We start from the raw sequence: 1,153,433 nt of genomic DNA, 5'->3' as shown, positions 1-1,153,433 counted from the left end.
CTTACTGCTCATAGACTTCACAAAAGACCCTCATTTATCTAACTAATTGAATATGGGAAATCAGAGTTCTGTGAAGTGTAAGTCACATAAGACACACAGGAGTCCACTGGTCAAGATGTGCTTCAGTTGCTCGTGCCTCTAATCTCAACGTGCTGGGTTCTGTCACATTACACTGAATGATTGTATCTCAGCCCATGGCTTTAATTGTTACATGTAATTTCTAGTTCTGATCTCTTCCCTGAACCTCACTCCTGTTCTCAGGGCTAACACATGTTTTCTTAGCAGATATGGTGGGCTTTTAAGGTTTTCAGACTGTGTTCTTCTTCATTGGGTGAGAGCTTTGAGGGAAGCACTGAGGATTGACCATCCTCGAATCTCTAGCACCTGGGGCCACATCTGTTAAGTAGTTCCCTCGAACCATTTGTTAGATGAACTGATGTGAGTTCAGACACTTTGTCCTGAGAGGATGAGGCAGAACATTTTGCTCTTAGAACACTCTTCTACACTGGTTTTCTAATGCAGGAATAGTATACCTGGAGAATATCTTCTCACAATCTTGATCTTTCCAACAGAAAATGCACAATTACAAGCCATCACCATGGTTGGCCTTAGCTGTCAACTGGTACAGCATTTGGAGTCAGGCACAGTTGGATTTACATAGTAACATTATTCTTTGGTAGATCTGGGACCACATACAAATCCTTCAATATTCCTTTAGCCTCAGTTTCCTTCTCTGTAAATATACATTTTAAATCAACCAAAAGATCATGACATTGCGAAGAATAAATAAGACCTGTTCATAAATGATGCAGCGTTCTCTTCTGTTAGTTGTTGAACTGACAGTAGCCATCATATTTCTCTTGTTCCTATTATCTAGATATAAGAAACACAAGCACTGTGCCAAGACAGTGTGCTGCCATGGAGTGCATTAAATGCCCCCTCACCCCCACCCTAGTGGTCAGCATCAACTTTCATCCTAATGATATTTTCATCACTTTCTTGAGCTGAGGCAAGTTGGGATCATCAGTCACAGACAACTTACCGACTTTAGAGTTCATGAAGAGGGGCCCTGGTGCAGTGGGAGGATACCTGGGGCAGTGGGAGGGAGCCCTTACTTTGTGAGTTATCCTCTAGTTAGAACAATATCAATTAGGACAGAAAACACTCTGAATTTTCTTTGTATAGTTAAGATTTTTAAATGTGCCAATGATTTAGAAGCCAAAGTGGGAGAAGTGAAAGCAAAACTCCTCTATCTGTGGTAAGATCCTCACAGGCTCCCTTTACTCTGCTGCAGTCCCCACCTTAGAAAACTAAGTTATTTTGTTCCCTTGAGCAGGAAGACATGACGTAGAGTGGTGGTGAGGCATGCTTTCTTTCTCTGAGTCCCAAGTGCCAGCACAGTTCCTGGTATGCATTGTGTACCAAGATACGTGGTGGTAGGACTGCAGTGACTGATGAGCTGTCTTCTTGCCTTTATCCACAGCAGTATTTCATTGTTCAAGACTCATTTATGTCTGCATCCACTTTCATCAGTTATTGGATGAGAGTTCCAGCTCGACTGTTAGGGTGTTTGGCCATCTGATCACCAGACTAGGTCAGATCAGGCCGACCATTGCCAGCAGCCTACAGAGGATGCAGAGATCCTCAGCAGGCCCCAGGTGGAGCTCCCGGTGTCCAATAGTTGAGAAAGAGGAGGGACTATAAGAGCATAAATTGTTGAGCCCAAGATTGCAAAAAGCACAGGGACAAATAGCCAAACTAATAGAAGCACATGAATTATGAACCAAAGGCTGTGGAGCCCCCAGCTGGATCAGGCCCTCTGGATAAGTGAGACAATTGAATAGCTTCAACTGTTTGGGAGGCACCCAGGCTGTGGGACCTGGACCTGTCCTTAGTGCATGAGCTGGCTGTTTGGAACCTTGGGCTTACACAGGGACACTTTGCTCAGCCTGGAAGGAGGGGACTGGACCTGTCTGTACTGAATCCACCAGGTTTAAATGAATCCCCAGGGGAGTCTTGGCCCTGGAGGAGATGGGAATGGAGGGGAGGGGATGGGGGTAAGGTGGGAGTGGGGGAGGGAGGGGGAGAACAGGGGAACCCATGGCTGATGTGTGAAATTGGAGCACAAATATAATTATATATATATAAAGAGACTAATTTATATCAAAGAAGAAAAGTGACCACATCAGCACCTCGATTATCAGGGCATCAAATCCAAAAGGATGTTGATGAAGGTTAGGCAGGTTTCCTTGGCAAACCTAAGAAGCAAAGTGATAGACAAATTAATACCTTGCCATTGATAACCACTTGGTTCAAAATTGTATTTAGAAGCACCATGATTTCTTTGAGATCCTACTCCTAAAATTTGGTTCTCTATAACTAAATGCTGTTCAGATTTTACTGTGCAAAAAGTTACCTGGGATCTTACTAAGAACCAAAATCTGATTCTACCGATCTAGTGCAGGACCCATGATTCTACATTTTATACAAGCTCCAGATATGATTCTTGCAGGCTCATGGAACCCAACTCTGAACACTGAGAACTCTGCCTTTATCCATCCTCAGGCTTTTTCTTCGTAGAATGCAGATGGGGCTGCTCTTGTGTCTCTATGTCCATCACATCAAGGCTGAAGATTGTGAGCATTCTTCCAGAAAACAACTCCCTCATAAGTCAATGAAGCTGTTTGCATTGACTCGTAGACAGCCACAGAGCTAGGACAACCTTCAACAGCTTCTACACTTAAGAAGGGCTTTCCTTCCTTCCCAAAGGATATTCTATGTTCATAGGTTAGCCATATCTGTATAATTACTTGTCACAGAGCATGTTCCTCATGGGAATAACATTGTTGGGAAACCATAAAGAGCCTTCCAATTCCTGTCAGACCCAACATAGTCAATCAGCCCCAAAGAGGTCAGATACATTCTCTTGATGTTTTTACAAACATTGAGGATGAGTACTATACAGAAAAAGAATGAGTCATGAAGACGGTTCTTAAGTCTCATCTGAGTGTATGTGCATTTGTAATACAATTTGCTTGGGGTTTTTGTTTCAGTGATTCTCTAGCTATAATCTATGCAATCCTATCTGTCAAGCTTTTGATGGGTCTTGTGACTTAAAATATGCATGTGTTTTAAACCTTAACAATTGGAGAAAAAAAACCACTGGAGTTTTTAAGTAAAATAGATTCTATAATGACTTTTCTAGCTTTATTCTAACATTCTAATTTGTGTTATCCTTGCCTTTGCCAATATACTGTGTCATTACTTTGAACCTTTGGTCGCTTGAGAATGTGTTGATATATTTTAGAAAATAATGTTAAAGTACAATACCAAGCATCCTCTAGTTCTCAACACAGTGTGTGGTATAATATACTGAAATGAAAACCATTTAGCACCTACAGAGAATCAGAAAAATACCAGGAAACTGCATGTAAAGATTCTTGGAAAGGATGCATAATAATTTTAGTGTGCTCTATTGTCTCTTCCATTGTCTTCTCCCAAAAGGAGGTTTCAAAATGATGTTATTGCTGAATTTAACTAGATAGACAATTGGACCCTTACTCACAAAATCATCCAGACCTTTGACCTCTTTTAAACCTCAAAGAACTCAGCCCAAGAACTACTGATAGGAAGGTACAGCCAGAGACAAAAGCTGCTAGGTCCAATTGCAAGTCTGAAGACACTGGAAAGATGAGCACTGCTGGTACCCACCTCTCCCTTCCCATGCTAGTGCTGACCCTGAGGATGTTTAAAAGCTGCCTTGCCTAGGAAACATGAGATGAACTGAGAAGCACTGGGAGAAACATATAATATGCTAAAATGGCAGATGTCAGCAAAGGTTTATTTTCCTTGGGTACTGCCAAACAACATGTCCTCAGCTTTCTGAGGAGCTAGAGGAAGTGATTGAGTCATTACAAGGCTGACTGCCAGTAGAGGGGAGGTGGGGTTTATTTTCTTGAGCACACTGTCAATGAGGAAAATAATTCTTGATAAGGTTTTTCCCAAACAGACAAGCACTGGTTCTATGCAGAAACTGTATTTTCTCTCCATTCCTCAACCTCCAAAGTGGTTAGGCATAGCACACTGCTTAGCAGACATTTGAGTGTCTAACCAGGGAAGCTCTGTGTGTGTGTGTGTGTGTGTGTGTGTGTGTGTGTGTGTGTGTGTGTGTGTGTAGTGTCATGTAGTATCTTAGTATTTAATCCAGGATGTTTTGTTTCTGTGACTCTTGCAAATAATCAATAACAATGAGAGCCAGCTCCAGGCATTCCTATCATCTCTCAAACATTTTGACCTAGGAGCTTCAAAGCAGTTTTTACCTACACGTCTTGGTGCCAAAAAACATAGCCACCTTCAAAAGGCAGTGAAGTACTGAAAGGTTTTGTCTTCAAGGTTGAAGAGGGACACTGAGGCAGATTGCCTTTTGGGTAAGAGATTTAGTAAAACCATAGCGGGACAGATAGACTGCATGGCAGGGGCTCTGAGGAAAGATTTGCTCACATGGCAGTGAGGGTCTCTTCTTACACAATTAAGAGGGAGGGGAAGTCAACTGAAAAGTTTCCTTTTTTGACCAACAGTTGGGAGTTACTGCAGTAACCAGTGAGTAGTCAGTTAAAGAATGCCAGCTGATAATAAACCTGGCTCCTGGCTGCCCATTCCTTGGGTCCTATGGCACTGAAATCAGAAGATATGCAGAAGGAATGGCAGAGGAGAGTAATGCTCCAGGAGAATGAGTTAAGTGATCTGGGGCCTGCAGAAGATTTGTGATTATACCTTAAGCTCTATGATAAAACATTGGAAAGAAATAGTTTTGCTGGCCACTGTAGATTCTTTCAGATTGTGTAGTAATCCCCAATGTCCAACACCTTGACCTCAGTGTTGTGAAACCTGGAGCAAAACACCCAGCAAAGACACTCCACTTCCGAACCTCAGAATCCCGAGGTACTGTTTGCTGTCCCAATCTGCTAAATGTATGATGGCAAGTAAAGGCAGCAATAGAAAATAATGTGCCATCCCAGAACAGAGCAGAGCCCAAGCCAGCCTACATGTGCTCACAGCTATCCCACTCCTAAGATATACGCCTGTGCCCAGGCAGGCACATCAAGGGTGTCTAGCCAACCACTTTGGATGCATGAGCAATCCACCGTGGTAATATACCTTTGCTGCTTTGTGCTTGTAAGTCATGCCACACTGTAGCATGTCAGAAATGGGTGCCAAGGTTGGTAATATATGCCTTCGGAGGCCTGTGATGCTTTTGGTATGGAACTCTTTCTTAGAGTGGCATCCTAGTTAGATCTCTACTGCTGTGATAAAAACACGGCTACTAAAAGCAACTTGGGGAAGAAAAGGTTTATTTGGCTTAAAGGTTACAATCCATCATGGAGGAAGTCAAAGAAGGAACTCAAAGCAGGCACCTGGAGGCAGGAACCGAACCAGAACATCTCTCCTAATTGTCTTGCTATTCAGGCTTGCTCAGTCTGCTCTTATCTACACACTAGGATTATCTGGGCAGGGGTGGCGTGCCCCTCACTGTACCAGGCTCTCCCACATCAATCATTACCCCCATAGGCTTGCCTACAGGACAATATGATAGTTATTTTCTTCATTGAAGCTCTTCTGAGATGTCTCTAGCTTTTGTCAAATTGTAAAAACAAATAAAAAACAAACAAAAGACCCAAACACCTAACCAGTTAAGTGACAATGAAGAACATCTCCTGTTAGAATAGTTACAATGTTGAACCATGGGAGAAGTCTGTATGGTGGGTTCCTATAGAAACACTTCTTAGAGGAAAAAGGATGATGCATCCTTTGGTAACATATTTATTAGGAAAAGTCTTTGCCTCCAAAAGGAAAGAGAAAGGCCTAGAACTTTATTTCTATTACATTTAGGAACATATGACTTCAGAAGACAGAAATAAAAAGTATAATCCAAACATTTCTTTCCTAAAATATAAGTAAATGAAAGAACCAGTAGAGAGATACTTAAAACTCAGACTTAAGTTAAATTCCATGGAATTAAATACAGCATAAAATGGATATTTCCACTAAGGTTATCTTAGCTGAAGCAGCTATTTAAAAAACAAAAACAAAATTAATGTAATTCTGGTTTAATTTAGTTTGCATTTATCGAGTCAGCAAAGTTAATTCTATGTCAATAAAAAAAGAAACTCAAGCTGGGCAAATCATTTTACTCTCTGTGAATGTCTGGAGGAAATAATGAAAACATATTTAAATGGCATTGGGAGTACATTTACTTTTATATAAAAATGTGTTGTTGTATTTCTTGGACAATAAAAGTGATCCAAAAGAAACAAACCATTCTGTAATTCAGCATTTGGATCTCAGTGGGTTACCAATTGAAGAACCCTCCAAGATCCAAACAAACGCTACTGAACACATGGTTCTCTAAATCAATACCGTGCTTAGCAAGTATGGGGTTTGGGCAGGCTCCTTCTCTCTTGCAGTTTCAGATAGTGTTCATAGAGTTTTGTGAATTGACTTTTAGTTCCTGGTGGTATGGTGACATAGGAATGGCTGTGGGCAACTCAGGGTGATGGTTTTGGCTTCCTGAGAGATGTCGCATGATTTCTGGGTTGAAGGCACTTTTTACTCTGAGCTCCTCCTTGCAGGAAAATAATAACTGTTCAATGAAATGCTGAAAGAGAGCTGACCTTGTGAATTATGTGGTCTGTATACAGTAAAGCATCACCTCAGAAGTTGGTGTGGAGTAGATGGAAAATCAATTAACACCCCTATACCAAATGCTTCAAAATAAAATGAAAGCTGATATTTTCTTTACAGAATGCTTCAACCCAGTAAAGCTCATCTTGGAGTGTATATATGAGGTGACCTATGATTCAAAGTCTGATAAATCTGTCATGGAGGCCAAATTTTTATCTTTCTTATGTGCAGAGGTAGAATTTCCTTTTCAGGAAACATGTAAACAGGCACTTTACTTGTCTTTGAGATAGTAAGTTAAATAGACATTGAAACATTCTGTTGGCAGGATGACAGTTGAAGGAGAGAGAGAGAGAGAGAGAGAGAGAGAGAGAGAGAGAGAGAGAGAGAGAGAGAATTTATGTGTGCTTCATGTGTATATAGAGACATGTAAGGGAACTCAAACATGGCAGACAATCCAGACATATGTTACCTGATTAATGGAAGTGAGCTATCATTCAAATGAAATCCCCTATTCTTTTGAGTGGTATTGGTTCTTACAACTGCAGAGATCCTGTCATCTGGTATGATGAGATCTCAATACTTTAGAGTAATTTCCTTCCAAAGCACAAGATATATTTGCTCTACAAGGATCATGTTGTTTTGTCAACATTATTTGTTTGTTTTTCATTTATTAGGCATCTGTGAAGAAATTTAACCTATTTAATATCAGGAGAAGACCAGGTTTTACCACTACCATCCAGCATGTCCACATCACTTCCTGTAATAATAAAGAAATAGATAAATATAACTGAAAATTACACTTTTCTAATAAAAAATAGTTCATCACACTTAACATTTTATTTCATTTTAAATTATAACCACATATTAAAAACCATAAGAGGTCAAATGGAAGGACATAACTAAATCAACCTGCTTACTTGGGATTTCCTTGACTACAATACCTTATTGTTTCCACCTGTCTATCACCTTATACTTGCTATGTCAGTGTACTGGCACATGGGAAAGAGGGCTGTATAATAGGAAGGAGAAATGCATTTAATTAAAAAAAATTACATGTGTGTGTGTGTGTGTGTGTGTGTGTGTTTATGAGAGAGAGAGAGAGAGAGAGAGAGAGAGAGAGAGAGAGAGAGAGACCAATGCACATATGTGGAAGTCAGAAGAGTCATTTATCATTTATATACTATTTTGTGAGTCTAGGAATAAAACTCAGCTTATCAGGTTTTGTGGGCAAATGCCTTTATCTGCTGAGCCATCTCAGCAGCTGGAGTGACTCATATTTTAACACCAAGTCTTTGCCTATGTATTTACAGATGTGGTTTACAACTAACACTGTTCTCTCCAGAATGAGACAGTCTGGCTGAATCTCATGTGCAACACTTCTGTTTATAATTCTACCAGTGGACAAAACAATAACTGGCATAAATGGAACACAGCTACACCTGTGTCAGTCTCCTATATATTCAACAATGCTGAGAGATAAGGATCACAGTCACTTCCACCCCCATGACAGTGATCCCAGCCTACTCTGTTTGTTAACATTTCCCAAGACTCCAGAATGCTGCCTGCCTCATAGAAGACATAAGAAATGGTTAAATTGATTTCCCTGATGATAGAAATGAAGTTCAGAGGAATTGAATCAGCTTAAATCATTCATCTAGGAAAGGGTTCTTGTTCTGGAAACCATAAGTTCCATGTAGATTTTATTGTTTCTTTCCATGACTGTGCTCTAGCTAAGAGCACGTGTTTGTTAGTGAGGCACGCTGTGGAGGACTTTCCATTCATTTTTTTTTGGGGGGGGGGTTGAGACAGGGTTTCTCTGTGTAGCTTTGCACCTTTCCTGGAGCTCACTCTGTAGACCAGGGTGGCTTCAAACTCACAGAGATTCGCCTGCCTCTGCCTCCCGAGTGCTGGGATTAAAGACGTGTGCCACCACCACCTGGCAGGACTTTCTATTCAACATCACTAGTCTAAGTCCCTCCCAAAGTCTATGGGTCTGTTCCCCTTACACAGACAAGGGAACTGGGTTCCACAGAAGTGGATTGGCTTGCCCAAAGTAAACCAGTCACAGAGCTAGACTTAGACTGTTAGCTTCCATGCCATGGAGATGTCACAAAAATAAATGACCAGAGTAAACAGACATTGATATCTCCACAAAAGGCATTTTAATTTAACATCAACAACTTTCAGGATTACGTTAATGAACATATAGCAATTCAGACAATCCAGTGAGATTTGAGCTGCAAATAAATGGGTGTAGTTATTCAAAAGAACCATGGTAAGTAGAAAGATGACTGTTGCGGAATGATGTGTTACATCTGTTTATGCTGTGGAATATTTGCTGAATGATGCAAACATGTGTTGCACTCTTTTATGTTGCATTTGTTTAACTCTGCGAAGCTGTGTTACTGTGCCTGTCTAAAACACCTGATTGGTGTAATAAAGAACTGAGCAGCCAATAGCTCGGCTGGAAAGGATAGGCAGGGCTGGTAGGTAGAGAGAATAAATGGGAGGAGAAATCTGGGAAGAGGAAGATCAAGGAATGAGAAAAGAAGCAAGAAAAGAAGGGGCCAGCCACCTAGCCACACAGCCAGACACAGAATAAGAAGGAAAGAAAAGATACACAGAAATAAAGATAAAAGTCCAGAGGCAACAGGTAGATGGGGTAATTTAAGTTAAGAAAAGATGGCTAGAAATAAGCAAAGATAAGGCTGGGCATTTATAAGAAAGAATAAGACTCTGTGTATGATTTATCTGGGATCTGGGTGGCAGGCTCCCCCAAAAAGCAAAGAATAAAGAGTAAAAAGACAAAAAATAACCAACTACAGAAGACTATGGCTGGTTGTTGTTCAAGTCCAGACCTGATACATGTGATATGAGGGGGTGGTCAGGCTGTGAGCTCTGCACTCCCTCAGGATGCCTGCCAGCTGCTGTTGGGCTGCTGGGTATTTTATTTGGGTTAAAAGCATAAATCATTCAAGTCTATGTAACAAGTCTCTGGAAAACTGATTCACACCAAACAGTCTATGTCACGAGTCTCGGGCAAGCTGATTCATATGAAACAAACAAGAGGATGTCTCATACACAAAAGTTATTTTACAGTAGGTAATCACTTTACCCAAGGCCTGGGAGGGCCTGGTTGGGTTGGAAGATCTAGAAGTTGTAGTAGAGGGTTGACAAACACTGAAGTTATTTCCAGTCAGGAGATAAAATGAAGCATTTGTTTTCTCCCTGAACATTAAATGGCACCAAAGAGAGTTGATAACATTTCTGGTGAAAATCGGCTCATAAATTGCTGTTGTAACTCTAAAACTATCTATGTAAAGGGCATTATTTAAGAGAGTGTCTTCTATTGCTGATATAGGGGACAATACCCACTCATTCTTACTCTCTACTATACTTTCTGAAACGAAGATACTATCCTTGTGACATATTTTTTACAAGGTTTTCATTAAGAAATTCATAGTCACAAAGCCATTTGGGTGCACTGCTTTGGGAATCAAGAGGCCCATGTTTCACACAGTGGCCAGATCATGGCTTTGAGCCTTCATTGATACACATAAATTTTGGAGTAGATGACATATTCTTCTTTAATGACTTAAAATTGTTAATGTGTGAATTTGCTTTCATATTAGTGGACCTCTACAGTTTTCTGATTGCCCAACCTCCATTTACTTTGCCACTTTGTCATGGGACTGGTAGAAATGAAGAGAGTTTAAAGAGGCACTTATCTCTCTCTCAATTCTACTAGCAGACTATTGAAACAGTGTACCAAATTGGGAATTTCCTGCTAGGAGAAGGAAGGCACATGAACAAGAGGGCACGCTTTCTCTTTGGAAGAGATGTTAAAGAGTTCTAACAACTTTTCGGATCACCTTATAGAATGCCACTGAACCCCAGACAACAATGGGTCAGTGGTGGGCTGGACCACACTGTGACTTAGACTACATAGACATACATATCTGTGGATCTCTATTTAAACTTTGGTCTCACTTCAAGTCCCCTGTTCTTCTTCCCAATGTGGTCACACTGAATAAATATCCCTTTCTTCCCCTGAACTATTAATTTGGCTCTCTTTATTGGTTTACTGAAGACAAATAGCTGGACTGGATCCCCAAGTTCAGTAACAATATGCCTTAGATAGAAAAGTAAAGGGAACCTAAGATGTATTCCTGTTATTTATGATGATTTATGAAAGTCTTCTTGTTTTTAATCCTATTATTCCTTTTTCTTTTTTCTCTTCCCAGTAGGTGATCGACCAAGACCTGAGGTTCTGTTGGGTTTCTGCCTCACACTAAACTGGGCGTTCACAATCTGGGATCTATTAGGGCAGGTGCCTCTGCTGCCTCTGCTCCTAGTTCCTCAGCCTGGGAGATATGAGTCTCTGATGCTGTCACCTCGTGCCTTTCAATGTCCTTGCCTGTTACATATTTTTTGAAATGTTTGTACTGCCATTTTAATGGGTTTTCAGAAAGTACTGAAGAAAAGTACATATATTAAATGTTACAAATCTAGCTAGAAATTACCTGTGCAATATTTGATTAAAGTAATGAAATGGGAAAGTTTTAAGGAAATGATTTGGGCAGCCATGTGTGAAAAAAAGTGGAGTAGGAAGGGCCAGCAGCCAGAAACAGGGAACCGAAGGAAGTCTTTCTTTAGAGAGGAGGCAGTACAGACAGCTTAATCAGAAAGTCATATGTGGAGAGGATGAAGCAGGCTTTGCTTAATAACCATTCTCAGAACAAGAGAGCCTGGAGAAAATTTCTGCTTTCAGCTGGCTATGTCCTATGTATGGGTGGACAGACAACAGATGATTTTCCTGTTAAAAAAGAGCATGGTAAGGACAAAAATAAAAGTCATAGAGAATCAAAGAAAAAGATACTGATTTTAACACAACCAATAGAGATATCAAGTACTTTCTTAAGGAATGAAGTTGGCATTCTGAGAATCGTCATGCATTCAGGACTCTGCTCAAGCCTGCATGAGTCTCTGAGATGTGGGTTGCCTACAGGTTGTTTTCTGGATTTGGCTTCAACACATACTGAATCAAAGTCTTGGTGTGATCTCATGTCTTCCTGACTGGTTACCTTTGGGTTAGCCATGATGATTTATTCAGATCACTGGCCATAGGCCCCAGCACTAAAATGACTAAAACTAACTTGTTAGGTGCTTGTGGCCAGCTATGTAACATTATTTAGCATATTATTTGTTCATGAGCTCTGAATCTTTATGTTTTGTTAGGACCCTTTCTGGTTTACTTGAACTAATATCAAACTAAGGCCAAGATTGTACATTATACATATCTCTAAGATTTATAAGCTCCAAATGTTTTCTAAGTCCTCACTTCTGCCTCCTGTATAGTTGGGTTTGGGTCTCTCACAGTTACCACTAGGTTTTTGTGTAGACACACCACTCAGATCTCAAATCTCTTGTATTCATTTAATTTTAAAAGGGGCCTTTTTAGCTGAGACATATAATGTCTCACACATTTCAGGGGGAAAGAAGTGCTTTGGATTGTGCCATTCTTATTGCAAGATTTTTCACACTTGGCAGGATCCTGCTTTGTCAGTTGCAGCTGAGCAGACATTTATGAAAGTTAAGAATAGGCTGGTCCAGAAAACAGGCATAAAGTAAATGAAGAAACAATCAGTTATTTTTAAAAAGATTTGCGTTTATTTTAAATTATGTGTGTGCATGTGTAGCTCTGTGAATATGACACAAATGCAGATGCCTCGGTGTCCCCAGAGATCAGAAGAATGTGTCAGATCCCCTGGAGTTGGGGTCACAGGTAGGCATGAGCTGCTTGACATGGGAGCCCTAAACCAAACTTGGGGTCTCTGCCAGAAAAATGTTTACCCTCAACTGCTGGGTCATCTCTCTATCTTCAAGAAATAATAATTTCTGAGGGAGAATTTCAAGAAACTTTAGACATAGAAATAGGGCTTTTCTATTATGAGCCTTAACAACCAAGAATACTGTCCACCCAGAGAATCGGCCCTAGTACACAATAGCAAAGGCGTTTGTAATGTTGATGGGCAATAGAGGTAGTTTGTAAAGGAGTACTTGGAAGAAAATATATTTCAGCTAAGAGGTTGATTAAGGAAAATGAATAAATAAAACATAAGAGAGTATATGTTTAGTTTTATCTGAATAGATTATAAACACATCAGAGACAAAGAAATAGCTGAATCAGAGTACAATAGAAATAGATTAAGTAGGCTGAAAATTGGTTAATATGTTACTACTAGTTTTCTGTGAATTTGTACGAAGTAAATTTGTTTTACTGGTATACAGTTGCAGTTGGAGATTATTCAGTCCTAGACTGTTTATTTATAAGACAGGAACAAGAAGCCTAAGTGTATTTTCTCCTGAGCTTGAAGATGATGCAGCTTATAAGCAAACCAAGCACTTCTGAAACATGACTTGATTGTATAATTAGACTTTCTAAGTAACAATAAGTGAACAGATCCTCAAGGACTCTTCATTTTCAAAGTTTTGTGTCACTGGAAATGTCCTAGTTATGTGTGTCTGGATAAATGTGATATTTGGAAAACTGGTCTGGTATTAGTTGTTTTTATTCTTGCTGTGACAAAATATCAGAGAAAAACAAGTTAAGGAAGAAAAGGTTTATTGGACTCAGAGTCCATCATGGCAGAGAGGAGAGGCACCAAAGTCATCTGTGGCTGCAGGATCATGAGGTACCCGGCTACCTGTAAGCAGTCAGGGAGCAGAAGACATGGGTGCCAATGCCAGTTCCAGGGCTCTAGTTTTCCCTTTCATCCTGTCTCAAGCACCAGTCCATGTGTATGCCTCAGCCATGCAGGACAGGGCTTCATTCCTCAATCACACCAGTCCAGCCATGTCCCCAAAGACAAGCCTGGAGATATGTCTCGTAGTTGATCGTAAATTCTGTTACCTACACAAAGATTAACCATTACATGAGTCAAAACATTTTATATTATAATGACTCACATCTTCCTTCATGTTCAAATCAACAGATACAGAAAGAAAAAAAAATTAGAATTCCAGTGGCCATTTGAGACTTTAGTCATGAAATGATATACCACAGCATGTTCATTTAGTAACTTTGTGTGTTCCAGATAGCTAAAATCAGCAATTCTATGAAATACTGAAGATACATTCACAGATCTCTCTGCTTAGTTAGCTGGGAAATTTAACAGCCAGCATTGAATAAAAGACTTTCTGTGTTTTGAAAATAATATGAAAGAAAAGGCTAGTTTTATTTTAACTTGACAAGCTATATCAACTTAGAGGAGGGAAATTTAATTGATAAAATGCCTCCAGAAGACCAGGCTCCAGGTAGACGACCCTCTTGGAATTTTCTTTAATGAGGGAGGGCCCAGCCCATTTCAAGAGGTGCCACCCCTGGGCTGGTGTCCTAGCTTCTATAAGAAAACAGGCTGAGCAATGAGCAAGTCATGGGGAGCAAGCTAGTCAGCAGCTCCCCTTCATGGCCTCTGCATCGACTTCTGACTCCAGGTTCCTGCCCCTGTTTGATTTCCTTCCCTAACTGCTTTCAATTATGAGCTATTATATGAAAGTGTCAATTAAATAAACCTCCCCCTAAATTGCCTTTGGTCATAGTGTTTCATCACAGCAATAATAACCCCAACTAAAACCTAAGGTTTCTCAGTCCTTTGACCCTACCTATTCTTGAAAATATACTATATTTCTTTAACTTAGAGTAGTGACTAGGTTAGGTAAACTTGAATTTTACCTATGAAAAGACCCTGAAATCTTTCTTCTTTTGATCATGGATAGAATCTTTAATTTATTAACATTTCAGTTTTCAAATTTTCAGTGGAAAATATCTTATATATTGACTTCTTTGAATGTAGTTCTTTAATTCAGAGTAGGAGTAGCTTTCTTATACTTGATTCTTACCTAAGAACAGCTCCTAATGATATATTGCTATACCCATTGATCAGTGCCTCACTGAACTCTCACCAGAAAAGCTTCTTTTTGCAGTAGGTGGGAATTAACACAGAGACCAACAACTGAGAAATGGGCAGAGAGTTAAACACTTAAGAGCACTTATCCTAAATGGATTGTCTTCACCAACCCCCTACCCTAAGGCTTGGGGATCTATGTGGAAAACGAGTCAGAAAGATTCTAACAGGAATGGTGCACAGAGAGAGTATGGCAGTATGCACAAGACTTATAGACTGTGTCCCAGAACTGATTGTTGGAAGTAGACACAAAGTCCCACCCCTAACCAAGAAGCTATTTGCAATGTATACCAGCTGGAAAAGGGAAAATCTGCTTTCTTCAATGGAGTATTATTGGGCATTCAAACCCCAGGAGTAGTTGGCCAACAACAACAACAAAAAACTCCATGTTCTTGTGGTTGTTGCTGAGGGCGGGCTTTTTGCTTTGTTTTGACGTTTTTGTCTTATTGTTTGTTTTTATTTTCATTTTTGTCTCTTTTTGAAAGAGAAAGAGTGAGGAGAGAGAACATAAAGATGGGTGGATAGGGAGGTGGGGAGAATCTGGGACGAGTTGGGAGAGTGGAAAACATAATTAAAATATACTGTGTGAAAAAAAATTAAAGAAAAATAGTTCCTAATTGTACTGGTTAGTTTTAGGTCAAATTGACACAAGCCAGAGTCAAGTGAGAGAGCAAACTCCAATTGAGAAAATGTGTACATAAGATCAGACTAAAGGTACAAAAGCCTGTAAGGCATTGGTAATTGAGGGGAGAAGTTCCAGTCCATTGTGGGTCAGGACACCCCTGGCCTGGTGGTCCTGAATTCTATAAAAAAAGCAAACTGATCAAGTTATGGGAGCAACCCAGCCAACAAGCATTTCTCCATGACCTCTGTATCAGCTCCCACCTTCAGGTTTCTGCTTTGAGTTCTTGCCATAACTGTGTTCAATGATGAGTCATTATATAGGAGTACAGTGCAAGTGAAATAAAACCTTTTCTCCCCCAAGTTGCTTTTGTTTATGGGGTTTCATCACAGCAATATTAAACCTAACTAAGACACAACCTACTCCCATACTGGAAAAAAAAATGGAGACCCTGGATTGACCAGATTTGAGTGTCCCTGTGTCTCCTTCTTCCCTTGCCTGTTCTTATGCAAGTTGAATGTGTAGTTGCCCAAATAGAGCCTTTGTTAGTCTCTCCAAAACATGTGCCTTCTCTTTTGCTACTCTGGGAGCCTCAGTCAGTGACTATCACTTCGTGGTAGCCTAGTGCATAAGGATGCTTTTCTCAGAACTTTAATCTTTTCTGCAGCAAGAATGTCCTGGTACCTTGTGATGAGACCTTTATTTCTGAACAAAGAATAAGAAAGAGAAATGTTACATATTTTGCTTTTGATATATGCCTGGATCACATGAACTTTTGTTTGTATTCTTTCCATAGTTCCATGGAATAAACCATTGCTTTTACCATGAGTCATGTTTCAGAGACATATGTCAGTCAATAAGAAATTAAAGCATTTCCCTAATAGCTAAGGCTTATGAATAATTTTGGAAGAACTTCTTAGCCATTTTTATTTCTTCTGTTGCAACCTCTCTGTTTACACCCCTAGACCAATTAGGTAATTATTTTCCTCAACTATTTTTTTTTAGTTTTTTTGTATATTCATCCTGTCATCCATCCATCCACCCACCCATCCATCCATCCATCCATCCATCCATCCATCTACTTATCTATCTACTTATGTATGTATGTATGTATGTATGTATCTATCTATCTATCTATCTTTGTCAAATATTCTCTTCCATTGTTTTTGGTTTCTTCTACACTCAGCTGTTTATTTCCTTAGCTGTAGAGAAGCTTTTTTTTTTTTTTTTTTTTTTAATGAGGTCCCGCTTGTCATTGTTAAATCGTTAGTTTAATTCCTGGGCAAATGGAATCCTGTTCAGAAAGCCCTTTCCTTTACTTAAATCTTAAAGGGTACTTCCTTTTTCTTAATTTTCTTAATAATTTCTCTTAGCAGTTTTAGTGTTTCAGGTTTCACACTGAGGTCTTTGATCAATCTAGAGCTAATTTTTGCACAGAGTGAAAGATACTGGCCTAATTTCACTCTGGATGCACGTGGACATCCAGTTTCCCAGCTCTCTCTGATGAAAATGAGTCTTTTCTCCTGTATGTTTTGCCAAGATCTGACAGCTGTGAACCACACAATGGCAAGATATCCTTAAAGGTACAATGCAATAAATGATACTCCTAGCTGACCATTGGACTTAAGGCCCACTCAGTCGGAGGGAAACCATCCCTGGTACTAGAAACCTAGCCAACTTTCCAGGGCTGGTGAGGTCATGGATTGTAGAAAAAAAAGAAAAAAAAAAACCTACTAGCATGGCACTGCTAAACCAGCACAATTCCTCACTACATTCTAAGTCTTACCTTGTTAATGTAGACAATTGTAGCTATCACTCCTTATTAAAGAAGGCTCATCCAGTGACTGATGGAAGTGGATACAGAGATCCTCAGCCAGGCCCCAGGTGGAGTTCCATGTGTCCAGTTGTCGAGAAGGAGGAGGGACTGTGGGAGCGTGAATTGTTGACCCCAGGATTGGAAAAAGCATGGGGACGAAAGGCCAGATGAACAGAAGCACATGAATTGTGAACCAAAGGCTATGGATCCCCCAGCTGGATCAGGCCCTCTGGATAAGTGAGACAGTTGAGTGGCTTGAACTGTTTGGCAGGCATCCAGGCAGTGGGACCTGGACCTGTCCTTAGTGCATGAGCTGGCTGTTTGAACCTTGGGCTTACACAGGGACACTTTGCTCAGCCTGGAAGGAGGGGACTGGACCTGCCTGTACTGAATCCACCAGGTTTAAATGAATCCCCAGGGGAGTCTTGGCCCTGGAGGAGATGGGAATAGAGGGGAGGGGATGGAGGAAAGGTAGGGGTGGGGACAGGAAGGGGGAGAACAGGGGAACCCCTTGCTGATATGTAAAATTAAAACAAATATAAATAAATAAATAAATAAATAAATAAATAAATAAATAAATAAATAAATAAATAAAAAGAAGGGTCTCTTTATAGAAAATGAGACCATCACAGAAAATGACAACTGGGCACAATGCAAAGATCAATGTGTTGTGGGGAATCCCAGCCCCAGTGGATACATCTATATCACTCTTGCATCTATAGCTCAGGGGACATCATGAAAGAGGGGGAGATTATAAGTGCCAGAACACTAGGAGTTCTGCTGTGAAAAAATCCCTCATAGAAATGGCTCCAGGAACAAGATCTGAACAGTGGAGCTATCAGTGGGCATGCTAATATTGAAGGGGAACAATGTCATGGAGTCATACCCTTGGACAAGGAACAACAAGCAACTGAAGACTGTTGAGAGAGGGAAAGTTTGAATATCCCAGAAATGAGACCCTAATTAGCTGCCCAATCCAAAGTGGTCTTCCCTAAACTATACACACAAAAACAACAAAAACAGGCTCAGCCAGTCGTATTTATATAGTTGTGTGTACATATACATATACACACAAAATACAAACAAATATACACAAATATATGTAACAATAATAAACAGGAAAGAAGAGGCTATGGATTTGAGAGTGGGGGTCATTGAATTATGTGGAGGGAGGAAAGCAAAGGGGGGAAGTGATCTAACTTTATTTTAATTAAAATGAATTAAAAAGGAAATTAAAGCAAGAATGGAAAGCCCCCTTCTCAATCTACAGCTCCTCTGCAAGGCATCTTACCTAAGGCTGTTTTTTTAGCAACTTAAGTAAGCTTAAAGATGGCACCTGTCAGCACCCCTGATAAAGTGTAATCAATTCAAGAAGGCAAGGCAGACAGTCCAGAAGCCATGGCTCATAATCTGCTATTAGGAAGCATGTGGGTTGAAAGGGAGGGCTGTGATTGCACTTCTGCAGGACCTGGAACCTTCTCAAGCACTAGTTACCTTGAAGCCAATGTAAGCAATGATGCTGTCACTTATTTAAGAGTGTGAAGTCCTGTTTTGGGAGAGTAATAGGAATAAAATACTAGTGCAGTTTATGCTTTGTTAATTTCATTATGAAATTACATTTTTTTTGTGTGGCATATTTTTGTCTAATAGTAACAGCAAAAATATCTATAATCTTTCCTTAGGATCCAGACTGGTATATGTCTGATATTTATTCTTTAAAAACTTTTGATGTACATATATGTGTGTGTGTGGGTGCATGTGTGTGTGTGTGTGTGTGTGAAGGGGGTGCATATGTGTTTTGGGGTACTGGGGGACTACCTCATGTGTCCTCTTCAGGAATATCAGCCACTTCTCTTGAAGCAGAGGCTCTGATTGGCTTGGAATACATCAAGTTAGACTAGATTAGCTCACCAGCATCCCTAGATACCCTCCTGGCTCTGCCTCCAGCATAAGAATTAGAAGTGCTCAATCATTCCTGGCATTTTAACACACATTTGTCCTGGGGTAGAGCTCTGGTAATCATGCTTGAAAGACAAATGCTTTGCCAACTGAGCCTGCCCCAGACCCATAAAAAGATATTAAATTCAAAATTGGGTGACTTGTGTTTCATTTTGTATTTGTTATATGACAGTTGGGAACCGTACTCAGGTCATTTCAGTGAGGCCCACTGTGATGAAGTGTCTCCCTGCATAGGGACATGTATCATGAAGAATACATGAGGAGGGATGACCTACTTCATGTCATAAGGTTCGTTCACTTTGAGGATCTTGAAGCTGAAAGAACCTGACACTGCTGTAGGGTTTTTAATCTCTCTTTGGTGGTCTGCCACCCAGTTCCCAAATAAATACACAAAGACTTATTCTTACTCATCAAAGCCCAGCCTTAGCTTGACTTGTTTCTAACAAGCTTTTCTCACTTAAATTTTCCCATTTTCTTTAACTGTGTTTTGCATCTGGGTTTTTTATCTTTCTTTATTCTATATATCTTTCTTTCCTTCTTACTCTGTGGCTTGCTGTGTAGCTTGCTGTGTGGTCCTTGGAGTCCTCTTCTCCTTTTCTTGCTCCTCTCCCCTTGCTCTTTTCTGGAGCCTAGATTTCTCTTCCTATTTATTCTCTCTGCCTGACAGCCCCACCTATCTCTCTTCTGCCTTGCTATTGGCTGTTCAGCTCTTTATCAGACCAATCAGATGTTTTAGGCAGGCAAAGTAGCACAGCTTCACAGAGTTAAACAAATGCAACATAAAAAAATACAACACATCTTTGTATCATTAAACAATATTCCACAGCATAAATAAATGTAATAATCTTAAACTAATATTCAACAACACTGTGCCTCACTGACTTATGATTTAAAAATTGTATTCTGAATGTGAGCTTGATATCCAAGATGAGTGCTAGTGTCTGAAGACATCATAAATGTGCATTGATATTTAGGTGCAGGACCCAAATGATGCATTGGCCATATGTAGACGTAAGTCATCATGAATAATTGTCTGTCATCCTTGGAGCTACCCAGAAGGTCTTATTTACTACTTTGTCCTCTATCCAGAATCTTGAGCTACAATTTGGGTAGTAAATGAAAAAATGTTTTCACAAAATGGACCCTAAGTGTGTCCCAGGCTCATGCTCTACAAGTCAGCCTTTCTATTAGCAGAAGCAAAGTGGATGAAGCATTTCATTAAATGTCTTTTTGAAACATCAGTTATTAATTGGACAGTGGTAATGGAGATAATTGGAATTTTTATGTGCTAAGAGAGATAGCATAGTTTTTCCCCAGGAATTTTTCATTTAAATATAGTAATGCTTAAAGACTCTCTTTTACCTAAACAAACAGGTAGCAACTTATCATTATTGTGATTTAAGCAAAAATAATAACTTATGCAATGGTGTGTCTACTTTCCTTACTTACTGCTTATACATCAACATCATTTTATGGTTTTCAAGTGTACTTTAATGTTTTATTCAAATGAATATCTTCTAGTTCTTAGAGGAGTCCTGCAATGGGAATACTTAGATGAAAGAAAGAAAGAAAGAAAGAAAGAAAGAAAGAAAGAAAGAAAGAAAGAATGAATGAGTGAATGACTTCTGGAAATACAATAACTGCAACCTGCTAAATCTAGCAGAAAGTCTAGGGATGAGAGATGCAGCTTCCCTTTCCCATGACTGTAGCAGGGTGGCTGTCTGGCTCACCACTGCTGTAATTTGCAAATAGTTCTTTGAGCACTGTTCAAGTAATTTGTGTGAATTTTAAGTCATTTTGTCATGAATGTCTTCACTTTCCAGAGGAAGAAACAGACTAGAAGTGGTGTAATTTTCCCAAGTCAAACCACTAGAAAGTCTGAAGTTTAAGAAGATTTCATCTCTTGAGTGTGGTTTTTTTTTTCTTCACAAATAGTTGAATATTAACAAAAGTGATTTGAAATTTAAGAACAAGAATTTATTCTGTAAAACTGAACTTAAAATACTGAAGATGCATGTGTTCTCTTCTACCCTTCCCCACCCTGTTTGGTCTTCTGCATGAAGCAACACTGGTGAATGCTAATGGACCTATACTTTATTCAACGTCAGCCAGTCATTTGGGAGCAATTAATTTGAGCTTTGTATATTCAACCTCTGTTTTAATGAAAAAACTTTGGGCAAAGCATATGTCTGTCAAGAGGTGTTTTTCCTGGTAGCACTGTATGAACAGTACAGACTGGGCACTTGTATTTGCTTATCCGTGTTACTGGCTACATTGGAGCATGATGGTTAGTGTTACAAACAGATTATGGAATCCAGAAACACAGACACCTAAGGTCATCAACAAGAGGCAAACAGGTCTTGTGACTCACACAGCTGGCATGCATATGCCTGTCTTCTGTGACACAATCGTCAGTACTCTAATAGAGGAGTCAGCTGGCCACAATTGCTTTAGGAGTAATCAGCCTAAGCATTGAGATGTGATCAAAGTGATAGTGCTGTGACCACCTCTGATACTGATTCTCTTCCTGCCTCTGACAATGCTTGAGGATTTGAGAAACCCTTGTGTTTTGGTTATAGTTCTCCAATGTGCTGTGCATCCCTGTAAGAATCTTTAGGTTTTCCATGATTTAAGAGGGTTGAATGTCATGAATGATTCTGTGTTGTAGTATAAGAACTGAGAGTAGCTTGAGCTTCAGTATTGTTAAAGGAGTTGTCAGGATTCCACAGAAGAGAATTTTTATTTCCTATCTATAGTATGCCTATGTGTATGTTTGTTTTGTTTATGCATTATCTAAGGAATTACAGGATCTGGTTATGGAACCTGAAAACCTTACAAGCTATCAATGGCAAGTTGGGCAAGCAGGAGTGCAGGAACCAGGGTAGGGCATCGCCTCAGAAATAAACTTGCATGTATAACCAGAACTAATATTTAACAGAATAGCTGGGTTCTTCATGATACCATCAAACTTACACAAAATTAGTTATCATAGAGCTTTATGACTGCTGCTTAGGAAAAGATATGCTGTGCTTTTCACTAAACCTACTGGAAAATTTACACTGGAGGGCTTAGTATCTACAATACCATTTATGATATGTTTTGGATGCTTTTTTTGGGAAGTGGACACATGACAGTTCTCTGGAGATTAAAATGTACATGCATGTGTGCGTGCATGTGCGTGCATGCGTGCGTGCGTGCGTGCGTGTGTGTGTGTGTGTGTGTGTGTGTGTGTGTGTGTGTGTGCTCAACTTTACCTCCACTTTCTCCATCTCTAGTCAGGTGGAGGGAAGGCAGGTCTCAAGTGGATATGACTTTACCCTCCTGATTTGAGCCTCACACACTACACATAAAGATGTTCATCAGCATGGAATGAAAGTTGCCTGGCCTCAGAGGCTTGGAAGCTAGCTGTCCAAGGACTTCAGACTCAGCTCAGTGTTTCCTAAACCCTTGTCTTTGTAACACTTCTTTTCCTTTCTAATTCTTGGTTTAGATGCACATGAAATGGGAAGGAGACCATCTAAGGTGCTATGCTGTAATGAGATTGTGTGCTTGAATGATTGAAACAGGGACACATACTTAATGACCATAAAATGAAGGGAAGCATATATTATCTACTGAAACTTTTTCTTATTATGCAGCATTTTCTCAGATCAATGATGTTTACTCAGTTGAATAAGGAAGTAAACACCGAATTTGATCAATTTTAGCCAAATGTAACTGACAACCCTTACCACTGCAGCAATGAATTTTAAATTCCTTATTTGATGAGAATACCTAGTTTCAGAAGTAGCTGCTGGAAGTATGTAGTGGGTAGCCATTCCCGAGCATTGGCTGGAGAGTGTTCAACCCCATTGAGGCTTCAGTACATGAGATCACGCCCACAAAGGCGGGGCAGAGAAAGGAGCGGAGGACAGAGGCGCAGGAGGAGTGGTCTCTTGGTTCCGGGAACCGCGGGCAACTAGAGGTGGACCGAGCAGAGTTCTCCAAGAGAACACCGCCGGACTTAACCTTTACCTTTTGCCTGCACACCTACCCTGTCATTTGTAAGTTACCCCACAAAATAAACCTCCCTTTTAACTACGTGGAGTGGCCTTAATAATTTCACCAATAGAAGTACTCACTTTCCACTGTATTTATAGAAATCCATAGTCAGAAGCAGTCTAGGTAAGAGAGGTGAGCACACACAAATACATGTCGAGAGCTAGATGCAGAACAGATGGAGCATTTGCTTCTATCAAAGCAGAACAAAATGGAAATGGCAAATTGTCAGATCAGGTGATTGGCAAAGGGTAGGTTCTCTCCAGAAGTATTGAGAAATATGAGATTTTTTATTTGTATGGTGAATGAATAGATTTTCAATAGTAAAAAACATGTAGGCACTCAAACAATGTAGTTGATGAGCTACTCAAGGTGCTAATATAGATGTGTGTATCTTTGTTATGTGACGTAGTCTCCATATGTCATGATTCCATTATGAGTCAGCACATTACAAAACACATGCAGCTGCAACTTCTCTCAGAGTGTGTTTGTGCCTTAGTGGATGTCTTTCCTGAAGACAAGTTATGCATGTGTGGGTTTACTGAAAATGTATCATATATTTCAATTGTGAAGAAAAAATTTACTGCTGAAGAGTAATGGCTCCATTTCAATTTATTGACAGAGTTCTGATTCTGTGTTTAAAATTACTTCCATAATGAAAATGTTTTTTAATTAGATGTTCTAAATATAATTATTTAAAATTTGATATTAACATAAGTTTCTAGCATCCAACCTCTACTAATTGGTCATAAGAATTTTTTTAATCCAAACTTTAAATTGAGACTTACAAAACTTTGTATAAAACTTAGAAAATACATCCCATAAATCTGATATTATAATGGTTGTAACAAGTAGAGACTCATAATTACATTAAAATAGTATTTGGTGAATCAAGAAAAATTTTCTTTATTCTTTACTTTATGTTCTATATTTTCAAAAACTATGTTAACAATCTTGAAGAAAAGTTATTGTTTTAACTTCATTACATTTATCTAACCTTTGTCACTGTTCGTGAATGATCAGATAGAAAGCAAATGGGTTTATTAAAAGCAAATAAATGTGTGTATTATATATATATATATATATATATATATATATATAACTGACTATTAACTGAAGTTATTTCATATTTGCTGAAGAAATATATGTCTTGGACAAACTCCCTACAGGAAATCTTAGAGGATGTTAGAGGAAAGAAGACCTGCCTTAGCTCAGGTGGAAAACATGGAATGATTGGTAGAATGTAGAAGAGAGAAGACACTTCCCTGGGCTGGAACAGATCTTCAAGAAAAAACATGTGAAACAGTGAGTTGAGTGTGGAATGGGAAGAGTTGGTTCAGTGTGTCTCTTTTGGTCTCTGTCCTATTTCTAGCATGGTCATGAAAGACATTTAGATGTTGCTCAATGACTGAGGAAGACAGAGGATTCAATATGGTCATTTCCAGTGTCTGGTGATGTACTATGTCTTATAAGGCTTTCCCGCATTACTAGATGCTGTCCAACACTCAGAGTGAGGCCATATGTTCCATGGATATGTGATTCTATTAGGACAAAGGCTCACACTCTTGTGCTTACTCAGTGGTTGAATGCATATTGTCAGTAGAATTATTTTTCCACACTACCACTGCTTTACATAATTTATGAAGTATTATTTTATAAGATAATTTGAGTACTTAAATGACCTTATTTCCCAGGGAATGTATTATTTAAATATTGCCATTACCAAAATCACAGAATCATGGAATATTAAAGTATAAAGAGCCCTTAGAGAAAATTGTTCTCAAGAGCTACTTAAAAATAATTGATTAACACTTATTCAATGTGATAAAAGCTGTAAAACAGAACAGCTAAACAAGTTTTACTGAAATGAAATTGGAAGCATGACTTTAGCTAGTATCTACTGACTGAGTTGATTGTGGGTGGAGAGTAGCTCTGCATCTGCACATGAGTTAAGCCTTATACTATTGGAGAACATTATTTTAAGGAAAGTTTCTATGCGTGTTTAAGGTGGTCTTCACCAAAATGAAACAATGGAATTTCTGTTTCTACTCTCCATTTCAGCTTCATCACCACCATCACTATGATTATCACCATTATCCTCATTACATCCACCACCACCACCACCACCACCACCACCACCACCACAATCATCACCATCACTAATATTAATCGCGTATGATCTTGGGTAAAATTTTCATGAAAGAAGTGAGGACTAGTATACAGAAAGTTTATTGGAAAATGGCCAACATTTTAGGAGAGTAGGTAAGACTGGGGAAGGTAATTCTAGGAAAGACCTTTTATTTCTCCCTTAGGGCAATTCTAAAGTTGATGATTCAACCTTGTCCAAATTAACCAAAAGGACTGTGGCTACTCTTGTTGACTAAACATAGGCAGCTGAGTACCTCTAGAAAGAAGTTTTTGGGTAGGAACCATCAGATGCTAGCTCTACAGGAAGGAGGCACAGTCAGATGTGAGACATCAAATAACTTGGCCTAGTTTATGTAATTATAGAAAGGACAAATAGATGCTTATGGTTATCTTATCACTTCCACAGGGAAAGAGAGGCTTAGGAAGTTAACATCCTCAAGGTCACACATAAGCAGCTGGGAGTTGCTCTGTTTTCAGCACCCTATGCCTAAAATTTAGGTTATGGTATAATTCATGTCAACCTGAACTTAACCTGTGATCGTGAACTAATTTGAAAGCTTAGTTTCAAGTTCATGTCATTACCATAGCAATGTTATTACCATTGTGGATATTGATGCATTGTCTTTAAGTAGCTCTTCCAATGTGAAGAATCTGAAATAAAGTAGCATATCAGTTATACTAAGCTGTGTTCTTATACTTTAAATTAAATTATACAACCTGAGATGTTTAGCTGTGCACATACTTTGCTAGCATACAGTTCTTCTGTTGAACTCCATAACCTGAGAATATCAGTGTCTGAATTAGTGAAGTGCAGTTAGGGGTGTGCTACTCAGATGGAAGAAGCAGCAGAAAATGTATACAATGTCCATCTTGGTTTTTATAAAAAGTCTGAAGGGCTGGAGAGATGGCATAAGAGTCCATACTGCTTTTGCAGAGGACCTGGGTTTGATTGCAACATGAATTACAAAACAGTCTTATTAATAAAAAATAACCCAGAACCAGATATTGGGGTAAAAGCTGAAAGATCAGAGAAACAGAACAAGCCAGGCACATTCTTACCTCTATGAAATTCTCAGGCTCAAGACAGTGAGTTCCTGTTTCCTCACACCATATATACATTTTTCTGTCCTGCCATCTTACTTCCTGGGGTTAAAGCATATGTGCTTCCCAAGCAAAGGCATGAGATCTCAAGAGCTTGGATTAAAGGTGTGTGCCACCACATCTGGCTCTGTTCCCATTGTGGCCTTGAACTCACAGAGATCCAGATGGATCTTGGTCTCCCAAGTGATAGGATTAAGGGTGTGTGGTATAACTATCTGGCCTCTATATCTAATCTAGTGGCTAGCTCTGTCCTCTGATCGCAAGATACATTTTACTGGGGTGCACACCATATCACTAAGTTTGATTCCCAGTACCCACTCTGGTTGGCTCACAAACACCTGTCACAACAGTTCTAGAGTGATCTGATATCCTCTGGCTTCTATAGGCACTTGTACTAATGTCACATGCCCACTCACAGACACACAAACATACACATAACCAAAAAGTAGTGAACCTTTGCAAAACAAGTCTGAGACAATATAGCAAATGTAAAATATTTTATTAACTACGAATATCTCACAGACATAGTCTTATAAAATAATTTTTTGCAAGTGAAGGGTTAATATTTTAAACTAGCTAGACTTATTGTTTGATTGTGAATAAAATCTTTAATTAAATAACATTTTAGCTTTTATATTGTCAACAGAAAATATTTTTATATATTCTGTTTTGATGTGACATTCACACAATTTTATGTTAAAACTATCATTTTAAATGTTACATTAGAAAACAATAGAAATTTAAAAGACTCATTGTTCACAGAATTCAAACTATAATGGAGAATAATATTGAAAGGTAATTGTATTATTTTCCTAAGTTTTCTACAAACTGGTAAAAGAGATATTCAGGATTATGTACATCATTGTAAGGATTGTTTCTTGGAACTTTCTCAGTCTCCCTATCCTAGCCTCACCTAGTATGTGTTAGAATCCTCTTGACTGTGTGTGGCAGAAACACAAATCAAGGTTTCTTAAGCTAAAATGAAATTTATTATGGAGCCAAATAATTAAAAAATCAGCAGTAGGCAGTAGCCTTAGGTGAAGAGCTCATGGAACTCTCCTGTTCCTATCTCTTCCCCTTTCTTTGTTTTGAGTATTTTCCCAGATTGCTCTTTCTTCAATAGCAACACAGCAACACAGGTTCAGCATGAACCATCTACTGTTCAAATGAAGAAACATCCTTGCCTCTCTTTTAGGGTATCTTCTTTTTTCTTCTTAAATCCATTGGACTACACACTGTGATCAGGTCAAGCCTGAGCTACACGCTTGCCTCTGGAGCTGAAAGCAAGTCGACAGCAGCTCTGGTCACTAGATGTCTCCAAGGATAAGATTAGCACCATCTGTTCTCTGAGCATAATTAGAATTTTTCCAGAAATAAATATGAAGAAAGGAATGCTGCAAAGATAAACTCAATAAATACCCACCATTGCTACTTAATCTGTAAAGGTTGCTTCTCAGAAGGCACTATATAACAAACTCAGAGCCTATATCTGGTCATGTGCCACAGGGCATTGGGATCTGGACTGATAATTAAGCATAAAGAATATAAGAAGCAGAAAGTAAGAAAGAAACTGTCCATCAGCACCATGAAACTTCCTGAGAGAGGAAATGTTATTCACAGAAATAGCCTTTTTATATTATTATTATTATATTTGTGTTTTAATTTTACTCATCAGCTATGGCTTCCCCTGTCCTCCTTCCTCCCGCCCCTACTCCCACCTTCCCCCCATCCCCTCCCCTCCATTCCCATTTCCTCCAGGGCCAAGACTCCCCTGGGGATTCATTTAAAACCGGTAGATTCAGTATAGGCAGGTCCAGTCCCCTCTTTCCAGGCTGAGCAAAGTGTCCCTGTGTAAGCCCAAAGTTCCAAACAGCCAGCTCATGCACTAAGGACATATCCTGGTCCCACTGCCTGGGGGCCTCCCAAACAGTTGAAGCTATTCAATTGTCTCACTTAACCAGAGGGCCTGATCCAGCTGGGGCCTCCACAGCCTTTGGTTCATAATTCATGTGCTTCCATTAGTTTGGCTATTTGTCTCTGTGCTTTTTCCAATCTTGGTCTCAACAATTCACGCTCTTACAGTCCCTCCTCTTTCTTAACTGTTGGACACCTGGAGCTCCACCTGGGGCCTGGATGAGGATCTCTGCATCCACTTCCATTAGTTATTGGATGAGAGTTCCAGCTCGACTGTTAGGGTGTTTGGCCATCTGATCACCAGACTAGGTCAGATCAGGCTTTCTCTCCACCATTGCCAGCAGTCTACAGAGGATATATCATTATGGATTTCTGGGGACCTCTCCAGCACTCTGCCTATTCCTGTTCTCATGTGGTCTTCATTTATCATGGTCTATTATTGCTCATTCTCCCTTTCTGTTCTTGATCCAGCTGGGATCTCCTGATCCCCTAAGCTTTCTTTCCCTCAAATCTTGCCCTTCATTACTCCCACTGTTGTCCAGGTTGTTCATGTAGATCTCATCCATTTCTCTGTCATTGGGTGATCCCTGTGTCTTTCCTAGGGTCCCGTTTTCTAGGAAGCCTCCCTGGAGTTGTGTAGCAGTCTAGTCATCTTTGTTTTACATCTAGTATCCTCCTATGAGTGAGTACATACCATGTTTGTCCTTCTGAGTCTGGGATACCTCACAGAAAATTGGGAATCCATTGCCCCCAAGACCCAGCTGTAGCACTCTTGGGCATATACCCAAGGAGTGCTCAATTATACCACAAGGGCATTTGCTCAGCTATGTTCATATCAGCATTGTTTGTAATAGCCAGAACCTGGAAACAACCTAGATGCCCTTCAGCTGAAGAATGGATAAAGAAAATATGGTACATATACACAATGGAGTACTACTCAGCAGAGAAAAACAATGACATCATGAGGTTTGCAGGCAAATGGATGGATCCAGAAATAGCCTTCTTATAGTGATAAGGATGCACTTTGGACAGTTTGAGTACTGAGTTTCAGTGCGCTTTCAGAGATTCAGTTTTCATTTGGGTAAGGCACATCCTTTCACGTGAAATGTGAGCTGTTAATTCTGCAAATGGTCTGTCAATACTGCCAGAAAGATGTGAAATATCCCTATCAGTTTAGAATGTGTAGATGGGTGGCAGCTTGTCAAGGCCTTTCCTGTCAAGTGGCCATCATGTTTAAAAATGACTGCATGATTCTCAATGTTTGCATCTGTGCTGATTTTTAATAGTGTTTGTGATTATTCCTTGAGGAAAGGAAAGTGTGTGTGTATATATATAATAAGTTTGTACATATATTACATGTTGTGTGATTTCATTAACCTTCCTAGACTATAACTTCACAATCTATTTATAGATAGTAAAGTAGGTAGGTTTCTCTTCCTAGCTGAGTTTCAGAATTCATGCTTACCTAAAAGAGTAAAGATGTTTCTAATTAAGATTAGAAAAATGTAATTTTTGTTCTTGTAAGCCTTGTTCTTAGAGCTATAAGTGCAACAGTTTATGTTTAGCCTCATGAACATATGTTTAGATTGCTTTCAAATAAGGCATCTGTTACTTCATTATTGAGCAGTGTTTATTTTCCTTCACTCCAAGGTAGAAATATTTTTTTTCTTTCACAAATGGATAGGACCATGATATCTGTGGGGAAGTGATGGTGATGAGAGGTGGTTATGCACCTGATTTAAGACAAAAATACAAAGAACCAATAGGGAATATGTTGTGGAAAAGACGCTAAATGTGAAGCAAGCTTTGAAAAACACTAGAGGGGAAATTTTTTATTGCAAGTAACTGGAAGATGTGTCAGTGGGTAGGTCTATGCAATCATATGAATATACATTTTTGTTCTAAGAAAGCACCAGGTGTCTCATTCGTCTAAGAGAACTGTACATAGAATAGGGGGATAGAGGCAATACAGTAGCCATATATCCAGAAGCGCAGGATTGTTGGGGATCCAAACCAGAAATGAGTCCACAGCACTCTTTCTGGGTACTCCACTCTGAAGTTCAGGAGCAAGAGCTTATCTCACTAGGATGGTTATTCATTCACCAGTCACCTATGTTCAGGACCTTCCTTGAAGGGACGGAAGTTCTTCATGAGCTATCCAGCCAAATACCAGTCACAGCTGGTGGATAAGACATAAATTTAATAACCAAGATGTATACCACTGGAAGTTTAAACTCAGTCATAAAGCAGAATTCAGAGCTTGCTTCTGTGTGGTTCATGGGCCACTGCTTCAGCATCACTTGGAAGCTTGTTAGAAAGGATGAACCCTGGAAATCCGCTGGATCAACTGAGGGAGAACTTGTGTCTTCACAGTGCCTCTAGATGTTTCACTTTCTTATTAAAGTAGAAGGAGGTCCAGTATTCCAGGCTAAGACAGAGATGCCAAAAATTTGCTCCATGCTGATGCTTCAATAATGGCCTTGTGCTGCTGATCTTTAAAATGATGGCATCTATTGTCTACAGAGCTCCCTCTTTTTGCTCCCTACCCCTATATCTAGTTGTTTTCCTTTATCTTTTTTTCAGTCCACCTTCACATGGTGTATGTGGTATGTTTGTCATAATAATCAAGAAATTAAGATTCAGAAGAGCTAAATAATCCATAAAACATTACTTGCAAATGATACCTCCTAGGTTGCTAAAAGCCTTTTCATTATGAATATTTTCAGATGCACAAAAACAGAAAGAATAATCAATCAGATACTGTGCCTGAATCAATAAACTTTGCTCATGATCAACACTGTGCATGTCTGTCTTATTTTTCCCTTACAATACATATATTTTGTTCTGTATCATTTATGAACTGTACTTTGTGTGGCCTTGGTGACTCCAAGAATTGCTACATCTTCTGTGCTTATCACTGATTATGACAAGGACTGCTGTGTTGTTTGAAAGTATGGAACCTGAAGCTAATCTCTCTTGGAGCAAATGACAAATATACAGAAGTGCCTGATAGAGCTTGGGACTCAGTTCCAAAATCAGCGCTGTAGGGAGCGTCTCATCAATGCGTCCTATTTGAGGGATCTATTTCTTAAATCTAGCATCAGTCATCCTTCACTAGATAAATAATTGTGAAAGGAAACATAACAAAGCAAGAAATCAAACAAACAATAAAAACAGAAGAAGTGTGTCTCTGTGTATGGTGGGATGTTATCAACTAGAAGGTTCACTGAGTAAAAGTTCTTGCTATGAAATGTGAACCTGAGTGTGATGTTAAGAATCCACTTGGTGGAAGATGAGAACTGACTCCCACAATGTCTTCTGACCTCCAAATATATGCAAGGTCATCCACTCTCCCACACACAGCCCCCACTCAGAATAAATATATAAATATAAAAATAATTTTTCAATCCTTCTGAGAATCATAATAACGATGTATTAGACGCTACCAATATCCTTGCTTGCAATGCCTTCCATGACTTAGCATCTTTCTCCATCTTCAGTTGGACCTCAACCATCCAACTCACTGTATCTTATTCATAGTTTTGGTCAGATCCTTGAATATTTATTCATATGTCTGTGCCTCACTACTCAATCCTAATTTCTCTCAAATTGTCACATAGACATTACAGATTTCTTTAGCCACATTTTCTTTTTACATCCTTGATCAAACATATCAAATATAAACAGACTGAGTTATGTTTCATGCCATGCACTCATCATGGTATTGGGAATCTCATCCTAGAACACAAAAGATACTGACTGTGTTAGCCTTATTTTTCACACTCAACACAGCACTCATAGGAATGGAACAAACAGATGGCATGAGTTTTGAGTATACTTTTTCTTTCTTCAACCACTATAAAAGAAGTTTTTAAAATTGGTAGCTCACTTTCAGTCCTCTCTAGTCTCTAATTTTCTCTCTTTTTTTCTCTTCCTCCCTTCTTTCAGTCTTCCCTCCCTCCCTACTTCTTTCCTTCCTTTCCTCCCTACCTCTCTTCCCTCCCTCCCTCCCTCCATTTCTGCCTCCCCACTCTGTATACAATATGAGTTCTGGGGAAAAGTAATAGTTTCTATAACTCACAGACTTTTAACCAAACATCTGACTTAACGTTAATGCAGATTTCTTACTTGACATCATCTTGACACAGCATAGAATTCTTTTAAAAGAATCTCATTTGAGTAATTCTTCATCATAATGGTTTGAGAATATTTCTGTGAGGGACAATTGTCCTAAATGACGTAGGAGGGTCCACATAACTATGTGTGGTGTCATTTCCTGGACAGGTAGTCATAGGATGTATAAGAAAGTCATCTGATCATGTTCCTAAAAGAGAGTGACCCAACAAGCAATACTTCTCTATGGTTTTTTCCAGCCATGACTTCACTCAATGATGGATTGTCACCAAATGGATTGTAAGCCAAATAATATCTTTCCTTCGCAAGTTGCTTTTGTCCATGGTGTTTATCACTGCAATAGAAAAGGAACTAGAATAGAACACACACTGTAAAATTTTACCTAACCCTCACACTGGTACTGTAGGGTGAGCATAATAATTTGACTGTGAATTGATGTAATTGTTACTGACGAAATAGCAATGTTTCCTTTATTACCTGTGCCTCATGACAAGCATGTTCTGGCTAAAGCTTGATTCAGAAAATAAACAGATATGCAAAAACAGGAAAGGAGCTCTATGAAATATTAGGAAAAGTAAGCTCATTTGCTCAGATATTAGAACAATGGTTTCTGGGTTCATATTTTCTCTGTACAGTGACCACAATATTCAGTGTAGAATGGGATGACATCCACATACTGAGTATCTGTATTCTTATGTAAGTTTTAAAAATCCTGGGATACAACACAATATTTTCCACTCAACTATTCTTTACAATTTTATAATCATTCATAATTTAGATTTATTTTATTTTTCAATTGTGTATATATATATATGTATGTCTGTATGGGTATGTGCATATGAGTGCAGGTGCCCATGAAGGCCAGATATGCTCCAGATCTCATGGAGTTGGAGAGGAGTGAGCCAACTGACATGGTGCTGGGAACTGAACACATTTACTTTGCAAGGTTACTATGCACTCTTAGCACTGAGCCATCCTGTCAGCCTATGATTCCCCACAAAAATTACAATGGTTGTCTACATCTGGAAACACCTTGGACATTTTTAAGCATTCTGATATGGCTATGCATGTCAGATGATACAAGTTTATACCACTGGTGATTTCCTTTAATAAGTACACCATCAAATAAAAGGATGAGAGAATTTCACCATTGGTAACATCTAAGAGTGTAAAATAGTATATTTTCTAACCGTATTAAATATACCTCCACTATTAATAAAGAATATAAAGACTGCTGAGGTTGAGTGGTAATAGATAGCAAATCTATCACAATTGTAACTGTAATTTTTGCTCCCCAACCTATTCTAGATATTTAGAAGAAGATATAAACATCTTTGAAAAAAATACCTTCAAACCAATTCAATTCTTGGAGATACTAGTCACCCTGGTTACAAAAATTTAGAACTTAGATGACTGTTGTATGTGTTCAGATGCTCTAGAGTGCTTCCATTTCACCTAAAAACATAGAGAATTTGAAGATCAGTGCATATTTAGTGTGTGTGTGTGTGTGTGTGTGTGTGTGTGTGTGTGTGTGTTTGTGTGTTCTGAAGAGGATAGAAATCTGTGCTGATTGTACAAGTATGCTAACTTTAGGTTAGTTTCTAGACTTGGATGTTCTTAATGAGGATTTTTGTATGCAATGTAGACTGAACCAGTAAATCCAGGGAGAAGCCTCTTCTAGAGATGTTGGGTGAACCATCCTAGTTGAGAACCTAAAGCATCCTTTTGATTTGGAGTCTCAGACAAATAGGATGCACATGGTTTCTGCCTTTAAAATCTTTAATGAACAGCCTGGCATGAGGCACCCAGGGACACAAGCATCTGGAAATTCATATTCCAGTATGCCTTTGACAATTTAACATGACCTTGTCTATGTCTTAAAAGTTCATGTCTATTTTTACATTTTAAACAGAAGAAAATTTGTGCTAATTCCTTTTGGAGGCTCATATCAGAGTGTCCCTGTCTGAGCTTTTGCCTCCTAAATTTTCCTGACAAATGGGATTGGTTATTATTTTCTTAGGATATATTTCTCACACAAGGATCATTGGTTATTATTTTCCTCTAAGTCAAAACTAAACTTCCTATTTCTTAGTTAAGCTGTGGCTGCCTGGACAAAACACAGTCTTTCTCACCAGAGTGAGACAAGATTGTGTGCTGGAGTGGGATAGCTAGCTGGGTCTCGGCTTGTATAACATGGTCTCCATCACCAGCTTCCCTCCATTAGTTTGCTTGGCCATGAGCAAGATCTTTAATAACCTCTTTGAATTGTCTCTCTACTAGGAAATGTGCATTGCTATTCCCCTGTAGCTACTTAACGAGGATAGTGCAAGGATATGATTAGGTAAAATTCAATCTAGTGCTTCAGAAAATGTAAAACCCCACACAGTGCTAACATTATCAATGCAAAGAAGTTTTAAAAACTCAAATCATTTGCCTAGTGCTCATCTCCCTAGAGCTAAGCATGTATTTGAGAATACTTGAACCTTGTCATGGGATTTTATAGTCATCACACTGAAGAGTTTTATTAGTCTTGTCACTATTCATTTTTTGAGAATGCTATACTAAGTCAGTCTTTAAAATTGTGATTGACCCTTTTGATTAAAGACTACTAGAGAGTTCTTCCTCCTGTGGTCACCTGGCACAGGCCAGTATGTGTCAGCAAGTCACACACACTGTTAAAGAACTTCTTCTTACTATTAAATTAGGGGGAGAAAATTCTTGTGACTATTATACTGGAGCACGTATCTTTCCAAATTTTTATCTGATGTATATGAGTGTATTATAGAATATTATTTTAAGGTATATTACTTTTGTTTATGTTACATTGCTTAACTCTGTGAAGCTGTGTTACTGTGCCTGTCCTGTCTAAAACACCTGATGGTCTAGTAAAGAGCTGAATGGCCAATGGCAAGGTAAGTCAGAGACATAGGCAGGGTTGGCAGGCAGAGAGACTATATAGAAAGAGAAATCTGGGAAGAGAAAAAAGAAGTAGCCAGAGAAGGAGGAGAACATCAGGAGCTAGCCACCCAGCCACACAACCAGCCATGGGGTAAGATTTACAGAAGTAAGAGAATGGAAAAGCCCAGAGGCAAAAGGTAGATGGGGTAATTTAAAGTTAAGGAGAGCTGGCAAGAAACAAGCCAAGCTAAGGCTGAGCATTTATAATTAAGAATAAGCCTCCATGTGTGATTTATTTGGAAGCTGGGTGGTGGGCAACTCAAAAGAGTAAAAATAAACAAACAACAACATGAGTGTTTTATGTGTATGCATATATGTGCACCACATACCTATCTCATGCTCACAGAGGTCAGAAGAGGACATCAGGTTCCTAGGGAACTGGAATTACAGATGGTTGGAAGCTACCATGTGGGTGCTAGGAAATTAACTCAGTTTCTCTTCAAGAGCAGCAAGTGCTCTTAACTGTTGAGTCATCACTCCAGTTCTCCATAGGATTTATCATTTTGTGCATATACTTAGTCTAGATCCACCAAGCTTAATGTATTTCTATGATAAAAAAACTGTCATAGCTCAAAAAATTAGTAAATAATTTCTACCTATAAAATTATATTGTTTTCTGTATTTATTATAAAAATCCTTTAACCTAACCCTTTCCTTTGCTATATTGCCTCTTAATTTATTCAATTGATAGGCCAAGCAGATTGCTCAGACAGTAAAATGTTCACTGTAGACATGAGGAACTGAATTCACGTGCCTAGAACCTATGAAAAATGCTGAAAATGAAGGCATGCCAGTTCTGGGGATAGAGAACAGGAGTATCCCAGGGCTTCCTGCTCAGCCAGCCTACATAAGTCAGTTAGGTTTGGTTTAGTGAGAGAATCTATTTCAAAAATTAAGGTGGACAAATGACTAAAGAAGATACTCAGAAATACACAGAAATACACATATGCACACACACACACACACAACACACACACACACAGAACTATTTCAGTTATTAGTTTCTAATAGAGCAGATTCTCCCTCCATACACAGCCTCTGTTTATTTTATGCATTTCAATGGCTTCACAAGGAACCTGATAGTAAACACAAATCCATAGTTTTCGTTTTATCCCCAAGAACACCCTCAATAATGGGAAGAGTTATTTGTCCATCTCTAGATGTCCCTCCTTAGTTAACCCTCACTAATAAATTCTAAAAGAAGTCATCAGCATTGCCATGTCTGAGACATCTGAGAATGAGGGAACAGAGCTGGGACAGGGCTTACAAAGGTGGCCTTTCTTCATGTCATCACACGTGGAAATGGGTGCTTTGTACCATTGTCTGTTGTGTTTCCAAACTATGGAAAGTGGAGAACTCTGGAGATATGCTCTTATCTGCACTCTCCTGGTCTTACTGAAGGCTTGCCAGTTTGAAATGCTTGCTCCCAGGCCATCCTCAATATCATAGTGTTTTTAAAATAAGTATTAGGCTGAGTTTCTTGGTGGTAGTTTTGTTTTTGTTTTTGTTTTTCAGAAATAATCTCTGTAGCCACATCTGAGCTTGAACTCAATCAAGCCATGAGCTTTCCACCATCTTGTTCTGCTTCCTGAGTATTGGTATTACAAACATGTATCTCCTCCCCTGGCTTAAAATTTATCTTTAAAGTCATTAAATTGCTCTGTCAGTGAGAATTTCTTGCAGTACAGAGTGGAGATAACTAAACCCCAGATCTTAGTAGCCAAAACTCAACATCAGCCTACCCATTACTCCTATACTCTGTATGTGACTTCAATAGAGATCCAATTGCCATTCACACACAGGGAGTGGACCTGATAGGGTTACTTTATCATCTCTAAGTTCCCAAAATCATGTGGAAGGAGCATGGCAGTCCTGTGTTGCCTCTTAAAACTTTTCAGAAATTTCCTGTGTTGCTTTTACTCATGAAATTTCTTAGACAAATCCCATGGCTATAGTTCACTTCAGAAAGCCCAGAGAAGAATAGTTCTTCCAAGTATCTGGCAGAAGATGATCCAGAGAATATCTGATGATCTCTGTTATAAGGCATAATCCAGAGTCCATCACAGATAAACAGATGCTTTGATACTTTAAGACACTCACTGTAAGGCCAGGGAGATGCACAGAGAAATGTCAGATTGAAAGCACTAGCCACTGAGACTGATGACTTGAATTTGATTCCCAGAACTCTCAGAATGGAAGAAGGGAACTGGCTGCTGTACATCATCCCTGGTGTCATATGGCAGGACTTCTTTAGTGCCAGGTTGCTGTTCTGAATTACGGAGATGTCCAGTGTTTCATCTGTCCTTAAACATAGCCTGTTTGGAGCTTCCCACTAAGTAAGTTGCACAATGTCTCTTGGCTAAGGGAAAAAATTACAAAGGTATCCGTTACTCAACTCTGGTATACAATATTTTAATTATTGATATTTAACAGTTCCTCCTATTCATCATTTCAAGTGGTTTGTAAATAAACCCAACCCATTATCACTTCCTGATGCCAAGAGTCTAAGGAGTTTGCTTTATATCTTAGAGGAAACATGTTGTTTGCTGAACCTTGCTCCCTTTGAGTTTCAAGGTGGTGCATCTTTATTTCAAATGCAGTGAAATGTAACTCAGACCTTGTTATTCTTATAGTCTCTATTTATATTCATAGAAACACGTTAAATTGCCTCTTGGTCACCCGGAAGCTCCAGCTGGTGACATTGAGTGCTACTACCACAGTAGCTATAGCAATGGCCCTGTCCCAGCCTACAGGACACCCCTACTGCCCAGATCCCCATTCCTTTGATTGTTTAGATTTTTAAAATAAATCAGGACCCGAAAACTTCAGCTCGCAACCAGATCTCATCCATTTACTATGTCTACACTACCAAGAGCAAAGCAGTTTTTCACACTGTGATGTTGGGAAATACCACATTTGATTATATAAGAGAGCTTTTGCATCTGTGTCCCAAGAGTGTGGAATAACTTATATCTGTCCCTATGCAGAAACACTTCTATGTAAAATGCATACATAATTAAATAATAGCAATATATTTAAATGACAGACTATACTTAATTAATTTAAGTTATATATACTGGCTCATTAGATTTATGGCATATGAACATTTTTCTCCTTATCAATTATGCCAAATAATTTAAAAACCAAAATCCAGATCGATCTAGATGATTTGCTTAGAAGATTGTTCTCTGTGTACCTGTAATTTTGGGAAAAGGATGATTTTTTTTCTTTTGGGGGGCTTAATAACTTACCATTGTTCACACATATATATATAGCACACTAACTCACTTATGGATGATGCTAAGATTGTTTTCAAATCTCAGTTGTAACAACTAATGCTTCAGTGAACATGAAAGCAAAAGTTCTGAATTTAGAAACTTCAGGTATATAGCTCATAGCTACGTTGCTGAGACATGGCAGTTCTTTTATGTCTTGAAGAACCTCCATACTGCTTTCCACAATGGCTGTACCAGTTCGCACTCCCATCTTCACTTTCTGAGAATTCTCTTTTCCTTTACATCTTTGCGAGTGCTTGTAAAATCATTTTACTTTTTAATAATAGCCATCCTAACAAATCTGATGAAGCATCTCACTGTGATTATTTTCTTTATTATTATTATTATGTGTTTTAATTTTATACATCAGCCATGGGTTCCCCTATCCTCCCCCCCTCCTGCCCCCACCCCCACCTTCACCCCAGCCCCTACCCTCCATTCCCATGTCCTCCAGGACCAAGACACACCTGGGGACTCATTTAAACCTGGTGGATTCAGTACAGGCAGGTCCCGTCCCATCCTTCCAGGCTGAGCATGTGTCCCTGTGTGAGCCCAAGGTTCCAAACAGCCAGCTCATGCACCAAGGACAGGTCCTGGTCCCACAGCCAGGGTGCCTCCCAAACAGTTCAAGCTATTCAATTGTCTCACTTATCCAGAGGGCCTGATCTAGCTAGGGGCTCCAAAGCCTTTGATTCATAATTCATGTGCTTTCTTTTGATTGGTTATTTGTCCCTGTGATTTTTGCAATCTTGGATTCAACAATTTATGCTCTTGCAGTCCCTCCTCTTTCTCGACCATTGGACACCTGGAGCTCTACCTGAGGCCTGGCTGAGGATCTCTGCATGCACCATCAGTTATTGGATGAGAGTTCCAAGATGACTGCTAGGGTGTTTAGTCATCTGATTACCAGACTAGGTCAGATCAGGTCCTGCCTCGACCACTGCCAGCAGTCTACAGAGGATATATCATTGTGGATATCTGGGAACCTCTCCAGCACTCTGCCTATTCCTGTTCTCATGTGGTCTTCATTTATCATGGTCTGTTGTTCCTCGTTCTCCTTTTCTGTTCTTGATCCACCTGGGATCTCCTGCTCCCCTAAGCTTTCTTTCCCTCATAGCTGGGTCTTGTGGGAGATGGATTCCCAGTTTTTTAAGGAAGCGCCATATTGATTTCCAAAGTGGCTGTACAAGCTTGCATTCCCACCAGCAGTGGAGGAGAGTTCCCCTTGCTCCACATCCTCTCCAGCATAAGCTGTCTTCTGTGTTTTTGATCTTAGCCACTCCGACAGGTGTAAGGTGGTATCTCAGAATCATTTTGATTTGCATTTCCCAAATAATTAGGGATGTTGAGCAATTCCTTAAATGTCTTTCAGCCATTTGAACTTCCTCTGTGGAGAATTCTCAGTTTAGTTCTATAGCCCATTTCTTAATTGGGCATTTTGATGTCCAATTTCTTGAGTTCTTTATATATTCTGGATATCAGCCCTCAGTCAGATGTGGGGTTGGTGAAGACCTTTTCCCATTCTGTAGGCTGTGGCTTTGTCTTGTTGACCTTGTCGTTTGATCTACAAAAGCTTCTCAGTTTCAACAGGTCCCATTGATTGATTGTTTCTCTCAGTGCCTGTGCTACTAAGAGGGAAATTCATAGCACTGAATGCCCACATAAAGAAGCTGGAGAAATCTCATGCTAGTGACCTGACAGCACACCTGAAAGCCCTTGAACAGGAAGAAGCAGTCTCCCAGGAGGAACAGACGCCAGGAAATTATCAAATTGAGAGCTGAAATCAATAAAATAGAAATAAAGAGAACAATACAAAAGGATTAATGAAACAAAGAGTTAGTTCTTTGAGAAGATCAAAAAGATAGACAAGCCCTTATCCAAACTAACCAAAAGACACAGAGAGAGCATCCAAATTAACAAAATCAGAAATGAAAAGGGGGACATAACAGCAGATAATGAGGAAATCCAGAGAATCATCAGGTCATACTTCAAAAAGCTCTACTCCACAAAACTGGAAAATCTAAAAGAAATGGATAATTTTCTGGAGAGGTACCACATACCTAAGTTAAATCAAGACCAGATAAACCATTTAAATAGTCCAATAACCCCTAAGGAAATAGAATCAGTCATTAAAAGTCTCCCAACCGAAAAAAGCCCTGGACCAGATGGTTTCACTGCAGAATTCTACCAGATCTTCAAAGAAGACTTGATACCAATATTCTTTAAATTTTCCACACAATAGAAGCAGAAAGTATATTACCAAACTCCTTCTATAAGGCTACAATTACCCTGATTCCTAAACCAAACAAAGATGCAACAAAGAAAGAAAACTCCAATCTCCCTCATGAACATTGATGCAAAAATACTCAATAAAATTCTGGCAAACAGACTCAAAGAACACATCAAAACAATTATCCACAATGATCAAGTAGGCTTCATCCCAGGGATGTAAGGGTGGTTCAACGTACGAAAGGCTGTCAATGTAATACACCATATAAACAAACTTAAAGAAAAAACCACATGATCATCTCACTAGATACAATTTGACAAAATCCAACACCCCTTCATGATAAAGGTCTTGGAGCAATCAGGAATACAGGGAACATACCTAAACATAATAAAGGCAATCTACAGCAAGCCAACAGCCAACATCAAATTAAATGGAGAGAAACTCAAAGCAATACCACTAAAATCAGGAACAAGGCAAGGCTGTCCCCTCTCCCCATACTTATTCCCTATAGTACTTGAAGTTCTAGCCAGAACTATACGACAACATAAAGAGATTAAAGGGATACAAATTGGAAAGGAAGAAGTCAAGCTCTCCCTATTTGCAGATGACATGATAGTATACATGAGTGACCCCAAAAATTCAACCAAGGAACTGATACAGCTAATAAAAACCTTCAGCAACATAGCAGGATACAATATCAACTCAGAAAAATCAGTAGCCCTCCTATATACAATAGACAAACAGGCTAAGAAAGAAATCAGAGATACATCACCATTTACAATAGCCACAAATGATATAAAATACCTTGGGGTTACTCTAACTAAGCATGTGAAGGACCTATATGACAAGACCTTTAAGTCCCTGAGTAAAGAAATTGAAGATGTCAGAAAATGGAAAGATCTCCCATGCTCATGGATAGGCAGGATTAATACAGTAAAATGGCGATCTTACTAAAAGCAGTCTACAGATTCAATGCAATCCCCATCAAATTACCAAAACAATTCTTCACAGATCTGGAAAGAATAATACTCAACTTCATATAGAAAAACAAAAAACCCAGGATAGCCAAAAGAATCCTGTACAATAAAACAACCTCTGGAGGCATCATGATCCTCGACCTCAAGCTCTACTATAGAGCTACCATAATAAAAACAGCTTGGTACTTCGCATAAAAATGACCTGTGGACCAATGGAATCGAATTGAAGACCCTGACATTAACCTGCACTCCTATGACCATATAATTTTTGACAAAGAAGCCAAAAATGTACAATGGAAAAAAGAAAGCATCTTCTACAAATGGTGTTGGCATAACTGGTTGTCAATGTGTAGAAGGCTACAAATAGATCCATATCTGTCACCATGCACAAAACTTCAGTCTGAGTGGATCAAAGACCTCTACATAAATCCAGTTACTCTGAACCTGATAGAAGAGAAAGTAGGAAGTACTCTTGAATGCATTGGCACTAGAGATCACTTTCTAGATATAACACCAGTACACCAGTAGCTCACTGTTATTTTTAATTTTCCTTTCCCTGTGCATAAATGATGTTGAATGTTTTCCCTTGTGCCTGTTGGGCATTTCTCTACCTTATTTGGGAAAATATTGTTCAAGTTTTTTTGTCCCTGTTAGAAATTAGGTTATTGACTTGGCTTTCAATTGGCTTTTGAATTGAGTGAATTCCTGTGTATCTTGGATATTAGACCCCAGTATGTATGTATGTGTGTGTGTGTGTGTGTGTGTGTGTGTGTGTGTGTGTGTGTATTTGTAAGTTGCTTTCTCTCATTCCTGATTTTTTCCCATCTGCTTGGCAGAAAGCCTTTGTTCAATGCAATGCTGTGTCCCATTTGATGATTCCTGCTTGTGTTACTTGTGCTTTTCTTTAAAATCATGAACAAACTAAAGCCTATATCAAGAGATATTATCCTATATTTAGTATAGGTCTCTTGTGATTTCTGATCTTGTTTTTAAGTATTTAATCCATTTTGTTTTGACTTTTGGGTGGCATAAAACAAAAATCCAATTTCATTCTTTTCCATGGGAAAATGCTGTTGTAAAATATTATATTAACTATGTAAAGACATGTTGCATTTATTTATGCTGTGGAATATTATGTTTAACTGTGCAATGGTGTGTTACATTTGTTTCTGCTGTCTTTGTTAAGGTTGTAAAGATGTGTTACTTTTGTTTATGCAACATTGTTTATATAAAGATGTGTTGCATTTGTTTCACCTTTACTGCCTAAGGCACCTGATTGGTCTAATCAAAGGTGAATGGCCACTAGCTGGGCAGGAGAATGTATAGGTGGGGCTGATTAGCAGAGAGAATAAGTAGGAGGAGGAATCTAGGCTCTAGAGGAAAGAAAGAAGGAGGAGGAAGGGAGAACAAGGGACATGCCCGGGGCAGAAGCCAGGCAGCCACCAGCCAGCCAGACACAAGAAGCAGCGAGAATAAAACATACAGAACAAAAGAAAAGTAAAAAGCCTGAGGAAAAAGCTAGATAAAGAGAAACACATTAATTTAAGTTATAAGAGCTACCCAGCAAGGAACCTAAGCAAGGCCAAGCATGCATAACTAACAAAAAGTTTCTGTATCATGATTTGGGAGCTGTCTGGTGGCCCAAAAGAAAAAGTCTAGTTCAACGTACTGTTTTCCTAAGAATATTTCTTGAAAAATAAAACAAAATCAAAAGGCAGAAAAAATGTTTTTTTCATAGGGCATTCTTAGTACTTTTTTTTTTTTTTTTTTTTTTTTGGAGCTGAGGATCAAACCCAGGGCCTTGTGCTTGCTAGGTGAGTGCTCTACCACTGAGCTAAATCCCCAACCCCTTTCTTAGTATCTTTTTTTAAAAAAAATATCGGTTGGGCATAGATTTGTTGGGTTTATTTCTAGACTTACTATGCTGGCCCATTGATTTGTGTCTGTTTCATGCCATACCATACCAATTTGGTTACTATTGTTTACTAATATGCTTAAAACTTAGGTAATATGATGCTTCTAACCAACATGCTTTCTTAAGATTATTTTGGCTGTTTGGAGCTTTGTATAAGTATGTATGATTTTTTTGAGGGGGGGATTTCTCTTTCTACTTCATGATCTCACTGATATGTGAACTCCAGAGAAGGCAAATTAACAAAAACATAAAAGTCACTTGCCAAGAAAAGTATGGATTTTGTTAAATGATAAAATATTTGCTATAAGATGAATGTATTCTGGAGGTTTAACATAAAACATGGTAATTGTAGTTAACCATGTATTATTTACTTGAAATTTGCTTTGATATTAGAGCATATTTCTAACCCACTCATCCCAAATATTTACTATATAAAGTGATGAATATGTTAATTAGCTTGATCATGATAATCATATTGTAAGGCATATATCAATGAAAATTGTACTATATGTCCCAAAATTTATGTTATTATTTGTCATTTATAAGGATGGATAATAGAAAATCAATTTCAAAGACTAAATGAATAGCTTCATATAGAAAACTTTCCCTGAGGGATCAGCAAATGAAGTGATATTCAGAAAAAGCTTTACTGACTCCAGACTTTAAAAGCAAAGCCACCTGGGGAATTGCTTGAACAGAGTAGTTCTACAATTTTCATGCATCCATGTGTTATTTTTCTATTGTGTTATGTCAAAGATATTTAATCCATTGGTTCATGTGTCATAGGAAACATCTAGGGTTCAGGTTAGTCACAGTCCCTTTGAGAGTCTGCTAGTGGCAGGAATATCCATTACTATTTTGGGCCACTCCTACAGAGAGTAGTTCAAGATGTATGCTACTATGATTCCCTGGTAACTGCTAAGACAGCCAGTTTTGATGGCGTCTAACTGAGCCCAGCCTGAGACACTACATTTATAGCAAAATGTAAACTGCTGCTTGTGACTCCTTCACTGAAGAGAAAGTTTCTAGGACCTTCCCCTAGTCCCCCACTTCTTCACTTGAAGCTATAATGGAGGCTGACTGCATAGACATTGCTTTGCCCTTGAAATTCACGATTTTTTTTTTGTTAAAAAGTCAAAACACCTGGACCAAGTTTTCATTTTCTAACAACATTTTATAACTTTGGCATTCTATCAATCACAGGCCAGTATGGAAATTATGAAAAACAATTCCTGCAACATGTCTACCTTGAGGCACTCATGGCAGTCTAATAGCTGTACCTGTGAAATACAAATGCCACATGTCAGCTGGGTCATAAAAACAGCAGACAGTGCTGATGAGAGACAAGAATGGAACCCACAATGACCACAGCTCACAAATCATAAACGAACTAATTGCTCTTGGGGAGACAGTGGCTAATCCCATCTGTGCCGTGTAAGTGCTTCAGGCCAATGACTTTCCACAGCAGCAGATTATCTAAAGCATAACCCATGGAGCTTCCACGTTCTGCCTTCTGAATCATGCATTATGAACTATACAAGTGGCCTGTGCATAAACTGCTGGATTGAATTAATAATTCATTATTTATGATAATTAGATCCATTACTGGATATTCTTGCTTCTAATACTTCTTTCAGAGATTTAGGTTTTCTCCTACCTTGCTTTCTTCTCACACCTCCTTTCTTCTTTCCTTTGTAGAATAGATTTCTTGATATTTAAAACAGAAAGACTACTCCATCTTATATTTATGAAATTCATAATGTCAGATGAAGAAAATTCAGTCTTAAAAACAACCTGTGACTACATAAAGAAATGATTTGTGGAACTGAGAAGGGTGAAGCCATAAAACAAACCAAGAAAAAGGAATTTGATGTGATTATTAACGAAGCGGGCAGCACATCTTTTCAGAGTTCCATTTTGGCTGGGCAGTGATTTTCAATGAAAGCTGACATGTTCATTTTTACCATTATAAACAAGTTCAAGGCCTACTGAAAGTCAGGAGAGATGAAGAAAGGGAAGGGGAGGAGGAGAATCCCATGGAGCAAGAACTGCAAGGATCTTCAGGGAACTCAATATCCACATTCCCCTGGGGCCTTGTATTGACAGCTCAAGACACTCCCAGGTCACACGCAAGCCCTATATCTGTTTTTTAGCTGTTTTTTTTTTTTTTTTTAGACTATTTCTCCATTTCTCCATTCCCTTTCCTTCCTCCTGGCCCTTCCATGTCTCCTTCCCTGCTCTCCTTCAAATTCATGGCATCTTATTTTTACTAATTGCTATTGTGTGTATATATGTATTCCTTGATATAACCTGTTCAGTTTGTATAGTGCTACCTGTATTATGTTTTCAGGGCTAAATATTTGGCACTGGACAACCAATTGGTATGACCTTCCCAGGGGGAAGGCCGCTTCTCCAGTTCTCACCATTCCTCAGTTGTCTGCAGCTCTTTGTGTAGGGTTGAGGCATTCTGGACTTTTGCCAGTCCACTTTGGCCATGTCCATTGATGTTGTCCCTATTCAACTCACCTTTAGGTAGTTATGCTTTTGGGACTTATTGATGTAACTTCTGACATTACTAGGAGACAAAGATCACAATAAACTCCCTGACCCTCTGGTTCTAACAAAGTTTCTTCTACCTCTTCTACAATGTTCCCCAAGCCTTGGGTATAGGAAGATTTTGGTATGTATATACATTGGGACTGGGGTCCACAAGTCTGCATTTTGATTTGTTATGGTTTTTCTGTAATGGTTTCCAACTGATGCAAATAAAAGTTTTCTTGATGAGGGATGAAGACTGCACTTATCTGTGGATATAAGGACAAATGTTTACAGTTAGAGATTATGCTAGTTTAGTAAACAAGTGGTTGTTGATGCTCTTCCAATAACCATGATTTTACTAGCACCAAATGCATAGGTAGATTTTAGTACTAGGTATGGTCTTCCTCTTGTTGGGCTGGTCTGAAGTCCAATTAACCATTTCTTACCACCAAGGTATGCATGCTACTACTGCACCCTTAGGGCTATCATGCCATGCTGGTTGTACAAACAGAGCTTAGAGACTTCTGAGCTGAAACTGACCTGAGAGTCCCCTCCCTGAGGGCTAGCATTTAGAAGGTATTCTAAAGGAGAGAGACAACCAATATTCCTACCCAGCTATCATACCTATAAAGACCTCCATTCTCACCAATGACATTAGGATTTTCTCTGTTATTTTGTATATTACCTAAGGCTGTCTCTCATCCTGACTAAGCAGTCAGACTTACTAAGGAGAACTGAGCCAACTCCATTAGATTTCTTTTAATGAGGTATGTGTCTAACATTGCTGATCAGAGCTAAGTTGTTCTAAACCTGGATGATTTTTTGTAAAAAGTTGCAGGTGCTAAATATTTTATAAATAGCATCACTTACAGTGTAGATGGAATCTGACCCATGTGTAGAGAACACTTTCTGAGTCACTGTTACAGGTGGCACTTTGGTAAAGCCCTCAAAGACCATAGCCCCTGCTTGAATTCTGTTCTGCAAGAGACCAACAAGTGGGAAATTCATTCTATGAAATCCATATACTTTAGAAGAAATTAATATACATTGAGCCTAAATTTAATTGATTCTATTAAAATAACATAAATTAGGAACCATCAGACAACTATCTTGTCAGTCACAATGAGAACAAATAAAAAGGAAGGAAGAAAGGGAGGGAGGGAGGGAGGGAGGGAGGAAGGAAGGAAGGAAGGAAGGAAGGAAGGAAGGAAGGAAGGAAGGAGCCTTCTTGCTTAATTTTTCTTTATGTTCGTGTCAACGTCCTTTTAGAAAGGCAGTCAATCCCCAGCTCTCTATGTGGCAACCATTGTGCTGGGAAGCTGGAGACCAATGAGACAAACACTGCACTGTCATCTGTCATCTCTCTACTTTAGGAATGGGAAACTTTGATACACTCTTCCCTCTATTGTTAATCTCCAAGACTTCATGTTAGGTAAAAGTAATTGCTTGGGCAAAATATGCACTCAAGATTTCTGGATTAAGATGTAAAATGCTTAGCTGTCCTGAAAAGACAAACATTCTCAGAGTGTTAATTACAAGTGTCCCATATCATGGCCTTTACAGCTTGACAAAATCAAGGCAAAAAGAAAAATGGAGGTAATTGACATTTAAAAGTAGTTTTACACTTTATCTGCCAAGGCTATAATTCTTTCCTCATTATAATGAGGCTGATTTTAGTACTTATGAATATTCCAGGATTCTACTGATATTTTAGCCATCAGTGAAAGGTCTACCATTAAGTTGTTTTGGGGATGAGTATCAAGTATGTCCATGAAGCTGCAGCACTGCTTTTCTTATTAGAAACAGCTCACTTACCCAAATTCATTGGTGGGAAGAAGTATTTAGAGTTCTGGGCTCAAGAGCAAGTAGGTGATAAGAGTTCATATCTAATAATGGCACAGTTACTTCAAAAGGCACCTAAGGATGGCATGTTGTTGAAGTCACTAGTATTCCAATTGGCTGAAAATATGCATAACTCTATTAGGGAAAATTGCTTTACATACATGTGCTAGGAAAAATAAACATTCCACACTGTTAACATGTTCATTTAATTGCTTTTTAAAACTAGAAGTGCTAGACACAATAATGTTGGTCATTAGTCCATTTACACTGTCACTGATTCTAATGAGTATTGCTCCTGACAGAATCCTATGAAAAGTTCCAAATCCTATGCACAGGAGTGACACAAAGCACATTTATTCCCATTTACTTTTCTTTCTTTTTCTTCCTTCCTTCCTTCCTTTCTTTCTTCCTTCCTTCCTTCCTTCCTTCCTTCCTTCCTTCCTTTCTTTTTTTTCTTTCCTTCTTTCTTTCCTTCTTTCTTTCTTTCTTTCTTTCTTTCTTTCTTTCTTTCTTTCTTTCTTTCTTTCTTTCTTTCTTTCTTCCTTTCTTCCTTTCTCCCTTTCTTTCATTTTTCAGGCCCTTGAGAAGAGCCAGAGAATCAAAAGAACAATTATAGTTTTTTGTCTTATCTTTTACATTTAAAATTTTTAATTAAAAAGATATTTTTGAGGGGGCATGTGTGCCACAGCATGCATATGAAGAGCAGAGGGTACTTGCAGGAATTACTCATCTCTTTTAACCATGTGAGTCCCAGGGATATAACTCAGGTCACCTGGACTGGCGGCAAACACCTTTACCTGCTGAGCCATTTCCTTGGCCTTATTCTTTGTTTCCTTATTACAAGTTCTATTTCAGGTTCTAATGCAGAAAAGAGGTGGTAACATGAAGTTTCCAAGAATACAGAGGCGGAAGGCTTTCAAGGGACTTTGTTAGTTCTAAATACATGGGGTGATTATAAATAATAGGCTTAATATACTTGTTATTTTACAGCAGAGTCTGAAATCTTTTTAGTTTTCAAGAGCCTTGAAGAAGCAATAGTAAGACTCACGTGGCAAAAGGATCACTCCTTTCAAGGCCAGTACCAGGTGGAGATGGGGATACTGCTGCTGAGCTTGCTTCAGAATTGCCCTACACACAACACACACTCAGATTTATCTTATCTGGATTTGTTACTTTTATTGTGGCTGTGATAAAATGCCTGACATAAAGCAACTTAGGCAAAGAAGGACTTGAGTTCCTGGTGTGAGAGGGTAGGGTCTGTCATAGCCTTGAAGGCATGGCAGATTCATGGATGCAGTGGTATGCAGCTAGCAGCCATCACATTGGGTCTTTCTGCCTCAGCTGGATCTTCCTAGAAACTCTCTCATAGACATGTCCAGACGTGTGTTTCCTAGGTGATTTGAAAGCCATTCAAGCCAACTGTGAAGATTAACTGGCACACTGCATCTCTCTCTTTTTTTTTTCCCTCAGAAATGAGGACCAAACCCAGGGCCTTATGCTTGCTAGGCAAGCACTCTCTACCACTGAGCTAAATCCCCAACCCCTGCATCTCTTTAAATAGAAGTAGAGTCACGTCCAGAATGCCAATTTAATACAGAAACATATTGTTAACATCTCTTGTATTAGAAAATTTGAGTGTGTCATAAATGGAGGTTGCATCTCCTTGGATCAAAGTTCTGCAGGGAACAGTCTTGAACCCTAAGCTCTCTCAAGGATTAAAATAAAGAGATTAGAGAAATAAGATGGAGAAAATAATTTCATGTTCAATGGCTTCTCATATTATCACATAATGTTACAATTTTCAATGCTGTCTTAAGTACACCATAGCTATGTTTTTTTTTAACTTAAATATAACACCCTATTTACTATTATATAGTTTTGTCAACACCAAAAAGAATGAGCTACTCAACACATAATTCTCTCTGCACTTGATGAGAACAAGAATGGACTGCTGTGATCAGCTACTCACACCTGGCAAAATGCTACATTATTTTCTTTCAAAGAAATTGTCTTTCCCTTTTTTTCCACTGCTCTGCACAGTGCTGTCAGCCGATGAGACTGCTATGTGCAGGAGCCAGGTTTTAAGTCCATTACTCCTGCAGCTCTGGACTCACAGAGCTTTCTACTACTTTGCATTCTTCCCAAGGCCAGCCCTGCACACCTGGAAGAGAATCACTCAGTCTGTGGCTCCAGGAACAGGTTTCTTCCCTTCCTGCCTGGTGTTCAGAATAATAACAACAAGTCCATTAGCATAGCAGTGCCAGTATTTAAGAAGCGATGAAGTGCGCCAGGCACTTTGTCAATTGTGACTGAAGATGGCTTCTAACTACAGAATTCACAGTAAAGTGTATAAACAGCATTAAGCACCCAAACAGTCCTGTCAGAAAAGAAATAGTTGTCTCAAAAACAAAGTAGTTACACAAAATGCCCAATGAACTGTTTAAAAAGAAACAGACATTGAACCAGTTGAAATGATATGCTGCAGAACACATTTGAAACATTCTTCAGACCAATTCTCAAGAAAGGAAAAGGAGACAGTGCAGTAAATAATAATGAACTGAATAGACTGTGATCAGTGAATTTTCTCATAGTAATTAGAAAGTACAATTTCCCCTTTCATGTTTAGGGAGAAAAATGTTCCTTCCATAAATGGACCAGATCTCACATTTATACTTGCTTCTCTTAGCCCATGGGCAATTCTAAGGATATTGGATGCTGTTTCAAATGAGCAGTTTTGACTATGTCCAATATCCAGGAGTATACCACGGGAGGAGCCGGGAGCCCTGCTTACTTAGCAATTTTCTGTTGCCTTTTATTCTTGCTATTGTTCTCTTCTAAATATTGGTTGTTCTTTTGCTTGTAGCCTTGCAGTGACACAGGAGGGTGGTAGTCAAATAAATTCAGCATTGTGGCAATTCTTCTTCTGGATGATAATATTGAAACTCATCCTATGCTCGAAGAAACTGAAATTGTGCACATTCTGGAAGGAAACAGAATTCCATGTTCTGCCATCAGAATTTTAAAAAGAAATGAGAGGTACCATTCTTTGGGGTCCCTGCATCAAAAACCCTTTACCCAGATATGATTCCACTTAGAGTTTATTTGAGATATAACTAGTAGAAAATGTAAAGGTAGTTTAGAACAGGATTTCTTACAGATTTTCAATCTGTGAATGCTTTTGGTCTGTGAGATTTCTTATATATAATATATATATATATATATATATATATATATATATATATCCACAGATATATAGGTATATAGCATAAGCATACAAATCAAATACTGACAACAAATTATAAATAAATGTATTTCAAAACATATTTTACTAAACATATAACATTGCCATTTATTGAAGAGAAAGCACATTTGCATAGTAATGAAGGGGATGTGCTTGTTTATTTTCATACAGTTAACTCCTGACTGAATATTTGTTATTGCAGGACAAAGCATTTCCAATGTTTCCCAGTATTGATTGGCATAACAACTCAATAATAATTAACACTGTGACTGTCACTTCGAATAAACACAGCACAGAATGGTAGATGTGTGTTTAGGGCCATTTCAGAAGTTAGGGAAAAGTTTGTTCTCCTCCCAAACCAAAAGTCATTTAATGATCTTTAATGAAAATTAAGTCAGTGAGTCAGAAGGCACTTTTTAAAGTCAGATACTAAGATGCAAAGATAAACTAATTTGAGGAATGACAATAGGAAAATACTTTAAACCTTTTTGTCTGTAATGAACATTATATGTTTCTATAAAAGAAGCTTTTGTGTGTAGAATAAAAACCCTCCAGTTCACAGCATACAGTTGTCTCAGACCTTAGAAGAGTTTCAGAGGGTTTTGTTAGTACTATGTGTCATGATGGCACACAGCAGTGAAAGATACACATGTGTGTTCAGAGCCAAGACCACAGTGAAGTCATATGACACAAGTTCAGTGCTTGTGGCAACATCTCACACTCAGTACTTGTTTAATTTTGAATTGAGATTTTATTGTCGAGAATTCAGAAACCTTTCACTTTGCCAAGTTTTTATGATTCTACCACATTCAGTTACATGATATAGGTTCATGACCCACAGCTGAAGAAGCTGGGGTCAAACAAGTGTGGTTAAGTGTCCCAGATCCTTGCATGAAAAGACATGAGGATTGCTGTAAGTTTAAAGACAATATGATCCAAATGGTGAATTCCAAGCCTGCCAGTGCTACACAAAGAGATCGTGCCTCAGCACGCATGCACGTGTGCGCGCGCGCGCGCGCACACACACACACACACACACACACACACACATGCACGGATGCATGCATATGGATGTATGCATGTAGGGAGGGAGAAGATTGGAAGGAAACTGTATATGAAGAGCAGTTCTCAGAATTTTGTCTATGCTGTATGTCCTTGACATCCTACCAAGAGTCTGCAACATTAAAGCCAATGCTTTAACCAAACAGGCAGATTATGTCTCATATTGTAAGGATGTGACACATTCCTATGACAAGATTTTGAATGTCATCATTCTGGGTGCACTCTCCAGGTTTTTCCCACTGGTATCTGAAGCACATGTTGGAAACACAAAATTCAGGGCTGCTGTTAAGTGCACTGATCCTAAAACCATTGGGAAAGTCCAGGATCAAAGTTTTAGCAAGCTCATGGGTGGCTCCTTTGTCATCCAAAATTAAGAGATCAGGAGTCTCTGGCAGCAATTTCAAACATCACCCTGGAATCAGATATTCTGGAGACATTGCTAAGCTGTGGCATCATACCCTCCACTAGCCTGGGTGAGTGTTAAGAATGTGCTTATCTGACATCTAAAAGAGATGCATACATCACCATTCTGAAGGACTGAAGGACCCTGTTCCAGTATCCCTGGCCTAAAATCTTTCTGGGGCTGGTTCTAGTGATTTTGTTCATCATCTAGCAGAGATATCCTAAAGTTTCTGACCACGTGATTTTGCCTATAATTTTACCAGCATGGGTTCTCTTGCTTTGCATCTATTTTACTTTTTAATAGAGCTTTCTATTCCCATTCCCATCAGGAACATGGTTTGGCAAGTCAGAGTTGAGAAAAATTAAGAAAAGCGCTGGCCTCTGGTTCCTCTTCTGACATATTTCCTACTTTATATTGACTTCTATTCTTAGCTTGGTGCTTTTGTTCACAGTACTCCAAGAAAATACTCACATTTCTATTCACATCTGCTAGTTACAACAATATTGCCTTCCTGCTGTGGGAGATAAGATTGAGCTGGCATTCATGTTCCTGTTCCACAGAACCTACAGAGACACATCCTGTTTCCAGACCATCCTAATATAATTGATACCATACTTTATGTGGATCAACAGCAATTGTTTATGACTATGCAAATGTTATTCAGATGAGATATGTTGTAGGGAATTATTTCTTTCCTGCAATCTTTCCCACATGGACTAATAATAGCCTGGCTTTGGCTTTGCCCAGGCTTTTGAGTATTTACTTGGACACACTTGCTCATTTGTGTCAAATTCGTCTCAACTGGCTCTCACCTTGAGTAATTCTTAAATTTTTCTTTTCTGAGAGTAGACATTCTTGTAATACTCTGTCCCCAGTCCAGAATGGTTTCTTGCTGTGCCACATATCCTGTCTTCCTGGGCTCTGCCCCTCAGGCTTTTGCCAAGTAGCTTTGGTTCTCTTGTGTGTTAAAGTTGTTGTTTCCTAGATGTCTCTTTTTCTCATGTTTGAATTACATTTTATTTTTGAAACAATTTCAATTATTTACTAAAAAAGAAATGAACATTTCTTGAAGAATTTTTAATTATCCAACCACTCCTTCAGTTCCTACCCATTTATGAGTTTGGCTCATGCAGAAGTAGTTTTTGTATGTAGGGGTGAGTCTTGCTTTTGAGCTGATCTGACGCCCATCTTTACATGTCACTATTATTCTTTCTTTTCCAGACCCTGCTATGGTAATGGGCAGTAAGTGAGGGCTTATCTGTTTTTAACTTTTTTCTTTCAGAATTTTATTTTTGAGGTTCTCATAATGGTATATGTTTTATGCTGTTCATATCCCCCATGACCCTGTCCCTGAACGTCCACCAATTAGTTCCTTTGTTTGCATAGACAGTTTCACTTCTACCTTCATGTCATTCTACCTTCATGTCATATGGTCATAATTTCATACACATTTTTATGTATCTCTATAAAATCTGGGGACAACAAACCAGAAAAAACATAAAATTTGCCTTTCTAACAAGTGGCTTTATTTGCTTAATATTTCTTAAAATATTCCATTTTCCTGAGATGATGTAATTTAATTCTTCCTTGTGGTTGAAAATTTTTCCATTGTGTATACACATCACATTTTCTTTATCCATTTCCTTGTTATTGGACTCCTGGTTTGGTTCCAAAACTTATTATAAATGATATCAAGATAAACACTGATGTAGAGAATCTCTGTGATGTGTTAACTTGGAGCTCATTGGCTAAGTCCTCAAGAGGGGTATAGCTGGATCATATGGAGATCTAGTTTTGGGTTTTTAGATATTTTTGAAATTATAATATAATTATATTATTTGACCTTTTGCCTTCCTCTCTTTCAAATTCATAGGCTTCTTTTTCATGTTTAAAATCTTGGAGAGATCAATGATACAAGAAATATACCTAAACATAATAAAGGCAAAATATAGCAAGTATCTGGTTTTATGTTGTGGTCTTTGATCCACTTGATTTTTGTGCAGGGTAATGGATATAGATTTAATTGCATTCTTTTGCATACTGACATTCAGTTAGACCAGGATCATTTTTTGAAGATGCTTTCTTTTTTCTATTCTATATTCCTGGCTTCTTTATCAAAAATCAGGTGTCCATAGTTATGTGGATATATGTCTGTGTCTTTGACTCAGTTCTATTGATGAACCTGGCTCTTCTGCCAATATCATGTGGTTTTTATTACTATTGCTCTGTAGTACAGCTTGAAATCTGGGATGGTGACGTCCCCCGGTCCTTTTATTATACACAGGATTGTTTTTGCTATCCTGAGTTTTTTGTTTTTCCATGTGTAGTTGAGTACTGTTCTTTAAAGGTCTATAAATAATTGTGTTGGACTTTTGATGGGAATTTCATTGAATCTGTACATTGCTTTTAGTAAGATGGCCATTTTTCCGATGCTAATCCTACCAAACCATGAACATCAGAGATCTTTCCATCTTCTGTTATTTTCTTCAATTTCTTTCTTCAAAGACTTGAAGTCCTTGCCAAACAGGTCTTTTACTTGTTTGGTTAGAGTTACATCAAGATATTTTATATTATTTATGACTGTTGTGAAGGGTGTTTCCCTAATTTAATCCTCAGCTTATTTATTGTTTGTATATTGGAGGACTACTGATTTTTTTTTTTTTTTTAGTTTATTTTGTATCTAGCCACCTCACTGAAAGTATTTGTCAGCTGTAGGCATTCTCTGGTAGAATTTGTCGGGTTGCTTATGTATGCTGTCATACAATCTGCAAATAGTAATATTTTGACTTATACCTTTCCAATTTGCATTTCCCATTTCTTTTTTGTTGTCTCATTGCTCTCTCTAAAACTTCAGGACTATTTTGAATAGATAGAGAGTGGGTAGCCTTGTCTTATCCCTGATTTTAGTGGAATTGCTTTAAGTTTTTCTCCATTTAATTTGATGTTGGCTATTAGCTTGGTATGTATTGCCTTTATTATGTTAAGGGATGTTCCTTGTATCACTGTTCTGTCTGAGACTCTTATCATGATGGGGTGTGGATTTTGTCAAAGGCTTTTCAAGCATCTAATGAGATGATCGTGTGTGTTTTTTTTTCCCTTCAGTTAGTTTATATGGTGGATTACATTGACAGACTTTTGTATTTTGAAACATCTACGCATCTCTGGTACGAAGCCTACTTGATAATGGTGGATGATCTTTTTGATGTATTCTTGGATTTGGTTTGCAAGTATTTTATTGAGTAGTTTTTGCATCAATGGTCATGAGTAAAACTGGTCTGTAAGTCTCTTTCTTTATTGAGTCTTTGTGTGGTTTGGGTAGCAGGGTATTGGTAATGGTGGCTTCATAAAATGAATTTGGCAATGTTTCTTCTGTTTCTATTTTGTGGAATAATTTGAAAAGTATATTATTATTATTTTTTGGTTGGGAGACTTTTAATGACTGTTTCTATTTCCTTAAGGGTTATAGGTTATTTAAATTGTTTATCTTCAAATGGAAACTTTTAATGTGAATTCCCATATTATCAAATCAAGAAGGCTTATTACATATCTTTTATAGATATGTAAAATCTCTTATTAAAACTCTGACTGACTGAACAACATATCTCTAATTTCATTTTAAATGTATTATTTTTCAATTCTTTCTTTTTTTCCCCTATGTTCTGAGGCTATGTCTTCCAATTCCAGTTCAATTTTTTATTTGTTTTATTTTTTATTATGTGTTTTAATTTTATACATCAGCCATGGGTTCCCCTGTCCTCCACCCTCCCGCCCCAACCCCACATTCCCCCCAGCCCCTCCCCTCCATTCCCATGTCCTCCAGGACCAAGACACCCCTGGGGATTCATTTAAACCTGGTGAATTCAGTACAGGCAGGTCCTGTCCCACCTTTCAGGCTGAGCATGTGTCCCTGTGTAAGCCCAAGGATACAAACAGCCAGCTCATGCACTAAAGACAGGTCCTGGTCCCAAAACCTGGGTGCATCCCAAACAGATCAAGCTATTCAGTTGTCTCACTTATCCAGAAGGCCTGATTTACCTAGGGGCTCAACTGCCATTGGTTCATAATTGATGTGCTTTCTTTCAAATGGCTATTTGTCCCTGTGCTTTTTGCAATCTTGGATTCAACAATTCACGCTCTTGCAGACCCTCCTCTTTCTCAACCATTGGACACCTGGAACTCCACCTGGGACCTGGCTGAGGATCTCTGCATCCACTTCCATCAGTTATTGGATGAGAATTCAAAGACAACTGCTAGGGTGTTTAGTCATCTGATCACCAGACTAGGTCAGATCAGGCTTTCTCTCCACCATTGACAGAAGTCTACAGAGGATATATCATTGTGTATTCATGGGGACCTCTCGAGCACTCTGCATATTCTTGTTATCACGTAGTCTTCATTTAACATGGTCTGTTATTCCTCATTCTCCTTTTCTGTTCTTGATCCACCTGGGATCTCCTGCTCCCATAAGCTTTCTTTCCCTCAAATCTTGCCCTTCATTACTCCCACTGTCATCCAGGTTGTTCATGTAGATCTCATCCATTTCTGTCATTGGGTGATCCCTGGGTCTTTCCTTGGGTCCCGTTTTCTAGGTAGTCTCCCTGGAGTTGTGTGGCAGTCTAGTCATCTTTTTTTTTATTTTTTTTATATCTAGTATCCTCCTATGAGTGAGTACATACCATGTTTGTCTTTCTGAGTCTGGGTTACCTCACTCAGGATAATTTTTTCTAGAACCATCCATTTGCCTGCAAACCTCATGATGTCATTGTTTTTCTCTGCTGAGTAGTACTCCATTATGTAAATGTACCATATTTTCTTTACCATTCTTCAGTTGAAGCGCATCTAGGTTGTTTCCAGGATCTGACTATTACAAATAATGCTGATATGAACATAGCTGAGCAAATGCCCTTGTGGTGTGATTGAGCATTCCTTGGGTGTATGCCCAAGAGTGCTATAGCTGCATCTTGTGGTAGATGGATTCCCAATTTTCTAAGGAAATGCCATATTGATTTCCAAAGTGGCTGTACAAGCTTGCATTCCCACCAGCAGTGGAGGAGAGTTCCCCTTGCTCCACATCCTCTCCAGCATAAGCTGTCTTCTGTGTTTTTGATCTTAGCCATTCTGACAGTTATAAGGTGGTATCTCAGAGTCATTTTGATTTGCATTTCCCAGATAATTATGGATGTTGAGCAATTCCTTAAATGTCTTTCAGCCAGTTGAACTTCCTCTGTGGAGAATTCTGTGTAGTTCTATAGCCCATTTCTTAATTGGACTGTTGGGCATTTTGATGTCTAATTTCTTGAGTTCTTTATATATTCTGGATATCAGCCCGCTGTCAGATGTGGAGTTGGTGAAGACCTGTTCCCATTCTGTAGGCTGTTGCTTTGACTTGTTGACTGTCCTTTGCTCTACAAAAGCTTCTCAGTTTCAACAGGTCCCACTGATTGATTGTTTCTCTCAGTGTCTGTGCTACTGGTGTTATATTTAGAAAGTGATCTCCAGTGCCAATGTGTTCAAGAATACTTCCTTCTTTCTCTTCTACCAGGTTCAGAGTAGCTAGATTTATGTTGAGGTCTTTGATCTACTTGGACTTAAGTTTTCTGCTTGGTGACAGATATGGATCTATTTGCAGCCTTCTACACATTGATATCCAGTTATGCCAGCACCATTTGTTAAAGATGCTTTCATTTTCCATTGTACATTTTTGGCTTCTTTGTCAAAAATTATATGTTCATAGGTGTGTTGGTAAATGTCAGGGTCTTCAATTCGATTCCATTGGTCCACATGTTGGTATTTATGCCAGTACCAAGCTGTTTTTATTATGGTAAAATTAAAGTAGAGCTTGAGGTCGGGTATTGTGATGCCTCCCGAGGTTGTTGTATTATACAGGATTCTTTTGGCTATCCTGGGTTTTTTGTTTTTCCATATGAAGTTGAGTATTATTCTTTCCAGATCTGTGAATAATTGTGTTGGTAATTTGATGGGGATTGCGTTGAATCTGTAGATTGCTTTTAGTAAGATCGCCATTTTTACTATGTTAATCCTGCCTATCCATGAGCATGGGAGATCTTTCCATTTTCTGACATCTTCAATTTCTTTATTCAGGGACTTAAAGGTCTTGTCATATAGGTCCTTCACATGCTTATTTAGAGTAACCCCAAGGTATTTTATATCATTTGTGGCTATTGTAAATGGTGATGTATCTCTGATTTCCTTCTCAGCCTGTTTGTCTGATGTGTATAGAAGGGCTACTGATTTTTTTGAGTTGATCTTGTATCCTGCAATGTTGCTGAAGGTTTTTATTAGCTGTATCAGTTCCTTGGTTGAATTTTTGGGGTCACTCATGTATACTATCATGTCATCTGCAAATAGGGAGAGCTTGACTTCTTCCTTTCCAATTTGCATCCCCTTAATCTCTTTATGTTGTCTTATAGTTCTGGTTAGAACTTCAAGTACTATATTGAATAAGTATGGGGAGAGGGAACAGCCTTGCCTTGTTCCTGAGTTTAGTGGTATTGCTTTGAGTTTCTCTCCATTTAATTTGATATTGGCTGTTGGCTTGTTGTAGATTGCCTTTATTATGTTTAGGTATGTTCCCTGTATTCCTGATCGCTCCAAGACCTTTATCATGAAGGGGTGTTGGATTTTGTCAAATGCCTTTTCTGCATCTACTGAGATGATCTTTGTTTATTTTCTTTGAGTTTGTTTATATGGTGTATTACATTGACAGACTTTCGTATGTTGAACCACACTTGCATCCCTGGGATGAAGCCTACTTAATCATGGTGGATAATTGTTTTGATGTGTTCTTGGAGTCTGTTTGCCAGAATTTTATTGAGTATTATGCATCAATGTTCATGAGGGAGATTGGTCTGTAGTTCTCTTTCTTTGTTGCATCTATGTTTGGTAGGAATCAGGGTAATTGTAGACTCATAGAAGGAGTTTGGTAATATCCTTTATGCTTCTATTGTGTGGAACAATTTAAAAAGTATTGGTATTAAGTTTTCTTTGAAGATCTGGTAGAATTCTTCAGTGATACCATCTGGTCCAGGGCTTTTTTTAGTTGGGAGACTTTTAGTGACTGATTCTATTTCCTTAGCGTTTATTGGACGCTTTAAATGGTTTATCTGGTCTTGATTTAACTTTGGTATGTGGTACCTCTCCAGAAAATTATGCATTTCTTTTAGATTTTCCAGTTTTGTGGAGTAGAGCTATTTGAAGTATGACCTGATGATTCTCTGGATTTCCTCATTGTCTGTTGTTATGTCCCCCTTTTCATTTCTGATTTTGTTAATTTGGATGCTCTCTTTCTGTCTTTTGGTTAGTTTGGATAAGGGCTTGTCTATCTTGTTGATCTTCTCAAAGAACCAACTCTTTGTTTCATTAATCCTTTTGAATTGTTCTCTTTATTTCTATTTTATTGATTTCAGCTCTCAATTTGATAATTTCCTGGCATCTGTTCCTCCTGGGAGACTCTGCATCTTCCTGTTCAAGAGCTTTCAGGTGTGCTGTCAAGTCACTAGCATTTCTCCAGCTTCTTTATGTGGGCATTCAGTGCTATGAATTTCCCTCTTAGCACTGCTTTCATAGTATCCCACAAGTTTGGGTTTTCATTTTCATTGATGTCTAGGAAGTCTTTAATTTCTTTCTTTATTTCTTCCTTAACCCGTTGGTGATTCAGTTGAGCATTATTCAGTTTCCATGAGATTGTAGGATTTCTGTATTTTTTTCTGCTGTTTAAATGTAACTTTAAACCATGGTGGTCTGATAGAACACAGGAGGTTATTCCAATTGTTTTGTATCTGTTGAAATTTGCTTTGTGGCCAAGTATGTGGCTGAATTTAGAGAAGGTTCCATGGGGCGCTGAGAAGATGGTATATTCTTTTTTGTTTGGGTGGAATGTTCTGTAGTTATTGATTAAGTCCATTTGAGCCATAACATCAGTTAAGTCCATTATGTCTCTGGTAAGTTTCACTTTGGCCGATCTGTCCAGAGGTGAAAGTGGGGTGTTGAAGTCTCCCACTATTAATGTGTGGGGTTTTATATGTGATTTAAGATTTAGTAATGTTTCTTTTACTTATGTGGGTACCCTTGAGTTTGGGGCATAAATGTTCAGAATTGAGACTTCATCTTGGTGGATCTTTCCTGGGATGAGTATGTAATGTCCTTCATCATCTCTTTTGATTGATTTTAGTTTGAAGTCTATTTTGCTGGATATTAGGATGGCTACACCAGCTTGCTTCTTAAGACCATTTGATTGGAAAGTCTTTTCCCAGCCTTTTATTCTTAGGAGTTGTCTGTCTTTAAATTTGAGGTGTGTTTCTTGTATGCAGCAGAAAGATAGGTCCTGTTTTTGTATCCATTCTGATAGTCTTTGTCTTTTTATAGGTGAATTAAGTCCATGATATTAAGGGATATTAATGACCAGTGATTGTTCATTCTTGTTGTTATTTTTACTTTTTGGTGGTAGTGTGTGTGTACTTCTCTTCTTTGGGGTTTTACTGCTGTGGTGTTATCTATTGCCTGTGTTTTCATGGGTGTATCTGGCTTCCTTCGGTTGGAATTTTTCTTCTAGTGCTTTCTGTAGGGCTGGGTTTGTGGATAAGTATTGTTTAAATCCGGTTTTGTCTTAGAAGGTCTTGTTCACTCCATCTATGATGATTGAAAGTTTTGCTGGGTATATTAGTCTAGGCTGGCATCCATGGTCTCTTAGCGTCTGCATTATATCTGTCCAGGTCCTTCTGGCTTTCAAAGTCTCCATCAAGAAATTGGGTGTTATTCTGATGGGTTTGCCTTTATAAGCCACTTGGCCTTTTTCCTTTGCTGCCCTTAATATTCTTTCTTTATTCTGTATGTTTAGTTGTTTAATTATTATGTGGCATGGGGACTTTTTTGGGGTGTCTAGTCTGTTTGGTGTTCTATCGGCTTCTTGTATCTTCATAGGCATTTCCTTCTTTAAGTTGGGAAAGTTTTCTTCTATGATCTTGTTAAATATATTTTCTGTTCCTTTGAGTTGGTATTCTTCTCCTTCCTCTATCCCTATTATTTGTATTGGTCTTTTCATGGTGTCCCAAATTTCTTGGACATTTTGGGTCATGACTTTGTTGGTTTTAGTGTTTTCTTTGACTGATGAATCTATTTCTTGTACCGTATCTTCAACTCCAGAGATCCTCTCTTCCATCTCTTGCATTCTGTTGGTTATACTTGCCTCTGAAGTTCCTGTTTTTTTACTCAGATTTTCTATTTCCAGCATTCCTTCTGCTAGTGTCTTCTTCATTTTTTCTATTTCTATCTTCAGGTATTGGACTGTCTCCCTTGCTTTTTCATGATTTTCTTTCAAGGACTTATTGTTTTCTTCTGCTTTAATTGTCCTTTCCTCTAGTTTTTTATAGTGTTCTTCCTGTTTTTTTGTTTGTCTGTTCCTCTACTTTATTTTTGATTTCTTCTATATAAGGCTCTAGCCTCTTCGTGGTGTTACTTATAAGGTTGTTTTCTTCTCCTCCTTCTTCTCCTTCTTCTCCTTCTCTTCCTTCTCCTCCTTCTCCTCCTCCTCCTCCTCCTCCTCCTCCTTCTTCTTCTTCTTCTTCTTCTTCTTCTTCTTTTTCTTCTTCCATTCTGTGATGTTCAGGTCTAGCTGTTGGAGAAGGGCTAGGTTCTGGTGATGCTGTATTGCTCTTTATTTTGTTGTATGTACTTCTGCCTTGATGTCTGCCCATCTCCTCTTGGGTTCATTCTTGGTCTTATCAGTGTACTTGGTCCAGAGAGAGCTGACAGATTTAGGGAGCCTCTCTCTTGTCCAGATGGAAGCTCTGGGCCAGATGGGAGTTCTGGTCCAGATGAGAGTGCTGGCTGGATAGGAGCTGTGGGGCTGGACTCTGAATCTTGGGAAGTCCCTGATGTCTCCTTATTTTGTCCAGATGGGAGCTCCTCTTGTCCAGATGGGAATTTGTAGATGTAACCTGCCTTCAGTACTTCTGCTGTCCTTCCTCTCTGCCCCAGTTCAATTTTTGAACATCTGCTGTACTTATATTCCTGAGAACTAATTTTTTTTATTTTTATCTCAAGTTGTATTTTCTTTGTTGAAAGTGTGTATTTTATATAAAGTGTTAATTTTTGCCTTTTTAAAGATTTCTTTCAGTGTTTCCTTTTATGTTGGCATTTTTTCCCATGTGTGGTGGATCATCTGTCCGTTCCTCTTGCCAGCTGAGGGAGACAGTCCTGTGGGCATGTGCACTTCATTAGCTCTGGTCTTCACAAGCTATAGCATTGAGAAGTACAGACTTCAGCAGGTTTAGATCTCATTTCTAAGAGGAGATCTAATAATGTTCCCAGAGGAAACATCTTTCATTTCCCTGCCTAGAAGTTCTGTGATTGACTGCTAATATTTTGGGTCCCAGTGGATGTCTCAGTATTCAGTTTATAAATTTTTAGTCTTAATCTTGCTTTTTCTCTTCCCCAACTGTCTCTGATGTCCCTCAAGGCAGAAACTTTATAAGTTGCCCTCTGTGGAAAAGAAATTTTCTAGCTTCTCTGGGATAGATTGCCTGCCTGTTTGGAGAGACCTCAGGCTCACTCCCCCTAGCTCCCCTTTTCACTTTACCCATGTGTTCAGGAAATGATTTTGTCTGTAGATTAACACATAGAAGTTCTATAGCATGAACTGTTTTGCATCCTGGTCTCACCTCTGCTGGCTCACAATTGAGCTTTACTTCAGCCTGTAAGTTCTGTAAGCATCTGGATCCCAGATGCAGTAGCTGTCATTATTCTTGGCTTCTTGTTGTTGTTTCAGATTTTTGTTTGTTTTTACCTCATAAGATTTTGCTGTTCCACTGTGTTTACCTTCTTGCCTTTTTAGAATGTTCCTGGTGGGATTGTAGGTAGATGAATTTCTCCAGGCAAATGTGTTCTTTCTGTGATTTTCTGCTGGGGGATGTCTTTCTATGTTGTTCCCATTGGTTAATAAATAAGTTGCTTCATCCTATGGCAAAGCAGCTTAGAGACAGTCAGGAAATCCAAGGAGAAAGACAAGAAAGAGAAAAGCAGAGTCTGGAGAGATGCCAGTCTGCTCTCCAAGGATCAACATGCCAGCAGGTGGTAAACCATGGAACACAGGGCAAAACATAGATTAATAGAAATGAGTTAATTTAAGATATAAGAGCTAGCTAGCAAGAGGCTTGCTGTAGGCCATACAGTTTGGAAATAATATTAAGCCTCTGAGTGATTATTTTATAAATGGCTGCAGGAATCAAAGGACAGAATAGGACCAGAGAAAACTTTCTACGATCTTCAACTAAATAACTTGCTATTTTCTAAATTTCATGATTGGTGCTTCCCTGTCAGAGAACCAATCCTCAACAACTCATATATTTCACTGCTTCAATCAGCTAGAGCTTATTCTCATTGTTAACAATAAAAATGGCTGAAATCATGTATTCACTATAAACTGCACTACACATTGCTTGCTATACATACTTTTACCTCTAAATTCCATTTTTTATTATTAATGACATTCCTCTTAGTAACAACTCCCATTCTTCATTCTCCAATATAAAATGAAGATAAACTCTGACCCAGAGGACTTATCAAAAGCTCCTCTGCATGCAGTGGACTCTGGCATAGTCACATGCCTGTCAAAGTATTTATTGTCTTCAAGGGTGTACTACATTCTGATTGCATAGGAGCCAGGTCTCAGTCTATTTCCATGAGAAAAGCATGATCAGTTTTACTTAAAAGTACAAAAATTAACATAGAAGAAAGTTGATTTCCTGAAATGAACTGCATTTCTGGTATTAGTAGGAATGTACCAACAACAAATAATCCATTATGGAAGTGAAATCTGAGGTTCAGCCTTATTATCCCTGGTTGGTAACTAAGTCATGAACCCCCACCCCTTCATCTTATACTGTATTGTCAGGACCATTTGTCAATAAATATTTATCTTCATCTTATGGTCAGCAGTACTGCAACTGGAACCTGTTTTTCATTTCCTACTATCTCTATCACTAAGGGCCATTCATTATTAACTTAAGCCAGCCACTGAATGAGTCCTTACACACAATTATCCTTAACATTTACAATCAGTGTTAAATAGGTGTTATCACATACAATGTCCAGGTAAATGAAATAAGTCTGGGAAATGCAAGTGAGGAAGAAAATTTCACAACCAAGACTCTAGACAGAACTGTTCTCATATTCGACCTTAGGATTCTGGAATACAGTTGTAAAACAAAGTATATAGATGTTCTGTCCTTGCTGGAGCTGAACTTCCAGACTTGCCAGTCTTGCGTGTGTGGTGATCAGCTATCCCTCATGCCCTCTGCACAGATTCTGATTTAATCACTGTCCTCAGTTTCTACTGCTCTGTATCTTACCAGGGCTGGATTTCTGTGCTCCATCCTCACCACAGAATCCTGGAGAGTCCTGCTTTCTGGTTGATCTTCTTAGATATTCAAGTCTCTCTCTTGCTACATGGAACTTCCATGAGTCTCCTCTGATTGTTCACAGGCCATAGTGGTAACATATCACAGTGACTGTGAGTAAAGGTTATCAAATCTTATTGATACAACTGAAAGTCCTGCTATTCCTTCTGATAAGTAGGTCAGTAATAGTCACCTCAATATGCTTTCATAAGAAGCTAATGTATGTGAGATAAGACAAACTTCCAGTCTTGTTTAGTGTGCTCAATAAATAGGAAGGAAGTTTCCTGTTATTATTGTGCCATTTCTTCAGTATCTCCATGTGGCCTTTTAGAAGCCAGAAATGCCAAATTAAGTGTGTCCCTTGGACTATTGGTAAGGACTGGACTTTTGTGTTATCAGGTCCCACTCTGTGTTGTATGCTCAGCTGTGTGTGCTGTAAGTTTTCCCAACACACCACCACTTTTTCATAGTGTTTTCTCCAATAGCCCTCTTCTTTAAAAAACATTGCCTTCTCTAATTGTCTTAATTCATTTTTTTGTTTTGTTATTAATATTTTTTCATTATTATTATGTGTTTTAAATTTTATACATCAGCCATGGGTTCCCCTGTCCTCCCCACTCCCTCTCCCACCCCCACCCTCCCCTGAGCCACTCCCCTCCACTCCCATGTCCTCCAGGTTCAAGGCATCCCTGGGGTTTAACTCAAACCTGGTGGATTCAGTACAGGCAGGTCCTGTCACCACCTTCTAGACTGAGCAAAGTGTCCCTGTGTAATCCCAAGTTTTCAAACAGCCAGCTCATGCACCAAGGACAGATCCTGGTCCCACAGACTGGGTACCTGCCAAACATGTCAAAGCACTCAATGGTCTCACTTATCCAGAGGGCCTGATCCAGGTGGGGGCTCCACAGCCTCTGGTTCACAATTCATGTGCTTCCATTAGTTTGGCTATTTGTCCCTGTGCTTTTTCCAATCTTGGATTCAACAATTCACACTCTTGCAGACCCTCCTCTTTCTCGACAGCTGGACACCTGGAGCTTCACCTGGGGCCCGGTTGAGGATCTCTGCATCCACCTCCATCAGTTATTGGATGAGAGTTCCAAGATGACTGTTAGGGTGTTTGGCCATCTGATCACCAGATTAGGTCAGATCAGGCTTTCTCTCGACCACTGCCAGCAGATTACAGAGGATATATCATTGTGGATTTCTGGGGACCTCTCCAGCACTCTGCCTATTCCTGTTCTCATGTAGTCTTCATTTATCATGGTCTGTTATTCCTCATTCTCCCTTTCTGTTCTTGATCCATCTGGGATATCCTGCTCCCATAAGCTTTCTTTCCCTCAAATCTTGCCCTTCATTACTCCCACTGTCGTCCAGGTTGTTCAGGTAGATCTCATCCATTTCTCTGTCATTGGGCGATACTTGACTCTTTCCTAGGGTCCTGTTCTCTAGGTAGCCTCCCTGGAGTTGTGTAGCAGACCAGTCATCTTTGTTTTACATCTAGTATCCTCCTATGAGTGAGTACATACTGTGTTTGTCCTTCTGAGTCTGGGTTACCTCATTCAGGATGAGTTTTTTCTAGATCCATCCATTTGCCTGCAAACCTCATGATGTCATTGTTTTTCTCTGCTGAGTAGTACTCCATTGTGTATATGTACCATATTTTCTTTATCCATTCTTCAGTTGAAGGGCATCTAGGTTGTTTCCAGGTTCGGGCTATTACAAATAATGCTGATACGAACATAGCTGAGCAAATGCCCTTGTGGTATGATTGTGCATTCCTTGGGTATATGCCCAAGAGTGCTATAGCTGGGTCTTGTGGGAGATGGATTCCCAATTTTCTAAGGAAGTGCCATATTGATTTCCAAAGTGGCTGTGCAAGCTTGCATTCCCACCAGCAGTGGAGGAGAGTTCCCCTTGCTCCACATCCTCTCCTGCATAAGCTGTCTTCTGTGCTTTTGATGTTAGCCATTTTGACAGGTGTACGGTGGTATCTCAGAGTCATTTTGATTTGCATTTCCTGGGTAATTAGGGATGTTGAGCAGTTCCTTAAATGTCTTTCAGCCATTTGAACTTCTTCTGTTAAGAATTCTGTGTTTAGTTCTATAGCCCATTTCTTAATTGGACTGTTGGGAATTTTGGTGTCTAATTTCTTGAGTTCTTTATATATTCTGGATATCAGCCCTCTGTCAGATGTGGGGTTGGTGAAGACCTTTTCCCATTCTGTAGGCTGTTGCTTTGTGTTGTTGTCTTTGTCCTTTGCTCTACAAAAGCTTCTCAGTTTCAACAGGTCCAATTGATTGATAGTTTCTCTCAGTGTCTGTGCTACTGGTGTTATATTTAGAAAGTGATCTCCAGTGCCAATGGGTTCAAGAGTACTTCCTACTTTCTCTTCTATAAGGTTCCGAGTAACTGGATTTATGTTGAGTTCTTTGGTCCACTTGGACTTAAGTTTTGTGCATGGTGACAGATATGGATCTATTTGCAGCCTTCTACACATTGACATCCAGTTATGCCAGCAACATTTTTTGAAGATGCTTTCTTTATTCCATTGTACATTTTTGGCTTCTTTTCAAAAATTATATGTTCATAGGTGTGTGGGTTAATGTCAGGGTCTTCAATTAGATTCCATTGGTCCACATGTCAGTTTTTTGCCAGTACCAAGCTGTTTTTATTATGGTAGAACTAAAGTAGAGCTTGAGGCCAGGGATTGTGATGCCTCCCGAGGTTGTTGTATTATACAGGATCCTTTTGGCTATCCTGGGTTTTTTGTTTTTCCATATGAAGTTGAGTATTATTCTTTCCAAATCTGTGAAGAATTGTGTTGGTAATTTGATGGGGATTGCGTTGAATCTGTAGATTGCTTTTGGTAAGATCGCCATTTTTACTATGTTAATCCTGCCTATCCATGAGCATGGGAGATCTTTCCATTTTCTGACATCTTCAATTTCTTTACTCAGGGACTTAAAGGTCTTGTCATATAGGTCCTTCACATGCTTAGTTAGAGTAACCCCAAGGTATTTTATATCATTTGTGGCTATTGTAAATGGTGATGTATCTCTGATTTCCTTCTCAGCCTGTTTGTCTAATGTGTATAGAAGGGCTACTGATTTTTTTGAGTTGATCTTGTATCCTGCAATGTTGCTGAAGGTTTTTATTAGCTGTATCAGTTCCTTGGTTGAATTTTTGGGGTCACTCATGTATATTATCATGTCATCTGCAAATAGGGAGAGCTTGACTTCTTCCTTTCCAATTTGCATCCCTTTAATCTCTTTATGTTGTCTTATAGTTCTGGTTAGAACTTCAAGTACTATATTGAATAAGTATGGGGAGAGGGAACAGCCTTGCCTTGTTCCTGAGTTTAGTGGTAATGCTTTGAGTTTCTCCCCATTTAATTTGATGTTGGCTGTTGGCTTGCTGTAGATTGCCTTTATTATGTTTAGGTATGTTCCCTGTATTCCTGATCGCTCCAAGACTTTTATCATGAAGGGGTGTTGGATTTTGTCAAATGCCTTTTCTGCATCTAGTGAGATGATCATGGTTTTTTTTCTTTGAGTTTGTTTATATGGTGTATTACATTGACAGACTTTCGTATGTTGAACCACACTTGCATCCCTGGGATGAAGCCTACTTAATCATGGTGGATAATTGTTTTGATGTGTTCTTAGAGTCTGTTTGCCAGAATTTTATTGAGTATTTTTGCATCAATGTTCATGAGGGAGATCAGTCTGTAGTTCTCTTTCTTTGTTGCATCTTTGTTTGATTTAGAAATCAGGGCAATTGTAGCCTCATAGAAGGAGTTTGGTAATATACCTTCTGCTTCTATTGTATGGAACAATTTAAAGAGTATTGGTATTCAGTCTTCTTTGAAGATCTGGTAGAATTCTGCAGTGAAACCATCTGGTCCAGGGCTTTTATTTTGTTTGGGAGACTTTTAATGACTGATTCTATTTCCTTAGCATTTATTGGACGCTTTAAATGGTTTATCTGTTCTTGATTTAACTTGGGTATGTGGTACCTATCCAGAAAAATATGCATTTCTTTTAGATTTTCCAATTTTGTGGAGTAGAGGTTTTTGAAGTATGACCTGATGATTCTCTGGATTTCCTCATTGTCTGTTGTTACATCCCCCTTTTCATTTCTGATTTTCTTAATTTGGATGCTCTCTCTCTGTCTTTTGGTTAGTTTGGATAAGGGCTTGTCTATCTTGTTGATCTTCTCAAAGAACCAACTCTTTGTTTCATTAATCCTTTTGAATTGTTCTCCTTGTTTCTATTTTATTGATTTCAGCTCTCAATTTGATAATTTCCTGGCATCTGTTCCTCCTGGGAGACTCTGCATCTTCCTGTTCAAGAGCTTTCAGGTGTGCTGTCAAGTCACTAGCATTTCTCCAGCTTCTTTATGTGGGCATTCAGTGCTATGAATTTCTATCTTAGCACTGCTTTCATAGTATCCCATAAATTTGGGTATGTGGTGTATTCATTTTCATTGATGTCTGGGAAGTCTTTAATTTCTTTCTTTATTTCTTCCTTAATCCATTGGTGATTCAGTTGAGCATTTTTCAGTTTCCAAGAGATTGTAGGATTTCTGTAGTTTTTTTTCTGTTTTTGAAATCTAACTTTAAACCATGGTGGTCTGATAGAACACAGGGGGTTATTCCAATTGTTTTGTATCTGTTGAAATTTGTTTTGTGGCCAAGTATGTGGTTGATTTTAGAGAAGGTTCCATGGGGTGCTGAGAAGAAGGTGTATTCTTTTGTGTTTGGGTGAAATGTTCTGTAGATATCGATTAAGTCCATTTGAGCCATAACATCAGTTAAGATCATTATGTCTCTGTTAAGTTTCACTTTGGCCAATCTGTCCAGAGGTGAAAGTGGGGTGTTGAAGTCTCCCACTATTAATGTGTGGGGTTTTATATGTGATTTAAGCTTTAGTATTGTTTCTTTTACATATGTGGGTGCCCTTGTGTTTGGGGCATAAATGTTCAGAATTGAGACTTCATCTTGGTGGATCTTTCCTGGGATGAGTATGTAATGTCCTTCATCATCTCTTTTGATTGATTTTAGTTTGAAGTCTATTTTGCTGGATATTAGGATGGCTACACCAGCTTGCTTCTTAAGACCATTTGATTGGAAAGTCTTTTCCCAGCCTTTTATTCTTAGGAGTTGTCTGTCTTTGAATTTGTGGTGTGTCTCTTGTATGCAGCAGAAAGATGGGTCCTGTTTTCGTGTCCATTCTGTTAGTCTTTGTCTTTTTATAGGTGAATTAAGTCCATTGATATTAAGGGATATTAATGACCAGTGATTTTTCGTTCCTGTTGTTATTTTTATTTTTTGGTGGTAGTGTGTGTGTACTTCTCTTCTTTGGGGTTTACTGCTGTGGTGTTATCTATTGCCTGTGTTTTCATGGGTGTATCTGCCTTCCTTAGGTTGGAATTTTTCTTCCAGTGCTTTCTGTAGGGCTGCGTTTGTGGATAAGTATTGTTTAAATCTGGTTTTGTCTTGGAAGGTCTTGTTCACTCCATCTATGATGATTGAAAGTTTTGCTGGGTATATTAGTCTAGGCTGGCATCCATGGTCTCTTAGTGTCTGCATTATATCTGTCCAGGTCCTTCTGGCTTTCAAAGTCTCCATCAAGAAATTGGGTGTTATTCTGATGGGTTTGCCTTTATATGTCACTTGGCCTTTTTCCTTTGCTGCCCTTAATATTCTTTCTTTATTCTGTACGTTTAGTTGTTTAATTATTATGTGGCGAGGGGACTTTTTTGGGGGGTCCAGTCTGTTTTGTGTTCTATAGGCTTCTTGTATCTTCATAGGCATTTCCTTCTTTAAGTTGGGAAAGTTTTCTTCTATGATCTTGTTAAATATATTTTCTGTTCCTTTGAGTTGGTATTCTTCTCCTTCCTCTACCCCTATCATTTGTAGGTTTGGTCTCTTTTCATGGTGTCCCAAATTTCTTGGACATTTTGGGTCATGACTTTGTTGGTTTTAGTGTTTTCTTTGACTGATGAATCTATTTCTTCTACTGTATCTTCAACTCCAGAGATCCTCTCTTCCATCTCTTGCATTATGTTGGCTATACTTGCCTATGAAGTTCCTGTTTGTTTACTCAGATTTTCTATTTCCAACATTCCTTCTGCTAGTGTCTTCTTCATTTTTTTCTATTTCCCTCTTCAGATCTTAGATTGTCTCCCTTGCTTTTTCATGATTTTCATTCAAGGATTTATTGTTTTCTTTTGCTTTAATTGTCCTTTCCTCTAGTTTTTCATAGCATTCTTCCTGTTTTTTTGTTTGTCTGTTCCTCTACTTTATTTTTGATTTCTTCTATATAACCTCTTCATGATGTTACTTATAAGGTTTCTTCTTCTTCTTCTTCTTCTTCTTCTTCTTCTTCTTCTTCTTCTTCTTCTTCTTCTTCTTCTTCTACTTCTACTTCTTCTTCCATTCTGAGATGTTCAGTTCTACCTGTTGGAGAAGGGCTAGGTTCTGGTGATGCTGTATTGCTCTTTATTTTGTTGTATGTACTTCTGCCTTGATGTCTGCCCATCTCTCTTGGGTTCGTTCTTGATCTTATCAGTATACTTGGTCCAGAGAGAGCTGACAGATTTAGGGAGCCTTTCTCTGGTCCAGATGGAAGCTCTGGGCCAGATGGGAGTGCTGGTCCAGATGAGAGTGCTGTCCAGATAGGAGATAGTAGCTGGGGGGCTGGACTCTGAATCTCGGGAAGTCCCTGATGTCTCCTTATTTTGTCCAAATGGGGGTTCCTCTTGTCCAGATGTGAGTTCCTCTGGTCTCTGGTCCAGATGGTAGTTCCAGGGCAGGATGGAAGCTTGGGTCTGGTCTCTGAGTCTCAGGATTTGGATGGAGTCTCCAGCAGATGGGTGTGTCGGCAGGGTGTCGAGACTGCAGTGTCTGCCTGCAGTCTTGGAAAAGGGGAGCCTTCCCACAGGGCCTGCTGATTGGCAGGAAACTGGGGCCAATTTGGTCAGGTCCTCCCAGAGTGGCCTGTGTCCAGCCGTGGGACCCAAGTGCAATTGCCTCTCTGGCTATAACACCAGGCACTCACCTCTGGTCCAGATGGGAGCTGGGGGTTGGTCTCTGAGTCTCAGGAAGTGGCTGGGGTCTCCGGCAAATGGGTGTTGGGACAGGGTGTGGAGACTGCAGTGTCTGCCTGCAGTCTTGGAAAAGGGGAGCCTTCCTGCAGGGCCCACAGGGCCCCCTGATTGCCAAGAAACTGTGGCCAAGTTGGTTAGGTCCTCCTGGAGTGACCTGTGTCCAGTAGTGGGACCCAGGGGCAGTTGCTTCTCTGACTATAACCCTGGCACTCACTCACCTCTGGTCCAGATGGGAGTTCTGGGCAGATGGAAGCTGGGGGCTGGTCTCTAATTGTCTTAATTCTAAGAAAGCACATGAAGAGATGTTTGCCATAATGAAGTAATAGTGGATACTCATGTGCAGGCACTGGACTTATTGCTCTCATGCCTTCTTCCCAGTGATGTTGCTGTTTGTCCCCACTGTAAGGTGGAGAGCACTGTGCTCAAAGCAAAGCAGCCACTGTAGTCAAGTTCCTGTACCAACATTCTGGAGTCCTGGCAATGTGCTGTTTTGTACACTACTGTCCCATAAACTTCTTGAAAAGTGCATTTATCTCTTTCTAGAATCAGCCATGCTCCTTGGTGCTAGAATACTAGCTACATTTCTCCACTTTAGAGTAATTAATTTCCCTTAGTAATTATTAATTGTTTCAGAGGCACAATTTTACACATTTTAAAGAACCTTGTCTTTCAAGCTTTTGTCCATTAGCTTAAGAATCCACTGATAATTCTTGGCTGAAATTTTTTTAAAGATATTGTTTACAAAATCCCAATTCCCTAATTCCCATCTTTCATATCAACTTATTAGTTGGCAGTTCAACTATATGAAAGAACATTTTCATATTTATTTATAACAGTATATTACTGCTGGATAATTTCAAGAGATTTTCATTTGCTTCCTTATTTATATGGTTTTTATATTTCTCTGTATTTGCTCAATAGCTCCTTCAAGATGGTTTTGAGTATTTTTGACAAGCCCCCATCAGTTTTTGAGTCCTTCTTACTTGTTTCCTTTTATTCAAGAAAGTTTTTCTGAATGATAGAGAAGCTATACCATAAAAGTCTGAGTGTCCTCTAATAGTGGTATGAAATGGGTATAGATGAAGGAAGAGATCTGGATCTGTCTGGATATCCAAATGAAGTCTTACATGGGAATTTTCCAATGTACATGCATCCTATTTTAGTATCCCCTGTAATAAAAACACTTTAGAACTTCCTTAGCATGTACTACAGTGTGGTCGGTCTCAAATCCACAGACAGATCAAGGTTCCTGCTATCACTTGTATGCCATATAAATCCACCATTCACCCAACACATCCCCATTTTCTGCCAGGCATAAGAGTATGAAACTGGAGCCAATCACATGTTCAGATAGAAGCAGAGACAGCCTCTGCATGTTGCCTACTTACCCATTACTCCTGTGCTGCTTCATGTGACTTAACTGTCTTCCTGTGACACGTTGAAGGAGCTTTGTACTGTGATGGCTGCCATGATTAAAATGCTGATGGGAGAAACATAGTTATAAAACCAGATCCATGTCTGGATCTTTGCCAGAGTGAGGAAAACACCCTTTTCCCTGTTCTCAGTTGAATGCTGTTCCCTGATTTCTAGGCAACAAACCTATTGTTCTTAGGCTTCTAATGCTTCTTTTAAAATCAGCTCTGTCAGCTTCTGTTGCTAGCATCTTTCTCCAAGTCACTGGAAATGTACCTGAAACACTGAAATGAAAGCAGGCATTATTTCTTTCCTTTCTGTCCCACTGTCCCTATGAATGTCCTGTGTCTAAAACAGCACAGACAGAAATCATAGATCCCCAAACACAAGATTTCTGGACAGTGACATCACTGACATCCAGGACTGGAAAACTGTTCTGAAGGCTGCTTGGACCCTGAAGGAGAGTAAGCCTTGGCCCAACCTTCACCCACTCCCTGCATGTACCATCTCCTTCTCAAATTTCTGACAACCAAGAAACTTAAAACCATATACACCATGTTTGCAAGCTTACAAGAGAGATTCAATGATCTAAGGACATTTATACCATACATAAATGCTTACCTACCAACCTTTCTATTCCTGCTTCCTATCATGGCCTGTACCTCTGATCCTCTAATCATTGCAGATGCTGAGGCTAGGTACCAAGAAGCTCTTGTTACATTTATCATGACTCAGCATCCATTCTTGGCCTCAACAGAAGTTCAGTCTGAACATCTAATTCCCTGTGCTTTTATTCTCTTTAACTATCTCAAAGCTCATTTCCCAGTCCTAACTCCTCACTCCTAGGTAAATCTCCAGCATGCCTTAATGTACTCACAAGGCTCCCACATCTATGAATGCCATTACATACTTGTTTAGCAATCTCTATGGCATCTTAAACCAGAGAAGTGAAGACATACGTTTATTTTCTGTTACCTACTCCCTTTGCCTGTGTCTTGGTTAAAAGTAAAAAAATCTCCACAGATGTTGGTATAGACAGCATATGGTTTGTCCAGGTGCAGTGATGCTTGCCCACAATTCAAATTCCCTAGAGAATGAGGATGGAGACTCTCAAGTTCAAAACCTCAAGACTACCTTGGGCAATAGAAAGTCTGTCTTCCTCTCCCCTTTAGCAGAAAAAGCCATGTGAACTTTTTCAACATAGAGTTAGAATCCTGGCCATAATCATGGACTATGTAACCTTAGCAAGTTTCTGCACTTTCCACGATATTTAATTTTATTCTAATAACCATACTCATAGGTATCTTGTGAATATTGACTGCTTATTAATTCTACTGTCTATTATCCATGTACACATTTGTCTTAGTTACTTTTCTATTGCTATGAAGAGATATCATGACCAAAGCAACACCTATAAATAAAAATATTTAATTGGCTTGCTTACAGTTTTAGAGGATTAGTCCATAATCTTCATGGGAGGTTGTAGACAGGCATGACACTGGAGCAGTAGCTGAGGGCATTATATCCTAATCTGCAGTCAGCAGGCAGAGAGATGATAGAGATGAAAGAGAGAGAGAGAGAGAGAGAGAGAGAGAGAGAGAGAGAGAGAGAGAGGCATTGGCTTTTGGAACTTCAGAGCCTACCTTCAATGACACACTTCCTCTAGTAAGGCCACACACACATGCCTAATCCAACAAGAACATACCTCATAATCATTCCAAAACAGTTTCACTCTGGTGACTAAGCATTCATGAGCTTATTGGGGTCATTCTCATCCAAGCCACCACAGTATCCATAACATGTATCTCTCTCTAACTATGCACCTTCTTCGTCAACATACTATTTCTATGTCTAGCATTAACTGCTCACTGAATGAAATAGAAGGCAGTATTAATATGAGTGAAATACTGTTATTGATAATACAAGAGACAAGGTTCTTTTTCTCATGTTTTCATTGTGAGAAAACGTCACAAAATTGGCTTCATTAACATAAGATGAAGTATTTTGTAAACTATACACTGACAAGGAGTTAAGATCCAGTATAAACAAATAATTCAATAATTCAATAAGAAGAAAACAATGAATTTGTCCCTTCTCCAGCCTATGAAGTTTAACAAATGCATAATACCATGTAGCTACCATTAGAATATCTTACAGTCTAGGTCCATGCCCACTTTTTGCCTATTTCTCTTTTTCTTCCTACAGGCAAGCTCTTGGCAACCGTGACTACAGTTTTCTATATTCATAGCTTTATATTTTCCAGAATGTCACAGGGTGGAAATAGCACAGTCTATAATCTTTTCTTGTAGCTTCTTTTATTTAGCAGTATACATTTATCCTCTCTCTGAAATTTCATAGCTTGGTACCATGGACATTATAATTCACTCACTTCCTAGGGAACATTTTGATCACACCCCAAGTATAGACAGTATGTTTCCTTGTGAAAGGACAGATTTTCCATAAATCTGCTGGCCTGTACATGTAATTTGTCTGTCTCTACCTCCTAAGTGCTGGGATCACAATGTGTGCTGCTGGGACCACCAAAATTTGGAATTATGAATCAAGCTGCCATTGGTGCTTGAGTTCTGACTTTTACATGAATATAAAAATTTCCAACCACAATATCAAGTCAATATAAAGGGGCACAACTGCCTGGTTATTGTTTAGTTTGTGAGAAATTGCCAAATCATCTTCCAACATGGCCAAGAACTGGGACAGCTTTCCTCTGTTCTCAGTCTTTTCCAGGCTAGGCATTGCCAGTATTGAGGACTTCTGTCAGTTTAGTGGCTGAGCAGTGTCTGTCTCACTGTTTCACTATTTTCTTTTAGTTGCATTGTTTGTGATATTCCACAAGTTGTAAGGACCCTGAAAGTTTCATTCTGAGCTATGCACTGGAGTTCTGTGACTGCAGCACTCAGACACACACCTGTTATACATGCACTCACTATCCTTAGGTCAGTGTTAGGGAAGAGAATGCACAAAGTCAACTCCCTTCTCAAAGCTTTTTCTGTCAAAGAGTTTACACTAAGATAAAGAATTTTTCTTTCCTTTTTCTTTTGGGTGTCATAGGTGTTTTGCATGGAAGCTTGAAGAGTTCATATGATAAAGAGTTGAAAGATAATAATATTAGTTAAGAAAAGATAAATATTTCACCTGAATATACTGTCACCCTGAAAACAATATGTTAAATTTGCAACACTGGTATACAGTCATACACAGATAGACATTTGGAATTTTAGGTATGATATTTTTAAAAAAACTTTTTAGAGTATGATTTATTTTGTTTTAATGTGGTACTTGCTTTCTGTATCCATTTTCCCCCAGAGAACATACTTTTATTCTTTAGAATTGAAAAAACTCCATTTTGTGTCCATGTATAATTACGTATGTGCATACACACACACACACACACACACACACACACACACACACACACACACTTTCTCTTTCTGTTCACATATTGTTGAATTAGAGTGGCTCCACATTGGACTATTATGAATAGTGCTGCAATAAACATGAATGTGCCAGTTTCTAGGATTTACTCGTTGACATCCAGAGTGATATAGCTGCTTTACACATGTTTTTGGCTTTTTATTTGGGAAACCTCTATAATAATTTCCATAGAAGCTGATTTAATTAACTTTCTTAAAAGGAGGATATATGGGTTCCTTCATTCCTATATCTACATCAGCATCTATTATTTGTTTTATGTTTTTCCTATTTTAAAATGTTTTTATTTATCCTTTGAAAATTTCATAAGTGTGTTATATCATACAATAAAATAATAAACAGAATATAGCTATACCATATTGTTTCTCTACTTCCAAACACACACCCCCCCCCAACTATGCCCAGGACTCCTCTAACTCATTTCCCTCCTAACTCAATATTCTTGTTTATTTGTTTGTTTACTTTCAACCCATTGAATTCAATAGTGCTTCCCCTACATAAATAGGTATGGGCACATTCACTGGGGCCTGGGCACCTTACTGGTAGCCAACTCCAAAAGAAAACTGGCTTTCTCCCATCAGCCAGCAACTATCAATAGCTCTTCAGCTAGGGGTAAGCCTCATGGAGCCCCTCTTCCATATACACTGGAATTTTTAGTTAACTTTATCTTGTGCAGGGTATGGAGCAGGTAATCACAGCTGGTGGGAGTTCAAATGAGGCAACAGCCAAGTCAGGTCCAGAAGACACTATTTCACCATGCTCTTCTCCATGCTTTGGGCCATGTATTCTTCCATGGTGTGTTCTGGGGCCTTGAGGAAAAGAGTGATACTGTCATAGATGACTAATATTGAGCTAAGCCCTTACACTCACTTTAATAGTTAAACGTCTCTCTATTAATGGTTATCTACTGCAGTAAGAAGCCTCTCTACCCAAGATTAAGAGCATCACAAATCTGTGGATATAAACATTAATATCTAGAAGATGGTTTGTCAACAGCAATGTTTAGAGTACGTGGCATCAGCAAGTTCTCCCCCAGAGCCTATGAGCTCCATGTTTTTGTTTTCATTTCCATTATCATTTTGTTTTGTGTTATTTTTGTTGTTGTTATTGTTTTTGCTTGGTGTGTTTGCAGTATGTAGCATGGTTTTTCTCCTGTGGAGCAGGCCTCAAATATAATCAAGAGAACAATTGGCTATCCCATAAACAATCTTCCCACTATTGCACTAGGGGACACATTTTGTATTGTAGTCTACAGGGTCTCTGCACTGCATAAGGTCATTAATGTATTTTTTTGTACTGGAAGCTTGCATAGCACCTACCTGACTGTGGAAACTAGCCAGCATGGAGTTTCCTTGTCAGTTCAAGATTGATGTTTATGTGTCCTGCAACCAACATGGTCTTCTCATCTATTTATGGTGCTTAATCAATTGCAGTAACATTAGCTTAACCAATTGTTTTAGGTGCTCCTTGAGAGATATCCCTTGGATTTTCATTTAACAGCCCATGTCTTCTGGAAGTAGCATTGTTCACTTGTTATGATACTTCTGTTCAAATTCCTTTATTTAAATTATATTTTAATTAGTCATAAAACAGTGGGCTTTCATAAGAATTCTTCATAATCTTTCACTTTGACTAGTCCACCCCTTACCCTCTTCTTTCGTACATTCTCCTGCCCCTATCCTGGCTTAAACTTTTAACATTCAATATCTCTCCTATACAATGATTTCTTCTACCTCCTCTTATTGTATTTTTACTTTACTTCTTCCATGAGCATTGGTTCCCATGTATCTTTTTCACCCACATATCATTGTGATCAGTGCTTTACCTACTACGTCACTCCCTATCTATCTCCCTTACTACACTACCTGCTTGAATTCTTCTGCTCTCATTTTTCTCCTCTCTACTTTTATGTTACTATTCCATTACATAAAAGCATCCCTTTTTACAATGACCTCTTCCTAATTTCCTGGCTTCCATACACATTCAATATTTATACACAAAACAAAAAAATTGGAGCTAGGACCCACATATAAATAAAACTTGCAATATTTGTCTTTGGGGGTCTGAGTGACAACTTAAGTATAATTTCTACTTCCATGAATCTACATGTAGATTTTTCTTTACAACTCAGTAATACTTAATTTTATATGATTTTTTGTAGACAGTTATAAAGTCCTTTGGGTCTATGCCTAGGAATAGTAAGCTGGATAATGTGACAGTTATGTTCCTAGCATTTTAAGTATTTCCAGATGAACTGGCATGGTGGTCACACTAGTTTATACTCCCACCAACAGTGTACAAGAGTTCCCTTGTCCCCACATCCACACTAGCATTTGCTGTCCTTTGTATTACAGAAGTTGGCATTTTTGACTAAGGTGGGGTGGAATCTTAAAGTGGTTTTAATCTGCATTTCCCTGATGGATAAGGATGTTGAACACTTTTTGAATTATTTACTAACAATTTGTATTTCTGCTTTTGAGAACTTTCTGCTCAGTTCGAAAGCTCAGTTTTTAAATTGGGTGGTTTCACTAGGTAGCCATGTCTAGTGGAACTTGATTTGTTGACCAGGCTGGCTGAAAACTCACAAAGATTGGCCTGCCTTCTTCCTCTCAAGTGGGACTTAAGCTTTGTATAGTCTTGACTGTTTGATTCTTGATATTTAAATTTTTAGGGTCTTTTTTTGTATATTTTAGAAAATATTCCTCTTATCAGATGTATAGCTGGAAAAGATTTTCTCCCATTCTGTGAATTATCTCCTCACTCAGTTGACAGCTCTGATAGTGTCTTCTAGTGTGGCCCTTTATTAAAAAGTCACTTTTGACTGTTATATTTTTCTAGGTAATCTTAAACTTGTACCCATTGTATTTACAAACATATTTTTGAGAATGTTAACATGACAGAATTTCCTAAGACAGAAACTTGGTAGAATTTTCATAAAATAGCCATATTTGGCAGTGCAAATTCATGTGACCTTTGCTTCTCTAAATGAGAAAATGGTGGTGAGAACCCTTTAACATCTTTAAGGAAATTAAAAATACCCTAGAGCTTTTGTGTTTAACCAAATGGATTACAAAATAAAAACAACAATTAATTGGAGAGTTAAAACTTTTCTCAAATAATTTACCAGACCAAGACCTTCATGCACTCAGAAATGAATGAAGACACTGTGGCTGAGGACCTGAGGTGACCATAGGACTCTTTCAGTTTCAGACCTATGTCAGCAAAGTTGTGGGGATTATAGAACTTCTTCAGTTGTAGACCCACGTCAGCAAATAGGTGTGGGGACTAGAGAAAATAACCATCAAGGTTGCAAACTAGCCCCAGCTTTGCCTTTATTTCCTGTCTCTTCCCCACCACATTCAAAGCACTTTCCATCTGTTTATATTTAATCACAGCTTTATTTTATCACATAATTTTATTTATGTACGTATTATTCCCTCATATTATTACATCCTGACTTCAGTTTCCTCTTTCTCCCTTCTCTCATCCCAGTCTCTCCCCCTCCCCCATCTCTATCCACTTCTCCATTTATCTTCAGAAAAGGGCAGGCCTCCCATAGCTATCAACCAATCATGGAATGTCAAAGTGCAGTAAGACTAAGCACCACCCCTTGTATTAAGGCTGGATGAGGCAACCCAGTAAGAAGAAAAGGGTTCCAAAAGCAGACAAAAGAGTCAGAGACAGTCCCCACTCCCAATATTAGGAGTCTCACTGGAAGATCAAGGCACTCAACCATTACATGAATACAGAGGCCTAGGCCAGTCCCATGCAGGCTCCCTGGTTGTTGGTTCAGTCTCTGTGAGCCCCTATGAGCCTAGATTTGCTTATTATATGGGTTTTCTTGTGGTGTGTTTGATCCTTATGGCTCCTACAATCCTTCCTCTCCCTCTTCCACAGAATTCCCCAAGATCTGCTGGACAGGGGTGGTACATTTTCTATATTTAAATTGATGACATTTACCATGGAGCTTGGAGACAAGCTTCAGTCTGCCTTAGCTTTGTCATCCCAGAAAGTCACTAATCCAACACTTCTCAGAAATTCACGGTTCCCTGCTCACAACTCAATTGTGCTGGTGACCCAGCTTCATTGTTTCTTCAGGAGAACTTCGCTGAAGTCTTCCTCCATGTGTTCTATCACTCATCATGATGGTCAGACTATGCATACAAAAGTGTCTTGCCTCTGCCCATTAAAATCCCTGCAATCTTCGACACCACATCAAGCTCATCATTTCAGTCCCCAGCAGCTTTCTCAGTGCTAAATGTATAGTAAAAATGCAATCACTGCATCAGAGCACAGTACCATGTGAGTGTGGCTTTAACTTATTTTTATTCCATTTTCTCCTCTCTCTTTCTCTCTCTCTTATACATACACATATACACAAAATGCATACACATTACATACAGTCTGAAAATGTTGATTTAGAAAGCCTGAATGACTCCTCATTTCCTCTCTATACTTATCTATATAGACATTTAGGTAAAACTTAGCATTTTTTGTCATAAACTATGTCATTTCAAGTGATCTCATATGATGGTTTTTATATCATCAACAAGATTAATTTTAACACTTGGATTTGCAAAGCAAGCCATTAACTTGATTTATTATGAAATAGTAAACTTACTTAATTTGACCAGACACCATGCTGTCAAGTAATTTGACAGTAATGATATTGTTTTTCCCTCAGTGACTGAGATTAACAATATCAATTTGCTAAGTTAATGCTTGTGTGAATATTGTCAATAAATAATTGAACGAATAACTTGACTAAATACAAAGTAGATTCTGACACCAAGACCTCCAAACTCAATTTGATCAAAGAGGCTACATTTCCAATATTGCATATGACACAAACATTCCCTGTCTGATAAAAGAATCAAATGATGAAATCAAACGATAGTTGTCATTATCTAAATGATTTGTTTTAGAAGCAATAATCCTCTTTCTGGAACAGAAACATCCAGGGTTACTATAATATTTTGATTTGCTAAAATTCCCTTTAATGAATCTTATAGAGATATGCAATCATGCAACTAAATGAAGTCTTTCCTCCTTTGAAACCAAAATGTAATAAAAATAAGAAGAAATTAAGTCTTTGTTAGGCAGTTAATTTCATTTTATTTTGAATTTTTAGTTACATTTACATTCTTATCCATCCAAATATTGCTTTCACCATTTTTAAAGCTAGCTTAATAGGGGCTGATTTTCTTCAGATTGGAGAATAAATTTCCAGCTGCAATGATCTTGGACACAGCAAATGCAGTTTAGTGTTAGATAGGAGTTTGCCCTGTCACAGGAAAGATTTTTTCTCAATATGAAAGATATGAGATAGTTTTGTGTACTAACCACCTAATATTTAATAAAGTGAATTTGTCCTTAATTGGATTTTGTGAGAAATGTATAATGAGTAAAGTGAAGAAGTGCTTTAAAAAACAGAAATGCATTATCTATTTAAGAATTATAAATCTTGTAAATTTTCTTCTTTCACTTTATAATTTGTATCAAAAAGCAGTTTAATTCATCCCATGAGTTATCTTAATCAGGATCCTAAAAGATACAGAGTCTGAGGTTTAGGCCTGTCATGCTTGGTGTGCCCAGTGTGGGTGATCTCCTGGTGTGAGGATTTGATGAAACAAGCCCAGAGGTAAGAAAGCAGACTAACACTGGGAGGGGGTAGTGAAGACTATGCTATTCACAAAACTCCTATAAGCACATTTTGATTCTCAGATTTACATATTTTCCCTTAATTTTAGGATTTCTGGTTTTCAATTAGTATATATCCATTGCAAAAACGATTTTTATGACCTCATTGTATCGTCTGTCATTTATTTCAATCTCATTTGCTGCCATTACCAACTTCCTCTCTCATTAGATTTTCAGACTATGAATAATAGAATTACAACTAAAGACTGACAGTTGATCTGGGGAAGATCTATGTGGAGCCTCCACATCAATGCCATTGGGCACTCACATGAGTAACATTCTAGGTTGTGTAACTCCCATGACAGAGAATGAGATGAAGTAGATGTTATTTAGTAGGCCTCTCTCAAGAAAAGACTTAATTTTTATGGGAAGAAACACTCATGTCAGCATTTAAGGGAGGAAGTAAAACTTCTCCAGGGCAAGCTCACTTAATAGTAAATTGTCTTCTAAGGAAAAAGAGGTACTTATTCATAGAAGGGCATTTTTGTTTGTTTGTTTGTTTTGTTTGTTTTTATTAAACAATGAGAATGAATATACAATGGAGTTTAAGATCAAGCTGAGACTCTGTATGCTAGAGTGGAAGAGATGGGTCTCCACAGGTAGCAAGGCACAGGAGGAAAATTCAGGCTGGCTTCAGTTATCTAATGATCATTACTGAAGCACATTTGGTATGGGGAGAGCTTTGTTTTCTAACCTGTCCTCTACATCTGTCTATGAACTACTGTGGTAAATCCATCATTACCCAGGAATAATAAATTTTGGTGAATGGATTTCATAGGGGATTTATAAAAAATAAACCACATTCAGATTTGTGGTAAATAAATACAGGACTCAGAAGGAGATAGTTGTCTGGTTGTATAATTACAGTCTCTCTTTTCATAATAGGATCACTGTCCATGCAACTTATGTAAAAGGAGATGTTCTTTGGAAAAAAAAAATTCTAACCAGTAAATCTTTTCTAGGCATACATCTTAGTTGGGTTTCTATTGTTATAATAAACACTATGACCAAAAGCAGCTTGGAGAGGAAAGGATTTCTTTAATCTTATATTTTTATAATCTATCATCTGGGGAAATCAGTGCAGAACTCAAAGGCAGGAACCTGGAGGTAGGAACTGATGGAGAGGCCATGGAGGAATACTGCTCACTGGCTTGTTTCCCAGGGTTTTTCTTAACCTGCTCCCTCCCTCCCTTCCTCCCTTCCTCTCTCCCTCCCTCCCTTCCTCTCTCCCTCCTTCTTTCCTTCCCTTCTTGTCTTTCTCTTCTTTTACTTTCTTATTATTTATCAATGTGTCATTTGCATCATGCATCTTGATACTCTCTTATACCCTCCAGGACCAGCCAGAGAGAGCTGCACTCTCCCATATCAATTATCAAAACAAAACAAAACAAAACAAAACCCTATAAACTTGCTTACAGGCCAATCGTATGGAGATACTTTCTCAGTCAAGATTTCCTCTTCCCAGATGACTGTAACTGTGTCAGGATGACATAAGAACCAGCAAGTACAGCATGTTCTATTTGTATTGTTCTGAGTGTGCTTGTGTGCACAATGCATGGAGGTGTGTAGTGTTCTGTGAAACACACATTTGAATTACACCCGAATCTTTTAATCTTTTCTTAAGTATCTCCAGTTTACTTCTTATTTTTATTAATGCTTTAATGTATCATGCAAAGTAATGGGTACTGTTAAGGAATTTCCTCACATTTTTTAAAATTTTATTTTCTACTCTTCCTTCCAATGACCTCCTCCTATCCATTTGCTGGCTTCCCACCAGTAGCTCTTCTGCTTTCATGAAACCTATTCCACTTCCTCTGTTTTACTGCCTCCTCCTTTTCTTCACATTTCTCCTTTCCTACACACACACACACACACACACACACACACACACACACACACTTAAACCTAGGTCCTGTCTGTTCATCTCTCCTTCTCAAACATGAATTTTGGTAATTTGAGGATAAGAAAGGTAACAGAAACATGACCCTTTTATAGTCTGAACTCATCCAGAGTCTATGAAAGTTGTGTTTGATTTCTTTTATAAGTTCTTTTTCTGTGTTCTCATTTAGCTAGTATTATTTACATATTTACAAATTCAACTTCACTATTATTTTCTTCTGAAATATTTAACTTATTGCTGATCATATCCTACATTGCAGTTTCTATCTCTAGAATTTCAATGTTTTAAAAAATTTTAAATAATTTCCATGTACCTACTTAGTGTTCTGGTCATATGTAACACAATGATAATGGTTTACATCCCCTTGTGTACTAATTCTAATACTACTGAATCATCTTTATTTGTTTCTAATGGGGCATGTTTCTTGTTTTTTAAAGATCTGCAAAGATTTGACTAGAAGAAAGATGTGCCAGTTTACCTTTTGGGTGATGAAAGTGTTTCCATCCCTTTCTAAGGTAGCTGAAAATTCTTCAATGTCTTTTCCTTTATGTTCATGCTATTGTGATCTGTGGATGAATCTGAAGCAAGACAGCTTTGAGATAATTGTTTCTCACTGCTAAGTCAATAATTTACTGAGTTTGGTACCATAAACAATGATTTTTCCCAACTAGCTTGTGGGGACAATCATATTCATCTCATGTACATGCAAGGCCATGGTCCTCTTAATCCTCTCATGTGATTTAATTGTTTGGCTTTGAGGGATCTCTAACACAGGTATTGATCAGTTCTCTGTTGAATACTCAGTCCTGTGGCTGGGTCTACTAGAATTTCTTATTAGTACAGTGTTCTCTTTCTCTCTTCTGCTGAACTCTGGCTGCCTATGTTTTCTTACACCTTAACTCACTGAGAGCACCTAATTCTACCTGGATTCCCTTACTCATGTCAAGACACTTTAAAGCTCCTTTAAAGAAGTGAAAATGTGTACTGGTTATTTTATAGGGAGCATAGATCTAGTCTCAGTTAGTCTACATCATTGTTGGAAGAGGAAGCTGCAAGTAGGAAGTTATTATGTCAGATCATTTATTTTATTTGCAGGACTAGTCAGGTGACCTGGGTGCATCTTAATGTAAGCTATGGGGGGATGGACTATTCATCTTCAAAGTCTGTTCTGTACTCTGAAGTAATTAGCATATTAGTTATACCAAAATCCACCTGAGATTGCCCAAAGTACAGTTTTTTGGCATGAGCCAAGGGCCTAAGAGTGAAAGCCTGTTCTTAGACCATGCCATAGGAAGGTAGTACTGACTGCTTTTTATTCTCCAGGAGAAATTATTTCTTGAAGTGCATTTTTAACAGATATCCAGAAAACACAATGAGAATTAAATAAAAACTGTGCACATGGATATCTAGCTGCTATACTCAGTCATCTGCATTTTGTTTTCTTGACATCTTTGCTTTTAACTTGAACCTGTGTCCTCCGAAACAATAGAATGTCTGGTGGCCCTTGATCTGTTACTTAAGTTGATTGCACGCTGAAAAGATCAAAGCCTTCATTCATTAATGCAATGATAAGCTGGGATTTTTTTTAAATCCCAGGAAGAGGGTAGATACCTTGATCTACTCTTACCACATTTGCTTTTTAATTAACATTAGTTAAGCAACTTAACACTAGTTAATTAGCAAAGAAAATAACTCTGTGGACATTGAAAACATGTTTGCTCTTATTATGTTGCTGCAAATTTCTAACCATGGTATTAACTCATTATTCTCCTTTCATCAATATGGGATGCTGACCTCTCTGCTTCTGTTGAATACACGTAGATTTGACTTTACTTTTATCTTTGTAAAGAAAGTTATTTGCACAGATTGACTTTTACTTTGTATCTTAAATAAAAATTCTCTGAAATTTATACTATAGTCAACACACCAGATGTTAGCTTTTCTCCTGTGTGTGTGGGGCGTGAGTGAGTGAGTGAGTGAGTTTGTGTGTGTGTGTGTGTGTGTGTGTGTGTGTGTTTGTGTTTGAATATCTGGGTTTTGTGTATGGATGCCAAAGGACAACCTCAGATATCATTCCCTAGTTGCTGTCTACCTTGCTGTTTTACTCAACATCTCTTTTTGGTCTGTGCCTCACCGGTTCTGCTGGGCTGGCTAACCAGCAGCCTCAGGGCATCCTCTGCTTCTGCTTCTGCAGTGCTGGCATTACAGGTATTGGCATCGCTCTGCTCTTGGCTTTTTATATGGGTTCTAACACTTTATCAACCTAAAGAGCTATCTTTTTAGGTACTCATAGCTTTAGCCATAAAATTCATTTTGTATTCTCTTTGCTTTCCAATGAGTATTTTATATAGCTATCAATTTCCTTCTGAAATAACTGTAATTAAGGTGCACAGGTAGACAACTTTTTACCAGTTTTATTAATTTAAAATAGGTTTATTTTTTCAAGTTTTTAAATATTCAATAGCTTATACATATAATGGACTGTAAAAACATCTGTGCTTTATTGTATAGATAATCTGTTAGAGGTTTGATTTTGTTCTACAGGATAAAGATCTCAGGAAGATTACCAGATATTTTCATGAAAGGGGATTCAGAGGAAAATGTTAAACAGTTCCAGCTATTATCAGATACGATCAAAGTGCAATGAAGCACATGCACTGAAATGATCAGTTAGGAAACCATTGTATCCTTGGAAGAAGGAGTGCTTCAATTAAAAAATTGAGGCATAGCTATTAATTCTTAGATGAAGACACTAAAAGATGAGAAACACCTTCTTTTACTATTGTGATACTTCAGGACCAACTGCAGCTGAAGTAGAAGGTAAGTGCTCCCTTCCTGAGATCCACATGCAATCTCTGAGAGAACCTACCATGAGATACCAACCTTTGCAAGAGTTTACTTGATTTATTGATTCCCTGTCATCTCCTCTGAATGAAAGACCTTTTTTATCAACTGAGAAGAAGAGAAAAATATTCTCTAAATATTGCATCTGGAGTGAGATGTCAGTGTCTATCCTGAATATATATTATCTTCAAACCTTCTGTCATCAGTTTACAATTAGACATTATTGGTGCTTGCCATCAGATAATCCCAATAATGTGATTTTCAAAGTAGATTGACAATCTGGTTTCTGTTACCTATCTACTATTTCTGTCATCCCTCCCCAGAGTCACACCCCCTGGTTGGACACCTTGCTTTCTGCTCTATCTCTTTATGGGTTCCTCTCAACAAAATAGCCATAGTGGTCATTGTAAAGGTGTACCAACTAACTTCTACTCTGTTAAAAGAGGCAACACTGAACACATTTCATCTCTCCTAAAGTAAAGAACATTTCAAATAATCCAAGAGCTGGCTATGTTGTAACCATCTACTGTCCTTGTAAAATCTGCTTCCCACCATCATTTAACACTAGGTAGGCCAGTCCCCTTATCCACCATACACTGTAATTTCATCCATCAGGAGGTGTCTACTCTGATTCTGCCTTGTTTCTAGGACACTTATTTCCCAATACCCACATAGTACCACCATCACCTTCTACATTTGAGTCTTTGCTGAAAGTATCTACCCAAAGGAGGTCACTTTGACCATTTTGTTGAAAAATTTCCTCCCTAGCACATTGCATTATTGGGTCCTGCATTGTCTCTTCTTTCACATTGGGCATACTAAATAGCAAATGCTTAATTCATAGTTGTTTGAATGAATGAGGACAGTATATTAATATGTTTATCTCAGTGTCTCTCAGAGAAGTAGGGCAAAAGATTTACTATATGGGTAAAGGATGGGTATTTCTTTCTGTTACATAGTTTCAATATAAACCCCTTTAATTTGATTTATTAGTAGCATTTAACTAAGTAAATTTATAAATCAGTAATGCTCTGTTGTGCATCTTCAGTTAGATTGTGCAGGCACTGTGTAAGCATAGGAAAGGATGTGGAGCACCAGAAAAAGGATATGTTACATCTTGACAGTAGCTTGCATTAATTCTTTCCCTGGGGTCAACATGAGGACTCCATTTCAGTACATGTGAAATTCTGAATGAAAGGTCCTTTCAAGTCTGGACAAGCCTTAGACAGTCTTACTATCACAAAGTCTTAATAACTACTGCTTTTGTGTTGATATGTCTGATGCAATAGCTCCAAAGAGAGAGAAGTAGATGTATATACTGTACCATTAACATGTCCCTTTCAGCTTATGCATGAGAATTGACATCAGTGTTGAGATACTCCAAAGCCTTCTTTGACTATTACTTAATTCCACTGCTTTCTGTTGTATGGAAGAAATGACTCCAATTGTTCTTTTTAACAAATAACAAAGAAAATGACTCTGCTTCCATAAAATAGTTTTAGGGGTAAGAAAATGTCCTTCAGTAAATAATTTTAAAGCAGAGTATAACACTTTTCCTAACATAGTAACTTAAGCTACTTAAAGGCCATTAGCAATCTTTCAAGGAGAATGGAGTGGGTAGGTAGTTTGAGGACTGGAAGTGACTGATTGCTAAGATGCTCTGAACTCTATTTTTAGAATTGTTTTAATTTCTTTCGATTCCAAAATATCACATGACTATAGTGTGCAGCCACACGTAAGTTTGTAAATGTAAGCAATTTTAAAAGACATTCAGATGTAGGACAGAGGAAATGGTTCAGTAGATAAAAGCACTTGGTGCTCTTATATAGAAACTAGGTTCAGGTACCCACATTCCCATGGTGTCTCATACCTTTCTGTAATTGCAGTCATCAAACACTGTTCTCTGGACTCTTTTGGCACTGCACATACATGATATACAGACATAGATGCAAGCAAAAATCTCATACATGTAAAAAAAATATAAATAAATAAAAAGTCAGATATAGTAGTGAATCATTCTAGCTATGGAAATGGAACTGTGTAAGTGGGACTACAATTCTACTTTGTATTAACCATTTCTATGGCAGTATGTTGTCATTGGGATGCCATGCTTACTGTATGCCTTCCTCCTTCTCAATACCACCTCATACCTCTCTTCTATTTGGATTCTAAGAAGTACAGCATATCTAGTCCCCACACCACCATCACTCTTTTGCCTATCCAAATATTGATTATTTAGCGCACACAATGTGGGCATCACCTGGAATTCCTATTTCTTTAACAAAACTGCCCACCAGGGTCTGGAAAGATGGCTCAGTGATTTAGAGCACTTGCTGCTCTTGCAGAGGACCTGGGTTAAGGTCCCAACAGCCACACAGTGATTCACAATAACATTTGACTCCCATTCCATGAGATCTAATGCCCTCTTCTGGGCATGATGTACATATTCATGCATGTAAGACAAAACATTCACGTACATACAATCAAATAAATAAATTGATTTTACAAGTGTCCATAAGAGAATGGCTCCTCATTTCTAGGTAAGGCCATTTCTAAATGAGAGCTGTTCAATGGAGCTTTCTACAACAGAGGCGGGGTCCCTTTATTCTGTCCAAGTGGCAGCATACAGGCATGTTGTCCTCTAAGCCCTTGAGCTGCAGCTAGTATCCATCCTCAGTTAGGCCCCTCATTGTGCTGGCTTTATCCACTGCTCACCATTGTTGTTCAGCTCTCAGGTGTCGTGCTCTGCACACTTGCTATTGTTAGTACCTCTTACATCCTTGGCAACCTGAGAAACTTTTTGGAGACCAGCCTACTTTGTGTATAGCTTAGTAATCATTACTGCTGCTGTGTTCTGCAGCTGCTACACTTCTGGCCCTGAAGAACACTTTGTCTCCAATAGCAAAAAATACTATTAAAAAATATTAAGGTATCCATAACATAGCACCATTGCAGAACTATGCCATGAAGCCAGTCAAGAGGCAGTTGAATGGATTTCATGTTGTCTGAGTCTTCCTTCCTCACCCTTTCTGTGTTTTGCTGGCCAGGGTCACATCTGGGTCGGAATCAGGCTTGATTGTTGAGTTTCGTGAGAGGGAAGCTGCTAGATGTTTATAGCCTCCAGTTCACAGAGTTAAACCTGACAGTGCCAGGGTTAAAGGTTAGCACTTCCAGTCCTGGCTTGATCATTCATGCCACTGGGGAAAGGGTGCTGTATCGAGGACAACATGAAGATACAGACTAGGTTCTGCTGAATTGTCTGGGCTCCTTTCTCTTTGAGTCCTCAGAACACAGCACAGGAGTTGCTGAGCTCCGTTTTGCCATTATTGGCTGTCAGTTTTTCACCTTTCCCAGTTCTGGAGGGCAGCAAACCCTTCCTAGTTGGCTTCGGCTAATTTGCAAACACAATATGAATAGTGTCCTGTTCTTCTCTATTTTGTCAGTCTGGAAGGTGTATCTCATGGAAGGAAAAAAGTTTCAGAAAAGAGTGTCCATCAGTCTGGCAGAGGACTCTCCTTCCTCATTGTTTGGCTTTATGCAGTGGAAGTACATTTGCAGATCAGGGCCAAGGTATGCTGCAAAGATTACATCATGAAACATATCTCATACAAGAGATTGTTTGGGGTGGAGTGGAAGGCTGCCTCAGGGCAGGGAGAAAGAGAGAGAGAGAGAGAGAGAGAGAGAGAGAGAGAGAGAGAGAGAGAGAGAGACCTGTGATGGTGGGGGAACTTTAAAAAATTATGGATTTTACATCATGCATTCAGATCCCACTTATCTGTCCCCTTGCATCCACCCTCTCTCTGCCCTTGCAACACTCCCCCACACAAAATAACAAACTGAAAAGAAAAATCAAAACCAAAACAAAATGAAGAAACAAAACAGAGAGAGAGAGAGAGAGAGAGAGAGAGAGAGAGAGAGAGAGAGAGAGAGAGAGAGAATTGTTCCGGAAGCTGTAGTTTGGCCTCTTGAGTCACAGTTTACCTTGTACTTGCAAGTGTTCATTGCTTGAAGTCATTGGTCTGACTCAAGGTCTCTGGCTTTGGAGTACCGGTATACCACTGATAATGTGCTCTCACTGGGACTCTTCTTGGATATCCTATTGTTGTCTTGTGTCATGGAGATCTTATTGTTTTGGATCTGTAGGCTTGTCCCCTTACCTACTCCAACAGTTCGTAGATGAGGTGGATGTTGGGGTGGGCCAACTCATAGCCCTGGTTCTGGGCCTGGGTGGCAGCTGGACTAGTTAGTCCACCAGTTTCCCCATTGTCACTACCTGGGTGAGCTCTCCAGCTCTGCCTCAGCCAGCCAACCCAAGGCAGCCTGAAGCAGGGAGTGGGCCAGTTCTCCTTCTCTCGGGTCTTCAGATCCAGGTCACCCACACTCACACCACCAGGGCCAGCTCTCTGGTTGTCTCCAAGTGAGGAGTGGGGGCATCTTTTCTGAATGTGGGGGTCTCGCTCTCCCCTGAGGGGTGGGACCTGTTATCCTGCTGCAGTATCCAATGAGGGTGGGGAACAGGGCCTGCTACCCCAAGGCCAGTAAAGGGCTGGCATGGCTCAGTACAGCATGGTTTCAATGACTTTCTGTGCTAACACAGGCCATGAATATAGTAACAGACCCCAGCTGCAATATCACCATGGCCTCTGTGACAGCACTTGCCACCTGGGTCAGTAAGGCCCTGGTGGTAGCATGGCTCCCAGGCACCAACATAGTCTCAGGTTCCTGCCCAGATCCTGGACATCTGCAGAGCCCTAGGTGGTAACAGGAACCATGGAAATCACACCAGATTCTGGCTGCTGTAGGGTCATGGACCCAGACATAGCCCTAGGCATTGCCCTGGGCCAAAATGCCTCCATGGGCCCTAGGGGGCAGCACCACCCACCCAGATCATATGGCCTGAGGGGAACTTTTAAAGGGTATGTGTGTCACATTTGATTGCTAGCAGCTGGTGATGACGTTCCTGCTGGCACTGAGTCCCTGAAGGCAGGCTGGAAGAGCACCTGCTTTCTAAGGCTCCCTCCACTGTTTTCACCCCCTGTCATCTGAACACCATTAACTGAGTAAACACCTTGGGTACTTGGTAAAGACACGTGGTTTCTCTCCTCATCAAAGGAGAGTCTCAGAATACTGGCATTCCATGAAGAGTGACTAAGCTGTGAGACTTTTCAGCTCCTATGGAGTCTGCAAAAGCACAGGAATATTGATGGAGAAAAGCACTGGTGGAGAAAGGGAAATGAAGAATGAGCTGGAACCAGTGCCAACTTTGCTTCTGATCAGTCATATGCTCATTTTACTTTCTCAAGTAGTTCTTTTACAGTGTAGACAAAGTCAATACAGAATCTGACTGTCTCATGGGACTTGTATTGTAGGCCAAGTGTGGAAGTCCTTTGGAAAGTAGAAAATACTGCAGAAGAGCTTATTAAGGTAATTACAGCCACCTTCAGGACATTTCATCTGGAGAATAGAGATATTGAGTATGTAATAGCCTTTATTTTAAAATAATCTTTTAATTTGAGGGAACATAAATTTAATAAGATAGATTCTTCCAGAGAATAAATTACATCTTGAGAATTAATTAGGCATTGTGGAAGCTACATAAATTTAAGCAGTAATTTTCTGGATGAGTTTCTGGTATCCTACTCAACTTGATACAGCTTATGAATGGGTCAACTTACTATCAAATTGTAATTTCTGGACAAGAAAATCTGGCACAATAATTCAAATTCTTCCAGCCAATTAGTCAGAAAAATGAATATAGTGTTCTTTAAGGTGTGAATTGTGCTAAGCAGTACCAAGCACAAAAAGATGGCATCTATGAAAAATATACCCACTTAAAGGAAAGACAATTTGCTTTAAAAAGAAATAAATGAGCAGGGAAGCAGGCAGGCTGACTGCAGATCTTCACCTTTCCCCTGGCTCCTCCAGATACACTCCCCCAGTCTCACCTCCAGCTCTGGAACAGAAAATATGTGGCAGCCTTGCCCCCATCCATCTCTGGTGGATCCAAAAGATCTTCCCCTCTTAACCACCCCCACACACACTCATCACATTATCCCAATCCTGTTGTAGAATATTATTTTAAGATGTGTTACATTTGTTTATGCTGTGAAACATTTGTTTAATGATGCAAAGATGTGCTACATTCTTTTATGTTGCCTTTGTTTAACTCTGTGAAACTTTGTTTCTTTGCCTGTCTGAAATACCTGATGGTCTAATAAAGAGCTGATCAGCCAAAAGCAAGGCAGGATAAAGGAAATTCAGGGCTGTCAGGCAGAGAGAATAAATAGAAGACAAAATTTTGAAGAAAGAGAAGGAAGAGAAGAAAGAGCAAGAGATCAAGGAGAGGAGGGTACTAGGGGCCAGCCACCCAGCTGCCCAGCCAGCCATGGAGTAAGAGTGATAGTAAGATATAAATGAGAAAAGGAAAAAGTCCAAAAGCAAATTTAATTTACAGTTAATGAAAGCTGGCAAGAAACAAGCCAAACTGAGGCTGGGTATTTATAACTAAGAGTAAGCCTCCATGTGCAGTTAATTTGGGAGCTGGGTGGTGGGCCTCCAAAAAGAGCAAAAACAACCAACAACACAACTCCAGCAGGCACTCCCTGGGAACCTAGAGGTTAATTGAGCCCAGGAATCAGGTAGCTAATGCCAGAGCTTCACCTCTCCCTCAGGTGCTCAAAGCAAATGCCCCAGTCTCATCTCCAGCGCTGTAGCAGAACACCGGCTGCAGGCTATCTTCCCCCTTCTCGTCTCTAGTGGATTCCACAGATCTTCACCCGTCTAACATCCTTTCTGCAACTCATTGTTGTACACTACTCTCAGCTCCAGAAGACACTGCTTGGGAATCCATAGGCCATGCTGTGCAGAGAAGAGGTAAGTTAATTGCAGATCCTCTCCCTCAGCCCTTCCAAATCTGCTCATCTCTAGTGGAGCACACAGATCTTCTACTCAAAACTTCCTTCTCCATACCTACTGCTTTGTCTCAGCTGCCAACTCTAGCGGCCATACCCTCAGAATCCACAAGCCAATCTGACCTGAGAAACAAGTAAGCTAATTGGAGATCTTCACTTCTCCCTCCAAACCACAACCTCAAGTCCAATCCCCCAGTTTCATCCACAGTTCTTAGCAAACCTGCTGTGGCCTCTCCTCACTGCCTGCCCCAATTCTGGGGCGGGGGGTATTAACTAAGGAGATTTAGGAGGGACACCATGCTTTCCTCCATTTTGTGGAGCCTCTCCGCTGTCCCCAGTCTACCACAATTTCGAAGTGTCAGGCCCCAATACCCATAAACTATTATACCCTGGACCCCCAATGCTGACATCTGTCAGGAACCCAGAAGATTTTTCTATCAGGAAACACATAGGCAACGTATTCTCCTAAGAACTGGAGAGGAGCAGTCCCCACCACCCTGCAGGCAGGTGAGATACCTGCCCCCAGGCTGCACCCCGACCCTTGCCACCCTTGGGATGAGGTCCCACCAAAACCCACTCTGCCACCCAACACCAAGCACCTGAACACCCTCCCTTGTGGCCAGTCCTCCCCAGCAATCCCAACACTCTACAGAGGCATAGGCACAAACCATACCGGTTGGAAAAACAGGTTAATAACTGGCTTTTCAGCGGGAATGCCCCAAAGTCCATACTGTAACTAAGCCCCAGGGAAAATTCTGTGCCCCTCTCTCCCCGATCCCAGCACTAGCAAGGCAGCTAGACCTGCTCCCACCTCTGGTGGAACTCCATTACTCCGGTGCAGTCCTCAACAACTTGCAGGCAGGTGAGATACCTGCCCCCAGGCTGCACCCCGACCCTTGCCACCCTTTGGACATGGTCCTGCCAAGACCCACTGTGCCACCCAACCCTAAGCACCTGAACATCCTCTACATGTCCAGCCCTCCCTGGAGCCCAGCAGACTACAGTGGCACAAGCTCAAACCACACCAGTTGGGAAACAGGCACAGGTTCAAACCCCTGCAGCTAGAAGAACAGGCACAGACACAAACCACAGCAGTGGAAGAAAAGATGAGTAAACGTCAATGTAAGAAGACACTCGACAGCTTAAAGAGCACTATGGCACAACCAGAACCCAACGATGCTAGACTAGCAAAGCCTGCCCATTCCAATACAGCTAAAACACAAGTAAACAAAGATGAAAATTACTTTATGGAGGTGATAGCGGCTCTAAAAGATGAAATGAAAATTCCCTTAAAGAAGTCAAGGAAATCCAAGAAAAACAATCAAACAGGTGAAGGCAATGGTTCAAGACTTGAAAACTGAAATAGAAATAATAAAGAAAATAAAAACTAAGGGAATTCTGGAAATAGGAAAACCTGGGGAAGGAAACAAGAACTACAGATGCAAGCATCACCAACAGAATACAGAGTCTCTGGAAGAGACACTCTCAGGCACTGAAGATACAATAGAGGAAATAGATTCATCAGTTTGTGGGGGAAATATTAAGTCCAATAAATTCCTAACAAAATATCCAGGAAATTTGGGACACTATGAAAAGACCAAACCTAAGAATAATAGGGATAGAAGGAGAAGAATCCTAACTCAAAGGCACAGAAAACATATTCAACAAAATCATAGAAGTAAACTTTCCCAACCTAAAGAAGAACAGACTATGAAGGTACAGGAAACTTACAGAACACCAAATAGGCTACCCCATCCAAAAGATTTCCTTCACCACATAATAATCAAAACAATAAACATACAGAATAAAGAAAGAATTTTAAGAGCTGCAAAGGAAAAATTATCAGAATTACAGGAATTATACCCCCACATCTCAATGGAGACTTTAAAAGCCAGAAGGTCCTGACAGACATTTTACAGACACTAAGAAACCATAGATGTCAGGCCAGACTACTATACCCAGCAAAACTTTCCATCAACATAGAAGGAAAAAACAACATATTACATTAAAAGCCAGTCTTAAACAATACCTATCCACAAACCCTGCACTACAGAAAGTGCTAGAAGGTAAACTCCAACCCAAGGAACTCAGTTATATTCATGAAAACACAGGCAATAGATAATCTCACTACAGTAAAACCCGAAGAAGGGGAAACACACACACTACTTTCACCACCACCAAAACCAAAACATAACAGGAAATAACAATCACTGGTCAATAACATCTCTTAATATCAGTAGATCAATTCACCAATAACAAAGAAACAGGCTAACAGGCTAACAGAATGGATATAAAAATAGGGTCCATCCTGTTGCATACAAGAAACAAATCTCAACTTCAAAGACAGACATTACCTCAGAGTAAAGGGTTGGGAAAAGATTTTCCAATCAAATGGACCTAAGAAGCAAGCTGGAGTAGCTATCCTTATATCGAACAAAATAGACTTCAAACTAAAATTAAAAGAGATAGAAAAGGACATTTCATATTACTTAAAGGAAAAAAACCGTCAAGATTTAGTCTCAGTTCTGAATATCTATGTCCCAAATATAAGCACACCCACATCTGTAAAAGAAACATTACTAAAGCTTAAATCACATATCAAACCCCACTCATGAATAGTGGGAGAATCCAACACCCCTCTATCAACAATAGACAGGTCTGTCAGACAAAAACTTAACAGAGAAACAAAGGAACTAAAAGATGTTAAGAGTCAAATAGACTCAACAAACATCTACAGAACATTTCACCCAAACACAAAAGAATAAACCTTCTTATCAGTACATCATGGAACCCTCTCTAAAATTGATAACATACTCAGTCATAAAGGAAAATCAATAGATACAAAAACTTAGAATAACCTCTTGGATCTTATCAGACCACCATGGGCTAAAGTTAGAGTTCAACAACACAAACTACAGAAAGCTACAAACTCATGGACACTGAACAATTCTCAACTGAACCACTTGTAGGTCAAGGAATAAGTAAAGAAAGAAATTAAAAGATTTCCTAGAATTCAATGAAAATGAATCCACAACATAACCAAACTTATGGGACACAATGAAAGCAGTGTTAAGAGGAAAGTTCATAGCACTAAGTGTCTACCTAACGAATTTGGAGAAATCACACAGAACAACTTAACAACACCCCTGAAAGCTCTAGAAAAAAAGAATCAAAGTCATCATGGAGGAACAGATACTAGGAAATAATCAAACTCATGGCTGAAATCCATAAAATTGAAACAAGGAGAACAATTAAAAGAATCAATGAAACAAAGAATTTGTTCTTTGAGAAAATCAATAAGATAGACAAACACCTATCCAAACTAACTAAAAGGCAGAGAGAAAATATCCAAATGAACAAAATCAGAAATAAAAAGTGAGACCTAACAACAGACACTGAAGAAATTATCAGAAATAAAAAGTGAGACCTAACAACAGACACTGAAGAAATACAGAGAATCATTAGGTAATACTTAAAAAAAACCTGTACTCCACAAAATTGGAAAATCTAAAAGAAATGGACAATTTTCTGGATAGGTACCATATACCAACATTAAATCAAGATCAGATAAACAGATTAAATAGACCTATAACCCCTAAGGAAATAGAAGCAGTTATTAAATGCCCCCCACAAGAAAAACAAAACCTCAAGGCCAGATGGTTTCAGCACAGAATTACAAAGAAGAACTAATACCAATACACACTGGTACCCAAACCACACAAAGATGAAACAAATAAAAAGAATTACAGACCAATCTCCCTCATGAACATTGATGTAAAAATATTCAATAAAACACCTGCAAACCAAATCCAAGGACACATTAAAAAATCATCCACAATGATTCAAGTAGGCTTCATTTTAGAGACACAGGGATGGTTCTACATATGAAAATCTGTCAATGTAATCCATCATATAAACAAACTGAAAGAAAAAAGTGCATAATAATTTTGGTAGATGCTTTAAAAAGCCTGTGACAAAATCCAACAACCCTTCATGATAAAGGTCTTAGAGAGATTAGAGATACCAGGAAAATACCTAAACATAATAAGGTAATATATAGCAAGCCAACATCAAACTAAAGGGAGAAAAACTCAAAGTGATCCTACTAAAATCAGGAACAACACAAGGCCTTCCACTCTCTCCAAATCTATTTAATATACTACTTGAAGTTTTAGCTAGAGCAGTCAGACAACAAAAGGAGATCAAGATAATATAAATTTGTAAAGGAAGAAGTCAAACTTTTGCTATTTGTAGATGATATGATAGTATACATAAATGACCCCCAAAATTCTACCAGGGAACTCCTACAGCTGATAAACACCTTCAGTAATGTGGCAAGATAAAGATAGAAGAATAATCCCACAAAATAAATAGCCCTGATATACACAAATGACAAATGTGTAGAGAAAGAAATCAGAGAAACATAACTCTTTACAATAACCACAAATAATATAAAATACCTTGGGGTAGCTCTAACCAAACAAGTAAAATACCTATATGACAAGAATTATAAGTCCTTGAAGAAAGAACTTTAAAGCCTTTTAAGAAATTGAAGAACATATCCAAAATTGGAAATATCTCCCATGCTCATGGATAGGTAAAACCAACATAATAAAAATGGCAATCTTACAAAAAACTAGCTCCAGCTTCAATGCAATCCCCATTAAAACCCCAGCACAATTCTTCACAGACCTTGAAAGAACCATACTCAACTTTATATGGGAAAACAGAAAACCTAGGATATCTAAAACGATTGTTTACAATAATCATCTTCTCAAGGCATCACCATCCCTGATTTCAAGCTCTACTATAGAGCTATAATAATAAAAACAGCTTGATATTTGTAGTTGGAAGATTTCCTGTGTCCCACCTGGCCAGCCTCTCCCACTGGCATCCCCCAAGTAAACACATAGAGGCTTATATTAATTATAACTGTTCACCTATTAGCTCAAGCTTGTTACTGACTAGCTCTTACATTTAAATTAACCGATAATTCTTATCTATGTTTAGCCACATGGCTTGGTATCTTTTCTCAGCTCTGCCTTGTCATCTTGCTTCCTCTTGGTGACTCCTGACTCAGCCCTCCTCTTTTCAGAATTCTCATCTACTTGCCCCACCTATACTTCCTGCCTGGCTACTGGCCAATCAGTGTTTTATTTATCAACCAATCAGAGCAACACATATTCACAGCATACAGAACATCCCGCAGCTCTTCCCCTTTTCTGTCTAATAAAAAAGGAAGGTTTTTAACTTTAACATAGTAAAATTACATATAATAGAACAGTTATCAAGCAAGAATTACAGATATAATATCTAGTCTATTTGTATTTGGCAAACTTAAAGAAAATATTCTGCCTATCCTATGTTTATGAGTCTAACATTTCATTTCTGTTTCATCTTTTATCATAACCATAGAAAATTATAATTAAAACTATCTGGTCTTCAGCTACATCAAAGACCTCAGAAGGATACAATATTATCTAAGTAAACAGGAAGAGCATTGTAAGCAACTTTCAAAAATCTAAGAATGACAGAGACAGCTGCCTGCCTGGACAGTTACTCAAAGTTCTCCTGCAATGTTGGGGCACCTATCTTCAGCCCATAGGTCTAGAGTCTCTCAGTTGCTTCTTCCTGTGTCCTGTAGAATATCTGGCAGTTTCTTCTGCAAAGCCAGAACCTAAAGGACCATCTTGCCTTGCAAATTTTAGTGGTCACCTTCCTATGGGTCCGGCATGTCCAGTTGATACATTTTTTCAAGCAGTCCAGGCAAGAACAGTTTTGTGTCCAAATGGCTATTTATGCCAAGAAGAAGATAAACTCTATATGGAGTGTCTTTGATGCCCATCCTCTTCTATGAAGTAAATCAGTGGTGCCAGGAGCAGACATGTCTCACTGTCCAGAAAGTCTAAGTTTTTAAAACATTTTAAATGCCATTTTCTGTAGGTCTTTGATGTGTTTGAAGATTACTTACCTAATTGAAATATATCTATGTATACCTAGAAAACTTAACTAACAAGACTATAAATTTGATCATCATAGAGACTAATTATTATTCTGTATTTCTTAATTATCCATTACAATTTAAATGAGTTGCACAAACATCATACCTTAAACAAGAGTAGAGATATACATACAGTATAACAAAATTAAATTTAAATTTGTATCAATAAACTAAAATCCATAGCAATTTAAAATAAATTGCTCTTTAAAAGTAGATTCAGTAACATACCCTTTTATTCTATCACATCTATAACCTACTTTGTTATAGCATATCCCCCTTTCTTCTTTTAGAAAGATATTGACTATGACTAATAATAATTTGTAACCAACAACCTAAACAATGACAAAATCCATAATCCATTATTTGAGAATGTGGGCATAGTTTTCTAGGCTACTTACTGCTGATAGGGGGCACTGGTAGTCTTATGGGGATCCTGAGAAAATTCAAGATAATGGTCAAGTCCTGGTGATAGGAAGTCACAACATGCCCACATAGTTGGGCTTTCGAGGACCACCTAGTTATTTCTGGTTCAAAATAGCCATTTCCAGGTCAAAACATCTTGCGTGACTAGGACTCTGTGGCTTTGCATGGTTGCATAAAGCACGTTAGTGGCCATGTAATCTACATGCATGCGTCAGGTAGCCACATGTGTTCCTGTACGCAAGCACGGCCCACTCTTTAAAAGGCCAGCACCATTTTGCACAGGTCTCTTCTCTTCCTCTTTTGCTCTTAATCACATGTGTTTCCCATAGGCCTGTCATGTCTTCTACCCTCTCTCAATAAAAACTCTTTTGTGGTCTTGTCATGTCCGGGATGTTTTCTCGCAGGGTAAGAGCACCAAATAACTAATATGTTTGGTGCTGTGCCATGAGGGAATGGGTGCTTCCAGGCATTGTGCCTGGAATCCCAGGAACTAGGGACTCTGCTCTGCACAGACCGGGGACCCTGCTCCATACTCGACAGACCACTGTCCATTCACCTGGCTGCACAAATCTGCATGCAACACTGCTCCTCTGATTGGTGAGTTTTCCCCTTTTCGGCTAGCATAAACGTTTTCCTGAATCCGTGAGAATGACTGTTGAGCTTCCAGTGCCTCACTGGTTATTCTTGGAACTGGGGGAACCCGGCCATGGTCTTCATTGGCTATGGTTGGCCCCTATCGCAGGCCTAATTTTCCAGCCATCTCCCATGTCTGCAGCTTGAGATATTTCTTGCAATAGGACCACCACCGTCGGGTGCATCCTGGGGCTGTGTGAAGCCGGCATGTTTTTCGCACTTGAAGGAGCAGTTAGATGTTAAGAATTCCTGGGGAATCCTTGCATCACACAGCGGGGCCCCCTGCTTCTCAGCTGACGAGCTGTGAAGCAGCTTGTGCCTGAGATCTGTCCTTGGCATTGGGGACGCCTGGGGATCTAGGCTCCGGATCAAGTTTGTTGTTGAGTTTATTTTATTTTTCTGCCTCTCCGCTGCAGACATGGGAAATAAGGCTTCCAACCTGATCAGTCCTTCCTCTCCATTAGGCTGTCTTCTTGAAGCTTTACTTAAAGATTCCTAAGCTTATCCATCTCTGTACTGAGAGATGGCCCAGGTATGCTTTAGAAAATAACAAAAAATCCCGATATTTTACAGGAGTTATCTAATATTGGCCAGCGAACAGGCAAGTGGAAAGAGTTGTTCTCTATGATAGCTTTCTTCTCAGTGCTAAACTGCCTCTTCTGGACTCCTTCTCTCCTGCTCATGTGCTCCTAGCTATGCCTAAACTGGAAGATTCTCTGACTCCAGAATCTCTAATGCTAGATGCTAGTAATGAACCTCTACCTATCTGACCTCCAGCTCCCACCCTTACTCTTAGGGCGTCTGTTCCTTCAGCTCCTCTTCTGGATTCTTCTTCCTTGGCAGTGGCCCTGCTCTGGCTCCAACTTTCATTCCCCCTTCTCTCTTCCATCTGCGCAGTCTCTCTGTCTCCCTCTCTCTCTCAATAAAGCTCTAGAAAGACTCGATACAACAACCAAGGACCTGCTGACTGCTTCGGCTTGCTGCCTCCTCCCCTGTCCAGTGAGACTGTGAGCGTGCGCTCATCCCTTACCTCTGCTGGACCCCTATACAACTACTCTGATACCGCCATTATTCACAATGAGTCTGCCATTCTCACAGCTGTAGTCTGAGCTATATCTTTGCGACAGACACCCTGGGGGTTGTCCTTGCGCTGTGCTGGCAATCGGAGCCACATTTTTGCTCCTGACGAGGAGAAAAATGTCGTCTGGGGTCTACTGGGTAGACCACTGCAGCACAGTTGCAGCCCTTCCCATCCCTTGATGAAGAGGATGGTGAACTTGAGCTGATTCTTAGATCTCTCTCTGTTCTTTGGGGACGCCCAAGATTGGAGTCTGATCCAGGTTTGTTATTTTAATTTTTTTTTTCTCTCGGCTACAGCCATGGGACAAAGGGGCAGATACATTTACCACCTACATTGGCAGATAGGGGTGGGTACTGGTAAACCTGGCCACATAACAGCATAAACCTGGCCACATAACAGCATCGCAGGAACTTCTGCCATCAAATGGGCAAATAAGAATTACTTTATGTCCAAGCTTTCTGCTAAAGCTCTAAACCCTTCTCCTTCCCCACTTCTGTGTCTGCAATGTGTAACCTTTTCTGTCTGACTTCCACACCGGCAGAGGGCGGGCTCAAATTCGAGGGCTTGGGTGGTTTCTAAGACACACCCTAACTCACCTTAACTCCACCCACTCATTCTCAAACTGCCTTAAGAAGCATAGACGAGTCTAAAAGCAGCTGAGATCTAAACAATTAAGTTAATCAGGATGGCTCCTAAGCCAAAAAAAAAAAAAAAAAATCAGCTTATAGCCTCAGGCAAGTCTTTCAAAAGGATCAGTTTACAGTCTGCCTACTGGCAGATCTTCCAGAAGTTGTCCTTAAGCCACCAATCATCAGGAAAAAAATTCAGGACATGGAGTAAAATCCATCTCTTGTTCCTGGCTAAAAGACCTCCAGCAAACCTAGGCTACAGCCACAGCAGGGAACCCAGAACTCAGCAGGGAAGCGATCCGTTTCATTTCTTCTGGACACCAGAGCCATTGACTCAGTCCTGGGAGTTTTAGGATGTCACTTCTCCTTCCAATTGTCGGGTACAGAGGAGAGCCTTACTTACCTCACCAGATTTAATTGTACTTTCAGAGAAATATTTCCAACTAAGATAAGAGCTCATTGTCTCACTTCAAAGTTACTGCCTGTGTTTCTCATGTGCATACAGACAGGGCCATGATCTTTGCCTTGTGCCTAATTTAAAAAAAAAAAAAGTTCTCATGCATTCTCAAGCTCCAGAGGACATCGGGATCCACTGCCTTGTCACCAATTCCAGAGGAATAAGGTATCACCCCTTCCTTTCCCAACTAGGGCCACATAGGGCTGGAGGCAAAAGGACCATCAAAATATCCAGGCGGTAAGGATATAACAATCTATCACTGTTCAATACTCAGCAACTGATCACCTGTGTTTCCTAAATGCTAAACTATCAAAACAACAACAACAACAAAAAAAACAAAAACAAAAACAAAAACCAGGTGCCTTAAATAAACTACGTTGAATAAGGCTTGTCTCAGGTAAAAATTAAGCATAGTACTAAAACATCACAGCCACCTTTTTAACATGTCTCCATCTGGACAGTCCAGATCTAACTCAGATAAGTGTCAACTCCAAAAATAAAATAATGATGAGTCTTTTCTCTAAGCTTTTATGTCACCAGTATCTTGTCAGACAGAAGGTTCCCAGCCACACCATGAAGGACGGAAAGATACAGGACAAGGCATGACAAAACTTCATCCCAGGACCAGCCACACCATGAAGGATGGACACAGCTGCAGGACTTCATCTCAGGACTTCAGGAGCCAGCTTCCCCATTACCCCCAAGAGCCAATTGATGCCCACTATTCAGCCTGAAGCAGTCTTTGAGAGAAATGGTGCCCCATACCCTCTCATCCACTTTTTTTCTCTTTTTTTAGAGAAAAACAAGTCAGGAATGATAGGAAGTCACAACATGCCCACATGGTTGGGCTTGCCCAGTGGACCACCTAGTTATTTCCGGTTCAAAGTAGCCATTTCTGGGTCAAAACATCTTGCGTGACTAGGATGGCTTTGCATGGTTGTGTAAAGCACGTGCACAGCCATGTAATCTAAAGCCAGCACCATTTTGCACAGGTCTCTTCTCTTCATCTTTTGCTCTTAATCATGTGTGTTTCCCATAGGCCTGTCATGTCTTCTATCCTCTCTCACTAAAAACTCTTCTGTGGTCTTGTCATGTTTGGGATGTTTTCTTACAGGGTAAGAGCGCCAAATAACTAACACCTGGGAAGACCAGCTATAACCTTTGTTGATAGGTACCATCTGTTAAGGTTCAGGAGGTCTGCCTTTATCAAATCTAATCCATCTTAACCTGGAACAAATCCATAGCCTTTTTCTCCCTGTGGAAACAAAAAAGAGCCTCCTTTCCAGAGCAACATATCCTTAGATCCAAATTTTGAAGTCAAGATACCTTTAAAATGTACATATTGGTTTAACTGAGAAGATTTATAATCAAATGTCTTTCTGCAGTTAAAAAATCCCATAGACAATATAATCTAGACTCTTTGTGTAATTTCCATCTTTATATGGCTTACTTTTTATATTACTTTTACGTTTTCTTTATAGAAATTATTTTTTAAAACTTTCTATTTCTTTAATAGAACTGTCTATATTTCCTTTTCTCTCTCTTTCAAGCCTATGCACATTTTTACATGCACTGTAAACTGTTTATTTCACCTAAATATGTATTGTGAATCAATTGCTTTAAACTGCAGTATTTCCAGTATTTCTAGGATTGAAATGGCAGCTTTGGCTGCTGGCTCTGCCCATCTCAGCTTTCTAACATGGAGGAAATATGGAACCACATTTGCCACCAGCTGTAGTACGAATCTTAAAAGTTCTTATTAATAAAAACAAACCTTGGGCCAGGTATTCAGGTGAATTCTGGAAGATCAGAGAAGCTGAACAAGACACAGCTTCCTCACCTCACCAGTTCCTCACCTGATCCTGTTTCTTTAGACTGGAAGCTTCTGTGTCCTCATCCAAATGAATTTCAGCTGAACTGCTGATCAAAAGCCTAAAAGCTTAACCAGCCAAAAGCTTCTAGTTTCTGGTCTTCATGCCTTACATACCTTTCTACTTTCTACCATCACTCCCTGGGATTAAAGTCTTGCTTTCTGGGATTAAAGGCTTGAGTCACCATGCTTGGCTGTATCCTTGAACACATAGAGATCCAGGTAGATCTCTGCCTCTGGAATGCTAGGATTAAAGGCATGTGCTACCACTGCATATCCTCTATGTTTAATATTGTGGCTGTTCTGTCTCTGACCCCAGATAAGTTTATAAGGGTGTACAATATTTCAGGGAACACAATACCACCACAGCAAGCTTTTGGGGAACTATGCTTACTGCTGACTCTGAGAAGCAGTGGGTCCATGCCTCCATCCAGCAGCATGTAGCCCAAAATCTTTTTTTGTAGTAGCAAAACCTAAATGCACAATGCAATGTGCTGTGTGGCTTAGAGACACCACTGTGTATTGTGGCAAGTATCTGCCAAGCCTAGGCTTGAGGCTCAGGCCTCCTCATGTCTGTATCAGAGCTTTACTAAGAGACATAACTAGAAAGCTGCTTTGGGCTCCAATTTAGAAATTTTTTTAAAAAATTTTTCTCAGGTTTAGGGTGGAAATTCTTGCCATCATGTGTGGGAACCATTTGTAGTTGGAAGGTTTCTCCAGTCCCAACAGGCTCCTGCAGTCCTGTGGCCCACTAATAAAATAATCACTCAGAAGCTTATATTAATTATAACTGCTTGGCCCATGTTGGGTGCTATTTGTAGCTGAAAGCTTTTCTGTGTGCCACCTGGTCCACAGCTGCTCAGACCCAAGTAAACATACAGAGGCTTATATTAATTAAAACTGCTCGGCTATTAGCTCAGGCGTACCATGGACTAGCTCTTACATTTAAACTCAGTCCATTTTCATTAATCTATAAGTCACCATGTGTTCTGTAGCTTTACCTGTGTACCATTACATGCTTCTTATTGGACGGCAGGCTGGCATCCCCTGATTCATCCTTCGCCTACCCAGAAATCTCCTTGTTTGCTTATCCTGCCTATACTTCCTGCCTGGCTGCTGGGCAATCAGTGTTTTATTAAGCCAGTGTACAAAAGCATTATCCTACAGCAGATGTTGGCATAAAAACCAATATGTGTACCAATGGACTCTAATTGAAGATTCTGACATTAATCCACACACCTATGAATATCTGATTTTTGACAAAGAAGCCAAAACTTTACAATGGAAAAAAAATTAAGCATCTTCAACAAATGGTATGGGTATAACTGAATGTAAACACATAGAAGATTGCAAATAAATCCATATCTATCACCATGCACAAAACTCAAACCCAAATGGATCAAATACCTCAACATAAATCCAGCTACACTGAACATGACAGAGGAGAAAGTAGGAAGTAACCTAGAATGCATTGGCATAGGAGACCACTTCCTACATATAACACCAGTAGCACAGACACTGAGAGCAATAATTAATAAATGGGACCTCCTGAAACTGAGAAGCTTCTGTAAGGCAAAGGACACATAAAATAAGACAAAATGGCAGCCTACAAAATGGGAAAAATTCTTCACCAACCCTACATCTGACAGAGGACTGTTCTCCAAATTATATAAAGAACTCAAGAAACTAGACAGCAAAATACCAAATAATCCAATTTAAAAATGGTATAAAGATCTGAACAGAGAATTCTCAACAAAAGAATCTCAAATGTCCAAAAGACATTTAAGGAATTGCTCAACATCCTTATCTATCAGGGAAATGCAAATCAAAACAACTCTGACATACCATACCTGCCAGAATGGCTAAGATCAAGAACAATGATGACAGACTATGCTAGAGAGGATGTGTAGTAAGAGGAACACTCTTCTATTGCTGGTGGTAGTGCAAACTTGTACAGCCACTTTCAAAATCAGTATGGTGGTTTCTCCAAAAATTGGGAATCAATCTATTGCACAATCCTGTAATACCACTCTTGGGCATATACCCAAAGGATGCACATTCATACCACAAGGACATTTGCTCAACTATGTTCATAGCAGCATTATTCATAATAGCCAGAACCTGGAAACAACCTAGATGCTACTCAACCAATGAGTGGATAAAGAAAATGTGGTACAGTTACACAATGGAATATTACTCAGCTGTAAAAACAATGACATCATGAAATTTGCAGGCAAATGGATGGAACTAGAAAAAAACATCCTGAGTGAGTTAACCTAGACCCAGAAAGACAAACACCATATGAACTCACTCATAAGTGGATTGTAGATCCACAGTCTTGTTAAATAAGAAACACAGAGCCAACTGCAGAGTTAAAAGCCAAGAGGTCAGAGCAATAGATGAGAGCTGAAAACCTTACCCTTCACTGCTGCTCTGTCTTTCCTCTCTGCAAGAGAGCTACTTCCTGTTTTTTTCTCTTTTTTATAGAGTTTCTGTTCTGCCTTCTCATTGGTTGTAAACCCAACCACATGACCTCCTTGTCACTGCCTGTCTGTATAGACCTACAGGTTTTCTATGGTTGGTATTGAGATTGAGGGCGTGTGTCACCATGCTGGCTGTATCCTTGCACCCACATAGATCCTGCCTAGCTCTCCCTCCCAAGTGCTGGGATTAAAGGTGTGCACCACTACCACCCAGCTTCTGCTATGGCTTGCTCTGACCCCAAGGCAACTTTATTAATATACAAATAAAATCACATTTCAGTACAAATAAAATATCACTAAATAGTGGATATTAGATGTAAAGCAAAGGATAACCAGGCTACAATCCACAACCTTAGAGAAGCTAGGTAACAAGGAGAACCCTAAGAGAGTCATGCATTGATCCTCCTAGGAAGGGGAAATACATACAATCTCCTAAGTAAATTGGGAGCATGAGGAGGGGAGGGGAGGGAGGTAAGGGAAGGTGGCAAGAGAACAAGAGGGAACTGGTTGGTTGAGTTGGGGGAGGGACAGAGAGAGAGAGAGCAAGCAAGAAAAGAGATCTTTATAGAGAGAGCCATTATGGAGCTAAGGAGAAAGCTGGTGCTAGGGAAATTCCCAGGAACCTGCAAGGATGAACCCAGCTAAAACTCCAAGCAATAGTGGAGAGGGTGCCTGAACTAGCCTTCTCTTGTAATCAGATTGATGAATACCCAACTGTCCTCATAGAGCCTTAATTCAGTAACTGATGGAAGCAGATGCAAAGATCCACAGCTAAGCACTGGGCTGAGCTCCCAAAGCCCACTTATAGACAGGGAAGAGAGATTATATGAGCACAGTGGTCAAGATCATGATGGGGAAACCCACAGAAATAGCTGACCTGAGTTAGTTGTAGCTCACTGACTGTAGACTGACAGCTGGGGTACCTGTATGGGACCCAACTAGGCCCTCTGAATGTTGGTGACCTTTGTGAGGCTTGAACAGTTTGTAGGGCAAAAGGCAGAAGGACAAGAATTTATATCTAGTGCATAAACTGCCTTTTTAGAGCCCATTACAAATGTGCAAATACCTTGCTCAGCCTTGATACAGCAGGAGGGGCTTGGTCCTGCTTCAACTTGATATGCCATATCCTCTCTGAGGAGTGGTTGTGGGGCAGGGTGAGGGTTATTTGGGGGATGAGCAGGAGGAGGCGAAGGAGGGGGAACAGTAGTTGGTATGCAAAATGAACAAAAGAAACCTTTAAATAAGTAAAAAAAGAACCAGAGAATAAATAGAAACCAATGAACAAAACACCCACCCAACAAAGACAAGACTAGATACTAGTATCTAGAATTAAAATATTTCCAATCCCAGATGCTTATATGCCAGTGAAAAATATAATCAATAACATTCAGGACAATATGTTTCCACTAGAGCACAGCAACACTACTGTAGACAAAATTCACACAGAACCTAATACAGAGTTAAAAGCCCAAGAGAGCAGAGCACTAGTGAATAGCCATTAGCTTACCACTCCACTCGCTGCTGTTGCTTCACCAGAGAGAGAGAAACCTTCTTCCTGTGTAACTATCTTTCCATTACCTTTCTGTCCTGCCTTCTCATTGGCTCTAAACCCAACCACATGACTTCATCATCACTGCCAGTCTATACAGCCTTCCAGGTCTCTCTGGTTGGTACTGGGGTTTAAGGTTCAGGTCACCATGCTTGGCTGTGTTCTTGACTACACAGAGACTCTGTCTACCATGTGATTGGATTAAGGGTGTGTGCCACCACCGCTAGACTTCTGCCAAATGACTGACTTTTAGCTCTGATCCCCCGGCAACTTTATTTACTAACATACAAATAAAAACACATTTCAGCACAAATAAAATATCACCATACACTACCACAGCAGGCCCTGAATATTCCAAAATAGCTGAAGCACAAGAAGAAGACTTTAAAACAGCCTTTATTAGTATGATAGAGGTCTTTAAAGAGGAAATAAATACATCTTTTTAAAGAAATCTATGAAGACACAACAGTGGAAGGAAGTGAGTAAAACAGTTGAAGACTCAAAAGTTGAAATAGAATCAATAAAAAAAAAAAAAACCCAAAGCGAGGGAAATCTGGAAATGAAAAATTTAGGAACACTAACAGGAATCTCAGAGGGACTACTCAACAACAGTTTACAAAATACAGAAGAGAGAATCTAAAGTATTCATAGAAGAAATGGATACTTAAGTCAAAGTAAATGTTAAATCTAAAAAGCTACTGGTACAAATCATTCAGGAAATCTGGGCCACTATTAAAAGAATAAATAATAGGAATAGAGAAAGAAGAAATACAGGTCATGGCACAAAAAATACAAGAAATACAGGGCTCAAAAATATTTTCAACAAAATTATATGTAGCAAAATTTTTAGAAGTTCTTATTAATAAAATCAAACCCGAGGCCAGTTATTGGGGTGAATGCTGGAAGATCAGAGAAGCAGAACAAGCCCCAGTTTCCTCACCTCGCCAGTTCCTCAGCTGGTCTTGTTTCTCCAGACTCACAGCTTCTGAGTCCTCATCCAAAAGAATCTCAGCTGAACTGTGTTGCTCCAAAGCCTCAAAGCTTAACCAACCAAAATGCTGAACCAGCCAAATGCTTCTAGTTTCTGGTCTTCACGCCCTATGTAATCTTTCTTTCTGTCCCCACTCCTTGGGATTAAAGGCATGTGTCACCATGCCTGGCTGTTTCCAATGTGGCCTTGAACTCACAGAGATCTGCCTGGTTCTGCCTCCCAAGTGCTGGGATTAGCACTGCCTATCCTCATGTTTAATACTGTGGCTGTCCTTTTCTTTGATCCCAGATAAGTTTATTTCTGGGAACACACAATATGTCGGGGAACACAATACCACCACAATTATAGAAGAAAATGTCCCTCTCTTAAAGAAGAAGATGCCTATGAAGGTACAAGAAGCATACAGAACACTGCATAGATTGGAGCAGAAAAGAAACTTTTCTCAGCATATAATAAGAGAAACAGTAAAAAACAAAACAAAGAAAATAATATTAAGAGCTGCAAAAGAAAAAGACTAGGTGAAGACCCAGAAATAAAACCACACACATATGAACACCTGATTTTTTATACAGTCCAGAGATATACATTGGAAGAAAGACAGCATCTTCAACAAATGGTTCTGATTAAATAGGATGACTGCATATAGAAGAATACAAATAGATCCACACTTGTCACCTTGAACAAAACTCAACTTCAAGCAGATTTAGGACCTCACCATAAAACCAGATACATTGAACTGATAGACAAGAAAATAACCTTGAACTCATAAGCACAGGAAAAAATTTTCATGATAGAATACAATTAGCTTAGGCACTAATCAACAACTAATAAATTGGACCTCATGAACCAGGAAAGCTTCTGCATGGCAAAGGACACCATCATTTGGATGAAATGGCAGCCTACACAATGGGAAAAGACTTTTCCCACTGCACATCCAACAGAGGGCTAATATCTAAAACATATAAAGAAGTCAAGAAACTAGATATTAAGAAAACAAATAATCCAATTAGAAATGAGGTACAGATCTAAACACAATACTTAGTAGAGGAACTGCAAATGGATGAGAAACTCTTAAAGAAATGTTCAATATCCTTTGCCATTAGGAATTGCAAATTAAAACTACTTTTGAGATTTCATCTAACACATGTCAGAATGGCTTAGATCAATAAAACAAGTGACTGCTCTTGCTCACGAGGATGTGCAGTAAGAGAAACATTCATACATTGTTGGTGAGTATGCAAACTCATACATTCAATATGGAAATAAGTATGATGGTTCTTTATGAAAATGGGAATCAATCTCCCTAAAGGTCCAGCCAGACCACTCTTGGTTGTATACTCAAAGGCACTTCATCCTACCAAAAAAGCCATGTTCATTACTGATCTATTCATAATAGCTAGGAATTGAAAGCAACCTAGATGTCCCTCAACAAAACAATGGATAAGAAAATGTGGTACATTTGCACAATGGAGTATTACTCAGCAGTTAAAAAAATGACATCATGAAATTTGCAGGCAAATCAATGGAACTAGATAAAAATCATCCCAAGTCAGGTAACCCAGCCCCTGAAAGACAAATATAGTATATATTTACTATATGGGGCTATTAGCTGTTATGTCAATGATAACCAGGCTACAATCCACAGATGGTAGGTATAGAGTAAGGGACTAGAGGGAACAGATAGACAATGTTAGGAAAGGGAAGTAGAATAGTTAATTAGGGATGCATGTATTGGCTGGAATGGGAGGACGAAGTGAGGACAGGGAAGGAAGAGGGGGATATGTGAGGGAAGATGGGGAGAAAGCTAAAATTAAGGGGCCTTTGAGGAGTAGTATGGCAACCTAATAAGTAGAAAATTTCTAATATACATACTTATATGAAGTAATCTAAATCATGTTGGAGACAGATTCCAAAATGGACATCTATTGTCATCAAAGGAAGTTTCTAGTACCAGTGTTGGATTACATCTAATTGAGTTGTTGGCCAAAGGGGTCCCAGTGAAACTCCCAAACAACACAGGCTGTAGCCAAGACAATATGTTGCTCTCCACAAACTGACAGCCATGCTTCATTTCTGAAGACAGCAACTTCATAACTCATTAAATATGGAAATGTTGATCCAGTACCTACATAGAGCTTTCACACCTACATTCTACTGTTTGGGGTACAGGAAAGTACTCTGCATGCTAACAAGGAGAAATATAAACATAAAGCCAGCCATAAAACCTTTCATCTACATTGGTATACTTCCTGCAAACTATGCTAGGCCAATTGTGGCATAAAGCTGATGGGAGCAGATAAATAATAATTTAACTGACTTAAGACCCAGTACATAAGATAGAACTCATACTGGGTACTGCTTGGATGACTAAGAACCTGCAGCCAGATAGCTCAGGGACCTCAGGTAAAACAAACTTGTTCTAAAATAAATAAATAAATATATATAATGACTCCCGATGACATTCTTCTACCTTCATCAACCATCATTAGTGAAACTTCCTCCTGCCTCAGATAGGAACAAATACAGAGATCCAAAGCCAGACAATATGCAAAGACTGAGAGAGACCTTTGAACATTCAGTCCTAAATGGGGTCTCTTCATCAAATTCCTTTCTCTCAGAGCTCAGGGATCCCTGCAGAAGAGGAGGTAGAAAAAATATGAGTCAGAGGAATGGAGGACACCAAAAAAACAAGGCCCACTAAATCAATATGACCAAAGCTCATATGAACTCATAGAGACTGAAACAACATGCATAAGGCTTGCACAGGTCTGCACGAGGTTCTCTGCATACATATTGTGGTTTCCAGTTCAGTGTTTTTATGGGGCTCTTGAGTATGTGAATGAGTTGTTCTTTGATTCTTGTACCTTTGCTAGGGCTGTTTTCTTCCTGTTGGTTTCTTCTTTTCAAATTTCTTATGATTTCTTATGATTTTTTATTTTGTTATATTTTTAAAAATGGATTTTAAAAATGGATGGATGGATGGATGATTGAATGAATAAGAACCTAGACAGTAGGGTAAAAGTTAACAATTGAACTATCATTTATACCTATTGGGAGAGGTACAATCAGTTTTCTCTAAGTGTGACATGGGGAGGGGGTATCACCACTCTGGGACAGGCCTCATGGTTAGGAGTAGTTGACCAACATTTGTGGATGCCACAGGGGTTTTTTTTTGCATGCCATTTGGTTACAATTTGGTATTTTGTTTGTTTGCTTCTCTTTTGGGTGTTGCTCTATTTTGTTTTCTTGGGTTTTGTTGTTGTATTTGGTCCTTGTAGGTTTTTTTGAGAAAGTAGTTAAAGTTGGTTAGATAGGGCTTGGGGGAGGATATGGAAGGATTTGGGGTAGTAATAGAATATGATCAAAATATATTTAAATTTAAAAGTTCATTTGAATACTAAAAATGAAGAGAGAGAAAAAAACAGATGAGCAAAACCCTAGAGATGCAGGAGAGCAAAGTAAAAGTCAAGGTAAACAGTGACTTGTCAAAGAAGATTTTGGTGGATGATTTTATGTATTTATTTTAAGTATGCATTATTTAATTATTACTATTGTCACAAAACTTACTTCTCTAATAGGGAGGGAGTTTCCTAAAACTCATATGACTTTTGATCATGCTTAACCCTTTTGTCAATATAGAATTATCAGAAAATCTGTCAAAATAATGTTAGCTATAAATTCTTTGTGGAAATGTGAGCTGGTAATTTTTCTTTCTTCTATTATATGGATAAGCAGTAAGTTACACAAAATTCTACCATAAGATAGCCTCCTGTAGTATATATGGACTGAACAAGGGAAAATGCTTTTCCTGAATAAAGTTACCTCCTGAACACAAGTTATCCAGTTTTCAGCTTTATTAAAGTTTGGTTTGCTTAAAGACGCAGACTACTCAGGCAGGTTTTATGTGAACTGAAATGTTCATGGTGAAATGGGAAGCCTCATTTATAACTGTAGCTAGGCCTTGGGGGACAACTGCTAAAGATACAAGTCAGTGTGGTGGTGCACATCACAGTCTGTAATGGTTCCTCCTCCAGTGTTCTGTGTGCCCCGTCAGTGGACCACAAATGTGGAACCCCCTTCATGTTCCTCCATGGTGTAGGACAGAGACATCCACAGTTATGAACTCAGTGAGCTTTGCCATATTCTAAACGTGTGCCTGGACTTCTCACTCTTGGAAACAGTTCCAGTGTTTGAAGCCACTGACCTTGATAGCCATGTGGTATGCAGCTATAGATAACAAAAGTAGATATTAAGGAACATATCAGAATATCTCCTTTTTGGTTTCAATAATTGATAAAACTTTTTGGTAAGTTTTGACTATTATTTAAATGAGTTTCATAAATTATGTCAATATACTTGACACTTCTAAATATGATCAGGTAAAAATTGAAGATGATAATTGAGTTTAAAATTTCAAGTGAACTCCATCCTACATGTCTATAGCACCAGGATAAACAGCCCCCCAGGAAAGCATGTCAATTTTTACAAAATTATTTTGGATGGGTAAATTATGCTAGTTTTATTAATAGCTTGAATTCTTCAGGTGCTGTGACATTTACCTTTGTGTATCATATCTTTAGTTTTAGTTTCTTCACACCATGCTATTAAGCTGTGTCATCATGCTTACTTAGGCATGGAAATTAATTTCATACACTTACAGTTCTCATCACATGTATAGTTTAAAGTGTTCGTATATTGTGCTAGAGGTTAAGAGCACTTGATGATTTTCAAGAAGACCTCATTTTGGTTCCCTGCACCTACATCAGGCAGTGTACAACTATCTGTAATTCTGAAATCAGGCTCCAAATCAGAATTCTTTGGCCTCTAAAGGTACCTACACTCACATGTATAGAGCTGACATATCTATATATAATTTAAAAAATAATGACAATAGGTCTTTTAATGTGTTATTAGAACACAGATGTAACATTTTCCAGTCACATTGGGACAATTCTGCCTATAAACTCAGAGTAGTTGTGATAGCATACAGAAGACCTGAGGAATCTCAAGCTAGACAAAAATCCCAAATGGAAAGAGAGGTAGGTGTGAGGTCCCAACCCTAGCTAAGGTACTCTTAGATGTTGATATTTGGTAAGTAATCTAATAGTACTTTTCTTCAAGAGTATGACTCCTGGTTGGTAGACCATGCTCCAGTGGAAAGCTAACACATCCAAGCCGATAAAGACAGAACATTGTACTTGATAGATTTAGAAAGAGAAAGAAAAGAAAGTTAGGTGGGTAAGGAAGGGAAGGTGGACCTGGGAGGAGCAGAAGGAGTAGACATGATAAAATACATTATATGAAGTTCCCAAAGAACAATCAATCAATCAATCAATCAAAAGGATACTGTGAAAAGAAGTGCTAGTAGAAAAGGGTTTGAACACAGGAAGCCCACAGAACTGTGTGCTTCTTCAGGACCTGATATTTCTTTTTGGTAGTCTTCCTAAAGCCCACCTTAGCTAAATATTCCAAGGTGCAGAACCCAAGATAGAAACAATTCCTAGGAAAGGTGCTTGTGAATTCTCAGGATAACTTATCCAAAGGTTCCCTGCTTGATTTGAGGCTCAAAGTAGTCTCTACTTTTCTTCCTCCAAGAATGTCATAGGTGGGGTTGGGATAGCTCAGTAGTTAAGAACACATCCTGTTCTTCCAGAGTTTACATCCCAGTACCCATGTAGGGCAAATTATAATTGCCTACAGCTCTAGCCCTGGGGTATCACATGCCTTCTTCTGGCTTTTGTAGACACCTGCACAAATTTGGCATACACACTGTGCTGGATAGGTATTTGTCAACTTGACACAAGCTAGAGAGAGTTATGAGAATGGAGGAAACCAGTTAAGAAAATGCCCAAATCAGATTGGCTTTTAAGCAAATCCATGGGCATTTTCTTGATTGATGCTTGGTGTGGAAGGGCCTAGCACACTGTAGACCATGCCACCCTTGGGTAGGTGGTTCTGGAGTATATAATAAAGCAAACTGGGAAAGCCATGGGGGAATAAGTCAGTAATCAATGTCTCTCCATGCCTCTTCTCCAGTTCCTGCTTCTAGATTTCTTCTGCTTAAGCTCCTGGCCTGACTTCCCTTAATGATGGGCTGTGATCTGAGAGTTATAAGTTGGAACAAATCCTTTCCTTCTCAGGATGATCTTGGTTATGGTGTTTATCACAACAATAGAAACCAAACACACACACACACATACACACACACACACACACACACACACACACACACACACACACATACACACAGAGAGGGTAGTGAGAGTTAATATAAACTAAACAGACAGCAGAGCATTCTTTAAAACAAAAAGAATCATATATGTTGTTCTTAGAGTTCAGGTAAATTCCTTACAGGGTGCCACCCAGATGAACCTGTACTGGACTCCTTGTCCAGCTTGAGTCCTTGAAGCTTCTGAAGTCTGTTTGAGGGTTTCTTTTACTCAAGGATGATTTGAATGTAAAAATGCTTTGTAATTTGATTTTTTTTTCTCCTCCTGTAGACCAATGTTTTTCTTTCTAAAGATCTGTGCTTGCCTTTGCTGAGATAGGTGAATCTGCACTGTGAAAACACACTACCTGTATTCAAGGACAACACCCATCAACAGCTTCATGCTGGTGGTAGACATGCCTCAACATTGATACTGTATGAACTCATGTTGATAGATGCCTTAAAGTAAAGACCAGGAACATTTTCTGTGTTAAATTTTCTGTCTCGTGTATTCTGAGTATTTTATACTTTCAGAAATCATAAAATCCCTGTGTTTACAATGCAAACAGTATTCTACAAAGTGGCATAAAACTCACACTTTGCAAGATTCTTTTTAAATGTAATCACACAGGTCTAGTATCTTAAATCATCTCTTCCATGCCCAAAGTCTACATGTTTTCCTTCAGAAATTGTAAAGAATGAGGGAGATGGTGTATGAGACAGATCATCTGCTGAGCAGACCTTCAATACCCAGATTTTCAATTTCCTGTAAATACAAGTACCATCATAGATTAGCTGCTTGCAAGCTTGTTTATTGCACAGCTGTGGTACAGGCTACCTCTAAATTTTTTTTCTGGCACATTAAGATACAGCCTTCCTGTCTGGTTGCTTTTTATGGGACATTATAAATATCCAAGAGAACTATGTTATAAGCTGCATTGTAATTCTACAGGAGCTTTAATTTCATCCCTATAGATCCTCCAGTTTCCAGCATTTACTTATGTAGTACAGATGAGGTCTAGTAAGCTGTGAATTGAAGGTATTAAGTCAAAATTAATCATTGAAGATCTTTATACTCAAACCTGTCTGGAAAACTAGGATGAACTTAACCAACAATCTTGAGTAAACTTTCTATTCTCTGATGTTTTGTGAAGTAAAAACATTATTTTTCTACAACTATTAAGATCACATTTTATTTTGAATTGTGTGTATATGTGTATCCACATGTGTAGGTATGAGTCCAGGTGCCTATAGAGGCCAGAAGAGGAAAGATCCCTCAGAGCTATAGTTACTATTGGAGTTGTAACCTACCTGACATAGGCACTAGCAACAGATCCTCTCTGAGAGTAGGATGAAAGCTACTGTCAAGCCTTCTTTCTGTCCAGACCCCTAAAATATTCTTTTATAAAAGCTATGTGGTGTGTGTGTGTGTACATTTATCCATGATTTGCACATAGGCATGTGTGTGTGTGTGTGTGTGTGTGTGTGTGTGTGTGTGTGTGTGTAGGTCATAGGTGGATGCTGTTAGGTTTTTTCGCTCTATCAATGTATACCTTATGTTTTGAGACAGGGTCTCTTAGAGAATCAAAACTCAACAATTTGGCAAAGGTGTCTAACCAGCAAACCCCAAAGATCTGCCTTTTTCTGTCTCCCCAGCATCAAGATCTCAGGTGTGGCTGCAATATTCTGCTTAAAAATGCTTTGTCTTACAAATCAGTTTTACTTTCCTATCTTTTCCTCTATCTCATCACTTTAGATTATCTTCTTTTAGAGTACCTATAAATTAGTGTTTCAGATGATAATGAAGCTTTTGAAAAAGGATCCTCCATACAATTTAAATGAGGAATTTTTTTGAGGTACAGATAGTTTTATTTTGGAATAAACCCCTTGAGATGTTTTAGGTTGAACCAAACATGGTTGATGTCTTGTTTGTACAATCTCAGCACTCAGGAAGATTATGAATTTGAGGCCTTCCTGATGAGTTCAAGGCCTTTTTTTTTTATACATTTTTTCATTATTATTATATTTGTGTTTTAATTTTGCACATCAGCCATGGGTTCCCCTGTTCTCCCCTCTCCCGCACCCACTCCCACCTTCCGCTCAGCCCCTCCCCTCCATTCCCATCTCCTCCAGGGCCAAGACTCCCCTGGGGATTCATTTAAACCTGGTGGATTCAGTATAGGCAGGTCCAGTCCCCTCCTTCCAGGCTGAGCAAAGTGTCCCTGTGTAAGCCCAAGGTTCCAAACAGCCAGCTCATGCACTAAGGACAGGTCCCGGTCCCACAGCCTAGGTGCCTCCCAAACAGTTGAAGCTATTCAATTGTCTCACTTATCCAGAGGGCCTGATCCAGCTGGGGGCTCCACAGCTGTTGGTTCATAATTCATGTACTTCCATTTGTTTGGCTCTTTGTCCCTGTGCCTTTTCCAATCTTGGGCTCAACAATTCACGCTCTTACAGTCCCTCCTCTTTCTCGACAGTTGGACACCTGAAGCTCCACCTGGGGCCTGGCTAAGGATCTCTGCATCCACTTCCATCAGTTATTGGACGAGAGTTCCAGCATGACTGTTAGGGTGTTTAGCCATCTGATCACCAGACTAGATTGCCAGCAGTCTTCGGAGGATGTATCATTGTAGATTTCTGGGGACCTCTCGAGCACTCTGCCTATTCCTGTTCTCATGTGATCTTCATTTATCATGGTCTGTTATTCCTCATACTCCCTTTCTGTTCTTGATCCAGCTGTTTTTGTTTTTTAACTGATGTAGTTTGGCAATAATGAAATCAGAAATGTCAATGTGAATTTATCACTTTTAAAATATTTTCTTTGTAAGTGGATCTACAAGAGGTGTCATATGGTTTTTTTTTTTCTTCAAATCACCATTAATTATATATGAATACTTTCATTTATACTCAGATTTTGGTTGTCTTATTCTGACTTTTATGTAAGAAATTCGGGTTTCATACAATGGGGAACCCAGGATTAGCCACTATAGGAATCCAGCTCTGACCCATTGATGGGTTCTTGGGGGAAAGAGAGAGGAATGAGGAAGTATTAGTTGGAAATAAAGGCAGAGATGACAAGAAAGATAGAGACAAAGGATAGCTTTAGGAGGGCCCTGGGTCAATGTAGCATGAATCTTAAATGGTCTTATTCATAAGAACAAACCTGGAGCCAGGTATTGGAGTGAATGCTGGAAGATCAGAGAAGCAGAATAAGCCATGGCTACCTCACCTCACCAGTCCTCAGCTGATCCTATTTCCTCAGACTGGAAGCCTCTGTGTCCTCATCTGACTGCATCTCAGCTGAACTGTGCTGCTCAAAGCCTAAAAGCTTAACCAGCCAAATGCTTCTAGTTTCTGGTCTTCATGCCTTATATATCTTTCGGTTTTTGCCACCACTCCCTGGGGTTAAAGGCATGAGTCACCATGCTTGGCTGTATCCTTGGACAGATGGATTTCTGCCTCTGGAATGCTAGGATTAAAGGCGTGTGCTACCACTGCCTAACCTCTATGTTTAATATTGTGGCTGTTCTGTCTCTGACCCCAGATAAGTTTATTAGGGTGCACAATATTATGGGGGAACACAGAGTTTTATTCTAATAGGCTTTTTCTACACTACCAAGGGGAGAGGAAAAAGACCTCTCCCTTTTGAGATCAAAGCACACTGTACAGCCAAGTGTAGATCCTTCAAAACACCTGGTAACCATGCCCTTGGCCAAACCATCCCATTTTGCAGCCCTGCTGGGTAAGGCAAGCTCAGATTCTCTGACATTAAGTAAGGCCTTACTAGGGAGCCTCTATGGGCCCCCACAAGCAAGTATGCTCTCACTCTTTCCAGACAAAAGTACTATTAGTAGAAATTTGGGGACACTTTTGAAGTCACAAAGGAGCCAGGGTGAAGAGTTTCCTACAGGTTAAGCTGCTATAATTTGAAATCCATGTAAAAAACAATAATTTCTCAAAGCCATAATCTCTTAATAATATTCAGATTATGCAAATAGCAATGTTAAAGTGAAGGGACACTCATAAATTTCCAATAAGGGACTCAAATTTCCAATAAATAATTGTGAAAATGTTTTATATTTATGGGTATAAATCAGGTGCACTCTACCTTCATGGTTTGCCAAGTCTCTGAAGTGAATCACCCTACAAAATGCTAGAGCTGTCTATGGCACCTCAATATTTGGGGTGAAAAAGCATACTGTTTTTACATAATAAATTACTATTACCAGTTTCCCAGATGCTCATGTCCTTTCTTATTCACTGAGCCATTCATAGGATGGGTTCCCCAATAATACTGATTAGCTCCTGGTCAGAAATCATGAGCTAATAGTGGTGGGAAAGAGGAGAATCTCCCACATTCAGCTTTGATATCTTTAATTCTTTGTTGTGATGCAGACCAGTGTTCTCAGGTGTTAGCCTTTGCTTTCATTGACTGAAACTCATTAGGAAACACACTTGGACCCAAGATTGGGGCAGAATCTTATGATTGCTCACTCACTGTGCTGAATGCCAGAGCAAAACTAGATTTTTCTTGCGGTAAGGAAGGTTGCCTGGATGGCCAATAGCTAACTAACTATGGGCATTGTAGACTGTAAACTATTGTAACCCAGGTTTGGAGTAGTAAAGCCCTGGAGAGCCAAGGTAAAGACTCTCATGCTCTGATAAAAGTAAAAGAAATAAACTTAAAATGTTATTGAAGACAAAGCAACAATTCCACACAACAATGACCTGAGAATAACACAGATATATTTGAGGAGAGGATACAAGCTAGATGTCCTGTGAAGGCAATAACCACATACCAGCCATTTCCCAACAACCTGAAAGGTTCTGGTAATGCAGCTGTAATTGGTGGTCTGTTTTATGCTGACCAGACTCCATTGGAGAATGTTCATTCTGTCCTCCCTGAAACTGAGATGAGCCCATAGTCATCATAACAGGTTAAACATGATGCATATGTGAGCTAAACACATTTGGTTAATTTATGATCATATTAATGACTGAAAACCCTTATGATTTATATAGATTATTTTATATGTAGTTTTTTTTTAATCCCAAACAAAATACAGAGTTGTAGAGCCCAGTCTCAATGAATACATCTACAAAATACTCCACCACCTAAGACTCAAAGAACATTTCAGAAAAGAGAGCAGAAAATTGTTGGAGCCAAAGGAGCAGGCAGTTTGATGTGAGCTTGTGTCTCTTAGTAACTAATATCAGAAGCTACACTACTAAGTCTTACCAACATGACTGCCTAAACATGAACAGGACAAGGATAATACCAATGGACATGTCGAACTGGATGGGGAAGAGCTCTGAGGTAACAGGAGCCATGGACACCAACTGAGATGCTGGCTGGTGTAGGGCCATGGACCCAGACATGGCCCTCAGCTGAAGCTTGGGCCCAGACCTCACTATGGCCCTGGGTGACAACACAGGCCACCAAGATCACTATGGCCCCCATGGCAGCATGGTGACTACCTGTCAGTGGCCATGTCAGAGAAACAGCATGGGGCACTTGAGCTTCTGAAGATCTGCCCACCAGGAAAGCAAGGCACTGATAGGTGAATCTCAGACAGGTAAGGTCCCAAGGGCTTCAGCTCCAGAATGTGTCTTGATGTTGCTGTGTCTTTACATGTTTGCCACTGCCATCTTTCTCTGGTTTCTGGCATGGTGTGAATGGGCATGTGGGGAATCCCCAGTGCTTTTAATATAGTGTGATTATCTCATGGAAATATCCAGTTTTTACCTGTGGATTATTATAAAGATGATCTCCACTTCAGTTGTACTGCTTAATTGAAGTAATAATTTCATACAATGAATGTGTTTAAATAGAATTTTGATGATTAATGGTTTTTAAAATGAATATAGTAAGGGATTATAATAGAGATTAGTTAAGTGAGAAAATTAATATAGGTAAAGGAGGGATATAATGTTGTCCCTACCCCTGATAAAGCCTGGGCTGCAGAGAACAGAAAATAAGAACAAGAAACGGTCATGCAGCTAGGACTTATTTCTGTGGAGGAGCTATAGAGACCATAGCTTACACTAATGATTAAGAAAAACAATTGTGTCCCAGAAGCTAGGCTAGTTCAAGTTCTTTTCATCTTAATGTTGGGAAATGTTTTCACAGGTTTTAGTGTGCATCAAAGCTAAAACAAAGCTTTAAATAACGACTTAAGGTTAGGTTAAGATGTTTTTGTTAATGGATTTGAGTTAGAAAATCTTGGGGAACAATTTAAAGTTTAGAAAGTCACATAGTTGGGTGAGAGACTCATTGAAGGCAAGAAAGAACAAAGACAGCCTGGTTACTATTAGCTGACATGCCTTTATTGCCGGGATGGGCTGATGATCAAAGGTGACGATTAATTCCTTGTACCCATTTCTGCCCTCAGCTTCCTGTATAAAAACTTAGTGAGTGGGTATGCATCCTGAGGATTTAGAGTGGACCTGATTTTTTTTCATATACAGAAGTTTAGATTTGTGATTCTTTTAAGATTTTTTTATAACATTACTTTTTGAGGAAAATAGTAAAGTGATTGATCTTTTCTTTGTTACTACAAAATGCATTCTGCAAGTAAAAGTGCTGAGAAAAATACCTTGCTTGGTTACACTCTGTTAATCTATAACAAATTGCATGGACATGAATGTATGTGGGTTCTTGGGGGTAATTTGTTTTTCACCTGTAATATGTAAAATGTTTAATCATGTAAGGGATATGGAGAACATGATTTTTTTGACTTTTATTCACTGTAATAATTCAATTAAATAATAGAAAGTAACCACACTGAAATTTTTAAACTGCTTGAAAGATTTTGCTGGAGTATGTAAGATTTTAGAAAAAATTAAGAATGCACAGAAAGGATACATGTGGATAGAGGTAAAAAAAAAAAAAAAGAGATAAAGAGATGAGAGAGAGGTATGATAGAAAGACCCTAAAGGGTGTGTGTAGTTGGAGTTTTCCTGCCCGGCCCACAGTCAGGACAAATGGACAAATCTCTCTTACCCGTCAGTCCCACAGTCACTCAGACCCAACCAAGAAAGCACACAGAAACTTATATTGTTTAGAAACTGTATGGCTGTGGCAGGCTTCTTGTTATCTACTTCTATCTTAAACTAACCCATTTCTGTTAGTCTATACTTTGCCACATGGCTTTTGGCTTACCAGTGTCTTTACATGTTGCTTTTCATCCCACTTCTGACACCACTGTGGGACTGACAGGTAAGAGAGATTTGTCCTGACTGTGGGCCGGGCAGGAAAACTCCAACTACAAATGGTGTCCAACGTGTTGGCAAAAATTTCCACCTAAAAGCTGAGAAAAAAGATTCTAAAACAGAGCTAAAAACAGCTTCCTAGTTGTCTCTCTCAAGTTACTGGCAGCCTGCAGGTTTGAGCTACTGTGGCAGGTTTCTGGCGTGTGCGTCTGACCTGCAGTGTGGCGGGAATGAGGAGTCTACAAGCATCACTTTACTCTGCAGCTTGCTAGATTTGGTCTTTGTGAGTTAAAAAAAAAAAAAAAAAAAAAAGGGTTTCTGGGCTATGTGCTGCTTTGATACAACTGCTTCTGATAGTTGATGTTACACATAGCTCCAGACCCAGAGCTGGCAGTAAACTGTACCACCACCATGTTGGGAAGCTGAGGTGGGCAGAGCCAGTAGCCACAGCAGCGTTTCAGTCTTACAAAGATGGATATTACACAGAGAATCTGGTTTGTCTTGTCTTTGGGATTTTTAACTGCAGAAAAAGATTTGATCATAAAAGCTGTTGAGTTGAACAAATATGTAAATTTTAAAGGTACCTTGACTTCAAAATTTGGATATAAGGATATGTTGCTTTGGAAAAGAGTCTCTGCTTTTGTTTCCACAGAAAGCCAGAGACTATGGATTTATTCCAGATTAAGATATATCAGGTTTGATCAGCCAAGACCACCTGAAAGGTCTCCGATGATACCATGGCCCAGATGATCCAACATCCAGAATGGTTTCAAGGCAACTGGCTCAGAGGTTCACCCTAATGGACTACTCCATAATCCTAAGATTTTCTTGTGTCCCCATAAGATACAGCAGCCCCCTCCAGCAGGAAGTAGTAAGAAAAACTATGCCCAAATTCCCAGCTGGCTTTGGAGATGGAATTGGCTCACTCCTTCTCTAAACCCAAGCACATTGTTAAAAGAAAAGGTTAAGAGCTTCTTGTGTCCCAAATCAGAAGAGCCCTCTGGTGTGGGACAGAGAAAAACCACTATTTTATTTAAAACAGGTTGATTATAAATACAATCTCTTTCTAAAGATAAAAAGGGGATATGATATAGATACGATAGGATGAAAGGGTAGATTAATGAACTTACATCTAAAAGAGCAACAACTCATTTAAAATGTTTTACATTGGTATAGATTTTAGTTTATTGATACAAACTTAAAGTTGATTTTGTTGTACTGTGTGTATATTTCTACTCGTGTTTAAGGTATTATGTTTGTATAGCTCATTTTAAATTGAAATGGATAATTAAAAATAGATTAATAATTAGTCATCTATGATAATCATACTTGTAGCCATGTTAGTTAAGTCTTCTAGATATACATAGAGATATTTCAGATAGGTAATCTTCAAATACTTCAAAGACTTACAGAATATGGCATTTAAAATACTTTTAAAATTTAGACTTTCTGGACAGTAAGACATGTCTGCTCCTGGCAGCACCATTTTACTTCAGAGAGGAGAATGGGCATTGAAGACACTTCATATCTTATCTTCACCTTGGCAAAAATAGCCATTTGTGCAAGAAACTGTTCTTGCCTGGACTGCTTGATCGACTGGACATGCAGGACCCATAGAAAGGTGACCACTAAACTTTGCTTGACAAAATGGTCCTTCAGGTTCCTGCTTCGTAGAGGAAACTGCCAGACATTCTACAGGACACTGAGAGAAGTGACCGAGAGACTCTAGCCCTGTGGGCTGAAGACAAATGCCCCAACTTTACAAAGGATCATTAGGTGACTGTCCAGGCTGCCAGCTGACTCTGTCTACTCTTGCAAGACTCCTAAAAGTTGCTTGCATCCTTCTCCCGGTTCTCAGGTAATATTATATCCTTCTGAGGTCTTTGATGTGGTTGAAGACTAGATAGTTATAATTTCCTCAGTTATGATAAAAGATAAGTTAGATATAAAACCTTAGACTCACAAATATAAGATAGATAGGATATCTTCTTTAATATTGTAATTGTAATTCTTGCTTGATAATTGTTTTGTTATATGTAATTGTACTATGTAAAAGTTAAAACCTTCCTAAAAAAAGAAAGAAAAGAAAAGGGGAAGTGTTGTGGATATCGCTCTGTGTAAATAAAGTTCTGATTGGCCAGTGGCCAGGCAGGAAGTATAGTCAGGACAAGAGAGAAGAGAATTCTGGGAAGTAGAAGTCTGGAAAGAGACACCGCCAGCTGCCGCCATGAAAAGCAACATGTAAAGACACTGGTAAGCCAAAAGCCATGTGGCAAAGTATAGACTAACAGAAATGGGTTAATTTAAGATAGAAGAAGCAGATAACAAGAAGCCTGCCACAGCCATACAGTTTGTAAACAATGTAAGTTTCTGTGTGCTTTCTTGGTTGAGTCTGAGTGACTGTGGGACTGGCGGGTAAGAGAGATTTGTCCTGACTGGACCAGGAAGGAAAACTCTAACTACAGGTGTGTGTGTGTGTGTGTGTGTGTGTGTGTGTGTGTGTGTGTGTATTTTTCCCTTTTTCATCAGCTCCAGAGAATTAAGTTTTACTCTCTCAGATAGAAAAGTCAAATTGAGTGGTTTGTTTGCTGACTCTGAGTCTCCCCCTCAATTCCTGAGCTGCTGAAGGTGGGACCTCACAACAGCAACTGCCTTTCTTAATTCGAGTAATATTTAAACTACTTACTGGGTTTATCTCTCTCTTGAGGAAAGACTCTTTTTTTTCTGAAAGACTGCTATGCCCAGTAGGCACTCAAACTTTTAGATTCTCTGTGTCATCCTAGCTGGCTTCAATTTGTGATCCCACTACCTCAGCTTCTGAGTACTGGCATTACAAGAATGTACCACCAGACCTGGCTGATCATACTTACTTAGATTTAGCAACTAAATTTAAAATTCTTACAAACTTTGAGGAGATATAGAACTATGCATAGGACTGTACAATAAAGCAGGTAATGAAGGAAAAGGCAAAATAAGTATTTAAAATTTTTATCCTCCATATTACTAGATATATAAGTAAAAGAGCACTATTTTAAAGTTAAGTTTAAGAGACTTAGAGAAGATATCATATTTAAATTGAAGATAAGACAGCCTATTTAAATTTTTAATTGAAAGCAAATACAGTGATTATAAAGATTATGATGATTACATCATAGAATGAGCTTTGGCATACTATGAGCAAGAAAGAAAATGTGAGCTGCTATCAGCTAGTGTATAGCTGTTTGGTTTTCACTCTTTGTTCTTTTGGAGAGGGGACTGCCACGTAGCTCCCAAATAAATCACTTGGAGTATTATTCTTTCTTGTGAATGCCTGGTCTTAGCTTGTTTCTAGCCAGCTTTTCTTAAGTTATCCCATCTACCTTTTGCCTCTGGGCTTTTACCTTTCTATTTCTGTATATCTTTTATTTCCTTCTTATTCTCTGTCTGGCTATGTGGCTGGGAGGCTGGCCTCTAGCATCCTCCACTCTCCTTTTTTTATTTCTTGATCTTTTCTTGCCAGATTTCTCCTATTTATTCTCTCTACTTGTCAGCCCCACCTATCCTTTATCCTCTCTTGCTATTGCACATTCAGCTCTTTATTAGTCCAATCCAGTGTTTTAGACAGGCAAACTAACATAGCTTCACAGAGTTAAACAAATGCAACATAAAAGAATGCAACATATCTTTGCACCATTAAACAAATATTCAATAGCATAAACAAATGTAACATATCTTTAACCAATATTCCACAACACTCATGTGTAACCTTATCCATGTAACTTGGGACTTGGGATGTAAGCTTGCTTGATCACTTCCTTGATAGTATAATTTATGAACATGAGAGGATAAGATAGGATACATGAAAGAATAAGATTGTGAAATCAAAATAGCCTTTGCCTAGGCCTGTGTTTGACTGTACAACACTACAAGATAATGTGTGCATAAGAAGTGTTTTTCTGTGGGTTTCCTGTATTTTGTGGTGTGCTCCTGTATTCTGTGGTGTGCTCCTGAATTCTGTGGTGTGCTCCTGTATTCTGTGGAGCTCCTGTATTCTGTGGTATGCTGCTGTATTCTATGGTGTGCTCTTGTATGCTGTGGTGTTCCTGTATTCTATGGTGTGCTTGTGTTCTGTGGTGTGTTCCTGTATTCTGTGGTGTGCTCCTGTATTCTGTGGTGTGCTCCTGTATTCTGTGGTATGTTCCTGTATTCTGTGGTGTGCTCCTGTGTTCTGTGGTATGTTCCTATATTCTGTGGTGTTCCTGTATTCTGTGGTGTGCTCCTGTATTCTGTGGTTTGCTCCTGTATTCTGTGGTTCATTACCGTATTCTGTGGTTTGCTCTTGTATTCTGTCATGTGCTCCTGTATTCTGTGGTGTCTTTGTATTCTATGGTGACCTCAATGTGACTGATGTGAGAGGGTAATATGCTGGTGGAAACTGATAACAAACTTGGAACTATCTCTGCCCTAGAAATCAGTGAGCTTCTCCTATAACACTTATACTGGATAGTGGTGTGTCACGACCGCCTCGACCAGCAAGGAAGACGCAACACTGAGCTCTTCTTTCAGCAGTTTACTCAGGATCCTTGAACAATCTTCTGACCCCGGGGAAGGCCCGCCCACGACCTAAATAGTCCCTGGGTGGCCAACCCCAGCCTGCCACGTGGGCACTGCAGATAGGTCCAGGTTCATGGAAGCAAGCCAGATCCTAGGACCAAGCCAAATATGGAGTTGTTTACTCCCGAGAGCACTCACCATTGGGAAGGTGGGGGCGGAAGCCAGCGCCATCTTATGGGTGTGGCTGTGCGCAGCTCTCTACAGTGGTGGTAACAGCTTATCAGCAATTACATGTACCCATCAGAGAACTAGTTCTCACTGAGGGCAGGGTGGTAAAGGCATTGCGATGCGGAGGTGATGGGAACATGTAACCCCTCTTATAATGGGTATTCATCCATGCACATAAGGCAACTCACAACATTTTAGCGTAGGTCAAAGCTTGGAAGTAGTAACAATAAGGCCCCATCACAGATATGGAGAAAACTTTATAAAACTAATTCTGTAGTGCCTCCTTCCTTATCTTGAAATAAAAACAATGCAGTAAGTTAGAACTTGGCAAGTTCAACTGAACACTTTTCTGCTTTATGAGGGCATAATAGCAAGTCACACTCAGTAGAAACCATACCTGTGATTGTGAATGTTGGTCTCTTCCAAGGATAATGATATACATAATGATTCTGTCTCTCAATGCTGGGCACTGGCAGTGAGCCAGTGCTCCTGTTCAGCTTGGAATCATGGGATACACACACACACACACACACACACACACACACACACACACACACAATCAATATTTACAATTTACTGGATTCAGATACTGTTCATTGTATTTGCCTTTATGTCTACAGCTGTCAGCTAATGCACATATTTTGAGCACATTTCAAGTTGTTAGACAGGGTTACATTGGTAATTTGGATGTACTAAATGCATTAAGCTATATTTTCAATCTAAGATAAATTTATTGGGGATAGAGAGATTGTTGAGCAGTTAAAAATCACTTATTGGCTTGTAGATGACCCAAGTTTTGTCTGTAGCATTCAAGTTAGGTGACTTATAACTGCTAGTTAATCCAGTTCCGCACACCCTCTTCTGGATACCATGGGCTCCAGGACACAAATGGTGCACATAAACTCATACACATACACACATAAGGTACAACAATACCAAATAAGTGTTTTGTTTGTTTGTTTGTTTGTTTCCAAGATAGGGTTTCTCTGTAGCTTTGGAGGCTGTCCTAGAACTCACTTTGTAGATCAGGCTGGCCTCAAACTCACAGAGATCCACCTGCCTCTGCCTCCTGAGTGCTGGAACTACGGGCATGAGCCACCACCCAAATAAGTATTTTTAAAAGATAAGTTTATTATGACATAGTACCATCATGAGTCACTATTAAAAGTTATCTCATAAGTGGTCATCATAGAAGGAGACAATAAGTATTTAAATCCATGAGCAAAAATAAGGTAGCCTATTATCCAGGATCTGGAGCTTGGTCCCTTCATGAGGTGAGCAGATATGGGTTAAAGCACTGTGAATCACTATTAGGCTCTAGGCATGAGGGGAAAAAAGAGAAATTAGGTTAATAAAACTTGTTATATATGGACATATGGAGGTAGAATAGGAGTCTGATATCTTCCTCCATTAGTCTAACTTGAGTTGTGTGATCTCAAGAAAATACGTTGAAGCTAAGGGCCAACCAATCACCTGTAAGTCATCACTAAGAGGCAAAGCATGTCAGGATAAGTCTGTCATCTATAGAGAAATTACTCCTATTAATTTATTTGCTTAGAATACTGGGCCTTTTCCATTTATGGTGTTGTTGATTGTTTCTGATCTTATTTACATTTTAGACTACATGCCTCATTCCTTAACAGGCTTTTCCTCATCCCCTCCATAAACATTCCTAACTGTTGTTTCTATCTACATGCCATCAGTATCTGTCTACCCCAGTGTTCTTTTGTTCATGTTCCATATAATCAATTAGTAGTAAAGAGATATTGAACTCCCATAATCAGTCTGTCTTATATGCTAAAAATACATGACAGTGAGATACAGCATTTTTTATTCTAATGAATTGTTGTCTTTGTAGTTGTAATTAATGCTAGCAATGATCCATTTTAATAGTTTAACTGTGTCTTGTTTCTGTATTTGGTTTGGTTTTGTTATTTGATTTTCTTTTATATATATAATGTGTTTTAATTTTACACATCAGCCATGGGTTCCCCTGTCCTCCCCCTCCTGCCCCCACTCCCACCTTCCCCCATCCCCTCCCCTCCATTCCCACCTCCTCCAGGGCCAAGAGTCCCCTGGGGATTCAATTCAACCTGGTGGATTCAGTACAGGCAGGTCCAGTCCCTTCCATCCAGGTTGAGCAAAGTGTCTCTGTGTAAGCCCAAGGTTCCAAACAGCCAGCTCATGCACTAAGGACAGGTCCTGGTCCCACAGCCTGGATGCCTCCCAAACAGTTGAAGCTATTCAATTGTCTCACTTATCCAGAAGGCCTGATCCAGCTGGGGGCTCCACAGCCGTTGGTTCATAATTCATGTGCATCCATTCGTTTGGCTATTTGTCCCTGTGCTTTTTGCAGTCTTGGTCTCAACAATTCATGCTCTTACAGTCCCCCCTCTTTCTCGACAGTTGGACACCTGGAGCTCCACCTGGGGCCTGGATGAGGATCTCTGCATCCACTTCAATCAGTTATTGGATGAGAGTTCCAGCACGACTGTTAGGGTGTTTAGCCATCTGATCACCAGACTAGGTCAGATCAGGCTTTCTCTCGATCATTGCCAGCAGTCTACAGAAGATGTATCATTGTGGATTTCTGGGGACCTTTCCAGCACTCTGCCTATTCCTGTTCTCATGTGGGCTTCATTTATCATGGTCTGTTATTTCTTGTTCTCCCTTTCTGTTCTTGATCCACCTGGGATCTCGTGCTCCCCTAAGCTTTCTTTTCCTCAAATCTTGCCCTTCATTACTCCCACTGTCATCCAGGTTGTTCATGTAGATCTCATCCATTTCTCTGTCATTGGGTGATTCCTAGGGTCCCGTTTTCTAGGTAGCCTCCCTGGAGTTGTGAGTAGCAGTCTAGACATCTTTGTTTTACATCTAGTATCCTCCTATTAGTGAGTACATACCATATTTGTCTTTCTGAGTCTGGGTTACCTCACTCAGGATGATTTTTTATACATCCATCCATTTGCCTGCAAACCTCATGATGTCATTGTTTTTCTCTGCTGAGTAGTAGTACTCCATTGTGTATATGTACCATATTTTCTTTATCCATTCTTCAGTTGAAGGGCATCTAGGTTGTTTCCAGGTTCTGGCTATTACAAACAAAGCTGATACGAACATATGATGACAGTTGTTAGGGTATTCACTAATCTGTTTACCAGAGTAGGCCAGTTCAGGCACCTCATCCACTATTGTTATTAGTGTAGGGTGGGGTTATCCTTGTGGATTCCTGGGAACTTCACTAGCATGCTGTTTCTCCCTGTTTCCTTGATGTCTTCCTCTATTATGGTATTTATCTCCTTTCTCTCCTACTCTGTCCCTGTTCCAGCTCAACTATCATGGTCCCTTATGTTCTCATCTCCCATCCTTTATCCACCCAGTTTGCTCATGCAGATCTCATCTATTTCACCTTCCCAGGATGATACATGAGTCCCTCTTAGGGTTCTCCTTGTTAAGTAGCTTCTCTGGAGCTGTGGATGTAGTCTTCCTATCCTTTGCTTTACATCTAATATAAACTTACGAGTTAGTACATACAGTGTTTGCCCTTCAGAGTCTGGGTTACCTCAGTCAGGATGATATTTTTTAGTTCCACCTATTTTACTGCAAATTTCATGATATCATTGTTTTTTACTGCTGAGTAGTACTCCATTGTGTATATGTACCACATATTCTTTATCCATTCTTCAGTTGAAGGGCATCTAGGTTGTTTCCAGGTTCTTGCTATTACAAATAATGCTGATATGAACATAGTTGAGCAAGTGTCCTTGTGGTAAGATTGAGCATTCCTTGAGTATATGCCCAAGAGTGATATAACTGGGTCTTGAGGAAGATTGATTCCCAATTTTCTGAGAAACTGCCATACCGATTTCCAGAGTGGCTGTATAAGTTTGCATTCCCAACAACAATGGAGGATCCTCTTGATCCACATCCTCTTCCACATAAGCTGTCAAGAGTGTCTTTTATCTTAGCCATTCTGACAGGTATAAGATAGTATCTCAGAGTTGTTTTGATTTGTATTTCCCTGATGACTAAGGATATTAGTCTTTTGGCCATTTGAGATTCTTCTGTTGAGAACTGTTCAGCTCTGTAGCACATTTTTTTTTTTTTTAAATTGGATTGTTTGGTATTTTGCTGTCTAGTTTTTTGAGTTCTTTATACATTTTGGGAGATCAGCCCTCTGTCAGATGTGGGGTTGGTGAAGATCTTTTCCCATTCTGTAGGCTGTCATTTTGTCTTATTGTCCATGTCCTTTGCCTTACAAATGCTTCTCAGTTTCAGTAGGTCCCATTTATTAATTGTTGTTCTCAGTGTCTGTGCTACTGGTAAAGAACCCATGAGAAGGATGCTTGAGATTCAAAAATCCCACCAAGAATTATGCAGAACACTGACATTCATTAACAAGTAGTCCCAGTGACATAGCAACATGGAGGAAGGATATGATATGATAATGATACGATATGATATAACATGATAGTCTACATAAGTGATCCCAAAATTCTACCAGTGAATTCATACAACTGATAAATACCTTCAGTAATGTGGCAGGATACAAGATTACCCCCCCCCCAAATCAGTCACCCTCCTCTACACAAGTGATAAATGTGTGGAGAAAGAAATCAGAGAAACATCACCCTTTTATAATTTTATAATATAAAATACCTTGGGGTAACTCTAACCAAATAAGTTAAAGACCTGCATGACAAGAACTTTAAGTCTCTGAAGAAAGAAATTGAAGATAATATCAGAAAATGAAAAGATCTCCTATGCTCATGGTTAGGTAGGATTGACATGGTAAAAATGGCAGTGTTACCAAAAGCAATCTATATATTCAATGCAATCCCCATCAAAACCCCAACACAAGCCTTCAAAGTCCTGGAAAGAAAAATACTCAACTTCATATGGAAAAACAAAAAACCCAAGATAGCTAAAACAATCCTGTATAATAAAGCCACATCTGGAGGCATCACCATCCCTGATCTCAAGGTCTACTACAGAGTTACAGTAATAAAAACAGCTTGATATTGGCATAAAAACCAACATGGGAACCAATGGAATTGAACTGAAGTCAATGACATTGATCTGCACACCCATGAACACCTGATTTTTTACCTAAGACTATTTTTAGTAATATATGAGAGACATATAGGTTAATAGGATAAGATAGAGGATTTCAAAATAAACTGTCACATTTATGACTTACTGATTTTCAGTGAGAATGCTAATTACCATTCAAATGAACAATGAACAATCTTTTCTGTAAATGAATTACTGGATATCTACATATAAAACAAGGAAGGTAGATATGCTTCTCACTCTGCATATAAAAATTCATGATAAATTGAAGTTTAAACATAATGGCTAAAACTATTAATTTTTCCAAATACAATATAGTAATATGTTAATTTTGTGAACAAAATTTGTGAAGAGTAGCAACATGTTTATGATATGACACTAAGTGCCCAAGAAATGAAGAAAAATGGGTCAATTGAACTTCATCAGCATTTAACACCCTCTGAGTCAAAGAATACCTTTAAATGAGAGAAAGAAGAACATCACAGGATGAAAAAATACTGCAAATATTTATACATGATTACTTGTCTCTATGATGTATAACAATTGCCGAGAAGTCAATAAAATTAAAGAAAATGCAATTAAAATGGAAGATGGGGTATACTCTGATGGCCCAACAATCAAGTTTCTGGTTGCAAGATAGATGGCCTAAATTCTATCCCTGGTACACCCATGATGGAAGGAGAGAACCAACTAATTCCAACAAGTTGTCTGCTCATGTCCACCTGAAATTACTGAGATAGATGCGGCCGCTAGCTACACATAGATAAGTAAGTAAATAAATAAACAAATGGAAAGAATATGGAAAAGGTCCTAATAGATGTTGTTCCAAAGCAGATATAACCAATTACTAAAGAGCACAGGGACAGATACGAGACAGCATTAGCTGTTAGGAGAACTCAAATCAAAAGGATAGATATCATCAAAAGGACAATTATTAACTACTGTTGGTGAGGATTGGATCCCTCACACACTGAAGATATTTCATCTTGACCCACTGTAAAAATCAGGTACTCCCAACAGAGTTATCATGTGATGTGTTATGTATCCATGAGACATGAAATGTATGCCCTCAAAACTTAAACATAAATAGTTACAGAAAATTTATCCATAGTACTGACAAAAGGAAAATTCATAAAACTTTTAAAAATGCATCAGTTTATGAGTAGCTAAATAACATGTTCATGATGAATGAGTATTCAGCAACAATGAAGTATATGGCACTGAAACATGCTGTGAAGTACATGAACCTGAATACTGTTAATAAAAGAAACTGTTCATCAAGGATGCATGTTCTATGATTTCATTTAAATGATAGGCATGCAATGGGAAGATCAATAGACACAGGAAGAATGTCAGAGGTTTCTAGATGCCCCATAGAAACTGGAATAATCCAGTGACTACTGACTATGGAGTTTCTTTCTTGAGGGCAAAATACTCTAAAAACCTGATGTTACTTCAGCTTGTCACTGAGTACAATGATATGTTACTTGTACCTCAATAAAGCTGTCACATTAAAAAACAACTAGGCCAATATTCTCTGATGGCCTGGTCTGCCATATCAAAGGTAATGAAATTAAATTTAAGGCTCACTTAGTAAAAGGGTCATCAGGACTTACATTATATGAAAAAGATAACATGTTCTTCCAGATATGCTGAAAAGGAGAAGCAACCATTATATTAAAATGCAATATAGTATTAAGTATATCACTTACATGAAAGAAAACTAAGAGGGAGATGAGTAAGGTTGGCAGGTCATGATGTGAGTCTGAACCCTAGGAAGCAAAGGTCAGAAAGAGAATGTTAGACACACATGTCCCGGACAGCTTTAAGTCTGACACATTTTATATAGGGTGATTTTTTTAAGACATTCTTAAATTAAAGTTGGCCATCAGAAGAGTCTCTTTCTACAGTAGTACTGTAATATGGGGAGTATGGTGAGCTCCTTCAGTGCTCCTCGGGATTCATTGCCTCGGTATGAATGTGATACTAGATTCAAAACCCATACTTTCGGTGCTCTTTGAATGTGTGCTCATAAACATTATAGATAGTTCTTGCATGGTTCTCTGATTTCCTGTGTAAGCTTGGGGATCATCATAAATAAGTAAAAATAACTGGGAGGGGCTGCCTTAGTGTGTAAGGACAAACTTACACTGAGGTGATCCAGCTTGGATGTGGCTTAGGCAAATCTAAATTGATGATTTAAATTTATTTTTTGAAACCATAATATAACTGCATCATTTTCTTCCTTCCCTTTCTTCCTCCCAACCCCTCGTATAATATGTACTCTTTCTCAAATCTATTTATTCCTTTCCTTTAAGTTTTGCACACACACACACACACACACACACACACACACACACACACACAATTCATAAATCTATAAGTATAACCTGCTCAGTCTGTAAAATGTTACTTGTATGTGTTTTATTTCAGGGCTGTCCACTTTGTTTTGGATAACCAATTGGGAATCTTTTCCTTGTTGCCTGTAGTTCTTTGTCTAGGGTTGAAGGCTTGTGTGCTTTCCTCTTCCTTGTTAGCATGACTATTGAAGTGTTTATTGTTGAGGTCTTGTTTATACAACTATCTTGATGAGACTTCATGGGTGTAGCTTCTTTTACATGTCAAGGAGACATTCTCATAGCAAACTTCCTGTTCTTCTGGCTTTCTTCCCCTATTCTACAATCTTTCTTCCCCTGTTCTACAATGATCCCTGAGCCTTAAATACAGGATTTTGTTATGGATGTACCAGTTGAGACTGGGCACCATATCATCTCTTGTCCTCTGAATTGTGATTGGTTTTGATTTCTTGTAATGGTCTTCACTTGTAGCAAAGAGACTTTTCTTTGATGATGGCTGAGAACTGCCCTGGCCAGCGGGGTTTCAATGGGGGCAACCCACCTGTGGGAGAGAATGAAAGGGACAGGAGACACAAAGGATGACAGCAAGACAGGATTCTGATCAAGCTGCAAATTTTATTTTCCTCAGCAAGCCTTATATAGCACAGGATGGGGAAGGGGCAGGAAGGAGGGAAGGGGGAAGAGACGTGCAGAATGTGCAAGGGGTGCAGGACATAGGAGATGTGCAGAACATGCAACTGCAGGATGTTGGCTAAGGTCATTGGTCAGGGCCCATTTGTTCTGTTGCTAGACTACCTGACTGTGGAATGTTCGTTACATTCAGTTGTCATGGCACCTAACTGTGGAATGTTCTCTTATCTTTGGGGGCCTCTAGTTAGTAAACAGGTGTTACTGCTCTGGGAAAGGGCAGTGGGTGTGTGACTTGTTCTCTGGCCTAGCTAGTACTTTTCCATGGTTCATGTTTGGTCCTTAACATCTTGGTCCCTGACATCTCCCCCTTCTATATATATAGCAAAACAAAGAAAGGAGGCCCAAATGTTTCACCATGATGGGGGAGGGGTGACAGAGGCTCTATCCCTGATAAATTCCATTGTTAATGGGTCGGTTCATGTAGGCGTCCCCACATGTCCCAAAGGAAACTGGAACAATGCAGTTTTTTACAGGGGGCGGGTTTTAATCCTGGAGGGAAGAGTATAGGGTCTGCATAACCACTGTGCAATAGAGCATGTCATCCAAGGCACCCAGGATAGTGGAGCACTTTAGTCTCCCTGCCTTCTGCAGTCCCGGCTGCACCCTCAATCCCCTATGCAGTGGGCTCAAGCTCCCAGGCACAGGTGCATCCTCCTCTGGGCAGAAGGGTCTGTGCTGATATGGAGTCTTTATCTTGTTCATTGAGACCATGTTCATGGAGTTTGAGGTGATGATAATGAACCTGAATTTGTTTTGCCTGAAGTTCGGCCAGCTGACCACACACAAATTGAGTTAGTCAAAACAAAGCCCAAGGGCTGAATGTTAAGACAAGAATGAGGCCAACCAAGGGTCCTCAGAGGGATGGCAGGAGGGTGGTTAACCAGGGAGATGCAGAGAACAAATTTTGGAACCAGCCTAGCTCTTGATCCCTTTCTTTTTTGCACTTCTCTAAGCCTTCACAGACTTTGGCCATGCTATCCCTTGCTACTCCTGTGTGATCAGTATAGAAGCAGCACACTTCCTTAAGAACAGCACAGAGGCCTCCTTGATGTAAAAAGAGGAGGTCGAGCCCTCGGCAGTTTTGGAGGACCACCTCTGAAAGGGAGGTGAGGGAGGATTCAAGGGCAGAAATGCCTTCTCTCAAGCTGTGCTATATCTTCATCTATGGAAATTCTAAGCTCTGAATAATGTTGATTAGATAAAACCAGGAAGGCTATGCCCATACCAGCCCCTGCAGCCCCAACCCCCAGGAGGACAGCAAAAGTGACCATGGACATGGGCTCCCTAATTGAACGATGGGGGGGGGGGCACAAGGGCAGCCGTCTCTGCAAGAGTCTTTTCTTCCCATCTTCCTGAGAATTGATCTGGAGAATAATAGGTTAGCCTAGGGATAAGCTGAACCAATATGCAGAATAAGGGGGCAGAGGGATTATTTAAATGAAGAGAAATGCATGGTGTGTTAGGACATCAGTACAGGCCCACCAGGTATCATTGGCAGGGAGGAGATATCCAAACTTAAGGGAGGTATTTAGGTTATCTGTGACATTGCAAAGGGGTTGATAAATGGGGGAATGATAGCACCTCGGGTGACAAGGCAGCAGCCTGAGCCCATAGCTTGGGAGAGTGTAAGGCAAGATGTGGGTGGCTATTGCCAGGAACAATCATGTGGGACAGTGGTTAGGGAGAAATCTAAATAAACAGCCATTCCATCATAAAATAGGGAGGCAGGATGATAGCAGGAGTCAACCAAATCAGACTTGGAGGTATTAAGTACCTGGTAGGTTTTTGCGATAAGTGTGGTAATCATATCCTTGGTAGTTGGTGGGGGAGGTGGGAATGTTTGAGAAAAACCCGTGGATATCTAAGATATATTGGCTGTAGGAAAATCATTGTTTCCGAGAAGAGGGTTGGGACTGATGGAAACAGGGTTAGAGGAATCGACAAGCTGTTTTAAAAGTTTGATGATAAAGGTGATGCCTGTATCTCTTCCTTCCTGATATAGCCGAAGGCCCCAAATGAGGCCCACTTCCCAGGCCAAATGAGCCTTCCCAGCCTCAGAGAAGGTAACTTTTAGGGGGTAGCACCAGGAGGAACAATCAGGGGTGCCATGATAAGTATTAATATGTCCAATGGAATAATTGCTGGTAACAGTAATAAAATCCCAAGAAGAAGAGGGGTGCCAATAGGTATTGCCGTAGTTTCACATCCCCAGGACTTGCAAAAAAGATCTCTGGTTCCCCCACATTTGTGGAGAAGCTTGCGAGGCCAAAGATGACCAGAACAGACATAAAAATGGAGGGTGGTGAGTTTCTTTCTCTGGGCCTGATTTGCACACCCGGGGGGTGGGGGGTGGGGTGTCAAGGCCTGGGGTCATGATAAGAATCAAAGAGCTCAGGAGCTCTTCTGGTAGGAGGTTGACCATCAACATGCCAATCTGGGGATGTTAAGGCGACCATTTTACAAAGGTCGGGATAAAGGTCAGGCCACCAGGGGGCATGGGTGACTAGGGAAGTTTGCCAGATGACATCTTGTTGCCCCGTCAGTACCTGCCAGGTATGGTTTAAGGGCTGGTGGTGATTGGTGTTTGGGGGTAGGCTAGAGAGGCTGTGGCTTGGAAGGAGGAGTATGAGACCTCAGACAGCCAGCTGACTCACAATGGGCAGCTTTGTGGGTGAACTCCATCTCTTTGAGGTCTCGGTCTTTGATGGTAGCTTCAGCATCTGGAAGAGAAGAAGGAGGGTCCTCATGTGGGCCAGCCAATCCCCTGGGAATGTTAGGAAAATTTACAGATCGGACCAAGCGCTCAGGGAGCCAGCATGGGGCGTCATGTGCCTGATCAAGGATGCAAGCAGAGCCATGGACCCAGATAAGTACAGGATCTGGACCATTCCAAACACCTGTAAGGGGGTCTCGCCACATGGCCAAAGGGCAGCTGGTGTCTGCTGAGGTGGTCAGCCACTGATCGACCTTCACCATCCAGGGTGAGGAAGTTAAGAACAAAGAGATCATGGTGGTCTTGGGGAGGAGACAAAGGAAAGCTTGGACATCTTTAATTGAGAGAGCCATGTTTTTAAGGTCTGGTGGGCCCATTCTACAATGCCCTGACCTTGAGTGTTGTAAGGGATACCAGTAGTGTGAGAGATCTCAAATTGTTGGAGGAAAAGTTTAAGACCTCCACTTGTGTAGGCTGGGCCATTGTCTGTTTTTCTGTGTTTTGGGATACCCAAGGCAGAGAAGCCGGTCAGGAGGTGAGTGATAACATCCTTGATGGCCTCACCAGTATGAGGGGAGGCAAAAATAAAACAGCCGAATGTATCAACAGAAACATGGAGATATTTTTTTCTGCTGAAGTAGGGAACATGTGTAACATCCATTTACCAAATCATATTAGGCAAGAGCCCATGGGGGTTAACTCCAACATGGGGGACGGGATGGGAAACTACACAAGAAGGGCATTGTTTAATCTCTCTAGCTTGTTGTTTTGTGATTTTGAACTTTAATTGAAGGGTTTTGGCATTAAGATGGTGGAGGTGGTGGGTGTGAGAAGCTGACAGGATGGGCTCCTGTAGGACTAGAAAAACCTGGTGAGTGGCTGTATCAGCCAAAGCATTTCCCTCTGTGAGGGGGCCAGGAAGTTCCCCATGAGCACAAATGTGGCCAATGAAAACAGGATGGGAGTGTTCTCTAAGTTTTTGTTGAATTTGAGCAAAAAGGGGAGTGGCATTGGAGGTGGGCTTAATGAAGGGGGCTGTATCAAGAAGGGGAATTGAATGAGCGATATATGCACTATCAGTGTAAATGTTAAGGGGGAATCATGGAAATCCTGAAAAATCTGTAAAACAGCAAAAAGTTCAACCAGCTGAGCTGAACAAAAGGGTGAAGGGAAGGGAAACAAGCGACCTTGAAAGGTATAAGCTGCAGTGCCATTGGCTGACCCATTGGTAAAAACAGTCAGGGCCTCAGGCAAGGGACTGGGGGAAATGACTTTTGGGAAAATAAAGGGATGAGTGGATGCAAAATGAAGGACTGGCTCATCAGGGAGGTGATTGCCAAGGAGGTCCAGGAACCCTGAAAAGGCAACACCCCAACAATCCAGTGTCTGAAACAAAAATTGAGTTTGTTCGTGGGTATATGGGGGTTACGATGGAATCGGTGTCCTTACCAAAGTTCTGACATGAGGTCTGGTGACCGTGAATGATTAGGAAAGAAACTAGTTGGGGATAGGTGGGAATGACCTTAGTAGGACTGGCAGGCATATGAATCCATAAGAGGGAATGACCCTTAAGTTTATCCTGGGCCCATAATGTGGAAGGGGATCTCTGCCAAAGGACCCCTGTGGGCACATGGGGAGTGGATAAGACAACAAAAAACAGCGGGAAGGAATAATCAATCTGAAAAAAGGCTTGGGAGGAAATGGCCTTGGCGATTAATGACAGGGCCATGTGGGCAGCTGGGTCAATTGATGGGGGGAGGTGGGGTCACTGGGGCCCCGAAGAATGTCATAGAGGGGTAGAAGATGAGCGGTAGGGACTTTTAGGTATGCTTGAAGCCCTGAGACGTGTCTGAAAATCATTAAGGGTGGTAAGGTTATCTGTGCACAGCCAGGACCAAGACTCCATTAGTATGTAATTCAAGGCCCAGATAACTAAAGGGCACAGAGTTCTGGATCTTAGCAGGGACGAGCTGTAAGCCAGCAGCACAAAGGGCCTGTGACAGATCTTGGAAAGTTGCTTCTAGGATGGAGGAGCTAGGGGCGGCCAAAAGAAGGTCATCCATGTAATGTAAGATATAAGTAGAGGGCCATTTTTAGTGTATGGGATCGACTGCCTGGGACACGAACTTTTGGCACAGAGTCGGGCTATTTGCCATTCTCTGGCGTAAGATGCACCAATGAAAACAGAGCATGGGGCCCTGAAAATTAGCCCGTGGGAGGCTAAAGGCAAAATAAACTTGATCATCAGAGTGTAGGGCAATAGTAAAAAAGCAATCTTTTAAATCGATAACCATTTTGTGATAGACCACAGGGATGGTGATGAGTGAGGGCATGCCTGGTTGGAGGGCACCCATGGGCTGCCTAAACTTCTTAATAGCTCGCAGGTCCTGGAGGAGTCTCCATTTCCCAGATTTTTTCTTTATGACAAAGATGGGTGTATTTCAGGGGGAATTGGATGGTTCAATATGACCAGCAGCGAGCTGTTCCTGTAGCAACATCTCTGCCACCTGTAGTTTTTCTTGTGGCAGAGGCCACTGGTCTACCCACACAGGTTCTTGGGTAAGCCAAGTGATTTTGTCTGAATGGTGTACAGGGGGAACAGTGGCCTCAATTAAAAACCCTCAAAGCCAAGACCGAGGCTATCTGTTTTATTAGTGGGAGCAACGGGTTGGGTTCGGCCCTGTTGAAGTTTACCAAGACCCTTTCCTGGGATGAAGCCCATGTGTAACATTTGTTGGGTAACCACCTATTGGTAAAATTATTAAGGCCACTCCATGTAGTTAAAAGGGAAGTTTATTTTGTGGGGTAACTTACAAATGAAGGGATAGGTTATAGGGTCTGGCAAAGGTATGGCACAGTCCAGCGGTGTTCTCTGGAGAAATCTGCTTGGTCTACCTCCAGTGTCCAGGGTCCCAGAACCAAGAGAGAACTCTCTTCTCGATCCTGGGTCTTCAGTTTCCTCCCTCAGGCCTGCCTTGTGGGCGTGACCATTCCCAAAGCCTCAATGGGGGTTGGAACTTCCAGGCCAAGACTGGGATGGCTACTCACTACAACCACCTTATTTGGGCTACAGAGGATGACCTTCATTTGGGAGTGAATATCTCGACCCTAAAGGTTGACAGGGAGCCCAGCAACCACAAAGGGGGTGACAGTACCCTGATTACCCTCCTCATCTGTCCAGGTCAGGACTTTAGAGTATTGGAGGGTGTTATTGGATTGACCTATGCCCTTGAGGTCAGTGAGGGAGGAGGTAAGGGGCCAGGAGGCAGGCCAATGGTCTTGGGAGATTACAGTGGCATCAGTGCCAGTATCCAAAATCCCCAGGAATTTTTTGCCATCTAGTTTAAGGGTAAGTGTGGGTTAAGAGAGGGAAATAGACTGAACCCAATAAGCCTCCAATGAGCCAATCTGAGAATCTCCTTAGGGCTAGGTGGACTGAACGGGGTTGTCAGAGGAAAGCGGGTGGAGGGTAACCAGCTGGGCAAGGCAAGTGCTGCAGGAGACGACAACAAGACCCTGGAGTGCCGAGGCCAAAATCTTAATCTCTCCTCTATAGTCATTATCAATAATTCTGGGGTAGACCTGAGCACTTTTAAGGTGGATGAGGCATGGCCAAAGATAAGGGCATGGGTGTCTGGAGGCAGGGGGCCCCAAATCCTGGTAGGGATGACTTGGGGACCCTGGGATGGATCCAGTATTGTGTCAGTAGCAGCACAGAGGTCCAATCCTGCACTGCCTAGGGTTGCCTGTTGGAGGGAGCAGACAGTTCGGGAACGGCCTGCAAGTCCCCATGGGGCACTCCCCAGAGTAGAGGAGAAAGTTTCCTGATGGAAGAAAGTTTCCTGACGGGTGGGGAGGGAGCAGGCAACCATGAGCATTAGTTTTAGACTTACATTCCCTCGTCCAGTGAAGGCCATGGCCACATCTAGGACATGGGGTGGTTGGTCCGTGCCCCACGAAAGGGCAGGGATCCTCTCAGGGCATTCCCTCACAAAATGTCCTGGTCTTTTACAGGAATAGCAAAGGCAACTTTGTTGGGATCTCAAATCTTGGGCGCCCACCAACTTTAGGGCTGTGCCGATAGCCAAACCTATGGCATGGGTGGAGCCAACTCCAACACAAAGGCTGACATACTCAGAAAGGGAGTCCCTATTTCTGTGGGGGGTGGAGAACTTCCTGACAGGCTGGGTTTGCATTTTCAAAGGCGAGATGTTTAACAAATGTACTCTTGCTTTCTCTTGAGCCCAGGAGGCACTCAGCAGCATCATTGAGATGGGATATAAAATCACTATAGGGTTTGTCTGGTCCCTGATGCACCTTGGCCAATGAGGTGGTAGCAGTACCTTTTTCAGGAAGCTGCTTCCAGGCTCGAAGGACGGCAACCTGAATCTGGGCCAATAAGCCAGGTGGAAAGGTGGCCTGGACCCCTTTTTGTCATAAGGAAGTTTGCCAAGTAGTTTATTAATGGTCCAATGTTTTGAGGAAGGGTTATCAGCATTGTGCTGGGCCATCTCATGGCAGTTATCTGAGAAGTCAGTTTTCCATAAGACAAAATTGCCCCCAGACAGAGTGGCATGGGCCAAAAAATATCAATCATTTGGGGTAAGCCAAGCCTCACTCTGGTTTTCAAGCAACGCAAGCATAAAGGGAGCAGTGGGGCCATACTGGGAGGAGGCTGATTTAAGGTGCTCAACAAAGCAAAAGCTAAGTTTTCGGTAAGACTGACTGGGTAGGGGGCCCTGATAGGCCCCAGAGCCTGTAACCAGGGGCTCCTCCTCATGGGAGGTCTCTCCCTCCTCCTCTTCAAGGGGAGGCAACTCCTCCGTCTTGGGCAGATTTGATGGATCCAACTTGCCTGGCTTCGGGTAATGGGGAAAGCCAAGACTGGCTGTGGCTGAGGTTTTTTTGAGTGAGAGGATGAGTTTTTGGGGTGCCCAGGGTGAGGTCAGAGAGCTCCTGATCAAGGGAGCATAGTTCCTTTAGAAGGGACAGGTGTTTTCTGTGAGCCCAAAGTGTGCCCTGTAGGTGCTGTAACTCTGCTATGAGATTAGGTGGGGGAGTTTCTGGATCAACTGGGGTTGCCATTGGGAGTGCCAGCCGTGAACCTGCAGGGCCTCAATAACTGGGGCACAGAAGGGGGCAGTGAGGGGGGCATCATAAGGAGGGGGCTAAGTAAGATTATATGTTATCTTTGTTGGGAGTGGCTTTTGTGAGAAGGGGGTTAAGGGGGCCAAGTTGGCGGCCTCCTTTTTTAGACTGGCCTCATCGCCAGGGTTAAGGGGGACCCAGTCAAGACCCTGGAGGGAGGGGTAGATAGACTGAGGTGGGAGTGATTGGGCTCCTTCTTCCATATTTTTAACCTCCTATATAGGGGGCGCTTGTGAAGGGGGTCGGGGGGAGTGGGGAGGATGTGAATCAGTGTGAGAGGTGGGGGAGCAAGACTGTTCTTTCATGACTTTTTCTCCCTGAGGAATAACCGATTCAATGTCAGGGGAGGGGGAGGTCCTTTGGATCCTGAGAATATCATTAACAAGATTCCAATAGGAAAAGGTTATGACAGGAACCTTGTCTGGGCCAAAGGCGCAGTAGTAGTCCTTAAGGCAGTCGCCCACCTTTTTCCAGCATTTTTCATTAATTGTTCCTGGACAGCAGTCCTCTAAGTGACTAAATAATTTGTTGAGGTCTTTTTTACAAACCCTTATCCCTCATGTCTTGAGGGCCTCTTTGATGCCCTTTACGAATAAGTCATGAGAAGAAGTTCCCTGTTCCATGGCGAAATCTGTGGTTCAGACTCACCTTGTCCTTTCTGCTCTCCTCCAGTTCACTGGGAAAATGTCGAGTCAGGTGGTCTTGATGGGCAATTGCTTCAAATCTCCACCAGATGTCTGGATTTTCCTGGAGAGGGATGTTCAACTCCCAAAAAGGTGAGGGTTGAGCCCCAACGTTGGGTGCCAGTTGCCCTGGCCAGCAGGATTTTAATGGGAGTGACCCACCTGTGGGAGAGAATGAAAGGGATGGGAGACACAAAGGACGAGAGCAAGACAGGATTCTGATCAAGCTGCACATTTTATTTTCCTCAGCAAAGCTTATATAACACAGGACGGGGAAGGGGAAGGAAGGAGGGAAGGAGGAAGAGATGTGCAGAACATGAAAGGGGTGCAGGACATAGAAGATGTGCAGAACACTCAACTGCAGGATGTTGGCTAAGGTTACTGGTCAGGGCCCATTTGTTCTGTTGCTAGGTTACCTGACTGTGGAATGTTCTTTACGTTCAGTTGTCATGGCACCTAACTGTGGAATGTTCTCTTATCTTTGGGGGCCTCTAGTTAGTAAACAGGTGTTACTGCTCTGGAACAGGGCAGTGGGCATATGACTTGTTCTCTGGCCTAGCTAGTACTTTTCCATGGTTCATGTTTGGTCCCTGACATCTTGGTCCCTGACAGAGAACTATACTTATCTGTTTAAATTTGGATAAATATTTAGAATATGGTTAGGGATTATGGCGGTTTAGTAGAGTGGCAAGAACCATAACTTCTCTAGTTGTAGGTAGCTGGTTAGCTAGTAACAGGCATGATCATCCTGTTGTGTCAAGTGGACCTTAAGTCTAATTAGATAGCTGTTGGTTAAAACCAAGGTATATGTGACATTATGGCACCCTTACAGTTATTATGCCATGCTTATTGTTTTAGTAGTTCATAAGCGCTCTGGCTGGGTAAGACTATTGGTTGCTTCCCTCCCTTGGACACTTGATTGGCTACTTCTGGTACCATGAAAACTACACTCATGGAAGACGTTTTCAAGTCAAGTCTAGCTCAGGTTCTCTGTATTCTTTGTCTAAAATGAATGGCATTCTTCAGCAATACAGACTTACTTTTAACTTCAGGGATCCAACCTAGAGCTACAGTAGTAGCCTGTATTTTGAGCTTCTTGGACAATCTTTGTCAACAATGCAAAAGGGGCCATCTCATTTTTTTGTTGGGATTATTGTTATATAGTATATATCTCTTTTGTGGAGCACTGTCAGCCTATATGGAAAATTTTGTATTAATTTTATATATATGAAAAGATCTATGTGTAATTTTAGGCAGGCAGATAATAATTCCTTACAAGTTTCTTCAGACACCCATACTTTCATGAAGGATGTTACTGTTCTCCTTTCATCTCCTTTCTCTCCCAGTTAAAATGCTCTTATTTTCCCATCTCCCCATTCAAATCACTTGTGTCTTGCTATCATCGTCTCTATTTCCTGTCTCCTGTCACTTGGTTTCCTTTTATATTTCTGATTTCTGGAGTTATTCTAGTACATACACTCACATCTGAAGGCATGGAGCTAGGAACCACAGATGAGGGAGAAGAATTGTGACATAGAAGTTAGAAATACAAATATCAGGCTTTATAAACATAGCAATGCAGGTTGAAGATAGTGTTTGGTATCATGAACAGATATTTAGTCAGTGTAGATAAGATAAATGTATGACACAAGAAAGGATCAAAGTTATGAATTCTGCATGGGATGTTTCCTGGAGGATATAAAGGAATCAGAAAGGCCAGTGGCTCAATATTGTAGGATAATGCTATGCACAGAAGTGTAGCTGCAAAATATTAGACTCTCAAGGATCTGTAGGGGATTTTCTGGCAGAAATGCTGACAGAAAATGAACAGAAATGAACTAGAGAAGTAGGTTATGCCAGATAGTTAGAGGTTGTCAGTATCTTGTTAGAACCTGGATTTGAATATTAGGAAGAAGAATGAAAATATATTTCCAAACATCATTATGACATTGATGTGGACATAGGAACTTTGTACTCTCTATCTTATGTTATTATGACCATCCACATGCTTTATGTGTCTACATACACCCACATAGATATTTGTGGGGAATGCTTTTCTATTCTTGTCCAATATGTCCTTCAGCATGATGTTGCTCACACACTTTAGTTATTCGCCTCTGGACATAGTTCTAGACACTGTCACTTATGTTTCTAGAAGACCTTATGCTGACTCTGATGCCAGCTCTCTTTATGAATAGACTAAAGATTTTATAGGATTCCCAAACATTCTCTTCCTACCTTCCATCATCCATGACCACTGGGGACCATTTCTGAATCTTCCATTCCCTGTTTTTGTCTTCAGTGTCTGGAACTTGTTCCTTAGCTTCCCTTCAAACTTGTTCCTTCTGAGAATCCTGATTTATCTTTTCCAACAATATAGTTGTCATTTGAATGATGGCACACAGCACTGGAGAGACAGCTCAGCAGTTAAAAATGCTTCTGTTCTTCCAGGTGACGCAAGTTCAGGTCCCAGTACACATGTCTGGAAGCTCACAACTCTCTGTGACTCCAGCGCCAGAGGATCTGCTACTGTCTTCTGTGCTCATATGTTCCCATGTACATGAACACACACACACACACACATACACACACACACACACACACACACACACATGACTAAACAATAAAATCTAAAAGCTAATTATAAAATATAGATGCAATAATTTTCAAATATTAAAAAGAATCCTTTTTTTGGAGATGCTGATATAAACTATAAAACTCAAAATTTGTAGGTGAAAACAGTTTGTCTAGAACATTCTCATTTTTACAACTAAAATTATAGAAGAATCTATTCATGTTGGGTTGCTTCATTTATTGTTGAAAAGTTTGCACTGCAATAGCAGAATGTGTTTTTTTTAATTTGTGGTTCTGTAAATCAGACATCAAATATAATTTAAAAAGATTAAAGATGAAACCCTAAGATTGTTTATAGCCCTGTTAAAATAGAAGTTTCAAATAAACTTGAAATCTACAATTTAGGATTTTTCCCTGTAGTCCTGACACCACCTCCGTTTAGCTCTCCAACTTCCTTTATCCCATGTCTGTGCTGTCTCCTCCTTTCCTTCCTTCTCATCTCCCCTGAAATCCTAAGATTTCTTGTTGGCCACTTTCTGATAGACAGTGGCACTTTCCATCAAAGATCAGTAGTGTACAATGTGATCATCTTCATGTTTCAGCAGTCCTTCCTCTGTCAAGAAAATTGAAATAGGATGGTTCAGTTTTCATACCCTGCAGTCACATGTCTGGAGTTCCAGTCCCTATCTCTACTTTTTAATTGCTTAGCTTGCTTAGGCTCTCATTACGGGAGGAGCTAACCTCCTAATCTCCTCTCATGTAAAAATCAAGGCGGTTACTAGTAACAACCTTAAAAGTTAACCATGAGTGCCAAAAAACAAACAAACAAAACCACAAAAACCCTGATTCTTGGATCATTTTTTTTTAATAGTGATTAGAAGGTAGAGAAGTTTAAAAAATATTGGCTTATTTTTTTATTAAAGACTTCCATCCTTTTGGATTATTGTACTCTTTCTCTTCTCCTCCCCTCCCTTCCCATCTCCTCTCCTTCCTTTTGCTCTCTTCTTATTATTTACATTTTACAGTCAGAACCATTCCGGCAGCATCAAGCCTGGGACCAATATTGTACCTTATTTCTCTGCTCATGCACTTTGTGTCCATTTTCTTTATGGGAAGTTGTTATTGGAATTAGTATGAACTTATAGAATATCTGGATCTATATAATAGTGAGCTACATTGTAGTGGACTCTGCAGACCCTTAATTGTGCCTATAACTAGTTTGTGGGGGAAAGGTATGATACCAAAGTCCAAGGAAGACTACGAGCTAAGAAATGGGGTCTTATCTTAGAGCAACCATGATGTAGCTGCTTGCATTGGTCAGTTTACAGTCAATTGAATTTTTCAAGATATGGTTAATTCAAGATTTATTTTTCCTCCAAGACTGTAGAAAAAAAAAAACATTATCTGAAAAATAACAAGAGATATTTGATTAGATATTAAAGCAAAAACAGTGATTTCAAAGATATTTGAAATGAATGTCTTTGTTCTTTTAATTCATTCCTTCTCTGCTCTGAAGTGTGATCCAGACATTGAATTGTGCTAGAGAATATACTTGATATATTTGAATAGTTCTGAGCCTGATAAGACATGATTCCTTGATTTTACAATGCCTATTTTGATTGCTATCTGACTCTATGTATTTTTAATAATGCCATTCTCTTATGATTCAGGGCTCTCAGAAAATCAGTGAACCATTTGTTGTCATTTCTAAGATATGATCTTTTCTAAAGTAGTTTAGGATAAATGTTCTTACAATGTTTTAAAGTAAAAAAAATTAAATATTTTGGGCATATTATTTGTATTATTCAGGTTTCTCTAAAGGAGTAGGACAGATGGAGAGAGAGAGAGAGAGAGAGAGAGAGAGAGAGAGAGAGAGAGAGAGAGAGAGAGAGAGAACCTGTGTATCTATCTGTGTGCCTGTGTTCTCTCTCTCCCCACCCCCCCTCTCTCCCTCTGTGTGTGTGGGGGGTGTCTTTGTAGTGTGTGTGTTAAAAGAGGATACATTCATCTGGTTTGCAGGCTGTGGTCAGGCTCGTCCTAAAAGGTTGTAGCACAAAAGAAAGACCTGAGAGTCTGGCAGTTCTTCAGTCCACAGGGCTGGATGTTTCCCCAGCCTCTGTCTCATACTGGAGTCCTGGAGGATTCATGTAGAGCTGCTGCTCTTCAGTCTATGTTAGGATACTGAAAAGCTTGGACTTAATGCCAACAGCAATGGGCTAATATGTATTTGCCAGTTAGATTGAGGGCCAGTAGGAAAAAGCATGTCCTTCTTTCCTTCTTTCATGTTCTTTTATGTGGGCTACCAACTAGAAGGTAGATCCAAGACTTAGGGAGGGTTATATGCTTAAGAAAATTGCTCACAGGAGTACCCAGCAGCTTGAGATTCAGTTGATTCCATATTAGTCAACATTAACCATCATATTATTCATCTTATTTTGTTCTTCTGGATTACAAACATAATCTGTTAAAAATTGGCTATATGATTACTTAAGATCCATATTTTTATATGTAATTTTAAAATCCAATTAAATTTTACCCATAAAAATTTCAATTATGTGAGCAATATCATTGTACTTTTTAATGATAAATTAGTACTCTCTAGTCATGCATAAGGAAAATAGAAGTATCATTATTTTTCTTTTACATTGGAAGCTTCAGTTAGTGAGTGTGGCTTTTAGCTTAAAAAAAATGTAGGAGAGGTGAACAATAACTTCCTTTTCAATGACAATTTCAATGTTCCTACTTAATTCTCAGGAAAACTTAATCAGGAGGCATTTTGAACTCTGATATTGTCAATCTACGTTATTTTAATTACTTTGAGATAAAAGGAAAAGCTCTAATAGACTCCAGCCAGCCAGTGACATGTGCTGTGTGCTGTTTGTAAGTTACCAAACCAGGTTGAATCTGTAGGGTTGATAGTGAAAGATTAAATATCCACTGTAGAGGAAAACAAACAAACAGCTTGCTTTCTTTTCAAATGAAAAATATCAGGATAATAATATTACTGTTGAAAACAACTTGTACATAATAAAAAGCCCCAAACTCCTGCTCAGAATCATATAGTCAAATAGCACAATAGCTTTCGTTTCTAAACGAGTAACTCTTTAGCCTGGTTCATTTATTTAACAAATCACCTGTTTGCATATAAGGAGAAAGCTTTCAGGCATTCCCTGGAGACGAATGGAAAGGCTGTTTTCTGAACACAGAACTGTGTTAAACTGCCACACAGTTCCTTTTTTAGCTTTTATTTATTTACTTATCTTTGCATTTATTTATCTTCATTCATTTATTACTGTAAGTACACCATGCTTGTGTAATGCTGTTGGATGCCCTAATGAAAGTATAATAAGATCCTCTAGAGTTGGAATTACAGATGGAAGTGAATTGCCTGATGTGAATGTTGGGAACTTAACCCAGATCATCCATAACAGCAGCAAGTGTTCTTAACTGCTGAGCCATCTTGCTAGCCTCAAATCACAGGATCCTTAAACAGTCATTCCCTCCAAAGGCTATATTGTTATTTTGTTCACATTTAGACTAGAATAGAAATTGTCTGGAACTTCATTATCAAAACACAATTTCAGGAAGTTTTGATTATTACATAAGTGTCTTCTGAAAGGTAAAGATTATTGCTGTATAGTTTTCTAAATGTCCAACTAACAAAATGCAGTCTGCACCACTTCATATGTGAGATGAAATGAGGAAATCTATGTGAAGGAGTTTGTCATCTATATGATAATCATGTGGTTAGCACAACTCCCTTTGAATGTTTGGTCACTGTGTGCTTTACAGGCATGCTCACATACACTTTGATAATCTTGACTTTTTTTTTATGTAACACATCAACTTTATCTTCATAGAATGTGTGTTTAATTGCTAAAGAAATAGACTGTAACACAAAAGGTTTTCACTCACAAAGTGTCTTTTTGGTAAATGATCACATGCTCTAGAATAAGAGTAATAAATTTCCTTCCCCTGAGCTCATTTTTCTATTCAATATTGACTATTAATGTGGTGCTTTCTGTTGATATTAGAAGTATTGTTCACTTGTCTAATAAATGTACCAGATGATTTTGAGTGGACACAGTGGTTCATGTTCCCTTAGATCTCCAATTGGGATAGGATTCTTTAAAGGCTGAAACAGCTCAGTTCCAAGAGAGGAAGTTAAGGCAGAAAATGCATGTATGTCAAGGCTTCAATAATTATGCAAATGACCAATTGGCTGTTTCACCAACTGTTACAAACTGGAATATATTTGAAAGTAATAAAGATTATTTTTTTATAAATATGACAAAATTCAAACAGACAGAACCTGACTGAAGCTAAAGGTCAGTGGCCATCTGTTCCTTGGTCTGATTTAGAAGAACAGAAGGTTTGTTGTGTCATGACTGAGCTGCCTTCCAATCCTGACTATGGCAACAACAAAATCTGAAATCTTTTGGAAGGTGAAGCTTTGCAAGTTCTCCCTGGGGCAAACTGCTTCCTAAGATAAACAAAATATTGTGTTTATTTTCTTCTCAAATATTTCCCTACAGAATTCGAAAAATGATGCAGCTCCCTAACCAAGATGAGTGTTACAAAGGGCTTAGTACTTTTCAACGAAGCGTACCAACACTAGATATTAGAACAGAGGCAAGAGCTTTGGACAGCAAGCATTACACAGATTTGCCAAAGATGGCCAATGTTTCCATATAGAAATATTGCCTACCTGCTTGATAAATGGCTTGTTATCATTTCTGTTTTAGATTAATTTTTATTATGTGTATGTGAGTGTGTGTGTGTGTGTGTGTGTGTGTGTGTGTGTGTGTGTGTACTACATAACTGCAGGTGCAAGGGAAGCCAGAAGATGGCACTGAAATCCCAGAGGCTACAGTTACAGTTGGCTGTGAGTTGCCCGACATCCATACTGGGTACTGAACTCATGCCTTCTACAAGTGTAGCAAGCTTTCTCAACTGCTGAGCCACATCTCCAAACCCCATTTCTTGTTGTTATTTACTAAGTCTGGATGTGCATGTGCCTTCCTGGAATTTTTGTGAGAACCCATGAAGATGACATTCTGAGTTCTTAGATCAGACAAGACTAGGACTCTAAAGCTGTAAGACATGCAAACCTGACAATTCTTTTTAGCTGCACCAACTCTTTTTGGTATTCCTATGGGTGATCTCAATTTTCTCTCTTTATAACAACTCAGTAAGGGGTTTTACTAGAGCAGACAAGCATGAAATTAATTTTCCGTAGAAGTGTACTGATGCCTGGAAACGTGCTGGTCAGTATATACTGGCATCCATCCTAATGCTGCCTTGACTTTTCCATCTTCTTCTCTTTAATTGTAGTGGATTTTACCAACATTAATTCCACAAAATATATTTCATGTAAAATATTTAAGGGAAAAAAATGGCCAGGGCTTTTTTCCCCCATACTTAATCTTGTAATTTTTAATTTTTAGCAAGATTTTTGTCAGGAAAATATTCTAGTTTTAAATTTATTTACTTTTGGTATATGAGGTTTTCCCTGAATGTTTGTATGTGCATGACAAAATCTTAACACTCAAGCCTTTTGCTTATTCTAAAAAAGTGAGTGAATAGGAATAGGGGTGTCATTATCCCAGAAAAACTGCTTCCAGCTGACTTGGTGGGTGTTGGCCAACTCTTGGGGGGTGGTAGGGAAGGGGGCTTCCAAGGTAGACAGGGTCCTTGGATGTTGGGCTCTCCTGGGATGGTGAACCATCATGTGCTGCCTTGCAGCTGTTCATCTTTTTTGGCTTGGCACTCTGGCTGCTTTTGTGTCTGACAGGATGCTGGTGAGACAGAGAAAAGCTTAAGAAAAAGAATCATTATTATTATTTTTTTTCCTTTGGGGTTCCTAGAGTGATAGAGGGGGTCCCAGGACCAGGAAAGTTTAGATTTGGCACTTATCTTGAAGTAGATCCAAACTGCCCAGATGGATTTAAGCTGGTTTCTGGAGCTTGGGAAAATTTTTGAACATATTACAAAGCAGTCATGAGAAAATTAAAGTCCTGGGCTGGTGACCATTGTAGTGTTTGGTAGTCTGCTTATATTGGTTAGTGATTTTGTGTGTGTGTGTGTGTGTGTGTGTGTGTGTGTGTGTGTGTGTGTGTGAAAGAGAGAGAGAGAGATTGGAACATATTTTTAATTTTTTAAACCTGAGATAAGATTTATCAGAGACAAATTATTTTAAGGCACCTGTTTCCTCTACTGTTTAACATCCAGGAGACACAGGTGATCGATTGTTACAAGCATTTAACAGTAATAGATGGTTATATTGAAGTCTGTTTTTGCAGAGCCCAGACACTTTTGGGTCTGGGAGTGTAAATACCTTTTAACTGTTACTGTTTCTTTACCATTTGTGTATATATTTGATGGTTCTTGGATTCTGGCTCTATGGTGATCCTGTAACAATTAGCTGAATAGTTAATTAGAAGAGGGAACCAGAAGGAGAAAAGCTTGTAGGGTGAGACCTCATTCTTCTGGGATTGGGGACAAGGCAGAGAGCAGGGCCCTGTCTGTGTCCCTGTGCATGAGGAGGAGAAGCACTTCTGACAGGTCTGGAGTGAGGAACATGGAGAGAGCAAATGAAATGAAAGCTCTTACCTTAGCTGGAAAATCTTTTCCCATTAAGTAACCCTCAAAGTACAATTAAGTCTGGTGAGGTTGGTAAGGCTGTCCCCCCCTACCCCAACAATAAAGAAATGAGGAGAGATGGGACCCCAAAACTCCCCCAGGACTGAGGAAGTGGCCCTGGTGTCCAGAAGGAAGGAAACGGATCACACCCATGCTGCATTCTGGGTTCCCTTGTGAGCCTGTGGCCAAGCCTAGGAGGTCTGCTGGAGGTCTTTGTTTGTCCCCATGCCACTTGGTGCCTGGGTGCAGTCAGCTGACCAGTTATCTCTCTAGGTGGCTTTTTCAACAAGACTCAGTTGATAGCCTGGCAGGGCATACACTAGCCTGCCCTTAAAACAGGACCTGGGCTTTCTCATTTCTCCCATGGCACACTTTAAATGCCACAACTGAAACTTCCACCTGTGGGGTCAGGAGCCTTGCTCTCCAGATGCTTAAGTGTTAGCCCTAATGTCAGGAGCTCTGGGAGATAAGAGACAGATTTATTCTGTGTCTTGAATTTTTTTTTTGTTGTTGTTGTTTGATAGTTTGGTGGCTTGAGGACAGCTTTAGGAAAACCCGTCAGGAGGTAGGTTGTAAAGTGATCTCTGGTTAAAAAGCCTTCCAGATTGCTGTGATCCCCATGTGGGTATCGATTGTAAACTTATTGGAATTTACCTTAGCCTGTTTCAGACCTGTCTGTGCTTCTCAGGGCAGCTTGAGAAGGGGTGAGAGGAAGAGTGGGAGGAGTTAGGGTGAGAGCTGTAGGGTCCTGGACCCCAATTTGGGTAACTGCTGCCTGCTTGCTGACCTTGACCAGATGTCTTCCCTGTGCTGATTCCTTCTTACTGAACACTCACTGGAGGTTCTTTGTTTGTGTATCCTGCATTTGCTGTAAACAGCTTAGAAGCAAGAATGTAGAACATTGGGTAGCACACTTCTGCCCCGGGGTTCCTCCATTGTGCTGTAAGCCTGTATTTAAGGTTTCCTCCCTCCTTCAAAAAACGGCATTCAGTGTACGGCATTCTGCTGGGGCGAATGACCCACTATTTCTTGTCTCTGTTTTTTAATCCACAGCCCCTTGCTTGGACAAGGTGAATGGGTGGTGGTAGTGTGGGCACTACCACAACAGAGAGCCAGAGTTGGGCAGAAATGACCCACCCAATACTGGAGAGAGGAGCAGAAGTCAGGTAGGTGAAGTGGTTGTACATGGTAGAGAAAGAATCAGAAATGGAGAGGGAGAAGGATTCATAGCCTAAGTAGAAAATGTGGGGATAAGGTAACTCTTTTCATTTGTTCATTCCCTGGCAGAAGTTAGATAATTCCTGTTGAAGCAATTATTATGTGGCCAAATTTCAGAGGAGGAGTGGAACAGCGAGGGGGAAGCCCCATGTCCCATGACTGCAGCATAGAAAGAAAAAAATTTAAAAAATTAAAGAAACTGGATCAGACTCCAGTGCCAGGCCTACCCACAGTTGGAGAAGGATCTATTGTCAAGAGGGAAGTAAGGACTAGGAGCGCACACAGCATGAGGATCCCCCAGGGGTCTGACCGCATTCACTCTTCATCAAGAGAGAGAATGGGTTGGTGCCTGCTCAGCCTAAGGACTACCCAGGGGCCCCACACAAGGAATATATCTCAGGCTACAGTGGTAGGAAATGGTGGGGGATCAGAGAGGGAAAAACTCACCAATCTGGTTAGTGGGTGTGGTGTGCAGGTCTGGTGGCTAGGCAAATGAAAGAAGCAGAGTGGGCTGTCACACAATAAACCGTGGTACAGGTTCCTGGATGCTAAACCCAGACGCAGAATGCTGGAAGGTCCTGTATCCTCATGACACCAATGTAAGAATGATAAACAGCACTGGTTACTGTGCAGAGAGGTCACAGTCACAACAGAACCCAGTATCAGTATCAGAGCTTTATTAGGATGAAGAGAACCAGGCCTGGGGAAGGAGCACATGCAGAGAGAGAAATATGGTGGGGAGAAGAGGGAACAGAACAGAGAGTGGGGGAGGTCCGAGTCATGGCTCTTTAAGGCACAGGTAGGCTTACAGAGCTATGCCATGCATGTGCAGATTGCATGACCACATATGTAATCACCAGTGGACACTGATGACATAAGACACAAGATCTCTTGTCAAGCCCCTGAACTGCACATTTGTGATCATGCAGCTGGAACACAGCAGAATACTAACACTTGGCCCACAGGGAGTGGCACTAATAGTATGTGTGGCCTGGATGGAAGAAGTGTGTCACAGCGGAGGTGGGCTTTGAGATCTTATATGCTCAAGCTAGGCCTAGTGTGATACTCTCCTTCTGCTGCCTGCAGATCAAGATGTAGAACTCTCAGCCCCTTCTCCAGCACCATGTCTATCTGCACACTGCCATGTCCTGCCATGATGATAATGGACTAAACCTCTGAAACTGTAAGCCAGCCCTGGAGCGGGAGAGTTTCTCTATAGGTGCCACCAAGCCCCCATGGTCCCATAACCCATTTATAAAATAAACACACAGATATTTATATTATTTAAACTGTTTGGCAACTAGCTCAGGCCTACCATTGTCTAGCTCTTACTCTTATATTTAGCCCATTTCTATTAATCTATACTTTGCCACATGGCTCATGGCTTACCAGTATCTTACATCTTCCTTGTCATGGCGGCGGCTGGCTCTATATATCTCTCCCCAGCCTTCCACTTCCTACAGTTCTCCTCCTCCTTGTCCTGCCTACCCTATCCTTCCTGCCTGGCTACTGGCCAATCAGCACTTTATTTATTTTACCCAATCAGAGCAACACATTTGACATACAGAACATCCCACAGCACTTCCCAATTAAATGTTCTCCTTTTTAAGAGTTGCCATTGTCATGATGTCTCCTCACAGCAATAGAAACCCTAACACCCTCAGAGTAGTTCAAATGACTTCCAAAACAATATAGATTATTGTGGTAGCCCTTGTTTGCTACTCAGGGATTAAAGGTGGGCTTCTATTGCTGCAGACACTGCACACTTAGGACACATGACTTGGATGATTCAAGCTGGATCTGACTTGAAATCTTCTTTACTTTGACCTAGCTTCCATAATTCCAGAAAATTCTATCCATGCTGCCATTGGAGAGAAACAATTAAACTGGCCTACCTAGATGAAGCACCTATGAACCATGACAATTATCATCATGACATGATATACATAAAGGTGACACCAGAAGCAACCAACAGTGGTCTAATTGGAATTAAGACCCACTCAACAAGAGGGAAGCCATTGCTAGTATTGGAAACCTAGCTAGCTTCCCAGGAAAGACATGGATCTTAGAAAATAGTCTACTACTTCCACTTTGCTGGACCAGCATAATTCCTTACTATGTATTAAATCCTATTTTTATACACATGGAAAATTGTAGCTGCCACCCTTCTTTAAAGGAGATTTTCCTCAAAGAAAGTGGAGATCATCACTGATGTAGTAGTTTTGAGAATACCTGTGCTACAAATTAATACCAGATGAGAAACAACCAAGTATATAAGTGACCAAAGGACATGTACTTGCCCTCTAGACAGGGAAACCCTGAATGGCTAATGAGATTTTTTTTTAGTTAAAAATTTCTTTTTATTCTTTTTACATACCAAACACAGATCACACTCTCATCCCTCCTCCCCACCACCTTAACTCCCAACCCCTCATCCCCTCCTCCAAAAGGGTAAATCTTCCCATGGGTGGTCAGCAAAGCCTGGTACATTCCGTTGAGGCAGCACTAATCCCCTTTTGCCTTCATCAAGGATGAACAGTTATCTATGGTGGGACACCTTGATAAGATTTTTTTAAAATGCTCAGAATTGCTAAATATGGAAACACAAGTTTAAACACCCCTGTGATGCAGACAATGCTAAACAGACTTTGGAAAATCTTAAAATTCAATGATACATAGAAGACTGATAATTTCAAAGAACAGAGCTCTCAGTGATTCTGATAGAGTTCTTGGGTGGAACCATTTAGGAGAACAACATGGCAGTCAGCTGTGGGGATGTATGAAACAGGGACAGAGATCTATGATGCTGCCTAGCCTGGGAACTTATTTTCAGAGACATCTACCCATCTAGACAGAGTTTTTGATGTCACAACAGAAAAAAATAATTTCAGGAAGTATCAATATGAAATATAGTTGTAGTTTATTAAGAAGACTTTAAAAAATATCTTTTTTTTTTTTGTTTAAGATGTGGACAAGTAGGTGTGTGTGTATGTGTGTGTGTGTGTGTGTGTGTGTGTGTGTGTGTGTGTGTGTGTGTTCAGGTGCATGTGGAGATTATATGACAACTTTAGATGTTGACATCACCTTTCACCTTATTAAAGGCAGGATCACTTGTGCTGTTCCCTTCTGTGTATCCTGGCCTGGTGACTGGAGAGTTTCCAGGGATTCTTCCATTTCTACCCCCCATGTGTCACAGGAGCACTCAGGTTACAGATGTTTGCTTTTGTGTCCAGCTTTGAGTGCATTCTAGTGATTCAAACTCAGGTCTACCTGGCAAGTCCTTCCTATACTGATAATCTCTACAGCTTAAGAAAGGAGCTTAAATGTAGATTTAAGTATACAGGTTAATAGAAAAAGAGGATATTCAAGAGAATAGGTGCAGTCTTCCAAGATAGCATAGTGTTTACATTCCTTTAGGATAACATGTATATAATTGTGATGGCTTGGAAACTACATTGCAAAGGGTTGCTGAGGAACTTAATGACATCATATGGTAGTTACCCACATTCACTGGATAGGATTACATCTGATAAGGTAAAACTATGGGTCACAAAGGTTGCACCGTGAAATTAAGATATGTTTTTCCTGTAAACAGAGGCTATAGGTTTATGTAATTCCTAGAACATTGCAGGTTCATGTAGCTGAAGTTTTCCTGTGTCCCACCTGGTCTGCAACCGCTCAGACACAAGTAAACACACAGAGGATTATATTGATTATAACTGCTCAGCCATTAGCTCAGGACTGCCATGGACTAGCTCTTACACCTAAACTCAGACCATTTTTGTTAATCCATATGCTGCCATGTGTTCTGTGGCTTTACCTGTGTGCCATTACATGCTGCTCCCTGGACAGCAGACTGGCATCTCCTGACTCAGTCTTCCTCTTCCCAGAATTTTCCTTGTCTGTTTATTCCATCTATACTTCCTGCCTGGCTGCTGGTCAATCAGCATTTTATTTATCAACACACATTCACAGCTTACAAAATGACGTTCCACAGCAGGTTCACGTCTTGGAAGGGTTAAGAGAATGCTTGAAAGAAACATACACTTAGGACATACAATTGGTTCTTTCACTTTCTTAAGTGATGTATCGCTACATAAAAGCAACATTTTCTCTATACAAGCAATTTTACAGTGAATTTTGTTAACTATTCTGGAATTCTTGATTCTCAGCTAGTAAATAACTTCCACCAGACTTTAGTGTAAGAGCTCTGTTGCCTTCCAATGTCCCTATAATACTCCCTGTCTTTCTGTCTGGCCTTAGAATTATTTTTTCAGATCTCAATCTAATCATTCCTTTTTACCCTTTCCATTAATTATATTTCTAGGCATATGCCCACAAGTTATGCCTTTATAGAGGCTCAACAAGATTTCAGTAAAATAACAGTGTTTGTAATAATCAAACAGTAAGACATGATAACAGCCCAGAAGCTACTTGGGAGAAAAGAAATATTAGTTTATGTAATATGGAAAGTGGGTGAGTTATAGTTCTTTCTAAACAGTTGAGTCTTCAAATATGTTTTGATAAACTAACTGATCTTAGGAGGGCACACATGATATGCTACTCCTTATACAAAAATATTCAGAACTGACTTCCTCTTGGCCATTGTAGATAATTGATTTCCTTAATTGGTGAAGGAAAAGGTTGGACCCTATTCTTAGACTTTTAGGCTGATGATGTCTTTGGAATGATGCATCAATCGCCTATAGACCTGTTGACTGTAATTCTCTGTGCATGAAATTCATAGTTATTGTCTGTCTTATTTGCATAACTGAGAGGAGATAATTTTTATTCTTCTTGAAACATCATGTTTTTGATTACTGTTACTCAAAGGGATGATGGGCCTGCCATGACTTCCTCACTGTTGACTTGAATTTGATTTAGGACTCTTTCCTTTGGCCTGAAGTGATAGCTCAGACCTTAAGAGCACTGGCTGCTCTTTCAGAGGTCCTGAGTTCAATTCTCAGCAACCACATGGTGGCTCACAACCATCTTTAATGAGATCTGGTGCCCTCTTCTGGTGTGCATGCATACATTCATAATATATACATAATAAATAAATAAATCTTTTTTTTATAAAAAGAGCATTGCCTAACACCTGAACATTGTTTGCAGTAACAAAGGACACATGGCACTTATTGAAGACTCCAGGATATTTTATTTTACCTGTTATTTAAGCATTTTGATTATTATATCACATTATGTAGAAAAATTTGTTTTAATGAGAATTTTACTGAAGTTTTGAAGGAATTAATCATTAGCCCAGTTCACTTTCTGTTTTTACACATTGCCCAAACCTCAAAAGATCCACAACTGCACTTTTGAGTCAACACTAGTATTAATTTCTAAATAACAATAGGTGTGTTTTTTTTAGTGTAATTATTTTGGGGACATGATCAGTCACTACAATTATTTTTGTAAGTCACCAGAATCAACCTACTCTGGCTAAAACACATTTCTCTCTTCAGTGTCTTTATTTTCACATTTCTTCTTATTAAGAGTGAAGGGTCTGGCCCTCATGGGGGTGCTTATAGCCTCAGAGTTAAAGGAGGGATATTTCTAGTACCAGATACTGTTGAATTTATGAAAAAGGTTTGGAGACAGATAGTATTGGTGGCTACACTTTGCTCAGGTTAAAATAATGAATGTAATGTTTTACATATTTTCACAATGAACAACAATAATGAAGCATTTCTAGCAGATATGCTGAAGACATTGCTCCTTTGGAGGTGTTATTTACCGTCTGAACCCTTAAACTTGTCAGTTTTCTAGCAACAATGTTGTTCCTTGTTGTCTTCATTTTTTATTACATTTTAATTTATTTACCTGTGTGTCTATATGAGTACACATGTGTGTCCATTTTCTACAGTGTTCTAGTTTTCTTTTAATTACTATGATACATACCAAGACCAAAAGCAACATGAGGAGTAAAGAGTTTATTTTAGCTTAGATTTCCTGGTCACAGTCCATCATTAAAGGAGATCAGAGCAGGCACTCCAGCAGGAGCCATGAAGGAGGCTGGTTCCCAGGGCCATGTTTAACTAGCTTCTCTATATAGCCCAGGACCACCTGTCGGAGAGAGTGCTGACACAGTAGGCTAGGCTCTCTCATATCAACAATTGATCAAGACCATCTCTCACAGACAAGGCCACAGGCCAGGCTGATGGAAACAATTCTTAAATTGAAGTTCCATCTTCCCAGGTTACTATAGGTTGTGTCAAGCTGACAGTAAAAACTAACCAAGGCACACAAAGTGCACCCAGAGAAGGTCAAAAGGCAACTTGGTAGAGTCAGTTCTGTCCTTCTGGCACATGCATCCCTGGGTTTGAACTTAGGTCATCGGGCTTGATGGCAAGTGCCTTTACCTAACTGAGCATCTCACTTGCCCAGTTGTCTTCCTTTTAATATTAGACTTTCATTTTGAAGATAGCAGACTAGTTTATATCTCAATTTCTGGAATGGTGTCTTTGTGATATTTGTTTGTGGTTCTGTAACACAAACCTAGCTTTCAAGTGGGAACAACATTCAACTCTGAAGCTTTCCATTGCTATGTCTGGCTTTTAGGATACCAATATGGCAATTCTTAGCATGGAAAGGTCTCTATTGTCAATATGTAATTAGCCATATTGTTTGAAAACCAATAATTTTTTCAATTTTTCTTTGCTTTTATAAAGTGGAAGATAATGTATACCCATAGGAAAAATGATCAGAAGATATTAATATGAATCAAATTACATATTCTTGCACCAAAGATATTGAGATTTAGATCTGTAAATTCATTAATGTATTCAACCAATCTTCTATTTCTTATCTTCTTTGTCAGCCTTTATGAGAATGTAGACACTAGGGGGATGATTAAACAAATTGCCAAGAGTCATACCAGGTTTGGCCCAAAGAGTTAAAAATAATGATGTGTTATTTCTGAATGTATTGACAACACTATTCTGGTTTGTTTTTTGTTGCCGTGGTCAACACCATAATGAAAAACAAGTTGGGAGAAGAAAGATTTCTTTGGCTTATACTTCCAGGTCAGAGGTCAGGACAGGACCCAAAGCAGAAACCCTGTAGGAACTCTGATTTCTATTTGTATACTATGACTCCTGCTCAAAAAGCCTTTTTGTCCAGCCTACGCTGCCCAGGGGTAGTATCACCCACACTGGGTTAGGCCCACCAAAATAATAATAAAAAAATCAAATAATTCCACACAAACAAGCCCACAAGGTGATCTGATCTGGGAAACTCCTCAACTGAGAGTCCTTCAGGCAACTCTTGGATTTGTCAAGTTGACAATTAAAATAAATGAATACAAGCAGGAGTATTAACTCAAAGATATATAAAAAGAGTGAAGAATAGTCACTCCTAGAGGACTTTTTCTAGAGGAAAGCATTGAGAATTAAGTTACCCACTAGGTATGTTCTCATGGGTGTTTGAATCAGGTTCTAGAAGGTCGATGGTGTAAAAAGTTGTGATATATATGTATTATTACATATATATATATACATATACAATCATTTATACATATATATGACTCTCAGCATTTACACATATATGAGGAATTTGCATTTCATTTCTTATTTCATAAAACTTTTCCATTTGTTACTGCAAATCTCATTTTCCATGTATTCACATTTCCAGGATAAATCTTCTAAAGTGTTGGGATTATAATATAATCCTCATTGATTGGAAAACATTGTTGTCTGGCTAACCAAATATCCTTTTTTACCTCCTTTTTAGTCTGGCACCTAAATAGAATTTGAGCAATCTATTCATTTACATGACAGCCAAAGTAGCAAAGAGACTCATTTCTATGTATGGGAAACATAGAACAGAGACTTCTTGAGAGAGTCCTGAATTTTGTAGTAAGTGTTGGTCCCAGATGGCCTGACACTGTTCTTTCATTGCTTCTCTTCCTGTCTTATTGAGAACATGATCAGTGCAGTAGACACTTCTCAACCTTAAGATGCTAAGATTGGGGGTAGCACATTAAGGCCAGTCAGGACTTGGGTCAGCAGCAAGGTTAGTATGTGCTGAAATTATCTGTCATTCTCATAGACTGCATGTCAACTACCAGTGAAGCTCTTAGGAAACACATTTCTGTCCACTACTCCAGTTTTTGTGGGCTTAGCTTTTATTTTGTTTTGTTCTGATTCTGGAGACCTAGAAAGAGGCTTGGGAATGTCTGGTTCTCATTTCCAAAGAGGTGCTAATGTGGTGGAAATGTATGTAGGAGGACATTCTGAGAATTATTTCAAATCATTATTAGCCCGAACTTTTATTTTTGGTGTCTGACCTTTTTCTCATTAATTTCAACAAAATTGACTTTATTTGATTTTGACTTGCTCTCTAACAATGTTTTATTGGTAGTCAAGAAGGATTTCTCTAATTTTTTAGACACTAGGTAGCTCCAATAAAGACACTAGCACTCCAATAAAGACCATACCCATCAGCACTGTCATCTGAGTTTCCCTTTATCAATCTGTAATCAAATATGTGACAATTTTATTGAAATTTTATTATGTGCAGGACATCAGGAGGGTTCAGGGACAGTTAGGTATTGATATTCTTTGCAAAGAGTTGATGACAAAAAGGAGCTTGTTCACAAATATCAAGACCATTTTCTGTTTGTGTCAGAGATTCCCAAGTCCAAAGTATTTCCAAATATGTTAACATTCGATAATGAAGATGTTATATAGTCCATAGAATAAGTCTTCAAATAACCGACAACTGTTTTATAGAAAGAAATATGGGTTCAATTGATTAACTAGGATGCCAAATAGTAAAATTGTTCTAATTTTTTTTTGTGTGTGTGTGAAATTGACACAAACTATGGTCTTTGGAAATGGGGAACCTCAACTGAGAAAATATCCATAAGACAGGTCTATAGACAAGTCCTTGGGGGCATTTTCTTGATTACCAATTAATGTGGGAGGACCCAGACCACTATTGTCATTGCCAACCCTGAGCAGTTTGTCCTGGGCTGTATTTAGAAAAAAAAAAAAAACAAAGACAAAAAAAAAAAAAGCTGAATAAACCATGAAGCAAGTGAGTAAGCAGTGTCTTTGCAGGGCCTACGCTTCAGTTATTGCCTCCAGACCTAACTTGTTTGAGTTCCTGCCTCGATTTCACTCAATGATGGACTATAACTCAAGAATTGCAAGATAAAGCAATCTCTTTCCTATTCCAAGTTGCTTTTGGTCACAGCAGTAGAAGGCAAACTGAGACAGAAATATAACATCATAATTGGAATTGAATCTAATAAAGTAAGATGCAGAACTTGAATTTCTGATTCAATGCACATGCTAGGAAAATATTTTTATTTCTTACCTTTTCAGGATAATACGGAAATTAGTTTACCATTTCATTAGTAGTTTGTGGTTATAGCTTGACATTTAAACAGGTTGGATGACAACTGGCTATTGTGAGAGGTGTCTCTGGAAACTCCCTTTTGTATGCAATTTTTCAACTGGTAAAGAGTTCTCAGGATTGCTGGATACCCTTTGTGGTATATTTGTGCAAAAAGGATAATTGAGATGCCAAGAGGAGACAGAAGTCACAACCTTGTGTCCTGCAAGGGACCGTGTTTGGTAGTAAGGGGCATCGTTCAGCAGTTCAAAGCAGGAGAGAGCCATCATCCACTAGTGAGTCTTCCAGGAGAAGAGTAAACCTCTCTCCTAGAGCATGAAGCTGTTTTGGAATAAATATGAAGTAGGGTGAAATTTTGACAAAAGAAAAAACCTGAAAGAAACCAAATGTTCAGAAGAGACAAGCTGAATGTGTATCCACTCTCTCAGGGAGAAGCTGTCCTAAAGAGACCCCTGTCCTCTCTTTTCAGCGTCAGACTGTTAAACAATGGACCTGATAGAGTTAAAATTTCCCAGGGAATGAAGAATGCTAAAGGCTTCATGACAGCTGAAGACTTAATTTCCAGGAAAAGATTTCACGTAGTTTTGACAGCTTACAATACCTGCTAGCTAAGGCAATGATGGGTCAGTGACGGGCAGGACTGTACTTTGAGCAGGATTGCTTAGTTATACTTATTTCTTGTCCTCTAAACCTCTTATCAGTGCATCCAAAGATTCGTCTCAGTGTGGCCTCATTGAATAATCATACATTTCCTTTCTGCATGTTTTATACTCTCTGTCTCTGTCTCTCTCTCTCTCTCTTTCATGTGTATATGTATACAAGCATGTTGGGGCTAGAGGTTCATGTAAAATGTCTTCCTCCGTCAATCTTCCTCTACTTCATTTTCTGAGTCAGGGTCTCTTACTGAACCCTCAAGCTCAGCAATTTTGATTTTGCTGAGTTGGCTGGTCAGCAGAATCCAGATCTTCGTTTGTCTTCCGCCACAGCAGTGGAGTTGTAGGCCTGTACCTCTACATCTCGCTTTTCACTTGGGTGCTGGGGATCTGAACTCAGGTCCTCATGCTTCATTAGGAAGCATTTGCCAATAGATGAGTATCTCCCAGCCCCTGCTGTCTCCGTAGTTACTACTGTATTGGGGAATGATTACTGAACCCAGCTTGTGAGGTCCAGACATTTACTCTAAAATCTCCAGCAACCAAACTAGACTAGATTGAATTACTTTTGATTTTATATGTGAGTCTCCCTCCCTTTCTCTTCTGTCTATCTTACACTGTCGTCATCACAAAGGGAGGCATATTGTTCAGGAAGTAGACAAGCTATTTCATGACTTCTTTATTTGCTTTTTAAATATATCTTAATTGTAGAATATAAGTTCATGCCATACCATAAACACAAAATTTACTTCCCATCTCAAAGGATAAAGGACAACCCCAACACTAGAGATTCATCTACATGCATGTCCAAAAAAACTAAGTTATACTTCCTGCCCTGGAACTGCTTTTGGTCTAAAATAGAGAAAACTAACATAAAAATGATGCTTCTAAATATGTGAAGCAATTCAGAGCCCATTACACAGTTAGTGAATATTGTTCATTTTCACAATTAAATTTGATGCAATCTTTTCCTTAATTGTCTTTCTTTACTTTGCACACTTTAAAATTTATGAGTTATGGCCATACATACAATTAAAAACTTTCCAGTTTAAAAGATAGTTTAGTCAGATATAAATAACCATGCATTGAGATCCATGTGGAGAAAAACTTTTAAAAAGAACAATTGCTGTATTTTAGTGTCCTACTTTAGAAAAAAATAAAAATGTAAACTTAATTTCTCTTTAGTGTTAGGATTTGAAGTGAAGCAGTCTATTGCCTATATGGTCTAATTTGCATAATAATACTTTTTCTCTTTCTGATGATTGAAGTTCAACCATTAACAAGTTCATTCTTTAGGTGTAAGCAATGTGGTCCTTCTGTAGCCCTTTTAAAATGCAAATGAACGTGGAAGAGTGCACCAAATTACATTCTTTACAGCATCCATATTGTGATGGATTTCTTTTTTCAGCAGAACAACACAAATGTTTGTAGCTGTTTAGAGTGAAGTACACATTAAAATTAAAATTTGGGATGGGCACATTCTCCAGTGAGCTACACTGGGGAGACATTCATTAAAGACCACTGCTCTCCCTGGTTTCAGGATGCTAGGGACAGCCACACTGTATTCTACCTATGGCAGGGCTCTCTGATGTAGTGTGAGTATATTCTTGTAAAGGAAGAAGAGGGGAGGGAGGAGCCACTCCAACGGGATGCTTAGCTGTTCACCTCTCAGCTTCTGGGACTGAGCATCTGCACTGGTTCTCATTTCAGGTTACAAGTGATGGAGCAGCAGGGATAGGGGCAAAGAACAAGTGATTGCTCAAAACTCCTGCAAGATATGAAGACTGTTTGCAGACCATGTTTTCAGTCACCATTTCATTCTAGATACTGGGAAGCTGGCTGAAGTGTTTCTGGTGTTCTAAGAGGGAGCACAGATAATTTAATCAATACATACTAACTTTTTCTGCTTCTAGTAGCTCTTAACAGATTAATATGGATAATCTTAGTGGCAAAAAGCCTTTAATATTTTAAAAAGAGCACCCATTGTCTAGGCCAAAGACATGATTTCTCAAGTTGAGACAAAATACTTAATAGTCCTGTGAATGCTTCCTCCTGTCATCCTCTGTTCCTGACATATCTACCCAAAGTTAGTCATCACTGTTATCATCATCCACGGGCCTCACACTGTATACAAGAACCTGTATTTCTTGCTTTTAAAATCGCTAAGTAGATATATTAGGAAATTTCTTTTTTCCTTTTATTAAAAATAATTTTTAAATTTTTTTTAATTAAGAAATTTTCTACTCACCCTACATACCACCCACAGATCCCACTTCCTCCCTCCTCCCACCCCCCAGCCCTCACGCCCAAGCCACCCTTGACCCCCACATCCTCCAAATCAAGGTCTCCCATGGGGAGTTGGCAGAGCCCAGCACACCAAGCCCAGACAGGTCCAAGCCCCTCCCTGCCACACCAAGGCTGCTCAAGGTGCCACACCGCAGGCACCAGGCTTCCAAAAGCCTGCGCATGCACCAGGGATGGATCCTGATCCCCCCGCCCGGGTGTCCCCAAAATATTTTGAGCTAAACAGCTATCTCCTATATCCAGAGTGCCTAGTCTAGTTCCATGGGGACTCCACGGCCACTAGTCTACAGTTCATGGGTCTCCAACACTGTGGTTGGTCATCTCTGCATTTCTTCCCATCATGGTCTCCATATCCTCCACCCTCGGAATCCCTCCTCTGTCTGTTAGATTGGATTCCTGGAGCCCTGCCATGGATCCCTGCATCCACCTCCATCTGTCACTGGATAAAGGCTCTATGATGACAGACTAGACCAGTCACCAGAGTAGATCAGTCCAGGCACCCCCTCAGTCACTGCCAGCAGTCCAGGGTGGTGTCATCCCTGTGGATTCCTGAGAGCTTCCTCAGCACCCTGCCTCTTCCTACTCCCATGATATCATCATCTATCATGGTGTCTGCTTTCCTGCTCTCCCACTCTGTCCCCACTCCAGCTTGACCCTCCCATTTCTCTACGTTCTTACCCCTCATTCCTTGCCCTTTGCCACACAACCACCCCCAGCCCACTCATGCAGGTGCCATCCACTTCTACTTCCCTGGGCTATGCATGTGTCCCTCTCAGGGTCCCTCCTTGTTAGCTAGCCTCTACAAAGCAGTGGGCTGCAGTCTAGCCATCCCCTTGCCCTACATCTAGTATCCACTTATGAGTGAGTATATACCGTGTTTGTCCTTCTGAGTCTGGATTACCTCACTCAAGATATTTTCTATATCCACCCATTTGCCTGCAAATTTAATGATATCATTGTTTTTTACTGCTGAGTAATACTCTATTGTGTATATGTACCACATTTTCTTTATCCATCCTAGGTGATGGGCATCTAGGTTGTTTCCAGGTTCTGGTTATTACAAATAGTGCTGCTATGAACATAGTTGAGCAAGTGTCCTTGTGGTAAGGTTGAACATTCCTTGGGTATAAGCCCAAGAATGGTATAGCTGGATCTTGAGGAAGATTGATTCCTAATTTTCTGAGAAACCACCATACTGATTTCCAGAGTGGCTGTATAATTTTGCATTCCCATCAACAATGGAGGATCCTCCTGCTCCACATCCTCTCCTACATAAGCTGTCATGAGTGTTTTTGATCTTAGTCATTCCGACAGGTGTACAATGGTATCTCAGAGTTGTTTTGATTTACATTTTCTTGAGCAATTCCTTAAATGTCTTCCAGCCATTTGAGATTCTTCTGTTGAGAATTCTCTGTTAAGCTCTGTAGCCCATTTTTTAATTGGATTGTTCAGTATTTTGAAATCTAGCTTTTTTAGTTCTTTACATATTTTGGAAGTCAGCCCTCCTTCAGATGTGGGGTTGGTGAAGATCTGTTCCCATTCTGTAGGCTGTCATTTTGTCTTATTGACTGTGTCCTTTGCTCTACAAAAGTTTCTCAGTTTCAGGAGGTCCCATTTATTAATTGTTGCTCTCAGTGTCTGTGCTACTGATGTTATATTTAGCAAGTGTTTTCTGGTGCCAATGCATTCAAGACTACTTTCTAATTTCTTTCTATCAAGTTCGGTGCAACTGGATTTATGTTGAGGACTTTGATCCACTTGGACTTGAGTTTTGTGCATGGTGACAGACGTGGATCTATATGCATTCTTCTGCATGTTGACATCCAGTTATGCCAGCACCATTTGTTGAAGATGCTTTCTTTTTTCCATTGTACAGTTTTGGCTTCTTTGTATGTTCATAGGTGTGCGGGTTAATGTCAGGGTCTTCAATTCAATTTCATTGGTCCACACATTGGTTTTCATGCCTGTACCAATCTGTTTTTATTACTGTAGCTCTATAGTAGAGCTTGAGGTCGGGGATTGTGATGCCTCCAGAGGTTGTTTTATTATACAGGATTCTTTTAGCTATCCTGGGATTTTTGTTTTTCCATATGAAGTTGAGTATTTTTCTTTCCAGGTCTGTGCAGAATTGTGTTCGGATTTTGATGGGGATTGCATTGAATCTATAGATTGCTTTTGGTAAGATTGCCATTTTTACTCTGTAATTTCTACCTATCCATGAGCATGGGAGATCTTTCCATAAAAATAGTTTTTTACACAATATATTTTGACTACTTATCTGGCATGATTAAGACCAGTGACTCAGCCACAGTTAGAAAAAATGAGGTATTATACCTGAAATCTCTTTGGCTTTATTTAATGTATATGCTTGTACATGCTATTCAATACTTTTGTTTCTCTTTGTATGGTGTATGCATGTTTATGTGCTCATCTGTATACACACATGTATGGTTTGCCTACATGTGGAAGCCAGAGGTTGATATTGAATGTCTCCCTCCATTTCTCACCACATTATGCTTTTAGACAGGGTATCTCATTGATTTTGAGGATCACTGATTCTGCAAGACTATCTGGCCAGTGAGCTTCAATATTCTTCCATCTCTGCCTTCCCAGTCCTGGGATTGCAGACAAGCACCATGAACCTCAGCTTTTAACTCAAATGCTGCAGATGAAAACACAAGTCTTCAGACTTGAATAGTGAGCACTTCATGACTGGAGTCATCTGCCCAGGCCCCTCTTTACTGCTTAAATGGGCAAAGGTTGTCCTTTTGCCTTAGGTGTTCATCATCACTTGCCTTGTTCCTTCAGGGTGCAGAGTCTTCTTTCACTTCACTGTGTTGTCTGCCCAGCTCTTCGCCTGCTCTCCTGATGCCAAAAGCTTTGCTTTTTCCTGGTCCCTTTTTCATGCCAAGTGAGCTCTTAAGTTCTGCCTTGCCAGTGAGGATGATGGTATACAGACCCAAAGGAAACTTGGAGGCTTCTGTTAAATAATACTTTGCTTTTTTAAAAGAATGCACAGATAGACAGTGAGGCTCAGGAGTCCTGTTCTGCTTTGGCAACCGTTTGTCCAGGAATGATTTTTTGTATGGTTTCAGCTATTTTGATTCCATGAATAAATATATCAGTGTGTAAAGAAAGGTGGAACACACATGGGATGACTTCATGAAGTCATTGTATTTAATAGACCTGGATATCTTCTACTTCAGAACTTCTGGTTAGAAGAAATGATAGCTCTATTATTTTTTTGTAAGCCATTTAAGAACAATTTCTGTTATTTCATGCGAAAAAATTCTAATTAAAACAACAAAGTTCTTAGTTTGAGTTCCTTTGATCTACAGTTAGACAGACACTAAGGGTACTTACTAAGATATCCTATGTGATCAAACCTTCTCAACTGTTATGACTTTCTCTGGTTTAACAGGTCACTTGATGATACCTCTATTCTAGAGCAGTTTTATTTTTAAGCAACTTGTATTTTGAAAATCTGAAAAGCATTAAATTTAATTTGCAAAGTTGAAATCTGATTTTTCACTTTCATATTTCATTAGTTTATCCAAGTTTAAATTAATAAGTATAACTTAAAAAATAAGTAAATCAAAATTGGCCAATTCATAAGTGCATCAATTGCAGGAATTGCAAAAATGGCCTTCAGCTATTACAGCATTTGTAGAGAGGGGTTCTGGCAGAATGGAAGCCTCCATGCATCTTTCCTGGTAAATATATCCTTCCCTTTGTTGAAGGTGCACAGTTCAGACCCAGGAATGCAGTTAAGCCGTGTGTACTTACCAGGTTTGTTCCTCAGAGATGGAATTTCTTATAGATCAACCTAGAGAAATTCACAACATATCTGCGATTCTCCATGGGTATGGAATCTCATGAGAAGCAAGGATGAGCACTCATGAAAAGTCTTCCTAAATATAGGTGACTACATATTGTGCTGTTCCAACAACATTCTCCAACATTTTCTCAGACTCTTAATAACTGTTTTTGCTCACAAGAGAATGAGCACTGTGATTCCACCAACATTCTCCAGCATTCTCTGTGAGCATCCTGCACTTTTATAAAACTATTTTTTACTTTCAAGAGTGATTCACTTCATTTTCAAACACTTCTTGGGTCAAGGGACCCTCTTTGCCCTGCTACTCAGAACTGGAATCTCCTGTCAATCAATGTGCCTCCTCCTGGGAAGCATTGATAATGATAGAATAGGAAAGTCCAGCTCCTTTAACCAAGACTCCTAGTGCAGAATGAGACTGAATCTACTCTCTGTGGGAATCCACCCACACACTTGCTTGATTTTCTTCCTCTTTCTTTGCTGCTTGTCCCGTGCTAACCAATTTCTCCCAGACTATTCCTTAAATATCATCTTCACACAAACTGTCAACTCTAAGGTGCTTCTAGGAGTCTATTATAGAACAATGTGGATATGCCAAATGTAGACTCAGTCATATTTATAATATGTTAAAAGAGCTTTAGAGGTGAATGCTGTCACTGCAAAGTGGAGTTGTTAAGAAAGTTTTCACAAAGATAGAAAGCAAGATGTATAGATATTTTCTAGCTAACAAACAATCATGGAGTGACCGCTATATGCCTAGAATAATAATGCTAATAGAAAGCTTTCTAGGCCAGTGGCTCTCCAATGGACATTTCTGAGCCACTAGTGGAAGCAACTGGAGGTTTGTTAGAAATATAGGTCCTGGGCTTAACACTGTGCTACATGAAACTCTGGAGCTTCATGGAGGTCTAGCCCCTTCCTGTGCTGTGTCAGCTCATTCCTTTAACTTCCTGCCCATTTATTCAAAAGATCTCCAAAGAAGAATCTGTATGTCTTCTGTTGGCCGTTGTAAAAATCTTTGTTAGTTTGCACATGCTCAAAACCGCAGCTATTGATGATTCTCCAACTGAATATATAAGCTGGAATTATTTTGAGCCCTTAAAATTTCCTGTATTTTTGTGTATATTTTCATTAGCCCTTCAAGAATTTTGCTAATAATGAGAAGTGCTTTTTAATCTGTTTGTTTTTGATAAGGAGAGTGTACTGTTTAGCACTTGCCTCTAGATGCACTACAAAATCTCTAAGGATGTCTCTTCCTGATTTCTTACTTTTAGTAAAAGAGACAAATCAATGATATCATGTCTCATATCCAAAACAAATGGAATGAAGTTTGTATTAAATATTTATTCTAAAAAAAATTGAAAAAACATCTGGTTTGTGGACATGCACCTACAAAGAATCTAGGAGAGCATATCATGGAGACCCCTGCACATCAGAAAGAATGTCAGAATACCATTGACATAACTCCATATGTAAGAAATCTGTGTCATTACACCACAGAAATACCTGTACATCCATGAAGGAATTCATGTCCAAATACCATAGACATGCCTCCACATATATAATGGAATCTGTGTTAGTACACCATAGAGATTCCTGCACAACCACATTTGCCTTACAACTATTCACAATAGCCAAGAGATAAAATCATCCCTGATAAGAAATCACTAACAAATGAAGAGCTAAAGAAAATGTGATTTCTCTCTAAATAAAGTGTTATTTGAAGGAAAATGGATGAAACCAAAAGTCATCATTTTAAATAAGAGAGACTCAGAATAATAAACATTGTATTTTTACTCTTATATGTGGTATCCGTGTGTATGTGTGTGTGTGTGTGTGTATGTGTGTGTGTGTGTGTCTGTGTGTGTGTGTGTGTGTGTGTGTGTGTGTGTGTGTGATGAAAGAGGGCTTTTGGGGATAAAGAAGGAATCAGCAGGAGAAGGAGAAGGGTAAAAAATGAAAATGGAGTTGAATGTGAGCAAAATTAATGATATATGTGTATGGAAACTAAAATCAATAAATGAAGAGACCCATGTGACCCTTATATAAATAGGCATTGTTCAGTACTGAGATATGTGGCCAAAGACAGTCTGTAATAACTTTAGCAAATAGCAATCACATCATGCAAACTTAGGGAGAAGCAGGCTGCTTTAGAATATTCCAGAAGGTAATTATTTTTTGAAGAAAAATGTGTTATTAAGCAACAATAGCAGTTGGCTGGAAAGATATTTCAGTCAGTAAAGTACTTGTCTTGCAAGCCTGAAGGCCTAAAGTTGTATATCCAGAACCTATGTAAAAATCTTTGTGCAGTGAGTGTTACATATCTACAATCCCATCACAGAAGAGGCAGAGGCAGGTTGATCCCTGGGGCTTGCTAGCCAGCCAGCCTATTCAAATTGGTAAATCCTGGTTTGGTGAGAGGCCATGTCTTATAAAATAAGATGGAGATCATCTGAAGAAATCACCTGACATTGATCTCTGTCCCTATGTTCATATGCTTGTGCATTCCACACACATATACACAGGCACAAACATGCACATCATGTACACATACACACATACATATATACATATGCAAAAATTAAACAAAAACTATTACAGCAGTGTTTCCTGGACTTGAATATATATTAAAATGGCCTGGAAAATTTGTTAAAACAAGGATGAATGAGACCCTCATCAGAGTTACTGCTTCAGTAGGTCAAAAATGAAGGCCCAGAACTGGAGATTCCAGGAAGTCTCCAGGTCATGTGTGCAATGACCACATTGTGTCCTATGGCCTTAAAGGAAAGAACATCCTCCAGCATTGGTTAGGTTGGGCTGGACCAGAAAGTTTTGTCTTAGTTTTGATTTGCTCTTGTTCCATTTCGACATTTCATGGATTGTTTGCATAAGAGACAACTGTGTTCATATTTTTAATTTGTCCAACATTTTCAGTTTTCATTTTCTTCTAAAATAAGGCACAAAATTGCTAAGAAATTGATTTTTTACAGCATTCTTTGCTTTTCATTGTATTGTCAATAGTTAATCCAAATATTGGTTTGTTCTTGAAATGTATTCTTCCTTCCCAGGAGTATCTAGTGAAACTTACATGACCTTCACAGCCAAGGCCAAGTCAGATGCATTCTTCACAGTTCAACTAAATTCTTTCTCTTCACTATCATTTCCCTGATATGCGACATCCTCCAACCTTGATATTATTAAGTACACGGTATATATGTATACGTGTGTGTGTGTGTATACATACACACACATACATACATATATAAATATATACATATATATAATATGTATATGTATATATATAACATTATAATATTATATGATATTGCTTAAATTTTGATTACCACCTATTGTAGGGGGCAGCCCCTCAGAGTCTTCTCAGAACATACCCAGACACCAAACTCTCAGCACATAGGAAATTTATTACCCTGGAAGAGCAAGTGCAGGATGGAGGCTGCCCCATGGATCAGACATACGCAGACAGCTTACAGTAGGTGTCTCTACATAAGTGGTTTTAAGGGGAAAAGAAGATGTCTGTGCTAGGATGAGTTGCTCAGTCCTCATTGGACAGATTAGCCAGTGCAGCCAAATGGGGAGTTTTGATTGATGTACACTGTTGTTTAGCCTCAAGAACGAGTCAGTGGATATATGAAAGAATAGATCTTCAGGGTTAGCTTTAGGAATGTAATCTAATGGTTTAGTAAGGGAAAGGGAAGGGCTTCTTGTTGGTCGTTTTTTTTTTTTTTTCTTTTTTGCAGGGGGGTCCGCTACCCAGCTCTCACATAAATCACATACAGAGGATTATTCTTAATTATGAATCCCCTGCCTTAGCTTGGCTTGTTTCTTGCCAGCTTTTCTTAACTTTAAATTATCCCTGTCTACCTTTTGCCTTTGTCCTTTTTCCTTTTCTTCCTTCTGTATATCTTACTTTCACTCTTACTCTGTGGCTGGCTGTGATGCTGCATGGCTGGCCCCTAGCATCCTCCTCTCCTTGTTTTCTTGTTCCTCCTTTTCCTCCCAGATTTCTCCTTATATTTCTTCTCTCTGCCTGCCAAACTTGCCTATCCTTTCTCCTGCTTTACCATTGTCCATTCAGCTCTTTATTAGACCACCAGGTGTTTTAGACAGGCAAATTAACACAGCTTCACAGAGTTAAACAAATGCAACATAAACAAAAGTAACATACCTTACAATAATATTCTACGACAGGAAAAGGACAAAACCTAATGGCATCATGTTTACCATGTTCAGGTTCTGTTAGAGTCCTCCACCTATTGTAGAAAAAAAACAGAAAACATCCAGAATTATTTTATGTTAGAATATTTAATATTCATAGCTTCCTGTAAGGGATTTGCTATTTTTCATTTTGTAGGTGATTTTCTTCTACATATTTTATTTAATTCTAAGTTGCATGACCCCAAACATATGATATTAAAATATATTTGTCTCACCCAGATTTACCCATCTCAAGGACTTCCACATGATACTGTGTATTAAAATGAACATCTTTGATTTTTCTGGGAAGTAGTGACATAATATTTAAATACTTAAGTAGACTGGGTCTCCAGGGTTTGACATGAAGCCTGATAACTAGAAATGGCTGATTGATACAGTGGTAGAAGATTTAATTCCCTCTTGGGCTCAGGACAACTGTGAGGTATGGTTCAGCCCAGTATTCTCCAAGGACTAACTGAAAACTCCTTTGCAGATCTGTCAATCAATTTTTCCCTTATATAGCCTGTGTCCTTGCTCTCAAGGATCTTGATCTCATAACCTCTCTCGAGTGATTTTCATGCACACTTACTTTCACTTGTCCAGAATCCATTCCCTAAAGAACCCAAGACCAAAAGGATGAATGGACCATATACATTAACTATTTTGTAAAGAAGTATTTTGGAGTGGAATTTATACATGCTTCAGAGAGATGGCAGCTGGTCAGTAATGACAACAGAGAAGTTATTTGATTTCCCTAAGTCTTTCTTTGCTATCTCAAAAAAGGAATCTTATCAAGGCCCAAGGGCCAAATAAAGCATCACTATGGTGTATAACAAAACATAGATGCTCAATGCAATGAGGCCTTCAGCAGATGGAGTTCAGTCTATAGGAGACTCACTGTTCCTAGGCTTTCCCACTTATGCTTTTCTCTTGGTGCTATAGTACCATGTACTTATTTGTAATTGAGGCTTCCTCCTTTAAAAAGCCACATGAGCTCCAAGTTCTCCAGTGGCTCATTGACAGATGCTGCTCTAAGTGTGAGAGGGTCACTTTTTCCAGCCTGAGAGCCCAGGAGTTACATATCTTCCCTTTGGACAGTGACAGTTATGTCATACTGTCTGCCTCCTGCTTCTCCATGGCTGCAAAGGCCAAGCCCTAGTAATGAATGTCTCTGCTGACATGACTTATGTTCATCCCTTGGCCCCTTTATCTCTTCTGGTGAACTGGTATTTTTGTTATGCTCTTGGTATTTATTACAAACCATTTTAAGAAATGCTAGAAAAACAAATGCCTATCTCCATGATTCTGAAATCTCAAGTTTTCTCACTGGCCCCAAACTCCTGATCTTGATTAGCCCTACACATTCTCTCATACTAAATATGAGAGATAAATCTCAGCCTCTGACATCCATTGATGATCTCTTTTGACCAACTACCTTCATGCTTCATTTATATACTTTTGAATTTAGACTCTCTTATTGTATGTCCTAATATGAGCTCACTATCAAGACAAAATACTAGCCACTATGTTTTAAAATAGTAGTTTTCAATGTCTGGTTTTCCAATTAGCAGCAGCAGCAAGGAGTTGTGATTCTGAACTAGAAACTTATTCTGTAATCCCACTTCCATATTTGATGAGTTGGCGATTCCTGAATCCCAGGGATCTTACAGTTTCACAACTTCCTCAGATAAGTTTCATGTCTGCATACATCTGCTTGTCTTTATTACCATCATTAGGACAATTAAATTTAAAATCCTAAGATTAGAGGGCAAATGCTTTAAGTCTTACAATGAGACAACCAAGGCTTGCATCATTTAAATAACTAATTCCAAGTGCCAGACCACTGGAAAGAGAAGCATGGCAAACCAATGCCAAATAAGGAAGACTCCACAGGCCACTCTGGTTCTGCTCCATAAACACCCACCCTAGGATGGTTTCTGTTCTGTTGGTTACTTATCTCAGGCAGCAACATCTCATCCTTCTTTACCTCTGCATTGTGTCTTCAGTGTTACTGGGAGAATTACATTCATTCTAGTAGTGAATTTTTACTCCTGAACCTGGTTCCCATGTTAGCTGACACTCTTCCTTCCTGTATTTTTGATGAATATTTATTTTAAATATTTATGTATTAATTTGTTATGTTCATATGTGCTTGTTTGTACATGCACATGTAGAGGTCAGAAGACAAATTATGGAATTCAATTATCTTCTATTATGTAGGTTCCAGAAATCAAACTCAGGTGGTCAGGGCTGGTGGCAGGTGCCTTTACTCATGGAGATATCTTGCCTGCCCATTTTCCATAGTTGAGTCAGTATTATATCCCCATGATAACTTGTTATGAATATTTACACAGTTTAAACGACTAGTATTATCTCCTGTTGGTTAAAGGTCGGCAGAAGAACGCATGTCCATATTCCTGGAGACATTGGACAACATTATATGTACATTTCCTGTGCTTTTTCACCCCATCACAAAGCGTCAAAGCAATTTATTTCTAGTATCTTGTCCTTGCTTTTAAGTAACAAATGGCCATTTTCCCTAAGACTAATCATTGGCACTCTTGGCTCACTCATTCAGACCATCCTTCCTCCCCTTTTCTCACCTGGAGCATCTCTCCAACACTGTGGCCTTTTAGTCTCATTATTAGGGTATGTTTGGATGCTGCTTTCAGTACATAGGAACCATCTCCACTCTGGTCCCAACCTCTTTGTTCTCATCTTCACTTAGTTGTTAAGTTGGTTTAGACAAAGTGGCTTTCCTTCTGGAATTCCTTTGCCACTCAGAATTCTGATACCTCTTTAGTGCAGCTAAGTACTTGGATGCAGTTCACCAAGTCTTAAACCAGTTCCTGTTCCAAACAAACACAAGATCTTTCTCTATGTGCCAGTGCCTCTTCTTTTATGCTCCTGCACCTCTCTATTAACAATGATTATGTCTGGAACAAAATATTCCTAGCTTGGTTTCATGGCATCAAATTATGAAAACCCCTTTTTGCAATCTCTTTATCTTTTCAGGTATGCTTTGATGTCTCTTCTGTGTCTACCTAGTACTTTTTTAAATATTTGTAAATACTTTCATCATCTCTTTTTACCAAGTGCTGTGTTAAGTGTGAGGGCTACAGTGTCCAAATAAGCCATATGGTGTCTGTCCTCTCAGATTCAAGTCAGGGTGAAACAAATTCAAAGGAGAAGCCGACACTTTATTTTACTTAAGTCCCCATCACCACTCTGCCTGGAGGCTCCTGGAGCTGTAGGGGAGGAGTCAGAAACAGGAAGGTCATAGCTGCCCGTGCTTTTCCAGAGTACTCAATTTGTTTCATTGCTAAACTTTTACACTCCCCAAAACTGAACCCATATATGTGCTCAGAAGTCTCAAATATGACTTCAGACTCAACTACTGCAAGGCGACATTTGTAATTGTGAAAATATCTGCATCTGACCATGTGACTCAAATATCTGACTGCATGGGTCCAAAGAGATTTAAAGTATCTGTTAGCATTTTCCAATAGCACATGCCAACCACTGACCACAAATCAACACACTACCCACCGGCAACTCTCCTTCCGGCTTCCCAATCCTTTGTAGCATCATCATCTTTCTAGCTCCCTGGGCACAAACCTAGATATCTTGAACAGATCCATTCCTTTCATGTGGTTACTAGTGTTGGTTACATCCCGGTGATACTTCTTTGTGACCGTCCTCACATTCCATTCCCCACAAGCGTTGTTGTTATTGTTCCCATCTTTACAGTCCTTCCCCAGAGGCCTTGTCCTTCCTAAACACCTTCTGCAGTTGTGCTTGTTCAGGTTCTAGATCACCCTACTAACCTCTTCTCTCTGACCAACCATCTTGGTACATTTTAGATAATAATATGTCCCAGCTGAACACATTTTCAGGGGAGCAACCATAATTCAATGGAAATGGCCTCTGAAGATTTTCAGAACATTTGGACAAAGGCTTAGACAACCCCCATACTTTTCATGTCTCCTTCTGTCGCTCCGCTTCACGTTAGACAATAAGGCTTATCTTTTAATGTAGCTTCTCTCCGGTCTAGCACAATTGGGACTTTGTGGGAATGTGCTCCAGGGTCTCTTCTGGTAATACAGGCTGCTGAATATGGTATCCTTTAGTATATCTTCAAATTTATTTTCAAAGCATGAACCATGCCAGACTGGGTCACCTCAGCAAAGGCCTTCAGCCTGATCAGCTTTTAGTGAGCACTTGCTAAATTGAATCGCATATGCATTACAGTCAATCCCGAACAAAGTGTGGGCTGCGGAGTATGGGCATGCTAATCACAGCAGTCGGGCTAAGTCACGCCACAGTGTATCTTTGGTGCCTGGACTATGTTTCTTTATTGTTTTTTCTTCTTGGAACTTGCTCTTGGTTCTTTTCTTTTTTTAGTTTTTGATAAGTGATATGAGTGCTTAATACAACAATGGAACAACAATGGATATCTTTGACAACCCACAGCTGTTTGGAGGAATAACAGATTGCAATTTAGAGGTTATTATTTACATTTTCTTTAAAAAATTTCTTTCAGTGTGTGTGCGTGTGTGTGTGTGTGTGTGTGTGTGTGTGTGTGTGTGTGTGTGTGTAGATGTCATAAGAGGGCATCTAATGCCCAGGAGCTGTGTTTTCAGGTGAATTTGTTGCGGGTGCCAGGATTTGAATTTGGGTCTTCGACAAAAGCAGCAGGCTCTGTTAACCAATGGGCAATTTGTCCAACCTCTACACTTTTTCTTTCCAAATGGCTGTGGGAAGGTTGTTGTTAAAATGAGCTTCTCCTGACAGCACATGTATGGTGTCCCCGATATTTCCACCCGTTGATCTGCCTTAGTTTTCTTCAGGGTTGCACCAAGCGAGATTGCTAACAGTATTGAAAGTCTAGCACATATGCATATTATCCCATGGCAGGGGGTTCATAGTTCTGATTATCTCTCTCTCCGCCCACCATCCTGAACCTCATGAAAAACAGCTGGCTATGGTTAAATATAGATTATAACTGTCTCAGCTGGTATTAGACAACAAGGAGACCTGCTCCCTTCTGAGAACCCTGGAGAAGTTGGTGGGGTAATGCAGGCACAGCGGGACAGCTTTTGGACTGCCCTTTTCTCAAGTGTTGATACTAATTAACTTCTTTCTTATTTATTCATGTATGTATGTATGTATGTATGTATGTATGTATGTATGTATGTATGTATGTCTATATGTATTTAATAATATTTATCATTTATGTTTTGTTTGCTTCTTTGTGTTTTACAATTCAAAACGTGATTCTTGGATCAGAGGTTCTGCCAAGCGGTTAAAGCCGCAGAAGCTCAGATGGCCCCTCCCCTCCTTAGCTGTGGTATCTGCACTTGAACTTCAATAAGATGCCAGGAGAGTCCAGAAAACAGTTAACCGGAAAAGCACACTTGTAAGCCCTAGAACCGGCACGGATAGAGAGGCGAGCAGAGATCAGGAAAGCGAAGCAAAGCAGGAGGTCCTGTGGCTGTGAGGCTTGCTTGTCCTGGCAGTGGCCTCACCCAGTGTCTCTGTCTGTGATGTGCAAGGCTGCTGGGAGTATGGTTAAAGCTGAGCGGGTTGGGGTGTAAGATGCTGCACCCAAATACGGAGCGCTAAGGACCTGGGCACAAAAGAGTACTTAGAAGCTGCTCCCTGGAGTGTCTTCTCTAGTGCCTGATGCATTTCCCTGCTTGGCGCCTGTGGGTCACACTTAATACCCGTTGGCTTGGCGCGCGTTAGTCCCCGCTTGGCTGGCGTCTGGGCATCTGACCGCTCTTCACAGTGCTCCAGGAGCTCCGCCACGGGCTCGCACCTCCAGTCGGTGCTGCACCTGGAGCGGTGCGGACTCGGGACGCGCCGGGCTGAGAGCTCAGTAAAGGCACAGGCTGCCTCCCCCTGGGGCGCCCCGCACCTGGCTCTTCGTGGCCGCGGCTCCCAGCCATCCCCGACCTCAGCGTGACTCGGTGGTGCAGCTGTGCGCCTTCTGGGGCACCCAAGTGCCCCGGTGGCCGCCTCTGTCCCCGAATGCCGGGCCCTGGACGCCGCACCGTGAGCTGCAGGAGGATGAAGAACGCGGCGGGAGGAAAGCAGGAGAAGCTCCCGGAGGAGACTCCGAGGAAGCAGCCCAGAGCTGGTGAGTTGAGCGCGGGAAGGGGCGGTAGGGCTCAGGTTGGCACTGGGCGCACTCAAATCCCCGCCACCCCTGCACTAGCCACCTCCCTGCAGTCTGAGTCCCCTCATGCTGGGACTCCCACTGACTTCCAGAAAGCTCAGTGGAGAGGTCCTTAAGCGCTACCATGACAATGAGGGATCAGCCCAGTGGAGCTGCCTCTAAGCATGCCCTGTTTGCTATCGCCTGTTAGGTGTGTTCCGGGTGTGCCCTCCTCGAATCCTGGAGAAGTTGGTGGGATACAGAAGCACCCGGCTTCCTGACTGCGTTTCTTTCTATAACAGTGATGATGATAATAGTAATGAAAATAATAATAATAATAATAAATCTTCTTAAAATGCATAGGCTTTGAGGGCAGAGTGAGGAGATACATTACTGAGTTCTAGAAACATCCCTCCAGGAGGTTTACATTGATATGTAGGGTGGCATTGGAAACCCACAGGTGAGCCAGTGCCCTCCAGATTTCCAGTTTTGTTGGCCACCAGGTGTCTTATACCCAGGTGACCCAATTAGAAGAATGCATATTCCTTGGGCACACATTAGCTTCTTGAATCTTCGACGTTTACGGGTGTGTGTGAATTGAGGTCGGAGAATACCTGCAGCTTCCACAATCATGTTTTCTAATATGAAATGCTCTTGCCCCTCCCCCAAACACATACACCGTTCAGTTTTGTTTCCATCTCGTGTTTTTAGAGGCTGTGCCTACATTTGCCTGGGGGAGGGGTTGTGATTTGGCATGAGGAAGGCAAGATTCTTGGACATTTGAGTCTTCAAATTCTGGAGCATGGAACCCAGTGGAAAGCCATGAGGTACTGGAGTTTACACGTGGAGCTATCACTGTTCTCGACATTCCCTCCTTGCTGTCTGGAGATCTGAGTGGGGGTGGTCTCTCTTTGGTAAGCCAAAGTTATTTGCTAGTTTGTCTATGAAGCTGCCTTTGATGTGTCCACTCAGTTCGAGTTCACCATGTGAGAGGTGCATGCCTCCTGGTTTTCTAAAAGCTCCCTTTGGCCTGTGCTGGGTAATTCAAGTCCTACTACGCTGTATGTCAATATGGGTCACTTCAATCCATTGAGGGACATAGTACAGCACATCTAGGAGTTACCATGATTGCTTTATACATATTCCTAGATGATCCTCGGAAATTAACTTAAACATGGAATTTGTGGAGCTTATACAATCGACCTCAGGATGGGCAAACATCTCAAGCTAATGTACTATTTCAGATGGAAGTAAATGAAGTGTTGGAAGTTGTGTTTCAGGAGAAAGACACCCAAGCCACACACTAGGAGTGCTGATGGGCCTTTGAAGCATTCAGTAGTGATGCACCTGGCATTTTTGTCTCATCCACTGCACATCTTGTTCACAGTCAGATTGCTGAGTACCCCAAGATAGCAGCTTTGGGTTTACCATCCCTATTACAGGCTGAGGATAAGGGATTTTAGAGAAGTCAAAATAGGAAAGACAGTTCCATCAACCACAGTAAAATCTCCCTGAGGATTATTTGAAAGAATGAGTTGGTTGGATGTCTAAATCACACGAGATGCTGATATGGTGATAGTACTATTACAGACTGATTCCTATACAGTCAGTAAATCTAATGTAGCTGATGTGGGACTGAGGTGTGGGTTGGCTGAAAATTGTGTGTAACACTTATGTAACTCAGACTACCAGCTCCAGCAAAGGCTGACTGCTGAGTGCTGGAGTTCACCTTGATGGCATTTCTTGAGTTCCCTTATTGCAAATCAATAGTGCTGTACTATATCCCTTAACACTGTGATTGATAACATCACATTTCTGTGGTTGTAGACTTTTCCTCAGATCTTTACAGACACTGGTATTTTAACCCACTTGTAATCAAAGCTCAGGTTCAGTAGGATGTCAGTTTTCTATTAAAAACTATGAGCCACTAGTTTCAAATTTTCCTTTTAATTTTCAATGGTATTTTCAAAACAATTACTCCCCCTGCTGTGATTTGCTATTTAGCAGGTGCCTCAAATGTTCAATAATGAAAAATGACTGCCACACAACAAAACTGTTTCCATTTATAGTAATAACAGACACTTATGCTAAGATTTTATTTTATTTGAAATTTAATTAAAAGCTTGCACCTCATTGTAAAATGTATGCAGCTGCCCAAGTATATGTCCTCCTTTATCTTCTTGGAGTCTCCAGCTGTATAAACTTATTGTAGTTGAGTTCTTATGTAATTACCAAATAAAATGGAATGAATGGAATTACCAAATAAAAATTAGACAAACCTATTGGGACACTAATATTATTATTCCAAATGTGGGGACAGCTTTGGGAAAAGGTCTCATTTTGTTTGTATATTTATTAATTTATTTTATATATTCATAAGTTTGTGTAAGAGTACATGTGCAAGGCACACATTGAGAGGCCAGAGGATAACTCCTCGCAGGAGTCAGTTTTTCATCATACCATGTGGGTTCCAGGGACTGAATTTAGGTAATCAGTTTTTGCAGCAAACACATTTACCACTGAACCATCTTCCCTGCCAAGAATCTGGAAATCTTGAGAAATTAAAGCTATGCTGTGCATTGTTGTGCATCCAAGGTACATTGTTTTAAAATGCAACTAAAATTGCTCTGTCTTATTAAACACACGGTATTGCTATGATGTCTCTTTTGTTTGGGGGTCAATTGTGCTCCTAGAATTAGACTTTTTTTTCCATCTTTCATTAATATAGCCAGAGTTCTAAACCTCATGTTTTGCACATTGTAAACAATGTGTTTCTCAATATGCCTAGGTTTAACAGAGGCATATAGAAAGGAAACAGTAGTGATAACTGGCCTACAGATGTGTTTTGGCATAGATGTCATAGTTACAAGTCGGAAACATATATAACCTTAGGCCAGTAGTAAAATCTTAATTGTTAAAGTGCAAAGTATCTTATGATGACAGGAGTCTTGTACAAAGTTAACTTTTCACACAGATGAACTGTGTGTGTGTGTGAATGTGAGTGTGCATGGATGCCGTGCTTGTGCAGCACTGGAGGACATCGGGGTCCTGCTCCATCACTCTCTGCTTCATACCTTTAAGATATGGTTTCTCACTGAACTTAGTTTTAGGTCTGACCCTTGCCATGGCACTGGGGTGACTATCTCCATCTTTTTAACCTGGTTTCTGAGGATTCCAACTCAGGTCTTTGCTACTGAACAGCGGCTGCTGTTGTACACTGAGCTGCTCACCAGCCCTGAGCAGATGCCACCTTTATTATGCCTTACAGATGTTTCAGCTCCATATAACTATTACAGGACCATAGTTTTTATAGATATTATGTGGTAATTTTAAGAAGAAGATCTCTGGAAGGTAATTTAAACTTTGTGAAGGGTGAGTCACATTGACATCACAGGTTGAGAAACTAACATTAGAAAGGTATGTTCAAGTCTGAGTGTTTAAAATCCTTCAAATTAAAGGTAGATTGCACTTGCTTTTCTGATAAGCATCCTAAAGTGAAAGTTTGAATAAAATAAAGGTTTCTAGTTGAATGAAAATCAAGTGAACACTTAAATAGCACTTAAAAAGATTATGGAGAGTACATGTGCAAAATTTACGAGTCTAATTTATATTTTAAACAAGTAGATAACACACTGGAGAGCCTTTAAATTTTTTAGTACATTAAAAATGTATTTATTCATATCTTTTAAGGCCTGATAAAATTAGTGATAGCTCCTTGTGGTAGATTGAACACTGAGTTCTCTTCAAAGTCATGATTAACTTCTAAGGTGATGGAACCTGGAGCTGCAGTCTGAAAAGCAGAGTTAGATGGGATATGAGGATGGAGTCCCTGTTGCAACATTAGTGACTAAAAGATGTAGAAGAAGAGACCAGAGGCCTGTCTTTCCCCACACTGAGAGGTCACAGTAAGAAAGTGGCTATCCTTCAGGAGGGTATGAGGCTGTCAATGACTTTCTAGCTACTTGATCTTGAACTTTCAACCTTAGAATTATCAGAAATGGGTGCTAGCTGCTTTAGTAACCACTGCCTATAACATTTTGTCACAATAGCTCAGTCTGGTGACTCTCCCATTCGGGGCTCATTCTGTCCTTAAAATGAAAGAAAATTTTAATGAGGTAAAGGCCCCATCGACATACATGGATCAAATTCCTTTGCAAAGCCCTTTTCTAATTTTGAATGTAATTTTTGTCATATTTACATAATTTGGTACCACTTCTAGTATTTGCCTAGATTGGTAATATATTATAAAATAGTGTCATATTCCTCTCTTACAAATGTAAGGTTATCTAACATTGTTCTAGAGTGGAGGAAGGGTGTTCAATGTCTTCACCACTTTACTTATATTGTTGCCCAACCACACATCCAATGTTTTGCTGCATTTGACATGCAAAGGGCCAGTTCTTTCATATTCATCCTTGAAAACATAATAACCAATCACTTAGCATTCCTTAACAGGTCTTTTAAAAGATAGCTTTGCAATGTAGTTCATGTAGTTACATATCCCAGACAGGAAAAGAACTGATCTTGGTGTGTCTGGTACCCATTGGACCTATCTGTGCTCAGGAGAGATGTCATCATAAGGCAATATAGGGTACTCTGTTTTGAGTTGTAGGGGCTTCTCAGAATGTGGGGTCAGATATTTCTTTGTTCAGTGTGTGTATGAGAAATAAAGAGAAAGTGTGTTTTTGTGGATTGTCTTAGCTACAAAATAGTATTCACTGTAAATTTTGTAGCATGTAGAATTTAATCCTATCTGAACTAAGGTAACAGTTATAGATTCTAAGGATTAGGAATTGTCCTTGATCAGTATGGAATGGGAATGTGGGTGTATATGTGTATAATGTCAATCATCATCTGTACATTATATCTTGCACTAGTTGCATGAAACCAGCTGTAAGGGAAGTGAAAATATCAGAAAGAATATGAAATTTAATGCATTTTAAATCCCATTGTTTTAACACATTTACAATTTGATCAAATTTTGCATCACACTTGCATAGACAACCATTCTATTTTGTTCTCTTCATCATAATGTGACCAGCCATGAAAGTGAATGATTCCTATGATTCTGCAGAGTTAGGATATCAGAGATGACAAGAGAATTGAGACCCCATCTTCATGGACTGCAGCGTTGAATGCATGAATAACATCATTGCTTCAGACAGCTGCTCACTTTGCATTTCATTAGAGAGTATAGGTGGCCTTTTAGCTTTAACCTCAAAGCTTAGAAATTATTCTTACACTCACTTTAAAGATGAGTAACTGTGCCAAAGACTGTACTCAGCACCCAGAAGGGCCAACAGCTGAACTCTCTAACCTCTGCTGATTATACATATCTTGCGATAAAATGCATCAGCTGTAAGCTTAATGAAATAAATACAAATAAATATTTAGAAAGATAAGCAGAATAAATCAGCCACATAATGCTGTTTACTATAAATATCAAATAATGATAAGTTCTCATTATTTGGACTCTGGCTTAACTGTACATTTAACCACTTATTAGAATTTTAATTTATACATTTTAAAAAATGATTAGTGTTACGGAATGGATATATTTGGTTATCTATGGCCCACATTTTCTAATTTTTATAATGTGGTAAAATACACAAAACAACAACAACAAAAAACGTCTTTCTGTCATTTTAAATTCCACAGCTCAGTGGTATGAAGAACAGTCACACTGTCATGTGACCATCACCATCAGCCAGCCACAACCCTTTTTTTTTTTTTAGAAGAGGCTTACTATTCAGTAAACTGTTCTCTAGCTCCTGGTGACCACCATTATATTCTCTGTTTTGATGACTGTGGTCACTCTAAGTGACTCATTTATTAGTGTCCTTGGGCAGATGTATGAGTGTGTGGTGTATTAGCTTGTTTCTTTTTCTATCATGTCCTTTTTAGAACACATTCATAATTGTCTTCCTTTGGATTTGTAATCTGGTCATTTGACAATGAGCTAATGACTTTTCAACATTTTAGCTATTATGAATAAATTTACACTGAAAATCAGTATACAAAGATCTCTTCCAGACTCATTTCAATCTTCTTGGTATATAACAACAAGTAGAGAGAGTGGCTGGATTGAATGTAGTTCCCTCTGTAATCTTTTGAGGATCATTCATTTACCACTGTCCAGTCCCACAAACAGAACACTGGACTACATCTCCCCATCTCTCCCACTGCATGCTTTCCTTGTTTTCATAATAGCTATCCAGATGCACATGAGACAACCCCACTGGATCTGCACTGGACTTGCACTTGCTGAATGCTCTGGTGATGTTCAATACTTTGCATGTGTTTCGCTATAAAGTTCTGCTCCTGTCCTTTGCCTGTTTTTGAGCCAGGGATTCGTTTGCTGCTATTGTTGAATACTAAGTGTTATTTTTATATTATCTATATAAATCATTTATAAAATAGATGATTTTTGTGAATAATCTCTTCTTGTTCTGTTGACTTTTTAGTTCCAGAATAGAGATTTTGTCAGACAAAATGTTTAAGAACTTTTCATGAAGTACAATTTATCTTGTTGCTTTTGGTAACATAGCCAAGAATTCTGCCTATTCTTAACAGTTTTTTTGGCAACATATTTCAGAATTCTTGGAAACCATGTAAACAGCAATAACAAAGGTACTAAATGGCTAGGGAATGAATAAGAAAGCTGCAATTACAGACTCTAGTAGGTTAGTGTCACAAGCATAATATTAAGTCACAAGAGCTATGGCACAGTTGTGTTCATATGACATTCAATTCCAAAGCAAAGCCAACTTCTGAGCTCTATTCCAGATTTCTCTTGAGAGGGATAAGGAACTGAGTGACCTGTCCTGACTTGGTGCTGTCTGAATAAACCTGTTCACCTGTGAAAACTCTTCAAACTGTGCACATGTGAGGTTTGCATGACTCTAAATTGAGCATCATGATAGCTAAGATTAAAAATCCTCAAGAAACTCATAGAGGGATATTTTTGTAAGAATGTGTGAGAGAAAAGACCTCAAATCTGTGCCTGGAGAGTATGCACTTACTGTATTTGACCACTAATTTGGCTGTGAGTTTTTAGGAAAGATAAGACCCAACTAAGCAGATGTAATTGGAAGCCTGTTTTTCTATTGAAAAACAAAAGACAATCACCATTTACAATAGCCACAAATGATAACTCAACATGTAAAGGACCTATATGACAAGAACTTTAAGTCCCTGAAAAAAGAAATTGAAGAAGATGTCAGAAAATGGAAAGATCTACCATGCTCATGGATAGGTAGGATAAACATAGTAAAAATGGCAATCTTACCAAAAGCAATCTGCAGATTCAAATTACCAACACAATTCTTCACAGAACTGGAAAGAATAATACTCTATTTCATAGGGAAAAATAAAAAACCCCAGATAGCCAAAAGAATCCTGTACATTAAAACAACCTCTGGAGGCATCACAATCACCGACCTCAAGCTCTACTATAGAGCTACAGTAATAAAAACAGCTTGGTACTGGCATAAAAACCGACATGTGGACCAATGGAATCAAATTGAAGACCCTGACATTAACCTGCACACCTATGAACATATGATTTTTGACAAAGAAGCCAAAACTGTACAATGGATAAAAGAAAACATGTTTGTTTTTCTGAGTCTGGTTTACCTCACTCAGGATGATTTTTTCTAGATCCATCCATTTGCTTGCAAACCTCATGATGTCATTGTTTTTCTCTGCTGAGTAGTATTCCATTGTGTATATATACCATATTTTCTTTATCCATTCTTCAGTTGAAGGGCATCTAGGTTGTTTCCAGGTTGTGGCTATTACAAACAATGCTGATATGAACATAGCTGAGCAAATGCCCTTGTGGTAAGATTGAACATTCCTTGGGTATATGCCCAAGAGTGCTACAGCTGGGAGATGGATTCCCAATTTTCTAAGGAAGCACCATATTGATTTCCAAAGTGGCTGTACAAGCTTGAATTCCCACCAGCAGTGGAGAAGAGTTCCCCTTGCTCCATATCCTCTCCAGCATAAGCTGTTTTCTGTGTTTTCGATCTTAGCCATTCTGAAAGGTGTAAGGTGGTATCTCAGAGTCCTTTTGATTTGCATTTCCTGATAATTAGGGAAGTTGAGCAATTCCTTAAATGTCTTTCAGCCGTTTGAATTTCTTCTGTTAAGAATTCTGTGTTTAGTTCTATAGCCCATTTCTTAATTGAACTGTTGGGCATTTTGATGTCTAATTTCTTGAGTTCTTTATATATTCTGGATATCAGCCCTCTGTCAGATGTGGGGTTGATGAAGACCTTTTCCCATTCTGTAGGCTGTCTCTTTCTCTTGTTGACTGTGTCCTTTGCTCTACAAAAGCTTCTCAGTTTCAACAGGTCCCATTGATTCATTGTTTCACTTAGTATCTGTGCTACTGGTGTTATATTTAGAAAGTGATCTCTGGTGCCAATGCATTCAAGAGTACTTTCTACTTTCTCTTCTATTAGGTTCAGAGTAACTGGATTTATGTTGAGGTCTTTGATCCACTTGGACTTAAGCTTTGTGCACGGTGACAGATATGGATCTATTTGACATCCAGTTATGCCAGCACCATTTGTTGAAGATGCTTTCTTTTTTCCATTGTACTATTTTGGCCTCTTTGTCAAAAATTGTATGTTCATAGGTGTGCGGATTAATGTCAGGGTCTTCAATTTGACTCCATTGGTCCACATGTCGGTTTTTATGCCAGTACCAAGCTGTTTTTATTACTGTAGCTCTATAGTAGAGCTTGAGGTCGGGGATTGTGATGCCTCCAAAGGTTGTTTTAATGTACAGGATTCTTTTGGCTATCCTACTATGAGTTAGAAAAATCATGTATAAAGTCCTAAGATATTTTATTAAGCATACTAAAAACTATCAATTACCAGGGATCTAGCCATCTCTTGAGTATCAGAAATCTAATGGTGAGTGCCATTAGTATGCAGAGGTATGGTAGTCTTTCTACTTCCTGCAGTGTTTTTGAATAAAGTCTACCCTACAAAACATTCATAATTAAATATATCATAAAATTCCACTGTGGCACACATAGAAATTGAGTTACTTTTCTGACAAAATCTAAAGATACTCGAAACTTTGTCTTAAAAGCAGCATAAAAATCCATCGGATTTCCATAGCCTGGTTATCCTGTCTCTGGAAAAAAATGAACATGGCTAGATCCCTGGTAATTGATAGTTTTTAGTATGTTTAATAAAATATCTTAGGACTTTATACATGATTTTTCTACCTTAGAAACTTTTCAACATTCCATTTGCCAATTCTTACAGAATTTGGGGGAGACTTTGAATTTGTTATTTCTTATTAATAAGAGGCATATAAAATTTCTTAAATATTTTAAATAAAAATTGTGTCTGAGCCCAATGTCTCACTTTTTGATTCTTTAGATATAAAACATTGATGCAGTTTGACCTGACAAGAAAATTCTTGGGAAAGAGCAAGAGTGTTCTCTTTAGATCATGAGTTAGGATGTGTCTTCATGTCTTCATGTTGTATGTTTTTTTCTTAGCTTGAAGAACCACCCAGAATTCCAAAGAATTTTCTTAGGAAATTGCTCTGAATGAAAGTAAAATTTACTGCAATTAAGATTTTTCAGCATACATAAGATTATCTAAGATCATTATTAATTTTTCACTAATAAAATCATGTTTTTCATAATAATAAAAACATGGGATACACGTTTCCATGTTCATTTTGAGAAAAATGTCTCTGTGTAAGACCATATTAAATGCTTACATTGAAATAACATTTCATAGAACATGCAAATTATAACTGTGATATTCACTTGTTTCTTTTCATAGATTAGATGGGTAGATGTTATGTGTTCCTATTAGCCTTGCTGTTGTTGTTAGTTCAGAGGTTTAAACCCTTGCATGGTCTTAGGCAATACTAGATGTGCAAGAGTGAGCTGCATTCCAACACCTTTTCTTTATATTTTAATGCTGAGGGATTTGTGAGTGGAGTTGAATTGTGAACTTCCCACATCCAGTACAAGCCCAGGGCTTTCTCTGTGGTCATCTTCCTTTTCAGAATGCTAGGGAACCAGCTTCCTTTATGAGTTTTCACATAGTAACTCTGCAGGTATGGAGCTGATGGAGAGCACCTGGTAACTGACGGTATCAAAACAGCACTAATAAAGTGTTTCCCCAGATAGACTTTCTAACCACACTCAGAGCTGAGGTGCAGATAAATGAATTTTATACAAATGCTGAAGTGATTTTAACAGTTATTTTAAATACCTTGATGTGATCCTTAAGGAAAGTTGTCAGGTCCATTAATAAGTTTCTAAATGGATTAGATGACTAACTAGGTGCTCCAGAAGACATCTTTGTGTAAATTAATGCTGTGTGTTACATTCTCATTACAGCGAGTTTCTTGCCTGAGTTTAAAAAGGGCCCCCAGTTCCAAGGCTCACCTCCAGTTGCTGCCTTGCATCTGAATTCCCACATGAGGACAGCTATCCTGTCCAGTACCTGTCTCTAGAAAGTTTGTGTTATTTACAAGTTTGATTTTGAAACCCAGCAACTCAACTAGTTTCTTGAATGTATTTGGGAGGCAGCATCAACTGGTTCTGTGTTGAGAAGCAAACTGCTGTGATGTTTATGTACTTAAAAATAAAATACAGTATTTTGTAGCCAGCATTGTGTGTTTGGGAATAATAAAAGTTTTAAGGTAACGACAGTGAGCCATCTCTGGAGGAACAGCATAATCAAATCATATTAGAAGCCTCTCAACTTCTCTAACCAGAAAGAAGCAGGCATGTGCCAACTGAATGATCACTCTGGTTAGCAGCGTCTCTGAGGATGGTGGATATTCATTTCTATTTTGTAAATCCCACTGAAAAAGAGTCAGATCATTTATATTGAAGCATCCATTATTTTTTCCCATGTTAAAGCGTGGGTGAACAGAGGTGCACAGAGAGACATTGTGAGCCATTACCATGTACTCTTGTATTCCCTGTGGGAAGCAGAGCAAATACAGGCATCAGCATTTGTTTCATTTTGAAATAAATTTTAAGACTCTAAGCTATTTGCTTTGTCACTAGAATAGCAGTGAGTCTTTGAAGCTAGCTCTTACTGAGGTATCAATCAATGGAGTCTAATAAATGGTGATTCTGATAAATGACAGAAGTTAGGTTGGATGTCATCATGTATGCAGAGAAGAGAGAAAAGTTATCTTCCTGATACTGCCAAGCATTGCATGGTGCTTGCTGTGTCCTAACCTGGAATTCTGGAAGGGCCTCTGTGAACACATCTGGCTACATACAGGACTGTCGCCACTAAAATAGTTTGGAAGTCACACATAGGTGAGCTTGAGGATGGCTTGTCATACTTTGTTGTAGTTAAACCATGACAGTAGTTTCCTTGAAAAGAATGGGAATGCCAGGCAAACATTTTACTGCAGGAAATTGTGCTCTTAAAACTCCCAAGCAATGTTTACTATTTGGTAGATTTTTTTCAGAAAATGAAATTACTTAGAAATTCCAGTATTTATCTTCTGGGTGAACATAGGGAAACCTCAGGGAGGATGTAGTTAAGCTGTTTAAGCTAGCCTGGCTTTAAGAACAGGAACCTTGCAGGGCTGGAGACATGGCTAGTGGTTAAGAGTACTGAATGCTCTTCCGGAGGACCCGGTTTTAATACCCAGCACCCACTTGACAGCTCACAACTGTCTGTAACTCCAGTTCCAGTGGATCTGGCACTCCCACCTCCAGACCCAGGCTGCTGCCAAGGACCATGTCTGGTTCTGTGGTCCTACCACAGCCAGGATATGTACTGAAGTCCATGGCCCATGTGCTCACCTAAGGAAACCTGGTGTCTGGGGACCATGCTACTGCCAAAGCCACCCAGATCTGTGCCCAGGGCTTCCCCCTGGAACCAGGATGTCGACTAGGCTTATCTGCCACTTAGAGTCATGCCTGGATCCATGGTACAGCTGCAGCTGGAGTCTATGTTGAAGTGTGACACAGGTTGCCACTAGGTTCCATACATAGGGACTACAACCTGTGGCCTTGTTGGAGTCTGGGGTCCATGCTGCAACCAGGGCCAAACAGACCTGGGTGGGCTGTGCTGCCACCCAGGGTTATGGTGTCATCTGGGCCCATGCTGTCACAGGCCATGTCTAGGTCTGCGGTCCTAATAGTGTCCAGAGTCTGGGTTGATGTATGTGACGCCTATTCCCACCAAGGACCATGTGGGTGCCCAGGGTCAGGTCAGCCATCTGAATCCATGTTTGTGTCTGAGGGCCATGATGAGCTGGGGCCATTCAGATCTTAGTGACCTGCACTGCCATCCAGTGTTATGGTGATGTCTGGGCCAGAGCTGCAGGTGAGGGCCATGTCTGGGTCCATAGCTCTACTGCAGCAAAAGTCTGTGTTGATATCTGAAGCTCCTGTTACTATTGAAGGTCATGCAGATGCCCCATGTAGCAGCAAAGGCTACCCAAATCGGCATGGCTCCAGTGGCAGCATGGGTGAATAGATTTTTTTAAAAATATTTTAATTGTGTGTGTGTGTGTGTGTGTGTGTGTGTGTGTGTGTGTGTGTGTGTGATGCATATCAGTGCAGCTTTCTTGGAGGCAAGAAAAAGTAATCAAATCCCCCAGAGCTGTTCTAAGCCATCCTGTGTGGGGGCTGGGATCCAAACTCTGATCTTCTGTGAGAGCAGTGTACACTCTTAACTGCAAAGTCATGGCTCCTGTGCCCAGGTATTTTTTAATGAGTGGTTGTTTATATGGGCATTGATTTCCTTTAAAAAACACATTTCATACATTCATGTACATATGTTTGTTTCACTCAATTTCTCTCAGCTACATCATGTACTTTGTCCTTATTCATACCCTTGCAAATCTTTACTTTCTCCCATTTTCCCAGCCCCTCACAGGTCTCCTTCTTTCCTCCATTGTCTTTTCTGCTTTCATAGCATACACATGAGTAAATACGTGGCATTGTGTATCTGTAAAGACCCTGAGACACACCTAGCCAGGTGGTGAATGATATCAATGGTGTTAGAAAGTCAGTGTTTCCTGTTTCACAGCTAAGTTCCTTGTTGGTGAGAGGCTTTGTCTTAGCAGAATATTCTGTCATCTTTCCTATTCCTCTCTCAAGTTAGAACATCATTCCAGCCCATTCTGAAGTGGCTGTCATTCAGCATCAGGGCAGTGAACAACAGTACAGAGGTGGAAGACCTTGGATTCAGTCCCCCCTACCACAAACACGAGGACAATTTTGTCAATGTTTAACTATGTAGTACGACTTATGTAGGAGAGATCAATCTTGAGTTATAATAATTGCATATTAAGTCTATGTATACATAGTGTCCATACAAAATAATAACTGGAAGTTTAAAAATGAAATGATGTTTCTAAAAGAAGGAAAAAATAAAATTGACTTTTTTGTCATTTTCTACAAAATGGATCCTTCTTTTCCTTCGATATTTGCTACATTGGGCATATGAATTGGTTTTAATATTAGTCCCAGCACTGGTGGGAACTATAAAAAGAAACAATATTAGAATCCATTCATATATAGGGTGTGTGTGTGTGTGTGTGTGTGTGTGTGTGTGTGTGTGAGTGATTGTGTGTGAGAGAGAGAATATGGATATGTGTGTGACACCGAGCACATGTGAAGGTTAGAGGACAATGTTCAGGAGGTGCTTCTTTACTTTCCCAGGGTGGAGATCATGGGTAGAACTCAGGACACCGAACAAGGGGAGACAGAGAGGTGGAACTCAGGACACAGGGCAAGGGGAGAAAGTGGGGATAGAACTCAAGGCACAGGGCACAGGGCAAGTGTTTATACCTTCAGGCATCTGCCAGCCCTGTAAGAATGTTTTAAAGGAAGTATTGAACTCTGCAGGATGTGAAAAAACGATTTCTTTTAAGTTGTGTAATACTAATTTTGTGAATACTTCCAGTTACTTGAATCAATTCAGGCTGCTCCTAGCATTAACCCATGACGGGAAATTTAATAGAGATTGAGATTGAGAAAGGCACATCATATAACTGTCACCAACAATTAACTCAAAATAATCATACTCTTAGGAGATTTTTAATCATATATATATATATATATATTGTTTGTGTAAGTGGGCCCTCTTCTCTGCTCCCTGTGTTTGCATTTTCTGGTACTGGTTCTTGGTGTGGCCATATAGTCTGCAGGATTTGGATTTCTAGACTGGTTAGTATAGGACTTTCTAATAACTGGAAGTGTTTCTTTTACCACTTGGAACTTAAGGGCCGGTTAGTGTTCACACAGCTACTCTCCTAGGCCCTAGTCATTCTTTATTAAAATGCCTGTTCTGAATTCTCTCTTGCCTCTCGTGTCCTCTGCCCAGGTTGGCGTGGTATTTGCTAGACTCTTCTCTTTCATCCAGATGCCCGTTCTGTCCAGATACTGATGGTTTTCTTAGTTTGTGAGATTGCAAGAATAGCCTGGTTTTGTTACATCAGCACAGACTAGCGCATGCTCACCGATACAGTGCTGTGATGGAAAAGTAAATAAAAATATCTTGTGAACACAACCGTTTTCCAAGCATTTAGCACTCGACTTCTCAGGTTGCTATCTGGCTTTTTGACATGTTTCAAGTTCCTTTTACTCATCATATTGATAACTTCTAAAATGTGAAAGTGTGGTCTAGATAATAAGTGAAATTAACTAGGTCAGCTTCCATTAAACTAAAAGGTACTGGGAGGAGGAGCTATGAGAAAACCATTCACAGGATGGGGAGTCATGCGATTAAATTTCTATCAATCCATGGAATCAGCTTAATGATCAAAGGGATTTATTTGGGGGTCAACTCACAAGACAGAAATAAGGGATTGTACCCGGATCCTGGAAGGGTGAGGCAAGGTCCAAGCTGTTCTCTGGTGAGCTCTGTCCTGGTCTGTCTCAGCATTCCAAAATCCATGAGGTAGAGAGAGGGCATATGTACATCCCAGGTCTTAAGGGTCCCCAGAGGCGATGCCCCAGGGGCAGGTACCTAGCAGCTACTTACTGCCTCACTAGGGATGGTACTTCAGGGTATGGGACAAACAACCGCCCACTACAGGGGAGATGGCTGTTTGTGTAAAGTGCTTGTTATATAAGCATGAGGACCTGAGTTCAGATCTACAGAACACACATAAAAAGCTGGGCATGGTGGTATGTGCTTGTAATGTTAGTGTTGGTGGAACAGGAGGACAGCTGGAGGCAGAGGAACCTCTGTAGCTCAGTGGCCTGTCAAACCAATCACTGAGATTCAGATTCTGTGAGATACTGTGTCTCAAAGGTGAAAGGTGATTGAGAAAAGACACCAGCATGTATTACTAGCCTCCCCAAGGGTATACACATGTACCTCTAACAAATATATACATTAATATTAACAAGTATCTATTAGCAACCACCACTAACAACAACAACACACACACACACACACAGAGAGAGAGACAGAGACAGAGAGAGAGAGACAGAGAGAGAGACACAGAGAGAGAGAGACAGAGAGAGAGACAGAGAGAGAGAGAGACAGAGAGAGAGACAGAGAGAGAGAGACAGAGAGAGAGACAGAGACAGAGAGAGACAGAGACAGAGACAGAGACAGAGAGAGAAGAGACAGAGAGAGACAGAGACAGAGAGAGACAGAGACAGAGAGAGACAGAGACAGAGAGACAGAGAGAGAGAGACAGAGAGAGAGAGAGAAGAAAACCAGTTCACAACAAACCCAGCCATATAAATTTCTTAATGCACATATTCTAGTTGAGGACTACTCTGAAGTTTGCATTTCTTCCTTTATGAACTTCTTGAGACTTAAGAATTCGAGTTCATATAGCGATCTGGGGATAATGATATGCTATGATCCTAATTTTCTTCTCATCTGAAAACTTTATTGTGCTAAGACTGGAATTGTCCTCTGTAATTATGTCTGTGAACTTCTTGATAATCTCTGTGATGGAATTTTCTTTTTATGTGCTAATGCCCATTCCTGCACTTTTCATATAATTAATATGCTCACAATAACATAGGCCTTATTATACTTGCTGTCTCAATTTCCTGAACACACTGAAGATCGCACATTGTCTGAATAGTAAATGTTTTGCTCACTTAATGGTAGACTTGGTTTTTGCTTACCACTCTTACTTCTTGCCCTTAATGCTTCCTGTCATCTTTTTCTTTTTCTTTCACAGATTTTACAAAAGACTTACTTTGTAATATGTTCAATATATATAATTCGGGATAATTTTGAATTGAAAAAAACAGAAACACGCCATTTTGATGGCCAGATAATCGGCTCCTGTGCTTATATCTCACAAATCCACATTTTTCAAGTATTACCATTTTCCCTACTCTAGCATCTATCTTCCTGTCATTTATCAGCTCTTAACTATGTATCATCTATCTACCTGTCATCTACTTATAAATGTTTTATCATCCATCATTTATGCACTTATCTGTGTTGGGGTTCTTTGTAAAGAGAGAATAGATAGAAAGAATACACACTACAATGTGGTTTATTAGGTTGTCTTATGCTGTGCATTCTGTGTAGTTCAATCATGGCTGCTCAGTCCATATGGGTATAGACTCTGAAGACCGAAGGCCTGGATGATGCTGGGAGAGCAACCAGTCTTTAGTTTGTGATGGCAGGCTTAAGAAGCTGGGTTTGATTTCCAGCAAAGAATGACAGCAGTTGTGATGGCAGCAGCAGTGACAGTTGCAGCAACAGTACAGATGGACTTGCCAGACATGGAGACAGGCAGACAAAAGCAAAGCCTTTCCCTTGGGCCTTGCTACATGTAGGTAGCCACTGGGAGGTGGTGCTCCCATTTAGGGTTTGTTCCTCTCACTTCAACTGATCTAATCAAGAGCACCATCCCCCACAATGGTGCCCTGAAGCTTGTCAAGATGATTGCAGATCTAGTAGAACTGACAAACAAAATGAACTATCACATTCTCTATTATCTGCCTGTCTATTGTCTTTCATTCATATATCACTCATCCACCTACCTAGCATTTCTCTGTCATCAGTCAATCATCTTCCATCTACCTAATTTCATATTTTTAGCTGTGCCTCTCTATTTCTTGAGTTCTTGAGTATTGGGATGAACAGTTAAGAAGCAGAATGGGCGGGGTCTTATGAGGACAGTGCTTCGTGTCGCCTTGAGGAAGGCTGCCATCTCTGCGTGGCCCCTCTTTTCTGCTGCTGTTCCTCCTATCTTTACTGTCCTCCCAGTGCTTCTCTGCCTTCAAGTGTGCAGTGCAAAGCACCCATTCTTTTCTGGAGAAATAAAGGGAAAGGGTTTGGTGTGATGGCACAGTGGGTAATATGCTTGCTAGATAAGCATGAAGACCCAAGTTCAGATGCCCATCATCCACTTGACGATCTGAGCATGGTGGAACGTGCCTGCCTAGAATCCAGCACTGGTGGTGTGGAGAAGCATGAGAATTACTGAGTTAGTTTCAGTGAAACACTGTGTCTCAAAAAGTAAAATGAAGAACAATTGAGGAACACACTCAACATTGATCTCTGGCCTCCACATATGCATACATGGGCATTCACACCCACATGCAAATGTGTCCAACACACACACACATACACACACACACACACACACACACACACACACACACATTCACACAAAAGAAAGATGATATCAAACAGAAGTCATACTTGAATAAAATTCTAAAGAGTGCAGGTAGAATCTTATGTATCCATCAAAATATAGGCTCTGTATATTTTACTGTTTCAAAAGTAAATTATTTAAAAATTTTCAGTAATAAAAGAGGCTTAGTATTTATGATATTTCCACATATATACACCTTTTTTGTTTCTTGATATACCCAGATGGTCCTTGATACTCAAAGTCATTAACACACATCTATGTACTCTCACATTCTCACACACACAGACACACACACACACACACACACACACACACATACACACACACATACACACACACATGAATATACTCTAACAAACTTATTCTATATTGTTGCATATTGTTTTTTAAAGAAGCTGAAGGTGTTTCCAGTGTGCATATATAAATATACCTCTTAAAGGATGGAGTTGATGAAGTTATGTGTCTGTTTTCTATAATAGTCATATAACATGTTTACTTTCATTATTTGAAAATATACTGCTTTTTGTCAGTGTGCTGCATTGTTAAATTTATGATGTGATGTTTACTGAATATGAGAAAATCCATTTTTAGTTGATCCTTAGCCACAGGAAAATTTATAGTTTATGTATTATTCAAGGTCATGATACACTTTAGCTGGGATCCTGTTTGGCTGTGATATTCTGATAGATTTCACTTTGTCCTCAGTTACTAAGGAGCTTTTGTGCTCATTATTTTCCAGCATTGTTCAGCTAATTTCATTCAATTTAGTCTAGATCTCATCTTTAAATCATTATATTCACTGACTTTCTTGCCCTCAGTTACTTTCTAGTCTCTTTTAATAGATGACAACCTAAACTTGTATTTCAATTCTGTAAATTCCTGTCTGCTATTCTTTATGACTTCTGTAATCTTTTTCCTGGATCTTGCTGTCATTTTATCTGTAAAATAAAAGCAACTGTTTAAAAAGTTGTAAGATGTAAAATATCTCAGTCTTTGCAAAAGCCTGGAAAATTTGTAATATGATCTAACAAATCAGCTCATATGCTCTACTTCTAAAATGCATTTTAAAAGCAAAATGCTCCAACATCCATAAAGATTTAATGATACCTTCTAAAGGACATCTCAGATTCAGGATGTCTTTACCATGATGCTGCATATATATATTCATATATATATATATATATGAATGCTGTGCTATAGAAAGAGTTCCCTAGCTATAATAGATTCCAATTTATTTCCAATTTTAGAGTTTCTATGTGTAGCAAAGGGTATGTATAGTGCTTTTAAGTAGAACTTTCAGGTATTATGCTGTGTTTCTATGTTTTTCAGTGTGATAGCAACTAGTCTCTAGTAACTAGTGACATGTGGAAATTGAGAATTGTAGATATGCTTGATAAAAGCAGGAATTGAATTTCAAATTTTGCATAACTAAAATTAAATAACCATACTATCATATTGAAGCAGCATCAGTATAGAATACAATTTACACTTCAGTTGTTATTATTATCATGCAAAGTAGGAACAACTGATTATGGGTTTTCCTGTTCTCCCCCCTCCTCCCAGTCCTTTCCACATCCCCACTCCCCCAGATTCAGTGCTCCTCTGTTTCCCATCAGGAAAGATCAGTCCTCCCAGTGATATCAACTGAACACAGCATAAAAAGATGTAAATAGACTTGGCATAAACCGTCATGTCAAGCAAAGCTGGACAAGGCAATCCAGGAGAAGGAAAAAGGTCCCACTACTAAGCAAAAATGTCAGGAACATCCCTCACTCTCTTTGTTAGGAGTCCACCAAAACCCCAGATAAACAACCACAGCATGCATGTAGAGGGCCTCATATAGACCCATGCAGGCTCTGTGCTTGCTGCTTCAGTCTCTGGGAGGCCCCATGAGCTCTGCTTAGTTGATTTTGTAAACTGTGGTCCCTTGGTGTCTTCGACCACTCTGGCTCCTACAATCCTTCCTTCACATCTTCTGTGGGGTTTTCTGAGCTCTGCCTAATGTTTTTCTGTGGGTCTCTCTGTCTGCTCCCATCAGCTGCTGGAGGAAGCTTCTCCCATGATGATTGGGTTAGGCACTCGTTTATGGGTAGAGCAGAATATCATTAGGAATAATTTTGTTGAATTTTTTTGTCAGTCATGTTTAGTTCAATCCTAGGTCTCTGGGCCATCCAGCTTCTGGATCCTAACATTGCAGGCGATGTTGGTTATGGGCTCCCTTTCATGGCATGGCTACAAGTTAGACTACTCATAGGTTTGCCACTCCCAAAGCTCGGAGTCACCTTTGCTCCAGTTCATCTTGCAGGCAGGATAGATTGTAGGTCAAAGGCTTTGTGGCTGGATTGGTGTCCCATTCTCACCACTGGGAGCCTAGCCTGGTTACAGAAGACAGCAGGTTCAGGCTTCATGTCCTCCATTACTAGGAGTCCTAACTAGGGTCACCCTCATAGGTTCCTGAACGTTTCTACTGCACTGCATTTACACATCACCCCCTAAATGCACACTTAATCCAGTAGTCTTTCCTCACACTCTCTATCTTCAACCCTCCCTCCCCAACCTGATCCCATTTGTTACCATCCAAACTCTCATCCAGTCTACTCATAAAATCTATTTTGCCTCCCCCTCTTCATTTAACTTCTCTCTCTGGGTCTGTAGGTCGTAGTGTGATTATTCTTTACTTAACAGCTAATATCCATGTATAAGTGAGTATATTTCATGTTTACCTTTCTATATATCATGATGCATTTTTTAGGTTGTAGTTCTGGATAGACATTATTGCCAACTGTGAAAGATCAGCTCTCATGATCTGCTCAGGGTAATAAAAAGAATACCTCAGAGTAGTGAGGGGTGAAAAACGTTTTTATCTGAGGGTAACTATGAATAAATCTTAATCTATCTATGAGTGGTGAAATAAGGAAACACACATGCTTTCTGATGTTACCATTTTCCTTTACTTCATCTTAAGAATGGTCTCTGACTCTTTCTGTCTCCACACAGCTACATTATCTCCACACTGCTGCACACAGCTACATATGTTTACATACATCTTTTCACATGTCTACACATCTTTCTTTAATATACATTTGTATTCTACATCTCTTTTCTATACAGCTTCATCTTCCTTGTTTCCACACAGTTACAAATCTCCAGACAGTCACAATTAAACTTCTAATTTGCAAAGCTCTCAATATAAACTCTCACCATGAAGCCCTTTCCACAGTTCCTAGGCACAGCTCCTCACATAGCAGCAGCTTTCACACAGCTCTCTCTCACACACTCACACACATACTTCTTCTAGATTATTCACTCACTTTTTACTCACTCTTTCACCCACTCACTCCATCACACTTCTCTCATGGTCCTCTTTCATCTCTCACTCAACACACACACACACACACACACACACACACACACACACTTCACACACACACACACACTTCACACACACACACACACACACACTTCACACACACACTTCACACACACACACACACTTCACACACACACACACACTTCACACACACACACACACACACTTCACTCACATTCTGCAGCAGCTTTTATATAGCTCTAAACGACCAGCTCTCCACACACCACCGCTGCTGTTCCCTCACAGCCGAACTCTGGACAATCATAAGTTATATTTTCAGGGCCCTACCCATTCTCAAAGCACAAGAAGTCATGTAGTTTCTGTTAGGCTAGTAATGTCACATTGACCCATGCACATAGCTCCATATTGGTGAGGAGTCCCAAACAGTAACAATTGGCTGAACCTTGAGTGATCAGGGTATGTGCAGAAAGGGAACTACTGCAAGAAGACTATATCTTGATATAAACATCCTGGTCTTGATTTAGCAACACCACCACCTGAGAATTAGTCTTTGTGTCTATTCTATAGGAGCAGGTTAGTCTGTTTTGGACTAGTTTTAAGGTCTTTACAAAATATGTAGAAGTCTGTCTTTGAGAATAAGAATATTATTACTTTCCTGTGTCAGTAAAGAAGAATATTCAGATAATATTTATATTCATCAGAATTATACAGCTTAAACAGAAATCTACAGCTAAATGTGTGCCCAGAGATGTAAAACACACTACCAAATGGTTGTGGAAAGCACCCACAGCTGTTCTCATTAGGGAGGTATAGCAATGGCACCTGAGAAAGTTACAGACAGAAAACAATGGGTTTCCACAGCCAGGGACCCCACAGCTTTGCCAGGTGGGGCTCCATCAGGGAGTTTTACATCTGGTGGGTTGACTTGTCAGACAATAGTTGTCACCTACTGTATACTCCCACAGCCCTCAGCAAGAAGTAATAAACAAAACATCATTTGGAAGACAGCAGCTTAATGGGTATTGGTGCTTTGTCAAAACTATGATAACCAAATCATTCCTGAAGGATTTGCACGAATTGTTCATTTACTTCAGATTAGCATTTCTGATATATTTCAGGGCTAATTAAATTTTTATGTTGTTTTATTGTATCTTTTGGATCAAGTTTGTGTTTGTAAAGCACAAAACCATGTTTTTAATACTATCCAACATCTTTCAAGCATTGGTGATTGCCAGGTATTACATGTAGAAGCTCATGCAATGCTTGCAGGATCTTTGGAAGATAAGTACTATGACTTTCTCCATCTTACAGAAGAAGAAATTGAAGAAAGTTGAATAAAGAATTTACATTTCTTGCCCATCACCACCAAGGTAAAACACAGGAATGGAGGGACAGGAGCTGGTTTTCAGTCAAGCAGTAGGAAGTTCCACAAGTCAGCATAGCAGGTTCTGTTCCCATGGTCATTGTGTGGGGTGACTGTTAGGGAGAGTGGGGGTGGCTCAACGGATCGTTCAGAGTTATGGTTTAGTCAGTAGGGAAAGAAGATAAAGAAAAATATCAAAGGAGTTGAATTCTTATTGGGTAGTAAGGAAAATAGCATTGAAATGAGGAGTGTTCAATGTAATGATGGTGGGGGTAAGAGCTGTGTCAGGCTGGTAGAGAGCATATGAACAGGAGAAGTGGGAGGCTTGGAAATGAGATGTTTGCTGTTTCACCAAGTACTAGTTTCTTAGTTTCTTTGCCCAGCTGACATGAAGAATATTGTGGGAATGTGTGGCAAGTTTACTCAGACTTAAAGACTTAAAGAACAGGCTATAGAAGGGCCGTCACATGCATATTAAATCACTGCAAAGGATGCAGGTCATCATTTTGGACGGCATGATTATGAAGTAGAGACTAGAGTTATATAGTATATCATTCACAAGGAATAGGATGGTGCTGTAGTATGGAGTTGTTTGTTCAGTCACCATCTTCTATTGTTTGTTGTCAAGATCTGGCATGCAGAAAGCAGTTGTGTCAAGATGTGAATGCACACTGGGCATGTCCTCTGTACTTGTTGTGTGTGAAGAAAGGATGGATTATTAAATATATAATACACAGTCTGCAACTCTAAGTCATGAGGACCAATCATACCCTAGGTATGGCATTTTCTGTGCGCTGACCTGGGTGACAACCCAATACTACTTAGATGGGGATGTGATCCAGGCATCATGGTGGGATTTGGAGAAAGAGGGAGCTGAGCTGCACTTGCCCTGCTGGTATGGCACAAATGAGTGGGCGGCCCTGTTTCCATAGATAGGGACTTCCAGTGGAGAAGGTGTGTCAAGTAGCAGGACACTGTGTCAAGGCTGAGGTGTGAGCACTTTGCAGCAGAAATCTACTTGAGATGGGTAAGAGTGGAGACTAAATACCATCACCTTAGATGCTCAGGGAAGAAAATCAGTGGAAAGGAAATTATGGATGCACCTTGGGCTTACTGTTCAAGGAAGACACAGTCATAGGAGAAGACAGACAAGTCTCTGTGGGCTAGCCCAGGAGGAATTCTCTTTGCTGTTCCATCTTCTTACCTCATTACCAGTAGAACACGAAGCCATATGGAACAGGTGCTATAAAATAGCTGAGGCTTCACACTCTATTATGTAAAGTTCAGAACCAGCAGAGAAGGGTGATTTTCTAACCAAGTAGGCAGCTCAAATATTAGCACATATAGAAGTGAACCTTAACAAACTAGAAAAGATGACAGGTTTTAAAATTAAATAAGACTGTTGTGTTAGCTGAGGAAGGGGGGGACTGCAAAAGAAAATGTTTGCTGGTGGTTTTTGAAAACTACCCATTTCCCCCATATGATTATCAACTGGATGTGAGAAGAAAGTGGTTGAATCTTGAGTTGCATGGTTTTTGTGAATATGTATAGTTACTTGTTTACTGATGCACATGGCTGTGTCACCCTGATCATAACTAGGGAAAGTTACTCTAGTAAAATGTGTTACATAAATCCAATAGTAAAAGACTTCGTTTAAGACTCATTAATCTTACATAAAACTTTACACCTGGATGGCGAACTCACACTTCCCCTTAGATAATGCAGAACTGAGTCATACCAAGTCACACTCCAGAACAGAAATCACAACTGTTGAAAACAGTACTCTTCTAGCTCAGATGGACTTGAACTCTGTCTAACACTGCAGAGTACTTTGGGGAACATGTTCACAAGTGTATTAGCCAGACTATAGAAGGGACTTTCTTCAGAGAATTTTAAGTAGGAAACCAATTTTATGATTTTCTTTGGTTTTATAGATGCCAGGGAAAGTAAGATTTTGCAATCTTCCCATTTGGAGTTACGAGAGAAATCTATCTTACAAGTGGAAGAAAGTCAGGAGAGCACTGGCTAATTATTCTCTTCAGTTCGGCAGCATTCTCTCCATATATTTGGGAAGAAATCTGGCTTAAATCTATCGTGCATACTCAAGCTGATTTTTCAGTTACCTTTTTTCATCTGGCAGGAAGAAGAAGCAGTTCAGGCTCTCACACTGTGAAGCCTGAGCAGCCCATGGTCATTGTGTTACTTGGAAACTGTCTGGAGATGCAGGAGTTCATAGGAAAGGTGCTTCATGCTAGGAAACTTGATCTATATGCAAAGTACTACTATATGTCCTTCTTCACATTGGGTTTCACTAACTGAAATTCTTGCCTGAATTTGAGTCAATGTAATTGTGGCAGTAAGCCTACTTATACTTCAGATTGTTCGATGAATCTGAATCAGATTTATGACATACTAGAATTTGGAAAATAGTGAAGTATTTTTTTTTCAGTTTAGATAAGTTACTACAGTATAGTAATTGTGCTTGTTTTGTAATTAAACGATTATTTGCCATATATTCTAATTTGAGGTATTTGTATTCAAGTATCCTTGTACAACCTGCTCAGTTTGGAAATATAGAATCTTCCAGAAATAATCCAAGTGAAGAGGAATCTAAGGACAAAGCTAAGCTGTATGATATTACACCAATTTTCATAGAATGATGCGGTTCAAATGAGTATGATTAGCATGGAATGTGTTCATTCAGCTAAACTGAAATTCCTGTTTTTGCAGCAAACACAGGCAATTCTCACTGCTTTGCAGTCCTGCTTTATAACCTAAGTTGTTATTTTATCAGACTAATTACTTTTTTAAATTAACCTTTATATTTTGAGATAATTATGGATACAAATGGAGCTGAGAGAAATAATGATAATTGCTTTCTGCTGATGCCATTGTGGCACCGTGGATTTGAGGATGTGCTGACCCAGAAAGAAGTAAGGCTATGGAATTTGTGGAGATGATTGTGGGTGTGGGATTTCAAGCATCCAATGGGGCCTTATGGGAGTATGTAAATCAGTGTGAGATTAAAACAAATAGCATTCTGTGGTGAATGATTTTATGTTTGTGTGTGCGTGTGTGCGTACATGTGTGCGTGCGTGTGTGCGTGTGTGTGTGGGTGTGGGTGTGTATTTTGTATGAAGCTATCACCCCAAATTCTGAGTTCAAGGTAGTTATGCACTTTAAAAAAATGCCAGTTTGAATGAATAAGTTGCAAAAGGACATTTTTAGCTGACATATTTTGTTAACTTAGTTTTTGTTCAAAAAATTACTATCATAGGGCTGGGGAGATAGCATAGTGGTTAGGACAATTGCTGCTCCTACAAAGGAGCCATGTTTGGTTCCCAGCACGCACATGATGGCTCATCACCATCTGTAACTAACTCCAGACCCAAGGGACATGGTGCCCTCTTTTGTGTTCTGTAGGCACTGGGCATACATGTGGTACACATACATAAACTCAAGAAAAGCACTCATACCCATATAATAAAATGAAATAAATCTTTACAAAGTACTGTCACATTCCAGGTGTTAAAAATATCCTAAAATGATGCAAAAACTCAACATAATTATAAACAACTGCCATAAGTATGGTAAAAAATATTGTGGTTTTTTTTCTACTCTAACCTGTAACTAGGACAAGCTAATTTAGATGCAAAAAGATGCATGGTCTAAAGTCATGTGTAAATGAGACAGATGTATTAGACACCATGGATTTTGGCATTGAGGTTTTATAGGACAGGAAGAAAATTCTAGAGGTTATATTCAAAGCGAATATAAGTATGGAGTGAATACACTCTTGCTTATATCACAGGCACACACTGTATTTCATATAAGTGCAAGATTCTTTATCTTTCTTTGATATTCTTTAGCCTATAACTTACAGTTTAATGGGAGGTTCCCAGGAAGGTTGATATCATACTCTGTGGTTGGAAGAATTACAAGAAAAATGAAACAATGTCTAAGAAATTATAGAAGTTATTCTTAGTGAACTTTTGAGCTTCATTCCCACAGCTGTAGCTGGGCCTGAACATTGCTGTGGGATTTGGAAGAAAATGCATGTGTTCATTTGATTTCCAGTGCAGCATGTTCATTATCTGTCATTTATCTTTGATCATGCATGCCTTCCAGTTTTTAACAAATACTTGCCAGAAATGGTAAAACATTGGGTTTGGTCCCAGAAATGTCAAATCTCATTAAAAAATGCTTTACAAAATACATTCAATTGTACTATCCTGCTTATTTCTCATCTGTGACTAAATGCTCAGTGTGTCAGGAAGACAGAGCCAGTATCCCCAGTACTACCTGTCTACCATTGAAGTCAAGTGGGAAGTTATCTGGAGGATGTGTGAGCACTAAAACATATAACTCTTCCAACACTGAAGAAAATCGTGATTTTTCAAGGCAGGGGTCACATTGTGGCATGTTCTAATGGCCTGGGGTCAACTTGGTGCTTCTTCTTTGCCACAAACAGAGTTCTATGGCATGGCTCTTCAGGTCAAAGGTCCAGCTTAATCATGCAGCATCTAGGTAATTGCCAGGTTCCTCTCTGGGTTCTGCACATTAATGGTGACCATGATTAGGTTTATCCTTGAGAAATATGCAGGCCAGATGAGGGAATATAAACTTTGGATATGGAAGCAAATGTAGACTAATTATGTAAACAATGCTAGTGGGGTTAATTGCTTAGATCATGAGTAACAATTAGCATTAGCTCTGATTGTAGTTGCTCTCCCGCTTTTCTGGATGCATCACCGTGTGTAGTTATGCTGCTTGCTGCTTGCCTTTATTCACATGATGTGTTTTTGATGGTTGTGAAGGTTATTATAAACAAGAGCACAGACTAGGTAACCTAAACAAAGAAAGACTTCTCACCATTCTGTAAGTCAGAAGTATGCTATTGAGAATGTTAGTTTTCAATATCTACTTGCTTCATCCAACCTATGATAACCTGAAAAGGGAGTCTCAATTGAGGAATTATTATGATGATGTTGGCCTGTGGTAATATTGGGAGCATTGTCTTGCTAGTTAGTTTGTCAACTTGTCATAAGAGTCATCTGAAAAGAGAGAAACTCATCTGAGAAAACACTTCTATCGGATTGGCATTCATTTCTTGTAAATGCTTGGTATTGAAGGAAGATTCCAGCTCATTGTGGGTGATGTCATCCCTGGGAAGATGATCCTGAGGTATATAAGAAAGCAGGTTCTTGCTCTCCTCTCAATGATGGCCCATGATGTTGGAGTGTTAACCAAATAAAGCTTTTCTTCTCTAAGTTGCTTTTGGTCATGATTTGTTATCACAATAGAATGCAAATAAGGACGAGTAGGAAGACTCACTATGAATGTATGCAGCAACACTCCATGAGCTCAGCCAGTTACTGTGTTATAATGAAGAAACCTAGCTAAGCAGCAGCAGCAGCAGCACATGGGCAGCATGGATGCATGCAAATCTCTCACTGCTTGGCTGTGGATATGGTATGATTGGCTGCTAGAGCATATGTCTTGAAATCCCTTCAATGATGAACCATATCTTGGCATCATAAGCCAAATAAATACTTTCCTTCTCTGTGTTGCCATTTGATGAGGGTGGTTTTTTATCACGGCAACAGAAATAAAACTAGAATTTAGGAATCCTCTTAATTTGGTGTTCACGTGGCTGCCTTCTCCTGTGTCTGCCCAAGATAGTCTTATCACAGCAGGTATCTGAACCCTGATTCCTTCTAAGAAGAACATCCATCATCAATTTAGAATTGAGGCCCAACTGAATAGCTTTACTTTATCTTATTCTTAATGTTAATTTCTTCTAATATAGATGCATTCTGAGATAATGGTTAAGAATGTAAACATGAGAAGTACTGGGTATGTAAATGCAGACCATCATATTGTCTTTTTAAAAAGCATGAGTTTTATATTATCACATCCCACTAAATAACTGGCTGCATTTTTTTGTCAATATGTGCTCCACATTGTCATATATTAGGTAAAAATATCAACCTTGTGTAGATTTCTTACATGTTGCAGTTGTTACCAATTCCTAGAAACATGTTTCTGAAACTTCTGCTGGAATTCATTTATTATATTTCAGATGAAACAAGACAATGTAATCACACTGAATGCCAAGCAGTTGGTAGGTCGTTACTTGAGTGATGGCAGAGATATAAAGATACAATTTGAAATTGTATTTCCTTACATGCAAATCTGAAGGCTGATATTTGGAATACTGTATAATGCAATGAATGTGGTCTTAGAAGTTTTGATCCTTTAACCTTCATGGCTTAGATCTTATTTTGTACTCCTCGTTCCTCTGCAACTCCACAGAAAACAAAGCAATCATGTCTGTTTATACTCCTAACAATTTATCCTAACCTTTGTGTGACATGGCCAAGTTGTGGAATCTATTTTTAGATTTCAACTTGGAGTTTTATTTTGTTGAGCAGTGAAAGGCATTAGGTTCTGTGCCCTGTTTGTAGCTGCAAAATTTGTCCAGCATTAGCTTGCCTTTCTTCAAATCAACTCAGAATTTACTTTCTTTCTCTTCCTTGGAAGCTTGGATCAAGGGCAATTTACTCTCTTCAGAGAGGCCTTTTGACTTTAGAACTACATAGATCAAACCTTAAAGAAAGAAATCTGTCTTCCCTGCTGGGGTTTGACCTGAAATAATTGTGTTCCAGCACCACCAGTGGTATATGAATTGTAGAACTTTTTTTTTTCAAGGCTATCTTAAAATAGGACAGCCATGATAAATTTAAGTTCATTGTTTAAAATGAATAATTAAAATATTAACAAATAAATTATGTCCAAACTATATGATTTCAGGCTGTATCTTAGAATCTAGTTGATAAACTATTATATCTGATATAGTCCAGAAGTGCTGTTGTGTGACCCACTCATTTTAGAAATGTCTTACCTTGAATATGAGTAATCTTTTTCTGTACTTTAACATCACCTGTATTGGCAGTCATTATAATTTGTATTAGAAATCCCATGTGGCCGGCTCTTCAAATAGCTTTGTCTCACCAGACTACTAACAGCATCTGACAGATGGTAAACATTAATAGAATAAAAGAGACTTATTATGATAGAGTGGAACTCTGGTAAAAGTATGGAAAATTCATTTATCTTTTGAAAGTAGCTCTTGTATCAGGACCTTACATACTTGAAGTCTCCCTTGTTTTTCCTGACCAGAATAAAACATACTTATTATGTCCTTGGTGTAGGAGAATAGGATGAGTTATTTTTCCCTGGCTTTATATATAACCTCTGGGCTTTTCCAAGCAAAATAATAAGCAAACAATGATTAGGGTCAGGTATCCACTGTCTGATAAAATTTAAATTTTATTACCCAACTGGCCTTTAGTTGTTGAATATACTTATTTACATTCACAAAACCTCAGTCTTTTGGTTATAACAGAATAATAATTTGTAAGTTCATAAAGGCCTGGGATAAAATGAAATAATAAATGTATAAAATTCACATAATATTGTAGACAAAAGCTCTGTAAATGTACTTTGGCAAGATGGTTATGAAAACACTTGCAAATGAAACCAAGGGAGATTTCCCAGCACAGTGTCTAGAATGGTCGGGTCTCCTTTCCTTTGAAAAGGTATGACATTATTTGTATTATAGTCAAATGTTCTTAGAGAAGGAAATGAATATTTATTTGAACCCCAAATCTGTCCTTTTCTTTTTCATCTCAGCTGAACAATTACTAAAGACAATTTTACAGAGAGCCTGGCTTATAAGTAAAATTCTGTAAACACAAAGAGAGCGGGACTAGGAACTAAAGTGAGTTTTGGCATGCTCAGAGATATAAATAAAATTCTGTAAACACAAAGAGAGCGGGACTAGGAACTAAAGTGAGTTTTGGCATGCTCAGAGATGTGAGGGAAGAAACAAGGGTTCCATTTCCACTGCCAGACTATTGCAATAGGAATCCAAAGAGAGCAAACTGGGGAAATGATTGTGTAAGGAACTGGTTAGGGAACAACATGTGTGAGGGAAGCAGGATTTTGGCTATGAAAGGAAAGGCAAACAGTGGTCACACCACTGTGGGAAAGAGTGAGTTCCATAACTTGCTATCTGTGGAGTCTAAGAACCTTGGGCTTGTGGCCAGCTGACTGTTGGATATTCAGAACTGCCTTCTGCCCTGGATACTTTGCTGCTGTGCAGATCTAAGAGCTCTAAGCTTAACCTCCGTGAATTGTCTGATTTTTGCAGCCACCTCCCTCTACAGGGTGGTTTGCTAGGAAGGACCTCAAGGAGCAGAGACCAGCTCAGTGCAGGTCGTTGCTTCAGACCTTGCCCTCCAAAGTAGATCTTTGCTCTGTTTTCCCCCTCATACCCAGTGTACTAGGCTACTAGCCTCAGCTTGAATAGTTGGCACCCATGAGTGCATGAGCTGGGATGGGTCTCTGGAGTGAGAAAGAACCCCTTCCCAAAGGCCACAGAAGCTGAAACAACTTCAAATGTACAGAGAAAAGACTCTTGGAAGGTAAGTGTGGTGGAGAAATTGAAGATGGCCCCTTGGCCAACTGAGTGTCAGAACAGTTTATGTTCAGCAGCAGCAAGTACCGTGAGAACAGGATGGGACGGTAAAAGACTCCGGGCATGGTACACTCCTCTTCCTACCCCTGGCTCTCAGACCTGCAAAAATTCCTATTTTAGAGGAGGTGGAACAGAATTTCCTCGGTTCTCAGTCTTAACCAAAAACTATATAAAATTTAATATTTTTTTACTACATTTCAAAAACCTGTGTTTCTGTTGTTATCCCTCTCCTTATCATCATGCTTTTATTTTATATTTTTTATTTTGTGATCCTATTTGTCTCTTGCTATTTTCTTCTTTTTCACATTCTTTTCCTTTACTGCTCTTTTTTCTTGTATTTAGGCTTGTTTGTTATTTTTCACATTTTTTTGTTTCTTGCTTTTACTATTATTTTTTCCTTTCGTATGTCTGTGGGGATTGTCTTCATTGTTAATTGTTGTAGGAAGACCCAGCCTACTGTTGGCAGCACCATGCCTTATACAAGGGGTTCTGCACTTCATAAGAGAAGTTGGAGGCAACTGAGCAAGCACGCATGCGCATTTCTTTCTGCTCTCCACTGTGTTGTGAACTTGTAAGGAACCTCAGGGAGCACCTGGTTTCTCTGCCATGATGGACAGGACCTTAGAATAGCACAAAATCAAACCTTCCTTCCCTAAGTTGCTTTTGGCCAAGACATTTTATCATAGACACAGAAATAAAACTAAGATGGGGTCTACAAGATAATTTGGAGAATAAATGGTTTCTTCAACCAGTGGTGCTGAGAAAACAGGGTACCTACATATGGAAAAACAGAAACTATATTTCTTACTCTCTAACAAAAATAATCTTAAAATATATCAAAATCCTCCACCTGAGACCCAAATCTCTGAAACTGCTAGAGGAAATGAAGGAAACTTGGTGATATATAGCCATGGGAAAGTTTTTCAATTATGGATCCAAGAACTCAGCACATAGAAATTTTTGAAAAAAATGTTAATGCTTAAAATTTACAAAGTTTTCAAACTCAAAATGAACCTTGAAACAACCTATATGCCCTTCAACTGAAGAATGGATAAAGAAAATATGGTACATATACACAATGGAGTACTACTCAGCAGAGAAAAACAATGACATCATGAGGTTTGCAAGCAAATGGATGGATCTAGAAAAAATCATCCTGAGTGAACTAACCCAGACTCAGAAGGACAAACATGGTATGTACTCACTCTTAGGAGGATACTAGTTATAAAACAAAGATGAATAGACTGCTACACAACTCCAGGGAGGCTACGTAGAAAATGGGACCCTAGAAAAGACACAGGGATCACCCAATGACAGAGAAATGGATGAGATCTACATGAACAACCTGGACAACAGTGGGAGTAATGAAGGGCAAGGTTTGAGGGAAAGAAAGCTTAGGGGAGCAGGATATCCCAGATGGATCAAGAACAGAAAGGGAGAACAAGGAATAACAGACCATGATAAATGATGACCATATGAGAACAGGAATAGGCAGAGTGCTGGAGAGGTCCCCTTAAATCCACAATGATGCATCCTCTGTAGACTGCTGGCAATGGTTGAGAGAAAGCCTGATCTGACCTAGTTTGGTGATCAGATGGCCAAACACCCTAACAGTCGTGCTGGAACTCTCATCCAATAACTGATGGAAGTGGATGCAGAGATCCTCAGCGAGGCCCCAGGTGGAGCTCCATGTGTCCAACTGGCGAAAAAGAGGAGGGACTGTTGAGCCCAAGATTGGAAAAAGCACAGGGACAAATAGCCAAATGAATGGAAGCACATGAATTATGAACCAAAGGCTGTGGAGCCCCCAGCAGGAGCAGGCCCTCTGGATAAGTGAGACAATTGAATAGCTTGAACTATTTGGGAGGCATCCAGGCAGTGGGACCGGGACCTGTTCTTAGTGCATGAGCTGGCTGTTTGGAACCTTGGGCTTACACAGGGACACTTTGCTCAGCCTGGAAGGAGGGAACTGGACCTGCCTGTACTGAATCTACTGGTTTTAAATGAATCCCCAGGGGAGTCTTGGCCCTGGAGGAGATGGGAATAGAGGAGAAGGGATGGGGGGAAGGTGGGGTGGGGGCAGGACGGGGGAGGACAGGGGAACCCATGGCTGATGTGTAAAATTAAAACACAAATATAATAAAAAAAATTCAGTGTTAAGAAATTTCTTCCCTTCCAGAAAGGAAAAATATCTGTCAGTTATTCATGTAATGGGTTTAATAAATACAATTTATAAAATACTCAAAAAATACAAAAATGTAATCAATACATAGACAACAGACAGTTCTCAAGAAATACAAATAGCAAAAACAAGCTATGGGAAACATGTTCAACATCGTTAGCTTCCTGGGAAACATAAAACTGTCTCCAATCAGAATGGCTATCATCAACAAAACAAACAATAGTGTATGCTGGTAAGGATACGTGGGAAGGAGTCTTACTCATTCTTGGAGTTGTATATTATCACAGCCACATGCAAAAGTGTATAAGCTCTGGGTTTGTGTCTGAAGGAATCTAAGCAAATTTATCTGCACACTTTGTGTTTATGTCTGCATTGTTTATAACAGCCAAGGAAAGAAACCAGTTTACCTGCCTATTATCAGATGACTGGAGGAAGAAAACACAGTATACATAGAATATAGAGTATTATTCAGTTATCCAAAGCAGAACTATGTTATTTGTAGCTATTTGTAGGCAAATGAATCAAACTATAGATCACCATGTTAAGTCAAACAAGACAAACTCAGAAAAATAACTACCAGGTGTTTTCTCTTTCATGTGGAACTTAGGTTTAGAAATCAGATGGGAAAATGGAGCAGAACTTACTTCAAGGATAACAGAGGGCCACATGAAGAGGTAGTTTTCAATGCAGGGCAGTGGGAGGGGCATTGAATGCAGTCAGAGTACATTCAAAACATTTGAAGATATAGTACAGTCTACCATTTCATATGGTTGTAATGTTTTAAAGTTAAATTAGCTATTGTCTGTTCTTCCTAGAATGTACATCCTGTGGTGTCACAGATGAAGCTTGTCTTGGGAACCTCTGAGAACTTAATGTCATAAAACTTATTCATATATTCTTAAATAATTAGATTCTTTTGAATTGAAAGCATTAGCATTTTACCTCATGTGTATTTACATGATGGTAAATTACATTGGGCATGAATTTGCATTCAGTTTGGAGTCCAAAGCAGATATTTATTATTGTAAGACAAACTGAAATTGTAGTTGTAGAAAAGTGTATAAAACTCTGGAGATAATTTTATTAAACAAAATGAGATAGGCTCTGAAGGACAAATGTAACATCTTTTATATTGCATGTGGAACCTCAAAAACTATGCAGAGGACCTAGTGCAGACCCATGCAAGCTCTATGATTTCCACTTCAGTCTCTGTGAGCTCCTCTGAGCATTGCTTAGTTGATTTTGCAGCTCATGTTTTCATGGTGTCCTCAACCCCTACAATCTTTCCTCCCCATCTTCTGAAGGGTTTCCTGAGCTCTGATCTCTACATCTGCTTCCATAAGCTGCCATGGAAGCCTCTCTGATGGTGCCTGGGTTAGGCACTGATATATGAATGTAGGATAATATCATTAGAAATCATTTCATTGACTTGGACTGAGTTATCATCAATATTAATGTATATTAAGTGACAGGAGATTATCTAATGATGATTGCTGATTCCACAAATATATGGTGAAGCCAGACACATTCCACATTTCTAAAAAGTTCATAGGGGATCCAAATCAACCTTCTCTAATCACAATGTTTCTCAAAGGAAGAATTACCATGAGCAATGATCATATTGTACATACTAAATAATTTTCACAGGAATGATATAAACAAACTGTTTTATTTTGTCTGCTATTATTTGCTGAAATTTTATAGGCATACAGTTGGCATGCACGTGTGTGTGTGTGTGTGTGTGTGTGTGTGTGTGTGTGTGTGTGTGTGAGTGAGAGAGAGAGAGAGAGAGAGAGAGAGAGAGAGAGAAATGGCAGTGAAGATGTGTAGTCTAAGAGGAAGGAAGTGGGCTTCAGGGTCAGAGCTGTGCTTGGACCTCACCTTTGCTTGCCACTCACTAAAGTATTACTAATTTCCCTACGCATCAAGGGAAATATTCTTGTGTTATTTTTATGTTTTCACATTTTATTTAAATCTGTTTATGTCTGTATGCATATGTGCATATATGTGCAGGGACACTCAGAGCCATTGGATCCTCTGGAGCAGGACTTATAGGTAGTTCTGAGCTGTCTGGCAGATGGTGCAAACCAAACTCAGAGTGTCTATAAGAGCAGTGTGTGTCCTTGACTGCTGAGCCATCCTCCCAGTCTAGCTTTGGCTTATAAAATGGAATTTTCACCAGACAGTGGTGGTACACACCTTTAATCTTAGCCCTAGGTACTTAGGTGGTAGATCTCTATGATTTTGAAGCCAGCCTGGTCTACAGAGTGAGTTCTAGGAGAGCCAGAGCTATAACACAAGGAAACCCTGTCTCAAAAAAGACAAAAAAGATGGAATTTTCCAGTAGTAAAATATCAGTCCTATTTTTGGTAAAGATTTGAGAACATCAATGAAGAAAGCATCTTCACAGAACTTTGACATGGAGGAGATAGTAAATAAAGGCAGGTTTTCTTTCTTATTTTGCCCAGTTACATGTCTCTGTTGTAATTTGCCAGCCTGCTAACAGATCACTATGGATGTGGCCTGCCTATACTGGTGCCAAAGCTGGGCTCCTGGGAGTGAAGCCACAATAGACATGGGAATGCAGATCACTCTATTGCTTGCTGACCTTGATTTCTAGGAGTTTATATCAAGAAGTGGGAAGGCTGAAACATATGGCCAGTTTTTAAAGGAATTTCCATGCTGATCTCCATATTGGCTACACAAATTTACATTCCTATCTATGCCATATAAGAGTTCTTAGTTTTATATATTCTCCATAAATTATTCTTGTCTTCTCAAAAATCATGATTCTGAGTGGTTTGAGGAAGAATTTCAATGCAATTTTGATTTTTATTTCCCTTATGGCTAAGGATGTTGAATTGTGTGTGTGTGTGTGTGTGTGTGTGTGTGTGTGTGTGTGTGTGTTTAGTTGTCATCTGTAATTCTTTTGAGAAGCACATCAATTCATTGGTCTGCTTATTAACTACTTTATATATCTGTTGCGGATAGATTAAGATCTATTCTTCAGGTACTGTAGATTTCTGTGACCAGGTGCTGTGGAAATTGTGGCATACATGCAGGTATCTGTGCTGATTATTTTGTCAGCTTCAGTCTAAATATTTCTAGGGAGAGGGAATCACAATTTAAAACTTGCTGGCACTTGACTAGCCTGTGGGCATGTCCATGGGACATTTTCTTGATTGCTAACTGGTATAGGAATGCCCAGCTCTCTGTGGGCAGTAGCATCCCTGGGCAATGGGATCTGGGGTATAAGAGAGGTAATGAAGTGAGTAAGTAAGTAAGCATTGCTCCCCTGTGGTCTCTTGCCTTGAGTTCCTGCCTTGGCTTCCCAGTGAAGGACTATAAAGAGTAATGTGCATCAAACCCTTGCCTCCCTCAAGTTGCTTCTGGTCAGAGTTTTTCACAGAAACAGAGAAGCATGCTAGAAGAATATCTAATGGGCTTTTCTAGGAAAAAGGAAATGGAGGCAGTTACTAATAGAGAAAAGTCTAGAGACTCAGTTCCAGGAAGTTTACAACTTAACTGTCAGAAAACTTGATTGTGATACAAGATACATGAAATAACAGGTTGACTTGAGAATTTAATCTGAGTAACCGATAAAGTCAAATTTTCTTTGGCAATTATTCACTCTTTCTCTTAATTTACTTGTTTATTAAGAAAATGTCCTTTGAATATTTATTGTATACATGGCAGTTTTAAGAAGCTGGTGTTAGTAGCTTAATTGTGAATGAGAACTCAAAGTTGTAATTATTGCATTTGGGTGTTGATATAAATGTTTTACGGGAAATAATACTTTTTTAATTTAAAAGTTTTTCTTCTGCTTTACATACCAGAAACAGTTCCCCTTCTTCCCCTCCTCCCACTCACCCCCCACATCTCCTCCACTCCCCACCCCCATTCTCTCCTCAGAGAGGGTAAAGCCTCCTCCCATGGTGAGTCAACAAAGTCTGGCATATAAAGTTGAGGCAGCACCAAACCACCTCCACCCCATCAAGGCTGAGCAAGGACTCCCTTCACAGGGAATGGGCTCCAAAAAGCCAGCTCATGCACTAGGGGTAAATCCTGGTCCCATTGTCAGTGGCCCCACATACTGCCCAAGCCATACAACTGTCACCCACATTCAGAGGGCCTAGTTTGGTCCCATGCAGGTTCCCCAACTGTGAGTCTAGAGTCAGTGAGCTCCAACTAGCTCAGTTCAGCTGTCTCTGTGGGTTTCTCCATTATGACCTTGACCCCTTTACTCATCTAATTCCCTCCTCCACAGAGATAGAGGGCAAGGAAAGTGATATCTTGACAGGGGAAGCCATATGGGGTTAGGTAGGAACCTGGTGCTAGGGAAATTCCCAGGAACCCGTAAGGATGAACCCAGCTAAGATTCCAAGCAATAGTGGAGAGGGTGCTTGAACTGGCCTTCTCCTGTAGATTGGTTACTACCCTAGTTGTCATCATAGATCATTCAGTAGCTGATGGAAACAGATGCAGAGATCCACAGCTAAGCCCTGAGGGGAACTCCCAGAATACAAGGAATAATATTAAGAACTCAAATGTATTACCAGCTAAATAAATAGTGAATAGTTAGCAGAAAATCTCATTTTAATTCCATTTTATTATGCAGGCAGTTATAACTTGGGTATATAACAACTGAGACTCTGCCACTCAAGAAGGGGGCTTATTTGTGGATAATATGGATTTTTAGGCACCTGCCCTCTACTCGATAAAAGCAGAGGATGTAGAAATAAATACTGGGGTGGGAGGCTGTGCTACTGATGGTACATTAAAGGTGTGTATAGAAATGAATGGAGATAGGAAACTGATCTCCAAAGACATCAGATTACCACAAGTGGAGTCTTATAGATTTGTGGGTCAGAAAACATTTCCTATTGAGGGCTGGATGGTAAATGCTTTGAACTTTTAGGGTTGTACAACCTCTGTAACAAGTTCTCAATTTAGGCCTTGCAGGTAAAGCAGCCACAGTCTTCCTGGCACAGACATGGCTGTACTGCAAAACACAGTTATTTAGTGAAGCAGATGAGATGACAGGGTAGACTGGGCCTTCTGCTTTAATATGTGTACCTTGATATAGATTAAAATGCCTTTTAGGTATGATGTTACTGTTTGCAGACAAGTCAATTACCATGTGGCTTCACCTAATTTAAGTGATGAGAAAATGAAATAGAATTAATGTTAAATGCTTTCTTGAAATCATTGGTGTTGCCAAGATGAGTTTTCTGTGATTCTGATTCTCCACATGCTGCACCTCTAATTTACAAAGCTTTTATTGTTATATCAAGAGTCACAGTTTGTGGTAGTCCACTGATCTGATACTAGGTAAAGGAATAGTACATGAAGAGCATTGTGTAATAAGAGCAGAGCTAAAACTTCATTCCTGGGCTGGTAGGTAGTCAATGGAAATGGTGTGGTTCCTTTGTCAGCCAACTTCCAGGAAAGGTTGTGAGGCTATGACTCTGAGTCCCTTGTACTAAAGGGTTCTTCACAACCTTTGGTTGCAATTCCTCCTATTGATGGAGCATTCATGTGAAAGTAGGGAGATCTCAGGGATGTATGAGAAGTATCATTCCATTTTGTCTTGCTTTTTAAAATCTCTGTATCTGTCTCTGTCTGTCTCTGTCTCTCTGTCTCTGTTTCTGTCTCTCTGTGTGTGTGTGTGTGTGTGTGTGTGTGTGTGCGTGTGCACGCGCACGCACACGCATATGTATTTTCATGTGTGTAAGTGCAGGCACACTTGTGCCATGGTACATATCTGGAAGTCAAAGGATGGCTCACTTGATTGCCTTTGCCTCCCACCTCTTTACATATAAGTCCTTCTGTGCATACCACACTAGGTGGCACAGCAGCCTCTGGGGATTCACCTGCCTGTACCTCCTACCAAGCTGGAGGATCAATGGTATCAGAGACATGCACTATCCTTTTAAATTTTATGTGGTTCAGAAGATCTGTGTTCAAGACTGTACAGTATCACAGAAGTACTCTACCCACTGATCAATCTCCCCAGGCTATATCTTGCTTTCTAATGGCCTATTCACACTTTTTTTGTCTTGTGGAAATATATGGTCATAAATTTGAATTGAGTCCACCTCTTCAATAATTCCAGTGTTAGGAGCAGATCTGACCTGGTTAAACACATCTCCAACATTTGTTGATAAAGTGGAGATTTACATGTTTGTTCATATCTGATTTTATATTTCATATAAAATCCATCTTTATAATAATATTCTTCCAATAACTAAAATTCAGATTTTTCCAAAACATGAAGTATTTGATTTCTATTCCAAGATAACATTGAATGTATCTTATGTTTTGAATTATGTTTCAAATGCAATGATCCTGACTATTCAGAGACAATTCACAGAAAATTGGAGAACACATAACCAGGGACTTGGAGAGCTTGGTGGAGAACCTGAGTCACAGAAGCCCAGGAGCCAAAGGAAATACTTTTTTTAATGAATGTTAAAGACTATAAAATCCTGCATGCTGGTGTAAAAGTGTGACTCTAGCTTTATGAGGATAAAGGTAGGAAGATTAGGTGTACCAAAGAATAAGAGCCAAAAAAGAAATCTAACTTAAGGGATGACTAGTAGGTTTTACCTAAGTTGTATGAAAACCAATAAGCAGGAGGAGTAGTTTTTATACAAGAAGATACACAGAGAGCATAGTTTAAAATGTGCACACACACACACACACACACACACACACACACACACCTGTGTTTACATAGTATATTGTATTTAGCCATCATTTAATTATATTATCATTGTATATGCATGCAGATATGTTCATTATGTGCGTGAATCAATTTTTATAGTATTATCATCTATATCTGCATGCATATATATAAAATCATCAATATTTTGTTTTTGAAAAGCCATATAACTATTGTTCCATTACACATTATTTCCTTTCCAATGCCTTTTTATTGCTTTAAAGTGATTTTTAAATCTAAAGGTCTCATTACTTTCTGAGTTCTGGAAGCAGCTAAGTGTAACAGGAACAGCTGTATCTGAGGCAATTTATAAACTGATTCTTGACTCAGCACCAATTTATAACCACATTGCCCTGACATTTCTGGAGTTTCTGATGTTTTTCTTTACCTGCACAGGAGTCCATCTCTACAGACCTTCAATTATTAAACAGTGAGTTCTCTTATTGGAACTCAAAAAATTTCTCTCACTTATTTTCACTTTTTTTTTTGAATCGTTAAACTAGAAATTAATATTGTATCAAAATTTTCCTCAAGAAAATAGTTTGTCAAAGAATTACTGTGTCTACATCTTATGTGGTATATAGAATTCAGCTTGCCATGAAAGGTAAGGCAAATGTAGGGATAAATGCTTAAAAGAGACTTTACTGTAATTCTCTTGGTAGTAGTAATAGCCACTTTGCTCCTAGCTTGCCTCTAAAGTTCTGAAGTTATTACAAAAATATTTCAAGTAAATTTTCTTAAGCGAGAGCTGTCTATGCTTTCAGCTTTGTATTAGGGGTTGTATAGCTATGAAAACTGTGTGGATGTGAAAATTGCTGCCCTGCAGGAAGGTAAATCCCACTTGGGAAATAGGCTGTCTTTCCTTCCTTTGGTAAGCTTGGCATTCAAAAATGATTGTTGTTGAAAAGTCAAATTGTCCCCCTCTGTTACTTCTGACCAACCAGTAACTGGGTGTGAAACCCATAGTGATAGATGTGGTCATTCGTTTCTGGTCTCATTCACCCTCAGTGTGTGTATATAACCTTAATGTGGAGACATTCAATTCCACACCCTCTACAGTGCCCGAATCCACACAAATGTAAAAGGAACTTGGAGTGGTTAGAGAAAAGCTTTCTATTATTTCTGCTGCTTAACTTCATGTGTTTCTCCATGACTATTGAGTTATTTAAGAGGTTGAGGTTCCAGCAGCACCTAAGTATCTTGACTAAATGTATTCTGATAAACTGTGGGACTAGCTATTTTGTTTTGCATTGCTTTGATTTGCTTCGTTTCTTTTTTGAGAAAGGATTTCTCTAGGTAGCCCTGGTTGTCCTGGAACTCACTCTCTGCCTAGGCTAGCTTTGAACTCAGACATCTACCTACCTCTGCCTCCCAAGTTCTGGGAATAAAGGCATACACCACCACTGCAGGGCTAGGGACTAGCGATTCTTGTGAGAAGCATGGTATATTAGAAAATAAAAGCTCATGAACAAAGTTGAGATTTATGTTCTGGTTTGATGTGTCCTTCAAGGGCTCATGTGATGTAGGCTATGTCTGATATACTGCCAGCACTTTCTCAGTGGCCTGTGGGGCCTTTGGACATGGAGCTAAGTTAGCATATGCAGAGCCTAAAGAAATGGACTTGAGGTTTATAGACTGCTCCATGTCTGATCCACCATACTGAAAATGAGCAAGCCTCCTCATACTCTACTGTCTTGGATAAGCAGCCCTTCATGGGTATAAGGGCTGCCATGCTTTCCCTGCTTAAACTTGTGAGCTAAAATAAGCCTTTCCTTCCCTAAGTTGCCCTGGCGATGTATATTAAGATAGTGCTGAAAGTAACTGCCAAGCTTTAGTTCCAGTGTTGAAGTAATTCATCACACATAGTTGCAATGATTTACAAATGCTGTGAAATGTACTGGACCCAGTGACTTCCTACTCTGTGGCAGAAGGTAAGTAAATGGACTTTCATGACTTTTTGAATAACTGCAGTTAAAGAAACTTTGTAGAGGTGTCCATTAAATGTGCCTAAAGGCTTTTATCCTTAGCAAAGAATTAAATACTGTGCTTGGTGTGGTGAAGGATGTTACACATGGGTAGCATTTCTGTTCAGTGCTCTGACCCTTCAAGATTACTCAGCCACATTACACTGAAATTTGGCATTAAAATGGACTCCGTGTATAGAAATAATCTAAGAAAATAATTTAAAAATATTATCAAGGACTAACAATAAATTTGGGTCCAGCTTAGATTTTACCAAAAGTAAATATGAAAACTCTGTGTGTTCTAGAATATTTGTTGGTTTGTCATCATGCCTGTCAAGATAAAAAAAATAGAATTTTCTGTATATGTCAAGAGCTTAACCCTTTAAAATATCATTTTTTTTTTCAATTTCATACATGGATACAAAGTGTTTTGTTCAAATCCCTTCCTTCTAAAACTCTCCATATCCCTTACTACATTTCCCTACCAATTTCATTTTCATTTTTTAAAATGCTCTGTGTCCATTTAGTGCTGCCAGTGTGTGCACAGGTGTAGGGCATCCCACTGTAGCATGAACAACCTACCAGGGGCTTCATTTCTCAAGAAAACTGACTCTCCTTCCCCTAGCATCCATTAATTATCGAATAACTATTAGCTCTTCAGCTAGGAATGGGATTTCATGAGCCCCTCACCAGATTAACTTTTAAAAAGTGTGTTTTAGATTTCCTTAACAAAAGTTACAGGGAATGAACAAATAGCCTATTGTATTTAAGATACAAAAATTCACTCATTGAGAGTCAAGCTTAGTGAGTTAGTTGCATAAAGCTGAATAGTTTTGTTTCTACAATGATTTTGGAAACATGACCATTTTGACTATTCTACAACTTTCAACACTGTATATCAGGTATCACTCTGAAAGTATAGCTATAGTTTAAACATTTCATGTAAATTTAGCATTATGTGCTGTAGCTTGAATCTGAAATGTCTCCCGTAATTATGTTTTCAATGATTGGCCCCAGATGCTGCATGGTTTTGCAAGTCTACTGAACCTGTAGGAAGTGTGGCAGGCAAGTGAGAGAAGTAGGTCAATGGAAGTTGGCCTTTTGATGATTATGAGCCCGGTCTTCTTCTTGGGTGGTATTCTCTCTGCTTCCTGGTGTGACAAGACATGAAGACCCTCTACCACATGTTTCTTTCAGTATGGAGCTGCTCCTGCCATATTGCCTTCCTCACCAAGATGGGCTGACATCTCTCTGAAGCTGTGAGCCAAAACAGACATTTCTGTCCATGTTGCTGCTGTCTGGCATTTTGGTCACAGTGATGAGAAAAACCTAACACAGCTTTATAATGGAATACATCTTTGTTTGTATATTTAGCATTTTCTGATTTTTTAAACTTCTGTATTGACTCTTTGGGAGTTTCACATCATGGATCTCAATTTTATTCACCTCCTTGTCCCCCTATATCATCCCCTCCTCCCTGCATTTTCTGGATTTTTTAAAATTCTATGTTGTATCTTTGTACTTCAAGCTAACAATTTTATTTTGCCATTTAAGTGTAATCAAGTGAGAAAAAAATAATTGCCCTATGTTCTTGGCAGGTGAAGATGTGTAACTTTCAATTTAATTAATTTAGCTCTTATTAATAATTATTAATTTAATCCATGACTTTCATTTTGAATTATATTGCTTTTTTTGGGTCATATATGTATGAGTGTGAAGACCACAGCACACATGTGGAGGCCAAAGGACAACTTGAGAGTGTCTTCTCTCCTTCAAACATGTGGTTCCTAGGGATCAAACTTAGGCTGCTGAGCAACTGCTTTTATGTGCTGAGTCATCTTCATAGCCCCTAGTTTCTTTTAAAATAGTATTTATTTCTAATATAGACTCTGAATACTGAATACATGGACATTTTAAAGAACTCAGGGAATATATAAAGTAATTTTATTTTTATTTACTTTTATTAATTCCTCCTTAGTGAGTGATTCAATTGTTTGACTTTGCTATCAGGCTCCACACCCTGTTTTCCACATTCTACATTGTATTAACTTTTCACTGTGCTTTTATGCCAGTGTGTGTGTGTGTGTGTGTGTGTGTGTGTGTGTATGTGTGTTGGTGGTGGTGGTATTGGGGCTTTGCCCGCATATATGTCTGTGCACAATATGTATACCTGGTGACTATGGAGGTCAGGTTAAGGTGTCTTCTTCTTTGTAACTTGGGTTATAGACCAATGTAAAGCACCTTTGTAGGTGCTGTGAACTGAACTTGGGTTCTCTGGAAGAACAGCCAGTGACCTTAATATTTGAGCCATTTCTTCAGACCCCTAAAATATTATTTTAGATAGTTATTAATCACTCAAAGTCCAACATGAAGATACATAAAGGATATCATGTTTTAAGAGGAAAACATGAAAAGAACTTTTGCACACAAACATTTACAAAAGAATACTCAACTAATCACAAATTAATAAATGTATTTAATAAAATAAGTAAAATGGAAATCTTCCTCCAAAGAAGTGCAATGAACTTTCTGGTTGACTTGGATAGTTGACTTGGTTGTTTTGCTGTTGTTTTACTTTCTTGCAGGTAGATACACGTGCCCTTACTCTCCAGTGGGAAACAACTTGGGCAGCATCTTCAGTTAACCAAGCTGAGCAGAGAGCTTGCTGTGCTGACAGAGAGCATGTGGCATCTTTTTAAGAGAATATTAGAAAATGCTGGCCATGAGATTTAGGCTTCTGTTAGTAGATTTGAGAAAAAGCTTAAGGAAGCAGGGCTCTTATGTTGTAAGAAAGTAGAGCTGATTCTAATTGTCTCCATACATCTAAAATGGTGGACTGGCCAGAGCTGGCACTATAAATGTTAAGGAAGCTGCAATCACTCACATGAGTGGCATGTTCAGTCATTTGGATACCCTGAGAATGACCAGGCTTCTGCCAGGTGCCTTCCTGCTTGTTCAAACTGTTCATGCACATCAAGGGGACACAGGACCTTCCAGCCAATGCCTGACTTACTCAGGACAACTGGCTTCAGTCACATATTACAAGGCTACATTTCTTTTTGTCCTTTCTGATTGTATACATTCAGTGAAACCTGTAGAAGAGTATTTGCCCCCTTCATTGTTAAGCTTTGTAGAAAATATGAAAAGAACAATCACAAAACAAATCTCCAAATCATCCATTAGATATCCATTGTAGCAAAAATGATTAAAAAGCCAATATAAAAGAACAGTGTACAAAAAAAGCCAGAATGAAAACTGACTTTAAAAAAAGATAGTGAAATCTGTAAATGATGGGACAGCCTCTTCAAAGTTCTGAAATAAAATAGAATTCAGAACTTGGGAGAAAGTCTTTAAATTACTTTGGCAAAGTGATGTTTTCAGAGGGCAAGTTGAGACGATTTATCAACAGCCTATTCACATTTAAAAAATAATAGTGTGAGCCCAACGTTCCAAACAGCCAGCTCATGCACTAAGGACAGGTCCTGGTCTGCCTCCCAAACAGATCAAGCTATTCAATTGTCTCACTTATCCAGAGGGCCTGATCTATCTGGGGGCTCCACAGCCGTTGGTTCATAATTCATGTGCTTCCATTCGATTGGCTATTTGTCCCTGTGCTTTTTGCAATCTTGGATTCAACAATTCACGCTCTTAAGGTCCCTCCTCTTTCTCGACAGTTGGACACCTGGATCTCCACCTGGGGCCTGGCTGAGCATCTCTGCATCTACTTCCATCAGTTATTGGATGAGAGTTCCAAGATGACTGTTAGGGTGTTTAGTCATTTTATCACCAGACTAGGTCAGATCAGGCTTTCTCTCGACCATTGCCAGCAGTCTACAGAGGATATATCATTTCTGGGGACCTCTTGAGCACTCTGCCTATTCCTGTTCTCATGTGGTCTTCATTTATCAACCTTGGGCTTACACAGGGACACATGCTGAGCCTGGAAGGAGGGGATAGGACCTGCCTGTACTGAATCCACCACGTTTAAAGGAATCCCCAGGGGTGTCTTGGTCCTGGAAGACATGGGAATGGAGGCGAGGGGCTGGGGGGAAGGTAGGGGTGGGGACAGGAGTGGGGAGGACAGGGGAACCCATGGCTGATGTATAAAATTAAAACACATAAAAAATAAATAAATAAATAAATAAATAAATAAATAAAGACAAAAAAAGGCCCCAAAAAACCAATATGAGACAAATGTCAAATAATAATAATAATAATAATAATAATAATAATAATAGTGTGAGTTCTTCCTGTGGAAAATAATACCAGACAGAGGAACGTAAATGTGGGAGAAATAAAATGAACAGCAATGATAAAAAGGCATGGGCACAGTTGACATGGAATTTTAAGGTTTAACGTATACAGATTTAAAATATAATTTGAAAAGGGTACATGAAATTAAAATTCCCTTTCTTGTCATATGGAGGATAGAACCTAATGCCTTGCACATAGATAAGAACTCTCTACCTACTCTCATTCCAGACTATGGACTCAGAATATTCACACAAAAGTCTGTTTATTCTTAGGCTTGATAAGCCAGTAATATTTTCCTAGTATTCATGGAAATCATCTAACACATGATAAAATAATACAGAATAGTGAGGCTAGTAGAACCAAATAGTGGGTTGGGAAAAATCAGTCCAAACAACAACAAGCCATAAGAAGGCAATAAGGTGGCATGGAATGGGCTGAACAAGTAGGAATTGGGAGACCTGTGGCACTGAGTGCTTTAAAATCAAATGTATCAGTGATGGAAACAAATGTAAGAACAATAGCTAGTAGAGTGAATAGATAATGGCTGTCTGTGTTCATAGAGTATGAGTCTCAAATGTTAAGTGCATGATATTTAACAGCAAATCGATTTGTTGCTATTGTAGAGGAGAGGGCATAAGCACAGTTTTTGCTTTGTGCCTCTCCCCAAATGTAGATATGAAACCTAACAGTGGAACATATGTGAGAATAACAAAACACTGTAACAGAGAGAGAGTATGCCAGAATCTGTGGTACCATGAAGGGTAGTGAGTTCACCCTTTAAATTTCTGGTATAATCAATCTATATTTAAGACACCCCTTTACCCCCCTCCAACTGGGTTCGATAGTGCAGAGCAGACAGATGTAGTTCAAAGAAATACTTATTTAGGACTGAGGACTACAAAAAGGGCCTCCTCTCATGGCAACAGCTGTCATATCAGTGCTTTGACAATTGATGAAAAGTTGTTGAAAGGAGGTGGGGAAAATGTGTTAGCATAAAGAGCACTTGCTGCTTTTACAGAGGACCTGAGTTAGGTTCCCAACACCTGTTACCTCCTGTAACTGCATCTCTGGGGAATCTGATGCCCTCTTCTGGCCTCTGAGGGTACCTGTACTCACATGCACATATCTACACACACATATACCTGTACACATGGATAAATCTAGAATAATCTTTTAAGTTGTGAAATGAATGGATGTACAGGAAGTCTCAAGAGCCAGAAGACAAATGAGAAACAATGTGGAATTATAGGACCAAAAATAAAGTAAATACTCTGAATGGACTGAATCTTAGATCTTAATAAAGTAAGATATGGATTAATAGGAATTGTCCACTATAAATACACAAAGGAAAAATAGGGAAACAGCTGGAAAAAGTGTAGTGTTTATGTTATAATGTAAGAAGAAGAGAGAATCAGGAACACATGGAACTAGAGGAATGACATATTTTTATATATTTAATCATCTTGGTAGACAGCAAACAAAATAATTCTCAAAGATTTGCCTAACTATACATATCCTTGTAACTAGAAATCTGTTAGAAATTATGCTGTCTAGCTTTGTGGCAGCAGTAGACTTTTTCTGATATCCATGACCTCACTATCCCCAGCTAGTTGGTAAGGTTTTTAATACCATACATGATTTCCCAACTGCATAGTGGTTCTTAGTTCCAATTAGACAGCTATTGGTTTCAACTAATCTATGAATTTCATCCCATTTCATCTTTAGGGATATCTTGTCATGCTGGTAATTTCTGAGCTTCATAGAGTTCACAAATGGTTAGAGCTGCTGGTTGATTCCCTCCCTTGGCAGCTTGTGTATCAACTTCTAATACCTATGAAAGTTATTTCTAAGGCAAGTAGCCTTCAGATCATATCCAGCTAGAAAACTCTAAATCCTGACACTGAATGGCATCATTGCTTCAGGAATAGGAACTTACTTTCAGCCTTTGGGAGGTAATCAAGGGTAATCAATAATAGTCTATATTGTTTTGGGAGCCTCTTGGGCTACCCTGACCAAGAGCTTGAACAAGCCAAAGTATAATGGCACATTCTTAAGTAATCAAAAAGAACTGCCAACCTAGGGTTCTATGTCTAGAAAAATATCATTTCAGACAGGAGATAAAGCATTCTGTGGTCAAGAGAATATCAAAGACAATGTGAAGGACAATTCTGGGAAACAGGTGGTGAAGGAAATGTCTCAGGCAGATTGAAAATATTAAGAGAAGGGAACATGAAATAATAAAAAGAAAAAAGAAATAGATACAGTAAGTTCACGGGATTAATAAGACAGACAGACTACTGCATTCAATTTGTAACCATACTCCTTGAGGCTGGTTTACTTCCAGGAACATGTAAATTCTGTCTGAAACTTATTTATCTTTGATGGTATAAATACTTTTCTCATTATGTTCCTTCCATAGCCATCTGCAAATGTTTAATCAACTTTTTATCTTTGTCCATATAACTGAAATTCATAATCACTAAAATTAATTAAGTTCCTTCTTATGTGAGGTGTGTACTTTAATTCTGAGTTAGTGTTTGATTCTTTAAAAGCCATTCTTATCTTACAGTAATTCAGCTTTTAGGTCTGATTCTGTAGTCTTATTAAGTGATCCATTTAATCCCTGGATCGCTTTTAGCTTTTACAACTCTTTCCAGCCATACCTCTTCTTCCTCTAACAATCCCTAAAAGTCTTCAGAATAGCTCACTTTTGTGAAAATCATTTTTATAAATCAGCATGGCATTGGTTCTTTAGATTGACATTTTCTGTGCATAGGAGACATGCTCACTGTGCAGCTATGCTGATGAAAAACTGCTAGTCACTGGGAATGGAAAGAGCAGGTTTACAAGCAAATCTACTATGCTATTATAGTTGTAATTCTTAAAACAGATTGTTTTTCTAGCTTTGGGGTCAGCTTGTTCTAGAGGCAGGTAGGGAGGACTAGGTAAAATTACCAATATCTATTGAGTATTTATTTCATTCCTTTTTCTCACTTCTGTGGCAAAATACATGATGAATACCCAGACAGAATGGGTTTATTTTGGCTTATGGATTAAAAGTGGTATACTTCATTATAGTGGCAAGCATCGTGCCAGAAACATGGAATGTTTGGTCACACAGCATCTGCAGTCACAAAGCAGAGAGATGAATACACGTACTCTACTTGCTTTCTCCTTTTGATTCAGTCTAGTGCCTAAGCCCTCAGAATGGTGCCACTCACATTCAGGGTGGGGCCCCCTTCTAGAGTGAATTTCTCTGAAAACACCCAGAGTCAGCTCTTAAAGTAAGAAAGGTAAAGTTGTAGCAGGAAATTTAGGCTCCAAGTGTTATTTTCTAATATAAACAGAAAACAGTTGTGCAAATACATGCATATATACATTCTTACATATTATTTTATTAAAAGAAATTTAAGAGCATAAGGGCACATGTAATTCTGTCATAAGGTCAAACTAGACACAGAGCAGGAAAGAGGCTGACATTCTAAGCAACAGCTTGAGCTGAAGCTGCTTCCTTCCGCTGGAAGTCTCTACATTAGAGAAATAGTTATTTAACTTTTTTGAGCCTGTGGAGTTATAAAGAGAATATGCTAAGTATTCGAAGACATACTCATGACCTCAAACAAGCCTTTAATGGGGATCTCTACTCATTCTTCTTGCTCAATGTGCATTTATGGAAGCACCAGTCCCCACATGCATGGTATACATGCAGAGACCATCTTGGGTTCCCTGGGAAAATGAGGGTGGGAAGAAAGTGAGGAGAGACCCCCTGAGAAGCTCAGACATCTGACTCAGTGTTCTGTTAGCACAGAAAAATGGGAACTGGAATTTAGGGTGAGGATGGCAGGATACAGATAGATTAGTTGTTGCAAAAGAAGGTGGTGAGGATCAAGACCTCAGTAAAAACAATACAATAGTAAACTTTTTAATGATCCTTTAGGGATAAGTTTGAAAAACACAAAAATAATTCCAATTCCATCAAAAAATAAACAAAACAAAAGTTAATGCTGTTACTAGAAAGAATAGAATCTCTCTCTAGTTGAAGACATGCCGTTATCTCTTCCAGAGCTGATACAGTTGGGCAGGTCAATTACCTGGCCACATAACAGCCCCTCAAGGAGACTGGTGAAGCTGACTATGTTAAAGAGGTAGGAGGTATAATTGATGCTTTGGTGAGGTGATGTGCTTTTCCCTCCCAGAATCCCCATCCCTATTGCTATCCCTATGATCCACAGTGATGTTCAACTGTGTCAGCCTGTTTGAGTCTGATCCAGAATGACAATAATTCACCTTCTCCATCTCATCTGTCTTTTTCTTTTGGATGCTAGTGCTGCACCATGTGGCTGACCTCCATGACAAACTACATGTCTCTGTTTCCTTCTGTCCTCCATTCTCCTCCTCCAGGCAGCTGTTGAGATTTACAGATTACCTGTCCATGGGTTTTCTTTTAAACTTTAATAAATCATCCTTGCACAAGTGTTTCGCTGTTGTTAAAATAATATATTAATAAGACTAATAACTCCAAGAGGGTACTCCAGTTCCCTGGACTCAGTACCTGAATTTATAATAGATAAAACTGGTTTAATTGAACACTCTGGCCAAGATTTGAAAGAAGCTTGCATTTGGGGTAGTCTCACCAGGGGTGTCTCTCTGGGAAGGTTGACAGCCCAGTAGTCACTCCATCCACAGGGATGCCTGTTACAGCAGTCCCAATCTGGTACCAAAATATGAGAGGTTCCTGGAGAGCTGTTGATGTGTACTTAACTCTGGAAACCTGGAAAAGCTGGTTTCTCTATCTGCAAAGGAATCATCATCATCATCATCATCATCATCATCATCATCCTCTTCACTATCAACAGCAGCAGCAGCAGGAGGAGGAGGAGGAAGAGGAGAAGGAGAAGCAGAGTAAATCAACTCAGTGGCTGAGGGGAAGATGGCAAATCTCCTGCCATGCAAGTTTTCATCTGGGCTGTTTGCAGAAGGTTCTACCCACACTGGAGGTGCATCTTCCCAGGTTGATTAAGGCTTTGGAACAATTCTTGTCAGGCTTCATATTCAGGTGATTCTAATGAGTGGCAAGTTGACATTAAAACTAATCATCCTGTGAGGCCTGAGTAGGTGCTTTACAGCTCCAATTGGTGAGCAACACACACCGGATTTCAAAACTGAGGTTTGGTTTTGTTTGTTTTTAATACATTTACTTATTTATTTTATACCCCAGTCACAGTTTCCCCTCCCTCCTCTCCTCCCAGTCCCTCTCCCTAAACCCCCTCTGTTCCTACCCCAAATTCACTCCTCCATTTCTGTTTAGGAAAGGGCAGGTCTCCCATGAATATCAACAACACATGCCCTATCAAGTTGCAGTAAGCCTAACCTCCCCCATCCCATGTATTAAAGCTGGGTAAGGCAACTCAATATGAGGAATGGGGCCCCAGAAGCCTGTGAAAACAGCCCTATTAGAATCATATCAGAATTATCAAAGAACGTGTTGTAATTTTTTTTAAAAAATTATGTTGATTTTATGCTAAAAGAATGTTTTGCATACATTGGGTTAAATATAAATGAATGAATCACCTGTTTCTTTTTACTTTCTCTTGTGACTATATGAGAAAAATTTTAGATTGGGGTTTGCCTTACTCTCCTAATGTATGGTACCAGTCCACTAATAAGGGGTCCAATGAGTAATCTAAAGGGAATGACAGAGAATTAACTTCAAGTTGTATTAGTAGAGTTTTTGTTCCATTAAAAAACAATGTATAATGTATCACATAAAATGTTAATATTAATGAATGTTTTCATTGAATCATATGAGGCAAGATATAAATAAAAAATTTAAAGTGAAACTGAATAAACTTAATATGAATAGAACATCTTTAATTGCTGCCAGGCATCCCTTATGACTGGTTTGGTGACTACGCTGGTTGTCATTGGAGAGCCTTCATCCAATGACTGATGAAGGTAGATTCAGAGACCAATGGCAGGAGTCCTGCTAAGGAGAGGGAGAAGGGATTGTTGGAGCCAGGAAGGTCAGGGATATCTCAGGAAAATCAGCAGAAACAGCTAATCTGGCTCTTGGGAACTCACAGAGTCTGAAACAACAATCAGGGAGCCTGCATGGGACTGACCTAGGCCCTCTGTATCAATGTGACAGTTGTGTAGCTTGGGAGCAGGGGCTGTCCCTGGTGCTTTTGGAACCTATACCCCATGTTGGGTTGCCTTGCCCAGCCTGAGTACAGGGAGGTGCTTGGTCTAACAGCGGCTTGATATACCATGGTTTGCTGATGCCCATGGAAGGCCTGCACCTTTCTGAGTGAATATGGAAGAAGCATGGATTAAGTGGGGAGCAGAGGACATAGGGGGAGGGAATGGGAGAAGAGGAGGTATGGAAAGCTGTGGTTCAGATTTAAAATAAACAAAATAATTTTTAAAAAGAAATATAAGGAACATTTTTGAAACTGTTCTGTGCAATGGCTGGTGCCTGTGAGGTAATACTAGGACTGACTGCTGGTGGTAAACCTCCAGAGCAGTCACCCTCAACCTCTGGGTCTTTACCCCACGGGCTTCCAATGACCCTTTCACAGACATCACCTAAGAACATTGCAAAACAGATATTTATGTTGCAGTTCATAACAGTAGCAGAATTATAGTTATGAAATAGCAACAAAAGTAATTTTATGACTGGGGGTCACTACAACATGAAGAACTATGTTAAAGGGTCCCAGCATTAGGAGTGTTGAAAAATTATTGCTCTAGAGGCTATTGACAGTGGAGTAGAGTCTGAGGTAGTGAGCGAAAGTAGTTTTCTGTAGAAAATTTCCCTAATCATGAGTAGACAGCAGTACACAACTATTATTCAAGATTGTAATGGAGACTGACGAAAACAGTGTTTTCTAATAAGCTGCATCTGGTTAATATGACACCCAGGAGGTTCATTGGAAGAGGTAGTGAGGCATGTACACCAGTAAGTGCATGGAGCGGAGGAAGGCTTGGCATGTGGGAGGCAGCTGTACCAGCAAGGTTGACATAGAAGAGCGGAAGGATTGGTGTGTGAGAAACAACTACACCAGAACAGAAACAGAGCAGAGGAAGGCTTAGGTTTGGAGACGGCAACAAATACAGAAGGCAGTCAAATACTGCCACATCCGGTCCTTCTTAGCATTTGTGTTTTCACTTCAAAACACATTCATACCGGGTGGCGGTGGCGCACATCTTTAATCACAGCACTCGGGAGGCAGAGACAGGCACATCTCTGTGAGTTCAAGGCCAGCCTTGTCTACAGAGCGAGATCCAGGACAGGCACCAAAACTACACAGAGAAACCGTGTCTCAAAAAAACCCAAAAAACAAACAAACAAACAAACAATCCAACCCTCCCCCCCCACACACACACATTCATTTAAGTTGGGATGAAGTTATAGAATATGATGTGTAGGTATTTGGTAGATTTTGAGTCTGCCAACACTAGTAATATAGAGATGCTGAATTATTTTACTAAGACTCTCAAGAATATAAAATTTTAAATTAAGAGTAATCCTTAATACAAATATAACATATAAAATTAGGTCAAAGGACACAGGACACATGTATTAACAAAACATGAACATATAGTAGAGGGACAAAGAGGGGTAGATTGATTGCAAATGGGAAGCATACACTAGATCTGTATTTAACATCTAAGTGGATTAGTAGTCATACTATATAACTGCGTTAAATACTCTGCTCAAAGCCAGATACTTTAAAAAGCAACATAACCTAAAAAAGGCATTGATAATCAATTCAAATGATGCAAAGCAGACAAAATGAGAGAAATGTCTACTTTTAGAAGTGTGCTTACCACACAGTAGTCATTCAATAAATATTTCTGATTTCACACATTTATTTCTAGATGATGGATTTTTCTTTTGCTTCACATTATTAGGTTCTTTATCTTACACCTCAAGTGTTAAAACATAATGAAGAGAAATGCCTTAAGAAACAGCAACTTTCTCTTTGGTGCAAGGTCAGCATTTGGAGGCATAGGGAATAGGTATTAAATCATATCTATGTGACATTACTGAAATGTGGCTCATTTTCCCTGGCCCAGAGCTCAGCTTGAATACACAACAGGGTATTCACATACTCCAGCTACCACTGGCTGTGCAATATGACAAAAGATGTCATCCAGAGAGCATGTGTGGGGAAGAGATTCTCAACCTTGATAGAAACTTTGATATTTTGAAATGATACACAAAAATGTAGTGACATGCATTTTTCACTGTTGTAAGTCTGCAATTTTCATAACATTCTAGAAAAGATAAACATACCCTGAAATATTTTCCTTTAATCTATTTAATAATCAAGAACAAAAACTATGTACACTTGTTGGGGGACAATGAAAACCTTCATATACATCCATACTGTACAAAATTTAAAGCAGTTTAAGCACCCTTATTATTTGCATATGGTGAAAATATTCAGCATTTCCCCTCCAGCTTCATGAAATATTCAATCTCTTTTCTGTGTCCACCCTAATGGTCAGTGTCACAACCGAAGAACCTCTTTCCTATCTAGCTGTGAAGTATAATTTGAATTACTACTTGAAAGCTTCCTAAAGTATATACATATATGAAATGAATCTGAATGGAATCACCAAATATTGCTGGAGATAAAGCCCCAAACATATATCTTATGTCACCAAGTGAAACATCCAGTATCAGCAATGGGTAGCATATTGTTAAATTGTAGGCCAAAGGGGCCCCATGGAAACCCCTGAACATCATAGCTATTGCCAAACTACTGATTGCTCTCCCCAAAGTGAAGGTGATGCCCTATGAGTTAAAGACAGCATTTCAGTATCCCACATTGAACACAGAGAAATTCAACTGATGCCTAACTAGAAGCTTTCCCCCTACTGTGTAGCAGGAATCTTAGAAGGTCTTACTAATAAAAACAAACCCGGATCCAGGTATTGGGGTGAACGCTGAGTGATCGGGAAACAAGCCACAGCCACCTCACCTCACCAATCCTACTGGGAGGTGCTTTGCATGCTCTCAGAGGGGAATAGTAATCAACATGGCCAGAAACCTGTGACTCACAATGGTGACCTGTCTGCAAAAGATATGCTGGACCATATAGTGGCGCAAATGTTTTGGGAGTAACCAACTGCATACAGATTTGATTTTAGGCCCACTCTGTGAGATGAAACCCATTACTGATGCTACTTGGGTGGCAAAGAATCTCAGACTAGATAGATAAGCCATTGGTCTAGGGCAAAACCAAATACTATTATTTTGCTAAAGCAATGGTTCTCAACCTATGGGGCACTACCTCTTTAGGGTCAGATATTCTGCATATCATGTATTTATATGATTTATAACAGTCATAAAATTAGTTATAAAGTAGCAATGGAATTATTTTATGATTAAGGGTGGTCACCACAAAATGAGGAATTATATTAAAGGGTTGTATCATTAAGAAGGTTGAGAACACTGTACTAAAGGAACATACAATTAAATGATTCTTAATAACCTTCTGGTATACAGATGGATCAATGCTTTTCTCTGTTATCACCTATGAAGTTTCTTTTTGCAGTTGATGAGAACTAACAGAGATACCTACAGTTGGACAATATGTAGAGAGTGAGAGACTTTGGAACACTCAGTCCTAAGTGAGATATCTTCATCAAATCTCAGGGCTCAGCAATCTATGGGGAAAAGGAGGCAGAAAGACTGTAAGAGCCAGAAGTGATGGATGACTCCAAGGAAACAATGTCTTGTAGACATAATAGGACTGATGCACACATGAACTTACAGAGACCATGACAGTACTCACAGGGATGCACAGCCAGATAGGGTCCCAGTGCTGAGAGAGGAGATGGACACTGGTTCCTACCCCTAACCAAGAAGCAGTCTAAAATTGATGTTCATTGTCATAGGAAAGAAATAATTTTCTCCAATGGAGTCTCACTGGGAAGTTCAACTACACTTAGGAGTAGCCCCCCCCCCCCAGGAGTACTTGATACATAAAAATGAACTCAGTAATTATTTTCTAGACTTTTTGCTTCATTTTGCTTTGTTGGGGCATTTTTGTTTTATTGGTCTTTGCTTATATATTTTATTTTTCCTTTTTTGGGGGTTTCTGTGGGGTTTAATTTTTATGTGTAAGTTTCTTATTTATGCTTATTTATTTTAATTTTTGTTTTTTAAAAATAGAATGAGGGTAGACTTGGGCATGTGTAGAGGTAGGGGGAATCTGGGGAAAGTTGGGGGAGGGAAAAAGCATGTTTGGAATGTATTGTACAAAAATATTTTTAAAATTAAAAAGGCAAAACTGATAAATAAAGCCTAGCATAGACATAGATGCTATAAATAATAGATAAATCTTTTTATTTAACTAAATTAAGTATTTTTAATTAAAAAAATTTTAAATTTTCTTTGAAAAATAAGTATTCCACTATTCTTGTCTAACTTCCCATGCAGTGTGATAATATGGTTTCTATATGAGGAGCCCACATTTGGTTGGAGGAGGCATTCTGTGTGGACCAAGAATCCTGTATACATCCTAGTGATTAGCACACTCTGCAAAATTATAGTTTGTTTTGTGTCTTGGGGTATACGTCAGTTCATTACATGCAGAGTATCTTTCAGTGAGAATACTGAAAATAGGCTATGGAGATTTGAGTCACAGCACTTATACTTACAATTGGAGGACCTCAGACTATCCACAGTTTTCTTCATTCTCTGATGTCTATAGTGGTCCTTACCCATCCCTATCATGAAATGCTTGTAAAGATAAAATAGATAATTCATGTGAAATGGTTGATGCAGTCTTGACCTATTCTCAAGATTCAAATATTTAATAATTTTCTTGAACTACCCAGGTAACCTCAGTCCCTTTCTACTACAAGCTAGCAAATACTGCTTTTTCCTCTCCTCAGATATTTCTGCGGATCCCTAAAGAATGCCTATTTGACAGTAAAAAGTAGCTATTTTCAATTCCACACAAACCAGAAATGAATATCCCAAAAAGTATTATATGAACAGAGACAGATACATAAAATCACATTCATATAAACTTTTAAAAAAGCAAAACTAATCTATCCAAGTTACAGTTGCTTTTAGTATAACTATAGAATCTTATCAAATGATATACTAGAATAATCTGATTTCTTTCAACCATTCTCCTTTAAAACACTTACATTATGAATATTCTAAGATTATTGGACCATGGTTCATTTCTAGAATGAACTTATTCCTCGTGTAGTGGGTATTGGTCTGAGGAAAATTTACAGTCTGTCAGATTTAGGCTATCCAGTCCTGTGGAGTATATTGTGATTGTGTGTGTGTGTTCATCAAACAGCCCCCTTAAGAACACAACACATGGAGGAGAACAGATTGTACTAACACTGTCCTCATGCTATGAAATGATTGGAGAGGATTAAAGGATGTTTGGAAAATATGCACAAGGTAGGCAAGAATTTGAGCACATTTCTTTTCCTTTTTTTTCTTGCTAAAAAATCTTTATTTTTATAATTTTTAAAATTTGAACATCTTTACAGAAGGGATTTGGTGTAAAAGTACTGTTCACTTTGTGATGGGCAGGAAAAGAGAAAAAGGGCCAAGGGCAAGGTAAGTCATTTAGGAAAGGTCCCCTTGGAAAATTGGGAATCCATCGCCCCCAAGACCCAGCTGTAGCACTCTTAGGCATATACCCAAGGAATGCTCAATCATACCACAAGGGCATTTGCTCAGCTATGTTCATATCAGCATTGTTTGTAATAGCCACAACCTGGAAACAACCTAGATGTTCTTCAACTAAAGAATGGATAAAGAAAATATGGTACATATACACAATGGAGTACTATCAACAGAGAAAAACAATGACATCATGAGGTTTGCAAGCAAATGGATGGATCTAGAAAAAATCATCCTGAGTGAGGTAACCCAGACTCAGAAGGACAAACATGGTATGTACTCACTCATAGGAGGATACTAGATGTAAAACAAAGATGACTAGACTGCTACTCACAACTCTAGGGAGGCTACCTAGAAAACGGGACCCTAAGAAAGACATAGAGATTGCCCAATGACAGAGAAATGGATGGGATCTACATGAACAACCTGGACGACAGTAGGAGTAGTGAAGGACAAGTTTCGAGGGAAAGAGAGCTTAGGGGAGCAGGAGATCCCAGCTGGATCAAGAACAGAAAGGGAGAACGAGGAATAACAGACCATGATAAATGAAGACCACATGAGAACAGGAATAGGCAGAGTGCTCGAGAGGTCCCCAGAAATCCACAATGATATATCCTCTGCAGACTGCTGGCAGTGGTCGAGGGAGGGCCTGATCTGACCTAGTCTGGTGATCAGATGACTAAACACCCTAGCATTCATCTTGGAACTCTCATCCAATAACTGATGGAAGTGGATGCAGAGATCCTCGGTCAGGCACCAGGTGGAGCTCCAGGTGTCCAACTGTCGAGAAGGAGGAGGGACTGCTAGAGTATGAATTGGCTCCATGTTTTTTAATTTAATAAGACCATTGAGAAATTTGTCTACTTATTTGTACTTTGATATATGTTGCTTATATGAATAGATTCTTTTAAATTATAAACCTTAAGTTTGGCATGCAAAAGAGATGTCCAAATTCCCTTATACTTACAGGAGAATTGAACCCCCCTTTTTTTGCAATAACTTAGTTCATCTAGCAGTTTTTCTCTTTATTTGTCTAGTGGTATTTTGAAGCTTAATGTTCACAATTAATGGTTACTTCTGTAGCTGGAAGTTTTCCTGTGTCCCGCCCAGTCCTGCAGCTCTTCAGACCCAAATCAACACTCAAAGGCTTACATTATTTTCAAACAACATGGCCTAATAGATCAGGCTTCTTGCTAGGTAACTCTTACATCTTAAATTAACCCATTATTAACCCATTTCTATAAATCTATACTATGCCCCGTGGCTTGTGGCTTGCCGACACTTTACATCTCACTGCTTCTGGTGGTGGCTAGCAGCATCTCCTCAGCTCTTCCTTTCTCCTTCCTCTCTCTCTAGTTGGAATGGCCCACCTAAACTTATTCTGTGTCACCATTGGCCAAACAGCTATATTGATCAACCAATTAGAGCAACACATATTCACAGTGTACAGAACAACATTACACAATATAGTTCATTTTTCATCCACACAATTATCTAATAATTATCAACCTTATTTATACTCAGCAGTGTGGCTTGTAATTAGTTTCCCAAAGGAAATGTGTAATCACCTCACTTTCAGGTTGGCACTTGAATAGTGTCAGGAGTTTTGCTACTTTAAGGAAGAATATATCTCCATTTCCCCTAATTTATATTTATGTTTAGTATGACTCTGGAGTTTTGACTAATGCTATTTAGAAAACATTCTATGATCTCTTTTTACCCTTCTCCTGAAACTCAGATATTCTCTAGACCAAGATCTCCTTTTTATAATATACGTCCCTGTAATGTGAATAGTAAGGCCACACATTTTCTGTCATGAGCCCCTAAGGCCTATTGAACCAGGGGAAAACCTGTGATGTCTGATATGTGTGACTATTCCAGTCTTCCCCAAGTATGAATGATGTGGCAATTTGTATGTGTTCTCATTTGATGAACTAATGTTACATGTAAACATGGAAAATGTCAACCCCTAGGAGAGATAGTCAGCCATAATTTGTATTTATCACCTAGTATATTGACTGGTTTAACAAGGTTCAGAACAGATATTATCTGCTATTTTTATCAAATGATAGTACAGTTTATTGTTTCATGTTCAGCATTTACCTCCCTTCACATAAGCAGCCTCGCACTCCTCTCTGTCCCTTCTTCTCCCCCTCCACACGTTTCCTATCATGAGCCCCTAAGGCCTTATGAGCATGAGTGTTAAGGAGAAATGTTTTCTTAATCATGTGTATATCCCTGTATCCTAGCATAAGAGAGGCCCCTAGGCAGGGCTAGAATAAGATGGATCCTAGGAAAAGCTTACAGAGACCGGTGGTCACCGGTGTGGAAATGATTGACATTATTAGGGTGCTTATGTCAGCTCTCCTTGGAGGCCATAAATAGGCTAGATGGCAGACAAAGTCATGCCTGTGCAAAGCTAGAATGACAAGAGTTCTACAGAGGAACTTGTTGTTTTTAACACATTTTCTATGTAGGAGAGAGTGGTTGCCAACTTGCTACCATCATCAGTACTGTAACCAGCTATAGTTCCAATAATGCAAGACTTCCTCTTCCCTCAGAATTCCACTGAAGTTTGGCCAGCAGTGAGAAAGAAAAGCTAGCCAGGGCTTTAGCAGACAGCAATCTCTACAAAAATAATAGAAGAGCATTAAATGAAAAATATGTAGAACTTAAATTATTTAAAAATTATTTCTTAGTTTAATAATTCAGTAGAAGAATTGAGGGAGAAAAATAATCACTGAACATTTAAATAATTGAAAAGGAAAAACAGAGATATGATGTTGGAAAATATTTGCTCATGACTCTGAAAATATATCCAAGACATATAATTTTATTTCAGTGCAAGAGAAAATAATAGATGGAAGCAAGACAAAAAAAAATTGCAGATGAAAATGACCGTGAACTGAGGATGACAGGGCACAAATGAAAATGTTGGGCTGGAAAAGAAATAGACTGACATAATTCCTGATGATGAAGAATAAGGAAAACAGCATAAAATTCTGAAAACTCAACAAAGTCACCTAAATGTGCCCATCATTGTGTTTCTGCCTCATAGCCTGAGAAGGGAGAAGGGAGAGAATGCCTGGACCTCAGGGAATGGTAGGACAGTGCAGTGTTCCCATACACATGGAAGGCTCCTTCTGTATTTAGAGAAAGGGAAGATATTTGAGGGTGCATGAAGTTCAGGAGATATAACCTTGGTGTTCACTTAGAGGAGGTACTGGCTACAGACTGTACATAACAAACAGTTGCAATCTCATAGGGGAGAATGATGGGTGTGAGATGACATTGCTGTCTGTGATGTATGTAAATGTGCACTGCCCAGGAATATGATGCTGAATATGAATAAAGGTGAAAGAAAATACACATCATGCATAAACATTTATTAATGGCTCAGACTGAAATAGACTAAATGATAATAGGTAGAGAAAATGAATTGGTGGAGAAAAGGACCTTTTCTAAAATTTCATTCTTGTCGAGTTGTAAAAGGAATAAAACTTAGGAATAAGAGTGCTGGAGAGACAGGTCAGAGGTAAGGTCACTTGGTGCTTTTACAGAGGATCTGGATTCAATTCCCAACATGCATATCGAGTGTCCTCCACAAATTCCTATAACTCTAGTGCTTGGGGTAAACCATGTGTTTGGCCTCTCTCTCTCTACACACACACACACACACACACACACACACACACACACACACACACACACCTAAAATCTTTTTAAAAGATGAAGGGGACAGAGAAATGGCTCAATGGGAAAGACACCTGGAGCTCTAGCTGACAGCCACTGAAACCCTCATAGAAGGTGAAAAGATAAAGCTAACCCCATCAGCCTGAACTCTACATGTCATCCATGGCACATGGCCAAACACATAGTAATAAGGAAAAAGTTAAAATCAGCACTAGAAGCTGAAGAGTAACAGTGAGATAAACACATTTGATAAAAGAAAAATAAATCAACAGAAGATCTGAGAAGTCGAGTGCCACTACCAACAGAGAGGAGAACATGAAGGGAACAGAAAGTAAAATAAACTTTGGATTTAACGTGGGAGGAAGTGAATATCAATTTGTTAACTCCAATGCAAATATGGAAATCAGGTGAAGGGAAAAGACACTTGAAATAATTTTAAGGAACAAAATAAAGAGACTAAACTTTATACATCTAATATATGAGGCAGAGATAAACAAACATTGAGAATTTCATGGATTTTTTGAAACCTTAAAACTCACGCCCAGCGTTCAACTCCTCCAACAGGTTCATACCTCCTAATCCTTCCCAAACAGTTCCACTAACTACCGACCAAGTGTTCAAACACATGGGCCTGTGGAGGCCGTTGTCATTCAAACCACCACAGTGATCAACGGTTGACAGAAAGGGAGTGGTGAAAGAAATAACAAACGGAAGAAGAGGATTCGCAATGTTTCTGCTGAATAAGGTGCAACTTAGGGATAAATCATTCAATCAGAGCAAAATGTGAAATTAAATATTGATGAAAATAAAATTTATAAAACAGTTTTAAAAGTTGGAACCAATTCACACCAAACCATACAGTGCAATTCATGGTTATTGCTTTTCCATATAATTTACTTTTCTTGCTATTTTTATTAAACTACAATATAAAAAATCTTCTCTGAAGAAAGTTAATATCTTAAAAATCAATTGTGAGGCCCTGAGCAAATGGCTCGGGGATTAAGAGCTTTAGATGTGCTTTGTAAGGTCCCGCAGCAGCTACATGATGGCTCACAACTGTCCTTAACTTCAGTTCCCAAGATCTCATTCCCTCTTCTAATCTCTGCAGATACGAGGTCCACACATGGTGCCATGTGCATATATGCAGACAAAACACTCACCTCATGAAATAAAAACGAATCTAAAAATATTCACAAGGTATGTTGGATGTTTCCATTTTAGAAATGCATAGGTCCTGTTTATATTGGGTGGCTGCAGGATGGGTACAAGTGTAGCTTTTGCTCCTGATAGTTTTTGCATTTTTTATGAAATAGAAGAGTTTCTGAAAGCCAACACCATGGGCATCTTAGGTAACCTTTACTCACTTTTAAGGGAATGTTGTTTGTATAAAGCAAAAAAGTTTACTTCATGAGAATTACATGCTAGAGAACTTGATCTCTGAAAGTTTCTTCTCTGCATAAAGCTGACAAATTTCCATGTCACTTATTATAGGAAACTCTCCCCTGTCTTCCTGACGTATAGTTCCCTAACTTTTTCTAACAGTGCATCCCTCTGTCTCAATATAGATGTAGACTTGGGTTTGTTAAGCTAAAAGTGTGGCATTTCCTGGGATCTTTTCCTGCCAGCCCAGTGTTGATGATAATCATTGTCTTAGGCTTTCTATTGCTGTGATGAAACATCATGACCAAAGCAAGTTGGGGGGAAAAGTGTTTATTCAGTTTACACTTTCACAGCATAGCTTATCATTGGAGGACATCAGGACAGCAACAAAAACAATGCAGGCTCTTGACCAGGAGCTGATGCAGAAGCCATGGAGGGGTACTGCTTATTGCCTTGTTCACTGTGGCTAGCTCATCCTGCTTTCTTAGAGAACCCAGGACCCCTGATATTTATGTGTGTTTTTCTCCTCAGTGCTTAACTGTTTTCAAAAATGTTACTATGGCAAGTATCATACCAGAGTCCAGTTTCTTCTACCATAGTTTACTGAACACAAATTCAGCTCGGTTCCCCCCTCATGCAGACACTTCTCAATGTGACTGATAACTTATCTCCAGATGTGCTCTTCACATCTGCTGCCCCAGTTTTCCATGCCTCTCATCCTCTGGCCTTACTCTCTTCATTCTGGATGAGAAGCCGTCTGATGCCTAAGAATAAGTACTTGATTCTGGTGCTTGACACATCAGAATTCTCCCTTAGTTTCATCGATTTTCAATATCACCTTCTACATGGAATAATTTCAATTTATTCTGCATAAAGCTCTTTTTCCACTGCTGAACCCTCTGTGCAGAATTAACTTCTACCAGCACAGCTGGCTCATGTGTTCTTAGCCATTACCAATCTCAATATTCTGATTTCTTCATTGTTTTTCTCCCATTTAAAATCAACAGCCAGGTCTCACAGGCCAGCCCCATGTTCCCAGTCTTTCAATTCGTATTTCATGTTAATGATTAAACGTGTCAGCATAACTATTGTTTTTTTAAATAAATATTTATTTGTCTCTGTGTGTGCTTGGGTGTGCACACATGCTCTCACAAGTGCAGGTGACCATGGAGGCCAGAAGAGGGAGTCGGATCTCCTGGGACAGAAGTTACACGTGTTGGTGTACCATTTGACCAAGGTGCTGAGAACAGAGCTTGTGTTTTCTGCAAGAGCAGTACACACTCTTAACCCTGAGCCCACTCTCCATCCCTGGTAACTATTGCTTTTAATCTCATTTATGGAGGTGCAAGCAAAGTTTTAGAGAATATGTATAAGTTGATTATATGCAAAATTCAAAGGTGGGACACTCTGCCCAGATTTCAAAATCAGCACATGCATCCTTTCTTCTATACTTTCCATGATAGCACTTCCCTTTCACTTTCAGTCTTTTTGGATGCTGATACAGGAGCATGACTACAAGTTACAGGTCAACCTTGGCTACAGAAGAAGCTTTTTCATCAAACCAACAAGCTGCAAAGTTAAACAATAAATGAACTACCTTGTCTGAACTGTTTTTTCTTGGTTTGTTGACCAATTGTGTTAATTAGATGAATCAGTTGAAATGTTCCCAAACTATAGATTCCTTTCTTCAAATTGGCAGCAAGGTCCTGCTGCTTAAGATAACACCTATAGAACATGAAGAAATAAAGCTGGTGCCTACATAGAGCCTTCACATTCTAGTGTCTTTGGTACGGGAAGGTACTCTGCACGCTACCAAAAGAGAAACATAAACACCAACCCAGCCATAAACCATTTGATCTACAATGGGCAATGGTGGCACAAAGCTTGTGGGAGTAAACAGTCATTATCTGATTTGACTTAAGGCTCACTCCATGAGATGGAACCGATATCCAACACTGATTAGCTTACTAAGAACTTGAGACTAGTTAACATAGAGACCTAAGTAGGGTAAACTGAATATTACTGTACCAAGAACAAAACAAAACAAAACCCAGCAATAAAATGACTCCTAATGACATTCTGCTATACTCATAGGTACGTACCTCATCAGGCAAGCTTCTTCCTGCAGCAGATGGAACAAATAGAGAGACCCCTAGCCAGACATTATGCAGAAAGTAAGAGATTTTGGAAGACTCATCACTAAATTAGATGTCTTTATCAAATCCTTCCCCTCAGTCCTCAGAGAACCACATAAATGAGGAGGAAGAAAGAGTATAAGAACTAGAAGTGATAGAAGACACTAAGAAAAGAAAGTCCTCTAAATCAACATGATTAAAATGCATATGAGCTCACAGAGACTGAGATAGCATGTGCAGGGCATGCATGGGTCTTTCTTAGATCCTGTGCATATATATTTCAGCTTCTAGTTTAATGTTTTTATGAGATTCCTGAATGTGCAAAGTAAGTCTCTGATTCTTATGTCTTCTCTTGGGCTCTTTTTCTTCCTTTGTCTTGTCCAACTCTGATAGACAGTTTATGTTTTATTTTATCTAATTTTATTATCCCTTAGAAGTCTGTTTTCTAATGAGATACAGACCAAAAGGGAGTAGCTCTGGACAGGAGAGGAGGTGGGGAAGAACTGGGAAGAACAAAGGGAGGAAAAACTGTGATCAGGAAATATTATATGTCCATTTTCAATAAAAGAAAAAATTTTAAGGGGAAAAATATGTTCAAACAAACAAATACATACACAAAAAAATTATTACTACTGTCTTGGTCTTTAAAGAAAGTCCTGTTCCACTTCACTATGTCTGCTCAAACTTCTGTGGCTCTAGTTTTCAGTGGATCTGAACTCTCTCGATGCACTATGCATTTCTGCAGATACTCTATCTCTCTGTAGCATTTCCTTCTCTTGCAAAGAGTGATCCCCAACTGTTCTCTTGGGTTGATGTTTGCTGTATCTATCTTCTTGGGACTCATTCTCTGCCAAGCTTCAGATACTCTCCACAGAACAGTGTGTCTTAATGGCTAAGTATCCAGATCTAAGTTTCTTACTCCTCCATGGCCATCTCTGCTTGAACACCTTAGGATTATCAAAATCCTCACACAAATCATGCTTTTCTAAGCCTTTTACTCAACTAAGCTGAAACCCCTACCAACCTCTAACCTACTGATCTGCAAATGCTATTTACTTGGTTTCAGGTGAAATTTAGCTTCCTTTTCTCCTTTATTTGCTCCTGTTTGGTCTCTGATTTTATCACCTCCACTTGTAACTGTTACTTTTTACTGTAGCCTGGCTAGCTTCCCCTTATCACACTTTTATCCACATTGACCCTCACCATGGACACTTTGAAAATTGGCATTTCTTCAAATGAAAACATGGTGAATCTAGATCTTTTGTACTTCTTACTTATTCCATGTTCATTCATTTTGTTTTCTGTCATAGCACCATAGACTTCTCCATGTTGACAATTCTTCCACCATTCATTTGTGGGTTGTGTGTGTGTGTGTGTGTGTGTGTGTGTGTGTGTGTGTGTGACAGATACGAGGGGAGGATTGTGTCTTCAAGTCTGGTCTGTCAGAGTGGTTACTTGGTTTAGAGATAGAGTGAGTTCAGAGAGAACCACTTGGCTCTAAGGTCTGATTGACTCCAGCTCTACTTTGGGTCTAGTGTTTCTGGTCTTCAAAAGAGAGGCCTGACATTTGACACTATCTAGTGCAATCTTATTCATTGATTTCCATAGCAATGGACAAGGAAAAAGAAGGAAGGAAAGAGATGGAGGTGGGCACTGATTGATTTCCTGGAGGACTGCAATTTCATTTGGTTGAAACTCTGAATCCCCCTCACTACAAAATGAAAGGCTATTTAAGAACTTAGCCTTGTTTACTCATCCTCCAGTGAATATCTCTGAAACTAGAATAAGTAAATATTGTTAAGCTAATTTTAGTGTTCTGTACATTATAAAATTTGGTGTCGAAACCCTCCTATAACTGAGATTTAGCCGCTTTTGTGAGCAATGTTTAAATCCATGTCTCATATCTGTGATAGAGAACTTTCAAATAGGAAATGCTCAGGATGGTGGGTTTAACTGCATTATTACTAGAAAATAATTGTGAGCATCTAATTTTTCCTCATCATTTCTGAATAAAAAAAAGAAAGTTCATTATCAGAACAGTAGCTGTGTAACTCTAGTCCTGAGGGAAGAGACCCTGATTCTCAGAGTGCTGAATGATGTAATCTCACTGCATGGAGTGAGTTCATGAGTGGACAGCATGAGATCCTGCAGCAAAGTGGCCCAGCATGGTGGCTGACACTGAGAAGAGAATGATCATAGGGCTGCTGTGTCCCATTGATGGCCTGCTATGCAATGTATCCACTGGGACTAATGTCTTGGAACCAATGTCCTCCATCATGCTGATGGCAAACATGCCATTCAGCAAGTTTGTTCCTGTATGGCAGGCTGCTGAACGACTTTATAACCACTTGACAGAGATTATAATGGCAATAGAATCCTGTATTTCCAGGTAGTGTCATCTGCCTTGCTGAAGAATTGAAAAACACTAGCTTCATCATATTCTGAGGCAGTGATGCATCAGAATCTCCTGGTTCTGTGCTTTTTGTTATGTTATGTACATCTGTACTCATATTTCAAGACCATACACAAACGTCAGATCTCAAATTTTGTTGAATTTACATATTTATTGATTCTCAATTTTCTCTGACTTGGTTTAGGATTCACTAAAAGCAAAATTTAAACCAAAGAAGAAGCAAGTGTAGATGCATGTTATAATATTATTTAAAGGAACAAAAACAAGCCCTGATAGACATTACAATGACATGAGATACATTTATGAAAGTAAAAGAACATTAAAAACACCAACCCATAATGCAGTTTAATGTAGTTTTTAAACATTTAATTTGAATGAAAAAAATCAAAATCAACTTCCCTCTTTTTTCCTGCCACACCTCATGTAAAATGAATTATCATATTTAATATGAAAAGCATTAACAATCAAGTAATCATTTTAGCCAGATATAGTAAATACTTCTTGCTTTTGTTGTTTGAGTGGAGAAAATCTTACTATGTAGCCCTACCAGGTCTTGAACTTGCCATCTTCCTTCCTCAGGCTCCTGTGCCACTGCATGGCAAATATTTTATAAACATAAAATCATTATATGTTACTAAAAAGCAAAAACTCACAATTGCAAATTTGAAAGTTTAATAACTGACTTATCAATACCAAGAGCTCGGTATGTCCAATTAAAACAAGCAAATACTGTATGACAGGGCGAGAGTTGTAGATGTGAATGTGTTCATACAAATCAATAAGGAAATATTAAAATGGTTGAACAACATGTGTTGGTACTAAGATGGGAGGTAAAATTATAAAAGAAACTTTGAAACTCCTTAACGTTTGTTACATGTGCAAACCATATAAAATTACATGTGTAACTTTCGAAAACATTGGAGGAAACATCTAATGGTACATTCAGAAAGATAAAGGAGACAAACAGGAGCTCCAATCCATTCTTTCCTATGGAATAGATCATAGAAAATGTCAAAATACTGTAAATATTTAGTTTGTTTCCACAGTTCCAACCTGAGGAAAACAACTAGTTATGCAACCACGGGGTTAATTACAATCATATTTTCAACGTGAAACCCACAAAATACCAGAGATGTCAAAAATGGGTAACATGTCAAATACATTATAGTGTATCTACAATATATGAACATTCAGTTATGCAAAGACTTGGTTTAGCCAGTGACAGTGGAGGTCACAAAGGAAACATCACATGTGATGTGCTAGGTCTTCTCATGTATTAGCTCATATCATTTTCACAGACACCAAGAGAAGGGATTTGTCATTTTTAAGTACAGTAGCATTGTGCTCTGTACAGCCAGATTTCTTGACTATGACCATGTAAATTTTGAAGCTTGGATAAGGATCTCAGAAATCATATAGAGTCTGCTTTTAACTTTACACAGTATCATAGAACTGCCAATGATTATAATCTGGTATTGAGACAAATCCATAGTGTTTTGTACTGCAGACACTGTAAATTCCCAGTGAATGGAAGTGTTTACTGAGGTCTTATTATTGCCTGACCCAGTACTATCTCAGGGTGTATAACTCTAATCTTGCTGATGGGCTACATTGGTCCCTGAATTTAAACCCAAAGTCTCTGTCACTTCATGGAGATGTTGCCTGTTTTCCTTTGCTTGTTCTGGCTTCACACACACAAAAATCCTACCATGCTTGCCATTTAGACTTCCTTCTTTTGAAAGTCATGGTTCATGCACAATGATAAAATGCTAAGATAGAAAATAGGAAGGAGGAGATGCTTAAGTGTACAATGAGTGACTTCTGAATGGCTCACTTCTGAGAGGGTCCATAGTCATCCCAAAGGAGTGACCAACCTTGACTGTTCCAAAAACAGAATGTGATGCCCAAGAGTTAGATCAGCATGCTTGGTGCCTGCCACCATTGATCTTTTAACATTTCTGAGTGAAAGAAGTCTATTTTGGTATTGTTCTTTATCTGCTCATGATTTATCTAAGAACTGATCTTTCAAATTTCAAGGGTTTTTTTAAAATATATTTTTTCAACACCTGGACAGAGAATGTGTTTGACTTTGTAATTGTATTAATACTCACTCCATATATAGTCTACACCAAAATAGCTTGATGTCCTTATTTTCACCTTTACAAGCAAGAAATTTGGGGCAAGGTCACATTCTCTCAAGTCCAAGAAGTATTTTTTAAAAATATTTGCCTCCCTCCTTCCTTCAAATGCTTTATTATGGGAAGGATTACCACATGAATAATTGACAGTGTTAAATGTACAAAGTGAAGATGAGTAAATAATTACAAGCACAGCTCATTTTCATTTAAAGTAAAAGCAGCTGTGGAGATTTGGGGAACATAATGTACCCTTTTCAGTAGAGGACAGACATTCCTTTTAGCTTTAGTCCACTTATGAAATGGTGGAGAAACACATCAGCTGCTTTTCCTTTTCAATTTCAGTCGGTTAGTCTTGGCACCCTTGGAGACAAGAGAGTATGGCTTTCTGGGTTAATATTTTCACTCATGTAATATATGAATACCAGTACAGAATGTGGAAATATCACCACGTAGCAGCATCCTGTCTCCATATAGACCATGTTGCAGAGATTAAACTGTTGACAGACTGGCAACATTACCTCCACATTAACTTTTGAACTTGATTAGGAGTTTATTTGAAATATATTAATTAGCACTGTGAAGAAAGATTTTGGCTATATTTATTTGTTCTTTTGATGAACAAAAAAAAACTATGAAATTTTGCTAATAAAAATAATGGGTCATTCTCAATCACATACCTTATGTGGAAATATTTTTAAAGGACATTATTAAAGTCTTTGAATATCAGCTTTCTCACACGGTTCCTTTGACAGCTACTGTTCTTCTATAAAATATGCTGTCTTGGGGTCTTTTCCCCTTTTAGATGACCCTAATCTCAGTACCTTCCTCCATGTTCTCAGCAACCAGCCTCATGCCTGTCTTCAGGTCAAGGCTCTGATGGCTTTCCTTTCCTGGGAATCTCTTGGTGATCTTCTCTCTCTTCCTCGCAAAACCCAGCAGATTTTGGTATTCTTCCACATTTTTTTATTATAATTAAGTGGTTTTCTTTAACTTATTGATCAAGGTTGGAAAATCATACTGTTAGAGTTGTGAATTTTATATAAATAAAGCATGTAACTAGTTGGAAAGAAAGGAAAATGAATTTTGATTTATAAAATTCCTCTCAGAGAAGTAAAAATAACCTAAAATAAATATGAATGCAATTGAGGGTCAGTGGTGTTCCAATAAGTGACTGACTTGGCACTGGTGCTGCCCATGCTTGTCTATGTTACTTTAATAATGCACATTCTCCTAACAGTGGTAGCAACTCTGGGCCACTATATCCTTGACCTTTCTAGGGTCTTTAAAGCACCCTACCTCCTGCTTGACCCAAACAAAAATAGAGTCTTCTGGGAGCCTTTGATATAGTAAAAATTGATTATGTATTGGAAAATGTCTGATTCCATTAGATAAAAAAATTAAGGTTAATTTTAATTCCATTTGACTTTCAAAAGCCTCTCAGAAACATATGAGTTTGGTGGCATGACAAATATAACTTGCAGATGAGCTAAGTTTCTTCTTTTTGTATCTTTTGTATGATTTGCCTTCAAACTGATCCACTTGAAGTTACTTGAAGAAAGTTTTCCTTTTTTATGAGAGTATGATGACTTTAAGCATTCAAACAAGTAAATAAATGCTTTACCACTTACTTTTGGATTCCCTCTCTATCTCTCTGTCTCTGTCTCTCTCTGTATGAAAAGTTGAGTCTACCATGCTACATTTATGCTTTATTATTTTCTCAACACTATTTGTTACATGGATGTAGTTACATGTGGGGCATGTATACCCAGGGGTGTACTCAGAGCTTATATAACCTCCTTACATAACTATGCTTTACTTCATACATTCAATTCTAGTGTCAGGATATTTGTTTGTTAACCACTACTGTTATGGAGGTTTCCAAAATCTATATCTGTAGGTTCTCCCAAATTATGTTCTTTGATCAAAATCCCTGAGGTGCGTGCTGGTGAGTTTGAAATCTTTTTGTGATATTCCAACAGTCTGGCTTATGACTTTAAGCTATATTACAGACTAACCTTCATCTTTCCTCCTGATTTTGTTCCAAAGGCCTTTTCCCTTCTCCACACAACTCCCAACATCCCTTATCCTGGGAACTTTTCTCTGGCAATTACTTCTGTCATATGCTTCCTGCCTGCCCAATTCTTCAGGCCTTGAATCCCAACCTCAGAAACCTCAGCATTAGTCTTGGAATTTAGCTTCTGAAGGAATCACTGGAGTTCCTTTCATTTCAATTTTTTTGTGCTTAAAGTTTCTTCTTCAGAGCCTCAAATGGGAGGTCCTCTCTGCCTTCTTGGACTGCAGGATACTTATGGACAGAATTTCTAAGAACATCTCAAGCTTTATATTCATGTTGCTTATTGTGTTTTTCTTTCATCCAAGTACAGATGCCTGGAGAACATGGGTAATTCTCAGATCCATTATTTTATGTTCATTGTCTTTTTATTTTTTGACTAATCTGAACCCTGCAGTCCATAACCAATTGATCATCAGCCTCTGCTTGCCATCTGACATTTTTCATGACGATCACATGCTTGGTAGCCCCCATAGAATACAGGACGAACTGAGGCTTTCCCTCCAACCAAGAAGTCCTTTCCTGATCTTCTTCCTCTCACCAGGCACTGCATCGCTGCCCTCCTGTTGCTGCTCTGCAGATCAACAGCTGCTCCTTGTTGAAGGCAGTTGCTCAATGGTGCTACTTTCCTTTGCCCATGACCATAGGGATTATTAGTGGACAGACAAAACAAAACACATGAGAATAGATCAGGCTTGGTAAAGAGCCAAGTTATTAGCAATAATTCTCCAGGAGGAATCGAGGAGACAGTGTAGTCCAGGTGCTGAAACAGGACAACAGCTCTCAAACAGAGAGAATGTTTCCAAACTAAAAGTTTATGAAGAGATAAGAGACTTGGAAGCATCAGTTCTCAGATAGCTGGAGGTAAGGCTTTTCTCTGAGATCCCTGGCATCATTCCCATGATAATCTAAGACTAGCTAAAATTTAGAAGAAATTATGGAATGTAACACCGAATATGAATTAATATAATTTGTTTTCCTTTTGTAAGGGAATAAACTGTAGACTTTTTCATATAAGGAAGGTTACCTGTTATCAGTAAATAATATACTTCAACAGAACAAGACTAAAAATTACTTTCACTTCAACAAAACTACTAGAAAAATTAGTACTAACATAGATAATTAGTTTTAAACAGATACTCCCCATAAGAGCCATAGACTATCTAACAAAAATCGCATATCCTAGCATGATGAGATATCCCTAAAACATAGTAGTGAGACTCATATCTTGGTGGTAACCAACAACTGTTAAATTGGACTTAAGACCCATTCAACAGAAGAGAAATCTGTGTGGCACTGAACCTAACCAGATATATGGGACTAGTAAGGTCATAGATCTTAGCAATCTACTGTTCTTACATTATTAGACACATAATTTCTAACTATATTCTAAAATTTATATCTACACAGAAGTATGACATTTGCCCCTCACCAACAAAGCTTCCCTTTAGCCAAAATGGAGACCATTGTAGAAAGTTACAAGTAATCACAATGCAGAAATCAACTGGTGGTGGGGTACCTATCCCTATCAGATACATCTACAACAGAACTCCTGCATCTGAGGCTCACAGAACATCACAAAAGAGGGGGGAGAAAGACTGGAAGAGACAGAGGACTAGAAAGGTAGCTGTAGGATTGTGCCTTTTAGAAATAACAGGGAGGGTAAAGGCTAATAACAGGTAATAAACAATGACAATATCAATCAGGATGCTGATGCAAAAAGGGAAATCTCAGGGGAACCTCAACCCTAGACAAAGAACTACAGGTAACTAATGACTGTTGAGAGAGAAAGAATTAGTCTCTCCCAGGGATGAACCCCATAATTCATTATCCAATACAAAGTGAACAGTTCTGAAATCATATATACCCAAACCACACTAAACTGAATGAATCAGCAGGTTGTAATTGTATATATTTATGCATGTATATAACAATAAAACAAGAAAAGGCCATCTATTTGAAAAAGAGTATGGAGGAAGTATATAGAAGGGACTGGATGGATGAAAGACAAGGGGGAAGCAATATAATTATATTTTAATTTAAAATTAATAATTAAGGTTATATTTGGGAATTCCATCTAGTTTGAGATTTTATAAAAGGACTAGCTGAAGGGCACACACCTGCCTTAAGAAGTGCAGCACTGTGTGTTGTTGGGGCAGAACTTTGCATGGGTAGAGCACAGCCAGGGGTGTTAACAGTTATTTTTAGTACTCTGCTCTTTCTTGGCATAAGGTAGCAATTCACTTCTTGCCTTCCCTGGGTTTAGATGTGACCATGAAATTTGCTTAGACTGTTGACAGAGAAGCATCACTGGCAGAAATCACCTCTGGTCCATTCCCTATGTTCTTTCCTGTGCTGTGACAGCTACTTCAGAAGGCAGACACATGATCAGTTTAGGATGACATAAAGCCTAGCTCAGCACTGACTGGATTGCTCTGATTTGAGAAACAACTCAAGACTTTAAAAAAAAAAAATAGTATTTGTATTAAATCTTTGAGATTCTGTACAGTATATTTTGATTATATTTGCCCCATTCCCTGACTCCTCCCAGTTGCACCCCCACTACTCACTCAATTTTGTTTTCTCTATTTCTCAGCTACTGAGACTTTAAAGTCATCTGCTACTGTATTATAATGTGACTGACCATGTTTGGTACACCCAAGAATAGTTAAACTCAGTACTCTCACGGGGGCAAATGAGTTGAAAGAAAGAGAGAACAGACAGACAGGCACTCGTGCATACAGCAACACACACACACACACACACACACACACACACACACACACACACACACACGGGGCAGGGGGTGGGAGGGAGAGAGACAGAAGATACAGAAAGAGAGACAGAAAGAGGGGTCAGAGAAAAAGTCATAGAGACTGACTTCAGAAACTGAACAAGATGATCCAAAATAGCAGGTACCTTGCTTTGCACCCCTGTCTGGAAAATGATGCCATGACTGGGAAGGTGAATTCAGAGTGGGATGCTTTTGAGAAGTATCTGCTTCCTGTTCTCAAGAAATCTGGTACTGCAAAGAATAATGTGGTAAGAAGGTTAAAGGAAGCTGCCTAGGGTAAAGGCCAGAATTGGAAGGAGCTGGAGGAGAGAAGAAACCTCCAGACATCAAGAGTAAAGCCATTAAGTGGAAATCTTTGGGGGATACTACGGCAGGAAAACAACACTATGGAGAAAGAAAAGTGTCTCCACCAACTAGCTAGCACTTCCTTCACACACACACACAAATGTAAATGAACAAATCCCTTTCCAATACAATGTCATCGAATTTCACAATTTAGGGAGGCAATGTCATCTATAAGGAATATAAGCTGGTTGTTTAAAAAGTCAAAAGTGTTCTTACATGCTTGATTACATAAAGACTATGAGGAGTATATAATGAAGCAATGTTAGGATTTATTTTGCATATGAGTGTTTTGTCTGCATGTATGTATGTGCACTATGTGTGTGTGCCTGGTGTCCAGAGAGGACAGAATATGGTATCATTACCTGGAACTGGAATTGGAGGTGTGTATGAGATGCCCTGTGTGGGTATGGAGAAGCAACCCAGTTCCTCTTGAGGAACAGCAAGCAGTGGTAACTGCTGATCCATCTCCCCAGCTCCAAAATGTGTGAAAACATCAATATAATATATATTTATTAGATACTATTAAAACATATAAATAAAAATACATGTTTTTTGACAGTGTCTTACTATGTGGCTCTGGCTGATCTGGCACTTGCTATATAGGTAACAAATTTAAGAATCTTAAGGAAAATACAATTTGGTGTAATTGAGTATTAAGAAGAAAGCAATTTAAGTTTTCAGATTCTATCTATTAAAATAATAATTGTTGTAAAGTTTGATGTCTCTAAAACACATTCCCAATAGAATGCCATCCCCAGTAGGAAAATACATATGGGGCTGTTCTCTTAGGAAGACAAAAATGCCTGCTCTGAGTGTTTTTCTTGATCTTTTCAATGGTAATTACATAATTAAGTATGAAAAACTGTGGAAATGGAAAATTGTAATTGAGGTCAAATGGTTTTCAATATTAAAACTTTATTTATTATAATGTATATAACATTATAAAGACCATATTAGTGGTTTAGCTATAATTAAAGCAACATAGTGAGGAAATAGATGGACTCTCATGGAAAAGAAAAGCCAATAAAGTGTAGACAATGTTGTTTTTAAAGTAATTTTCGATGCCTAAGCAGAGTGGTAAGAGTCTGAGGAAAGCCGTGCAGGCAGGAAATGGAGGAGAAAACCTGCATGGAAGATTGAGAGTGTATGTGTCCTGGGTATCTGTCACCTTCCTCAGGGGTGAAACTTGCTTCTTAGAGGCTGTATGTAAGTTTATGAAACTGGGATAGGAGCTCGGGGATAAACCCAGACTATGCACAGGACAGGTGCTCCAATGAAGCCAGATTAAGAAACACGATGCACGTTACTGTAAAGGAGACTGGGAAACAGGGTTTACCCTCAGCTGCATGAACAGCTGGCAGACTTATCCATGAGGCAGGGAAGGCAGGCTGGGGGGAAGTGGCGGTTCCTGAGGTGGGGGCCAGCCTTCCTGACTAACAGAGAGTCAGTATGCATACATTTTCTTTTCATCACAATGCAATTAAGTTAGCAACATAAACAAAAAAGATTAACTGTCTCCTTTTAAATTTGGATTAGGGAATTAATTAAAATCTTACACCTTTCTGTGATTAACACTCTTATAAGACTAAAGATAGAAGAAAGCTCCCTGTCATGGCTAATAAAGACAACACATTACCACAATTTAAATTTTAATCTAAAATAAGAACAAATATTAAGTAACTAAGAAAAACTTTGATGAAAGACATGTAAAGCCTCAGTAGAAAAATATTAAACTAATCCTAAAGAATCTGCAAAGTGTATAGACAGAGATGAGTCCATATGCAAAAGACAGCCTCTTAAGTCTCACCAAATCTGCAGACTCCATGTGATCCAATTGAAAAGCCCAACAAAGATAGCCCATCTGAAATGAAGTTTAACTAATCTTAAAAGAAGAGCATGGTCAGAATAATAAGCAAAACCATATGCAAACACAGAACGTGTGTTAGTCTAACCCCAGGGTTTTACTCTCTGAGGCAGACCTTGACATAAATGTAAAATGCACAACGTACAATGGTGCATTAGGCAAGAGTGAGTTGGGCACATGTGGTGGAGGACATTGGTAATGCCAGTACTATGGAGGCTGCTGGAAGCCCATGTGTTCAAAACCATCCTGGGTAACAGAGGGGAACTCTATCTCAAAAACTGAAATATAGAAGATACAAGCTCAGAGATAAGCACTAGAGAAACCAGAAATATTAAGCATCCAAGCTTGTCTCTTCAACAAAAGGGATGGATACAATGTCTACCTGTTTTTCACTCAGAAGGCTGGAAGTTGATATAGTTAATAGCCTGGTAATCTGTGCTATCTGTAGGAACTGGCTACACCCGAATCCTCCAGACTATTATGTTTTTCCCAAATTCTTCCTCCCTAGAACTTTTATCTTGAGCATTGTTTCTTGGTCAGTAGCAACCCATCTTTAGGGGAGATGTCACATATATGTTAAAGCCCAATGACCTCTATACTATCTATATGAATAAGAGCACACCAGACTCTAGGCTATAGAACCCATTTTCATGGTAGAGGTCACATGTACTTTGCAAAAAAGCTTCTAAGTAGTCATGCCTTAAGTTTTATTGTGCACAAAATTGAGATAATTGTTACCAGGAAACTTTTCTTTTCCTAAAATCATACTGTACTTTGTCTCTGCCCACTGTCAGACTCTAGAAATTTGAGCCAGCCCAGCTAACTAAGGTGTGCAGAACTGGAATTCCTTCTTTCTTCTTGTGGATCATTCTTCTGTCAATTGTAAGCATTGGAAGATACCCCTACTGAACAAAACCAACCAAAGAAGAGTGAGTAGGAACAAAACACATAGAGAAGAAAATGAATGTGTTTTATAGACACATATAATTCATATGGAGCTCTGTTATGAATTAGATAATAGAGACATAAATTGCAACCACACTGAGAAACATACATACACAACAAACAAGATGTTTAAAACAATGTTGGTATTAAGTGTTGTTAATGATAGGCGGTATAGGACCTCTTACATAGTATTACGGAGCGGCACATATTTATACATTAATTTCAGAGATAAGTGTCCAGACAGAGTCATTGAAATTTTATATTGCTGAAATCTGGAAGTGAAGGCTCAGCTTATAGGGTAGATAAAGCTTCTTGATCTGCTAGTTACATAAACAACAATAATGTTAGCATGCTTTACATGATACAAACATGGAAACAAGGTAAATGCTACTAAATAGAGTGGATAAATGAATGTGCTCTGAATAAATAAAAATATACATATACTATTGAAACATGTACAGAAAAACAACCTCAAAACCTAATATACATTTTTCAGCTAAAACAAACTCATGTGCATTAGTTTGCGATGAAATATACTAAATCATAATAATATTTTCCTCTGAGCAATAGAAGAGTCAATTGCATTTGTAATATGTAACTTGCTAGTCCATTTACAGAAGTTTTTCTTCAATTTATCTCTGAATAGTTTTTTTCCAAAAAATTTATCATGTTCTTTCTCACTCAGTTGCCAGATAGAAATTGGTAAATCATATTTATTTATTATATAAAACATGATGCTTTAAGACATATGTAAATTCTGAAATGACTGAGACAAGTTAATTAATATATATAATGTAACCTTACATGCTTATTTTCTGAGATGAAAATACTTAAGATTTATCTTGTTAGTGATCTTCAATAATTTTACTGTATTATTATTATTTTGTTTTGTTTGTTATATAATATTTGATTTGTTTGAGTCAGGTTCTCTCTTTCCGTAGCTCTGGCTGTTCTGGAATGAACATCACTAATCATCAGTTTCTTGACTCATCACATATATTATTATTACTAGTACAAATATTATTATTAATAATTACTAAAACCATGATATACAATTGATATATTTTCCCCAGATAAAATTTTGTATTGCTTAGCCAACATCTTTTAAAACATTGAACTTACTCCCAGGCTATGATAATGATCATTCTATTGTCTTCTATGAATTTGGTGTTTTTAAATTTCATATATAGGTGAGATAATGGGGAATTTGTCTTCTTATGTTCAGCTCACATGATTTGATATGGTACTCTCCAAGTTCATCTATATTGTTGCAAATGACTATACTTTATTTTTAATTGATATATATTCATATTACATTCATAAAATTCTTATGAATTTATCCATTGATGGACACATATGGTGATTGGTGTCTTAGATACTGTGAAAAGTCCTTTAAGGACGATAGGGAAAGAAACCTCTCTTTGATGTACTGCTGACATTTCCAACTTTGGATTTTCCTGTCTCTTGTTCAACTATTCTTATTCATTCTCCAAAGGGATCATGGACACATGGACCATGCAGGAGTGACATCTCTTTTTTGAAGGAAACATCCATAGTGTTTAACACAATGGCTCCAACAAAAATTATTCAAGGTTTCTCTTTTCTCCAAGTCCTCACCAGTTTTTCTTATTTCATCCTTATTTTTTTTTTCGAGACAGGGAGTTCTCTGTGTAGCTTTGCACCTTTCCTGGATCTCACTCTGTAGACTAGGCTGGCCTCGAACTCACAAAGATCTGCCTGCCTCTGCCTCCTGAGTGCTGGGATTAAAGGCGTGCACCACTACTGCCCAGCTCTTGTTTTGTCTATTTGATAATATCCATTCTGACAGGTGTGAGGTAATAAGTCAAGGGAATTTTCCCCTGACAATTAGTGATGTTTGTTCTAGGACAGAGAGAGAGACAGACCCTGTCTCAAACAAAACAAAACAAAACAACAACAAAACAACCTACATTTTATATACCAATAGGTATTATTTTGTCTTTAGAAGTGTTTATTCAAGTGTTTATTCTTACTGTTGTTTATAGTTTTTTGTATAAGTTATGCATTCATCCTGTATCAGATAGAGAATTCACAAATCTTTTGTGTCAGCCTGTGTGTTTGTATGTTGAGTCTTCAGTGTATGGATTGTTTTCTTTGATGTGTAGATGCTTCTTAGTTTATGAAGTCCTGCTGGTCTATTTTTTTGTGTTTTTCCATTTTTTGCAGTCATCTATGAAAATGTTACTAGCCGAGCTTACTTCATGGGTTTCTTCATCCCTGTTTTCTTCTAGTATTTTCATAGTTTCAGTTCTTAAAGTCTTTTAATACATTTGGAGTTATCTTTTTGTGTATTAGTATGAAAAGAGAGTTAGTCCCATTTTTCTTCACATCCAGAGTAGATATGGATCCACTGGCTATCCAATTTTCCCACTGATATTTAGTGAAGATTTAATACTATTGTGTATCCTTGAAATATCTGTAAAAAATGTAAGTTGACTAGCGATACAGATGTGTTTCTGGCAATGTTTTGGTCTGTGTGTCTTTCTTATGCTAACACCACTATCCTGCTTAATGACTGTAGCTTGGTTGTGTCAGTTGCAGTTTCACAGTAGAATGGCTCCAGCTTTTCCATCTTATTCAGGGTTCCCTTAACTATGTTCATACTTTACTAGTTCCATGCAAATTTTAGGTTTATTTTTCTATTTTAGGGGAAAATTACTGTGATTTTTATTGAGTTTGCATTCTTTCCATTTTGATTTTGTTGTCACAATATCTATTGTGATTTTTATTGAGTTTTCATTGTCTTCATTTATATTTTGTATAAATGAAGTTTGATAATATTAAATCTCTCAATGCTGAGGGTGGGATATCTCTGTAATTACTGGTGTCTTCCTCAAGTGTTTTCATTAAAGAATCAAAGTCAGCAGACAATAGAGAAGTCTGTTCCTCCACTTCTGTGTGCTACTGTTCATGATAACCAAGATTTAAAAACAATTAAAATGACCATAAGTGAATGAATGAATCAAGAAAATGTGCTGGATATATATGTATGTATATGTCTGTGTATGTATGTATATGTGTGTATAATTTATTCACCCTTTAAGCCACTTAGGATTGTGAAGAGAATGGGAGAGAGAGAGAGAGAGAGAGAGAGAGAGAGAGAGAGAGAGAGAGAGATTGATTAAACCTTAGTATAGTGCAGATAATTACATTCTATTTGACTGTAACTTACCTGGGCTCTGGAAGAATGTCAAAGCTTTACAGTTTGTTATTAAATGTGGAGAAAGACCTATTGTATGCAGTTCCAAACACTTGCTATTTTCATTACAGCATGTTGACTTTCCCATTAAAAGCAACATTGGAACTTTCTCACTACCAATACAAGAAATTAGTAGACCATAAATAAACATTGAAACCAATTATTTCCTATAGAGAAAGATTGTGTGTACATGAGAGCATGCACTTGTGTGTGTGTGTGTGTGTGTGTGTGTGTGTGTGTGTGTGTGTACAGATGAGTAGCCATGCCTCAATTCTGTAATTAAAATTTGAAATTAATATGCTGAACACTCCATTAAAACACAGACACTAGTAGTTGTATCCAATTAAAGTTTTATAAATTAGTAACTTCATGATTGATGTCAATATATGTTGGATTCTTATTCTGTTCACATTTTGCCTACATATTTTGGATTCTTAGAAAAGTATAGGGTTTTGCATCACCCTGTTGCTTTTGCAGTTAGGAAAGCACAGGCTAATGCTAGCTGGCATGCACACCAAACAGCAGCTGTGATCACTAGTGCGAGCTTCCAAACCCAGCTTCCCCTAACTTGGGATTTTATGTTTTATTCTATTTTATTTCTTTTATTCACCTTTTAAGCCACTTAGGATTGTGAAGAGAATGAGAGAGAGAGAGACAGAGACAGAGAAAGAGAGAGAAAGAAAGAGAGAAGAGAGTATGTTCCCCAGTGATGGGATAAGAAACATATTCCTAAGAAGAGTTTTCTCATCAGGAGAGATATGGTGGAAGATGTTTGAAATAATATCATTTCATTCATAAGATTAATTATTTTGGAACTTGTACAAAGGACTGCTGTTAGGAGTGAGTTGTCGGGACAGAGCTTCATCCACCTTCTATAAAGTGGAGACATTTATATAACTTCCTGCAACCTAAAACAAACAAAAATAAGTTACCCAAAACAAAAATAATCTACCCAGCAGAATTTTTTTGAAGCAACACTGAATACTATGAAACAATAGTATACAAAGCAGTAACTGAGTCATATTCATGGTTATATTTGTGATAACCACAGTATCCTGAATACATCTTTTCAAAGAAAATATAATAAATTAGTAAATAAAAATATCAATAAGTACCCAATGTCAATGAAGGACAGATCAGTTGAGTCATGATACACAAAGTCATTGACTGAAAATTTAGCCTGGATGAAGTAAACAGGTCAGAAAGCATTGGAACCCCAGTAGAGCTTTAGATTGGTGTTTATAGCTCAAAGCCCAGGAAGTTGTTGATAGAATGTGTGACTGCATCTCATCCTCTTTGTCTCTTACTGAATGGTTCTGCACTGTAAACATGGGGTACATGGCCATGCTAATGCTAAAGTCCATTGCTGTGAAGACAACGCCGACCATAAAGCAAACTACCAAATGGCTGATGGGAAAATAGTAGCTTTATTTGCTAGAAAAAGAATATCTGAAGTTTATAAGTTAAAGAGAAGATGTATAATTTATTGAATTTGTGGGGGGGAGGGGAGAAAGACTAAATTAGGAATTAATGTGACCAGTAATTGAAGGGAGCTAAGGACAATGCTGGAGTTAAATCAAAAGTAACAAAGGTTTTCTATGTATTTTTGGATGCCCTAATAATGGGGTGTGCTTTCTTCAGGGTAATGAAATTATAATGACACATGCAGATGAAGGGCAGGACCAGGTATGCAGGACTTAGTGGACATTTCCTGGAGGGACTTATAATATGTGGAAGATGATCACCTGGCAAGTGCTTCAATATAAAAAGATAAAGGAAGTGCACACATGTGAGAGGGCTGTTGGCCTCTGTTTATACAGTGGTTCACTCAGTAATTGTCCCAACAGGTAAGACAGTCAGGTGGTTGTCTCTATACAATTTGACTTAATGTCCTTCTATAGAAGTTTTAAAAAATTGAAAACAGGACCCTGCGACAGAGATAATACAAGCAGTTATTGTTTCGGAGAGCTGGAACTGGGATATTTATAGCAGCTTCTACTTAAAATTATGACTTGGCTTTGTCTCAGCACTGTTTACGCTCCCATGGAGGAATGGAATTATAGGTAGAGTCAACAGTACAAACCCTGGAGGCTTGTTTTCACTTTCTTTCAGGGGTGTTTTGATTTCCTGCTTTTATTTCTTCATCATTCCATAGCATGTTGCTTAATCTGCTTGAATGTGTGTCGTTTCTAAAGATTGTTGCACATTTGGGCAGCACTAACTGGGCCTTAAAGTAAAAGGATATGAAGCTGGGAAGGGAGAGGTTTATGAAGAACTGGAGAGGGGAAATTAGCAGCAGACATGACTATATTTCATTGTATACAATATGAAATTCTCAAATCCTCATCTAACACTGCTTACATGGTGTTCAGGTGCTTCCTGAGGGTTGTTTGGGTTGTCTATTTCTTCTTTGGCCTCAAGCTGGAAAGATGGTCATGATTGTAGTTGCTATTGTTCAGAACAGGCCTTTAATCAGTGGATCTTGCACTCTGGTGAGGAGACAGGCCATGCCTTTCAAATGCACACAGGTCAGTGACTTCATCTTCAAGTTCCCACACAGTGCCTCCAGAAGTCTATAGGAAAAGCTTGGGAGAAGGCAGATATCAATACAAGACAATGCCAGAGAAAGCAAGGACAAGATGACAGTTTTTGACCATTGAAAAGTGATGAGGTCAAGGAAAATGAGCAGTAATAGAGAACAAAGTCAAGAAACTTCCAAGAGTGGCTAACCCAACAGCTTCTCCCCCAAATCACCCTCTACTAAGGCTGCCATTGCTGGTCCAGCAGCTGCTGCCACTAAAGGTAAAGTTCCAGCCAAGACGGTGACAGTGCCAGGCAGGAAGTGTGTGGCCCAGAGGCTGCAGATCAGAAGGCAGAGCCTCCTGAAAATGTCCGGAAGGTCAGGAAACCCCAGCCAAGAAAGCACCTGCTCCAAAAGCGGCTGGCAACAAAGCATGGGGCTATACAAAGGAATGCAGGCTCTTTCGGGCATGCTGGAGAAAAAAATAAAATTCTCAATAGATAAAATAATAAAATGTAAAATTTTCTAGGGAAAGAATAAAACTCCAGTGCATCTTTGGTAATTTCTATCTATCAATGCAGAAAGCAGGGATGGCCGCCAGAGGCATGTGGCCAAGGAGCCCGCCAGGCTTGATCCCCAGCACTGCAGAAACGTATCACTTCAAGTGCAGAAAATATTTTTTTTCATTTTTCTTTATTAAGAAAATTTTCTACTCCACATGCTGTCCACAGACACCCCCTCCTCCCTCCTCTTACCCCCCAGCCCTCTTTCCCAAGCCACCCCACATCCCCACTACCCCAAAATCAAGGTCTCCCATGGGGAGTCAGCAGAGCCCAGCACACTGAGCCTAGGCAGGTCCAAGCCCCTTCCCACTGCACCAAGGCTGTGCAAGGTGTCACACCACAGGCACCAGATTCCAGAAGCCTGCCCATAGACCAAGGAACAGATCCCGATCCCCCTGCCTGGGTGCCCCGCAAACAGATCGAGCCAAACAACCGTCTTCCATACCCAGAGGGCCTAGTCCAGTCCCATGGGGGACTCAGTGCCTTCTTAGAGCAGTAAGCAGCATATTAGTCTCATAATCTGAAGGTCTTGAGTTCGAGCCTCAGACAGAAAATATTTTTTTATGAAGGCAAAATTGTATGCCTCTATTTGAAGAAAACATGGCCATATGAATTTCAAAATTACAATTGTGGAACTTTCTATAGTTTTATGTGACCCATTTTATAATCTACATACTTCAACAAATGGTATCCAGTAATAATCCATTATAACAACTCAGTTTTTCCACAATTTTTTCTAACATCTTAAAACAACAGCCAGAGTATTCTATATACATATAATATTAAGACTCATATGGTAAACTTTTCCTATTCCTTATATCACGATAACAAAACACCCCAAGACTTTCTTAATCATGCCATAACTCAGATCATGATGAAGTAGGAAACAATGGATGTGTTGAAAATAATTTTAATAGGACAGAATTAGTCAGTTGGAAACCAACACTAAAACTTACTTAACTTTTAAGGAATATGGCAGAGGCAAAAGTTAGATGCTCCAGTTTCCTGTGCCTCCAAGAAGACAGGATAGCAAGCACATGGATGTAGTAGTCATTAGTAGAGATTAATGAGTTCCAAATTGATTTTATAAATCCAACATGGTTATGTTATTGAAATCTCTGAAAAGGGATGGGAGAAAACCATATTTCTCGATATAAAAAAAGCAGAAATAAATATGTAAGAAAAGAAAATCAAATTTTCATTTTTCTGTATTGAAAGGACATATTGAGATTAATATCTAGAATGTAAATCATTTAGTTACCAGACTTGTAATAAACTTTAACATCATCTAGAGAAAGTATTTCTAATAAAGAGAAGAACAAACAGACCCATGGTATAAAGCACAGTATCTAAAATGAGTCACAGAGTTCTGGTTATAATAATAAATTAGTGAAAGAATTTGATGAGTGTAACTGCTGTAAATAATAATATAAAGTTAGAATTACTTGTAAATTATACACAAAGTTAATTAAAGCATTCTAGAAACAATATTTAATAAGATCCTCACTTAATAAAAGATATATTGGAAATTTATTAATCTGTATATTCAGTACAATATAAAATTTCATATAATAGCCTTCCACTTAACTGATTACTAATTTAATTAATGCATCATGAAGTAATGTTATCCAGAAATATATTTGTCAAAAGTAATTTTCTCAAAATAAGAACAAATTCTCACAGGGACAGAAAATTCTTAATGATTTTACTTCTAAATAAATATACAGCTGAATCATGATTGCAAAGGAAGTTAGGTGCTTTGCTTTTCCTTCTGTTCAGATTTTCCTATTATGGTTTATTTGTTTTTATTTGTATTGTTATTGTTATTTTAGATGCCTCTTTGTGTTACAGTGAGAAAGAGAAGGAAGGGGTATGGATTTGGGTGGGTGGAGAAGTGTGAAGGATCTGGAAGGAACTGAGGGGAGGAGAAACCATAATCAGAATACATTGTATGAAAAAATATTTTCAAGAAAAAAATAGTGAATTTATCCTACTAAGGAGAAACCTAGTGCCTATTTTACGTCTGAATGCTACAGAATGTTCAAGAATAACTGATTCCAACCTTCCTCAAATTCTTCCAAAGTATGGTGGAGGAGAGTCTACTCTACTCATTTAGTGGTGAGCTTTTCCTGGTATGAAAGCTAGACAAGAAAACCAAAGGGAAACTTGAAGATTATACCAAACATCTCAAGAAAACTGTAGCAAACCAAGTTCTCATTAAAAACTCAATGATTATTATCAAGTGGGATGTTCCTTAGGAATGCAAGTATGGTTTAACATTCATAAATTCAAAAACTCACTGTATTAACCAGAAGGAGAGACAGAAATTATATTATCATCCCAAGAGTTAAAATTATTTGACAAAATTCATATCCATTCATGGTTTAAAACAAAAACTACCAACAATTAGGTTAAAAGGAATGTACCTTAACACATGAAAGCCCATATGTTACAAACCCAAATCATATATTATTAGTGATGCCAAGCTAGAATCTTTAGGAGCTAGAATAAGAGAATCCCCACTGTCACTGCTGTGTTGAAAGTGACAGAGGTCCTAGCTAAATAGGAAAAACAAACCAAAGTGTTTCAGCTGATATTTTGGTAATATATGTGTGTGTGTGTGTGTGTGTGTGTGTGTGTGTGTGTGTGTGTATAAAACCCTAAAGGCTATCACAACCCAATTAGACCCACTTAGTGGATTTAGATTTCCTAGTTTGCTTTCTATTACTATGATAAAATAATCAAACCAACTTAGTGAAAGAAAAATTATATTTCATTTAATAAAATAAACAGGTCCACACTAGAGATATCCCTGTTCGCAAAGGTGTAATTGAGCAGGAGATTGGCCCCTGCCATCACCCACAAAGCCAGGTGGTAGTGTGGGTGGGGGAAATACGACCTCCTCCACCCTCCCCCCGCTAATGGTAGCAGGTGAGAGAGCAGGTCTCAGGGGCAGAAGAATGGTAGAGCTGGCTCTGGTGGTTTGAGTTTGGGTGAGCTAGAACCAAGGTCACGAGAGCAGAAGTGGCCCTGCTCCTTGTTTGCTAGCTAGATGAGCTATCTGGGACAATGCTGGAGCACTGACCCTGGTGGCCAGTGTGAGGAAAAGCTGGCAGGCTGACCAACCCAGCTACCACCCAGTCACAGTACCAGGGCTATGATTTAGCCCACCCCAACATCAACCTCATCTATTGCTGTGGGACACAGAAATATAAGGTAGGAATCCAGCTGACTATGACAAAGGGCCTTTCCAGAGGATAAAACCAAGGCTTAAAGGAGACTTGGTGATATTGGCTTTTGAATATTAGCTGTCCTATGATGAATTTCTTGTGTTCTATTGTAGCTTTTCTATTTATAGAACTGTCTGTTTGATCATTCATTGGGCACAATTTCCTTTATACAATTAAAGTATTTAGATATACTTCTTCGAACAGTGCTAAAATCAGTCACACACCAGACCCCTAATTTCAGGCCTTTCTGTAATTATCATCATTAGTAACATCTGGCCAGGACCTTCTAAGGATGAAAGTATCTTATCTGAGATACTTCTCAGACTTTCTAAGAACTGACTGTAGACAAATAAGCATCCAGACAATCTGTTAGTGAAGGCATGGCGGATATGCTAATTAAGCTTAACCCTCCTCTCCTCCAAGTGTTATCTCTAATTCTAGATGTCCCTTTAACAATTAACCCAGAACTAAAGAGCTTTTACTTACCAGGTACATCTAGCTGTGATACATGTTGCCCAGCTGCTGAGCAGACTTGCCCTGCCTGGCCAGAAAGCAGCAGAGCCAGAGAACTGCACATTGTATGTGTATTTAAACTTGACTGGGGATAGAGGAAAGAGGAAGAGAAGGAGTACTAGAAGAATGAGATGGAAGATGGGGAAGAACAAGATGTAGAAGGAGATGTGAAGAACTAAGGAGATGAGAAAGAACTCGATGGGGAAGAACAAGAGAGAACTTAGAAGAATAAAGAGGGGAACTGCAATGAGAAAGGAGCTACAATGGGAAAGAACTAGATGAATGAGAACCTAGATGTGGCTGGACTAGATGAAGGAATTAGAGGGAACAGCATAAAAATGTAAAGAGAGATCAGGGAAGAAAGGAGCTAAGTAAGAAAAGAGAAGCTGTGTAGAGAGAGAACTGACTCAGAAGAATAAAGTGAATGGACTAAAGAGTTTCACATATGTAGATTCATTCAGTATCCCTCAGATTAATCCACCACTGGTGGCATCTTTTCTGGAACTCTGGGAGAAGAGCACAGAGGGGCTGGACACCAATAGTCTTTGTTACCCTATGAACTGCTGGGGTATGTGAAGGGGCCAGATCTACAGATACAAAGCTGCAGGATCCCCAGGAAGAGTCCCAGTGAGGGTCCAGGATCTATAGAGTAGCAGAAGCCAGAAGCCTCATGCCAAAAACACTTGCAGGTAAAGATATATGGACTAAAGTGTATACTGTGTGACTCACTGGGCCGCACTACAGCTTCCATGCTGGAATTTTTGTTTTGCTTTATTTTTAGGCTACATTTAAAAATTTTGTTTTGATTTAGAAGAGAAGTCAAAAGGGCAGAGGGTGGGAGAGGGGATTGAGAGATGAATGGGATTGGCATGTATGATGTAAAATCTACAAAGAATCAATAAAAAAATTAAAAATAAAAAACAAATAGCTCTACTAAAATCTGAAAAAAAAAGGCATGACTAAATAGTTGTCCAAATACACAGTGGACAACAGATGTATTACAAAATGTTCATCATAACTAATCATTTTAAAAACACCTTGATAAACTAACACCTGTTAAAATAAATTTAATCAGAAGACAAAGATTAATGAAAGAATGGGGAAACACAACCAGTCAAAACAGCTGCTATGTATACAATAACCATCATGGAAAAGAGTCAGTTCATTACTGAAATAACTGATGAGAGACATTTGACATATTCTAGCTCTAGTTCAGATATATATAGTCCCAATATGCTGAAATGGTGGCTGAGCTTCCATTCCTTCCAGCGTGGTTCCACAGAAGTCAAGACACATAATCAACACAGCAGCCCATGAGTGGAGTAATCAGGTATGTATGTCCTCAATGAAACATGAAGGGGAGTATGTAATTTTCATCAACATGAATGAACCTGGAAGCAGTGAACCAGTAGATAAGACAGATTTCCCCAGTTCTTATGTTTGTCTAGAACCTAAAATTATCAATCACTGAGTAGAGAATGACAGCTAGCAGATGCTGTTTGGAGTTGAAGGGAAGTTGTGAAGGGACTGTGCCAGCCAATTGATATGGCACTTCCCTGGGGAAGACAGGCTATCAATACATTCTATGGCAAGACAGCTATAGTTCATAGCTATATAATTAATATTTAAATATACTATGTGAGATGTTTTGCCAGTTGAGTGAGAGTAAATTCTTGTAAATTGTTGTAGTGGTTTGAAAGAAATTTGCCCCCATAGGGAGTGGCACTATTAGGAACTGTGGCTTTGTTGGGGTAGGTGTGGTCTTGTTGGAGGAAGTGAGTCACTGTGGGGATGGGCTTTGAGGTCTCCTATGCTCAAGCTACAGCCAGTGTGGTACACTGACTGCTGCTTCTGCCTTCAGATCAAGATGTAGAACTTTCAACTCTTTCTCTAACACCAAGTCTGCCTGCATTCCACCATGTCCCACCATGATGATAATGGACTAAACCTCTGAAACTATAAGTTAGCCCCAATTAAATCTTTTCCTTTATAAGAGTTGCCATGGTCTTGGTATCTCTTCACAGCAATAAAAACCATAAGACAGCTTCTAAGTCAATATTTGCATGGAAAGCAAAGAGAAAAGTCACTTTTCAACTAGAAAACTTCTTTCTACTTCATCTTAAATTCCTTATCTGGAACAAAAGGTGCATTGGAATAAAAACAGACATAGGCTTGGGGCCATGCCCTGTTTATCCAAATGAGATTGACACAGGATGACCTCAAGCTTGAGGTCATCTTGTACTATAATAGCAAGATCATATCCATAAAATCAAGAAGGCTCAAAATGACAAATTTCTAATGTTTATAGTCTTCTTCAGCTATTTAAAGGGAAAATAATGATCATTTGTTATAATTAAGTGGGTCTAATGAAAAATAAATGATTGATGTTATTTGCTTATATCAAAATATGAAGCTCATTAGTGTATACAATCAATACACTACAATTGAATACAATATTGCATATTTTGATATAAAACAATGAAAAATGATATATGAAATTATGGATAAAGAGGAGGTATTAGAGCAGAGGTTTTAAAATATTACAGCTGGTGACTGAGATCCTCTGTGACACCAGTTGTATCACTATATAAAAAGGCATATAGTTCAAGAATTAATCAAAAAATATTCTTACCATTTACTAAGAACAAGAGCAAATTTGCTTATGTGTTTTCCTTTGTTTACATAAATAATTAAATCTTGGGAATGAGGGGATTGATCAATCCACAATGTGCTTGACATGCAAGCATGAGGGTCTGCATTTGAGTCACTAGTACCCATGGTGCATACCTCTAATCCTATGAACATTACCTTTGTATGCATACATGCACACACATGCACGCATGTGCACACACACACACACACACACACACACACACACACATACATGCACATAGACAGACACAAAGAAAGTAGGTAAATTTTCTCTTAATATTTGATACTGCAGGATGTGGAACAACTTTGTAATTGGTATTTTGATTTTATAATAGTCAATGCTGAGAACTCTATATAAATATGTATTATACAATGACAAAAATAAGTTTGGGACTTAATCCTAAACCAGAATTCATGGAAATGATTTTAATGAAACAAGTTAGCAACTGAAGTGAAAATTAAAGAAACCATACATACTAATATACTACAATTCTAAGACATACTGATTTTGATATATCTTCTGGGGAATGATAGTAGGAAAATAGTGAATGTTCATATCCTGTAATTTAGGCACTATGTTTCTGTAAAATGAGAAAGCTTTACAGGGTAAAATTACTGCAGTTCACAACAGTCTCTATTCTCCAATATGAACTGAAGTGGTTCAGCTGTGCTCAGTGCAGAGTGCACATGTGTATTCAAACCAAGTCTGCAGTGAAGACATGGGAGGTAACATGGGTGAGCCTTGCCAGAAACACCTTGTATTCATTCCACATTAGACTTTTATGGGATTCCTTTATGTGGAGATGTGTGTATCTCTGTGTCTATATGGTGTTTTTGTACTGTTTCTTTGCCTCATTTTCCTATGTTTGTTTTGTCCTATTCTGATTCTTTAAAATCTTATTGTATTGTATGTTATTTTGGATTAAATTTTTGGTTGTGCTTTCAGAAGTTGTTTTTTATTGCCCTATCTTGGCCCTCCATCTTCATTTATATGACACTGTATCTGGCATCTAAAGCTAGGAAGGAGGGTGTAGGAAGTGACGGAGGCTTAACATCAGAAATACTTGGCAGCACTTGGATGCCACTCTCCGGAGAGTCTGAGTAAGCCTGGGAAGTCCAAGGACAGACTTTTCTTTGTAGCTACATTTCTCTCTGGGTTACTTTCTCTTTGCCATATCAACTCCAGTGACTGAACTTTTTCATTTTTTAACACATTGGGTCTGTGTTAACCTCCATTTAGTGTATCTATCATTCAGTAATGTTTAACTTACTACTTAAATCCACTTAAACTTTCAATTTTCTGTTTCCCCTTTTGCCTATTTCCCATCATATCTTTGTATTTTCATATTCATTTCTTTATATCATTTCCCTCCCTGTCCTTTAATGTAATGAGGTGTTATTGACAGAATAATCTCCTGGTAAGGATTTTCTTTTTTTTTTTTAAACTGTACATCATTAATAGTCTTCTTTCCCCCATTAATAAATTATGGGTATGAATATTTTTCATTTTTCCTAGAATGAATGGTTCATTGAGGAAGAGTATAAAAGAAGAACAAAAAAAAAAAAAAAAGAAAGCTTGCTGTGGTCGGTTCATGTTTGATTTTTCTTTTTCCTGTGGCAGTAAAAGTGTCTAATGTTAGATGTATACTTAAAGTTATAATCAGCCATGCTGTTTAATGGTTCTTGAAGGATTGGCATCTGTGTCGTCTACCATGTGATGTGAATGATGAGTGATGGGCTAAGCATTGGTGATGGGGTATTAAACCTGGTTTGGTTGCTAATGCCTTAATTTTTAAGGATTATAGATTTCCTTTTATTGGTGGATATAGAATGGTAGTTTTAGTATCTTGTCCCAAGTAATAACAGAGTATTGAATAATAATTTCCTATTGTCTTGGAAGTATGCTTAAGTATACCTAACAAATATGCTCACTTAGCTGGGCAGTGGTGGTGCATGCCTTTAATCCCAGCACTTAGGAGGCAGAGCCAAGTGGATCTCTCTTAGTTCAACGTCAGCCTGGGCTACAGAGTGAGTTCCAGGAAAGGTGCAAAGCTACACAGAAAAACTCTGTCTGGAAAAACAAAAAACAAACAAACAAACAAAAACAAAAACAAATAAAGGTCACTTGGCAGAGAAGAATAGGCCTCATTAAAGAACAGATCAAGCCCCTAACAGCTTCATCTGTCAAGCTCCCAATGGGAGACCACCTGTGTGTGTCTAGGGAACATTTTTTTTTATTTCTAATTATGTAGAAGAGCCCACTGTGAGCAGTACCTTCCCTAGGCAAAGGGTTCTGGTCTGCATAAGAAAGCTAGAGCTAGCCATGGTTTTTGCTTTAGCTCTTTCTTGAGGCTTCTAGCCTGCCTCAGTGATGGACTGTGTCCTGGAAGTATAAATCAAACATACTCTGTCCCCTTCAAATCATATCAGACCCACCAAACAACCTTAGAAGATATTACCTATGTTCTTCCTAAAGAAGGAAAAGAATTTGAGACTCAGAAACCACTAGAACTGTGTATTTCTATTAAAAGACTTGTTTCCTGGGGAGAATTTGTGGAGTATCAGTTTTTCTTAAAAAACGGATAGAATTTAGTAATAGTATAATAACAGCTAATATTTGTTGACTGTTATCTCTGAACCAAGTGATAGACTAAGAAAACCATAGTTAACTACAAACTTAGTTCACTTTATAACAATGTTCTAAGGCAGGAGATTCTCTTTTCTTTAATTTACAGTTAATAAAGTTTAGGCAAATGAATTCTTTTTGCTCACTGGGAAACACATGTCTAGATGCAAGAAGCTCCAGTACTGGAGGAGGAAGAGGAGGAAGAGAAGGAGGGGCATGGTTTTGCCTAAGGATGCACACAGCTGTTTTCTTTGTATTTTCTGGTTCTCATTCACAAGGATAGGAATTTTGGCAAGAAAGTAAAATTGTGATACTGTTATCTGATTGAGTATCTGTTATACATTGGATTTGCAGATCTGTTTCCTGTGGGTATTTACAAAAATAGAGATTTTAAAGCAATAAATAGTGAGTAGAGAAAGTTACATGTTTTTCCCTTTTGCTGTGGCAAGATCTACAATGTTCCTGTGTGGCTAGTGTACAACATGGGAAGTAGAATGTCCAGAACTGTGTTTGTGCCAACCTATGTGAAGGAAGAGAACTAATGAGTAAGCTGTAGGGGATGCTAGCAGAGGAAGGAATTGGGAATTCAGAAAAATATCACACCAATCTCACTCCCCATGCCTGAGCAGGGGAATGTTCAGGATGCTCCAGACAGAGCTGGTGCTTGCATCTGTGACCAAAGAATGGAATTTCCATTCTTATCACTAACAGAAAATAATTCACAGAAGCAATTGTCAGTTTAAGAGTTTGTTTTTGCTCACAATTTGAGAAGGAATACAGCTCACCAGGGTATTCAGGGATGGAAACGTGATTCAGTCTGAAGGCATGGAAACATGCAATTGTTCAGCATGGTGTAAAGGCTTAATGGCATGTATTTCATTATTGCATGAAAGCATGGTATGATACATCTCTGGGATATGAAGGCATGATAATATCGAGTTCAGCAAAGTGTAAAGGCATGGTACCATTCACTCATCAAGGTCAAAAGACATGGTAGCATACTCTTCATCAGGGTGTGAAGGCATGGTAGCATATGGTTCATCAGGGTGTAAAGGCATGGTAGCTATGGTAGGAGGTAGCATAAACTTCAAGAGGGATGAAATCTGGTGTTCAGTCACCTTTTCTTACTCTTCCTTGAGCATAGGACTTTAGGCCATATGATTGTGCTGCCATACCCAGGGTGATTCTCCCTTTCTCAATTAAATGTCTCAGGCAACACCTTCATTAGCTCAGTGGTAGAGTGCTTGCCTAGCAAGCACAAGGCCCTGGGTTCAATCCTCTGCTCAAAAAAACAAAACAAAACAAAACAAAACAACAACAAAAAAAAAACATAGATATGCCTAGCTGTATCTCTTAGATGATACTGAATCTAGTTCACTTTTCAATGAAGACTAACAATCATAAACATGAGCACATATTGTAACTCAAATTTGGCTAATTTTGTCAAATCTTTTCTCTATATATTACTCAAGGTACTTGGAGTTTATAGGCAGGAACGGGAAGAATACACGTATTTATTCCCTAACCTTTGAACCTATACAGAGTATTGGCTGTTGTGGGAGTTTGAAGAATTAAAGAATTAACAACAAAATTCTAAACTGGATTAACTTAATGATACTGTTCAACACTTTAATTACTGGAAACTCATTGCATCCATCCAAAGAAGGTTTGCCCTACAGAAAACAAGGGTTGGATGGGAAGTGGGGGCACATCGTAGCGAAACAGAATGTGTTTAACAAACATAAAACGCTAGTCTCAATAAGGGCCTTAAAAGGAAAAGAAGAAAAAGACACCAAGCAGGACATTGTCAGAAAGGGAAACAAAAAATTTCTAGAGAAGAAATAAAATACTTTTATGGGGTTCAAATTATTCAACAAATTACCTGAAGATCTGACCTACGCCTGTAGTAGATGAGAGAATGCTGGCTTAGATAGGAAATCCACTCAAATGATTACAATAGCAGAGTAATGAATGGGAACTGTTATTAATTTTCAGTGACTGTATGTTCTTCAACCCCACTATTATATACCCAATGACTGCATTTAAATCTGCATTAGTTCTTCCTTTTTCCTGATAGTTTATTGAATGTCTATATTCTTGATATTAATATAAACTATCTTAGACATAAGATGAATAGGAGTGAATAAGACATATTCTGGTTATTCTCTTGGTACAGTGCAGGAAACATCATACAAGTAGATTGTTACAGAATGTAGCAAGTACAATGGTAGGCACATGTGAAGTTTGAGGGACCACACAGCTAACCCAGAAGCAGTCAAGAAGTCCTTCTTGGGCCAGAAAGATTACTCCCCAGATGAGCTGCTAAGCCTGGACATCACACACACACACACACACACACACACACACACACACACACACACACACACACACACACCACAGGGGAGGAAAAGAGGTAGAGGAAGAGGAGAGACAGAGACAGAGACAGAGAGAATAAATAAAAGTTTATAAATACCTTTCTTAGAGGACATGTGCAAGAGGTGGATAATGGGGTGGAAGCCTTGAAATGCTGTCTTATGGGCACAATGTGGCCACAGTAGTCAGAAACTCAGAGAATTTGTGGCTGTGGTGTCTACAAAGGGTCTACACAAGACTGAGGCCTTAAATAGTTAATCATAGATGAGGAAGGGGCTCCTGACTCCCATCACTGCCTAAGGGAGCTAGTGGACATGCAGGGCTGCTGGGGGAGAAAATCATACTCTATAGTGGTTTAGCCACTGGCCAGTTACCCATGCTCCAGTGAGTAGTTCAGCACACATACCAGCTTGGGTGGCCCTGTTTAATCCCAGTGAGTCACAAAGTCAAAACAACAAATATGAAGGGGGATGGAGACATGGTGGGAAGAAGGGGAGGGTTGTTATTGGTGGGAGGAGGATAAGAGAGAATGGAGGGATGAGTGTGGCTTGATGTGTTAGGTGTATGATTGAAACTGTCAAGTAATAAGCTTTAAAATCTTTATTCCGGCTATCATTTGTTTTCTGCACTTGTGCTATTCCAGTATTTGGATATATGAAGCCATATTCTACATCTGCCCTGCCCTATGCCTTAATCACTCATACAAGATCCACAGCTGGCCTTTAAGACTCAGCTGATGTGTAATTTCTTTAGATCGAAGACAATCTGAATGGCACAGCTAAAGTCCCCCCCCCCACTATTTAATAAGAGCCTAGTGTTTCTTTCAGATTTTAAAATTGTAAATAACAATTATAAGAAATAGATAGTATCTGTGCTAACACAGCAACTACTTTCATTCACTTAAAACTATAACAGCATGGAACCAATACTCTTGTCTATTTTCTTCAGTACTGTATTCCCAGAAGCTGGCAAGGACAAGATAAAAATTTGCAGCATTAACTTGACTGATATTGTTTGGGGATTCATTAATCAGCATGTGATTATTTTGGCTTTAAGCAGGTTGTTCTTGTGTGGCTTTTTCATGTTTGTTGATTTACTGTTTATCAGCTATGCAGGGACTGCCTGCATGGGCCTGTTGCTTCTGTCTACTGTCTTAAAGGCAAGGTTTCACACCCTTGCATTCCAGAAGACCCCTTTGTCTCCTTGGCTTAGTGCCAGATATTCAGCCTCTTGAAGGACTTGAATTATCCGTTGCTAACTCTTTAAAATATATTAATTTCTCTTCTTTTCGTGGTACAGTATTTTTGCATATTTATGGTGTAGAAATGATGTTTTAATACTTGTACACACTTTACCATGTTCAAATTGGAGTAATTAGCAAATCCACTCTCACATATTTGCCCTTTGTTTTTTTGTGAGAACATAAAAAGTAAACAATTTTCTTCTAGTCACTTAAAAATACATTGATGCTACCAGTAACTACCTAACTGTGCACCAGAACACTGTAGCTGACCAGTGTCTTGCCATCCTCTGTGTTTCCTCCCTATGGGTCCCAGGATCTAAGACCCACTATTCTACTCTGTACTAATATGTGATCAACTTGTTAAAAATTTCACATACGACTGATCTCATACAATGTTTGTCTTGTTGTGGTGTCTGATTTATTTTAGTTGATATAATACACTGTGGTCATGTGTGTTAGTTACCAAAAAGGAGAGAATATCAATTTTTATGGTTGGATAGTATTGCATTTTGTATATAAAATTTTCTTTATTCATCCATTGCAGAATTCATTTCTTAGCTATTAGGAATAATGCTTCCATCACCATGGAATGCAGATAACTCTCTCAGTAGTGAATTTTATTTCCTTGAGGTATGAACCTGTTAGTGGGACTGGTGAATAATATATTAATTTAACCTTTAGAGTTTGAAGAGCCTCCACATATTTTCATAATTTCTATATATTTGCAATGTGTGAGACTTTATCTTGCCCTCATTCTCAAACATTCATTATTTTTCTTTTTTCTATAGTGGCCACTAGAATGGGGGTGAGAGGATCATATACTATAATTTTGATCCAAATTCCTCTAATGATATATGATGCAAACTTCTCTGAAGCTGTGGGCTGTGGTCTTGTTATCATTTGCTTTACATCTAGTAACCACATATAAGTGAGTACATACCATGTTTATCTTTCTGGGTCTGGGTTATCTCACTCAATGTGATATTTTCTGGTTCTATCCATTTGCCTAAAAATTTCATGTCATTGTTTTTTACTGCTGAGTAGCACTCCACTGTGTATATGTACCACATTTTCTTTATCCATTCTTCAGTTGAGGGACATCTAGGTTGTTTCTAGGTTATTATTAATATGAATAATGCTGCTATGAACATAGTTGAGCAAGTGTCTTAGTGGTATGATTGAGCATTCATTGGATATATACCCAGTCTAAGAGGGACATATGGATCACCTTGGGAAGGGGAAATAAATGAGATATCCTGAGTTAACTGGAGGTGAGGGGGGAAATGGAGGGTAGGAGATGGGGAATGAGAACATAAGGGAACAAGATGTTAGAGCTGGAACAGGGATGGAGTGGGAGAGCAATAGAGATATATTGTAGAGGGAGCTATCATGGGAATAAAGAGAAACCTGGTGCTAGGGAAGTTACTAGGAATCCACAAGGATGATCCCAGCTTAGACTACTAGCAGTAGTGGACAGGGTGCCTGAGCTGGCCTTTCCCAGTAATCAGATTGGTAAATATCATAACTGTCACCATAGATCCTTTATCCAGTAACTGATGAGAGCAGATGCAGAGATCCACAGCCAAGCACCAGGCTGAGCTCTAGGAATCCAGTCAAAGAGAAGGAAGAGGGCTTCTATGAGCACAGGGATCAAGATCATGTGGGGAAACCTACAGAAACAACCAAACCAAACTAGTGGGAACTTGTGAACTTTAGACAAATAGCTATGGAGCTTCCATGGGACTGTACTAGGCCCTCTGCATTAAGTGAGACAGTTGTGTAGCTTGGTCTGCTTAAGGGGCTCCCTAGCCTTTTGGAGCCATTACCTTCGGTGGGACACCATGCACAGCCTTGATGCATGAGGAGGGGCTTGGACTTGCATCAACTGCAATTACCAGGCTTTGCTAACTCCCTATGGAGACCTTATTTTTTCAGTGGACAGCATGGGGGTGGGTTGGCGGGGGAAGGTAAGGGGAAAGCAGGAGAAGGGATGAGAGGGGAATCTGTGTTTGGTATGTAAAATGAATAAAAATTTTCTTAATTAACAAAATATGACGAAGAAACATTTGACATTTTCTCCTGCACCCTAGCTCCACTCCTGTGCTTTCTTTTGAGAAGTGTCTTTTCAGATATTATCTCATATGAAAATAGATAATCACTCAATTTCTTTTGCTATGCAGAGGTCTCTTAGTTTAATGCATCCTTGCTTGCCTGTCTTCACTTACGTCAGCTGTTATCTGAAGATTCCATGTGCAGTGAAATGTCACAAAGCATACTTCCGGTTTGTTTTGTGTCATTTTGGTTTTTCCAAGGCTTGAGTCTTACATTTAAGTTGTTGTTCTGTTTGAATTGGGTTTTGTTTTGACCATGGATAACCTTTTATTTCTCTCCTCCTGCTATGGCCATCCAGTTTTTCTGACAGCACACATTGAAAAGAACACCCTTGCCCCAGTGAGTCTGAGTCCTGTGTGGAAAAATCACATGGCCGCCAATGGTGTTGACGGATTTCTTTATACTCCTGTTCCTTTCTTTTATGTGTTTATTCCACTGCCAGCATAGCATGATTTCAGTTATCACTGTTTTGTAGCATATTGCACAATCAGGTACTATGATACATGCATCTTTGTTCTTCTCTTGAAGATTGCTTTGGCAATAGCAAAAAAAACCAAAAAGGGTCTTTTCTGCTTTCACACAGATATGAAGGCTCTTTTCGTATGACTGAGATTAATGTCGGCATTTTTATGGGATTGCATTGAATCTGTAGATCACCTTGTGTTGTCACAACATTTTAAAGAGATTACCTCTCCACATCCAGGGTATCCCTTTATATCTTTCCATTTATTTTGCCCTCTTCAATCTCTTTCAACAGCCTCTAAGAGTTTTCATTATGGAGATCTTTCATGTCTGGTTAGACTTATTTATTCCCAGATTTTGTCTCTTTTGTTACTAGAAATGAGTTTTCATCCCTTATTTCTGTTTCAGTTAGCTCCCACTGGCATGTCAAGTGCCACTGATGTTAGTAAGTTAAATTTATATCCTACAATGTTGTTGAATATATAACTCTTACATTTTTCTAGTGGCATCTAGTGGTGTCTGTTTGTAAGATCATGTCATCATCCAATAAAGGCAATTCAAAGTCTCTACTCCTATTGTTATTTCCCTTTACATCTTTCTCTTTCTGCCTAGGAAAATAAAAGTGAGCAGAATTGGAATCCTTGGGTTAGCAAGATGGCTTAGATAACAGCGCTAGCTCCACAAGCCTGATGGCCTGAGTTTGGTCCCATAAACTCACATAGGTTGGGAAAAGAGAACCTGTTCCCAATAAGTTGTTCCTTTGTACACACACACACACACACACACACACACACACACACACACACACACACACACACACAGCACATGAGTGCCTATATTCATAGGCATATAACATGTACACATACAAAATAATAATAGTAATAGGAGTATAATAGTAGGAATACTCATCTAACTGACTGTGATATTAGTTTTGTGGTTTAATATCAAGTGACATGTATCATGTTTTATTCCTTCTGCACTGATTTTGTTCAGAATGTTCACATATCAAATTTTACCAAATGCTTTTTCTAATTTTTTTTCGATTTGTGGGATAAATACCACTTTATCATGACAAACAATGTTTTTGCCTGAACTCCTGATGTATTTTGTTGAGGATTTGTGTGTATGTGCTCAAGTACACACACGTGTGTGTAGGGGCTCATAGGTAGGCTTGCATGTGTGTGTGTTTGTGCATGTGTTTAAGTGCATATGTGTGCATGTGTATATGTAAGTACATGCTCATGTATGTGCATGAGTGTAAGGGGTGAATAATTAGGTGCATGTGTGGGTGTACATAGCCATGTATGTGTGTGAGTTTGTGCATGTGTGTAGGTGCATATACAAGTATATGCATGTATTATGGGGTGAATAGGCATGTGTGTGCATGTGTGGGGGTATATTGGTATGGGTGTACATGTGTTTATGTATGCATTTGTGAGTGGGATCATACATGTGTGTGCAAATGTGTTTGTGTGGGTGTTCATGCATCTGTAGATGCATAGGCATGTGTGTACATGTGTTTATGTGTGAGTGTATGTGTTGGTACATAGGCGTATGTGTGCATGTATATATATATATATATATATATATATATATATATATATATATATGCATAGACAAGGTGTGCATGTGGAAGCCAGAGGTCAACCTATCTTTCCTCAGGAGCCACCCACCTTTTGTGACAGGATCTTTCTCTGGGTCCTGCTGATTAGGCTAGGATGACTTCATAGCCATCCCCAGTACTCTGTTTCTGCCTCTCCAGTGCCTAGATGACAAGCACATGACCACACCCCACTTTTCTGCATGTACACAAGTCCTGAGCATCAGATACTGGTCCTTGTAGGGCCATCATTCTGTCAGTCCCTGTAAAGGATTTCTACATAATTGCACAATTATCTGGTTGTTGTGTTCTTTGCTCAGGGTACTTCTGGCTTTGTAGAGAGAGTATGAGTGGATTTTCTCCACCCTCTTTTTGGACAGTTTGAAAATTAGTATAGTCCTCAACTTTGTTAGAACTTTGCAGTGAAACCACCTGGTTCTGAGTTTGTTTTTCACAAGAGATTTTCTGTTGTTGAGTTAATCTCATTACTTGTGATTTGTTTCAGATTTCTCTTTCTTTAAGATTTAAGCTTGACAGTATGTATGTGCTCAGGAATTTGTCCATGTCATCTATATTTCTTATGGTTGGCACATAATTATTCATAGACATTCCCCATGCCCTCTGTCTTTGAGATGTCTTCTCATCTTCTCTGATTTTTTTTTTGGAACTTCCTCTCTTTTCTCTTTATAAATTTGATTTTTACCTTTTCTAGTTATTGACTTGGTTTTTCCTGACATTTGTAAGACTCTGTGTTACTTACTAATTCTCTGATGCTTATTATTTCTTTACATATACTAATTTTGATATTTTTCCTAGTTTATTAAGATGTGTATCTGTGTCATGCTTTTTAAATGAGAATAAGTTGCTATAGATTTCTATTTTAAATTGCTTTTGATATATCCCATAGATTTGGGCATCTTATGTTTCAAGTTTCCTTGTCCTCTTGAATTTTGTAAATTCCTCTTTCTAATTTCTTCAGTGGCTCTTTGATTGTTCAGTAGCTCATTGATGAGTTTATCTGTGAGTGTAAACTTTCAGGAGCAAATCCCATTGGAGGATTTACAGCTTTATTCCTTGAGGTCAGAGAAGGTACTTGAAATGGTTTTAATATTTTTATATTTGTGAAGGCATGTTTTATGTATAGCATATGATCTGTTTTTCATAATATTCCTATGTTGTTAAGGAGAATGTGAACATTCATTGAGTGCAATGTTCTGTAAGCATCCACTGTATTAATTTAGTCTAGACCACATTTAAATCCCATTTCTTGATTAATTTGCAACTGATCTGCCTATCACTGGAAGTTGGTTGAATTCCTTCAATTTTGATTTCTACGTATTGTTTTTTCCTTTAGCTTTTAAGAGTATATCCTGCTTTTCCAGAGTGCCTGAGTTTAGTTTCCAACACCAATGTCAGGTGGTATACAATGACCAGTAATCATAGCTCATGCATGCTTGCTCACGTACACCCCATTTAAAACTTTTAAAAATCATTGTTAAAAAGTCTGTAAGTCTTTGCTTGTGTGAGGAATTTTTGCCCTTTAGTGTGCAAGGTAAGCTTTGTTATTTGTAGCATTTGTTGTGATCTCCTTTTTTCTTTCTGGGTTTTGAATATATAAACTCAAATTTTCCTCTTCACAATTTCTGATGAAACTATGGCTGATGTAGGTCTATCATGGTTTCATCATGGCTTCACAGTTTCCTTTTGCTACTTTTATTGTTCTATCCTCATGTTTGATATTTGCCAGCTTGATGGTCTTTCCCACCCCCATTCCTTTTGAAGAATACCCACAGTGTAAAGATTTGCTCACTTTGTAATGCCCCAAAGTTTCTAGATGTATTCTTCAATCTTGTGTTTTTTCTTTCCTTCCCTTTGATGAGGTTATTTCAAAAACTCATCTTCATGCCCTTACTGGACATAATCTACTGTTGAAACTTTCAAATGCATTCTTATTTTATCTTTTGGTTTTTACCTAAAACATTTCTGTACTTTGAAGTATCTAGGTTCTTGATGAATTTTCTATGCAGAATTTGTATCCCTTTACTGGTTCATTTGATATGCTGATACTTGTTGTATCTGTGGTTCAATTTATGGAAAAATGCTCTTGCAGATACTTTGTTGTCCACTTGCATCACCAGATATGAACTACATAGAGATAGATAACAAAAATTATACCTAATTATTTCATTTCATAACATTTAGAGAAGAATTGTCCTTTTATCTCACAAAGCCCACTGTAGCACCATGAGTGTACCACCTTCCTCATCAGTTTTTAAGAATAGAATCTGAATTTCCATGGACAAAGTGTTAGTAAGAAGGGGTCTAGAAAGCAAGAATTGGGATTTTCACTCCAGGGCTCTGGCCATGGAACCCAACTACTGCTCTTTCGGATTGCTGTTAGGAGTAGCAATAGTTTGCTGAAGATATAAATAACAGGGATGGCTGTGATAAAAACATGATGCGCAATGCTAGAATACAATAGGTTTTATAAGAGAATAAATCTTGCAAATTTGAGTTCTGAACATTCATTCTATGGATCAGTCCTTACTGCTCCCCCTAGGGACATTGCAAAATATGAATGTGTGTAACGCAAAAACAAGATTGAGCCAATTCATAAGCATCTTAGTTAGGATTTTTATTGTTGTGAAAATACATCATGATTAAGGCAACTTTTATAAAGAAAACATTTATTTGAGGTGACTTGATTACAGTCACAGAGGTTCAGTCCATTATCATCTTGATGGGGAGCATGGGGGCGTGCAGGCAGACATGGTGCTGGGGAGATAGCTGAGAGATCTTTCAGGCAACAAGAATTTGATTGACAACCTTGGCAATATCTTGAGTATAGGATACCCCAAAGCACACCCCCACAGTGACACACTTCTTCCAACAGGGCCACACCCACTCCAACAAAGCTGCACCACCTAATAGTGCCACTCTCTATGAGATTATGGGGGCCAATTTACTTTCAGACTACCACAATAAGGAAGACATTTGCATTGCTGTGCTGGCTTCCTATTGCCAGCTGTATCAATTTTCATTATTCTTCAGAGAAAATTGGCACTGTAATGTATTGAAAGTTGTCTGATTAGGAAACTTTGTTTATATTTGCAGATGGAAGAATGTGAATTTTATTCATGGCTGGTTGTGTGATTAATGGTGCAACACATAATAATTAGAAAATTTACTTCTTAAAGTTAGTAAACTCTGAGTATTGCTCTTTACCAATGTCAAACACTCATATTACTTACGTGGAAATATGATGAGTTTTGCTAGAAATCATCTGAATTGTACAAATTATAAAGGAAAACAAAATGTGTAATAACAGATGGGTAGAGTAAGTTTTTGTATTTCTTAACCTCATCACAAGGAAACGGTGTCTTTAAAATAGCTTAATCCAACCCTGGTAGACTGTAGGCTTCAAGTTGTAGCTGTACTCAGTAACTGCCTTGATTAAGGAGAACTAGAGGCTTTTATAGCCATCAGAGAGTGCTTACTCACCTGTGCAGTTAGATTACATCCCTGCTGTGTGTGCAGGTGTTGATTAGGTAAGGGCCTACCTATACCATACTCAGAGTCTTTGATTAATATCTATTTCCATCATTTTACAAGGACCTAATCAAATTTTGTATTCACTAATCAGAATTCATTTTGATTAATGCCACAGTTAATCACATGAGGAAATGAGATACAAAGTAGTATGCCACTGGTTGAAATTTGGTTTCCTACTGTAATGCAAGCATTGTCCTTACTTGATTAGCATTTGTTGTATGTGATACACAGTACTCTCTAAATAGTAGAGAGAAGCAAAATACAGTTTTCACAGACCACATCTGAGCGGTGTTTAAGTTATTGATCACTGTAAGGTCATGAGGTCCAGAATTAATAAAACAATCTTTCAGTAAACCTGGTAGAATCTGCTGGGTTATAAAATCCTATAATCTTCTGACTTGGATTATAAACAATTCTTATTTCTTTTCCAAATCAAATTCAAATGGATAATGTTCAGCTCAACTTTTACATTCTTATAATGTTTTCAATTTTTTATATTCTTGGTATGTCACTTATTCTGAAGTCTAGTCAAAATATTTTTGCAATTTTCAATATTTTAATTTTAAAATAATTTAATACACATTTAAATATGAACATAATCATTATTTGAGTCTTAGCCATAATTTTCATATCTGCTAGATGAGTAATAAAAAAATCTTAAGTGAAAAAACATTTCTTTCAAGGATTCATTCCTCCCCAAAGTTAATAAGATAAATTCATTTGGTGTCATTGAGTAGAAATATTACATGCATGATCAGCCAGCTGAACTATTAGAAAGCCAATCAGAAATTCTTATTGCAATGGACTTTTGGCCAGCCTTAGTGAGAGAATTGACATAGAAATAATGGTATGCAGCCTAGGAAATAGCCTAACTGTCATCTTAGAGCCTTTTTCCAGTGACTTATGGAGGCAGATACAGAGATCCATGGCCAGGCACCATGCTGAGTTCTGGGAATCCAATTGATGAGAGAGAGGAGAGATACTACAGGTGAGGGACGGTGAGATCATGATGGGAGGACATGCAGAGATGACCGGCCACACTAGTGGAAGCACATGAACTGTGGACTGGTGGTTGTGGAGCGCCCATGGGATTGGACTAGGCCCTTTGGATATGGAAGATGGTTGTTTGGCTCGAACAATTTTAGGGGCAGGATCGGGATCTGTCCCTGGTCTATGGGTGCCTGTGCTGTGACACCTTGCGAAGCCTTGGTGCAATGGGAAGGGGCTTGGACCTGCCTAGGCTCAGTGTGCTAGGCTCTGCTGACTCCCTGTGGGAGACCTCGATTTGGGGGAAGTGGGGATGTGGGGTGGCTTGGGAAAGAGGGCTGGGGGTGGGAGGAAAGAGGAGGGGGTATCTATGGATAGTATGTGGAGTGAGTAGAAAATTTCTTAATAAAGAAAAATAAAAAAGATACAAAAAAAGAAAAATGGTACGATTTTGAGGCATGGAAATCCCTGAGTGATACAGTTGTAACTAATGCTGAACACACATTTACTTTAGAAAACTCACCTCCAGTTGCATTCCATGTAATAATCTGCTTTACATACTTTGAGTACCTCTTCATGGACCTGCAGAACACATTTTGCTGTGTCAGGAATTCTTTCTCTTCTTTACTTTGCCTATTTTCTCATGTTTCATCTCTCTATCCTCCTCTGGTTTCTGCAGTTGTATGAATGGGTTTAGCTCCAGCATAAAGCACACTATGTATCAAGGATGGGAAGCAGCGTGGTCTGTTTTATACGTGCAGTCACATCACTGCTGCTCACTGTTATTCATGGAAGTCTCTGAGAGTTGTCAGGATGGAATCCACAGGTGAATGCAATTACATGAAACAGAGCATTTCCGTTACATAACATAGACAACGGCTGTGCAGTAAGACAGAGGAGCTGAAAATTTTCTATCACAAATGACCTTGTAACCACGGTGACATCTCAGTGAAGCTGTTTGTCCACCTGTTTGTTGTGATGCTGTTATGCACAGAAGCATGGTCTGTGATAGTTATAGTAAATGATATTTGAGAGTAATAGTGATAATTCTATTCATTGGATATAGGAAACTGATCTTAATCTATTCCATTCTCCTGGAAAAAAAACCATAGTTTGCATATAACACCTTCTTCTCCAAGGTACACATAAAATGTCTTTCCCTTCTTCTTTATCCTTTCATATTTTTTTTTAAGTACTGGTGGGCAAACTCAGAGAAAAGCAACCATTCCACTACTGACATATTTGGTAGTGATAGTAAGTGATGCTTTTACCTGTCTCAGGATTTTAGTACACTAGAATTTTAATCGGTGCTTTAATATACCCTTTCTACTTAATTTTTAAAACATGTTTACTGTAAAACAGTATGTGATGTGATATCTGCAGACACCTCCAAAGTGTCTTGTTTAGTTCCTTCCAAGCCCTGCTATGTTGTTCCTACTTAGAGGCCATGTCATGTGATTAACCAGGAAATAAATTTAAAAGTGATTAAGGACTCACACGTTCTCAGAAAATCAGTGATGGTTGCTGCTTGCTACTCAGGCATGTCCCATGACATCATAGCTCCACTTGGAGGAACAAGAACAGAATGATGGATGCTTCCTTGATGTCAGTGCATCTAGTACAAACTGGACAGAGCCTGTGTCAAATCCCAAGATTCCTAAGACTAGACTGAAGATCAGATGTGAAAATGTCAGTCAAAGCCAAAGCCAAATGTTTGTTTGGAATATTGAGGGAGATGGCCAGACCCAACTATGGTGTTGGATTTGCTGCTGGCTCTGAGTGCTTTAAGCAGCTCAAGACTTGTTATTTGAGACATAGTGTGTGAAGCAGGGTGAGTCTGTGGCTGCTGATGTGAATGAACACAGCTGAGGAATTTCTGGAAATTGTATATAAGGTGATTGGAGAGAAATTACTCACCAGAGCAAGGCTGCTAAGAGTGATCTGCCAGGGAAACTGGCTGTGCCATGAGGACACCCTTGAGGTCACCTTACCACAGTTCTCAGAAGAGATTTCTGTAAGGACTTGGTGTGTGTGTGTGTACTGAGGGAGAAATGGAGTGAGGTTTAGAATATATTTCAGCTCATGGGATATAGTGTGTGTCAGAAAGGACACCAGTGGCAAAGGTGAATCTCAGATTACAGAATTCAGTTTACTATTGACAAAGCAGAGTGGGAAATACTCATACATTATTATATACAATACAATTTCTGACAATTATTCCAAATGTTATATGATTGTTTAAAAACGAATGATGAGTACAATTGCATGGGATGGCAGTGAAGGAGACAGTGCCCTCATGGCATCCCCATTGAAATTCATTCCTAGGTCTTCCTGGCTGCTGCTCCTATAGCTCATTGTGCACATGGCAGGGGCAATGGTGAATGAGAGTGGCCATAAATTGTGGTCAGTGACTGAGTTCTTTCTGCATAATGTTCTGGTTGATGATGATTTAAATAATGAGACAGACATGCCACTACCCAGGAGCTTCTATCCCAGGAGGAAAGACAATAAGCAATAGTTGGAAAACAAATATGAGGTGTGACAGTGACTGAGAAGTACAAAGAGAATATAATATAGCACCAAAGCGGCAGATGGAAGGGGTTGCCAGTGCAAACGGGGATCTCTCTGTAAGTGGGCGCTTGTGGAGGCTCCAATGATGGGAAGGCTTTGGAGATGGAAGAGTCTTTTGGCTTGAAGAACAACAGACATACAATTTGAGGTAGTAATGAAATTGTTGTGTCTCAGGGAGAAAATCCTGGTGCATGGTGAGCTAGACTTAGAGGCATAGGGTGAAATCAGTGGTGATTTTTGAGACATAGGCTAGGCCGGACATGGTGGCCTTTTACGTTGTGATAAGAAGTCTGGCTTTTGTTCCAAGGGTAATTGCTTTTTCTTTTTGAAATGGGATTTTTTTTTCTTATCCTGTTTTTATCTTGAAATTATTTGTCTGGAGACATCTTTCAAAAAGTTTGAAATAAAATATTTGGTTTAGGAAAAAAATCAAACATTTGACCAAAAAAAAAGTTCGTATAGAAAGATTATGTGGCAAATGAAGCCGAATTTGTCTAGTGCGTCCTTCTCCTTTTGCCCCTGTTTCCTCCTCTGCCCCCTCTTTCCCTCTCCTCATACAAATTATAGCTTCAATGCTGTCTCCCTGCTATTTTACCTCAGGGCAGTGCCCCATGTAGGACTGTATGGGCTGTTAGCTCCAAATGCCAGTGTCTATGAATCAGTGAAAACAATAGACTGGACAGGTAGACAGCAAAGCCTGTGGTTACGACAGAGGCTGTTCCAATAGATTTTAGGGCCATGAACATGGGAGTAAGGAATCTGGGTGAGGACACTGAGTGTTGTTACATGGACATGGGGAGAATGGGAGCTGTCAGGAGGCTGAACTTACAGAGGACGATCAGAGGCTGAGGAATGAGTCCAGCATGCACACAGAGTTGCTGTGAGATACTGAGCCTTGACCAAAGGATGTCAAAGGCATTTCACTCTCGAAATGGAAACTTGGGGAATTTATGTACATTCTGTCCAGAGACCAAAGTAGATACACTTAAAATAATTTCAGTATAGTAAGATTTAGGATGTCTGAGTAAGGTAGATAACATGTCAGTACCCAACCCTGTTGATAGGGTAATTAGCATAAAGTATCTTGGTTATTATTTCAAATAATGCAGTTTCTTACAATGAAGATTTGTAATTTACCTATACTCTCTCATTGTATTTGTAGGATATGTAATTTGTTTTTGTCCTCTAGAAGTATTTTATATAGCAGTTCTTCAATCTTTGTAATTATAAAATTGAAGGTAAAATGTCTGTTGTGAAAATGAGAAATACACATTATGTTTTATTTAAATACAAGTGTATTTAAATTTATTTATTTATTTATCCAAGGGGATAAAGTCATAAAAATGTTCAGATGTATTAATATAAGAATGAAAACTTGTCTGAAAAAAAATGCATAAGCAGTTGAGAAGACTGGATGCTCTTCCAGAGGACCTGGGTTGAATTCCCAGCACCCATCTGGAAGCTTGTAACTGTACCTGCAGTTCCAGGGGATCTGGCATCCTTTTCTAGCCTTGGTGGGCACCAGGCATAGATGTGGTATACAGACATACATGAAGACAAAACACCCATACAAAATTAAATTAAATTAAATTTAAAATAAAAATTAAAAAGAAAAATGCAAAGGTATGCTAGAGAGTTAATTTTTAGCAGAGAAGCAAAAATTCAAAGTTTTAATATCAAAATAAGAATGAAATACTGTGGGAAAGCTTCAGTCTTTGAGGGCTCTGAGAAAATGTCTTAGAGGCTCTGTCTGTACAAATCAATTTACAAGATTAATAGTGGACATGTCACAGTGACAAGAGGGGCCTGCAGACTGAGCTGTGGTCCAGAGGTAACCCTTTGCTAGGGGAACAGAGAACATGGTATTGAGGTAGGATAGAGAGACAGAATGTCAGAGAAGTTAGGAGAGAAAGGCACTTCCAGCCCTGGGATCCAGACAAAGCCTCTCACAAGCCAAGAGTTAGGAAACAAACACAACTGAGAAGTCACAACTGCTTTGGAAACTGCCTGTAGAGAGAACCCTTTTCTAAAAGAGTGCCTTGTTGCACAAATCCCAAAGGGTCTTATAATAAAATCCTGGAGACAGATATCAGGGTGAAAGCTGAAAGATCAGAGAAGCAGAGCAAGTCATAGCCACCACCTCTTACCTCACCAACCTCTCAGTCTGACAGAGCCTCTACAAGAGAGTGAATTCCTGTCTCCTGCCTTATATTCCTTTTTCTGCCCAGACATATCACTTCCTGTCTCAACCTTCCTACTCCTGCAATTAAAGGTGTATGATCCCAATTAAAGGTGTGTGCCACCACTGCCTGGATATTTCTCTTTTAGACTGGATTAATCTCATGTAGCCCATTGTGGCCTTGAAATCACAGAAATTCAAATGGATCTCTGCTTCTTCATCCCAAGTGTTAGGATTAAAGGTGTGTGCCACCACTGTGTGACCTGTGGCTAACTCTGTGGCTACCTCTGTTCTCTGATCTTCAGGCAAGCTTTATTTCTTAGATTACAAACATCACCACAGCCCTCCAGCTAATGAGCCATGTGTAAAGTCAAAATGTAAACTTCAACTTTTTCTGCAAGTAAACATAAACAGTGTTCCCCACAAACCAACTTACAATTTCATTAACTGAAGAAAATTCTTTATCTTAAGCAAACCAGATCATTTTTTGTTTGTTTTGTTTTGCTTAATTTTTAAACTTAACTAAATATTTGCACCTGGTTATATATTACATTCTTTGAACAATGTGACTTCAAATGCCCCAGAAACAACCAATCTCACTCTGTCTCTGTCTCTCAGACACACACACACACACACACACACACACCCGGTGTAGGAGAGAGTAAAGGGAGAGGAAGGTTAAGAGAGGAGGGAGGAGGAGGGGTGGGATTGATTTAGGGGTTCTTGGGGGTGGTGAGAAAGCATCTCATTATGTAGCCAAGGATTGCTTGGACTTGCTGACAGAGAGAATGGGAAGGAGTTGAAGATGTCAGCACTGAGTGGGAGGGCTGATATCCACATATAAGGACACTGTATACAGTAGTGAGCTGGCATCTGTTACTGCAGAATCCTTAGGATTTAGAGTTGGTGTGAGGTTTACACAAGCAGCCAAATGAAAGAATGTGGGTGATGACTCTGCAGTGTGGGTTTGAAGGTCACATTAACCACGCTGTCCTGCTAAGAAAGAAGTATTTGGTTGTATTTATCCTTGCAGACCTTGGAAGACCTGGAGAAATCCTTTCTTGTACTACATCAGTTCATTCTGCTTTCCCCTCCAGTCTCCTCCTTTGCTCAGAATATATTTTATGTCTTATGTTTCCAGTGCTATGTCTCCATCACTCAAACTGCTCCAGACTTCCCATGACCTACAGAAAGTGACTATGAAGTCATCTGCTGGGCCTGCAGTATCACAGGCTTGGCATTGAACTCCTTTCAGGCTGCATGTTTTACCTTGCTTTTAATAATTTCCCTGTTCCCATTTCTAAGACCTGTTCTGTATTGCACTTCACTCTCTAATGATATGTCTTTTCTTCATCCTGTTGAAACTATTATCTTTGTTTAACCCGAGAAACTGTTTTATCACTGGCCTTAGTCTCCAGGGATAGCTCTATTGTTCTATTCCTGCATTCAATTCAACCATTCCCTTCACATTCCCCAACTATTATATCATACAATGGCTGAGTGCTGGAAATACAAAATAAAACAAGCCTTGGCATGGTCTTTGGAAACTCAGAATGATATTGTGCATGCAAATTCATAATATTCTGGTAGCACATGATCCATTTCTTTATATGTTTACTTAATGACAAGCTGGAAAGTATATATGGTTATTTTATTTCTCTAATGGGCCACTATGTGTAAGAATGAATTTTTATAATAATCATTGCTTTTTGTTTAGCTTATGATTTATCAGGCATGTTTCTGAGTGAACAACCTGAATTAATTCAGTTTTTACAGCACTCTATTTCTTCTCACTCCCCAGCATTTTCCAGATCAGGGAAGTGACACACAGGGTTAAGTAACTGGTAAAAGGTCATGTAATGGCCAGTAGAAGTGCTTGGATGCAAACTCTCAGGTGAGCTAGCTAATGAGCCCTCCCTGCCTTTATGGGGAAGCATGCTACCACTTACAGCATACAGTCATTCTCCATTTTGCTTTGCTAGATGAATGTAACATCTTTTTCTGTATACTAATACTGTTGCTACTCTCTCAGATACCATGGGTCTAAGAAGTATATCATATGCCCAAGTTATTTAGTAAACAAAACTGTATCGGAGCATGGCTACACCATTTGGGTACATTCTTCCCATGACTACTTTGGTTTTCTAATGACAGGGCTTGAGGTCTAGACAGTGTCCTCCTGACCTAGAAAGCCTACCAAGCCCCTCTTCCAGAAATAAAAAAAGTGCAAAAATAATCTGTAGCTTCTGCAGAGTATCAAAATACAGAGCACCATTGTTTTCACACACTGATGATAATTTATGATGGAGGTTACCACTGCCACGTTGTCATACAGTGGAATTGGATGGGAAATAATCCTTTCCTTCAGAAAGTAGGGCTGTGTGTCCTTATGATGGCACTAGGGTGACCCTGGTGTTGGACACTTGTGTCACCATCCACAGTGTAGCTACAGGGGTTGTTATTTTTTATCATTGGCTTAATATGCAAGATGAACAGATTCATCATTGTTACTCTTTAGAATAACCTACAGATGCTACATAAACTTACAAAACATTCTGTCCTATAATGCATACTTACACTGTAATTGGAAAAGAAGCAACAACATATTGTCCAGTTATTACAAATACAGATTTTCAACTAAACTCAAAATAGTAATGAGTCATGTTTTTAAACATTAAATGGGAACATATTCAATATTTATCCTGTTCCATCAATGTTTTTTATTGCTTTTCATTTCACATAAAATATGGAATGTATTCACTGAGCATATTTTTAATACTTTAGTTACTCAGAGATTGAATTCTGTTTAATAATTTAATAGATGAAATGAAATCAAAGTAAAGCATTTGCTTACATAGGTATTGTGCTAGCCTGGGAGTGTATTTAGGAAATCAATTCATCATTTATAACCAAACCTTTTTACATGGCAAATAAATTATAGGAAAATGTAATTAAAATAAAAATAATGGAGTCCTAATGAAGTTGAAGATAATGCTGTTCTGTTGTTACTGAGGCTGTCACTTTTTGCTTCTTCCGGGGACATTGATTTGAAACATCAGTTGTATTTTCACCGAGGCTATAGTTTATGGAAATAGGATGCTTAAACCTTTTCAAAATAAGAAAAAAAGCATCATTTAAATGGCATATGCAAAGTGCATTCTCACCTTCTGTTTCTTGTAAATAACCTGATATTCCCAATATGAAGTTTTAAGGTAGGTATTTGATGAGCACTGTGCGAAACTCGACTGCTGTTAAAAAGTGGAAAGTACATATGAGGTTAGAATTTTGGAGTTGTGACTAGGGGAAATGGATACATCAGCATGCTTGGGTTTTATTTAGAGATATGTAGACGTGGTACTGTTTCTCTTTTGAAGCTTGTCTATTTAGTTGATCTGAATCCACATCAATACCTGGCAAATATTTTCCCTGAAGACTTTGATTCTAGTTTAGCTTTGATTTCAGGTCTTCACCTGTAGAAAGCCGTGATGTAACTGTTCATTATGGAAATGATGAAGTAAGCTGATCTGTCTATATTTTACAAATTAAGCTTTAGAGGGATTTGCCTTCTTGTTTTGCTTATATAATGCATCTGTGGTTCTAGATATTGAAATAACATAGCAAAGAACCAGGTCCTTTATTTGTCATCATTATATATCCTTGGAGAGACAAGCATGTTTGTTTTGTTTTGTTTGAATCTATAAACAGAATAAGAACAGTGGAAGATCCCACCTTTTCCTGTGCAGAGAACATGACTCTACCTGGTTAGCTTCAGGAAATTACTCCCTAGTATTTGAGCATATGTATCAAATAATGATAAAGCTTAAAAAGTGTCCAACAAAAAGTGTCAGGGCCTAGAGAGATGGCTCAGAGGTTAAGAGCACCAACTGCTCTTACAGAGGTCCTGAATTCAATTCCCAGCACCCACATGGTGGCTCAAAACCATCGGTAATGAGATCTGGTGTACTCTTCTGTGTACTTAATAAATAAATAAATCTTTTTTTTAAAAAAAAAGTGTCCAACAAGAGTGGTTTTGGAACAAGAAGTATAGGTAAATACACATGAACTGTAGATGTAATATGAGTGCAGCCAGAACATTGCCATTGCACAGCCTACCTGTTGTCACTATTCAACTTAGTCCTTGAAGGACCAGCTTGCCCAAGACCAATGTCCCTAAATTGAGCCATGGACCTTGAGATTGTGTTTTCTTGTGTTTCTTAGTTATTCTCCCACATACTATTATGATTAGTTAGGGAAATCTCAGTGATGTCTTTAAGCTAATGTGAGGTTACAATGAGAGAACCATGTGTCTTCTACATGATGATTCAGTGAGAGGAAGCAGTCTGCTTTTACATTCTGATAAAGAAGAGTGTCTTGGTAAGTATTGTGAATCTGGTAAAGATGAGTCATATTTTCTTATCATTTGCTGAAATGAGTATACTGGGCAGAGTGATGTTCCTGTTCCAACAAGAGAGACAACAAAACTTAACTGAACCTCTGTGTTACTGTGGGTTTTCTATAGAAAAAGAGCTCATAGATTGAATATATTAAAAATTAATATTTGAATATGTAATAAAAATTAAAATGTTAGATTTGGTTACAGGATATGTTCTGGGTAATCCAACAATGGTTGTCTAATGCTAGAGAGCCTGAGAACCCAGTGATTTGATTGACTAGTCTGGGAGGTGGGACCAATCTACTATTGAAGGTATAGAGGATTCGTAAAGAGTCTGAATAATCTGGGTTCTGATGTCAGTGATGTAGTGGCAGCAATTGGGTAGATGAACTTGCTGACTAGAGAGAAGGCAAGCAGGCTGAAAGGAAGCTTCCTTCTCCCACCTAGGTTTGTCTGGGATGCCACCAAAGATGCTGTCCATATTTAAGGTGAGTCTTTACTGGTCAGGAAAATCCCCATATCAGTGATGAGTGACTTTCCTCTTAGTTGGTTCTAGACTTAATAAACATTGATGACCAGTGGACAAAACACTTTTTTTATGCTTTGGAGCTATGACAGCATGTAACAAGCTGAGAGAAATCATAAGCAATTTCAGAGCTGTAAGGTATATGGATCTAAGCCAGGTCCTTTATACTTATGAAGAAATGGAGGTCAAGATGGTCTATAGTTAGCTGGTTCTAAGATAAAGGAGACACAACAGTATGATCCAAAGATACATGTGGCAGGCACATGGAACTGGATTCAGATCATTATTTATTTATTGGTTATGTGTTATCAAATAATGTGATTTAATCTCTATATGACTTTTCCCTCACCTTTGAGAAATGGCCCCTGCTACACAGACTGAGGTGAGATGGCAGATGCTAACATGTGCTGGTATGTTAAGGAGTAAGAGTTATATTTGTGGTAGTTTTCTTTTCCTAAGGGCCCCTAGGAATCAGGTATCTCAATCAGTCCTGCTATATAATTCCTTTCTGTCTGTCTATAATTTGTAAGTTTGGACTGTTTTGAAATATTTGCTTATACTGTAAAGATATCTCTCTGCCTAAAGCACATTCTTATTGGCTTATTAGAGAGCTAAATGGCCAATAAATAGGCAGAAGCAAATAGGCAGGACTTCTGGCCAAAGAGTGAGAAACTGGAGGAAGGAATCTAGGCACATGATTTTGCCGGCAGATCCAGAGCAAGTTGAATGTGTCATACCAAGAAGAAGGAACTGAGTCATGTGGCAGAACATAGATTAATAAAAATGGGTTAAAATTATAAAAGCTAGTTGGGAAAAACCCTAAGCTAAGGCCCAACATTTATAATTAATAATAAGTCTCCAGGTCATTATTTGTGGGCTGATGGTTCAAAGATATTTTGGCAAAAAAGCTTGTTACCTTTGTTGCCCAATGCATGGCATATAAATCTACACAGGGCCTTAGAAACCTGGGGCAAGAGGAAGGCTATAAGTACAGTTGGTACTTGTGGTGTACAGAGCTAGAGCTCTTTTAAGAAGTCCTGATACAAAGCACTTGAATGGGGTTTATGAGTAGCAGACAGTGCATTATTCAGTGGCAGCAGACTGAGTAGAATGACCTACCACAGCTTGGACCTAAAAACTTCCCAGAGCTAGAACTGATAGACTGGATTCAGGCTGGGCCATTGGCATGAGGCTCCACTCTCAATGACCTGAAGAGGGCTTAGCGAGCCACCAAGCCATGTGCTAAGTGGAGCTGTGCAACAAAGGGTCTAGCCATCACTTAGCAGTTTCAGGTTTGGCTCACATGGTCAGAGTGCTGCAAGTGAGTGTCTGCAGGCACTTAGTAAAGTCAAGTCCAGGCTGAAAACACTTCCGAAAAGGTTATAGTGTGCTTAAGAGTGTGCTTAGATCCAAAAAAAAAAAAAAAGAAAAGGAAAGAAAAGAAAATGAATATAGATAGTCATATAAAAATAAATAAATAGTTTAAAAATAATAAAGCCTTTAAAGAGAGAGCAAAGTAATATAAAAGAGAAAAGCCACATCAGGATGATTAATACGTGGAGTGTCTGGATCCTGTATTGTACTGTGTTGACTTTGAATTTTTAAATGCTAATGAATGAAAAACAATATCTGCTGAGAGACACTGGATTATGGAAACTGCTAAATTAAACCAACCTATATACTTTAGAAAAGTCTTAGTTTCAAAATGGAAGTCACAAAGTATGTTGCATTGGGGGAGAGGTTTTGCTTTTGTTTCCACAGGAAACAAAAAGCTATCAATTTCTTCAAAATTAGTAAGATAAAATTTGAGCAGAGACATCTCCTAAGGATCTTGGCTACAGACATGATGGAAAAAGATAAGAAAGACTACAGGACAAGTGATGTATATGCTGATCCCTCTACATGGGAACAGCTCTGATACTGGATGAGATAAAATAAATCTTGTTGGCTACAGAATCCTCATGACATTATTACATGCCATCCTTTCATATGATCATATATAAGATCACAGACAACTTCTATAACAGTTTGGTTATGCAGTTGAAACAGACTTACAAAGTTAACAGATGCCTTTTACCTATTCAAACATAGAACAAAGAAAAAATCATCTTTAGCTGACTTGTGCACACTGCACATTCCATACTTACCTTTAAAAGTTTGTGTTTTCAGGGAGAAAAAGGAACAGACACCAATAAAGACAAATAGCCCAGGTGATTCATCCTCTCAAAAATGCATCTGTTGCAGTTTTCTCAAAATTCTGCATCCAAAGTCCAGCTTTACAGACTTCAAATAAGCTCTACACTTTCCCATCTCATAGAGCCTAAACAAAATTTCTTACAGCTAGCTGTCCTAGGACATGACCAATATCCCAATTTTCTCGGAGTCCCCTAAAGATACCCAGATGACAGGAAATAATTTTAAGAACATGATGCCCACATACCCAGGAGGTGGAGTGGGTATTTTTAGTCATTTGATGGGTTATGGATGTCTATCATCATTTGAGTGGTTGGTTGCAAGTTTTGTAGGTCATGGTCAGCGAAAAACTAAACAAAGAATAGATTCAGAATCTCTTTCTGAAGAGAAAGGGGGGATATATAATACAGAAATGATAGGATAAAAAGGTAAATTAATGAATTATTCTTTAAACTAAGAAGCAACTACTTATCTCAAATATTTTACATTTTTATGGGTTTTTTGTATATTGATACAAATTTAAGGTTGTTTTGTTAGAATATACTTTATATATGTTTCTACTCTTGTTTTAAGGTACTTTTGTATGTTGATACAAATTTAAGGTTATTTTTGTTATACTGTATATATATTTCTACTCTTGTTTAAGGTATTATACCTATGCAGCTCATTTTAAAATATAATGTATAATTTTAAAGTACTGGTTGGTAATTAGTCATTTATAATAATCAAACGTAGTCACATTATGTAAGTTTTCAAGATAAAACAGAGACATATATTAGATACATAGATGGTATTCAAACACTTCAGAGACCTATGGAGTATGCCATTTAAGATGTTTTAATAACATAAGGCTTTTTATAACAGTGAAACATGTCTGCTCCTGACAGCATAAATTTACTTTAAAAAGAATGATGGGAATTGAAGGACCTCCATTTGGAATTTGCTCTCAATATGGAAAAGCTAGCCATCTGGGAAAGAAACTGCCCTTGCCTCAACTGCTGAGAGTATGCTCTCCAAACTGGACAAGAAGGACAAAACAGAAAGTGATTGCTAAACTTTGCCAAGACAAGATAGAACAATTCTTTAAAATTCCTGCTTCACAGAAAAGTCTGTCAGATAGTCTAGACCTCTAGGCCAAAGATGTATGCCCCCATGCTGCAGTAAAACCTTGGATAACTGTCCAGGCAGCCAAATACCTTTGTCATTTCTATAGTTTTGGAAGTTGCTTGCTCTGCACTTCCTGTTTATTCAGGTAATATTATATCCTCAAGTCTCTGATGGAGTTGAAGACAAGGCAGTTATAGTTTTACAGTTTACCAAATTCAGAAAAGAAACTTACATAAGAGATATGAAATTTATGAGGTTGAGAAACTTAAAAGCTTAACTTGTTTATCCAAGAAAACATTTTAAGGTCTAAAAAGATATTTTTAGGATGGTAATACAAGTTATCATAAAATGTAGTTTAGGTATAAGAGTTTAGATTCATAAAGATAGGATAGATAATAGAATAATTTCTCTGAATATGCCACATACAAATGGATTGGACATTGTGGATGTGATTCTTACCTGATAACTGTTCTTATGTATAAGTTTTACTATGTTAGCATTAAAACCTTCCTTTTCAATTAGACAAAAAAAGGAAATGTTGTAGAATATTTGTTTACACTGTAAAGATGTGCCTTTGCCTAAGGCTCCTTCTGATTGGTTTCATAAAGAGATAAATGGCCAATAGCTAGGCAAGGGAGAATAGACAAGACTTCTGAGCAAAGAGAGAAAAACTGTGAGGAGGAATCTAGGTGCTAGAATTTTACAGATTCATAGTAAGTTGGATGTGCCATACTAAGAAGAAGTAACTGAGCCACATGGCAGAATACACATTCATAGAAACAGGTCAATAAAGTTATAAGAGCTAGTTTGGAAAACGCCTAAGCTATTGCCAAGCTTTCATAATTAATAATTGGTCTCTAGGTCATTATTTGTGGGCTGACAAGAAAGCCTGTTACATTGACTGCTGACTCACAGACTGTGTCATAATCCTTCCATAACAAAAATGGTTTTGATTATGTGTGTCTGGTTGATGGCAGCAAGGTCAATTGAATTAGCCTCACTTCCCTCTCTTTGTAATCAACTTTATTCAGGTATGTCATGACCTTAAATGACCTAGAGAGGTTTAAGTGTTTGTTTGTTTAGATAAGTAGTAAATTTTACCTCATTTGCCCAAAGTGTTTCAGAGAAAGACTATAATGTCATGGTGATCACCTAAGTGATTTTATTCACTTTAAAATACTTTAACACAATTATAGATGGCTTTTAAAACATCTAAATGTTCTTAGCCCCAACATTCTCTCCTCACTGTCTCTGAAAATTGCATTACCTCTTCAGGTTGCTCTGTGTCCCCCTGTGCATGGCTTCTCACTTTGCCTCTCAGAGATTACTGTTGCAGTTTCTTATGCTTTCTTTGTTCACTAATTTGTAAAATCCTTGTTCTTTAAGGCAGATTTATTTTTCTCATTATACTATCCCAAAATTGGGTTAAAGTCACAAAATAGTGTTAGATGAAATTTATATCAAATGAGAAAACAAGCCCATAAACTGAGGACTGTGGAACCATAAGTAGACAAGAACAGAATTTCAATTCAGTAAATTCTGAGGCTGCTATAGGGACAGGCATGTTGGAAAGAGTTAATGAATTATTGAATCCTTGTGCTCTGGGATGGAGAGAAGAATTTCACATCCAGATCCTTCATTTCTTATATTGGAATATTTTCATGGCAATGCAGTCCATTGACTTTATTCATTAGATTATTAACATATTCATCAAGCTCCTAGTTTATGTACTAACCTGTATGAATACAGCCCCTTGGAATACAGAAGGGAGACCCACCTTAATCAGTAAAAATGGTATGTCTACATGTTACAGAGTGATTTGAGTAACACAGGCAGAAACTTTGAAAGCCCAATGTATATTAGATGAAGAAATTTGTGGATGCTTTCTCTCCGGAAGAGGAATTAGAGTGTAAGCCCCATCCTGTTGTCTTCAGGGATCAGAGCTTCAGTCTCAGCCCTGCCTCTGTAGTGATTGGTGCTTCATTTACATTTTGCTTTCTATAATGAGCCTCTGTGTTGGGGAATATTATTTTAAGGTGTGTTACTTTTGTTTATGTTGCATTTGTTTACCTCTGTGAAGCTGTGATACTTTGCCTGTCTAAAACACTTGATAGTCTAATAAGTATCTGAATGCCCAATATCAAGGCAGGAGAAAGGATTGGCATGGCTGGCAGGCAGAAAGAATTAATAGGAGAAATCTGAGAGGAGAAGAAGTAGCCAGAGAAGGAGAAGGACATCAGGGGCCAGCCACCCAGCTGCACAGCATGCCACAGAATAAGAAATAATGAAAAGTATACAAAAATAAGTAAAAGTAAAAGCTCAAAGGCAAAAGCTAGATGCAATACAAAGAAAAGCTGGCAAAAAACAAGCCAAAGTAAAGCCAGACATTTATAAATAAGAATAAGCCTCCAGTCTCAGTTCCTGTGCATTAGGTTTGTCTTCCACCTTGTTCTGGTCCATGTCCCTGGGGATTCACTGTCTAATTTTTTTTCCAAGACTGTGTATTTAGGACAGCTGGAAAGTAAGAGGAGAAAGAAAATCATTTCTTATTAGGGGTTTATCTTCTCTGTTAGATTTCTTTAAAATTGAGTCAGTCTCAGACAATTCATGCTTTTGGCATTTTATGTGAGGTGATTCTTTGCTGTCAGGGATGTTTTGTGAGTTGCAGATACTTTAGTAGCATTTGTGGCCATACCCACTAGGGGCTGGTAATGTTCTTGTACAGATACAGCAATCAATGATGTGTTTAGATACTATGCCATATCTGTAGTGATGATAGTTACTGTTTCTAGGGCATTTTCTGCTCACTCCTTTATTCATCTCTTTCTTCATTCATCAAATGTTTATCAACTACCCACTGTTCAGCAATTTGGGGATACAACAGGAATACATAGAGATGGAATCTTTGTCTTTATGGAGCTCACATGTTCCCATCACAAGGTCTGCTCTTGCCCCTCACTTTGCTTTGCTCTTGGAATTATAATCCTTACTAAGCTGAGAATAAAGTAAACAACTGGGTAGACAGGTAGACATATAGACAATTCAGTGTTGATTTTACCCATTTCTCATATATATTAGACAAATAACTATGATAGTGAAATGTCACTTTAGATTTTTAAGTTTCTAAAGAATTCTGTAATGATCATACTTAATGTTATTATAAAATATTAGCATAGTTTCTTTCATTTACTAAGCTTGTTGTTTCATGAGAATTATTTCCTTATAGTAACTAGTATAAGCCCATTTCTTCAGAATTGAAATCTGGCTATGATTAAGTTTGATTAATAGTTGAAACAATGATTATGGCAATACCACACTCAGTGCTTAATAATAAGATCAAAACCAAGATGTGTGGTTTTTAGTTGTGGTTAAATGTGAATGTATTTGTTACATGGTTAAAAGGACTTCCTATTTGAGTTCATTGCATAATCCTCGTGCATTTAGTATGAAATAAAATTTTACCCAGATATCAAGTCATGAGAAAACTAAGTTATTTATAACCCAACAAAGTAATTTATAATCTAATTTTGAATTTTTGGGTAAAATATCCCCCATTTTTTATTAGGACATTGCAGTTTTTTTAAACTCTATGTCAGTTTGAAAGTATGACAGAAGTCCATTTGTCTTCCTTGCTACCTGGGGTAGACAACACTAAAAGCCTTAATGGTGTCCAGATCAACTACCTGCATGTTAGACTCATCTCCTTCGTGCATTCATTTCTCTGCTTTACTACTCTTTTAGTACTTTGTCTCTGTGGGCACTGAGATTCTGTAGTAGATGTGAATTAGGTGGTACTGCTTCTTCAGAGGGTATGGAGAGGAGCATTGAGATTCTGTAGTAGATGTGAATTGGGTGGTACTGCTTCTTCAGAGGGTATGGAGAGGAGCATTGAGATTCTGTAGTAGATGTGAATTGGGTGGTACTGATTCTTCAGAGGGTATGGAGAGGAGCACTGAGATTCTGTAGTAGATGTGAATTAGGTGGTACTGCTTCTTCAGAGGGTATGGAGAGGAGCATTGAGATTCTGTAGTAGATGTGAATTAGGTGGTACTGCTTCTTCAGAGGGTATGGAGAGGAGCATTGAGATTCTGTAGTAGATGTGAATTAGGTGGTACTGCTTCTTCAGAGGGTATGGAGAGGAGGATGAGGTTCCTAATTAAGATTGTGAATTTTGTTTGCCTTTTTCCTCTTCATTGAGTTTACACAGAGGATCAGGTAAAGCTATTGGTTGAACTCTACACAACTATGTACTCCTCGGATTTGACTAGTTTTATTTACAACTTTCACCTGTGAAGAAAAGAATACCTTCTTACATCATAAAACTCAAATTCATATCTTTCTAATGTTCTTGGGACAAAATAGGAATAATCAACAAAGTCCCGCATACTGAAGCTTTGCAGGGTTAATAATGCATAACAGCTGCACTGAAGGACAGCAGCTCTAATGGGATTTCAGACTAAACTTGAACCTTTTTTTGTAGAATGTTGATTGTACTTGGGAGAACATCTAGCAAAGTATTTACTCATAGGTGAACATTTGGCAAAATCTGGAGAATCAAATATTTCAAGAAAATAATTTAGCATTTATTGCCAGTAAAATTTTAGTTTTGAGCTTCTGTGCAAGCATAGGGACTAGAGTTAGATCCTAAATATTCACACTGAAAGCCACTCATAGTGACACACACTTGTAATCCCAGCACTGGGAAAGCAGAGACTGGTGGATAGTGGGCCATGCTGACTGGCTAGCCTCGCCTAAAAAGTGAACCCAGGTCTCAGTTAGAGACTCTTTTTCCTAAAACAGGGTAGATACAAGGGGTAAAGAGTGATTCTCAAGGTTTAACTCGGGCTGCTATGTGTACATGTACCCAGATACATGTCTATTCAGAAACACTCACACACACACACACACACACACACACACAATTCCAAATGAAAGTTGGGAATCTTGAAATATTGAATCAGTTCATCAGCTCAACAGATTGCCAGTGCATAATGACTTTTGTATGAAAAGCAGTTCATTTATATAATTTCACAATTCATAACAAAACAAGGCTTTACCAAACTGATATATGTTTAGTTCTGTGGTGGCTTCAAAGTACATCCAGAATTAGGACTTCTAGCTTGTCAGTCACCTCCCTGGAGAATCTTGACCTTCAGAGACTTCAAAGAAAATAAATCACATCAAAATACAAATAAAAGCAGAAAGAGTCTACTCAGTTGTAACCAGTGAAGTTACACTTTTCATAAAACAAGTGATCTATTTGAGTATGGAGAGTTTAAGATTATTATTTAAAAATAAATGTTGAAGCACATTCTCTGACTTTTCATTTCTAATATGACTATAGCTATTACTCAAATGATAAGTTTTCTATATTTTTTTTTGAGTAAAAGAGGTCTTGAGACCAAAACAGTTAAGATTTTCTACAATGGTTCAAATTAATTTTTCTGTCTTTTGGGACACTAGTTGGCCCATGAGTTAGAAGCTGGCCGTCTAGCATGGTGATAATTACCTGGGAGTTCCGAGGGAAAGGAAAATGTAGGGAAATTTTCCAAAGCATCAGGCTGTGTGCAAATAACTCACAATGGTTACACATTCTAGCACAAACATTTGTGACAGGAAATACGGAGGTCTTCTCAAGGGTCCAGGCATGGCGACGAGTTCCTCCACTAGCTTTTTTGTTCTATGTCTGTTTCTTCCTAAGTGTTTCTCACTGTATAGCTCCTCTCTCTTTGTGCAACTATTCCTTCTGCTGTATTTCAAGGCTACCCTGGGCTCAGTACTGACATTTCATTTCTTTTTTTCCTTTGCTAATAGTATGTAGGAATGTGATGCTTAAGGTGTAAATTATCAAAATCACAAGCTAATGGAACACCTGTGAGGAATTATTTATATTATAGTTAGCCTCTGAGACTATCTGTGAGAGATTGTCTTCTTTGGGCTAAATGATATTTTTAAAAAAATCTCATCTTAAGTATGTGTGGGGTCATTTCCTGAATGAGGTCCTAACAAGCATTCATTACATTCTGTTTTCTGACTGAGTGCAATGTTACCAGTGGCCTCATGCTGAAACATCCCTTCCAGCATGAGTCAAATATATTTATCCCTTGAAGTTGCCTTTGTCAGAGTGTTTTATCACACTAGAGAAAGTTACTAAGTTGTGTCTTGCCAAGTTTCTGTCCAGTCTTAAGCTTCTTTCTCTGAACCATCTGTCTACTGCACTAAGAAGGGAAGTTATGGTGGTATTGTGTTTCCCAAAATATTGTGTACCCTAATAAATTTATTTATCACCCTATAAAATTATCAGAGACCGAACAGCCACAATATTAAACATAGAGGATAGGCAGTGGTAGCACACACCTTTAATTCTAGCATTCCAGAGGCAGAGATCCATCAGTTCAAGGATACAGCCAAGCATGGTGACTCACACCTTTAATCCCAGGGAGTGAGGGTAGAAAGCAGAAAGGTATATAAGGCGTGAGGGCCAGAAACTAGAAGCATTTGGCTGGTTAAGTTTTCAGGCTTTTGAGCAACAGTTCAGCTGAGAATCATTTTGTTTGAGGACTGAGAGGCTTCCAGTCTGAGGAAACAAGATCAGCTGGGGAACTGGTGAGGTGAGGTAGTTGGGCTTGTTCTGCTTCTCTGATCTTCCAGCATTCACCCCGATACCTGGCCCAGGTTTGTTCTTATGAATAAAACCATTTAAGATTCGTGCTATAGGAAGTAGCTGCTGTTTCTCATCTACCATCTTGGATCTGCTTTGCCCTTTTCAAAGCAAGTGTTTCATTAAACATTTAAAGCTGATTCCATTAAAGGATTCAAATTCTGCTAAATTATTCTAGTTAACTTGCTTGAAGAAATTTTCCTGTTGAGAGATGAAAAATGCAATATGTTCTACTCATGAAGAGTCAACATTTGCCCTTCCCTCCCCAGCTACAAACTCAGCCTACTCCCCCACATCCTTCTGCAATGTAGGAAAGAGGAAGCCCTCTTGGTCTTCCTTATAATACCACTCTTGCTGCACATAGTGACTTTACCACCAAACACAGTGTTGTGATGCCAACTGATCAATAATTGGGACTAGCATGGATGTGCCATTGATTTTTTTCTTTTGTATATATCACTAGAAGATTATTTCCTACCAAAGTATGTAATCTTTAACCCAGGAACCAGAACTGTCTTGCTTATTCAGTACTTCAGTCATCATATAGTGAGTCTAAGAGCTGAAATAATCACAGCTCTGTTCTCTGTGGATTTATCTTTGAAATGTAGAGTGATAATATAAACTAACATTATTTAAAAAGGTTTTAGAAGGAAGATTGGCAGGACACCATCACTTATCCTTGGCTCACATGTCAGAATGGATTCTTAGTCCTTTTCTTCACCCCCAATAGACGTAAATTTTTAAATTGTACAGGTCACAGCAGGCAAAGAGGCACAAATGCCATTCTAGAGGGAACCTGCATTTAACTGTTGGTAGAAATGATTGATGATATATTGTGAAGAAGTGGGCAGAGAAAGAAGTAAGTTCTAGAAAGGGAACAGGGATAGAGTAAGAAATCTGCTTTCAGGAGTATATATAGTTGATCACACAGTACCCCAAAATAGTGGTGAAATGGGCACATGGACATACTCATTAGCATGTATTATTGAAAATAATGAATACGTAAGAAATAGAGCACTTTAATGTTTGGTGTAGAAATGTCACCTTAACAGGCAAAAATATTAACTGTGTGCAAAGACAGGAGCAGCTACAGTGCAAGCAAAGACAGCAGCAAATGATTGTTGACAGATGCTATGATTTATCTGAACACAGACAAGAATTGCATAGCTACCTCATGACTTATACCTGCATAGGCTCAAATCAAAGAAAATGCAATTTATTTTCAAACTGAGAAAGGACTTTCTGAAGGGTGACCTTGTAGGCAGGAACTCACATGAAAATTGACTGATTCAGTTTGACAAAAATTCTCTGCATATATGGGTAATAATTATTGTGGGTCAAACATCAAATGCACCCTGTGGAGGGAAAGTGAGGTCCTGAGTAAATGTGTATTGCTTGAGATGGGTACTACCATGAAGACTGCTTCCTACAGAGACTGCTCCTACTAAGATTAGCTAAGCCTGCCTCCTTGTTCACTTGTGAACCACAAACTCCCCCTCCTTGTTCAGGTGAATGTAAAATGCCATCTCCCTATTCAATCATTGGATAAAAAGCAAAAAAAGGCTCTGAGGTGCTGATGCTTCAGCATCAGAAAGCCAAGTCTACCAAATGCAGACTTTTCTATGTCTATGTGCCCTTTCTTCATTCTCTCACTGTCCTATTCAGATCTAGGACCCAAACCATGTAAGGATGTGACATTGTGCCAGAGGGGTATATTAAATGTGTGGTCTCCAGCTCATGATCCTGGAGGATTATTATTATGTAAGGTTTTGGAAACTTTGGGAAGTGGAGTGTATTTGAGGGAGATGGGTCACTGGTTCATCACAAACCTTGTACCCAGCCCCTCCCTCTGCTGTTTTGTCCACCATGAGGCTAGCTGTCCCATGAGTCCAAGCCACCAACCACTGACTTTCTGAAAACATAAGCTAAAATAAACCCTCCCCCTTAAATTTATGTATGTTGGTTACTTCAGCACAATGATGCAGAAGAAGCCAACAGAATATTTAAGAATCTTCTTGATTAGCAAATTTGGCATCACATTTGTGGAGATCATCTTCAATAACATGAGCATTCTTACAGATCCATAAGGAAAATTGGAATCATAGTTAAAATAAATTTAAAACATTCTGTTATTAAATTTAAACTCAAAGAGAAATAATACAAACTGTGATTAAGTGTGTGTGTGTGTGTGTATGTGGTGTGTGTGTGTGTGTGTGTATATAATTTCTCATTTATATATGTTAAGATTCCTTTATAGAAATTTGTCTCTCTGTGTGTGCATGAATGTGTGTGTGTGTGTGTGTGTGTATGTGTGTAATTTCTCATTTATATATGTTAGGATTCCTTTATAGAAATTTGTCTGTGTGTGTGTGTGTGTGTGTGTGTGTGTGTGTGTGTGTGTGGTGTGTGTGTGTGTGTATGTGTGTGTGTGTATGTGGTGTGTGTGTGTGTGTGTGTGTGTGTGTGTGTGTGTGTGTGTGTGTCAGTGTCTACAGAGGCCAGTAGACAGCATTGGAGCCATTGGAGATAGAATGTATGTGGTTGGTGGCAACCTCACCATCTCTCTCGCCCAAGAATTATATATCAAATGCATATTGTTACACAAAATTTTCTTCATTAATGTAACATTTCAAAATATGTTTTTCAATTCTTGAAAAACAGGCATATGTATAAAAGTATCAAAGATGTCACTCTTCCAACATGTTTGAAAACCATGTAGGTCTTTGGTAAAACTATCCTATATAGCAGAAAAATGTGAAGTAAATAACTAGCCATTTAGAAAGAGATAACAATGCTTATCTAATCTTGTTAAGAAAAGAAAAAGAGAAAAAGAAACACCCAAATATTAAGAAATTCTTTAAACATTACTTAACATGAATAACATGTAATACATCCAGAACTAAACTAATATAATAAAATTTGTCTATTTGTGTATGAGAGAAATGGGTAGGGTTAATGACAGTATTTTATGTCCCCTATTTTTTGGCAACAGTCTGAACTTATTATAAAATTAATGCCAGCATGAATTTGCTGCATTACTGATGATTACAAAGTTAGATTTCTGTTGTTGGTTTCAGCATCTTTAAAAGTTCTCACAGAAAATGAAATCTGCTATGTATTTATGGAAAGTACATATTTCATAATGAAATGCATAAAGGAATTAGAAATAAATAACATTAGTATAAAAACACTCACAAGATACTTGCTGGATTAAAAATGTACAAATTAAATACTTCTGATAGTGAAAGTGAAATTATTCCACAGAAGGTATGTGTCACTGAAGGGAAACGAATATGTATGTATTCTGCTTACCCCAAGAGTAACACTAAATACATGCAGCTGTATTTGCCAGTTAAATAAACAAATTGCCCATTAGTGCTTTAATTTGCATAACGATGATTACTGGTAAGACTCGCAATGTTTGAAATATTTATTGCTCATTCTCCACTCTTCTTTTATGGATCATTTGTGTATGTCTCTCTCTCTGTTTCTACAAAAGCATTTCTCTTTTTTGGTTTCTCTTTTTAGCTGATCATAAGGGAATTGTCTGCCCTAAGATTAGCAGTGCTTTTTAGGTTTCACAACCTGTAAATATTTTCCTCTGTTATTATAGGCTTTTGGATTGTATTTGTGCTTTTTATAACATACTGAAAAAAATGGTTGTTTTCTGCAATCATAACTACCAGGTTTGCTGTTATTTATTGCTTAGGCAGGGACTGTTTAATTTGATATGTTGAGTAGGGAGACATGTAGTGTTATTTTTCTGAAATGTCTCTCTTGTTCCATTTCTGTTTTTAGAATTCTTTCTTCTTCCAGCAGAGTTTGGCTATTCCTATTCCAGTGTACCGCAGCTTCAGTAATTATGTATTCTCATGAACTTATCACCTTTGCTGTGCTTTTCTGGCTAGTGTTACACAATTCTGCTTAGGGCTCCAATTTTGGATCAATAACTAGATAAATACAAAAATTAAAAATTCTACAATAACCTCATTTTGTATTTTAAATTAAATCAAATCTCTAAAAATTAATAGCAGAGAACTGGAATCTTGTCACTGGTGAGCCTGTTTAGTTCATGGGGATGTGATGTCCCACCATAAGGCAAATTCTGATTTATCACTCATAACAGTATAAGAAGAAAACTACTATAATTAAATTGGTTGGAAATGCCCAATCTTTTTATCTGAAAACATGCCTAACAGATATGTAGAGCCTTTTGTCATTTATTATTGCTGAAGTTGGACTGTGATTCAAATCTGTGAACTAGTCAACTTAGAAGCTTATTTTACCACAAGTTCTTATCTTGTTTTCTAATTGCTTCCTTGATTACAGCTAGCCATATGGTTCCAGCTGTGATTACAATCTATGCTATAGGTCTTTTCCCTTCCCAGCCCAAGGCCAACCCAAGCATGTATTTACAGTAGCCTTCTCAGACATGGTTTCCAACTTTCTATCACGGTTAGTATTTTCGCACTCACAGACAACATTTATGTTCAGTGTTCTTTGTCTCGGTCACTGTCATTGCAGTCTACCCATCACTCCAGGGCATCAGACCAGGTTCCATCTGACCCCTGCCCCTCTCCCCTTCCACATCTCCTCACGTCTGTCTCTTTGTCAGATCTTCTTGTATCCTCAGTTCAGACTGACACTATGCCTGTGAAATCACTTCCTTGAGAATATATTTTTAACTGCATCACTTAACATAATCATTGTTATTTTCTGATTCCAGTAGAGAAAAACAACAACAAAATAATAATTTAAAAAAAAAAAAAAACCTCTAACCTGGAATAAGATACACCTTTTTAAAATAATCTTGGCCTGTAAGCTCTTGATTTTTCAATTTAAAGGCATATGCTTCAACCACACTGGAGTCATTAAACTGATATATAGCCTATGGTCAAATGTTACCAGTTTGTTTTATTGTTGTTTTTTGAAGCATATTTCTTCATCCAGTCTTTGGCGCACATGCACCATCCTTTGAGGCCAATGCCAGCACCCGCATCTTTGCCAGGGAAGCCTTTCTAAGCTATGGGGTCAGTGTTGTAAGTCATGAGAAATGCTGAAGACTTAGGCCAGCAGCCAGTAATCACAGAAAAAGTTTTAGTTATTCTTTTGTTTTGTTTTGGTTTTTTGGGGTTTTTTTGGATAAGCTGAATATTGAATTACTGTATAACATCATGACATACACATATAGCACCTTACCTAAAGACTAAGATCTCTTAGGAGATAAATCTAAACATTAAACACTCATTCTCTTCCCATACTGACCAGGTGCTCCTTTCTGATTAAAATTATCAAATAAAGCTGGGCGGTGGTGGCGCACACCTTTAATCCAGCACTCAGGAGGCAGGCGGATCTATGTGAGTTCAAGGCCAGCATGGGCTACAAAATGAGTTCCAGGAAAGGCACAAAGCTACACAGAGAAACCCTGTCTCAAAAAACTAAATTATCAAATAAATAGTATTTAACCTGGGCTCGGAATATTTTTAAAACATGTGATTAAGACAACCAAAGCTGCTGTGACTTCGTAAATGCATGGTCCCATTATGTCCAGAAGATATTATTTATCCCTTGACCTCGGGATTTTACAACCTTTTTGCCCCCTTTCTGTGATGTCTCCTAAGCACCCAAGAGTCACTTATTCTCTGTACTTAGACCAGTTGTAAGTTTGTATTAACTACCATCTGCTACATGAAGAATCTTCTCTGATGAAGGCTGAGAGTTGTACTAGTCAGTGGGTACAAGGGGTATTGAGAAGGCAGTGTGATAAGATGTCTCTTCAGCAAAGTAACAATATTAGGGCCTATCACCTCCCTAGCTAACCGATTAAGTTTATAGTACCAAGAATGAGTTTTCTCTTTTGAAGTTAGAATCCCAAGCACTGGACAAAGGGAACAGGTAGGGGGCTTGCAGAGGTAGACATAATCTAAATACATTGTATTCATGTAGAAGATTAATGAAGAATTAAGACAAATTAAAACAATGACCAGTGTTCTTTTCCCTAATGACTCTTCAAAATTATGCACTGAAGTATCTGTTAAGAAACGTGATCCTGGCCTGGCAGAGCACACCTGAAATCCCAGCACTCAGGATGTTGAGATAACAAGACCACAAGTTTGAACCCAGTGTGGGCTATGGTAAGACCTGGTCTCAAAAAAAAAAAAAAAAAATCACAAAGAAAGAGGAGGGAGATAGGGGGAAGAGAGAATGAGGTAGGGAGAAAGGACACAATTTTTCAGTTTAGCTTTAGTCAAGTCTCCGAAAATCTGAGTTGTGCAATAACTTATAATTTTCTACAGTTCGCATCAAATTGAGGAGAGGACTGGAACTGTGTAATTATTCCTTTCTCATTTCCCTGAGTCCCTGACTATTATTTTATTGATTTGGGTTAAGCTGCAATTCAGTTGCAGCTTTTAAATAACATTCATTTAATGCTTAACAGGTGGCAAGTACTAAGCTAAGCACTCAAGAAGCATCACGAATCCAGCTCAGAGCATGATCATATGAGGCACATTTCATGAGCCCTATTTCTCAAGCTGGCCTCATGGTAGTCTTTTAATGGGGAGGAGATGGTTAGGGGAACTTTTGCTAAAGCATCTGGCAGTTTTTAAGTATTTGCAAGTCATTTTCTAAGGGACATTGAATTCCACAGATTAGATTTCTTCTAAGAAGGGTTGAGATTTAAAACTAGAGGTACTCGCAGACCCACACTGGGACTTCCACAGGCAGTGTTTTCCTCTCTGCTCCCTTGTTTACCATGGATTTCTTTAGAATGCTGGTTTGATGTGTATAGACCTGTATGGCAGTTTTGCTCTGTGTGCTCAGCAGGGGCTAGGCTTTCTCAAATGTCCTTCTACCATCCTTTTGAAATCCATAACTTTTGAACATATTCATCTTGCTCCGGATCCCAGATTCTTGCTGGTCCTTTTCAGCAAATGTATTTTGCGTACGTATTGTCAGAAGGAAGACATAGAGTGCTGGGGGCAGTATTCCAATGTACTCCTAATGGGTCTGTTAAGAGCAAACCCATTTCAATCCAAATAAATGGCATTAATTTTTTACCAGTGAAAAAGGTGGCAGCTTAGAGAAAGAGATAATCAGAAATATGCTTGCCTGAGATAGATCATCACAGCACCCAGGGTTTGTTAAAATCTAGCTTGATAAATCTGTTTACAGTCCCTATCTGTTAGAATAAATAAAATATTTCTTTGCAACTGAAAAAAATCACAGTACAACTCAGTCAAAGAATACTGGACAGACGTCTTTCAACCATCCTGTCATTGTATCATACATGATCACACAGCACTATCCTTTGCTATTAATGGAATGTGGAGAAAATATTCTAAATTTAACTTACTCTTTGCCTTGTCCTTTTGCCTAATTACTGGTTAGAGACATAACAACAATAAACATAAAAGGATGGTTGGGGGTGAAGTTTTTAAAAAAGAAAAGTAGATTTCATTCTACATAATAGTTTTTGCATAATTTAACAGTACTCCCCTGTGTGATAAAAGTATGCCGTTAGTCTCAAATGGGTGATCAATATCCTTGTAAGCTGCATGATGCAGCAGCTTTTCCAAGAATGAGCAGCTGACAAAGCATGTATACCTGTGCCCTGTTTTTCTCAGATACACTCTTATGGACCAGAGCATAAATAGAGGCAAGGCAACCTCAGCCTCCAACAGTTAGAAGTTGATGTACAGCACAATTTGTAACAGTGCAAGTTTGTGAATTTCATGGGTGTTTGGAAGGAGTTTGCCATCAACCCATGCTATTCTGTGTCTTTATTACTCATGAATTCATCTAGAGTCTGACAATTTTTGTCTTTAGTATTTTCCAGCATAACAAGTTGGCTTGCCTAATCGTTACTTATAGATTCATATATATGTGATGTGTATTACTTTGCTCTACTTACAATTCTTTTATGTTATCACATTTTTAGGATTTAGGACCAAGAATTGGGATCAATAGTAATACCCAGAACACTATAATGTTAGCAGAATGCTTAGTGGTCTATTAAGTATGGCACCAAGTATGTGGCCCCTCCTTGAAATTTCTAATAAATCATATAATGTAATTTCTCCTTTGAATTAAACCTCACTGCCTTCAAGATGCAATGCTGATTGACAGTCACTGCAACAGTGGCTGATACAGATGGAGGGGATTCTGATTGTGCATTGACTCAGAAAACTTAATTGCTACAAAATAGTGGGTATCACATTTATTCTTTCTTTTTTTTTTAACATTTATTTATTTATCATGTATACAATGTTCTGCCTGCATGTGTGCCTGCAGGCCAGAAGAGGGCACCAGATTTCATTATAGATGGTTGTGAGCCACTATGTGGTTGCTGGGAATTGAACTCAGAACCTTTGGAAGAATAGCCAGTGCTCTTAACCTCTGAGCCATCTCTCCAGCCCCACATTTATTCTTATACATTCTAAGATCAGAGCTCCAAACTGGGAATTCAGAATGGACATAGCTTGTTCTAAGATTCTTAACTGTTGGGAATATATGCTATGAAACTGGCTTCTGCTCTCGGAGATGGGGAATGTCAGCTAGAACCATCTGAGTTCTTACACAGCCCCGTGATTGTCCTTCTGTTCACAGCAGCTGGATTATGCCTCCCAAGAGAACAAGTCCTTAGTGAATGTGTCATAGATAGACAAGTGGAAGTGTGAGTTGCATGACTGTGTCTGACTTTATTCCGAGGGTAGAATGTTATCTCTGCATGTTGGAGGTCAGTGTGGTCCATATAATGTGGCTCCTGCCTCCTCTGATTGGGCATGGGTTCTCTCCCCTTCACAGAATGAATGATTAAGTTGAACAGGCTACCATTTGTAGAGTGGAATGGTGGATGCAAAGTAAAAAAGCAAGTGTTTGTACTGTCAGCTTCGCCATGGACCTCTACACAAAACTGGCATTTTTCTGTGTTGCCTTAAAGCACTACAGTATGCTACTTGTGGAATTATTGATGTTCACTACACTGTGAAATTCTTACGCTTGATGCAGTTAGTTTTGAATACTTGGGAAATCTCCTGTGTAAATTGTCATGTCAGAAAATTATGGTATGTAAATAGCAATCTGCTAAATATTGAAAAACAAATCCAAGTTCAATTTGCATGATTTCAGGGAGCAATGTGGTATTAGCCTCAGAACACCTCTGAAATCTTCATTAAAGCATGATTTTCTAAGATCTTATATTTTTGCAGCACAATGTTGGTAAAAGTTATCTCAAGTTTAACAATATTTCTTACAGTCAAAAATCTGTTGTAAAGTCTGTTATATTTAAATGTTAACTATGCATGGTAGCATTGTGCTTTTGGGTTTAGTTTAAGAAAAACTTTCAATTGCTCAAAGTGATATTTTTCCTAGTAATTAGTTGATTTCCTATACTAAATAATCAAGTCATCTGAAGGATATCATGGATACCCTCCAATGTACAGTGGTTGAAACTAAGACCTTTGGACATTATGAAGGTTGGAAATAAACCAATATACATTCAGTAGAAACCATGCTTAGAGTTTTAATTTTTAATCTTTTGTTGTTTACTGAATAATAAATATAATGCTTTCTCAGTGATAAGCCCTAGCAGCTACCTTTATTGGCATTTGATTGATTGGCTGTGCTCAGATCTTTAGCAATATAGATGAACTAAATTAACTTAGATTTTCATGATAGGTTTAACCAGGATGCAACCATGTTACAAAGTAAAAAGCCTCTATATTAATAAGAAAATATGAAACAAAGATGTATTTTTGTGGCCCAAAATTATTTGTGAATAAATAGTTCATCTTCATCATGTATAGGAATTTAAAATGTAACAAAAAAGGAAGAATAAATGATACTCACCTATATGCAAGAGACATAAAGATAGACACATATCCATATGCAAACTTGACTTTGTGTGTATATAATTAATACTCCATGATACATACATATGTGCTTGATTGACAGGAAAGTACAATGATTACTTATCAGAATTTCTAAACAGAAAATGTTTGTTCTGAAAAAAATCATTGAAAAGTTAATCCTCAAAACTAGTGTCCGACTTCTCTGGGGAGATGGGAATTTTAGAAACAGAAAATGAGGAGACCAGGAGTTTCTGAGACCAGAGATTTAATTGTCCCCAATATCTCTCTCAAAGTGATTTATGAGAGATGCCATTGTAGGATAAAAATTGCAATAAACTTTCCCACTTTGATCATAAGGTAGAAAAATCAAAACTGTTAAAGCTTCCTTTCAGGTAGAATGACTTAGTGTCAGTGTCAAGCAGTAAAATGCAGCTGAAGTTTTTTTGTGTCCCACCCAGTCTGCAGCTACTCAGATCCAAGTAAACACACAGAGGCTTATATTAATTAAAACTGCTTGGCCATTAGCTCAGGCTCACTACTGACTAGCTCTCACACTTAAACTCAGCCCATTTCTATTTATCTATATGTTGACACAGTTTCTGTGGCTTTACCTGTGTGTCATTACATGTTGCTCCCTGGATGGTGAGATGGCATCTAGTGACTCAGCCTTCCTCTTCCCAGAATTCTCCTTGTGTGCTTATCCTGCCTAAACTTCCTGCCTGGCTACTGGCCAATCAGCCTTTCATTTATCAACCAATCAGAGCAACACATTCACAGCATACAGAGTGATATCCACAGCAGTAGAGATTGTAACTGGTAAGAAATCTGCATCATTTCAGTTAGCTTCATGATAAACATAGCTCTGGCATTTGACAAGATACTGAATCTATCTTTGTAGTTTGTGAGTGTAGCTATAAGAACAGTTATCACTTGTTCTTTGGCTTTCATTAGATAAAGGCTTAAGTGTGGCTTTTGATTGTTACCTGCAAATAGTTACTAAATTTGTACAGTCTGTTGTTGAGGGAGAGGTTTATAGTAAATTGGCAAAGGCAGTGTGTTATGGAATAGACAAGGTCAGTAACAATCAAAAGTAGTCACTTCATAAAAAGGGTAAAGACTGAAAAATCATTTTGCTAACCATCAAAGAAACACACAGATCCAGCTAGAAGAAATTCTAAACACACAGAGACAGTGAATTATTAAAATAATTGTAGAGGGATTCTTTAATTGAAGTTCACAAGTAAAACTCTCCCCATCAGCTGTGGTTTGGAGGACTTTATCCAAGCATCTATTACATGTTCCTATATCCAGGCCAGATGGTGACTTCAAGAAATGAAAGCCCTGGAAACATGTTCAAGCCCTGCCTGTGCAGCTGGGACTGGCTGGGGTCTACACAGGGAGCTTGCTTCAGGCCATGCATGTGCATCTGAGATTGGCTGGGGTGGGCACTCTGTCTGCACAGGGAGCTTGGTTCAGATGGGCTGGGGTGGGCACTCTGTCTGCACAGGGAGCTTGGTTCAGATGGACTGCAGTGGGCACTCCTGTCTGTCTGGGCCCCAGCCCTTTGCGGATTTTTCCTGGGACTAAGTCAGAGTGATTATTACCTGATTATAGTGCTTCATCATGTCAGCTTTAATCACTGTTGCTTCTAATTGCTGGCAGAGTGGGAAAGTTGATAATCCTGCCTACTGAGCAGATGGGAACTGAGAGTTTCCCATACACATTCACAAAAAAGGAGAAAAAAAAAAAGGAAAGAACGGTGGCACCACTTTCTGTGTTCTTCACTCCATCCTCCGATGAGTGCATGCTAACCCATCAGGGTGATCTATGAAGCCTGTAATAAATTTATCTCTTTAAATGACAAATGTATTAGTCAGGTGATTTTAAAATTACTACTACAAGAGTGAAAAAATTGTTCACATTAATAAATTAATTTTTTTATTCATTGCTTATTTGTCTTTGAAACAAACAGCTGAGTCTCAGTATACTAGCCTATGTCTCCTCTGAATATTCATATAACATACTGATAAGCAGTCTTGCTCCTATGATACCAGTTACATGTCATCCTTAGAGTACATAGCTGCCCCAGCACCAGGATGTATTCTTAAAGTAAGGACCAATATGTTGGCAACAATCAAAGTACAGCCTACCCATCCTTACTGGATCACTTCTTCAGTAAACATTTTTTATCAAGAGTTACCTGGAAGCAAGGCCAGAGCTATAGACCAGGGCAAAAGTGGCTTGCCTTTAGTGCCTGAGATCCTAGGTTCAACACTTACTACTGAAAAAAATTATCTGAAAGCAAAAGCAATATTAATTCAGTTGCTAAAATTAATCTGTTTATTGTTTTTCTTTACTGCATGACCTCTAGCACCTCACAGTTCCCTTGGAGACAATATGCAGTATTTCTCCTTGCAGGGGAAACAGGATCCACAGACTCAAGGTCTCCTCTCACTTAGAAGGTCTGTCTTTATTTCACTGACAAGTCAGCTTTGAATGAAAAGAACTTGAAAACTATAATATAGGCCATGTTGGGGTAGGACTGTGCCAGGACTATAAATCCATACTGTAGCTGGAGAGTTTCTCTTTGGGTCCCACTAAGCCTCCACAGTCCCACAGCCCAGTTATAAAAAAATCACTCAGACACTTATAAATTGTATGGCCATCTTAAACTAACACATTTCTATTCATCTACACCTTGCCACTTGGCTCGTTGCTCACCAGCATCTTCACATGTTGCTTGTCATGATAGCAGCTGGCAGCATCTCCTTTCAGCCTTCCTGTTCCCACAATTCTCTTCTCTGCTTGTCCTGCCTATACTTCCTGCCGGGCTACTGGCCAATCAGCATTTTACTTATACAGAGCGATATCCACAACACCAGACCATGATGTAAGACGTCAAAGACAATGTCTAGAACAATGGAAGACTAGGAAATCTTGTGTCTTTCCAGTTTGCTGTTTACTTGTCTGGGTTGGAAACAGATAAGCTTGAACAAAGAACAGTTTCAAAATATACTTTAAAAATAAGAGTAGGGTGTTTGAAGTTTTTTCTTTCTTTACTTTGACTAAAGTATTTGTGAGAAGCCCCATTTCTACTTCTTGTTCTCAGGAAAAGCCACTTGGTACTTAGGATACTGTCCTTATTCACCTGTAGCACTTGCCAGTCCAGGTTTTTTTAATTTATTTATTTATTTATTATTTATTTATTTATTTATTTATTTATTTTGTGTGTGTGTGTGTGTGTGTGTGTGTGTGTGTGTGTGTGTATCACTCTGCTCCAAAGCTAAGCAGAGTTTACTTCTATTCCTACAAAGACTAACATTAACGTGAGACCAATCACTTCACAAGTCTGAAGCTATCATTACAAAGTAACATACTGTAATGACCCCATCTTGCAAGTCCCAGCAAGTTTAAGCAGGGCTAACATGTTCTTTCCTTCCCCAGGTCCCTACACAGAATACTAGCACATGGAAAAATGTAAATTTTGTTGAGTCATTGGCTTCCAGAGGAAATGAAGAAAAGATCTCAAAGGGTCAAAGGGTTTCTCAGCAATTTTCTTAGTTCTGGTGGTAAAGTGTGGAGGTGATGAGAGATGTGTTGAACTGAAAGCCAGCTGTTGATGGAGGCTCTGGGGTCTAAGTCATTATATCACAAATGGGTAGATTTCAAAGGTGACTTGCTTTCATTACATTGTAGTTTTAAGAATGAGTTCACTCACAGTCCAGGTTGGCCTCAGAATCATATATCTGTCCCCTGAGTGCTGGGGTGACAGATATGTCACCTTGTCCAGCTTTCAAAGTTGTTTTAATTTATCTCCTGAACTTAAATGTTACCTTACGGGTGCCCTATTGAAAGCCTTGCTTGAAGGAGTCCTGAACTCAAAGTTTGGCACCTCCCAAGTACTGATCAACTACTTTTGCATCCAATCAGGTCATTTTTTTTTGGGGGGGGGGTGAGACACGGTTTCTCTGTGTAGTTTTGGTATCTGTCCTGGATCTCACTCTGTAGACCAGGCCGGCCTCGAACTCACAGAGATCCACCTGTCTCTGCCTCCTGTGTGCTAGAATTAAAAGCAAGCGTGTGCTACCACCACCTGGCTGTGGTCATATTTTTGTACACCTTCACTTCAATTGTCCTTCCTCAGAACAATGTTAGTTTTCTAGGTTAGTACTCAGCTGTTGTCTTTTTTTTTTTTTTGAAAGAGAATTTTGAACACCCTAGTTAGCCATTGAGCTTAGGTGTTCAAGTTCTGGGAATCCATTTCATCATCTCTTTCATTATTTCCAAGTTGTCCTGAGTCATTTAATTTCCATTGCAATACCCTTAGTTTCTCTACATGTTTTCTGTTTGTTTGTTTGTTTGTTTTTCCTTTCCAAGGTTGCTTCTATCATCTTACTTCTTTACTCAGAACACTTCAATAGCTTCCTTTTGCTATACAATTTTTTTTCTAATATCAAAATATTCAAGCCCAGCCCTTGGTCAACACAGTTACTCCCTTTAAAGTATTCTGCCCTAGTCATTAATCTAATTCCATTCAGTTGAATAAAGCTTAACCACAGGCATAGATACTTGGCATTTAGACACATTTGTTCATATTGAGCAGTAAACACCATTGATTGACTTGGGCTTGAGAAAGGTCACTATGAGTAGCTTAAAGATTGGTACCATATAAGATCTGCAGTAAGGAGGGCTCTTTAAATGACAATGTCCAAAGCTGGATTTGATGATGTGACCATATGGCCTGAGCTGTTGGCCTGCCAGGTGTGAATGAAACACCCTGGTAACCCAGTTGTATCTTAGGCCCATATTTACTTAGTGATGAGATATAATTGCAGATACACACAGAGGCCCTTTGTAAATGTACTAAAGTATCTCACTATTTGGCTATATGTCTCTTTTAGTCAAACATCAGTAACACCTTTCCCCAGGTCCTGAGTCCTCCCAGCCATATGCTTTTGACCAATACATAGTATTAGATTTATATTTCCTCCTGTGGATCAGTCTTCAAGCCATGACATATTATTGGTTTCCACTTTTTTAAAGCAATTCTGATATATATGCAGTGGTATTTCATGTGATGTTTATTTTCATCTTGTAATAACTAGTGATACTATGTAACTAGTAATACCCATATGCTGGTATTTCACTGTGATATATAATGCACTATCTACTCTGGTTATTTGCATGTCTGATATTTTTAATTTTTTATGCTGAGTTTCAAATGTACTTTATATAGTAGCCTATATTTATATGTGTATTTGCAAATATTTTGTTTCAGTCTATAGCATGTTGTTCCTTTTTCTTAATAGTGTTTTTCATAGATCTGGTATTTTTAGCTTTTTTCTCTTATTGTAAATAGATTCTTTTATTTACATAATACATCCTGATTATGGTTTACCCTCCCTCTACTCCTCCTAGTTTCTCCCTATCTCCCCTCCCATTCAAAGCCACTTACTTTCTATCTCTCACTAGAAAACACATAGGATTCTAATGGATAATAATAAAATAAAATGAGCTAAAACAAAAAACTAACGTATTGGAATTGGACAAAACAAGTAGAAGGAAAAGGGCCCAAGAGAAGGAAAAAGAATCAGAGACCCTCTTGTTTACACATTTAGGAAATCAACAAAAGCACTAAGCTAGAAGCCATAATGTCTATACATAGAACCTGGTGCAGATCCGTGCAGGCCCTGTGCATGCTGCTTTGATCTCTGAATCCATAAGAGCTTTACTTATATTGATTTAGAAGGCCTTGTTTTCCTTTTTTTTTTTTTTTTTTTTTTGTTTTTTTTTTAAAGACAGGGTTTCTTTGCGTAGCTTTGTGCCTTTCCTGGAACTTGCTTTGTAGACCAGGCTGGCCTCTAACTCACAGAGATCCGCCTGCCTCTGCCTCCTGAGTGTTGGGATTAAAGGCGTGCACCACCACCACCCAGCAGAAGGCCTGTTGCCTTGTTTTCTTGGTGTCCTCCATCCTGGGTTCTTTCACTCTTTCAGCTTCCTCTCCCACAGGGTTTCCTGAGCCCTTAGGGGAGGAATTTGATGGAGACATCCCATTTAGAGTTGAGTGTTCTAAAATCTCTCACTTTCTGCATAATCTCTGGCTATGGATCTCTGTATTTGTTCCTAATGAGTGTAACAGAAAGTCATTAGGAATCATGTTATTGCTACTGTTTTTTTTTTTTTTTTTTAGAACAATAGTAGTATTTGGTTTTATCCTTGGTCCCTGAGCTATCAAGTCGCAGGTTCATAGTCACCCAAGCAATATCTGCTCTAGGTTCTTATGGATTGGGCCTTAAGTCATATCAGATATTAGTCGGTTATGCCCCCAGACTTTATGCCACCATTGCACTAAAATGTCTTGCAGGCAGGACACCCTTGTAGACCAAAGGATTTTTGGCTAGGTTGGTGTTTAAGTTTCTCCTTTGATAGCACGTAGAGTAACCTTTCTGTACCAAAAACTTTAGAATGTAAGAGTGAAGGCTCTCTGTAGTCAAAGGCTGATTTTAACGTGTTCAGCAAAGAGGGATTTCTATCATTTGTGGAGAGCAACCTATAGTCTTAGAAACAGGATAGGTTATTTGGGGATTCCCATGGGATCCCTTTGACTAGCAACTAAATTAGATAGTAACTTAATCTTGGTACTGGAAGCATCATTTGATAACAAGAGATGGCCAGCTGAGCTCTGTCTCTCCCCATTATTTGCAGATTTCATGTAGATCACCATCAAATGTGTGTGTGTGTGTGTGTGTGTGTGTGTGTGTGTGTGTGTGTATGTACCTTCTACTGTATTATAGTTCCATACTCTCCCTCAAATGGCTCTTAATTTTAACTTTTTCTCCCTGTATTCCTTCCCTTGTTCCCTTCTTCCCTCCCACTTAGATAGCCAGGCTACAACCCATAGAACCATAGAAGATGTGCAGAGTAAGGACTAGGGGATGGGCAGACAGGTCTCCTTAGGAAGGGGAAGTAGAATAGCTAGTTATAGAAGATGAGGAATGGAATGAGTACTTGGTTTTTATAAAGTTGATTGTATCATGTTTTTATTCTTTTTAAATGGTCCTTGATATCTTATCTGGAATCCTAAGATCACAATGATGTCTCTCTCCAACCCAACAGCTATATATTTTTACATTTTTACAATGGGATCCTAATTTAATTGTCTGGTATTTTTGTAGTAAATTTGAATGTGTAAGATTCATTTTCATTCCTGTGGATGTCCAATTATCCTGGGGCCATTTGTCAAATTGAGTTTCTCCATTGAGTTCCTTGCTGTTTTAATAATTAAAAAGCAATTTACTTAGTGATAAATAAGTACTTATAACTTTTATTCCAAATTTAAATTTCCTCTTATAATTCACAATAGTCTTCTTTGAGGATGTAAATATTTAGAGAATTTGAAGAAACCCCTTCACAATAAATATTACTAGGGAAATTTTCAGTCTGAGTCCTATGCTCAGAAGATCTAAATTACTTGTCTGCACATTCCAGGTATCATATTCAAGTAAGTGTGACATGAATATGCTTTTGTTTGAAAAAATGTTTTCTTCATTGACCATCACTTCAGCCTACATGGAGACATACCATCTGGGAGATCTTTGTCTCCACTTCAAAAAAGTTAAAAAAAAATAAAATAGATTATTTTATCATTCATCTCCCAAGCCTCAAAGCTGTATATGTTTATTAAGAGCCAGGGGGTTGCAACTGTACAAACAATAAATCCAAACCTGAAACAGTCAAGACTTAAATATATGCAAGAATCTGAGCAAAATACACAAACTTAGAAAGATGGACAGGCAAGACTGATTGGATGGTGGAAAGGATAAAGAAGAAGGTGAGAAAGAGGTAAAGAAGGAACAGAAAAAAGAAATGATGGAATAAATTAACATGTAGCACAATTCAGAGATTATTAGCTCAAGGCTCCTGGGTTAGAGACAATTTTAAGTTTTTATATACATTTCTGCAGCATGTTAAAATATTACTTTTGAATTAAGAGATATTTAAAAATAAGTTTCATTAAACTTTGCTGAAATTGAGAAAGAAAAACAAATAAATACTTTTAGAGGTGGCAGAGAACAAAGGGAGTTTAAAAATTCCTGAAGGCTGTTGGCAAGAAGGCAGTTGTTGTCATATTTCTTTACAGACTCACACTGGATTTCATGGGCTCTCACTGCTTCACAAATGTGCATGGTTTACAGGAAAGCTACCGCTGTGCACACACACATACTCTACTGCCATTCGTACCTGTAGAAAGACTGCTGTACATAATACAAGAAAATGACTATGGCACACACTTGCAGAGGTACTACCACTCTGGAATTATGCAGGAACTCTCCTGCTGCACATACATGGAAGGGTGCTTCTGCTGCACATACATGCAGCAAAGTTACTGATGTGCATACATTCAGGGGGCTACTGCAGTACACACTGGCATCAAGGATGCTGCTGTTATGTTATGCATACATACAGGAATGCTACTTCTATGTATATTATACAAGAACTCATATGCTTCACTTCCATGAAAAAACACAACTAGTATGTACATATGTAAAAGGCTTGGCCACTCTAAATGTACACAGGGATGCTACTACTTTGCAGTCATGCATGACGTTTACTGCATGCACATGTAGGGACATTATTGTTGTGAGTAGATACAGAACAGCTAACTATGCATGGACCCAAGAACACCACTATTACAAGTTCATGCACACACTCTACTTCTGTGCATATATGCAAGAACTATACTACTATGCAAGTATACAGGAATTCAACTGCTTCACATACATTTAGAAACTCACCTGCTATGCCAACCTTAAAATTTGTTTCTATTGGAGGATTTATTAAGGCAACTCCACATAGTTAAAAAGGAGGTTTATTTTGGGGGGCAACTTACAGCTAGTAAATGGGTTGGTTACAGGATCTGGGAGAAGTGAGGTACAGTCCAGCTGGGTTCGCTGGAGAACTCTACTTGGCCTATCATCCAGTGTTCAGGATCACCATAACTGGCACTGATCAGAGAGCTGGCACATCCAGATCTTGGGTCTTAAGGGCTCCTGTCTTGGCCCTGCCTCAGGGACTGATCATAGGTAGGCATGACAATTACCGGCAGCCTCAATGGGTGTAGTACTTTCAGGTCAAACCTGGAACAGCTACCTACTACCTCTCCCCCTTTTATCTATATAAGAAAGTTCTAAACTAATACAAAAATATATATAATTGTAATGATCATCAAATATTGTCCAGGAAGAATAAGGGATAATGACCTAGACAAGATGGAACTACAACCAACATGAACAATATCAAACAAAAGACACATACTAAAATCCAGAGAAGTCTGGAGCATAGGTAAATGGCACATGACAGAGATCATTCCAAAAGGTGTCCAATCCTAAAGAACCTAAATCTAATACTTAATATGTCCTAGCTAAGATACAAGAAGATTGTAACTATAACTGTTAGTCTTTAATCCCATCAAAGACCTGAGAAGGAATATAATAATACCTGAGAAACAGGAGAAGGACGCAAGCAACTTTTGGGAGTCTTGCGAGAGTGGACAGAGACAGCTGGCAGCCTGGACAGTCACCTAAAGTTTCTCAGCATCACTAGTGCATTCAAATTTGCTACAGGCCTAGAGTATCTGTCAGACGATTTTACTGTGAGCAGTTGAGGCAAGGGCATTTCTTTGCCCAGTAGGCCATTTTGTGCCAAGGTGAAGACAAACTTCCAGACAGAAATGTCTCAGAAGCCCAACATTCTTTCGGGATCAGATCAGTGCTGCCAGGAGAAATTGTGTCTCATGTTAACAGAATTCCAAGTTAACAAAACATTTAAATGCCATATTCTCCAGGTATATGAAGTGTCTGAAGATTGCCTATCAATGTGGCATGTTTTTGTAAGTCTGTAGAACCTAACATAACTACAGAGGTGACAAGCATAGGTGACTGTAAATCTGTAAGTCTTATCTACCTAGATAACCCAAGGAATAAGGTTTCGCATAAATAGAGTAAACAGTCTATAAGCAAATGTACAGTAAAAGGACAATGACTTCAAAATTGTGACAATACACAAAATGAGGGCTACTATAGGATACTGTTTTAATATGTCAAAATGCTTGTAAGCCACTGGGGATAATGTTAGAGATGGAAAGAAATGGTGCTGGTATAATCTGAAGTACATGGCTATGGATAGTGCTCTCTAAAAGAAGAGAAAATTAAAAGGCAGTAAACATTTCCATCTTCTCATTTAGAGAGCATACCTCTGGCCAAGCTAGATGATGTTCCACAAGCACTCAGAGTACTTTGGAAATCATGACACTTGACAAAGCACCATTGCTGTGTAACTGTAGGCCACATTTCATTATTTATGTGTTTTTTTTTCCTTAGGTCAATTTTCTCATGCATTTTGCTTGTGTGTGTGTGTGTGTGTGTGTGTGTGTGTGTGTGTGTGTAAGTTTAATACATTGTATACATTTTGAAGGGAATATTATCTGACAGGTGAAACTTTATCCTTAAAAAATAATTGATGATTCTAGAAAGAACATCAGAATGAGGGACTGGGATTTAATCTTTTGACTTTTTCCTCTTGTTTTTCTTTATTTTCTTGCATATTTGCTAGTAAAGATTAATGATTTGAGGTTTGCACTGTATTCTATCTCTCAGCAAGAGAATAAGAAGCTGGTAGCCTTTTTAAAATTGGATAAAAACAATGATATGGGTAAAAACAATAATATATTCACATAGATGAAGACATCAAAGAGTCTTTTTTCATGTACCAGGTTGCTTGCTAAACATTTATTGCTCTGTTGAAAGTGTAATTGTGTTCCTGAAAAAAAAAAAAAAAGTTGTGTTATAACAGCAGCTGTAGCAATCATTTGTATGGCACCTGTAAAGCTGTTCTGTTTGAAGTATGTTTTATCATAAGCTACTTAAGGACATCTAAACAGAGATGTGTGTGTGTGTGTGTGTGTGTGTGTGTGTGTGTGTGTGTGTGTGTGTAAGCACGTGCACGCACACATGCGCAGGCTTATATGTGTGCTGTTAGTGTGTATATATGTGTTCCTGTGAGTGAGTGCACACAGACATGTGGGTGCACACTAATGTGTATACTTGTGCATATGTAGTTTGGTAGCCAATGTAGGCTGTTTTCTCCTGTCACTCACCTTACCTTTGAACTGTGGCTCTCACTGAATCTTTAGCTATATCCAGTCAACTCTGGGGATCTGTCTGTCCTCACCCACCAACCCTGCTATTATGATATGCTTTATACTGTGGCTTTTCCATGCATACAGGGGATCGAATCAGGCCCTCATGTTTGAGCAGCAGCCACATTATTCACTGGGCCTTGTGACACACTTTGATATTAAACTTCCACAATTTAAGTCTTCTTTTCCAGTGTTTTACATTTTATTTTAATTCTTAGTAAATTCTTGGATTATGTCTTCATTTATAAAATTTTTCTTGACAATTATCCTCCTTATATACTATTCATGGTCTTTCCCAATGTCACTCTTAGCTTTAGCAATAATTTTCCTTTTCATAAAGGAATCATTCTCTTCTACATTGACTATATTGCTAAAATAAAAGACAATAGGTGAGTCTACTAAAATTGTGGCTTTTTGATCTAGCCAGGGCTCCAAAAGTCTAATGTTAATGATTTTCTCTCTTTTCTAAACAGAGTTATAACTAACTTTTATCTTTAGTCAACCAACTCACTAGGTAAATATTTTGGATAGAGAGAAAATGGGAAAAATAACCTTCACAGTTAGCATGAGGACCTGTGATGGCTATTCTTAGATGTCAATCAAACAACATTTGGAATATTAACTAAAATTCAAAAATGGTGGGCACAGCTTTGGGAATTTTTGATCAATTTGAAGTAGGTAAATCTACTCCTAATCTGGTTCTTTGATGTAGGAAGGTACTTGTCTTTGATCTGAAACTTTGAGGTTAGAAGACACAAGCCTTTAATCTGGTTCTTGAGGTGAGAAGACACACCTTTAATCTGGGCCATACCCATACCTTCTTCTGGAAACATGTATAAAGACATGGAAGGAGTAAGCCATTTTTCTTTGTCTGCTTGCCCTTGCCTTGATAGCAAGTCCATTCCTTAATTGGTGTTAGAGCCTACTTCTTAAGAATTCCAGCATATATTGAAGAGCAGTTGAGACTTTCAGCCTTGTGGAATGAGCAGCTAATGAATTCTTAAACTTTTGTTCACAGCCAGCCATTGTTGGATTAGCTAGACCACAGTCTGTAAGTCATTCTAATAAACCCTATTTCTATATTTAGAGGGATTCATTCTATATGTTCTGTGGTCTAAAGAATTCTGGCTAATCCAGGACTCTTCTCTAGAATTGTGGGTTACAAAATCACAAAGTGAAACATTGGTATGCCTGGGAAGCAGGGATGCAGATGGGAGCTCTTGCTTAGCAGTTGTGTCAGGCCTCAGCTGAATATTTCAATGCCCTTTTCGGTGATTCATTTTTCCCTCACAATTTTATGGGTCAGGAATGAGATGATGGGAAGTTCTATCATGTCTCATGAAGTTATAGAGAAGTGTCTACTGGGGATATATACAGCAGAAGCAGCTTCAAATGCACAATTTTCAGAGTCCAGCACAAAATATAAAGATATAGCTCTTATTTGGAAATCAGAAAGAAATTCTCTTTAAAGGTAATAAAACTTAAACTCTCTTTGTCTCATTATTCCCCTCAACTTGTGGCATCCTTTATTTGTTAATTAATACTTTTCTAGTTAAAGAAAAAAAAAAAACATTAAAATTCATAGCATTAACTTTGGCATTTGTCTTTATAGTATGCAATGCCAATTCCAACTGGAGAGACAGGGAAGCTCACATGGTACATCACTTTGACTGAGTAGAACACCAATAGTGCAGACACTAAGATAGATGAAAAATATGACCTTATGAAACTGAAAAAAAAAAACCTGTAAGGCAAAGAATCCCATCAATAGGACAAAAGAGAAACATACAGAATGGGAAAATATTATCATCAACCCCACATCTGATGGAGGGCTAATTTACAAAATGTATAAAGAACTCAAGAAACTAGACACCAACAAACCAAATAATCCAATTAAAAATGGGGTACAGATCTAAACAGAGAATTTCCAACAGAGCAATCTCAAATGGCTGAGAAGCACTTAAAGAAACAGTCAACATCATTAACCATCAGGGAAATGCAAATCAAAACAACTCTGAGATTTTATCTTACACCTGTCAGAATGGCTAAAATAAAAAAATAAAAAAATAAAAAAAAATAAAAAAAAACACTAATGATAGCTCATGCTGGAGAGGATATGGAGCAAGGGGAACACTCCTCCACTGATGGTGAGAGTACAAACTTGCACAGCCACTTTGGAAATCAGTATGGCAGTGTCTCAGAAAATTAGGAATCTATCTACCTCCAGATCCAGCTATACCACTTTTGGGTATATACCTATCAGAAGTTTTTAAGGAAAATTCAGATTATTGTATTTTAGGATTGAAAAATAAGGATGGAGCCCCAAAGTCTTGACACCCTCTGTGGGTTATAGCTCCAGTGCCTGATATGTGACCCAGATCTTAAGACTATGTCAAAAGAGACCTCCCTCCATAATTAACACAGTTGACAATTGACCCTGTCTTATGGCTAGGTGCTCATGAAAGAATGTAAAGCAGAGCACTAATGAGTGGTCCCTTAAAAACATAGTGATTCTCAGAGGTACCTACAGATACCAACTCAACAGAGCCCAGAGTTATCTGAGGGAGTCTCAACTGAGGAAATAGCCTCCATTAGATTTGCCAATGGGCCATTCTTTTGACTGTTATTGATGTAGGAGTGCCTGGCCTACCATGGGCAGTGTCATTCCTAGACAGGTGTACCAAGGATACATAAGACAGTTAACTGAGCAAGTCAGAGAAGACAGGCCAATAAGCAACATTTTTAAATTTTTTTCTCCTCCTAATCCCAGCCTTGAGTGCCTGCCTTGAAATGTCTCAGCGATATAATGCAATGTGTGAGCTGAAATAAACCTTGTCTCCAACCAACCCCAATTTCTTTTTGATCTTTGTGTTTTATCAAAGCAACAGAAAGCAAACTAAAACAATGGTCTTAGAAGAATTAAGATTCTTGTGGGGCCCTTTGCAGTAGGACAAGGACTTATACCAGGTGCATGAGCTGGCTTTTTGGAGCCTATCCCCTATGGAGGGATACCTTACTAAGCCTTCATGCAGTGGGGAGGGGCTAGGCCCTGCCTCAACTTGATATGCCAGACTTTGTTGACTACCCAAGGGAGGCATTACCCCTACTGAGGAGTTGATGGGGGATGGGAGAGGGGGAAGGTAGGGATCAGGAGAAAAGGAGAGAGAGGGAACTGGGGATGGTATGTAAAATTTAAAAAATTAAATTAAAAGATTCTTATGTGGGATGTGGTTTCCCTCAGAGCAAGCATCCTCAGTGAACTAAGCAGAATTTATACAACCTTACTATCAAAGTATGTAGTGTAATTCCTATTATATATAATTTCTCAAAGCTGTGAACAGCACAGTTCAAAACAAGGTGAAGAAACAAAATCCCTGCTTCTCAATAGGAAACGAAATGCCAGAGAATTTGCAAGTTAAGACACTGCAGCAGTTAACCTGGTGAACTAGAATATAATCACAGCTGTGATACCACTAGTAATTGATCTATGTGCTTATCACTATGTGTTTATCGCTGCCACTCATTTGTTGCCTAACACCCTCTGCCTGGCTAGGACATACAGAGGCAGGAGGATCAGGAAACATGCAATTACAGGTCTTTGGATAACCTGGGAGTCTGGAGTTGACTCATCCTCACATGCCTCTTATTCTACCCCAAAGTAGGCAGCTGATCCAGGAGTGTCTATAACATTTTGTAAGGCAAGTTGGGCATGATAGAGAGTGATGTCAGAATAGCTCACCAAAGGGCCAGAGGAGGGGGGTGTCAACTATGGTTATAAAAACATAGAAAGAAGGGTGGGCTGAGCAAATTATTCAGCTCGTAAAGCATTTACCCCACCTGCATGAGTTCCTGACTTTGATTCCCAGAACTCACATAAAGGCAATTGAGCACATGCTTGTAATCTCAGGACCGGAAACTTGAAATAGGCAGATCCCTGGGGCACTCTGGCCCATTCCAGTAAAAGATCTTGTCTCAGAAAATGGGAGAGAGGAGCCAGAAAGAAACAGTGGCACCTGAAGCTGTCCTCTGTCTTGCACATATAGACATGTACATTCACATGCACACACAGACACATGCTGAACTGTGCACATACAACCTCACATATATGTACAAAGGCAGCACAGAGTGACGTGGGTTGCACTGGTGCTTAGCAGTAAGCTGTGGTTTGTGAGGTAGAAGCGCCTGAGTCTCCTGTGGGACAGCCATAGGGCAGGGCAGAACAAACATATGACTGCAGTTAACAAATGTTCAAACCACAAAGTGTCTGTCAGTAACGGCTCCCAGGAGGACAAAAATAGAGTCTAAAATATAAAAGTAAATATCCTGACATTCTTTGTGTGTCTGTATCTAGATGTGTGATTTATTCTGCCTTATGTGAAAATTTCTGTTTATTTCTCTTTCTACATCTCCTCATTTTGAAGTCTCAGGAAGACATTTCTTTCAATAAATCATTTAATTTCACATGATCCAAATATAGGTTAGTACAGTTTTATGGAGGATATTTTAGAATATTTATTTAAGTAATAATTTAAATATAAGGCTAGATATTTCACTAAGAAGAAATAAAATAGAAAACCTAAAATGCAATCCTTTTCTCATTAGTAATTGGATCTGTCTACTAAATAATTTAAAGATAGAATATGACACAATGTGTTTTCTGTATGTGGTGATATGTGTCATGGGGATGGAGGAATTGAGAGATAGAGATGGCTCAGCTGTCACGAGTAAATGCTACACTTTCAAAGGATCTGGTTCTGGTTCCCAGCACCCATTTTGGGTGGCTTACACTGTCTGTAACTCCAATCTTGGGGGATCTTCTGTCCTCTTCTGGTATCCCTGGCACCTGCAAGCAAATGTTGCACATATGTACAATCAGCCACACCCATAGAATAAATAAATCTTGTTTAAAAGAGACAGAGAATGAAGAACATGCTATTTATTTAATGTTTTTAATTTCATATTTATATCATTTTTAAATCCTCTCTATTCCAATGTCAACTTCTCCCATGTCTATCTATTCCCTCTCAAATTATTGACCTGTTCTTTAATAATCATTTCACATATGCATTCTTATACACACACACACACACACACACACACACACACACATGCATATACATGCACACACACACACACACAAATAGCACTAGAGAGAGAGAGAGTATTTAGGATTGACCATTTGAGATTAGATAACCTATTGGAATTTTCTCTCTAGATAATAATGCTTCTCCTTATCTCAATAGTCATTAATTGCCTGTAACTCTTCATCTAGGGTAGGGCTTGTGAGGTTTCCCTGATCTTTGTTCCATGTCAACTTCTATTGTCATTACCTAAGTCTCATTTAAGTGACCATATTTTTGAAATTTCATGGGCACAACTTCCTTATCATATATAGAAGACAGTATCTTATACCTGGCATCCTCATCATAACATCCCTTTCAACTGATGGTCAGAGAATTCCAAGATACTCCCAAAACTATTGCCAAGCTATTGCCATTGCCTTTGGTGGCCTCCCAGAACTTGAAGATCAGCTTGGAGACCATATGGCTGATGACAACACACTTTTTGAACATACAACTTTGTCGGTCTGACTAACAGGTAGGGTGGAGGCAGGACCAGTCCAGCCTGTCTCTCCCTGGGGCTGAGTGGGATGATGTGTGCCAGATGTCCCAGGCCTCCCTATTCCCCCAGAAAGAAGCATGCTAGGCAGGAAACTTGCTTTATTGCATCAGGAGTGAACTTATATAGGTTGGGGTTATGGGGGCAGGGATGGGGTGAAGATAGCAGGCCACTGAGATGATGCCATCTCAGCAGTTACTAGGCAGAGGCCAATTCTAGGTCAGGTAGTGCTGAGTCACTCATATGCAGAAGTCATGTCCCAGGACAGATTGACAAACTTGAGCTAGGCTCAGGAAGTTACACTGGGTGTCATGCCCGGGCCTTTTGGGGCCCAATACAACTTGATGGAATAAAGCTGAAACTGTCATGGAAGCTTCTTCCATGAGAACTAACTCTCATAATACCAGAAGTGCTATGCAAGCTGCCAATGGAGAAAAGAAATCAGTACTCTTATTCCATTGCAAAGCCTATGAACCACAACAATGACCATCGTGGAACAATACAGTCAATGGTGCAATAGTGGGACTTAGATCCTAGGAGGAGGGAATGATAGCATCTAATCGGACTTAACATCCACTCAATAGAAGGCAATTCTTTCCTGGAAATATAAATATAGCCAACTACCCATGGATTGTGAGATCATGGACTTTGGAGGAGTACTTATTACAGTCACTGCCCTAAACCAGTCTAACTGAATTATAAAGATTTATTCCTATGCTCACAGATGTGTACATCTCTAATTCTTCATCAAAGAATATTCTTTTTGCAACAGATAAAGACTGTTATGGAAACCCACAACTGGTCAAAATCCACAGAGCAGAGAATGCAAAATCCCCATAGGTACATCTGCAGAGTAATTCCCACACCTGAGGCTCAGAGAACATCATGGACAAGAAACATTCTAAATTTAAAAACATGCTTAGTACTTTATGTTTCTGTTTAAGATATAGTCAACCAAGGACTACCATGGATTCTATGCAGGGATAGACAATACATATCTTAAATTCTGAGGTCCAGAAGGCCAGTTACTTTTATATATACAACAACAGCATTTTAACACAAAAGTCATCATAACTTAATATATTAAGGAATGAGCATGGTCAAATTCCAATAAATTTTAGTTGCAGAAACTGATAGCAGGCAAAAATTAGCAGTTACCTCCTGGTTTTCTAATACTCAGTCTTAACAAATCAAGAAGCAGATAATCCACAACCACCAAAAACTTTAAAAAGAACTTCATTTGAAAGTATTTTATATGACCGCTTAATTTTCTCTGAAGCTTAGGGAATTAATTTTTAAAGTATTAGAAATTTCATCTATTAATAAGAACCTAATATTATCAATTTTTTACAAAAGTACATATCTTAGGCTTATTTTAATCCATAGTATAGCATGCATATAGAAAATGTTCCTTGTGCACATTTGTACAAACATGCACATACTCATGCATACACTGAAAGTTAAATAATTATTTATATAAAATGAAAAGATACAAGAGTATATGTCCATGTGCTTCTATGCACAAGTAGAGAAACATTTTAAAATAAATTTACATTTTTTATTTCAATAGAATATGCAGCAATAAATTTAGCAGAAGTTGCAAAAAAATTTATAGTAAAACTCAAATCATTTTCAAAATTAATTTCAGTATTGCATTGCATAGAGTAAAACATACAAAATTGAGATGATGATGTTCTCCTGTTGATGTTCAGATTCAAACCAGTCCTGAACATAATCGCAGGTAGAATCATGCAGAAGTCAACAGGCTGATTATAAATCCAATGTGCAAGTACTAGGGGACTGAGAAAGCCAGAGCTTGAAAACAAACAGAGTTGGAGGATGCACACATCTCAATTCCAAAGCTGTTTGTGAGGCATGGAAAATGCACATGATCAAAGATTTTTCAAATTGTTCTTGGGGTTGTGTGTGTGTGTTGTGTGCATGTGCATGTACATGCATGTATTAGGTGTATCTTGTGTTGTGGGTATGCATGCCACGGCATGCATGTGGTCAGAGTACACATTTGTGAAGTTGGTTCTCTCTTCCACCTTTACATGGCTTCTGGGGGTGGAACTCGGGTTGTCATGTTTGTGTGACAAGTACCTTGACAGCTGAGCCACTGCACCAGTTACTTTTAAAGGGAATCAAATCAACTTAATGGGGAAGGAAGATTCCTGACCCACTTTATCACATTAGATGTAAAAATCAATTTGGAGTGTCCAATAATTTAATAATAACGCTTGTGGGAAAAATCATTTGTATAAATCTTTATGACTGGTTTAGATCATGCTTTCTTAGATATGACACTCAAAATACAGAAAGAAATGAACAAAAGGAAAATCATAAATTGGACCCTGGAAAAATTGTAAAATCTGTTTAAAAATGATATAAAGACACAGAATAGTAGAAACATTTGGAAGCTGTGTATGTAATAAGGTTCTAGAATCCAGAAGTAACAAAGTCTTGCATCTCAACAGTGGAAAGATAACACCATTTTTCTAATGGATGAATACTTTGGAAAACTATTTCTCTGTCGATGATGAGAGGGTAGTTAGCAGTGATTAGGTAAATATGATTTAAAACGAGCAACAGCCATTCACACAGAGATTGGCCTCATTGGACCCAGAGGATACTTGTGGGTGCTGGCAGAGTACTACTGGTGCTTTGAGAGCCAGTTCTCAGGGAAGAGGCTTCCAAGTTCATTTCAGCTCAGTTTTTCCAGTTTGTGCATCCAAAGTGTGTGGTGTCTTCAGCAATAGGGTTTTACCTTCAAGTTCTGAGAGGAATCCCAGACCAATCCCCATAGCCAGTTCCAATAGACTCCCTAACAATTCAAAATTTGATTTCGTTGCATTAAAGTGCATCTGTTTTGTTTTTAGAAAGTCCAGAGCTTAGGGGGAGCATTGTCCCCCAAGTGACATAAATTCATTTAGACTATGTGTGCACAGTGTTTATGCACAGAAACACACACATATGTAAAACATGTAATTTGATGTAAATATAATATGATATTCTATGGCTTTTCCCAAACATTCTTAGTTCTGTTTATCTCTCCTGCTTCCCTCTCCCTCTGTATTTCCCTACATCCTCACTTCTCAGTTAAAGCCCGCCTCACAAGCCATGTTCCATTTTCCCATTATTCCTTAATCTAGGGTGATTGCTAGTATAGGAAGGTAAAAAAGGGACCATGATGGGACAAGAGGCACGCTAGAGAGAGGAATCACAAGATTCACGTGCTAGAAAGACACAAATGAGGGTTTAAGATTTTGACTTTGGTTTCCTGGCTCCTCTATGTCTCTCCCTGGTAACATGTATAATGTCATTTCCTCATCATCCGAGCAATGAGTTCTTTACCTTGCTTCAGAATTACAAACAAATTCACAAATTACACCTAGTTTTTCCAGATGTATTTATTTCCATTTTTAATAATTAAAAGTTTTAAGTTAAAAATATTTACTCTTTAAATAAAACAAAATGGTATATTTAGAGTATGTAAAAGGTACAGATTTGGGGGCTTGCTGAATGTAACAATCTTGATTCCTACAAAATTATTCTTTTATATTTCTTGCTATACACATGCATCCTATACATTACGTATTTTCTTTAATCAAATTATTGAGAAATATTTTACCAAAATGCTGAATGCTTTATATTTTTCTCTTGTGCCTGGTTGGCTCTAAATCATCTTGACAACATTTAAATATTTTTAGTTAATATTTGATATTTACTAAAAATTACTTATATGTTAGAAAAAATATTTACCTGACATTTTCCATGGCTATCTATCAATGTTGAATGCTTTACTTGAGAAATAACAATATTATTCATAGGGTGGTTTATGAAATACTTACTTGTCAGATATGTATTTCTTAGCATATTTATTCCTAGAAGAAATGATTTGAAAAAAGAGGTTATATTTATTGAAATACTATAAAAGGCCATATAGTAGGAGGAACTAAGTAAATTAGCAACACATGAGTGCTGTCCCTTAAATCACCCTTCAGGCTGCCGTGTCACTTAAGACTTTGCAAATCAGCACAGGTTGTTTGAAGGGTGAGTTTGTGTGATAAAAGATTAAAGATTAAAATAATGTCAAGAAATGAAAAAAAAATCAAAGTATTTTTGGATCACAGTGAGTCTTTTAAACTAGATGTCATCTAAAGCTTGAGTATTGGGTAGAATTTGAGGAAACTCTAGAAGAAGAAAAGGTTAGGACATGAAGACTTTGGAATATCCATTATTGTGTTGGGGGTGACCTTTGTGGTTCACTGATATTCCTTGTGAAATGATCACCCAAATATGTTTCAAGCAACACATCTGCTGTCATCCACTAGATCAGTGGTTCTCACCCTTCAGAGAGCTGAAGGTTTAGGACAGTGATTTTCACCCATCCTAATGCTGTGACCTTTTAACTCAGTTCCTCATGCTGTGCTGTCCCACAACCATAACATTATTTCATTGCTATTTCACTATTATGATTTTGCTACTGTTATGAATCATAATGTAAATATCTGATATGCTGGATATCTGATATGCAACCCCAAAAGGGGTGTCAACCCACAGGTTGAGAACTGCTGCCTGGTTTAGGAAATTGTTGTAACATGAGAACAAGGCAATGGGTTTTATTGATTCCCTCAACTTGTACCTAAGCATTGCAACATGAGAAGGAGTCATACTTAGGGGAGCAGATAGAGAAACCACGTTCAACTTGGAGGAGGGTCATTACCTTATGGTCTCCTGGAAGTCCACGGATAAGAAAGTTTGAAGACAGCATAAGCTAACAACGTCTGCTCTGTTTATTGCAGAGACTATATAGAGCGGTGAGGGAAGAAGCCCAAGAGTGTCACTAATAACCTGGCTGAGAGGCCATGGAGACAACTGTGAATATCAAGGATTTTATGTTTGCTTTTGTTAATGTGTGTATGTGAGTGTGTGTACATTGTGCAGGAGCCCATGGAGGATAGAATAAGGTCATTTCTCCTGGTGCTGGAGGTACAGGCTCTTAGGGTACTAGGAACCAGCTGGGTACCTGAGAAAGAATTTTAAGCTGCTGAGGCAACTCTGGAGCCCCCCAAATAAAGTTCTTTGTGGCATATATATATTCAACAACAGTGCTCATTTTAAATGTGCATTCATGAATTTTGATGTGTGTGTACACCCCAAGGACGGCCACCACAAGCAGGGCATTTTGTCGCCTCTGAAAGTCCTCCTAGTCCCTTCTCATCCAGTCCTCTCATCTGTTGCCACAGCCATCAGCGATAGGCTTGCTTTCCTTCTTAATAGGATCTAACTTTACCGAATTTCTTTCAAAGAGAATAATGCAATCTGTGCCATTTTATGCTGGGTGGGGTTGTTTTTGTTGGGTGTGTGTGTGTGTGTGTGTGTGTGTGTGTGTGTGTGTGTTGTCTTATTAGTCAACATGATTTTGAGATGCATTCATGTTTTTCCTCATTCTATCTCCTTTGCTACTGAGTAAGCAGAACATGAAAAATATTTGAGAAATATTTTAGGTGAAGTAAGGTAGAGATTACAAGGTTCATATACAGATAACGTTAAAAATGATTATTCTCTCATATAATAGATCCCAACCACAGTTTCACCTCCCTCTGCTCCTCCCAGGTCAGACCTCCCCACCTTCCCTCTCTCTCAGATCCACTCACCTTCCATCTCCCTTCAGAAAAGAGCAGGACTCAAAGAGACAACAGACAAACATGAAAAAAGGTGACACAGGACTCCCCAGGTCCTCATGGCCTGGGCTGACTGAAGATGCCCACAGACCTGTCTAGGTCCTCATAGTCTGGGCTAGCTGAGGACATCCATAGACCTGCCTGGTGCCTTGCCATGCTAGGCAGGTAGGCATCATTATGATGAGAAGTGTATGGTGGAGAAATGGGAGACAAAGAAAAGTAGACCAGTTCATGTGTTGTGGGAAGAGGTGGAACTGAGCTAGTGAAGGTGGTGAGGAACAGGCTCCTGTGGATGGCCTGCTTGCCACCCAGGCCCCTGGAGATGTCTGGGTTTAGGTTGCCGCCAAGGTCTATGTCTGGGTCAGTGGTCCTACCCCAGCCAGGGTCTGTGTTGACATCCATGGCCCATGTTGCCACTTAAGGCCATGCAGGAATATGCCTAAGGTCTGGGCCCCCACCTGTGTCTACGTTAATGTCTGAGAGCCAAGCCCACAGGAGCCATGGCAATCTGAGTGTCCTATGCTGACACCGGGTGCCATGGTGACATCCTGGCCTAAGCTGCAGCTGAGAGACATGTATGTGCCCATGCCCTAGTGCAGCCAGGGTCTGTATTGATGTCAGCTGTTCTTGTTACCACCAAAGGCCATGCAGATGGCCAGAGTCTAGGTTGCCCTGTGTGGCCATGTTGGTGTTGAAGGGTCATGCTGCCACCATGGCCAGGCTTATCTGAGTAGCCTATGTTGCCACTTAGGTCATGGTGACATTTGGGCTCAAGCTGCTGCCAAAGGCCATATCTAGGTCCTTCTGCAGCTGGGGTCTGTGTTGATCTCTGTGATCCATGTTACTACAGGAGGCCATAGGAACCAGGTGTATTGAAATCTGAAGATAGAGCTGAGCTGGCACCACCTTTCCTGGCCCTGGGACAGCTGACTCTGTCCCTGTATGGCCACTGCAGCAGAAGAGCTGGTCTCTCCCCTCACAGGAGAGCTGGCCTCACACTCTGAGAGAGGGCCTAATGGCATGGCCAAAGAATAGCTGGCTCTGCCCCCTCACCTGAGGAGGTGGTTCCAGCAGCCAGTACTGACCAAATCAGCTACTACCCAGACCCATATCCAAGGCTTTGAGTTGGCCCATCCCAACATCTACCCCATTTATGACCTGCCAGAGTGCATGAAGGGACTGGACCTGTGGAACCATAGTGGCAGGATCTCCATGACTCAGGGCAACAGCAGGGTATCCAAGAAGAGTTTTGGTGAGGGTCCAGTATTGATGTACCAGAAGCCAGACGAGTTGAACCAGACCAACAACTCATTCCAATGAACATTTGCAAGTAAAGCTGAGTGGACAAAACAGTATACTGTGTGACACTCTGTAGCTTGCAATGCCAGTAAGAGGAATGAAAAGGTGTTGGGAGACAGGAAAGAGAGAGGAGCAAAGTTGGATTTTTTGTTGTTATTGTTTTGTTTTGTTTCTAAATAATATTTTTTTAATTTTTTCCTTTGGAGCTGGATGCTATGGTAACAAGGGGTGGATATGAAGGGACTAGGAAATGGGCAGGACTGGAGTACATGAGGTGAAATCCCAAAGAATCAAAAATTATATTTAAAACAAAAAGACTAAGCAAAAGCCTTCATACTTAGCCTGGACACCGAAACCAAATAGGAGGAAGAGTCCCAAGAGTAGGCAAAAGAGTCAAAGACACACCTAATCCCACAGTTAGGAGGCCCACAAAATCATCAAGCTAACAGCCATAACATGTATGCAGAGGACCTGGTGCAGACCCATGCAGGTCCTGTGCTTGCTGCTTCAGTCTCTGTGAGGCCCATATCTAAGAAGGAGCGGGGTTATAAGCAAATAAATGAATTCCAAGTGTAACTGAAAATGTTAAAAAGTAACTTACTTATAGTGAATTATTTATAGAGAATCACAGATTATATAAAGGAAAAAGATATGAAAAGGAGTTAAGGTAAGGAATTTCCCCCCTACGTTTTAGACACAAACCAAACCCCCTTTCATGTTAGAACCAAACAGTATGGATCAACTAAAAATAGTGGAAGTGAAACTATCATCCAAACACCAAACCTGAGGCAGGAACCAAGCAGAGAGAGGACACTGAAGAGGATGCTTCCCAGCCATCCAGAGACTGAAGCCATGCTTCAGATGAGAGGAAGCTTAGGCTGGAAATGTGAGGAAAGGAGAACATAGCCACTTTACTAACATGGCATGTAGAAGCAGCTGCTTACATTTTCTTCTTTTGGGCACATGTCTCAGTTATCCCTGCAGCATTTGAAAATTGGGCATATAGGATCTAAACATCATCATAGGTGGCCCCACCTTTCTGGGTCACATAGGGTAGAGATAAAATCTAGCATTTGAGAGAGGTATACACACTACAGAAAGCAGAATTTGAAGCCTTAATTCTGGGGCTTGTGTGGAAGGGGCTGATGGATGTGGAAAGTAAGAGAGGAAATGGAGTAAGGGGGAAGGGATGAAAATGGAAAATCTGAAAACACCCAGTCCTGAGTTAATCCAATGATGTATATACAGGTGACTGGTTTCTTTTTCATGAAAATACTGAAAATTGGTTGCACAACCCAGTGTTGGGATGGGACCACATGTCCTTTTTCAGGAACACACAGTGTAGTACTGCCCTGTACTCCCATCTCATCTATGTGTACAGATACTATTACACCTGGCCCATTAGAGAGACAACACTTATGGCTTCTAAAGATTTTAATAATTCACCACATAAGTGGGTCACTAATCAATTAGGGCTGCAGGACAAGGACTCGGGAGCCTTTTTTCTTCTAACAACCTGCATTGAGGGAAAAAGTGAGGTATATAAGCATAAAATTCACAAATATTTATTGCCAAGTTACAATCAGGATTTAGAGATTAGAGCCTTCCTTGAGTGTTCCATCACTGTTAATCAATATATAATGTAACTCTTTCAGTACAACCAATCAGATTCATGTGTTCCCTCTGTTGTTAGGACCAGCCATAATGTTTCTAGAGAACTAAAGCTGCATAATGCCTATTTCTATGGTTTAGGGAGGAGATTGATCAGCCATTGGAAAGTTCTCAGCTCCCTTAGGGCTTGGGAACCTGAAATTTGTTTCACCCTGCAGGTAAAATGGAGTCTGAAGTCAAAATGGCAGTACTCAGACCAATGTGCTTTTGCCTGCTCCCTTCAGCACTAGGCTTCAGGGTTTCTCACGTCTTCTTTGTGGGGTTCTGTAGCCTCTGCTCTACCATGTGACCCTAATCCACTCAAAAGTGGGATGAAATTATAAGAGATCTATAAATCCTATCTACCATATCATCATCTCTACTTGCTTATTATTCCTGTTCCTCTCCGGAAGCTCTAACATACGTACTCATGATGGGAGGTCTTATTAAATAAAGGTTTTGACTCAGCAGGTGTGGACTCTGAGGTTGTCCATAGCTAGCAAACTCCCACAGTATGCTTGAACATACTGTGAGCCTTAGAGACCTAGCCTACCAGTTTCCTCGTTGGCCTCTGAGGGCAGAACATGACAAGGAAGAGCAATCTTAAAGATGTGATTGAAGATCCAACTGAGAGAACACTAAGGTCACAGGAGCTGTCTATGTCGTCCCACTAGATAAGAAAATCAACACAGATGCTAAGCACTGCCATATAACATGACAGATGACAGGGCAGAGAGAAAAACAAAACAAACGAAGAGTGAGGAAGGAAGCAGGGAACATGACAAGGATGTGGAGGGATGCTCTAAATACATGACCCAGACTTTAGCAGAAGTGACTGCTGAAAGCTTGCTTCAGAAAGAAGGCCTTCACTCAAGCAAACAAGAGTGACGCTCTACCTGACTGACAACTTTAATCACTGATTCTCTGAAAGAATAATTGTCACACAGATGCTATCAAGGATGCTTTTTTGACAATTGTTCTGTGCAGTACAGAGAATAGTTTGAACTAGTTGTGACTTCAATTTGAGTGTGTTACATATATATAAAGAAGGGTAAAAGAAGAAATAGCTGGTAGCAGATAGATAGCAAAGCATCATTAAATCTGGTGCTCACAACACTCAGTGGAAACAGCTGGAATAGCCCAATTAATAGAGAAAAGAAAAACAACATCATTAAATCGGGGACTTAAAAACAGAGATTAAGTAGGGAAAACCCATTGGGGCATTCATTCGGACTTAGACATAAAGTCACAGGCAACATAGAATATGCTCTGTGGTGAAGCTTCTACATAAAGAACAGAGAGAAGCCAATAGTTGACATTATCTGTGCCATGCTTTGTTGATAGCCATGGGAGGCCTGCCCCTTTCTGAACAGAAACAAAGGGGAAGTAGATTGGGAGGTGGCTAAGAAGAGGGGGAATGGGAGATGAGGAGGGAGAGGAAATGTCAGTTAGGATGTAATATAAATTAATTTACAAATAAATAGTTGACATCATCACGTCAGATGCTTACAACCAGCAGACACCAGCTGAGCAAATTAAGGGATATAGCTGCAGTTCCCAGTTGAGCATTCTCCCCATGGATGAGCTTCTCAAGACTGAAATTCTGGGTTCTTGTTCCTACCATTGCCTCTATTTTACAATACCACTCAGAGTCTCACTATGCATTGAACTCACAAATTTCTGACTCTACCTTTATTTTTTCCCATTTATTGAAAATAGATTATATTCTCATACAATACATCCTTATTACAGTTTTCCCTCCCTTATTCCTCCCAGTTCCTCCCTTCCTCCCTTCCCATCCAGATCCACTCCCTTCTTGTCTCTCATTAGAAAACAAACAAGCAGGGTTGGGGATTAAGCTCAGTGGTAGAGTGCTTGCCTAGCAAGCTCAAGGCCCTGGGTTCGATCTTCAGCTCCAGCGAAAAGAAAAAGAAGAAAAGAAAACAAACAAGCTTCTATGGAACAATGATAAAGTAAAATAAAACAGTTACTAGCACATCGGAATTGGACAACACAACAGGAAGAAATGAGTCCAAGAGAAGTCATGAGATTCAGAGACTCACTCATTGGCACACTCAGGAATCCATTTAAAAATAAATAGACTCCCATCTGGACCAGAGGTGAGTACCTGGGGTTATAGCCAAAGAGGCAACTGCCACTGGGTCACACCGCTGGACACAGCCCATCCCGGTAGGACCTGCCCAACTTGGCCCCAGTTTCCTGCCAATCAGCAGGCCCTGCAGGAAGGGCTCCCCTTTTCCAAGACTGCAGGCAGACCCTGCAGTCTCCACACCCTGCCCCAACACCGATCTGCCAGAGACCCCAGCCACTTCCTGAGAATCAGAGACCAGCCCCCAGCTTCCATCCTGCCCTGGAACACCCATCTGGACCAGAGACCAGAGGAACTCCCATCTGGACAAGAGGAGCTCCCATCTGAACAAAATAAGGAGACCCCAGGGACTTCCTGAGACTCAGAGTCCAGCCCCCAAGCTCCTATTCGGCCAGCATTCTCATCTGGACCAGCGCTCCCATCTGGCCCAGAGCTTCCATCTGCCCAAGAGAGAGGCTCCCTAAATCTGTAAGCTCTCTCTGGACCAAGTACACTGATAAGACCAAGAACAAACCCAAGAGGAGATGGGCAGATGTCAAGGCAGAAGTACATACAACAAAATAAAGAGCAATACAGCATCACCACAACTTGGCCCTTCTCCAACAGCTAGACCTGAACATCACAGAATAGAAGAAGAAGAAGAAGAAAACAACCTTATAAGTAACATCATGAAGAGGCTAGAGCCTTATATAGAAGAAATCAAAAATGAAGTAGAGGAACAGACAAACAAAAAATGGGAAGAACGCTATAAAAAACTAGAGGAAAGGACAATTAAAGCAGAAGAAAACAATAAGTCCTTGAAAGAAAATCATGTAAAGCAAGGGAGACAGTCCAAGACCTGAAGAGGGAAATAGAAAAAATGAAGAAGACACTAGCAACATGAATGCTGGAAATAGAAAATCTGAGTAAAAAAACAGGAACTTCAGAGGCAAGAATAACCAACAGAATGCAAGAGATGGAAGAGAGGACCTCTGGTGTTGAAGATACGGTAGAAGAAATAGATTCATCAGTCAAAGAAAACACTAAAACCAACAAAGTCATGACCCAAAATGTCCAAGAAATTTAGGACACCATGAGAAGACCAAACCTACAAATAATAGGGGTAGAGGAAGGAGAAGAATAGCAACTCAAAGGTACAGAAAATGTTTTTAACAAGATCATAGAAGAAAACTTTCCCAACTTAAAGAAGGAAATGCCTATGAAGATACAAGAAGCCTATAGAACACCAAACAGACTAGACCCCCTAAAAAAGTTCCCTCGCCACATAATAATTAAACAACTAAACATACAGAATAAAGAAAGAATATTAAGGGCAGCAAAGGAAAAAGGGAAAGTGACTTATAAAGGCAAACTTATCAGAATAACACCCGATTTCTCGATGGAGACTTTGAAAGCCAGAAGGACCTGGACAGATAGAATGCAGACACTAAGAGACCATGGATGCCAGCCTAGACTAATATACCCAGCAAAACATTCAATCATCATAGATGGAGTGAACAAGACCTTCCAAGACAAAACCAGATTTAAACAACACTTATCCACCAACCCAGCCCTACAGAAAGCACTAGAAGGAAAATTCCAACCTAAGGAAGCCAGATACACCCATGAAAACACAGGCTATAGATAACACCACAGCAATAAACCCCAAACACTACCACCAAAAAATAAAATAAAAATAACAACAGGAACGAACAATCACTGGTCATTAATATCCCTTAATATCAATGGAATTAATTCACCTATAAAAAGACACAGACTAACAGAATGGATATGAAACAGGACCCATCTTTCTGCTGCATACAAGAAACACACCTCATATTCAAAGATAGACATCTCCTAAGAATGAAAGGCTGGGAAAAGACTTTCCAAAAAATGGTCTTAAGAAGCAAGCTGGTGTAGCCATCCTACAATCCAGCAAAATAGACTTCAAACTAAAATCAATCAAAAGAGATGATGAATAACATTACATACTCATTACAGGAAAGATACACCAAGATGAAGTCTCAATTCTGAACATTTATGCCCCAAACACAAGGGCACCCACATATGTAAAAGAAACATTACTAAAACTTAAATCACATATAAAACCCTACACATTAATAGTGGGAGACTTCAACACCCCACTCTCACCTCTGTACAGATCGACCAAATTGAAACTTAACAGAGACATAATGGACTTTACAGATGTTATGGCTCAAATGGACTTAAACGATATCTACAGAACATTACTCCCAAACAAAAAAGAATATACCTTCTTCTCAGCACCCCATGGAACCTTCTCTAAAATCAACCACATACTTGGCCACAAAGCAAATCTCAACAGATACAAAACAATTGGAATAACCTCCTGTGTTCTATCAGACCACCATGGTTTAAAGTTAGATTTCAACAACAGAAAAAAGTACAGAAACACCACAATCTCATGGAAACTGAATAATGCTCAACTGAATCACCAATGGGTTAAGGAAGAAATAAAGAAAGAATTTAAAGACTTCGTAGAGATCAATGAAAACGAATACACCACATACCCAAACTTATGGGATACTATGAAAGCAGGGCTAAGAGGGAAATTCATAGCACTAAATGCCCACATAAAGAAGCTGGAGAAATCTCAGGCTAGTGACTTGACAGCACACCTGACAGCCCTTGAACAGGAAGAAGCAAAGTCTCCCAGGAGGAACAGATGCCAGGAAATTATCAAATTGAGAGCTGAAATCAATCAAATAGAAATAAAGAGAACAATACAAAGGATTAATGAAACAAAGAGTTGGTTCTTTGAGAAGATCAACAAGATAGACAAGCCCTTATCCAAACTAACCAAAAGACAGAGAGAGAGCATCCAAATTAACAAAATCAGAAATGAATACAGAGATATAACAACAGACAATGAGGAAATCCAGAGAATCATACTTCAAAAACCTCTACTCCACAAAACTGGAAAATCTAAAGAAATGGATAATTTTCTGGATAGGTACCATATACCTAAGTTAAATCAAGACCAGATAAACCATTTAAATAGTCCAATAACCCCTAAGGAAATAGAATCAGTCATTAAAAGTCTCCCAACCAAAAAAAGCCCTGGACCAGATGGTTTCACTGTAGAATTCTACCAGATCTTCAAAGAAGACTTAATACCAATACTCTTTCAATTGTTCCACACAATAGAAGCAGAAGGCTTATTACCAAACTCCTTCAATGAGGCTACAATTACCCTGATTCCTAAACCAAACAAAGATGCAACAAAGAAAGAGAACTACAGACCGATCTCCCTCATGAACATTGATGCAAAAATGCTCAATAAAATTCTGGCGAACAGACTCCAAGAACACATCAAAACAATTATCCACCATGATCAAGTAGGCTTCATCCCAGGGATGCAAGGGTGGTTCAACACATGAAAGTCCGTCAATGTAATACATCAATCATATAAACAAAACAAAACAAAACAAAAAACCCACATGATCATCTCACTAGATGCAGAAAAGGCATTTGACAAAATCCAACACTCCTTCATGACAAAGGTCTTGGAGTGATCAGGAATACAGGGAACATACTTAAACATAATAAAGGCAATCTACAGCAAGCCAACAGCCAACAACAAATTAAATGGAGAGAAACTCAAATCAATACCATTAAAATCAGGAACAAGGCAAGGCTGTCCCCTCTCCCCATACTTATTCAATATAGTACTTGAAGTTCTAGCCAGAGCTATAAGACAACACAAAGAGATTAAGGGGATACAAATTGGAAAGGAAGAAGTCAAGCTCTCCCTATTTGCAGTTGACATGATAGTATACATGAGTGACCCCAAAAATTCAACCAAGGAACTGATACAGCTAATAAAAACCTTCAGCAACATTGCAGGATACAAGATCAACTCAAAAAAATCAGTAGCCCTCCTATATACAATAGACACACAGGCTGAGAAGGAAATAAGAGATACATCACCCTTTACAATAGCCACAAATTATATAAAATACCTTGGGGTTACTTTAAGAATGTGAAGGACCTATATGACAAGAACTTTAAGTCCCTGAAAAAAGAAATTGAAGAAGATGTCAGAAAATGGAAAGATCTCCCATGCTCATGGATAGGCAGGATTAACATAGTAAAAATGGCGATCTTACCAAAAGCAATCTACAGATTCAATGCAATCCCCATCAAATTACCAACACAATTCTTCACAGATCTGGAAAGAATAATACTCAACTTCATATGGAAAAACAAAAAACCCAGGATAGCCAAAAGAATCCTGTACAAGAAAACAACCTCTGGGGGCATCACAATCCTTGACCTCAAGCTCTACTATAGAGCTACCATAATAAAAACAGCTTGGTACTGGCATAAAAACCAACTTGTGGACCAATAGAATCCAATTGAAGACCCTGACATTAACCCGCACATCTATGAACATATAATTTTTGACAAAGAAGCCAAAAATATACAATGGAAAAAAGAAAGCATCTTCAACAAATGGTGCTGGCATAACTGGATGTCAATGTGTAGAAGGCTGCAAATAGATCCATATCTGTCACCATGCACAAAACTTAAGTCCAAGTGGATCAAAGACCTCAACATAAATCCAGTTACTCTGAACCTGATAGAAGAGAAAGTAGGAAGTACTCTTGAATGCATTGGCACCGGAGATCACTTTCTAAATATAACACCGGTAGCACAGACATTGAGAGAAACAATCAATCAGTGGGACCTGTTGAAAATGAGAAGCTTTTGTAGAGCAAAGGACATGGTCAACAAGACAAAGCGACAGCCTACAGAATGGGAAAAGGTCTTCACCAACCCCACATCTGACAGAGGGCCTGATATCCAGAATATATAAAGAACTCAAGAAATTAGACAACAAAATGCCCAACAGTCTAATTAAGAAATGGGCTATAGAACTAAACAGAGAATTCTCAACAGAGGAAGTTCAAATGGCTGAAAGACATTTAAGGAATTGCTCAACATCCCTAATTATCTAGGAAATGCAAATCAAAACAACTCTGAGATACCACTTTACACCTGTCAGAGTGGCTAAGATCAAAAACACAGAAGACAGCTAATGCTGCAGAGGATGTGGAGCAAGGGGAACTCTCCTCCACTGCTGGTGGGAATGCAAGCTTATACAGCTACTTTGGAAATCAATATGGTGCTTCCTTAGAAAATTGGGAATCCATCTCCCCCAAGACCCAGCTGTAGCACTCTTGGGCATATACCCAAGGAATGCTCAATCATACCACAAGGGCATTTACTCAGTTATGTTCATATCAGCATTGTTTGTAATAGCCAGAACCTGGAAACAACCTAGATGCCCTTCAACTGAAGAATGGATAAAGCAAATATGGTACATATACACAATGGAGTACTACTCAGCAGAGAAAAACAATGACATCATGAGGTTTGCAGACAAATGGATGGATCTAGAAAACAATCATCCTGAGTGAGGTAACCCAGACTCATAAGGACAAACATGGTATGTACTCACTCATAGAAGGATACTAGATGTAAAACAAAGATGACTAGACCGCTACACAACTCCAGGGAGGCTACCTAGAAAACGGGACCCTAGGAAAGACACAGGGATTGCCCAATGACAGAGAAATGAATGAGATATGCATGAACAACCTAGATGACAGTGGGAGTAATGAAGGGCAAGATTTGAGGGAAAGAAAGCTTAGGGGAGCAGGATATCCCAGCTGGATCAAGAACAGAAAGGGAGAACAAGGAATAACAGACCATGATAAATGAAGACCACATGAGAACAAGAATAGGCAGAGTGCTCGAGAGGTCCCCAGAAATCCACAATGATATATCCTCTATAGACTGCTGGCCGTGGTCAAGGGAGGGCCTGATCTGACCTAGTCTGGTTATCAGATGACTAAACACCCTAGCAGTTGTCTTGGACCTCTCATCCAATAACTGATGGAAGTGGATGCAGAGAACCTTGGCCAGGCCCCAGGTGGAGCTCCAGATATCTAACTGTCAAGAAGAAGGAGGGACTGCAAAAGCGTGAATTGTTGAATCTAAAATTGCAAAAAGCATGGGGACAAATAGCCAATCGAATGGAAGCACATGAATTATGAACCAACGACTGTGGAGCCCCCAGCTGGATCAGGCCCTCTGGATAAATGAGACAATTGAATAGCTTGATCTGTTTGGGTCGCACCCAGGCTATGGGGCTGGGACCTGTCCTTGGTGCATGAGCTGGCTGTTTGGAACCTTGGGCTTACACAGAGACATGTGCTCAGTCTGGAAGGAGGGGACTGGACCTGCCTGTACTGAATCCACCAGGTTTAAATGAGTTCCCAGGGGTGTCTTGGTCCTGGAGGACATGGGAATGGAGGGGAGGGCCTGGAGGGAAGGTGGGGATGGGGGAAGGAGGGTGGATGACAGGGGAACCCATGGCTGATGTATAAAATTAAAACACAATTATAATGATAATTAAAAAAACAAATAAAAATAAATAAATAATAAATAAACTGGAAGCCAAAATATATATGCAGAAGATGTGTCAGGTAAAAGGAAAGAAGATAAATATAAATATAAATATAAATAAGAGTTTAAAAATAATAAGATAAAATTTGTAGAAGAAAAAGCCCTGACTTTATATTATGAGATGTCCAAAGATGCCATTGAGTTAGTTTTCTGTTGGCCATCTGCTGGTGGGATGTAGCCTATCATTAAGAATAGTTTATTTACCCAGTGAGATTCCCTTGGAAGAAATAAATTTTTATTTGCAAGTGGTTACCAATTGGAGATCTTCTGAGTTAGGGATGAGGCATGTGTCCAGTTCTCCTTTCAGCTCTGGGGCCCTATCTGGTACAGACCCATGTAGGCCCTGTGCATGCTGCCTCAGTCTCTGTGAGTTTACATGTGCATTGATCCTATTGGTTTAGAGTGTCTTTTGACTTCTACACTCTTCCTGCTTCCACTTCTGTTGGGTTCCCTGAGCTGTGAGGGGAGGTATTTGACAGAGACATCTCATTTAGGGCTGAGTGCCCCAAAGACTCACTGTCTACAATGTGTCTTGATATAATTCTCTGTATTTATTCTCATCTACTGCAGAAGAAAGCTTCTCTGATGATGGCTAGAGCAAGGCACTAGCAAGTGCTGACATGCTGTTTTTATGTCATGTGACAGGCAATAGGAACCTTGGCTGGAAATAATTTCCCTTCTGTTTTCAAAGGCAAAGTGGTTTAGTACCTTTAACTTCTTAATGTTTTTCCCTTTAATTATAGAGCCAGGCAGGGGCCAGCCTGACTCAGGATAGGGTTTTTAAGGACATGACATAAACATGCTTGGGTCTAAAGTGGGGTAACCCCCCTTCTAGAACAGTCTTCCTGATGAGCTCACAGAACACACAGTAATTTGCAAATATAATGTCCACTACAAAAATTCTAGTATTTTCCTATCTAGAGGTAGAAGAATGAAGAGGTTAAGCTTTGGAAAGAACATTTGGAAGGCTGTATAAAACAAGCTTCCAGGGCTCTGAAAGTCCTTGCTGTTTTCTGCCTGGTTCTCTGGTTCTGTGTAGCTCTCAACTGGCAATGTTCCCCATTATCTGTGTATGATTCTAGGAGCTTACCTGCCACATGGAGGCATGTTTTCAAGCGCCTTTACCACTATGGAGAGATGGCTTATAAATTTTGTGTCCTGCTGTGTCTAAAGTGAATACTCTTCAAAAAGAAATTGAATGTTCTTTTCTTCTATAGGATCCAACTAGGGAAAGGGAGCATCAGTATAAAATGAGTAGCACTTACCGCCCCCTTTAATCCATTTACTTTGGGGAGGTAAGTGTCTTTTCATGTGGAGTCTCGCAGTGAATGTACAATATTGTGCATATAGAAATGGTCTGTGGGGTTTTAATCTCACTGGGAATCAAAGGTGGTAAAGGTCAAAGAACAAAGAAAAGCCTCAGAGAATTCTTCCTATACTTTTTGCAGTGTTATAGCAACTACTGAAAAGAAAATCAAGTCTACAAGTCATTTTGAGTAAACCAACACTGAGTTTGATAGTGGTACTTAACACTAAGCTAATTTGCTTTTACAAGGAGTATTTTCAATAGGCCTGAGTTGTCATTATTAAATAAATCTTGCTCTGCTAATGGTCAGAATGTCTGCCATATGCTTAAAATTTCTAATTAGTGCTCCTATGACATAAACAATATTATTTTTCTAGTTTACAAATGAAGGGTGTGCAGCCTCAGGAAATTAAATAGCGTGCTGAAGCCATGCTACCCAGAATTCAGTGGTACAAGGAAAAGCTGGCCTTGTTTTGTTTAGAACCTGTGTTCTTAGACTTATTATATAATCATTCACTGTGCCTTTGTTTTTGAAGAAATATTGACTGTAATTGTGAAAAATGCCAATAGTCTCTAGAAAACTCAGTGATGTAAATTATAAAGGAAAATGAGCAAGTACAATATATGAAAATTTTCATTACTCATCTCTCTCTCTCTCTTTTTGGCATGTTTTGATTGAAGATGGGATGAATGCCCTGGTAATTAAAGCCCAAATGTATTTGCTTCTTAAATTTAGAGGAGATCTAATGAGAAACCAGAGACCTGAAATATAATTACCATCATTCTTATAATGAAAAGTTCAAATGATATTATGCCAAAAATTATAGGCTTGTGATTGTAAACCTTCAACTAGTCAACTTCGTCACTCTCACAGTAAACTTATGAAAAGCAAAAGCAAAGGTTTACTTGTTTTGGAAGTCACAGTTTATGTCTGCTGTCTCCTTTACTTTGGCCTGTGAAGAGATATACAATTATGGCAGACCTATGCAATGGGCCTCATGTCCAGAGAGTAAAATAGGCAAAAGAAAGGTCCAGGGCATCATTGTCCCCTTGATGAGATGTGTTCTGTGACCTAAAGACCACACAATTAGCCTGCACATATGTTGTTTTCTGGTACTGTGCCTCAAATCCAGAACCTCAGGCATGTTAGGCCAGCACTCTATCACTGAGATACAACTCAGTTTTGAGCTCTATGTCTTACAGGTTACAGCATCATCTATTAACACTGTACTGTCTTTCTGTATGCTGTGAAAATACGTTGCTCTGACAGATTGATAAATAAAGCCATTTGGCCTATGGCAAAGCAGCTTAAAGGGAGGTGGGAAATCCAAACAAATAGAGGAAGGAAAAAGACAAGGCAGAGGAGATGCTGCCAACCACTGCAGTGAGAAGCAAGATGTAAAGATACTGGTAAGCCACAAACCTTGTGTCAAAGTATAGATGTATAGAAATGGATTAATTTAACATGTAGGAACTAGATAACAAGAATCCTGCCATGGCCATAGTTTAAAAATAATATTAGCTTGTGTGAGTTTATTTGGGTCTGAGCGGCTGCAGAACCAGCAGGTGAGAGATATTTGTCCTGACCACGGGCCAGGCGGGACACAGAAATACTTTCAACTACATACTGGGGATCCAATCTTTAATGGATGAAACTTTGAAGAATGTTTAAGTTCCCAACCAAAGCACTTACTTTTTAAGCAATGGAAACAAAACATAACTAATAAAAACTAAGTTTGGGGAAACAATTGGTTACATATGTGATAACTCCAGAAGGAATTTTCAGTGGCTAAGAAGAGCCATATCAAAAGAACAGAGCTGTTTGGTGAAGTTAGTGATATACTATCAATGCAATATCCTGTATTTAGTGGAGTATGGGCTGCAGAAAGTCCTTAGAATCTTGACATTTTTATTGTGTTTTAAAAACTTCTCCTGTGCTGAGGCAGCTCATCATTTAACAGCACATGCTGACTGTTCAGTTCCTAGCACACGGAGCAGCTCACAACCTTTGTGGCACTCATTGCAGGGGATCCAGTGCACACTTAATGCTCTCATGTATGGTGCACATAGTTACATGTAAGCAAACACTCATCCACATGAATTAAAAATATTTAGAATGTTTTTAAAAATCTCCTGTGGTCCTTAGAAATATAGATGAACTACAATATTCTTTAGTCTCTAGAAGTTCTTGAATAGCCAACCTAGAGTTTTATCATTTTCGAGGCCACTTTTTAACAGCATGGATAGTTTGTTGTTGTTATCCTTTTTTGTGGAGGAAGATGCTGAGGTTCAGAACAGTGAGTAGCTTGCCTGTCATCAGGTAACTTCTCCACCATGCTATTGGTCATATTTTTGGTGTTTTGTTTCCCTCTGAAAACGAGTTAAACTTCAGAGGCTATAGAGCAAACTGCAGTGCAGTTACTACCACTGTCCTATGGAGGGAGACACAGGAGAAATGGCCTGAGCCCCGAGGATCCTCCCTCTGAGTGTCTTTGACTTGGAACTTGCAGTGAAGATGAAGACTTTTAAAAGAGCAGGCACAGATTCCTTTGCTGGGGTGTCATTCTACCTTTTAAAAGCCAGCTATGCTGGAGTGAGAGTTTATGGTTCACAGAAGTGAAATTTGTTCAGGAAACCTGGATACAGCCCTAGATTAGCTACATTGCTCTGCCATGAGACATATTTAATAACCAAATTAAATAACCAAACATTTTCTCAGCTGTGGAGATACTTCTTTTATGGCTATTTTAAAGGTTTTGATGTTTAAACAATAAAAGGCTTAAACTAAACCAATTACACAAAGATGAATTCAATTGAAATTTAAATATAATTTTAAGTTATTTTTTTTCTTCCTTGGCTCTTTTGTAAAAATGCCTCATGATTAACTATCAACCATATAGTTTATTTTACATTAAGAAATCTGTATCAACACACTATAAAACAACCCAAAAAGTGAGTTACCTTTTTATTAAAAGGACTAAACATAATTAGCTATAAAATCTGTTTTCTCATAAAATCCCCAAATGCTTATAATCTCCATAAAATAAAGTAAATTGTACCAGGCTGTCTTTTATTAAAATTGCCTCTTCATTTGAAACTTAGTAAAGATTTTTTCTTAAGATCTAGTTGTCTACATTTAATGTGCTTATAGATTATCACACTTATGAATGATATACTATGGTATCTGAGATCCAATTCACAATAAATTTAGGTGGGCATAGGGTCAGTTGTAACACTATAGAAGTAACATGATGGCCATGAGTCAGTAACTGTTGAATCTCAGTATTTAAATGTGTTTAAGTGCATATGATTTTCTTTTGCTTTCTCACACACACAGTTGGAAAGCAATACTTTGGATATGACTACATGTCACAATTGCATTCTTCTATAAGAAATAATTCTGCCATATGTAGAAATGAAAGGGCTTTTTTGTAGAGATTAAGGTATTGATTATATAAGAGTAAGTGATTTCTAAAGAAAACTAGGGAAAGTGTAAAGCATATCTCAGATTGTTACTTGGTTACTAGTTTGGTGATTCTGTTCTTCTACCATCCTCCATGAAACCAGCAACCCGCCCACATATGGCCCTCTTCTCACTCTGTGCCCATTACAACTTGAGCATGACTAATGTGAAACTTTATCAGGCATCCTGTCCTTACTTCAGGACCATGAATGCATTATTGTTCATACGTTCCCCTTAAAAAAGACATCTCAATGCTACAGGTCTAATCAGACTATGCCCAACATAACTGTGGGCTCATGAATTTGATATTTTTTTTTAATTTTGGGGATACTGTGACTCAGCATAGCTATCAAGGCATGAAGAACAACTTATCATGTAGCTGAACTTTTAATTCAAGAGTCATTGACCCACGTATAAACCCCTTATCAACATTCTTTTAATGCTTACTGGACATACAACTCAAATCAATACTAAACTATCCAAGTCAAACCCCCCTTCTCTCCTAGAAATCATTTCAATTTAAATATTTTTAAATGCAAATAGCTTTAATAGTCCAGTGAAAAAAGTATTTGGTAAAATGATAGTGGTGCTGTTTAAGATAAAGATGTAAAGGCATTAACATTGTTTGTAAAATAGAAATCTACACAGTAGCAAATGACACATGAGAAGACAAAACTTTGAAAGAGAAGAATGTGTATAGAAACCTATTTCATTAGACTGATGTCAGTGGAGATAACCATGTGTGCTAAACAATAGAAACAAATCGGGGGGAAAATAGAGAACTGTATGACAAAGAAAATTTATACTATAGACTCTGTGAACTTAGACCAATTCGATATAAACTGGAGTTATCTGGGAAAAAAGAACTATCAACTGGGGAATTCCCTCAATTCGAATTGGCTATGGGTTATTTTCTTGATTAATGAATGATGTGGGAGAGCCTATCCAACTGTATGTGGTACTAACCCTGGGCAGGTGGTTCTGGATTTGGAGCTCATTTTATTGTATCTGTTCCAATGAATTAGATACTAGTTTTTTTATTTTAAAATTTTCATTAGTTATTTAATAGATTAATTTTTTTCTCAGCCCATCACAGTTTCCCCTTCCTCTTGTTTTCCCAGTCCCTCCCTGCAACCTCCCTCCATCCACTCCTTCTCCATTCTCTTTAGGAAAGTATAGCCCTTCCATTATATCAGCCAGCCATGGCATATCAAGTTGCAGTAAGACTAAGAACCTCCTTTACTATTAAGGCTAGATGAGGAGGAAAAGGTCCCCAAAACAGGCAGCAGAGTCAGCGACAGCTGCTGCTCCCCCGTTAGGAGTCCCACAAGAAGAAAAGCTGAACAACTGCAACATATGTGTAGGGGCTTAGGCTAGTCCCCTGCAAGTTCTCTGGTTGGCAGTTTAGCCTCTGTGAGCTCCTATGATTATTTGATTCTTTGAGGTTTTCTGTTTTTGTTTTTGTTTTGTGGTGTCTTTGGCCCCTCCGCCTCCCATAATCCTTTCTGCCCCTCTTCCATAAGATTCCCTGAGGTCCACCTAATGTTTGGCTGAGTCTCTGCATCTGTTTCCTTCAGTTGTTAGGTGAAGCCTCTTTGATGACCTTTGGGGTAGGCAGGGATCTATGAATATACTAGAATATCATTAGGAGTTGCTTCATTGACTTTTTTTTTCTCTTTTGCCAGTCATGTTTGGTTCTATCCTAGGTCTCCGGGTCCTGGCCTTCCACAGGGTGGGTCAGGGTGGATATCTTTCTCATAGTATAGGTCTCAAGCTGAACCAGTCATCGATTGGCACTACTGGGAGTCTTATCTAGGGTCACCTTTATGGATTCCTGGGAGTTTCCATTGCATTTGTTTCTAGCTCACCTTAAAGATGTCCCTGATTCCGGTTGCTCTCTCCATTCATCCTTTCCCCACCTGATACCTCCTGTTCCCATGCCCATCCCACCATCCAGACCTCTCTCCATGTCCACCTATGATGTCTCATCTATTTCCCCTTCACAGTGAGATTTATGTGTCTCCCTTTGAGCCTTCCTTAGCTTATTTGGTTCTGTGGATTATAGCATGGTTATCCTTTACTTTATGGCCAATATCTACCTGTAAATGAGACATACCATCTTTCTGGGTCTGGGTTACCTCACTCAGGATGATTATTTCTAGTTCCATCCATTTGCCTACAAATTTCATGATGTCAATTTTTAACAGATGAGTGATACTCCACTGTGTGAATGTACCACATTTTCTTTACCCATTCTTTGGTTGGTAGACATCTAGGTTGTTTCCAGTTTCTGGCTATTATGAATAGAGCTACTATAAACATAATCAAGTGAGTGTCCTTGTGGAATGGTGGAGTGTCTTTTGGATATGTGCCCAGAAGAGGTATAGCTGGTCTTGAGGTAGGTTGATTCTCAATTTTTTGAGAAACTGTCCTGTTTATTTCCAAGGTGGCCTGTACAAGTTTGCACTCCCACAAGCAATAGAGGAGTGTTTCCTTTGCTCCATATCCTCAGCAGCATGCACTGTCATCTGTGTTTTTGAACTTAGCCTTTCTGACAGGTGTAAGATGGAATCTCAGGGTTGTTTTGATTTGCATTTCCCTGATGGCTAAGGATGTCAAATATTTAAATTTTTCTTCGCCATTTGAGATTCCTTTGTTGAGAATTCTTTGTTTAGATATGTGCCCATTTTTAATTGGATTATTTGGTTTGTTGATGTCTAATTTCTTTACTTTATATGCTTTGGAAATCAGTCCTCTGTCTGATGTGGGGTCAGTGATGGTCTTTTCCCATGCAGTAGGCTGCTGTTTTGTCCTATTGACAATGCCTTTTGTCTTACACAAGCTTTTCAGTTTCATGAAGTCACATTTATTAATTGTTGACCTTAGGGCCCAAAATACTGGTGTTCTTTATGAGATCTTCTAGTTTTCTTATGTAGGCACTTATTGCTATGAACCTTCCCCTTAACTACACATTCATAAGGTGGGTATATTGTGCATTCATTTTTATTGAAATTTAGGAAGTCTTTAATTTTTTTCTTTGTTCCTGGACCCAGTGTTGATTCAGTAGGAGGATGTTCAGTTTCTATAAGTTTGTAGGTTTTCTGTTGTTTCTTTTGTTTAAATTCAGCTTTAATCTGCTGTATGCAGGCTATTAGTTTAATTTTCTTCTATTTGTTGAGACTTGCTTTGTGTCTGAGTATGTTTCTGATTTTGGAGAAAGTTCATGAGTTGCTGAAAAGGTGTACACTGTTGTCTTTGGGTAAAATATTCTGTAGATGTCTGTTAGATCCATTTGAGACATAAAGTCTGTTAGCTCCATTATTTCTTTTTTAGTTTTTGTCTGGATGATCTGTCCATTGGTGAGAATAGGATATTGAATTAATGTGTGAGGTTCAGTGTGAGAGTTAAGCTTTGATAATGTTTCTTTTAACAAATGTGGGACATAGTAATGTCTATGAAGCATAGATATTAATAATTGCAATGTCCTATTGGTGGATTGTTCCTTTGACGAGTATGAAATTTAATTCTCCATCTCCTTTGATTAATTTTTGTTGAAAGCCTATTTTGTAAGAAATTAGAATGGCTGCACCAGCTTGCTTCTTAGGTCTATTTGCTTGGAAAATCTTTTTCCAACCATTTACTCTGAGGTAATATCTGTCTTTGGTGCTGAGGTGTGTTTTTTGTATGCAATAGCAGGATGGGGCATGTTTTTGTATCCATTCTGTTAGTCTATGTCTATTTATAGAGGAATTGAGTCCATTGATATTGAGAGATTTTAATGACCAATTATTATTATTTCCTATTATTTTGATGGTGGTGGTGATGATGGTTGTATGTGTGTGTGTGTGTGTGTGTGTGTGTGTGTGTGTGTGTTTCTCTTCTTTGGGTTTTGCTGGTGTGAAGTTATTTATTGCCTATGTTTTCATGGATATAATTTACCTTCTAGGGCTTGAGTTTTCTGTCTAGTGCCTTCTGTAGGGCTGGATTTGTGGATAAATATTATTTAAATTTGACTTTGTCATGAAACATCTTATTTTTTCCACTTATGGTGATTGAAAATTTTGCTGGATGTATTAGTCTGGGCCAGCATATATAATCTCTTAGACTCTGCAATACTTCTGTCCAGGCCTGTCTGACTTTCAGAGTCTCCATTGTGAAGTCAGGTTTAATTCTAATAGGTCTGCCTCTATACTTGCCTTTTTCCTTTGAAGCTTTTAATATTCTTTCTTTGGTCTGTATATCTAGTACTTTATTATTCATATCATATGACATGGGGACTTCTTTTTCTGTCCAATGTATTAGGTGTTCTATATGTTTTTTGAATCTTTATAGGCATGTCCTTCTTTAGGTTGGGAAAGTTTTCTTCAATGATTTTGTTGAATATATTTTCTGGGCCTTTGTGCTGGTAATCTTTGCCTTCTTCTAATTCTATTATTCTTAGGTTTATTCTTTTCATAGGGTCCCATATTTCCTTGATGTTTTATGTCAGGAACTTCTTAGATTTAATATTTGTTTGATGGATGAATCTATTTCTTCTGTAATATTTTCAAAGCCTGAGATTCTCTCTTCCATCTCTTGTATTCTATTGGTGATGCTTGCATCTCTAGTTCCTGTTTGCTTGCCAGATTTTCCATTTCCAGAATTCTCTCCATCTTTGTTTTTTGTTTTGACTGCTTCTATTTCCCTTTTCATATCTTGTTTTAGTTTCTTTGACCTGTTTGTTTTTTCTTGGTTTTCTTGGCATTTTTAAGGGATTTACTAATTTCTTACAATTTTTTTGGTCTTTTCCTCAATTTCTTTAAGGGATTTTTTTTTTTATTTCCTCCTTAAAGACCTCTGTCATCTTCATAAGTTGGTTTTAAGGTCATGTTCTTGTGTTTCAGCTGCATTAGATTGTTCAGGTCTTGCTGTCATAGGATAGCTGGTCTCTGGTGGTGCCATACTGCCCTTTCTGTTGTTGATGGGGTTCTTACACTGGTGTTTAGGCATTTGGTCTTGGCGTGTTTATAGGTCTGGGTGTTGGTTTCTTTGTTGGATGGGTGTTTCCTTCCTTAGTTTCTGTTTCCTCTCTGGTCTGCTGAACTATGTGTTCAGGGGTTCTGATGACTAGCAAGTATTTAGGTCCAGTAGGGTGTCTCCAGTGGGTTTTTGTTGTCTACAAGACCTCTGAAGTTTTGGGTGCCAATGTTGCCTCTGATGTTCTGAGTTCCTGTGCGGCCTCTGGGGTTCTGAGTACTTCTTGGTTTCTGGGATACCTAGTAATCCATGGCCTCCATTACAGCAGAAGTTTTCTGCCAAGTTAGTGGGCTAGGATATTGAGCTCAGGAGAAGGGATGCTGTTGGAGGCTGTTGTACCAGCTTTAGGGAGTGTTATATAAACAGAAGTTTCTATCCTGCCAGCAAATCCCAAATACCCAGCAGCCACTTTCAAATAATTGACTCAAAGACTTAATATAATTATAAATTCTCAGCCAGGTAAGGCTTATTACTAACTAGCTTTTAGACGTAAATTAACTCATACTTCTTATCTATGTTTAGCAACGTGGCTTGGTACCTTTTCTCAGTATGACATTCTCATTTTGCTTCCTCTTTATCTGGGTGGCAACTCCTGACTCTGCAATTCCCCTTCCCAGCATTCTTAGTTTGGTTGTCCCACCTATACTTCCTGCCTGGCTATTGGCAAATCAGCATTTTATTAAACCAATTTGAGTGACAAATCTTTACAGTGTACAAGAGGATTATTCCACAGCAATGTTAGCTGTTTGAGTGTGATGTCCCTAGATCCTTGGGTCTCTAGCTATGACTTTGCATCTACTAAAGCAGAAGTCTCCTGCCTAAATTGTTTTCCAGAATATGGAGCCCAGCAGAAGGTATGAAGTCTGGAGTTGTTGAGTGGGGTTTAGAGGTGTTATCAATGTCTCACCTGGGGTCTCTAGGACTAGCCTGGCCTCCAGTAAAGTGGCTGATAGTTTGGGCCAGAATATCAAGCCTGGAAGGAGGGTAAGAGAGATATTCTTAAGAGAATTCCTCATGTTATTTTTCCTGGGATTATATTTCTGATCCACTGAAATTCCTCAGAAAAATCATGTCTCAATTGTGCCTCCCTGTAATAAGAAGAATCATGCATTTGATTCATTAAAACTAATAGATAAAATTCTTAGAAAGTAGTGGAAACTAGGCAATTACTACCTGGAGGAAGTAGGTCACAAAAGGTGTTGGATAACCAATTGGTGGGTTCTTCCCTAGCGCAGAAGCTACACTCATGATGTCTTATCATATTGGCCACCTAAGTAAGATTGAACAAGGAAGATATTGACAGACATGCTATGGAAGAGAGAAATCTACATGAACTATGTGTGGCTTCTATCCTTCATAGAGAGCTACAGGCAAATAAGAGATGCTGAAAGTAGTTGAAGTATCCTTCACTGATACTGAGTTTTTCCATGACACATCCCTGTCCAATTGGTCAACTTAAACTTCACACTCATCCTTCTCAGCTTTGCTTACCTACAACAAAGTACAAATGTTTTTGCATAGATTCTACTTTGTATTTGCACATCTGGATCAAGGCTGAAAATTTCTTTCTGTCTGAAGTCCCACATCCTCAAGCCTATCTCTCCAACAAAAATCCTGTTCATCTTAAAGATCAAGGTCCAGTTTGACTGCCCAAGTATTCCCTGTCCTTTGCACAGTGTGGAATGAAGAGGTCCTTCCCTCATCTGGCTTTACAGGACTATTTATCCACTGAGGTTGCACTGTTGAAAGAACTACCATAGAAATCAGAGCCAAAGTATTACTATTTTTGTAGTGAAAATGATTTGCAATAATAACAATGATCAGTAATATAAAAATTTCTAGTGACATTTAATATTTTCTACTGCATCATATATTAATCAGCTAATGTTAAGGCAAAGTTGTATTGAGAGCCAGAGCTTAAAATATTGAATGGCCCATGATTCCCAGTGCCTGTTTGTGGGAGGCCCTGCATTTGCAATTGTTCTTTAGGGATTCACCAGGTAAGAGAGATTGCCATAATCCTGTGTCCTCCAGGAAAATCCTACCTTTTTATGCTACATCCCATCATCGTTTGCCATATAATCAATCAACAAACTGCAATTCCTCGGATAAATCTGTTCCTTGGCTTGTTTTTGTATTTCCTGTAAACTGGTAATTGCTGTCAGCATTTGTAAAGAATTGTAAATACCACCAGGCACAGAGGGAAAATGGACTACTTTGGAACAGTGGCCTACAAATACTATCTGGCCTTTTATTGAAAACATTTATCTACATGCCTTAGATTCCCAAACCAATCTAAGGCATAATTATAATTCACTAACTAAATTGTCATGTGACTAATTTCTCCAAGTTAAATCTGTCCCTTAAACAACATTCTTTCAATAGGAAATAAATACTGAGAAAGGAATGTGGCTTGGAACCGTCCATCAGTTAACTTGCATTTTATATGTCGGGGGGCCTACACAGTGACTCTTTCACTGTTTCTAGTTGAAGGCACTTTATCTTTCACTGTGTTCAGACAGTACTTTTTTTTTGGCTCACAAATAAATACCTTTATTCTTTTTTCTACTTAGTTACTGAAATTAATTTGGGTGTAAATCTTAATCCAGTACTTAATAATAATAGTAATATTAAATATTAGTGACTTGGCTCAGAAAAGCTATAGAGAAGTAAATTCTGAGTTCTGTGCTAATTGAGGCCTCTGTTGGCTTTGCTCTGGTGTTAACTGTTTTCAGTTAGAGGGGGCAGGCTCTGTGTCCTACTTAACCCAAGAGAATTTTGATTTGCCTTTAAACTCTCTCACGTAAATCATCTTTATATTGACATTAAGGATGGCCTTTTGACTCATTTAAAATAGTCACTTGAAAGAAGAAACACATTAAACCTGATTTGTTTAATGATGAGGGAATAAAGCCTGACATTTTAGAGACATATTAGTTCCGAAAAAAGAGACTCTCTTAAGTGAAACATCACTAATGTGCTTCTAAAAGGTCAACAATTTATCACCTTATAGCAGGTGGATCAGAGCTACTTGATTTGTGCTAATCAATTCCTTTTTCCTCCAATTTCCTTGTTAAAACCTCTGCATGGAGAAATGTGCCTATGGAAATTTAGGGAGGTGGCATGTAGAAACACAAGCAAGAAAGTTTACTATTTTGTTCTTTTGTGAAGAAAGGATTAATATGTGGGTCGAGCAGAAGCTGAGCTGAATAGTTAGAATGGGGTAGTGGGTGATGATAAGTGGATAGTGCATTTTTGTTTGTCTTTTTCTATTGAATTATTTTTTCCTTCATTAGGATTAACTGAGAAAGAAACTTCTTTGCATATGCACCAGAGGGCAGAACTTGCACAAAGAAGTTAAATATAGATGGCCTAGGAAAGCTGTGTTACTTACTGTCACACAACCTAGGAAACTGCTGGGTACATTTGGAGTCACTTATATCCAAGGAGTGTATGAAGGATAGGGTAACTGGTGGAGACTTTGGAAAGAACAGGGTTTTTAGCCATCTGCTGCTAAACCCAAAGATTCTTTGAATGAGTTAAAAACATGGCAAAGATTAAGGTTGGCTGTAAACCAGGTGTGTTACCACAGCAAACTTCCAAGCAACCAATACTCACTAGTGGTCTCAGCTAGCACAACTCTGCTGAAATTCACAACCACTTTCTGATTGGATTTGAGGCCCATCCCCACAGAAAGTATGTATCTACATTTGCACTATATACCTACTCAAAAAATCCATGGCTAGCCAGTTCGTGGGCCTAAGTGGGGGTCGGCAATGCTACTGTTGTTTTCCTAAATGGACATATTGTCAAACTACCTTCCAAATATTACGTTTATATTTACAGGTTAGAGAAATTCTCAGCCTGAGGCAGAAGAGCTCTTTTTTTTTTTTTTTTCAGATGGTGTCAGTTAATACAGAGAGACTCATACCTTATCAAAATTCTGGGAATAAATGACAGAAGATGTCTCGCACTAAATGAGGCATCTATTTCATACATGCACACACACACAGATACCACAGCACAAAACATATAAATGAGAATGAAGTCCAAAATAAACTAAAGCCAAGTACTTGAGTGTTTGAGTGTACATCTGAGGGTGGCAATAGAATGTGCAACTACTTCTTTCTGTGAGTTCTCAGGCATAAATGCAAACTAATAAAGTTCTTTTAAGAGTACCCTGGACTCTGTAAGCAGCACTGTATACTGGCAGTATACATTGAAAAGCTAGCCTCCATTGCTCCTTAACCCCTTGTTAGAAGGCTGTGAGCTAGTTCTTAGGAAGCATTGCAGCAGTGAGGGTTGTAATTCAGCACCAGGGCCTGTCCAGTGGCTGATGGCAGCCATTGGAAAGCTGTGCTGGGTCATTGGTGTGTTAAGCCCTGCCCTTCTCGGTGCTCTCCTTATACACATGCGTTCTTGCCGGGCTCCAGGATGTCCGGCTGCTGTGTATGTCATCTCTTTGTAAAGTCCTTCCTCTTGCTTCTGAGATGAAGGAGAGGAAACTGAGTCTCCCCATTGGATGCTCTGTCATGCTGATACAGCACCAGCATCAGAAGGCTGACTCAGGAAAACTCTTACTTCCCTGAGCACTTGGGGAGGAGTTTGATAAAGATATCCCATTTAGGACCAAGTCTTCAAAAATCTCTCACTGTCTACACAGAAACAGACAACAAAGAAACCAAAACTTTAAATAGGGGAGAGAATATGTAGGTAGGATTATTGGTTTATGTTTCTTTATGTGTATGTGTATGTGTGTGTGTGTGTGTGTGTGTGTGTGTGTGTGTGTGCGTTCAAAATGAGCCAAGAAACTCTGGAATTTTCAGAAATAGCAGAAGAGAACTAAGCTGCATGAGATGTGGGGAGTGGTCAGTAAAATCAGTACCTGTGAGATCTGTGGAAGCATAGTAGATAGATAGTATTGGCTATATATTTGTGAAGATGCTAAAGAGGGCAGTTCTTAAATGAACCACAACTCCAGTGTAAATAAGAAGTTGTCTCTGCCCTGTATGTTACCTTCTGTTAATATGTAACACAGAAACAACAGTAGGAATCAACAGCAAACAAAAGCACTTCTATACTACTTCCTTTATAGTTACAGCTGTGCCAGATTACATCCTCACCAACAATATACCAGTGTTCCTTATTTACCACATCTTAACTAGTGGCTGTTCCTTGATAATGGTAATTCTCACTGGAATGAATTCTTTGTAGGTTAACTTGCATTTCCCTGACAGTGCCTGATAACTGAGTGGTTTTTTTTTTCTTGTACCTGCTGCACATTTTTAAGTTTTTGTTTGAAAAAAAAAGAAGTCTGTGGCTACTCATTTTAAAATGTGATTATTTGGCACTTTTATAATTGAGTCTTGTGGTTATGTGATCTTTGCAAGTCTCTCTCCTAGCCCACAGTTTCTGGTTTTATTTCCTGTTTGTTTCCTTTCGGTGTGTAAAAGCTTTTGAACATAATCCAATTTGTCTGTCTTTGTATATCCCCCACTCCATGGCTTTAGGTTATTATCACAAACGTCTTTCGCATTTCCCTGGCCTGAAGTATTCTTCCTTATACAGTCATTATTTCAAGTCTTACATTTAAGTCTTTCATCCATTTTGCATTGATTTTGTAGATGATACGTGATAGAGGCTGTTATCATAAGTAAATGAAGAAGACACTGAGAGACAGTTCCTGCATGACCTCATTCACATATGAAACCCCAAACACTCCATTTAGAATTTAAAAATACAGTGACCGGTGGCAGGAAAAGTAGTGGGAAGTGGGGTGTAAACTGCAATGAGGTGGGAGCAAGAATCCCTGGTGAAATTTTGTACAGTTAGATGACTATGAATAATCATAGCATATTATATATTTCAAAGAACTATAAGATGAGAGTTTGAATTAAAACAATAGCAAGTGTTGGAGGGATGTATTAGTTTCTTCTTTTCTTGTTTTGACCAACATAAGAAACAACTTACGGATATGAGTTCAGATTCTCAGCAACCAGAAAAAATGTCAAACATGGCTTTACATGCCTGTTGCTCTGGATCTGGGTTGTGAAGAAAGGAGGATCATCCATTGATCAGCCACCCTAGCTGTAAAAGTTAGACAACTCTAGATTCGGTATCAAAGTAGATACAGATCCAATGTTTTCCTCTGTATGTGCACCACATACCCATAAACATACATATAAGAAAATATATAACTCATACACGAAAGAGAAGAAAAGAAGGAAGGAAAAGAAAAGAACCTAAGTGAGCTCAAAGTAAGAGAGGTTTGATTTGACTCATGGCTTGAAGGATTCAGGTCATCATGATGGACAAGATATGGCAGCAAGGAGTGTGACATCACTGTGTCAGCAGGAATGTGAGGTTGCCTGATCACATCAGTGCAGATCAGGAAGGAGAGAAGGAAGAAGAAGCAGGAATGGCTGAAAATATCTCAAACCCCTCCACAGTGACCCCCTTCTCCCTGTGAAATACTGCCTTTTAAGGTTTTTACAACCTCCCCAAACAGATGAAGTATTGAAACACATGAACCTGTGGGGGACATTTCATAAGCCATTTAGTAAACTTGATTTAAACATTTCACACTATATGCATTATTAAAACAGCATAGCACCCCAAATTATGTACAATTTTTCAATACTGTTAATTGAAACAGTTTATGTTTTTATTTGAAGCCAGTAATGTAACTATGAAGCAAAATGTAACTCAAGGCAAAGGGGCTTAGGGTGATGAAAAACAGGAAGGGAATGTTATCTGTCCAGTTGTCCACTCTCAACTGGAATGTTCCTCTTGTTGCCACTGGCGGTCCACCTACACATCTTAATCATAGTATTTCTGATACTTTGTGGCCACTTGTTTATATTGTATGTTACTATAAAATGTGATATAAAGTAGAACAGAAGTTCTCCAAAGAGATTCCAAAAATGTAAAAGCTCTACTTTTGTGGAGAAAAACTGTATATCCTTGCTTTTGAAGACAGTGCAGCATAATAAGATAAGAAAATATAACTTACTTATCTCTTTTCTATTTCCTGAATGCTTATTTACATAAGCAAGCACTCATCAATTCTCTCCTGTGTATAAATGACTTAGCATTCTCTCTCAAAGTATGGTGGGCACCAATTCATTAATTAACCTGAAGCTCCTTGAATATTCTTTCACAAATCAAGCTTTAATGGCTGTGATGAAAATTCCAGTCATTATTTATATTGAGAGTATTATTAGTCTTTCTTTTAAAAAATAACTTTAATTGATTCTTTGTGGATTTCAAATCATGCATCACGATCCCATGTGTCCTCTGTCCCTTCATATGTGCCCTCTGCCCTTGCAACTTTCCCTGAAAAATAAAATAAATTTTAAAGGAAAAACAAACAAAATTTGGGCATAGAAGCTAAAGTGTGATCCAGTGAGTCACACAGTATAACCTTCAGTCTATACATCTTTACTTGTAAGTTTTCATTGCAGTGAATCATTGATCTAGTTGGAGGTCTCAGTACTGGGCCCTCAATGGGACTTCTATTGGGTACCCAGTTGCCTGTGTCATGGAGATCCTACAGCTTTGGATCTGTAGGTCCGGCCTCTTCACATGCTCCAGCAGTCCATAAATGAGGTGGATGTTGAATGAGCCAACTCATAGCCCAGGTTCTGGGTCTGGGTGATAGCTGGGTTGGTCAACCTGCCACCTTTCCATCATCGTCACCACCAGGATGAGCTCTCCATGCACTTCAGCAGGCAGCAAGGAGCAGGGTTGGTTCTCCTTCTCTCAGGTCCTCAGGGCCAGCTCACCCCCACCCCCACCACCAGGGCCAGTTCTGCTGTTTTGACCAAGTGAGCTGCAGGGCCCACTCTCCTGAGAGCTGCAGTTGGTAAGATAGAGGGCCATCTCTCCTGCTCTCGTGCCCCAAAGGCCAACTCTCCTGCCTGTTGTAGGTGACAAGGGGTGATGAAGGGAGGTCATCTTTCTCTCACCCATGCTACCATATGGCAGATATGAGGGGAAGTCAGCTTTCCTGCTCTCATGTCATCAGGGTGTCTCACCTGCACCCATACCACCAGGGCCAGTTCTACTACTTTGTCTAGGCAAGGTACAGGGCCTGCTCTCCCACTCTCATGACCTAAGGGCCCGCTCTCCCACCTGCCACAGGTAGCCAGGGATGGGAGAGGGCATTTTCCCTTCCCACTCTACCATATGGCAGATGAGGGGTGGGGCCAGATCTCCTATGCACATTGATGGGGCCATATCACCTGTGCCCCCATCAATAGGGTCAGCTCTGTTATGTTCCCTCACAAAGTACAAGGCCGACTTCCTTAGTGCTTTAACCAGTGAGGGGCAGGGGCAGCTCTCCCACTCTTATGACCCCAGGACCAGCTTCTCTGCCTGCAGTAGGTGGCAAGGGGTGAGGGAGCATCTCTTTATTGCCCACATCACTGTGTGACAGACTGATTGTGGGGCTAGCTCTCCCACAACCCACCAACAGGATCAGCTCTACTGTGCTGCCCAGGAGAGGTATAGGACCTGCTCTCCTGAATGCTGCAGTTGATGAGGGCCAGGCCCAGTTCTCCCTAGTTCTACAGCCAGTGAGGGACAGGGCCAACTCTGCAGCCCTATCCTCACTATTTTCAGTGGTAACCTGAATCATGGGCATCAACACAGACTGAGGCTGTGGCAGGGCCATGAACCCAAACATGTCTTTGACAGCAGCCCAGGCCAAGACAACACCATGGCCCTAGCTGGCTCAGTTCTGTATGGTTCCAGCAGCAGCACAGCCCTCAGACATTAACGTGGCCCTAGGTGATGTCCTAGACCTCAGATGTCTGTGTAGCCCTTCGTGGCAATATGGGCCATGGATATCAACACAGACCCTGTGGTTGGACAAGAGACGCAGACATGGTCTTTGTCAACAGCCTGGCCCCAGTTGGCAGTGCAGGTCCCTCAGATAGGCACATATCCAGAGGCTGCATAGCCTTTGAACACCAACATGGCCCCAAGTGGTGGTCCAGATCCTGGGGATCCACACAGTTCTAGATACAACCAGAGTCTCAGATGTCAACACAGACCCTGGCTGTGGCAATATGATACCATAGCTCTGGTTGGCAGCGAATGTCATTCAGTTCTATATGGCCCTTGAAGTGGCACAACCCTCAAACACCAACCTGTTCACAAGGGATATCCCATATTCTGGGCATCTGTGTGGTCTTTAGTGGCAACATAGGTCATGGGTATCAATACAGACCCAGGCTGCAGTAGGACCACTAACCCAGACATGGCCCTCAATCCCAGTTCAGGTCTGGACATCACCAAGGCCCTGCATGGCAGCACAGCCCACCCAGATCTATATGGCCCCAGCCGCACCCAGACCTCTAACACCAACATGGCCTCAGGTGTCAGCCCAGATTATGGACTTCTGCACTGCCCTCATTGGCAACAGGAGCCACAGACATCAACACAGCCCTGCTGTGGCAGAACCATGGACCCAGACATGACCTTCAGCAACAGTCCAGGCCCAGATGTCACCATGGACCTGGGTGGCAGCCCAGGCCTCTTAGAAAGGCATGGCCCCTATGGGGGCACATCATTTGGACACCTGTATGGTCACAAGTGGTGGCGCATCATCTGGACCCTAGATAAACAGGAACCACAAACATCAACACAGACCACCATGGTTGCATCAGGGCCACAGACCCAGACATGGCCTTTGGCAGCAGTCCAGACACAGACATCACTATGGCCCTGGGTGACAGGCAGACTACCCATGTCAGCCAGTTCCCCACTGCCCTCGACTCTTCAGATCTGCCCCTCTCTCTCTCCCATTTCCCCACCATATACTCACACACCATAATAGTACTCAGCCATCTCAGGGCACTGGGAGACTTGTGCTTGACATCTGCCCGCCCAGTGCTAGTGTCCTGGGGTAGAGCTGTAGCTGTTCTAGTGTCCTTGCCTCGTGGTGATGGATGGCCTATTATTATTGTCTTTTTTAAGTACAAACTCTCTTCCTTTAAACTTTACCTTGCTTTTACTTTATTTTCCCTTCTGTTCTTTGCTTTTTTTCTTGAGACAGGGTCTTTCTATATAGCCTAGACTTAGAACTCCATTCTTCTGCTTCAGTCTTCCAAATGCTTGTATTATAAGCATGTACCCCTTGCTCCAGCTTTAATTCTACATTTTGAATTTACTAGGTGAACCTAGAAAATGTTATTGTTAGGGATTCTTTATCCATTTTGCTTTTTAAACATGTTTATGTCTTTATGGTTCCATGTAGCATTTCTGTCTGACTGTCAGCCTTTTAACCTGGACTATTGAAATTCTTGACTTTGCTTTATAAATGGACCTGTTTATTAGTCATCTTACAGTACAAGAGAATGAACATAAGATCTTGTATATGATAGGTGAGCACTCTAACAATGAATATATCTATAACTCCTTTTATATAAACTTTTTTATTTTAAGACAGGGTCTCACTGTGTTACTAAGATTTACACTGATCTCATCTTGTAGGCAAAGAAGACCTTGAAGATCTTTTGGCTTCAGCCTCAAAACTGTGATTGCAGACTGGTATCACCAGGTAGCTCTCCACATGAGTTTTATAGAAATCACAAGTGTGTATTTGGGGAAAAACAATATATGCAATTGTGTGTGTGTGTGTGTGTGTGTGTGTGTGTGTGTGTGTGTGTGTGTATTATATACACTTGTATATACAGAGAAAAGATAGAATGAGAAGTCCATTCTACCTGTAGCAGAATGATGTGTCTCAATCTAACCCTTCCTCCAAATATAGCTATGAAAAAAAGATAGAATAGCAACAGAAATGTGTGAAGTTGGACAATTGTTAAGGAAGGTGGTATTTTGGTGGCAAGGTGTCACAAAAAGGAAAATAGGTGGATAATTTGACTCCATTTTGTTTGTCAATCCATTTTCTAGTCCTAAATAATGCAGGGTCTTGAGTCTCAGAGACAGAGCAGATGTGGGCACACAGAGTCTGAGGTTCTGTGAGAGCATTTGAGATAGACGTGGGTGCTAGCTGAAGAACTAAGGGAGATTTCCAAGTTCCAGTTGAAGCAAAGTTATGCATTCACACTGGAAAAAACAAACAAGCAAACAAACAAAAAACAACAACAAAACCCACATCTTTTGTGCACTGTCAGTAATTTTTATGTGCTATTTTCAAATTCAATATGAAATTGAAGCACATTAGAAAAAAGTAAGAGAAAAGGTCCCAGTGCACAAGTTTGTGCTCAGACGGTAGAGATATTAAATAATAATATGTTGAAAACTAAAGGATGTGGCATAGCATTTCAGAAAAAAAATCACTGGGATGCAAAAGTAAGTCAACATCAATTTGTACCACTAAAATGAGAATTCTTTGAGATGGCTGAACTGAAGCAAAAATGGGAAAATGAAAAAGATAAAGTTGGAGACATAATTTGCCTTGGAAAACTCTAGCACATGTGTAATTATATCCCAAAAGTAGGGAAGTGATAGTCTACAGTAAAAAATAAATAAATAAATAAATAAAATAAAATAAAAAAAAATAAAAAAATTAAAGCCAAGAAATACTGTCTATTGTTTATCTACTACTGATCAAGAATTTCAACTCAAAATGGAAAAGGTTGAATGGAAACCATCTCATATATGTTTAAAAATATGAGAGATAAATGAGAAATCTTTAAAACATTAGAATAACAGTTATATGAAAATAAACTATGAACACCATAGTTGTTTTGTTTTTAACATAGGACAATGGAGATAGAATTTACAAGGTGGGTAATAAAAAAGTATGTGGTCAAGTAGGTCTTATCTAAAACTTTTTGAAAAGAAAGCCAAGCTCAGTTAAACTATTTCCAGAAAAAGTAAATATGGGAGTTCTTCTCCCAGCAGACCCAGGTCACATAAAATAGTAATGCAGAGGTCAACCTGAGGTGTATTCTTGTTGGAAGTGATGTGTTATTGGAGGTGTGCTTCGAGGTTTCTGAAGCTCATGGAAGGCCCAGTATGTGTTTCTCTATGCTTGCTGCCTGTGAATCAGAACATAGCTCTCAGCTATTCCCCCAGTGTCATGCCTGCCTACTGCCATGTTCCCAGCCATGGTGATGATGGACAAGCCCTCTGAAGCTATAAGCCAGCCCCGAGTTATGTGCTTTCTTTTATAGGAGTTGTCTTTGTCATGGCACTTCTTTAAAACTGAACAGTGACTAAGACAGAAGTTGGTACCAGTGTCTCAGGTGTTGCTGTGGCAGGCCTGACAGCCCTATTATTTGAAGTAATATAGAAGACTTTGGAACTTTACACTAGATTAAGTGGTAGAATGCCTTTAGTGCCACTTAATTGGCCATCCTATTAGGAACACAGAAGACAATAGTGTTCATAGTGATTTGAATTATGGAGGTCTGACTCCAAAGGCTTCAGAGAGGAACATATTAATATTAGTAGCTGGGCTACAGACCATTCTTTTGGTATTTTAACAAAGACTGTAGCTGCATTCTGACCTTGTCTGAATAATCGTCGGTAGGCTAAACTGAGTTTTGGATTAACTGGCAGAGATTTTAAAACAGCCTAGTATTGCCTGTGTCATGTGGTTATTAGTGATCACATTCATGCATATCTACAATGAAAAGGAGTGAGGGGAACAAAAAGAAATAAAAAATGCACAGTTAGAGGAGAAAGGGAACACCATACTGCAAAATGTAATGTTGGAGCCAAACCTTATGCTCAAGAAAACAAAAAGTTGAAGAAAAAGCCTGATACTAAATGGAATAAAGGGAGTAGTACCCTCAGGGCAAGAACCCACCCAGCTAATCCTGTAGCCTGAGGGATTTCCTAAGCCTAAACAACAACAGAAAGAACAGAAAGCTATGCAAATGTACTAACAGGAATGGGCCAGAGGCCAGACCAAGCAAGTAGAAGAACTTGGAGCTTCTGCATTTTGGTTCTGAATTTAGAGCCAATATAGATACAGGACCAGAACAGGGGTTGTGAAATCTTTCTCCATGGTTAAGAAAGGCCCCCAGACCAGGTGTTTGACAGTGCATGGAGGCTCAAAGGGATCATTGCATGAAACTAAGAAGGTGAAGCCTAGATTGCATTGGGTATCCTAAGGTATTAGAGATGCCAGAGCCCTGGAATACCTGGTAAGAGGAGTTATCAGTAGGGTAAGGAAGCAGCCCAAGAGAGAGAAATGTGTTGCAGTCAACAAAGCTGAAAGAAGTTGGAGATCTGAGCAGCACTTTGGCATCAGATGTGGAGCTTCAGAGTTTGGAGTGAGCTCAGCTTGTTTGCGGTTTTGCTTTGGCCCAGTGTTTCCTCACTGTGCTCCCTTTCCTCCCATTTGGAATGGTAATGCATATTCTGTATGTTAGACATATATGATCTGCATTTTCATTTTGATTGTACAAGGGGTTACAATTACAAAATTGCCTTGAGTCTCAGAAGAAACAGTGCTGAAATTGTAATAGACTATGGGGACTTTTGAAAGTGGATTAAATACATTTTATATTATGACATTGCTATAAGTCTTTGGGGACCAAGGAGTGAAATGTAGTGATTTTAATGAAAATGACCTCCATACCCTCATATATTTGCATGTATATTTCTCAGTTGATGAACTATCTGGGAAAGATTAGGAGACATGTATTTGGTGGAGGAGATATGTCCTTGGGGTGGGCTTATAGGTTTCAAAAACCCTTACCAAGCCCAGTCTTTCTGGCTTGTTCCACCTCGCTCCCACTCTCGGTCTTTCTTGATTCCTGTGGGTCAGGATGTAGCTCTCAGCTACTTCTCTAGCACCATGGTTGCCTGCCTACCACCAAACTCTCTGTCATAATGATGATGGACTAACGCTCTAAGCTTTGAACAAGTTCCCAATCAAATGCCTTCTTTAATAAGAGTTACCTTGGTCATGATGTCTCTTCATAGTAATAGAACAGTAACTAAGACAGATGACAAATATAATGCATGAAACTCTAAAATATTTATTAGAAAATACAGAAATAAAAAGTCTTGTATGAACTGGAGTTGGAAAGGATAACTGTGCAATTAGAAGTATATCCATTTAGGAAGAAAATTATAAAATGGCTTCTTCAAAGTTTAAAATCTTTATAAATATCCAGTTAGAGAATAAAAAGAAATGCTCGAGTCAGAAAAGACCCTTCAAGCACACAGCTAACCAACCAGAGTTGAGGTTGCATGAGATAGGGGCTCCATGACCAGGAAGTGCCATCCATCACAAGATTTATCCCAATATTTGGCAGCATCTCTGTCTCCCACAGTGTTTCCACTTCCATAATCTCAGAGACTGAGGCTTTGCAATGCAGATGAAGACATGGAAGGCAGTGTCCTCTCTTCTTAAGTTTAGTTTATGGCAAATACACCATTACACAACATACTGCAACCTCAGCCACATGCATGGAACAGGGTTAAAGAGTCAAGCCTGAACAACAGTGACAAACGTTCTGTGCCAGAAATAGGACAGATGCAGCTCTCCCCTGTCAATCCAGGCCAGATGCTGCCATTGGTACAGAGTGATAGCAGCTGTCACTGGCAGTCAGAGCTGGTAAAGTGGCTAGTTTTGTGACACTTCCGGAGCATAACATAAATAGAACCAAACAGAGGGGTGTACCCTTTAGCAATAGCTTGAACTCTAGAAATGTTACTGGGATCCCTTCAAGTTGCTGAGCCTCAGGTGATTTCTTATTTTCTGAGATGGTTACCATATTCACATATCTGTTCACCTGTTGAGGTATACTTGAGATTTTTCCCAATTTTGGCTGATTATAAATACAGGCTGCAAAAACATTCATGAACAGGTTTTTGCATGAATATAGGTTTTTATTCGTCTGAAATAAGTACCCAGGAGCTGTGTGATTGTAAGGCAATACTTGATTTTATAAGAACCTGCAAACTGTTTTCCAAATATAGTATATAATTTTATATTCCTATCAGCAATGGATAAACTCCAATTGCTGCAAATCACCATGAGTACTTAACATTGTTGGTGTTTTATTTCAAATTCCAGCCATTCTCATGGATGTTATACAAACCACATCACAATAACAATTGCACTTCCCTAAGGGCTCATGATATCAAATACTTTTTACATTTATATTTTTTATACACATATCAGACTGTGGAAGGAGTATTTTTCTATTTGAATCAAATATTTCAATTTTTAACAAATAGGGCTGGCATTTTATATTCTTTATTTCTGAGTAACAATTAAAACCTACATGTTAAATATTTTAAGATGCCCAATAGAAAATAGTTCTATCTGACCTTGTTTTATTCAGTTTTTTTCAAACTAATTTGTCCTCATGTATCTCAGGTTCCCTGTGTAGTAACTGTTAATACTTTACATAATAATTTTAAGGAATGTAGTACAGTGTAGTACATTGGGTTAACCAATGATTTTCTTTAAGTCCAAATTGATATACTTGTGGTAGAAAAAAATAAATATACAAAAAAGAGACTAATCTTGAATGATTGATCTCAAAATTTCATGAACAATTGGGAAGAAGAATCAAATTTTAATTTATAAATAATTAATCATGAAAGGCTTGAGTTCGGCTTTGGTTGAAATTTTAAATGAGCAAAGTGACTGAATAGTTAATGTTGCCTTGGAGGAAATGTAGAAGGTAGACATGACATGATGTAAGGGGCTTCTTAAATGTGAGTGAGGTAGAAAATATATATACTTAATATGTATATTAATGTGAATATCTTAACAATAAAAATTAAAATTGTGATAACAGGTCCCTTCGAATGGGGAGTAATGAAAACAGCTACTCCTGCCCTGTCTGAGACCATACCTGACCAAAGTGTATAGAAATGGATTGTAGAGTGATGGAGGAAGGAACTTGGACAATGATGTTACATTCAACGGTGTATAAAGCACAGTTTTGTGAGTTGTCAAGTCATTTGCACGTTTAATATAGTTTAATGGTAAAAATGCAAACATATCTGGAAAAATGGTTGAAAAAAATACAGGAAGCTCTTCAGCCATTACCACAGGGCTGGTTCATTAGGATGTCTCTAAATGGCAGCTATTTCAATTTCAGAGATCAAGATTCCACCTGCATCTTCTTAGAGTCCTGGATGCACAGGGAAAGTAAATGAACTGACTAAAATAAAAAGATCCACTTGCAAAGTGGTTTCCACATCTAGGCTTGCTCAAGCACCCCCAACTCTAGTATGGCAGCTGGTTTGCCTCAGAATTGATAGTCTTATGACCTAGCCTCAGGAGTCACAGCATCATTGTCAACACTATTGGTCTGATAGTATCCTATTCATTGTTGAGGAATACCATATAGCAACATGCATAAGAAGATGAAGATACTAGTTGAGAAATGTTGGAACACTGTTGGAGATTCCTTTCTACACTAGGATATCTTCCCAGTGTGGGAAGTGGTGGCCCTTGAGATTGCAACCCCACCATTGCCTTATAGCTTACAATCTAGAAAATGGCAACCAACTCAGGGCATAAGAGCATCAGTCAGAACATTTCATATTGTATAGACCCTTTAGTCCTATATTAGAGTCATGTCCCTAGCCTAGGGTCCAGGTCAGGGACAGGGTTTTGTGAGTGACAGACTCAGTTGAATCATTGCAGTGTGATAGAGAATCACATGGGGCGAAGGTATTTTATGGTAGCTGTGAAGAGGCAATATATTTTGATCGTATTATCTTCACACCATGTTCTACAAATAATGGACTGGAGAAGTTTACTCATTATCAGATGGAGCTGAAAATCCCTACTGATTTCTTTCAGACTTAGACACTTTAGGGTTATTCAATAAAATATCTGTAATAAAAAAATCAGCACTTTCTTTTGTGTTTCTCAGCATATATAATATTTTAAGTGCCTCAATTGAAAGAGTCTATATCATTTTAGGGATTCACTGAAATATTTTTAATGCTATCTTTTATTTTAATCATATTTTTTCAAAATAAATAATTATTAGTTTTTCTTATTTATTTGAAAAATGACTCCATCAGTGTTAAGGCTAAACAGTAGAGTTGAATTAAAAGAAAATACTCATGTGTTCTATATTCTTTGGCTTGAATGAATTCTATAAAATAATAAAATTCAAGGAACATCTCTGATTGTTTATTACACCAAATATTCTTAACATGTCATTAAGAATCCTATATAAATGTATTTAACTAGGCCAATAATAATTAACTTAAACAGTGATATCTCTAGCAACTCACTATGTTTGTGAAGAAAAATAGAGTATTGCATTGAGCATAATTCACTGTTAAATCAACAACTAAAATAATTCCTGCCAATTTCTTTAAGGTCAGACATATCTAATTGTCTTAGTCAGGGTTTTTATGTAAGAAACAACATGATCACAGCAACTCTAATCAAGGAAAACATTTATTTGGGGCTGATGTACAGGTTTAGAGGTTTCGTCCATTATTGTCATTGAGGAAAGCCGACACGGTCCTGGAGAAGTAGCCAAAAGTTCTACATCTGGATCAGCAGGCATCCAGAAAAGAGAGAGAGAGAGAGAGAGAGAGAGAGAGAGAGAGAGAGAGAGAGAGACTGGGCCTGGCTTGAGCTTCTAAAACATCAAAGATCACCCCTGTGGCACACTTCTTCCACCAAGGCTATATACGTACACCATAAAGGCCACACCTCTGATAATGCTACTCCCTATTAGTCTATGGGGCTATTTTCATACAAACTACCACACTGCTAGACAACTACTATGAAAGATTGAATCCAAGGAAGGAAACCTTGTATTTTGAGACGATTTGAAAATTTAAAACTCACAAAGCATTTTTTTATGAATTGTCATAATAGTTTTTTTTAATTGTGTGTGTGCACATGCATGTATGCACATGTGTCTGTATATCTGTGTGTGTATAGCACATGAGTTGCCTACAGAGGCCAGAAGAGGGTATCTGATCCTTGAACTGGAGTTATATAGACAGTTATGAGCTGCCCAACATTGGTGTCAGGAACCAAGCTTGGGTCTTTTGCAAGAATGTCAAGTGCTCATAACCACAATGCCATCTTTCCAGCTACTGAGGATTATTTTAAACCACCTTAATTTGTAAACCAACTTGCAAGATTTTAAAGCCATCTGGGACAGAGTGACAAAAGTTTATGTCGAAGACTATGCTTAAAATAAGGCTTGTTATCATTGTGAAGAAATGCTGGAGAAATACAAGATGATCCACAAAGGTTGATTTTACTCATTATTTACTTTTATTCCAGTACTAGCATATTTCAGTAGGTTTTAGAGGAACTTGCTGTATATTATTTAAAATACCTTCTTTTCTAATAGCCCTGGCCATTAGGGCTTGTGATCTTACTAACTGCTTTATACACTTTTGCCTGCTCGCCATATGATGAGTAGCCAGCCCCAGCAACTCCTTTCACACAATGCATTTCCAAGAACTGCTTCTAGATAATGTATAAAGAATTTCTGGCCTCTGTAAAATCAAATTAAGTTTACTGACATATGGATTTAAAAGAAACGAAGAAAAAATTATCCACAAGACATCTGTTTACCATCGCTTGTAAATGCAGCTATCCTCAGGGTGTTAAAATCTTAAGTAATTAAAATAAACCACTACACACAAACCCAGGGCTGATACCTGTGCATAGACAGAATGTCAGTTTTAAATTTAGACTTCCATTCTTATAGATTTATTTTCAACTTTGACTGCCTTTGAATATTATTAATGTATTTGCCCATAAGTAATTGTTTTAGAAATTGCTTCTCAGCAGCAATTTAGAATCTCAAACTGTGATGGTGACACTTAGCAAGAATATTGCTTTTATTGCTTCATTACACCCACTGGGCCATTTTTATTGTTGAATTTAATTGGTAAGTGTTCATTTTCCAAATAACACAAACACATCAGGGCAAATATGTGTTAGTATTAGTGAAAAATAGCAGATGGCAGATAAGAGCGAGCATGGAGACAGCTCTGTACGCAGGGTCAGTATTCTAAACATCACCAGAAGGTAGGCAGTACCTGTGTCTGGTGAGCAAACAACAGGACTCCTGACACAGGATCGAAGGCAACCTGAAATCATCCCTTTGGCTCTATATCTGTGTTTGCTAACTGCTGCTGTGAATTTCCAAGTGAAATGACATTGAACTCTTTAAATGTGGTGCATTAAAATGAACTAAAGAGACATATACAAAACTAGTTTCCAGATATAAGACTTTTAGTGTTAACCAAGAACATAAAGACATGTATGACTCTCTGATGCTTTTAAAACCAGCATCACCTGGTTTTAAACATTGCCAAGTTTTTACTGTGAGCCTGAGATATAACCTTGACTGCCACTGGACCACAGAAGTTTGTGTGTTGATGATAAGGAAACACTTTCCAGAAGATTTGCCTCAATGATACCAGTTTCTTAATCACAGGTTATTTTTCAGCCCTAGCTGAACAGAAACAGAATTTTAATACAATATAACAGTGCCATAGACCCTTTAAGGGACTCTCAAACTTCCATCTGAAAATTCACATGTCAGCCCTCCATTGTCTGCATTACTCCAATACTCTTACCTTCCACACTCCATAGAACAGCCAACTGAGCTCTGAGTACTCCCTGGCTTTTCCAGTCCAAAGTTAAAATGCCACCATAATCCTCCCCAAAACACATGGTCAGCTCTATCACAATAATGTTCTTGGTACTAATTTCTCTCTTAGGGTTTTTATTGCTGTTATAAAACATCATCCAAAGGGACCTGGGAAGGAAAGGGTTTATTTTAGCTTGCAACTGTCAGGTCACACTCCATTGTTGATGGAATTCAATGGAAGAACTTAACCATGAAGAAACCTGTAGGGATGAACTGAAGCAGAAGCCATGAAGGAATGCTGCCTACTGGCTTACTCCCTATGGTTTGCTTATCCTGCTTTATTATATACCCCATGACCAACTGCCCTGGGGAGACATTGTGTGTAATGGTTTGGACCCTCCCATATCAATCACTAATTATGAATATTTCCCACAGGCTTGCTAACAAGCCAGTCTTATGGAGACACTTTCTTAATTGTGGTTCCCTCTTCTCAGAAAACCCCAGCTTGTGTCAAGTTAACCACAATAAACAATAACAACAAAAGCAACCAGGATACATGTAGACACAGCTGAAGGCAAAAATAGATCAATAATAATAAAGGGTTCAGTTTAATGTTTGAGCATGCAAAAATGGAATCCTACAGGATACAAAGTTCAATGGTTAAAGTGTAGACATTGTTTAACCACCAAAATTATCAGTTTCTTGCATATTAGGGAAGGGTTTGTGTTGTTATTGCAAGGAGAACAGTCTTGTGGGCTTGCTGCTAAGCCTAGAGGCTTGTTTGGCTTTGTGTTAAGACATTTCCTACATCTATATCCATACTTCATTCACCAGAAGTGCAGCTAAAGGTTTTCTAATGCCTTTCTTGTTTATTGTTTTCTTTTTGAAACCAGTGTTTCAAAGTTATGAACTACAAGGCCTCTGGGGAGAAGAAATGAAATAAATACCTATGAGCAAAATAAATTATCTTTCAATGAAAATATCCCTCCCAAGACATTTGAGTATATTGAAATATATGTGAATACATTTGTATGTAGACACATCCATGCACACAATAACTCTGCTCAAAACATGTAGCAGAGTCTGTACTGTCCTCTTGATGCAGAAAGATAGGTTTTGTGTACAGGAACTAGTGGGAAACTGTGTTTCATTTACCATGGGTCTTCCATCTCTGCTTCAGGCTCCTCTCTGTGGCCCTACTAACCTTGTCTTAGGAAACAACACATCTCTTGGTAAAAGAATTTATTTCCCCTACATAGAATGCACAGGTCAAAAATGAGGTGTCTACTCTAGGGCTTTTCTACTTCCATGATTCCTCTGTGATCCTGTCTGTACTCTTCTCTGATACTAAGTTAGAAATTTGGGTTGCTACTTTAAACCATTGTTATAATTAATAAAACCAGGAATTTAACATATTGCCCTAATAAATCTGAACTAATATAACAATGGCAAACAATTTAACAATTCTAAATGTCCAGGAAAGGATGCAATACAAATTATTACTCCTCAGGGGGAAGTTAAATGAGTAACTTTTTTTCATGTGGATTCAGGGCTTCAGGCTGGTTCAAGAATATGTCTTCCTCATTCTAGGGTCCTAGTACCATGAAGTATTCTGCGACCTGACAGCAGAAGGGGAGGAGACCTTGGGCAGGGTGGAGATAGAGAAATTAATCACTTTGTGAGTTTTTATATTTTGTGTGCTAATTTTCATAAATTATAATCTTAAATACTTTAGTCCATTCAAAGTGTCAATTAATTAGCAAAAGCTTGAGAAATAGATATGGATTACCAGTTAATTGAAAAGCACATGGAGTTGATTAGCACTTAGCACTCTTATTTTAATAGACTTCAATTAAATAAATGACTGTGGTATATTTCTAGGCTACATGATGACAGTTAAAAATAGTAGCTAGGAAAATTATACTGAAGCAAGAAATGAGGCAATTTCAGTTAAGAATGGCTGTGTGGTTCTTGCAGAGTTTCCGTTTGCCTTCTCCTACAATTTTACTTAATAGGTTATAGCATGTTCTTGTAACTTGTTCCAGTATGGATTCTGACTGAAGACCCAGAGTTCAAGGCTGAGTTACATGTCTGAGTTTGCCTCACCTGTAATTGGAGGTAATTACATTACCTACCTCATTGATGGTACTTTGTGGATTAGATTTATAGTGATTGTAGGGTGTTTCAGTAGTATACGACATGTTACAAATGCCATTTAAGGAATTGATTATAAATTACAAGTGCTGTCAAGATGGATATTTTTGTTGTATCTCAGAAAATAAGAATAGATATGAAAACATTTGAGATTTCCCTTTTTTGAAGGGCAATTTTAATTATATTTATTACATGAAACATAGCAGTATACATTTAACTTGGTTTAGTGGTGAGTTTTTTGGCCTTTGCCTTTTCCAGTTTGGTAATGTGAGCTGTAGATTTTTGACTCAGGCAGCACATCTCATTATATCTGTCATGACTATTGGTCCTAATAGCTTCCACCAGATTAACCAGAACACCTTTGTTTCCAGGTTAACGTGTGGGAAGGCAACAGTGATACATATCTTCCTGTGGACCAGTGATTCAAGCCTGGCCTTTCCTGTGATAATGCAGTAGGGAACCCTTATCTTGTGACACAGGGAAGGCATTTTATGACTTTTTGAGATGCCAGGAGAAAAGCTTGAAGCAGAGACAGAAGATCTGTGAAAGAAGAAGTTTTTATGATATTCAGAAATCTTTCTCATTTTGAAATTCCTAGAGAAGCCCCACTTTCTAACTTCAATATACATTAAGTCAATTTTCTTAATTAAGCCACCAGAATGTGAACCCAAGTTTAGTTTGGGACATTTTAGAGAGTAAATTTGCTGAGAACAGTCCTAATCATCTTCCTACCAATTTGAGCACTTAATAATAAAGTATTAATAGTTGTATTAAAATCATCCCACAAATCTGTTCTTTCATGCTAGTGTGTGATTTTTTTCCTTTATACAAAGAAGAGAATTCTCAGGTCAACATGTAATTATAATTGAGAAAAGAATTATCAACTTCCCTTTCTCTAATTAGACACAGGAAACAATGTAAATAGTATTTCCCTTCAGATTCCTTCACATGGGATAGTAATGCCTGATTAAGAAAAAAAATGGGTGATTATGACTGGGCTATTGCTTACATGAACTCAATGTTCTGTGGCTGCTTTCATAATACCTGAACTCTATAAAACCAGTCATTCCCAGCATGCATAGAGGAGAGGCTAAGGAACCCCACCCCTAGCTGAGGAGCTATGGGCAACTGATGACTGCTTTTACAAGAGCAGTCAGTTTTCTCCTGGGATGTGATCCTGGTAGACTGCTCAGGGCCCATTGGGTGGCCTTATACCTATGCACATGCAGTCAACACTAATTAGACTCAGCGGGTTAGAAGACAAGTTTCTGAATTTGGGAGGAAGACATGGTAGAGTGTTTCTGGTAGGAATTGGGGGTTAGTGAGTCAGAGGTTGATTGATAAAACCCATTGTATACATGGATGAAATACTCAAAGATTAAATAAAATGTATTTAAAGTAACAAATATTAAAGCATTCACAGCATGTGCATTTCACTGTGCTTTCTTTAAAAAACACATTGCAGTGACCATAATTTCTCCTCATGGAAGTGGATTTGGCTCGCATTCTGGATGCAGAGACACTTGTTTCCCAACCAACCACATTTCCTTGAATATGAGCTGGGCATTGGACACGCTAGTGGAACGTTTTTCTTCTCTGCTCTCTCACTTAGCTCAGATGTTCTCTTTTTTGCCATTTCTGTCCCAGATGAGTGTTGAACCATAAATTGCTTCCTGAATATTCCATGGCCTTCCCATATTCAGCAGTGGCATTTGGGAACAGATAAAGTAGAGCACAGATGTGTCGGGTTGATGACAGATGATATGAACTGAGGTCTATGACAAATATTCAGTATTTAGCAGATTCTCTGCCGATTCCATTATTTCTGGAGTATTTACTTGAAATACCTTTTAATTTAAATATACTTCAAAGCTCACAATAAAACAGGATGAACAAAAAGACAATTTTGATGTAATAATTTAATTGGGTATTTTGTGTACATTGAATTTTGATCATATTCCTCCTAATTCCTACATCCAAAGTATCCCACATTTTCTCCACTTCATCTCTTTTTTTCATTTCTCTGTCTCTCGGTCTCTGTCTCTGTCTCTTAAATAACTCACTGAATCTAACTAGTGCTACCAGTATATGCATGGGTATGGACCATCTACTGGACAATGGTTGACCAACGAGGGAAAACATTCTTAAAGACAACTGACTCCTTTAACAGTTGCCAACTACATACTACCATAGTGTTTAAAAAGATACGTGGAACAACAAATCTGTAAAGCTTTGTTATGAAATAATTTTATGGCTGTCCATTCCCTTTGCCCCCTGCTCAGTCCTGTAACATCAAGACACTGCTTAAATAACTTCATCCTGAGGTGTCAATCAAGTACAACATTCTCTTCAATCTCCTGCCACATTGCTAAAGCCTTGAGATCCACTGTAGTTGAGGGAAATTTAAATGAGGAAAGTATTGAAAAAATATGTCTAAACCTAACATTAAAAAATGTAAGTTTAAAAAATTACTGTAAAGATAAAACTCTACATTTCATTGAAGTCGATAGCCCTGGGAAGAGGCCATTGGTAGTCCTCCTTGGTTTTAAGCATGTAGGACTAGCCAGAGAGAATGGAGGTTTTGCTAGAGACCTCACAGCTAGAAATGTTAAGGTCAACACTTTGAAAAGACTGGCATCTGTAAAACACAACTGTGGGGGAATTCATGATCAGAACATCTTAAACTGATCTTCAAATTGAGTGGGACATCAGAGCTGATAAAAGCCCATATGCAGACTGGAAGATATGTTGGTGTTGTTCCTCACATTTCTAAATGTGTTAATAAAAAAAATGAAGCTTAAAAAATAAAATAAAGCTTGATTTTCTTATGAAGTTGAAGTGAAATCTTAAAAAAAGAAAATATTTAGTGTTGAAAATCAAATCAAATAACCAAGCTGAGAAAAAAGGTGAAAAAATTACTAATGCTTCTAAGATTTACTATTTGCTAAATTCATTTCAAATAATATGAAACATTCAAAGAGAGAACTATACAGTTATACTTATTAAACTTATTTTGAATTTGTATTTATTTGGTATTATTAGGGACTCAATAAACATACTCTATACATACAATTATTCATTTTTATTCATTCCTAAGTTTAACATTTAAAATTTTATGTGAATTACATGATAATTAATACATATAGACAGTCCATAAATATATTTATTATTTGATAACTGAAGAAACATGATAATCTTTGTGTCCTTATGTTTTTATTTTTCTTAATATGCATTCCTTATATGTTGTCTATAACTTAACATATAACCTAGTTATTGTTTTCGTTTTTAGTCTTCATATGAAATATATGCTTCATGCAATCTTGCTTGCAATATTGCAATTTCTGAATTTGTTTATATAATTTTGGCAGGAAGATTTATATCTTTCCATGTGTTCTTTCTTATGGATGTCCTTTCTTTCAATTTGAAGATATTATTTTATCACTTCTTGTAAAGATTGATCTGGTAGACATTACAGCTTCAGTTGTGGTTTTTATTTTGTTTTTTCTGTTAAGTGATCAATTTCTTCTCTAAAGCACAGCCTTATGATGGGTGCAGCGTTCTCCACTCCCACTTTGGTCCCTTCAGTCCTGTGCAAGGCTCCCACCACTATGTATTTGCCTGTGATGTTTCTGCTAAGAAGTTTGCATTGGAAAAAGTGGGATGCCCATCTGCTTCTTAAGTTCCTTTTCTCTTGTAGTCTTGGAATCTGCCCTCTTCTCTAAAGACTTTTTTATCTACTTATATTTTATGTGTGAGTGTCTAGTGCCTGTAGAGGGCAGAACAGGGCACTTGTTTCCCTGGAACTGTAGTTATGGGTGTTTGTAACCTAACACGTAGGGGCTGGGAATCAACCCAGGATTCTCTGCAAGTGTAGCAAGTACTCTTAACCATTGAACCATCTCTCCAGCCGAAGCATCTTCTCTTACCATTAGCCTGTGAGAGCTTAAATACAAGGTGGTACCATTTGGATGGGTGATGTGTGCTTGAAGAACTTTGATGGGGGTATTCAGTTCCATATTTGGAAAGCCTTGTGTAATTATTTCTTTATACAAAGTTTCAGCCACTTTGGGCTTCTCAAGTCCTCCAGGAACTTTAGTATCATTTCTAAGTGCTATGAGCTTCCTTCATTCCTTTCTATTTTTCTCCTACAATTTTTTCTCCCTGTTTATTTTCAGACAGGGTCCCTTGATGCTCATTGACTCTTTCTTCCATGTTATCTACCCTGTTGATCTCATTCCATTCTCTTGTAGTAACAAACTCCAAGACCAAAAGTAACTTAGAGGAGGAAAGAATTAATTTTGTTTATGATTCTAGTCACAATCCATCGAGTGAAGTCAGGGAAAAAAAACTCAAAACAGAAATCATGGAGAAACATTGGGTGCTGGGTCATTCTCCTGATCACTCACAAGAGCCTTCTGCAGTCTTGTGCAGATTGTGATAAAAAGCATACATTTTGAGAACCAGCAACAAGCTGCAGAGCCAGAAAGCTGGAAGACCTGGCCTTTTCCCATCTCATCACCCTGGGAAGCATGTTTAGCTTTCTTATGTAATCCAGGTGAACCCTCTAGGAATGATGTCACTTAGAGTGGGCTGGACCATTCCACAGCAATTAATAATCTAAACAATCACATAATCTTATCCACAAGCTAGTCTAATCTAAATAATTCCAAATTCTAGGCTTCCCTTTCAGATGACTACGTTTTGTCAAGTTAACAATTAAGGCTAAATAGGACAACTCATTATGGGTGCTTTTTATCACATTTAGCCTTTATGTAATTTTTTTCTCTCTCTGTTTTTCATCTGTAAATGGTTCTAATTGGACACCTCACCCAGGATCCAAAGAACACACACACACAAACGTGGGGTGGGGCTCAGATATACATATACCTAGGTAGCCAGGAACCCTGACCCTGAGGAATTCAGGATTTGAGCCTATCCCTCTTCTAGAGAGGACACCAAGTCCCTACATTCAGCCTCCATGGCTCTCCATCCACAGTGTGGTTGTTGAGGAACCTTCAGCTGCTGGTCCCAGATGGTGGGCCACTTCCCAGGGGATCTGCATGGCCATGAAGATGGAGAAGTACTGGACCAGGATGTAAACCCTGGAGTAGATGGAGGGATTCAACTTACCCAGAGAAGCCACCATGTATATAGTACATGGCCTGTGAGGATGATGGGGAAATGTATCTAGGAAAGCAAAGAGTTGGGTCCCAGGTATGAGTAGACAGAGCCCTGGAAGAGGAATGGATTGTTATTTTCCATGTCATTTTTGTAGACTCTGAGGCAGTGCTCCACATCTGGGTCACGCCTGAGGTACAGGAGTCCTCCACACTATAGGGTACACTTAGGGTTAGCAAGAGCCTTCTGCAGTCTTGTGTAGATTGTGATAAAAAGCATACATTTTGAGAACCAGCAACAAGCTGCAGAGCCGGAAAGCTGGAAGACCTGGCCTTTTCCCATCTCATCACCCTGGGAAGCATCTCAATCACCCAGCTTGAGCTCAAACTCCTGGGCAGTGAAACTGTGGGCATCCTTTGTGTATTTTTTTATCTCCAGATTTTCTGTTTCAGTTTTTTTGCACAATTTCTTCCATGCCTTTGCTAAGTATTTTTGTTAGTTTACTGAAACATTTTCTCAGTGGCTTTCAACTTTCCCAAGTTACCTTGTTTTAAGTTGTCTGACAATTTCCCCACACTTACGACTGGTCAGTTTCTGGCACCTATTTGAGATGAAGTAATGGTTTCTTAGAAGTTCCTTATTTAAGCAGGCATACAGCCCTGTGGTCATCAAAAGGTCTTGTATTTGTTCTGTTTTCCCAATTCTTTTGTTTGTACCTGTTATTCCAGAAAGGTTAAAAGGGCTGCTTATTTTCTCTGAGCCTATACTCAGTTCTGCTATTTCCACACTAGACTGCCCAGGTCCCCATGTGCCAAGCCCCTGCCCCTGCTGTGTTACTTTCTACTTGAGTCTTAGATAGAAAAACCCAAGCCCACTTTCCCCACAACACTTTGCTGGTGTTTTGTTCAGAAAGAAACAGGAGAATATCCAGACACAGTCCCATTTTCCCATAAGTCTCTACCTGGGCCCAGAATTGGCCTAAATGTTTCATCCACAGTTATAGTCCCATCATCAGGCACTATAGAATTCTTCTTGGCTCTGGGCAGAGTCATCATTGGTGGACCAGCCCTTAGCTCCTACGTCATATATATGGCCACCAAAGTCACCACATTATGTCACTGACCCTATTTCTGAAATGGAGTCACTACCCAAGACTGCTACAGCCAGCCACAGGAAGGTTCACTGAAGCAAAATTCTGATGAATTGGAACTCTCAACATTCCCCTAGCACTAGAGCAGTTTCAAGGCTCCATGTATAGACAGGCCACTGGATGAGGGTTGTTATGATTTGTCTAATATTAGGTTTACCAGCCTAGCTCAAAGTTCCACAGTAAAGTCTCCTTCTTACTATCCTGTCCTAAACTCAGCAAATGAGATCTTATACACATGCTATGCTATCTAAGTTTGGAGTCTATTGGTGACGGGAGACTCCTGCCCATTGGACTGATACTAAATGGCTCGTGCCTGGAAGACTGAAACACAAGTCTGTCCTGGGTATATATATAGACTTAACTTTCTTTTTTTCTCAAGTGGGACATGCATCCCCCTAGCTGTGTTCCCCAAAAGTACAGTCAGAAGTGATGGGGGCAAATTTTTCCTCCCTGCCTCCTTCAACGTCCTTTTCTTTTTACTCTGTTTACAGATGGTACTAGGGTGTTTTTCCAAATTCTTCAAGTCACCTGCTGGTACATGACCAGCTTTTCAATCAGTGTGTGTATGGGGGAGATCAGTGGAGAACCTTATTCAACTTATATCTTGCTCTGCTGTGCACTCTGGGTACTTTAGGACTGCTATTTAGAGCTCTCTGCATCTTCCTTTAAAGATACCCCCTGCCTAGTTTTCACAGTGTCACTTATAAATCTACTTTTCACCATTTAGTGGCATTTTTACACTGCATTTATATTCATCATGTCTCCAACTGAAAATTCTGTCTGAGTATAATATACACGAGAAGCACAAATAAAATGAAATCAATCTTCACTAAAATGTACTTCAAATAAATAGCTGCTACTGTGTATGTGTGGTTGTTTTCTATCTTACATTTATCATCCTGCCTTGCTTTTTACTTGTTATAACCTTTGTTGTTTAGCAAAATTATTGTTTTATTTTTTAATTTTTGTATGTTCTATGATTATTTGGTTCTAAACTTATAAATGTTCACATTTACTCAGACTGCAGGAAGATACAGGAAGTATTACTACAGGAGAATACCTGTACATACACTGATCTTCTTAAAACACACTCATCAGTCTAGAATGTCATATCTGAACAATCCTAGTATCTGAATCCTACAATTACATCTTGAGCATGTAAAACCAAACTTATGGGCTGAAGGAAGTTGATGTAATTATTGATTAGTAAAGCCTGCCTGGATGGATCTTGGTTAAATAAACTGGAGATTCCTAAGGAAAGAATAATTCAATTCACTTTGTATTCTAGTTTACTAAAACTCAGGAGCAAGGACTCCACTGAGGTGTTTAAAGCACACCACTTAAGAAGAATGAATGTTTTGTGGTTTGTGTAGTTTTTCTTGACAACAACATATTCTTGAGAATTTCGATCAATTCCCATGTTTCTAAAATGTCATATAAAGCAGTTATCTAGTACAGTTGTTATCTACCACTACACATGATTATTAGAAAATTAAGATTCTGCAGGTGACTATCCACCATTGTTGAGGATCCAGAGTTCAGATGTCCTTTAGCTGGGTCTTCGTTCTAAGCACAACTTCACCTAGCTTTAGGAAGACACCACCACATCCTCACTCAAGTGGCTGTTTCTGACATTCAGGTCCTCATGGCCTCATTTGTGACTGGCTGGAAGTGACTGTAAGCTCCTCACCACATGATCCTCTCTATGGGAAATCTCATAACTTGGCAGCTTCCCTCTTCAAAGCTGGAGAGTATAGTGTCCCCTCACAAGATGACATTACAGTCTATGTGACACAGTCTCAAATATACTGTCAGAGATGGTGCCCCATCACCTTTTGGGTACTCAGACAGAAGCAGCTTTTCACATTCTGCTTATATTCCAGGAGAGTGGACCATGGGAAGTCTGCTTCCAGCACAGTGGGCATCACAAAAGCCATGGTAGAAGATGCTCACCACAGTGAGGACGGCTAAGCGTCCTAGGGAAGTAGTATTTGGTATGTCTTATAATACACCTCAAACAACTGTGAAGATTTTCTGAATCATGAATAGAGCCTGGTCCACTCACTCTTCTAAGATGAAGACAAGGAAAACAGATAGGAACATTCATCTAAGAACACTTACTGCCATTCTTTAGACTTGCTATCGAGCAACAGTGTCCTGAGAAAGTCTATATTAAGGAAAGACTAGATACAGAAGTTGAAGTCATCAATGCAGGAACACACAATTTTGAAAAGTAGAATCAATGGACTGAGGAATGTCATCCTGGGTTTTTAGACCTGTCTATGAAGGAGAGAAAGAAGAGCCATCTCTTATAATAAATGGAAAGCAGGCAGTGCTGATGGTCCCATCCAAAATCTGAGTCACAGCAAACATCAATAACAAGCAATCTAATCTCCATGTCTAACTTCATCTCAAACTCCCTGGTAAGTAAGACAAGGTTGATGTGCTAATATTCCAACTGGATAAGTACAGGGATGAGTGTATGAGTTAAAATGAATTTGCAAGCTGTTTTGCAGTAGTCTGCTCAAATTCATCTTTACCATCCCTTTTTACCACGTAGAGGTCAAAACAGGCTCTATCTGCTGAGTCTGCAGGAAGTTTTGGGGACAAGCCTTACTTAAGCTTTATGTAAGCTGTTTTAAATATAAACTGGGGTAGAGCTGGCTGAAAGCATAAAGATAGCAGGTGTGGCTATAGGAGAGACGATTTAATACTTTAAAAAAGGCTTTTAAAAATGTTTGACCTGAGTCTCCAGAAGAGGCCTTGGGTGTGGCAGAGGGACAGGTTCTTGTTTTCCCAAGGGACCCCTGAGAGAGAGAGAGAGAGAGAGAGAGAGAGAGAGAGAGAGAGAGAGAGAGAGATTGCAGATGAAGACTGCATCAGGCAAGAATGTGGGAGGAAATCACACAGTGCTACTTCATGAGATATCACTAATTATGTTGCAATTTAAGATGTGATTTCAGATGTTCTTGAATATATAAGTACTAAGTTGGCAGTTTAACTTTTTTTTTTAAAAACTAAGGGGTGCCATTTTGTGGGTGAGTTCTTGAATGGTCAGTAGGAATTTCCATACCTTGTGAATTCTGTGATTATATCAGGAGTCATACATGTTGCTTCAATGGATAGAATGGGATATAATCTTTAAGTGAAATATAATTTGTTGTCCTTGATTTATCTGTACTCTCTGATTATGTCCCTCATCATGAATGTAAGATATATCTAATTGAAATGATTTTACTTCTGAGGTTTTGAAGTGCTAGTATTATTAGGAGACTGTTGAATACAATGTCTGCTACATAATAAGAAATTTGTACTGACCCCTGACAAATGATACTGCTCTTCTGTGACTTTTCTCAAATTTCTCTTTCATATCTGATTTTTTTTCAAGCTGTATTTAGATGGATGAGCTTGTATTTCATTAGTCATACCATACACACATGCATATGTGTTTGTATGATGTCATATATATATATATATATATATATATATATGACACTGAATGATATATAGCTATATTATTTATTAGTTATTAACGTACATAATAATGCTATCTGCATGCCTTGTGTTTGGAAAATTTCTGCATACTGCAGTTTTAATTCTTAAATTTACACTGCACTCTAGTGGGGAATAAGTTCAATGCAAAGCTCTTTCTGTGTTGGAATATCACGGCATTGTGGACAATTACAAATGAAGCAGTAAGACATGAATACTACTATGACATTATAATAGCAATAAAGGTAAAATGCCACATTGAGGTGTTTGTGTTATGTATGTCAGAGAAAGTATGCTTTAAGAAAGCACTCATAAATTTGAAGGGAACTCACTAGTAAAATTTTTTATTTGGTTTCTTGCAGTATATTTAGAGCACACACAAACATGAGCATGCATGTATAGAGACCACTCATACCTATACTTCCTAATGTAGAGAAGAACTAAATCAGCACTAATTTCTCATTTTCTTCACCAGGAAGAGCATGAGGACAAGGCGTAGCTATTTTGGCTGTATCATCTCATCCCTTAGTTCTATGCATTTTGACTGGATCCCACTGGGATGCTTTGAGAGCATCTCTGCCAGTCCTCCAGGTGCCTTCTAGCCCTCAATGGGCTCTACAGTCTGTTCTGAGTTGTCACAACCCTGTGTGAGGTGGCTGCCACTGGAAACTGCACCCCAGCTGTTTATGATCTGCTGTCATAACATCAGTAAAATTGCATTTTCACACTTCCCTTGATAGACACTTCTTCATGATTTAGATACCACCATTCTATTTTTAAAAGACATCTCAAATATTTTCTTCAAAAGCAAATACTATTGCAGTTATAGAATTGAGTCTTTATAAATAGTTACCACTATATTTTAATCTTCTTTTATATTGAATAAGTCAAGGGAAGTTTTCAAAAGTACAGACCCTCTGAGAAGGTCTACCTTGCTGTCCCTTCCTCACACGAGAATGTTTCTCCCACACTAAAGCAAGTAACAAAACTTCTCATTATAAAATTGATTCTACAAGGAATTCACTATTGCTCAGAGGGTTATTTCTTTAAAACAGGGTTTTCTTATATTTGAATATCTTGATGCTTTATTTCCTCTAATTGGTCTTGAAACAGTCAAAGTCTATCATGTTTTAAAATTTAGAGTCACAACTGTTGGTTAAATGCCCTTGTAAATTCTACTTTCTGCTAAATAGGTGGCTACCATCACACAGGCTTGTAGCATTTCACCATGAAGTATCTCCAGATCAAATTTTATTTATTTTTTAGTTTGAACAGCAGGTTGTTGAAGCTATCATTTAAGACTGAGCCTTGGAAAGAAATTCTTAACATTGACTTGCTGCCACTGCTACTTATGAGAAACATGCATCTGTGAAATGTGTTCTTGACTTACAAATCCCTAGCAGTTTATTTTTTTAAGTTTATTTTTTTTAAGTTTTAAGGTTATTGTACATTGTGCATACCACTTACAATTTTAAGATATTGTGGGTAATTGTAGAAGTTCCCACAATATGTCTATTATATTCTTAGCTGACTGTTAGCACATTCCCTCTATTCTCTTCATGGACTATTACCTTAGATCATAGAGATTCTTGGTATCCTGACAAGGTAGCAGATCACAGAACAAGGAAACAGCTAAGAATGTAACAAAGAGTGAAGCCTGACTTACTAGCTGTAGAAGACAATTCTGGTGTTACTGTGTTACTCTTTCCACTCAGAAAGCTTGGTGTACTTGCCAAATGACAGCCACCGCTTTAAAGATAGTTCTTGTCACTATGTAGATTGGTTTCTATCAAGATAAAGATGAGTTATTCACCAAACACACACACATCTCATAACCAGAAACTCACAGACTCTTCTGTCTCTTAAGTCCTCATAGCCATTAATATAAAATCAAAGTATTTGAACTACACTGTTTAGTGGCAAGTTGTAAAGGACACTCCACCTGTGAAAGGTAAGGAGTCTTCCCTTGTTTCTCCATATCACCACATCAATGAAATATCTGCATAAGTTTGGAAAAGGCTATATGAAAGGATTATATGTTCCCATTTTAAAATGTCACTGATATTCATTTTATTCTTTGATTTATAACCCAGTGATCTGTTATTAAATGTTCCTTGATTGTTCCAGCTTAGGTCATGCACATACTTTCAATAGCTATGTAAAATCTTGATTCTTTTTTTTTTTAACTTTAAAATATATTTGTTTGCCATTTTCATTATTTAAAAATTTGACATATTTACGCAATGTGTATTGATTATATTTGTCCATTACCAACTCCCTCTAAATTTCTTTTTTTATGTATAAAATATATATATACATATATATGTGTGTGTAAATTAGTTTATTTGTCTTATTTTTATTATTATTGTATTTGTGTTTTAATTTTACACATCAGCCATGGGTTCCCCAGTCCTCCCCCCTCCCACCCCTGCCTTCCCCCCAGCCCCTCCCCTCCATTCCCATCTCCTCCAGGGCCAAGACTCCCCTGGGGATTCAGCTCAACCTGGTGGATTCAGTACAGGCAGGTCCAGTCCCTTCCTTCCAGGCTGAGCAAAGTTCCCTGTGTAAGCCCAAGGTTCCAAACAGCCAGCTCATGCACTAAGGACAGGTCCAGGTCACACTGCCTGGGGGCCTCCCAAGCATTTCAAGCTATTCAATTGTCTCACTTATCCAGAGGACCTGATCCTGTAGGGGGTTCCACAGCTACACTGGAGAGGATGTGGAGCAAGGGGATCTCTCCTCCACTGCTGGTGGGAATGCAAGCTTGTACAGCTACTTTGGAAATCAATATGGCACTTCCTTAGAAAATTGGGAATCCATCTCCCCCAAGACCCAGCTGTAGCACTCTTGGGCATATACCCAAGGAATGCTCAATCATACCACAAGGGCATGTGCTCAGCTATGTTCGTATCAGCATTGTTTGTAATAGCCAGAACCTGGAAACATCCTAAATGCCCTTCAACTGAAGAATGGATAAAGAAAATATGGTACATATACACAATGGAGTACTACTCAGCAGAGAAAAATAATGACATCATGAGGTTTGCAGGCAAATGGATAGATCTAGAAAACAATCATCCTGAGTGAGGTAACCCAGACTCAGAAAGATAAACATGGTATGTACTCACTCATAGGAGGATACTAGATGTAAAACAAAGATGACTAGACTGCTACTCACAACTCCAGGGAGGCTACCTAGAAAACAGGAACCTAGGAAAGACCCAGGGATCACCCAATGACAGAGAAATGGATGAGATCTACATGAACAACCTGGACGTGAGTGGGGGTAATGAAGGGCAAGGTTCGAGGGAAAGAGAGCTTAGGGGAGCAGGAGATCCCAGCTGGATCAAGAACATAAAGGGAGAACAAGGAATAACAGACCATGATAAATGAAGACCACATGAGAACAGGAAGAAGCAAAGTGCTAGAGAGGTCCCCAGAAATTCACAATGATACATCCACTATAGACTACTGGCAATGGTCAAGAGAAAGCCTGATCTGACCTAGTCTGGTGATCAGATGGCCAAACACCCTAACTGTCATGCTGGAACTCTCATCCAATAACTGATGGAAGTGGATGCAGAGATCCTCAGCCAGGCCCCAGGTGGAGCTCCAGGAGTCCAATTGTTGATAAAGAGGAGGGACTGAAAGAGCGTGAATTGTTGAGACCAAGATTGAAAAAGCACAGGGACAAATAACCAAACTAATGGAAACTCATGAATTATGAACCAAAATCTTGATTCTTATTTTGTTTTGAGACATTGAATTTAGGGGCTAGCAGTAGTATGGCTTCTTGGTCAGTATTAGCATGGGCTGGAGAAAATAAGAACTCAGCACTCTTAAAGACAGAAGTTAGTGCTTTGGTATAGTTAGTGACATTGCAGCTTCTGTCAGAAGTATTCACTTGGAGGCCCAGGAGATGGCTCAGTGCGTCTTAGGGCCAGGAGATGGCTCAGTGGGTAAGGCACTTGTTACAAGACTGATGATCCCTGGGACCCATGTGGCAAAAGCAGAGAACTGACTCTTACTCATTGTCTCTGACCTTGACATGAGGGTATGATGTACACACACACACACACACACACACACACACACACGTTAAAATAACTTGTAAATACTAAATAAGTATATTTTAAGAAGTAATCTGTACCCCATTGGGTGGGTGTGGGCATGTTATGTTGTTTCCATATTTCTTTTTTTCTCAATTCATGCTCAGATATATTGATTGCTACTTACCCAAGATGAGATTTGCTATGTGTGCTGTCTTTAAATTATTCCTTTGAAATTGTAGGATTGCATTAATCTCAATATCCAAAATCTAAAACATGCACAAACCAATATTTGATTTCTGCATTTGTTAGCTGTGGTTTTTAACTCTGTTTCATGGAAACTGGACAAGTATTGCATGGAGCCACTACCTTTTCAGTATCCTAGAGGTTCTTCAAGTGTCACAAAGTTCAGCAAGAGACAACAAGAACAGATTGATCAACATAAGCTGAAGGTGTATGTGTGAGTCTTTTTCTAAAGGGAACTCAAATGAGCAAAATTTCACTTCAATAATTTAAATGAAATACCCTACCATATTGGTAGGAAAGCTAATTTATGCTTCTTTATTCTCCATTGGACAGTATGCCATTTAAGGTATAGTTTTCCTGTCAAAACCTGACATGTTTTATGATGTCAGCACCCAGTTCTAATGTTTATTTCAGGGTTCATTTCCCATGTGTCTGCGCCATGGTAAACATACTTTACCTTCTTTTCCCTTTGAGTGTTGATGCCTTTGCCCACAGAACAAAATTATTTATGCTGTCTGCTGCTGAATTTACTTTCCCCCATGAGCAGAAAAGCCCACCATGTGGCAAATGAATCCCAAAGCCTTGAAAGGACAATTCTCCTGGATTTGCACCCCTGCTGAGGTGTTGGCAGATAATCTTATTTTATGTGACTAGATAGCAATGTGGGCAAAGCAAGATAGTGTTTCTTTATAGACATGAATATATTTAGCAAAATGATGTGTCAGAAGTTCTCACCAGTGACAACCATCTTTGAAGCATGGCCTTATTTTGGAAAACCTTGAGTTGTTTGTTTTGCATAAAAAAAAAAAATCCTTTCTGGCAAATTTCTTTAATAGATATTTATTTATCTTTTCATGATAAATTAGCAAGTGTTTTCCATGCAATTTTTTTTTAAATACAGGGAATATAAAGAAAAAAGTCAATTCTAACCTCACCAAATATCAAATTTATCACCAAATATCACCTAATATCACAAAATAGCAAGAAGCAAATATTGCTGGCAGTTATCATCTCTAGTATGTTTCACGTAGTTTTAAGTAGGTCATTGACACTTCTTAAATTAAAACAGAAAATCTGATGTAAAAATGTTTTTACATTTCTTCTTTCTATTTTGTGAATTATAGGCTAGCTCTATAGAACTCATGATAGACCTCTGCCTCAGCTTCTGAAGTGCTAGGATTTAGAACTGAGTCAACATGCCCTGTTCCCATTCTCTATTCAATGAGTTTACAATATAGTAATAGTTAGTGGAATCATTATTTATTTAGGCTGTTCCACTGCTGAATAATATTTAAGATAACAGAGTTTAAAAATTTAAATCAATGCAAAAGAAGTTTTGTGTATTCTAAATATAATATGGCTAAAAATTTAAGTTATTTATAAAAGAAAAGCTAATATGCTTGTATAATGGATTTAATTAAATAATGCCATGATTTTCAAAAACCTATGGTTTGCTTTTTTAAATGTAACCCTTTTAATTATATCATTAATATTATTTTAGTGGTGTTCCCTAAGTAAGAAAATTAATGTATCCTTTTTAACAAGGGGGTGATCATATGGGGCTCAATCCCAGACAAAGAACTACAGGCAATCAGGAAATGCTGATAGCAGGAGAAACACTCTTCTTCGGGGAAGAGGACCACCCCACCCAATTGGTTATCTAATACCAAATGGTCAGCTACCAAATCATAAAAAGATACATAACATAGGGACTGATCAGGTTGTATTTACGTATTTAAGAATATGTATGTAACACAATTAGGGAAAAAAGAATTTGAAAGAGAGAGCAAAGTGGGTACATGGGAGGGGTGAGAGGAAGGAAAGAAAGGGGTAAATGATGTTATATTTTTATTTCAAAAATTTAAAAACAATTTAAAATGACATAGGTTAACATATTTGAAATACACACACACACACACACACACACACACACACACACACACTTATAAAACCGTGAGTGCAGAATGCCTTCAAAATGGAAGGGAATGGAGGCAGCCTAGACACCTGTTGGATAATGATGATGTAATACATATACAAAATGAAAGGTTGTTTGTATAAGAAAAGAGCAAATTATGAAACTTGCATGGACATGGATGAAATTGGAAATATTACTGTGAGTGGGGTAACAAAAGCCCCAAAGTGCAAACACCACATGTTGTCTCTCACTGAGGACCTAGTCCTCAGTACTGTATGTCTGACATGGAGTACCTGCACAAGCTAGGAAGCAAGGAAGGGAACAGAAGGCTGTATTACATTAAGGTAGAAAGAGTAAAGAGAGGGAATATGGTTGATGTGAATGTCCAGGCAGTGAGGGAGTTCAGGATACTAGGGTCAAAATGGGGAGAAGACTAATTGGGATGAAGAGATTATAAAGAAGGCACATGCAAAATAAGATATGTCCACTTGTGCAGTGGCGGCTTGACTGTTGTGCAATAACTGATCTCTAAATAGACTGAAAACCTACCCATGGGAGGTGGGGTGACCAATCCCTGCTACTGTCTGCATGGCTAACAACTTGAGGTATAGGAAGGTAGGAGGCTGATGCATGGAACAGATTGCTGATGTGCTGGGAGCCATGTGACTTCTTTGGGGGACAAGGCAGCTCCTGGCACTGATAGTCAGTTAAACTGTTCCTAATAAATACCTCTGCTATCACAAAAGATTCAAGCAGCTCCCACCCTTAGTCAGAGAAAGCAGCCCTTATAATGAACTACGGTAAATGCAGAGGCATGGGTGTCTACGATGCAGAAAATAAGGAACCAGCCCGAAATAAGTCATTTTGACCACCCCCTCTAACTCTCAGAAAACACTGTGGAAGAGGAAGATATATAAGAGTAGGAAGAAAGGACACCATTAGCTACAGTTTGTACAAATACAGTAATCATTAACTCATATCAACCACAGTTACCTGCTCTGGGCCCACAAAGACCAGCCCTATTAATTTACCAATCCAGGAAAGGGAAAGAATTCACAGGCCTTGTTTGCCTTGGAATTGGGGCAATTAGTAGATTCTGATGGAGGGAAACTCCCTGTCTTTAGTTGTGTAACCTCTGCTAAGCCCACCAGCCTCCAATAGATAACCCCAAACCCACAATCACATTGGTTAATATTGGTGGATTAGAAAACAAAATAAACAGGCATAAACATGTGAGAGAGATTTGCGGGCACAGTCAATGCAATGACTACAGTCAGTGCCAGCATTTTAAGACCATAACTGGACTCAGTGAAGAATACGGGCAAAGGACATGTAAAGATCATAGCTAGAGCATGAGGGCTCTGCTGAGTTTCTTGCAACAAGAACACAGAAAGATTTCAAATGACTTGAAAATGAAGAGTAAATAGAAGATGCAATAGTCACTTAACTATTCCAATCTTAAGATCAAAATAGGTGAAATAATTTTAGGTGAACAAAAATACCAAATGCTTTACAAAATAATCACAGATCAGTTGTGTATTATTGCACTGTTGTTATGAAGTTCTTAGCCTGAGGCCATCTTGGATGTTTAGTACATCTTTGGTATAAAATGCTGGGTTTAAATACAGTTTTGGCAATTGTGTGTGCATAGGATCTGTTCAGCTAGGTGTAAGTCACTTTAATTTAATGGTAAGGGACTTAAAAAGCAAGAGATTTAAAAAAAAGTTGGAATTGGAGGTAGAGATTTAACTCCAGGCATCAAGAACATCTGGCAGAAGGCCTGCCACTGAACATCTCTAGCCTTTTTGCTTTCTGAAAAAAATTTGAGGGAACATTTCAGCATATTGTCCTAAACTTACTCTGCCCAGTGTTAGCCTATTCAGTGGCTCAGACTTCATGCTTGTGCCATTAGGCCTGATTAAAATGAAAATAATTTTATGTAGCATGAATCTTAAACAGTCTTATCAATACAAACAACTCTGGAGCCAGGTATTAAGGTGAATTCTGAAAGACCAGAGAAGCAGAACAAGCCACAGCCAACCTCACCTCGCCAGTTCTTCTGCTGATCTTGTTTCCTCAAACTGGAAGCCTGTGTCCTCATCCAAATGGATCTCAGCTGAAATGCTGCTGAAATCCTAAAAGCTTAAGGGGCGAAAGTTCTTGGTCCTCATGCCGTATATATCTTTCTGCTCCCTGCCATCATTTTCTGGGATTAAGGGCTTGTGTCACCATGCCTGACTGTTTCTAGTGTGGCTTTGAACTCAAAGAGATCCAGATTGATCTCTGCTTCCAGAATGCTAGGATTAAAGGTGTGTGTGCCACCATTTTCTGGCTTCTGTCTGTCTAGTGGCTGTTCTGTTCTCTGACCCCAGATAAGTTTATTAGGGTGAACAATATATTGTGGGACACAATATCACCACATTTCCCCTGTTTTGTCTAATACCACCCAAAGTTGGGCTTTGAAATACAAACTTCTCAGGACACTTTCAAGATGGCTAGCTAAGATGATCCAGATTCATAGACAACTCAAGCAAGGACTTGAGACAAGCTCTGCACTTTTGCATTATGCATAGATGGAACAAATGATACTGCTACCTCTCCCAGGACTTGATAGTTAACCCCAAATGTTTTTCAGGATCCCCTAAAGATGTCCTCACCCCCAGAAAGCCGGAAGTAATTTTAAGATTTTATTTCACTGAATTGAAAGAAAAATACCCAATGCATTTGTGCATACTGAAGAATATAATGAACCGAACTGCTGAGTTACAGATAAAATGCATGCTTATTTTGACTATGTATTACTAATTATTTGTGTGACCTTAACCACTTTGTTTAACCACCACTTGGCTACCTTCTCTATGGGATTGGAAAATGAAAATATCTCTTGTATTGTTACGGCAGTCAAAATGACACCATGATGTGTGCTATGTTCCTGGACACAGCACTAAGTCAAATCATTGTTGTCTGTATTCTCCTAGGAAGACAACCTTCCCCCACCCACTTGTGAATTATGAATACAACCAACTAAAGTGGGAAGTTTTCATTCACAAGCTTCTAGAGCCTTCTTTATGTGATGCCTAGCTTGATAAACACTGGGGATCTAGAAATCTTCATCTACTTGCCTATCTTTTTCTCCAGATTTGACAAGTGCACAAGATGGAGACAGTGAGGCTGAATTAATGCCTGATGAGTTTGAAGAGAAACTAGAACGGGAAAAGAGACACTCAAACTTCACCTTATGCAGTGTGTGTAACATTCAGCTGAACTCGGCCGCTCAAGCACAAATTCACTACAATGGCAAATCTCACCAGAAGAGACTGAAACAACTCACCAATGGAACACTGAAGAGCGACAGTGGTAAGATTCGTTTAAGTTACGCTCAGTTTTATACCGTCAGTTTCAGGTGTGTGTCTGCAGATGTGAAAATGGAAGAAGAGACTTGTCTCTTCTGTAAAATTGGGAGAAAATTATTTTTTAAAAAATTAAGGGTTGGGGATTTAGTTCAGTGGTAGAGCGCTTGCCTAGCAAGCGCAAGGCCCTGGGTTCTATCCTCAGCTCAGAAAAAAAAAAAAAAAAAAAAGAAAAAAAAAGAAAAGAAAGAAAGAAAAGAAAAGAAAAAAAAAGAAAAAAAATCATCAATAAGTGTGTTAAGCTGAACTATTTTTCCTTATAATAGGAGAAATGTTATATTTTGTGTTAGTATTACATTGTGACCACCAGAAAGTTTCTAGAATTTGAAAAACATTGATAGGGGTTTCATGATGTTTACTTTTGATAGAGATAGATTTACAAATGGATATTCATTTATGATTCATACAATGATAGGGACTCTTTGTGTTTGCTTTTGATATAAATGGGTGCAAAGGGACATTCTTTTAGGGAGCATGTGAAAGAGCAGCGTTTTAAATATCCAGGGTGGCAGGTGTATGATGTCCTGTTGCTTAGTGTGATGGTAAATGACTTGGTTTAACATATTTCTTTTCAGAGAGGTGTTTAATTCAATAAGCATGTTGTTGAAATTAATAATTTGTTGAGTCATTTGGCACTGATGTTTTAAAGTAGGTGTTGATTGTATGAAAAGTCAGTTCTAAAATTTACTTTGGAAAACAGATGTAAGGTTATTAGCAAAGAATGAAAGGTAGAGAGAAGTGGATAGATTTTGTGGGAGGTATTTTGAAGAGCCAAGGTGTAATAACTAGAAAGATAATTACAATGTTGTATATGATTACATATTTTATGTTTAGTGAATAAAATATGAAGTTTTCTGATTAGAAGGCTGAATCTCAATGTGTGTAGCTATTTAATGGCACAAGTATGTATCATTTTGCAGTGTTTTGGTACTACTGAACCAGGGGACATTTGGCACATTTAGAAAATAGAAATTCCTTCCACTGTGTTGTATCCAAGTTTGTGTGTCTATGCACATTCATAAATGTGCACATTCTAGAATATTCCATTGGGAAATTTTTCAGATTTTTTTCTTTCAAATATATAACATTAGTTTAGTATCAATGTTGCTTATAAAGAATACATAAAAAACAGAACTTGTAAACTGAACTCTAGTAAATCCTATGAACATAACATGAACCTAGAAAGCAAATATACTCACATGATGGTTAAAAATATACATATTGAAGCCTTTGCTTGGAACTGCCTGTAAACTGAACTCTAGTAAATTCTATTAGCATAACACGAACCTAGAAAGTAAATATACTCACATGGTGGTTAAAAATATACATATTGAAACCTTTGCTTGGAACTGCCTGAGAAGAATGTGTTATTTAGTACCAACTTCTAGGTCAACTCATCTTCCCCTAATGACAGAATTCAATTCCAGATTGCTGGTTTTTAAGTATTACTAGAGGGGATGGTATGGACTGCTGTGTTTTATGCCCCTGACTTGACATTCAAACTTCTTTAGGATAAATAGCCGATAAATAATGAAAGCACCAGCATACCTGGTTTATAACCCAAACCAGATCCTGCAATAAACAGTGACCAAAGATTTTCAAACTATAATACCATGAATGAATTTGCTCAAGTTTGATATTTTATAATAATTATATCAGTGCCCTTATTAGGGGTTACATGTATGTGTTTTTATTCATCTTTTCCTCCCAACCAGCTTGCAGGATAGCCAGCCCCTTTCTTTTGTGGATGTGGAGATTAGCAATGGCATTGATTGACTCTTGTGCTGAGGGAAAGACATCTATTACTTGTTCAAACCAGCAATCACAGCATCTCCTCTTCACATAAATATCTGTGCCTCTCAGGTCTACTGTCTCCCAAAATTAATATTGGAATATACTGTGCTTTTCTCTGTTCAAATGGAGAAATTATGTATAAGAGAATAGAGGAAATTGAAATTCTATTACATTCCCCCAAATACCTTAATCAATATGCTGTTCAACAACTGGGCTTTCTGTTAAGCTAATTACTGCTTAAGGCATTTTAGGTTACTATGCAAGACCATTGAAAACAACCATGATTCATTGGAGCCCTAGGAGAGCTAATTCACACTCATTTGGTATGAAATTACACTTCAAAGGAAGGTGGCCATGGCTGTGAGACCAGCAAGTGTCATATCCAAGTCTGGAGGACTAGAATAATTGGAAGAGCTTTTCAGGGCAGCAGTGTATGCTCCAGTGTCTATGAAAACATGTCAAACCTGGCCTTAACCTGGGCTGGGTGTGTTTTTCAGGAAACTGAAGCTGGAGTGTATATTGTAAATTGTATATTGTAATTAACAGAGTGGTGTAACAGGGTATAGGACAAAAATCACTGGAATACTTTTTGTCATTCGTTTTAAATTTGTAGGGACTCTAGATCCATAGAACAGGTTAGTACTGAAGAAGTAAGTTATAATAACCACTCAATATGGTTCATATTTCAGTGAAGCTCAGTCGTGGGATATCCTGCTCAGAAAACTGATGTACCTGCTAGTGCAAATAATAATCAAGATTTAGCCTAATTTGTAAAGATTTAAAAGAACAGCTGTTCCCATGCCATGTGGGAGAGGTAGAAAAGCAAAACTTATTCATTTTCACACCCTAATGTTCATGGGATAAGGCTTCCTTAAATTCTGCCAGGTGTTCTCAGAAAGACATAAAACTTACCTAGACCTGCCTGTTATGTTCTTCTTTCACCTTACTTCCCCAGGCCACCTGGCACTTCAGTTCTCATCAGTTCCCACCCTGTTTCTTATACAAGGACCTTCTTCTCCATGGCTGCCTAACAAAGTCTTGACACAGAACTGGCTACCCTGTGTCTTCCTTTAAATAGATTATATGGAGACCTGGGAAGATGCTTATTTGGCAAGCATGAAGACCTTAGTTTGGATCCCAGAACCCATTTAAAAAGATGAGCATAGTAATAGGAGTCTGCAACCCCAGACTTGGAAAGCAATGAGAGGCAGATCCTTGGAGTTTGCTGGCTTGCCAGTCTAGCAGAATAAAGGAGCTTCCTGCTCAGAGAAAGAGCCTGTCTCCAAAGTGAGGATAGCAATTGAAGAATACACCCAGTGTCAGCCTCTGGCTTCCACAAACATGCCAACACACACACACACACACACACACACACACACACACACACACACACACACACTTTTAAAACTGGATTTTGTTGCACAGCAAAGTGGAGCATCTGATCTGTGTCCTCTCTCCTACTCTATATTAGCTCCCTGCTCCAGTGGCTCAGTCTTCACTCAGATCCATGCTCTGCCTTAGGTTTGCTCCTGCTGTTGCAGTCTGTGGATGTTCACAATGACACCATGACCTTGATGGGACATCATGTTTCCATTTAGAGTATTTTCTCTGCTGTAAATCTCACATGCCTTGTTGACCAGCCCTCCTTGCTAACTCCTAACCACTGATCTTACTGTCTCATGCTTGCTTTGTATCCAGAATGCCATGTGGTTAGGATCATGTGGTACACAGCCTTTCCATGGTGACCTTTTTTATCACAAATATATTCTTTTTATCTTAGTAGCATGTTTTCATGGCCTGGAAGCTTATTTCACCCTAGCATTGAATTAACCTCTATTTAAGTGAAAATTATCCTGATCCTGTGTTTTCCCACAACACTGCCACATGGGTGCTAGGTTGTACCAGACAATCCTAAAATTTTCTCTAAAGAAAGAGACCCCTGTTCTTACATATCAACTTCACAAGTGAGTTATTATTTTATATCGGTATAGAAACACATCTTTCCTATAACCCTCCATTCTTCTAACTACAAAAATGTGCCTTTCAGCCTTGTTGGGAATAAAAAAGGTGCATGCTATGAGCCTGAAATATCTGTTAATGGTTATTCACTTACTATACAGACACCATACTAAATTAGGGATTTATAATATGCTTAACTACTATACCTTTTTAAAAAATATTTATTTTATCTTTATTTACATTGTGTGTGTATGCATGAACACGTGTGTACATGCACACATGTGCTGGGTACCACAGAGATATAAAGAGGGTGTTACATACCCTAGAATTGTAGTTACAGGTATTTGAAGCTGCTCACTAGGAACTGAATTCTGGTCCTCTGTAAGAACTGAACACTTTTTTTTTTTAAGTTGCAGAGCCATGTCCACAGCCCCATTACTGTACATTTTTGTTTGTTTGTTTTTTGAGACAGGATTTCTCTGTGTAACATCCCTGGCTGTCCTGGAACTCACTCTGTAGACCTGGCAGCCTCAGACTCACAGAGATCAATCTGCCTCTGCATCCTGAGTGCTGGAATTAAAGTCATGTGCCACCACTGCCCAGCAGTTCTGTACATTCTTAATAACAGATCATCATAATAGATTTTCTAGAGGGATATAAAGGATTTTATTTTATTCTTCCCTTTCATGTTTTAAACATGACTGTTTTGGATTTCTTCTACCTTTAGATAATCTTCAGTTTATATTTCAAAAAGAAGAGTACTAAATATACTCTGCTTAGAAAAGAATGTCACAATAGAAATATTGCCTGAACCCATCCATATGTGTGTGTTGTGTGTGTGTGTGTGTGTGTGTGTGTGTGTGCGTGTGTGCGTGTGTGTATCCATATTAGATAGCTAAATTGGTGATAGATAGGTAAATATATATATATATATATATATATATATATATATAGAGAGAGAGAGAGAGAGAGAGAGAGAGAGAGAGAGTAAATGTTTGTTTTAATTGAACTGTGTCTATATAGTTCACATAAAATAATAGATATTCAAGTTATGGTCAATATTCTTTAGAATTTTTTTAGAGAAAAGTGTCCTTCAGCCTAGTAGGATTATAAAATATGTAATTATGGGAATATGTTCTCTAAAGTACACAATTACTAGAGAGCATGTGATCTATAATATGTCTTTTGTGTTTATGAACAAAAGATGACATTTCATACATCAACTCATTTATTAGAGAAAATGATTGTATATCACAGTGAAAAACTAGTTGACATGCAGGAGTCAAAGGGCTTTTTCTATGAGTGAAGCTTTACTGTATTTTCTAATATTGATGAACTTTGGGTAAAACCAAATTAAAACTGATCATGTATGTATTCCTCACAGATTGTGCAGCATCCTCAACTTCCAGGGCCCCTTCTGTTGAGTTAGGAGAATTGTAGGCCGTTTTTGAGAACTGTACCCATCAGATGGGAACTGCCTCTTCCAAGCTGCCTATCAAATACCAGTTAGGGCTGTGGTACAAAGTTGTAGCTTCTTACTTCAATGCCAGGAGAGCATCTCTGAAAGGCCTTTCCATCTGATTGGCTGAGGTCTCTGCTAAAATTATGTTGCAGTTGGACCTCACCCTTTGTGAAGCCCTGACTGCCTCCTGACTTCCTACCCCCCACTTTACCCCCAGAAAATCCTTTCAGCTTGTGCTTCATAGAAGTTCACCTAACAAACCACCAGTGTATCTCAGCTTTAACAATATGCACCATACCAAACACAGTTTAATAGTTTCTTTATACTTGTTTCCTGTTTGATGTTTTCAACATCAAAAGTGCAAAGGGATGAAAAAGGGACAAGAATCAATTTCTCTGGGTACTATTGAGAATCATCATCTATTGAGTTCCAGTCAAAGACTGTCAAAAATGAGTGCAATTAACATCTATTTCACGAATTACCTAGCCAGGATCAAAGGGACTGGGATTGGCCAGTGTCTTTGTTCATCTTCAGAATTGCTGATATCTGTATATAAATCATATTTAGAACACATCTCATTGTCAGTAGAACTGGGTGTATATTTGTGTATTTCTATATACTGTTGAGTTTGTCATTTCTGAAATAACTTAACTTACATTGTCATAAAAAGTTGATGATTCCCTTAAATTTTCATCAGCAAATCAACTGCTAAAACATCTCAAGAAGAAAAAAGTCACACAAATAGAAACTTTACTAATTTTCACTACACATCCTATGTCACTTCAGAAGTGTCTATCTTTTTTTTTTAGTACAAACTATTCAAGATGAGACGATATTAAAACGGTGGCCATAGGGATTTCTAGAATTAAAAGTTAACTGAATATGTAGACTGCCATTTTTCATAACTCCTGTGGGTCACAAAACTTTCAGATCTCAGAAATTGCAATATAGGCACCTCTTTAGAAAAGGCTTTGATTTCATATTTTTTACTCATTTTGAATTTTGCAAATAGTGATTATTTTTCTGATTATAAAATTACATAGTCAATTTATGCTGCACTCAAATGAACAAAAGTAAATTAGGCTTAACCAGGAATCTTAAAATTCTACAATTCATCAAGTACACAGATAAATATGTATGAATAATATAATACACATAATTTTGTATTCATGTTCTATATTGTCATATAATAATGCCTTTACTGTACAGCATTTTTTATAATATATAATTTAGAATTATTAGTTGGCCTGATGACTCATCACATAAAGATACTCACTGACAAGCCTGATGACCTGAATTTGATCCATGAGACTCAAATGCTACACACAAGCACCCTTTCCCAATTCAACTAAACAAATATAAAAAAGTATAGAAGTACCATAAGAAGTTAAAAGTAGAGATTTCTGGTTAAATGTAGATATTTTACTCACATTTGCCCTTTTCTTAATCTTGTGATATAGTATGTAATAGAAAAGCTTTATAATCAAGTATAAAATGCAGTGTTAAAATAATCACAAGAAAATTTATCTAGAAACAAGATTAAAGATTATAATGAAAATATATGTCATTTGTAAAAGCATTTTGAAATACATATAACAAAAGTCACAACTTTTGAGATGTTTAAAACTCATGTGACCAATTAATTTTATTCAGCTGTCTATGCTCACCTGAGGTAAGCTGATTGTCAATACTAGTTTAAAGGTCTGAGCAACATATTAACCTATCACTGTGGCTTTATTTTATTTCCACATTCATTGTCATATTTGATTTATGTTATCAAGCCTGGTTTTCTATTTTTTTGGCCATAACTGCTATCAAATAATTCAGTTTTATCCTACAGTCTCTTGCTGCTCATTGTTTCTTTCCATATAAATCTACAATATTTCCACTTTTATATATCCTGTTAGCATTACATTTTCTTTCATTTAGCAGAATAACTAAGCACATCTTTCATTTCTATTGTCACTCATCTATTACTTTTCCTTCACATTGATTACCCCAGATGGTGTTAAAGTGTCAGGTAACTTCAATTTACAAGATTTGCTTTTCCTGAAATGCTGGTTGTTAACGAAAACAAAACAGTCCCCAGAATTTGCTAGTGCCTCTGGCCCTGAATTTGTAGCACAGACCTATCATTTATATATAAATTTGTCTTACCTTTTGATCTTCAAGGACTCTTTATGCTTTTGTAGAATATAATAGACCAATAGAACTTGTCAGTACATTTGTGAATTCCCCATGGTCTCTTCTGTAATTTTATTTACAAATGTAGTGACTTTCTCAATGGTGCTCATCCACATCAGTGTGTGACACACTGCAGAGCCCCAGTGAGTTCCATCACCCACATCAGTGTGTGCCATACTGTAGAGCTAATGTGAAGAGCATGCCTTGTTCACACTTCCCTCTATGACCGTAATGAAAATGCTGAAATTAAATTAACACAAACTACACAATAATGCATTTTGTTTTCATTATAAATCCCTAATTTCTTTTTCATCTTTGAAGCAGAACGAATGCTGATTTTTATGGTGCTCAAATTTGGAGTAAGTTTTGGGCTTTAGTTTCAAATTTTCTGTCCCTAAAGAGGAAACATGATTGTTCCAAAATGGATAAGTTCCAAGTGATAGCTGCTTGCTTCTCTTGGCCTGATATGTATTGTACATTTCCAGCCACCCTGAGATGGTGCTGTCCATGCTGGCCCTGTACCTACACTCTCAGGAGAAAGGATCTGGCCTGTGGCCCCCTTTTCTTCCACATGGTATTTCCTAGAGGCAATCTTCTACACAATGTTATATCTTAGCAACATCAGAAAGGGGATGAAGACAGCTATCCAGGACTCTGTGGAGTCATTATATCTCCATTCTTGAGTTGTAACAAATATCCATTTTATGTATGAAGTGATTTAACACTGCTCTAATAGTGTGGAGAATAACTAAAAAGTGCTTAAACCTATGTACATACTCATTCCCTACTAATGACATCAATTCAATGGGAGACACACAGTATTGCTGGTTTCTGAAAATGTTGATACAAATACATCAGACAGACCATCCTTAACCATAACGGTAGATGTCAATGCCAAAACTAACTAGAGGGCCCATACATACTTCTTTACACAGTAAACTTGTCAGGTTTAATTTTCAAAAGCAAATGTTCTAATGAAGCTAAACTTGATTCTAATCATTTAAATACACATAAACAATCATACACAGATTTTTTTTTTTTTTTTGGTTTTTTTTGAGATAGGGTGTCTCTGTGTAGCTTTGCACCTTTCCTGGATCTTGCTCTACAGACCAGGCTGGCCTTGAACTCATAGAGGTCCACCTGGCTCTGCCTCTCAAGTGCTGGGATTAAAGGCGTGCACTACCACTGCCTGTTTTTATTTTTTTCTTTTCTTTTTTCTTTACAGATTCTTTATAAAAGGTTTTTATTTTTATATTATGTACATTGATAATTTTCCCTGCATATATGTCTGGGTGAGGGAGTCAAATCCCCTGGAACTGTAATTACTAACAGACTCACACAGATTCTTAATGTTTATATACATAGATAACATCAACTGAAATTTTGAAGTATTTACACCATGTTTAAATAGTAGTTAGTGTAAGCTTTGACTATTTTATTGGTTGTCTAAGAAATGATTGAAAATTATCTTCTGTACTTTAACAGGGGAAGCTAGGTGGTTTAGTAGGTGGTTGTATCCTTTGAGCAACAGGGGCTGTATTTGAAGTGGTGGGTCGTGGGAAAGAAAGAACAAGACATACCTCAGCAGACTCTATTGAATTTAAGACTTTCCCAGGTGCTTTTACTCTGTTCTCTTGTGAGTTTGAATTTGACCACGGAGCATGCATAATTTGTCTTCATAAAGACAAATTATGAAGTCCAGATTATAACTCAGTTGAATTTCCTTAAATGAAATAATTTTCCTTAATTGAAATTAAATGAAATAACAAATATAGTTCACAATTCTATGCATTTGGAGTCCTCTTCATTAAGATTTGGTCTAAAATAGCCTTGAACACACTATGAATATGATATAAATGAATTATAGCTTTCGAGAAGTAGTCATCACAGAAATTACATTAATCCAAAGCCTGGCTCCCAAATATCTATCCACCAGTTCTGCTCTCTTCTTTGGTGAAACTGCCATATCCTATATCAACTTCCCCAAACCAAAGCTCATCAGAAGATGTATATAGTAAGGATCTCCATTCTCACTGAAATCTGTGGCCAACGCATGACATGGGAAAGGGATAGAAGGTTCTACAGTGTACCTGAGCCTTCCTCACACATCTCTCTCTATGTTGTAGAAACATTTACCAATTTCAAACTGAAATTGCATCTAGTAAACCTTGACATATAGTTAGAGAAATATAAAGGATGCTAAAAATTAACCAGGCTCTTGTGTGGTCAGGGCATAAGGATTTCTTTGTGAAAAGAAAGATCACATAATCTTTGATGCCCTAACATGACTATACTTTGTTTTAGAGTAGATTTATAAATTACATTTATTTATGTGTATATCTTCAAATGTGTGTGTACATATGCAGATGTGCCACAACAAATATGTGGATGTCAGAGAATAACTTAGAGGAGTTGATTATCTCCTTCCATTGTGTGGGTCCCAATATCATGTGGTGGCTAGTGATTTTTCCTTCTGAGCCATCTTGTTGATACATGCAGCAGATTTTGAAATGCAAGTTATAACCACAGATTAGAATGCTTTATGAGTAGTATCTGATTTGTTATTTATGTTTTACATAATTAAAACCTCAACTAAGAAAAATAATTTTATGAACTTAGAAATATTATATTGCCTGCCATCATTGTGTAAGTTTACATTTTAAAATTTAGCAATCAATACTAAGGATTTTTCCCTTATATTTACTTTTTAAATTATTTGTTAGAACTCTACTAATAAAGGATAGCTTTGGTTTTTCATTCTATATTGCTTTCCCATGGACACGCATATATATCAATTCCTTCAAAAGTTCTGCCCACAATTCATATTCAGAATACTTAAATTGACTAATGCATTTGCTATTAGTTTCTCTGTCTCTCTGTCTCTCTGTCTCTCTCTCTCTCTCTCTCTCTCTCTCTCTCTCTCTGAGACAGAATTTATCTGTGTAGCTCTGGCTTTCCTGGAACTCACTCTGTAGACCAGACTGGCCTCAAAATCACAGAGATCCTCATCCACTTGCCTTTGCCTCCCAAGTGTTGAGATGAAAGGCAAAAACTACCCCCACTTGGCTAGTTTCTTAGTGTATTAGTCTGCTTTCTGTTGCATTCTTCACTGTCATCTTTCTAAGCTTCCCTTGGGACTAAAATAGTAAAATAAATAAATAAATAAATAAATAAATAAATAAATAAATAAATAAATAAATAAGTCAATTTTACTTTATAAGCTACTCTAATATATGATAGAAATCTTTTAAAGAAGGGACAAAGAGGACCAAGAATTGCTAGAGCCTCAAGGAATTATGTACTTTCATATTTTCCTAAAATGATCTACAACACATAATTATATATCTATGTCTATGTATGTGAGATACATACTTGAAGTTACATCCCTTGGGCTGATAGTACTTCCCACAAGAGATATAGATTATCTAATAAAATCCTCAAACCAAACATGAGAAATCACAGTTTCAGCTATTGGTCAAGGTAGTCCAAGTGACTCCCAAAACAAAATAGGCTATTGCTGTTGCTGTTGCTTCCCTTTTAGAAGTTGAAGATAAGTTTCTACTGCTGAAGACATCACACTTCAGACTTGGATGACTTGAGCTAGATCTAACCTGAAAGCCTCCTTCCCATGGTCTAGCTTCCATAGTGCCAGATAATATTTGCCAGGTGCCAAGGGAGATAAGCAATCAATAGTCCTATTCAGCTGTGATGCCTATGAACCATAGCAGTGACAAAAATGGAAAAATAACCCTAAAAGTGCAATAGTAACATTTATACCTTGGCTGTAACAAACACCTGTCTGATTGTACATAAAGCCATCTTAATAGGAGGGAAACCATGCCCAATACTAGAAATCTAGCCAACTAGCTAGATTTGGATGGTGAATAGTGAGGTCAGGGATTTTAGAAGAAAATGTTTTGCTGCTACTTTACTAGACCAGCATGATTCTAAGTGTATTCTAAAACATATACCCCTACTCACAGAAAAGTGTGGGTCCCCCTCATAAAAGAAGCTTCCCTTTACAATAAATAGACAGTTAAGGAAAACCACAACTGGCAACAATGCAGAGGTCAGTGGGTTATGTGGAGCCCCAGTGGATTCATCTGCAACACAACTCCTTCATCTATGGCTCAGGAACATCACAGAAGAGGGAGCAGAATGATGGTGAGATCCAGAGTACCAGGAGATTATGAGATTGAATGAGAGTGTGATTCCTAGAAATTACAGTACAGGTACACTCATGATGTGGTACCTGAACAATATTGTTGCCTTAAAACACCTAAAAATATTAATAACAGTAGCTATGCTATTGTAGAAGGGAAAAATCTCATGGGGTCCCAACCCTAGACTGTAGCTGGAGAGCTTCTCTCCAGGTCCCACCAAGCCCCCTCAGTCCCACAATCCACTTATAAAATAATCACTCAGAGGCTTATATTACTTATAAATTGTATGGCTATGGCAGGCTTCTTGTTATCTATTTTTTCTATCTTAAATTAACCCATTTCTATTAATCTATAAGTTGTCACATAGCTCGTGGCTTACCGGTACCTTACATCTCACTTGTCATCGCAGCACCTGGCAGGTCTCTCTGCCTCAGACTTCCACTTCTCCCAATTCTCTTCTCTTTGTCACGCCTATACTTCCTGCCTGGCTACTGGCCAGTCAGTCTTTTATTTATTACCCAATCAGAATAACATACAGAATATCCCACAGCACTAGACAAATAAGGATTACTAACAGGGCAAATCAGCATCTCTTGGGGAGCTTTCTAACAGTTATCAAATAAAAAGTGGTCAGTCCGGAAATCATATACAAACAAGCAACAAAAACAAACCCAGCAGCTTGTGTTTATATACTTATTCACAGATGTGTGCAACAATAATAAAAGAAAGAAGAATTTAGAGAGAATGGGGGAATATTGGAGGGGTTAGAGGGAGGAAAGGGACAGGAGTAATTATGCAATTATATATCAATTAAAATAAAGTATTTTTAATAAATAGTTATTGGATTTTAAAGAGTAACAGAAAATACAGATTTCAGGTAGAATAATTTTCCCCATGAAAGCAATATTTTAGATATTTTCTTTCATTCTTTTTATTGTTGTTGTTTATTGATGCAATTGTTGCTATGTATTCCAGGCTTTCTGCAGACTCTTAACTTGTGTTCTTTCCATCTGAGCTTTCCAAGTACTTGGATTACTTATTATGTACCCAGTATAAAGATATTTAACTTTAATTGAAGCACACACAGACATATGAAGACACCATCATACAAGACTCATTTTCATACAAGAAAAATACTCTTTGCTCATTTTTACATTTGTATCAGACTTTTTAGTTGCACTTTAAAAACAAACAAACAAACAAACAAACAAAAACCAAACTCCAACTGACTCAAAGAAGAATGTACTGATTCTTTTGATGAGAAGTTGGCAATGAAGCAAGAATATATAAATGGCCTTAACTCTCTTAGCTGAATGTCCTGGTTCTGCTCTTTGCTAGTCTAGGATGAGCCATGGCGTATTTAGATTCTCTGGGACTCAGTTTTCCCACTATCTGATATATATCATGGTATTATTCTTCAGTGTTATATTACTGCAGTTTATTCCATGAATACACCAAGACCTCACCTGGTAGTAAGTATACCTTCAACGTATCATAGCCCAGTCTTCTTTCTTCACTTAGGCTTTCCTCTGTGTTGACACCTTCCTCATCAACAGCTATGGGGGCGCTACCCACCACCCCCACATTTCCCCCAGAGTGCTCTTGAGTGGAAGCAGCAAGAAATACTAGATAGAAGGATTTAGAGTATGGAGATAAATATATAAAAGATACAAGATAGCCTCAAGAGGCCCTGGAACCTATCCCAATCAGCCTTGACTGTCTCTGCCCTAGGGTATTTATAGAAATGCCAAGGGGTGTAGCAAAAGACCTCCCCCCAGCACAGCCAAGTGGAGACCATCTCAGACACCTGCACTCAGGCCCTTGGTCCAATCATCTCTTGCAGGCCACAAGAATATATTATAGAGATTTAGCTGTGTATTAAAGCTGTATCTTGACCGGCCAAGGGTCCTGTGAAGAGGCAAGCCATTTATTATAAATATTTGGTGATATCCAGCCTTTAATATTTCAGCTGTCTTCTGCTATGAAACTCTTGGGTGCCTAGACCAACTGGCAGACATTTCAGCTCCCCAGCTCCCCGGACCTGCTGAACTTTCCCAGACCTGCTGAAGTTCTAAGTTACTAACCTCCCCACCCCCCAGTCCAGGTCCAGCTTAGCCTAGGAGACAAGCTGGCTGGAGACACATAGCTTTGTTTCTTGTGCAAATGAAGCTCAGACCATCCCCTTGACCTGAGGCCTAGAGGCTGTCCATAGCAACTGACTGAGAACAAAAGAGGTTTTTACATATCAAGGTGAAAGGTAGACTAGCATTTCCTAGGAGGCAGAGAACCTTGTGCCCAGGGAAAGAAATGGCAGGCATTTTCTGTGGAAACAGACAGAACAGCATGGCAAGAAAGAAGAGAGAAAGACAGGTTCTTTGGAGGGTAGGCAGATCTCAGGTAGAGTTTTCTGAGTGTCAGGAGTAGAGTAGCAGAGATGGAGAAAGACAGAGGATGAAGATGAGGCTGGAAGCATAGGAGTTTAGTCATTAGCAGGACTATGAACTAGGGAACTGGACTGAACTGTAGTTATGGAGACAGCATTTCATCCCAGAGAAATAGAGTAGACAGATATAGAGCTTGGTATGTCTAGAGTTGTTCCTGCTTTGAATGCCTGGTGGAGCCATAGCTGTATTGATAGAATTTTATCTTAGAGGAATAAAGTTAACAGACATAAGAACATAGTGTATATAGATTTTTCTTCCTCAACTATCCCACGCTGGATGTAGCTTAACCCCAGGACCCCTGGGACTTCCATAATCATCCTCTCTATGTAGACCTGGTAGGTAAAGCCACTAGGAACCTCAAAGACCCCCACCAAAGGCCCAGACACAGTTCCCCCAAAAACCCAAAAGAGCTGAGGGAAGAGATATCTTAAAATAAACTTCCTGGAGAGGTGAAGTCAGCTGTTTTCAAAAGAACAAAGTCAGGATGTCTGGTGATAACCATTAACCACAAGATGCCCCTCTCTGGAGATAACATGACTGGACCCTGGAGATGGGTTGTAAAACTCCTGACAGGGCAAACAGATAAGCTGAAATAAGACAAAGTCCAGGCCTGGAAAAACCTGGACCAATCAAGGATGGACCCGTACTAACCACCTCCCTTCTAAGAAATTTTGTGGGTTTTGCCTATAAAAACTATCTTCCCCAAGAAAGAGTAACTTTCCTCCCTGCCTCGCATCAGGCATGGGGGACGAGGGTTCCCTGCTAGCTTGAACTATGCACATGTGTGCTGGATTGAATAAACCTTGCTTTTGCATTCTGGTATGCTGGTCCTTGGTGGTCTCTTGGGGGTCATGATGTGGCCACAACAAACCTAAAAATGGGTTCCCACAGCCAACACCAACATTAGCAAGAGAAAATATCTCCTTCTTATGGTGATGGCCAAAGCTCCAGAATAGAACCTGCAGCACTACTGGATCATTGCAAACCTCATAGTCAGAAAGCACCTGTACTGCTCAGAGTCAAATGTGCACAATGGGAACTCTCCTGGAACTGCATGGATTCTATACAGTCTTGGGAGTTGGGGAGGGTGGAATTCCCAGGGCCAATTGATGTACTCTTACCAGCAGAGAGGGAGATTTATTTAGGTAGGTAAAAACAATGGTATAGATTTTACTTTAGGGACTGAATTTCATTTATTAATTAGAATAATGGAATTATGTAACAGTGTTAGATCGAATACTATAAATAAAAATAAGGCTTTCTTACTACCCAGTCTACCCAATGATTTTCCTCTGGTCTCATTGATCCTTCCCATAAGTGAACACATGACTCCTTAAATGCTGCACTTTTTCTGTGGGTTCAGTGCCATTCTCACTGCATCAGGCATACAAGCAACTCTTGCTGTTGCTGCTCTTAGGACCCTTTTCCTCCTACTGGCTTGCTTCCTCCATCCTTGATATGAGGGTTTGTGTCTCATCTTATTGTAACTTGTTATGCTGTGTTCAGTTGGTATCCCTGGGATGCCTGCTCTTTTCTGAAGGGAAACAGAAGAGGAAGTGGATCTGGGGGAGAGAGAAGGTATGTGGGTGAACTGGGAGGAGAAGAGGGACACTGTGGTCAGGATATAATGTATGAGAGAAGAATAAGAAAAAAAATAGCCACATGTCAGTATCACAGTCACCAGTCCATATCATATTGTTGCTGACTAACCAGAGTGTTGGGACACTGGTTTCTATTACCAAATTCCTGTTGCTCACAGTGCTAAGGGAAAGAAGCCATCATCTTGTGCTTTATATGGGAAACAGTTCCTTCTTTCTCATTGCCAACTTCCAACTTCTATTCTGACTGACTAGTAGCCAAAGTGGTCTGTGGCTAAAACACAAAGATCTCTGTATGGTAGCTATTTCCAATTACTCCTCTGGAGTGCCACTCTTTTCTCTAAACTAGAATTCCTGAGTCTTTATCCTTCCACTTGTACTTTTTGGTAGTGAATCTTTACCCACATTCTAGTTGAGGCTTGTTTTGAACTCAAACCCCACCCAGAATTGCATGTATTTATTCTTCTTCACTTCTAATGCTATGCTCTTCTTTAGAACGAATGGGAAGAATACTTTAGATTAGGGAGGTTGTACAGAAGAGAAGGCTAGAATAACACTGTAAAATGGAATTCTACACTGTGAGATGAGGCAGGGCTAAGTGAGATGCTATCAAAAATAAAATGAAACAAACATAAAAAAATATCCTAGTATCCAGCTGACCAGTTTATGAGCCACTCCTATGCTAAGAATGAGTTGCACTCAAGCAAAGTGCTCAATGAAGAAAGAGCATGAGCTAATCCACAGAGATAAGGTTTATAGACAGGATGCTTACAGTCAAAAAAGGAAATCAGCTCACTGACTATATGGTACTCTCCTCTTCAATTCTGTATTCACAAAGTTATAGCTGTGTTTCATGGTGGTAATATAAACAAATTATCTATTTGAAGAACAAAATAAATGTTGTGGTTGCTTTTATTCAAAGAATTCATTGGTAATAACTTGGTTTTCATGCATACTTATTTCTTCAGAAGTGCACTGTAGAATCAGCTCATGCTTGATCATGGCTATTTATTAAATAACATTTTTTGCTTGCAAACGTTTTTGTTGTTGTTAGGGATTGGAAAAGGATATGGGTATGATAGGTATGTTATTGTTACAGATTATTGTAACTGCTGAGTCTATGTTTTTTGGTTTGGTTTGGTTTTGTTGTGTGGGGGAGGGCTGATCAATTGGGATCAGATAACAAATCAGATGACTTATCCCAGGAGAAGACCAATTTTCCTTCTCTCATTAGTCATTGATTGCCAGTAGCTTTTCATTTATTAGTGGATCCTCATGAGATTCTTCCCATCCACGGGTATGTCAGTCGGTATTGTAATTGTCAGGTTTTGCTTACTGTTTGTTGATCTTCTGTGGGTGCAACTTTACTGTCTGTCCTGTATAGAAGACACTATTCCTTCTGAGCTGTAATGCCTATTAACCACAACAGTGACTAGAATAGCTGGAAAGATTCCCAAAGATGAAATAATGACAAATATCTTAGGGGTAATCAACAGTCATCTAATTGGATTTAAAGCCCCCTCAATAGGAGGAAATTGATGCCTGATTTTAAAAAAAAAAAATTCCATAGCTGATGAGGCCATGGAGCCTAAAGGAGAACCTACTACTATAACTTTATAAAACCAGTATGATCTAGAAGTGTATTCTAAAGGCTTGCTCTTATTCCCACAGGTAAATATATTTACCTACCCTGCCCATCATAGAAGCTTCTTATGACAGATAGAGACCTCTATAGAAATCCACAGGTGGATACTTCATTTCTTGGTTTGTATTTGTTTTAATTCTTCTGATTTGTTTTAAAAAAAACACATGCAAAATGCAACAAAACATAATAAGTGACCTCTGTATCTCCAGATGTATTTCATTGTCAAGGTCACTGTTCATGGCCCTGAGGTAAAAAGTAGCATGGCATTTGTGAGTGTTTGTTGTGAGGGCTCATCACCACTGTTCTTGAGAGGTTAAAAGGGAGAAACTGAGGAAGAATTCCAGCAGGAATGACAGATTCCAGAGAAATTGTGTCCTGTAGTGCAGGAATTGGAAGCAAATACCATCACGTCATTCATCTATCCTGTTCCCTGGGGGATTCTTCATTGTTTAACGGCTACTAAAAGCAGAGTATGAGCACAGTCCTGAGTCCTCACAGATGGACCATAATAGGAAATCTGTAGAAGCAGCTCCAAGATCTGCACTTACCGTAAAATGTTTATTCCCAGGTATCCTAACTTTACACACGCTTTTACTCATAGCTTCAGTGTGCCTACTCCACTGTGTGCTTTGCTTGGGTGTTCTACATCAGATGTTACTACACATACCAAGGAAAATCTAACCTTTGTTAAGAATATAAGAGACCTAGATCCCTTATTATTATTGTTATTGAAAATAGATTCTTCTCTCATGTAATACATCCTAACCACAGTTGCTCCTCCCACTTACCCCCACCTCCCTCTCGCCCAAATCTATCACTCCTCTCTTTCCCTTCAGAAAATAGCAGGCTTTCATGAAACAACAGCCACACATGATAAAGCAAGACACAATTTCTAAGCAATAAAATCAAACAAAAAAATGAGAAGAACTGTTGAATTAGAAGTGAAACTAGAAGAGTCACATGTGTTATACAATAAATTTCTATTAAGACCTATTTAAAAAACAAAAACAAAAACAAAAAATAAAGGCTTTGCTTTTAGTAGAAGTACTAGTTAAAAAAAGACTGAACATTGAACAAAGAGAAACTGACAAAAAATCAGTTGCTTCAACAAAACCCCAAAATAATACCATGAGCAAAGAAAGCATCTTGTCAGAAATAGAGGTGTCATGTAGACAGGCTTGGGTGTTTTACAAGTTTCCTTCTGGCACTAATTTGCTTTGTGTTTGAGAAACATGGACTCCTCATGTCTCCCTTACTCTAAGTGACTGTTGCCCAATGGTGCTGTCTGTAAAGTTGGTCATCATTTAACCCCAAGTATTTTAGATTAATGTTACAATCCAAGTCTCAATGTCTTACTGTATCTACATATCTAAGATCAAACACCCAGGAAAGCAAAGTGTGATCCACCTTATAGGTTCAAGAGGACCGAACTTGACTTTATTAGTCATATGCAGCTGGTCAAGCACTTTACTATCTCCGTGCTGACTAGGTTTGTTGTTGTTTTCAACTTGACACAAGCTAGGTTCATCTAGGGAGAGAGAACCGCAACTGAGAAAAACCTTTTGGATTGGTCTATAGACAAGTATGTGGAACATTTTCTTAATTAATAATTACTGTGGTCAGACCACCCCACTGTGTGTGATGTCACTCCTGGGCAAGTCTTCCTGAGTTATTAAGAAAACAGAAAGAGCAAGTAATGGAGGACAAGCCAGTAAGCAGTGTTCCTCTATGAAGTCTGCATCAGTTCTTGTTTGCATGTTCCTGCCTTTAGTTCTTGCCCTGACTTCTCTTCATAAAGGACTATAAGGTGAAGTAATCCTTTTCTTCTCGAAGTTACCTGTAGGCATGATGTTTATCACAGCAACAGAAATCAAACTAAGATTATTTCTAAGATGTATTTTCCTCAATTATAATATTGAGGGAATAAAATAACTTTCATGGCACATTATTAGCACACAGGGTTGGCACACATTATTTGTTGGAGAATGCATGTTTCTCTTTCCTTGGAGGGCTACTCATACCCCTCTACACTATGGCCCTACTTTCAGCCCATAACATATTGCTCATCCCCATAAAGAGAAGAGCAAGGCTTTCCTTGTTTGTTCCATTGCACCCACAAAGGCCCTGAGGTATATAATGTACCAGCAATATTTCCCTGATCATACCCTCTTCTGTTTGAGGAAATAAATGAAAACTTATCATCTAATTCTCAGAATGCTATGACTGGTTGCTTGGACTTGTTTTTTTCTTTTTCTATCTATCTATCTATCTATCTATCTATCCATCTATCCATCTATCTATCCATCTATCCATCTATCCATCTATCTATCTATCTATCTTTCTTTCTTTCTTTCTTTCTCTCTTTCTTCTTTCTTTCTTTCTTTCTTTCTTTCTTTCCTCCTTTCTTGTCTTTATTCAAGATGAAAACAAAATAAAAAATTGTTTTAAGAAGACTGCATAGCTTCAGTTCTCTTTCTACCTCTCCAAATTCAAACCCCTAGCCTCATCTCCAGCTCTGTAGCAGAACACCTGTGGTGGTCTGTCTCCCTTTCCTCTCTGACCCCATCTCCTAATGGATCACAAAAATCTCATCCAAACTTATTTCTCAAAACTCATCCCATTATCTCAGCCTACAATACCAGCAGGCATTCCCTGGGAACACACCAGGTGAGGAAGCCAGGGTAAGCTAACTGAAGACCTTTATCACTTTCTTCTCTCCTCCAAATCCAATCCCCTAGTTATATCCCTAGCTCTCCAACAGAGCACCCCTGGCAGCCTTCCTTTCCTGACCTTCCCACAGACCTCCTCCTAACCTCACTCATTGCTTTATCCCAAGCTCCAATTCCAGCAGGAATTCCCTGCTAACACAGAGGCTACTCCTGAAAGGGAAGCAGGTAGGTTGACTTCAGATCCTCACCTCTCCTTATGTCTCATCTCCAGCTCTAGAGCAGAACAGCTGTGATGCCTTCATGACCTGTCTCTAGTGGATCACACAGCTCTCACCCTCCTAACTTCCCTCCTCCACTTGTTGCTTTATCCCCACCCCCAAATCCAACAGGAACTCCCTGCTAATCCACAGGCCACTCCTGACAGGAAAGGAAGTATGCTGATGGCAGAGCTTTCACCTCCTCTTCCAATTCTTCAGATCCACTCCCCCAGTATCATCCCCAGATATATAACAGAACTTCTGGGGTGACCTTTCTTCACTCCCTGCCCCCATTCCAAGGAAACTGAATAAGCAGATTCTGGTGGAATACATGGCTTTTCTTCATCCTGTGAAGCCCCTCAGACCACTAGCCTATCCCTATTCCTATGTGTCAGTTCCTAATACCCAGAAACACATTGTACCTGGAACACCCAGGGGCCATACCTATCAAGTCCACAGAAAATTTCCTACCAGGCAACACACAGCTACCACATTCTCCTAAAAAAAAACAGAGAGAAAACAGAAACTGGGTAATAAAATACCCATACAACAAAGACAAAACTAGATACAAGTACCTATAACTATAATCTTCCTAATCCCAAATATCTAGATGCCAGTGTAAAACCACAGTGAATAACATTCAGGACAGCATGTCACCACTAGAGCACAGTAACCTGATTAAAGCAGGCCCTGAGGATTCCAAAACAGCTGAAGTACAAGAAAAAGACCTTAAAACACATTGTATGGATATGACAGAGGTCCTTAAAGAAGAAATGAATAAATCTCCTAGAGAAATCCAGGAAAATAGTAGAGGGGAATGAATAAAAGTGTTCAAAACCTGAAAATGGAAATAGAGTCAATAAAGACAACATGAACTGAGGAATTCTGGACACAAAAAATTTAGGAATTCAAACACTAAATACAGAGGCAAACCTCACCAATAGAATACAGGAGAGAGAATAGAGACTCTTGGGTGTTAAAAAGATACAAGAGAAGAAATGTATATCTTAGTCAAAGGAGATGTTAAATCTAAAGTCTTCTGACATAAAGCATCCAGAAAATCTGGGACACTATGAAAAGATTAAAGCTAAGAATAATAGGAAATGAAAAAGGAGAAAAATCCCAGCGAAAGGTCAAGAAAACATTTTTAACAAAATCATAGAAGAAAAGTTATCTAAACTGAAGACAGAGATGCCTATATAGGAACAAAAAGAATACAGGATACCAAAGAGATTGGACCAGAAAAGAAAGTCTCTATGGTATGTAATAGTCAAAACACTACATGTACAAACCAGAGAGAACATTGCAAGCTGTAAGGGAAAAGAACAAGTGACATATCAAGGCAGACCTATTAGAATTATACCTGACTTCTCAGTGGAGACTTGAAAAGTCAGAAGATCCAGGCAACATATGCTGCAGACTCTAAGAAATCATGAATGCCATGCCAGACTACCATACCTAGGAAAACTTTAAATTATCATAGATGGAGAAAATAAGACATTCCATTATAAAACAAATTTAAGCAAAATCTATCTACAAATCCAGCCCTATTGGAAAACTCCAACCTAAAGAGGCTAACTTCACCCATGAAAACACAAAAAATAAATAATCTCTGACTGGAAAAATCAAAAGAATGGAAATACCACCCTACCCCCACCTCACACACCAAGCATGACCACCACCACCACCACTACCACAAATGGCAACAACAAATTAACAGGAATTAGCAATCACTGATAGTTTCAATTCCCCTAATAAAAAGGCACAGACTAACATAATGAATGTTAAATATTTCTTGCATTACCTGGATTAGTCAGTCTATGATTTTGTTATCGCAAGATGCTCTGGAAATGAAACCATGCAGTGCTGATTGTTTGAGGATGACTTTTTTCTTAGGTAGGATTATGAATTTAAGTCTACAGGAATGGACTGTCTCAGTAATCAATAAAATATAGTATTAATTGGACATTTCTTATTTTTGTGATTAGTTCTTTTTTCTGTGAGGCTCATGTTGGTCCAGGGTTGGAACGGTGGCAGGTTTATTCATTGGTAACTGAGTTTTCAAGACAGTCTGTCTTTCTCGATCCCAGTGGTTCTCAACCTTCCTAAAGCTGCGACACTTTGATACAGTTCCTCATGTGGTAGCCCCCAACCATAAAACTATTCTTGTTGCTATTTTATAACTGTAATTTTGCTACTGTTATGAATCATAATGTAATTATCTGTGTTTTCTGATGGTTTGGGGAAACCCCTGTGAAAGGATGCTTCAACCCTGAAAGGGGTCACAGCCCACAGGTTGAGAACTGCTGATGCCTTCACAGTCCTCTGGCATCAATGCTGTATATGTTGCTGGTATCTCAGGTGTATTAGACAGAAAGAAGAGAAAGCTATCTACTTACTTTATCTTTTCTCAAACTCAAGATGTGAGCTGATCATTTTCTTAACCATTCTTAAGACTGACATGGTGTGTTTTAGTGTAACATAAAAATAACTTCTCAGTGTTTTGAACTGTCTGCTCTTAAATATAACTTTTCTCAGTTTCTTCCCTCCTCCCTTGGTATACACAACATATTCAGGACTCTGCCATGTAGTCTGAGGAACTCTCACCAAAACCAAAATCTTGATATCACTGAGAACAATAGCAAGTCAAGTTTATTTGTTAGGATAGGATATTGCAAATATAAAATATTTCTCAAGGGAAAAATAAAGAATGTTGTAGCTAGAGTTTTCCTGGTCCTGCCTGGCCCACAGTCAGGACAAATCTTCCTCACCCTCCAGTCCCCAAGCCACTCAGACCCAACCAAGTAAACACACAGAGACTTAAATTGCTTACAAACTGTATGGCCATGGCAGGCTTCTTGCTATCTAGTTCTGACTTAAATTAACACATTTCTATAAATCTATACCTTGCCACATGGCTCGTAGCTTACCAGTATCTTACGTGTTGGTATTCATGGCAGTGGCTGGCAAGCATCTCCTGACTCAGCCTTCCTGTTCCCAGAATTCTCTTCTCTGCTTGTCCTGCCTATACTTCCTGCCTGGCTACTGGCCAATCAGCATTTTATTAATACAGAGTGATATCCACAGCAGAATGTAAATCTTTTTGAAGGTTATTTATATATATAAAACTAAGTACTATTTTGACAGATAAATTAACTGTACTTTTACCTAAGTCATGTAATATATGCTTAAACATCTAGTCCTTGGAAGGCCTAAGTATTCCTGATCAAAATAACTTGAAATCCAAAATTCTGCACTTCCAAAATTCATTGCAGATATGATTCCAAATGTGACTGATTGCTACTATGCTGTGATGTCCAGTACAGAGAATTACTAACTATGAGAAATTATCTTTAAGTTGTACATATTGAGCTAAGTATATATGGCATATGTAAATACTATCCAACATTTAAAAGTTATAAAATGTCTAAACAAATATATGATATGAAGGATGCATGGAAATATTCTCAATTCTGAAAATCTCTTAAATTTGGAACATTGCTGGCCCCAAGAATTTCAGATCTATTGGAGTTTTTTATACAGAATTTCACATAAAAAAGAAATATTTTAAGGGATGATTATAGGATTTGTTAGAAGGGCCTGTACTTTTAGGCCTGATCTAATAGTCCTAATCAAGCCAGGCCTCCCTGAAGCTCTTTCTGAGATGGAGAATTAAGGAGTAATCTGTGCTGTAATGACAGATCTCTGTGGTATCTGGCTTCTCCACACTCTTTGTCAGTTATAATGTATTGAGCTAAATCTTATGCTGTAAAACTCCCCACCCACCCCTAAAATGTTATAAGAAGTCAGATCTTTTCTTTATTCTGAGGATTGATCTGAGACTCCTCAGAGAGATTGAATCTTGTCACTCTTGTGGTGTCTCTCTCTCTCTCTCTCTCTCTCTCTCTCTCTCTCTCTCTCTCTCTCTCTCTCTCCTCCTTCCCTCCGCCTATCTATCTCTCCCTCTTCCCTCTTCCTATTTATCTCTAATTCTCACTACTTTACATTATGTTTAGATTTTTTGTATAATATATTGTTACTATCAAATGCTTTCCCTCATACCTCAAGGCCTGATCATGGGGTCTGTATTGCTGCAGAGACACCATGACCATGGTAACTCTTATAGAGGAAAACATCTAACTGGGGGTGGCTTACAATTTCAGAGGTTTAGTCTATTGTCGTGGCAAGACAAGGCAGAGTACAGACAGACATGCTACTGGAAAAGGAGCTGAGAGTTCTACATCTTGATTTGCAGGTAGCAGAAGGAGTCTACATGTCACATTGAGTGACAGTGGGCAAAGGAGACCTCAAAGCCTGAACACACCATGACACACTTCCTTCAACAAGGCCACCCCTACTGCAGCAAAGCCATACCTTGTAGTAATGCCACTCCCTATAGGGGTCATTTTTTTTCCAAACCACCGCAGAATTTCTCTTATTTCAATAAACCTCATTAAGGAGAATTATGTGTCAGCTGCCTCTGTGAACCAACTGCTTTCTTTCTTTTTTATTTTTTTTGACAGTGTTTATATATGCTGTGCTTATTAATTTGTATCTACTTAATTCAACAGAATTTTCAGTAAATACTATGCTAATTTATCTGTTTCTTATTCATCATTATTTTAAGCACTTTAGGTAAGTTATACTTCCTTAAATTGAAGAACTATAAGAGCATAATTAATTGTGTTACACTTTCAGTTTCCTTTAAGTTAATCTTTTAATCTTAAAGATTACATAGGTAATTTGTTGAATTGCTAATGTATTAATATTCCCTGGACACTGAATCATTAGGCAGTAAATTTTCTGACACATTATAAATTAAAGATCATCATTAGTGATTACTATGAATTAATTTTTCTACAAGTCATCTGTTAGAATTTTTCATAAGATACATACACAGAGAGAAGGTCTACAGTATATAAAATGCACATCAACATGAGTATGGTTTTAATTCATTGTGTTGACATACTGTCCACTGGAACTCATTCTCACCATGTTTTTGGTTTGGAGTTATATAGCTTAAATGGTGTGTTTTATAATTTATCCTACTGCACTTGGGCTGTTATAACAAAATGCCCTGTGCTAAGTGGATTAGAAGCATAAATATATTTCTTGCAATTCTGGAGACTGAGAATTCCATGTTCAAAGCAATGAAGAAAGTCCTTGTCTGAGGAGGCTACTTTTTACTTCTCTATATAGTGCCCCTTTTCCTGTATCCTCCATGATATGAGGGGTCAGGAGTCTTTGAAGCTCCATTTACAAGGAAACTAATTCATTCATGGAGGTTGCATGTTCATGACTTAGTTCCCCAAACCCTCATCCCCCAACTCCTACTAATATTATATTGGTTCAGTGTCTAGTTGTTAATACTTTGAGAGACAATGATTAGGATGAAACTGGTAGTGAGCTACTCTGAAATCTGGAATCAGTTATTAAGTAGGAAAAATAAAACACCAACATTAAATTTCCAGGGTAAAAAGTTGAATCATTTTTATGATTGGGTTTATAGTTTACCAGGTAGTATTCATTGTAAAACAAAATGATTTCAGGGGTCAACCACTTTCCTTGGTCTCTCAGCCCTGGGAGGGTGAACTCTAGCTACAGGTACAGTTCCCTCTGTTCGAACATGTAGGTTCTCTCTGTATTATTTCTCCCATTAATCTTCCCAGGCTGGCTCACCAACTCACAGCATCTGCCTTTCTCATCTCAACAGGTTACCATTTTAAGACTCTTTAATCAATGCTTTTCCCCATTTGCATCGAATTAAGCGACAACATAAAAGTTTAATCAAAGACTTCAGCGATCCTCACTGATTATACATGCTACATTAATCTGAGGGCTGCCAACTGTGAGCTGGTTCATGTGTGGGATTCTCCACAGTAGAGAAAGGAGGGAAGCTGGCTTTCTTTCCAGGTCCGAGCTGGCTGGAGGGAGGTCTATCTCACTGTCTCTGAGCTACAGTGCTTGGCTGGTCAGTTTTTCATAGATAACCAGGCCTGTGAGGATTCAGGTGTAGATGAAAAAGTAGGATGAAAATGGGGTTGAAATTGCTGTTTTAGATTTTGGTTTCAGTGGTGAAGTTCATAATGATGCTGTTTTGAAGAAACATGTATGTCACTGTGAGTGAGCATCAACTGAGTAGCTTAATTATGTAGTCTTTAACTAAACCTAATAGATAGAGAGTAACCATGGTCTTTCAGGTATTGAATACATGGGCTCCTGAAAGGTAAAAGAATATTGGAGCTTCACTTTATTCATGGGTACAAAGAGAATCACTAAGCGGTTCTAGTTTTAGTAGTCATCGTTTTTAATCTTTTACTTATGAAATAATTTCCGGGATTGATTTGTTTTAGTTCTTATGCAATGTTCTAAGAATTTAAGAAGTAAATGAAAAATCATTTTTATCTTATATTTCTACTCTCTTTTTAAATAAATAAAAAACAATACCATGGGAATTTTTTAATATTAGATGACATGGACAATAGGCTTAATGGCATGGTTACATTATTATTATTCATAAAGTGTAGATGATGAAACCAAATCAGCACAGTTTTTCTATAAGTGGTTTATACATTGTCACACTGCCAGTTGGGGGATGGAAGGCTGGACTCAAAGCAGGAAAAATTAAGAGGTATGTGGTTCTGTATATTATTCACTGAAATGAGTCTCCCTTAAATCTATAGACTGACACCACTTTCCACAATGTGACTGTATTGGAGATAGGGCCTATCAAGAGCAGTTAAGATTAGATGGTGTCATCTGGTAGAGCTCTGATCCACTGGGACTGATATAAGAGAGAAAAAGATATCAACAATGAGCCAGGTAGAGAAAAGGTCACAGAAGGACACAGGAAGAACAATGCCATCTGTAAACCAAGGGAAGAGGTCACAGAAGAACCACACTTACAGCAGCTTAATCTTAGACTTTTAGTCTCCAGAACTATTTGGAAAAGAATCTGCTGTTTAAGCTACTGGGCTTTCAGTATTTTGTTACTGTAGTCCTAGGAAAGTTAGGCAGTCTACTTTCCCAAGTGTGGTTAAGTCTTCTCTATATCATCATGTGGAATAAATCTTCACTAATCATGTATCTCCCTGAGCCACTGGAGAAGATAATTAGTGTGTTCTACCACCCCCATAGCCCTTAGCTTAGGAATCTGCCCTGTGTAGTGGTCCATGTAGGGAGACATATAACTGCCTGTCTATCTAATTCCAGATCTGTTGCCTTCTTTGGACCTCTGCAGACACCCAGACACACATACACACATGCACACACACAAATAAATAAATAAATAGATAGATAGATAATAGATAGATAGCTAAATAAATAAATAAATAGATAGATAGATAGATAAATAGATAAATAAATAGATAAATAAATAAAAATATATCTTTAAAAATATCAGATTAAAGTGAAGATGATCTACCACACAATGTGTTTCAGTTCAAGTATTGGGAAAAATGAAGATTTATTAAAATTGGATGAAAGTGTATGACTATTTTTATTTACTATTTCTGTTCACTGAGTTGTAATAAAGATGTTTATTCTTATATCCATGAACCCTATTGAGTGGTAGGTATTTATATCACATTAAGTTCCAAGAAATTTCCTTTACAGAGCTAATGATAAAGTACAATTGACAGAATTGTTTTCGCCATCCACACTCTCTAGACCCTCTGGCACAGCAAATATGAACTGGTTCCTTGGTATCACTGAATATTCATTTGTTTTAGGAAATAATGCCCGAGGAACAATTCACAGCATGTGGTAGGTAGTTTCTGACAACTGAAAAAGGTTTTAACGTGGCTGGATATGCTGTACGCAATTCTTTTTAAAAGCTTTAAGCCAAAACATACAACAGAAGGTACATAAGTAATGTTTATCTAGGTATGCTTGAAATAAATCAAGAAGCATGTTTTGTTTTGTGGTTTTTTGTTTTGTTTTGGTTTGGTTTTTTTGTTTGTTTGTTTGTTGTTGTTGTTTTATCTTGCTCTGAGGCCAGTAAAATTTTAGACCTGGGACTCTGATAAGTGAGGGTTCATTAAGTCAGGTAGAAGCATGCTTCACAGGCATAGTTGTTTATACAAATACATTTGTATGTACAAATTGACTATAAATGAGCCATCATACCATACCAACAACCCTGCATTGTTTCTCAGCCCTCTGGAGATAACAGTTTTTGAGGGGAAAAGAAGAAAAGAAAGGTTTAATTGCTTGTCACACTACTACAAGCCCCAGTGTTATAGTTTTAAAATATCCCATGCAGAATTCACCCTTCTGAAATGTACTGTCTACAACCCAACCACAAAACTGGACACAACAAGCTTGTCTTAACACCCCTCTTCCCTGCCACAAGCACCATCTCCTATTTTGGGAAACAAGGTTAGTTCTCAGTTTATCTTTACAAAGTCCTGAGTTCTTTCCCTCTTGTTCTGTGAAAGAAAGGATTTATCAATTATAGCAGGACATGTTATTGTTTGGAAGGACAGTGAAGCTAAAGTCCTTGACTATGTATACTAGTCAACTTTACGAGATTAACAAACTTGACGAGATAAGGCCACCACAGAGTTTTAGAAGTAAAAACATTAGGAATTTTGTGGTGCCGAAAACCATTACTAAAATATTCCATTTTTCTCCACAGTAATTAAAGGTTTCAGTGTCAAAAACTCTTATTACATTTAACATAAAGAAGCAGCATTATTTTCTGGTGGGGCTGTCATTTTCACAGGATTTATTTCAATAACATTTCTTTTGTTGACCCCTCTCAAACCAAGGTTTATTCTCATTGCTACTTGTATCATATCCATAAGAGGGCAGTAGAGCACCTGGTTCAGGTGGTAAGAATTGTGCCATATGAAATGCTTTTTCAAAATGATAGCCTTTGAGCAATAATGTCCATAATTGATTGAATAGATTACTACTTTTGTTACCTAAATGCTGTATATGGAAAAGTAAATCTTTGTTCTCAGTTTCTCTTTTAGAAATAGTGGATATTTCATTCAAACTCTTTTAATAATCAATTAAAACAATCAGTTACAGGTAATGTTACAGTTATGGATGTTAAGTTTCTTCAAATATGATCATCTAAAATATGCAAGTTAGATCTGTTTTTATAACTTAGGATCATATAAGAACATTGTTGAAAGATCCAGCGTGGTAAATGACTGTGACTTGAAGTGATTTTTCTATTGAACCTGACACTTAAACATTTCTCAGTTTATATTGGGCAAGATACTGATGCTGTACTTCTTTCTCCAAAAAAAGGTAATTAAGCATTTTTCCCACTTCAAAAGCATTGCTCAGGAGGTATACTCTGTAACTGGCTGGCCCATGGGTAGCATTTCATTGTAACATGTTCGCTCACTCAATGCTGGTGACCCATTCTGCAACCTGAGGAAGGAACACTGAGAAGTAACATAGCTCACAATGTAGTTTAGGAGCAGTTTCCCAAGTCTCTATTTAATCTCCCAAGAGCACAAAGCCCTTGATGTTGAAAGCACAGCCACTTGAAATAATTTAGATATTTCCATAACTCCACAGTGCTTAGATGTTTTGTGTACATAAATACTTTTTAGAAATCATGATATGGGGAATCTTACAGCCTGTTGGTCAGAGCTGGGTTTGGATCAGTTTGAGTCCTGACATGGCCTCTCCTGAGGAAGTAAGCTTGACAATCTGCTTGTCTTTCCTGAGCCATTTCTCTAATCTACTGAAATGTAAATATTCCCCACTGCACTGAGTAAGTATGACAATTGAATTCTCTAAATATGTGGTAATGTGCAGTAAGCATCGATGACAGTGACTTGGTAAGTGTTATTTATGTTAATGTTGCAGATAGCTTCTGTAGACTATTCAGCATAGCAAGTCTTATGAAATGTATTATCATTTCATAGAAATTATATTCTCTGGAACATTGTTGATATATTCCTAAGGTCTGTGGAAGACCCTCCCTAGCTTGATTGTTATCAGTAATCAGATTATACGTGTAGTTTATTTGGCTTTAGCCAAAGATGCGCTTAGTTCAAGTGTGTGTCATGTTTTCTCTTTCTATTATTAGAATGCTCACATTCAAAATTGCTTCTGTTTCTAAAGAACTTTGCATAACATAACCTCTTATATTTGTGTTCTTGCTTTTATTTTCCCTTTTATCTATTTTTTACCACTGCCTTTATTAAATTTTATTGTCTATATTTTCATAGGATGTCTTAAATACTTTCTTGGTGTGTAATGAAATGTACATCTATGCAAGTAAATGAATATTTGGTCCTTAGGTGCCAACTTTTTAAATTGCTGGAAAAAGAGTTGTGTAGCTAGAGTTTTCCTGCCTGACCCAGTCAGGACAAATCTCTCTTACTCGCCAGTCCCACAGTCGCTCAGACCCAACCAAGAAAGCACACAGAAACTTACATTGTTTACAAACTGTATGGCTGTGGCAGGCTTCTTGTTATCTACTTTTTCTATCTTAAATTAACCCATTTCTGCTTATCTATACTTTGCCACATGGCTTGTGGCTTACCAGTGTCTTTACACGTTGCTTCTCATGGTGGCAGCTGGTGGTGTCTCTCCCTCTGCCTTCCTGTTCCCAGAATTCTCTTCTCTCTTGTCCCGCCTATACTTCCTGCCTGGCCACTGGCCAATCAGAACTTTATTTACGCAGAGTGATATCCACAGCACTTCCCCTTTTTTTTTTTTTTTTTTTAAGGAAGGTTTTAACTTTTACATAGTAAAATTACATATAACAAAACAAGAATTACAGTTACAATATTAAAGAAGATATCCTATCCATCTTATATTTGTGAGTCTAAGGTTTTATATCTAACTTATCTTTTATCATAACTGAGGAAATTATAACCATCTAGTCTTCAACCACATCAAAGACCTCAGAAGGATATAATATTACCTGAGAACTGGGAGAAGGATTCAAGCATTTTTCAGGAGTCTTCCAAGAGTAGACAGAGACAGCTGGCAGCCTGGACAGTCACCTAATGTTCCTTTGTAAAGTTGGGGCATTTGTCTTCAGCCCACAGGGCTAGAGTCTCTCGGTCACTTTTCTCAGTGTCCTTTAGAATGTTTGGCAGTTTCCTCTGTGAAGCAGGAACCTGAAGGACCATTTTGTCAAGCAAAGTTTAGTGGTCACCTTTCTATGGGTCCTGCATGTCCAGTCGATCGAGCAGTCCAGGCAAGAACAGTTTCTTGTCCAAATGGTTATTTTTGCCAAGGTGAAGATAAACTCCATATGAAGTGTCTTCAATGCCCATCCTCCTCTCTGAAGTAAATCGATGCTGCCAGGAGCAGACATGTCTCACTGTCCAGAAAGTCTAAATTTTAAAAGAATTTTAAATGCCATATTCTGTAGGTCTTTGAAGTATTTGAAGATTACCTATCTATCTGAAATAGCTATATGTATATCTAGAAGACTTAACTAACATGGCTACAAGAATGATTATCATAGATGACAAATTATTAATCTATTTTTAATTATCCATTTCAATTTAAAATGAGTTATACAAACATAATACCTTAAACATGAGTAGAAATATACACACAGTATAACAAAATTAACCTTAAGTTTGTATCAATAGACTAAAATCTATACCAATGTAAAACACTTTAAATGAGTTGTTTTTCTTTTAGAAGTAAGTTCATTAATCTACCCTTTCATCCTATCATATTTGTATCATATCCCCCTTTTATCTTTAGAAAGAGATTGCATTTATAATCAACCTATTTTAAATAAAATAGTGGTTTTTCTCTTTCCCACACCAGAGGGCTCTTCTGATTTGGGACACAAGAATCTCTTAACCTTTTCTTTTAGCAATATGTCTGGGTTTAGAGAAGGAGTGAGCCAATTCCATCTCCAAAGCCAGCTGGGAATTTGGGCGTAGTTTCTCTTACTACTTCCTGCTGGAGGGGTCGCTGTATCTTATGGGAACACAAAGAAAATTTTAGGATTATGGAGTAGTCCATGAGGGTAAACCTCTGAGCTAGTTGCCTTGAAACCATTCTGGATGTTGGATCATCTGGGCCATGGTGTCATCAGAGACCTTTCAGGTGGTCTTGGCTGATCAAACCTGATGTATCTTAATCTGGAACAAATCCACAGCCTCTGGCTTTCTGTGGAAACAAAAGCAACATATCCTTATATCCAAATTTTGAAGTCAAGGTACCTTTAAAATTTACATATTTGTTTAACTCAACAGCTTTTACGATCAAATCTTTTTCTGCAGTTAAAAATCCCAAAGACAAGACAAACCAGATTCTCTGTGTAATATCAATCCATTTGTAAGACTGAAATGTTGCTGTGGCTGCTGGCTCCACCCACCTCAGCTTCCCAACATGGCGGTGGTACAGTTTACCACCAGCTCTGGATTTGGAGCCATGTGTACCATCAACTATCAGAAGCAGTCCTATCAAAGCAGCGCATAGCCCAGAAACCTTTTTTTTTTTTTTTTAACTAGCAATGGCTAAATCCACCACGTGGCAGAGTAAAGTGCCGCTTGTAGATTCCTCATTCCCACCACACTGCAGGGCAGATGCACATGCCAGGAACCCGCCGTAGTAGCTCAAAATGGCAGGCTGCCGCTAACTTGAGAGAGACAACTAGGAAGCTGTTTTTAGCACCGTTTTAGAATGTTTTTTTCTCAAGTTTTAGGTGGAAACTCTTGCCAACACGTTGGGCACCAGATATTGGTGAAATTATTAAGGCCACTCCACTTAGTTAAAGGGGAGATTTATTTTGTGGGGTAACTTACAAATTAAGGGGTAGGTTACAGGGTCTGGCAAAGGTATAGTGCAGTCCGGCGGTGTTCTCTGGAGAACTCTGCTTGATCTATCTCCAGCGTCCAGGGTCCCGGAACCAAGCGCGAGACCTCCTCTCGATCCTTGGTCTTCCGATTCCTCCTCCGCCCTGCCTTGTGGGCGTGACCATTACGGAAGCCTCAATGGGGGTTGGAACTTCCAGGCCAATGCTAGGATGGCTATCCACTACAGAGTTGGCATCTGATAGCCATGAAAACAGTCACTCCATGGACTCTAGTGATTGCTACCACAATAAGTACTATCCACTATGAGATAGTCCTAAGTTCAAAGAGGCTTTTGGCATTTGGGGACTGATTCTCCCAGCTCTCACTCTGAACAGCTCTTATTCTCAGTATTCACTTTCATGGGGAGTAGCAGAATACTCTGGCATGTTAAATCCTATTTGTGTGTGATGGATATTAGCCCCCAATGTTTGAAAGTTTCATATGGATGCAGGAAAATAAGTAGTTCTAGGTTGTATAGGATGACTACAGGTTGACAGCTAACTCTTTCTTCAGTTAGATGTCCCCATAGCTGCAGACCCTGTTAGTTCCCCAAGGGCATCAGCTCACCTTAGGTCACTGACAAGGTCATCAGTTAGAAAGATAATTTTACTTTAAAAAAAAAAAAATCTTAGTTTTCTTTCCTTATCAGGAACTCTATTACAGAGGGCTTCCCATGGTGACTAGCAAACTACCCAAATGTTGCAGAGGCCAAATGATCCAAACTGCACATATAAAAAGTAAATCTTTGAAATGAATGTTAGAAAAAATACTGCAAATTCCATGTAGGCATTTTGAGAAAAACTCACTGAGAATCCAATTTCCCTATTTTGTTTGTTCTCTGGGTATACGGGGTTTTCCTCTAGTAAATTCTAGATATTCCTGATGTAACTAGCAACACGTGATACATTCCCTTTGCCCTTAATCATGACTGCTACATAACAACATCAACATCATTTGGAGTGCCCTAGACATGGCTCCTTTCCTTCTATTTGTCACAAATTAGAAGTTGAGAGTCAGCAATGATTGATCATTAAAGCAGCTTAGCCTTTGGAGTAAGAATGTGATGTGTGTGTGTGTGTGTGTGTGTGTGTGTGTGTGTGTGTGTGTGTGTTTAAAACATGTGTTTCAAAGACATATATATTTTTAATTCTTTAAGAATTTCATGAAATGTATTTTGATCATCTTTACATAAGCACATGTACTCCAAATTAAACACTGTGGTGCCTAGTCTTGTTTGTCAACTGGACTACATCTGAAATTAACCAATATCCCAAAATGGCTGGACACACTTATGAGGAATTTTTGCTTAGTTAAATAACTTGAAGTGGGAGATGCACTTCTGATCTGGATCTGTGAGGTGGGAAGACACATGTTTGATCCAGATCTTTTGAACTGAGAATACCTACTTCTAACTGGCCCACACCTTTTGCTGGAAGCCCATATAAGGAATATAAAAGAAGGAAGCGTATCTCTTTGTTTGCTTGTTCTCTCCCAGGCTAGTCAATCACTCCTTCACTGACATTAGAGCCGATTTCTTTGGGATTATGGCATATACTAAGGACCAGCTGAGACATCTTGCTTTCTGGACTAAACAACTACTGGATTTTTGGACCTTCCATTCACAGGGAGCCATTGTTGGATTAGCTGGACCAAAGCCTGTAGGCCATTCTAATAAATCTCCCATAGGAATATCTAATGTATATATTATAATATAGGGATATATAATATAATATATATAACATAGGGATATATATATAACATAGTCATATATATAATAGAACTTTTAGCATATATACTACATAGAGAGTATAATATATATGTAGAGAGAGAGAGATTCATTCTATATTTTCTATTACTCTAGAGAACCTTTACTAATGCAAACACACAAATCTAAAGACTGGAAACTAAGATTCATATATGAGAATGTGATGGTTGTCTTTCTGGATCTGGGTTACTTCACTCAATATAATGTTTTCAGTTCCATCCACTTACCTATGAATATCATAATTTCATTTTTCTTTGTAGCTAAATAAAATCCCATTATAATAGGTTCCACATTTCTCCTATCAATCCATCAGTTGATGGACATCAAAGCTGTTTTCACATTTTAGCTATTGTGAATAGAGCAGCTATGAATGTGAATGAGCATGTGACTCTGTAATAGGAAATACTGTCCTTTGCATATGTGACCAAGAGTGATAAGGGACATTTGGAAGATCTATTTCTAGTTCGCTGAGGAACTGCCCCACTAATTTCTGTGGTGGCTGCACCAATCTATACTCCCACCAACAGCACATGGAGCTTCATATTTCCCCAGATCCTCACCATGGTTTATTGTGTCTTGTTTTCATCATTTTAGTCATTCAAACTGAGTCAAGATGACATCTCACAGTAGTTTTAATATGCATTTCCCTAAGAGCTGAAGGTGGTGAGTATTTGTATTTCTTATCCATTTGTATTTCTTCTTCTAAGAACCTTCTTTTCAGTTTTATGGTCAACTTTCTAATCAAGTTATTTGTTTTTTGACATATTTTTTAGGCCTTTTTATATTCTAGACACAATTCTCTGTAAGATATATAGCTGGCAAATATTTTTCTCATTCTATACATCCTGATTTTACTTCATGATGAAGTATGTCCAGAACTTGTAAGCTGAAATAAGCTTTCTTCAAGTTGCTTTTTGTCTTATCACAGTAAGAGAAAGCTAACTAAGACCAAAGGCCATTTTCATAGTTTTAGTTTTTCCAACCCATGAGTGTAGGTCTCTTCATCTTCCTGTATCTTCAATTCATTTTACTTGTCTAAAAGTGTTCATTAAACAAGGCTTTTGCTTCCTTGGTCAAATTAATTTAGATAAATACTTTTGATGCTCTTTTGAGTAATATTTTTCCTTGAATTCTTTCTTAATATGTTTGTCCTTGGTATAATGGATGGCTACTGGGTTTTGTGTGTTCATTACATATCCTGCTGAAGGTATTTATTGGCTTTAGGAAATTTCTGATGAAGTCTTTAGGGTCTCTGTGTATATAGAATCATACCATCTGAAAATAAGAATACTTTGTCTCTTTCTTTCTTTCTTTCTTTCTTTCTTTCTTTCTTTCCTTTCCTTCCTTCCTTCCTTCCTTCCTTCCTTCCTTCCTTCCTTCCTTCCTTTCTTTCCTTCCTTCCTTCCTTCCTTCTTTCTTTCCTTCCTTCCTTTTTTTCTTATTTGTACCATCTTGATATTATTTTCTTCTCTTATTGCTCTAAAATATCAATTACTCTGTTGAACAAGAGGGATAATATAGGCATTCTTGTCTTGTTCCTGATTTTAGTGGAAATGCTTCAAGGATTTTAGGCTGAGAATGGTTATAGGATCCTGTATATTGTTTATACTATGCTGAGATATGTGTTATATATTCATATTTTGTCCAGGAATTTGATCATAAATAGTTGTTAAATTTAGTCAAAGAACTTTTCTACATCTAATGAGATGATCATGTGGTCTTTGTTCTTGAGTCTATTTATGTGCCGTTGACAGTTTTTGATTCTTAATTGATATAGAAAGACCTTGTGCATTGTGAGCTGCACCATCCCCTAGAAAGGAGGGCCTGTGCCATACAAGATATTAAAAAGTTACATGAGAACAATAAAAATGGCAGCACCCATGCTCTCATTTCTCTCTGCTATTGAATGCAGATGTGAAGTGACTAGCTGAGCTTTCTTTCTTGACTTCCTGAAATGATGGATATAACCTGAAATTGTAAGCCGAATAAACTGTTCCTTCTATATTTTGCATTATGTCAGATCATTTTATCACAGAATTGAAACTAGAACAGATAGATATGGATAAATCTTCTCCTTATTTAGTTTACCAAATAAGTACTCTTTTACAAAAATTAGATAGTGACTGTATTAATTATTTTACTCCTATTGTGATAAAGCTCCATGACTAAAAGTAACTTGGGGATGAAATGATTTATTTGGATAATAGGTTACAGTCTGTCATTAGGGGAAGCCAGGGAAGAAACTTGAGACAAAGTCTTAGAGGCAGGAATTGAAGCAGAAGCCATGGAGGAACACTGCTTCCTGGCTTGCTCCCCATGGCTTGCTCAGCCTGCTTTCTCAATCCATCCAGGACCACCTGACCACAAGCAGCACTTCTTGTAGTGAACTGGGCTCTCCTGTATCGAACACTAATCATGAAAATGTCCCACAAATTCATCTACAGGACAATCTTATATCAGATATAGGAACTGAAAAAAAATTAGCCAGCACAGTGATCAATTAGCTAAGTGACCCATTTGAAAATTTTAGCTTATTCTCCTCAATATTATTAAGTGATTAATATATTTCAAATATAAGATAATTTGGAAGCTATGTAAAAGCTTTCTCCATGACCGAGCAAAGGAGACTGAGTTCCTCACAGTGTGCAGAAACAGCAGTGTAATTATTTTGCTGAGGCAGTTGTGGATAAACCGTATGCACTTCCAGTTGAATTCCGTCAGTGTAAAAGAGCAATCTGTCAAAGTTCTTGTTACTTTAAGCTATGGTCATAATAACAAACAGCACAGTTGCTACTGTGGGAGAGCAATCAAATTGTGAGAAAGAAAAAAGTTCCCTCAGTTCCTCCTGTGTACACTGAGTTTATATTATTTAAGGAAAATTTTGCTTATTGTGGTTTTTTAATGCTTCCTCATTAGAAGGAATATATCATGATTTTTGCAGTTTACAGTCACACCTTACATGTTCATAGATCATGAAAACACTATTGTTATTGAATTAATTGCCTTAACATTTCTAAAAATTTCAAAACTTAGATGATCACTGTGAATGAAAATGAGAATGGAAAATAAAACCTAGGAGAAAATTGAGTACTACACAAACTAATATACGCAGAATCTCTTGGCATTATGTTCTCTCTGTGTTATATACAGATGTGCATATATGTGTGTCAGATGCACATTCATGTGTATATGTGTGAAGTCCAGAGGTCAATGTTGGATGGCCTCTTCCATGGCTTTCTATCCTGTTTTTGTATTATTAAGAAATTTTCTATTTATTTTTACAAACCAACCACAGACTCCCCTCTGTCTTTTGAGACATATTTTCTCACTCAGTATCTAGCTTGTTTTTCCAGGCCTGTCTGCTTCCCTGGCACCAGAACTATAGGTCATGCTGCCACACTCAGCTTCTGTGTAAACGCTGAGAGTTCAAAATCAGTTCCTCAGACTTGTACATTTTACCCACTATGCCATGTCCCCAGTCCTCAACATGAAGGTCTTATGATTATGGTTGCTGAACAGTCTAGAACATGAAGAAAATATAAAACTGAACAATTTAGATTAGATGCTGTTTTTCCTAGTGTTACAGCAATAAGATATTTCTAGGAAAAAATTAACTTAGTCATCACTTCTTAATTTCTTACTGACTGTGTCATGAAGATTGCAATATTGCCCAAGGCTGATCTGTAGAAAAAATAGTGTTAGTGATTTTTATTGCCTAATAATTCTGTGGAATTATTCTAATGGTTATCAATTAAATCTCTTTCATTAGATATTGGAGGGTTGCTAAAATATTTATGCTTCTTTCTTAAATAATCATAATTTCATTTTCCTGAATCTTAGCATTAGAATATAATTTGAATGACTGGAAATTTTATTATTTTTCTTTTGGTAATGGCTATCCCCTACCTTAACATAAAAGAAAAAGATTACCCAGTATCTCACATATCAATGCAATGAACTAGATTAGTTCACACTGCAGTTTAGATATACAATTTACATAATCTGAGGCTGGAGAGATGGCTCAGTGAGTAAACAGCCTTTTTTCAAGCCTAAGGAACTAAACTCAGACCCTCAGAACCCACATTATGAAATAAGCATAGTGGTGTGTGTCAGTAATCCTAGCAGTCTGGAGATGGAGACAAACTGAACTGCAGTGCTCTCAGGCCAGCCAATCTAACCTCTGGGTGAGCTCTGAGCTCAAGAAGAGACATCATGTTAAAGGTAAGGTAGAAGACCAGATAATACGACAATGGACTTTGATCTCTGACCTCCATATACATGCATACTTCCACACACACACACACAGACACACACACACACACACACACACACACACACACACACTCACTCACTCACATATATACTACAGAGACATATACAGATGCATACAAATATAAACTAATTTTATAGTTAATTAATAGTGAATCTTTCTTATGCATATATGTGTGAAATGGATATAATATATAAAAAAATCACATCACTATACATATAATTACTCACAGTTTATACATATACAGTGGCATATCTGAACCCATTAACATTTATATGTAGCTAGGAGTTTCTCTGGTCCTGCCTGGGCCCTGCAGTCCCATGGCCTGCTTATAAAATAATCACACAGAGGCTTAATATTCTAACTTCTTGGCCATTAGCTCAGGTTAATAACTGACTAGCAGATCCATGGTTTTACCTGTGTGCCATTACATGCTGCTCCCTGGATGGTGGGCTAGCATCTCCTCATTCAGCCTTCTTCTTCCCTGAATTCTCCTTGTCTGCTTATCCCACCTATACTTCCTGTCTAGCTACTGGCCAATCAGCATTTTATTAAACCAATGTACAAAAGCATTACTCCACAGCATTTATATTTTATCCAATATACATATTTAATGTTTCTTAAGTCCTCATCCATATGTGATATCTAATTAAAATCAGTATACATAGTCAAATAATTATCTTAACTTAGTCCCTAATGGATATTTGAAATTTAGATGGAGTTTGATATTTTATCCAAATACTATCAACATTTCAGTCTAAATGGCCATAAAGCACATAATTAATGCTTTTTCATTTCCCTTGTTAAATATGTATTGATCCATTTTAACACTGGTAATAATTATATTTACATAATTAGACATGTCTCTATTCTCAGTTTGATGAAACAAAAAGCAAAAGGAAACCCTTAAGCAATGCTGAGATGGTGATTCTGATTTTGTTGTATGAATGCCGGTGTTCCCATGTAGTTCATTTGATCTAGATTAACAGGGAAGGGCACTTCAATCCTGAGTGGTACAGTGATCTTTATTAACATATTCCTTCTTGAAAGAGAGCCAGATTTTCTTAGTCCTGTAGATAGGACAGACCTCCAATACACCCTGAAGACAGACAGGCTTTCTTTCATATTTGTGCCTCATTTGATCCATCCCTACCACCCTCCTCCCTGGCTTTTGAGCGCTTCCCAAGAGTCCTGATCACTTGTATCCTCAGCTGCTCGCTGACTCTGTCTGCACTAACTTTAGTGACAGCAATGCCCCGTACATGAAGGACATGTCTCCTTCTAACTCATGCAAATATATTTATCATAGATCTTATTTCTTCCAGAGTCTTCCATCATGATTTAGCTAAGTCAATCAATTCATTTTCACCAAATATTTATGATTAGTAGTAGTTAAGTCTGATAATGGCAGGCTTATTGTAACATGAATAATGAGTAAATTGGAACTTTAAATGCCTCATCAGGAAGTGGAGATGAAATTGAATTTTAAAGTATTTGGACTTCTTGGAAGACTACTTTCCCATGTCCCTTTTCCTCACCCATTGTTTTGATGTGATTTCAGTGAGACAATAGATACAAAGTTGCTCTGATATCAGCTCAGGCGAGAGCAAATAAGCAGCAGTTGCATCAATAGGACCACACCACATGCCTGTCCTTTCAGCCCTGATGCAGTGCAAGCTCTGACAGCACCATTGGTACCCCATGTAAAGATGATTGATGGGTAATCTGGGTTCTAACCGACTCCATTGTGGAAGTTCATGGTGTTGGTCTAGACCACACAACTGTTCCTGTTCAGCAGAGGATCAAGTTCTGTGCTTCTCCAGCAGGTTCATAATGTGGGATTACATACCTTTGGGCATGTTGACAGGATGGAGTTCTATAATTTGGCGCTATGTTGATAGAATGAAATTATATCTCTCAGGAACATTCATTGGACAAAGTTCCTTGCTTCTCCAGAATGCTACCTGGCAGAGCTGTAAACTTCCCAAGGAAGTACACTTTCTCTAAGCCCACAGATGGTCTACCACCATGTTATTTGTTCACCCCAGCTTTTCTGAAGAATACATTACTTAAGTTGAAAAGTGTTCTGTACTTTTTCTCTATGGTAAAATTCACAACTGAGTGCCTGGATGAAGTAGAGGCTAAGCTGAGAACTGACCTGGTATTCTTGGGATTCCACTTAATCTTCTTCACCATTTCTGAAAACAGAACTCATGGCATTTGACAGCAACTTCCTGCCTAAACTACACAGGCTCATTTTCCCTAATTCTCTTTTTTTCTTTTATTTTAAATCTTGTGGTGGTATTGTGTTCCCCAAAATATTGTGTGTTCCCTGAAATAAACATATCTGGGGGCAGAGAACAGACAGCCACTAGAACAAATCCAAAAATGGTGGCTAGAAAATGGGAAGAGTAAACTACAGCAAAAGTTGGGTGGTGGTGGTATACACCTTTAATCCCAGCACTTGGGAGATAGAGCTAGCTGGATCTCTGAGTTCAAGGCCACTTTAGAAACAGCTAAACATGGTGACCCACACCTTTAATCCCAGAAACCCAACCTTTAATCCCAGGGAGTGGGGTCAGAAAGAGAAAGGTATATAAGGCGTGAGTACCAGGAACTAAGGAGTTAAGCATTTGGTTAAGCATTTTGGCTGCAGAAGCATTCAGGCTTTGGAGCAGCACAGTTTAGCTGAGATTCAATCTGGATGAGGACTCAGAAGCTTCCAGCCTGAGGAAACAGAATCACCTGAGGAACTAGCAAGGTGAGATAGCTGTGGCTTGTTCTGCTTCTCTGATCTTCCAGAATTCACCCCAATAACCTGCCTCGGGTTTGTTCTTATTAATAAGAACACTTTAAGATTCATGTTACAAAATCTTCTCTCATACATTGCATCCTGACCACAGTTTCACCTCCTTCCTCTTCCCATTAGTCTCCCTCCCAACTCCCCTTCCCCCAGATTTCCCCCTACACTATCTCCAGAAAAGAGCAGGCACCTCAGGGACATCAACCAAACAAAGCATGACAAGCCACGATAAAATCAAGCCTATGCCCTTATATAAAGGCTGGACAAGGTAACCCAGTAAGAAGAAAAGGGTCCCACAAGCAGGCAAAAGAGTAAGAGACTTGTTCAAATCTTAGAAGTTCTTATACACTTTACACCTTTTCAGTGAGTAACAAGGAAAACTATAACTATCTAATCTTCAACTCCCTCAGAGACCCGAGAAGGAAATAATATAACTGAGTAAGCAGGAAATGCAAGCAGGCGACTTCCAAAAAATGTGAGAAGTGACAGAAATAGCTGGCTGCCTGGACAGTCACCCAAGATTTCTTTGCAATGTTGGATCATCTATCTTTAGTCTACAGGGCTAGCATTTCTGACAGACTCATCTGTGGAGCAGGATTTTCTAAAGGTCCTTCCTACCTTGTCTTGGCAAGGCTCAGTAATCCTTTCTTTTATGTCCTGCCTGTCCTCTTTGGACAGCATATTGTCAGCAAGGTCACTTTCTTGCCCAGTGGCTAACTTGCCACAAAGAAAGTAGACTTTATGTGAAGTTTCTTTGATACCCATCATCTTCTCTGAAATATATTAGTGCTGCCAAGAGCAGACATGTTTCATTTTCATAAAAAAAGAATCTATGTTATTAAAACATCTTAAATGCCATATTCTGTAGATTTCTGAATTGTTTGAAGATGACCTGTCTATCTAAAATGTATCTGTTTGACCTTAAAAACATACCTAACCTGATTACATATTTGATTGTAATAGGTGACTAAATACTAACGTGCACTTTTTTACATCCTAATTAGTTTTAAATAACAACTTTCAAGGACTAGCAATTTTCTTTACATTGTTAAATAACCTATGTAGGTACAATACCTTGAATAGGAGTAGAAATATTTGTACTGTATTTTCTAACAAAATCAATCTCAAATTTGTATCAATATACATAATTGTATATAATATACAAAAATCCAATCCAATGTAAAATATTTAAAACTAGTAGTTGTCTTTTAAAAGTAGATTTAATAATCTACCTTTTATCTTATCATATCCATATTCTTCCTTTTTTCCTTTTTGAGTGGATTCAATAACCTATATTTTATCCTATTATTTCTATAACTCTTTTTTTTTAGTAGATTCAATAATCTACCCTTCTATCCTATCATGTTTATATAATACATTTCTTCTTTTAGCCACACATTGGGTACCAGATATTGTTCAAATTTTAAAAAAATAAAAATTTTAAAAAATAAAAAAAACCAGAGCCACATATCAGAGTGAAAGCTGAAAGATCAGAAAAGTGGAGCAGACCACAGCCAACCTCACTTCACCAATTCCTCAGCTGATCCTGTTTCCACGAATCCTCAGACTGAAAGCCTCTGAGTCCTCACCTGAAAGGGTCTCAGCTGAACTGCCTTAGTTCCTGTTTCCTAAAGCGTTGTATACCTTTCTCCGCCCTGCCATCACTTCCTGGGATTAAAGATGTATGTGCTTCCCAGTACTTGGATTAAAGATATGTGCCACCACTTGCTGGCTCTGTTTCCAGTGCAGCTTTGAGCTCACAGAGATCCGGGCAGATCTCTGTCACCCAAGTGATAGGATTAAGGATGTGTGACATCACTGTCTGGCCTCTATGTTTAATCTAGTGGTTGGCTCTGTCCTCTGGTGGGCAAACTTTATTAGGGTACACAATATATCACCACATTGACTGTTCCTGCTCTCACTGTTAGGAATCCCACAAGAACACCAAGCTATTCAGCATGACCTATATGCAAAGGACCTAGGTCAGACTCCTCCAGGCTCCCTGATCTCTTTAAGTACCCATGAGTCCTGTCAGTTGATTCTATGGGTGGTGTTCTCAGGGTGTCCCTGACCCCTCTGGTTCCTACAATTCTTCCTTCCTTCTCTTCTTCAGGACTTTCTGAACTCTGCCTAATGTTTGGCTGTGAGACTCTGCATCTGCTCCCATCAGCTGCTGGGTAAAATCTCTCTGGTCTCTTTGATGACGATGCTGTTGAGTTCTAGTCCCAGAACACTCTGCAGGCAGCACACACTGCAGGGTGGAGGCTTTGTGGCTGGGTTGGTACAAGGACCTCCCTGGGAAGAGAAAATAGAACAGATTTCATGGGTGGACTGGGCAGCTGGAGTTGAGAACAGGAAGAATCAGGTTACACAGGGAGAAAATACTGAAAGAAACAACTGTAATTGGGGGACATTTGTGGGGGAGGTGGAAACCTAGTGCCATGGAAATTCCTTGGAATCTACTAGAGTAACCCTAGCAAAGACTCTAATAGGAGACAGGGAGCTTGAATGGGCCATCTTTTGGAACTAGTCAAAGACTCAAGCAGGGGTACTGGGACACCAATCCATTTCCCTAGTAGTATTGAAATATAATCCCTCATTTACATAAACATTTACATACATAAACAACAAAGATGAAACTGCTAACAGATAATTACAAAATGTAATAATAATAGAGAACATATAAATTGATGATTTTGGTAAATAGAATGCTGTCTATAAACCAGAAATTAAAAATTATGGTCATGTTTCGTTTAGGCTATCACTCACCACTATCATCATTTTTATATCCCCTAATATGTCATGATATAAAACATTCCTATGCACCATTTCCCCTTGCCTCTCAGGATTAGTTGAGAGAGAAAAATGACTTGCCTAAAATGGTTAATTGCTGTAAAATTTTTTTGTGATATTTCCATTGATTATTTAAATTTCCCAGACTAAATTATTCAGAAATTCTTTGAATTATAATTTATGCGAAAGTAAAGACTTGATACTTCAGTGAAGATAATAAATATTGGGTAATAACTAATACCTTGAGAAGCACTAAGTTAAACAGCGCTTAGTTCAAAAGTGTCTGTTTTTCATGTGTGTTCTCTTACTCAGCTTTGGTACAACTTGGTTTGCCTTCATAAGGACTAAAGTCTTATCAGCTTGATGGTAAGCCTTTGGATATGTGTTCAAAAAACAGCAAAATATAAAATTAATTTACATGTTTTGTTGCAAACATGTGCTCCTTATTTGGATAACTTGTAGGTCTTAGAGAACCCTAAATATAGTACATCTCTAGAAACTATAAGGCAGCATGTCACCATTCCTGACTATGTCTTACATGGTTTTTAACTATACACAGTAGACAGATATAGCATCTTAACTGTAGTATCTTGTAATTCTGATATGCAACTCAATTTCCTTTCTTCCTACCTACCACATACTTCTATATGTAATAAATACATGAATAAATAAATAGGGGATACTTTGCTCTCCTCAATCTCTGTCTAAAGAGATCTCATTTCTTTTTGTTGTTGAAACAGCACCAGCGTCAAGCCTGTCATCACCTTTAGTCTCCTGAACTCCTTTAGATTCTCTTAATACAGCCAGTATACAGACACCACTCCAAGTAGCAATGGACCACCTTATTTCCTACCAGCTGTGGCTTTTTTTTCTGGGGGAAACTTAGCTTTGAATTAATTCAGTCACATTCAGAGACATTTCTTTTTTAATTTCAGATAATATATTGCAGGAAGTCTACCTCGGAGCAAGACCAAGATTCATGCTTTCTAGATGGTGAAATTTATCTCCCATAACAATTCTCTATTTCTTAGTGCTTTTGATTGGAACAATTTTTCTTTCTAGTGTGGATAGGAAAAAAACTAAAAACTTCTGGTTCACTTTTCTGTCCATTTTATTTTATAGTTTTTATGTAGAAGGCAGAAGAAATAGATAAAACTAAAAAATTAAAACATAGAAACATCACTGAGAAGCATATACCCCAACAGGTAATGTCTGCCAGACTCAGGGAAGTATAAAATATTGACATTTAGTTAGTGAAATAGAAGAATCCAAAAACAAACCAACAAACCAACCAGTGCAGCATCCTGTGGAAGGATGCCACTCTTCTTCTCCAACAGAGCAGTGACAAGCATTAACAACAGACTATAGTGAGCAAGTCATGAAGCATCCTTGTTTTCTACCAAGTACCCTTTGATAGCAGGACACACTGTTGGTCAACTCTCATGCCTGGGAAAAGAGATAGTGATAATAATGTATGGAGGATGTCACAGACAGCAAGACCAAAGCTTTCTACAGGTGCATCTGCTGAGAACCTTAGAATGATGATGACGGTACTGACCCAACTGCATTTTCCCTAAGAGCTGGACCACTTTGTGTCCAGTTTGAGTAGGATACACTTACCTCCTAATGGGGAAGAATGGAGGGCTTTGACTGATCACTCACCTTCCCCAAGGAAGTAAAATCATTTTATAATGTGATTATTGCATAAAAAATATTGTTGTTTTATTTGCTATGTAACTGTAAATGAAAAATAACTGGCCTATGCTGCTGGTATGATTAATGAGAAAACCAACTTGCCTGTTAGAATTAAACTCTAATGCTTTTCAATTCCAATTAATCATTTTGACTTAGTAGGTGCATTTGAGATGTTTCTTATGGTGAGACTATTTACTTTCAAAGTGCACTCTCCTCTCCTGGCTATGGTGAGGCCTGGCTAGTTGTTCTGACATGAGTGACACAAGGACTTATATACTTGTTTTCTTTTGACAAGATGTATTTATCACCAGAGTTATTCATTTTCACATAGTACCCATGTACTTGTGAACACCTCCTTAAATGTGGGCAATGGGGTAGAAAGAAAAGTCCAGATTTTAGTTTTGTTTACCATGAAAATGAGTCATAACATTATGTCAGTCTATGACAGCATCAAAATGCAAAAAAGACATTTAATTATTAAAGATAATTTTCTCATGTATAAGGAAAATTACATAGACCAGGAATGTAGCTTACTAAATTGTTAAATGGTTAATATGTTGAGGGCACAATAGGGCATCATGGAAGCCTGGGTAGGTATGGTGCAAAAGTTTACTTTGCAATAATAGAATTTCATTCTGATGCCCAGTTTACTAACCATTTAAGCTCTAGACAAATTGGCAGGCAATGGTAATGACTGAGGTATGGCTTTCAACTTTATGTAATTCTTTACAGAAAACCTTCTAGATTTTACCTTTTTTTGTTTAATTCTGAGGATGGAATTGAGGTCTTACACATGGTAGTCAAATGCTCTACTACTAAGTTCTAACTGGCAAACCTATACTTTTAAAAAATGGCCCCAATGTTGGAAACAATTCCTATTTCTGTGAATGCAGGAGTACGTATCAAGTTCTGGGAACAAATGTAGAGAGTACCATGACTTTGGGTAATGTTATAACTGCCAGGAAAATTGAAGATGCATTAAAACAAAATTTTTTTCATTTAAAAACTAGTTCTTCTAGTTCTTGCCTTTTTCTTTTCTTATTTTATATTGCTGGCATTCATTTTTCTTTGGCTATTTATGTGCTCAAGGACACTGAAGAAGTCCTAAGATCCTGAGCAACCTTTGTTCTGCAGTGAATTTTTAATGAAAATACTGTTAACTGATGGCCTGTGCTGTGTGGTGGGAGAAAGACTTGATTAGCAAGGCATAATGAACAGGATCTCTTGAGTCACACCTGCAGGGATTCTGATTCTAGCTCATACCATCTGAGCAGCACCAGACTGATTGTTTCTCTCTCCTTTCTTCACCTTTTCCATGGGAATAAAAATAATTGTACTTGGCTCACATGACCACTAGAAGAATACAGATAAATGACCACTAGAAGAATACAGATTAAATAAAATATTCATAGGCACTTGGCAGTGTCTGGCAAAGAGCAAGTGCTCAGTAAATGTTGACTAACATTATCAGAAGTGTCTTCAGCCCTCAACCATACAGTGGATGAAAGACAGGACCCAGGTCATTTTGGGTCCTAAATGGTCCTTAACGGACTTTTGCTGAAGCTGCTCATTCTGGCAGGTTCCCACATAAATTGCTTTTTAATTTTCATTATGTCATTAAGAAGTCTAAAGTTCCCAAATACTAAGATTTTTAATATTAAGTTACCAGAAGACCAAACTACCAGTTCATTCTGTCACTTGGGAAAAATCCCTTTTTCTTTCAGGGACTAGCACACTCTTAGTAAGATAAAGAGAAATCACTGGGGATTTAGAAAACAACCTGGAATTTATTCCAAGATTCCTCAGAAGAACATGATTTGGATTCTTGATTTCATATGTGGGCAAAGGAATAATGAGTGCGTATGCACACACACATGCGTGTGTGTGTGTGTGTGTGTGTGTGTGTGTGTGTGTTTGTGTTTGTGTGTAAGAGAGACAGAGACAGACAGACAGACAGAGAGATAGAGAAACAGAGAGAGAGAGAGAGAGAGAGAGAGAGAGAGAGAGAGACAGAGAGAGAGAGAGACAGAGAGACAGAGAGACAGAGAGAGAGAGAGAGAGCATATGCATGCATGTGTAAGTGTATGTAAGCTGAGAATCCTTGTGGTTTGGAACTGAACTGAACTTTTACAGAAACTACAGGACCTTATTATTCTTTCAGTATAGTTATAGCTCTTAAATTAAATGTGTCATTTTATCACCTTAGCATGATATAAATAGAACATGCAAAGAAATACTACAGTGGGGAATAATAAGATGTTTTCCATATTTAGATTAATGTTTGAACCTTATATTTGCTGAATAGTAGAAGTACAGTATTCAGTGTGGCATTTCTCTTGTTTAACTTTCTGTTTTATATATTTTTCAATAATATTTTTAATCTTTGAAAACTTCATACATTTATACAATAGTTTAACGTTATATCTATCTCTTCCTCCCTCCAATTTCTCTACTGTTTCCCTCCCAATTCTAGAAAGTAACCTTTAAAAAAGTGTTATTAATAAACTTGAGTCCAATTAGTGCTTCCCATATGTACAAAGGTGTGTGGCCTCTACCAGAGCATTAGTAATGAAACAGTGGCCATGACCTCCAGAGATAGTGATTCTCCCTGGCTCAGCTGCCATCACCTGTTGGTAGCATCTCCACTGGAAGCAGGGTCTCAAAGGCCCTCCCCGTCTGTGATATGAATTTGATTGCCTGGATTTTGCACAGGTCCTGTGCAGAGTATCTCTGTTTCTGTGAGTTTATGTGTGCAGTAGCCATGGGCATGGTAATTCACCCCTCTGAGCATACCCAGCACACAGGCTGGAACCTGATAAGTGTACCAGCATTGCTTTGTTTTCTTCCAGCATCTTCTACACTTATGTGGGATTATTTATTTATTTATATCTAAACTTTTCTACTCAATCTGTCCTGCATATATAACTTTGTATGTTTTAACCCTTATGTACTTTTATTTCATGAGAAATTTGGACACCTTGTGTCTTCTAAATCTATTTTGACTGGATAGAATAGACAATGTGTTATTGATTTTTATTTTTAAAATTTTAGCTAAAAAACTGTGTTATTTATGAACATTATCATTCAACCAGGTCTTATTTCTGAAGTTTCTATTAACTTGAAGTAAGTGTAGCCCAACACTCTATCATTAATAGCTCTCTGGATAGCTGATTGAAAAGCTCCCCTGTTTGAGTCTGTTTGTCTTCAATAAAATAGTTTCTGACTTCATATTTACCATTTTATTTATTGTAAAAATCTCTAGTTCAATCATGGAAGTCTTACATTTTAAAATGATTTTAAAAACTGACATTTAGTAGTAGAAGTTTCTGATAAAGGGCACTCATATGTACTTATGTTTTCTGTTTTAAGGGCTATGTAACCAGGCTTTAATCCATATTTGTACAACACTAGTTTATATTCACTATCTGTGAGGATAGCTTGCCTGTCCCAGACCTTGCTTGGGATGTGCCCATCATCACTCCCATGTGCCAATATCTATCACAAGTCCTTAGTGATCATTCACCTCTGTGTAGGTATGTACTCTCTGTGTACATTTGACTATTTCTCAAAAATAATCTTGTTTTAGGAGACATTTGTTGCTGTCTCTGTGAGAAAGAGTGACAAGTGCCCACCTGAATCCCTGATGTTCTAACTTTTCTTTTTTATTTTCCAGCTTAATGTTTGTATTAATTCTTTGGGGATTTTACATCATGCATTTTCAATCCCACTGATTTCTCCATCCCTTCCCCCTAAGGGTAAAATAAGTAAAATTTGAAAGAAAAAGAAAAAAATCTCATCATAGAAGCTGTAGTGTGTCGAACACAGTGAGTCAAACAGTATACCATTTATTTCATATATCATGACTTGCAAATTTTCCTTGCAATGAGTCATTGGTCTGGTTCAAGTCCTCTGGTTTTTTGCTATGCAGTAGATACTGGACTCTCACTGGGGCTCCTCTTCAATATCCTGTTGTTGTCCTGTGTCATGAAGATACTGTAACTTTTGGTCTGCAGGACTGGCCCCTTAACATGCTCCAACAGGTCATAGACAGACTAGATTAGATGGGTCAACCAATAGCCCTAGTGCTGGCTGGGTCTGGGTGGTTGCTGGGTTGGTCAGCCCACCAGCTCTCCCTCATCCTCAACACCAGGGTGAGCTCTCCAGTATCCCCTGGCTAGATCATCCTATGTAGTAAGCAGCAAGGGGCAGGGCCAGTTCTCCTGCTCTCTTTTCCTCTGGGCCAACTTGCCCACACCTACACATCCACACTCCTATAAACAGGGTCAGCTCCACTGCTTCCTATTAGAGGTGCAGTGCCTGCTCTCTCTAGTACTGCAGTTGGTGAGAGGCTAGGCCAGCTGTCCCACTGGCCACAGGTAATGAGGGGCACGGCAGGAGGGCATCTTTCCCTTGCCCATGCCACCACATGGCAGAAAACAGGGATGGGACCAACTCTCTGACTCTCATGCCCTCAGGGCCAGCTGGCCCACACTCCCACCAACAAATCACCTCTGGCAGGCAGCCCAGTCAAGGTGCTGGGACCTGCTCTTTCCAGTGCTATAGCCAGTGTGGGGTGGGGCAGGACCAGTCCTCCCTAGTAGTGCAGCCAGTGAGGGGAGGTTCAACTCTTTACTTCCATATCCTCTCAGCCTTGGGTGGTGACAGAAGCAACAGACACCTACACAGACAGCAGCTGAGGCAGAGCCACAGGCTCAGACATGGCCCCTGGCAGCAGCAGCTCAGTCATGGTTATCACCTGGCTGGGATGACAAACAGTCCCCTGGCCTCAGCCCACTCCTCATTGCCTTAACTCTTCAGATTTGCCTCTCTCCACAGGACATGAACCATTCTGTCTGTCTGTCTGTCTATCTATCTATCTGCCCCACCCTTTCTCTCTCTCTCTCTCTCTCTCTCTCTCTCTCTGTCTCTCTCTCTCTCTCTCTCTGTCTCTCTCTCTCTCTCTCTCTCTCTCTCTCTCTCTCACACACACACACACACACACACACACACACACACATACATTCTAACATATATTTGCTCATTATAGTAGAACCTGACCTACTGGTACTTTGTGGTGCCAGGTAGACCCGTGTTTTCTCCTCCAGTTCTGGTGTGGAGAGTCCTGGACCGGCATGTGGATCTTTGCCTCCTGTTCAGTCTTAACAGTCTAACTTTTCAATGCCAGTAACTCTGTGTGTATTTTTGTTTTCATTTGGTCATTCACTATGCCTTTCTCTATTTTGGATATGGTTCCTTAATAACTCTGGGAATAGAACATTTAATTCAATGTTTAACTTCCTGTATTTTTCAAATAAACTGGGTCATTTGTACCCATAGCTATGTGTGTTCTCTGCTTCCCAGAAAACCCCAAATATTAGCATTCTCATTGATGATGAAACCTTGAACACCTCCATTTACTGCTGCTGAACTGACTATTCTTGTGGGCACAGCTGGAGTGAAGAACCAAATAAATACTCAAATCAGCTCTTCATTATACTCATACATTGTGCAGATTGTCTTCTGATGAATTGGAAGAAACTTCACATACCCCAAATGTTTCTTTCTATAAAATACAGAATTGACAAAATATCTTAAATGTCACCCTCTGCATCTTAATCAACGTTCCCACACACAAATTTCTTGTGCTTTCTCGAAACAGTTGACTGGCTATTCTAACTATGCCCAGAGAAACTGAGTCAACTTGGACAGTCACACCCTCTTATAGCAGGGTTTGCTGGGAATTGTGAATATGCACTTACCCATGACACAGAGTGATGTCATGCCTATTTTATGCTTCATGCAGATTCATTCTGCCCTGACTATTCAGAAGATACTTCCATTTTAATTGTGTTTTATAAATGTGCCTGTACCACCCCTTCCACTCTCTAGCCTCAGTTATCCTAGTCATTTAAATAGTTTAAGGAAATCCCTCTGGTCTCCAGTGGTCATTAGTCAACATTCACATCACTCTCACCTCAGCCTGTTTGTGTTTGGAACTGAGGGGAGCTCCATTGCCTCTGTGTTGCCATGGGAACAAGATGGGCTATAATAATTCTGAGCCTCCGCCAAAGTCCTGTCACTCTGGAATCTAGATGAAACTAGGACTCCTGGTGCTCAAAGCTCTTCTGTTCTCATCACAAGGGACATTGTACAAATGCATTCCAACTTCCTGCTACCTCTTGTTTCACTCAATGCACACACATCTTTTCTCTCAGGACTGATCTTATGTGACTTAACTTATTTGATTTCCCATGTGTATATCTGTACAAATGTTACTTTCCTGGCCTTTCTGAGGTGTAGGAGGAGTAGAGACTCAAGCAGACACAAGTTTCTGCATTATCATGTTATCACAGCAGGGCAATGCCAGCTGGGAGAATCCCATTCTGTATTCTGCTTGTGAGACTCCTGAGGTAGATGCTGAGTTCAGTGGGAGCATTTCCTACTTTGTACATTACTGCCAGTGAGGGTGTTGTTCACTTTCTTGTCAATATTTCCCAGCTTCCAGAAATGTTTCTGTTACCCTTTCATGTCCTCACTGATAGCCTCCTCTTTGCCTTTGCTTCTCACTAACATTCTCTTAGAAATTGCTTTAAAAATCTAGCTTATGATACAGTACCAAACCAAATGCCATATTATAGAATTTTGTAATGGAAAGCTTCTAAGCACCACAATCTAGTCCACTTGTCTATTGCTGGGGAACAAATCCCATCTAGCACAGTGATCTCCAACAACTACCATTCACTTTGCCAACAAGTCTGAAAGTTGGATAAGACCAGGCCAGTTCAGAATGTTTGTGCTGGTAGTCCCTGCCAGTAGAGATCGGCTGAAGAGAGAAGACTTATTGTGCATCTCTGACATAGCTGGAAGTCTGGCACTGACCCTCCATTTCTTTCAAAGAAGGAAGATGAATGTTCTCACAGGTCACAGCAGGGTTCATAGTGGATATCCCAATATGGGACATAGAAGTTTTCAACTTTTTAAAGTGTGACCCTGGAAAGTGGCACTAGATGACCCCAGCTGGTCCTTACCAGCCAGTCACACATGGAGCAGAGATGTAAGAAGGAGGGTCACTGATGTTGCCTCTAAAGGTGAGGAGCCCCAGAGTGCTGTGGGATGTTTTGTATGTCAAATGTGTTGCTCTGATTGGTTAAAATAAATAAAGTGCTGATTGGCCAGTAGCCAGGCAGGAAGGATAGGGTAGGCAGGACAAGAAAGAGGAGGATGCTGGGAAGTGAAGGCTGGGACAGAGAGATGCTGCCAGCCACTGCCATGACAAGCAAGATGTAAGGTACTGGTAAGCCATGAGCCATGTGGCAACTTATAGATTAACAGAAATGGGTTAATTTAAGATAGAAGAAACAGATAACAAGAAGCCTACCACGGCCATACAGTTTGTAAACAATATAAGTCTCTGTGTGCTTACTTGGTTGGGTCTGAGCAACTATGGGACTGGCGGATAAGAGAGATTTGTCCTGACTGTGGGCCAGGCAGGAAAACTCCAGCTACACCAGAAGATGGTTAATCCATGACATAAGACTTCAGAGATAATAGTGGTGGACATTTGCTAGTTAATACAACTAGTTTTATCTACAAGAGAGAAAGCAGGGTGGGAAGGGATAGAAATGTTTGTTTTTTAGTGTGTTGTATTTTGCCTTATATATTTTCAAATGTGCAGGTTTTTATAATCTTTTCATAATTTATTTTAAATGGATATTTTTGAGACATAGTTTCATGTATCCCAGGCTGGGTGCAAACTTGCTATGGCAAAGAATGACATTGGACTTCTGATTTCCCTGCCTCTACCTCCTGAGTACTGGGATTACAGGTGTCTACTACCCATCCTAATTTATGCAGTGTTCAGGGCTAAACACAGGACTTCCTGCCTGCTGGACAAGCACTCTACCAACCAGGTCATACTCCAGCCTTTGTATTTAGAATAAACTAATCTTTTTTGAACAGTGCTCTAGTTTCATCTCTACTGCTGTGTAAAAACACACTGACAAAAAAAGTGCCTATAGAGAGAAAGGGTTAATTTAGCCCACAATTCCAGGTGACAGTACATCATTGTAGGGAAGTCACATCCACAGTCAAGAGCAGAGAGAAATGAATACATGCATTCTCACTGCCCAGGTAGCTTTCTCTGCTTTTATGCAATCCAGAGCTCAAAACTAGAAGTGGAGCTGTTCATAGTGGGCTGGGTCTTCTCCATCAACTAGCTTATTAGCACAATTGCCCTCCCAGACTTGCCCATAAGCCAATCAAAACTATCAACTGCAGTAAACAGACTGACACCAAATTATAGAATGTGTATCTACTCAAATCAAAAGAACATAATAAAAAAATTTAATGTCAGTATTCACTAATAACAGCAAAAATAAAACAAAGACAAATTTCACCCACAAGATTGTTATATACTGCACTCTAGAAAAGCTAAGGGACCATTAGTCACAGTAGAATTAATTACTTAAGCATATGTAAACAGTGTTTTCAAGGGAGGCAGTTTTTCAAATGAGCTTATGTAAAGATTCCAGATTGAATCAGCAAACCCATAGATTGAGAGACTGTCCCACAGAAGTGGACTTTCCAGAATCAACTAGGTACAGAATATTTGAGAAAGTTCCCAGAGGAAAAGTTAATTCTCAGGTCATCTGGTGAAAGAGAGGGAAAAAAAGTAATAGAGGCTTTACTAGTACTTGCTTAAATAAAGGACTGGCTCTAGAGAATGAACAGAAAGAGTGATCCAAAGAAAATAACATAAAAATGTTGACAATGAGGTTACCTGCAGGATTAGAAGAGAGACTCTCATCCAGTAGAAAGAGTAAGAGCTGGCAGTCAAGAAGGTACACCCAGAGAAAAATACCCCCATGTAGCTTAGTGCAGTTAGCTAAGGACACATGGTGTCCCTGTCTTCAAGATCTGACAGATTTGACACAGTCACAAATAGCTCAATGTGGCCCCCTAGTCACTTGTTGAGTGTTGTCTCACCATGACTTTTCCAGATTCCTTGCTGGGAAAGGCGAGGAACTTGCAGAATCTGTCCTTACTTGCTCTGAGGCTCTCACCATGTGCTGATTTCTCCCTTTCTCCCTTCCTTCTATATGGCAGGCCTGTTTCTTGGCCTGAAGGTTTCCCTTGCAGAATTCTGATTGCCTCTCTCTTCTCTGGTTCTCAGGAGTTACCTCCCAATAAAAATCTGGAACCTCTGAGTGTGCCAGTATGTCTTGACTTTTTCTTGGAGTACTGTCATGCCATTATGTGTGTATTTAGAAATACAAATGATGTAAGGCAACAGAGGGTTGTATACTAACACAGGTGAAACAATGAACAATTTGATCTTAAGATAGCTGATTTATAACTCAATTATCAAGAAATGTATTTATAAATATTAAAGAATTTAGATGACAATGGGAATTTATAAATAAACACTTCTTTATAATAGGATATGGACAAGACAGAGATGCATGGGTGGTTGGTGAGATGGAAAAAAACTGATCCTGGGATACATTAGAACAATTGTTTCATATATCAAACAATCAGCACAAGTATTATCCATTATCAGAAAACCTGGAAAATTCAACAGCAGTAAGCATTTCATTAATTAAAAACAATCATTAGAAGCAGAGTGATTGTTCACACCTGTCATGTCAGCAATGGGAGGCTGGGGCAGGAAGACTGTCATGAGTTTGAGGTCGACCTGGAACACAGAGCAGGATCAGTTCTCCAAGAAAAACTAAGTAAAATCCTTTCAAATTGTTTATCAAATTCAAATGAATTGCATTTATATTCATTTAGACCCATGGTACTTATTAATTTATCTAAGTTAAGGATATAAAGAAATAGTTGAGAGTCTGTTAGCATGCTATTTATGCTGTATTTTTGAGCTGTATATAGTTGTATATTCTCAGTAAGCCTGAAAAAATAAAAGTAATAAAATGAGTAAACAACTAGAAATTCTAGAATTATATCAGAATCTAAGTATTATTAATCTGTGGCTGCATTCCTACAGAGCTCCTCCTGGCCTGGCTCCAGGAAGTAGCACCTAGCCCTAATCCATCCTTTATTTAACCAATACCTTTTGTTTCTCTAGGTGCCATATGTGAATCTTGTCTGAGAGTTTCCTAAGGATATAAAGCCTACACAAAACTTGGTTCGGAAAACCATGGTACCTGATAAATGGAGGAATTTGCACTTGGCATTGTGTTGTTGGGAGCGCCTTTCAGGTTGTTTTGAACATATGGAAATGGCTAAACTGGCTAAACTGTAAATATTGAGAAAAATAAAAATGTCTTGGGCAATGGGAGAGGCTCCAGACCTTCAAGACTGGACACCCCTGCAGCCATGAAGGTTAGAGTCATTCTTAAGGTGCCTATGAGTCTTCTTTCCATGAATCCGTGTGAACCCTCATGCCTGTGCCACAACATTTTGTTACATTAATCCCTGAGAAATGAAATACTAAAATGATTAAATAGTAGAATTATAGATTATAAAGCATTATGATCTATACTAATACACCCTGAAATATTAGTAACCCCCAAAATGAAGTAATAAAATGAGTAACAAATGTAACAAATCTGGAAATTAGGAAAACAGTGTTTAGAAAGATGTAGTAGGAAGCATGTTCTCAACTTCTCTAGTTTCAAATGTCTGCACTCAAACGCTTTCAGTAGCATCTTCATGGAGAAGACTATCCACCAACTGCATTCACTTAGACTCCTTTAACATGTATTAAACCAGTAAGTCAAATGTAGCACATCTTATTCAAATAGCATGTGTATTAAGTTTCTCATAATTTTTATATGGCTTGTGACAGTGTATCTTATAGTTTAGGTGTTTAGGTTTGATCTAGTTAAAAAGGTAGTTCTTAATTTATACAAATACTTAGTTCATTATTGTTAAGACAAGGTAGTTTAGACCTAAGTTAATGACATTTTTTCATACAGAACTCCCCCCTCCTCCCTCTCTCTCTCTCTCTCTCTCTCTCTCTCTCTCTCTCTTTCTCTCTCTCTCTCTCTGTGTATGTATCTGACACTTTCTGTCTCTTTCTGTCATTGTCAGTCTCTCTGTCTCCCTCCATCTTCTTCCTTCTGTGTATGTGTTTACATGTTTCTCTGAGGCAGTTACATGCATGTGCATATGCAACATGGAAGCCAGAAGGCATCCCTTGGGTATTGGTCGGCAGGCATAGGCTATGTTTTTCTGAGGCAGAGTCCTCTGGTGGCTTGCCTAGTCTAGCCTGGCTGGTCAGCAAGCCCTCAGGACTCACTATCCCTGCTTCCCAGTACTGCAGTTACAAGTACAAGCCTCAACATCCATTGCACACATGAGCTCTTGTATTCAAGGTCAGATCCTCATGCTTTGGAGGCAAGCACTTTCCCAACTGAGCCATTTTCCCATCTGAGCCATTTTCAACTCTTTGTTAATTATTGATTGTGTCATTTGACCCTTTGCCTCACTTTTACCAGTACCTATACATTCTCCTTCTTCATGGGGCTCAGTTATGTGGCATGCTTTGGACCACAGTATGTTAGTACATGTGATCTAGGCTGTCCTATGGCATAAATGTGTACGTTCACACTGTTATATCTAGATCTGCCTCACATCTCACTAACTTTAAATAAGAAGTTAGTACATATATACATGTATGTCTGCATGCATGCCTATGTGGCTATGGGTGTGGGTTTATGTTTGTTGGGGATTGAATTTAGGGCTTTGAACTTGCAAAGAAGCACTCTAGTTAGCACACTCCATCTTTTATACAAGCAATATTTGGTTGTTATTATTATACATCTTTGTTGTGACAATAAAGGGAAAAGTAGTTATGCCTATATGTTATTTATTTCTTTACCATACATACACATTTGATTCTGTGTGAGGTGTTTGTAGAGATGTAGGGTAGAACGCAGATTACAGAAAAGTTTCTCAGTATATTAGATTAGGAAATCACAGTTTACTGACTAAAACCTAGATTCCTACACTTCAGTGTTCTGTTGAAGCTCATTCTCTGGCTGTTTTTCAGTTTCAAGTCCTGCATAACTCCATCTGTGTTTGCACCTGTGCATTCTCAATATTAAACATCCAGCACATAGGCCCATCCTAGGGATTATGTCTTCCCTGTCCACTGGAGCCTTACTGGCTCTTCAGGAAGTGCAGACCAAACCCCCAGCAAGTGGTACTTATTCTTTCTCTGTGTCTTTCTGATAGAATCAGACCTTTTCAAATTTAACCTTTTTTATTTTATATTTTATGTGTATATATGTCTGTGTATGTATAAGTATGGCTTATGTATGTGTACTCATGTGTGCTGATGTGTTACATGTCCTCTTCTATCACTCTTCACCTATTTTTGGAGGCATAATCTCTTTCTGAATTTAGAACTCAGGTTTGTTTTGTTTTTTTTTTTCTCTAGGCTGTAAGCTGACAAGTCTTGAGATCTTCCTGTCTCTGTCCATCTTGGTATTGGAGTTACAGCAGGCATGGGATGGTGAACTTATTACATGGGTACATGTATGCAGGGCTAACTCTCCCACCACTGAACAGTCTCTATAGCCCAAGTCAATCATTTAAAAGAATTATATTCTAAGCACATTTGTCAATTTGTTTGGAACTTTGACAGTCATGCCTTAGTAGAATATTTGGTTTTAATGTGAAGCATTTTTATGAGTGAAATGAAGGTCCTTAGAATATTAGCATTCTAGGACAATATTCTTATCTCCATATCCTAGTACAGAATAGACTCTCAAAATCCAGTAAATTGATTAAGGGAATGAGGTGTTGAGCTAAAACCATAGGAACACTTCTCAGTACTGTTGACATAGTGTTTGCCATGTAGCAAGTGCAGATGCATAAGATGGTGTGTGTGTGTGTGTGTGTGTGTGTGTGTGTGTGTGTGTGTACACATCTCTAAGAATTTATCATTCCTTTCAAATATTTAAAGTATTTGAATTAGTTACTTGGCTTGTACTTAAAATCATTAGAATCAAATATAATGATATTTTGAAAAAATAGGCATATAATTAAATGTTTTTTTTAATCATTCACAAAGCGTAGGCTACAAAACAAGCCTATTTTTATTGGAAACTTAATTATTTGATATTTTCATGCATTTATACAATGAAATGTTGTCATACCCACTCTCACTTCACCTCTGAAACTTCCCTGTGAACCTCTAACATATCATCTATTCACTTAATGTCTTCTCACTTTCTTTTTTCCTTCCTTCATTTGTGTTTAATTTTTTTAATAATTGAGTCCAGTTAGTACTTCCCAAAGTAAATCCACTTGAGTGTGAGTACAAGCAACTCAGTAGCCACACAGTCAATAAAAGATGACTCTCCCTTCTCGATATGTTTTCATGTCTTTTTTATAAGCTTCTAATCTTTTCATAGAGCAATGCAGGATGATAGAAAGTAAAATGGTCAAAATGATTTTGAATTTTTTATAAAGAAATCATTAACCAAGTCCCCCTTTTCACACTTAATGGTTGCATCATCACCTATGGAAGCTTTCAGAACAGGGAAATTAGGCAGTTGACGAAAGAACAAGCATATCAATGCTTCAACAAATTTTCCAGAGGAAATGCTAAGAATTCAAGTGTCCTTTGTAACTTTCTCTCACATTATTTTAGTGGCTTAACTTTAAATTATTAACTATTGGAAACATTTTAATGTATTCATTATCTGCTGAAATGTACTTAACCAAGTCATGCAATGAATGAATATTTTTAATAAGTATAAAATACTCTATGACATTCCAGCCAAGGCACTAAACACAACAGAAGATGCCTGTTCTGAACTGAGGTGTCAGAACTATCACATTGCAACTCCTTACCCCAAAATAAACAAAATCTCACAAAAAATGGCCAAAAATCTGAAAAGGAGGATTTTTGTGAAGAAGATATTTGGCAGGGCCACTGGAGTAATAAGAATCCTGTCACCATCTGCACCCGAGTGACAATGTATGTGGACACCTCTTCTCTCCAGCTGTTACTGTGAGAGTCGTCACACCTCCTGCACAGGAGTGAGCACCCAGGTAAACAGCTGTTCCCTTCAGCTGTTACTATGATAGTCCTTACACCACCTGAACAGGAGTGAGGGTACAGGTGGACATCTGTTCTCTTCAGCTGTTACTTTGAGAATCCTCACACCACCTGAACAGTAGTGAGGGTGCAGGTAGACACCCATTCTCTTCAATTGTTACTGAATTACGCTTCTATCCTTTCATTACTGTACTGGTCATTGTAAAGTGATGAGAACATTTTATTGCCCATAAGTCAGGCAGTATGCCAAGGAGAGCAAAATTTATCCTGAACCAACATAAGAGTGCAATTTCCCCTGAAAGTTTCAAATATTGGTAGACAAAGTCATACTTCCATTACATTCCATTCTCAACATTTCTTTAATATAAGATTGTGTGTGTGTATGTGTGTGTGTGTGTGTGTGTGTGTGTGTGTGTGTGTGTGTGGCATTGGGTTATTATTTTATTCTGTTTTTATTTTAATATTTTATGTGTATCATATTTTGCCTGCATGTATGTCCGCACCATGTTCATTCCTTGTGCCTGTGAAGGTTATAAGGTTTTTTTATTTCCTGAAACTGGGGCTGTAGATTATTGTGAGGCACGATGTCTATGCTGGGAATCAAACTTAGGTCTTCTATAAGAACACCAAGTGCTTCAAACTACTGAGCTGCCCCGGCCAGCAGGGTTTCAACGGGGGCGACCCACCTGTGGGAGCAAATGAGAGACAGGGGACACGAGAGACTGACAGCAAGACAAGATTCTGATCAAGCTGCAATATTTATTTCTCTCTGCAAGGCTTATATAGCATAGGAGAGGAGGGGGCAGGAAGCGGGGAAGGGGAAGAGATGTGGAAGGCGTGCAAGATGTGGGAGACATGCAGGTCATGCAACTGCAAGATGTTGGCTAAGGTCACTGGTCAGGGGCCATTTGTTCTGTTGCTAGGCTACCTGAACATGGAATGCTCTTTACATTTGGTTGCCATGGCACCTGGCTGTGGAATGTTATTACCTTTGGGAGCCACTGGTTAGTAAACAGGTGTTACTGCTCTGGGGAAGGGCGGTGGGCTTATGACTTGTTCCCTGGCTTAGCTAATACTTTCCATGGTTCATGTTTGGTTCCTGAAATCTTGGTCCCTAACACTGAGCCATCTTCCAGACCCTGGATCTTTATTTCAATAGACTAACCCAATATTTTTTCCTCAGTAGCCTCTTGATATATTTCATATTTTTATCAGCATCAGACCTTGAACTTTTTCTGTTCTCCTTCCGCCTGCTCCCAGAAAATCATACATGCTAGAAAACACTCTACCACTTAGATACATCACAAGCCCTGAGCATTATTTAAAGATTTATTATTATTTTGTTATGTGTGTCTGTGATTAGAAGAGTGGGTGGTGGCATGTGCATATGAGTAGAATGCCCACAGAAGCCAAGTGAGTCCACTGAAGTCCTGGAGGTGGAGTTAGGAGACTGTGAGCAATAGGTGGTGCCTGCTTAAAACCAAACTGAGGTTCTTTACAAGATGATTAAACACTTTTTTATTTTATTTTTTTTAGCTTTGTATGCCTCTTTCTTTCTTTTTTCATTTTTCTTTATTAAGAAATTTTCTACTCACTCCACATACCACCCACAGATCACCCCTTCTAGCTTAAATACTTTTTAAAAACCTATATTTATTTTAATTTTTGAGATTATAGTATAATTACATCATTCCCCCTTTCTTTCCCTCCCTCTCAATTCTCCCATATACTCGTCCTTGTTCTCTTTCAAATCCATTACCTCTTTTGCATTGTTGTTACACACACACACATACACACACATATACACACACATACATGCATATGCACACACATACACATCACATGCAAACACGTATATATTCCTAATCATATAATTTAACTTGCTCAGTCTATATAATGTTGCAATGTTACTTTTATGTACATCTTAATGGATGACCAATTGATGTGCTCTTCCTTAAGGAGAAACTCTTAGTCTCTTAGAATTGTCAAAAGCTACACCATAAAAATGTCACCAACATAACTGCCTAAACATAAGATGAACAAGAACATTAACAATAGACATGCCAGTGTGGACTGAGGAAAGCACAGGAGGCCTCATACCACACAAAGAACTACAGTACATGTTCTGAGCAACTAAGTCATCCTTCCAGACCCTAACCACTATTCGTTTGTAGGCTTTTGGAATTCCAAATGTTGGATAGATTTGCCATATTTACTCTAAATAGCTGAAAAATAATTATTTCATTGCACATAAATTGTTTTAATAACTTCAAAAATAAGTGATTTGTAAATAACAAAGAACTAAAATATTTTCTTAACTATTGTTAACTAAAATAGCTTATTCTTCTTGGAAGAAGTATGGGTCAGATCTGACTGTTGTACTTCCTTTTATCTCTTGCTCAAAACACAAAACTTCTACACTGGGTGTCTTTTAAGACCCAATAGACTGATCCCACCTTCTTCCAAGTGTTAAGGGCTCATTTGTACCGGCTAATGACCTAAATTTTTATAGGAGGTTTTGGCTGCACTGTGATCATAATAGGGGCTATGATTCAGCACCCTCCACAATGAAATGCTGTGTTAACATTCCAGCACCGTCAGCCCTTATGGTTCTCATGGTAGCTCTCAGGTCCTCAGGCAGTGGCTTGGAGCTGACAGATTGATGGTTTTCTCTGGAAATGTTCCAGAGTGCTAAGAAAAAGCCTGTCCCACACCACAGTCCCCACAGCTATCATTCCAGCTGTCATGACCAATGCAGCTGCCACTTGGGCTCTCAAGGCTCAGGCTTTAGTTGGCACTCCATCACAGAGCACCACAGGTGACAGTGTGATTAACTGTGATGTCACCTCTTGCCATGGGTTCTTGGCTTCCCCTTTCTCATTGTAAAGAAGCCAAGCACTGATGTCAGGCCAAGAGTGGGACCAAAGCATCCCCACATACCCATTTATGTGCAGGCATCCTTCCTTGAACCATTTCACAGCAGACATCTTACAGTACTCTCAACAGGAAAAGCTTAGTATGAGGAATTGCTGCTAGTCCCAGCTACTGGGGAAAATGAAGCAGGAAGTTTTGCCTAGTTGTTTGAGACCAGCATTGACAATACAGTGAAACTTTGTCTTGAAAATAATAAGCATAAGTAATTCCCACATTTCAATTAGGAAAGTAGAACAGACAGATTGTTGAGAGTGGACTGGCTTTTAGAAACACTACAGTTGTATTCAGGTTTTTAGGTGTAATGGCTGCTTCTGTATTCAGCTTATATTATTTTTGTCCATTTTATTTTGAAACCAGATTCTATACAGAAAAGTTATTTTCTAAATCCCCGTTCAAATTTATGCCATTTTTTTTTCTGTGACCTGTCACTATTTGTGATACAAGTTCTTGACAGCTTTAACCAAGTAGGTTGAAAATACTCTGATTGTGGACGTTACCTGTCACTATGAGAGTTTTCTGTTTTGAAGATGGTGTCAGCATAGTGACCAGGCATTATTGCTTTTGTCGCTTATTTTTCATGCCTTGCTACACACTTTGCCTGTCACAATTTTCTTCATAAAATGCAATACAATCTCTCATCCATAAACTTGAAGAAAAGATATCTCAATGCCTTGTCCTTATCCCTTATCCTTTCCCAGGAAGAGTGATAAATAGGTTTGAAGGACATGTGCTTGATTGCTGCACGGTGTGATTGGATTGAGCTCTGTGGCCTGCTGGGTCAGAACCATCGATAATGGTCTCTTAATGATGGCCCCCTGAGTTTTCTATTGCAGTACTGTGGAAGTGTCCAGGGTTTCAGTTAGTCAGCATTCCTTTTAAAAGGCAGATGCCCAACAAGTGTTCCCATTCTGCATTGTCGACACAATCCTCTTTTTCACAGAAGACATGTGAACCTAGAATGTTCCGAGCATTGCATATAGCAAGTGGAATCTGCAGGAGTTAAAGTAGTGTTGACTAATTTCAGTTTAAGGTTGATTGCAGTTTTGAAATGTAATAAAAATATATCTTAAATGTATCTTTAAAAGATCTCAAGTGAGCAATCCTGTATCTTTCTTTCACTATGGGCTTTGCATATTGTTTGTTTGTTAAAGAAAAAAAAAAAAGAAAGAAAGAAAGAAATGTGCCACAGCCAAGATTCTGGTTATCAGCACTGAAGTACATTCTGCATTAGAGGAGATCTCTCTTGAAATGGACAGTGACCTAATACTGAGAACTGAAGCATTCTAGCACCATGCCCATGCCCCATTTCTATCAGAAACAGCACCCATGGCAGACATCAATCCAGCCATTAGGATTATACTTTAAAACATCTGCTGAAAGATTATTGCATGTTAACAAAACTAATGCTAAGACCCATAGTATGCTAGATTTCCTTATAGAAAAATATATATATAAGATAGGAAACATCCTTGATTTCAGATGCAGAGTCTCACGCTTAGTGGGTCTTCCATTGAATGAAGGTAGAGTAATTTCTGGAATAATCTTTTGAGAAACTCCAAGTGTTTCACTCAGGATCAAGCAGGACAAACCATATTGCCACGGATGGTGTTTTCAGGTAATTACCACTGTTTCATCATTTTAGATTTTCACAGTCTAGGATTTTTTAAATACTTTTTGTTGTCTTCTGTCAAAAGATTGTCTTTGGTAGAAAGTAAAGATTAAACAAAACAAAATAGAACTTAGTTAAAATCCACTATATTGGAACACAAAATACTTAAGTTGAATTGGAAGTTAGAGTAATATGCAATAGCAAAGCGATGATATTAGACACTCCTATTCTCATAACAAAGAGCAGACACCCACACAGTATAGCAAAAACTATTTTACTATTTGTTTTATTTGCCCTGAATATAGGTTTTGTAAATATGAGGATCATATGTAAATTTCTAATATTGTTTTTATTTTTTTAATATTCTGTCCGTGTGTGTGTGTGTGTGTGTGTGTGTGTGTGTGTGTGTGTGTGTATCTTGATGTAGGTGTGTGCACATGAATGCTGGTACCTGAAAAAGCCAGACTGGGGTTGGACTTTCATAAGATTGTGTCCCACCTGAGGTAGCTGTTGATAACTGAACTCTGCTCTTCTAGAAGCATAGCAAGTGCTCATGGCCTCTGGGCTATTAGTAAAGACAACTCACACATAGTTTTAAATCAGGGCCTCTAACTAGAGAGTTCTAAAAACCATGGGGTTGGCTCTTTCCATGATGCTCTGAGGTAAGAAACATATTTATTGTTGTCTTTGCTTGTATTTTTAGGTTTTCCTTTTATCTGTTTTAAAAATGTTTTATGCAGATCTGTGAAGAATAGGTTCCATAACTTGAAGTATTTTCTTCAGGAATAAATTACAAAGCTTTCAATTTGTTATTAAGGTTAAATGAACTTGCTTCTTAATGGTATATCAAATATAAAATTCATACATTAAAAAAAAAATCAGTGTGGTGATCATGTGATTGTTAATCTCAGTATGTAGGAGGCTTAGGCAACGGAGTTTTGAATTCAAGGTTAGTTTGGCTGCACAGTAAGTTCCAAGACAGCCTGAACTATATAATAAAGCCATGACTAATTATTTTTTCAAAGAATACTTCTAGTAATGTTTTGACAAAAACTTAAAATAGAAATAAATCACACAGCCATGCTTTTGCATTTATAGTCTAAGAAACAATATAATCAACTAAAATCCTCTTTGCACTTGAAAATTTAATCCCACACTGAAAGCCTTGCCGTGTGGCAAAACCCAGAGCAGCACTTTTTGAGTCTATTGGTGATGGAAGGCTTTGCTGTAGTGAACTGTTAAGCTGAAATCTGCTGGTTTGTAAAATAAACAGCCACATGTTGTGCACCATTATTTGTGAACAAAAATCTACTCATTCCAAAGTACAGGTACCAACAAAGTCCAACTAATTGAAACAATATGTTTTATTTGGGTTACTTTCAGGAATATGGGTATGTTACCTACAGAGGTAGAAATGACTTAAAGATGGCTGCAACATCAAAGCCCACCCTAGCATGGGTGACAGCTCATGTGAAACAAAAATATGGAGTGTACTGAATAACCTGGACAAGTTGGAGTGTGTTGTTCCAAAGTAGTTCCATTGACTGGTTTAAGCCTTTTCTCGTAGTTCAGCTGGTCTGAGAGTGTTTCACATCAGTCCTTACTGTTTGTATGTGCTTGCGGGGAGAGACACCTAGTGAATCTGGTTAGTTTCTGGGATTTCTTGATTCTTTGAGTAGTTTACTTCCCAAGCTAATGAGCTTCCCTGAAGGTGGAATGTTTCACCTCCTCTTAGAACATCCTGCTGTTTTACTTCCTCAGCATTCTGTTTCTTAACAATGTCCCCTCCAGGTTGAAGGCTTTAACCTCTGAGGAAGTTTCTACACAACACTATAGCAGTCAGCAAGTTGTTGAGTAGGGCACATTTGAGAAATAATTGGCTAGACCAAAGTAAAAGAGAATAAGGATCAAGGTATAGAATGAGAAGCTGGTGGGATGAATAAAGACCAAAATACAATAATGCAGAATGAGAAGTCTTCCTTGGATATAAGTGAAATGAGAAACTAATGAGTTCTGTGCTGGACAATTATAAAACTTAATGCTTTTCAAATTATTCTTCTAGAAGTTCAATAGATAATAGAGTGGTAGGGAACCAAGTAGGTAGTGACATGAAACAGCAATATTGTAAATAAGAAGCCAGAATGATTTAGGATGAGATAACAGGTCAGATAACAGGTCAGAGATGGATCAAGTTTAGCTGGACTGTGCAGTTTAAATTCACAGGGCATGCTATTCTAAAAGGCATGCAGAAATAAGAAAGGGAGAGTGCTCACTAAGTCCAGGGAGACTTTAGGTAAGAACTGAGGATCATCCATGTGACATGGAGATGTTTCTGAGAGCTGTAAGAGAACATGGAAGCCATGAAACTCAGGACAGCATGGGTTGGATGTGAAGTTTTTACTTGGGTAGTACTCAAAGCTAAGGAATGAACCAAAATCTCTTTGGAACAGAATGAAAAATGAAGAGGATTCATGGATAAATCTTTGGGATTTACAAACTTTAGCACTTCAGCAGTGAACTGTGATTTTATAAAAAATATTAGAAAAAAAGCACCTCCTCAAAATGAGGTTACCAAGGGCTTAGAATTCTGATAGCCTTTAAGGATAAATAAATAAATAAATAAATAAATAAATAAATAAATGAAGGAAGGAAGGAAGGAAAGGAAGGAAGGAAGGAAGAAAGAAAGAAAGAGTGAAAAGTGTTGTTTTCATTGGTTTAGATCACCCTGATGGGATTAAGCAGTATGCTGAAATGTACCTGTGTGCATCAGTAGGGTAATTTCCAGAGAGTCCTGATATGTGGGGTAGTGACTGGCAGGGTGAGGGAAAGATCCACCCTGAATGTGGGCAGGACATCCTCCAATGAATGGCAGTTTGTATAGGAGGGGACTGGAGGAAGTTGGAGAAAGGAGACATAGGTGTGCCCTTCTGAGTGAATGCCATGTGGGTATGGCTGTTGTACAGCTTTTCAAAGAGGACTCACACCAAAGTCTTTCTCCTGAGGGTTTCCATGCCTTTAGAGCCAGGTGAAGACTGCTAAAGCATCCTGGCATCTTTTATAGGGTATTCTTCGCTCTTCACATCTGTAAGCAGCCATTGTAAACTCCATGTTGTAATATAGACTGACACATAGTCTTGGTTCTGTTCCTCAAAAACCCCACATGATTTGGTATTATGAGGACAGCATTTGGGTGAGGAAAGATGGAGTTCATTGGCAATTTTGGACATCACACTTTCTATGGGGCCTTGAGATTGGGTTTGAGTTGAAGAATTCATGGGAAATAAGAGAGGAGTGATTGTAGATGGCTGTATATCAGTTCTGCTAAACTCATAGATTGGTACCTAGCCCAGTTGTCATCCTCCGGCAGCTGATGGGAACAGTCGCAGAGACCCACAGCCAAACAATAAAGCAGTAGAGTGAGTCCAAATTGGAGATCTCCATCAGTTCCCTTCTCTCAGAGCTCTGGGAATCCCCTGGAAGAGAGGAAGGATTGGAGGAGCCTGAGGGGTTGAAGACACCAATAAAACACAGCCCACAGAAAAAACTAAGGAAGCCTCATAGGGGCTCACAAAGACTGCAGGGGCAATCATGGAGCCTGCATGTGTTTGCTCTAGGTACTCTGCATACCTGCTACGGTTGTTAGCTTGATGTTTTGTGGGACTCCTAACAGTGGGAATGGGGTGTCTCTGACTCTTTCACCTGCTCTCGGGTCCCTTTCCTTCTACTGAGTTGCCTCATCTAGCCCTGATATGAGGGTTTGTGCCTAATCTTATTGTATCTTCATATGCCATGTTTATTTCATATCCCGGGAGGTCTGCTCTTTTCTGAAGGGAAAAGGGGGAGGAATGGATCTGAGGAGAAGAAAGATGGGAGGGGGCTGGGAGGAGTAGAGGGTAAGGAAACTGATTGGGATATATGGAGAAAAAATAAAAATAAAAATAAATCAGAACCACCCACCACAGTAATTGCCAATTCAGGTTTTGATGTGCTGGTGTACTGAGGGTCTGAACTAATAGAACAAATGAAGTCCCTGAGCAGGTGAAGAGAAAACTCAAAGATTATATAAGGAGATGCACTTTAACAGTCTCGTGCTCCCATCCTTCCTATCAGAAGGGAAGTAAAGCCAGGAGTGAGATTGCCCTGACTGGGAACGCAGGGTTCCATCTTCTTTGTAATGTCTCTCTAGTACTCAGATTATCATGGAGGCCAACCAAAAGGTGGGCTGCCGAAAGGAGGGAGATTCCTTTCCAATACTGTGAACATTAAATACTCTATGAAAATATAGTAAAATATGAGACAGTGTCCTTGAAAGGCTTAAAGCAGGAATTTGAGAAGGGAGTCAAGTGTTTATGTAATTTACAGCATGTAACCTATGTAGAAATTCCTGTCCAGCTGTCATTTAATGGCAATTTGCTCATATTAGGCACTTGGTTAGAAGCTTTTTGTTTGGATTCATCCACACAAAATTTGAGAGCTGGTTTCTCTGCCAATGGAAAGATGACAGTATTGGGTAGAATTACTGCTATTGAACCACTTCAAAGGCTGTTTGTGGTAGCTATGTATCTAATTGCTTTTGCGTTGACATAATCAATGCCTTCGTGGCTGTTGATAATTGTGGCATCTGCTTGCCTTTTTTCTTCAGAGTAAATGAGCTGGCAGGGCTAGCAAATAGAACAGCTGTTGATAATTGCTTCTGTAAAACCTTTTGGGAACTCCACACTACATGTCTTCATCTTATAGGTACATAGAAGCTGAAGAAAAGCCTAGAAAACTATCATGTCTACAAAGAGGTTCCTTTGGGGTAGTAAATGCTCTGAAGCAAAATTTTAAAATGCCTGGAAATGTGCAGGAAGCAGTCCATCAGTGTACCTTGATGCAAAAAGAAAAAAGTTAAGAGACTTTCAGTTCATTGGTTTTTGTTGTTTTGTTTGTTTGTTGTTTGTTGTTGGTGGTGTTGGTGTTGGTGTTGTTGTTGTTGGTGGTGGTGGTGGTGGTGGTGGTGTGTGTGTGTGTGTGTGTGTGAGAGAGAGAGGGGGGGGGGTATGCTTACAGGTACCTACATGGGCCAGAAGAGTGTTGCATTCCCTGGAGGTAGAGTTACAGGAGCTTGCAAGCTGCCTGACGTGGGTGCTGGGAATCACACTCAGGTCCTATGGAAGAGAAGCAAGTTCCCTTAACCACTCAGCAATCTCTTCAGCCTGCAAAATAAATTTGGGTAATGATGTTCCCCTTGGGATACAAATCTGGGCATGAATAACACAAAACAATCTTGTTTGTAAAGAGTATTTTTTGAGAGAAAAAAAGTATTACTCTTGTTATAAATATATTGCCTCAAAAAGGTCAAAGCCTGAGTTTGGCAGTTAACTTCTTTTGTATTTTCTATGATTACTTAGTCAAAGAGCTTCCATATGTATTCTGCGGTTTAGTGAACAGTTTTTAATCCTTCTGGTACAGGCTTCCTGTGCCTTTGATGCTTGCTACGAATTTGTAAAATGGGGCAGCTGATGTCATATGCCTATAACAGTGAAAGGCAGAGGAGTGTAACTCATGTGCCTTGTCTCAAAATTGGTAGCAGAAATGGGTTAGACCCTTGCTTTCTGATTCTTTGCCAGTGATTTTTTTCTGCTTCAAACTATGTTGCATTTGGCCTTTTTTACTTTTTAAAAATAAAACAGTTATTAAGTTTGAGGAAAGATTGACTTTCTAGAAACTTCAACTTCTTTTGCCCTAAGGAATAAAGCAGTAATAATGGAAAAATAATGGCATTTTATTCTCTCAGTGCCCTGCTTCCAAGGCAATTATGCTCATTTCTTTATTTCCCTGCTAATCTCTCCTTTATACAAAACTAATTTTAACTTTAAGTACATTGGAAAGTGAAAACCAAGGATCTGAAAGGAAAATACTGGATTTGTTCACAAGTGGTGATTTTAATTAATTGCTGAAACTTAACAGAACTTGAGGGTTTGGGATTTTCTATCTTCCAGCTTTGTTTTTGTTTTTGTTTTTTTCATGAAGGTTTATGCCAAGGACACCTTCCTCCTAGCACAGACTACTGTTCTCTGACCTCAATGAAGCTGCTCCTTTGTTTTCACTATTGAACAGCTTTCTAGTTCACTGGAGATCTGAGAGGCTTTGGGGTAGAAATCCTAACTTCAGAAAAGGGTGAAAGTACCTAGAAACCACAGAATGGCAGGTCTGTGACCTTCTTTCTTGTGTGCTCAAAGCCAGTAATTTTATCCTGAGTATCCCGCAGCAGAACCTGGATTTGGAATTAAGGAATACAGGCTCCGGGAAGGATGAGAACCCAGGAGCAGCTGGAATCAAATCTAGGCCTTCCCTCCGTTCTCATTCTCCACCGTAGTCTCCTCCTAGTCCTTTGCTCTGTCCTTCCTTTGCTCTTTGTCTGACTGTGCCCTCCTCTCTGATCCACTCTCTTTTTTTCCTCTTTGACTTAATTTTGATTAGTCTATGTAACAGTAGCTCTTATATTTAATACCTACTTTGATTTTTAAAAATTACATATTTGTAATCATCATTTTCAGAAGCAAAATTAGTCAGCACATTACTGTGTATGAGGCAGCGCTGAGCAAGTTGCTGAGTTTCTCCATTTTAGTAATGCTGGGTGTAATACAGTAGGGATTGTATGCTGCTGTTTACAGGGACAGAGAAAACCTCTTAGATGCCCCAAGGTTTGGATGGTTTGATGAAACAGATGCACTCCTCTTTATTTATCAAGCAACACCCAACTTCTAAGAATACTGTGTGAATATGGCTGCAGTGTCTGCTGAAGCATGATCCTAATTAGTCCTAACAAATAAAACCCCAGAGTCAGATATTAGGGTGAAAACTGAAAGATCAGAGAAGGAGAGCAGCCAGCCACTAGAGACGTCTTACTTCTATGAAATCTCAGACCAAATGGGGGGATATTGTCTCTACGAATCCTCAGACTGAATGGGACCAGATACTGTCTCCACCTGTCTTATATTCCTGTTTCCACATCCCTAGTGCTGATATTAAAGGCATGAGCCTCCCATGTGCTGGGATCAAAACCATGAGATCCCAAGTGTTGAAATTAAAGGTGTGAGCCACCACCACCCAGTTCTGTGTCTCTTTAAGTATGGTTCAATCTCCTGTATCTTCCTACTTGAACTCCTGATCTTCCTGCTTCCTCCTCCCAAGTGCTGAGATTAAAGATGTGTGCCACCAAGGCCTGTTCTATATGGTTAGCTAGTTAGTGACTAGCTCTGCCCTCTGATCTGCAGGCAAGCTTTATTTGTCAGAACACAAATAAAATACATAAAACAGTCAGCTGTGTATTTGTCTATGTCCAATTAAGAGATTTACAATGTCTAATTAAGAAATCTTGCTCTTTCTCAGACTCCACTGAGAACAGGGAGAATTTAGTCATGTACTGTCATATTACTTTGGAATAAAAAATCAGATTTATCATCTTATGGTTGGTTATCTTCAATGCCTGATTCCATCATGGTCACTAAGAGGGGAAAGTGAAAATAAGTTCACAATTCACCTACCATGGTAATTACATATAGAAATTACTGCCCTTTCCGGGAAAAGATTTTGCATTTATTTATTGATTGAATTGGATAGCATCCTATGTATTCCGTGGAAGCAACATTGGTCACTAAAGGAAGAAGACACTGTAAGTACATGAATCAGCTTTCAGTCACTTTAATTTAGTAATCCTTCAACATGCCCACTAAAGTGTCCAAAGATAGCTAAGTGTAACAGGTGTGTATTAACACATGCAGGAGGGAAGATTTAGATGTAAAGCTTTCACTGAGCTTCTGAGAATACTCTGCATGCCACCTTCCTTTGCCAACCCAAGAGATCATGAACTTACTCAAAAAACAAGCAAAGGTATTTTCTAAGTACATTGCAGCCTTGGGCTAACCCATCATACAATGCTTATTATTTCCGATATTACAGGGAAAATGCTATAGAGGAATGAATAAGGATAACTTCAACAATGAACCCCAGAAGGGTGTAGGAAGAGCCAATGAAGACAGGTGTGGGAAGGATTTTTCTATTAAGAGGCCAGTTCAGAGATGAAGGCTAGCAGTTTCCTTTCAGTTACTCTGTGACCTCAAGTTCCTGGCTGGATGATATCTTCTTTTGGTTATCTAAACTATTCTTAATTACTTTGAGGAAAATATTAGGCACCAACTGGATAAACAGATTCTCATCTACCTTGAGTGTTGTGGAGATTCCAACATCCAACATCAGAAGGGATGTGATAAAGAATTTGGAGATACACCAATGGATGGGATGGAAACAGAAAGGTTACTTAACAGATAGGTAAACTTATTTTTAAATGAAAATAAAGAGGAATTCCCCCACTCTACCCATAAGAATGACATCCAGAGAACCAGGTAAGTTGAAACTTATAGCAAAGGAAAACAGCAAGCCTAGCTGACGTTGGTAAGATCAGAAATTGCAGCTGCAGAGATAACCACAAGTAGGAGAGGTGGCTTGGACACTGAAATCAGCATGAGGAGAGTAGAGAGGAGTCACCAAGCACACTTGGAAAAATGGTGAACACTCTGAAGCTATACCCATAGCAAGGCCTAGTAGACACCCCAGAAAGGAAGGAATGACTTCTGTCAGCACCAGGTCCAAAGTCCACCCCACAGGTCACCTGTTTGATCACCATTGAGATACTGAAGCCCACTTAAACAAGTCTGAACTGGAGACATAGGCAGGTCTCCTGCTCACAGCTGTGAGGTGAAGAGCCATCTAGCATGTCATGGAGGGGAGGAAGATTCTTTGAGATGATAAATAATGGAGGGACACTATTGAGATATATTATTATTTAATTTTAGCTTTTCAAAACATTCAAACATACTTAAATATTGGGTTTGCTTGACTTCCATATTAGCATAGATGGATTTCCCATGTCTCTGCACCTGGTCTGCTGTGTTTCGTCTACAACCCACTTACTTCCAATCTGATTCCTACTTCCTTCTCCTTTGCTCTCACCACACCCCTCCTCTGTGTACTTAGTAATTATAATTTTCTATAACTTTAATAATGTCTAAATTCCTTTTATGCTAACCATATCAACTCACTTTTATCTACATTCCTTACCCCTACTTTTAATCATTGCTGTCTCAGTTTCCCCTTATTTGTCTTACTAAGGTTTTAGTATTATTGTGTACCTTATTCCAGTCACCAAAGCTACTAGAGTTGAAGAGCCATTTGTCCACACCATGACTGTATGTGAGGTAGACGGTCTGTTCATCAGTTGAAGTTATTTCTCTAGTTAAAAGTCTACTTTCAGAGGTGATGGAGATTGTGCCCAGGATCCCAGACTATATACCATCCCAAGAGGTAGGGGAGAAAGACACCTGGCCTTTTTATCAACTAAACCAATAGGACACTGCAATGTCAGTGATTTGAAAATTCCAACCAGTGACCTAATCCCAAGCAGACAAGTACAGCGTACAAAACAGGTACACGACTCCCTTGATATCACTAACCCCAGTAATGAATTACAAAGAGAGTAAATGGGAGGACATGACACAGATCACAGCAGACTGACTAGAAGAATTTTCAGTGAAACCAAAGAAGACATGAATAAACTCCATACTGTACCTGTAGCTCTCCTTGGTGCACGTTCCATGGTCCTGACACTCCCAGCATCCCGATGATTCACTGTAACTTAGGTTTCCCTTCATACAATAGCCTCTTGAGACTGCTGCACAGTTCCTGTCTTTGTCAGCTTTATGGAACCTTGATGCGAGCCTGTGTAACCCCATGTCTCATTCACTGTTCTATTGCTGTGAAGAGACGCCATGGCCAAGGCAACTTTTACAAAAGAAAAGATTTAGTGAGGGGATTGTTCACACTTTATTAGTTAGTCCATGATCATCATGGTGGGAAGCACATAGGCATGGCCCTGGAGCAGTAGATGAGAGCTTTACATTCTAATGTAAAGGCAGCAGATAGAGAAACTAGACCTGGCATGTGCTTCTTAAACCTCAGAGCCCACTCCCAGTGACGCACTTCCTCCACCGAGGGCATGCCTTCTCTAACCAGAGTCCTTGCCAAATAGCTCAACTAACTGGTAGCTAAGCCTTGGAATATCTGAGCCCATGGGGTATTCTCATTCAAGCAATCACACCCTCATCCTTTCATCTTCTGTGCCTGTGAAGCCAGCATCATATGGACCACACTGCTAAATTCTGCTACCAGTTGGAGATGGAGCTATTCCCTCAGACAGCAGTTGCAGGGACCTCTGTTTAACTTCCAGGCTTGCCCTCAGAAACCTTTCCTAGGTAGCCATTGTTGGTGCAGGAACCTCTGTAGTGGTATTCTCAGTTTCGGCTCTCTCAAATGGATTTGTGTCTTAATTAGTTGGAATCTTCCATAGGTTGCAGCTTTGCCTCATGTCACCTTTCTTGTTGTTCTAGTGCATAGTGTAGCATGAGGTTTCTCTTTAATGTGGATAATCTCAATTCTAATAACAATTCCAGCTACTTCTGAACCTTTTTGTGAGCAATTAACTAATGGTCATTCCCTATGAAACTGCATATTTTTCATATCATTATGCTCTCTCTCACAACAGACATGGATAAGAGCAGTGAATGGTACTAGTATGAAGCAACCTGAATGCTAGTCTGCCTTTAAAATCGTCTGTCAAAGAAATTAGTTCATTAGTTTTAGATTTAGCTCCTTCTTACTTTTAGGACATGGAGGAAAATTACCACTTGATGCTGTTATTGCTGTCTGATGTAACACAAATGACCACTAGTCCACTTCCTGAGAATGTCCTTAGTCACCTCTAAAACCTCATGAACTGTGCCTGCTGGTCGTTTCTCCGGGCCCTCTGAACTCACACTACACTGGTACATTAAGGTCTCATCACATCCTTCTGTGATGTCTCTAACTTGCAGTTCCTAAGGCTGTAACCACATTGTCATGCCTGTCACAGAAATCACATTTCAGCAACGACTTTCTGCATTGTGTTTTGTTTTATTTTGTCCTCATCACCTTTACAAAATGCCCGACACAGGACACTTAAGGAAGGGAGGAGTGACTTTGGCTCACAGTTTAAGAGATAGTGCAATATCAGATGCGTTCTGAGTGAGAAATGTCCCTCATTGGCTTGTGTGTTTAAATACTTAATGTCAGCCTGGAGGTGCTGCCTTGGAAGGTTGTGGCAAACCTTTAAGATGTAGATTCTCACTGGCAGAGGTAGATCACTGAGGGCAGGATCTGAGGTTATACAGCCTAGCCTCACTTCCGGTTCACTATCTGAGTTCTTGGCTGTTGGTACCATGTGATCAGTCCACCTCCTGCCCTTCCTGGCATGCTTTCCTTACCATGATGCACTGTACCCCCCATGTAAGTATAATCTAAAATAAACTTTCCTTCCTTAGGTATTTCTTGTCAGATGTTTCGGTCACAGCAGTGAGAAACGTAAATAACACTGTCATGGTAAGGAACTCACACTAGGATCATGATGAGGCTGGTCACATTGCATTCATAGTCAAGAAGCTCTGTGTCCAGTTTAGGACCCCACCCTGCAATGTGGTGCTGCTCACATTCAGGGTGAGCCTTCTCTCCACTATGAAACCATTCTGGAAATTTCTCCTAGACACACGCTCAGAGGTTTGTTACATCTTGTTGCTGTGATAAAACACCATGACCAAAAGCAACTTAGAGAGGAGTTTGTTCTGGTTACTCTTCCAGAAGGAAGTCATGTATTCCAGTCTGAAAGAGTAGATTCCCAACAGGAGAGACTGGGGAAAGAAAGGGAGGGAAGAAAGTGATGCCATTCTGTTTCAATTAAAAACATGTTTAAAAGGAATCGTGTAAAAGTTACTGACAGTCATATTGAGAGAACAACAGAGAGAGGAAAAGAGAAGGAGGGGCAGAGACATAGTACAAAGGATACAGGAAAACATGAGATCCTCCAATAATCACCCTTGGACACCTGCCTTCAGGATGGGCTGTCTTGGTCTAGGGATGGTGGGCAGGCAGAACACTTATATAGTACCCACAAGGCCCTGAGTTTGATTCCTAAAGCTGAAAGGAATTTTTTTAAGGCTGCATTGCTTTGAGTTTTCATATCCTTGATGAAATAATAAGAAATCAATCTGTTGATCCGGAACTAAACTTCTGCAAAAGACTCGTTCTTAGGAAGAGGCAGCAATAGTATGTTAAAAGGATAAAACTTCATCCATAGTGGCTGGAAAGGCCCAGGTACAATTCCTATCACCCACATGTGGTTTCACACAACCAACTGTAACTCCAGTTGCAGGGGACCCAGTGTCCTCTTCTGACCTCCACAGACAGCACACAGACACACAGTTCACAGACATACATATAGGCAAAACACCCATACATGTAAATTTAAAAAAAATAATCCATAACATAATGTCTAGAAATGACAAAGCCATTTGAAAGAATATCTAAGGGATTGTGTTTACATAAATATAATATATACTTAGCATTGATTCTGAATTGAATATTGTGAGAAGATTATAAAATTAGTATTTAATTTTGAAATATTTCCTACTAGATGCCTCATATTAAGGTTTTATTGTTAACTGTTTTTAATTATGCAATAGCATTATGGAACATTATACTAAAGGAGACAAACCATAGTAAAAAATGTTACTTCCTCACTGTTACTAGATTTGAAATTCTATATAGTTTAAATCAATCTTTTTATAATTAGCACCCACCTTTGGCCAGTGGCTATTGTATTACATGGAAATGTCTTGGGTATTTTTTTTTTTTTTTCATTTTGCGTTTTCTACAGAGATATAGAAAATTGCCTCTTTCAGTTTTATAATTTAGAGTTCTGGGGAAAGCCATCTTGTCAATAAAAAACATTGTTGTGTTTTCCTAACAACTGACATCAAGTTGTAAAGCCTGAAGTGCACCATTTGGAAGTTACTGCTAGTGTTCTAAACCATCAGAGGTAATGAGAATAAGAAATGCTTCCGTTTTGTCACAGCCCAGAATAAAATTTCTAAGGCTTTGCAAAAGTCACTGAGAAATGACATTATACAAATCTATAGTGACTTCATTATCTGTTCCCTTTTACTGCCCTTCTGTGCCAAAATAAACCAAGGTAGTATGTGACCTATAAAATTGTCTTAGACATCTTATCACTTGCTTGCTGTCAGTGTGAGCATAAGACAGTTATTAAAGATTATGCTGAAAAGATTCGAAGGCCTCCAAATGTTAGTTTACAGCGATGACAGCTTCCCCTGAATGGCTGCACTCATGAAAGAAAAGAGATGTCTAAACGGAAGCCAGTGACCACCCTGGCAGCGTGATGAGTGAAACATAGGCCGGAGCAATCTGCCTTCCTGTGTCCACTTCATTTTCCTAATGCGTGTACCATCACTTCCACTGCTTCCAACTAGTGCAAATTAGAATTCAGGAACATTAACAGGGCAATTTCACTGCAGAAAAGACCACTTCTTTATAGTTACATGAGGCGCCTGAGTGTGAGCCAGACATTCATAATCCATTGCTGAATTGAAGGATCTTAGGAAGCAGGGAAACTAAACAAGAAGAGGGTCCTTCTCATTATGGGTAGCATTGATTTTGATGAAACCCTCAGTGCAGGGGAATCTTATTTAGCAGTCAGATTATATTTTCAAATCCATTTTCAATTTCTTTTCAGGCATCTCACTCTCTTTCTAGAATACACTTATCTCATATCAGGAGTAACCAATTAGAGAACGTCCAAAAATGTATGTAACCACGTGTGCACTGCTTAGCTTCTGATTACATTCTAACTAGGACTGCGTGCTCTTCTGTCCTCGTTGGATCTGGAAACATGCAAGCTTCCCTGTTGGTATGCTTCCCCTTGGAGGGCGGATAGGGAACCCTCTCACCAGCATCGTTTTTTAACCCCTTCTCTTTCTTTCACAAGGGAACCCTTCATTCTCCCTTCTCTTGCCTCTTTTTCCCCTTGCCCCTTGCCCCTTGCCCAGGAGAACATGCCCCTTTTCAATATACGATGTTAGTTACTATAAAGCTGACTGATCTAACCTTCCTGTCTCGACAAAGCTTCATACCGTCTGATCCCCATCTCTCCTTTTCCACTCGCCTCCCTCTCCAAGCCTCTAGAGCCCCCCCCCCCCAACCCCCCCCCACCCCCGCTCTACTCCCTTCTTGCTGTGAGTCTCGCTTTTCCACGTGTCTGTCGCATTCTGTGTATGGCTTCCTTCCATATCCTGACCCCCCAGGGTTGCCCATGTCTTTAGTGACGGTGGAAGCCCTGCTGCTGCCCCGTCAGTGGCTGCTTAGCTTGTCACTGTGTCCATGCAGCATGTTTTCTTCTCTGTTCTGCTGCTCGCACATGGGTTGATTCTGTATCTCTGCTATTCTATCTAACGGCGCACTGAGCCTGGGATGCAAGCGTTTCTTCAACACACTGATTTCTATTCCTTTGCCTATATAGCCATAAGTGGGAAAATTTTTTAAAGAAATAGATAGTAATAGAAAAGAAATAACAAAATAATACATGTTTTGCTTTAAACTAATTCTTGAAAATCTCCTGAAGGCACTATGATACTCATCATAAACATTGCTAGTCATTTGTCCTTTCTAATAAAATTTTCTATTTCTCTAACACTAGCATTTCGGTTAGAAGAATAATTTCTCTCTACCTCCTGAGGCAAGCATAATACCCCATCTTCACTATCTTCCCAACATAGCCACCATCAAGCTCCTCAAGAGGCAGCCCTACCGTGCCACTTCTAAACATGCTACACTTGAGTCCCAGAAAGACCTTAAAGACAGGTTTGGCCCAGAAAATGGGCAACAATGCACATGTCAACGTTTTGGTGGCCCAAGCAGAAGATTCTGAGATGGAGATTCACTTGCATGAAGTTCATCAGGGTGCACTCAGTCACTGATAATTACAGAGCACAGAAAAGGAAGAAAGATAGGATGGAGGGAAGAGACAGGCTGTCCTGATTACATTAGCAGGTCTAGGTCAGGCCCCATGGGGAGCTCTGGCATGGGGATGGCTCTTCAGGAGCACACTGGATCCTGAAATAAGTGCAGGCTGCTCAGAGGGAGAGAGTGTGGCTTTGGGTGAGGCAGCTGTCGTCAGCTGGGATTTATTCCCACAACATGAAGACACTGACTGCTGTCAGCACACAGAACACCCAGCAGCCAGGGCATAAATCCTTCCTTCCCCAAAGGGGACTGGAGTACAGCATCTACCAATATATATATATATATATTACCATATTGTTATTCTTGTTTCCAATTTAGATGCTTTGAAGAACTTTATAGAATTTAGGAGGCTTTAGTGGGCTTTCCAAGTGTTATATTCACTTTGCGAGGAAGGTTTTATGAGAAAATCCATTACCTGTACCAAATAAACAGCTTGTTCACTAAATCTTGCTTATGATGCATTTGGAAATTAGTTTCTTTACAACTCCCAAGCCTTCCTTCCTCCATTCTCATCCAGAAAAGATTCAACAAAGTGATATAATATGACTTTGGATTCTCAGGGGTAAAAAGTAAAACCCAAATCGGATTGTTCTAGATGTTGTTCACGCAGAACAAATTTATTTACACTTCTCTTCACAGTGCGGCAATATAGTGGATAATACTCATCTTATTCAGATAAAACCAGTGTGGCTAAGAGGTTACATTTACCAAAATTGGATATTCCATGGCTAACTTGGAAATTTCTAGTTTGTATGTAGAAGGTACATTAAAAGCCTATTTTAGTAATATGTTATTATATAATACAGTACCCCATAATAAATGGGTCAAATAATAAACTCTTCTATATTGTCCTTGGATTATGAAGCTATAAGTGGTTTAGTGGGGTTTTGGATGAATTTTTTCTTGGAACACGGTCAAGATTTTGTCTAGGCTGCAGTCACTGGAAACTGTCCCTAGTACTGGATGGTGAACTTATATGGATGGAGTCACTTGCTGGAGTTACTGAGAGGTGACACCACAGCCACACACCTGGGTGTTCTGCATAGCTGCCTGAGTTTGCTTATATCATGGTATTTGGCAGGCATACCACATGGACTGTGCAAGCATGAAGCTATGATTTTTTTTTTTTTTTATAATCTAGCCTCACAACTTATATTCAGTTCACCCATTATGCCATAACATACTCCTGGATATCAGATCATTAAGCCTGGTCTACACTTACAGTAAGTGGAGACCATATATTTGTGGGGCTAGGACATAGTAAATGCTATAAGTACCTGTAGACATATTTTAGAATCAGCACAGTGTAGTGGGTAGCCATCCCAGCATTGGCCTGGAAGTTCTAACCCCCATTGAGGCTTCAGTGATGATCACGCCCACAAGGCGGGGCAGAGGAAGGAGCAGAAGACCGAGGAGCAGGAGGAGGTGGTCTCTTGGTTCCGGGACGCAGGACACTAGAGGTGGACCGAGCAGAGTTCTCCAGAGAACACCGCCGGACTACCCTATACCTTTGCCTGCAACCTACCCCTTCATTTGTAAGTTACCCCACAAAATAAACCTCCCTTTTAACTACGTGGAGTGGCCTTAATAATTTCACCAATAGCACAGTATTGAACAACTTAAAGCAGCCCATGTGCTTTCTTTTAAAACCTTTGACCACTGTGGGAGACCAGCTCCCACATTTATTAACCCTAGGGACTCTTGAAGAATGAGGGATAAGAGGCTTAGTTAGAAATAAAGAGAGGAGAGAAACACAAATGCAGGATAGCCTCAGGTGGGCCTGGATCCTTATCTACCAGCCCAGAACTTTATTCCAAAGGGCTTTTTATAACAATGCCAAGGTGAGGGGCAAAGGACCTCCCCCTTGCTAGATACAGCCTTACAAATGTAAGTGTAGACCCTTACAAATGCCTAGTACTCAGGCCTGTGGCCCAATCAACCTCTTATGCAGTCCTGCTGGTGAAGCCACTAGGAAAACTTGGTGAGTTCCAACAGACCACAAGTTGAAATCATTATTCAGGATAAACATTTTCTTGATTTCTGCCCAAAGCAGGTTCTATGCAAGGCAATATTTTCTTAGTTATTGTGGTAGTTTGAATGAGAATGGCCTTCATGGGCTCCTATGTTTGAAACCTTGGTTTCCAACTGGTGGAAATGTTTGGAAAGGATTAGGAGGTGTGGTCACATTAGAGGAGCTGTGTCACTACAGGTAGGCTTGTTCTGCTCTCTCTCTCTCTCTCTCTCTCTCTCTCTCTCTCTCTCTCTCTCCCTTCCTCCCTCCCTCCCTCCCTCCCTTCCTCATTTCTCTTTCTCTGACTCAACTCTTGGATAAAGCTGTGAGCTCTCAGATGTTCCTGTTGCTATGCCTTCCTCAGCCATCATGGACTCTAACACTCTGAAGCTGTAAGCCCAAATGGCACACTTTCTTTTATAAGTTACCTTGGCCATTGTATCCTATCACAATAAAAAAAGTAATCAAGACAGTTATAAACATAGAATCATTTACTATAAAGTCATTAAAGTGAATATCACCTCTTTCACTTAGAAGAAAGGCTATTTTCAAGTGCAACAATGAATCTTTTCATCTTAAAATTGTTTCCTGAATGTTTGTTAAGTCCATGCCATGTATCAAACTGTTTTGTATGCGTATGAAGCACTAAACAAAATATGTCCTAATGAATGTCAGTGAACAAATGAACAGAGGAAAAAGGAAAGGCAGTCCAGACTGTGATAAGTGTACCAATCTGGACAAGGCAAGCATTATGTAAGTGCAAGAGCCATATTGGAAAATGGGAAATGAGGAGGGGCATGTAATTTTAACTTAACAATTGTAGAAAGCATCATGAACAACATGATATTTGATCTATACCTGAATCAATCTGAACTAAAGTCATTAAGTATTGCAAGAAAATGGTGAGAAAGGAAAGTAGAAGTACATTTGAAATGAGTTCCTGGAAACTTTGAAGGGTGCTAACAGTTTCAATCTGAAATGTCCCCCATATGATATGTGTTGGTTTCTAGATATTGGTGCTGTTTTAGGAGATTATAGAACCTTAGTGATGGGAGATATGATTGATAGAGATAGGGCAGCGGGGCTGATCCCTTGAGGGTTATACTCCCACCCTACTTTTCCAGAGCTCTCTGTTTCCCTATTCTGCTTCCACCTTTGATTATAATAGTTCAAACCTTATGTCTTCATGACCCATGATCCCCACACTCTTTAAATAGGACCTAAAATGAACTCATTATTACAATAAGTTTTGAGAGAAATCACAAAAGGAAAATTCCTCAGAATCTTCTAGAACATTTAGTGTATTAGTTGCATTTCTCAGTTCCTCAAAAGGGAGTTTAATTTATAAAATTAAAATTTATTGATGGAGTAATAGCTAATTTGCCCTTTGTGTATACTTGTCTTCCCACTACTTATTCTTCATAATATTATTTTATTTGTATAACTATGTAAAATAGCATCTATATTGATGAATGATTGAAATTCATTTTAAATGTTGTCACAAGTATTTATTTTTTGCAAATAATTTATGACCACAGCAGAGGTTCCTTTTTTTTTTTTTTTTTTTTTTCTGTTCGAGACAGGGTTTCTCTGTGTAGCTTTGCGCCTTTCCTGGAACTCGCTTTGGAGACCAGGCTGGCCTCGAACTCACAGAGATCCGCCTGCCTCTGCCTCCAGAGTGTTGGGATTAAAGGTGTACACCACCACTGCCCACCCCAGGTTCTTTATATTATGATTATTGTCTCAAATGGCTTTGGAGGCTGAGGTGTTCCATGATTTATCACACACAAGCTTGGAGACCTGATGATGCAATTAATTTCAAACACAAAGCTTGAGAAAAGGTCAAGTTTCAGGACTGGTTTCAGAACAAAGACATGAGAACCAGAAGTTCCTGGTATCTGAGAACAGAGAAAGCTCTGATACCCTAGCTCAGAGGGAGAGAAGGACAAGGGAGAAGAAAGGGAAAGAGGGAAAGTTGGAGAGAGCAAAAAGGAGAAAAACATGACTCTGCCCTTCTATTCTGTGCTCCCCAGGCTCTCTGTGATCTAGTGCTGCCTGCCTCTTCAATGATGGTGGGTCTTCCTTTTCTCACTCCGCTTTCTTAAATGCTTCTCTTTTGGACTCTTCACAGATACATCTAGAAACTGTGTTTTCATAACTTTCAAGTTGACAAAAAATTACAAATACCTACCAATGTGTTGAGTTTGTTGTTGTTTGTTTTGTTTGGTGTGTATGTGTGTGTGTGTGTGTGTGTGTGTGTGTACATGTGCATTGAAATTAGATGTGAATAACCTGGGTGTGTATTTCCCAGCTATTTATTAAATCTTATATTGTATCTTGTTGCAGTAATATTTCCAGGAGACACATGAATAAATGCCTATTTGCTGGATGTATGACCTCCAAAGCCAATCAAAGTATAATTATAGGAAAGTCCAACTTGGGAAACCATTGAATTTATTGGGCTTTCTTACTTCTAGAGCATGGGTGAGGGACTAACAGGTGTGTGGAATATTACAAGACATCTATCTCTCTGGAAGTATCACCTCCTTACAGATGATGACTTCATAGAAGCTGGATTGTGGAGTCTCACTTTCAGTTAATCTTCCACTTTTCATGTAGTATAATATCTCCCAGGATGACTTGCAGCTGCGAGAAGTTGGGGGCAATAGTGATAGTCCCAGGTGAGGGCCTCATAAGCCTATCCTCTGTCTACTGGGCAATACCAATAGTTCCATTACCATCACTATAAACTTAGCTGTCACTATGGTTCCATTCTAGCTACCATAGCTACTGGACTAAGTGAATATCTACTGCAAGATGGTGACAAGTTACTTCAAGAGGAAATAATGCCAAAAGCGTGGCCATTTAAAAGATGTTCTGAAACCTACTTTTCCATTGTCCTGCATTATATGATAAAACAAATTGCTTTTCTAACACTATGATTTAGAAAAGTTTCTGCTTTTACTCCCAATAAAACAGTGACAAGATGATGCTCTGTAGCTAAAGTTTTTCTGTGTCCACCCAGTTCCTGCAGCTGCTCAGACCCAAGTAAACACACAGAGACTTATACTACTTCTAATTTGTAAGGCCGTATCAGGCTTCTTGCTATCTAGTTCTTATATCTTAAATTCCTATTAATTTTTAAGTTGCCATGTGGCTTGTTGCTTACCAATACTTTTACATCTTGCTTTCTCTGTGTCTGGCTGGCAACTCCTGACTCAGCCTGCCTCTTTCCAGAATTCTTCTCTCCGCTTATTCTGCCTATGCTATACTTCCTGTCTGACTAGTAGCCAATCAGCATTTTGTTTATCAACCAAATCAGAGAAACACACATTCACAGAATACAGAAAGACATCCCCAGCGATGTTTAGCTGTACCTAGAATAGCTGGGAATCTAATGTTCTCAGTGAACAAAGCAGTAGCCGCTGTTTCTTAAGGTTCGTGGAGTTCCTTGAATAAATCTTTGAACAATATTTGAAATCGCTAGTATGAGTGAAGATTTTTATAAGCAATGCTTAATTAATATAGGTAGATTAGAAGGAAGTTGCAATCCTTCAGTGAATTATGCATTGGGTAACAGACACAGGAACAACTTCTTGCAGAACATTTGCCTGGATTGAATATATTACTTTACAGGGAATTTCAATCAATCTGTAGTGTCTTTTTCACATAAACACTGAATATAAAGGCTGTCAGGAAATGTCTATTTTATAGATGACTCTATTGAGAGCTAGTAAGAAATAAGAGCCCCAGAGCACACTGCAAAATTAATGAAATTGGGGAAATAAATATAGGCAGCTTTAAGGACAAAGAAGTTTATCTAATTTATAAAAATATATGCCACAGTCCTGAATTACCTTATATGCATATTCTCCTTTACTTTCTTCTCTTCCTGGCCATTTGTTTACTACCCTTTGCACCTACCACTCACTGGCTGTCTGTTTGGTGGAGACAATTGTACTTGACTTTCATGAATTCTCCTAGATGCATCTGTGAAGGTTGACAGTCATTACACTAACCAGTAGTCCCTGTTCGGGGCATTCAGTCATTCCCATTCCCTCCCTCATTATTTTTCTTCCCTGGAGGCAATTGATGTGACCACCCCTAGCTCTTCACCTGGGGCATGGAGATAGAGAGGTTTGCTTAGATCTCTGTTATAATTCCATCTATGACTAATTGTAAAGAGATTTGAGTCTCCTATCTCAGGAGGAGCTGGAGTCCCAGGATGCCACTCAATGATGGCCTGACAATAATTGCACAGCTTCCAGACTTCATTGGTTTGCAAATGTAGTCAGGAATCTGAAAAATCAAAAGCTATAAAAGTATGAAGTTCAGCATAAACTTCAAAAGTGATTATAATATATTAGACATAAAATTATATGAAAATATCACCCTACCTCACTGTCAGAATGATATGAAACATTAGGAGAGTTCCTGTTATCATGGATGAAGTAAGAATGTGAATTTTCATCTGAACTTGGATTTGTAGTTTTGGAATTTCATGCTGCAACTAAAAATGGAACAGAAATTACAAGAGAAAGGAGCTTAGGGAAGGGCCATCCCAGACTGTCCTGGAGGAGTGTTCTTGGTTCTCTGTACACTACAGCCTTTCTCTCCTTGTGCCCTGGTTTGAGTCTCTCCCTATTTCTCATGACTCCCTCACATGAATCACTTTTTCTGTAGTGTAATATATTATGTTTTGTTGTGTTTTACTGTTGTATTGCATGTTCATTATTGCTCTCCCATTCTCCATTACAATTATATTTATAGTAAGTCATTATAAGGAACATTTATGATCTCTTCTATTTCTTCTTCTTCCTATGTGTACATGTGTCTGAATGCATATACATGCATGCAAACATGTGTGTGTATGTGTGAGTCTGTCTGTCTGTGTATGTGTGTGTGTGTGTGTGTGTGTGTGTGTGTGTGAGAGAGAGAGAGAGAGAGAGAGAGAGACAGAAAGAGAGAGAGATAGAGTGTTTATGTATGGTTCAGTGGTTTAATCATGGTATATGTGAATGTAAACTTTATGAATACATTCTCTTGTCCCATTTCATATTGTTTGGGGGGGGTCACTGTATTTCTTTATTCCTCTTTAAATAAAAAAATTCTTCAATGATTTGGGAATGTTTTATGGCATTACCTTTCATAGCAACTTTTCTATTTTTCTCTCAACTCATTTAATGTGGTCTCTGTCTTCATTGGAACTGCTTTTGTCAACATCTCCAGTGATCTCATGTAGACACTTATTTCCCAAACATGATAAGAAATCTTTGACTACTTAACAGTACCTGAGAAAGCTGCTTTCAGTCACCTTCAGGCACATGCAGCTGCCCAGTTTTCCCCCAATTTGTCCAGTCCTTATCATTTTGTTTTTATTGAGCCTACCTACTTTTTCTTAATTCTCAGCACTTCAAATAATCACTTTTGAATAGTAGATTATTATTCTAATTAGGTTTACTATTTTTGTGATGAAACGCCATGACCAAAGCAACTTGTGGAGGAAGGATATTATTTGGTTTATACTTCCATGCCATTGTTCATCATTGAAGGAAGTCAGGGGAAGAAAAGCATGGTAGGAACCTGGAGGCAGGAGCTGATGCAGAGGCCATGGAGGGGTGCTGCTTACTGGCTTGTTCAGCCTGCTTTCTTACAGATCCCGGACTACCAGCCTAGGAATAATACCAACCACCATAGTCTGGGTCCTCTGCAGTCAACCACTCATTAAGAAAATACCCTAAAATCTTGCTATAGCAAGATTTTATGGAAGCATTTTCTCAACTGAGGCTCTTTCCTCTCAAATGACTATAGCTTGTGTAAAGTTCCCATAAAACTAGCCAGCACAGATATTGAATTCACTTATAACTAATTCTTTGTCAAAATTTCCTTGTTTGGAATTATATGTAAATACATAGGAAGTTCTTATTAGGGTCCTGGAGAAATCCCACAAAAAAAAACCCGCCACATATGCAATCAACAAGAACATTTATTATATTGAGAATGAAGGTACCAGAAGGCTGGGGCTACACATCCAACACAAAGCCATGATGCCAACCTTGAGAAGGGCTTGCAGGCTCCTTTTCTGCACAGCTAAGGGGAGTTTCAGGGACAGTTAGGTCATCTCAGATATGACTGGCTTACGTGAGTGGCAATAATACTAGTACGCTCCTAATTGGCTAGTGCTGGTAGCGTCTGGATAAGGATATAGCTTTTCCATTTGCAGGCAGGCCTGGACAAGTCTGAGGCATTGTTCTTATTTGGTTATTACCTTAAGCTGCTGTAGAGACTGGCTAAGTGCAGTGCTCCCCATCCTCACTCATATATCAGGGGCACCAGTGATTGTTCTTTGTTTATGACTCCCTCAGAAACTGCCTGTTAAGTTTCAAGAAGCAGAAATTGAGGCCTAGTTCTTAACTGAGTTATTTGGAGCATGTCATGATATGTTCTTGGCCTTCTCAGTTCCATACTTGAATTTTCACAACCATCAGGCTAGTTCTATTCCAATTGAATTATAACTGGACATTGAAGCCCTGATGAATAGCAGATCCCATACAGCAGAGATAGTCTGCATTTTAGCCCACAGGACTCTATTTCAAAGGTTTCTGACACGATTACATCTAAATTTACATTCTTTTCCTCAGTGTTATACTCCTCAACTCTGCATGGATTACTAGAAGGCGTTTGCAAGTTTCACCCCTCAAATACCAGTTTAAACCAGTGATTCCTTCTTAATTGCTTTTCCCAGATGTGGCAGGTCTAAGACCCAGGCTGTCACAGCCCTGTAGCCTGTAGTGTTTTTTCACAATGCACTTTTGATAAGTGTCTACCTTCTGTCTCTGTTGTTAGCACCTGTTCATTCTGCTGTCAACTATCTCTAGACTGCAGGGCCCTGGCCTTTCTGAGCCCATCTCTGCCTTACTTGGTGAATTTCTAGTGAGCCTCTCATAAAATACAGTCATAGTTCTGCTTAATGCCGAAATGCTTTCATACTTTTCAGGTGTAAGATGGTGATGCTTCCTGTGATCCACTCTGTCTCTTGCAGTGTCACTGTCCCTTCACTGTATTCCCGCCATCTTTCTTTCATCTCTTTCCCTCCAAGACACACTTTTCTTCTTGATATCTTTGTATTGCTAGTTTAATACAGATACACAGACACTTATTTTGAGATTGAGTCTTTCTGTGTTGTAACTTTGACTGAACTTAAATTTCATATCTTCCTCCTCAGTTTCGTAAGTGTTGTGATTACGTGTTTGCACCACCAGGCCTGGCTCACATACAGATTTTTATATTTTGTGATCATTAACCCAAATACTAATTCCACAAAAAGGCCATCACCTTGAGAACCCTCCCAAGCCTCCCTCTTCCCATCCTACGTGTTTGTTTTCCTTGCAGTATCCTTCCCCGCAGCCTTTTGGCTGATTGTATGTCTGTTTGATGGCTATAGAGAAATTACCCTAACATACTTGATGGCTTCAACTAATTGGCGTCATTTTTTTTTTTTCTGGAGGGCAGGAAACCAGTACTGTTCTGTGGTCTGCTCATGAGACCAGTGAAGAGACCTGCTTCCAATCTCACTCACACCATTTGTGACAGAAATCAATCTCTCAAGAATGATGTGAGTAAACATGGAATCTTTTCAGGGAATTGCCCAGTGTGGTAACTGACTTTCTCAAGCAACTCCTTTGTGCTGCCATTGAGGAGAAGGAGATGCCCACAAGATGTTGGGCTCTCCAGCCTACTGTCTGGAGTGACATCTCATTTTTGGTGTGTTATATGACCTCGTGCACAGAAAAGAGGACAGAACTATAAATATTTTGGATACAGAGAAGTAACTGGAGGAAATCTGCTAAGCTGCTCTGCTAGTGTGCAGGGCAGCAATGGTGATGTCTATTTTACTGTAAAGTCTCAGATTTTAGGAAAATACTTAGAACATAATAGTTACTCATCAATATACTGAAGAATATAAACTCAAAAAGTCTTTTATTACTTTTAACAAAAACTAAGCAAATATATTTTAATAAATATTTTTCTTTGTCTTAAAAATGGAATCATGTTTAACATTCATTATGGTTATCCCATGTATAACATTGGCACACATGATTTTGTATGTTCAAGAACAATAATTGAGGATGTGATTGAGGAGGGGAGCTACTTTCTCTGGGTGGGAGTTGGGCATGAGATTCGTGCCTGGCCAGTCTGAGAGTCACAGACCTCTGCAATTGGAAGTAGTGTGTTTCAGAGCCAATGATGTGTAACTATGGATTATTTGCAGAGGTTTTTCTATTAAACCTGAACTTGAAGGTCACCCTCATGGTGACATGAATCAGATATAGGAAGGCATAAAGGATCACAGAGAGGGAATACTCATTACAGTTTTCATACTCCTTCCTTGATTAGAATGTGCCTTTAAGATCTGCTTCACTTGAGCTAATAACTGCTGTTCTCAGTTTAAGCCCATTCAGTTTAACTTTCTGCTTTTTGCAGGCAGTGCTTCCCTGTGGTCAGTGTGTCAAGATGCACTGTTTAATATCATTCAGCTCCTTTAGTTTCTCTACTTTGTCAAAGTCTATGAAATCCTGATTCTTCTAATATGGCACATTTTTGCATCATTAGAAAATGTCATAAGTTGTCTGTCATTTTCATTTGCTTATGTTGTTCACAAAATTCTGACAGGTCTCTTCAAATCTATTTAAGTTTAAGACCTGTTCTCATAAATATTTACTATGTTCCCCAAAATTCTATGAGTCAATATACATGTTTAATAATCCATTCTAAAATGTAAAATATTCATTATTTCTTTTTATCAGCTTGGCAGTTTTCTGAAATCCATTTTCTCCATTTTAGGAAATCAAGATAATTTCCAGAAAGTCATGAATATCAGTGCCTATTGTCAGCAGCATACTAAAATCTCAAATCTATATCAGTAACTCATTCTTTCATTGATCTTGGCCAAATCACTTCCTCCAGATTCATATCCCTTATCCAAAATATAAGAACAACATCAAACAAAATTTCTTAAGAAATTATAAGAATTAAATGCAATAATTTGGCTCCATTAGGATTTGGAAAACCAACAACTTACTCATGTAAAGATACCATGTGAAGTGTTTAATAAAGGAATGTTTATTTACTGAAGTGAGAGGAGAAGGTAGGGAAATCAAGAGGGCCATGGTAGAGTTCATCTTACTTAAGCTTAAGCATTGAGAGGAGAAAGGAGGTTCTCAAATTAGGGAGGGTCAAATAGACTTAGGAGATTCATTAATTTCATAATTGTTTCATTGATTAATTGTGCACTGCTGTTGAGGGAATGTGATAGCAACCTGTATTTTTCCCTGATGTTTACTTCTGAGAACATCAAAATACTTTCCCTCTCATGAATATTCTCTTCCACATCTGGACCTGCATTGATTTAGTTCCTACTGCTTTAGCTGAAACTTTTTCTCTGGTTTTTGAACATTATTGAATTTCATGAATGTTGTTTTAAAAGCTTTTGATATAATTTAGACTTCTGCCAGAATGTATTTTTCCTGGTAGCAGGTAGCCTCACATACAAGACATCAAATTAATTCCAAGAAATTCCAGGAAACACATATGGATTACTTTTTGCTCTTCACATTCCATGTCTGCTAAGTGATTTTGTACTTAAAAATATGAAATAGCTTATGTTTTGAAGTCTTGTCCCTAAGCTGGTGGTACCATTTCATGGGTGACTGGGTTGCAGAAAGTGGGTCATGGTAAAGAAGTTGGTCTCTGGGGAGTGGATGATGATGAGAACCATGACAAATTTTATGTGCATTGTTGTTTGTTTTGTTTTGGATTTTTTGTTTATTTTTTGTTTGTTTTTGTTGTTTGTTTGTTTTTGCTTTCATGTGTGTTTCTGTGAGGGTGCCGGCTCCTCTGGAACTGAGTTACACACAATTGTGAGCTGCCATGTGGGTGCTGGTTATTGAACCCAAGTCCTCTGGAAAAGCAGCTGGTGCTCTTAATCACTGAGCCATCTCTCCAGCCCCGACAAATTTTAATGTAGAATATGAAAGAAGTGAATATTAAAGAAAATATACTACAATCTAATATTTTCTGACCACTCAAATAGCATTCCATAAAAATTAATATCTATTCATTTAATTTCTTCTTGATCAGAAATCGTTGCAGTAGTAGACTTTTTCATATTTGTTCAATTTTATCTTCGCTGTTGTGATGCATACCATGACCAAAAGCAATTTGAGAAAGAATTTATTTATGCTTACAACCGTAACCTGTAAAAGTTGTAGTTCATCATGGTGATGAACTCAGGGCATGATCTCAAATAGGATTGTAAACTGAAACTACAGAGAACTTTGCTTTCTGGCTCACTCACCAGTTCATGCTCAACCCAGCCCCATATGCCTAGAGATTGTTCTGTCCACAGTGAGTCGGGCCCACCCACTGTACCAGGCTTTCTCTTTGGGTCATCATCCAGCTCCCAAATCAAGACATGGAGACTTCTTATTAGTTAGGAATGCTCGGTCTTGTCTTAGCTCTTATTTTAATCTGATTCTCTTTATTTACATTTTGCCTCCAGGCCTTTTACCTTTCTTTCTTTCTTTCTTTCTTTCTTTCTTTCTTTCTTTCTTTCTTTCTTCCTTCCTTCCTTCCTTCCTTCCTTCCTCCCTCCCTCCCTCCCTCTCTCTCTCTCTCTCTCTCTTTCTTTCCTTTCTTCCTTCCTTCCTCCCTCCCTCCCTCCCTTCCTTTGCTGTGGATATCGCTCTGTGTAAATAAAGTTCTGATTGGCCAGTGGCCAGGCAGGAAGTATAGGCGGGACAAGAGAGAAGAGAATTCTGGGAAGTAGAAGGCTGGGGAGAGACACCGTCAGCCGCCGCCATGAGAAGCAACATGTAAAGACACTGGTAAGCCCCGAGCCATGTGGCAAAGTATAGACTAACAGAAATGGTTAATTTAAGATAGAAGAAGTAGATAACAAGAAGCCTGCCACGGCCATACAGTTTGTAAACAATGTAAGTTTCTGTGTGCTTACTTGGTTGGGTCTGAGTGACTGTGGGACTGGTGGGTAAGAGAGATTTGTCCTGACTGTAGGCCAGGCAGGAAAACTCTAACTACATCCCTTCCTGCCTTTCTTTCTTGCTTTCCATCACACTTTCCTGCTGTCTCCATGACTGGCTGGCTGCTGCCTGACTTCTGGCCCTGGCGTGTCCCTCTCTTTCTCTCTTGTTCCCTTTTCCTTCTCCCTTGTGGAGATTTCTCTTCCTATTTATGCCTTCCCTCTGTCAGCCTGGCCTATCCTTTCTCCTGCCTAGCTATTGGATATTGAGCTTTTTATTAGACTACTCAAGTGCCTTAGGCAGACATGGCAAAACAAATGCAATACATCTTTAAGTAATTAAACAAGTGCAGCACAAACAAATGTAACACATCTTTATATCATTAACAAGGCAGCAGAAACAAATGTAACACACCTTCACATAGTTAAAGTAACATTCCACAGCATAAACAATTGTAACACATCTTTACATAGTTAAAATAATATTCCACAGCATCCCACACCAATAGTCATTCAAGACAACCTCTTATAGACATGGCCACACACCAACCTGATCATAATAAAGGCAATCAGTAACTCTAGGTTATGTCAAGTTACAATACAAATTAACTAGCACACTGTTACAATTGCCTTGACATATTTGAGGATAACTAATGGAAGAAGGATTTTCTGTGGGCTGTGTTTTCCCACCTCTAAGTCACACAGGCATGCATATGTGATGGCAGGAACAGCTTGATAGTGCACCAAATGTTCGGCAATAGGAAACAATGTCACAATGACTCCATTTGATGTGCAATTTTAATTTGAAAGAAGTATGATTTAGTTTTCTACTATAATCTTTCTGATTGTGATATGTGGTACAGTTTTTAGATATGAGTATGAATGTGTTCTGTGCATAAATAACATGATGCGTGTACTAAGCTTGAAGTTTGTGACTCCTCGTAGGCACAAAGAGTAAGAGGCTAGAGTGATTCCCACTCTGCCATCTATTGCTTTATCCTTCAGTCTCTCCCTAATACCTGTTTTATGGTTGTTATTAAGTTCAAACAAATTATACCAAGGATCTATGATTGGACATTCTTAGCCAGGCTTAGGTGGGTCATCTGATCTATATGATCTGGAGAATGATCTAACCACACTTTGTTTTTGAATAAGTGAGTTTGTTAAGCACAAGCAGAAGTAGGAAAATAAATAGCAAGTTAAAAATAAGAGAAATAGCATATATATATATATATATATATATATATATATATATATATATATGCTTAAGTTAGTTTGCAATGTCCAGCAGTGATGAGTAAAGTCTCGTATTTGAAGAAGCAAAATAAAAGATATCATCATATCAGGAGCTTACAAGCATCCAGCAGAAATTGACTGGAGAAGCATGCAGTCATACAGGAATTTCTAATTTGAAAGTTCCTCCATGGATGAGTGGAGCTGAGCAATCTCTGCATGGATGAACTTCTGCCTTCCCATTCACATTGCTGGCATTTTAATACCATGGAATAAACACTAATAATTCCTGGTGGAAATTGTTCACCTTCTAGTTGTTCTCAAAGACACAATGTCTATAATATCCTTAGCAGCTCGCTGTTTTCCCCTCTCCTATTTACAGAGCCCATAGGAAAGCCTGACCCAGTGCAGGGACATTAGAGGAGACACAGGAGAAATCCCTTACTCTGCTTTTTATAACCTTAAACCCCATATGACAATTTATCAGCATTATGTATATTATAGTAGAGAAGGTAACAATAATAAAAAACAAAAAACCTCAATGAAGTTGCAAAATATTGTAAAGAATAAATAGAAATATGTGCTATGTTTGAAGTGAGCAGAACTGTGAGTTTTTTCATTTTAAAATGTATTTTTCTATTCTTATTTTTTAAGTATATGGATGTCTGCATATGTGTGTACAACAGTTTTATTCCTGGTGCACTTATATCTCTTGGAACTGGTCGCAGACTGTAGTGACCTGCCATGTAGGTGCTGAGAATTGTATTCAGGTCCTCTGAAGGACCTGCTGAGCCATCTTCCAGCTTGAATTGTGTATTTTTATTTCCTCTTTATTTTCTTTCTGTTGACTTCCTGTGGTTATCTAGGCAATAGCTTCTCCCTGGTTTCCACAGCATGATCCATGGCTACTCTGGCAAATGACAAGGGAGTGAATAGATCCCACAGTGCTCTTGACTGATGAAAGACGCCTTTTGTCTTACTATCACTATCGAATTATTGGAAAGAAAAGATCTTTTATCTGTATGATAGCGTTTAAAGTTTCAAATGTTATTCAAACATTATCTTCTTTCTCTATTTCTGTTTCATTCTTTGGAAATATTGATTTATAATGATGAATTTACCTAAGAGAAACATTCCTCTTTAGAACTTTAGGTTCCTGACACACTTGAGGTTTCCTGATTACAGCACATATGCTATGCCAGCCCCCTTAGAAACTTACGTTATTTCATTTCTTCTTATTGATTTCTTTGGTGGTATATCTCCTTTTTGTTTAAGGAAATGGGTCACTTCCATTATTAACCTTGCTGTTTTTCACTCTTGTTATATCCACAGCACTTTTTGAATAATTCATGGAGTGTGGTATGACACACCTTAGAATCATTCATTACATAATGATCCACGGTTCTTCACACACATTCTCATAAAATCTACTGAGCACCTGTGATGAGTTTTTATTAGAGAGTGAAGCTTTTTAATTATCCAATTTTTATCTTTAATATCTGTAGAGTTACTAAAGACAAAATATTGATGCACTCCATTTCACAGCAAAATATTATCTTTGTTCATTGTTTTATAGCATCTGATACACTGAAAGTGAACACATTGCATAGATGACTGAACCAAGTTTACTGAATTCTGTATATGTTGCAGAAACAAAAACCATTAGTGAGACATAATGTATCAGGCACACAAGTTTCCATGCTCATAAAGGCACTGTGCTTCAGTGCATACTGTTTTGTCATCTTCTCAATTCCTAGAGACTTCCAAATGAAGACTTGACAGTTCCTGTAGCATAGTCTCATTTGGTTGATTCTGCCTATGTGTTGCATGTCTCAGCAAAAACTCATATATATATGACTGCAAAACACAACTTTTATTTCCTTTCTGGAGCCATAGATATGTAGAATTAGGCATGACCGTATGAAAAAGTTAGGTATGTATTTTGAGTGATAAAATCCTCGACATAATTGGTGGTTTGTCTGATAATTCACTAAGTGGATTAAAGTGAACATTCTTACCTCAGGACCTGAAGATAAGGATATAAGAAAATGAGGCAAAAATTTAAAATAATACATAGTTTAATCTTAAAGAAGTACTCGTTTTCCAAAAAGAAGATGAGAATTTCTTTCACTGGAGGACTTTAGATCAGATATAGGCATGACTTTGACCTAGAGCTGTGCATTGGTACCCACCATGTGGGAGGCCAGCTCCACCTTTTCAAGGGTTCCCATGAGGAGGAGAGAGGGATAAGAAAATATTAGATAGAAAGATAGCAAAGAGGAGAAAGATAGAAACAGAATAGCTTTGGGAGGATCTGGGTCAATACCCAATGACCTTTTCTGTTTATTCAAAAGGGCTTTATATAACAATGCCAGCAGGTGGGGAAAAGACTCCCCCTTACTAGATCAAAGCACACCACACCTTCCAAACATCTGATAACTATACCCGTGGTCAAATCATCCCCTTATGCAGCCCTGCTGGGTAAAGCAAGCTCAGATACTCTGACCCTAAGTAATTTGGGCCTGCACATCATCATAATTAGCATAGAATTCTCAATAGTTTTAGACACATAAGTGGGAAATAAGAAGGAATTAAGTGTCTGTGAGAGCTGTAAGGTCAGAAAAAGAAAGAGAAGACAGAAAATTGCACTTCCAAAGCTGTGTTCTATACATTGAGTCCAAATTTACATATGCTGTGCATTATAAATCTAAACTCAAATATTTGCATTTAAGCTCCACCAAGGTTTAGAAAACACATTGGTCACTCTGTAAAAGCATAGGTAAGATGTCTCGGTGGAGATATTTCCAAAATTCAGAGCATACAGGATTCTGTAGATCTTAGGAAAGGTAAATAAAATAGATAATCGTAGCTGAATTGGTATGTGAGTGTGTGTCTGGGGTGAAAGTAAAACAGGAAAAACAAATGGGAAGGGGAGGGGAGAAGGAGTTAAGGGAAAGACAGCTAAAATCAGGAAGCCTATTTGAGGGATAGTATGGAAACCTAATATAGTAGAGTCTTCCTAAAATATATACATATATGAAAGCTATCTACATGCAATCTCCAAATAGTGTGGGAGATAGCGTTCCAACTGGCCATCACTTTGTCACAAAATGAAGCTTCCAGTACTGGGATTGGGTTACATATAATTGAATTCGTGGCCAAAGGAGTCCCATGGGAGTCCCCAAACAACTCAGGCTGCTCCAAAGACAATGGGTTGCCTTCCATAAACTGGCAGCATGGTCCCATTGCTGAAGACAACACCTACACACCTCATTGAACATGAAGAAGTCAAGCTGGTGCCTATACCTACATAGAATGTTCATCCTTATGCTCTAGCATCTTATATACAGGAAGGTACTTGGCATGCTACCAAAAGAGACATGCGAACATGAAGCCACCCACAAACCTTTTGATCTATGATAGTATCCCTGCAAGATATGCTAGGGCAATGGTGGCTTATACAAGGTTTGTGGGTATGACCAAGCAATAACGGATTTGGCTTAAGGCCCACTGCATGAGATGGAACCTGTACCAAACACTGATTTGGTGATGAAGAAACAGAGACCAGATAGCATAGGAACATAAGTTAAAACCAAATACTATTGGCATAAAAAAATGTAGTAATAAAATAACTCCTAATGATATTCTGCTGTACTCAGAGATAGGTGCCTTGTTCAGCCATCATTAGAGAAGTTTCCTCCTACAACAGACTGGAATAAATACAGAGACCTGCAGCCAGAAATTATGGGGGAGGGGGAGAGAGAGAGAGAGAGAGAGAGAGAGAGAGAGAGAGAGAGAGAGAGAGACTTAAAGCCTTGAAACAGCTCTAAATGGGATGTCTCCATCAAATCCCTCCCCTCACAGCTCACAGAAACCCATAGAAGAGGAACTGCAAAGAGGATAAGAACCAGAGGGGATGGAGGACACCAGGAGAACAAGTTCCTCTAAATCAACTGAGCAAAGCTCCAATGAACTCACAGAGACTGAAGCAGCATTCACAGGGTCTGCACAGGTCTGTGCCAGGTCCCATGCACATATATTATGGCTTCCAGTTTAGGGATTTTATGGGTCCTGAATGTGTGAACAAGTGGGACTTTGATACTCTTGCTTTCCTTCGGGTTCTTTTCTTTCTGTTGGTTTGCCTTGCCCAACATCAGTGTGATGATCTTTGTTTTAGACTGAAAGGGAGTGGATCAGGATGGGAGGGGAGGTGGGGAGGAACTGTAATCAAGTTATAGTATGTGAGAAAAGAATCTATTTTCAATAATGGAAAATAGTAAATTTTTTTTAAGTAAAATGCGATATGAACCAAAACCAAGTGTGTGATGACTAAATGAAATCAAATTGTACATGTCACACTTGAGAAAGGGTATGAGGGATATAATTACTAATAATTCCTGAAGCCATAGGAAAGAACCAGAGCTTATAGTGGAAGATAAATTGACAACAATTGTTGTCAGGAACCACTCAAGTCTCACCATGTGTGAAAATACCATGAAGATAACCAAAGCTTGCAGAACTGGCAAATTGTAGTTGATAACTTTGAATAAACAATTAGTTTAGAGGAAGATACAAGTGATGAAATTATCTTGAAATCTCTTTCATTGCTCTCCTTCCCCCAATTCTACCTTCCCATTCCCTCATGTTCTCATCCCTCATCCCCTCCTCTCTATTGCTCCCTTATTCCCAGTTTACTGTAGAGATCTCATCTGTTTCCCCTTCCCAGGGTGATCCATGCATCCCTCTTAGAGTCCTCCTTATTTGCCCTTATTTGCTTGCTTCTCTGGAGCTGTGGGTTGCAGCCTAGTTATCCTTTGCTTTACAGCTAGTATCTACTTATAAGTGAGTACAGTACCATATTTGTGTTGGATCTATTTGCAATCTTCTAAGTGTTGACATCCAGTTATGCAGCACCATTTGTTGAAGATGTTTTCTTTTAGAGGAAGACATTATGGGATTAGGGAACTTCCCAGGAATCCACAATGATGACCCCAGCTTAGACTACTAGCAGTAGTGGAGAGGGTGCCTGACTGCCTTACCCTGGTAATCAGATTGGTGAATACCCTAACTGTGTGTGTGGCTCATCACTTACCCCCACATTTTCCCAGAGTACTCTTGAGTAGGAGCAGCAGGAAATATTAGTTAGAAGGATAGAGGGGGCATAAATAAATAGAAAATACAGAATAGCCTCAAGAGGGCCTGGATCCTAATCCATTGGGCCTCTACTGTCTCTGCCTTAGGATATTTATTGGAATACCAAGGGGTGGAGCAAAAGACCTCCTCCCAGCACAGTCATGTGCAGACCATCTCAGATAACTGCACTCAGTCCCGTGGTTCGATCATCCTCTCTATGCAGACCTTACAAACTTTAGAGCAATAGCTGTGGAGCCTGCATGGGACTGGACTAGGCCCTCTGCATAGGGAAGACAGTTGTGTAGCTGGGTCTGTTTGAGGGGCCCCTGGTAGTCAGATCAGAATCCACTGATGCACAAGCTGGCATTTGGGGGACCGTTATCTATGGTTCAGCCTTGATGCAGTGAGGAGGAGCTTGGTCCTGCCTCAAGTGAATGCACCAGGCTTTGCTGACTTCCCATGGGCAGCCTTATCCTTTTGGAGGAGTGGGTAGGGTGTCCAGGAAAAAGGCTTGGGGGGGAGAGGGAGGAGGGATGAGAGGGAGATCTGTAGTTAGTTTGTAAAATGAATAAAAACAATTCTTAAATAAAAGAAGAAAAATATCATAAAATACAAAAGATACAAAAAAAAGACAAAATGACAAATCAATAAAAATGAATTTAAGAATACTGAAGAATCTACAGGTTGAAAGATTACAGAGTGGAATATAATGAAGTACAAGATAAGAAAGAAAGAAAAGAGAACAGATAATAACAATGATTTTCTGAAATTATTTAGAGACAGACATAAATCCTTTAATGACGAGAATTGCTTATTTTAAGTAATTTACACGATGAATCATCTTTTGAAATCAAAATATAGATAACATTTAAAAGCAACAAGAAGTGCTTGCATACTAATAAAAGGTAATTTGACTGACAGTTAAATTCTTACCAAGCTTCATGAGGGTAAAATAATTTTTTCAGTGTTTCAGTGGGGAATAACTGTCGTAGAATTCTATACCAAGTAAAATATGCAAAACTAAGCATGGAATGATCACATTTTAAGATAAAGACTGAGCCATCCACTCATAGACCTCCACTGGGAGAAATATCAGCTAAGCTTAAAATAATTTGAATCTCTAAAAAACAAGATGAGGGCTGGAGAGATGGCTCGGTAGTTAAAAACATGTACTACTTTTGCAAAGGACCCAGGTTTGGTACCCAGAACCCACGTGGGATAGTTAACAGCAGCTTGTAACTCCAGGGGATCTTCTGGCCATCTCAGATATCACCACCACCACCCCTTGCACACACAACACTCATAAACTCATGAGACACAGTCAAATACACATAATTCAACGTAAGGAAATAAAGAGGGGTAGAGAAATGGCTTAGTGGTTAAGAGTACTTGATGATCTTGCAGAGGACCCAGGTTTGGTTCCCAGCACCCAAATGGTCACTTACAACTGCTAATAACTCCAGATTCAGGGGATGCAATGATGTATTGTGACCTCTGTAGGCACCACATACATGTCCGATATATACTAAGATCCACCAGAATCACTGAGTAAGCTCTGCTTACAGCATTCAACAGCTTTTCTAGATCACAACTCCAAAATTCTTCTACTTTCCTCCCATATATATCAGCTCCAAAGATCTACAAAGCCATGGCCAGGTTCAAATTCTTTTTTTTTTTAACTTTTATTGATTTTTTGTGAATTCCACATCATGTATCCCAATTCTGCCTCTCTCCCCATTTCCCAGCATCTGCCCTTCACCCTTGCCACCTCCACCCAAAACAAAACTGAATTTAAAAGAAAAATCAAATACCCCCAAAATGACTAACAAGCAAACAAAGCAAAACAAAACAAACAACAAAAAAGAATCTCAGAACAAAATAAAAACAAAAGAACAAACAAGCAAAAAAAAAAAAAAAAAAAAAAAAGGAGAAGTGTGGGATGACTCATCCCTAACAGGCTTGAGGGCCATCCAACCAAACAAGCTAAAAAGACACTTTCTGAGAGCCAGTCTGGGTCTGCCTAAAGGCCTTAGCAACAGCAGCTGAAACATGATCTGGAGATGACCCGGACCAATGAGAGGCAGCCATGTCACACCAGCAGATGCATATTTGCATATTCATCAGACTTCCCCTCAGGGTGGGGGGAGGGTCTATAAGGCTTGCCTCTTCCTGAATGAACTGAGCTTGTTTTGACATTCTCCCACATTCTCCGGGAGTCTGTGTGGTTTGATTCTGCACCTACTGGGCCTGTACCCACAAAGGGAACAACAGCACAGGACCCTGCTACAGAGAAGAATCTTGTGGAAGCTGTAGGGTGGCCCTGTGAGTCACACAAATAACCTCTTAATTCTTTCCTCTTCACTTGAAAATATCCATTGCCATGAGTCAATGGTCTGGTTTGAGGCCTCTGGCTTCTGCTACACCATTGATAATGGGCTCTCATTGGGACTCCTCTTGGATATCCTGTTGCTGCCCTATGTCATGGAGATTCTGAAGTTTTGGATTTGTCAATTTGTCCCCTTCTCATGTTTCAACAGTTTATAGACGTTGGGGTGGGCCAACTAGTAGTTCTGGTTCTGGGCATGGGTGGTAGCTGGGCTGGTTAGCCCACCAGTTTTCCCCTATTGTAACCACCAGGCAAGCTCTCCAGCACTGCCTCGGCCAAACCAGCCTGCAGCAAGAACTGGAGCCCTCAGGTCAGGCTCACTCACACACACTACCAGGGCCAGCTCCACTGTCTTGCCCAGGCTAGGTGCAGGGCCCTCTCTCCCGATTGCTGTAAGGGATCCAAAGGAGGGGAGGTCAGCTCTTCTGTTCTAACTCCATCAGGGCTGGCTCACCTATACCCCAAACAAGAAGGGGAGCTCTAGTGTGGTGTCACAGCAAGGCACAGGGTCTACTGTCCTGTTCAGTGCAGCTGGTTATGTTAGGGTCCTCAGATCAGTTCACAAAGACCACTACTCACATATACAATTAGCAAGAGTGTTATTTCTTGAGACAAAATTCCTACATGCAGGGATCAGTCATTTAGGTAAAATGCTCCTGACCAAGAGAGGAACACACAAGCTCCTTTTAAGCACAGCTAAGGGAACTTCGGGCTGATTGGTGGGTTTGAACCTAGTGACAAGTCAACAGGGGATTGGTTGGGATCTGGGAACTTTCCAGCTTTAGGGTTGGGTGGCTATCTTTGGTTATCATGAGGTAGCAGGCATGGTTATCCGTGGGAGGGCCAGCTCAGCCCAAGAAACCTAAACTGAGGTCTGGTCTTTTGGCAAGGCTACTTGGGCCCTGCTATGAGGTCAGTCCTGCTATAAGAGGGAACAGACACTTCATTCCCTTCTTGATTAGTGGATTATGGTGATATGTGTTCTTGGTGTAAGGTCTTATATTGTTGTTTCCGAACCATTACCTGAACTATAGAGACCCGTTCTTTGATAAACCTGACCCAAGCAGTAATTATCCAGGGCCCATCAGATAAAGCCAACAACAGGAGAACTAAGGGGCCAGCCAAGGCAGACAGAAGGGTAGTCAACCAGGGTGACTAATTAAACAGAGACTCCTACCATCCCTCATTCTGTTGTCTCTCCAGTTTCTTGTCATATCGTCTCTTCCTGAGTAGGGTCATAGAGTCTTTAATAACACCTGAGTGGTTGGCATAAAAGCAGCACTGTTCTCTGAAGGCCAGGCATAGGACACTTTGTTGCAGAAACAATAAGTCATGTCCTCTCCAGTTCTGCAGGACTACTTCAGCCAATGAGAAGAGGGCCTCCTCTAGGTGGCTAATAGACTTTTCTAGGGTCTATATCAGCATCTGTGGCCATATTCAAGGCTCTATAGTTCTGGTCTTATAAAACCAGTGCAGAGGCCCCTGTGCCTATGGCCTCAGCCAGACCAAGGCCTAGGAGAGATGACCCTAGGATGGCAGCAATAACCTCTTGTTTTTTTCCATCCTGTGGATTCTAGCTGGTGATAAATATTTTCCTCAGGGTAATAGGCAATTTTGGGGACTAACTGCACTAGGACACAAAAATCCTTAATCTGGTTCAAGACTTGGTTATGCATGCAGGGAGTCAAGTCAAAGGCACAAGCCCACCATTTATAGTCATTGTCAGGCAGGGTGGGGATCAAGTGCTCACTTCCCATTGGTTTCTCGGTTAGATTGCAGAGATGAGAACAGTCTGGTGGGGGCTGGCCCAAGCAGACTGTCATTGACTGTAAAATAAACTTTCTTTATTCCTATTGGTGCCATCTGCATGCCTTTTTGCTAGGAGAACTAATGTAATTTCCCATAATTGCAATCCCTTCATAGTAGACTGGTAGGCTCTCTGGTTCTTGACTATGGATCTCAAATGATAAACTCTTACTGAGAAGTTCTTGTGTATTTCCACATACTGTTACATATTTCTGTATTTAGAACCACAATCTTTGAAATAAATCAGAAAGGAAGGAGAGGAGTAGGACGAAAACCTGCTTGCAACTTGCAACCTTACTTGAGATGTCTGATCTGCCTGTGTTGCTGTGGTCCAAAATGACTGTAGTGTTTGGATGTAGGTAGATCACCAGTGGAATTTCAGGTCCACAACTTGCTTAGGGTTATCAATGTAAGTTCGCTCCTGTCTCAGTAATTTTATCCTGAAAATGGGACAAAAAATGCCCAGTGGTTTTCAGGGGATTGTTATGGACAGTGAGTGATAACTTTGCCTACAAAAGCAACAGCTTTTGTAAATTTAATATGATGCAGATTCCAAAATAGTTTTCTCTGTCTATCCATAACCTTCATTTATAGTAGTAAATATTTAAAAGTATTCTAAGAAATATCAAATTGTGTTAGGAGCTGAGTCTCTTTTTCTGATTGTCTCTTATGTAATAAACATTTTTCTTCATTTCCTGTGAGTCTGTCCAGCTCATGAGCAGAACGAAACAATGTCAGACAAGTGGTAGATAACCCAGTATTGTGTTCACTGGGGGCAATGACACCATTTTAACCACACGTATATTTATAAGTAGGTAATTAAACTCTGAGAGCACATGAACATGGCTTTCTAGTCTCAAAACAAATGTCAGGTTCTTCAATATTTTGGATGCCTACATTTATTTTCAATAAACTATGTTAAGGGAAAGCAGCTTGAATACTAAAATGTTTTTCAAAAACAATAAATCCAATGGGATTTTCTCATAAATTGCTGCAATTATATGCTAAAATAAATCAAACTGTGAAAATATATGTATTTATTGTGCTCCTGGGAACAGTTTAAGGATGTTCATTTACAAAAGTTGCAAAAATCCATGTATCATTCTTCCACAAGTGAATCCTGCTTCCATTATGATCCTTTGGAATTGTATGCATAGGACTCTACTAGTCAGTCTTGGACTTGAATTCTTGATAGCTCTCGAGTTTTAAATGTCTTAAGGGCTAATTTAGCCATGAGTGTTGGCATCAAATGTCTAATCCTGGAGAGAATATTTTTGTCTGGGTAGGACAGAAAGGATTAGGTTAGTGGGTGAAAGTTTTGCTGTGCACAAAATTACCCAGTTTCCACAATCTTCTGCATGCTGTGAGAAGTGCAGGTGAGACAGGGACTGCTGAACACCTCCCAGCATCCCCCCTCACCTCCCAGCATCCTCCCTCCTTCATCTCTCAGCATCCTCCCCTCACCTCCCAGCATCCTCCCCTCATCTCCCAGCATCCTCCCCTCACCTCCCAGCATCCTCCCTCCCCTCATCATCCAGCATCCTCCCCTCATCTCCCAGCATCCTCCCCTCCCCTCACCTCCCAGCATCCTCCCCCTCATCTCCTGCTCTGTGCCTCGCAGCCTTCCTATGTAACCACCCCAGTTACTTCATGAAATTCATACTTTTTATCAACTGAACATGGTAGTCTTAGAAACTTTTATAGTCCATCTGCTTCTGACCAGGTTCCTTGGGGGCAAGTACAGTCTCCTGTATGAATGACCTAACTGAAGGACTGGCAGCCTTCAGAAGGGGTCCTATACATGTTTCTTTTCTTTTACTGCCTCTCCTCAACACGCTCCTGTTTCCAGGGAACCCCCATGACAGCTAACTTGAGCTCATGGGAGCTCATAGACTCTAGATCAACAGTTAGGGAGCCTGCATGGGACCGATCTAGGCCCTCTGTGTGTGTGACAGTCGTGTAGCTTGCTCTCTTTGTAAGACTCCTAGCAGTGAGATCAGGATCTATCCCTAGTGCTTAGCTGGCTCTTGGGAACCTGTTTCCCATACTGGATTACTTTGCCCAGCCTTGATGCCGTGGAGAAGCCCGGCCCTACCTCAGCTTGATGTGTTATGCTTTGTTCAAGGCCATGGGAGGCCCAAGGGAGGCCCCCAGAGAAGGAGTGGATGGGAAGGAGGGTAGATGGATGTGGGGGTGGGGGACAAGAAGTGAAGAGGAAGGGGAAACTGTGGTTAGTATGTAAAATAAATGAAAAATATTAATAAAATAAAAACAAAACAAAATATGTTCCTGTTTTTAATTCTATATTCCTTTCTCTTTTCTCCTTCATATTTTCATGACCTCTTAATTTTTCTCTTGATTTTGCTGGTGACCTCTGTCCTCTATGTATGAGATTCTCCATCCTCTATGTCCAACAACAGAAGAAATTCTATGACTTGGTGTTTCCATTTTCTAAAATTCCTATTGTTTGAGTTTTCCTGTTTGTCCCATTCTCTTTTAATTATTCTGTGATTTTATAATGTCTTTCTATATTAGAGATGTTGTTCATTTACAATATAAAATTTTTAATTTATCATTTTCCTTATATACACAGATTTAGCAAATTACCCAGTGTTGTAATTTGTGGCATTTTTGTACCTATTTTGCTTTCAGCGTTTTCCAGTTTCACTCTTAGAACTTGCAGTGTGTATGACAGTTTCTACAGATGTAGTGTTTTCCGTTGTGTTTGGATCACCTTCCCCTCGACTGCATTGTGAATAAAATCATGGTCTAGAAGAAACTGACTCTTCCTCTCCATTCAGTTTTGCTTTGTGTTCCTTGCGTTTTTTCTTTCTTCAAATTCAAGCCCAAAGAGAAAATTCTCTTCTACTTTATTTTGTGGGAAGACTCTCAACCATGTTTTATAGTATAATACTTGGAAGTCTGAATTTTATAAGTCTCAGCTCTAAAGCTCATCAAAATAAATTGAGAGTTTTTATTAAATCTGATGATAGTTATTTTAAAGTCTTGAGGAGCTGAGGAGATGGTCCAATGGATTTAAGGACATGAGCTGGGATGTATAACACTCATGAAAAAATCTGGGAATATCAGCACAGACCTGAGTCTCAGCACTGGTAAACTAAGGACAAGGATTCTTTAGGGCTTGCCAGCTAGTCTAGCTAGTTAGCGAGCACCAGTTTCAATGAGAGATCCTGACTTAAGGTATATGAGGGAAACCATTTCTTAGAGTTAGGGTTTCTATTGCTATGATGAAACACCATGACCAAAATGTTACTGGGGAAGGAAAGGATTTATTTTGCTTACACTTCCACATCAAAGTCCATCATCAAATGAAGTCAGGGAATGAACTCAAGGGAGGAGCTGATGCATAAAGCATGGGAAAGCACTGTTTACTAGCTTGCTTTTCAGGGCCTGTTTAGCCTGCTTTCTTACACATTCCAGGATCATCAACCTAGGGATAGCACCACCTATAATGAGCTGAGCCCTCCCATGCCAATCACTAATTAAGAAAATGCACATCAGCTTGCCCACAGGCCAATCTGGTGAAGTAATGTTCCCTTTTCCCAAATAACCCTAGCTTGTGCCAAGTTGTAATAAAATTATCCAGCATAGTATTTGAGAAAGACAGTTTATTTTTGCCTTTGGCCTCTACCTGCACATGCATGGGTATGCACACCCACAAATATACCAACATATCACACACACACACACACAAATATTACCACAAAGTTTCAAAATTCATAAATGACAAAATGCTGGTGAATTTAATGGCAAATGTTATTTTAAAAAATATTTTCACGTAAGAAATAAAGCAAAATAAAATGTTAGAAGTAACTTACTTTACATTTTTTATAAATATTTTATTGTTTTTTATGTATATGGACAGTTCACAAGATCATATACAAATAATCTCTTATACAAGCAAAAATTATTTTTAAATTTTTATGGTTAAATTCTTATAGTTAAAGAATTAAGTTATTTAATTATTATAATAATAATTATAAAACTATAAAGTAAAACTACTTTGACTAACATTTCTAACCTGTAAATTGGCAAACATTGAAAAGAGAGGCCATGTTCTAAATTGATGAATTTGTAACACACTGCTGACAGGGATGCACAGACCCTCTAGAGGGAGAGTACCAAGTGTTTTCAAAACCAGGTAATAATTTCCCACTGAGCCAGCAGTAAATACATTTTATAGCTCTGCAGCCTGAAGATATACCTCTACACATAACATGGCATTATTTATGCAACATTATTTATAAGGTCCAAATTTTAGCAACTACCTAAATAAATATTCATAAAAGTCTGATTTGAATGAACTAGGGAAGACTTACAAAAGCCCATTATTCAGGTGTGGAAAAGCATGAATAAGATCTCATAAACTCTATGGAACAGCGTTCAAAATATCAGAATATGTTATGAGATACAAGTATCATTTTTTTCATTTTTGTAAAGGAAGCAAAGGGACATGGACTGGGGCAATATATGGATTATGGCCATGACGAATAAAGGAGGAAAGAAGGGTGGAAAATTGTGGATGGCACTGCAATTTCTTAGATTGGCCCCTTTAAGTTTTTAATTATATCAAGGGTTTACATTTTCAAAACAGTTAACAAAAAGTTTTCAAAGAAACGCTGAGTATAACAATAAGTCAAATTTATGACATTACAACTTTTACAACTTACACAGGCCCAGGGCCTTGATGCCAACCTGGGATGGCTTTAAAATCCAGTTGCCTCTTGGGTGCTATTTCTGTTTCAGTTTCTACATACTGTTGTTTGTATGTATAGTGTATGTATAAATGTCTCTGGATTTGTATGTATAAATACAGGTGGTCTAGTTGGTTTTCTCATCTTCTCAGGAGTAAAATTTAAGCGGTACATTAATTATTTATTCCCAATTGATCGTACATTTCCTGGGGCCCTTTGTCCCCTTTTGTTTTCTGAGACAGGGTTTGGCTGTATCACAGGCTGGTCTTGGACTCACTGTGTAAACTGTGCGGCCTCAAACTCATCACAATTCTTCAACCTCAGCCTACCTGTTATTGTAATTGTAGGCATTCTCCATTACATCTGACTTTTCCTTTGTTCTTTGAAATATGTCTAAGATTAAAGAATTATCTAACTGTGGGTCGTACTGTGAAATTGGGACTAAAGCATAAGGGTCTTGGGGTGTACTTAAACACATATAAACTGCTCTTCTTTCCCTTCGTATTTATGGTCAGAGCTCAAAGAAGGCACATTCAGGAGTTAATATTTTAGGATGCTTTTTAAGTTTTAAATGTCTGAGTCAATCATTAGAGACAGAGACTGACCACAATGTAATACCCTCTAATACATGTCTTCTGCTTGTTTAAACCTCCTAAAACTCACCCATATTTCTAAAAATACCAATTGCAGTTAAAATGAGGACACTTTTAGTCACTTAGTATTTCACTCTTGATTTGCTAAAAACTGTCCTATGGGTATGCCCCTCATTATGACTGATATTTTTGTGTGTGAGTTGGGGCCTTTAGAGGACAATTCCCTAAGTGTATAGGGTCAGAGGCGAGCATACTGAGGTTAGCATGGCTGGGACTCATTTTTTCTGAGAATAACCTTTTATCCAGAGGCTAAACCTTAGGTTAATGAACAGGCACTGACTACCACACACTTATCTCCCACGAATGCTTTAAGCTTAGATTAGCTTAGCTTTCAATTTCTTTCTATTTATTCCGAATTCTTCAGGATCAAACAAAAAATTAAAAATATTTTTCATCCAAGTGTACTAATTTTTCCAAGGATTAAAAACTCCCCTTCTCTGGCCCAAATTTAAAATGTTACACTCTTACTTAAAGTTGTGTGCATTCCCTGTGAGAGTGAAATAAGCCTAGAGAGACCTGTGTATTTCTCTTTGGTGGACAGAATTGCTAGATTACCTCTCTGAGTGTTTAGTCAACAATTTACACTGGCATCACTGTCCATGGGTCATAAGAATCCTGATTACCAAACCACAAGTTAACTTCTTGGTTTCTTGAAATATTAAGGCAATAGTATTTAAAGTTAGCAGGTTGATCAAAGGAATAATATTTTGAATAACTGTAATTGTGTTAATACAAAAGATTTCTTAAAATATAGAACTTGGAGATGAACTGTATAAATAAGAAAGGATGTGGGACAGGAGAAATAGGTCAGGAGAGGGTTATAAAGGAGGAAAGAGGCAGGGGTGGGACAAGAAGTCAGCAAAGTGAACAAGGGAAAGACTACAGTGTTCTTAACATTTAAATGTCATCTGGTTCCATGATTATTTTTTTTTTAGTACTTTGTTTCAGATATGGAAAACTAGTCATTCTTAGAGGTACAAAGCCTCAACTGGATTGAAATAATCTGCAGAAATTCTTCTTTGTAGTGCAGATTATCTAAAAAAGAATGACCGCATTCTTATGCAGGGCCAACTGTTGTCCATTTGAGATGGTTTCCTTGGTTCTCTGAATTTAACTCAGGAAGGCTTTGCTGAGCCTCCCTTTTTCTGTCTGCTGATCCCTAACACTCAGTTCAAGCTTGGATTTAGCAATGCCAATACCTACCTCTGGGAGTCATTTAGGCTCACTGAGCTTCAGCCTGCCTTTGTGGTTCTGTTGTGGTCTTATCAATAAAAACACAAAAGCATCGCCCCAAATTCAAATACCCATAGCAAAAATGTTGTGTTCCAAGGATTTCATGAAAGAACAACTTCTGTAGTTAGTTGACCTTGTATCTCTTCTTGTTTCTGTTTGAAAGGATACTTCAAACAGAAAAGGCAAATTGTTTTCTTTAGTGCTATAATCTTTAAGAAATATGGACACATTTTAATACAGCATTCATTTATGAATGACATTAGGAAATTTGTGATTTTAATTTCACTTAAATAATTCAACCCTACAATACAAACTTAAGAGGAGAAATAAGATACTATCAATAACTTTTGATCCACTGTTTTTTATAGTCTTATTTATGAAAAACTACTTTAACAGCTGTATCACAATTTATGCTGAGTTAAAAGAATATACACACAATGTATATACATAGATACATGCATTAAGTGTCTTTCCAGGAACCAGGGAAACAAGAACTATGACTATCAAGTGAAAGACAAAGAACAGATATTACTTAATGTTTCAAAATCTTTGAATTCCATCTGGCTTTTCCTCACATTTGGGTTCTGTAAACCCAAATTTCAAGAAAGAGTGAAATAGCTTGAAGGCGCTCAAGTAGAGTTGGCTCGTGTCTCGTCCAGTGCCAGCTCTCATACTTTCCCACTTCTCTTTCACTTGAGCTTGTTCTTTCTTTTCTTTATTAAGTTTTACGCTTGCATTTGATATAACAAGCCTCGTTGTATTTTCACACATTATGTGCCTTTGTATTTTTTCATAGTCATATTTCTGTCCTTTGCCTGCCACACATTAGAAGTCCAGTATCCTCATATGAGAGAAAATGTATGATGTTTCTTCTCTATCATCATTGGTCTCTAATCTGATACTCTCCCACTGTAGACTGTTTTCTCCTTCACACAGTTCCCCTTCCACATTCATGTCAGATATGTGTTGGGAGGAAGAGAGAGAGAGACAGTGACAGAGAAATAGAGGGGCAGAGGCAGACAGGGAGAGACAGAGAAATAGACAGACAGACAGACAGAGATTTAAATTTAAATTTAAATTTAAATTACACATATCAAAGAAAACTGGGTATTTGTCTAAGTCTGGTTTATTTCACTTAACAGGTGATCCATTCTTTTCCCTACAATTGACAAAATTTCATCTTCATTTATGGTCAGACTGATTTTCAATGTGTATAGAACTGCCCTTTGGTGAAGGTCTCTTTGCTAGCAAAGAAAGTCTTGAAAATCACCAATTCCAGATGGGCCATCAAGCACAAATTAGGAGGTTTAATATTGGGTAACTTCTGGAGGAGGCAAGCTTCTGAAGGCCTGTTTTAGGATTGCTAAAACCAACAGTCTCATTCAAAGAGAAGAACTGTTGCTCACTTTTCAATTTCCCTAAGACTTTGGGAAAAAACACAGGCCCTTGTGCATGGAGTTTTCAGCGTCCATGGAAACACTTTTTATTTTGATGGTAACATCACATGGTGATGAACATAATTGCTTGATTTTATGTTTCATGGTACCACTCTTTAATGGGAAGGGTGATGCCACTGTGTGCTTTTATTCCTTTCTAAGTCTTCCACAGTACCTAATAAACTGAACTATTGATGAATGGCAAATCTTTACATCATTTATGTAAGCAATGGAAAGTGAATTAAAATCCAGAGTCCATATCTTTGTGGAAATACTATTTTACTCTGTTTTTGAGACTTTTCACTATGTTTCTGTGGGAGTCCAGCTCCCACTTTTAGAAAGGTTCTTAGGTGGAGGAGAGAAGGATAAGAAAAATATCAGAAAAGGAGACCTAGATGATGAGAAGAAAGACAGAAACACAGGATAGCTTCGGGAGGGTCTGGGCCAATACCCAACAGCCTCAAAGTTTATTCAAAAGGGTTTTTATAATATGCCAAGGGAAGAGGCAAAAGACCTCCCCCTTGCAAGACCAAACACACCATACAGCCAAGTGTAGACCCTTCCAAACTCCTGGTAAGCATGCCCGTGGCCAAATCATCTCTTTATGTGGCCCTGCTGGGTGAAGCAAGCTCAGAATCTCTGACCCTGAGTAAATTCTCGCTAGGAAACCTCTGTGGGCTTCCACATGTATCAAGTCTTGAAAGATCTAACAAATCATTAAGTGTTGTGTTCTCCAATAATTCACAATGTAGGAAGAAGGGAAAAGTAAGCTATAGTTTATCCAAAATTAACTAAATTATAACATAGTGATATGAGCATAGGTCGAAGCAGATGGTAGACTTCATTAGGATTAGTTGAGAAAATTTCCCAAATGTTGTAGCAATAAAATTCTGTTAAGAGAAAAGCAGATGTTTACTACAAAAGGACTGGGGTCAGAGAAATAGATGAAACCTGAATTATTGCCTACATCTGTTAGTTAAAAAAGTCAAGTGTCCCCTAAGTACTTGAGTAGAATTGAAACATACAGATTAAACCAATAAGGTTTTTTTTTTTAAGGATCTAACACTGACTTTTAGAAAATTCACATTGATAACATTCAGACTGGGAAGGAGACAGTGCAATGAGAAAGCTAAAAATTTATTAAAATGAATGTAAACGGCTTTAACATTCCTAATGTGTGATTTGATAGTTTTCATTAAGGGTTTTAGAAATTTTCAAATCCCATGACTCGGTGACTCCACTTCTTCTAATTTATACTGAGAACCTCATCAGCTATGTACACTTCGATTTATACATGAAAAATTTTATTGCAAATAGGTTTCAAGATCGTTGGGACTGGAAGCAGCATAAATATTCAACAAGACAGGAGCAATCAGCTTTGATATGGCAAAGGCTGGGACACTTTGCACCAATTGGAAAATGTGATCATTAAGGCTAGGCAACAAGTTCAGAACACTATATGAATAGAAGTCAAATTTAAAAATGGGGGAGGGGGGTTACCCTCACAGCAATCAGGGTTCTTGCTATATTTTCTTCATTAACTCTCCATAACACCTGTAACAGTTTGTTATGTTATCTTAGCCTTAACCTTCTCATCTAGTAATTCTGCAGAGTAATAGAGCTGTGTGTGGATTTGGGGTAAGACCTCAAACGAGCCCAGTGCTTTGACTACTAGCAGGAGCTGAGTCAGTTGTGGCTGCCATGGATGATGATGGAATTTCTGCAAATTTTTCTTCTGATTCATAGAAAATGCTTCTTTCGCTTCCTCTGGCTGCTGCTTTTTTCTCTTCTGTCCTTTTTGATGTGCATTGTTTGGGACCTGGCTGTAGTGGACTTTCATGTTTTGCCACCTCTCTTTTCTATACCATAGAGCTTTTCTACTTATTCCCACATCGTGACTGTCACCTCAGTAACTTGATATAGAACATGTTTTTCTGATCATTCTCACACACTGGCCGTCGCTTCAGTAACATGATGTAGAATATAGCTTAAGCATTATTTGCAGCACTTCCTTTTTACATTAAAGGTGAAAATTAACAGCAAATAGCCAATATCATATACCAAGTGCCAGGTATTATGAAGCAGCACCTGAGGAATGCACTCAGATATTCTTATTTCTGTGAGCATCCTCAAGACAGGAGTTAACCTGCCCACAATCATACTGATGATTAGTGCAGGAGCTGACACTGAGGCCCAAGCTTCTTGACTCTGGGTTCCATGTACTCACTCCAATCATAAGGAGATTGGATCATGAAATCCATTTAGACCTGCACTGCCATTCACTCGTGCCACAGAAACTTCACCCCTCAATACTGCTGTTGGTGTTATGCTCAAAGATTTATTGAATGGATGACCAAAGGCAGGGCTTTGCCAATAACTCTTCTGATAGTCACTCTAGAGTGCCTTTTTACTCCTGGGCTCTCCAGACCTGTGGGCACTGCTAGGCTTATGTCATTTTCCTGTGCTTTACTTTGTTATCACTGGGCTAACATAGTCCTGTTTGTGATGGAAACAGTATTTTCCCAGCTATTGGGCCAATAATTTCTTAATGGTGGAAACAATTAGTCCCAAATTACTTTCTGATTTCAGCCTTTTGTTTCATTCCAGAGACATGCACGCATACACGCCTCAGATGTTTGTTGACAAAATAAATGAGTGTATTGTCCCACTTTATACTTTGAAAATTCACAGCTTTGTCCTAGTATGTGGCATCAGATCTCAATACTGAGAGCATGCTGCCGGCTATTGTTTACAGTTTGCTTGATGGAATGGTTTATTATAACTGTTTTCAAACTCCTTAGAAACAGGAAGACAGCTTCTGCCAGGAGTCCAACTGCATCCCATGGAGAGTGCCAGCATTTCAGTGTGTCTTGCAATATTTTAATTACTTTGCTTATGGAACCAAAAACAAGAAAAACAACATTGAAGGAAGGAAAGTCTCCTGCACTATAATTACTTTTTTTTTTTTTTTTTTTTTTTGCAAAGGATTACTTACATTTTCATAATTATTCTGGTGTTTTTGCACAGAGAATTTTACATTTTAAATGGAAAATTATACCTCCATAGAAGCCAGTGCCAATTAGCAGCTTTAATATGGCATTCCAATTCTTGATTCAATGTACCGGTGACTCCCCTGTTGGGTCGCACGCTAGTTGTTTAGAAAGATGAATTTGCAGCTTCAACTTGTTAGATTTGAGTTACTGCCTGGAGATTTGTGGTCCTTTAATGTAGTGTTATGTTTTCAAAGGACAACAAAGCCATGCTATTTTTAATAGTTTTTGAAGCTCAGAGTTTCTCCATTCCCCACTGGGAGAGCAGAATTTTTTCATCTCATGGTATTTCTCTAAAGAGGATATGAGAACTCTGAACAAAGAAGTTAAGGAAAAGAATCAATAAGCTTTTTGACTACAGTTTTGCATACTGACAACTTTGTATATATACTATTTCTGCAAAATGTGATGATAGATTTACTGTTTAGGAAAGATACAATTTGTAGAATGTGGATTATGTATTAAATGCAAATTGATCATTAATTATTTATTTTTGGATTCTAATATGAATACGTATTAACTTTTAAAATTAACTTTGAAAAATAAAGGTGAGCAGGAATGAAAACAAACATCATATCTAATTTTGTCACGTGACAACGGCCAAGTCCACACAAGTTTTTATGAAGAGGTTGGTTCATCATGTCTTGCTGTTATATGAAATGAAACATTCTGTTCTGCCTTTAATTTGCTGTTGACCAAGCCTTTCTTTGACACAATAACAAGGAAAACAAAGTAGCCTGCTTACACTATCACTGGTAGATCTCACATATTATAATAATTGTTAGTGAATTTAAAATGTGCTCTTAGCATCCCTCTTTTCAGAGCCATAAGGACAGTATGAAAGCTGTTCAGAGCAGTTCTTCAACATGGAAATTTGACAAGTGATGGGGGTGTAAAAGCAGAATCTTGCATTTGGGGCCAGGGTACTGTGTGCTTTTCCCGTTTATAGGACCTCCTGCAGGCCTGCCCTTAAATACAGCTGCACTGGAGAATGGCCAGCGAGACACTGTGTGGACCAGTGTGGAAAGGCTCCTCGTGAATCTCTGCATTTCTTCAGCACACCGGCAGATGTGCCAGGGAGAACAGAAACAGAAATCAATTCTCACTCAGCAGTTTGACATGTCATCCAAAGACATGTGGAAAGAGGTGGCTCTGTGCCGGCAACAGTTAGTGAGTTACAAGGAACCTGATTTTGTGTCAAGTGGGTCATAAAAACACCATCATGGGCCTAAATGAGGAGAACACTCCTGGTAATTATATCCTCAGAGACTCCATGGTGTGTATATGTTTAACATAAACAAGTGACATCCAAGAATTTCCACCCAGAATGTCTAAGGATCAAAAGAAAATAGTGTTCTGTAATTAGGGTTATGAGAGATACTTGAAACATTCTTCATTTAGTCAAATATTTGTTCAAAGGCCAAAACCCAAATATCATTTGAAAGAAAGAATGACCATTTGCTATTAATTTTCCCTTACATGTCTAAACCAAGAGATAATCGTCCAGTAATTTATTTCCAGCTGTTGTACCAGTAAAGTGTGTCAGTAAATCTTGACTATACTGGTATGTAGCTTAGGAGATCAGAAAAATAGCAAACAAATTCAACAATGTGCATCTTGAGAATCCAGAGTCCAATCCAAATTTGGAATAAAATAAGTATGTAGTGCATATATAATTGCAACTCACCCAAATCATGGTTGCCTTTGTAATCACTGAGGACTGCTTTTCAGTTCAATATCATATCATTCGTTACATGTTCCTGCTTAAGGAATCACCCCAAAATTTAGTGACTTAAAACAGCAAGAATGCAGGTCACAGTTTCTGTGTCTGAGGGATTCAAGTATGGCTTGACTGGGCAATTTTGGTTCAGGCTTTGTCATTAGATAATGGTAAGCAAAGGGTGGAAGATATCTGAAGCCTTGCTTACCGCTGAAAGGTCTGCTTCTAAGAAGGCCCAATTGCTCTCTAAAAACAGGTCTTTAGTCCTTGACACAGGACCTTTTTAGAAGTATATTGCAATGACTCAACAATATGACTGTTCAATTAACCTAGAGGAAAGGACCAATAGAGAAAAAAGGAAATGTGCCATCTTGGCCTGAGCACAAAATGTCTTTAATGACTTACACAGTTTTGTCTGCAAGACCTGGGATATACAGATCTTAAAGGAGGGGGCAGGGTACAGTCTGATGCTATAGACATGACTTTAATTTCAGTGTACTTTTATATGTGAATAAAACAGAGACCATTGATCCAAGGAAGGTTATTTGAGTTCAGAAAAAAAAAAAAAACATATAAAGATATAAAGATATGTCAGTAAGCACATACTAAATATTAACAGAGCAGCCCTTCCCCAGAACTTTCTCAGGACAGAAAAATTTAAACACAATTGCCTGGCATGTACAGATTATATCTAGGAAAGCATGAAAACAAAGCAGAAGGTCATATCCAGATTCAGGGTCCACTAAGGACAGCACTTAGCAAATCTGTTCATCAGATTGGGCTCTAAAGCTATGTTTCTACATCCAACATGAATAAACATGTCTTATAAATTGAATGTAAATGTTTGTTACAGGAGGCATGAAATCACATTTAAGAACAGTTCATGGAACAAAGTACACTTGAGAAAAACAGCCCTTCACCTTTTCTCCTGGATCCTCTTGCACAGTTCCCCAAGAAATTGTTCACCATGTGACATTCCTTTGGCCGTGTTCCAACAAAATGTTTTAGTTTCTTTACCTTTTGCTGTGATAAAATACCATGGAAAAAGCAACTTAAGGGAGGAAGGATTTATGTTGGGTCATATTAAAGTAAGTAAAGTCCTTAGTGGCTAGGACGTCAAGGCACTGTGGTACAGTGATAATCACATTGTGTCCATACTCAAGAAGCAAAGAGTGATGAATGCTGCTGCTATGCTGCATTCTTTCTCACTCAGAAGAGGCCAGGATTCCATCCAAAGACTGGTGTTCCCATACAAAGTGGATTTTCCCAATACAATAAGCACAGTCCAGATTGTCTCCCACAGCCATAGTCAAGAGGCCCAACTTGCAGGAAGTCCCAGGTGCTTTTAATTTGACAATTAACATTAACTATGATATTAGGTCTGGCTCACTATTAAGAGTAGAGAATTAAGTTCCACATTTTAGAAGGAACAATATCAAATATTTTATGCACAAACCTGTTTTAATCTCTCTAGATCAAACAAATTTTTTATTATATTTCTGTTTTAATTTTACACATCAGCCATGGGTTACCCTGTCATCCCCCTCCAACCCCTGTCCCCACCTTCCCCCCCCAGCCCCTCCCCTCCATTCCCATGTCCTCCAGGGCCAAGACTCCCCTGAGGACTCATTTAAACCTGGTGGATTCAGTACAGGCAGGTCCAGTCCCTTCCTTCCAGGCTGAGCAAAGTGTCCCTGTGTAAGCCCAAGTTTCCAAACAGCCAGCTCATGCACTAAGGACAGGTCCTGGTCCCACAGCCTGGGTGCCTCCCAAACAGTTCAAGCTATTCAGTTGTCTCACTTATCCAGAGGGCCTGATCCAGCTGGGGCCTCCACAGCCTTTGATTCATAATTCATGTGCTTCCATTCCTTTGGCTATTTGTCTCTGTGCCTCTCCAATCTTGGTTTCAACAATTCACCGTCTTACAGTCCCTCCTCTTTCTTGACAACTGGACTCCTGGAGCTCCACCTGGGGCCTGGTTGAGGATCTCTGCATCCACTTCCATCAGTTATTAGATGAGAGTTCCAGCACAACCACTAGGGTGTTTGGCCATCTGATCACCAGACTAGGTCAGATCAGGCTTTCTCTCAACCACTGCCAGCAGTCTACAGAGGATGTATCATTGTGGATTTCTGGGGACCTCTTGAGCACTCTGCCTATTCCTGTTCTCATGTGGTCCTCATTTATCATGGTCTGTTATTCCTTGTTCTCCCCTTCTGTTCTTGATCCAGCTGGGATCTCCTGCTCCCCTAAGCTTTCTTTCCCTCAAACCTTGCCCTTCATTACTTCCACTGTCATCCAGGTTGTTCATGTAGATCTCATCCATTTCTCTGTCATTGGGCAATCCCTGTGTCTTTCCTAGGGTCCCATTTTCTAGGTAGCCTCCCTGGAGTTGTGTAGCAGTCTAGTCATCTTTGTTTTACATCTAGTATCCTCCTATGAGTGAGTTCATACCATGTTTGTCCTTCTGAGTCTGGGTTACCTCACTCAGGATGATTTTTTTCTAGGTCCATCCTTTTGCCTGCAAACCTCATGATGTCATTGTTTTTCTCTGAAGAATAGTACTCCATTGTGTATATGTACCATATTTGCTTTATCCATTCTTCAATTGAAGGGCATCTAGGTTGATTCCAGGTTCTGGCTATTACAAACAATGCTGATATGAACATAGCTGAGCAAATGCTCTTGTGGTATGATTGAGCATTCCTTGGGTATATGCCCAAGAGTGCTACAACTGGGTCTTGGGGGAGATGGATTCCCAATTTTCTAAGGAAGCACCATGTTGATTTCCAAAGTGGCTGTACAAGCTTGCATTCCCACCAGCAGGGGAGGAGAGTTCCCCTTGCTCCCCATCCTCTCCAGCGTAAGCTGTCTTCTGTGTTTTTGATCTTAGCCATACTGACAGGTGTAAGGTGGTGTCTCAGAGTCGTATTGATTTGCATTTCCCGGATAATTAGGGATGTTGAGCAATTCCTTAAATGTCTTTCAGCCATTTGAACTTCCTCTGTTGAGAATTCTCTGTTTAGTTCTATAGCCCATTTCATAATTAGACTGTTGGGAATTTTGATATCTAATTTCTTGAATTCTTTATATATTCTGGATATCAGCCCTCTGTCAGATGTTGGTGAAGACCTTTTCCCATTCTGTAGGCTGTCGCTTTGTCTTGTTGACCATGTCCTTTGCTCTACGAAAGCTTCTCAGTTTCGACAGGTCCCATTGATTGATTGTTTCTCTCAGTGTCTGTACTACTGAGGTTATATATCAAACAATTGTTAAATAAAAATTTATTTATTTGTTTGTTTATTTATTTATTTATTATGTATACAGTGTTCTGCCTGCATGTATGCCTTCACACCAGAAGAGGGCACCAGATCTCATTATAGATGGTTGTGAGCCACCATGTGGTTGCTCAGAATTCAACTCAGGATCTTTGGAAGAGCAGTCAGTGGTCTTAACCTCTGAGCAATCTCTCCAGCCCCTCAAACAATTTTCTTAAAGGCTAAATGTTGTAAGACAAATTGCTAAATGGTCTTATTAGTAAAAACAACTAGGAGCCAGATATTGGGGTAAAAACAAAAGATCAGAGGAATAGGACAAGCTACAGCCAACCTCATCTTACCAATTCCTCAGCTTCCAAAGAGACCTACTTTCTGTATACCCACAATGTTATGCCTTTCTATCCCTGCCATCTCACTTCCTATCTCTGCTCAGCTACATCACTTCCTCTTTCTGCCCAGCTCTGTCACTTCCTGTCTGTCTGTACACACCTCCAGACCTTCATGATTAGTGATGGGATGAAAGGTGTGTGCCACCATGCCTGGTTCTGTTCCTAGTGTGTCCTTGAACTCACAGAGATCTGGATGGATCTCTGCTTCCTGAATGCTAGGATTAAAGGCACATGTTACCATTGCCTGACTTCTATGTTTAATATAATGGCTGACTTTTTCCTCTGATCCTCAGATAAGCTTTATTAGGGTATATAGATAAAATATCACCACAAAATGTCTTGATTTATTTTATAATTATTGTACATTTACTAAGACAGCCTTTGAAATGTAACAATTTAGGAAGCAGTATCCCTACCCACTTGCACCCAAAACATGCAAGCATAAAAATAAACACTGGATATGTCACTATTTTAAGTTATGTATAGATCTGACATTTGTGTGGATACAAAAAAGTCAGGCAAGTGAAAAGGGTTGTGTTGCCAGCAAATTATATAATTAAAATATAATACTAAAAGAAAAAGCTTCTATCTGGGAGAATTATAGAGAAAGAAATTCAAATTAACATATCTAACAAAAATCGTTTCCCAAGATTGTTCTGTTTTGTTGTTTTCTCTGTGTATATTCATGGTACATAGTACTATACTACCTAAGGGCATTTTCCTTTTTTTGGTTTTTTCTTTTTTATTAAGAAATTTTTTATTCATTTTATATACCAACCACAGATCCCCCTCTCTTCCTTCTTCCTGCTCCTGCCCACAAACTTCCCTCCCTAATCCTCTTCTGAAAAGATGAGGAGTCAAGTTGAAGAGAAGGAAGAGGGATTCTATGAGCAAGAGGACGCCAAGCTCATGATGGGGAAACCTACAGAGACAACCTAACCAAGCTAGTGGGAACTCATGAGCTTTAGACCAACAGCTGTGGAGCCTCCATGGGACTGCACTAGGCCCTCTGCATAAGCAAGATAGTTGTGTAGCTTGGTCTGCTTAAGGGGCCCCCTGGCAGTAGGATCAGGATCCATCCCTGGTGCATGAGCTGGCATTTTGGAGCCTAGTACCTATGGTGGACACCTTGCTCAGCCTTGATGCAGGGTGAGGGGCTTAGACCTGCCTCACATGAATTACCAGAACAAACAATTTTAATAGGTTATTTTTAATTTTTGATAATTTTATAGATATAAGCAATGCATTTTGATCATATTCACTCCCAAGCTCTTTGCCCACTTCCCCCAAGTCACCAGCCATACCCCTTCCCCTTCCAGGATGTCTCTGTTTTTGTCTCTTGAGGGTTTTTTTTAGTGAGATTGCTTTCTCTCTCTCTCTCTCTCTCTTTCTCTCTCTCTCTCTGTATGGTGTGTGTAAGACATTGGGTTTGGACACATTTTTAGTACTATAAAAACTTTTTATGTTGACAGCTTGGCACATACTTTCCCTCCCTGGCACATTCTGCTTCCATTTACCTTTTCTTTGTGTTAGGGACATCCTACAAAGATGTCATTCTTTTCTTTCTTCAGCATGTCTATAGAAGTGGAACTTCTGAAAAGCATAGTTCATTATATTGTACAGTTTCAGGGGCTTGTGAAGACAACTTTCTTGATTCTTTAGATTAGAAAGTAAAAGACTTACTAAATGGGGTACTAGAGAATTAATTTTATCATCTTTACATTAAGCTCCAAAATCATACATCTTGAAAACATTTATCCCAACAACTTGTCAGAAGAAAGACATAGTTTCAGCTTATGTAGCTCAACCAACTTGAGTGTGCCTAATCTCTACAGTACAATTATCTTTATGGATGTATTTAATGATACATATTGCATTATATTTTTGGTTACTACAAATGTATAGAATTCTATGCACTGTTGTATAAGTGTATAGGGTTTTTGTGTTTGCACTTTCATTTGATGAAATTGGGATAATGAAAAGATAGTTCATATGTTGGTTTGTTTTTGGTATATTTTTAGAAAAAATATTTATTTTATGTGTATGTATGTATATATGTGTATGTTTGAGAGAGAGAGAGAGAGAGAGAGAGAGAGAGAGAGAGAGAGAATGTGTAAATGTGGTGTAACATGTGTACAGGTACAGATGCTGCCCAAAATTAACTGGAGTTGCATGCTGTTGTGAACTGCCTGGTGTGAGTTCTAGGATCAAAACTTGGGTCCTCTGGAAGAGCAGGAGTCAATCTTGGCCTCCAAGTCATCCCTTTAGCTCTAATTTTTCAATGTTTAATGTAGTGCATAGTATTCTATGGACAAATGAGTCAATATTGGGGTATTATTTCATCAGTGTGACCATCGATAAGGAAAACTAGAGTATGCTAGATATAGACACAAGCTTGGAGTTACTGCATCTAATGGCTAAACTATTGATGCTGGTTAACTTGAAATTTTATGAGCTACACATATGGAAAAAGTAAGCTTTTAGGCTTGATGCTCCAATTTTAAATATTAGTATGATGAATATACATTTATGTTTAGATAGATTTATTTCTTTAGTATAAAACTGGGAAAATACTTTGTACATACATGCATTCTATATTGAGCATATTCTCCCTCACCCCCTCTGTAGTGGGTAGCTGTTCTAGCTATGACCTTGAAGCACCAGCCCTAGTAAGGTAGCTGGTAACAGTTATATCTGCCTTTGACCTTGAGGTACAGGACCCTTGAGACCTGGGATGCATGTACATGGCTGTCTCTTCAACTCCTCGAGGTATTGGATGCTGAGATCTTGGACCAGACAGATAGTGTGGGACATGACTCAGCTTTCCCAGACCCAATGCTAGGTCTCCCATGGCAGTGAGTTGACTCCCAAATAAACTCCTTTGCTCATTAAGTAGACTCCATGGGTTTTCCGCATCCCTCCTCCTCTCACGGCTTTCATCTCTCCTCTTCCCCAGTACTGAACACTCTTGTTCTCCCGGACAGGTTAGTTCTACTCTCATGACATATGTGTGTATATGCATGCATATTTGTGATTTTATTTATTTACATATAATCTAGGATTCATAAATGAGAGAAAATATTTGATACATGTCTTAGTGTGATTTTCCTGATTCACTTAACATTATTGTCTCTGGTTGGCTCCATTTTCATACAAATGACATAACTTTACTCTTCTTAATGCCTGAAAAATCCCATTAGGTGTTCTTAGTTACTTTTCTATTGCTCTGAGGATACATTTTCATAATATTAACTGTTCTAATCCGTGATCTTGGAGGTTAGCTCCATATTCTGTGTCTTCCTGAAGTTTTCATTTTATAGGCATTCACTTTTGGGGTTAGGTTTATCCATTAGAAGCAATTATGAATATTGTGAATAAAATTATTTTACTGATATGCTTTTATATATTTACAATCAGCACATAGAAATGTTTTAATCTGGTATTTGCCACTTTACTGAAAGCATTTATCAGTTCTAAGAGTTTCTGGCAGTCTTTCAGGTTTCCTCCTTTTTTAAAAAAATAGATTAACTTCAGCCTTTAAAGAAATATTTATGTTCATAATAAACACCTTAAGTTAGCTTCTACATGCTAATTTTATTCCCTAAGGAAACATTCTAGGTGTTAATTTGCCAATTGCCTTGATGATTAAATTTATAGTGAGTTATATAGATAATTAACAGAAATGCATTGCACTCAGGAAAAAGAAGTTGATATGTGGAAGTTTTTACTAATGTTTAGTCTAGTCTTGAATTAAAAGCCAAATCTGATTATAAATGTATGCATGAGATCATAGAAAAATCTCTTTCATCTCCAACTAAACATAGCATGATCTTGATCTTAATCATACCAGTGCAGACACATCCTACTCCATGTTTATGAGTAACAACATAGTTACAGGGAAATGGGAAGGAGAGAACATGTATCTTATCATGTATGTTGAAATACTGGCTCTAGCTGAAGACATTATCGAAATGATGTTAATTACAAGCAGTGAGCCTTGCCTTAGTTCTTAAATTTGTTACAAGAAATGTAGATATCCAACTAAGAAATGAACAATGCTCAGAGGACCTCATAGTCTAGAGCCTACAGAAACTCTAATCAAAAGAGCAAAATGTTACAAAAGATGCTCCAAAGAAACTTGAGATATTTTACTGGAAACAGTAAGACAAAGAAAACCAGAAAAAACAAACAAACAAACAGACAAACAAAAACTTTAGGACAAAATTAAAAAAAAAAAAACCTGGAAACATCTTGATTTATAATTTATAATATCAAATGTAGAGTCATTATTAGTATTTGATGTCACAGATTCTTGCCTTTGGCAGTTCATATTGTTTTCATATCTTCAGCACTGCTTTGAGAATAGCAAGGGAGGGTAATAGTTTGCTTGTCTTTAGCTGCTGGCACTCTGCTCACTTCTCAAAAGACATATCAAGATGAAAAGAAGTTTGAAGGTATCTATACAAACACATACCACTCAGCCTCCTATTACTTCCTTTCACTTTCCGACTTTCTCTCCTCCAGTAAAATCTTAGTAGTATTCTTTGCAAGCATAAAGTCTCCAGTGCCCACGGGATGTGATTATCTGGAACAGGTACTCCAAAACCACCACCACCACCACCACCACCACCACCACCACCACCACCACCACCACTACCACCACTACCACCACTACCACCAAAACCTGACTTTGATTTTAAGTCTTCTTTAAACTGTGTCTATAGCATACAGAAGCAAAAGCACACAGATTGGCGATGTACAGGGATAAGCAGGCAATTGGCATAAGGAGGCAGCCTATAATGACCCCTCTTCATAGTTGTGTCTCTGGGAAATGGAAGGATTTTGAGGCTTGGCCTTCATGGCAGAACCAGATTTTCTTTACCAAAGTGAGAACTGGCTACTTCTAGGGGTTCCAAGTGAACTTCCAAATGTGTTTGGTGGCCGTCTCTGGTTACTGAGGTACCTGTCTCCTAGGCACAAGTGGTTCCTGAGCTAAAGTTAGAGAAGAATATGCCTGCCAAGGCAATACCTATTTACCATGAAGTTGTAGTCTCCAGAATTCCAGTGATTTTCACAGAAGTATTGCAGGGTCTGATAGAATTATTTGCCAAAGGCAATCATAAATGAAGAATAGCAAGAGGTATTGTGGGGATTTATTAAATGGGGTGCAGACTCAAAATGTGTGTTTTACCACCACTGCCATCTCCACTCAGATAAAGGAGATGTTCCGATCAGTTGGTGTTCACCTGATAAACAACAAAAGTGATGATGACCATGACACTCTAGAAGTAATTTCAGAAAATGCTGACAGTTTGGATAGAATATCAGAAGAGAAGATCTTGGTAGAACTCAAGAAAATTCTTACTGGTGACCATGTAGATCATTTGATCTACTTGATCTATGATCTTAATACGGTTCTTACTTCAGGCTTGCCTGCTAATGCAACTCTGGAAGAGTTTTGCAAAGTCAGTAAAAATGTTGAAGGCTTTTTACCAAAGCCCATGACGCTTTTGGCCACTATTAAATCACCAGATGATGTCACGAAACTGGGTTTGAGATTGAAGACTTCAAAAGAAGGGAAAACTCTGGATTTATTTATAAGACCCTGTTCAACAAGTGGAAAAATTATTCCTGATAATGGAAACTTTGCCAATTACCCAGGGATTTTGAAGTCATGGATCCAGGAGGAGAATCTACAACCACTAGTTTAATAAACTAGCATAATCCATAGTTATTCTAAATATTTGTCCCTTATATAGATCTTTAATTCACAGAGATTCCTCCAGACTCAACCATCAGAATGTTAGGATCAAGGTAATATATCACCACACCTGCCCCAGATTTTGTTTTAATCTGTAAAGGACATATGCATTTATTTAATAAGAATTTTGGCATGAAATGTAGGGATGTATCCTAAGTTCTGTGTTATAGTCAGGATAATTGCTCACATGATTTGCACATGTGAACATGAACTGGCAAGAGATCTCTTCATGTACAATGGTGTGAATGTCCCCCAAAGGCTTCTGGAATTGAAATTTAACTTAGAAGAAGAAGGAAGAGAAGAAGCTGGAGCTGGAAGAGAAGGGGAGGGGGAATGGGGAAGAGGGAGAGGAGAAAAAAGAAGAAGAGGAAGAAGAAAAATGAAGTGAAGAGGAGGAAGATGAAGAAAATGATGGTGATTATGATGATTACAAACAGCTCTCCACACCTAAGACTCAGAGAACATTGTGGAAGAGGGGGCAGAAAGGTTGTTAAGAGCCAGAAGATCAGACAGTTTGTTGTGAGACTGCCTCCTAATAATGTCAGAACTACACCTATAAATTCTCATCAATATGTCTGCCTAAACATGAGCTGAACAAGGAAAACAATAGACATGCTAAAGTAGATGGGAAAAAAAAAACCTAAGTGTCCTCAACCCTACACAAAGGATGCAACAAAGGAATGCTGAGACCAAGAGAAATAGTCTTCCCAGGAAAGAGCACTCCAATTGACTACCCAATATAAAATGTTCCATCCTGAAAACCTACACAATAGTAACTTTATACAGACTGAACATGTTATATTTAAGAATATACATGTATATGCATATGTGTATGTATGAAACAACATTTAATGAAAACAAGGCCATGAATTTGAAAGTGGGCAAGAAGGGATAAATGGAGAATAAAAAGGTTAAGGGGAGTAAAAAGAAGAAATTATGTAATTTTATTTTAATCTCAAAAAATAAAGGATAAAGAAACAGTAAAGACTTGATTAAAGCAAAAGATAGTTTAGAACCATTGAAATAATATGGGGTTTCATTATATATTCTAGAGAACTTGATTTAAGTATTACACAGACATGGGCTTTAACATTGCTTCATTTATAATCCTTGCTAAACTTTGGAAATTTAATGATTCATGAGTCCATTTCACAGATACATGTTAGGTAAGATCCTAAGATGAATATCTATCTGTTGTGGTCACAAATATTTTCTCCTCACATCATCTTCACTGTCTCTGAGTTTCGATTCTCCCATATCCTGGATAGTACTGATACCCTGGTTCTGATATTAACTTGAATGCACTATGCCGGCCAGTTATCACAGGGTAACTACAACCGAATGGAAGGAAGTTAGTCCACCTGCCCACGTGCTGTCTCTGTTTGATGATTCTGTGAATGTAGCACCACCCACATTTAGGCAGCCTCTAGGGGATGTCAGATCTGGTAGTTGACCACTTTGTAGCCTCCAGGTTTTTGAACTAGGCTATCTTTCTCATTCTCTTTCTTCTTTCTTCAATTTTCTTTTCTTTTCCTTTCTTTCTTTTCTTTTCTTTTTTTTTTGGGGGGGGGGCTCAAACTGTGAAACAAGCATTTAAGAATTTTTCTGAAGCAGGTATTCATGGAAAGCCCTAGATGGTTTCCATTTTAAAAGATACTTCTTCCCAACTTCCCTTCTTCCTCCCTTCAATCCGGCCATTCTTCCCTCCTACCCCTTCCTTCCATGCCCCTCCCTTTTCCTCCCTGCCTATCTCCCTTTTGGTTGCTCTCTCTCCCTCCTTTGCAATCTTTCTTTGTTCTTGCTTTTGTTTTTCTGAGGCATGTTTTCCGTGTGTACCCCTGGCTGTCCTGTAACTTGTTCTCTAGGTCAGGCTGGCTTTGAACTCAGAGATGCCTCCTGAGTGTTGGGATTAAATGTCCACTGTCCACTGCCTAGCTTTCCTTTGCAATCTTAAAATCAAACTCCTCTATTGCACATACAAAAAATACTAATTCCTTTTTTTTTTTTTTTTTTTAGTGACTGAGATACAGAAACAGATGGAAAATTACATTTTATATTTGAAAGACTTTAAATTTCTGACCTTGATTTTTTAAAATCCTGACTGATGAAAGTTTGTTCATTCTTTACTCATGAATATAAATTGGTTTGTAGATCAAATGGATCATTGTATGAACCTGAATTAGAAGAGTTAAATGGGAAAAATGATAAGAACCTAGCTGATTGTTTATTATATTTTCTGAAAACGTTCTATGCAAATAGATGCCTGTGCTCATTTACTTAAAATCCTCAAACAATATTTAGTTTGTTTATATAAATGGCATGGTGTGACTTTGCATCCAGAATATTATCCAACTTAACACTGATATCCAAGGCCATTCAATACTGATCCCAGTTGGTCTTGTGTTTCTGCTCTGTATTTCACTTTTTATTTATCTCCATCATTACTAGAACAGTTATTTCAGTTGACATTGTGTTATTCTGAAGTACACCTCTGTAATCCTGGGTTTGCGTGCATTTTTAATAATCAAAAAGAAATTAAGAACACATAAAGTTATCATACACAAATAAAAGGATCACTGTATTATATTCTAAAAGCAAAGGATTGCATATGGAAAGCAAACAGAAAATAATTATGGGACTAAGGAAAACAGAGTCTAAAACAAAATATTTTAATGAGTGGAGCTCAGGGTTCCTTTAGTTTTCATTTGAAACCCAAGGTTAGAATATTAATTCATGAGCAACTATGCTCAGCATCGTAGACACACAGGACACTGGATTGGATGAGGACAGGAATTCAGAGGAGAGGGGCAGCAGGAATTCTTTTCCAGTTTCCTTCACTTCATTTCTCAAAAACTGATGATTCACCCCATAATTAATTATAAGCTGAAAAACTAGATTGGGACCTGCTACATAATGGCTACTGCCTCCTTCCTACTTCTAAACATACATTCCTAACTATTTGTTACTCATTACATTAAATACATGGGTTATTTTTAAATATTTAGAGAAATGTGTCTAAATCTATATTTGTATCTCTTCATCAGAAAATACAATGTGAAGACTACAGAATCCATGAGATAACATGATAGCAAAAACATTATAGGATATAAAAATAAAATGATGACATGGCACCAAAATACTTTTCAATAGGGAATTGAGGTGATTGCCAGTTAAAAAGTCCAGCTAGAAGCCAATGTGAACATAGACAACATTTCTTTCTGGGATCTTGGTTGTATTCTTCCTGAAAGAAAGTGACAATTCCATGTTCCATGTTCTTAGAAACAATTGGTATAAGACCTGATTTTCTCCATCAAGTATTTAAAGTTCTGAACATACATCTCTATGAATATCAGGCAGGTTTTTTTTCTACATTTCCCAGTAACATTTTTTTTTATGCCATACAATCATTTCAAGGGTACCATTTCCAGGTAAACCTACAAGGAATGACCATTCTTAATTCTTGTGTCCATAGGAAAACTTACCACCATCCATGTTGACATCTCAATTGCTAATTCAGAATTCTCCCTTTACCCTTATGTTGCATCTCCCCACTAATTAATACAACTACTGATCATAGCTCTGAAATCCATGTTTATCTGCTTTTTTTTTCCCCCCAACAAGGTTTCTACCAATAGCTTCCTATGCATTTTCTACCTGTGGTTATTTGCATCCTTCTTCTGCTCAAAATATGCCCATTGTACGTCAGTGAGTAGGCTCTTTGCCAAACACTCCTGTGATCACACCTTACCTCTGTTCTGCACGATTCTCTGTCTTCCAGTTAATCTCAGGATTGAGGACCAATTCTTAGCCTAACACTGAATGGCTCACTGGACTTCTCTTTGGGTTCTCTTCATCTCTTATCTTTTACTTGAAATAATGATCTCTCAGTTTCTGGTAGGTGCTCTTGTCCTGATCATCTCAAGAGTTTTGCATACACTCCTCTTCCAATATGTGTTCCCTCTCTTGTGCTCCACCCTCCCACTAAAGGATGAACTTCTATAGCTGTTTCCAAAATAATGTCTCTGGGAAAGTTTTTCTGAACCTCTAGATCATATTGGATTTCCCATAGGCTTCATCCATTCTTTCTCAATGTACTAGGAAATCAGTTGTCCATGAATTAAAGTGTACTGGCATCATGAGGTGAAGTATGGGGAGCTAGTTTCTAATTCTGCACAAATAAAACTAATGATTAAAGCACAAAACAAACTCAATTCATTATGGCAATGTGTTCTAAAGAAAATTTCCTTTCTATGCCATGATTTGTTTTATTGCAATTGAAATGATTCTAAGGCTACTTAACATTTTTGATTGAACTGACTTCCTTTAAATATTTTCTGTCACAATGCCTGCTGTTAACTAAAATGAGAAATAAATACCTTAAAACTTCATGAAATCTAGTTTTCTTCAAATGCCACATGTTATTGGTCAAATTGATGACAATACTGTTATAGTCCCAGCGGTTTTGAAATGAGTTCATTTCCTCTGCCAGTTAAAGAATTAAAAGGCAAGAAAAATCTGAAGAGAAATAGGAAGCAATTGTTGGGGTGAGAAAATATACACACAGCAGACATATAAAGAAAAGAGCTCTCTGAAAGAGAAAGGGAGTGAGGCTCAGAGGGCTGAGCATCCAGTCTCTTCTCCAGAGCAGGGATTTGAAAGCCTCTGAAGAGTTTTCCTCCCCTAATTTAGGATTGGTCAGCTTGAACAGTTGAGATGGTTGGTCGTCCCAGAATTATTGTGTCATCCTGAGCTGGCCTTCAACTTGTTGAGGGAGTCCATCAGCAGGGGCCTGTGAGTGGGAGAGAAGCAACAAGGCCTTTGTTTTAAGCTGCCAGGCTTTTGTCTCAAGTCCAAAGGGCGAGGAAGAAGCTGGTCATCTTGGAAATTCACCACCTTTATTACCTAGCTATGGCCCCTCTCCCTATCAGTCTGCCTAACAGGGAGTCTGTGTAACTTCTAGTCTCTCAGTACAACATATTGCTTTAAGTAATTTCATCAATTTATTTAATCATTAATAATCAAGCACATGTTAGCATGTGATAAGTCAAAACTGAGGCCGAGGAAGCTGCTGCCCTTCATCTCTTCTCTCTCTGTGAGAGACCCTCCATGTGACCTTGGTATGAGGAACAGAGGAATATAAAATCCTGCTGAGTGCAGGCTATCTCTCAACCTTGAGGTGCTGTCTCCTTGTGTCCACCCTTTAGCTGAGCCCACATACTTGGCAGGGGGCTGAGAGGTAACAAAATCCCACCTAATGTCTAGAGGGTTTGGGATGGGTCACCTCTGTTACCAGAGTCAGACAAAAACCTCAGGTGACTGTTTCCCACACTTTGATAACACTGGATTGAAATGAAGTGTTGGTTGCCTTCATTATTATCTCAGCTGGCAGTGGGAGATTAGATTTTTTTTTTTTTAGTCTTGATGAGAAACATTGTGATATTTTACAACTTTATGAATTATTTTCTCTTATATTTTAGCTTGCCAGATGGAGAAGAAAACCCAAAAAAGAAATTGCATTTGATTAACTGCATTCAGTGTCTTCTTTTGCTTTTTTGAGAATACACTCTGTCTGCTATTGAAAGGTCTCTTCCCTACGTGTTGGAAGCATGCTTATTAAAATCACCAATTTAAGTAGATTTCTGAGTGAAGAAAACTATAGAGCACTCAAGTGTTATATATCAGATTTTTGTTTGGGATATCATATGTTATTTGTTTTAGGCTAAAAGCAAAAGAATGCACATAGATGAGTTATTGGTTGTAAAATCGTTTTGTAAAGAACTTTGTTAGCTACATGTAATAAAGGTAACAAGCCAGAAGACTATTTTATGATATAAACCCAGCCACTGTTGTATTGGGATGCTGTACTATGAAATTGCGAGGCTTTGAAAGAACATTATAGTTTTGCTTTTTTCCTCTTGCAGAAAATGTAACAAGTGTCTCACTCACCTTCAGTGCTTTCCTTTCCTTGATTCCTTATAATAATAAAAACCAAACCAAACAAACAAACAAAAATACTTGCCTGTCATTCTCCTAGCAGAGTAAAAAAATATTGTAAGCATTCACATTTTTCTGATTGTTAACCTCAGGCCACCCATCTCTGGGATATTTATTTTGATTTTTGCTTCAATTATAAAAGTTGCTGCAGTAATTTAGAAAAGTAGGTTATTCAGTTATTTAACAATTTGGAAATAGAAACTGGTCCTACCCTGAAATTAAATTACACATAAAAATGTTCAATGACTAGAAGCAATTGTTTTGTCTTCATTAGTAATGTAGCTTTAGTCAGTAACAAATAGGAATGATAATATCAGCAAAACAGGAACTCCCATTTATTAATCATACAACTCAGTGCCTAACTGCATAAATCATTATAAGTAAGTTTGAATTCTGGTCAGTATGGAATCAATGGCCAAATTCTGGGCTTCAGTTATCACTGTACATATCCCTAACTGCACATTGTTTGTATGAGCTGGTATTCATAAAATATAATGCAATCTACCCAGCTTAGTTAAATAGAATTAGAAAATATTGAACAGATAAGGATTTTTTACTTTAAGATTAGTCTACTTATTTCCAGTCCAATGAATTGTTTTTCTGTTATACCATGTTATTATGAAAGTTTTGTTAAAGGGAGTGTTGGTGTTCCATGGTGTGACACAGCACATTGCATCCAGAAGTGACTGAGGAACAGTGTGCTGATGTAATTCAGTACTGTCTTCCTCCAGAACCCTGGATCAGTACATATCAGCATATTAATGAAAGTACTACATTCGTGTGATTGTTTTCTAAACAGGGTAATTTTGGTGCATGTTGTTGGGAGAACTTTGGATCTACATAATGGAGGGTGGAAAGGTTTAGGGAAGATGGCGGTTGGGTGCTCTTCATGCCTTATAGGCTTCCAAGGCATGAGGAATAAATGGAAAGGAGATAAAAGTGTTGGTCCAGATGGTGACAATCTAAAAAGACATCCAAGCATAACAGCATACCATTCCATCAAGATACAGTTCACATCATTTAATACTCTCTAAGAATTGTGCCTTGCAATGCTGTGAGGCTGGGAAGAGTAATTTCATCTGTAGGTGGAAAGGCATTTCAATAAAATAATGTAAGCTAGTAATAGCTAGACTGACAATGTCTGAAATTAGCATATAGTTTGAAATAATGGAGGAAAAGGAGAAGAAAAAAATCTACCCAGAGAAAAGCATTCTGCATGAGTCCCATGACTGTGTGTGTGTGTGTGTGTGTGTGTGTGTGTGTGTGTGTGATTATAAGATTGGAGACTTTTGGACCTATTCTTCAGAGCTGTGATGAGATGTTTGAGCACTGGTAATCTGTTAAATATGTAATTGTGCATATAAACTTGCCCAACCATTCAGACCATTCATGTTCATTCATCTATGATAAACAGGTACTAATAATGGATGGTATAATTTCACTAAATGAGAAGCTATATCACTCCCACTAAGTAGCTTCTGCCACACTTCACATTAGATTAGGTGACAAGCTGTAAAATTAAACAAGGAGAAAATCACATGGGTTTGTAGTCTGCCTACCATCTGGGAGGGTATCAGAGTTGTGATGGCTTCAGAGACACATAGAGATAAAATAATAAAGTTTAATTGATTACTGAATGCTTCTTGACATGAACATTAGGGTTTATCATTTTTTAAATCAGTGATAAAGTCGGAAATATAGAAGAGGTGTTGAGGAATGCCACTAGACCTGACTTCTTGTTGTTATTTCCACAGTAGCAATCTGAACAGGGACAATTGGCTATCTGTGCTGCCTATTAGCATACTAAACCACATGCTGGCCTCCAGACTTCCACAGTGTCATCAGTACCTGTTACACATTTTAACATCCATGCTAGCTAGCCTCCTAACTCTTCTAACTTCCTTTCTCTACACTCCTCCCAGTTTGCAGACTTCCTTCTCCACAGCTACCCTGTCAGTTATCTTCACTCCTTCACATTTGTCTGTCTCTCTCCTCACCCTCTTCTCCTTCTCTTTGCTTTCTCATGCTTTCCCTCCCTTTCCTCTTCTCTCCTCCTCTCTGCTCTGCTCCTGTTTCTCTCATGGCCAGCTCCAGTCTGCTGGCCATTTTCAGGATACTAATTTCTCTCTCTGTTCTGGACTCTTCGAGATAAGTCTAGGCATTTTCTCTCTCATGTTGACAATGAAAACCTTCCCCTTATCCGTACCTCGGAGAGTTCATGTCATCAGCTGATACAGATCTTACTATTAGCATTCTTCAAGGCTAGCACCACTGCAAGAAACATAGACAAGTCATCTTTCTGCCATATCAGAGTCAGAGACAAAGATTAATATTGTAGTTGAGATATTGGGTACTAAAACACAGGTTTTTGTTTATATATGAGGAACCTCGAAGTGTTCACCTTGAATTTTCAGATAATTAATCAATTGGAAGGAGTCATAAAACCAAGGTTCTTGCTCAGTTTGCTATAACCTACTAAAGTGATCTGCCCCAGGTATAGGCATTGACAGACATAATTCTGGATCCTGTGCCTACATAGTGACTTCCTAGGAGGCAAAGATGTATAAGGCATCAGTGTCAGTCATAGTTATCTGCATTTTCCATCCAGCTCTGTTCTTTATTCATAGTCTGTCTGCAGAGGATAGGAACCTAGAGTATAACTTCCTCTATCATTCTTTTCTCCCATACCATTATTAACATAGCAACTAAAAAGGGCAAGAAGCCATCCCACAGCAGTACTGTGTTCTCTTTCATTATTTCACTGTGTTATTGCACTGTGATGTGTTATAGCACCATGTGTTATTGTACTGAGTGTTATTGCACTGTGTGGTGTTCTGGCACTCTATGTTATTATACTGTGTGCTGCTGGGAAATGTTTTTTTATCTAGCTGTTTTCTTTTGTTTGAGGAAAGAAGTCTTTACAGATATATACAATGTAGTTGCTTTTCTGCTGCAGTAAATATGATCAAAAGCATCTTAAAGAAGAAAGGGTTTACTTTAGCTTACAATTCCAGAAGAAAAGAGTCTATAACGGTGGGGAAGACATGGCATGACATGGCAACAGGTACAGGAAACTGCATTTCATCTACTCACAGGAAACAGAGTGAGAACAGAAAATGAAGTGAAACCATCAATCCTCAAATCCCTCCCCCAGTGACTTAAATTATCCAGCAAAGTTCCACCTCCTAAAGAGTCCATAACATCCCCCAAGCACTATCATCACCTGGGAACTAAGTACTCAAATACAACTCCATAGGGGACAGTTCCCATCAAACCATCACACTGAGTGACCCTTCATTTATACTGTAACATCAAAACTTCTGCTGGCAACAGTAAAATGCCTTGGCTTTTTCATGATAGATGTATCTTTAAGGTCCTAGAGCCCAAACCCAAGCAGAGAGCACAGCTAGACACTGGATAAGTGTCTCTCTGTAGCATAGCCTAAAGCTGATCATTGTGTCTCTCTGTAGCACAGCCTGTGGCTGGACATTGTGTCTCTCTGTAGCACAGCATTTGGAGCACCAGAGTTTTCTTGAAACTGTTCACAGCTGACATACTGATTACTGGCCTTCTCTTTCCATGATGCCATATTTTCATAAATCATAGCTTTGTGTCATTACTATCCTAGCTAGTAGTATATTATAGCCATCAGTGAGGACCTGGCAATGTGGATGGAGGTATACTATTTCCTTTCAAATCGTCTGCCAAGCCTAAAGAGTGCGTTCATCTTGTTAGTAAGCTACTGTGATAATTAAGAATGAAATGAAAAAAATCTTTACTTTTAATTAAATACTTCATTGCTCTTTGTATCATATTGCTACTCAGCTTCTAGAACATAGATATTTACTGTTGTTGGGGCATATGTATTTTAAAACCCTCCTAGGTGAGCTCAAAAATGCCTATTGGCCCAGGTATACCATTGTAAAAGTGACTAAAACCAGGAAAAAGCCACAGAATGAGAAAGTTTGAAAAGATTTCATTCAAGAGTTATTCTATTTTGAGAAGCTTCCTAAGCCCCTGTGAGTCTAAAAAAAATTACCTGAAAAGTATCATAGGAAGAATCATTTGGAAACTACAGTTGTGAGCTCACTAATTCCTATGCAGTTACAAGAAGCAACTTACAGATAGATACAATCCATCTGTATTGGACCAAACATCTCCCCTATAAAGACCGCTAGAAAAAAATCTTTTTCTCTTGAAGATGTCATTGTTATCATGAGATAACAATTGTATTTACACATACTGGCACTAAGGAGATGGGGGCTCAAATGATGCTTTCTGGTGGCATCGGTATGTCTTCTGCATTCTAACTATTCAAATGGTGATGAGGGCAGCTCTTCCCCAGGAGTGGAGCAGATGGACCTCCAGTCTTATTTGACATCTTAAAGAATTCAATTAGCATAAGCCAAGATTATTGTCAAGCTCCTATTTGTTAACAAATTTATGAATATAACTCAGCAAAGTGTATCAGAAAAGATAAACAATAGTTCATCAATGAATTGCTTAAGATAAAGTCTGTCTTCATTGTATCTGTGTGTTTGTACATCTGAGTGACTGTGTGTGTGTTTACTATCCTAAATCCTAATTAGATTTCTCACACTCCAATTACCTCTTATCCAACTACTGCAGTGGCATCTTTGTGCAGGCCTAAATAGATTGCTCTCTTGGGTCCCATATTCATTTTCATTACATGGACATTAAGAAAATGAATGGCTGTGCACAACCCTTGCTAAAGTCTAAGGAAAGAACACCAACACTGTAAGTCTTGAATGTTTAGAGACCAGGGCCATGCACTTGCATTAATGCTATTTTCCTTGAAGTTATGCTATTCAAAACTAGTTACTAGTACCCAAAATGAATAAGTATGTTGGCTCTCAGTCATCTGCTAAAAATTTTATGTGTAGGAGATTATTCAATTTACTGAAGCTATATTAAGTCAGGAGGCTGTAAATAGGTCATAATGAATGCAGTCATGAAAGTTCAGTCCGGGAATAATACTGCAAGGAAAAATCAGAATGAATAGTTGCTGCGCTATCAGCCAACTATTCAACTGAGGCCTCCCAAACTGCATAATTATTAAGTGACTTTGGGCAGGAGAGTTTTTCCATGCTTAGCCTCTAGTATCCAAGTTCTGTGGCTTGAAATATGCACCTCTACATAGACTGTTGCAAATATTTTCTTACACTTCATTAGCCATGATAAGGAGACACTTGAGAAGATTATGTACACCAGAGGAATTATGTAGTGTGTTCAAGTGTGATCACCATGGTAGATTATAACCCACTGAAGTATGTTAAGTTGGGATAAAGATGACCATTAGCTACTAGCAGCCTTGAGTTTGGTGCGTGTTGACTACATTTTCTGTGAGCACTGGAAAGAAAACATGAGCCATCAGAAGATGTTCCTGCAAAGTCAAAGAAATGAACTTGGAAGTCATCAAAATTGTGGAGTAACTACAAAGTCAACAGTTGGCATCTTAAATGTGTTTCCTCTTAGTTTATCTGCAGCTGTGAAAAGAGGCGGGCATTGTAATGGGGAGGTCATCAGAGATGACCACTCAGACACAGTGTATAGGCAATGCAAAGTTTTTGTTTTAGCCAGCTGGGAACACATCCAAGTGTTCAGGGACCTAGGAAACATGGAGTTTTAAGGGCAGAGACATCTCTCCAGGCATCTATCTCAGCGGCTATAGGGTGGCTTTGTAGAGTCTGCAGCTTGAAGCAAGCAGATTTTAACAGAAGCTGAGATAAGCAGATAGCTGGAGGAGGTTCCACACCATCAGGCAGTTTTAACAAAACTAAGATAAGTTAGCTAGGACATCCTAGCCTTTTGTTCCCAGAATAGAGCTGGATCATGTTTCCATGGGATTCTCCATCAAGGAGCTCAGATTCTAATTAAACCTAAAATGGCCTCTGTGAAAATACAAGATGAAGGAGCCTCTACACTGTCTTGACATATCACAGTAGTTTAGTTTTACTATATCTTTGAAGAAAAATAAAATAAAATAAAAATTATTCAGTATCAGATGCATTTTATAGTATTTTATATCAAAACCTACCAATCCTTAAAAAGTCATTTATAATTATGCTAATTATAAATTAACCAGCAACTTTCAATGATTGTTTTGTGCCAAACTCTGAGTTCAAAATTAATTTTAATTGCTTTATTTAATCATTATAATTAATTTTAATGATGAGATAGCTAAGGCAGGGGAGATGGCTCAGCAGTGAGGAACAGGTACAGTTCAGGCATCTTACAAGAACCTGTAACTCCAGCTCCAAGGGATCCCACATCCACTTCTGGCCTTAGCAACCAGCTCCAGTCATGGCACAGGCACACAGAGACACAGACACAGATACACACACACACACACACACACACACACACACACACACACACACACAGATTTTTTTTCAAAAGATGGATACTCTGAAGTTCAGGGAGATTTCAATGCTATTTACCAATGAAATCAAGTCTTAAGCCCATGCCTATACATAAACTTTCTTCTTCAGATTTCAAAAATTCAGAAATCAGGTCGTGGTTCACAATTAATTTAAATATTTTTACTCCATGTTTGTTACTACTGCACACTACCAAATTTTTTTTAAATCTGTGATTGAATCTGTGCTATCTTAGATCTGAGAAAGTGGTCTTCTAGAGAATGAAACAAAGTCTCATTGTCTTTGCACAAGAGAACAGTCTTCTTGTGGACCATTGAGGATTTTGCTGTGTTGGGAGTCTTTAGACTATGTGTGATCTTTGACAACTCCTGATGTCTAGAGCTGGTTGGGAAAATCATACTGTCCTATTTTGACTTTTCCTAAGCAAGCACTATGGAAGCAAAAGTTTGACATTCTATTCTTATTTTTTACATAATTTTTTAATTAAATATTTGGGAATTTCACATCATGAACCCCAATCATATTCAGTTCCCAGTCCTCCAAGGTCTGCTCTCTACCCTTGTGATACCCCCTCAAAAAAAAGGGGGGAAAGAAACAGCAACAACAACAACAACAAAAAGACCAATTTGTGTTGCCCATGTACTCATGGGAGCATGATCAAACTCCTGGTGCCCAGCCCCTTAAAGAAAACTCCTTCCCCATCTGCTCCTCCACCAGAAGCTATCAGTTGTGGAGAGCTACACTTTAGCATCTTTAACATAATTTTTAAGAGTTCTCTTCAGTGGCTTTCTGTCTAGGCTGTTACATTTTTGGCAGGTAAGGTGGGGAGGGAGGGTAAGGTTTGTCACAGAAGACATCTATGTCCCTCTTTCTCAACTAGGAGTCTGCAGTCATCAATACTGTGGCAAAATTAGCTGCCTTGCCTTTTACAGTCAGCAAGAGCATAAATCATGGACTTCGCCATGGTTTCTGACCATAGCATGGACCACAGAGATACACATGATCTTGGTTGTGAGCATGTGCCGAAGACTTCAGCATGGTCTCTGGTGGCAGTATAGACCATGAAATCTAACATGACCCTCTACTGTAGCATAGACCATGGACACCATTGTAGCCCTCAGCAGCAGCACAGATCAAGGACATCAACCCTAGCAATGGCATACATGGCCTTTGGTGGTAGCACAGGCAGTGGATATCAAAATGACCGCCCATTATTCATACAAACAGAAAATTAAAAATATGAACTAGAGTAGTGTGTGTGTGTGTGTGTGTGTGTGAGAGAGAGAGAGACAGACAGACAGAGAGACAGAGAGAGAAACAGAGACAGAGAAAAACAGAGACAGAGACAGAGCCTACATCTAGCCATGACTTGGGGAAAAGTAAAACACTGAAAAAGTAGAAGGCTCATTTTAACATATGGTAGTAATTGGGCCAGAGTAAGGACTGGTGAGGGGGACATAAATGATGGTTTGAAGGTTTTAGAAGGCAGAGCACTGTGATGGTAAACAAATAGTGGACAGACTGGGAAGCAGCTTAAATCAGAAAACAGAAGCCTAGAAGTGGGAGCTGGAAAGATAAGAGAAGGCAGTCACTAAGCTTAGAATACCTTCAAAAGCCAGGTTGGCATGGTACTATAGCTACCCTGCTCTGGTGGATACCCCAATAAGCATTGCCCACCCATTGCTGGGTAGCTAAAAGTGATCTCATATCCAGATGGAAGGAAAGCAGAAGTTGTCATGGGGATGGACACACACACACACACACACATACACACACACACACACACACACACACACACGTACACACACACCTGAATGCTAGCTATGAAAAACAGCTTCTACACAATATTGAAAAACTAAGAGTCACAGTTGCATTATTTTTACCCAAAAGTTGTAATTCTCTAAGAATTATTATAACTCAATTTCAAAACAATCCCAGGAGATTCTTGAGCAGATAAGATGATACGAATTATAAAACAATGGATCACAAGTATACCAAAAACCTAAATAATAAAACAGATGACAATTATGAGAGGAGAAAGATTAGTTTTGGCATTAAATAAAGGTGAGAAATACAAGTGTCATGACAGTGTGAATAACTAGGACTTTTCAACTGCTCCACATCAGTGGGGAAAATCTTCCCAGAGGGCAATTCTTCAATATAATTTGCCCAACTCTATGATTGCTAGACTTAAAATCTCAATTAATTTGTCCTGAAAGCCCATAAAAACTTCTAGATATGAGAGACACCTTTTTATTTTATAGTAAACATGATTATTCTTCAATGTAGTATATGGTTAATTTTAAATTCTCTCTTTTTTCCTACCCATTTATCTTTTTCCACAGTAAACAGTAAAACTCTGTAAAGAATGACGGGAAATAAAATAGCAACTCGATTGATAGAATTGATAAACAAAGCAATGCAGAAATAAAATATGAGAGGTATAGTAAAGTTAATCAGGAGAAATAAGAATGACAAACAAATCCACATGCATAGGAGTATATATTCCAGTTCCATACAGAGGTATCTAATATTTATTCTTCAAGACAAAAGCAATATACAATATGTAATAATAGAATTTTAAATGGGGTTATTATCACTATGAACATATAGCCTGTCTGTAGCCCTTGGTGAATACTAAATATTTCATTAGAAATATGAACTTCTGAAGGTGCTTTGAGTTTAGGGGAGAGACAGAAAATCAATATTTATAGCAGAAATTCAAAGAGATGTCGAAGGAAGAAAAAATTGCCTCTTAAAAATGTGTTTGGTTTCAAACGCTTGTATCAAAACATTTTATCTGCTTTTTATCTTTGTTAGAAACTCAGTATTGAAAGTGTTGTTGTTTTCTTAAATTTACTTAAAAGGATTTGTTAAATCAGAAACCTATATAAAATTTTTGATATAACTAAGAAATGAGAAAGTAAACTAATTATTAGAAAGAAAGGCAAGTGCAGAATGATCCCCAAGATCTGATGAAGCTTTAATAATTTTAACAGTTTGATATTGACATAAGGAAATATGGACATTAATTAGTGAAGTAGAAATGGAAAGTACAAAATCAGACCCAAATTTATGTAACAATCAGTATAAAATCAGCATTTTAAGTCAGTGGATGGTACCAAAATAAACAGTTAATTTTATTGGCAGTGAAACCCCGTGCTTCCTTATCATGAGGGATTTCTAAGGTGCCCTTGGTGGGCCTGGCCTCTGGGATTCTCCTGCAGTGACAGGTGACTGACTCAGCTTTATGTGTTGGTTTTTCTTGTGTACAATGCAAACGCTGACTAGATGGCTTTATGAATTTATGTAAAACATTATACAAAGGCATTCACATTCCTCATTGTCTCCCTTTGGTTCATTTTAAAGAAAGAGTAGAAATAGTTAAATTAAAAGAGATTTGTGAAGAAAATCAAGAAACCAATGTTTCATTTAAATAAGAGATCCTAAATTTAAGTTCACTGGTATATGACCACGGAGAAATACATAAATATATTTGGTGCATTGATCTATAACCTGAGCATGGGTCAACATAATCAACTAATTTTCCATGTGAATATACACACTGCACCTAGTAAAATTAAGAGATGATTGCTAAGTTTATCTTAAATACATATTATTGTGAGCTGATTTCTTAATTTTTTGAAATTGAGCCTCACAATTCAAAACATGATACTTATCCTTTTAAATATATATATATTCTTTCTTTTTCAACAAGACAAGACACTTTTAATTCTCTTCAAAACAAAAGAAGCACACACATACAGACATACATGCTGAAAAAAAAAAAACATAAAATGTAGTAGCAAAAAGCAACAAGACAGAAAATAACCAAACAAAGCAATAAGACACAAAACATTTATAAAAAAGATCCCTGCTATACCAGATAAGAAAAGCTATCTTTTGAGTTTTTGGCTAGGGCCAAGAGAATTTGTCTGCCTCTGTTCTATTGCCTTGACTAAGGCAAGTCTTTTTTTTTTTATTATTAAGAAATTTTTTATTCATTTTACATACCACAGATCCCCCTCTTTTCCCTCTTCTCAACCCCCAGCCTTCTCCCAGCCCAGCCCAACCCCTATTTCCTCCTCAGAAAAGGTAAGGCCTACCATTGGGAGTTAGCAAAGCCCAGTACATTCAGTTGAGGCAGGTACAAGCCCCTCCCACTGCATAAAGTCTGTACAAGGTATTCCACCATAGGTAATGGGCTCCAAATAGCCAGCTCATGCATCAGGGATAGATCCTGATCCTACTGCCAGGGGCTCCTTAAACAGACCAAGCTACACAACTGTCCTGCTTTTGCAGAAGGCCTAGTTTGTTCCCATGCAGGCTCTACAGCTGTTGATCTAATTTAAAAAAAAAAAATGAAAACTTTTAATTGGAGGCTTTGCTACAGTTTTTTAGGTGTATTCTGTGTTTATCATGGCAGGAAGCAGACAGGTATGCTGTTAGTATAGTAGCTGAAAATATTACATCCTGACCTGCAGAGACCAGGCAGAGAAAGAGAGAGAGAGAGAGAGGCAGTGTAGGGGGGAAAGGGGGGTGTTTGCTGGTATATGTGTTCAATAACCCATGGGGTGACAAATAAGAGATTGCCTTGATTCTCAGAAGAGACTTGAAAATTTGGACTTTTTAGCAGTCTTGAGAAAACAAAGTACTAAATGCATTTTGCATTATGATACTGTGGCAAGCTTATGGAGGCCAGGGAGTAGAATGTGACAACTTGAATGAGAACAAAGGCAATAGGCTCATATGTTTGAATGTTTGGTCCCAAGTTAATGGAATTGTTTGAGAAGGATTGAGAGGTATGGTCTTATTGATGGGGATGTATTACTGCCATGGGCTGTGAGTTGTTAAATAGATATTCTTAAAAGAAGAAATGAATCTTTCCTCATGTTTCTCTAATAAACACAAGGTCATCAACATAGCATCTCCTGGCATAGATTTCAATGTCTTTTTCTTCAAAGATACTTTCATAAAATTGAGTAATATGATGAAAGTTTAATATGGGAGCTTTGGCTTTAAGTATGTGATTGAGGTGCCACAGAAATTAGACACAGGGTCATTACCAAGCACATATTCTAATGCATGGGACCATTGAACAAACATACATTTCCGTGTGAGCATAAAATATGCTTGTTAAGATTAGATTTTCTATCATCTAATATTCCAACTCGAGTAAAATCAACATTTGTTCAGTCTACTTTGTCATACTTTTAAACATGAGCAAAATAATTAAGGCTTGTAACTCTTCAATACAATATTGCTATTTCCATATTATAGAGATTTCTATTGAATTGTTTTAAAGTGTTGGTTAAGTTTATACAGCTGTCAAGTTAAAAAAAAATAGTCTTACTATCTTTGTTTTTCCCTAGAAAACACACAGCAGACTTGAATCTCATCATACATGGGTCTTTTACCCATGTAAGCATCCAAGTAGGTAATGGAAACACTTCTGAATTCTTGAAAGTTTTAGAAAATGTAAATATATTCCTAACCTTCATTAAGACAGATACCCTGCCTGCAGGCCAGAAATATCTGTCTCTGTCTCTTTCTTCCCCTTCCTTCCTTTTTCAGTCCTAGAGAACAAAAAAAATGTACTTAAAGTATTTTTAACCAAAATAATTATAATTCTTAAAGCATTCTTAAATACAATTGAAAAACTATTAAGATGCCAAGAGAAATTTAACCAAGTAATAAGATGATGACTTATAAAACAAATGGCTCATAAGTATATTAAATACTATGAGTAATTACAGATATATGTATTTGCATTTATGAATTAACAAATATATACATTAAATATCAGTCAAATATTAACATTGTGCTGGTTCGTTATCAACTTGACACAAGCTATGGTCATTCGGTAAGAAGCAACCTGAATTAAGGAAATGCTTCGAAGCCAGGCCCTACTAGCTGTCCAGCTCAGCTACCATCAGATCCAGTGCTTTGTGTCAATCCACCCCAACATCTACACCACCAATGACATGCTGGAGCATATGAAGGAGCCAGTCCTTCAGAACCAGATCTACAAAATCACCATGACTCTGGCAACAACAGGATATCCAAGATGAGTCTCAGCAATGGTTCAGTATTTATGGTGCTTCAGAAACCAGAAACCTGGAACCAGACCAATGACTCATTGCATGCAAAGCCATCTATTTATATATATATATATATATATATATATATATATATATATATATATATATGCATGTATATAAATATATATATGCATGTATATAAATATATATGTATATATGTGTGTGTGCGTGCACACACACACACACACACACACACACACACACACTGCAGTTTCCAAGGCCACTATGACAAACAAATATTCCATGGAGAGGAGGAAAAGAGAGGAATAAGTGAGCAGTGGAGAGAGGCAGGACTAGAGACACAATGGTGGTGATAGAAGCCTGAGGTAGATGGGGGAACATGCCATTGCTGAGTAGAGTTAACAGGGAGTATGCCCAGTTTGGAACTTGCACTCCTACTCAGCTCCTGAACATGATGCCAAGCTGCATGATTGCTCTCATTTTGAGCAATGAAAAGATGTCCAAGATGAAGAACAGTTCATTTTCTGTATTGAACATCCTCAAAAGATCTCTATGATCCCTGCTGCCCCTGGAGGCCTCTTTGGCATCCATGGTTCGCTATATTGTGCTGCCCCAGGCTGTATTGAAGCCAGAGGTTCATGTGGATGTCTGTGGTCCCACAGCAGCTGATAACTGTGTTGATGTGTGTGGCCAGAGTTACCACAGAAGGCTGCATGGATGTCATTTGTCTGCATTGCCACCTGAAGCCATGTTGCTGTTTGTGAGCCATGATGTGAGTGGCCTGTACTGCCTCCTGAGGCCATGGTGATATATATTCTGGTCTATGCTGCCTCTGAGGTTCACATCTGGGTCTGAGGTCCTACTGCTTCCAGGGCCTGTGCAGATGTCCATGACTCATGTTACCACCAAAAGCAATGCAGATGTCCATAGTCTATGATGCTGCCTGAATCTATGATGATGTCCTTAGTCTGTACTACTGCTGATTTCTATGATGGTGGCCCATGCAGAAACTGAGAGCCTGTTGATCTCTGTGGTCTGTATGGCCACCAAAGATCATGCTGAGGTCTATGGCATATGCTGATGCTGGAGACCGAATGGATGTTTGTGGCTTGTGCTATCTCCAGAAAACATATGGAATTCTATGATACATGTTCCTGGTGACTGTAAAGGGAGAGGAAGCTGCTTTTGCAGTGGTATTGATGACTTCAGACTCAGCTGAGAAATAGATACATAGAAGGCTTCTATGACAACACCTACCTCCACTTCCCCCTCCCCCAAAAGTAACAGCCTAGACAGAAAGTCACCAAAAATAAGTCTTAAAAATTGTGATGAGAATGCTGAAGTGTAGCTTTCCACAACTGAAGACTTCTGGCGGGGGTGCACGTGGGGATGGACTCAGTTTGATCATGCTCCTGTGAGTATATGGGCAACACAAATTGGATTTTTTCTTTTTTCTCTTTTTTTTTGGGGGGGGGGCGAATGTCACAAGAGTTGGGAGTTAAACCTGAGAGTACTGGGAAGTGAATATGATCAGAGTTTATGTTGAGAAATTCCCAAATAATCAATAAAAATGTTATGAAAATAAATAATTTAAAAATAAAAAAGAAAATACCTTCATCATATTGGCCTATAGACAAATCTGCAATGTGTTTTCTTAATTAATGATTGATATGGGAATGCCCAGTAGTAATACTGGCTACTGCCTGCTATAGGCAATACAACCCCTGGGCAGGTGATAAGAGAAAACCACAACAACCAACCTGTTGGAGCCCACTAGGTTTCCTAGTGGCTGTACACAGCAGGACTGCATGGGAGGTTAGTTGGACAATGTGCCTGGGTACCAGGTCTAACTAACAAGGGGGAGGTCTTTTGCTCCACCCCTTGGCATTGTTATAAGCATTGTTATAAATAGACCTTTGGAATAAAGTTAGCTCTGTTTCTAGTCTCTCTTTCTAACTAAGTCTCTTACCTCTCATTCCTCAAGAGTTCCTGGGGGTAAATAAGAGTTGGGGCTCCTTCCCCACACCAACCAAAGAAACAAACTGAGCCAGCCATGAGGACCAAGCCAGTAAGCAGCATTCATCCTCGGTCTCTGCTTAAATTCCTGTGCCCAGGTTTGCTGCCTCAGGTTCCTTCCCTGACCGTCCTTCATGATGCTGTGAAATGCAGTAAGACCATTCCATTCCAGTTGCCTTTAGGCATGGCATGTGTCACAGCAACAGAAAACAAACTAAGACAAACATGTTACATATTTTCTACATGTTCATGTATATAAATTGAACATGTGAATTTTTTAATTACTTACATTTACTGTTTGCTGTTTTCTACATAAATGTGACATGCTTATCTCTATTATCTAGGTTATAAAGTCTTAATGTCAGAAATACCTTCTACACATGGCTATACTTTCATAATTCTCCTTATCAATGGATTTTTTCATTTATTTCAGAACAGTTGAATGTATTCAGAGGATATTATAGGATAATTATCAGATTTTGGCTTTCCAACAATTTAAACAATTTGTGAAGTCCCTAGGAAGGCAGTCCTCTTAAGTCCCCCCAGAGTTGTTAGATCTGGATTATCTGGCCAATGACTGGAGTTCAGATATTGCACATTTCTAAAGTGCTCTGTAAACTCAGTTGTTCTCTCAGCCTACAGCAGACCTACTTTGGAAAAGAACACTGTATGAAACTGCACATTCATGGTACTGAGACACATTGGGGTTGATGGAATTTGGGGCTGTTTGAATTGACTCTCTGTGAAAAGCTTTCCCTTGTGAAGCCATGGCAGTGAAGTGCCTCTCTGTCTGTATTTGGAAGCCAGGCTCAAGTCCCTGGGAGTTTCACATTGTTTCTGATATATGGTGCTTGAACAAAGCCAAAACATCCCCTCTGAAGGCTTGACTGCCCAAAGGGTGTAAACCCAACTGCCAGTGATTTATTCAGCTTTGACAGTTCTCAGTGGGACCTTAACTGCCTTTGGTAAAAAAAAGAAGGCAGGGGGAAAGCTACAGAAACTCCCTTCTGTTCATTCCTGTATTAGCATCTTTGCCACAGGAGACTTAAGATTTGAGTAGCCCACTTTCTCTTCATTAACAGCAAGTGTTATTGGTTGGGTAAGTTGATGTGAACATCAAAAATCAGAGGGCATTATATATAAAAATTTTAATCCATTTTTTAAAAGGCATCCTTTTGCTTAACTGAAAATATAAATAGTAAATATATTTTACAATTTCTGAGTCATAGACTTCATGTCTAGATTCATTCTGTTTATTGGATGTGATGCCATGGTTCAGTGAGCTTTTGGTATGGACATGTTAAAATTGTTATTGGACTGACAAGAAAAGTTGATTGAGTTTTCACCACAATCATAGTTTTTGTCATGGAATGCAACAATATTTAATGATTGCTGTGTAGTTCTATATGCAGCAAAATGGCTCCCCAACTTCAGGCTTACTTTGGTTGTTTCGTTAAATTGTCAGAACTGAATTACTCTCCCTCAAGCAACCTCTCTGCTAGGATAAGCATTCTTATTTAGTAAGACTTCAAATTATTATGGAGAAAAATGTGCATGTTTGGTTTTTTATATACCACATTATAACTAACCATTGGATGAATTTATAGATTATATGTATGTCTAACTGGGATACTTTTCCTGTGAAGTCATGTATAGCTATTTTTGATTATATAGTCTTAATTTCTCTTTTAGGATTAGTCCATATTTTATCATGAGTACTAATTCTTTTTCTTTTCTTTTGGTTTTGTGAGACAGAGTTTCTCTGTGTAGCTTTGCCCCTTTCCTGGACCTCACTTGGTAGCCCAGGCTGGCCTCGAACTCACAGAGATCCGCCTGGCTCTGCCTCTTGAGTGCTGGGATTAAAGGCATGCACCACCACTGCCCAGCTGAGTACTAATTCTTGACATAAAGAATTGATGAAATATACTGAATATGTTTAAGTCAGTAGGGTATATCTTTTGCTTTTCATGGAGTTATTATGCAGTCATTAATATTGTAAAGATCTATATTTGATAAATTGGAGAATAGAAAAGGGAGCAGAGGAACAGGATACTCAGTTAGAAAGCAGTTACTTATTATTTATAGTTATTTTCCTTCTCTATATTACACATCACCAAAGGGTGGAATGTGTGGGCTAAATCAATATTTCAATCAATGTTTTTCATCATTAAAACAAATTAATTCAGCTAAAGGTTCATAGTCTCGATGACTTCTCTAATGTGATGTTTGTTATTAGGAGTGTAAGTTCATACGTGGAGTACTGTGCCTTTATTTATTCTTCAGTAATGACAGAACTGTTTCAACATCGACCTACAAAGTAAATAGTGTCTTTAAATAAATCTGATGAACTTGGTGATGACATTCTCTAGTCTTGGAAGTAAGGCAGAGAAGCAAGTGTCACATTTCTGTGGTTAAGACCGTCTTTAACAATAGCTTTATTAAGGAAGTGTAAAGAGAAATGTGTTCTTTCCTCTCTCATATCTTTACATTTTTTTCTCTGGCAGTCTGTGATAGTGCTTGACATTTTGAAATATCAAAGCAGAGGATGGTGGTTGACACAGCTGTCAGGCTTACCATGGTTCCTTATTATAGCCATGGTGTTACCACAGGACATATTTCTGTCAACTTCACTACATCACAGATGCCCCAATTGCCCAGATATGCATGGAAGCTTTGAGCCTTGTCTGTCAGAGACACAATAAATCAAAGAGCAAATCATGTGGCTACAGTCTGCAGAGCTTTGCTCTTCTTGTGTCTTCACTAGCAAATTCTCTTACCCCAAGTCTGAAAGTCTCTAGACAGAGTTGTTGGGCTGAAGGTTGTTCACTGTGTTGTCTTTGCATTTGAGCTTGCCTGACAGAAGGTGTCTTAGTAGATACTAGAATGTAAATAACAAAGAGCTCGTCACTTGGACACCATGTTAGGAAGGGATGGGAAAGCCACTATGTTTTGTTCATTCTCCTTGGTGCTATAAAAACATGTCCCTGAAAACAACCTAGATGTCCTTCAACTGAAGAATGGATAAAGAAAATATGGTACATATACACAATGGAGTACTACTCCACAGAGAAAAACAATGACATCATGAGGTTTTTAGGCAAATGGATGGATCTAGAAAAAAAATCATCCTGAGTGAGGTAACCCAGACTCAGAAGGACAAACATGGTATGTACTCACTCATAGGAGGATACTAGATGTAAAACAAAGATGACTAGACTGCTACACAGCTCCAGGGAGGCTACCTAGAAAACGGGACCCTAGGAAAGACACAGGGATCGCCCAATGACAGAGAAATGAATGAGATCTGCATGAACAACCTGGATGACAGTGGGAGTAATGAAGGGCAAGATTTGAGGGAAAGAAAGCTTAGGGGAGCAGGAGATCCCAGCTGGATCAAGAACAGAAAGGGAGAATGAGGAATAACAGACCATGATAAAGAAGACCACATGAGAACAGGAATAGGCAGAGTGCTCAAGAGGTCCCCAGAAATCCACAATGATATATCCTCTGTAGACTGCTGGCAATGGTTGAGAGAAACCTGATCTGACCTAGTCTGGTGATCAGATGGCCAAACACCCTAGTGGTTGTGCTGGAACTCTCATCCAATACCTGATGGAAGTGGATGCAGAGATCCTCAGCCAGGCCCCAGGTGGAGCTCCAGGAGTCCAATTGTTGAGAAAGAGGAGGGACTGTAAGAGTGTGAATTGTTGAGACCAAGACTGGAGAGGCACAGGGACAAATAGCCAAAGGAATGGAAGCACATGAATTATGAACCAAAGGCTGTGGAGCCCCCAGCTGGATCAGGCCCTCTGGATAAGTGAGACAATTGAATCGCTTGAACTGTTTGGGAGGCACCCAGGCTGTGGGATCGGGACCTGTCCTTGGTACATGAGCTGGCTAGAATCACTCAGTCTACTTTCCATTTTTCTGCTCAGCATCTGTAGTCCACAGATTACCAGGAAAGGTGCCTTCAGACCAACAGTGATACAAACAGTGACACACCTCATATACTCTAACCCACAGTATGCTCACCAGAGGCAGAAAATCTCCCTTTCTGATTGGCATTTAGATAGTGGCCTGCTTGGGCATAGGCCCTTGTAAGCTACACAATCAAAACCTGACTGTCTATTTCAGGGAATTATTCAACTTAAACATATCTGTTTTAAAATCTTAATTCAATTGGCAAATATGATTACACAAAAAGCAAAGATGTGTAACTCACTCTCCATGGGGGTCTCAGTGTGTTGAATGTTATTGGCACACATTTAGCCCTTCTCTACCTACACATTTCCCACTGTGTTAGTATTTTTGGAAATTGTGTACCTGCAGTTGAAGAGTTTAGACACATCTATCTATCTATCTATCTATCTATCTATCTATCTATCTATCATCTATCTACCACATGCTAAGATATGTAAATGGATAAACCAGTTGAGAAATGCAAAACATTTAAATGAAGTAACATACGTTTACTTGTCCTCAAAAAGAAAATAGTGATTGCTTTCTTGCTCATACAAAAGTATAGGAACACTTAGGAAAAAATTTTCCTTTAACTTCAAGAGACAAAAGTTAGTTTTTATAGGTATCTTTTTTGTTTTAATTTGTTGGTATACATGTACCATGGTTATTGAAATGCAAACCCTGAGAAACTCAGTAGAGCTGGAAGTGCCATCCCTTAGGCTTTTTCTTCTTTCTTCAGTTTCTAGAAGAGTTACTGGTGTATCTAGCATAACTGTAGCATGAATGATTACTAAGATGTTGCCACAGGTCTGTTGGTGAACTCCATTAGAGTGGCACATTAGGACAAATACAGAGACCTCACAGGCATTAGTTTTCTCTGAAGGTCAAAGGCACTGGAGTGCAGGGAGTTGAAATTAGGTGCAAGTAAGAGGCTGTGATAGAACACGTTCTGGATCACAAACCTTTATTGTACTTTGATTTTTTTTTTAAGCCTACTTTATGTGGGTGTTTCAACTGTGGAAAAAAATTAGTATATGCCATACTGTACTCTGATTGAAATACTTGAACTTCTATGAACACATGATTTTTTTTTAACTTCAATATGTTTTTTGTTTTGTTTTGTTCATTTTCTTGTAATTATCCCTTTGTGAGACTTAATCTTCTTGGTTGTTCTGTGAATTGTTCTGATCCCGAGGTTGTTACTCTTTCTGAGTGCTGTAATATTATATCACACATGTTCTCTTAATAAATATTTTGCATCTGAGAACCTGCAGAGGTGAAGTATTAGTAGGGAGCCTCCATTTCAAAGTATAAACTTGGCAACTCACTGACACCCCAGTCAGTCACCTGTTCTAGCCTTTACTTCCAATGGCTTGGGAAGTGTCTAGACTTGGATTTACTTTTTATTTATTTCTTACTGTGAATAACAACACCCAGGCACTACCTCAGTTTTTGAGTCTCTAATATTCACGGCAAAACCTCTTATCTTTTAGTGAAGAGAAGAATCCTCAATCACTTACTTACCATCTTTAACCTTGGGCTATGCTAGTACAGGGTTATGCTTTGCTATAAAATGGGATAACTTTATGTCTTCCTGGAGATTGTAGACTACAACATGGAACAAGTTAACTTTTAAATGGGAGATACAATGACAAATTGTGATGTATATTATGATAAAAATAAAAGACTCCACAGGAATTAATCAGAAGCATAAGTTTAGACCGACTGCCTAGAGAGAAGAGCTGGATACAGTGAGATGACCATATTGATTAAAGAATACACGATCTGTTCTCCTGAGACTGGTACTACTAGCACAAAATGTCAGTCAAGCCCTGCTTTCAACATTTGGACTGGGTGGTCGGTCCAGCAGTCACCTTCTTCCCTCTCTACCAACTACACACCACCTTGACGTGCCTCCAGCTCTCTGCACATTTTCCAGTGTGGTTCTCTGTTGATTCCCATCGATTGCAAGAAGAAACTTTTCTGATGTGGGTTGAGGGATGCATTGTTCTGAATCCCAGGCTAGCTTCTAATTCTCTTGCATTTAGACTATAAATATCAATATTAAAATCCAAGTCTACTCAGATAATGAAAACTCCCCAAATATCCTAGAGCAACCTTAAGGACACTCAGCCAAGAGCCAGAGAAAGAAGTTCTCTATAGGTTGGAACCACTGAAAACATGACAAAATAAAGCTTAGACTTGTGTCCAGCATCTCTTCTCAGACCATTTAATCTTTGCTCTCTTTGAGGTACTTGTTGTTTGAATCTTAGATAGTCGTTTAATAAAAAAAACCAGAGCCAGGTGTCAGGGTGAAATCTGAAAGATCAGAGAAGCAGAACAGCCAACTACTAGTTCTTACCACTATGAAATCCTTGGCTTAAAGAGAGTGAGTTCCTGTTTCCTCATGTCTTATATACCTTACTCTACCCTGCCATATTACTTCCTGGGATTAAAGAAAGGCATGTGTGCTTCCCAAGCAAAGGCATAAGATCTCAAGTGCTGGGATTAAAGGTGTGTGCCACCACTGCCTGACCTCTGTTTAATCTAGTGGCTGGCTCTATTATTAGGGTACACAATTTACACCACAGGTGCTAGTTTGGTGAAACTAAGTTTGCTCATATATCCTTTGACTTACAGGCTAAGAAAAGGACACTTCCAAATAGGATAATAAATTCTAGTCTGTCCAAGAAGGCCAACTTATAGGAAGTCATAGTTGGTCAACAAAATTCTCAAGTAAACAGTTTTGGAGTTGAGACTAGGAAGGCAGGATTAGTAGAGTGCACATTGAAAAGGTAACCTGTATCTTGATTATCTAAGTCTCAAATGCTAAGTCAGTGTTCTTTGAATTACTCAATTTATGCCTGTGTGGTGGTATTGTATTCCCTGAAATATTGTGCATGCTAATAAACTTATCTGGGGTCAGAATAGCCACAATATTAAACGTAGAGGTTAGGCAGTGGTAGCACATGCCTTTAATCCTAGCATTCCAGAGACAGAGATATCCCTGGATCTCTGTGTGTTCAAGGATACAGCCAAGCATGGGGACTCACGCCTTTAATCCCAGGGGTGATGGCAGAAAGCAGAAAGGTATATAAGTCTTGAAGACTAGAAACTAGAAGCTTCTAGCTGGTTAAGCTTTTAGGCTTTCGGGAAGCAGTTCAGCTGAGATATGGAGGATGTGAGGACACAGAGACTTCTAATCTGAGGAAACAGGATCAGCTGAGGAATTGGCAAGGACTGCTTCTCTGATCTTCCAGTGTTCAGCCCAATACCAGGCTCTGAGTTTGTTTTTATTAATAAGAACTTCTAAGATTCCTACTACATGCCTGTGCCTCACTTGCTTTATTTTCAACATGGGGATAATTGGAAAATGAGTTGATAGAGCACACATATTATGCTTCATATATATTACATTTTCAAATAAAACTTACTCAAACAATGTTATATTAAAAATGATTTTGTGCTTACATTATAGCTCTGTGTTGACTTGTTAATCGCTAATGGTAGTTCACATTTTCTTATTAGAGAATAAACACGTGCCCACTATTTCCACTTATATAGTTAATTACTAAGTAATTCTACATGCAATGTAACTAGATAAATCATGTATAAAGGATATATTATGCAAATCAGTAACATTGATTATGATATAATCTTATTATGTATGTGTATGTGTTTGTGTTCACATAGATGTCACAGTGTGTATGGAAGTCAGAGGATAATTTGCAGAAGACAGTCCTGTGACTCTCAGGTCTCAGACTCAGGAGCTCATATTTGGAGGCAAGTGTCTTTACCTGATGAGCCATTTCCCAGCCCTGTGGTATAGTTTTAAAGAATATCTTTAATAGCAGCATGCAACTTGAAGTCAGTTATCATGCTAAGCAGCATTTGTGCTTAATTTCTTACTTCCATCAAGTAAGACATAGCTAATGTCTCTACCATCCGTCTTCTATGTTTAAGTGGAAATGATAATTATTTGGCAGTAAAAACAGTGGAGACAGAACATGAAAATTAATTATGTTTAACAGATTTGTTTACTCATTTGCTTGCAAAACAAGTTCATCTGTTATCACAGTCAAGCTGCCAACCAAAGCAAACTTCCTCAGGGTTGGTATTGTTTATTTATGCCCTGGCTCATGGAATTTGGTCACCCAAATTAAACTTTCTCATTACATTGAAACATACCATGCTGTGTTATCAATCTGGATAAAATTTTTGGCCATAATATATTTCTAATAATTCTATGAAGCAGTCAATAAGTGACTTAGGTCTTAAAAGCTATACTGATCTGTAGTTGTACATATAATTGCAAGAAGGAGCCATAATAAAATGGCAAGATGACTACCCACTGAATATGTAGAACCATGGTCATTAAAAGTCTCAGAGTAAATCATTAGTAGTGGGTGCTACTAATTATAAGGAAAAGAAACTTGTTGTCTACAGGATTCAATATGGTAAGAGTAGTGTGTATCAAATTTGAAATTCTTTTTATTTTGAAGTAAAACATGGAACAAAATGAGATAAAACAAAAAAGATCACATTGAATTGGACAAGGTAAGCCAACAAAAGGAAAACAAACTCAAGAAAAGTCACAAGTATCAGAAATCCACATGTGTACACTTAGAAGTCCCATAAAAATCCTAAACTGAAAGCTATAGTATATAGCTAGAACACATGATGCAGACCCATACAGGCCCTGGCTTTGATAATTCAACCTGTGAGGTCATATGAGCTTGGCTCAGTTATTTCGATGGCCTTGTACTTCTGGTGTCACCCCTCTGGCTCTTTGGGATTGTCTTCTACAGGGTTCCCTTAACTCTCAGGGAAGGGATTTGATGGAGACAACACATTAAGAGCTGAGTGTTCCAAGGTATCTCTGTCCCTCTCTCTGTCTCTGTCTCTCTGTCTCAGTCTCTGTCTCTGTCTCTCTGTCTCAGTCTCTGTCTCTCTCTGTCTCTCTCTGTCTCTCTGTCTCTCTCTCTCTGTCTCTCTCTGTCTCTCTCTCTCTCTCACTCACTCACTCAAATGTCTAGCTGTAGGTCTTTGCATTTATTCCCATCTGCTGCAGGAGTCTCTTAGAGTCTGTAAGACATCTTTCCAGGTTCTTCTGGCTTTTAGAAACTCCATGAGAAGTTGGTTGTAATTCTAATAGGTTTACATTTATATGTTACTTGCTTGCTTTTTCTCCCTTGCAACTTTTAATAATCTTTGTTTGCTCTGTATGTTTACCTAGAATTTGCTTCTCCAGGATACCCTCAATTTTGTTTCCTTTTTTGCTTCTATTTCCATATTCAGGTCTTAAGCAGTTTCATTCATTTTCTTCACCTGTTTGTTTTTTCTTGACTTTCTTTAAGGGGTTTGTTCATTTCCTCCGTTTGTTTGCGTTTCCTGGATTTCTTTAAGAGATGTAACCATTTCCTCTTTAAAGGCGTCTATCACCTTCACACAAATGATTTTAAAGTAATTTTCTTGTTCTTTAGCTCTGGTGGACTGTCCAGCACTTGTTGTAGTAGATATCTGGGCTCTGGTGGTGCTGTACTCCCCTGGCTGTTGTTGATTGTGTTCGTACGCTGGCCTCTAGGCATCTGGGTTTGAGGAAATTGTAGGTTTAAAATTTCTGAGTTTATCATTGTTGGAAGGATATTTTTTCCCTTGGATTCTGTTTTCTTTCTGGTCTTCTGGCCTAAGTGACCTGTGGTTCTGGTGACTGGTGTGTCCTCAGATTCAGTAGGGTGACTCCACTGAGGTTTTGGTAGCCAGCCTGATCTCTGGGGTTTTGGATTCTGACGTTTCCTCTGGGGGTTCTAGGGTTCCAGCAGCTGGCATAGCCTCTGTGGTTCTATGTAGCAGCATGGCCTGTGGTACAGCAGGGGTTTTCTGGGTACAAGCATGACCTCTGGAGTTCCAAGTAACAGAGAGGCCTCCAGTAGTACAGTGGGCTTCTGCCAGAGCTGTGAGCTGGGATATGGAGAGGAGGGGGATGAAGTGCGGTTGAGGAAGCTGGACAGGTTCTGTGGAAGTGTTGGATGTCTATGAGCTGGGTCTTATCTGGGGTTCTGGAGACTGGGTTTGGTCTTCAGTAGAGCATTTGAGTTTCTGCTGGAGTTGTGGCCCAGAATATGGAGACAAAGAGGGAGGTGACAGTTATGAGTAGACTGGGTGGGCTCTACAGAGTGATAGAGCTCTGTGGGTGGGGCTTACCTGGGGTTTTGGGTAACAGCATGGCCTCAGGTAGAACAGTAGGCTTCTATTGGAATTGTGTGCCAGTTCATATTGGGATATGGAAACCAACTATCTGTACTATTGAATTTTGTTGTTCTTAGTGTTGGTGTTGGAGGGATGGCTCAGAGATTAAGAATATTCATTGCTCTTGCAAAGTGCAAGGGTTCAATTCCCAGCAACCACATGTGGCTTTCAAACATCTATATTTCCAGTTTTGTTGGTTCTGATCCCCTCTTCTGAACTCTGCTTGTACTATATGCATATATAAACACTCATACATATAAAATAAAATAATTAATTAAAAAAGAAGAATCAACTAATTACAATTACCTAGATTGGACAAATGTTAATAAATCTTACTTGTTGCTGCTCAGCCATCTTTGTATGAATTCAGTAGTATCAGAGTTTTGTTTTGTGAAAATTTCCCTGTGTTTTGTATATGTATAACAGTTTTTAGCTGATGTTAATGAAAAGGGTGAATACTCATAACTACACCACTATTGAAAGGAAATCCAACTTACTGCATTTCTTCACACAGCTGTACCATTCATCCTTTGGACTCTCTGCAGAAAAAGTAGAATTAAGTCTCAATTAATACATTTTAAGTTGCATCCTCTAGAATCAGAGATGTAGGACAAACTGTATCATACTTCTGTGGGTATAAAGTATCTTGTACCTGCTTTATGATAAATAGTACTGACTGTGCTTTATCAAGGCAGTTTTGAATGATGTCACTCAGAATGTTTTCCTTCCTGATTAATGAATGATTAAGAAGCTAAAAACCAAACAAACAAAGAAAAAACATGTTTCCAGAAATCATGATAGTAACAGAAAAGAATCAGCTATCTGAGACAAAGTGCTCAAAACTTCAATTTTAAATAAAAGACTTTGTAATTATGAGAACTAAGATTAGGTAAAGATCAATTTTTAGGTAATTTTTAAAATAATAAATAAAAGTTACAACTTTATTCTTTTATATGTAGACAATCATTAGTACAAACACTGTTTAAAATTCACTCTTTGGGGACTGGAGAAATGGCTCAGAGGTTAAGAGCACTGGCTGCCTTCTAAAGGTCCTGAGTTCAATTCCCAGCAACTACATGGTGGCTCACAACCATCTGTAATGAGATCTGGCCTCTTCTGGTATAAAGGTGTACATGCAGATAGAGCACTCATACATTATAAATAAATAAATAAACCTTTAAAAAAATAAAATTCACTCTTTTATCTCTGTTGCACATCAATTTATCATTAAATTAAGAATTTATTTTTGAGTTATTCTCATTCTTTCCATGGTGCATGTGTGTGTGTGTGTGTGTGTGTGTGTGTGTGTGTGTGTGTGTGTGTAAAACCCTGCAAACTATTAATACATCATTTGATATCTAAAGCTTTATATGGTATGGTAAGTTTTAAAAAGTAAAGTGCCTGTTTTTCATCTATTTTTAATATTTGTCTGTTCTGAATAAAATAAAATATTCTGAAATGTGTCTACTTCCCTATGAATTTTTATGTTAGTCTTAGAAATATGCATAAAAATCCAACAGAATTTTACTAACTTTTGGTTTGAAAGATCAACTCTGAAGTAATATTACCATCTAAATAAGTGACGACTTGAACTTATAGCCCATAAACACAGACTCTTTTTCTAATAGAGCTTTAATTCTTCTCAGCAAAATTTGTAATTTTCACTCCCAAAGTCTTGAATCTCTTTAGTTTTAGGTAAATCTCTTTAGCTCAACTAATTTGGAGCTATTTTATTCTCTAATGTTACTGATACTGGCCATATTGCCTTGATTTTTACAACTTTCTATCATGTAAATCTAATCTTCCTATATCAACTCTACACCACGTTTCTTGCCAAGCTCACTTATCTTACTAGTACTTTCTTAGGATTTTCTTCATCATGATTCATTTCATCCATAATCAGAAGCAGTTTTACTTTGTGCTTTGTTATCCAGATAAGTTTTCCCGTGCATACACTGCCTAGACTCTTCTGTGAAATGTCCAATAGCAATGGCAGTAACAGAAATGTGTGCTCGTTCCTAATCTTTACATTCATGTATTAAATCACTTCAATCAGCACAAGCTTTTGGCTCATGGGGGAACTAGCGCCAACTTTCTCCCAGCCTCCAGCATCCTTCTTAGCAGGTAACCCTTTGTTCTTTAGTGCTGTGATTTTGACGTTTCAAAAACATCTAGTAGATGAAAGTATGTACCATTTTGGATTGGCTGTTTTACAATCAGCAGCATTCACTAGAGAATCTTGAATGTGAAGATTAGATGGATGGATGGATGGATAGATAGATCAATAATAGATAGATAGATGATAGATTGGATAGATGACAAATACAGGTGTGTGTGCACACATGGAGACACACATAAACACACACCCAGACACACACCCAGGAGGTAGATAGAACTGATATTGTTTCTCCTTTGTCAGTGGGTGCTATTCTACTGGGTAGCTGTTTTAAGGGTCTTTAAACATTTACAAGTTAAGGAACACGAATTGTTTTGAGTTTGAAGCTACAAAGGAACTAAACAGACAAGATAGTATACTGGTTTTTATTTTTGTTTTATCTGTTTTGTTTTGTTTTAAGAAAAACATATATCTTTATTTCCCTAAGTGTTTAGAAGTATAATTATAAGTTCATATGTTGATTACATATCTAGTTTCTGAAAGTTCTTCCTAATTTTTTCTCTAGTCCTACATTGTCTGATTATCTCTGTACTCGTTCCTCGAGTACTCTAGATGCTATGAGTCTTTAAATCCTATGGAGACTGTCAGGGTATTTTAGGTGCTCTGCATCTTTACCCTTCCATGGCCACAGGAGGCTACTGGAGACGTTCTACATCTTTGCCAGCATCTTGTATAACTACAGTTTGTTCAGCCATAGTTTGAAGATAAATTGTGATCTCTAACTGTAATACTTACTTTATCTCTGATAGTTCATGATGCTCACTGCTTTCCTTGTTGGTATTCCATCTGTATATTCTTTTAGCAAAATGTCTTTTTGGGTATTTTTCTCATAGCTATCATTTTGCCATTGAAAACTGTAGAGTATTTTTTTTTCTCTTTTAAGTTTTAAGAATTAATTATATGTGGTTGGATATCTGGTTTTAAAATGTTTCCTTTCAATCTGTGACTTGTCTTTATTAACTTTCACACTGTAAATGTTTATAGGTTTGATAAATCTAACTTTCTTTGTATCTTTTATGGATCACATTCATATCAAGTCTAAGAACACTTTGTTTAGTACTAGGTTGGGTAGCTTTTCTTCTATGGTTTTGATTTCATGGAAGTTGTTTTCTTTGCAATATACATTTAAATCTATGATATATTTTCAATTAATTTTATGTAAGATATTATCTCTAGGTTAAAACTGTTTTGTATAATTTTGTTTTGATTTTATTGTTTTGTTTTTGCATATGCATGTCTGATTCATTTAGTAATTTTGCTTCCTGCTTTCAAAGTCTTTGACCCCTTTGACACAGTAAATTAGGCATATTTGTGTATGTCTATGTTTCAAATTTCCATCCCATTTCTTTATTCCACATGCCTATTCTGTTAATGCCAAGTTTTAATTATAAGTCTTGAGACTGAATTGGTTCTCAGTTTGAGTTGGTTCTTAAATTGTCACTGATTCCTCCAAGTTATTGAGATTGTCCTAGCTGTTCTGCTTTCTTTGCTTTTATGTGAGTATTTCAGAATCAGGCATCAGTCCTGGGGTACTCGAACAAGGATGAATCATATCTGAATTTCTATTTCAGCAGGAACAATACCCTCATTATTTGAAGCTTCCAACACAGAATATACTTCTCTATTGAAATTATCTTTTTAGTTTTGACAGTGTTCTCCCATTTAGCTAGCTTTCTCTGGCACAGCTCTAAGGGCAAATGTAGAGACACTCTCTCAATAAAGAGGTGTTAGGGTTAGAAGTATAGGTTTCAGAATAGGCCTCAATTACCATCTAAGTAATGGGTATTCTCCTTGAGTCCAAATGGGGTGAGAGGTGGCTTCCAACTAAACTTTTGCTGAGAAATATAAAAGAGGGGAATTAGCTCTTCACTACTGCTACAACTGGTCTCTATCAGACCTCATACATTCTTTATAAATGGCCAGAAGTCAGATAATTTGCTCTTGGACGAGCATCTATAGTCTCTATTCTATGTTCTTCTCCATTTGCTTGGGTTTCCCATCTTAACCAGTTACTAATGTAAAAATAATGACATCAAAACAGACATTGTCCACATTTAATTCACAGACCACAATTCTCCATTCCTAAAAGTAACGGCAATTTAATGTAGCAGTGAGTCTAATAGGAAATTGTTGTTCAAGAACTGCCTATATAGTGAGTTTAGAAAGAGGCTCACTTTGAAAGAACTTTCAGGCATAATTTAATATTTCAGATGCACTGAATACAAGATTGGAATGAACCAGTAAAGAAAGTTGCTGGGAAAATGCTCAAATTAGGCATTCCCTGAAGTGCCTTGTCAAGAATTCTAGTTCTGTAAAATGAGAATATGAGTTCTTTTCAAAACATAAGGAAGAGTGGTGTTCCATTTAAGCAGTTAAACTTAACTGCTGTGCAGAAGTTAATTTCATCCCTTTACTTGTATCAATCAGATCTTTAATTCATATACATTATCCAATCTCAAAGCAGAAAATTGATTGTCACAAGAGAACATTCCCAGACTTTTTTGTTTGCTATTTTCCTCCTACCTCTTTATTTGCTTTAAGTTGAAATGAAATTTTCTTCTAGTGAATACATTGGTCTACATTGTACAATTTTATGAACTATGAAGAATGCCCATCGCAATATCATGATATAAGAATTCCATATGCTTGATAGGCCCACTCTTAGGGTAGTGATATTGGCCATATAGTACACCTAGTGCTCCAGAGGCAAACGATATTCTTGTCCAGGCTTGGCTCTGTAGTCTTGCACAGGTTGTCTGTAATTGTACAATGAATCATTCAAGTTCATATGGAGGAAGTTCACATACATTAAGAGAGACTTTCCTTGATTGTCAAGCAGACAATGTTTCAAGTAGGGAGAACCACTAGAGGTGAGGCTCTAGACTGGCCTTTGAGTAACTCCCATGGCTTGCTGTGCTTTCTCAGTGAAGCCCTCTTGTGTCTTTTTTGGTGTGAGAACTATAAATGTTCTTTCCCAAAAGGTGCCATGACATTCAAACCCTTAGGCTTCTGGAATCATTGAACGTTCATGTTCTGGGGATTAAATAATAAACATATAATCAGAACCAATTGTAGCAATGGTTCATTTTCATGAATCAAATTCAAATTATAAACCACTTTCAACAGATTTTTATATTTTGTATTTTGTGTTGTGCAAGGGTTCTAATATTGTTTTCTTAGAAGTAGAATATTTCTTATTGTAAGGTGTCATCTTTATATCATCCTTCTAACACCTCAATTGTGATACTGTTTTTAGCTCTGTTTCCCACTGTTGGTCTATCCTATACTAAACTCCTATAACTATAAACTCTCTGCTAACATCTCATGGGGAAAGTACTTTCATTTTATTCATCTTCTAAGTTATCTTAGGGCTATTCTTAGGCTAGGAGGAGCTTTTTGACATGTACATATTTTTGCTATCATTTTCTGGGAATGGTATTAGTGACTCTACTCATCCCTTTAACAAAATACCCAACTAAAATCAATTTAAAGGAGAAGAAATTTATTCCGGCTCATGGTTGAATGAAGGTGTGGTGGTGCAGGAGTGTTGAGTAGCACACAGGTGGATCAGGGCTGTGTTGGCAAGAGTGGGAGATTGCTTGTAAAGGGTCTTTCTTTGAACTTCCAGCTCCTGAATAATGACATGGAAACTTATTATGAATTATAAAAGTTTGGCCTTTCAAGTTGGCTCTTTCCAACTAGCTCTTAAAACTTATATTAACACATTTATATTAATCTGCATTCTACCACATGGCTCACTACCTCTGCTCAGTACATTCAGCCAACTTTCTCTGCATCTAGCATCTAGCTGGCTAATTCTCCTCCTCTCAGATTCTTCCCCCAAGTTTCTCTCTTCCCAGAAATCCCACCTAGCCTCTCCTGCCTATATATTTTCCATTTAGCTCTTTATTAAACAAATCAGAAGGTGCCTTAGGCAGGTGAGGTAATATATAGAGATATCTTCACACAGTGTGATCAAATATCCCGCAACTGCTTACTCACATCTGGGCAGATCAGGAAGCTGAGTAGAGGGTGAATGCTGGTGATCTGCTCACTTTTCCTTTTTCTCATTTTGTTCAGTACAGAAAACTTAGCCCTTGGGGTGGTTCCACGCATCTAGCCTATAGCTTCCACCTTTAGTCAAGTCTTCTGTGGAAATGCTCTCAGAGACACACCAAGAAATGTGTCTCCAAAGTGACTCCAAGTCTCATTGAACTGACAATGAAGAGATGCCTCCATATGAACTTTCACTGAAATTGAGTTAAAATTATAATTTCATTTTGAGGGAATTTTTGACATTTCAAATAACATATTTCACATCAAATGCCCTTCACTTACATATTGATTTTTTTCAGTGACTTTCCATAGTATTTACTCTAAAAGATGTCCTGTATAGCTTCAATTATAGCTTTATTAATATTCTAGTTGATACTATAATGGTAAAATCCAATATAATTTTCATCCTTAGTTATAGGTAACTAGAGTGTTTTTTTCTAAGTTGATTGTGAGTTTGTATGCATTTCTGGATGTTTTTAAGTATGTACGTAATTCCTATGTTTTTAAGAATTTCTGGAGTATTCTAATAATTAGTTATAATTATATTTTTCCTTTAAGAAAACTTTGTGATTCTAATTGCTGTTGCCATTGTTTTGTTAAACTAATAAGTACCTTAATATTGATGAGAAGTGGTAGTTTGAGTTTAATCATCTTATTCATCATTTAAAAGAATGCTACCATGTTTAAATGTGGTGTCTTTTCCTGTTGTCTTCATGGTTTATATCACTTCCTTGCCCCTCATTGATTGCCAGCAAACAAAGAGCCTGAAATGAATTTGTTTTTCATTTTATTACTACTGGCTGCAATACATTTCTTTGCTTATACTATTTGTTATTTAAGGATTATATAATAAAAATGCTATTATGCAAAATGTAAACAGCTGTAGGCAGGATCTTTCTTCATATTTTCTTTGGTTTTGATTTCTCTCTCTCTATCTCTCTGCTGTTATCATTAGTACTTTCTCTCACTTACATGAGCAAATATCAATAATAAAAAGAATTTTTGCTATCATTTTCAAAAAAATGCATATAACAAATGGTTGTATTTGAAAGGAAAGAAATTTTAATTTATTACAGAAATCAGACACAATATCTAGAAAGCATCTTTGACAAATCTGTTTTTTATTCACATGGGTTAATATGAAAAATAAATTATTAAAGAAATATATACATGCAGGCAACATTGAACAGACTCAGCAGGTTGTATTTTTGTTTTTATGTATCTGTAATAATGATGGATAAAGAAATTGCCATGAATTTGTGAGGGGGCAAATATGGGAGGGATAGAAAGGAAGAAGAATGGGGAAAATTATGTAATTATATTTTAATTAATTAAAATTTTTAAAGGGGAAAACTGAAAAAGCAAAACTGATTTTTGCACAGGAAAACACTTTATTATTCTCCCATTCTTCCTTATATAAACCATACTATTTTGTTGATTATTTGTTAAACAAACGTGATGATTTTGTACTAAGGAGAAAGAGATATCCATTTTAGTTTTATTTTGTATATGTAAATTTTTAAAAGGTCATACAGATTCTTAGAGCTACTTATCAAGTCAACAACTTTGAGAAGTTTAAATTTCATAGGATATTTTCATTTTAATTTAAAATTATTCCATGCTGAACATAGAAAACATAGAAAGAACCAAACCTGAGTCCATGAAGACATGTTTCCATCATTGACCCAAACAGCAGGGTGGAAGCCTCTTGTGTCTCCTCACAGACTTTCCTGCTTCAGATCATCTGGCAAGAGCATGATCCTGAGTCATTGAGTAATGTAGTAAGCCAGCACACCATCTTCATTATTTCATTACACTCTGTGATTCAGGGGAGGAATTTGGACAGAGTTCTAAATTTGACTCATAGCCTATCAAGATCTAAAGACATTTTACATTTTTAAATCATTGAAAACATAAAACAGTTGTACTAATGAGTATTTTTGGCATTTGAAAATTATGTGAGAGCCAAATTTAGATTCTATAGCATTTTACTAGAACACAACAGAGTTGAGTAGTCCTGATGAAAATTGACTAAAAAACACAAGCTATTGAATTTCTGGAAAAAATGCAAATCCTTGACATTGGTTCACAGAAATTTACATAACCATCAAAAGCCAAAGACTAAAATGTGAATCATCAGACACACACACACACACACACACACACACACACACACACACACACAGAGAGAGAGAGAGAGAGAGAGAGAGAGAGCATCTGGCTGCTGATTTATTATGTTGCTATGGCTCAGTGGCCTACACCATTCTGTTTCTTTATTTACTGGAGATAATGCCACACATTTTCACCTTTCTGTGATTTAGTGCTAACTGCACCCTGTGTCTGCAAACTGTCTCTTCTCTTTCTTCATTTGGGGACTAGCACCTGCATATCTTGAAGGTCCAGGTTAACTATTTCTTCTCATCTCAAAGAAACATTCACCAGATCGAATACAGGGTCCTCCTCACAGTCTAATATAAGGCCAAACTGCCATTTATCTTGTAAATGGGCCTTGTGTCAATGGGACAATGATTCAATCTTAGTGAGAATGTATTAAATGTAAGAGTTCATTGAAAATCCCTTCTCCGCACCATCAACAACTCCATAATCCTATTTTACATGCTTGACCATTGAATTAAGTGAACTGAATTCCCCCATATCACAGAGGTAGCAGTAAGAAGAGCCAACCAGAAGAGGAGTTATTGCAAACCAGCTCCAGCCACCAGCGTTTATCCTTTCAAAGAATTTTAGGGTTATATATGCATTGGCATATGGAGTGCAGAGGATCTGATCCCAGGTGCCAAATATTTCATCCCCTTTAAATTCTTGTGCTAATCTTAGTCCTTACATGTTGTTACCATAAGACTGCTTGTCAAATAATAAATGCATGAATGAACAAAGGATAACTGAATATTGACATTGTAATTCAACTTCTCTGAATTCCCTGACAATATTTATGATAGAACTATCAAAGCAAAAATATGAGAGGGCTATTCAAACAATTGTTATTAGAGACAGCTGTGTCCTGAAATTATTTAATGCATTGTTGAGTCAAATGGTAACAATTGGAAAAATTTTAAATTAAAGATGCATAGAATATTTTTTTTAGATATTGGTATCTAGAACAAGCATTGGGAATAGCCCTTCAGCTAATGCATTAATAATGGCTAAGTCCAAAGATAAATACATTGTTTAATAAATAAGAAGATCTTCCTGTAGATGTAACCGTCTTGTTAAATAAGAAACACAGAGCCAATTGCAGAGTTAAAAGCCAAAAGGTCAGAGCAATAGCTGAGAGATGAAAACCTTACCCTTCACTGCTACTCTGTCTTTCCTCTCCACAAGAGAGCTACTTCCTGTGTCCTGTCTTTTATTTAAGACATTCTGTTCTGCCTTCTCATTGGTTGTAAACCCAGCCACATGACCTCCTCGTCACTGCCTGTCTGTACAGACCTCCAGGTCTTCTATGGTTGGTATTGAGATTAAAGGCATGTGTTGCCATGCTGGCTGTATCCTTGAACACACAGAGATCTGCCTATCTCTGCTCCCAAGTGCTGGGATTAAAGGTGTGCACTACCACCACCCAGCTTCTCCTATGGCTTGGTCTGACCCCAAGGCAACTTTTTAAATATACAAATAAAATCACATTTCAGTACAAATAAAGTATCACCACATCTTCCTATCAAGAAATCACTTCAATCTGATAATTTAACTTAAATCATTAAAGTGGTAAGATAAAATCCTTTAAACCCTAGATGTTTCAGCCAGCAAAGTTAAATGCAATGTGTTCTAAAGTTATGCAATAAGATTACAGTACAGAGGAAGAGAAGAGTAATTTCAAGAGGAATGAATAATTGTTTTTGTTTTTGTTATTGTAGTTGTTATTTTTTTAAATATCAGGACATCTTATGACCTATGCTGTTTCACTTTTCAACTCAGTCAGTGAAATGATGGACATCAGTGTCAACATAGAAATGATGGTTTCACATGCTCTCTTCAATTCATAGAATAAATGCATATATATATTATTTGTGTAAACCACTTAAAATTTCCCAAGATCAAGAAAAGAACTTTAATAATTATGAATTTTTTCACCAGAAGAATGTCATAATGTCTACTTGTTCTTTACTCAAATAGCAGAACAAAGAAATAGCAAAAAATAAGCAAACAAAACAAAACAAAGACACTTCTTCCAATTCCAAGATTCAGTAATTGGTGGTGCACTATGATTTTTCCTTTTCTATCATTTTGTTGACCTCTTAATTCTTCTCTTACCACACTAGATCTTGAATGACCTGCCCTAGTGTTCACCAAATGTCTGAGCATACAATGTGCTTAGCTTGCAGAAGACCACTTTCCACTTTGCCATTGAATTTTATTTCCAATATTAAATCCATCTACTTGTGGTTAAACAATGTTTTAGTACATAGATTTTTCAAGTTTATTTTAGCATAAAAACATTCTTGAATATTCTACCTTGGAAAATGTCACTGGCTCTGATTCAAAGTACAAAGGGCCTGACTGCAATCACCGGAGATTGGCCTTGCTGCAAACATAGTATTCAAGTAGTGCACAGTGAGAGCTTTCTATCTCTGGTTCTTCTGTAGCCATTCACTACTCCCTGATGTCCTCGTTTATGTTCATTATGCAGCCTACTTAATGGTGTGAAGTTAATGGTTCATTGAACATATAGCAGTGGATATGGTGGTCAAAGAAAGAAGCATTGCATGTCAACAGACTCCATCTAAGGGTGCAGATGAAACTGTGCCATATGTTAACCTTGTCTTCTGGGTTTTTTCCTGCAGATTAATAGAAAAGAATATATCAATATTTTTCTCTAATAGGTGTTCCAAGTATACAACTCAAAATTCTCCAAAATGGAGCAGATATCTGAAAGTCAACCAAAAAAGGCTTAGTTCCAACCCATTAAACTGTGTATGTTTTTTGTGTCATAGGAACTCAACTTTTTCTCTAATATCATTCTCTCTATCCTACATAGACCATCTACAGTCAGCGTATCTCCATTCTCCCTAGAGCATATAGGCTCTTACAATTACATTTATTTTTCTAAAACTTCATTGTAATTTATTGGTTCTAATGGTAATAGTTCATAAAAGTTATCTTTTTTTCTTTCAGATTCATTAATATGAAACTACAGGTTTTCAAAAATGTGATCTTTGGCTTTTCAGCTTGTTGACAAAATACTCAAGAAAATTAACTTGAAGAAGAAAAGATGTATTTTGATTTCAGAGACCCCAGTCCATGCCTGTCAAGTTAGCCTCAGGAAGGATCTATTCCTGCAAACCAGTGGCCAGACAGACTTGGAGGTCTGAAGCACATAACAGAGAAAAGCTTCTTAGCTTTTAGAGTAAGCCTTTGATCTGCAGGGCTCCTTTAAGATCCAAGCCATAATAGTGATTCATTTTTGGCCTATTATCTGAGTTTATTTTCTTTTTGCTGTGATAAAAAAATATTCTGGCAACTACAATTTAAGAAGGAAGGATTTTATTCTGGTTCACAGTTCAAAAATGTAGTCATCATGGCAGGGAAATCCTGGTGATTAGAGCTGGTCACATTGTATCTACAGCCTGAAAACAGATAAAAATAAATGCCTGTACTCAGCTCACTTTCTCCTTGTCATACAGCCCAAGATTCCAGGCCAGAAAATGGTGCCACTTACACTCAGAGTGAGTCTTCCCATTTCAATAAGCTTAATCTGATCCCCACTTCCCCTACTCCCCACACATGCTCAGGCATGGTCAGAGGATTCTAGATAATGTTAAGGTGACAGCTGAGATTGACCATCACAGATAGTAAAGGCTTAGGAAGAAGACATGACAATAACCAGTATCCATGGCCTGTGGGAAGCCAATGATGGCAATACACATTGAGTTTGATGTGACTTCCTAAACTAGTTAATTTGATAGTGTTAATAGTGATTTAATGCTGAGTGCTCAAATATGCCCAGTACACTCATTCGAAGAATATTTAGTAAATAAAGTTATCTGACAGAGTGCCATGGAGACTCACTAAATTATTTTTTTCCTTTATTTTATTTTTCTCTTTAATTTTTTATTGCAATCCTAGGAATTGAACTTAGGGACTGACACATGCTAGGTTAGTGTTCTACCAGCAGACTATATTTTCTTTCTATACTGAACATTTTAAAGGGGCTAAAATATGAAACAAAAAATGGCTGGGGAAATAAACTATATATAGTAGATTGTTTTGGTAATTATCATCACTTAACTGAGAGAGTTTTGTAGGAACACCTTATTAAAATATTTCTTGAGAAGACTAACACTAGAATATTAACAATAGCTATGAAGCACAAGACAGGCTAAACTGAAAAACCTCTTGCCTAGAATTTTCAAGTGACCAGTGTTTTATCTCACATTTAAAAAATTTCTTTCTTGGTAAACATATATGTGGTTCTCTTTATTCCATCTATAAAGTCTATAGTAGTTGTTAGTTGTTTTGAACATAAATACACAATTAAAAACATTCATGAGAGATGACAAAGGAGAAACTTAATCTAAAAGGTGAGCATTTTGAGAAAACAGACTGAGGAGTTAAGAAAGCAGAAAATGAAGGGAAAATCTAAACACCAGAAAGTGTATAAAGTGTACGTTGTGACAACATTCATCTATTAATAGGAAAGTCATTATTTTTTGTATATTCTAGTCTATTTTTCTTTTTTTTTTAAATCATGTTTCATTTTCTTTGCCTTGTGGTAACAAAGAAAGGCACATATAATTTAGGGATACTATTAGAATCACTATTGATGTTGGAAAAGTTTGAAATCTCTCTATTAAAACAAAGTCTATTATATACCTGCCTATTACTAGTCACCTTCTGATTTTATGGAAGCATTTCAGCTCTTAAACTGCCCTGGGCCAGTATAATAAGAGCCACCTTCTTAATGGTCTCAGAGGGAAAGACTGATGTTTCAGTTGTTCTAACTATTGGTGGAGGTCTAATAACAATAACAAAAATTATTCACTAGCCTCTAGTTTGCCTTGAATTTCATAACAGTTGTGAAGTTTGAGAGCTGAATGTGCTTTATGACCACTTTCTGAATGAGTTTCCCCTCTCTGACAACCCTTTGATTCCTCCTTAATCCTTTATCCAGCTGACCCTGGGAGTCTTTTCTTTATCTTTATAGGGGGAGAAATATGCTTGCCACCATTTTCTCTTTTCTTATTTTTAAAATTATTGGCTTATAAATTGTACATATTTTGATGGGCATGTGATGAGTTTGCACATGTATTTATTTAATGTGCATTACTTAAATCATCATGAATATGCTAATATATAGTATTTGCAGCAGCATAAGCATACATGTCTCTTCAAACACATCATCTTTTTATGAAAACATTCAAAGTGCTTTCCTTTAGTTTGTTTGTATTGGTTTGATTTTCTGATCTAGTGTTTATTGGTGTAGCCCTGGCTGTTCCTGGAACTCACTTTGTAGACCAGTCTGGCCTCAAATTCAGAGATCCCCCTGCATCTGCCTCCTAAGTGCTGGGATTAAAGGTGTCCCATCACGCCAAGCCCTTTGGTAATTTTTTTTTTTATTTACACAGCAGATTATTGTTATCATCATTCACTCTACTATGCCAAGCTACAGGACCCACTTCTCCAAATAGTATTTGTAGTACCCATTGATCAACTTTCCACTCATTTGTTCCTTTTTCCTACTGTTCCTAGCATCTGTACCTAGCATTCTATTATACAGTCCTCTCAGATCAATGAGTTTATGGTCAAATCACACACACACACACACACACACACACACACACATCACATCACATCACATCACATTACATCATATCACATCACATTTATTATCCATTCACTACTTGATGGATACTTGGGTTGTTTCCATTTCTTGGCTATAGGAAGCCAGCAGCACAGATGTCTCTGACGTACTGGTCTCCTTTCCTTTGGGTATACACCCATTAATGGAATGCCCAGATCACAGGGAAGTTCTACTTTAATTTCCAGAGGAACAACACACTATTTTTGCAATGACTAGACCAATTTACTGCAACAATGTGGTTAACAACTAGCCATTGTGTTGGGGAGCAGGGGAGATACTCCAAGTCTCTTGAGTGAATTAGTTAGTTTGCTGTAACCAGTTCCACACAGCATTAATACAAAAAGGTTTGGAAAGAAACTCATTTTGCATGATTGCAAATAAATATTTAAACAAAAAGCATTAAGTGGATGGAAAAGAACCAGGTACACATACAGCAAAACCACCATGGTAGCATCTCTAGAACGAAATGGTATCATTAGGTGTTCTATGCTCACAGTTATATTTCCAATGCTGTGAATTGACAAGCACAATTTAGTCATAGCTTAAATAAGGAAAACTAACCTCACCTTTTGGGAAATGTGTCAGTGTTGTATAGTGTGGTGATTTTATTGGTATATAAACTTATTCTGAGGCTTTTAAAAGTCTATTTCCACAAACAACCTCTGTCTTGCTGAGGCATATTACCCAGGGTCCGTGTGAGAACAAAACATAGAGCAGTAGCTTTCAATCTGTGGACTGTTTCCCCTTTGGGGTTTGCTTATCAGATATTCTGCATATCAGATATTTACATTATGATTCTTAATAGTAGCAAAATTCTACTTATGATGTAGCAATGAAATAATTTTATGGTTGGGGGTCACCACAATGTGAGGAATTATATTAAAGGGTTGCAGCATTAGGAAGTTGAGAACCACTGCCCTATAGATGCTGATATGTGATTCCTTTTGTGTTTCTCTCACATCTTAAAGTAATCCTCGCTGTCTGGCTCCTATCACATGTGGTTTGGGTGACTCACATTAGTTAATTAACTAATCTCAAACTCTCCCTCATGTATGTGGCATTTACATACTTCATGATTTTGAATTACTGCTATTTGTTTTTATGTCCAAAACTGTCTGTGCTAAATAACAGAATAATTTATCCCAGTATTGTTAGATGTGATCTCAAAATTTTGGTCAAAGAAAATCTTTTTTTCCTGCTACCCAATGCAAGAAAAACAAACAAACAAAGGGTGTTTAAGATATTTTAAGTGGGGAAAAAAAGCATTGTAGGGTCAGCAACAATGTAGAGTATTTGTTATAAATTCTCCACAATGAAACTACACCAGATAAATAGATGCCATTCATCATAATCTCCTGTTTCTGGAACATTCATAATTTAAATAATTATGTATTTTGACTTCATGCCAATTAAGTTTGCTCATCTGGGGACTGAATTTTAATGAGATATTTGAATGAGTTTTTACTGATAGGATCTTTTGGCAGGGACACGTTAAAATAAGAAAAGGTTTAATTGCGTGTATTTTCATTACTTCAGTATTTGAAAATGGAGATAAGAACTGAAAAAAAGAAAAAGCAAACAGAAGCTCCGAATAAGAGATGGATTAGAGGCAGAATAGTTTAAGTATATTTGAAGATAATTTACTTGCAAACATTGAAGTCAATGCGATTTATCTCAAAAGTATAACATGAAGCATTAGCCATCTCCCCTACCCCACCCTCTGTGGCCATGTTCAGTCACGCTCAGATTTATCCTTCTATGGAAACTCTGGAACTGGCTTTGTTTAAAAAGGAAGAAGAATAAAGAGAGAGTTAAGATGGCTCCAATGTTCTAACTCTAGCATCTATGTGTCTCCCTGTGAGACAATAAAGCACAGACCCCTGTGGGAAGAGGATTCCATTAACTTAACGCCTAGCAGCTGCCTCCCAAGCATGAGCCTAATAAATGAAAGAAGATGCAAATCTGTGCACCCGGCATGAAAGCCTGCATCCTGCAAACTGACAACTTTGCAGCTTGTGTTGGTGTGGCTATAAGTAAAAATAACCCACTAAAAATCCCCACTTAATTGTACCAACTAGTGATGAGGAAATCTAGACAGATGGCCTAGGTCTAGGATGATTTAGTTTTGTGATCAAAGTGTGGAGGTTGGCTGTTGAGAGGTACAGGTTTTGGGGCAGGGTTTGCTAATCCCCTGCAAGTCAGAGTTCTAATCTTGCTTTGGAAAGCAAAGCATTCCATGCACTTTCATCTGAATTTTACAGAGACACAATAGGCTTTGTATGAACACCAGGAGCAGCAAACATCTTTCTATTTACATTTTAATGAAGACTAGGCTTTTGATCTGGTAGCTCCATGAAATAAACAGAATGATATGAGTATTTGTTTGCAGAAATCCACCTTTTATATCGAAATATTAAATGTCATCATTTTAAGAGCAGCTATAATACCCGAATACACCAGTCTCTCAGTAAATGCATTTCAGTGAATGATAAGCACAGAAGTTTGTATGAGCATGCTCTAATAGACACTTGGGAAATAGAATGAATGACTGGGTCTCTCTGTTATTTCAAATCAGTTATTTCAAACATTGGTAGATGTGTAACTTGAGAGAACAGGGTTGCATGGGAAGGATATAGGAGTGTTTTGTTCAGTACATCAGGTTTCAAGGTTCTTAGTTAGGATTTCAATTGCTGTGAAGACACACCATGACCATGGCAACTCTTATAAAGGAAAACATTTAATTGTGGTGGCTCACTTACAGTTCAGAGCTTTAGTCCATTATCATCATGGTGTGAAGCAAGGCAGCATACAGACACACATGACTTTGGAGCTGAGAGTCCTTATATCTTGATCCAAAGACAAAAAAAGTGAACTCACTCCCTAGGAGTGGTTTGAGCATATATGAGACCTCAAAGCCTGCCTCCACAGTGATATACTTACTCCAATAAGGCTACATCTCCTAATAGTGCCACTCCATTTAGGGGCCATTTTCTTTCAAACCACCACAGAAGGTATAAGAGCCATTGCAGTACTGCATGATGCGCTTGCTCCTTCTGTGGTCTTCCCCACTATGCCTGCACCCAGGAGCACAGGGATTTACTCTTTTAGTGAGGAACAGGCCAACATTTTATACTGGCAGGGACATCACTTCCCCAGCTGGAGGCTGTTTGGTCAGTCACTCATCTAAAGTACTATTCCCAAATCCTTGCCCAGAGCCACCATCCACTCTTCTCTCCAAAGTGAGAATCATGCAAAACAACAGCCGGAAAATAACAACAACAACAAAAGGATACTCCTCAGGATTGCAATTCCCTTTCTTTTTCTTTTTTTAATTGAAAATTGATTTTTCTCTTACATAATCCATACTGATTACATTTTCTCCTCCCTCTACTCCCAAATCCCGCCAATACTCCCCTCTCCCCCAGATTCACTCTCCCTTTCCCTTCAGAAGAGAGAAGGCCTACAAGAGACATAAACTAAACACAACAAAACAAAATACAATAAGACAAGGTAAAGGCCCCTATATCAAATAAGACACTGTTGTCTGTACCATTTCAATTCATTGGATATGAAAGCCAAGATAACTTGAGAGATAGAGGGTGTGTGTGTGTGTGTGTGTGTGTGTGTGTGTGTGTGTGTGTGTTGTCTGTAAATGCTGAGGTGGGAGACTTAGCTCAATGGTTAAGAGCACCTATTGCTCTTCTAGTAGACCCAAATTTGGAATCCAGCATCCATGTCAGGTGGCTCATAACATCTTGTAACTCCATTTACAGGTGACCCAACTTGTTTGATGTCTGTTCCCATATGTACCTACCTCCATGTAAACATATACGGATATAAATAATGAGAAATAATTAAATATTTGTGAAATCAAATGTCCCTTCATAAAGGAATTACTGAAGACAACAGAGGAGTGAAGCCAATATCCAACCTGTCTGGTTAACTAAGTCTCTATCCAGGCCTATGTGCAATAGAATTTACTGTCAGAGTGGTATAGAGTATAATATAATTAGTTAAAATTTCTCATATTTTTCCTAAAGACAATGGAACTGCTAATAATAACTCTTTAGTATCAAAATTTCCTAATACAGTATTAGGTTTTCTACTGATGTGTGATTTAACATCTGTCTTCTGATCTTAGTGCATCCAAGAACAGTCTACTGGGTGACTGCAGCATGTGTGTTTGGTTTAGCATCTTCTGCATATGTTCATATTTATCTTTGTATCAGTGGATACTTTGTCATTTGTCACCAACAAATGACTATGCTACTCACGCATATCTCCTGTCTCTAAGTAGCATCAAAGGCAAACTTCTTAATAAGTTATGTTACCCATCAACTGCCCCCAAGTCCACCAGAAAAGTCTGTTTATAAAGCAAACATAAGTTTGTCAGACTTACTGCAAGAAGGGAGTGGACCTTTTTGAATTAATATTTCCAAATGAGAAGATAGGGAGCAGTGTTAACATCCAGACTAAGCAGCCTTGAGACACAACTTTCAAGACAAATGAATAATTAAGAAGGGGCAGTTTATGGCATCACAGTTCTAGGTTGGTTGTGGATATATTAAAAAAAAATTGTCAAATGAGTCTTAATAGCAAATGGTTAATCTTAATAAATAAGCTCTTTAGTTGCTTAATACTTTAGATTCCAGGAGCCTGTGTATACATACACATGTATATGTTCCAGGAGTGTATATATGATGGATAACAAACTAGGTTAATTATGCTTACTCCAGATGTGGCTTCACACAGATGTATAAGCCTCAGGTGACTTTCGCTTCTCAAAGTGATAAACTGTTTTAAAATTTACTCTGGGGTTGGTATATTAACAACCATCTATACTTTTACCATCTTCTCTGACATTAGTAAGTATAACAAAAATGGTAATTCTTTTGCTTTTTAAAAGACCTATCTTGCATTCTATCTCTCTAGACATTACAGTGACTGCCAAGCATTATTCAATTCTGTTTACATGGCAACTATGTCTGCTCTGTTTCACTTAGTAAAATAACTTACCAGCAAGTAATTTTGGCAGGGAAATCATCTAATGGAATTTAATGGGAATAAGAACTCCACAGTTTCTGTGATGTCACTATTATTTCTCATTTAATATGTTACTTCAGGAAAGAGCATTGACAAATAGTTTAAGAAAACCATTAAACAGATTTCCATGGCCATAACTGCACAGCTTGTGAAAGGAACTGCCTGTTTCTCACCAGGGCTGCTGAGTACATGGAGTTTCCATAGCTTTCTATCCCTAGAAAAGTTGCTTATAAGAAAAAGCTTAGGGATCTGGCCACGTCTCAGCTAAAGAGCCAGGAGAACATTGAGCTTGCCTAGGGTCACACATCTGCTAAATGTCATGAGGAGACTTGGAGCTTGCCTCTGCAACCTCCTCACAGCAGGGTGTGTTGCCAAGAGCACAGCGTGAGCAGGGCACCTGCAAGCCAGGGAGCACTTCACATTCCCTATGATTCTCTCCAGAACCTTCTAACAACCTTTAGGAAGATCTCCTACAATGTTTAATGAATAAAGAAATGACAGCCTGAGAGTCTATAGCACATTTTTATAGCTTTTATCAAAGTACCAATTACTTTTGTTGAGTTAGATAATTGCCAACATATTTCCAATTATAAGAGTCATTAGTGTTTAAAAAAATCATTTTAAAGCCAGACATCATGGCCTATCCTAGCACTTAGGAGACTAAGGCAATAGGATCACTGTCAGTTTGAGGGCCAGTTTGGGCTACATAATAAGACGTGAAAACCCAAAATAGAAAAAGAAAAAGCTATGGGGGAAAATAGCAAAATGGTTTGAGTTAGTAAGTTCCAATATTCCATTTGATTTTTGGATGTCCCATTTCTCCTCATCAACAACTGTTCCCAGCTCATCATATACCACATGAGTTCATTTCATATTAGAAAATACTATGTGAGGTAGTTTTATATACTTTTAAAAAACATACATTTACTTTACATACACTTTTTATATACACTTATTTACATATACTTTATACAGAGCATATATTTGACCTCAAACAAGTGAATGTAAAACATTTAGATATGAAACTCTAAAAATAAATTTCATCTCAAAGTTTTTATTTTCTGGGCATTTTGAAATTAACCCATTCATTTCTCAATGCCTTCACTTCCTCCTAGGAACTAATGCCATTTTCTTCCCATTATTCTCCAATGAACTCTCTTCAGCTCCTGTAGTCTAGCTCTGTCATCCCACTTTTCTACATTCACAGTCTGACTTTGTAGATCCAATTACAAATACAGTGAGATGCAGTGTTTGTTCAAGACTGAATAATTTCCAATTTGTCAATCTCCCAAACACATTTGAATCTTTGGACAAAACCAATATATCATTTTCTTTTCTCTTTTGACAAGGTTTTGCAACATAGCCCAGGCTGCACTTAACTCTGGATCAGCCTTCAGAGAGGTGGAATTATAGGCATGTACCATGACACCCAGTTTCAGAATTGTAAAATGATAATTTGAGTCATATCCTGAAGATAATAAATCTTACTTAACACCGTTTTATCTGGAAACAAGCAATATTTTTTTTTTAAAGTTTTACAGAAGTTAAGATTCTCCTTTTGGGAATCAATACTGATTAGAAAAGAAATTTATAGATTATTATCTTAATAACCTTAAAACTTTTATTATGCTTCTTTACCTATTAGGGTGTTTATAAATGTGTGTGTGCCAAGGTGCATACAAGATCAGAGGACAACTTGCTCTCCTTCTAGCCTGTGAGCCCAGGATTTAAACTCAGGTTGGCAGGCTTGGTGGCAGATACCTCTACCCATTTAACCATCTTGTTGGGCCTCATCTTAACAATTTTTATTAAATAAATTGTTTTCTTTTTATTTAAGACAGCTGGATACTGCATTAAACATATGGAATCTAATAATAAACTTATAAAATAAGCATAATAGTATCATGTTTCACAAGTGTACTCAGTAGTGAATAGGGTCCTAGAGTGAGAAGACTCTTGAGGATGTATCAGTCCTATCAGGGGAGTGAAGGGGACAGCGATGTTTTGCTGAAGAAAGACATCTGGCAGTTTGTGTGTGGGTTTGTGGAGCACATGTATTTTAGCTGCAGCTAGATGGACCTATGCAATACTTTGAAACACAACAGCCAGTTATCTGACACAGGTATCGAAAAGAAGTTTATAATTTTTAACAGCCTGCTTTGTGTGCTAGTTCATTGTAAAATCCAATTCTAATTGCTCATGATGATACATTGCTCCTAAAGATGCATTTGTAAATTTCAGCATGTTCAGAACATTTCTGCATAAATGTTCACATTTCTCCATTTGCCATTTTGGAGTCTCATTGGAAATCCCACTTTCTAGCTAGAAAGCCAGAAATTCATGTAATGAATCTTCAAAGCAATTTCAGAAGTAAACACCTCCGATCGGTCCTCACATTCCATATACAGTGTTCCTGTCTTTCCCAAACAAAACTAGCAACTCCTGCTTCATTTTTTCAAGAGATAGAATGGTAACTTTGGGAACCTCTTGTAGAGCCTTGGCTGAGCCTAAAGACAAGTCTCTCTGGACAATCTCTCTGTCCTATGTTGTCACTGGACATTGTGTTCAACTATGTTGAAAATGAGGATTGTTGCCATTAATGATTCCTGTCTGCACTTAAGCTGTGAGACCAGACTTCTGCATCATTATCAGTGCAGTCCCTTCGTCCCATTCAGATACAGCAGAAGATGATGCAGTTCCAAGTTTTCAACCAATCATAGTCCTTTTGTGTCATTAATGTAATCCTTGCCACATGAAAAGGGAGAAGGAGAGAGGAAACATATGTTCTGTGCAGTGACAGAGTTCTGTCAAGTGGTTCCAAAAACAGAGTGTGATTGCCTCCATATGTGAGCCACATTATATTTGGATGAACTCACAACTCACAGGACACAGCCGTCTTGTTGGAAGAACTGTTATTTAAGGAAAGAGAGCATCTGTGTTTTCAACACTAGCACCATCGATGAGCAATTAACTCTCTGTTTAGACAATGAGACCTCTAAGAATAAATATAAACATCGGAAACTCTGCTGTCTAAGCACTTTTTAAAAATACATATTTGAGAGGTTTATTTTGTGGCTTTTATATAAGGAGAAAAATCTTATCTCTGAGAAATAAAACTGTCTCTTAGGCAAAGTACCTCACACTATGTAGTTATACTATGTACTTTCTAATAGCAGGTAGTCATAAGATTGGCATGCAGATGTTCGTGGTCAGACTCAATGATTTTAGGGAATGTTAAAAAACTGCTAAAAACATTCTTCAAAAATGTTATAAACCACTATGTTAAGTGTCCTACCCCCCAAAATATTTGAGAGGAGTTGAATGGTAAATCTCTGCCAGTGTTGTCTATCCACTCCCAGACTGGAATTCTGTCCATCACCACAGAGTCATACCAAACCTATTTCCTTCTAACAGCCCTTACTTGTCCATCACAGCACCTGTGAAGAGATCCCTCACCCCTGTATGTGGCTCATCTTTCAATATGACAAATTATTCAGCTTATGCCTCAATTTTTTCTTGAAGAACTCAGTCTATTAAAAGGGTTCACATCTGTCTCCTCCTCCTCTACAAGGTAAACTCAGTGCACTGTGATTTTCTTTATCCACAAGTATTAAAATATGGAGGGTTTGTTTTGTGAGAATAGAAGCATAAACTACAACATAGCTCCACTCTTTACAGAAGAGATGCCCACTCCCTTGATAACACCATTCCAGCCATTTTCTGTCTACAATGAAGCTTCATACTCTGCATTTATGCTTTTCTTTTCCTTACATTGTATTAAATATTTATTTCTATTTTTAACTATGTATATACATGTATGCTGCTTGTGTGTATGTGTCTATAAGTGCAAAACTCATTGGGCCAAGAAAGGGTGACAGATCCCATGGAGCTGGATTTACATGCAATTTGGAACCACCCAAGCTGGGTGCTGAAAGTCTAACTATTGTCCTGTTCAAGAACAGTATGTGTTCGAGCCATCTCTGCAACCCTTCTTACATTTTTCCTTAATTTATCCATATAATAGTGTGCTTTCTCTCCTGCATCTCCATTTCATCAGTTTCCCTGTCTTGTTTAAATCTCAAAATGGACTGCAAAAAGGAAGCAGCTCTTTCCCCTATTCGTATCAGTAATGTATTAAACAATGCTTTTTTCTATCTTCTGTAAAATACCTCCATTCTACACGTATGTAATGATTTCACAGTCTTCTCATTGTCTCCATCCCCTTGCCCTACTTATCCTTCCAGGAGGAGGCTCTTCATAGGTGTGTTCCTTTCATTGAACAAGAATATGGAATCTTCTGGGACTTGAACTTCTGACTGTGTCTGACTTCCTAAATTTCCGATGTCAAAGTTTATGTGTCCATGATGTGGGTAGCCTATAGTAACTGTAAATCAAGAATGGTCACCCTTTGTTATATTTTAGTGTCAAATATTATAAATCAATTGACAATATTGAATGGTGACGTTGAAGAGAGTGTTGGGTGTGGTGGAAGACAGCAATCTCTGAGAACAAGTTTCCTGCAGGGCACTGGGCATCAGTCAGTCTTATACTACATAACTGACCACATGATTAGGGCTAATCTGACTCATGTACATTTATCATCAAAATATCCATTGCAGTGCCATTTATGATTGTAAAAAATAAAAACTTCTGAAATTCTAGCCATAAGGGATTATTCACTCAAATATGGTCTTCTGGACAGTGAAATGCCATTTCTCTATTAAAAGGGTGTGAGAAAATTATACATATTGACATGGAAATGGATTTTCTTGTAGAAGAAAAGAAAGATTTTAAAAGGGTAAAACTGGTGTTTTGTAATAATGAATATTCATAGATTGAAGAGGTAAAAATATGAAAAGACCACAATGTTAGTTGTGCTTATGGATGGCAGAGCTATTGATATGCTAATCTTACCATATTTTGTATGTATTTTTTAATTTCAACAAAATGAGTGTATTACACTGCCAATGAAAAGTAAAGGAAAATGAGATTGAGAGAACACTGGACTAGTGAGATGTCACAGCAGGTAAGGATGGTTTTTGGATAAACCTAATTAACTAAAAGTTTATTCCCAGAACCCATATAAAGGTGGAAAGAGGTAACCAACTCCAACAAGGAATTCTGATCTTCACACACCATGTGTTGTTATGTGTGCGTGTGACCTTCCACATACTCACCACCATCATTATGAACATGTGTGCATGCACACACATGTGCACACACACATTTATACACACACACATTTATGCACACACACACATGCAGACAATAACTGTTCTTTCTAAAAGTTTAAAATAGAGAATTGAGTAGCTTAGTAGGTGATAGTTCTGATAGACAATGTTGATGGGGGAGTATATTTTTCAAAAGATTCAAATGCCAAATTACCACAATAAAAATCAGTGTTGGTCTATATCTCAGGAGGTTAGAGCAGAGTGTGACATCACTGAAATGTGTGACCACATTGCTGTCACATGAGCAATGAGGGGTAAGTTCCTGACAACTCAACAAGTAATACAAAACTTGAATTATCTACCAATAATCTCTGAAGGGTTCAAAACTAAAGACAGCAGTCTGTGAATACAAAACTTGCTGACTGCCTTATTTGACTAGACAGTAAGTTCTCATACTGGTAGCAGAAAAGCGTAGAGCCACGTGGCCCTCAAATGATCATAGGATGTGAAAACAATAGTGGAAATTAGTAACCAACCCCTAGGAGTAGCTGCCAAACAGCCGGACTCTCTGGATGAACTTGTGCTTTGGGAGTCATTGGGTCTGGGCATTGAGTAATGCCAGCCCATGGCTGAGGGAAAGGAGCCTAGGAAACTGAAGACGAGCTTCTGGGTGATGCCGCATAAAAAGCTGAACCATCAAGTGAAAGAAGGAAGAAGAGGCAAGAACTGGAATTACTCTGGAAGCACTAGGTCCTTCATGCCAAAGGTAGGTGGTAAGACAGAGGTGGATGCTGAGAACCAGAGTGAAGTCGTGGATAGATGGTGAGACCCAGAGTTAATGGTTTTTAAGGTTATTGTCTATCAGGCAGGCAGGGTTTAAACTAACCAGGATGCAAATCTATATGCTGCAAACTAAGAACGAATGAGTCACTGTGCAGCTGCTGTGCATGATTCAAGGATAAATACGTCATTACTGGCTTTACTCTTCCTGTAGAAGCTCCCAGTGGAAATGTAACTGGGAAGAAGAGGGCAGTAGTTTTGATATATATTTTTTAAAGGATAGATTTACTTTACTGTTTATGGTACTTTGAATGTAATTAGTGGCCCCAACAATCTCATAGGAAGTGGCGCTATTAGGAGGTGTGGCTTTGTTGGAGTGGGTATGGCCTCATTGGAGGAAGTATGTCACTGTGGGGGCAGGCTTTCAGGTTTCCTGTGCTCAGGATACTGCCCAATATCTCAGTCAACTTCCTGTAGTCTGCAAGGTATAGGACTCTAAGCTACTTCTCCAGCACCATGTCTTCCTGCATGCTGTCATACTCCCTGCCATGATGATAATGGACTGAATCTTCGAAACTGTAAGCAAGCCACCCCAATTAAATGTTTTCCTTATGAGTTGCTATGGTCATGGTGTCTCCTCACAGCAATAGAAACCTAAACAAAGACACTTTTGTAACTATTCATGGGGAAATACTTAGAGCCGTGTCTTCATTGGGAAGAAGTGGGCATTTCACACTTTCTCATGTCAGACAGAAAGAGCAGAGAAATAATTACATCCAGGTCTACCTTGAAGAGTTTGATGGTTATCTTTATTTTTTTTTTTTTAATTTCCTGGAAGAGTTTTAATTTGAACTGCCTTGCTTGTTGCTTGCCTGTTAACTGCCCAGTCTTTTGCACAGCATCTGCCACAATCAGCCATATCCTCACAGTTACTTAGATTGGTTTTAATACAGGAATACTTTTTGCCTTGTGTAAAACTGTGGTTTCCCATGGTTTCAACATTGCACTGCCAAATGACTCGCTATATATACAACATAAAATGCAATCTCTTGTTCTTTGCATTTAAACATACTGTGTCATTAATGCAGTAGAGTCTTTTTAGACAAATATCAATTCTTAAACTTGGAAATAAATGGCAGGTAACATCTACAGAAGTGAGCATAACCCAGAAGCCCAGACATAAGTGAAAAGCCTCTAGGCAGTCACTAAAATCAATCTTTATGAAGCTCACATTGGGTATGGAAGTGAGTAACAATGATTTTAGGACTGTAAATTATGCATATCCAAAAATAGAGACCAGACATAAAGCAAATTGCACGGCTGAATTGTAGGATGAGATTGTGCACTGTAGATAAGAGAATGGAAATAGTAAAATGCTAGTAAGCAATAAACACTTGAGGGCTGGGGATGTAGCTCGGCTGTCAGAGTACTTGCCCAGAGTCCTGGATTTGATCCCTATCACTGCAAAATAAAGCAGCCGTGGTGGCACACTTCCATAATTCCAGCACTCAGGAGACGGTGACAGGAAGTTCAGAAATTCAAGGCCATCCTGGGCTACACAAGATCATGATTCAAAATGATTTAAATGCTTCAATATGTATTCTTTTATATTCAAACAAAATGAAGGCCTAGAAAACTACACAAAGCAAATAAAACAGTGTTACTATTTCCATACAGCCTTATCTCAACCACACACCTCTCCCTTATTGTTGTTTTGAAGTAATCATTTTCTTGAGCTGAAAAACATTATTTTAACACCCAAATGAATCTTTGGCATATAGTTTAATTTTTTGTCTTGCTCATTTAAATACATTTCCCTGTCTTTTTGCCCAGCTTCACCACAAACATCAGGGCCATCCCTTTCCTCTTTCGTGATGTTACATTTTTGCATCACTACCATCATCACTCTTCTCTGGAAACCTTCTTATTTTCCATAGTGAAACTTTGTAGCCATTAAGCACTTACATGCATTAAAAAAATAGTCATGTCATTTTATTGTTAGTGTTTATATTCTAATTCAATAACAATTTAATCTATATTATGAGCTAAAATAAATGAATAAATTTGTTAAAGTCTTATGAATGAAGAATTTTGATGTGAGACAAAATAAAAAGTGTTAAGAAAGAGTATAATATTCAATGTTAAACATTAAATAGACATTTAGGAGGTAAATATCCACTTTTGAAGCAGTTTCTGTATACCTGATATGTGTTCTTCCTCCCACTATGTATCAGAAATCAGATGTTATTGTCAACTTGACACAGCCCAGAATCACCTGGGAAGATAATCTAGAATTATCTACTTGAGGTTAGTCTGACAGCATGTCTTCGTAGATTGCCTTAATTAAGTTAATTGATGTAGTTAGATTAAAGTTTACTGTGGGTGGCACCACTTCCTATAAAACTAATGAGTTTAATGGGTTTCCTTAGAGCAGCATGAAAGAGGGACTACTGACAAGAGTGATAGCTACATCTTTGAAAAGGCCAGTGTAGGGACCACTAGAGCCCAGAGCATCTCACAGGCAGCTACACTATTGATAATTGTCCTCATCTCTTACAGTTGCTTATTCATCATAAAGCCTTGGATTCTGGCCTCCCGAGTCTTGTGCATTTTGCCAAATTTGTAACCCTGTCCACTCCATGAGGGGCTGTTTTAATCCAGGAGAAGCAGCCTTACAAGAGCAGGGCCTGTCAGTGGGAAATGAAGGTGTAGTATGACCTCCATGGCACAGGGCTGCAACACATCATTCATTTTAAGATGTTTCTCTGTGTAGGATTTCTCCTAACCTCCCTCTGGCCATATAATCTTCAGTACGTGAACCAACCTTTTGGTTTCAAACCTCTATTAAAACAAACTAACAGTTTCCTCCTGGCATCTTGATCTTCTGTTAAAAACACCACTTTTGACAAGCTAAGACATGATTGTCAAGCAGATATAGAGCAAGTACATGAAATTATTATATACTTCATCCAGTAGCTAATTAAAGGGTGAATTTCTCATCAGTTTGAGAATATTTGAGAAAGCAGATATTCATTGGCTCTTTTCATACACAAAAAAGTGTTAGGCTATAGCTAAAAAGTCAAAACTACTGGAAAGCAAAAGAACAACAAAAGTAACAACTCCCACCAAAAAACCATCAAATGTCCAAAGACCATAAATTAGCAGTCCTAAAACAACAATAAAGGATGTTTATTTGCATAACGTTACTAACTTCTCATGTAAACAATGTATTCAACTGAAGCATTTCTCCAATGATCTTCTGGTGACCCTGACTGGAAATATGTTGAAGAATATCCTCAGGTTTTAGCTAGCTTTCCTGATTCTCTGGACTCTGTCCTGTTTTACTCTTGGTTTGTTTTCTCCTCTATGTCTGCCCTGGGAAAATCTCTTGTTATATCTTCAAGTGTCATATTGTGAGTCCCACCTTTTATTCAAATTGAAAGTGATTGCCAGATATTGATAGTTTAGAGAAAATGAATTAATGGAAGCTTTGACAATATGGAGCTTTTACATGCTAAGAGGGGCCCCTGCTTCTCTCTCTAAAATATTAATCTCAGCCAAGGTTATATATACAGGGTCAGCTGTGGGAACTTGGTAGAAGGAGCTAGTGGTTGTTTCCTCTATCTATCTATCTATCTATCTATCTATCTATCTATCTATCTCCCTCTCTCTTTGTCCTGTGTATGTGTCTGTATGTCATCTGTGTGTCTGTCTGTGTCTGTGTTGAGACAGGGTCTTGCTTTTTAAGCCTCAGCTAGGACTTTGAGTTCCCTTGCCTTTGAGTACTGGGATTATATATGTCTTTACTATACATAGCTACTAATAGACTTCTTAGTGAAATAACTACATTTTCTCATCTCTAGTCAGTACCATTCTTTCTATAAATCTAGCATCACAGGAGAAAAGAAAGCATTAGACTGTAACAAAAGAAACTTTTTCCATTTAATAAGCTATGGTTATGAACCACAATTTAATGGAACAAGTATTGTATGTGTTGCTCATTATTAGAGCTGGAAATGACACAGGGCTACCTCTGGATTAGCCTTTTTATTTTATGGAAATGAAAAAATAAAACCAGCAATCCAGAGAGATGCTGTGACTTTCTCAATTCAACACACTCACACATACACACACACACACACAAAAAAAAACCCAACAACTGTGTGCTTTGTCTGGTTTTTTATTATGTAAAAATGACATGTTCAGGAAATTCTTCTGTATAACAATTTCTTGAATACATACATACATATATACACACATACACATACATACACATACACACACACACACACACACACACACATATATATATATATATATATGTATATGTATGTATCTTTAGTGATCTCAAGGGAGTTATTTGCACTGTTCTTCTTCCTGTTACTCCTCCTCCTCTTCATCTTCCACTCTTCTCCTTCTTGTTTTGTTCATTATAAGGCAGGATCTCATCATGTAACTGGGGCTATAACTTTTCATCCCTCTGCCTCAGCTGGATTTTCAGATGTATGTCAGCATGCTCAGCTATATGATGTTGTCTTAAATAAAATATAAACTACATATTATTCCTAGTTATATCCAAATTTGACTTGATGACTTCCCTTATGGTAAGCCAGGTGCACATATGGAGAGATAAACTTCAAGCAGGTTGATATACTCTGTTTGGTTTGACAAACAAACAAACAACTCAGAACCTAGATGACTTACTTTGTGAATGGGAGATAATGTTAGTAGATCTTTAATTGTTAACCCAGCCTCAACTTCTCAGAAGGAAGCTTGCCTTCTCATGCTCTCTTAGTCATAAATGCCGTATTTAGTATTTATTAGAGTTCACTTAGAACTGACTTCATGGCTACTGTTGTGTTGGTCAAACAGATATGCGCGCATAGGCAACATGGGAAGATGTCAGTTTGTAAAAAAGCAGCCTTAATAAGGCATAATTTCTGTATACAGAAATGATCCTATTTCAGTGAAGTTAGGAAAATGTTTTGTCAGCACGATCACTCCAAACAAAACACAGGACACCCCAACCCATAAAGTTCTATAGCAGCCTTCAAATGTAATGACCATTTAGTGTGTGTTTAGATGTTTGGCTCTTTGTTGCCTGGGTTGGGCTGTTGCTATCTGTGAAGCCAGCCTATCAGACTGAGGAGTCAAGGTGTGACTGTGCCATAACAGTTAGCAGGTCACAGTTTTAAGACACTGAATTGCTGCATTGAATCTGGGTTTGCTCCCACCAATGGCACCTATTTGAAGCGAGCTTCATCTCACTTCTGTATTCTGTAATATGCTTTCAGCAAATAAATGATTTCCTAAATCCAATTAAAGGTGTCACCCCAGGGCTAGAGAACTTCTACACATCACCATCATCAAAACAGACCAGCCTGTTTTAGAAAGATGACTGACTAGTTTGGTTGATTTTATGATCTTAAGGCCTTATGTCCAGACATGACAGGTGCAATTGTTCTATGGCTGTGAGGTTGCCAAGTCAGTCTAAGGCTGTTTGCTTACAAATAACTAAACCAGAAATCAAGTTACCATTCTACTAGATCAGTTCTGAAGTTTGAGTGATGTCAGAACTAAAAAAAAAAAAAAAAAGACAAAAAACAAAAAAAATCGTCTTGCACTGAGGAAATAAGTGTAGGATGAAGACTACTGCAAGTCTATGCAAATACTGTTATTCAGTAAAGTAGCTAGTTAAGTAAGAGAATATTCTACGGAAGAATAGTGATATTCTCTGGTTGTCGAAATAGCCCATTAACTAACATTTCTAAAGCATACCTTTCTTTTATTTTCATTGAAAACTCTGTTGTAAAAGGGGGAAAATAACTCAAGAAATTAAAGTTTATAACTTGATTTAATCCCATCAAATATTCATCTTCTTCCTATTGACAACAACCTTGATTGTGTTGCAGATAAAACCCTCAGACATTTCCAGCCCTCACACAGAATATAAATCATACACATCTCAGTTAAATCAGGGATTTATAAACTCTGTGTTCATCAGCTTCTGTCCAAGGTGCCTATAAGCCACTGACATCATCATTAGAAAATCTGGGTCCTCATTTATCATGGTATCTCTTTCCTTGTTCTCCCATTCTGTTCCTGATCTAGCATGAACCTCCTGCTTCCTGAAGCTCTCTTTCCTCTGATTCTTGCCCTCTATTACCCCCCATCACCCTCAGTTTGCTCCTGTAGATCTCATCCATTTCTCCATCACTGGGCAATCCCTGTGTCTTTCCTAGTGTCCTCCTTACTACTAGCCTCCCTGGAACTGTGGGTTGCAGTATGATTATTCTTTGCTTTGCATCTACTATCCATGGGAATAGGGAGAAGCAGAGTGCTAGGGAGGTCCCCAGGAATGCATAAAGATGACTCCACCATAGACTACTGGCAATGGTCAGCTGGGTGCCTGAGCTGTCCTACTCTGGTGATCGGTGATCGGATGGCTGAATACCCTGTCATGATAGATCCCTCATCCAGTAACTGATGGAAGCAGATTCAAAGACCCATGGCCGGGTGCTAGGCAAAGCTCTAGGAGTCTAATTGGTGAGACAGAGGAGGGATTGTATGAGCAAGAGATATTGAGACCATGATTGGAAAAAGTAGAGACAACTAGTCAAACTAGTAGAAACACATGAATTGTGGACCGATAGCTGAGGAACCCCCATGGAACTGGACTAGACCCTCTGGATAAGTGAGACAGTTGTTTAGCAGTGGAACTGGAACATGTCCCTAGAGCATGAGCCAGCTTTTTGAAACCTGGTGCCTATGGTGAGACACTTTGCACAGCCTTGGTGCAGAGAGGAGAAGCTTGGACCTGACTCAACTGACTGCACCAGGTTCTGCTGACTCCCCAGGGTTGACCTTGCCATGGAGGAGGTGGGAATGGGGGGGGTGGGTTGGGGGGAAATACTGGAGGGAGGAAGGAAGCACAGGGGAATCTGAGGTTGATATGTAAAATGAATAGAAAAATCTCTTAATTAAAAAACAGTGGGGGTTGGGGATTTAGCTCAGTGGTAGAGCGCTTGCCTAGCAAGCACAAGGCCCTGGGTTCGATCCTCAGCTCTGGGAAAAAAAAAAAAAAAACAATGAAAAAAAAAAAAAGAAAAAGAAAATCCCTGGAAGTTTTTGCACTAAATGTTAATGTTAATCTGAAATAAAAATTTAAACACAAGTAGATGTTATATCCTTCTATAAATTTGTTAATGTTTACATTATGTTTATATAATTCAAACACTGGAGTTCTTTACCCACCAAGACTTTATGTTTAGTGGTTTAGTGGTATGTGTCCAAGGATACAAAGAGAGCAAAGAACAATTTACCACTCAGAGGCTGAAAAGACAGAACTTTCTTGCCAGTTTTGAAAGTAGATATTGGTAAAATAATGACTTTCAAATGGCATCTTTACTAATAGGTTCTGTGTTCCTCTGTGTCTTCCTTCTGCCTGATGGCTTCGGGGACCCTGCCAGTCTCCTCCCCTGTTTTCACTCTTACATAACCTGTCTAGATTTTCCTGAAACAACTTGTGTCCTTATGCTTGGCATGTTCCTACATTTCTAAAAAGCTACTAGTTTGGCAGGTTAGCACATTGGTTGAGCACATAAACCTTATAACTAAATGGCTAGATAATAAAACCCCAGCAATACCAAACCACTTCCTGTGGAGACATTCCATGCGTCAGTGTCCTTGTTTGGAACAAGGGCCACCACAAGCCTGTGACTGAATGGCAGTGTGTCTGTGAAGCTTCAATGACAGTACTGGAGTAAAATTTGCCTGCAGTGAAGGCCAGGCAGTATTATTGATCTTGCAATGAGTTTGCCCTACTATTATCATGTTACTCCCTAATATATATAATGGCAGTTATTTAATAACTTATTTTCAGGGAACAGAATGTTCTTAAGTCTGTCTTACTTCTCCCCTTCACCCTACTGTGCACATTCATTTTATTCCATTTGGAGCCTGAGTTTAAGGCTCGGTGGAAATTCAGAGCTAACTTAAATTGGACAGTGAATTTCCATTGGTACTTTAATCACCAACAAAATAACAAATGCCTCTTTGACTTTGAGTTGGAGCTTATTGGTGGAAATACGCGCTTGTGTCCCCTTCCCATTCTATATTTCTTCCTGTATTTCTTTTAATTGGCTTTGAAAACAAAAATTTAAACAAGTAGTTTGTGTATGGGTTTAGGAATCAGTCATGGATTTAATAGTCCTATGACCTTGTGTATAGTTTCTTAATTTTATCTCCTACAAATGGGAATAGATAACAGTATTACATTGAGAATTAAATGGGATAATGCAGGCAATTTGCTTAGCATAGCCCTTGATGTTCAGTAAATGTTAGTCATTAATGTTCTGATATGAGTTATCATCGTCCAAGGGCAACACTGAAATTAGAATTGGAAGAACACAGGCTCTGATGTCAGGAAAGACCAGTTAGGTCACTTAACCTCTCTGAAACACAGCATGTTCTTGTGTTCAGGGAAGAGAACAAGTCTGCCTGAAGGGCAGGCATGTAAACTAAGCGAGATGGTGTCCATAAGATACACTAGGCATGATATGTGAGTAATAGCCAGCTTTTAATTTAGTCCAAGCCAAAGCCAGTCAATAAAACCCTTTTGCCAGATCATTCGCTACCCACCTATTGAACAGATTATAATAAACCATGTTTTTATTTATGTATATTTACACATGTGTATCTTTTATAAGGATATCACATTAATAGGCACTGATTTATTTTTCCAACGTAATTCCTCAGTTTAATTATGTATTATAGTTCACCTTCAGTAGGTTATCCATTTTCCTTTCATTCCTGTCTGTCTATGGTTTTGTTATTTTTCTTTAAAACTAAACTTATAGATCATACACATTAGCCATTTTTCTGGTATTATATGAATTATTATTTTATTGTGAATCTCTTGCCCTTTCCTTTATTATATTAGTAAGCAAAACTATATCAACATCAACAATATCATCATTAGCAAAGCCTTAATGGTACTCATTCATTCTCAAGCTAAGCAGGTAATCATTTGTGCAAAGCTGTTGAAGATATCTCAACTTTCCCCATTATTTGATTTGTCTTTCTTATTTGATCCTGTTAGTCATATGGAGTTAAATTTACTGTAATGTGAGAAGTGACTCTAGTTGTTTTTCCCTGAATTGCCAACATATAGTATCTTCCATATTTGTGTTTATCATTGTCAACAGTATGCCATGCCTCTTTTTGTTGGTGTTTATTTGACTGTTAATTGAATATTTTTGTATAATCTCATTAGCATTTCATCATCCTTATTTTGTAATAAGCTATTTAAGATTTTATTGCATTTTCTTTTGCTTATTCCAAGCACAGCACTGAGGTACACCTCTCTTCAGCTACTCAACCATTTAACTTGATCTGTAGCCCCTGACATTGAGCCACATGACTTTTGGTGTTCTATTTAGAAGAAATTCAATTGACATGCTTTTTATTTTATGTGGTTCAATTTTTATTTTTTCTATATTTAAAAAACCTTTAAGTGTTCTGACTTTTGGTTATACGATATGATTACTTTTGAAGTGTAAGGGAACATAAAGATTTCAATAAGAAACTTCAATGAGAGGAATCAAATAAAGGAAATATGCACTCAGTAGAGCAACATGTTAGAATTATTAGAAAAAATATAAATTACCAGATATACAATGGTGCACTATTCATATTATTATTATGCTCTGATTATTTTACCAGTGATAAGATAGAAGCACTATGGAATGGAGTTAGCTGATGTAAATCAAAGCAGATAAAGGATTAACCAGTTCCCAGACTTGGTCAAACACACATCTTGACACTGCATGGTTTCTGTGTCAACAGTGTAAACTGACAACCTGGAAACTTGATGGCAATGTAAAATCTTAAAGCCTGATCCCAAACACACTGCATCAGAATGTCTTAAAATAGGTTTATCAATGCGTGCTAAGCAGGCATTCTTTGTAACTGATGTTTTCTACATTTTGGGAGTCATAGACATGAGATAATTTTCTCACATAGAAGAAACTATTCATTTCTTGTAGACAGAATCCTAGTATCATTGAGATATTAAAAGACAATATGACAAGGATATTGAGCTAAATTCTAAAACAGGGTTGCTCAAACTTTATACTATTTTGGGTATTTTCTGTTGTAAGTGGAAATTTCCTGTGCACTGTGGGATATATAATAGCATTCCTGCTATTGCTTATGTTTTGTGACACTATTCCTAGAGACATGTAAGCAAATATCTCTTCACCCCAACAGGAAATTGATGACAGACCAAAGTAATGGTACCACCAAATCCCAACTTGGTAAATCAATGAATTTACTGGAGTCACTTATAACAGTGAGAGTGAAGGTTCACTTAAAAGAGTATGGACAATCCAAAAGCAGAAGCATTACCAAGAGTTGCCCCCCAGCATGGAGGACAGCTTATAAAAATGAGCACTAGAGTTTGACAGGACTTGTAGGCAGATCCATAGGTCAGAGTCTCTTCTATGCTGTCCTTACTGCTTATATAACTTTGTGGAAAGTGGATCCTTGTAATCTAATAATTTTCAGGGACTTCCTGAGACTCATAAGTTGTTTACTTCCTGGGTCTTAAGGAGCGTCCCTTTAGCACTTCTCTAGTCTTAATTAGTGTCCTTCCCAGACAAAATGTTTTAATTGAAAGGATATTATTAACCAAAAGCTTACTAAATGATGATATGGTCTCAAAATGTAAGCTGTAGCATCAGAAATATCTCCTGGCACAACTGCTAAATGTAACACTTGCAGTGAGGTGTATCTCCACAACCATTCTCATGGGAGCCACTTCCCAGCGCATGATGCCTAATAGCAAAGTTGTTCTAATTGGAACATTAAAACCTCATTACTGATTTCTTATGATGAGACTACTAAAGGCATGTGATCCACTCTGTCCAATGAAGGTTTAGGTGAAATCTTTTGAAAAGTACTCAGAAATCTGCCCTTTTCCAGTAAAGAGGGCTATGCATGGAAGGAAATATATTCTCCCATCCTTGTTTTTGGAGATTATACTTGCCACAGGGAGGCTGTAAATTCGAGAAGACTTGAAACATGAAAAGAGAGTAAATGTCATAATTGAGGTAATGCATGTTTTAGCCCAGAAAGCATACATTGAGGGCCCCATATTGTTTCAGAAAGTAACCCATTGTTTTGGTAACCTTTGTTGGTTTGTGTTATTGATAGCTAGGACATCATAAGCATGTTCAACATGAGAGAGATGCTGCATTACAAAATCTTGTAAATAGGAAGTTGTATATATTTTTGTTTGTTCTTCTAGAATAACTAGAATGACACAAACTACAGGTATAAATAATTGAAACAATACTATGGATAGAATGGCATCTGGAGTTAGTTAATGCATGAACTTTATCTGTCTATGTATTATATGAAGCTTGTCTTCCATTAGCAAACAAGAATGAAACTCATCAGAAACCACATTGTGATATGTGCATTAGGAAAATTCCATTGCAGTTACCTGCTTTGTGCTATCTTGCTAGATCTTGGGGGAAAATTAATAGTGAATATGTGCCCAGGTGTCTTTGTGTTCAGTGATAATGAAAATTTTTTGTGATATTGAAAATCTCTGAAATGTAATTTTGTCTTCTTATTATACATTGTTCCTTTTTGGTTTTAAAATAATTGGCCTCCAAAGTAGTACTTAAATCCTAGAGGAGTGTAAAAATGTTCATTTTTGTCCCCTTACTTCATCATCTAACATTTGACTGATCAAATATACAATCCCACTGCTCATGATTTAGTCATATTTCTGTCTGTGGAAAGAATTTAGGCTGGAGAGATGGTTCAGCGGTTAAGATCACTTGATACTCTACCATGGGGCTTGACTTCTGTTCCCAGCACCTATGTTGGGTAGCTCACAATACGTATAACTCTAGTTCTAGTGGATCCAGAACCCTCTTTTGGCCTCTGTGAGAATTTAACACATGGATACACACTGCGTAACACAGAGAGACATCAATAAAAAATAAAAAAATAAATATTTTTAAGAACCTCTTCACAGCTATATCAAGGAAATCTTCATAAATGTCTCATTTACACATGGCAGGCAGTGATGAAGACAGCAGTAAATCCATGCTATCAGATGTTGGGGATTTAGCTTGTCTTGTGCACACTGCAACAGAACCCCATGGTCAGCTGGGAGAATAACCCAGAAGTCACATGAATGCCCAGAGCTGAAATAGTGAGGCCACAATGCGAAATGGGGTGATGCTCATTTTTATCCTGCTCTATATAACAGACAATCCATTTTAATAATCTGACATCTAGGAAAGCTGATCTCTGTCTGCAAACTCTGCCCTGCACTTCCTTCTTATTGTATGATTCTTCTCTAAACCTTACCTAACTGAACCCACACTCGCTGGTTTTGTTCTCTTCCATTCTGTTCTGCATGCCACCTTCCTTTTCCCAGATAGAGCTCTATGAGTACTTAAAAGCTATATTAATCTACACCAAAAAAAAATCATCTTCCAGATACTTAGATGATTGTGTCATCCATGTTCTCATTCCCATCTTCCTGACTTTTCTTAGTTCCTACCCATTGCCCAGGTGAGCTCTTCTCAGTCAAACAGAAAAATTGAGTTTGTGTATGTGTGTGTGTGTGTGTGTGTGTGTGTGTGTGTGTGTGTGTGTGTGTGTGTTCATTTTGTGAAGGTAAGGCATCTTTGCTTAGAATGTCCTTTTACTAAACTACAGATATTTATAGTTTGTGGGAAAGCTGTCATAGGTGTGTGCCCTGTTTATTTGCATTCTCCACTCCATGTTGGGTAACCCTATGTATGGTATTATACTCATCTACTGGGATTCAGGAATTTTTGCTTCTTTTTGCTTGTGAACATCTGAATCTCTCTTTCAACATGAGCTCCTGGACAGATTGCCTCATCATGAATCTACAGAGATTGGTGTTGTATCTCATATAAGCGTCAAACTTTATATTTCCTGTTAAATGAGTACATAGATGAAGAGTTGATCTTGACCTGCTCACTCACTAAATAAGTGAGCCTGTAAGATTTAAACTCAAACATGTAAGCCTGTAGAATTTGAACCCAGAGAGTTTCTGAGTGTTGAGGGACACTGCTCTAGTTTAAAATGACCAGCTCAGCTTTGTGAGTGTTAAGTTAGCCACTGGAGGGAGCCTATATACCACGAATTTGGAAAGCCATTACTATTCACAAATTAGCTTAATTAAATATAATTGTAAATCAAGTCTTTAAAATGCAGGGAGTTTTCCAGTTTTGAAATATTAACTGAACTAGTCTGACATCTGAAACTCCATAAGATAAAACTATCAAAAACACCATTTTCATTACATAAGGTAGTATATCAGAAAAGTGCCAGGATCTGGGATGAGCTTTGTTTTATAAAATGGCTCCATTATTCTTATTGAATTTATAGTTGTATGGTCATTAAACATCTTTCCAATGATTTCCAAAAATTAATATTATATGAATAGACCAGTTATACCATCAGAAGTTTATGATAATATGGATAAGCATATTGTTTATTAAATGAATAACCTGACATTTAAACTTTAATCATTGTAGAAATAATATTGTCATTATATTCTTTTTTTTTTTTTTTTGGTTTTGCAAGGCAGGGTTTCCCTGTGTAGCTTTGTGCCTTTCCTGGAACTCACTTGGTAGCCCAGGCTGGCCTCAAACTCACAAAGATCCACCTGCCTCTGCCTCCCAAGTGCTGGGATTAAAGGCGTGCGCCACCACTACCTGGCCCTTGTCATTATATTCTTTTAAAGTAAATAAGTCAGAAAATTTTTAGCTTAAGGCAATTTTAAAAATCAATTTGATGGTCATTATGGTCATTGTTGTGCAAGATCCCAAAATGGAAAATTTTTATAAAAACAACAACAACAACACACACAAACACACACCATTCCAAATATTCTATCCCTAGACCTTTTTTAATTTGCTGGCATAGGTTTTTAATTTATTAAAAGTTCCTGTTAATTATCTGAGGCAGTGATAAACTTTAGGTACAAGCATATAGCCTATAGAGTTAAAATCATTTTCCTTTTAAATGATAACATCAAAAATCTAAATTCAGTCTTAAGTGACATTATTGAATCTGCTCAGCTGGTTGCCTAACTCAGGTCCTAGAATTACAGTGGTGGCGTTGATAAACAGTGGGGTGTCTGTTTGTGAATTATCCAAGGTCTGCAACAGTGATGAAGGAAACTCTCATTGTTACTGGCTCTCAATAAAGCAGATATCAGCCTCCAGGATATACTGACACCCGCACCCAGCACAGCTCAAATTTCAGATGGGTTCCTTCAGATAACAAATTGAATGAGTTCCATGGAGAAATGTTTGATGAGCTGAACTATTTGAGGACACAGAGGATAACAAAGATTTCAAACATCACACAAATGCTGGGTATTTATGAGTTAGCCTTTTAAAATATGATTCATGAGGAGGGTGACTCATCTTTGCTTTCTCTGGTGCTGGCTCCCAGACCACAGTTGGACACTAGCAAAGCACTTTGAGGACACGGGCTACTAGGGACCTGATGAGGCAGATTTTGTGTGTTATTATGACCAGTGTTTTAAATTTCTGCCAATCCTTCCCTTCTCCCCGAAAATATGCAACTAATACTTGGAGGAAGGATGTGTATGGGATCAAAACACAAATTGTTCTTTCCCAGCACTTGTTTAACCTTTTTACAACATATTCTGGACATTTATCTTTTCATTTTTATTTTTATAAATGTTTTCAATTGAAATGTAATTATATCACTCCCCCACTTTCTCCCTGCAGCTCCTCCTGTTACTCTCTCAGGAGCTTCTCCCATGCCCTGCTGCTTTCAAGTTGATAGCCTCTTTTTCTGTGATTATATCTGTTACATACACATATACATGCAGGTCTAACACACACACACACACACACACACACACACACACACACACACACACACGCTCAAGCCCTGCTCTGGTTCTATCTTATAAAGCCATGTTGAATAGATATACAAAAATGCCATCTTTTCTATGATCCAGACTTGAGAAAGAAATTCTTCAGTTTCTCCCCATTCAATAGGGTGTTAGCTGCCAGCTGTTATGCCCATTCTTTATAATGTTGATGTACATTCCTTGTACACCTGGTTTGCTCAGTTTTATTTTGGGTTTTTGTTTGTTTGTTTGCTTGGTTTTTTTTTTTTTTTTTTTTTGGTTTTTCGAGACAGGGTTACTCTGTAGCTTTGGAGTCTGTCCTGGACTAGCTCTGTAGACCAGGCTGGCCTCGAACTCACAGAGATCCACCTGCCTCTGCCTCCTGAGTGCTGGGATTAAAGGCGTGTGCCACCACAGCCTGGCTGGTTTGCTCAGTTTTTACCATGAAGGGGTGTTGACTTTATCATTATATTTTCTGTACCTACTGGCATGTTCTAATAGCATGATATTCTTTTAATTCACTACATGAAATTCTCATCACTATTATTCTCATCACTGCATCAATGTTACACAGGGACTATTAAAGCCAGTTTCAGGCGAGGCCCATTTGCCTCTACCTTCCGTTCTCGTCTGTCCCTCTGTATTCCAATCTCTGGCTCAAATCCTTCCAAAGAATGTATTTTACATGATACAAAGTTCAGATTCTAATGACAAAATATTTTTCAGAAGATGTTTAGTTCGGTATTATACATATTTTAGTGAATACTTATGTTTTTATATGTGAATATATATCAATATATTTCAGATGACACTTATATCAACAATCTGTGTCTTAATTGAACTTTTGCACTCTGTTTGGTTTGTGAAACATAAAGTAAGAAATTGATTTCAGAACCCACTTATTGATCATGGTCCACTTTTAGGAAAAACTTATTCTTAAGTTTACTTCTGAACTTTTTCTTGCTGTGAGAAAAATAGTTTGGAAAGATTAACTTTAGAGGAGCCAGTTAAGGTAAAAGGAGGATAAATGTTGATGGAGAGATTTAGTGTATTTTGATTTAAATTAATTTGAAATCCATTAAACACCTATATTTAGCTCCTTAATTATAAATAGGATTTGTTTTGTTGGAGCTTATAAATCTTAATCTTTTTTATTTCTTCAAGTGTATTTTGGCAGTAGTAAATCAGGATAATAATGGCTTCTGGACCTAATGAGACAGGGGACATCTGAAGTATTGTGTGTTTTGTTTTGATATTTTTCTGAACTATGACATCCCTGGAGATGTTTTGATGGACTTAGTTCAGTAAACCTTTGGCCATCATTTGCTACCTTTTTTTTTTTTTTTTTTTTTTTTTTTTTTTTTTGCCTCTAGAGGTTTCTGTGCTGAGCCAGCAGATCCCTGACCCTGTAGGGGGTTTGAGCTCAAACTCAGCACAGTGTCTCTCAACTCTACCCTGTTGTTTTGAATCCTTCCATCTCAACCATCAAGAGAAAGCCTTTTAAAACACTCCTTTGCTTGTAGTGATCTTTTTCTTTTAAAATGCATCCTATCCAAGAAATTAAAAGGTGAAAGTTGAAAGATGAATGAAAATTTCAGTTATCCCTGAAATGAACAGATATATAGCTACAGTTAAGTTAAAATGGACAATTTTTGAGCACACATGGAGACAAATATTTCTTTCTCATTAATGGTATTCCTTTGATTTAGTGTTTTGTAGTCATTTTGGATCTCTGTTTTTAAGGTGATTAAACAGACAGTGGATTTCATCTAAATCACATCCATGGCAATCCTCCTAAAGATTACAGAGTATAAAGTACTGAATTAAATGTTCCAAGAAAAGTCACTGTGTCTGAAGAAATAGGTCATTGGATAACAATGACAGAAAAAATACATTTATCATTAATATGTCAAATAGAATATTGCAAGAGCTCTTAGCCTAATTTAAACTGAGCCAACACTTGGTTCAGAACGCTAGCTTAAGAGGCTAGGGAGATGGTTTATTGAGCAAAGTGCCTGCCATACAAGCATGGGGATCTGAGTTCAATTCCTATAATCCACATTAAAGAACAAGAAAAAAGCTGCATGTAGCTATATGTATTTGTAATCCCAGCACTGGGAGGCATAGACAGAAGAATCCCTGGAACTTTCTAGAAAGCCAGTCTAACTGAATATATGAATTTCAATTTCAGGTTCATATATTGAGGGTGAAAGACCCTGTCTCAAAAAAAATAAATAAATAAATAAGGTACAGAGTGATCCGAGGAAGATACCAGACATTGACTTCTGGAACACACACACACACACACACACACACACACACACACACACACACACGCATGCACACATACAGTATAAAAACGCAACAACAAACAAAAAGCTATCACAAAACGTTAGCATCTATGGAATCATTACATTTGTCTCTTCAGTGAATATTCATCCTCTGCTTTCTACTAGACTCTGTTCTAATTTCAGGTACACATAGGTGAAGCAGATAAACACTTCCCTTGCATCTTACCTTCCAGTTGGGAAGAAGGATTATAAATAGATCCACAGCAGAGCACCTTGGAAAGAAAAGAACCTCGGGGAAAACAACAGTGCAAGGAGAAAGTACAAGACACAGCTGAGATGGCTCAAGAGATTTCTGCGTCAGTGTACAATTCTTGGGAGCCTGGTGTCAATGTGGATCTCATTTGTCCTTCCCTAATTTGGTCCCCAGTTCACTGCCTGGGAGGCCTCCTGTGCATTCAGTCCAATAGATTGGGAGTCGAATGCCACCTTAACACTGGCACACAGCTTGACTTTCGGCATCCCTAGTCATTATGCTTGCTGTTTCCTGTGAACTTTTTCCTGAACCACTTATGGTTAAACCAGAGAACTAAAGATCACTGAGTTTTCTGTTTCAGCTAAAAGGTAGACATGTTGATGGCTAGTTTTATTTTCTAATAACTTTTTGTCTTAAAAAGAGTTTTGTTTTGTGGATTTATTATCACACTTGAATGAACATGGCTTATGTTTATTTTTTATTTTTACTAAAGATTACAAAGAGTACCACTCACATCTGTACTTTTCTTTACCCACCTTAAAGAATAAAGCTGATATCATTGGTGGAACGTAGTGGAGATATATATACACATTTGTAGAAGGAAGTCAGAAAGTGCCCCAGCAATGATCTTGGTGAATTTCACCAAAGCTTTTGTAGCACCCTCTGGTGCTGCATGGTTAGTTCTGTCTTGTGATGTTCTCACCTTGGTATGAACCCCTCCTTTGAAAGGTAAGTAGGACATGTGTCTTGCTTTTAACCCTATAAAATAAGAAAACAAGATGTCACTCCTATGAGTAAACTGCTTTATTTAAGACTCCATGTTAGCAAACCACAGCCTGAAAATTATTGTCATCTAGGTGAAGCAAGTGTCTGTGATGGAAGAGCCAGCATGGAGGGGGTGACTTGGGATGATTTTTAGGGTATGTGGATGTCTGGTGATCCAGCAGTACTTGATCATGCCTGCCCGAGGAAATAATCTTTGCAAACAAAGTGGTTCAATTTAGAAATGGCTTCTTCTTCTCAAGGCTTTCATTGGGATAGTGTCTAGTCTCCATGGCAGCCTGTCATGAGCACAGACCTACCTCAGCGTGCCTGGAATCCTGGATCACAGAAATGGGTGATAGACAAGCACTGTTTTAAGTGGCTAGTTTTGTGGCAACCTATAGCATTGCCAAGAACAGAAGAACCTAAAAATCACGTTGAACCCCTCTATTTCATTCTCCCAACTACTCAGCAATCTTTGAAACTACAAAAATTTTAATGCTGGGCTAGAGCAATGTCTCAGAGATTAAGAGCACTTCACGTCCCAGAACTTACATCGGGCAGCTTATATCTGCATATAATCTAACTCCAACAACATGACAATTATTTTAGGTCTCCCTGGGCACCTACATACACACACACACACACACACACACAAAAAAAAAATAAAAAAATCTTAAAAAGGAGATAATGCTGATGATAAGTGTTTTAACATTAAAACAGGCTAGTAGTAACAATAACAAAAATACCTACTTAATTATTTTTCTGCTTGTCAAGCAGGATATTAGATAAGTATTTCCCTTTGCCATTTTGATTTTCTTTCACAGGACAATTATCTCAACCATTTTTAAAAGATGGGCACCTGAACTTCTAGATCACTTGTAAGCCCACACTGTGCTATGCCAGAAATAAAACTCAAAGCTATATCCATCAAACTCCAAATAGATTTAGGTTTTGCCATATGGATGGAAAAGCATCACTTTCTTTTGCTTCACTCTCTAATACTTAAATACTGTTTAGGGAAAGAAAAAGGACAAAACCCCAGATCCACTCAAGCACTGTGGTGGAAGCCACTGAAAGTCTGTGGTATTTATGGTTGTCTGGCCTCTCTGCAGAAGATAAACTTCTCTAACTTTTTCCTGTGTGTCCTTTCTCAGCACAGCAGTCCTGCTGCTCAGTCGATATTGCTTTAGGCTATCAGTTGTCTATCTAATTAAGTCCCTAGTAAGCTACAACTCAGCAACTTGTACCAGGCTGTGCCTTTGTGGTACTTTTTCTTCTTTTTTCCTTTTGAAATTCAGCAAATTGAACTCCAGTATCATATCTGTGCTATTCAAATTTTCTACCATGAAGTGAATTCCTGAGCCCTCCTCTCTGTGCTGCCTAGGACTGTGTTCTTCCTCCTTGGCCTCCTAAGTAGCGAGGATGATAGAACTGTGGCACCAGAGCTGACACCGCTTGAGAATGTCATCGCCATCACCCTTCTTCAGTTTTTTTCTATTCCAACAACGTTAAGTAGCTTTCTCCTTCTGTATACCTGCCATTTCCTTTCTTGCTTACAAATTCAGCACAATCAAAAATTGAGGCTTATGGGGGTGTTATGACTGAACCATGTTCTCTGTCCAGGAAGATATGAACCCTAATCCCCAGTACACATGAATGAGTCCTTGTGAAGAAATAATAGGAACATTTAAGAAGTTATCAAGTTAAAATGTAGTCTTCCTATGCTCTACTACAGTATGATGTATATCTTTATATAAAGGGGAAATTTTGGACTCAAGAAATCACAGAAGGAGATGTCATGGAGAGACCTGAGGTAATTTTTGAAGTAAAAGTACCAAAGAAAGTTCAAAAAAGTGACATAGGACAGATCTCCAGCCCTTTGAAAGGGGCTGGGCCAACCAGATGTGATTATAGACATGCCGTCTCTGGAACTGTGAGATAATGAAGTTTTGTTGTTAAATACATTTAGTTTGTAGTCCCTTTTAGTGGCAGCCCTAAAGAAGCACACAGGGAGATGTCAGAGAAATGTTCCTGTCCTCTCATCCTTTCTTCCTGTTCTTGGCTTGTGCCTGTTCCCTTATGGTTCCTGCCTCCCTTAGTTCCTACTCCAGGTGTTTCTGGAGTAGCTTAAAGGAAACAAGGTTGCTAATGTAATGTGGCAGGTCTTCTGGCCTATCTGATAGTTCAAGGAGAACATTGTGGGATCCAGAGATGCCCTGCCAAGGGCTGTCATTAGTGGGGAGAGTCTTCTGTGTCTTCCTTTCTCATTGGGCCATTAACCCTGTATAACTGGCTCTGTTGCCTACTCAGGCAAGGCATTCTATCCCTATCTCCTTTGGTCTTGTTTCTGATTCCTCCTGCCCCCACTAAATGGGCCTATTGGGAAAATATATGCAACATCAGTCTTACCCATGCCTCATCTGATCTGTAGGACACAGAGCAGTTCTTTTAAATTCAGAACTGTAGCTGCTTAAGACATTTTCCACTGGTGCCCGAAGCAGCCTCAGCAACTTAGTTCTCTATGGGCTGCCTTTATTGCCAGGCACCTGACCTCTACATCTCCAAAATTGCTCTTAAAAGCAGCATGTGTATTTACTGCAATTCTTACTTAGTCAAGGATACTCACAACAGTCTTCTGTCTCCAAAGATGTTATTCAGCCTTTTCTCTAGGCTTCTAGCATCAATGGGGGGTTAGGAAGGATATGGTAAAATCGGCCATCAAGGTCTGCTTTTCAAACAAGCCGCTGGCTGGAAATAGGTGAATGGATGGAGGGAAAGACCTGGCTCCCTACGTCCACAGTGTAGGCCCTTCTGACAACTCTCACTACCTTCCCTTGTGCTACCAACCTGAGATACTGGGTAAAACCTGGGAGACAGCTCCAATTTTAGCCAGTCAATCACTGATATTCATCTTCTGCCTTATTTTCCAATCTCCCCCTTTTTTTTGGCTCTCTCTTCTATTTCCACAGCAACACTAAAACTCTGCTATGTGAATCTAACTTGATTATTTTGATACTTGATTTTTCTATCATTTGTAGAATTCTGAGACTCAGCATAAACCCTGCCTTCTTTTTAGACACTCTTCACCCCACATGCTGAAGCTATTTAAAAAAAAAAATTCTATCTCTTATTTATTAGTTGAAAATCTCATGTGTTTATGTAGTCTATTTTGATCATACCCACCCACCGCTATCCTCAATTCTCCCTAGTGCTCTCCACTCATCTCCCTCTATACTTCATGCCCCCTCTTTGTGTAGTTATTGCTATATCTCCTTCATCCAAATAGTGCTTTCCACATGCTCATGGATGTGGGGCTATGTCCTGGGCCATCTCACATCATTCTCTAGTCTCCATATCCTCAATCTCTCACGCTCCTTCTTCCTCTAACTTGTATTAAATGCTTCTGCTCCACAAGCCTCTTTACTGATCCCCACCCCTACTCACCTTCTCTTTTAGCAGTTAACCCAATATACATGTGCTCCCCTGGTCACTCTTGAAGTTAAATATCTACACTGGCTCACAAACATTTTCTTTCAATCTGGACTTGACTGACCATTTCAGAGCTAGCTTCTTACTCATATAATCATTTTGTTCTAGAAGTAACTTGCCTAGTTAATAGTACTCTGATTTTCTTCAGTGTGTAATGAGTTTATTTTACAATGTTTTTAATAATCCTTCAGTTGAAATGTTACCCACTTAAAATCCTTCACTTATAATTCAAACTGCAATATTTTAACTCATCTTTACAAATTCATTAGCTAAGCTTTTTCCTCTCTATAATGCCTCATGCTATTCATGTGTGATGCAGAGGAACATAGCAAGCATTAATGGAGTATCATTCACATTCATTATTTAGGAACTGTCAGAGCCTATGCTAACTGCTTTTGAATTGATAATTTTTTGTTTCTCTTGCTGAATTTTTATTGCAATACAGTTTTGTATACTTTATTTTTTACTGTTATCAAACTATTATCCCCCTTAATAATTGTCTGGATAGCAACTACTCCATTGGATAGTAATTTTGTCTCCTCAATCTCAGCAGCTAGTATGTACTTATAAAACATTTTTTTAAAAAAAGAATTCATGTTTTATTTAATTCTGTAGCATGATACACTTAAAAATGCCAGATAATATGCTAGATTTTAAACTGACTGGGTTTTACTCTCTGATCTTTTGTTGTTTTTTTCTTTATTATCTTCTAAATTACTCATCCACAAATATTCTTTTACACTCCATAAGCTCATTTTTAAGATTTAACTATGGCATTAAGCAGTAAGTTGTTTTAAAGAGTTCTTAAATGTACAATAAATTATGCGTAGGACATAAGTAAGGGAACACATGGAAACTATCATATTTATCATAAGTCCATAAAGAGCAAACGTACTTCATGGCACTTTAATTCAGAAAATAAACTCTTACTCCACAAATCGAGGAAACCCAAGCCAAAGTCTAGTCTCATTAGTTCCCAAAGGTTTTCTGTGAGCACCACTGAGAAAGGAACATTTTTCCCCTGGTGGTCATCTAAAAAAAGGATCCGTAAGGAAAAAAAAAAAATAAGTCAAAGATAGTTTCAAAGGGACATCCTTGGAAAGGTGAGGGCGGAAAGGGACATTTGCCAAGAGTGTTAAAAAAAAATCTGGCATCAAACAGGGTGGCAGATGTTCTAGCCAGGTGGCCACACATTGAATGAGCAGTGTGATGGAAGGTGAGTCACAGGAGCCAAGCTGCTCTACCTATGACCACAATCAAAAAGACTGTATCAATACCCTAGTTAGGAGGAACTAGCAAAGCAATCATACCTCTTTTTCAAGGTCTCTAGCAATAACCAAGAAAGCTGGATATTTGAACTCAACTTTTACCAACATGTTGGTGTCTTTGGTTGGGTGGCTCAGGAAATCCCATAGATTATGGCAACTGTTCTTGTTTTATGCAGATGCACTCCAGTTCTGTGCAGATGAGGAGAATCCTAAAATCTGAAAGTATAGGACAGCACAAGACACATAGCTATAGAAATTGTTTTTTCAGAGTCACACATCTTTAATCCATTTGAAGCCTCACGTCTTCAACAAAGGTAAAGTCATCAGTGAAAGCTGATGTTTAGAAAGGGTGGTAAGAGTGTACCAAATATAAACACTCTGATCAAATGATTCCACAGTTAGGAACAACAAAAGAGATCTCTGTTTCTTCCTGTTTATTTTCTCTGCTTCAATTCCTAAACACACCGAGGTCCAGTTACTAGCTTAGCAATCATAGCTCTTGTGCAGCAAACAGAATGTGATACCCCACCTAACTCACACCCAGAAGAGGAGCCTCTGGTTTTCTCTGGACCTTTATACCCAGGAGGAAATAAAAACAGCTCCTTGTCTACCACACCAAGGCAGGCAGAGTAAGGCTAAGCCAACCTCAGGATGTGACAGAAATAATTAGCTTGTACTTCAAGATAAAAATTACTATATTAACTATCTCTTTGTCAATAGAGGGCACAGTAGTCAGATATTTGGCTAAATACTGTTCTGGATGACTCTGTAAGGACACATTGCAAAAGAAATTGATATTCACATCAGTGGATTTTGAGTAAAGTAGTTTGTTTTCTGCAATGTTGGAAAACATATCACATTTGGAGACCTCACTATAGGATGCTTCAGTTATATGTGCCTCATCTGCTGGCCCTGCACTAAGACCTTAAAAAGCCTCATAATTTTGTGATCCACTTCCATCTCTGTCTCTCTGCTCTCTGTTTTATGTCACACACACACACACACACACACACACACACACACACACACACACAGGTACACACATATGTACACACACACACTTTCTCAGTATGTGCACACACATTATTTATAAATGTATATGTATATGCATGTACAAACATCTACTAATGTTATTCTAAATAACTCTAAAATAATATGCAGTGCTTACTATACATTTTACTGAAATAAAAAGTTGCACAACACCCAATTTAGAAGCATAATAAAATACAAAAATTCCTTCATCATACATTCCAAATGTTAGCATAATGCTTTTTTGCGTTCATGGTTTTTGAGCAATTGTTATATTCCTAGATAACTTATGGTTTCAATTTAACCATGATTTGACAAATGGAGTTATATCTTAATCTGCTAAGTCTTTTCCCAATAAGCATATTGTCATAAAACCTGATGTGTGGACCGGCACAATCTATTGTTTGGCTATAAAATTAGATTGCTAACAAACATGTCACAAAATCACAAATTGCAAATAAGCATTCCACTACTGTGTGATCCAGCCAAGAAGTCACATTATTGTGACTAAGTGCAATCCACCACAAATGATTGCTGGCATTCTATTTTAAATACACATGTAAGGGAAGAATGGGAAAACACAATAGATTTGGGAGCTTAACTTCTCCACTGAACTGAATAATAGTGGAGTGAAATTTCATCCATTTTCATGGTGGTCTTAATGCAACATGCATTACACATTTGTAAATTTAGTTAAAATTACTAATATTTTACCATCACTTTCTATAGAGAAGGTAGATGAACTTTTAAATTGTTCACTTTGGTCATTGAAAATTTCCATGTATGTATACTATGTACTTTCATCACATCTTCTCCTCACGCCCCAGGACCAACCATCACATTTCCCTCTGATGTCCCTGGTCTCTTCTTAAAATTTTTCTATCTAGTTCAATCAAGGACCAATTTAAAAGAGTATATGGGCAACACAAATTGGACTTAGATGGGGGGGATCATTTTTGTTTGTGTTTTTAGGGGCACAAGGGTGGGAGGGTGGACCTGTGAGGAAAATTGGAAGCTAGTATTATTGGGGTGCTTTGAATGAAATTCACAAATAAATGATATTACATTGGTAAAAAAAAAGAAAAATGAACCAACTTAAAGACTGAATGGAGGCCTGGGGAGATATTCCATGGCATAAGGATGGGGTAGAAACTTAGAGAAAATTTTCATATAACACTGTTTATATTCTCAGGTCCTGACCAACTAGCTTTAAATAATGACCCTTTTACAATGATATATTAATAATTTATATGCTGCCAATGCATAAACAGATGACAGGTTCACTTTTACACATGCAAAATAGATATTTGCCGAAAATCAGATTTTACAGAGTGAATATGAATAGTTTTTACCTACTGTACATCTTGGGAACATTTTTTCCCCAAAATGACAATCAATCCAAATGAAACATAGCTGACTGCATCTTTCTTAACCCACTGATTCACTGCATAACAACTTTGCCTTGTGTGACATTTCCTCTCCAAATGCCTTCACATCTTACTATTCAAATGCTCTCAGGACACCATAAAATGGTTCACAAATCAATTGCCTTTGTTTTTGTTTTTTTGTTTTTGTTGGAGAGATGGTTCAGGCATAAGTTCACAACCAAAAGTCAATTGTCTTTGAAAGACAAGAAATCCCTTGTCTTAAAATTTGCTTTGATTTAGATATGATTTCTTGATGAGAAGATGGATTAGCTAGTGTTGGCATGTCTCAATCTGAGACCAGTTGTTCTTACTCACACTTTATATCTAATAAATAATCATTTTAACTATATAAAGGGCCAGCCTTTTATGTACAATGTTTCAACAATAATGAAAATGAAATGACCTTCATTTGTGTTGTCGCAGTATTTTATTTCCCTTGCAAAGGACCGTGCATCAGTAAGACCCATTTTTCATCATTTTTGCAAATTTTATTGCAATCATTACCATTCCAACCTTTCAGACTCATGCAAAATCTTGTCAAACTCTAAAGTTTTATTCATATAATAAAATAACAAAATGGATAATAAGTTGTAGTGTTGCATAGTCATAACTGTTTATGTCTGAATGTATATCATAAAGCCTTTCAGCAGGTACAAGTTCTTCATTTTATAGATTTGCAAAACAGAGAACCAGACAGAACTTGTAGGTAAAGTGGCCAATTTGATGTGAAACTAGTGTAATTTCAAAAAAGTATGCCTGTTAAGTTATTTTTCCTCTTAAGTTTGTGAGCTTAAAGATAAAAAAAACATATGTTAAGATACATTAACATGATTCCAGTTTCAAAGTCATCCTAATTTTCCCCATGCCATAATTCTTATACAGGAAATAATTATAAAACAAAATAATAGAAATGACAATAATAAAAACAGCCATCAAGACATCTCTATAAATCTAGACAAAATGCCAAATGAAGTCTTGTCCAATAGCCCTCCTTCCCATGCTGAGGAGCAACCTCTCAGTGAGCTCTCTTGTGTTCTGTTCCAAGTGGCACCCAATGGCTCAGAGATAGCTGTTTTACTTGCATTTAGTTATTCCTAAGGCATCCAACCTATCTATTTCATAATTGAAGTAATATGGCATATTACAACAGCTAGGAGAAAGCATCGTATCTGGAGTGTTAGGGTTAATAACACCTTCACAGTTTCCTGCCTTTGAAGAAGGTAATTTATAGAAGATTAGCTAATACACAAAAGCCTTTGCCATTTCAGGATCACAGTCCTGCCTCTGATAGGAGGTGTTTTGGTGACGTAACTGTTCTTAGTGCTAAACAACTATATTAAGATCAAAGAAGAGAAAACATCCGCAGACATAGCCGAGGATCCATTGCTGGTAATAACCAGGCCACTCATGTCCTCAGAGACACTGAGCAGACACGGTGTCATTGAGACTGCACTAGCATTTGTTAGAAATAAGTTATGAAAACAAACACTTTGGAGTCAAGAGGACAGAATTCATTGTGCCGAAAGAACATGACAAGTGTGTGATACTTTCACATTCAGGGTTCTTAGAATCCAATGAGAAGTGAATTACCATATCATTTGAATCCTTGTTAGTATCATTCATGACCAACAGGATGTCAGCATCTTGATATGTTTTACAAATTTAAATGCTGATGAGCAGCACAGACACGTCTCTTCTCTGATAACATGTCAGCAGAGAACATAGCAGCAACTGCTGCCCAGCTCTCCTTCTCTGCAAATATTTAAGGCTCATTTTTATAAACTATCCTTCGGCGGTGTAGAAGAATCTCAAGATTCCCATGTAATACTAAACAAAACTCCAAATGAGTTTCAGAAATAACTAATAGTCATAAGTAATTTGGTGATCTTAAGAACAAAATGCCTTGTGAAAAATTATGAGTTTGAGAGCTACAGTATCTACATCTGAAACACAAAAACAGACATATCTATGATGCAGATACTCCACCTTCTGAGATAAGCCTAGAAGGCACTTGTTAATATGCAAACTTTTCATTATACATCATTGCTGTACTGTTAATAATGTTTCCGTGAATTCCTATGTCCAACCATGCTGTAAAGTGGTTGGAGAAGCTTCAAAGGAAAAACAATGTCACAAAAACAAAGTGGATTTTCATAGTATCATATACATACTTTTTGTAAAGACACTCAAAGCTCTATTATGTAGTTTCTATTTTGTGTATATTAATGCTTTCCTCACACTGATGGTTCAGCCATCAATAATAGTTCTTCCTTATAAGATGAACTTGTTCCTGATACACCTGAGACAGATCTAAATGAATCCAGAAAACATTTCATGAAATTGACCATCTGACTCAATTCCCAGATCTTCTGTTTACATAGCTCTCTAAACAAGTTACGTTAGAGTCCTCTGTGTCTTCCTTACTTAAAGAGGAAAAAACAGCAATCAGACAATAACTATAGTTGCTGTATTTGGAGCTAGCATGTCATCAATTAATTTGAAACCTGTAAAATTGGAGAATATAAGCTTAGAACAATGTAACTAGTAGACAGTGGACACTGGACACTCGGTGTTAGACACTGGCCTACAGGATCTTGAAATCTTTATTTTAATGCTTTTAAACTTAAAATACCAATGCATAAAATAAGGAGAAGGAACCAAGTCAATTAATCTTTCTGGACCTTTGGAAGTCCACTTCAAGAAGCCATGAACTGGGCTCTCCCTGCTTCCCTCCAGAATCGCTATGTGCAAATATACTGGAGTCTCAGCCCTGAGAATCTAGAAGCTTGGTAGAATTAATTTCTTAGGTTTATCCATTACAAGTCCCAGTTCCACCAGCATCTGACAGGGCAGCTCATACATCCCATTGGAGGCCCCTTAAGAACATCAACGTTATTAACCAAGTTCTGAAAATTGCTTAGACTCCAGAGCAGGCAAGAACTCTGGCACAGCCCAGCTGTGCTTTCCTCCAACCATTTCAGAGCCTTTCCAGAATCAATTATCACGAGGAGTCTATTGTGCATTGTATTTATATGGAAAGGTCAGGTGAAATTAATTAACTTTAAATAGCTTCCAAAGTCTGCATGTCACCACTGTCATCTTTGTGCTCTAACACACTCCTGTGTTGCACATGTCTCTAGAATCATAGCACAGAGAATGGGCCACATATTGAGGGCATTGCCCTTAAATTGATTTCCTTAGTGGATCGAAATCCCAGGCCACTGTGCTGTGGAGACTTCTTCAGGCTGCAGTAAATGTCTGAGAGTGTTGCTGGCAGGGACGGTGTTCAAATTCATAGAGTCAAAGCAGGGAAATGATTAACATGCTTTTTCCTTTTGGAAAAATGTGTAATCATCTTGCTTGGTGAGTGTGGGTGATGTGCCATGCCTCCTTGCAATCTACGTCACTTTGGGCAGGGGATAGACCCATCCCAGAGGATTTAGTGTCCTTCAGACAGCTCCTGCTACACATGCAACTGGATCGCAGATATTAAGCTGGGTTTTAATTTTGCTAACAGTCAGTTCTTAGTGCTTCTTTAGAAGTGGTGGAAGGAAAGGTTTCCCTGGTTATTGGGCAAAGGTATAATGTAAAGGATGATTCTTGCAAGATGGAAAGCAGCCAGAGGGAGGAAGCACATTTGTGCCACATTTCAAGTTCAGTAGTTTTCATCAGGAAGAAGCTGTGAAGAATGATATTTCCATATTAGACAGAATCTTCCTATCATTGTCTACCAGGAAAATGAAGATTCAGACCATTTCCAATAATATCAAGAAATACCTTAACTATGAACAAATGAATCTTGATCCCAGGCTATTGTCTAAGTCAGTGTTGAAAGGGATTTTATTCTCCTTATAGTGCATACAAGTGCACACTGCATACAAGACCTAGGACTCAGAAGGTAAATGTCAAGTAGTTGAATGGGTAAATGGATTAATAAGAAAGTCAGTTCTAAAGACTAATTCTTAATGTGTATGTTGTATTTTCTTCAAGAGAAGTGTTATACTAATTCGTATTAATCGGTACGAATTGCCTACCCAATAGATCTTTACATCCAATCACATCTTTAAAGTGTTCTCCTGACAGTACAGCAGGGGCTCTGACACTCTGCAGATGGACGGTTATGTTTGGTGATAGATACTTGTGTCCCTTCAGAAGTTTAGGTCTGCAAGCTCAGCAAAGTCTTTCTCTTAGGCTGTTTTCTACCAGCAAATAGCAGCCACTACCTTGTGTAACAGGATCTGAAAACTAAGGCTTTACTGAGATAAATGAAGTTTTTAAGTTAATAGGCGTGGTAGATAGAACCATTCTCTTTGAGGACCTCTCATTTAAAGACAATAAAAGTTAATGTTCTACCTCTAAGTATGTTTTGTTATTAATAAAATTAATAATGTGTTTTTATTTGCCCAGAATACCATTAGCAACATCAACAAATCTCCACTGAGAAAACATAAAAATTGAGTTCCAGTTTTGCACAGTGCTATGAATATGCTTATAAACAAGAGTGTGCTGCCTATGTGTCATGCAGTTTGGAGTGCACAACTATAAGCATGCTCCTGTAAGAATAAGGATTGTAGAGCTGGAAAGATGGTTCAGTGGTTAAGAGCTCTTGGTGCTCTAGCAGAGGATCCAAGTTCAGTTCCCAGCACCATGTTTGCACACACACAAATACACACATAAATAAAAATAAAATAAATCTTTGAAAATAAGCCTTAAAAGGCTATATTGTGAAAGGTGCTTTCACCAAACATGGTAAATAGTAACATATAAGTATCAATTAATATCTAGTCTTTATTATGTGCATGTATATTTATAAAATATTAGTGAGAGGCTATAATACTAATGTGTATGCAAATGTATTAACCACCATAATCTCAAAAGCATAGGTCACTATTAAAATACCTAGTATGTTTGTTATGTAAGAAAATATTGATTAATATTAAAATATCAATCAAAATTATGGAATTCAAAAAATATTTAGTTCAGATATCTATTTTATTTAAAATAAACCTCTTATAAAGATACATAGGACCAATACAATATGCAACTGTTTGTTCAATTGTTACACATTGCTAAACTCATTTGCACTGATTTGTTCAGCTATTTATTGTTTACTGTATTCTAGGCACTGTTGAAAACTATGGAAACTAAACAATGATAGCAACAGATAAAGGCTTCCAGAATCTCACGCTTTAATGGGCTAAGAATAGAATCAACACATGTTTACTCCAATGGTTGATATTGATTGTCAGCTTGAAAGAACCACTAGAATACAATCCTTCAGTCATGCCAGTGAGAGATTATCTATTGGTTGAGGGAGAAAATTCATGTTAACTATGGGCAGCACTATTTTATGGGACATTGTCTTGGACTGAATAAAATTGAGAAAGTGAGCTAAGTGACAATATCCATCACTTTCTGCTTCCTTACTGTGGATGGGTGCAATGAGACCAGCTGCCTCAAGTGACATGCCTGACAGCATGACCTCCTGCCATGGTGGACTGTGCCCCCAAACTGTCAGCCAAACTGAATGCTTTACCTGCGTTCCTTGGGATATTTTGTCATAGCAACAGGGAAAGTACTGAGACACATTTTCTATAGTGTCTCAAGTGGTAGTGAATATAGTGGTAAAAAGTTAAGCAAGGTCTAAATAGCACATGGCAGGGTGCTGAACAGTAAGGGCTTAATGACTAAAGATCTTCAACAAGGGAAATTTCTGTGCCAGTCATCTGTGCTACAGTAGCAAATGCCTAGGAAACAAGTGTAAGGGAACCAGGATTTGTTTTGGTTGACACTTTCAGTAGGTTCAATCTGTCACCCCCTTCCTCTGCGCTTCTTAACCTATAGGCAAGCAGAGCATCATGATAGTGGGTTCACATGGGCAGGGAGCTCCATCACCTCCTAGAAGGTAAGATGGAGAAGAAAACAGATTGAACATCTTGAGATGAAATTTAGTCCCCAATGAAATGCCTTCAGTTAGCTTGCCCACTAAACTGTCAAGAATGCCCTAATACAGCATCTAATTATGTTTAAGATTTAAAACACAAGCCTACTAGACACTACTCTACTGAGCCATACAAGTGACACTAGAGAAGATCACCAAAGGTGTGTTAGCATTGTAAATCTAGCAGGAAAGCTCACTATAAATGTGTTCTATGTACAAAGGATCTGACACAAGAGCATGTCCATTTGTTTACAGACTAGGGGCAGTCAGTTTTTACCAGAATAAAGCAAGAGAGTTATACTAAAAGATAAAGTCTTTCTTTGGGAATGGGCTTCCAGCAGAGTACCCAAAGCCCTGAAAGCTATAGCCATTCTGATTGAGTGTAAGTAGTTAGAATCTAGTTGACAAGTAGCATGCTTAATTTTATACTTTAAATAATATATCAGACTAGTCTTCAGAAAATGAGCAATGAGTGTAAGAGTGGATTCAGGGAGATTATGAGAAGGTCAAAGCTGTTACTTAGACAAGAATGAAAGTGGTGGAGAAGTGAGATTCATCTGACTCTGAATGTAGTAGTGATATGCTCAGAAACTCTGTGTGTGTGTGTGTGTGTGTGTGTGTGTGTGTGTGTGTGGTGTGTGTGTGTGGTGTGTGTGTGTGTGTGTGTGTGTGTGGTGTGTGTGTGTGTGTGTGTGGTGTGTGTGTGGTGTGTGTGTGTGTGTGTGTGTGTGTGTGTGGTGTGTGTGTGTGTGTGTGTGAGAGAGAGAGAGAGAGAGAGAGAGACTGAGACACAGACACAGACACAGACACAGAGACACAGACAGAGAGACAGACAAACAGAAAGACAAGGGCCTGAGGTTCTGGTCACATGAAAGCCTGCTAATAGTGATAGAATGTGTGAATAAAAAACGTGGGATTGGATAGATGGCTCAGATGTAAAGAATTCTTTTTTCCCTGCTAAAGGACAAGAGTTTGGTTTCCAAAATCTTTACCAGGTGTCTCATGACCACTTGTAACTCCACCTCTAGTGGATCTGATGCCCTTTTCTACCTATACAAGCAACATATACACATGTCAGACACACACACACACACACACACACACAATCTTTTAAAAATTGTACGTAAGGCTATTGATCTGATAATTGGGTATAGTAGATACAGGCATTATTATAAATATGATACCCATGTTCAAATTCTAAAATCAGAAATAAAATAAGATGATGATGATACTTCTTACCAAAATCACACTTACAGAGATGATATGTAGGAATTAGCAGCAATGGTGGCTGCTGCTTGATCAAAAAGATGCACTGAATAGAAGGAAATCTGTATCTTCAACAAAGTTTAATGTTAGCATGTCAAAACCAAAGCTAGATTATTTTCAACCTCAAGGCTAAAACTAAAATATGATCCAGCTATTCCACTTCCCAGTGTATATCAAAGAACCTGAAATCAGTGTAATGGAATCTATCTTCATTATGATCATTTCAGCATTGTTCACATTAACAAAATTGTAGAAGCAGTCTAAGTGTCCACATCAGATTGTTGAATTAGTACAGAAAGCAAGTACAAATGTCTGGGACTGGATGATACTGCACTAAGGGAAGTAAGTGACATAGAAATATAATACCGCCTGTTCACACTCACATGTGAAACATAGACAAGTGAACTTCATAGTAGGGAAATACAATAGTGATCAATAAAAATGGAAGGGAAAGAGAGGGACAGGAATCCAGGAGACAGAACACTGCATACTGAAAGACTTATAGAGGATAAATCCAGTGTAAGTTTCTATAACACGAGGTGACTGTAGTTCACAATAGTTATGTATTTAATAAGTTGAATAGATGGAGTTAGGGAGGGTTGGGGAAAAGGAAGATGCTGATTAAAAGTTAAAGCCTCTTACTTAGACTAGAGGAGTATATTTTAGTGCCATATCACATTGAAGGGAGACCATAGCTGATTATAAGATATTGACATTTTAAAATTGCTAACATACATTTTAACATGCTGGCCTCAAAAATGATAATTTGGTAAGGTGATGAATGTGTTAGCTAATGTGATGGACCCCATCTGCCATGTACGCATAAAACAAAACACTGTATTATATCCTATAAATATACACGACTATTTGTAAATTAGAAATAAGTTTAATATTTGATCTCTGACACCATGCATACTGGATGTGGTGTTACACTCCTGTCATCCCAGAACTTGGGAGGTAGCAACAGGAGGGTCATAAGTTCAAGTTCATTCTCACTAGTGAGTTCAAGGCCAGCTTATACTTCAGTTTTCAGGCTTACTTACCAGGCCAAGGTCACCTGATATGGCCACAAGGAATTAAATCAAGCTGGTTGGAGGGGTCATAGCTGAGGCTGTGACAATTTTATTGAGAGCAATCAGACATCTTATACTTTTATCAGAAACAGAGTATGATAGCAATTGTCAGAATCGATTCAGTTGTAGTTGCCAGGAAAAGTGAAGTTTGCAAGTCATATCGAGTACACAAGATTAATGTCTAAGACCAATTGTCCTGTTAAGCCTTCATGCTCCCTTGACTACTAAGGGAACATACAGAGAAACACAATGCAGTCTGAATGCTTCACTGCCTGAGAAAGTGCATAGATCTCTCAGGAACCTGAAGGCATAATGTGTCCCAGGAGCCATGGACTCTAACTTATAAAACCTCTGACACATGCCTCTCAAGGGAGCTAAGTCAGGCCATCGCCATGGTTCCCTGCAATACCCTGTCTAAAACAAAAATTTTATATTTCATAAAGAGAATGTTCTCATTAAGAATATGATCTTATTTGAAAGTCTGGATACATTCAATGATAGCTAGTGAAGAGAGACTCAGCCCAGGCTGGCCAGGATTTAGTGGTGATGTTATTCAGCAATAATGGAACTTTCCTGCTGGGAAAAAATAACTCCAGAACTGTTTATCTGTGGACTATAATCTGTGGCTATTATTTACCTGGTTTATATTTTGGGGAGGATTGTTCAAATTTTTTAAAAAAAGGAGAATGTTCTGTATATTCATAGAAGACTTCAGTTAATTCCACAACAAGATATAAAAATGCCTTAATGTTTTGGGATTTGATGCATTCCTGAGAATGTGTACTTGTATTACTTTTGGTTGTATTACTTCTGGATGTTTCTATCTTTATTTAACTTTAAGAGAAAGCTGCCTTACTGATAATTCCCAATTCTGTGTTGAAGAAATCAATCTATCACTAGCTATCTTACTGAATGTTATTAACAGTACTCAGCCAAAGGCTCCTCTCAATACAGCTTCAGCTTAAGTTTCTGTTCTATGGGGCAAATGTCATATCTGTATTTAAAATGTCATTGAATTACTGTAGGATATAAAATCTTTCATTTTTCTTATTATATAGTAGTAAAAGCTAACTACACTGTGTTGTGTTTTTCTTTCTTTCAGCTGATACTGCAGGTCTAGGATGTTCAAAATTTCTATGATCTTTAGAATATAAGAGAGCATAACTCTTACACACAGTGTCTAACTCAGAAAGGCAGAATATTCCTTCCTTGCTCCTGAAGCATACTAATTGAGTATCTAAAGTCAGCAATACAATGAAAACCAGCACAACCCCAATCAGATATTGTGTTCTGCTCAGGTAAAAATCAAAACAACAACAACAAAAAGCTCTTCCCTGTTTACCTGCTTGGGGCACAGAAATGGTTTTTATATTTTCTGTCTGTATGCTTTATTTGTGTAAAATAATATACTCTATCATACTATTGGAACTATGAAACATATTTTAGATTAGTGATATAACTTTAGAATATATATAATATATAAAAAATTAGTAAGGTTGGCAAGTGATTACTGAGAAAGGGTATAAAAGGAATTTTAAGGAAGAGAAAAATAGAAGAGGCAACAAATAAATAAGTATATTATTAACAGACCAAATAGATCTCTCTGAAAATATGTGGATGAAAAACTTGGGTGATGCTGTGAAGTTTCATGATCTGATCAATGTATCATTACTCTGCATTTCCTCCCTGTACCTGCATTCTGCACAAGTGAATGTAACATTGTGCAGACATCAAGCAGAAGGCTGGATAGTGACTTGCTGAGACATGGCTAGCTCATATCCAGTCTTGTCTTAATTACTCTTCCATTGCTGTGAAGAGATACCATGCCTAAGGCAAGTCTTATAAAGAAAGCATTGAATTGGAGGCTTGCTTATGTTTTTAGAGGGTTAATCTGAGGTCATCATTATATAAAGTAGACAGACATGGCACAGGAGCAGTAGCTGAAAGCTTTACATCCTGATCTGGAGGCAATAGTCTCTCTGTCTCTCTGTCTCTGTATGTCTGTCTGTCTCTTTCTCTCTCTTTCTCTCTCTTTCTCTCTCTCTCTCTCTCTCTCTCTCTCTCTCTCTCTCTCTCACACACACACACACACACACACACACACACACACGAGAGAGAGAGAGAGAGAGAGAGAGAGAGAGAGAGAGAGAGACCTCCTCCAGCAAGGCCACACCTCCTAATCCTTCCCAAGAGTTTCACTCCATAGTGACTCAGCATTCAAATATATAAGCCTATATGCACCATTCTCATTCAATCTACCACAAGTCAGTTACCCCAAAGCATTATACAGTTTGACCACATCATTTCTAAAAATAAAATATTTACCTTAATATTATACATTTCTGTTTTTCTTTTTTTGTTGTTTCGTTTTTGGGAAAATGTCTCAATATATAACCTAGTCTGCTTTTTTGACTTGACTCTTTCTGCCTTTGCCTCCTGAATGTTGAGACCCTGTGGTCCTGTACTACCATGCCTGGCTTAGTACTTTTCTGAGATAACACAATGAATAATAACTAGATCTAAATATTGTAACTGGAGAGTTTCTCTCTGGGTTCCACCATGCCCCCACAGTCCTGCAGCCCACTTATAAAATAATCACTTAGATGCTTATATTACTTATAAACTGTATGGCCATGGCAGGCTTCTTGCTAGCTGTTCTTATATCTTAAATTAACCCATTTCTATTAATCTATGGATATTCATGTGGCTCATGGATTACTAGTATCTTAACATCTGCTTCTCATGGCAGTGGCTTGCAGTGTCTCCTCCTCAGCCTTCCATTTCCCAGCATTCTCCTCTCTCTTTGTCCCACTTATACTTCCTGCCTGGCTACTAGCCAATCAGCACTTTATTTATTAACTAATTAGAGTATAACACATTCAGAGTGTTCAGAACACCCCACAGTACTTCCCCTTTTCTTTTTTTTCAAAAAGGAAAGTTTTAACTTTCACATAGTAAAATTACGTATAACAAAACAATTATCAAGCAAGAATTACAGTTACAATGTCTAGTCTATTTATAATATCTAGTCTATTTGTATTTGGCAAAATTAAAGAAAATATTCTATCTATCCTATATTTGTGAGTCTAAGGTTTTATATCTAAATTATCTTTTATCATAACTAAGGAAAATTACAACTATCTAGTCTTCAACTACATCAAAGACCTGAGCAGGATATAATATTACCAGAGAAATGGGAGAAGGATGTAAGCAACTTTTGGGAGTCTTATGAGAGTAAACAGTTACAGCTGGCGTCCTGGACAGTCATCCAAACTTCCTTTGTAAAGTTGGGACATCTGTCTTCAGCCCACAGGTCTAGAGTCTCTCAGTCACTTCTCTCTGTGTACAATATCTGGCAGTTTCTTCTTCGAAGCAGGAACCCGAAGGACCATTTTGCCAAGCAAAGTTCAGTGGTCACCTTTCTATGGGTCCTGCCTGTCCAATAGATCAAGCAGTTCAGGCAAGAACAGTTTCTTGCCCAAATGGCAATTTTTGTCAAGAAGATAAACTCCATATGGAGTGTCCTCAATGCCCATCCTCCTCTCTGAAGTAAATCAGGGCTGCCAGGAGCAGACATGTCTCACTGTCTAGAAAGTCTAAATTTTTAAAACATTTTAAATGCCATATTCTGTAGGTCTTTGAAATGTTTGAATATTACCCACCTAATTGAATTATATCTATGTATACCTAGAAAACTTAACATGGCTATAAGTTTGACTATCATAGAAGACTAAATATTAATCTGTATTTTTAAATTATCCATTACAATTTAAATGAGTTACATAAACACAATACCTCAAGCAAGAGTATAAATATATATATATATATATATATATATATATATATATATATATACAGTATAACAAAATTAAGTTCAAATTTGTATCAATAAACTAAAATCTATAGAAATGTAAAACCTTTATACTAGTTGCTCTTTAAAAGTAGGTTCATTAATCTACCCTTTTATTCTACCACATCTACACTATCCCCTTTTCTTCTTTAGAAAGAGATTGCTTTTATAATCACCCTATTTTAAATAAAAATATTGATTTTTCTCTGTCCCACATCAGAGGGCTCTTCTGATATGGAACACAAGAATCTCTCAACCTTTTTTTTTAAAGCAATATGCTTGAGTTTGGAGAAGGAGTGAGCCAATTCCATCTCCAAGCCAGCTTGGTATATTTGGGAATGTGGGCACAGTTTCTCATACTACTTCCTGCTGGGTGAGGGTGCTGTATTCTTATAGGGACAAAAAGAAAATTTTACGATTATTGAACAGTCTATAAGGGTGTATCATCTGAGTCAGTTGCCTGGAAAGTTTTCTGGATATTGGACCATCTGGGCCATCGTGTCATCAGAGACCTTTCAGGGGCTCTTGGCTGGTCAAACCTGATATATCTTAACCGGAGCAAATCCATAGCCTCTTGCTTTTTGTGGAAATAAAAGCAGAGACTCCTTTCCAATGCAACATATCTTTAGATCCAAATTTTAAAATCCAGATATCTTTAAAATATACATATTAGTTTAACTGAGCAGTCTTTACAATCAAATGTCTTTCTGCAGTTAAAAAAAAAAGCACAGGGACAAATAGCCAAACGAATGGAAGCACATGAATTATGAACCAAAGGCTGTGGAGCCCCCAGCTGGACCAGGCCCTCTGGATAAGTGAGACCATTGAATAGCTTGATGTGTTTGGGAGGCACCTAGGCTGTCGGACCGGGACCTGTCCTTAGTGCATGAGCTGGCTGTTTGGAACCTTGGGCTTACACAGGGACACTTTGCTCAGCCTGGAAGGAGGGGACAGGACCTACCTGTACTGAATCCACCAGGTTTAAATGAATCCCCAGGGGAGTCTTGATCTTGGAGGAGATGGGAATGGAGGGGAGGGGCTGGGGCGGGAGGGGGGGAGGACAGGAGAACCCATGGCTGATGTATAAAATTTAAAACACATAATAATAAAGAAAAAAATTTTTTTAAAAATCCCAAAGGCAGCACAATTCAGATTTTCTGTATGATATCCATCTTTTCGTGGCTTATTTTTTATATTATTTTTACTTTGTCTTTAAAGAGTTTATTTCTTAAGACTTTGTATTACTTTACTGTAACAGTCTTTATTCCCTTTTCTCTCTCTTCCAAGCCTAAGTTCATTTTTACACACATTGTAAACCATTTAAATCTTGTTCCATCTGAATCTGCCTTATTGTGAGTCTATTGCTTTAAACTGCAGCATTACTAGGGCTAAAATAGCAGTTTTGGCTGGTGGCTCCGCCCACCTCAGCTTTCCAGCATGGCGATTGGTATGTTTACAGCTAGCTCTGAGTCAGGCGCCATGTGTATCATCAACTATCTGAAGCAGTTCTGTCAAAGCAGCGTGTAGCCCAGAAACCTCTTTTTTTTTTTTTTTTTTTTTTTTCCCAGTAGCAAAATCTATATCCACCATGCACCATGTTGCATAGTTTGCAGAAACCTTTGTGTAACTTGGCAGGAATGTGCAGGCTTTTTATTGTAAGTAAGGTAATTTATCTGAAAATTAATTATGGCTTGCCTCCTTCTATACATACAACTTTTAGCCCTGTAGGTCTATTCCTGGAACCTGAGTCTTCAAACCTTAATTATATTTAGAGTATCTATCTGTAGCAGGAATCTTAAAAGGTCTTAATAATAAAAACAAATCTGGAGCCAGGTATTGGGGTAAAGCTGGAAGATCAGAGAAGCAGAACAAGCAACAGCTACCTCACCTTGTCAATTCCTCAGCTGATCCTGTTTCCTCAGACTGGAAGCTTCTGTGTCCTTATCCCAATGAATCTCAGGTGAACTGTTGCTCAAAAGCCTAAAAGATTAATCAGCTTAGTTCCTGGTCTTTATGCCTTATATACCTTTATGCCATCACTTCCTGGGATTAAAGGCCTGAGTCACTATGCCTGGTTGTTTCCAATGAGGCTTTAAACTCACAGCGATCCAGATGGATCTCTGCCCTCCAAGTGATAGGATTAAAGGTGTGTGTGCCACCATTTTCTGGCCTCTATGTCTATCTAGTGGCTGTTCTGTTCTCTGACCCCAGATAAGTTTATTAGCGTGCACAATATTTTGGGGAACACAATATCAATCTATCCTTCCTTTTAATTCCCTTGGTTCTGTGCAGAATAGTTTATAGGAAAAAATGAAATTAACATCTGAGGAGTCTTCTTAGTTATTTGTAGAGTATGTTTGTATTTTACCCACATAATTATGTCAAGGCTAATGCAACTAGAACCCTAATTTTCTTCTATGCTTGTCTTCTGCTACTAGACTGATATAATTCTGGGGAAAGGCAGATATTTGATTTTATGGACTCCATTTCTGCCGGAGACCAGCCTCAGCAGTTTCGGGAGTCTGAAGGATGGGATACCTGGAAGGCACAGTAACGAATCAGAGACAATGTTCGTGCAGCTGACAGGTCACTGGGGGCTTCTGCAGTTGCTAAGTTTCTTTTGCTTCCCTGGTTTCTCTTAGCTTCTCTTAGTTTCTCTAACTTCTTATACTTTAGCTTCTCTCACTTTAGCTTCTTAGTTTTAGCTTCTGCTTTTGCCTTGGTGACCTCAGTCTTTTATCATCATAAGTAAAGGGGGATCAGAAAGAAAATGTGAAATCACCCAATACAAAATGTTCTCATGATTCCAAAATTATTCTTAGAAAATCACCAATATATTCTTCATCATCTTTTACTAAACACAGGAACTATCCCAGACTTAACACCAAAGCAAGCATTATCTATTTTTATTATTAATGATTATACAATCTTTTGAGCACTTGACCCAGAGGCTAGCAACATGCAATTTTGCAAAAAAAGGTAAAAATAAGAACAGTGGTCAATGTACCAGACAGTCATTTCCTTCTCACACAGCCTGTTCCAACCTCAAGACCCCTGCAGCCCTCTGCAAACACCAAGCCCCATGACTGGTGGGCCACAATTACCTCAGACAAGGAATCTGTCCCTGCAAGTCAGCAACTTCTGTCCTTCTATATCTAACAATTCCAAGGAAGACCTAATCTAATTTACAGAGCTTCTGTGAAAGGGAGCTCACCTTTCTTGGCAGCCCTTTTCAATCTAGGAACCCAATAAAGCTTGTAGCAATCACTCCATCAATTGTCACATTATCTCCACACTCCTTCAGGAGGAATCAAAAGTATCTGAATTAAAGTTGCCATCTCCCTTTCATGGTGAAGGCCACTTTTTCCTCCTATTCTAGGTTCCCACACTTTCGGTTTGTCATCCCATCTATATGTTACTCCATCCACAGTCTTCAGCCAATACCCCTTAGGGTCTCAAGTTTTACACAATGTCCTTGGAATATCCTCAGAAACTGAATTATTCATCATGGCCAATTTAAGTCCAGTGTGTTGATACACATCATACTATGTGCTATAGTTGACCACACATTTGGTACAGTTTATCCAAGCTTAAAATGCTTCCACAGGCTGCAGGTTCTTTTCCATAAACTGCATAACTGCCTTAACCCCAGCCTGGGTGATCATCTCTGTATAATTTCCTGTGAAATTTACTTCACTCCTTTCCTGCATCACAGAAATCGCCATTGGTCTAAGAACACAGAACACGAAGATCAGATAGAAGAAAAAGACTAGCATTACAAGAAATATTTATATGGAGGAGGGCATGACATGTTCATGCCATAAAGCATGACCTGGGGACACGTAGGCATTTCTGCCTCGGCCCCCTAGAGGCATGCTAAGCAGAAGATCCAGAGGGGAACACATGGAGAGTTGCTGGTCCACAATCCTTGGTCTCCTTTTCTCTAATCTCTGCTGGCAGCACGTCAGCCATCTTATATGCCATCTCCGGCACATTTCTAGAGAAACTGAGCTCTAGCTTTTCTGTGCTCCTAATACTTAGCTTCTACCTCCCTTAGGCTACCTTGTATTACTATAATTTATGCACAAGCAGTCTCCCACTTCAGACTCTCACATTCCCTGGAAAGAATCGTGCTGTTTCCTCCTATTTTCCACTTAGTGACCAGCAGTGCACCGTGAAAATAATAGGCATTTAATTACTGCTATATGAATTAACAAAAATGTGACAGGTCAGTGTTTTATAGCTGTATTACACAATGATATACATATGTCCACATATGTTTGGTAGGCATTGGAACCCACAATTACATTACAAAATCCCAGGAGACAAACACATTAGCACAGTGGCTTACTAGTATTCAAACATTTGTCTCCAAATGAATGAGTGGGAGGAAAAATTGAGCAAGGCATTTCTTATTAAAAGTAATTCACATTAAACAGTTGCCTTGTCTGCTCCAAACAAAATGATAATTGAAAGTGGGAAAGAACGTGTTGAATGGACCCTTTCGTGGAGCATCATTTGCTTGTTGTCTTTCCTCTGTCAATTCTTCATCCATAAAATTATAAAATTTCAGGAGCAGGTGTCTTAAAACAGGCTTGCAAACTGGACCATTTACACTCAGTGCATGTGTTGTGCTTAGTACATGTATTGCTTCCACTGCAATAGCATTATTGCTTTAGAGCTGACATGGTCATAACCCCTAGCTCTGTCAAAAGATGCTGTGCACCATGCAAATCAAATGCAAAGGATTTCAAAGCATCCCTTCACACAGAGCAGGCACATAGAAAAGGGTCATATGCTTGACAACTACCATTCATATTGCAGCCATGTTCTTGATTAATTCAATTGGCTATTCAAAGTTATGTACTTCCCACTGGGCACCACTGCAACATACAGATACATAAAATTAAATTATAGTTAAAAATAACCTGAAGTTATGCTTGTGAGGTGCACCAACCACATTTTGAGTACTTCAGAATAAAATGTGGCAAGTGTATGGGACAGAGTATGACATATCTGTCATTATAAAATTTCTGTTGCTTAGCTCTTCCTTAAGGTGATGAAAATGACTGAAAGTATATTGATTTTCTTTTTCTTTTGTGCTAAATATATTGACTTTTGGCATTACATAATAACATTAGAAGTTGCTAAATTAAAATTAGATAATAAATTAGTAAATGATTTGTCATAGAGCTTATATTGCTGTAATAAAGTACTATTACCAAAAGCAACTTGGGGAGGAAAGGGTTTATTTCATCTTACAATTCAGTTCGCATTTCATCAGAGAGAAATAAGGACAGAAACTTAAGGTAGGAATCTAAGAGCAAGAAATACAGTAAGAACCATGGAAGAATGCTGCTTACTGGCTTCCCCAGTTTCTTTCTTCTATACCCCAGAATCACCTACCAAGGAATGTAATGCCCAAGGTGGTCTAAGCCCTTCCATATCAATCATCAATCAAGAAAATGTCCCACAAGCTTGCCTATAGTCTAATCTGATGGAGCATTTGAACAGTTGAAATACTCTCTTCTCAGAGAGTGTCAACTTGCAAAACAAAATAAAGCAAAGCAAAACATAATAAAACAAACAAAAAATAAACAAGTTATAATTTAAATATAAACATCCATGTGGAACAGTTATAAATGCTTTAAAAGTAAAACTGAAATGTAACTAGAGGAAATGCAGAAAAAGCACTGAGATAGAATCAGGATGAAATCTTGAGATAGACAAGGAAGGAGAGAGAGATAAATTGACTTATTGATCACCATGATCCTCATGGGGAGTGAAGAGGAGAGTTTGCATTGGGATACAGACTCCTAAAGTATTGATATAAACATATTATTGCCCCAGTTCATGATTGGCAACTGGGACCCCAATGATAAAAGTGTTGCCTACATTGCCATGACACCCCTTATCTAAACAAGATACACTGCAAAGAAAACACCCATATTTTCATTCAGTCTTTATGTTGTCAGTGTAGTACCACATGTGTATATGAATAAAATATCTGGGTCAGTTTCAGGTGCTAAGCAAAATTCTAGGGTGTTGAAATTAAGTGTAGAATTGAAAGCTCAAGTATTTCTACAAAGTGAGTTTCTTCAGTGATCGTCCAGTGTGGGAACACACCAGTGGGTTCAGGCCTCCCCTCCCAGTGTGGGAGTTCACCAGTGGGTTCAGGCCTCCCCTCCCAGTGTGGGAGTTCACCAGTGGGTTCAGGCCTCCCCTCACAGTGTGAGAATTCACCAGTGGTTTCAGGCCTCGCCTCCCAGTGTGGGAGTTCACCAGTGGGTTCAGGCCTCCCCTCACAGTGTGAGAATTCACCAGTGGGTTCAGGCCTCCCCTCCCAGTGTGGGAGTTTACCAGTGGCTTCAAATATTCACCTTCCTAGGGTGGAAGTTCATTAGATGGTTCAGCTTTCCTCTTCCACAACACATTCACAGAAAAGACTCATTTAATAAATTAATTTAGTGATGCTAAAGAATGCATATTAGCAGTAAGTTTCACCTTAATGAACTCATAAAATGGTTGGTGATTTATGTACTGCAGCCCACTATTTCCACTTAAAATTCTTTAAAAAGAATGCACTCTATAAGAAATGTAAATTACCTTGCTACGTTCTTTCACAAGGATATTTTTTCCATTCATGGATGGTGTAAAATTAATGTCCAGTGAGTGTGTCTGATAATTCACAAGCTAATCCCATTTACTTATGAGTCTATACAGCCAATTCCTGATATTTTTCAAAGACTTCAGAATTTCATAAGGTATATGATACATTGCAATAACTGGGATAGTTTAATATTACAAATAATTATGTGGAAAGAGCAATAACTATTTCATACCAAGTGAAAATAGACAAAGCATATAGTGGCTTCCTCTTTGAGGCCTTCCTCATAATGAAGCATGCCTTCCCTTACTTTCTCAAGCATTTTCTGCGAAAGGAAAACAGCAAAGAAGACAAAAGTATTGTTGTGATGTGTGGATTGCTTTTGCAGGCTTTTACAATCACACTAACCATTTTTGACTGTTTGGCAAGTAGCACTATAAACTCCGAAGGCTTCATTTCGCACACCACTTGTATTTACTTGACCTACATTTCTGAGTTATTGCACAATAAAAGATGATAGTTTATGGGGATGTTTTAGCTTGGGAAATTAAGCCTCATGGTACAAAGAAATAATGAATAAAGTTAAACAAGGTGACAGAAAAGAATACATAATGGCACAGATAGCTTTGTGGTTATCTTCAGGCATATCTACAGCTAAAAGACTGATTATGAATTATAATATATCAGGGTATAATATATGCCTATATAGAATTGTCATGATAAATCCCATCAATCTGTATCATTACCACATGTTAATAAAAACAGTAACAATTATAAAAACAACAACAACAACTATGTTTTACTTTAGAAAACAAAAGTACAATTTGAGGTTTCGCTGGCTTGTCCCTTATTGAACATTCATTTTCTTAGTTATTTCTCTATTGATGTGAACAGATAACATGAACAAGGCAGTTTACCTAAGGAAGAGTTTATCAGGGTTTATAGTTTCAGAGGGTATGTCCATGACTGTCGTGGTGGGGAACATGGCATCAGGCAGGCAAGCAGGCATGACCTTGGAGCAGTAGCTGAGAGTGTACATCCTTATCTACTAGTGTGAGTTAGAGAGAGCCAACTGGGAATTGTGTGGGCTTCTGAAACCCCAAAGCCTAGCCTCATTGACACACCTTCTAATCCTTCCTCAACACCAACTGGAGAACAACTATTAAAAAAAAAAAAGAGCCTATGGGGCCATTCTCATTCAAACTACCACACTCATAATGTGCCAAAGTTTCTGATAAGCACTTAACAAATATTAGTGTGTTTAATTCTTGAAGGTATGCCTTTTATCCTTCAAAATAGGAAAGCTGAGGCCAACAATGCTTGTCCTAGTTTCTTTTCTGTTGCTATGATAAAACACTTTGACCCAAAGCAACTTAGGGGAGGAATTTGTTTATTTACCTTACACTTCAACATCATAGTCCATCCATCATTGAGGAAAGTCATGGCAGGAACTCAAGCCATAACTTAAAGCAGAAATCATGGAAGAATGTGACTTGCCAGGTTGTTCACTCATGCTTAATCTCAGACAGATTTCTTATCCAGACCAGGCTTGCCTAGGGACAGTACTACCCACAGTGGGCTGTACCTTCCTTCTTCTACCCACCATGAACTGTACCTTCCTACATCCATTAACAATCAAAAAAATTCTCCCAATAGAAATGCCCACAGGGCAATGCAATGTGGGCAGTCCCTCAGTGAACACTCCCTTCTCAGGTGATTCAAAGCTGGAACAAATAGACAGTTAAAACCTATTGGGGCAAATAGCTAAGTAACTTTCTACTCACAGAGACACAAGTAAAGGAGCAAGAATTAAAGAGAGGTAAGGAAAATAGAAGTAAATGATCAAGGATTAAAGAGAGGTAAAGCAAATAGGCTCAACCCACAGAATATAGAAAGTGCTCAGAGAACCTATAACTTCCCAAGGATGATATTCAGTACATTCTATTTTTACCATAAATGGTGTTGATAGGAAAACAAAATGCCTACCTAAGTAAATCAATCATACCTCTTGAACCTCCTAAGGCCCATAAATCATAATATCTTTTCTTTGAAATATCTAAGCTTGGGGGTGCTGGAGAGATGGCTTTGAGGTTAAGAGCATGCCATGTCCTCTACAGAGAACCTGAGTTCAATTCCCAGAACTCATGTTAAATAGCTAATAACTCCCTGTTGCAGGATATGTGATCATACTATGAACCCCAAGATTGTGTTATTCACTAGAAAAATCTGTTTCTAGCTATAGTGTGGCTCAGCCCTAGAATATACATTTGATCTAGGAGCTTTATGCTTAAATGTTGTAAACAGGGTTTAAAAAAAAGTCAACTATAGGTAATGAGGCAAAGCAAGCAAGCAGTTGACAGGAAGCTAAGATAGGATTAAACTATAGAGAGTAAGAGGGAGTTAAGGGGATGGATAGAGAGACACAGGAAGTAGAAGGGAGGAACATTCAGTTTGAGGTTTTTTTGTGTTTGAGACAGATTAGGAGAGAGAGTCTTCTGAGAGGTATTGGCAGAGGAGGAAGGTCAGCGTTGTGCTTTATCTGTCTGTCTGAGCTAGCAGGCTTTCATCCCACCATCTAACTCCAAAGTCTTTATTGATAAAATTGAGTGACTGAGATTTTGTTAAAAGTAGAAATTTCTTGCAAGTCCAGTTCCAGAGCTCTGAGATATTTTTCTGATCTCCAAAACTATTGCACTCTGATTCACAGACAGACAGACAGACACATACACACACACACACACACACACACACACACACACACACACACACACACATTTATAATTTAAAAGCAATAAAATTAATTATCTTTTTAAAAATATATCTGAAATGTTAATCATATTTTCAAAATAGCAACATGAAGACTAGTTAGGAATTAAATCAATGAAGTATACTCTGTGCTTGTTTATAAGATACACACACATGCATACATGTTGGTGAAGATACTGTCCTTGTCTGGATCTCCTTCAGTGATTGCTACACAGTGTGTTACTTATGAACCAATACCATAAGCACTATCTGGCATCTTTTTAGAATTGTAGCTTCTCCTCTGGATACACTGAATCAGAATCTGTATTTCATATTAATATTGAGATACTGCCTCCATTTACATTGTGTAGAGGGCTGGATTGGCATGGATGTTTACTTGTGTGTGCACAGATACCTGAATCGCTCTTGATTCTCGCAATGTGAGCTCAGATTTTAGAAACCCTTTGCGCTTGTCAAGCTCCACCCTTGCTGAATAGCACTCTTCCCCTCTCCTCCTTAGTCTCTTACTTTATTGTGCTCTGGTAAGTATAGTCCTGAATCTATGGCTTGCCTGACCACTCATGTGCACAAAGTGTTCATACTATTTTTACTTCTTATAGTGCATGCTGAAGAATGAATTTTTAATATGAGTCTTTTTGACATTTATTAACTTCTTCATCCTTTCATACACTCAACAAATAAAAAAGTGTCTGCAATGACCAAGAAAACAGAAAATATATTATAAAACTGAATCAGACACAATGTTTATTTTAAAAAGAAAGGAAACAGTTTTTTAAATGAAGTTTGATAAAAACTGAAGTGAAAAAGCCAGAGAGAAATGTAACTCTGTGTCCACCTTCATTTCTCTTGAAGTTTCTCGTCCAGTAGACACCATTTTGCTGAGCTAGGAGCTCAAATGTGGCCTCCCAGCATGCTCTAAGGCTGCTGGCTTCTGGGATCTTAGGAACAGTGGACTCTATAAATATTTATGTTCTTATTTGCAAGTATCTATAACCCTCTCCAAGCATAGTATTTACATATATTTCCACACATTTGTACACAAAAAAATAGAAATATCCTGGCCACAGTGCTCAATTCATCAATGGAGGCTTCAGTGGTAAGGCTGTTTAAATTCGTAATTAATTTAATGAAGAAATATGAGTTTTAAAATTGTACATATTTAGTACATTTGTTTTTCAAAAGGATCTTGCATAAGCACAGACAAATATTAACATTTCTTACTGTAAATGCAGCACTTTGATTTTTCTCTATTTAATGTAACTTGAAACTATGTGTTATACTCATAAAACAGTAAAAGGATCATTTACTTGGAAGGATCAAATGGTCTAGTTATGGCTTTACAGTCCCTTTGATCACACAGTGAAGTCTTCAAGATATAGTATGAGGAGCTGGGGTGGGGGGTGGCTCAGTTTCTAATGCACATTCTGTACTAGGTGCACCTGAGCTTAGATTCCAAGAATCCACACCATTACCAGGTGGACATGGCAACCTGCCTGTAGTTCCAGTCTTGGAAGGTGAAGACAGAGAAATTCCTTGTCATATCCTTGCATAGTTCCAGGGACTTGATCTGACTTGGCCTGGCTGAGGCAGTCAGGGAATGAAGAAAAGACAAACAGACATACCCAGAAAAGCTGAGAATAGATGGACTAGGCTCTCTGATAGAGAAACCTCAGCACTCCAGAAGCTCAGTGTGTTCATTTAATACAGTTGAAGAGGGAAGCTGGGGTATTGCCTACAGATGAACGAGGAGTTAGGGTTTATGATATACAGCAGGAGCAAGGAGATGGGGTTTGCTAATCTCAGTAGGAACAGTCTTCTGGCCCTAAATACCAAGGGGATAAAGCTATGATGGACATACATCACAGTCACATGCATTCACTTATGCATACATAGTCAATATTTGCACTTGGACCCCTGGAAAGGCTTTGACATCCTTATGAACTTTACCTCTTGGGAGAGGCCTTGCCATTTTCCCATGAGTCTGAGGCTAAGATTATTGACATAGCCATGTCTATGTCAACAGTACACTTTCACTTGTGGCTTCATTTGCTCAGAACTTCTCCACTCCCTATAATCCCCAAAACAAGCTGGGCAGGTAGACTAGCCCTAAGGCCAGCTCTAGACTTGATTAAGAGACTCTGCCTCAAAAGAATGATGTAGAAGAGCTATGAGGAAAATTCTGGACACCAACTTGGGGGCTCCGCATGCTCAAGTCTGTGTTTATGTTTGTCCCCATACATAAGAGAATGCATACACACAAATACATGAAAAGAAAAAAAATAAACAAGAAAAGCAAGATATGGCATGTGATCTCTCTAAGTGCCAGTAACAGCTTTTTATATTATTGTTAGGCCTCTTCTTGCCATCTCACTGTTCTTGATTGTGTATATCTAGCTACCCATAGATTGCTATATATTAATTGGCATAAATCTGGCTACCTTTATACTCACAATTGTTCTGGTGAGGGGGGTTAGCTTGCTCTGGTTGGGAGTATAATCTACTCTGCTAAACCAAATTTCCCACACATTCATAACTTTCTGCTCTTTGCTGAAACCATACCTACCTACAGATAGTAGGGTGTTTTTTTTTCACTGTCTGCCCCCTGGCTTTCTCAGTTAGTTATCTTTTACCGACTTGTACTGCCCGATCAGTGACTTCGGTGTTCAACCATTTCAAATACTTTTTCATTTTGGAGAAATCCTCCTCATAGGTGTCTTAATTAATTGCATTTATCCAAGTTTCCACTTAGTATATAAGAGCTTATCTTCTTTGGGGTCATATTAGAAAAGTCATGGGAGTTGCATGCTTTGTGCAATATGACTCAAGGTGGGGAGATAAATACAAAGTGGTTAAATAAATGTTTCTGAGGAGCAGCTAATAACTCTGAAAAGGCTCACTTTATGATTCTACATTCTCCAGTTCATGCTAAGAGACTGTACCCACGTTATTTAAACATCTATGCTGTGGCAGGATGGAATCAAAGGAAATTGTTTGAAAGCCAACCACATCTCTGGATTTCCAAACACACCAAGATGAAGCAGGAGACTGTCCTGTTTGGTGAGTTAGCTGACCTCATTGGCTAGGCTGGAGGAACTAGAATATTTTGTCTTGGCCTTGAGCTGTTAGGATTTAAACTGCTCTTTGCTTGCTCTACGCTATATATTTTAAGCATTGCAAGGTGTAGAGACACCTTAATCGGACATTTACTATAAATCAGCCATGGAAACAAGCACTGACGGATGTGCCCAGAGACTCAAAGGAACCAGAACTAAATGTGGATGAGGCTGCACACCTAAGTGGCTCTTGTGCATCCCACCTCTCCTTATTTAGTGTAACAAGAGTCTCTGAGTAGAGACTGAGTGGAGTCACTGCAGACGGGGCTCAGAATCCATTACCCTCGACTTCCCTGCAGCAGCAGAAAGACCGTGTGGTGCCCATGGCCTGGGCTCCCAGTCATGGAAATTATCATGCTATTTTGACTTAGAAGTCACAATGTGTGCAGGCCTAGCTGTTAGAACTAATAATAAGATTTTATTAAATCTGACGAGGACAGTGTTAATGCTAATGCAGCCGGGACTCTTGATTTGTTTTCATTCCCAGGAGCACATTGGTATCTGCAGTCTAGATGTCTCCCCTTTTACGTTGAGGTTGATATAGGAACTTCAGCAGTCACTCAAATGGTGGTGAAGGCCAAGGATCATCAAGTGGAATAATCAGCTTATGAAAGTAGGCAGTGCCTTATGCACTGACTTGCCTAGTGAAAGCGTTAACCTAAGATGGACAGCTTATGTGGAGGTTGTCAGACCACAGCTTACAGGTCAAGTGTCTTTGACCAACAGCCTCTGAAAAGCATAGACTCAGCCCTGCACTCTTGTTCATATATGACTGTATTTTTATGACAGTGGCAACATTGGATAACAAAGCCCAGTGTGTTACTATCCAGATCTTTATAGAAAGTATGTGCTGACCTTTCAGAACCAACCTCTCTTTTGTGGCAGTTTGCAACAAGGTCTCACTCTGTAACTAAGGCTGGCCTGGAATTCAAGTCACCCGGCTGACCCTAAATTTGGACTGTCATTGTTAGCCTCCCTGGGCAGGGAACTTAACCATCATGCCCAGGACACCAAGCTCTGTCATTCACCCTTTTCCTTTTGGCCAGTTGTCAATGTACTATGTCAAAGTTCAAGAAACTTCATTATTTTTGCCTCAAAAAGAGCCTCTAATTTAGTGAAAGTTTCTGTGTCCCCCAAAAAATATGTTCCAAATTTCTCCTTTGCTTTTCCTTTTAAAGTTTTGAGACTTTTCAAGTCAGACTGTGTCTGAAATGATTTCCCATTTCAGCAGGATACAGAGCGTGACATCCTCCTTGTCCCAGGGAAGTAAAGCATACATAATACATGAGGCTCCATGAAGATCTGAGCTTTGAATATACAATTGCACTTTGGGCTTAAAATGGAAAGTGCCACATTTGGAAGCAACTCGAAGTTTCCCAAAATATTTGTTTGCTGTTCTAATTTCAATAATTAACATACGGATTAAAACATTCTTTTTTCTTATCTTCTGATTCCAGCAGGGAGGTCAGGACCTCATAACTACGGGAGAGAAAAGGCAAATGTCCTTACTACTTCCCCATTCAAAGCCCGCTGTACTGTTCCGGGATGGTCATACTCATTGCTCACTCTGGATTGACTAAGGTCCTGGCTCCCAGCTACTGATGAGAGCAAAGGGGAGAGATGCAGGACATGGGCACCATCCACATGGCCATACAGCCAGGGTGACTGCTGTCCTCTCCTTTTGTTCTCACTCTTCCTCTGTTCTGTCTTTCCAAACCAATTACTTAAGGAGGGAGATAAATCCACACATGGATAACCCTGTACTTGAACTTCTGGCCTTTCCACAGGCTGTTTTTGGCTCAGAACTTTCTTCCTGAGGCAAAAGTATCTACAGACAGAGTAGAAAGCACAGTTTTGCTGGGGAAATTCTTTGAACCTTTGTAGTCTCTTGGGACCAAAATACTTAGTAACTGGTCTCCAGGTTTCATCTCTTACCAGCTTTCTTTTTATAGAAATAGTGAATTTTAGTTCCAGCAGCAGTGCCCCTTAAAAGAATTCCTTCTTTCCACCTAAAATGGGAAAACTGACTCTTACATATCCCCCACAGTGATGTCTGCTATTCTGGCTTTGAGATAGCAAATCCTTTCCTAGATTGCTTAAGATGAAACGGTGGCATACACAGTCAAAGAAAACATGAACTACATGGTGTTCAGGGATTGGTCCCATTACCTGATCAACTGTCACTGTGAAGAGAGCAGCAGAGAGCTACAGCATGGGAGAAAGCTGGACCAAGCATAAGATTCCAAAATACCATCCGGTGAAATGAACAGATTGTAGGGAAACACAGAGAAAGCTTATTTAAAATCACCCATGCTGTTGGTCAGTTTGGATTGTTATAACCCGAATATACCATGAACTGAGTGGCTTATGAGCAACACACATTTATTTCTCATGGTGTCAGATTAAATGACCAATAGATAGTTTATACGATACTGGTTCTTTCATCACACCATGCCTTCAGACCATCCTGTGGCAGAAGGGACAGGGAAGCACTCCAGGCCACCTTTAAGAGGACATGAATCCTTTTTGCACTGCTTTTAGGGTGACAATGGATATAAAGATCCCTGTCATAACACACAAAATTATTTCAGCATACTCAAAGGGCCTGCTGTATTCCTTGTTCCTTGATAGCAGATGTTAGAACACTTAAGCAGCTTCATTACCTTAACTCTTCTCAGGTTGCCTTTGGCTAAATGTTGTTCTGTTGTTGGGACAAAATCCCTAATGTAAAGATTGAATGAGGGAAGACTGTTTTGGCTCATGCTTACAAAGCATCACTGCATGGTCAGCTCTCTTGTTCTGGGATCTTTGGTGAGCAAAGCATTATAGGAGGGAAGAGGTGGCAGGGTTAAGCTGGTCTCATTCCAGCCAGAGTCTCATTGTCTCTGTCCACACAAAATGATTTGATTTTCCTTTCTACTGGATTCCACCTCTTTTTAATTGTTATGTTTTTATTATTTTATTGAAATTTTAACTTTAAATATATTTTGATCATATTCTCCCCCTCCCGCAGGTCCTTACAGATCACCTGCCCTCCATACACACCCAAATTTGAGTTCTTTCTAAAAAAACAAACAAACAAACAAAAAAACAAAAAAAAAAAAAACAAGAAAACAAAATAAAACAGCATGCAAAAAGATAAAAGACAAAAACAAGAACAACAAGCTGTGGACTCTACCTCTCAAAGGCTTTTCTACCTTCCATACCCACTCAGGTTGGTGCCAAATTTTTGAGGGGGTTGCTTTTTATCCACGTTATATCATGTTACCTAAAGTATTATTTTTACTTCATGCCTCTGACTTTTTCTAAAGCCTTTGAGATAAACAGTCATTCGGATTCTATTTGTAGGTTTCCTCTGAGAGCATATTTTAAGGATGCTGCCTCATATTCATTCCATGGCTGTTTGTGCCGTTCTTGTGAGCCAGAGGCTCTCCACAGCCTTCCTTTCCTGCTGGTTCCTGGGCCTTGGGAAGCTGACCTTTGGCTTGAACCCCTGGATGCACTGACCACTGCTCTCCATGGTGTTTGGAGCGTGGACAACACTGAAAAGAGAGCTGAAGCTGAGACAGCAGAGGCCAGGGTGCCACCCTGCTGTGTCATGGCTTCCCATCCAGGGGTTGGAGCTTACAGGATCTTCCCATCCAGGGGTTGGGGCTCCCTTGGCCACTTACAGGATCTTCCCATCCAGGGGTTGGGGCTCCCTTGGCCACTTATGGGATCTTCCCATCCAGGGGTTGGGGCTCCCTTGGCCCCTTACAGGATCTTCCCATCCAGGGGTTGGGGCTCCCTTGGCCCCTTACAGGATCTTCCCATCCAGGGGTTGGGGCTCCCTTGGCTCCTTATAGGATCCTGGCCTTGACCCACCCCCCCACCCCCCACCCCCCCACCCCCCACCCCCCACCCCCCACCCCCCCACCCCCCACCCCCCCACCCCCACACCCCCCCCACCCCCCCCCCCCGTAGAACCAGCTATCACAGAGTTTCTGTTCTTCAGCTTCTTAATTTTTTTTTATTGAATGCTTGAAGTTGTAAGCACTCCCTTTCCCATGGTTGCTAGTTTTTTAGTTGTACCAAATCAATTAAAGATCTCCTGATTTTTTGCCCATATTTCCTACTGAAAAGTAAAATCTTACTACTGAGTCTATTTCAATAAAATTCTATTTTTCTTGAATAAAATTCAATTTTTCTTTGGAACGTGAACTATGTAACCATGTACTAAGCACATTTCCCAGCTAGAGGACAGACCATGCAGAAAACTTCAAGGAAACCTGGTCTTTGTGTGACTATATTCTAACACAGGAAATCAACAAAGGACAGAGGCAGGAATGTGTTGATATGACTACAAGGTCACACTTAAATATAGGTGGCATGACATTGGTCAAGTGTGTAAGGACTGAGAGCAGGCTACTAGTTTTGTTTGCTTGTTTGTTTAAGATGAGGTCTTGCTGTTTACCAGAGAGGCCTTGAGCTCCAAATCTTCTCACTTAAGCCTTCTGTTTCCAAAGCTGCAGTCACTGTAGTGACTACTGTAACCACAATGTAATTTACTAGTCTGTGAAAAAGAATCATGACATTTGAATCAAATTAGTGGAATTAGACATTACTATTCTAAGGAAAATATCCCTGATTTAGAATGATCAATAGTGTATGCTTTCTCCTCATGTGTAGAACGTAAGTTTATATATACATACACACACATGCATACATGCACACAGACACACTTGGGGTGAGGTAGGCTAGGTTTAGGTAATGGTGCTAGGAAGGGTGTCATCGGAGGAGTGAAAAGGAAAGGTCGTACTGGGAGACAATGTGAAAAGATGTGATTTGGAAATGAAAAGCATGTTACAGGGTGAAGGAAGATGATGAGTAAGAGAGGGAAGGGAGCTGGAGTGGTGAAGAAGAGGGAAATCAAGAAAAACAAAGCATGGATGAGAATTCCATAATGAGCCACTTATAGTGGTTCATGACTGCAATCCCAGCTCTTTGGAATCAGAAGCAGGCAGATTGCTGTGAGTTCAAGACCAACCTGGTCTACATAATAAGATGTAGGCCGTCTATGCCTACATAGTGAGACTCTATCTCACGTGAATAAATATTAAGTAAGTAAGTAAGTAAGTTAGTAAGTAAGTAAGTAAAATCTTTGGAGGCTGGATAGTGGCACAGCAGTTAAGAGCATTGGCTGCTCTTTCAGAGGACCCAAGTAAGATTCTCAGCACCCACATGGTAGCTATCAACTGTTTGTAACTCCAGCTCCAGAGAATCTGTGAAGCTCCATCCTAACAATAAAAACCCAGAGTTAGATATGGAGGGTGAAAGCTGAAAGATTAGAGAAGCAGAGCAGTCAGCCACTAGAGAGTTCTTATGTCTATGAAATCTCAAACTCACTGGGAGGAAGATCCTATCTCTATGAATCCTTAGACTGAATGGGCCTGAGATCCTGTCTCCATCCACCTTATATTCCTGTCTCCATCTTCTGAGTGCTGGGATTAAAGGTAGACACAACCACTGCCCTACTCTCTTTCTCTTTTAGACTGGTTCAATCTCTTGTAGCCCAAAGTAGCCTTGAACTCCTGATGTTCTTGCTTCCTTCTCCCAGGTGCTAGGATTAAAGGTGTGTGCCACCACTGTCTTGCCTCTATGATTAACTAGTGGCTAGCTCTGCACTCAGATCTCTAAGCAAGCTTTATTTTTCAGAACACAAAACATCATACATTTCCACCTTTTTGTCTAAAATAAAAAGCAAAAGTTTTAACTAACAGGAAAATTATATATAATAAGTACAAGAACTATATATCAATACATACAGGCAATAATTACACTAACAATGTCTAGTCCATTAGCATTTGACAAATTCCGAGAAAATACCCTATTATCTATCCTGTCTTGGTGATCCAAAGTGTTATAACTAATTTACTTTCTATCCTAACTTTCATTACCAACCCAAAACTATCTTTTTATGTCTCTCAACGTTATACACTTTATACCTTCTTAACGAGTTCCTTTGCTGAGTCTGGTAACAAGGAAAACTAACTATAACTATCTAGTCTTCAACTCTACCAGAGACCTGAGAAGGATATAATATTGCCTGAGTAAACAGGAACTGTAAAGCAAGCAAGCAACTTCCAAAAATTAAAAATGACAGAAACAGATGGCTGCCTGGACAGTCATCAGTCATCCCAGATTCCTTTGTAATGTTGGGGCATCCATCCTTGGCCTATAGGCCTAGAATATCTGACAGACTTATCTGTGAAGCAAGATTTTTAAAGGACTGTCCACCTTGTCTTGGCAAAGTACTGTAGTCACTTTCTTTTCTGTCCTGCTTATTCAATTTGGACAGCATACTGTCAGCAGTCAAGAACACTTTCTTGTCCAGTGGCTTAGTTTTGCCACAAAGAAAATAAACTCTAAATGGAGTTTCTTTGATTCCCATCATCTTCTCTGAAGTAGAATGGTGCTGTCAGGAGCAGACATGTGTCATTGTAATAAAAAAAGAACCTTATGTTATTAAAACATCCTAAATGCCATATTCTGTAGATCTCTGAAGTGTTTGAAGACTCTTTGCCTTTCTAAAATATATCTCTGTTTGACTTTGAAAACATACCTAACATGACTACAAGTTTGATTGTAATATGTGACTAATTACTAATGTGTATTTCTTTATTTTCCTAAATAATTTACAATAATAACTTTAAAGGACTAGACATTTACATCACATTGATAGATGAGATGTATAGGTACAATACCTAGAACTAAAATAGTAAAGTATGTACAGTATGTTCTAATCAAAAGAACCTTAAATTTGTTTCAATGTAGAAAAATCCATATCAATGTAATTATTTAAAAATATTTAAAATATTTTTAGCTTAAAAGTCAACTCAATAATCTATCTTTTTATCCTATCATTCCTATAACATATATATAGCATAACAAAAACAACCTCAAATTTGTATACAAAACTCCAAACCAATGTAAAAAATTTTAAAACTAGTAGTTGCTTTTTAAAAGTAGATTCAATAATCTACCTTTTTCTCTTATTTTTATACTCCCTTTTTCTTTTTAGAACAAGATTCCTTTGTTCAACTTTTTCCTATTACCAATAACAACTTGTAACCAACCCCCCTAAACAGTGACAAATATCCATAACCCACTACCAATAACAACTTGTAACCAGCCACCTTGAATGATGACAAATATCTGTAACCCACTGAACAACCAAAATCTACCTAACCCACATCTTGGAAATGAAGGTGTCATTTTCTTAAAATTATGTCCTGATATCTGGGGGCCCTGAAAAAAAGTAGGATGACTGTCAAATCCTGTGAAAGCTAGCTACATTTTTTGTTGTCCAGTCCCTATGTAATGGGAAAGTTCAGGGCTTTTCTCAAGTCCTGGCTAGAGTAGTCTGTGAGGCTGGATCATCTCAGCTAGCTACCTTAAAATTGTCCTGAGCAGTTTGTAGTCCAAAGCTGATCTTTAGGTAGTGTTTGTCAACTTAGTGGCATTAACATAGTCCAAGTAGAGTTGTCATTGTGGTGCTCCATCCTCTTTTTGGAGACGTCAATGGGCACTGTTAGACATGGTTGTGGTTCACTATAGAAAACTTAAACATTTTAAATGTCATAGGCAGCAGATCTCAAAGATATTAAAGGACTATAATTTGTTATGTATATCCAGAGCAAAAAAACTTAATTCCTAGTTACCTAATAGAGACTCAAACCCAAAATCATGTACAGGAAGTTAGATTAAGCCCTTCTCTAGAATTAGTATTCTATATGACCATTAATATCATGACAACAAGTTTAATATATATTAATCTTATAAATTTTGATATAATATTCATAGTTTAAGAAAAGTTTTAAAGAGTCAAAATAAAACCAAAATATCATAAGATTAGTAGCAATATAATAGTCCCATAAGTTTGGTTTTTCTTTTGTCTCATATCAGGTGGCTCCTCTGACATAACAGAGATTTTGGATTTTCCTTTTAACAAGCATGCTTGGAGTTCAAGAAGGAAAGAGCCAAACTCCAACTCCAACCTCAGCATTAATTTTTAGTTGAACTGAGAATACAAAAAGACCTTTTGCATTATGTGTTTGTAGAGAACAGTAGAAACAAACATTTGGGAAGATGTATAAAATTTTATCTTGTCAGAAATGTTATATACCAATAGGCTAATTTACTTCTTTTCTTAGGACATTTTCTCTGGATGATTCATCCTTTTTCTTCAGATATCTTATTTGTACAGTGGTCTTCAGATTCCTCAGCTGGTTGCCTTCATTCTCCTGGAAAGACCCAAACAAAACCCTGCCCCAAGCTTAACTTTGAGGAGTTTCCCTTTTGGCAAGTAATATCTAATCAAATGAAAAGCATGCGTTAGTCTTATGAGTTAGTTTAGATTGAATGATCATGTTGGTTAGTGAACTATCACCTCTTCTAATGAAGAGGTCTCTCTTGTTTAAATCTAAGGGAATGACTTGGAGGCCTATGAGAGGCCTCCCAAGGCATTTCTTGATGGCAAAGGGTTACCCTGTCTGTCCCTTGTTGACTTACATTCATTGGTCTAATCTCTGCCTTTGCCAAACCTTCTGCATACTCCAGTAGGGAAGATCCTTTTGTTTGGATTATTACTAGAAAAAAACATTTTTTTTTTTTCTAGGAATACCCTGTTTACAATCCCCTGTTCAGGAGACCTTGTTTGCCACAATTAAAACATCTGATGTTTTGATTTTTCTTCAAGCCTCTGAAAATCACCTCTTCTATCTAGGCATCATCATGCTTATGAGATTCCATATTGAGTGCATTTTGGATCCATTCATCTATGGGTGTTGATCCTGCCTTTAAAGGCCTAATTACCCTTTTGCATTGTGAATTAGCATTTTCAAAAGCCAAAGATTCAATTATTATTTGTCTAGCTTATGTACTTGGTGTCATTCTATTTATAGATGAAGTAAATCTTTGTTTCTTTTGGGCCCTGTATAACTTTAATAAATGACTTAGTTCTCTTTCTGATTTCTTCAGTTCTGTCCCAAGCATTCAAAGCTGCTGCACAGCATACAGCCAGGATGTGGTCATCATATAGAGACTGTCTTTGTACATCAGCATAATCACCCTTTCTAAGAAATTTCAATACCTCAGCCCTACTTCATTGTTCAGTGGTTCTAGCCTCATATTTCCACCTAGAACTACACTGTAATTGAGACCTAAGTTCCAATACTGCTGTAACCAATTTTCTCCAGTCTTGTGAGATAATTTTGTTACTAGTTGACCATGAATTTATCATCTGCCTCACAAAGGAGAATGCATAGCATATAAGACTATTTCTTCCTTAAATCTCCTTAAATCTAACAGTTCCATAGGAATCCTGTCAGCTATTCCATAGCCTTGAGGATATCTGTCATTGGGCAGTTTTTGTACAGTGGCTGGAAAAATTAAGATTGCTTGTTTGAAAACCTTGGGCTATTCCTTTCTAATTTTATAATATAATGATGATGTTGGTTCTCCTTTAAATTCCTCTCTCTGGGTTTTATCTCTGGGTTTTAATACATTTCTTTCTAAGGCCTGTATCTTGGCACTCCTATCAACCAACATTTTTAGAGATAAATCAATAATTATCTGAGCTGGGTGGTGGTGCTGCCTTTAACCCCAGCACTCAGGAGGCAGAGGCAGGCGGATCTCTGAGAGTTCAAGGCCAGCCTGGTCTACAGAGGGAGTTCCAGGATAGGCTCCAAAGTTACACAGAGAAACCCTTTCTGGAAAAAAAAAGAATTATCATATGACAATAAGGATTATCAAATTGATAATTAGCATGATGTCAATCCCAGTTAAGTTTATTATTCTTTAATTGTTCCACTTTTAAACCATTCATTGTCTAATCATACAGAGACTTGTAGATGGAAGTTTTCCAGTCCTGCTCAGCCCTGCGGTCCCACAGTTGTTTATAAAATAATCACTCAGAGGCTTATATTAATTACAAACTGTATGGCCTATGGCTTCAGCATCTTGCTAGCTAGCTCTTTCATCTTAAATTTGCCCATTCCTATTAATCTATATTTTGCCACGTGACCATGGCTTTACTGGTCTCCTGGCATCTTGCTGATCCTAGGGTGATGGCTGGCATCTCCTCCAGACTCCACCCTTTTGCTCTCTGTATCTCTGCTTGGATTTTCCACTGCCTGTAAGCTTTTTTGACATAAGCCAAAACAGTTTCATTTATTATCCAATGGGAGCTATACATATTCACAGCATACAGAAATACATCCCATAGCACTTCCCCTTCTCTGTCTAATCAAAAAGGAAGGTTTTAATTTTAACATAGTAAAATTATATATAGCAAAACAGTTATCAAGCAAGAATTACAGTTATAATATCTAGTCTTTTTGTATTTGGAAAAATTAATGAAAATATTCTATTATCTATCCTATTTTTTTGAGTCTAAAGTTTTATATAGAATATATATTTTTTCATGACTAAGGAAAACTATAATTATAAATATCTAATCTTCAACTCCATCAAAGACCCTAGAAGGATATAATATTACCTAAGTAAACAGGAAGTGCATTGTAAGAAATTCCATAATTCTAGAAATGACAGAAACATCTGGCTGCCTGGACAGTCATCCAAAGTTCCTCTGTAATGTTGGGACATCCATCTCCAACCTATAGGTCTAGAGTCTTTAGCATAGCTTTCAGTGAAGCAAGAAATTTTAAGGACTGTTCCACCCATTCTGGGAAAGTTTATCAGTTGCTTCTGTGTCCTGTAGAATGTCCAGCAGTTTCTTCTGTGAAGCAGAAACCTGAAGGACCATCTTGCCTTGTAATGTTCAGTGGTCACCTTCCTATGGGTCCTGCATGTCCAGTTCATACAGCATCCTGTCTAGCAGTTAAGGCAAGGGCACGTTTTTTGTCCAGTGGCTAACTTTTGCCACAAAAAAAACAAACTCCATGTAGAGTGTCTTCAATGCCTATCATCCTTCTTAAAGTAATTAATACTTCCAGGAGAAGATATGCCTCAGTGTCCAGAAAAGTTTAAATTTTTAAAGCATTTTAAATGCTGTATTCTGTAGGTTTTTGAAGTATTTGAAGATTACCTACTTAATTGAAATATATCTATGTATACCTAGAAAACTAACATGACTATAAGTTTGATTATCATAGATGACTAATTATTAATCTGTATTTAATTATACATTACAATTTTAATTGAGTTGCATAAACATACCTTAAACAAGAGGAGAAATATATATATATATATATATATATATATATATATATAGAGAGAGAGAGAGAGAGAGAGAGAGAGAATAACAAAATTAACTTTAAATTTATATCAATAAACCAAAATACATAGAAATGTAAAACGTTTCAAACAAGTTGTTGCTCTTTAAAAGTAGATTCAAGGGGTTGGGGATTTAGCTCAGTGGTAGAGCACTTGCCTGGCAAGCACAAAGCCCTGGGTTTGGTCCTCAGCTCCAGAAAAAGTAAAAAAGTAGATTCAATAAACTACCCTTTCATCCTATCATATCTATATCCCCTTTTCTTCTCAAGAAAGAGATTGCATTTATAATCAACTCTATTTAAGTAAAAATAAACATTCATAAACAATATTTTGGGAATTTGGGTATAGTTGCCCATACTACTTCCTGCTGATTGGGGTCACTGGCAATTTTATGGGGATCCTGAGAAAACTTAAGATAATAGTCAAGTCCTGGAAGACTGGCTATAACTTTTGTTGATAGATACCATCTGTCAAGGTTTAGAAGGTCTCACTTGATCAAAACTGATCCATCTTAACCTGGAACAAATCCATAGCCTTTTGCTTCCTGTGGAAACAAAAGCAGAACCCCCTTTCCAAAGAAATATATCCTTAAACCCAAATTTTGTAGGCAAGATATTTTTAAAATATATATTGTTTTAACTCAGTAGCCTTTACAATCAAATGTCTCTCTCCAGTTAAAAATCCCAAAGTCGATCCACCCGGAACTCCCATCTGGTCCAGGGGTGAGTGCCTGGGGTTATAGTCAGAGAAGCAACTGCCCCTGGGTCCCACCCCTGGACACAGGCCATCCCGCAAGGACCTGCCCAACTTGGCCCCAGTTTCCGGCCAATTGGTGGGCCCTGCAGGAAGGCTCCCCTTTTCCAAGACTGCAAGCAGACCCTGCAGTCTCCACAACCTGCCCCCACACCCATTTACCTGAGACCCCAGCTACTTCCTGAGACTCAGAGACCAGCCCCCAGCTTCCATCCTGCACTGGAGCTCCCACCTGGACCAGAGGTGAGTGCCTGGGGTCACACCCAGAGAGGCCTGCACCTGGGTCACAGCCTGGGGCACCAGCCACTCTGTGGAAGACATGCCCAACTGGGCCCCAGGTTCTAGCCATAGGGCAGGAAATCCCATCCCCACCAGGAAAGTTCCCCCTCTCCAAGACCTTCTGGTGAACCCTACAACCTCCATGCCCTGCCCCCACACCAATCTGCCTGAGACCCTAGCCACTTCCTGAAACTTAGAAACTAGCCCCCAGCTTCCATCCTGCCCAGAACTCCCATCTGGACCAGAGGTGAGTGGCTGGGGTTGTAATCAGAGAGGCGACCACTTCTGGGTCCCACCCCTGGACACCAGCCATCCCAGGAGGACCTGCCCAACTTGGCCCCAGTTTCCGGCCAATTGGTGGGCCCTGCAGGAAGGCTCCACTTTTCCAAGACTGCAGGCAGACCCTGCAGTCTCCACAACCTGCCCCCATACCCATTTACCTGAGACCCCAGCTACTTCCTGAGACTCAGAGACCAGCCCCCAGCTAGCATCCTGGCCCAGAACTCCCATCTGGACCAGAGAGCCCCCAGCTACTATCTGACCAGCAACTCCCATCTAGACCAGAGATTCCATCCTGTCCTGGAACTCCCACCTGGACAAGAGGAACTCCCGTCTGGACAAGATAAGAACACCCCAGGGACTTCCTGAGACTCAAAGTACAGCCCCCCAGCTCCTATCTGGGCAGCACTCTCATCTGGACCAGAGCTCCCATCTGGCACAGAGCTTCCATCTGGACCAGAGAGAGGCTCCCTTAAATCTGTCAACTCTCTCTGGACCAGTACACTGATAAGACCAAGAATAAACCCACAAAGAGATGGGCAGATGTCAAGGCAGAAGTACATACAACAAAATAAAGAGCAATACAGCATCACCAGAACCTAGCCCTTCTCCAACAGCTAGACCTGAACATCATGGAATGGAAAAAGAAGAAGAAGAAAAAAAAAAACCGGATAAGTAACATCATGAAGAGGCTAGAGCCTTATATAGAAGAAATCAAAAATAAAGTGGAGGAACAGACAAACAAAAAATGGGAAGAATGCTATAAAAAAAAAAAAAAACTAGAGGAAAGGACAATTAAAGCAGAAGAAAACAATAAGTCCTTGAAAGAAAATCATGAAAAGCAAGGAAAACAGTCCAAGACCTGAAGAGGGAAATAGAAAAAATGAAGAAGACACTAGCAACATGAATGCTGGAAATAGAAAATCTGAGTAAACAAACAGGAACTTCAGATGCAAGAATAACCAAAAGAATGCAAGAGATGGAAGAGAGGATCTCTGGTGTTGAAGATACATTAGAAGAAATAGATTCATCAGTCAAAGAAAACACTAAAACCAACAAAGTCATGACCCAAAATGTCCAAGAAATTTAGGACACCATGAGAAGACCAAACCTACAAATAATAGGGGTAGAGGAAGGAGAAGAATACCAACTCAAAGGCACAGAAAATATATTCAACAAGATCATAGAAGAAAACTTTCCCAACTTAAAGAAGGAAATGCCTATGAAGATACAAGAAGCCTATAGAACACCAAACAGACTAGATCCCCCAAAAAAGTCCCCTCGCCACATAATAATTAAACAACTAAACATACAGAATAAAGAAAGAATATTAAGGGCAGCAAAGGAAAAAAGCCTAGTGACATATAAAGGCAAACCCATCAGAATAACACCCGAATTCTCAATGGAGACTTTGAAAGCCAGAAGGACCTGGACAGATATAATGCAGACACTAAGAGACCATGGATGCCAGCCTAGACTAATATACCCAGCAAAACTTTCAATCATCATAGATGGAGTGAACAAGACCTTCCAAGACAAAACCAGATTTAAACAATACTTATCCACAAACCGAGCCCTACAGAAAGCACTAGAAGGAAAATTCCAACCTAAGGAAGGCAGATACACCCATGAAAACACAGGCAATAGATAACACCACAGCAGTAAACACCAAAGAAGAGAAGTACACATACACTACCACCAAAAAATAAAAATAATAACAGGAACGAACAATCATCGGTCATTAATATCTTAATATACCTTAATATCAATGGACTTAATTCACCCATAAAAAGACACAGACTAAGAGAATGGATATGAAAACAGGACCCATCTTTCTGCTGCATACAAGAAACAAACCTCAAATTCAAAGACAGACACCTCCTAAGAATAAAAGGCTGGGAAAAGACATTCCAATCAAATGGTCATAAGAAGCAAGCTGGTGTAGCCATCCTAATATCCAGCAAAATAGACTTCAAACTAAAATCAATCAAAAGAGATGATGAAGGACATTACATACTCATCACAGGAAAGATCCACCAAAATGAAGTCTCAATTCTGAACATTTATGCCCCAAACACAAGGGCACCCACATATGTAAAAGAAACATTACTAAAGCTTAAATCACATATAAAACTCCACACATTAATAGTGGGATGCTGTGGATATCACTCTGTATAAATAAAATGCTGATTGGCCAGTAGCCAGGCAGGAAATATAGGCAGGACAAGCAGAGAAGAGAATTGTGGGAGGTAGAAGGCTGGGCGGGGGGAGACACTACCAGACACTGCCACAAGAAGCAACATGTAAAGACACCGGTAATCCACAAGCCATGTGACAAAGTATAGACCAACAGAAATGGGCTAAATATAAGAGTAAGAACTAGACAATGGTAGGCCTGAGCTAATGGCCAAGCAGTTTAAATAATATAAATGTCTGTATGATTATTTTATACGTGGGTTGTGGGACCACAGGGGCTTGGTGGAACCTGGAGAGAAGCTCTCCATCTACAGTGGGAGACTTCAACACCCCACTTTCACCTCTGGAAAGATCAGCCAAATTGAAACTTAATAGTGATAAAGTGGTCTTAACTGATGTTATGGCTCAAATGGACTTAATCAATATCTACAGAACATTCTACCTGACCAAAAAAGTATATGACTTCTTCTCAGCATCCCATGGAACCTTCTCTAAAACTGACCACATACTTGGCCACAAAGCAAATCTCAACAGATACAAAACAATTGGAACAACCTCCTGTGTTCTATCAGCATACCATGGTTTAAAGATAGATTTCAATAACGAAAAAACTACAGAAACCCTACAATCTCATGGAAACTGAATAATGCTCAACTGAATCGCCAATGGGTTAAGGAAGAAATAAAGAAAGAAATTAAAGACTTCCTAGAGATCAATGAAAATGAATACACCATATACCCAAACGTATGGGGCACTATGAAAGCAGTGCTAAGAGGGAAATTCATAGCACTAAATGCCCACATAAAGAATCTGGAGAAATCTCATGCTAGTTATTTGACAGCACACCTGAAAGCCCTTGAACAGGAAGAAGCAAAGTCTCCCAGGAGGAACAGACGCCAGGAAATTATCAAATTGAGAGCTGAAATCAATCAAATAGAAACAAAGAGAACAATACAAAGGATTAATGAAACAAAGAGTTGGTTCTTTGAGAAGATCAACAAGATAGACAAGCCCTTATCCAAACTAACCAAAAGACAGAGAGAGAGCATCCAAATTAACAAAATCGGAAATGAAAAGGGGGACATAACAACAGACAATGAGGAAATCCAGAGAATGATCAGGTCATACTTCAAAAACCTCTGCTCCACAAAACTGGAAAATCTAAAAGAAATGGATAATTTTCTGGATAGGTACCACATACCGAAGTTAAATCAAGACCAGATAAACCATTTAAATAGTCCAATAACCCCTAAGGAAATAGAATCAGTCATTAAAAGTCTTCCAACCAAAAAAAAAAAAAAAAAAGCCCAGGGCCAGATGGTTTCACTGCAGAATTCTACCAGATCTTCAAAGAAGACTTAATACCAATACTCTTTAAGTTGTTCCACACAATAGAAGCAGAAGGTATATTACCAAACTCCTTCTATGAGGCTAAAATTACCCTGATTCCTAAACCAAACAAAGATGCAACAAAGAAAGAGAACTACAGAACAATCTCCCTCATGAACATTGATGCAAAAATACTCAATAAAATTCTGGCAAACAGACTCCAAGAACAACACATCAAAACAATTATCCACCTTGATCAAGTAGGCTTCATCCTAGGGATGCAAGGGTGGTTCAACATACGAAAGTCCATCAATGTAATACACCATATAAACAAACTCAAAGAAAAAAAAACACATGATCATCACACTAGATGCAGAAAAGGCATTTGACAAAATCCAACACCCCTTCATGATAAAGGTCTTTGAGCAATCAGGAATACAGGGAACATACCTAAACATAATAAAGGCAATCTACAGCAAGCCAACATCAAATTAAATGGAGAGAAACTCAAAGCAATACCACTAAAATCAGGAACAAGTCAAGGCTGTCCTCTCTCCCCATACTTATTCAATATAGTACTTGAATTTCTAGCCAGAGCTATAAGACAACATAAGGAGATTAAGGGGATACAAATTGGAAAGGAAGAAGTCAAGCTTTACCTATTTGCAGATGACATGATAGTATACATGAGTGACCCAAAAATTTAACCAAGGAACTGATACAGTTAATAAAAACCTTCAGCAACATAGCAGGATACAAGATCAACTCAAAAAAATCAGTAGCTCTCCTATATACAATAGACAAACAGGCTGAGAAGGAAATCAGAAGGAAATACATCACCCTTTACAATAGCCACAAATGATATAAAATACCTTGGGGTTACTCTAACTAAGCATGTGAAGGACCTATATGACAAGAACTTTAAGTCCCTGAAAAAAGAAATTGAAGAAGATGTCAGAAAATGGAAAGATCTCCCATGCTCATGGATAGGCAGGATTAACATAGTAAAAATGGCGATCTTACCAAAAGCAATCTACAGATTCAACGCAGTCCCCATCAAATTACCAACACAATTCTTCACAGACCTGGAAAGAATAATACTCAACTTCATATGGAAAAACAAAAAACCCAGGATAGCCAAAAGAATCCTGTATAATAGAACAACCTCTGGAGGTATCACAATCAAGCTCTACTATAGGGCTACCATTTAAAAACAGCTTGGTACTGGCATAAAAACAATATGTGGACCAACGGAATCCAATTGAAGACCCTGACATTAACCCACACACCTATGAACATAGAATTTTTGACAAAGAAGCCAAAAATGTACAATGGAAAAAAGAAAGCATCTTCAACAAATGGTGCTGGCGTAACTGGATGTCAATGTGTAGAAGGCTGCAAATAGATCCATATCTGTCACCATGCACAAAACTTAAGGCCAAGTTGATCAAAGACCTCAACATAAATCCAGTTACTGTGAACCTGATAGAAGAGAAAGTACGCAGTACTCTTGAATGCATTGGCACCAGAGATCACTTTCTAAATATAACACCAGTAGCACAGACACTGAGAGAAACAATTAATCAATGGGACCTGTTGAAACTGAGAAGCTTTTGTAGAGCAAAGGACAAGGTCAGCAAGAGAAAGAGACAGCCTACAGAATGGGAAAAGTTCTTCACCAACCCCACATCTGACAGAGGGCTGATATCCAGAATATATAAAGAACTCAAGAAATTAGACAACAAAATGCCCAACAGTCCAATTAAGAAATGGGCTATAGAAATAAACAGACAATTCTCAACAGAGGAAATTCAAATGGCTGAAAGACATTTAAGGAATTGCTCAACATCCCTAATTATCTGGGAAATGCAAATCAAAACGACTCTGAGATACCACCTTACACCTGTCAGTATGGCTAAGATCAAAAACACAGAAGACAGCTTATGCTGGAGAGGATGGGGAGCAAGGGGAACTCTCTTCCACTGCTGGTGGGAATGCAAGCTTGTACAGCCACTTTGGAAATCAATATGGCACCTCCTTAGAAAATTGGGAATCCATCTCCCCCAAGACCCAGCTGTAGCACTCTTGGGCATATACCCAAGGAATGCTCAATCATACCACAAGGGCATTTGCTCAGCTATGTTCATATCAGCATTGTTTGTAATAGCCAGAACCTGGAAACAACCTAGATGCCCTTCAAATGAAGAATGGATAAAGAAAATATGGTACATATACACAATGGAGTACTACTCAGCAGAGAAAAACAATGACATCATGAGGTTTGCAGGCAAATGGATGGACCTAGAAAAAAATCATCCTGAGTGAGGTAACCCAGACTCAGAAGGACAAACATGGTATGAACTCACTCATAGGAGGATACTAGATGTAAAACAAAGATGACTAGACTGCTACACAACTCCAGGGAGGCTACCTAGAAAATGGGACCCTAGGAAAGACACATGGATCTCCCAATGACAGAGAAATGGATGAGATCTACATGAACAACCTGGGTGACAGTGGGAGTAATGAAGGGCAAGGCTTGAAGGAAAGAAAGCTTAGGGGAGCAGGAGATCCCACCTGGATCAAGAACAGAAAGAGAGAAAGAGAAATAACAGACCATAATAAATAAAGACCACATGAGAACAGGAATAGGCAGAGTGCTAGAGAGGTCTCCAGAAATCCACAATGATACATCCTCTGTAGACTGCTGGCAATGGTCGAGAGAAAGCCTGATCTGACCTAGCCTGGTGATCAGATGGCTAAACACCCTAACATTCGTGCTGGAACTCTTTTTCAATAACTGATGGAAGTGGATGCAGAGATCCTCAGCCAGGCCACAGGTAGAGCTCCAGGTGTACAACTGTCAAGAAAGAGGAGGGACTGTAAGAGTGTGAATTGTTGAGACCACGATTGCAAAAAGCACAGGGACAAATAGCCAAACGAATGGAAGCACATGAATTATGAACCAATGGATGTGGAGCCCCCAGCTGGATCAGGCCCTCTGGATAAGTGAGACAATTGAATAGCTTGAACTGTTTGGGAGGCACCCAGGCTATGGGACTGGGACCTGTCCTTAGTGCATGAGCTGGCTGTTTGGAACCTTGAGCTTACACAGGGACACTTTGCTCAGCCTGGAAGGAGGGGACTGGACCTGCCTGTACTGAATCCACCAGGTTTAAATGAATCCCCAGGGGAGTCTTGGCCCTGGAGGAAATGGGAATGGAGGGGAGGGCTGGGCGGAAGGTGGGGGTGGATGCAGGAGTGGGGAGGACAGGGGAACCCATGGCTGATGTGTAAAATTAAAACACAAATATATTAATAATAATAAAAGAAAAAAACCCAAAGTCAGTACAATCCAGACTCACTACAATTTCCATCTTTACATGGCTTATTATATTTTTATATAATATCTCATTTTAAGACTTTATTTTGTTTTTACAATTATCTATATCTTTTTTTCTCTCTCATACCTATGTACATTTCTACATACATTATAAACTGTTTAGAAAAATATTCCATCTGAATCTGTCTTATTGTATATCTATAATCCTTTTCTGGCCAGGAGAGATTTTTAAACAGTTAAGCTGCATGGCTAGGATCAAATCTGCAGCTTGGGCTGCTAGCCCCACCCCATTCAGCTTCCCAAGTGAGGAAGATACATTTACCTCCAGCTATGGGAGCCATGCTCACCACCAACTCTGGGAAGCAGTGTGTCTATGCCTCCATCAAGAAGCATGTAGACCAGAAACCATTTTTTTTTTTTGTCTGTACTAGCAAAAGCTAAATCCACCACACAGAGTGCTGCTTGGCTTGGAGACACATCCCTGTACCCTGGCAGGAAATGACCATGATGTAGGTCAAACCCTCATTCCTGGAACCTGCCAAGCTATAGATCAAGCCTGCATGCCAAGGAGTCTCTGTATCATGGTTCACATGAGATATATAACTAGGAAGCTGTTCTTGGCTCTGTTTTAGTACCCTATTTAAAAGCTTTTTCAGGTTTTAGGTGAAAATTCTTGCCCCACATTGGAACAACAGGTATAGTAAGAAGTTTATTGGTCCCACCGGGCCCCATGGTCCCGCAGCTGTTTATAAAATAATCACTCAGATGCTTATATTAATTACAAACTGTATGGCCAATGGCTTCAGCTTGCTAGCTAGTTCTTTCATGTTAAATTAACTCACTCCTATTAACCATTATGTTGCCATTTGGCTATGGCTTTACCAGGCTGCTGGTATTTTGTTGGTCCTTTGGCAGCAGCTGGATTCTCCCCTGACTTCACCATTGTTCTCTATGTATCTCTTCTTGGATTTCCCACCTGGCTATAAGCTTTTTTGCAATAGGCCAAAACAATTTCATTTATTATCCAATGGTAGCCACACATATTCACAGCATACAGAAAGACATCCCACAGCAGAGACCTAACTCTATTTGTTATAGTGTTTCTCATTTTTTAACATTGGAAAAAAAAAGTTTCTTCTTTAAACTAATTTCCCCCTTTAAGAATCCCCAATTGTTTCACCAAATCTGCTGACGATGACAGTGAAGTATGAGGCTGACTGCTGCTGTGTAGAACAGTAGAAGGCTGAGTGGGTATCAAGGCATCCACCTAATGTGGAAGCAGCCTAAGGAGGGAGTCCAGGGAAAGCACCACAACCCACAGGAGAGAAGAAGCCAAAGAATCAGCCATCTGCCCAGGGGAACATGGGGGAGAGGCTAACTCCAATGGTGTTTGGAGCCCAAGCACCTGTAGAGTTTGCTGCAGAGAGGGTACAACAGAAAAATTCCAAACTTACTCAGAGGCTTGGGGGAAAACAAAGGAAGGAAAACATAGCCAGCAAGGTAATGACTCCAGTGGGAACCCATGCATGCAGCTCCAGTATGTGCTGGTGGCTTTACAGTCACAGGCAAGTGGCTTTTTGTAAATTTATGCCCCAAAAGTTGGACATCAGATGTATCATTATCCCCATTAGTCTTAACAATAAAAACCTGGAATAAGGTATTAGGGTGAAAACTGAAAGATCAGAGAAGCAGAGCAACCAACCACTAAGGACTTCTTACCTCTATGAAATCTCAGACCAAAAAGTGGGGAGATCCTGTCTCTATGAATCCTCAGACTGAATGGGCCCAAGATCCTGTTTTTACCCAACTTATATTCCTGTCTCCACTTCCCTAATGCTAGAATTAAAGGGGAGCACCACCACCACCCAGCTCTGTTTCTATTTTAGATTGGTTCAATATCCTGTAGCCAAGGGTGGCCTTGAACTCCTTATCTTCCTGCTTCCTCCTCCCAAGTGCTGGGATTAAAAGTGTGTGCCACCACTGCCTGGTCTCTATGGTTAACTGGTGGCTAGCTCTGCCCTCTGATCTCCGGACAAGCTTTATTTGTCAGAACACAGACAAAATATCACACAACAGATCTGTCACCCTCCTCTTGCCTCCATGGATACGACATGTGTAAGATTCACGGTATACAAGCAAGCAAAACACTCACACACATGAAAAGAAAATTTATAATGAAAGTCCTTACTTTGTATGCTAATTTTAAAAACTAATAAATAAGAGAACAAAGAAAAATAAACACATGATGTATTGAGAAGACATCCATGAAACAGAGCATTGCAACTCAGAATCTATTTCTGCTGTCAACAGAACTCATTCTAGGGCAATCATGGAAGAAGACGAGCAAAGAACCCAACTAAAGCTCCACCTGGAACCCAGAATTTTAGTTTGATTCTGTGATTTCTCCTCTCCTCTCTTCGTTTCACCCCACCTCCTTCCTCACCCCCTATTCCTTTCCTCTTCCCCCCTTTGTCTCTTAGCTCTAAGCAATCACTTTGTCACCTGCATCAGTTTCTTTCACTTAACCACACTTTAAGGACAAGCTATGCATTTGTTTACGAGCTCTTTATGGAGCAGATTGTGTTTGCTCAGCTCCTTAAGAGCAAAAGGAAATCCAAGTCACCTATCTCAGGACACCCTCCCATAACTGAGACAAAGATGATAGTGGAATTAACTGGGTGCAGTGGTAGAGTAATGGCAGGTAAGAGTCTGACTTAATGATGTATGTCCATATAGAGTCATACATAAAATGTAAAATCAAGAATCTGCATATGAAAGAAACATAGTATTTGTCATTCTGAATCAGGATAACTTTGCTCAACGTAAGCAATTTCTGTTTTCATCTATTTTCTTGAAGTTACCATAGTTCCTCTTTATACTTGAATACAATTCCAACATTTCAGGACAGAGTACCAGAAAGAATTAGACAGGTAGCAATGGCAGCAAATGTTGGGAAAAAAAGTTGGATGCATATTACCCATGCTAAATCTAAGTGTTGGTAACAACTATGTGGAGATGCTGGAGAGGTAAATGGATTTGAAGTTGAAGAGGAAAAAAAAGTGATAATCAGACCCCAAGGGAATGACATTATAGGAAAGTTGAACAAAAATAACCAATTAAGGGATTTGTGAGCTTTGCGAAAGGTTAAATTTAAGATGAACCCAATCAGTGAGTAAAGAGTGCTATTCCAACATGACAAATGTGTGATGAAGCACATTAGAAGATATTGATTGAACAAATGCGACAAATACCCCAGTCTGTTGCTATAAAAGAATCTGAGACTGGAAAATATATGGCAGAAATACATTAATTTTGACTCATGAATGGGGAAGCCAGAAAGCATGGTGCTGGTAGAGGTTTGGTACTATAGCAACCACATTGGAATGCAGACGTTCAATAGAAACTTGTAAACAAGAAAGAAGGCATGAAAAGCAGTTACAATTTTCAAGAGCCTCAAGATAAACAGCTCAGTCCTGAAGGATCTGGAACTCACTCTCATGAGAAAAATATTAGTCACTAATCAGAACTTCAACACCTCTGAAAGTTTCTGCCACCTCCCAACAGATTAACATCACATGATTTTGGTGGGTACAAACCACACCTGAACCATAGCATGCCTCATGGGAATAAATTATCTTGGAGAAGGAAAAAGGAGTTTCTTGTCTCAGATAATGAGCAGTGTGCAAGCCATATACCCTTCCACTTATGATTTACTCCAAGGACACTGAAAAGCAAGTGACAGATGCATAAACACTCTCATATATTTATACTGCATATGAAATATATAATGAAAAGCAGATAGGTACTATATATTTGTAGATATACATGTTTATATAGTATGTCTATGTTGTTGTGTATTTTCATTAGCTATCTCTTCTAAAAACATTTAAGAAGAGAGAACTAAACTGAATTAACTTTGTTATCTGCTACACTGACTGCTACAATGTTTTGTCATAAAACTGTAGACGTGGTGCAGATCAGCCCATAACACTTAAAGCAAGTAAAACCATATGAAAACATTCAATGCGAGTGTATACAAGCCATGACTTTTAGTGTACCTTTAATCAAGATTGCATTCTTAATCTATTCACATCATTAAGAAAACTTCTCTGGGAAAGACAAATAGCAGGGGTCGGGGAACAAACATATGGAGTGTTACACATTTCATCTGCACCATGCTTTTCTGACAAGTAGAGTAAAGAAAAAACATGGAAATGTACTCTCGTGATTTCTTAGAGACAGCAATGGAACCTAGATACATAGCATTAAATCACAGAAGTTTCAAGATTACCTGAGTTCCTCAGAAAGAAAGATGTAGAGCATGTGCATTAATGTTTCCATGGAGAGGGGTGCACCTGAGCAGGCAGTAGGAGCATGTGTTATTCACATGGCACAAGAGGGAAATTGCACATGTTCCCAGTACAATATGGGGTTGAGCAGGCAGGCTGGATGCCGTTTTTTTTTTTTTTTTCTTCTACTGGCAAGGAGCGAAATGGTAGATGCACCACTGAAGAATGGTGTTAGGAGGACCTAAGATGAACAAAGTCAAAAATGTAACAGAAAACTTGGAAGAATGTCCAAACTGTACTGGTGCTGCCTGGCTTTCCTCTGGCATCTACAATGCTCCAGCACCAGCATGTTCTACATGGCTTGCTGAGTTGGAAGGAATGGATGTTTCATGGATGTTAAGAGGCAAGCTGGGTAGCCAGGACATATTGATTAGTTCACACACTGCTTTAAGGAGAACAAGAGTACAGAGAATAAAATTTAGAGCAGAAGCAAGGTCCTTACTGTCCTCTTGCTCATGCTATGGAGCATGGGTAATTGTCACTTGGAGATTTCTACTTTTATCACTGGGGCTTCTCTAGCTATACAGTTCTGAATAAAATGCATATTGAAAGGACATTTTTTTTTCATTTTTCTTTATTAAGAAATTTTCTGCTCACTCCATATACTATCCACAGATTCCCCCTCCTCCCTCATCCAACCACCCAGCCCTCTTTTCCAAGCCACCCCTCATTCCCACATTCCTCAAATTGAGGTATCCCATGGGGAGTCAGCAGAGGCCAGCACACTGAGCCTAGGCAGGTCCAAGCCCCTTTTCACTGCACCAAGGCTGTGCAAGGTGTCACACCACAGGCACCGGGTTCCAGAAGCCTGCCCATAGACCAGGGACAGATCCCGATCCTCCTGCCTGGGTTACCTTCCAAACAGTTCGAGCCAAATAACCATCTTCCATATCCATAGGAACTCCACAGCCACTAGTCCACAGTTCATGGGCTTCCACTAGTGTGGCCAGTCATCTCTTCATGCTGAAGGACATTTTTACATAACAGAGTTCACTCTTCCTGATCCTCATCTCCTCACTCTGCTTGTCCTGGACTCTTCCCTGCACTTCCTGTTTCTGCTTCTGATGTGTTTTAGAGTACCTGCTCAGTTGTTCATCAAGTGACAAAGTGACATTCCAGAACTTAAATGGAAAAAACCTCAAGTTTTGGAAAAAGTAAGTTCCAAAGTATGTGAAAACCTTCAGTAATGACATTTTTAATTGCCATGGCTTTGATCACAGTACAGGCAATGCAACAGTATGGAGGTGGGTTGACATTCTGTCCACATTTCTGAGCTAGCAGCACATACTTTATTTAAATTGTATTTTTAACTTTAAAATGCCAAATAGGAAAATACTTTTAAAAAATATGTATTTCCCCCTCAGAGCTTTTACTGTCCATATACTGAAAATAATTAACTACAGCTATCAAAAAGAAAATCTATCATTACATAGGAAAGAATGCATAACTACAATCACAGCTGAATTTCAAAAGCATTTTCTGGCTTTCAGAATTATTATTCTTGCTACATCTCTCTGCTCTGAGCTTAGTTTTTTCAGCTTCTCTAGAAGCCTAATTTGTTGCTTGTTTTTATTTTCCATTGTAAGTTCTTGTTCTGTAGGTCAGTCTCATCTCTAAGTCTCTATCCTCTTGCCTCAGCCTCTCAGTGATGGATAACAAGCATGTGCCACCATGCTAGGTCAGGGCTGATTTTTTCTAATGTATGTAAAATGCTCATTGGCTTTGCGTACGAGAAAGGGGATATGAGGACCAGCTGTCCAGGGAGCGCTGTGAGCGTGTAGGAGAACAAGTGAAAGGAACGGAAATGAGAGCAGACTGTTCCACAGTGCTTCCGGGTTTGGATCTGTGGAACTTTCTATGTGGGATGATATTATATATGCCATGATTGAACAGGGGCTTGAGGGGAAGGATTTTTAATTTGGATACAATTTACTTCATGCCCCACTATTTCTCTCTATACTCCTTCAATTATAGCTTAATTATTTTGTACTGACCTCTACTTCTCAAATTATCTCTTCAGCTCAAAAATTCTCATTTTATCCTCATCACTTTCTTAGTCTGGGCTTAGTAATTACAGGGCCATACTCTCCTAAATAGTATGGGAGAAAAGAACTACTTACTGCTCTATTCGGGACAGTAATTACTGCTTAATCTTGTATGATTCAGAACAGTGACATGTCTTCAGAATCCTTCTGAGAAAATAATCCTTGAACAATTACCCATTTAGCATGATATTTGTTTGTTTCTGACTTTGATGTCTCAAAAGTAGAAGCCATGTGAAATCAATAAGGCCACGTGTCTAAAGGTGACAGTTTTCAAGCAAGTCCTGTCTATTGCAGCCACTTAGGGAATCTCTTTTATGACTAAGACTTGAAAACAGGGTTGAAATGTCCTGGGGGAAGCTGCCATGCAATTAATTGAACTTGTTGAAATTTCTGCCTTCTCTAAATTGCCTTGCAGCCAGAGATTCCTTAGAGATGCTCCAGCTAAGTGAGGAGGACACACAGTGTATCTCCAGTTCCAAGAAACAGACTCATCCCATGAGATGGATCTGACCCGATTTTGGTTATTCAACATCAGTGTCAAAGCTTACTTGGTATTATTTTATTCTCTCATCCAGGCATTCTGAAAAGCAGTTTTGAGAAGGCGCAATTCCAAGCATCAGACAGAGGAAAGGAAAAAGACAGGAAGTTTTGATGCTGTTGTATTGAAGCACATTATAAGAGGGACACTGATGTAGATGATGCATGATGGGAACTTCTTACAGCGCTGTAAGTGAGGAGAAACTCCATGGCCTGTGTTGGGCTGTGCAAGCAGGATGTCAGGCTAAGAATGAAGTTGGTGTGTCTGAGAAATGAGCATGTTTACCACTGGGTGCTGAAGATGGAGAGGGGACTAAAATAAAGTGGGAGAAGACACACTAGTGTCTTGGCCATTCTCAAGGCCAAGCATGCCCTTCATTCTAGTTGCCGTGGGGACATGGAGGAAGGTTATGAAAGAATAGCAATAAAGATAGTAAAAACAGCTGATATTAGGGTTGAGGATTTAGCTCAGTGGTAGAGCTCTTGCCTAGCAAGCACAAGGCCCTGGGTTCGGTCCTCAGCTCTGGGGGAAAAAATCTGATATTTAAAGCCACAAATATCACTGCCATCAATAGATGAAATTGTAGGAGACAGTTGGTGAATGTGGGGAATTGTTAGAGTACTGAGTGTCAGATCAGAAATGCCACCCTTGGGGTAAGCACTGCACAAGGCACTCTGTGATGAGTTGATTAAGAGGATCAGTCACAACTCAGCTAACAGGGGTCATCTTGTCTACAATGGTGCTTCTTGAAAATGCTGTATGCGGGCTTCATTTTCTCATGTCCTTAATAATTTATAAAAGGAAGGTTTATCTTTGTCCATCTGGAATCTACTACATATACTGTTCTGGCAAAATCATCCAGAACACTAAGCCAAAGATTGTTCAGAAATACTGGTGTGATAGGTAGACATGGACATACTGCATATTGTCTTAAGCAGGAGGAACTCTGGCAGCCAATGAGTGTAGGGCCAACTTGGACAACATAAGGAGACCTTGTTTCTGGAAAAGGTTTTGGGGCCATTAATTAGAGAATAAAAAGTTGGTTTGCCAATCAGGTGATTTCTAATTCTTTGCAAGGTTGTTTATACTACTGTCAAGCAGGTATGGTGACATCCAGTGACTTAGTTACACTGAAAGTCTCCTCTTGTCTATGTCCTATTTATTCATGTGAATATAATGCTTAGCTCTGGAATCAATACATAGACAAAAAGGAAATAGGACTCATTTTTAATTATATCCTTGATGTGTTTTAAAATCTGTTGTTATATGGTACTTAATCAGATATTATTAATAGTAAAACCACAGCATTTTTAAAATCAGAAAGTGGTGTGATCATAAGAGATTTTCTTTTTTTATTGCTTTTTGGTACTTAACTAGGTAAAAGTGTCAGTTTCCTTTCTCATTGCTTGTTCAGGGATACAAGGGATTAGGTATCTTTTAGCATTGTAAATATAGGTACTTCTAACCCATAGAAATGTGTTGTGGAGTTTCATTTCTCTGCACAGTAACTTGAGTGTTCCATCCCCTGGCCATATGTACAGAGGATGGATTTGAACAGGTCTTGTTATTTTGCCATCATAAGTGAGCTCAAATTATTCTACACCCTTGCTAATTCTTGCTATTTTCACACTTAAATTGTTTTTAAAATGTTTAATTAATTTTTTAAATGTATTTTTTTTATTTTATGTCATGAGTGTTTACCTGCATGTATATATATGATCACATTTGTGCCTGATAATTGTGGAGGACAGAAGAGAGTACTAGATCCTGTGGAAGTGGATTTACAGTCACTTGATAACCACCCTATATGGTTGCTGGAACCAAACCTTGGTCCTCTGAAAGATCAGCAAGCCCTCTTAACCACTGAGTCTTCCTAAAGCCCTATTTATTCTCTTTAGAGTCCTCTATGTTTTCTTTGACAATCTCATATATGTATGAAATATCAGTTGATCATACCCACTCACATCTTCACATTCTAACTCCCCGTAAACATCTCCCAAACAGCACAGCACCCTCCCATCTTTCACTCCCCTCTTCCCTCCTCCTCTCCCTGTACCCCTCCTCTGTGTGTATGTGTGTGTCTCTGTCAATGTCTTTATTGTTACCCTCAGAGTTCAACTGGTGCTGCCTGCAGGGATAGTGACCTGTCTCCTCTGCTTGTTCTTACCCAGGTGAGCACAGGTGCAGTGAGTATGTCCAGAAGACAGCATTTCACAGCCCTCCTCCCATCCTTCAGCATTTACATCTTTCCACCTCCTCTTCTGCAATGTGTCCTGATCCTTGAGGAACAAGTTTTAACTCTGTCCTTGCCAGTAGAGAGTATAGATGTTTTACTGTTTTCATTTTTCTGATAGTACTACTAATCCCTTCATCAGGTCAGGTGGTGCTGGCAGGAGCCATTGTTTAGAGTGATTGTTCATTTCTTTCCAGTCCTAGGGATCCAACTCAGAGCCTCTTATGTGCTGATTAAGTACTGTACAAATGGAGCTGTAACCCACCATGTGGCTCTCATGAACTGTGCATTACAGTCTATTACCATTTCTAATATACTTTTTTCTCATTTTGCATTTTGAATAGTAAAGGTTTTTTTTTTAATAAACTTCAGATGAAAAACATTTAGACATATATGTGTGTTGAAAATATGTTCTTCAACTCTGTAACCTTTTCATTTTCTTGAACAGATTTTTCTCAATGTCTCTCCTGATTTAATCACACTGAGATTTTGAGATTTAATTGATAGCATAAGCACAGATCCATTTCTATCCCCTTTCGATGACTGGAATGTTTCTGCTTTTAAATTTAGAAAGCAATATTAACATAGCTTTATGTTATTTGTAAGTTCTAAAAGTCTGGCTTTCTGGGAAAGAGACCTTGGGAATGCATCTTGTTCTACTCCTTCTTCACAACAGTGTGGAGCCACATTGTTGATGAGGTACAGAAGCCTTTAAGTTGACCTTATGCTGAACCTATAGAGCACTCCCAAGAGCATTTCTTTTTAATAAAATGGGTGTAGTTTTGCCTCTATTTTTCAAGTGTTTGTTTTTTTGTTTGTTTTTCAGTTCATGGGCTGTTTTTCCACATCTCTCCTCCTCCTCTTTGCAGGCCTAACATGCCGTCATCCTCATAGTTGTATGGTTTTTGTTAACTATAAGAATACATACGAGGGTGGTGTCTTTTTTTCTTCAAATTTGTTAAACTTTTTAAATATAATTCTGCTTATTATTTTTAATTTTTTAAAAACAATTTCCTTATGAGGTATGTGTGCTTATTTATTTTGTGATTTATTTGAACTTTGGATAGATGAATTGACTTCTTTCATAAAACTCGAAGAATTTTACTCATCTTTTCTCAAATTCATTTTGTGCTCTCCTTCCTTCGATTCTAGTTTCATGGTTTCTTGGCGTCTGGCTGTTGCCCCAAACAGTATTTCTTCATCCTTTCATCTCTTCCCTCCTCTTTACTCTAGGTCATTGGTAAGGCCCTGTCCTCACACTCACAGTGCCTTTCTACAGTACCTAACCCATACCAAACTGTTCAGAGGGTGACTCTTTGCATGTGTTATACCCTTTCTCGCTACAAATTTTGCAGTTACTTCTTTTGAGGTCACCATTTAACTTTCATTGTGTTCATGCTTTACTTAACTCTTTAAGCCTCGTACAATGAGTCACATTTGAATCCTTGTCCTGTAATTAGGTTAACATTCTTGCCGGCAATGTATTTTTATTGATTCTAAGATATATTTTTCTAATTCTTGACATTCCTATTTTAAAAAGGATGCTGATGTGTGATATATTACTGGTCATCAGGACCTTGTTGCTTTGCCTCAAAGAGTGTTAAGTTCTGCTTTATTAGCATTTTATTTACTTGTGTGGAAGCTTTGTAAATTTTACATTTTAATCTCTGTCAGTGAGGTGAAGTCATTAATTTTTGGTCAGTTTACTATTCCCTTTAAGGCATTGGTTTCTAGATGTCTGAAATGTTCAACAGTGGCTCTCAGAATATTGACATATCTGTTTGTGATCTCTGTCCATTTTCTACTATTAAGATGTCTCATTCATATTCTGTACCCATTAGTGGCCCTCTCATAGGGTTTGGGACATATAGTTGAATAATTGAATTAGTATGCAACCAAAAACTCAAGAACTTTGCCAAGCAGAGATGTATCATTGGCTCTAGGTATGCCTCTCCTTTCAAATGTTCTTCATCACAAATTCTGCTGCCCCAGTATACCACAGCCTGGTATCTCAATTTATACTCTTCTTACTGTACTGTGTCCTGTAAAATTTTCATGAAATCAATACCACTGTGTTATATACCACCACAGTATGAATTCCATCATGAGGTGAGACTACCCTATTGTGAATACTGCCATAGTTGGGAATATTGCCATGGTATGACTATCACTTGGTAGGGATACTACCTTACTATGAATATCATATGTGGTGTGAACTATGGAGTGAATGCTGCAACACTGGGAATACTGCTATGGTGTGAATATTACCACTGTGGTACCAACATCTCCAGGCACAAATCTAATGTGATTGTAATAGTGCTTCTTTTGTTGTCTGTTTCCAGGATCAGTATTGTATGTCTCTATCTGTTTAACACTGGACAATAATTGTTTGATTTTTCTGGTTATTTATAGAGAAAGGTTATATTGGAATATATAAATTATTCTTTATCTGATTCAGATATTTGATAAGGTGTGTATCAAATTGTCTATTTATCATCCATTAAACCACCAAAGCTAAAATGTAACATTCAATTTTTATGTGGCATTACTGGTATTAAATCACTACCTCCCACTTTTTGCATTTATTTGAGCTCACAAAATAAGATTTGGCATCTAGTTGAAGACATGCAAAGAGAAAATAAAAATATTCAAAATTCTCTTAAGAAATGTACAATCAAGGGGGCTAAAGATGGGTTAGAAGTTAAAAACACTTACTGTGCTTTCAGAGGGCCCCCAGTTTGTTTTTTCAGCACATATATTGTAAATCTAGTTTCAGGGTATCCAATGCCCTCTTCCAACCCCAATGAACACTATACCTATGTGCATATATTGTACACATTTAAAAATAAATAAATCTTTATAAAGGAAATAAACAATTTTTATAAATATTATATTAGAAGATACTAAAGTCTATTTAGGATTTAATCACAATACAGTGGTTATCAGATGATAAATGTGATAGAAATAAAAAAAAGAATATTTGATGTACAGTTTGAATATACACTAAATTCTACTTGGGGTTTAAGAAAAACTATTCTTTAGTTGATTTAATGTCTCATTTTAGGGTCTGTCTTATATCCTTTCCTTTTAATTTAAAACATACTGTATATTAGATAAAATGCATATTGACTATACTTCATATTTTCATGTTAAAGAAAAAATGGAAGTCATGGAATATTTTGTAATGCATTAAATAAATAATTCATAAACGTGAACAGTGCTCATATGAGCTCATCATTTTATAGCAGTTTAGAATTCCCCTTCGTATCATAAAAATCTTATTCTTCTGAATATTATGAAAATAAGTTACTTATATTCATTAATATGTAACACGGTACAATACCTTAAATAGAAAGTGTGTGCTACAAGTGCATCTTAGTTAGGTTTTGACTGCTGTGAGAAAGACCATGGCTAAGGGCGACTTGGGAAGAAAGTTGTTTTACCTCATAGGTTAGGGTTCTGCATGAAGGGAAGTCAGGGCAGGAACCTGGAGGCAGGAACTGAAGCAGAGGCCATGGAAAAGTGCTTATTAGTTTGCTTCCTATGGCTTGCTCACCCTGCTTTCTTAAAGGATCACTTCTGTGTTGAGCCTGCCTATATCAATTCATCAATCAAGTAAATGCCCTGCATAGTTGTGCCAATCTGATGGGAGCAGTTTCTCAATTAAGATTTGTTCTTCCCAAATTTATCTAGGTTTATGTCAATTTTTCAAAAAGTCCAACAATCACAAGGTGATTATGTATGTATAAATTCTAAGTAGCAAAAACATAAGTAACAGTTGATCTCACGTTTGAGTATCTTATGAAATGCAGGGAAACAACTATATAGAAATATTTTTATACCATTAATAAAATATTAAGACAAAATTTAAATGTGTTAAAACAGTGAAATTTTAACAGGGGAAGGTGCTTTTGTCTCTGAAGTGACAACTGTGTTCCAAAGCAGAGGAAGATGATCTCTAATTATTAATCAAGAACTTTTGGTGAGATCTTTTGGCATATAGCATCCATTTCAGAACTAAAGAAAATTACATTTAGAAAGTTCAATATTATTAGCTTTATGTCATTTGGTGATAGATGAAGAGTTCTATGATAACACAGCCAGTGTTCAAATTTCAAGGCTAATGAACCAGGTTTTAATCATTTATGGCTCATGTATTGATTGTAGATATGAGAGCATGGACCATTTGATCACAGTGTAATACTCTGGGGACACAGATTGTTTCAATCATAACTGTATCCTGTTGAAACTCTAAATACTAAAATCTCCCTTTACTCTATAGGGAGACCATGCTGATTTAAAGGCTCTAATTTTCTTTTCTTTTCTTTCAGAGTATAACAAAAATAACTTTAATTTGTATCAATATAGAAAAATTGTATCAATATAGAAAAATTAATTTTCTTTTCTAATTAATTAGTTAATGTGTGTGTATGTGTGTGTGCACATGCACATGAAACTAGCATGTGTAGAGATCAGATAATATCTTGTGAAATTTAACTCTCCTCTACAATGTGAGCCTTAGTGATTGAACTCAGGTCATCAGGCTTGGTATCAAGTTCCTTTACACTGGAGTCATGTAGCCAGCCCATCAATGTTCTAGCTTTTATAGTGTGATTGGTAAGGTCTAGAATTCCTTTAAAATTATATTTGAAAAGCTATTTGAAGTAATGTTCATTTAATTATCAGATGACAACTTTGATGTTTATTATTATAGTCAGCTCATTGAGGTAGTAGATTAAAAAGAACAGAAAGCTGACGTTGAATTTTGTTGTCCATTTTTAACAAGTTTGTTGATAGTGCTGAACCATAATCATATGAGATATTAATGACAGATCTACATGTCAGGTCTATGGATTTTTTACAATGGAGTTTGAGGTCATGGAGGTTGACATCACAAGCAGCTCTTGTATGACTTAATTAATAGGTTTTTAGCCCAAGACACCTGATCCCATCTACTGTGACTTGTTCCCTAGTGTCAACATAGAATGCCTAAGAATTCATCTCCACTTCTGCTGCAGAATTCTGGTGGATATGCACACATCTATGGGAACAGAGTAGAAGGAAGAAAACAGGCAATAATTAGTTATTACAAAAGTCCCCACATGCATCAATCTGCTCAGTGCACACATGTGAGGCAATGCTGAAAAATTGTTCATTTAATTTTGTCAGCAGCTCACTTTGTGATCAAACACTTAACTTGAATACAGTCTAATTTATCATTCAATTCTATAGTTTGTGCTTTCTATATATTAAAAAATGCCCTAAGGTCATTAGCAATTTTCTGTTTCATCATTGAACACATTGTGATTTTATTCTATATAAACCTTAAGTCTACTGTGAGTTATTATTTCTGGGTAGTATGGAGTAAGGGTGATTTCAATCTTTCACTATTTAACTTTAATTGTTTTTTTAATTAGAAATAAATTTACCCTTCTGCTCCTCAGTTGATAGATATTTGATTCCACTGTCTCTAGCACCATTTCTTGAGACCATCATCCATTTCTCCCTTGAACTACCAAGGTACATTGACATAATTGCCTATTTTCTAAGGATAGGTGTGAGGGCAAATGCTATGTTCCATTCATCCACACCTCTGACTTTTTCCAGGCTTTCTCTAGCTGTACCCTAGTTTCCCTTTAATGCTCAAGGTTATAAAGTGTGAGTTCTCTGAAACTGTTTTTCTCTTTCTCAATAGTTTTTATTTGATTGTTCTAGATTCTTTGTGCCTGTGTGATATATTGTGGGAGTTCAACTTTCCCCATCAGCCTGTTGGCTACCAGGTCAAGAGGGCAAGAGACAGTAGTGATGAGATAAAGCTTTGTATGTGTTCCATGAGCACAAATGGACACAAGCCTCCAGGAGACAGACTTGGGTGAATCATCTCAGTTTTATTTCAGAGTATAAGGAATATATTAGATTAGGGAGCCTGGCGACAAACCCTAATTTTCATTAAGTGGCATGCTTCTATCATAATGCTCCTAGTACAACTTTTAGTTATCATATGTGTAGCAAGGGAGCCTTCTAGTAGGGATCTATCTCAGGGTTCAAGCTAAAGTCAGGCATCTGGTTTAGAGACAGCTTTTAGATAAGATCAGTCCTTCATACCCAGGGACATTCTCCAGATAGGGGCAAGTGTAGAGCAGGTAGTTTTGCTGGAGGAAGGGAGATCCATGTTGCCAAGCCATTGAGAGGAGTTGCCAGGCTACTGCAGGTAACACTAATTGCTAAACGGTCTTAATAATAATAATAATAATAATAATAATAATAATAATAATAATAATAAAAACCCAAAGCCAGATATTGGGGCTAAAACCTGAAAGATCAGAGGAATAAGAGAAGCCACAGCCAGCCTCACCTCACCAGCCCTCAGTCTCAAAAGAGACCTAATTCCTGTATACCCAACCTATTGCTGTTCTGCAATCTCACTTCCTCTCTCTGCCCAACTACATCACTTCCTCTTTCTGCCCAGCTCTGTCACTTCCTGTCTGTCTGTACAGACCTCCAGACCTTTATGGTTAACTAGTGTTGGAATTCAAGGAGTGTGCCACCACACCTGGCTCTGTTCTCAGTGTGGCCTTGAACTCACAGAGATCCAGATGGTCTCTGTCTCCCAAATGCTAGGATTGAAGGTGTGTGCTACCATTGCCTGACTTCTGTGTTTAACATAATGGCTAACTTTTTTCTCCAATCCTCAGCTAAGCTTTATTAGGATGCACAATACATTAGGAGACGCAATATATCATCACATTTCTCCTTTTTTGCCTAAAATAAAAAAATAATAACTAATATAAGAAAAACTATATACAACAAGTACAATATTTGTATATAATATATACAAGCAATAAATACATCAACAACGTCTAGTTTATATACATTTGACAAATTCAGAGAAAATGTTCCATTATTTATCCTATTTTTGTGAATCTAAAGGATTGTATCTAATTGACCTTCTATCCTTACTTGCATAACCAAAATTATCTTTTGATGTCTTTCAAACTTATACATTTTATACAACTTTAGTGAGTTTCTTTTCTGAATTTCTTACAAGGAAATCTATAACTATCTAATCTTCAACTCTCTCAGAGACCCAAGAAGGAAATAATATTACCTAGTAAAATAGGAAGTGCAAACAAGCGACTTCCAAAAACATGTGAGTTATGACAGAAACAGTCAGCTAGGTACCTGGACAGTCACCCAAGGTTTCTTGGCAAATTGGGGTATCATATTTGGCCTATAGCCTTATCATATCTGACAGACACATCTGTGAAGCAGGATTTTCTAAAGAGCCTTCCTACCTTGTCTTGGCAATGATTGGCAGTCCTTTGTTTTGTGTCCTGCTTGTCCATTTTGTACAGCATACTGTCAGCAGTTGATGCAAGGGTACTTTGTTACCCAGTGGCTAACTTTTGCCACACTGAAAGTTAACTCCATATGCATTTTCTTCAATGCCCATCATCTCTGAAGTAGATAAGAGCTGCCAGGAGCAGACATGTCTCAAAGTCATAAAATACAAAAAAAATAAATAAATAAATAAATAAATAAATAAATAAATCAAAAAACAAAGAACAAAAAACAAAACTATGTTATTACACCGTCTTAACTGCCATATTCTGTAGATCTTTGAAGTATCTGAAGATGACCTGTCTATCTAAAATATACTTCTGCTTGTCCTTGAAAACATACCTAATATGACTACAAGTTTGAATGTAATGACTAACTACTAACTTTCTTTTCTTATATCCTAATTAGTTGGTAATAACTTTCAAGGATTAGCAAACTGCATTACATTGTTAAATGAACTGTATAGGTGCAATACCTTGAACAAGATTAGAAATATATGTACAATATTTTCTAACAAAATCAATCTCAAATTTGTACCAGTATACAAAATTTGTATGCAATATACAAAACTGCAATCTAATGCAAAATATTTAAAATTAGTAGTTGCCTTCTAAAAGTAGATTCAATAATCTACCTTTTTATCTGTATCATATCTAGATTTTCTCTCTTTTTTAGAGTAGATTTAATAATCCTCCTCTTATCTATATCCTCTTTTTTTCCAAACAGAAATCTTAAATCTAATTTCCTTTGTTTAGCTTTTTCCATGACCATTAACAATAAAAATTTGTAACCAACCATCCTAAACAATGACAATTATCTAAAACCCATAAAATGACCAAAAACCACCAACCCCACCTCTTGAGAATGTAGGTGTCGTGTTCTTAAAATTACTTCCTGCTGTCTGGGGGTGAAGGCATCTTTAGAGGATACCGAAAAGAAAAATTTGGGGTTAATTGTCAATTCCTGGGAGAGGTAGCTGTATCACTTGTTGTCCAGTCTCTGCACAGTGCAAAAGTGCAGTGCACATCTCAAGTCTTTGCCTTAGTAGTCTGTGAGGCCGGATCATCTCAGCTAACCATCTTGAAATTGTCCTGAGCAGTTTATAGTCCAAAGCTGATCTTTGGGTGATGTTTGTCAGCTTAGTAATATTATTATTGTGCAAGTGGAATTGTTGTGGCACCCTATCATAATTTTGGAGAATTCAGATTTGCTGTTGGGCCTCGTCATGATTCTCTCCATAAAACTGATAGAGTCTCAAACACAAAAATATGGACAGGCAGCTATATGGAGCCTTTTTTTCTGGAATTAGTACTCTATATTACCATTAATATTATAACAAAAATTATATATATATACATATATATATTAATCGTATAAATCTTGATATAAAATTCATACCTTAAGAAAAGTTTTAAATAATCAAAATAGAATCAAAGAGTTGTGAGATTAGTGGCAATGGAATAGTCCTTTAATTTTTTGGTTTTCTTCTGGCCAATATCAGATGGCTCTTCTGACCTGATACAGAGATTTTGCATTTTCTTTTAACAAGCATGCTTGGGTTTAGAGAAGGAGAGAGCCATTCTCCAATTCCAAAGCCAGATTTAATCTTTAGTTGAACTGGGACTACATAAAGACTATTTGTGTTATATGTCTATAGAGAAGAGCAGAAACAAACATTTAGGAAGATTTATGAAATTTTATATGTGATATAACAATAGGCAAATTTACTTTTTTTCTTGGGACATTTATTCTGGATGATTTGTCCTTTTTCTTCAGAGGTCTCATTTTTCTAGTGTTCTTTAGATTCCTTAGCCTTCATTCTCCTGAAAGACAAAAACAAAAAAACCCTTCCCCAAGCCTAACTTTGGGGAGGTTCCCTTTTGGCAAGTTGTATCTGATTAAATGAAAAGTATTTGATAGTGGTATAAGTTAGTTTAAATTGAATGGTCATGCTGGTTGATGAACTATCACCTCTTCTAATCAAGAGATCTCTCTTGTTCAATTTGAAACTTTATTAATTTTGTTGGTATCCATACCTTATCCTCTCCTGTAGAAACAAAAGCAAAACCTTGTCCAAAATATAATACATATCTTGGTTTCCATTCTGAGGTCAGCACATCTTTAAAGTATATAGGATGATTTAATTTTGCATTTTTTTCTATTATTCAATGTCTCTCCATAGCTGTTGTTCCTCATTAGCACTGAGAAAATTCAAAGTTAATAGAGCATTATGTAATCTATTTTTTTGTTACCCATTTCTGTTTATTTAGCATATCCTTTAGAGTATGATTTGATCTTTCTTTGACTGCTTGGCCTGTAGGGTTATGTGGTATACCTGTAATATGCTTTATATAGTAATAAGCAAAATAACTGTTTTATTTTATCAGAGACATATGCTGGAGCATTATCAGTTTTAATTTGTGCAGGTATACCCATGATGGCCCTAACTTCTAGCAATGCCTGATTACAGAATCAGCCTTTTCAGAACTCAGAGCAGTTGCCCATTGAAATCCTGAATAGGTACCAATGGTGTAGTGTACATATTTCAATTTTCCAAATTCTGCAAAGTGAAACACATCCATCTGCCAGATTTCATTCCTCTGAGTACTCTTTGGGTTACATCCTGCTGGTAGTGGAGTTTGATTGTAAACAGAACAAGTAGGACATTTCCTTATAATTTCCTTGACTTGTTGCCAGGTTATGGAAAAATGTAACATGAATTGCTAAACAGTCTTATTAATACAAATCCTGGAACCAAATATTGGGGTAAAAATTGAGAGATCAGAGAACTAGGACAAGCCACAGCCAACCTCACCTCACCAACTCCTCAGCTTCCAAAGAGACCTACTTCCTATGTTCCTACATCTATATGCCTTTCTGTCCCTGACCTCTTTCTTCCTCTCTTTACCCAGCTACATCACTTCCTGTCTGTCTGTGAAGACATCCAGACCTCTATGGTAGTGTTGGGATTAAAGGCATGTGCTACCATGCCTGGCTATGTTCCCAGTGTGTACTTGAACTCACAGAGATCCAGATAAATCTCTGCCTCCCGAATGCTAGGATTAAAGGTGTGTGCTACCATTGCCTGACTTCTATGTTTACTATAGTGACTGGCTTTTTCCTCTGATCCTCAGATAATCTTTATTGGAGTACACAGATAAAGTATCACCACATATATACACACAAACAAAACAACAACAACATATGCTCATTTACTGGTAGATAAAGAAATCAACCATAGCCTTACAGTTGAATACTATAGTAATGTCTTCCAACAATAGCTATGACTCACTTTACCACTGTCTAAGAGAATTCCTATGGAGATATCAATCTGGGTTGTTTGTGTCTATATGTGGACCTCCCACATTAAAAAAAAAAATAAAAAGATGTAACTGGAAGGATGGCTCAGCAATTAAGGAAATCAGTTGCTATTTTTGTAGAGGACCTCAGCTTGATTCCCAGAATTCACATCTGGCAGATCACAATTGCCTGTATCTTCAGTTTCAGGGAAATTCATCACCCTTGTCTGGCTTCTACAGACACCAGGACATGCATGGTGCACATACATATACTCAGGAATATACACACATACATATTAAACAAGGAAATATATCTTTTAAAATAATCAGTCAATATCAGAGATAAAGAGTAGAGTATTGGCTGCGAAGGAATACAAGTGCACTAGGGAAATAGAAATTCCTTGCACCATGAGAGTATCAGTACTTACCCAACTCACCCACTAAACAGAATTACAATACTATACACTTAAAGTAAGTAAGTTTGGGTCTGTGTAAAATCAACATAAAATGCCCAAATGAGTGAAGAAACTCTATAGTTCACATAATTGTTCCATAAACATTACATAATCAGAATAATTATGTAATCATATACATAAACAATAAAAGCCTGTATTTAATTGATTCCCTATCATTTTTAGTTATCCATAATACAATAATATGATAGTTTAGAAAGTTTCTTATTATTATGAAAGAACTGGTTTATTAAAATGCCATTACTTTTTGCTGTCAACAGCTTAGATATACAGTCTTTTACTTAACTGGTATGGTCTGATTAATAGTTTAATTTTGGTTTTAGGATTGCAATGGTGAATTATTAGACTTCTTCCTGCCATACACTCAAGCATCTTGAAGCAAAGGCATAACCACAGATATTGAGTATTTAAAATTTTTATTTTATATAATTATTTATTTAGTACATGTATGTACATGCATGCATATACAACTGTATGCACACATGAATGCTATGTTGCCTGTGTGGAGGTCAAAGGTTAACCTGCTGGAGTTTATTCTCTTTATAGATCTGTGGGTCCAGGGGACTGAACTCAGGTAATCAGGCATGGCAGCAAGTGTCGCTACCCACAGAGCAGTCTCATCTGTCCAGTACTGTTTTGTTTCATATTTAATTTATTTGTTCATTGTTCCCTTGGAAATGCGTTATTAAAATATAAATTATTCCCTGTTTCTTCTGGTGAAAACAGCAAAATGGCTAAGTTTCCAGAGGTAGACTTTAGTAGAGGACACGGGATTAGAATTTAGAAATATCTTCAACACTAACAGCACTGAGGCTGGAGGCTACTCCATGGGGAATGCAGGCTCTTGCCTTTGTCTTGTTCTAGCTGCTGCGTGGTCCTTGTTAAGGCATGAACACATGTGAACATCAAGTGCAACATCAGCAGTTGCCCACCTGGCTTCGCTGCTTTTCGGACAGCTGTGGCCCTCCCTCGGTATGAAGTCCTCTCCTGTCTCCTGGGTTGGAGCCCTTCTGCTGCTGATTCTCAGTTTGGCCACCAATGAGCTGCTCCTTCTCTGTCTCAGTATGCAGATACAGAATATACATTAGGGAGGACAGTGTCAAATGATTAGGCTCAGTCTGAGGTCTCCATTACTTTTGCCGGTGTCTCCCCTCCTCAGCAGGTATACTCCGTTGCTCTTTCCTTTTGGCCACATGCCATCGTATTACCAATAGATCCTTTGTTTCTCTTACGCCTGGAAGGAACTGCTTCACCCCTAACCAGGGCAAACCATAAAGCTATATATTATAAAATCTTATGGGCTTGAACTTTAATAACAAAAATTTGCTAATTTTCCACACAGCAGTTTTTGGGAAAGTGCTTTTAAAATCTGTAAAATTCTACCCCAGTATTAAAGAAGTTTAGGAAAGTTAAGGATGAAATGTGAAGGTCCTTGGAAAATACCAGTTAGCATTGAACTTCTGGAGAAATCCAGACCTTGGAATTGGCTGCTGAGTACTTTTTCATCCAAGCTCTTCTTCTCAGGTCTTGTCCTTGGTTCCCCCACAGTTGTACTTAGAATGTCTCTGGTCTTTCCATGGCAAAGACTGTCCTTCCCCACATGGCCCAGGTGGCTGCAGCAGACTTGTTCCACTGTGAGTGATCAGCGGGCTCTCAACTCTAAGAAACACAGGCTCCAATGGGCATGTTTAGTGCACTATGTAAAACTTCACGGTTACCAGTGTCAACAAGTCCAGTTCATGTTTACTCTAGCAGCCTCTTTGCATGAACTCTGAATGTTCTTCGGTATCTTCCAGATTTCCCCTTTGGAAGTCAAAGACACTGATTCTTACAAGCTCACCAGTGGTTAAAAAACAAAACAAAACAAAACAAAAACAACCCACAAATCTAATAATCTAATCTGCCAGTGTTTTTACTAAACCCTGTAAAGGCAAAACATTCCTGATGTTACTCAGCTCTCCATTCAGGAGGGTATTCACACACCAGAAACACTTGTCACACCATAGGGGGAAAGCTCTTCCCAAGAGGAATGTAGTGTGGGAAGGTTTTCTTTATTAACTGGAAATTAACATGGCTTATTTGGTATATTTTTCCAAAATTTAACATGGAACAAATTTATTTTGTTTAGGAAAATCTCTGTATTAGTTCAGGGGTTAGATTTCTTAGTTGTAACGTTAATTATGGAGAAAAATAAGAGGAAGAGAGAAGGGGGGAGAAAGAAGGAAAAGAAAGTAAGGAACCGAGGGTGAAAGAATTCAGTGGTGTATGGTGGTGTATACACCTTTAATTCCAGCACTTGAAGACAGGGACTGATGAATCTCTGTGAGTTTGTACCAGCCCAATAGACATAGCAAGTTCTAGAGCAGCCAGGGTTACATAGAGAGACCCTGTACAAAACAGTGGAAAGGATGGATGGATGGAGAGAGGGAGAGAGAGAGACAGACAGACAGACAGATAGACAGACAGAAGAGGAAAATAGAGGAAAAAAGGAGATCCAAAGGATAATACGTGCACTGGTAGGGGTTGGGAACTGTTGTGTTTGGTGCTTCTTTGGTCAAGTTCATGCCACAACAAAACTGAAATCCCTACTACATGCCATTACACTAAAAGCCACATTTGTACAGGAAATTTTGCCACCAGGCAACAAAGCCTGCAGTTTCTGCTTTTCATTTTTCATGTCCGGAAGCTCTAATTTTCTTTCAGACAGAATATTTGTAGCTCAGGTAGGTGCCTGTGACAGGACATTTTCAGAACTAGACTGCAAAGCAAATGACTAATAATATCCCCGACATTTAAGCTCTAAAGGAGTCTGTTGAAGAAACTGAGCTGGAAAAAAAAAAAAAAATGAAGACTACATGAGAGACACTCCGAATCCATTTTTCCCCTTTTGCTGTCGGCCTCTGTCCATGTTTCTATGTGGTGGAAGTGCATAGGACTGTGGGTGAAACCAACACCTGTAAAACTAATTCTGAAGTTTACCAGGATCTCTTAAATTATTTGATGCTCTGATACTGAACAAGGCAGCTCAGAAAAATTACAGTAAAGTTGACCATTTTACCCTTCAGAAATCAGTGGAAGCACTGGCTCCAAGAGAAATGTGAACAACTTAGGGGCAGCACAATTCAGCTGATTGTGAAAAATCCCCAATAGAATGCAACGTTTCAAACACTGAGTGTCTTATACCAGGACTCATTTTTAAGTGACATCACAAAAACTGAATTTTAAACGAACACCCTAAATGCAAAGCTTAGCACCTTTCCTTCATGGGTTTAAATGACATCTATTTTAATAATTTTGCGCAAGATAGGCAAATTTTTATTACACCCCCAAATTTACCATGTGGGGAACAGATTCAAACAACCTTAGCCTGCCTGGAAGGCCCATTGACATTGCATAGACATCAAAGTCATGGTATCTGACCACAGGTGAGACACAGGAGGAACAGGTGTTCTCCTACGAACGCCCTCAAACTAGAATGCTCTTATGAAACTGAATTGGAGGAAAGAAACAAAAAATAATTCTCCATCTTTCATGGTCAGAGTTTTCTCATTTGTATATACAGTCGACTTCTTGCAGTTGTTTCATGAGAAGGTGGTGACAAGGGTTTCAGATGTAAACTGAGCCTTTCCAGCACCTTCTTCTCTAGTTTCCCGTCATACAGCATATAATCCATCTAAACATCAATCAAGTTCCTTCCCCCTTCCCAGATGTTGATTTGTAAATGTGTTTGATCTCCCTGCTGGATTTCCCTCAGCACACAGCACAGGGCGTATTTGTTCCACCTTTTACCCAGCAGGAAATATGCAGCTTTAGACGGACTTGTTGATTGCTAGAGCTGAAGAAACAATGAATGTGGTCCCCTCACCTGGGACGTAAGTCTTCCACAGAGGCTCTTGGATTGTCCCTGATATCAGGCTGCCTCTGTCTTTTGCTGTAAGGTGTCCTTGAGGATAGCCCAAATGGCCAGATGGAGACTAAGAAAAAATTGATAACGGAGTTTAGGATGAGGCCCTGCGTCTTATCAGACACCTGTTCAGAAGCCGGTTTTCCTGCCCTGGCCATCAGTCTTTTGATTATTCTGAGCTTCCTCAGGTTGGATGGCCCTGTCCATCTCATTATAAAGTGGGATTTTTCTGTGTTGGTTTCTTTTTTCACTACTAACAGCTTAAACAAGGGATGACTTACTTTGGCTTACAGTTTCAGGGCATAGTTCATACTGGTAGGGGAATCATGGTAATAGGAACTTGTGAGATCTGGTTGTAGAACACCCAACAGTCAGAAAGTTTAAAAAAAAAATCTCATGGTTGGCTAACTTTGTCCTTTTTTATGTGGTCAGGGACCTCAATGCATAGATGGTGCCACCTCCAGTTAAGATGGGTCTTCCCACCTCTGTTCACCCACTCCAGAAACTCTCTCATGACACGCCCAGAGGCTTGTCCCCTAGGTGAGTCTAGATGCTGTCAAGACAACAATATTATTTTTCACAGTGATCATTGTTCAGCAATTTCCTGGGAACCATTCTCCAGGGTAAGCCATAGTTTCCAAGAATGGCCAACTCTGGCCTCTAAAGAATATGTTCTTGAAAGCTTGTATACTGTAAAGTGTTTCAAACCAGAACCAAGCAGAACTCAGGAAGGACCATGCAGAGAAATTGGAAAGGGAAAAAAATTTTTCAAAAGTGCATTGACAATGTCTGACAGAATGCCGTTTATTTGACGTTAATGGAGAAGACCATAATGTTCTTGTTTTGAATTCTGTCTTTGGAAATAGCCTTATCAAAATAATCCCACTGCATCAGTTTAACTGTCTTTGACAGCAGATCAAATATAAAGGTAAACCAAAGCTGAAAGTACTGCTTTTCTGTGCCACATTGGCATTCAAAGGAAATGGATTGACTGTGTTGCTGAATTAAACAAAACGGCTTTCAGGATGCTTGTAAAGTTATGGGAAAAGGGCATTTGGCTATAAATTCACACCCTCAAACCAAGGCATGAGCAGTCAGCCCAGAGCCCTCATCACAGTATTAACATAAGAAACACCACTCTGAGTGAGCATCTGCTATGGCTCCAGAGACCTGGGGGCAACATTTGAAGTCATCTCTCATGCCTGCCAGTCCCTCCCTGCCCCCTCACAAACAGATCTGATTCCATTCATAACTGCTGGATTCAGTGTGGGGAAAATCAACATAAGCAACTGGAATCAGTCCTGGTAGAAATCCACTGTTGGTGAGAGCACCCTGAATGCATCCATTCTCTCCTGCTCTTGGAAGCTAAGCAGGATCTGGACTGGTGAGCACTTGAATGAGAGATCTGTCAACAACAAAAAAATAAAAATAAAAAAAAATAAAAGAAAGAAAGAAAAGAAAAGAAAACCTGGGCCAGCTTTCATTCTTTTTCTTGTATTGTTCCTTTTTCTCTTAATAGCCTAACAGCACATATGTTCTATATGAGATAAGTTTCAAATTGTTTTCCTCAAGAGTTCTTCCATTCTACACTTTAGAGTGTAATGGATCCCTAGGTGACTTTCACCAATGAAAAAAAAAAGTAAATAATTACTTTTTATCTAACTAGTTTTCTCTTCTTGGTTCCTGTTATGAAAGAGAAAATGACCATAAAATGACAAATAATTCTAAACAAATCATAGATATAAATGTTAGCTGTCCTTAAAAAAGAAAGAAAGAAATTTTGTATAATATTTGTATAACTTGAAAATATTGTTGATTTGTATAATACAATCAAGCCAAATGTGGATAATCTATAAAAGCAAAGGATGGTATACATGAATTTGAAATTACAAAATACACCAAAATTATATGTGGTTTCCTATTTCCTAAAAGAATTGTTTAAGATGCCCTCAATCAGGTTTCACATAAACCAAGTTAAAAGACAAAAATAAGAGTGTATATAATTTTAAATAATTATGCAAATACCTATTTATACTACAGTTAAGAACCTCAAAGAATAACTAATGGTAACTTGGAGAGGGAACGATTTATTTCACTTTATAACTCCTAAGTAACAGTCCCTCACTGAGAGAGCCCAGGGTAGGAACTCACTCAGGATCATAAGCAGAAACCATGGAGGAGTATTGCTGCCTGAGGGGGACCGGGGAGCCTCCAGACAGCTTAAGGCTCAAAGGAAAATCCACAGCATCAGCATGTACTAGACTTTTCCATCTGAGAGGGGTTAGGGGGTTACATCACAGACACTTTTGATTGTTTCCTTCAGACCTTTACTTTATTTTGCATTTTCTGTTTATTTTCCTGGTGGTTTCCTTCTATCATTCTTGATGTTTTCCTTCTAACTCTATCTTTATTCTTGATATTTCCCTTCTAGGTCCTTCTAACTCTCTCATTCTTAATGTTTTTCTTTCCAGTCCATTTTAAATCTCTTTAACTCTATCTCTATTCTTTCCTAGCAAAATTGTTCAGGCAATATAAAAATTACAATGTGATTACATTCTATAATGAATACAAATAAAAAAAAACATGCTATTTTCCATATCACTTACATGATTAAACATTTTACATATTACAGATGAAAACAAATTATCCCAGGAATCCGCATATATCCATACCCAAAAAACTCATTATAGATTGACTGTGTAGGCAAGCAAGATAATCTTCTCAGCCAAGTCTTTTAATGGCAGGCTGCAGTTTTGCAGTTACAAAGAAAGGGCCAATTATTTTATTACTTATCTTGAGAGGTAATCTTTCAACTTTTTTTTTTTTTTTTTTTTTTTTTGCCAGAACTGAGGACTGAACCCAGGGCCTTGCAATTGCTAGGCAAGTGCTCTACCACTGAGCTAAATCCCCAGCCCTGAGAGGTAATCTTATAAGGAATCTTAAAGGAATCACAAACCTAAACTTTTATATGAAAAAGAATTAGTGAACTCTACTTTGAATCTTTGGGGTGCATGCCGCCCACTTATCAATAATTTTTATTTCAGAAGATTGAGGTCAAAAAATTAATCATCACCTTTGATCACCAACCAAGCCTAGCAAGGCAAGTATGTCAGCTAGCAACAATTGAACTGTTTTGTATTTTTGACTCTAACATAATGAATCTATAACTCAGCTATGACTCCTTGTGAACTTTAGGTTGTTTTCTGGGGATTTTCATCTTAAGGCTATTATCAAAATATCTGATTTAACTTGAAGTTATTTTGAAGCTTTGTTTCAGCTAATGGTGCACACTGAAACCTGTGACAGTATTATTAAGCATTAAGAGAATTAGAGCCAGCCTGGCTCCTGGGGACTCTATTGTTTTCCTTAAACATTAACCTGAACTGTAATCTATGTAGCTCCTTGTGGATAACTTATAGGCCCTAAATGTAACATTTCCTTGTATTTACTTTTATTCATCAAAACTCTATATAAGCTAACAATATTATTTTCAATTAGACAATACAATTTAGGGAGGAATCATCTTCATGACAATACACAGATTAAAAAATATCCAGCAGAATGGAATATTTCCATGAGATAAACACTACATTACAGGCAGTGGGGAATCTCCCATACCCATTCATACCATGTCAGATACCACAGAAAGCTAGCAGCAGCAAACATGTAAAGGCACAGCAGAAGCAAAAGACACTCTGGGGTCTGTGGTCTCCGGGCCTTGCCTAACCAATGTTGACCCATCAGAGAGTTTCCTCCTAGTAGGCTAACATCTTGAACTTCAGTTGTCACCTGCTACTCTGCTGATATGGCCACCAGCAGAGGAGAACTGCTTAATGTCTTGCTCCCCTGGTTTTCTCAGCTATCTTTTTTTTAAAAAAGATTTATTTATTTATTATGTATACAGAAAAGGGTGCCAGATCCCATTACAGATGGTTGTGAGCCACCATGTGGGTGCTGGGAATTGAACTCAGGACCTCTGGAAGAGCAGTCGGTACTCTTAACCTCTAAGCCATCTCTCCAGCCCCTTGCTCAGCTATCTTATATATATAGTCCAGACCCACCTGTCTAGGAATGATTCGACCTCCAATGCCCTGGGTCTTCATACACCATTTATGAAACAAGAAAATAACCACAGGCTAATCTGATGCAAGACATTTTTCAATTGAGGTTTCTTCTTCCTAGGTGTGTCAAGTTGACAACTGAAACATGTTGATCACAGATTAAGATAAATCTACAACTCAATAAATGGACATGATAAAAAAAATCACACTCAGGAAATATTATTGTGCCTATGAAATTAGCAATACTTACCAAGATTTATAACCTACTGCGGGAGTTGGGATAATAAATTGTTATAGTTTTATAGCATTAGAAAATTAGATCTGTGGGGCCTGGCATGCGGCTGCATACTGTTTATTCTAGCACAGGTGGGAGATCATGATTTTGAAAGCAGTCTGGGTGACCTAATGAGAAAAATAAAAATCCTTTGACATAATAATGCTATTGTACATGATAAATCACCCAAACACAGCAACAAAAAGATGAGCATTCAGTACATGATAATGATAGAGGTGAAAAATAAAAACTTGGAAATGATATAAATGTCCCTTTGTTAGTAGATCAAAAGTCTGATTGGTAATACACAGCTTATTTTCAGATTATGAGGAAATTATGGTATTCTTTAGTTTCTTTCTTTGTTTTGTTTTTGGTTTTTGTCAACTTGACATAAGCTAGAGTCATCTGGGAAGAGACCCTCAACTGAGAAAATGCTTCCGTTAGGTTGGCCTGTCTGTAGGGCATTTTCTCCATTGACAGTTGATGTGGGGGAGATCAGCCCATTGTGGGTGTCATCTTTAGGTAGGTGATCCTGGAGTATATAAGAAAACAAACTGAGCATACCAAGAGTAGCAAGACAGTAAACAATGTTTCTCCATGGTTTCTGCTTCAGTTCCTGTCCTGTATGAGATTGTGTCCTGACTTCCCTCAGTGATGAACTATTTATTACCTATAAGTGTAAGATAAAATAAACCCCTTTCTTTACAAGTTGGTTTTGGCCAATGTTTTATCATAGAAATAGAAATGCTTACTAAGACAGGAATTGACCAGGATCTTGGGATGCTCCTGTGACAGACCTGATCATGTATTTGGGGGACAATCATACTAACATTTGAATTTTTGTCTGAAAATGATGCTTAGTGCTCGCAGCTACAGGATCATGAAAAGTAAGCATGTTAAGACCAATGTAAACAATGGAAGCCTAGCTTGTGATTTTTCAGATGAAATAAAAACATTAACAGGACTGTTTGAGTGATTGTGAATCTGTGGTTCTGTAGAATGTTGGGTAAATAATTGGCTGTAATTAATAAGACTAGAAACTTTAGCTTTTCTGGGACAATTGATGCTGGTTAGCTGTGATCAAGAAGAGACCAGCATCATTGACACAAAATCTTCTAGGAATAGTTCCTTAGGGTCAATAGACAAAAGCTGCCATTCAGAGGGCACCAAGGCTGTACCTAGAGCTATCACCCAAACTCGATAGTGTGTAAAAGTCTCCCAGAGGTTTTGAAGGCAGGAAGGAGTCATGGAGAGTGTCTTAGTCTTGGCAACTTGTGGCAAGGGCAGAGTCCCTGAAAACAGTCTAGGAGGGGTTATTGGTGAAGGTTCATCCTATTTGCTTTAGAGACTTCAACATTTTGGACATGCCAGTGCCATGATGTGACCACCAAGGACTGAAGTAACTAAGGAGTTGAATGGGACTAAGCATAGAAGACAAGCAGCATGCACTGTGGTTGGCAGAGCCAGGGAAGTGAACTTTCCAGGTCCTGTGAAGTCAGAAGATATGAACCCCAGAAGTCTGGCACTGGGCTTTACTCTGTTAGACTTTTTATTTTATTGGATTATGATTGTGTAATTGTGATAGGTTCTTCCATCCTGGAGTAAGAAACTTCATAGCTTATGTTTTATTTCACAGGACCCTACTGTAAGAGACTAAATATTTTAGAAAGACTTTTGATATTGCAAAGAAACTGAACTCTTAAATAGTTTGAGTTTTTAAAAACTGTGAAACTCAAAAGTTCAAGTGTTTTGTATTATGGTAGTGACAGTAATATGAGTTCTTGGAAAAGTTTATAGCTGAAAGTGACATATTTATGTATCAAGTTGACAAGAGACAACTGTCCTATTGTTGTTTGTCAACTTAATGCAAGCTGGGTTGTCTGAAAAGAGGGAACTTCAATTGAGGAAATGTTTCTATTACACTGGCCTATAAGCAAGCATGTGGGACACTTTTTTGGTTTATGATTATGTGGAACAGGTTAGGTTTCCTCTGGGAAGTGTCACCCCTAGGCAGGTGGTCCTAGGGTATATATGAAAGTAAACTGAGCAAACCAGGAGGATCAAGTCAGAAAACTGCATTTTTTTCCATGGCTTCTGCTTCAGTTTCTGCCTCTAGGTTCCTACCTTGAGTTTCTGCCCTGACTTCCCTCAGTGATAGAATATGACCTGAATATTATAAGAAGAAATCAAACCTTTCTTCTGAAATTGATTTTGATCTTGATGTTTTATGACAGCAATAAAAACTCTAATTAAAACAGATGGAAAGAATGTGTTTGTCCATCACTACCATTCTGTAGGGGATGCTCATGATACCTCGGTGAGTGACAAAAACAAGCTACAGTGTCACAATGGCAGTTGGTGCCGTCTTTGCCATGAATGCCCTTGCCTGCTTGCCTAGCCTACACTTTTTCCTTGAGAGTCATTCTTATTCTCACACATTCCTAAATATTTAACAGAAACTTCAACTTTTCAGTGAAGCTAAATTGATAGCTCTGGGTTAATCATTTACAAATTGAATCATTATGGAATTATCCTAAGAAGGTTGTGATGACAGCCATGTATTCACATCTTGGTTTCTGTTAGAGAACAAATTCTTCAAAAACAAGGCTGTGTATCCTTACTATCCTAGCATGATATATAGATGTTTCCATACATGAAGTATGGAAATGAAGTAGTTTCCATACAGGGGAGATTTGCCAAGCTTTGCTGAATAGTAAATAATATTATGATTCAGCCACATTCCTATACTTAATATACAAATAAGCAAAGGTAAAATGTTTGAATAACATCAAACATCACCAAACAATGAGGAACAGCATCTGTAGAGGACTTGGATAAGAAGGTAGTGCTATCTGGTTTATGGGCTGCCAAACCCCAAAATCATTCTCGCAAACATTGACCAAAAAGAAATTCTTTTAGAATATTCCCATTGCTATGAATGTAAAAAAGTATGTGGTGATATTTAGTACAGTAATTCTTACACTTTCTACAGTTTAAGCACTGTTGAATTAGGCAAAAAATGTCTGCTCAAAGCTTCCTGGGAACAGAAAACTCACTGCCTTTAATAGAGAACACAGAACCTTAAACAAAGAGTGTAAGAGAGGCCTCATGGGGCTATGGCTCTTCTATTTTGGGTTTTCCTTTTAGGTCTTTGAAAACGGCAGGCACTTGCTTTAATTTGTTTGTGTCTGAGGGGCAATGAGCTCCATTCAGAACCAAAGGCTTGAATCTCTAAGGTACCTCACAGACCTAGGCAGGAGAAATGCAGTGCTGACAAAAGGAAGCATTTCTATGACCATGCACTGCTTTCAAGTGCACTCACACCCAATGTCATCACAGAATCAAAGTCCATTTGAAATGTTATTAGAGGCAGGGGTGTAGTGTTGCTGTAGCGCCCTCGCTACCGCTACCACCACCCATTCACCATGTCTGTGCGAGGGGCTGTGGATTGAAAAAAAAAGAGACAAGAGACAGTAGGTCATTCATGTCAGCAGGATGCCAAAGGCCGTTTATTGAAGAAGGGAGAAAACCTTAAATACAGGTTTACAGCACAATGGAAGAACCCCAGAGGGCAGAAATTCGCTACTGAATTCTTGCATCTAAGCTGTTTACACCAAATGCAGGATACACAAACAAGGAACTTCCCTTAAGTATCCAGGAGGGTGGAGACCATCAGGGAATCAGCTTAGGGAGGACGTTTGGTCAAGGTCGGCAAGCAAGGCGGCAGTTACCCAACTTGGGAGTTCCAGGGCCCTACAGTGTAGCTCTCTTTTAGGGAGACACTGTCTTCAATTCCCAGCATTGCCAATAAGAGGTTCCTGTTTGTTTTTGTTTTGTTTTGTTTTGTTTTAAATCATTGAAGTAGCCTAGAGTTTTTAGCATGTGTAATTTTTCAAATGTCAGATAGGAAAACAGGTTATTACCCCAAGAAGTCATTACAGTCTTCTTTCCATCTCTAAATGGCCCCACATGGCAGGGGTAAGTTGGGAGTTGCTGGAGTAAAGGTCCAGCAGTTCAAAGCACTTGCTCCTCTTGAAGAAGGCCTGGGTTTGGTTCCCATCACCTGTGGCTCTAACCACCTATATTCCAGTTGTAGGTGATTCAGTACCCTCTTGTGGATTCTGTGACCACTTCATGCACGTGGGGCACATGTATACATGTAGGAAAATACTTCATAAACATAAAATAAAAGTACCGAATTCCCCCCAGTACCTGCCTTGATGAGATTTCTATCAGGGTCTAGAACAGATACTACAAGCCACTAAGGATTCTAATCTGAGGGATGTTCAATGAAACTAAGCACACTGAGCTTGTTAGTCCATTCACTTTATTCTTCTGAGTCAATTCTATCTACACAGTTTTTTTTTTTTTCTGTTCTCCTAGTTAGCTCTTCTCAGTCCGTCCTGTTCCCAGTCCCTTCTGCTGTTCTATCATGTCCGTCTAGTTCTTTTCCTCTCTATCCTCATCTTTGTTCTTCTCAATCAATTCTCTCCAGTGCTCTCAGAGAAGCAGTATAGATACACATGCAGTAATTCTTTGGCAAAGCAGTTTGAGGCTTGAAGTGTTCAGGGTCACAGAGAGAGGTGATACAGATCCACACATAAAGCAATAAATGTCAACTTCTAATTACAACTTAAAAGGGGAGTGACTAAAGGGGAGTTCTCTGGGAGGGTCAACTAAAGGCTAAGATCAATTAGGGAATCTAGGAACAGCACCTGGCTGAGGAGGAATTAAAACTTAATTTGCACAAGAAAGAAGTTTGGCACCTATCACCTGCCTGGCCTTGATGATCTTCTTGGGTCTGTGGGAAGTAACTGCCTTAACTCAGTATCTAGCAAATGGCTAAAACATCATCCCAGGAATGTGAGCAATAAATCTATCAAGTTAGGTTCTTGTGTAAATAACCCCTGGGTGAAGGTAAGCAGTTGAGGATTTAATTGTTAAGTGGTTCTTTTCTGACTGTGGGTGAGATGAGCTGATGTTTATCTATGTGCAGCTTTGTCCTTGGAAAAAAGGTATCTTTGCTGAAATACTTTTGTCTGGAGAATGGCCCTGGCCAGATATATGTTAATGAAAAATTAAACACAGCTGGGGACGGTTACCCTGAATGTATAGGGAAATTGTGCCCGAGATTGAGATGCAATTGTGAGATTACATGTACACATCACATAGAGATGCATGGTAAATGGGGAGAATCATAGCTGTTATTGAACAACAAGTTTACAACAAGAGACAACCAGTTCATTCAAAAGGCAGTAATTCAATAATGCCTTATGTGATGGTTTCCTCTAATAGAACCCTTAGTTCTGATAGGTTGACCTTCTGAACTCTAGTTGTCTAGTTGTCATGGACTTTTGCTACCAGCAGCTCTCAATATAAAAGAAAATCTTAAAACAAAATGGCCTCACAACCCCAGATGTTACTTCCACATCCTCAGATGCTGTACAGCAGTTGCACATGCATTAGACTCCATGCTCTTTTGTGCAGAGCACAGAGAAACTCTCAGTGGTTACTGATGCTGTACATATTTCAGGTGTATAATGCCAGGTGATTCCTGACACTGATGGTAGCAATTCTAGCCAGTAAAACTGAAAGTGATAATGATTATGTTTAGGTCAGATCTCTAATCAACAGTGTGTGATATCTCAGGTCAGATCTTTAATCAACAGTGTGTGATATCTCAGGGCTGAATTTTCCATTGTACTCGTTTCTTGGATATGATCCAAATAATGACTGCTGTGCTCAGCCCTGAATTGAAAGAAAGTGACACAGAGTTCATTTAAATTGACCCATAGTATTGCAAGAAAGGTCAATCTTAGTTCTTGTAAACTACTAGTGTTGAGCTATTGGTTGTCATAGAGAAATCTAGCCCATCTTGACTACTAGACTTCCCTCTATTTGGGTTTGTCTTAGGTAATAATTATACCAAGAAACTTATAATTGTTCTTTAGTAATAAACATGGGCTTAGATAAATTAAAAGTTTTGGAACAGTAGCAAGTATTATTCGTGGAACATGGTTTTAGTCATACCTCACGATGAAGTTGTAATACAGAGTGAACTTCTGCATTGTGGAACTAAACTCTTTTGTTACTGTTGTTAAATAAACCAGCAATTCCCAAAAATATAGTACTAAATTAAAATCTACATTTAAATGTAGATTGATTACCTTATTTTATTTTTTATTATTTCTGACATTAGAAAATACTGATCAATTTTCTGAAACATCATATACCTAAGTGGCCAAGGTTCTGGCTTTGAAACAGAACATCAGACATGGACTGTTCACCTAGTACTTGGCTGCCTTCTGGCCTTCAAACAAAGACTAAATTTGTTTAGCTGCAATTGACTCATGCACATTCTAGGAGTAATAATTTCCATGCATTTTGATTATTTGCTTGTTTTAAAATTGGGTTATTGGAATTTTAATATTAACTTGTTTATTTTATGTAAGAGATTCTGGTTATTATATCCTCAACAAATTGAATAGTTTTCAGGTACTATCATTCTGTGGCCTGTCTTACCAATCTGTTGATGCTTTTTCCTGTGAGTGAAAACTTTTAATTTTGATGCTTCTTTTCTCTATTCCTGTGTCTGTTTCCTTACTTTGTGTCTCTTATCCAAAATAACTTGTCCCTATCAACATTTTGAAACATTCCCTCTCTTAGTTTTCTTCCAATAATATTCTTCACAGAAACTGAAATTTATGCTCCTAAAATTTCTATGGAATCACAAAAGTTTTGGTGTTCATGGCAATGCTAAGAAAGAAGACAGGGACTGAAGGTGTGCTATCTGACTTGTGAGTATACTGTAGAGCTATAGCCAAATTAACATGGTGCTGATGAGTGGAATTGAACATGTAGGACACAAAAATACAGCCATGCATTTGGAAACAGAAAGGCAAGAACTCACATTAGAGGTAGAATATGGGAAAGAAAGGTATCTATATGCACAACTGAGGAAATGAGATGAAATTTCCATAAAATGTATATGAATTCTCACAGACAATTGTTGACCATGAAGATGCCCTCATGTGCCATCAGATGTGATTGAGTATCTGGTATGCAGGTCTTCTCCCTATTTGAGGTATTAAGTGAAGAAGAAAAGGCCTGAACTTCATTTCAATGTTCCAAATTGGAGGCTCACAACACTTTCTCATTCAACCTATTTTCTTTTAATCTGATCCAGTAAAGTGAAGGCAAATATTGCAGCATATAGGTACATCATCTTCCAGTCATGTAGGCATTGTCTAGGGGCTATAATATTTTGTTTTGGGAATGCTTCCTTGCAAAGGGGAGCATCTACACATGGCTTTCACCATCCACAAAAATGCATGGTGCCCTGTTAAATAGACAGTGATTTATTCTCATAGGCCAGGACTAGGCAACATAATTTTTTAAATTAATATTAAAAAGGAAGCCATTATATCATAACACTCTAACACAGATCTCATGGCTCCCACTTGTAAAATGGTAAGGAACAAACTTCATGGTGATGTGCTAACTTCCAGAACCATGCTATAATTATTCTCTATTAAATAATCTGAATAAAAGTAAATATAAAAGAAAAATAATTTAACCAGATGAGGTTGATTAATGCAATTTTTACCTGTAACATGAATTGTTAAATAATCTTATTAATAAAAAACCCAGAGTCAAATATTGGGGTGAAAGCTGAAATATCAGAGAAATAGAATAAGCCAGGCACAAGTTCTTATCACTAGGAAATCCTCAGCCCAAGAGAGCTACTTCCTATATACTCATACTTATATACCTTTCTGTGTCCTGCCATCCTTCTTCCTCTCTCCACTCTGCTACATAATCTTCTTGCCCAGCTCTATCACTTCCTGTCTGTACAGACCTCCAGACCTCTATGGTTAACTAGTGCTGGGATTAAAGGCATGTGCCACCATGCCTAGCTATGATCCCAGTGTGGCCTTGAACTCATGGAGATCCAGATGAATATCTGCCCCCCCAAATGCTAGGATTAAAGGCATGTACTACCACTGCCTGACTTCTATGTTTAATATAGTGGCTGGCTTTTTCCTCTTATCCCCAGACAAGCTTCATTTGTTAGAGCACAAGCAAAAATATCACCACATTTACCTTTACATTATTAAAACCAAAAATTAGACATAGGAACTTAAAGGACAGGAGAGTATGCAGAAGATAAACGACTCTAACAACATGGTTTTGTAAGTGTACTTTGTTAAATTTTATTGATAATACACAAACTAGTTAAAGAGAGAATGCTTTTTCTCTTCTTCTCTTTGGATGACTGTACTAAACCTGAACCAAGGCACTGTCTTGTTAAGCCAGGACTTTATCATTGAACCATACCAGCTGTGGTACAATACATTTCAACGACAAATCATCTTGGCTCCTTGAGGCAAATTTACTTCTCATTTCCCATAAGATGTTTTGTGTGCGCTTTCCTCGGCATTCTAGGAGGTAAACATGATTTCAGCTCTTCTTAGCTCTAAGTGAGGCAGAGTCCTGGAGTTAAATTTTGAAAGGAATGTTATATCACTAGAGAAAGGGCATTCCAGGTAGTGAGGGAGGGGGATTTTCTAAGTAAAATGTTTTTGAACAGTTACTGAATTGTGCCTCTAAAAACAACCCTGGGTGTTGATTTGTTTTGAAAGGAAATGTCAAGGAAGCATTTCCTTTCATGCCTGAGTTCAGTCCAAGTCTCACTGTGTACATACATTTTGAAGTTCCAGAATCTTCCTTGTTTAGTTTTCTTTATTCTTGAACCCCAAATACTAGTTCTTCACAAGATATTTCATTCACCCTGCTTTGAAAGCTGCCGTATGTGATGGAATCCTTTGGTGAAGTTGGGTGAATAAATTTGGATAAATGTCCCAAGTGCTTCCCTTCTGAATCATCCCAGAGCTGATTATTCCAAGGCAATGGCAAATATGGGCCTGACTATTTTTGTACCCCATGACACCCCAGGAGTACAAGGTTTCTTTGTAGAATTTAAGTGAAATTTCCAGACACTAACATTTGCCAAGGAAAAATAAATCATAACATGTAACACTTCAAGTTTGACAGGCACATGCTACAAATCTGAGAATAAAGAAGCTCTGAGCAAAAAGTTGGCCAGCATTCCATCTCAATGTGGACAGACAGGAGCCATGATGCAAAGAAGGAAAGTAAACAAGTGCTGGGCAAGACCGCCTGAGCTTGGGCTACAGAATCAGGTCAATATCAATATTAGAACAAAGATACTGAGGCTCTTCCTAGAGTCTCTAAGAGGGTATCAAAAAGATAAGCACAAGGCCTTTGCATACTCTAGAGATGGTTATAGAATAGTCAATGTTGTACAATAAATAATCAATCTTATCAATTTACCCAAACAACTCAATTAAATCAACTGCTTGAACAAGTAAACTAGAAAATAATTCCAGATTATTATATATGTACATAGCAGCCATGGTGTCTGCCTGCACATGCATTTCTCAGACAATAATTATGGGTTAATCAAGTTTTTCAGAGCTATCGTTAGAAGATATTCCAATAATTTTTCAAAATCTACCACTGAAAAACTTAATCTATGTTGCCCTCATGTCCTACTTGAGGGCCACAGACCTTCCTCTCAGCTGCCTTATCACCAAAAGCTTGGCCCTTTACAGTCTTTCACCAAGGCCAAAATTATATTCTCAAAGCATAACACATAGTATAGCATTATAATATTGAAATGTCTCCTTTTTTCTTCTTTCTAGTTTGTAATATTCGGGGTTCTAAACATAATCTACACATGTTCCCAGTCCAGATCACAAACTTCCTCACTAATCTGTCTCCTGCTGGTCTATCTTTAAGCGATGGCCACTGGCTATTTGGGGCCCTTAAAACACCCAAAATTGTTTAAAATGCTTGATCTTTATATTTGCTAATTCTTCCATATTAAAAAGTCTTTTCTTCCTTTTAATGACCGTGAAAAGGCCTTCCTGGAGCAGCTCTGTTTAGTCACTGAGTGCCTTAATTTTTTCTTGCTTCGATTGTCCTTTATGCATAAAGCATAACAGTTCTCAAAACTATGCCATTTTGAGATCTGTTTACATATTTGTCTTCCCCTGAAAGAAAGGTTTCATTCTTTAGTGTATACAGAATAGTGTTGTATTTCATGATGCTGACATGCTGACAGCAATGTCCCATAAACATTGTGAATGTTATTTCATACAGCAAAGGAGCTTTGGAAATGTGATGGAGGCAGAAAGATCATTTTGCATAATCTAGATGGCATCTCTGCCATAGGGAGGAAAGAGGATCACCACCAATAAAAGGAGGCATGAGGATGGAATCAAAGTTTAGATTTGTGTGCTTTGGACACAGAGTGGGAGACAAATTTTAAAATGTTAATGCCTCTATAAAGTAGCATAGGAAACCACCTCTCTCCTCTATCTTCCAGAAGATACCAGCATTAGACACAGCCTCAATTTAGACCAGTACAACTAATTCCAACTCACCAAAGTTACCTTGCTTTGTTCTCTTCTGAATCCATCTTTACTTAGAAATCACACAAATAGTCAGTTGTTATATTAATTTTTTTTGTGTTGGTGTGTCAAATAACTGACAGAAACAGCTTATAGGATTTATCCTGGCTCACGATTTCATAGGCTTCGGTCTATGGGCATGAGTCTTGGCCTATTGTGAGAAGATATATCATAATGATCAAAGTATTTTGAGAAGGAACTTCACCACAATGCAAAGAGTAAATAGGGAGCAGAAGTGACAGGAAGTAGACAGAGCATGATATAGCTCCAAGAGCCTGTCCGTACTGTTCTACTTCCTTCATCCAGATGTATCATATCCCAATCATCTCTCATTGGTGGTATGAATCACATCATCTAATATTCTTGAAAATGTCCTTGATCACACACCACACCCACCAGTGTTCTTTACTCATCTCTAAGACATGTTATAATCCAGCAAGACTAAATAGCAGAAGAACCAAGAATATTGACAGAATAACAAATATTAACGACACACAGAAACTTTTGTCTGTGAAAAGATTTAGGCTATAAATGAATAGTTCTACAGTTGTAACTATCATTTATTTTAAAATATACAGTACCTCCCCGTTCCTCTTATTGTTTGTTTTATATTTTAATTTAATTTTTATTTATTTTAATTATTGTCCATCCCCAATATCTCATATTAATATCAATATATCAATATAAAACAACATCCAATTTTAGAATTTCTGGTCTTCAAAAACTCAAACACCTTAACAGTTCAATTTTTAAAAAATATCCAAAGTCAGGCCAGATGGTAGTGGTGCATGTCTTTAATCCTGGCATTGAGGAGGCAGAGACAAGCAGATCTCTGAGTTCGAGGTCAACATGGTCTACAAAGTGAGTTCTAGGAGAGTCAGAACTTCACAGAGAAATCCAGTCTCAAAATAAATAATAAATAAATAAATAATAAAACATATAAATAAAATAAAATATCCAAAGTCCCTTTAAAATTCCCATGTCTCCCTAAAAATCCAGTCAATTAACTTTGGACTCCTATAAAAAAAAAAAAAAAGTTACATATTTCTTATCAGAAGAGGGAAGTACCAGAGTGCAGTGCAATCTGAACAGAGCAAAACCAAACCCAATTATATAAATTAAACCTTGTAGCTCAAAGTCTAGCATCTGGGATTTACTCATGATCTTCTGGGCTCCAAAGAGCTTGGGCTACTCTAATTCTCAAGCTCTGCCATTCAAAGCACATGTAGTTTGTCTCATATACTCAGGCTGATTCTACTACACAACAGTTGGTATCCTTGGTGGTTGTCCCACAGTCTAGACATCTCTAATATACCAGGATCTCACAGGCTGCACCTTCTCCCATGGCCCCTGGAGACAATCCTCAGTCTTTCTGTATGACCTCTTCCATCCTGGAGCTTCTATTGCAACAGAGGTTGCACTGTCACCAATGGCCTCTCAATGTGATAAGCCTCAGCTGTTCTCCATTGCCCCTTTATGCCTTCAAAACCAGTACCACCATGTGGGAGACTATTACACATTACCAAGTTCAACTTCCAGCATGAAATGCAGCCCCTGGCATGCTCTGGACCACAGCTTCTGAGTGTTGACCCCAAGGAAAGTCTCCCAGAAAATTTCACCTCAGTGGTGATGGTCTCTTCTAAATCACAGCTGATTTTTTACTTTCAGCTAATCAATATCAATTGTCACAATAAAGCAAAGGTTACACTTCTACAGATTCTTAATCTAAAATGTCAAACATACAATCCTGATAGTGTCTTCCATTCAATTTCAAAATCTACAAGCTAGTCTTCTATAGTCTATACTACTCTCAGAATTAGCTTACAAATGCCTGCAATATCTCATTAACCTCTAAACACTTAAATGTTTTTATAGCACCAAGTGCTAAAATCCTTTGTAGTTCTGCCCAAAACATCACATTCAGGTTTATCATAGCAATACCATGAGCCTGGTACCAATATCTATCCCAATTGGTTTATATTGCTGTGATAAAGACCATGGTCAGTTGGGAAGTGCTGGCGCACACCTTTAATCTCAGTACTCCAGAGCCAGGGGCAGGTGGATCTCTATGAGTTCGAGGCCATCCTGGTTTACAGAGTGAGTTCCAGGACAGCTCCAAAGCTACACAAAGAAACCCTGTCTTGAAAAAAAAAGCAAAACAAAACAAAACAAAACAAAACAAACAAAAAGACTGTGGTCAAAAGTAACTGTGGAGGGAAGGGTTCATTTAACATGGAAGGTTGCAGTCATCGTGAAGTGAAATTAGGGTTGGAGCTGAAGGCTAGAACTGAAGCAGATGTCATGGAGGGATTCTCCTTACTGGCTTAATCCTCATGACTTATTCAGCCTGCTTTCTTACATAACCCAAGACTACCTGCCCAAGGATTGTACTGCTCACAGCTTTTTGGACCCTCCCACATTCATTAATCAGGAAAATGCCCCCCATCCCAGGCTTGCCTTCAGTCCAATCCAATGAAGGTATTTTCTCAACTGATGTTCCCTCTTTCAAAATGACATACCTTGTTTCAAGTTGCCCCAGAACCTCAGCAGCATAGTATCCAGTACACTGCCTTGTAAGAAAATCTGCAGGGGAACTGGCTGTGCTCATTCCCTTCCCCCATTCCACCACCACCATAAGCACCTCTAAGTGCTGCCTGAATGGAGAAAAGCATGAGCTATAAGTTCAGCACGTTTTCCCCCCTGAGCCACATATTTAACTCATGAAAGGAAAGCTCTGAAAGAATCAAAAACTGCATTCAAACAAAGAGCCTCATGTCATATGCATGTGCAGGGTTTTTCCTTCCTTCCTTCCTTCCTTCCTTCCTTCCTTCCTTCCTTCCTTCCTTCCTTCCTTCCTTCCTTCCTTCTTTCTTTTTTATAAAGCTGTAACTCTTAGGATAACCATTCTTTTCTAATTTTCCCTCCTTAATCCTTCCAAAGTACTGGGAGTGCTTCAGACAGAGGCATTCAAGTATATTAATATAAGAGGGTACTGGCATGATTAATAATCATCCCTTCTGAATTCTGGATGAGACATAGGCTGCCTTGTGCATGAACCCAGTCCAAAATGGGCTTTTACTGATACACTAACATTGTGATGCCCAAGTAAACAAGGTGCCTGCTTGCAGAGACATTGCTCTCCCAACTTGCCAGCTACTCCCTTATAAGGTGTCTGAAGGGGCCTGCAAGATGTCTCAGTATATAAAGATACTTGCTGCCAAGTCCGATGACCTGAGTTTTATCCCTGCAACTCGCAGGGTGGAAAGGAGAGAGTCAATTCTTAAAAGTTGTCCTCTGACCTTCATACATAAATTATTAGAAGGGTATACACACACACAAACATACATACACACACACACACACACACACACACACACACACACACACACTAAACAAGTAAATGTAATGATAAAGTGTTTGAAGAAATTTTAATAAATTAGAATCCTATAAAACAATCCAATTAAGCACAGATACATACATACATATGTGTGAGTGTGTGTTTACATGTACTGATTCTCAGCAAATGAACTGAAGATGTGTTAGTATGAAGCAGGCAATATTCAACGAGGCTGTAGTATTTAACTGAAGTCTGGTCTTGAAGCCCATCAAATTCTGAGCCAAGTGTGGTTAAGGCTGTCAATGGTTGTGACAGAGCTGAAGGCAATGAATAGATAACATATGTGTTCAAATCAGATACATGTATCAAAACAGATACATGTATGTCACATGCTTGCAATGTGTTTCATGCTCATAAGTACATGATGTTGCTATGAACTTTTCCATTTAATCTTTACATATATAATTTAATTTTAATCGTTTGTAGATCTGGAGTCAGGGCCTCCAACTCACTGAGCTCCACTCTTTATGCACATCCCAGGCTGACCTCAGATTCATTACACTCCTGCCCAGGCCTCCTGAATGCTGGCGTGGGGATGGATATTATTAGAGTCTCTAAATTACAGATGTGGAAGCAGCAGCACAGGCTGGCAGAGCCATCTGACACAGGCTGTACAGGTGAACAATGACAAAGCTGAGCTCTGAACTCAGGTGGTGTGGTATCCTAGCCTTACTCTTCAATGTGCCCTGCAGAAGACAACTTTGTGACCATGCACATTCCTGCTCTGTGGGACTGTTTACTCCCATTCTCCTGATTCCTTGTCATCCAACCCATTCCTTGAATATTATTCATTGCTAAGTGCCACTGGCTTGCTCTACAGTTGTTTAACATTTGCTGTTGAATAAACACTCATCTACTTAAGACATAGTAGAACATGAGAAGCAAAGCTTCACTGTCCTAAATAGTACTGTGTCTATGGCATTGATGCTTTCTGTGACCCCAGCTGGGCTTGATCTTTATTCTATATGGGCAGTGCCAGATGCTCCCCACATCACCTATATTTTCTAAAGACAGAAAGGAGCCTGCAAATAGACTGTGGCTAAACCGCCTCCCCATCCGTTGCAGTGTTTGTATACTTTTAATTGCATTGACCTATGTGTTGTCACACTAAATATTTCTCAAGGCTTATGTTACCTGGGGAATGATGTTACTGGTTTGTGGATTAATAATTGACCAACACCCAAAAAGTCCACTCTACAAAATACACAGACTTGTCCTTGCATGGCTACCAACCATGCCACAAGTAGGTAGTGGTATAGGTAAGGTTGTTTTTTGTTTTTTGTTTTTTATTTTTTTAAGTATGTACATATATGAACTTTTCAAAGAATAAACAAAAATGTTTTTAATGATATGTAAGATTAGGTGAAACAGATATGTAAACATGCATGTGAATATCTGTGCGTTCATAGAACAGCAAGCACCCTTTTAACCTGGAGAAGTATATTTCAATTTCCATAATTCTGGGTACTCTGTTACTTTTCTTTTGCTGTGTTCAAACACCATGAGCAAAGGTAACTTTAGAAAGAAGTGGTTTACTTTGGCTTAGGACTCTAGAGGGTCTAAGAATCTGTTAAGGTGAGTGGAAGCACGGTAGCAGGTGCTAGACATCGTGGCAGTAGCAAGAAGCTGAGAGAATGAACAGAAAATGAAACAAAACTATAAATACAGACAACCTGGCCTCAGTAACCTTCCAGCAAGGATAGACTTCTTAAATGTTCTGCAACCTACTCAAAGGGCAGCTCCAACTGGGGATCAAGTGTTCCAATGTGGGAGCCTATGTGGACATTTCTCGATCAAACCACCAGATTCTGAGTCTTCCATACTATCACTGAGGTTGCAAAGCTTACACTTTTGAACTCATGTGTATGAACAAGTCTGTACCAGACAACAGTTTTATAAGGCACAATTGCCATCTACTCTTTTAAAAAATTATTTCTTTCATTTTTTTGAAATTAGAATATAATTATATCATTTCTCCCTTCTGTTTCCTCCATTCAAACCTTCCCATTTTTTTTTTTAAAATCATGGTTTCTTTTTTTATTTATTCTTGATCTATGCATACATGCTATGGTGGTTTAAATAAGAATGGCCCCCATAGACATAGATTTAAATGTTTGGTCACTCTTTGAAAGGATTAGGAGCCGTGGACTTGCAGGAAGTGTGTCACTGGGGGTGACTTTCAAAAGCCCATGTCAAGCCTGGAGTCTCTTCCTGCTGCCTGTGTATCCAGATGTAGAACCTCAGCTCCTTCAGCAACACCATGTCTGCCTGCATGCTGCCGTGCCCGCTGCCGTGCCCCCTGCCGTGATGATAATGGACTGAACCTCTGAAACTATAAGCAAGCCCCCAATTAAATGCTTTCTTTCATAAGAGTTGCCATGGTCATGGTGTCTGTTCACAGCAATAGAACACTGACTAAGACACATACATATATGAAAACCTATGCATGTTACCTGTAGTGTGTGTGTGTGTGTGTGTGTGTGTGTGTGTGTGTGTGTGTGTTTTCAGGACTAAAAAAATTGATACTGGATAATCAATTAGCATGTTCTTCTTTAGGGATGACTATTTCCCCATTATCTGCATTCCCTAATTGCCTATAGCTCTTTGTATAGGGGTGAGACCTAGTGGGCTGGCCCATATCCACATTAGCATGTCTATTGGTGTGTCATCTTTGTTCAGTTCAAGTTAAGGCAGCCATGTTGGTAAGACATTACAGCTGTAGCTTCTGGCATTCTTTATAACCAGTCCAAGTTTAGAGTTGTGGAACCCAGTGCCATCTACCCTCAAGTAAAAAATTCTCCAAAGCATAAACATGGCGCTCTGGAGATAAAGTTAATTTAAGCAATGTGACAGCTGCTCCTATGTCATGTCAGTCACAAGTCTTGAGGCCACGGGTGGCACATTGTGCTGTGACATGATGGATTTTGAAAGAAGTCGTGTTTTAATTAGTCACCTTTTGTCATCTTGTTTGTTTTAGATTTGCACAGATGGCCATGCTGAGTTCAGGGAGTGACAAAAATGCTACATTCTGCATTAATGAAAATATACAGTCTGGACTAAAGCTGCTTGTCTTCACACTTAAGCTATTTTTGTTTTGTTTTCATGCATGACTAGGTAGTGTGACAATGGGATGATATGTCAATAAAGTGAGGACTTTACCTGAGCTTGGCTGCACAGCTCTGTGCAGTCTATTACCATACATTGACTTTCAATGAACTAAGTAGTGTAGGCACCACTTGGGAGTTATAGGCAAAATGATTTTTGTGCCCCTTCTCACCACCATGGCAGCCTTATCTAACAAAATGGCATCATTTCCTCTGATCTATGTAGGTATTCTGAGTGCCATCTTGCATTTGCTGGTATGCTCTTTGGAAACATACCATCTATTTTTAAGGATTTCTGTGTTCTGATATTACTATTGAATTTTGCTTTACTAGTTGAGTTTTCTGGCTCACTTCTGGGATATTGCTATTGACTATGTGCAAAATTATCTCCTTGGGCCAGAAAATTCATCTGAACATAGCAACGCTTGACTTCATACCCAGAGAGAGCCTGTAATATCTGATGAAAAGAGAAGTGAATTAAAGGGAAATGTGTTTATATATTGTATTAATAGAGTAGGGAAGGGGGTTTACCAGGTGCCCACATGCATTGCACATGTATATAAACTTAAGACAGCAAATCATGACATAATATACAAAAAGAAACTGTCAATACTCAGAATTATCATGCTGAGTATTTGACTGCACTGAATTAAGCCTAGAGTCACCTCAAATCACATGCTTCTAATTAGTATAAGCTGCAAATTTGAATGAGTAACTACATTCTCTACATAAAACATATTTAATTTTTGCCAAATCTCTTATTATAACCTTTGGTTTTTATGTAGCCAATCACTAACTGACAAATATACACATATATGCACAATGTATGCATTCTTAATGACAGAAACACTTAAGTATCCATTTTTCTGTTTAAAATGTGAGGTGGAGGCTGGTCATGCCCACCCTCACACAGTAATATAATTTTAAAACCCAGACAAATTAAAATACCTTTGAAGTTCTGTGTTAACCTTTTGATTACAAGCTTATCTGATCCTGCTTCCTCCTAGAGGACCACCATCTTGAATCCTGAGAACTATATTTCTTTTTATTTGTAGCTTTATAACACAGGCACAGATCACTCAACAATATCTTATGTAGTTTTGCCACCTTGCTCTTGATGTTTAGATTCTTCTGTGTCATTGTGACACTTCCTCTGTTCATCCCATGTCCTTCTGGAGACTCCTCCATGCTACCATGCGTCACCACAGTCCATTCCTTTTCCTGCTCTGCTCCAGTCTATAATCATACCATAACTAACTCCAGCCATTTTGCTGTAAAGATACATTTGACTTATTTCTGGGGTTGATCTATGGTGAATGCCACTGTCATCTTTTTTAAATACAGATTTCTATGTATATACCTGGTTATAGGATACATGTCTAACTATCGACAAGTCAAAGTATACTATTGTGGATTTGTTTTTCCAAATGGCACAATGTTCCACATCTAACAAAAAGTATGAAGGTGTCTATCCAGAAACACTTAGAAATAATCAGTATATGTATAATTTAGAAATTCTTTGAACTTGCTCTGTAGACCAGACTGGCCTTGAACTCATAGGGATCTGCCTCTCTGCCTTCTGAATACAGGGATTATGAGTGTTCATCATCATGTCCAGCTTGTTAGAACCTCATGCATTCTAGGCAAGATTTCTACCACTGAGCCAGATCCCAAGCTTTAGTCAACTTTTAAATAACACTTCTGAAAGTGTGCTGTGTATCTCTATTGAACTATCACCTGTATCTTTCTGATTGACAACAAAGTTTGACATCTTTGTGTGACTATGTCAAGTTTTTCTTTTAGACGTCATATCTTTGGAAAATTTTAACTCAGTTAACCAGCTACTCTTTATTTCTGAGTCAAAAATGAACAGTTTGGTGTTATATATAGGTTAAACATAGTGATATATATATATGTGTGTGTGTGTGTGTGTATATATGTGTGTGTGTGTGTGTGTGTGTGTGTGTGTGTGTGTGTATACATATGTATATATAGAGAGACAAAAAATCTGAATATTTTCTTGAATCAATTTTGTTTTTAGTATTTTTTTAAGTTTTACTTTTTAAACAAGCTTATATATATATTTTATTCTGTTTTGTGCAAATTAAAGCTATAATTATATCCCCTTTTTTGATCTATTCCAAATATTAATCATTGTACTTTCCCTCTGTTTTTATTTCAGAAAGTTTTAAAAATTAGTCTTCTCCTAGAAGTAGGCTTTTTTTTGTAATCTTAATATTTTTATTTTTGTTACATTGTAGTTATGGCTTTTTAATTTTTTTTTTTTTCTCATAAATTCTTAAGTTGAAGGTGGGGGCTGTACATTAGTTATGGAGCAGTTGCTTAGCATGTACAGGCCCTGGGTTCAACCTTCAACACAGCAAAAACCAACTCTTAATAGAAAGTTTAAGTAATTCATCTTATATATATACACACACCTATACACACACACATATAAATATACATACATACATATGCGCAACTAGGTGCAAGTCTTCCCACTTTGTCCAGACTCTGCTGTACACTTTCAGCTTTGCCTTGCATGGTTCTCATGAGCTGATTTTTTTAAAGTACTTTAAAATATTGTTTCCCCTTTTGTTATGGACTATTTAGAAGTGTTGTTTTGTTTTTACTTTTTATGATTGTTTTTCTAGTGATTCTGAATTCTACTGCTTTGTGATCATAGAACATGAGCTGCATGGTGAGCCTTCCCTGAAATGTGCCAGGGCAGTATTATCCACAAGAATAATGGAAATTTATAAATGCTGCAGATATTCTTGGAAATGGTGTTTACTCCTCAGCTTGGATACAAAGCATAAAATAAAGACTAATACATGCATCTATCAGATAAAGCTTATTGAATATGCTTTTACATAGTCTATATCCTTGTTTTATATGCTTAATGTGGTATTATTAAAACCCCATAGTGTGATAATTTGTTGATTTATTCTTGTTTTTTGTTTGTTTTGTTGGTGGTTTCCAAGACAGGGTTTCTCTGTGCATCCCTGGCTACCCTGGAACTCACTCTGTAGACCAGCCTGGCCTAGAACTTAACAGAGATCCATTAGCCTCTGCCTCTGGAGTGCTGGGATTAAAGGTGTGTGCCACCACTGCCTGGCTGATTTATTTTTATAATCCTTTCAAATTATGTATTACAGTTTTAAAGTAGTATACTCTCTATATCAACCCATCTATCCACCTTCTGTCTCAGTCTTTCTGGTCTTTTCATAAAAGATGCCAGCATGAATCCTTCTGTTTTTGGGGCCATTATTAAATAAAATAAGGATCCACTGAACACAGTAGTACAGGGCCACATCAACCAGTATGATGACTTCAATTAGCAGGTAACACAGTAGAAACTCTGAGCATAGGGAAGATTCATGCCACTGGAGGGGCAGAGTGCAATGCTGTGAGACTTTATCATGCTATTCATAACAGTGCATGGTTTGTAACTTAAAAATGTTTTTTTGATTGGTTTGTTTAAAATAAGAATTTGTTTTCTGGAATTTACCATGTAACATATTCAGGCCTTGTTGACTGTGGAGTGGAACCACAGAAAATATAACCATAGATAACAGGAGTACTACCCAGTCTGTCTGACTGATGCAAAACTTCATACTCTACTGTCAGACTGCTTGTGTTATTTGTTTTTTGTTTGAGTCTGGCAAGGAGTATAAAACTGTTCTGGTCTTGAATTTCACTTGACAAGCTTTGTCTTTGAAAAGCATAATTTAGTCTTTTTGGATTGACTGTGATTATAAGTATATTGAATTAATCTTTAACATTTTATTGTATGCCTTTCTTTATTCTTTTCCAGGCTGTTTCCTGCTTTCTCCTCTCTTTTGGCAATTACTTCTATTTTATATTTTTCATTATGTTCTTAATACTTTTAGTGGTCGGTTTAAACATTTAATAGTATGTTAATTATATTTAATTATAAATTGAAATAATATCTTTTAAATTTCTGAAAAACATAATGTGTTGTTAACAATAAGAGTAGATTATTAACAATCACTTCCTAATAGTGTGTATGCCATCTTTTCTTGCAACCTTATTTTTATTTCCAATATGAAAAAACTAATAGAATTTTTTTCACATGCTTAATAGCACAGACTCATGAACATGATTTGAAAAACTGTTTGGAGCATTGTCTTAATATCTTTCCTTCCTTTTCGCACCTTTTTCCATCTGAAAATGCCTTTTTCTATTAGAATAAAGTAATTTTAGATATGTCTGGAAAGGGTGAAATTGTGTAATGGATGTACATTTTCCCTCTTGACATGGGCTGTGGATGCCCAACATCTTTTCAGTGGTATTTCTTCCCTATTTCATCAGTTCCACCATGCCCTAACAGATCAGTTCAAGCTAATTCTAGCTATTCTCTCCTTCCTTTATAAATATTTCAGAATGTGTATTGAGGAGATTAGGGCTCTATTTAAAAATTAACACACTATTTTGCCAGTACTAAATAGAAAGAATTATCCCTTAATACCACTGGATATGCAGGTAGCATTCAAATCCTCTGAGTTGTCCTAATCTTGTTTCAACAGTTGAGCCCCACCAGAGGTTAGAATGAGACATTTACTCAGTTCAGTGTTTTTCAAAGAATCTTTTAAATCATGAAAGATAACTATTCCACTTTTTATAAAGGAAGCAGATTGTTCTTCTTGTGTTTTTTCTTTGCAATATTTTCCTTAAGGAGTAGTAACTTCCCAAGATGGCTGATAAAGTTTTGTTTTAAATTTGTTCAAGAATATTTTGCATGTTTTCACAGTTTCTTGTATTTGTGTTTGGTGCTAATGATGGTCATGGCCTTCAAGTTTGTTACAGGCTTCTATTCATCCCCAACTCACTGACAGTCAGCATTTTCCATATAGATCACTAGCAATTGATGACCAAGGAGCAACTGCAGAAAGCCACTGAGGTTTGCAAAGTGGTGACATTGTAGCTTTACTTCTACTGGGAGGAATGAATTAGCTGAGGTTCATTCTTCTCTGGAGTGCCTTTACCCCACCATTGCTGTGTTTCTTGAAGTAGAGCTTATAAAATAAAAGCCAGTCCCCACAGAGATGTTCCTTTATGCATTGCTCCTCTCTAGTAGCCTCTAAACATGCCTAAATTGATTTGTTTTGTGTTCTTTTATTGTTATAACTCCACACCTGTTAACAGATATGATATGTATTTAGAAATACCATCCATTAATCTTTGGTGGTTGTTACAATCATCTCCTTTTGGGACATGGGAACATCTTATTGACACTTGGTTCATTTGAGTTGACCCCAGTACACACACACACACACACACACACACACACACACACACACACACGCACACACACATGTTCACCATAATGATGATGATAATGATGATGATGATGATGATGATAAATTCTTTCAAGTGTTTCCTTGGGTAGTGATTTCAGTGATTATTCTGGGGGTTGTACACATTCCTAAATGATAGCATTCAGTATCTTATTACTCCAAGTGGGATGTTATAACCTTGTGACCTTTAGGTGCTAGTGATTTTCTCTCCATTATGAGAGTTATTTTATGTATTCCCTCTGCATGTGTTGAAAAACTGTATCAGACAATACCATAGATTTTTCTTCAAACAATTTCTTTCTTTAAGTCTAACAAAACTAATTTGATAGACCCTGAAAACCTCTATTATGTTTACACAGATATTTATGTTACTATTAAATTTTCAGTCTTGAAAGTATACTATTTTCCCATTTCCTTCTCTTTCCTGATACTTTTTTCTCCTATTTTTATATATGTTTAAAAGTTTGCATATGTGAGCCCCCACCTGAGGCCATGTTGATGCCCAAGTGCCATGTGCTGTCAGGGCCATATCTACTTAAATAGCCCGTGCTTCTGCCTGGGGCCATGGTAACATCCTGGTCCAAGCTGTGGGTAAGGGCTGTGTCTAGGTCTGTGGTTCTACTGCAGCCAGGATCAGTGTTGATGTCTGGGGGTGGTGTTACCACTGGGAGCTACAGGAAAGCTGGCCCTGGTAGCCAGAGCACTGGGAGAGCTTGACTGACCTCTTACTGGCCACCTCAGCAGGAGAACTGCTTCTTCCCTCCTGGAAGAACTGGCCCCAGTGGTGTGGGTGCAGGAGAGTTGGCTCTGGCCCTAGAAACTCTGGGAGAACTGTCCTTTCTCTTGCCAGCCACCACAACAGGAGAGATGGCTCCACCCTCACCATGCATTCTGCGGACCTGGCCCTGATGGTGAGGACATGGGAGAGCTGGCCCTGACACTTGCCTGATGAATGTAGTACCAGTGGAGGCCCAGGTTGACCAACTCAACTACCACCTAGGCCCAGATCCAGGGTTTTGAGTTGGCCCACCACAACATCTATCCCATCTATAACCTACTGAAGTATATGAAGGGACTGGTCCCATAGAACCATGACTATAAGAACTCCATGACAGGGGGCAACAGCAAGATATCCAGAAAGAGTTTTAGTGAGGGTCCAGTATTGATGATGTACCAGAAGCCAGAGGCCTTGAACCAGACCAATAACTCATTAAAGTGAGTGTTTGCAAGTAAAGCTGAGTGGACAAAAGGTATATTGTGTGACACTCATCTCGCAAGTCCACTGAGACATGAATATGTGATGGAGAGGTGGGAAAGATGGAAGAGCAAAGTAGTGGTTTTTTGTTTGTTTTTTAAATTATTTTTATTTATTTTACTTTATTTCAAGGGGAAGAGACTACAAAAGTGGAGCATGGACATGGAAAGACTAGAAAATGAATGGGATTGAGGTGCATAATGTGAATTTCCTAAATAATTAATAAAACGTTAATAAAAAATGTTTTGTCTGCATGTATGTATGTGTACCATGGGCATGCCTACTGATTATGGAAATCAGAAGAAGGTATCAGAACCCCTGGAACTTGAATTACAGATAATTGTGCACACCCATGTGGGTGTTGGGAATTGGATCCAGGTCCTTTGCGAAAGCAACAAATGCACTTAACCTCTGAGACATCTCTACAACCCCTCATTCTTCTATTTTTTAGAGTGCTTAAGAGTTCATGCTGGAACACATCTGGTAACTGCTCAGAAATCTGTATTTTAATACCAACTTTATGTCATCTTATAATTCTGATTACCAGTTCTCATTCCTAATGGAATTTTCCTAGCTGTAACTGTGATAAATAACATTGCATTGTATTTTGGCCGATCTATAACCCTCTAGCTTCTCACTAATATAGTTCAAATGTAAGTTTAATTTATTCTATACTACCTTTAGTGTCATCCAGAAGGCAGTTGAACCATGGTTCAGCACTCCTATTCTGGGCTTACTCTGGTTGGTTTCATTCATGTCTGGATGAGAAATCACCCAGGACTTCATTCATCATTGACCTTACGGTGACCTATATTTGGTGAACATTCAGAATGTTCATTCCGATCTCTAATTTCCTTATCCTTTTTGCTTCTCAGTTGGGACACTGGTTTGGTGTCCCCCTTTCATGTTATTATCTTAGGACAAGGGAACAGTGCCTAATAGTGCTCTGTTCTTTGAACTCTACCCTATTACACTGCCCTGGAGCAGACACACAGGCCCAACACCGAGCTGAATAGGATCAGAAGATCAAGGATGTGGTCACCATTTCCACTTCTAGTCATCTCAAAGGCTGTGACAGAGAGCAGAGACTACAAGGCTCAGGGCTATGTTTGCCTTTGCCCAGAGTAGAATAATTATGTCAGAAAGATATTAATCTATAGGCCTCGGTATAAGGAAAATATGTTTTTGGAGTGTTTTCTTTTTAAAATTAGTACACATTTAGTGTGATTCTTTATAAAGCTTAAAATTTGAAAAAATGACTATATTCATTGAGTCTATTGTGTTACTGTTATTTTATGCAGGATTTGATTAATTCAGTTCAGGTTACTATAACAATACCACAGATTGGACAGACTATGAATAACAGAATTTGATTTCATTATTCTAGTGGCTGGAATTCAGGTATCAGAATGGTAGCATGCTAATTTCTGATGAGAATCCTTCTCATGGTCATCCTCTGTCCTCACTTAGTGATACCTGGCTGCACTAATCCGATTTACTTCACCCTTATGACCCATTTACCTCCCCAAGGCCGTATCTGGATAGACAATCGCACTGAGGTTACAGTTTTAACACAGAAATTGTAAAGGAACAAAAACATTTATTCCACAGCAACATACAAGCAGAGGGGCAATGAGCACTTCATGCTTTAAAGTGAAAGAATTAATTTCCTTAATAATGTTTTAACATTGGATTCTCACTTTTAACATTATCATTTAAATGATGTGAGGAATGTTTATTCTTGTATTTTTCAGGGCATCTAGAACTTTGATTGGCTGACATACTTTAAAGAGTAATTTGTGTAATGCTAATTATACTAATTAGTGATAATATGGTGTGCATATAAATTGTATATTGGTCTTGCACATAAACTATTTGCATCACAATACGTGAACTGACACTGTACACTTAATGTCTGCCTACATTATCTTTGCCTGTTGTGGCAGAGTTCACATTCAAGTTTCCATTAATTATGATTCTTTTACCTAAGCATATATCATTATCTTTGTAATACTTACGAATTTAATGACAATTTAACATTTAACAAGTCAATGTTTTACACGTTTTATTATGTAATAACTTTACTTTTTAAATTATTGGCTTGCTTTTCATTTTCATAACTTTAAAAATATTTTATTTTTAATTATATGCATATGTGTACCTGTGTGTGAGTACACCCATTTGCATGCAGGGGCCCACAGAGTCAGAAGAGGATATAAGATTATGTGGAGTTTGAATTACAGATGGTTGTGAGATGCCTGGTGTGGTGCTTGGACCTCAACTAGGGTCCCCAGCAAGAGTAGAAAGATGTCTCTTTACTTCTGAACCTTCTCTCTAGCCTCTATTTCTACATATATTTTCTACATATATTACCTTCATATATGAAAATATTTCATGCCTGTAACAGTTTATTTGGGATAGATGTATAAAAGTTTTAGCAACATCATCCTTAGAAACTGTATGTTTAAATTGTTGAATGGCAATATATCTCATCTTCCCCATGGAAGCCAACATCTGATAAAGTTTTGTGCATCTGAGGATGATGGACAAACATATTTTCTAATAAAAATGACTGCATGCTTGGTATGCAACAGCTGTCACAGTTGGCTTTCTATGCGATGAGACCATCAGGATGAGCCACAAAATAGACAATTTAGAAAGAGCAGATTTAAAAATCAATTTAAAGAGTTCATATAGTATATGTAAGAAATTACTTTCTATTTCTTATCAGCACGATGCAGCTCACACTTGTGGGAACTGTGGGAAGTTTCTGCCAGGGTTTGGAGGCACTTAGAGTCAAAGTGAGCTGTTTTCTGATTTTCTCAACCCAGTGCCTCACAAAGTCGTGATGACCTTATTAATATGTTTAATCCCCATGGGCAAATCTTTCAAAACTGTCTTCCTAATAATTGATTTCAGTTCCTAATTTCAACATGTCATGTGTTATTAAGGCACAAGTCAATGTTCCTCAGTAAAATTATACCAGTGACAGATTTTTGTAGCACTGTGGAAAATTAGGAAACCATTTTACAGCTTAAGGAAGCTGTCAAAGAAAGGAAAAAAAAATATTATCACTGGACTGCCTCCTTTTTCTAAAAAAAATATAATATTGTAAATATATTCAGAAGAGTTATTCTGTTTAAAAACTTTCTTCATTTTTCAGAAGTCTATTCTAAATGTATTAATCTCACCTTTAGGTAAAGTTACTTAGGAAATATCATTTACAATAATCTATTCTTACACAGCAATATTTTAAAATTTCTACAATGTTATTTTTTCCCAAGTCTATGACATTCATAGTCATTTGACCAGAACCTTGAAAAACTTAAGTTTTACTTTTCACTACACAAAATTTCTGGACATGAACACTTCAAAGCTGGTGCAATGGTAACCAACATTGTGATTGGAGTTGTTGGGGATCTATGCTAAATATCTCTGTTACTGCTGTGACCAGATACCTGAGAGACACAATTGTTCACAGTTTCATTTCAGTGGGGAGAGCATGGCAGATCTAGGCAACTCAATATCAGAAGCAGAAAAGAAGTACAGGAAAGAACTAAGGGAACAGGTATCCCCAGTCACATATCCCTAGTGACTAGCCTACCTCCTTCAACAGGCCCCCAACTCCTACAACTCTCTGAACCATCAAGCAGTAATACCACTGTATTGTGAAACTGTCATGGAGTTCATGTATTGTTGGGCCATTGTACTCAGAAGCCAAACCTTTCTCAAAAGTTAGTTAACAGGGAAACAAACCCAAGTACCCAAGGTGATAGTAACATTTTATGTTCAGACCATGCAAACATCCAATGTTGTTTTATTTTCTACTTCCATACTTCATGTGAGCTAGTTCCTTATGACCACTGATCTTGAGATGAGAGAACTAGTGAACTCTCCAGTCTAAGCAAGATAAGGTCATGGGAAGGGAGGAACAAAGACAAACAGGCCAGATCCTTCCTACTGTATGAGATTTAACTAGATGTCTCAGGCTGGAACATCCAGTTATTTCTAACTGGTTGTTGCTCTGTCATATGAACAGCACTAACTGCAAGGGATAATGGGAAATATTAATTCCAAAACATGACTGGGGTCCAATTTGTAACATAAACAGGTTCCGTACAATATGATGCATTTGTGCTTGTTGTATTAATCCCACCCCCAAAAAAAATTTAGGTTTTTTAATATAAAAATGTGTGTGAATATAGTTTATACATTTATGAAAAAGTAGGAAGCACATGTATTGGACAAAGAAATCAACAGGAAAGGTTATTACTATTGATTATGCATAGGATATTTTATTAACAAAGTACATTTTTTTCTTTCTTGTCACCCAGCTTTTCACTTCCCATCTCTTTATTTATTCAGGACAAATGCAAACTCAGGCAGCAACAATAAAATAAAGCTAGAATCTTTTGCAGTTTTTTTCACAAATACATTTGGCTGGACATGATATTAGAACTAATAGAAAAGTAAGATTTGAATCATAGAGAAAACACAAATGTTTGGAAAATGACTTTCTTCATTAAATTTATCTCATACCCCCAAAATCACACAAGCACTGAGTGTGGTGTGTGTAGGAGGCCATGCTTGAAAATTGCTTCCTGTGATTTAGGTGGCAAATTTTTCCCTCAGATAACGTCTAGGAGTTAAACTGACTCTGGTGTCTTGGCACTGGTATCCAGCTCAGTCTGTATCTTTATCTTGATTTTTTTTTTAAGTCACTGCAAAGATTTAACAAGGCTTTATTTTTTAGGACTACAAAAGAGGCTGAGGATTAGTTTGTGACTTTTGTAAGACCCACAGCTACATCTCAGGAACTTTCCACAAATCTACCTCAGAGCATGGTCCTCTCAAAACCTTCTGAAAATCATACCACTGTCCTGAAAAGCTTAGAAATAGTTGGTTACTGGGCAGGTGACTCAGCCACTATAGTGTTTATTGCACAAGCATGAGAATTCCCAAACCAAACATGGTAGTGTGTGCTTATAATACCAGTTGCTGGGGCGTGAGAGGCAGGAGGAATCCTGTGATTTGCTGGCAAAGGAATAAGTTCCAGATTCAGTGAGAGACACTGTCTCAAAAATTAAGGTGGAAAGGGCTAAAAAAACAGAACAAGCAAAACCCTGCTGTTGACTTCTAAACTTCCCACTCATGTATACATGCACTGCTCTGACTTCACTTCATGATGGACTATGACCAGGAAGTGTAAGCCAATTTCCTCCTCTAAATTGCTTTGGTCAGTATGTTCAATCATAGCAACAGAAAGGAAATAAAAATATTATACTTTTCTATCTTTCTCTATTTTGTCACAAGTAAAAAAAAAAAATACAAACCAACAAACAGAAAACAGACAGTGTGTAGCAATGAAGTCTTATTTTCTAATCAACAAATGCAAAGTTGATGCATGTCACCCTCACAGGTTCCTAAGCTTTTCCTATAAGAGTTGTCCCTGGTCTTAACTATCATAAATATCATAAAACGGTAGTTTGATATCTAAGAGAGCATGTGGATTTTTAAAATGAAATGGGTTGTAGAATGATTGTGGTAATAAGGAATAATTAATAGGAGGTGTATATTAGTTTTCACCAAAATGCTTCAAACAAACCAATTAAAAGGAGGACAGATTTATGTGGGATCATGATGTCAAGGTTCAGTTCATGGTTGTTTGTCCTTATTTGAATTTGATTAGGAAGAACTTCATGGTGGTCCAAACATTTGGAGAAGGACATCCATTTACTTCCTGGTCACAGCAATTGTAGCAAGGAAATCTACAGGGCTTCCAAGGACATATCCCCAGTGACTTATTTCCTCTTGGGCCCCATCTTTTGACAAACTACTCCTGTCTTTTGTCACCTAAATATTTGTCATCTCAATATTACTACCATATTTTGAATCCATGAAATACTCAATTATTTCATTAGCCCTGGAGATCTAGTTGTCTCTAGAAACACAGGGATTGATACAGCCCAGAACTGGGCTTGCCTAACCTCCTAGGCATTTTTCAACTCAGTCACCTTAACAGTTAATAGTAACTGTTACAGGGGCTTATAGTGCTACTGTTCTTGATAGTATTAAATATGAAAATGAATAAGCAGAAGTTCTGATAAAGTGCTGTTGGAAAAAATAAAGCAGGGAGGGAGAGAGAGGAGGAAGAAAGAAAGTGCCTCTGGAGTACTAAATGCTTGACTACTCGGCTACCACCACATCAGTACCTGGGAAGAGCAAGAAGACCTTTTGTTCAGACACTATTTGTAGACATTATATTTTGATGGTGACCAAAACACTCTGAAAGTGATCAGAACCCCATTTTATGGTATGGCAGAGGTATGTAGGAGAGACAGATAGCAGGCATTTCAGTCAAATCCAAATTATCCTGAGAAAATGGGTTTGTTTTCTACGAGAGCTGTGCTCCAAGCTCTGAGAGGCTGCCATTTTCCCTCCCTGTGCACCTGCATTGTGATTATGTATGGCTTCTGAGAACCTTGTGATTGTCAACTTGACAGCATCTGAAAGCCATAGGAGATGAGTTTCATTGTTGTGGGAACACCCACTCTGAAAGTAGATGCCCCGTTCCTTAGGCTAGGGTCCCGGACTGCATGGAAAGCAGAAATCTAGTTGACCACCAGAATTCATCCTTCTCTTTTCCTTGACTGAGAGGGCAATGCTATCAGCTGCTTTGAACTCCAGCCACCTTGACTCCCCTCTCATGATGGACTGCACCCTAGAACTGTGACAAAAATAAATCCCTCCATCCTTCAGTTGCTTTTAAAAGAATGATTTTATTATAGCCACAGGAAAAAGAACTAAGAGACAATTTCACTTGACAGACAGTAGAAGATGAGGTAAAACTCATTCTTGTTACTGTGGCTGTGCTCCTAAAATCTCTCAGAAAATCTGAGCCAGTGCCAGGAAGAGCCAGAATGCTAGAGATGGGATCATTGGAATTGCTCCACTGGGCCATCTTATATGTCCCCTAAGGGAGCGACTGCACTAGGTAAAACAACCAGAGTCAAATGTCTTAATCCTGAAAGTTGATTTTGTTCTTTCTTCTAGTGACAATGTGGCTATTTGAGTTGAAGTGGGTCTTAGACCTAAAGTAAGGAATCACTGAAAATAAAATGCATTCGCTCACAGAGTCAGATTTCCATAAGACCACACACTGAAACCTGTGTGGTTCTTCCTTGTGCCTCCCTTTCACACATACCCCTTGTATTTAAATTAATTTACTTTAGATAGTTTACCCAGAATTCCCAGTGCCACTCAGCCTACAGTCTGCATTTCCATAACTACAGCTGGAATGCTTTTCAGGTCCTCATGTAGTGGAGGAGAGGATGTGAACCAGCAAAGGCCAATGGTCCCTGCATGGTTTGGAACAGACATCCACCAGCATTCTCAGTACTACCAACTGCTCTAGCTTTGGTTTTCTTCTCATTTCCTCTTCTCTTTTTTTTTCCCCACTCCACTTCTAGAGTTCAATAGAAATTAGAATTGCTTAGTCTTCAGATATCTATCTGAATGCTGTGTAGGCATAAGGAATAAGGATTCTGGTGGATTCCAACCTGAAAATATGCATCAGAGAAGCTTCTCCTCAAAGTAGATGGCAGTTAACACAGACACCATGAATGAATCAGCATATAGAGAATACAAGATGGTTGAATGCTCAGCCCTAAGTGAGACTTGTGTATCATAATCCTCTCCCAAAGGCTCAGGATTCTTTGAGGAAGAAGGCATGGGAGAAGTTAAGACAGAGGTGGTGAATAATTTGAAGGAAACTGTATTTTTCAGACACAGAAAAGCAGATGTGTATATGAAATCTCAGAAATTGTGACAGCATGTACAAGATCTGCAAAGAATTGAGGCATCCCAACATAGAGGAGGGAAATTGGGCACAAAATCCCACCACTAGCTGAAAAGCTATTGGCCTTTGATAGCTGGTGGAAGACAGATAGTCAGTTTTCTTTAATGATGTACATTTAATGACACCTTATACGTTGACCACATTCCAGGACAGGCTTCACTTCTAACACTTACAGGGTAACAGAAACTAGACTCAATGTGGATTAAAAAAAAAAAAAGAAAGAAGAGAAAAAATAAGAAAGGGGAGTAGAATAAATTCAAAGTACATTATATAAAACTGTCAAAGAATCAATGAGAATACTGCTTAAATAGTATTCTTAAAAATGATAAGTATTTAATTTTCATTCTTCAGCTTGATTTTCAAATGTCATTCATTCTAATACCAGCAGTAAAAGAAAAGGTAAATAGTCTGAAACATAGAGACAAGACAAAGAGTATCTTTGAATCAAATAGACCCACCTGGAACCTTGATTGTGGCATGATCACTTACCATTCAGTGTTTTCATCAGTGAAACTAAATTAAGAATGCACATTAAGACAGACAACTCTTTGTGGAAATTATTGAAGGAAATGAGAGCAAGAGAGACTAAGCTGAGTGAATTGCCCAAAGATTGACAATTCTTTATTGGAAAGGGGATTTAGAACCTTGTCTAGTGGTTGTCTCAATGCACTTCCCCACAGATACTGGGATGAGGACACCCCTATGGCAAGGCTTGACAAATGAAAATGTCACTCTCCATGCTTTTGAATCATCTCCACATAGGCAATCTGCATCCCCTGAAGAAGTTGAAGCATTTTCTTGTGATATTTACTCAATTTTTTCATCTGATTGATTCCTTCAAAACCTCCTTCTGCCTGGGTAGATTCAGTCCTCACAATTGTTTAAAGCTGGCCCCAAGAGACTTATTCTGCCCTTTTGATCTTATATGGAAGTTTCATTCTATTGTACAAGAAAACAAATTAAAAATTCATAGAGGGCATTAATTGTGAACAAAAGACATGTGGTATAAATAAATAAGATTCTGTCTATGAAAACATCCATATCAAGAATGTTTTAATTTAGTCTGTAGTTGTATGCAAATGGTTTTCTTCTAGGAAAAATATACATGGGTTTTGTTTTGTCTTGGAACTCTGCAAGTTCTGAGCTGAATTGATATACAGTTTGTCAAACCATTTTCCTTTGGGCTTGGAATGAGTTTAGGTATTTTAAGCCAAAATTCTTTCATTTTCTAAGCGTGAAATGGAAGTCCTTCATAAGTTCACAATAGTCCGATTGATGTGCAGTATACCTCATTTCCAGCTGACAGTGTCATAGACAAGGGCTATTCCAATGAGCAATGATTATTTGTCCTGGGGGAAGCTGGCAAGTCTTTCTCTCTATCCACCAATTGCTTTTTAAACCACTTGGGACAAACAGTCCATATGGGGGGCATTCAGTATGTACCCTGATCCCATTACCAGAAGCTTAAAAAGAGAAGATGCCAGATGAAAATGTTCATGATTCTTGATTCACTGTCCTCGAAGTTACATTTTATTTCAATTATAACAGGAATGGAACATGTGTCATTTGTGTCTCAGAAGAAACACCGATCACTCCTCAGAATGCTTTCAAATTTATTACACAATTTCAAAGAAAATATCTTTTTCTTCAATATGACATTAAACAAAATTGAAACACTTTGAAAAAAAAACATATTAAGGGACATAACGAGTGCCTTTTGTCTTATACAGATTAAAATAAAAACAAAACCAAAAACAACAAAAACAAACAAACCACTCTATCAATAATGTTGGAACTGGTTTACAAAACAAAAATCTGGGATCAAAACTCAGTATTAGGATAGACTGTTTATGGGATACTCTTGTGTTCCACCTAGAGCCTGCCTGATCACGTTTGCCATTTTGGGTACACCCACGCTCCCATCTCTTTGATGTAAGATGTCAGCAGCACCCTCTGTGGAGAAAGCTCATAAACTCTAGGGTACAGTTTTACTTAGTGATGAGGACAGATCTACAGAAGGAGCAGGGGTAGCAGTGATGCGCAGCCATTCTGCCTTTGGGTCTGTTCATATGAAGCCCCCAGGCTCCCTACGGGGATAGTTAGCACTCATTCCCACTCTTCCTTCTCTTCTCTCTGTCCTCTGTTCACTCCCTAGTCATCAACCACAGTACCTTGAGCTTGGTGACTTTCAGAGCATCTCAGGTCACATGATCTGCCAGGTGAGTAGACTTTGTAGTATTTTTCAGAGGCATCTCTTTGTTTGCCATTGTCACACTGCCTCCATCCCTGGAATGTTATAACCAACTCTGAGTGCGCCTTTGTCCTCCACCTTTGTTACCCTTCAGGCTCACACTGGCCCTCTTTTGGCTCCTTGTTAAAACTTCATGAACATATGAACTTTGTAAATATTTTGCCCATACCTAACAAAATAATTTATAGAGTTTTCACTTGGGTGTTGTTAGAGCTATAGATAAGTTTAGTAAAAAGTGGTATGTTGACAGCACAGTGACTTTCTTTTGTACACTGATGTGACATACATCTCCAACCATTTACCTAGTTACTTGCTTCCTTCATCAGTGCTTTAATTTTCCTGAGGTGAATACTACAAATATTGTCAGGATTACAAATATAAACTTCATGGTGTTTTGACTTTCAAATCCCACATCTCTGTGGTATGTAACAAAGTAGTTGATGTGTCTATATTACTCACTGTCATTGTTTCCTTTTTGTTGCTGTTATAAAATTATCTGACAAAATGCAATATAGTAGTAGAGGAAGGAGTTTAATTATAGCTTATAATTCCAAGCTACTGTCCTTTATGGTGGAGACATGAAGGCAAGAATTTCAAGGATCTAATTAGTTCACCTCCACCAAGAGCAGAGAAAGAGAAATGCATACATGTTTGCTTTCCTTCTTGCTTATGCTCAGCCTGATTTCTGCACTCTTATACAGGTCATGACTCCTTGCCTAGGGATTAGTGCCCCCCACAGTGGGCTGGTTATTCCCATATCAATTAACTTAGTATAACCTCCAACAGACTGGCACATAGGCCAACCCTCTGTAGACAACTGTCTATTGAAATTCTCTTGTCTAATGATATTAGATTATATTGAGTTGGTAGAGCCAGCCATCACACCTATGTAGCCTGCACTCATTCCAAGAATTTCATGAGTTCTTTGTGGGTTTCTATATAAATGGACCATGTCATCTACAGTCATGGACACTTTCAACTTTTCTTCTCACTGTGTGTATAAGTTACTTCCCTCTCTTGTCATATTCCATTGGATGAGACTTCTAGCACAACATGATATGGGAAATTCTGTGAAAGAGGAATCTCTCCTTCTTTCTGATCTTAGTGCCTAACTTTCTAGCTTGCTATCAGGAAGCAAGGTGTTAGATATAGGCTTTGTTTTAATATTCTTCATGATACAATCTTATGGTAGGATTTTTTTCCTTGTACCAATTATGGTTGTGATCAATTACACTAATTGACCTTATAAGTGTTGACCCAACCTTTAATAGCTCGTATAAACTCCAATTTGTAATGATATAGTTTTGTATACCATTTTGGATTGAGTATGAAATATTCTGATATGCAATTTTATATTTTGTTGAAGTTTTTATGTCTATTCCCTTAAGACACTGCTCTGTGCTTTTGTTCCTGTCAAAACTTTGACTTTGGTAATTGTCTAATGTTGGCTTCATAGAATGCATTAAAAAAGCTGTACTTTCTAAGCTGTTCAGTTGCTGGTAAAATGAAACTGAAGATTGGTAGAGACCCATCAGTATACTTTTTAGTATACTCTGACTCTCAGATGTCAAAGTATGAGACAAACTCGGTCTGCGTTGTCTTAGCAACAAAAGCATCTAGCCACAGTGCACATTTAAATGCCAACTGCAAAATGTGACCTTGAATTCCTTGGCCTTCCATGCTCCTGCTTATTTCTTTTTTGTTTAACTAAATGGTCACTATCCCTTCCTCTCTAAACTGAATGTTTCTGATACCATGTCACATCATTGTAGCCAACTGTAGCTTAAAGAGTATTTCTTTTTACCACTGAAGATGAGAAAATTATTTTCTACGACATATTATTTAATAAATATTCCCACTTCCTCCTCTATTTGTACAATAATAATTTGAAGGGGCACTAGCAAATGAAAACTTTATTTCTGAAGTTTTTTGCCAAATTAATTAGGGTTAAAATTCACTGATTATTCAGCACCCCCTAATACCTTGTCCCAGGTTTTATGACTCCCCTGTGAGAAGACATCTTGTCCTCCTAGGGATAGAATTAACACACTTCTTTTGGCTGTTATCTTTTTTGCCTCAGGATGCAAGGGAAGGCATTCTAAAATTTTGTTTTAGCTTATTTTTTTCATGGATGGCATTAAAGGTACATCATCTCTTTCTGGCCATTATTTTCAGACCCGGCTCTCCTGTGCACACAGCTGCCACTCCACCAAAGCGGAACAGACACTAATGGCCATGTGCCCCTCCCTTAGCCAAGTGTCTGGCAGTGGCCACTAATAAAACCATCTGTCACTAAGATGAGTTCATAGCCTGCCACTGTTGTAACTTGAGGATGCATAGACTTTCCAGGCTTCTTAGTTATTGGAGGTCCAATGCAGCCCCTGGGGCCCAAAGCAACTGTGAATATAATTACGCAAAAAGAAAAAAGAAAAAAAAGAAAGAAAGAAAGAAAAGACTTAGCTGGCTTTCCATTCACGCTGTGTGTTCTTAGAGCAGGCAGGCACTGCTGTTAGATAACTCAACTTAAAGGGTGATCTGAGGACAACCAGTGCTGGAACACTCAAACTAAAGCATTGCTTTCTTCTTTTATTAAACTTTCATTTTGTTTTAATTAAGAATTGTATATGAGTCTGTGATATAATGCTCAACACCAAAGATAATGTGTGTGTCCAGGGGCTGAAAGCTTGGTTCTTCACCTTAAAGCAAAGGGGAGTCAATGGAATAATTCTGTCCTGGTCACTTATAACTTCTCAATACTTCATAATCATTATTTCATTTACCAGAACAATAGTTAGTGATATGTAACAGTATTTTCAGTCTTCTGAGGGTGTAGGTAGAGGTTATTAAGTAGAGTACATGGAATTAACACAGTAACAACAAGGAGAAAACCAGAAGCTTGGATCCAGGGTATTTCTTCTTAACTTCTGTTTGTTCTACCACCAAGAGAATGGGTGGAATCAGATATGATCCTTTTGATTCTTTTAATGTTACTACATGTTAGATTAGTCTTATTATAGTTGATTTTAATGCAACTTAGCACAAACAAAAGTTACCTGAGTAGAAGGCCTCACCTGGAGAAGTGTCTTGTTTGCCTAGATTGATGGGGAAAGACCCACCTCGATTGTGGATGCGACCTTCTAGTAGAGTACACATCAAAGGGCATGACAGAAGAAAGATTATCTTGCCTTTTGCTCCTTGGACTTCCCTCTTGCTGCTGGATTAATTTGTCCTGTTACTGGTGCTACTAATTATCAGAACCAGAGTTTCTAAGCTCTCATTGTGGACTAGGAACCAGCAGATCTTCAGGAACCTTCTGGGCTTCAGCAATAGATTGGAACTACTGAAGCACTTGACTATAGATTGATCAACTACTAGGTTCTCATCTCTTAGATGTGATTTTGCTTTTGTTACTATTTTGAAGCTGAGTTAATATTCTTACATATAATCATATATACATGTTTTTTAATCTCTTTGCTTCTCTTCTTCTACAGAACCCTGACTAATGTACTCTTGTTTCTATTGCCATCCACCACATTTGGGGACTACGTTTGGAATATTACCATAATCAAAGACATCCCCAAAGTGCTAAATCCTTCATGAAAAATCAATGAGAAAGCAACATCTACGAACCCAATCCTGATCTGCCTGTAGCCTGTCTTTTCCTGGCTAGCTTCTGGAACTGTGAAGAATGAAGTTATTCAGTTTCTGAGCTGCCTTATGGTGGTGTTTGTGGTGGCAGCTTAAAGAGACCTCTCAGTCTTCTCCATGGATCCTTGGCATCTCTGGATTTTTGGAGATGCCTCAGAGACAAATATTGACCTGAGCCATGTTTCTTTCAGTCTCAGGCTCTTTGCTTTAATGTTTCTCATTTTTCTATCTTTCTGCCCATTGCCCAACCCTGGACAAGGCCCATAGTGCAACTCTTGCCTCTAACATGCTCTTGCTGGGATAGCTTCATTTCTTGGTAGTGAGCAGATCTCATCCCTGGTCACACTTACTTCCTCTCTTTTTTTTCCTTCCACATTATATCCTCCATCCTGAATTCTGTTGTTCTCTAGAATATCATAGAAGTGATGGGTGTATTGCATTGAAAACAAAGTTCAATGGGAAATAAGGAGAATATATACAAAGCTCTTTGTTACATAATTTTTCCAAAGAAAAGAATGTTCTAGAAGTTGTTGATATGACCAAATTGTGGTTCAATAAACAAACAGCAGTAAATATACCCACCTTTGTGTATCAAGCAGATCTAAAGAATGTCTATAGCATGTTTTGTTTATTTAGTGGAATACTCACTTTTCACTGGGCAATGAGTGTTCCAAGCACAAAACCATTTCAAAAATATTTGTCAAATCTAAGGTCTGTTTCCTTCCAATCATTTGTCTGCAAGTTTGTAACAGCTACAACACAGATTGTAATTTCCATGGGCCTCTCATCTAAAGAGAATAGATTTTAAAAGTGGTTGATAATATTGCATAGAAAAACTCACAAAAATCGATGCTCCTGAAAATTTTAGCATGGCTTTTTCTAAAATTACTTCAGGATTTTGGCAAAATGCAAAGCCTGATTTGCTAGCTTGAGGTCATGGCTGAAGAACCTCAGTTTCTAGCAAGCTTTCAGCAGAGGCTGATATTTGGCTACCAGGATCATGTTTGGAGCTAACAAACAAACAACAACAAAACTCAATGTTCCTTTGTTCTTTTCATCTGCAAATTAGTTCTAAAACTAATTATCATTGTCACTATTTTCATTCACTTCCCAATGGATTGACACTGATGTTGATAAATGTTCTCTTAGGAGCTGGAGGGATAGCTTGGTACTGCTCTTGCAGAAGACCTGAGTTCAGTTCCAGCATCCATTTGGCCAGCTACAAATGCTTCTAATTCCAGATCCAGGGCATCAAATGTTTCTGATCTTCACAGGTAAATGCACACACAATTGTCTCTGGTCTACACACATGCACACACACACACACACACACACACACACACACAAACACACACACAGGAACATACACTCATGTATACAATATATTCATAATTAAAATGAAATAAATAAAAAATGTTTGTTTAAGTAATAGCCCATTTGATTCTTTTCATAGCCTGCAGATGGGACATTTATTGTTTAAACTAGTTTTTAAAATTTTAATATAAGGTACTTTTACCATGCTTTGTCATTTTGTTATGCCTGATTTTGTAAAGTGGGCTCTGGGGGATTGAACTCAGAGTTCATGTTTTTCTGGCAACCAACTTACACATTGATCTAGGCCCCCTTGATTTTGCTATTTAATAAAGGAGAAATGGAAGCACAGAGCATATCCATTGACTGACCATGCTTATCTATCACATAGATAGTAACTATACATAGATAGTCCCTACATCTAACATGCTTTCTTCAATGTTACATATGTATTCAATTTTACACAGTAATACACCAAGATTATTGCAAATATTATCTGTATCCTGAATTCTTAGACTAGTAGCCACCTACTAAATACTACAAAACATGTGTACAAAAGTTCTCAAAGGATGAAGTACAAATAGCTAATTAATATATAAAATGTCCAACATCCTTAGCCATAAGATAATACAACTTTATACTGGGATTCTATCTCATCTCAGTCAGAATGTTTACCATACTAAAGGAAATGAATTCCAATGGAGACAAAGACAGAGCAAAGAAAGGAAACCTATATACTGTTGCTGGAAATATAAATTGATGCAGCCACTATAGAAATCAGTATGAAGCTTCCTCAAAAATCTAAAAACAGAGCTATCACCTAGTATATATAGCTATACCATTCCTCCAGTGCCAGAGACATGTGCTCACACACCCCTGCTCATTGAATTTCCATTCTTTTTTGTTGTTGTTTTGGTTTTTTAAAACAGTGTTTATCTGTGTAATAGCTCTGGCTATCTTGGAACTTTTTCTGTAGACCAGGCTGGCCTCAAACTCATAGCAATCCACCTGCTACTGCCTCCTAAATGCTGGTATTAACGGCCTGTGCCACCATGCCACCATGCACTGGCCTGTAGTTCCATTCCTTATGGCTAAGTTTTGAAATTCACCTGGGTGTTTGCCCACAGATGAAGAAAGCTGTGACAAATATAAACTGTGTGGGTTTATTAAACTACAAAGAAAAATTAAATCATGTCACTTATAGAAAAGTGGATAGAATTGAAACCATTATATTTGATAAAATAATTCAGATCCAGAAAGACATGTATGTGTTCCTCCTTTTGTGGATCCTAGATTTTCCATTTATCTAGCAGAAAGCAGGAGAGAAGGAAATACAAGGCATAGTGCTTGGTGAACAATGAAAGTATGTCACATAAGTGAATGAAAATGTCTTTCTGAAACCCATCACCATTTTCAGAGACTATAAACTAATAAAAGTGAAATGAATATTGTTTTCGTGACATAAGCATGTTTTCTTTAGAAGCAGCCACAGATTTAATCATTTTTTTACTGATAAATCCTACTTAGTATGTATTAACTGATTCAAGAAAAATTTTATAACATATTAAGGTATTTTTTAAAAGACATCATTAGTAACAAAACAGTTACAAAATATTCAAGATGAAAACTTTTTTGTCAGTCTTAATGATCTTGGCATTAGGGCTTTACACAGCTGGGCTCTGTGTACAGAGGGTAGAGGAAAGGACCTTTAATCTGTCTGTGTGTGCATCTGCATTTAAACCCTAAATGTCTCCAGCTACCCATCATTCCCAGGGGACAAGAAGGGTCTTGCAGCTCCAAGAAACTCTAAGCCTGGAATCCAGACTATTCCTGTATGGAGTCAACTGCTGTGAGCAAATGTGTCAAGCATAGTGCTCTCTCTATGGGCTCTACCCCAAGTGCTCAGTTGTGCCCAGATGAGAAGAAAGTCACAAGAACAAAGAAGGGAGAGGTGGGAGGCTATCTTCCAATCAAAAATTATATATAGCTAGGAAAGAAAGAAAGGAAGGAAGAGAAGTTTGGAAGGAGGGAAAGAACGAAGGGGAAGAGGACATGGCTTAAGTACAAACAAGAGATGGAAGATGGAGGCTGTGGTGAGCTGTGGGGAGTTGTTTCTGGATGAAGTTTATTCTGCACACCTAGCACGTGACTTCCCTGGCTCTGTGGATCTCCAGGTCCTTCCTTGAATGGAGGGACAACATGCTCTAGTGATGAGAACTGTATGATTGCATCATTGAGTACTGAAGCTGAGACGGATCATCAGAGTGTATGGACACTGTGACGTTGGTTTGTAGATATGAAAATCAAGTCCAGAGAAGCTGATCGCTCAGTACAACTTCCTGAGGAAAGAAGCTAATACCTTGGGCCCTATTTCTTTTCTTTTATTTCTTTTTTCATTATCCAGTGGCTTTTGGAGAAAAGGCCAAAGAAAATATGAAAAGGAATAAGTCTAGGCCCCAAATGTAGACCGTACAATTTGTTAATACTTAAAATTCCTAAACTTTACTTTTTCACTCAGATGTGTAATGTTAGAAACCATTAAACAGTGAAACCATTGGAGCTGCTAATGTCTTATAATGCTAATGTCTTATAAAATATCCCCTGGAGGACAGAGTCCCAGATTTTTGTCTACATAGCAGTATGAGAAAATAAAGGAGCCAGATTTCTTTTTTAAGAAAAGGAGTTCTGAACACTTTCAACAGAACACCCTGAATTTAAGGCCAGCTCTATTGTGAAGGCTGTTCTGTGACAGGAGCCCTCCATCACTTATTGCTCATAGAGAACTGAGCTGCATTTCCTTTTTACTTTGTCTGACTACATGCACCATATGTCTGCTCTAAAGAATAAACAATGTTTTCTTGTTAAAAATGAATGTAGTAAACCAGAACTATAGCATGCTGGTTGGAAGTAAAGCAGGTGCTCTGGGGAATGAGAGATGGCTGGCAATGAGCGAGCTTGGTCCTCTTGTGGAAGACCTGAAGTTGATTCCCAGAACCCATGTCAGGGCACGCACAACCACCTGTAAAATCCAGCTCCAGGACACCTGACATCTTTGGGCCTCCATAGGCAGGCGCACACACACACACACACACACACACACACACACACACACACACACAATCAGAGAGAGAAAGAGAGACCTGATCTTTTTTTGAAATTTTCTCTACTTAGCTGAGCTTCAGAGAAGAGGAGAAATAACTTCATCATTTTCCCCTATATTATGAGAGAGAGAGAGAGAGAGAGAGAGAGAGAGAGAGAGAGAGAGAGAGAACATGAGAAAGCTTAGCAGTTTCCACACTGATATCACCAAGACCTTTGCTTCCAGAGCAAATCGATTTTGTTTAGAACTATCGAATCTGCCAAACTGAAAATGAAGTTGCTTACTGTTCTGAAAGCTGTTTTGAGTGTCTTGTGCATATGCACTAGGATTGTACATTTTTTTTCCTCACATTGGTTGTTCTTGTTTGATTTTCTCAGCCCTTGTTTTTCACATATCTGGTAATTGTGGAAACAGAAAGAAAAATATGAACAAGTCTAGAAAACAAGCTCAAGGCTTCAGATTTTGTAGTTTGGAATCTTTACAAAGAAAAATGCCATTTCAGTGATGGGGGAATTTCTTAGGAAAACCTAAGCACATTCTTAAATTACAGATTGGAGAAAAAAAAGTCCAGCATGGAGAAACAGAACCTTCCAAGGTTTAAGTAGCAGTTCCTGCCTCTGCAGAAATAATTATCTTTGGGACAACCACCCATCTGCTTGGTACGCAGCCCATCCACAAATATAAACCTGAGATGTTGTCTCTCCTTCCACACTGCTGCATTCTGAGGGCACATCTCACAGGCCAGAAAGGTGGCAAAGGACTTCCTCAGTTTTGACAATATCATATTATCTTTTACTTAAACACTATATATATATATATATATATATATATATATATATATATATATATATATATATATATTTCACTCTAGATGATTCATGTGCTTCAAAATCAGCAATCACTTCATATTTCATCACCAACAAATACTGTGTGCTAGTCTGACATAAAAAGACCATTACCCTTTTTGCCCCTTTGCACAATTTGGTCATTTTTTTTCTCTTCAAAACTATCCATTTTAACAGCAGCATAAATATCGGCATTTAATCTATAATTATTAACTACTTTATAATTGATGAAAAGCCATATATGCATACTTGTTTTAAAATCAGAGTACTAACATACACATGAAATCTTACTGTCTCTCTTTGGAGGTGTGCACTGTTAGCACTTTGATGCTTTCCCTTCAAATATTAATTTGTTCAGCTACAAGCTTTGCTACTTGTGTGTGCTATGCTCACATTCTGGAGATATCATATGGGACTCTCTGTTCTGACATTGCCTGCATACCAGACAGCTTTTGTTCAGGCCTCTGTAGACCTATTGACAATTTCAACATGTTCCTTTTAAGATATGACTGGTATTAAACAATTCTGATACATAAAATTTAGTCCCTTACCCAGGTTCTCACTAAACTCAGACAACATTGAGAACTTAAAAATGCCAGTAACTCAGATGCATGAAGATCAAAGAATCTCCACAAATTGTCTTCATGTAAACACAGCAAAGATGCATCAGCCATGCTCTATATATTAAACACCTAACACCTTTGCTTACCTAATTCTTTTCCTTGCTTCATTAATTCTATGTTTTACATAAATATGAAAATCTGTAATTTTCTAGACATCAGGAAAATTAGGCTCTTTTTTGTCATCAGTGATATCAAGGTTTTTATTAATTAATACCTTTAACAAGCAAACACAGCCTGTGGTTTGAAATTCAAATAGTACTTCAAAAACTACACCATCAAACAAAAACAACATTATGTTTAATGCTTCCTACTCCCAAGTCCTCATCAGAACATGAAACTTCATGTAGTTCCCATGTATATTAGGAGAAAGGTTGTCACTTTTTAAAATAATAGCAATGTATTTTCTGGTTGTTTTAAAATTTTAAGCAATATCTGAAATTTCTATATTAAAATGCTACCACATATACCCTTTCCTACTGTCCAAGAATAATTATATCATGGATTTTAATTAAAACTCTATTTGGGATTTTCTTTTAACCTAACTGTTCATGGTAGACCTAAATAGTTAGCTATAATTATTGAGATTTCTTTTCGTTTTTATAGGAGTTATATATTACTTTAATTTTTTCACCCAATTAAAGAGACCTTTTCTTCATACCTTTTTAATGGCATATTATTGTCACCTATTAGAAAAGGTCACAAAATTTTATTCCTCCTTCCTGATGCCCCCATTTACTACTCTAGACCAGACCAGTCTTCCTAAATGTTTCTCAGTGTAGGTGGTGCTTCCACTGGCAGCTGGTCCTAGTCTGTCTCAGAAAGAGGCTGAGTGAGTCATGGCAAGCCAATAAATAGTGTTCCCCATGTCTTCTGCTTCCGTTACTGCTTCAAGATTCCTGTCCTCACTTTCCTTCTGTAAGTGACTGTGAACTATTACATGAGATAAACCTTTTCTTCCTAAGTCGCTTCAGATCACGGTATTTTGTCACAGCACCAGTAAGCAAAGTAGCCCAGCTTCAGTAGACGTCACGTGTCTTCCTTTTCTGGCTTGTTTTATTTGATCCCTGCACTATTTTCATTTCTGTGCTGTGATTAAACACCTGACCAAATTAACTTCTTAGAGAAAAGCTTTATGTATAGCTCTCAATTCCAGGTTATGGTCCAGAGTTGCATTGGTGGTATAGTGGTGAGCACAGCTGCCTTCCCAGGTTATGGTCCATCCCTATAGGAAAGTCAAGCATCAGGAACTTGAATTATCTAGTCACATTCATAGACAAAAGCAGAGAAAAGTCAATGCAAGTGTGCCCATGCTCAGTCTCCTCTCTATATTTATACAGTCTAGAATCCACTACCCAGGGAAAGGTACCACTCACCATAGGCTGGGTCCTTCTCTAGGAATCAACATAATCAAGATGATCCCCCACAGGCAAATCTGATCTGAGGGTATCACACTGATGCTCACTTCCCAGGTCTCAGTTATGACAAGTTGACCATTAAAACTAATAACCACAGGGTCTATCTGTGTATCTATGTCTTCTACTTGAGTTTTCTTTTAATTTCCTGATCTCTTGTTAAGTAAACATCAGATTATGCATGTGAGTTTTCTATTTTGCTATAATTTCTTTCTTACTTTCTATCTTACTGTCTCTACTCTTTGGAAAATATCCTTAGCTTTACTTACTGTTACTTCTATTGCATATTTGATTACTCGAATCACAATTTTCATTTTGTCTATTCCATTATCGTTTATTATTTGTGTTTTAGATAAGCTCTTTCTGTGAAATATAAGCTGTCCTATACCTTGCCATCCTTCTTTCTCACTTCCTAGTCTTAGAATTAAAATCATCCTTCTTTCTCACTTCCTAGTCTTAGAATTAAAATCATGAGACACCAAGACCAGCCCATTGTATTCTTTGAAATGGGTATGATTTTGACACCAACTTCTTTGAATTTACCAGGCATTGATTTTTTTCCCCCGAGGTTTCTCTTCTGCTCTACACATTATCTCTCTTTGAACTTTATCTGCAATTGCTCTCTGCTTTTTGTTGGGTAGGCTTTTAAGATTCTTTTTAAATAAGCCATTGAAATTTCATTGATAGAGCTTCTGTGCAAGAGACACTGCAGCTTCCAGAATGATACTTTCAGAATGGTGTTTCCACAGGCTGCTTTGGGTCTACTATAGAGAGCCTCCAACCATAGTGTATATGGGCTCCTCTGAGGTCATTTGACTGGCACTGCACTGCAAACTGCAGTGTGGATCAACAGAAGATGCAGAGGGCTTAGAATGGCTACTCTCTTTGTTTCTTGGTTTTTCTTTTAGCTTTTCCTTTTCCTGTCTGTTCTAGTTTCATTTCAGTGACAATTTCCTGACAAAAAGAAATGTAAAGAAGATAGGTTTAGTTGGCTTACAGTTTAAGGTCAGAGGCCATTATTGTAGGAGGACAAGGCAGGAACTTAAAGTATTACATCCATAATCAAGAGCAGAGAGAGAGAGAGAGTAAATGCATGAATCCTTTCTTGCTCTCTCCTCTTTTGCATAGATCAGAAAGCCTTGTCAAGGGAATATTGCTACCCATAAAGGGCTGAGTCTTCTTACATCAATTAGGAGTCAAAATGATCCTCTACAGATATGACCATTGACCAACCTGATCTATACAGTTCTTCTTTAAAACTACTAATATCCCACATGATTCTAGGTTGTGTCAAGTTGACAATAAGAGTAAGTATCACATTGCCCTTCCTTCATCTGTGTCCTTGCCTAGTGAGTTTCTAAAGTCCATGCATCCTGTTAAGCTTCTTTTCTTCTTAATGACATTAAAATGGAGGAGTTTCTAATTCTTTAATCTTTAGAGGGTGTAAGATCTCACACTGACCTTCCTCATTTGATATTTTTCCCCTTGCCTTTCAAAACCCCATCATTACCACTTACATAATGTTTGCTTTTTTATATCAGTGGCCTTAATAATGTATTAATACAAATTTTAGTCATTTGCTGTCACTTAATTCTTTTTTGAGGAAAAATGCAGATAAACATGTGTGTTCAATTTACTACATTTTCTTAAATAAATGCATTTTTCTTTCATTTTTCCCCCTTTCTCAGAATAAATACAATGGTTTATTTCACCATGTGAGCTTAGGAAATATATTTATATGTTTGGAAACATAGCTTGGGAATTAGTTTCTGATTTAAAATATAAGGTTTGTTTAAACAAGAAAATCTGCTGATTTCATTAATTAGTATATTTCCACAGACATGGAAGAGCTTAATGATAAAAAAATTAGTTGGCTGCATCTTGCTTTTCTGAATTACCAAATAGAAAAGTATAAATGGCCTTATTATTCTTTTAGCAGTAGAGCTGTGCTGTTCCATGCATAGTCTTTGCACAATGGGAGGCATCTGAAAGTTGTTTTTCTTACTGATGACCCAGCATAGACTGATCAGTAGAGAATGCACTATGAGAATGCATGGTTTCAGGGCACATGGAAAGGGAGCAAATTTTCTTATTAAAACTTTTTGAATAATTCTTGCTGGAGGCATTATTTATTTAATATAATCCCATTTGCTGTGAATTGTATATTGTTTAAAATCTGAAATATGCAAAAGCAAACAAAGTCTTCCCCAGAAAAGCAATGTACACTCACTCCTCTCTTACCTTTCTTGCCCTGAGCATTTCTGGTCAGGATGGTTGTTCCCTCCCACAACAACCAACGGGAGGTTGGGACATAATGTTCTGTCCTGTCCTGGACGGCTAAAGGGACAGTGCTTAGCATTCAGATCTATGTATTAATTCTTTGGAAGAAATCCTGGGAAAGGCAGCTGAAGAGCTAATGTGAGTTCCCATTCTAACAGGTATGCTCATGATGCTGAGCATGAGGAGGCCTCTTGTGTAAATCATAATGAAACATCTATGTTACATTTACATTTTATGAAGGAACATCACATAGTATAGACTGATGACATGAGCAGCCCTTCCAGAATTTTTTTTCCACCCACTCTCATGCTAAGTTTAATGCTGATTCTTAGCCTCTAGTCCACTGCAGCCTCTATGGAAAAGAAATACTGAACTGATAACCAGAGTACAGGTAAGGATGGTATCTTAATTTTATTTCTATTTCTGTGATAAAATACCTAGCCAGAAAGCAACTTGGGGGAGAAAGGCTTTATTTTAACTCACAATCTCAGGTTACATTCCATTATTGCAGAAAGTCAAGACAGAAACTTGAAGCTGATAGTCATATCCACAATGAAGAGTGGAGAAACATGGCATATGCATGCTTCTTTCTGTATTGCTACCTCTCCATCTTACACAGTCCAAGGTCCCCTCCCTAGGGGATGGCACTGAATACAGTGAGCAGTTCTTCTCATATCAATTAATGTGCTAACCATAATCCCTCACAGACAGGCCTACCAGTCAATCTGATCTAGATGGTCTCATAGAGACTCTCTTCACAGATGGTTCTTTGTGTGTCAAGTTGACAACACTAGACATCACAGAGAACAAGGCAATTGCCTTATTCCTTATGTTAGTCAAATAGTTTATGTGTACTTCAGGATGACATAAACATACTGACACAAAAGTGCCATATTTACCTTCAATTTTGTCTACAAAATGCCTTAACTTGTGAGGTAGGTTCTTAACAAGTGTTTGTTGAATTTTATTTGTGTTCTGTTATGATAACTCTGAACGGAGGGGGGGGGGAATATAATTGCATATAAAGTTCTGCTGATACTACTGACCTTTGTGTTGGTACATGCATGTCTGTATGTTTACATGTGCTCCATACAGACATTCACATATATGCATGCATATCTGTATGCATGGTATGTGCACATAGTTATATATATGAGTGAGTTACAAATCTACTGGTCTTTACCTTATTTTCTTTTGAGGGTCTCTCAATAAACACAGAGCCCAGTGACTGAGTTTGGCAGCTGGTCAGTGAGTTTCCAGATGCATGGCCACCATGCACAGCTTTTACTCAGGTGGTGCTAATGTAAATCCATGTCCTCATGCTTGTTGACAGGTCCTTTACTGCCTAAGCCATCTCTCCAGCCCCTTAAATCATTATCTGATGTCTACATGTAGTATTTAATAATCTAAGGTATAGAAGCAGTGAATAGAATAGAGATTGTCAGAGGTCATGTAGATGCTATGGTTAAAGAGGAGGAGCCTCAGGTATGTACATTTCTGGTGGCTGATATGTATATATTGTGATGGCCATTAACAATATTGTGTCATTATATGGAGGTTTGCTGAGGTAGAAATGGAGATCACATTCATAAGTGCACACACATGAGATGGTGATGAGTTTGTGAACAAATTTGTTTTGGGTGGTTATGTCTCAATGAACATACGTGTCAAATCATTAAGTTGTATTATCTTCAATATATACAACTTTTAGTGGTTAATTATTCATCAGTGGAGTTACAAAATAATAAATGAGGTTTGATTATGACAAGGTTCTCAACGTAGCTTCTCCTTTCATATTTATATGACTTAAAATTATTAAAGCTATTTTGTTAGTTTTATTTCTACTGCTGTGATAAAACATCCTGACAAAAAACAAGCTAGGGAGGAAAGGTTGATTTTGGATTTCAGTTTCAAACTGTAGTCCGTTACTGTGAAAGTCACAGTGGAAAGAACATGAAGCAGCTAGCCACCTCACATATAGAGTCAAGAGCAGAGAGAAATGAACATATAGGCTTAGTGCTCAGCTTGCTTTCTTTATTGAGTCCAGAACTATAAAGTTCAAGATCCTAATCAATGGTATGGCACCATGTAATTTCAAGCTGGGTATTCCCATAACAATTAAACAAATCAAGACAATCCCTCATGGACATGCCCACAGGTTAGTCAGACCTAGATCATGCCTTATTGTGATTCCTTTTCCAGGTGATTCTAGATTGTATCAAGCTACCAGTTAAAACTAATGAGGAGTGAGGTGTGAACCTTGGTTTCCACAGCTCTAACTTCTGTTGTCTGACCAGAGGACCAGGAGAGAGATTTTACATGAAGTATGTAGCATGTGGTTCTCATGTGCTTCTCCCATCTACATCTCTTGGGATAGAATACAGTGAGTGAATGCTTGCTTTGGTCAGAATGTTTATGGATTAATCAAATTCCTTAGTAATGAAATAAGTAATGAAAGTAATATCTGATTTTTAATCAAAAAAGTTTTTAAATTATGTCTATGATCTCAGACTGAAAATTTTCCTGGTCCTGTATGACTCCTGCAGAACCACAGTCCATAGCCACTCAGACCCAAGTAAACACACACAAGCTTATATTAATTAAAACTGCTTGGCCATTAACTCAGGCCTACCACTGACTAGCTCTTACACTTAAACTCAGCCCATTTCTGTTAATCTATATGTTGCCACGTGTTCTATGGCTTTGCTTATGTGCCATTACATGCTGCTTCCTGGAGGGTGGGCTAGTGTCTCCTGACTCAGCCTTCTTTTTCCCAGAATTCTTCTTTTCTGCTTATCCTGCCTATACTTCCTGCCTGGCTACTGGCCATTCAGCATTTTATTTAGCAGCCAACTAGAGCATATACAGCATACAGAGCAATATCCCACAGCAGATTTTTGTCATTTCTTCATGTTGGTGGTACCCAGATTACTCTTCATTAGTGATTTTGAAATAAGCAATCAGTTGTTTTCAACCCAAGTTATCCTATTGTATTATAGAACACCTGGCGATTGTTAGTGTATGCTGACATTGACATGGCATGTGTGTATTATGTTCACTATAAATTTGTAAAATTATGGGGACAAGAAATGGAGAGATAGCACAATGGCTAAGAGAACCCATTGTTCTTACAGAGAAACCAAGTTTAGTTCCTAATACCCATGAGCAGCTCATAATTCTCTGTAAATCCAGTTCCAGAGACTTGATGTTTCTGTCCTTTGTAGACACTTCATTCAAGTGCATTCCTCACACATCCACATAATTAAAAATAAAAAATAGAAGACTATAGAAATTGATCTGGAATAAAGAGCACTGGCTCCTCTTCTAGGAGACCAGAGTTCAACTCCTAGCACCCACATGGGGATTCAATGGCCTATTTTGGCCTCTACTAGCTAGCACCAAGAATACATGAAGTACAGGGACTTACAGGCACACAAAATACAATAAAATGAAAAATAATTTTTAAAAACCATCTTCAAAATGTAAATTTACTATTTTAGTATAATAAAAATGTTTTATGAAATGGAAATGTAGGTTAAAAATTCAACCAGACAACAAGCATAAAAGTCTTAAAGTACAATCACAGTCAGTCAGTAACCATGCCATGCAGAGCCTGGGGCAAGAGAGAACTCAGTAAGACTGACTTGGCCTAATTTACAATGTGGCATTGCCTTCCTTTGAGGTTCTTTTGAAAATAAGTATTGGGATTTTATATATGTAAAGCATGGAGTTGTCCCAATTTAACATATACAATGTATGAAATTAGTCTGATTAAAATAGTATTCCTGTTAAATGCTGAGAGAGCTGGGGGTAGCTAAATGTTGTTCCTTAATGGATCTCACTACTTCCACCCAGTCCATGCCCTAATTCCCTTTCTTTGTCGTTGTCTACATGTGGATACATTTACATAGTACTTTAAAGAAGAGTGTTTGAAAGTTCTCTCTAGCTTTCATTTTTCTGAAATCTGTATGTTAAGTAAACATATTTGAAGTACATAGATACCAGCCTTGATGCTTGAAAAGCCATCAAAATGGTTAAAATGATTGTAGCAGTATCATAAGAAGTAACACTGAAAGCTAGGCTTGGTAGTGGAGTGTGTAAATATGGAGCCCATGTTGAGGGCTGGTAGAAAGAGAAACCCACCTAAGAACTGTTTATACTTTCTTTTGAAGCTTATGGATGTTAAGACTATGTTCCCACTCTCCTTCTTTTTGACTGATTTCTAAACTTTTATTTCTAGCAGAAATTCTTCCTGGTAACTCTGTACTGATACCTGCAGTGCAGTAAATGGCAGAGTTCTTGCAGGGCACTGATAAGCCAGTGTGTGGAGAGCCTCACTGCCTGCTGAATTAGTGTGGCATTGCTGATACTGCAACCCTGCAGCCCACCAGGGCAGACAGAAATGGAGGAAGGAGATGGTTATTGCCACCTTGCTTACATGCTGTATTTTTAGCTTTGTCCTAGGAAGTACATGTCGATCATGATATTTTTAGAAAAGCTTAACTTTCCCTAGCAATATTGTAAGCTTTTGATGTTTCTCTATTCAAATAAATGTCCCATGTTCACATGGAGAAGGATCAGCTGGCTTTTCCTGGGACTCGCTTAATGCTGTTTTATTGGTTCATGTATTTTTTAAAGAACATTTGTTAGCCAGAATATTTGTGTCTCTACAGTTGGTGTCTTGAACCCAGAAAGACTATAGAATGAGCCTGACACTGTGAAAATGGAAAACAGTGACTCCCAGCACAGAACAGCAGCAACTCCCCACAGGCCTGCACTGGGTTAGTACTCTACTAGAGTCCACTGTGGAGGGCAAGGCTTCTTACATTCATGGTCTGGGTGGGCATGTGACAGAACGGTGCCTCTCTGGAAATGCTTTGACCACAGGCATGGAACCATATGCTGTCTTCTTAGGAGAAGGGAGTGTTTCTCTCCCCCAGCGGTGAGATTTTCATGGGAGTGCGTTCAGGCTTTTCTTCCTCTACCTCTTCAAGGGATGCAGTTGGGATTCCAGGATATCATTATAGAAAAGTCTCTGTCCATAAAACCTTGTGTGAGTCAGTGTTATGTTCACTATCCATATTTCTCCTTTTTCAGATTGTTTCTGATATCACCTACTTACAAATCAGAAATTTAACAGGGCTCCTACATATAATTTATTAGAATTTGTATGCTCCTTCTATGATGACCTTGAAGTAATAAGCCAAAAGGCAGAAGGGAGTGAGGGAGAGGAAGAAGAAGGGACACACACATGGAGGGGAGACAGAGAGAGACAGAAACAGAGACAGAGACTGAGAAAAAGCACAGTAGTCCTTTATCAGCTATGAAGGTATGGGAAAAGCAGCAGGATGAAGGTCATGGAAACAGGTAGGAAATCCACTAAAGTAAAAATATTTTACTTAAATCATGCCTATACACACAAGTATAAATGCAATTATTATTACATAAGGAGTTTTCAGATGAGTAAGCTTAATTATCCAGTGTGTATTTCCAGGTCAAGTCAAATGAAGTTCCTATGACCAAATATGTCCATAAAACACACCATGATATTTCATTATTCTAATGTATTTTATTTCATCACCTTCACCCAAAGAAGAGTGGTAGGGGATTAATGTTTACCAAATACTTATTATTATATAAACAATAGTGTGCTTTTTCTAAAAGCATTGTCTCATTTAATTGTTTAGATACTCTGAAGTAGCATGAAGTTATACTCACCATATCTGTTAAAATGCATGTTTCTGCTTTCAAAGAAACAGTTCCAGAAAGCTCAAGGCTACAGGACTGCAAATCTGTGAGGACTTAAAGGTTAGAAATCATTATAAAAGGGACCACAGAGTATGTGGGTATCCACTTAGAGTAATACAGAATGATTAGAGTCTTGCCTTAAGAGTAACCTAGGCTGGAGTGTTAGCATTACTGGTCTTGAGCCCACTGATGACACTGAATGAACCTGTTGATTCTCTCCAAGACTTTTTTTTTTTCACACAAAAATCTGTTGCCACAGCTTCCTGTGTAGAGCAGATTGTCTCTCACATTCAAGCTAGATATACCACAATAATACCTGCTAATACCTCAGGAAGACAAGTAGTCATATTGTGCCCTCCACTTGGCAGGAACTTAGTCAGTATTGTTCATCTTTTTCCTTGGGAAAAAAAAACTAAAGCTGGCAGTCACATGCACAGAGCTCTTACAGGAATGGCAATTGACACCTAGGAAATCTGGGAAATCCTTATCCCTGAACAAACCGTATCAAGGATCTTCCTGTTCTGAGTCATGAAATAACCTTGTCACCACAGAGAAAGAGTAGAATGTTAGTCAATAGCAGAGAAGAACTTCTTCTCAATGGTGCAATGGAGGCAGAAGAGAAATGGATGGAGATAATTTTCATTGTTCTGAAGAGTAATGGAAGATGCTTATTGTTTGACCCCTTTCATCCCTTCCAGATTTCAGTAAAGTGCCACAGCATCTTTCTAAGTCAAAAAGGTCTGTGATGCATCTGGACCTGGGCCTACAGGTCAACTAGGAAGGATTTTTCTAGTTGCATGTCTAGTGGAGATGCTTAGATGTTTATACCCTTTGACATTATGAGGTTGAGAGTCATAATATGACTTAGTCTTTGTTCAAGGTATATGGCTTGCATTGTCAATAACCATAAGGGATCATAAGTCATTCTCTGGCCTGAATTTCTATGAGGTATTATTGGAGGCAAGATTCATGACTCTTGTTCAAAACCAAGTGTGACAATGTCATTATTCAGAAAGGTTTTCTAGTTCTTGATTCATTAAATATTTGCTGGTTCTCAAGAACACCAGAAGCATTGGATCCTCCTGGAGCTGGAATCACAGATGGTTGTGAGCTGCCTGATGTGGGTGTTGGAAACTGAACTTAAGTCTTCATCAAGGACAGTATGTGCCTTCAACAACTCTCCACCTCTTCAGCCCTGAATGCCAATGTCTCCACTATTGCCATTTCACCTTTAGAAATGCCAATCACTCATAATAGATGGATTTTACAGGAAGTCTTTAGGGGTTTGTAGCTGTTGTTAATATTGGGATACCACTACTGGTCACTGACTGGAGATGCTTCCCAACAATGTTTTCTTTGATGTAGTGTGGACAAAACAGATCTTTGTAGGTCAAGTCTGGTTGGTTATCCTATCCGAATTCTGTTACTGGTACTAATGCACACTGGGCCTCAGTACATTTGGAAGGCCAGTGCTTAAAAGTAACGTTTTCATATGCGAACTCCTAAGTCCTTATCATTAGTGAAGTATTCTAAACAAAGAAGAAAATATATTTAGCAATGTTACTCTTGAAATTAAATAAAAGAACATATTTCAATTTTCAGTAAATAATACCAATAAATTCTGCAAAAATATGTCATATCCATATAAGGATTACACTGAGAAAGAGAACGTTCAGGCTGAAAAGAAGTAGCAAAAATAGGAAAAGAAGAAGGAGGGAGGCTAGAAAAAGACTCAGTAAATGGTGTCATGACTCCCTTGACAGCAGTTACAATCAGAATATGCCCTGCTTCTGGTACCTACTTTTGACATAAACTCTATTAATCTGTTATTTTGCTTTGAAATGTATGACACTTGTCTCATAGGATTAAAGTAGTTAATACAAGTGAAGTTCTATAAACATTGCCCTGTCTCATGGTACTTGTTATGGTTTGTTGTGGACACTTTATTGTGCGCTTTCCTCAAGTGTTTGAATGCTGTGGAGCTGGTCAGGTATATCACTCTGTGGATGAGCACTGAACACTAATGTACTCCTCAGCTCCTGAAGGTTACTTTTCACATGATCCAACCTTTCTTTATCCTTCTGAGAGTGTAAGTCAACTCTGCAAAATAATGCCTTACACATGGCTTCTTCTGAGTCTGTTTGATTTCATTATTAAATGAGAATTTAATTTTGGGACTAAGTTTAAGAAAGAGCAACAAAAACATTAAAAGGTTACTTGGTGTTATTGAGTGTGTAGACTTGTAAAACATTTCACAGAATAGAGAATTGCCTAAATCCAAGGCTGCACTTAAAGTATCAGGATGTCTAGATAGATGTCTGTCTTCCTGAAGTACAAATGGACAGGTACCTCAGGGGATACCTTGTTCTGTCATGACAGAACCACATGAGTGCTGCTAGTGACATTCAGAAGGGACTTGGTAAATATTAATATTTATTTTCCCTTCTTTTTCCCAAAAATAAAAACTGTCAGAAAAATAATTTTCACTCCTAATTCTCAGAAAGAACTATTGTATAAGCCCAGTCTCCTGATGGAATCTTGAGCTGCATTTTACTCCATTTACAAGACACAGACATGCTGATATGCAAACCTGACAACCTTTCTGAGTTATGATCATTGAAATAGAAATGAATTTGACATCAATAATTTGCTTGATTGTGATTCACAAGATATGTGATTTCTGATCCTGAAATGATTAAGGACAGGGGTGATCCTGGCCTTGTCATGGGAGCTGAAGATGATACAGGTAAATTCACAAGTTGCCTGTAAGTCACCATAGCAGTGTGTAATCTTTGCTTTCTCTAACCTAACAGCAGTGAGCTTCCATGTGTGTCAATGCTGATTCTCCACTTCCTGGGCACGGATCGCTCACAACCTGCTCTTCTGTGGGGGAGGATTTAGTTCTGCCTACTGCAATAAGCTGGGATTGCTGTCTTTAGTAAAGCTGAGATATTAATAGGCTCTGTCCTCTTATAGTCAGAAGTATGCCAGATGGTCATTTTGTTTCACTAAAATACTATTTTCATCACAATATTTTCCCTGTAGTTTGGTGGCTGTTTTGAAAACATTGAGTCATAAGTAGCTTATGGATTTTGATAAAACTGAGCCACAACACAATCCTTTGAACAACTTGGCTTTGGATTTTTTATAATTGTTTTTAAGTTATAAAGAAATCATATTCATCTTTTAATATTTCAAAAAATTGGAAATAATCACAGTTTTGTGATTTTTCTGCCTTATGTGTAACAGGCGTGTGTGTGTGTGTGTGTGTGTGTGTGTGTGTGTGTGTGTGTGTGTTCTGGAGTTGTTTTTTTTTTTTTTTTTTTTCATGAACCATGGCCTGAATCTGAATCATTTTTCTGCATCTTTGAAGACCTGGCAGCAGGAGCATGCCTGACTAACTGCAGTGTGCTTGGAGGTTTGGATTGCCCCTGTGAGGTGAATAGGAAATGGAAGGCTGGCCTTATTTCGGAACTCAACCATTACCACTTTTCATTCAAGCTCTTTGCATCTCTGAGGACAGGAAAAGCAAAGAAGGATTCGGGGAGGAGCTTTGAAGAGTGATGACTGGTGAAGTGTGTTGAGGAGAAATAAAAAGTGTATTTACAGTGAGAAATGTTTCCTTAAAAGCTAAGTTGCCAGCAGAAGGCACATCTCCGGAGCCATAAATAAGAAAGAGCCAAAGTTGAATATCCCCACGCCACAGTGAAGGGCTTGCATGAGCTTTCTTCCTAACCAAGTTTTGTCAAGTTGTGCAGAATGTGGATGTTTAAGTTGCTAAAACTTCAGAGAGTATTACATCAGTTTACACTGCTAGTTGCTAAGTCATTCCAGAGTTCACTCCTATAGCACAGCAATCTCTGATGGTCTTTAGCAAGAGGAGCTTTCCTGTCATCTGGGCTTGGCTGTCAGCTAAGAAGATTTGCTTCAACTTAGCATTGTTTTTGGTAAGTTTTAAGCCAGGTAGGGCATCTCTGATCTTCATCTTGCTCTTTCTCTTTAGAGTATCTTTCCAGGATAAGTCGTTCTCATGGTGAGGCCAGGAAACTCTAGAAAGCTTACCTAGACATGGCCCATATCTTTCTATAAAGCAAGTGACTAAGCCAAGTCTAAACTAAGCATGGGTGGAAATATGGCCAGATAGGAGCTGGAATTAGAAACATACATGGCAAAGGGCAAGGATATTGGGGGTGGGGATGAGTCCAATAATAGCATTGCTCAAATGTTATCATGAATTCAATTATGATATCCATCTAGCATTTCACCTTAGTCCTTTCTAAGGACTTGTTGTACCGTAGTGAGTTTGGGAGCCTGTGTGCCCCACACACTGTCTGACAATACTCCTTACACAGAGTTTCTATGACGTTGAGATAAATCAGGAGCCCAGGGCTTTGTCCATCTCTTCTAATGCCAAATGGGGACAGAGAAGATACTAAGGGAGGGTGTAGAACACAGATAAAGATCCTGTGCACAGTTGCTCAAGCATCTATTTATTTTCCTTAAAAAGTAATTCAATCTGAGGATGAAAATGAGCTAAAGTAGATTTGTCAAAATGCTAACATTTTAAACAAAACAGAACTTTGCAGTCACATACAGAAGCTGTTCCCTTCCAAGCCTACTGGGGACATTTTCTAGTTTACATAATGTAATTAAATTCAAGCCTGATGAATTCAAATTTATCCCAAAGACATTATTGGCAACATGGTCCCAGGCGGGGAAAAGGCCGAGGAAGTAGCATGTTAGAGGCCAAGAGAGAATTAGAAAATCATATCTAAAGCTCACAGCAATTGTTTGCAAGGATTCCTCTATAGCACCACTCTACAGTGACATAAAAAAGTACTATCAAACTTTCTGAACAAGTCTTCAAATCCAGCTGCATCCTTGCACAAAAGAAAACACTTAGTTTCTGCCCTCAGCGGTAGTGAGAGTGTCTTCCTCAAGGCCTTCTAATAGTTGCAAGGAATGTTTCTTTTTCTTTGTGTAATTATAACTTGCAAACATCATCTGTATGTATTCCCATATCTGCTTAATGTTCCCTTTTATGGTAATGGCTGGTGCACCATTTAGAAATTATATTTCCAGAAGCTTAAATAAAGGTTATTATTTCAGTTATGTCTAAAGCATATCGAAGTTTTTATGTAATATAGAAAATTCAGCATAAAAGAAAAATGAATAAGGATACCAAGAGAAACACAAACACACAGTCACATTTTCTCTATGAAGTATTAACTTGCTTAAAGAAAAAACCAAATTTGAATAGCAATAAAATGCTGTTATAAGTGGTGTAAATACACACATTTCTTTTTTTAGAGGTAACTATTTAATGCCAGTGACAGCAGTGAAGTAAAAATAAATGTTCATACTTAGTGCTAACATGTTTGAAATTGGCACTGTGTCGTGCGATAGTGCCAGATGGTATGTATCAGAATTCTTTACCACCATTTTACCCTTAACCAAGAAATTACATGTGTAAGGTTCTATCCAAAGCATAATGCTTTATAAGCATCAAAATTACTGGACAAGGCTGCCAAATGCCATTTTATTTATAGTTATAAAACTTGGCAAGCGGCTTAAGAATCCAAAAATCTTAAAAATTAAAATAAATAATGGCTCTATCAAGTCAGAGAATATTTTTAAGTTGCAATTACAGTATTCAGCATTTTAATGACATAAGGAAGATGCCAATAGTATATTTAACAAAATTTCAAAGTATGAAAAAATATTAAATATTTACTCTCCAAACACTGTATGCAAGCAATATTTTATATAAACTGTAGCTTAGCTGTCAGGAAACTAATACCTCCCAAAACTACAAGTTGATTTTATGTATGGATTATTAATAATTGTTTTCTTTGCATTTTAAATTATTTTCAAGTGATTTATAAAGAGCATGTCTTAATTTTATGATCATTGAAAACTGATATTTATGAAAATTATCTCTAGCTAGAAATATATATTAATTATAGCTATTAATCACAGCATGGACTCTAGGAACTTACCATTAATTTAATAAGAAAATTTTATTTTTATTTATTTTTTCTTTAACTTCTTTTTTATATTTTATTTTTTTATTATTAAGAAATTTCTGTGTAAGCCCAAGGTTCCGAACAGCCAGCTCATGCACTAAGGACAGGTCCGGGTCCCACTGCCTGGGGCTTACACAGGAACACTTTGCTCAGCTTGGAAGGAGGGGACTGGACCTGCCTGTACTGAATCCAACAGGTTGAATTGAATCCCCAGGGGAGTCTTGGCCCTGGAGGAGATGGGAATGGACGGGAGGGGCTGGGGGGAAGGTAGGGATGGAGGCGGGAGGGGGGAGGACAGGGGAATCCAATGCTGACGTGTAAAATTAAAACACAAATATAATAAATAAAAAAAGGAGAAAAAAAGAAGAAAAAAAAAGAAATTTCTGTTCATTTTACATACGAACCACAGATGCCCCTCTCCTCCCTCCTCCTGTCCCCCATCCCCCAGCCTTCCCTCAATCCACCCCTTATCCTCACCCACTCTAAGGCAAGGCCTTCCATGGGGAGTCAGCAGAGCCTGGTACATTCATTTGAGGCAGGTCCAAGCCTCCCCTGATCCAAGGCTGTGTAAGGTGTCCCAACATAGGCACTGGGCTCCAAAAAGACTGTTCATGCTCCAGGGGTGGACCCTGATTCCACTGCCAGGGGATCCCTTAAGCAGGTCAAGCTAAACAACTGTCTGGCCTATGCTGGGATCCTAGTCCAGTCTCATGGGGGCTCTACAGCTATTGGTCCACAGTTCATGAATTCCCACTAGTTTGGTTTGCTTGTCTCTATAGGTTTCTCCATCATGATCTTGATATCCCTTGCTCATAGAATCCCTCTTCTGTCTCTTTGACTGGACTCCTGGAGCTCGGCCTGGTGCCTAGCTTTGGAAAATTTTATAAACAGCTATATATGAGTAAGTGATTCAGAAATATCCAAAACATTTATGATAAAATTATAGAGAATATGTATCTGGAAAACAGATATAGTATGGATTTCTTATTACTAGAGAGACATATTCTCCAAGAAGTTAGGTTAACAAAGGAAGGTTAACTTCAGATCAGTTGCAAATGTATTTATTGGCTGTTTGGGTAATATGGCAATAGAAGTACTTTATTCCCCTTTTGTAAATAAAAGTGAGACTTCACTCATCCTTGATATCATGGGGACCATGGGAAGTGGCAGGACATGCAAATGCCTAGAACAGCAGCAAAAGGCTGTTTAAAGAACAGATGTCGGGTGTTGAAAATATTGTGTAGCCATTTCCAGAGCATCTATCAATACCAAATAAGTGACAGCAAAGAATTTTCAAGTCATCTCTTGTTCAGAAGAATCAACTCACCATCCAAGAACAATTTATGCTTAACACTATTCTTGATTCTTGAGTCAGCCCACATGCAAAGGAGCCAGTGCTTTCTAGTTGCCAAGTTCTCTAGTCTTTGCCCAAGCCATGTTGCTTGAACTGAGGCCACAAATTCAATAACATTGGTGGGAGAACCCATTTACAACTGATCTGAAGTTAACCTTCCTTTGTTAACCTAACTTCCTGGAGAAAATGTCTCTCCAGCAGTAAAGAACCCATACTGTATCTATTTTCTGGATCTACTTATCTATAATTTTATCATAAATGTTTTGGACATTTTTTAATCACTTTCTCATCTGTAGCTATTTGTAAAATTTTCTAATTGAATTGACTGGTGGAAGCATTCAGTCATGGAAGCTGACAGTCCTTTCAAGTCAGGGCTTTCTCCCCACAAGCAGATTGTTATATATTTCCCAGGACACAACATACTAGGAATGACCACTCTGCTTTAGAGCCTCCATTCATCTTTCTGATGCCCTCTTATATCTCAGTTAAAAGTATCACAAACACCTTACCCTATCTGCCAGTCTTCTTGATTAGAAATAAATGTTTTCAAAGTTCTTCATGTTGTCTTACAAGTGAACTAGAAAAGCTAGTTATTTTCTGTCACATATGTTCATTGGTCAACCACTACAGTCAACAAGTCTTCTTAATTTTACTGAAAGGAGCAAGGTCTATCAGTGCATGTACCATTATGTCCTGCCTGGTAATTTTTGTTACCTAATTTATTATTCCCCTTAGTTTGGGTTTGTGAGTCAATAGAATGGAGAATCTGCTCCCTTTTTCTTCCTTCTTCCTTCAGAGTATCTGTCTTGTTGGGGTTCTTGAGAGATGATTCTTACATTCTTACAGAGGAAGGAACTTCAAGAAGGAATGGGGAAGTCTAAAGTTACCTGGTCTATAAGCACAAAATGGTGATTTTTTTTCTGTCTTTAAAATTTTACTTTTATGTGTTCAATAAAAATTTACTAACCAATTTTAAAGTACATAGTTTAGTGTATATTTATGTTTAGATCTGTTTGAGTATATGCACACACGTGTATTCAGGTGTGCATAAACTCAGACAGATAAAAATGTAACTGGGTTTGAGAAGAGTCCAGAGCAGGACATTGAATTTCCCAGAGCTGGAGTTACAGGAATTTGTGGAATACCTGGCTTGCTAGTGGGTGCTGAGGTCCAAACTCTAGTCCTCATGATTATATAGCAAGTGTTGTTAGTTGCTGAACCTCCATTTTTGATCACTGTTATGATTTCTACAGTGTCTGTGTTCAAAAGTCAATTGGAACCATGCATTTAAGTTCCCCTTGGGTCTTTCCTTGGGCACCCACAGTTTCTTTATCAATTCTCATAACTGCATTTATTTCTCAAGGGTTCTAGTCTTCAGTGTCTAGTTTCCAAAAGGGAAAATGAATTTTTAAGAATCAAAGAAGGGTGAACTTACTCCTTTAAATCACAACCCAACTTCAAGGGCTGGGTTGCAATGGATGCTCTAATTAAACAGCCAGCTAGAATAAAGCACACATTTCTGGTATTTTGAGAGAAGGGTCATTTTTCTCCACCTCACTCTTGCAAGCTATGTACAAGCTACTTCAGATGCAGACCCACAGCTTTCTGCCAAAGGTGTGAAGGGAGGTCAGCGATGGGCTCTGCTACTTCCTTCGGAGCTGGTACTCATCAAATGAGCTGCACTTTACTGCCAACCCTCTCTCAGAAGTTCATCTTTGCCATCAAATTCTGCTAGTGTTGTGTAGGTAGCTTCCTGTTATCTCCTAACCTGCCATTTTCAAGGAAAAATTTCCATTTTATATTGGTGTGAAGATTTAAAAATTACATAAATTAATGTTATGTTGTTAAAATGTGGTTAATACTGATGATAATGACTGTTTCTTTAGTGCCTATACTGCCCAGTGAAGTGATAACAAACAAGAAACCAAGAAAACATTGGAAGCTCAAGAGATGGTCCACTTCCAGAGGAGCTGGGTTCTGTTCCTAGCACCCATGTCAGGTGACTCATAATCATTCATAACTCCAGCTCCAGGGAACCATACACCCTCTTCTGGCCTCCACAACTACCTGCACACATACATACAACTTTGAAAAATCTTTAAAGAACAAGGAAAATCATTAAGTAACTTCTAGGGATTACTACAGCATTGAGTGACAATGCTTAATGTCATTCCTGATGATTATTAATCCAAACTGAGACTTCTGCTATTATTCTGATTTCCTGTCAACTAGCCCCAGAAGTCCTTTATCATTACTGTTATCATTCTAGTTTCAATCCTGGGAAACATTTGAGAGTCACTTGATTTCTTGTTCCTTGCCCATATTTCACAGTTAACTCCAACCTTGAACCTGGCATTTACCCAGTACAGTGCAATCTCACCCTTGAACAATAAGTCTAGTATAGAAGGGAAATCATAGGGCTTTTATGGTTAAGTAATAATAAGGAATTGCTCCAAACTTGGCCGTATCTATTCAGCAGCATCTAGATATATAAGATACTAAATTTTAATAATATAGATATTAAAAATATAAGATAGACACTTCTCTGACCAAGGCTGAGAGCAGCACTGAGTGCTGTAAACATGAAAATTTACATTGCAGTTTCTCAGTGAATGGCAGTTAATTATGAGACGCATAACTGATCAATGTGTTGAGAATACTCAGCACTACCCTGGACCTCCTCTAAGGCCTAGGAACCATCCCAGAAGAAGTGTCCCAAAACGTGTAAGATGGGGAGAAGTGCTATGGAGCACTGTTTTCTAGCTATGATATGGTCACTGCAGGCATTATCTCACAGCAGCTGTAGTTACTGACACAAGACCAGCACAAGCTTGACCACATTGCTCTCTAAAATGATTAGGGAGGGGCTCAGAAAGTTCTACTTCTTTCTATGAAGCTATAGCAGCTAATAGCCTCTGGGGGAGGGGGGAGTCATTTTCTTCAGTAGTATAGCCAGTGGTTAGTTGCTTATGTGCCAGTAAATAGCCTCATAGTCATACAAACAATCCTGTTTAAACTTAAGTGGTCAGACATGCACATGAAAGACCTGACACTAGTTGGGAAGATGACAAGCTTCATTAGGAATGGAAAGTCATTAGAAATGAAAAGAGCTCTTTCCTTTGGCTATGCTAAGGATATTAGAAGTATTGTAAAAGTATTGCAGGTATTCTCATGTTTGTCATTCGAAGAAAGACCACTTTCTTTGTTATGAAATCTCTTCAACTACTTCTTCATATCCTTATACCACAGACTATGAAATCCCTTATAAAAGCCCTCCTTTCTATTCCTCCCAACCCCGCACCCTCCTGATCCCCCTCTCTGCTCCCTTTCCATCCATAAACCCAACTATAGTACAGGTATGTATGCCACACATACTGCTGTGGAAACATCATGTAGAATCCACTAAGAAATCTGCTGTCAGGAATCTTATAGTCTAGTAAAAGAATGGGCAAGCGGCTATGGAGACAATAATAACAAATTACTTACTAATTATAGCAAATTGGTGAGAATATTGTTCTGAGTATATATACAGGAGAGATTATCAGCAAAGTCAGGACAGTCTCTGAAAGAAACACTAGCTACCTGAGAGGAAGAATATAGAGTATTTGTCAGATGTAAGCAGGAGGTGAGTGAAAATGGAAATGCATCCTGTGGGGTGGTTGTAGAGACCTGAGATGTCTACCTACCTTCAGACTTCCTGAAAGATGTCTCTCTTTACCCGCCCTTGATTTCTCTGATAACTGATTTCTGAAAGAAGGTCAATTGGTGATAATTGCTAACAAATTTTAAATTCTGACTTCAACAGCAGTATCGTGTGTGTGTGTGTGTGTGTGTGTGTGTGTGTGTGTGTGTGTGTGTGTGTTTATACACACTATTTAAACACTTCTGAGAAGTAAAAAGAACAGATTGGGTTTGAGAAAAAAATCTTATACTTGACAACTATATAAAATATGGCCATTGAACCTGCAACTTGAGTCAAGAATTGAGTTAGCTAAGATTTACATTAATAGAATGTCATCTGTATACTCTGTCTACTTGTAGCTGGAAATCCTTGATTCAGCTGCACATGAATTTTCCAGTATATACTATTTTAACCATGTTTTTATTTCAAGGTTCTTTGCTACCTTTGCCTCATTCTAACTCATTATATCCCATTTTTACTCAGTTTGGAATATCTTCTCTGTCTATTTCACTTTTCTCTTCTTGCCCTTACTATTGATTTTTTTTTGTTTGTTGTTTGTTTTCATGCATGCCCAAAATGTTTCCTGTGGTGTATTTTCTATAGTGGTGAATAAAATTTTGTCTGTTGTGTAAAATCTCCTTCAAATATTTGTGTCTTGGACCAACTATGGCAGTGTACTTCTGTAATTGTATTACTTGGATATGAAGAGAGGAGGATTGGGAGTTCAAGGTCATCCTTAGACACAGTAAAATTCAAGGCTAACCTGGGTTATATGGGACACTGTCTCAAAAACTTATAACAATATAAATATTTGTGTCCTGTTGCAGATCCACTGAACTACCACAAATTCAGGTAAAGGGTACGTGTTACATAGAGTCAATAAATGTCACAGTTCCACTCTTCTCTAAACATGTGCTGGCCATGCAAGCATTGGGCAAGGCAGTTCTCTGGGGTTCTAATGCATTGAGAATATCACTCCCATGCATAGCAGATGACATGTTGTGTCAAAAATTAATACTTTATGTCAGTATTCTCCATTTTTAGAGAAAAGCTTTGATTATCAGGGGAAAAATCTCTCATACAAGCCCAAGAGTTTACACTGACAAAGGCTTTCATGCTCATTGTTTACACACATATCTTACAAGTCTGCAGTGAAGGTGAATGGAAGGCAACATTTTTACCTTGTGTGCTGGAAGCCATCACCTGTCTCTTGGGAAGCCTTCATCTTAACCCTGTAACTTCATTATGTCACTTTCTCATTCCTCTTAGCTCATCAAGCACGCATTCCTCTTCCCTCTCCCAGGCTACATCTATCCTTTTTTCATAAGGTTGTCATTTTGGTTTCTTTTACTCTGGAGACACAGTTAAATGGCACCACCATGTAGTAGCAATCTTATTTTCCTAGAAATAAGCAAGGCATCAATGTTGATAAGAATGTAGGGAACTTATACATTTCTAAGCAGCTGTAAGTCACACCGCCATCTAGGGAAGGTCTTTTTCAATATGAAAAATTCAGGGCTGACAGAAACCTGGACATAACTGATTTGATTAGCATGACCTCTGAAAAGGACTCTATGAGGTCTATTGCCTTAGCCCAGCTAGTGTGACCTTGCTTGAAAAGATAACTGAGACAATCACATTTATTCCCCAAGACACTCACTGAGAGATAGACAGGGAACACATGAGTCAGGAAGGAGGCTGAAAGCTGCAGGGTCACATAGACTCATGTCAGTAAGTTCAAAAAAAAAAAAAGCAGAAGAAGGCAGGAGAAAGAGATGATGACAGGGAGAGGAAGAGAGGAAGACTGAGAAATGAGAGGGGATCCGAGAGGGATGGAGTGAGAACTGGGAACTGGACAGAAGGGTAGATTAGGGAGGCACCTTTTTTTAAGTAAGCTTATAAACAAACAAGCAAGTAAATAAATAAATATGTTATTCAAGAATTTATTACAAACTCTTTTCAGTAATCTTGTATTATTGTTTTTTTTTCAGAGTCAAGTTTAAAATCTCTGTTCCTCCAATAATAATCCATAGTAATATCTTTTATTTTACTCTTAATTTAGTGGAAGAAATTGGATTGATAGATCCTAGGGAGAGCCACACCTCATTTACCTCCAAAATTCATGTCTTCCCATTGTAAGTATTAATACCTGCCCATACCTGGTCCTGTTGGTGCTGCTCATATGTAGAAAGGTGTAAAGCTATTTGCCGTGGTATGAGCAACATGCCAGTAGGCTCAATCCCAAAGGAAAGTGGCTTTCCCTCCCTCAGCAACCATCAACTGCCAATATCTCCTTTGATAGGGGTGGAGCCTCAGCGCCCTTCCCTACCTATACTGAAGTTTTGAGTGGCTTGATCTTATTCAGGTCCTATGCAGATAACCATAGGTGCTATGAGTTGCCATGTCCAGAAGTCTACATCTCATAGCACTTGCTCTTTCAAATACTCTTCTTCCTGTTTCCTGAGTTTCTGATGGCAGGAAATTGATAAAGATGTTTCACCCTTGCTTAGCAGGCATAGTTACTTATACTTGGTACTTTGACCAGATATGAATTTCTGCATTAGTTACTGCCCACTCTGAACAAAGTTCAGAGCAACACAGATCTGGAGGTATAAGGAAGTGAGGTTCTAGAGACCCAAGGTGTAGAAGGGAGTGGTGTTCCTGTCTCTCCATGGACATCACTTGACTCTTGTTACCATGTTGTTTTACATCTGGGCCTTTGCATGGAATTTTAACTATGTCTAAACTCACCATCGTTTATTGTTGGCTCATCAGACTGAGACAGACATTGATCAACTTTGCCTTGCAATACTCTATTCTCTGGATGCCATAAAACCAATCCAGATCATACTGTGTCCTTGTTCTCTAATATGTGTTTAAAAGCTGAATACTGGTAAATATTTATTAAATATCTAGTGAATTAAAAAAAAAATAAGTTTCCCTAGCTGGAGCCTCTGAGCAGCTTATGATTTATGGTTCCTATAGGTCAAATTCTCTACACACTTCTCTGCATCATAGTTTTTTTTTTTCCCTCAAGACATGTTTCATATTGCTTTGTGGAGAAAATAATCTTGTCATTTAACTAAAGCAATGTAATTTTATGTATTATGGGCTTGTAATTCCAATCCTTCAGGAGGCTGAGTAGGATGACTACAAATTCAAGTTTCTCTGCACAATTCAGTGAGATTCTGTCCCCAAATAAAAGGTAATAAGAACTCTGGACTCTATCCCAGTGATAGAGCTCTTACTTAGCATGTGTTAAGTTCTCACTATGGCAATAAATAAATAAATAAAACAATTACATTATTGAGGATATCTCATATTAGAACCATTAGATCACTTGAAAAAAATGACTCATTTGAAAAGTACTTCCAAGAAATGTTATTCTTTAAAAAGTTCTGTTTTTTTATTTCTAATTTATGTGTGTATGTGTTTTGTAGTTTGTGCACATGAAATCAATTTCATACAGAGGCCAGAAGAGGGTGTCAGATCCCCTGGAGCTGAAGTAACAGGAAATTTGTGAGCTATTCAAAAGGGGTACTTGGATCCCCAGGAAGGGCAGTCCATGCTCTTAACTGAGCTGTTTCCCCAGGACCCAAAATTTTGTACCTTAAATATATGGAAATTACTCCAAGTTGATATATTTTGACACACTTACATTAATTGTCTTTTTCCTTTTTTTCTCCTCAGAGGTAGATAGAAAACTTTTCTGTAGCTGTAGTGTGGCTTTTTGGTTTTTCAAAATAATGATGTCCTGCCCAAACAGTAGAACTGGCCCTGTTGAGTGACCCAAATTTGAGGACCTGAGAGCAAGAGAACTGACCTGGCTTTTGGCGGAAGGCTGCATTAGGTGAGCTAGCTGAAGCAGTGCTGGAGAGCTCACCCAGACAGTGGCAATGAGAGAAAGCTGGTGGGCTGACCAACTCAGCAGAACACAGACCCAGAACCAGGGCTTTGAATTGGCTCACCCCAACATCCACCCCATCTATGAACTGTTGGAATATATGAAGGGGACAAAGCTACAGATGCAAAACAGCAGCATTTCCTTGACACAAGACAACAGGATATTTTAGGGGATTCCCAGTGAGAGCCCATTATTGGTGATGTAGCAGAAGTCAGAGGCCTCCAGCCAGACAAATGACTCCTGGCAATGAACACTTGCAAGTAAAGGTGAATGGACTGAGGGCAAACTATGTGACTTGAGGAGCCACACTACAGCTTCCACACATGTTTTGTTTTTGTTTCTTTTTTCTTTTGTTTCTTTGTTTTGTTTGGTTTTGTTGATTTTCTTTTAAATTTGGTTTTTATTGGGGGACAGGGGAGGTTGCAAGAGCAGAGGGCAGATGCAAGGGGACAGAGAGATAAGTGCGATTGGGAAGTATGATGTGAAATCCACAATAAAAATCAATAAAAGTTTACAGAATTGAAAAAAAAATGATACCCTAGAAAAGATAAAATATTGATTACCCCTGTAGAAGAGAACTCCTTACAGTCACATCTTCTTTGAGCTGTGCTTCTCATCAGACAGAGTCTTCATTCAGCCCAGGCATCCCAGAGCGCTCTGTCATATTCACTCTCAAAGCATTCTTAGAAGAAGAGGTCAGGTTTTTTTTTTTCAGGAATTACCCAGGAAGTTCAAGAATTTCTAGGGAGTAACCATGCCCTGCCCTTGCCTTTGGGAAATGAGTTCTGTTTATCTGAAGCTATGTTCTTGGGGCTTAATTTATTCTAAAAGCATTTATTTTATACCAACTCAATGTAAGTATAAATGTCTCATATGAAGGTTATAATGCATTGGGGGAGTTTACTGAGAAGTACTTGGTTTTAGGTCTTTGGAAGGGAGATGAACAGGGAATTTGGGACACAAAGAATTAAGCTGTCATAGAGTACAAACAGTTCTGGATGCTTTAATTTGCCCAATATATCCCAGATTGGTCCAACATGGACAGGTCTTCCCACTCCCATGTTAATCACCAGTGTCCATCACTGAGTGCCTTGACCCAGCAATTCACTTTAGCTTAGACCATACATATGTAGAAGGTTGGCTGCTGAGAACTGTCAAGCGCATTCCCAGAAGCAGAACAGCATAGCTGGAGGTCCTGCCTTGCCCACGGTCAGGACAAATCTCTCTCACCTGCCAGTCCTGCAGGTGCTTAGATCCAAGTAAACACACAGAGGCTTATATTGTTTATGAACTGTATGGCCATTAGCTCAAGTTTATTACTGACTAGCTCTTACACTTAAAGTAACCCATAATTCTTATTTATGTTAAGCCACCTTTTCTCAGTTCTGCCTTCACATCTTGTTTCTCATGGCAGCAGCTGGCAGCATCTCCTGACTCAGCCCTCCTGTTCTCAGAATTCTCCTCTCTGCTTGTCCCGCCTATACTTCCTGCCTGGTTACTGGGCAATCAGAATTTTATTTATTAACCAATCAGAGCAACACATTCACAGCATACAAATATCCACAGCAGAACAGGTCTGCCATCCTGGGATAACATGGGAGTGGTAAAAATGCTAAGAAACAATAAAATATGTGAGAGTTAATAAATTTTTTTCCAGAAGAGATTTTTTATTATAAATAATAGCACATTTCAAGAGTCAATTAATGAAAAAAATAAATAAATTACTAGAAGACAGGGAAAGAAGTCACTAATTATGACTTAGACAAAAGAGAAAATCCCTATAGAAGAGGACAATGAGTAGTTCCCCCAAAGATGAGTAGTGTTTCTACAGGTAGAGAATGTATGGTAATTGTCTCAAGGGCAACAGACAAGCATGAAGCCAGGCACAAAGGAATGGAGTTGACAATGAGTAGGCAAAGTTTGGCAGGGATAGAAGAGGTATAGAAGTAAAAATAGAATTAAATAGTAAGGAAGAATGACTGTAAAGACTGACTCCAATAGCAGGTGTCCATAGAACATATGGGAGGGATGAGGTATTTTAAACATAACTTTAAACCTATGGCTTCAAATTGAAATTTAAAGTTCTTTTTATGTTAGTGTGTAGTCTCATAGACTTTGATTTGAAATGTTGGGCCTGTCTACAGGTATCTGGAGGCTAGACAGAAGTTAAAAGTCCTTTGGACAAAATGGCTATTTACTTGCATGTCTAATTGGTGTTGGTCATTGGCTAGGATCTGTTCTTCATCCATGCACTTTTTCATGTCTTCTTGAATGTCTTCATAGCATAGTAGATGACTTTTCTAAGTGTATCTGAAACTAGAAGAGGGCATTTTACCTTAAGGAGGTTTGTTCAGTCATTGTCTACTATTCCAGTGGATGGAAACGTCAGTTCTACTCTGCAGCAGGAAGGCTGTGCAAGAAAATAAGTACAAGGAAACAGGAAACAGAGTGACTATATGAGAAGCTGGCTTTCACAAAGAAAGGGGCCACATTGCAGAGCCTGTATGTGTCTGCCAATTTGTCAAATAATCAAATCATCTTGAGTTTTAGTTCTTGATGATGATCTGATAGTTGCAGGTTGAACTTCTTACAATCAAACTGCTAATATGCTTTATAAAATAGCTTAAGTTTCTTTTTAGAACATTAAGCTATGGTCGGCACTTAAAAATGCAAAATAACATAGATAAATAAAAACTACATCTAAAAACGCCTATTTCAAGCCAGTCATCTGATTCACTGAGGGCTGATTCCCACATCACTGCCTGTCTACTCCTCTCAACAAAGCTTGCCTGCCACTTAATATGCTTCTCAGTGGTGACTAGTGATGCCAGGATTTCCTATGTGTCATATTCTGCATTTAGTAAGTACTGATCCTGGTGCCACACCAAACATCAGTATTCCAAAGAGAGCATGAAAGAGGAACTTTGCTTCCAAGCATAATCAGTATCCAGAGTTTAAAATAGTTTCTCAGCTGGAGATGGTTTATGTTTTCTGAGATTTCATAATCTTAAACACGAAACATGGGGATTACCTTCATCAGAATAGCAGTAATGGTGTCCGTCTGCAAAAAAAATCTACCTACTGCAGTGGTGAGTGTTTACCTAAAATGTTTTCCCGAGAGGCTGTGGGTTGCCATTTCCAATTCAGAGAAATCTTTTTGATCAGATCACCGTGAAACTAATGAAAAGCATCATGGAAGTGACAGCAAGATTAATTAAGTTCTTCCCATCATATTTGAGTGTGACTGTGCAGAGTCCCTTTGGGTACCTCTGTTGTTAATGACATTCATGGTGACAAATGCTGTAGGTTTCCTAAAGTGACACTTTGGAGTCAAGGGTAAAAATCACATCCAGTCATTGCATCTATGAAAGAATTATTCTTGTGTTTTAGCAAAGCCAAGATGAGATTGAAATATAATCAAGAGAACATGGAAACTGTAATGTGTTATTTTTCAGTTTCAGTCTCACTTTATGTACTCTAGACACTTTGACAGAGACAACTACACAATTTTCCTCATACTGTACCTGACTGGAGGCTCAGAATACACACATCTGGAAATACTTTCAATTACTTTGTGATTTCTTATAACATCACCGTGTGCAGGGGCTTTGTCTCTACTCCCTCTGTGTTCTTATTATCACATTACATACTTTTAAAAAGGAATGCCTGGGACCTCAAACATCAGTCTTACAAAGCTTTACTCAATTCATCTTGAAGGATCTTTTTTCTCTCATTTTCAAGGCAAACAAAATTTAATACAATGCTCTTTATTTCTTCCCTTTTGTTTGAATGCACATTTGTTGTGGAGCTGTGGAAAGAAAGGGCTGATTCTCAAACAGTTGTCCAGAAACTATAAATGAATTTGATTTTAAGACAAATTGGAAACCTCTGGAGTGTATAATATCATCCAATCTGCTGCACAAGACATATTAACTCGTGCTCGTGTGTCATCAAATGTCTTCAGGCATATCAATATGTTCTTGTCTTTGGAAAAGTGTTGAAGTTAATTCATGTATTCACTCAGCAAACACTTCCTATATTATATGTCAAATAAGATCCTAACCTTTCCACTTGGAAGAAGTTACATCTATTATGGCCTCTGCATCTTCCCATTCAAACTTACTTTTCTTGAAGATCTTTTAAGGAGCTTTTCTTTAAAATTCTAATGGCCCTTGCTTTCCTACAGCCATTGTGTATCACTTCACCTTTGTTTCATGTCCTTTGACAGTGTCTTCTGCTTCAGAGCAATCTGTGTCAGGCATGGCCCTCCCTCTTCCTAGGATTCTGTCCAACCCATCACAATGTCTTCTACCAAGTCATTACACTCACTCCCTGGAGAATCTATTCACCACTTTTGTCTCCTTTGCTCTTGCTGCTGTTTGAGATAGATGCTTCATTTCTTCAAGTAAAATAACACATGGTTTCAGATGCAAAGAAGCTAGGTATGATAGCACAGTCCTGTAATGTGAGCTACCTTTAAAGAAGAAGCAAGAAGGTTGCAAGTTCAAGGCTAACTTTCTTGAGGACCTGCATTCTATCCCCAGGCCCCACATGGTAGACAGGGAGACTGACTCATACAGGTTGTTCTTTGGCCTCCAATTGCATCGTGGCATATCTGTACACACACACACACACACACACACACACACACACACACAAACACAAACACATGCTAACGCACACATACACATACTAATACACAAAAAATATTAAAAAGAAAAATAAACACATAAAAAAAGAAGGACTAAGAGCCTTCAGCAGAGCACTTGCCTAAGACATGTGACATTCTAGCTTCAAGCCCTAGTACACAAAAGCAGAAGGCATGAAAAAAAAAGAACACAGAAGTCATTTAGTATGTGTCTTAGTTGTCAGACCAATTTTTTTGTGGTAAAAACACATCTTTAACATTCTAAAGATTAATGAATTGCTATGATAGGATATCTGACATATATATTTTGACAGTGATGATGAGGTTTACAATAACTTGATTTCCTACCAGTGACGGACACAACTAGCTGTCTTCAAGCTGCCAATCTCAAGGCATAGTGGCTATTATTTTTGGGAAACAGTGTCTACACTGGTAAGAGGAGTGGCCAGAGTCCACTACATAAAGACTAGCTCCAGATAAACAGAATGTCATGGAGGGCTTTGGAGTGTGAAGGAAGAAAGAGATATGTGCAAGAGGTTGTACTGAGAACTGCCAGGAGTAGAATATACTTCTTAGTGTAAGAGGATCACAACCACCAATCAAGACAAATCCAGGAAAACAAGTCCCCTGTGAAAGCATCTATGAGGCCTACAAACTTCATCCCAGTCCTTCTCTTCCCCACCTCTGCAACTTGATTCCCAAATTTGACTCCATGTCTCCTCAACCCAAAACATTTCAAGTCTTTTTCCAATGAAGTAGAAAGCTTTCAAATCCTTGTTATCCTTTCCTTAGGTCTGGGGATTCTTTGTCTACCACCCAATAGCAATAGCACTTGAATGCTCTTCTTACAGGCCATTGTCTCATTCCACAGAAGGGGTGGCTGCTTCCCAAAGCAGAGATGGCTTCTGGCGCTCCTGGTATGCTCAAATCACTAACTCAATATGCTATCCCCTGGGGATATATTTCTGCTATGCTCTGGGAAATGCTAAAACAGTTGAAGAACTAATGTGTGTCTATTTTCTACCACTCCAGAGAACTGTCATTCTACTGAGGCCTGTTGATAACTGGGCTGGCCACTGAAATATAATCTGTTGGATACTGAAATAGAGTTACACAAAGAGTATACACTGGAATACTTTTTTTGAAAAAAAAAAAAAAAAGATGTGCCTTTGGAAGACATCTCAGCAAACAGAAATTCTGAGCATTGTAGAGTCACTGAATATAAAAGTATCTGGACAGACAAAAGAGAATAGGAGAAAGGGACATTCTTGGAAGAATGTACAGTCATCTCCCACTTGTTAGGGTTTGCTTGTGAAATGTCACTCCCAAGCATATCCCCATCTCTAGCTGGAAGAAGTTGGTCACTGGGAGCTGGTCTTTCAGAGTAACAGGAGTAACAGTGTAGCCCTGCTTTGGGCCTCATTCTATGTTTTCTGCTTGTCTTAGATGCTTCTCTATTGGCATAACCAAACACCATGACCAGGCAACTTATCAAAGAAATCATTTAATTTCAGACTTGTGGTTCCAGATAATAGTTAAGTCCATGATCATCGTGGCAGGAAGCATGGCAGCAGGCAGGCAGACATGGCACTGAAGCAGTACCTGTGAGCTTCAAACCCTAAACACATCCATGATATGGAAAGAGAGAACTAACTGGGCCTGGCATGAGCTTTTGAAATTTCAAAGCCCACCACCAGTGACACACATCCTCCAGCAAAACCACACCTCCTAATTCTTCCCAAGCAGTTCCACCAACTGAGGATCAAACATTCAAATATATGAGCCCATGGGAGCCATTCTCATTCCAACCAGCACAAGGCTCCTCTAAGATGTTAACAGATACTCTGCCTCATTCTGTTGCCACCATAGACTGACCTCCTCCTGCTCCCTCCATGCTTTCCCACCATAATGGACCAAAATACCTTGAAACCACAAGCCAAAATTATTCCTTCCTTAAGTCATTTCTTCCAGCTATTTTGTCACAGTCACACAAATGAGAAATAACTTACAAGTTTTAAGTTACATGTCACTCTGTGTAGCATGATGAAAGCTTGTGCTGTCCTGCTCTATCTCTATTGAGAGAAGAATTATCTTCTTGCCCAGTATATTCACACTGTATATGCTCCCCACTTCTCAGTCATTCAGTATGTGTCTTAGTTGTCAGACCAATTTTTGTGGTATCATTTTGCTTATGCTCCTGTAAACTTTACTTAATAATGCCTAGTACCCCCACCACCCAAAGTGCACACTATTACAATTGGTGCTTTATGTTTATTTTTTTATAGTTAATGTTTTAGGGTTGGATCTGGTTTGAGTCAGACTTTTGTCACAGTATTACTATAGTTTGGATATAGTTTATATTATCTGTCCAAGTTTACAAGTGTTGAAATTTTATTTCTATCCTGAGGTATTTAGAAGGTATAAACAATCCAAATAGGGTATCAAAACAGGGTCTTTGGAAGATAATTAGAATCAGGTAAATTAATAAAGAGCTTCCATGATTGAATCATCATAGCTTTGTGATAAAAGGACAAGAGATCAGAAAACCTGCTGTGGTGGTTTGAATAGGTATGGTCCCCATAGTCTCATGTGTTCCAATGCTTGATCATAGGGAGTGGCACTATTAGAAGGTGTGGCCTTGTTGGAGTAGGAGTGGCCTGGTCAGAGGGGGTGTGGCTTTGCTGGCGTGGGTGTGACTTTGTTGGATTAGGTGTGGCCTTATTAGAGGAAGTGTCTCACTGTGGAGGTGAGCTTTGAGGTCTCTATGCTCAAACTATACCCAGTGTGGCACACAACCCCCTTCTCTGCTGACTGTGGATCAGGATGTAGAACTCTCAGCTCCTTCTCCAGCACCATGTCTGTCTGAATGCTTCCATGTCCTGCCATAATGATAATGGACTAAACCTGTAAAATTATAAGCTACCCTCAATTAAATGTTTTCCTTTATAAGAGTTGCTATGGTCATGGTGTCTCTTCACAGCAATAGAAAAACCCTAACTAAGATATGTACAAGAGCACACACACACTCACTGTCTAATGCTATGTTATGTTTTCTGCTGTCTCAGAAATCTGCCCACTGGAAGTCCATAACCAAGTGAACCTCCTTAACCTAGAACCTCCATCTTCATCAGCCAAATAGACTAATTTCCTCCCTTTCTTCCTTCCCTTCTTCCTTCTGTCCTTCCTTGCCTCCTTCCCTCACCTTCTTCCTTCTTTCTTCCTCCCCTCGCATCTCATTTTTTTCCTAGTCTTGAGCCCAGGACTTTGTTCATTCAAAGCAAATACCCTGATACTGAACTACATCCCTAGACCTTTCTCTTAAATCATCCAGCTTGTGGTATTAAGTTGTTGGCAGCAGAAAACAGACCAACGCAAGCATATTGCCATCATCATTCTATTAATAATTAACTCCCTTTGCCAAATTCTAGAAGTAAATTTAACCACAGATATACATATGTAGGAAGAAAAACATATCATCTCTAGAATGTGCTGCCACTACCACCTGTGCTTCCATGTACCAGACAGGACTTCTCTAACTTTATGTCTCCAGTAGGGAGGGGAGGGATCATAACCTGCAGAAGTCTCCCTCAATGCACATAGCTACAGCATTGCTCCCATGTTTTTGATTCATAGTATTAACATGATAGACATATCTCTGCCCTGTGTCTATGGTACTTGGAGAGAAGCAATAAATTGTGGACAATGAATGAATGAGCTAAAGGAGGCTTTTAGGTCCTGTCCTGTGTAATATGTGAAGAGATATCCAAGTCCTACTTGGTGCACTGAAATGTGAGAACTCCTGGATACAGACATGCTATGAGTGCATTTATGAACCTTCAAAATCTAGAATAGCCTTCAACACATGGGACCTTGGTAACAATTTTGAACAAATAAAACATTCCTATATCACAACAAAGTAATAATTTTAGGAAGACCTCAATGTTAATAATGAGAAATAAAGAGAAGTTCCTATTAACTGGCTATCAGGAGAGACAGGTGCACATATAAAAGGGAAATACAGTGAGGTATAATTGGGAAATGTGTTCTTTATAGGATTTTTTATTCTTATCACAATGCTAGCACATCTTTTTTATAGATGATTAATTTTTTAGATTAAAGTCCCCAGGCACTTAATTTCCATAAGAGTGTCAAGAGAGAATCTGAGAATAAAAATGATTTATGATTTTGTAACACTGTCTACACAATCTAAACAGTTCTGATTAAAATATTACATAGATTAATGGAATTCAGCTATTGTTCTCATATAGACCAATTATTTCCACACTTTTCAAGTTGTTTTGACATTGGATGATGGACTATTAGAGGTATATTTAGACTTAAAATAAATAGTTTCCCATCACATGCCATACATATCAACAAATACTCATCCAACACATTGTTATGCTTATAACAAATACGCTGTCACAAATACCCACAGACATGTCCTCATGTTCTTAAAATGTCTCAGTGTTCATTCCTGCCATTCTTCTTTTTCTCCATCTTCCTTTAAAAATCCAGCCTCTTGAACTTCTTTACCATCTACAAAATGATGACTACAAATAACAAGGAAGGCTGCACAGCTTTTCAGACCTCAGGACCCATACAGCCAAGCTGCTCTGGACTATGACCACTTACTTACAGTGTAAGGATCTTGGACTCAGTACCAGCCTCGCTGACCACCTCCAGTCCCACACCCGAATGTCTTGAGTCTCATTTGTATGTTTCTTGTCATATTTTCAGTTGCTCTACCTTCGCCATTTTAATATTGTGTCACTTCTAATTTTTCTCTTTCCTCTGTTGCTCCACAAGCCACTGAGAAATCCTTCTAAACCAGTTTGACATCAACATAGAATATGACCACATTATACCATTTCACCATTCTGACCCTGGGCCAGGCCACCATCCCTTTCTCAGTTACTTCACAGAATTCCTAACTGTTCATCTTGTATCTTTTCTAATTCCTTTGGTCCTCCACATACATCAGCCACAGTGAACCCAAGAGTGTGTCAAATGATTACTACACACACACACACACACACACACACACACACACACACACAGAGTCTGTTCTAGTTTGTTTTCTGTTGCTATAATAAACATTAACTGATAGTAACATAGGGAATGAAACAGTTATTTCATTGTCCAGGTCACATGACAGCCATCATTATCAAGGAAAGCCAGGGCAGGAACTGAAGGTAGTTGCTGAAAGCAGAAATGCTGCTTATTGGCTTCATCACTATTTTCATGCAGCCTAGGTCCACCTGCCTAGGGATGGTGCTTCATACCCTTTGCCCATGTGACCTATTTGGCTCCATCCTATTGGCCTTGTGTTTTTCCTGAGACATGACTTTTTTACCTTTGTATTTTCTGCAGTGTTCTTTATCCATTCCATAGAACAATGTCTGGAATGTAATAGGCATTAGGAAGACATTTAGTGTACTAAAAATATTGAATTAACAGATAATTCATTCATTAGATGACTAATTTGCTAGATCATGGTGAGCTAAAAGAGCCTCCTTTTCCATTGGCTTGACTGACAAGGTTAATTCCTGCTGAATGTTCAAGCACTGGAGCAGGAATGAAGGAGGAATGCAAGCCAGAATGAAGGATGTGAAGTGTAACACACCTAGAAATGGAAATTTAAAGAAGGCCCAGCTTAGGAAAGGCCTTATCCACCATCACAGATGAGGCAGATGAAGGAAGTAGATCATGGAGAACCATGATCAGATCATTTTTAAGCAGATAACGACGCACCTCCAGTCAAACACTGTTCTTTGACAACTCTGACGTCAGCAACATTGGATGAGATTTTATTTCTTCAATGAGGACAAGAGATAAGAGCAAGTTAAAATGAAGGTCAGAGAAAGGTAACGGGAGGGGGCGGGATTTAACCGGGCTAAGCTAACCCATTGCTAAATTATGGCTGCATGCAGCTGTAGGAATTTGAAAGGACAAACAAGCTCACAAACTGTGGTCTGTAGTAGCACCTGGCAGATGTATTGCGTGGAATTTAAGAACAGCTGCTGCTAAGCATGGACAGATTCAATTTGTGAAAATGTGTTGCATAAAACACCATCAGCCCCAAAGAACTAACTGCAGGCAAATAGAAAAGTCTGATGTTTTACACACAGTACATCTGTACTTAGTGTGTTCATTCATTCATTTCTCACAAGTATTTACTGGATAACAAGTGACAGGTTCTCTAAGAAACGTGAAAGTACCTTTGAACTGATGAAAATCACTGGCCCAATGGAGATTATATTCCAGGGAGGAGAAGTCAAAATAAATAGATGTCTACCTTAGTATCTCAGATGATAATTGCTGTGGAGAAAAAAAATAGAAAGATGTTAGCCAAAAATGGAATGAAGTCTGTAAGACTGTCAAGTAGGGAGTGAATACCAGGTGAAATGGTGATTGCAGACTTGAGGGAGGTGAGGAATTAAGGCTGGCAATCATCTCGTCTGGGAGTGAGGAGAAAATACTCACCTATCCACAGTTCTTCAATCTAAAATCTGCTATTGGTTTGGAGTCACCTTTTGTTTTAATAGGGAAAGATATATTACTATTTGGTTAGTGTCAGAAGAGCTGGCCTGATTCCCCTCAGACAGACCCAGGTTTTGAGAGCTTCTCATAGATAGGGTCACTCAAACCTCAGAGACTTAAACCAGATCCTTCTGTGGAAGCTGCTGGATCCTCCTGAGGTGACACCAAAAAGTATCTCAGGCACAGCTGACATGTTTGCAACCCAAGAGGAACCAATGTCAGCTAATGTTCATTTGGATATTATCACTTTAAAATAAAATTAAAAAAAAAAAAAACAGTATATTGGGCTGAAAGACTGCACAGCTGTTAACAGTATTACTACTCTTCCAGAGGACTTGAGATCAATTCACAGTACCCACCTAAGAGTGCTCACAACCTTCTATAATTCCTGCTCCAGGAGATCTGAAACCTCTGGCATACATGGGCATATACACATGCTTAGCATAAACTCACACAAACACACTTATATTTATTAAAATTAATTCTAAGTTGAAGTTGGCTGGAGGGATGGGTCAGCCATTCAGATCATTTGATGCTCTTGCAGAGGACCTGGATTCATTTTCCAGCACCGCAGTCAGATAACTCCTGTTTGAGGGGGACTTGGTGTCCTCTTCTTGCCTCCTTGGACACTGAACACACATGGTACACAAACACACATGCAGGTAAAATACATACACAGAAAATATGAATAAATAAATTTCTTAAAATAGTATGTTGAGGAGATATCTGCACTAACTGCTGACTGCAGCATTAATCACAATGGCATGGAGTCTAGGTCTACAAAAATCAGAAAAATATATATTTATATATACTGATGATACTCAGCCTTTAAAAAGAGGAAATATGTCATTCAAAACAAGATGAGTATGCGGGGAGATTATGTTACATGAACTAAGCCAGGCACAGCAGGATGAATACACCATGACCTCATGAGGCCGATGTGACCTGTATGAAAGTTGTGCTCACTGCAATAGAAAGGGAAATGGGAAGATAGAGCAGATACCAGTCAAAAAAAAAAAAAAAAAAAAAAAAAGGCTGGTAAATACAGTCTGTATAAATAATGTCGTTTTAAGCAGAACAGAAAAATTTGAATGTTAAAACTCAGTTTTGTTCATACAGTTTTGAGCAAGTTTGTGTCACTGGCCTTGCTATTCCTGACAACCCTGACGGAAGGAGAGGGAGCAGGCCTCTGTAAATAAGGAAAACACCCCTCTACTTTCTGGGGCAGGATTGCACTGCACACATGGGCACTGAGTTAATCTCAGGACACTCTAACATTGCAGTGGCGCCTCTGCTTTTTGGCGTATAATTCTCGGTAAGCCAGACAGATGTTGGCATATTATGTCACCTAAAACACTCCCTGAGCCTGTAAATTCATGGTCATGTGGCTATATTTGTTTTTGTAATATTCAGTGACATACTCATTGGTAAGACCATACTGGAACCAGTACAAATAGCAGGTGTGTTTGTATATAGAAACCTGTTGAAGGATGCTACACAAATACCACAGACAAATAGGAAGGCAGTAGCTCTTTAATTGGAAAAGGTACTTTATTTGTGACAAAGGTAACATCCATTTTCTATATTTAAGCTTTATATGTCACTAATAAAAATGTTGTGTGTGCAAGTAACTGTAAAATGCCAGACCAATGCAAGCATGCCATTAATGATGGACGCCTTTGGTGGCGCTGCCAGACTTTCTTAAACTCAACTCTCAATGCTTGCATCTTCCAACTACAAGAGCTCAAGTGGACCAAAACCTCTAACATTAGACTACAGCGCCCTCTAGCCTGAGAAGAAGGTGAGGCAGCTGACGAGCTCCTTGAAGAGGCTCTGCTGCAGATGATTCTCTTGCCTCTGGGAAGGTGTGGCCATTCCCTGCACTTGGGATGCTTACCATCTGTCCTCTGGGTTAGCCTGTAAGACTGTTGTTATTTTTTATCTCAAAAAGTTGTGAAATCGTAAATTCGATGCTCGAACTTTCCTCTTCTAATGCATTTAAATGAGTGGTGTTTGTACAAGAACAGGACCAGCTGGGCAGTGTGCTGTTCACCTGTGTGTGATCCCAGAACTCCGAAAGCTAAGTGGGACAGCACATATTCAAGGTCAGCCCAGGTTACCCAGCATAACCCTGTCTTAAACAACAGAGAAATGACCTGAAGACAGGGGGAAGAGCAGGAAAGAGGAAGAGGAGAAGAGCAGAAGGAGGAGGACTAGATTTAGTTAAGAAACACTGTGGATCTGATTGGTTGATCATTATTTACCTAGTTCCTTACATTCTAGTGTGAAAGCACTCTGCTCAGGGAGGGGAAACAAGGGTTAAGCTTGTACAGGACTGCACAGAAAGATGTCGCTATGAGGTCCTCTGTCCCCTAGGTTCAATGTGCAGACTACTCACCAGATGCACAATTATGACAGGAACCATCATTGAGTATTTTAATATTAGACTGTGGAGCTATTTGCTAACATGCTTTAGAAAAGCTCAGATTTAACACACACACACACACACACACACACACACACACACACTTCCTCCTGAGGCTGCATTATTATTATTATTATTATTATTATTATTATTATTATTATTATTTTAATCTCCACTGCTTCTGTTCCATAGGTTTTACAGAAATTTTCAAGTTCAAAGACTCCAGTGGGTAAAAGGGGTCCCACAGTGGAGAAAGGGAGCTTGCTAGTGGGTTTATTTTTCATCCTGAGCATTTGAGCGTTAATCACCCAGCTTTGAAGGATTTATTTTTAACATTCTTTTCCGTGTACAATAAGCATTGAAATTCATTACACTGTTGGAGGAAACAGAGATTTTGCTAGGCTGTGCCTTTCTGGGCTGTTCATCTCGAATTTAGTGTGTGCACTCAATATTTGTCATCAGGCTTAAGTTATGACCTAATCTCGATCCAGTTTCCATCATAATTTCTCTCCATCTAGAAGGTCAAAGATCATTCCCACCTCAATGTACCTTCCATTATCTGCTAAGGGAAGGGTGTGTGTGTGTGTGTGTGTGTGTGTGTGTGTGTGTGTGTGTACGATTTTGGTGTGCCACAGTGGGAGGGGACTTTTATCACATCTTTTCATCTAGCAATCTAAACTAGGAAACAAGATAGAAAAATCACTCCTCTCCAAATTTTCTGTGACAGGATCACACTACCTTAGTAAGCAGGCTTGCAGCCCTCAAGCTCAGAGTCCAAAGCATGCGTTCTCAACATCCACTCAGGCTTAATTTTGATGAGAGTGACAGCATTCTCCGGAAGGGAGAGATGAAAGTGTGTCTAATTACACGATCATGGCAGAATTCGCCTGAGCCAGGTTCCCACCCCACATCTGAGGTGAATTTCCCCTGAGTGGCTCCCGGTGCACGCCAGACCCTTCTCTTTAAACCAGCCTCCGTGCCCCTCACTCCGCCCACGCCCAGGTCTCTGGGCTGGTTCAAGCTTCCCAGAGCCTTGGTTGGTCCTGGCAGGCCATCAACAGATCATCTCCTGGGGTGGTTGCGAGCGGGGCTGGGATGCTGTGGGGTGGTGGTGGGGGTTGTGTTTGTAGTACTCCCGGAAAGTCCTGATGTCACGAGAGCGGCAAGGACATCGCAAGGAGGAGTCGTGTTACAGTAAGGATGGGCAGTGGCGCGCGCGGCCGGAGCGCACGCTCCAGCCGCGGGGAATCGTAGCCGGGAAGGCAGGAGTCTGCCCTGCTCCGCTCGCCCAGCCCGCCCGGGAGGAGGCACGCTCCGCGCTGCTGCTAGCCACGCTGGAAACGTCTACACTGACCGTAGCATGCCACGGCTCTGCTCCGCGTGCCAGCCCTGGGTGCGAGCAGAGGCTGAAGACGCCACGGTGGGCTTCCAGCTGGTTGATTAATGAGAAAAATAATGTATTTTGGTGAGTGTTCTCTCTGATGATGCAATTCCGGGGATGCCTGGTGGCTCTCCATCATGCAAGCAAACGCTTTTTAAAAATCTTTAAGCTGCTAGAATATATTACACGAAACCTACCTCCAGTGGGCAACTGGCGGACCCGCTAGAGCGGTTATTAAAAGCTTCCTTTTGTGCCACCTTTGGGGCTGGTTGATAATCAACTGTGCACGATATAAGCTGGAAAAGAAGAGGCGAGGGTGGGGTGGATAAACTTTGCTTTGACTTGTGGCCACGAAGTTGGCTTATTTAGCTGGGTGTATGAGACATGGTGCAGCGTGGGAAGTCGTGGGCTAACTTAATGGAATGCGAGACAAAGTTCCCACACGACTGATGCCCTGCAAGCTTAGTCAACATGAACGTACTTCTCAAGCGTTGGGGTTTTCCCTAGTTCAGAAGCAGGAAAGGAAAACATTGTCGAGTGAGCAGCCCTTTCCAGTCCTGTGCTCCTTCAGGCTAGAAGAGGCTAGCACCAAATGCTTATTACTTCAAACCTTCCGAGGTCACAGGGCTGTTAAATATGTGTGCGGTTTAGTTCGGGACTGCGGTGGAATGCTCCCCAAGGTTTTCAGCTGAGCTGCCTGCATTTGCAGAAAGCATGTGGAGGCTTAGATGTGGGCTCTGGGCTGAGCACTGTGAGCAGGCTGGGAGCTGAGTTGTACCTTTGCACTGCAACGCTGCAGCTTACATCCAAGAAAAGAGGCAGAGCCCTTCACTTCTGGGGAAGAAACCAAGGAGTAAGACGGAGGAGCCTTTCCTCCTCCCGGGCGTTATGCTTTCCTTCTGTAAGTCCCAGCCGGTGTCATCGTTTAACAGCATCTATCTGATACTAAAAGGTTTGTGGGAGCAACTGGAGTGGGGTCGGGGGTACTATTGTATGCTGCAGACTCAATGGGTGATTTATTTGGGGGTTTGCTTTAAATATGAAATCAGCAGTCTTCCTTCAAGTTAAATTTAGATATGTGTGGATGGGGAGCTATTAGTTTGGTGGGCATGTATTTCCCTGCATGCTATTTGCTTTGTCTAGTTTTTCAGAGCCTTTTGAAACATTCGCGAAAGTGTGGAAGGATCCCGAGTTGCAAAAGCTTAATGCCTTTAGTTGTCTCGACAGCAGCTTTGATTGCCCTATAATTTGTGTCTTATTAGAAAAGAAATTTTAAAATAATCAGAATTCATTTGAAAGAAAGGATTCTCATTCCATAGCCCAATTCAAGCAGAATCCAGACTTAAGTAGCACTTTTCTCGTGGGTAGCTGTAAGGGACACATTGTTTACTAGCAATGAACGGAACAGGATTCATCATGTGTGCGATTTTTGACAAATGGGGAAACTTGTAAAGATAATGCGTCTTTTGAACATAATTAAATTTCAGCATCTGTAATGAGATTCAGGAATAACAGAATATTATAGTTTTAGTTGTAGTTTTAGGGGTATTAAAAAATGCCTGATGGGATTTTGAAGAAGGACGAAGCAGAGAACTAGGAAGAGTCTCAAAGTACAGGGCAGAGACTATCCACACCGTGCTGGTCTGTGGTGTGGCTGACTGAAGAAATGCTCACAGAGCTAGCTCAGGTTGTTAACTGTGTGTTAACCCAGTCATTTTGGGAAGTGGGCAGATCTACAGGCAATTAGTTTCACTGTGTAATGTACGCTTTTCATAGTGTGAATTGAAATGTGATGTCCTAGTCACTCTAGCTGAAAGTACACTTTTGTTAAGGCCAGGCTGAAGTTTCCCTCAGGGTTGTGAACATAGTTCTGTCTCCCCACCATCCCCACCATCATTCCAGTGTGAGAAATGTTTTTGTTCTTGTAGGAAGGGATGTATATATTAAGAGGCAGGGGCTTTGGCAGCTGCTCACTGAAGCTACTAGGCATCCAGAACCCTTAGAGCCAATCCACGTCTAAGAAAGTCGCCTGGTACTAGAGTGAGAGCAAATAAATAAATACACAGAAAACCTGAGAATAACCTGGGCGTCTTCCAATCCCATAGCATGCTAATGTCTGTGTCCATGTCTCTGCACATGTGTGTATGTTTATGTGCATCTAAGCCTAAAATACTTCTATTTTAGGTGTTAAAAAAAAACAGTGCTTTTACTGGCAAATGTACTGATGCTTCATTACTTCCTTATTTTTGAGCTGCTAATGATTTATCAGGCCAAGACCAATAGGGGCAAAGGGAAAGCGCCATTCTTGGGCTTCTCTGGTGACTTGTGGCAGTGGGATAGCCATGTTGAAAGTCCTCTATTTCTGTCCCCAGTAGGAGTGATGAAGAGCATGAGGATGCTATGTGAAGAGGTGAATTGAAAGACAAATGGGTTAGTCCCTGCTCAGACCCATAACCTGTTTTGCAAGATGTTGTCCCATTTTGAATGTAGCTGAAGACTCCTTTCCTGATGAAGTGGGTGGGTCTACCTGATTTAAGCTTCCTCCCCTTGGGACACCAAGTAGCTGTACCAATACAAGGTCAGCTGGAGTGAGTTGTATGTGTATAAAAATGGATGAGCTACGTATGATTTCCAATTCTTTTTCCCTCCTTTGGTTTTTCCAGACAGGGTTTCTCTGTCTAGAACCCTTTTGTAGACCATGCTGGCCTTGACCTCAGAGATCTGCCTACCTCTGCCTCTAGATTGATGGGATTACAGGATTGGGCCACCATGCCTGGCTTGATTTCTAATTCTAACCATCAGATCCTATCTCTGAATGTGTTCTCTCAAGCTATGGGACTGCTGGACCTTTTTAATGACTTAAGCCCCACTTTCACGTCCTATTGAGATTTTGCTGTGGGGTTTTCAGTAATTGTTTGTCTGCACTTGTTATTTTAGTGATTTCAGTTTGCTGTTCTGCCGCTGTGGGTGCTCCTGTCACTTGATTGATTTTACATGCATTACTTGTAGTTAAATGTGAGATTCACAAAGAAGAGAGAAGAGGGAAAATCCTGTCCGTCAGTGAGATGTACTGTAAAAGCAAAAGGAAAAGAGCAAAGACTATGAAATTAACCTTCCTGCCCCCATAAAGATTTTACAAAGTTAGAAATTACATGTGCCATGGATTAATAGCCATTAATAATTTATGCAGTACTGAAAGTCAGGCACCTAGGGACTTCTCCCAAGACTCAGGAAGAAAGGCTGTGGGTGGTTGTCAGTACAAGAGGCAGAGCTGCCAGGTCACAGTGGGGCTAAGGAGTGTGCTGGTATGAAGGACAGATTGTTTGCTTGAGTGCATCACTGCGGTCGCCCAGTACCCAGCAGAAGGTTTTAGTAAGTCACTGTCTCTAGCTCTGGGCACCATATGTCTGAATAATGTCCCTCCCCACCCCATATCTTTCTTTCTGGAGGGTCAGTCATCATTGACAGTGGCATGCTAACCATAAAAATTACCCTCAGTTGGCCACAAAGGTGCCACATCTTTCCTTAGGTGTCAGGAGAGAAACAGCAGAGTGATGGTACTCAGGAGTTTCTGTATGGCCCCAAATCAGTGTTTCCAGACCTTTGCCACCCAAATGGAAACTATAGCAATCAGGCCATTTAAAAGTGGTTGCGGCTTACTCCTTGATAATACTCCCAAAAAAGAAAATGATACACCTGAAACAAATAGGCAGAACTGAGAGACAAATGTTAGCATTCACTGCAAATGTTACTATTAATAGTATAATAATTAAACCCAGAGAAAAGGGCAAGCAAATTTTAGAAAGTGTGACTGAGCTGTTCAAGTTCAGCTTGATGTTAATTGTGGATCAGCTATGTCCTTTAAAATGACTAAGGAAAGGAAGAAAAATACCTAATGGTATGCCTGCCATATGCAGAAATACTTCATCTGGGAAGTTTTTTTTTTTTTTTTTTAAACACAACAAGCAGTTGGAAATGTCTAAAGAAGGTCCCGTGTTCTTCAGCCCTCACAGGACTGTTTCCCCCCTGATATTTAGAACAGCTCACCTCAATGTTTGCTCCTTGGGCAGTGATTTAACTATGATGTTTCACCTCTGAGACAGGGTGTTGGAAACACAGTTGTGCAGCAAGATCGAGATGAGATGAAAACAGCAGGCAGCAGAGAGAAACATCCCTTTCTTTCTGAATATCCAACTCCTTATTTGCAGTAAACCACCCATTATGAGAAATGAGGTTTGGGAGCATCTTTTCATTCACTCAGGAGATAATTCTATATCCCCTGAATCAGTAAGAACAGAGAATAATTAGGAAGTGGTACATCCAAGTTTCTGTCTTCAAATGTTGAGTCTGTACTACCATGTCCTATTACAAATGGGTCACAATGACATACCGGGCAGCAATAGCAACCAGCGACAGAGATTGAGAATAACACATGCTGTCAGGAAGGGCCCTGGGAAGGAACCCGAACCAAAGGGACCTTCAAGCACATTCCTCCTAAAGCTGGTTTTCCTCTGCATTCATTTGAAGTTCTCATTTTAAAAAGCCCAATTTGGTCATTGTAACAGTAACACAGATTCTTCAACACAGACTTATATTTTATGCCATTTTCCCTCTGCCTTTTTCTTTTTCTTAAAGACCCTTCTTAGTGGCTATAATTACATGGAAATGAGATGAGTTTATTTAAGGGATAAGTCCCCAAATTCATGAGATAATGAAGACTTACAAAGTTACCCTTTTGTGGGTGGCAAATTGTTCTGAAAAAAAAAAAAAAACAAATGAAAAATTTAAATTAGTGGTTTCTGATTTCCCTTTCAGAAGGAGCTGCAGCTGCTTTTGACTGAGATCTCCCCCATAAGACAAGGTGTGTGTGTGTGTGTGTGTGTGTGTGTGTGTGTGTGTGTGTGTGTGTCTTGTTATATAGATAGCCCAATATAATTCTTTATCCACAGTTCTTGTATATTCTTGAATCTTTTTGCATCATTTGAATGATTACACTTAAATGCTGATTAATATGGTAGATTTAATGTATATTTTTGGCTTAGCTGCTTTTTAATTTGAACAATTATTCTACATATTATAGGTCTTAAAAATCAGAAAAGCTAATTCTCAAGGCTTCTCCTGCTTAAGAAACCAAGATGCTTGTATAAGCATAAATTCATTTCTTCTTGACCTTGAGAAGGGGATGTTTCTATTTGTATTACACTGTGAAAAACGTCATAAAACAGCAAAAATCACAGTCCTTGTCTGTCTGTCTGTAAGGAAACCATTATGTATCATTTCCCACAAAGATTAGTTTTGCAGCAGAATTTCACAAATGATTGGTGGCATTAAGAGAAAATATAGCCTAAGAGGTGGCTAGAAATATCAAAACTTAAAGTGGCTGAGATCATGCTTGAACCAAATTGCTAGGGTTGGAAAGAGGAAGACGTTTCTCTCTGTCACAGCATTCAAATTGTTATGAGGCCTTTGGAAGCCAACCAGCCTTCATTGTATGTGAACTCCAGCTTGGCACAGGATTTAACATGGAAAACGTTGCCATGAAAACTCCCCTGTGTGAAGTCTCCAATGCATTTGAAGCAGTGGAGAGGACACAGCAGTCCCTTCTCCTGATCCACCTCTCATTTTCCTCCACTGGACCCACCTGCAATGTTATGTTTCTGTAAGGTAAGAGAAGAAAGAAAAAATGAACATGGCCAAAGTCAGAAAAGAAATCAGCAGCAATATCACAAAATATTCTAATTGACCACAGAGGATGTACTGTGTTCCAAACTACCGTGACTGTGAAGGGATGGAGGATGAGAGGATGCAGATGGGTTGGTAGGCTGAGAGGTTTTAATGAATGAAGGCTGTTGAATCTGAGCTCCACGTTTAACACTCAGAACTCCGTTGGTTGGTCTGGATTGAGCAAGCACTTGAGGGTTGAGAGAAAGGATAGCCTCTTCCTCAACTCAGAGAACAATGGCAGTACTTACTTAAAAGCTTGGACTTCATGTTGAGAAGTAACAGTCCTTCTTGCTTCCAAAATGTATGGTGCTATTATTTATTTTATTTATTTCTAGATTGTTTTATTTTGTTTTTGTGTAATTGGGGAGGGGATAAAGGGAGATCTGAGAATGCAGGTATCTGAGGATATCAGAGGTATTTGATCCCCTTTGAAAATGGAGTAACTTCTGCAAAAGTAGCAAGTACTCTTAACCAGTGAGTCATCTCTTCAGCCTTTGTGTGTGTGCTTTTTATTTTTTCCCATAGTTATGAAAACTAATCCTTGGATATTAGACCATAAATTAGATACAGTAGAATCACATCTGCTTCTTGTTGTCCTTTTTTCATTGTCATAGGACGCAGAAGTGGAAAGAAAAGAGAAAGAATTCTATAGAGTATTAAGATCAATATGCAAACATCTCTGAAGAGAACAAAAGTCATCATATAAGGTGGTCAGATTGGAATTCACCATAAGTCACCTGATACATGCAGGGACATTTTCTCACTGGGGTATGGTCAAGAAAAGAGCCTGTGATCTAGTAGCTCAGAGTGCCAGGAAGGTCACCAGTTCTGAAGTTATTGTTTTGGTAGGAGAAAAAGAAACATGAGTTTTGACAAGTTTTTGCCAGATTTTTACAAAATTTTCTTCACCCGTAATTTTTGTATATTTGTGCATTTTGCTGAGGCGGGAAAGGTACTGGGGGCAGATTGCTCTGTGGACAAAAATGCAGTGATGATTGTAAATATTCTTTAATAAACATGATCTCTCACACTTGTGTAGCAATTTGCTTTTCAAAACATGCTGTTTTTATCCTCAAAATGACCTATTTCAGGAGGTAGACAAAATGCAATTATTCCTATGTTGTAGATGAGCTTGAGCCTCCAGTCACTGACATTTCTTTCTCAAGGTTATACTGCTATTTAATATTAATACTCAAATTCTTAATTCAGAACTTCAGAGATGTACTCAGTGCTCTTCATAGCAGGGAATAGTACTTAGGGGATTATTTTTGTGAAAAGAAATTATTTGTACTAATACTTCTAGGAAAAAATATTCTCACTAACAGCAAAAGAGATGAAGAAATGATTAGGATGATAGAAGTGTCTGTGCTTTGACTACAAAATCAGAACTGAATAGAGGGGTGTGAATATATTTCATAATTTTATTTGTTCTGCTTTGTCATTTATATGAAAACTTCATCAGAGAAAATCAATACTGCCTAGAAGGCATGAGTTGGTATAATAGAATGGATGTTTATGCCTTACCCAAATTTGTGCTTTGAAGTCCTGATCTCAATGTGATGGCATTAGGAATTAGTATGGGAGTGATCATGGGGATATAGCCACTGTATCTATCCAGACTCCAGAGCTCAGACACATGAGCATTTATTGTTTAAGATACCCAAGCTATGGCATTTTGTCATAGCAGCCTAAGCTAAGTGTGACAGCTGTGGGAAGAGCCCATTTTTCTGTGCTGTGGAGCAGAGGCAGATGTTAAAGCTTACATTAGTTTTGTGGCTTAAATTTCTGATCTTTCACTAGTTAATCCAATGTTTGCAAAGTATTGGCAGTCATTCGTGCTATGAGGTCTTTGAAATTCACAAAGGCCTCATCACCAGGAATGTTCAAGATGGCCTCTCAGTCCTGTCTTCTGAATGTTCAAGATGGCCTCTTGTCTTCACTATGGGACTGCAAAAGAGGAGGAATTGGCCTACTTTGTAATCTAACTATTCCACTCATTGACTCGGTGTCTGAGTAGGTCCTTACACCTTGGGTATATTTTTTTCTTTGTAAAAGAACTTTTTTTTTCAGTTCTGTTTGGATGACTAAAATATGCAATCGATATGAAAATATTGGACACCAGGAAGAACATGGAAGTAAAAGTTTAAATTAAGTTTTTTCTTTCATTTTTACATTTATACAAATGACATACAGATGTATAAAACTTGAGAAAAATACTTATATCCATTGAGATCAAACCCAAAATAGGATTATTCTAAGTCCTTAATATAGAAGGACTTTAGTGGGAATTGACTGTTTCATTGGTGAAGGTGTTTGTGGTGGGATGGTAGGAATCTAGACAGGAAACCAATAGGAAGCAACTGACAGGTGTGAGTAGAAAGATAGGAAATAGTTCTGAAGGCTAAAGTCCAGGACCTTCTCACAGGGCTGGAGTCATAGCAGATTCAAGAATTTAAAGTGTGAAGGAGTCCTGTATTAAGCACAGAGAGAAACAGAGGCATACCCAACCTTCTTCCTTTCTTACACTCTTCACTTATTGCCTTGGCCCCTTATTGATGAACCTCCTCCAATGACCAAATGGCAGGGTATCCTGGGAGATGTGACCTGCATATTTTAGCTGTACTGGATCAAAAAGGATCTGCAAGGAGATTTTATAGCTGATGTAAGTGGCATATGAATGGGAGTGTGTTTCTGCAAAGTCAACTCAAAAGCCTTAGTGGGAGTTGGGGGAAAAAGTAAGAAGCAAAGGTTGTTTTATGGTTGGAGAATTTGTTTCAAAGCCTACGGGTTCAAGTACTTCCATTGTTATTTTCCAGCAATGTCTCGTATAACAAATCTGTAGATCTTTCTCTGCATCACAATTTCCCTTTTTGTAATGTGCTAGGGTATACCTAATGATGAGTTCTATTATATTTGAATGCAGGCTTCATAATCTGCAAAACATCATATGAATGGGCCTTGAAATGATCATGAGAAATCTGGAAATAAAGCTCAATGAAAAGAAGGGTGTAGGGAATGTGACCTGGATATATATCCTAACTAGCATTTTGGAAACTCCAGTGCAAAGTTCTCAGTATGTGGAAGTAAACATTTGCTTAGTTTGAGCTACTTCATCAAAGACTCTTTTGTAGTATGTGTGGGTTTAAATATATCTTGGGGGCCAGGTAACCTGTCCTTCCTCATTATTCCATAACGAAGGGACATTGCAGAAGAGGGAAGGCCAGGAAGGAGGGGTACCTGATAGTCCATGGGACATCATCCTGTATTCCTTCTTTGCCAGGGTACTGGTGGGTTTAGATACATTGAAAGCTGCGCGAGTTCATTAATAATTGCTTGAGAAAAGAGAAGAGATGTGATGCTGATTTAATGTACTTTTTTTGTTGAGGTTTACATTTCTTTGGCTAATTGGGCATACTATATATACATAAGCAGAAAATAAATTTGTTCTTTTTAAAATGCAATTTTATCATTTCTTCAGTAATTTTAGAGAATTTTATATATTTTGAACACACCTATCCCTCCCTCCATACCACCCTCTGCAATCTTCAATTCTTTCCCACCAAACTTTGAAATTTGTTTCTCCCTCCCTCCTTCCCTTCATCCCTCCCTCTCTTCCCTTCTTTCCTCCTCTTTCTTCATCACTCAGAGTCCAGTTTGTGTTGCCTAGCTATTCTTGGGAGGTGGCCTGCTATGGTGTGTGTTAAGCATACCAGAGATCATGGTATTAAAGCAGTCAACTCTCCATCTCCCAGGAGCTATCAAGTTGCCAGTCACTTCTCAGATCAGCAAGGGACTTCATTGCCTGCTATGAGGGGACTTTGCCTGCCTGGAGGTTGGGATTATTACTACCACCCTTAAAACCTGCTTCTAAAGCCCTGTGACAGCTTCCATCTTGATCTTAGCTCTCTTGTTTTCAGGCAATGCTCTGTTAACTGCGGGAAGCATTTCCCTTGCTGTGAATAATATGGAAGGCACCAATTCCCACAGGGTGCTCTAATTAGCTGCCCCAAGGAAGGATAAGCTGTAATGTACAAGTCTATGGGGCATTTTAGGATTTAGTCCTAAGGGAAATTTATCAGCTAAAAGGTGTATTGGAAGTCAGGTTACTTTACAGTTACAATTTTTCTTCATTAAAAAAGTTATCTCTGGTCCTAAATACTGATCTTTAGGTGAACATTCTCCTTCTTTTGAAGTTCCCAACTAAGAAAGACAGGTCAGAGACAATCTCAAGGTAAGGGCCTCTCAGGCCCTTTACTTCCTTAAGGAGATTTTGGCCTTCATTTGTGAAGCTCCCTGGAGCTGGCAGTTGGTTGGCCTTGCATACAGGTTCTCAGGGAAGGAAAATTCAACAGGAACCCAATGCTATTCAGTGTTGGGCGTAGGGGTCCTGGCAGGTGTGCCATTGGCAGATGGCCACCATCCTTCCTGAGAAGGTTGGATGATATAAATCCTAGGTATACACAAGACTCCACTAGGTGGATTTGAAATGATACTAACAGCAGAACTCCACTCCAGTTGGATAAAAATCCCCACTCTATGGTTACAGATCCAAGCACCTGCCTTTTCTCATAAAAACCTTCAGGGGATTCAACAGGGCAGCCAGAACTGAATACCTCAGATGGGTAATTTTAGTTCTCTAATAAGGAGCCTTCTGAGGACTTAGGAGTTTCCAGTTTGTAGCAGATTCTCCAGGCAGCAGGTGGCAGGGTCAGGAATCCAACCCAGGTCAGTTTGAGTTCACAACTCCTAGGACAGATGGATCCTCTCAGAGTATGATTTCTGGGCCTGCTTACATGGTGTCCTACAGCAACCAGCTTTGGATTTTTGAGTGGAAGTTTTTAAAGATGGAGAATCTTTCCTTTTTATGGGACTGATCCCTTGTAGAGCCTTGTATTGTGTTAGCTGTTTCAAGATCAGTGGCATGGTTCTGGAAAGAAAGTTAGAACAACACTTCTCAAAATTGAATGTTTGTGCAAATCTCATGAGGATCATACTAAAATGATATCCCATTCAAGAGGTCTGACTACCCTCCAGGGGGTGGGGGAGTGTCCTCTTTTCTAGCACACTCGTATGTGATGTAGATACTGTTGGCACACTCACTCATTGCACTTTGAGTAGTAAGGATTTAAAGAGATTATGCTACTGAATTCCTACTTTCTGACCAGGTCTGATCATAATTTATCTCTCTAGTTAAATTCTGTAATCTGTGTGGTGGTTTGAAAGAAAATGGCCCCCATAGGGAGTGGCACTATTAGGAGTTGTGACTTTGTTGGAATAGGTGTGGCCTTGTTGGAGAAACTGTGTCACTGTGGGAGTGGACTTTGAGGTCTCCTGTGCTCAAGCTAAGCCCAGTGTGGACACAGGCTGCTTCTGCTACCTGTGGATCAAGACATAGAACTTTCACCTGTCTATGTCTGTCTTAATGCCCCCCTGTAACTAGAGTTTTTCTCTCTCGGTCCCTCCGAGCCCTGTCAGTCCTGTAGCCCACTTATAAAATAAACATACAGACGTTTATATTATTTAAACTGCTTGGCCATTAGCTCACGCCTACCATTGTCTAACTCTTTCTCTTATACTCAGCCCATTTCTGTTTATCTATATGTCACTATGTGTTCCATGGCTTTACCTGCTGCCTTTACATCATGCTCCCTGGACGGCAGGCCTGCATCTCCTCCAGACTTCCACCTCCCAACCTCTACACACTCTTTGTCCCACCTATCCCATACTTCCTGCCTGGCTACTGGCCAATCAGCATTTTATTTATTCACAACATACAGGACATCCCACAGCAACGCCCCCCCCCCCATGACAATAATAGATTAAACCTCTGAACTGAACTGCAAGCTAGTTCCAATTAAATGTTTTTCTTAATAAGAATTGTCCTGGTCATGGTGTCTCTTATGTTCTTATGAGCTGAACAGCAACAGAAACTCTAACTAAGACAAGTAGTTTCTGTTGGGTTGACAGAGTTAACAACTCTGAATACTAACTTTAGGCATCAACTTGACACAATTGAGAATCACCTGGGAAGAGAGTCTCATTCAGGGATTATCTGCCATGAAGTAGCCTATGGGTGTGTCTATAGGGGGTTATCTTAATTAAGTTAACCAATGTGGGGAAACCTAGCCCACTGTGGACTAACACCATTCCCTAAAGCAGAAGTTCTGAACTATATATAAGGGGAAAAGTCAAACTGAGCTGAACACAAGCAAGAAAGCAAGGCAATATGTATGCATTTATTTCTCTTTGCTCTTGATTGTGGATGTCATATGACTAAAAAATTTAAGTTCCTGCCTTGACTTCTCTGTCAATACAGAACTGTTGTTACCTAGAATATTAAGTTGAAATGAACTCCTGTATCTCTTAAGTTGCTTTTTGTCCGAGTATATTTTATCTCAGCAACATAAATGAAACCAAGACAACAACTATCCATTTGGCTTGAGATCTTGGAATCCCAGGACTTGAAACTTTTGGTGCAAAAATTGCAAACATCTTCAGCATATGAGGATGAATCAAATCATCAACAGAGTTTTTACCTGAACTTTATTGCTGAAGAGTGGAGAGAAGTTTGGCAAGCAAGTCAGTCTCTTCAAGCCTCAGGTTTCCTATTTCTGGATCAAGAATAAGAAATGATTCTCTGAGTTCCTGGGCAGCTAGGCTTAGGGGACATAAAGGAAGGGTGGGCAGGAAGAATGTACAAGCTGACAGATGGGGGAGAGCTGCAAAATGCAGACTTCTGGACATGACATGGTTGTTACATACAGGGACTTACAAAAACAGTAGTTGCCTGCACAAGATCAAGCCAGTCAAATTTCCAGTCTTAATGAGGTAGGGTCTCACAAGGCTACAGCCCAGGTATGGATCTATTGCAGTTGATGGAGCCAAGGGAGAGAGTCATTCTCCTTTGGGGATATATTTTCTGGTAGGTTGCCCATGTGTCAGTACATGGTTGGACACCCATGGGAAGCACTAATTGTACTGGGAAAGGGTAGTTAATAGAGCACAGAGTCTTGAGGGTTTTAGGATGGAGGACTCCAGGAAGCACTGAAGGGAGGTAATGGTAGATGAACATGATCAAAACACATTATATAAATGTATAAAATTTTCAAAGAATAAATAAAAATACTATTTAAAATAAATTCTCTGTAAAGAAATCACAGGATTAAATGAAACAGCATCTGGAAGGCATTAAAACATCGCTATCATGATGTAGACAGTCACTAAATGTTGGCAGTGACCATGACCACTTACTCATGACTTTACTCAGCACTGCTTCCCAGTGCTGGAAGGAAACTCCATAAAGCAAGGCAGTCCACCACCAGTCGTCTTTGCCACATCATCTGTGTACAGAAAACACTGCTTTAAGTGATCTACTGATGACAGTATGGTGTGCAAGGTAGTGTGATGCAGTTTTTGGTCCAGGGTAAATTTTGTAGACCCAAAGAATCAATACTAATGTGAATTGTTTGCCATGGAGGGAAAAAAAGGCCTGGCTACAAGCTCTGCCACCCTGGGACATGGTGAACTGGCCAATGGTGCTCCTGTCGACCTTGTGTGTCCATTAGTGTCTCCCGGAACTCTGTAACAACTGATGAGGTGGCTGCCGCTAATGATGGTTCCTTCCATCTCCTGCCCAGTCACTGTGTTAACAATCAATATCCTTAAAACAAAAGGCAGCCAGACAAGGCAGAGCCTCCACCGCAGCTCCCACTAAGGAGAGCCAAAGAGAGTGAAATGAGGTTTGTTAACCCGTTCCCTTCTCAGCACCAAGTCTGGCACAAGACACTTGATTCCTTTTTTTTTTTTTTTTGGTTTTTCAAGACAGGATTTCTCTGTAGCTTTTTGGAGCCTGTCCTGGACTAGCTCTATAGACCATAGACCAGGCTGGCCTTGAACTCACAGAGATCCACCTGCCTCTGCCTCCCTAGTGCTGGGATTATAGGCATGCACCATCACTGCCCGGCTTCTTTTTTTTTTTTTTTTTTTTGACACTTGATTCTTAATGATGGTGGGATATGATGTGAACTATCAGCTGCCCCTCACACAGAATGATGATGGGTTGTGATGTGAACTATCAGCTGCCCCTCACACAGAATGATGATGGGTTGTGATGCACCCAGACATGTAGCTTCTCAATAGGGACCTATGGCTCTACTTTTTCTTGATCATTTGGCTGGTGTTGAGTGCTCATAGCTGGCTTTGCCTGTTTTTGCCCAGGAAAGCCAACTGTCAAATGTTATCCATTTATTTAGTGTTTATGTCTCCAGCTATGTGAGAACTATGAGAGATGCCCTCTTGGTTTTCTGTCATGACTTGGATGTGGGCACCTTCAAGCAGCAAAACACTCCAGAATGGGAGTTTGGGGCTGAGCCAATGCTGGAGGGTGTGTTAGAGTAGAGAACAGCGAAGTGGGGCTCCCCTCTTTTCTAAGTGCAAATGGGATGGCTGAAGGACCTGGCAGGGGCATACTTTCACTGATGTCCACTTTACAAGGGAACACAGTAGGGTTTTGTCTCTTCGTAGCTTTATTTACTGTAGCAACAGCTGATGCTATTCTGAAAGTCTTTGCACAAAACAAGCCAGCATCTCAGCGTAATAGACAAGAAAATACAGGCCAAGCTACTTTTAAGTATCTGTATTTGGCTATGGATTCTACTAACACTTAAAACTTTTACAAGTGTAAAATTTGATGCAAAACTCCTCAGTTTCCATTCTAATTGTTCATTGTGTTGACAGATTTTGAGTTTGGTAAATTCTTTTACATGATGTTTTTATTTATTTAAAAACTTTTTTTTAGCATTCAGGAGGCAGAAACAGGGAGATATACATGAGTTTGAGGCCAGCCTGGTCTACAAAATAAGTTCCAGGACAGTCAAGAGTTTTCTCAAAAGCCTTTTCTCAAAAAATCAAAACCAAACAACCAACCAAGCAACAACAACAATAAAACCCCAACTTTCTATAATAATGTTTATAACAATAATTTTTTAAACTAAATTTTAAAACCCAGTCTTGACCTAGTATTGAAATTGCTTAAGGAATTGCCCTGAGTCATGGAATCTAAATTGGTAAGTTGACATACTGGCAGGGCCCAATGACAGGCCAGAACTGTAACTCCTAGTAATAGCTGAGTGCTGAGGGTTGAGTCCTTCCTGCAGCTTGTTGGTGGGAATATCATTGGTATGCCAGTTTTAACAATGAGTAAACTCAGGAACTGAAAGGATGAGTAATGAGAGTGATGTCCCAGGCTGACCAGGGCCAAGCTGTTATTCTCCACGCCCCAAGCTTCTCTGCCACACTCTTCTGGATAAGCTTGGGCAGATTCTCAAAACTCAAGCCTGGCATGTGGAATCACTATTCAAATACAGCAGAGATAAGGATCTACCTTGGTAGCCACACAAATGTGCAAAAAAAGTGAAAATTTTTAGCATCTGAGGTCCTCATCTCCTTATCAGAAGCATAGTCTGAGGTCAGGGAAGATTCCATTTTCCTTCTAGATGGTCTATGTCAGGACAGGAAATGAATGGTTCTTTTCACAGGACCTACAGCCCTCACTCCAGGAAATCTTCCAAAGAGAGACCCCACCAGGAGGATCGCCATATTAGTTGGTTTCTTTCATGTGTTTGTTAAGTGCCAGGAGGTAGGTCCTGAACCTACATGTATAACTTGTGGTGAGCACACTCCTCTGAATGGATCTTGGGATTTGTCTGTTCTTCCTTTAGACAGCTGGCAAAGTGCTTCATATGCAATAATTCTCTTTACCAGGTGAAAGTATGATTTTCTTTTAGGTTCATAGGACATCAAAATATGAGAAAGACCAGGGGTTCTTTTTACATCTGTAATAATTATATATGTGGTGTATACATATATATATGTGTGTGTGTGTGTGTGTGTGTGTATACATATATATGTGTGTGTGTGTATTGCAAATGTGGTATCAGTACAATTTTAGTCATATGTCATAGGTGTGTAAACAGTGAAAATTGCACCTGACCTCCACACACACCAGAGCATCTTGTTGCATTCATCTGTGAGACTACATTTTCTGAGAGTGTATGTGCAGGACTCTTCTTACTTGTAAGCACAGAACAGAAGCATAGTGTGAACTATGTTTTGTATATTGCATTATTTATCATATACTGATATTTCTCAATCTTTTTATTTTATGACTATGTGGTATTCTAATCCAGGGGTATATTATAATGTATTTTACTGGTACTTTCAAAGAAAAAATATTCTCATTTTTTGCTGATGAAATAATAATTATACTATGCATATGAAAATTATTGTGCATAAATTTTTGCACCTATAGTGGAAATTCTTAGAATAAGAATTACTGATGTAAAGCATATTTAATTCTCATAAGCACTGCCGAAGTATCTTAGGAAAAAAAAGGTCTATTGATGAATTTCTGTCAGTAAGTGTAGAATAACTGCTTCTACTGGTAAGCCATTCATGACGAAACTGCCTTGCTGACCTCTCTCCAAGGGTGCGTTTTCAGGGTGATTCAACATGAAGTATCTTCATTTATTCTTGCTTTTGTCCTTCCTTCCCAGTCTACTTCTTTCTTTCACTTCTTTTCCCCTAATTACATATTCCTGGTAGTTTTTATATTCATAAAATCAATGGTACCATAAAATTCAGAGGTTTCCTATGGCCTTAAAATAAGAATAAATCCAATGAAAAATGCATCTTGTAAATGAAATCAGACTTTCTAGCTCCCAGACTAGAAGGTACATTCTCGAAAGAAAGATGTTCTGTTAGGTCAGTCCAAAGTGAACACCATTCTAAGTATGGGTGAGAGTTCCACCCTTTTGGAGCTGACATACATTTGAATGTGTGTACACTCCCGTATTGCTCTGATTTTAGGGGTTGTCATATTGCTAATGTCCTGCTCTGCTTTTTACAGCATGTTTATTCAGAATACAATCAGCATGCATCTAGGGTGTCTATGTGATATCTGTAGCATGTCTTTATTGCAAGAAGGAAAATGTCATATTTATTTATGAAACAAATCCCAGGAAGTGAATATGGATATATTCTGGTGAACTCTTAAGTGCTTACAGACAGTAAGCCCCCAACCCTTGTGTTCTTAGTGCAAGACTGTTGCTTTAATGAACTGGATGTCATTGTCCTCTGTGTATGAGACTACAGGGAAGCTTGGAATATTAAGTTCCTAGGTGAGACCATGTAAATGGAGGATTTGGAGCAGTGAATTGAAATATACTTACATACCAAAACATTTACATTATGTTTTTGTGCATAGTTTTGTTCTGAGACCTACTCTTGAGTTATTTTTGTTCAGTGATGACAGTGGAGGACTTCTATGTCAAGTCAGAGTGCTCATATTGCTGGCTCTGGCTACTGCAGGTCTTAAGGGCAATCGTTGCTGTCACCACTAAGGTATGAACAGAACAATAAACTCTTCCCTGTTGTACAAACCATGAATGTGCCAAAGCAAAGGCAAGTGAGTGAAGGAATCAATAAACCATCAGACTTAATGATATGTTAATTAGGAATGCAATGGAGAAATCACACTCTATCTTACTTCCTCCTGTTTACTGAACAATAAAGTTCTCCCCATCCTTGCTTGTGCCATAGAGGTGCCTCATATGGCCTGTAGCTTGCAGTCTTACCTGATATTACCTGAAATTCTTCACCTTATACTTAACTTCAGGTGAGGAAAAACATCAGTAGAGTGAATTATGTAACCAAAATAAACAGTGAGTAGGGAATGGTGGAGTTGCTTAGAACCTAGTCCCATTGACTCCATCTATAGTAGCAAGCTCCATGCCAATGGATAGGTATTGTGTCTTATTCTCTCTTCTTAAGAGATCTAGGAGATAAGATTACTGTTGTTGTCCCTTAGTAGATAAAGGAAGTGACATTCCTTTAGTTTTCCAGTATTATAAAGGAGCGGAGGAACAAAGAGCTTCATGTCTCCTTCTTGGCTGCAGAGCTCCAATCTCTTCTTTTGTGCTGGGTTTGAATGTGAGAGACCCCTGCACTGCTCGGCATCTAAATTAATCCAACAATCTTTCCTAGCCTTCGAAGTCCCCGACGGCACAGTGCTAGTCCTGGAGATAAAAGAGTGGAACTTGTTGCAGCAATAAATCACTACAGCCCTCAGGAGTCCCAGAGGTCGAATCAAGTCTTCTCCAGCTCATCCCTCATTGTCAGAGGAGCACATCATTTACCTCTGGTGTGAACTGCTATGATCGTCCCTAATGAGTTTCCTGGCTTATTTCTCCCAGGCTCTAAAGTCAACTCACATGCTGTTGTCCCAAGAAATAGCTACAGATGCAACACTGGCAACACACACACACATATACACACCACACACACACACACACACACACACACACACACACACACATGTGCACACACACATATACACACCACACACACACACACACAGACACACACACACACACATGTGCACACACACACATATACACACCACACACACACACACACACACACACACACACACACACACACACTCAATACTAGTAGTAGCTTTTTCCTGACTCATTGTACACAAACTTCTTACCCAGGTCAAATTAATCACACTGTAATATACCTAGCAATTTTCTTTGAACACCCTCATGCCCCTGTGACACCTTACCCTAACTTCTCACCCTGCAAGTTTTGGGTTTCTTTCTCTTTCGGGTCATTACTTCATGCTGTCCTTACTTCATCTATCATTTGTTTTCACTCTGTGACTCCAAAAATCTAACATATATTTCACCCCTCTTTCTTTTTCCTTTAAAATTTTTCTGCATTAATCTTCACAAATCATTTCCAAAGGCCACCTCCAAGTGCCTCTCTTAGGAAGATGCATCTGAACCCTCTTTTGAATCAGGATTAAATATTCTGGTCTCTGATTGTCTGGGTCCCATCTGAACAACAGTCTAGATACTTTTAAGTTTCTAATTTTTCTGTTCCTTGTTGGATAGCTAGAGTTTCAGAATCTCCATGGGTTTAGCTCACACAGGAATTAATACTTTCAAAAAGTGCTCCCAAACTTGATATCATGAGATTATTGGCTCCCCATAAATTAATCCATAGGTGTAATGTGACAGAGCTTCAGATGCTAATAGGATTTGATACTAAGCTACAAGAATATCACAAGTTGTATGAAAGAGGGTACATAAGTGAATGCTGGGAGAATTATGAACATGGAATGTTCAGGCAACATGTCCTGTAATATATCAGAGAGTGATGATAATTAAATAATACAGTACTGAATAATACACAAGTAATAAAACCAGAAGATCAGGAAGTAAATGTCAAGACTCTTGTAACTGGAGATTCGAGCTGTAGTGAAAACGGCAGTTCAACTCATTGGTAAAACCAACCACAGTTATTAACTGAACGGTTTGGGGACAACTGGATAAGCAACAAAACAAATAAAAATGGTAAACTTCTATCCCACTTATTACAATAAAATAGATGTTAGTTCTGACCAAAGTTCAAATGTGAAATGTCTCTATAGATGCCTAAGAGGATGAGGAAGTGGTCAGATGGTGCTACAGAGAGAGTCTCCCGTACATCAGAAAAAAGAGCTGGTAACTTTCATGATACAACATTAAATTACAGCTCTGACGAGGTTACTCAGCAGGTGAGGGCACTTTCCACCAAATCTGATGACCTTGGTTTAATCCCTGGAACCTACTTGGTGGAAGTAGAGATTTGACTCCTGCATATTGTCCCCTGATGTCCTCATGAATGCCCTCACAAACTGTACTTCTCCCCTAATAAATGCTTTTCCCCCTTTAATATAAAAAAAAATGTTTGGGAAAAATCTAGAAATTAAATAAAAATGGCAAAAGTGCAAAACAATATCTGTAACACTACTACAAAATGAAGAACATTTTTAATTACTAACTTATAAGATTCAATAAGAGAAGCTATCAAAGAAAACTGATGAGAATATGAATTAGCATTGGAAAACTTATTTTAAAAGAGCAAAATATCCAACACTGCCCATAAAATACTGAAGGAGGAGACAAAATTGGACTACTAACAATTCCTTACTTCAAAATTCTATTATCAAGCTGTTCTAATCAAGGCAGAGTGGCCTTGGTGTGAAATGTACAGGACATGGATGAAGCAGAGTGGAAGTCTTAATTTCACTGTTCGAGAATATGACCAAGACCACAGTTAAAGCCTAATTGTAAACAAGCTTTAATTAAATACTGGTCAGGTGGATGGACTCTCTGGCCAGCTCCATCTCTGGGATTCCAGAAAATGGCCCTGAGTCACAGTTTGCAGGGGTTTAAAAAGGCAAATCCCACAATCCACAGCATTTCCCATGAGGTCCAATCAGGGACAAGCATGCATCCTGACATATTTTCTGACTACATACCTCTCACCTACATGTTATCATGCACTTCTGGTGTAGTTAGGCCAAACAAACTTGTTTAAGAAAATGAAAACATATGGCTTGCTATCTCCCATAAATAATAGCCTCCAGCATTTCAGGAAGTATTTGTCCTTGGGCCAGGGGCTTATAGGTCAGGGGCATTTTTGTTTTATGGATCTCTTAGGCATAGTAATTAAAACTTAAAACATAAATTTGGCTCTCACAGAAGCCCAGAAACTGAGTAACACATGTGGAGTCCTGAATGTGTTGCAAAGAAATGCTGATGATATTATGGTTTTGCCATGGAAAAGTACCTTGGAGGATGGGGCTAAGGAATACCACACAGTCTCACCATGCAACAGACCTCACTCAAGAGAGACTTTGTGTGTGTGGGGAGGAGGGGCAGTGTTCACACAAATATATAGCACAAAATGGATCATAAAGCAAATAAAATGAAGAAGACAACATAGGAAAAAGCCTAGGAACTGTTGTGCGTGGTGATGATCCTGCAGATATGACACTAAGACAAAGGATGCTGTCAGGAGATTAAAGACTCATGTCACTACTGGGGGAGAATCTTTGGGAGACTTGCCTGATAAACGACCTAGGCAAAGAAACTCTTTAAACTTAAGGATAAAGAAGGAAAGCATCTAAGGCCTGCCTATGTTATGTGGTGAGTTTGGAAGCAGGACTCCATTTCAACAACAAAACAGACCTGACTGAAAAATAGGCAAAGAGCTTATCAGAGACGCTTTAAAATGAATACTGCCAATGTAATCAATGAATACCACAAATGTAATTAATATCATGAGTGTAATTAATGAATATCCTGAATGTAATTAATGTCTTGAATGTAATTCATGCCACTGAATTGTGAACTTAGAAATGGTTACAATTGCAAATATTCATTAAAAAAATAAGGTGGAATGTAATCACCATACATTATATGTGTATATGAAATTGAAGACAGTGATATTCTAAAATAGAAAGTGATGATGGTGTCATGGGCCTATGAGGATGCTGGACTAAAATCTATCAAACTGCAAACAGGCAAATTATACATATACTATGTGAATTATTTGTCAATAAAGATTTTATAAAATGTAAAAAAAAAAAGAAAGAAAGAAAGAAGGAACACAAGACTTCCAAAACATAGTCTGCATTACAACTCATCAGGAAACTTGGATGAAAACATTATGGGACACAATGACTTCCCTACCAAAGATAGTGAGAGATCTGGAACAGCTACAGCACTCAGAAGACTGAGACAGGAAGGTTGCTAGAGGCCAGGCTGTGTTATATCACCAGACCTGGTCTCAAAACAACCAGTAACAACAAAGAAAATGGAACATTTCTGAACCCTGTCAAGCACCATGTGTTAGCCCGAATTCCAGCACTCACTGATTATCACTGAAAGTACCAATCCTGTAGGCACCTTGGCCAACATGCTGTCTACCTCTCATGTAATATATATATGTTTTTACCTAAAAAAATTTAAATATAATTAAAATCTAACTAACTTTAGCTATTCTTCAACACAATCAAATGAAGAGAATAACTTTATTTTTTTGCCAAGTTATGTGGAGGTTATTTGATAATACTTATATGTTCGTATGTTTATATAGAATGAGCACGGTCCCCTAGCAGGCTTTCTCCTAAGAATGGGCTGTTTACTCCCAGAAGGCTGCTCAGACATTCCATCAGGGATGTTAAATGTGATATTGCTTTTTCAAATAACAAATTGAAATGAGCGAATTGACCCACAATGGGGGAAGCATTAAGGCAAAGTGATGTTGTATCCAAACTGCTGGAATAATGTGTGTCAGTAAAATCAGCTCTCTGTATGTTGTGACTTGAAAAAACACCTACAAAGAAAGGAAGCTCAGAGGGAAATGAACAGTCCTTTGGGGAATAAAGATGCAGACAGCTCTTTGATAGCTACACTGATACACCATTTGTGTTTCCAGAGGAAAGCTGTGTTTTCCAAAGGCAAGTGCTTGCCAGTTGTTAGATTGAGAGGAAGACTGAGCTTTACATGGATGGAATGCCACGATGTGGTGTGGACCACAGGGTAGGGACTCAGGTGTCTGCTGTTCTAGCCCCTGCATCCAACTGTGGCTGGAACAGAAGAAGTCATCAACATTATCCATAAACTGTTCTTTTAAAATTGGTTTTTATAATTGTGTGTGTGTGTGTGTGTGTGTGTGTGTGTGTGTGTGTGTGTGTAAAACCATGTGTTGTAGGAAGAATCTGGAGATCAGTTCTGTTCTTCCACAGTGCAGATGCTGGGGCTTGACAGTAAGCCCCTTTTCCTGCTGAGCCATCTCATGGGGCTGTATCTATAGAATATTTCACAGATTTACCTGGTGTGAGATTGTGAATTGCATTTTTGTTCAGTTGTTTCTTTCTGTCTCTGCATTTATATAAAAGAGCGCACATATTCTTTTGAAGTGAGCATGTAATGTGTATAAAAGTTGCCTCGCTGATATTGGGGGTCACTGTTGGGCAACTTATTTCTCCTTTTAGGGCCTATCTGTGTCAGAGGGCAGGGTAGATGTCTGTAGTTAGGAATCACCTGTACTTTAGGTTTGTGAACCTTTTCAGGGAGAGCTGCCTCTGGTCCTAAACTGAGAAAGAATTGGAATTTACATTTTGCGGATAGGTTTAAACTCCAACTCAGTACCCACCAGTAGAGTGACTCTTGCCATGCTTCTTGTTGTTCATTTTGTTAATTTCAAAGACAGGAGGAGAAAGACCATTGACGCAAATCATCATGGCTAAATTAACTAAAGTGAGCAATTAATTAAAGCAAGCTTTTTTTTTTTTATTTGTGTACACAGGCTACTTCTCCCAAAAGTGAGGTCTGAAAGAAAGATAAGGCTTTTATATCTCAGGGGGAGGAGGTTTCCAAACATGGGATTTGGTAGGCAAAATAGGAGGAGTTACAGGAGCAGAACATCATAACAAGTTAGTCATTATGACCTCCTGAAACAAAGACATGGTGGCAAAGTGGGCATGCCATCCTTTTGAAACAAAGGTAGGGTTGCAAGATGGTTATAAACAACTTTTTGAAACAAAGACATGATTGTCATTCCTAGAACAAGCAGTATATAACCATTTGTATTTAATGTGACAGGTGGGGCATAACCCAATCCTTGAGCAATAGAGTTTTAATCATAAACAGGAATGAACCTAGTTTGTCTTTACTATAAGATTTGAACATAAGATGGAGACAGGCTGGTTCTTCAGTATCTAAGTTTCTCCATAGGGTTATTCTCCAGTAAGATCATGTGTGTTCTGAACATAATACAAATGGTTTACATGACAGCATTTTGTCTCGTGGCACATAGTGATTTTGTCAGCAAGAGAGTAGAGGGTAAGAATTTAGAAAGGAAAAAATGAATCCCCTATATTCCTGGAAATCTGAGACAGGCTACTTGTGCATCTTAGTCCCTTTGAAGAAGCTTAATGAAAAATAAGCACTTTCCTTCAAATTGGGCAGACAAATTATCATGCAGATCTTGGTTCCTATTCATGTCTTGGAACCAAGTCCTCCTGAAGGTGTAGTTTAAGATGATCTGGAGAGGGCCTTCATATCCTGGGCTTCTACTCTTACAAATTTCCTTCTTCTCTTCTTGAGCTAGATTTTCTGCTCAGTTAATGATCAGCCTAGTTTGGGATGGATTCTGACAGATTACAGAAACACTGCCTAGTGAGGTATTGGTTGAGTCCCATGTCGTATCTTAAAAAACCCTTTGGGGAAAGAGAAGCTGCCATCCCATTGGAATCCTCTGTAGTGACAAGATTGCCAAAGTTCTTGAGTCACACTGCCTTCTACTGTGGAAATAACAGTTTTTATCTTCAAAGACAGTGGAATGGGAAGACAATCCATATTCACTATAGGTCATGAAATAAGTTGATTCTTCTCAAAGAAGCTTGAATCAAGTTATTCCAAGAAGTGCATAACAAACTGATGTTGGGAGAAATGCAGCTTCTCAAGCAATACATTTCTATGTTTTGTATGTTTGTAAAGTGTTTGCTTGTAGGTCTTTGTAAGTCAAAGTACGAGGCAATACTTGAACAGATGTATCTTTGATGTTTGGCATCAGTGAGATACCAGGATGGTATGAGACCTCTCTATTCATCCTTCCTTAGTCACTGTCAAATATAATGGCTCAGCATGGGATGAGCTGGTATTTCTATTAATAGAGGTATTACAGAGCATCCCTTCAGAGCGTGGACAGCAGTGACATCTAGACATTAAGATTTCTTCTCATCCATCCTAGTTCTCCCACGTTCCAGGCATGGTGTCAGACAGCAGAGGAGGGTCAGGGAGCAAAAATCCCTCAGAACATTTGTGCTTCCTTGTGAAGAATCAGATATTAAACAACATGGATAACTGCCAGCTAACATAGGTAGCATACATGACTGTAATAAATGCTATGACTAGGAAGTCAGATTCTAGAGAGATCAGCAGAGCCCCGAAGCACTGAGTCAGCCTGATGCAGCTGGCCACATGACAATAATGTTTAAGTCAAGGCATGAAGCCCAGTCTTACCTGGTAAATCCCTCTATTGAGATTCCCTTGTCAGATGATGTAGGCTGTGTCACGTGGACAGTTAAAGCTAACTTATACAGCTGGATCTTTAGAAAGTTGTAGATTTGCTATATTATATTAAGTTATTTGAATTTTTGTTTAAAAATATCAGTAAACTTATTTTAATCAAATCTATGTATTTATTTTAGTCATTTTCCTGTTTCTTCTTCTCATGTGTATGTTGTATATGTGCATGTATGTATACATATTCACATATATGTGGGCTCATGTATGTAGAGGGTATATATGGAAACTAAACATGGCTGTTGGAAATATTCCTTGATCACTCTCCAACTTTATTCATTTTGGGGACTCACCAATCTCCATAGCCATCTTCTGGGAATTCCTTGTCTCTGCCCCATGAGGATAGAATTACAGAAAGGACACCCACTCACCCAGCATTTACAGAGGTTCTGGGATTTCATTATCATGCTTGTGTAGCTCTATAGCTGCTGAGCTGTCTACCCAGCTTGAGGGAGGGCTTTTGCTTTTGTTTGTTTGTTTTGCTTTTTAGTGAAAATGTCTGATAATGGAGGTTCACAGGCCTTGAGTCTGTATATTCTAGAAAAACATTTTTGTTGCTGTTTGTAACCTGGCTTTGGAAAGGAAAATGCTGCCACTTGGGTTGGTGGATATCTTGTCTTGTCTTCCTTCCACCTCATGTAATCTTGGGGAGCCATCTGAGGTCTTTACTTGAATAGGTCTTGATGGTGAGGTCATGGCCAAAAGAAAGCTATAGATAGGGGATGAACGGGTAAGTAGGACTCAAAGGTAAATCTGGCTTGCTGGGGGAAGTCTTTCTATATGATGTGAATATATGTTGTTCCAACTGATTAATAAATAAGCTGCTTTGGCCTATGGCAAGGCAGCTTAGAGGCAGGTAGTAAATCTAAGGAGAGAGACAGGAAAGAAGAAAGCCAGAAGCAGAGACACCAGCCTGCCATCCAAGGTGCAACAAGATGCCAGCAGACTGGTAATACCACAGCAATGTGGCAACATACAGATTAATATAAATGGGTTAAGTTATAAGAGCTAGCTAACAATAAGCCTGACCTATAAGCCATACAGTTTGTAAATAATATAAGCCTCTGTGTGTTTACTTGGGACCAAGCAGCTGCGGGACATGGGTGGGAGAGATTAGTCCCGACTTTGGGTGAGGCAAGACCAGAGAAATTTATGGCTGTATTGGCTGTAGAAACAAGTGGAGGACAAATCAGATCCCAGACTCAAAATCAAAGTTATGGTCTGCTCAGCCAGGGTGTAGAATGGCTGAGAAGGTAGATTGATGATTTGGTGGATGAAGAAAGAAACTCTGGGCTTGGAGGCATTAAAGATCCCCTACAGGCTTCAGGACCTGTCGAGTGCCGGTAGGATTCAGGATTGGTTCATACCATGAAAGAATGGATCCATTGTCCCTTCTGCAGAGGTTTGGAAGAGGCTGGTAGTTCACATGGGGCAGATTAGAGAAAGAGTTTGTGGATGCTATTCTCTTAGAGAACCTCAGTGAGCCTGAGGAAGGAAGGATGGTTATGAGCAAATGCACCAGAAATGCTCAGAGACCACATGACATCGGTCTTCTTCCACTACTAACCCTGGAGCAAAACAGACTTTTTGTTTCCTCTGGAGGAGGTGATAAAATCCTGAGAAGCAGGCCTGGGCCTGCCTGTGAGTAGCATAACATTTGTTGTCACAAAAAGACAGAGAAGAAAATATAAGCCCCAAAGAGCAGAGCATAGACTGGACACTTGAATATGGTGGCCTTCAGAAGGAGCGAGGCAGAGTAAGGAATGGACACACATGCATGTCCAATTAGATATCTACTCTTCATATACCATGGTGGCCAAGAAGGCTTTGACTTGGAGCTAGTTTTAGGGTTATGCAAACTTTGGGAAGGGAAAAAAGGCTTTGTTTGACTTTTGGCCTCTCGTGCTGTGTCCTCTTTACAGATGGGACACTACTCCTGGTGACCTTGTATTTGTCTGCACTAATATAGGACATTGTTATAGCTCAGACAGAAAATGTCATGCTTAGCTCAAAATTCAGGGTAGACCTTTTAAAAATACAGCTAATAGGGATGGTACCTTTATACATACATGTTTTTCATAGAGTTCAACATTTCACTAGAATACCTCAATATGGTCTGAATTAATATTACTATGATTTTTGAGGGACTTAAGGATCAAAAATATTTCAAAGTAAGTAACCTTCCCAGTTGGATTTTATTTTCATTTTGATTACAAAGAAATCCAAAACATAAAAAAAAAGATTTCTTTATACTTGTAAATGGACATTTCCTGGTTTTTATGAGGTCTGTTTTAGGGTCTGCCAACTGCCTTTCTCTGGACTGTTTATTTTTATAACCATGGAAAGGATGTCTCAGACCTTGGAGGAAAAGAGCCTGACCAAAGAATGGTAAGTGGCCTTTCATCTCGTCAAATGAAATGTCTGAAGTTTTCAGTTCTCACTCACCCTGCTTTTGCTCTCTGCCAGAGGGTGGTCAGATGGATCCTGCTCTTGGAACTGGCAGAGTGTTACTGACTGACAACTTGTTGGGGACTTAGAAGTGACCATTCTAGCTTTGAGGATGAGGAGCTGGGTCATTGGAGTGGTAATGCCTGTTTCTATGAGCATAGAACACAGAGAGATGTCTATATATAAACTGTTCCTATTATTTAAAAATCCAAATACAGTTTTCTTTTGATAGCAAAGAATATGCTCCCTGATGAGGAGGAAGTTCCACCTTATCTTAGTTAGTGTTACTATTGCTACGATGAAACAACAAGAAAAGCAACTTGGGGAGGAAGGGGTTAATTTGGCATACACATTCATATTACAGTTCATCATCAAAGAAAGTCATGACAGGAACTCAGAGTAGGAACCTGGAGGCAGGAGCTGATGCAGAGGCCATGGAGGGTGCTGCTTACTGGATTGCTACTCATGGCTTGCTCAGCCTGTTTTCTTAGAGAACCCAGGACCAACAGCCCAGGGATGGAACCATCCACAATGGGCTGGACCCTCCCCTATTGATCACTAATTGAAAAAATGCCTCTAGGTTTGCTACAGCATTTGCTCAGTTGATGTTTCTCCACTCAGATGGCTTTAGCTTGTATCAAGTGGACATAAAACTATCCATCACACACCTAAAGCTTGCTATTGAGTACATGAGCAGCTTCTATTCATGCTTCATCAATTCTCAAATAATTGCATGGTGACCATCAGAGAAATTTTTTATCGTCGTGAAGAAAGTTTCTTTTTCTCTTCCAAACCCCATCACCACCTTAAAATAGGTCTTCAAATTCAATGCCATGGAATTTGTAGAGCAGGCATACTGTTAGCATTCCAGTAAAAATCCACAGCTATACCAGAAGTGAGAGACCTTGGCAATGTTTGCATGTCACCGTTCTTTGTCTGGAGTGTGTTCTGGGAAAGCACCCAGAGAACCTGTTAAGCAGACAGCTGACCCCACCCCAGAGTTTCTGAGTCAGCAGGTCTGAGGCAGGATATGAGGATCTGCATTTCTGATAAGTCCCCAGGCAATGTTGCTGATGGCCTAGGAACCACAAGTTAAGACACCAAATGATATGGAGAAGAAAGTATTTGTTTCATTCTTACTCACTCTCCATTGCATTTTTATGGGAAAGTAGTATATAGCATGGTGGTTATTTTAGCCTCTGGAATTAGAATGCCTGGGCTCAACTCCAGGTTTTGTGACCAATAAGCTATTTAATTATGACTTTAGTATTTAATCTTGATCTGGTTCCTTTTCCTTATCTACCAAATGGAAATAATAATGATAATTACCTTATAGAGTTTGGAGAGGATTGAAAAACATAATACATGTAAAGTTCTTAGCAAATACCCACACACTTTGTAAGCTCTTGGACAAATATTGGCTTTTGTCCTCATCCTGCCTGGCTAGCTTGTGGCTATAGCTGACTGATATATACAACAGTGGCTCCCGGGAATTAGTTCTCTGACTTGACTATCTGAAATGTCCCTGCAAAGTTTTATTGGAGACAAGCAAGGCTTCCTTATATCCACTCTAGGAAATTTAATTGCAAAATGGCCTTGTCTTAGTGATTCTGGAAAAGTTAATCAGGACCAAACCTAGAAGAAAGTTGAAATGCTTTCCTTGGGCTTGACTCAGGCCCTTCACCTTCTGGTCTCTGAAATATGCCCTGTGGTATTGTGTTCTCCAAAATATTGTTCACCCTAATAAACTTATCTGGGGTTAGAGGACAGAACAGCCACTAGATATAGAGGCTAGAAAATGGTGGCACATACACCTTTAATCCTAGCATTCCAGAGGTAGAGAGATCTGCCTGGATCTCTGTGAGTTCAAGGCCACATTGGAAACAGCCAGGCATGGTGACTCAAGCCTTTAATCCCTAGAAGTTAACCTTTAATCCCAGGGAGTGATGGCAGAAAGCAGAAAGATATATAAGGCTTGAAGACCAGAAACTAGAAGCTTTTGACCTGGTTAAGTTTTTAGGCTTTTGAGCAGCAGTTCAGCTGAGATCTATTCTGGATGAGGACTCAGAGGCTTCCAGTCTGAGGAAACAGGATCAGCTGAGGTATTGGCAAGGTGAGGTGGCTGTGGCTTATTCTGCTTCTCTGATCTTCCAGAATTCACCCCAATACCTGGCCTCAGGTTTGTTTTTATTAGTAAGACCATCTAAGATTCCTGCCACAGCCCTACAGCTTCATTTGTGGGAGACATGAAAACCAGCATTGTCACTTTGTAGCAAGTGCTTGCAGAGTACCATTCCAGCACCAGCTGTCACTGCATCACCAGATGCATGGTCAAAATGCACATTCTCTGGTCCCCTGGACCTAGTGACGTTAAAAATGTGGGAGGGGACCCAGTAATATTGTCTTCAAAGGCTACCCCAGGTGATTCTTATGCGGATGAAACTAGGGAAAGTAATATGGTAGGCATGGTTAATCATAAAAGCCTTTAACTGTAAAATAAAATAAGTAAATGAGGCTAGAGAGATGGTTCAGATATTAACAGCATTTATAGTTCTTGCAGAACACATGGATTTGGTTCCCAGAAACCATGTTAGGAGACTGTAACTCCACCTCCAAGAGAGCTGGCATGTTCTCCATGTATCTTCAGACATTGGACTCACATATGCACGTACACACATTCATAAACACAAATAAAAATAAGTTCAAATAGTTTTAACCAAAGTAAGGATATGGAGGGGACAGGTTGTATTTTGTGTTTGGGAAAGATGATCTTGGGAATTGAGCTCTGATTCCAATTTCAGGATCAAAGAGTGCTGGGAAACTAGGAAGTTATCATAGGAGATTTGAAAATCCTAACTGGGATATCTATGTCACATGCTTCCCCCCAAAGCTCAGGGACCTTCAAAGAAGAGGGGAGAAAGAGTGCAAGAGCCAGAAGTGGTGGGTAACTGTACAGACACAGTGCTTGCTAGACCCTGCAGGGCACAGCACATATGAACTCACGGCCATTGTGGCAAAATGCACAAGACCTGTATAAGCTGAAGCCAGACAAAGTAACAGCATACAGGGCAGGAGGTAGAAATGAAATCCATCCTTAGCTGAGGAGCTCCTGGTGTGATGACTGTGATGAGCGAGCCCTGATAGACTACTCTCCAATGCAAGCCCCATACCTAGGAGTATTTGGGCAATACAGATTAGACACATGGGCTTAGTAATACAGAAATAAAACACAAAATTGGGTGGATGAGGAGGTAGTGATGGGTTCTGGAGGAGTTGGGAGGTTAAATATGATCAAAAGACATGGTATGAAATTTTTATAGAATTAATAAAAATAGTATTTAAAACAAAAAGAAAATCTTAGGTGGGCTCCACAAACTTCCTACAAGTTTGAAACTATAGGCAGGCTCAGAATATCCCTGTAGATATCTTTTTATACTATTTTTGAATGCACTAAATGGTTTAAAAATTTATAAAAGAGAATCCACCAAAAGGCATAACAGCATTCATTAAAACACTCACAGTGTATTTTCTCAATCAATGGATACATGGGGAAGCATTGCTCATTATTCACAGCTTCTCCCTTTGTTCAGAACTGTCCTAGATACCGAGAAAGAGCAATGAAGAAACCCTGTCCCCTCGTTGATGTTACCTACACTTTAGTGGAGAGATGGAGGTGAATAACATATCTAGCTGAATTGTTTCTTGTTCAACATACAAATTTTCTCTAAGTAGAAAACTAAAGGATGGGAAGTGAAAAGAAAGGTTAGGTGAGTCCATAGTGTTTGAATGAAGTGGTGAACTTAAGTAACATACCTAAGAATCTGAGAAATCCAGAGAGATAAGGCTAAAACTCACCCCACTCCTAGACATCAAGTATATTAGATCCAAAAGAGAAATGCCCATGGTGTTCCAGGACAGTAACAGAGAAACAGTCTCAATTTAAAAGTATTGGTTCCTTTGATGATATCTTTTCTAGTTGCCCCAGGACAGCCAAGAAGGTAGCATGATACACAAAAGACAATATAGTATTCTAATATTTCACAAAATGTGATACCCTTAGCGATTAGGAAACAGTTAGTGTACACACACACACACACACCACACACACACACACACACACACACACACACACACACACACGTGTGCGCGCGCACGCGCACATATAGTTGTGTGTTTTTTGTGTTTGTGTGTATGTTGGACTAGGACTAAAATCCAAATCCATTCGAAATCCATTGCAATATTTCAGAAAAGTACTAAAGAATGAATTAACTCTCTGTCAGTAGATGCTAAAATGATATGAAAGATTCAGGAACTAAATTACTGTTGATTGAATAGCGAAATTATATTTTTTCAGACTGGATAAAGACCCTGACAGGTTTTATATACTCCGACATAGTAAAACTCATATTTTCAAGTGTTTGTGTATTTGTGAACTAGAACTATCTCCTTGTAAACTATTTTCACTCATTCCTGCATGAGATTTTCACTTTGATACCAGTATGTATAAGTAGTGACACTTCTTGATAAAAGTTATTATTTAGCAAGGACATGCGAAGGAGTAAAAACTATTTTAAGACTGTGTTATCTATTATTTTAAATAACATCATTTTATGTTGACTTAAGCCAGGAAAATGTAAGTATGCTTCCAGTTGTAGAAACATTGTTTAAACAGGAGCCTGGTGTGACACTCTACAGAAGGGAGTGAGAAGAGAAGAGACCTTGAGCTCAAAGGGCCCTCTGGTTATATGGGAGGGCAGGTGGATGAGAAAGTGAACTGGAGACTGAGGAATAGAGGCCACCTGACTTTTAATATGGGCATCACACACCTGCAATGATGCATGGAAATAGACATGCCCAAAGGAAGGAGAAAAAATATTGAAGAAAACCATGTTTTTTTTTTAAAGAGGAAAAGCTATTTTAGGGTAGAGAGGCTATAGTGACAGTGATGTAAAGTTGATAAATTGTCCGTAGCCAACAAGCTGAGGAGCCTTCAAAGTTGAAAGAAAAAAAGACTGTTATGGTTCCTGTTACCAAAGAGACAGGAGTGCTGGTTTTGCCTTTTGAAAAGGCTTCAAGGACCCACTCAGTGAAAACTGAGCTAATACTAGAGAGAATTTCTGGATGCTATAATTAGCAAGACGACATTCATATTTCAGGGAAAAAGCTATTCGGTCAGCAATTCTATTCATTTCAGAGGACTGACTGCTCAATAAAACAGGACATATAGCAGTAGTGTGCCCACATAGAACCCTAGGGCCACTGCTGCCTTCTGCCTACCTGGGTCTTAGCTTTCTTTCTCACAGTTCTGGGAAGAAGTGCTTTGTGCTTTGTATGTGGCTGCTCTTCTTGTTCGTTGGTTGTTTTGTTTTCTCTCCTTTTAGCATCTTTAGCACCTATATCAGTATATCTAAATACAAATACTCACATTTCTTACATGCATTTTGAATTTTATAAGGAAATTGGCGCCTTTTAAAAAATCTCTGTCCATTTTTTTTTCATATAACACAGCAGGTATATGTTGATGAGGCGTGGGTGTGGACGTTCAAAATTGTCTTGTGATTATTGTTGTTGGGAAAAGCTTTGCAGGAGTGACAGTCAAATTCTTTTTAAGTATCCCAATAATGTCTCCAGTCTTGACAAGCATCAGTATCAGATGAGGAATTATAAAATCATCTGGCAGTGTGTGTGTGTGTGTGTGTGTGTGTGTGTGTGTGTGTGTGTGTATGTGTGTGTGTGTGTGTTTTAGAGATATACAAGAAGGCAGAAGAACATCAATCCCAAAGGTCTGAGTTGCTTAAAGACAACTGTCCTATGTCTACAGTAAAAGAGATGACCAGGAAACTTTAAAAGGTTTTCACTAGCAAGATGATTTATTTGTTCTGGTTATTTGGTGGACACTGGATGTCAGGAAGAGGTTGTTTAGGTCTGAATAATCAATCAGATAAGCTCAAGAGATGATGAGCTCCTCCACCCTACCTGTATCCAGTGAGAGGCTCAATAATTTCCTGATGGAAAACTGGACTGGACATATCCAAACATTCATGGTTCAGTGACCTTGAATACCACTCCCAATACTGGGTGTTGGTAGAATTAATATATATTGTTCCTGTACTGTATTTATAATTTAATACCTATTTCAGCATGCCTGAATGTAGGTAAAAATGACTGAGTGTCAAAACCTAGATAATGTGAGGATTATAAAACATGGATTTCTGATGCAGTGTGGGTGGGTGCTGCTCACTAAAGTGTGCTGGGATGAAAATGGCTCTCAGGTTAATGGAGCCTTATAGATAGCACAAGTTCCAAGCACCTCATAAAAATTAAGAAAAGAGGCCAGTGGGATGTTGCAGTGGATAAAAGGCATTTGCTACCAAGCCAACAACTGGAGTTTACTCCTTGAGACCCACATAGTGAAAATAGAAACCTTACTGACTCTGGCAAGGAGCAATTAACTTTAAAAAAAAAAAAAGCCATACAGCTGAGCTTTCCCACAGTCATTCTATACTGCTTTGTCTTACTAGATCATAGTGTCTAAAAGGCCCAATAGGCATATAATTTATCTATTTGTCTTTATAAAGGAATAATTTACTATTTATGGTGTTTAGTTATAAAAATGTTGGCATATATACATTTGTATAACCACTGCCTCAGTTGGATTTTAGAATGCTTTGTTTTCTCCTTAAATTCCCCTTGCCATCTGCAATGGCTATTCTTGGTTGTCAAATTGACTGCATTTGGAATTAACTTAAACCTGAAAATTGAGGGAACATCTGTGAGGGATTTTGGCTTAATCTGAAGTAGGAAGATCCATTTCTAATCTGGATCTTCAAGGTAGGAAGAAATGCCTTTGATTTAGATCTTTTGAAGTGCAAAAACCCACTTCAAACCTGGGTCACCTCTTATACTGAAAGCCTGTAAAAGGACATGGAAGAAGAAAGCTCTTTGCCTGATTGCTTCACCTTGTTAGCAAATCCGTTCTTCACTGGCATTAGAGCCTACTTCTTGGGATTCCAGTGTATACCGAAAACAAGCTGAGACATCCAGTCTCATGGACTGAGCAACTACTGGATTCTTGAACTTTCTGTTCATTGCCTGCTATTATTGAGTTAGCTGGATCATAGCCTGGAAATCACTCTAATATATCCCCTTTATATATATATATATAAAGAGAGAGAGAGAGTGAGAGAGTCATTCTTTAACTTCTATTACTCTAGAGAACTCTGATGAATACTTCACCCTTATCATAACCTATTATATTTCAGTCCCACCTCCTACAAATACTCACCTAATTTATGTATAGTTTTAATCTTTTCTAGAGGTCAATAGATGAATGATACAAAATACTATCTTTTGAGAATGAACCCTTACCCTCAGTCTGGGGTCATTGTGATGGACGATGGACATAACTGTCCTTGGCTTTCCAGCAAGACACCATTCACTTCTTCCTTGCTGAGAAGTAGGTAAAGACAATTGCCACCAACCCTGATTATTTGAGTTTGATGCCCTGACACATTTGATGGAAGTAGAAAAGACTCCTGGAAGTTGTCCTCTGACCGCCACTTGTTTATGCATGTGTGTGCATAGCACATTGATGTTAATACCTTTATTTAAAATTTTAGTGTGTGTGTGTGTGCTCGCGCGCGCGTGCGCGCACACACGCGTACACACGTGCATGCACTAATGTGTTCATGTGGAGGAAAAAGGACAACTTTGCAATGTCTGTTTTCTGCTTCCAAACAGCTGGTCTCAGGGATCGAACTCAGGTTACCAGACTTGGAATTAAGCAACTTCACCTCCTGAGTCTTCTCACTGGATCACTGCCAAATCTTAGCTCAATGCTTGCAATATAGTAAGTGTTTAACAGTTACCTAGCAACACTCAATAGCTTTGGTCTTTTGTTAAAATTTACCTATCATGGAGCTTTAGGCCAAGAGAATATCCAGGTATGCTTCAAAACTATTCCACTGATAGATGGGGAAACTGAGTCACATAGGGGTTTGTTCTCTTCCAAAGTCTTAGATGTCCATAGTGCCAGTAAAGCCTAGCTGTCTGGTGCCAGCTCAGAGCAATTTCCATGTCATCACAGATGACTCCAGGCTGCCAACTGATCCTGCTTACTCACTCACTGACTTTTAACATCTGTCTTTTTTTATAGGCTGTGTGGTTTTCTTTTTCTTTTTTTTTTTTCTTTTTCTTTTTTTTTTTTTTTTTGAGCTGAGGACTGAACCCAGGGCCATGTGCTTGCTAGGCAAGTGCTCTATCACTGAGCTAAATCCCCAACCCTAGGCTGTGTGTTTTATTTTATGAATTTTTAAATACATTTTCTGGTCTCTTAAAGCAGATTAAGAAACTTAATTTTACTAACTACAAACATTAACCCAAATGTAGTTAAAGAGACCAATGTATTCTCAAATTATCTCACCTTCACAAGAGACATTTGAAATTGTATCCCACTGGACCTTTTCCTTACCAAATAGTGTCAACCTGGGTTGAGGTGGGAGTGGGGTTTGGGTGTTTGCAGGTTCCTTTTGTGCTGAGATTAGCATCCATTCCTTAATCTGCATTTCCCCCTCTTTGGAGCATTAAGTTGATCATATATCTTCTGATTGTAGATATCTACTTTCTTCTCTTTAAGGTTCTAACCAAGAAGTACTTGCAATGTAGCTTACGGATGTATTGTGGTGGTTGAGCTTAAAATTTGATTTGTATCGACAGTTGCTTCATATGTTAAGCCTTCCTGTAATGATCTTTACATTTCAGAGTTAAATGGTATTTATGGCACCATGAAATAGAAATGAAAGCTCGCCTTTGCACTGTGCCAAAAGCACTGTAAACAGCCCCACACCTGTGCACAATTCACAGTAAATCAAGCATTCGGAGTTTCATTTCACATTGCATATTTTAAGTGCCTTTAATAAAGATGAAGTGATTTGTAAGTTACATAATGAAGCCAATCCAAATAGTAGTCATTAAAGAGAATACTAACTATTTAACTAATCATCTTTCTCCCCGGCAATGTGGGTCACATCATCAGGTTGCTCAAGTTTTCTTTAAATAATAATGAATACACTCTGCACTAATGCCTACTCCAAGTGGAAGCACATCTGAGTTTTGTTACAGGTAAGATACAGAGAGCCTCTGAACTGCAGCTTCCTCAAGCTTTTCAAACTGTCTCTGGACCAGTCCACACGGAGAAGAACCATGGAAACAGGCAGCTGCTAGCACAGGCATGAAAAAAAGCTTCACTTTCTTCAGCTCAATTTGGTTTCTGAGATTGGAGTCTGTTTTTCCTTCTCTTGGTCCATCTGTCCGTCTGTCTGCTTGCACCTACCAGAGAAGTTAGGAGCACCACTCTGTTACTTTGATAGTGATCTTCATGGTACTTGGTAGAGGAATAGCAAGGCTTTCTGATACTGGTCTTATTTGTTACTTAATTTTGAACAGCTAAAAGATTAGAAACTATAATAAACTCGTGTGATCCATGATCACTTCTAATGTTAGGGAAGAAGCCAGATGATTGCATACCAGGATCAAGTAAAAGCATTGAAGGGTGGTGTTTAACCATGTAAAGTTACATGACCTTGTTGAAATCTGTTCTGTTTTTTTGTGGGGGGGGCAGGAATAAGGGATTATTTTCTGTTAGTATTAGTCTTGTAAAATGTGAACAAAATACATTTTATACATGTTTGAAATTCTCAAAAAGTCTTTGAAACATAATATAAAAAAAAATGAGTAGCTTTTCAAAGGTCAGGTCAATGTGTAGGTGTGAGCTGAGGAATCCAGCCATGGATCAGATGTTGCAAGGGGTACAAGAATGGAAATTTCCACTCCTTGTCCACACCTCAGCCATCATTGATCCCGCATTTCCCCGGTGACTGAGCTCATCTGGGCTCATGTCCCAGGCTGAGGTTTGGCTATTATGTCAGGGTGTGGAAATGATAGGATCTGAGCAACTGGGCCCCACAGGGTCAGAAAACAAGGCTAACCCTAAATCTGAGCCTAGGAGTGGAGTAGCAAGTTTCCTCTCCAGCTCAGAAGCCTCTGTTCCCAAGACAAGCATGGTGGACAAGGAGGTTTGAGATTGGAAATATGGGCAATGCATCACAAAACACCCAAGCTCTGATGTCACATGGCCTCAAGCCAGTCTCTTACTCTTTTGACTCTCCAGTGAAGTCATCATCAAGTGAGTTTGTAGGAAGCTCTTTTGACCAGTGTGTTTTGTGTCCTCTGAGGTCTCTTGAGAGGAACCATTTCCCCCACACACTGAAGTTCGTGGAATCATGGGGCTTACTGAACCTTAAGCCCAGTAGAATTCACTTACAGTCAAGTTTCCAATTAATTAATAGTGTTTAATGTCTCTTTAAAAACATTTTTAGAATAAGTATAGGAACATTTGCTATAGCTTCTAGATGTAAACAAGAATCTACTTTTGACTTCTTTAAAGGACCTCAGTTGGTGATGACATTTACTGTGGACTTTATTTCATGGATTCTTTGTATAGGTCAAGGGTAAGGGCAGGGGTCTCAACCTGATAACCTCCTAACTACCTTATGCTTGTAGAGAGTTCATTTTGATCACATAATATTGTAGCATCATTTTCTCTCTATTCCAAAAATTTCATTTTGTAAATGGAGAATATGGGTGTAGGAAAAAATACACATTTGTTTTTCTTCAGATATGAAAGAATCTGGTAACACCACACTTACATTTATGAAAGACGATTGTAGTTGGTTGAAGCAGAAATTCTTCCGGGGCAGTTATACATAGTAAAGGCTCTCTCTGCTCCTCCAATACAGCAAGGAACCCAAAAGAAGTCAGATTCTGTTATGCGCTATTTTTTCTAGCATTCTCTTAAAATGTAAGATTCATTATTTCATGTAAGAGTTCATAAATGTCCTACTATGTGGCAGGTAGCATTCATTGTATTGAGGATGCTTGAACTTGCATACAGTGAAATGAAAAACAATGAATTAAGGGAGTAGATGATGTCAGATGCTGGCGGAGTATGAAATAAAAATGAATAAAAAGATGGTGAAGAGTATCATTACAGAGTAAGGCAGGGGACCCAGTAAAGACAGTGCTGACTTGGTGCAATGTGCTCTGGGTTCCAGCTACACATCAGTCTACAGCCCAGGAATGCAAGAGGATTTTAGGAGGAAACATGAAGAGCCAAGGTGGGTTGTTAACTAAGACAACCACAAGCAACAAAGCAGCAATTACCTAACATCATCTCAAAAGTAAGGAAATCACAGTCTTGTATAATTTAAATGGCATCAGATCATAGAAAAGAAAAACAGGTTTCTTTTCAATGTTTCTGGTACAGGACCTAAGCAGGTAGGAGTATTTCCTTATGTGAGACAGACTCCAGATTGATGGAGAGTGGGAGAAAAGCACCTTAGTGCTACTCAGGTGTACTTTTTGGGAAAGGGGGTGATGAAAGTTGACCACATGCAAGAAGTGTTTAATTGCTCTGAACATGACGGTCCTTAAAAAAGTCCAAATTCAGGCTAAGGAGGTGCCACAAACAACAACTTCAGTTAACTTTGTAGCATCCTGGACAGCCTGATGGACGTCAAAGGGAAAGAAGGACTATTGATCCAGATGTCCTTACAGAGGAGGAACTGTTTCTGAGGTGTGTTTTCTCCCAAGTTTTACAGAAAGTTATATAAGCTACCTTTATGGGGTGCAGTTGTTACTTTCTCATTTAAATAGTATATTCTACACATGTTGCTGTTGATTCTGTGTTGTGGGGCTATTCAAGAAACAGGTGGCACACACACAAAAACTGTAGAACTATGGGGAATTTAAGAAATTAATTTACAAATTTGGTGATGATTTAAGGAAACATGGCAGGCTGTGTGAGGAGAAAGGTCATTTTAGAGCTGTGTGGCTAATAGTCTTCTTGGAGGCTTGCTAGAGGGTCACAACCAATTTATTCTAACCCATCATGGGATAAAACTTCAAAATTAGCCTGGAAGTAGGGTGGAAAAAGCCTTTAATCCCAGCACTAGGGAGGCAGAGGCAGGCAGATCTCTTGAGTTCAAGGCCAGCCTAGTCTACAGAGCAAGTTCAAGGAAAGCCAGGGCTACACAGAGAAACCCTGTGTTGAGAAAAAAAAAAAAATCAACAACAACACAAAATCCACAAAAAATACAAAGAAACAAAATTGCTCATTCTTTCTTCAGATTGTTTATTGCCCTGCAATGATGTACAACTAACCCTAGGAGCTAGAGGGCAATGGGGCCTGTGGCCACAGGCTCTCCAGACCAGCTTCTAGGAGCACACCAAAGGGTCAGAGGCTGCGTCCCCATTCAAACATAGAGAAAAAAGCCACAATAGTTGTTCCAGACAGCTACCCTGAGAGAACTCCATTCAGCTCACCTAGTGCATTAGGAAGTTGTAAGAGGTTATGCTGGATTTGCTTTGGGCATCTTACCTATACATTTCAGTGATGACATTAACAGGCACATACCACTTGAGTATCCCATTGTTATTTTTTTAGGCTTTTTAAAACCTTCCATAAAAACCTTATAGCTCTGCATAGAAGGTACAGGATATTTTCCTACTGAATCTTTCTTCCAAATTTTGGACCTCAGGAAATGAGGTCCAGGATGATATAATTACTCAGTGTTACAAGGTCAAAATATTTGTCAGAGCCAAAGCGTATATTTAGGTCCAGCTGCTCTTCTGTAATTCTTTTTGATGGGTTAATCCTGGATATTCCTTCTCAGACAGAAGAAAAAACAGTTTTTAAATTAAAAGTCACATGGCATAAATGTTTATTTACGATTCTCAGGTCAGACTTTTGAAGCTGAATAACCTCAGGGCTGAAGTTTATTCTTTTATTAAATGTCACACCACTTTCTAATTATTTAGCATGCATTATTTTAATAATAACATAAAATAATTTTAATAATAATGTTCCCTTAGCAGACAGGCATTCCTTAACCATTTTGTATTTCACCCTTCTAACCTGGCCCCCATTATTCTAGCCCTTTCCTGCCCAAAAGAATCACAACACAAACTGTAGATGCAGACTATGCATACCTTTTTAAAATTTCTGACAGTCATATTTGAAACAGCTAAAAGAAACAAGTGAAAAGATAATGTAATTTGCTTAATATTCACAAAATATTGTAATTTCCATGTTATCCATATAAAATACTCATTACATGTTCCAATTTCCATTTCATATTATGTCTTTACACTGGAGTGTTCACATCAGAGCATATCAAGTCTATATTCCAAGAGCATTTGCTCTGAGTGTGTATCTCAACTTCAGATTGGCTGCTACTGTTTTAAAGCCCAGAGAGCAACACGTCTTCACTCTAGCGTTTAGCATCATGAAGTTTGGTGAGGTCAAACAGGTACTCAAAATCAATCACAAAGCCTACTCCTCTCACAGCTAAGGATGGATTTAACTTCCCACTTTGGGCATATTACTTGTTTCTTTACTATTTTCTTTATATGGCTACAGACTTAGGTTTTATTGATTTGTCGGCTTCAGATTGGAACCCAGGCTTCAAGCATGCTGTAACTGCTTGTATGAGTACACAACATGGAGCTGCAGACTCAGTCCCCAGCCTTGACTATAAACTTTTAAAGGCAGAAAGATTAGCCTGTGCTACTCACAGTTTGCAATATGTGGAGTCTATAGTAAGCTGGGAGGTCTGCAAGGTGATCGCACTTTCCTGACCCAGGTTCCTCTGACCACTCCAGAGAAGTAGAGCCAGAATCTGTACCTGCCTCAAGGACACCAAACCAGCTGATGGGTATCAGCCCCAGACAGCTTTTCAGAGAGCGCTGTCTGACTGAGCTGTCCTGCTGAGCTAACACCCCCCACAAACTGAGGGCAGAGAGAAATAAGCTATCATTCTTACATTTTTATGATCACTTTAATTCTAATAGTGTTAAATCAAGAAATATTAATAAGACATAAGCGAAAACATAAAATGTTAACTTTTAGGTCCGGTTCAGTGGTGATGCTCTTGTTCCCTCTGGGTCCCAGTAATTGAATGCCCTGCTGATTTATAGGGAAGTTGGCTGAGGAGTAGCTCCCTCTCCACAGGAAAGCATTGTCTCTCACTAGCCTCATTTTTACTTTATTGGAGGAGGCACTCCAAAGGCACCGCTTAGCTCTGATGCACAGCAAAGAATTTTATAAAGACCTGCAGACTGATGGACATGCATATATTATGTGCACACACAACATGCATATTAGACCAGAAATCCCATTAGTCATCATTAAGTGAGGTCAGAGAGAAATATTTAGATGCTGTGGATGGTGGATGAATTCACTGTCTGGTTTTCAATCTCCCAGGACAGCTTCTGCATGACTGCTTATGATCAAGTTATGTACAATCTAATGAATGTCATAACAACAAAATCCTTCTTTGTGCCTGGCAAATAAAAGGCCAGAGATTGTCTCAGGCATGCTTAGGCAGAAGTTTATGGTTTCCACTTCATAGAAACACTAAGACGAAGTATTAAATCTACAAAGTTACCTGTGTAATCGCTAGGACTTCAATGGTCTCGTTCCAAACTCCACATCTCTGTTCCTCACTTCTCACTGTCAACATCCCTAAGGCAACATTCTTCAGTCTTGTCTCTAGTCTGTGATGAAACTAAGAGGAAGTGACCTCTGTGGCCTTGGTTCAGAAGAGATCAGAGTCCTTTTCCAAGTGTAATATTCATTATCTGTATGGAATTAGGCTTCTCTGTTTACCCAACCTGACATTTCACTTCTTTTATTTGAAAAATGGGTAAAGAAACCACTAACATCGAAGAAGTTGTATTTGTGAGTTGCTTAGCACAAGTCTACCATGGAGAAGGCATAGTAATGGTGATTCTCTCTATAATACAAGGTATTTTAGGAGACATGAATGCTATTCTTAGTTACACTACATCTTTTCGCAAGAAAAAGAACTAGCAACTATTACTGTTTAAAGGGGAGTATTCCTTATTTATATGTTTAATATGTATTTAATAACACCTGCTGTGTGACTCTCAAGAATAGATTATAAGAGGTCTTGGTGGCTGGCTCCCACAGGGTCTCCTTATGCTGTTGAAGGGTACAATGAGAACAATTTGCAGCTCCTTTTAGTTTCATTGAAGCAGCTGGCATTGTTTGAAAAGGAGCCCGAGCTTTAGCTGAATGGGCTGCTGGTCATTTTTACTTATGCTCTGGTACATGCTGTGTCCTGTAGTATGATTACTGAAAACACCAGGCATCTGCAACCTTTGAACTCAAAACTGCTGCACCAGGTGGCATCTTGTCATGACAGGCATTTTGCAAACCTGGCTTGAGTCTTATCATCCAATAAGGATCAGCTTCTCGCTTGCTCAGTTCTTATAAATCACCTGTCTCCAGAAGCATTCCTAAATTAATTTGAAGGAGAAAAGAAGAGGAACTTCAGAAACACATTTTGAGGAGAAAAATAGCCCTATTATACTGCTCTTTTTTGAGTTCTTGGAGGTTGTTATAAGGGGCTCTCTCCTGAATAACATGGCTGCAACTTTATCAAATCAGCTGTGTCTGCTTGCCAAAGTCCTTCAGAACATTCCCTCAAGGAAGAGGGGGCTCAAGGTCATTGGGCCCTAACTTGAGATTCCAGAAAAAATTTTCAGTTATTGGTATACAATTTTTTCCTAATAATCCCTGACCTGAGGGTCTAGGAGGAGATAGGTCTAAATATATGGGCTGTGGAAAACCAGAAGAATGAGAGTTCATTTGTACAGCTAAGTGGATGCCATTATCCATGCTGGAAGACATTATTGTGGATGTGTTGAGTTCAGCCATGCCTCTGCTTGAAAGCCATCATCCATGGTAACCAAGTCCAATGGACTCTTGATGGCCCAGGGTGAAATATGATGGAATTGTATTTTGGTTTGGGCTCAGGGCCTTAGGAGAGGGGATAGGTGTTGTTTACATCTCCGCAAGGAAGAGATTCTGTAAACAGAGATGAAAGGATGTTCTTAGTTGTAAATATGACAACTACAAATAGAATATCCACCTATGTGTAAAACACCTGTGTTTTATGCAGTTTGGATAGTGATTGTCTAATCTGCAGGAACTGCTCTCATTTGACAGACCAGATAAATGGTCTCTGAGATCCTGGTGTCATTCTGTGGTATGTTTTCAACCTTTGAACTAAAAATGGCAGCATTAGGTGGTGTCTTGTGATGACATGCAGTTTGCAAACCAGGATATTTCCTTTGAGTCTTATCATCCAAGTCCAGGTTTGCCTGCTTCAAGTCAAAATTGTTCTGCTTTTCCCTTGATATCATCTTTCATCTCTCATCTCTTCTTTTCTTTCACTTTTAAAATTCTTCATTTGTTGTTGCTCCTTTTTAAGACTTGGTGATGTTAAATAAATGGTCTGGCGCTGCACGGTTGGTAGAACTTGGATCTGAATCGCATCCACAAGGTTGATTCATTAAAATTCATCACAAAGCACTAAGCTATCCTCATTTATTGTCCTACAGTCAGACACCCAAGATTCCTCATTTGAAAAGAGGCCCACAAATGAACAGTCACAGCCATTTGGAGAAGTAATTGATACTAATTCTGATTGCCTTTTTCTCCCTTCCCCCACCAAGTGAAGTGTGGGATACCCTAAGACCCAGAGTCCTCTTAGTGCAGGATCTGGCAGTAAAACAAGGTGATGTTTTGGAAGGGAGGGGGCATTGGGAGAAGGATAAAGGGAGAAGGGGAACAGAAAGAGAGAGAAGGACGGAGCGCAAGACAGGGAGGAGGGAGGAAGAAATAAGGGAGGGACGCATGGCGCTCCTTTCACTGTGCTGTGTTGTTCTTAAGTGTGCTGCAGAAATGTGGGCTTCTCCCAAGAGTCTTTCTTATGTCCCAAAGAAGTTCTTACAACTGTCTCAATGTCTTGAAGGATTCCTAAAGTATTCAACCTCGGTGATTTTAACTAGATTCTTACTTCTTTTTTTTTTTTTTTTCTGGCTAGATGATACACCAATTATTAAAGTAAAAACATTTAAAAGCCATTCATTGAATTTCTCAGTTGTCATTAATGCGTAGAACCTGATTTTTTAAAAGTTTTTAAAATAAGCAATATGGATAAAATAATATTCTTAAATCTAAGACTCTTTAAAGGGGACAAATGCTATTTTAGCTGTGAGTTTGAGCGTCATTCTTCTTGGTCACCCTCCAGCACCATGGGTGAGAGACACAGAAACTCAGGGACTGAGTATGACTTGTCCAAGGAGACAGAGCTCATAAACAGCAAGGTCCTGAACAGGCTCATGCATTGTTATTGTGAGGTTTTTTGTTTGTTTGCTAGTTTTGTTGTTGTTGTTATTACTGTTGTTTTATTTACACGCCTCCTAAAAGCAGAACTTGACACAAGGGTCTACACTGCAGATATCTCTCTAGGAGAAAGATGTGCAAGTCTACATTGCAGGTATCTATCATGAGAAAACTCTTAGGAATGGACATTGTGGAGGGTCTATACTCCAGGTAGATCTATCCAGAAGGATCTTCTATACTGCAATTATGTATCTTGAGAAGGATCTCATGGCCTTGATGGGGAGGGTATACACTACAGATGTCTATCCTGAAAAGAACCTCAGATGGTATGGGCAGGGTCTATACTGTAGGTGTCTATCCTAAGAAGGATCTTAGGGTTGGAAACAGACAACAGAAAGAGTGAGGCAAAGGCTGAACACTGAAGTTATCTAGGCTATGAAGCCTGCTGCAGGCTACTAATTCTTGACTGAATAAGAAGGCATTTGTACAAGATTCCTTTCCACTTAGGTAGGAAGGGGAACCATAGGATATTAAATTCACATTTGCACTTGTAAACAAATCGAAATGTGGATGAGTATTTCTGAGATATTAGGACAGTTTTGGGAAGGAAGCAAGAGATACCTATTGTTCTGGAGGTGAGGAATGGTCTAAGCACAGTTGGCTGACTGGAATCACAATAAGATTCATTGAGAAAAAAATGACTAAGACATGCTAAGGAAGTAAAAAAAAAATATCTATATATAAGTTTGTATTATACTCTAAATGAATGACTGCCAGCTAGGTATGTGGCATGTGTCTGTACTCTTGTCATTCAAAAGGTTGAGGAAGGAGATGTACCTTGAGCTCGAGGCCAACCTGGGATACATAGTGAGTTCTACGCCAATTTGGACTATACAATAAGGTTTTGTCTCAAATCAAATAAATCAAAATAACGAAGTAATTGACTTCAACAACTGTGTTGTACAGTAGAATAGGCTGACTGAGGTTCAGATAATGATCGTGAAATGATGGTCAGTGACACCTGTATCCCTTAACATGGGTGAGAGCAGGGGCCTGGTAACTTCTGCAAAGGCAACATTGACTTAAGCTTGAGCAAGAGTTGAGCCAAAAGAGGAATGGCAGGAAGTGCACCAATAGGAAATTGTGAAGTGAAGAATGAAAACATGTTCTTTGGAAGGAATGTGGCCATTCTGTAGAGTGAGTGACAACTCTGCCATCAGCAGATAAGGACAGGCAAACACGGTGGTGCTGGAATGTGAAGGTTGAAAATGACCAGCATGGTGGAGAAAGAGAAGCAAGAAGTGCACTTTAGGGCACCATGGTAATATGATTAAATGTAGGGAAGTTTTCAAAATAACTATAAAATGATAAATCAGTCTTTGAAAAACTGCTCTCAGTATTTCTGTGAGGGGTGGATATAACACTCACTTTCAATTAATAAAAACATTTATCTTTTTTGGTTTTTTGAGACACTCTTTCTTTGTGTAAGAGTCCTGGCTGTCCTGGAACTCTCTGAGAAAAAAAAAAAACATGTTTCTAGTCCAAAGTCATTTTGATTTTATTCCTAGGAATCCAGAAATCCACAGGGAGCAGGCTCAATCAGCTCTGCTCCTTCCCAATGACTCTCAGGCTGTGCTCTGTTGGTCAAGCAGGCTATGGCATATTAGTGCAGTTGCATACCCCTCCTGACTTTCTCTTTGGGCCTTTGCTTCTCATCATTTTTATTCACTTATTTCTGGAGGCCATCTCAGCAATTAGAGTACTCAATACATGTATTGATCCTCTTGGCAAGAATCCTACCCTTAAGCTGCTAGCTTACAGCACCATCGGCAGCTACATGCTGGAGAACAGCATAGACTCCTCTAGCGTCACCAAGGCGATGTTACTGTGCCTTTCCTTTATGGACAGTCTTGATGCCCTGCAATGCCACCTCTCACACAGAGTCACATTTATATGGACAAAGGAATAGTTCTATCTTTTAGAAAGGCCTTGTGAATAAATATTCGGTGCACTCCCCACCCCCTTTGTCTGTCGTCTCAGTGAGTTGCTGAAAGATAGCAGTTCTGGCCAAAGGCTCAATCATTTTTAGATTGTCTAAAAGTGAACATTTTTAAAAGGAATTGTAGGTAGAAAGTCAGTCTGACTGGAGGTAGAGAATAGATATGGTACAATGTTTGGAGAGGAAAACATGTGTGAGACAGAACTGGGGATGGTGGGAAAGTCTGGAGCTACAAACTTAGACAACTTTAGATGTGGTTTTTATACTTGCTTCACAGCCTTGCTTTTGAATTCCTCTAGAGAGTCTTTGTGATTCTCTACAGAAAAAGGAGTTGAGAATAGACTTTGCAAGGGCTGGAGAGAGAGCTTATTGGTTAGGAGCACTTGCTACATTTTCAGAGGACTGGAGTTAAAGTTCTAGCACCTGCACTGAACAGGTTACTACTGCCTGTCTTGCTCCAGAGGATCGGATGCCTGCTTCTGGATTCTGCAATGCCTACGCACAGGTGAACATCCACACATGCAGCCATACACATAGTATGTCATGGGGTTCTGTGTAGTCCTAAAGTGGAATGAAATTCTTAAACATGCTGCAACAGCCTGAGCCTTGAACACTATGCTAAGTGGAATAAGCTGTATGCAAATGTACTGATATTGAGTAATTCTACTTATGAGATTCTTAAAATGGCCCAGTTCACAGAAATGTAAAGTAGAGCAGTGGTTCCAAGTGAGAAAGGGGGCAGAGAGCTATTGCTGAGTAGATACAGAGATTCAGTTTCAGACTCTGAGCAAGTTCTGAGGGCCTGCTCAATAACAGGAGTGTGCTTGATATCCCCCAGCTGTGCACTTCAAAGGCTGAAAGGGTAACTTACGTTGACACCTGTATTGAAACACATTAAACACACCGTTGAGACATCAGGTTGGGGAGAATACAAAGAACAGTTCATCAAGATGATCATACTGTTGAATGTGGGATGAATGAAAGGACCAGGAGAGACTAAGATGCCTCTTCCTAGAAGGAAAAAAGAAGTAAATGATAGGTCTGTATATTTATGCCTGGTGACAGTTGTCTTTGGTAAAGGGACGAGAAGGCTAAAGGTGAACTTGGGATATGGAGAACATCTCTTAACTGTGTAACAGCTGCTGTGAGTGGGAAAGCAAGACGACTAAAGAAGAATCAAAGAACTTCCACTTTACTAGCTAGAGGTGGCTATAATAAATTTTTCCTTAAGCCAGTCAGTCCAGCTGTGTCATGTTCTGTAGTGGTACCTAGCAACATCATTGACAAATAGGGCGTTGATATATGTGATAAATGGTATGACATTGGTTGTGGTCAAAAGTTTAGGAATTGACAGCACTTCAGAGAATACAATTAGGTGGACTCCACAGTCCAGCTGGAGAGGAAAGAGGGAAGAAGGGGGATTGAAAGATTTAGAGAAACCTGGACAGCATTTAGAATCTACTGGCTTTAATGTTAGGAAGAGACTGTACACATGCAGGGCAGTCAAAACATGGATGCCAAAGCTGTTCCAAAGGTGATGAGAAAGTATTCAGGCTGATGGCAGGTGCTTACAGGGTGGTGCTCAACCCTAAGGTATGTCAGAATCAACTGAGACTCCTTAATGTATATTGTGCTGGGTGTAGTAGTGATACATGTGGGTAAATCCCAGAACTGACAGGAGAGCAGAGTCAGGAAGAGCACAAGTTCAGGCCAAAACAACACAAAGGTGCATTATTGTGCTGAATATCCAGAGGGTCTGCTTCCTCAGGTTTGGGGGGGGTGAATTTGCATATTTGATACATTCTTCTTTGATGCTGCTGTTGCTGGCCTGAGGACCACACTCAGAGAGGCCCTGAAATAGAACACAGGGATAAATGCATAGGAAGTGAGGTAGAAGTTCAAGGCAAGCATTATATACAGCAGAGCACAAAGGAAGAGGACTCTGAGCAAGATACCAATGTTTTCAAGGAATATAAGGGTAAGGCCAGGGAATCTGAAGATAATGAGGAGAAGAATGCACAATAAAGCTTATTTAGAGTACATATGGTGGTGGTGGGCATGTAAGCACATGGATTTTGGTAGGTTGACCTGTTATCCATCCAGTTGGGACTTTTCATATAGTGTATGGCGATGTTTGTGCTGGCTTTAATGACATAAAAACGAATGCCTAGGCAAGGCTGTCATGAGTTATTGAAGCATTTCAAGTGGTTTGCATTAGTTCTCCCTTTAAAACACTTTGCTTTTAGTCTTGTTACATGGATGGATATGGATGCCCATTAGTATTTATGGTTATACAGTTTGTGTATATAAGATAATGAATATAAGGATGAATTTTTGTGTATTAGTCAATGTGTATATGTAAGCAGAAGCAGGTGTCATCTTTTATACTAAATTTTTGCATTTAGTTAGTAGAACAAGAAAAATGGATTTTCAATTAAAATAGAAAGATTTATACATTGTCTGTAAAAGAAGATTTTCATGCACTTCATTTTGATACATTTGTTATCTCCAGTTTCTCTCCATCTTTATTAGTGATCACTCATTATTATTCAGATAGTGGTGGAAACTCACTCAACATGAGGAAGAATCTGCCTCACTTTTAGTGAATACCATTTTGAGGTTTGTTTTATACTTTTTAAAAGCAGTTAAATAATTAGAAAGATTATTAAACTGATTAACATTTTTATGCTGGCTAGTTTTTGTCAACTCAACAGAAACATAAAGACACTTAGAAAGAGGAACCATGAGTGAGGAATTGCCTCCATCATACTGGCCTGTAGGCAAATCTGTGGGGCCATCTCCTTGATTAATGATTGATGTAGAGGGACAAGCCCACTGCAGTTGGGTGGTGCTGCCCCTGAGCAGGTAGTCCTGAAATCAAACTGGAGGAGCCCTGGAGAGTAAGTCAGTAAGCAGCATTTTTCCATGGCTTCTTAATTTCTTCCTCCAGGTTCCTGTTTTAGCTCCTGCCCTGGTTTATCTTGATGATGGACTCTGTCTTCTAAGATATAATAAACCATTTCCTTTCTGGGGTGTTTTTGGTCCATGTTTTATCATCACAACAGACAATAAACTTGGTTAGTTTGGATTCTTATTGTATGTGTGTGTCTTAATGTATTTGTGTATGTCTGCCTGTCTATATGTGCATCAAATGTATGAAGTTGTCTGTTTATGCCAGAAGAGCTTGTCAGATCCATGGAACTGTAGTTGTAGACTGTGCACCTCATGAGGTAGGAATGGGAACCAGACTTCTGTACTCTGCAAAAGCAGCAGGTACTGTTAACTACTTAGCTACCTCTCCAGAACCAGACATTTAGGTTTCTAAAATAATGAAACTGATCTCATTATCTGCGGCAATTAGAACCATGGAGGGTTTCATTCAGCTCTAGACTCTCAGCTGCTAATTTTGTGTGTTTAGTCATAAAATTAGAGATCACTATTCAGAATTTGTCATAATCTAACACACAGATTAGAGTTAGTGGGCTATTGTGCTATCCTGCTATTGGATATGATGTGGCAACATCTGTCTGGACAGGGCTATCTTCATCTCACCCATTTTATTTTATTTTATTTTATTTTGCCAGAGCTGAGGACCAAACCCAGGGCCTTGTACTTGCTAGGCTAAATCCCCAACCCACCCATTTTTGTATAGGGGTTGTATTTACAAAACTGCTAAAGTATTGATTGGCCTCACATTCATAGTGTAACTCAAGGATACTTTAGATAGTATGTCCTTTACCTTTGAATCACTCTGGCAAAATGTCTAATAGAGTGTACAGAAAGTTCTACTATTGTTCATAGTTTCTGAGAAATTTCAATCCATTATAACGTAATGCATCACTGTTTCCCAGTTCCAGACCAGGAAGTAGAAACAGTTAGACTGTAACTAGAGGTGGTCATAATCATCAAAGACTCCAACCCTAATAGGCCCCAACTGTTACAGTCAGGTCTCTGGTGTGAATAGAATTAGCATCACTGGGCATCTCCAAGACAGAGGCCGATATCGCTCAGTTGGTAGAGCATGAGACTCTTAATCTCAGGGTCGTGGGTTCAAGCTCCATGTTGGGCACCAGATATTGGTGAAATTATTATGGGAAAGGTGTGGCACAGTCCAGTGGTGTTCTCTGGAGAACTCTGCTTGGTCTACCTCCAGCGTGCAGGGTCCAGGAACCAAGAGAACTGGCCCATCTGGATCTCAGGTCTTCAGGGTCCTCTCTTGGCCCCGCCTTGTAGATGCTACAATTACCGAAACCTCAATGGGGGTTGGAACTTCCAGATCGAAGCTGGAATGGCTACCCACCACACAACACAGGAGGTTCTGGAGACCTTTGAGACTTAGTGTTTTAGAGCTTCTTATCTTTGGTTGAGGCCCAAGCAGCTGCCCGGCTGGCCTCTGTATCATCTGATACTACTATATGTAGCTGAAAATTTTCCTGTGTCCCACCCAGCATGCAGCTGCTCAGACACAAGTAAACACACAGATGCTTATATTAATTATGAACTGTATGGCCTATTGGCTCAGGCTTCTCACTAGCTAGATCTTACATCTTAAATTAACCCATTTCTATAAATCTATACTTTGCCATGTGGCTTGTGGCTAACGGTATCTTTACATATTGCTTCTCCTGGCAGTGGCTTGCAGCGTCTACCTTGCCTCTCATTTCTCTTCCTATCTGTTTGGATTTCCTGCTTGCATCTAAGCTGCCTTACCATAGGACAAACGGCTTTATAAGTCAACCAATCAGAGCAACATATATTCACAGCATACAGAAAAACATCACAGCAACTATTAAAAAAAAAGGCAAAGAGAGTTTCAGAGATTGATCCCTATAAACAAAATGGATGTAAGTGCTAAATGTACACCTAGCTGGTAATCCATTGTTGCCTTCTTGTGGGATTTCCAGTGTTTTCAGCAGTTGTACCTGTTCTCTAGCCCACCCTTCCCAGGTTACCAAGGAGGCCTAGTCCCCACAACAGAATGCTCTGCTCTAGTGGGTGAACTTTAGTGGGTCCTGAATGAGGATGAAGCTCCCTCCTTTCTAGGCAACAGGAGATGAAGAGCAAAACTCTGCTTTTCTACTTTGTATATTTAGAGTATTGTTCTAGGACAACCATAGTCAACTTCTCTTCAAACAGAATAGCCCACTTTGTGCTTTAAAATAAATAGAGCAGGCTGGATGGTTCTAAATATTTGGACATCAGGAATTGTATATTCTCTTACATAAGGATCCTTTAAAATTTGTTTTAATACTTTGAGTTCCCTTTCTTTATCACAGGGGGTATTTCTGTATTATTTCTTTAACTGGATGACAACTTTGCTGGCTAAGGGTATCTCTTACTATATACTGAAGTGTGTGGTCAGGATCATAAAATGAATTACAATAATTTTATCACATACAAACATTGTGTTCAGATATCCTGATGTTCTCTTAATTGATTTTTATAAGCATATAGTACAGTACAAAGCTGCTAAAATGAGAAATTTCTCTTTGTGGCATTTTAAAATTATATAGCCTAGTACTCAGTTTTTATATTTCATTCCTGGAGTTACTAATTAAATGCACATTAGACCTTTACCAGAAGAAAATGGTTATGACAGAGTTAGTAGAATTAAAAAGAAGTTCATTGGCTGTCCATGCTCTCTAGCACTGCGACATTGTAGAGAACATTTAAAGTCTCTGGGGTTTGGGGAAAGTGTAAGTAATGACTCTGAGATAAGGGTATGTTTAATAAGTTTTGTTACATAATTAATGAAAAGCAATGTCATGTTTTATAGTGTGCTACCTTCCTCCTTCCCAGTGTACTGGTTGCCTTTGGAATCAATCCCCCTCTCTCTCTGTCTCTCTCTGTCTCTCTCTGTCTCTCTCTGTCTCTCTATCTCTGTCTCTCTCTCTCTCTCTGTCTCTCTCTGTCTCTCTCTGTCTCTCTCTCTCTCTTTCCTGATACCACTCATCTCCCTGTCCCTTCACTTCTACCCTCTGCATTTGCAACCCCAAACAAAATTTAAAAGTAAAAACAATAAAAACAAATCAAAACAAAACAAGCAAGTAAGCAAACAAACAAACAAACAAAAATCTTGGTGTGGTGCAGAAGCTGTAGTGTGGCCCAGTGAATCACAGTTTACACTTTAGTTCATATGTTTTTGCTTGTAAGTGTTCATTGCAATGAGCCATTAGTCTGGTTTGAAGTCTCTGGCTTTTGCTACATCTTCAACATTGGGTCCTCACTGAGACTCCTCTTGGGTATCCCATTGTTGTCTTGTGTCATGGAGATCTTACAGTTTTGGATCTGTAGGTCCAGCCTCTTCACATGCTCCAGTAGTTCATAGATGAGGTGGATGTTGTGGTGGGCTACATGTAGTCCTGTTTCTGGGTGGTAGCTGGGTTGGTCAGCCTGCCAGCTTTCTCTAATCTTCACCAACCTGGTGAGTTCTCCGTCACTGCCCTGGTTAGCTTACCCAATGTAGCAGACATCAAGGAGCAGGGCCAGTTCTCCTGCTCTCATGACCTTGGAGCCAGCACACCCACACCTGTACTATGAGGGCCAGCTTTCCTGTTATGCCCAGATGAGGTGCAGGGCTTACTCTCCCAAGTGCTGCAGTTGGTGAGGTGCAGGGCCAGCTTTCCTGCTCTCATGCTCCAAGGCCAGCTCTCCTGCCTGTTGCAGTTGGCAAGGGGTGGTGGGGATGGGGGGGGGAATATTTCCCTTACTCTTGCCATCCCATGGCATACAAGGGAGGGGGTAGGGGCATCTCTCCTGCTCTCACATACACAAGCATGGCTCACCTGTGCCCCTGCCAACAGGTCAGCTCTAGTGTGCTGCCCAGGCAAGGTGCAGGGCCTGCTTTCCCCCAGTGCTGCTGCTGGTGGGGGAAGTGCCAATTTTTCCATTTTCATGACCTCAAGGCCAGCTATCACACCTGAGCAATTTGCCTTTTTATAATATTTTTTAAATTGTGTATGTTTGTGTGTGCCTATATGTGCATGCCCCTATGTACATGTGTGCAGGCCAGAGTGTTCTGTGTTGCTTTACAGAGCCATCTCTCCAGCTCTGCCATTTATTTCTCTTGATAACTTATTTATGATAATGATATTACAATATATAAAATTCATTTTTAGAGATAAACTGAATATATCCACCATGACCAATAATGAGACATTGACTAAATGAGCTTCAGGATCTTCTTAAAATAAAGTCATTGTGAAAATTGTACATGGTGCTTTGAAGATCATTTTTACTGAGCTCATATTTATTGCTAAATCATTTTTCTCCTATGAACTCAGGTGCTTTATCCCACTAAAACATACCATCAGGACTTTTAGGATGCAGGTTCTCTGCCTTGTGCTGGAATGCCACTACATATGTGTACAACCCACAGGTTATGTGGGGCCAAAAGTCAAACTTTATGTAACCATAACCTGTGAATGAGAACCATGGGTCAATAGAGCACCCTGATGAGGATGACGATAATGGAGGCCACATATATGTGTATGTATATGCATATGAGACTTCTCATTCCCAGTCAATATTGCTATGAACCTAAAACTACTTCAAAAATAGATTTTTAAGTTTAATCTATCTATTGGGTTATGCATACTAGTTTTATTATCTATTGCTGCAATGTGAAACAACTCCAGGTCTAAATGGTTTGTGACAGCATTAGTGCTTTACTTTTTGTGATGTTTTGGCTTTGAGATTTTCTGTGTTTGGTATGGTCCACTCAAATAGAAGCATTTATCTGGAGGATCAGCTGGGCTCTAAGGTCTAAAATCGCCTCACTGATGTTTCTGATAGCAAGTGTTGGTTGGTAACTGTGGATGCTGGTTCACCTTTTTGATGATTTCTCAGCTTCCTGGGGTCTACACAGACTATTTTCTCAAGTAGCCTGCAGACCTCTGGCAGGTACCTGACTTCATTTGTACTCTACCATCTTAGTCAAAGCAAATCCTAACTAAGAATAAGATCAGGATCTCTTCTGGAGCAGAATCCATGTCATTGGCCATGTTTATTTCATCACTGAATGACAAAATTGCACAGTTATGGATAACTTTCAACTGGGCCTGGTCTTGTCTTTTGAGAAAACCAAAGTCAATACTTATGGTCAAAGAATTTGTGACGTTCAATTTTTAAGAATATAGGTAATTTCAATGCCATGTCAGTATAATCTTAAAACATTTGAAGTATTTATTGTCAAATAGTGCCAATTTGTTTTGTATAACTGATCTCCTTTAATCCAAGAATCTAGAGGTAGAATTTTGGGAATAAAATTGAAAACTATTATTTTCTCAATTTTATAGGTAAGGGAAAGTAGGTTAGGAGATAATGTTACCAGGGCTCTAGCTAGTTAATGGTAGAGAACTTCTAACCCTGGACTACCAAATCAACCTGCCACATGTGACCACTGTACACCTAAACCTGGACAGTCTTAACTGAGTTGCATTTTGTGTTGTAAAATGCCTATTAGCTTCCCGTGACTGTACAGAAAATGTGATTCTAAGGTAATTTCTTACTATGTCCATGTGTCTTAATCCAGTAATCTTTTGTATATTGATAGAATAAAAATAAATTAATTTTACCTTTTAAATTTTTTCATGTGGCCACTAGAAAATGAAAAAATTCTACCCATGACCCACATTCATGGCTCATACTGTATTACAACTATGTGGTTTTCCTCTGAATACCAATGCTTTTCATGTAGCATATGAGCTATAGATGACCATTCTTCAGTTGCCTCATTGGAGACTATAAGTTCCTTTACACCTACCTGTAATCATCAAGAAAAATGGCTAGCAAACTTAATATTTTAAAGCAAGTGACTTGGCCTTAGGCCAGTGAAGAGACTTATAAATTATTCCAATTAAAATGTATGTGTGTGTGTGTATGTGTGTGTGTGTGTGTGGACACGCACGCGTGCGTGCGCGTGCGTGTGTATTCAAATATTTACAATAACCAAGTTGTCTCTTCTTTAAAAAAAAAGTTACTTAGTAATTTTCACTATGAGACTACCTCCCTCTTGTCCAATACCTGTCATTAATCATTCTTATGCAAATCTCATTTCAATTTTTATTTGCTTCTTAAATTTGGGAAAGCCATGCTGGACACCTGTGACTGTCAGGCCTGGAGATTCCTGATTTTCTGACCTTACTTCCTCGCCATCCTTGGCTGACTGATCCTTCCTGCTCCGATTGTCTTTGGTGAGGAATGTTTGCCCAGGGGAGCTCACCTGTGTTTTCTTTCATGCTTGTCTTATTGCTTCACTGTGTTCTTGCCCAATCTCTCTGTGGCTGATCATGCCTACCTCTAAATTAAGGAAGGCACAAGTAATTGTGAGCATTAAGAAAGGTTTCCCAGAAGCCTTGGGTCATTAGTAGCTAGGCAATGCCAATGACTCACATCACTTTCTGATGGGGTTGTACTGTCTTATGAGCCCTGTGATTCGGAGTCCTTGAAACTTGGCTGGTGCACATACTTTACACACTCTGCAGGTGAAGAAGTTATTTGGAGCCAATACTTCCTTCTTTGGAGCAAGGTCACATGTACTGATTTTTCTGGTTTGGGAACTTCAACCGAGACAAGCATAGATAGACTTAATGAAAAATAAGACATACATTTGAAATTCAAGTGATTAGAAGTCTGTATTGTCTGTTGGAAAAGGTGAGGCTGGACTATGTTGTATGTTTATTCTTTATGCTATGATTAAGCATTTGCTAAGGGTTCAAGGATAAGGTGAATTTTTACCACTAAGGTAAATAATGTTTCCAAATGGTCAATAGTTATCACATCTTCAAAAACACTGCCTCTTTGTGGCATTTCCTACATTTTAAAATAAAGAAGTCTAATTTTCTATATCTAACAAGAAATACTCTAATTTCTCTCTTGCTGAGATTAAAATGGGAATGTAATTGTTTGAGGTAATAAAGTTAAAATCCTGCAGGACCAGGTTTCTGATATGTGTTTCCATTCCAAGGTATGGAGGTTGTGGTGCCACCAATTTGTCAGATAATCCTTCTTTCCTTTATAATCTGACCAAAGTAAACAAAGGGTTTTTTTTTCCTCCAATTTTAATTACTGATATTAACTCTTGTATCACCCATCATAGTAAACATAGCATATATGCTTCCATGTGGGCTACAGAATGGACAAAAAGGGTTAGGGAGACAACCACAGAGTTCCATGAGGGTTCAGAAATGGGCTGAGTGAAATGGACATATTGGAGACTTTTAAATATCATAAATAATAATGCTTTTAAATTAATGTTATTTCAGAATACCTAACAATTGAGGGCAGCTTTTAAACTTGTGTGAATTTGGGATTAATAAAAGGATCTATCTATACAAGAATGATCTAGGTTAGCTCACATTTGATGCTAAAGAATTTACAGCGCTTGGAAACAGTTACCTCATGATAGGTTAGTGTAGCTAAGCTTGCCAAGTATGTAAGCTATTTATTACCTCAGTTTCTCTGAGCTTCTGACAGAAGAGGGGGATCAGCAGTTGGAGAATGTTTTAATTCAAAGAGCAATGGCTTGCATATGATGCTTTGAAGAGTGGACATGTCTGGAAGTTGTTACAATGGATTATGGTGTCTGGCAATGGTGCATCAAGGGAACTGTAGGTTCAAGGTGGGACCCACTTCCCACTAGTGTTAGATTTCCTGCATAGTGTACTTAGTAGAAACTTATACTTACTAGAAGCCTGGGCTGGGTGCTTTGTGTATTATTCATTTGTTACCTCACAGACTTGAAGTTTAGAAGTTCAGTGCTCATCTGTTCTCTTCTCAGGCAGATGATGGCTGGACCACATTCTCATGTGGAGACTTCCCATTTTTCCCACCTTCTCAAGCTTGTTATCACTGGCAGAATTTAGTCTCTGTCGTTGTAGGGATGTAGTCTCTGTTCCCATGTTCACTGTCAACCTGGGCCTGCTCTTAGTGTCAGACACCACCAACTTTTCTCCACCTGCAGCTTCCTTCTTCAAAGTGACCAAAGGCTCCCTGAATCCTTCTGCCACATCTTCTTTGCTTCTTCAGGTCTCATGTACTTAGCCCAGGGCTATCTGGAAAGTCATTCTCAAGATCCTGTAGCATAACTTAACTATACGTGTGATATCCACCAACTCTTTGCAGTCCAGAGGATGGTATGGTACGTTTGCATCAGAGGGCATCTTAGACTTGTGCTTACCTTGACAGACACTCACATACTTACCTGGGCCTTGTGTTCATTATTTACATCTCCAGGCCCTGCTGTCTACAGAGGTAGTTTCTAGATCATTAGAAGATGTGTTACTTATGAATTACCAAGAAACAGATTATTAGCCCATACTCAGGTGCCTGTCAGGAGCTCAAGGTGGGAACGGCTACAGTGGTGTTGCTGTGACAAGCCTACCAGATACTTCTGATGGCCATTAATGTTTGAGAAGTAGTGCTTCAGTCCAGGGCCAGCAAACAGCAGCTGGTGCCTGAGTGTGGAATTAGACTGAAGAGTGTTTTAGTAAATAAAGCTTTATTGAACACGCCTTGTCCTTTTGACTGCTATGCATTGGTGTGTTTTTAAACCACAATCTCAGAAGTAGTAGCTGCCCACAGGGCATAGCAGTCTTTCTCTTTCTAAGAATCAGTTTTCCTATTCTTGCTCAGGACGTACATCATAGGACATGTAGGTCTCATTCAATCTTAGTCGTTTAAGTTTACACATTTTGTCCTATAAACACTAAACATCTGTGTTTGAGATTTAGAGACTCATTTTCCCCAAAAGGATAGGGACTGGCAGATATTCCTCTTAGGGGGCCAGAAGCACACCCCACTTCTACAAATGACAACAGCCAGGATGGTTTTTTGTTTGTTTGTTTTGTTTTTGTTTTTTGTTTGTTTGTTTTACCTCCTCTGTACTTTTCAGTCCTCTGTTGGCATGCTGTCTCTTATGAGGAATGAAAGACCATGTGTCCTCCATGTTGCCTAGTTAAAAACCACTAAGTCACCCTGACTCTCTTCACTTCAGCAAGGTATGGTCAACACCATAGCCTGCCACCTTTCCTTCACTTTCCCTGTCTACACACCCCTTTTCACACCTGTTTCTCTCCTGCTGTGTACTTATTTTAAAACCCCTTAGACTGTGAACATACTTCACTAATCTTTTTTATTTCCACATAAACCAACAAAGCAAATGAAAAAAAAATATGCCTACACTAGTCCGGGGTTCAGCACTTGGCTTTGTGGGAGTTCTGGGTGACAATTCATCTTCCAGCCTCACGCTTGTTGGAAGTACATAGACTATGGACTGTATCCCTTGTGTTATACTATTCTTCCTCCACAGAAGCCCAGGGGCTAGAGCTAGTGGGTGGATTGTCACTCTCTCAGCTGGCCTCAGCAACATATAGCATTTGGCATGGCAGATTTTCTCATAGATATTTGAATCAACCTAACCTATGCACCCAACTCTAGGTTTGCATGCCTTTTCTTAATTCTTTCTACACCTAGTCAATAGATTGGTGAATCAGTCAACCAAAGTTCTGCTTATTGTTTATTTCATTTCATAACATTAAATTTACCCCTAGATTTGTTATTCCCCTGATTTGCAACTTTAAAATCATACAAGATTTTTTGTTGGTTTTTAAATGTGTCTGTGTATCGTTATTATATCCTTTTTATCATTCCTAGTTTGTTTCAATTCTTCCTCCAAACCCGTGTGTGTGTGTGTGTGTGTGTGTGTGTGTGTGTGTGTGTGTGTATTCCACATACAAGCAGATTTATTAGTGTGCCCCTTTGGTTTCTCTTCTGTCCACATTATTGGTGATGTACATCTGTGCTCTGGTATTATAACTTTCTTTGAAGAATAGCCCACTTTTCTGAGCTTGCCCCTTGAGGTTCACCCTGCCATTTCCTCCAGCAGCTTAAAGTGTGCTTATTTGAAATATCTCATTACTGAAATAATCATGTTTAATTTACCAATTGTACAGATTTTACCTTTCCAGAAACATAATGAACGACATCATTTGCTTTATGTCAATCAAATTTGCATCCTGTGTGCTGAAATGGTTTTTACTCCCAGGATGTATTCACAGAGCTTTCTGAGTACGTGGCGTTTTTAGAAGATTGCATTGTGCTTTTGAGAAGGTTTGTTTGTCTTACCATGTTATTGTTCCATGAGGAGAGACTTTAGACCCCTGACAATGGTGAGATCCTCTGCAATCCAGTGGGGGTGATTGAGTGCCTTCAGACATGTCTCCCATGCTCAGCGCTATCACTGGAATTTATAATTACAGTTGAGAGGAGACTCATGCTATCAAAATCGAAAGGTAGTCAAGGGCAATTCAGAATGGGAGAGATTTTTTTGTAAGTCAGAAAATACGATACAGAAGAATGTACCTTAGCTTTGTGACAGGGGCCCTCAAAGCCTGGCATCTCTGAGAAAAGGATGGCAAAACTGTAATGGTGTATGTGAGGGTGGTAAAGTAAGGCTATTGTATTGAATTATATAAGCTCTCAAATTTAGCTAAGGCTTTGAAAAAAATACACAATTAAAGTTTTCGTTGACCTAATTGGGTTTACAGAAAAGACTACCCCATAAAATTATTAACCAGAATTCTCCACTATCAGAATACCACCTCAAAACTAGGGAGAGAAGAATAACTATAAATATAATGACTGAACAGGAAATCCCCACAAATCAGAGAAAGGCTATGATTCTAGTTTTCACTGTGTGCTGACTGTGTTAGTGCCATGCAAGTGTCAGTCATGGAAGGCATCTGGAGAGGCACTCCTCCAGTGCCGGTTCTGGAAGGCTGAAGCAGGAGGAATGACGTGAAGTCCCAGGCCAGCCTGGGCTCTACAGGGAAACTGTCTCAAAAAACAAACCAAAAACAAATGTCAATCATTCTATCTGATAGATTTCATATGGCTCTTTGTTAAATGAAGTGGGTTGAAAATTATGTGGAAATATCAAAGAAAGAGCAAACAGAAGTCAAACTCTGTCTGTTAAAATATATGATAATGTTAGCAAATTAGAAAGGAATTTTCATGGACAACAAAAATCTGTTATTCCAAAGGTGAAAGGGGGAAGGATATGAGGAAAACATCATGTCTATTCCCTTGTTAATGCTTTGTTCCTCATTATTTAGAAGGTCTAAAATCATATTTACTTTCATTGAAACCTAATGCATACAAGAGAGTTAGCAGTCATTAAATACTTGGTGAATTTTTATGAGGAAGAATGTATGAGTCAGGAAGTTAACTCCAAAAGGAAGCAGACTAAAAAGAGTTAAGAGAGGGACCAGACCTACAGAATCTACTAACCAGGGCTCATAGGAGCTCATAGAGACTGAAGCAGTGATTAAGGAACCTGCATAAGTCTCTGTTGTAGAATATTATTTTAAGGTGTGTTTCTTTTGTTTATGTCACATTTGTTTAACTCTGTGAAGCTGTGTTACTTTTTTGTCTAAAACATCTGATGGTCTAATAAATGACCAATAGTGAATAAAAGAAAGAAATAGACAGGGCTGGCAGGCAGAGAGGACAAATAGGAGAAATCTAGGAGGAGAGAGGAAGAAGTAGCCAGAGAAAGAGGACTCCAGGGTCTAACTACCCAACTACACTGTGGTGATATTGTATCCCCCAATATATTGTGTACCCTAATAAACTTATCTGGGGTCAGAGAACAGAACAGCCACTAGACAGACATAGAGGCCAGAAAATGGTGGCACACACACCTATAATCCTAGCATTCAGGAGGCAGAGATCCGTTTGGATATCTGTGAGTTTAAAGCCACACTGGAAACCACCAGGCACACACCTTTAATCTCAGGAAGTGATGGCAGGAAGCAGAAAGGTATATAAGGCATGAGGACCAGGAACTCATTTTTGTTAAGCTTTTAGACTTTTAGCAGCAGTTCAGCTGAGATCCATTTGGATGAGGACTCAGAGGCTTTCAGTTTGAGGAAACAGGATCCAATGAGGAATTGGTGATATAAGGTTAGCTGTAGCTTGTTCTGCTTCTCTGATCTTTCAGAATTGACCCCAATACCTGGCTCTCAGGTTTGTTTATAAGACTGTTTAAGATTCCTGCTACATTACACAGCAAGCCATGGAGTAAGTAAGATTTTCAGAAGCCAGAGAATGGGAAAAGCCCACAGGCAAAAGGTAGAAACAATAAATTAAGAAAAGCTAGTAAGAAACATGCCAAGCTAAGGCCAGGCATTTGTAAGTAATAATAAGCCTACATGTGTGACTTATTCAGGAGCTGGGTGACTGCCCCCCAAAAGAGTAAGAAAATAAACAACAGGTCTGACAGGTCCTCTGCATATATATTTCAGCTGTGTCATTTGATGTTCTTGTGGGACTTCTAACAGTGGGAGTCAGGGTGGCTGACTCCTTGGTCTGCTCATGGGGCCCCTTTTCTCCTACTGGATTGTCTCTTCCAGCCTTTATAGGAGGGTTTATGCCTAGTCTTATTGTAACTTGTTACGCCATGTTTGGGTGATATCCCTGGGAGACCTTCTCTTTTCTGAAGGAAAGCAGAGGAGGAGTGGATCTGGGGGAGAAGGGAGAGAGAGGGAAACTGGGAGTACTGGGAGAAAGGGGAATTGTTGTCAGGATGGGCATGTATTGTATAAGAAATGAATGGGGGGGGGTGGAGGGCAGTGGCAGGGAAGTAGTGGAGAGCCCTATTGAAAGAGCTGCAGTCAGTTTCTCTATTTCTTATTGATCAGAAACTCTCCATCCCAGGTTCCAGTTTGGTTTTAGAGTTCTGTGTGCCCACTGTGTTAGGCACTGGGCCAATCTGAGCCTCGCTTAGTGTTGATAAGGTAAAGCCAGGTCACATTTTTGTTTTGTTCTGCTTTTGGGTTGGAGACAGAGTCCTGCTGTGTAACCCAAGCTGACCTGGAACTCGAATTCTTCTTTCCTCAGTTTCCCCATTGGTGGGATTACAGGAGTATAGCAACATGCCCAGCTAATACCAAACTTTTCATTAGCTACTTTCTAACTCTAAATGATAGAAGTGCTAGTGTTGTCAAGAAAGCTTGGGACGCTTTTGGGATCATTTTCACACTATTTACAAACTGTTTCAGGAAAGGTCTATTTGGGTCACGTAAGTCACCTGACTGTCAGACTTGGTTACTGCTGGTTTTTGAAATATTTTTTCTTTCCCTCTACTATGCATTCCTTCCATTAAAAATCATTTCTCTGATTAATATTTTCTATGCCAATGACTTTACATAACCAGATAGTGAAGACAATGGATAATTTACTTTCTCAGTATGACAACCTAATAGTATTAATGAAATTTTAAAAATCTTCCACTTCTTTCTAGGCTTCAACATAGTGGTGTCTTGTTTATTCATTCATGTATTCACTCATTAACTCAGCAGCACTTATTTGCCTGCTATCATGTACAAAGCACTTTATTAGGTGATGAAATCATGGATGGTCCCTTTTCTACTAATGAACATATGGTAAGAAGTTTGAGAGACATATTGTTGGTGGTGTAAGCAGTTGTGTTAGTAAAATACATCCCATTTATTTCATGCCAGTTTCATAATATAATCTGGGTAAAAATGACAGTAAGAATTTGTTACTGTAATTTTGTACTAATCAGTAAAAATTATAACTATAATATTGTATTAATCACTTAAGCATTTCTCCATATGATCCTCATAGGAGTCTTGGGATTTAGATATCATATTTCTTTTTATCTTTAATCATTACTTATTACTTACCAATATGTGTATGTGTGTGTATTTATGTACGTGTGTTTTTGTGTATGTATGGATTTATGTATCTGTATGCATGTATGTGCATGTACATGTATATTTATAGGTTTGTACTTGCCCATGCATACAAGTGCACAAGTTAGAAATTGACCCCAGGTATATATTCTGTTATTCTTTGATCTTATTTTTTGAGATATGATGTATCACTGAAACTGGAGTTTTGTCATTATGGCTGGACCAACCAGTCCCAAGGACCTAGTGTTTCATTTCTGCAGCATGCCACTGAACTTGACACTTTTACATGAGTGCTGGGGTCTAAACTCAGCTGCATACGTTCACACAATAAGCAATTTGTCCACTGCCCATCTCCTTGGGCCATATGATGCATCTTGCTTTATAGATTGAGAAGCTAATTAAAGCCTGCATTCCTTAGTGCAGGATCAGCTGGAATCTATGTTGTTTTCTGATGGCTAAGTAGCCCTTAGCTACTTAAAATATTCAGAGGAAGTTTGAAAAGGACAGAGTTGAGTGTGGTATCAAACAGGTTCAGGAAACTGAAGTGTTTCAGCTGAACCTTGTAAGAAATGGCCTGGCAGTGGAAAACGTGAGGGGCAAAAGTATTTCCCTCATTTTCCTAAGAGCAGTAAATGATGTGAATGGGTAAGACAAGGTCATAATGACATTGATAACACAGAAAAAGATTCTCAAACTCAGAAGATGTAATGGCTTTTGAAAAATCTATGTAGGACAGATTGGAATCATTGAGGAAAATACAGTGCCAATTTCAGAAGACATGCTTCTTGCAGAATTTCTCTCCTCTCTCAGCAGGCATTCCTGCTCAAAGCAATTTGACTCACTTTGTTTTGTTCTTCCTTTGGGATTAATGTCCTTGCAAAAGTACAAAATAATCTTTTCAATTTAAGGCCAACAGCCCTACGAATCTGAAAGGGCTCACATTAATTCTCTGAGACTGTGATCAGAGCCCCTCTTTCCTTTCCTTTTAGGGTTAGTAGTTATGGCTTTCCATAGAGCTTTGGGGTTTAGAGAGATTAGGTTGCTCCACAAAATTCCACTGTCCACACATATTAATAAGGAAGAAGAGATTTCAGGGAGCTGTGTGTTCTGAAATGCTCCATCACATTTGAGTCATGGGGGAATTACAGAAAATGTGTGTTTAGGCTCATGCAGAAAGCCTAGGAATAGAAGTCTCTTGTTTACTTAGGAGCAAGTGCTTATTTCCAGTAATCCTCATTAAATCCAGGTACCTTTCCTAGTCCCTTCTTTAGATTCTAACCAAACAATGGTGAAATACTTTGCCAGATGATTCACCATGAGGACACTATCATATGAATTCACTCAATGTCTTGCAAAGCTTACAGATGACTACTGTGCATCTTCTAGCTTGATGGATAGTCTTAAGAGCACAATCAACTGAGCCCAAAATGATATCACAACCAGGGCATTTTTCAAGGAGTTAATGTTTAAAAAATGTGTATGTGTGTGTGTGTGTGTGTGTGTGTGTGTGTGTGTGTGTGTACATAGCTAACTGATCAACTGAATTTGACACTGATGACTTCTGTGGAATAAAGGCCTTAGATAAACTGCAAATACAAATAATTATTTATAAAGGGCCTGAGAACTAGAAAGAGAATTGTGTCATGAATTCCTGTCTTTTACCTCAGAGAAATGGAGAGAATATGACTTTTAGAGATCAGTCAACATATGTGAGAATCCATAGCTTAGCTTAAATTAGCTATTACATATATTGAGTCTCAATCCTATAGATACTCAGTTTCCATAATTAAATAGGCAAGTCATTAAGAACTAACAGAATTGTAAAAATAAAAGCAAATTGTGTATATAGATAGATGGATGGATGGATAGATAGATAGATAAGTAGGTAGATAGAATTGATAGTGGTTTAGTTTTTATATTTCTCCATTTCATCATTATTTGAAATTTGGACTGTTTTTAATGACTCAGTATATATGGTTCACATTATGCCAGGATCAGTTTTAAGTATCACCCTCATTTATTCTTGTGAATAATATTCAAGAATTTAGTTAAACTTACAGCAAGAGGAAAAAAAAACTCAGAGGAAATTTAACATCTTCCATTAAGCCAATTCTGACTTCTTTGAGCTGAAGTAATATATGGAAATAAATTGTACAAGTTGAAATGTGTATGTATCCTATGCTGGTCAAGGGGCCTCTATGTTTTGGTCTCTAATTCAGTGGAGTGTGAGAATGTCTTGCAGCTGACTAGAAAAACATCTGTGTTTTCTCATGACCCTTGACCTCTGATCTCAGATTAGTATTTGGCTAAGGAGTCTTTCCAGAAGCCATCTCGGCCTTTGCTGTTAATGTCCTTCATCTCTGCTGACATGACTTGTGGCTTACACTGATAGCCTCCTCTTCATTTGTGTTAACCCATGTGTTCCCCTGCTCTGTGTTATGGCATGCTTCATTTTGCTACAATACAAATGTCTTATGTGATACACCTTGGCAATGACTTTATGATGAGGACTTTCCTCTCCCTGGAGCTCTCAGCAACCTCCTTCTCTTCTGAATTCATAAGCCCATACCAGCTTTATCCTGGCTTCTTGGAAGTAGAAATGTAGGTCCTTTTCCCAGAAACAATTTCTGCTGCCACAGATTGCTTCTTCAATTCTATGGGAATCATAGGTTGGTAGCTATTTGAGAGAGAATGAGAATATGGCCTTTACCTCTCTGGTTTCTAATTCTTCTTAGCTCTACCACTCAAGAAGGCTGTTTGTCTTGAGTAAAATGAGCTTAGTAAGCCTATGTTTCTTTACCTGTAAGTGAGAATAAGGATATCTTCCTTGTTACATCAGGAAGATATGAAAAGCTGTACAAAAAAAAACATCAACATATAATAAGGGTTCAAAATGGCAGGGCTTATAAGAGTAGAATAGGTCATGTGAACGGTTCTTGCCTGCTGTCATTTTGTGTGCATTTTATTTCTCTTCTCCTTAAAGCAAGTAATTTATTAGATTCTACAATTACTCAAATTTCATTAGTAACTGATTTCACATTTTTTCCTGGGACTAAATTTTTTAGAATTAGAAGAAAATATAAAGTTAGATTTTTTTTTTTTTCTAGCAAAACCTGCCAGAAGAATCATTGAGGCTAAGACTAAACAAAGCATGTCCCAGCACCATGGGGAATGTTCTTAAAGGAATGAAATTCGAGTTTCTTCGTGCTATTATAAAGTTCTCAAAAATGTTCCCAAAGCCATGGAAACCAGAACTTACAATGCCCCCATTACTCGTGGACACTGCAGAGTGAAGCAGTTCTGTGTGGTCTCTTAAGACAAGGATGAAGTCTTCGTTGCTCTTAGTACCTTTTATTTAATTCGATTGTGATGATGGTGATGGAGATTTATATGTCACCCAATAGCAGTAATAGGATCTCCAAAGAGTTATAGTCATACTCATCCTGTTAGAAAATCAAATTTAATGTGACAAAATTACCTGGAAATATTGAATGAAAGCATTTGAATCAGGTAAGTAATCCAGGAGGTGTTACCATTCAGTTCAAGAGAACTAGCAATGGCAGATGCAAATATAACATCCATCTGGGCTATGCAGAATGAAATATGGGATGGAACCATACATGTTAGCACATGCAATGAAAATCTACTTTCGGATAGATGCAGGGTGTGGTGGTTTGAATAACAATGCTGCCCATAGGCTCATAGGTTTGTATGCTTAGTCATTATGGAGTGGAGCTCCTTGACAGGGATTAGGAGTTGTTGCCTTATTGGAGTTGGTGTGGCCTTATTTCAGGAAGTGTCACTGAGTGTAGAATTTTGAGGTTTCTAATGCTTAAGCCAGGCCCAGCGTCCATCTACCAATCCTAGTGTAGAACTCTGTTACATCTCCAGTACTATATCTTCCTTTATGCTGCTCTGCTTCCCACCATGATGATAATGATAATGGACTAAACCTCTGAACTGTAAGCAAGTCCTAATGAAATGTTTTCTTTTGTAAGAGTTGCCATGGTCATGGTGTCTCTTCCCAGTGATAGAACAGTGACTACAACAGAGAGTATCTAGTTAGCTCCACATGTATTGGCAGTCTGTAAAGTACTGGAGTGTAGACTGCAGCAAGGAAAAGAAACATGTCAAATGATGATTGAATAACCCAGGGATTGACAAGAAAGTGACACTCTGTATTTATTAGCTTGATTTGATTTTGCAAATCTCAGTTGATTTTAGGTTGGTATCTGTACGATGTTTTCTGCTGTCCACTAAGAAAAGGAAAACTAGAGCCAAGCTGGTGGCACATGCACTTGGGAGGCTGAGACAAAATGATCTTGAATTGATGGCTAGCCTCAGCTACACAGGGAGTTTCAGAATAGCTTGATCTACATTGTGATACCATGTCTAAGAATCAAAACAGCAATCTCTGAATAAATGTAGATACAATGTTTACATTTGACTTCCAGCCCTAGATGATGCTTGCCTAGATTATATATGTATATATAAATCTGTAATAAACATCACAGTGGCAACAAGTGGCTAATGAACATTTGGAAATAAACTCACCTGTGCTTGAGAATGTGCCTTTTTCATTTAATTTTTACTTTTAATTAATTTAACTTTAAAATGGTCTCACGTGGCTAACAGTTTCCATCTTGGGTATCTTGGCACCTGAGCTTCTTTAGTAGGTGGAGTTAGTGCTAATCTTAGGCCAAGGAAGTACTTGCCAGGAAATCCACCCTGCATATGGATATTCTCCAGCACTAGCTGATGACTGTTGGAGGATGTTTCAGGTAAAGTGCTGATTTCCTGTGAGACAGGTGATCATCCTGAGTTATGACTTGTCATACAGGAGAAAATGTTACAGGGACATTCAAAGATTTCCTGGGTACTCCTAATAGAACCTTTGTCAGGTGTCATCTGCTGCCAGGGGTGATCAGGAAAGTCATTTAAATACAGGAGAGATTTCATTTTCCTTCCAGCGAAGAACTCACTCAGGATATCTGAATTGGTCAGTGGCAACAGAAACCAAACTAGTCAGAACTTCATTCCAACCTTCTTTCCCAAATTAGTTTTAGAGCTAGTTACTGGAATGTTCAAATATCTCAACATAAAATAAAGAACAAAGTACTTGGATAAAGTACAATTCCAATCATTCATTCATGTTTTCTTTTATGGATAAAGTCCAATCCTCAGCAATAGGGCAAAGGCTCCTGAGTCAGTGTTTACAGAAGGATGCTCTACTCTGCTACTCTGCCCTGAGTCATGTTCCAGACTTCACCTCATTCCTTCCTGCAATCAACATCACAGTGTGTGACACAATAGTCACTATCCCTGGTGAGTTGGCTTTACAGCTTTTCCTTTCTTCCCATTCAAGCTCACTTGCCAAGAGCAGGTCACTTTAGGTCATTAAGGAGAGGCAGCTGAAGGTAGAACATGTTGAACAGTCTCTCCAAACCTCCAGTGTGACTCAGAACTCCCAAACATGTGGACAATGGAAGCAATTCAGGGAAAATCTCACTAAATCCAAACCCTATCTCAACAGAAGTGTCTAGTTCTATTGTTCAGTTAGGAATGGTTAAACAAAGAGGAATTGAATGAGAGTTTTGGACCACTGAGGTTTAAGGGGGAAACAGTTGTCCTATACAAGGAGTAAAAATTAATTACAAAAAAAGTTACCGGGCAGTGGTGGCACACACCTTTAATTCCAGCACTTGGGAGGCAGATGCAGGCTGATCTCTGTGAGTTCAAGGCAAGCCTGATCTACAGAGTAAGTTCCAAGGCAGCCAGGGCTACATGGCGAAACCTTGTCTTAAAAAAACAAAAATAAAGATTAAAATTAAAATTAAAAAAGTCATTGTATCCTTAGTCAACAACCTTGAGCATTTCAGAAGCAGTTATTCAAAGGAATATGACAAACATATGTTTGGTTTTATGATTAGGCAGGTGGATATTCATATGGACCTGAGTGCTTCAGAAGCACATTTGATATGATATTATTGCCTTGCATGAACCTTCCTCCAATTGAGGCAACACTAGCCAGCATGCTCACCAGGTAGATAAACATCTGCTCATATCTTTATGATCGCCTTTACCTTGACAAGAAGTGTGACCAGTCTTCCTTTTAATTGTTCTTTCTCTTTTCTACTGGTAATAAAAAGTTGTTGAAGATTGCTGGTTCTAACCTTTTTATTTTTTAAAATTGTACTTATTTTTTGTTAAATTTATTCATTTATTTTACACCCCTCCTACAGTTTTCCCTCCCTCCTTTCCTCCTACCCCCCCCACCTCCTCCTGTTTTTGTTCAGAAAGGGGCAGGCCTTCCGTGGGTACCAACAAAGCATGGCCTGTCAAGTTGAGACAGTACTAACATTTATTTTTACATTATAATTCATCAGGCTTGCATGCTCACCAGCCCAAGATTTCTGATTTTAAGCATTTTGTTTTGGCTACAGATACACTGTCCTTCATAACATTAAAAAGTCAACTATGTAGACTATTTTAATTTTTATTTCCTTTTGTGTTTTTTGTTATTGGGTTAGTTTAATGCTATTATTTATTTATTTGTTTATTTATTTATTTTTGGTTTTTCGAGACAAGGTTTCCCTGTATACCTCTGCACCTTTCCTGGAACTCACTTGGTAGCCCAGCTGGCCTCAAATTCACAGAGGTCTGCCTGGCTGTGCCTCCCAAGTGCTGGGATTAAAGGTGTGTGCCACCACTGCCTGGCCCAGTTTAAAGCTATTTTTATCAGAGAATGGAGAAGTGATAAGGGTGTTTGCCTGAGATCTTCTGAAAATTCTCTGGAGCTTTTGGGTTTGGAAATATACATTGGACCATACAGTAGTTAGAGGGTGTGCTTTGAAGGAGTTAAGGAGACCTCAAGGTATATTGACATTGAATTTAACAATACCCTGCCCCTTCCCCTTCTTCCATCATAATTTGCCAGTTTTTCTATAGCCTTCCATGACCAATGTTTGGTTACACTGAGTTTTGCTTTAAGGCTCCAAATTTGTCAATTCTTTTCTACTTCCATTTAGTGCTATCATGTCTTAACTATCACATAGATCTCAATGTTTTACAATATCCTACTGTGATTTTTGTGTCCAATGGACATAGCAAATTTTTAAATTATTGTGTTTTGAGATAGATTATCCTATCTCAAAGTCTTCCAAGTATTAGGGTAAAAGGCTGCATACCCTGCTTGGCTCCAGGAATGACAAGTTCTAATAGAAATATTTGGAAATATATATAAATAGTATTTTAAATGTAGCAAATTAGATTATTATCAAATAACTCCTTATAATCTAATATTGTTTATAATATTCTCAGTATTTCCTACTGTGTATAATTTTAGTCAGGCTAACAATTTAATCATAGCTTTATTGAAAAATACCTTTATTCTTTGACCTAAAATTATTTATTGACATATTAAAATTAAACTGGTAATAGGGTATGACATTTCAATATGTGTAAGAATATTTACTATGGATCATTTGTCATTTCTCTGTGGTAAAAAAATTTCACATTAATTTCTTCTAACTTTTTTGAAATATACAATATATCGCTGTTGTTTGTAGTTACCCAACTATGAAATAGAAGTCTGAAATTTAACTCTCCCATCTAACTGAACATGCTGCCCAGTTATCAGTGATTAATGTATATATGTATATATTTCATTATAAACAAATACATATAATTCAGTAAATACATATGGATTTATAGACATGTATGTGTAGATATTTATATATTTCACTATAGATGAATTTGGCTGCAGATAGTATAAAATATACTTTTCTCATCAGGAAATCAGAAATTTAGGCTATTTTCTATAAATGCACACATACATATTTAACTTTTCAGTTCTAAAACACATAATGAGATGAACATTTGACAACAACAAGCTCTTATTCTGAAATTTAGTTCTCAAGGGAGAACATGAAAGATTAACTCAGCAATTAAGACTGAGATTAAAGTTATCCTGAGATTAATGTTAAATTGTTGGACAGAGTTTTCACGACTGTCTTGAACAAGTTGAGTGAAGTTTAAAAGTTAACTGTGCTGGCCTCTGAGAAGATGAGTACCCCATTTTTAGCAGTTTTCAAAAATAGTAATTTTTTTAATATTGTGAGGATTTCTCCAGGAAAATTAACATAAGATAAATGTAAGATTTTGAAGATATATTCAAAAATACCTTGACAACCACTGTCAGAAGGATGGACAGCTGTTAGAGTTTGTTGTGTTTATTAAAGACTGTATGCACCAGTGGGTCAGGTTCTGAGCGAGGTCCTCCATATACGACATCCTTAAATAAGCCCCAGCTGATAACCACTGACTCAGATCTCCAAGACTTTGTTGTTGTTATTTCTGGAATAAGTCATTAAAATAAACACTACTTATCTTACCTCTCAGTCTGTATCACTGAAGAGCTAGTGATTGTTTTCAAAATCACAAGATAATGCTTTTGTGAAGATACAGGTCTCTTGTGAACAGACCTATGTTGTGTCTAGATGCTTACTCCACAGTTCACAATTTGAAACTGTGGCTGTAAATATACTCTAGCAGAAACACATATGAGGAAAGGCAGGAGAAAGGTGGAGAACCAAAGAGCACATCTTTCTTATATCAAACTTTCTTTCATTACTCAGCCTCTCTTTCAGTGAACATGTATGTAAGACTAGAAGCTTCAGATGCCCGTGGAGTGGAAGTTATGGCGGACTGCTGTGAGCCATCTGACTTGAGTCCCCTGCAGTAATAGTATGAGTTCTTAACTACCAAGTCATTTCTCCAGCCCTTCACTGAATGTTTTTTAATTTAATCAATTTACTATGGAAAGATAGTAACTGGTCTGAAATTAGGCTGATTGCATTTTATTTTGCTAAAGCTACATCAATAAAATCATACATGAAATATGTAGTACTAGATATAGCATTTGAAATGCAAGTCTTGAGATTAGACTGTCCCTTGTGCCAGCAGGATTTAGGGTGAGCTTTGCGGTGAGTAGGTGACTCTATTTGTCAGCAATACTATTTTGAAAGCAAATCAAAGGCAGGGGGACTCTGCACCCTGTCACACACTTATCACATCACCACCTGTCCTGCACCATCAATGAGTCACAGAATGACAAGGTATTATCCATAAAAGTAAAAAGGTACCACCCTATAAACTTATCAAGGTAGATTAGGACCATATGAACACTTGGCCTTATGAAACTATAACAGAAAAATCAGGTTTGAGATATTGTGTAATATGCCCAATGACAACACTGTCTGTCACCTGGATGTCACAAAGAGGACTCCACTTAATACAGCAATGGGGTGGATCGATCGACCTATCTGACAATCCTGTGTGTTGCAACTTAAGGGAAAATAGAAAACTTCCAACTGGCCCTGGGCCTTCAGTTTACCTCAGTCCCTACTGTGCTGATTCAACCCTCTTTAGTTGCCACTGATCCATCCAATGAAGCATCTCTCCACCTATTGGCCTATCTGGACCCACTCTTGTACCTTGCCTCATTGGCTTCATGGTCTCACAGCATACCTCTGCAACTCAGCTCATTCCTAGCTCTGTGGCTTGGACTACCCCTTGCCTCTTCAGCAACTCCATAACATCATTCTTATCTAACCTCCAAGAAGACTGCCTGGTATCAGCTCCCTCCTTCAGTTTCTGCCTCTAGCAAGACCCCTTCATACTCCTTGAACTTTGCTGCAGCCAAAAGCCACTTCTTTATTTAATTTGTAACCTATGTTATTTATACAAATAGTTATAGGTACAGTATGATGTGTAATATATGATCTGTGAGTAAATACTACTAAGATTGGAATAAAAGAACCCACCCGTGTTGACAATCTATATACCAAGGGAAATTGAGGTGGCTTGGCAAGTCACACCCAGCAAAATCAACAGGGCTTGTGAATTGTTATTCATCTACATAACACAGTTACAAAAGCAAGACACGTGATCTTGTGTGATCTTGAATCTCTACTTCACAGAGATTCTGAACCATCTTCCTTATGAATCCGTAGTAAAGTAAAAAAGCAAAACATTACTGATGAAGATTGGAAATCAAATGAGCCCCTAACACTACAGATTTGCCAAGCCCCACTTTCATGGAGAGTGGCAAATAATGTGTGCAGTAACTCGTGTTCCCCACTGTCAGTGGTCCTGTAGGTTTCTCTCTTTGTATAGATGGGAGGAGATAAAATGAGCCTGCACAGTTTTCCAAACATTTCCAACTTGTGCAACTCTCCACTGGTATTTTTATGTCCTGCGACAGCAATTCCCTTTGGTAGAGGTTCCTGAATTGTATGCACAGATATAAATCAAATATGTACCTGATTAGAGGCTGGATATATTTACCTGGAAATCCAATCAATCAGTTGTTTTATTCTTTTATTCTTTGTACTGTGCTAGATAAAATGTAATCTAAACTTCTTCCAAATCATGAACCAGAGGAGGACTTGAAATAAGTAATTGTAGAATCAGGCTGCTGCTGCTGAGTTCTTGTAATTCTGAGTAGAAAGCTTCTGTGGATGCAACTAAAGCCAACTCAAGTTACAGCTTCTGACTATGTTTTAACATGATATGGTGTTTGTCTTTACCTATAGGAGGAATTTTAAGCTCAAACATAACACAGAGGATAATAGTACTATAGTCATATCTTCCATGAGTGAAATTAAAAAAAAAAATTGAAGCTCTTTATCAGTTGTGGACACTTTAAAGCTGACTTTCATTAAAAATTTTATTTCATTTTCCTGTTTTCTGAAGAGGTGTCAACCAAAAATTTATTTGATTTCTTTAACTTTTTATAAAGGGAAACTTTGAGGAATACAAAGCTCCTGACAGGCTTATCACTGAAGTTTTATGGATGGCCTCTCTAAAAAAGGTTATCCACCCACACTCAATATACTACCAGGTGGATAATAAAATGAGTTTATGGTGTGCTTTGGTGGATATAGGCTTGCTATATTTTGCTTTTATCTCTGTTTGTTTTAACATCTGTCCTCTATTCCTTGACCTATACACTTTATTGGAAAAGTTAAAAAAGCAAAAACAGAGTTTGCAGTGCTTATTTGAACTTTTTTGGCCTTGTTCTTCTTAAAGAATATTTCAAGCGGGTAGTTCAAACTGGAAAAATGAAATGGTGCTTATTTGGTTTTATACCTGGGATTCTTGGGCATGGTTAGTTAAATCCTGTGCATATGGTTTTCCTTTCTCATTTTGAGTTTCTCTCATTTTTAGCAGAACTCTACCAGATAGGGTTAGATTTATCACTTGGGAGTCTTTCCAGAGTGTTTACTTCATGTTCAGGTGTCTGGCTGAGGGTAGGACAATGGCCCATTGGCTATGGGAGCTGTGAATATGATGCATAGAGGGGCTTTGGTTTAGTCTGCTCTCAAATCAAGAAGGTAGGAAAGAAAGTCACTCAGCCTGCCCTTGTCTTCTGTCTTAGCGAATTCTTCTCTGTGAGGCAAGAAAACACCTCACTGCGTTCTGTTTTCTTAATACTTTCTGGCTTCTCACCAGCAGGTTTTGACAGTCTGTTGCTTGCCTCTCAGATTAGAAGAATGCTGGCATATTTTAACAGTTTCCTGGGATTCAAACAGCCTTTAATTAACGGAAAATTGATGTTTTGGAATGTTATCAAAATACAGGAGACAGAACACCAAAGCCATGCTTCCGTCCTTGCAGCTTCTAAATGCAGTTAGTCTGAAAACAGGGGCCAGACCTGTGTGCTCCTTGCAGCCAGCTGCCTGCCCACCAGCGTGCAGAGGGGGAATCTGTGTTGGTGTTATATTCTCATTGCCTGCTCATTGGTGCCCTTCTAAATTCCTCCCACTCATGACTGGGGTGGAGACAGGCAGTTGTTGAATTGTCAAAGCTCCAGGGTGCTGAACAGCTCAGAGTTGTTGGGCTTGTAGTGCTGGGTGTGCTGGCTTTTTTAATCCTCTTGTTGCCAGGGCAGTTCGGCTCAGCTGCCTGTGCTTGTGGTTCCGTTTTTTTCTGTTCCAGATTCATGTCATTATTCTGCCAGAGTTGTGAGTTGGTGAAAAGAGCAGTTCTGCAAAATAGCCACTCAGACTTGAAGCGTATTCTGAGCAGGTTAGTTTTCAAAGAGGAATGGGAGAGCAATGTGGGATTATAGGGGGTTTCCCTTGAACTCTGAAGAGCTCCGTGATAGTGACATGTCTGACTGGTACTAAGGGCCTGAGTACCAGGCCATAAAACAAAACAAGCTGTGGAGTGTGAAGTATTGAGTGATCCTTACATAATCATATAGCTACTTTCCCAGAGAAATGTGCTACTCACTTACCTCTGGCTGTCCAATGGCAAAGCTATCCACTAGCCAAATCTTAGCTGATGGGAGTAGACTCTGTGTCTTGTTTTTCCCAGAGGCCCAGAAGGCTGGTTTTTTTTTTTTTTTTTGTTTTTTTTTTTTTGTTTGTTTGTTTGTTTTGGTTTGGTTTTTGCCCCAAAGGTCATGGTGTTTTCTTTTCTGTGCCTGGTGTCCCTGATCATTCTTTTTGCTCTTGTCTCTACAGGTGGTACATGCCAGAGTCCTGCTCTCCCAGCCCTGGTCCGGCCACCAGCCCCTCCTTTGCAGCCATCATTGGATATTAAGCCCTTTCTTCCCTTTCCTCTTGACACTGCAGCTGCAGTCAACCTGTTCCCCAATTTTAATGCGGTGAGTAGCAGATCCAAACTTGTACCTGTCCATGATAAGAAGACTTAAAGGTCTGGGGTGTTTCTGTTACTGTTTCTGTCTTAGGGTATTGTTTACCCCACAGTGTTTCTGTGTGCCATGGTGAAGTTAGAAAGAGAATGTTCAAGGAGTCAGGCTCCTGGGGTGGGAGATGGAAAGAAAATTCATTGGTTGACATGAGTTGATGTCATCAGTGAGAATCTTTCTTGTAAAACAGACAACTCTGCTATTTTTTTGGAACTTGCCAAACTGAAATATGTAAAGCTGAAGTTTAGTGTAGCTTTTTTTTTTTTTTTTTTTTTTTTTAACATATGAGTCTTCTAATTGGCTTCAAATCTGTTTCTTCTCTATTGCAATAAATAAGACTGTCAAAGTAGGGAGAACTGAAGCTGATGCCCCTGAAATACTTGTTTTCCATTTCTCTCTAACAATGAAGTGGTTTAGTGTGTGTGTGTGTGTGTATGTGTGTGTGTGTGTTGTGTGTGTGTTTGTGTGTGTCTGTGTGTATCTATGTGTGTGTGTCTCTTTGTGTATCTGTGTGTCTCTGTGTCTGTGTGTCTCTGTGTGTCTGTGTGCCTGTGTGTGTGAGAGCAAAAAGCTCGGATGTTATAATACAGAGGCCATTGCTGTAGGGGGTCAGTTGTGCCTCATATCTGACCTAGTACCTTCCCCAAGATAAGAAGCTCCTAGCGTGTAGAAGCTCCAAGGTTGTGTTGGGCAATAGGATTACTTTCTAAATTACAACATTGTACCATTTCTAGCACCTTCACTAAACTGTTAAACTCTGAGAACCCCTTTCCTCTAAAAACAGAGACCTCTCCTCTGAAATCAGGGACCACGACCTCTAAAGTCTGTAACATCACAGGATTTCCTTGGCTCTGTGTATTGCTGTTGCATTTCCTATCCCTGTTTAGATGAGTGGCTGAATGTTACTAAATGTTATTTTATCCCAAAGACCAAATAATACAGTCTGATAAATCCAAAAATGTGATAACTTAGCTTATGTAGCTGTTTTCCTTCTTAGCCTACTTACGACTAAACTTACTTAGGACTCTGACACCTCCCTCCATCCCACCACATCCTTCATTCCCAGTTACAGATGAGTCAGGTCAAATGTTTCTTAAATGACTTTGTTTCTTTGGACTTTGTCAGAAGCCTTCTCAGCACAAGTACAATTATTTTCTTGTCTCTATTTTCACTTTTTAAAAATGCCTGTAAATTGGCTTTCATTATTTTTATTATAATTGGTGTGTGTGTGTGTGTGTGTGTGTGTGTGTGTGTCTCTGTGTGTGTTTGCACACCATGAGAATATTCTTGGGATAGAAATTGAAGTGAATTCATAATGGTTAGAAACAAGTAAGTCACTTGTTTCCTGAGAATCACCTGCTTTGGCTTTCAGCAGTTGCTGCAATGCAGGGCAGGGCTTATGAGTGACAGGATGTGTCAACACAGCCAAAGAAAAGAGGATTAAGATGAGAGGTCACTAAGTGCCCAATGAGCTCAATAATACTGTTTTCTGGTTGCAGTAACTTCCCCAGAGATGAACTTAAAAAAAAGTATAATAATCTGCCCACTATGAAGCCACTCAAGAGAATGGAGATCCAAGCCGTCTTATTTTCCTAATAGTGTTTTATCACCAAGACTTGGAACATGCCAGATACTATTTGAATGACAATAATATGCTAGTCAATGCTAGTAGACCAAGGCATATCCTATAATCACTTTGTATTTAGTTAGGGAAGAAGAATTATTTTGAGATGGATAGGGTAAGATAGACATGATAGTGTATGCTTGTCATCCCAAGAGGCTGAAACAGGAGCATCTGGAGTTCAGTTCAAGGTCAGCCTAATCTCATATTGAGAGACTTTGATGAGAGAGAGAGAGAGAGAGAGAGAGAGAGAGAGAGAGAGAGAAGGAAGGAAGGAAGGAAGGAAGGAAGGAAGGAAGAATATTTCATTAGAAGGCAGTTAGTATAGAGATGAGACTAAGAGACAAGGGTTTAGGGCAGTGCTTGGCCCTAACTAAGTGTATTAGCTTTACCACCCTCTCCAAGACTCAGGGAACATTATGGAAGAGGGGACAAAAAGAATGAAAGAGCTGGAAGATACATAGGAATGTTACAAAAAGGTGTTTTCTGGGTATAACACGGTGGTTCCAGTTATGAACTCACTGCAATGATGCATTCAAGATCTATCTAAACTTATGGATAGCTGCATAAGACCCGAACATGACAGGGGCCATTAATAATTTCATCATGGACAAGGTCCTATCTTTTCCTGAGGGATTGTTGTCAGTGAATGGTTGCTGGGGAAGGGGTGCCATGTCATATTCCTCTGTTGCAGGGTAGAGACCCAAAAATAAATCAGCATGACCAAAGTCTGAATTGAGAGTCTTGTTTAGTCTGCCTAGAGAGAAATATTTCTCACAGAGCAGCCTTGCCTGGAATGTATTTTACAGGTAGCCTTTAAAGGCAAAGAACAGAGAAAAACTACATCCTGGTTGGCAATTGCAAGGGGAAATAAAGCAAACAAGCAAGCAAGCAAACAGTTTAACAGAAGCCAAAATCATGTAGTTAGCTGGGGCATTGCGACCCTGAGTTTCTAGAACAGGGTTGGGTGCTTTCCCATGAGACTTCACAGCAGTGGTAGAAAACAAAGGGTCAGTTTCAGGTTAAACCAAAGATGGCTCCAGCTGAGACAAGATGGAGAAACCCTTACCCTGTCACGCTTCAGTGGTGTAGCCACTGAAAAGCCCATGCTCCCTAGGCAACTTCCCTCTGTGCTTATGGAGGTAATTAAAGCCACACACTAAAAAGACATGGAAGTGGAGAGGGACGTGTTGGGCCGAAAAGTTCAGCAGGAGAAGGAAGTGGGTGGGAGAGGGAAACAGGAGAGGAAGATGAATAAAATATACACATATGAAACCATCTGAAATAAATAAAAAGGAAGGAACCAATGGAAGGAGGAAGCAGGAGAGCAGGGAGGGAAGGAGGGAGGGGAGAAATGGATTCAGGCAGGAACACAACAGCATAGAGGTTACGTTTCTAAGACTATAGCTTCTTACCTTGCCTTTTTTAAATATAAGAAATTATTTCATTCATTTTACATACCAACCACAGATCCCCCCTAATCCCTCCTCCTGTTCCCCCCAGCCTTTTCCCCTTCCACCCCTCATCCCCTCCTCTGAAAGGGGAAAGCTTCCTGTGTGAAGACCAGAGGAAAACTCACCAAAAGCTGAAATTCTTTCCTGTTAAATGGCATCACCACAGACCCCCAGATCCTTTTTCTCATCTCTTTGTCTATCTTTAGGTTATGTGGCTTTCTGGCAACAGTTTGCTCCCACCAGCCAGCACCTGGGCTATAATTCATCAAGGTGCTTTACCTGGCCTGGGAGATCACTTGGCAACCTGGCATGCTAGTCTCAAGTCAGCTTTACAGTTGTTTAGGAAATTTTTGGAAGATTATTTAAGCCTAATTTAAAACTTTCAATATGCCTCTTGGGAAACATTAAAAACAAAGTGGTTATCTTGATTGACAGTGAGGATTGTTTGTCCTAATGAAAAAAAGAAAATGATCTGCTGTGCTCTTCAACTAAGCAAATCTCTTCACCTTCTTTGCTGCTGTTTCCTCCTCTTAAGGATAAAGTGGACAGCCAGGCTGTGGTGGCAGACACCCTTAATACCAGGACAGGGAAACAGAGTCAGACAGATGTCAGTGAGTTTGAGGCCAGCCTGGTCTACAGAGTTCTGGACAGTCAGGGCTACATAAAGAATACCACCCTCCAATAATAATAATAATAATAATAATAATAATAATAATAATAATAATATAGACATGTGAACCTCTTCCTTTTCTTAGTAATGCCATTCAAAGTTGGATGTGTTGTTCCTTGTGAGTGAAGACAGCCTGTGTGACTCAAAGTGGGCTCTGCAGCCGGACAAGGTTTAAATACTAGGAACATTTCATATCTCACATATGACCTTGAGTAAGTCGTCCATTTCCTGTTACCTTAATATCTTCATCCACAAGATAGGACTAGTAATAGGACATATTTATATGTGTGCTGAGTGTGTGAGACAAACTTCAAAACAGGGCTTCGCCATAGGGGCAGGCTATTGAATGATGCAGTCATCTTCTTGGAAGGGCCTTCAGAACTCTTCTGAGTCCGAACCTGGCAGTTCATTGGTTAACTGGTTTCGAGAGTTTGACATAATGTTTTCCTGTTTTCTGAAGTCTGACTTGTATTGCTATTTGATCACTAGGACCCCAAGGCCTTCTGTTCCTATGCTTGGTGCTTATTTGTTGGTTGTTGTAGCATTGGTCAAGCTACAGCTAGTTAAGGATTAAGCCTTTCTTGCTTGCAAACAAGGACAGTGTTTGGAAAGTCCACAATCTTGGGCTTTAGACTCAGAATCAGGACATAGAACATCTCTGTAAGCATTACTGTGGATTCTTGATTTTAAAGCACTTAGAAACTCAATCTGGGGTGTCTTAAATTTAGTTTTATTGCTGTTTCCAATTTTGAGTTCAGAAGATCTCAATTCATCAAGCTGAAGATAAGTCTAATTGAGTTTTCTTTTTCTAGGTTGATTTATTTAATTTTATGTATATGAGTGTTTGCCTGCATGTATGTATATGTGCCATATGTATTCCTGGTACCCAAGAAAGTCAGCAGAAAGTGTTAGATCACTTTGAAATGGAGTTAAAGATGGTTGTGAGGCACCATGTGGGTTCTGTGATCAAATCCAGGTGATCTGAAAGAGTATCAATTGCTCTTAATCACCATCTCTCCAGCTCCTCCAATCTAATTTCATTATAGAGTATGCTAAAGTTTTAGAACCTAGAAGTTCTACCTACCCTATGGTGGGGAAGCAGCTGAAGTATTGCTGGTTAAATTATTATGTGCATAGGCATTCATAAGGTAACAAGCTTTTTCTGCACTGTACTTAGGACCCACAAGCTTCTCAAGACTGTCAGGAGTCCTAGATTTGCAGAAACATTATGTAACTATTATTTCTTTGGAAGAAAGTACTCCTTAACCACCCTGCCAACTTCTACTCATTTACCATTTTAAACAATTTTCATGATGATCAGTGATCATCTGTTTTATTTTCCCTTGACAACATGGCTATGGCATCCTCTGCTTATTTGGGGTAAGGTATGCTGTAAACTTGAAGGAAATTTTACAAAGCATTCTTTTAAAGCAAACTATATAAAAGTATAACTAGCTATCACTGCTTATTGCCCTTTTATAAGAATATGAGCCATTGGGTTCATATGTGAGTCAAAACCAATATCAAAAATGAATCAATAAAAATAAACACAATGAGGGGGCATATGTGTACAGTCATAACAAAAATATTAGGATTCCTTAGTCTCTTCAAAGCTACTTGTCAGGAAGGGACAAAATAAATGTTTCTTGGCTCAAAGAATGCTATATTCTTGAATGTTCTAGAAAGTGTTGCACAAAAGAAAGTTCTTAATGCACCACTACCCACAACCTTTATTAGCAGACATTTCTATGTCATTGTGACCAAAATCTTGATAGAAATGATGTTAAAAAGGAATGGTTTATTCTGGTTTATGGTCTCAGAAAGCTATAGTTTATCAGAGTTGGGAAAGCAGGGTAGATATGTGTAGTGGAGGCTCCTCATGGCTTGGGACAGCTAAGGAAGCAGAATGTTTCAGACTGGAACCAAGGGAAGGTATATCCTTCAAAGCCCACCCTAGTGACCAGCTTCTGTTAACAAGGTCACACCTCTTAAATGCTTTAAAAGCTTCAAAACTCAATGTAAGCAAGGAATGAAGCTTGCAAAACATGCATATATACGATCATGTCAGATCCAGACCATAATGCTGCCCTTTAATTACTCAAGAAAATTTCAGTGTTCAAAAATATTCAGACTTAGGGAACCCATTCTAGTGGGTGTTTCTAAACAAAATTCATTCAGAAATCAGGTAGATGATATTTAGGAAGGAAAGAATTGAAAATGACACAAATTAATCCATTGAGTCAACTGCCTCTTGGATTCATCTACTGTGGATATTACCAAGAGTAGCACTATCAGAGATTCCATTATGACCGCTCCTACGAAAATAGTTCAGTGTATAAGGAGTTTGACAATGCACTACATGGGTGCTTTGATAGAGATGATCATAGCATAGAACGTCAGCACTATAGTGTACTTCTCTTAATGAGAGTTGGTGAGAAAAATAAATCTACTATTCTTGGCATTCAAATAGTGGATGGTTTAATGTAAAGATTTAGCTTCTTGTGAAATCTTTGGCTACTTACAAAAAAATAAAGATAAACTTGCTTCTGGCCAAGGCTTTTCTGTGGTTCACACAGAATTGGGGAGTTAGGAAAACATCAGGATACCCTGTACAAGAGTTTCTTTCACTCAAATCCTAAGACCTTCTTTTCCTTAATGGGATCTGCCAGCAGGATTTATGGGCACAAAGATGTGGGTTACAGAGCTGAAATGCCCACAGAAGGCCTCAGTAGTGCAAGCTACACTGAATTAGAAGACGTGTCTGCAACCAGAGTTTGGAAGGAAGTTCAGTGCAGGCCTGATGTACCATACTGTAAAAATTAGAATAATTTAACATTAGGTTTATTATCTGAGATACATAGGCTTTTAAATTCTGGAGATTAAAACTGAGAATGGGTTTCCGGAAAGGCCTGGGAATGTTCAGAATAGGATCAAATTATTAAGGTGTGTTATTTGACAGTTACAGACTCCCTTTAATTTTCATATCTATCATGTATTTTCTTCATATTCCAGTGTACAGCCATAACATCGTGTGACTCTGGAGATGTGAATTAATGTCTATTCCCCACAGATATTCGGGTTAATTATGGGAATATCAGTGAAGGGTTGCCTATAGGAATATGGATAAATCTAAGATGGCTGTAACATCAAAAAGCCCGCCCCAGCCTAGGTGATAACTTGCAGAAGCTGAATAACTGGAGCTTCCTATATGACTTGCAGACAGCTTGACACATCATAGTGTCTTCTATCCCTAGAAGTTCTACTGCTTACATAACTTTGATGAGATGCTCTGTGACTTGGTACATGTTTCAAGAACTTCTGAAATTTTAAGTTGTTTCCTTCTTGAGTCTTGCATGCTTCAACTACTTTCTGAGTCTTAATGAGCCTAACCCCAGGAAGGAGTATTTCAACTAGGAGGAAAATGTCATACAACAGGTGTTAACGATGAACATTTGAAATATCATAAAGCTACATTTGAAGGTTTCCTAAGGACTGATGGACCCTTGGCTCCAACTCTCATACTTCATGGCTTTATATCTTATTGTTATGAGTAAGGAAATGATAAAAAAAAAAAAAAACTGGTTGAATGTACCTTTCTATGCCTTGTACTCAGTAGATAAAGAGTACTCTCCTTTCTCAGTGAGGACTATAGAGGTCACAAGGGGAAGGGGGAAGGAGGTGAAGGGTGGGAGATGGGGGAGAAAGACTCTACTTAGCTCTGGCCAACCATCTCTTAATGTGAAAATATGAATTACTATGAAAAAATTGATTTCATAAGGGAGAGGACAAGGTAGAGGGGGAAGTGAGAGAGAGAGAGGGAATGATTCAAAAGAATGATTCAAAAAGATCAAACTCCTAGCAGTGAACACTACTCTAGTTTCCCATCTTCCTCTTTCTCAACAACATGAACCCCTTGAAACTCGAGTATAGAAGATTTTCTTAAATATTACTATTATATGTATTTATGTGTGTGGGCATGCATGCATGGCCCACGTATGGAGGTCAGAGGATGATTTGGGGGAGTTGGTTCTCCTATCATGTGAGTTCCAGATATTGAACTCAGGTTGTCAGCCTCAGCAGCAGGTGCTTTTATCCACTGAGCTATCTTGCCAGCCCCAGATTAGAAGATTTGTCAGTTGCAGGAGAGGCAGGAGGGGGAGGGAAAAGAGAGGCAGGCTGGGGCAAAGAAGAGGAGTTCCTGCTATTTATATCAGTACTTCTCCTATGAATAGTGGGAAATCATGTTAAAATGTAGATTCATAGCCTAAGATGTTTTAGTTTAGAAATTTCATAGGTTTGTGGAGCTCAGAGGTATTACTTTTCAGAAGAGTGATATCAGGGGTGCTCACATTCAGGGACAGAGTGATCCTGAAGGGAAAGGCCCCACAGGCGGATGTGGACTCATCACTGGAACAGAGAGAGAGAGACAGCTGAGTGGGTAGAGGATCTGTAACCTAACGGGGTGGAAGGAGAAGCTGGAGGACAGATGCACACATTGGACAGTAATCATGGCAGTGGAGGGCGTATGCATGCGTTCGGAAAGTGCTTACTCGGACTTGCCATATGAAGGACCCCGAGGATTCAGCTGTGAAACTCACAGCTAAGTCTTTGGTAGCATAACTTACTCTCTGGCATGAAAAATACATGAATGAGTTTTCATTTGCTTCTTCAATGATTTCTTTGTTTTACAAACTTTGTAGTCCTACTGAACAACTCTCAGGGTAGGAAAATATGCCTACTGAAAATAATATTATTCAAAAGCATCTGCTGGAAGCACAGCTTTACTGGATATAATTGAGTGTGAGGGTAAGGAATGGGTAATTCAGCTCTGACTGAGCCACTTACTGAGCACAACTTACTTGTTGGACCCTGGCTAGGTGTCTGATCAGTTTCCACAGCAGGTTTACAACAGTGAGAGGAAAGGGAAGAAAAGCATGAAGGGAGGAGAGGGATGAGAAGGGGAACGGGGAGGGAAGGAAGAGCAGAGAGGAGTAAAGAGTGATGGAGGATGAGGATGGGTGAGAAAAGGAGGAAGAGCTGGAGGGGAGAATAGAGAAGAAAAACAGAACAGAAAGGAGAGGTAAGAACAGAAGGCGAGGGAGAAGGAGGGGGAGGAGGAGGGGGGAGGAGGAGGAGGAAGAGGAGGAGGGGGAGGAAGAGGAGGAGGGGGAAGAGGGAAGGGAGGGGGAAGTGGAAGGGGAGGAGGGGGAGGAAGAGGAGGAGGGGGAGGAAGAGGAGGAGGGGGAGGAAGAGGAGGAGGGGGAGGAAGAGGAGGAGGGGGAGGAAGAGGAGGAGGGGGAGGAAGGGGAGGAGGGGGAGGAAGAGGAGGAGGGGGAGGAAGAGGAGGAGGGGGAGGGGGGAGGAGAGATTAAAGCAGTAGGAGGGAAAGGATGCAGCTCCTACTTCAGAGTTGATATAACTGAGTAGTTACTCCTTAAAATCCTCTTCCCTAAGGAAAACAAAACATCTAGATATTAAAACACCAAATTGGACAGGAAGCTGGGCAAGCAGGGGGCCTATTTTATACTTCACTACATTTTTTAACAAACACTGCAGAAAAGTGGTAGGCTAGTTTGCTTTACCTATCAGCTTGACACAACCTCAGCCAAGAAAGGACTGCTAACTAAAGAGATTGCCCAGATCAGGTTGGCTTGTGGGCATATCCGTGCAGAGCTAATCTTGGTTGTCAAGCTGATAACAGAGGGCCCACTCCACTGTGGGCAGCACCATTCCCCTGGGCAAGTGATCCTATGCAGTATAAGAAAGCTAGATATGCATGACCCTGCAAGCAAGCTAGCAAGCAGCATTCCTCCTTGATTTCTGTTTCAAGTTCCTGCCATTACTTCCCTTAGAGGTGGCTTGTAATATGAAACTATAAGCCAAATAGCACTTACCTCCCCTAAGACATTTTGGGCTGTGGTGTTTTAACATAGCAGCAGGAAGGAACTCAGACAAGCAGGTAAATCACTGTGAGCACCTGTACTTAGATGATCAAATAAAGTTCTTTGAAGGTTTTGCTAGCAGACCTCTAGGAAAGGAGATAGCACTGGGGAGGTTCAAAAGAAACTAGATGGTAACAGTTCATCTATGATTCAGAATCAGAGGTCAGTTCCATGTTTATCTTCTCTTTCCAATATGGAACCTCAATTATTCTATGTTATTTTCTGATCTGAGATCAGCATTACAGTGGAGAATTCCATATTTACAGTGTTACATAATGCTGTTCATTAAGATGATCATAATACAGAACCTGGGTCACAGCAAAGACTTAGCAAAGAATTCATTAATGAATAAGTACAAGAAAGGCAGACACATATAGGTAAATGAAAAGAAGGCAAAAAACACAGTAGATAATTAATTGGAAAGATAGTCACAATTTGTGCCTTGGAAAACAGTTGGTGAAGTTGTCTTAATAAGAAAACACAAATCTAGGGGCTGGAAAGATAGTCTAGTGGTTAAGAGCATTGGTTCATCTTCCCAAGCTCACCACTGTCTGTAACTGCAACAGTCTCCTCTGTACAGACATACATGCAGACTAAACATCCACAGATAACATAAATGGACCTGTTTTTTAAATAAAGAAAGAAAACAAAATTTAAGTACTCACTGTTTCACATATTGGAGTCCTTCTATCTAGCCAGAATTAGCAATTTAAGTAAGTATGATGAAGTATAACACAGCATTAAACATCCCATAAATTCTAATTCATCATTTTATGTTAGCTCATATATTCATTTATTTTTATTGTGTGAGTAGACAGTGATGTGAAATCCCCAGAGATTGTCTATAGAATAATGCTAAAGTCAGTCCTTTGTAATATTCATCAATTGTGTTATGTAATTCTGGAAGGGGCACATGGACATCAGGCATTTTAGGATGTTAAAAGGACAATGTAAATGAGTTTGAGCTATAGAAAATATTTCAGAACTGAAGTTGAAGCATGCACCCACAATACTGATTAACACAGAGGGCTCAAAATGGGTCATTTCTATTTTACCCTCAGATCTACCCCTGCCAGAAGCTACCATTTCTTCCACCTTTAGGATTAATTGTGTGTTGATCAGCCCTAACTCAAAAATACAAAATCGGAAGTGTTCCAAAATCTGAAAGATTGTGAGTCTAGGCATGATGTCACAGATGGAAAATTGTGTATATGAGCCAATGAGATTCATTACATTTAAAAATGTTGTTTAACAACATCTCCAGGCTGTGTATATGATGTGCATATTTAAAAAATGATTCATGTTTCACTTGGGTCTGATCTGTAAGTTGTTTCATATATGTATAATATTCACCAATCTGACAATCTGAAGAGACCCTTAATCAGAAATCCCAAGCAATTTAGATTGGGGATACTTAACCTACACCACTGTACTTGCTGCCATGCATTCTCTATTTTATGAATGTGTCTATGTAGCACTTGCCTACATGCCTACATGAGAATCTCTACACCAAGAAAAAAATAACTTGTAAATAAATAATGACTCTTGAAATATTACTGTCTTCTGTGACCATGTCTTGTTAGCTAGCTAGAGTCACAGGAAAACTTTCCTTCCTTCAGCCAGTGCTAGAAGTGGTAGAAATGGAGGTTAACGACATGTCTGTGTAGTTAGTTCAAAGAAAAATTGGATTCCTTTTATACATTAGAAACTGCTCTGAGTTACTGTAACTGTTGCTGCCACTAAAATAAGTAGGAAGCAAAGGTGAAATTATGAATTGAAAACCAAGCCTGTCTTCCTTAATCACAACTGACAGAGGGGAGGCGTATCTGTAGGTGGATGCCTTCATACATATGGTATTGATGGCTAAGCTCCTCACCCTTTGGCAACAAATGCAGCAGATTGTGCATTCCTTGTGTATGCATTAACTGTGTCATATTTGTATTGCAGAACCCCTTAAGAAACATCTGCTTATGGGGTCTTCTTTCCTCATGCTTCCTATGGAAACAAGTATGTAAGCATGTTTTCTGAGCCCTGCAGCTTCCTGTGAAAACAAAAGGTTGTAAAAGCCAAGCAACTCACTATAGTGATCTGGACAGACAGACAGACAGACACACACACACACACACACACACACACACACATATACACACACCACAAACAAACAAACAAACAAAAACCCCACATTCAGTGTAGACTATCGAGGCATAGAAATAAGAAATCTAAAGAAATACAGAACACACAAGTTGGTTTTCTTCTTCTTCTCCTTTGCAACAGTCTTTTACTGTTTGAATGGCTAGTGCGTTGTTATGCTTCAGAGTGTATCAAACATGTTTTCATACTGCTTCCCCTGGACACTCATTGCTCTCTCTTAAGTAGTGGTCAGGGAGGTAAGCTACTTTTCTACCTGTCCTTCTAGAGAAGATGGTGAAAGCCTATTGCCCCATATTCACATGTATACACAGATGATTTGAGATATTTCTTTAATCATATGGAGATGAAGCTTGGAAAAGAATGTGTCTGTTTCTGATGGACTGTCTTATTACCCAGTGGGATTCTGGGGAAAAAGCAGAAGGTCAGTATAAAAACATGGAAGCTCACACAGTTCACTCAAGGGTCTCACAGCTGCCTGGCCATTCCTGTGCCACACATACTTTCTTAGATGTAGACATATTCAGAAGGAAAGGAAGATTTTAGCATTAATTTGCTTTAGCCTCATATCATTTACTTTATGGAAAAACCTAGAATGATTTAAACAAAACAGAACCTGAGTGTCTTGGCCACTACTTCTTGTTTGCAGTGCCAACCATTAAATCCTAGTATTATGAATTGAATTATGTCCCTCAAAATTCACACATAAGAGTGCTACTCCCACTGAATTACAGTGTGACCTTGTAAATAGGGTACTTAAATATAATTAGTTAACATGAAGTTATAAGGTAGGACCTAATGCATTATGGTTCTAGAGTCACATTCAGAGGAACGGCTGTGTGAGATACAGAGAGGGAGACCAGAATAAATATATTCCCTCACAGTCTGCTGAAGGAGCCAACCCCACCAAACCCATATTCGGGACTTCTTGCTTCCAGAACAGAGAATAATACATTTTTGCCATTGTTCTTGAAGTGCCCCTTAGTTTTGGTATTGTGTCACCAGCCCTAGTAAGAAAAGAACTTTTGAGTCATCTGATCACCTACCTGCTCTTGCCTCACAATGTGCCTAACACCTGGCAATCCGAGGTTTTGCTTGACTACATCAGTGGTACCGAGTAAGCATCCACCTGGGAATTAGTGTCTCAGCCACCTGCACTGTAAGGCAATTCTAGTTGGAACCATTTCACCCTTCCCAGAATACTGCACACCAATGAAGAAGCCAATATAAACATATTGCCTTTGAAACAAAAAATAACTTGGCACTCATATTCAAGGAAGCACTTTAGCACTTGGTAAGTTTATTTTCTCATGAGACTTGCAGGTCATAGGTGTTATATGAATTGTATAGGAAAGATGATTGAACCTGGAGAGAGGGAATTATTTGCTTCTATTTGGGAGTCAGTGGCTGAATCCTGGCTTGACTCTAGGTTTGGCAATTGTAGTCCAGAGCCTCCCTGTGTGTCGCGGAGCCAGATAACCTCTCCTCTAAGTGGTGGCAGCTCCTTGTATCAGCTGTCAGTGGTTTGGCATGCCATACCAGCGAAGTAATTATACAATCAGTGATATCTCAGAAGTTCATCTCTGAGAATGAAGACTATTTCCCAAGAAGATTGTGGCGGAGATTGGATGGTAATGAATGGAAACTTCAAGGGCACTCCTGGGCATGCCTTATGTCACCCACACAAGCATTTACATTGTATATGGGGTATCATTGTCACAGGAGTAATTATACAGCAATAGGTTTTTACAATCCTATTCTAGTAGCAACTTAGTCTTCTTAAGTTGCTAGACCCAGTCACACTAGAAGACATAAATAAAAAAGCAACAGAAAACAAAACAAGGAAATTATAAAACCCATTGAAGTTAGTATCTAAAGGATTTGAGTTCTACATTTGATACTCTATTTCCTGAATCTGTATGACATTAGAATATTGACCTTGAAGGCCTCTGTAGTTGAGAACAAGTAAGCATGGAAACAGTAAAATCTAGGAAGTCTGTGGAAACAGACTGTCTAGTATGGAAAGCCTAATCAAGTTTCTTTGTAAACATCTTCAAGTTAGTTTTATTGTGTGTGTGTGTGTGTGTGTGTGTGTGTGTGTGTGAGTGTGTGTGAGTGTGTATGAGTGTTTCTGTCCTTTAAATGGTGAGAGTCACTGCATTCTACTCCATAGCCAAAATTCATTTGAGGAAAGTTCTTGTGTACCCTCTCACCAATAAACTTGCAAAGAGCAGCAATACTGCTATTATCATCCTTAGTCAAAGGGTTGAGAACCTATTCTTGGGAGTCATCTGGCCTTTTCTCTGAATGACAATAGGTTTTTCAATGAGCTATCAGAACTCTGGCAAAGTAGCTGACCAATCTCCAGTGCCTCAGAGGTTAGCATCTCAAAGCTGGGCCCCAGACCTGTGCTTGTACAGCAGTGCTTGTGGGCCATGAAGTAAGGAAAAAGTGGAGCTGAGCATTTAGACATTTTTAGAGAGAATTGTTGTATATTCTCTGGAAGTCAAGAAGAACCACTGGCTACAGTTAAAAAAAACCCAAAAACTTCTTTTTCTAAGATTGTAATCTTGTCATTTTCTCCTTCTCTTTCCTTCCTCCAAACTCTCCCATGTGGCCCTCCTTGCTCTCTTTCAAGTTCATGGCCTCTTTCTTTATTAAGTGTTCTTACATACATGCATATGCATATATATTCCTAAATGCATTTTGTATGTTTTGTTCATCCTACTTTTCCATAATTGATCATCCCTTTATTTTGTAAAATTAGTGGTCTCTCACAGGTGAGGGCAGTCAGCAGACAGTGGTACTGTTGCTCTGTTGTATGTGGTGTCCAGTTAGAATTCCATACATATGTCAAAAGACTTTGAAGTAGGCCTTTAGGTAATATACACAGGGTGTAAGAGAACCATGGGTTCATTTTGACTCATTCTCTTAGCTGTCCTCAATTTCCATTCTCTGGAGAGGTGTGGCTATGGCTAATGGTTCTTCCTGAAGCCCATAAATCAAGACACTAGGAACTTCAAAGTAAGGGACTTTCATTTTACCTTTCACTGAGCCATAACCTATTCTTCCACATCTCATCTTGGACTTAGACAGATGGTAAAGTGGAAAAATTAATATTAGATCTTTAAACGTCTGTCTTTGGATGCTTGTTAACATGAACCTTGTTAAGTGTTTGGAAAGAACTAACTTTCCATAAACATGTACTACATGAGCTTATAGGATTAAGAGACCTTGTTTTGATTTCTATTTCCAGGTTGTTATTGTTGTTATTTTACAGAAACTAGAAGAATGCTAGTCTAGTTGTATAGTAGGTTAAAGATATTTCTTCTTTTAATTATTTTAGTTATTTTACTTTTTTAAAAACTTCCTCCACATAGGTCCCACCTACTCCTCATCCAACTCCTCCCATGCCCCCATTCATAATCCTTTTTTTGTTATATACCATTTCCACCTTACTCCCTCCCCCTCCAAATCCTCCCTAGTCCACACCCCCAACTCCTCTCAAATATATATATATACACATATATATACATATACATATACATATACACACAGATGCTTTTGTAAACACCATCTACTACTGAATCCATTTAGTGATGTTCATACATATATATGAGTAGGGCTGACCACTGTGGTTGGATAACCTGTCAGGGGCTCCTTTCTGGGAAGAGACTGATTGGCCCCCTCTTAGAACTCCCCAATTACCTGTATCTGTTTGGGGGTTTGGGGCATTTGTGAGATTTCCTCATCCATGTTTAAATGTCAACTTATATCATTGTAGAAGTCTTATTTAGGTGACCAAAGAGACTGAAACAGAGACAGAAACAGAAAGAGAAACAGAGAGATTTACAGCACATAGCAACATGACCTGGAAAGTCAAATGAATTCCTTGCTTGCAGACAAGTGTTCTTAAGGGGTGAGAGGGAAGAGAATACAACTGTAAAGGGGGAGTAAAAGAAACTTCAACATTCTGTAATCTCCAAATTTTGTTTTAAATAAGAATATCTGAAAAATATGCAGAGATGTCAATGCTTACATAGATTATATTTCATGGTTATTAAGTGTTTCTGTATGCTTTCATATTAAAAAAGCTTCAATTTTACAAACTGGACATGTCTTCAGGAGAATGATATGTCACTTATGTGCCACTTACAATTGGGACCTAGCTGATAAGTACTTAGATGTGACAGCTTCAGGGACACCTTGATAGGATCTGTTGTGTATGCTCAGCTCTGTTGATTTGATCAAAGGGTCATAGACTTGTATAAATTCATACCCAGTAGAAAGATTAATTCAGTCATTGATTCTCATGACCTACTATTTGGATGTGGTTGCATCACCAATTAGAAAACATCTTGACTGTAGTTGGCACTCTACCTTTGAAATAAAATTATAATTTGCTCATTAAAGATGTTGTCATCTAAACACTAGTGCATTCAAAGAAGGTGAAATATGAGTAGATATCTGCTTTGGACTGACTTCTAGTTCCATTCATTAGTCACATGGAACCTGACTGACTATGCAGCTTGCATTATTTCATCCTGTGGTAGCCGTGGTATTTTAGAGTCTTTAGAAATTTATTATCATCTTTCAAAATCTGCCCTTTTGTTATTTCTCAGACATGATCAACTTTATTTATACATTCTTAAATGAAGTTGGTCCAGGCAGAAAATTTAAAATGTCAAGTTGATAGTTAATTTTCTATAGAAGGTATTTATGTTTCAGTGAACTGCTGTAGTTTTTAAATAAGTCAGACTCATTGGAAAATTTCAATTTTAGAAGCAAGGGTCAATGAGCTTACTATAATATATCTATCATAGAACTGGTTGAAGTTGAGAAGTCCAAGTCCAACTCAAAGCTGGTTGACTGGATTTTTCTGTATGTTCAACCTGCTATATAAATGCCACTATTGTATATAGTTTAGCAGTAACTTTCAAGAATTCCCCCATCCCACTATCCTCAGCCAAGAAAAAAAAAATTACCAGCATGCTCTGCATGCTGGCCAAACAGAATAGTATGTTCTGTGATCACTGGTGTATTGTATAGAACCTGAACAATATATTCAATTTTAGCTGAATGCAAATAACCTGAGTCAATACGTAAAAGAGATATTTTATATCTGTAGCTTTTAATCACTTTTTTCAAAGACTTTAAATTGTTAGGATAATTGTTAAGAGCCGGAAAAATATCTTTCTGGCAAAAATAAAAATTGAAAAGTTAACGTGCCCCAGAGAAAATCAAAGTACCTTTATGAAGTTTCAAATCTTTCAGTGCTATTTCACATGGTATGACAGCTGTAACTCTGTCATAGACACATTTCTCAGACACTGTTCGAAGTTCTGAAATAAGAGCAAAGTCTCAATGCCTTTGTTACACATGCTTTTGAATTTCAGCTAAGTTGATTTCCAACTTCACTGGAATGTGTTGGGCATTGGAGAGCTGGGTATGTAAAATGAGACTGTCCATGCTATTTTCAGGGTTATTTGAAAGCATGAAGTACTTATGTAAGTCATCCTAAATTACATATCATCCTCTGATGCTTGGAAGCTTTCGGGAAGTTTTTTTTTAATTAATTAAAACTCACGTTTTAAAGCTATGCTGGATGAATAATAATAAAAAAATGTAACTGAATGGAGCTGTTTCTTTGTCATTTGTGCCATATGACCTATATTAAACTGGTTCAGAAGTAAATTGCAGTGATTGTGGCAGGGTGAGCCTGAGAAATCCTGAAAATGTCTTTATCACAGAAGCAAAAAGAACACTTTAAACAGTTTCAATTTCTGAAATCCTTTTAGAGATTTAAAGTTAACAAAAATAACTTTGTTTAAATGCAATATGTAATTTTCATAGACTTATGGAAATGCTGATACACACACACAGACAGACACACACACAAATCTTCCCACCACCTTTCCAGTGCCTTCAGTATTTGAAAGCCTACTACTTACTCCTGGATGTCTGACTCTTGCCATATCTTTGAATCTTTGCATCAAGTCCCATGTAATAGAAGGATTCCAAGTTGACTTGCATGTATGATAAAGGAGCTCTATCTAGTATTGCATTCAATTTTGAGTGAGAGAGGCCAGAGCTCTAAATATCTCATAGTTAATAGAATTATCTGAAGTGGCTTGTTTTTCCTTCATGTTCTCAAAAAGGGCAGTTGATGTCACTTATGATGACATGCGTTTGGACAACCTTTCCTGCACAGGCTCAGAAAATGTCCATGATGTTGCCTCCTAGGCAGTGGAGGCAGAAATGACAGCCACCCCTTCTTAATCCTCCCTGAGTACTGAAGGCTCATGTCATCCCATAAAGATCAGTGGGAAATACTTTCTGCTGATGCCCAAGAGCAGCCTTGTCTTACCCAGATAGTTACATATTTTCTATCCACACTCATACATTTCTAAAATAATTATTTTGCTCATCTATTTTCTGTATGTTTATTTCTCTAATACATGGTATTAAAAGTGAAGATAAAGAATGCTTTTCTCTGTCTACTTTTCATAGTTTAATTTCTTAAAGTGTACTACTTTCATGGCATGTGTTCATAGTTTTAAGTTATAAATGTGCAATGTCACATATGCTGTTTCTATTTATAGTCACATTTCATGTAGAAAGCACTTCCAAAGGCTGATGTGCTCTTAAGATTCTGTACTGCTAAGCTACATGCAAAGCTGATGTATGTCTGGAAAACTGCACACTGGTTAGGAAGATTAAAGAGCAAAAGCATTTGGCAACTAGTCTTTCACCCACAATATAGATTGACCACTACCAGATACACAATGTTCAAAAAGGTCCTTTGTCTCTTATCTATAAACTGAATACAGTATTGCTATGTGCCTCCTGGGTTATTTGTGGGTTAGGTGAGATGTCACTCTCACTCATGTTTTTATCTCATTCTTGGAGTGCTTCCAGCTTGCTGACACACCCTTGCCTGGGTGGTCATGCAGGCAACAGTGAGGATTCCATTGTTGTTTCTTGGTAGCTTCTTTCCTATTCTTTTGTCACCTTCTAATATCCATCAGATATGCTGAATTCATGTTAGGAGATATTTTCATGAAGTAATCATAAGTGATTCTTACAGAATGATACTGACTTTAATTGGCAATTGTTCCTCTCTCCAATGGTTATTAAGGACTATAGAAATGGAAACTGTAAACAAGCATGCTATTTCTCCTTTCTTCCTCCCTTTATCTGTGCAAGAAGCAATTTGCAGTGAAGCTACAAGAAGCACCTGAGTGTGCCTGTGCTGCAGCCTCTGCAGGCTCAAGCCTTTCAATAACCTCTGAGTCCCCAAGTTCCTCTCTGTGTACAAAACCTCTTCCTAAGGAGATTAAATGAATCACTCTTTAGATTTGTCAAGTCTTAATGAGGAAAGCTGCTTTAACATAAATTGTAATAAAGAGACTTCAGAATCCTACTTTTAATCCATACAAGTTTACCCCATTTTCTCAACAGCACTCATATGAGAAAGGATCAATGCTTATTTTGTTCTGTTAAGTCTTTAGAATCAGAAATGGATGGTACACACAGCACAAGAAATCTGGAGTTAAATATAGGAAGCCAATAGTGTGTTTTCTGAAGCTAGGTTTAAAATGGAAAGTGATGTACTTTAAGAAATTATATAAACTATGGAAAGTAAGAGAAACATGCTTATCTCCACAATTAATTCCATAAGTGCACAGACTTACAGATACTAGAAGAAGAGCAAAATCATTATTTTAGAAACTTACAAGTGTGGATAGATAATATGTAAATCTCTGGGGCTCCTAACAGCTTTGGACAGGCTTGTGGCCATGGTAGAAAATAAATGGAAGGAATAATACTAATGGAGGGAGAGAAGAATAATAGAGAGGGAAGGGAGGAAGAGAGGGAAGGGAAAGAGAAAAACTTGGAAGGAGATTGGAAAGTTCTAAGGATAGGAAAGAAAGAGGAGGGAGGGAGGGAGGGAGGGAAGGGAGATCGTGCACTGCAATTTTAGAATAGCCTGAAGAAATGTAGCTCTGTAAAGTGATAAGGAAAATATCAAGTTGAAACTAAAAAAGAGGACATAGATTTGAATGAGAGCAAGGAGGGCCTTATGAGAGGGTTTGGAGTATGTGGAAGGGAAGAGGGAGATGTAATATATTATAATCTTGAAAATTAAACTAATCAGTCTATTTAAGGAAATATTTATAAATCCTAATAAAATGTTGTGTAGTTTAATAATTTAAGAAATATTAAATGATTGTAAATATGATATACAATACAAAAAGAAAACAATATGTTGAAGTTTTGTGCATGCTGTTTAGGAAATCCCTTTCAAATACCAGTACTGAACTGTCAAGATGGTTCAGTAGGTAAGAGAAGTTGCTGTCAAGTCTGAGGACGTGAGTTTGAAACCAGGAACCTACATGGTGGGAGGAGAGAACTCACTTCATCAAGTTATCTTTGACCTTTACACATATGCTATTGGATGCTTGCCCACACATAGACACAGATACACACACACATAAATAAACAAATACATAAATAAATAGATGTGAAAAGTAAACAACTATATAATATACTAGTACTTAGAAAGCAAGCACAATTTATTAAATCTATGTTCAAATTCGAATAATGTGAATTATTCTGTACAGTTGGATTGTCTTTAAATATAATATTGAAAATCTTGCAACTTTCAATGTCATTGCTTCATTGGCATTCTGTTATACTTAGAACCAAGAAAAAGGTATATTTCTTTAAGAAATTGATTACTAATTAAGAAAGTCACTGGTAGCATATTTTAAGTGGCAGGGTTCAGAAGTGCTTTGGACTGGCTCTCAGTTCTGTCCAGTCTTGATTCCAGTGAACCCTGGGTAAAGCAGAGGGGCAGATACAGCTGTCATGACACATAGTGACATAGAACTTTCCACTTCTTTTCTGAGAGCTCCACTATCCTGATGCCACCAGCTGTGAAATCAACTTTAATCCATTTTCAAGTGGTGTGAGGAAAGAAGTGGAAGAGGTTGTCTAAGCCTGATGGGGCAGAAGGGAAGACATCTTGTCTTATTATTAATTCTCTGAGATAAGTAGAAACCAAAGCTTGTCAAAGTTATCATGTATTCTAGTTTCATTTCTATTATTGTGATAAAATAATCTAAACAAAATGTAATTTCTCTTACAGTCCATTATTTGGGGAAGAAATGGTGGCAGAAACTTGAAATAGCTGGTCACATAACATCCACAGTCAAGGACAAGAGTAAAGAATGTATTCATGCTCACTTGCCTGTTTTACTCAGCTGAATTTCTCCCCTCTTGTACAGTAGAGGACTCCCTATTTTGGGAATGAGGCCACCCACAGTGGTCTGAGTATTTCCACATCAATTAATTAAGACAATCTTCCATTGACATATCTACAGGTCAACCTGATCTTAACAATCCTCCTTGAGGTCCTCTTCCACGTGATTCTAAGTCTTGTCAAGTTGACAATTATAGCTAACCCTCACACTATATTATCTATACATTTGACGTATTTTATAAATGATCTGTTTACTCACAGAAGGGGTTGTCACCTTGGCACTCAATTTTATTGAACATATTAGTGACAATAACTACTGAAAATAATCTGTGACCTATGACTACACTTCCAAGTTAGTATCTTACCTTTGGACTTGAAGACTTTGGCTCAGATGCAAACAGAGCTTCTTCATCTTCCTTAGTATCTACTTTTTCATCTATAGAGTGATAATAATAGCATGGAGCACAGTAGCAAGCCCTCTGTGAAGTCCATTCCATTCTTTGTGTCAATGTACTTCCACATTGCTGTCCAAAGTACCTAAGAGAATAATTTAAGGAAGGAAGGAATGGCTTATTTTGGCTCACAGTTTCTAAGGATCTAGTCTAAAGTTTGTGGGTCCACACAGATGGGCATGGTGGCATGGTGGTGGGAGTGCACAGTGGAAGAACTTCATCTCATGTCAGACAGGAAGCAGAAACTGAAGAAGTTATCAGAAGCCAGGCATATCCTTCAAAGACATTCCCAATGGCTCACTTCTACAATTTCCAGAAACCCACACACACATAAAAATAGTGTCACCAACTGGGGAAGCTATCAACACATGATCCTGTGAAGAACAGTTCATATTCAACCATGAGAATCAGCAAGCACAGTGACAGATAGGTAAAGGTAGTGGAATTTCCTCTTTCATTTTCCTAATATACCCAAACTCATGACTGCACAGGCTTATGTGGTCTGTTTTCAGAACATGAGAATTATTTGTCCTTCCTCGTTCTTTATAAAAGTTGTTCAACCCCAGGCATGGGAAACCAAGACACGCCTCTTATCCCAATATTTGGAAGGCTGATTCAGGAGGATCACTAATTTGAAGTCACAATGGACTACATAGCAAGCTACTCTTAAGGCAAGACCAACAGAAAGTATTCAATTCGGTGACCTTAGCTGCCATTCTTTGTTTTCAGTTCCTCTAGATGAGTTCTGAACACCCCTTAAAGAAAGAGCCCTTTTTCCTCTTTTTGAGTGTTTTGTGGTGTGTGTGAGGGGGATGTATGTTTTTTTGTGTATAGAAATGTTTGTATATGTGCTTGTACATGTAGATGTCCAAGGTTGATTTCTAGAATCTTCAGTGGCTTTTCCACTTTATTCATTAAGGTAGAGTCTCTCAATCAAACCCAGAACTTGTCAATATGGCAAGTCACACTAGCCTGCTTGCTTCAGTATTCAGTCATCACCTTCCTTGGCTGACATTACGGAGTGGCAGCCATGCCCACCCAGTATCATGTGGGTTTTAAAGACCTGAATTCAGGTTTTCTTGACTGGACAGCAAGCAATTTAACTGCTGATCTATCTCTGATGCCCAGAAAGATCCTTTGGAAGCTCATTTCGACTCTCATGTTTGAGTGCCCATTCTTTCAAGGTAGAACACAAGCTTGAATGTTTATCCAAATTGAACTGCAAAGGAAACATGTACATCAACTAAAATAGTTAAAACCTTGACTGGTTTTTCCTTTAGGAGGCAAGTGCAGGGGCATAGGATTGAACCCAGGATGACATGGCATATTATACCACAGAGCTAGAATCCCAGACCTCTTTATTATTTTTGTTATTTTATTTTGCTTTACATTTTGAGACCATCTCTCTGAATTGTTCAAGCTGACTTTGAATTCAGTCTAGCTCAGCCAGAACTTAGATTTTTGATTGTGTGTATCTGCATTCTCAGGAATTGGGCCTACAGGCCTGTGCCAGCATTTCTTACTATTACTGATACACAGTTTGCCTCTCTGCATACTGTGCTGAACATGGATGAGACCAGGAAGGCTAAACAGAAGCATATCCCAGTGACTGTGACCTTGACACAGGGATGGGACTAACAAAACAGCTGGAGTGAATACCTTTCACCTGTCCTTCTGCCTTCCCTTGTATGTTACCATCTCTGCTGGGGACCTGGTGGCATGTGACCTGAGTGACAGTGAAGGTTGGTGGCTGGTCTGAGGTGAATGGGGGTCAACAGAGCTCCAGCCACTCCAGAATTCAGCTATTAACAATTGTGTAAGTCTCAACTAAATAATTCAACAGTCCTGCTTCCTTCCCACATGCCCCAGATATCAGTCCCCAAGTTTGGCCAGTAGGTGACTTAGAGAACTACACTTTAATCCTCAGCATCGTGGTCACCCTCAAAATGGAGCTTTACTTAAACAGTAAAACCTTTGGGTCTCTTCCCTCTCCATTGATTCTAATGCAGTTTAATGCCCATAGTCAGGAGAGTTCTAGACCAAACCACAGATGGGGACGGAAGGGGAAATACAAGTATAGTGTCATCAGGAGTCTCCCTGACCACCCTTTCCTGGGTATCTTAACACCACATGGCCCACCTGCCAGGGTTCTCGGCTATACTCACCACCACCCTCTCAACAGCTGCTCATTTTACCACTGACTCTGACATCCTCGGCTGTAACTTGATTCGGACAACTGCTAACCAGTGTGAATTTGACAGGACAGCTGTTGCCAGATAGGCGACTGGAGCAGTGCAAGGAGCTGATGGGTTACACACCTTCACGCATGCTTTCATCTATACACACCTCCACTGATACGTATCCCCATCTGTACACCTTCCTTGACACTCACCTCCACTGATACTCCTCCACACCTCCATCAATACACACCTCCACTGGGAACACAATTTTCAAAAACCATCAGATTAAACATATACAGTAGTCTTCGGACTTCAGACACCAGAGTCACTGTGGTTTTCTCCTATTTTAATTAAAATATATTAAGTGTACAGAGTGTGGGATCATTTTAAAGTGTTGAATGTGTTTTCATGCATTCATATTCACCAACTGTCGTTCTTGCTTACCCCTCTCCTTCTTTTCCCCTTCCGGGTTGACTTCCATGCTAATGAGCTCCTTTTACTTTGAATCCTTTTATTTTTTTCAGATCCTATACATTAGGGAAAACATGATATTTTTCCTTAATTTCTAAATCTGATTTATTTTGCTTAATATTGTTCCAGCCAATTTCTTACAAATGAAAACATTTAAATCTTTATGTCTGCATACTATAGTTCATATAAGCCACATTCTCTTTATCGCTTCATCTCTGGCTGTGTTCCAAGGCTGACTGCTTATTTTCTGAGTTAGTTTTGTTATTTTCAAATACAGGAGTTTTGTTTCTTCTCAGATACTTTGTCTTATTTTTCATGATTTTGAGTTATATTTAGGGAGTGATAACTAAAGAAGCCAAAAGTTTTGATGCCATGTATCAGCTAAAACAGTAAACCAGACACTGTCCTAGCTTTTAAATAGGTACTGATCAAAACATTCTGAAACTACCAATCACAATAGTGTGACCCACTCATCTTACAACATGAGTTTCATGTGTGTAAATTTGAGTCTATAAGGCTGTGTAGGAAGCTTACCTTCTTCCTTGACAGCTATGCCTATTTTTAATTTTGAACATCAGTTGTATGTGTAACGAAATGTAATTTAGATGATACCTGCCCCTGTGCGCAGAGGGTAGGAAGCAATGTTGTCTAGACTGTGTTTCTTGGTAGTTCAGCTGCATGAGTTACTATTGTAGACTTGGTTCTAAACTGGTACCATCCAATAGATCTTTCTGCCATGTTGGAAGTGTTTCCTGTGTGAATGCTTAGTTTGACCACCATTGGCCACTGAGTACTGAGCACTATTAAAAAGCTAAAGCATTGCTAATGTGACTGAGCATATAAAACTTCCTTTGATTAATAGTCATATATGGATTGTTTGCTATTGCATTGAACAACACAGATTTAAATCACAGGGTCTCTGTAGATCACAACTTCTAGGCATTCTGCTATAAACCATTCAAGGTCTTGATTTAGTCATTTCTCCTGTGACACTCAAGATAGATAGGAAATTGATGAGGCTCTCCAAAGCATTCTATTTCTGAGTAGTACACCATGGAGCCATGATAAGTCAGATTGAGCTGTGTGTCCCTGGAAAATTCTGGAAATCTCTGATGCTGCTGGGTCATGGGCTTTTATATTTATTTTCTAAACTATGCTGGCACAAGGCCACTTTGGCTCTTGTGTTTCATTGGCCACTTATTTCTTTGCATATGAGCATAGAGGACATAGCCAGAGTTTTCCTTTCCTCTGCTCTCCCACAAATGCATGTGGTGACCTTACCATCAGCTACTCACTGTGGCCCTTCTAATGTACTAGCCAGGGCCAATGTTTTATGTCCTTACCTGGTGTGAATATGAAAAGTCCTTGCAGGAATCATGTGTGATGTTTGGAAAGTAAATGGATCTCTGAATGTGTTAACTTGGTAAATAGATAATTCCATGGATTGATTACTAATTGGTAGCATTTTTGAGAAATATAGGAAGCTATGAGGTAGGGCCAGGTTGGAGAGGGGATCACTGAGTTTATGCCTTTGTGGGGTATTTCTTGTGCTCAGCTTCCTGCTGACTGTCAAGTGCTAGCATATGTTCACCACATGCTAGATGTCATGATACTCTGTCTCATGTCTGACATGATCCCAGAAACAAGTCACCAAAGGACCATGAGCCAGACCTCCAACACTGAGGCAAAGGAATTGTCCCCCTGTTAAGTTATGCAAATGGGATAACCTGACCAGCTCATCTCAGACCCTGTGCTGTCCCCACCCTAAACATTGATGTCATCCTTTGAAATAGAAAGCATAACTTTTACCTGAGTATACCTTCTCCTTCATTCATCTTTTCATGTTAACTTATGAAATATGGCTGAAAGGCTCTTCAATTCAAAGCACTGACTCTGGAAGTCAAGTACATTTGCTATGCCTCCTTACTTTTTTATTATGGTAAAATACACAATAAAATATAAAATTTACCATTTATCCATGCTTCTGTGTAAAGCTCAGTGGCAATGAGTATGTTTATTCTGCTGTTCATTCATTACCATTATCTGGCTCCAGAACATTCTAATCTTTCCAGACTCACACTCTGTGCCTGTAATTCAATCTTCCCCTTCCCAGTTATGTCAGCAACTAACCTACTTGCTGTCTCTACAAATTTGACCAATCTAGGTAACTACTAAAGCATACAACATTTTTCTTATATGTTCAGCCTGGTTTACTTTATACAATGTCCTTAGTGTTACACATAGCACAGGTCAATATTTGTGAATAATATTCTCTTGTTTGAAAATGCCACATTTATCTGTCAACAAACAGGATATTTCTACTTGTTGACTATTATGCATAACTCTGCCATGGACATTGAAATATAATATCTGTTAGGTTACTGGTGTGATTACCAGAAGTCTCTGTTTTCTCATGACTAATGACTGCTGCTAAACAAATGGGGCCCATGAAAATACTTTGAGGAAGTTACTCACTTGGAAAAGGTATCATGAAACAGCTTAGCATGAAATGAATCTGAAGGAGAGCTAATTTTCTCTTGATGATGACATGGTGAGCACTTTACCTTGTGAACTGGTAGAGAATGAGTGATATGTGCTCATGGAGAGGATAGAGAGATAAATAGTTATAAGCCGAAAGAACAATCTGATTGACAGTACATGGAGAAGAGACAACAGGCAGTCATGACTGTGTAGCTCCCAGTGAGGAGAACAAAAATAGTAGTTATAAATGTTTATGTCTTCCATTTCTCCCTTCTCCCAGTCTTGTCTTCCTTCTGTTTCCCATCCCTTCTCCTTCTCTCTTCTTCTTGACCAATTTCTTCCCTAGACTAACATTTTTACTGTTTGGCCTCTACAGAGAAGTTCTGTCACTTCCTTGTCTACACTAAGCCCCTTCTCATTAATGACACAATAACAATATACAGCAGGCACTACTGCATATGGCCCCAGCTTTCCATATAACTCTTTGTTCATATGCAGCCCTGGTCTTCACTCTCATGGAAAGATCAGCAGGAGGCAAAGGTTTCTATATTTGTGACTTTTCTAGAGAAATCATCTCATTAGAGCTTGTAGGAAGATGGTGCCATTCTTCATGAGTATTATCCTTCCATTCCATTCTATTCCTAGTAGGTGACATTTGTGAGGTTCCAATGCATAGTCATAGGGCAAAGAAAGCAAACATTGGTGCATTAACTCATTTGGTAGTTCCCAATCATAGGAGATGTTTTCACCTCAGTAATTGCTGCTGGGGATGTCTTTCTGTATGCTGCGAATATATGTTGTTCCCATTGGTTAGTAAATAAGCTGCTTTGGCCTATGGCAAACATATGGCTAACATAGATTAATAGAAATGGGTTAATTTAAGATATAAGGGCTAGCTAGTAAGAGGCCTGCCATAGAACATACAGTTTGTAAATAATATAAGACTCTGTGTGTTTACTTGGGTCAGAGCAGCTGCAGGACTGCAGGCTTGGTGGGACTGGAAAAAAAAAACTTTTGACTGTAAATTTCAACACTTGTTACTACATTGAAAAATATTATATTATAAAAAAGCAATCTTAAGAAAAAGGGCTGGAGAGATGGCTTAGCAGTTAAGAAGGCATGCCACTTTTTCAGAGGACCTGAATTCAGTACCCAATAGCTACTTCACAGCTCACAATCTTCACAAAACCTGCATACCTATCACACACACACACACACACACACACACACACACACACACACACACACACACATCAAAATAAATCTTAGAAAGTAAAGATTTGCTAAGCAATAAGGATTTTAGTTTTCTACTGTGTGGATTAAAGCATAGACATTTAGCTCTGATAGTTGTGGAATCTGGGAATCCCAAGACTCATGTGCTGACAGAGCCCCTGTCCATTGAGGACAGGGAGAAAGAGTCCCTGTCTCTAGAGGGCACCAGTATCACCAACTTTGGGAGTCAAGGCAGCATATTAATTATGGGGATCAAATGATCATCCCATGATAGTAGGCATCAGGGTTTCAAGATTGATGATTCTTCCACATTCCCTGATCAGGGACACACATGAAGCAGATGATTATCTTGTCTTAGCTGATGCCACCACTCAGCAAGGTAAGGCTATGATAATGACTACTATGAAGATGTGTGTGTGTGTGTGTGTGTGTGTGTGTGTGTGTGTGTGTGATAGAGAGAGAGAGAGAGAGAGAGAGAGAGAGAGAGAGAGATGTTAGAGTTTCAAGTAAAGTAGCACTTTGCATCTCCTAACTGTATAATGTGTGAACAGAAAGATTGGGAGGAGATACAAGATTCCAGCTCTCCTACTTCACAGTAGATTTAAAGTTTAATTCCCAAAGACTTAGAAGGCAAAAACTTTCAATGAAGCAAAACAGCATTCTAGCTTAAATTCCAAGACAATTTCAAGCTCACAATTTGTGTTCTAATCTACTTAAACTGCTGGGAAGAAAGAATAATAAATTAAAACCCCTCAAGTGTCTCTGCACCATGTGCCAGAGTAAAGCTGTGTTTCTGAAGATTGCTATCATTTCCCTCTTCTCTACTAATTGAAATGGAATGAGGCAATAGCCATTCTTAAAATAAAACTATAACAATTATAATGTAAATAATTATTTTTTTACTCAGAATTTCTTTAAAGCTCACCACGTTTGTGACTCAGTTGCTTTTCATGCATAAATTATAAGTAAAGGAGCTCATTAAAATGAAAATATTGTGTTAGTACTTTTGAGACTACCAAAAGTTCAGTGTACATCCAAAGCAGGGTCATTTATATAAAAACTCTGAGCAAAAGCCAACTGGTTACCAGACAAGGAATTCTTACATTGTGCTGGACTGATACAAGGGAGTCTTGAACTGTTGTAGAAAAAGTGGTTTGGGAGAATAATTCCTGATATTAGGATTTGAAAGTGTCATGATACTTTAATTTGTAAAGTATCAATACAGTGTTTTTAGTAGTCTCTCAATTTGTAAAATTCAATTAGTGTATCCATTTATTTAGCATATTTATCAGTTAATTTGTTGAATACTGAGGACCTATTATGAGTCACATGCTGCTATGGTTCTGAGAATCTACAGAAAACACATTTCTGTCTTCCTGCTGTTCAAACATTAGGAGAGGGAGACAGAAAATATGTTAATAAGTAGGCTATATGTCAAGTATATGAGAAGGTACTACATGTTTTGCAAAAATGAATTAAGCAAAAAGCCTGGAAGAAATGCAGCGTATACAGTAGTGCTAAATCTATTCTTATATTTACAGCTCTATAGTTATGGAGATGTTTCCTGGATGTCCTTATCTTGCACAGTTAGCCAAATCTTTACATATGAATTCCTTTATATCAAGTGTCATAATATTTGTATATAAGCCAGGCATATGTGTATGGAAATGCATTTTAAGTCAAGTCTAGACTATTTACAATATTTGGTGTAATACATGTGCCATGTAAGAGTTTAGGGAGTCATCAAAAGAAAAAAGTCTTTAGGTGTACAATACTGATGCAGTTTACTTTAGTACTGTTTTGATCACAGGTTAGTTGAATCAGTGAATATGGATTCCACAAATAGAGAGCTTACAGTATTTACTGTCTTAATTGTCCTTGAACAATTTGAAAACTTGTAATTAATTACTGTCCAGGTTCCCAATGTTAAAGTCACAGATTGGTAATTAAGTCTAATGGAATATAAATCACCTCTTTTGGAAGTTGCTCACTCTCTTCTCCTCCCCTCTAGTGTGTGTGTTTGTCTGTCTGTCTGTCTGTCTATCTGTGTCTGTCTGTATATCAGAACTGACATTTCCATATAGTTTTCTAGTAGTGAATAGTTTGTGTTTTAGGAACTAAGAAACTTTCTACAAATAAAAGGTTAAAATATGATCACCATTGAGTCAATTTTGGTCAAGTTCAAGGACACATTTTGGTTTTGTTTTTCCAGATAGGGTTTCAACGTTTAACAGCCTTTGCTGTCCTGGAACTAGCTCTGTAGATCAGGCTGGCCTCAAACTCACAGAGAGCCACCTGCTTCTGTCTCCTGAGTGCCAGGATTAAAGGCATTTGCCACCACCACCTGGTTTCAAGGACACACTTATTTCACTATGATTTCTTCAAGAAATCTGAATATTATAATGGCTAGATAAAAACTTAAGTAAAGGATAGCTAAAATATATTCATATTCAGAAAACCAACTTTTCTCTCACTGGAAAATGCCAGAAGCAGTGCAGTAGTCCAGATGCCATGGTGCTCACAAGTTAGTGAATTAGTGTGAACCTACCACAGGTATAGAGCTGTGAGCCCTAGCCATGAAATTCCAGTATCAGGGGCCAATGACATTATTACAGATAAGCCATTGACATGGTGCTTGCAAGGTAATTAGTTAGTGTTAGCCTACTACAGGTTTAGAGCTGTGAGCCCTAGTCATGAGATTCCAGTATTGGGTCCAATGACATTATTACAGATATGCCATTGGGCCCTTGAAAACTGCCCTCCTATTGAGTATAGCACACTGATTTCATTCTTTTCTGGAAAATATTCATAGTTGTTGGTATGTTAAGAAATACTAGCTTAAATCTATCTCAATGTGCATACTGTCTAATGGAGTAGCCACTGTTATTTTACTTTTATAGCTGAATTTCTTTTCATTGTCTGTTTGGAATATTTGGGAATGTGTTCAGTAACAGACTTGAATAAGAAAGTGAAGAGTAGCCTTGCCTCAAACCAGACCAATGACTCTTTTCAATAAACACTTGCAAGTAAAGACATATAGACAAAATGGCTTACTGCTGCATGAATCACTGTGTCACACTACAGCTTCCATGATGAGATTCCCTCCCTTTTTCTCTTTTCTTGTTTCTCTTAAATTTTATTGGGGGTAGGGGGTGCAAGGAGAGAGGGCTCAGGGATGGAAAATGAATGGGATCCAAGTGCATGATGTGAAAGACACAAAGTATGAATAAGAAGAAGGTTGACAAAAAGAAAAAAATGTGCAGGGCAATATGTTGGAACTAAATCTTAAATTAAGTTTAAATCTAGCCAGTATTAAAAGTTTTAGATTTGTGGAAGTAATTACAAGTTTCTTAAAATTGTTATTTCCTCCTTTAAAAAGAAGCAGACCTCTACTGCCCTGACCCCCTGAGAAGCATTTGTTGAAGGTGATTTATAATATAGTATCTAGGCTTTGTGGAGAGAGAGAGTTGAGGAAGAGGTGCTGAAGAAAGGAGACTGAACTATTTAAATACCATGTGTTCTTTAAAGATTTTTTTCTTTTTCATTTTTATCTTTGTTACTCATGTGTATATGTCTGTGCAAGTGTATGCACATGTGTTATGTATGTGGAAGGGTGCTTGTAGAGGCCAGAAGAGGGTGTTGGATCCCTCTGAGCTGGAGGTACAAGCCTTTGTGAGCAGCCCAACATGACTGATAGCATTAGAACCCCAGTCCTCATGGCAGAGCAGGAGGCTTTCTTCACTGCAGAGCCTACTCTGTAACCACTTAAATGTTCTTTAGAATATACTTTGTCATTTACTTGGCAAATATGGGCTAGTGCCCATCACCCCACAGAGGCCATGGAAGATGGTCCTTCAGTGAGTGTAAGTAGAGGCTTAGCACTGCACCTCCTGAACTGTAGAAGTGAAGTGTTAATGAAACCACTTGTAAGACAGTTGTGAAGCTCAAATGAGGGATAGAGCATGCTGGCATTCATGTATTTTAGCTGACATCTTTTAATTGTTCATAGATTTTGTTAGCATTAGCTTGTTTTGGAAAATAATACTTCTGAAACCATTTCTTTCTCCAAGGGTAGGAGGCAAGTGTGGCTTGTCCAACATCACATTAGTAGCTGTGCCTCCTATATTGTAGATACTTGGCCGATATTTATTAAACAAGTGGATGAAGGGACTCTTCTTGTGATGCTGGTCTGTACATGTGCATATGTGGCTCTACTTTTCTATTTGTGTGAAATTCAGCTTTGACTTTAAGGGAAAAACATTTTGATCACACAGTTGGGCTTTCAGCAAGATCCATCATTTGCTCCCATTAAAATCATAAGCTAATTGACACATTATCCTGCTATGTGAGCATAAGTTCATTTTCTGGACTCACAGTTTAAATTGCATTTCTCCTAAGTGACAGTACAGGTGTCTACATGAAATAAAATCTAAAAGAAAAATTTCATGAACCAGAAAATAATAAACAATGAGTTTAAATTGTAAACTGTACTGAAGGAAGGTATCAGGTTTAAGAAGCCTGCTTTATTTACATGCAGTTTGATTAACTGGTTAATTATGTGCTAAGAAAATATCAAAATGACAAAATATGAATGCAGTATAGGCACAATATTAATTTGTTTAATTTAATTGGGGAAATTAAAATGATATTGCTTAGCCTTTGTGTCCTAAATTGATTGGGAAATGAGAATAAAATTTTTGCTAAATGCTTTCAAATTAATACCAAAATATATTAAATTTTTTAACAAATGATAGATATTGGCAATCAATACAATTTAGAGCCTGAATATTGTAGATTTCCTTTAAGATGGATTTTATGGTTTACTTTGCTTATGGAAAATCAAATCTAACTTTTCCTTTTCTTTGTTTTAGTATGTACAGTGCCACTGGCTTGGAACATTAACACAGACAATGTTGAAGTAAATATCATAGATTCACTGGGTTTATCTATAAGTCATGAATAATGCAATAGTCACTTTATGGAGAGGGATTTGGAAGAAGCATGCAGTCCTAGACTTGATTATTCCTTCCTGTTTACTAGACTCATTGCAAGAATATGATCCCAAGACATCTACCTTGATGATCCTAATGAATGTATTAATTAGCAACTTAGCAACTTGTAATTCCTTACTTTGCCTGAAGTTGCCTTGAAATTCAGGAGACTATGGAACTAATATTAGAATCTTTTGGTAAGACTCATTGACTGGAAGTGTCTTTCTAACTCTGTTTCGAGACAGGTCTCACATAGACCAGGCCAAGCATAGACTTGCTATTTATCCAAAGCTGTTGTTTAACTCCTAATCCTCCTGTCTCCAGTTCTCAAGTGCTAGAATTCCTGGAGTATATCACAATGCCAGCTTTGTAACTTTGTAATAAGGAGGGTTTATTTGTGATTAATCCAGGCATTGTAGAAAAGGTACTGATATGTCTTTTTGCTGGTCCTGGTTCTTTACTACTTATTTCATGTTTAGCTGTTTTCTTAGTCTACATTTGTATTCACATTCTAATTTAAAGATCCATCATCCTGACATGTCCACGCATCTGACTTTGCATAATCAAATCCTACAGGCATCTGTTATTCAAGATAATCAATTATAACAATGTAAAACAACTGTTCCACCTCTCACGATTTAACTTCTCTCTCATAAAGGACTGAACTAAGGGAATTTTGTTCCTGTTTTCTGCCTTTACCAAGGTATTGTTGTTAAGATATTGATAATTTTCTTCTTGATTTTTTGAAAGCATTGAATTTCAGGTTTTTATATGGTTTCCAATTTCAACTAAGTTTTTAAAATCCCATTTTAACTCTGTTAAAACTACATACAATTGAGTAATGTGGAAGAGTAGCTTGCCTATAAGTATATTCCTCAAATACATTCATAAAACAGACATAACACAGATGCATTAGTTACTTAGACTCTACTGGTAAGAGAGATAATAGGAATTAATTTCTTGGGGTTTCAGATTGCTTGATGATGATAAAACTTGCTTCCAATTTTCACAACAAAATAATGCTTTTTTTTCTCCCAATTTTGTCATATCCAATCCAACATAAATGATATGTGTCCACCACAAATTGGGGAAACACGGCAATCAGTGTCCAGTGAATCTGAGAATAGATTTGTTATGTCCTCCTACTTCTCTGTTTTCTTTCATGAAAGAATACATTCCATGGGTCCAGTTTGTATTTGTATCTGTATTCAATCTCCCTGAGAAAGATGCTATTATATTGCCTTTACCCCCAACAACATTTTTTTTTTACAAATTAACTTAATGTGTTTCATGCAGAATTGTTTTGAATTGAGAAAACTCAGCATGAGAAGTAAGAAAAATTTAATATATTCCCAAAGGGCTTAAATTAATGCTACAAACTCAGTAAATGAATAAATTGAGGACATCAGTCTGAAGCTGGTCACATTTAGTTAAGTCCGACCATCCCTTGTGACTTCTGCAGTCTGCCCATTTCCTTCCCAGCGTTGTTTTTCTAGATGGTGCTTACCAAAACCTGGTGTTATATCACATGATCATTTGCTTGGCATCTCTGATGGTTTGAATGGGAGTGGCTCCCATAGGGTAATGTATAAGAATACTTAGCCACTAGGAGTAGAAATCTTGGAAAGGATGCAAGGTTTAGAAAGATTGGAGGTGTGGCCTTGTTGGAAGAAATGCATCACCAGAGGTGGACTTTGAGGTCTCAAAAGCTATCCCAGGCCCAACTCTCTCTTTCATCCCATCCCAACCCTTCAGCTTACAGACCAGGATGTAGCTCTCAGCTACTGCTCAAGCATTATGCATGGCATTATGCTCTTGTTATGATAATAATATATTAAACTTCAAACTATAAAGCAAGCCCCTGAGTAAATGCTTTCTTTCATGAGTTGCATTGGTCATGGTCATGGTTGGTCATGGTTTCTCTTCACAACAATGGAACAGTAACTAAAACAGAATCCATCACTCAACTATGATATAAGCTGTTTGAGGATAGCCCAGGCTCTAACTGCATCTCCATTTCTATTTTTCTCTTCATAGACTATATTACCATCTCTGTGACAGTGGGGATTTTGTTTCAGTCTCCATGGTAATACTGTATATAGAACAGTGTCTAGCACATGTGTAGAATTCATTAGTACTGGTTAAAGGGGGGCATTCTCTATTAAAAGTCCATAATTGGATGCATGCATCTTATCAATGGCTTCATGTATATGTTTATTTTTTATATGCACTCTAAAGATAAAGATCTCCTCTACAATGCTGGGTACTTAAAAGGAAGCCTTTTGATTCCCAGAATGAAATAAAGTTCTAGACATGAAAACCCTACCCTACTGTTTACAAAGAACCCTTGTTTATTGTATACCCAAGTTCTAGCTTTAAACGGCTGTCCCTTTGATCTCAAATATGTGTTAGTTTTTTAAATATATCTGTAAATACAAAGGTTTGGAGAACTCTAAGTCCTTCTGGTACTCAGCTTTCAAACAGAAGAAAAACTATGATTCAGGTAGGCTTTATGTTTGCCAGGTCACTGTGGACATTTTGAACAAAGCATGTGATCACCTCACCTGTGAATGGGAGAATGATTACTTATTAGTATAAACAAAGCAAAATGAGCTTTTTTTGTTTGTTTGTTTGTTTTTGGTTTTCTGAGACAGGGTTTCTCTGTAGTTTTGGTGCCTGTCCTGGAACTCACTCTGTTGACCAGGCTGGCCTCGAACTCACAGAGATCCGCCTGGCTCTGCCTCCTGAGTGCTAGGGTTAAAGGTGTGCACCACCACCTCCTGGCAAAATGAGCATTTTTGTGCTGATTACTGTTAAATTAAAATGGCATTTCCTCCAAAGACAGGAATTTTAAGTCTTCTTTGCTTGACTCCAAATTTCTCAGATCCTTATCTACAGTGTCATCAAAGTAAAGAAGAGAAAGAGGGCAGGAAGTATGTGTGCTGTGTGAGTTCATCACATAGAACTCTTCAGGCTATGTTATGTATTTTAAGACTGACCTCTGTCTAAGATGCAGGAGAAAACTCTTATCTACATTTGGAGAGAGACAGGTAAGAAACCACATGCCATTGCAGGCCAGCCTTTGGCTGGAACCCATGCAAAAGCATGTGATTACAAGACACACTGACCTGTGTTACAGCCCCCCCACACACACCCAAAATGTATATTATTGAGGTCTAGTGTTCTTAGTACAAATATCTTTTAGAACATTCTTGATGGAACCAAAATTTGTTCTCTAAGATCTACATTTGAAACTTGATGGACTATTTGTATTATTACCTTATAATTATCACCTACTAAATATGTGGATTGGTTAATAATTTCCTCTTCCCAATTCTTTTACACTTCAGTTTTAAGTGGAGGCATTCATAGTACCTAACTTACAGGGTATGCTAAAGAGGTAAACCCCTCTTTCAGTGATTAAGTATTAGGTGGTAGGGATGGATAATTTGATAGTGTTGACATTGGGGGCAAATTGAGTCACACATTTCTGATAAACATAAAGGGTAAACATACAAATGTCCAAATAGCCTCATCAAAATTAACAAGGACAGCTGAGTGGTTTTCCCTGCCCCCCTTATTTTACAGATCAGCAACATGAAGCTCAAAAACAAAATGGCTTGCTTACCTGTACAAGTGTGTCTGTGTCAATGAACTGTGGGAGGTTTTTCCAAGTGCAATTACACTTTTGGATACACACAGTTATTCTGAATACCAGTTCCAGCATCGACCAGCTAGATAATTACAGGAAACATTTTTATGATTTATAACTTTCCTTCCCTTCTGCCAAGTGGTAATAATATAACCCCCTTCGGGAGATGATGAGGACTCTGTGAGGAAAAATAATGAGGGGCCTTTTTTTTTCATGGGTGCTAGACAGAAAAATACTGTTCATATGATGAATATTTAATCACAACCTTGCAGCAAAAATTGTAATGGGTCTCCTCACTGTTACTTAGCAGATTCCAGGGAGATGATGTCAGGTTATAATCCCATCAAAGCTGTTCCTGGGTGAGTTGACACAATGTGTATGATTTTACTTCTTTTTTGCTTAATCCATGACTTGAAGGTTCAAAAGCTACAGAAGTTTGTGATATTATGAACTGCCTCTTAAATTATTCTTTAGTAAATAGTAGAAACCCACAGCATATAGACCTTAAAGAAGTAGACCAAAGGATTAGAGAGATGCCTCAGTGGTTAAGAGTCAGGACCATTCTTGCAGAAGTCTTGTTTGTTTCCCAGTACCTACATTATCAACTTAAAACAGCCTGTAGCTCCAACTCTAGAGGATCTGTCTCCCTCTTCTGGATTCTTTGGGCACCTACAGTCATGTGTGTATACCCTCACACACATACACACATATACATACATACATGCATGCATACATACATACATAAAACAAGTCAGGCTGGAAAGAAGGCTCAGAGGAGAGTACTTTTCCAGAGGACCCAGTTTCAATTCCCTGCAACCACACAGTGGCTCACAACCATCTATAGTGGGGTCTGATGCTCTCTTCTGGCTAAAAGTCATAGAGTACTTATATCCATACACACACACACACACACACACACACACACACACACACGCATGCACACACACACACACACACACACACACACACATAATATTTTTTTTTAAGTCTTTAAAAGAGCTACATGAATCCTTGGAGAAGTTTGAGGTTGCCATTTTAGAAGGAAGCCAGGTGTGGTGGCATATACCTGTAATCTCAGCATTTAAGAGGTTAGGATAAATGGACACCAAACTTGAGGCCAGCTTGGGCTCTATAGGGAGATCCTATCTATAAACAATCCCTTTCCCTGAAACATTTGTGCTGGGGAGATGGAAGGAACATTGAGAGAGAGGAAAATGGGTAGACATAATTAAGCATCCAATATTGGTGGCTCCCATTACTGAGCCAGATGATCATTTTTCATTTCTTTTTTTGCCCAAAAGAAATAGGGAGCATGGGATCCAGAATTGTGCATGCTAATTGCTCTACTTTTATAGGAACTGCCTCACTTCTTCATAGACAGGTAGGTTTGGTGAAAGACAAATGTAAATTATCAATAGATTTTCATATTATTCCATATGCTGTGTATGAGGACTAGCTTCCGTTGTGTGCCTTTGCTCTTTGTAGTTCCGGGTAGATAGAGCCAAAGAAGGTTGGAAGATGAACTCCAGACTTACCCTAACTCTTCTGTCTATAGCTATTAACTTATTGCACATGTGTATGTTTGTATGTGTGTGGTATATGTACATGTATATTCATATGTGTACATGGGCATATGTGTATAGGCCAAAGGTTGACCTCAAATGTCTTCCTCCATTGCTTTCCACATTATTACTGAGGCAAGGCTTCTCATCAAATGCAGAGACTGCAGGTCCTTAGAGGTCCAGATAGCCAGCTTACGCCAGGGATCTCTTTATGCCTCCCAATTGCTGGGATTACAGATATCTTCTTCCCACCCTGCTTTTATCTGTGTTCTAGGGATTTGAACTCTATCCACCTAGCTCAGACATACCACAATTTTTAATAAGTATACAGAACAAATCAAATACACAGTTCTCCTATATTGCACATCAATCTGGAACAATAAACCACAAGATTGGTACTTTAGATAACTACACATATTGAATATCTGTCTATCATAATGTATAGTGCTGGTTGCTAGGGGAATTTTCTTCCTAAAACACAAACAAGAAACAAAAACAGCAACAAAACAAGCAAAAAACACCAAAGGCTGGCAAGCCTTTGCTTAAAAGCATTTGCTGTTCTCTCAAAGGACACAGGTTCAGTGCCCAGCACTCACATGATGGCTCACAATAGCTGTAACTATTGGCCATTCAGCTCTTTATTAAACTGATCAGAAGGTGCCTTGGCAAAGACACATCTTCACAGTGTATAAAAAAGATTATTCCACAACAGAGGTTCTTATTTATTTTCACATGAACAGTAGAATCATGGCTGAATAGTTGTCACTGCAGAATATAGAACATCTTTTATACTTGTCAGTGTTGATCAACATTTTTATTTTATTATTTTATTATTATTATTTTTTATGTTTATGCCTTCCTGGGTTTACATGTACCAGACATGTGAAGGTGCATGCAGAGGCCAGGGGACATCTATTGTTCAAATTTTAGATGGTCTTTTATTTAAAACAAACAAACAAACAAACAGACAGACAAACAAACATCCCAGAGCCAGATATCAAGGAAAAAGCTGAAAGATCAGAGAAACATAACAGCCAGCCACTAGTTCTTACCTCTACAAAACCTTCAGCCTTGAGAGAATGAGTTCCCATTTCTTCTTATATACCTTTCGTTGCCCAGATATCAATTCCTGGGATTAAAGGCATGTGTGCTTTCCCAGTACTGGGATTAAAGGTGTGTACCACCACTGCCTGACCTATGTGTCTAATCTAGTGGCTGGTTCTGTCCTCTGATCTTCAGGCAAGTTTATTAGGGTTTACAGACATCAGGTCCTCTGAAACTAGAGTTATGTTTGCTTGTATACCACCTGACATAGGTGCTGGGAACTGAACTCAGGTCCTCTGGAAGAGCAACAAATGCTCTTAACTGCTAAGCCATCTCTAATTTGTGTGCAATCTGTAAAGATTATGGTAACACAGGTGAACAATTCCAGGCACAGCAGCATCACAATCTGAGCTAATTGATGTTCATCTTACTGTATTACTTTTTTCTTTTTTCTGATACTGGGGGAAAAATGACAAGTTAGGGGACAAAATGTTTATTATGGACTTCAGTTTCAGAGGGATAGGGTCCAAGCTGGTGGGAAGAGAGGCAACACATAAGAAGAACATAGTGGCAGGTTCAGATGGCTGGCTGGTCATATTGCACTGGTACTCAGGAAGCAGAGATAATATGAAGTTACACCAGGCTCTAAAACCCTCACATACTGCCCCGGGGTGATTCTTCCTCTTGCAGTGTCCATCTGCTAATGGTTCTATAACCTTCCAGAACCACATTTCCAACTGGGGAGCAAGCAGACAAATATGTGAGACATGGAAGACACAGAACAATGCTGATGTTCAGGTTTTTCCTCAAAAGACCCAGGCAGAATTCAAGTGAAATTGGCCTATATGTCCAATCTCATGTTGGAGTGCCTTGGGCTAGTTGATAAAAGTCACCATAGCTCAGCATTTTGATCAGCAAGGTCTTTGAGTCCCCTGGGCAATGTGCTTAACCTTCCTCAACTTTAATTTCCTCATCTGTGAAATCCAAACCTTGGCATTGATGCCATACATAGCACAGTTGTGAAACTTACATGGAAATACAATGTGAGAAGTATCTGACCAATGGTAAGACTTATGTAAAGTGGCAGCTTGAAAAACTCCAAAAGGACAGAAAGCTGGAATGATAATGACAGATTGTCTCAACACATCTCAGCTGGAGTGGCAATGCATTGTGCTATGTTTGTCAAGGTGATGGGGCCTCCTTGAATACTTCAGTGCAGCATGAAAACATGGAGCTGCATTGTGAAATTAACTGAGTTTTCAACATCCTCTCAGTAATGTCCATGACATTGGATAATGCAAGAGTAAAAGCTGTGTGCCTTTCCCAGGTACCAGCCACTCAATCATCAAAATGTGCAAAATGCAAGCTTAACTCTGTTTTCCACGGACTAAATTTTGGCATAAGTCAAAGTTGATTCTCTTAATTTGGTTGAGTAGCATTGTTCTCTTGAGCTCTTCTTGTTTTCTAATGAGTGTGTTTCCATAGCTACTTATGAAGGGATAGAAAGTTATTGCTGGGCTTCTTGTTTAATAGAAGTGGGCTCAGCAAAGATTTAGAGGGCAATGTTGCTGCTGATGAATGAAAAGGTATATCAAAGCTGGCTCAGAAACTGTGAAGCTTAAATATGATTATCAGCTAGATTGGCTTAAGTAACTCCTAGAATAGTATTGAGCCATGTCTTGGACTGTGTCTGCGTCACGTGACATTTCCAGGAAGGATTAACTAAGGAGATAAAACCCACCATGGTAAGAAAGGTTGGGTGTAGTGAAGTGAATCAGCTGGTCAGAATATGTTTATAGTCAGGAAACAGAGAGGACAGGGCATTGTCATGTGCAAAGTAACTTAGAGGCTCATTTCTCATGACTCCCTACAGTTAATCCCAACCTCAAGGCCCAACCCAAGGAGGAGACCAAGTATTCAGATACATGTGTCTGTAAGGAACAATTTACATTAAAATAGCAATTCTCTAGTTATTTTACTTGGTTATTTGAATCAACCATCAAGTGTTTAAAAAAATTATAAAAACCACTTTGCTCTAACTTGATATATTAGAACTAGTTTTTATTCTGGCATGCAGAAGTATGCTATGGTATGTGTATAGAGGCTGGAGGAAAGCTTGAGGGATTTGGTTATCTCTTTCCACCATGTCTATTCTGGGGACTGAATTAAGGTCAGCAATCATTTTAACTAACTTACCCTTAAAACTTGTCAACTTGACACACAAGCTAGACTCATCTCTAGGAAGAGAGACCTTCAATTGAGAAGATGTCTTCATCAGACTGACCTCTGGCTTGTAAATGCTGTAGGGCATTTTTTTTTTTTTTTTTTTTTTTTTTTTTTTTTGATTAGTGGTTGATGTGGAAGGGCTCAGTCCATTTTGGGCAGTGCCATACCTGAGTAGGTGGTCCTTGACCATATGAAAAAGTAAGCTGAGCAAGCCATGGAAGACAACCAGTATGCAGCAAAGGACCCTGTCTAGAATTCCTTCCCTGACTTTCCTCAATGATGGACTGTGACATGGAAATACAATCCAAATCAACCCTTCCCTTTCCATGTTGCTTTTGCTCATTGTGCTTTATCACAGAAATAGAAACCAGAATAAGACACTGGCTCTAAGAAAACATTTGAAAAACATGCAAGCATTGTGAAAATAAACTATTTTCATGTATCATATTGGGAAAAATATCTGCGTGACTGGACTCTTATGCAACTCCTCCTTTCCCTTTCAAACCCATTGTGGAGGATGGGTAAAGTGAGTAAAGATCATTCTAAAGTGGAAGAGATTTGTTACCTCCAGTTTTGAACCAACATAGCAGCTGTAGTAGACTTCAGCTAGAGGAAGGTCCTTTTCTCACCTTCCAGGATTCTGTTTGCCACTGGCTGCTGGTTTTCCTGGAATAGGCGTCATTGAGCCTGCCTGGGTGGTGCTGAGTCTGGGGTTGGTAGATGAGCATTACAAAGTGTCAATATTTTGTCCTGGGGAGTGACTCAAGGTTTCTCTCTGAAATTGTTAGGCAATTTCCCAGCTGTCTGGATTTCTACCAATCCACTCCTTTCCTGTAGTCATCAGAAGGTCACAGGATATAATTATTTCCCAGATTTCAGTTATTTTAAAAGAAACCTAATCTTTTCTAATTCAGGTAATGTATAGTTTTCATCATTTTTTTAATATATATCTGCCTGGCTGGAGATAGCATTGTTATTTTTACTGCAATGCTCTTTGACAGGGATGGAAAGAGAATTTCTTCTTTTAATGCTAGTGTTTAATATTGGGCTAATTGTATAAGTCGCCCCAAAAGCAGTTGTATGGAAGAAGCGTAAAGCCAAGCCATCCTGTGATGGCAATCCATAGCACACATTTGAATGTCAGCATCTCTTAAAACAGTTCCTTTGCATTCCTTAAATTAAACAATGTGATTGGTTTCAGGTGGAGTGGGAATCATATGCCGAATTGAAGAGCTTGTAACATTTCCTTCGTTAGCTGCCTCTTCAGTAACTGTGTGCTTCAATCCATTTATGTCTCTGAAGAAGCAAACTGTCACAGTCATCTGGAAGCTTTGCCTTTCTGAGCTCTCTCCATTCTGGCATTTCCACCAGTTTCTACTTTTCCCTTCAAACTCATTGACATGTATACTTCTGTGGTCATTTTTTCAAAGGTTTATTGTTCTATATTTGCAACGGAGAGTCTTAGTCAGTACACATTGGAGGTTATGACTTTAAGTCAATATTACTGGGTCATGTGTTCTAATAAGGATTAAGACTTCTGAGTATTTGCAGTTATAGTGTTTAGACTTGATTTTCTTTCCCTGAGTATTATCAATACTGTGTAATATGCATTTTATTAAGGGGCTGGAGATGGCTCAGCAGTTAAGAACACTGGCTGCTCTTCCAGAAGTCCCAGGTTCAACCCCTAGAACACACACTGCCATTGCAACTCTTGACCCTCAACTGCCTGCAACTCCACTTCCTGGTGATCTAACAATCTCCTCTGGCATCTGTGGGTTATAGGTACACAGGTGCTACATAGACATATATGTAGGGGCAAGACATACACACATACATGTATTTCAAATTTTTAATGTTATTAGGGTAAATTATGATTTTTGTACTCTAAGTAATGTAATAAGAACTAAAATAAATGCATTCTAGGTTCTATAACTAGACAGGATATAAGTGCTTGGCTTCCACTGCCTTTGGGATCTGTAGAACAAACCCAGTAGGTGCTGTGTTGTCTTTAAAGACAGATGAGGAAACTGATCCAGAGCCACAAGCAGTAACAATCAGAGTTCCTTGTAAAAAGAGGCTGCTGTAAAATCTGTGCAAGCTGAGCCCCTGTCCTCCATAGGAGGGCTCCTGCCTGGATCTACGTGAAATACCAATTATACACATTGAGAAAAAATTATCTCAGCATCACTTTCAGTGACAAGCTGAGGAAAACAGGCTAATCACTCTTTTCCATTTGGGGACAAGCTTTTGAAATTGTGATTCCCCTTTGCCTATGCATTTTGCTTGGAGCATCCACATAAATCATTTTGAGAGAACAAATGAGTGAGTTTGCCAACATAAATCTTAGTTAAAATGAGCCAAGCTAGAAAGGTATTAAGCCGTGATCAAATAAAATGAGGATTAAACAAACTACACCATGTATTTTATATTTAAAACTAATTAAATTTAAAAATAAAGCTCTTTCAGCTATGTGGGTGGGCTGACTTCCATGTACAGAATTGATGTCGCTATGTGAAGACTCTGTGTCTGTAATCTGAAGTTAAGACGATCATCTTAGTCTTTCTGTAGGAAGAAGAAAGGTCCTGTTCTGTCCCTTGCTTTGGATGGATGGACATAGAACATTAAGAATTCCTCTCTAGTAAGTTATGCAGTTAACTTTCATCCTTCAGGAAGGTCAAAGGCCTCATCTCTTCATCGGCCTTTCCTTTGCTATGTGAGACTCTGTGTGTGTCTAGCTGAAAGAAAGGCACAATGTGCACATCTGGAAGATGTGCACACATGACTCTTTGGACTCTCTGTATGAACTATTGCACTCAAAGTCCCCAAAGACCACCAAGAGACCAGTTCGAATGCAAAAGCAGAGAGTCTTCAATTCTCCTGTTTAAACCCAGGCCCTTGTCCATCTATCACAGTGGTGAAGTGAGAGAGACCCCAACAGGATAGGATTTTTATTGTGGTGAGGGTCAGGAGTCTAGGGGACTTCCAACCTTATATAGTCACAAGCTCAGGACTGGTGCTTACTTCAGGTTAGAGATGCTTGGTTTGAACTGATTGGAGAGTTGCAGCTGCAAGGAAATTGTCATATCCTCTGGCAGTTTATGCCATCACATCATCAGCAGACCCATTTCCTCTGCTTGTGAAACATCCCATTTTTATCTGCAGTAAGTTCATTCCTCATGGTTTTTAACAGTGCTCTTACCCTTCGAGGAAGTCACAAAACATGCCAAAATCCACTAACAAGAGTTTTATTAAGATATGGAGAAAAGGATAGATGTGATCAGGCTTACTGAAAGGACATGTGTGTGAAGGGGCCAGGCAAACATGGTGGGTGTCTTTTAAAGGCCAAGTCGAACCTGTGCACACAGGCCTGCGTGGCTATTCCACGTGATTACACAACCACACAGCCATGGGGTCATGGGTCACATAGGAAGTATGACCTGGAAATGACTAAATGTCCCACCAGGCATGCAGGACCATGGGGGCATGGTTAGAATTCCTATCAATTCCCTTTGAGAGCAATGGTGTATGATCTATAACAGCAGAAAACATCCCATGGGACATACCTGGTACTTCGTTCATTATGCCAGTTATGTTATATCATATTCTTTAGGTTATGGCAGAAAATGTCTGGAACTTGTTTAGGTGCAGTTTCTTATTGTCTGGGTCTAGGGGTGAAGGGGCAACACATCTCTGGTGAGGTTTTTTTTTTTTTTTTTTTGAACAATTTGTCCAAGGGCCTTTGGCTCCCTGTCTGACCCTTCTCTAGGAGTGCTGCAATCCTGGCATCCTCTCATTAACCATTTGGGCCAAGGCAAGTTTGGGAAACTGCTAATTCCTCTTGGCCTTATGCACTTTGCAAAGTGTTTTTTCAGGGTCTTTGTTTTTTTTTCCAATAACAACAGCTTTGTCTGTAATAAGACCTATGGTGATTTTATACAATAAAATTATCAATTTATATGTGATTAAAATGACTAGAAGCTTACTGGCGCATATGAAATTGCCACTTTCATAAGCAATTGAACTCTTCAGTTATGGTGCAACATGACACACATTTCTGGATAAGTCATGAAAAGCAAAATAAACAACAATAATAATAAAAATTTCTATGATTGAAATACAGAAGAGGAAGGTACATCCTCACTACAGTGGATGAGATACAAAGACACAGACACACATGTGAAGTGAAGAGGACCAGAAGGGAAACATAATTTTACCATGAGAAGAGTAGACATGGAATTAGTGCTCAGACTAGGAGTTCTTGTAAGAAGAGCATCAGTGTGTTCAAACATCTCAGAAGACAGCTCCTTTCATTCATTTTTTGTTGCAAAGGTGAGTCTCAGCCACTGGTCTCTATCTAGTTCACCAGTTAAAGAGACATGGTGAAAGCAGAGAGGAGATATTCTCAATGCGGTCATACGTTTTGGGGTCCTAACATGAATTTTAGGTTTAAATAGAAGAATAACAAACAGGACAGGGGCATGAAGGAGACACAGTGAAGCAGCCCTGGTCAAGATGGGTCTGTTTTTGTTTGTTTGTTTGTTTGTTTGTTTGTTTTACTTTTTTTATTAAGAAATTTTTATTCATTTTACATACCAACCACAGATCTCCTCTTTTCCTTCCTCCTGGATGCCCCCAGCCTTCCCACCCACCAACGGATCTCCCATTCTCTCCTCCCAAAAGGTAAAGCCTCCCATGGGGAGTCAGCAGAGCCTGGTATATTCAGTGGAGGCAGGTCTAAGCCCCTCCCCCTGCATAAAGGCTGAAATGAATTCACAACATGCCCCCACGGTTGGGCATGCCCAGCAGACCTAGACACTTCTGCCTAGTTATTTCCGGTTCAAAATAGCCATTTCCAGGTCAAAACGTCTCGCATGACCAAGACCCCATGGCTTTGCGTGGTTGTGTAAAGCACATGAGAAGCCATGTGATTTACACGCATGTGTGGAGTAGCCACATGGGTTCCTGTACACATGCACAGCCCAGCCTTCATAAGCTGGCGCCATGATCCCCAGCCTCACTCTTTCCCTTGACCACGTGTGTTTTCCACAGGCCTGTTCACGTCTGTCTCTTTCTTTCCTATCTTAATAAAAACTCTTGTTAGTGGATTTGGGACATTTCCTCACAAGGTAAGAGTGCTGCCAAATAACTAACAAAGGCTATGTAAGGTGTTCCAACATAGATAATGGGCACCAAAAAGCCAGCTTAAGCACCAGGGATGGATCCTGATCTTGTTGCCAGGGCCCCCTTAAGTAGATCAAGTTACACAACTGGCTTGATTATGCAAAGGGCCTAGTCCAGTTCCATGCAGGCTCCACAGCTATTTTATTGGTCTAAAGTTCATGAGTTCCCGCAAGCTTGATTTGGTTGTTCAGGAGTCCAGTGGAAGAGAGAGAGAAGGGAATTCTATGAGCAAGGGGCATCAAGATCATGATGGGAAAGATGTGTCTGTTTTAATCCTTGTCTCAGTCCTGTGTTTAGACAGTAGCCTGAAAAAGTCCCTGTTCCTGTCATCACGTGAAGGGATTGATCTTGTTCTCAGATGATCATTCAGGCTCCAGGGTGCAGCCTTGTCTTTATAGATAATTGCTGTCCTCTGGTGTGTGTGGAAGGGAGCTCTATGTTAGAAACAAGGAATAATCTTAGTGGCTCACAAAGGGACACACAATGCAAAGATACCTAGAAATGCAGGGCAATTCTTTTGCCCAAAGTGTGTGCCAGAATCCAAAGCCACCTACCAACACACTAGGGCCAACATGGCTCCCATCTTTTTAACCCTGATATAGGTGGTAACTCTATCTCATGCTGTCAGGTGGGAGATCACTGTTACCATCTGACTCATAGGGAAAGGGAAGGTTCAGGAAATCGGAGTCCTTGTTGGGCTTTAAAAAGCAATAACAACAGTTTCTCACCTCTGTCCGGGCAAGGTTTACTGTTCTGGAATCCAAAGTGACTTTAAGTTAAGGACAATGACATTGCTCTCCCTTCAGGTTAGAGTCCCAAGTGGTGCTCTACTCAGAAACTCCCTAGATGATTAGCATGCCTCCAGGCAGGGGTTACCAAAGGACCCCACCTAAAGGAGACAGATACAAATGAAAGCAGAGATGCCAGGCTTTTATTTGGCCTTGAGTTACCTTATGGGCCCAAGTGAAGTATCAAAGCAGCTTGTGTCTGTTTCATTTCTAGGAAAGCTAATCTCTTGTGTTTAATGGGCGGCTCACCTCTGTCCTTGAATCATTAGCTGAAGTTAACATTTCCCTTGGGAAGGTCATCTTTAGTTGTGATCATGTGCTGCTGTGTAGAATTAACAATGACACACACACAAAGACACACGAATGCACAGGCACATGCACAGGAGGATTTTCTCTTAAATGATAGTGCAGCCAATTGTAGGTTTCTCTTTTCCTGTCATGTTCCATAAGCCATTGCTGTGGCCTGTCCTTAATGAAACCTACACTTTACTACAACCACTGCTAAGGTGTACTTGATTCTTTCCTCATCACAAACTATTCTTTACAGAAGAATGTTAATTAGTAACTGATAGATCTAAAGATTGCTGGTGACAGCCCATTAATTCCATTTACTTTAATAGGACTTAGAAGCTAGCTTGCAGTACAGCTGTATTCAGACTAGATTATAAATGTAATTTTTTGCACCATTAACTTTTCTGATTAATCTTAGACAGCAAATGCCTAATTATTGGGCGGAGGGAAGAGGGGACCACCCAGTCTTTTGGGCAAGGAGTCCAGCTGTAAAAGTGCTCCTAGGGCCTTATTGTCATCCTTGGGGTAAGACAGATTTGTAGAGGGAGCTGATATCATCCCATTGTTTCCTGGTTATTCCTTGCTAGGTATTCAGTCCTTCAAAATGTAAACACCATGTGTGCCCAGGCACACAGCCCAGATGCACAGACAGCTTCTCCCCCAGTGTTTCATTTGTGATGAGTGCATTTGCAATAGAGGCAAAGTTTTCCCAGGAGCTCAGAGACCCAGGCCAATTCTGCCCTTTGAACTCTGGAAATGGGATCCTTTCCGAGGGCTACTCACTAGCATTCTTCAGCAGCCACCCCTGTTCCTGGGATGGACGACTCAGAATTGGGCAGACTGAGCCAAACGGCAGAATCAAGTAGGTTAAAGGCATTCAAATGTGGAACCTGGTGGGCTGGTTGAAAACATTTTGCTTGCTATTCAGTTCTACCTGATGCTAAAATGACAAGCAGCTGTGTGAATGAAAAACAGGTCTGGCAGCAGGGTAGCCTGCCACAGCGCTGCTGAAACCCCTGCTTTGAGAGAGACTAATCATTGGCTTGTTAGGAGAAAATGGCACTTCATTAGCATAACACAGACTGCTAAGGGAAATGGAAGAGGCTGGCCCTAATCTACTGACTGAAAAGAGCCCCTGGGAGAGGATTTAGAAGATGAGGGAGAGGGGAGAAGGTCATAGAATGTGGCAGAAAGAGGACTCTTCCTCAGGAGTTGAGATAATTCACATAGTCAGCCGCAGGTTAGCCAAGCTTCCTAACCTACAGGGTTGGGAGAACTAACACCCAGTCTGTTCAGTCCTCATTTTCTGACTGCTTTTGTTTTCGCTATAAAATTCTCCTTCCTGTATTTCTGGTATAGTCTTACTTACTTTCCAAGAACCCTTCCCTAACATGGGAAGAGAGGCAATGTGTTGCTAACAGGCCCTTGTGTCCTTCCCCACAGTGCTACCTCTGATGGGCTGTAGTGACAGTATTAACACACTTATACTCTACTTGAGAATACACAGTCAAGTGCGAGGCCTGTTGGAATCTCAAGTAGGGCACTACAGATATGAATATGGAGTAGCACCTTCTTTCTCTGACATAGTGTGGACACAACATTAAGGGGCCAGGAGTACCTCAGAAAGGGCTTTTCCTTCATTGGTCTCACAGAAGGTCGAGCTAGGAACCTAGGAACACAAAGCTTTTGCTGATTTGACATGCCTTTGTTGAACACAACACACACACACACACACACACACACACACACACACACACTGTTTTGACAATTCCTTGCCTGAGGAATATGAAAAATATCTAACCTTCCTCATAATGACCCAACAACAAACCGTAGCACAAACCGGACAAAACTCACCATGGGGAACCAATGAGTTTCCTGGAATTACTTACAGAGCATCAGTGAGGAGAAGCACACAGGAGGATGCAGGAGTCTTCACCCAGCCTGGATGTTGACTTCCCCATAGCAATCAGGATAGAGCACTTCCTTAGCCTATGTACTCACCACCTAGGAGAACCTGTATAGTCACTCCCAGTTAGGAAAGAACTACCTATAAAAGGCTAAGAGGATTGCCTGGATACTCAGGCCATTGTCTAATAACCCTATGCACCCTGTCTTTCCCTGAGGCAATGATCTATATATAGGCCTACTCCTTTTAGCCTTTTCAAAGGAGGCACAGTTGACCCTATGAAGATGGTAGATGTTTTGCTCAGAAGTTAGGGCTGTAGAATGAAAACACACACACACACACACACACACACACACACACACACACACACACACACACACCACTATTTTTTTCAAGGAGTTTGTTTGGATAGAGTCTTAAATGATATAAATGATATCTATATATGCCCTATAAATGTTAGTGTAGTTGGGGATTTAGCTCAGTGGTAGAGTGCTTGCCTAGCAAGCGTAAGTCCCTGGGTTTGATCCTCAGCTCAAAAAGAAAAAATGTTAGTGAAGTAATCCAGCTCTGTTTTCAGCACTGGTCTGACTGGGCATTAGTACGGGAAGGAAGGCTATGTGTGTATCTGGTAGGAGTATGTGCATGTACATGCAAGTACACAGATATACACAGAAGCTGTTAACTAAGACAGATAAGATCCACCAAAAATGTGTGAGTTATATTCCTGGCTTGAAAAGCCTTCTTAAGAGTCACCCAGCTCCTGGTCCAGTGTTCTCTCCCTTCTATTTAGTTTCATGCAAATAAGAGCATGTCAGTACTAGAAATGACCTCAGTAGTATGAAAAAGTGACCAAGATAACTTAGTACTGGGCTTGTTTTCTGTTTTGATCTTGGGCAAGATTCTTAACTTCAGTCTACCTTGGGTTTTTCTATATTGGTAAAACCAAGTCATTCAAAAAACCTTTTCTTAGTGTGTTCTGAAAAGAATATGAACTAATGTATGGGCAGCACTGGAAGTCGCCAGCCACAAGGGCATTCTGAAACACTGAGCTATCAGTAGCAAGTCTGTGATCTAGATCAGAGAGACAGCTGTCTTCACTTCAAGGTCACATAGCTAAGGTCACGTAGCTAGTTCATCAGCAACTCTACTCCATCTGTTGAACCTAATGCTGTTCTTGTTGCACACCACTCATTTTATATCTTGAGTCTTGCCAGAAAAAGAACAAAACAAAACAAAACAAACAAACAAACAAACAAAAAACCCCAGAAAACATCAGAACTTAGGTGATTGTTCTGATCACATGAGTTTTCAGGCAGCTTGCTATTAATTTTAGTAAATGAAAACTTAGAAATGAAACTTTAGAATCTTTAATAGTAGGAAAAGTCAGAAGTCTATTACTCACCACACTAAGGCTTATAAATGTGGAAATTGCTATTGAAAGCACAGGTTCCAAGGGCACAGAGGACACAGTTGAAATCCAGACTCTTGCAAGACAGAGAAATATCAAGTTTGTGTTTTAAGATATGTAGTAGTGGCAAATCACTGTATCAGGAAAGAGGAATTATAATTTGGGTATTTGGTACTGTGAAGAATTCTAGTGGAGATCCTTGAATGTCAACAAATGTTTACATCTCTTCCGAAGCACATTGTGGTCCCAGCTTTAAAGTGACCTGGTAGTCAACCCTTCTCATTCATCAGAAGCATACAGTTAGGAAACTGGTTTGTACTGTGCAGTTAGACATCATTTACTGCAGTCAGTGAGCACTAGCTCCTGAGATACTCACTATCATCTAGAGGATGCTGACAACCCACAACTAAGTACAGCTAGCAATATGATAAGCCATAGGAGAATGGGTTGTTTTCAAGTTCCATCTCTTGGTAAAACTAGTTAGATTTTAAAGGTTAGAGAAAAACCTGTTGTTTGCAAAACTATGAATTCCCTGGTTTGTAGAGGTCATCCTTGGAAGGGAAATGTGTTTCGCTGGGACTAGTTATTTAGCATAACAGAAGAAAGTGCCCCAGCCTCTGGAACCGCTTCTGCAAGGAAATTGATTTTCCTGTGGGAGGTCCTGAAGGGCATCTGTAACATCAATGGAGAGGCACCTCATTTAGCACTATCAGGGAATCAGATGTCTGTATATTCCCAACAGTAAATAAGAATTAAGCCATTCCTTGCCCTTTTCCCATTACCAAGATTCCTTTGTGAAGAAATTATGTGAGCTGCGGACACTGGATTCTCATATTATCTGACCTCCTACATTCTCATAAATAAAAATTGGCCTTGATTCAGATTAAGTGGTGCACATCATGTGATCATGATCAGATTGGCTTTTCTTTCTGAAGTCTTAATTTACTCATTAAGTTTTTAATTTTAAAGAAGAAGACAGTCTTAAGGTGATTTTATTTTAAGCATTTTAATCAATTTCAACTTATTTAAAAAGCGCAAATGTGATGACTGATTACAAGCCCCCTCACACTGTTTTCAATGAATTAATTCTATCTCTTAATGTTTCTATTCATGATTCTGATTAGCCTTTCAAAATTCGTCTGTTCTTGTCCTAGGTAAACAGTCTTCAGATCTGAGGGCTGAGTGGGCAGCCTGTCATTCCTTCTTTTCCTCCTGGGAATAAGGAAGTCATTTCAAAATTCTTTATTTTACTGTCTCCATCACCTTTCCTCCACTGTCTGTGCACACATTATTTCCCAAATTAGAGGACATGACAGACTGGTTACCTGAAACTCATCAATAGATTCTTTGTAAAATAGTTGCTATACTATTTTATTCATTGCTGAAAATTTCATAGATGTACAGCATGTATCTTGACCATAACTACACTCTACTCCCCTATGGCAACTCATCCTTGTCTCTTTCCCTTCCAATACACCCCGTTTCAACTTCTAATTTTTATTTTTGTTTTTCCAATTAGTGCTGGAAAGGGATGGGTGTGGTATACTCCCCAAGAAAATTGACTCTCCATTCCATAGTAGCCAACTGCTGCCAATAGCTTCTTAACTAGGGGTGGTAATCCTGTACTCCTTTCTCATGTATGCTGGGTTGTTGGAAGGCTTGATCTTCCATAGGTAACCATAGCTGCTATGAGTTCACGAAAGGTTCTTAAATATAAACCAATTAATCAATGAATTAAAGTTAATGAAAAAGACAATTAACCAAGTGTTCAAAAGTTTTAAAAAAAATGAAGGAAATGACTAGGGCACGATCAAGAATGCTGGAGTGGAATGAAACTAAGTCCTGTTTGCAGCATTCCTGCCATGTGATCACCTTGTGTTCCATTGCAACAAAGAGAGGTGGTGTTTTGAATACAGGACTGTGGCAAAGAAACTCACCTATCTACACACAGATGTGTTCTGTTCTCCATAGGAGCATCACCTTGACAGATATGTACATTTCCCAGCTTCCCTGGAATGCTGCCTCCTGTCAGAGTAACAGCTGAAAAATCTGAGTAAGAAGTCTAGTGCAGAGTTTAGTGGCACACATTTGTAATCTAAGTCCTTGGGAGGATGAGGGAGAAAGTTTTCCATGAAGTCAGGGTCAGACAGGGCTATATAGCAAGCCCCAGATCATCCAGGGCAATACAACAAAATACTGTCACAAAAATATTGTATTGTGAATGTCTCCCATATTCCTCCATGATACACTTTTGCACACAGTACCAGATTCAATTAGATCCATAAGGTGCTTGTTATGGACTGGAGTATATTCCCCCAAAATTCCCATGTTGATACTTCAGGAATTTAGAATATGCTTAGAGTCATTTCCTCTACAGAAAACAAAAGCAAAAAGAAAAACAACAACAACAACAACAACCTAAAATAAGGCTGTTAAGGTGGTCCTTCCTTCAGCCTGCCTGAAGTACTTTTAAGAAGACATTCAAACACAGGTCCTTATATAGAAGAAGACATGTGAGGAGGCAATGTGATAGTGTCCTCAGGAGGGAAATTCTGTCACACTGTTATGATATATCACAATGGGAACCCCAGCTGTCTGGGCAAGGGTATCCCACAAGTACAAGGAAACATGTCCGGCAAATGCAGCAGCACATGTCACAGATACTCATGCCCAGGCAATGCATCCACATGAAAAGTGTCTTATAATAAAGAGTTGAAGAGAAAGGTAGGAAAGAGGGAGACTGGAAGGAAGAGAAGGGAGGGAAAGTGGAGCTGTGCACAACTCGTGGGTATGGACAGGGGTGGAGAGGGGGAAAGAGAGAGAGGAAGGGAAGGGTTTCTAAGGGGCAGGTCAGAATATTAACACATACTTTACCATGTGCAGGACTTTGGGAAGTAAATTTCCATCTAATCTGAGCTGATAGTACTGCCAAATCACTTTGATCCTTAAATGAGGCTGTACGGCACAGATCTCAGGGACCACCAATAGAGCACCATGGAGACAGAATCCTATATGTAAAAGCAAAGAGCCTTTATTTTCAAGCTCAGAGCTGGGGCTCTCTGTCTGATGCAGCGGTGAGAGCAGAGAGCCCCAAGCCCAAGGCAGGGTGGGGTTTTTATCAGAGCAGAGGTTGGGGTGAGGGGATTTCCAGGGTTCAGGCCCCTGATTGGCTGACATTTGTCTAGGGGTATAGGGAATGTATGGAATGTCAGGTATTTCCTCATAGATGCAGGCCCTCCCTGGATAGGGTCAGCTTATGGCTTTTCCTGGGTCCAAGTGTGGCCTGCCAGAAGCTGTGTCTGGGCCTCTAAGCCTGTCATGTCAGCTGTGTGGTCAAGCTGATTTGCTCCTCCCTCCCCCGCCCAAGAGGACAGCCCATAGTGGTAGTTGGTATTCTCTAAAGCATCTTCCCAAAGAACAGAGCAGAGACCAGAAGAAAGGATATATGAGATTTAAATCCAACAGAAAAAACAAGACATATGGAAGGTTAAGGTGAACACCCTGAAAGAAAAAGATACCTGCTGCCTTGGTGAGTTGAAAGTGGGCATGAAAATGAAACTCACAGTCATGATGAGACTCAGGATGTCATGAGACTTGGGTGTAAAATCTGGGTTTGTCCTTATCTGGCCAACCAACCGAGAATAACATGACAAAGGTATTACTGTTGTTTTGACTTTATAGTCAAGTAATGTGTTCTCTGATTGGCCCAAACTTTGAGCTTTTGAGATGGGAGCTTAGCTAACCACATTTAGTACTCTGCTTTGGGACAGAAGGGAATAACTACTTGTATTTACTCTTATTAACTTGCCATTTAGCCTTCTGCCAGTCCCCACCATGGTTACATCTCAAAGCTCATAGCTGCAAGCCCTGACCTCCTGCATTCATTTTTAACTCAGCAATGACAAGAAGTTTGAGGGTTCCTTCAGAAATATCAGCATTTGAAAGTTTCAACTGCTACTTAGAGAATCCACCCCCTCCGAGTTCCCCAAGTGAATGCTAGGACAGTTAATCTTGGCTGTCAACTTGACAGGATCCTGACTCACCTAGGAGACAAGCCTGCAGCAGCTACATCTGAAAGATTATTCAGCCTCTTGGCATACCTGTGAAGGATGATATTGATTAGGTTAACTGAGGTGGGAAAACCTATCTTAAAATGGGGAGCACCATTCCCTGGACTGGGATCCCAGAATGTGTTGAGCAGAGCACTAACATTCATCATCTTCTATACCTTGATTGTGAATATGATGTGACTAGCTGCTTTGGTCCCCACTGCCTTTACTCCCCGGCCACAATAGACTATACATTTGCACATTAAGCTGAAATAAACCCTTCCTACCTTAAATTACTTCTGTCAGAACATTTTATTCTACCAACAGGAAGAGATATCAGGAGGATTTCCATCTGGCTTGTGAATATTGATAAAGCAGCTCTAGCAAAGTAATGTAGTGATCTTGAGAACTGCATGGTAAAAGCTTTAGAACCATTGTTGTCAGGGGCCTTGGTTGACCATGAGAACATTATGCCTGACCCCAGCCACTGTTATCTTAGGCATAATAACTCCTGCACTTAGATCTTCACACCAATACCTGATTGCTGTTGTAATTTCTTTATTATAATACTGAACAATCCTTCTAGCTACAGATACCAAAACATGTAAGGCAAGATTCTTGCTAATGGGGAGTTGAATTGAAGATATACTCAATTTGAGTTTAATGGCCTGTATTTGTTTGGGTTTGAGGGACTTGTTTGGGTTTGTTTGTTTTTCCAGACAGGATTTCTCTGTGTAACAGCCCTGGCTGTCCGAGAATTCCCTTTGCAGACCAGGCTGGCCTCCAACTCACAAAGACAGCCTACCATTACCTCCAAGTGCTGGGATTAAAGGCAAGGCCTGTGCCACTATGGCTGGCTCCATGGCACTTTCTTGTGAAGTTGAAGCCACCATCATATAAAAGTAATTTCTCATTCACTTTTCATCTTACCTTGTAATCTGACAGGAAGCTCAGGGTGACAGGTCAGATCTCAGTGGGAGCTTGCCCAGGAGAGCCTGCAGTGAAGATGTGTGAGTGGCAGAGGAGAGATGAAGTTTCAGATATATGGAGTCAGAAACTGGTGTATAAAAAAATATCCCTTAGTCTCTAAACCTATTATTTAAAAACACAATCCATCAACAATAGCAAATGAAAGATTGATTTTTTTTCTTGCTACCTTCTTCATTGAAAATTGCATAAAATCACTGTCATGTAGAGAGGCAAACAAAGAGTGTGCAACCCAGAAGCATGCAGGGAAAATGTATTATTAGCATGAGTTAAAAATATGCAATTTTCCCTGATTTCTATGTTTCTGGTATCTGATGTTTTTGTTTGGTTTTGGGGTTTTGTTTGATTTTGAAGTTTGTTATATATTTCTTTCTTATAGATATTCTCTTCCCAACCTAATTTTCTGTATATTTTAAGGAAAATGCTCCCTAAAATTGTATATGTTTTAACTGTGGTGTGTGAACAGCTCCCTGACCAGTGTGTCAGGGAGCACATGTGTTCTTATTTGCTTCCTGAAAAGTCTCTCAGAGATGGATACAGTTGGATCCCTTTGGGTGCTATACTGATTGATGCCTTGGGTCAATCAACGCCTGTTACCCCATGGATCAATCTTCTCAAGCCTGCTCAGCCTGACTCAGGAGTTCACTCCTAGGCAGAGTGTGTAGTAGTCTCAGAAAGAGGGAAGGCATGTTCACTAGATGAAATGATAGTATCTAGAATTTATTTGGTAAGCTTTTCAGCAAGTTCATGAGATTTAAATATTTACTGCTAGAAAACCTGTTCTAGATAGCAATCCCCATTTAGGAGTCGTTCAGCTCACTATTAGATGATTATGAACCATGAACTGATTCTACACTTCTGAATATTTCTTCATATATTAATTGGAGATGTTGGAATCAAAGGCACAGAGATTGAAAGCTGAAAACAATTAGTGGTAGTTCTGTCTAGAGTTGGCTGACCTTATTTAGTTCAGTTGGCTAGAGCTGTGTACTAATGAGTTAGATGTGTTGGGAAAATCCCCATGTATATCAGCAGTGTTGTCTCTGTCCAGAAGAATATGGACTCTGAGCTTTTTCTAACTCTAAGTGCACACTTGCTTTCAGATGGTGACAGAGCAGGTGGAGCTATTTACCTCAGCTCTAATAACATAGCTGAGCAAATGACTCCAGGGTAACTCCCTGGAGGAGGGAGTGGGTAGTCATTTGTATTTATGAATGACAGCCTATTTCCAAATTGGGAATCTGGATATATCTCAAGGTTGTCTGACTTATCATTGGCAAGATGTTTAGGACATTTTCACCCTGTCTCCACAAAGGTTCACATTCTCAACAGCTTCCCGTGAGAATGAATGAAACTTTCTTGAAGTGTAAATGTTGACATTAATGATTGCTGCAGACCTTACTTTTGTTTCACAATTGTATCTGCAACTACTTTCATTTCTAAATGGAGTTTTGAATCTTCTACATAAAATCACAAATGAAGCTTTATCTGGAGAATGAGACATTGCGAAAGTTGCCATGGAGATGACTAGGTCAACAAGGATGATAAGAAAAACAACTTGACATAGTCTTTGCTCTTACTAGGGGTCAGGGATTTGTGGTAACTGTTCTCTACACCTTAATTGAATTTGTTTTCCTGGCTACCTTTTTGGATGCATCATTTCACTTTTCATGTTTTACCTCAAAGGAAGTAGATGCAAATATGTAAAATTAATGTTGCTGCCATACTGACTTAAAGACTTGAACCCAGGGAACCTGAATGCAGAGCCCACACTTTCACCTTCTGTCTGGGAACCCCATAGCATTGGTCATATGACTTTCCGTTAAGTGTATGATTTAATAGTCAGCAAAACCTAAAATTTATTATTTTAATAGAATTCCTGAGAGAGGTACATAATTGCATGAAAACATTTTCTATTTTTGCACCATATTTATTTGGGTATAGATAGTATTGTTCAAACAAGTTTATATTTATGAATTAAAGAGGGCACTTAACAGAAGAAAGGGCATCTCATGGAATGCAGAGGCAGAAACGACAAATGACATCTTAGAAGGAGATCAAAAAGCAGTCCAGTCTGATCCTGGGCTATTCCCCTCCTGGAATTCAGTGGTATCTCCTCTCTGGCTCTCTGGGAGTCTGCATCAGTTCTCCTGTCCCTGTAGCCCTCTGTCCCTGGTTTAACCATAATGACTGTGATCTATATATTCAAGATACACTTCTGTCCAAGTGCCAACAGAACTTAAGTTGGTATCTCTGAAACTCAAATCTAAATTTTCAGGAATGATTGTCATTCCTAAATTACTGTTGGATAGGAGGATGTCCAAGGCAAGGTTTCTATTGCTATGATGAAACACCATGACCAAAGCAACTTGGGGAGGAAAAGGCTTATTTGTCTTAACTTCCATACCATTGTTCACCATTGAAGGAAGTTAGGACAGTCACCTGAAGGTAGGAGCTGATGCAAAGGCCATGAAGAAGTGCTGCTTACTGACTTGTTCCTCATGACTTGCTCAGCCTGCTTTATTTTTTTTTTTATTTATTTTATTTTTTTTTTATAGTATTCAAGACCACCAACTCAGGGATCAGGCCACGTACAATAGCCTAGGCCCTCCTACATCAATTACTGTAATGAGTCTTTATCTGTCCCACAAACCAGCTCCCAAATAAGGAAACAGAGACTTCTTATTATTAAAGTTCTACCTATAGCTTAGGCTTGTTCCTAACTAGGTCTTATAACTTTAATTAACCCATTTATGTTAATCTATGTTCTTTCACATGGGGTTATCTCTCTTTTATCTTGCACTTCCTGTTTCCTCTCTTTGTCTGGCTGGTGATGCTGCCTTACTTTTTCCCAAGTCTTCTCTGTCCCTGGAAGTCCCACCTAACCTCTTCCTGTATAGCTTTTGGACATTCAGTTCTTTGTTAAACCAATCATAGTAACACATCTTCACACAGTATACAAATATCCCACAACATTTCCCCATGTTTGTCTAAATAAAAAGAAAAAGTTTTAATTTGAATATACTTAAATTCTACAAAATAAGAACAATTATCAAGTAAGAATTACATTCATGACGTCAAGTTCATTTGTATTTGGCAAATTTGGAGAAAATACTCTATTTTCTTTCTTATGTTGATGAGTCTAAAACTGTATACCTAATTTACTCTTTATCCTAACTTGCATTACCAACCCCAAACTATCTTTTTAGACCTCAAAACATTTTCTTAGATAAACAATTTAAGCTTTTATGTTTCTCAACCTTATATACTTTATATCTCTTTTGTGAGTTTTATTTTTTAATTTGGTAACAAGGAACACTGTAACTATAAGTATCTTGTTTTTCAACTCCCTCAGAGACCCAAGAAGAATATAATATTACCTGAGGGAAGTGCAGAGCAATTTAGGAATAACAGAGACAGCTGACTGACTGGACGGTCACCCAAGGTTCCTCTGCAGTGTTAGAGCACCCATCTTTGGTCTACAGGCCTAGAATATCTGACAGACTTTTCTGTTTAGCAGGAATTTTAAAGAACTATCTATCTTGCTTTGGCAAAGTTCAGCAGTTGTGGGTTTTGTTTGTTTTTGTTTTTGTTTTTTTGTCCTGCTTGTCTAATTTGGACAGCATTCTGTCAGCAGTTGAGGCAAGGGCATTTTCTTTGCCCTTTGGCTAACTTTGCCATGAAAAAAGCAAACTTCATATGGAGGTTTTTTGATGCCCATGATCCTTCTTTGAAGTAAATTGGTGCTTGCAGGAACAGACTTGTTTCACTGTCATGAAAAGTAATGAAAAGCTTTATGTTATTATGAGCTGGCTGTTTGAAACCTTGGGCTTACACAGCGACACTTTGCTCAGTCTGGAAGGAGGGGACTGGACCTGCCTGTACTGAATCCACCAGGTTTAAATGGATCCCCAGGGGTGCCTTGATCCTGGAGGACATGGGAATGGAGGGGAGGAGATGGGGGGAAGGTGAGGGTAGGGACAGGAGTGGGGAGGACAGGGGAACCCATGGCTAATGTATAAAATTTAAAACACATAATAATAAAGAAAAAAATTTTTAAAAATTAAATGTTATATTTTGTAGGTTTTTAAAGTGTTTGAAAACCATATATCTATTTAAAATATGTCTGTTTGATCTTAAAAAACATACCTATACATGTTATAGATGATTAACTACTAACCTGTAATTTTGTATTATCTTAAATAGCTTTTAAGGACTAAATCTTCACATTGTATTTTAAGTGAGTTACTTAGGTACAATACCTTAAACAAGTATAGAAATATATATACAGTATGTTAAAACAAAAACAAACTTAAATTCTATCAATATATAAAAATCCATAACCATGTAAAATATTTGAGACTATTGGTTGTTTAAAAGTAGACTCAATAATCTACCCTTTTAATTAATCATTTTTATATTATATCCTTCCTTTTTTTCTTCAGAAAGAGATCTTTGAGTCTAATCCCCTTTGTTCAGCTTTTTTTTCTGATCATTACCAATAACAAGTTGTTACCAACCACACTAAATGATAACAAACATTCATAAATCCACTGAATGACCAAAAACCACCTACCCTACCTCTTGGGAATGTGGGTGTTGTGTTCTCTAGATTACTTCCTGTTTTCTGGGGGCAATGGCACCTTGAGGGAATTCTGAGAAAATTGTGATAATGGTCAAGTCTTGGGACAGCTAGCTGTACTATTTTGTTGTTGTTGTTTTTTAGTTTGTGTATGATAGGAAAGTGTACAGCTTATCTGAAGTCTTGGCTGGATAGTCTGTGAAACTGGACCATCTCAGCTAGTAGCTTTGAAGTTGTTCTGGATGTAGAATTTTTAGGAAACTGCAACAGGGGCATTCTGAGAGGCTGGATCACCTGGGCTACTTGTCTGTATTGGTATCTGGCCCTTTTGTTCTGAAGACACACAGATTTTTAAAGGTAAAATGTTTATCTGCATTAGCACAAGTATGGATGTGGTATGTACAAGTAAGCTAAAGATAATTTTTGTTTTATGTTTAAGTAGGTAAAAGGCACCTGTGAACTTTATTAATCCCTTTGGACTGTATACCCAAATCTTCACCCATGCCATATGAAAGGATGGCATATGGATTCTGAGGCCAACAAGATTTATCATGTCTCATCCAGGCTACTTTTATTTCCAGGGATCAGTATATATGTCCTGTAGTCTTTCCTGGCTTCTTCTGTCATGTCTGTAGCCAAGATCATTGGGAGGTTTCCCCCAGTCAAAATCTGATCTTTATTAATTTTGAAGAAATCCATAGCTTTTCATTTCCTGTGGGAACAAAAGCATAACCTCTCTCTCAATGCAATACAGTGTCTGACTTTCATTATGAAGCCAAGACATTTTTAAAATATATAGGCTGGTTTAACTTAGCAGTTTACATAATTCAATGTCTCTCAGTAGCTTTTGCTTTTGTTCATTAGCATTTAAAAAATTCAAAGTCGACAAAGCACCATGCAGGATCCAGATGCCCTGTGTATTTTTCATCTCTACATGACTTATTTTTTTATGTTACTTGATTCTCTCTTTAAAAACTTTATTATATTTAAACTATTTTTATGACTGTATATATACATTTATTTTACTGTATATGTTTAAAGGTTTTCTCTGTCTGGATCTCATTTCTGTTCTTCTGCAGCTCCTTCTGACCAAGACAAAACTTAACTGTCTAGGATAGTGGGGCAGGTGCTGGCGGCTGGCTCTGCCCTCCCCCCCCCCCACCTTGATTCTGTGCAAGCCTGGCCTCCTGTTGGCAGGCACCCACCTCACAGCCATAATTACCCACCCCAGCTCTGGGAATTTGTGTCTGCCAGCAGCAGGCATTTGTACCCAGTGCTAACTGTTCAAGTGCTCAGCTGCCCAGCAGAGCCTCTTAAAAGAGCTGCACCTTTGTACCCCAAACCTACTGTAGAGATCATGGTGCCAGGAAGCTGGGCCAGGAATTCATTCTCCATGTTTGGAACTTTTTTTATTCCTTTTTCTCTCTTCCTTACTTTTTTTTTCCTCCAGAAGCATTTTCAGGCCTTATGTGTATATACATGTCTGTATGTTGGATTCCAAATTACTCAGTAAAATGCCCTACAAGCCTGCCTACAGCTGGATCTGATGGAGGCATTCTCAAATGAGATTCCCTTCTCTCAGAAGACGTTGGCTTGTGTTAAGTTGACATAAAAGTACCCAGCACATTCTTCATTTCCCTCAGAAGATGTGGGACTACAGAGAAACAGTTGACCAAGGACACAAGTTGGCCCCATCAATAGAATTGAGTTTGTGGTCAGATTGATAATGATCTTACTGATCACAGAGCACCAAGATAAGGAGTATGTGTTGTAGATTGGAAGGTCTCCAAACCGGTGCTTTTCAACACAATTAGGAAGTCAATTTTGATTCACAGAAAAAGGTATTGCTTTCTCTATCAGTGCTTCAGAGTGGCAGAACTATTTTAAGGAGAGTGTTGTGTACCTCAGCCTTGCCTGAGAGTAAAATCTGCTGTGCACATATGCACAAAGGAGCTGGAGGCAACATGATATCCTGTATTCCCAGTCACCACACATAACAGAGGAACTTCACTGCAGCAAAATTGATCAGAAGAAAATAGTTTTGACCCTTCACAACATCTTACTGAAAGCTAACAGCTTACTGACTCCACAAGGAGGTTAAATCCTAATCATCTCGACAGAGAGAGCTGGTCAGACTGTTCGGTCAGTGGGGTGGAAAAGGTCTATGGTGAAATATATTTAATGGAAAATACAGTCACTATGTGCAGATGCTTCCTATAATCCTAAGCCCTTGTTTTCCAGTTCAGGTCTCCTTGTGAGAGAGTCTTGTGGTAGAGTACAGATTGTCTGCTCTGGGAATCGAGAGACCTGACCTTCTCTCCTGCTCCTTCTCTTCTTACCTTTGCAGTCTTGGAACCAATTTATTTTTCCACTCCTTGGTTTCTTCACCTAATACTTCCTAAAGTATTTCAGGTTCTCAGATTTATGAATGGTGTTCTTTTGTGTATGGCATTTCCAATGCACTGTAAGCATTACTAAGACTACTCACTGAAAGAGGGTGTGCAACTGGCTTATTAATAAAGAGGGTACTCAAATGGCTTATTAATAAAGAGTTAATCAAAGGGCTATGCTTGGAATTATGGATAGGGATAAACAAACAAAAATTTTCAGGCATCCATAGGTGACATCATTACCACCTGATGGACTGAAGGAACAAGGAGGAAGGTAAAATTGTGGGACCAGGGGAGAATTGGGGCTGCACAGGCAGGACTTCTGGGCTTGAATTGTGATAGCAAAATGCAACATCGACTTTCAGAGCCATGTGAGCATTTCTAGAAAATTCTTTTTATACCTTCTCTCCTCTGACTTTACACTCTTTTATCTGTGTCCCCAGAGGCAAAACACAACCAGAAGTTAGGTGAAAGGGATACATACAAGTGATCATTTCAGGGAAGCCAGGAGGTGAGAAAGTGTACAAAAGGATACAAAAGGAGAATACAACACAAACATCGGTTAATTCTTCTGCATTTGATAGACAGTATTCTAACAAGTCGTTAAGATCTGGGTTTTATTGTCTATCTATGGCTTGTCCACCAATGGTCCCTAGGGGACAATGTTAAGAAGTGATTGAACCTAAGAGATGTAGTTCATTGCAAGGAGTTTAGGTCACTGCCTTCCAAAAAGTTTAATGTAGTTTTTGGAGGACTTGTCTCTTCAAATTAATAGAACAGTGACTAAGACAGAAGTTAGTATCAGAAACTGGATGTGTTGGCTAATTTTATGTCAACTTGACACAGGTTAGAATAATCTGAGAAGAGGGAATCATAATTGAGAAAACAACTATATAGGAAAGAGCATTTTTTAAAATTAGTGATTGATGTAGGAGGACCTAGATCACTGTGATGGGGCCATTTCTAGGCTGGTGGTCCTGGGTTCTATAAGAAAGTAGACTGAGTATGATAGTTTGAATGAAAATGACCCCATAGGCTCATAAGAACTGGCACTATTGGGAGGTGTGGCCTTTGTTGGAGGAGTTGTTTCACTGGGGGTGGGCTTTGAGGTCTTAGAAGCTCAAGATGTCTGAGTCTCTTCCTGATGCCTATGGATCTAGATGTAGAACTCTCAGCTCCTTTTTGAGCACTATGTCAGTCTGTATTCTACCATGCTTCCTGTAATGATGATCATGGACTAAACCTCTGAACTGTAAGACAGCTGCAATTAAAATGTTTTCCTTTTTAAGAGTTGCCATGGTCGTAGTTTCTCTTTACAGCAATAGAAACCAGAAGACACTGAGAAAGTCATGGAGACCAAGCTAGCAGGCAGCACCCCTCCATGACCTCTGCATCAAATCCTAAATCTAGGTTCCCACCCTGTTTGAGTTCCTATTCTAACTTCCTTCTATGATGGACTATATATTTGGTGTAAGCCAAATAAATCCTTTCCTTCTTAACTTACTTTGGTCTTTGCATTTCATCATAGCAATAGTAACCCACATTCAGACACTGAAGTTTTTCTGTAACAGGACTGATTATGCTTTCTGTTGGAGGAATATGGAAGACTTTGGGACTTTGGGCTACATAAACAGTTGGACACTTTAAGCAGAGTTTAAGTAGTCAGCCTAGTAGGAGCATGGAAAACAGGGCTGAGACTATTTGAACTATGGGTGCCCAGTTCAAGAAGTTTCATAGGAGAAGAATATTAATAAGTGTCCTACATACCATTCTTATGCTATTTTGGCAAAGAATGTGGCTACTTTTTGCACTTGTCCTAAAAATCCTATTAATCTGTTTTGGATTAATGCTATTGGCAGAGGAAATTTCAAGACAGTCTAATATTGAATGTGTCATATGTGGCTACTCTTATACAGATGTACAAAGAAGCTGAGCAAAGAAAAATGCAAAATGTACAGTTTGAGAAAAAAAGGGACACCAGAAAATGTAATAGAGCCAAGTCCAGAGCTCAAGGTGATAAAAAGTTTAAAGAAAAGCTTGATACTAAGTGTAAGAAATGGTGGTGACTTCAGGCAAGATCTCATCCAGCTAAGTTTCCAACTTGTGAAAAAGGAATTAAAGGAAATCTTAAGCAGCAAAGGAAATCATCTACAACAGAAAGCTGATACAGATGTAATTGAATTGGGATGCTAAATTATAGCCCCATCAAACAGCATAATTTTCAGCTTTTGTCATATAGTTTCAGTTGTAGAGTCAAGGGTACAAGAAAGGGTTTGTAGAATATCTCCATGGCTAAGGAAAGCTGTTGAGTCCAGATGCCAGGGATGTGTCAGCAGTGTTCATATACGGAGAACCCAGAGAGGCCAGTGCATGAAGCTGTAAAGGTGATGCCTGGGTTTCCTTGGAGATGCCAAGATGTTGGAGATGCCACCAAAAACTACAGACCAGGTATAGAACCAGTCCAGAGGAGAAAACTGTGTTGCAGTCAACAAAACTGAAACAAATTTGAGATCTGAGGAACATTTTGACATTAGACATGGAGATGTGAAATTTGTAGTTTGCCCTGCTGGATTTTGGTCTTTCTTTGGCTCATTGTTTTATATGTTTCCTTCCCTCCCCTTTGGAATGATAATGTATATTTAATGCCTCTGTATGTTGCAAGTATACAATCTGCTTTTTGACTTTGATTTTTTTTAGGCAGTTACAGTTAAGAAATTGCCATGAGTCTCAGAGAGTTTGAACTTTGGACTTTTAAACACTATTGAGACTATGATAGAATATGAGGACTTTTGAAGTTGAAGTGAACATATTTTTGTATTATATAGCTACAAACCTATGGGGGCCAGAAAGTGGAATGTGGTGGTTTGAATAAGAATGTCTTCCATAGGCTCATATTTGAATACTTAGTCATCAGGGAGTGGTAATCTTTGACAGAACTAGAAGGATTAGGAGGTATGTTTTTGTTGGAGGAAAGTATGTCTCTGGGTGTAGGATTTGAGGTTTCAAAAGTCCATGCCAAGCCCAGTCTCCGTCTTTCTCTGTCTTTGACTCTTCTCTGTCTTGCTTTCTTTCTATCTCTCTCTGGGTCTCTTATCTGTGGATCAGCATATAGCTCTCAGCTACTGCTCCAACCCTTCTATGCTTCCCACCATGATGATAATGGACCAAACCTCTGAAATGATAAACAAATCTAAATTAAATGTCTTCTTGCATAAGAGTTGCTTTAGTCATGGTGTCTCTTCACAGCAATAGAATGGTGACCAAGAGGACTGTTTTGAGTTTCCAAGAGCATTCATTGGTTATAACCAGGGCTGCTCTGTATACCAAGCACCTTCTGACCTATTCTATTTTCTTTCCTCCTACGCTGTTTCCCATCCAAGGGGCCTGTCACCAGAGGTCAAGTGGATGCCCTCATCTATTCTGGTACTTCTTTCTTCCAAAATTATTAACTAACTAAACTTCTGTTTTTCATAAATATCAATCCTCAAGTATCTACATAGCAGCAGAAAGTGGACAAAGGATGAAGTCCTCCAATTTATTCACTTGCAACTGCAATTAATGATAATTCTATCTCAACAGAGGAAAGCAAGAATTCAATGAGATAATAATCATGTGTACTGAGTACATAAACATTAAGGACACTTATTATCTTTAATTCCATTGTACAAATAGGGAAACAGAAGCACAAGGACACAAAGAGGCTGTCAATACTTTCTTCCTTCTGTCCTGGGGCTGCTGTGCCTTCCCGGAAAGGGATCACTGTTGTTTATATTGGGTCCTTTTTTTAAACCTTTTTCATATGTGAACTCTCAACAGCCTTGGGTCTACATGTGACCCATCATTACCCTTTCTAGGAAGAACAGATTCCTAGTTCCCACAATTCCTTTCTACAGTCATTCTAACACTGTTGTATTTGCTATACTTGAAGGAAGGATCATGTCAGAGGCATTAGGATTAAGATGGAGTTCCTTTCAGACTCCCTCTTCCTCACTTTAGCAACTCTTAGTGGTCCCTCTCCTTGCTTTGTCCTCTTTCTTGCATGTGAGATCTATTCAAGACTGCTCTCCTCGCTTGTGTATTTGAATTCATCATCTGGTACCATGTGTGGATCACATGTACCCTTGACTACCTCCTTCTAGCTTCCTTTGTATTTTCTTCTTTGTCCATAAATATTTCTTTTTTTAAGACATGTTTATATATTATTACTGTATTTAATGAGGCAATTTCACATAATTTATCTGATAATCAAGAAAGGTTTATTTCTGAGATAACTTACAGCCAATAGGGGTTGGTTACAGGATCCAGGAGAGATGAGGTGCCATCCAGTGGAGAACTCTGGCTTGGTCTTCTATCCAGCTTCTAGGACCATGAGTCTTAAGGGTTTCCTTCTCAGCCATTCCCCAGAGGCAGGTCATAGGCAGGTGTCGCAGTTATCTGCTGTCACTCTAGGGGCAGTGTTTCAAGGTCAAAGCTGGAATAGCTACTCACTACAATTTATTTTTATTTTATGTGCATTTGTGTTTTTCCTGTATGTATGTCTGTGTGAAGGTATTGGATTCTGGAGTTGCAGGCGTTATGAGCTCCTGTGTGGGAGCTGGCAATTGAACCCTGGTTCTCTGGAGGAACAGCCAGTGCCTTTAAGCACTGGGCCATTTCTTTAGTTTCCCTAAATAGTTCTCTATCCTTATCACTTGTGTAAAACAACAAAGTAAATAACTTTTTAAAGAAACTTTTTAAACCTCTTGGCAGGGGTGTGGGTGAGAATGGACATCATGTATTGCTTACAAAATTGTGTAAAAACAAATTTAATTTTTTGAAGTTTCCCTCTCTCCTACACATGTATCCCTTCCCACAAATGAATGTGTATGTTTGATAAGGTATGTTTCATAAGGTCTTCTCAAGCTGCTCCCTTTTGTTTCCTCCCTTTCCCTCTACCTGCTTTGAGAATCCAGTTTCCTATAGTAAATGACCTCATTTCCTTGTCTGTTGAAGCTCCAGCTCACGCTGCAAATGCTTTCAACCTAGTTTCTTTCCAGCTTAAGCTAATTGCTTTCTCTAAGTGTAGAGCGGAGTCTTTCCTCCCAGGCATCACCTCATTTGACCTCCTGAAATCTTCCGTGATGGGTCACCTATCCCCTCACCACACAGCTTTTACTCATGGTTGCTAGCCAAGGGCTCCTTAAGCTTTTTCTCTCCATGCTCACCTTTGCCAGGAAAATGTCTGTGTCCTTGATTGTATGATATATAAAATAGACCTATTTTTTACAAATTACAAATGCAAGTTGTTTTACAACAATTCTCTGGTATATAATATGTATAAGTACATATCCTTTTACCAAGTGCTAAAGTATGCATGTTAACATAGTAAAGTTATGGATATGTGTGTTTATTTTTACATAAAGAATGTAATTTCCGCTGACACTTTGGTACTTTAGGTTATTCTCAAATGTTTTTCAGAGTTGTTGATGCAGTTTTTAATGAATGCTAAGTAGCCTACTTTATGTAAATGTACAGTACAAAAAAGTAGAGGTATACTTAGGGCCACTTCATTAAATTATTACTATTTTTATGACACTTGAGCCTGCAATTCAAACAAACGTCTTTAATATCAAATATTCTAACATAATATAATCCAAAGATTGACTTATGCTAAAGAATAATAGTATAAAATATTAAAAAGGCTTTGTTTTTCATATTTACACAAAAGATCAAAAATTTTGTATGTGATGTGGTATTTTATTTTTGCTCTAACAAATAAAACTTATCTGAGGATCTCAGGACAGAACCAGCCACTAGATTAGATACAGAGGCCAGACAGTGGTGGCATACATGCCTTTAATTTTATTGCTGGGGAGGCAGAGATCCGTCTGTATCTCTGTGGGTTCAAGGCCACTCTGGGAACAGAGCCAGATGTGGTGGCACACATCTTTAATACCAGCATTTGAGATTTCATGACTTTGCTTGGGTAGAACACAGACCTTTAATCCCAGGAAGTGATGGCTGGAAGCAGAAATGTGTATAAGATGTGAGGACCAGGAACTAGAGGCTTTTGAGCAATTCAGCTGAGATTCATTTGGGAGAGTACTCAGAAGGCAGTCTGAGGAAACAAGATCAGCTGAGGAGTTGTCGAGGTGAGGTTAGCTGTGGCTTGTTCTATCTCTCTGATCTTTCAGAATTGAACCCAATATCTGGCTCTGGGTTTTTGTTTGTTTGTTTGTTTTTTATTAATACCACCATTTAGCATTTTGTGCTACATGTATGTACAATAAAAATTCTACAATTCATAGCATGTGATGGTCGGGAATCTGAGCCAGGGAGTTTCTGTCAGTGTTCATTGGTATTGTGTGGCATGGATGGCATGGACAAGGCCAGTACACACATATATTCAGAACCAGGGCCACTGGGGTCATGACCCATAGTATAAGAAGCTCTAGAACACTCTCTTGGGCTTCTGTTATTTTCTTCCTCCTTTGCTGATTCCTGCTGTTGCCTTTCTAAGAAACTTCCAGGTCACTCTGAGCTGGAGCTGTAATTCCTGTCCTGGGTGTGTGAACAGAAAGGAGATCTTTTTGTCAAAAAGAACAGGGTAATGAGGTAGGTTTTAAAGTGACTTACAATTGTGTTTTAGTGGTTTGAAGGTGAATCAAAAAGATGATTTGAGCACTTGAGGAACAGTACCATGATGGTCCCAGAGGACATGTGTCTCACTTGTGCTGGACTAGGACAGGGGACTGCAGCCTTGGTTTCTACCTTTGCAAAAGGAGGGCTTCCTGTGGCTGGTCTGTGTGTTCCTTCTGTCCATATTCACAGCATGCCGAAGAGTGCTAGACACACTCCTGAGTGAGATGATCTGATTTATTTTACTTTTTATTTTTTGAGATGGAGTTTCCTGTATCCATGACTAGCCTGAAGCTCACTGAGTAGCCAAGGGTAACTGTGAATATCTGCTCCTTCTTTGTTCACCTACTAAACATTGGGACCACAGGCAGATTCACCAACAAACCTAGTGTGTGAGGTACAGGCATGGAACACAGGGCTGATTCACACTTGTAGACAACACTGATAACTAAGGAATATCCCTACCTCTGAAAGGCTGATTCTTAATCCTCTGAGGACATAAAAATCACATAGTCAACTGACCAAATGAAGAGACATTTCATTACTAATGCTGCTGTGAATGCTCTGAATGGGGTCTTATAAGAATATCAGGTCCTGTTAGAGTACATCACCAGCACAGTGTAGCCCAATTTTGTCAAGTTTTCATGGAAAGGGGTGCCTATGATTGGCTCAGGACTCAAACGTATCTTTGGGGTCATGAAGGTTACTCTGTCATTTGGCTTGCCAGAGAACATTTCTAGGTGCTTTTGAGCAAGGCAAGTGATTTGATCATTTGTGTTTGTTTAAAAGACAATGGTAATGTTTTACGAAGAATTAGGGTGAAAAATTGCTTTCTCTTAATGATTTTACATTCAGAAACTTTTAAAAAGTAAAGCCTTGCTCTAATGTGCACACAGAGTGCTCAGAATTAGCTGGTAGCTACTTTTTAAAATTTGTCTTTAGATTTTTATTTGGAAAAGAAACCAGCTGCTGATCTTAACTCCACAGTGCCTTTCCCAGGGGGTTTCCATCTTGGGAGAGCAGCCTCCAGGCTGGAAGCTTGCAGGTTAGTTTTTACTCTTGAGGTTTTCTTGTAACACTTTGTGCTAATCAATTGGAAATGTTCATGCTAATGAATTTGCACAAATGGCCTAATTAGCTGGTGTTTTTTAATCTTCTTGGAAGTTTAGAATGTTTTCCTTTATTCATGCAAATGAGTCAGCAGGAAGAATTCGGATGTGTTGGCCTATGGTTTATCTTTTGCTTAACAGAGGGAAAACCTTCAGCTTCACTCTAAGGAGGTGTTTGCAGAAAACCTTTGTAAGCATGGTGATGAGCTCCTCAGTAGAGGATACCCCTGCCTCTGCACTTAGGATGACTGTGAGTTCTGAAATAACTTGTTTAATTTGTTTCTGTAAATGTGACACATATATGAAAAAAAGCCATAAATATGAAATATTCTAAAATATGAACAATAAGAATAGGAAGTTTCTCACACACTTCTACTCAAATTTTATATGGAATTTTTACTCAAGATTTTTTTTTTAAAAAAAGGTTTTGTTTTGTTTTGTTTTGTTTTCTCCCTGTAGCTTACACTCATCAGATATGGGCTCTTACAGCTTTCTTTGTGCTACTTTTCACCTGTCCTTCATCCTGATAGCTAATTGTTGTTGTTGTTGTTTTGGTTTTGTCAAGACAGGGTTTCTCTGTGTGTGGCCCTTGCTGTCCTGGAACTTCCTTTATAAACTAGGCTGGCCTCCAACTCGCAGATATCCACCTACCTCTACCTTCTGAGTGCTGGGATCAAAGGTGTGTGCCACCACGCCCGGCCTGATAGCTGGTCTTTTGTTTGTTTGTTTTGTTTTTTATTTTTGGTTTTTTTTTTTTTTTTAAGTTTAAGGATATATTTTTCTAATTAATCTTGGGAATTGTTATGTTTTGAGGTCTATTCTCATATTTGTAATCTCTCAGAACTTTTTGTGGTCTTATAAGAATATGTTTTTAAGAGCCTTTTCTTCTGCTTTCATGTATGAATATATTTATTTCTTTTGTTTGCTTGATCTTCTGTGAAGAACCGGCCTGTCTCCATCTTTAGGCTTTAAAGTCATTTTATGACAATGACAAAACAGGTTCAATCCTATTTATGATTAAAACTCTGTTTCTAAAAGTTTGGTCTATGCCCCACCTGTAACCTTAACTACAAATGGTTCTTTATTGCTTGTTCCAGGAAAGACAATCATATTTTTGTTTCAGAAAGTTGTTATAACCATCTTACATCCCTACCTTTGTTTCAAAAGGTTATATGACCACTGGTGACTGCCTCCTAATGCTCATCTTGCAATCATGCGCTTGTTCCAGGAGGAACTAACGTGTTAGTCTACATTCTGCCCTTAACTCCACCTATTTTTGCCTGCCAAATCCCCCATTTGGAAACCTCCTACCCCCGAGCAATAAAAGCCTTGTCTTCCTCACATCCAATTTGTACCCCTTGAACCCTGCCTTAAGGGAAGGTAAACCATGTAAAGAAATAAAAATGCTTGCTTTAGCTGGGAGGTGGTGGCACACATCTTTAATCTCAACATTTGGGAGGCAAAGGCAGAAAGACCTCTGTGTGTTTGAGGTCAGACTGGTCTATAGAGCAAGTTCTAGGACAGCCAAGGCTACACAGAGAAATCCTGGCAGGAGTAGGGAGCAGAGAGCTTGCTTTAATGAATTTGGCCATCATGATTTGGGTTGGTGGTCTTTTTCCTTCCGTCTTTGGGATTAACACCTGCTCTTGCACTTGTTCTGTCTGTCTGTCTATCTATCTATCTATCTATCTATCTATCTATCTATCTATCATCGATCTATCTATTTGTGTACGTGTGTGTGTGTGTGTGTGTGTGTGTGTGTGTGTGTACACTCACAAGCTTCTATGTTTGTGTTGCTTTGTTTTTGCTATTTGTTTATACCCTTGCCTCCTTCTTGGATATTGTATGGTGTCAGCTTTAATTTTATTTTTTAAGGCAGCAGATTCACAAGTGGACAGATGTCTATGTGGATGGATGATAGACCAGCAGTGGAGAATGATGATGCTTTAATCTCTTCAGAAAACTAATGAGTCATCTTCAATAGCAGTTTCCAGATGCTATTGATGGTCATCATCTATCATTTTTGGTGACTGATAAATAGTGCTAATTTTTCCATGCTGTTCAACAGGACTACCATAAATATTTCTATACCTCTGAATTTAGTGCTGGAACCATAAGCCACATATGGCTATTGAGTGTTTGGAGGCTATTCATGCCAGTGAAGAACTGGCTTGGATATTATTTACTTTTATTTTAAGTATGATTTCAGTAACTACAGTTGACTAAGTTGCTGCTTATTGACTGCACAGTGGTACATATTGGAGGAAGAAGGGACTAATGAATCTCATTAGTTAGGTTACTGGATTTCCTTAGATCTCAATTTATTTCAATATGCTGCCCAAAGTGAATGCTGCGTCTACTCTTTTTCTGTTGCACATACTCCTTTTTCCTCCCTTGGAAATAGTCCTAGGGTGAACATTGAAAAGAAGAGTATCTGGGGCCTCCTAGCCTATCTATTCCCTGTACAACCCAAAGTATCAGCACACACAGAACCTTGAGTGCCATGTCCAAGCAATATGATATTAGCTTGACAGTGTAGCTCAGTTGGGAGCATGCTCACACACTCAGTCTACGCATTAGCCCTGGGTCCTACCACCAGTGCTACACAAACTGTATATGGTGGGACACAGAAGCCACCCAAGCACCCAAGTGCTGGAGGCAGTAGGCTTAGAAGTTTAAGGTACTCCTTAGCTGTTGTGTTGGTTAACTGGGGAAAGGTGTGTTTGGGATCACAGTGTGAGTGTGTGGTCTATCTTGGAGGGAAGGCATGATACGGAGAGGACAAGGCAACTGGCCACAGTGTGTGCATAGCCAGGAAGAAAAGATGAATGCTCAATTAGTTTCTCCCTTGTTTGTTTTTGCACCCAGGGGTGATGCTGTCTCCATTACGGTGTGTCTTCCCTCCCTATCAAGATTATCCTTGACAAATATGCTCAGAGACTTGTCTACAAGGTGGTTCCTAGATCCGGTGTAGCTAGAGTTTTCTCCAGTCCTGCCTGGTCCACAGTCAGGACAAATCTCTCTCACCTGCCAGTTCTGCAGCCACTCAGACCCAACCGAGTAAACACACAGAGACTTATAATGCTTACAAACTGTATGGCTGTGGCAGGCTTCTCGTTATCTAGTTCTTCTATCTTAAATTAACCCATTTCTATTCACCTATACTTCGCCACATGTCTCGTGGCTTAATGGTACTTTACATCCTGCTCCTCATCTTGGTGGCTGGCAGCATCTCTCAGACTCAGCCTTCCACTTCCCAGAATTCTCCTCTCTCCTTGTCCTACCTATACTTCCAGCCTGGCTACTAGCCAATCAGTGTTTTATTTATTAACCAATCAGAACAAAACATTTAACATACAGAACATCCCACAGCACAGTGGGACTGGCAGGTGAGAGAGATTTGTCCTGACTCTGGGCCAGGCAGGACCAGAAAAACTCCAGCTACAGGCTGATCGGGTTGATAATGCAAGTAGTTACATAGTCAGTTCCGGGTCAATGTTGGGGACATGAAATGCCTTGTCTTAAAGCCTAATAATGTGTAAATCAGATTCTTAGTCCTCTTTGTCTTTCCCTTTTACTAGTTGCTGTGGTGGGGGAAGTGTTCCATGTGCTGAAAGTGCAGTGTCTAGCCCAGTGTGTGAACGAGAGGTGGTAGAACTATGTGCAGCACAGTGTGAGGGTTTCAAGTCACTGGGACAGACCCTCAGAAAGACAGATCAGATTCCTTCCCCTTCCTTCCCTTTCACATCCCTTCTGTGAAGTGAGCAGTTTTGTTCTTGCACTATACCATCTCACCACAGGTACAAAATCTCTAACTAGCATGGGTTAGAACTGCAAAACGATGGGTTAGAATAAACCATTTCTCTTATAAATTGATTGTCTGTATAATAACATGAAACCATCCCTGTGGACAAGTCTCATTCCCTTTCCTCTTTGATCTGAATTTCCACTGTACAGGATTAAGAATGTCTCCTAATCTATACAGATTTTTAAACTGGATTCTTATTCTCATTGGGTTTTTTTTTCAAGTGACAAATCAAAAGAAAGTATAGAAACTTACTTATTTCCCATCTTTTGAGAGTGTTTCTTCAGTTCCCAATTTAAACCACTGCACTTCAAAACAGATAATGCTTTGTTCTAATATTCAATTTTTAAAATTCTGCCAATTATCTTAGAAATTCAAACTTTAAAAATAACCAAAGAGCTCTGATTAAAACCTTGATCAATTAGCAAATTCAAAGGCATAGCTCACATCTGTCCAGAGTAATAGACTATAATTGGCTGGGAAATTTTGGTTGATTATAGTGCTTTTATTTTCTTTAAAGAGGAATAAAAGAAATGATTGTAGTGTCTCCATAGACTATTTTATGAGCAAAACTATTTTTTTTCTATTTTGGAGAACTCATTATTTCAAAATTTTCTTAAATACTGATAAGGCATGTTGAATTTTGCTATTGGCCACTTTAAAATAAGTATATTCTGATTTATTTTATACCAATTAGCTTTCTGTAATTAGTACTGATTGTCACAAATGTGTATAGCATCTTGCAGGTAAAGTTTAAATCAAATTAGAATTTATTTTGAAATTTTTAAAATGTAAAAATATTCTGTGTACTTCTTGTTGGAACTGTTTTTGTTACATTTTTATTATTTGTGTGTGTGTGTGTGTGTGTGTGTGTGTGTGTGTGTGTGTGTGTGTGTGTGCTTTCCAGGGCACATATGTGGAATCAGAAGATAAGATGTAGGAATCAATTCTCTCCTTCCAGCATGGGGTTTCTGGGGCTCCAACTAGGTCATCATGCTTGACAGAATGAGCCTTTACTCCCTTGAACCATCTGCCATCCCCTTGTTGGAAATTTTAAATAATCAGTCTAGTCTCATATATATATATATTTTTTTTAACTAAAGTTATTTCTAATCAGTTTTATTTGCTCTATAGACCCTATGAATTAAGGGAAAATCATTTTCCTCAATTGAAGGATAAGAACAACACTGTAACTCAATGTTGGGTAATGAATAGGCATTGCTCAGCATGGGCCAGTTTTCCATGAGCAGTCCTGCATCAGGAGAAACTGTTTTCTGACCAAACCTTGAACCAAGTGCTCAGACAACTTGGAAAACATTTGGGGTTTAAAAGGATAAAGTGCGCATCTTTTATTCTGTGTGTCTACAAGCTCATTTTCATATTTGGCATTTTGTATCTGATCTTTTCTAAGCACAGTGTCCATCTTTCCAAGGATCTTCTAGGCCCATTCATGAATTGGCATTTCCGTGTATTCAAACCAACGAATAAAATCATGTCAGTTGGATGATGTTTGTCTGTAAATGAGAAAGCTAGACTGTGGGGGGAACCTGCATTGGCATTCCTGTAGAAATGTTTATGTGATTCACATTGAAATGAAGATCCATATTTATTTTTAATAAAGTGGTGGTTTAAGTCCACTCTGCAAGGATTCCCTGCTTCCTGACATTGTTTTCTGTTATTTTATAGCTCTGGCCCTGGAAGCCCTTGTAATCATGGTTGTATACTGGACACCTCACTGGTATATGGTCCTCATTTAACATGCCTCTCAATGTTAGTGATCGGAGTGGCTTCTATAAAACTGTGAAAGAAATTAGGTAAATAGGATGTCATTAGATGTTTATTTCCCTGAAAGGCCACATGAGCCTGGCAACATCAAATGTCTCACACAGGAACTTAGCATCTAATTGCCAAGTTCCCAAAGTACCGGCTTGCCCCCACCATGGGTTTGAAAGCCATTGTATAGCAAAGACAAACCAGATTCCTTCCTGTTTATGATTAAACCTCTGTTTTTCAAGGATTGGGCTATGCCTCACTTGTAACCTTAACTACAAATGGGTCTTTCTGTACTGCTTGTTCCAGGAGAGACAATATTATCTTTGTTTCAAAAGTTGTTTATATCTTGCAACCCTACCTTTGGTTCAAAAGGTTATATAACCACCATGACTACCTGTTGTTATGACTCCTTGCTTTGCCCACCTTGCAACTATGTGTTTGTTTCAGCTGGGACTAACTTGTTATGTTTATGTTCTGCTCCTGTAACCTCACCCATTTTTGCCTGCCAAAGCCCCCATTTAGAACCTCCTACCCCTGACTTATAAAAGTCTTGTCTTCTTCACATCCAATGCTGACCTCTTGAACCTTGTCTTAGGGGGAAGCATCCCAAGCACACAAATAAAAAATCTTGCTTTAATTAATTGCTTGCTTTAATTAATTTGACCATGATGATTTGGGTCATTGGCTTTTTTCTCCCATCTTTGGGATTAACACTCTCAAGTATTTGTTTACTTAACCTAACTCATGGCATGTAATTTATGTTTTAATGGAAATAATTTATTCACATATAAATTCATTTTTGACAGCATAAGATTCCTTTCTTTCTTTCCATATCTATACCAGAAGTTATTTGAAACTCCATTTTTTTTCTGTGGGGCAAACATTCCATTTTGTTCAGTTTTGAGCAGCGACCTGTTTTACTGTCATTAAACCCAATTAGAGCATTAGGTTCTGTACAACTGTGCATTCACAAATAAATGGTACAGAAGGGAATATGTTACTTTGTTCTTGCCAGCTCTTTCTCCAAAATTTCCTCTTTGTATTCTAAAATTCTTATTGTTGCTTTTCGCTTCTTAGAAGAGAAAACTATGTTTCTGTCATTTCCAATGCTTGTCTTTCCTTAGCTTTTGGGAAACTGAAATTTAGAAACTTTACAAAATAATTCAAGAATAGATTAGAGATGTATAATTTTGTCTGTGTATTAACTAAGTATATTCTTATACTATGTTTTTAAGAGATAAATTAAAAATAGACTTTATTTGCTTTCTCTAAGAATCTCTTATTTTCTTCTAACATCAATAAAAAAAAATTTAAAAAAAAGACTACCACATGAAAATCACCATAAATCAGGCTTGATGTAAAACTGAAAAATAAAATTCATCTCTCTTAAAGCTTGGCAAATAAATACCAAGAATTTGGTCAAGCCCAAAATATTAAAATAATGGTTTAACTAGTGAGGAATTATTTGAAATGAGTTTGCAAACAGGTATCATGAAGTAGTAGATTTCTTTAAGTATGGTGCCATACCAGTTACATTCAGATTTTTGTTTCAAAAGATTCACTTTTATGTGTATTTTATGTGACTTTCTTTGTACACACACACACACACACACACACACACACACACACACACACACACACACGAATGCAGTGCAGATGCCTCCATAGACCAGAAGAGGGTGTTGGATCCTTTGCTGCTGGAGTTATAGGCAGAGAGGAACCATGTCATCACATGGGTGTAGGGGACAAAATCTAGGTCTTCTGGAGAATAGCAGGCACTGCTAATCCCCAAGCCCCTTCTCTAACCCACATGAATTCCTCCTCTTTGTGGTGCTGTGTCACTCTTCCAGGCCAGCCTTTGGATCTCTCATCATTCAGTCATTGTCACCTGGACCACTCTTGTGTTTAGTAGATGTTTGTGTGTTTCTGTTTCCATCTTTAGTCATCTGTCCACATGCTGGCTGTGGTCAGCCTTGCAGGAGTGTTTGTCCAGCCTGTGATCTGTATTTTACATGTGTCTGAAGATATTTAGTAACAAGACCCAATACAAGATCATAAACACAGTAAGTATTATGAATCAATTTTTGCAGCTTGTAGGTAACAAGGTCATGTTGGACAATTTGTAAAGCTGACTACTGTGCTGTTGTTTGCATATCCTAAAACATACAAGATCTTTGATGAGGCCACTTTGTTACATGCTCTGCTGTGTGGATGCCCATCCATCCATCTACCCATCCATCTACCCATCCATCTACCCATCCATCTACCCATCCATCCATCCATCCATCCATCCATCCATCCATCCATCCATATATCCATCCATCCATCCATCCATCCATCCATCCATCCATCCATCCATCCATCCATCCATCCATCCATCCATCCATCTATCCATCCATCCATCAATCCTTCCATCCATCCATTTTCCTTTATGATGTCCATTTCCTTGTTCATCTATGGTCTTTTCTAGCCCTCACTAAAGTGTTTCTTCTTTCCTCCAGTCAGAGAACACTCTCATTCTCTCTCTCCTGGTGAACTTGTCTATAATTGGCTGTTCGTTTTGCATTCTGTATATTTCTAATTAGAATAGAATAGAATGTCTCATTTGCTTTTAGAATTGTCTCAAATAGCTGTTTCTAGGTCTTATTAAGTTATGTAATTGCAGGATCATTGCTTTCTCCATTTAACAACTACCATGCAGTGTGAACTGTAGAACTTGGGAGAGGTGCCACATGATAACATTTTGTGAGTGTTTCCATCAGTGAAAGAGAAGAAGCTTCATTAATTAGGCCATAAATTATAACTAGCTGATAAAACTTTTAACTAAAATTTATTTTGAAAAGCAAGTCTTATTTAAACAAACAGCTTTAGTTGTAGATTAGTGGGTTTTTTTGTGTTTTGTTGTTGTTTTTTTTTTTTTTTGTAATCCTGGTTATCATTTAATAAGATTCCTGGTATAAAATGATACCTGGAAAACATAGGGGAAATCTGTCATAACTATCATAAAAGTAAGAGTTGTAACTGCTGTGAATATCACTCTGTATCAATAAAATGGTGTTTGGCCAGTGGCCAGGCAGGAAGTATAGGAGGGACAAGAGAGAAGAGAATTCTGGGAAGCAAAGGCTGGGTGGAGAGATACTGCCAGCCAGCCACCATGACAAGGAGGATGTAAGGTACTGGTAAGCCACGAGCCACGTGGCAAAGTATAGATTAACAGAAATGGGTTAATTTAAGATAGAAGAAGTAGATAACAAGAAGCCTGCCACGGCCATACAGTTTGTAAGTAATATAAGTCTCTGTGTGCTTACTTGGTTGGGTCTGAGAGACTGGGTGGGTGAGAGAGATTTGCCCTGACTCTGGGCCAGGCAGGAAAACTCTAACTACATGTAACTGCTCAAAATTAATGATCAAATGGGAACTTTTTTAGACTACGTTAGATATTTCCACTTATACAAGTAAAGGCAGACGCCACAGCAAATTTCAAGCCACTCTCTCCCCTCCCCCATCATTGTCCTTGAGAATTCTTTTTACTTGCAAAAGAGAAGAGGACAATCAAAGGCAAGTCTACCAGCTGTGGCAGGCCTCCCATTTCTTCCCACCATCATTTCTAAGAAAGATGGATAGAAGATTGGTGAAAATGTTGCTTCTGACTGCATCATAAGGAGTGTGGGCTTTGTGAACGGAAGACTGTAAACTCCAGAAGACTTGAGAACTAACTGCCACAAGGCTTCCCAGCTGTTCAAACTGAATGGGAGAGCTTGTGACTTGTTGATCTCTTTGCTTTATGATTTTATTTACTCTCTTAGTATTGTTACAAAGCTACAGAAATATTTACCAAACATGCTTCCAACTTAAATGGCCTCTTCTTTTAGGTGCTGAACTAAAATTCAGAGGTACCTAAGATAATGGCTTCTCTGTGTCACCCATTTCTTTCCATGGAAAGGTGAGGGAGAGAGCATCACTGTGTACTTTACTAAATGTTCACGATGCTTCAGATAAAGCTTTTAAATGGCTAATTCTTATAAACAAAATGATTCATTTTCATTGCAAAATTACTCAGATATGTAAATTAATCTTATCAGAAGAGGCTAACTTCAAAGTGAACAGAAAACCACCCCAGAATGAAGGGTTGGTTGCTGAAGTATGAGGTATACTAGTAATTTCAGAAAGCTTACTCTAGGATTTCTGTGGCTGTCTTTTTCTTGGTCCAGAGGTGATCTCAGTTCTCTTCATTAAACGTTTTATCCATGTTTATGCTACTTAAGCCAGTTTAGTGAGATGTGATTCTGTGAGAACCATGCATTTCCCTGAGTGAACAGAGTGCTGTAGTTTACTGGATTTCACTGAACAGTATTAGAAATGGAGGGTGATACTGAAGATTAGCCTATTGATATTTCTAGCTGTGTTCCAGCATTCAGCATGCGTTTGCAAAAGCTATCCTACTCTTTTAAATTTTTAGTATTTATTTTCATTCCTCTTAAATTATGTTTCTGTCTGTGTATCTGTGTGCTATGTGCAGAGGCCAAAGGCATCTGAGGTACCCAAAGCTGGAGTTACAGGCCATTGTAACATGCTGTTCAGGGATGCTGAGAACCAAAGCCGGCTCTTCTGTACAAGCAGTACTTGATCTTAACTACTAAGCCATGCCTAAAAGCCCCTGCTTTCCCATGTTATAAGTGACAAATAGGGCTTGAATGATAAAGCAGGGGACTGAGTGAAGGTGAAACTATGCATGCTGAAGGGACCTGCAATGATTGTCCAATTCAGGGTTTTGTAGTATATGAAACTATGGAGAATGAAGGTATGGAGCTGCCCAATGAGCTCAGTTAGCAAAGTGCTTACCTGTCACCTGAGGACTCAGGTTCAGTCCTCAGAACCCACATGAAAAAGTACCTGTCAGTCCAGAGCAGAGGAGACTGGGCTAGCAGGATGCCTTGTTTTCATTACTAGCCCAAGTAGTGAGCTCCAGAGCAATGAGACAGTCGGTCTCAAAGGTATTAAAGAACATTTCCAAGGATGGCATTGGAGTTTGTCCTCTGGCCAATACATCACACACACACACACACACACACACACACACACACACACACACACACACTTACAAAATAAACTGTAGCTTTGGATGTGCTGTTTTCTCATCCTAACACGAATACAGGTCATCTGAATATGTCACTGACTGGTGAAATTCACAGGCTCTGCCTAGTGTAGAACACTGGTAGAAATTCTTTGCAGATTATTATTCTCAGTTTCAGTTCTTTTAAGACAAATGTGTGGTTTTACATCTTTGTTAGACAGTATCACAATTTTAATGTTATAAATTGCTTCAACATTTAATCAACTGAATTTTATTTACAATAACAAGCAGCCAGCTTGTGTTGTGCTTTGACTCCTCGGGGCAACATAGAAACATTTCTATATTTCTGTTTTGTTAGATATGCATTATATATCTATGTTTTGCTAAGCACATGTCTGCCATTATCATTGTTCCCAGTAGTTAATCACAGAAGCCACTCTTGTCTGAAGTCATCAATTTGTATTGCTTCTTCATTTTATAAGTCGAGAAGACTTTATTTTTAGCGAGAAGTGTTGAATGACATTGTGAAGTCAAAGGATTCAACTGATTGAGAAGCATACAGATTTTTTTTTTTTTTTGAGACAAGTTAAGGTGGAGGGAATCGTGCACACTAAACTTGACTTGTGTTTTTCTCCCACTTCTGATTTATGTCAGACAGATGACCATGCTCATGATGTAGTTTCTATGACAGGCTGAAGGGCTGAAGGGTACTTTTGTTGCTCTTACCACATGTCTTTTCCTTTCTGATTTCAGTGGACTTCCCACTGCCTTAGCATCTTCTAACTTTGACTCTTCTTCACAAGAGCCATTGGGCCCCTCCCTTGAGTCAGTTTGCTGATGAAGACAAGGAGGCAGAGGCATCCAGGAGATCCTTAAGGAACAGTGGCATGGGTGGAGTATGTTTCTCCTCCACAGCCCTAAGCCTGGTAGCTTCAGTCCAGACAACTCTGTGACATCAGTCTGATAACACTCCCCATTGCCTGGCTCCTTCCCTCCTCTTTCTCTACTTCCTCCTTCCCTACTGCTCGTAATTGAGCTTATCATGGAAAATCCATTGTTCAGTGTAATCCTTGTCTAGAGTGTGATTCTGGAAGCCAAGTCTAGGATAGAATTGTTTTAAATTAAAAGCATACAGACTTCATCATTAGCTAACTCTACTCCGTTCCTATCACCATGTCCCTGCAAGCAAAGAAAGCTCAGAGAGACAGGCGGTGGTGGCACAGGCCTTTAATCCCAGCACTCAGGAGGCAGAGCCAGGCAGATCTCTGTGAGTTTGAGGCCAACCTGGTCTACAGGCACCAAAACTACACAGAGAAACCCTGTCTCGAAAAACGAAAATAAATAAATAAATAAGAAAGGAAGCTCAGAGAACCAGAGCAAACATGAATAACTGAATGTCTTTGTGGCTCAGGTGTTACACAGGTAAAGGGGTGGCTTTCATTGTGAAAAGAACAATTTTGTGTATTGTGCTAATGAACTTGCCCCATCCTGCAGAAGGCCTCTAGGCTATGGCTGTTTCTGAAAATTCACAGTGCTCTGTATCGTCAGGGCCAGAGAAAGCTACTTGTCTGCTGTCTCCATGTAGGTTCAAAGATCTACTTTAACTCTATTTCTGAAAGCAGATCTTGACAATGAGGACCAACCACTGTGGTCTTCACACCAACAGAAAGCTGTCAGAGCCTTGACAACTTTCTCCTTTTAAAGACTTCCTGTCTTTCTCCTGCTTTCTAGAACTACCTGTGCTTTCGGTTCTTTCATTTCATGGCCAATTATTTTAGACAATCTTTTTCCAAATTCTCATAGTAATCTTAAAGAGACCTAAGGTCTTTGCAAGTGTGCAAAATGCATTGTATATAATAAATGAACCTCTGTACACACAGGTATGCTTATGCTTAGAAGAGGATGGAGTTGTACTTAGACACATTTACTAAACATAGTGAAAGCAACACAGACCAAAGACTCTACATCATTGTGTATACTTTCCTTATACTTCTCTTATTCAGCTACCCTAGTGGAAGAAAGATGTCAGTTATAGAAACTGTTTTGAAAGGATGGAGACGTTTACATTTCAGAAGTTATTGGATGCTTGGGTTCAGAGTTGTGTCTGAGTTAAGATGATATGTGAGTTTTAAGAATAAAAGACAAGACTTGTCTTAGAAGTGAGCTGATATGATAGAAACCAGAAACATTTTAAAGAACAGTTAATGGAGCTAGAAAGGGCAGAAGAGTCCCTCACTACTAATGCGTCCATTCTTTCTTTGAGACAGTTACCCAGAGTCTCCTTGCCAAAGCCAGTGAATTGAATTGAGTAAGACTGGTTGGGAGTGGCTAGAAAACAAGGGACAACTGAGTAATGCCTTACAGTAGCAGGGGAAGGGCACTAGTGACTGCTAGCCTTTGTATCTGACGTCTGAAGATGCCTGGGGACACACCGAGGTCATTCTTCATAGAAGACCTAGAGTCTTCTATGCTGTCATGTTACAGAAGGTCAGAGGCCGGCTGTGAGGGCTCTTAGGGCAGGGAAGAGCACACCGGGAAAAGGGCCTGCCTGAGAGATTCACCTTTCTTTTGATTTAGAGAAATGTCTGGCTTTATGTTCTAGAATGCTTTTCCCTGGTAGAAGTTTTGTACTTTGATTGACAGACTCTAACTGCTTTTGACACAGGAGAAAATGGAATAGGTTCTATTCTCCAAGTTACCTGTTGCTGGGTTTTGAATCTTAAAATAGAAGTCACCATTTCATTCACGTCTAAGAGATTTGGGTGGAGAAGTGTCAGCTAACAAAAGCTTTTCTACAGGTATATTCTTTTAATTTTACTTTTACAGAGTGAAAAATTACACATAATGCAATCATCATTTTTTTTTTTTTTTTGCTATACAGACAAGATTATTGAGCAAGGCATTCTCTGAGAAAATATAAATATGTTAAAAAGACAAACTAGAAGAGAATAATACAATGCCCATTGATTCACTGCCAACTGAAGACATAGTTAACTTGTTTTCTTGGGTTTTTTTATAATTTTAAAACGTACTTTTTTTATAAGAACACTGAATCACATTAAATAAAAGGTCACTGGATTTGAGTACAAATGATGTAGTAGAGAGTAGTATCATTTCCAGTCTGAACAGAATCGTGTAAGGAAACTTATAGAAAAATCATAAAAGTAGAAGCCAGGCAGATGAGATAGTTCAAGTGGCAAAGGTGCTTGCTGCCAACCCTGACAATCTGAGTTTGATGGTCAGGACCCACAAGGTGGAAGGAGAGAACTGACTCCTACTAGTTATTCTCTGACTTTTATGTGCATAGCGCACACACACACACACACACACACACACACACACACACAAACACACACACACACACACACACACACACACACACACACACACGAACCAAATAAACAAATGAGTAAATCCAATATAAATATTTTTAAAAAGAGTAGAAACCAGTAAGATGTCTGCATAGTAGTTTCATTTGCTTAGATAAATCAAGAAAACTATTAGGGATTACAAGTGATAATTACAACAAAATGTTATGTGCCAGAAACTATAATAAATCTTACTGGATCCCTAGAATATATCTATGTTTCACATCCTGTTAGCTCATTTATAAATAATAAGATTTAAAGGGATTAGCTACTTTACCTGTCACAATTAGTAATTGGAGTTGACATTTGGAATGTCAGGCTGTAGCAGCAGCTGATTAAAAATAAACAATAACAATCAAAAGAGATGAAAATCCCTACACCTGCCTAATATAAGGTGGAAACTTCTAATAAGCAATGTGATGGAAGGATAATGGAACAGTTAACAATCAAGGGCATTGCTTTCTGAAAGGGACATTAAGAAGGAACTAGAAATACAAGAGAAGCTCTGAAAGAACTTCCAAACAGGGAGAAAAGGGTGAAATGGAATGAGCAAAGAACTTAGGCTCCTGAAGGCAGGCAGCTTCTGATAAATCAAAGTTGGGATGTGACTATAGTATTGATTAGCAACACTAAAGCTGTCATGTGCATTCTTTATATGAGGATAATGTAGAAGGCAGTTTGGAATCTCCAGAAGTTGATTTAGATTCAATATAGTTGGCTTGTAAAGCTAATTATCATGGTATTTAATTAGGTAATCAATACATTAAAGAAAACTCTTCATAAAAATGATTTTAGAAATGTATTTTCTCTGACATGCTAATAACTCTTCAGTAATTTTTTTCTCACCAAAAAAGGATTCATAGAAGAATGGATTATATTGCATTTCTTTTTTCTGAGGTAAGAAAATACAAACACTGTAAAATACCTTTGTTTACTGAAGCAAAGTGTCACTAGCAAGAGAAGTAAAGAGATTCTCAGCCTAAGTGATTTAAAGCAGATAAAGAGGAACCTCTTGGAATGTTTGTTCAGACATGTTTTCTGACTTTCCATGTCTAGCGTACATTATTAAGTTGCAGTAAGACTAAGCATCTCCATATGTATTAAGGCTGGGCAAGACAACCCCATATGAGTAGTAGGGTCCCAAAGCCAGTAAAAGAGTCAAAGACAGCTCCTGCTCCCAGTGTTTGGAGTCCCAAAGAGAACCAAGCTATACACTATAACATTTATGCAGTATGCCTAGGTTAGTCCCATGCAGGCTCCTGGGTTGGCAGTTTAGTCTCTGTGAGCCCCTATGAGTCCAGATTAGCTGATTTTGTGGGGTTTTCTTGTGATGTTCTTGACCGTTCTGGTTCCTACAATCCTTTCTCCCTCTTCTGCAGGATTCCCTGAGCTCTGCCTAATGTTTGGCTGTGGGTCTGCATCTGTTTCTATAAGTACCTGGATGGAGCTTCTCTGATGACAATTGGACTAGACACCAAAATATGAATATAGCAGAATATCATTAGGCATTATTACATTGACAATTTGTTTTTTTTTATATGATATGAAGAGACCATTATCTATTACATACAGAACCAAACATTTCCTTTATGCTTGGAAGATGTTTTATACACATTTTCTTCAGTTCATGTCATCAAGCATACACATTAAAATGTTCTAATATTTTTGAAGTACATTGTGAGTGGACAGACACCTCAAGAGATGCAACGTATATGCCCCCTGAAGCTGGAAGGTGACAGTACTAGTGTTCTACAAGCAGGACCCCACTATTTCCAAGAAAAATCCATGTCATAGAATCTGCCAATCCCATGATGCTGTGCAGAATGGTACCTGCCCTCCCCCAGAAAAATGGTACCCCTTCCCATGCGAGAGAAACTTCTAGATATCACATCCTAAGGCCCTTGTCTGTTGGTTGGTGACCGTTCATCTTCTGCAATGGGACTTGAGTCCTCCAATTGTTTCCTCCAATCGTGTTTGGTTCTATCCTAGGTATCTGTGTTGTCCAGTCAGTGGTCTTGGTGCTCCAGGTAGTATCAGGGGTGAACTCATTCTCTTGACATGGGTTTTAGGCTACATTAGTCATTGGTTGACCATTCCCTCAATCTCTAGACCACCCTTAACACAGTGCATACCAGAAGGAGAAGGGATTATAGGTCAAAGGTTATGTGGCTGGGTTGGTGTCCCATAACCCTCCACTTGTATTACCTGGTCACAGGAAATGGCCAGTTCAGAATACTATCTGCTATTGCTAGGAGTCTTAGCTGGTGTCATTCTGGTAGATCTCTGGTAGATTCCCTTGTGCCAGGATTTTACTTAACTGCAAAATGTCCCCCTTCCTGTAGTCTAATTCTGTAATCTCCCCATTTGCCCCACCAACCTGATCATTCACGTTCCCATCCTCACCCATCCACAATCCACTCTCAAAATCTCTTCTATTTCTGTTTCCTAGAGAAATCCAGATGTGTCCTCTTGAACTTTCCTTGCTTCCTAATCTCTCTGGGTCTATGGATGATGGCATAGTTGTCCTTTATTTTATAGCTAATATCCATTTATGAGTGAGTACATACCATGTTTGTCTTTTGGGGTTTGGATTACCTCACTCAGGATAATTTTTTTCTAATTCCAGCCATTTTCCTATAAATTTCATGATGTCATTGTACTTTAATCATTGTGTAAATGTACCATATTTTCTTTATCCATTCCTTGGATAGATATTTAGGTTGTTTCCAGTTTCTGGCTAGTACAAATAAAGCTGCTATGAACATAGGTGAGCAAGTATCCTTGTGATATGATCAAGCATCCTTTGAATATATGCCCAAGAGTTGGATAGCTGGGTCTTGAGGTAGATTGCTTCCCAGGTTTCTGAGAAAACACCATATTGATTTTCAAAGTGGCTATATAAGTTTACACTCCCACCAGCAGTAGAGGAGTGTTCCCCTTGCTCTACAATCTCACCAGCATGAGCTACTGCTTCTGTTCTTGATCTTAGCCATTCTGTCAGGTATACAATGGAATCTCAGAGTCATTTTGATTTGCATTTCCCTGATGGCTAAGGGTGTTGAACACTTCTTTAAGTGCTTCCTGGCCATTTGAGATTCTCCTGTTGAGATTTCTGTTTAGATTTGTACCCCATTTTGTAACTGGATTATTTGATTTGTTGAAGTCTAGTTGCTTGAGTTCTTTATGTATTTTGGAAACCAGCCCTCTGTCAGATGTGGGGTTGGTGAAGACCTTTTTCCCATTATGTAGGCTGCTGTTTTGTCCTATTGAAGATGTCCTTTGTTTTACAGAATTTTTTTTAGTTTCATGAGGTCCCATTCTCCTGTGCCAATGTTTTCAATAAAATTTTCTACTTTCTCTTCTATCAGGTTCACCATATCTTGATTTATATCAAGGTTTTTGATCCACTTGGACTTGAATTTTGTGCAAGGTGATAGATATGAATCTGTTTGAATTCTCCTACATGCCCACATCCACTTAGACCAGCACCATTTGTTAAGGATGTTTTCTTTTTTTCCATAGTATATATTTGGCTACTTTGTGAAAAATCAAGTGTCCATATGTATTTGGATTTATATCTGGGTCTTTGATTCAACTTCCTTGGTCTGTCTTTTTATGCCAATACTATGCAGTTTTTACTGTCTTACCTGTGTAGGAGAGCTTAAAATCATGGATAGTGATACCCTAAGATGTTCTTTTATTGTAAAGGATTGTTAGAGCTATCCTGTTTTGTTTTTTTGTTGTTGTTCTTGTTTTTCCTATATGAAGTTGTGTATTATTCTTTCAAGGTCTGTAAAGAATTGTGTTGGGATTTTTTTTTTTTTTTTTTTAAAGAACTCAGGACTTCTGGAAGAACAGCCAGTGCTCTTAACTACTGAGCCATTTCTCCAGCCCTGTGTTTGGATTTTAATGAGGATTGCATTGAATCTGTAGATTGTTTTTGGTGAGATGACTATTTTTTACTGTATTAATCCTACTGATCCATGAGCATGAGAGATTCTTCCAACTTCTGCTTTCTTCTCAATTTCTTTCTTCAAAGACTTTAACTTCTTGTTATGTAGGTCTTTCACTGGCTTGGTTAGAGTTATCCCAAGATCTTTTATATTAATTGAGGTTATTGTAAAGAGTGTTTGTTCCTTGCTTTCTTCCTCAGGCCTTATCATTTGTATAGAGGAGGGCTACTGATTTTTTTTTTTGAGTTAATCTTTTATACAGCCACTTGACTAAAGGTGTTTATCAGGTATAAGAGTTCCCTGGTAGAATTTTTGGAGTCGCTTATTTATACTATCATAACATCTGCAAAAAAAATGATACTTGGACTTCTTTCTTTCTGATTTGTAATCCCTTTATCTCCTTTAGTTGTCTTACTGCTCTAGCTAGAACTTCAAGTACTATTTTGAATATGTATAGAGATAGTGGACAATCTTGTCTTGTTTCTGATTTTAGTGGAATTGCTTTGAGTTTCTCTCCATTTAATTTGTTGTTGGAAATTGGTTTCCTATATATCTCTTTTATTATGTTTATGTATATCCCTTGCATCACTTTTCTCTCAAAGACTTTTTTCATGAAGTGTTGTTGGCTTTTGTAAAAGGCTATTTCAGCATCTAATGAGATGATCATGTGGTTTTTCACTTTCAGTTTGTTGTCAATTTTGGAGAAGGTTCCATGAGATACTGAGAAGAAGGTATATTCTTTTGTGTTTGGGTGAAATATTCTGTAGATATCTGTTATGTCCATTTGAGTCATAACATCTGTTAGTTCTATTATTTCTCTATTTAATTTCTGTCTGGATGACTTGTCCATTGGTGAGAGGCAGGGGTTGAAGGCTTCCAGTATTAATGTGTGTTGTCTGAACTTTGGTTTAATTTTTACTAATGTTTCTTTTATAAATATAGATACCCTTACATTTGGGGCATAGATGTTCAGAATTGTAACATCTTGGTGGATTTTTCCTTTGATGAGTATGAAATGCCCTTCTCCATCTCTTTTGATTAATTTTTGCACGAAGTCTTCTTTGTTAGATATTAGGATAGCTATACTGGCTTGTTTCTTAGGTCCATTTGCTTGGAAAAATCTTCTTCCAAACCTTTACTCTGAGATAACGTCTACCTTTGATGTTGAGGTGTGTTTCTTGTGTGCAGGAGAGGGATGGATCCTATTTTCATATTCATTCTGTTAGCTTTTCTCTTTTTTTGGTGATATGATTACACTGATATTGTTGGATATTAATGGCCATTGATTACTAATTCCTGGGTTTTTTTTGGTGGTGGTGGTGGGAGTGAGGTTGGTGGGTTCCCTTCTTTGGGCTTTGCTGGTATGAAATTATCTATTGCCTGTGTTTTTGTGGGTATAGCTAACTTTGTTGAGTTGGAGTTTTCCTTCTAGTACCTTATGTAAGGCTGAATTTGCAGATAGATATTCTTTAAATTTAACTTTGTCATTAAATATCTTGTTTCCACCTTCTTTCGTGATTTAAAGTTTTGCTGGGTATAGTAGTCTATGCTTCTTGCATCCATCGTCTCTTAGAGTCTGTTCTTCTGGCTTTTAGAGTCTCCATTGAGAAGTCAGGTATAATTATGATAGGTATGCCTTTATATGTTACTTGTTCTTTTTCCTTTGCTTCTTCTTTGTATTTAGTGTTTTGGTTGTTATGTTGGTAAGAGGACTTTTTTTTTCCTGGTCCATTCTATGATGTTCTGTAAGCTTCTTGTACCCTTATAGGCATGTCCTTCTTTAGGTCTAGAATATTTTTTTCTATGATTTTGCTAAATATATTTTCTTGGCCTTTGAGCTGGGCTTATTCTTTTATTCTTATTATTCTTAAGTTTGGTCAGTTCTTAGTGTCCCAAATTTCCTGGATGTTTTGTGTTACAGAATTTTTTGATTTAACATTTTCTTTGACCAATGAATCTATTTTCTCTATCATATCATTGACAACTGAGATTCTGTCTTCCATCTCTTATATTCTGCTAGTGATGTTTGCATCTGTACTTCCTGTTCACTTACCCAGATTTTCTATTTCTAGAATTCCCTCAGTTTGTGATTTCTTTATTGCTTCTATTTTCATTTTCAGTTCTTGAACTGTTTCCTTAACCCATTTGTTTGGTTTTTCTTGACTTTTTGTCATTCTTTAAGGGAGTTACTGATTTCATTTTTTTTTTTTTGGTCTTTCTCCAATTTCTTTAAGAATCCCTATCATCTTTAAAAAGTTATTTTTAAGGTGTGTGTGTGTGTGTGTGTGTGTGTGTGTGTGTTTCAGTTGCGTTGGATTGTTCAGGGCTTGCTGTCTTAGGATAGCTGTGTTCTAGTGATGCCTAATTGCCATTTCTGTTATTGCTTGTGTTCTTACGCTGGCATTTAGGCTTCTGGGTTTGAGATGGTTGTAGGTGCAGCTTGTCTTTGTTGGATGGGTGTTTTGATCCTTGGTTTCTGTTTCCTCTCTAGTTTTATGGCCTAAGTGGCCAAGCATTTTGGTGACTAGCAAGTCTTTAGGTCCAGTAGGGTATCTCTGTTGGGGTTTTGGGGGCCTGAAAAATCTCTGGGGTTCTGGGTGCCTTATTAGCCTCTGGGATTCCCAGTAAACCACTGCCTCCAGTGCAGCTGAAGTTTTCTTTCATAGTGCGAGTCCCTAGATCCAGCCTTGCCTCTGTTAAAACCAAAGTCATCTTCTGAAGTTATAGACTGGGACATGGAGCCCAGCCTTAGGTTATTGGGCTAACTTAAAGGAGTTTAGTGGGCAGTAGTTGGTTTCTTACCTGGGGTGCATAGGACCACTCTGGCATAAAGCTGGGATGTGGGCCTAGTATGGAGCCCAGGGGAGGGGATGCAGTTAGAGTTGTTGGACACACTTTAAGGAGTGTTAATGGGTAATGGGTGGTGTCTTACCTGCGTTCCCTGGATCCAGCCTGGTCTTCAGTGAAGCAGAAGATTTCTTGGAAAGTTGCAGGCCAGGATTGGAGCAAGGGGGAAGGTATGCTTATGGGCTGAACACTCATTTTCAAATGACTTGTGCTCTTTGCTGTTCATGTTCTCAGCTCCTTGCCTCCTAGTCAGAGGTAATCAGTTTTTGAGACTGTGGTGGTGGTACAAATCTCTAATCCCAACATTAAGGAGAAGCAGGTAGGAGGATCATGAGATCAAGAGCAGCTTCTGCAACATAGAAAGGCCTTTTTGAAAAATACCTTAAATTTTAGCCTGCATAGCTAGGTATACCTTTAATACCAACACTTTGGAAGTTGAGGCAGGAGGATCAGGAGGCTAGCCTGGATTACAAGAGACCCTGTTTAAAAAAAAAACAACAAAACACACATAAGAGAAATGAGTTTCAATCATTATTTTATTTTTCTTATGTTAAGAATGCCTTGGGACACCGATATCAAACTTCCCCCTAGGCTCAGAGAATATCATGGAAGAGGGAAGAAAAAAAGAATATAAGAGTTGGATGATGGGAAGGAGAGCTATCAAATGCTGTCCTTTAGACATGACAGCTGCACATACAGGAACCCACAGCAGCTGTGGTTACCTGCACAAGATCAAGCCAGTGAAAACCAGCAGGGAATAAAGAGGGATTACTGAGGTCCCACCCTGGCTGAGGGGCCATTAGCAGTTTTTGGCTGCTAGGGGAGGGAGAGTCACTTTTATTTGTGGGATGGCCACTGTTACCTTCTACATAACCCAGAGAATGACTCCACACTGATGGATGTATGGGCAGCACTAACTGGTTATACAAATTAAGAGAAGATGAAGACTTGGGAGGGAGAAATGGTATAGGGGTTCCCCAGTGGATCTAGATGAATGAGAGTGGATAAGATCAAATTCATTGTATACATGCATGTAATTTTCAAAGAATAAATAAAAATATGTAGCCAAAAAGTACCTAAATATATACTTTGAATAGCAGATTAGGTATTGATTGTGTTTGACATTGTGGAAATATCACATTATATACACACATATATTGGCTGTCTTTATGTATTTTCCCACTCAGTGTTTCTGCCTGAGATTCATCCCCACAGAAACATTTACCTGTACTCTATTGCACATCATGTTTCATGGCTTAGTACTGTCTGAACAGACCATACACCTGTTATATTTCAGAGAGATGTCTGGATCCTTGCTATTTACAAAGGTAGCCTATTAACACTCATACAGGACTTGTACATAGTTGTATTGTACATAGTTGTGTAGAGTTTCTCTACAGTCTGTTTAGGTATGGAATCATTGGTTTTCCTAGTGCTAGAGTCTTAGCTTCTGTAGAAGTTATGGAAAGTGGTTTTATTTTCACAGCCCTCCCTAGATGTACAAGTCATCATTGTTTTCCTATACCTTCATCAATAATCTGTACTCTTGTACATTTAAAAAAATCATGGCACTCTATTGAATAGTAAAATCCAAAGTACTTTTAAATGTATAATAATTTCCCTAGTTACGAACAAGATAAACTAATTTCTCATAGTTTTCTTAGCATAAACTCTTCCTTACCTCTGAATGGCCATTTTAATAGATTATGGTTCTTTCCTAGTCAGTGTTCTGTTGTGAAGAGAGACCATAAACACAATAACTCTTATAAAAGAAATCATTTAATTGGGGCATGCTATTGTTTTTGGTGTTTCGTTCATTATCATCATGGTGTGGAGCATGGTGGCACCCAGGCAGATATGGTTCTGTGGGAGAAGTGGCTGAGAGATCTATATCCAGATTTTCATGCCGCAGGAAGAGATATACTCTAGGCTTGGAGTGGGCTTTTTGAAGCCTCAAAGCCTATCCCCCAGTGTCATATTTCTTCCAAGAAGGTCACACCTCCTAATCCTTTCATATAGTCCCCTGGTGACCAAATATTAAAATCTATGAGCCAGTGGGGGGCATTTTCATTCCAAGCAACACAGATTCTTTCTCATTAAATTGTTGGAGTTTATTATATGTGATAGACATTAACTCTTTTTAGATTTGGTACTTGTTGCTTTGTTCTCTTTACAGTGACTTTGGGAGGACACATTTCTTTTAAAAATTGAAATTTTTCTTCTTTTATAAATGTTTTCCTTGGGAGACAGAGGCGAGTTGAAGACCACTCTGGGCAACTTTGCAAGATATTGTCTCTTCTAAAATTCAAACAAGTTCTAGAAGGTAGCTCATTGGTGGTGAAATAATCTACCATGGTTCAATCTCATAATGGAAAAATGATAATAATTAAAATATTTTCAGTGTTTTCTTGCCTTAATGACAATGAAATATTACCTAAGTCTTGTGAAATTGTTTTTCCATTCTCATTTAATTCTGTATAGCAAGCGGGACAAACCCAACTGCAATGTTTCTGTAGGTAAAGAATTCATTAACAACTCATTCTATCTGATTTTTATGACAGTGATATGTCTGTCTTAGGTGTTAGCACATGGGCACAGGAAGAGTGTGGTGACATGTGGCTATTACTGTCATCGTTTTTGAAATGGCTCTCATTATGTAGCGCAGGATGTTCAAACTCAGGATTCTCCGGCCTCCCCATCCTGAGTCTGTCATTCCAGGTGGGTGGCACCATGCCTGGCTTCTAAGATTTCTCTCTGTTTTGTTAATAGAAAAATCCCAGTCCATTATCAGTGTTCAGGATTATGAATGGCCACATAAAGTGTGCATGGCAGATCTACTTCAGGTATTTTACGGGAATCTAATTCTCTTTCTTGGAGTGAATATCACCGTCTCAATAGACCTACACCTTTATAGTAATGCTTGTTACTGAATTGAGCATAGGCTGCTCATGTTCTCATTTTTAAAACAGGTTTGTCTATGAGTGATCCCCTTTTCTCCTACGCACATTTTAGAATTATCTTGCCAAGTCATATCATTTATATTATTATTGTTGTTGTTATTAGTGTCACATTGACTCAGTTCAATTTGGAGACAACAGTATGACAGTATTGAATCTTTCTGTCCATAAATATGACATAGCCTTCACTTATTTAGTTCTTTCTTAACTCTCTTTAAATATGTTTTACAAATTATCTCTCTAAGATTGCTCACTGATGAATGCTTCTTGTTCTTGCAGAGGTAGATAAATTATTCATAGATTCTTCAATTAATCAGCTGGTCCTTATCTTTAAACATTGGCACTATGCATTCTAAAAATTTAAATCATAAAATATCATGAATTTTTAAATAAAGGTAAGATTTTGAAAGAAGTAGTTAATTTCATCGGAATCTCTTTATTCAACTGTGACATGGAGATCTTAGGAAGAAACTGATTGAACTATTGAGACTTTAGAGAACTTTTAGATCGATGTTCATCAGGAAAAATGGTCTATAGTTTTCTGTGGTGATATTCGCTTGTGCTCTAACAAATAAAGCTTGCCTGAAGATCAGAGTGTGGAGCCAAGCCATTAATCAGCCATAGAGGCCAGGCAATGGTGGTACACACCTTTAATCCCAGTACTTGGGATCTCATGTCTTTGTTCCTAGTACTGAAGAGGCACACATGCCTTTAATCTCAGCTCTCGGGAGGTTGAGAGAGGAGGTGATATGGGTGGGTGGAGAAAAGGAATATAAGGTGGGAGGAGACAGAAGATCAGTCTCTTTTTGGCTGAGAAGTTGGTGAGGCAAGAGGTGTCTGTGGCTTGTTCCTTTGTCTCACTAATCTTTCAGCATTCCCTGATATCTGACTCCATGTTTTTAATTAAGACCAACTAGGATTCATGCTACAGTTTTCTTTTTCTTTTTTGTATTGTTTTATCTTTATCGTCTTTTGATATCAGGATAATACTGGCTTTGTTAAAGGATTTTGTTAGTATTTATTGCTTTTCTATTTTATGGAACAGTTTGAAGAGTATTGGTGTTAGCTCATTGTTAATGATTAGATAGAATTCATAATTGAACCTGTATGATCCTGGGCTTTATTTGAAGAACAGGTTTTTTATTACTATTTTAATCACATTGCTTGTTATTTACCTATTAGCATATCCTTTTATTTAATTTTGGTAAGCTATAGCATCCATCCCCATTTCTTCTAGATTTTCCATTTTCTTTGTAATACAGGTTCCACAGTGTTCTGTGATGGTCAGATCAGATGGATTTTAGTGGGATCTGTTGTAATGCCTCCTCTTCATATCTTACTTTGTTAATTTGGGTCTTGTTTCTCTCTTAGATTTTTTTTTTTTTTAGAAACTTGCTAATCACATTTACTTCTCAAAGAAACAAAATTGTGTTTGGTTAATTCAGATATTGTTCTTTAAGCTCACTGGTATTAATTTCTATCCTGATCTTTATTATCTTTTTGATGATTGGGTTTGGGATTGTTTTATTCTGGTTTTATTCTAAGACTTTGAGGTGCAACACTGCTTATTTATTTGCATCTTGAGATGTTTTAATGTCATCATTCATAGCTGTATATTTTCTTCTTAGAGGTGCCTTAGCTATACTCGAAAGGGCTGATAAGTTTGATTTCATCTTCAATTGATTCCAGGAATTTTTAACTTTTCCTCCCTGGTTTATTCAATGATGACTCAGTAGTCATCCAATAATACATTGTTTATTTTCCAAAATTTCTAGTATTTGTGGTTTTTCTTGCTATTGATTTCTAGTTTTATTTTACTTTATAAGATCTGATAAATTGTAAAAAAAATGTTTTGTTTTGGTGGGGAGGGATATTTGTTAAGATTTATTTTGTGGTCTGGAATGTCTTCTGTTTTGCTGGTGTGACGTAAAGATCGTGTGCTCCATTTCTTTTGGATAGGATATTCTGCAGATTTCTGTTAAGTCTATCTGACCTATGGATCACTTTAACTTTGATTTTCTTTGGGGTGTGTGTGTGTTTGTGTGTGTGACCTGTATGCATGCGCAAGTGTCATGGCACACATGTGGAATGCAGAGGTCAGTTTATGAAAGTCGGTTCTCTTCTCTAGTCATGTAGGCTCCAGGGATAGAATTCAGGTCATCTGACTGGGTGAAAATCACGTTTTTGGTGAGCTATTTCACCAGCTCGTCTTTGCTGTTTTTTTTTTTCCCATATATTTTTTTTCTTTATTATGTGTTTTAAATTTTATATATCAGCCATGGGTTCCCCTGTCCTCCCCCCTCCTGCCCCCACCCCCACCTTCCTCCAGCCCCCTCCTCCATTCATCTTTGCTGGTTTTAATTCAGATGTCTTATCCATACATGAGAGTGGATACTAAAACTTCCAGCATTACTGTATTATGACTGGACCTTTCATGCTGATTAGAGTGTCTTGTGAAACTGAAAGTCTCAACATGCAATGATGTGTGTTTGCAATTATTTTATCTTATGATGAATTATTTCTTTTGTTAGTATTTCCTGGTGTTGTTTTAGTAATTCTGACTGATTTTTCATTCGAGATCTGTTTTATTGACTATTAGAATAACTATGTCAGATGGTTTCTTAACTTCCACCCTCTTTGTAGGCTGATGTTCCTTCTCTGGCTCTGAGCCTTCGGGTGTCTGTCCCCGTGTGGGTATGGTGTTTCTTGGAGACAAAGAGAGTTGGATATAATCGGTGTTTTGCTCCATCCCTCTTTGCTGTGTTTCTTTACTGGTGAGTTGAGGCCATTTACATCTAACGTTATTATTAAGAAACATTCACTCATTTCTGTGGTCTGTTTGGTTTGATTACTTTTTGTTCTTTTTTTTCTCCCTTGTTCATATTAGGGGTTTGCTGGCTTACTGTGTTGGCTATGATAGATTTTCTTATACCTTTCTTCATCCTTTGCTGTCATGAATGTGACTTATTTTTCCTGTGTTCTCATGATTGCAAGGGTCTTTCATCCTCCTGACCATAGTGTTGTTTCTCTATATTTTGTGTAGTTCTGGCTTAGTGGCCATGAACTTCCTAAGACTTTACTTACCTTATAGTTCCCCCACTTTAGTTTTTGTAAGATTGTTTTGTTGGCTATATCAATGTGTTTTGCCTGTTGTTTCCATTCAGGGCTTGAAGTGTATCATCCCCCGCACCCCCACAACCCGTGGCTGGCTTTTATGTTGCTGATAAGAGCTCTGATGTTTTTCTCATAAGTTTGTCTTTATATGAGTTGACAATTTCACTTTACAGCTTTTCATGTTATTTCATTTTATATTATGGTAAGTCTCTCCAGTCATGTATATTTGGGATCCTAAATGCCCCCCCCTCTTTTTTTTGGAGGGGCTTTTTTTCTTTCTCTTGAAAATGTAACTGCTATAATCTCTCTAATCAGACTCTCTATCTGAGAGTTTTTAAATGCAGCTCCTTTTATCCTGTGGATTGTTAGATTTGGTTTCTTGCTAGTTTTAGAGTTGTTGGAAGTTGTGGTCCTGATATGTTATTGTTTTTTCTGTACTGATACGAGTGTAGAGTTTCCTCATGTTTTTTCTCCCTCTCTGCCATTGTTTTTCTTCCTGATCAAGGCTTTCCACTATGTTTTTTTCTTCTTGTCTCATGAAGTTTTCATTTCTTTTATTTCTGTTTTTTTTTCCTTCCTTTAAAATTTCAATTTTCTTGGTAAATTTCTTATCCATGCTACTGACTTCCTGAATCACTTTACTGTCTCACATATCATGGATAAAATTCAACTGCTTGATTGTATGTCTTTAAAGTCATTGATCATTTTTGCTAAGAAACTCATGGAATCTTCACAGGGCATCCTACATGTTTCAGCATGCAGGTAACACAGAGTTCAGTAGTTAAGGGATTATGATCTTTCAGAGAAGTCCTGTTGCCCTGCTTCTCATAGTTCTGTGTTCCCATGATGCACTGTGCTTATCTGAGGTTCCATTTGGTTATCCCACAGAGCAGCATTCTCTTGAAGGCTCAGTCATCAGAACCACTCAGGGTGGAGAAAGGCGGAGAAAGGGGTTACACCGGCAATGACTCCAAATGCTAAGATACAGAGAGAGAGGAAAATCGATTAAAGATCACTAACATGTCACAAGCAACCATGAGGCAGAAAAATGAGAAAACAAAACATTATTTAGGATAAAACTGAAAACAGAAAGTGGATTAGATAAAGGAAGGAGGGCAGGAAAGCAGAAAATATGAGACAAAGAAAAAGGGGCAGAGAATAATGGTATTGGGGGATAGAAAAAGAAAAGAGATTAGAAAACATTTCTTAAGTAGAAACGCAGCAAAAGATTGTTCAGCAACAATAAAATTTGAAAGCAAAGTTGGATGAAGACAGAGAGTATAAAAATTAAAATATGAGTTAAAAAAAACCAACTTGACAAAACCAAACAAATACAAAACAATGCAGTACAAATGGATGGATAAACTAAAGTCAGAATACTACTGCAATGTAACAGAGAGGAAAAATAGGAAGTAAGATATCGTGGATGAAAAAGAAAGAAAAAAAATTAACAAAAAGAAAAGAAAAAGACTTTCCAGTAATGAAAAAGTAAGTAAACAAAATTTAATGTGTGAAGGGAAACTATCTTTAATTACATATTGGGGGTATTGGAGAGATGATTTCACCCTTAAGCACTCTTATTGTTCTCCCAGAGGACCCAATGTTGGTTTCATCAGCAATGTTGGGCAACTCACAGCCACTTGTAACTCCAGCTCAGGGGAATCAAATGCCCTCTTTTGGCCTCCCTGGGCATTTGTGTTCATGCATATATATCTACAGATACACACAGGTAATTGACAATTTAAAAATGCATCTTTAAAATATAATAACATGTTTAAATATGATAAAGTAAAAATTCTGCTAAAAAGTAATAGAAAGAGCAAATGTAGAAAACACAGGGCACTAAAAGAAAAAAGAATACACACACATAAAAAAGAGGGAAATTGAAGAAGAAGGAGGAGGAGGGGGAGAGGAAGAGGAGGAGGAGGAAGAGGAAGAAAAAATGTGTTAGTGTAGCCTTTTTTCTGAGTCATTGAATAACAGAACTATGACTCTTGGCTTATGGTGCTGTTGAATCTGTATTGGGTAAGTGTCTAATGCTTATCAGAACCATCTTTACTATAGTAATGTTCCTTGTTAAAGTACTAGGGGCCTCTTCTGACCTCTTTAGTCTATGGCCTTAAATGTTCTAGCTCATATGTGCAGTGTATGGGGAGGTAGCTATTGTTTTAACTAGGCACATCTCTCATGTGTGTTGGGAAGCAGCCTCAGCCTTAGATTTGTGCATGCAGGGAACCACAGTAGCCTTCACCTTCCAAAGCTGCTCAGTTAGGCTCAGTGGGGTTTTATGAGCTTTCTTCTATCTATGCTGGAATTTTGACTGGCTTGATTTTACACACTTCTACTGGGGAAGCAGCAGTCAGCTTTCTTCAGGAAGGTGCTCCTAGTAAGTGGTCCATGCTCTAGTAGATGGTTCTGTATCCATATACCTATGGAGAGGAGAGAACTGATTGGACTTAAGGGATTATCAAGAGGGTATGAATCCTGAAGTAAAGCAGTCCTCCTTATCCTCTGACTCTTCTACAAGGATCCCCAAGCTATGTGAGGACAGTGTGTGATATACAAGTCCCATTTTGGCGGAACATTCCATGGTTACTTGTTCTCTGCATTATGTCCCTTCTTGAACTAACCTCCAGAGAACATCTCCTGTCCACTGAAAGGGCTTGTTTTTATCTTGTCAACATGAATTCAGTCCATTTTGCTTGCATACAGTCTCTTAAAGCCTTACCAAGCTCTCTATCCACCCAATGACAAATTGGAGACATCCAGTTCCCTTTCTCATCTTTTTATCACAGTCTTCAACAATTGACACAGAATATTCTTAAGTATTTTCATTTCATTGTTGGTTGTGCAATATTGGGAGTATAGTGTTTTCTGAAAACCTAATACATTTATAGATTTGGAACATGCCTAGTTCTGTTTCCATAACGTTACATATATAATTTCATTTAATATGCCTGTTTCCTCTACTTTTTTCTGATGCTAAAAATAAGATGGTAGGATTAGAGAGATGGTTCAGTGACTAAGAGTGCTTGGTACACAATCGTGATAACCAGAGTTCAGATCCCAATCCCATGCAACAAGCCAAGCATCTGGCTAAAGCCTGTAACTCAAGTGTTCTGATGCCTTCTTCTGGCCTGCACATGTGCACAGACACATATGCCCTCATATGTGTGCATACATACACACACACATCTTTTCTTTACCAAAAAAAAAAAAAAAATCTGTTAAAAATTTAGCAGGTGTGTTCTGGACAGTCTTTATTTTCTTTCTTTCTTTCTTCCTTTCTTTCTTTCTTTCTTTCTTTCTTTCTTTTTTTTTTTTTTTTAGGCACGAGTTGAGACATGGTTTCTCTGTGTAGGTTTGTGCCTTTCCTGGAACTCACTCTGTAACCCAGGCTGGCCTCAAAATCACAGAGATCCGCCTGGCTCTGCCTCCCAAGTGCTGGGATTAAAGGTGTGCGATACCACCACCTGGCAATTGTTTCATATTTACCTAACTAAAGGTTTGTACTTTAGGATACTGTGTTTCCTTAGAACCAACCTCATCTCCCCATTTTCCATACTTAGCTGTCCCCTTCGATATAGCTCTGTTTTGACTGCCTTTTTTTCCTGTGTGCATTCCTGTGATAGAAAGCCAATGGAAGTCTGGTCCAGTTATCTAGCTATTACACTGGGCCTGGTCAGTTGCTATTGAATAGTTTAGAGTTTTTTGTTTCTTTATTTAAATTATTAAATTCAGCTTAAGTGTGGCACTTGATTCCTGGTGTTTATCTTAGTGTCCATAATTCCTGCAGAACTGATAGTGGCCAGGCCATTTTGTCAGGTGATTAGCAGAATTCTTCAAGCATTAGTGTGTTTTTTTATTTCAAATTTTTTGAGAGTTAAGAATCATTTAAAAAATAAAATTGTAATCCAATGAGATTGGATAACTTATTTACAAAGCTTACTTAAAATTCAATGTCAATTGCACTAACAGAAGAGAATGCAAGCAGGGCTCTACCTGCCAAGTATTACTTTGTTATGGAAGGAATTGCATATTCCAAGAAGAGGAAGGCAGTTCTCACTGAGACTTCCCAGAAGATGTCAGAGGGAGAGCCATGTTTCTGAACCATGTTCTTTACATTAAAATAGTGTTTAGAAGGCTGAATGCTTAAGTGAGATAGATTGCATAATAAAGTGTGAGTGATGGTCATCCTTACCTGCAACTTTTATTCAAAAGTCTTAGATATTAAGGTATTTGGGGCAAGAGGGCAGTTTTTAGCATTCTAGATTATGTTATCAGTAGGTTTTTCTTTAAAAGATGTCCATGGTGGGGAGGCTTCTGAATTAAGAACTCTTGCTGCCCTTGAGAACACAGCTTGGGGTCCCAGCACCCATATGGCCATTCACAATCAGATATCTGTAAAGGGATTTGAAGTCCTCCTCTGACTCTGTTGGTACAACACACACATACATGCACACACATGGTGCACATACATACCTTCTAGCCAAACATTCATAGCCATAAAATAAACATAAATGAATATTAAAAAAAAAACACATCCAGAAATTTCCTGTTTTATTTCAAAATGGTATAAAGATTAGCTGCACAAGAATAAAGGGGTATTGGGTCACCAGTAAACCATTCACCCAAAGATTTAGCTTAAGCTTTTTGGGATGCCAAACCTATACTAGAAGTGCCTGGAAAGGTAAGTAGAGAGAGAACAGGGCCAGAACCAGGGGGAAGCTCTATAGTAAGTATCTGCACGTGAATGCTGGATGACTACAGCATGAGCCAGAGAAAGCCGAAACGGGGGCTTGACTGAGGAGAGAAGATTTGTTTTATTTTAAGTTATAAACTCTGTTATTTTTATAAAAATAAACATAAAATGAAACAATAGGAAAGTGTGGTGTTTTCTATATAGGTCGGGAGGCAGGTAAAGGAAAGAAAACATGGGCTACTTTGCACAAATCTAGAAATCATTCCATTGAATGAGCTCAGATTTGCAGTGTTAGAGCCATGGAGACAGAGACGAATCCTACCACATCATGCATCCAGCACACTCCAACACTGACTGTGTAAAGACAAGGATGACATTCACTATTAGCTTTCCAACAGCAGCATGGCACCTGGGCAATATCTGGAATGGTGACTGGAAACCAGCAGACACTTTACCTGAAAATTTGGGAGTATTTAAAAGTGTAAGGTTAGCTTACACAGTTTGAGATTTAGAAGTTGAGGAAGGAAAATATGTAAGAAAATATGTAACTTCAAGCAGCAAATTTGATAACCTGACTCAAATGTATAGAACCAAGTATGTAAATAGAATGTTAATCATACTTTAAAATAAAAGCAGCATGTTCAAATAAAACTTTGACCACTTCTCTGAAAGAATATGGAAAAAAGATGAAGCCTTGTGATGGTTACATATTAAAATTTTCAAAATTTAGTGACAGGATATCTAAATATATTATCATCCTGTATAATGATATCTACTGGCAGGAATATAAAACCCTCATGCTAATAAAAAATGAATCCATTTACTTCTGGGCTGATATTTTTAAAGACTTTTATCTTTAATAAAATTTATAATAAATATGTGTACACCTATGTGTGAATGTACATGAGTGTAGGTACCTTTAGAGTCCAGAAAAGGATTCGGAGTTACAAGCTTATGTGAACAGCATAATAGAGATGCTGAGAACAGACCTCTGGTCCTCTAGGAGAGCAGGATCCACTTTTTTTTTCTCCATCTAGCAGAGAAATTTATTGAGAAAATATGCTGCTATTTCTGGAACATAGCAGATATTTTAACAGCTAGGAAAACGATGACATTATTGTCATCTGCTGAACTCTCATTCTAGAACGATCACATAGGAAGCCTTGTCTAGGCTGAGTCCTTAAGTAACAGTTCCCTTAGCAATCTGTCTTCTTGTAGCTTGAATGAACCCCAGGAAAATAAATTAAGATGGTTCATTATCACTTAATTTTCAACTTTACCAGGTCTCCAATATAAGATCTGGATGTGGGACTGTACCAAATTTGCTATGCTAGAGTTGCTGTGCTATGTATGTTAAAGCTTTATAGCAGCCATCCTTATTATTTAACAAGTTTTTAATTAATTAATTTTTATTTATAAGATTCCATGATATTGAAATATACCCCATTATACTAGTGAAAACTTATTTGGTTAACAAATAAAAGCTTAATGTATAGAAGATTTAATAAGTAATATCATATATCAGTATGGAATAAAGACAAAGGATTTAGATAGTGGACTTGTTTTGTGACCTAGTTAAGAACAATTGAATATTACCCCAAGTGAAATTCATTCTTCTTTTTGCTAACATTTCTATCAGATTTATATTAATCATACTTTCTTTTATCATATAATATAATTTGAATATAGTTTCTTTTCCCTCTATGTATCCCAGTTCTTCCCCACCTCCTCTCCCATAAAATATATTTTATTTTCCCCTCCCAGGGAGATAATGTGTGTTCTCCCAGTTTCTTCCTCTATGCCCTACTCTCTCTAAGTCTACTGATTGGACCTTGGCTATCATTTGTTTAATGGCTGATAAACAGATATAAGCAAATGTATATCAAATTATCTTTCTGGGTCTGGGATACCTCATTCAGGATGATTTTTTTCTAGTTTCATCCATTTATCAGCAAATTTCATGATGTCATTTTTTTTAACAGCTGAATAATATTCCATTGTATAAATATACCACATTTTCTTTATCCATTCTTCTGTCAAGAGACATGTAGGTTGTTTCCAATCCGGGCGTTATGAATAAAACAGTAATGTACATGGTTCATTGTGTCCTGTAATATGATAAAGTGCTTTGCACACTGAAGTTGGTCCTGTGAACTGAAGCATGCATATGTGTACATTTATGTCTTGAAACTTAAGGCATGAAGAGATCATACAGGTTGCCTGCAGATGAGTTTGTAAAAGAGCCATCAGGTGTCCTCCAGCTTCCTCCAAGGCATTTATCAGTCAGGTATGCAAAAAGTAAATCTATAAAGAAACAAGGGAAAATATATGTTCAGAAACATTAATCCCAAATTGTGTCTGTTGACTATAAAGAAACAGAAGCAGGAGTGAGCTCAAGTTAAGGTCATTGTTTCCTTTTTCTACACATGTCTCAAATTGCATCTTGTGAAGTTTCAAAACTACTTAAAGATTTTGCAGGCTGGTCAATAAGAACTCAGTTCAATTTGTTTCTGTTCTTGTCTCTGACTGTAACATTTCCTTGAACTCTTTCTTTCTTCCTTGATCCTTGGGGTTCACAAAAGCCTTTGAGATGGAAATGGATTGTGTTAGCAAGAAGTACTCTGGCTGCTCCATTGGTAACTAAAGCTTCCTCTTTTACTTATTAGGCATGAAAAGTAATGTTAGTTTGTATTTTCCTTTGACTAAGACATCCTATAATTAGAGCTGAAGGTAAAGTGTACTTCCCCTACACCCCCCCCCTTTTTTTTTTCAGTATTTATAGACTTTATTAAAATGCTGTTTTCTCCCGTGAGGAGATCCAGGTTTTCTTGTATTTGCATGCATATTTAGCTTGGAAAACCAATTTGTGAGTAATTTATTTGTGAGTATTAAGAAATGTATTTCTTTGCTGGGAAGTGGTATTGCACACCTTTAATCCTTGCACTTGCAAGGCAGAGGCAGGTAGATCCTGTGAGTTCAAGGCCAGCCTGATCTGCAGAGTGAGTTCCCAGACAGCCAAGGTTACAGAGTGAAACCCTGTCTAGAAAAACAAAAATTAAAAAAAAATTCAAAATAATCAAAAGAAAGAAAGAAATTTCTTTATTGCTACCTCTTTGGCAGGAGTCTGGTGGAAGACCAACCTCAGCTCCCTTCCCCATCTCTTGTCCTAAATGTGCCCATTCAAAGCCCAGGGAACACTGCTCCTCTCCGGAGAGGACTCCTACAGGAGATATAACAGTGGCTTGGGAAGGGGGTTTCTTTTGGCCTCCTGTCTGCAAACAGCCAGGAAATAGCCAGGGAATGCTTCAACCATTAAACCTGGGCTTTTCCTGATTTGCTCTGATTCTGTTTGTTTTAACAGTGGAGAGTCCTTTGAGAGGCCTAAAACTTATCACTATCAGACTCACATTTGCTAAACACCCATGTGAAAAACTATATCTTTCTTTCAACTTTCATTTTGCAATAAACAGTGCATATTGTATTTTATCTGGACATTGATTGATACTTACATAGTTTGATGCTTAATCAAACTTAACCATTTTTATTGGTATAAATGGTTTACCTTCTATGTTGTGATTTCTAAGTCTAGTCTGTAATCTGAGCTGTTATCTTTGTTTAGATATAGACATTTCCTCCATAATTTTTGTTGTTCCATATTTTACCAGCAAAATAATATAGTAATTAAGATTAAGTTTGTTATGGCAGGCAAGATGCTCAGTTGGAAAAGGTCCTTGACCCTGAGAATGATTACTTCAGTGTGATCTTTATGAACTACATAGTACAAGTAGATAATTTTCTCTGATCTCCACATGATACCATGGCGTGCACACCTGCATGCACGTATGCGTGCACGCACACACATACACATGCACACACACACATGAACACAAATAATTAATGAATAAATTAATATAATTAAAAGTGATAAGGTTCAGAGACGTTTCACTGGGTAAAGAGACTGGCCACTCAGCCTGATGTCTGAACTAATTCAGTCCCTAGAACCCACATCATGGAAGGAGAAAACCAACTCCTTCCAGATATTCCCCTACTCTCAGGAGTGTAGTGTGGCATGTGCACATGTGCACATATATACACATGTGCACATATATACACACATGACAAATAAGTCAATATTTAAAGACTTGAATAAGATTAAAGGTGTTAGAGGCCTAGAATTTAAATCACACATCTAGAGAAGTCTTGTTCCAAGCACCAACATGTCCTGATACCTAAAAAAATCTTCCATGTTTAAAAGAACAATGGATATAGTTTGCTGATCTTGTAAAGGACTTCAGTTTGGTTCCCATGTCAGGTGGCTCATAACTGCCTATAACTCCAGCTTCAGCAGATCTAATGTCCTTTTCTGGCTTCAATGAGTACAAAGCTCATGTATACACACATTTGTACACACACCATACAATTAAGAAATAAAATTTATTTATTCTTTTAAAGATGGGGAGTGTAGTTAGAGTTTTCCTGCCTGGCCCAGTCAGGACAAATCTCTCTTACCCGCCAGTCCCACAGTCGCTCAGACCCAACCAAGAAAGCACACAAAAACTTATATTGCTTACAAACTGTGTGGCCGTGGCAGGCTGCTTGTTATCTAACTTTTCTATCTTAAATTAACCCATTTCTGTTAGTCTATACTTTGCCACATGGCTTGTGGCTTACCAGTGTCTTTACATGTTGCTTTTCATGGCGGCGGTAGGCGGTGTCTCCCTCCAGTCTTCTACTTCCCAGAATTCTCTACTCTCTTGTCCCGCCTATACTTCCTGTCTGGCCACTGGCCAATCAGAACTTTATTTACACAGAGCGATATCCACAGCACTTCCCCTTTTCTTTTTTTTTAAGGAAGGTTTTAACTTTTACATAGTACAATTACATATAACAAAACAATTATCAAGCAAGAATTACAGTTATAATATTAAAGAAGATATCCTATCTATCTTATATTTGTGAGTCTAAGGTTTTATATCTAACTTATCTTTTATCATAATTGAGGAAATTATAACTATCTAGTCTTCAACCACATTAAAGACCTCAGAAGGATATAATATTACCTGAGAACCGGGAGAAGGATGCAAGCAACTTTCAGGAGTGTTGCAGGGTAGACAGAGACAGCTGGCAGCCTGGACAGTTACCTAATGTTCCTTTGTAAAGTTGGGGCATTTGTCTTCAGCTCACAGGGCTAGAGTCTCTTGGTCACTTTTCTCAATGTCCTGTAGAATACCTGGCAGTTTCCTCTGTGAAGCAGGAACCTGAAGGACCATTTTGTCAAGCAAAGTTCAGTGGTCACCTTTCTATGGGTCCTGCATGTGCCGTTGATCAAGCAGTCCAGGCAAGAACAGTTTCTTGTCCAAATGGCTATTTTTGCCAAGGTGAAGAGAAACTCCATATGAAGTGTCTTCAATGCCCATCCTCCTCTCTGAAGTAAATTGGTGCTGCCAGGAGCAGACATGTCTCACTGTCCAGAAAGTCTAAATCTTAAAAATAGTTTAAATGCCATATTCTGTAGACCTTTGAAGTGTTTGAAGATTACCTATCTGAAATATCTCTGTGCATACCTAGAAGACTTACCTAACATGGCTACAAGTATGATTATCGTAGATGACTAATTATTAATCTATTTTTAATTATCCATTATAATTTTAAATGAGCTGTACAAACATAATACTTTAAACAAGAGAAGAAATATACACACAGTACAACAAAATTAACTTTAAGTTTATATCAATAGACTAAAATCTATACCAATGTAAAACATTTTAAACAAGTTGTTGCTCTTTAGAAATAAGTTCCTTAATCTACCCTTTCAGACTGTTATATCTATATCATATCCCCTTTTCTTCTTTAGAAAGAGATCACATTTATAATCAACCTGGTTTAAATAAAAATATTGGTTTTTTCTGTCCCACACCAGAGGGCTCTTCTGACTTGGGACACAAGAATCTCTTAACCTTTTCTTTTAACTATATGCCTGGGTTTAGAGAAGGAGTGAGCCAATTTCATCTCCAAAGCCACCTGGGAATTTGGGCGTAGTTTCTCTTACTACTTCCTGTTGGAGGGGGGCGCTGTATGTTATGGGGACACAAAGAAAATTTTAGGATTATGGAGTAGTCCATTAGGGTGAACCTCTGAGCCAGTTGCCTTGAAAGCATTCTGGATGTTGGATCATCTGGGCCATGGTGTCATCAGAGACCTTTCAGGTGGTCTTGGCTGATCAAACCTGATGTATCTTAATCTGGAACAAATCCACAGCCTCTGGCTTTCTGTGGAAACAAAAGCAGAGACTCCTTTCCAAAGCAACATATCCTTATATCCAAATTTTGAAGTCAAGATACCTTTAAAATTTACATATTTATTTAACTCAACAGCTTTTATGATCAAATCTTTTTCTGCAGTTAAAAATCCCAAAGACAACACAAACCAGATTCTCTGTGTAATATCCATCTTTGTAAGACTGAAACGCCACTGTGGCTGCTGGCTCTGCCCACCTCAGCTTTCCAACATGGTGGTAGTACAGTTTACCACCAGCTCTGGGTCTGGAGCCATGTGTACCATCAACTATCAGAAGCAGTTCTATCAAAGTAGTGCATAGCCCAGAAACTTTTTTTTTTAACTAGCAAAGACTAAATCCACCATGCAGCACAGTAAAGTGTCGCTTGTAGACTCCTCATTCCCGCCACACTGCAGGTCAGAGGCACACACCAGGAACCCGCCATAGTAGCTCAAACCGGCAGGCTGCCGCTAACTTGAGAGAGACAACTAGGAAGCTGTTTTTAGCTCTGTTTTAGAATCTTTTTTCTCAGGTTTTAGGTGGAAACTCTTACCAACACATTGGACACAGAGCGATATCCACAGCAGGGGAGGAGAATAAAGGTGCCACTCAGAGCCTGAGAACATCATCCACTGTGATGTACCATGGGTCTTTGTGGACAATGAGTCTTCCATTTAAGTGCCTGCTCTTTATCTGTCATTATTTTTTTCATCTGTACTTTGAAACTTGATGTGGTTGAAATTATTTTCTCTCTCTTTCTCTGGGATGCTCTGGATTACAGGTCAGTCTCTATCTGAGTTTCCAACTATTGGAAGAGTGTGGATTGCAGACATCATTGCCGAGAAATAGTGGCAGAAGCAGCTGTGTTAATGAGGCTTCTTTCTATGTGCCTGGACCAGCACTGGGCTCCTTATATACATAGTATGGAATCATTTAGCTATAACCCAGCTTCTGTTCACTCCATTTAGAGATCTAGAAATAGGGCTGTGGGACATGTGAGTAAAAGAACTAGTGGTGCCATGTGTGGGGGCAGATGCCTGTAATCCCAGTCGTTATGCAGAAGGCGGAGGTGGGAATATCACCAGCTAGAGGCCAGTGTGTAGGACTTTAGCAATGAGCAGTAAACTGTCTGTTATTCCTCATTGGCAGCAAATGTGAAAGTGTATGTTCAGCCATGTGTGCTGGTAAGAACCTACATCTGGGATGTGATGAACTGACTTCTTATTCCTTTTCTGTCAGTAGTTTTCCTTTGGGGCATCTAAAGTCTTGTCAATTGAACAAGAGGACAAAATATAGTCTTTCAGTCCTTCCTGGATATCAGATATTGTTGGTCTTAGGAAGCAACACATAAATGGAGATGATCAGTATAAGGGTATTTAAACTTGAGACACAGGAAATATATAAGATGTTCCAAGCTGTTGCAGGCCATGACACAAATACAGCAGATGGCAATTGATAATTCAGATATCATCCCACCAGGTGAATAATTCTCTGATGGAGGAGAACCCCATTCAAGCAAGGCTTATGGGACCCCTGACTCTGAAAATTAGGTGAAGGCAGGCTAAGAGCAAAACACTGACAAACTCGGGGATGTAATGGTATGGTAAAGAAGCAATCTTGTAAGTCTATAACACTTGCATTATAACTTTTAGGGATGGCGGACAGTGATGGCAAACCAGGTTGTAAAGTTCACATAGGCTCCATGATTTCATTTAATTTTCTAAAATCTTGTCCAGTCTCCATTTGCTTGATTTTTTTTTCTTGGTAATAAATACTGGAGTGTAACAAGGGCTGGTGGAAGGCTCAACATAATTCTTTTCAAATTTTTCTTCCACCAGACAGGCAGCTGCTTTATTTTTTTTGCATTGGTTAATGGCCACTGTTCTACCCAGATAGGAACATCAGACTTCCAGGTCATGGGATCAGGTAAAGGAACAGTGGCCTCCATGGCAAATTTTGATATCTCAAGCCAAATGTGTAATTTTTAATCTTTGGAATAATGGGCCTAGCTCTGCTCTGGGCTTATTTATCCAAGCCCTTGTTGGGGTTAAAGCCTATCTCTAAAATTTGAACTGATATTAGTTCATTAGAAGGTATCAGCAACACACCCATCTGCTGTAGCACATCTGTCCCCAATAGCGTGATGGGTAGGGTGGCTGCAGCTGTGGTTGTAAAAGTTTGGCTTGTAACATTATCTCTTAAGTTGACAGCTACAGGGGTTACAAAGGAGAAAGGCTGAACAATAGGGAAATCAAGGAAGGAGTAAAGAAGCCATGCACTAACCTACATTTCTTAGGTGTAACTAACATTGTAAGCTAACATTTTGTGATCAGCAGATTGTAAAAGCACTGGTTTCTCCCAGGCCAGTGGGCAGCTCAAACAGGGATGTGTAGTCTTAGCTGGAAGTCTCCCCACCACCCATAAACTGTGAGTAACCATAGCAATGCCCAGCTACAATGAACCTGGTGAACAGGATGTGACCTGAGACAGTGGGCACAGTGCCTGGTGAAACAAGCTGCTGAAGAATTCACAAAGGGAATGATCGTGGCCTGTGTTATCAGCCAGACTTTTAGCAAGTCGAGAACTGGCATAGTATTTTAAGTAGCTTTATGTTAATAACCTTGACTAGACATCTGTGACTCTGTCTTTGTGCATACCTGTGAAGTTTTAACTTGCAAAATGTTTAGAGCCACTCAGTCTAGTTTGAAGTTGCTCTAAGTTTTTAAATGAGCTAATTGTATGTAGCTTGTCTTGAAGCTGAGAAAATACTGCCTGAGCTAATGACAAAAAACAGGGCCTAAGTGCCTTATAGCCCTTGTAGAATAATAAATCTAATTTGAAGCATATCCTAGTATATTTTCTATATATCAAAATTATACAGCTTAATGAGAAGTCATCTTCTTGACCATCTACAGATATATGTGCTCATAAGATTGAGGTGCAATCATGAAATTACATATACATATCACATGAGATTACACATTACAGTGTAGGTATCAGGGAGATATCATTGCTGTTTCTGCACATGTGAAATTACAGACAGAAGCAACATTTGTCAGAATCAGTGGTTCTGTAAGCCTTGCTTGAACAGGGTTCTCCTCCATCAGAGAATTATTCATCTGGCGGGTTGTCTTCTGAATTATCAATTGCCATCTGCTCTATTTGCATTATGGCTTGCCAACAGATCATGACACCAACAATAGAGGTTGCTTAAATAATTATGTCCCAGACATTCAGGGAAATTATATTCCACTGTATTCTATTACAGTGTATAGGAAAATGGAAGTTATAAGTGAAAATATTTGTTACACAGTTAAGTTAAAGAAAATGCCTCTGTGTTGTAAATTGACTTGACTTCATTTCCTGAGAAAAAATTGTCTAACAACTTGTAATTCCCCAAGAGAATTCTCCATGTTAACACTGACCTAGTTAGACCAGGGTGAAGTCTAGCCACCAGAAAGACTAACCACGTCATTCCAGGATTTGGTCTTTGAGTTAAATGACCTCTATACAGTTGGAGGGGACTAGAGAAATGGCCAGTGTTCCCATCAGGAAACCTTGGTTATATCTCTGGGCTTCCAGGCCTGTGTGGGTCTCTTGGTCTTAAAAAGCTGCCCTTTTTCATTCTCTGAGGAGCAAGGGTCATTGTCTTGATTCCTGCCTTTAGGTTACTTTATTGGAATGTAAGGTTTTATGGTTCCTATTCTTATTTTACTTATCTATTTTTTGAGAGGTTCATCCATGTGGGCTTCAAACCCAGACAGAAGCTATTGGATAACATCCATATCACCAGCAGACATACCTTTCCAGGGTTAACTGTTGTTTCACATTTTCATAATAAAATCACAATATTAAATTTTGCACTTTCTTGAGATATGTATTTATTGATATGGGTTATGAGAACATAAATTTGTAGATATTGATGAATGAAAAATATGTGATTATGGTACCCAAGAGTACCAGGTGGAGCATGGAAATTTTGTGAGCGAAAGCTGCCTTTGTACTTACTAGTTCTGTGATATTATCAAGGGACATAGACAGGTCTTCAGAAAGCTGGGATGAGAATACCACTCACTGACCTGAAGCACCCAAGAAGTGTCCCTAAGTATCACTTTAGAATTGGTGTTGTTTGGGATTGCTAAAAATCTCAGCCAAAGGGACAACCTTTGCATTTCTAGACTTCCTGGCATTTATGTTATTATGCTTTGGTTTAAAATCTGAAAGCCACAAAAATAACAGAACAAAAGGAAAGGGGATATCTCAGAGCAGAAATGTAACGTGGGGTTAAATTTCTTCCATGCTTAAATGAAATGGATTTATGAGCCAAGAACTGGTTGTGGGACTGCAGCCCCTGGGACATGCTCATTTATAAATGAGTTTAACACAAAACACAGAGGGGAAGTATAGAAAACCTGGGCTGAAGATAGAAATACAAAGGGCCTTAAGTCTGAAATGAAGAAAAACATGCTCACTTGGCTTTAAGTAAGGCCATAGGCTGAGTTTGAAATGTAATTTTAGTCTAGAGAAGAGGCAAGCATAGCAATAGGTAGAATGTCATATTTATCTTTTATTTGTGTTTAGGACCAAGTTTATGAATTTTGAAATTCTGCCCTTTAAAATATCTCTACTTAGAAATCAGACAAAAGTGCCACTGTTCACCATGTTGATTTTTACCATCCTTTCAACCCTTTACCTGAGTGTCGTGTGGTGTCCTTGGGGTATGTCTCATGCATGAAGATTCTCTGTATTATGATGTTTGTTCTGCGTCCTTTATTTACACAGGAATCTTAATATTTCATCTACATTTTCAAAATAAATTTCTTTTCCTACACCACTGTTTGCATTGGAAAATCAAATTTAAAAGAATTTAAAAGAAAAATTTTAAAGAAAAAGAGCAAAACTGTGTTTACACTGTTGTAGAATCATCATGTGAATAACCTTGTTGTAGCTGTCTCTAAGATATTAATTTCCCGTTGTGTGTTATCATTGCCTATATTGGAATTTTGAATTTTCCAAAAGCACATTGACCCAAGAACCTTCTTATGTCTCCTGCACATGCTAGCTGCATCTATTCTCCATTGTGTAGAACTCTGACGATGATGTGCACACACTGTAAGATACAACTGTTCAACTGATGAGATCCTCTGATTTATATGATGAAAATGTATATGACCTTCTTTGTAAGCAAGTATGGTAAATGTCTATAACTTTAGGAAAATGGATAAAGTGTCTGTGTGAGAATCCCCAGTTTGTTAGTAGATTCTGGCTTTAGTGAACATCGTTTCATATGTCACTTAGTTATTTGTAGTTGTAGGATTAGTTATTATTCAAACTTTGCTCTTTCTATTAACTCATTGTATGCATTTGTATATAAGACATTATTATTAAATTTCACTGTTAAAGGTGTTAGATTTTAGTAAATTTGTCTAGAGTCCTGAAGTTACAAGAATTTTTGATGTTAATTATACTTTGTGACATCCATTTATAGCATACAATTCCATTAAATCTTCCTCACTCCAAAATATATAGGAAGATAAAACAATTGCTGAATAATATGCCCATTTGCATCTTGAAATCTGATTTTATAGTCACAATGATCACAGCATCATTCAATCCAAGCAAAAGAATTTTGAGAACATGTCACATTTGCATGCAGTATCTAGATCTGAAATATCTTCCATAAAAATCGGGATATTCAAACCAGTAAATTCTGATTATCCAGTATTATAGAAAGAGAAAAATAATGTCCTGCTCACCATTATGAGATTAAAAACTAGTGCTGTGTATTTACAAAGAAAGTCTTTGATATAAATATGAAGGGTGTTTATATTTTAAAATACCATTACAGGGAAACTGTAATATCCCTTAATCATTGATCATTAAGGCTTAATGGGTTATGGGAAGAATTCACTTTCTGCCCTGAGAAAAATCATTCTTTTTTTTTTTTGTGCACTGAATACTTGCAACAGAACTCAGTGGGACCATGTTCTCTGAATTAGCAACTTCATTCTACTTTTCACCTGAAGGGTGCAGAGAAAATCATTCTGTATGTGCGCTGTAGAAGTGTGGGATGGCATGTTCAATGGGTGAGACTAACCCCAGGAATCAGAGTGAGCTATGTGTGACCTCTAAGGTCTCATACTTGGTTTACTGTTATTTTTTGTTTTGTTTTGTTTTCTGTGGAAATAGGGATGAGTAGTGCTTGAGATGAGATGATAAAAACTTGGCTGGAATGCAAAACATGGCAGTATATATGGAGAAGAATTCTACACCAGACCCCTGGCCTTTCCCCACACTGTCCTGTAGCAGGGTCAAGTGAAGGAAAGGGGCAATCCTTTTTTATTAGATTTCCATGCTTAGATAAAGGAACTGAACTGAATTTAACAATGATTTTAAATTGTTAAGAGTGAAGCATAACGTGAAATGTGCTGCAAACCATGCAAATGTATACCTACTGCTAAGTGCAAAAATACATTGTGATGTAGCCACTTGAAGGAACACTAAAGGTGTGGATGTAGGTGACAGCATGATGAGCTGTAAGAATATCAGACACCATGACCTCATATTCCATAATACCATTTATATGAACTTAGGGAAATGGCAAAATTTTCATGACAGGAACACTTTCTTGGCATGCACAAGCCTCTCTATTCTATGTGTACCACATAAAATTAAAATGTAGTGACAGAAAGTGGATCAGTTGTTTCTGGGCCTTACATTTAACATTGACGAGGCTAATTATATCCAAATAAAAATGGATTTTAAAAAACAACATGGTAAGATTGAACAGTAAGTGGGAGGGCGGGACCTTGTAACTTATTACTACTTAAAAATGAGAATAAAAATCACTGGAACAGCCAAGGTTACACCCAGAATGGGGAAAAATGTGTCAAATGGCTTATTTTGGTTTGTTTCTTTGAGACATGCTCTCACTGTGCAGCAGTATCACCTGGCCTCAAATCTTTGATCCTTCTGCTTTGGCCTCAGTCATATCAATTGCAGGTGTACACACCATCTCCTATTGAAATTATCAACTTAAGGAAGGCAGAAGATGAATTTGATCATGCCCATGAATTCTTTTGATTGCTATAACTTGACTAAACACCAAGCTGAGGGGCAACACCTGGAAGATACCACTGAGTGCCATTTGCAATGTACATTACAAATGCTAGATTAGACAAGAAACCAAAGAATTGTAAATGTCAGAGACCCAGAACTGTCTCCTACCTACCAGCAGATAGATAGGGCCAGGTAGCTGGCTCCAACAATTTAAAAAATTACCAATGTTTTTATTAGGAAAATTACTAAATTATAATATGTAACAAACTGAACATTAGGCATCATTTCTTAGACATATTCCTCACTCTTACTGTGTCACATCATTTTCAAGCTATCTCAAGCTACCTTGAAGTCTTTAGTAAGGCCTATGAATATGGGTTAAGATTTGTAGCTAAATGTAGTGATGTATACCCATATTCTCAGCTTGCAAGAAGATGATCCTAAAAGATTATGAATTTGAGGCCAGCCTGAAATACATTAAGTTCAAAGCCTGCCTGGGTGATATACTGAGACAAAAAAAATAATAATAACAGTAAAGAAGAAAATAATTCCGAGTATGGGAATATTTAATAGTCATTGTGGATATATGTATCTCTCTGTGTGTGAACATGTATATAATATTGAAAAAATTTAAATGACCATGTAACGATACCAAGAATGATTATCAAAGTCTGAGGTTCATGTTAACTTTCCCCTTTCACATACTCTACAATGTAGCTATCTATACATTTGTTTCTTAGTGCACACAAAATAATGTTAAGTAATTTTTATGAGTCATCATAGTTAAACCTCATCCCAACTTGAAAAGTTGGATGCAAGTCACCAAAGATCCCATCCAAGGATTACAGTGCAGACCAAAATTTTGATCTGATACTAATTGGTGGGAAATTTGCATATGGCCTCTAGGTCAGTACTTGGTAAAGGAATATTACATCTAACATAGTTCTGAACTGAGATGGAGATAACTAACATTTTGCTGAGACTCTTTGACTCCACCAATATAAGGCCATAGAAGATTGACATGAAACTTGTAGATGGTGATCAAAAATGGATTGCCAAGTGAGCTAGTGTATAGTTCTGTGTGTCCATTCCTTTAAAACTAGATTTGCATGCTGTACTTTTAGGGTCTATAAGATACAAAACAGACTAAAATTGGGTAGTGGTGCATAATTAATATTCAGACTTGACTGTGTGGTTTGAAGTTCAGATTTGGACAACGATATAAACACATTTCTATGTTAGACTGTTCAAACTAGTAAGAACTCGAGTTTCCATAGACCTTTAATTATACATAAATATTATCAAACTGTGGCAATTGTTGGTCCTAAATGAGCAAAGCACTTAGTGTGTAGACACTAATGGGAACATTTTTCATCTTCTTATCATATCATGCTTTGGGCTTATTGTTATCTATTTTCCAGGAAAGTAGAAATGCCTTTTCTTAGGCTAACATTGTTCTTTATAGCATAGGCAGTAGACAGGAGCTGTGAAGATTAAATGAAACAAGTGAAACTGACAACCTTTATTTCTATCTGTTGTGTGTGTGTGTGTGTGTTTTCTCTCCTTACAGATGGACCCTATTCAGAAAGCCGTAATAAATCATACATTCGGGGTTCCTCTTCCTCATCGGAGAAAGCAAATCATCTCATGCAACATTTGCCAGTTGAGATTTAATTCAGATGTGAGTGTACCACTTAATCACTACAAGATATATTATATGGTTTGAGTTTTGGGGTTTCTTTTTTCCAGCAACTGAGCATGCACAAATCCAAAGATAGCATGCAAGTCCACGTGTTCTTTAGGTGGGGATTTTAATACCATATTTATTATTTACTATAGAAAAATTGCATGTACAACTAGATAGACTTAAAAGTTTAATGTTTTGTTTTTAGTATCTTGAGAACACTTATTGTATATCATACGATATACTTTGTCTTTGGAGATTATCAAATTCAGAGCCAGTGAAAGTTTTAATGAATTGTATCTCTGAAGTAAGACAGATCATTTCCCATGACCAAGACTTTGGCTTCAACTCTTTTTTTCTCACTATTGATAGGCTCCCAATTCCAAATTAGTGCTTGGGGAAGTAAGTGTGTATGGTCTCAGAAGTGCAAATGAATAGGGTGCCCCAAAGACATCAGTTTCTAAAGCACAAATAGAGTGAAAGTTGCATGGGGACCAAGACAGAAGGGAGATGTCTGGGGACTTGGCCAAGGCTTTGACAGTGTTGGGGAGGCTGTTTTCACTGGTTACAATTTTCATGAGGAGGAAGGTAGATTGTGGATCCATCACAGTAATACCAATGTTTACTTGTAACAAATATGAAAATATTTGTGACTCTTTCTCAATCCATAAATCTGCTTTGGTGACAAGTTAGTCCTGAGAGGCACAGAAGAAAGAATTGTGGATCTAGAAGAAGCAGGGGTTGGACACTTGGTACTCAAGACTGTCAGCAAATAAAGGCCCATGCTTGCTATCTGAATGGACCCCCACCCTGGGGGGCCAATACCTATGCAAAGTTGCCAGACCGTATGGAGAATGTCATTTGCTGAGATCACCAAAGGCAGTGACCAGCCACAGGTAGTACACAGAGCCTAGACAAATGGCTCATTTCTTCTGGAGCAGAACAGTTCATTTTCTGTGAGGATTTCTTAGGTCATGGAACTCAAGCCTTCTGTTGCAGTTCAAACATTCCTTCTGCTGACTTGAAAGAAAGGAGTCTGCTAGACTTGTCCTGATGCATTTGAACTTCATAGACCTCTCCTGGGGTACTTAGGTAGTTCATAATAAATGAAACTTACTAGTTCCAGAGGCTGGGAAGTCCAAGCCTAACTGCTGGCAATTTCTGAGTCTGGCAAAGATCTGCTGCCTGGCTTGTAGGTGGTACATTCTCACCAGGCTTCCACAAGGCAGACTGACTGATCAAGCAGCTCCAGGGAACACCGTTTTCTGCCTTCATGATCACATTAACAAAGACCTCATTTCCTAATGCTTCACCTCAAGCATTAGGATTTCAACATGAGAATTTGGCCAGAGCAAAAGCCCCAACCCACAGCCTCACTTGAATGGTTCTAATAATATATTAACTGGTTAAAACTAGACACTAAACACACATGATCTCTTCAGAAAGGATTTTTTTTTAAATGTTTTTAAATTTTAATTTGTTTTTTAAAAGCTGAACATCTTTTTTTGACTGGAACTAAAGTTTACCACAGAGTTGCTTAATTCATGAAAAATAACATATTATAAAATAATGATTTGTAATGATTTCTTCTAGTCATTGTAAAAATGTAGCATCCTTCTAACATGTAAATAAGAGTCATGAACTCATTGCTTCTTTTTTAGTTAACATTGTATTTATTTTTATTTTCATTTATGTGTTCAACTTATACTTTTCAGAATAGATTATACAAAGTTTTAAATTACCAAAGATTTAAATGGTATGATAAAAGTTATTTGTTCCATGATAAGCTTTTGTTTCAGACATAGTCCTTTTGATCCTAAGATTCAAAACCAGTGTTATAAGCTGTGAGCTCTTTTCTGAACACTGGGTAAATGAAAACACATTTCTGTCACCATTATTTTTTGAAAGTGGCTTTTGCTTAGTTCCTGTTCTACTTACATTGAATTGAAATTTTACTTTGAAAATTACCAGATAAAGATGACAAGACTCCCCCTAAACCAAGGTGCCAGCTTTTCACATGTGATGAGGCCATTTTAGTACCTCCATCTTCCAACAGTTTCACTATCAATATTTTTCACTCTATTAAAGAGCAACACTGTGTGTTAGGAGTCAGAATGATACTTCAAGATCATTAGAACTAGCATCTGTTGGCCTTTGCACTGAGTACAAGAATTCTACTTTCCATGTCATCATTCCCAGTAATGAATCATTCAGCATTTCCAGGGGATGGTTCTAATTTGGGAGGGTGTTTCTATTCCCCTATATTGATATCCCAATCATGACTAGGAACTAAAAATGTTATCCAATAAACTTTAAGTGACCTTTACATTCACAAATATCATTGTTAACATTAACTGTGGAAGGTAATACAAGAACTTTTACCATGTTTCTATTCACCAAAATAATCTCATTTTCTTATTAAAAAGACAATAGCCATTTATTTTTCTAATAGTGTTTCTAGGTAGCATAAGGTCCGCATGTATCTTTATCAGGGATAGCTGGCTACTGTTCTCACAATTTTGTGGTATGACATGTGATCAAAAGAATATGGACAAGCTACTATGGTATTTAGGCTTACAGGTCTGGGTCATTATTAACCACTGCAGGCTCGATCCATGACTAGACAGTGTGTATACTAGTTTTCTATTTGTACTGTGGCTGGGAAAAATACAAATATGTCACTTCATTGTTCTGGGGGCAAGAAGTCTAACATGAGCCTCTCTGGATATTATCAGCATATTGAAAGGATTTTGTTGCTACAGAGGGCTATGAAGAAGAACATAGTTCCTTCTGGTTTCTGGCTCATAGAGGCTTATGAGCCTCTCCACTTCTCTAGGTATCAGAGGGGTGTTCAGTTCTTTACTCAGTTGCATTGACTTTTCTGCCCGACTCCTGCATATCAACAGATCATACTGTGCCAACCTAATAATCCAGGATAATTGCCTCACTTTCAATTCAACCAACTAGCAACTTTAATTGAATCTGCTAACTTAACCCCACTTTTCCGTGTCATATATCACATGTTTACTTTCAAGGGATGAGACTGTAGCCATCATTGGAGATTGCTCTCTACCATGGATGCTTTCTGAGGGAGTCTGATCAGGATTCCAACTACATATTAAGACATTAACTTTATAGCCCTGAAATTATAAAACACAGAGCAAATGACCTCTGTGTTTTATAAGCTCCTATACATTCATTGCTCTTTGATTTTCATTTATAATTAATGTTTGATGTAAACTCACCATATAGGATTAATATTTAAATGATTGATATTCTACTTGTTTAGTTAACTATACATGTATGTGAATGAGCATGCATTTGTCACAACCTGGATGTGAAGGTCAGAATCAATCTTTCCTTCTAACATGTGTGTCCCAAGGATCCAAGCTTTGTCCTCAGGGTTGGTAGCAAGTACTTTTACCTTCTAAGCCATCTTGCCACTTGAGGGTTAATTTTTTAAACAACAGTTTTGTTTTTCTTTTTAAATATAAAGATCTAATGCTTATTTCAAAAAGGCAACAGTTTCACCATATTTTGCTAATGATACAATTATTGCAGAATCAAAATGTAACAATTGACCTTCTCTTAGAGATGTAAAATTAGAGAAAACTTTTAAGATCAATATACATGTATGTGGTATCATAATACTTAAATACCAAGGAAGCCCTTCCTAATCCCCAAACTGCTGCCCATTTGTTCTTTCTAGTCAATCTGGATTTTATTTTCTTGTTTCTGTTTTTAAGCCTGGAATGTTCTGGAGCAACACTGTCATTCACTTGTGTGCTTGATTGAATTTTCTGTCACTAGGAAAGTGTTCTTGCCACAGGAGCCTTTTTACATTTCAAAGCTTCTTCCCTTTCCAGTGAGAATAATAGCTTACAACTCTTTTCATCTCTGGGTCATGAAAATTCAATTTCCTCTCCTTCTCTAAGCTTTTATTTATTTTTTAACCCTTCATATTAAAAACTATGTAGTGTGATGTTGTACATACCTGTTTTTTTTTTTATATGCTATAATTTCCAGCTAGGGCCCTGCAAATAGCTTTTAAAATGTCATAAACTATATTCAATTCAATTAAATCAGATGGCCTTTGCTTGATACAAACTTTTTACTGAATAAAATATTTTAATATTCATATGTATATACTGGAGTTACACAAAAACATACAAATAAAGGCTGAAAGGCTGTAATGTGCTCAATTATTTTATCATTGTCTTAAAATAAGCATGAATTCTTATGTAGCCTGAGCAAGTTAGTAAGTATGCTTTTGAAAGATGACTTAAAACTGGACTAGCATGGATATAAGATGATTAAGTGAAACAAAGAAGAAATATTTGATGATTGTTTGTAGAACATGAAATAAGATCTCTAGTTCCCAACCAAGTAATATAAAATGTGTCTTTATAGTCAAGCTCATCATAATAGAGTTTTATTGTATGCTAGAGGCAGAAGAAACTGCTAAGTTCTTATGCCAAGCTAAGGCATACTGTAAGAGATTTGTAAGTGGTCAGGTGGCCAATAGCTGGTGTTCTGGTTATATTTCTGTTACAGTAACAAAATGATAAAGTGCCCTCATGAAAAGCAACATAGGGGAGAAGAGGTTTTAGCTCACAATTCCAGGTTATAGTCCATCAATGTGGGGAAGTCACAACAGCAAGAGCTTGAGACATCACAACCACAGTCAAGAGCAGAGACAGAGAGATGCTCTCATGTTGCTTGCTTATTAGTTTTCTCATTGCATAGGATGCTGCTAAGCAGCATAGTCAGAGCTCTGCACAATTCCTCATAAGCCACACTGTCCTGGAGAGATAGCCTTGAGTTTCAATGGATTAATGTTTGGGCTGAGAACTGGTATACAGAAAGTGTGGACTTTATCCACAAAGACTCCTGGTTCTTCTCACTCAGTCCCACTCACAATTCAAGAATAGGCACATTGACAGTTTAAATACAAGTTCAAATTCAAATGCCTGAGTTATAATGCAGTAACTTTCCTGCTACAACTCAGGACTATCAAACATTAATTACTTCTAGGAACTTATTTGATGAAGCAACAGAGGGAACAGGCAATTATTAGAAGATACCATGGCTCAGAAGCCTCTGACCTTTAATAAAGGAAGATGTTTGAGATAACCACCAGCTTCATTAATAGATTCCCCAATACTATTGTAAAGTAGGAGATATTAATAATGAATAATTAATTAATATTGTGATTTTTTTATTACTTGTGTTCTACATTTTTAATCCAGGCATATAGTGAAATTAAGCAGTTTAAAGTTTTCATAATGCTCATAAAGTCAGCACTAGCAGTGACTTTTCTTTCCAAGTAACTAAATCACTCAATCTGCTCTTCACATCATGTGTTAAAAATCTCTTTAATATTACAATCAATATTATTTGGGGATGATGCTGAAATACCACTTAAACAAAAACTGATGGTTGTATCAATATCAAAGACTTATCCATTTACATTTTACCTTAAAAATATTTATTTCTTATATTTCTGTGGATGTGGATGTGCCTTCATGAGTTAATCTGCCCTACATGCATGCAGGCGTCTCTAGAGCAAGGTTCTCTGAAACTGGATGTACAGGTGTTTATGATACTGGGTGCTGAAACCAGGTCTTCTGAAAGACAGTAAGTGCTCCTAACCACTGTACCATTTCTCCAGCTCCAACTTACTTACAAACAAATAAAACAACAAATACCTATGTTGCAAGCATTCTTAAATTTTGTAAAGCATAAAATGAAATATTATACCTTTATCTTTGTATTCTTTAGCACTTCATTTTTCTTCTTAAATTGTAAATTCCATTTTGAGATTTTTTTTATCCATTTTTTTTTCTTTATTATTATGTGTTTTAAATTGTATACATCAGCCATGGGTTCCCCTGTCCTCCCCACTCCCGCCCCCACCTCCACCTTCCTCTCAGCCCCTCCCCTCTATTCCCATGTCCTCCAGGATCAAGGCACCCCTGGGGATTCATTTAAACCTGGTGGATTCAGTACAGGCAGGTCCTGTCACCTCCTTCCAGACTGTGCAAAGTGTCCCTGTGTAAGCCCAAGGTTTCAAACAGCCAGCTCATGCACTAAGGACAGATCCTGGTCCCACAAACTGGGTGCCTCCCAAGCAGATCAAGCTATTCAATTGTCTCACTTATCCAGAGGGCCTGATCCAGCTGGGGGCTCCACAGCCTTTTTCATAATTCATGTGCTTACATTCGTTTGGCTATTTGTCCCTGTGCGTTTTGCAATCTTGGATTCAACAATTCACGCTCTTGCAGACCTTCCTCTTTCTCGACAGTTGGACACCTGGAGCTCCACCTGGGGCCTGACTGAGGATCTCTGCATCCACTTCCATCAGTTATTGGGCGAGAGTTCCAGCATGACAGGGTATTTAGCCATCTGATCACCAGACTAGGTCAGATCAGGCTTTAGATTTATTTATTTATTATGTATATAGAAGAGGGCACCAGATCTCATTACAGATGATTGTGAGCCACCATGTGGGTGCTGGGAATTGAACTCAGGACCTCTGGAAGAGCAGTTGGTGCTCTTAACCTATGAGCCATCTCTCCAGCCCCCTTTGTTAAATTTCTAATTAATTCTTGCCCACATCTGGTAGTGTCTGTTGTCTATAAACATGCTGAGGAAAGTACCCATGTTGTAGTCTTAATAAATGTGTAGGAGAAAGGTTCCTAATGACCAGCACTTAAAATATGCAACCAATCCCAAGCTTGAAGACAATACCAGGGAAGAGACTGAAAGGGCAGGAAAGCCACCAGTCAGAACTAGACAACTTGTCAACTGCTGCCTAGAAACTGGGTGCTTTGGGCTTCTCTTTGAATTAACAGTTTCACAATCTTGTGACTTAAGATGAGTAACCAAGGGCCAACCAAATATTTCAGTAGATAAAGGTGCTTGGTACCAAGTCTGACTATCCAAGTCTGATCCTTAGCTCCCACACGGTGGAAGGAAGGAACTGACTCCCATAGTTTGGCCTGTCTTCTGCACATACATGTCATGACACGGTGTACTCACACATATACATGCCCACATACACAAAAAATATATGGAATGAAGTAAAAATGTAATAAATAAATAGATAAAATGGCTCATCAAGTCAGGTCCAGAACTGGAGGTTGAGGCAGGAGAATGTGATGAGTCTGACGCTAGCCTGACACTGTCTCAAAACTCACTGAATAAGTAAAAGTAAACTACTAGCCACATACTTTAGTGATGATCAAATGAAATACAATGTGGCATGAAGGATTACAAACTCTAATGCAAGGTCATTTTATTTTATGGAATACATAATACAGTCATGTGTCCCCCACTCCCGAATGTTAAATCATCTCATAAGAAACATCAAATTTGGAATACCTTTGCTATTCTTCAGAAAATACACTTCTATTTGAAAGGTTAATCTTTTTTTATTTTGTTTTTAGTATTGAAGTGTTTGTTTTTATGTTGAAGACCCTTCTGAGGGATGTGTTCTAAGGTAGAATTCAGTCAGATTTGACAGATCTCTTTCAGAGGAGAATCTTTTGGTCTGTGAGACTCACAGTAAGTTACAGTTTTGGCTTGGGCATCATGGTCTTTTCATTAGTTGCCATTTTCTTCTGAAGAGCAATTTTCTGTCAGTGATAATATGCTTATCAGAGAAGAGACCTGTGTGAGAGCCAGCTGGATGAAATGTAAGTGGGTTCTTGGATGACCTGTGTAAGCCATGTTCTGAGGTGGGTGCTGACAGACTGCGTGTCCACATGCCTGGGTGGCTCCATTGACTATCATAACCTCCAAGTTTACATTTGGGCCCTTTTGTCTCTCAGCTGCACTAGCTGCTGAGTTCTGAGTGGAAAACCCAGTGCTGTCAGGACAGTTCAAAGAATAAAACTTTAAAAATATTATTTTTATACTTATTTATATTTTACACGTGTGTGTGTGTGTGTGTGTGTGTGTGTGTGTGTGTGTGTGTGTGTATGCCATGAGAATTCCTGGTGCCTACATAGACCGGAAAATGGTGTGGGGTCCTTGAAGTTGGAATTGTAGACACTAGTTAACTTCCAGTGGGTGCTGGAAGAGGGACACAGATTCATTGGAAGAACAGTCAGTGCTCTTAACTGCTGAGCCCAGGAAGCAAATCAAGAGGCTAAGGAAGCCACTCTGAGTATCGTAAGAGTAAGGGTCCAAGTCAGTGAGAGTGGGATAGTCAAGAAAGTCTAAACTGGGCAGTGTTCAACCATCTGAGGATAAAATGAAGGATAGGCTGAGAAAAGAGGAATCTGGGAGCCTATATTTCTCCAAATTCTTATCCACACATAGAAAATCAGATTTTAAACATCTAAAAAGAGAAAGTTGATATTTCATAGGACCAGTAAGTCTCCTATTAGCAGAGAGATAACTATTTCTGAGCATTCTGATTGCCCCTGGAAAGCAGGTCTATATTAAGGCAAATAAATGTCTATGAGGTTTTCTGGGAAGAGATAGATGGCTTAGTGGGTAGAGGCACATTTAGTCAAGCCTGAAGACCTGATTTCCATGCCCAGAACCCACATTGTCAAAGGAAAAACAAACTCCCACAAGCTATGCTTTGCCCTACATATATATGGCATACTGTACACTTGCCCACACATTCACACACAGAAATAAGAAATAATTAAAATAAACTATAAATTTTAAATAGTCTTTCTCTTCATCTGTAGGTTTCATAGATGGAGAAACCTACAGAGATGGCAGACTGTGTAGTTGAATGTGTAAAGTTCCCAAGAATTGAAATAGCTAAGAGAGTGGGATTGAGTTCTAGTATAGTGCTTTTATTTCTCATTAGCCAATGATACATGGGTGAAATACTATGAATTTGGGCAACAGGCTTTATATATATATCAGAAACTGATCAACACTGTATACCTACTAAAGTATAGAAATGCATTTCAAAACTTAGAGCTACTTAAAGAGTGTGACTGAATGCTGCCATGGCTCCTGGAACTCTGTCATGTCAGGAAGATGCTGGGAACAAGATTGTGCCAGGCATATCCCTGGACGTATAGGAATGTAGGCCTATGAGAAGGAGGCCTGTGCCAGTGAAGCAACAGAGAAGTTTCCATCCCAGTGAACCCAAAATTGACTTTGGGTCTCAGACGTGGAGGTGACCAGCTGTTGATGCAGGAACATTCTGTAAAAGCCTGAGATAACACTCGACAAACTATGAGTGGATCAATGAAGGGAGCAATCAAGCCCAGAGACCCCTCCCTTAGCTCTTTGGAAGGAAGATGGAATTGCAAGCAAGACTCTGCCTCCAGCTGTGCCACTGTGTGTTTGCCACCCTCAGTATATATTGATGATGATGAACTTGGGTATTCCTCCTCCTTAGTGCCTGATCCTCATGCAGAATTCATATCTGAAGCTATGGGATACTAAACTAAGTATGAAAATTCCTTCAATTGAAAGGAAGAAAGTTGAATTAGACTTGGGCCTGGGCTGCCGATGACTCTCATGATCTATGGCTTATTTTGTGTCAGCCTTGGAGCTTTAGATTGTTTTTAAAAAAAAGTCACTAGCATCTAAACTTCCAATTTGAACTTTATGATTATACATGACTTCAAAGGATGTTGACAACCACCTCACAGTTTGACTGAGATTGGTGGTTATTAGCCATGGGATAAGAAGCCTGATGTAACCCAGTTAGTGACCTAGAAGTCACCTGATATACTATCTCACATAAGTTTAATCAATGATTCTCCATCTATTTTGACAACCATATGAAGTTCTTGAAGTGGTACTACCCACTAACAAATTGTAGAAAATGAGATAATTGTCACCAAGAATCTAAAGTCTTTTATTTATTTATTTATTTAAAAATTCTTTGGAGCTGAAGATCGAACTCAAGGCTTTGGCAATCGCTCTACCACTGAGCTAAGTACCGAACTCATAAGAATCTAAAGTCTTAGAGATAAAGCTTGCCCCTTCCTTTACATTAACTCCAGTCACCAGTCCTCAGGACCATTGTGTTATGTTTTATAATAATTTATTTCAACTTCTTATAAAACTATTTCACAACTGCCCTGAAACTAGAGCAACAGAGCCGCATTCCTGGGTAGAGGAGCAAAGAACGTTGACGAATCAGAAGTGTATATTATTATCTGGATTTTGTGGCTGTTTGTACCTTTTCCTCTTAACGTTTGTTCTTTGCTCTTGGCTCTTTTTTTTAACTGAGGCTTATTTTCTGCATTAATAGTTAGAGCAATCATGATAACACATATTTATGTTTTCCAAGTGTCAAAATTTCCCCAGATCTCTGTATAGATCAAACACACCCACCGATGTACTTTTATTTCTTCACACTAGAAGTTTTCTTATGGTGATTGTTTTAGGGGTGATAATTCGTCTTGATCCTGGATTAAATGAAACTGAAACTATATCAGGCATGTTGGAAATTGCAAACCATACTTAGTGTACCTGGGTAGAATTTCTTATATGGCTATTGAGACTGATCCACCAGTCCTGCCTAATCTAGGCAGTGTTTCAGAATCTTGTTTCACATCAAATGTTTTGTTATAGGCTCAACTGTTTTGAAGCCAGACAAACCTTACTTTAAATGCAGAATAAGGCCCCTAGCATTTGTTGTCTTGTTCCAAATCAATGTTTTGACACAAATTGAACCTGATCAAGATCAAGCTTACAGTCCTGTGGGAAACTCGTATGTATGTAGGGGTACAGAATAGGGCAGCTGAAAGCAGGACACATTTGACAAAGAGTTTAGTTTTCTAGGCGTGAGTGCTTTGTTCTGATGCTTTTGAAACACAAGCGATTTTTGCATAATCATACATAACAGTCTGTATATGGACCTTATCTGTACTGGGCACAAATGAGCTTTGCAGCCCTTATATCAAGATCTGGTGTAGAGAAGGCTGTATGGCAAACTTATTCTTATACAGCTTATTGATGATCAGGCCCTGTCGGTGGGGCTTTTAACCTTCCTGTAGACTCCTTTTTAAATAAGGTTGCAGAAGTAGTCTCTCAACAGATTCTATCCATTTCCCAAGCAGGGCTTATTTTCTCTGCATCAGTGAACTTGTCATGATAATCAACTTTTTTTGTCCCAACCATCAATCACTCTTGATTGCAGCTGGATAGAAGTTCTGTTCTGTTGATCAGCTCATCAGTGCACGTAATGTTACACCTGGAGGCCAGTACAAACCAGCCCTCCGTGGGGGAAAAGCATTTTCCTCCAAGGCTTTTGTGGAAGGTTTTATCATTTACATTGTGTCTCATTGAGTTGTCATGTCTGCCTTGGACTCTGCCTCCTCCCTCAGCAAAAATCATCTTCCAAAATAGCTCCCTTCGTCTCCTCGATTATTTGCCCAATTATTCTGCTCATAATCTATTTTATCCCCATTATCATATTAAGTTTTCCAATCGTTAGTGCATATATTATGGAAATTCAAATCACATGAATTATAATTCAGTGAATATTCAGTACCACTGTAAAACCAGCTTATCATATGTTTCACTTGGATGTTTGCAAGTCTAATTGTGTTAATTTTTTTTTTTTTAATGTTTCCTGAATTAGAATTTTTTGTTTTCTTTTTTGGCTTGGGAAACTGAATATTTATCTTTAATTTTCATATTATTTTAAGTAACATTAACTCTCTGCCTTTGTGGTTTGAAAAGATGTCGAGAAATAAATATTTTGAAACCAATCGCTCAATGTCAGCATTGCTCTTACACAGTGTGTGTAGTATATGTTATATGCAGTCAAAATCTTCCTGATTTCTCTAGGTTATCTTGTATTTCCTAAACTAATATCATTGCAGAGAAGTTGCTAGTGCAATGATAGCATATATACAGAGCAAACTATTTACTGATTTCATTAAACACTTGAAACAGGTATGTGGTTAAAGTATATGTGCTCCAATTAGTCCTTATTTGTTCTCTCCATGATTTGCATTATTTTTATTATTGTGTAAAATCTAAGAAATTTAGAAAACCATGAAAAATAATTTGGCAGTTAAAGTACAAAGAATCAGGCAACATTGTGGCTAGAAATTACACAATAATGTAGATTTGATTAGAAACCAGCTGTCTCCTTTAAATGGCTTCATTACAATAGCCTAAAGTTTCCATGACACTAATATTTTCTATTTTGTGTAAAATAAATAACTCAGCCCCAGTTTCTCTTCAAATTATATAAATATTTCTCTTTTTAAAATAAGTACTATGAGAAAGAGTTCTGTGTTTTCACATCATACGGAGACATTTTACTATTTATGGTTCTTAAGTTATAAAACAAAAGCTAGGGCAAAAAGACAAGTCATCTTTATGGACATGTGTAAAACCTATAATGTTAGTTGGGAGTTGAGCACTTAGAAAAACTGAGTTCAAGCTTGCTCACCACTTTCTCTGTGTTCTGGAAGCTTCCCAGGATTGGAGTGTGTCAGATTTATGTAGATGCATTAATATCACACAGATTTAAAAGTTACCCTTGTGTACTTTCCAGAACCCACTCCTATGACTTCCCAACACTAAGCAGCCCATATCTCCTCAGGATACAAAGAACAGAATAAACCATTTCCTCTTCTCAGCTATGATCGGCAAGTCTAATGGCTTGTTTGCTGTGACAGTTTGTCAGGACAGACTACAGTTTGATTTCACGGTTTTAACAGTAGCCAAGTGAATGCAGCATCACTTCAGTGGTTATGTTCCCTTGTTTATAAAACACTCAAAGTGTGGGGAAAATTCTAACTTGGGGATTCTGACATGGAATAATAAGCCTTTATAGCTAACTAAGGGAAGAACCAATCCCCCCCCCCCATCTCTCTCAGCTTTTCTTCTCTGAAGATGGTCTTCACATCATAATTTCATTCGCACATTATATTTAGGTAGAGAATTTGAAGCAGATTTTGGGAAATAATGGGATCCCATTACTCGAATTTTGTTCTCACCCTCTCCTCTCAATAAACTGCCAGTCTTGATACTGAAACATGCTAAGAATGAAAGTCCAAAACTACAAAGAATATTTCATTTTCAGAACTATATTTCCTTTGTATTTAAGCAAAGTCCTAGGTTACAGGAGAACATTATAGAATGAAGATTACCACACTACAGGGCTGCCCTATCATATGAAGGGATGAGGTGCCTTCTCCAGGGACAGGCTCCCAGACCAGGTTTTCAGAACAAATGCCTGAGAATCTGGAAGAGGGAGAGAAAAATGAATTATTGTGAGGTTCCAAAGAACCTGACACTAGTATCTCCAAATGAAATTTCTCCTCTGACTCTGTATGCCAATCTCAACTAAACTAGCACCATTTAGTTAGCTAAAATATCCTAAATATCTTAATCTAAACTATCCAACACTAACAGCCATGTACTTACTCTCCCAAGACCCCATGTCAGAGAGCAACCACCATCTTGATCATTCTCTTTGTTTTCTTCTCTGTAGCTGAAATTTTTCTGCTCCTGCCTGGCTTCTGTAGCCCTGCAGCCCCAAGTAAACACACAGAGGCTTATATTAACTAAAACTGCATGGCCATGGCTCAAGAGTTTTTGCTAACTAGCTCTTATATCTTAAATTAGCCTATAACTATTAAATCCATGTATTGTCTCATGTTCGATGGCTTTACCTGCCTACCAATACATGTTGTTCCTTGGGCGGCTTGTTGGCATCTCTTGACTCAGCCTTCCTCTTCCCAGAATTCTCCTTGTCTGCTTATTCCACCTATACTTCTTGCCTAGCTACTGGCCAATCAACCAATCAGAGCAACAGATATTCACAGCATATAAAAAGACGTTCCCTCTTCTCTCTTTAGTATCCACTTTAAAAGGATGTCAGGATTAGATGGATGAGGACTTTCCAGAATTGCTACTTTCCTCTTCAATTAAAAGACAAAATTCTTGAAGCCAGTGAGATGGCACTGTGGGTAAAGGTTCTTGCCCACAAGCTTGATGACATGAGTTCAATCCCTGGATCATATATAGAGGTGAAAAGAGGGAACCAACTCCACAGGCACAGTGTGGCATATGTGTCCCTCTGCATGGCACACAGAATAACAACAGTACCAATAACAATACTAATATTTTTTAAGGAAAAATCCTTAGAGCATGCACACAGCTCCATCAACTATGGCTGCTGAGAGCTTTGATGTTAAAATTGTATCTGATTTAATTATTAGAGTTTTTGTTGTTTTGTTTTATTTTTGTTTTACAGTGCTAACAGTTGACATGGGGCCTTACCCTTATGCAAGCATTCTGTCATGGAGGTATATATTCAATTCATGGCTTAATGAAATGGAGTCTTGATATGTAATCTAGACCAAGTTTGCAATCTTTCTGTCTTAGGGTTACTATTGCTGTGATGAAACACCATAACCAAAGATACCTGGGAAGGAAAGAGTTTATTTGGCTTATGCTTCCACATTCATCATTGAAGGAGGTCAGAACAGGAGCTCAAGCAGGACAGGAAACTGAAGGCAGGAATTAAAGCAGAAACCATGGAAGAATTGTGCTTACTGGCTTGCTTGGCCTACTTTCTTATAGAACCAAGAACCCAACCCAAGGATGACATTATCTAAAATGGGCTAGGCCCTCCCCCAACAATTACTAATTAAGAAAATGACTTAATGTTCCCAGCCACACCTGTCCCCAATCCACTAGCAAAATCTACTGTATTTCTTCTTCTTTGCATCAGCCCCTAAGTTGTCCTTGTTACTTAGTCTCTCTGGGTCTGTGGATTGTAGCAAGGTTATCCTTTACTATATATAGCTGGTGTCCTCTTATAAGTGAGTACATACCATGTTTGTTTTTCTGGGTCTGGATTACCCCATTCAGGATAATTTTTTTTCTTTAGTTCCATCCATTTTCTTGCAAATTTTGTGATGTCATTGTTTTTAACAGTTGAGTAATATTCCACTGTGTAAAAGTACCACATTTCTTTACCCATTCTTCTGTTGAGGGACATCTATTATAAATAAAGATGCTATGAACACACTTGAGCAAGTGTTCTTGTGGTAGGATGGAGTGCCCTTTGGATATACATGCCCAGGAGTGGTATAGTTGGGTCTTGAAGTAGATCATTTCCCAATTTTCTGAGAAACTGTCATATTGATTTCCAAAGTGGCTGTATAAGTTGTACTCCAGCAATGGAGGAGTGCTCCCCTTGCTGCACATCGTCTCCAGCATGAGCTGTCACTTGCAATTTTTTTTTTTTTTAAATTTCAGCTATTCTGACTGGTGTAAGATGGAATCTCAATGTTTTTTAATTTGTATTTCCCTGATGGCTTAGGATGTTGAACATTTCTCTAAATGTTTCTCAGCCATTTGAGATTCCTTTGTTGAGAATTCTCTGTTTAGATCTGTATCCCATTTTTTAAATTGGATTATTTGGTTTGTTGATGTCTAGTTTCTTGAGTTCTTTATATATTTTGGATACTAGCCCTCTGTCAGATGTGGAGTTAGTGAAAATCCCAGTCTCTGGGGCCATATTGTCTTATTGATGGTGTCTTTTGCCTTACAAATGCTTCTTAATTTCATGCATTCCCATTTGTTAATTGTTGATCTTAGTGCCTGCACTGTTGGTATTCTGTTAAGGAAATTGTTTCATGTTTTAATGCATTAAAGGCTATACCCTATTTTTCTTCTGTCAGGTTCAGTGTATCTGATTTTATGTTGAGAATCAGGTGTGGGGGATTGTGGGGGGAGAAAATAATGGGAGAAATGACTGGAACTGGGGGCATTTGGGAGGTAAGGTAGAAATCTAGTGTAATGGAAACTCCATGAAATCTATGAGAGTCACCCTAGCAAAGACTCCTAGTAATGGGGGACATGGTGTCTGGAACAGCTATCTTTTGTAACCAGGCAAAACCTCAGGTGGAGGGATTGAGACACCAACCCAGCCATAAAACCTTTGACCTACAGTTTCTCCTGCTTGCGGAGTGTTCTGGGACTGGAGCATAATAGTCATCAGAAAGACTTCATCCAACAACTGATGGGAGAAGATGAATATTCCAATAGCCAAACATTAGGTGGAGCTCAAGGAGTCCTGCAGAGGAGGGGGAGAAAGATTTGGAGAAACCAGAGTTGTCAGGGACTCATGGGGGCTCATAGAGACCAGGGAGCCTAAAGGCAACTGACCTAGGTCCTCTGTATATATATTATGACTGAGTGGCTTAGTGTTCTTGTGGGATTCCTTACAGTGGGAGCAGGGGCTATCTATGACTCTTTTGCCTACTTTTGGGACTGTTTCCCCCCTACTGGGTTGCCTCTTCCAGCCTTGATGTGATGGTATGTGCCTGCTCTCATTGTAGCTTGTTATACCATGTTTTGTTAATGTCCCTGGGAGTGCTGATCTTTTCTGTGGGGAGGCAGTGGGGGGTGGATCTTTTCTGGGGGAAGTGGGGAAGTGGGGGAACAGACTGGGATGAAGGGAGGGAGGGAAAACTGCAGTCGAGATGTAACTTATGAGAGAAGAATTAAAAAAGAAATGCCTTACAGGCTTGCCTACAATCCGATCTTATGGAGGCATTTTCTTAATTGCCTCTTAGATGACTCTAGCTTGTGTCAAATTGACATCGAATTATCCAGCACATCCTCCCTCAGCCTGCTGAGTGCTGGGATACAGGTGTTTGTGTCATCGTCCCTAGCCTGTCAGAGCTTTCCTCATCTCATCTGCTCCCTGCACTCTTTCCTTTCTCCTTCCCAGCACACAGACTTCCTGAGTCTGAGAGCTAGAGCAGAATGAAAGAGAGAAGGCGCTGGTATGGTGGGGAAAATTTAAAGTGTTGCTAAACATTTGATAATTGAGACAAACAGTAATTTAGCACAACATTAAAAGGACTGAATTTACACTATGACTCAAGAGTGACCACCTACTTTTGTAAACAAATATGGTGATATTTTATTTGTGCTGAAATGTGATTTTATTTGTATGTTAATAAAGTTGCCTGGAGATCAGAGGTCATAGTCATTAAGCAGAAGTCCGGCAGTAGTAGCACACGCCCTTAATCTAATTACATGGCAGACGGAGTCTCTGTGTGGTTGGTCAAGGACATAGCCAAGCAAGTAGACCTGAACTTTTAATCCCAGTACCAACCATAGAGACCTGAAGGTCTGTATAGACAGGCAGTGATGAGGAAGTCATGTCATTGGGTTTAGAGCCAATGAAAAGGCAGAACAGAAAGGCAATAAAAGGACAGTCACACAGGAAGAAGGTCTCTCTCTCAGGGGAAGGACAGCAGCGGTAAGCTAAGGGCTATACTCTTGGGCTTTTAACTCTGTATTTGGCTCTGTGGTTCTTATTTAATTAGACCATTTAGAATTTCATCTACAAACAAAGTTTTATTTGAAGCAGGTAAGGCAAGGTTGTGTAAGTGCATAGCCAGATATTGTCTTTTAGTAAAATTCTTATATTTTTCATCTATTTTTGTTGTATTGATTATTTAAACTATTATATTGGGTCTTATGCCTCAGTTACTAAAGTTTTAGTGTCCTTTGCAATTTTGCTAAGTAGGAAAGTGTCCCCAGTCCTTGCCCTGCCTTTGCTATACTCTACCTTGAGTGTTTTGAGTCTTTAATTCTTTCCAGGCTTTGCTGTGACTCGTAGCACTCAGCAGGCTGAGGGAGGATGTGCTGGATAATTTTATGTCAACTTGACACAAGCTGAAGCCATCTAAGAGGCAATTAAAAAAATGCTTCCATAAGACCTGGTTGTAGGCAAGCCAGAAAGGCATTTTTTTAAAAAATTCTTTTCTCTGGTTTGCTTCGTCCCCAGATTCATATATAGTTTGCTTCTTCAGTTTGTATTGAAATGTCACACTCTTTTGACATGTACTCTGAGCAGTGCATTAAGGTTTCAACCACTATTTTTGTTTTGTTTTTTTCTTCAAGACAGGGGTTCATCTGTGTAGCATTGCACCTTTCCTGGAACTCACTCTGTAGCCCAGCCTGGCCTCGAACTCACAGAGATCCGCCTGGCTCTGCCTCATGAGTGCTGGGATTGAAGGCATGTGCTATCACCACCTGGCGGTTTCAACTACTGGTATCCACCATTCTCATCTGATGATTTTTTTTCTTAACTCCTTCTAATATTCTACATAATCTGCTTATTAACTGTGTTTATTTCCCATAGGGTTCTACTTGAATATAAATTCTGTCAGAATAGTTATATTTACATTTTTTTTGTTTTGTTTTGAGATATGGTTTCTTTGTGTAGCTTTGGAGCCTTTCCTGTAACTCACTCTATAGCCCAGGCTGGCCTTGAACTCACAGAGATCTGCCTGCTTCTGCTTCCCAAGTGCTGGGATTAAAGGCATGAGTCACCAATGCCTGGTTGATATTTACATTATTCCTTACTTTAAGTAAGCATTGCAGCATTACTTCATAGACATTTTCAATAAATATTTATTGAATTCATATGTTAATTGCAAGATGAATATCATGGTGTTTATTAACTCTATACATCTAAGATTTATTTCATCAAAATTCCATGATAATTCCATGATTTCCAAGTTTCTCTTCTTCTTTCCTCTTGAATCTATAAAATCCTACACTTCATGAGAAGAAATGTAAACATTTTTTGAGGAGTTGGCAGAAGCCACATTTGCCCATTATGCATGCTTCCTGTGATCTTTCTCCATTTTCTGACATTGTAACATCATCACATCCACTCAGCCCCAGATTATTTCAGTCAGCCCAGGATTTCTTCATTTAGTAACAATATATTGAAATAGGAGAGGCCTTTATTGTTAGTTTGTTACTGTTAAACCACCAAGAACTCTTAGAGATCAAGGGCTTCAGCAATGTGTGATCTTGGAGAACATAAAGCTTTATGTAATAAACTAATAGATGCATTTAGATTCCAGGTGTGATGGCAACAAATCCAGGATCATATGTTTTGTCCCAATCAAAGCCTCACTCTGTACAATAGACTTATGTAGATTACTAATACAGAGAGCTGTGCATCTAAGAAAACTAGATTTATCAATTGCTTTTGTTCTTCCTATTAAAATTTCCTGAGAAAGGTCAACTAAAGATTTATTCTTGCTCATAGTCTGAGGGTGCAGTCCATCATGGTGGGGAGTGTAATAGAGGTTAGAGCAGTGGCTATGGCAGAAGTGGGGAGTGTGAGACAGCCTGTCATAGTGTCCACAGTCAAAGGGAGAGAACATATGTATCAGGCTTCTTTCCCGTGTGTATTCAGCATGAACATGGAGCCCATGTTTGGAGTGTATTTTACACTCTCAGTAAAACATCTGGAAATGCATGTATAGACATTTCCTGGGATGTGTCTCCTAAGTGATTGAAAATGCTGCCAAGTTCACAGTGAAAATTAATTATCACACTGGAGGTGTCTGGTGATAAGATCAGGGAAGGGCAGGCCTAGACGTGCAAACAAGTGGGAACATTTTCCCCCTTTTTATGTATTAGCTTATATGGAACAGAAAACATCCCCCAAACATGAATACTTAGGGTACTTTGAAGAGTTTCTAGACATGCTCAAAATTAACATTTTCTTCTGCTGTTTGCAAAGCCAGGCTGGAAAACTTCTCCAGGTGGATAAATCTTCGTTTTTTAATCCTTTCCTTACAAGAGCAATTTCTCCATGTTCTTTTTAAAATAATTATTTGCAATGATTTGAAATTCTGAAGTAATCAGCTTCTCTGCCCAACAAAATAGGAACAGATGGGACTTTTTTCTTGGCCTAAACTCTGGCAGTGATTGTAAGATGTGATCTTTATACATATTGTTCAAATCCCAGGTTCCTTTTGAAAACAATTTCCTAATAACAAACACTGAGCTGTGTTTTAAGATTTCATTCAGCTGGAAAGAGGGATCAAAGTTGTTCAATGACCCAGTGAATTCTTAACATATTGTGCATTCTAGAAGGTCTCTGTTATCTGGGAGCTAAATGAATTGCTAGTCTTTTAATTTTCAATGTTTTCAAATCCTGAAGTATTAAAGATTGTTTAAAAGACTGTGGTATTATTGAGAAGTGGTTGAACTTTAGAGAATGGGGCTTGATGGAGGAAGCTAGGACACTGGGGGTGTGGCCTTGGTGAGACTCTGACGTGCTTGTCTTTACTCTAGGCTATGACAAGAAAAAGGCTTCCTTTACCATGTATATCAACCATAATGTGCTATGTTACCACAGGCACAAAACAATGGGGATGAAGTACAATATGGCAAAAGTCTAAACTGTAAATCCAGATAAACCCTCATATTAAAGGTGAATTTCCTTGGATATGCTTTTTTTATATACAATGAATAAAATTAGGAAGAGACTGGTATAGACACTCTGAAAATCAGTATGGTATGGAGGTTCCTCAAAAACCTAGAAACAGAGCTTCTTTATGATCTACCTGTACTATTACAGAACATAAACTCAGGACTCTGTATCCAACTACAGAGATGCTTGCTTATCCATGTTCTTTGCTATTCTATTCATAATAGCTGGGAAATGGAAACAGTCTCAATGTGTATCGGCTGACGAATGGATAATGAAAATGTAGTATATATATATACTCAATGGAATTTTATTTAGCTATAAAGAAAACTGAGTTGTGACATATGCAGCTAAGTGGATGGAACTGGATAGAAATTCTACTGAGTGAGGTCCCCCAGGCTGTGAAAACAAACATCAAATGTTTTCTCACATGTGAACCCTTACTTGAAATGTTTAGATCTGTGTATTTAATGTGGAGCACGTGTGGAAATCCAGCTTCACTGACAGTTCATATGTGTAGTGTATGTGGTATAGAGTTCTTACTCTTTGGAGGCAGGATCCAATGATAGGTCTTGCTCTTCATACTGTTTTTCTATCACAAAACTAACCAACTGTTGCATCCTGCTACCAGCCCCGAATGATACAGTTTTAGATACTGAGAAGGCATTACCTGAACATAGGCTTCATTTTAGACTGTGACCTCAATTGTATTTCTGTAGGAAGAAGAGTTGAAAGAGAGTTTTGCCCCTTTACCCTCTGCACCCAGGTGTCCAGTACACCATAGAATGGTACTGTGGCAAAGAAAACCAATGCCAATGGCTGCCACATTTGGCCTTTTCGGTGATACTACAGGGCACAAGCTGTGCTTCGTAAACTTCTGCTTGAAAAGCCATCATCATTACAGCAGTTTGCCATAGATGAGGAAAGACTACATTTGCATTCTGAATGCTGCCTTTCGACAGCTGTTGGAGATAACTTGGCTGTAAATTAGGAGTCTGCATTTGATCATCTGCCAGTGAAGATCATGAAATTCAGCTTGGCAATGGAATTTAGGAAAAGAAGTCCCCTCTGCCCAGCTGTGCCTATCAGAATTAGCACCATGTACAGAGGCCCCTCTCAAGTGCCCTGCATTTCTGGTCAGCATAGGATCATCTGCTGCTGGGGAGGTTGAAGCTAATTACAGAATTTTTGAGTGTCAGGAGAACTGTACCACTTTTGGTAAGTCTCTGGTGGGGGGATGATACTAAGTCTGTTAGAGGCATCTTAAAGTTTTAATGAAAGAGCCTGCACAACTTTGTGATCCATCTGTAAACCACAAAGAACAAAGCTCTCTATGTGTATTTTATCTACAGTGAAATGCAGCTAATGAAGGAGTTATTTTTCATGTTACAATTTGTTCCTCCTTTGGGAAATGGAAAAACTTGGACCAAGCTGATCTTGTCTCAGGATGTAGCTGTGTAATCTTGAGAAAACTAATTTTTTTTAACTTCTAAAATTCTTAGGTTCTTACTTGTAAAATAAAAATAATACTAGAACACAAACACACTCTGAAGGTAAAGGGGATACTGTAAACAAAATGTCCAACTCATCTTAGAAGGTGTTATTAATTTCTTTCCTTCTTAAATTTGATATTTGTATCAAAATAGGTTAAAAATGTACTCAGTATCTTTCCAAATGAACAACTGAGCTACTCTGGCAAAGATTACTAGATATCTCATGCTTCTGTTTCCTGCAATAATATAATTGAATGTTAATTGACTTCTGCCAATGTAATTTATCCCTCTGGCCAATTTGCTATCCAGGCGAGCTTTAAGCATCCATATTAATGATGTTATTAAAAAACATAGATGAAGTAAATTAATTTCAGAAACAGTGTATACCTGTTATTGGTAACTGACAGGTGGATTTCTTCCTTTCTAATCCTAAACCATGAGATCTCATGTAATAAATGCAGGCTTGACCTAACATTTTTTTGAAAATGTTATCGAGTGAATTGAGGTTCAAGTATCAGACAGTTGGCATTTTGAGTCATATTATGGATAATAGAGGCATAGCTAAAGTTATAAATAAATTTATAGACCATGGTCAGACTCACCAAAGGTTTCTTTCTATGGGAATTGAAGATGACTAGAATTCTAATGCTGAGTGACCAAATGCTCCTCAAAGAGAATTGTTTCTTGTTTTCAAATGAGACTGTAATCATGGGCAAAGCTGTCATCCCCTCTGGTCTGCACGTGGTTGGCACTAGTGGTTTTCTAAGTGGGAGGTTCTCACGTCAGCAGTTCCCCATACTGCAGATGATTAAGTGAGTCCTCGGTTTGTGTTAAATGGTGAAGTGCTTATTTCTCAGTCCATTGGAAAGATTTAGAGCTCAGACTGTAGGCGAGGGCATCTGCTCACTCACTCACTGTGTGTCTGCTAGCCTATTCGTAATCTTAGGAACCTATGATGATGGCTTGTGGCCTTGTTTGTCACTGCAGCTTTGTGCGTAACTTTCAGATTTATGGTCGTGATTATAACAAACTTGATGGATCCCAGACTCAGGCTTTGAATCACAAATTGTTTAACCCCTAGATCTCCTCACCAATTTGAGCAGTTGCCTAGAGTCCAAAAGCAAGTGATATTTGGAGAGCCAGATCATAAATGTATTAGCCTATTTCCTTTCATAATCTCTTTTACTTTCATAACTTAAGAATGCTCTTCAATCTAAAAAGACCTAGGATAGAACAGTGTAGCTGGAGAAAGTAATGAGTCACCACAGTGTGTGCTGAAGAGACGTATGGGAGCAACATGAGTAGGGAAACACATGGCAATCTACTTGCTCAGAGTTTCATAGCATGAGCCGAGGTGTAGAAACCTCTGTGCAGGTGAAGTTTGCATTTACTTCAGATATGGTGTTTAGATGACTTCTCTTCTAAGTGGTTTGTTTCTAATTGAATTTTGTAATCTCGAGGCAGAAGGAAAGCAGAATTTTTCATGTTAAGTGGTATAATCTACTAGAAATCTTTCTCCAGTTAAATGTAATATTGAATAGACCAACATTTTTGAGATTTATTTTATTCATTAGTATACATTGTGCTGCCCACATTCATCTCTTCACTTACTTATTTCTCAACCATTATGCCGTACATTGGACACATGAAATGCTTTGCTTTTTCATGAGCAAGAGTTTATAATGGTATGGCACTGAGTTGAAGGGTAGTTTCATTCTAGGGCTATCTCAAGAACTCACAAGCTCACTAAGGATACTGGTACTTCCTATGTTTCCTGTCTGCCACCTGCAGTCTAAACATACTCTCATAATTTCACAGTTCTCTATCCTGGACAAACAGAACTACATCCAGAGAAGGAGGTACATTTTATCCCAGGGCATTAATTGAAAACCAACACCTTTAAGTCTTTTTTATTTTTTTAGTATTGAAACTTAGGAATTCTATACTTTTAAAGGATATTAATAGTATTTAATTTGTGAATACTTTTGTATTGATCCATATAGGGTAATTGTCATATCCATTGTCTTATCAATGTGTCTGGTATCAGCATTGGACTTTCTCTCCTTTAGTATTTTGATACACACCCATTTTACATATTAACTGTACTGTGCACTAGGACCCTAGAACTTATCCTTATACATAGTAACCAATAGTGAACTCCTCCCACCCCAGCCCACTCCCACTCTTCCCAGCTCCATTACCATTATGCTATTCTCAGTGTCTACAAGATCAAACATCAGAGTATCATGCCACTCTAGCCAGAATGGCTGTGACTTCAAGGCAACACACACACACACACACACACACACATAAACACAGGCATACACACACACACACACACACAAATTCTGAGTGTTTAGATTAATGGGAACTTTCATGTGTTTTATTGAAATATAATTTAATACAGCCATTATGGAAAATAATACAAAGATGCCTCATAAAATTGAAAATTGAACCACAGTATGATTATGTGTTTTTCTCTCTATATATAATTCCTGTACATGCAAAATTATTTAGCATGATTTAAAGTGCACAGTAATGAATGGAACTTGTGAAGTCTCTGTTGACATCGACATCCCTCAATATAGTGAGTGGCATTTGTGTTACAGCTTGTGAGTCTCTGTTTTGATTTCTTTTCCTGTTGATGTGGCAAAATACCCTGACAAACACAGCTTAGGAGAGGAAAGGTTTATTATGTTCACAGGTACAGTCCGGGCTGGCAAAGAACTCAATGTAATAGGCACTTAATATATTGGTTATATTATATCTACAATTAAGAAGCAACAAAGGCATTTTGCTTCTCAGCACACTTTTTCCATGTAATCAAGGATCTCACCCACCAACAACAATCTGTTCATCTCTTCTTAACTAATGCAATCAGGATAATCCCTGACAGGTTTGCCCAAAAAAACCTTTTCCCAGGTGATTCTAGTGGAATCTAGTGCTCTGGTGGAGAGTTAACTCTTACTGCCACAGCTTCTGTTCCCACATTGTTGGTATCGATGCCAGTGACGTGCATTAGCCTTCTCTCCCAGGGTCATACAGGAAGAGAGTTGCAACTAGTTTGTTGCAACAAATATCCACCATTATAGTAACACAGAGCAGTCTGACAGTTGAACAGTTCTCTGTGTTATTCCTGTTCATCCTTCTCACACTTGTGACTCTTGGTGCCCTTAATCTCTTTACTGTCTCCATAGCTCCATAGTTCTGCATTTTCTAGATGGCCATATAATGAGAGTTATATAGGCTATAACTTTTTCAGATGATTTTCCTCTTAATAGTCCACATTTAGGTTTTCTTTTCTAAGGCTTGGTAGCTTATTCACTTTCATCACCAAGTACAATTCCACCTGGTAGATATGTCAGAGTAGTAGTTTACCTGCTGAAGGCAGTCTTGATCTCTAATATATTTTGGCAATTGTGAATAAAGCTGCTATAAACATCTGCATATAGGTTCTTGTGTGTATGTAAGTTTTCATTTCTTTTGGGTAAATACCAAAGAACATGACTACTAGATTGTATGATAAGAATATATATATGGAAGAAAGTGGCTATTTTCCAAAATATCTGTGCCATTTTATATCATCATGTGCAATGGACAGGGACTTCTATACACCAAGTCGTTATCTCAGACTCACTACTATGGATATTAGAGTGTGAGTATTCTGGGATGTGTTCAGTGGTATCGCAGGGCTGCATTTCTCTGCATTTTCCTGGTGAAGTGTGGCATTCTTACTGTCCATCTACATATCTTCTCTAATGATGTGTCTTTTCAAAATTTTAGGTAATTATTTTCTCCCTGTCTATTATGTGACATTTTATTCTCCTAAGAGTGTCCTTTATAAAGCAATAACTTTTTTTTTATTTTAATGAAGCCAGTTCTTCAATCCTTTCTTTTAACTGGCATTCCTTTGGTATTTAGCAAGTTGAGCAGCAAACCTGAGGTCATCTAGATTTTCTTCTGTGCTGTCTTATAGAACATTCATGCTTTGCATTTTGATCTATGCTCCATCTTCAGCTTTTTCTTAGGATATAATGTCTAGATTTGTTTTCTGTGTGTGAATGTACAGTTGTTCCCAGATCATCTGCTGTCTGTAATAACTTGTCAAAGGTCAGTTGATTGTATTTATGTTGACCTACTTCTGGACTCCATTGTGTTTCATAGACCTAGTTGTCTCTTCTCTCAGCAATAACACATTGCCTTTTATTTTTGCAGTAAGCCTTTAAGTTTGCTAGTATCAGTCACTCTATGGGATTTTTTTAAGTTTTCCCCCCTTCAATATTAAGCTTTAAGATCAGGTTTTTAGTATTTACATGATAATTTGGGAAGATTTTAATTTCCAATGCATTGACTATACATGAAATGGGGACACATTGACATCCTGACTTTGTCAACTTTTCCTATCAATATACATGAACTTTTTCAATAGTTCAATTATTGTTTGATTTCTTTCAATAGTAATTTATAGCTTTGCTTTTAGAAATCTTATACATAGCTTACTGGACTATTAGCTAAGTATTCCATTTTTGTTGGTAATTTCAAGTTCTCCTTGTTAATTGCTAGTGCATAGGAAAACAGTAGACTCCCACAGTCAGACTCTAATCTAATCTTATTTCTTGGATGGCTTTGTGCTTCAATTCTTTTGGGTTTTCTGTACATCCCATCATATAACTTGTAAACAAGGACACTTTTACTTCTTGTCAGATTATATATTTTTATTTCTTTGTCATCTGGTTTTATTTTTTTATGGGAAAACTTTGTAGTGTCCTGGTATTTATTTTAATAGATGAATAATAGTAACAGATATTATACATAGATGTTAAGAATGCAAAGACAAGCCTGGTTGTGGTGGTGCATTCCTTTAACCCCAGCACTCGGTAGGCAGAGTCAGACAGATTTCTGAGTTTGAGGCCACCCTGGTCCACAGGGCAAGTTTCCAGGATAGCCAGGGATACACAGAGAAACCCTGTCTCAAAAAAAAAAAAAAAGAAAGAAAGCAAAGATAAATCATAAGCATTTATTTACTTTTTCTTTTTTAAAAACAGTATGTTTTATTTGCCTTTGAAAATTTGACATGTGCGTACAGTGTGTCTTGAATATTTCTACTATCTCCTTTCTTCCACTTCTCACTGGGCCTACTTCCAACACATCTTCCTTCTACATTCATGTCCTTTTTCTTACAATAGTGCTACCACTAAGCATATGGGTCGAGGGCCACCCATCAAGGCAGGAGTGACCTACCATCAACCACATCTCCCAGGAAAAGTGACTCCTCCTACTCTAAGAGTCATTGACCTCAGCTAGGGAGGTGGCCCCTATAGCCCCTCTTCCCCCATGCTGGACTTCTTAACCGGCTTTATCTTGTGCAGGTAACTACAGCTGCTATGGGTTCATGTGTGAAACAGCTGTGTGATGCCCAGATGACATTTCATAGCACTTTTTTTCCATTCTCTGTCTTTCCGTCTCCTCTTCCTTGATGTCCTCTGTGCCTTGAGGTAGGAGATTAGAGATTGTCCCATGCACAGGTGCACTCACAGTTAATCGCTTTGAACACTTTTGAGCTTCTTTATTAACTACTACCTGTGTAAAAACAAAACAAAACCAAGGTTGGGAATAAAACACAGATCTATAAATATATATATATATATATATATATATATATATATATATATATATATATATATATAAAGCAGTTTGACAACATAATTGTTTAGCAAAATAAAAGTAGATTAGTGCTTCAACTCTAACCATAGGCGTTGACCATATTTACAATTTCAGACATGAATTCCCATCTGCAGAGGAGACCTCAGATCTAACAGAAAGTGATTATCTACTGCCATAACTGGCATGCCAATTTGTACCAGCAGGCACATCTTGCTTAGAAAGTCAGTATTGCAGTATTCGGGTCCAATGGATAAGATCATTATTATTTCTCCCCCAGAAGCCTGAATACCACCTTCTGGTACTTTGGCCTCTGTTTGTTTGTTTTTAAAGTTCTATGCAGTTCTAGTGCCAGCAAAACACAATGTGACACTGTTGATGCAAGAAGAAACAAACAAACAAACATTAATTGTTCCTTTCTGTGGTGATACATTGTGCATCCCAATAAAACTTATCAGGGGACCAGAGGACAGAACCAGCCACAAGATTAGACAAAGAGGCCAGTCAGTGGTGGCACACACCCTTAATCCTATCACTTGGGAGGCAGAGATCTGTTTGGATCTCTGTGAGTTCAAGGCCACACTGGGAACAGAGTCAGGCAGTGGCAGCACACACCTTTAATCCCAGCATTTGAGGTCTGATGCCTCTGCTTGGAAAGTGTGTATGTGTACGCGCGCGAGTGCACACAAACACATACACACACACACACCTGTAATCCCAGGAAGTGATATAGCTAGATAGAGAAAGGTATATAAGGCTTGAGGAGACAGGCACTAAGCAGCAGTTCAACTGAGACCCTCAGGGGAATTCAGTTTGAGGAAACAAGATCGGCTGAGAAGTTGCGGAGGTGAGGTTGGTTGTGGCTTGCTCTGCTTCTCTGATCCCCATTTACGTTTATTAGGGTACACGATATATCACCACACTTTCCCTCTGCACAGCTCTTAACTTGGCACATAGTTGAATATATCACAAGTCCATGTGAGAAAGTGGTGCCCCTGGAACTGGTGGCTTGCCCTTAAATCACCAGATCCTTGTATTTTCTTAAATGTAGCACCTTCCTGTAGCCTCTGTAGAAGGGAAGGTGTTTGCTTTTGCAATGTGAACTGTGATTTTTGTTTCCTGGTTTTTGAGAAGTCCTGGAAAAATGTGACATGAATCTAAGTTCCAGAGGAAATGAAGTGGGAGTTGTAATGAAATTTTTGTTAGTCAGCCCATCACTTGATTTTAAAAGCAAAAACAACAGACGTGTTATTTACTTCGTAATGAAATATTGATCTTGTATATGTTTTGAAAAAATGCATTCATTCTCTCTTTATAAGTTACTTTGGGGAAGATTTCAATGTTCAAAAAGAAATACAAATTAATCTTTCTGAAGCACTGTAACCTGCTCATTGATTCTGTAAAATGTAACATGATAATGGCTTATAATGTTTAAACTGAAGGGAAAATGAGAAAAATCCATGTCCCCATCCTTCCTGCTGAAAGGTTCTGAGCTATCATCTGAGGAGACCTATTAATGTATATGAGAAGTCTAGAACCTTCCCAGGCTCTGCATATAGCAGAGCGGCTCTCTTTATTCTGTGTGACACAAAGCTAAGAAACATTTCCTAGAAAAAATTAACAGGGTTCCTCTGAGTAGCCCTGGCTGTCCTGGAACTTACTCTGTAGACCAGGTTGGCTTTGAACTTGGAGATCCACTGGCCTCTGCCTATGGAGATCTGGGACTAAAGGTGTGCAACCACCACCACCACCACCACTACCACAACCACCATCACCACTACTGGGCTCCTAGGCTCCTAGGAAAACTTTTAAGACTAAAGGTGTGCTGCTGACCATCATAGGTTGGAAAGGTCTTGAGCCTTGCAGGGAGTGGAGACAGCACATGAGATCAATGTGTGTACTCCCCACTTGGTCTTTCCTCTCTAGTTCTCTGTCTATCCATGAAGTTGGCCTTCATCCCCTCTGGTGAGAAATAGAATCCTTCCTTCCAGCCATCTTTTCCTGAATCTCCTACTATGCTATGCCATTCTCTGGGTCTCTGAACATCCCAGGGGTGTCTCTCAGTGCCGCCTCTGTACCTCCTTTCATTCTCTTCTCCTTTGGGTACAACAACAGCAGGGACAGGTAACGTTAGATCATTCACGCATGAGGTGTACCCTAGATAGAGAGTTCTGAGGTTCCTTAGAATCAAATACTACAAAGCTAACTCATGTTGCCCCTGAGGGTCTCTTTCATTGCAGCCTGTGTACATTATCATTCAGACATTCTTAATGCCATTTTTAAAAATGTGTCTTTATGAGACTACTTCTCTTTCCTTCTCCTTATACCTTAAGTTAGAGTTGATTGGAGACAAATAGTTGAGGTTTTCTAAAGGTCAGGAATCTGAAAATTGATACAGAGAAAGTCATTCCTTCCACAAAGGAGTTCTAAAGAGAAATTAAATAAGGAGTAAATAAATGAAAGATCTGAGATAAAACTCAGATTTTGTTTTTATTGGATACGTGGGGATTTTGATCCTCTGATTTGATCCCCACTTCCTGGAATGATGCTGCAAATAAAAAGGGGTGTGGAGAATGAGTGATGTGTCCAGGTCAGCCAGCCCCAGCAAAGGTCCGAGTTTCACCTCCGCATCACTCTATCTGAAAACTCATTTGGTTTCCCTTAGAAGCAGATTCAGAAGCTAACACTAAGCTCAGAGAAACTTCTGGGTCCAATGAAGCATTGATATAAAGACGTGGACCTTTTTATATTTAGATACCCTTTCCAAAGCAATGTTTCTTCTTCACTGGAAGGACAGAAAATTAAACAGCTGTTTACCAAAGGAATATGATATCCATAGATAACAATTAGATAAGAATGAAAACAAGTATCAGAGATTATCTTTGTGTTCTCTCAAAGTAATTTTATGTATAAAGATGCATGTGTGAATTTCTGTTTTGTATTTTCTCACGATGTTAGGAGAAATGTTAGGAGCCAGGAAGTGTAGGAAAGCTGTATTTGAAAACTTCCTGGAATAAAATTTGTAGTTATTTGGGGACATCTGCTATATTAATATCTTGAGTCATTTTCACATGTTATTTCTTAGTTTCCTCACAAAGAAGCAGGGTCTTTTGATTTAGTCTGTCACAGTTGGGGAGACATTGACAACCTGTTCTGATGAAGTGTGGAAGAGATTTCCTGGCTTTGACTCAGTGCAGAGAAGACCCTGCCACTGTGTTCTGCTTCTTCTGAAGAACATTCTGGAAGCTGGTTATGTGAATCATACCAGGCAAGTGCCAGCTTAAGAATTAACAAAGAAGTGCTGGAAGAGTCATCTGAGTCTGCTCAGTCCTGTGGTCCAGCACCTCATGTGGGTGTGCTTTACTCCAGCCTATTGAAAGAAGCACCCAAAGAGGCCCCAGAAAAGACAGGCCTAGTCCTTTGTTTGTTAATGCCATGGAACTTGTAGATTTTCAGAGCACTTTGATGCTTCATTTAGATGACATGTCTGGGAATTCTCTGCTCATATAAGTTTATTTGAATATTAGGTAAACGTATTTGTGAACATCATGTAACTGTGTGCTACACAAACCAATAGATAATAACTCTAATGAGCTAGATGCATAATGCCTCTAATGATCTAAAAAGATTTTGCTTATATAACTCCCCAAAACTAATATTTGCTTACAACACAATTAAAATTAATATTCTTGATTTGTTAGTATATCTAACAATATATACTAACAGTATGTACATCGAATTTGGTGGAGTCCTGACCTACCATCTTGTGATTTCTGTGTTTGTTTTTAGATGTGGGATCTAGCTATTTTTCCCAAGCTGTTTGGGTCTACTGGCTTCAAATGTTCCTCCCGCTTTAATTGATTGAGTACTGGGTACTGAGTTGTATACAAGGACTGTGCTTGTCTTCATCAATGAACAGAAACAGAAAAGAAGAAGCAAAACTGTGCTGGGAGATTTTAATGAATGGGAGTCTAGTGTGTTGCAGATCCCTTCTAGCAGCAAGTACATAGCCACCTACCCCATGGAGGAGTATGATCTGGCTATGTGCCAACATAGAGGAGAGCGATAGAAACCAGCAATAGTTCCTTCCTGTTTGGTTCTTGAGATATGGGCATTTTCAGAGTGGAACTTAAAATAAACAAACAATAACCAAAACAATACAAAAATAAAAACAACAACAACAACAACAAAAAAAACCAGAATGTTCTCTTTACTTTCCCTGGATCCAGATTTTATTTTATTGGATATTTACATAAAGATATAGCTCTGCATATTATTTGTGATTCAATGAGCTTTGGAGACAGGGAGACTTGATTCCAATGTTTGCTCTTGTTCACTCCATATGGACCCCAGGAGAACTGTTTATGTTGAAAACCAATTTACTCATCTCTTAAATAGTAATAATAAAATCCAATTTTGAGAGAAATTATGAATTTTACAGACCATCCTTTTACATGCACATGAATATACAGTTGGCAAATATTTATAGTTACTAGTATCATTATTAAGACACTTGTATATTCTTTGATCCTCCATAAACCAAAAGTTTGTTCTGTGTTACAACAAATAGCTCCCAAGCTGGGGAGGCTGAAAGAATCCAGAAGTTTGTTCTATTGACTTTTTGTGTTCTTCCTGCCTTGGGCATTTGGTTTTCAGGCAGTGCTGCTGCATGTGTTTTTGGTGGTTTGGCAAGTCATTTCCATTATAGGCATTGGAATACTGAAAACCAGCAGGTTGCTATCTTAACATCCTCATCTACAGAGAAAGCCTAAGATTAATGGTATTCATTTGGATTAAGATTTGATTACATACTTTTTGGGGGCCAAGTGGTGGTGGGGTTGCCTCTAATTACAGCAACTGGGAGGCAGAGGCAGGCAGATAGATCTGAGTTTGAGGCCAGCCTGGTCTACAAAGTGAGTTCCAGGGCAGCCAGGGCTACACAGTGAGATTCTTTCTCGAAAAACCAAAGTCAAAACAAAACAAACAACACATTGAGTTTTGAAGTAACTGATAAATCAGTATACCAAATCACCTAATGATATGTTCTCAATAGAAATGCAGCCATGAGAGAAATTCAGCTCTTGAGGTTAACATTTTCATTATGGATATTTGAATGCAACGAGAGGCCTGGTTGGGAGTTGTCTTCATTTTGTAGCTTATGCCAAGGTATAGCTACTTTAACTAACATAGGTATCATGAGGAAATAGAAAAGAAATCTTGTTCAAATAGAGAAACTTTGAAGAAATACTTTAATAAGTGAACAAAATCACTTATATGGTTTACCTTGTATCATACTGCATAATTATTACCCAAAATAGATATTAAATGCCCATTAAATGTCTTCTCATGGAAAAACACTTATCTGACAATCTGTAAGTTCCCACTGGATGGTTAGCTCATGTTTCATTATTTGTTTTCATTATTTGAACTTTTATTATTTCTTATGCTACAGACTTTTAAAAAGAGTTAAAATATTGAGTAATGTTTCTAAAAATACTCTTTAATGTTTGTACAATCACAAATGATAGAATCAAACACAGCTTTTTTTCTTAATGCTTGTAATTTAGAAGTACATATATGTAGGATTAAATAATAATGCTCAGCTCAGCAGGGAAATTAAGACAGAGTACTGGCTTCGGGAGGCCACTCCACTTAACAGGTCAGTGACCAAGCTCTTGGGTACTTCTTCCATTGCTTAGCTTTCTCAAATCCCTTTTCAAGGCAGCTCATTAGCATTAGACTGCACTGTCCTGAATCAGAGTCTCTGGCAACATAACATTTCTCTGGACATGACAATTCTTTTTGTCCCCTCCATTTGTCTGGCATAATGGCTGTGGCCATTGCCCTTCTGGGATTCCTTTCTTGGCTTCCATCATGCCCCATTCTTCAGGTGTATGTCCTATCTCCAAGGCTACATCTGTGCATCTCTTTCCATTGTCTACTTCTACAATAATCTGTTTCCATGTTGGGATGCTCCAGGCTAGAAACATTTGTAGAGTACATAAGTATTCAAATGAAAGAATGTAAAAAATAAACAAATCAGGTCTTCAACTTAGAGCAGTGACAGACATCTCAAGCTTGAGGGAAGGGGAGAGTAAAGAACAGCATCTATGGAGCTTTTCTGCTTGGACATTTGAAGTACCAGCCTCTGAGGTGACTACCCAGCTACCAGTGAATTTCAAAGAACAGGGGCTCTATGATTCTTTAGTGATAACTGAATCTTAGAATATTTTCAAAGACTTTATGTTCAATGTTCCCTGTGGCTTGACTCCTTGAATCATTCCTGAAGTTCTTTTGTTGTTTTAACACATTAAATTAGCTCACTAGAGCTGGATATGTAGTTGAAAATAGCATCTGTTTACACTGCTATAATATAAAAATTACTTACCAGTAACAGAATAAAGAGTAATTTGTGAAGCTAATCATATTTGTGTACTGTCTGCAAAAAGTAAATTGTTAATATATGCCTAAGGGGAAAAATCATTTGCTGGTTTAAACAGTGAAAGTGGTAATATTAACAAGCATGGCTGAGAACGCTCCTGTATTTAATGTAGTCACGAAAATATAAAAGTATATTAATTGCTAAATGTACTTTGACATTGGTGAAACAACTTAGAGACTCACTAAATATTATAAGCAGTTGTATGTTGTATTTTTAATATTTACAAAATCAAAATTTATTAATTAGTGTTTAGAGAAAGTTTTTTTTTTTTTTTTCTAATTTACTTTTCAGTACTAATTTCAAATACTACTAAAACCCAACAAACTTAGTCCTGGTTTTGGTCCCCAAAGCACTGAATATACCTTCAATAAAGCAATTTAAAAACTGAAAACCAGCCTTTGAAGATTTGAAAAACAAATAGAGCAAAAGCCTTAGTTTTAGGGTTTGTATGAAGCTGTAGTTTGGATATTATTCCTTCATTTGTGGAATGAGGGTGCTTAAGTGTTGCAATTACTGCTGTTCCTAGGGTCCAGAAGAGGATGCCTTAGAATACAATGCCTTGGGCAGGGGAGTTAGCTCCATGGTACAGGCCTAGCCTAGCACAGACAAGAACTTGGTTCAAGCCCCAGCACTGAAATAAACATTCAACCAACCAACCCATCAATCAAACATGGTCCATGGCATGCTGACAACTTTCAATGGAAGGAAAGGGGCTCACAAGCAACCATGTCCCCAGCTTTTCCCCTTGTTTTTTCTTCCTTAAAAGCAGGCCATTGACTTTAGAATTTCTGTTCTTCAATGAAAGTCATAGAAACTAGAATTAGTCATAGAAACCAGAAACTTCTTTACCAAAAGCAGTCATACAAATCTAGAATTATTTCAACCTTCTCCCAATATTTCTGGGTCACAGCTGGTCCTGAATCAATCCTAAGGTCCTCTAGTTCCCACTGAGTCCTGCTCATTCCTGGGGAAAGGCGTGCTGCATGGAGAGGCTGAAAGACATCTGAGCAGAAAGGCCTTCCTGGTTGCTCACACAGCCTCTTCCCATGAGTACAAAGTCTTTTTGTCTAGTGAGGCAGCTATCTGACTTCCCTCCTCATCAGATCTACACACCAAGATGGTGTTTTACCGAAGTCATTGAGTAGCCATCTTATGCCAAATTTTGATTAAACCAACCACTATGCTTCTGTTATTAATATCTCCCATCGTGAGGACTGCATTGACTTTGACTCATATCACAGCGACAGAAGCTTTCCCAGTGTTTCACCCCCACAAGGGTTTTAAAACTTCTATTTATATAGCTTGGAAAAGCTATTCTTTACCAACTAGCCCCTTGCCCTTTGAGTCAGAAGAAACTGAAGCAGAAGTCATACTCGCTGATAAGATCAGTTGGTGGTTTCTCCTCCTGTATTTATCAGGGGCAGAGAAAAAGGCCCACATGTCTTTAAATTCCCTCCTCTGGTGCCAGGGTGAGATCTATTCGGCAAGCACAGCCTTATTTCAGACATGTTAATAATATTCATGAAGTTGTCACCCATCCTGCATTCAGTCAGCCCTTCATTAGTGTTCCTAGCATGCCTTCTGCTTCTGACCTGCCCTTTAATAAGGTGTCTTCAAAAGGCTAATTTCATCTGGTTCAATTTGAACTCTGAGAGAACAGCCTTCCTGCCTGGTTTGAGGACACCTCCTTGCAGCCTCCTATAGTTGGACCTTGCCCAGTCCATTTCACCGTTCTAATGATGGATGTTTAATAGTTTGAAATTGGCCTCCAAAGACCAAATGCTGAGCCACTGCATTCTACTCAGCAAGGACAAATGTGTTTTGTTTTGTTTTGTTTTTCTAGTTAACTTACGGTGGTGTTAGGCTGAAAGGAAGAGGATTTACTATGGCTGACATGTGAAAATCAAGGGCAAAAACACTTGCCCTCTAAGGAAAGGTTTTTGTCAAAGCAGCTAAGTGCTGAAGCATGCTTTAGCTTGCTGAAAGATTTGTAAATATGTAGCCACATAACTGTCAGCTGGAGTCTGAGTTCATTCATTTAAATGCTGCAGCTGACCGGGGATTGGTTTCAATGTTTAAACAGAAAAATATCTTTAATTTGTCTTACAAATGGCATTTCTCAGGGACTTCAGTAACCATCTGTTGCTGATTAATTCCCCAATTTAGCAGCAGCCTAGACTTCATCTGTAATCTCCAGACCACATACTATAATTATGTCTGGTTCACAGTAACTGTGCAGTGGATCCTTTGTAAATAAATGAACAGCTAGAAAAAAAATGAATATGCATGAACTCCACCCACAGGAATGCAGGGTTTGGGGGTTATCTATGATAGCAGCTCATCACCTTTTTATACAATACCAAAATGCTCCAGAGACCCCCACATGGTGTTCAATGCTGACAAAACATCTGGATGAAATACAGACTATCATTCTGAAGGCCTCAAAGTTCTTACAGATAATTGCACACTTTTGAGACTGGTGTTTGGGACAAGAGTTCTTAAAGAACAATTGGAGGGATTAGACTTACAGTGATTCTCAACCTATGGGTCATGACCCCTTTTGGGTTGAATATCAGATATTTATATTGTGATTCATAATAGTAGCAAAATTACTGTTTCGAAGTAGCAACAAAACAATTTTATGGTTTGGTATCAGCACAACGTGAGGAACTGTGTTAAAGGGTCGCAAGTTTAGCACGGTTGAAAATCACTCCCCTAGAGAGACAGCTCAAAGATTAAGAGCACTTGCTTCTTCTAGCGTGCTGGTCTTCCAGGGGACTCAAATTTGGTTGCCAGCTGTAACTCTAGCTCCAGGGAATTTGGTGCCTCCTTCTGGCATCCATGGGCAATTTCACTCCCATTCACATACCCCCACACAGACACACATGGATACACATAATTAGGAAAAGGAATTAAACAACGAAAAAACAATTGGATTCATTTATTTCCCATTAGGAATCCCACAACACTGTCAGGTGAACTCTTTCCTGGTTGATGAAGTATGGAGACGGATCTCTCCTCTAGACACGTCTCTTCAGGAAATATAAGAGATAATTACTATGGGGATGTAGAGGGAAGAAAACCAATTATTACTGTCATAATTTCTCCATAGTTTTGGGCATGAAACAGTCTATATTAATAGTTTTCAAGTATTGAAATTTTCTGTGTATTTGAAAGAAGTTAGTGTTCTAGATAACCTTTAAAATGTAAAGCCATCATTGCAATTACCCAGTGCATTTCCTGGAAATAAAAAAAAAGCTGTTATTCACTAAAAATTTTTAAAAGCAAACCATCTCCAAATTATCTCTTGGCTACATTCTATGCAAAGAGAGTGCTCATAAATAGCACAATTTGTGGTTCGTGATAAGCTTCCTCCCAGAGAAAAAAATAATAGTTTGTGTTTGTGCCAGATGCTTTGCCTGCACTAAGTGCATAAAATTCCCCTGAAGTGTGTTCAGCAGACAGGGCGAAGTGCCAACCAACAGCAGAGAATTAAGTTGAACCCTGTGCACACACAAAATCCACTGAGACACCATATGCATATTTCCATTTAAAAATCAAAATGAGAAATTAATTCAACACGCATTTAATAGGCAAGTGTTTAGAGATGGAGAGTGAATTCTGGGGACAGAATGAGGAATATTTTGAGGGCTACTTTCTGTGGTGGGATTGGAGCTGGAGCTTGAGCAGCCACTTAACCCTCTCTGGTAATGACATAAGTGGTGTGTTGGATACACACCCAAGACTAGAGAAGATGCCACGTTACTAGGTAGTAAATGTACTCCAGGCAAGAGCAAAGCAGTCATAAGAGCTTGAAAAGGAGTTCTTCTTGTAGCATTTTCATTTAGAGAATGAAAGGAAGGGCCGCTGGAGACAGACATTGTAACTACGGTAGGTGTGGGTTACAGAACAAAGTCACAGACTAGTAGAGAGTACATTATGTCATTCCAGAGTACGAACACCTATGACAACTTGACCCTGGGACATAATTAGATTCACCATCTCTAGTTTGTCTCCATTTAGAGATGAAATGTGACATTCACATTATGTGGAAAGTATTGGGCAAGCGTCCTGTGAACTGACTGAATAGTTAGACAATATGATTTCTCTGATATTTTTTTCTTCAAAACTTGAATCATTTACAATTTTATCTCTAGAGTTAATACTCTCTAGAGACATCTGATTACAGCCCAAAGCAGATGAGAAAATTTAGCCAGAGTGGATGTCCCTTCAAACCAGACTTGACCTTGAGTATCAGCTTCTAATCCCACCATTATTCCCTGCCCCTAATCAGCTCTCCAACATTATTTCTTAAGGATGCAGCAATGTGAGCTCCACATGCACAGATGCTGTGGTTTTCTCCACAGCAGGAAACAGGAAAGGGTTCTATAATCAGCTTCTCTCACTTAAATAAGTACTCTATTGTATAATGTAGAAACATGAAACTACTAACTGCTTCATGCGTTGAAATCGTGAGAAAATTTGTAAGACATCCCATTTCATCAGATTTTTCTAATGGTGTAGCAAAGCCCAACAAGCTATTTTTTTGTTGTTTATAAAAGTATCTCATATATCTGGGAAAATAAGGCATATCCCTTCCTTTCTTATAGATTTATCTAGATGTTTCCTCCCTTGAGTAGTGGTAATATATGACAATCACTATTATGATAAATATTCTCTTTATATTCTGTTCCCATGGCTGTTAATATGTGCTTCTGTATTGTAGTGCACAAAAGAATGGAATCACCCATCACATGAATTCATAAAACATACTTAAGTGAATCATCATGTTATGGTTTTACTTTGGCACATACCACTAGTAAAAAAAAAAAAATCATTATTAGTAGAGCCTGCTACTTAAATTCTTAACTATACAGTTGGAAGACACAAATCATTAAACATTCTATATGGAAATGTCATTAAGGACTAAAAGTATCAACCAGGTAGCCTTTTTCCCTCTTGCATTTAAGAATGCATAGGTATCAGGAAAACCTAGAATACTGCACTATTCTATATTTAAATTTCTTCTTCAATATTTTATTAAAGAAATCAGCAGAGAAAATACTGCCTTGAGCTTTCAGAGTGGTTTTTGTGTGTTTGCTACCCAACAACTCTGTCAAAAAGAGAAAGAACTGCATAATTAAAGAATGTAGACATGGTTAACTCTAAGTCACATCCCTGCAGGTAAAATGTAACCAGATATTTCTTTGCTGTAATGAAGTTCCTAAGGTTGTGACACAGGGTTTAGTTTTTGCTTACTATTATTATTCATTATCATCATCATCATTATTATTTAGTATAGACATTATTATCATAACATGTCATGTTCCTCTAGCTACCACAACGTGAGCCATAGAAGAGCAATAGAATGTATGTAATAAGTAAAAGTAATCATGTCATAGTTCACTCTGCAGCAATAATTACCTTAGATGGGAAATGTAACATCAAAAAATGAAAAGAAGAAATTCAGATGACATCATCTAGAGGGTTAGAACAGACAACTAGAATGGAAGTCTTCCAAGTTAACTCAATATTTTCAGTTCATCTCTCCTAGATAGACGTTTCTAGTTATAGAGCTGTAGATAGGTATTGCTGACACAGATATAACTAACATATATACATATACAGTCATAAACATGGGCCCTTTGACTTGACTTCAGAATTTATTCTTTATTTAAAAAAACAGTCTTACATATCCCATACTATCTTTGAATTTCTGATCCTCCTGCTTCCCAAGTGCTGGGATTTGGGGCAGGTATGCATCCTTTGTTTGTTTATTCTTATTTTTGTTTTTGACAGTGCTGGCACTTGAACTTACACCTTTGTACATTCTCAATGAGCACTCTAGCACTGAACTGTATGTCCAGTCACCTTTTTGCTTTTTAACTTTGAGATAGAATCTCATTAAGTTACCTAAGCTGGCCTTGAACTCATTTTATGCAGACAAAAGACTTAAACTTGAAATTCTCCTGCCTTAGACTCCCAAGCAGCTAAAATTACAAGCCATGTGCCCCAGGGCCCAACTAGGAAGGAAATACACTTCTGATAATGGTTCACTGGTGGTTCACACCATCACCCACAGCTGTGTCCAGTGTTTCCAAGTTCTTGGTCTCTTACCCGAAGTATTGAAAACCAGACTCACAGAGATTTACAGAACAAGCAAGACAAATGTTATTTGAAGCAAAATGATGGTGCAGGTGATAGAGTTAGATGATATCTACTTTGGTGGTGACCATGTAAGTGAGGGTCCCCAAAGGCTCTGATTATTACTCATTTCATTTCATGGGGTCCAAGGGGAGGAGGAGTCAGTTACTAAGGGGCATGGCTTAGGTGGTTTTCTATTTTGACTGGTAGATTAAGTTATACATATATTGTTCCTACTGTGTATCTTTCTTCTCAATTATACATAGGCATAGTAAGTATATAGGAGACCCTCCCTCAAAAGTTAAAAGTAGGTAAAGTTGTATCTCACTGAGCATGCCTCCAAAACAAGTTAAATCAGGATCTGAGGCTGTTAGGTACAGTGTTCAGAGAATGGCTTGTGCATATAGTCCATGTGTGTGACAGAGCTAGGCTGCTAAGTGCATTATCACAGAGGCCTGTGTCTAACCCCAAAACAAATGGGGGTTCTCAGAGTGCTATGCTATCTCCTGTACTTGCGAACTCCATACATTGCATGTTTTTATGGATAGAATTGTTTAATCTTCAAGGGATTTTACATTGATGATCAGAAATTCACACTTTGGAGATGCGGGCCTTAGAAGACTTGTTAATTTGGGTCTGCAGAATAAAGTCAACATGGATATACTAGAAGTAGAAAAAACACACAAAATTATTATGTTCACAGGTAGTAACACAATAAGGCTCTAGGTTTTCAGGAGTTGTAATTTGGATAGCCTCCTAAGCTATGGAAATGAACAGGAGTTTGGTTTTTAAGAAGGTGGTGGGGATTAATTATGAGATAGTAAGAAAATGAAAGACAGGGAAAACAGAAAACCATCTTATTTCTCACATAGTTTATCAGTATAAATGCTCAGAATAGATCATAGGTCAAAACCTTCCTAGATGAGGCCAGAGTCAATAACCTTCAATCTCCTTTCTTTGTAAGGGGGAGGGGGAGGGTCAGAAAGGGGAAAGGGCTGTGTGACTAGCAAGTCACTGTAAGAAATGCTGTAGTCAAATACCAAGAACTAAGAGCAAACTTGTCCCTGTGCTGTGGGCAGAAGGAGGGGAAAAAGCCAAAGCACCATTCCTGGGATGTTGGTTTCTGCACCCCCAGCAGGTCCTTTTGCAAGAATTAATTCCTGGAGAAAATTCTAAAGATGAGTAGGTCAAAAATGTTAGTATGAATCAGAATTACTCAAAAGGCTTATGCTACAGTCAAACTCTATTCTCTGTTAACAAGATCTTACTCTGGCATCCCTTCTGCTCTCTGGTTCCCATGTTCTCTGTTGCTGTTGAATATATTCAAATTTTATTTATTTTTAGTATGTGTGTGTGTGTGTTTGTGTGTGATTTATATGTGTACACCACAAACCCCATGTGTGCAAGGGCCTAAAAGGGCAAAAGAGGATGCCAGAATGTCAGATCTCCTGGAACTGGGTTTACTGCAATTGTGAGCATCCTGGTGTGATAACTAAAAACCCAACCTAGGTCTTCTTCAAGAGCAGCAAGTGTTCTTAACTGCTCAGCCACTTCTCCATTCCCAACTGTGTGATAAATGCAGACACAAAACAGAGAGCTGTGAAGACCAGAAGAGTTCAGTAAGAGTAACAGTAGGTACTCTGTAGGGTAGGAGGCCATTGCAAAGGAAACCAGTCTCCCAGCTGGGAGTAGATAGAAGCACAGTATGGTGATCACATGTTTCCTAAACTCACTGCTCTTCTGAAGAGTGTTTTCTTGTTCAAGTAATAAACAGTCCCTTTGGAGAATACAATAGTATGTCTTTATTCTTTTCCAGAAAGCCTCCAGTAGACAGTAATCTTATGATCTTCCAGGCAGTTCAGAAGGACTTGTTTCCACCCAGAGCCAGGGGTGGACTCAGATCCCATTCTTTGGAGCAGTCATCAGACCTGCTGTTTTAGTTCCTTATTTTATAAGGTGCTGATTATGGAAGAGGTGTCCATCCTCAGTGACAACCTAGCTTTCTGATATCTGACTATCTGTATAATAGCCTTCTCTTCTTATAGTGTCTGATTCTAGATGCCTACAATGGACACCGAGAATGTGCACTTTACCAATTCCTTACTAGTAAAAGGACTATGCAAGTTCATGATATCACAAACTAACCAAGACCACATGAACCCCTAAACATTGATTATTTATGGTAACCAGGTATATATGTTTACATAAAAAAAATTTAAGTTTTGAGAAGTACACCAGAAAAAGTTATACAAAACATAAATTTATAAGGAGCTAGTTGTAGAAGTATGAAATAACATGCCATTATTAAGTCTCCCAAGATGCTAGGAATTTAGACAATTGTACTTTTTTTTCCAAATTTTTTTTCTTTATTAAGAATTTTTCTACTCACTCCACATGCCATCCACAGATCCCCCTCCTCCCTCCTCCCATCTCCCAGCCCTCTTTCCCAAGCCACCCTGCATCCCCGCATCCCCCAAATTGAGGTCTCCCATGGGGAGTCAGCAGAGCCCAGCACACTGAGCCTAGGCAAGTCCAAGCCACTTCCCACTGCACCAAGGCTGTGCAAGGTATCACACCACAGGCACCGGATTCACAGAAGCCTGCCCATAGACCAGGGACAGATCCCGATCCCTCTGCCTGGGTGCCACCCAAACAGTTCAAGTCAAACAACCGTCTTCCATATCCAGAGGGCCTAGTCCAGTCTCATGGGGGCTCCACAGCCACCAGTCCACAGTTCATGGGCTTCCACTAGTGTGGCCGATCATCTCTGCACATCCTCCCATCATGATCTCCACATCCTTTGCCTGCAGAATCCCTCCTCTCTCTCATCAATTGGATTCCCAGAGCTCAGCCTGGTGCCTGGCTGTGGATTTCTGCATCTGCCTCCATCAGTCACTGGGCAAAGGCTGTATAGTGACAGCTAGGTTATTTGCAAGATGGGTCACCAGAGTAGACCAGTAAAGGCACCCAGCAGATCAAGGTGGGGTCATCCTTGTGGATTCCTGAGAGCCTCCCCAGAACCCTGCCTCTTCCTATTCCCATGATGTCCTTATCTATCATGGTATCTTCCTCCCTGCCCTCTCACTCATCTCCCACTCCTCTCCCTCTGCCACCCCCCACACCCAGTCTGCTCATGTAGATCTCATCTACTTCTCCTTTGCAGGGTCATCCATGTGTCTCTCCTAGGGTCTTTCCCTGTTAGCTAGCCTCTCTGGAGTTGTGGATTGCAGTCTGGCCATCCCTTCCCTCAAATCTAGTATCCACTTATGAGTGAGTACATACTATGTTTGTCCTTCTGAGGCTGGGTTTCCTCACTTAAGATGATATTTTCTAGTTCTATCAATTTGCCTGCAAATTTCATGATATCATTGTTTTTTTATTGCTGAGTAGTACTCCATTGTGTATATTGCCACATTTTCTTTATCCATTCTTCAGTTGAAGGGAATCTAGGTTGTTTCCAGGTTCTGGCTATTATTAATAATGCTGATATGAACATCATTGAGCATGTGTCCTTGCAGTAAGATTGAGCATTCCTTGGGTATATGCCCAAGAGTGATATAACTGGGTCTTGAGGAAGACTTATTCCCAATTTTCTGAGAAACCACCCTACTGATTTCCAGAGTGGCTATACAAGTTTGCATTTCCACCAACAGTGGAGGAGTGTTCCCCTTGCTCCACATCTTCTCCAACATAAGCTTAGACAATGATTCTTATTTATGTCAGTAAATTGCCAGTCTATCTTTTAATAGACAACTCCCCTCTTTTAAGTGTTAGTCATTTAAAAATTAATTGTACTCACTTTGGAAGCTGAGGTCTACACAGGCTAAAAGACAGCTTGAGATATCCATGATAAAATCTGAAGAGGAGGAAATCTCTGACAGCACTGAGAAGCAGGGTGTGGAGGGAACATTTAGAATGGCATCATCCTGTTATGTAAGACATGTCTCTGGAGTGACATCTGTTAAGCTCTATGATGCCATATGTTAGCTCAAGATTCATATCCATGCATGATTTCTATGACATCATGATCTCACATTTCACTTCTTTTAAAGCTGTTACAGCATGATTCTGCTATATTGGCTTCTGTGTACATGGTTCTGCTTTTAGTTATGAAGTACAGAATCCTGAAATCATCTCAATTATAAGCATACTTACTTACTTGTTGATGACATCATTTGTGTTTTAAAAATGGACATTTCCTTGTCTCTTCAGGATTCTCACATTTCTGGGAATGATTTAATTCAGAAACTGACTGATTACTACCCAAAATAGCCTCACAGGGGACAGAGTATGCTGGTGCATAGCAAGACTGCCTTGTATCTCTCTGCCCCAAAGAGAAGCATGAGACCCAAAACAAATCTTTGCCAAGTGATGCACTTCAAAATCCTTCAGAAGCACTGCTACTCAGGCTCGAGCCTTGTCTACAGTGACATAGAGAGTTGTGGCTGAATCACATCTGCAGTCAGTCACATGGCCTAAGCATAAAGCAAGTTGGTTAGATTTCTTTCTTCACACAAACTTTAACACCCATGAATCAAGTCAGACAAAGCAATTAGGGTTAGAGGTATAGACTAGATCCTTTATACTAGAATGGCCCCCAAGGGTAGTTCCCAAACTCCACAAAAAGTCAGTTGAATAAAATCCAAAGTATCTAGGATGGTTATGGATATATATTAGTTTTCAAATCTGTATTCCCATCTCCACTGTCAGCATACACCACAATCAGTTAGTCTTCTCTGCTGGCCTCCACCACTGTCAACCATTTCTCTCAAATTTTACACATCCCAGACTTCCCACAGCACTTTACACCTTTCTCCCAGTTGAATATTTTGATTTTTCCAATTTAGATGATCCTTAATTGCCTAGTTAGAAAATCTAGGCAATCTGCAACTGAAGTGGTTGCTATGGCCCTTCAAGGCTATTACTTGGTGAACATGATTGTGCGTATGCATTTCAATTGTTATGTTTTCAATCTCAACATATCAGATGTGTCAATCAAGAACCTACCAACACCTGTTCATTCTCCCCCTCTCTCATCCCTGAGCCTGCCTGAGCCACCAGAGAACCCCAGGCTTCTGCACCTGTGCACAGAAAGGCTTTTCTTTCTTTGTGGACTATGCTCACTCTGCTACAGGAATTCTTTTGTAGCAAGGGTCTTAATTTCAAAAGTAAAGTCATCCACTTAGAGTATGCTATATTACAGAAAATCTCCTCTAATCCACTGATAATGTATGTTTTTCTAGGGTATTTAACATATGTATTTTGAAACTGAGCATGATGGTTGTAACACACCTGTAACTTCACCACTGAAAAGACTGAAGTAAGAACAACCTAAGTATGAGGCCAAGGCCAGCCTGGCCTACAGAGTGAGCTTGTCTCAACATTTTAAACTTAAGTGTATTTTGAAGACAAAAGTGGAGATGGTAGACTTGTTGATTAAAATCCCATTTTTAAATATGTTTTATGAAAATGTTCCTGTCAATCACCATGGGAAAGTACTTTAAGGTATATTATGTAATGGTGACCTGAAGAACATAGCTGGCTCCCCTGTGAATTTGATCTGTTATAGTCTGTACTTCCCTTGCAGTGCGACATGGTGAATTGAAAAGTAGAATCAGGCAAGAAAAACAAAACGAAGTATTCTGTCAGAGTGGCTTTCCCCTAGGATGAGGGAAATGCAATCTGCCAGTGACTTCTCAGATAATTGCAGCATGTCTGAACTTCCTGTTGGGTTCACACTATGTGTTCTGGTGTTCTGTGTTGCTGGAAATGTGTACCTGGTGCATGAGTGTGCTCTCTGTTCAAACTGTTTCTAATATATTATTTCCTTATCCAGTGTTCTTTCAATAAAGGTACCTAGGCCTTTAAGAACATCTTGTCAGAATGATGCAAATGAAGGTGTGAAATATTTATTTATTAAAATATATTATAATGAATGGCCCTGCCAGCTCTAGTTGATATAATGAAATCATTGCCTGCCGTACTACTAAAATGGAACATTTCAGTTGAATATGCAATGGAAAGTAATGGGTCACCCCACAGAAATAGTCCATCAATGCGATTTTGTTATTTTCTTTAAAGTAACCCTAAAAAGTTTTGCCCTGCAAAATGTCGGGACCTAATAATCTTCTTGTTTACTCATATACCATTCCAGCAAAGGCTTTTATCTTCTCACTGAACATTAATAAATAAATATTTCATAACAGATGACTTTCTGCTTCATTAATGTTTCTTGAAACTGCTTAATAACAATTTTGAGAAAATATGCCAGGGGAAGTGCTACAGGTCTATAAATCCCAGCACTGGCGAGGCAGAAGCAGGAATGTCTCAAGTTCCAGACTAGCCTAAGCTATGTAGACAGTGTCTCAACAACAGCTCTCTCCCAATAATAGGTAGCAGCTGCTTAGGAAATATAGATTGCCTTTAAAACAGCATTTCAAAAGCCACAGATGAAAGAACTGCATTGATCATATTAGGTATTTAAGAGCCACAGAGCCTCCTGATCATGAATATCATGCTGGAGAGAAACATCACCTCGAACTTCCTGAGGAGGCCCTGGTAGGAAGCAGAAGGACAAAAGGAATCAGGAAATCTTCCTGCTTCTCCATGCCCCATTTGGACGTCAGCCCTGTGTTTGCTCGTGAGTTTCTAAGTTCAGCTTCCTTAGTGCACATGTCCTTGGTTATGAGAATCCTGCTTGTAGATCCAGTGAGTGTTCATCAGTCACACTGTAGGAAGAGAAAACATGTTGTATGAACAGAGACGTGAGGATCATTCTGCTACATCCTATGTTAGTTCTTCTTTGGGGCCCAGCAGAACAGAGGCAAGCTGGTATAAATTCTTACACCCCCACACTCTAAAAAGAAGATGTTGATATGTTCATATTTGGCTTCTTAAGGGAAGCAACTGGCCATTCTTCCTTCTCCTCTTAGAATTCCATTCCCCTTACTTTCTAAGCATCATTCTAAAGGCAGCCCTGGCCGGCATTAGCTTGAATGGTACCTGTTATTGAAAGAGAGTCTGTATTTGCAATAATACAGAGAATGCCAGTTTAGAAATGAGCCTGATTGCATGGTTCATTGTGTTCTCCTTTGTAGAGCCAGGCTGCGGCCCACTACAAAGGCACGAAACATGCCAAGAAGCTCAAAGCACTGGAAGCCATGAAAAATAAGCAGAAATCTGTCACTGCCAAGGACAGCGCAAAGACTACCTTCACCTCCATCACTACCAATACCATGACCACCAGCTCTGACAAAACAGGTTAAGCAATGATCTTTGTTCTTGTCCTTCTCATTGTTTGGGGGCTCCCTTCTTTGTCTAACCTCATGTCTCTTTAAATATGTGCCCACTACATTGACTCACACTGAAATCCATCTATCTGTGCAATGGTAATTGTTCCTTTTCATTTACCCAACCCTTAAGACAATCAGTAGTTTTGCAATGGATTTTATATGCTGTAGTAGTCTTTTGGCTGTTTAAGAGAGACCCGGTTGTTACAAATTCCCTGGAAGCCACATTCCCTGCTTTTTGAATTTTGTATTATGTCCTCAACAACTTCTGCACAATACCTACAGTATAACTGCATGAGTGATTCATCTAGCCTTGAGTACACAGCTAAATCTACTGAGTGAGTGGAGAAGATCTGCATTACCCTAGGCTTTATTTGAACAAATTCCAAGCACTGCATTGTTTTAAATGCAGCTATGTGATTGGGCTCATGATGGCTGGGTAACCTTCTTTCCGCATGTGCAGGTAAGTGTTATTGATGCCTTTTAAGGGTCTTTACAGGAAAATAATGGCCTTCCGAATGGCCCCTGTTTTAGTGGTGCAAGTGACTAGCTTGTTCACAGCTAAGAAGCTAGTGGGTTTTCCTAAGCTGGCATTAACAATATGAGAGCACTGAGTTTACTGAGCAGGTAGTCCTGAGTGATTTGGGGACAGAGTGGTAATAAACTGTTTTCTAGAATATGAAATTTAGAAAACAGACACTAGCAAGATCAGTTCCTTTCCAGAGTGTACAAATGGCATGGGTAAGGTTGGGGAAATGTAGATGTAACCGGCTTGTTAAATAAGAAACACAGAACCGATTGCAGAGTTAAAAACCACGAGGTCAGAGCAAGAGTGGAAAACCTTACCCTTCACTGCTTCTGCTGTTCTTCCTCTCCACCAGAGACCTACTTCTGTGCGTCCTGTCTATTTAAAAACTTTCTGTTCTCTTCTCTCATTGGTTGTAAACCCAGCCACATGACCTCCTCATCACTGCCTGTTTGTACAGACCTCCAGGTCTTCTATGGTTGGTATTGAGATTAAAGGCCATGCTGACTGTGTCCTTGAACACACAGAGATCTGCCTAGCTCTGCCTCCCAAGTGCTGGGATTAAAGGCGTGCCCCACTACTGCTCAGCTTCTGCTCTGGCTTGCTCTGACCTCAAGGCAACTTTATTGACATACAAATAAAATCACATTTCAATACAAATAAAATATCACTATAGGGAAATGCTTATAACCTCACTTACAGGGATGCCTTAGTCAGAAGGGAACCTTTTGAGTATACATTCAATCCTCAGGGCACATATACAGTACTCCAGAGATCTGTGATTATGGATACACTTGTATAAATCTAAAAAAGGACTGTACATTTTCATACCACACTGAGTGTTCCATACCAATCTGCTGTTGATAGTTGTTCCACATCCTTCCCTAAAAGCCTGTGTGCATCCCATGGCTGAGGCTGCAAGCACCCTTCACCTCTGTGCTGGCCCCTGATCTCTTATGTTGTAGACTCTAAATGATCGTTTTGGTGACTCTCTGATAGGTTCCAGTTGCTAACACCTGCTTCTAAAAGATGAACTCACTGGCCCTTGCTGTGGGGCTTATCAGATACCTGCCTTTGGTATATAGCATAGGAGTGATATGTTTTTAATATAAATGCAGAAAGTCATGATACAAGCATTTGCCTTTTCTCTTAAGATTAAAGCCTTATGGCTTGGTTTTGGTGGCTGTAAAGGAATGTGCCATGATAAAGCTGGTGAACGTGGTTTCTGTTGTCAAATAGTATAAAGATGGATTTCTCCAAAGCACTCTTGTCACAGAGAAGGTGCTGGTAGTTTTCTAATGCAGAGAAGACAGTGGCTGGGAAAAGAAAGAGGTGAGTGAGTGTGGTATAAATGGTTAGAGTACTATTTTAATTACCCCACTTTTCACGCACTAACATTGAAAAAAATCCATGATAGTTTTTTGAATGAGTTGCCTTTAAAAATTGTTTTATGTTTTAACTCTATGGTGTGCATGTGTGTGTGTGTGTGTGTTGTGTGTGTGTGTTGTGTGCATATGTGCATATGTACAAGTGCCCAAGGAATCAAGAAGAAAGGTCTTAGTTCTATGGCTAAGAAGAATCACCATGACCAAGGCGACTCCTACAAAGGAAGGCATTTAATTGGTGCTTGCTTATGGTTTTGGAGGTTTAGTCCATTGTCATCGTGATGGAGAGCATGGCAGCACACAGGCAGACATGGTCCTGGAGTGGTAGAGAATTGTGTATCTGGATATGCAGGCACCAGAAGAGAGGACTCTGGGCTTAGAGTGTGCTTTTTGAAACCTCCAAGCCCACCCCCAGGGACACACTTGCTTCAACAAGGTTGTACTATCTAATTCTTTCAGATAGTGCCACAATTAGGCTCAGAAATAGTTTTCTAGGACAATTACATACTTATCAGAAAAAAAGTGAGATGGAATTCTACAACCAAAAATTGTGTGTCTATTAAGAATAAGACATCAGAACTCTGCTGTTTGCTGCACGATGTTCATGATTCGTCATATTGTCTATATATAATGATGTAGTACATTAAAATATGTTCTTTATTTTGCCAAATCATCTCAATAAAAATAGTCCAATTATTTGAATACATTTTAAAATTATAAAAGAATGAACAAACTAATCAGAATCAGAAATAAATACCTAGTAGTTTAAAAAATGCTGAGAATTCTAGGAGAGAGGAAACAGAAGCAGGTGTGTGTGAGAGAGAGCAGCAGTGGGGGCAGGTGTGTGAGAGAGAGCAGCAGTGGGGAGGCAGGTGTGTGAGAGAGAGCAGAGCAGCAGTGGGGGCAGGTGTGTGAGAGAGAGCAGCAGTGGGGGCAGGTGTGTGTGAGAGAGAGGAGCAGTGGGGAGGCAGGTGTGTGAGAGAGAGCAGAGCAGCAGTGGGGGGCAGGTGTCTGAGAGAGAGCAGCATTGGGGGGCAGGAGTGTGAGAGAGCAGAGCAGCAGTGGGGGGCAGGTGTATGTGAGAGCAGCAGTGGGGGGGGCAGGTGTGTGAGAGAGAGCAGAGCAGCAGTGGGGGGCAGGTGTCTGAGACAGAGCAGCATTGGGGGCAGGAGTGTGAGAGAGCAGAGCAGCAGTGGGGGGCAGGTGTGTGAGAGAGAGAGCAGCAGTGGGGGGCAGGTGTGTGAGAGAGAGCAGAGCAGCAGTGGGGGGGCAGGTGTGTGAGAGAGAGCAGCAGTGGGGGCAGGTGTGTGAGAGAGAGCAGAGCAGCAGTGGGGGGCAGGTGTGTGAGAGAGAGAGCAGCAGTGGGGGGCAGGAGTGTGAGAGAGAGCAGAGCAGCAGTGGGGGGCAGGTGTGTGTGTGAGAGAGAGAGCAGCAGTGGGGGGCAGGAGTGTGAGAAAGAGCAGAGCAGCAGTGGGGGGCAGGTGTGTGAGAGAGAGCAGAGCAGCAGTGGGGGGCAGGTGTGTGAGAGAGAGAGCAGCAGTGGGGGGCAGGAGTGTGAGAGAGAGCAGAGCAGCAGTGGGGGGCAGGAGTGTGTGTATGTGAGAGAGAGCAGCAGAGGGGGGCAGGAGTGTGAGAGAGAGCAGAGCAGCAGTGGGGGGCAGGTGTCTGAGAGAGAGCAGCAGTGGGGGCAGGTGTGTGAGAGAGAGCAGCAGTGGGGGCAGGTGTGTGTGAGAGAGCAGAGCAGCAGTGGGGGCAGGTGTGTGTGTGAGAGAGCAGAGCAGCAGTGGGGGGCAGGTGTGTGTGTGAGAGAGGAGAGCAGCATTGGGGGGCAGGTGTGTGAGAGAGAGCAGAACAACAGTGGGGGGCAGGTGTGTATGTGTGAGAGAGAGAGCAGCAGTGGGGGGCAGGAGTGTGAGAGAGCAGAGCAGCAGTGGGGGGCAGGTGTGTGTGAGAGAGCAGAGCAGCAGTGGGGGGCAGATGTGTAAGAGAGAGCAGAGCAGCATTGGGGGGCAGGTGTGTGTGAGAGAGCAGCAGTGGGGGCAGGTGTGTGAGAGAGCAGAGCAGCAGTGGGGGGCAGGTGTGTGTGTGAGAGCAGCAGTAGGGGCAGGTGTGTGAGAGAGAGCAGAGCAGCAGTGGGGGGCAGGTGTGTGTGAGAGCAGAGCAGCTGTGGGGGGCAGGTGTATGTGTGAGAGCAGAGCAGCAGTGGGGTGCAGGTGTGTGTGAGAGCAGCAGTGGGGGGCAGGTGTGTGAGAGAGAGCAGCAGTGGGGGGCAGGTGTGTGAGAGAGCAGAGCAGCAGTGGGGGGCAGGTGTGTGAGAGAGCAGAGCAGCAGTGGGGGCAGGTGTGTGTGTGAGAGCAGCAGTGGGGGGCAGGTGTGTGAGAGCAGGGCAGTGGCGGGACACACACACACACACACACACACACACACACAAACATACACGTATACATGTAAATAATTGTAATAGAAGTTTAAAAGAAGATAATGAAAGAAGTTTGTCAGACATTTTCTTTTAAATTCTCAGCATATAGTGATTACAAATATAAATAAGAATCATGCTTTAGTCCTAGTGTGATGTGTTCATGTGTGTGGATTTGAATAAAAATGGCCTCTGTATGCTGGCTTACATATTTGAATGCTTAGGGATGGCACTATTTGAAAGTATTAGGGGGTCTGACCTTGTTGGAGGAGATATGGTCTTCTTGGAGGAAATGTAGCATGGGGTTGGGCTTTGAGGCTTCAAGGGCCCAAACCAGGCCCAGTGGCTTTCTTCCTGTTGCCTGGAGATCCTGACGTAGAACAATCAGCTACTTATCCAGCACCATGTCTGCATACATGCTGCCATGCTCCTTGCCAGGATGACAATGGACTAGACCTCTGAAACTGTAAGCAAGCCCCTATTAAATATTTTCCTTCATAAGACCCTCCATGTCCCAGGAGCTTTGGCAGCCACTCACTGTTTTTCTCTCCGATATCTCAGCTGCACTGTCTCTTTGCTCATGGATTTAACACTGGGGCTAGCCTGCTGAAGCCGCCACTAGCTGAGCCTTGCAAATTCCACATCAGTGGGAAAGAGGGTCAGCAATCCTCAGCTGAGGAAGAGGAAATTCCAGTGGAAGTAACATAATGTGTTCCTTTCCACTTTTACCTTGAGTCAGGATGGGCTCCTTCCTCTTCTGAGTTCAGACACTGGTGAGCAATGATCTTCCATCCCACCCTGACTTCAGCCTTCTCCAGGCTAAAGACAAGTACAGTCCTGCTCCCATACTTGTTGGGCACTTATTCAGAAAGTTTGCTAGCACCAATATTTAGCAGATTCCAAAAATAATTTAAAAAGTTGTTCTCATTTGGGGATGGTGGCACATGTCTGTAATCCTAGCAATTGGAAGATAGACGCAAAGGGATCAGGAGTTCCAGGCTAGCCTCAACTACATAGCCAGTTTGAAGACAGCCTAGGCTACAAAAGCCCTTGTCTAAAAATAAAAAAAAAAAGAAGAAATAAATAAATGAGTAAGTAAATAAATAAAAAAGAAAAACTCAGCATTTAGACACAGAAAGTTCTAAAATTTCATACTTCCAGATGGTTCTGTTAAGTAACAGTGGTTCTTAATTGGTCATCAAATTTCAGACTTCCAAGTTTTATAAAAGGTCATCAGGTGGAGCCCCTAGGGAAGTGTTTTTGTGTTTTGTCTTGCTTTTTGAGACCTCCTCCTAAGCACAGGTAGAAAATACTTGACATTTGCAATGGCCCTCCAGTGACTATTAATCAGGAGTTAATTAGCCTACTGAGTATATGGATTACTCATGTCCTATAATTGGCAAGGCCTAAGAACATTTTTCCTAATTTACATAATTCTCTTTATCAGGTCTTAGTGACAAATATGTTCATCAGACAAAGGTACTAAATCGCAAATTTGTACTCTTCAGTTTCAGGATTTAGACATGTTGTACTCAGTTGTATGTTCCTTTTCCTTTCCTTCTCTCCTTCTTTCTGTCTTTCCTTCCTTTCATCTTTCTTTCTTTCTTTTCCTTTAAATTTAACACCACAGTATGGGGATGTTGTTCTCCCTAACACAAAGGTACCAAGCTCTCCAGCAATCACTGGCTCTCCATGCTTACTGGACTTCAGAGAAGACACTCAGGGACTAAAAAGGACAGAACTTCTCTCCGCACAAATAGAAAAGCTGTTGTAAACTGGCACATAGTGACTGGGAAGTAAACCTCTTGGGAAAATCTGCCTGTGCTCAGGCCCCAAGCCTGGGCTCTGTCCTTCATGTGACTCCCTGATCAGTGTTTCCTGTCAGGCTGAGTGCCAAACCAGTATGACTTTCTTTGGGATTATGGTAGGAGCTAGACAGTGACAATATTGAGCTGGTGAGAAAGATGGAAATCATTTTTATGGTAAAACCAACCACAATGTCATTCGGAAAATGGACAAGGAATTTTTGGAACATGACAAATGCCCGTCACATCTATTTCTAGTCTCAGGAGGGCGAGAAGAGTTTTCTTTCATGGAGTCAGGCTTGAAATGTCTCAAATGCTGGAAAGAATGATAATAAACAAACCGGACTTAACTTCAGACAGCAAGCAACATGTGTTTGCCTGTATGACGAGTGTTATGTACAAGTTCAAAAGCCTTACTAAGGATGATTCTCTCTCACATCTTTGTTGCTGAAGCTTGAATTATTGCATTGTATCTTCAAAAGCAATATTTAGAGGCACATTTTTGTGTGTTTTGAATCAGGTCTGTGGACATATAAGGTGACTCAGGGATATGTTTTTACTGCTTCATAGAGGTCTGATGGAACGGGTACCAGGCTCCTGCAGCCTGTGGAGATCTTGATGGCTCCCAGATTCATCGTTTTAGATACTTCTCTAGCAAAGCTCCCACTCCCCCAGGACACTCACTCCTAACATAAAGGATCCCACTGCAAGCATCTTCACACAGGAACAGAAGCACCATCAGCAGGTCCTTTATGCATCAAGTGCTTTCTCTTTCTCAGCATGGGCTCAAGATTGGTTAAGAAATGGATTTTATCAAGTATATTAGAAGTACCAATAGACTGTGCTAATAGCAGATCAGAAAAGAGATTGAAAAAAAGTTTAAGAAAGAAAATGCAGTAAAATAAAAGAATAGCTAACCTTGAGTAGTATGATTCTAAGATCATTGAATAAGAATGAGTGGTTACAAATTGCACTTTGAGGGTGAAATGAAAATAACAGAAATATATTCTGCTTTTTCATGCTTGAGGATAATGGCATTTTTGCAGGTTAGATAAGGTGGATAAAAATTTGGGACCTAGGCACATTACATAAAACCACTCCTGAGTCTCAGAAGAACTGCACAATGGAGTCTTCATCTTGACAAGAGTTAGTCATCTTCCTTACTGCCAGGAGCAGTGAAACCTTTAGAATCTGGACCTCTGAGGTTCTGCTATCAGCCTCATTGAGATGTTTCTGTATGGTGTTGTTGTTTGGTTTTACTCTATGACTCTGAAGTTCTTTGGGTGCCCACTGCTCAGCTCCCAAATAAATACACAGAGGTGTACTCTTACTTATGAATGCCCGGCCTTAGCTTGGCTTGTTTCTAGCCAGCCTTTCTTAAATTATTCCATCAATCTTTTGCCTTTGGGCTTTTCGTTTTGTTTTGTTTGTTTTTTTGAGACAGGGTTTCTCTGTGTAGCTTTGTGCCTTTCCTGGAACTCACTTGGTAGCCCAGGCTGGCCTCGAACTCACAGAGATCTGCCTGGCTCTGCTTCCCGAGTGCTGGAATTAAAGGCGTGCACCACCACCGCCCGGCTGCCTCTGAGCTTTTACCATTCTCTATTTCTGCATCCTTATCTTTTCTTCTCACTCCATGGCTTGCTGTGTAGGTGGATGGCTGGTCCCTTGAATCCTCCTTCCTCCTCCCTTCTCATTCCTCAATCTCTGGATCCTCTATCTTCCATTTATTCTCTCTGCCTGCCAGCCCTGCCTATCCTTTCTCCTGCCTTGCTATTGGCCATTCAGTTCTTTATTAGACCAACCAGATGTTTTAGACAGCCAAAATAACACAGCTTCATAGAGTTAAACAAATACAGCATGAAAGAATGCAATGCATCTTTCATCATTAAAATAAATGTGCCACAGCATAGACAAATGTAACACATCTTAAAATAATATTCCACAGCAGTATGGTATATAAGACAGGAGAGGAGATGATACTGAATTGATATGCTAGTGTGTAATTTTATATAGAAGTCTATAGTCATCTGTGTTCTTGACCTTCGCATATACCTGTAAGTGCATGTGAAGAGTAGAACACCTTCTGTCTGCCTTGGATGGGCTTGATGATTTTGTTTTAGAGTAAACAGATGGCATCCACAGATTAATAGTAGAAAAGGCACATTAGGCTGCCATGTGGCTAGAGGTATACCTGAGAGAAAAGGGAATTCTCAAGCCCTAGTGATAGCTAACAGCTCTATACCCTGTTGCCACAGGGCAGGAGAGGAGGAGGGTAGACAGCTTAGGCAGTAGTAAAGTTCTTAGAGGAATGTTGACTTCTCTGTAGGAGTATCACTGATAACCTGTGACAGAGTCTTCTGGTTATGGCCTGGACTTCCTCTCCTCTCCTGTGACAGGACACAGTCTTCTCTGGCCAATGGTTATCTAGAGGAAGGAATCAAGGATAGCACATCTCCTTTTATGGGTTCTGTTCTTCAGAAGATGAGGAGAAGCTGGTAGAAGAAGCACTTCCTTCTTGGTCCTCCAGCACTTTGTCCACAAAGCACTTCCCTGAGAGCTCAGCTGATCAGTGGTGCATTTCAGGGCAGTGTCATCTGAGGTCTTTCAGAGCAAATGTATAATTGTGTCCATATGTGCAATATGTGTGTGTGGTATGTATATGTGTGTATGTAAAACTCTCTTCACCAGAAATATAAAATCTACAGGAATAGGCAGAATGCTCGAGAGGTCCCCAGAAATCCACAATGATATATCCTCTGTAGTCTGCTGGCTATGGTTGAGAGAAAGCCTGATCTGACCTAGTCTGGTGATCAGATGGCCAAACACCCTAACAGTCGTCTTGGAACTCTCATCCAATAACTGATGGAAGTGGATGCAGAGATCCTCAGCCAGGCCCCAGGAGGAGGGACTGTAAGAGCGTGAATTGTTGAATCCAAGATTGCAAAAAGCACAGGGACAAATAGCCAAACGAATGGAATCACATGAATTATGAACCAAAGGCTGTGGAGCCCCCAGCTGGATCAGGCCCTCTGGATAAGTGAGACCATTGAATAGCTTGATCTGTTTGGGAGGCACCCAGTCTGTGGGACCAGGATCTGTCCTTAGTGCATGAGCTGGCTGTTTGAAACCTTGGGCTTACACAGGGACACTTTGCTCAGTTTGGAAGGAGGGGACTGGACCTGCCTGTACTGAATCCACCAGGTTTAAATGAATCCCCAGGGGTGCCTTGATCCTGGAGGACATGGGAATGGAGGGGAGGGGCTGGGGGGAAGGTGGAGGTGGGGGCGGGAGGGGGGAGGACAGGGGAACCCATGGCTGATGTATAAAATTTAAAACACATAATAAAAAAAAAGAAATATAAAATCTATAATATAAGTGGTAAGCTAAGTGCACTACCCATATCCCCATGAGATCTGGATATCAGAATTATATTTCAAAATTAAACCAAAAGTCCTAGTGGCTTTATCTATAGATACAATACACCTGATAAGATCTGTGTCTGTGCATATTCACAGAAGAGGTCCCACTCCCATTCTTTATGCCATTTATAGATAATGATTGAGTACATATAATCTTAATATTTAAGATGAAAAATAGAAATCAAAGATATAACAAAGGAGTTGGACAATGATAATAAGCTACAGAATGGCACACACGCAGCCATGAGATCATGAAGAACAGTTATGAACACCAAATGTGGAAAGCATTTGAATAGCATAACTCTTGTAGTCAGGGCATACTGGCTTCTGTGGAGTTCTTAGTAAAAATAAAACTCAAAGACAGTTGGTTCATTTTAAACCTGCACTTGACTTTGTCCCCTAGAGTTCCAAACTCCTGAACATGGTGTCCTTCTTTACTGTCTGTTCTTCACACCTTTATCTTCTTACTGTTACTTGAGGATTAGAAGGCAGGGCTGTAGAATAACCGCCTCCCCCCCTTTATCTCGCTCAGCGTCAAATGCTGTGTAGAAAGGGGTATGTGCTGTTTGTTTGTGCACATGTGCATGGGTACACAGTGACATGCACAGATTCCCTTTCCACTCCTCACTGATTCTTCTGTAAGGCCTCTATGCAAACTCAGCCCCAGAATGCACTGATGCTATATGGATTCTTCTTTGTCCACACTGTGAGATTTCAACTCTTTGTGGAACATCCACCTTAATCTCATCATATATCTTGATCCTAGTGTTTAAGGGTTGGCAAGGGAAGATACCCAGAAATAGAACTGTACTATATTTGAGAAAGATTACTTCAAGAGTCCTATTAGCAGTAAAAACAACAAAGCCCAAATATATAGTAACCATTGGAATGTGTGTAGTCAGTAAATTTTACTAGCTAAGTTCTAACATTTGACTGCTTTGCAGTACAAATCTAAGCTATTAACCAGTATAGCTCAGGATTTAAATGTGTGAGCACTGGGCTGAACATTTCCCAGAGCTTAAAATTAAGTTACTATTTTAATGATCATAATTGCATTTAGATTCATCCTTCAATTACTGTGCTACTTTGGTTTCTAATGAGACTTAAGAATGTTTTTAAAGTCTCTATTGAATCAGGTTGACTATCTATTGAACTTTCAATTGTGACATTGGTAACAGGATAAAGCTGAGACAGAGGACATATAGACTCTACTGGGAAGAGTGGCTGCCACTCAGCCAGGCCACAGCCAGCCTCTAGTTGACATTGTTTTGATTAGGACTGCAGTCTGGGACAGTTTACACAATGCTTCATTTTACAGGATTGCTCAAATAAATCACCCTTAGAGCAGCCCAAGGCCAAGGAGAAAACCAGCCTGCAGGTACTGTGGGAATCACCCTGGGCATTTGCATCTTGGGCTGGGCTTTGTTCAACCTTGTGTTTCCATAACAGTAGGATTAAGTAAAGCAGAAAAAAAAAGCCTGTGCCACCAAACCCTGATTTCCTTGCTTGTAGTGATTTTGGAGTAGCAGGGAAGAAAAAAAAAAAGCTTGTAAAATCTTTCACAATTGAAACAACCAGTTTGTGGGAAGAAAATCAAAACAAACAAACTTATTGACCTTCACTGAAGTAGTAAGTAATATATCCAGACTCTTGGGAAAGACATGTAGGCATTTACCCCCAGAATTCTTTTGACTTGTTTATATTTCATACAAGCCATTATGTGACATTAAGTTGTTTCTATAAGTGGATACATGCCTGGCATCTCAAAACTTGGACCTGTTAAAAATGTCGTGTGTGTGTGTGTGTGTGTGTGTGTGTGTGTGTGTGTGTGTGTGTGTACCTGCCCATCATTTATGTTCTTCACACAAAGTAAATAAAGCACACCCGTGAAGAACCCTCTTAAGTTACTAACATCCTCATTTAAAAAAATTGTGTTACAGATGACTGAATATCCCAAAAAGTTACCAAAATCAGACCTTGAGACTTGAGACAGAGACGAAGCTATGGTTATCTTTCCTTAACCTGCCTCTTCATCCATATTTATATATCAACAAGTATTTTTGCAATACATAAGATATTTCCAGCTCAGATCTACCTTAGACATTCCACCTGAAGAGTGTCTTTAATCTGGCTAGGAAAGCCAGATGTAAACATAACATCTCATTCAAGTTAGGAAGTGATCTGAGGGGATCAAACAGCAGACAAAGTACTTTGGAGATCTTTCTCAGCTGAAGTGACCGATTAGCTAATAAGGAGACTGAGGCAGCTGCTGTGCTTGTTGAAGGCCTTCCTGGGTTCAGAGTGAGTTGAAGGCTTGCCTAGGCAAGTTAGTGAGATTCTGTCTAAATTTAAAAAATATCAAAAGAGGGTATAGATCAATGGTAGAGTGATGGCCTAGCAATATGAAGGCCTGGATTTGGTCAACTACATTGCAAATGAGGAAGGGAGGAGAGGACCCAAGTACTGTTTTTTTTGTTTTTGTTTTGTTTTGTTTGTTTGTTTTATTTTGGTTTTTCGAGACAGGGTTTCTCTAAGTAGCTTTGCACCTTTCCTGGAACTCACTTGGTAGCCCAGGCTGTCTTCGAACTCACAGAGATCCGCCTGCCTCTGCCTCCCGAGTGCTGGGATTAAAGGCATGTGCCACCACCACCCGGCCTAAGTACTGCATTTTAATCTTAATGTAAAGAACGGAGGCGTCTGACCTTTACATAGAGTTTCTGCCTCAAGTGGCTCATGATGATGGAGGAAATAGAGGCCCTTTCACAAAGCTTTGATAAGATCATTTAGAAGTACTAAGCTACAGAATAGTGAAGGTTATGGGATTACCTAAGTGTTAGTTGTAGACATCCTTAAATTATAAAGAATCCAGGTGTTATATCAAGAAACGTGACTGTAGTTAACAGATCCTAAGAGGGAGAGCTAAGATTCAAGCTGATTTCTCAGCCACCCTGCCTGGCTATCATCTCTTACAGAATAAACACTTAATTTCCCATAATCCTTGTTAGCACTAACTCCAATTTGGGTTACTGACTGGTATCATCATGCTTGTTAGATTATTCAGTATTGTTTCTCTTATTTAGCAAAACCCTCACATATGCCTAAATACCTGTCCTGAATCTCAAAATTTGAACTTGTCAAAAATGTCAAAGGTGTCTGTCGGGTCTTGATTTATGTTCTTCACATAAGTGAAATAAAGCACACGCAGTGAAGAGTTCTCTCTTAATTATTGGCATCTAATTTTAGGGAACTTGAATTGCAGAAGATTGTGAATATTAGAATAGGGGCAAAAATCAGTATTTCTTTATTAATAGAAGCAGCACAAATCTCTCATTATTAAATAGTATATCTTCTGGCTATTTCCAGATACTAAAATGTAACTACTTTCATATTCAATATAGGGAGGTTCTCAGTGTCCTAAGTGATGAATGGACCTTTAAAAAGCTTTTGACAAAAAGTGCTTAGAAACCTCAAGTAAAAGTGTTTTTCTTACGTAATCTAAAATTCTAACAAGGTTGTGTGCCTCTGTGTTTCATAAATATACACACACACACACACACACACACACACACACACACACACATCAAAAATTTGGAGGACTGGAGAGATGGCTCAATGCTTAAGAACAGCTGATGTTTTTTCAAAGGACTCAGGTTTAGTTCTCAGCACCTTTGTGGTTCATAGCCTTCAGTAACTCCAGTTCTAGGCCATCTGATGGTTTCTTCTGGCCTCTATGGGCATCAGGCATACATGTAGGCAAAATAGTCATATAAAAATTAATATCTTAAAAATGATTTAACAATCTGACCTAATATCTACACATGGAGCAATGTCAGAATAATTTGCTCCTCATTGCTCTAAGTCCATGAAGTGTTTCTGTCCACTGTTGTTGTCTCAGTTGTAAATGTAGCTAAGGAACTGGACTTATGGCTCTGGTCAGGAGCACTGGCTGAGCCTGCAAAAGATATTCAGTTCCTAGCACCAGGTTGGGCAACTCACAAGCACTTATAACTCCAGCTCCAGGGGACTCATTGCCTCTTCTGGACTCTTCAGGTGTCACATATGCATGTACTCACCCACAGCCACAAACACACAGACATACACCCATATAAACATGTACACACAGAGAGACACATACACACACTTGCACATACATACACACACACACATACACACACATAAGAGCAAATTTGGATCAATAAAGCATGCTGTTTCCATTTGTAAATAAAATAAATCTTAAAAAGGGAATCAACATGTCACATTTACCTTTAGTAGGTGACATTAATATTTTTCAAAATTGAGAAATTAACTTTTATAATGCAAAGAATAATGAAAGAAACCACATGGGATTAGACTAACAATATTCACCCCCTGACACACACACACACACACACACACACACACACACACACACACACACACAAGAATACATTTAGAAATTGTACATCAAACAGATTCCATTTGTGAGTAACTTGTCATCAGACTGATTCTGTTAGATGTATATCTTAAAGAATATTTCTCTACTTAAAATCCTGAAATAGGCTTTGCTTTATTTTCCTCAAAACCCTTCCCAATGTCGTAATGTTCTGCACAGTCAGGAATTTTGGGTTTCCTCAGCTGTCTTCTCATTCTAGGTAGAAAGAGGAACTTCTTTAGGAAGAGTACCTCTCACCCTCCCTGGCTTGGCTGATGAAGGTATTAGCTTTTCTAGACTCTTACCTCACACCCAATTCCATATTAGAATTATAAAATCATATGCATGGCTGTTTCAAATTTCTCTTACTGGAATACTTTGAGCTCGCTCTCTCTCTCTCTCTCTCTCTCTCTCTCTCTCTCTCTCTCTCTCTCTCCCTCTCTCTCTCTCTATGTGTGTGCATGTTATCTTGCCTTTAGTGTGCAAATCAAATGTAAAATTTTACACCACTGGGTTAGATTATGAAATGGTGAATATCAACTCTCAAAATCAGAAAGTCACCTGCTTGACTATTTATTACTCTACAATTCATTTTACTTTTCTTCAAGGAGCCATATTCTCACCTCTGGCACAATGTCATAGTTCCAACGTTACTGTGCAAAAATAGCCATTGGCAACACAAATAAATGAAGGTGTCTGTGCTTCAATAAAACTTAATTACTATAAGATGCAACACTATTAATTTGGCTCACAGGCTTCTAGACTCGAGACTTCCAAATGTTCAGTTACTGAGTGGTTGATGCCATTATGTAGATATGCAAAAATAAACCAAAGTTTTTGTAGTGGAAAACTCTTATTATTAGTGTCTCTGGTGATACTGGTGTTTGGCTACAGTTAAGGAGGAGTTCTTCTAGGAGTGCGGAATTGAGACTCAAGCTCTATTAGAGAGGATAAGTACCTGCATGGAGCCACTCACCTTAGACTGTAAACACAATGAGGAATGCAGTCTTGGCATCTACTAGTGGCTGCTCCATGTATCTGACCAGGGCCTTTCAGATCACATAATCTCAGTATGTGACCAGTGATAGTCAGGCCAGTGCTGAGTTCCTTCATGACCTGGTCACCAATGTCCACTATCCATTCACAGTACTCTATTGGTGGGAAACTGGCCGGAGAGGCCAGCTCTCAAGCACTGATAATGGAATGGCACAGCCACCTTGCCACGAGAGCACCAAGAGGCAAGAGCAGGTGTTGTGACTGTCCTTGGAAAATCAAATCCGACATAGATTAGATTTGCATTGTTATTATATTGTGTAGTGGAACAAACAGCAATCAAACCAAAACAAAGCAGTATATCAAGATTTGGAGAGCCACAGGGGAGAATGTGATGCTAGAAAAGAAGGACACATCAAGAACTTAGGACATTGAAAGTGATGTTCAAATATTTGGGCCATGCTTGCTAAATTAAGAAAAAAGTGTGGGGATGTGGGATAAGAGACATATTTACAAGCTGAACAGATAGAAGAAGGGTCACTCCCAGAGATAAAAGGACGCCAGAAATTGGTTTCTGAAGTAGAATGGAGTTCCAGTGAGATAGAAGGCCACATTCTATTTAAACAAGGATATTCACACAGTTCTGCACTCTGCTTCCCACTGCATCCCAAGGCTGGCCTGATGCATGTGATGGGTAGATGAACAGATGAGAGTTTGGATTGAAAATGGTAGGACTAACTAGTGAAGCTGACTCCTGACAGGTGTCACAGGAGCAAGAGTGTCAGCAAAATGACTACATTAGCTGGCTTATTTGACATCACGGATCCAAAAATAGATGGCAATGGCCCATCTGGGAAGATAAAGACTGAGAAAAGTCTTTAAAACTCCATCCCCTAACTTCTCCCACTTCTGTGCTCAATAAGCCATTCTCTGCACTAAAGGCCTCAGAAGAGTGCTTTGGAGCATGCACCTTGATGCCAGAGCCCCGAGACAGCTGCCGGGCCATTTTCATTTCTGTTCTCTCCACCCGGCCTTCACTGTCTATGAACCAAAATGTGCCTATTTTTTGCTCCACCGATTTAATAGCCCCAGGAAAGTTGACAATGTAATCATAGAAGTTCGATCTGAGTGGACTGTCTCCAGTAACATCTCCAGCCTTTTTTGGAACTCTTTGAACTCTGTGGATTCTAGGTGCAGCTAAACCTCAGTAGCTATTGGTGCAGAGTCTGTGGGAATCCATCTCGTGTGTGTGTGTGTGTGTGTGTGTGTGTGTGTGTGTGTGTGTGTGTGTGTGTGTGTGTGTGTGTGTGTGTGTGTGTGTGTGTGTGCATGTATGAGTTCCTATCTCTTTATCAGTTGCAAAAACACTTTGCCTTATAATTTGCAGCATTTAACAGATTTTAGTCTGCTACAAACAAGAGAGGGCACTAAGTGGCCTTGCTTAGCTTTAGCTCCTGACCCCTCCCCAAGTTATTAATAGACTTGTACACAGATGTGCTCATTATGTAGCAGGGCTTTGGGCAAACTCTCCCAGCAGCAGCCTTGCCCTTTGGGACCAGGAATCCAATTTGGACTTCTGCTTTGGGGTCATGCTTTTTGGCTGTTTTGGAGAAATTAAACAAATAAATGCTAGAAGTTTCATTCCAGAGAGCTGGGGCTGTCTGGGTTTATGATAATCTGAAAACCACGGCCTAAGAAAATAGCCACGGAAAAAGTAGAAACTTCCCAATGGGCCCAAGTCCAGTCCATCCTGAACTCCTGGGTGTCACTTCTACCCTGATTCTGCAGAGCTGTGGACTGGATGCACACAAGGTTGAGGGACAGGATGACTGAGTGAATTCACAAGAATTCTTGCAGGGAAAGCCAAATTTACTAGGATAAGATTAGGATTTACTAGGATAAGATAAAATTAACTTTGCCTTCATGCTCATGCAGTAGGAGCTTACCATATAGATTTATGAACAAGATAAATGTGGACACCAGAAGAGCAAAGCAGACTAGTTTCTTAAGCAGATGCCCTGCTTTCTTCTTGTAGAAAATTTCTGTTTCTCCTTTTGCCCCAAATTTCAGAAAGGTTGTACAAATGTCATGAACAACTGTAATACTCCTTGAAGTTGTTTTTAGAGCTCATGGATCATTTAAAAGAACCTATGGGGCCTGGAGAGGTTATGAAAATCATGTAATTCATTTTTAAAGTATATGTACTGGGACATGGTGGCGTCAAAAGGATGACTGACTTGATTTTGAGAATGAGCTCACATTTTCATTCATATCCACATGGATGATAACAATATCACGCATGTCTTAGAACTTACAAGTGGAGTACTCTGGCATATACATGTGTGTTTACACATGGGTGTGTATGCACATCTTATGTGTAAGCACTCTATAGTGTAGGTATCTGACACAATACATGTATTTGTTTAGAACCTTTTTTTTTTTTCAGCTTTCTTAGGTCTTATGTGGAAATTCTGGCCCCATGTTGGAACACCATATGCAGGCAGAGTTTTCTTGTGTTGGCAGCCACTACCAAATAACCACTTCTCAGAAACTTAATATTAATTGTAAATGATTGACCAATAGCTCAGGCTTGTTACAAGCTAACTCTTACATTTAAATTAACCCATGTTTCTGATCAATGCCTTGTCATGTGGCTTGGTACCTTTGTACCAAGTATGGCACGTCCATTTTGGTTCTCTCTATGTCGCCTGGCAACTCCCCAGCTCCACTCTTCTTTCTCCCAGAATTCTTAGTTGGGCCTAAGCTTACCCTGTTCAGCTATTGTTCAGTCAGCATTTTTATCAAGCCAATCTGAGTGACAAATCTTTATGGTGTACAAAAGGATTATTCCACAGCAAGGGACCTGATTGAGAGCTCCAGTTAGACTCTCCCTTTGAATGATGTCTAGGTGTGGTTCTGTGCATCTGCTCTTGTCTACTGCCAGGGGAAGCCTCTCTGATTACAACTTTCCAAGACACCAATCTGCTGTGGAGATTGCTCTGCATGTTGAATGTGTTGCTCTGATTGATTGATAAATAAAATGCTGATTGGCCAGTAGCCAGGCAGGAAGTAAAGGATAGGCAGGATAACAGAGAAGAGAATTCTGGGAAGTAGAAGACTGAGTCAGGAGATGCCAGCCCACCATCCAGGGAGTAACATGTAAAGGCATCAGGCAAAGTTACAGAACACATGATGACATATAGATTAATAGAAATGGGCTGAGTTCAAGGGTAAGAGCTAGATTATAGTAGGCCTGAGCTAATGGCTGAGCAGTTCAATTAATATGAGCTTCTGAGTGATTATGTTATACGTGGTTGTGGGGTAGGTGGGACTGGGCAGGACTGGAGAAAATTCCAGCTACACCAATTTATGAGTATAGCATAACAGACTATCATTAGGAATCATTTCAATGTTTTTTTTATTGTTTGCTTTTTATCAGATTTGTTTGATTCTACCCTAGGTCTCTAGGCTATTTAGTCTCAGATTCCTGGCCATCTATGAAGTGTCAGGCATGGGATCGCTCTCCTGGCATGATCCTCAACTTAAACCAGACAGTGGTTGGCCACCCCATAAGTTCTGTGCCACCACTGCCCCAGTACATATTGTAGTACATATTGCCTCCAGGGCAGATTGTAAGTGGAGGGTTTTGTGGCTGGGTTGGTCCAGGTTTCTTTTTTGGTAACCCGCAGAATACTTTCTAGTGCCAAAGAACCTAGAACTTAGAGGTAAAGGCTTCAAGTACACACCAGCTAGACATCTCTAAATTCAGTGAACTGTGTGGAAGTTGTTCTCTGCAATAGAACCCTGATAAAAGTTTTCAGAGAGCAACCTTCTGTCCTAGCATAACCTAGGCTGTTTAGGGATCCATGGTGCCTTCTCAGCCAATAGCTCAACTGAATGTAACCCAGTCCTAACACTGGAAGTCTTGCCTGGCTACAAAAGCTGGCCACTTCATTTCTAGGAGTCACACTCATAGATTTCAGGAGGTTTCCACTGCAGTAGGTTTCCACACCACCATTCAAATGCCCCTAATTCCAGCTGTCTCTCCTCCTCCTACCTCCCTCCACCCCATCCCCCACATTCACAGACACGATTCTCCTGCTCCTGTCCCCACTGGACCACAGTTCATCTGCAAAATATATTCTATTTCCTCTTCCTAGAGGAATCCATTCTTCTCCCATTATAGACCTGTTTTTCACCTAACTGCTCTGCATCAGTGGGTTATCATTTGATTATCATTTATTTAATAGCTAATATCCAAACACCACACTTGTCTTTCTGAGTCTGGGTTACTCCACTCAGGATGATTTTTTTAGTCACATCCATTTGCCTGAAAATTTCATGATGCTTTCTTTTTCTAAACAGCTGAGTAATACTCCATTGTGTAAATGCATCTTATTTTCTTTATCCATTCTTCAGTTGAGGGATATTTGGTTGTTTCCAGTTTCTGACTATTATGAATAAAGCTGCTATAAACATAGTTGAGCAAGTGTCTTTGTGGTAGGATGGAGCCTCTGTTTCCTTTGAATATATGCCTAAGAGTGGTATAACTGGGTTTGAGGTAGATCAATTCCCAATATTATGAGGAACTACCATATTGTACAAATTTGCACTCACACCAGAAATGGATGAGTGTTCCCCTTGCTCCACTTCCTTGCCAGAATGAACTGTCACTTGTGTTACTGAACTTATCCATTCTGACAGGTGCAAGATGAAATCTCAAAGTAGTTTTGATTTTCATTCCCCTGATGGCTAAGGATGTTGAATATTTCAAGTGTATCTCAGTCATTTGAAATTCCTCTATTGAGAATTCTGTTTAGATCTGTACATCATTTTTAATTGGATTACTTGGTTTTGTAACATCTACTTTCTTGAGTATATATATATATATATATATATATATATATATATATATATATATATATATTGATATTAGAACTCTATTGGATGAGAAGTTTGTAAAAAATCTTTTCCCATTCCATAGGCTGACTCTTTGTCACATTGATGGTGTCCTTTGCCTAACAGAAGCTTTTCAGTTTCATGAGGCCCCATGTATTAATTGCTGATCTTAGTACCTGCACTATTGGTGTTCTGTTCAGAAGTTGTTTCCTGTGTCAGTGTGTTCAAGGCTATTCCCCACTTTTCTTAAAAAAAAAAAATCAGGTTCAGTGTATCTAGTATATGTTCCCTACTGTCTCTTTTTATCAGGTTTGGTGTGTCTGGTTTTATGTTGAGATCTTTTATCCACTTGGACCTGAGTTTTGTGCAGGGTGATAAATATAGATCTAGTTGCATTCTACATACAGATATACAGTTTGACTGGCTTCTTTATCAAAAATCAGGTGTCTGTAGGAATGTGAATTTATGTCTGGGTCTTCAAATTGATTCCATTAATTAACCTGTCTGTTTCTATTCCACTTTCATGATTTTTTTTTGTTTTTTGTTTGTTTGTTTTACTACATTTCCATACTATAATTTGAAATCAAGGATGGTAATACCTTTGGAAATTTTTGTTTGTTTGTTTGTTTGTTTTATTGTTCAGGATCTTTTTAGCTATCTCGGGGTTTTGTTTTTCTTTATGAAGTTGAGAGCTGTCCTTTCAAGGTCTATAAAGAATTATGCTACAATTTTGATGGGGATTGTATTGAATCTATAGATTGTCTTTGGTAAGATGGCCATTTTAACTCTGCTAATTCTATCTATCCATGAGAATGGGAGATCTTTCCATCTTCTGATATCATCTTCACTTTCATTCTTCAAATACTTGAGGTTTTTGTCAATACAATTCTTTCACTTATTTGGTTAGAGTTACCCCACAATATTTTATATTATTTGATGCTATTGATGTTTTTGAGTTAATGTTTTATCCAGGCACTTTGCTGAAAGTGTTTATCAACTGTAGGATTTCCCTTGTGGAATTTTTAGGGTCACCTATGTATCCTATCATATCATTTGCAAATAATATTTGATTTATTCCTTTCCTATTTATATCCCCTCAATCTCCTTCAATTCTTGCTCTAGTTAGAACTTCATGTACTATATTGAATAGATATGGAGAGAGTGGATAGCCTTGTCTTGTTCCTGATTTTTGTGGAATTGCTTTGTGTTTCTCTCCATTTAATTTGATGTTGGCTATAGGCTTCCTGTAAATTGCCTTCATTACATTTAGGTATGCCCGTTGTATCCCTAATTTCTCCAGTACTTTTATATTGAAGGGCTGTTTGTTTTTTGTCAAAGAGTTTTTGGCATGTAATGAGACAGAGAGGCAGAGATAAGATAGAGAGACAGAGTCAGAGGGAAAGGGAAAGAAAGGGAATGGAAGCAAGAAGAGAGGAAAGGAGAAAAGAGAGAAGAAAAGAAATCAAAAGAGAAGAGAGGAAGAAAGCAAAACTGGAAATGAAGACATCCGCTTTTGCAAGGTTCGGAAGTGAGAGGTAAGATGCCTTCAGTTACTCGATGTGCCCCTGCGGAAGACTGAAAGCTCTTTCCTGTGCGTATGGAAGTGACTGAAAAACTGGAAACAGATGCAGAGAGCCTCTTTAGGTTCAGCACAAGTAGAATTTCTTATATTTCCAACATTTTGTTGCATTGGTAAGTGCTTTACTCACACTTGGTTCTGTCTGTTTCCTGAAATTACTCATGCACAGAAATGTGACCTTTTTATGGCTATTGTCCTGGTGCTTTGCATATCCTAGCTCAATATGAAAAGCGTGGCTATACAGTGGTGGTGCACACCTTTAATCCCATCACTTGGGAGGCAGAGGGAGGTGGCCAGGCTAGTCTACAAAGTGAGTTCCTGAACATGTGAGTTCAAGAAACCCTGTCTCAAAAACAAACAAACAAACAAAAAACAAACAAAAAATTAGAAAGAAAAAAAAATGAAAGCATGACACCGCTACCAGATAAATGCATAAAGAGATGAGTGAGCAAACCAAAGAACTCCATATTAGGAATAATGCATACACTCCTACCTTTGGGGGAATTGGAATACAGGCTTGTGACTGATTTTGTAGAATATTATGGAATACCTCTGAACTGAGGTTATGGTAGATATGACCTAATTCTATCTTCATACCAGGCTCTTCTGGATTATGTTTATCTCTTTGAATTTTAACTTTCCTAATGGCTATTGCATTTGCTTTTTACTCACTAGCAGACCAGAAAACCAGTCAAGATGTTTGTTGTGGCAGAATGACAGAGAAATATTGCAAGCATTTTTCAGCCTTTTCTGTTTGTGAAGGCATTTATCATCTTTTGATAATGTGTCAGCATGTTCAGAAAAATGGACAGCGTGTACTTTGTAATCAGGAAGGGAGGCTGCAGCATGAGTGATGGGAGCCTTTATCACATGTCATTGTCAAATAGGAGACTTAGAAACTTCAATGCTGGAAAGGCTTGTCCCTTCATTTATGGCACTTGGCTCTGATTCTTCCTAGGTAGTTATAAATTAATGTGCCTTGAGATACCTCATTTCAAGTTGGGTGCTCATATGTATGCATGGCTGAATCTTGATCATCAGTCAGATTAGCCCTGTTATTCCCAGATCTTCCCCACCACACAGCTGAAGTTTTGCCTGGATTTGTGACTGTAGATACGTTTTTTGTTTGTTTGTTTGTTTGTTTGTTTGTTTGTTTTTTCAGTCTTTCAGCTAAGTCAGTTTCCTGAATCCAAAATTGGCAAAAAAAAAAAAAAAAAAAAAAAAAAAGAGCAGCTAGCTACTCACAACCAAAACAACACTATAGTGGGCAGATGTTTTAGGATGAACTACCTACACCAAAAATATTTCAATATAGCTTAGATAAAATCAAAATGTAATGCTATGAAGTAGAAGTTACAAAAGTTATAAACAAAGTCTTAATGATAATGGGTGATACTTTACCAGAAAGGAAGGAATGTTTGGGATCAGGCCCGAGGTTGCAGGTCTCTGATATATCATTAATATTTCTACTGTCAAATAAGAACTTGTAACGAGGAAAGTGTATAGTCTTGGCAAGGCAGCTAACACATTGTTTGGCATATAGTCCCAAATGTCAGAGTGACTGTTACTACTGATGCGTATTAACTGAGCATCAGCAACATTGGGAGAGACTGGGATAGCCCACTTATCTCCAGTCTTTACAGATGAGGAGGAGAATGAAATTGTCTGTCTCTATAAAAGAGGAATCACATAGGTAGTTGATAGCTAGTGTGAAGGACAAAACTGTCAGCAAAGCAAAAGCAAGGAGGGCATACTGGGGCATTTGATGTGGCATGGCGGTGAGACTCACAAAGAGCAACTGCTACCCTGAGCTGACCACTTAGGACAAATCCTCTGGAGGCTTACTCAGGGTTTTAGGAGCTTGCCCTTGATAGCTGTGTAGGCATCTCTTGTCATGTCCTCATTAAGGCACATTTATAAAGTATAAAGTGAAATTAAGCACAAACACTGGTGTTATTCTCTGTGGGGAAGACAGAGGAAGCTCCTGTTAGCCATTGTTATGAAGACTGTGCAGGGGCCATAGGAGAATTTACAGCAGAAGGCAATGTGATAACAAGCAGAAACTGATGAGGAAGCTCAGAACTTGAGGAGCAAACACCCCATTCTGAGTTTTTCTTTTGCTCATTTGCTTTGCTTTGTCTGCCTCCTACATAGGCCAGAGATCTTGGGACCTGGAACCAAGAGTGGGTGCAAACAAAGCAGTGTAACAAGCCTGTCCTTTCTAGTCCTGGGGAAAGGCAGCCCTGCAGGCCATGTTACTGCTCTTCAACAAGCCTAGTCTACTTCAGGCAAATACCAGGGATACGTTGTGCCCTCCGTCTCTGCCACCCACACTGCCCTTGATCATCAGAGAGGTGTGACCTGTTGACCATGTGTGCCTAGTACTAATACAAGCAGAGATAACCGAGCAAAGTAGATTGAAAATATGTCAAGTCTACACTATAATGGATGTTTCATGCCTAGCCCTACCTCAAAAGGGAAGAAATTGCAGAACTGTATGTATAGTGCCAGCCAAGGTCTTATCACGGGTCAGCCCATTTCATATTAATTCTCACTCAGAAGCATAGTCACTTATATGACAGTGACTCCATTCTATACGCTCTTTATATCAAGATATTAGATTATTGTCTAGCTAAGTCAATCTTCGTTGTCAATTTGATTAGATTAAGAAGAACCAAGCCAGTAGTAAAGTTCACGTGTGTGCCTGAGTGCAAACAAGTGTGTGTGTGTATGTGTGTGTGTGTGTGTGTGTGTGTGTGTGTGTTGTGTATTTCCAGAGATAATTAACTGAGGAGAGATGACCTGCCCTGAATGTGGGTTTGGGTCCAGAAATAAGAAAAATGGCAAACGGGAAAATGGCCAAAGAAAAAGCCACCTGAATGCTTGCTCCCAGAGTTCTGTTTCCTGATCTTCCAAGATGTGAGCAGTCTCCTTCCTCCATAGTTAGCTCCTGCCAGCATACATAGGTTCCATTGCCATGTCTTTCTGCCACGATGGATTTTATCTCTTGAACTGTGAGCCAAAACAAACCTTACCTACCCCTCATCCCCCTTCCCTGCCTCCTGTCTTAAATTGCTTCTTTTCACTTGGTTACAATCAAGAAAAATGTAACTAATAGAAATCCATTGGACCAGGCACCTGTTTATATAAGCTTATTTGTATACCATAGCAAAAGCCAAGAAAAGTGACATTGGAAAGGAGCAAGGTGAAGGATGTTGGCCAGTTCTACTCTGGGTTGTGATCCTTTAAAATCATTTTACAAGCAGGCATAATGTTAACCTTTGTCAGAGATGCAAGAACTATGCCATAAGAAGAGACTAACTTTATTTCCCATCTCCAGTGCTCAGTAGTGCTCAGTGGCCAGAAATTAGAAAAACGGGTGGCCATAGCATCTCTAGGCCAACAGCTCTTTCCATATACCTTATAATTATACTCTCCTGATGTACTTCATGAGCAATGTCTGTGTGATAAGAGAATATATTCCAGGAAGCTCCATAGTGAGGGATGGTGATAGCTCTTCAATTGGGTCTGGTATTTAGCCCTGTTTGAGGAATATGACTCTTCCTTGGTCACACAACTGCCCAGTACCTCATAATTCTCTATTATTTAGAAATCTCTTACACTTTACCTGCCACTTCTTGCTACACAGTCCTAACACAGTTAACATGAAGCTGTCCATATTCAAATAGTTGTGGAGTTTCTATATCTTAAGTGCACTCTGACTAAGAATGACATGGAATGCATGACCTGTAAAGAAAAGATGATAAATTGGACATTATCAGAATTGCAAACTTCTTCTCTGTGAAAGACAAGACTCAGTCTAGGAGAAAGTGGTTTTGACTCACATACCTGCCCAAGACACAGAATCCACAGTATGAGAAAAACACCTGAAACCTGCTAATAAGAAATTAAAAAATTTCACTTGAAACTATACAAGAAGTTTGAATAGATATTCCACTGCAGGGTACCCAAATGCTTAATAAATACACCAGATGATATAGAGGGGCTGTGAAGATGGATCACTGGGGAAAGTACATCATTTTAAATTTGATGATCTGACTTGGACCCTCAGATCATCCTGCAAGTTGTCCTTTGACCTTCACATGTATGCCATAACACTCATACAAAAATGAAATATATCCAGTAACATTAGCTTTTGGGATAATGCAGTATAATTAAATTATCCTGTATAATTAATTAAAATCAGGATAAAATACCACTGCATATCCATCAGATAGGTTAAAATGAAACAAATAACACAAGCTGATAATACTAGGTGCTGAGAATTTGGCTCTATCGGCACATTTTAGGTCCCTCTGAGGAAATGCTAACTCATGTGACTGATGAGAAAAATAGTTCCACAGTTTCCTACAAAAGTGAGCATGACTTACCATAGAGCCAAGCAACCTTACTCTCAATTAAAATTTTTATTGGAGTCTATCCATTGCCTATGAATTCCACAGAGAATGTCTTTCAAGTATATGTTCAAGTGCCCAGTTCCACTCTGTTCCTCACCCTTCCCACTAGAGACTTTTCTTACCCAAGTCCTTCCTACATGTATAGTTTTATGTATCATATACTATCTAGGATTCACAAATGAGAGAAAAATATGCCATACTTATCTGATTTGGCCTTATTTCTGCCTAAGTTTTTGCCTTAGACAAATAAAAGTTTATGTGCACACAAGCAATACAACACAACTATTTACAGTGGTTTTGTTAACTATCACCAAACACTGGAACAACCCAAATGTGTTCAGTTGAGCATTTGAACTAGCAGTGGTGCCCTGACAACAATGGGCTCTCACTCAGCAACTGAAGAGAACTGTTGAGACAATTAAACACTTTGGTGTAGTTGGAGAGCTTCTCTCCATGTTCCACCAAGCCCCCACGGTCCCACAACCCACGTATAAAATAATCATACAGACACTTTTATTTTATAAACTGCTTGGCCATTAGCTCAGGCCTACCATTGTCTAGCTCTTACTCTTAAATTAACCCATTTCTGTTAGTCTATACTTTGCCACATGGCTTGTGGCTTACTGTTGTCTTTACGTGTTGCTTCTGGCAGTGGCTGGCAGTGTCTCCTCCCAGCCTTCCTGTTCCCAGCCTTCTCCTCTTCCTTGTCCCGCCTACCCTATCCTTCCTGCCTGGCTACTGGCCAATCAGCACTTTATTTATACAGAGTGATATCCACAGCACTTTCCCTTTTCTTTTTTGTTAAAAAAGGTGGGTTAACTTTTACATAGTAAAATTACAGATAACAAAACAATTATCAAGCAAGAATTATAGTTACAATATTAAGGAAGATATCCTATTTATCTTATATTTGTGAGTCTAAAGTTTTATATATAACTTACCTTTTATCATAACTGAGGAAATTATAATTATCTAGTCTTCAACCATATCAAAGGCCTCAGAAGGATATAATATTACCTGAGAACCAGGAGAAGGATGCAAGCATTTTTTTGGAGTCTTGCAGGGGAGATGGAGACAGCTAGTAGCCTGGATAGTCACCTAACATTCCTTTGTAAAGTTGGGGCATTTGTCTTTAGCCCTCAGGGCTAGAGTCTCTTGGTCACTTTTCTCACTGTCCTGTAAAATGTCTGGTAGTTTCCTCTTCAAAGCAGGAACTTGAAGGACCATTTTGTCAAGCAAAGTTTAGTGGTCGCCTTTCTATGGGGTCCTGCACGTCCAGTCAATCAAGCAGTCCAGGCAAGAACAGTTTCTTGCACAAATGGCTATTTTTGCCAAGGTGAAGATAAACTCCATATGAAGTGTCTTTAATGCCCATCCTCCTCTCTGAAGTAAATTGGTGCTGCCAGGAGCAGACATGTCTCACTGTCCAGAAAGTCTAAATTTTAAAAGTATTTTAAATGCCATATTCTGTAGGTCTTTGAAGTATTTGAAGATTACCTGTCTATCTGAAATATCTCTGTGTATACCTAGAAGACTTAACTAACATGGCTATGAGTATGATTATCATAGATGACCAGTTATTACTCTATTTTTAATTATCCATTACAATTTTAAATGAGCTATACAAACATAATACCTTAAACAAGAGTAGAAATATACACACAGAATAACAAAATTAACTTTAAGTTTGTATCAATAGACTAAAATCTATACCAATGTAAAACATTTTAAATGAGTTGTTGCTCTTTAGAAGTAAGTTCATTAATCTACCCTTTCATTCTATCATATCTATATCACATCCCCTTTTTATCTTTAGAAAGAGATTGCATTTATAATCAACCTGTTTTAAATAAAATAGTGGTTTTTCTCTGTCCAACACCAGAGGGCTCTTCTGATTTGGGACACAAGAATCTCTTAACCTTTTCTTTTAACAATGTGCTTGGGTTTAGAGAAGGAGTCAGCCAATTCCATCTCCAAAGCCAGCTGGGAATTTGGGTATAGTTTTTCTCTCTACTTCCTGCTGGAGGAGGGTGCTGTATCTTATGGGGACACAAAGAAAATTTTAGGATTATGGAATAGTCCATGAGGGTAAACCTCTGAGACAGTTGCCTTGAAACCATTTTGGATTTCAGATCATCTGGGACATAGTGTCATCAGAGACCTTTCAGGTGGTCTTGGCTGATCAAACCCGAAGTATCTTAATCTGAAAGAAATCCACAGCCTCTGGCTTTCTGTGGAAACAAAAGCAGAGACACTTTTCCAAAGCAACATATCCTTATATCCAAATGTTGAAGTCAAGGTACCTTTAAAATTTACATATTTGTTTAACTCAACAGCTTTTATGATCAAATCTTTTTCTGCAGTTAAAAATCCCCAAGACAACATAAACCAGATTCTCTGTGTAATATCCATCTTTGTAAGACTGAAACGCTGCTGTGGCTGTTGGCTCCTCCCACCTCTGCTTCCCAACATGGCAGTGGTACAGTTTACTGCCAGCTCTGGGTTTGGAGCCATGTGTACCATCAACTATCAGAAGCAGTTCTATCAAAGCAGTGCATAGCCCAGAAACTTTTTTTTTTTTTAACTAGCAAAGGCTAAATCCACCACGCAGCAGAGTAAAGTGCCGCTTGTAGATTCCTCATTCCTGCCACACTACAGGTCAGATGCACACGCCAGGAACCCGCCATAGTAGCTCAAACCATCAGGCTGCCACTAACTTGAGAGAGACAACTAGAAATCTGTTTTTAGCTCTGTTTTAGAATCTTTTTTTCCTCAGGCTTTAGGTGGAAACTCTTGCCAACACATTGGGCACCATTTGTAGTTTGAGAGCTTCTCTCCATGTTCCACCAAGCCCCCACGGTCCCACAACCCACGTATAAAATAATCATACAGACACTTATATTATATAAACTGCTTGGCCATTAGCTCAGGCCTACCATTGTCTAGCTCTTACTCTTAAATTAACCCATTTCTGTTAGTCTATACTTTGCCACATGGCTTGTGGCTTACTATTGTCTTTACATGTTGCTTCTGGCAGTGGCTGGCAGTGTCTCCTCCCAGCCTTCCTGTTCCCAGCCTTCTCCTCTTCCTTGTCCTGCCTACCCTATCCATCCTGCCTGGCTACTGGCCAATCAGCACTTTATTTATACAGAGGGATATCCACAGCACTTTGGTGGATTTCTAAGGCCTTATAAGGAGGGAAGAAAGCTGATCTAAAATGACCTTTCCTTATTATTTCTTTTACATGATATTCTACAAATTATACTGATGGGGGACTCTTTGTAGTTTAAGACTGAAGAGAAGATGTGACCATTGTGGGGTGGCAGGGCATCCAGTTTCATTGGAGTGAGATAATGGGTTGCTTCTGATTGTGGAGACTGTAAAACTGTACATGTGTTAGAGTTTCATAGAAATACATATTAGAGAAATAGTGCCCACTCAAACTCATGAAGCCTGAGTAAAATCTTCAGGTCATCTAGTCCCACTCAATGTCAGAGTTTCAGGTGTTGATCATGTCCCTATGGCGATATGATGTTGTCATAGAAGAAATACAAATGAGGACATGGCAACTCAGACAATTGCTTTTTGAAACCTCTATGTACATCTAAAATGTCTTCAGAGTAAAATCAAATAACCACAATAGAGACAACTGACATAGAGTGCATGTCCCAGTATACAGAGTGGTGTAGTAGTAGGAAGATAGGTTATAGCCAACTAGCAAGACATACTGGGGGTCATTCAAAACCATATCCCAGGGATCAAATTAAAGGCCAAGTTATTGTTACTTAAAAGAAAAGAAACCACAGACAATTCTACTAATTATAGAGACTGAGGATACACTGATTTAAAGAATTTCTAGGGTAGAAATATGGAAGAATAGTGTGGAGGCCCTCAAAAGCTTCCTAGTGAGATCTGAGCTTGCTTTACCCAGCAGGGCTACATTAGAGGATTGCTTGACCATGTGGATGGTTACGAGGTGATTGGAAGCGTCTACAATTGGCTGAGCTAGGAGGAGGTCTTTTGCTCAACCCCTTGGCATTTCTATAAAAAGCCCTTTAGTAGAGACAGAAGGGCCAGTGGATAATGATCCAGGCCCTCCCAAGGCTATCCTGTGTTTCTATCTTCTCTCTCCACTCTATCCTTCTACTTCTATATTTCTATCGAATATCTCTTACCCCTCTCACCATAAGAGTTCCCTGTCATTAAAATGTTGAAACTGGTCTCCCACAGAGTACCTCCCTAGGCTTATTGGATTGAAAGTGCTGTTTATTATAGCCTATAGTATTTTTTTTCCAGGGCTGGGGCTCTAATCCAGGGCCTTGGTTCATGCTAGTCAATTTCTCTACTATAGAGTCACACCTTGAGCAGTCTGTTCTTTAATCCTGGACAATGATGACTTAGCTATAGCTGACAGATTTTCTTTAGGCCAGAGAGCTATGTTTAAAACATTTCCAGTCATATACTTCCTGTACAGCCACTCTGTTTTACAAATACTATCCAAAGCAGTCTAAGATAATTAGAAATAGAGGATCATAATTATGCTATAGTAAGACCTTACTTACAAAACTAGACAATTTGATGATGTTTTACTTAGAGAACTGAGCAGACCACACTCTGTAGGAGTCCACCCATTAGACAATCCTGGACCTTAGAGTTTTCCTGTTGTCAAAAGTGTGGTTTAGTTTGTTTGTTTCGTGTTTTGTTTGTGAGGACAGGATGACCTTGTATACCTGAACTTCCCTCCTTGACCTTCAATTGTTGGCATTACGGGCATACACACTGATGAGTATACTTAGAATTATTAAACGAGTCCAGACCAATATTATCAAAGGCTCTGCTTCCATGATCTAATCAAACCATACTTCACTTTGTGGGCTCAATGTGCTCTCCTTATTGTAAAGAAGGATTGTGATCTTCCCATCTCCAGAGCAAGTCATCATCCAGGAAGGTATAGTTTTGGAAAACCACATGAAAAGTATTGGTGGGAACAAGATTAACTCTAAACAAAATATTGAGAACAGTATCAAAGTACAAAGAATTGGAACTTTTTTATCTTCCTATCTATCATTAACTCATCAATAAAGTATTCAGTATTTACTATGTTTGCATGTTCTTCTGGGCCAAATAAGTTCCAGTGAAAGGAAGTTTTGGAAATCCAGAGTTTTAATCAACAAGAAAGACTTCTTTAAAACTAAAAGCCCTCTACTTGATTTACACAAATGTAATCCTAGTACTCAGCAGATAGAAGCATGAGGGTCTCAGGTTCAAAAGCAGCTGGTAAGATAAAAATGAGACTTTGCCTCCAAAAAAATATACAATTTAAACACGTGGAAACAAAAAGCTGTCCAAAAATAGACTGATGTGCCTTCTGACATGGTAATTCCTTAGTCTACCACTTTGATAACTCTGACACTATAGTATGGAAACAGAATGGCTTGGCCTGAGGCATTTGGAGGCCTGAGATATAGGGAACAACTTGCTGTTTTCTCTATGGCTCTCAGGGCTCAGATTGACTCCCCCTAAAGAGCAGAATGTGGAATTCATATCTGTGGATGCACTCCCACCTCTACTTAAATAGCTGTGTGTACTTCTTTTTTTTTCCTTAAGGAATTGACTTCTTCATAATCCTTTTCTAAGGAAAGGGTCCCTTGGTTAAAATATACATTAAAAATAGCAAGATAAGCTTGGCAGTGGTGGCAAAAAAACCTTTAATCCCAGAACTCCGGAGTCAGAGACTGGCAGATCTCTGCAAGGAGTTCCAGGACAGCCAGAGCTGTTACACAGAAAAACCCTGTCTCGAACCCTGCTCCCTCCTCCCCCCAAAAGCAAGGCAATTTCTTGGATCAAATGTGATATGAGATTTATCCCTTCTATGCTTCATATTCTTCCTTGTCTTTTAGTTGAACATTTTCTTCTTTTCTCTATTGTAAATATATGGATCTACCTAAACATACGGCTTATTACAGGTCACCATTTCTGTAGGTGGTTGTTTTAATATGGGGAAATGATATTATAGAAAAGATTTTCTAGGAAGCCAAGAGTTCTAATCTCTAGTCGCTGCAGATTTTATTCCCATTCTTTAGAAATAGACCAAAAGGAATAATCTGTATGTTTAAATAGCAATAATTACCATAGGCTCTGTTTGCTTTAACATGGTGTAATTTATAGGTCATTTGTCATAGCTAATGCATTTCTGTCAAATCGAGCAATATTGGAGAGATCTTTTGTAATGAATATTAATGTAAGAGACAGCCATAAGTGAAGCAAATTACAGAGGCAGGTAAATGTAGCATTAGCAGAATCTGCAAAGTAGGCTCTCACTGGGAATTAAGTTCTTATGAGAGCAACACAAATGTAAGACTCTTAGTCATGAGGAGCCTGAGAAACACTGATAGAGTGTTGGAAGTATGTCTTATGTTCTAAATCTAAATTAAGAGCCTCAGATAATTCTGTCCTATAAAAAGATAGTCACATGTCTGTTCTTTTTCTTTTTTAATTTTTAAATCCCTGCCCTTCAATAAAATCTTTTGAAGAAGGCTACTCCTGCCCAGAGGAGTCAGTTTTTCTTAAGTCCAAAGATAGTTCCAGATGCATATGTTCAGAGAATAATTTAGGAAAATAGAGCAGTTTGTGTTCATTGAAGCTAGATGCTGTATAAATAAGAGCTCCTTAATGCATATTACATGTGCTAATTATACATGCTAAATTATGGATCTGACATGAGAAGGAAAATTCCCACAGAAATCACACAAAGCAAAAGTACATTTCTTGTGTGGCATGGGGATGAAATCAGACAGCATATGTACTTCCTGCCTAAATGTTGAGTAGTGACTGGAACTAATATACTAGGATTCATTAAAGCTTTCAGTAAAATAATTAATAATAGTAATAATAATAATACCATTACTGCTAGACTATCAGTTAAAACACAAAATCTTAACTGATACTTTATGCTTTCATATGAAGTAGTTTATGTGGTCATAAAATGTCAGTAAAAATGCATGCTGTCCCTTTGGCCCTTTAGGCCATCTTCTGTTCTTCACACTTATTCACTATTTTAAGGATACATTACACAAGCTCAGTAGGCACATTTAAAAGTGTGTATATGACCTAAAAATTTAAAAACATCCTTTAATCTATTTCTCAAAATTTTTCTCTTACTAAAGATGGAAAATAGTTAAAAAGAAAACACAAATCCTCTGACTCTGCCTCCTCTATCCTTGTTCCTTTCAGCCTGCTTGTTATGTCTCTGGGAACGTTATTTTTGTATTCATAAACTGGCCTAAAAGGACTTATCCTTTATTCCTGCCAAAGACAATAGCCAATAGTAGGAGAGTGTCATCTTGCCTCAGACATTTCTTTTCTGTGCATTATTGGTTTAAAATAATGCCTGTCTGGCAACCCTGATCTCAGAAGTTTACTCTATGCTGTGGTCCTGCTGAACATACCTTCATTTCTAGATTTAGTTTAAGAGAACAGGTGCATGGATCAGTGTTGGTTAAAATTCATATAAATATAAATTTAGGGCATATTTTATTTGTTAAACCTCCTTTCACCATGAGAAGGTGTCATACGTCACCTTCAATATTTCCTTTTTTTCTTTTTTTTTTTTTTTTTTTTGGTTCATGTCAATGGCATGGTGAGAGCTAGTATCTGCTGGATGTGGATACAGACAATCAATCTAACATTAGAGACAGGAATTGGAAAGACTTTTAATATGGTGGACAACAACACTAACATTTTTGCAGTAAATATCTGTTCTTTTGGTGCACATTTTAGAATGTCTAATATTTGCTAAGACTTGTCTTGGTGTTTAGACTGGAGAAATCAATAACATAGATTCATTGTTTATTTTTTCCTAGAGAGTGCGTAGATTTCACTTTAATATCACTTTTGTAGTGGTTATATATAATCCCCTCTAAAAGAATGTCTCATTGGGGCAGAGAAAATACGATTGGAGCAAAGCACATTTCCATGTGTGTCCCTGGAGATTCCATACAACTCTGAAAGGATGGCCTACCTGTCATGACAGTAGAGAAAGACACTATGTATTCAGATCTATCATAAACATAAACAATAACACCAAGAGCAGGATATTGATTGCTATGTAGATCTTTACAGGCTTATCTTCTAGCAATGAAGTTCCAGGAGAGATATAGAATAATTTAAAGGAAGTATTTGCTTTGACCCCCAACTTGGGGCCTGGAAAAGGAAAGGCAAGACAGAAAGGCTATTTCCATGAACAAAATACAAAATGAAAGTTTGCTTATAGGGTGGCTTACTATTGTGGTGAGGTGCCCAAATTGGAGAGGGAGGTGAAAGGAAGTACAGTCCACTGATGACTGAGGATATGATCACAGGGACAGAAATCTGTGGCCACTAATCAGCACTGACCTGAAGGAGAAACTGTGCTAGAGAGACTTTTGTGAGAGTGTTAGTTGTAAATATGGCACTCTCACTACCCGAGCCTGGGAGTGGTAGGAAGAGGGATAGGAAAGAGGGCATAGCCTTACCCATTATGATGAAATAGTTTAGACACAGTATCTAAAGAGCTCATGTTGTCTTTGGGAATGAGTTTAGATAAAGGGTCTCAGGTAAACAGAAGGATGGTTATAAATACGGGAAGACTGTTGGTAAGAGTAGTTCATGGCCCCCAGACTCTTCTCAAGTAGTAGGAAACAGAGACCAGTCGATGTGCCGGGATTCTTTGTTTGGAAATACTAGCACACCAGTATCCTCCAGAGATGGCCCACAATGTAAGCTTCCTGGAACTAGTGTTTGGAGGTAAAATTAGGTTCTGGACAAAATGAAAGATGAAAGGAAACTAAAAGTATATTTTTTGACAAAGGAAAACAAAACTGTGACAAACTTCTGTATTTGATTTTGACTGAGTTTGGATTCCATTACTTGAAGAGAACAGCTACTTGCACTAGATTTTACATGATTCAACAGCAAAATGAAGGCAGGCAGAGTTGTCCTGTCACCTACATGTAAATACACTGTAGATGAAATTTTCCTGGGTCCCAGCCTGCTGGTAGTCAGGACAAATCTCTCCCACTTGTATCCCTCAAGTAAACACACAGAGACTTATATTACTTATAAACTGTATGGCCATGGCAGATTTCTTGCTATCTGTTCTTATCTCTTAAATAAACCCATTTCTAAAAATCTATACCTTGCCATGTGGCTCGTGCCTTACCAGTATCTTACATCATGCTTCTCTTCATGGCAGCTGGCAGTGTCTCCTCACTCAGCCTTCTTCCACCCACCATTCTCCTCTTTCCTTATCCCACCTACACTATCCTTCCTGCCTGGCTACTGGCCTTTCAGCATTTTATTTATCAATCAATCATAGCAACACATATTCACAGCATACAGGACATCCAACAGCAACACACACACACACACACACACACACACACACACACACATGTATATGCAGACATGTATACACATACCCTGAGCATCTGGAGAATATGGTTCAAATAAATATATGTAGAATTTTATTATCATACATAAGAGAAAATAGACCTCAGTACCATTAAGAAATACTAAAATTTATTTGTGATAGTTGGAGTTATATCTAATTTCTAGAATCATTAGGCAAATAACACATTTGATAATTATCTATTTGATGGATAACCAATTCAAAGGATGATCTCTTAGAAAGGATAATCCCTTTACTGCCCTTATAGACCTGCTTTTGGCTCAGTGAGGAATTCAATAATAAGAAGCTTTCTTCTGGTTGACAGTGTTCAATCCCACTTCAAGACTATGACTAAAGTGGTGTTTTAGTCCACCAATTAATTTCATCATAACAAAACATCTGAGCCTAGGAAATTTGTGAACTGAATGGGTTACTTTTGCTAATGCTTTTGGAGTCTGAGGGTTCAAGGTCCAGCAACTCTATCGTTTGGGCCTCTAGTGAGACCTCCCAGGGCTTCAGTGCACCAGAACAGGTGGCATCACAGCAGGTACAGGTGAGCAGGACAGGGGGGTCTCTCTATAAGACAGAAGGCCTGAGAAACTGAGAACTCAGGCTTTCTTTATGATAAGCCACTCTTGTGAGAACTAACCAAGATCCCAGGAGAACTCTATCAATCTCTCCCAAGGATGACACATCCAGTGACCTAAAAATGTGTTAAGAACTACCTCTGAAAATAGCCAACACCTCAACATCTTCCTGAGAAGCTTTCAGAGTACAAACCGATAGCTGTACACTGAAGCCACAACCAATTCATAGCAGTAGGTTTCAATTGCTGTTGAAATCCCACATTAAAACAGAGTGAAGCTGCCACAAATGCTGCCACAACTTTGAACTTTTCCATCCAAACAAATTTTAATTTCTTAAAACTATAGCTGTGAAGACACATATCTGTAACCTCAGGATGCTGGAGGCAGCATCAGCAGGATCACAAGTTCAAGGACAGCCTGAGAACATAATAAAAACTTGTCTCAAAACAACAACAACAACAACAACAACAACAACAACACCACACACACACACACACACACACACACACACACACACACACACACTTGAGTACCCAGGGCTTTAGTTCTGTGGTGGAGCACTTGCTCACTAGGTATAAATCCTTGGGTTCAATTCCCAAGTCAGGATTAGGGAAAGGATGTCAGCCCCTGCAGTTCAGAGTTTAGGAGTCATTAGAGAGCTATATTCAGCAGTCTGGAATAGGGGTGGCTTTGATGGCATAGGCCTGTAATTCTAGCACCCTCTGGAATAGCAGGATTTTGTAATACTAGGCCAGTCTTGGCTACATGGGGAGTCTGGCCCCCATACATACCTCTAACATGGAATATTTAACTGTGATCCATTTCTTAATCAACAGTAAACCTATTTCTGTTGATTTACTGGGAATTCAAAATTCACTTAGATGCATATAAGCTGTATGAAAAAGATGAGATCTCTTTATATAGAATGTGCTAAAAAATACTTTACATAGAGCTTTGAAAACCATGAGAAAAGAAGTACATTTCCCTAGGTGTGCCCGCCATGTATGTTTTAAAGTCTTGGGTGTTGTAACACACTGTTGCTCCTTGACTTATATATGCTGTACATGGAGGTGGGCGTGTTCCTCTGCAGTCATGGGAGACTAAAAAGCATAGTGAACATGACAGTTTCAATGTGTACTTTTATGAGTTGAAGGGGTTCTCTGACTCAAATAACTGGCTTAGGTTGCATGGGACGTCAGCAGGTCACCTTACCCATCATGGAGACACCTGTCCAAGCCACACAGACATTATGTCTTAGGTTGGTGAGCACCGCCCAGATATTACCTGTCTCTGAATACTCATTATCATACAGGCTCAATCATGTGAGAGCTGCGGAGTTAACTGTTGCCAAAGATCTGTAAGTGGCGCTGGGCTTGCAAACTGTGTGTTCAACACAGAAAAGACCAACAGAAGTCTCAAACCACCCATAGCCAGTAGGCTAAAGGACTGAGCCATTCCCTTCCTTAATGAGTCTTACTGAAAATTGGAGTCCTTGTAAGGTGGTATCCAAAGAGCAAATGGAACTTGAGTTTGTAAATTTATAACTTTCAAAGCCAATCGAAATGTATATAACTATTGATTTAAGTTTGTCATGCCCAATGGAATGAAAAATTAGTTAACTGTGGTAGCTACTTTTGCTGCCAGGGTCTCCACTATGCTAGCTGTAGTAACCAATTATGAAATGGCAATCCCAGAAACAGTAGTAGTGGTGGTCATCACTGTTATAACAGCAACAATGGCAGCAATGATGTCAAATTCTCTTCTGGAGTGTGTGGGTATCCATTGGCATGGACACAACTCCAGGAACATGAACTTCCAAGGCCCATTATTCTTGAGCACAGCATGACTTAATCTGGCAGCTCTGCAAAAGAACAACTAAGAACCATAAAGGAAAAACAGGCAGCTCACAAGCAGCAGAACTAATGGTCTAATAATGACTACATTCAGACTCACAAATTTTCAGGTATCTTCCAAGGGGGCTAAATGAATTTCAGGAGGCCAAAAAATGTTGCACAGAGCCACTCCTGAGAAGTAGGTACTGCTCCAGCATGAATAGGATTGTAAGAATAAAAATGCTTAGCTGGCATGCTACTGTTACTAAATGGAGGTCAGTGATCTTCAGTGTTATCCTTAATCTCCTAGGTGTCTGGTACTGTTACTAAATGGAGGTCACTGATCTTCAGTGTTATCCTTAATTTCCTAGGTGTCTGGGTGACACCTTGCTCAGCCTTGATACAATGGGGAAGGGCTAGGCTCTCCTTCAACTTGGTATGCCAGTTGACTACCATGGGAGGTCTTACCCACTCTGAGGAGTGGATGGGGATAGAGTGGGAGGGAGGTGAGGAGGCGGGAGAATGGGAGGAATGGGGAACTGGGGTTGACATGTAAAATGAAAAAAAAATCAATAAATAAATATATTAAATAAAATATCTTTAAATAATGAATATATGACCAAACACTGTAGCTGGAGTTATCTCCAGTCCTGCCTGGGCCCGCATCTACTCAGACCCAAATAAACACACAGCCACTTATATTATTTAAACTGTTTGGCTTATTGGCTCAGACTTCTTGCTTTCTAGTTCTTATATCTTAATTTAACCCATTTCTATTAATCTATAAATTGCCATGTGGCTCATGGATTACTGATACTTTTACATCTAGCTTCCTCTGTGTCTGGCTGGTGACTCCTGACTCAGCCTTCCTGTTCCCAGAATTCTCTTCTCTGCTTATCCTATACTATTCCTGCCTATACTATACTTCCTGCCTGGCTACTGGCCAATCAGTGCTTTATCTATCAGTCAATCAGAGCAATACAGAAAGACATCACCAGCAAAACATGACTTCATGTCAATAAAAACCAAATTTGCTTCTCCCTTCCAACTCACTATTATTTAGAAATAGATTAATAACAAATAGATAGATAGATAGATAGATAGATAGAAAGATAGATAGATAGATGATAGATAGATAGATAGATAGATAATAAGAGTATATGTAAGAAGCAATTAAATTTAACTGTATTGGTGTTACTATTGAGACCATGCAGTACTGACCCTTCATGCTTTCTAAATTATTGCCAGTAATTGCCTACGGTAGCAGACACCTATAATCCCAGCACTCTGGAAGGAGAGCTGGAGGACGAGGAGTTTAAGGCTATATGTGGACCCATGGACTGACTCAAAAGATTCAAACCAAACAAAACAGATTAAGAACACAAAATAAAATACTGCAGATAAAACTTTTTAAGAATGTATTATATGTTAAAATTCTTAACATGCTTAAAATTTCTAAGGTCAACACAATGATTTTTGTACACCAGCTTATGCATATCTGTATAAATATAATATAAATGTCTGAAAACACCATTTCATTATAACAATTTTTTGTTTAAATAAAAATTTTAAAGTTAAAAAAAAGTATCCTGAATTCTAACTTTCTGAATACAGAAGTCATGACAGCTAAATATTTGAAAATGAAAAAGATATGTTATTTTCCATGTGAAATTATCAGAACATCACAAATAGCAGTAGACTGACTCAAATTCAAAATAAATGGCTTCATATCTATTACACAAAACAGATATTTTGATGTAAAGCTCTACATTTAATCACATTGTTAATGTAAATACTGAGTCCAGGGCAAGTAATGTTAATGAGAGCAGAAGAGTGCAGTCCCATCCTCCCCATGCTAATGTCTTTTGATATTTTCTTTTGCAAACCTGTCTACCTACTTGGCAGCTTCTTTCACTTTGGATAAACAATGTGAAAGGAAATATAATACTAGGGAATTAGCTATAAGACAAATAAAAATGGTGTTTTTTCCTTATTTCATATTTTCTACAAAATTTCTCTTTTTGACAATGAGAAAAGGGTTCCATCAATTATGCCAATGTGTCCTAGTAATTGTTCTAGTCTTCTTTCTGTTGCTGAGAGAACACTCTGACCAAAACTACTTTTGGGAAATGTCTTAGTCGGGCTTTCTATTGTTGTGGTAAAACAGCATGCTGAAAGCAACTTGGGAAGGAAAGGGTTTATTTCATCGTGCACTTGCAGGATCTGAAGCAGAGACCATGAAAGAACACTTATTGGCTTGCTAAGTCTGCTTTCATATACTATCTAGGACCATGTGGCACTGATCACAGTAGTCGGAGCTCTCCCACATCCATTTACTCAAGAAAATGCCTGAGAGCCTTGACTAGAGGCCAATCTTATGGAGTCATGTTCTTATTGAGACTCCCTCTTCCCAAATACATATATGTTTGCATCAAGTTGACAAAAATCAACCAACACAGGAAAGAAAGGCATTTATTTGGCTGACACCACATCATAGTCCATCACTGCAGAAAGTCAAGGCATGAACTGAAGGAAAGAACCTGAAATCAGGAACTGAAGCAGAGACCATGGAGGAATGCTACTTGTTGTATCCCTAGCAGGCTCATGTTTATTTAGATTTCTTAAATGGCCTGGTTCTGAATGCCTGCCTGGGAATGGTATGGACAGTAGGCTGGGTCCTCCAACACAAATTAATAATCAAGACAGTCTTCTTTTCTTTTCTTTCTTTCCTTTCTTTCTTTCTTTCTTTCTTTCTTTCTTTCTTTCTTTCTTTCTTTCTTTCTTTCTTTCTTTCTTTCTTTCTTTCTTTCTTTCTTAGACAGGATTTCTCTGTGTAGTTTTGCGCCTTTCCTGCAACTCACTTGGTAGCCCAGGCTGGCCTCGAACTCACAGAGATCTGCCTGCCTCTGTCTCCCGAGTGCTGGGATTAAAGGTGTGTGCTACCAGTGCCCAGCTAAGACAGTCTTCTACAAACATAACCACATGGCCAATCTGAACAGGCCATCCCACAATTCAGATTCTCTCCTCTGGTGATGCTATACTCTCTCAGGTTATAGTCACATTAACTGAGACAGTCATACTTAAAACATAAACCTGTTCTAGACAGCATGATAGGAGGACCACTGTAGTCATGGTTAAGAAGTTTGTTACTTTGGTAGAATTTTCCCAGGAAAGCGAGAGCTGACTTTCAAGTAGTGTAAGAAAAACATTTGGCTCATGAGGACCAAAAGTCTTGTGAATAGGTTTTGATTAGAAAATATCTCATAGTTTTCAAAGTGTCTAAAGTAGCTATATAATTTTTGCTTTCAGGGTTTAAAATAAGTGAAACATATTTCCAACCTCAGAAGTAAAAATGGGAGAAGTTTCAGAGAAAAAGTGTTTGAATTTGGTTTCAGGGAAGGACAGCCTCTGTATTTCTGATGATTCTTCACCCAAAGCCATCTGAAAATAATATAGCAGATTTTGATAAATTTAGTGATTCCCCCCAGGATCTCTTGTTGCTCTTATGTGGAACATTAGTATCTGATTGGTTCCTTTGACACTCACTCAGGCATGTGCTCAAAGCCTCCAGGGTGATGGAACAGTTACACACACTGTCTTCTATTGCTGAGCTGTGCAATTCTTCACCTTGCTTGATGTTGTAGTCTAGGAGAATCTACTCAGCCACATGTAATGGCTTGAATCTTGACGTTTTCTTAGCTGAGGCCTGGATTGCAGAGAGCAGTGAAAGCAGAATAGACTGATGAGAGGTGGAATGATTCCTAGAAATAAGAAAAGTACTCTATACTCTATTTAAACTAAAATTGTGCCAGGCACCAGCTACTCTCCAGGATTACTGGGTATGCACTGATAAACAGTCCAGTTTCACAAATGAGTGGATATTTGTTCATGTTGAGGCATAATGTAGAACATATGGTGTATTTTATTATATTAATTCATATATTTTGTTTATATTGTTCACATAAAAAGCAAGGGGTTAATAGGAGAAGTGAGAGGAACATCTGAACTGGGTTGAATAATCAGAACCCAGTTAATATGTGAAGGACTTAGGAGAAAAACTGGCAAGAAAGATCTCAAAGAATTTTAAATCAGCCAATATGGAATGTATGTGAGAACATATTGAAACAAGAAAAAGGGAAGTCCTGTTAGATAAAATGAAAATAAATAATTATACTTTTTAATATTGACCTGTAGTATTTGGAATTCTTTGTAGTTTCAGTAGGCAAGATACAAACACTTAGAGATTCATTTAGGAAATCTAAAGGTATAAATGACGACTGTGAGAGACAACAACAGTTGGGAAATGCACACCAATGGTGAAAGAACAAATTCTCCAGACCTCTCAGACCATTCTGGAAGCTAATTTCCAGAAACCAAGAGAAGATAAAAAGGATTGAAGAGTCCAAATTCCTCATTTTCATCTCATATAGTATACTTGGGGGAGACTAAACCACTGCCAGGACTTGTGTGGACATACTCCTGGTAAGTAAGAGTTTAGTTCCTCTGCCTACCACTGCATTCTCTACCCAGAAGGAGGTGATGCCTCTGAACATGCAGAAAGCAAACACAATGGAAGTTTTCAAGGTATGATAAGCAGGTGAACTTTGAAGAATGATGGGTAGCTAATAGAAGGCTTTAAGGAGAAGTCATCTGGATTTCAAGTTTCAAAAACTCTCTATGGCTTTTACTCTAGATTAGAAGTAAGGATGGATGGGGCAGGGTAATTGGGGATGATTTCACCATCCAGGCAAGAGGTGATGAGGATGTGGACAAGTTAGGGCATGTATGTGGTAGACAGACTTAAAACACATTTCTATGTTGTTAAAGAAATTAACTTTCTTGAAATTACTTGAGCAAAAGCCAGTTCATAAATCAGCAATTCCCAGAAGAAGGAGAGGTTCAGAGTGTTCCACCCAATATTCTGGACAGGTTATAGGTAGACACAAAAAAGGAAGTGGCCTGCAGAGTCACTGTGATTAATGGCTGGTGTTTACCTTATACAGACATAGTAGGGTCACCTTTCTGCCTTCCAAGAACACGATCTGATTTCAGCCTCTGATTGACAGATATGGTGGCTTACCATAGGACTATTTTATAAAGGTAGATTAAAATTTGCTTCTTTAAGTCAATTTTAGGGTAAAGTCTATTCAGTTTAATAATATGTGACCAAGGTCCTGGCATGGTGGGTGCAGTAGCTTTCCTGGAAGGCTCATGAAATGGTGCTTCTGTTTGTGCCCGAGCATCATGGTTTCTGAAGAGGTCTTATTCACATCCTCTTTGGGGACACACCCCACCACATATAGCACTGCTCCTGGTCAAGAACCAGCTCTTCTGTGCCATACTGGGTACACTTCTCTTCTTCGACATTTAATTCTCAGCTCTTCAACAATAGAAGTTTCTAGCCACAGATGCTAGTTTATTTTTATATCACTCTAAAGTTTCTCACTCTGTTCCGGAAGTCACTGAATGTTAACATGGAATGGAACATTCCTCCTATGTTGAGTTGTTACTTTGGCCATAAACTTATTATAGAAACATGAGAAAATGTCTCCTGGGAACATAGCTCAGGCCCTGGCATGTACAAGTCTTAGGGTTTCCAGTTTCCAACACTGATAAACAAAACAAATTTAATGGGGGGGGGGGGCAAGGGAAGGGAAGAGAAAGAAAGAAGGGGAGAAAGCAAGAAAGTTTCTTTCACTTTAAAGCTTCTAAACAATGAGCCTCAAAATTTATGGAAGAACATGAGATATAGTTTAAATACTCAGTTCACACTGTGTTGATTGTATTTCAAGGGATAATAATTCTAATCAGTCCTCATAGAAGCACAACATTTCTTTGGTAGTTAAGCAAAATTGCTTATCAAACAGCATTTTTGTTTTTTAAACCCACACATGTACGAAATAGGAAACAGCAATTCTTACCTTTGACTCCAATGGAGAATATCATACACAATACTGATTTATTCACTTTAACATTTTTGAGATTTCAGCACTCAAAGATATTCAGTAGAGTCCTGAAAATTTTTCGAAAAGAAATCGTCTTTCAATTATATCAGAATTAAGGTGTCTTAAGAGAAATGCTCCCTTCCTACTGCAGGCTATTTTGAATGAGACAAAAACTTATTATTAAATATTTTGTTATTTTTCACTTGAGAGGTGTGAAGAGTTTCTCTGTTCTTCCTCCTCTGGGAGTATTTTGATTGTAGTTTTCTTATACTAGATTAATTAACAGAAAACCATTTCTACCATAAGTACCCCGCTGACCTTGTACTTGAAGATAAACAGGCGGTGTTTGCTCTGGACTCTTCAGAGAGACCATCTGAGCATCATTGTGTTAGTGATTCTTTTGCAATATCAGCAGACTATGGCTTTGGGTTTTTATCAATGAAAATATATTTTATTGTATAAGACTATATTAGGCATGTGACCAGATCTAAGCAAGCAATAGTCATAAAAAGTGAAATGAACTCTTTAAGCACAGAGCTCAGGAGACTTGGAGGCTGTTTTAGCTACTTTTCCTGTTGCCCCAATTAAAACCCCATGACAGAAGCAACTTAAGGGAGAGTGGATTTATTCCAGCTCACAGTTCAAGGGGAAGTTGATTATGGGGAAAGCACAGCAAGAGGAAGAGTGAGGCTGTGAGCCACAGGGAGTCTATAGTCAGGAATCAGAGAGTGATGAATGCTTCTGCTGAGTATACCTTTGTCATTTTAACTAGCCTGGGACCACAGCTGATGAAAGAATGCCACCCACATTTTAATGCCTTCTCTTCCTCAGATTAACACATTCAAGAAACTCTCAAGGATGTGTCTGCCAGGACACATTGAACCTTGGTCCTTCCAGAGCCTGTCAAATGGGCAATCACATTAACCAGTGGTGACTCTGGCTATGATATGGAATGTGTGCATGCTATCTGGGGCACATAACTGACTCATTTCCAAACCCCTATGTTTTCCTATTTAAATTAAAAAAGTTAGTACATGAGGACTATATACAAATCACATATTAACTTCTAGTCTTACTGCTTCTTTATTGTTCAAGTCCAGTTATCCCTTGTGCTGGAATGTAATTGCAGACCCTGCCTGTCCCATGTGGGTAAAGGGATATTTGGGTCCAAGGGTGGCAGAAGGCTATGAGTGATCATGCACAGACAGGATTGGCCACTGTCTTGTTCTTTGCACCTCCAGAGTGAACCCTAGAGGGTACTTGTGTCTGACAGAACACTTTTCTGACTGAGTCTGGCTAATACTGAAACTGAATAGAGACATGAAAATCAAGAGCAGATCATGACCAGTGGGAGCAGCACAACTTCCCCCAAGACTTTAAAGTCTTAAAACACTGCAGTTACATTTCAGACCTAATTCCATTTGGCCTTTCCTTTATGGTTTTTTTTTTTTTATGTCTCCAATTTATTTTACATGATTCCTTTGATACTAATTCTATGAAGCAGTATTTTGAAGTTTGAGAAGGCTTTGTTTCTAAACTTGCATGTGTCTCCTCAGCCATTCCTTTAAGGACTCAGACCCCCACAGTTCAAAGCAATAGTACTGAATATGGCATGAGAGTTCTGCGACCTAACAGCTTCCTACTCTCCAGAAGAGACCTAGATAAATATTTGTGATGAAGTTTGTGTTTACTATGAAGAACCTTTAGAATACCAGCTTAATTCTTTAATTGCCTCAGTACATCCTTGCAGAAGAACAAATTTGGGAAGCCTTATAATAGGCAAATGGAAAAAAAAAAAAAGAAAAAAGAAGGATCCAGTGTGTTCCTGTCATAATTATGCAACGGTGCTGTGCTTTCAAAGTGAAAACATCAAGTGTTTTAAGTGCATAATATACACGCTGAGCACAGTGCTGGAGAGAAGCCTTGCACTTACCTTCCATTTTAACCAACTTTAAATTCCACACCTTCCATTAGTAGCTAAATCCTCAGCCCTTTCACCCACCAACCCTCCCTTAATGCACCTGCTTCATGTTGCACTCTCAAAATAATAAGAGATTGTTTTGTATCTTCAGTGTTAAATTTCTCCACCACAAAACAATTACTGACTTTTTTCTCTGCTCCTTAAGTCTTTGTTTAGCTGTTTAAATACCTGAAAATCCATTTTGATAATTTCTTCTCGAGCTTTATGTGACTATGCCTGTACCGAACTGTTTGTGACACTAAAATAAGAAAAGAATATTTAAAACTGTTCTGATGTAATTGAACTTCCATCAGTTTGAGAAGTAAGTAGAAGGAGTGGAAGGAACTTCAGCATGCATAGAATGACTTCTGACAAACACCGAGCTAAAATTCCCACCAGAAGGTAAGCCTCAATCTCCCCATTCACCCAATGTATTATGCTCAACTTCTATCCATTATTATTGAAAATACCCACATGCCTGGTGTTAATTCACTGTGAATAAAGGGATAAAAAAAGGACAAGAACAACCATTTATATTTTGTTTCACAGAGAAGTAAGTGCAGAATATGAGGGGACCTTGGGGGCAGCTCCGGAGCCTGGGGCAGCTGGAGTGGACGCCTTCTCAGAGCAGGTTGTGAAGGGCACAGAAGCCACTTCCCTGGGTTAAACTGCAACACTGCCATGATTTTTCTAACTTCTTGGGACAGAAGTCCTTTTGTTAATTTTCTGGCTATGGTGTTTGATATTAAGAACTTGTATCATAGACTTTCATCATCTTAATAACAATATAAGACCGGTTGTTTAGTACAAATAAACTAGAAGACAAGAAACCTAAGCCCTCTGAAACATTATTTGTACCTGTAGATGTCATGATATTTTGGCAACAACATCATTAACTAAAATATGGTCATTTTGACGTCCTTCAGCCTGTCCTATTCTCTCTAATCTGGCAGTTGGAGGAAAGTGAGGCGACCAAGTACTAACTTCAGTTCCCTGCCTGCATTAGACCTTGGACCTGTTCCTAAATGGTTGGTGCAGTGGCATTTGCTTGTGTGATTTTCCTCATAACACAGAGCAGTTACCCCGATTCTGTCCCCCAACAAACACAAACTACCCTGAGAAACCCTTGAGGTTCACCTGACAGCGAAGTTTTCAGGACTGGGAAATTCTGCTGGCAGGAACATGTGCCAAAGGATAGAGTACACATGAGACATTGCTCCTTCCCCTGACGTCTGCTCTAGATTTACACAAGGTATCTCTTCTAAGCCACCTTTTCTGCACCTCTCCAATGAGACTATTAGCTCCAATGGGGTATCATGTGGTAGACTAAATGCTGCAACTTAAATGCCTGGAATTTTATTTATGGGCAATGATAGGACAAATATGACTGATATGTTATTATGGAAATAAAAAAGTTATAGTAATTTACATAAAACCTTGACATTTCTTATAAAATGAAAAGCTAGGACATGTCTGTTCTAGGTATTTTCCACTAAAAATAGTAATAAATGAATAAAAAATGTAAATAAGAACGTTGAGATAGCTTTCTACATAAAAGCACTGTCAAGCAGCTCAACTCATTGGGTAGAGGGGCAAATTGAAATGAGTTAATAGGAGGAATACTAGTCAGCAATGAAATGGAAATTGATAGAAAAATCTTAAAAAAAAAAAAAAAAAAAACCCACACTGAGCAAAAGGCACAAGGAACAAAGGAGTAAAAATGCAGGATTTCATTGACACCAAATTCCAGAAAAGGAAAAACTACTGTGACAGCAAGGTCACTGGTAGTCTTTGAGGGGCCTGGGAATTAACTGTAATGGGCCAATAGTGGTATTTTTAAGGTGATAGAAGGTCCTTGACAGGGATGATAGATATGCTAGTGAACTGATACTGTTCAACCTAGGGATATCCACTTAAAATCAGTATGTTATTTTTCTTGTTGTTGAGGCAAGACCACATTACATAGTCCAGGTTGGCTCTAACTAGTAATCCTCCGACCTTACTGCTCTGGGCGCCAGAACCACAGGGATGTGTTACCATGTCCAGCTTACCTTTTGAAGTTATATTATGCTTATAAAAATAATAAAGCTGTTGATGTGTGTCCACTAATATAGATTCTTACGTCTCAACCTTCATTTTTCAAAAAGCTGAGCAAGCAAATATGTGGCCAAGTAAAGTTCTACAACTCATTTGCCTGTCAGCATGGGTTGGGAGGTGGGAAGCAGCTTGTGAAGGCAGGTTCACAACATGATTATGTTGATGCATGGAAAAAGCAGTACCCTGAACTCTGGATGGCATCCCAATATTCTGCACATCTGGTCAACCTCAGTGGAGATGCTTGCCACAGAAATGTGTCCTCTGTGCTCTCAGCAGACTCTGCCCCCTGGAGAGGGATGGAGACAGGAGTGTGTGTAATCTGAGAGCTTGTCTAACTCTGCAGCTTGTACGTCTGGTTATGTGACAAATACTGCCACTCAGCACCTGGATTAGGTCTCCTGTGTGATTAATCATGTGCATAAAATGAGTGAGAAAGAGACAAATTGCAGTAATCCTGAAATCCACACAGGTGGACTTACCACAGATCACATTTGGGAAAGGACATAAGAGACCCTGAGTCTCACACAGCTGTGAAAGAAAGAAGTGCCAAGGGAAAAACAAAAGACTCCAAGGCATTCTTGGAGGGCTCTGAGAATTAGGCTCAAACCACAGTGACAATTGGCAATATGATGTGTGCTTCATTCACTATTTCAGGCTATGTCATAGATTTTATGAAGTGTTTGGTCTTGGTTACCTGCCCTTGTCAGGTGATGAAAAGATGCAGTCCCTTTTCGGTACGGGCTATGATTAGGGTTTAGTTAGGACTTATAAAAGTGTGGATCAAAAGAGAGAGGCCTGCATCCAGGTGTGGTGCACAGCTTGTAAGATTAGCACTGTGGATATGGAGGAAAGATAATTACTATTTGCTCACAGAACCAGGCACCTGAGAGCTATATAGGAGCACCGTGTTAGAAAAAACAAATAAATAAAAAAGAGAGGTCCATTAGATCTAAGCACTGCAAAATTATTTCAGTACAGACAATGGAGCAGCTTTTTCTGCTCCTAGAGAGGATCCAAATTACATTCTCAGAATCAGTATTAGGTGACTAACTACTGCCTGTAACTGCACCTCCAGGGAGGCCTTGACTTCCACAGGCACATACATTGATGTTCACATACCCACCAACACACACACACACACACACACACACACACACACACACACACACACAGACATGATTAAAAACATATTTTATTTTGTCTTTTTTTTTTTTCCCCAAAGCTGAGGACTGAACCCAGGGCCTTGCGCTTGCTAGGCAAGCACTCTATCACTGGGCTAAATCCCCAAACCCTAAAAACATATTTTAATGCATTATTTCCATTTTGAAAAGAGAACACATTCCTAAAAATTAATTGAGATCCTATATGTCTTAGTAGCCCCAAAACATACATTGGGAAGAGCAATCCTAGTGTGTTTTGTATTTGACACTTGGCATAATGCATAGAATTATAGCAAATAGGAAGATAGATACAGAACTTCAATGTAGGTTCTCCATGTGGCCAAGGGGTTAAGGAGGACTTATATGCTGGGGGATATTTTATAACCAGTATTATGTATAGAGGGAGATGTATTTGGTTATCTGTCTAGCGCAGGATACATAGAACTTGTCTGTGAAATCTATGTGAAGATGACTAAGTATTTGATGGGACAGAAATCTAGAGCTTATTCTTTTCTAGCATGCTCTGATTAGTAATAAGAACACATGAACAAGGTTGGATCCCTCTGTCCCTCCCAAGACAGAGAAGCAGTGCATTGTGTGTTCTATGTCTATAGACATTTCACTGGACTACATATCTGCTGGATTATTTCTCATATTCATAACTTATTGCCAGAGTGAATGTCATTATTATGTGAAAGTGTGTGTTTTGTTTTTTGACAATTATGAGTAACTGAATATGTGAGTCTGCCTTTTGAGCCTGTGAGTGGCAGACATGGTTTACACATGTGAATGTTGGAGGGCAGCATCTAAGAGCTGTTTTACTACTTACAGTTCTAGATTCTCCTCTGCTTGAAGGATGGCTGTTACTTACGAAGCTAAAGAATATCCTAGAGATAAAAGCCATAGCTATCTGACTATATGAGGTCCTGTGCCCCAGTACGTGAGTGTGTGTGTGTGTGTGTGTGTGTGTGTGTGTGTGTTTGTGTATGTATGTGTATGTTTGTGCGTGCGTGCATGCATGAAAGCTTTTAATTACAAGAAGGAGAAAGATTAAGAAGAAGAATTGGTACCAGAGAATATATTTTTTTTTTAGTATTAAAAACTCATAATTATCAGGAAGATTTATTCATTTCAGGTTAGTAGAACTATTCTCTCAGAAGGAGGGCTTTTTGTTTTCCATTTGAGAATATGAGATTACATGGTTCATAAAAACATGCATGTGCTGCTCTATATTAAATTGCAGTCAGTGATTATAAAATTTCTGCAATTACTCTCTAACATCTACATTATATGGTCAAAGGACTGCTTTACAAAACACCCTGAGAATATTGTAATCACTGAAATATTTGCTCTGAGTAGAGATTTAAATGATTTTTGGGTTTACTGTTAATGTTGCTTCCTTTGTGTAAGCCAGGAGTTGTGCATCGAATTTACCTTAGGCACTCATTTCAGGTAATTGCTTTGCTTCATTTGTACCTGTGGGACAGTCTCCTAAAGAAGGGAAATATAGGACATCCTTTTGTTCCTGTTGCATGAAGGCTCTCCACCAATGTACCATATACAGTGTAACTCACCAGGTGCAAGATATTTACTCCTCTCTAATATTTTGGATTTTACCAGAGATTCCATCACTAACAAATGAGAGGCTCACACCTGAACAAGCTTATATTGATTTTCAGACATCTGGGTTATGATGGTACCACATAAAATATGTATCTCATGGCTAACCATCTTAGGGACATGGGTAAGACAGCCAGTCAGTATCACAAAGTAGGTGGTTCTAGAGGGCCACATGTTAAGGGCTCCAGGACCTTCACTATACCCTGGAACATGTCCCCAGGACATGGGCCATGAGATTTTTGACTGCCCTTTGTCAGTTGTTCTAAGTCACTGGGACAGACTCTAATTGTAAAAACAGAATTTGCGATTTATTTTAATGGAGAAATACAGAGACTCTGACAACCCCAGAGGCTTTGTTCTAGTCTCCTTTTTAAAATAACGTTGTTCTCGTTTGCATTAACTATTAACTTGACATAACCTAGAATCATTTGAGAAAGGACTGAGTCTTGATTGAGGGATCAGACTGGATGTAGCAAGTCTCTGTGGAATTGTCTTGATGATCAATTTGTGTAGAAGGGTCAAGGCCAGCATGGCCTGCATCTTTCTGGTCTAAGAAATCTAGCTAAGCCTGAACCTGGGAGCCAGCCAGCAACAGTGTCTTTCACAGTTCTTGTTTGAGTTCCTGCCCTGAAATCCTCAGTAACAGAGACCTGGAGCTGAAAGCTGAATAAATCATTTCCTCCTTGAGTGTTTTGGGTCACAATGTTTTATTGCAGCCACTCAAAGGAAACTAAACTGTGTTTTTGTTTTGATGACAGTTTGACTATGGCACATGTCTTTTACATGTCTGTTTAATGGTTTTATTTTTTTGTTTGTTTATTCTCTGTCTTCCTCTAAGATTTAGGGTCTTCATGTATTTGCTATTTTAATAACTTCATCTAATAGTAGTTTATGTAATATGTGTAATATTTTAAATGTATCAAAACTCTTTTGAGAAATAAAAAAAAGTAATTACCGTATTTAAAAAGTTGTTTTCTTTGGTATGACCTGTTCAGCTTTTCAGTGAACTAGTTTGGCCTATTTTGTGCCATGTATAACATGAGATTTTAAATGCTAGTTTATTTGACTGCCTGATATGCACCATGCTTTCATCCTCATGCTCTTACTTCTGACATTACAATGAGCACATTTTATGTGTATTTTTTCCTTAAAATATAATCTAGAAATTTCTCTATTTATCCACATATTCCTTCCTAAAATTTGCCGTTCCTCTCTTGACTTTCTTGCAAATATCAGTCTCATAGAGCATAGCCTGGGAAATTCCAAACACCATATAATTCTTTGTGCTCTGTCTTTGTGGGAAAAAAAATGAGAAAGAAATTTAAAAGGAATTTAAAAGGAAAGGGTAATATTTAAAACTGAATAAGCATCAAGCCACAAAGCCATACGGATCTTTGGAGGTTCTAGATCATTGGTGTAGACTATGTGCTTTCTCTATTAAATGTGGCCATCATATGAAATACTGTAAACTTTTAGCCATGAAAGTTTTATAAGCAACCTAAAGAATTAAGTTACATGAAAAATTGTATTAGGCAATACAATTTTATGAGATGTTTTTATATACCTCCTTTTGTCTGTTATTATAAGAACTAGAGAATCCAACTCCAGACACATATGTAAATAGAGGTCAAAGGGAATATCTACAAGGCTGCATATGGATAGCTGTCCTGCTTCACCCATCAAAACGTTTGCCTGGATATTGGCAGTTATCAGCTGAGCAAACTCTTCAGAGACTATCTGCCCTCTTCGCACAGCATTTCAAATATCTAGCTACAAGTTGATAGTGTGTGATTTCAACTGGCTGGAGGCCTAATTAGTTACTGTGCAAATTTGAAGGCAATTAAGTTACTATTTAACATTTGGCCCAACATGAATAATTTGTATTTCTAACATCTTTACCAAAATTGCTCTCTTAAACAGTTTGCTTCAAAATTAAAACTTAATTTCAAAGGTAAATTTCAATTTTTTTAGTCACATATTTTGAATGTGAATGTCAAGGAGAAATCTACATGAATGTAGAGGTGAAGGGTCTTTCCTTCCTGCTATTCCCTAAAGAATACACATGGTAAGAAACTTACTGGGTGTTTTTGTAGATACAATGTAGGGCTTGTCTTCAAGTGAATTTAGTCAGCTCTCCACACTTTCTTTCTTTTTATTTGATTTTTAATCATTTTTCATTATTTAAAACAATTTAAAATTTAAATTTATTTTGAGCATATTCTTTCCCTTCCCTGAGTCCTTCCAGATCCTCTCCCCGTCCCTATCTACCCAACTTTAAGGTCTTTTGGAAAAAAACAAGCAAGCAAACAAACAAATAAAAACTCAATGAAATAACAAAACCCCCCAAACCAAGGAAACAAAATAAAACACCACCCCAAAAGAAAAACAAGACAAAACAAAAAAGCCACCAAAGTGTAATCAGATTTAAAAAGAAAAATAACTGTGGGCTTCATTAAATGTTGGTCAACTACCTCTGAAGATGAGGCCTGCCCTGGAGTGGTTGATATACCCAGTGTCACTCCATTGGAGAAATCTGATTTTTCCCTCGCAGTGGCTAGCCTTTACCCTAGAGGTTAGGTATTCATTCATTCATTCACTAACTCATTCATTCTTTCATTATTCATTAATTTAAAAATAGCAATAAAATACAACAAGATAAATAAAAAACATTGGGATTGGACAGGACAAACCAACAGAAGGAAAAGTCCAAGAGTAGGCACAAGAATGAGGCTTGCTGGTTTTTCCCTCAGGAGTCCCATGAAAACACTGAACCGGAAGTCATAATATATACTCAGAGCACCTGGTCAGACCAGTGCAGGACCTGTGCACCCTGCTTCAGTCTCCGTGAGTTCATAGGAGCTTTGCTCAGCTGATTTAGAGGGCCTTGTTTTCTTGGTATCCTCCATTCCCTTGGGCCCTCACACGCTTTTCTGCCTCCTCTTCTTCAAGATTCCCTGAGCTTTGAGTGGAGGGATTTGATAGAGATATCCCATTTAGGGGTGAGTGTTCCAGGGCTTCTCTCTCTACATAATATCTGGCTGTGAGCTCTATATTTGTTTCCATTTGCTACAGGAGGAAGTGTCTCTGATGATGGCTGATCAAGACTATGATTTATGAGTATAGGAGAATATTATTAGGAGTCATTTTATTACTGCATTGCTTTTTTCTCTTCTTTTAGACTAGTATTATTTGTTTTTATCTTAGGTCCCTGGGCTGTCTATTCTGATTCTTCATCACATGAGCAGTGTGGGGGATCAGTTCTACCTTGTGGAATGGGACTTAAGTCAAATCAGTTATTGGTTGGTTCCTCTCACAAACTCTGTGCCATCATTTCTTTAACATATCTTGCAGACAGTATACCATTGCAGATTAAAGTGTTTGTGACTGGCTTGATGTTGGTATTTTTCTTTTGGTAGCCTGCAGAGCACCTTCCTGTACCAAAGATGATAGAATGTAGGGGTGGAGTCCCTTTGTAGACTCCAGCTCTCCACACTTTAAAGGAAACAAAACTATTCTGATTTCATAGAAGTTTTTAAGAATGAATGGGTAGGAAAGCATTTTGCATATCCTATAGTATGAAAGCCAAGAAATGATGAAGGCAAGTCAATTTAAAATTTTTGTCATGACAGAGAAAGACAAGTCTCAAGACCTCCAGGGATTAGCTCATGATCCAATTGCTCTACTTAATCGCTCTTTCTGTTAGAGAGACCAACACCATGACTCTAAATCAAATCTGGCAACCAAAACATTTGGAGCTTACAGCTGCTTCAGTGAGTAACTTATCAACTCTCCTTTCCCTAAAACCAAGTGATATAAAGTACCATTTCTTTTTATATACATTACAAAGACAAGGTATACAATTGTCTTTATTATAGTCCCTTGACAATATATGATAGAAAGGTTTAATGCTATGCTGTATGCAAGGCAATATTTTAAAGCAAAACCCATTACTTTGTCCTGTGTTCCACTTGATGGACACAGTTTAAGCAGCATGTTATTACAGCTTTATACCAATCCTAACTTGCTGTAAACCAAGTTAGGTGATAAAAGCCTAGTATCTACCAAGTGCCTTTTGGCATATGCTATTTCTATGGGCTAAACACAGCCTCAGGTGAAGGAATCAGAACTTCTGGAAGAAATGTGGACAAAAGCAGCCTTCTCCAAATTTGTGTGGGTAATTCTATAAGCCAAGACATGGGAGACCAAACCATAGTTGAGTTTTCTATTTTCAAATACTGTAAAGGAAAAAAAAAAGGTGGTTTTACTGGAAGATTATCAGAGCACAAAGCTGAGTTCATTCTGGCATGTCTGAGGGATTCTTGTGGAAACAGCATCAACAGAAACACCACACAAAACAGCAAGCTAAGCACTAAAGGGGGAAAAGCTATTCCACAACCTCTGACTAGCGACTTGGTAGCAGCTGGTGGTGTCCAAGATGTGGCAGATGCTTACTGCACTTTGGGTTGGGAAGCAGGAATATGGGGACTATAAGTGGTCAGCTGAAGACTTGAACACAACTTCATATGCCCAGATTGAGAGAATCGAGTCTCCTGCTCATGTGAGATCCTAGTTCTAAACTCTTTACAATTTAAAGTGAACCTTAGCTGAAGCCTTAGCTGAAGATCTTTAAAAAATGGCAATGTGAAGGGAACATCCCATCTCTCTAGAGAGCCCAACTTAGACCTTTTTTTTTTTTTTTATACAGCAATATAGTAGGTGATGGTCCATGGGATGAGCACTAGATGAGGAAAATGGCTTGTGTTTATGGCCCACATTTATTGAAAAAATGTTCTTCACATTGATGGAGAATTCATGGAGGGTAGAACATGTCCTAACTGCTCATATTCAGCTTACCCCGCACATCTGTCCTAGTCATTTCCTGCATGATTGCCTAATTCATTCAAGTTGTTTAACTTCATTTTGCCATTACTTACATATATTGTCATTTTATTTCACTCTTGCCCTCCTTCTCTATAAAACAGAGATGTCAAGCAGAAATAGTTACATGCAACACTGGATCCAGTCGTTCATCCCAGTTGCCAAATAACAGGTACTTTATTTAAGAAGTTAACATGACAGATATTTCCATTTTGAGACTTGGAATCTAGGAGAAAGATTTCTGATTTCAAAAATAATTGCAATCAAATGATTAAAACAAAAATAAGAATATGGACAGTGTTAGGAGCATGTGAAGAAATCACAAAGCTTCTTCATTGGCATTCCTGTGAGGTAGGGACAACACAGAGCAGGAAAAAGATTACTTTTGCAGCAGCGAGGGTAGGGCGACACTTAGCTTCCTGTTAGTGTAAGAAATGCCAGAGATGACTAGCCTATGAAGGGATGGGTCTATTTTGGCTCAGGTGTAGAGGTGTCAGCTGTAGTCCTGTGAGCTTGTGGAGAGGGAGTCCATCATAACAAGGACCATCAGGAAAGGAACTGCTTGTTTTATGGTAACCAGGAAGTGAACAATAGAGAGGGACGGACATTCCCCTTAAAATGCCATCCCAGTGACTTAATTTTCTTCTATGATGCCATACCTCTTGAAAGTTCTGTCATGGCTTGGTAGTGCTGGGTACCCAGCCTTTCACACATGGACCTTTGGAGGAACATTCAGTATTCCAACTCTGGCAGGTGGTTCGACAGTATTAAGATGCAGAGTGTAGTGGGGAGGTAGCATTAAGTCTTGGAGTATTTCACAGGCCAGATTGGTAGCGCATGAAGATTAGCTTTGATACTATGGAGATTTTAGCACAGCAATAATAGGGGCTTATCATTTAGAAGAATCTTATTAGTACCATTTACATGTCTACCATCAGATTTGTGTAAACCATTTCCTAACTTTCACCAATCAAACAGAGCATCCAGGAAGCATGGGCAGCAAAGTTCAAGAATCCCTGTTATCAGTAATTTAGGCTTGAGCCACCACTGAACCAGTGCAGGAGCTAATCTGCCAAAACCCCTTTCTCTTCAAGATGAGAAAAGTCAGCATAAGGTCATGCTCCCTAATACTAAGCAGGAAATGAAGGAACTAGACCTTAAAAGGATTTCTTATAGTATATTGGGTCCTAATGCAATCACCAGGCAACATACCATTTTTTTAAATTAAGGAATTTTTTTAATTCATTTCACATACCAATCACAGATCCCCCTCTCCTCCCTCCTCCTGCTGCTACTGTCTCCCCCTACCCTCATCTCCTCCTCCCCCACCCCCATCCCCTCTTCTAACATGTCAAGGTCTGCCATGTGGAGTCTCAGAGACTGGTAATTCACTAGAGGCAGTTCCAAGCCCTTCCCCCTTCATCAAGGCTGTGTAAGGTGTCCCACCATAGGTAGTGGGCTCTAAAAGGCCAGCTCGTGCTCCCAGGATGGATCCTAATCCTACTGCCAGGGAGCCCCTTAAGCAGATCAAGCTACACAACTCTTACTTATGCAGAGGGCCTGGTTCAGTCCCATGGAGGCTCCACAGCTGTTGGTTTATGAGTTCCCATTAGTTTGGCTTGATTGTCTCTGTAGGTTTCCCCATCATGATCTTGATGCCCCTTGCTCATAGAATCCCTCTTCTCTCTCTTCAACTGTATTCCTGGAGCTCGGCCTGGTGCTTGGCTGTAGATCTCTGCATCTCCATCAGGATAAAGGCTCTATGATGACAGGGTACTCACTGATCTGGTTACTGGGGTAAACCAGTTGAGGCACCCTCTCCACTATTGCTAGTAGTCTAAGCTGGGGTCATTCTTGGGGATTCCTGGGAACTTCCCAAGCACCTGCCTCTCCCCATCTCCATGACATCTCCCTCCATCATGGTATCTTTCTTACTGATTCCCCATTCCACTCCATCCCTGCTCCAGCTGGACATCCCATTCCCTCCTGTTCTCATCGCCCAGCCTCCCCTTACCCATCCCTCCCCCAGTTTACTCTTGGAGACCTCCTATAATTCCCCTTCCCAGAAGGATTTATGCATCCCTCTTAGGGTACTCCTTGTTAGCTAGCTTATCTGGGGCTGTGGGTGGTATAGTCTGATTAACTTTTTTTTTACATCTAGTATCCACTTATGAGTAAGTACATACCATATTTGTCATTCCGAGTCCGGTTTACGTCACTCAGGATAATATTTTCTAGTTTCATCCATTTGCCTGCAAATTTCATGATGTCATTGTTTCTTACAGCTGAGTAGTACTCCATTGTGTATATGTACCATATTTTCTTTATTCACTCTTCAGTTGAAGGGCATCTAGGTTGTTTTCAGGTTTTGGCTATTACAAATAATGCTGATATGCACTTAGTTGAGCATGTGTTCTTGTGATATGATTGAGCATGCCTTGGGTATATGCCTAAGAGTGGTATAGCTGGGTCTTGAGGAAGATTGATTCCCAATTTTCCAAGAAACTGCCATACTGATTCCAAAGTGTCTGTGCAAGTTTGCACTCTCACCAACAGTGTAGGAGTGTTCTCCTTGCTCTGCATCCTCTCCAACATAAGCTGTTATCAGTGTTTTTGATCTTAGCCATTCTGATAGGTGTTAGATGGTATCTCAGAGTCATTTTGACTTGCATTTCCCTGATGACTAAGGATGTTAACAATTCCTTAAATGTTTTTCAGCCATTTGAGATTCTTCTGTTGAGAATTCTCTGTTTAGCTTTGTAGCCCATTTTTTAATTGGGTTGTTCAGTATTTTGATGTCTTGTTTCTTGAATTCTTTATATATTTTGGAGATCAGCCCTCTTTCAGATGTGGGGTTGATGAGTATCTTTACCATGTTCTTTGTCTTACAGAAGCTTCTCAGTTTCAGGAGGTCCCATTTATTAATTGTTGCTCTCAGTGTCTGTGCTACTAGTGTTATATTTAGAAAATGATCTCCCATGCCAATGCTTTCAAGACTACTTCCTACTTTCTCTTCTGTCAGGTTCAGTGTAACTGGATTTATGTTGAGGTCTTTGATAAACTTTGGCTGGAGTTTTGTGCATAAAGTACATATGGATTTATTTGCAATCTTCTACATGTTGACATCCAAGTATGCCAGCACCATTTGTTGAAAATGCGTTCCTTTTTCCATTGTACAGTTTTGGCTTCTTTGTAAAAAATAAGGTGTTCATAGGTATGTGGATTAATGTCAGGGTCTTCAAATAGATTCCATTGGTCCACATGTCAGTTTTTTTTCTCGGTATAGCTTTGTACCTTTTCCTGGAACTCACTCTGTAGCCCAGGCTGGCCTTGAACTTACAGAGATCCACCTGCCTATGCCTCTGGAGTGTGGGGATTGAAGGCATGCACCACCACTACCTGGCCACATGTTGGTTTTTATGCCAATACCAAGCTGTTTTTATTACTATAGTTCTATAGTAGGGCTTGAGGTCAGGTATGGTGATGCCTCCAGAGGTTGCTATATTGTACAGGATTGTTTTAGCTATTTGTTTTTCTATATGAAGTTGAGTATTGATCTTTCTATTTCTATGAAGAATTGGCAACACAGCCTTTTAATGTGTGCTCTCAATGGTTTTTGGAGTACATGGTGAGTTGTGTAGTTGTCATCACAGTTGATTTTAGACTACTTCTTTTGGTATCTCTGTGAAGATGTACCTATGCTGGGTTGTCCATATAAATATACAATACATGGAAGTAGTTTATACCTCATCAATTAAGTGGAATGTTTTCAAGTTCTTGGCAATATGGCTTTTGTAATAATGTCTTCTTTTTGGGAGCAGAATGATAGTCCATTACAGGAATATACCACAGTATACTGTTCCTTTCATCCCCTCATAGATAGACATTTTTTATTTTTACTGTTTGGAGAAAATAAGTAATGTTCCTGTGAAATTTTATATATGGTTTTATTGAAGACATGTTTGTGTTTCTGTTGAGTATGTGTGAAATTGGAGAAGCAGAGCATTTCTGGGTCATATTAAAACTTGGTATTTTATGATTTGAGTGACGATTCTGACACTGATTCCAAAGTAGGACAGCTTATTGGACATTGTGTTTGACATTATTTATCTCAGTTATAAAGAAAAAAATGTTATTGAAGTTTCACTGGGTTGATACTTTTCATAGTGGATTCCTCACAGGATAGATTAACTGGAAAAAACACAGCATGTGTTTTTATTCAATGATGGAATTTCCATAAAACTGAGAAATCTACAAACATGAAGTGCAAGTATTAACAACTGACAAGCACAAGGCTCTTGAGCCCCCGTGCAAGGCTGAAGGAATTCAGGCATTTACTACATTTGGGATTTTTTTAAATTTCTTTATATAATTCTTTTCAATGCAGACCATCCAGCTCTGCTTCTTCATTTTAAGTCCTATTTCCGGGCCTCCCTGGTTATTTGACACCTGAGAGTTCAAATTCCCAAACAGTCTTATTAGCCTGAATTTTCTGCTTTTGTCTTAATATCTTTCCCAGCTGTGTAAGTTTTTATTTTTTCCCCAAGAGTCTCAGTATCCTTTCTAGGCTGTAGTGCTCCCTTCTTCTTGACCAAGAAGAATAAAAAGAAAAGAGTCCATATTCACCCTAGTCTATTCAGCCATTGGCTTCAGAATTATTTACAATTCTCCACCCATTAATCCTTCTTTAGAAATAGTAAGCATTAAGACTACCCTTTAAAGAAAACTTTTATTGATTTTTGTGCATTTCACATCATACATTCTGATCCTACTTATCTTCTCCTCATCTCCTCACATCTGCCCTTAGCCCTTGCAACCTCCCCACTAAATAAAAAACAAATTTAAAGAAAAACCCAAAGCCAAACCAAACCAAACAGAAACAACTGTAAAAGAGAGACTCTTGTTTGGGAAGCTGTAGTGTGGCCCATTGAATCACATACTTTCCCCTTTACTTGCAAGAGTTCATTGCCACAAGGCATTGGCTCTAGGCCTCTGTTTTCTGGTACACAAGTGGTTATGGGCTCTCACTGGATATTCTGCTGTCATGGAGCTCATACTATTTTGAATCTATAGGTTCATCCCCTTCACATACTCCAACAGTTCATAGATGAGGTGGATATTGGGCTGGGTCAACTCATATCCCTGGTCCGGGTCCTGGGTGGTAGCTGCATTGGTCAGCTTGCTTGCTTTCCCTCATCATCATTATCCAGGCAAGCTCTCCACCTCTGCCTCAGCTAGCTCACCCAAAGCAACCTAAAGCAAGAAGTGGGGATTGTTCTGCTTTCAGGCCCTCAGACCCACATTCCCTACACTCACTTCGCCAGTGGCAGCTCAATTGTTTTGCCCAGGTAAGGTGCAGGGCTTTCTCTCCTGATTGCTGTAGGGGGAATATAGGGCTGTAGAGGCAGGGGCAGCTCTCCTGCTCTTACATCCTTAGAGCTGGCCCACTTGCAACCCTGACAACAGGGTCAGCTCTAGTGTGCTACCCAGGCAAGTTGCAGGGCCTACTCTTGGGTGAGCTGCAGCTGGTGTGGGACAGGGTTAGTTCCTTCTTTCTTGTGATCCCAAGGCCAGTTCTCTCATCTGCTACAGGTGGTAATGGGTGAGGGGGAAAGGCATCTTTTTCTCACTCATGCTATCACAAAGTAGACAAGAGGAGGCAGGGTCAGCTTTACTGCCCTCAGGGATGGTCTACCTGCATCCAGACTACAGGATCAGCTCTAGTGTACTGCCCAGGTGAGGTGCATGCCTGTAGTGAGGGGTGAAGATATTTTTCCCTAGTACAGGGGCAAGCTCTTTTCTGAGAGGTAGGGCCAGCTTGCTTGCATCAGTATCAAGCGAGGGGCAGGGCTAGCTATCATGGGGCCAATGAAGGGGGCAGGGCTGTCTCAGCCCAGCAAGGTTCCAATGACTATCTACCCGCCCCGCCCCCCCCACCAGCGTACATGCGTGCTAACATGGGTCATGAACATCACCACAGGTCCCAGCTGCAGCATGACCATGAACCCAGACATGCTCCTCAGCAGCATCCCTGGCCCAGATGACACAATAGCTCTAGGTAACAGTGCAGGCTACTCAGATCAGAATGTCCTTGGTGGCAGCATAGATCTCAGTCACCCTCATGGCCATAGGTTATGGCCCAGTCCCTGGGCATCTATGTGGCCTTTTGTAGCAACATGGGACACAGACTTTAATAAAGACCCTGGCTATGGTAGGACCACAGACTCAGACATGGTCCTAGGCAGCAGCCCAGGACCGGATGTCACCATGGTCTCAGATGGCAGTGCAGGCCACTCAGAATAGCATGGCTTCCTAGGTAGTTTGGCTTTTGGACTCCAACATGACCCCAGGTAATGTTCCAGAATACAGGCTCCTGCATAGCCACCAGTGGCAACAGAAGCCACAAACATCAACACTGCCCAGCCAAGTGCTCCAGGGCCCTGGACCAAGACCTAAAACTACAGTTTTTATAACCATGTTTGTTTATCAAAATCAATTAGCTTAGTGTTCTAAGCTATCTGATGAATCTTGGGATATATATTCTCCCTCAACGAAGTTATCATCACTTTCCCTAAATTCCTTAATTAAATCACAACTCAATGAAAGATAATAAAACTGGGGGAGAGATAAAAATTACTTTGATACTTGTGACCACACAGTGGTACTGAATTTCTCTATGCCTCTCTCCCCCAAGCATCACTGCTTCCCTGAATTATTTCATCCATTTATATACAAACTACTTATCAGGAAATCCCTTTGTTTGAGGAACTGCTCTAGATACTAAGGATCAGCAAAGAATAAAACAACTTTAAGTCCTTGCTTGCAAGTCTAAGATTAAAAACATTTGAGGTTATAACATATTGCAGGCTCATTTGAATGAGATAGATGCTATTGAGAAAAAGAAGGCAGAGAAGAAGAGTTGCAAGATGGGTGGGAGACACACTTTCATCTGTGTTGATAAAACCAGATAAAGCATGAAGACTTGGCCCAACCAGAAACATTGATCTGATTTAAAAAAAAATTAAAGAAAGGAAGTTTACATATTGTGAAAATCAGTATTTTATCAGATTAAGGTATATAAGCAAGGAGTTTAAATACATTCGTTATGATTTGCCATTATTACAATCATAACTGTTTCCATCCCACAAGAAGAAATCCCATGCCTCCTAACTCACTGTGTCGCATTCCCTTGGCTTCCAATCTGCTTTCTGTCTCTGTTGATACTCCTGACATTTATATGAATAAGACCCTACAAAGTCTGGATTTTTGTGATCAACTACTTTTTGTTTGGCATATGCTCTCAAGGTTTAACTGTAACATAGCTTCAAACAGCATCTCATTCCGTACATAAAGCTGAAAGAAATTCCATGGAGAAGCATCCTGCATACATGCATCCTGTGACCAGTACATAGGCAAAAGTGTTGTTAGTACAGATTGATGAGTATGAACAGTGCAACTCAGCAATGGCTGTTTGTGAACAAGGTACTTGTAAGCATGTATTTTCATTGGTATGCATGTGTCCAAAGGCTACATTTCTGAGCCATAGAGAAACCCATGTGTGACTCCCACTCCTTGAGAAACACCCAACCATGGGCAGATTCCAGCTCCCTGGCAGCTTTGCCACCACTCTGCACTCTGGATTTGCTTTTATCTGAATTGACAGTTTGTGTCATGTTATGGTTCTAGTGAATATGAATACTCATGCTCCCTAAAATTTCATGCTGAATTTCTTCCATGTCTTTATTGATTAGAAAATTTAGACAATTGACTTCAACTTCCTGTCCTCTTTTTAACTGGTTGGTTGTTCTCTGTTGTTCAACTGCAGGGCTTCTTTGTATATTATAAAATGAATAATATGTATGTATTATAATCTCATAAGGAATGACACTATTAGGAAGTGTGGCTTTGTTGGAGTGGAGACAGCCTTTATAGAATAAGTGTGTCAATGTGGGCTTTGAGGTCTCCTATGCTCAAGCTACTCCTAGTGTCACAGTCTAAATTCTGTTACCTGCGTATCAACATGTAGCAGTTCCTTCTCCAGCACCATGTCGGCTTGCAGGCTGTCATGCTTCCCACCAGGATGAAAATGGACTAGACCTCTGAAAGGAACTGTAAGATGCCACCTCAATTAAATGTTTTCCTTTATAAGAATTGCCCTGTATCGGGCACCACTACCATGACCTCCCAACTTGCCTACAGGCCAGTCTAATGGAGGCATTATCACAACTGAGGTTCTCTCTTCCCAGTTGGCCCTGACTTCTAACAAGTTGATAGAACACTAAGCAGAACAGTAGAATACCTGCAAAAATGAAATAAGTAGACAATTCTCTCACCCTTGTGCAAGATGAATTTCCCATACACATGTGTATGAGTTTGGGATTCATTTCTGTTTCTCTTGTTTATGCTTGGGCAGCATACTCCTTTGATTGCTATAATTTTTAATATATGTTGAATTCAAGAAGTGTGAGTTATCCAGTTTTGTTCTTTTCAATATTCGACTTTGTATTTACGGATCCATGCCTTTCTGTATGAGTTGTAAGTCAGATTCTCCATTTCTACAAAAAAAAATACACATATGAGTTTAGAGTGATTACACTGATGATGTGGACTCATTTGGGTCATCTTGCCACATTAATATTAAGTCTTCCAATAAATGAACACGTGTTTTTCACTGATGTACTTCAGTCTTCTTTAATGCCTTTCAACATTATCTTATAGTTTCCAATGTGTAGGTCTCTCAAGATATTGATTAAATTTAATGCTGAGTATTTTATGTTTTTCATATTATTATAAATGAATCCATCTGTTAATTTCTCCTGTAGATTATTCATTGCTGTTGAATAGAAGTACAACTGATTTTGTATATAAATGTTGCATTGATGACATTCCTGAGCTCATAAACTATTGTTCTTTGCTAAATTATTTAGGGTTTTACAAGTGTTAGGTCATGAAATTATATCAGCTGACAGCAAAGAAAGTTTTAATTAATTTGCATGTCCTTTTCTTTCTTATTAATGAACCTGACTAGAACTTTCCCACAATGATGAATAGTGGTAACATGAGCAGAGTGGAAAGCTTGGCTTATATTTTTAAAATTTGTTATTTAAGTGCATGTATCAGTATATTTCTCATATAGGGTGCCTGTGAATGATAGTAGAGTGTCAGGTCTGTACCTGGAGTTATAGGAGGTGCAAGCTTCATGTTAGTACTGGGAGCCAAACTCAGATCCTCTGGAAGAGCAACAAGTGATCTTCACCTCAGCACCATCCCTCAAGCCTTGGCATATTCTTTATCTAAAGGGAAAACCTGCAGATGAACACCACTACTTACATGAAGCAACAGAAAGACCAATGCATAGTAATTCATACATTTTACATGATTTCTAAACTCTAGATTTTAAAGCTCTATCTCTGAAAATTTGGCATTTTAAATTATTGCATTTACAGAAAGATACTGTTATAAATAATCAATAAGAATTACAAATCTGACACAGTACATCCAATTTACAATAATGTAACAACATCACACTAAAATGTTTAAGACATATATTTCTGTTATAAGAGCTACAAAATAGTTAAAAATTACATACTACTTTCTAGTAGTAAGCATCACCTTAATAATGTTCTTGCAGAAATAGAAAAAAATAGAAACAAAGTCCTCTTGATATCACATAAAAGTTTTATATGTTGCTCACTAGTGTCAGAGATAATGTTTTCTCTGTCAAGTGATAACAATAATGTGTAAATAATTTTGGTTCTGATTATGAAATTTATGATTAATATCTATATTATATAAGAGAGTAGATGAATATTGATAGTAGATTTTCAATTACACAATAAGAACTCTGGACCTGGAAGGATGATGGGTCAGCAGAATACTTGATGTTCTTGCAGAGGACCTGGGTTTGTTCTTGGTGCCCATAGAGACTGCCTTTAACATCTTGTAATCCCAACTCCAGGGGAACTGATTCCCTTCTGTGAGTGCCTCCCAAATATACAAACAAATGCACATAGACACATAGAATAATCATTTGTAAAACTAGACAGTAGAGATGTGGGTCTAGCTATCTAGAAAAAGTCATAGCCAAAGCTAATGAGTCATTAAAGTCTTTGAAAAAGAAGCCTTCACCTTAGCAAGGCAACTGATGGCTCTGAGTGTGTTGTGTTGCTGGGAACTCGCAGAATAGACTGGATTTCTTCCATATTTGTCATTCACTCACATGCTGCAATACATCAATATCACCAACACCAGCATTTACACAGTGGATAGGTTGGCATATTTTCCATCATTACCTCAGAAACCTTAGGAGGAAATTCCTTCGAAGAATCAGGGCATCTGTGATGATGGAACCTCAAAGATGCAACTGATGAATTGCATGCAAATTCTATGGATTAGTTAATTCCATGCATCTGTTCAGATAAGTTGATAAAAATTAACATTCCTTTTTCCTCCTGTCTTCCTTCCTTCTATTTATTTATTTATTTGTTTATTTATTTATCTGCCAAGTTTAATTAGTTATTTATTTAATTATTTTTAGCATGTGCTCTCACTCTGTAGCCTGTGCTGATCTTGAACTTTTGACAATCCTCATGCCACTACCTCTTAAATTCTGGAATTATAGATGATAAAAATATTCTTTTATGAATAAAAGGAGAGCTGGGATAATGCCTGTAATTCAGGTAGTCAGGAGGCTGAGTTGGGAAGATCATTCAGGTCAGCTGAGGCTGCATAGAGAGTTCCCAGTCAGCCTCGAGAATGAGATCCTAGGTAAAACATAAAACCAAACAGAGGAAAAAGAGAAGGAAGGAAGCCACAAAACTTATCTCTGAGTGAAATACAATGTAAGGGCATAAATAACACAACTATTTGGCTATTAAATAAGCAAGTACAAAAAAATTTCTTATTGAAATATATTGTTTAAGTTAATTTAACCTATAGCCAGAGACATATTTATTTACTGTGACTGATTGGTCAACAGAAAGGAGACCAGCTGGTTTTGAAATTATCTTATAAATATTGAGTCATGGTGGATTATTTTTTTCTGAACTGTTAAATGAGAAGTAATTCCTGAAATGATAGCATGATGATGCTACAGATGATGCTATACACACACACACACACACACACACACACACACACACACACACACATCACATCACATTTTCTATGGAAATGAGTTGTATGAAAACAAAATGCAGTATTTTTTTAATATCCAAGAATCTTTCAAGAATTCCTTTAATACTTAGAATTGTTCACTTGAGTTATCTAGATGACCTTATCCTAGACTTTAAATATGCTGAAAAACATGATATTTTTTTTATAGAACAGCTCTAGGCAGGTACATTCTCTTTCTGAGAAGATGATGTTGCTGGACCAGACAATACAAATGGATTCCATTGTTTGAGTTGAGCAGTCCTTGGTTTTCATTCTTTTTTCGTCTGTTTGTTTTCGTTTTGTTTTGCTTTCTAGAGAAAAGTGAGAAAAGCTTTTCTTTGTTTTCTATAACAATGCCCTCCACAAGGGCTGGTTCATGAGAGAACGCTAAGATCTCACAGAGACAATAAGCAAACACATATGTTTATTTTCTTGCCTTGTTCTTTTATTGTAATGAGGTAGGAAGTCACCTGTCTAGACTGGTGTGGTCTTGAGACACAATGCACAGAATCTGGACCACTGCTCCCTTTATTCCTTGGCCAATTCTATTGAGGGCCAGATGGTGGGCATGGAAAATTTCCTCCATGAAGCCATGAGGGCTTTCCAAGTGGCCAGGCTGTCATGCTAAAAATAAACGGACAAGGTCATCACCTTGCCTGCCTACTGTGGTCTTAAACCGTGTCCTCAAATACCCGAGGCTCTATTTCTTCTAGCCCAGCCTGCCTCCTGGCTCTGCCTTGTCTCCTCAATCCTGTCAGTTGGCTATTTGGACTTGGCTGTGATCTTGATTGCTTGGCAGAAACCTTCCAAGTACCAGGCTTGGCTGTGTTCTTAGCCTGACACACTCCCAGAACACTGAGACATTTGACTACACACATTCAAGCCTGGAGTCTAGTGTTCCTGGACTGACTTCCTCTTCAGGCAAGAAAAGCCTGTTACAGAAGACAAAGCATGACACACTCCGTGGAAAGGATTTTCCATTGCTAGAGAAACAGCTCCAAAGCCTATGCTACCTTCAAAATAGCTACAGAATGCAGAACACACCAGATATGCATCTTCCATAACAAGAAAAGGAAACTGCTTTTAGAAAATGCTCTCTAAGGCAAGTCGACATTCTCAATCAAGGTACCGGCACTAACTTTTACTTTTCATAACTGCTCTTTGATTAAAAGTAACAAAAAATACCAATAATTAAAACAGGGATTGCCAAACTGGGTGATACACACCTTGTACTCGGGAAACAAAGGCAGGCAGAAAGATCTTGAGTTCGAGGCCATCCTGGTCTCAAAAATCAACCAACCATCAATGGTGAGACACCCTAAGATATATGTGTCCTTAGCTCCTTTTTTTGTTTCTCCTGTGAATTAACTCATTTAGATACTGAAAGCTGAAAAAGAACCATCAGAGACTTGACTGGACCTGCTGAAGAGGGAAGAAGGCAAGGAGCCACTGTCTGCTGGGCACAGGCTGGTGGGAAGAAAGCAAGAGAGGGTGGGCCCTAGCAAGACGAGGTGCGGGGCACTGAGTCTTCCTGTTCACTGCTGCCTTTGAACATTTAGTCTACCATTAACCCAGTGAGCCAGTCTCCTTCCTGGCTTTGGAGTTTCTGAGACCACTGTGGCCAGTAAAGTGATGATCTGTGGGAGGCAAGAAGGCAGTTTGGTTCAACATGACTAAGTCAGTGGTGTTAGTCCAAATTTTGAGACTCTGAGTAGTTTATTTTAAGTCTATTTAAACCCATCACAATTTGGTGAAAACGTATTCTAGTGGTAATTAACTCAATCCCATGTGCACAATAAAACATACATAAATCTCTAAGTTCCTCTAAATTTGGAGGAACAAAGTAAGCTAAATAAAGATTGGTCAGACTACAAAAATCAAAATCAAAACCAAACAAAAGATATATGTATCCTAATGAAAATGCTGACTCCTAAAACTTAAGACTTGTCTTGTTATATTAATGTTATTTTATTAAATGTTATTTTAGTGAAACTAATGATAAAGTCTAGATCTGAAATAAGATCCAAACAGTAGAAATTAAAGAAAAATATCAGCATCCCTTGTGAAGTTAAGTCCACTGGGAACACATTTCTATCCTTTTGTAGCTATCAAAGTATTTAATATTCTACGGGATGGAGCTAGTCAGTAGGGTCATCAGTTTCCAAAAGCTCACGTTTGTCCTTTAAAATTAACTCTCAGACACAATACTCTTTACTGACATAGCTCCACTTTAAAAAATAATTTACACTATCAAATTAAACATTGTATATGCAAACAATGAGGTTTGGGCTATTTACAAGACAAACACTCTTCAGTAAAGCCTATAGAAAGATAAAATAGTTTTCATTGCACAGTTTGTGGAAAAGTAAAGAGTAATTATTTGTGTTTGTTTAATAATGTTTCTTTAGTGTTTTGCTGAAATGGAGATATAATTATAATGCCTATTTTAAGAAATTATAAAGAAGGATTCTATAGTTTGGAAGTTCAGTAAATATGTGATAGTCAATGAGGATAATAGGAAATACAATACTCTATCTGAAATTTCATAAAATTGTGCTTGTATGATTTCTGTAGAAAATTTCCCCCCTTCCTTTGCCAGTAATAGTTGTTTCTACTATAGTGTTCTGTGATTTTTCAGGAAGTTCTAGAAACCTTTCTGTGTTCATTTTTCTGGTAAATAGTCAAATTTATATTTCTCCTCTAAGGTTTAACTTGTACATTTTCTCTAATTTTTATGGATGTTCTGATGTTTAAAAATTATCATGGTAAAACCATATAGAGGCAATTACTTTGAGGAGAGAAATTTTATCAGGTGATTGTATTATATGGTGACTTCTTTCTCCCCCACCAGTCAAAGCAAAAGTAATCATAAACTGCTACTTTTAATTTTCAGTTGAAAGGACCATATTCAATTGTAGATAATGTTTCCCTAAAAGTAAATATTCTCTCCATCTTTGTAAAGGCCTTTGCTTATTTCATTTCTTCCTCTTCTTTGTAAACATTCCATCATTTCTCCAGTGGAATTGTCTCCTTGGAAATCCCTTTCCTAGTAGCCTGAAATTAAAGAGCCCCTTACTCTGAACATCTGCATAGTGGACTGTGGTATAAGCCCCTTGGTTACATTGTGGCTTCTTTCTGATGGTGAAAATGTGTTTTTCCTCGTTTAATCCATGAAATTCTAAAACTGTAATGGAAAATGTGAGTAATCTTGTACAGGCACTAAAATGCCGATGACCAGATGGGATAATGTTCTAAATTATCTGCATACTAAGTCTTTCATAAGGCACTGCCCATTATGAGAACTTGTTTCCTTATCTTCAAGACCATTCTACATGGAAGAAAATATTATGTTTTTTTCCACTGTAATGTTCTGCCCAATAGAATCCTAGACCATGTGCCTATATTCTAAGTATCTTGGCATGATAACCTTCTAACTTCTCTATATATCCTTCTCTACATATCCTAAAATATAAATAGATAAGAGCTCATTCATCTTGTGTTCAGTTTCAATCAGCAAATATTTCTAACTTTATATCACCCTGTGCTATAATTCCTGCCAAATACACAGTTAAAATAGAAGTTAAGGACACAAGATACCCTATTTCTTCCCTAGAGCACTTGGTCAGAGGGAAAAGGCTGTTGCTATATGTTCTACCCAGATGGCTACCAAGGCCACTAACTGCAAAAGCCAACTTTGACTTCTTGCCAGATATGGAATCAAGACTTTCAATATATAGGCTTACTTCTAATATACAGTACTTACTTTTTTAACCTTTGAAAGCATCTGAATTATGAGAACCATTATTCATACACTTATTTTTTTTTCCTTTTGTCCTATTGATGGAAAAACATTATCTAACAAGCTTAGGAAAGGTAGCTTTCTAATCTCATACCATCTGTGGTGATGTGGTAATTTGAAGGGAGTGGCACTATTAGGAGGTGTGGCTTTGTTGGAGTAAGTGTAGTCTTGTTGGAGGAAGTGTGTCACTGTGGTGGTGGGCTTTGAGGTCTCCTATTCTCATGGTATACCTAGTGTCACAGTCTATACCCTGTTGCCTGCATATCAACATGTAGCAGCTCCTTTTCCAGCGCCATGTCTTCCTGCATGCTATGTCCCACCATGATGAACCTCTGAACTGTAAGCCAGCACAATTAAATGTTTTCCCTTATAAGAATTGCTGTGGTCATGGTGTCTTTTCACAGCAATAGAAACCCGAACTAAGACAGGCAGCTTGAATGAAAATGGGTTCATAATGAGTGGCACTATTGGGAGGTGTGGCCTTCTTGGAGGAAGTGTGTTACTGAGGGTGGGCTTTGAGGTTTCAGATGATTGAGCCAGGCTCATGGCTCATTCTTACTCTCTTCCTTCTGCCTGCCAGTCTGGATGTAGAACACTTAACTAGCTCTGAAGCACCATGAAACTCTGAAACTGTAAGCCAGTCCCAATTAAATATTTTCCTTTATAAGAGTTGCTGTGGTCATGGTGTCTCTTCATAGCAATAAAACTCTAAGACTCCATCCAGTTGTTTAAACTAGCTTTGGAACAAACTATTTTTTCTCTCCTTTTCTTTCCCTTTACAGTTTGCAAAAATATCACAGAGTGTGACAAATTGCACACATTTATCTTGGTGCTTATTAGCTCTGTGTACGGTGGTTGGATCCACCCAGACAGACTGAGCCTGACTAATGATTGATTTACATAGGTTTAACTTGCATTCAGAGAGGATGAAACAAATGGATTTATAAGGAAGTCTCTAAGAGGAAAAAATTTTTTTTCTTAGAAACACACACTCTAATTAGAGATGAGACCCTATTTCTGTCAAAAAAAAAAACCAAAAAAAAAAAAACCAAAAAACAACCACCCCAAAACCCCCACAAAACTTGATATTACTGCTGAATGGAACATCAGTGGGGACTGGGCTCTGCTTCAAAGACCTGAATGTGTCTTCATATATCTTTGATTATAACAATTATTTCAGGTTGGGGATTTAGTTCAGTGGTAGAGCACTTGCCTAGCAAGAGCAAGGCCCTGGGATTGATCCTTAGCTAAAAAAAAAAAAAAAAAAAAAAAAAAAAGAAAGAAACAATTATTTCAAGAACTGCCTCCCAATGTGCTTGGACCATTATGCACACATGCCTGTGTACATGTGCAGCTGTAGAAACATTCATACAGCTAGCTATATTTGTTATTGCTATTTCTTGTTCTTTTCAAACAAAACATTTATTTTAATTTTTATGTATGCATATATATACATGGGGAGGGGAATAGCCACTGAGTCCAGAGGAGGTGTTGGGCCCTGTATCTGTAGTTACAAGCAGCCTGATATATGTGCTTAGAACTGAACTTTGGTCCTCAGCAAGTGCTCTTAACTCCTGAGCCGTCTTCTCCAGCCCCCTCCCCTTTTTTTATTTTTTGGTTTGTTTGTTTCCTACTTTTCCAAAATTTCTTTCATAGGTGTTTGACTTGTCCCAGCTTTCTTGGAACACCCAGACAGTCCCATTTTTGCATAAAAGTTCCCCTGTCCGTGAACTCCCTCAGTCACAGGCAAACAAGGACACTAAGCCACTCAATTCTAAACTTTCTTTTCTCAAGTGTGTGACTTGCTGTTTAAGTGGTATTTAACTTCACAGCTGACACCAATAAATCTGAGCCAGAAACGGACTGGCAGGAATGTCCATGGCGGTTTTGAAGTGTGGTTCTCGCAGCTGCAGCCTGGCCTGGAAGTTCCAACCCCCATTGAGGCTTCGGTAATGGTCATGCCCACAAGGCGGGGCTGAGGGAGGAAGCGGGAGACCGAGGAGAGGAGAGGTCTCTCTTGGTTCTGGGACCCTGGATGCTGGAGGTAGACGGAGCAGAGTTCTCCAGAGAACACTGCCAGAGTGTGTCATACCTTTGCCAGACCCTACAACCCATCCCTTCATTTGTAAGTTACCCCACAAAATAAACCTCCCTTTTTACTATGTGCAGTGGCCTTAATAATTTCATCAATAGTAATACTTGGTGATTTGTTAGAAATGCAGACATTCAGGCTCCCACCAGTTCATACTGAATCAGAGACTGGGCAGTGGAATTTGAAATCCCTCTTTTTTAAAATGTCCGTGTGGTTATGAGGCCAAAGGAAGTTCCAGGATTATGAATTTACAGGAACACATTGCACTTGATTCTTGGATATTTCTAACACTGTGCCTATCACAGTGAGATACTGTGAGAACCAAGGAAGTAAAGAATGAAAGTGTTTTCCAGGTACTTGGAGAAAATGAGCAAGGGTGGCAACTTGGTTGACTGTGTATACTGCTGGTGAGTTTTTGGTCTAGCCCTAGAAAAAGATAGGAATGCATCCTTTGAAAGGATGAAAAAAGGCTAGCATCACACATTTGATGATATCATCTCTTACCTAGCAGATCCAGGTCTAGCTGTGGTATATTAAAACAGGAAAATATAAAGAATAACATTGTCTTTAACATTAAGAAGCTGGGGTTCCGATGCAGTGAAGTCTTCCTGTACATGCTTGTTTTTCTGTTATCAACTAAGATGCCAGAACATTAAGTGAGGCTGGGAAGATGCATAAAGACTATCACCCTTGGCAATATTCCTTCTGTGTAGATTCCAAAGAAAGGAGAGGGGAAACAGCTGTAAGAAAGTAGAAGTCTTGGGGCATCCCTGAGATGAACTAGAAACCTAGAGCAATGGAAACTGCCAGAAATCTATGAGGGTGACCTCGGCTAAGACTCCTAGTAATGGGAGATACTAAGCCTGAACTGGCCATCTTCTGTAACCAGGCAAGATTTCTAGAGGAGGGATTGGGACACCAACCCAGCCACAGTTTGTCCTCCCTACAAGATGTGCTGAGGTAACGATGGCACAGAAGTTGTGGGAGTGACCGACTAATGACTGGCCCAGCTGGAGGCCTGTACCCTGAGAGGGGGCTCCATGCTAAGGGCCAGGACCCGCAGACTGGACACCCAAGAGACCTAGGATAGAACCAACATTACAGGTTAAAAAAATCATTGAAATAACTCCTAATGATATTCTGCTGTACTCATATATTGGTGGCTATTCAAACTGTCATCAGAGAGCCTTTGACGCAAACAGATGCAGAGACTCACAGACAAATATTAGGCAGAGCTCTTGGTATCCTGCAGAAGAGGGGGAGGGAGGATTGTAGGACTCAGTGGTGTCGAGGGCACCACATGAAAACCCACAGAACCAACTAACCTGGCTCAAAGGGTCTGACAGAGACTAAACCAACACCTAGAGAGTCTACATGGGCCCTCGTCCTCTGCATGTATATAAGACTTGTTTAGCTTGGTTTTTGTGGGGCTCCTAGTAGGAAGAGCAAAGGCTGTCTCTGACTCTGTTGCCTGATTTGGGGATGCATTCCTCTTGTCTGATTGCCTCCTCTAACCTTAGTGGAAAAGGGGGTGCCTGGGCTCACTGAAGCTTGACATACAATGGCTGGCTGATATCCATGGGATGCCAGCCTGTATCTGAAGAGAAAATAAATAAAAAGAGAAGTAAAAGTCATAATAGTTTCTAATAAGTGTGTCTGTCCTTGTATTCTGAGGGGAGCCTGGGTAAAGCCCCATGACTATACGTGAACTGTGGTGACCACAAGTAGCTCTGCATCCCAGAGTGCCTTCCAACATTAGTGGTATGTGGCCCAGAACATGCAGATTGTGGCCAACTCAGGATTTTAACACATATGTTTATAGAGGCATTGCCATTTACAGTTTAGAAAATGAACATGATACTTACATTTTGGGATTTAACCAAAATTTCAGGAGAAGTTGCACATAGCCTTGGCACTATCTACACAGTTGACCTACTTCACTTACTTTGAATTGTAGGTTCTAACACTGGCTTGTTGGTTAGTGTTGTTGGGAAGGGACATTTACCTCGACAGTGTAGCTTGCTTTTTACTTGGTGAATCCCTGTTCAAACTAGTGTGATCCTGTGAAATGTCAAGGATATTTCAAAGTTGTACAGTGTGAAGATGCAAAATAGATCTCGGCTGTACTTGGCCATCTACTGGACTCTTCTCATTTCCAAGTGAGACACTGGACAGTTTCTGATGGGACCTGTTTCTTTGAAGCTTGTGAGAGCTGCAGCCTCTGCCCTCTGCCTCGTCCAGCTCTCCTTTACTCTCTATTTCTCAGGAGCTCGCTATTAGATGCCTGACCCTAACCCTTTTTATTCTATTACTTTGTTTTGGAGACAAGGTCCCACTATCTAGTGCAAGGTGATTTAAAACTCATGATCCCCCTTGCTTCATTCACCCTCACCTGATTCTTTTTAGTGTATTTTTATTTATTCTTTGAAACTTTCATACATGACTACAATATATTTTAGTCATATCTACTTCTACTTCTTCATTCTTATTCCCCTGCCACATTTCCCTCAAGAATTCATGGTGTTTTGTTTTGTCTTTAATAATTATTAGGTCCAATTAGTCTTCCCATGTACAGATCACTAGAATATAGTCAACCTACTAGAAGACACACATATCAAAAAAATTGACTCTCCCTCCCTAGCAACCACAGACTCCCAATAGCTCCTCAGCATTGTTCTTCTTATGAAACATCTCTGTCTCTCTGTCTTTCATCCCTCTCTCACTTTGTTCCTTTCATTTTTTGTTTTTTATTGTTTTTTCTTTTCTTTTCATTTTTTTTTTTTTGAGACAGTGTTTCTATGTAGTTTTGGTGCCTGCTTTGGATCTCTCTCTGCCGACCAGGCTGGCCTTGAACTCACAGAGATCCACCTGGCTCTGCTGCCTCCTGAGTGCTGGGATTAAAGGTGTATGCTATCACCACCCAGCTTATTATTATTATTATTATTATTATTATTATTATTATTATATTTAGATTGTGTCTCATGTATCTAACTAGGCAGGTTTAGTACTTACTAAATAACCAAGAATGATTTTGCACTTGTGATCTTCCTGCCTCCACTTTCTAGGTGGTAGGATTACAGATGTGTATGTACCATTAGGTGCCACTTTAAAGCAGTGTTGGGATTGAACTCAGGACTTTCTGCAAACCATACTTCATTTTGTCAACATACTAAGGAGTTACAGTATTTATCTTTTAGCAATCTGAGAATGAAATTCTCATGAGGAAGGAAGAAACAAAGAAGTGCAGATCAGAAAAACATGATTACTTGGGAGTCGTAGCATTGATCCCTGGGCCTGCAAGGGGCCTGGTGGGGCCCAGCTGTGTTTTCCCACTTGGTTCTGAAGTTCATCCCTAGAGGAATTATCTAAGCAGTTTGTCTGTTATGCTTTGTGACACAGAATTCAAGAAGTGGATAATTTCTGGATTTCTGTGGTTTGTAGATTTTAAAAACATTATTTAGAATGGCTTTTATAGAAGATGGGACTACAAATGGACCACTCTGAATCCTGACATAGATCCTTTCAATTTCAACTAAAGTCTACTCCACAAAGTGTTAGCAATCTGTTTGGATGGCAGAGCCAAACAGTGACAGTATCATTAATGAATATTTGCTATGGGGCCCTAGCAGAAAGACAGCACAGAAATACAGTCTTGGACCATTTTTCTTCTGCCTGAATCTCACCCATTATTTTCAGCTTCCTGTCACCTCTATTATTCCTAGAGACACTGGTTGAACAGTGCAAAGAAATTTGAACAGCCTTTGGGGAACACTGAGAAGAATGAATCATTGCCCCCTTCCCCATCATGTGTAGTTTGTGGTGGTGAAGAAACAGTAAAGGAGGCCACCATGATTCTTACCATTCTGCATCAGAGGGCATTTGACAGATGTAGCTTTTTGTCTTTCCTTCTTAGTCTGAGTGGGTTTGAGTAGTGCAAAAAAAAAAAAATGATTAGATAGTTATGATTAGCTTAGAATATGACTAGTTGCATTTCAAGTCAAAGATCTGAGATGTTGTCTTTTAGATTACAAGGTAAATCACAACTCATTCAAAATCTTTTTGCAATATCTAATTTTATCAGTAAAGAAATGAATGAAGGGTCAGTGCAGCTGAAGCAGTCTGAATTCAGATCATCGTGATGCATGCTACAGGCCTGTCAAATGGAAAGTTCCAACATTTTTCAAGTCCCCAATTTTTCTTTTAGAAGCTGGGTATAAAAATGATATGCAACTTTTAGGTTTTTATGAATTGAATGAGTTAGTACCTACAAATACATTCAAAAGTACCTCATGGTGCTTAATAGTGTTCTTTCATTCATTTCTTTAAATAAATATTTATTAAGTGCCTAGCTTGTACAAAGTAGCAGTACAGTAGTGAACAAAGCAGACGGAAGGGTTAGGTTTGTAATAGCTTAGTGTTTGAAGTCTTGACAATGTGTCCTTTTCACCACTAAGCACATGGTCTATTTTTAAGGACCTTGATACCCACAATGTCCTAACATTAAGTTAGCTGCTTAATATAAAATGTTGATGGAATAGAGTTTGAAGACATGAGTCATTTCAGAGTATGATGACAGGCTCAAATTTGGAAGTGGGCTATGAAATATCAAGTTTGTCTTTCCACTTGAGAGCACAGCTTGGCCGTGGAAATTTTCCTGAAGCTAACTTGTCTAAAAATTGAGAACTGTGTTCTATAGCCCTGGATATCCCTCTGATCATACTACACTTTTGTTGGCAAGTCCTTTCCCTTGCATTTAATAAATCTGAATTTTAAGTATTAGATTTACAAATATATGTAATAAAATAGCACTAACCCTGTGTGCCGTATACCAAATTCCCCTCATCAGTATTTCACAGTACTGAGATTTATTATAACTAATGAGCTCAAACTGATGAGAAACTTCCTAAAGCCCCTGCCTGATTCTGATTTAAGGAGTGCTCTGTGTGTATAGCAGGGTGGTGTTTGAATCATTACTGTTTCCTGTCATTCAGTCATCCTGTCTCCTTGAGCATCCTGTACTGATATAGTGTCTAAGACTTTCTTTGTCTTGACAACATTGATAGATAGAGGATCACTGGTTAGGAAGTAGGTAGAGTGCCTCTGACTTTGTTTTCTGGGACTAGATAGGTGCTGTGATTTCAAGGATAAAGGCCATAAGGGTACTTCTCACCACTTGACCACTTGGTGTGCTGGTAAACTGTTCTGACTTGAATATTCTCTCCTTTTTATTACATTTGAGTGTGTGTGTGTGTGTGTGTGTGTGTGTGTGTGTGTGTGTGTGTGTGCCTTTCTGTGTGTTTGTGTGATGCCATGGCACACACATATAGGTCAGAGGACAACTTGAGGGACTTAGTTCTATCCTTTCACTATGTGAGATACAGGGATTGAACATGGATCAAAAGCCTTGATGACAAGTGCCTTTACTCATTGAGCTATCACTAAACCTGAACAATATTTTAATAGGTAAATAAGAATTACATATAATTGGTGATTTAATGTATTATGTTATAGAAAAACTTTTTTGCTAATATTATTACCAAATGCAGAGTGGTTGATTTTCTTTGAATACAGAATAACCTTGGGTTAATTTGTTGATTTGAGTAAATATTCCTTTATTAGAGATTAAAAAGACAAGAGAAAACATCTTTTTATAAATGAATATCAATCTTCCCTTATGAAACCATGATTTACACATTAAATTTAAAATTAACAAAATATAGCTTTGTAATTTGTTCAAATTTTCTATAAGCTTAAAAATAATAAATACAATCTCAACTATGTGGTCAAAAATAGGCCACAAATAGACATGTTGGAAGTTAATCATTTAGCTATGAGTTCTCAGAAGATTGTCTCAAGTGAGCAGTCTCCATAGGGTGTTAAGGCCTTACCAAGTCCTATGGACAGAACCTGGAGTCTTTTACCTTACAGTGTCTTTGAAATAAATGAGCATTACCCTCTAGATGCAGGGGAATACATCAGTATAGTTATTGTAGGGATTGGAAGAGCCATGGTTGTATTTTATAATTTACAAGCAAATCTCACTGTAAATAAGAACATTGTCTTAGGATAAATATGGTATATGTTGTGTGTCCTTTTTAGATCAATATAGAAAAAGAAATATACCAGACCAGAGGAAGTGATATTAGAAGAAGGATATTACAGGGAAATTCTGCCCATGGTCATTCCATGAAATGAATACTCACCCCAGTGCACTCTGACTCCATTGTGGTGTGGTGGGTTTAAAGTATGATATTTACAACCCTCACTCCCCATAGAGCTGAGCACAAAACAAATTCAGTGGTTGTAGCTCACAGCTGCTTGTGATCTTACCATGGACATTCACAGTCACGGCAAAGACTGCCATTAACATCTCTCTCTCTTTTCAAATTTCCAGTTTCTACATTTCATGAAGTATTTCACTCTGTCCTACTGTGAGACTCTGTAGCATTTCCTTAAATTCTGAAGATTTCTGGATCCCTAGCTCTACTGAAGGTTAAATGAAATGGTTTAAGATGTATATAAGATTAATTTTGTAATATAAACCCTTGGTAAACAGGATGCTGGTAATAATTTCATCGACAAGTCTTTTCATTTGTTGGAGACAGCAAACAGTTATAGACCTATCTTGAAGCTGTTGGTTTTATGCTACTTCTAGATTGTTAAAGGTATTTGGGGGCTATTTTCTGGTTTTTAATACTGGTAATGTATTAGGCTAGTAAAAACTAATCAGAAGATGGACATCTAGGGATTGGGGAGATGCTCAGTGGGTCAGGGCACATATCGCATGGGTAGAGGACTCAAACTGTGTTCTCTGCGTCCATGTCTGACAGCTCATGACCACCTCTAATTCCAGCTCCCAGGAATCCAATCCCCTAGTCTGGCCTTCACAGATGTACACACACACACACACACACACACATACACACACACACACACCATGCATACATATAAATAAAAATTAGAAGAAGAAAGAAAGCTTATGTGTATTTAGAAGCAAAAGTTAGAGTAATTTTGATTTTCTTTGCTCATGAGGTAACAATTTACAGATGACACTTCAAAAATATGTAACTGGGGAATATTTTCCCTTCCACTGAAGGAGAATTATTGCTAAATAAGTGATTAAAGTGTGTGAAATTTCAGTTGAAAGAAACCAGATCCAGATTCATCTTTTTATAGAACAGCCCTAAGAAAAGCCCATTTTTCTTCTTGTAACTGACAAACAGCCTCAGTTCATAATCCTACACCTAAGTAAGGGAAATGTGTGACAATGTGAGCTATAGTGGGCTAAAGTACAGCCCAGTCTGTCAGGTGCCCACTTGCAAGCATGAAGACCTGAGTTTGATCCCCAGAATCCACATAAAATAGCTGAGAACTGTGGTACATATTTGTAGTGACATTGGTGGAGAAGCACAGATAAGCAGGTCAGTGAGGTTCATTGTCCAGCCAGCCCTACTTACTTGACAAGCTTTAGATCAGTGAAAATCTGTCTCAAAATAAAGATGGGTGGCACGTAAGGAACAACACATGAGATCCTGACATTTATGCACACACACACACACACACACACACACACACACACACACACACACACAACCTCTTATGTGTTGCCCATACCATACACCATTACAAACAGACTGCTGTCCTTATACCCACTGTCAAAAGCATTTATTCTCAGACTTTTCATTATGGTATGAAACAGTGACTATGACAGCCTGTGGAATGACATGCAGAAGAGCAGTTTAAGAGCAGCTGGAGAGGCAGGCTGAGAATATTTGGGAGGCTAAGAGGTTAAAAATCAACTGAGAGGCAGAAAAGACATGAGCTTTGAGAGTATCCAAGAACAGATCTTATTTGCAAATGATCATTGAGTATGATGAACATTACTAATATGGTGATTGACATACATTCGGGGAGTTTAGTGTGTCTCTGAGGGAAGTTAGGATGAGGCAGTTGCACTTTGAAGGCTGATCTTTCCAGATTTAGTATCAGACTTTGAGCCAGAGGGTTGTTGGGTTATAATACATCAACACTTTCATGGTCATCAACCTCTTGAAATACTAACATGGTATGACAAGCCTGTGATGCCTTGAGAGTAGTGTCTATTGATTGACTACACCTGCCATGAACTTCCTGCATACATCCGGAAACGGAGCATGCCTTTAATAAATATTCAGACTAGAATTCTGCTTAATTTTATATCAGTGATTTTGATACCAGGTATTGAACTATAGTTCTTTAGAAATATGGCCATATTTTAAATGAGCTGCTGAGCTGAACTGAGCAATTTTGACACCAACATTCTGTATATTTTTCCTGAGTGTTTACCAAAGGACCCATACTATTGTTTAAATAAAGAAATAAATGTAGTAGGGAGACAGGAAGACAGGAACTAAGAAAAATGGGAACAGTTAAGAGCTTCATCCTTAGTCTTTATTTTAAAATTTATTATAAAGAGGTAAACATACTACCAAATATCCTCCAGGCAGGCTGTGTGTTCAGAGAAATTTATGTAATGCTAATTTCGTGTGAAGAGAATAGTTTCTAACTGTACTTGTAGATATTTTGAAGCATCATCTAGCTTTTGTTTTAATGTGTGAAATTAAGTGTGGTCATTTGTGACAGACATCAGAATTAATTTACAGGTGACAAGCCATTCTGGCTCGCTGCTGTTATCATTATTAGCAGAATATTGCATCAGTGATATGTTTCTAAGTAGGGAAGGATGACGCCATGTTTTTCTAACTCTGTCCTATTCTGTTTTGAATACAGATAGTACCACAGGGACACCAGTAATATCAACAATGACAAGTGTGGAAATGTGCAAGAGCAGTGCCGTAACAACTGAGATCACCTCTAAAGGGGAAAAAACGCCCCCAGCAGTGGCAGCCACTGGCAACAGCTCAAGTCCTTCCACAGAGACTGAGGAAGAAAAGGCAAAGAGGCTGCTTTATTGTTCACTATGCAAGGTGGCTGTGAACTCTGCCTCACAGCTGGAGGCTCACAACAGCGGTGAGATGCAGGCCTTTCCTTTTTATTTCAATAGCTCTGCAATTATCTTACTCTGAACAGATTAGATCTTTTGTAGCAAGGGAACCAGCGGTGTCAGAAAACTGGCAATTATTACATGAAATGTACCAGCCAGTAAAACATAAAAACGACAAGCAAAATATGATTTACGTGGGGGCAAAGGAAGGTTTCTATGGCTTGAGCTCATGAGCTGGTGTGTGTGTGTGTGTGTGTGTGTGTGTATGAAGCATCAGAAAAGAAAGTAAAATGTCGTTTTGGACTATGTTTAGTATTTATGTACTTTCTATCATTGTTTCTATATTACAATACACTTGCTTCCAAATGAGGCCACTAGCCCAGTGGTTCTCAACCTTCATAATGCTGTGACCCTTTAGTACAGTTCCTTATATGGTGACCTCCAACTACACAATTATTTTGCTGCTAATTAATAAGTGTAATTTTGCCATTGATATGACTTGTAATGTAAATATCTAATATGCAAGATACTTGATATATGTCCCTCAAAGGGGTCACAACCCACAGTTTGAGAACCTTCGCAACACATGCCAGTGTTGCTATTACCCAGGCATAGTTCCTATTATGTATTATGTGGTAAATATTGATGTCTGAACCAAATCGGTATGATATGTGCAAGTGTATTTCAGAAAGCTTTTGCCGTGTACATCAGGGAGGCATTAGTAATTTGACAGAGGTACAGAGAAGAGTATGGGACTAACTGGCAGAACTGTGATTCAGGCCTGTTTCTCTTACATCAACATTTTTAGTGAGTTATTTTTTATGTTTCTTAACATTTTAAAACAGAAAGAAGCAAACTGGAATACAAAGGATCAGGAAACAATTGGCCTTCCAGTTAGGATTTCATTGAGTTAACCTCTTTTTGTTTGTATGTAATACACACACACACACACACACACACACACACACACACACACACACATACACACACACAGTAGAATGAAATAAATATTTTTTAGCTTTCCAGTTATTTTTTTACCACATAAAATATAGTAAAATAAAACTAAATCATTACATCAAGGCTGAACAAGGCAACCTAACAGAAGGAAAAGAGCCTTAAGAGCAAGCACAAGAATCAGAGACCCATTTCTTTACACACTCAGGAGTCCCATTAAAATTACTATGTTGAAAGCTATAGTATCTATGCAGAAGGCCTGGCACAGATCTATGTAGGCCCTGTGGTTGCTGCTTCAGTTTCTGCGAGTTCATTTGACCTTTGCTCAGTTGATTCTAAGGTTCTTGTTCTCCTGGTGTCCTCCATCCCCTCTGGCTCTTACAATCTTGCTGCCTCTTCAATGGGATTCCTTCAGCTCTGTGGGGAGGGATTTGATGGAGACATCCCATTTAAAGCTGTGTGTTTGAAGGATTCTCTCTCTGTATGTTGTCTGGCTTAAGGGTCTCTGCATTTGCTTCCATCTGCTATAGGAGAGAGCTTCTTTGATGATTACTGAATAAGGCACTGATCTATGACTATAGCAGAATACCACTTGGAGTCATTTTATTGATACTATTTTTTTCTTTTTAGACCAGTAGTTGTTGGTTTTACCTGAGGTCTCTGGGGTATATTGTGGCTGGATAATTCTTCCCCCCATGCCAGTAACCAAATAACCAATCATAGGATTAATATTAATTACAAACTGTTTGGTCTATGGCCCAGGATTATTACTAACTAGCTCATTCATCTTAAATTAATCCATTTCTATTAATCTATATTTTGCTATGTGACCATGGCATTACCAGTATACTGACATGTTGCTCCTTGGGCACCAGGCTAGTGTCTCCTTGACTCTGCACTTCTCTGTCTTTCTGCTTGGATTTCCCTCCTGGCTCTTATCCTGTGTTGCCATAGGACAAAACAGCTTCTTTATTAACCAATAGTAGCAACACATATTCACAGCATATATAAAGACCATCCCACAGCACTTCCCCTTTTCTGTCTAATCAAAAAGGAAGGTTTTGACTTCAACATAGTAAAATTACATATACCAAAGCTGTTATCAAGCAAGAATTACAGTTAAGATATTTTGTCTATTTGTATTTGGCAAAATTAAGTACTCTATTGTCTAGCCTGTATCTGTGAGTCTAAAGTTTCTTATCTAATTTATCTTTTATCATAACTAAGTAAAACTATAATTATGACTCTCTAGTCTTCAACTACACCAAATACCTCAGAAGGATATTATCTTAGTACACAGAAAGTGCACTACAAGCAACTTCCAAAATTCTGGAAATGACAGAGATATCTGCCTGCCTGGACAGTCACCTGAAGTTCCTCTGTAACTCTGGGGCATCTATCTACAAGCCAAAGTCTCTGGCATACTTTTCAGTGAAGCTGGAAATTTGAAGGACTGTTTCACCTATTGTTCATCAGTCATTTTTCTCTGTGTCCTGCAGAATGCTGGCAGTTTTTTCTGTAAAGCAGAAACTTGCAGGGCCATCTCATCTTGTTTTGGCAAAGTACAATAGTCACTCTCCTACGGGTCCTGCACATTGAGTTTATGCAACATACTGTCAAGCAGTCCAGGCAAGAGAAGTTTCTTGCCCAAATGGCTAGCTAGCCTTTTCCATATTGTAAACAAACTCCATAGTAAATTCTTCAATGCTCATCATCCTCTTGAAGTAATTGATACTGCCAGGAGTAGACTTTTCTCACTGTCCAGAAAAGTCTAAGTTCTTAAAACATTTTAAATGCTATATTCTGTAGGTCTTTGAAGTGCTTGAAGATTGCCTATCTATCTGAAATATATCTTTGTATACCTAGAAACACTACCAAATATGACTATAAATTTGACTATTATAGATGACTAATTATTAATCTGTATTTCTTAATTATACATTACAATTTCAAATAAGCTGCATAAACATAATACCCCAAACAAGAGCAGAAATATACAGATAGTATAATAAACTTGACCCTAAACCTTTATCAATAAACCAAAATTCACATCAAAGTAAATTATTTTAAGACCAACAGTTGTTTTTTGAAATAAAGTAGGCCCAATAATCTACCTTTTTTTTTTTTTTATCATTTCTAGATCACACTCCCTTTTCTTCTTTAGAAAGAGATTGACCTTGACCATTAACCATTTACAACCAATCCCTTTTAAATGAAAACAAACATTCTTAAACAGTATTTTGGGAATTGGGTTTAGCTTTCCAAACTACTTCCTGCTGATTGGGGGTGCTGGGAATCTTATAGGAATCCTGAGAAATTTTAGAATTATGGTCAAATCTTGGTTGTAGTAGTCTGTGAGGCTGTATCATCTCAGCCAGTTGCCTTGAAATTGTTTTTGATGTTGGATCATTTTGGCCCTTGCTCCCATTGGAGACCTCTCAGCGTGTCTTCTTTGATGTAACCACATTAATCTGGAAGGAACCCACAGCTTCTCATCTTCTGTGGAAACAAAAGCAGAACATCTTTTCTAAAGCAACATACCCTTAGACCCAAATTTTGAAGTCAAGATGCCTTTAAGATCTATATGTTTGTTTGACTTAGCAGCCCCTACAATCAAATGTCTCTTTTCAGTAAAAAATAATAATAACAATAATCCCAAAGACAACACAATAGTATACAGTATCCAGATTTTCAGTGTACTTTCCATCTTTATGTGGCTTTGTTTTACTCTATTTCTTTTTTAAGGACTTTCTCTACCCTCTCAAACCTATGTATATTTTTAAACATCTTGTAACCTGTTTAGATTTTTTTCCCATATGAATCTGTCTTTATTGTGTATCTTTAAACCTTTTCTGATCAGGAAATCTGCCATGCTGCTTAGCTCTTGGTGTCTGGCAGCCAGCTCTATCTCACAGGCAGCTCTTGGGAGATGTGTATCTGAGCTGCCACTTGCATGAGACTTTGAGACCAGAGGGCCTCCTTTAATTCAAAAAACAACTGTTGGTCTTAAAATACTTTACTTTGATGTGAATTTTGGTTTATTGATAGAGGTTTAAGGTCAAGGTTATTATAACTATCTGTATATTTCTGCTCTTGTTTGGGGTATTATGTTTATGTAGCTCATTTGAAATTGTAATGTATAATTAAGAAATACAGATTAATAATTAGTCATCTATAATAGTCAAATTTATAGTCATATTTGGTAGTGTTTCTAGATATACAAAGATATATTTCAGATAGATAGGCAATCTTCAAGATAGGATGAAGTGTGGCTTTGGTGGCTGCCTCCACCAATAGCTAGGATTGAAAGTGTGGCTTTTTGTCGTTGGCTCCACCCCACTCAGCTTTCCATTATGGTGCAGATACCTAAACATCACACTTACTTCCCCAATTCTAGGAAGCAGTATTGAGCAACATGGAGCTGTGTTCTCAAGCCTGCAGCTGTGCTCTCAAGCCCACAGACAGCAACAGGGGCTGGGAGAAGCCTCTCTGTACTGTGACTTGTGGCAGAAACTTTGGAAATCTTCTATGCTGCTTAGCTCATGGTGTCTGGCAGCCAGCTCCATCTCACAAGCAGCTCTTGGGAGATGTGCTTCTGAGCTGCCACTGGCATAAGACTTTGAGACCAGAGAGTCCAGTGGAGCTCTATTTCTGTGCCTTAAGAACCTTTTTTAAGCTTTATTAGGTCTATGTGGATCAATGCCTGATGGTGAGTGCCAATTGTAGCCACATAAATCTTTCCCTCCTGCCAGTACCTGAATAACCAGTCAGAGGCTTTATATTAATTACAAACTGTTTAATCTATGGCCCAGGCTTACTACTAACTAGCCTACTCATCTTAAATTAACCCATTTCTATTAATCTATATTTTACCACATGGCTGTTACTGGTTTGCTGGCATGTTGCTCCTTGGGTGGTGGGCTGGCGTCTCTTTAACTCTTCCCTTCTCCCTGTCTCTCTGCTTGGATTTCCTGCCTGGCTCTTATCCCGTGTTGCCAAAAGACAAATCAGCTTCTTTATTAACCAATAGTAGCAACACATATTCACAGCATACAGAAAGACCATCGCACAGCACTATATAGTCTCTTTTTCTTGTTCATGCAAGCAGTATCAAGCATGGGTTCCATCTTGTGGCATGTGAAGAAACAAGTCAAATTAGACATTGGTTGGCTACTCCCACAATCTTTGCTCTAGCATATCTTGCATGCAGGACAGATTATAGGTTAAAGGTTTTATTGTTGGCAATGGGGCCCTGGTGTTGGATTTCAGAGAGCAATCTATTGTCTTGGCAATATGTGCCATTATTAGAAGACCTTATTAAGATTGCTGTCATACATTTTAGAGAGTTTCCACTATACTAAGTTTCCATGTCACCCCTCAAATGGTCCTTGATTCCATATGTCTCTTCTCACATTCCCTCCTTCAACTCTATCTTTCCTCACCCCCCAACCTGATCTTCCTATTCCTGTCCTCAACCACCAAGTGCACCCCTAAAATCTATTTGATTTCCCCATTCCTGGGAGATCCATGTGTGTCGCAGTTCCTTCCTCCATATGTAAACTCCCTAGGTTTAGGGTTGTAGGTTAGTTATCAGAATAAAATAAATATTATAATCAAACTTTAATTTGGGCAGGAAATATAGCCCAGTAAGATGCTGTCGCTTTAGTCCTCAGCACTGAAAATAGAAGTCTTCATTTCATATGTCACCATCTCCCCTTGGATTTCAAAGAAAGAATGACAGAATTCAGACCTGAACTGACTCTAATTCTGCTTTCTTGGCTTTATAATCATTGTGCTGCCATTTCTTCTTTACTATCTAGTGTGTAATTTCCAAAAGGATGTAGTGGTGGAGGGTCATAAGCCATACCCCCACTATGCACACCTTTTAGAACTGTTAGGAGGTTAGTGATGAAACAAAATCCTGTAACTGGATTCGTGTGTCTGAAGCCCAAGCTTAAGCCTACTGTAGGATAAGCAGTGGCCACAATCTCCTTCTCCCATAGTAACTGCATCTATTGTTTCAAATATAGGGAGCAGGATTGTATATAGTCCTTCATTGATGTTTTTAGAGCTGATGGTTTATAGTGCTAGATGAATAAAGGTTGTTAAGTTCAGTTAGTCCATTTAATGATGTGGTGTTTTGTTTTGATATTTTTCTGAAATATTTTTTAATGCACTTAGAGAAAGTCCTGTTCACCTTGAGTCTCTCTGCTGTCCCTCTGTCTTGCTGAAAAACATAAGAAATCTTCTCATGTTACATTTGGAACTAGGTGTAAGTTTGAAGAACAGCTCTTTTCAGAAGCAGCTAAGCTGCAGTGGGAAGAGGATGTTTGTTCTTTATCTAAATGATAATTGTCTATTTTTCCTATGAGAAGAGATTATATATAAAGTCAAAATAGTGTCCACAACACTGAGTATTAACTCTGTGTCTATGGGCTGCCAGAGAAAAGCTAATGAACTTTCAGAATGGTTTCTGCTATATTTCTAATAATTAGAAATGTATTCCTAATCCAAACAAATGAACAAGCAAATTTGGGTAATAAGTATTTTTTATCAAATACTGTCCAAATACAGCCTAATAGAATGAGCTAGAAGTAATTTAATATTTATTGTCAAATACACAGATAGATGAGAACATGGGTTGGAAAATTGTCTTCTCTGATTTATGTCTCTTACATCTCAGTCTTTAATGGCTTTATTTGACAATATGATATCTTTTAAGAGTCAGATATTGTGGGATCAGTGTTTGCACAAGCACAGTTACTGGCACATATCTAGGGATTGCTGAAGCTATTTAAATTGCTTCTCTTCATATATTTTGCAAAGTTGTCACCTTTTAACATTGTACTTAATTCATATTCCATTCCATTGAAAACAGGATTGGAGCAAGCATTCCTGCTTTGCCATATTTAGAAGCACTCTGGAGCTCATTAGTAAGCCCACAGGCCATGAGGACACAGTTCTTCCAAGTGAGCAGAAAGTCCCTTTAAACTTACATGAGACAAACACAGAATTTATATAAGTCTTTTAAAAAGAAAGTCCTCTTGAATATCTTAGTTCTACTAATTTTGATTTTTGTTTTCCTCTACATACTTGAAAAGAGAAACCTTTGAAATGGTTTGTCATCCAAGCTGATGACTAATTTGAGCAGATTTGTTACATAATTACATGAAGCATCAACTCTGGTTTTTCTAACCCCATGTAGAGTTTGTTCTAGCCTTCTCTGAGTTTTAATGCACACAAAATATTGCTATCAGAAGGCAGATTTTACAAAGTTTTAAGACATTTGAAAAATTTAAAATTCCTGGAGATTTTTCCTTTTATGTTAACAAAAGTAAACTATGAGAAGAGAAAGAAAAGGTTGCCTAAAAGTTATTGGGCACATGGAATACTCATAGTAATCCTAAAATTGGGATATATTATAAATAAAACACATAAGTGAAGACTAGCATTGCTTTCCTTTTTTATTGCTTAGGACCCAAAGGCCTAAAGAAACTTAGCACACTTGACAGAGGACTATGGGGTCCTTGCATCAACAGTCTGAAAGCAGAACTCTTCTGACATGGCAAAATTAATACTTCCAGCTTTATCCAAATTGGTGTTTAATACCTCAACTATTGCTCATTGGTTATCTACTGTGAGTTTGATACTGATAATGTAGCTATGAGCAAGATCTGGCCTCTGCTTTCAAGAAGCTCTGGGCTAGTGTAGGACAAAAATACGTGGAGACTTAATTCTCCTGAAAAACTCATTTAAGTTACTTAGGCATGGTCAGGGTTCACAGATTATTATTATTCAAACCCTTTGCTCTGCATCTTGAATTTGACAGTAAGTAGAGCGATATTTCAGTGGTCCACTGGTTAAGAGCACCTGCTCCTCTTACAAGGGACCTGGGTTCCATTCCAAACACCTACATAGGACTTCACTCTGGTTCCAAGGAATCTACTGCCTTCTTCTGGCCACTGGGAATACCAACATGTATAGTTCATATAAACCCATGTGCATAAGAATACACACACACACACACACACACACACACACACAGGTCATTAACTTAGAACATTTCTAAAAATTTACCCACAACACTGTGTTTTGTGTTGGGTATTGTACTTTTTGAGTTTCTGAATTTTGCTACAAAATATATGTAACTTATCAACAACTTCCTTGAACACATTAAAAAGACCCTAGGTGAAATGCTATATGCCCATAGTCATATTATTTAGAGGGCTAATGCAAGGAGAAGTATAAGTTCATTGCCAACCACAGCTACCTTACACAGTGAGACCGTGTCTGAAAAAAATAAATGGAAAATAAAAAATAAATTAAAAAAATCAAACTAAATTGTCCTAGTCAGTGTCCAATTCTTTGAAGAAACACTACAACTATGGCTACAGCAAACTTTATAAAAGAAAACATATAATTGGGAATTGCTTATAGTTTCAGAGATTTAATATATTGTCATCATGGCAGGAAGCATGGTGGCACACAGACATCATAGCTGAGAGTTCTATATCTGAATCCATAGGTAGCAGAGAGAGAAAGACACAGAGAGAGACAGAGACACAGAGAGAAGGAGGGGGAAGGACTAGTTCGGGCATTTGAAAGACCAAAGCTTACCCCTAGTGACATATTTTCTTCAAAACAGCCACTCAAGTAGTGCCACTCTCTGATGGCCAAGCATTCAAATATATGAGCCTATGGGGGTCATTCTTATTTGAACTACCACACCAGTTTATGTTGAAATTAATCAAAAGCACTACTTTTGCAAATACCTAAGCATCTCTCATTACATTATGGAAGTGTATTGCTCATTTGTCTATTGACTGTTGAGTAGAGTCAAAGAAGGAATATGAAAGCATGATGTCAGGTGTCAGGTCCTATTCATACAAGGTCTGTTCTTGGGTTAGTCACAGGGTTTTTCATGGGAAAATCTCTTGGTAATCCATGGTCAGAATCATAGGGTATTCTGAGTAAAAGAACCCTTTAGAGGTCTGTTGTTTATCTGCTTACTGGATTATAAGTATTCCCTCATTTCATGTTTTTCCTCTCCTCACAACTGACCACTGGGACCTTCAGCCTGCACAGAGATTCCTGAGGTTTCTTGGACCCTTGGCTCACTGTGCACTTTGTGTTATAACCCCGTCTCACCCTCAGCCCAGCCATTCTGTTGCCATAGCTGTCTTTCTTTTTCTGCTAGGGTTTTTTTTAATGTAAAGAAAAATGTCCCCTTGCCTCTGTTTAACACATTGTCTTTTACTTGTCTCAGCTCTTACCAAATTGGAGCTTATGTTTGTTCCTGGTGAAGCTGGGGAACTAACAGAAGGACTACCATTTTTAAAAAATTATTCTTCCCTCACATTGATTCCTGACTGTGGTTTCCATCTCTCCTCTCCTCACAGCTCCCCCCCCCCCCCCCCCCCCCCGCCAGTCCCCTCTCTTCTAGATCCAGTCTTCCTTCTTTCTCTTAGGAAAAGGGAAAGGCCTCCCAGGGATATCAACCAAACATAGCAAATCAAGTTATAATAAAACCAGGCAAATCTTCTCATGTTAAGGTTGGATGAGGCAGCCCAGTTGGTGGAAAAGTGCCCCCAAAGCAGGCAAAAGAGTCGGAGAAAACCATTGCTCCCACTGGTAGAGTCCTACAGGAACACCAAGCTACGTCACCATAACACATATGTACAGGGCATATGTCAGGTCCCTACAGGCTCCCTGATTGTTCATTGAGGCTCTTTGAGCTTCTATGAGCCCTGGTTAATTGATTCTGCAGACTGTTTTTTTTTTTTTTTTTTTTTTTTGAGCTGGGGATCGAACCCAGGGCCTTGCGCTTGCTAGGCAAGTGCTCTACCACTGAGCTAAATCCCCAACCCCTGTGGACTGTTTTTATGGTGGTGTCTTGATCCTTCTGGCTACTACAATCCTTCCTCACCCTATTGTGCAGGATTCCCCAAGCTCTACCTATTGGTTGGCTGTGGATCTCTGCATCTATTCCCATCAATTGTTGGGTGAAGCCTATTTGATGACAATTATGCTAGGTTCTGGTCTACAAGTATAGCAGAGTATCATTTCATGGACTGACTGTTTTTTATTCCAATCATGTTTGGTTTTGTCCTTGGTCTCTAGGTTATCCAGATCCTGGTTCCTGGCTTTGCAAGAAATATCAGGCATTGGTTCTCTTTTGTGGCATGGGTTTCAATTTGGACCACTTAATGGATGGCCACTCCCATAAGTTCTACATCACTTTTATCCCAGCACATTTTGCAGGCAGAAATAATAGTAGGTAGGAGGTTTTGTGGCTTGGTTGGTGTCTCAACCCTTCTAAAGGAAGTCTGTCCTGGTTTGGGAAGATGGCTGGTTCAGGCTCCATATCTCCCTCTATTAGGAGTCTTGCTAGGGTCACTTTCAGGGATTCCTGGGAGTTTCCATTGCACTAGGTTTCTACTTCACCTCTGAAATGTCCCCCATTCCAGTCATCTCTCTCAGTACTCTCTTCCTCCACACCCCTACCTAATCCATCCTGTTGCCATCCCTACCTGTCCCTAGTCTACCCACAAAAGTATTCTATTTATCCTTCCCACCAACATCCATGCATTCCCCACTCAGGCCTCCTTGTTACTTAGGCTCTCAGGGTCTGTGGATAGTAGCATGATTATCTTTTCCTTTGTAGCTAGTGGCCACTTATAAGTGAGTACATACCATGTTTGCCTTTTGGGTCTGGGTTACCTCACTCAGAATAATTTTTTCTAGTTCCATTACTTTGTCTTTAAATTTCATGATGTTATTTTTCAAACAACTCAGTAATGCCCCATTGTGTAAATGGTGGTGGTAGTCTGTGTGTGAGTGTGTGTGTGTGTGTGTGTGTGTGTGTGTATTTCTGTTCTTAGGTTATTGCTTATGTGAGATTATTTATTGTCTGTGTTTTTGTGGGTGTAGTTAATCTCCTTAGTTTGGAGTTTTCCTTCTAGTACCTTCTGTTAGACTAGGTTTGTAGATATTGTTTAAATGTGGTTTTATCTTGGAATATCTTGTTTCTCCATTGTAATGATTGAAAGTTTTTCTGGGTATAACAGTCTGAGCTGGCATCTGTGGTGTTTTAGAGTCTGCAAGACATCTGTCCAGACTCTTCTGGCTTTATAGTCTCCATTGAGAAGTCTGGTATAATTCTAATAGGTCTGTCTGCCTTTATATGTTACTTGGCCCTTTTCCTTTGCAGCTTTTAATATTCTTTCTTTTTTCTGCATGTTTAATGTTTTGATTATTATGTGGGGAAGGCACTTTCTTTACTCTTCTAATCCATTTGATTTTCTGTAAGCTTCTTTTACTTTTATAGGCATGTCATTCTTTAGGTTAGAGAAATTTTCTTCTATGATTTTGTTAAAAATATTTTCTGGGCCTTTGTCCTGGGAGTCTTCTTCTTCTATTCCTATTTTTTTTTTAGATTTGGTCCTTTCATAGTGTCCTGGATTTTCTGGATGTTTTGTGTAAAGAAGTTTTTGGATTTAACATTTTCTTTGACTGATTTATTTATTTTTCTGTTGTATCTTCAACAACTAAGATTCTCTCTTTCATCTCTTGTATCCTGTTGGTGATATTTGTGTCTGTAGTTCCTGTTCACTTCCCTAGACTTTCCCTTTCTAGAATTCCCCCAGTTTGTGTTTTCTTTATGAGTTCTATTTCCACTTTCAGATCTATTTCCATCAACTGTTTGTTTTTCTTGGCTATCTTTAATGGATTCATTCATTCCCTCCAATTGTTTATTTGTTTTTTCCTGGATTTCTTTAGGAAATTTGTGCTGTTCCTCTTTAAGGGCCTCTATCATCTTTGTAAAGTTGGTTTTAGGGTCATTTTCTTGTGCTCTAACTGTGTTGGAATCTTCAGTGCTTGCTGTATTAGGATGGGTGAGGTCTGGTGGTAATATATTGCCCAGGATATTATTGACTAACTTGTAACAATGGCATTTAGGTATCTGTGTTTGGGGCAATTATAGGTATAGGTGATGATTTCTGAGTTTGTCTTTGTTGGATTCATATTTTGTTCCTTGATTTCTGTTTCCTCTCTTGTCTTCTTGCCAGAATGTCTTAAAGCCTGTGCTTGAGTAGACAGTCTATGCCCAGGTTGGAGGCTGGACTTCTGATGACAGGAGTGGCCTCTGGTCCAGCAGAAGGGTTCTGCCCGAGTTGGGGGCTAGAGATCTTTCAGCCTTGGAGGTTTGGGCAGGATAGGTGGTGAGAAGAGGAGCTGTTGAGGTTAGGATGAGAAGGTGCTCGAGAATTGCTGTAGGTCCAAAAGTCTAGGAGTTGCCTGGGGATCTGGGTGCTGGCATGACCTCTCTTGGAGTAGGTGCCTTCTGCTAGAAGGTAGAAGTACTTCAATTTTTCATCCCTTATGGCATTGGTTGGCCCTCTGGCACCATGAATCTCATTCTAGATGCTTGATGTTTGTGAATATATTGTTTAATTTTTCCCAGAGACAAAATAAAAATGTAATTAACATGGAAAATGCATTCTATATGGGGGTCTGGGTGACCAAAGACTATTTTATAGTTAAAGGTCTTAAAGAAGAGTACTTGGGCTTGTGATGCTCAGCATTCATTCTGGGTATGCAGATTTAAGTACTTTTCTTCTTTAGTACACAGGAGAATGCACATAATGAACAATATAAACAAACACATTAAAATAGCACCTGGTACTTTGTTGTTAGTGTGGATCACTTTAAGCTAGTAAACTAATGCTTATCCACAGCCCAAGTGAGAAGGCAGATAGGTGACTATTGGCAGTTCCATGAAGCATTAAGATTGTAGTTACATAGTGCTAAACATAGGAGTGTAAATGGGCATTAAGGTATTAAATTTAAGGCATTGGAATTATTTATAAGTGGGAAAATTGCAGACTATACCAAGATAGATTGTAGCAAGATAGATTTTTTTCCCTTTGGGACTACCTTAGTAATACTTACAAAGTTTGGATCAAGACATTTAAAAATACTCAGATTCTTTCTTCTTACAATACCACTTATGAAAATCTTCATGGAAGAAACAATCGGATTTGTCATAAAAAATTAATTATTTAAGGAAAAAATAAGTAATTCTAATTCCTAGTATTAGATTAGTGGTTATCCATTGTGCTGTCAATAAAAACCATGGGAATTTGTAGCTGAAGAGCTTCTCTCCAGCCCCTGCCAAGCCCTGTTAGTCTGACAACCCACTTATAAAGTAAACACACAGATGCTTATATTATTTAAATAGCTTGGCCCTTAGCTCAGGCCTACCATTGTCTAGCTCTTACTCTTATATTTAGTATATTTTTATTAATCTATACTTTGCCATGTGGCTCGTGGCTTATAGGTACCTTACATCTTCCTTGTCTTGATGGCTGCTGGCAGTGTCTCCTTTTCCCTTCCTGTTTTCTCAATTCTCCTCTCTCTTAGTTCCACCTATATTTCCTGCCTGGCTACTGGCCAATCAGTGTTTTCTTTATACATAGTGATATCCACAACATGAATTTATAAAAGAATATATGATTCTATAAGAATTTTTAATGCACTATCACTTTAGATAAATTTTGCAAGCTTTTAAAATTTTACATATACATAATAGGATGGGAGATGGCTCATTAGGTAAAGAAAAGGTCTTGTCACACCAGCCTGGTAATCTGAGTTCAATCCCTATATAAAAGTGAGAGGAAAGAACATACTCCACAAAGTTGTCCTCTGACCACCACAGTGTTCCATGGCACATATGTGCACAAATCTTAAATAAATTCAAATAGAAAAAAAAAGACTGGCACATAGAAAACATTTTTCGCATTTTGATAAATTCTAGTTGGTAGAACTATGTATGGTTTCTCTTAAAAATATTTTCTGATTTTTTAACAAATTATTTACAATTGAAGTTTTTATTTATTAATTAGGTTTTAGTTTCCCCTCTCATTAACCTTTCCTCCATACTAACACCCAACTTGCAGAGCAGAAAAAGAACGGAAGTCATAGGTCTTGGGGAGAACTCCGCAGGAGGGTCCTTCCTTGGTATGTGGGAGGCTGTGTGTTCAATCTCTGGCACCACAGATGAAGGAGGAGTAAGAGAAAGAAGGAGGAGTTGGAAGAGGAAGAAGAGATGAAGGACTTGCAGGGAAAAGAAGAAGAGGAGGACATAGGGAGAGATGTCCTGAAGGTGATAGAGACAAGGATGACAAGCCCCTTCCCATTTTGGAACAGTATTTGCCTTGCCCAAGGTATATCAAGCTGAACAAGGAGCAAACAGGCACAGGGCTTCTGAAAGCCTTATGACTTATGAGTTTAAGCTGTGGTTCTCCTTTCAGAAGACATGGAGCTTTGAATGGAGACCATTGTCAGTGTCAGCTTGCAATGGTGGCAGTCTACCTGGCTTCCAAAGGCTCCTTTCCTCAGAAGGGGAGAAGTCAAAGGCAGAAGCAGGTTTGCAATACCCTGCTGAGCAGTCATGGAAGCAGGTCTCAGTTTTGCAAAATACTCACAGGATGATGAAAACAGAAATTGTATCACTTGCCAGAGACACACATTTCAGATGTCAGGATTCATGAAGCTCTGCTAAGTGGGAAAGGACATGGATTGTGGGCAACAACATAGGACATTCAAAAGACTCAAAGTAAAATCCATCTTTTCCAAAGGCTATTGCTGTGTAGAATGGTGTGCTGAAGAAAGACTTGTATAAGACTGTGCCCTAATGGTTTAGGAGTCCCTTGGTATTTGGACACATAGCTAGGAATTCGTTTTCTGTTACTAGGATTTCCAATTGTGTTTGCTTTGTGACCACATGCAGGTCACCTGACCTTTCAGCACCTATCTTGTCATCTCCAGAGAAGGGATAATAATAGCACTGAACTCTTAGGGTGGCAGTGAGCAGGAGAAATTTTAGCATAGCCTCTGAAATGCATTGAATAGTCAAGAAGGGTCATTTTAATAGCTGTGATGTTTTATATTATTAATGCACACTTTCTCTCTCAAATATATACATGCTTTAAAATTAAGAGTACACCTTTCCCCTGAAGTTTAGCTACATTTAAAGAAAATACAGCTATCTTCACAGCTTGTTCATACTTTGAAAATGTCATAAAGACTATACAGTAGCTATTTATAATAACTGACATTCTGTAACTGTGTGCATAAGGTCATGTTGCACAAAAATTTGTCCATATTGGAGGATAAATGGTAGCCAGAAAGTCAACCACTTCGTTGAGACCCCTGTTATACCATCTTTGCTACATTTTTAGATTTCTTGTGTTTGTGTGTGTGTGTGTGTGTGTGTGTGTGTGTGTGTGTGTCTGTGTTCTACAAATAGGTAGAAGTCACAAATGATTTGAAGCTAAGCTGACTAAGAGATGAAAATTAGAGTGAGACCTGGCCTACACCTTCCACCTTCCTTAGCCAAAATGGCCTTAGAAGTGCTTCCTATTTTGTCTGAAGTATCTGTAAAATTATCTGTTCAGATAGCCATCCACATATGTCTCGCTTGCTCCCTAGGTGCCAGGGTGATCACCCAGAACAAGCAATGAGGCAGCCTTGCCACCACTGTGAGCCCACGCTGTGGCCCAAGCCTCTGAGCATCCCCTCTTCCTGCAGGGTGCTAATTCTTTTCCTTAGTACAAGAGCATTTCAATAGCTGTGCTCTAAGAATAGTCATCATCAAGGTGGGCAGCCTATCTTGTAGGACTCTTATTTGGACCTGGTGAAGTAATGCTCTTTTTGAATGAGGAAAATGTGGCTATGAAGGACTTTTCTGGATTTATCTCTTGTTTAGCATGCTGTAATCTGTATCATACTCACAACTTATGTTTTCTTATGAATATTCAAGAGTTCTGTACATGTGACTCAGAAACATCTTATGAATATTTAAGAGTTCTGTAAATGTGACTCAGAATTACCTTTTCTCTATTTGTAGAACTGACCAACAATGTTTTAAATACAGGTAGAAAGGCTGTGCTACAAAAAGGAAATGTTAAAAATTAAAACGGCATAAAGAAAATTCCATAACAAAAGCACATCATCAAGGAGGCAAAATAAAGAAAATTTATTAGCTAGAAAAACATGGAATATTTAAGCAATTTTTGAGGGGAAATTGTGAATATAAACTATATATAACAATAGTGATCCCAGAAAACAAATATTAATGGTAGTTAAATAACGTTACATTAATTATGTGAGATGGCCCATATATAGATGTAGTAGTTTAATATTTAAAACAATTATTTCCAGCATGGCTGCCTACCCTTTAAATAACTTCTCCTCTCATTGGTCACTTGTTTACATTTGAAATTATAGTCCTTCGCTATCCTTACATATCTTTACTTGACAGGCTAAAAAGACTGCTCTGTGGTTAAAACTGCTTATTGCTCTTGCAGAGGACCCATATGTTTTCAGTGCCCATGTCATGGGACTCACAACTGCCTATAATAAGTCCAGCTCCAGAGGATCTAACATCCTCTTCTGGATTCTAAAATTTAAAAAAGGGCTGGAGAGATGAATCAGCTATTAAAGGCTAGGCTCACAACCAAAAATAAAATTAAAAAATTAAAGTCATAATTACTATCACTCTTCTTTTTTAAGCCTAAAATGCAGATGCAGGAAAGCTTGCTTGCATTCTGTCTAGAAGTAGGTATTCAGTGAGATCCACTGCTGAAAGGTCACCATGACTAATCTGATTACATTTGGCACACACTACCTCCAACTGTACCTTCAGCAAACAGGTCACTCCTCCTTAGCTATCATTTATGTCATTTTAGAATCAAGAGCAAATGGGACAAAATCACACCCATTGAATTTTGCCCCAGGCCTGACTTTACATACAAACAGTGCTTTTATGTGATATCAAGCATTTAAAAAAGTTAATAATTTAATATCATCATATAAAACAAATATTCCTTTTTACAATCTTCTGTGTCCTGGATGTATTTCACTACAGCCTCAAGTTCCATTTGAAGACTATCATTAATACAATATTTTTCTCTTCTTTCTGTTTTTGTTTTTGTTTTTTTCAAATATTCCTGATAGGTACTAAGCACAAAACAATGCTAGAAGCCCGCAATGGAAGTGGGACTATCAAAGCCTTTCCTCGGGCAGGGATGAAGGGTAAAGGACCTGTTAATAAGGGAAACACAGGCCTCCAAAACAAAACATTTCACTGTGAAATATGTGATGTACACGTCAACTCGGAAACACAACTCAAACAGGTACCATAAAACTGAAAATGAGAGGGGACATCCTGTGATCAGCCTGTGTATGTTCCTGTTCTTCTCATGTCTTTCTTTTCCATCCATCTACCTTCCCATCCCCCCACCCACTCATCCATAATTCATTCATCTGCCCATCCACCTACCCAGAAAACCATCCATGTAAGTACTCATCAATCTAGCTGTTCATCTAAGTAGCCACCCATTCACTTAGCCATCAATCCATTCATTCACGCACTCATCTGCCTATCATTCCAGTCATCTATCCACTCATTCATTCATCAGTCCATCCAACCACCTCTTCATCCACCCATCAGTATATCCATTCATCTACTGACACCCTCATTTATCTTTTATTTACTGTTTCTATTTTAACATATGTTTATTTTTGTTGTTGAGGGAATACTAAAATGCTGTGGTTAATAAATAAATCCTGTCGAAATTCTTGGCAACGAATTTGTCTGTTTCTTGTGTAGGCATTTTGGGAGGAGAAAGGGTATTACAACTTTTCTCTACTGAATTTTCCTATCAAAACTGTTAGTTTTCTTTAAAGACCAATATACAATGTTCTCATTTTACTTATTTGGATAGTTTTATGCTACAACTAATTTCATACTGTGCTGTTCCTTTGTTTCACATCTTTTCATTGTATGTATTTATTGTACAATATTGCTAATTCCTACAGCCACCTGCTGATGCAATGGCTAACAGTGGACACTCATTTGTGGTCCAAATAGCCTTCTAAAGAAAGTAGTGGTACATTTCCAGCTGAAGGTTCAGCCCTCATATTGGGTTGTGGATGGATGATATTTCTCACCTTAGTTTTTTTATTTTTAGAATTGAAAGGGTTGGCATTTGGCTGCACAAATATGAGGATAAACATTATGGAAATTCATTCCTGCCTGTCTGGGCATGTTTGTTTATTTGCACATAAAATTCCTGCAGACATCCTCTCCTCTGTAAATACTTTTTGGAGATAGGTGCTATGATAAGGCAAAAAGTAGAGGTAAAAAGAAAATTGTTCTATTTATTAAAAACATATTAAAATGAATAGTGTGGAAGGCTTCAGGATCCAAGGGCAGAAGTGTACAGTGCTCTTTTCCTTTTGTCTTTGGGAAACTTGCATGAATGAAATCAGCATTATTTCCTTCCAGGTAAAAACAATATGTGTGGAAGTGTTGTAAATGCGTTTTTTAAAGCTGTCATTTTGATTGCTTTCTATAGCACATTAGCAGTAGAAGGCACAAAGACAGAGCTGCTGGGAAGCCCCCTAAACCCAAATACAGCCCCTACAACAAACTGCAGAAGGCTGCAAATCCACTCGGGGTGAGTGACACTTTGGCTTCTTAAAAAAGAGTATGATGTCGTTTTCATCCCACAGTCTGCTTTACAGGTATTTGGGGTGGAGGCTGATGATTACTAAGTAAGATAGGTGTGTTATGCTGAAGAAAGTATTGACAGTTGAGTTTCAGGTCCAGCCTGCCCTCCACCAATGGAACCCTGAGTCATGTGACTTGTTCCAGTGCTTGCCAGCTTTCACCTCAGCTCATCTATTTAAGCTGAGATTTGTCCCTGAGCACTAGAAAAAAAATCAGGTTTTTGAGCTGAATGATCAAACACTTAGAATGTGGTCTTGATGGGCTACCTAGTGGAAAGGTTCAAAGCTACACAAAGAAACCCTGTCTCAAACCCCCCCCCCAAAAAAAATTCCTTAAATTGTTGTGTTAAAGTGGTTGTTAAATTTTGTCTGGACATAATTGTTATGTTATATCCTTCAAAGTTTGTTATTTTAAAAACACTAACTCAAGGGTATGGTTTAGATTTTGTATAATGATGAGTTAAAGGACATTTACGTGCCAGGAGAAATAGGTACTAGAAAATGCCCTCTCACAATATATCAATATGCTTTCTAGAATAGAAAGCATGGCAGTGTAAATAATGTCATTTTTAAAACAAGTATTTGCTGCATGATATTTGCTGAGTGTACAAAGATAGCACAGTATTCTTCCGAATTTTTCTTAAAGAAGGGGACCTCCTGCAGAGGTATAAATTTCAACTAAAATGCAAAAAAATGGAAAAATGGTTGACTTCATCTCGGGAAGATGCTTAAGCATGCTTGTGTGCTAATGGGCGTTATCTTCAACCTTTCCAAAGAGATCAGCTCTACACTTTGCATTTTAATTTAGCCATTCACCAGAACTTTCCTTTGTAGCTGGCCCATCATTTTGGATTTCAACTACAAACTCTAAAACTTTTGTTCTTGATTCTTTTAAAATTTCTTGTCTTTGCAGGTAAAATTAGTATTTTCAAAAGAACCTTCAAAGCCACTGGCTCCTAGAATTCTCCCAAACCCACTGGCAGCTGCAGCAGCTGCAGCTGCTGTGGCAGTGAATTCCCCCTTCAGTCTTCGAACTGCTCCAGCAGCCACCCTCTTCCAGACCTCTGCACTTCCTCCAGCCCTCCTGCGGCCAGCTCCTGGACCCATTCGGACCACCCACACTCCTGTGCTCTTTGCTCCTTACTGAATTCTGAACAGGAGATGTTGTACTGCAATAATTTTTAAGACAACAAAATGAAACTAAAATCAAACAAAAGAACTATGCAGTGTTTATTTATAGTTTAAAGTGTATCTGAAGAGCCAGGACTTTTGATAGTAAAATGAAAAGATTATTTAAAAAAAAAGCGTGGGGGTGGGACTTGGGGGAGGGGAGGGAAGCGTGGCATTTTCTCCAAATTAAAGCATCCTTCTTGAACACTGATTGTTTTAGAAGTTATCCCCAGCACTGAATCATAGTGGTATCTAGAACTTCCAAAGTCTTTGTGACTGTGCTTTTTTGGACACCTGTTTCCCCTGCATTGTCTTTCCTGCTTTCTAAAACAATTAATTATACATTGTCTAAGGGCATTAACTGGTTCCAATGTATATATAATAATTTACTCTGTAGATTATAATAATATATATATATATATATATACAAAAGAAAAAAAGCAACAAAAACAAAAGCAACACTGTGAATAGTAGTGCCCTTGCTGGTCCTCTGGCTATGACAGCAGTTACTGGGTATGTATCCAAACAAAAGTAGATACAGTAGATGTCTTGTCAAACAATAGTGCTGTGTCTCAATCTTTGCCATTAGGTTTTAAAGATTTGAACAGCTATTTCATACCTATAGTCAGTAAACAAACAAACACCAGATGGTATCTTGGAAGCCTACATGGTCAGTCCCCCTCTCCTGTATGCTTAAAGGTGGAGAGGCTCACTCAGAACAGGCATTGCTGGAGAAAGTGAAGTGTTTGGATTGGCAATGTGTCTGAAAACTGATCATCCCACATGTCATGGTGAAGTAGTAAGAAATCATTATAACTTTTTAAATTCTAAACATGAGGAGCCGTCAGAATCTCAAATGATGTAAAATGAGCACAGATCTACAAAAGCAGAGAAAATCAGTCATCCGCAATAAGTCTTCATGTCATTCCAGTAGAGCCATAGCAAAAGGTTTGGCTTTAAATAGGAATGTATGAAGACAGACATAAGCATGAGCTATGGCTGTGTTTATTGTTATCTTTTCCCTACTGACATGACATTAATCCCTAACATACTTTTAAATGCTAGTACTGTCAAGAAAAATTAATTACTTCATTGCACACCAATGATAGGACATCAAAAGAGTATATTAGCAAGGTCCCCTAGACCATCATTTCTCTAGTGGCATTGTGAGATAAGAACTGCCTTTGATATTTACCACAGAGCCGAAAGTAATTGATGTTTTATCTTTAAAAACGATTTATCAGGGGAATATATATATATATATATATATATATATATATATATATATATGTAAATGTATGTATGTATATTGTATATATGTTAGAAAGATTAAGAAAATAACTTATAAAAAGAAAATCTATATGAGATAATTCTATAACTACTCAGTGTTACATGTTATCATTACATTGGTAACAAATGGCATGAAATAGCTGTGCCTTTAATTTGTGATAAAGGCAGTATGCTTTTTCCCATAGAAAGCTAGCTTGCCCCTATGGAGATGATGGGGCTGGATGCAGACAGATTGTTGCATTGAAAAATGATGACCTTCGGCAAGAGAACAAGAAAAAAAACATGTACACATCAGCCTTCTGTGATTTAGGATTAAGATAAAAAATTATTTTTGAAGAGGTTTTATAAAGACTATTTAAAGCTATAGGGATGGACTGAGTGTGGCCTTCCCAGAACTTCTTTTATCTCAATTGTAGTTCTCTTCAGAGAAGAATAGAGAATTAAGGAGTCCCTGGAGAGAGAGGTGTTTCGCACTTGTCATTTATATTTAAAGAATATGCATAGTGTGCTTGGTGCTGACTGTTAAATGTGGTCTTTTGAGGACTTTTCCAGTGTCTAGATGTAGAATTTGTCATACATGTGTATCTTTAAAGCAGCTGGCTATATATATCTGTTACTTAACAAACAACCAAAACAACATTTTAAAAGAGGAAAGCAAAAGAAAGATTGTCAAACAAACAACCATGAAAAGCAGAAGGAAAATAAGAGTAAGAAAATAAAATCATTCCATCAGTCTTTGGTACAAAGATCTTTCAGACATACCTGCCATTTTCCATGGTGATTTCTCATTTGCAGACTGCTAAGTACCGCCTTCTGGTTTAGCACGTATTTCTTTTACTTACTTGTTTTTTGCCTGTGGATGGGGCTAGTTCAGCCAGGTGGACTTAGTTACCCAGAGTTTGTTACCATGTGACCAGCACTTGTAATTGTGTTGGATTTGAATTTTCTTATCTGATTGTTCACTGTATTCACTGCATCTCAGCCCTTCTACCTGACAGGTCACTTGTGCTTACTACCAATGCAATTTCATTATAATGTGCTTCTGCTGTTCCTCCCATTTTCACCAAAGTGAAGGAACCAGTCTGCAAGAAGTCAGGGCCCGTGGGTCACATGGAGTCCTGGGTCATGAGGCATTAGTAACTTTAATGATTTGCTGGGAACAAACAAATCAGCCATATTTTCTTCATCAGCCATATGAGAACACTCAGAAAAACCTGGACCCCGTCTGCCTCACTTTGCGACGGAAACTCTTTTGTTTAAATGGTCTCTTAAATTGGAGTTCTAAGCCTAAGTTGTCTTTTATTCACTACCTAATAAAGGATGAAGCCTAACCATTGAACTTCAAGTGGCTTCTCTGTGATTTCTTCCTCCTGCCCTATATATTTATCTTCACTCACTCAGCATCTATTATGGTACAAACTGCTACAAAGCAAGAGTCTTTTCCCAGGGGAGTTTTCTTCAGTAATAAAGATTGACAGTTCAAATTCCTCTGCAATTGTACTATAAAAATCCCCAAAGGTGGTCTGGCTTCAGGGTTATGGATCCCTTTCTGTATATCATACCTACCACACATATAGGGTGAGTGCTTTACATTTCATTTGAAACAATAAAAATACATTGGAAGAGCCAAAGACCCTGCAGAAAGCATTTGTACCGCTCTTCCATAGAATTTAGGCTAGTACAAACAGTTGTTGGGGTACTACTGTGCTTCTCTTCTGCAAAGACAGGTAATGGGAACTCTGAAGAACAGTTATTTTATTCCATAAGCAGACAAAGTAGCTTTTGGCAAATTTCTAGTCACTGCCTCACTGGAAAGAACTGGTATCTTTTGTGCTGTTGGAACCTCTTACCATTACAACAAATCATGGCTTTCTGACTGGAGCCATAATTTTATTAGCAAGGAAATAATTAGTGAAGACAATATAATTTTTATTTAGAACTCAGGAGAACAAGAAATAATAAAACAAAGAGTTTTAAAATTCTAAAGAGATACTGGTTGTAGTGGTGCACGCCTTTAATCCCAGCACTTGGGAGACAGAGGCAGGCGGATCTCTGTGAGTTCGAAGCCAGCCTGGTCTACAAAGCAAGTTCCAGGGAAGGCACAAAACTACACAGAGAAACCCTGTGTTGAAAAACAAAACAAAACAAAAATTCTAAAGAGATTTTCAAGAAAATGTATGGGAGGGCTGGAGCAACAGCTCTGAGTTCATGTCACAGCATCCACATAGTGGGGCTCACAACTGTCTGTAACTCCAGCTCCAGGGGATCTAATGCTTCAGGCCTAGAGGAGTACCTGTACTTACCCCCACACACACCCCACACAGACACATGACTAAAAATAATAAAAATAACTCTTTAAGGAGGTAAGGTGGAAGTCCCTGCAGGAATGTCTGAGTACATCTTCAAGCCACTGATCTATGGAGGTTCAGTAGTTGTTCTGCTTGCAGCTAGGTTGGAGTGAATATCTTTGTGTCTGTGTCCACTTCATGTTTCAACACTTCTGAAGAAGCCAGATCCTGAGAGCTGGGAACACAGGTCAGCTGGTAGACCTGTCTCAGCCACCCAACATGCATGAATCCGTGGATCTGATTTCCAGCGTGACACAAAACTGGGCATGGTGGCACATGTACATCATACAAGCACTTGGGAAGCAAGAGGCAAAAGGACCAGAAGTTCAGGTTAAACTGCAAGTTAGAGGGGCTGCTTGTGGCACCATTTTCAAAGAAAAAAAGATCAAACAGAAGACATACGGAGATTAGATCAAAAGTGGAAAGTGTATTGAAATCTAAAGGGCTCTATTTCTGTGTGTCCACTGATGTATAGCTCTACCTTTCTGTATGGAAGCATGGGTGGCACTGATTAGGGACTATTTTTATACAAGGCCCAAACATGACAGACTGTGCTGGAGGGAGTCAGAGTCGGTTTAGTTGATGGTCAGTTTAGCCTGCAGTCTCAGCCACTCAGAAGGCTGAGGAAAGACAGTTGTAAGCATAAAGCCAGCCTTAGCAGCTTAAGTAGAGTGAGCTCAAAAAATAAATCTTAAGGGCCTGGAAAGATGGCTCAATAGCTTGGAGCATCTGTTGCTCTTACAGAGGACCTGCACTCACTGCCCAGCATCCACACATTCTTAACTCCAGCTGCAGGTGATCTGACAGCCTCCCTCTTCTGGCCTCCAGCACCAGCCGTGCACATGGTGTCTGCAGGCAAAATAGTCAAACATGTAAAACATTATAAATAAATCTTTTTAAAAGTTAAAATTCAATAGTAATGGTGACTGGCAGAATAGCTTAGAGGTTAACAGTATCTGTCATCAAGAAATCCCTTGGGACCCAAATAGTGGAAAGAGAAAACTCACTCCTTCAAGTTGTCCCATTTCCTACACACACACACACACACACACACACGCACACACACACACACACACACACACACACACACACACATTATTAAAGGCCAATCTCTATTGCAGATTTTGTCTCTGAGCAAAAGTATAGTTCATGTAGTTAAAAATTAGCTTGCTTTAAATTTATTAGTAAAATACTGAGAGATTAAAGGCTAAACCAGCTTAATATTTCCACATTAAAACAGTATTTTTTGAATAATCTCTGAAATAAAACTGCCTTTTTTGGAGTGAATAAAACAACAATTCAGCTACTTATACCATCTCATTCTGGTTGTATAGAGCAAAGTAGGGCATTTATCTTCTCAGCTAAGCTGTATGCTTTATCAGTTAATACTGGAGGAATTGTTAACTGGCTCAATTTATATTCTTTTATTCGAATCAAGCCCATCATATAATATGTGCTGTTTCTCTTTTCCTACAATGGACTAACAAACGTACAACAGAATCATTGAGTATTTAAGGACCTCATCCCACTACTTAAGGCTTAATTAATTGTGTCTGAGTTTTCAGGTTTAGCCAAGAACTACCTTGTCCAGACCTTTTCTTTTACAGCTAAAACTATTAGTTATTTCTTCCTGTCATGGCTGAACTGCATCCTGACTTTGAAACCGTCTAGTGATTGCTGGTGTGCATGATAGAGAGGGAGACTTATTTCTAAAGCATCTCTTCCAGTCTTTCTTCTGTATCCTTCAGTAAACAGAAAGGCTTCTGTGTGGAGGTGAAATGGATCATTTATGTGGCAGGTCTCCATTGCCCACTTACTAGGTCTGAGAATGGCATTCTAGTTTACAGTGAAAGATGGATTTGTTGATGTGTTTTTCCCATGTGGCTGTCAAAGTTGTTACTTCCAGGAATAGATTTATAGCTTACCAGAATAACACACTATGATGTAGATCAGGTTCATCAACAGGAAAAGCTCCTGTGTGCTAGAGAAGTCTATGTGGGTCGTGAGAGATCCCAGCGTTTAAGGAATGACCTCAAGGCAGAAGAGGAGTGCTTAGCAACATTTACTTTTGAAATTACTAACAAACATCTTTAATAGGGAGATCTTCCCCCTTATATCTGATGGAAATTCCTCCTTCCTAATGTCTGGGTTGACTGTACAAACTGCCAAATATATTTCAAATTTATTTAATCTGATCATTGTTAGTTTGATCAAGTTGAGTCTTAAGGACTTGTCACATTTACTAATACTGTGTAGAATAGGGCAAATTCTTTCCATGAATGACATGCCATCTCTAAAGGCAATTTATCTTAAGTTAGACTAAAATGATTGTGAACTGACATAACCCACAGGAATAAAGATCCCAAACAGCCAGGTGTCAAGTGGGAGGACTGGAAATGAGAAATAGAGGAAACAAGAAATAAAGAAGACAAAAGCAATGGCTGGGACTAGGAGGTCTTGTGTAAGTTGATGACTTATGCCAAGCAAGTTTATTAAGAAGTTTAGCATCAGATAAACTTGTAGGTTGAAAATGGTCAAGATCAACAGAGAGCTAAATTAGACAATTTTATTAAAGGGAATACAGGATACCTCAGACACACCTGCCACAAGATTGATAACCACAGCCCTGGGGGAAGATTTGGGTTTCTTTCCAGAAGCCACAAACTTGACTGGTCTGAGCCACTGGATCCTGCCCTAGACCAGCTTTGCCAAGTCTGTTCTTGGACAAGGACACAGAACTAAAATTCCCTTCGTCCTTTCTTCAGGGCCCTGAGAAAATCTTGGATTGGTCTGGTTTGCCATAATGATGTAGTCAAAAATAAATAACTATATAGTGACCAGTTCTAACAGTGTGAATTTATGTACAAAGAATGTTTTTAAATGGGCCTCTCAATGCTTTTTATAACAGACTTTTCTTTTAAAGCTATGTCCATCATGTTATTTTTAATGATTAGATTAACTTTATGTTAAGAAGACCTGGGAATGGAAAGATAGCTCAGCAGTTAAAAGCAATTGCCATTTTTTTCAGATGATGCTCAGTCCCCACCACATACATAGTGTCTCATAACCATCTGTAGCTCCAGTTTCAAGGGACCCAACACCCTCATCTGACTACTAGATGCATGTGGTACACATACATACATTGAGGCAAACACTCATACACGCAAAACTAAAAGAAAATGAAAAACTCTAATTTTGCATGAGAACCATAATAGCTTTGAGGCACTGGAGGGATGGCAAATAGCTACAATGTAGAGGATCCATGCTGTATACCAAAATTATTGTACTAGTAGTTAAAGTTGTGTACTCTGACTGTGCCGTTCACAGAACCAGGATTTTGAACTATGAAGTTGAGCCTTAATCCACTCTCAGGACCAAGCAGGGTACAGAACATGAATGAAGGAAAATTATCAAAAAGAAAATATTCAGTAAGAACCAAGATAGTATTAATGTCAAACTGGTCTTTAAATTTTAGAGCCATGAAATATAAATCCATTCAGAAATATATTTCTCCTTTTTATGAGGGTCTTGCTATGCAGCCCAAAAACTGATACTCACAAGTAAGCTCAGGTTGGCTTTGAACTTACCTCTGTCTCCAAAGTACTGTGATTATAGTCATGGATCACCACACCTGACTGAGAAATGTTACAGTTTTGAATCTTTCATTAGCATTTTAAAAATTGTATTAAGCATAGTGTGGGCTCTATTGCACCTTGTTAAGCCAACTGAAGAGAAAAATCTATTATTGTATAATTATAGTATAAGGCACTCAGATTAGGAAAAGAACACAATGTATAAAAGCCTTTCTGGAACTGATGTAAATCTACTGTGGATCTGAGTTCAGGTTACCAGAAATGGAAAAGTATTGTTGGTTTTTTGGCTCTTTTGGGGTGGGGGGGGGGGGACTACCACCTATCTTCCAAGTAAATCACACATAGAGGCTTACTCTTATATGTGAATGCCCAGCCTTAGCTTGGCTTAGTTTCTAGCCAGCTTTTCTTAACTTATTCTATATACATTTTGCCTCTGGGCTTTTCATATTCTCTTATTTCTGTTAATTTTACTCTTTCTCCATGACTTGCTGTGTAACTGGGTGGCTGGTCCCTGGAGTCCTCCTCCTTCTCTGGCTTCTAGCTTTCTTCTTTTCTCCTTCCAGATTTCTTCTTCTCTATATTCTCTCTGCCTGCCAGCCCTACCTATCCTTTCTCCTGCCTTGCTATTGGCCAGTTCTTTATTAGACCATCAGGTGTTTTAGACAGGCACAGTAACACAGCTTCACAGAGTTAAAACAAATGCAACATAAACAAAAGTAACACAGCTTAAAATAATATTCCCTAACAGGGAAGAAGCAGAGTTATTGAGATTAATATTTTTTATAATTTTTATCAAATAGTTAAAATGAATTTCATGTGATGACATCTGACTTAAAATAAAAGATTATATTTTAATCAGTTTTGATATGTGTTGTGTGAACATATTGCGTAGTGGAAGAGAACCTGGTGGATGGCCAAATGATCTGGTACCAATATAGAATGTCAGCAAACAGTGGCCAGGATTCCCTTGGATAACTCACTTCATAATATGACAATTATTTTTTGACAAAATTTGGGTAATGATCAATAGTTACATAGACTGTACTAAAAAGAAAATGAGTTTAGTAGAAATCCTTTGATACTAAAAATAGTTCCAAAATCAAAGCTTATTTCTATAAATTTGAATAAAATTGTTTCAAAATGCAATTTGACAGTGGTCAAATCCTTACATATTTGGAATGAATCACATCTCAGGCCAGAGCTACATTGATGTCATGGCATTAAGTACTCTGCTTTGTTTTGAAAACTGATGGCACATTTTAAAAATATTTCTTCCTGGGACAACAGAGCTTCAAGCTTAAATTTTTATTATTGAGTGCTTTTTAGTCATATTTTTTCACTTTTTTTCTCAGTGGAAAGCTCATTTTCCTAATAGCTAAAAATGTACTTTTTAATGTGGTATTTCTCTAGAAATATCTAATTAATGGAAGTTAATTTTACACTAATTCCTAAGAGATTTCAGGGGGGGGAAATGTGTGACAGAGCTTGCTGTATAACACAGACTGGCTTTGAATTCATGGCTCTCTTGTCTCAGTTCCCCAAGTGAGTCCTGGGATTAGGGACATGTGTCATCAAGCCTAGCTTAGAGGAAATTTATTGCCCAGTTTATTACAAAACATTCACTTCTCACAAACCTATGGAAAAATATGCTTGGCTATTTTTATTTAAAAATTTAAGATTCATTATTTTATTTTATATGTGTGCTTTGCCTGCATGTGTGTGGTACCCTCAGATGTCAGAAGAGGTTGCTTTATTTCCTGGAACTAGAATTAAAGATTGATGTGAGCCACCATGTGGGTGTTGTGAACTGAACCTAGGTCCTCTGCAAGAGCAACATTGCTTTTGACCATTGTGTCTGCTTTCCAGCCCCCCAAACGATTATTCTTAACAAAAGAGTTGCAGAAAGCAAATCAAAACAGATGAAAATCCAAGTACACCTATTTAGTGACATGACAAGTTTGGGACTTTAGGCAGCAGATCTAAACCTAGCTTAATATACATGCATCTAATGAGAACAAAATAGAGACAATATTCATTTGTCTAATAAGCTGCTTCTTACAAACTTTGACTTTCAATCACCATTCTAAAACTCAATGCTTTTGAAATGATAAAAGGAGGGCCTATGCTTTAGATGTTTGCAATTCTGAAAAAAAAATATGGGGAAATATTCATGTGATTTTTTTTCTGTTTTGTGTTACCATAAGTTTGAAAATATGGTTAGGGACCTAAGACAGGGCTTAGCAGGTAAAACAGGTAAAGTGTTTGCAAGGCAAGTCTGAGGACCTGAATACAATCCCCAGAACCCTCATAAAGTTTAAAGAGATAATGAACTCCAAAAACTTGTCTTCTGGACATACATGCACAAGCTTCCCATACACAAGCAAATATATAAGTAATCTGAAATTTTTTAAAGAGAATATAATTAAGGCTCTGTCCACTATTAACCCTTTGGCAAGGTTTATCCTGACTCAATTCAATAATAATACTTCAGGATGGCAAAGGCATTGTTGACTGAAGATATAACTCAAATGGTTAAAGCCCTGAGTGTGAACTCTAGCCTCACAGGGGTACACAATGTCACAGATAACTAAGAGACATGCAGTAGCTATGATTATTAAAATGAGTGGTCACACAAATGAAGGTGAGGTTCAAAGCCATTGACTTGTTAAATATTCAACCATAAACTGGCCACCATGGCTCAGAGGAAATCACAGAGGGTGAGAAGAGGGCAGCTATAAGAGCCAGAAGACAGGGAGGATTGCTGTGAAATACTGTCTCCTGGAAGACAGCATAACCATTGCCCTCGTGAACCACAACAGCCGTGATTTCCTGCACAAGACTTTCACAAGATGAATCAGTTTGTCCACACTTCACTGTGGATGGAGGGGGTTCTTGGGAGCTCCTACTCCTCTGTGAGGAGTCCTTGGGGGCTAGTAGCTACCAGAGTAAAGGGATTTTTATGAAGTGGTTTATCCCTGAGATAAGTTGGTCATGCTCTGATAAATAGCCTCACCCATATTCCTGCAAGTAATCTTAATTAAAGTCAGTAATTCACAACAAAATGAAAACAACTTCTTGTATATAGTGTGCATGTCAAATAAGAAATTGTGTGTGTGTGTGTGTGTGTGTGTGTGTGTGTGAGTGTGAGAGAGAGAGAGAGAGAGAGAGAGAGAGAGAGAGAGAGAGAGAGAGAGACTTGAACATAGTCCCTAGTCACACAGAGGGAGATCTGATGCATCCCTTCATCACATGGACTCTCCTAAAGTCACTGGATGCAGAGGAAGGTTCTCATGCATCCCTCAGCTACATAGACTCCCCCATAGTCACCAGTTGCACAGAAGGAGATTCTCATGCATTCCTTGGTCACATCAAGGACTCCCTTCCCTGGCACTGAGCTTCCTTGCTATGTCCTCATCTGTATATTGAGGACTTGACTTAAGTAGTAGTATTCCAAATGCTCAGGATGCCAACCTGTACCATTTTGTTGGCCTGTGCACCCACCATCAGTGGCTCTGCTCTTCTGTCAAAGGACACCATGCAACCTTCTCAGTGATTCTAGATTTTCTCCAGAGGCCTATAAACTTGAAATGGAGAGTTTGTTGAAAAATTTTTATATCATAATTATTAAATGATAATCATCTATGTTATTATTACATTAATCTTATCTTACTTATGGACATATAAAAGAGCTTCATGGTTGTCACTAGAGTAATACACTAAAAAAATCCTAAGCTAACCAGGAAATAAACATACTGTGTTTCTTGCCAGTCCTTCTGTGTGGGCATGTAGTAACAACTTCCAATAGGTCAATCACTGTCCCTGTGTGATATGTAGTAAAGTCTCTCAAATGTCAACATCTCCCTAGTCTGACATGAAGCTACCCATTCCATGTACAAATATATAAAACACAATACATTTGACCTCATCTAGAATCCTGCATTAAATTAAATTTTGAGTTGTGGAATGAATGTTGATATTTATAAGGGGTTATCTGAACTTTTCTGTTTTAGTAAAAGATTCTAAACAATCATTTTATTTATCAAAATCACTCATCTTTATTCTTCTCTTAGTTCACAAAATGAAAATAGTTACTTATTTTCATGTTTCCTAAAATATAATTCACAGTCAAAATATCCAGTTTGAGAAATACTCTTTTTCCCTTAAGTTTCTTTGGAAGGAGAAAATTATAAACTTTTACACATTCTGCATCATTCAGACAACTCTCTTAAATGTCTTCCCTTTACAGCACAGCAAACCCATACAACACAATAATTTCCAGGACTAAATAAAGGCTCTTAGTGACTCACAAATATGTCTCTTGACTACATTGCAGAAAAAGTGTGTTGCATTCAGGAAAGACAAAGTTTGTTTTCATTCAGCTCTGGCCAGTGTTTGATTAACTGACCCTTCCTTCTGCCTTGTTAGAAAGACAAGAATCATTTTTTTTTTCATTTGTTGCCTTAATATCTTTTAGTGAGAAAACAGTACAATCATTTTCATTTTAACTTTCAAACATTATATTTGTATTTGGTGAAATAAAATCTGTGTAGATGTGAGACTTAGAGACACTAGCCCTTCTTTCTACAGAGCTAAAATAGTTTAACACATTCCCAAACATGTTTTTAAAGGTCGTTTCTTTCTCAGTAAGACAGCTCAGTAGGTAAATTGCTTGTTGTGTATGACTGATGACCTGAGTTTGGTAGAAAGGAAGGACCAACTATCAAAAGTTGACATCTGACCCCCCACACAAGTGCCTCAACATGCAGAAGAAACTCACATCTATCTGTAACTATATCTGCTTTCTCACACTGGTAGCTATTCTCTGCTGCAGTGCCTGGTGTCCTCTATGGACACAACTTCTGTAAGCTGCATGCAGAGGACCTATCCCCTAGTATCTGGCCAGGTCCTTCAGCTACTAGTATACAGCTAAATGGGTGGCCTCTTGGCTTTCCAACTCTCCCTACTCTTCCATTTAGTGTCTGCAAGTTTCTTCTGTTACTGCCTTAAATTCTCACTTCAGAGAGGCAGTCTCCACAAGGGGAAATGTTTTAGGAATAATAATTGCAAGAAAGGTTTCTTTCACCAGAATGTGATCTCTGACAGATCAGTTGTGAGTGGGATGGGGCAAGCTTCATAGCATGGTATTCCAGAGGCATTTAATTCTCTTGTGAATTAAAATCAAGGAAATAAGTGATTTTGGCATATAATATGAGTTTCTGAACAGGAGGATTTGTCTTCTGCTAAATGTAAAAATTGGATTTCTGGATGAATGGTCAAGTATATTTCATAGGAAAATGATTCCTTATTTCTCTTGTTCATTCTATAAATTAAACTGAAGATAATTGCAGAAATGTCTCTGAACATAGAGTGGATGAATATATTTTTATTCTTAAGGGGTTTGATATTCTCTTTCAAATACTTACATCCTGCCAGTTGTCATTTTGAAAAGAATGCATGCAAAAAAAAAGTGTTGTACTGATATTCCCCACATTCAGGAAAAACTGTTAGTGTTTTGTTAGTGTGGAGACCAATATCCTTTACATGTACATTGGTAATAAAGGAACTTAATTCACATGATATTAGACACCCATAGTTTACAAATGCTAAATACACAGTATCAAATGTCTCTTTCATATTTTATTTTATTTTATTTAGAAATTTAAACTACAGGACATGAGTTTCTTTTTCTAAAATTTATTTTATAATTTAATTTAATTTTGCATATCAGCCACGGATTCCCCTGATTTTAGTTTGAAGTCTATTTTGCTGGATATTAGGATGGCTACACCCACTTGCTTCTTAAGACCATTTGATTGGAAAGTCTGTTCCCAGCCTGGAAAGTCTGTTCCCAGCCTTTTATTCTTAGGTAGTGTCTACCTTTGAATTTGAGGTGTGTTTCTTGTATGCAGCAGAATGATGGGTGCTGCTTTCATATCCATTCTGTTAGCTTGGGGGCCACCAAAACCATTCAAGTTAATTAACTGTCTCACTTATCCAGAGGGCCTGATCCAGTTGGGGGCTCCTTAGCTATTGGTTCATAGTCCATATGTGTAGTGGATAGCCATCCCAGCATTGGCCTGGAAGTTCCAACCCCCATTGAGGCTTCGGTAATGATCACGCCCACAAGGCGGGGCAGAGGAGGGAGCGGAAGACTGAGGATCAAGAGGAGGGCTCTCTCTTGGTTCCGGGACCATGGACACTGGAGGTAGACCGAGCAGAGTTCTCCAGAGAACTCTGCTGGACTGCGCTATACCTTTGCCAGACCCTGCAACCTACCCCTTCATTTGTAAGTTACCCCACCAAATAAACCTCCCTTTTAACTACGTGGAGTGGCCTTAATAATTTCACCAATACATATGTTTCCACTAGTTTGCCTATTTGTCCCTGTGCTTTTTCTAATCCTGGTCTCAACAATTCTCGCTCATATAATCCCTCCTCTTTCTCACCAATTGGATTCCTGGAGCTCAACTTGGGGTGTGGCTGTGGATCTCTGCATCTGCTTCCATCAGTCATTGGCTGAGAGTTCTAGCATGACAGTTAGGGTGTTTGGCCACCTGATCACCAAAGTAGATCAGTTCGGGCTTTCTCTCGACCATTGCCAGTAGTCTATTGTGGAGGTATCTTTGTGGATTTCTGGGGACATCTCCAGCACTTTGCTTCTTCCTATTCCCATGGTGTCTTCATTTATCATGGTCTCTTATTCTTTGTTCTCCCTTTCTGTTCTTGATCCAGCTGGGATCTCCCTCTCCCCTAAGCTCTCCTTCCCTCAACCCTTGCCCTTCATTACCCCCACCCCCATCCAGTTTGATCCATGTAGATCATATCCATTTCTCTGTCATTGGGCAATCTCTGTGTCTTTCTTAGGTCCCTGGAGTTGAGAGTAGCAGTCTAGTCATCCTTTGTTTTACATCTAGTATCCTATGAGTGAGTATATACCATGTTAGTCTTTCTGTGTCTGAATCTGGGTTACCTCACTCATGATAATTTTTTTTTCTAGATCCATCCATTTGCCTGAAAACCTCATGAAGTCAATTGTTTTTCTCTGCTGTTTTTCTCCATTGTGTATATGTACCACATTTTATTTATCCATTCTTCAGTTGAAGGGCATCTAGGTTGTTTCCAGGTTCTGGCTATTACAAATAATGCTGCTATGAACATAGCTGAGCATGTGCCCTTGTGGTATGATTGAGCATTCCTTGAGTATATGCCCAAGAGTGGTATAGCTTGGTCTTGGCAGAGATTGATTCCCAATTTTCTTTTTTTTAAAATAATTTTTCTTTATTATTATGTGTTTTAAATTTTATACATCAGCCATGGGTTCCCCTGTCATCCCCACTCCCACCCCCACTTGCACCTTCCCCTCAGCCCCTACCCTCCATTCCCATGTCCTCCAGGATCAAGGCACCCTGGGGGATTCATTTAAACCTGGTAGATTCAGTACAGGCATGTCCTGTCACCTCCTTCCAGACTGAGCAAAGTGTCCCTGTGTAAGCCCAAAATTTCAAACAGCCAGTTCATGCACTAAGGACAGATCCTGTTCCCACAGACTGGGTGCCTCCCAAACAGACCAAGCTATTCAATTGTCTCACCTATCCAGAGGGCCTGATCCAGCTGGGGGCTCCACAGCCTTTGGTTCATAATTCATGTACTCCCATTCGTTTGGCTATTTGTCCCTGTGCTTTTTGCAATCTTGGATTCAACAATTCACGCTCTTGCAGACCCTCCTCTTTCTCGACAGTTGGACACCTGGAGCTCCACCTGGGGCCTGGCTGAGGATCTCTGCATCCACTTCCATCAGTTATTGGATGAGAGTTCCAAGACGACTGTTAGGGTGTTTGGCCATCTGATTCCCAATTTTCTAAGAAACCGTCGTATTGATTTCCAAAGGGGCTGTACAAGTTTGCATTCCCACCAGCAGTGGAGGAGAGTTCCCCTTGCTCCACATCCTTTCCAGTATTCAGTGTTTTTGATCTTAGCCATTCTGATAGGTGTAAGGTGGTATCTCAGAGTCATTTTGATTTGCATTTCCCTGATGATTAGGGATGTTAAGCAGAAGAAAGCAACTGTAAGAATACCACCATGAAGATGCAAGAGGCTTTTAAATAAGAAATAAAAATGAAATGGAGGGAAAAACAAACAAAACAGTGGAGGAAATCAATAAAGAACATGAAAAGTCAAACAAAAATGGGAAGAATGCTATGAAAAAAAAACCTAGAGTAAAAGACAAATAAAGCAGAAGAAAACAATAAGTCCCTGAAAGAAAACGCAATGAAACAATTGAGGGAAACAGTCCAAGACCTGAAAAGGAAAATAGAAAAAATGAAGAAGACACAAACAGTTACTAAGATTTTCTATTTCCAGCATTCCCTATGTTTGTGTCTTGGTCCAGACTGACAGATTCAGTGTTTCAGAAAGCCACTCTTGGTCTAATCAGGGTTGGTAGATCCCCTGTCTCCTGAGTTTACTCTTGGTTCAATGATGGCTCTTTGTCCAATGAAAGCTCTCTCTTTCTCTGGGCTGGGTGGGAACTCTGCGCTAGATGGGAGCTCTCTGGGCCTGATGAGAGCTCCCTGGGCCAGATGGGAGCTCTGGGCCAGATGGGAGCTGGGGGCTAGTCACTAAGTCTCAGGAAGTGGTGGGGGTCTCAGGCAGATGGGTGTGGGGGTAGGGTGTGTAGATTGCAGGGTCAGCCGGGTGTGGGGGTGGTCTTGAAGAAAGGGAACCTTCCCACGGGGGCCCTGCCTGATGGCCAGAAATTGTGGCCAAGTTGGGCAGGTCTTTCCCGGAAACGGCTGGTGCCCAGGGATGTGACCTAGGGGCAGGCCTCCCTGGGTATTGCCCCAGACACTCACCTCTGGTCTGGATGGTAGCTCTGGGCCAGATGGGCTCTCCATGAGTTTCTATTGAGCATCCCAAGTCAAAATGCCTTGCCAAAATGAGATTCCGGAACTTGAATAACACACAGCTTCACATTTTTCAGTGTGTAATTCAGGCTTTGTGACTAATATCTGGCTAAGTCGTTGGAAATTGCTCATGGTCTTTTTAAACATAGACTGGAAATTGTTTTGCTGAAGCTAAAACCAAATGTCAGCTAAGGTCTGATGCTGGGGAAACAATTAAAACATTACTGAATTACCTTCTTGTTAAAGAGTTCACCTTCAAAAGCTAATTATCCATTTATCATGTTTTATTCATTAATTAAAATTCTTTTTGAGAGTGTCAGGGCAGTTCAGGTGGGCTGGCTTATGGAGGAAAAAATACATTAACAAATCCCCAATAAACTCTTGATTTATTTAGTCCTGGATGTGGAACTTAATGGAAGCAAAATGCTCTCCAGGGTAAAAGAATAAAGTTTTGTCATGGGTTCTTCTCTGGATTTTTTCTGGGAGAGAGGTGTACAAAACATAAAGCTCAGTTGCAAGGGACACTGGTATGAGATGTGGTTATAAAGATTTATAAACTGGAGAAAAATATCATTTATGCAAAGGCACTGCTACTGGGAATCAACTCCACTGTTTTCCTGGAGCTCCTGAGAGAAATAATCAGGAATTTGAGTGAAACACCAGAAATTCACTCCAACAATTCTGAAGGTTTAAAGTCCCAAATCTTAGCAGTTTTGTTCAACCTTCCTAATGCTATGGCCCTTTAATACAGTTCCTTGTGTTGTAGTAGTCCCCCCCTGTAAAAATTTTTTCATTGCTACTTCATAACTGTAATTTTTGTTACTGTTATGAATCATAGTGTAAATATATGATATGCAACCCAAAGGGGCAATGCCACACAGATTGACAACCACTGCTTTAGAGATTTCCAGGTAGATAGTGTTCCAGGAATCCCCATCATCTTCTCTTGACTTCATACAGTTTTTAGTGTCTCGTGGGTTACAATCACCTGTTCTAATATTTGTTCTTGTCTTGAGAGATCTTCTTGTATACCTGTCCCTTTTCTTCTCTTAAGTTTACCAGCCATATTGGATTTCCGAATCATCCAACTTCTGCATGACCTGATTAAATCTAAGTACATCTTCTAAAACCCTATTCAGAAACAAGATCACAATATTTGGTCCTCAGGGAATTGCCTTGGGTCTTGTCCTTAGAAACAAAGACTGGAATAGAATTCTTAAAATTTTTTGTGTGGCTGACATCTCTCTCTCTGCAGCAAATGATGGATGGAGAGAGAAACCAGGTAAGGGCTAGTTTAAACAGTATATTATCATTATCTTGTTCAATGAATGACATAGTAAAGGATGTAACTGTCGTTAGACAAAATGACAATGGATACACTCAGTTCTTGAGGATTTTGGCAAGACATGTGTCTGCTGCATTAAGGTCTCAGAGATGCTGCTCCATTTCAAGGTCAGAAATTTTCCATCTTGGCATGCTTATCCAATTTTATTTTTATTCTTGTTTTCTTTATTTATAAAATGTGCAGGTTGAAATAAGATTTTTTTCTGTGTGTCTAGTGTCCAATATTTAAAAAAATTAATTGATTTATAAGGGAATACCATTAAGGAAGAAATAGAAGGTTTTTCCTAGACAAGTGGCTGATATTATAAATTTAAAATAAATGTAATAAACATATTATTTATTTGTCCATCTATTCCCTAATCCATCCACTCATGAGTCCTTCATCATTGCACAGTTATAAGCTACCCTACACAACATAGGATGAATGAGAAGGGGATTGAGACATGTTTTCTAAAACACTCTATGTGAAATGAATGTTGTATTTTGTCATCTTCATGATAGGAGCAAAATACTATTATGTCCCATGACTAATATGGAATAAATACTATCACAAAGGCGGATCCATGTCTCCAAGATAACCAGGAAGCAAATTTCAATGATGGTATTTACTAACACAATCTCAGAGCCTGCCAAGTATTTTTACTATCCAATTTTCCAGTCAGGATGCTTTTTTTTGTGGAGAATAACAAAATTCCCTTAAGTCCAGTTAAGAAGCAGATAGCTGGAATTCATTTATAGTATAAGCCAAACTGAACAACTTTCCACACAGTTTAACAAAAATGGTGACAATAATGACATGATGAAGATGACGTCCAGAACAACTCAGTTCATTTTCTGTATTTTCCTTCACAGGACAGTGAAACTGAGATCTTTAGAACAATCAAAAATCTTTTATCCACATTTTCACTGTTCTTCTCAATATCTGTTGTATAAAAATTTCTAGCTCTCTTTCTTCAGTCTGTAGTGTATTGCAGTTGCTTTAATATGATAATGAGATTAATGCTAGAAGGATTGTCAATTACACAAGCAATGAGAGTTCCTGTCGAATATGAATTCTTCAACAGAACATATCACTGAACCTAGACATTATAGGTAGGGCATTCTACTGCCTATTGTGTTTATGGGAAGTGTCCCCAACCAAGACACACACACACACACACACACACACACACACACACTCACACACACATGTATTTGTTATGGCTGTTTTCAGTAATGTTTCCATAAGTACCTATAAAATAAGATATACATAAATATTTAATAAGTAAAAATATTATGCAGATAAATACAAATTTTGTTATCAAGTTTGTAATACCAGCACTTCATAGAGCCAGGGGAAGGAGGAGTGCAATTTTGATGCCACTTTGACTACATAGAGAAATCTTGTATCAGAGAGAGAGAGAGAGAGAGAGAGAGAGAGAGAGAGAGAGAGAGAGAGGAGAGAGAAAAGAAAAAAGGAACAAAGGAGCAAAGGAAGAAAGGGAGACAGAAAGAGAGGGAAGATTATTTAAAAAAAAGGTACATTCAAGAGTTTACATGCTCAAGTAATCTCTGTTTTCCACTTTAAGGACAAATCATCCACAAATATCATGAAGCCAAATTACATTGACATCCTTAGTGACATATTGACTTTCCCCTCTTTGGCTTGCTACCCATTGTGCTGGGAAAACCTTTAACTTTGGTACCCATAGACATAAACAGTAATATAGCATTGTTTGCTCTACTAGAAAACTATAGATTTCTGTGCAAACCACAGCCAACTTAGACTACAGAGCATATTCCCAAAGTGTAGATTCCTTTCCACCATCTTCTACATGTAAAATTAGATGTATACAGTTTTTAAAACACAAACTACCTACTTTTGCAGCCAGACATTTCACAATGAGATAACTTCAAATCCCTCCAGTTTTGATGAATTTACCCAAACTTTATGCTACTTTTTGACTCTATTAACTTGGATAATTTATATAATTATTTTATGCTCAACTTCATCTATTTAATGGGAATACTAATGGTATACCTCCATCATAGTATTTCTGTGTTTTTACAATATTAGATACTGATAGTATTTATTTGTGTGGCCACAAAGACTAGTTGGATGAAACAATGAAACAGAGAAAGTATTTTGGGTGATGATTTCAGGGGTAAAAATCCAGGTGGCAAAGCAACATAACAGCTGGAGTTTACCTAATGCCTTGTTCACAGCTTGTTAGATATAGAATCAGAGCTATCAGAGCAGTCAGAAACAGATACCATTTTCTAAGCCTATCTTCAGCAACACTTCTGCTATCTCTCACAAAGGCTGCCCAACCTCGTATAGCAGCTCCCCTATGTAGGTACATTAGTGATGGTGGGAAGTTTACATTCATCCTTCATCCTCTTAAGCTCATGGCCATCTCATAATGCAAAAGACATTTATTTCAACTTCAGGAATCTCCATAGCTTTAACAGTCTCAACAGTGATCAAAAATGCAAAATCCTAAGACTCCTATGAAACTCAAGGCAAACTCTGAGCTTCAAGTCCCTGTAAAGCTAAAGAAAAATCAAGTTACATACTTCTAATATGAAATGGCATAAAATAATCACTCCCCTTCCAAAGGACAGGAATGGAGGAAAAGTGCAACTGCCAATCTCAGTTGTCAACTTGACTGCATCAGGAATCAACCAAAACACAAGTAACTGGGCACTCCTGTGAGAAATGTTCTTGCTCAAATATGTGAAGCAGGAAGACCTACCCTGCATTTGTGTAGTATTTTCTGGTAGCAGCCTAGAGGTTTGCCATCACTCTCTCTAACATGTTCATCTGACCTGTTGCTGTGCTATTCCTTCACCAGTACTGGAACAAACATCTTTAGAGGCTCTCCAGGAATCTCCCAGGCCTTCAGTGCCAGACTAGGACTGCTGAGATGTTCATGGACTTCACTACTCCTCAATTCTTGGCCTCTTCAGTTTGAGAACACTGTTGTTTTATTACTGCATTTCCCTTCCCTTCACTCCATCCAGTCTCTTCCCATTTCCACTCTCCCCAGAGCCACTCCTCTTTTTCCTTAAAAATGAAAAAGAAAAGAAAAAAGAGCAGGCCTCCAAGTGATATCCACTGAAAATGGCCCAACAAGATAAAGTAAGATTAGGTACAAACCCTCATATCAAGGCTGGACAAGTCAGCCTAGTAGAAGGAAAAAGGGTCCCAAGCACAGGCAAAAGATTCAGGGACACACTCCCACTTTTGGGAATCCTACAAGAATACAAAGCTAAATAACCATGCAATAAATACAGAGGACCTAGCTTAGATGAATACAGGCTATATATTTATTGCATCAGTTTCTGTGAGCCCGTATGAGCCTTGCTTATTTGATTCTGTGGGCCATGTTCTCCTGGGGTCCTCAACCCCTCTGGCTCCTAAAGTCCTTCTTCCCACTCTTCTGTGGGGTTCCCCTAGCTCTGGCTAGTGTTTGGCTGTAGGTCTCTGCATCTCTTCCCATAAGTTGCTAGATGATGCTCCTCTGATGAAAATTGGGCTAGGCACCAATGTATGAACATAGCAGAATTATCATTAAGAATCATTTTCTTGACTTTTTTGACAAACATGTTTGGTTCTGTACTCTGGGATGTTCTGCCTCTGGTTCCTGACCATCCAGGCAGTGTTAATCATGGGCTCCCTCTCGTGGTATGGGCCTCATGTACAACCAGTCATTGGCACCATTGGTTCTGCATCATCATTACACTAGCACATCTTCAAGGCAGAGTAAAAGTCTTTATGGCTGTGCTGATGTTCCAGTCCCACAGCAAGGAGATTTGCCTGGTTAAAGAAGATGGTAAGTTTGATCTGTAGCTTTCATTACTAGGAAACTTTTTATAGATTCCATTGAGTTTCCATTGCACTTGCTTTCTGCATTGCCTCCAAAATGCCCCCCCCCAATTCCAGCCATCTCCCCCAGTACTCTCTTCATCTGTTCCTCTCACTGCCTCCTGCCTGATCCCTACTGTTCCCATCACCTTCCACCTTATTCCACCCTAAAATATATTCTATTTCCTCTTCTAAGGGAAGATTGTTATGTAACCTCTCTGGGTCTGTGGATATCATCTCAGGATGAGATAGAATATAAAATCTCAGGAAGATTTTTTTTCTAGTTCCTGCCATTTGCCAGCATGGCATTTGCACGATGTCATGTTTTTTTAACTGCTAAATAATACTCCATTGTATAAATGTATCACATTTTCTTTATCCATTCTTTGGTTTAGAGATAGCTATGTGGTTTCCAGGTTCTGGCTATTATGAATAAAGCTGCAATGAGCATGGTTGAACAAGTGTCCTTTGGGTATATGCCCAGGAGTGGTGTAGCTCAGTCTTGAGGTAGATCATTTCCCAATTTTCTGAGGAATCTCCATATAGATTTCTATAGTGGCGTACAACTTTGCACTCCCACCAGTGGTGGAGGAGTGCTTCAGCATGGGCCTGCATGAGCTGTTGTTGTTGTTGTTGTTATTATATTATTATTATTATTATTATTATTATTATTATTATTATTATTAACATTAACTTTAGCCTATCTGAGAGGTATAAGATGGAATCTCAAAGTGGTTTTGATTCAAATTTCTATGATAGCTAAAGATGTTGTCTAGGCAGCTAGTGTTTGGGTTAATTATAGGTCTAGGTGCCAATTTCTGAGTTTGTTTTTGCTACATGAGTTTTTTCCACCTTGGTTTATGTTTCTTCTCTTGTCTTCTTGCTTAGTAGCCTGAGATTCTGCTAGCTGATGTGTCATTTGGTCCACAGGGTGTCTTGGCTGGAGTTAGGGTCTGGAATATGATGATGAGGAGAAGAGGACCCTTTTGGGGTTGGCTGGATCCAACAGTATAGGCAGGAGGCTTTCCTGGTGTTCTGGGTGCTGGTATGGCCTCTGATAAAGCAGGAGCCTCTGGATATTGGCCCTTTTTTACATGATTTTGTTTTATATCGTGGAGTGCTGAATGGGCTAGTTTTGGCCCTCAAAACACCATTCCAATTGTTGAAGTTTACAATGTTCAGCTTCATTTTCATTGATCTCTAGGAACTCTTTAATTTCTTTCTTTATTTCTTCCTTAACCCATTGGTGATTCAGTTGAGCATTATTCAGTTTCCATGAGATTGCAGGATTTCTGTAGTTTTGTTGTTGTTGTTGTTGTTGTTGTTTAAATCTAACTTTAAACCATGGTGGTCCGATAGAACACAGGAGGTTATTCCAATTGTTTTGTATCTGTTGAGATTTGCTTTGTGGCCAAGTATGTGATCAATTTTAGAGAAGCTTTCATGGGGTACTGAGAAGAAGGTATATTCTTTTTTGTTTGGGTGGAATGTTCTGTAGATATCGATTAAGTCCATTTGAGCCATAACATCAGTTAAGATCATTATATCTCTGTTAAGTTTCAATTTGGCCAATCTGTCCAGAGGTGAAAGTGGGGTGTTGAAGTCTCCCACTATTAATGTGTCGGGTTTTATATGTGATTTAAGCTTTAGTAATGTTTCTTTCACATATGTGGGTGCCGTTGTGTTTGGGGCATAAATGTTCAGAATTGAAACTTCATCTTGGTGGATCTTTCCTGAAATGACTATGTAATGTCCTTCATCATCTCTTTTGATTGATATTAGTTTGAGGTCTATTTTGCTGGCTATTAGGATGGCTACACCAGTTTGCTTCTTAAGACCATTTGATTGGAAAGTCTTTTCCCAGACTTTTATTCTTAGGAGATGTCTGTTTTTGAATTTGAGGTGTGTTTCTTGTATGCAGCAGAAAGATGGGTCCTGTTTTTGTATCCATTCTGTTAGTCTGTGTCTTCTTATAGGTGAATTAAGTCTATTGATATTAAGGGATATTAATGACCAATGATTGTTAGTTCCTCTTATTATTTTTATTTTTTGATGGTAGTGTGTGTACTTCTCTGGAACTGGTACAGCTAATAAAAACCTTCAGCAACATAGCAGGATACAAGATCAACTCAAAAAAATCCGTAGCCCTCCTATATACAATAGACAAACAGCCTGAGAAGGAAATCAGAGATACATCACCCTTTACAATAGCCACACATGATATAAAATACCTTGGGGTTACTCTAACTAAGCATGTGAAGTACCTATATGACAAGAACTTTAAGTCCCTGAAAAAAGAAATTGAAGAAGATGTCAGAAAATGGAAAGATCTCCCATGCTCATGGATAGGCAGGATTAACATAGTAAAAATGGCAATCTTACCAAAAGCAATCTAAAGATTCAATGCAATCCCCATCAAATTAGCAACACAATTCTTCACAGATCTGGAAAGAATAATACTCAACTTCATATGGAAAAATAAAAAACCCAGGATAGCCAAAAGAATCCTGTACAATAAAACAACCTCTGGAGGCATCATGATCCCCGACCTCAAACTCTACTATAGAGCTACAGTAATAAAAACAGCTTGTTACTGGCATAAAAACCAACATGTGGACCAATGGAGTAGAATTGAAGACCCTGACATTAACCCGCACACCTATGAACATATAATTTTTGACAAAGAAGTCAAAAATGTACAATGGAAAAAAGAAAGCATCTTCAACAAATGGTGCTGGCATAACTGGATGTCAATGTGTAGAAGGTTGTAAATAGATCCATATCTGTCACCGTGCACAAGACTTAAGTCCAAGTGGATGAAAGACCTCAACATAAATCCAGTTACTCTGAACCTGATAGAAGAGAAAGTAGGAAGTACTCTTGAACACATTGGCACTGGAGATCACTTTCTAAATATAACACCAGTAGCACAGACACTGAAAGAAACAATCAATCAATGGGACCTTTTGAAACCAGAAGATTTGGTAGAGCAAAGGACACAGTCAAGAAGACAGAGCAACAGCCTACAGAATGGGAAAAGTCTTCACCAACCCCACATCTGACAGAGGGCTGATATCCAGAATATACAAAGAACTCAAGAAATTAGACATCAAAATGCCCAACAGTCCAATGAAGAAATGGGCTATAGAACTAAACAGAGAATTCTCCACAGAGGAAGTTCAAATGGCTGAAAGACATTTAAGGAATTGCTCAACATCACTAATTATCTAGGAAATGCAAATCAAAATGACTCTGAGATACCACCTTACACCTGTCAGAATGGCTAAGATCAAAAACACAGAAGACAGCTTATGCTGGAGAGGATGGGGAGCAAGGGGAACTCTCCTCCACTGCTGGTGGGAATGCAAGCTTGTACAGCCACTTTGGAAATCAATATGGCGCTTCCTTAGAAAATTGGGAATCAATATCCCCCAAGACCCAGCTGTAGCACTCTTGGGCATATACCCAAGGAGTGCTCAATCATACCACAAGGGCATTTGCTCAGCTATGTTCATATCAGCATTGTTTGTAATAGCCAGAACCTGGAAACAACCTAGATGCCCTTCAACTGAAGAATGGATAAAGAAAATATGGTACATATACACAATGGAGTACTACTCAGCAGAGAAAAACAGGGACATATGAGGTTTGCAGGTAAATGGATGGATCTAGAAAAAATCATCCTGAGTGAGGTAACCCAGACTCAGAAGGACAAACATGGTATGTACTCACTCATAGAAGGATACTAGATGTGAAAACAAAGATGACTAGACTGCTACACAACTCCAGGGAGGCTACCTAGAAAACAGGACCCTAGGAAAGACACAGGGATCTTCCAATGACAGAGAAATGGATGAGATCTACATGAACAACCTGGTTTGACAATGGGAGTAATGAAGGTCAAGGTTTGAGGGAAAGAAAGCTTAGGGGAGTAGGAGATCCCACCTGGATCAAGAACAGAAAGGGAGAACAAGGAATAACAGACCATGATAAATGATGACCACATGAGAACAGGAATAGGCAGAGTGCTGGAGAGGTCCCCAGAAATCCACAATGATACATCCTCTGTAGACTGCTGGCAATGGTAGAGAGAAAGCTTGATCTGACCTAGTCTGGTGATCAGATGGCCAAACACCCTAACAGTCGTGCTGGAACTCTTATCCAATAACTGATGGAAGTGGATGCAGAGATCCTCAGCCAGGCCCCAGGTGGAGCTCCAGGTGTCCAATTGTCAAGAAAAAGGAGGATCTGTAAGAGCGTGAATTGTTGAGACCAAGATTGGGAAAATCACAGGGACAAATAGCCAAATGAATGGAAGCACATGAATTATGAACCAAAGGCTGTGGAGCCCCCCAGCTGGATCAGGCCCTCTGGATAAGTGTGACAATTGAATAGCTTGAACTGCTTGGGAGGCATCCAGGCTGTAGGACCAGGACCTGTCCTTAGTGCATGAGCTGGGTGTTTGGAACCTTGGGCTTACACAGGGACACATGCTCAGGCTGGAAGGAGGGGACTGGACCTGCCTGTACTGAATCCACCAGGTTTAAATGAATCCCCAGGGGAGTCTTGGCCCTGGAGGAGATGGGAATGGAGGGGAAGGACTGGGGAGAAGATTGGGGTGGGAGCAGGAAGGGGGAGGACAGGGTAACCCATGGCTGATGTGTAAAATTAAAACACAAATATAATAATAAATGGGTTGGGGATTTAGCTCAGTGATAGAGCACTTGCCTAGCAAGCGCAAGGCCCTGGGTTCGATCCTCAGCTCAAAAAAAAAAAAAAATGTTCAGCTTCATTTAAGGCTGCTGATGAGACTTGGAACACTCAGCCCTAAATGGGATATCTCTGTTCCCACCCCATCCCCAACCTAGGGCTCAAGCATCTCTGTTGAAGAGGAGGCAGAAAGAGTGTAAGAGCCAGGGAGCATGGAAGACACCAAGGAAACAAGACCTTCTAAACACAGGATGACTGATGCACATACGAACTTGCAGACACTGTAGCAGCATGTACAGAGCTTGCACAGGACTGCTCCAGATGCAGTACTACAGCTGAGAGGAGAACTGAACACTCACCCCCATCCCTACCCCTAAAGCTATTCTCCAATTATTCACCATTTGCAAATCAAAGATTAGTTTTCTTGAAGGGAGTCTCACTAGGGAAAAAAAAAAACAAAAACAAAAACAAAAAACAAAACAAAACAAAAAAACTCTTAAGTAGTTACCCAGCAGTAGATAGCCAACACAAAATGAATTCAGTGGCATCTCTGGAGGTCTTTGTTTCATAATATGTGTCAGGGCTTTGAAGTAACTAATTAATTACTTTATTCATTTATTTATACGTTATGGGCCCTTTGCATATATATTATGGTTTCTAGTTTTGTGTTTTTATGGGATTCCTGTGTGTGTCAATGTGTCTCTGTATCTATATTTGTTTCTTTTACTTTTTCTTCAGCTCTTTTCTTCTGTTTGTTTTCCATATTCCAATTTGCTTATTTTGTTTTATCTTATATCTTCATTCCTTAGATGCCTGTTTGTTTTCTAATGAGAGACAGGAAGAGTATGGCTTTTGTTGGGAGGAGAAGAGGGGTTAACTGTGAGAATTTGGGGATAAGGAAACTGTAATTATAATATACTGCATAATCTATTTTAAATTATAGATAGAAAAACAAAACAAAACAAAGCAAACAAACAAAAACACAATTGGAGATACTTTATCATCTGTGGTGTCCAAACTTTTAATGAGTTGATGCACTCATTCTTGCCAAACTTCTCAGTTTTATTCTTACTGCTCTGTTTTTTTTTATAAATTTTTTCATATACATGACTGAAAACAAACAGCAATAACTAAGCTAATGTCTGAATATTATGTAGTGATTAAACTTCTTCCACTAAATAAACCAATAAATTCTCCTAGAATTCAGTCCCAATCGTTGTTTTAGGACATGGAGGAAAAAAAAGTTAGGAACACTCTTTGCTAGACTATAACATGGGTCTCTAGTTGGTTCTTAACATAGACGCCTTCTTCCTCTCTGAAATTTCATTCTTTGATGTCCATGTGTCTATCAGTATTGTGGTGTTCTGAACTCTCACACGTTATTAAGCTTTTCATTCACAAATATTGGTTTGAAGCAGTATTTAAGGGAGAATGCCTGCTGTGGTAAACACTTAAGCAACAGAATTATTAAGAATTATTCCCCACGTTATGATTTTTGAATGGTCTAGGATTGATTTTATATGATCCCGAATTTGTGTAAAGAATGTTGTAGACACCTCCAGTGGTTTCACATGTATGAAGATCAGGCTTAAGATTTCATCAGAGAGTTGTACTGAAAGGTTTAACAACTCTTTGCTCCACGATCCCAATATGATTTCCCTTAATTTACTCCTGGCTTGTGTCATATTTGAGACCCAGTAAGGGGTTAAATAAAAGGATAAGAATTGGGGATCACAGTTTTCTCTTACCAGCCATCTTAATGTCTGGATTACTTCATTCAATAAATATAGTTGTTGCTGTAAATTGAGTATAGATGACTGGAAATGGGAATTAATCAGCTGTTGAGGGCTTAACACTTGGGCTGATTCTTCTATGATCTTATTAACTGTGGAGGCAGTGGCTACCATTTGAACCAGGAAGGCTGTGGCCACTGCACCACCTGCCGCAGCAAGCAGAATAGCAGCCATTATAGCTGCCATTATTCCAAAGTCTCTTTTTATTCTGGTTTGTTCCATCAATTCTACCCTATGATAGTGTGTCATGTTATTTAGTGGTATCCAAATGAAAGTACTAACACTGCACGGAGGGCCTCATTTGCATTCCAGCAGGCTTTGAGCCTTCATACTGTCTCAGTACAATTCAGCACAGGCTATGAAGAATTGGTCAATATAAAAAAGGGGGGCCTTTAAACAGATGGGGGTGCCCTTGAAGGTAAAATTCTTTTGTTTAAACATAGAAATGGAGGGCTCAAATGATTCATTAGCAGTAAATGACCCATTAAAATAACCTCATCCCCTTAAAATTAGGAATGCTCTCCTATCTAAGTAAGCATTGGGTCCACATAGTGGCCAGTTGTCAAAGACAGGCCTAACAGCCAATGCTGGAGAGCAGTGAGAAAAATTAAAAGGACCCAGTGACAATTGCTCTTCAACTAACTTTCTCAATTCTGGTAGTTTGGGTTCTATAATAGACTACTGGTCCACCCACACAGCCTTCTGCAATGTCCAATTTAGTGGTAGGGGCCTTGGGATGTTTATACCTGTGTGGGGGACAGTGGCTCTTAGAACAGCCTTACCTGCCTCACACAACAGAGGTTTATTCAGATGTATAGAAGAAGAAAAGTTATTTACAGGAAAATTGATGGAACCAAAGACTATTATGCTAATATATCATTAGATTTATATACATATATGTTAATGTATTATATTTTATATGATTTACATAAAGTGAAGGCACAGGAAGGACTGTTTGAAAGAAGAGGTTTAACAAGAGTGGAAGAAGCATACAATAGTGAACAAAAAAAACTCGATGAAATACATGTATGAAAATATCATGAAGACAGTTTTTGTTTGTATGATTACTAAAAACTAATAAAATGAGAAAGTGTTGAAGCAGAAATCCCTGTATATGTGCCTCTCTCTCTCTCTCTCTCTCTCTCTCTCTCTCTCTCTCTCTCTCTCTCTCTCTCTCTGTGTGTGTGTGTGTGTGTGTGTGTTCTGGCAGATCTTTAACCATTTTTATTTAGAAATGAGGATACATGTTGAAATATTGAGAAGTTCATAGTCAGGTTTAGAAATGACTACCATTTTATATCACTTATAATTAACAAGAACTTTTTTTTTTTTTTGGTTTTAGAGACAGGGTTTCTCTGAATAACCATCCTGGCTGTCTTGAAACTCACTTTGTAGACCAGGCTGGCCTCAAACTCACAGAGATTTGCCTGCCTCTGCCTCCAAAGTGCTGGAATTAAAGGCATGCACCACCACCACCTGACAGAACTTGTATATTTACAATCTTACTTGATATTTATGAAAATTTGGAAAGCAATCTTCATTACACCTAACTTACATAGAAGAATGCCAGTGGTATTAGTCATATGATCATAGCAACACTAAGTAGCAATTGAGAAGTAGGCATTTAAACTCAAGTCTTCTTGTATCAAAATTAACTATTCTTTTAATCAATTTACCCATATCATTAATTAGTATAAGTTAGTGACTATGTGGTAAACCTTGACTGTAGTGATGGCAAAATTTTTATCAAAAATTCTGGTTCTTTAATAATCTGTCTATCAAGCTAGACCCCTTTCAAATAAACACTTGAGGAACAGCATTTTGCTTGTGTTCACAGAAAAATGTTTAAAAAGCATAGAATGTAACATCTGTCTTAAAAGTCTGATACTTTAGGAGGAAGTAAGTATGCAATCAAAGGCATACACGTTATTCTATGGAGGCTTCTGATGAGGAGATAGACAGCATCAAATAGCAAGGGAGAAAGGACTGGGGAAGAAGGCTTGTCACATGACAGACACTTAGAATGTTGGCAAGTGAAATGAGTGTTTTTCTGAGGTACCCATGAAGAGGAACCATAATGTTTCTGATGGATGAAATTCTCATCCACAGAAGTACTAATCGAGACATTTGTATAGAAAAGACTCTCAACCTAGATCATGAGTATCAGAAGACAGGGCTGGGAATGAAGCAAAACAAATACATTCAGTGACTGCCTGGAACCTATTCTTATGCCATTGGTTCTCCTACACATTTTTGACATAATTATGTATGTGAAATTCATTTAATGTCATGTGTTATACCACATTTTCCAAGTTGCTCAAATGCATCAATATCCCTTTACTCCTTAACTACAAGATTATTAAGAGCCCTCCAGCTTTGAGTTTGCTGGAAATGTAATCAGAGCATCTCCTCAGCCCATCCAGTGGTTCCAGCAGGGGATTCAGAAATGAAGTCTGACAAATATTCATCCTTTTAAATCAAACTCTTCCTGACACTGTCTTTCTAATAACTCTGGGGAAATCTGAAAAGCAATGTCCCACCATCCCCTGGAAAGAAAAACATTTTCCACTTGTGGTAATTTACATAGGGAAGAAAAAAATGTGTGGTTTTCAGATCCAACATAGGAAGAACAAAACACCAAGTGCCACTCAGAGCAAAAGACAGCCTGAGCTCTGCTTAGTGAATAAAGTTATTTGGAACACATTTGTTTACTGCAAATGTGCATACTGCTATGCTACAAGTTTGTAGCCAGCACACAGCCTCTCTACAGTGTCTGGTCCGTGAAAAGCAGTCTCAGAACATGGTGATGGTGATCTTTTGTTTTATTTTATTTGTTTGTTTGTTTGTTTGTTTTTTGCAGGGGTACAGTTTCCCCAAGCCAGAACCTCTGTGCTATCAGGAACATAGTGAAGAGCGAAGTCTGGGCATGTATCTTCTTTTCTCTTCTGGCAAAGGATTTAGAACATGACCATTGGAGATAATCACCTGAGAAATCCTTAGGAGCATGCTTTACCTCTTGAACATCATTGCTATTTTCCATTAAAAAATATTGTTCTTAAATTAAATACCTATTTATTAAACTTAAGAACACACTTTGCATCAAATATTTAGAAAAGTTTCTTTTTCTTGTTTCGAATCACATATGTTTGCTTGGCATATTTTCCTGAAATGACTTGAATACATAACATTATGGGTAAAGAAAGAGTAGAACCCTTGATAGGAAGGAAGTTAAAGAAAAGTCAATAAAGTATCTAGGCTAATAATAACTATAGCATAACAAAGCAGTTGAAGAGTCCTCAGCACAGCTGACTTAAAATGGAAACACTGGGGCTTACTAGGTAATAGGACTCTCATAAGAATCTGATGAATAGTGCTTCATCTTCGGAACCAATATTTAAGAGAAAGACTGACTATGATGACGTTCATTTGTAATGCCAGTATTCCTATGCTGAGATTGAGAAATGAGACAAGGGAACTACCTAGAAATTCATGGGCCTGCTGGCTTAAGTATGAAGCATAACAGAAACAAGAGAAAATCTGCCACCAGGTGGGCAGGAACAATCAACTCTCAAAAGTTGTACTATGACCTCTCCACACTCTCCTAACATGTGTGTGTTTGTACTAACATACACACAAACAATAATAACGGTAAATCTAAAATAGATACATGTTTTCTAACCACTTATGTTTTCCAAAGGGTCCGTGTACACATCTGCCTAGATGTCAGGTTCAGAAATACAATGCCTAGGCTAGAAACAGAGCCCAGCCACAGTTTGCTTAGAATACTTACGAAAATTTTATTAGCCTACATTCTTTTACATCTGCATTACTTATCTTTTGCCTTTGAGGTCAGAAAGCAGAAAGTGACAAACACGTGTACTCTGCTTACATTCTCCACTAGTGCAGTCAAGGACCCAGTCTCTGGGAATGATGCTTTCACTTCAGTGGTGGATCTTCTCATATTAATTAACCCAACCAAGATACTCCCTCACAGACATTACCAGAAGCTTGTGTCCAGATGATTGTAGCTCTATCATATTAATAATCAATATTAATAATCATACTTTAATACTATGTACCTTGCAGCATTATTGAAAAATGAACTAAAAGATAAATATAAACCTAGCATATCACTGGCACACAACAACAATAGAAACAATCAAGAGTATAGATAACATGTATGGGATTCTTCTTCATCTAGTTGACATGATTCATCCTATATGACATGGAATGCTATTATTCTTCACTATATATATGAGAAAACAAAAATATTAAGATAGATGGGACTGAGGTGTCATGATTGTGGAGCTGGGATTTAGAGTTAGGGGATGAGATTCCAGAGCCTATGATTATAAACATTGCTCATATTCTTTGCTTAGGGATGTCTCTAGTCCATAGGAAACATTTCAAAAACACTAATTATTCTTATATTTATTATTAGTAACATTGTAGATGCTTTGGAACACAGAGATCTGGAACCATTCAGAAACTAACCTCTCAAGGATTCTGAAAGAACATAGGTCGCAATTTGAAGTAAATCATGCACTGGTTTTCAATAACCCTTTCAACTCTACGTTGATTCTAACACATTCTAGTTATGTGACCTTAGACAAGAATCTTTCAAATCAGTGAATACCTTAAGTGCCTGCAAATTCAGACCATAATATGCATATTACAAAGATTCAATAGAAGCAGAATACATAAAATTGAGTCCACTGCCTGATAAACTGGGAGGACTTAACAAACAATGGTAGCAATTTGTAATATTGCTTAACATGCATATTTATGTGGGTTTATCTAACCTGCTAAAGCTCATAAATGCCCCAGTCTTACCCCTTTATGTTGGACTTCTTGGTATCTTAGAGGAAGTACATTTTTTTTTTTTTTGATGGTTCTACTATACTGTTAAGGTGAGAACAGAATTCGGTTTGGAGAATTATATTGAGAACAATCTAGAAGGAATATTTGGAGGAGTAGGAAGTAGAACTGTAAACAAAAGGAGTTGTGGTAGATTATATGCCTCACTTCTCATTTCTATGTAAACCCTGCTATATGTGGGACTCTCTGAGGATAAATATTAAAGCAGTGGCTTCCAGAGGCCACCGTGCAATGCCAATCTATACTAAGCAACAGTACAAAGAGGAGATGACTTCCATGGGACCACCAGGGACCCTATGTCTATTGCATCTTTGGCCATAGTTTCTTTAAGTTGGCTTCACTTGTCTCTGGCTCCATGAAGATAAGACCAGGGAGAACTGATGATCTCCCACCATGACAGAACTGTTATCCAACCACAAAGCACAGGAACATTATTGTGGGAACTAGTGACTTTGGCTGAAATAAATCAAGGGGAATTTCCCCTAATGCAATGTATTTAGGTAAACATATTGCATTCATATTACAAATCCATATTGTTATGAATATTATCAAAGTCATGTTATTATGAAATCATTTACCTGATGTCACAGAAATTTAACTTCCTTTCCTATGGATAAAAAGGAGTTACGAATAGGTCTGTTGGAAGGATTTCAGCAGGGCTTGAGGTAACCAAGAGACATGAACTGGAGGGAGAACTGAGGATCACAGAGAGAAAGGAAGAGAAGAGGAAATTCAGCCTTTGTGGGCTCTCATGCTCATGCTAGGCTGTCACTAATGTGGCTATTAACTTTTCGTGTCCAGATTTATTATGCTGTCACCACCGTGCTTTTCTGTCCTGAGTATCAAACCACTATTGCATATTTGTTGGCATCTCATCTATTTAAGGGAAACAAGTGATTACCCGTTGCCAAGGAGACTAATAAGGAGTGTGCAAGCAGAGGACAGCAGAGTTCTCCTATGATGATAGCAAGTCTCTTTGATTTTGTTTACGATTAAATCATAAACTATCTCATTGTTTGAAAAACATCAATTACTCTTTCCCATAATAAAAGTGTTGGGCACTTACTCAATGGAAAAATCATATAAACTTAAAAATTAAGTGAATAAAAATAAATCAGAATAGATGCTCATGAGTGACAAAAATGTTTTAGGAAAATAAATAATGTATGAGATCCTCCAAGGGGGGACATGTTTACTTCTGGAAGTTTGAAAGTTCTGATTGGTTTTAGAAAAAAAAAACAAAAACAAAAAAACATAGTATAGTCTGTGTATTCCTGGAAAAGTCAAGAAGCCAAGTTATTGATGTGAATGGCACATTACACAGACTTGGGAAACACATTTCAAGATAGCAATATGGATTTTCTAGTTCAGTAGATGCACATCCAGAGAGGTTGGGAATGACCCTGCTCACATAATGAAGAAGCATTCTCTTCCTTCATTGTAAAACCGTGGAGGAAGACACACAGCACAGAAACAGTTACAGTAACTGAGACAGCATATGCAAATAGCCTAAAGGACATACCACACCTTCCAATGCCATTAATTGGCATGAAGAGGTGTTGGAGAGGCAGCAGAGATGGAGAAGTGAAGTGGGGTTCTTGTTTGCTTTGCTTTTAATTAATGGTTTTTTTAATTGTCTTTTCCTGGGGGGTGATACGGGGATGAGAGGCAAATATGGAGTGACTGGGAAACGATTGAGATTGGAGTGCATGATACAAAATTCCCCAAAGAATCAATAAAAGTTATGTTTAAAAAACAAGTAATTGCAGTAGGACAGGCCCATAGGGTTGAAGAAATTGGCTCAAACCAGTTGCCAAGTCATGCACATAACATACTTCCTTATGAGCCAACCTGGAGTCTGCCTGAGGACCTAGCAACACGTGCTGCCAGAATTCCTGGTCACTGTCAGAGTCCCTGAAAGTACCCAACCAATGAGGGATGACCACATAATGCCTCCAGATTTTGACACAGACTGGGTGCTGGGAGGAGGGTAAATAAGGCCTTCCTTATTATTAAATAAATGAGTTTGTTGTTTACCTTCAATTGACTCCCAAAGTCTGTACCATTGATGCCATACCTTCTCACCCCCTCCCCTAAGGGAGCCCTTAGGATTAAGCAACAAGTAATATATTGTAGAGACAGTTAAATATTCATTGATCTAAAAAAAAAAGAATAAATTAAACAGCAGAGTGTGTAGAGGTGGACTGAAATTGTAGGGTAAAAAAACTGAGAGAAGATATGATGAAGAAAGAAAAAGATGCAGTATTCTATATATTACTATCAATGACAACTGAGATGTATTTCCAGTTAAAGTATTCTGGTTGCATTCTAAATAGTTAATATATATTAGCTAATTTGACCACCCCCACTGATACTGTGAGTCAGGCAGTATTTTTTTTTTTCTTGTTGTGTTTGTAAGGATGTTGTAAACAGAATGAGTAAATGGAAGCCAGGGATCTATATCTGGACTCTGGAAGCCAAGCCCCAGGCATAAACATTTAGCCACTTGCCCTATTATATTGATGGTCACATAGATAACATTTAATTGAGCTGAGGGGAGACACATAACCAGTCTATGCTGTGAATGTAGAGGTTACTTAGAAAGTTGGTACAAAGAGAGTTTAATACTAGTTCTACGCATGGAAAGGACACCATGGTCTTCTGGAAGACTTAGGAAGACACACTCGGCTAGGGTGGACCACCAACTTCTGATTAAGTTACACAAAGAAATATCCAAGTTCTGAAAAGTTCTCCAAATTATGCCCCCCAGGACATGGCTCATAGTATAAGACAACCTGGATTTCAGGATCTATGCTAAATTTGGGGCAACACTTGATGTTTTGTGTGCATACAGGTTTAAGATCATGCCTACTGTTACACTGTCACAGTACTAACATCTTTTGCTCCCATTTTGAATCATAGCCATCATTCCTTTTTAAGTTGTCTATTGCTACCAATCACTAATTGGAACCATAGTTAGCTTCTCAAAGGTTTAAGTTTCTACCTCCTGGTGAATCCACTATATTAATAATTTATTTGTGTTACATTTCTAGGTCTTTCATATAAAATACAACATGTCAATTGAGTTAAACAACAAAAGTTTACATTCTCAGTTCTTTGTAGGCTAAAAGATCTGGTATAATTTCCCACAAAGCCTCTCTCTATGGCTTGTACATGGCCAATACTTCCTCTGTGCTGTACATGTGTGTCTTTGGTGCCCCCTTATCCTCTTATGAGATCAACCATATTAATTGAGAAATTAGAGCCCACCCACAGCACCTTACTTACTCAAATTATATCTTTAAAGGCTCTATCTCCAAATATTGTCGTATTCTAGAACACTGAGAAAGAAGATGTCAACACCTGAATTTTGTTGTGACATAATTTAGCCAATAACAAACAATTACCATTTTTAAATTTAGCCAACTATAAAATATTATGGTTTGAGAGTGTATAATAGCCATGAGAATGTGCTTTGAGGACCAAACCACCCAGCAATTGCCACTAGTGTCTAATCATATAGATCATTAGCTAAGAATTCTAAATCTCTCAGCTAGGAAAAATCCAAATGCTAGACAGAATAATCTCATGATCAGACTGTGGTAAAACAGTTACTGAGATTATTGATAGTAGGAATGCTCTGTGGTACAATGTAGATGAGGAAATTTGTCAAATTCTAACAAATATATAGTACTATATCATACAGATATAGCACTTCACAAAAATATTTTCCATAATATAGTACCAAATATGTAAGTATAATAAACCACTCATACATTATTTCTTTACTAGTACTGAAACATTGAACCCAACTAAATATATTAATGTAGGACAGGAAATAAGCCACCCTATTTTTAAAAATTTATTCTACTCCCACATATTGCATTCTAATCACAGTTTACCCTGCCTCCTCTCCTCACTGTCTCTCCCCACTATATCTACTCCCCTTCAGATCCATTCCTCTTCCTTTTCCTTCAGGAAGGGGCAGTACTCTCAGGAATATCAACCAAAGATAGCATGTTAAGTTATAATAAAAGTAGGAGTGTCTCCTCATATTAAGGATTGACAAGGCAACACAGTAGGAGAAAGTGGCCCCAGGAGCAGGCAAAAGAATCAGAGACAGTTTCTGCTTCCACTGTTAAAAGTTCCACAGAAACACCAAGCTCCACATTCATAACCCATTTACAGAGGACATAGTTTAGACCCTTATAAGCTCCCTGATTATCATTTGAGTCTCTGTGAGGGCCTATGAGTCCTGGTTCTGTGGGCTGTTTTCTTGTGGTTTCTTGACCACTCTGAATCCTACAATCCTTCCTCATCTTCTTCTGTAGGATTCCCCAAGTTCCACCAAAACTTTACCTCTAGGTTTATGCATCTGCTTCTGTTAGTGGCTGCATGTAAGCCTCTCTGATGATGATTATGCTAGACTCTGGTCTATAAGTATAGCAGAGTATCATTAGAAATTATTTTACTGACCTGTTTCTTTATCCTATTTGGTTCCATCCTTGGTCTTTGGGCTAACCAGATTCAAGTTCCTAGAACTCCAGGCACTGTCTGTCATGAATTTCAATTTGTACCAGTCATTGCTTGGCAATTCCCAGAAATTCTATGGCACCTTTGCCCCAGCACATCTTGCTGGCAGAACTAATTGTAGGTAGAAGGTTTTGTGGATGGCTTGGTGTCCCAATCCCTCTACTTGAAGCCTTGCTTGGTTACAGAAGATAATCATTCAGGTTCCTTCCCCCCCCCCCATTTCTAGGAGTGTTTCTTAGGGTCACTGTCACATATTCCTGGGTATTTCCATTACAGGTTTCTAATTTGCCTCTGAAATGTTCCCCAATTCCAGTCATAACTCCAAGTGTTCTCTCCGTCCACTCCACATTCCCAGTCTATCCTGTTCACATCCCCAACTGTCCCCAGTCTATGACGCCTAAATCCAATTAATCTTACCAATAAAAACTGGGCATCATATATTGAGGTTAAAAACCTGAAAGATCAAAGAAGCAGGAGAGCAGCCACAGTCAATTCCTTCTCTTCTTTTCCTCCAGTCCAAAAGGCTGAGATCATGTCTCTTCCACACCATATCACTTCCTGTTCCTCTCTGTACTCCAGATTTCTATGGTTAACTAGTGGCTATCTCTGCACTCTGCCTTAAAGCAAACATTATGTTTTAGAACACAAGTAAAATAACACACATTTCCCCCTTTTGTCTAAATAAAAAGTAAAAGTTTTAACTATCATAAAAATATATAATATATACAATAACAATACAATATAAATATATGCAGGCAATAATTATATCAACAATGTCCAATCCATTAGCATTTGACAAATTCAAAGAAAATGCTGCATAATCTCTCATATCTTGGTGAGCACAAAATGTTCTACCTAATTCATTTTCTACCCTAACCTGCATTATGAAACCAAAACTATCTTTTTATGTCTTTCAACCTTATACATTTATACCTCTTTTGTGAGTGCCTTTTTTGAATTTGTTAACAAGGAAAACTGTAACTATATCTGTCTCATCTTCAACTCCATCAGAGACCTAAAAAGGATATATTGCCTGAGTAAACAAGAAGTGTAGAGCAAACAACTTCCAAAATTAAGAAATGACATAAACAGCTGGCTCCCTGGACAGTCATCCAAGGTTCCTCTGAAATGTTGAGACATCCATTTTTGGCCTGCAGATGTAGACTACTGTCTGACAGGATTTTTGAAAGACACTCCCACCTGGTCTTGGCAAAGTTTAGTAGTCACTTTCTTTTGTGTCCTACTTGTCTAATTTAGGCAGCACACCGTCAACAGTCAAGGCAAGGTCATTTTTTTTTCTCAATGACTAACTATTGCCACAAAGAAAGTAAACTTTTTTTTTTTTTTAGTTTCTTCAATGGCTTTGATCTTCTCTGAAGTAGAGTGGTGCTGCCAGGAGCAGACATGTCTCACTGTCATAAAAAAAGGACCATATATTAATTAAAACATCTCAAATACCATATTCTATAGATCGCTAAAGTGTTTGAAGACCACCTGTCTAGCTAAAATTAATCTGTTTGACCTTAAAAGCATAACTAATATGACTCAAGTTCAATTGTAATAGGTGACTAATTACTAATCTGTATTTCTTTATTATCCTAGATAGTTTGTAATAATAACTTTCAAGGACTAGATTTTTATATTACATTGTTCGATGACCTAAATAGGTACAATATCTTGAGCAAGAGTAGGAACATATGTAGAGTATGTTCTAACAAAAGTAACCTTAAATTTGTATCAATGTAAAGTATTTGAGACTAGTAGCTGCTATTTTAGTTTAAAAGTAGATTCAATAGGAACTTGTAACACACAACCCTAAATGATGACAAAAATCTATAACTCACTGAATGATCAAAAACCATCCACTCCACCTTTTGGGAATGTGGGCAGCATATTCTCAAAATGACTTCCTGCTGTCTGGGGGTGGAGGCATCTTTAGGGGACCCTGAAAATTTGGGATAACTGTCAAGTCCTGGGAGAGCTGGCTGTGTCATTTGTTATGCAGTTTCTGTGTGATGGGAAAGTGCAGGACTTATGTCAAGACCTGGCTAGAGCAGTCTATGAGACTAGACTATCTCAGCTAGGCACTTTGAAATTGTCCTGAGCAGTTTGTATTCCAAAGGTGATCTTTAGGTGGTGTTTGTCAGCTTAGTGGCACCACCATATTCCAGGGTGAATCCTAGTTGTGGTACCCCATCTTCCTTTTGGAGACTTCAAAGGTCACTGTTAGGCATGGTCATGGTTTACTGTAGAAAACTTAAATCATTTTAAATGCCATATGCAACATATCTCAAATAAATTAAATGACCATAAGTTGTTATACACATCCAGAGTACAAAAGCTTGATTCTTAGTTAGCTGGCAGAGACTCAAACCCCAAATCATGTACATGAAGTTAGATGAAGTCTTTTTCTAGAATTAGTTCTCTATGTGACCATTAATATCATGACAAAAATTGAAAATATATATTAATTTTATAATTTTTGAGATAATATTTATACCTTAATGCTGGGTGATATTGTTCTGTATGCTGTGAATGTGTGTTGCTCTGATTGGTTGATAAATAAATCACTGGTTGGCCAGTAGCCAGGCAGGAAGTATAGGCAGGATAAGTAGACAAGGAGAATTCTGAGAAGAGGAAGGCTTAGTCAGGAGTCATCAGCCAGACACAGAGAAGGCAAGATGTGAAGGCAGAACTGAGAAAAGTTCCCAAGCCATATGGCTAAACATAGATAAGAATCATGGGTTAATTTAAGTGTAAGAGCTAGCCAGTAATAAGCCTGAGCTAATGGTGAAGACTTATAATTAATATAAGCCTCTGTGTGTTTATTTACTTGGGGGGATGTGAGTGGAAGAGATTTGTCCCAACCATTGGCCAGGGGGGACACAAGAAAACTTCAAATACATTTGGCATACCAACATGGGGCTTTCAAATTTCCATAAGGCCTAAAAGAGTTTTAAGAGGGCTTCTAAACACACAATAATGGAGCCAAAAAACTTTCTACTTCATATCTCATGTGGGGCAAGATATAGAGACACCAAGGTACAGAGACATCATGGCATATGGACTTGAGCTACAGTATGGTGGGTTCATGGTGTATGGGCTTGAGTGTAGCATAGTGGATTTCTGCCACTTTACACAGTAGCATCTTCAAGCTGTGTAGCATGGTGAATGGTGGATTTAGCAATTGCTTGTACAGAAGAAAAGGGAAAGAAAAACAAAGAGGTTTCTGGGTTATATGATGCTGGGTGGAGGCATGGACCCACTGCCTCCCAAAGTCAGCAGAGAGCAGGTATCCCAGAACTGGCAGTAAATGTAACACTGCCATATTGAGAAACTGAGGTAGGTGGAGTCAGAAGCCAAAGCTGCTGCTTTATGTACTAGCCATTCAGTTTTACAATTTAAAATTTCTCCTGGTCTGAAAAGGTTTATAGATTCACAATAAGGCATATTCAGATGGAAAAACAAACACTAAATGGTTTACAGTGTATGTAAATATTAAGTAGGCTTGGAAGAGAGAGGATAAAGAAATATATGCAGTTATATAAAGAAATAGAGAGTTTTAAAAAATAAAGTCTTTAAAGAGATAGTAAAAGTAATATAAAAATAAGGCACATAAAGATGAAAATCACACACAGAGTTTGGATTATATTGTCTGGGATTTTTACTGCAGAAAGACATTTGACTGTAAAGGCTACTCAGTTAAACCAATATATGTATTTTACAGGTATCTTGACTTCAAAATTTGGATCTAAGGATATGCTAGTTTGGAAAAGAAGCTCTGCTTTTGTTTCCACAGGAAGCAAGAGGCTAAGGATTTGTTCCAGCTTAAAATGGATCAGATTTGATCAAGACAGGTGTCCTGAACCTTAACAGATGGTACCTATCAACAAAGGTTATAGCCAGTCTTTCCAGGACTTGACCATTATCTCAAATTTTCTCAGGATCCCCATAAGACTATCAGTACCCACTATCAGCAAGCACAGTAGTGCACTACTCCCACTTCCCAAAAAATGGATTATGGATATTTGTTTTTGTTTAGATATTGGTTACAAATTGTTGTTGGTCATAGTCAATGTCTTTCTAAAGAAAAAATGGGGATAGGATATAGATATGATAGGATGAAAGGGTAGATTATTCAATCTACTTTTAAAGAGCAACAACTTGTGTAAAATGTTCTAAATTTCTATAGATTTTCTTTTATTGATACAAATTTAAAGTTAATTTTGTTTTACTGTATGTATATTTCTACTCTTGTTTAAGGTATTATGTTTGTATAGCTCATTTAAAATTGTCATGCATAATTAAGAAATACAGATTAATAATTAGTCTCCATGATAATCAAACTTGTAGTCATAGTAGTTAAGTTTTCTAGATATACATAGATATATTTCAGTTAGGCAGGCAATCTTCAAACACTTCAAAGACCTATAGAATATGGCATTTAAAATGTTTTAAGAACTGATTTCCTGGACATTGTGACACGTCTGTTGCTGGCAGTACCAATCTATTTCAGGGGAGATAATGGGCATTGAAGAAAAACATTGTGGAGTTTGCTTTCATCACAGTAAAAGTTAGTCACTGAGTAAAAAAGTGCCTTGTATCAACTGCTTGACAGTATGTTGCATAAAATGGACATGTGGGACCCATAGGAAGGTGACCACTGAACTTTGCAAGACAAGATGGTTCTTTAGGTTTCTGTTTCACAGAGGAGACTATCAAATATTCTACAGGACACAGGGAGAAGTGACTAAAAAATTGTAGGCCTATTGGCTGAAGATAGATGACCCACCATTACAGAGGAACTTCGGATGACTGTCCAGGCAGGCAGCTATCACTCTCATTTCCAGAATTTTGGAAGTTGCTTACAATGCATTTCCTGTTTACTTCTGGGATCTTTGATGTAGTTAAAGACTAGATAGATTTAATTTTCTTTGGTTATGATAAAAGAAATTATATATGAAACTTGGACTCACAAATATAGGATAGATAGAATATTTTCTTTAACTTTGCCAAATACACATAGACTCGATATTATAACTATAATTTTTGCTTGATAATTGTTATATTATATGTAGTTTTACTATGTTAAAGTTAAAATCTTCCCTTTTGATTAGACAGAAAAGAAGAAGTGCTGGGGGTTTTGTTCTGTATGCTGTGAATGTGTGTTTCTCTGATTGGTTGATAAATAAATCACTGATTGGCCAGTAGCCAGGCAAGAAGTAGAAGCGGGATAATCAGACAACGAGAATTCTGGGAAGAGGAAGGCTAAGTCAGGAGTTGCCATCCAGACACAGAGGAAGCAAGATGTGAAGGCAGAACTGAGAAAAGGTACCAAGACTCATGGCTAAATGTAGCTAAGAATTATGAGTTAATTTAAGTGTAAGAGCTAGTCAGTAATAAGCCTGAGCTAATGGCAAAGCAGTTATAACTAATACAAGCCTCTGCGTTCTTACTTGTGGGATATGAATGGTAGAGATTTTTCCTGACTGTTGTCCAGCCAGGACACAGGAAAACTTCCAACTACATCTTAAGAAAAGTTTTGGAGTCAAAACAAAACCAAAGGATCATGAGATTAGTGAAAATAGAACAATCCTTTAATTTGGTTTTTCATCTGCTTCATATCGGATGGCTCTTCTGACATGAGACAGAGATTTTGGATTTTCCTTTTAACTAACAAGTATGCCTGGGTTTAGATAAGGAGAGAGCTACACTCCGACTCCAAAGCTAGTGTTAATTTTTTAATTGAACTGTGACTACAAAAAGACCATTTGCATTATGTGTCTGTAAAGAACAGTAGAAACAAACATTTGGGAAGATATATGAAATTTTATCCCATTGGAAATCTGATATGCCAGTAGGCCAATTTACTCTTTTTCTTGGGACATTTTCTCTGGATGATTTGTCCTTTTTCTTTAAATGTCTATTTGTCCAGTGTTCTTCAGATGCCTTATGTGGTCAAGTAATATATTTAATTTATATGAATAGAGTGGATAGACTTGTCTTGTTGTTGATTTTAGTGAAATTTCTTTGAGTTCCTCCCCATTTAATTTGATGTTGGCTATAGAATGTAAATTTCTTTTATTATCTTTATCTGTGTTCCTTTATCCCTGATCTCTCCAAGAGTTTTATTATAATGAGTGTTGGGTTTTATCAGAGGATGATAATGTGGTTTTTATCTTTCAGATTATTTATATGGTAGATTCATTGGCATATTTTCAAATGTTAAACAACCCCTGCAACTCTGGGATGAAGCCCATTTGATCATGGTGGATGGTCTTTTTGATGTGTTCTTGAATTTGTTTTGTGAGTACTTTATTGAGTATTTGTGAATTAATGAGCAAAATTATTCTGTTAAATATATTTAATGTGCCCTTTACCTGGGATTCTTCTCCTTCTTTTATCCCTTTTATTTCAAATGTTTGGTCTTTTCATGGTACCCCAGATATCCTGGATGTTTTTGATGGGACAATGTCTTTCTGTATGCTGTGAATATGTGTTGTTCTAATTGGTTGATAAATAAAGCTGTTTGGCCTATGGCAAAACAGCTTAGAGGCAGGCTGGAAATTCAAAGAGAGGGACAGAAAGAAGGCTGGGAGTGACCCAGCCAGCTACCCAAGGAGCAACATATAATGGGACTCAAGTAAAGCCACAGAAAACATAGCAAAACATAGATCAAGAGAAATGGGTTAATTTAAAGATATAAAAACTAGCTAGCAAAAGGCTTGAGTCATGGCCATGCAGTTATAATTAATATAAGTCTCTGTGTGTTTACTGGAGTCTGAGCAGCTATAGGTCTGGTGGGTGAGAGAGATTTGTCCTGACTGCTGGCCAGCCAGGACATAGGAAAACTTCAGCTACAGTTTTTGTCAGGAACTTTTTAGATTTAACATTTTATATCACTATTTTATCTATTACTTCTATTGTATCTTTAATTCTCTCTTCCATCTCTTGTATGCTTTTAGTGATATTGAATCTGTAGTTCTTGTTTGATTACCTACATTTTCCACTTCCAGAATTTTATTTTCTTTATTGCTTCTACATCCAATTTTCAAGTCTTGAAGATTTTTATTTATTTCCTTCAACTCTTTGTTTGTTTGTTTGTTTATTTATTGGCTTTCTTTAAGAGATTTATTAATTTTCTCCAATTGTTTATTTATGTTTTCCATTATTTCTTTAAGTGATTTATTTATTTAGGTTTTTTTGAGACAGGGTTTCTCTGTAGCTTTGGAGCCTGTCCTGGATTAGCTCTGTACCAAGCTGGCCTCAAACTCACAGAAATCCACCTGCCTCTGCCTCCCGAGTGCTGGGATTACAGGCATGTGCCACCACTGCTCAGCCAGGGATTTATTTTTTATTTCCCCTTTAAGGGCCTTTATTGTCTTTATAAAGTTGGATTTCAGCTAGTTTTCTTATGCTTCAGCTGTGTTGGACATCACTTCTTGGCCTTTTGGCTAAGATCAAGTGCAGCTGTTTTGGAATATTCAGGGCTTGTTGCAATAGGTTGGCTAAGGTCTGGTGGTAACATATTGCCCTGGCAATTGTTGATTGTTTTCTTACACCAGTATTTAGGATTTAGGTTTGGGGTAATTATAGTTCTAGATGCTGATTTCTGAGTTTTTCTTTGTTGGATAGGCATTTGATTCTTGATTTTTATTTCCTCTCTGGCCTTCTTGCTGGAGTGACCTTCTGCCAGTTGCTTTGTGAGTGCATCACAAGGTGGAATTTAGCTTTGGGAGATCAATGCACCAGGAAGCAAAGCACTGATGGGCCAATCTTGGATAGGCAAGGTCCTGAGGGCTTTGGATCTAGAATGTCTCTTGCTACTTCTGTGCCGTCACATGTTTGCTGCTGCCATTCCTCTTTGGTATCTGGCATAATGTGAATGGATGTTGGGGGAATTCCACTGCCTTTAATGTAGTATGATTATCTCATGAAATTATCCCTTTCTACTGGGCATTTTAATCTGTGGACTACTACAAAGATGACTTCCTCTTAAGTTATACAATTTTACTGAAGTAATGATTTTATAAAATAATAGTGTTAGTTTAACTAGAAAGTTGATGACTAAGAATTTTTAACACATATAGTAAGTATCAGCACAGCTTGGGTCTTGTCTTATGCCTTACATCGTCAGCAGGTGCTGGCGACTACTTGGTCACACAATCTACACCTTAAAAAGCTGGGCACAGACCCCCACAATATCTCTGTGTTGTTCTTTCTCTGCTCCTTCCATCTTCCTTTTCTCTCCAGGCCTGGCTCCTCTCTCCTATCCCCTCTTCTTTTAATGAATCTTTTTCTAACTCTGGAAGTCATGGCAGTAGACTGTGACTTTTCTGCTGGTAACCAGCACCACCAACCAGCGCCATTTTACTATTAGTAATGATTTGTGATAGAGGTTATTTTAGTGGGAAAATTAACACAGGTAAAGTTAGGATATAGTGTTTCCCCAATCCATGATAAAGCAAGAGTTTCATGAGATTGAAATTAGGACCAAGGAAGTGTCACACAGCTAACAATTATAAGTTTCTCATGAGGAGCCCTAAAGACTATGGTTTAACTTGATGAAGGAAAACAATTGGCTCCCAGGAGTTAGCTCAAATTCTTTTTGATATTTGAAAGTGTGTTCATTGGTTTTGGTGTGTATCATAGCTAAAACAAAGCTTTAAATAATTGACTTCATGTAACTAGAAAATAAACAATTGGATGGTTAGTTAAGATAGTTAGACAGTATGGACTGAGCTGCTTGAAGCATCCCCAGGCTCCCTGATGCCATGTTGCTCAGATGGGCAAAGACACTGATGAGGCAATCTGGGTCCTGGCAGTCCAGCCTGCCTGAAGCATCCTCATGCCTGCCCTGATACCACTATGATGAGCATGTACATGGTAGAGAAATAGGAGAGGACAAGTGACAGAACTGTTCATGTCCTGTGATAAGAGACAGTTCTGAAGAAGCAAGGGCTGTGAGGAATGGGCTGAGGTTGGTGGCCTGCTTGTTACCTTGGACCAGGGTGATGTCTGGACATGGGCTGCTGCCTATGGATGTATCTGTGTCTGCAACACCTGGGAGTCTGTGTTGATGTCCATGACTCATGTTGCCATCAAGGCCACAGGGATGCCTAGCATGTGGGCTGTCACCTGTGGCCATGTTGGTGTCTGAGGGCATCACTGCCATGGGAGCCATGCCAATATGAGTTGTCTGTGCACCCAAATGGGCCTGGTCCCAGAATGCTGCCATGAGCCATGTCTGGATCCATGCCCCAACAGTAGCCAGAGTCTGGGCTGATGTCCACTGCTTGTGTTACTACATGAGGTCATAGGATCCATACCTGTTGAAATTCAAGGGCCATGTTAATCCAGCCCTGTCTTTCACTGGCCACAGAAGAGCTGGCCCTGTACTTTACTGGACACTGCAGCAAGAGAGCTGACACTGAACCCAAGGTAGAGCTAATCCTATCACTCAGGAAAGATGGCCCAACACATTACCAGCTGGTCTGAATGACAAGGACATAGGAGAGCTGTCTCTGCCCCTCACCTAATATGGTGGTCTCAGTTACCCAGACTGACTCAGCTACCACCCAGACACACATCCTGGGCATTTGGTTGGCCCACCCTAACAGCTACCCCATCTATGACCTGTCGGAGTGCACAAAGGTACTGGTCAATTTGAACGTTAACCACAGGATCCCCATGACTCAGGGTTCAACATGATATCTGAGAAGAGTTTTTTGAGGGCCCAGTGGTGATGGTACAGCCACCAGAAACTAGAGGCCTTGGACCAGACCAATGACTCACTATAATGAACATTTTGCTGTGGAGCACTTTAGACAAAAGGGGGATACTTCCAGACACACCACAGTTCCTGATGACACTAGGATGGGTGAATGAAGAGGCACTGGAGAGAAGGAGGGGGGTTCTTTTGTTTTAAATAATTTTGGGGAGCATACTACAGGAGTATGGAGCAGATGGGGAGGGACTGGGAGATGAGCAAGATTGGGGAACATGATGTGAAATTTCCAAAGAATCAGTAAATACTGATATCAAAAATAGGTAGACATGACTCTAAAATAGGACAAGTGAAATTAGTAACCTGTTTTTCTGACAATTATAAAATCTACTGCCTATGTAAACAGTTATGGCTGAAAATCTGATCTATGAGGGGTCTACAAGATAAATTTTAAACTATTTGTAGGTTCTTGGGGATAAATTTTCACTTGTAATATGTAACATGTTTAATCATGTAAGGAAACATGTTGTTTTTTACTTGTATTCATTGTAATCATTCACTTAAAAAGTAGAACATAACTATTTTGTAATTTTTCTCTTACTTGAAAGATTTTGCTAGGGTATAGAAGGTGTAAGGAAAAAAAAATTCAAGAACTGAGAAGGAAAACACCAGGAAAAATACAGAAGGAAAGATGTAGAAGGAAGACATGAGTAAATAGTTAGAAGGAAATAATCAACAAAGAGATAAAAAGGAAACATCAGGATAGAAGAACAGAACAGAAAAAGAATAGAGTAGAATAAGCAATGGAGAAATTAATGAAATGGAAGAGAAGCTTTTATCCCTCAGAAAAGAAGCCTGTGTGTTTCTTCTTGCTGACTCTGCATCTCATTCCCTATCTCTGACCTGCGGGAGGCTGGTCCCTCTGA

General features: G+C 38.8%; 1 protein-coding gene across 4 annotated transcripts; it reads left to right on the top strand.

Annotated features, from left to right (window-relative positions):
• The first annotated feature begins 181,999 nt into the window (after positions 1–181,999).
• On the top strand, positions 182,000–1,106,800 carry Znf385d (zinc finger protein 385D). Of its 4 annotated transcripts, XM_036199939.1 has the most exons (9): positions 182,000–182,473; positions 401,700–401,918; positions 839,710–839,852; positions 957,098–957,208; positions 1,004,264–1,004,426; positions 1,085,627–1,085,866; positions 1,102,815–1,102,993; positions 1,104,218–1,104,319; positions 1,105,285–1,106,800. In XM_036199939.1, exons 1-9 carry the CDS (start codon positions 182,365–182,367, stop codon positions 1,105,516–1,105,518), a joined length of 1,500 nt encoding a protein of 499 aa, XP_036055832.1. In that variant the 5' UTR covers positions 182,000–182,364; the 3' UTR covers positions 1,105,519–1,106,800. The 4 variants fall into 4 exon arrangements, with proteins under 4 accessions (XP_036055832.1, XP_036055834.1, XP_036055833.1 ...); XM_036199941.1 differs by lacking the exons at positions 182,000–182,473; positions 401,700–401,918 and adding an exon at positions 763,520–764,116; XM_036199940.1 differs by lacking the exons at positions 182,000–182,473; positions 401,700–401,918 and adding an exon at positions 764,447–764,984.
• Positions 1,106,801–1,153,433: the final 46,633 nt, after the last annotated feature.

This window comes from Onychomys torridus, chromosome 9 (genome assembly GCF_903995425.1).
Source record: "Onychomys torridus chromosome 9, mOncTor1.1, whole genome shotgun sequence".
In the NCBI taxonomy this organism is placed as follows: domain Eukaryota; kingdom Metazoa; phylum Chordata; class Mammalia; order Rodentia; family Cricetidae; genus Onychomys; species Onychomys torridus.
The sequence above is the reverse complement of the archived record's forward strand: the minus strand, read 5'-3'. Positions and strand labels throughout refer to the sequence as shown.

Excerpts from the sequence above, each read along its gene's own strand:
- Znf385d (XM_036199939.1), top strand. The coding sequence starts at position 182,365 with ATGCCGGGCCCTGGACGCCGCACCGTGAGCTGCAGGAGGATGAAGAAC. Across the intron at positions 1,004,427-1,085,626 it reads CACCAGCTCTGACAAAACAG|ATAGTACCACAGGGACACCA; the intron begins GTTAAGCAATGA and ends TTTTGAATACAG. Across the intron at positions 1,102,994-1,104,217 it reads CGGAAACACAACTCAAACAG|CACATTAGCAGTAGAAGGCA; the intron begins GTACCATAAAAC and ends TGCTTTCTATAG.